This window comes from Eulemur rufifrons, chromosome 16 (genome assembly GCF_041146395.1).
Source record: "Eulemur rufifrons isolate Redbay chromosome 16, OSU_ERuf_1, whole genome shotgun sequence".
Taxonomy (NCBI): Eukaryota; Metazoa; Chordata; class Mammalia; order Primates; family Lemuridae; genus Eulemur; species Eulemur rufifrons.
In genome coordinates this window covers 51,181,583-52,335,015 of record NC_090998.1, presented here as the reverse complement: position 1 = coordinate 52,335,015, position 1,153,433 = coordinate 51,181,583, and the positions used below count along the sequence as shown (strand labels likewise).

The window sequence follows — 1,153,433 nt, the reverse complement described above, 5'->3', positions numbered from 1 at the left end:
TATAGTTTTTAAAAAGACAAAGAATGAATATATATGGTAGATAATCCACTCTGGGAGAAAACATCATTGAATAGATAAGAAGAAAATTTCCCGTTATGAGTATTCTCTCAATAGAAAATCTTAACAGGAATAGAAAAACAATGAAAAAGACAGCCAAAAAAAAAAAAAAAAAAAGATGATAGAACAATACAAGATGAAAATATAGTTGGAGAACTAAATAAGAAAATTAAACTAAAAAAACCCACTATTACAGAAATAATAAATGGACTGAGAATGTAATAGTAGTTATAAAATTGAACACTTATGAAGAGTCTGCTGTGTGCCAGACACTGGAAGTGTTTTACATACACTAACACATGCAATCCTCAAAAGAACAGTGTAAGGTAAGGATGATTGTTTATTCGTTTTAATGATGAGGAATCTGAGGTACAGAATTGTTAGGTAACTTGCCAAAGACTACAGAGCTCTGAAGGGGCAATGCTAGAATCTGAACCTGGCCGATTGACTTCAGAGCCCACGTTCTTAAGCCACTGTCACATACTGTCTCAACAGGACTTGAATGAAGGGCCCAAATCAAGAACCATAGTGTGAGCATAGCCTGTGAATCCCTAGACACTATTTGATCAGCAATTCAAGAGGCCAAGTGAACTTTGCACGTTTGCCTATTATGAAATACAAGCCTTGAAATGATCTCTTACTCAGAGAAGTAGATAATTATGTGAGACAAGAAGACTTAAAAATAGAAACTTCCTCACAGAGAAGCTATATAATTTGCTTCAGGTCACACAGCTAGTAAGTTTTGGAGCCAGGGTTCAAATCTGACTGTCTGGCTCCAATTCTTCTGTGCTTAACACTGCACTAGAAGCATAGGTGCATTGAATATATAGTAATATACGGCCAAAAAATTAGTAATATAGATCAAAAAAATTTAAAATAAGCACAATGAATGTAAAACAAAAGGTAAGGTATAAAGTAAATTTTTAAAAAACCAATAGAATGGAAAGACAATGACATTCCAACATAAGTATAATGGAGGTCTTTGAAGGTTGCAACCCCATTTATGGAACAGAGAAGAAAATAAACCCAAAGATAAAATAGAATAAAAATTTTCTAAAATGAAAGGAAAAATGTTCGAACTAAAAGTACATATAGGTTGGAGGAAGGAAGAATGAAGAGAGGTTGATTAATGGGTACAAATATACAGTTTGACAGAAGAAATAAGATCTAGTGTTTGCTAGATCATTAAGTTGACAATACTTTACAATAACCTATTGTATATTTCAAAATAGCTATAAGAGAATAATTTGAATGTTTCTAACACAAAGAAAAAGTAAATATTTAAGGTGATGGATGACCCAATTATACTCATTTGATTTCTATAAATTATATAAACATATTAAATTATCACATGTACCCCCAAATGTGTACATCTATTATGTATCAGTAAAATTTTTTTTAAAAGTAAATAAATGAAAGTACATATGTTTAAGGAAATGTTGATATGGGATACTGACACATAATACATCCTGGTAAAGTTACTAAATATCAAATATAAATTTAAGAATAAATTTTTCAGAAATTGAGGCAGAAATAGTCGCTGATAAGGTAAGAAAAAAATACTTGAGACTGGCCTCAAATCTTGCCACAGCAACTGTCAATGTCAAAATAATGCAGCCATGTCTGAAAGCTTTGAGGGAAGGTATAACCCAAAATGTTACACTTTTTTTAACTCTTAAGTAATTCATGTACACATTTTTTAAATGCTAAAAATATAAAAGGGCATATACTAAAAAGCAGGATTTTTCTTCCCGTATCTCACTCTTCCTTCAAAGAGGTAAATATTGATTATCAGTAACATCTGGTATTTTCTGGACATATTTTATGCATTTGCAAGCATGTATATTTTCTCAGCTTGGGTTCCCCTGCAATCAGAGCTAAAGCAAAACCTTTTTGTAAGTAGTTTGAATATATGACCCCAGGGAGGAGGCCTGGCAAACAGGGAAATTCAGCGGAGTAGGAGGGAAAGTCAATGCAAAACTGCAGCACTGAATTGGCCACCAAGCAACTGGAGTTGGATCCTGAGGGATCTTCTAAACAGCCTCATAAAAGTGCCTCTGAACTGTCCCCTTGGAGGTGAAATGAGAAGCGTTTATCCTTTGGTTCCTGCCCTCTACTGATCAGGGAGGGAACCTCCCAGTTATTTCCCTTGCACTTCCAAGCTGCACATGCATGAGTGTTGACTGGGTTTCTGTAAGAGTCTTTGCAGCTTCAGAAAAGCCCTGGGGTAGTGTTATGTACTGAACATTGTGTCCCTCCAAAATTCCTATGTTGAGGCCCTCGCCCCACAATGTGATGATATTCGGAGGCGGAGTCCTTAGAGATAAAGTTCTGATGAGGTCATGCGAGTGGGTGCCCCATAATGGGGTTAGTATGCTTATATGAATAGGAAGAGACTGGAGCTCACTGTCTCTCTGCCATGGGAGGACACAGAGAGAAGGAAGTCTTCTGAAAGCCAAGAAGAAAGCTCTTACCAGGAGCGGAATTGACCAGCACCTTGATCTTGGATTTCCAGCCTCCAGAACTGTCAGAAATAAATATCCGTTGAAAAGCCACCCAGTCTGTGGTACTTGTTATAGTAGCCCAAGCGGACTGATACAGGCAGGAAGCAAATGGTGCACAGTGCAGGCCCGAGGAGAGCACTGCCATGCACACTGGTGTGCAGCTTGCGGAAGCCTGCAAGGAGCGACCATCACAGCAGCGGCGCGTGGGGTAGGTGCCGATTGTGTTGAAGCACAGCATAAGAGGTATCCAAGGCATAGTGTTTATAAGTTTACTGTCCCACGTTTCCCCACAAACTGTGGTATCCTCTTTGCAGTGTCCTGTACTCTGCTCTAACTGGTGAGCAATCTATCTTGCAGACTGTGCTGTATCAGCATAAGCCTTATTCATTTTAATGACTACATAGCATTTCATTCCATGAGTGCACCATAATGTATTGAGCCAGAATATTAAAAGTGTTCTCAGGCTACAAATAATTCTTCATGAAAACACACACACACAGACACATGCTCACCATATCTTTGTGCATATGCCTATTTCCTACAAGCTAGATCACTGGGTGTAATGCTATGGGCTTTTAACATTTTGATAAATATCTGATACGCTGCTCTCCAAAGAAGTTTTTTCAATTTGTACCCTGCCTGTGTTCCCACATCTTCAACATCTTCAACATCTTCAACATAGTGTATTTTCACAGTTTTTGATTTTTGCCAATCTAGTAGCTGAAAAAAAAGGTATTGTTTTAATTTGCATTTTTAAATTATGGATGAAGTTGAATATTTTTATTTGCTTAAAATTCTTCCTATTTTTCTGTCAATTACTTGTTCCAATCTGTTTCCCATTTGTTATATTGTATTTTGGGTCTTTTTGTATTAAGGAAATTAACCTTTTGTCACATGTATTACTAAACATTTTCCCCGTGTGTGGGTTGTCTCTTGTGGTATTTTGTTTTCACTTTGATTGGAACTGGAAGGTTCAAATGGTTAAAAGATCTCAAAATACGACAGCACGAGTCTCACACCTGCCAAATTTTTTAAAAAATACAAGGAAATCCGCAGCCCCTAGAGCAGTTAATGTAACAAAACAGTGTTCCCAGAACCAGTCCTTAGTACAACCTGATACAGGCCACTGGGGTCTGCCAGATCCCAGAGACTCAGCAGCTTCTGTCAGCAACACTGGCAGCTACTGCTGTCTCCGCCAGTGGGACTGCATAAGCCCATGACACCGGGCTCCAAGGGGCAGTTTTCTCCTTGTCTTCATAGCAGATTCCCAAGCAGAAGTGCACATGCGGTTTTCTGAAGCCTGTGCTCTGAGGACTTCCATGAGGGCTCGGAACTGCCCTGAGCTCTTCAAGACCCTTTCTTTCCTCTGCTTCTGAATCTTCTGGGCTGACAGTGACGAGCGTTCTGCCACAGCTTTTCCTTCAGGGACAGTGTTCTTCCCCACCGGGGCAACTCTACTCCTTTCAGGAGGGCCCAGCTAAGGTTTTAGCTGCTTAACCTCTCTCTTTAGGGGGTTCTTGTCTTCCTCAACCTCGTATGGGGCTGGCACGCCTGGCTCAGTGTGAGGGCCGTCTTTCCTTTTAGCATGCAAACACTGTTTCTTCTAATTTTTGTCTAGATTTCTCTGCACTCTAGTCACCCCTCTTTATTCAAAGAAATACCAAAATATCTTTCATTTTGTAAGCCTATATTTAAAAGCAGTTGGATACGAGTGTATTTCCTTTCCATATATATAGCTAGTCTATGCTGTAAGATCTCACTCTTTTTTGAAAGGAAAACTCTCTCTTGCTGCAGCTTTATCAGCCTGTCTTCCCTAATTTTTCTTTCATTTGCCCATAATCTCTGTTTTGATGATAGTGGGGAAAAAGCGTATTTTTAAATACCAATCTAGTTCCTCCTTGATTTCCCCAGGAAACGTGATTCTTGAGAGTATTCTAGGCACAGGCCTTCTAAAATAACCTGCTTAGCTTTCAGATTTGAAATAAATTCACTGAGTTGTTTCTCCATCTTAAACCAAGAAGATGATATATTTGCTGTACAATAAAGGCTCGGTTTATTTTTAATTTTGTTGATTACTGAAATCCACCACTTTTGCATAGTAAAGAGATAGCCTGGGTCACTGAAATCTGAACCAGAATAGAATTTATGTAATTGGCACATCCAGAACCAACTTGAGGCCATGTGGTGGAGATGAAGGTGAACTCCAAGCCTGTGGACAAGCTGTATGACGTCAAAATAGTAGCCCCTTTTTGGTTTCCTCTTTTACCCTGGATGCTGTTCATAACAAGACAAGAAATCTCATTGGGGTCTGCTGATCTAATGTCTGCTAACAACGCCTAACACCTCACTAGTGTGCGTCTGTCTCTCAGATGTAGCAGCATCATCTGGACCTTGCAGAATCTTGGGCCCTACCTCAGAATGACAAGATCTGAATCTGCATTTTAACAAGACCCCTGGGAGATTTGTTTGCACGTTGAAGTTTGAGAGCTCTCAGATAACTTAGCTCTCTGCGGTCTCCTTGCTGAGAAAAAAAAATTATAAGGAGAGAAATTTATTGCACCCATAATAACTATGAAATCCATACACTGACACTCAATTTGCTTTAACTGACAATTAAAGATTCTTTGCTGATCAATTAATCCCTGTCCTAGCTGTTCACTTTGGTCAAAGCAAAGGTGCAGTATTTGGTGTTAATGAGCCACAGAGCTGCCCTCCACCTTCTCCCACGCTAGAGCCCATGCAGGTAAAGACCAGGCACAGGACAGCAGCGGTGTAAACCACCTCTCGAATACCTAGGTGTACTGACTCATAACACACAGTCCCAAACTACCCAACTTGGCCTCATGAGAAGTTTCTATTTCTTTGTATTATTTTGTCCCCTAAATTCTGGTCTTTACTTATCTATCAAAGTCGTTGGGTTCAAGTGTTAACGTGGAGGTTTTGAAGGGGCTAACAAACGAAACCACTCTTTTCTCCTCCCAAGGGAAGATCTACTGAGAAGGAAGACAGAGGCATTAGACTAACGGAGATCAAAATCCAGCGTTGGTGGTGTTGCGCTGATTAGAATATGAGGTTCAGACCTGCGACCTCACAGCCTTCTAACACTCTGCCAAACCTGAATGAAAATGTTCCATCCACCATCAGGCCCGGGGGCCAGGCTGGTTACCACAGGGCAAGGGGAGCACGTGCATCCTGAGGAGAGAGAGCCTACTTGAAAAGAGATGACATCGAGCCCCCCATGCCCAGCTGCTGCTCCCAGTTTCACTGGCTTGAGATAAGTCACTTCTCCCTTGGGGTGTGGCAGCGAGGGTGACAGAGCAGTCGGAAATGTCCCACTCATACATTTCATTCCATCAATAGAAACCTGAGAGATGGGTACTAGAAATGCTCCTAACACGTTCTTTGCAACATTTAATGCAAACAAATTTGAAAACAAATAATTTCTTTAAAATAATTACCAAAACTGAACCCTGAAGAGAGAAAAACACAGACTGACAACTGTGGATAATTGAGAAAGTTACCAAAATCCTAATTCCCCTAAAAGTACCATGCTCAGATGTTTCATAAAGAAATCCTTAAAACTTTGAGGAATAAATACTTTCCATACCATTGAACCTTTCTAAGAGCACAGGAGAAAAAAAAAGCTGTGAAAAAAATAGGCTTCTTCAGCAAAGTTTACCATTATACTTATACAAAAACTGACCCAGATAGCACCTAAAAAGAAAAGACCAAACTCACTTATGAATATTGACATTATAATCTTAACTGTAATTTTAGCAAGTATAATTGGATAGTGTATAAGGAGCATTACACCATAACCAAGTGGAGAAGATTCCAGAATGCAAAAATCGTTCAACGTTAAGAAATATGTTTATATCATTTATTATATTTATGAGTCAAATAAAAAATAATAAAAAGTTCAAGGCATTACATGCTGAAAAAGAATTTGACAAGATTCTAAATCTATTCCTGACTCTCTAAGGTACAAAATGTTAGTAAAGTAGACATAGAAACCTTATGCCTAATGGTGAGATAATAGAACTATTCTCATTAACATTGAAAACATGACAAGGATATCCAGTATTGCCACTGGTAGTCAATTTTTCAGAAAATACTATAAATAAATGGAAAAGAAGTATAAAAATTATTTTTCCCAGACCTAGAAAACACAAAAGAATAAGTGAACTCAGTAAGTTTATAAAAAATTTTCTATGTGAAATAGTAACCAGTTATAAAAAATATAGTGGAAGATAATACTTCATTTATAATATCTGAGAAAATGATAAAATATCTGAGAATAAATTTAATGACAGATATATTTTTAAAACTTTAAAATTTGACCTAAAGTACATAAAAGTAGCCAAATAAAAAGAACTAGATATCTTGTTCATAGGCAGAAACATTCAATATTGTAATGATAAACATTTTTTCAATAAACTCAATGTGATAATGATTAAACCACCAAAAGATTTGTTCCAAACTGGAGTTAACATGTAAGAAAAGTCATGAAATTTCTGAAAAAGAGCAAAAGAGATTAACTCTACTAGATATTGAAGGGTATTAATGATGCTCTCAATTATCAACACTGTAATACTGGAAAAGTGGATTATTTAATTAAGGGTACATAGAGAGCTATTTCAAAAAAATCTTATATCAAGATAGATTCTAGACAGATTAAGATTTAAATGTAAAAAATAACCATAACAATTTTAGAAGAAAATAATATATTAACGTACTTGTGATCTTGGAGTTGGGAAAGCCTTTTCAAAAGTGGTATAAAAAAATCTAAAAGCCATAAGACTGATTAATTTGACTGAATACATTTTTAAAATTTTCTGTAGAGCAAAAATACCAAACACATGACCCCTCAACTGAACTAATTTCCCGTTTTTGCCTAGCCTTATAATAATTTCACTTTCAATCTATCATTTAATCACATTAATCATTTTTCCTGAAATCCCAGTAAAGGTTCTGATTCAGAAGTTATTCTTCCAATATTGATCCAGATTCAGGAATCTGATGACAGTCATCTTGAACTAAAACATGTGCATTATTGAAATATGTGTGAAATAACAAAGATAGTATTTTAAAATACAAAGTGTATGTCATGGTAAGTGCTTTACATGTATTGTCTCATTTAATCCCAACACATCTATGCAATAAATATGGTTATGCTCATTTTACAGATGAAGAAACTGAGGATTGGAAACATTAAGTTACAAACATGGTTAAATGGCAGAGTGAAGACTTGAATTCAGGTCTGTTTGTGAATCAAATATGTGTCCTTAATGGCTTCATTGCTCTGCCTTTAATAAAACGGGGCTACAAGGTGTGTTTGGAAGGCTTAAGAAGATAAGACAAGATGCTTCCTATAGTTCCCTCCTTCTAAATGAAAAGCAAGCTTCACTACACACACAAACACATTCATCCATTCAGAAACTTTTACTGAGTGCCTACTATATGCCAGGTATAAGCTCTGGAAGCTAGTAATCCATCAGGGAATAAATCTAGGTGTCCAAGTGTCTGCCCTCAAGGGAAGAAACAGGCAGTGCAAAGCGAATGGATAAATATGTAATGTGCCAGATGGTGATAAACGCTATGAAAATAAAATAGTAGGCATTTAAGGAGGATAGAGCATGACAGAGACAGGACAGGGTGCTCTGTTATAAATTGTGATCCAGGAAGCTTCTCTGTTAATCGGACACACAAGCAGATATCTGAGGCAGGTTAGGGAGCCAAGCCGATATTTGGAAAGAGAGTAGCAAGCATGGGAACTGCAAAGGCAGAGGCAGGCATGAGAACGCTGGTGTGTTTGAGTAACACCATGAAGAACAGTGTGCTTGGGGTGAGCCATGGTCTGAGGGGTGGGAAATGACATCAGAGATCCAGTAGAGCCCAGAACATGTGGGGAAACATCCATCTACCATGTTCGCACGAAATACCCCTCGGTGCCAGTGTCTGCAAGACAGCACGGGGCTGGCCTTCAAGCAGAAAGGCATTTTGTGCTTCTGCATTCTCGAAAGAGACCTGCACAGTAAGACTGCAGGCTGGAATCCCACAGCCCCGCTGTACTCAACCAGAAAGACACACTTGGTCCTTAGAAAACAGGAAGCCAGAAGTTGTTTATGATTAACTTGTACATCTGCTAGATAATTTCTCCCATTATTGTTTTTATCAAGCAGAGAAAAGACTAAACATTTGAAATGACCCATTAGCTTAATTATAACTTGGAGCCATGTTCCCTACCATGAAGTGAATTCTCACTGCCCTGACTTGGTCATGGGTATGAGATTTACATGTGGTGCTGCCACCATGATTTGGGTTTAGAATTGCTCAGATATCCTTCTTTGTGAGTTTCTGTTAAAAACTCAACATGCTTAACTCTCAATAATTTGCACACACTGGGGGAAGGGGCATTGTGGAGTATACAAATACAATTTTATCTCTAATTCTGTTCAGCTGTTGTCAGATGTCCTGTGAAGCTTGGGATTAGAACTCAAGCCTAGTCGACATCAATGTCAAAAGATGCTTTTTGCCAAGAAACAGTGAGGATTAGGAAGGTAACCTTCAAAAGGGAAGATTTGTCTTTAAGTGGAATTGAATTATTGTACTAAGAAATTATATTCCTAAACAGCAAGGGATGGAAAACTTTCTTTTCTGTAAAGGGCCAGATAGTAAATATTTTAAGCTTTATGGGTTATACAGGTCTCTCTCCCAGCTACACAGCTCAGCATGAAAGTAGTTAGAGACGATATGTAAACAAGTAAGCATTGCTTGTTCCAATAGAACTTTATTTAGAAAAACAGGCAGCGAGCCAGATTTGGCCCAAAGGATGTAGCTTGCAGAACCCCTGCTATAGAGTCCCTGCTTGTTCATTTCTACAAGTGCTTAGAAAAACAGGTACGGAGACAGGAAAGTAGCATTGTTTCTTTGTTTTGGCCCTCCTGTTCATGAATATCCAAATTAAATGTAATTGTCAAAACAAACAAATAACAGACTAAAATAAATATCAAACAGAAATAATAGGTGGGGCTTAGGGTACAGATTACCCACCAAGTGAAATATATCGGAGCCTGAACATGGCAGGGACTGGTTTGCTTTTGCAATAGGTCACAGCAGTTGTCTTATTAAGAGGTATTTCTGATCAGTTGTATTCTTCCTTGGTTGTGTGTGCAATCCGATTAACATTTTCAGGGGCTGCTGCGACACTTCTAAATAGCACAGTTTCCTGCCCCGGGCAGAAGAAACTTGCCAGCTCTCACCAGGCTCCAGCTGGCTGCGTCCCCATCCCTGGTGTGCCCACCTCCTTCAGGCATCGCAGAACCTCTCCACACGGCGATCGCAGCAGACACGGTTCTGTGGCTCAGCCCTCATTGCCAGGAGCACGCCCCTCAAGAAAGAGGAAAGAGATGGAGATGGGACTGCTTCATGCATCTGCCCGACTCAATTATAAATCCTTAGAAAGTCAAGATCATATATTTCTTCCTCTACCCTTTATGAGGCTAATGTGAACCTGTAAATCTCAGAATTTTGCTTTTATGGCCACAAGCAGATAAATTTCATGATTCAATTGGCATTAAATCAGGCCCAGTGGGGTCTTATGAACTGTCATCGATGGTAGAAAAGCCAAAAATAGAAATGGGAATAATGTTGTGGTCTGCTGGGGTCTTTAAAAGGCACCTGCTCCCTGTTCTGCTCCACCAAGAGTCCTTTTTTTAAAGATTGCAGTAACAAATTGCTCTCAGAAAAAGACACTGGTTATTCCTGTGTGCTAGATGATCTGCTGTCAACTCGGCATCGCCACCACTCTAAGGCTAGTAACCCGGTTTTTCAAACTTCCTTCCCAACACCGGTCCAGGGCAGAGTTTGCCAGTGAGAGGAGCTCGTGGAGATTTGGAATGCAGAAGTGAACCAGAAGCCATTATTATTTTCCAGAGGTGGCTGCAGGCAGATGTGGAGGCAGAGGGGAGATTCTCAGGGGCTTCTAGAGAACTGTTAGGAACCACCTGCTTGGCCTCAGCAGATCGAGGCAGTCAGTGAAGCTTCTCTAAGATTCTGGAGACTTGCAGCAGCTCCCAGGCAAGCTTTTGAGAGCCTCTTGCTCAGGTGCAGATGGCTGAGAGCACCACTGACAACACCCCTGACCGCTAGCCGCAGCTTCCCTCATTTCTACACCCCTAGCTCTTCCATGAAAACATTAATTCTGTGCTAAACCATGTGTGCCTGGAATACATAAAGTGGCTTCTGTTTTTAGGACTAAGCCCTGTATCACGTGGGTAAAGAAAGATAGGTTAGCACACATTTAACATCACTTCTGCATTTACTCTCCTTTTGGAAATCAGTAGGTGTTAAGGAGACCATCCCCCGAGGGAATCAAGTGCTCTTTTACATTGAACCTGAGATGCTTTTGATTATGAAATATACATGTAACCCTAAGAAAGAAAAAACAGTGTTCCAATGGGTAGTATAATAGGAAACCATACATAAAGCTGGGTCATGAAACAGCCATGCTTCAGGGTACATTTACGTCAGAAATGAGCACACCTTGCAGAAAGGGGCAGCAAGAAAACTTGTGTGCCTGAACCTTGCCGAACCTCCCTGGAGAATTTGAACTACAAGCTGTTCGTGCAGCTTTGTTGTTGGAATTTATATGGCCACTGTAGCCCCAAATCCTTAACCAGAGAATTTAAAGTAGTGTCCTTGATGTCTGGTTGAAGCAAAGACAAGGTGTCTCTGGAAGACTTCGCCTTCAGGACAGGTGGGCAGGGATTGTGCCAACATTAACTGGAAGACTCACCGGGATCTCAGAGACGTAGAACTAGAGGGAAAAACCACCATGTGCCTCGGATGGATGGAATATGTCGGCAAACAACATACCAGGAATGTTCTGGGGGGTTCCCACTAAGAAAGAAGTTGAGGGCAGCCCCTTCAGATTCACAAGACAGAGCCAAGCAGTCGCCACCACGAAGTTCAAACTTTCGCTCACTCTGCGCTGCGCACCCGCCTTCTCCAGACCTACGGCACGGTCGCCTTCACGCGCCGTGTTCAGCCTCTTTCCGCTGCTTCTGGTTCTCAGGACTCACGGAGCCACCCCACATTGCTGCGCGTTCACACTGTCATTCTGTTTGGTCTACCGTCCCTCCTGTCCTAGGCTGGTTGGCTAACTGGCACTTTCCACGCCAGGCAAGCTTTGCCTCCTTGGGACGCTTCCTCCTGCAGTCTGGTCCTTGTGTCCCTTCTGTGTGCTTCCACAGCGCCTCGTGTCCCCAACAGCCAACAAGCTGTGGTGCTTACTGTCCGCCAGGTGCCTGTCTAAGCACTTGACCTGCTTTAACTCAATCCTTACAACAACCCTGTGAAGGTACAGAGGAGAAACTGAGGCCAGAAGGCTGAGCAGCTTGCTCAAGCCAGAGAGCGGCAAGAGGGGGCGGATTCAGGATTCTGGGCAGATTTGCACGAGTCATGTGCCCATCTCTACTTTATTCCGCACGGTTCTATGATAGCTTTCACCAAACTATCAGCTCACCTAAGAAAAATCTATAATGGTAACAGCCGCTAAAATATACTGAGAGCATATTTTGTGTCAGGCATTATTTTATGGTCTTGCATGGACTCATTCAGTCCTCACGAGAATCCTACAAGGTAGAGATTGTCACTGTCCCCGTTTCCTTAATGAGCCTACCAGCCCCTCCCTTCTCTCCGCCCCTCTGGCTCACCTGGCTGCCTCCTGCAGGTCCCCAGAGATGCTCTCCCCCAGCACCAATGTCCGGGGGCATTTCCTGAGCCCCAGAAGCTAAGGTTGGTGGTTTTGCTATTAATTCTTTCACGGTGTCACACATAACATCCTGATTTATTAAAACCATTGGTGATTTTTTTTTTTTCATTTATCTCCCTTCGTAGGCTGAGCAAGCACCGTGTCATTTATTTGTGCATCTCCAGGACTTAGCACATAGTTAACACTCAATACTTATCTGTGTGAACTTAAAAGCACAGGAAGGATCGATGTCTGCCATCTGGACGCTTTATCACAGCCAGCCTCGGAGGCTCTGTCATGCTGTGGAGAGTATGGGCTGTGGAGTCATCGGGTTTGAACTTAACGTTGTCATTTACTGGCTGTGACCTTTAGCACATTCCTCACCCGGTGAGGGAGTCTATCTTCTTCGTCAGTAAAATCATAATCATCTTCCCTTGCAGCTGGCTGGAGCTCTAAGGATTGAGTTTAATAAGATATAAAAGTGCCTACTACAGTGACTGGCACATAGTAGGTGCTCTGGAAATGTAATTTCTCTTCTCCCTTTCTTGAGGGCCTTGAGTATTTGGTTCAATTCAGCCACACGCATTGCCTAGGGTGTGCCGGGCACAGTGTTGAGGCTGCAAGGATGAACGAGACACAGTCCCCGGCCACAGTGTTCAAGCATCTTGGCAGAGCGATCTGCCACACAAAGAGCAAATTGAATTAACTACACAGACTAAAAACTATACGGCCCACCATCAACATCATACATTATAAAAAGGTAGTTTTTTTCCCTTTTGTTTTAGGAAGATGACAATTTAGTCAGAGAGAATCATCAAGTCTTTAATTCACAGCATTATAGGGATGCACGGGATGGCCCGAGTCAAGGTGCTTGCGTGGCTCAGGAAAGGTTCCCAAGGGGAGATACTTGAAGAGCATCTCAGATGCCCAGGTGTCAGCCCAGTAATGGGAAAGGCAGGGGGAAGTGTGTGAGCAAAGACACAGAAGCATGAGAAGAGCTGTAAGGAGTGATGTGATCAGACGCTAAGCTTAGCATCTTTGTATCCCAGAGGCCAGCACAGTGCCTGGCTCATGAGAGGAAGGAAGGAAGCAATGAAGGAGGGAATGGAAGAAGGAAGAAGAGGGGAGAGGGAGAAAGGGAGGAAAGACAGGGAAAGAATGAAGGAGGCAAGGGAGGGAGAAGTCTGTACACCATTTAATGGTCAGTTTGGTGGTTTATGGGCAGAGTAATAAAGCACCTGAGTGAAGAAAAAAAGAAAAGAAAAAAACAAGGAAAAAAGAGAGAAAGGAAATGGGAAAGAGAGAAAGACAGAGGAAGGAAGGGAAGGAGGAAGAAAGAAACTCTTTGGGGAGAATTTTTAAAATTCAATTTTGGTCATTCTTGCCTCCTATTCTTGATCTTTCTCCCATTTTTTATTAACCAAATATACCAATGTGCCCATCAAAAACAGGGAGATAGCTCTCTTTCCCACACCAGAGCAGCAGGGACCAATGTGCAGTTTTTTCTCTCCAGAAGAAAAAAGCAAGCCGTGATTCACAGCACTCACCAATTCCTGTGGTGTAAATACTCTCTCATGGCCAATTGCAAGCTACAAATGTGATATCTCTGGCCATGGAGCTGGGAAGAGATGCGGCAGTCAGCCCCTGAGAGCCGGTACAAACCGGCCCCAGCACACCATTGCCTATGTGGGAGTTTCAGAAATGCAGAAGACTGGCAGAGATAAGGAACCCACAGCGAGAGCAGTACCAAACACCCGGTCATCGAGGCTAAGTCCTGGAGGCGCTGGGAGAGCTTTTTGTAAGAAGCCACCTCTCCAAGCACCCCAAGAAGTTTCTTGGTTCATGACCCCAGCATTGTGGGAGGTGGGTGGACAGAAGCCACTCTGAAGATCTGGATAAGGGCCTGCATATTCAACAGGGCTTAGCTGCACTTTGGGTGAAATCAGAAGTCCGGAGCTGTGACCCTCTCCCAATGGCCTGGCAAGCTGAGAAACAACTGTGTTCTTTTCACTTTGGCATCATAGTTACGCTGGAGCTGCACACACAGGGGACCCCGTACACATGTGCTGAAGGAATTAGGATACTCTGCTGTGATTGGCAGGTGGCCAAGTCTCAAGCAGGGGGAGCAGGAAACAGAGAGGGCTGGTGATCAGTTACAGTTATCTGAAACACTGCAAGCGTCCACATTGGTGTGACATGGAGGGCGTGCATGGGAGTGAGTGGAGGGTTCAGTGGACAGAGGTGGGTTTAGGCTGGATACTAAGGTGGTTAAATTTCATAGGTTCTGGAGTTTTTCTCTGCCCTCTTTCTTTTCTTAGCAGCTAGGACAAAATGGTTGGTGGGCACAGAAGTATTAGGAGTACTATGAAGGAACTCTTTATAGTAAACAAGAGATTGTGCTTCATATGCATAAAACTGAAACCCCTTCCCTTCATTTAACTCCCTTCTGTTTATTCTGCCCTTGATGTGATCAGAGATTCCAGCAGATTATGGAAATACTGAGGGATATGTCCACACAAAAACTTGTACACAAATATTAATAGTAGCATTATTCATAAAGAGCCAAAAGGTAGACAACCCAAATGTCCATCAGGTGATGAGTGGATGTATATCCCGTGCAATGGAATATGCGGCTGTGACAAATGACTGTCACTTGCTGTGATGCAGATGAACCTGACTGAAGGAACTACGCTAATGAAAGAAGCCAGTCACAAAGGACCACATATTGCATGATTCTGTTTATATGAAATGGCCAGAACGGGGAAATCTACAAGACAGAAAGTGGGTTAGTGATTGCGAGGGCTGAGGACAGGCTGGAGGGTAGGGAGCAACAGCTAAAGGATATTGGGCTTCTTTTTGAGATGATGGAAGATTCTAAAATTGACTGTGGTGATGTTTGCACATTCTATGAATATGCTAAAAACCATTAAATTGTACATGTTAGGTGGGTGAATTGTATGGTATGTGAATAATATCTTCATAAAGCTGTTAAGAAAATGCTGAGAGATGCTGATCAGAGCACAACTGACGCTTGCCTCAACCCCTCTTCTGTTACCCCAGCCAAAGAGTGGTCCTGGGAAGTTCAGAGCAATGCTGAACGATGGGTGCAGGGCCACTGGGGTAGGGAAGCAAAACTCTCCAGATGTGAAAAACACCCAGGACAGAACGCACCTGAAATGACAGATTAAAGGAAAAGAGAGATGTGCAGCCACTGTCCCTCCGGTTGTCCAGTAAGACACCCAGGATTTCTTAAAATCAATCAATTTCCCTCTCTCTCTCTCTCTCTCTCTCTCTATATATATATACACACACACACACACATATACACACACATATGTGTGAATGTATTAATGTATACATTTATGTGTATGTCTGCATATGTGTGTATACATAGTGTGTATGTATCAAAGCTGTTTCTTTGTCTCTAACCGTATGAACTGTATATATTGTCACATATGTGAGCACCTTCTCCACACTTTTACTCAGATTTCTATCAAGTAGGCATTTCAAACTCATACTTAACACTTATATAACCAAACCCTTTGCCCCCACTATCCTCCTCCACCTTCCCATCTTAGGAAATGGCAGTCCCATCCTTTTCCTTACTTAGGCCAAAGTTGTTTGATTCATCCCCTGCCCCTTATAGGCAATCCATGAGCCATGAGCAATGCTGCTGGATTTCAGATCTCACCACTGCTCCTCACTCCTCTGCCACCACCCAGGTCTCCTATCTCCCTCCTGGGTTATTGCAATAGCCTCCCAGCTGATCTCCTGTCTCCTGCCCTTCCCCACTTTGGTCTCTTCTTCACCTGGCAGTCAGAGTGACCCTGTCATAAGAAGTCAGCTCATGTCACTCTTCTGCTAAAAGTCCTCCAGTAGCTTCCCATGCTATTAAGAGTAAAGATGTCTTTACGGTAACCCTCGAAGTGTGCACAATCTGTGCGTCTTCCCCCTAACCTCAGCTTCTATCACTCTACCTTCACTCATGCTGGTCCATGAGATTTTTGCACAGTGCAAATGTGCAAAATCAATCCTCTCATTGATCCCCCAATATATCCTGGTTGCCAGAAGGGCCCAACAGAAGACCCTAGAAGACAGTCCTCTGGGAATCAGCAATCACTGGTCCACCCAAGCCATGGCTTGGCTTTAGCTGAGACACTGCTTACCCTCAAGGTGAGAAAACAGCAACAAATTCACTCAGCAATTATTTATTGATCTAGACATTGTACTAAGTGCTAACAGTGATGGGAAACAAAGCCATTCCCATCCTTCGAGATTCGTACAGCTTAGTAGGGGGATACCACCAGGTAGACTGGCTAAAATTCATAAAACAAGAGCATTAATAACACAAAACATGTGTGCAAATATTCAATCAGCAAATTGCAGAGCACAGAAGAGAAATGTATTAGCTGGACATGAATGAGGATGTAGAATCCATGTGGGTTGGGGCAGTCATGGAAAGAAGGATTTAAGAGAAGAAAGGGGGAAATTATGGAGGCCACTACGGAACTTGGAGTACTTATAAGGAATCCAGAAACTTCCCTGAAAAAGGTAGCATCTGGCTGTATTTCTGCCTGGGGCCATTGCCCTCCTTTGAGGCTAACAAGCACTTGCCATCTGGATGATGCTAATGTTAATATGGGAACCATTTCACTTATGACTCTAGTATGCCTGGGAGAGATGGATAGCAAAATCTAATGGCACAAACGATGGAACAAAATATGTTCTTGGGACACTCCCAGGCTGGAATGTGACTGCTTTTAAGAACTTTTCATGAGATAGTGGTCAAGAGTTGCTTAGAGATCATTTATCAATAATTTATGTTTTAGGAAACAAAAGGAGTAAAGTTGGAAATCTGAGAACTCCAGAGCCCTAATCACCCTCCTCTGTCATCCACTGCACTCCCCCATATATGGAAAAGACCAGTGGGTCTTCATGGGTGAAAGAGTCAGTTGGATGGGGAGGAGAGGAAAACAAGGAAGGTTTCTGGGGAAGGTCCCATCCTTCATTTTGAGTTAGAATTGCTCCTCTGTGTCATATTTCAGACGTGGAAACAATGTTTCCAGAAGCTACAGTTACAATATTTTCTGGGAAAGAAGATTAGAAGTTCTAAGAGTTCCTTTTTCCATAGCATTGGCATTAATTATTACTTTTTTGATACTTTGGAAAAACCAATGAGTTTGAGGTGATTGACAAAAGAGGGCAGTTCTAGGTAGGGTAGCTTCATGATACCAGCCATCTAGAGCAAGTAGCTGGAGCACTCTTCTCTTTGTGATCAGTAACAACTCTTCTATCAGTAGTAATATTAACTCTTTGCTATTTAAATTAGAAATACTTCTATCTCTTTTGTTGTTACCTTTTCACTGTGTTTATGATCTTTTTTACATACTTATTTTTCTATAATCACCTCTACTATTCTTGGCCTTTATAGTTTCCACCTTTGGTTTTATACATAAAGAAGCCCTCCACACCCAGTATTGTGAGTTACTGATCTATATATCCTCTAGTTTTTTAGCTCTAATCCATTCTATTTTTGCACATGACATGCAATAACAATCTAATTTTATTTCACTTTTCCAAATAATTAGCCAATTTTCCCAGCATCACTCATTGTTTTATTCATTCTTTTAATAATTTGAAATGTATCTTTATAAGTCACTAAATATTTACATTTGGGTGTGGTAGATTGCATTATCACAATCTTGCCAAATATTCCAGAGGCCCTCTCTGTGGTAGCCCTCCTGCAGGAGGAGGAAACATATCCGTGGAGCGCTAAGTGGCCAAAGAGCTTATGTTGGTCAATGAAATTCAAGCAGGAAGCACCTACATCACCATGACCAGAAGCATTAAGAGCTAGTGAGTGGCTTACCATGTTTCCTTTCCCTCTGTAACAGCAACACCAGTGTTTCCAGACAGGTCCTGGGCCATCAACCTGGGTCCCAGGATACAGGCAATGTGGTGGCAAGTTCAGCTGGCCCATGATGGATATATAGCTTGGACAAAAAGTAGGTTTTTGTTGTAGCAAATTACTGAGATTTGAGGGGTTTTGTTACCACAACACAAGCCAGAATATTCTAAGATACGTCTCTGGCCTCTCTTTTATGCTTGCCTACTCTTGTACTAGAAATGCAGAGCGCATTCTTGATTAGCCAGACCTTAACCACCTTAGGACTAAATAGGTGTAACCCCTGACCTGAATGTCTTGGGAAAACAAATCAAGAAGTAAATACACCCAAATTATTCCCGCAAAGGGTTCTCTAGCTTGCTCTTTTCTTCCCACATTCCACATTCCAGAATGCAGAGTGACAAACTGTGGGCTTCAAAAGGCAGAATAAATACTTGGGGGAAGCCAGAGTCACATTAAAACTGTCTTGGAACCACATGGTTTTAGGATTTTAGTGGTACCTTTCCTCCACTTACGACAAGAACCGTGGCAGCGGAATGGGTTCTCACTGGGCTTCCTACATCACTAGTCCAACTATGACATTCTCTCTCTGTCAATTCCTCAGTTTGGGCCTGACTCAAAGCTCCATGAGAGGTGACAACACTGAGTTGTCAGAGTTGTGTGGGAAAGTGAAAAATGGAATTTACCTAGGGAAAGGCTGAAAGGTGGTAAAGTAGGAAGCCAGTCAAAATGCACCACAATCCCACTTCTTTCAGCCTGCGGATGCTGTTCACGCCTCATGAATGCAAGTGTGTCCGGAGAGCTTGCTGAGCTACAGTCCTTCTGTAAGGCCTAGAAAGTTCTCAAAGGTGGCACTGTGATTTAAATGGTTAAATGCAAAATACTGGAGGGATTTTCAAAAGAACGACCTTTTTTAATACTGTACTTCCATCTGGAAGTGACTTGTCCATCCCCCAAAGGACAGAGTGTATGTAAATCTTTATACCTACAGCTCCAAGAGATGCCACTGAGGCCCTAGAGAATGTTCAGGGTGGCGTCTTCCCAACTTTGAAACCATTTTCACAGCCTTATATTTAGCCAGTAATAAGAATTGGTGGATTCTAGCTAGAATCACATTTGTATATGATAAGACCTAATTCTGCTCCTCTGCCCAAATTTTGACATTGAGCAGCAGCCAACATGTGACTCGCTCTTGAGTGTGAAACCATAGCAAACTGTCCGGTTCCCAACAGCAGTTCCCCTCAAACCCCCTCCATAACTACTTCCACAGCTCAGCAGAGATTCGCAGACATATAAATCAGAGCTGGCTCAGTTTCCAGGAGGATGGAGAACTGGACACCACCCAGAGAAGTTATACCCAGAGCAATTAGTCACCAGCAGCACACGTTCCACACAGCACATCACAGAAGGGAGAATCTCCTAAGCTCAGCACAGTTCAGACCAGAAGCAGCTGGAGAAACAGAAAAAGTTGGTGAAGATTCTACTACAAGGCCACACTTTGAACAGTGAAATGAAGAAATTGAGAATTCTCTGGAGTTGTTATAGGAATCCCTACTATGAAAAAAGTTCATTCAAAAACTTCACTGGGTACACGAAGAAAGCACCAGTGAATTAGATGGATGAACACAGAAAAAGACTCACACTGGACCCAATCAAAGATATTCTCATCACCTTCTTAATGAGAAGTCCAAGGGAGTATTACACATATTGGTGGTTATACGTTATAGTATGCTATTGAGTAAACTTAGTGTGGTTCTCACTCCAAAGCTTAGGTTCAATCATTCTGAATTAATACAAATATTTTCTCTTCATAAACTCCCAAGGTAAAGAATTATTTCAGGCTTTTTCTAGATAGGTATCTGAATTCGGTGGACCACACTGCCAGGTGCAGTCAGGATTCCTGTGCCCAGAATGGACAACCCAGATAACCAGCACTCCTTGCAGAGTGGCACCATAACAAGGCTTAGGCCTGTCTGGGCGTGCCACAAGTTACACTTCACATCTATTATCTCCTTTCATCCTCACAATGCCTTTGTAAGACAACTAGGGTAGATATCTTACAGATAAGGAAACTGAGGCACGGTAAAGCCAGTATCACAAAGTTGACAAATGACAATGTTTTAGCATCGAAACTAATGCTCAGGCCCTTTCCTCCAACTCTGCTGTCCAACTGGCAAACTTCCAGAAAAATGCTGTGAATACTCAATGAATAAGCCAACAAAGAAAGATCTCTTCTTCCTTAGACACTTTTGAGGATAGCTTCACAGATTCTCTGGAATCTACCCTGAGTCCAGAGGTAGCCCTCAGCAGTCATATCTAAACCATGAGGTCTTGCAGCACCCTTGCCATGGCTGATGGATCCAGGGTGGTCCCCTGATCCAATTTAAGCCATTCAAAACATACCACAAACTTACAAAAAAACATACTGCGAATGCAGAGAGAGAGAGAGAGTCATTGGAGCTATCATCTCAAGAATTGCAACTCTCTCAAGCAATTCTTCCTGGATGCTAATGAGATACTTTAGTATCCAATCAATACTTTTTAATTGAATTAAAGTTGTTTTATTTATTGTATTGTATTGCATTTTACTTTATTTTATTTTCTCTTTTGCTTAGCTAACTATTCAGGTTTTGCTATTCGCAACCAAAGAACCATAACTGATACTGCAGAATTTTCCTAGTCAATCCCATTCTGGGTCTTGAACTTGACTTTTCACATAATATTTCTTGTCTTGCCTTTATCCAAATGCAGTTCTTTCTTCATTGATCATTTTTTTCTGCTGCTTTCATTTCTCAACTAACAATGGCAAAGTTGGGGTGCTTTAATTTTGACTACATTTTCCCTGGACTTACCAGCTATTGACCTCATATGCCCATGCAGAAATTAGATGGCTGGAGAGAAAAGCCACACTTAAGTACTTAAACGGAATAAATGGGCTGGCATAAAGCCAATGGGATAAGGAAATTGCTGTTAAATTAATAAACTCCCTCTCAAAGTGCCTCAGTTCCCCTGCACACTAACAAGGTACTAAAAATCTGTCTCAGGTCCACCAGAACCAGGTAATTGACTGACATTGTGGGTTAGGTCAGTTCAGTATCCTTAAATTACCTCCCTTTTGTCTAGAGTTTGCAATTCATATGATACCAGATCAGTAGGCCAGTGGGTAAAATAGCACCCAGAAGAATATCATGAGATCTAATCTTTAAGTAGAGTTATCATATAAAATAAAAATCATCACTGTAAACCTTAATCCTGCCCTTGCTTGAACTAAGAGAGAAAAGGAAGACCTTTTAGCTGTTCTTTCACTTGATAAGGCTGAGTGCCGTGGCTGTAAATTAGAAAACAACAAATAGAGTTGCGAGGCAGCAATTGCAGAGCTCTGGAGCCTCTTGGTAGCTGTATTGACTGCTCAGCACGATTATGGGAGAAGCAGATCTGTCACGGACACCAGTGAAGGCGAATGATTTGCACAAGTGCCTAAAGCACTTCGCTCCGGGCCTTCTCCCCTCTGGGTGGTACCAGGCGTGGGTAACCAAGAGTGGATTTTACAAGTCTCCAGTGTCTACATCAGCTCGACTAAAGGTGCTCTTAATTGGTTTTCTATTCCGATGCATTAAATTAACTTTACCAAAAAAATATTGCTTACTTAGTTCAATGAGAGAAAATTAGATTTAGATTTAGCGTCCAGGTGCAGATGCAAAATAAGCACTAAAACCTTCACATTTATTACCATAGCATGTGGACAAAGCAAAATGCAAATGACTTTGTCATTCCTGATTCGAATAGAAGTACTACTGTGTCTGACGACAACATACTTTTTTACTTTTTCAGTGTGATATTAGGGGGAAAGATGGAAGAGTGGGTGGCATTGAATCAGATTTGGACTCTTAAATCTTTATTTACCTCAGACAGGTAAACCATCTCATTTAGGATGAGCCAATATCAGAGCCAAGAAGATAAGGATATATCTTACCCTTATCCTTATCCTTATATATCCTTAGTAAGATATATTAATATTTAGATGCCAAGAAAGGGCACTGGGCTGGGAGTCCTAAGACTCAGGTCCAAAGCTAGGTAGCCTCCTGATCTAGCACTTTGTCTTGTGTGAGCCTAGAGGATAAAAGATCACAAGACTAGGCAATCTCTAGATTTCCTTTTGAGTTTAAATTATGCTTATGAAAGACTATTTTCTTTATTATTCTTATTATCCTAAAATCTGGAGTAACTTTTATCTCCAAAACTTCTGTGCAAAATCTGAATGTGATAAACTCTAATTTATCTAGAATCTAAACACTCCAAAAGTTCAAATAATCAGACTCGTTCTTGTGAAACCATATAATGTTCATAATAATAGGCACCCTGAGGTGCAATATACTAAATTACCTTCAGAATCATAAAAAAAAGATTTAAAAAATTCCTGCTCAGTTTGATTTTAAAAGCATGTTGAATTCTAATTCTATTCCAGAGAAATCTCAGCAAATGAGAGAGTAGTTCAGAAAAATTAAACATCCTCCAGGAGTCCACTAGATTCTCTAAATCTTAATAGTGAGGCTGCGATTTGCATTGATTTTTTTTTTCTGTTGTAAGTAAACCTCCTTCCATTTGCACTTGCCTCATTTCCATCAGTTATTCTTGGCATCCAGAAAAGATACAATTTTTTTTTTCCTCTAAAATCAGAATCCTGCCAGGCCAACACACATAAAGAAAAGAGTCACAGACAGCTTTTTTTTTTTTTTTAAATCTTGAAAGGACTGACACAACTTGGGTGAAAAGTCCAAAATCATATTAGATGACACATGTTTTGTTTTATAATAGAGAGCTCAGTGCACCCATTTGAGATATGCATCTCTTCCTAGAGAGAACATGTTGTTCAGTAAAGATACTCAGAAGCACGTACTGAAGGGTAGGTAAGAGGCTTCCCGGAGACAGGAGATCTGACAGCCTGGGCGGGCAGGAGGCGGGGACAGGACCCAGAGGAGAAGTCTGAGCACCATTTGCATTAGGGGAAAGTTTCAGGACTTTACATTTTCTTTATGATCTTTTTTGTTTTAAGCATTTTATAATAGTGGTTAAGACCATTAGACTCTAGAGCCAGACAAGCTCAGTTCAAATCCTGGCTTAGCCACTTCCTAGCTGACCTTGGGCAAGTTATTTAACCTCTCTGTGCCTCACCTTCCCCATTGTAAAATGGAGATAATAATAATGCCTGTTTCCCAGCGTTGTTAGAAAAATAAAGCGCTTATAGACCGGTGCCTGGCACATAGTAAGGGCTGTGTGCAGATTTTTATCTTAAACTTTTTAGGTTTTAATGTCTCATCCATTTGAAGGTCAGAGTTTGGCCAACTTCAATGCTTTTGCACATGGCAGAGAATGTGGAAGTGAATGGGAAGGGTCTCTGAGAGGCAGCTTGGTTTCCAGGCAAACTGGCCCCACCTACCTTCCCCATCACTATGCTCCCAGCTCTCCCAAGTGTGCCCTCTCTCTTCCTTTCCTCCCGTCCTTCCACCCACCCCAGCCCCCATTCTTTCCATGCTCTGGCCAACTTCTGCCTCCCGACTCCACACTTCCCTGACTGCTCCAGGCTGTGTTGCCCTCTCTCTGGGTACTCCTGTGGTCACTTTTCCCCTTAGGACACTTTTTGCATGCTACTTACTATTAAAGTCAGGAATTTAGTACTTTTTAAAATCTTCTAGTCTTACTAAATTGTAAATTCCTTGAAGACAAGGCCATGTCTTACTCCATTTGGCAATTCTCACGGTTCTGAGTACAAGACTTTCATGTGGTTGGTCCTGTGTTTGTTTCCTAAATGAATGTATAAATAAAAAACAAACAAAAATCACAAGAAACAGTGAGGTAGAGGGTGGGTTTTGGAGTCAAACAGACTTTAACTCTGGCTCTGTCAAGTTTTGCTGTGGAATCTTGGGCTGTATATTAGTTCCTTGTCTCCTCATCAGCAAAGTGGAGATAACCATGGTACATCCCTTATAGATATTGTAAGATTAAATGAGATAATGTGCATTAAAAAGTCTGGAAGAGCAGCTGGCAGTTCGTAAGATTTCAATAGCTATAACCCATAGTTGATGCTATTGTCTCATGACCTTCCTCATTATTATAACGAGTCTGGGATTATTTTGTTTCTAGGGAAGTTTCCCCTCTATCTGCCAATGACCCCTAAGGAGAAAAATGTATTCTAATGCAGAGCAGACATTAAGGGTAAAAATTATGATCCTGAGTGAATAAAAAATTCTAAATATATGAGGGTTGTCCAAACTATCCAGCCATGTAATATGTTCTTGTTACATTAACAATGGCTGGATACTTTCCGACAGCAGTTGTATTAATACTTAGCATATTCTGCTCAAGAATTCATGGAAGTAAGTTTGGTATTTTAGAAACATGTCCATCAAACAAACAATTAAAAATGTCAGCATTTCAGGAAAGTTCCCATCTATGAGTCACTTTGTCCCTAGCCAGATAATATGACCTATACTTCACTTATCTGAAGGCGTTGTAGAGGTCACCTGGTAACAGGCACTATTTTCCCCCAGTACAGTGAGGAGAAAATGAGGCACGGAAAAGATAATAGAATTAACGGCAAAGCCTATCCAAAAAGATCTACCCATTCTCAAGTTCTCATCCAAATACCAAATGCAGAAGTGAATCTGATTTAGCTGTTTCTTTTAAGTATAACTTTTAGTAAAAGGGTATATCATCCAACTAATTTTTTAAAAATCCAAATCTACAAGCAGTTAAACAGGTGTGATTCAAATACATAGCGTTCTGGTCCTCGTGCTTGTTGAAAGAACTTCAAGTATTGTATCAATCAGGGCTCAGTCTGGAGACAGAAACCACCAGTGATTTTAACAGAGAGAAGATAAAAATTGTTAACTAAGGTATTTAAAAAACTGAAAAGGCAAAAAGAGAAGGTGACATGAAGATAACAGTTGCAGGAAGCAGCCACCCATCTTAGGAGGAACAAAGGGAAGAAGTTAGAATAATTAGAACTCAGCAGTTCTGCCGTGGGGCACCGTGGACCTGACACTCCGACCTCCTTGGAGGGGCAGCTGTTGGGCTGGTGCTGGTTTCTCTGAGCTCGGAGGATGAGTTCCAGAGTCCCAGGGCCCAGGGCCCTGAAGAAAGGGCATCAACTGGCTGCTGCCGACATCTCTAAAGGATGTCGGGAGGCCAATTTCATGAGTGTTGGAAAACTGCAAGCTGGATTCAGCGGCTGCCACTGAATGGAATTGCCGTTACTGTTGGATGAAGAAGCTTTGCTAGGGCCACAACGCAAGAACAGGAACAGAGGGAAAGAAGGAAGACCCCTCTCCCCCTGCCAGCCCTGTAGTCTCCAGCCATGCAACAGGCAGGGGCAGGCTAAGGAAGCAGCCAGCAAAGCAAAAAGTGCTTTGCAGAGTCAAGCCTGTTGACATCACCAAGTAGTGAAGAGAAAGGTGGGTTGAAGGCTAAAAGACAGTGACTTAACTGGCACTAGTGTCTACAGTAGTGGAAATTTAAAGTATTTTGTTTTGCTTTATTGTTATTTATACCCAATCTAGTGATCTGCCTCATACTTGGTTCCTATCTGCGTACTTTCTATCATAATTGAAGTAAGAAAATTGGCTTAGCAATGCAAACGTGTTTTTATTAGACTTTTAGGTTAAAATTATAGGTTTTTCAAAAGTGTAAGATATTTTCACCCTATTCTTTTCCCTAAAAATTTATGATTTATCTACTATACTTATTTTCATAAGTGCTCTTTAAGAATATATATGAATCTGTGATTTTAAAAGATGATTGAGGCCGGGCACGGTGGCTCACGCCTGTAATCCTAGCACTCTGGGAGGCCGAGGTGGGCGGATCGTTTGAGCTCAGGAGTTCGAGACCAGCCTGAGCAAGAGCGAGACCCCATCTCTACTAAAAATAGAAAGAAATTATATGGACAGCTAAAAATATATATAGAAAAAATTAGCCGGGCATGGTGGCACATGCCTGTAGTCCCAGCTACTCGGGAGGCTGAGACAGGAGTATCGCTTGAGCTCAGGAGTTTGAGGTTGCTGTGAGCTAGGCTAACGCCACGGCACTCACTCTAGCCTGGGCAACAGAGTGAGACTCTGTCTCAAAAAAAAAAAAAAAAAAATGATTGAAAGAAGAGAAATTAAGGTACCCTATAATGTATCAGTAAATAATTAAAATGAATAACTTAGTGATGGGAATTGCTAATGGAATCCACATATCACTGTAAAACACTGTGTTTTTCTTGTTATTGTCTCTGAATTGTTACAAAGAATGAACTGTCCAAGACATAAAATCCCTAACTCAACATGTCAGCACTTGACTTCATTGTACTCCAAAGTAATATTCAGATTCAGTGGAGACCAGATCTGAGATATTTGGACAAAGAATAGTCTTATTCATTTAGCTCAATTCCTAAAGCATTCTTAGGATGGATATTGCGTGGTCGTCACGGAACATAATTTTGTAGGTTAAGGTTATGACAAGGTCTCTGTCTGATTCAAGGAGCTGATAGGTTAGTGGAGAGGATGTTCTCAACACAGATGAAAAGGTTTTGAGCCTGAGAAGGCAGCTGACCACCCACATCCCCTCTCCTCTTCCTCACAGTAGGCGGATCTGCAAGCCTGGCTGCACCACATGCTCAGCCTCCCGTGAAGAGGCCCATGGCCCTGCGATGAATTTCTCTCGGTGGACTGTGACAGGGTCAACATGCCCAGGTTGTACCACGTCCCACTGTGCTCCTCTGTGTTTCTCCCCTTCTCTCGGGGTGAAATGGCAGACAATGACTAGAAGGACATGTCCGGGACAGCAGGGCAGGTATCACTCTGAGTTTCTAAATGACTCCACACAGCAAAGACACCCCCCTGCCACCTCCCCCCACCCCCAACCTAGAACTTCCTCTCTGGACTGTAATATGAGAAATAAACTTCTACTACATTTAAGCCAATACGATTTGGGTCTATTTGTTATAAGAGATTTGTTAAAAGCGAAAACTAAGACATTGTATATAGAAGGATACAAAGTCATTAGGTTAGAATTCATAGAAGAGATTAAAACCTAATCTGGGTCTTAATTAATAACAACCACAATTAATTTAGTAGCTTAATGTGCCAGGGACTATGGCAAGAACTGACATGTCTTATCTCATATTGTTGTCACAACAGCTTTTCACATTAAGTGTCATGAAACCCTACTTTGCAGAGGAAGAAATCAAAGTTCAGAGCAGGTGGGTAATTTCCCCTAAGTCATACCACTAATAAATGGTAGGTTCATACTTCCAATGCAGGTATTTCTGCCTCCAAAGCCCATGCAGAGAGAGCAGTGCAGGCTGGTGGGAGCACTGTGTGAGCAAAGGCGTGGGGGTCCTTATTCCCATGGCAGGTGGGGATTAGGAGAGGCGATAGCTGTGGGACCTTTCCAGAAATATTGTTATAGAAAAAGAATCTACTTTGTGTTCCCTCATTCAGACCGGTCTTGACTGCTGAAATCTGAACTGCACCCCTCTTTCTTACAGCCATGCTACAGCAGTGGGAAAGCCCAGAATAATTATTAATATCAAGGTAGTTCAGGATTAAAGGGAAACCAAAAACCCAGGCCTCCCCCACCCCCAAGCAGGAACCCAGCCCATGTGAGAAAGGACTGGACAGAACAGAGACCAAAGGACAATCAGATGGGTGGATCTGCTTATGTATGAGGAGCCTGGAGGGAGTTTGGAAGGGGAAAGGGGAGGGATGTGGCCACAGAATGAGAGAAGAAGCCCAATCAAAGGCAAATACACATTGTGTAAGATCACCAAACATCTGCATAGATAATCAAGAGCTAACTCTAAGTCATTTGTTTTTGTTTGGATGGCCCTAGAAAAATTCAAGGCAAACAAACAAATGCAAGCCTGGGAAAGTCTAAATAAAACCACCTCTAAGAGCAAGCAGGCTTTGGGAAACCACGCAAAGCTTTGAAGAGGAGGTGGACATTGATGGGGGGATGGGGTCTAAACATTATTTCTAATGCTATCTTTCAGCTGACATGTTTAAAATGCTAGAACTAGTCCTTTTTTTTTAATGGAGAACATTTCTAAACCATTTCTATTGCAGAAGGCTCAGTGGCTCTGATTGGCATGCAACAGCTAAATAGAGCCTTCTGCTCAGCCTGCTGTCCTCTGAGACACCCCCGCTCTCCATCCTCCTGAAGCCCTTCCCAGAAAGAAGCTTGCAGCTCTTTATCCCCAGCAGTGACAGCCAGCAACCCAAAAGGTTAAGGCTACTCAAACCACTAACGCCAAATGCTTTTCCTGCAGAAGCAAAACAACAACAGAAACTGCGGGTGTCACAAGTGCTGTTTGCCAAAGATGCTGGCTCTCTGCCTTCCGGCACGTTGTGGATTGCACCTCCTGGCCTCCAGGTGGTCGAGTGCGGCCCAGTGACGAATGCTGGCCAATGAGTTAGAGCAGAGCGGAGTGCCATTCCATTAGTGGAGCAGAGTGACAGTGTCACTTCCAGCCTGGAGCATTTAATTGCTGGAGCAAGGCCCTCCAGAATTATCTTCACTTCTGCCACAGCAACTGGCAGCATTTGATAAAATGGCTACTCCTTGAGGGACATGTCGTTTGAGCAAGAAACAAACCACTGTTATTTCAAGCCACTGGGATTTTGCAGTTATTTGTTACTGTTGCATGACCTTGCCTTTTGTAACTGATAACAAGAATTAACTTTCATTGAGTGCTCTATTCTCTGTACCTTATATATGCTCATTTAATTCTAACAACAACACTTTGAGATACCTACTATTGTAACCTTGCAGTGCAGGTGAAGTTCCTGAGGTACAGAGAAGTTATGTAAATTGCCTATAATGGCAGAGCTAATGCAAAAGATAAAACTAGGTTCAGGTGCAGGAAGTCTGTCTCCAGGGCCTAAGATTTAACACTGATCTGGGCTGCCTCTTGAGCAGTGTTATGCATTATAATATGATCACTCTGACAGGCTTTAATAAAATTGCTCATCATCAGAAACATACACATTGAAAACTGCAGTAAAAACATATCGTCATATCAAAGTCACCATATGCTACCATCAAGTTTAACTCTTGTTTGCAGTTAATTGCAACTATTTTATAAGGAGGAAAAAAATGGCATTTGAAATAATTGCACCCCAGATGTCATTACTTGAGTCTCTAAGTTGCATGACAATTTTTAAAAAGTAATAGCATGTACATGAAATAAATAGTCTATCATGTAGCCTGCATTTTTTGTAAGATCTAAGTCTACACTCTTGAACATGATCTCCCTGATTTAGACTTATACCTTAAAAAAAAAAAAAAAAACAGGAACTGGAAACATTATCTATTTAGCATGTTTCATTTTAGATTAAACAGATTTTACTCCCTCTTCCCTGGTAATTATATATAATTAAAAAGCACAGAGGAATGTGCGTAAAGGCACAATGAAGTAATAATCATGTGAACAGTGTCTTATTTTAACTCACCGCTGAGGGGAAGTTGCTTTTATTCAGATTAATTTGTGAAAGAGCTGATGAGAACATGACAGAGTGAGACAGAAGGGAACATGTTCTTTCAAATTGCTCTGCTCAGAAAACACGATTAATGAAATACATCTAATTGCATAAATGCTTCAGAAGGCATTATTACTGAGTACACTTTAAAGGTTATGCTCTCATGTAACAGCTTCTTCTCTGGGGGAAAACTATTCTATTTTTCAGAACCTTTCCTGGAGTTAAATTGACTCAGATCGCCGTTCTCAAACAAGACCTAGCTGAGTGGTGATAATGGTCCGAGCTGACTTCAGACTCTTCACGTGGGCAGATCTTTGGTATCATGCTGCCTCTCGCTCGTGTGGATTCTCCACAATAAAGACAAGGATGGCGATGCTGATTCTGCCAGTTAGGCCGTTTGTTGTTTAAAAGCACTGGAAGGACATCTTCTGCACGTCGGGCGTTGGGCTAGGTGCTACGGGGCATGAAAGCACAAGCACATCAGCACTTGCTAAATGCTTACTCTGTAACAGGCACAGTGTTAGGCGCTTGTACTAAGTCATGGAGTCCTTACAGCAACTCTGTGAGGTCAACGTCATTATTATCAGCATTTTTAGATCAGGCAGGAAAATAAGGTTTATGCTAACACATATAGAATGTGTATAGTGATTTAAGTGTTCACAAAGAAAATTATGCCTAAGAGGAGGATAGGAAGCATAAAAGGAGGGTCTCATAGTTTTGAATAGGGTAGGAAGGGAAGGCCTCGCTAGAAAGTGACACGTGAATAAAGACCTAAAGGAATTGAGGAAAAAGCCACAGGAATCTCCGGAAGAGGGGCATTCTAGGCAGAGAGAAGAGTACATAAATGCAAAGGCCCTGAGGTAGAAAAAAGTGAAAGGGACAGTGAGGAGGGTGTTAGGCTGGAGCTGGAAGTGTGGGGGACATCATGGTGGGGGGTCCATCAAAGCAGAAGAAGGAGGGCTGTGTAGGTCCCGAGGAACCCTTTTTTCTCTGAGTGGTAGGGGAGGTCCGTGGAGCATTTCCAGTGGAAGACAGCAGAATCACTCTGGCTGCTGTGTTGAGAATACAGTCATCCCTTGGCATCCACAGGGGATTGGTTTCAGGATCCAGCTGGGATACCAATATCTGCAGATGCTCAAGCCCCTGATATGAAATGGCTTAGTAATCACAGATTACCTACGCACATGCTCCTGGATACCTTTACATCATCTCTAGATTACTTATGACACCTAATGCAATGTAAACGCTGGGCAAATAATACTTATACTGTATTTTTTCTGACGAGGGAAAAAAGTCTGTACATGATCAGTACAGACACAACCATTCATTTTTTTCCCCAATATTTGCAATAGGCGATTGGTCGAATCCGCCACTGCAGAGGACGGGCCACCGTAGACGGAAGGGCAGCAATGGAAAGGCAGGAGATTAGTTCAGAGCCCGCTACCATCTACCAGGCAAAAGCGATAGAGGTCTGGCCCAGGTGGCAGCAGTGGCAGTGGAAAGCAAAGGTCAGATCCTGGATGTATTCGATCTTAGACGTAGAAACAACAGGATTTGTGACACAGCGGATGTAGAGTGTCAGAGCAAGACTGGGGTCAGAGGTGGCTCCAGGCCTTTGGCCTGGCAGCTAGAAGCATGGAGTCGTCTTTTACTGATATGAGGAAGACTAAGACGAGCAACTTTGGAAACCCAGTTTGGGGTTATTTAAGTTTGAAATACCCATTAGACGACCAACAGGAAACGTCAAAGAGACTAACAGTCCTGAGATAAAGAGACAGAACAGAGAGGGAAGTATATTTGAATGTCGTTTGCACAGAGATGATGTTTATGTCCAAGAGGATGAATGAGACGTCAGGGAGCCGAGAAGAGAAGGTGCCCAAAGACTGGGTCTTGAGTCACAACAGTGTTTCAGGGTTGGAAGACGAAGAGGAAGCAGCAAAAGGAATGTGAGAGACAGGAAGAGAAGCACAAGAATCCAGATCATTGACTTGGGAGCCAACTCGCCTGGAGAAAATAATATTTATTCCAGCTCTGCCGGCTTCAGTGGTGTTTTGAAATAAAATGAGAGGATAAATGTGAAATGTTTTGAAAGAGTTAAAAAGCTGCCTATTCGCCAAGATTCTTAAGAACTTCCCAAGTGTGTATGCAAACTAAGTATATTGATTTTTTTAAATAAATGTATACACATTTATCATATTGATTTAAAATGTATGAGTTTAAACAAATCAATCAACCAAAATACATGAATTAGAGTTCTGTGAATAACAATACATTTCAAAATACTCAACAGGATATAAAGCCCACCAAGATTCTTAAACACTGTCCAGTTTCCCTGCATCCTCCAGCCATTTGATCAATATTTTAGTGCCTGTGACAGCTTAAAAAGAAAAGTATTTTCTTTTCATGATGATATCATTATCATCTCAGGATTTAACCTCCTGTCTCTCTACCGTCTCTGGATAATTAGGAACCAAGAATGAAACTATGTGCCCATTACCTCTTAAGACAATGACCTCCTAAATCTGGAGACTCTTAACTTTATATGGTATCTTTCATATATTTAAGACTTTTATTTTTAGGGTCATGATATTTGTGTTCATTGGACCTAGAGCTTATAGCGATCGTATGAGTTTTTAGGTTATAGTGATAACAGATGCTCATTTACTCATGCAACAAAAATCCCAGAGAGACAGACAGGGCAGTTGTTTAGAGTGCACAGTCTGGAGTCAGACTGCCCAGGTTCAATGCTAACTGGGCAAGTTACTTACCAGTTTCTCCATCTATGAAATAGAGACAAACATGGGACTACATCCCAGGCTCGTTGTGAGGATTAACTGAGTTAATATTCATAAAGCTCTTAGGGGAGAGTCTGACACATGGTTAGTGCTCATCACATAAGAGGAAATATTTAGTGCCTGCCCATGGTGAGCTCGATACTGTCCTGAGCACCGGAGACACAGTGGAGAACAAGATCTATGCATGGGGTGGGGGGAGGGCAGAAACCATCAAGGAAACAAGTACATGAGACAATTCTAGAGTGTGTTAAGTATTACACAAAGACATGCAACAGAGACTGGGTAGGAGAGGGGGGAGGTGAGGAAAGGGGCAATTTGAACTGGGGCCAGATTACCAAAAGGCACCAGCATGTGACGAGCCAGAGATAGAGGACTCCCAGCAGAGAAAACCACAAAAGCAAAGAGATACAGCCATGAAGCCAAAAGAGCCAACTTGATCTCAGAAAACAAACCATCCAATTTAACGTGGGGAAGGCATATGGGTCAGACATGCGGAGCCAAATTAAGCCATTCAGGAATCAGACAGCGAACATATCCGTGGAGGAAATCTTCACACTTCCCGGGCAAAAAAAGTCTTGCGATGTGTGGATAAAATGCTCATCAGGCTTGATGCTGTGGTGTAAGGATACATTTAAACTCGAATGGCGCTGATCTTCAGATTTTAATGGAGGATTTAAGAGGAGTTCCCCTCCTTTTGCAATATTTAATATGATCTTTTTTACGCATGCTTGGGACCAGGGCAGGACAAGGGACAGGTAAGTTTTTCCCCTATACAAACTGCTCTTCCTACATGGCCTATTTTGCCACCTAAATCTGCTGCTTCAAGTTCTTTCTTCCAAGTGCTAAAGAAATGACAAGAATTTAGAAAAAGGGATTACCTGGTTCAACCTCTTCTGTCCAACAGTGTCCTCCAATGCTAAGTTAACAGCCACCTAAGGATCACACAGCTTGAGAAAGCTTCCTGCCCCCACCTCTCCTGCCTTTCTTGCACGGCCTGACTATGAGCTTGCTCCTTCCTACCATCCTCAGCCCTTTGCTTTGTTTCACTTTTGACAGGTATGGACCTTGCAGAGGAGCCAAACAGGTTTAGAAACCAGTTTGGCCCCAGCAAACCTGCACAGCGGGAACTCACATGTACTCACAGGGATCTGGGGCACTGCCCGCCTGGGCACTAGGAAGTCAGCCCAGGTTCCCAGAGAGCCCTAAGGGCAGCCAGTCTAAACAGATACATCAATCTGCTCACTGAGAGAAGAAAGCTGGCTCCCCTAATATAATTACAACCTGGCTGATTTATTATTCTAAACTTCGGTGGATGGCAGAGTTAGTGTTATTTGTACCAGTTTATGGTATTGGGCCAAAAGATGAAATATCAAGCTAGTGTGATTGGTTCCAATGATTGGTTTGCACAAACAGAGCTCCCGCATATGCCAATGTGTGTGCAGGGATTATGCCACGTGGCAAAGCTCTTTCGGGAAGGAAATTATACTTCTTCTTATATTCAGAACCATTTAATAGCTGGCAAGCTATTGCTAACCACCTGAGCCCCTGCCAAATCTACTGAAATATCTTCAAGTGTCCATTCTTATAAGGTTATTTTCATAAGCAGATTTATATACCATAAGTGACAGATGCTAGATTTTCTCTATAGCAAAAAAACAGTCATTTATCTCTAGCCTTGGTCCCAGTCAGTGTAAACGTGCTAAACCCCAGATGGGAAAAGAACACTGTGAAAAATTGTGGAAGGCCATGGGAGATTGCAGTCCAAGGACATTGGCTTTGGAATGGCTGAGAACAGGATTAGAATTCATCCTCCTCCACCCGACAGCTCCACGTCCTTCAGCAAGTGTCATGTACAAACCTCAGTTATCTCACCGGTGAGGTGGAAATGATGTGTTGTTACAGGTAGTGAGTGGTTCTAGATAAGTTACCTGGCACAAGAGAGGCATTCAATCCACCAATATTTCTCAAAATGGCAGAGGTCTGATGACAAATTCTCTAGATTTAGAAGTTCTCCATGAAACATTTTTACATTTACGTTTACCTTTCAACCATAATTTAAAAATAAATATAGCCATATTCTGGATTAGCAGAAAGATCCATTTGAATTTGACTTGAGGACTCAATTTGTGATCTGTGTGTATGATGACATCGGCACCAGGCGGTACTACTTAAATTGTCATGCGCTGGAGAGAATAGGAGGAAAATAGAGCTGACATAAACGAAGTGTCATATAAAGGTTCTAAGAGTTCAACACAGGAAAAAATTAGGGAAGAACTGAGTCCCACAGCACTGATCCTATTAGCACCAAGAAGGCAACATACCTTGCACCCTAGCAGTGAGCAACAATTAAACTCACAAAACAGGCTTGTCACATTTAATTAATGTCACTATTTTGAATTTTATTGCTTTTGCAATTTTATTTTTAACATGTAAAACTGTTTTGCTTTCATGGTTGTTTGCAAGTAATAAAGAATCTTTTAGGCCTTATAAAAAAGGGGATATATATATATAGAGAGAGATAATATATAAACATATATCTTTATATAATAAAGTACCTGTTTGGGGTCTTACATAGTTAAGTAAAAGTAAAAACAATTCTTATCAACAGATGTTCACGAAAGATTTTTCCTATAGAATGAGTTCATAGGTTATTCAATTTTCAGAAACCCAGCAATAACTGGTCACTATTAGTGTGATTATTATGAAGGAAAGAAAGAAATTGATACAAGGAATAAATGGTCATATTATTTTAAGTGAAAAAGCAGGCTATAATATTTTCACATCCATTATGATTAACATTGTGTCAAAAAAATTACATCCAGGAAAAACGACAACATAAAGGAATATACTAAATAATATTTCAGTGATAAAATTATGAGTAGTTTTTTCTATTTTAAAATATTTTGTCTTTAACAGACATGAATTTTATAATTTTAATGCGTACATGTAAAGTGTGAGCAGGGAGAGAATGTAACTTGTAACTGATATGAGCTGATTCCAGACCAGCAAGTGCAGGGCTGGGAAACGCCCCTTGCCAGCACTCCCCACCCCGCAGCCCCTGGTTTCAGGAGGTTCCTGTGCTGTGCACTGCAGATCCCTAAACATTCCTGGTACCTCCAACAGATGTGATTTATAAGGCAAAGTTCTCTCTTAAAACACCTTTCCGGGAACGCTAATTCTTTTTAGTACTGGGGAGTTCCGGGAACCCTCTGTGCGGCATGAAGGTGGTCGCCCTGCGGTCTTCCCCTTGGCCTATCTCCATGGCCACCCTGGGCAGACAGCGCAGTGGGCCTTTGTTGGTTTTCTCGTCTCTCTAGCACAGCACTTTTTTGGCCGCCTCTGCCTTCTTTCTGGCGTTCTTCCCCAAGCCTTAGTCATGGCACCACGCCCATGCCAGACCTTCCTTGGCTGGGCTTCAGACGTTGTCTGCACCCCCATTGCTTACCTTGGATGACGCGATGGGGAACACGTACCCCTGCCAGCTGCACCCCGTAAGTGACTAAGGCCAATCTGGTTGCAAAAACCATAGTACGCATGCATATATACAATATATCACATATATATATTTTTAGTACCCAGCCTACCCTAAACCACATAATTCACTGTCTTTGGAGGTAAGCCCTGGCACTGGCATTTTTAAAAGCTCCCCAGGTGATTGTAATGTAGAGCCACGGCTGAGAACTGTCAGGTGAATCACAGTACCCTGAAGGCCTGAGAACACACACTCTGAAACCAGCTGCCTGGATTTAAATTCTGGCTCCACCACAAACTGCTAGCTGCGTATCCTTGGGTGATTTCATTTATCCCTTTTCCCTCTGTGTCCTTATTTGTAAGGTGGAGAGGATGCTGTTGATGCTATCCGCCTGCGAGGGCTGATGTGAGCATTAAATAAGACGGTGCCCATGAAGCACTTGCTCCGCAGCCCGGCGTACCGTCAGGGCTCCACACAGGCTGGGTCCTCTCCTTGGCAACTATCATCATTCATCAGCCCGTAGCCACCCGGTTCAAGGGGAACGCCAGGGCGGCAGCTTCAGAAATAAAGGAAAAGAAGAATTTTCTCATAGGGCAGAGCTGGATCTGCTCTGTGGGATGACAGGCCGCAGACAGAGTTTGTAAAAGTCCACCTTTTCCCGCAAACAAGATCTCATGGAAGATCTCCTGTCCTGAACACGACCTTTGCTGCCCTCCAGTCCCCACCAGGGGCTGCAGCTGAGGACACCCGGGGAGTCTGTGTGCCTGGATCTCTTCTAAGAGGCCCCAGGAGCTTTAACACGCGACTCCGACAGAAGCTTTGAACGTACTTCCGAACACCCATTTCTGCAGCCCACTCACAGGTGGAGCTGGCTGTTGAGGGGCCGTGGCAGCCCTCAGAAGCCTTTGGCAACCTTCCCTGTCCCCCAGGCATGTGGGAAGGGCCCAGGGGCTTTGGTCACGTCTGGACGGGCCTCGTTCTGGCTTCCGGTTTACTAACCCTTGCTTTAGAATAAACACCCTCCCGCGCTCAGTGTGCTGCACACCTGTTAGTGTTTGTTTTTCACTGACAGTGTGGATTTAGCATTAGGCCCAGCAGGGGATGTGGTTACAGGGCTATGATAAGGGCTCAGAGCTGCTCTGTGTACAGAGGAAAATGCCAAGTTGGGTAATAAAACCTGAACCACCTCATGCTCTGGTTTAAAAATATCTTTACCAAAACTAGGAAAGCACCACAAAAACAAAACAGAGCATAAACCATCCCTCTCTCCAAGGGAGACTTTTCTTCCCCACCCACAACCACCCCAGAAATCGGTGTGGCATATTGGAGTCTGTACTAAACTCAAGGGCAAGAGTCCTGTGTCCTACTGCTGCTTCCAGCTCTCTCGGTACCTCGGTTTCCTACTGTGCTCTATTACTCCTTCTAGCTCTCTCTGTGCCACGGAGCAAAGGGTATGAATGTGTGATCTCTGTGATCCCTTCAAGGGCCCCCTCACCTTGCCTGCCACATTGGTGAGTACACGGATTCCCTGAGGCACAACACCTTCGATTACTGAGCACAAACTACGCAGCAGGCGCTGTGGGGAACTCCGGGGAGAGAAGGGAGAGCAGAGACGGCCAGGCACTGTCTCCACAGGCAAGTATGTAAACAAATAAGCACAAACAAGGGCTTCATAAACACATGCTCGAAACCATGTATGTTTAGAGGAGATTTTCACAAATCAAGATCAATAGTTTTCCATAAAGAAGATGACTCGTAAGTTGAGTGTCGAGTAATGAATGAATAGGCAATTGCCAAGGTAGGGTGGGGTGGAAAGGACAATGTTATAGGAACGCTTCAATAAAGACTGAGTTGCAACATAGCTTGGTGGGTTGGAGATTGCAAGGACTTTAGGGAGTCAGGAGCCTAGACTGTGAGGCAGGTGCGTGTGTGTGTGTGTGTGTGTGTGTGTGAGAGAGAGAGAGAGAGGGAGAGAGAGAGGGAGGCCAACTGAAAAGAATGCTATTGGACACCAGAAGAAATGAAAAGTGAGTAGGAACCAGATCAAAGATACATAATGACAAGAATTTAGAGTTTAGCCTACAAACACACAAGAACCAATGACAGTTTCAGAACGACACTATCAAATTTAGGGACAATAAAAACCTCATGCAAAATAGTTAGATATGGGATTAATGGGAGATTAGAATAGGTTCTTGTTTCATTTGCCACATTTTTTTACGTTGTTAGAGAACAGATGTTCAAGCAGTGGTTTATTCCTGTTTCCCTGTTTGCTACTTACGTCCCAGTGCTTGAAGCTTCAGGATATACGTTTACAAGTTGTTGGCTTTAATTTGCAGGGTTCTTTTAAATGCCTCTTCGATTTAGATGATACCAGTTAAGAAACTCTCTTTCAAAAAGCTTTCCAAGATTAGTTCCATTGTGTTCTTACACTCCCTTGCCCTTCTTTCCCTAACTATTAGGGACTTTTCTTCTACTTCTTTTTTTTCGCTTTGATTATCATCTGGCAAGCAGAGATTATGTCGTGAATATTTTATAACCTTACAGTTTCAGCATAGAAGAGGTCTTCAGTATCTAAATGACTTAAACTAATATTCCTACACACTCAGCACATGCCTGGCATGGAGCAGCTGCACAATTAGAAGACAGTTTATATATATATAGGCTGTGGAGTTAGAAAGTGCAGGGGCTTAACCCTGGCTAGGTCACTGGATCATTAATGATCCTGAGCAAGTTATTTTACCCTGAGCATTAATGTTTTTAATCCATAAAATGGAGCTAATAATACTGTTAAAGTACGTTTTTAAATGTAAAATCATGACCTTCATATAGATACAAAATGGACATGTGCTAAAAGATTTTAATCAACAGGTAAATGTTAAATTTGGTTCAAAGGAGAAGTAAAACAAATTTTTGTTTAACAGGTAAATGTTAAATTTGGTTCAGAGGAGAAGTAAAAGAAACACAAATTTATATGGAGTCAAGGAATGTTGAAAGTAGTTTACAAATAGAAACCAGCTTTTTCTACGGGGGGATGTGAGGTGGGGTAAATGGGTGGAAACTTAAATTTAATTCCATCCAGAGACTATATATTTACTTACCTATAGACAAGAATCATTTACCTGTAACCTACAGAGTTGCAGAATAGCTCGAAGGCAATGAAAATCATGGAGTCCCCTGTAGAATCAGAATCAGACAGCCTGGAAGAGTATGCACTAAACAATACATGGTTTCTCATGGAAGCACAAGCTTTTGCTATAATGCCTAGCTGACACCCTATGGTTGCTGGGGGCATTAAAGTTCACATATGTGCAGCACCTTGCATAGTCCTTAGACTGTACCTGTTGCCCAACAAGTGATTACTGCTTTTATTACAATTAATATAAGCTATCGATAAAAATTGTTCCTTGGGTAAGCCTTTGCTCAACCGACTGGAATGTGTATTCTTCCCTTGCTATCATCTAACGGCATCCGATAGAGTGCCAGGCACTGCTTGGTACTCAGCAGATTTTTGAATGACAAATTTATATTAAGGAAAATATTCTGATAAAATATGAAATAGATTTTTTTAAAACAGTTGATGATTAACCCTCTGAGTTAGTTAGGAAAGATGGCCAGGGAACCCAAATGACTGCTGCCATCACGCTCTCTTTCAGAAAGTTAATGGACCTTGGGTCCTATGAATGTAAAATGGTAGTGGTTGAACATTACACTGCTATGACCCCTTCCCACTGGAGGCCAATGTGAGTTTTATTTAAAATGAGCATTTGCTTTGCACTGGTTCTAAGTCCTTATTGAAACACAGCTCTCACCAATACCAGTTGGATTTGCTCACTCTGCACACTATGACATCCCAGCAGCATTTTTTTTTTTTAAGGAACCAAGATCAAATTACGATGCCACCCTTGCTATCAGCAGTTCAATTCTTGTGGGAAGCAGACTAAGACAAATAAACTTAGTTCTGTGAACTCACCGCATTTTACGTGATAAAGAAGCAAAGACAGAAGGGGAGCTCAGGAGAGTAAGTGAAGTGTGTGCGCGCGCGCGTGCGTGTGTGTGTGTGTGTGTGTGTTGTGTGCAAGCACACACACATAGTTAAATAGTAATAAGTAAAACAACTGCCCAAAATCTTAAATGATGTTCTTTGCATAAAGCTGAAATAATTTTCTGGTAGGAAAGAGGGACATTGGGATGAGATAGGGACAAAAATTAGGTATATATTGGAACTGTCTCTGGGTTTTAGTGGTTTGGACCTGAAAGTGGTTCCATTTGCTTGTTCCTTCCTTTTTCCTTTTGGAAACCTTTAATTTTAGAATGGTAACACAAAAACATCCAATTTTACTTAACAGCAGACTTGGCTTCTAATAACTTCAAGAGCTAGGGAAAGACAGAAAAAAATGCTTTTGATTTTCTTCAAACTGGACAGATATTTGGGAGCCCCTGCCTTCTTGCACACTTCAGGGCTTGGGACTTGGAGGAAGGCTGGCTTAGAGACATACTTAATTTTTTCTACCCTGACTCCCTTGCTGGCATAACTTTTCTGTGCATTAAGAGAGCTCTTTTGACTGGAAAGAAAATGCTGTGAGGACAGGTGTGGGTTGGGGTGGTGGCAAAGGAGTATCTTTGATCAGAAAGCAAACCTCAACCATGGGTAAAGGCAGGGTTAGCCTTTTGATTTGGGGCTTTCTACAATTATTTCATGGGTTTCTGTGAAAGACCCATTCTGCCAAAACTAACTCCACTTTGCAAGAGGATGCCAGAAATTCCCCAATTTTGTTATAGTTTGGTGACTTAAGCACCTTTTAATTTGCAAGGATGCAAGTAGCCAATCCTTCCTCAAAGGCAGAAATGATCATTGAATCTAGTGATTCTTAGCCTTTTTCAATCATGGATGCTTTTGAGAACTTTAGGAATTCCACACCAAAGAAAAATGCACACATGTACACAGCAAGTTGGACTTTTCTCTCATTGTGAACAACAGAAGCCAAATCTGGCTAATTTAAGACAAAGAGGGCTTTAATGGAAGGAAATGGAGTAGGAGAGAAAATGGAACTGCTTTGGGAATTGGAGAGCAGGAACTAATTCTTAGTGCGCATAATTTCTTTGTGTGCTGCCAGTGAAATGAATCTAACCAAACCACGTTTTCCCCTTGCTGTTAGCCTGTCAAGATTTCCTGAAAGGAACTCTATTTGGCCAGGCTTGGACCCCTGGCCCCTCCTTGGCTAAGGAGGTAAGGCATTGGCTGACATGCCACCAAAATAGAATAAGCTGTGGAGAGGAGCCAGCCTCTAAAGGAAAATCAGGGTCCTGACATTGCCGGGAGAGGGAGAAGTGACGCCATGCAGGCTAGAACAGTAAATGCCCGGTAAACACACAGCTGCACTCAGAAGTCTGCATAGCATGTGAGTGGGAGAATCGTGACCCCAGTTCTAAAAACTGGGGTCTAAAGGCCCCTGATTGGGCTACATCCTATGACAAATATTTAAATGCATTGTACAACATACCCTATTTCTTGAGAGTATGCTTATTGTTACAGAACCTGGAGTTAAGAAAAATTGGGAAACCTGGTAGTAAAAAATGAGGATGAGGGTATCAAAAAGCAACAGGAGACAAATAAAGAAGCTGGAAGCAACAAAACCAAGGTTTTTCTGAGCCTAATCCTACGTTAATTCATCTCTATGTAAAGATGTATCTACTCCTATCCAAGTCAGAGGTGCTCACGCCAAGGATTTGTTCAACATGCATGGGGCCCATTGGCATTCCAGCAATCAAAGTCCCAGGGGGATGATCAGCAGAGACCTATGCATGCAGAATAATGCCCCAGAGTGAGTGACTTTGGTGGCCTTTGCCAAAGAACTTTCTCACCTGATATGGCTGCTGTGAAGATTGAATTCAATAATCCACAAAACAGAACAGTGTCTGACACGTAGACTGCATTCAACAAATGGTAGATATTATTATTCTCAGTGTCATTACAGAGCCTCAGAAAAATCACTTTGAGAAAACCTTTTCCTTTTAAATTGTGAAAAACAAAAATAATGGTACCCATCAACACAACCACTTTCAATCTCATACACTCTAGTTCCACTTGGAGTATGAATCAAATTTTGTATTGTGCTGTTTTAATGATGGCAGTTTCTGTGTTTCAAAACCATTGTTCTTAACAGTTGCATCAAATTCAATTGAATTAATAAACCAAAATTTGGATTTTTTTGGTTTTGTCGTTTGAGGTAGCACTGACTAATATCACTTTTTACAAGCTAGTGAATTTTTTCTCATTAAGACAAATTGACCAGGGCAGTCTCCCTTAAACCTCTGCCTAAGGGTCTTTGCTTAAGTTTAGCCGTCCTCCACTGTTGTTTGAACCTATATTACTTTCTTCATAATCTATCTCCCCACCTCTCTGCTCCCCAAACTCCAGTTACCGTAGCCAAATCCCTGTCACTGTGTCTTATTCTCCCTATGCTGAATCCAGTCTCCCCACACTGTTCCTTATGTATCAGGTCTCCCTGGATCTACTTGCCACCCCTCTCACCATAGAGCTCACAAGTCCCATCCAGGGACATCAAACGGGGACACCACAAAGATAGGGCCATTTGGTGTTCCCTGTGCTTCCCTCCCTAACCTGGACAAGAGTCTAAGAGAGAAACAAAGCATCCTTTCTCCAGTCTTGTTCTGTGCCCGCCGAACTCTTACTCGTCCTTCAATACTCAGCTAAAATGTACCGACCTCTGTGAAACTCTCATTCCCCCAGGCACAGCTCAGTGCTTGACGCTTACTGTTCCCATGGCACTTGCCACGTATTTTTGTGGCGTTCTCAATAACTAACAATAATTATACATTGTAGATGCTCAACAATGTTTTGTGACTAAGCCAGTTATGTAGAGATGAGCGTATGAGAACTTGGAAACTGCTTAAGTGGCCTATTTTGACAGGATTGGGTGGGTTTTGGGATTCCCAAGGGCTTTGGAGGCAGACACTTGGATTTAAATATTAGCTCTACAACATGCTAATTAGGAAACATTAGGAAACGCAAGCCAGCCTCTCTGAATCTCAGCCTTCCTATCTGCAAAACGGGATCATCTCTGTCTTGGACTCTCCCAGAGGGTAGATGTGGACAAACGGGATGGTGGGTTTAAAGCATACAACAAGCACATGGTGTAAGTGGTAACCATTAAGACATTAAAACAAAAAAAGATGCTGAAAAGTCAAATTGGCCAGAAGTATTATCTCCTGTTGGATTTTGTCTACAGAACCCTGGTTCCTACTTCTTAGAATATAAATGGGGGCAGTACCATTAGCTTACCAGGAGCTGGTAACCCATGTTTTCAATGAGTGTCTCGTATTAGCATTCGTAGGTATATTCTGCTCCAGTGTCAAGATGCTCTAAACTGAGGGAAGCCAAAGCCACCAGGGCCCAGTCAAGCACTCCAGCCTCACTGGCCCTGGGACAGGCATGCTTATTAGAGGTTGTCAGACCACCCAAAGGCGAGTGAAAATGTGCTCACTGGCCTCAGGAAGACTCTTTAAAAACTCGAAGCTTTGCATTTGATTAAGGTCTGTAAGATATAAGAAAATATTAAAATGTAAAAGGTTGCTAAGGAATAAAACTAAAGCAATGCAAGAGAACCTGATCTAAATGCAGACAAAAAATAAAATCATAACTCTGTTTGCTTGGCCCAGACGTCTGGAGCATCTTGAAAGAAGGCATATTTGTGCACCTGAATAGTGTAATCTGGGGTTTAGAAAGAGGGAGAATGAATATGGAGAATTTTGAGACTGCTGAAAAATCACTCTTGATTTACAGGCAGATAATATAGTAAATCATTCAAATATCTATTAGAAATTGTCATGTGGGGGACATAGTACTAGAAAACAATGATGATGACAATAACTAACTTTATTATGATACCTTACAGCTGACAGGAATCTTTTCATATGGTGGAGGATACTCTTCGATCTCCAAATAATGTACAAGTGTACGACATTGTATGAGGTGTATTTCCTCCCCAAAGGAGCTCACAACCCAGTGAGAGAAGAAGGGCACACACACAATGTAATACAAGACAAGCTGGATGATGATAAGGGCTATAATAAAGGTAATAAATTCCATTTGTCAAGGAGTAGGTTACATAAGTATAATTTAAAATGGACATTGAACTTTTGATAGGTGGAGGTATCAGACATTTCCAGCAGAGAGAACATTATGTACAAGGGCAGGAAATAGAAAATTGCAGCATGTGTTCAATGAATAAGTAATGCAGGGAGGGTAGGTTGTGGTGGACATCTGTTACTTTTGCCTACTCGATAGTCATTCTCAAGTCTCTTTGTAATAATAACTCTATTCCTTTAGGGAGACCCATCTATTCTTCGTATCTGAAGAGTGGAGTTGACCCTACTCCTGGATTCAGAGAGGGGCCTGTGATCATCGCTTGACCAATCACAACCCTCCACCTCCCTGGAGGTAGTATTAATAATTGGTTTGGACCTGAGCACATGACTCAAGTCATCCAATGTGCCAAGACTAAATCCCAGGAATTTTGTTGGAGTTTTAGGGAAGAGCCATTGTCTTTCTATAAGATTGCCAGCTGTAAGGATAATGTAGGCCTGGAATTCCCAAGGGTCTCTTTGAGGAGAGTGCCTGCCCCAGAGAGAGGCCAACATATTTATACACCTGGATCTTGATGTGATATGGAAGACAACATATTCCCGGTTTGTTGAGCCAGTCTGAATTGCTTTCTGTTGCTTGTAACCAAGAGGATCATTAATGTGTAGCTGAGGCCAGGTAGGAGAGGGTCTTCAGTGACCCATTAAGGGACTTCATTCTCTAGTCAACAACAAGTAGATTCACCAGAGGTTTTAGGAGACTGATGGATTTTGACATTCCATACCAAAAAGAGTTTGAAGGCAGAGTTATAGGAAGAGAAATAAGGTAAGAGATTTTTACAAAGGCAAAGCCAAGCCAATGGTAAGAATTGGTGGCTCTTTGTGAGTTCCATGGACTCGTCACTGTCATCATTTCTGAAGCTCACTGTGTAGCAGGCATCATTTTAAGCACTGCACACCCATTAACTCATCTGCTACCCATGCCAACCCCATGAGAAAACCTTCTGGTTATTCTCAATTAACACTCATACCAACTCACTGAGGAAGGTACAGTTATTATCCCCATTTTGCAGAAAATGAAATTGAGACATGAGCAGGTTGTGGGAAATCCCAAATGTCCTACAACTAATCAAATAGCAGAACCATGATTTCAACCTTAGGAGTCAGGTCTCAGAACTTATCCTCAAAGAAGACAACTGCCAACTCCATGAAGTCTTGCAAACTCCAGATTTTCCTCCCCAGTGGCCCATCTTCTCGTCCCACCAGCCTGGATGTCCATGTGCTGAATCACTTCTCTGACTTAAGGAAGGTAGCTGGGAGTGTTGTTTCTACAATGTCCCTGTTAAATTGTTACTTGAGTAGGAGAATAGGAAACTGGACTTCTCCCAGTGAATCATCAACAGAGCCTTAAAGGGCACAGGTAAGTTTCAAAGAGAAAAATGTGGAGGAATTAGGATATTGAGGCACTACTCAGGGAAATGCCAAATCTTTCCGGTGGTGGCAAAAAGGGCACCTGGTTTGGGGTGGGGAGAAGGAGAGGAGCAGAGAGAGACTTTGCTTCCTAACACAAATCACTTCTCACCTTCAAAATACAGATTTCTGACAAAATTCCCAAAAGCACATTCTTGCAGTGCTCTGCACACTTCCATAAATGGCCCTTGCCTGTGCTGCTTCAGGCAGTCCCTGGATACAGGGAGATGAAGTCAGGCCTCCCTGGTACTGTCACTGTCAAGTTCCTTCTCTCTGCCAGGCCTTCCCACAGCCCCAGATGGTCTAGCTTCTCCTTCCCTGTCATTTCCTGAGGGGGTGGGAGAAAGGAAAGAGTAAGAAAAGAGGCAAGAAGCATAGAATTTGCCAGTACTAGCCCTGGCTCTCACCCACCCACCCAGCAGGGCTGGTGCCTAACAGACCACGCGTTGGTAAGTGGTTGAAGTGGCCCCGTGCCCGCGCCTTCCTGGTGCCCACCTTCCCCTTGCAGGTGCCACCTACTTCCTACCCACCTCAGCTACCAGTTCCCAGAGAGGTTTGCATTGCCTTCTTATCGAATTGATATAAATGATTAATTATACATAGAAGTAGCGCCCCTCTGGGTCACTCAGGTGATCACATTAATGGGGATATTTCATGGGAGAATTTGAAAGAGGAGGTGTCATGCTTCCTGACTCCTTCATTTATTCATTCATTAAACAAATATTTATTGAGAACCTTTAATATACCAGGGGCTATTCTTGGTGGTAGAGATAGAGTGGTCAAATGCTACCTTCATGGAATTTTATTCTAGTGGGGAAGATGAACAATAAACAAAGCAATAAATATACAAGCTAGAGATGGTAAAAAGTGGCAAGAAGTGCTGCAAAGAAAAATAAATCTGGATAAGGGTAGTTAGAGAGTTAGGGGGTGCTGATCTAGGAAGCACTGTCACTGAGGAAGTGGAGACAGCAGTGAGCCTAGTGAAAACAGAAGGAAAGTCGTACCCCGGGGGAAGGAAAAGAAAGGCTGCATTTTTTAGGATGGGAAGGCCTGTGTGGCTGGAACAGAGTGAACAAGCAGAAGAGTCATGAGGAATGAAATTGAAGAAGGAGCCACAGACCAGAGGAGAATTTTGTGTATATTTTTAAGACAATGAGAAGCCACTGCAGGACTTTTGTACAGAAGAGTAATATGAAGTGATTTGTGTTTTAAGAGGTGCTTGAGGCAAGAAAGAATGTAAGAAGGCGGTGAGGACACAGGGAGACCAGTTGGTCCAGGTGAGAGGCACAGGTAGCCAGGACCAGAGTGACAGCAGTGGAGATGGGGAGAAGTGGTCAGGCTCGGGATGTATATGGAAATTAAAGCCTTCAACCTTATTTTGTGACCATGTAGTGGAAACCTCTGGTACAGCGGGGCTTGCCTTTGGCTCACCTCTGATCCCAGCCACACGGCTGCCCCGGGCAGTTCCCAGGAGCTCACCTTGCCCTGTGCTCTCTCTCCAATCCTGAAGTTGCCCTCCTGGAGTGCAGGCACACCCAGGAACGCAGACTGGAGGCATTATTATGCCCGGAGAGACCCTCAACACACAGGGAACTAGAGCTGGGAGGACAAGTGTTCCAGCCTTCTGTATTTCTGATGGAAGATTCTAGAAGCCCTATGCTTCTCAAAGGCCCAGCCAACATCAGTGACCTTGGACACACCCCCTCATGTTGACTTGTCCTCCTTCCCTGTCTCACTCTTCCTGCTCTCTCCCGCTATCCTCAGTCAATTCCTTGCCTCCATTTCAATAAAGGTAGGGAATGTGCCCTACCTATTCCTCACTTGCCACGGTTCTCTCTCCGTGCTCAGGGCTGTTGGGGGAAAGGCCCAGGAGATACAACCCTCATGTACCAGTCTGTCACTGCCTTTCAAGGATCTGTGGCTCTTACAACCACAAACAGACCTTTTCCTCAACTCCTCCAAAATAGCCTTCATCCATCCCCATTTCACAGGTCCACATCTACAGCTCAGCTTATGGAAACTCAACTGAAAAACACTTGCACATTAAAGGGGAAAATAATCAGAGAGCTCTTCCAGGCAAGAGACTACATGATACTGTAAACAAGGTATAGTCTCGAAATACATAGATGGCTTCATAATGGACCTAACGGACACATTGCCAAGTTTATAAATGATAAAAAGACAGGGATATGGCTGAGTGATAATTCGGCTGAGAGGTAATATACTTAAAATGAGACTTGGCAAGAATCACTTGAAGTGCTTTGGCTGGTAGGTTCCGAACGTTCTTTATTAGAAATGACTATAGATTAAAGAGATAGGAGACAAGTGAGTAACACAAAGCAGAAGAAATCCTTAAATCAAAATAGACATTTTAATAACTATGCTTTAAATAAATCCCCCCTTCTGAAGTCTCCTAATGTTTAACAGCCGCAAATAAATATGACAGCAAGAGAAGCTAATCAAAAAGTTTAATAATGCAGGAAACAAAAGAATAAAATGGAAACAGCTCATCTTCAGCCCCTCCAGGACCCCTCGATCTCCTGCCCTGCACGTCTCAGCTCCCCAACACCCGCAGGCTGGGCAGCCTCCCAGCTAAGACCTCGGGAGCTGGCCAGACTGGGTTGGAGTCTCAGCTCTGCCATGTGTCACCTCTGTGTGCCTGGGCGAGTGTCTGAGCCACCCAAGCTTCAGTGTTTGTGGCTATAAAATGGGACTAACCCACCTGATAGGGTTGTTCCAAGAGTTAAAAGGGGTAATACATGTGAAGGCAGAGTAAACACTCAACAAAACGTCAGCGATTGCTATTACTATGGCTACCTTGCTAAAGGAGCAGAGGAGAGGCAGAGGTAAAGAAAGAGAGAAGGCAAGAGATTGACAGAAAACAGAATAGAGGAGAAGGGAGCCCTGGAGGCAGGTGACTCTGCCATCTCGGAAGGGCTACGATATGCAGGGTGTGTGCCCAGACAGGCCGACCAGCTGGCCTCCGCTCAGGCGGGTCAGTGTCATTGTCCCTCCTAGTCAATAAGTTGTGAACACCACCCCTGCCTCGGCTTTTACATTATTCAACCACAGAGAATCCGCAGCACATAAATCTTTACAATCCTTGAAGAAATCAATATGGCAACACATATCAAAGGCCATGAAACTGTAAATACTTTATCCCACTCCTGGGAATGTATTTAAATACAAAAGAAGAATAATCTATAGACACACTGATGCACATGGAGAAGTTATCTATGAAGGCAAAACGCCACAAGCAGTGTAAAAAGTCCAACAGTAGAGAAATAGTTAAAATAGTTGTCATCCATTTCGTCATTGGAAGTTATGTACTATTAAAATTATAATTAGGAAAAACAGAAGTCCCTAGAAATGTGAAGTGTTTGTGGCATAATGTTCAGCAAAAAAGGTAGCATAGAAAATTGTCAGTACATTCTGATAGGATATATAAATTACATACGGATAGAAACAACAGGATAAGCAAGAATAACTGTGGAATTGCTCATTTTTTTCTTTTCTTGAAACATTTAGTATGTTTACTATAATATTTTAACAATTAAAAGGGGCTGGGGATTGGAGAGAGAAGTGTCCTTCTCAGATTCCACTCTCAAAGACAAAGGATAATGTAGAAAAAGCACTTGCCAGAGTTCTCTTTCTCCGAGACACAACATTAGCCCATTGGGGACTTTTTTCAAATGAGGAAAAGTAGCCCCTCTCCAAATATGCCCTTTCCAGAATGCAGACATTTCCTTTGTGTGGACCTCGGTTCAGAGCCTTGACAGCCTCCACTGGAGGCTGGTGAATACAGGATTCTTCAAGGACTACGTTGGCAGGATTGCCAAAGGGGCAGCTACTGTAGAACCAAAGATTAATTATTTTAGGTGGTATGCAGATGACAGTTAGAACAATGGCAGTTGAATAAATAGATAGGAGTGGTATAAAACCTGAACTATACGATACAATGGAATTTAGATCTCTCTCCCCTGACACCAGCAAGTTGTATACTTTCTAAGCATTCCTCTCCTGCCTACTGAAAACTATATTTAGACTAAACCAAGAAAGATATTGCACCCAGAATCCCACAAAAAGCCCGAGATGTGAGTCCCAAATGTAGAAGAAAGTAAATTTGCCAAACTGTGCTGTCTGTTTCTCCACCATTGACAGGAATGTTGAAGCCCTCTGATGAAGATGCAAACACATGTCTCCACGGTGCTGTGCTGGGCACAGGCCCTTGCTAGCTCCCGCTCCTCAACACGCATCCAAGGAACACAGTATGGACCTCAGGCACCTCGCGAGATGGGCTGTGTCTTTCCAAGGAAGCCTGCAAATGTGTGAAGGTGTTCAGGAGCACACAAAACCTTTTCTATAAGAGAGCCTTTATGTTCAGCTCCCTGTGGTCAGAGACAGAGTTTCTGATGCCAAGCTCCAGGAATATTTCAACAGTCAAACCACGCCTGTGTACTGAAGAGAAACGAGCAAAGGTAGTTTCTGCTCTGGGTGAAAAGTAGGTGAGAAAATTCTTCCTTCCTACCTCGGTTCCTATCCATCCTGGTCCCACTAGACTCTGCTGAGATGTCTACCTTGACACACGTGGGAACCACTTTCACTGGAAGTTACATGAAGCCGATTTGGAGCTGAGGCAAATAGTTATGCAGGGTCCTTGCGTTCAGCACAGATTCTCTCATCTCAAATTTGCTCTCCACACGTTTCTGCTGGGGTGGACAGGAGCAATAGCCTCTGCTGAGCCTGAAGGTGTGATTTCTCCCAGGTGACTTAGAGTTCAAAGCCCCGTGAGCCCCAGCACAGGGTGGTGCAGCCCTGGGGAGTGGCTGCCTTCGTTAGTGAGCAGGTTTCTGAAACCAGCAATTCAGGATCCGCCAGGCTTTGGAGGCCTGTGGCCTGCTCACCTACAGCTTCTGTTCCCTGTAGCACAGTATCTACTGACAGGCAGAGGCTCTCTGCCCAGCCAAGCCTGCACAATGCCCCAACCATAGAGCAAGGCGGTGTCGATACCGAGGGCTATATGACAGGCCCCTTGCCAGCAACCATAGGACACGATCCCAAATCTGGTAGGTTCTTTGCCCTTAGCACACATAGCTTTAAATTTTCTGGAGGAATTCCACCTCCGTGTTACAGTTGGTAAACAGAAGGCAGTCATCAGGAAGGCATTAATACAAATGTCACTGTGCACGTCACCCTCCCCCAAACTAACAGCAGCTTGTTCAAATGCCAAAAGATATTGAGAAATTGGTGAGGAGGCGCTGGAGACAACAGCCTAGCTTCTCCTCTCCCTGGTCGTGCTGCAGACAGCTTACTGTCTCGGCAGCTCTCCAACTCTGCTGCCTTCTCCGAAGGCTCTAGGTACCCAGGCTGCAAAGCTGTGCTGCCTGCTCATTCAGAGCTCGTCTGTCTGCACTCCGCTGTGAGGGGCAGTCACAAACACAGCACAGGCGGGGATCCCTGGGCGGGCTTCAGTGCACTCCCCACCCTTCAGAGGGAGCCGGATTCTGAGATGTGCTGTGGCTGGCGGTTTAACTTAAATCTCTCACAGATAACTGGCCAAAAGGTTTTGTTCTTCATAACCCCCAATTTCGGTGGATCTACACAAGCCATTTGCAAAACAGAATGTCTCCCCGATCCACCGATAGGCAGTCTGGAGAAGGTAGTTAAAGCACACTGTGTTTTCTAGTCCACGTGCCTTGGTGCAGGCTATCTCCCCCGCCCAGGAGAACACCCACGCATCCTCATGGCCAAGTCCAACTCTCCCTCTAAGATTCAGATCATATCCCTTCATATGACAAATCCAGATGAAGCACCCCCCTTGGTGAGCCTGAGGGATATGCTCCGTGCCACCATTGAACTGTCAGCCTACCAGGGAAGATGACAATTAAAAGAGTGATATGTGCACAGCCCAGAGATGTATCTACAATGGCAGTAACTCCATCTGCATAAGGTGGGAGGGTCCCAGAGCATGTCCTCTTCCCAAATCTTCCTGGCTTTCCTGGGCACTATTATTGTTTCCTTTTTGTGTTTTCTCGAAGGCACATGTCCCATCAGCTCACTGTATGATATTTCTACGTGAAGCCTGTCTCCCAACCCCACCATCCCTGCCATATCATCAAGAGGTCACAAGGTCATGGATTGTCCTGTTAATCAATTATCTGGTAAATGTTCAATGACTGAAATAAATAAATCTCTGCAAAAGCAATTGTTGTCTAGCTGATACCAAGTGATCAATAAGATTTTCAAAGTGTGTTTGGGCAATCTCAGAAGGGACAGCATATTTGACTATTTGGAACAGAGGCGTGCAGGTGAGTGTTGATGAATGAGACTGAGCAGGTGAGCAAAGCCGCCTTAGGGAGTCAGTACCCAGGTGACTTCATGGAGGTGATGGCATGAGGGAGAGGGTGGGGTGCCTGGCGCAGCCGCTGAATCAGAGGGTAAAACAGCCAGCAGCAAGGGCCAGGGCAGGGGCGAATCTCAGGGCAGAGTTCACCCCAGTATTTTTGAATTATTGGCATCCAAATTACAGAAAATTTGTGGAATTCATTTCAATGCCACAAAGATATTTAAAATTTTATTAACCTCTTTGTACAGAATGCCAAATACTACATCTTGATATTAGCAAACCCAATATAGTCATGACATAATTACTTATAAATACTCTATAACAGTGCTTCTCCAATGTTAATGTGTATATAAATTACCTGGGTATCTTGATCAGATTCTAATCCTGACACAGTAGGGGGATGGGGCTGAGATTCTGATTTCATACAGGTTCCTACATTCTGTTGATCCACAGACCTCACTTTGAGTGGTCAGTACTAAAAGATCAGAACAAGTTGTGATTTCGACAGAAAGCACAATGACTGTTCTTTCTAAATTGCTATTATTTATCAAATATTTTCTAATTGTGAAAGTAATACATGGTCAATGTGGTGAATTTGCAAGCTATAAAACACACCAAGAAAATATTAAATCACCTTTAATCTCATCATCCAGAGATAACCTGCAAAAATATTTTGATGTGTTGTCTTCTAATCCTTTTTTTGTATCATATTCTCCATGACTTTTTTATCTTGATTCTTTTTAAATTGTGGATGTTTTACATGTTGTTATATTATTTGAAAATGTGGTTTGTATCAATAAGTCAATCAACAAATTTTTAGAGAGTACCGTACATCTTCTAGTCACTGAGAATACAGCAGTTAAAGAAAGAGTTCCTGCTCTTGTTTTTCAGTGAAACACTAAATATGCAATCAGATAATAACTAAGATTGAATGGATAGACAGAATTCTCATTTTAAATGACTGCATAATATTCTATTTTACAGCTGATCATAACATAGTTAACTAATCTTTCCTCAGACATTCAGATAATTTCTTCTTCTTTTGCTATTTTTTAATATGCAGACTGTGTGTGGACTATGTGGAAAATTCAATTGCAGTTCAATTTTTGCATGTATTTCTGATGATTTCCTTCAGATGAATTCCTTTAAGTGGAATTTCTGGATCATTGGGTGTGCACAATTTTTTAAGCTTTTAGTATATGTTGCCAGTGGAGGCCCAGAAAGTTTATATTCATTCATACTCTTATCAGAAGTCAAGAGGAGCATGAAGAGCTTCACCACAACTCCATCAGCACTGGTTGTTATTATAATATTTATTTTTATATTTGTCAAATTAGTTTTGTTTACATTCCCTTTCTACATATAAAGTTAAGCATTTTCATATGTGTCTAAGCTCTGATATCTTCCTTTGTGAAGTGTCTATTTCTTTTGCCCGTTCTGTTTTTGGGGTATCTGTCATTTCCCCTTATTAATTTATAACTTCTCTTTATAGATTAAAGATAGTAACAGTTTGTTATTACATTTTTGTAAATATTTTACTAGTTTATTGTTTGTCTTTTCTGTAACCTATAAAGTATGGATTATTTAAGTAGGTTGTAGCTATTGACCTTGTCCATTGTGAATTTGTCTTTGTTTCTATATTAGCAGTAGACTTGCTTAAAACCAGATGAGAAAAATATAGATCTATGTTTCTTTCTAGTTTTGTAAAAACTTCTTACATTTTGAATAGATGGAAATGGTAGAAGGCAGTGTTGTAAGAACATTTTCCTCTTCAATGGTCCAGTTTTCTGGCTTGGGCATCAGGTTTTCCAGGAAGAAACCAGGAACAGTGAATCACTGAAGGTTGTCATCTTTCAGGATAGTAACAGGAGCTTGAGAGACCGGCTTCTTTTTGTTCCATCAGCTGCACACTCCTCCACAGCAAGGATCTAATGGGGTCTTTCACCCACGCTTGACAGGTGTGGCAGGCAGAATAACGAGCCCCCAAAGATGTCCACATGCTAATCCCTGAAACCTGTGAATATGTCACCTTCCCTGGCAAAAGAAACCTTGCAGATGTGATTAATTTAAAGATCTTGAGAAGCAGGATTATCCCAGATTATCCAGGGAGGGTCAGAATCAGAGAGAAGGGATGGACAGTGAAAGCAGAGGTCGGAGAGAGAGGAATTTGGGGGTGCCATGCTGCTAACTCTCAAGGTGGAGAAAGAGCTGTGAAGCAGGGAATGTAGGTGCTTCTAGAAGCCAGAAAACGTGGGGAAACAGATTCTCCCCCAGAGCTTCTGGAAGAATTCCAGCCCTGCTGACACCTTGATTTTAGGATGTCTGATCTCCAGAACTGTAAGATAATAAGCACGTTTTATTTCAAGCCATTAAATTTGTGGTATTGTAATTCGTTACAATAGCAGTAGGAAACTAATACAGGATCATCAAAGAACAAGTCAAATCTCTACAGAAGTTCCTAAATATGATTGCTTCCCAGCCTGTATCCAATTCAATGGGCTACTGCCAGGCTAATGGGATGAATTTCACCATCAGTGAAAAGTCTCAGAGTACGGATATCTTACCCAGAAAGCGACAGTTGGAGTCACTTGCCTAAAAGTAAAATGGTATAGGGCAGGAACTTGAGGGTTTTGTTCTTCTCCTTTCATTAGCCCAGACATTCTTGTGAGTTCTTAAAGTATTTCTCTCTGATACATTTTTCATAGGAACAAAAATAGCACTAAATTTTAGGATTATTATGAGGATTAAATGGGTTAATATATACATGTGTAGCCCTTAAAATATTGCCTGGCACATAGAAAGCATTCGGTAGGTATTAGCTGTTGTTGCTATTTTGTTAGGGTTCTCCAGAGAAACAGAACCAATAGGGTGTACGTGTGTGTGTGCATGTGTATGTGTGTGTGTGTGTGTGTATGTGTATGCGTGTGTACACACAGAGAGATTTATTTTTAAGGTATTGGCTCACATGATTGTGGGGCTGACAAATCCAAAATCGGCAGGGTAGGCCATCAGGCTAGAGACCCAGAGAAGAGTTGACGTTGCAGTCTCGAGTCTAAAGGCAGTCTGGAGGCAGAATCCCTTCTTCCCTGGGGGAACTCGGCCTTTGCTTTTAAGGCCTTCAACTGATTGGATGAGGCTCGCCCACATTATGGGGGATAATCTATTTTACTCAAAGTAGACTGACTTAAATGTTATTCATATCCAAAAAATATTTTCACAGCAACATCTAGACTGGTGTTTGACCAAATGTCTCAGCACCGTAGCCTAAGCAGTTGACATATAAAATTAATTATCACACTGCTCTTTGTTTCCTATCTTATTTAAGTGGTTAAAGCTTCCAGGAAAATGCTAAATAGTGAAGGTAATACTATTAAATAATGATGGTAATATATCCTTATCTTATTTCCAGTTCTAACGGGAATACATCTACTACAGTGTGTCTCCGGTAGATATCTCTCTATAAGTACTGGTCAAGAACTACTATCTATTCCTACTTTATAATATTTTTAATCATAAATGGGTACCATCTGCCAAGCTGATTACATATTTTTTCTTTTGACTTATTGAAATATTTTCTTTATAGATTTCCTATTAATAAACCATTCCTTATATTCCTATAGTAAACCTTAGTCAGATGTAGTCTTCTTTTAAGATCTTAATTTAATTTAAGATTTTAAGAATTTAATTTCTTAGTATTTCAGTTCATTTTAAATTTATGTTCATAAGTCAATGTCAGTTGCATCTGAAGAGTTTTGTTTTTAATTGCTTGGGGGAATCTGTTTTGTGATTTTCGTCAGAATTTAATTATGGTTTTAGTTTTGCTTACATCATCAAGTAAGTTGGTAAGTATACCATCTTTCTCTGTGCCATGTAGCAATTTATTAAGCATAGAACTAAACATGTTCTTCGTGGCAAGATATATAGACTGTCTCATCACAAAAGTAATTTGGTGTCTCCCTCCCTTGCAAATTTCCTTCCATCAATCCCATATTGACATTACATAAGTTCAATATTATGCTAAACATCAATTCAATGTTATGCTAAAAAAATAACCACATTTCCCTTACAAAAACATGACATTTCTTTTTACTCTGTCTTTTGGCTCTCCTACCTATGTTCTCGAACTCTCTATAAACCTTCTCTTAAAAAACAACAACAAAAAAAAACTTTCCCTAGCATGAACAACCTAGCTGTTATTCAAGAAGCGTGGCCATCAGAACCCAGGTCTCTTCTTGCGCCATTCTGCATTAGGAATCAATCCTATAGTCTCTGACAAGTGGTCACTTTCCTCCTCCAAAGCATCACCACGTGGAACTTCTGCACTGAGACCAGCATAGGCCCACTCGGTCTACGTTTTATGTGGTTTTTCCTACAAAACAAACTCAAACAAACAAAAGTAAAAAATATGTGTGGCCACTTCTGGCTGAAGAAAAAGTCAAGTTTTGGCCTGGGTGGTCTTCATGAGGACAGTGCAGAGTTCAGGGCTTTTCTTCAGGGGACTGAGCTGCTGCTTAGAGCCCGGGGTGGCTTCTGTTTCCAAGTGAGGCTGGCAGATGGAACAGTCAACTCGGCTTCAGAATTTAAAAGCCTGCGCTGTGCACAGCATGCTGCCCCTTCACAGCAGATGGCCACGATGACACTCTCCTGTGTTCCCCAGACTGCAGAGAGGCCACGGGCCAACCGCAGCACTGCTCCAGTCCTCGCTGAGGCCAGGCTTCACACTTAAGCTTCTTTATGCTCAACTCTCATTTCGCTTTTTGGTGATGGATTTTTAAATAATCAAACCACTGAAAGTTATTTTCATGAGCCAATATTGCCCAAACAGTGTTCTGGGGGACACTACTGCCCCACAGATGGCAATAGCTGTTCTGGAAAAAAAGAAAAAAAAAAGGTTCTGTTTTCAGAAAAATTTGGGAAAATCTAGGTTAAACAAAATTCAACTGGTTTCTTTACTGCACGACCCCACAGAGTCTAGTATATTGATGTTCTCTGTGACCTCCAAAACTTTTCACAGTATACCTATGAATGTTTCCACATACACTATTGTTGAGTAGAATATATTTTGGGGACGGTTATCTTAGGTAATCATTATCATTATCATCACTTGTACTTAACGAGTGCTTACTAGCTATTGAGTACCGTGTTAGGCATTTTACCTGCCATGTCTCATTTAATTCTTGCAACATCCCTAGGAGGTGAGTGTCATTGTCTTCATTGCACAGTGGCATAGAGAGGTTAAGTAACTGGCTCACAATGACATCACTCGTAAATTGTAAGTCCTAATTTGCATCCAGGTCTGTCTGATTTCAAAGTCTATGTGCTTAAACCAGCAAGCTGCATTTGCTAGAGTGCTACTATACTTTTGAGGTACAGTTGCCTGTCTGTATTCATAGAGGATTGTTTCCAGGACTCTCAAGGATACCAAAATCCACAGTGTTCAAGTCCCTTGCAGTCAGCCTTCTATCCACAGGTTCAATCCATGCAGTGGGAATGTGAGGATACAGACAGCCCACCCTATTTACCTTATGAAACCATACATTGTATCACATTGTCAATGTGCACTTTCGCCACGCTCTGTGAACCATCACATCCTTTCATCCCCAGAGAGCCGGCCCAGCAGATCCTTCAATCAGTGGGCACCGTCACACCATGCAGCAGCCACTAGGGATCAATGAGAACTGAATTGAGCAAACATGGTAATGTGTGTTGCTTTTTCCTTATGGCTTCTCTTTCTGACATTTGTGTGTGTCAAGGGGCGTCTAAGTGATGATGCCAGACCTTCTGCAAAGGAACAACAAAGGACATCAAGCTGGATGTTAAAATGCAAGTTTGATAGCATCCTTCAGGTGGAGGAGACAGAGGGTAAAGATTGGCAGGTAATTAGAGGTCGGTAAAAATCCTTTGGCAAATGAAGGGCATCTCTGTGGCCTGGAAGAAGTGACCAGCCACTGTGTGAAACTCTGGCCAGAGGCTTGCCATGACCTAAGAGGATTTGAAGAGGAGAAAAGAGCCAATGCCAAAGAACTTGCTGGAAATTCGTCTCCATATAGACCATTCCATGTGTGAATGCTCCTGTTTAAGGATCACGTCTCCAGTGCTAATGGGACATCTGTGTGCTACCTCTTTTAATAGCAGCCACAGATCCCTGTCCAGTAATCAGCTTTCTTCCAGCACTGTTCTACTACAACATTCTGTATGTGGAGATGAGACGTTTACCATTATATAATTTTACATATCCAAGAAGGATGGTCTATTAGCAGAACTAATGTAGAGTTACCATCTTACTTAGTTGGCAGCATATTTTTACAGGAAGCGGGCTCAGTTGAGAAATTTTCTACATCAAGAAATCCTGGAATAAAAATTGCCACACCTGGAAGATGTATTTGGGGGAAATCCTACCCCTACAAGCTCTTCTCTTAAGGTGTCCCTGCATCCTCTCCATTCAAAAATGTCAGGTCTTTTCCACATATATGTTAGGTCTAATTATATAGCAAACCACCAATAATATTAATGGCTGAAGATACTACCATTTATTATTTGTGATGAGTCTACAGATTAGCTGGGTAGTTCTGCTGATTTGGACTAGACTTACCTTATCTTAGCTGGGCCTGCTCATGCATCCAGGATTAGCTGGCCAATTGCCCAGGGCTGCGTCAGCTATGATGGCCTCATCTGGGACAGCTCGTCTCTGTCCCATGTGGCACCTCATTCTCTAGTAAGCTGGACTAGGTTTATTCTCATAATAATTTCAGGGGCAAAAGGGAGGAAAGAAAACAAACCTCAATGTACAATCACTTTTAGAGCCTCTCATTGTGGCATATTTGCTAACATTATATTGGTCAAAGCAAGTCTCATGGATGAGCTCAAGGTCAAAGTTGGAGGGAATAACAGAATTACTGGGGAAAAGCAAGGATTCAGGGAGGCCATTAAAAGGGGCTATATATGCCATCAATTGATACACCAGATCTAAAGTGCACCCAATGAATCCACCCGTGATAGGCACTATAACATGTCAAAACATATACTATTATAGGTCATTAAATATGAAATGTCTGATTTCCAATCAAAGGTGTAGTTTATTATATCTCAAACAAGAAGCAGTACAATTAATCAAAGTATGCTACTAAACCAGCAACAAGTTTTGCCATCTTAACAGTAGCTTGTTTATGCCAGCAGCGAAGAAGCCTGGAGAGTGAGAGGCAATGAAATCACAAAAGGCATTTTCCACAGCTTGTTGAGAATTGAATATTATTCCTTGCAAGAAGTGGTCCAAAGCCTGGAAGAAGTGGTAGTCAGTTGGTGCAAGTTCTGGTGAATACAATGGATGACAGAGAGTTTCCAAGTCCAGCTTATGTAGTTTGAACAGCATTGTTTATGCGACATGTGGTCCAGCGTTGTCTTGTAAGAGGATTGGCCTGTCTCTATTGACCAATCTCAGCTGCTCAATCACAAGCATCCTCATCATTTCATTCAACTGGTTGCAGTAGGCATCCGCTGTAATCAATTGACCAGGTTTCATGAAGTTGTACTGGATAATACCAGTGCTGGACCACCAAACAGACACCATTAGCTTTTTTGGATGAATATTTGGTTTTGGACTGTGTTTTAGGCACTTCATCATTGTCCAATCATTGTGCCAAATGCTTGAGATTATCAAAATGAATCCATTTTTCTTCACATGTAACAATACAGTGTAGAAATGGTTCGCCTTTATGTCATGACAGCAAAGAAAGACAAGCTTCAAGAAAATGTCTCTTGGGACACTTGTTTAATTCACGTGGAACCCATCTATCCAGCTTTTTTACCTGCCTGTTTGTTTAAAATGGTCTAATATTGTTGGAATAGTAATGTCAAACCTTGCTGCTAATTCATGTGTAGATTGAGATGGATTCGCTTCCACTACAACTTTCAGCTCACCATTATCCACTTTGGTGTCCAGTCACCCATATGGCTCATTTTCAAGATTAAAATCACCAGAATGGAACTTCTCAAACCATGGATGTACTGTGCATTCATTAGCCACATCCTTTCCAAACACTTCATAGATATTTTGAGCTGTCTGTGCTGCATTGGTTCCATGATGGGACTCATATTCAAAAATAACACCAATTTTTGACTTATTCATGGTTTCACAAAAATTGCTCTAAGAAAACGCTTGAAAGATAATCACAAGCCAAAATGAGCATTTGAAGGACTGAGGATGTACCTTCACAATAAAAATAAAACTATAAGTGTCAAAGTGAAATGTCAGAGATATCAACTGTCAAACTTAGCACTTAAGGAAATCAGACATTTCATACTTAAGAATCTAACATATATACTATAATAGGCATTATAATAGGTCCACAATATCTCTTGAATTCAATTTGAATCCTGTGGTGAATAGAATTAAAAAAGGTGGCTAGGTCAGAGCTAAGACGAATTATAGACCCTCAGTGACTCAGAATCAACCTAAGACCCAGTTCAGAATACTGAAATCCCTTTGTACAAATTTGTTCAACTGAAAGAATTCAGCACTGAAAGGGATCAGGATATGCCACCTCAAAAATATGTGACTTTGGCATAAGGATTATTATAAACCAGAGACATTTGAAATTCAACAGATGCAGAAAGAAGCCTTCTCGGAACTTCCCTTATCTGACTAGAAACAGAAAATTCTGGGAAATGAGGCTGTCATAAATTCCCTCTTTAGGGTGGGTCTGATGCCAGGAGAGAGACCAAGAGTAAACCTACCATAAATCCCCTCAATGAGGGGAGATTTATTGCCCTGAAAGAGATGGAAAAATGGTTCATACCTATATAGACAGACAAACATTAGCACAAACTTTATCTCTCATTTCTTCTCTTAAATACCCATTTGTCTTTCCTAAAAACAAAACAAAACAAACCTTATTTGTTCTTCCCATAGAAGCCTTTTATCCCACCTTCCTTTTGCCTACTAAGTTAGGTTTAGAGGCCCCAAATTCTAACCACCCCTTTGGCTTACTCATCACTGAGCATTCCTGCATGTATGACTGTTAGATGCATAAACTTCTCCTGTTAATCTTCCTTTTGTCAATTGAATTTACACTCCCTAGTAATAAAACTCTTTTTCTTCTCTCCAGTACCAGCCCTATGAACTACCTAGGCAGGAACCACACTGGAAGGACCTGACTATTTAAGCTATTTGAGTTGGGTCTCCTGTTGCTTGCAGCCAATAGCGTTCTAAGTAAGTGAATGTTGTTCTTGAGTTGCCTGTTAGACAGCTCAAGAGAGCAGCCAAGGAAGCAAATAGACATATGAATTGGGATTTGGGGCAAGAGGTGAGGGCAGGGGATAGAGATTTGGAGGTCAATAAGCCTAGGTGCTATTTAAAGCCACATTCCTGGATGAAATCACTTTGTAAACGTAAATAGAAAGTAAATAGAGCAGAGCAGAGTATCCAGGACTGGGCCTTGGGGAACCCTAATGTTTAGAGGTTGAGCAGGGTAAAAGGAGACATTAAAGAAGACTGAGAAGTGACCAATGAAAGGAGGAGGAAAACCAAGGGACTGTGGTGTTACAGAAGCCCAAAAGGGAAAGAAGAAATTTCAAGAGAGAAAAGGAGTTGAATTGTGTTGAATACATCTGAGCAGTCATGCTCTACAGCATTTGTGCACCTACAGAGCTTTCCGTCTTGCCAGACCCAGCACCTTTGCTGTCTAAGCTCCAAGTCATTGAACTTTCTTTTCCTCTCACACCTCCAGGCCACACTGTCCTTTGCCTCTGTGGCATCGCCTATCTCGTAATCTAACACACTCCCTCCTCTGTCTCCTCTCTCCAACTCCGACTGCTCCTCCAGGTCTCAGTGTAGACGCTGCTTCTCCAGATATGATTGAGGGGTTCCTTCCATGTGCTTCCAAAGAATCCTTCTCTTCCCCCATCAAAGCACTTAATTGAATGATGACTTTCTCTATTCCCCATTTGACTGTAAGTTCCACGAGATCAAGTCCAGGAAATGTGTGTATTTTATCTTCTGTTTTCTTTAGCACATAGCACAGTGCACAGAGGAGCAAAAAAAAAAAAAAAAATATTTTTGAACTAAATCAATGAGAACAAGGTTACAGGGTCCTCCTCTGCTATGCTACCTGGTTAATCGACCTAGTTAATCAAGACTGAATCCTCACTGGGAATTCTCCTCCCAGGAGTGCACTATTTTCATGGTCGATAAAATCTCATCCATTTGCAATAAATGGAGGGAAGCCTGGTGTGAATTAGTGAGAAATTGTAGAGTTTCTAAAAAAGTAGTACTTTCAAGTAAGCCCCCAAAAATATCTTTCCTGTCTGAACTATTGCTTTGTAATTTGTTCACTAAGTATTTGCCTTCAAATGATGTTAAAATAGTTTTAAATGTGATCAAAGTCCTTTCTTAAGTAAATGAAGCAACAATCCTGAAAATAAGTTTATACTATTTCTTTGTTTAGTAAATTCTATTTGCTACATAGAGATAGGGCAAAGGTAAGCTTTAATCCAGCCTCCAGAAAAAAAATTACTGAATTGTTTAATTCACTGTTCAGGGTTCTGAAGGTCCTCATACTTTAGGAAAGATAAAAATGGGAAGAAATAAGGGGCAAGAAGGGTCCTAGAATTGCACTATTTTAAAACTCTATGTCTTTTGATGTGTAATACCCAAGTATGATTTATAGATATTAAAATACTATCCCTAGAAATAGGAAGCTAGCAATGGCACATACATTTTTTCCCTTCCTCCCCGAAGATCGCAAACACATATTTTTAAAGATACAAAAATGATTTCAAAATATAGAGAGAAACTAGCTTTTTTTAGGCATTTCATTTCTAGGTTTTCCTAAACTTTAAAATGTGTTGGGGGTGGGGGGTGGAATCTCTTAACAAGTTTCCAACTATTTATTGGTGTTAACCCTTCAAGGCTGGCTTTCTTCTTCTTTTTTAAAAAACGGACTGTACTTAGGTAAAGAATGACTTGAGACATAAGCGCCAAGTGCCAGTTAGAGCCGTGCAATACAGAAGAGGTGCCGACACCCATGGGGTTCCAGCTTTCTCTGTGTAGCTGGATTAGGCGGCTATTATCCCAGTGGGTGCCCGAGCGAGGCTCGGTGACATGTGACAAATAAGCTGATGGCAGCCCTTGCTGACACAGACTGTATGAACAATAACTCTCCAACAGACCCACCCTGGCCTGTTCCTCTTTCCAACTCTAGGCGTGGCAAGTGGAAAAATGATTCTAAGAGGCAGAGCAGACAATACCTCTGGCTTCAAGAATCACTGCTCGGAGCCAACTCCTAAAAACAACTGAGTGGTGTAACAAGGAAGGCACAGATGCTGGGAAAGAAATATCAAGCTTTGATAATTATTTCATTTTGAGCACAGGCCTGAAGCTTTCCTTGGCTCCCTTTTGGTCCTTGACATAAATGCAGATTTGTGGACACTTTCTATTGTATCAGTGAGTTCTTGTGATATGATGTAAAGAAACAAACATGGCCTATTTGTAGAGATTGTTTGCAATCGGTAATTCCCAAAAGGAAAGGGTATGATGGGCACTTGCGTGGGCTCTTTGGGTGTGGCCTCTTCCTTCACATTTGTTGATAATGGTCCCCAGAGAAAAATCCCTGGCAAAAGCCTCCTTATAAGAAATATTTCTCACTTTAGCCACCAAGTAGCTTGCAGGCCCTGCATTATAAAAAGAGGCTCCAATTTTGTGACAATGCAGAGTTGGAAGGTGGGCACGATGCCATGCTTGAGTTGAGAAAGTGTGAAGGCTGTGGGGGCTACAATCTGAAGGGGGTGGTGGGCATGTGGGTAGGTGAAGGCTGTGTTTTAAATGCCTGGCAGTTCTGGGAAAGGTTCAAGCCGGCCCCATAAAAGGCGGATCCCCCTGGGCCTCTCTCCAGCACAGTCTGAGGCAGCCAGACACGCGCTCTGGTCCTGGCTGTAACCCACTGGCAGAACTGCCTTTCCCTGACCCGACGGATCAAGACGACCTCAGCACTCCTCAGGCATCTGCAGGCGGCCAGTGTGGGTGCACGCGTCCCAGCCCTCGCTGTGCACTGCCCCAGGTGGGTGAGAACAGTATTCCTTAGCCTTTTCTGGGCTGGGGCGCTCTCCTTCCTTCTCACTGGGGCCACGGGGTGAGGAGATTATTAAGCTTATTTTGATTTTGTGCATATCTGGTAAATGAGAATTCTCTGGTGTGAAGCCTGCTCAGTTCATTTCCCCTTCAGAAATAGAATATCCATCTTTATTTTATTTATTTATTTATTTATTTGAGATAGAGTCTCACTCTTTTGCCCAGGCTAGAGTGCCGTGGCATCAGCCTAGCTCACAGCAACCTCAAACTCCTGGGCTCAAGCAATCCTCCTGCCTCAGCCTCCCTAGTAGCTGGGACGACAGGCACGCGCCACCATGCCCGGCTAATTTTTCTATATATATTTTTAGCTGTCCATATAATTTCTTTCTATTTTTAGTAGAGACGGGGTCTTGCTTTTACTCAGGCTGGTCTCAAACTCCTGAGCTCAAACGATCTGCCTGCCTCGGCTTCCCAGAGTGCTGGGATTACAGGCGTGAGTCACCACGCCTGGCCAGAATATCCATCTTTAGTCAGGGTGCTTTCAGGAATGTCTCCAACATTGGCTTGCTTCCATATTTTCACTATTTGGGGCCCCAGTTTCTTCATCTGTTAAGTGGGATTACAGTGACCTACTCATAGAATTGTTATGAAGCTTGAATGAGAAAAAACAATGTATGTGACAGTGCTTTGTAAACTGGAATGCACTAGATTAAGTAATAGTCGTTAGTAAGATCTGTTGATCAATGGCCAAATTAACTCACGTAGACAGAAGGGCACTCTGAGCACATGCATTCTTAGCTGTTTTCTAGCTGTGTGAATGTTAGCACACACCTAAACTTTTCTACAGAATTAGGAAAATAATACCAATTCTTACAAGGCTGTTGTAAGAATTTAAAATAAACCATATTACACTTAGCACTGTGCCTAACCCATAATAGATGCTTTTAAAATGGTACTTTTAACTGTTGCGCTAACCCAGAAGACATTTGTACAAATGGGATACCTCTTTCTCCCCTAACTTGCTAAAGTCTTTGTTCTTGCTCAAGAATTGAATGCCTACCTACATTACTATTCAGAGTGTGCAAGGGTGTGGCTAACCAGACTGATGGCCAGGGCAGGAAAGTATTAATAATTAAGTCATGGACTACACTTGGAATGTGTTGCTTGAATTTATATGAGGATTGTTACTTCAATAGCTTAGACTAAAAATGCAAAGGTCTAAAATAAAATTCAAAAACATACTAAGCAAAACAAAACAACTTGCTAGTATGTGGTTTGGTAAATTTTCTATCAGTTTTGTCAAGGATTGGGGGTCTTCATTAACTCATAGGAGAATGGAAAAAATAACATATTTGAGGCCTACCAATTAATAAACTATAACTTTCAAATTTTAATTTAGTAAAAAAAAAAAATAAGCTAGCTTTCAGAGCCACATTCAGGTCTGTTAGAGGGAACAAAAAGAGAGACGTTAGAAAAAGGTGGAAGAGATTAAGGGCAATAGTCTTCCATATGATAAAAAAATCCCCATCATAAGAACCTGTGGAATACAGCCTCGTTGCACATTTTCACGACAAGCTTAAGCAAGTATATCTCCTTTTGGCACACTCTTCACAGCAATGACTTGAGGCAGATACTTCCCAATTATGCAACTACACACACACGTAGATGAAAGGAGTTACGTACATTCCTGCTGTCATTGAGAATCCAAAAGATTGTGGATCTTGGAACCAGAGTCAGTCATATCTGGACTGACACTGGTGTCAATTCTATCCTACAAAGAAAAGGGGGCTAGTTTTGAAATGAAATAGCAGAAGGCAAGGAGAGCAGAAGTTGCAAGGGATTAGAAAAACCTGTGTGTCTCATCATCCCCTATAGTCAGGGTCTCATTCTCTCTCTCTCTCTCTCACACACACACACATACACGTGATATACACTCACTTTGCCAGGATTGTCCTATTTGTGTGCCAGTTTTGTAAGCCCAGGTAACATAGCAACGCAGGGACAGAACTTGCTGGACAGTTGGTCATCAGCTATAATTTTATCAAGAGGTGGGGTGCTGCCAGGCTTTGTCCCAGAACCTAGTTACCCAACGCCTAGTTTGTGTTTCTATTTTAACAACCCTGAATAGAGCTTTTTTATTTGACACTTTGCAAACAAACACATTAAGAAGACAAAAAAACACTGCAGAGACTACAAATAGATCTCATCTCCGATGCCAACTCTGATCACTCTGAATCCTGTGCTGAGAATGGTTCTGAAACCAGGTCCAAGCTTGGAAGTGGTGTGATCTCTGAGGAATGCCCATAGTGGGCTCTGAAAGTGGAAGCAGTGAGACCCAGACAATGTATTTGCCGTCTTAGAGCTACAGTTTTATTAAATAGACATGCACAAAGCAATCACAAATGTGTAACACCAGTGTCACCTAAGAACTGATGTCATCTGTAGCACATTGGTGTTTGAGTATCAGCTACTCCTGGATCACAGACTCACCCTGCGTCCAGGGTGATATTGCCTGTAGGATTTTGTCACACTAACCCCGCATTAGTTTAAGTTTCTGTACTATTTGGTTTGGCTGTGGCTGTGGCTGCTGTAATTTTCCATCTCTCTCCAGGTTTTGGACTTGCGAAATTTTGCCTGAATTACATGGCTTGCTTGGAGAAACATCTCTGCCTGATTAAGAAGGCCAATGCCTTTTTAGAAAAAATCTAACTTACTTTGTGTTTAGAATCTTTCATTTAACTTCTCTTGGATCAGTTTATCCTGTGCAACTCTAACCCACTAAGCTACGCAAACCTGTGCCCCTTACTTTAGTTGTTGACGCATCCATTTCTCAAGGTAGCAATTTCTCTGTGGCACCTGCCCCGTTAAAATAAGTCCAAGGTTTTGGGTCTTTTAAGACCACAAACTTGTGCAGACCACTGCCAAGTCAATGGTCTCGCTGACTCTGGAACGTTGGCCACCTGGCTCTGATGACCACAGCAGCCACACTGGCCATCAGTACCTCTCTGATGTCTCATTTTTCCAGCTCTGCTTCCCAGGAGGGGCTGTCCTCTGATGCGAGGCAGGGAAAGCTAACTTCTAGGCAGATGGCCAAGAGATATCCTTAAGAAACTGACCCATTTCACAAACTTCCCTCTCTTAATTAAAATGACTGCTACTTCTGCATAAAAATCCCCTTTGGGTCTTCAAGTTCTTTTTAGACTCTTGCCTTCCTTTGGGCAGATAGTGGACTGCAGCTTCAACCCTCTCCTAGGGCTCCCACGAGTGCAAGGAGGCAAAAAGGAGACAGAAGAGGGTTTTGACATGTGGTGAAAATGCCTCCCCTAGTGCCAAAATTGTACCTGCGTTTGGTCTCAGGCATCAACCCCACCCTGCCCTGCACAGAGGAGGCCCGGAAGGGCAGACACCTGCTTCACAGCAGGCAGAAAACAGATGGAGTTTGCTAGTTTGAAGAAGTGGCAGAAGTGAAAATAAACCAGCTTTGTGACTTTTACCTGTCCCTTTATATAGGTCTAGTTACTTGGGTAGTCTTCAGCCTCTGTCTGGGTGTTCTATGACAAAAAATGACAGCAAACATCTGACAAGCCATCACCACTACCACAGCAAAAAGACAAAAAATTCAGGGAACTTCATGAACGTAAAATAGATTATAAAATATAAGTTAAGAGTACCACAAACACATCTATAGCCATTCGGCAGGTATCACAGCAGGTAGCTCCTGGCCTGTGGCATAAGACATAGATTGATAAACCACTATCACAGAGCTGAGAGATGAGTGACTGATCCAAGGAGAAAAGGAAGAAAAAAGAAATCGACATTAAGTAGATTTGCCTTCTAGCCTGCCATGTGGGAAAAATAATGTTTTTCTTTTCTTTCATTTTTCGGCCACTTTTGACAAGTACATCGCCTCAAGTCCTTGTGACTGGGTTAAACCACTATAAATAGGTCTCAGAAAATCCACTCTGACTTTTGGACCCTGGCACTTACATTCAGGAATTTCCTTTCTCCTTCTTGGAAAAAAAAAAAAGGGAAATTAAAAAAAGAAAAACTCTACTTTTTTGGTCTCTGAGTTTCTGAGTTACAGTTTGTCTTTTACATAATTTCCAGGCCAAGTGATGGAAAGTCTGCAGGAAAAAGAATGCAGAATTGTTTTTAGTTTGTTAAGCTGACCAGAAGCTCTGGAATAAATACCTACCGATAACCCTAAGAGCTAGTCCATAACCCTGGGCACCAGCGAGCAGCAAACATAAATTTGATAATCTTAGCAAATGCTATTCTAACAAGTGGTCTATTTAAATTCATTTACAGTATACTTAGCTGTGGTGAAATCATACATCTGATTCAAGTCACAAACAAATACATAATGCTCATCAGATCTCCAAAAGATGGGTTTGTGCAGCTCTTGCCCTCGCAGAGGAGGTGGATATGCACTTGTTGGAAGAAAATGTGCCTTAAGTTATGCATATAACTGTTTGGACACATTGTTCCTATGGGAAGGAGTTAAATAAAAATAACAGCTCATTGTAACTTGGTTCTAATGAGCCTCAACCTGACTTTAAAGGAAGAATGCTTTCCATAAAAGATACAGCTATTAAACCAGAATTCATATCCTGAAATTTGGGTTTTAATAACTGGGGAGTATGCCATTTCTCCAAATTGGTAATGAACGTTATTTTTCTTTTTAGGGAGTAAACTTTTACTACTTCCATTTGGTGATCTTCATCCAAGAAACTCTGCAGTTGACATTCACATGTATGGACTTTGTATAGCCGTAGGATTTCATCCCATTATTCCTAAACCTATTAAAGGTGTCAGTGAGAGCATTTAATCCTTCTGTTTGGCATCAGATTATTGGTTTATTTAGCTTAGGCTGTGTTTATGTGTATTAATAGTTAAATATTTGACTGTAAACTCCCTGCAGGCAAAATATAATTCACATTGTACAATCAAGAGTTATTTATTGTTTTTCATGATGATGACTGGGATGTCTTCAAAACCCTACCAGGTTCTCCCATCAAAAGCTTTAAAAGAATTTCCATGGTATGGTATTAAATTTCCAGAAGACTTGGCTTTCTTCAATTAGTAGAAAAATCATCAGGCCATACAATGGAACAAGCCCTAGATTCAGCAGTAAAGAAAAAAAAAATATTTCATAGGGATGACATAAAATGATTTCCATAGGCCCATTATAGTAAAGGCCCTGAGATTGGTATTAAGAAAGCATGAGTAGAGTTTTGCATTGAAGCTAAATTATAGCTAAAAGTCCAGGATGGGATATAAAAATTCTTTTTTTTTTTTTTTGTCTGAAATGCGGGTAAGTCTCGGGTGAGACTGGGCATTGAGTTGCTGTTCTTCTCTAGGGTACCCTAGGACAAGGCAAGAACATTTGTATGCACATGCAGAAGGAAGGAAACTGACTGCAGACTCCCTGGCACCCAAAAGTCTCAGCCATGTTAATGGGAACAATAGGGCCCCATCAATACCACTTGGCCTGGTGCACATAGATGTTAGGTCTACTGAGGTCACAGCTTGTGAGGTGTGTGACTGCACTGTCCCAATACAGGCTGCCCTCTTACTGGTATGTTCAATCAGACCCAGCAAGGCTGGGTAGGACAGCGAACAGTGGAGGCCAATAAACCTCTGCAAAATGAGATCTGCGTTTTTATCTCTTGTCTGTCCTTTGACTCTGAAGGACTCTGTCCTTTGACTTGAAGAAACTTGGGAGTAGATTCTCTTGGCAAGTTTTGTTGAATAGGAAGAAAAAGCCAAGCAAAATAAATAATGACCTCCTTTTCAAGAACTATATATTTTCTTAAGTATTCACTTCAAAGGACAGCAAGTCATCCCTCCCCCACTCGCTCCCATTCCTTCTGCAACCACAGTGACTGCCGGTCTACAGAAATAACCCTTAAGGAGTGGTTGGGAAACGAATGTGATGCCTGCCACCCCGGGCTGGTGCCCACTCACTGCCCACAGCTGGAAAGTCTTGGTCACTCGAAGGTCCTGATAAATCTCATGCATTGTGTTGCTGCCACCAACGTTCTATTTCAAGGCCTACTACTCTGTCCCCAAGTAATGAAGAGTCACTATCCCATGTTCACACCAGTCTTCATTACTGGGATCCAACCTTCAAGTCTCACTTAGTATTTCATCCCAGTAACAGCATTTTAGAGATTAAATGCTCTCAAATTTACCTTCAAATGGCAACATTACCATGCATTCAAAAAGCAATTCAAGTAGCTCTAAACTTTAACACATACACTCAGCATCACCTACAAAACAAACAAGAAATAAATACTCCAACAGCTAGAATTTTGTCAGCTAGAGCTTCCTTTTATAAAATGGAAAAATTTAATCTATTAAAATTTTTTTAATTATTATTATATTTAAAGTTAATAATTTTTATTTCTAAAAATAATAGTCAATGCTAGAAAGGATATAGAAAATTGTACAACCCCTTCATTTCTTAGATGTGAAAACTGAGGCACAAAGAGGTTAAGTGACTTGCTCAGGGAGATTATACTACAAAATTCCTTTTATAGTAGTGCATTCCTTAATAAACACAGAGAACCCAAATCCCTATGTGCTTTGTCAATAAGCCTGTGACTCTTTGGAGTGAATAAGTGAAAACCACGCTGTCATTGGGGTCCTTTTGGCAGAGGATGCTTACTCCTCTGCTTAACGTAGCTCTGACGGTTGAGGGAATGGGCAGAGACTGCCCACATATGGCCACAGGGTGGCTTCCCCTGCTTCATAAAAAGAACTTGTAGACCCAAGAGAAGAATTCCTCCCCTATCAAGCCTTGCTGGAAAATTCCACTTTAATCCATGAATCAGAGAAAAAAAAAAAACTGGAGCCAGGCCCGTTCTTAATGTCTAGCAGTTCTTCACCAGTGCTGAGCTCGTGCATCCCGCGGTCTAGGAGGTGGCGGTGGAGTCAGCTGACAAAGTCAGTCTTGCTTCAAACAGATCCTGTCTCAGCCATGGTGATTTTCCGGTTCTTCCAGGACTTGGGGAGGGCTTCAGGGAAGAGAAAAAGGCAAAACTGCTGAGTGTGAACTTATTCTGGGGACACTGAGCACATGGAGAGAGGAAGAGTGCTATAGCGACCGCTCCCCGTCCACCCTCACCCCTGCTCCCCTCCCAGAGCCTCCTCCCCAGACACTCTTTGGCTTCCTGATTTAATATTCTCCACCCAGAGAAATGCCAAGGAGGCCCCACACTTCCAATTTTCTCTTTTTCTCTGCATCCCCAACAGCTACACAGAAGTCAGAACCCTCGGTTGCAAGGGTGGAAGAGAAGATCTGGAAATACTAATCATTGTGTTTTCTTTCTTTTCAGCACTTCCTGACCTTTGCCCTAGTGGGCAGAAATATCCACTCTGTCTGAAGAAGAATTAGAGTTGTTATGACTGGAAGGCTGAGAGAAAGGAAAGGTTATTTTTCTGAAAGTTTGTTTCCACCCAGGCTCAAAAGGAAAGGCAGATCAGAGGGTTTGTGTCAAAGATGTGTGGGGGCCAGGACAAGGAGGCCAGCTGTAGGCCCGCTGGCTCCTGTCCCTGGCACACAACTCTGCCCCCTCCCTTGTTTTTATCCGTGTGGCTGGGCACGGCCCTCCCATGACACGGTCCCACACATCACCCCAGGTGTTCCTCCTATGACTCAAGGATTTGCTGAACTGCCCTTTGAGGGTGGCCTTTCTGTCCATAGTCCATGACACTTACAAGGCCCACCTTCCAGGCCTGGAAGGACAGGCCCAGTCCTGGACCCAGAGGGTGTTGTTAGCAGAGGGAAAGGCCTCACAGCAGTAGGTAAATGGAGCCGGCGCATTGGGGCTTGGAGAATGGACCTTCTAACCCGGCAAATAGTGGTGCTTCTGAGAAAGACAGTGTATTTTGAAACAACAAAAAACCTGTTCGTGATGCCAGGCTTTCTAAATACCTAAGGATTCTGTGAAGATGCCTGCTACATTGATTGGGGGCCAGGGGTGAGGACAGTGTTTAGTGCTGGCCTCCATTAGTTGGTCTGTGCCAGGCCAGCACTGTGTCCTTCCAAAACATTATTTCATTTAATCTTCCCAACAACCCAAGGCGGTAGGTGTTATTTTATAGATGAGGAAACACTCCAGTGCGTCTGACCTTAACCACGAGGCTACACTGCCTCTCAAGAAGACCGGGTGATAGAGAATAAGGATAATGCATGTCCTATTCTACTTCCTAAAATATGTCTATTTTTAGGGTAGATTCTGTTTTAAATAAATATAGAAAGCTTCATTTTCAATTGGAATTTAAAACTTTGAGAAGCTGAGATCCTTCCCTAAGTAAAATCAAAATCTGCCTAACTAGGTGGTTTAAGACCCAGTTCCTAAGTTGGCCAACATGCTAACTGAATACATATTTGTACAGAGAAGAGTCTCCTTGGTCACTTAAATGAAAGTTTAAGAATCAAACATGACTCCTTAAGGAACTGACCAAAGACGGGCAGCCCGGGGCCTCCACCTCACTGTCAGGGCGTGGAGGTCCTGCCAGCTGGCACCACACAGCAATGGGCCCCTCAGGAACCCCGGGGTGCAGGAAGCTCTTGGAGAGCTTTGCCGGTGGCAAGAGAATGGCAAGGGAGAGAGGTTCCTCATTCGTATCCAAGTTCTCTCCTATGCAGGGGAATTTGCTGGGGAATTCCCTTTACACATCATAAATAAAGAGGGCATTTCTCTGGGTGACCCCTTCCCACTTCACTACAGTGCGTGCAACAGAATGAATGGGCAAAGAAACTGACTTAAGGCTGAGTTTAGGAGGTTCAGGGTATTTTTCAAATTAGGTCCTTAGATTCATTTTTTTTCTGCATATGTAAAGCAACATATTTCTGCATCATGTAAGAGAAAAGAAAATTAGTCAGTGTGAGCTGCCAACAGCTGGCTGTCAACCTTGAGCGCTGGGTGTGCTGGAACTGCTCCAGACTTCGCATAAGGAGTTCATTCGGGGTTAGTCAAAAAAGGGAAGGAGTTGGCCCAGATCCTGCTCCGCAAATTCAGGAACAGGGAGTTGAGACTCCCTTCAGAAACTGCTGGAGGGTGGCTGTGAAGGTCCATTTGCCAAACGCTGCTGGACACGCGCTTGTTTCACGGACTGATACAAGAAGAACCATTAACCGTCCCGGTTTCTCCCCTGATGAGCCAATGATTCAACGCAGCAGTTAAACCATGCGAAGGTTAATTCCCACTTTTCTCTACCACCCTTGTAGAAATATCTATGATTTCTGTAGACTTAAGATTTTTTTAAGCTTCTTTTTCTTCTTCCTCATGAATCCTACTCACCTTCACTTTGAGTTTAGCTTGTGAGGCTGAGGCTAAGTTTACTAGCATAATAAAAAACTTCATCTTTGTTAAAGAATGAAATCCTCTGATTTTTCTAATCTGTGTCTCTGAGTAATAAAAATTTCATGTTTCATAATGGTCATAGCCATTTAGAGTTGCAAAGTAACAAGTAATCAATGTTTGTAAAAATTAGGCAATGCAGAAAGATATAAAGAAAAAAGTAAAAATCAACCCAAATCCTACCACTGGAGAAAAGTAATTGCCATTAACATTTCAGTATATATGCTCTCAGTCTTGTTAATTTAATTTAATTTTATATTTTACAAAAGCAGATAAAAATTATTCAGTAATCTGATTTTTTAAACATACATATTAGATATCTTTCCAATGAGAATACAATGGATCAATATCTTTTTTTTTTTTTTTTTAGACACAGGGTTTTGCCTCTGTCACTCAGGCTGGAGGTGGCAAGATCACATAGCTCACTGCAACCTCAAATTCCTGGGCTCAAGTGATGCTCTTGCTTCAGCCTCCCGTACCTAGGAGCTAGGACTACATATGCCTGCCACCGTGCCCAGCTAATTTTTTAATTTTTTATTTTTCACAGAGACGAGGTCTTGCTTTATTGCCCAGGCCAGTCTTAAACTCCTGACCTCAAGTGATCCTCCTGCCTCAGCCCCCAAAGAGCTGGGATTACAGGCATGAGCCACCACACCCAGACCAATATCACTTTTAAAGAGATGCACAGTACAATGTATAAATGTTCATTGACTTGCTTATATTAATGGATATTTTTACTGATATAATGTTTCAATGAACTCTCTTGTACATACATCTTTGCCCACTGGTCCAGTTATAATAAGTCCTCAATGTTGTGAATAGGTTCTTGGAAATTGCAACTTTAAGTGAAATGGTATATAATGAAACCAATTTTATTACAGGTCAGTTGATATAAACAAGAGTTAAGTTCCAACAGTATATTTACAGTCCCAGAAACATCACCAAACTTCTAAATAAAGACCAAAACTGTTCTACGATTGAACTTTGAAATAAATGTGAGCTATACATACATTTAAGAAAGATTAACAAAAACAAGAGAATTATTTACCCAGTTATTCCAGTTCAGGGTCACAGGTGGCCAGAACCTATCCCGCCAGCTCAGGGCTTAAGGAGGGAACCAGACAGGACGCCGTCCCATCGCGGGGCGCACTCACATACACCCACGTCTGCACCAGCCAGACAGTGTCAGTTGCACAATACTTTGTGGAAGGGCTCTGGATGTTCACGCCAGCCTCTACAAATACGATATTTCTACAGTGGGGGCAGTGGGGCAGAGGGAAGGCTGCATCTCTTGAAAGTGAGACCAGACACATGTCTGTGATAACTAGCCTCATTCCCGGGCTGCCACAGAGCCACTCAAAATGAAATGCAAGTTAAAACCACAGTGAGATACCACAACCACACACACCAGATGGCTACAATGACAATGCAGACAATACCAAGTGTGGACAAGGATGGAGAAGAACTGAAACTCTCATAGACTTTGAAAAACTGGTTGTATCTACCAAAGCTGAGCACGTGCAAACCCTGTGACCCAGCACTTTCACTTCTGTGTACACCCAACAGAAACACCTAGGTCCACCCAAAAGACAGGTGACACGACGGTCACAGCAGCAATGTTCGTAATGGCCAAAATTTGTAGCAAAAAATGGAGCAAAATAGTAAAATGGATAAAATGTGGTGTGTTCACACATACACTACACAGTACATGAAATGTATGCTCTGCAACCCCATGCAATGATACGGATGAATTGCGCAAACATAATGTTGCACAAAACTCAGACACAGAAGAGTGTGAACTACTTGCTTCCATCAATATAAGATCTATAAACAAGTAAAACTAATCCATGCTGCTAGAAATCTAGGGTAACTAGAAAGGCACATTAAAGGAGCTGTGTGATGCTGCTAATATTCTGATTCTTGACCTGGGTGCTGGTTACACAGGAATATTCAGCTTTTGAAAATTCATGTATATATCAACTTTTCTGTATGTAAAATTTTTTTTAAACTAGGTCCATGCATTAGACCCAGCCATTGGAGCTGTAGGCCACTCATTTGCTAAAGTTATTTATTAGCAAGAGCTGAAACTATTCCAGGAAGCACTGCTCCAGCCTTGGTGGTAGAGGTGGGGAGGGGCGGGAGGGCAGCTTCTGATCATGGCTAGAACGCACCTCTGAGATGCTGCCAGAACGAAGATGGCCAGAGGCCAGGTGTGCACGGGGGAAGAAGGCTGGGAGAAAGCCTCGGGCTTTCTGAGGTGTCTGGGGTATTTGATGGCCTCAAGGCAAACACTGCCTCCAGTCAGACGAGAACAGTGCAGACTCCAGCCAGCCTTCCCGAGCGCCAATATCCGCAGCCCGATGCGGTCCAATTTCTCTAAGCGGACGTAGAGAGAGGTACAATGACCTCTGCTTGTAAATTGAGTCTGGAAACTTTGTTGTAGAATGCAGTTAACAAACAAAGACAGTAGAAAGGAAAAAACATATAGAAGGCAGATCTTAAGTAATTTCTGAGGGGGAAGCTGCAGCAGGAACTATGGCTGGAATACCAGGAATGGCCCTCTCACTTCTTTCAATCAATAAAACTAAACAGGAAAAGAAGAAAGGGAAACTCAGGATGCGCAAGGCCCCGCGAGTGTGCTGATGACCAGGGTAGAGGCGGATCCACCCAGCACCATTCATAGGCTCTGGACGCACCCTGCCCACGGTGCCAGTTAAGCCTTAAGGATTGCGCCTGCTGACCTCAGGGAGGCTGGGGGCTCAGGGAGGGGTGATTATAAAGGGAGGGAAAGAAAACCATCCCATAACATTCTACTGCTGTGGAACAGAAAGGAATAGGTACAAATTGGTGGCTGAAAGACAATCCCTCTTTGAGTATTCCTGGGGTAGGAGCCACTTGGAAAAGGTTAGGAAACGGTGAACTGGCCAAGGATTTGCCCTGTCTCTGGCCTTTCAGGAATAGGCTCGTGCTGGAGAAAAACTTCAGCTGTCAACCCCCAGGACCTGGAAAGGCCAAGACAGAAGTGGCCAGGAAAGGAGAAACTCGGAGCTCAGTGGCGCTGGGTAAGGAGTCTTTAATGACATTCCAGAGCCAGCACCTGTGCCCTCATCCCAGCTTCAGATTCTGTAGCCTGAGCCCTGGAGCCTCCCAGTCCCTCCTGCAGGAGAGAGTCAGGGAAAAGCTGCGGGTGGGTGGCAGGAGAGAGAGGAGAATAGAGCACACCAAACCCAGGAGACCTCACCGTCTCCCTGCCCCATCACCTGTGCCTTGTGGAGAGTAAAAATTCAGATAAAATGTAGATTTGGGTGGACAACTGTTTTCTAAATAGATACCAAAGAGACCCAAACCCAAATCCTAGGTTCAGAATGCCCAACACTGGTTACCAGAGACGATGGTTTTCAGTGCTGATTTTTAAGGAGTGGTAAGTATCAGATTCAGATGCAAACAGGGACAAGGAGGAGATGGTTTCACTGCCCACTGGATGCTCTCAGTTTTAGACTACGGCCCCAAGGGAATTGGGGGGCTCCAGATACTATCCAGCAGTTAACGGAAAAGATGATCATCGGTATGAAATACCTAGAGCACTAATTTCCTTGGAGAATCAAGTTGTATTTTACAAGACCTCAGAGGCCTAGGAACTTTGATCCTCAGCAGAGGCTAATTCATTTTCAAATACTGCACAGGTTCTGCTAGATTTATAGCATCGTAATGGGGTAAAGGCAGATCCTGAATAGATCTCTTCCAGTACCCACTAGCTGTTTCCCACAAATCTTAGAGAATCTAGGACCTGTAAGCTTAGTGGACACCAAAGGAGATGTGAGGATAACCACGCCATTAAGGCAAACCCCTGCTCTGACCTGATCCAAGCATATCAGGCCAGAGATGATAAGAAAAGGGGCAGGGAAAGGCATTCCATGGACAGAAGAGAAGCCAAGGCCCTTTTGAAGCCTTTGAGAACTGGAAAGGGAAGGCCTGGGAGCAGGTTCTCAGTGCCCTAGTGACCTCTGTGACTTCTTTCAGGCAGGTTCTTGTACTAGCATCAGTGGCGTATGCCGCAGTCCTTCAGTTTACACACACTGAGTCCTGTACTGAGGGCTCAGAGCTGTGCTATATCAGGAAGATGTCAAGAACCGTGGCTAAATTCTGCTGGCAGAAGCTTGACTTATGTGAGATCCAATATCCTGTTTACAGATTAGTGCTACTGGCTCTAGTGCTACTAGACAGCGAGACACAAATGCTAGGAGGTGTATGAGGTTCAGGGGTGATCAACAAAACCTTCTCCCCCTGGGTCCACCAATGCCAAGCAAGATGTGACGGGAAGGAGCAGGTAGTAGTTTTGGTTATAAGGATGCTGCATCTCTTGAAGGAGTCAGAGTCATGTGTGGCCCCCCAGGGTCCAGAGGAAGATGGTAACCTTCATGGCAAAAAGCTTGGGGCTTTCCAAGACGAAGCCAGTGGTGCTCACTCTCCTGTGGCTCTGGTACATGTAACGTTCCAGCCAGGAGGGACAAAGGGAAGCTCAGAATAGGAGGTGGTCAAGGAAGCAAACCCAGGACCTCTGAGGCTGGACTAGACCAGAATGTTCTCCAAATGAATTTGAATTTTGCATTGAGATTGGGACAAATTAGAACTGCTTAGTAGTGTATTATTAAAATGAGTACTGGAACATTTTCTACAAAGACACTTTTCCCCTAGAGTACCGTGGTATGGTTTTGACAACCTTATAAGGCTTGGAATGGGATGCAAGTATGTGAATGTCAGATTCGCTTTACACCCTCTGGAAATCTGTAACTAGAGGGCAGAACTCATGGAGTGTTCCATGTACAATCCCACCCTAAGTGTTGGTGGTACTTAAAATAATAAATTTAAAAATTATACGCAGTTCTCTACACCGAAGTCTTAAAACATAAGTTACCATCCATAGCTGTGAGCATTGCCCCTGGGCCTCTTCCTTGCCTCTCCTGGGAGTCACCGAACAGCTTCCGCCGTTTCGCAGGTGAACGTTCCAGCAGTGTGTTTCTTGGTATCTATTCCACAGCTCCCCTCCCCTCCTCCAGTGTACTTACCTTCCTCTCCCGTCAAATTTTACTTTGTAGGTCCTTTCACCTGATCAGTGAGTTTCTTGCTAAACATGTCCCAAGAACCCCTGGAAGTTACGAGTAACCCATTGTCCCGTAATTCAAAAAATTTAGCTAACTCTTCAGATCCCATATTTTCCTTTTCATTCCAAGGGTAACATCACCAAACAATGTGCATGTAACTGCATTTCCTAAAGCCTCTGCAGCCTGGGATTCTAAAACCAAACACTTAGTTACTCCTCTTTTCTTGCTCCCCCTTCTCTCTGCCCTTGTCATGGAAGAGAGATCATGGTAGATGACAGCTCGCAATCAAGGTGCCACTCCTTGACTGGCGTGAGACCCTTCTAATCTACTGTGACCAGTTAGTCTCAATCCTGGCTGTCAAATAGATTGACCTGGGAACATCAATGAACTCAGAAACTCTTGGGGTGAAGCCCTAGGGTTTGTATTTTTTTAAACTCTGCAGAGGATTCTAATGTGCACTCACAGTTTTGAAGCACCGTTGTGCGCCATGGTTAGCCACGATCCTTTTTGAGCAGCTCTTTGCAGCCAGGTGTCTGCCCACGCGATTATGGCACAGAGGAGTAGCATAGGGATTCTCCAGCCAAGTCGCTCAAATTCTCCCACTCACTGCTTCTGGCCTGCTCTGCCTCCCTCGCGCTTTGAGGCAGGGCTCCTCTTACTAAAGCAATTCCTGAGAACACAGGGATGCTCTGGACGCCTTTCATGAACTCCTCTGCAAATCTCTGAAGGGTTAGCACTTCAATCACTAGCTTTCATTCAGAAAATGTAAATCACCTTTTTGCTTTGAGTTAATCATTTCCCATTTTCCCAAGGTGACTCAGAAATTCAGAACTCACTGACAAGAACTGGGTAGGCGCGTGGGCCTGTGGACCTGCCTCCCTGTCCCATTAATGGCAGAACACACTTTGAGAGGCAACTGACAATGGCAACAACAACAAAATCGGTATTTGTCCAATCATTTAAAAAAAGAAGCCTATTTCTAAAAACACAGTTCGATTTATTTAGATTTTAAGCAATGTTAAAATGCTCAGCCAATTCTAATCTCGTTTGCATTATTCCTCTTTTCAGAAATTGCACATTTGTTTTCAAAGCATTGGGTTGGAGCATTTTGCTGCTACGTGGAAACCATATCAACAATTGTTCTCAGGACACGCAATGAACCTGCACATAGAGCCCGTGCAATTTTAATGTCTGCTAACCAACTGATAAGCACACGGGAAGGAGTGTACAAGGACTAACAGAGAGCCATTGAGTCAACAAACGTTCACTTCCTACGAATCATCACCTTCTGAGGTTATTAGTTTGTACCCTTGCCAGCCATCGCAGCAAAGCCTGGTTCACTCATTCACTCATCCAAGAAACATTCCCTCAGACATCTACTGTGTGCCAGGTACTATGCTATGAGCTGGGGCTACACTGGTGAATAAAACATAGGCTCAGCCCCCAAAAGTCCTGTCTTAGGACTTTTTACTTTGTATTGCAGTCATTTGTTTGCTTTTCTGTATCTTCTAAGGGATGAGCTCCTTAAAACAAGAGCCACATTGTGTCCATCTTTGTATCCTGAATGACTAGCGCTGTGCCTAGTACATCATAGGAGCTTCATAGATAACTGTTGAACGAACAAACGAATGAGTGATACAGGTATTCACAGGGTACTATGAGAACCCAGAGAAGAGACTTCCTATAAGAGCTAGCTGCTAAGGGAAGTCATAAATGGTAAGTCTAAATTATTCAGGCTCAGGCTGGTTGGACAGTAAAGGGAGACATTCCAAACAGAAGGATAGCATGAAAAAAACACAGAAACCAGAAGAGGCATGCCAGAAAACTCCCAGCAAGATGGTGTTGACAGAGCGCAAAATATGAGATAGGGAAGGGGGTGGAGGAGGGCACGGCTGGGACGGCTGGGACGGCTGGGGCGAGGTCAGGAGGGATGGGAGGGGTGCCAGCCGAACCAGACTCAAACTCCATTCTCCCCCTCTGAATAAAGGAAGTAGACAGAGTGTAGGAGTCCCAGAAGCTGATCTCCTGGGGGTACACATTTATTGCCAACATGTGGGACAGTCCCTAAGTCACAAATCATGCTGAAAACTCTCCCCTGAGGCAAGAACCATTTCTTACCTTGCCCTGTGAGGTTCAGCATAGGGGACCCTCCGGAAGGTGCCAGGTCACCTTATTAATACTCTACTTGCGGGAAGTTTCTGTCTTTTATTAGGAACGATGTGTAAAATGCCTTATTTGCCTTGACAGGCTCACCTTTCCTCTGCTCCACCTCTTCCTAAAACCTGGCTCTTCTTGTTCAGTCTGGGCATCCCTGAGGAGAGCATATTGCCTTATTTCTCCTTACTCCATTGAGTTTTTAAATATTAATTTCAGTGATTTCATCATTTATATTCAATGCAACCAATATCTCATTTAAGGTGACCACAGACCTTCAGAAAAACATCTCCTATTACCCACTTGGTTCTAAGAAGATCAGCTGATAGGCTTCAGTCATTGATGAATTCAGTGTTAACCATTTAACACTGTGTGTGAGGCACTATGCTGGAGTCTGGAAATTGGAAGATGAATGAGACACAGTCTCTACCCATAACTGCTTACAGTCTAGTGGAGGAAGCTCTAGGACATGGAAATGGCTTATGTGGGCCAGTGCTGAGGCCACTGTTGACCTGCCTTAGCCAAGCAGTGCTTCTGGCTTGGGCAGGTCCCTGGACCAGTGGTGGCAGCATCACCCGGGAACTTGTCAGGCTGCACATTCTTGGGCTCTTCTTACAAACCTGCTGAATCAGAACTAACAAGGTGGGGCCCAGCAATCTGGGTTTCAAGAGGCTCTTCAAGGAATGCTGTTGTTTGTTTTGGTTTGAAAATCTCTAAGGTCTACTCTGAATCACACCAGGCCTACATGGAGGGCAGTTAGCCATTCCCAGCCTTCCTCTCTACAACTCCCCTTCCCCTTTTAGGGAACTACTGAGATTAACAAGAAACACCAGTCCAGAGCGACACTCCCCAAAATGAAGCAAAATACCATTTTATCACATAATGGCAACACCAGACACCTCTCCCTAGCGTCACAAAAATGACTTCCTGAAGATCAATGTGGTACAGACTAGACTGGATGGACCATTTCAGCGACAGCACATACGGAATCAGAGAACGTAATAGCATCGTTGGCTCCATTCTGCGCCCTGCCACTTGGGAGGAAAAAAAGAATCATATCAGCTTGGCTGTTCAAAAAAGAAGCAAGAGCTCCAGAGTTATTTTAGTGCATGGGAATGGAAAAGGGATAAACTGAAACAATAAACTTGAACGCTTAGGAAAATAAAGGCAGGAGAGCAAGATCTCAATCTTGGCATGTGAGTTCTGCAAACCCGTGGTTGTTTTAAACAAATTAGAGCAGATTGCTTTCTTTCTGGAGTTCTAGTAAAATGGATCTTGCCACCAGCGGATCATTCAGAGCTCCCGGCCGCGGTGTTTTGGCTTACGGCCACGTGTCATTAGTGACCTATTTTCACTGCAGAGAGATCTGCCATGTCTGAAGGCCCCTGAATCAGCAGTTTCTCCGCCACTCACTGGCTCCAGGCTGGCAAAGCTGACACCAGTGTCACAGAAAATGCCACCCCCTGCACTCTGCCCAAAAGGTGGGGAGAGCACTGCTTTGTTATAAAGATGTCGGCTTTGACCTGGGGCTGACTTGAGAGCCCAGCTGTCATGTCTCCTCCAAATAAGCTGCTGAACTTGGAATTATCTTGGCCGAATAATTAATCAGGACTAAAAATAGCTCCAAACTGCCTGAGCTTTGCTTAAATCCTACCAAGGTGGGAGAGGTAGGGTTTTTTTTAAATCTAATTGCAAAACCATAGTTTGAAAGGCTTTGCACCAAAATATGAAAATAATTACCCAACATGCCAGTTTGGGAGAGACAATTCACAGATAATCTGGTTCTCTTAAAAAAAAAAAAGCAACCTTTTGAATTGCACACTGACTTGAGATTATCAGTTCTTGGTGGATTTTAAAAGCAGTCTGGATTTGTACTCAGAATCTTCTAAGAATACCTTCAGATACAAATCCATGGGGAAAAAAATATATATATATATATCCCCTGGTATAAAGAGCTACAAAAGATAGCCTGTTACCAGGCAGACTAGACAGTGAGCCGAGTCCCACAAGAGGGCGCCCTCCCTACTCTTCCCTCCCAAGGCTGAAGGCTGGGCAGTTCCCCTTCCTTCAGAAGGGTCTTTGCCCTTCTGCAAACAATGCAGGAGCGAATGTTCAGTGTCCTGTAGAATGCTGCTTCTGGGACCACTTTCTGGCTGAGATCTTGAGGCAAATGTTATCTCTGCAACATCAGAGAAGCAACTTCAAAGGAAGGGAAATCAAGCAAAACATTTAAAATGAAGGGGAAAAAAAACAAATACATCGTGTTCGTTTTCTTGCTGCTGTAGGGATGAGAAAATGATGCAATGAAATGAAAGTACGTTCACCACAGCAGTCTGTGTCCCACCCAGAGTCTCAGAAACAGGTGCGGTGCCAACCAGCAGCAAGTGGCAGGACCAGGTGTATTTGGGAGGCCCTTCGCCCTCACTGCCGTTTCTTTCCTCCCTCTGGGCACGACCTCACCTCACACCCAGCCCTGCTGCGCAACCCCACTGGGGCCATTTCTCCCTGCTTTGGATCCTATGGCCTCTGTTCATTTTCCCTCCTCCTCCCAGTTCAAAACTTACCCTCTGATGTCCTCAAAGACATTCAAGAAAGGACTAGCTGGTGAACGAAAGAATAAATTTGTTTTATCTAGACACAAGAGAATTAGAACACGGGAGTGAGAACCGATGCAAGACAAATGGCTTGGACTCAACATAAAACACTGAACCGTCAGCAGAGCACTGAGAAAAAACTTCTACTCCCTCCTGACGCAGACGCATCCAAAGACCACGTCTCCACCAGATAGTAGCAGCATAAAATAGGGGAGTCTCTTCCCCCTCAGAGGCTCAGCCTTCTCATCTGAAAAAAACATGATAATAAAACTATCATTTCTATTCCACAGGTTATTCTGGGGCTAAAATAAAATAGTGTATTATCTTATTCATACATTGATATAATCATGTTCTGTAAACACAATGAGTACCTATTCCTGGAGCTGCACGTGTTAAGAGCATGACACAGGTAGACAAGAGAGGAAGGAAAAGTTAAATTAGGTATTATTATCATTATTACCATTATTATTATCAACTCATATTTTAGCCAATGGAGATCACTAAGTTTCCTCTTAAAGAAAATCTATGATTCTATGAATCTGTCTCTTCTCATAAGTTACCCAAGTTGGCCTTGACCCAGAGGAATGTTCCTGAGGATAAACATTTAGAGACTCCTTATAGAGATATTTACTGTGAGAAATGTTTATTACAGAATTGTGAAAAATTGGAATCTCTGAATATCCCCCATAGAGAAGTATAATTATATAATGGATTATAACACATTCATTAAAATTACATAGAAGAACATGTAATAATGTAAAAAAAGAGTCAATGAAAAGTAATTAACAGAGAAAAAAACAGAGCATCAAACATACAGTAGACCAATGTTAAAACACGCACAAACACACACCCCGAAGGCAGCATGCATACTGAAGAATCCAGAAGAATACATATCAACAAGCATGTTTACAACCTAAGAAAGCTGGAGTTATAGATTAATTTTATACTTTTGGCTTTTATTTATTTTCTACTGTTCTATAAGGAACATGTATTATTTGGGTCATAAGAAAACGATAATAGTTATATATGAAATAAGGAATTCTGTGCTCTAGAGAAGACCTGTGGGAGGATCTTGAGGCCAGAGACTCTCTGAGGACACTCACCACACCCATGGGAGAGGCACCTGGACCCAGAGCTCTGCCCCACCATGGGCCTCCTCCCAGGTGACTGAGGACTTTGGGATTTCTGTTGAGTGAGTTCTATGGTGCTCACTTATCAGTGAGAGGCCCGAGTCACAAGTGGAGAGGGAGTTGGCCTCAAAAGTCATTGTTTGGAAGCAGAAATAACACCCAAAACCCAATGAATTTTCAGTCTCAAGTCAACGAGTGACCAGGGAGTGACCTGGAGTGTAAGGAATCTATAAAAGAGAAGGTCCCCAGAACACAGCAAATGTGTGATCTCATTAGTTCATTTCCTGTGGTATAGGCTGGACAAGAATCACAAAAAATAAGAGAAGAGCTGTGGCAATTGGTACAGAAATAAACACTATTCAGCTTGAAAATCTTACCTCCTCCCTAAAGTACACAATAGAATTTATTAATGCAGTTTTTCTACTTAGTATAGTCAGTCAATGTGTAATAAAAATGCTCAAGGTCACAGCTTAAATTATTAAAATTCTAGCAGGTACACCAGGTCTGGGGCTTGGAAATCCATGCAGATCTCCTTATTTGAATAGTTGGCTTAATAGCATTAGTTCCACCCTCGATGCTCTGGTTAGAGCTCAGGTCTAATGAAGCCTCAGGAGTTGATTTTATTCCCATACAGGCTTGTTAGCTTCAGAGAGAGAATTTTCCCCACAACCACAAAACTCTTCTCCTAAACCCTCAACCTAGATGCATCACACAAGGTGCTTGAGGCATCATAACTCCTGGGAAAAATGACTCTGACTCCTTGTCCCACTGAGACAGTAGCCCTGTGTTCCTGTAAACAGGAAACCCTTGGTCATTTGTTGTGGGCATGGCCAGAGGAGGCCAGGAGGAAAGCTGGGTTTGGCAAACATGATGCAGAGCAGGGACTTGTGGGCTAGGAAGGGCAAAAAGAAGATGACACCTAAGGCTGTGGTTGACAGTCAACTAGACAGGCAGTGACAGTTTATGGCCTTTGCCTCTCCCGAGGCAGGAAAGAGAAGAAAAGGTAATGGAAACATCTAGAAGATGAGACCAGCAGAGGCAGAGAGCTCTTTCTGGACCTCTTCATGAGAGTAGCATCCCTCATTTCTCTCCTCTGTGCTCCCTATAGCTTCTGTTTTACTCTGTCAAAAAACTTGTCACCCCATGTCACTCTTCCCTATTCGTCTATGTCCCTCAGTGACCTTCAAGCTCCACATGGGCCGGAACTATGCTTAGCTTGTCTGTAATGGGGAATAGACTTACATCCCCCAACGTCAGCACAATGCAGGCTCATAGTAGATGCTGAATAAATATGTCTTAAATGAGTAAATGAATGATGCATGTGAAGATTAGCCCTGAAGAAGAAACGAGTAACATGTTCTAATGGAGATGCACATGGTATAGAACTTAGAGATCAAAGTCAGCCCCTTAGATGGACTTCGGGGACAGGGTTTAAACAAAGAGGCAGGGACAACTATGGCATTCCTTATGAGCAGAAGCAGCCTCTGGAGTTGAGTTGTCCCAGAAATCCTAGGAAATAGCAACGCCCACTTTGTTTGATATGAGTTACACAATATTCTCTTCCATTCACAACTTTTAAATTTTTTATGTGATAAAAAGTGATCCCTGTGTATTTCCAATACTTCCAGCAGTGAAGGGCACTTAAAGGGACAGAGAATGGAGAGGGCCATGTCACCAGGCAATTTCCTTCAGGCTCCTGGAAGAACTTGTATAAAACATGCTCAGGGCTGTTACAGCTCTTAACATCAGTGTAGGTGTGAGCAGGCCAGTCTCCTGTTTTTCAGGGACATGCTTAATCCAGGAGAACAAGGAAGCGGACAGACCCCCTTCACAAATCAATGATATAGGAGAAAGAGAAGCAGACTTCAGAGAGGAAAATTATGTGTTCAGTAATGCAAGATAAATAGATTCTGGAGATCTACAGCATAACGCCTATAGCTACAGCTATACTATATTGTATACTTGAAATTTTCTAAGAGAGTAGATCTTATATTAAGTGTTCTTGCTATAACGTAATAATAATAATGAAGGGGATAGGAGGAAACTTTAGGAGATGATGGATATGTCTATAGCCTTGATGGTTTTATGAGTGTACACTTATTCCCAAACTCATTGAGTTGTATACATTAAATATGTACAGCTGTGTACAGGTCAATCATACCACAATGAAATGATAATAGGTAGTAGATATATAGATAAATAAATAAAATAGGGCATACAGCTAACAAAAGTCAGAGAATGGCTTTGTCTTACCATTTGGGTGCTGTGAGAGAATGGATTTAAAGTGACCAAAAATCTCTGGAAATTTGTTCATTTCATTTGAACAATGGCCGTCCATGGGGAAGTGCTAAGGAGGGGACACCAGCAAGCTTAAACAACTCACATTTAGTTGTTTTCCATCTGTCCATACAGCTCTCGCATAGGCCAAAGATGGCCTTCAACATGGCGGCCCCCTCCATCCTCCGCACACACCCTCTGACCTGTTCTCCCAGCAGTGGTGGTAGCCTCTCTGTCCAGAAACATCCATGCCACAGCCTGATTCTCTCTGAGCACCTTTGTCCTGCAGAATGATTAAGGGTGTTCACCATGGCTGTTTAACAGTATGAAGCTAATGCCCTATTTATACACTTAGTTTCATGTACATAGGATGCAATGGTTCTAATGGGGAAAAAGGCATGCTAAGCACAGTAACCCTCCCTTATGTTTGTTTTGTCCTTTATACAGTTGACAAAGCTCTTCTCCATAGATAATCTCACTTTAATTTTAATCCTCATCACTGCACTTCAGGTAAAAAAGAGCAGGTATTTTTCATCTTCATTTTATAGAGAAGGGATCTAAGTTCAAAGAGGTGAATGACTTGTTCCTGGTCACAGAGCTTGGAGTGCCCTGGTCTCCTTATCCCAAATGCAACATTAAAAGGCAGATTTCTAGGGAAAGAACCATGGCTGACACCCTCTTTTGTCACAACTGAATTGTCTATATGCAAAGCTTTCTACAGAGACAGGAAGAACTCATTTTATAATTTCGTTTTGTCGGATCAGGGTCAAAGGCTAGACAGGCTTAGCATCATGCCTGGCATTTGAGGCAATTATTGAATCATGGAAACAAGGAAGAGGGGAAAGAAGAAAATTCTCTGATTTGGGGTAATAAGGCTGGCTACACAGTACATTCCTATCCCTTCATGAGAGTGATAGTATAGTAGAGACCCTGTACCGTTGACTGCCACTCAGTCAGTAAATAAACACAGACTTTTGGGACTGACAGGAGCCTTGGAGATCATAATAAGCTGTGCAGCTTTGTTTGCTAAGTCACTCATGCCCTCTGCCACGTCAGCCGATCTGAACTCACATTCCCGTACACAAACACGAAAACAAAATATCCTCTGAACTAAAAATAAGGTACACACGAAAGTCTGTCTAAGTGAATCATTCTTCCTTGGGAGGCTAAAAAAGGGTGGGAGGGGAGTGGATGACAGGCAGTGGGACTGTTGGCAGTGTGGACAGAGTCTCTCTTTGATCCTCTGAGAATTTCCAAGTCGAAAATGCTGTGGGGAGATGATTCCTTCTCATGGGATACAGACTGCATCTGACCTTCCCCCTTTGGGTGTTAGTTTGAACTCTCTCTCTCTCTCTCTTTCTCTCTCTGCCTGTAAATGACTTATTCAGTAATAAAATTGTGACTGAAGAGATAGAAGAAGCTGGAAAGCATCCCAGCCTGAGGTCATGCAAGGAAATTTATTATTTATAGTAACATTAGGAGTTGGCCGATTGGACTGTGGAAGAGCCTTCTTCCTTTTCCTCTGGCCTTCCATCACATGTTTGTTCATTTATTCCTCCATTAATTTGTTCCTCAAACACTCATTGATTGTTGGGTTCTGTAGGTACACAGGTGAATAAGAAATGGCCCCTACTGTCAGGAAGCTTTACTCAGGTGGGAAGGAGCCACCTCAGGGAGAAGGTTCAGTAAAGGCGGCCTAAAGGTGGTATAGACAAGGCACAAAGGCCTCAGATGCCCCTCTAAGGAGTTTGCACTTGATCCTATAGGTCAAGATTTCCCGCACTTGGGTATGGAAAACTGCACGGATCACTTTTAAAGGAAAGATTTTATTAAATATTCTCAGTATTGACAACTCATTTTTATTATAACATTATTTTAAACATATATAAAATATTATCCAGGTTTAAAAAAAAAAAAAACTTTAGGCAAATTAAATTCAACAGTATTTAATGGAGTAATAAATAAGTCATGAACCAGTCAGCACTCAAAGCCAGAAGTGGTTCAGAGTGCTCTGTTTCTCAACGTTGGACAGTCAGCATTTATGGCCAAAACCCAAAAAGAGCTCAATTGCTTACAATGGTAACAGTGTTTGCCGTATGTGAACGGGGGCTGATCAGTTGCCAGCCTGTGATTGGCTGAAGCTCAGCTGCTGTGATTGGCTGAGACTACTCCTAGTTAGGCTTTCAGTTTGTTTTCATGCTAAGTTAGGTTGCAGTTTCCTACCTAGTAACTCAAGGTAGGAAGGCATCCTCAGGCCAAATTTAGTTTAATAACCAGGGATAACATCCCAATGCATATAACTCTTATATGATTATAAAACCAAAGCAAATTTATAAAGTAAAATCAATAAAATGCAAATGAACAAAATTCATTTAAGGCAATGGATGTTACTATCTAACTAAAACAAAATGGCTAATTCATGTGCTGGCTATGAGCATGTGCAATATTTTCAGTTCAGCTTGCCTGCCTGACCATGTGCTGAGCAATGACTCAATTCTCTCACTCTCTCCCTAGTCAAACCAGCATGGAGCCAACCATCAAAAGAGTGTGGTGATGTCCCGTTGCCAGCACCTCCCTGGTCTATGTGTGAAGTTTGTTTCTGTTCTTTTCTCAATAGTCTGAGACAATAAAAATAGTGCTACTTGGCTCCAGGGTAATTTTAAATGCAGATGCAGATGTAAAGACTGAACTCAGTTGGCATTATTTGGATACACAAATGGTCGTCAAATGATCTAGAAGATGCAGCTATTTAAATCTTAAACTGTCTTAAAATTAAAGTATTTTTTTAATTTATGAGAGACACCATCAATCCCCAAGAGTACATTACTGATGCCCACAGCCTGCAATTTTAGGAAATATTATGTAAGTGCTAGGGGCCTGCAACTGACAGATTTTGGGCAAGGAAGTGACATGATCAGATTTCCATATTAGAGCAATTACATCAAGGGCAGCATGATGGATAGATTAGAGGAGAGAAAAACTAGGGGTGAGGAAGTCACTTGGGAGACAATTCCAATAATTCAGGCAAAGGATGATGGATGATCTAAACAAAGTCAGAGTGAGTGATGAGGCATAAGAGAATAGACCACAGACATTTGAAAAGGCAGAATCTATAGAACTCAGGGACTGATTAAATGTGGCAAGTGAAGGAGAAGGGGTGTTTCTAGCTTAGGTGGCACTGTTAACCCTAAGTGTGAACATAAGGAAGGTGAGTTTAATTTCAGACGTGGTAACTTGGGTGGGCTGTGAAATACCGGGGTGAAGCCAATCAGACACAGTGGGCTAGAACCTAAGAGAAAAAGTTTCTATGTGAAGCTGGTGTGCTAGGATGGCTGAGTAGACACCAGCCTACAAAGTATAATTTCTAGGTCCAAGAGAGTCTCATTGCCTACCCCCCACCCCCAAATAAATTGTTTCTCCTCCCTGCTTGTTACTACTCAAAGGCCTACCCCAAACGATCATAGCTATAATCATCTAACTTAATGCTCTGATATTTTTAAAGTGCAATATCTGAAGGAGTGACTCCCTGGGATTGATCATCTGGATCCGGAATGCTCTGCTGGAAAGAACACGAAATTTGCATTCATTCAGACCATGAAAGCCATGAATGCCTGCCCCCATCCCGCCACCTAGTAGGTATACAGTCTCAGCAAGTCACTTATCCTCTTTGTCTAGATTTTTATAAAATGAGGTTATAAAATCTTACATCGAAAGCTGGTTAGGAATGTTAAATAAAATAATGCATTATGGTACCTAGCATAGTGTCTGCAACATCTTGGCCAATTAATCATATTCATTCTCAAACATAATGGTTAAGTGCATAGAAGAAACCAGACTTCCTGGGTCCAAACCCCATCTCTACCACATTCCACGTGACTTTATGTAAGTAAACTAACCTCTCCGTACCATAAGGAAATGATGACATTCTCTACTGCATAGAGTTATTGGGGTGATTCATGAGTCAATGCACATAAAACTCTTAGAATTACGTGCCTTGCACCTAGTATGTGCTATCTAAGTGTCAGCTGCTATCATCATCATAATTACTCCTTCCTCCCTTCCGATGACAAGGTTTAAGATTCTTTCCTGGTCATCATTTTTATGGAAGGAGAGAAAGAGGAAATGAAGTGCCGGGTACCTAAGCCTCTGGGTGTGAAACCCCAAGGGAGAGGGGGGAAAGGAAGGTTGAGAGCCCTGCAGGCATTCTTTGACTATTTCTCAATTTTGTCTAAGACAAAGCAGGATTTGCAGTGCCTAGGGTGGGAGACAGAGAGAGACTGAAGTCCAAAGCCCTGTGATAAAATTGAAAGACTGTCATCGATTCTGGCTGAGAAAGCAGCTGTGCAGATACAGGGACTGGGAGTTCTTAGGAGCTACAACAACACTCGTTGTTCTCAATGAACTTTGTTTTTCACTTATCAGTGGCTAGATGCCAAAATTATGCTGGATTTTGCCCCAAACTGGGAAAGGAGGGGGAAAGAAACCACATCTCAAGCTGACTTGCCTTTCCCAAGGGCTAAGTCCTGAGAAGTCACAGCTGGAGGAGCCCCTCAGGAGCCAGTGAGCCAACGTAGATTTTTCTGATACATTGAGCATTATCTCCTCGAGTTCTTGACCCTAATCAACCAAGGTCGTGAACAAACTAGTCCTTTTAAAGTTTTTATGAAAGCAACTGCTGTGTGTTCTCTCTGGGCTCTCTCACTTGGAATACAAACGTGGCTGGCTGCTCCAAGTCTTCCCTCCCGGAGCCGCGAAGCTGAAGCATTGAGCTGAATTTTTGGTGGTTTGCTGCCTCCATCAGGATCGGTGAAGAATAATCTTAAAATAAATTTCAATTCATGTAATCCTGAGAGGATGCAATGACTTTTAGCTCAATGTGGGGCAGAGAGGCCTATTAGAGACGGAGACGTTATTTTTTGGGGGGGTACAAATTTTAATTCATTAAACTTTTTCCAAATTAAAAAAACACAGAGGAGTAAAGTAGAAAGAGTTCCATCTTTGTGGTGAGGCAGATTTTAGATACAATCCCAGGTCTGCCACCAGCACGGTGTGACTCAGGGCAAGTCACCTAACCCCCTGAGCTCATTGGCCTTAGCTATAAAATGAATACAGCGCCACCTACTTCACAGGCTGGTGTAAAACCCATCATGATCTGGCCCTGACTTGATTTCTCCAGCCTCAGTTCTGGCCACTTCCTCTATAGTCATATCAGGCCACTCAGTGCTCCCTCTTGCCTCTGTGATCTCTCCCAAATTGGGATGCCTCTGCCTGAAATAATCCTCTTACTCCATCTTCATTTTCCAGGCTTAGGGCGATTCATCCTACAGGCTTCCTTTTAGATACCACTACCTCCAGGAAGTCTTCCTGGACACCACCTCCCCTGGTTAAAATCTAGGTTGTGTGCCTTCCTCTGGGCCTAGAGCACCTGTGCATATCCGTGTGGTGACCTTGAGATCACTCCCCAGACTATGAATTGTTGGAGCAGAGATTATGCCCTTCTAATTGCACGGTGTCTCCAGGGCTTAGTGCAAGGCCAGGCATGCACGAAGCATTCAATATACTCTTGTAAAATGAATGGAGACTGGTCAGTGTTACTGCCCTGTTGCTATTTATATGGTCCTCAGATGAAAATTACTGCTTGAGAAGTCAGATATATTAAAGTGCTCTCTAGTCTGCTTTTCTGGGTTGTTCTGCCTGATTCTTGCGGTTGTCCTCACTCCCAGATTACTCCCTTGATTCCAGATTTCATTTTCCCTTGAAGCTGAGACTGTTGGCACTCCTTGCTGCCTACCTATGACACCCCTGTCAGGGCTCAAACAAAGCTTGATGTCTGACCTTCTCTTGCCCTTGCCGACCCAGCAGGCCTCTCAATCCTGTTTATGCCAAATCCTATTCAACTGGGTACACAAAGTCTATCTGACTTGCTGTCTTGAAACCATGCAAGAAGTAACAGTCTATTTTTATTTTTTTGAGACAGAGTCTCACTCTGTTGCCCGGGCTAGAGTGCCGTGGCATCAGCCTAGCTCACAGCAACCTCAAACTCCTGGGCTCAAGTGATCCTCCTGCCTCAGCCTCCCGAGTAGCTGGGACTACAGGCATGTGCCACCATGCCCGGCTAATTTTTTCTGTATATTTTTAGTTGTCCAGCTAATTTCTTTCTATTTTTAGTAGAGACAGGGTTTCACTCTTACTCAGGCTGGTCTCGAACTCCTGAGCTCAAATGATCCTCCCGCCTCAGCCTTCCAGAGTGCTAGGATTACAGGCATGAGCCACCGTGCCTGGCTGAGGAAGTAACCATCTTATTGATCTTTGGTGAAGAAAGACATAACCCAAGCATTCTCCTTTCCTCCTCCTCCCCAGATATGGGTCAGATTCTTTAAGACTGTATTGGGAAGGGGAAGATCTATTTCTTATCACTTCTCTGAATTGAACTTGCTTCTGAGCACCCCGTTTTCCTTTGTACTCTGCCATTGGCCCCTGCCTGTTGCCCATTGCTCCCCGTCCAGAGCTGCCAGACAATCCCTCAAATGGCTGCTTCTCCCATCTCAGGGGCCCAGCAAGAGTGGATGTGGGGCTGACCACACTTCAATCGAGTGCCCAGGCCCTTCATTCTACAATAGCATCACCACAAAGGAGTAGAGGTGCATTAGTCTTGTCTGAACAACAGGGATAATTCAAGGAACTAACAACACATAATCCCTTCATGAAACTTAAATCTGTGCACATGGCCCGGGGGGAAATATCCAGAAAGGAAGACCTTCCTTGTGGGCATCATGGGCACAAACCTATTCCTAAACAGGCTTATGCTTCTCCAAAACAATGTGTTCTTCCCCCTCTGCAGAACAATGTCAACAGGCTTTGGTCCCCAACCCACTGCCCATGAGACTTGATCTTGACCCAGAAGCCATCCCTCCCCAGGGGTACAATTCCCTGCATCAGAATTATTCAGCTAAGGAAATTCACAGGAGCCTCACCAGGAAGTCAGCAATGGGGGAACACTTTATTCCTCAGTGCAGCCCCGCCCCCACGGTGGAAGAGTGCAGTGGTCAGGAGCAGGGACTCTGAAGCCGGGCTCCTCCAACCTGTGTGACCTGAGTCATGTTTCTCAACCTCCCTGCACTTCAGCCTCCTTATTTGTGATGTATAATAAAACAGTGAAACTGTAAAGAGTTAAAACACGTATAGAACAGAGCCTAGCAAAGAAGTGTTCAATAAATTTTAGCTACAGCTATATATGGTTTCCCACCCATGTAGACATGTCTATTATTTTTCTATTTATCTAGCAAGTAATTGTTGAAGCAGACATATACACATGCACAGATATCTTCTGAGAGCAAAGTCTAATTTCCAGAGATAGTACAATGTGGAAATATTTTTCTACATGACTCATGAGGAAGTCTCAAAGTGGAGTCAGCACAGAAAGTTCACTCCTTATGAACTTCCAACCTACAAATTTCCATTAGCTGCAATAGGACTTTTCCTGCTGTTTCTGAATGTTGGCTGGAGTCCCTAACATGAAAACAGTAAGTAGTGAGCACCTTCCTCCCCAGTCCTACAGAGAACTGCTGGATACCAACCTTACCAAAAGGTGCCCCAACTGGTCTTTCACCTCTGGAGTATATCAAAGACTTGAAAGTCCCTAAAAGAGCTTGTTGAAGGGAATTCCTAAAAACAGAGCTCACTTGGCTATTCTCCTCTCCCCATGGGAGAACCTGACCTGTGTCCTTGAAGACTTGAGGACATAGTTGAGCAGACACCACAGCCTGCCTCATGCTGAGACTATTTCCGAGGGCAGGAGCCTGCATGGAGCTGCCCAAGAGGACAAGTGAGGACAGAGGCAGCAGGTGAAGCAGCCTGCATTTTCTTGGTGTGATGAAGCAGGAATGTAGGAGTTCCCAGGAGCCTGGTGAACACCATGGAATCTATCTTCTATCATCTTGGCAGAATCCCATTGCAGCGGGTGGCCTACCAAAGCAAAGAGCTATCAGCAGTAAGAGGCTGGAGATAAACCACCTGGCCAGGAGCTGGAGTAGATGGAAGAAATTGGATCTCATGGGGTCAGCTGAAGACCCTATACTGATATCAGTAACCAGTACATCAGAAAAGGCCCGATGCACAGTGTGGAAAAGTGTACTGAAGGGCCCAACACCTGGGCAATGCCAGCCAAAGAGAGAGCCACAAAGAGTCCCAGTCACATACAAAGACTGTTTGCCCCTCTTCTGTTTCCCTTCCTCCCCCATTCCCCAACCCTGGAGAAGCCAAAAGCAGCAAGGCAAACTGAGGAGGAGGAGTTGGGAAAAGTGAACAAACAGATCATAAGGCAGACCCTCCTTCCCCATCTTGGGAACCCCAGCAAGGGTCAGTCCTGGGCTGTGGAAATGAGAGAAGATTTGAATTGGATTGGAGAGTGAATCCTTGACTTAGACTCTACTGGGTCTTTTAATCCTCATAGCAGAGTCATAATCCTCAGTATAAGAAAGACTCATTTTTGCTACTTGAACATTATCAGACTACAGAAGCAGACAGGGAGGTGAGGTTGGGCAGAGTACATCTTCAAGCTGGTCGTGGCAGAGAAAATGAATGAGTTTTCTATTTACAGCTATTGATTGTACTCCATATAGTCACAATACATTGGTTTTACAAAAGCATATGCCAAAGCAGAATCTCATTAGCCCTATCCTCTACCAACAGAGAGTTCTGTTTGCATGAGCCTGGCAAAAACTAACCTAATCCTCAGCAGACAGGTCTTTGTCCTTGAGATTGTTCTAAGGAAGTCTGATAATTCCTTTCTTTTACTCCTTTTCCTCCAGCCTGCCAGGCAGAGGAGAAAATGCCCATCCATCAACCCACAGGTTTACAAAGACCTACCCTAAGGATTGAGATCACTGCTCTTAATAGCATCATTAGATTGGGAGCAATGTCCTCTGTCTGCTCCAGTTTCCTTCTAGAGAGAGAGAGAGAGAGAGAGAGGCATTTTAATCCTTCTGGTTACAGAGACATTGGATACTTAATATTGGGTAGAGAAGGAGAGGCCCAATTCACTTGGGAAAGGAAGTAATTTAAGACCTTTCCCTAGAAATACAAAACTGTCTCTGAGAAGCAAATTTAAACATTCGAGGGATCCCAAAGAGGACCCAGAAATGGAAAGGAATGATCTTCCCTTTCAAAAAACAACAAAAATAGTCATTGTCATGGCCATGCCATGCCAGTAAGTTTCAAGAACTCAGCAAGAGGGTTGGGCATGCCCCTCTTCCTCCCTCCTTCCTCTTTTCCAGTCTCTTCTCTTAGTGCTGGGGCAAACTCAAGCCGTTTCTCGTCATTTATTCCACCTTATTATCTGTTCCACCACCCTCTGTAAGCCAGCCCTGGGTCAGCCACGTGTTCTTTCACACAGATTCAGGGAAGCAAATGCAAATTCCACGTGGAAACCACAGGACCAAGTGCAAAGTGCTGGCCATTTTCTTCTCATTTTCCACTCTCCTGAAACCTTATGGTTTGGTAGAAATTCTGAAATCCTCTTGAAGTAACTAGAAAAAAGCACAGCTGGAAGAGCAATATCTAAATAAAAACGCAGCTGACCTGCTAATATTAACTAGCCTAAAAATACCATGGAGCATGTGGTTTTCATTACAGCAACAAAGCCAATACAGTATGACAAGCAGAGCGCCTTCCAAGACTACCCTCATTTACATGATATTATATTACACATGGAGTTGGACTCTTGGGTTCAAAGAAAAACAAGAGCTCCACAGCAAGAGGTGAAATGAAGATTTGGGCTGCCAGCCAACGGTTTGAGACTAGCCAGCAATGATGTCTGCTCACAGCCACGTGACTCCACTGGGCTCAGCACTCCAGCTGCATGTCATTGAGTTCACGCCTTTGGAACTTCGCACACGTGGCTCTTATCACAGGTAATTGTGTAAGAGATCAGGGCATTTCTTAATCAAAGCCACATCTGACACGGCACCTTCCTCAGGGCCTTCAGCATCCATGGGGCTCATGGTCAGCAAGATGGTGTGGCAGGAGTACAGAGACGAGTGGCAAGCCCAGCCTCTGTCTTTATAAAGCTATTTAATCTTGGGCAAATATTTCACTCCTCCAAGCCTTAGTTTGCTAATCTGTAAAAATTATTAGGAGGATTAGTGCTGCTGTCATATTCAGAGCTGATATTTATGGCATGCTTACAGCATGTCAGGAACTCCATTTCATGTTATTGCATGCAGTATTCTATTTAATGCCCAAAACAATCTGATGAAGAAAGTACTAATATTTTTTCCATTTATAGATGAGGATACTGAGGGTCAAAGAAGCTAAGTAACTTGCCAAAGGTACATGATTAAGTGGCTGAGCTTGGATTGGAACCTGTTGTAACTCATGTCGAGGCCTGTGTTCTCACCCTTTAGAGTTTCAAGTCAACACCACAACATGACTATAACATGCAAATAGCAAAATGGCTGAAGGCAAGGACTCTGGTTCTACCACGTCCTCACTGGCTTCTCTCCAGACTTTAGTTTCCTCATCTGTAAAATGGGGATAATAACAGTTCCTACCTTGTCGTATAGCTGTAAGAATTAAATGACTTAATATCTATATGGCCTATAGAATACTCCCAGCACATAATATATTTATTACCAGAAAACAGCTAGCATACATAGACGATGAGAAAAGTCAGAGCTAGAATAAGAGGTAGAAAGAGCACGGCAAACCACAAAATGAGCAACTGTTCTGTGGACACTTATAAAACCCTTGTAGGAAACTTGTAGAGATGACCAGGGACACTTTAGTGGTGCTGAGTTCCTGCTGATACAGACGGAAGGATCTCAGAGACATTAAGATTTTAGTAAATTTACTTGACTCTATTTTATATCCATAGCTGGTAAAATCAGGAAACATCTGGATAAGAATTATAATGCTTAGCAATGGCCCTGCTATTGAGGGCTGAAGATACAGTCCCCCAGGGCTGTCCAGGCCACGCACCCAGGAGGCACCCCTTTTGTCTCATGATGTCACTACATGAAGTCACATGGTGACCTTGAGGTAGACAAGCCAGTCTGTGCATAGGAATGGAGTTAACACGCTTTATTTTTCAATCCCATAAGATCATTTTCAGGTTATACTCATTTTGGAAGTCTAGAAGTGTACCTAGCAGGCTTCCATGATCATCAGCTGTTGTATCAAAACTGACCTGTCTGGGAACTTCTCAGCAAACTTTGAAAAGGACATTCTCTTAGACATAGGATGTGAGGGAGGATTGAATGATCTGATAGAAAATGCAAGCCACTTTCGAATAATTTATGGAATTGCTGTCAACATTAAAACCGCAGGGATTTACCAACTCTCATTTCCTAAGAGTTATAGTTTGTATGTATGTCCCCTCCAAACCTTATGTTGGGATTTGATCCCCAGTGTTGGAGGCGGGACCTGTGGGAGGTACTTAGCTCACTGGGGCAGATCCGTCATGAATGGCTTGTTGCCACGCTCTTGGTGGTGAGCGGGTTCTCCATTAGTTCCCACAAGAGCTCTTTGTTAAAATAAAAAAAAGACTAGCACCCCCACTGTCCCCCAGACACCCCCTACCCTCTCTCACCATGTGATCTCTGCACACGCCAGCTCCCCTTCACCTTCCGCTATGAGTGGAAGCTTCCTGAGGCTCTCATCGGAACCTGAGCCGATGCTGCTGACATGCTTCTTGTACAGCCCACATAAACTTTTTTTCTTTATAAATTACCCAGCTTCAGGCATTCCTTTATAGCAACACAAAAATGAACTCAGACATCGAGTAAGAGCCAGAGGAAGAGCTTGGTAGTCTTGAGATGTGACAAGGGAACCAAAAATGAACATTTATGAAGCAAAGCCAGAAACAACTTTGTCTCAGACAGTGTTCCTGGGTTTTGTGTCCACGTGTGAATTTCTGGCTGCAGCAAAGATGATAAGCTAGTCAGCCGTCACTTCACCTCTTTCCAAATGCCCTACTTGTTTGCACGTGTTACGTGCAACCGCAGGTTTATCTTAATTTTAATATCCATTTCCAGCTAACTTAACATTTCCTGGAAATGAAGACCTCCTCTAAGCACCCCAAAAAAGTTTTAATGAGGAATATGATGAAGCTGCTTGTGGGAAAGGATCTCTTCCTCGGGAGGCAATATGCAGAATTTACCAAAAAAAGATGGAAAGAACGTGAATTTAAAATCTGGCCATGTTGAGTCTTATGTCTCCTTACTCAGTGATTTTCAAAATATAGCCTTATTTTGGCAATACTATAAAAATAATGCTGATTACTTACTAAAATCTGGATATGACATAGACTTTAACGTAGCAAGGAGGTGACAAAATTTTATTTTTAGAGCTGTTGATGAACTTGCTCCTAAGAGGGAAGTGTCTCTTCCTTAGCAAAATGCCTCAAAGAGCCACTTGGTTGTAGAAAAAGTAAAATAAAATAGGTTCTGAGATATTGTTCAGAAGGAAGATCAGTAACACAAGGGGAAAAAAAATAAGTTTCCAAGGGCAGACTGGGAGGGTGGGGACAGGATAAGTTGGTGAAGGAAATAGGAAGGTAAAGAGAGGAGGCAGGAGGCTGGGGACCCAGGAGGTGAGAGCTCATCAGGAATAAGGGGACTTCTCACTAGTGGAAAGGAAGGGGACTCTGCATTTGGAAATTAATAGGGGTTTCCCATATTTAGGTTTAAAGAATTTTCTATGCTCTGCAGCAATGTAATCCCCCTGTTTTCTCAAACCCTTTGTAAAAATTGACTGCACTCAAATGCTTTCTGTAAGTGGTGCTTAGGGAAGATGAAGGAAAAAAAGCAATTGTGTTTGAGTGTCAGAAAAGAAAACCACCTGGGCTAGATAGAAGTGAGATTAAGCATTTACTAAAAGCAGAAAGCTCAGGGAAAAAAATAACATACTTCACCTTACCCCTACCCCTGAGAATTTCCCTAGAAAACAGCAAAGTATTCTGAGTTTCTTTTTACATGTGCAACAGGATCTCATGCCTTTTTGTGGGGCGGGTGGGGGGGGCGGCACGGAGACTGGGTCTTGCTCTGTCACCCTGGCTAGAGTGCAGTGGCATCATCATAGCTCACTGCGGCCTCAAACTCCTGGGCTCAAGCGATCCTCTTGCCTCAGCCTCCTGAGTAGCTGGGACTACAGGCACACGCCACCATGCCTGGCTAACCTTTCTATTTTTTGTAGAGATGGGGGTCTCGCTCTTGGTCAGGCTGGTCTTGAACTCCTGACCTCAAATGATCCTCCAACCTCAGCCTCCCAAAGTGCTGGTTTAAGCACTGGATTATAGGCTTTAAAGTGCTGGATTACAGGCGTGAGCCAGGGCACCTGGCCTCGAGCCATTTTTATTTGAATACTAAGGGTAGGGGTGATCAATAAGGCTGGCAGAATTGGGGAACACCCAGAGAGAAGACATCTGGATTATGTTAAATAAGTGTCATCTCCTCTGTTGCAAAACTCTCCCCTCACTAAAGATTAGGTAGCATCACTACCTTTCCTGAAGCCGTGCCATTATCAACATATTCTAATAATCATTAGGAAAACAGCTGGTGAAAATCAAATATAGCCTTTACAGCTAGAAAATCTAGTTCTATCTCAAAAGTGATTACTCAGGAATGCAGCTGCCAAAGCGTGATTTCCTCTTTTACACACGGAGAAAACTTTCCTATAAGCTTTTGTAGTGGCAATGGAAAGAGGAATGAATCTACAAGTCCTGGAAGTCTCTGTGATTTTGACAATGACATGATTTTAAGGGGACAGCTGAGTTGCTCTTCATATCCACCTTGGTACTCTGGAAGTGATGCCCTTTGACATCAGTGGGTTGTGAAGATTGAGGAAATACTACTCAAGGCACCTGGCTGCAAGGCTGAGATTGCTGAGAACGTTGTTTCCTTAGGATTTCTGCACTTGTGATGGAGGAATTGTTACCCAAAGTTCTGACAATAACTGTGTGTCCAACTGTTCAGCCACAGTCTCTTGTAGGCAGTTGTAAAGAATTGCTTTTCAGAATGCACCTGGGCCAGGTTCTGAGCCAGTCCTCTGGGAAGCCTTCCTTAACCCTCCCCAATAGGACGTAGGGTCCCTCCTGTGCTTAAAATAATCCTGCAGATGACCGGATAAGAGGCTTGGCGAAACAAACCTCTCACACACACATCTCAGAAATTAGGATTGAACATGATAACCACAGGGGGCTGCAGTCTCAGCAGGGCCAATCTGGAAATTGGGAGAGGTTCCATGGGTGTGATTCTTAGGGTCCCCAATATCTCATGAGAGGCCTACTCAGGTTGGTGCTATTGGTGTTTGCCTGTCCAGGATGAGGTCTGTTAAAAGATAAACTTAGGCATATTAAAATTTAAAGAATTTACTTAAGCAGACAGCAATTCCTGAATCAGGCAGCTCCAAACCAGACATGGTTCAGGGCTCACCCAAAGAAGTTTGAGGGAAAAGGTTTTATTGGGTGAATGAAAAAGGGAGGCAAAGAAAATATTTGATTGGTGAAGATCAGATAGTTGCCTTATTTGGACTATCTCAGCAGAAAGCTCCTGTTAGTATAACTAATGCTCAGTTCGCTTGTGATTGGCCAAGCTTAAGTTTCAATTTGTTTACACAGGAACCCAGGGCAATGGTACCATCTCAGCCTGACGGCCTCTCGTTAAGTTGTTTTACTGGTTCTCACAGGTGACGGTGAGATATGGGTGGGGCCTTACCAGCCTCTTCTAACCCCAACCATATCACCCTGAAAATCCAGCATAGTTAATTTATGTTGTTCACAAAACAGCCTCCTGTATGTAACATCCTTGTTCTTGTGGCACGCCAGCGCCATCTTGCTACCTTCCATCATACATGGCCGTGGTGTTGCAGCCGGGTAATGGTGACCACTCTGTGGATGTGCTGGGTCAGCTTTCCCTCCACTGTCATGGGACCAGTGCTGCAGGCTGGCCAGGGGCTGTGGCAGTGTTCCCACGGAATCCTAATTATTCTAAAGTGTGAGATACATACTAATCTATTATAGCATTTAGTCATAATGGCATGAGAGTTGCATTACTTTCATTTCTCGTCTATCAAGCTGTAAATTCCTTGAAAGCAGAAGCCACATTTCAGTCAACTTTGTATCTTAATGAATTTTGCTTGATAAGCAGCCAATAAACTTTCAGCGAAGGCATGAATGAAACTTAAAGGGGATCAGAATATGCCACCCCCAAATATGCCACTTTGGCATAGAGATTACTTTGAGCTGAAGATATTTGAGATTCTACAGATGCAGAAAGAGGCCTTCCCAGAGCTTCCCTTATCTGACTAAAAGCAGGAACTTCTGAGAAATGAAGACTGCTATAAATTCCCTCTCCCAGCCAAGTTTTAAGGCCATGAAGAAGACTGAAAGTCCACACCAAAATCGACCTAAACAAGCAAACCTTGCCAAGACAGCTTTTGTCTCCTACTAGTTTTCCCATTGCTGCCCTTGGAGGCCCAAAACTCTCTTGTCTTGTAATGTCTCCACAATTTATTGTTCTTTGTTACAAATAGTATACAAGCTCTTGGATCTGTCTGCTTCTTTGGGGCTTCACTTCTTTTCTAGGAAAACTCCCAAATCGTGTAAAAATTAAAATTGTATATGCCTTCTCCTATGAATCTGTCTTTTGTCAGTCTAATTTGTAGGGCCCTAGTCAATGAACCTCAAAGGGTAGAGGAAAAAGTGTTTTTTCTTCCTTTACAAACTGAACTATAAATTTCATTAGGATGGGATCCAGGTCTTTGTGTATTCCTAGCACTAGACACAATGCCAAAGTTGAATAGGTCAGATGTGCCCAATTTAGGGTCTCCAAAGGCAGATTCTCCAAAGACAGACAGACAGGCACACACACATTGTTCATGTACAATATTTACAATATATATAATATTGCAAAAATCCTAACAAACTATAACATTACATTTAAGATTATTGCTTATAGCAGACATTATGTCAGTTCTATGTAGAAATGCTGGTTTTAGCAAATGTTAAGCAGTTCTTATCAATTGCTTTATATGTTATTTATTTATCTTCTGTGGCAAAAACAAATCTATGATTATTTAGAAAGTGTGTTTTTTGTAAATAAATATTTCACATAGAAAAGAAATAAAAGGTGTTTTTGGTGATGAATAGTTTGGGAAGTAGTGCAGTGCAACTCAATTTCAAAGAATTAAATATCAATAATGCTTATTTTTATCAAAAGCTGTGGTCACAACAACTGTGTCCTCAGTTATATAGATGTGGCCTACACCAGATGGCTGGAGAAAATTCAGGAGACTGACTAAGCAACTTTCAGTTACTTTGTGTCAACTTCATATAGGCAGAAAAGCAGGAACAAAAAGAAGTACTGATTCATTCATAGTTGATACCAGGACACCATTGACTGGCCCACGTGAGAGCTTCCCTTCCCGGAAGAGGACCTAGATGGAGGGTGAAAGAATCCTATTTCTTCACTTCCTATTTGTTCAACCAAAAATTTCAACCCATGTTGTTGTATCAGTCAAGACACTTTCAGATTCAGATGACAAAAACCCAACTTAAACTAGTTTGAGTCAAACAGGAATTTATTGGTTCTTGTAACTGAAAAGTTAAAAAGTAGGTTTCCAGTTCAGGTATAGCCGGATCCAGGACATCAGATGATTTCATTAAGATGCAATCACTCCACCTTCCTCTTCCTGCTCTGCTTTCCTCCTCCTCAAACAAGTTTCCTCCACTGGGCCCCACAAATTATCTCTGCATCTTCAGATTTAAGTGGTTCTTTGATCTTGCAATCTTCAGAAGGAGGGAGCATGTCACTGCCAGCCCCACATCAATGAAAGGACTCCGAATGTCTCTGCGTGGGTTAGACTCCTACCACAGGACACAACTCTATGCCGGTGTGAGGCAGGCACCAAATCTGCAGGTGACAAGTATAGGCCAGGAGGGTGATTCCCAGGGGCCGAGACGGGGTTGGGGGATGGGGTGGGAAGGGACTGAAGCAAAATGCAGTTAAGGAAAGATCAGGAATATGAGGTTTTGAGGTTTACACACCTGTGGAGCATAGGCGGATGCAATCTTGTTATATAAGAACACCTGTCAATCATCTGGTAATATTCCACGTCTCCCATAATTCCTCCCCTGGACCAGACTAACAAAAGGAAACTACTTGGGAGTCCTCAACGTCTTTCCCCACTCGTGGAGGCTGACCCGTTCCTCTCTCTGTAACGTATTTTCACTTTGTATAGCTATAGCTTCCTTCTTCACTTTCACTTTGTATATAGATCCCTTTGTTTTCTGTAATAAGAACTGTTTGTGTGGAATTGCTTCTTGTCTGTGGTCACTCTGTCATACCAGTTCTGCTTGTGATTCTTCCAAGCAGGGAGCCAAAGAACCAGGACAACAGTCCACCAAAAGGCAGAGGATGGGGTTTGATTGTCCAGTCCGGCTCAAATGTCCAGCCGTCGGGGAGGTGACCACGTGTGTGGCAGCCCCAGACCTGGGAGGGGATTTGCCAGCAGAAGGATCCTAGGCAGACAAAAGAGTTGCTTATGCACTAAGAGCAAGATCTCTGCCACCACCCAGTCCACAAAGTCCCCATACGTGGCCTAATCATATCTTTTTCACTGAAAGGCCCAAAAAATTTCCTCCTGGGTCCAATTCAAAAATGAAACAAAATAAATCCCACTAGACAAAATCATCCTAATGAATAACCACTTAACCTCAATGCCTTTGTTTCAGCAAAAAGCACCAGTCCTTTAAAACATATTTACCTCTTCAGCCGAGGTGGGAATTCTAACACAGTATAATTTAAGAGGAGCAAAGAGCCAAATAACAGTTTTCATCAAGAGAATGAAGTAGCATCAATTCTCTGGGTTGGACACCACCCAAGAAAAGCCATTACCCAGCAGTGACATGTGAAATATCTGCTTTGATTTCATGTGGGAGATTATCTAGCAGTGTTAAGACAAAACATGTCAATTCCCATTGGTTGTCAAAATGTTATTGTAAGTGTAACCCTGACAAAAACAAATCCACTCCCTTGCAAATGTCACCAAGCTCCTGATGGAAAATGGATACATTTGCTAGTTTAGGAGAATAAAGAAAAGGCTGGAAAAAAAGAAAATAAAGGAAAAAAGAGAAGGAAACGGAGAGAGGAGAAGGGAAAATGAGAGGGAAAGAAGGGAGAGTGGCCTTTCAGCATCCCCTGCTTCAGAGTTATGCTGAAAAGTGTACCAGTTGAGAATACAGGCTTTGGGGCCGGGCGCGGTGGCTCACGCCTGTAATCCTAGCACTCTGGGCGGCGGAGGCGGGTGGATCGCTCGAGGTCAGGAGTCCGAGACCAGCCGAGCAAGAGCGAGACCCCCGTCTCTACTAAAAGTAGAAAGAAATTAGCTGGCCAACTAAAAATATATAGAAAAAATTAGCTGGGCATGGTGGCACATGCCTGTAGTCCCAGCTACTCGGGAGGCTGAGGCAGAAGGATCGCTTGAGCCCAGGAGTTTGAGGTTGCTATGAGCTAGGCTGATGCCACGGCACTCTAGCCCGGGCAACAGAGAGGGACTCTGTCTCAAAAAAAAAAAAAGAGAGAGAATACAGGCTTTGGAATCAGGGAGATGTGAGACCAAGTCAGGCCCTGACACTTAACAGTTGCCTACCCTTGGTTACTTAACCTGAGTCTCAGATTCTTCATCTGAAAAACAAGGGAAAATATAATAGCACCATCAATACTGATTAAAAGAAGCAGCACATGTACAGTGCTGAGCCTGGTGCCGGTGTCAGCCAGTAGTAAGTCCCCAGTAAATGAGATCTGGCATCACTATAGGCCTATGGAAACAGTGTACCCTGGTGCTCCTTAAGAAACATTTCCTGCTTTTAAATTCATCAACTTAAATATACCTAGACAGAAATCATAAATAGCCTATGCTTCTTTATTTCACAGATGAGTGGCAAACTTTGACTACAAGTACACTCTTGTTTGACAAATGGAAAATAGGAAAAGGCACCTTAAGAATGTCAGCATTACCGAGTCTGAAATGTTGCGGAACACTAGAGGTCCCTCTTGGCACTGAATCTTCAGCCCTGATTCAGCAGCGCTCAGAGTGACAATTTTCTGCCTCAGCCCCACTAGATGTCTCCTGGATAAAGTTCTGAGATAATCAGCGCCCTGGCATTGATTCAGTGTCTGGGAATCATCACACAGAAAGGACACAGTTTGGAATAACCAAACGATTTTCCTGAGAGTGCATACATTCCAGAAGCACCTTCCCCTGCCACACACGCAATGCTGACAGAAGATGTCTTTTGTTTTACGGAACAAATGCCTGGGAATAAGATGATCTAGGGGGAGGGGGAAAGGTGACAATGAAGGTATTTCAACTCATTATGAACCAGAACTTGGAAGCCATGGGGGTGTCAAAGGAAAAGAAGCCAAACTCTGTAAAATAATTTTAAAGAGATTTATCCTGAGCCAGATTTGAGGACCATGACCTGGAGCTATGCCCAAGAAGCCTTGAGCAAGTGGACTCCCTGTGGTCGGGTTACAGTTTGGTTTTATACATTTCAGGGAGACAGGGGTTACAGGTAAAGTCATAAATCAATACATGGAAGGCATACATTGGTTTGGTCCAAAAATGTGGGCTATCCCGAAGGAGGGAGCAGGGCTTACAGGTTATAGGTGGGTTTAAAGAATCTTTGACATATAATTGGTTAAAGACAGGAAGCTTTGTCTAAAGGCCTGGAATATTTTAAGATAAGGAGCTGTTCATCAGAGACAAGCCACCAGACATATATTTGTTGTGTAAATTGAAGACCTGCAGTTTGTCTTGCATACTTTTAGGACTGTTAATGGGTTACAAACGCCAAGGGGGGGAGGGGCATGATGAGGCATGTCTGACCTCCCTCCTCCTCGTAGCAGGCAATTTAGTTTTAGGATATTCCCTTGGCCAAGAGGGGGTCCATTCAGTCAGCCGGTGGGGGGCTGGGGGCAGGGCTTAAGATTTTATTTCAGTTCACAGGGGAGATGCTCTCTAAGAAATTAAAAATAAGGTTGCTCGCTCAGAGTTAAATCACCAAATCAACCGAGGTGTTAGAGACGTATGGTTATCCTAATGAAATGAAGCAGCTCGCAGGCTGGAGCAAGACTTGGTTCTGTGTTGTTGGGAAGAATTGATCCATCAACAGAAAAACACTGTTGCTGCTGGCAGCTGTCACTAGGGAGAGTGGGAGAAGGCAAAGTGAAAAAGGCACGCATGGGCAGTGCTCAGCCAGCAGAGAAAGGGCTTCCCAGCCCTAGTACTGTGACAGATAGACCTGCAGCCAGGGGATCACACTAAGGGAACCTGAAGTGCCTGAGTGGTCACATCACCAGATTCCACCCTCACCAACAAGGCTTCTGAATGACATTTGAGTTCCTAATGTCCATCTGCCAATAGAGAAGATGCTGCTCCAGGCACATGGGACAGAGTCCCAGGCCCTGTGACAGGTCCATTTCTCATTCTGTACTTTACAGCTCATGTTCTGCCATGTTCTTTAATCTCTTCTGAATTTTGTGGTGTGAGTCTGCCTCCCCCAGACTCATAACTCCAAGGCATTGTCAAGATTGAGGTTCTCACCCTGCAAGGCTGAGAGTCGCGTCCTGGGTTGAAGCGTATTCACCAAAGCAATTCTATCTGCAAGATATTTCTGTAGGCTGTGAGCTAGCCCTTGGGAATCCCTCTGGCAAACGCATGGCTTCCGTATTTTGGTTTCCAATTTACATAGAGTCATGTATCATGTTTTGCTGTTAAAGTGAATAGTTTCTCAGTGTAAGTAAACCTTGTACATTGTTGGGTGCTCGGCACTACCCAGGACAGTGTTGACGGAGGAGATTTCCTAGAAAAAAGGCTAAAGAATTGTATAAGATATGCATCCTTGGGGCCTTTCTTCTTATTGACAGAGGATAATAACTCTAATAAACTCTTCACTAACACTAAGAGTTAAATAACAATGACCGGAAATGTATCCATTCATTCAGCAAACATTGAGCAAGCTTGCTCCCTGACAGATGTTGTTCCTGAGCTAGGCATGCAGTAGTGAATTAGAGAGGCCAAAATGCCTGTCTTCAAAGAGCCCACAGGAAGTAAATAAACACATAACTGAAGTGTAAAACACGTCCCAGGGTGGCAGGTGCAGTGGAGAAAAGCCATGCAAGCAAGGAGCCCCAGAATTGCAGGGAGTTGATGGGAATGACCACTGGGAAGCTGCACTGCGGAGGTGACAGTTGAGTTAGCAGTGGCAGGAGGTGAGGGAGTCAGCCACATGGTTACCTGGGAGAAGACTGTTCCAGGCAGAGGGAACAGCAGTGCCAGAGCCCTGGGGTGAAAGCATGTCTGGAGAGTTGGAAGAATACCAAGGAGTCCAGTGTGGCCATAGTGGAACGAACAAGAGGGAGAAGTTAATGTCACAGACATAAGGTTGGGAATTGATCAAGATGGCATTTTGGTTTTTTTGTTTGTTTGTTTGTTTTTTTAAGATGGCATTTTGGAAATCTAAACTTAATTCTAAATAAAGAAGATACTAATCATTCTTCTTACTTCACAATCAAGCCTAGGTTTGTCACGTGCACACACACACATTGAGCAAGTGTGCGGTTACCATGTTTCAATGGAATAGTCAAGACTGTCATCAGCCCACTGAGCAATGCCAACGTGCACACGTCTGTGGTGACAGTCTCTTCTCTGTGGCTCCTCCCCCCTCAGCCCAGGCTGCTTCGCATCCATGCTGTGGCTCTCTTCACATGGTCATTCAATTACTTGTCTGCTGGTCTGCCTCGCCCTTCACCTGTGAGTGCCTTTAGGGCAAGGACTTCACTCATTTTTGCAACTCCAGCTCAAGCACAGTGTAAGGCACAAAACAGAAACTCAATAAACGTCTTCTCACTTTAAACTGAACTCAGTGGTTTTTTCATATTTGGTCCAACATCTACACACTTCCTTCGGAGCCCTTAGTATACCAAAAATTTCTTTCAGAAATTCTTTTTAATCCGTAAGTACTCCTGGAAACAAAAGTATGAATAACACAATGAATCACTTTAACAAGCTCAAAACATGTTATTTTAAGGTGGTGATAATATGTCACAAGGGGAGCAAATTTTGGATCAATGAACTGACCAAAATGTTGAAAACTGAAGTAGGAACACAGAGATACTATGACTGTATTTTAGGAGAGTCGATTACATTTCAAGACATTAGTTGATTTCCTTAGATTGACTACACGTACGAGCACCATCAACAAAAAGCACTGCCCGCCAACTTTGCATGGACACTGTAGCCTCGTGACTAAGGACTTAAGGCTCACTGGAGTCAGACAGACCTGGGTTCCACTCCCAGCTCTATTATTTATTATCCAGGTGACCCTGGGCAAGTTACTTACCTTCTCTGAGCCTCAGTTTCCTCAACTACAAAAAGGGATAATAACAATACCAGCCTCATAGGCTCCTTGAGTGCGATAAATTACACAATTGATGGAAACCGCCTAGCACGATTCCTCACAAAGCTCAATGCCAAGATGTCTGTTGTAATAGAATAAGTCAGTGCTATGTATTTTATCACACTCTCCTCACTGTGCAACTTTGATACCCAACTTTCCCTTGGCTTTCTCAATTTTCGTAACAGTAACGCTTTTTTGAAAAACTGTGTTACGGAGCACTACAGACTAAAATCCACCATTAAAGATACTTGAGCAGATCCATAATGCTTTCTCTGCAATTCCAAAACTACAGAAGCCTTAAAAATGTCCAAGTTTTTTCACAACTCCTTTGCAAGTAAAACCCGATATGACCTAAATCTTGTGGCTGTCAACCCTAACCAGAACTCATGAGAAAATGTGTTTATTCTTTATTTATCCTATTTGATTATGACTATTCATAGTTTTGCTGCAGAAATATTAATGTATTTGATTATGAGGCACGGCCCCAAACTTTCCTGGGGTGTTGCATAATACACAGTGTATGATCTGTATTGCTTTTCTAAAATCCAGGAACGTGTGAGTCCTGAAACACATCTGGCCACAGACTGTCAGACAAGAACCTGTGAGCCTGCAGTCTAGAAGCCCTGAGACGCAGGTACTGTGCACTGTGTGTGTATTAAGACTGACAAGAGCCTTCATTTATGCTGACAGTGGCTTCGATGGCCCAGATTTCAGTTTAGCAGGAGTCAGACGTCTAACCTCTGAGCAACCAATTTCCTCAAAACACAAGGAGAGAGAATGCCTTTCTGACCCAAGGCAGTTTCTTTCAGTTGCATCAAACCAAAACTGCATTGTGTTGCCACAGGCTGCTGCTTTCCTGGGGCACATTGAGTTCTGGGATGTCACTTGATTCTCACCAGCTATGGGAGCCACCTCCTTTGTTTTCTGGGAGTATTTCTTGACACAAACCAATTCAGCAGCATTGCTGCAGGTAGTTTAAAAGGCGATATTTTGTCCCATGTTTAACAAGCTTAAAAGCTCACAAGCCCACGTGGCATTTCTCAACAGCATTTATCCATTGGCTGAATGGATGATGTACTGCCTCGCGAGCACAAAATAACTAACCGTGGCTGTGTTGCCTGGCATGGCAGAGTATTCTGCTAGGGAAACTAGGGAGCTGTGGACGGGACAATCGCACAGCTTGGGAGGTCTCAACCTGCAAGGACATAGTAGCAGGTATGGGCGGGGCAGAGAGGAGCTGAGGGTGGCCACATGTGTGTGTGACTACAACACAGGCTGGTACTGCGGGTTTATGACATTTCAGTTTAAATGTCTGCAGGCAGGGCCCTCCCCCCAGGTAGCCACAATTCCCACCATAGTCCATTGTTTCCTATTGTCTTAGGCCTGGGCTCATTTGATAAACATCTGGCCCCTTTGGCCTGAGCCAGAACTTTTTTCAGGGGGGACATGCTATAAAGGAAAAGATTGGGACAATTAGAGAGATTTGAACAAGATCTGAAGATCAGATAACATGATCGTAACAAGGTTAATGTACTGACTTTGATAACTGTACTGTGATTAGGTAAAAGGATAGTCTTACTTTTAGGAAACAAACACTGAAGTATGTAGGGGTAAAGGAATAAAGATAAAAATAAATCCAGATGACTATGTCACATTCCAGATCTGCTAAATAAGAATCTCTAGAAGTGAGGCCCAGAAATGTGCATGTACCATGAGCCCCCGGTGATGCCTATGAGCCTGACCCTAACACCTGCTGAGGAATGACACCCAAATCTAAGATAAACTCTTTGCTGCTCTCCGTGGTTGCCCTCAAGGCCAGGAGGAAGGGAGGATGGAGAGGGCAGCCTCGGCAGACACACCATCATTTGTAGCCACCGCTGCTCCCCAGTCCTCTAAAGAGGAAAATTTACTGCTCTTATACTAGTGTCATGCAAGCCCGTCAGGGCAGTACTCCATGTTCTTCTTCCCAATTTATGGTGTGGGTGAAACCTATTGCCCCCAGACGACACACAGGATGCTGCCCCCAGACAGACCCCCAGAGCTGGCGCGACAGTTCCCACCACCGAGCTGGAACTGCACGTTCAGTCAGTACAGATGTGCCGCTGCTGATTCCAAAACCTCACTTGGCCTTTCAGTAAAATCACGTTATGAAACAGAATTAGATTGTCCTATCGCCAAAAAACAAAACAACAAAAACAACAACAACAACAAAACCAAAAATCTATCCCTTCTTGCCTCAAAATATGTAAATAAGACCCTAACTTTCAGTGCTGAGGACCAGGCTGTAGTCACGATGCCGCATCTTTTCCCGAAGAATGTGTCATAGAACACTAGCTTACTGGCAAAAAGGACCCCAGGACTAAATAACTTCAGAAAATGCCATATTTTTAATCTCCCCTCTTAGCAACTGAAGATGCACATTAACATATTAAATGCTCTGAGAAGTTCTGCATTGAAGAAGAAACAAGTCTCACTCTTATCTAGCCCAGTGTTTCCCTAATACATTCTCGGATGAGACTCCTTTCTCATCTAGTATTTATTAATATTTTCTAGAATAATTTTTAAGGAAAAAAACTGAGGAATCACTATAGAGGAGAATTTATACTCAAAGGGAGAACTCATTTAGTTCCATAAATGGAAAGTTAACTGGAGAAAGAATGGCAGGTGTGAAGTGCATCTAAAAATATTGCCTGGCAGAACCTCTGAAGGACTTGGGAAGTGGACTTCCATTCCCTACCAGGAAAATTCCTTAGGAATAAAGATTCTTTCGGTACTAAACAGAAAAGAAGCAATATTCTTTGTCTGCACGAGAATGGAATATTGGGATGATTAACAAGCTACCAGAAGAGTCATCTGTAATCTTTTCCATTTGTTCAATCTCATATGCCTCCACCAGAAACTCCACTCTCTCAATCTCCCCTTCTTACACGTCCACAGCCCTCACTCTGGGCTACTGCAATAGTGTATCAACTGGTTTCTCTACTTTGACTTTCGTTCCCCTACTATGCTCTGAATGTTTGTACCCCCATAAAATTCATATGTTGAAATCCTAACCCCCAAGGTGACAGCATTAGGAGGTGGGGCTTTTGGAGGTGAGTAGATCATGAGGGTGGCACCCTCATGATTGGGATTAGTGCCTTTATAAAAGAGGCCCCAAGGAGATCCCTTGAGGACTCAGCAAGAAGACGGCCATCGTATGAACCATGAAACGGGCTTTCACCAGACATGGAATCTGCCCATACCTTGATCTTGGACTTCATAGTCTCCAGAACTGTGGGAAATATGTTCTTGTTTATAAGCCACCCAGTAGTTTGTCATAGCAGCCCAGACAGACTGAGACACCCCCAATGCATTGTCCACAATGCAGCAAGGTAATCTTAACACCTTGAATCTTATCAAATCACACTGTTCAGAGCATTCCAAAAGCTGTCCCTTGCCATGGAGAAACTATGAAGATAACACAGGCCTGGCACTGCGTTTCCCATCTAACTCATCTTGATTCATCTCCCACTCATTTGCACGCTCCAGCCACACTGGTCTTCTTCTGTATTCATTCATTCCTTCTACCTGGAATTCTCCTTCCCATCTCGATTTTGCCTATTCATCCTTCAGATCACTATGCAAAAATCATTTCCTCCAGGAAGGCTCTCTTGATTTGACAGTCTAGGTCGGAGCTACTCAAAGCGCCATCCGGAGCTCGGTGCCAAGCCACAAATTGCTCTCAATGTGGTGAGTGCTAAGATTGAGAAATAAGCATTTAGAAACATTTACAGTATTTTAATATTACCATGACACCCAAGCACGTGATCAGTAGACTCCTCCCGTTGAACAGGGTAAAGAGCAGCTCAGGTGTTGTCAGACTCACGTGGTTAGTCACAGGTAGCATGATCTGTATGCTAGTCCTGGTCCTCGGCAGGGGGACTGGGGGAGGGAAGTGGTCCTTCCAATTTGAGAAGCACTGGTCTAGGTCACATTGTCACCTTATACACACTCACAGCACCATGTACCTTCTTTTCAAAGCATTTACCACAATTGGTAATTTTATGTATATTTTTGTGATTATTTTTTCTTACTGTCTGTCTCCCACACAAGACTGCTGGCTTCCTGACGGCAGGGCCAGGCTTGTGCTACTCGTTGTCATATCCTCTTACTCCAGCACAGTACATGGGACACAGCTGGTACCCAATAAATGTGTCTAATTAATAAGTGAAAGAGCATATGCAGTGAGCCTTGTGTCAATTTCAACACTGTGTCACCTCAACACCATTCTTAGTACTTAGCCACTCACCTGTGGCTTGTATGTGAGGATGGGGTACACACTGAGAGGGAGATGGGAGAATAACCGTTCTAGTTCATGGACTCAACCAGACCCTTTCAGATCATGTTTCAATGGCATAAAGTGTGTAAAATGAAAAGTGGGCAATGTTGTTTTAAGGGTACAAAGGAACACTGTGTCTTTGGTAACGCCTATCTCTAACCTTCTATTGTCACACATCACTGGTGTTTTGTTTTGCTTGATGTTTATATTTGACTCTAATTAAGCAACATCATAAAACATTATTGCCCTCACAGGCACAGAGCTCAGCACACGCCAGCTTTCCGCGGTGTTGTATTTCCTCACCCAGCTCTACCCTCCAAGCCTTTGTTCCCAGCTGTTTTGCTGATAAAATAGAGAGAAAGAGAGCTGGTATTAAGCTGACAGCTTGCTTCTGGCAGCTGCTGGACCTCAGAGCATAATTTCCTCCCTGGTGGGTTATCGGAATCAAACACCCTCAACTAATCAGAATTTCAAAGGCAGCAGATATCCTGTTTAATTTAAGAGGATTATTCTGAAACAGCTCTGAGTAGGGCATTTGGACTTTGGGTCCCCTAACTGTTGCTCAAGCAGGCATCACAGGCAGCTGGAGTCTTGAATTTTTTCCAGGAAAGAGAAGAAATTTTAATATAGTAAAAAAAGCAAAGGATGGTGTTAGAAAGTCGTAGCCCCCGCTCTGAGAAAGGCACCTAGTCTCCCTGGCTTGATTTTCTCATATGTTGAAAAGGAGGATTTGACCAGATGACCTCTTAGATCTCTTCTAGCTCTGAGATTATGGGACTGAATGATTCACTTTTCTCTAGGCCACAGGCTTCAAGAATACTAAGGAGACTAGTACCTGTTCCCAAGCCTGGATTTACTAGTGAAAGAGGTGGCAAAGGTTATGGTACTTAGATAAAGGACTTTCTATTTGCTACTCATTGAGTTTAATCTTTCCTCTGAAAGAGTCTATAATACAGTGTTCACCTCATACCTACTATTGTGAAAATGAATTTGTTTACAAAATCTCATGACTCAGGGATCTAACTCTAATTCCATAAACATAAGGTGTAAATACTAATATTGTTCCCCAAAACAACACATCTGGGACAAAAAGTTCTAGGATCAAATAAATTTCTGAAATGTCAAATTCAGTATATTGTTATTAATGTTGCACTTTGTAGAAGAGCACATTAAGGCCTAAAAGTCATGCACTAAAGAAAACTTACTTAACTTTTCTTGACCTAGCATTTCTCAACATTTAACCACGAAGTCTTTTTTTTCTCTGCAACATTTATTACCACTCATTGAACTAGGGTTCTACCAAACAAACTTGGACAATGCTCTAAGAGTGATCTGTGTGCCCACCTGCATCATCTACTTGGTAAATGCTGAGAGTTCCTTAAAAAGGGCAAATTTTTAAGCCCCATGCCAGACTTGCTGAGTCAGACTCTTTGGAAATCAAGTCTGGAAATAATAGCTGTTTTAACAAGCCCTCCACAGTGGTTTGCGGGGCCAGTAGGTACCAACTCCTAAGAACAAATTATTAAAATTTGAGGAATTTTAGGAATTTGTGAGCCAGGTGACTTCACATTGGTAGACTAAAATTTGCTGTGATGGCCGTATTTACACCATGAATACTGTCAAATGCTAGAATTCAGGGCTTTTTGTTCTCTCCTAGAGAGTTGGTTATTGGACGCTGCATCCAGGTGAACTTTGTGATGCTCAAGTTTGAAAATTACTGAAAATGCAAGTATGTGATATTCTCAGAAGGTATTATTACATATTATGTATCAAAACTGTGTTAAAATTTTAATTACTAGTTTTACCATGTTTTTTGATATTCTAAGAAAAAGGTATGCAGGAAAAATTGTGCATTTTCTTCTAAAAATTAGGTAGAAATTATCTAGTAACATGATAAATAATCAAGTAAGCAGAATCTCATGAAGAGAAAATTGTTGCCTTGACAGATTTGGGTTGTTTTATTTTGTTTTTTACAATATATTTTTTATTTTAGGTGCCGGCAAAATTAGTTAATATTTTGTTTGGTTTGACAATTAAAACTTGTATATATTTAAGGAATACAACTTGATGATTTGAAATACATATACATTGTAAAATAACCACCACGATCAAGCTAATTAACATATCCATCACCTCACACAGTTACCATCTTTTGTGTGTGTGTGTGTGTGTATGTGTGTGTGTAGTGAGGACATTTAAGACTTACCCTCTTGGCAAATTTCAAGTATACAATTCAGTATCCTTAACTATATTCACAGTGCTATGCATTAGATCTCCAGAAGTTACCTCTTGTATAACTGAAACTTTATACCCCTTGACCAAAATCCCCCCATTTCCACCTCTCCGCAGCCCCTGGGAACCACTATTCTACTCTCTGCTTCTGTGAGTTCGACTATTTTAGATTCTATACGTAGGTGAGATTATACGGCGTTTGTCCTTCTGCATCTGGCTTATTGCACTTAGCATAATGTCCTCCAGGTTCATCCGTGTTGTCTCAAATGACAGAATTTCCTTCTTTTTTAAGGCTAAATACATTATATACATATATAATATGCATAAAATATATAATATACATACATACATTATGTACATATATATTTATTCCATTACTTACATATATATGTACAAAAGAAAATAAAAATCCCTGGGCCACCCCCCCCCCACCTCCTTATGCAAAAAGGAAGGTAGACGCCTCAGGCACCTGTGAAGAGCTGGCCCCCACAGGTCATTCATTGAGGAAATTCCTTGCTGGCCTCCCATAAGCAAGGACATGCAAATTATAACGTTAGGTCTGCAGGGTATCCATAGCTCCTAAAACTACAGTCTGTTCAATTCCACACTAATCATGAATTCCAAGTTTATCTTCAGAGGAGCAGAACAGAGACAAGACAGGACCAGATATTCTTCCATCCACCAAGGGACCTCTGCATAATTGATGCTTCCTTCACTCCCTTTTTCTCTTCTAACACTTGCCTTATCTTTTGTAAAATACAGATTTTCCCGGGTCTCACAAGAATGTAACCGTTTTGTCTCACTTCCCAACCTACTCTTTCCTTTTCTCCTTTCTATATGCCCTGTCCCCCTTTAAAAACTGAAATTCCCAAGTTCCCCTTTGGAAAAACAGCCACAGACCTGTCTGTGGTTTGTGTTTTTCCAGGGTATGTCCCCAACTTTGGCTTAAAAAACCTACATTGATTGAGATTTTTGCCTTAGTCACTTATTTGGGGTTGGCTATATACCGTATTTTCATTATTTACAGACTTAGTAAATTGAGTTACATGTAAAGTCCTTGCTGACAGATAATAGCTTTATTATGGTCTATTCTTTCATAATCTGGAAAAAATCTAAAGGTATACAAATATTCTCAGACTACTGATTGTCACATTTTCATTTTAATTTTGTAAACTCCTCTTCACCACCACATTTCAGACTGAAAAGAAAACATATCCCCTACCTGCTGAGATTTTAGCTGGTCTACTTTGTCCCTGTGCTGCCTTTAGAGGGACTGATATGGTACATTATTTTTTTCTTAATGGGGATGGCTTAGAGAGATCCAATTACAATCTTATTTCATGTTTGATAGCAAACACAGAGCTCAGACACATCATTTTTTCATTTCTCTGGTTCAAGCAAAGTGCAAAATCCAATGACAGACCAGAAAATAGATTGTGAGGCTGAAAAGTTTGAGTTCCACTTAACATTTGTCCTTCTGTTCCCTCTGAAGATGGACAATTTCAAGGTGACTGCTGCACTAAACAAGGTTTTGCTTGACCAATTTATCTGACATAAACATACCACTGAGTGCTGTATCCCAGGTAACTAGAACCCTGATCCACCACCAAGAAGTATTTAATCTTTGTGAATCCCATAGTTAATTCTGACAGCTCAACACTATTGTGTTGCTTATTTCTCCTGCAAAATGCCAGGTGGTATATGCTCACAGGCAAACATCTCTTCTCCCCTATGTGAGCCTAAGTCTTCCTGACAGCCCTGAAATATTTACCTGAGGCCAAACAGTGACTATGAAAGGAGAGAGGAGATCTTCTATTTATTGAACACTTAATACTTGCCAAACTCTGCCCAAGCATTTTGTATATTATGTTAAGCAATCTTTATAGCAATCCTAAGAGATTATTTCCCCTGTCCATTTTTTACTGTTTGTTTCAACTGAGAGAAATTAAATGCCTTTGGCACCAGACAGGTAAAATAAATGAGTGAAGTAAGCAAGCTGAAGCAGGTATGCTATGGTGTCAATGTTTGGTGCCCCCAAAATTCACATGTTGAAACCTAATCCCCAATATGGTGGTATGAAGAGGTAGAACCTTTGGAAAGTGATTAGGTAATGAGGGCTGGACCCTCAAGAATGGGATTACTGCCCTTCAAAAAGAGGCCTGGGGGATCTTGTTCACCCCTCCACCATGTGAGAACACCTTGAGAAGACACCACCTGTGAAGCAGAGAGCCCTCACCAGACACCAGACTTGCTGGTGCCTTGATCTTGGACTTCCCAGCCTCCAGAACTATGAGTAATACATTTCTATTGTTTATAAATTGCCCAGTCTATGGTATTTTTATTATAGCAGTCCTGACGGACTAAGACAAGTAGAAACACAACTAGAACTGGTAACTCCTCAGCAGAAGGGAGACAGAGGGAATGGCAGAGTCGATGACAAAATAAAGCATTTATGACTCATCCAAAGAGGAGCCCAGCCCTTACACTCCTCCTTTTATGTGGACTTAAAGCTCCATTGGTCCATTTCTAAAAGAAGCTGGAAGTCGATTTTCATGATAATACTTTCAATTTTTAAACATAGCCAAGATATTCAGTTAAAAACAAAACTCTTTGGACTTCACAAAACACATAGTTGGTTGGATCTGGCCCATGGGCTACCATTTCGTATCCTCTGCTTCAGACATTGTCCACCCAATTACCCACTGCCTCCCAGAGGCCTAGAGTAACAAGCTGCAGGCAGTGCTCGTCCTAGGCAGCGCCCTCCAACCCCTTCCATTCACACTCCATGCTGTAGGTTTGCATTTTTATTTATTTCTGGTTCTAAGCCTTCAGAGCAGTTCTCCAGCCTCTGGACCCCTCCATTTAGGAGCCCTCTCCTCTTCCCTTCTACCCTCCTGGACTTTGATTTCTCAGTTCTCAGCTCAGTTCACCCTCTGGTACTACAGTAATCCTATAATTAAGTAAAAAACTTTCTAACTCATCCCTAGCCTTACAAACCCTACCCCTTAAACTTGAAACTGGGCTAGCTTGGGGTGGGGATGGGGAGCCTTACCTGGACAAGAATGAGGTGATGCTCATTTACAAATGAGGCATCTGAGGTCTAGTTGGTTCAGGCAATTTGGCTGTTAAGTAAAGTAAATGGAATTTGGACACAGAGTTGTTCTTCCGGCAAAATCTCTTCCTTACAGAGCTCTAAGGTGCTCTGTTTTCCAATAAAGTACTCTGAACTGAGCAGGTACCTCTAGGAGACCTGGGATGTCAACTTTTACCTTGAAATTTCAGAGAAATGTTGTTTTCTATTTCACAAAGTATTTGTATTAATATAGGTTTTTTCCCCCTTTCAGGTAAAAATGGTGTTTCAGTAATGATTGCTATATTGTTTTAAGTCTTATGACTCTCCTGGCTCTGAACCACACCCCTGGGAACTGCACGCCTGTCCAGGAAGCCTGGCCCCACACATCGGTAACATCAGTACTCCCACTACCCACCCCCCTGCTGAGCCTCTCCCCAGCCCACACTACTAAAGAGCACTCCCTTTTCAGAGGGAAAGTCCTCAATCTGAGGCTCGTGAAATTTTTCCAGAGTTCATAGTATTGAAGACAGTAATGGCCTGTATATACATTACAAATTTTTTAAATAAATAAAATAATTCATTTAAATTTTTCACCTTTAGAAAACCAATTGAAAGCCTCCAAATGTGAATTAGATAAGCTTTTGTTTGTTTGTTTTTGATCAGATGAGTGAGATCAAGTCTTAGCCAATAGTGCTTTGTTGTAAAGCGAAAGCCAAACACCCCTAGCTCCTACGGTGGATTTGACCACACACGGTTTACATTGTGCTCACTCTTAGTCACGTATTATTTATCTCATACACATAATAGATCATTGGTTAAAGAGAAGCTATATTAATTCAGCAAATTCATCATAAAATTATTTTCATCATATTTATAGGTTGCATGCTTCTGATCAAAATGTTACATTGCATCAGATACCTCCAGTGTTTTTTTTAAAAAAATCAGTGTTAAAAAATAAAATATAGTGACTATTACACCCAATTTAGCTTTTAATTTAATAGGAATAAGGACATTGCATACCTGATATATGTTATTGGCAGAGACATGCTTATAAATAACATTCTGAGACTTTCTGCCTTATCAGATAATTTAACGGGGGGACAAACTTATTTTAAAATTTACAGTTTAATTTTTATAGCTCAAATTTTAAAAATCTGAACATCAGATTTTTTTAAAATTTGATCTATTTTCATGTCATAAAATTTTAAATTTCAACCTACATTTTAAAAAGTATTTGATCCTTAAAACATGTCACTTTAAATATTAATATAGATCACATTATATTTTTATATATTAATACATTAGAGGAAATTAAACATCCTATGCCACATATTAAACTGGAAAATAAAATGTATCTTTATATAGTTGAACATTATGAGTAATTTAAAATTAACTTCAAAATACATCTAAAATAAAATCTTTATGAAAAGTATTTATCATGTTACACAAAATAATTTCTTTTAATTTTTAAGAAAGTTCTCAAGACTACACATTAATTTGAAAAGTGTTTAGAACTTTTGCTTATTTTTTTTGCTCACATTTTGCTAATGCTGCCTTTTTGTAAATTCATGTGACTTGGAATATATGCTCTTAAAGTCGTGCTACATTGGAATAAGAACTCAAAGAAATCATTCCTAAATGATAGAGTAGCCAACCCATAATAAGGAAATGTTTGAGGACATTCAACCCTTTATCAAATTGTTTTAAACTAACTACATGATTATCTATTGCCCAGCAACATAGATTATTATATCTTATAGGATATTAACATTGAAGATTGAACTGGGGTACCCATATTATAGATATAGGATGCCAAAGTGAATATGACACACTGCACGTGTATAGGATTTACAAAGAAAATACCAAAAACAAGTTTTGGTGGTTAGGTGCCCAGCCAGATTAAGGATATGTAAAGGTGAAGGGCTTATAAAGAAAATGCTTGCGGAGAGCTATTGCCAACCTTACCCTCAGGGCTCCGCTTAGAGCCTGACACAAGTCCGTGGTCAGCTGTACTTCTACAGAGGAGCGAGGGATGCAAAAATGCTTCCCTTGGACAGCAGTGGCCCTGGGAGAAAGCCAGTGGAAGGGCAGCCATAGGACTTCCCTCAGGGCTAGAAGGAACCTAGCGACAAGAAGCTGGAGAGAAAAATTAGATGTCTGCTGGTTCCAGACGGAGTTGAAAATGACCACCCAACCTCTAGAAGAGGGGTCAGCAAATTTTTTCTGGAAAGGGCCAGATAGCAAATATTTTAGGCTTTGAGGGCTATATGGTCTGTGTCACAACTACTCAACTCTTTGCTTATAGCACCAAAGCAGCCATAAACAACCTATAAACAAATGGAATGTGTCTATATTCTGGTAAGACTTTGTTTCTAAAAACAGATGGCAGGCTGGCTGTGGCCTACAGGCCATAATTCCCCAACCCTGCTCGAGATGCACCAGCCTGTGGCCATGGATGAGACGAGCAGAGCAGAGCCCAGCTGTGGAAAAGCCCGTGCAGGTCAAGGCCACTTTACTGTCCTGCCAGGCCTGCAGGCTGCAAAGCCAGCTTGCACTGCCACCAATTCATGGCAGAGCCTTCTTCACTCCTCACTCCTCCTGCCTCCCCGCCACTACCCTGGAGAGGCAAGAAACTGGCCAGCAAGCTGGTGTGGGGCAGGAGGAAAAGCCAGAAAAGGAGAAATAAAGAGACAGCAGCCAATATCCCCCCCATACCCCCCCCAACACACACACTCTTTCTCCCCCAGCAAAATCGCAGCCTGAGGATGACAGCTGGGGGAGGAGCAAATATTTGACATTAAGTCAATTCAGAGATCCTGGACTGAATACGCTTAATTTCTGAATTGAGACTGTATTTCTAACTTAAAATGACCACGGATAGAACTGTTGATTACCCAAGAATCAGTAGAAAAGTCATGGGGCCGAGGAAGAGGAAATGAAGTTATACTTTCATTAAATCACATTTGCCTTTTCAAAACACTGGTTACATACACAATCCCGGAGTCAAGTATTTTCTTATCCGAAGACCCCAGCTGTAATGGGGGAAAAAAATGATGATCTCAACCACTTTTGGCAAATTCTCTACACAAGCAGCTCACCAAGTGTTAACACTCGGCAGTGCTAACAGGACTGACCCCTTAGTCATATCCAGTTTCTCAAACTGTCCGCAACGGGTATTTAATTATAGAGGATGATCGGGGATTCATTTGTCCTTCAGTAAATATCATGACTAATGGATGCTTTGGAGTAATGTGCACACACCCACTCACATGCATTTAATTCTCCAACAGGGAGAGGCACATTTTAAGGGTCCTCCGGCCTTCCCGAGGGTTCTGTCCTAATGCGAGCAAAGCGAGGCAGGACACCCCACTGGAAAGCCTACGCATGGCCTGCACAGGGCAAAGCAATGCCTAATTACAGGAGGCGCTGCTTAATTCATTAGCGGCTCCTGAACTACTGTCTGCTGAAGGTCAATGGAACCAGCAATTTCTCTCACTCTGTGCTAAACAGGGCCTGTGGAGCATTTTTCAGGGATCAGCTGGGAGCACTCGAGTGGAAAACCTTATTCATTCTCAGTTTTAAGACCAGCACAGCAGCAGTATGGGAATCTATCTGGCTATTGTTGAAGATATGGAAGACAGTTTTGTTGGTTTTATTCTCCATTTTCTAAGGTAAAAGGAGTTTGGAGAAGAATATCTGATCCTAGGTATTCAGTGCTGTGAGAGTTACAATGTAAGGTTATCTAACTCACACTTCATGCACACTTTCCAAAACATGTTACTACCCTGACTTCTTTGTCATTTTACGTTGTATTTCTGGCTGCTCTGGGAAGGATGGAATGAAGGGAAAATCCGTACAGAAACTACTACAGTCCTCCAGGAAAGAGAGCGTGGTGTCTTGGATTAGGATAGCAGTGAAATGGAGAAAAGTGGAAGAATTCGGGATAGACTTTGAAGCAGAATCAGTAGGACATGCTGAGCGAAAATGCAGGAATAAGGGAAACAGATGGAACAAGAATAATATCCAGGTTTTCATCTTGAGCAACTGGCTGGTGGTGATGGTGCCACTTGCTGAATGGGATTTACAGAAGGGGAGCAGAGAGTAAAAGTTGTTTTAGTCACATTAGGGCTGAGATGCCACTTAGACACCCAAGTGGAGATGTTAGGTAGGCAGATCTGGGGAAGTCAGTGCTAGAAAAAAGTATTTGGGGGCTATCAATATAGAAATGGTATTTAATGCCATAAGACTAGTTGAAGTCACTAAGGGAGAGAAGAACAGAAAGCAAAGGGGGAAAAAGTTCAAGGTCAAAAGCCCTGGGATATTCTATGGTTCAGAGTAATAAGAAGAAAGAGGATGTGTTAAAGTAGTCTGAAAAGAAGCAGCAGGTGAGGCAGAAGAAAAACCAAACAAGTGTGGTGCCACAAAAGGCAGAATAAGAAAGTGTTCTATGGGGAAAGGAGTAGCCAACTGCATCTAATGCCATAGGGACACCACAGTGGGTAAGGGAAGAGAAGTGTTGTGACTGTGGTCAGCAGGCAGAGGCCATTGGTGAGCAAGTCAATAACAGTCTCAACAGAGAGGTGGCATCAAAAGTTCTATAAAACGGGAATGAAGTCAGTAACTGTAGAAAAATTATTTTAGACATTTCACTGAGACAAGAAACAGAATAATAAGGAAGTAGCTGGAGGGTGATTATTTTTCTCAAAAAACATTTATTGGCCAAGTACTAAATGCAAGGCATTGTGCTAAGTACTGCTGGGAAATAGAAAGATAAATACTATGTATTGCATACTTCTAAAAAGCTCAGAGTTTGGGGAAACTAACCATAGTCACATGTATTTGTTAGCTATTGTTATACCAATGCTACATAACAAGTAGCCCCCAAACTCAAACACAATAAGGATTTATTGTTGCTCATAAGTCGACTGAGAGATTCTGCTGATCAGAATCAGGCTCAGCTAGTCTGAGCTGGGCTTGCTCAGGTGTCTGTGCTCAGGGTCCTTCCCAGTGTCAGGACCTTCATGAGGGGAGGGTTGCATGCCCATGAGGCTGGCACTGTCCCCCAGATTGGAAGAACATCATCTGCCAATGAAGAGAATGAGGCTGGCCTATAAAGAGGGATGAAGATAATTATTAAACAGTCTTAACATCACTGAGCCTGAATCAAGCCTGAAGTCTTGCATTCTGGGCTTCCTAGTAATGTAAACTGAAAACCTCCCATGATGTTAAATATCATCTGAACTGGCCTCTGCCGCTTGCAACCCAGAGGGTTCTGACTAATACTAAGAATTCTGGACCTTTAAAAAAATAACTATGCATTGATGATTTAATCAAAGAGGTTTTTTTTTTTTTTTTTTTTAAAGGAGGAATTTAGGAAGATTGGTTCTCACAAACTGGTTGGGAGAGATAATAACCTGCTGCAATGAAGTCCAGCTGGCAAGAATTTCATAATTTAGTTCCTGGGGACAAAAAGGAGGTGAGTCCCATTTCCCTGCGCTGCAGCTGCCATTCAGCTAGCACACGCCAGTACAGCGGTGCTGGTTGTTCAATGCCAGCAGCCCTTGCGCTAAGTGGTATCCCCAAATTCTGATTGTTAAGTATCTTGATTATCACTCCTGCCCATACCTATGCTGCAATAGACTTTCAATAAAGTGAAATTGTTTAGAAATATTTTAGAATTCTGTTTTCTGTCTGCCTGTGATGTGTGACCTCAATTTCTTTCACCTTGGATAGCAAGATGCAACGGAATGAATTTGCCTGCGGCCTGGATGAACTTGCTCCCCAGGAGAGGGACTGACTTCACTCACTGTTCTCCTTTACCCCAGTCATGCTGGAATAATCAGAGCAGAAGCAGGCAGAATGCAAATGGCAGTAACATCCATCGGGACTGTCGCAGACACTGAGAGGAAGCTGACCTCTGGCCACAGGTGCCAGCAGCAGGCAGGCAGGGAAGGGGCCAGAAGATGCCATAGAGAAAACGGAGACAGAATAAAGTGTAAAAATTATACTAGCAATGCACAATGGACAACTGAGTCAACCTGTATTACCAAGAAAATCCAGGAGGCCGGGGTCTGCAGAACACACAGGCCAAAGTGATGGTGCCCCTCACCCCAAAACACTTCCCCTGCCCCCTGGTCTTTGTTCAAAATCCCACCACACAAATTCACTCTCTGTGTCTAAGGAAAGAAGCAAGCAGATGGACTGTGATAGAAGCTTATTTTATAATGGCAGTAATTCAAGAAAAACCTGCATGTCCAAACTTAGCCAGCTTCCTCTTACCGGCTAAATACGTTATGATGTGCCTGCACAATGGGATACTGTGATTCCACTGAGCCAGGCGCTGTCACATGCCACCCCTACCTACAAGGGAGTCTGGGGATGCTGCTAGGGTTAGTAGAGAATAAGGCCATCTTGAACAAAATCCAAGTGCTCTTCATCAGAAATAAGTAGGAGCAGAAATAAGTAGGACCAACCAACTTCAATATCCTGCAATATGAGAGTGGCTGAGTAATGAATGGTACAACCACATGGTGGAATACTCTGCAGCTGTCTCTTGCTATTAGGAAGAACAAAGTAAGAAACTGTACGGTAAATGTATGGTAGACATTTTAAATGAAAAAAGCAAGTTGAAAAAATGTAAATATGATCGTGTGTGTGTGTGTGTGTGTGTGTGTATCTCCTGGTACATGCATAGGAAATTGTGGAAGAATGTACAAGAAAGCATTATCCATAATTATTTCTGGAGGATGAGACTGAAAAGGAGCATGACATTTACTTTTCACTTAAATCCATAGTATGTCCTTTGTAACTGGAATCAGAGAATTTATTGGTATGAAAATACTCAGTATGAAAATTGTTGATTTGTTTCCAGATGAGTCTAAATATAACAACATTCTGGACAAATCTGTCTCAGTACTGTCCTCTGAGGTCCTCAGTAAGTGTTCTGTTAACCATGACTCTCCTTTAGCAAAGAAGCAGCAGAAAGAAGCGTGCACCCAGCCTGGACTCACCTCAGAGAGAAGCTGCCAACGGTTTTGGAGGATAACTTGCCATTTGTTCTCTGTTACTTTTTTTCCTCTAAGTTAAGAGATAGACTCCTAAATGTTTCTAAACTCATTTTACTAATCTGATTTATTTTTAATAACCTTCAATAAATCTCCTTTTTTGTATTTAAGTTAAAGCTCTCCATGTAGCCTGTAATTCTAGCTCTATCATGCTGGTAGGAAGTTGGTCACCATCCTCCCTATTGTAATTAAAAACTCAAATGCCTCCTGGTGGCTAAAGAAATTAAGCACATATATCTAGGACCCAGAAAGCTGAAACATAGCAGCTCAGACAAAAGCTTGAAATTTCTTTTAATTTTATGTTTTAGATTAACAATTTGTAAGAATTTTGCACTCTACTCCATGATATAGCTATAACTGATTCCCATTTAAAATAATTTCCTCCTCCCTCCACTAATATTTGAATAAATTGATGCTCCGGGAAGATGTGTATTGTTTTCGCAAAGGCCATCCTGGACACCATATTCCCTGGGATCATGCTTCCTTCTGTATGACCTCACCTCTCAGGCTTCTCTAGTTTTAAGTCAAATATTTCCAATTTTCTAAACCCATAGACACAGGTCCCAATTTTTCAATCCTTTAAAGTTCTCCATCTTTTTCCTCCAAAGCCTATTCCAACTTACCATTAACCCTGAAGTCATGTGCTTAAAATTCACTGCAGTACTGCAGTCAGCTGCTGTTGGAAAAGGTCTGTATTTATGGCCCCATGTTCCCTCCCCTCTTACTTGTACGCCCACTACTTATTTGTGCCTCTGTACTTTCTGGAAGAAAGAACACATTTAATAGTCAAGTCAATTAGTATTACTGAGCCTTCCCACTGAAGACTCATATCTCATTGCAAAGCACACAGCAGGATTGATTAATATGCCAGGGTGAAGACACTGACAGAATAAACTAGAAAAATCCAAGGGAAGTTATAATAAAGTGTGTGAGCTGGAGAATAGAAAATGGGCTCAGAAATCGTGAAGAATCATAGGAAATCATACCAGTCCGTGCATGAAGGGAACAACCAAATGGTAAGTTTCACTTCATCTGACACCCAGTGTCTGTCCTGCTTTCAAGCCCTTACCTGCGAGCAGGCCAGCCTGCCCAGCGCTGCACGCAAGCCTCAGCGACAGGGCACAGCAAGCAGTCGGCTTGTTCCCTGCCCAATGCTGGGCCGCCCTGCGGGATGAGCCTCACGTGCATATTTCAGCCTGTTCTAATGACGCCAGCCCTCAACTTCTCTTCCCAGCCCCTGTCTCTGCCTTTGCCCCCCTGTCCAATGCCTGATACTACTGCATCTCTGCTAGCAAATCTTGGTTCCCCGGAATTGCATTCACCCCACAAACTACATTTGCTTTTTGTTGCTCCAGAGAACACCCTGGTATAATCCAGCACATCCTCTGGAAAAACCCAGGTTGGACCTAGGCAGTAAGAGTGCAGTTGCTGGGGGGGTGGGTCTCAGTCCCTGAAGAGGAAAACTACGTATCTATGCATGCTGATATGACTGAAAAAATATTTTCTTTATTAATATGGGGAAAAAATGTCCCAAACACAGTCTGGGACAAATCACTTTGTAAGACTATTTACAACCTTTTTCTGGGAAACAGAAGATTATTTACAGCCTTCCTCTGGGAAAATTTCTATTCAGGCATGATAATACTCCTGAACAGAAATGCTTAAGCAATTTTAATGGTACACTTGAATTAGATTCAGACCTCTTCTGAGAACTTACTTCCTATATCTTCAGCTGCTTGTTTGTCAGGAATCTGATGGTATTTAAGCAGACATAACTTTTTATTACATCTAGTCGAACAAGGATTATCTAACCACAGCTAACCGTTCTCTTTTCCTATAAAATGTCCTTACCAAAACTAAATCTTTGAATGGTCCTGCAAGATCTATTTGCTTGCAGCAAGTGTGAAATAAAATTTTGACACAAGCTCTTAACAAAATTCCCTGAAAATTTTTTTTATTAACTTGTTGAGTCTTTATAAAAACAATTTTGGGGTCACTGAGGAAGATTCCATTAGCCAAATGGCCGTGACTTTGCTTTAGACTGGGTAACACAAATTGTTTGTTGCTTCGTTCAAAAAAACCCAATTCGGTTTGGGGGCTGCGGCCTTGGGCCTTCTGGATCCTTGGGCGCAGCCTTTTGCCTGAATCCAAATTTTACAGAATGAATCAATTTAAAAAAGGGATTTGTTCTGTGAAGTTCTGATTTGGTCGAGGGCCCACCCTCGGGGACCTGGAGGGCCACATGTGGCCTTGAGGCCCTCTGTTGTTTTAGAGCTGTCCAAAATCTTGTTCCTAGATCCTCTGAAATGATTCAGTGTTGTGCTTAAAAATTTTGTTTGCCCACAGTTCTCTGCCTTAACCTACAGTGTGGTTTGGCATCTGATATAACTCACTTGCTTCTTCCAGAAAAATCCTTTCATTTTTTTTTTTTATTTCTGGCATTACTTAGATCCTGATTGCTGGGCATGTTCCAAAACAACATCTTCTTTTGCAGAAAAGAACAACATTTTCTTTTACCAACTAATACGTGTGCATGTTCATTCATTAGTTCAAATCTTTATTACTATCCACTAAGTGCAAAATATTCTTTACATTTCCCATCTTCCAGAAATGCATGTTAGAAATGGAATAGGTAAAAGAAAAACAAGCTTAGTAATGCAACAAATCTAGACCACCTCATGTTTCAGAATTATGGTGCACGTATAACACACACCAGATGACATCAAAGAAAATTTTTAACTATGGAAAAGGAATTTATAGATGTACTGAAATATTTCAAAGAAGCACTTAACAGATCTTGCATTGTATGTTTCAAAGTGGTTGTCCTAGGATCTTTTCTTCAAAGCATCTGCTTCCTGCACATCTCTCTCCTTCCTATCCCAGTGCCAGCAAGGAGTTGATCTTTTCTTTCTCTCTCTCAACCTCTTCCCTTAATCTAACATCCCAAACTAAACCTGATCTTTTAGGAGAGCTCCAGGCCCTTTCCAGCCATTCCAGCCTCTGCAGCTCTGTTACTGTGATCAGCGTGAGCCCAGGCTGGGAAGCTGTTCCCCAACCAAGTGTCCTCTGCTTTGTTAGGGGGCCAAGAGAAGGCAGTAAACTGTTTATACTCATATAATAATAACTCTTTCTCCAGTATAGCTGAAACGTGCTGCAACATGGGATAAGGACCACATAAAGTTTCAAGGTATCAAGGGCATCTGGAAGAGTGACATTAGCCAAGTTTCACGGGCCAATGGGTAGAAATTAACTCAAAACTGATGCCTCAGTCATCTAGAGCACATCAAACCTGACCACCTTCTAGATGTAAGAAGGGGAGATGCCACATCAGGCCTCCCTTCCGGAAACAGTCCAGACAAAGCCATTCTATCTGTACTCTTCGCCTTTCTCATCCTCAAATAATCTAAATTCTTTTCTGCCTCAGGACCTTTTCACATACTACCCACTCTGCCTGGAATGCTCTTCCCTGTCTCTTTTCACGGCTTATCCTTCAGGTCTCAGTTTGTATGCTTCCTTGGCCACCACCAACTGAGTTATTTTCTCTCATATCACGTTTACTTACTCTCTGCCAGTCTTCAACCTATAATTGTCTTGTTTATTCACTTAAATACAATTAGGCTCAGACCTATCTGTCTTCTTCACACTATATCTCTAAAACTCATGACACAAAGAATTCAACCGCTATCTGTTAATAGATTAAATGAATGAATCCCTACATTCAGATTAAAATACCCAAGGGCAGAAGAGGTCATCCTTAGAAATCCATTTCAGCATCTCCCATTCTACTGGAAATCCATTTTACACCCAACAGAATTCCATTACAAAAAAAAGCTCCTGTTCTTTGTGTGTGCATGTGTCCTTTCAGTCCTAATTTTAGCAATTCTCATGAGATACTGCAAACATGTTAATCCCTCAGCAAACAGCTGGATATAATTGACCTGAGCTTATGCTTCATTGTGCAACCCAGGAATCGGTAATGATCTTGCTTGCTTACCAGATCTCAAATTCTGGTGAAGCAATACTCTGTCAACATATCTCAGAAAGCTTACTCCCTAGTGACTTTCTTCTCTTTGCATTTGTTTACAGAAGTTATAAAACAAATGCCTGGTGCTAAGAAATAAAAATGTCCAGTCTAGATTTTGAAAATCAATTGCTTTACAAAAACACAAAATAATGTTGCCAAAATATGAAACAAAAAGAAGTCTGACTAGTCTCCCTAATGACTTCCTTTCTTCCAGTAGCTCTTGGATCATCCAAAGGACATGGACCTACATTCTGAAAACTGTCATTCTTAACTTCTGTCAATGAAAACAGTGAACAAGGTCAAAGACAAGGGCTTCCTCTAGAATGCACTGCCATTTAATAAATCCTTCATGATCAGCGTCCAAAGCAAGAAGACTTCAGTGAAGCACTTCAGCTCATCTGGCTATTTGGGAGAGTGTGCGGATTTGCAAAGACAAAGGTATATCGTAGGGGTAGGAAGAAGCCTGATCTTGCCTTACACTTGGCTGTCAGGGACAGGAAGAAATCTGCTGGAGCAACTGCACTTTGCCTTGGACATGCTTGTCTTTGGCCTTAACCTGAACCACTCTGATCTTTGTCTTCTGCCACTGCCCAGCATATACCTGAAGCTCACACCATATTGAAACCCTCACACTGACCTATCTATGCTGCTCCTGGACATCTCTTTATACACAATCTTTCCTCCGTCTGTAACATACTTCCCTTTCCTTTTATACCTAGAAAAAAACTACTCATTCTCCAAGAATCTGCCCAGATATCACTTCCTTAGTGAAGCCTTTTCATATTGCCTAGGAAATTAGTGGCTCGGTCCCCTGTGTTCTTATTCCCCTTTCAGGAAACGTGGTTAAAGCACTCAGGATTTATATGAGAATTATTTGTAGGTATGTCTCTCTTCCTCCAGGCAGGATGTGAGTTCTTGAGGCAGCCAACTTTATCTTTGTGTCTTTATAGCTTGATAGCTTCATAAATGCTGATCCACTGGCTGGGGAATCAGAATTGAGACTTCAGGTGTTTGACTCCAACTACGAACCTCTGGACTGTTAAGATAAAGAAAATTGAAGGTAATAGATTGTCACATGCTGGATATTTTTCACTTACAGCATTCTAAAAGGTTTGTTACAAAAATTTTGAGGGAATTTTATACACCAAAGGAAGCATCAATGATCTTCCATTACATACAGACAGGCTGTAAATCAAAATTTTCTTCCCTTCAAGGGTATGTGAACTTGTATTATAGAAACGAAATTCAGAACCCCACCCTTACCCCCCTTCCTCCAGCCTCTGTGTTCTGGGAGGTCTCTACGCACCATGGGAAGGTTAATGCCCAAGCCTTAGGGAAGAACAGCTGTGTAAAAATTAACTAAGAAACTCCACAATCCTAGCAATAGAATTATGGTATGTGTGCTACTTATCTCCATGAAGATTTACTATTTAACCCGAAAAGACATGCTGCTGTATGACAGGAATTTATTTACAGTTCAAGCCTGACCTTCTCCCTCCCATGTTGAGAGAGATTGCCTTACCCTGGGTGGCTTGGAGATTTATTGTCTCTGTTTAGCAGCAGTGACATTTCCTGACTATGGGCTACAGAGACCCTTCTAAACTCAAGCATAGAAAATCCTGACCCTGAGGTCCCTCCTCCACCTAGGTGCAGATTTCTTGGGGCAAAGTATTAATAGGTTTAAGGGACAAGGCTTACTGGAAGAGAGTGAGAACACAGGGGACGGCATGATGACAAAAACACACAGGCTGCCTTGTCACCTCCTATAGAAACCAAGACAGATAAATTCAAATACACTTGAGACCCTAGAAACCCTGCAGTGTGAAAAGGCAGGTGGCAGATGCAAGAAGGTGAAACCACAGGGAAATGAAATAGGACACCCCTCTCCTCTGCGCCTTCCTTGTGTGTCCCTCTGGTTTATATCTAGGTCACAGCACCAGTTTTCCAAAGCAGAGAACTGAGTCTCAAACTGGCTTCTGCAAACCATTCCAATCTCAAGTAATCTTTGAGCATACACTGAATAAACCAGCTCTGAATATCCTGGGTATATCTTAATTTTTTTTTTGCTAAATCTTTATTTTTCTTTTTTTCCTTCACCTTCATTATTTCTATAAACTATGTTTTTTTTTTAATATTTTTGTCTACAAATATCTACAAGGAAATTTAAAATTTAGCAAATCAGACTAAGAAGACGTTATGTATTGGTAATTGTGATCACCAAAACCAAATGTTCCCAATTAAATTAGATAGTGAAATCGATTCAAGATAGGGACATTTTAACTGCAAAACCTGTTTATATGCACCAAATTCAATATAAGTCACTTCAAGTGTAGCCTGTTTGGCTTCATTAGATTCACAGAGATATATATCATATATAGCAATTAGCCAAGAGAATGTCGATTTAACAATTAAATTACCTTCCCCCATCTGCTGCGTGCACCATTAATCATGAGCGTATATAAAACTCCAGGACACAAATGGACAAGAATTGCTACATTCTTCTAAAGGCGTTTATTTTTAAAATTACACTCATTTTTAACTGATGTTGCAAATTCTTTCTATGGATTAAAATTATAAAATTAAAAGACTGGAAGGAAACCTAGATATCATCGTGGATAGAGTTTTTCCAATCTTTGTTTTTTTGAAACAGAACCCACCTCCCCCCAAAAAAGAAGCCCAATAAATAAAACAAATAAGAGCAGAGTTTCTCACTCACTGGGAGGTCCCAGAGACCCATTTCTTTGGAGCCTCCTTCCCTTCTTGCTCTTGTCCCGGCCTCCAGCACAGGAGCTCCTGGGGCAGCCAGCGCGATATGGAATTGCTGAATCTACACCTGGGACCGCTTGAAAGCCACGAATCTGGAACGAACCTCTCATTTTATAGTTGAGAAAAACGAATCCAGGAGAGGTTAAATTACTTCCTTAAATTTACACAATTAGCTAGCTGCTAACCTGACACTAGAACGCAAGTGTCTACAACACCAAGCTGCTTCCAATCTATGCCCAGAGCCCTTCCAGAGCAGAATGCTAGAAAGCAAGCCTGGATTAAAGAAAGTCAGCTGCATGCATCTTTTATTGCCCAAGGTAGAAGTCACTTTTTATTACATAATTTGGTATAGCAGTTAATGAACATATGTGTCCTATCAAACACTACAATCATGGGGTTTCTGCTGTTCCAGACAGCACTGTTATTCTACAGAAGCTATAACCAAGTACAACATTTTGGTTGTCAAATTTATAGCATGAACAATAATGATCACAAAGCATCTTAAAAATGTAAGATGCTGCATAATTTTTGAAAAAACAATACAAAATTATTCTCTATAAATAAACTCATGTATCCATGAGTCTTGCTGCCTAAACACCCTACACCTGTTTCTGCAACAGTCTATCTCAGAACATCATTGATACAATGTCACAGGTGAAATAGGGTAGCGATGACACAAAAAAGACAACATGATCCAAAAGTGAAGTGGCCTATTCAGAGGTTCAAGTGCAGCTGCTGGCTGCAGGTGCTCCTTGTTTGTTTTCTACAGGAAGCTTACTTTTCTCATCATTTACATCAACCCTGAATTTAAGTAACTATTTCCTGTTACTGTTAATTTCACTTTGTCCTAAGGAAAAGAGAAAAAAGTTATTTCCAGTATAGTACAAAGTGATCCAGGCTAATGAAATGCAGTAAGAGCTAACTGATGGATTAGCTTTTCATTCCATTAGCCCGCATGCACAAACCCAAGTCATAAACATTTGCTAAGTTCTTTGTCATTTATTTTAATGCTTTTTAAATGTGCTAAGGAGAAAAAATTTATGATGTGTTGCTACAGCATTCTGGTTATGAAGGTTCTATTCATCAATAACTAATTTATTTCTATAATGGAATGCCAGTTTACAAAGAAAGCTTCACATAATAAACATGAAGAATTAACACAGAAGTCTCTAATTATTGAATAATATAGGCAAGATGATAAGTAGTTACTAAAAAAAATGTACTGAATCTGCAAAAAGCAATATAAGGAGAAAAGATGTTTTAGATATTTTGGAGACAAAAAAATAAAAATAATCACACGGATTCAAAATTTACCATAAAGAAAAGAGTTCCAAAGCTCAGTTTACCACCCACTTATTAAAAACCTATATTCCAATCCAAAGAATCTAGCCCCACCCTCACCAAGATTACTGTAGTAGGACTTAAAGGATTGCTAAAATACAGCTATTATGTAAAAATAACTGACATAGTCAGGCCTAATGTCCAATCACAGCCTCCACCACCTCCACGACCCTGGAAGCATCATTTAACCTCTCTAAGCATCAGGTTCCTCATCTATCAGATGAGAATGAAATGAGATAACATATTAAAGGACTTAGCATACCGCCTGGCAAATACTACATGCTCAACAAATTGTCTTGTATAGTTATATCATAGACTTCCTTTTCTGATTTGACCACAAGTTTCTGGTTCAAAAAAATGCCTTGAGTTTGCCACCTACTTGCTATGTTCTCTTTTTTTGTTGTTGTTGTTTTCCCTATGGGCAAACAAAAAGCACATGATTTTGGAAATTAACTAGAGAACAACAGAGTTAAAGCAGAGATGAAGAAGAACAAAGGCTGAAATGCAGGAGGCTTCTCTACCTGTCCCGAACCACAGGAGGCCCTGCAGCTCTCAACCAAAGAGAAGAGCTATAGAGCACCAGTCTCTACAACACCTACTTTCATACACACCTGCACCCACAGTTTTCTCTTGGGGGGTGACTTCAGATCTCAAAAGGGAGCCAGATGTTGCTAGTCTATGATAGACATCCCTTGCCATTAATCATCATTTTTTGGAGGTTTCTTTTTTAAATTCAATTCAAGTCTTGATTATCAACATATTTTCTGTAATGAAAATTAAAATTAAGTATTAATATATCTTTTTGGCATTTTCAAAAGCAATTAAAAAAAACAGTTATAATGCTGTGGATTGAACTACCCAGAGAGACTGTGTGGGAGGCGAGCTGAATAGTTTTGGTGACAGCTTTTGCGTTCTGTCCTTTCTGACCTCTCTCTTTTTGTCATAATTTCTTATGTCAATTGGCAAGCTTTAAAAGGATTTTTTTAAATATCTGTGGTGACAAGCTGCAATATAACCTAAAAATGTCATATTTTTCTTTTCTCTCTAGGTGTTTCTCTCTTACGCCTTTCTGAGAAAATGTCTTGACTGTTTCATCAAATGTGAGAAAAAAAATTCCACAAATATGAGCGTATTTTTATTATAAACATCTTGATATGCAGCTGTTATTGAATCCTTCAAATTGAGCAAGGTCCTCTGTGACTTTGGTTTTCACTATTACTCAAATCCTTTGCGACTTTGGTTTTCACAAGCCCTCTGTCCCCAAATCCCTCCACAGGAGAAAAAACCTTTAGTTTCTCAAAGTCCCAGTGGCTGAATTCAGAAGGTTTGAAGGTATAGAAGTATCTCTCATTTGTCTGCAACTGCTAGTTTCCTAAATAACTCTTTGATGATTACCTGATCCCACTGTCTTATAGTAACATTTCAGGGGTACGTAGTATTTCTCATTCCTGCAACTTACTATGTGCCTTGGGCAAATTACTTAACCTCTCTGAGTCTGTCTGCTCATCTGTCATAGGGAATAATAATATCTACTTTGTGGTCATTGTGGAGATGTATAATGATATATATAAAGTTCTTATCATCCTACCCAGCACAGAGTAAGCCAATATATAATACCTATTATTATAAGTATCTGCTTTAAACTTATCTGGCTACCCTACTTAACTAAAGGAAGGAGGTGCTATTGCAATGAATGGTTAGAGACTGGACTGACCTGCTCCTTGGGCCTCCAGGTGAACTTGTCCTTTAGGCCAGAGTGGTGCAACTGCCTCTGTGGGCAGCGTCTTCTCGGCTTCCTTAGTACTTGCAGGAATGACTCCCAGAGAGTGCTGGTGAGTACAGGCCTCTGTCAGAGGTAGTATATGTTGGTGATCCCGTGATCACTGTATGGATTGAGATTGAGACTTGAATGTCAGCTCTGACACTTATTAGCCATGTGACCGTAACAGTGACAAATCATTCAACCTCAGTTTCCTCATCTGTAAACCGGAGATGGATTGTAACAGTATCTACTCCCTGGGGTTATTAGGAGGATTGACTGTAACAGTGTAGCGAAGCACGTAGCAGAATTCAGTGATTTCCCAATGCGTAACTGGTAAGGCCCAGTCCAGGCGGTGGTCATGTGGATCCGCAGGCGTGGGATCTGCTCTCCTTCCATCCCTGGCAACTGCACCCACCCCTTAGGGGTCAAGACTGCCCCACCATTGCTTTTTCCTGTTTTGAAAAATTAAAATATCTCTATATTGAGTCTACTTAAATTAGAATTCTCCTCTCCTTATTCTAACTGCTGTTTACCCACAAGTCTTTATAATACAAGCATCAAATGGATGGATTTGTATCATACTATTAATAATAATAGTGAAGACTTATCAAGACTACTCTCAATCGCTTGTCTTGCATTATGTCATTCAATATTCACATCAACCTTTTGAAGTACTATTCTCATTTACAGATAAGCAAACTGAAGCTCATACTCAGGTTTACAAAGCGAATAAGTCGTGGAACTTGCATTTGAACCTAGACAGTTTAAAACCAAAACTTGTAGTACAGTATACTTCCTGCAGAACGCTTCATGTTTCAAAGCACATTAAAAACTTTACAGATATAACTTTGACCCATGTGACGAGGCTTTTGGCTGGTGCTGTTGCCAGTTGCCTGCTGGTGCTTTGCGGTCACTGACACAGACCCCTGGGGACACAGCTTGGGCAGGACGAAGCCCTTCACATTGCCATCTGATTGTTCCGAATCTTTGCACTGGGCCAAGTCAATGCTGTTTTTCATGAAAATCTTTCCAGGGGATCCTGCAAAGAAAACAAAGAAGGAATACTAAAAACCCGGTACTAATCTAGAGTTTACATGCTATTTAGGGAATGGGGGCATTTTGTCAATCAAAGATTCTAGTTAAATCAGAGTTGTCTGTGTATGTATGGAACGTTAAACACCAGTTTTCAAAGAATCTGTGTATAATTCCTAACACCAAAACTGTACATATTTATATCTTTCTTTGACAATTCAGAAGTCAAGGGTTGTGTCCTGAGGTCATTATCAGGCATATCAATCACCACATTGTAAACTTCCAGTGAAGCAGAGAAGTGCAATTTAAACAGAACTTACTAGATTACAGAGAGTATATTGCATTTGTCTATGGACTGACTGAAAGAGTGTCCTAGGCTTTTATTTCTATATTTCACGCTACTTAACCCAGAATCCATGAGAGTGCTTACCTAAGTGACAACCATGTAAACATTTATTTATGCAGAATAATTAGGCCAAGTTCATTTGCAAATGTGCTATTTTTTATTATGTTAGCCCTTGCAACCTTCCTGCAGTTTGATATATGTAATAACTGTGGATTTATACTGTAGATTCAAGGGCGAGAGCTGTGAACATAGAGATGGGCAAATGGAAAAGTCGCTGGGATCTGCCCAAAAAAATGGCTCAGGAGTTCAAGGGAACGTCAGAGAAATTTCCTACCTCCCAGGGTCCTCCTTTCCTTTACCCTCTGCTAAGCCCAGAGCTCTCCCACTCCCAGCCCTTGGAGTTTTTCTCCACAATCCTTTTCCTTCACCTTCCTTGAGGTTGAACTTCAACTTGCCAGGAGACCTCAGGTCTGGGCCATCACTTTTTCAATCCCACGGCCCAGCTCGAGGCCCTTGGTAAAGGCTTCTCCAGCTCTGCCTCTATCCCCAGTGGACTGTGCCCAATGAGAAAGTCAGTATTTTGAAAGCTAAGGCAATACCGACCCTCTGGGACCTCGGGGGTACTGGCATGTACGGCAACATTGCAAAACAGAGAAAGATTATCTTTGGGTTCTCCCATAACTCACAAACCTAATGATTATGCAAACAGAAAAGTGATTCTTCATGTCAGTAAATGTGTAAGTTTCCTTTGGTGACAGTATTGTGTCTATGTGCTGGCCATACAGCTTACTGATCATATAGTGGTCTTCGTTTCACAAACTAAAAATATTAGAGGCAGCAGTGATGTGAATTCTGAATCAAACCTTGATGTCTACCCACCTCTAGCCAAAGAGTCCCTCATGGGTGGCCTCTGCCATATTCATTTCCAAGGTAAACAGAATTCTAAAGATGTCCCTCTGAGATTATTCAACCAAATAGGAATCTAGGTACCTCCGTGGAGGAATTTTGCAGATGTAATTAATGTGACAGATCTTAAAATAGGGAGATTATCTTGGATTATCTGGCTGTGCACAATCTAATCATTTGAGCCTTTAAAGTAGAGGTATTTCCCCAGCTGCAGGCAGAGAGAGAAAGGTGAGGCAGGAAGGAAAGGGGGTCAGGGTGGTGTGAGGTGAGCCGAGTACTGGGCCAGCCTTTGCTGGCCGTGAACCTGGACAAAGAAGCCATGAGACGGGATGCGGGTAGCTTCCAGGAGCTGAGAACAGCGTCCTGTGGACAGCCAGCAGGAAAATAAGGACCTCATTCTACAACTAAAAGGCACTAAATTCAGTCAACCTCCTGAATGAGCCCCGGGGTGGGGAGGATTCTCCCCCAGCAACATAACCCCGCCCACGCCTTGATTTCAGCCTCCTGAGACTCTGAGCTGAGCCTGCCAGATTTCCAAACCTACAAAACTGGGAGAAAATAAATGGATATTGTTTTGCACTGCTGTGATAGTAGTAATTTCTCATGGCAGCAATAGAAAAATTAATATAATTTTCCAAATAAAAGTGTACTAATCTCCGACGAGAACTTATTTTTTTCCAAATTCTGTGCCATATTTGGCTTTCTTACCAAAATCATCTTTGATTCAACTTCTCACCTTTTCACTCCCCTTCACTGTGATGCAGAGATGAAACCAAAAAGTCCATATTTGCTCTAAAATAGAAATCAATATTTATTATAGGGTAAGGATCACATTGAGCTTCTAAATGATGTGAAGTCTTTCTGTCATTTGCACACTATTAGGGTACCAGAAAATCATTGTGTAACAGAAATATCTGTTCGTTTAACAAAAAGCCAGTCCGTTTTGTGAGGCAAAAGAAAAGTTTTAAAATCCTATCAAATGCATTTTACTCCCAGATTAGGCCTAGCTTTCCTACCAAAGAAACTCAGCTCTATCCATGACCTTAAGGTACCTCGATGGAATGTTGGAAAGTCTCAAAGACCTAGGAAAAGTCTCAGGAAGGGATGCAATATCATTTTTATAAAACCTTGTAGCAATAACTCAGCAAATTCAGTCAGAAATGCCAACCAACAGCTATAGTAGACCTTTTTCACAGCCATGGGGAACCATTTTTGGCAAGGTTAGTGTCTCTCAACCGTATTTCCTCAGTGCAACCTGAAAGAGCTGACGCGGCAGTAGCCGGTTCAACACGGTTTGGTTTACTGCAACTCGCGCTATCTCGGCTGCCTTTGCGAGCCCAGCAAGCTGCAAGCCTGAACAGCCACGAGTGCGGCCTGACCTCCCTGACGGGGAAGGGTAGGGGGACAGGTGGGTGTGCTGTGGTGGCACTGGACAGGCCTGCGTTCCCGCCGCGATTGCCCTTCATGGTGAAACCAGGGACCTCTCGGGCTCTGGGCCGCCCCCCCACCCCGTGTGCCGACGCGGTGCTGCTGTTGGACGAAGACGAGCCGCAAAGGGGCAGAGCTCTGGGTCTGGGCGTTCTGCACTTCCGTTCACCAGGATGGACTGCAAAGTAACCATGTGCGCAGCTTTCGTGTCCAGTCCTAAAAAATAATTTCTATTGGCATATGTTTGACTTCAAATTCTATTTTCTGAAACAGTGAAAAGAAAAATGATTCCAAAGAAGCAAAATCAGTCAATCAGCTTTCAATGAGCAAAGACTCTAAAATCTGGATCTCATTTCTGGTTCTACCAATGAACTTGGAAGGTGAAAATGAACAGGTTTGGGGGGCCTCAGTTTACGCTATTTTTCTACCATAAGATGGCAGATAGAGAGCGTGGTGCTTGAGGGCACAGACTCCCAAGTCAGACGGACCGGCGTCTTTTGCATTACTCAACCCCTCCAAATTTCAGTTTCTTCACCTTTAAAATGGGTATAACCATAGCTAGCTCATAAAGATAGTGTAATAATTAAATAACATAATAAGTTAGCACAGTGCCTTGTACATAGTGAGCACTCACAAATTTTAACTCATTATTTTTACAACTGTTAAATGGTACTAGCAGGTACCTTTGTGGAACATATGCAACAGAAGTTTCTCAGGCATTTCCAATTTCACATGTGCCTACAGGTTTACATCTTCAGAACCAAACGATTACTAAATACATTACTTTATATAATCTAGTTCCAAAGAAGTAAATCTCATTGGCCACACACATTCTACCTCCACAACTCTGTATTCCTGACATGCCCTCACCTGTAAACCTGTCTCTCACTGCATGAATTCAAATAACACTGCTTTAAGAAGAAAAGAAAAGAGAGAGATGTGACAATGTGAGAAGGAAGCTATTAGTACAGGGCAAAGCCAACACGCAGAGGGCAAACCAACCACATTTGTCTTTGTCATCACCACCTGGCCCCCTTTCCAAAGCTTAAAGACCATTTTGTACATTTAGTTTATTAACTGGGTTTCTGTCACCGACAAAGTCTACCACGGTTAGTCTGGAGCCAGGGTTGAGACCTGTAGTCTCAATGTGTACCCTAGGAGGAAGCTTCCTAAAAATCAAAAGTGGGCACAACTAGGAAGGCTGTACAGTGTCACTGCAAGGTGACAGTCCCTGCCAGTGCCCGGTGAAAGGAGGAATGCCACCTATCCTCAAAGGACCAAGGCATTCTGTTTAACTCAGTCCCTAAGCTTTACTTTTCAACTGAACTCTTCAAACAAATGGAAATATTAAAAAAGTGGGATTATAGGCTGGGCGCAGTGGCTCATATCTCTAATCCCAGCACTTTGGGAGGCCGAGGCGGGAAGATCAGTTGAGGCCAGGAGTTGGAGACCAGCATGGGCAACAGAGCGAAACCGTGTCTCTACAAAAAAATTTAAAAATTAGCATGGCATGGTGGCAGGCACCTGTAATCCCAGCTACTTGGGAGGCTGTGGCATGAGGATTTCCTGAGCCCCAAAGTTTGAGGCTGCAGTGAGCTGAGACTGCACCCCTGCACTCCAGCCTGGGTGACACAGCAAAATCCTGTCTCAAAAACAAAACAAAAACAAACCACAGTGGGGTTACCACATCTGGGTTCATCACTGGTGAGTGTAATCTTACACTTACGTTGGCAAACAGCAATGCACTAAATAAGAAGCAAGATTTGCTTCTTTGTCCCATTCTATGACTGTAAGAAGCTAGACATAAGTATGGTCTATAGTCACATGAACCTTTGACTCTGGCTCCTTGTGACCTTGACCTAGTCAATTAAACTGCCTTGAATTTCAGTTTCCTTATTTCTAAACTAATGATTAAATATATATACGTATGCATATAACTGAACAGTGGTAAAGAATTAGGTGAGCTATCACATGGGAAAGCCCCTAGACTTAGCACGTTCTTAATAAATCTTCATGTCCTGCTGCATGTCCCTCCCTGCCCTCTACCAGCTCTTGATTCTTCTTCAGTTGATTTTATTGTTCAAGATCATTACACAGATCTTTTCTTTTTTCTCTCTCCCTCTTTCTTTTCTGCATTTCCACAGTTGCTAGGCTCTTCATTTAAGGTTACCCCTGACCAAAAGTTGAAACCAAACAGGGGCTTGTCAAGCATTCTTGCAGAATATTATGAAAGACAATTATTGGTACCAAGCTTAAATAAAATTTGTGAATTTCATTGCTCTAGATTTCCTTGAACCCTATTAAAAGCCCACCCAAGTTTGTATTAGCAATATAGATAGAGGGCCAATATTATTCCTCTAAGAAGGAGTCACTTGGCATAAAAAGAGAAGAAAATTGGGATAGCATTTCAGTAGCAGAATCATTTTAAGTAACGCCATTTCAGGATTATCATTTTTAAGAAATATTTTCATGAAATCTGAATTTCTTCTTTAACCTTTTTTAAAACATCATAATAACAAAATTTTCCTTCTACTTCTATGGCCTTGATAGTTACTCAAATAACATTTTAGCTCACAGGAGAGAAGGAATTGGCTTCTTTCCAAGTGAGATATTATTCTAGTTAATTATTAGCATTAAAATTCCAATTTAGTGTTGAGCACACTAATAGACAGATGCTGCCACTGCCATGGGTCAATGCTTTTAAAAAAGACAATCTCATAGTAGTCGGGTATGAAATTACCTTGAAAGGTTGAATAAGCTAACGGCACCATGTGTGCTGTGAGTGCAGGCTGAGAAGTCTTCACACAGAATCAGGCCCACAGAGGCTGCTTGGGGGAAGTCTAGGACCTTAGAAAATGAAGTTCATTTACGTTCTTCAAATTGTTTCTATTGATGGCACTCATTGAACAAAATATAATAAAGGGTACTCTGGGGAATTTAAAAGGAAATAGAAGACCTCTGGGTTCAAGGAGGGCAGTGAGGGCATGGAAATATTAATCAAGTAGAGAACGGATTTACAGAGCAACATACCAACATGCCCAAGTTAAAACAGTTCCTTTGCACGCATCAGAATTTAGAAGGCTCCGGGTAAAAAGAAGGAAACAGAGATCAGAGGACTCAAGCGGGAAAGTCTTTGAGGTTTGGGTAAAAACTGAGAGGGAGCATTTCAGAAGCAGTAGTGGCAATGTTTGAGTCGGGAGCCAGCAACTTGTGAGGAAGAAGTCAACCAACTGACTCGCTGCTGTGGATGGTCCATGTGAGCGTAATAACAAAGGGTGGAAATACCGGAGGACATGTTCTATATCTTAACTGTGAGGATGGTTACCCAGGAATATATATCTGTCAAAAGCTGATTGGAATATAAACATAAAATGGGTGCAATTTTGTAAATGTAAGTTATACCTCAATGGATTGTTAAAAGATGAATAAAATTTTAAAAATTAAAGAAGCTAAATCAACAGGAGATTAATTTCTTCAAGGTTTATCTTCTTCTTTCCTTCTTTTTTTTTTTTCATTGAATTCGAAACTTAGAGAACATGCTTCCCAAACTTATATTTTTGAAATAAAGACACTCATAAGAATTACACTTTTGGAATTGGATACAATTTGACTTAACTGTGTATATACCTTTTTATGACCCCTGGTATACTGAATTTAGAATAGGATAATCTTTATTCTCAGCAACTGATTAAACAAGGATGATGTCTTTATGTACATTCTTCAGTAACATTTAAATCCTAAATCCTCCACTGTAAGTTAATACAAAATTTATAGATTCATAGCAAGTCCATTTCTTTTTCTATTATAAATTGTAGCTCTAGGCCCAAGCATAGCGAAATCAGCAGACCCTTGGTGTTCACACAGATCTGGCAGACTGAAAACTAGAGGAGACCCAAATGCAAGACTGATGTTTACCATTGATAACTTGGCAAGTTCTGGGACAGCTTGGGAGGCTGGGATGCCTGAGGATACTGGACTAGACAAGCCAAGTGAAATCTCCCACAGATTCTTGTTGCCTTAAAGATAAAATCCTACTGGACAGACAAGAACTGCAATAATGCGACTAATCCTTCTCTGAAGGCAGTTCCCAGATTTGAATCTTCATGGGGCAGGAAGTTTCTGAATCAGAACCTGGATGGACCATGGCTGAGGAATTATAAGAAACAGAAGTAGATTGATTTTTTACTAAACCCTGGCTCTGCTCAGTCCCTGGCTCTGTTCAGTCTCTGGGTGCAAGGACAAACCACAAGCCCATGGCAAAGAAGGGCAAAACTTGCTTGGTCTTTACAGATGTCCTAGGAGAAAGATATAATAATATCTCAATTATTATCATACATGTATTTATACGTGATAAGGAAACTGAGGTTGTAAATAAAGAGCCTCTGCATTTGGGGACATGTTTGTTACAGTGGCTAGCATTACCTAACATAGCAACCAAAATTGATATTCTATTGGTGCTACTATGAATATAATACTGTTCAGGCAAGCAGTTGGGATTTTATCCCTCACCATCATCCGTCTTGCTCACAGACCTAAATCCGAAGTTTGTCCTTCACAAAGAAACCAGTGCAATGAAAGATGAAAGCAAATATTAATGAAAGGAATCAAAGAGGTTACATGCACTAAATACCTCAGCTATTCATTCAATAAAGCTAGAACTACCTAAAATATACACAGTTTCAGAAAACAATGAAAATTGAATATGATGAGAATTGATGCTATTCATTTTAGAGATATGCTACTAAAAAACGTCAACATTGAAAGGTGGGACATATAGAAGTGGTTAGAAAACAAGCAATAATACCCTTTATGGCTATTTAATATCTGTTTCCAACTCCCCCCTTCCATTTAAACTTAATCCCCACTTTTACCCCCAGCACATAGCATTGCATCTGGTATATATCCGGTTCTCAAAAGAATATCTTCTGAATAAATAGACTTGCCTAACTTGCAGTGCTGCCTTGGCACTGTCTCACTGCTGTTTCCCTATCTGTGTCGTATCAGTTTCTCTGACGACAACAAGGGCCTTGCCTGGTGCTACCCCTGATTCCCCAACAGCAAGTGTAACACCCACAAGCAAACACTGTAATGATTTGGGAGGCTCAAGAGTTGGGACTTTGCCCTGTTTTCAGCATCTGTTATCATTGGTAATACCAAGGTAAAGCGAAAATCATCTTCAAAGAAAACTTTTCTTTCAAAGAACATATCTAACAACAATGATCACGATGCCCAGCATTCTACTAGGTGCTACACATATGTTATTTCTCATCCTCAAAACATCTTTCCAAAAAGACAAGCCACAGACTGGGAGAAAATATTTGTCACACATATATCTGACAAAAGACTTGTATCTAGAATACATAAAGAACTCTGACACCTCTATAATAAGAAAACAACTCAATTTTTTAAATGGGCAAAAGATTTGAACAGACATCTCACCAAAGAAGATACACAGGTAGTAAATAAACACATGGAAAAATATTCAACACCATTAGTTATTAGGGAAATGCAAATTAAAACCACAACAAAATACCACTACATTCCCACTAAAACGATTAAAATTTAAAGGACTATCAACAAGTGTTGACATGGAAATAGAGAAACTGGAACTCTTACATACTGCCAGTGGGAATATAAAATGGTACAATCACTTTGAAAAACAGTTTAACAATTTTTAAACTAAACAATACCTACCATGACCCAGCCATTCCACTCCTAGAGAGAAATAAAGCATGTGTCCACACAAGGCTTGTACACAAATGTTCGCAGCAGTTTTATTTGTAATAGCTGAAAACTGGAACAAATGTTCATTGGAATAAGAAAAGATAAAACAGATTGCAATATATTTATATAATGGAATATACTTGGCAATAAAAAGTATGAACCATTGATGCACACAACATGGCTAAATCTCAAAATAATGACACTGAGTAAGAGAAGCCAGACAAAAAAAATAGTACATACTGCACGATTCCATTTATATAAAATTTTTGTGGCATTATCGATAGTGACAGAAAGCAGAGCAGTGGTTGCCTGGGGCAGGTATAGGCGAGGAAGCAGGGCTAGGCAGCGAGGAGTGGTAGGAATTACAAAGGGACAACAGAAGACTTTGAGAGAGGTGCTGAAGATGAACTTTTGGTTCTGTATTCTCAAACTCTTCCACAGTACCTGGCACATAGCAGACAATCAATGTTTGTTGAATGAATAAATTAATAAATAATCAAATACAGGCTATTTTTTCCTGGAAGTTGGTTGAGAAGGTAAAGAGTCATAGCATAATAAATAGAAGTAAATATGTGTGTATGTGTGTGTGTGCACATGTCTGTGTGTGTGTTTAAAGATCGTAAATATTTCATAGGTTTCCAAATAATAGAGTAGGCAGAAGTAAAGAAGTTGAAAATAGAGAGAAGGGACAATAAATAGAATAAAACCTTTTTTGAATCCTGATTTGGAGACAGCCACAATAACAGGATTTTTTTAGACAAATGAGGAAATTTGAAGATGAACAAGATATTTGACGATATCAAGCAATCATTATAAATTTTATTAGGTATGATAATGACATTGTGACTAGATAAGCATATGTCCATTTTTTAAAGATATAAAAACAAAAATATGTAAGATGAAAAGACATGAAACCTGAGGTTTACTTATAGATGAGGCCAAATATAGTAATTGCTGAATCTGGATTATAGATACGTAACTTCATTATTCTACTCTCTATATTTTTGTACATGTATGCACAGTTTTATAATAAAGAGTTTTAAAAACACTATTAGTCATTCACATTTCACAATGAATAGATTCCAACAAAGAGATAGTAGAAGAAACAATGGGTGGAAAGTCACAAGAATAGGATTCAAGATCAAAACCTAGCACCTTAAGAAAATGAATCTCAAGAATCTCACTTTCCTCATCTGCAAAGCGGAGATAAATAGTCCCTGACCCATTTTGTCACTAGGCTATTGTCATTTTCATATGAGATAATGTATATAGGGGCATTTTGAAATAAAAGCTTCAAAGGACTATGTCACTGAAATAACGATTGAGGCCGAGCCACTGCCAGCTCCATGCTGTCTGTGCAGAACAAGGAGGGAGACCCCCTCCAGGTGGGTGATGACTAAGGCCCCCTCTGGGCTGACACAGCCCCCACAGTGTGCTGGGTGGGTGCAGTGGGGCCTCTAGGAAAAGAAAAGGGCAGGGCATGGTGGGTGAGACTCAGCTGGGCTTCTGCTCACTCTCCCCAGGCTGGGTGCTTTGGGTCAGTCTACAAACTCCCCAGCCTTCCTCTGTGGCTCTAGATGGAAAACAGTCTTTTCCTCCTCACTAGGAGGAAGCAGCCTGAGTGAGTTTGAGCAAAGTGGAAGAGAGGAGGAGGGAGAGGAGACAGATTTTACAGTAGATTCCTTTCTGCCTGGGGCGCTCCAAAGAGCAGAGATTGGATTCCTTGAGCACCCCCCCCCCCAACTTGCCAAGCAGGTGAGAGGGAGGGAGCACCAGGAGGTGGGAGTGTAGCTCAGAAAGAGAAAAGAGAAGGGCTCAGCCATGTGACCACTACCTCCTACCTTCAGTCTTGCCTTGGGCTGGCTCAAGCTCTTATCCCGTTCCATGCAGAGCTGCCTGATACTTGAAAGGTACATAAGTCATGTGACCTGACAGACCTGAACCGGAAACAAGAGAAACAGTCCTGGGTCAGCTTCTGTTTCCCATTCTAAATTAGCTTGCACCAAATTACTAAACCAAGACCATTATCTCAACATCATAAACCTTATTTCTAATTAAGATGATCTATGCCTCTTTCAGAATTCCACATTCCAATTAGCGAGGAATAAAGTTATTCTTATTGTGTGCTGGCATGCTAAAATTATCACGAAAAAGTAAAAATTACTTCAATTACATGAAAGGTATTAGTCTTCTGTCAGTCTTATTCAGAAATATGGGTTCTTCGTATTTCATTTAATGGAATTACAGCTTCATTAAATATATTTGCTTGGAAAATAACATATTCTTCAATATTTTAACAAAATGCCTCTCAATGTTTTTAAATAGCAGCATGTATGTACATCAGCTGTGAGATCTGCAATCTCTCACATCTCGTGTGCTTGTTATTTGCATCTAAAAAATTCTCCTGACCTTATTACAAAAGATAATTTTACCCAAGAGAGACACATGAGACCCGGCATCAGATTTTTCTTTGATATTTCCCCATCATGTAAATACTCAGTGCTTTTTTCAAAAAGCTGTGCTCTACAGAAAGATGATCCTGTTGGCCACAATATCAGCTCTCTTCTAAACACACAGACCAAATCAAAACTCAGAAACAGGGTACCTAAAGATACAGGGCTTACGGAAGACATGCAGAACTAGAATTGAATCCCAAGTCTGCCAATCCCTACCTAGTGACTTAACTTCCATTGAAAGAAAAACTTTAGGCAAATTATTTGTAACAGGGTTTAAATGAGCAAAGAATGATTCCTGAATCAGGCAGTCCCCCAAACCAAAATAGGTTCAGAGTGGCTGTAGCACCTTCCACTGGCAGGGTCGATTTAGGGACAGGAAAGGGAAAATGACCTACAGAAAACAGGAGTGAGGTACAGAAACAGCCCAATTGGTTACAGCTGGGCAGTTGCCTTATGTGAACACGGTTTAGGCAGTTGGCTGCCTGTGATTGGCTGAAACTGGGCGATTGGTAAAAGAGTAGGTTGCAGGCTGTTTATGCATCCTGTTAGGCTACAGTTCACTGTGTAGGAAGAAACCTTTAGGCTGAACTTAGAATATGTGAGGAGCACCTTTAGGGTAACCTTAATTTACCACTTCTCTGGGCTTAGGTTTTATCACCTGCAAAACGGGTTGATGAGGAGATCAAGTAAAATAATGTATGTAACACTATGTCACATGATAGGTGCTCAGTAAATGCCAACACCAACTTACTTACTATCTGGCCCGTGATAGTGGCTTAATAAATATTCATTCAATTAATTGGAAATGGCCTTCCAAAGCTGTCTTTACTAGTTCTGCAAATGGGGGATAGTCATTCTAGAAATAGTTAAAGCTCAATCAGCAACTAGGTAATTCTGGGCAAAATTTCCAGTAAGCCAGGTTGGCCCTGGTGCCTGCCTTGCTATTGCATGCTGCTTGCATGTGTCTTGGCACAGTCCCCTGCCACTCCATGGAGGCTCCAGATATGCTGCCCTTTGTAGTCACGCATTATAATCACCAAGAAGCCTTAGATTTACCAGAAAGCAATCTGGTTAAATCAATTCTCATTTGGCAATGACTGCCTGACTCACCCAGAGATATATTTGCATTTTAACAGGATGTTAATTCAAAAGAAGAACAAATTAGCAGCATTTCAGGCAGCAAAGCAAATGGAAGACATTCTTTTGTGTGTGAGAGGCATCTAGGGGCAAGGACAGGTTTAGGACCAGGACTCCTTAAATTGTAGCATTTAGGCTGCATGTGGGGCCCTTGTTGGCCCAAGGAGCAAAGTGCTTGCTCCTTAGTGGGCTTCGTCTGTGGGGAGGAAGGTTCCCACACTCGGCTGCCCTTTCCTCTCCAGGCCTTTGACTGTCCTTTTCTCTTCCCCAGCACCATCACTCTGATGCTAAGAAATGTCAGTCAAAACTGCCAAAAGGAAAGTTTCATCTCACAAAAAAATTTAAATAACTTGAATTATTTTTTTGTTCCAAAGTGGGAATTTGTGATAAGAGGACATTTTCCTTCAGATTAAAAAATTTATTGACTGACAGAAGCGATTGAATTTCCAGAACTGGGGATGGTTTGCATGATGACCATAGATGTTTATCCATAGACGCTGGAGAACAGGACAGGTCCAGGGTAATGAAGGCCACAAGTAATCGCTGGATTTTACTTTTTGTCATCTTTTTCAACCTGTCTTACCTCGAGTATTTTATCAAAGATGTTCATTAGCAAGAGAGCCAACCAATTTTATAGATACTATCACATAACACCCCCACCAACTGCATTATTGTAGCACCGACACTGGTGGAGAGGTTAATAAGGAAAGGAAAAGTATAGAGAAAGGGGGATATCAAAAGATCTAGATAATCTGTTAACTGAATGATTTCTGAATAATTAATGGTTTATAATTTTTCCCTAAAATAAAATCCTTGACCTTGGCTCTTACAGTGCAGGAAACAGTATTCACCTCAATGCTGTAGGAGACTCTATAACCATTTATAAAGCTATCACTTCCTTTTTTCTTCTTGTCTCTACTGATTTTTTTCCCTTTATTTCTTATAGCTCAAAGCAGAAAATAAAATAATGGAAAAGTTTCCCCCAAAAAGTACCAGAAGACCTTTGTTCAGACTTGTTGTGCCTTTAGATGAGGTTAGGTGAGGATGTCAGGGGAAACTAGAACCTTTTCTGACTGTACAGCATTTCTTCTTGAACTGTCACTCCCAGAACATAAGCATTAACTCCTCTGAAGCGCAGTGAGAATTTTTCCTCAAAGCCTCTTTGCGCCCTGCCGCAATTACAGCTTCACTGATGCTCTGTGAGAATTGCCAACATTAACAGTGCCACCAGAAGTGCTAGTGCCAGACCCCCCAGGTGGTTTGAATGTCAAGAATGGCCTCCCAGAGAGCTCGTCTCCTGGAAATGTAAATAAACACAGCTGGTTCTCCTTCACACTTGAGATAAGCCAGGAGGGCTGGGTCCAAGTCCTCACCTCCCTGGGGATGAAGACCACCTCAGGTGGCCACGCCCCCTTAGCAGCTGTTCTCAAAGTGTTTTCCCTGTCTGATACCACCCTGACTTAATAATGAGGTCGAACCTCACATTCACTCTCACTTTTTTTATCAAACTTCTTTATTCCCCAGCTACCTCCATTCTCTTTTCCACGCTGCATGCAAATCAGAGCTCTAGAAAAGTGCTGTGTAGTTGGGTTGAAACATGTTGCCTGTGGGGAGTGAGCGAAGCCCTAGGAGTGGTGGTGCCTTCCTCCCTTTATTAATATCGGGGTTGCCTCACCTTTTCCCCTTTTCTCTCTTTCAACACCTAAGTAGTGTCCATAATAAATGTCCTCTACTGCCTGGCATGGTCCTGATTTTTGGACTAGACCATGAGGAGTGCAAATAAGCCCCAGCAATGATTATCTGCATATGCTCCAGACTCTTGCTGATGTTGAAGAACAGAGGTTCAGGACACACCTCCCCAAAATATGGCTGTGGAAGACCAGAATATACAACCCTGAAATGTGCCTCTTTAGCATATTGGTTATTTTGAGGGGGTTATTTTGAGCAACTGCAGACACAGAAGCTCTGCAAAGGTACTCTGACTTCCAGAGAGTGGAGAGGAGAGAGGGGCTGAAAACTGAGTTAATTACCAATGGCCAACGATTTAATCAACTATTGGTGATTATCTGGATCTCTAGCTCCTCTTCTTTCTCAGGAAGTCAGGGGGTGAGGCTGAAAGTTTCAATCTTCTCATTGTCCTTGGTCTTTCTGGTAACCAGCTTCTCCTGAAACTTTCTAGGGGCCCCCAGCCACCAATCATCTCATTAGCATACAGAAGATATTCTTCTCTCTGGAGATTCTAAGGGTCTTAGAAGCTCTTGTGTCAGAGACCTAGGACTAAGAACAAATATTGTAATAAAAGATGTTCCTAGCACCCCTATCGGTAGAGAAATTACAAGGATTTTAGGAGCTCTGTGCCAGAAACTGGGGATGAAGACCAAATATATATTTCTTACTATATCACACTGAGCTGACATCTGCTACTTCAGTCTGGAATCCCCAACCATTTGCCTCCATTTTTGACAGGTCCTCAAATTCTTCACTTATTTCTTCTGATCCCAAGCCCCTGCTGGTACTCTGACCTCTGACAGTCTCCAAATCCTCTCACCGGGACACACAGGGACTCAGTGATCTCCTGCCAGTTGTGGTTGCCCACAACCTCAGGCTCATCACTCTTTCCTTCTGTCTCTGTGTGTGTGTGTGTTTGTGTGTGTCGCTCTCTCCCTGCACCCCACTTTACCCCTTCCACTCCATTGCCCTTTCACCTCTGGGGATATGATGCCAGTTTAAATGCAGAATGTTTAGAAGCTTGCTGCCTTCCCTAGGCTATTGTAGGTGTAGGGATGAAATGAAAGCTTCCCCTTCACCATTGGAAGGTTCACTGAAAAATCAACTCGCAAAAGGCAGATTAATAGGAGAAAAGGCACACAAATTTATTTGATCCTAGTTTTACATTGCACAGGAGCCTTTAGAATGAAGACCCAACCTCCCAATGGGGTACAGAAGCTTATAAACCATTGTAGAAGAAAATAAAAATCTCAAGACACCCCCCCCCACCAACTCCTATTGCAAAAGGGAAGGTCAAGCCTGGAGGCTGAGTCATGCAACACCTGCTGCCAAATGAATAGCTTTTACTAACATGATGCAACCCCCAGTTCCCCACAGAAAGGTAAAAGGCCTCAGGCATCTACAAGAACTGCCCCCACAGATCACCCATAAGGAAATTCCTTGCTAGCCTCCCATAACTGAGGACATGCAAATTGTAACTTTGGGTGTGCAGGCTAAGTCTAGCTCCTAAAACTAAACTCTGTTGGATTCCACATTAATAATGTTGATTAAAAGTTTATCTTCCCAGGTGCAGAACAGAGACAAGATAAGATCATTTTTCCACCTACCCAGGGACATCTACATAATTGATGCTTCCTTCACTCCCTTTTTACTCTTCTAACAGTCACCTTTATTTTATCCAAAATACAGATTTCCTGGGCCTCACAAGAATGTAACCATCTGCCTCACTGCCCACTCCCCTCCTCCTTTTTTCTTTCTATATGCCCCATCCCTTTTAAAAAGTGAGTTCCCAAATCCTGCTTTGGAAAAACAGTCACAGAGGCATCTAGGGCTTATGTTTGTCCAGGGCACATCCTTAGACTTTCGCTTAATAAACCTCCATTGACTGAGATCTTTGCCTCGGTCACTTGGGTTGTCACCATCTTGAGGTTACAGAAAGAATGGGGATATAAGCATGGCCCAAAACAGGTTATAACAGTAAATCAAATTTTAATGGCAAGACAGGTTGTGGGAAAGGGGAGAAGAGGAGGCTGGGCTAACAAAGCTGGTCTTGTTCTGTCGATGAAACCCCACAAGTAGCAGCCCTCAGAGAGAATAGATGATAAACGTCTCTTGCAGATCTTTAAAGGTGCCAGACTCTCAGTTAATCTTTCCTAGATCTGGGATCAGGGAAGGCCCTCAGAGAAAGCTTGGCTGCATCAATGCAGATTTTTTCTGCAGAAACAAATCTCCCCCACAATAGACAGCTTTGCAGGGCCACTTCTGTTTGCTGGCCCTCTGATAGCCATCTCAAAAGATGTCAAAGAAATATATTTGGGGGTAAAATGTTTTGATTTGCTTCGTAGGGAGAAAAAAACCTTTTTTGCCCTATGCATCTTAGATTCTTTGGCTGGGGCCCTGCCCTGTAAATTAGTCTTGCAACAGATTAAGAGAGAAAAACAAACAGAAGTTTATTAACGTGTGCATGGTACATGTACACATGGAATCAGCCAGTGATGAGTAGCCCAAAGGGGTCGTTAGAACTTGTGCTTGTATAACGTCTTAGGCCAAACCAAGGAAAGGGGCTGGTAAGCTTCTGGATGAAGGAGGTAAATTATGGGAAGGTGACCAGAAAAAGTTTGGTAATCAAGGGTTGTTTCGTAAGGTTTGTTATGAAGATTTAAGTCTGTGCTTTCTCCACTGATAAGAGTTGTTAAAAGTCCTCCTCTTCCTGCTATGGGAGAGGGAGATAGGTTTTACAAATGAAAATTTACTTTACAAAAGGAAAACTCATACCTTGTTTTTAAAGTTTTTCCTGCATCTGCTGGCTCTCAATTGCCTTTAGCTCAAAATAATTCATATGCCAAAGGGGCATATTTGGGGGTGGCATATTTTGGTACCTTTTACTATGCTTTGGAAGTGGGCCACTACCACCAGTTTCATTACTTTCCCTAATGGCTCACATCTGTCTCTATACCTCACCTCTCATCTTGGTTCAACCCTAAGAGAGAGGAAAAAGAAAGGACACTGGCATCTCATTCTCCCCCATCCCTACTTCTCTCTCTCCCTCCCACCTGTCTATCCACCTCCTCCTCATATCAGAAGAATTTTCTTTCACTTTTTTACCCTTTTCGGCAGGGACTTGCCTCACATTATTTCCTTTTCTCCAAAGTGTTATCTATACTCAGCACTTTTCTGGGAGTCATACCGACAGAAGGGATGCAGGAAAACATAATTTCAAGTTAGGGTAAAGGGGAATGAAAAATACATGCATTTAACACTTTAGCTTATTCCTCCCATTCTATGATCCCTCTAATACATCTCTGTGTCCCTCAAAGGGCACTTATTCTTATCTAGGTCTCTTCTGTTCCTGAGAAAGTTGTGACTGAACCAAACTGGGGTCTGCTCTCCCGCTGCAGCAAAGCCAGACACTGAAGCTGAGGTTGCAGCTAGAAGAGAAGGCTTTAATGCAGGGCCCCAAGCAAGGAGGACTGGCAGCCTCACACTGAAGACCAGACTCCTCCATGGCTTAGAGGTCAGGGTTTTAAAAGGCAGAGGTGCATTTCAGGAAGGCAAAATTGTAAACCAATACATGGAGGTTATACATTGGCCTGGCCCAAAAAGGCAGGATATCTTGAAGTTGGGGGGTGGGGGGTGAAGGGAGTGGGTAATGGGTCCTAGATGCATAGGTAGATTCAGGGATTCTTGGATTAGTGGAAAGGAATGTTAAGATGGGTCTGATTCCCTCCAGGTCCCACAGGGGAAAATTGGGAACAAAGAACAGCGGTCAGAGTTCAACTCAAGAACATATGTGAAGATGCCATCTTTTAGTCTCCATAGGGAACCTACACACCTTGGGACTCTGGTTCACTTGGAGGGCCATTGTTCTCATCAGGTTGTGCATTCACTGTTCAAGGCTAGCCAGGTGCCTGGGACTTCCCCTGAAGGGATTCAAAACTTTTCTTCATTTCCATGCTTACTTTGGGGGGAGAGGGTTCAGCAGACCCCTAACAAGGATTCCTGCTCCGTCTCATGGTGAGAGCTACATCTCTGTTCTCCATTCATCCTCTAGGGCTCTGCTGTCCAGCGTGGTAGCAGAGTCATGTGTGACTACTGAGTCCTGGAAATGTGGCTTATCTGTTAAGATTCACTGTAAAAGGATTAAAATACATACCAGATTTTGAAGACTTAGTATAAAAATAGAATGTAATATATTGCATTATTAATTTTTATATTAATTTTATGTTGAAGTGATAGATATATTGGGATAAATAAAATATTAAAATTAATTTCACTGGTTTCTTTTTACTTTTTAATGTGGCTATTAAAAAACTTTAAATTACACATGTGTACACATATTTCTATTAGCCAGCTGCCAGCTTTGTTAGACCCAGGACAATTGCTGGCTGTTCAGTATTGTACTCATGGCTGTACCTAGTGCATTTGCACCAAGGTAGCCATAGCAGCTGTTTATGTTGTTGGTATTGGTCAGTGCCCTGCCATCATGAGTAAGTAAATACTTTTCCGATCACCTGATTGTATTGCATTAGCTATGACACTGTCAGCACACAGCACTGGATGGATGGATGGACGGACGGATGGATGGATGCAAACACAGAGGCTACTTCCTCAACATTTAAAATTTCCATGCAATTCTGACATGACAGATGATTGTATAAATCTGTCACACTAACCAGATTTCCACTCCCTGTTCTGTGACCTGGAAGACTAAACTAGAGTGATCATCACATTAATGTCAAAACACAAGAAATAAAAAAGCTTCCTGCCTTATCTCTTTTGTGGGAGACTTAATTTCCACTTTCATATGTGGTATCAGATGAATGACAAGATACACAAGCACAATCCATGTGAGTTTTCCTGTCTCCATTCCCAGCCTAAGCTACAGTGACAGGGTCAACTCCCCACAGGGATGAGCAACAGCTGTTATGATAAGGGAGCCCAAGGAGAAACTTCTGCCCTTAAAATATCTCCCTTTCTTTTCTTCCTTGTAGAGCTCTTCCCTATTAGTTCCCTAGTATGGATTGAATTGTGTCCCTCTAAAATTGGTATGTTGACGTCCTAATCCCCAGTACTTTAGAATGTAAACTTATATGGAAATAGAATTGTTGCAGATATAATTAGATGAGGTCTTGCTGGAGTAGGGTGGGCCTCTATTCCAAAAGGACTGACGATGTCCTTATAAAAAGGGAAAATTTGGAGTCAGACATGCACATAGGAGAATGTCACGTGAAGATGAAGGCAGAGATCAGGGTGATGCAGCAAAAGCCAAGGGACACCAAAGGTTGCCAGCAAACCCCAGAAGCTAGGAGGGAGGCATGGAACAGATTCTTTTTCACAGTCCTCAGGGGAACCCACCCTGCCAACGTCTTTATGTCAGATATCTCGTCTCCAGAACTATGAGACAATAACTTTCTGTTGTTAAAGCCACCCAGCTCGTGGCACTTTGTTAAAGCAGCCCTTGCAAATTAATATAGTCTCACGATCTAAGTTAGATTTCCAGTTCTTCTTTCTCATACCACTTCCTTGTGCTACTTATCAAATCTGTAAATATTTTATCCTGTGTGTCTGCATAATGTCCCTGTCCCCATCTTTCTCCAATCTCAATGAGACATCAGTGTCTGTTTTGTCTACCACTGTCCACCCAACATCTAGAAATGCAGAGTCACTCCATAAGCACTTTTTGATGAATATCTGGGCTGTCCTGCCATTACAACCAAAAATGCACCTGTTACCGGACCACAGGCGTCACTCCTCAGGAAGAAAAGTTGGAATACCTGAGGGCACACACTAACAGGCTGTCTCAGCAGCCCTCCTTAAACAAGGGAAAAGGTGAAGGTGATCCGTGACCTCTTTGGCACAAGCTAATCTATTGGGTTAACTGGCTGGTATCAGGCAGAGCTCAGGAGCCTGAGTTAAGTTCTAGAAATAGAGCCCCACGCCTGTGGAGACAGCAGGCCTAGAGGAGGCATCACAGTGTGCATGCATTGTTGAAGAGTCAGGAGAGGAGGTTCCCTTGGGATCAGAGCAACAAGTAAGCAGAAGGTACCCAGCCCGTGGCAGTGGAGGGAAACCGACTGAAGGGAGACAAGCCAGAATTTAAAACCAGGGATTTGCTGTTCCGATACTTTTCCAGCTTTGCAGTCTTGCATACAGCTGGCCTTGATGACTTTCTTTCATGCTGTCCTTACTAAAAACTGAAAAACCCATGTGTTTTAGAAAGCATTATTTACCAGTGACTGGTTACCTACCTTCACCTTGAGATAGCAGGCCTGCGTCTTCTCAATGCTTGCATACCCCAATTTACTAGGTTTTGAATTCCTACTTCTTAACACAGGACCCAGCAGACAGTAGGAGCTCAAACGTGCTTGTGTTAGGAAGGAATTGAATAAGCACTTGTTGATGTCCTTGAAAAGAAATCAATGTTAAAAACTTCATGTCAGAGAAGGAACACTTAAAAAAGCACTGGCCTAGAACGAAGCATTTCTCCTTTCCACTTTTCGGTTATGAAGTACTACAATATAGTTATATTTTTGGTGAATTAAAAATCATTCAGTGCCACCCTATGGAAAGCTTCATCCTTAGTTGCCAAGCTGCCCTTCTCTATTTATTCATTATTTCTCTTCTAGCTTTTACGCTTAACTCTCCATGGGATTCCCTTTTGCATACCTATTCCAATTTTGCTTCGATGAGGAACTTTTTATTTTAATAAAACACCCAAGCTAACCTAACAACAGATATTTTGAAATTAGATCACCCTGAAAGGTAGCTAATCCTAGCAACTGTCAGTGATAAACTTCAGAAGAACTTCCTCTCCCTGTTAATAAGGAAACCAGAAATCAACTAGTAGGAAGACAAGCAGGATACCAAATTCCCATTCCCCAGCCAAGGGCCTGTGAAATTGTCCCTTAGCAAATGTCCTTTTGTTTCTTTTACTTGACCTCATGCTAAGAGGAGGAAAAACTGCCACATACCAACTTGAAGAACACTATGCTAAATGCTAAACACAGAGTGAGGAATATCAGGGAGTATTTTGAAAATCCATCTCTAATAGAGCCTGCAGAATCTTCAAATTTCCAGAAAACAGCAGAGCTGCCATACTGGTTTACAGCAAAAGCAATAATTCCAGGTTCAAAAGCCCCACCTACAACAGAGCTGGTCAATCCCAGCATCATTCAATTGGAGGCTGACCTGTTTAATGTTTCCTGCACTCAACAGCACAAACTCAGAAAATGAGAAGCTAAGTGGAAAAACAGGTGAGCAGCTGAGCTGCAAGTACTTCTATCCACTGTTCACCTGCGCCGTGTAGGTCAAATATTACAATGATAGAGCTCACCTGTGGCTCAAATCCTGACAAGTAACACACACCGGTCCTGAGCTACGTAATGCGAGGCTTTGAGGAACAAAGCTCTCGCATGCTGTACTTTGATATTTATGATGTTCTATCGCCCCCTCCTGGAAGAAAAACCAAGAACACAAAAAGGGGTGCTAGGATTTTAGGCTTTGAGTAAAGATAAATTTCTCTAATTCTCAAGAAATGTAAAGACATGCCACAGCCACTGACGATACATACTTGCATCCCATTCCAGATGAATTAGCATAATGTTGGGCAAACAGAAAAGCTAAAAGACAAATGTTCAGGACTCTAGCGTCAGTTATTTGAGAGCAGAAGATAACATCAAACCTCTGAGTAATGAGCCTTTAGAGTTGCCAATCCCCAGAGAAGGCCTGAGTTCTCATTAGTAAAGAGATATGAGATCCCATTTTGCAAGAGTCAATAGCTCTGTAGGCGCACAGAGAGATACTGTAAGAATAATTTCCACACTCGGCTTTGAAAATAATCATCCTTATCTTTGCATTTTAAGTCTCAGAATTGGGCAAAAGAGTTCTAAGGATTTTAAAACATTCGTAACAAACTAAGAATTTTCTCAGATTAACTCTTATTTCCCAGGCTAGCTTATTGGAGCTATTTACACATAGGGCACAAACCCAAATGGAATATTTGACCTTCTCTACACAAGATCCCATCAGTCTTTGTTTCTCAAGGTTTGGTTTACATAACAACAAAGAAACAGAATGCAACACTTAAAAAAATATTATTTTAAAACACGCTTTTACTTTGATCATTATATCTTTTCCACCAGTATCTTCATGCAACAAATGAAAAGAAAAATCATAAAACTTTAGAGTGGGAAACATTTCAGTCCAACCACTTCACAGACACAAATCACAAGCTAAGGTCAACTCCCAACAATCATCACCTGGGACAGTCTGAACCATCTGTCTGTCTGAACCTTTTGCCCCCTCCTGACTTTCAAGTTTTACAGCTTATTCAACTCACCAACGTTCTGAAGTGGGCTGGGATTACGGATTTTCTTTCTGAATACCAAGTACTCTTACTCATAAAACACAGAACATGGAACACAGAATTTAGGATTTTAGAGCTGGAAGAGACTCTCCTTTTATAACGAATAAAAGTGATTTGCTGCTGACACCTGATGGAAGGTTTGAACACACACTGAAATATGTCAGGCTTTTTTCTTTTCTATCTCAATTTATTCAGCTTTTCTTGAAGCCCTACCCTGTAAACACACCATGAGGACCCCCTGAGATACAATTCCTATCCCCCAAAAGCCAATTATGTGGACTGAGTTTGGCTTCCCAAGCTAGGCGCAACTGAAAGAAAAGCATGGTGGTCAAGCAATAAAGTTAATGTCTACACAGAAGGCTCCCTCTTCCCGGGCTCTGTTGTGTCTTTACAATGTAGCTCATGTAACTCGATACTTAGTAGAGCTTACTGGGTAAGTCAGTCGCCACATGGGAGCACTTTCCAGAGCTGACAGCCCTGAGGAGAGCTAAGGTTGTTACTGCCAGACCTCTTCTTGAGGCGAGAACTCTGCCCACACAATAGCAAAAACAATATTTCAGTATCCCAACCTCCCCTTGAACCCACATTTGTGGTCAGAAGTTCAGTTTTCATAAACATCCAGAAAATGGAAGTGTTTCACTGGCCCACAACCAAACTCCGGCAATCTTTCAAGTCTACCACCTCTTTTCCTTCATTCTCCTATTCCTGCGCTGTGAAGACTTGCTGGCTTGACACTTTTGCAGTTTCAGACAACTTCCTGTTGATCTTCCAGCCATCTGCCAGCTGCATTGTCAATGTTAAATGATAAATCCACGTGGCTAAGACACCAGACAAAAATAGATGAGGTTTTGATACTATCAATCGAGCAATTGTCTTTAAACCTCCTGCAAGCTCTCATGCAAACAAGATAGCCAGGTTTAACCTGTCAGTAAGACCTTTATATATGGGTAGAAAATCAGTTTTCAGTGAGAGGTCATCTTTTATAAAATTCATTTCAAAAGTTTCAAAAATATATCCAAAATGCCTCTAATCCTTTCCCTGTTATATTCACCAGTCTCCAATGTGTTTATTTTAGGTGAATTTTTATCTCCCCCACTCCCAACACAAACTCAACTTCCAGCACACGGAACTACTTGGAAGTTTCCCTAAAGGTACCAGGCTCCCTCAGTCGCCATGCTTCCCAGATGCTGTCGCTTCTACGTCAAATGCCTGCCCTTTGCCAATCTGGGCAATGCCTACTTGTCCTTAAACTTCAGCTCAGGAGTTGCCTTCTTTAGTCTCTTCCAAGCAAGCACTCTGTAGTCCCTTGCCCGTGTGCTCCTACAAGACCCGGTTTATATCTCCATCCCAATGCTCATCACATGCTAGTAAAACTGTTTGTTTCCCCCTCCCACCAGACATAGGTTCATTCTGAGAGGGGATTAAGAGTTGGAGTCTGGGCTGGGCACGGTGGCTCACTCCTGTAATCCTAGCACTCTGGGAGGCCGAAGCGGGAGAATCGCTTGAGGTCAGGAGTTCGAGACCAGCCTGAGCAAGAGTGAGACCCTTGTCTCTACTAAAAATAGAAAGAAATTATCTGGACAACTAAAAATATATAGAGAAAAAATTAGCCGGGCATGGGTGGCACATGCCTGTAGTCCCAGCTACTCGGGAGGGTGAGGCAGAAGGATCGCTTGAGCCCAGGAGTCTGAGGTTGCTGTGAGCTAGGCTGACGCCACAGCACTCTAGCCTGGGCAACAGAGTGAGACTCCGTCTCAAAAAAAAAAAAAATGAGTTGGAGTCTGTAATCCCGGCTCTCCAGGCTGTGTCTAACACATGGCAAGCACACCACAAATGTTTGCCAGGTGGATAGACATTAAGAAAGGGGCTATTTTCCAGTGGCACACAGCAGCCAGGGCTTCCTCGCCAGTTCAGAAGGGAAGAAACACATGCCCACTTAATTTCCTCCCTCCCTCTGGTAACATCTTTCTGATGTTCTAGACAGCCCTATTTCTCCATCGGCCAAAGTATTGGGCCCATCAAGAATAAACCTTTAATTGAAGCTTTAATTGAAATGTTTGATTCATCAAATAAATTACTTTTCAAGTCAACCTAAGTGGCCTACAATGGTATTAGACTTTTTTGTAAACAAATTTTCTAAATTTTGGTCACAATTTATTAATGAATATTGGCATTTTTAATCAAGGCATTCAACAAATGGAGGACTGAAAAACTTCAGCTTGCAAAGTTTTTTAGAGAATTAAGATTATTGAAAGCACAATTTACAAACAGAGAGGCAATGAAATTTGTCCCTACAAAAGCAAGAAAGTGAACAAATGTAACAATAAAAATTTAAATAGTATACAGGATTTAATTTTGAGATTCTATAATTGCACTTTGGAATATCTCGACTTGAGGAGAGTCTTTTGATGGAGCCCTATTTTTAATTGGATAAACTGGGATTCTGTTCCAGAATAGAATGGAACAGAGTTGAGAAGTCTATATTTTTGCAAAACCTAAATTTGGTGAAATGTTCCAAACAATCATAAATAAAGACAACCTTTTTTGACAAGTTTTGTCTTATAAAAATGCATGCCAAAGAAAGATATTCTGTATTGAAACAAAACTATCTGGGCTAAAATTTTTACCCATTTTAATATATTAAAAAATAGAATTGTGGCCAGGTGCAGAGGCATGCACCTGTAGTCCCAGCTACTTGGAAGCCTGGAAGGCGGAGGCAGGAGGATCACTTGAGCCCAAGGCTGCAGTGAGCTGTGATCCTGCCTGTGAATAGACAGTGCAGTGCACTCTAGCCTGGGCAACATAGAGAGACTTGTCTCTAAAAGAAAATAATAATGATACTAATAGAATTGACAATATTGTCCACTTAGCACAATTTTCTCTGAGCTTACTAATCACCATAGCACTCACAGAGAGAATATATTTTCGTTAAAAAAATTTTCAGAGAAAAATCAAGTAAGTGTGGAAAATTTTTCCAATTTATATATCATAAAATCTAGTTTTGAAGATTCCAGACATTTTTTTAAAATTTTAGAATCATCCTGAAAAAAATGCATTATTTACTCAAAGAAAAAGAAGGAATCAGAAAGAGAATAAAAGGGGGAGGGAGGAGGAAGAGAAACAGTGTTATAGTCTTAGAGACAGATCTAAGAAACTAATCAATATTTAATATTATAATGTGTTTCTATAATTATTATGCCTATTATTTATAAATTATCAATATATCCCATTTAAAATTTTTAGAAAGACTACTTAAAACATAGTTTTTAATGTAACTGTTTTATATGCCCAACAATAATGTAAAACCAGGTTGTTGATCAATAAGTAAATATTTCAAAAATCATATGGTTTTAATTATTTGTAATAACTCTTCTTATTCTCAAAACTGTCCCAGTTAGGTTAATAAATTAGATTCTCATCTAAGCTCAACGTAAGTGCAAATCGTGTGCCAACATACGGGTAGGAAGGCAGTCTTTTAGGCCGTGCCGAGGAGTTCTGACTGTATCCTAGTGGTTTGGAGGATGGGACAAGGTACAAGGGGAGAGGAGTAGGAAAAGCTGGACAGACAGTTGTCAAATCCGCACCCACATTTTACCTAGAGCAGCACAGCTTATACCTGGTTTACATGTCAGTTCTAATTTGAAGAAATGGTTGTATGGTTAACAGTCAGCTTGAAAACACTGCTGTGGACAATGAAGCGTAAGGGAAGAGTTTTAAGCAGGGGAGTAACCTGATCAGGTTTGCATTTTTAAAAATCACTCTGATGACAGGAGGGAAAATGGACACTTATGAAAAATAAACACCTAGAATATGTGGATTTCACACCCGCATATGGGACTTCACTGCACTAAGATTTAATGTCATGCTTCCAAAGCCCCCTTTAAGGCTTTTAAGAAAGTCCAAAAACTGTTCTCAAGGTCCCTTGTACAAGGATCTGCACATTAAATTATGATTAGAATTCCATGGAAAGTTCTGTTTCTTTAGATGACCTAATTTGATTTCAATTATGAATCAACAAGAACTACATTACATAATGGTGTTTCCTTTTTTGACAGAGCTGCCTAGATGCTCAGAATGAAATTCAATGTTTGCCTGTAGCAACTAATTTATTCTAGGTACTCACAATACAAATTTCCCCTCTATTTTGTTTCTTGTTTTGTTTTGCCTTTTTTTAAATTGCCATTTTGAATTTCTTGGAAGTACTGAATCTCAATCACAAATAATAACTGTCATGATTAACATTATGTAGAGCTTACATGTGCCAGACAATGTTCTAAACTCTTTGTATATATGAACTCATTTAATCCTCACCAAACTAAATATGGAACTATCTCTGGCTTTGGGATTAGTGGATTTATTTATAAAACATAGGTGACATCAGAGGACATCTGTTTCCCTTTATCATCAGTATAAACTTACCTAACAATTTCTGTGCATAAAGCCCGTCAAGCATTGAAATGGCCAATGTCAAAAAATAGCTTCGCTCCAACCAATTCAAAGTCAAAGCACTAGAAGATACCTCTCTAATCTTCCACTTCCTGCTATGTAAAATAAGTAAAAATAATAATAATGATACATAACAAGGTTGTAGGGGGTTCTAATGAGAAAGTGAATATATAATAATGTCGCAATTTTAAGGTAGAAAGAAATATGAGTTATTGTTATTCTGAAAAGAGACAATAAGGAGTTCTTGTTACTATCACACCCCTCTCACCCCTCAATCCATGGGCAGGTCAGTCTTCACAATATGCCCAAAATGTGACTATGGCTCAGCGCCTCCACCTCGACTACCCTGGCCCAGGGCACTGTCCTCTTTCACCGGGACCATTGTCCCAGCCTCCTCAAGGGTCTCCTGCTTCAAACTCTTCTCCTCCACACAGCAGGTAGAGTGATTCTTTTAAAATGCAATGCAAGCCCAGCACAGTGGCGCCTGCCTGAAGTCCTAGCTACTTAGGAGGCTGAGGCAGGAGGACTGCTTGAGCCCAGGAGGTCAAGGCTACAGTGAGCTATGATTGCACCATGGCACTCCAGCCTGGGCAACACAGCAAGACCCCATCTCTAAAAAAAAAATATGCAATGCAGATCATATCAGTTGTCTGCTCAAAATCCTCTGAGGTAAGCAAAATAATAACCCTTCAGAGATGTCCTAATCTTCTAACCTCTAATCCCCAGAACCTGTATGTTGCCTCATGTGGTAAAAGAGTCTTTGCAGAAGTGATTAAGTTAATGATCTTGAGGGGGGCAGATTATCTTTGGCCAGGGATGGTAAGGAGGGTCCTTACAGAGGGCGGCAGGAGAGTCAGAGTGGGAAGGAGGTGCGCCAGTGGAAGGAGCGGTCAGGGCAGTGCCACTGCTGGAAGAAACCATGAGCCAAGGACTGTGGATCTTCTAGGAGATGGAAAAGGGAAAAGTCACGGAACAGATTCTCCCCCAGAGACTCCAGAAAGGATGCAGACTTGGTTTCACTTTGATTTTAACCCCATGTGTTCTGGATTGAATTGTGTCTCCCCCCAAAATATGTTGAAATCCTAACGCCAGTACCTCAGAATGTGATCTTATTTGGAGATAGGGTCTTTACAGAGGTAATCAAGTTAAAATGAGGTCATTAGGGTGCACCCTAATCTAATATGACTGCTGTCCTTACAAAAAGGGGAGATTTGGACACAGACATGCACACAGGGAGACCATCACGTGAAGGTGAAGGCAGAGATCAGAGAGATGCTTCTGCAAACCAAGGGATGCCGAAGATCCCCAGCAAACCACCAGAAGCTGGAGGATAAGTACAGAATGGATTATTCCTCACAGCAGCCCTGCTGATGCCCTCATCTCAGACTTTCGCCTCTGGAAACGATTGGGAAACAACAAATTTCTGATGTTTAAGCCCCCCGGTTTGTACTCTGTTAATGGCAACCCCAGCAAACTAACATACCCTGTAAGGCTCATTTTGGATTTCTGACCTCCAGAACTGTAAGATAATTATGTTGTATTTTCCTAAGTCAATAAATTTGAAGTGATTTGTTACTGTAAGAATAGCAAACTGAAGCATTCTCCAAAGGCTCCCCATCTGAAGTCCTCAAATCTGAAGTCCTCACCAGGTCTTCCAACCTGACTTCCTCTCTGACTTAATCTCTCATCCCCTTGCTCTCATTCCCTCTGTTCCGGCCCCACTGGCCTCCTTGCTGTTCCTTAAATACCCTTGCTCATCCTCACCCCAGGGCCTTTGCACTTGCTGCTTCCTCGCACTGAAATGTTCTTCCTCCTCACTTGCTCCCTCACTTCCTTCAAGTCTCTGATCACCTGTCATCTTATCAGAGAGGCTTTCCCTCAATATCCTATATAAAATAGCACTCTCTGTCTCCTCCTTCTGCTTTATTTTCCTTAGCACTTATCATCACTTGACAGGACATACACTTGTTACGTTGCAATCATCATCTCCCCTTGTCCCCATTAGAACATAAGCTGCTAAACAGTAGGTTGTTGTGTGGTCCACTCCTGTGTCCCCACTGCCTGTGACGGTACCAGGCACACTGGAAGGACTCAGTACATCTTTGTTGATTGAATAAATTATTCAAAATTGCTGCTATATTCTGCCTCTAAACCTCTTTCCACTGAAACTAGTTTTTTGTTGTCTTTGAGCATATAAACAGTGAAACCAATAAGCTCTGGGGTCATAAATCCAACAGGATCACTTCATGTGACCCTCAACAAAATAAATCGGAAAGAGGCAAACTCACCAGGGAGGTAGCAGCACAGTTTCCCCCAAATCTTCAAAACCTTTCAAACCAGAGAGTCAAGAACACATGAAGCACAGACCACTCCTGACCAGAGAAACCAGTCAGAATGTAATGACAGCTCTGGAGCTTCAATTAATCTCAAAAGGCTGGCTGGGCAATTATTCCTGAGTTTGGAACTTGGAAGTAATAAAGGGAGGGCAGGCTTTGGCTGTGTATAAGGAATTCAAAATCAATCATAGTTTTCAAAAGCTCCCTCGTTTCTCACTTTAGAATTTAACTAATAGGGTGTGACTGTGGGTGACAGCACAGGCAGCCTCACTAAAGAAATTATAATGCAGACAGACAGACTGAGGAGAGCAGTCTGAATCAAAACTGGCTCTCAAGCCTGTGCTCTTTCATGACTGTTTTTATTCAATTTAGAAGTCAGATCATGCTCCATATCTAAATACTGGTAATGATACAAGGGCTTAGGGTTTTGGTTTTGTTTTAACCAAAAATCATCATCCTTTATGTATATTAGCACACCTACAGGCTTAGAAGTTACAAAGTCAAATATGAGCAAAGGAAAGAATGGATGCGTCCATTCTAAAACAAGCTACTCGTCACTGCTGGACATACATCAGTCTGATACATAATAAGAGTAGATTCACCTTGCATCTTGGAAGATGCTTCCGGACTCCTTAAGTCCCCAAATCTATAATTGCCATTGTAAGAGGAAGAACACTCACGTTCTTCTAGATACCCCGCCAGAGCAGGAAGAGCTAATCTGGTTGGTTAGAATCCAAGGTAATCAATCAGACATGTTTATTAAGATTGTATTATGTAGCCATTTTCTCTGTACAGATCTTTAGCTCCTGCTCCTTCTCTGAATATTCCCTGAGTTGGGGCTGCCTTGGGGGCCCTGCAGTCTCACTCTTTCTGAACACATGCCTGCACCTTGGTCACTGATGAAAGCTCTTCTACCAGGAGGCCAAGTGGAGGTGGTAAAAGATTCCAAGCTTTAGATGTAGGCTTGAGGGACCTAGAAGGTTTGATTTGGGGCTCAAACCTAAGCCAAGAGCCCCTTTCATTTATTCCACTAGGGTACTGGTCTGGTCAATCCAGTGATGACGTGGCCCTGTGTTTCCCATGTGCTTTTGGTCTAGCTCCTTCAGGCTCTCCTGGGTCCCTCTTGCCAAATGCTATTAATATTAAAACTCTTCCCTTTACTTCATGATACCATGTAATTTCTGCCCACAGTGTAAAGAAAAACATGTAAACTCTTAAATCATCCCTACCAAGCACTATTATTATCATTCCCTTTTTAGAGTCCAGGAAACAAAGTCCTAAAGAAATTTCTCAAGGTCACATACATCGTGAATGATGGATCCAGAATTTTATCCCAGGCTGCCTAACTCCTCAGCCTGTGCATTTAACAACAATGGAAAACTGCCTGCCAGAATCTACAAAATGTCAACATTATTGAAAATAAAACAATGGACCCTTAGCTTTCTTGCATTTTATATGTACAGTTTTGACTAACCACAAGCAGCCCTGCAAGCTCATGTGACTTTGCTATAATGTAATTTCCTATCATTCAAACTTGAGAGAGTGGGGTCACCAGTGAGGGATCTCAGCTGACGACCAGGAGGGTCCCAGCCCACTAAGGGAGTGAATGTAGATAAAGAGAAGATATCCAAGTCTTAGTCCAGGGGTACCCCAATGTCAGCAGGCCAAGGAAAAGAGGGGCAACAAGAAAGAAGACCAAGAAGGGTGCTGATAATGTTTATTTTCTTGACCAGGGTGGTAGTTACATAGTTACCCAGGTGTATTCATGTAACCAAGGTCAAGTTCATCCGAAGTGGCCAGAGGACAGCCAATATGTTGACCAATATGTGGAGAGGCAAGGTGTTGGGGCAAGGAAAGCAACCTTTATTCAGAGAGCCTGCAAACTGAGAAGATGGTGGACTAATGTCCCAAAGAACCATCTTAAGTAAGTGTGAACTTTAGGCTCCTTTTTATCTAACAGAAAGAGGAATAAGAGAGGTTTGGGTTGCAAGACATAACCAAGGACCACAGACATCAGTGAGGGTCTGAGGAGGTTGTAAAACTTCTTTGCTCTTGGTCAGCTAACTTTGGAGGAGGAAGGTCAGGACATTCCTATAAATCTTTAACATAGCATTGTTACACATATGTGTGCTTTCCTTATCTCCCTGGAAGCTAGTTTTGGGGAAGGGACAGCTGTCACCTTTCTTCTGTCCTATGTGCAGAACTAAGCAGAAGCTTTTAACCTGAAGAATATTATCACGGGGGGACAGAAGCATAATGGAGCTAGTCATGCTAAGCCTCCCTTCCACTGCTGCATTCACTTTTTGATAATTCATAGAGTCATACACTTATGGCTGTGTTCTTTGCTCTGTATATGCTATTCTTGAATAATTTCTTTTAGCCCCCCCCCCCCCCCCTTCCTAGTCCCTTACTTTCTTGCTATTCCTGCCTGGAATTATAAAGAAATTAACCTCTTCAGCAATTTCTTTGCCTTCCTTTCCTTTTAAAAAATATTTTTTCACCAAAGCTTTTCCACTTCTGTACTCTTCAGCAAATTTTAACAAGGCTGCAGTTTCCTTCTCTTCAATACTGAATCTTTTACCAAACTCATGGCATCTGATCAGGAGTTTCAAGCATTTTGAAATTTGTTTTAAATCAAATTAAGTCTATCTCAGAACCCCATTATTCAAAGTTGCATAAAATTCAATCTTGGTCTTATTAATGAGGGTGGGACAGGCAAGAGTTCTAGGGACCAAGGATTAGGAAAAGGGCTCTCTGTTCTTCACCACTGAGATGCTCATTGCCCAAGCCCATGTGGTCCATCCTCTTGAAGAGTTAAGAGTCTTTTTTCCAAGGTCTGTAAGCCATGGAATCCATAGAGAAGACAGCAATCCCATGGAAAATCCTGGGCACTGTGTAGGAACAGAGATATTTACCCATCAGTTGTGGATGTGTGCCCCAGTTCCATTTTCCCCAGTCACAAAGCATCTCATTCTTCTTTCCCCAATCCCTATCACCTTGGGTTTCCCCCGACATACTCCTATATCCCATCTCTCTTCTCTCTCATTTGCTAACATTCTCCCTCCAAACAGAAACTGAGTGTCATTTGTCTTCAGCGTCCATGGTAGTACCTGCTTTCAGCTATGAAACAAAACTTTATTAATGCTTGAGGTAAGAAAACTCAGATGCAGAACACAGAGACTGGGCTAACTTTGGAGGATGAAGTAGGCAAAAATTCTTAGTAACCATCAACAATGCTATGGAGAAAAGGTGGGGAATAGCAGTATCTGCACCAACATTAACAAAGAGGTGCTTTTAAAAGAAATTTGATACAGGGCGCAGTGGCTCACGCCTGTAATCCCAGGACTGTGGGAAGCTGAGGCAGGAGGATCGCTAGGAGTTTCAGACCAGCCTGGGCAATAGACAGAGACCCTGTCTCAACAAAAAATAGAAAAATTATCTGGGCATGGTGGTGCACACCTGTAGCACCAGCTACTTGGTAGGCTGAGGCAGAAGGATCACTAAAGCCCAGGAGTTAGAGCTTGCAGTGAGCTATGACACCACTGCACTCTAGCCTGGACAACAGTGAGACTGTAAAAAGAAAGGAAGAAAGAAATTTGACTATATTTGTATGCTGGGGAATGGGGCCAGGTTCCAAGCATGGGAGTTGGCCCCTCTTCATCACTTAGCAGCAGAGACTTCCTGGAGATCTTGAAGCAGCCTACAAGATGAAAAGCAGCCAGCTAAGTTAAAAAAGAAAAAAAAGAAAGAAAGAAAGAAGGAAGGAAAGAAAGAAAGGAAGGAAAGAAAGAAAGGAAGGAAGGAAAGAAAGGAAGAAAGAAAGAGAGAGAGAAGGCAAGACATTCTAGACAAAAGGCATAACTTGAACCTGAGCAAAAGTATGAAGGCAAGGAACATGGTGGCTGAGGGAAATATTTTATAGTTGTCAGAAAATGAAGGTCCGTCCTAGGTGTGACAGATTCTGAGGCTGGTGAGGCAGACAGTAATCGTCTGGAGCTTGTCCTTATCCTGTAGGCAAAAGGGAGCCGTTGAAGGATGTAGTGTAAAGGTGTGACATGGTCAGGACCACTGTTTTGACAGCTGCATGGAGGAAGGACTTGGGAATGCATGCCTTCTGGGTATTCAAACACAGTGGGTGTCAAGGTGTGGTCTTGGGAGGCAGTCAGGATCTGGGAACTTACTAGAAATGCAAATTATTGGGTCTTACTACAACTTACTGAACCAGGACCTCTAGAGGTAGGGCCCAGCAATGTTTTAAGAAGGCTTTCAGGTGATTGTGATGCACATTTGTTTGAAAACCACTCTTCTCAGGAACACCTCATTTCTCAAGACATTTCATCTCCTACATGAATTGTTTCTGCCCCACTCATGCAAAATGGACCACACCCTCCACTGTGACCCCACCACTGTCCCCTGTGTATACTTCTCACACAGTAGAATTTTATGGTGCTTCCTTATGTCGGTTTTCTCATGGTAACCAGAAAGCTTTGTATCATATCAGGTACTGTCTCTTAACAGTCTTTGTAGCCCTGGCAGCACCATAAGTGCACAATAAATTAGCTGGCTGAATGAATGAAGAGAAAAATAATAGGGGGCATTTACAGTAGTCCAATCAAATCCAATCATAAGGAGGAAATCAGGTCTTGAACCAGAGTAGTGGGGATGGATGTGAAAGACATTTAGGAAATAAAAAGGGCAGAACACTAACAAGAGCTAACAATTACATTACATTTAGTATGTGCCAGGTACTGCTTTAAGTGCTTTACAAATATTCCTATTTAATCTTCACAATAACCCTATGAGGCTCTACTATTTTTATTCCCATGTAATAGACAAAAGAAACTGTGGTTAAGTAATTTACTCACGTCAAACAGCTAATTGTCACGCAGGATTCATACTCATGTAATGTCTGGCAGGAGAGTTCTTGTTCTTTATCCTATTCTGCCTCCAAACTCACGTGTCTTTCAGATTTCCAGCTTGAGTGGTTGGGTAAATGGGGTGCCATCAGCGAAGAGACAGGAAAAACCCGGGGAAGATGGCGAGTTCAATTTTAGATATGCTATGTTTGAGACACCTTTATGAGGTGTACAGCAGGTGGTTGGTGACAATGGCCTGAAATACAGGGGCATGGACTGGGCTATATGGGTCAACAACATGCATGACCGTAAGAATGGATGAGATGACCCAAAAAGGATTGTATATAATGAGAAGACATGTGGGCTGAAAGACTTGGTGAACAGTATTTAAGGGAAATCGAGGTGTAAGTGGCCTCACAGGTATAAGCAAGCCCCCAGAAGACAGTAGTGTCCTAGAAGCCAAGGTAGCAGGTAGCTTTCAAAGGGAGTGATCAATAGTATTAATACCAAATTTAAGTATGAAAAAGACTGAATCAATTAAGAAAAGGACTAAACGCCATGTTGTGGCATGTAAGACTTCACTGGTTTGACTATAATCACCAATAGAAGGATGAAAGCCAGATTAGAATAGATTGACAAGAGAAAAGGCAAGACATTGGGAAAGCAAATCTAAGTATGTACAGATAGATGGCATCCTGATAAGGAACTATTAAAAATTTTTAGTCTTTTAGATGAGTCTTTCGCACATTTTTGAGAGTCCAGCCCATGGAACCAGTGGAAGTGGTGTTGAAAAGGGCAAGAAGGAAGATCAATTTAACCCAAACCTGGAAGAAGCAGGAGGGAAACGGGTTCTGGGATAGAGGTTGGTCTTGAGCCAGTGGGTGGCAACTCAACCTCTGAGATGAGGACGTAAGGATGAGAATGGACATGAGCAAAGTTTTAGGTGGAAGAAGAGCAGATTAGGCTTTAATTGTATTGATGAAATGGGGTTACCAGTTGTCTGCTGGATATGAAGGCAAGGGTCAAATGAACACTTAAACAAAAGGAAGATGATACCGGGAACAGGAGAGGGAGCATCCCTAAATGCATTAAGTGATTGTATGAACAAACCGTTTATAAAATCAGCCAGGTGGGTAGGAGGGACCAAGAGAAAATGGTGGGAAATACTGACTACAGGACTCTGTGAGGTCAAAGATCAGTCTTAGAATGAAGGAAGATATGATAGAACTTGATGGACAGGTCGGAGTTAGAATAGGATATTGGAATTTAAGTACAAACTATTCTGGATGAAATATCCAAGCCATAGCCTTCAGAGTGGTTGTTTGAAATAGTGGGAATATAGGGTACAAAATTTCAGTTAGGAGGAATACCTACTGCACAGCATGGCGACTAGAGTTAATAATAATGTACATTTCAAAATTGCTGAGAGTAAATTTCAGATGTTCTTGCCATAAAAATATTTGAGGTGATGGATATGTAAATTAGCTTGATTTAATCGTTACACAATGTATACACCTTGGTAGCCCACTAATATATACAATGATAATTTGTCAATTTACAATAAAGACATAAAACCAGAAAAAATTAAGATAAAAACAGTGGAGATGAAAATCGATGAAAGCAAGAATGGGGTTGGAGTATAGAATGAGGACATCTACGTAAGTACATGGCAGAAAACATTGAAATTGTTGGCACTCTTAGAGAGACTATTCTTGTTTGGAAAAACACATGAAGCAGGATAAAGAAAAAGAAGTGCTTGATGCAGATGATCCATTTCCCACAGCCCTAGGTGCCACCGCTTAAAAAGAGGGGAATGAAATTTGATTGTTATTGTGGGGCATGGGTAGTTGTAGGGGATAGGGAAGAAAAGGTAAAGGGGAGGAGAGAAGTCAGAGCTTAAGAGAACTCAGAGAGCAGGGTGGTTGAAAACGTGAGAATTGGAACATGGAATTTTGAATCATTTGTGGTAGAGTATGAAATGTGGCCTAAATCTTCTTCCCTGCTTCTCCCTAAAAAAGGATCACCCCCAGCTCAACTATGGGCTTACTATTCTCACCAATTCAGGAATAAGTGTTCAGCTGCTAGGTATGGCTGTGACTTGATGCCCACCAAAATGTGATCAGAAGTGGTGCCACTTTTTCCCTCCACCGCTCCAAAACTACACTAGTTCGGTTTACCACACTCACCTGTTTTATCCTAATAATGTCCTAACTTGTCAGCCAATGTCTTACCATACTTCCAATTCATTCTCTAAATTGCAGCTAATCTTTCAAAAACACAAATCTGATCACATCACTTCCTGGCTTTTAAGCCTTTCTTTCTATGGCTTGCTATCGTCCTTGTAATCAAACTGTTTACAAGGACCCCTATCACCTGCCCTTCCTAGTCTCTCACTCTCTCCCTCGTACATCCTAAACTACAGCCATACTCAGCTCCAGAACACCACGCACTTTTGCCTCTAAGCGTTTGCCAATTTTGTCCCCACTAAACGGAATACATTTCCTTGTCTTGAACTTGGCCTGATGCCCAGTCCAAGTACCTCTGTGCCATAAATTCACACAAAACCTGGTATTTCCCCAGTTATAATAATATTTAATGGTAATTATATAGTGTCTTCCCCATAGACGCTGTCCCCAATGTCAAGCACATAGTATTAAAGAGGAGTATCAAAGGAAGGAGAGGAAAATAATTACCTTTGCCTTTAATTTGATGATCCATTTACAGGAAAGGAGGCATGGTAATAAATTTTTGGCACAGGTTCTGCTGGATTTTTTATGTAAGTCTTGACATGTAGAACACTAAGGGATATGGCCGTACACAGATCAGCAGGGGGGCGCTGTCCATCTGGGCAGACACATGTGGTCACCTGACCCTGCTGCATTGTATTTTAGAGAAAAATTGATGTTGGGAACAAATTTCTAAATCTTTTAAATGTAGATTTTTAAAGTCTATGAATATAGTTTTCAGCCACAGAGAAAAATCTCTAAATATGTAGTTATGTGTTCAAGGTTTCCAGACTTAAAAACTTGACATTCTGGACTTAAACTCCTTACCAATCAGCCTCGTTAATATTTCAGTAACATTATATAAAAGGTTATTAACATCTTTGCTTATGCCATTTCTCTTAAATGAGACTGCCATGGTTTAATGGTCTTGTTTCAAATTCGCAATTTGTGGTAGTTTTTCTGCCACCATTAAGAGTCTTTAAAATCTCACATGTGGGTATCAAGATTGATACAGAAGCATTTTATTATCTCTAATCCCTAACTAATCCTAAACAAACAGCAAAAATCTGCTATAGTCAGTTTAACAGTTGTTTTCAAATATAAGTTTTAGTTATACAAAATATCACTATTTGGGAAGTTTTTAAATATCACAGCTAAACTAGAATTTACCCATATTGGGAAACAAGTTGTTAGTTCAAGAAAATAAATTAATGGACAAACTGTTCTCATGAAGACAATATGTTAATTTTGAAAATCCATTTACTCAGCCTTCTTTAGTAGAATTCAAGTAAAATACACTAGTTGTTCATGGCTACTGTTCCTAAACTTGTATGTAGTGCATCAAATTTAAATCAAAGTGCCTCATACTGAGTGGCCCCTTTATACTCATATTTCTATTAAGTATGCAAAAATCATTTTACAGTCAGAGAAAAACACGTTAGAGGATTTACTAAAGACCATCCATTTAAATTAGTGGAGGTAATACATAGAGCAGAAACATACTTATACTAAATTGTGATAGTTCTAATAGGAAGATGAAAAACTGACACTTAATGTCTGAAAACCTGTCTATGCAAAGTTCCTGGGAGGAATTTGGTAATGTCAGGAGACAATGTTGGTTGTCACAAACAGGAAGGGGTGGTGACACTACTAGCGTCTAGTAGGTAGAAATCAGATGTTGCTAACACCTTACAATGCATATGTTAGCCCCCCACGACAAAAAATTATCCAGTTCAAAATGTCAATAGTGCCAAGTTCTATCTAAGATCTTAATCCAAAGTGATGAGCATGAATGTTTCTACTAAAGTATAAATTCTGGAGGAAAATATGGATTTTATTTCTGGAATAAGGAATCAGGAGTTTATTTCCAGACCTCTTGGGAAAGCCTAATTAGTTCATGTATGGTAATGATTGCAAGCAAATACACATTTGTGTGTCTTTGGAAAACCACTACACTAGGATTACAGTAAGCTAGCATCACATACATTTAGCTGCCTTTACCTAAGTAAGCAGTTGGGTTTTTATCTAGTTTAAAACGGAAATATCCGTCAAACAAGTAAAATAGCTTTTCAGAGTATTAGGCTTATTACAGACTATTAAAACATGGGGCTATTATGGTATCGTACAAATAATCAGTTTTGAGGTATAACTGTTTAATAGGTTTTTTTTGGAGAACATTCTAGAGTAAAATCACTCAATAGGCATTAACCATTAGTTACTGACAAAGGCTAAATACACTAATTCTAATACTCCCTAATCTGGAAAGACTTTTGTTTCAAATAAGCTCTCTCTTCTAAGATCTCAGCAAAACAAACTTGCCAAAATCATCACCGATATTGAGATCAAAATTAAAAGGTATGAAGAGGCCAGGGAATTAAGACTCCACAAACAGAAATAGGTATTTCTGTCTACTGAAAATCATTCTGAAAGCTAACACACTGGCATTACAGGATCCAACAAAGTAAAACTATGCACTACCCACCTCGGTAGTTTTAATGAAAGTTGGCTTTTTTAACATCCTATGAAAAACAAATCCCATTTTTGATTCAGAGCTAACTTTCTAAGTTACAAAGAACAAAAATATATTGCTGAAAGATTGTGCCCTAAACTACAACACAGGTGTTTACAAAATCTTTTCCAGTATTACTAGGAAAACAAGCAACTTATTATATTGGAAAAGGAAAATATACAATTTCATTTTGCATTTCCATAAGACTTATCTGGTGAGCTTTTGGTAGCTTGTGGCCAAATACTACTGTGTTCCATTTTTGCAACCAAAAGTATCAAAGGAATTTTATTCAACTGGAAAAATCAGTTAAAACCAGATTATCTTTTTCTAAACACTGAATGAACTGTTACTATATTGTCCATTTTCTATTCCATAGAAGATTAAATAAGAGTTCAAAAACAGATGAATCTGGGTGGCAGTGGTTTGAAAATTGGGATTCAATTTAAAATAGAACCAGAATCTAAAATTTACTTACTGAAATTTTTAAGCTGTTTAATTTCAAAACACTTACTAAGCATATTATATCTAGAGATTGACAATTAACTTTAACAATTTAGATTTTTAGCAAAATTTAATGTGGGCAGAAAATGGTCCTTCAGTTACAAAGTATTACTACATACTTTGTCATGTGACTAAATACAGCTTACAAAGCTTATGACAATTGAATTTTTAATGGCTGAGAATTTTGTACACATCCTCATTTTGAAATTCAATCATGAATATATAATCATATTCATGTGTCTGAGACTGAGCTATATAAACAGACACCAAAACATCCCCTAGAACTGGTTAATTAGATATGCCCCTATGTTATTTCTTCACTATTTACCCAAGAAAAGTATAAAGAAAAAAGACTATTTACTTGACTGTGGTCACATAAAAATCATGTAAATACTCACACATTTGATGAAATCATCATACTCCCACCTTTTAAAAATACTAATTCCTAATGGTTAAGCAGCTTTCAGATAACATTAATAAAATACATGACCATCATTTTAAAAAAAATCATCATTCAGTGCTACTGATTTTATAAATAACCTTTTAGGTTAGGCCCCGGCATATCAAATTTCCTTTCTGCCTTAGTTTTTCATAAAATAACCTAATCTCAAAACTTAATCCATATTGAGCTTTCCTTTAAAAGAAATCAGGTAGATCTAATTTAAATGTCCTCATGAAAATCAATAAACAGCTTGTTTTTGTATTATTAACTTTTAGATCTCCTGAGGAACCTACATGTGGAGAATTGCTAAAGAGAACTTAATACTACCAGAAAGCAGCGTGAGTGGTAGGTAGGTCTGGACTTCACACCTTGCCACTTTCATTCCAGTATCTGGAATGTCCAGTATCTGGACATCACCATTAAAAGTATGGAGTTAATCAGTATGACTCAGCATGTAAACTCCAAGCATTCCTCTTTGTTACTAATTTTGTTATGCATGTGTATATATAGGTATATAAACACTAAAACTATAAAAGAACAGTATCTATTTCTTTAGTACTAAAAGAATTTCAACTATGTTTGAAAAATGAGCTGGCTTGCAAGACTTAACAAAACAAAACATGCATCTTGGAAGTTAAAAACAAACTAAAGAAAAATCCAACACAAGTATTTGGATTTAACTTTAGGCAATTAACTAAGAAGCCATTCACACAACATATGCATGTCAGTCTCCTATTCAGTCCTAGAGCCTGCAGTATTGTAATTTATTGTGAAACCATGTAACCAAATACTTAAATATATCCACAACATCTATACCACAGTAATGCATAGTACATAATATACTGACATCTCAAAATAAATTTCTATTACAGTTTTATGCAAATTATGGTATAAGATTATCACCTGCCACATTTCGAAATGGCACCAACTTCATGTAAAGTTCCACGTCAACGTACTAGTCTAAATCCTTATTATTAGCAACGTCTTCTGCATTATCTGAACATTTGAAATCAAGCTGCTAATCTAATAACCACAGTACGTTATCAGTTAAAATCACTGCATATTTGGATGTTAAAGCAGGTTAAGTAATACAGCAGAAGTATTTCTGATTCACAGTTTCAAAAATAAAGGGTGCAGTTTTCAAAGATCTGATTGCTTAAAATTGGTCACTCAATTTAACAACTGCCTCCTTCAGTACATGTAAACTATGTTTGCACAGCATTAGGAGATGTCTTTTATTTCAGAAGTTAGTTCTTACTGTTACAGGAGCACCACAAATTTGAAGGAAGAGGCTACAGTGTGAAATGAGCTCACTGAAGGATATGTTAAATAAAATTTTAAGATACTGCGAAAGCTTTGTTCTCCCAGCACAGATCCCTTAATCAGGAAAAGTAGTTAACACTTACCAAATACAGTGTGTAAATTAGATCTACAAGAGATGGGGGGAAAAATCTAACTCAACTAAAAGAAAATACTATTATTAGCTAACAAACCTGTGATAGCCTGCTTCAGAACTTCCCTAAAGTAAAATTCAAAAGCATTACACAGTTATTTGTATTCTCTGATAAGGAATGCAGACATCCAAAGGGAATGAAAAGAAAAATCTGTCTTTAAGAATTTCTATGTGGAACACACGCACACAAAGGAGTAACTGAGAAAAAATTAAACCAAGTACTTAAATATCCAAATTTTAAATGTGTAAGAAAATTTATAATAGAAAAAAGTGGCAAAATGTTCTTGTGACTTGATTTGCTGAAAACATCTGCAAATTCACACTGGCATTAAGAAAACCAAAGCTTCAAAAATTTACTCCTCTCTCTCTCCAGATGTGTTTTCTGTGCAAAAATAAATATCTGAAAATTGCACTAGTAATACTTATTTTAACTTTTGTATTATGAATAATCTGCACATGCTGCTTTACAGACAATACATATTTGTAAACTTGCTCATGCAAAATTAGTGTGCGAAACAGGGATATTATTAATCCCACATTTAAAAAATGATATCTTATTATCCTTTTATAAACTGCCAAACCTTCTGAAATGTAACAAATCTTATGTGGATATTCTTGTCTGCCAGCTAAAAATCAATTTATGTTATTGAAACAAAAAGTTTTACGAAAAAGAAACATGGTTTTTGTCTTGCAGAATTTTTGATGTTTAAATGAGAAAATTTATAAAAGAAAGAAATTCATGGTCACAAAATTTTAACATTTTAATCCTAAACATTACAGGGTAAATAGATACTGGACCCTATCTCCATACTCCATAAATCCTAACTTTTAGTTTACATTTTAATTGTTGCCCTAACCACTAAAACATTAGTGGTTTTACAACCTCTGGATTATGGAAATACATATTCGGAAATAAATGCTACAAAAACAATGGAAGAAAGCCAAACAAATTGTCTCCATGAAGGAAAAAAAAAGTGGAACATATTGAAGCTTTAGACACTTCTCTTTCCATGTCTTATGATTAACCTGTCAATTCAGTGCATTGTATGGTCATATGTTAACGGTCCCTGTGTTGAACAAACATCTAACTAGTGTCCATTGATTCCAAGTTAGTGGACGATGAATCTTTCTGGATACTTTCAAAGATGGCTGCCAGCTCAGGGTTAGAACTGATCTGTGATTGGAATTCACTCATCAGTGGACTCTTCTCTGCTTCTGGAATGGTTAGCAGTGCTGCTACTGCTCTCATGGCAGATCGCTTTAATTCATCTTGCTTTTCAAATTCTTGCTTTACTGAGTTTGCCTTAACCTGTAACATGAAGTAAATTTAGATTACATGCTATAAAGGCAGCTCCTATATGAACAAAATTTAAACACAAAGCAGTTCCAGGTAAATAAAGAGCAAAGTTTCTCTTGTAGGTTCATAAGGCATATTATATTCTAAGCCCAGCGGTTTTTAAACTTCCTTTTTAAGCAGTAGGCTGTCTCCTTTTAAGGGAATATTTTACACAAAGCCCTGTTGTAGAAACAGAAAATCCAGACCCACATGGTTGAAACCACCAAGAAACTACTCCTCTAGCTATCTTATTCACTATTCTTCAAACACACCACATAATGACATCTTCGTGCCTTTATTCATGTGAAAAGCCTTATTTCACCTTCTTGGTCATTTCAAATGTCATCACCTTTATATGACTCCCTTTCTAATCAGAATTAAACATTTCTTTTGTGGCTTTGATTATATTTTATCCCATACCAGTATTTCAAAATATACAACATATTATTATAGCAATAAACAAAAACTTCTAAGAATAGAACATAGCATGTAACAGTGCTAAATTTTATAAAACACCCATATTCAATAGGTTACCTTTTTAAATCATCTGCTACATATGGTGCTAGGAAAAGTAAATGTGGAAAACTAGAGAAAAGAGTTGACTTAGAATTCTGAAGACATCAAGTCTGACCTAAGTCGATGCCCACCAATTCTTACCTTAGTCGTACATGTGGCACGTAATGGCTCAACAAGTCGGTCCAACCTCTGCAGTACTGCACTTGGACAAAGGGTAGAGAGTCTCACTAACATTAAAAATGTTAGCATCTATTAGGAATAAAAAGACAAAATTTATACATTATTTTCCAAAGATAAAATTCTACATTCTGACACATTTTTTAAAAAGGAAGCTATAAATAAAGCTTCTTTTTAATGTAATCTGCCATTCAGAATCACATAAATTTGTCTCAAACCTTATCTAAGGTAAGTGCTAGAGAGACTTCCTCTATAATGTTGTTCTAGAATGCAGAACTAGAAAAGTGGCTTGCAATCTTGGCTACACATTAGAATCACCTGGGGAGCTTTAGAAACACCCATTCCTCAGCCCCAACCCCAGAGTTTTATTGAACCTATAAAGATAGTGCCATAGATTTATTATTTTTAAAAAAGCCTATGTGCACCAGAATTGAAAATCCCTAAATTCAAAAATTACTGAAATGGAAGATAAGCATTGTAATATGTTAACATATTTTCCTTAAAAAAAAATTTGACCACTAATTCAGATTAATCAATATAAAACCAGATAACCTGTAATTCTTTATCTCTTGGATTATAAACTCATAGAATTAGGCAAGCACATCCTGTTACTTTTGGGGGGGACTCTCTTCATTGAACTGAGAGGATCAGGCCACTACCACCCATGGAAGCATGAGTAGGAGAGTTCTGGTACTATGGCTGCTTGGCCCAAAGGCCCTAAATGGAAGAGTAGATGAAAAAGACACAATGAATTTAATTTTAATTTTTTAAATCGCCCTTTTACTATTCACATTTAATATGGGTATGAACAAACAGGAAAACAAAAAACAGTTATAAGCAAAATTCATGCTCCAAACCTAAGAAGCAGTATGATTTCTCTCTGGTTGCTTCCACACAGATTGCTTTGTGTATATGAAAACATTTCTTCCACGTTGTCATCTAACACAATTCTTGATATTAAACACAATATATTATATTGAAAAACAAAAGTTCCTCATTTAGGTAAATCATATTGTTGTCATTCAGAGTAGCCCTAAAGATAGCCCAAGGGAATTAATCGAGACAATGCCAGGAAACTAAGACGACTCTCCATGGGTAGTAAGTACCTAAACTTCAATGTTAAGAAAGGCCAAAAAGGTCACAGATTTATACTTGAAGCAGCAAAATCTGTAGGGATTCTTCTTTTTTTTCTTTTTGAGACAGAGTCTGGCTTTCTTGCCCAGGCTAAAGCATGATCATAGCTAACTATATCCTTGAACTCCTGGGATGAAACGATCCTCCTGCTTCAACCTCCTGAGTAGCTAGAACTATAGGCCCATACCACCAATTTTTTATATTTTTTTTTTGTAGAGATGAGGTCCTGCTATTGTCCAGACTGGTCTCAAATTCTTGGCCTCAAGCAATCCTCCTACTTCGGCCTCCCAAGGTGCTATGATTACAGGCATGAGCCATCATGCCTGACCTGGGATTCTTCTTCTGAGGGAAAAGATCTAGGGATTACTAAACTAAGCAAGCCGGCACAGAGTATTTCTTACTAATTTTGCATCTAATTTTACTTCCTTCATCAATAAAAACAATTCTAGATCTTTCCTATATGTCAAATGTTATACTGCCTCACCATTACTTTTGCATTTAATAGTTTATAACATATCTATTAAAATCCTGACAGACAACCCAATTTTTTCTGACACATAGATGTGAGTAAATGACAAGGGTAGAAGTCACTATAGCAAAGTTGTCTTCTAAAATGTTGTATAAATAGGCACAAACATCTTACCTTAATATCATAATGGTCCTTCAAACCATCTTCAACATGATTTAGAAATTCAAAGATATCTAGTCTATCAAGACAACTATCTAGAAGTGTGTACATACACTCAAAAGCTGCCTTTCTAATATCCAGACCATCATCGACTGTATGTTTAAATGGACCCATTTCTACCTGTTAAAACAAAAAAGAGTGTGTGGATATATTATACTAAAAAGGCAAAGAAAAACTTAGCTAGTGTACTGTAATTAACTTACCTCTCTTATAAGCTCCTTTCTAACTTTTGTTTCATTGTAAAGATGTGGAAGAACAGTATCCAAAAGATCCCTTATTAATGAAGGCTTATTATGTGCTGCTGAATTGAATGTGACCAAGGCTACTCTTCTTACATTCAAATCTGGATCTTCTAACGTTTTTAGGAAATCACCTGAAAAATTGTAAAAAAAAAAAAAAAAAGGGCAAAACAGTTATGGTAAGCTTAAAATATAATAACATATTTTTTCCTAAATTGATATACTTTAGTATTGTTGGTGTCACTGCTATTTCTTCAATAAAGGTCATGGAAGAACCTGATGAAATACTAAGTGAGCCATAGTTTCTTTTGGCAGCAGGGCGACTGCCATTTCTGAAGGTGAGTAGATTTCCAATTGATAACCTAATTCTCAGCACATATAATGCAGAGGTTATGGCAAAAGAGACCATAAAGTTCCCCAATATTATTTTATAAATACTTTATAAAGAGGTGAGTTTCACAAGGAAGTGACAGAGCCAGCAGTAAAAAAAGACAAATAACCTGTACAATTCTCCTTATAGTTTACTAAAAGCAACAAAAAATTTTTTAAACTAAGTTTAAAACAAGATGAACAAGGTAAGGACAGACCCACTGCTTACTAAAGATGGAATACCGTTAATAGGCATACAAGTCATCAAAAGACAAAGAGGTGTGTGCCTCCAAATGACCTATTTTATTTCTATCTTCAAGAAGCATACTAATTCTTAAGAGTATAAAAGGAGGAAACAAACCTAATACAAACAGATTTTAAGTCTGCTTTGTCTTGCAAATGTGGGGAAGAAATTATAATGTGAAGACCTTTGGAGTCACACAGATGATTCAAACCATTCCAGCTGTCAAATGTATGAGTCTGGGCAAGCAGACAAAAGCCTCAGTTTCTCAGTCAATAAAATGAGGATTAGCAAACTCTTACTGCTATTGAGCAGAATAAACAACATGGATATTGTTGAACACAGTGCCTGGTACACACTAGGTATTCACACGTAGGTATTATTCATCATTATATGATCTCAACTCTATCACTGGCAATCTTTTAAAATACACAGGGAAATAAAGAAGAGGTGACAGAAGCTCTAACATCAATTTGAAAAAACAGCAATCTGAACGTATGGGAGGAAAGGGTGATTTCAGACACTGTAGACTGGTAAACTCAATGTTGACACCAGGAAACTTCCATCACTGATTACCAAAAAAAAGTTTAGGGGATAGAACTGTTTCAAAAACGATATAACTATATCAGACTAATCATCCCCACCTCCTTTTGTTTGTATAGAATTACTGAACTGGTACATTAGAAGAGTAATTTATGTATCTGCTTTAAAAGCATCTTAAATACTGCTATTATGGACAAAATGGTGTCAGGGACTAGGATCAGTGGTCCCCAATTCTTGGTCTAGGAATTTCAAATTTTAAGGTGGTTCTGATGTTCAAATAGTTACAAATACTGAACTAGATCATGATTCAATTAGAATGCTAACCACCTGATTGATACCTATACCAACAATGCATACTGACTGACTGTTGCCCACCTAAGAGGATGTCTCTGGGGATGTGGATCTTCTTCTGTCCTATCCTACGTTAATACCAAAATGTGAATAAATACATAAAAGCAAAAAATGGATAGAGGAATAGAGGCAAGTATTTTCTCAAACAGACTTTCAATAATTTCTAGGTCCTAGCAATAGTGCCCATCTGTGCCTGTGTACCTACTTACTCTGAATTGGCAATCCCTTCTATAGTTGAAATTTTAAATTGTGTTTTTTACCCTTTCTGGCACAAATGCAGAATGGCATGAAGCTACAAAACCTTCAATCTTCCCTGCTGCTACCTCTATTTTTCTGTTCTAAAGAAAGCATCGAATTGAGTTCTAAGTGTTTTTGGCTACTACCAACTCTAGGAAAACCAGGGAAGTTATAAAATCATAAATAATTTCAAAAGCTAATTTTTGTCACCACAGAAATACAGACAGGCCCAGTTTTTCCTGGGTATCTCCTCTTAGTTTTTCTGGGAATTGGCTCTACCCAACTTTAACTTTTGAATTCTAAGGTTGTTTCCATCTTATATATGGAAGTCTCCAGATTCCCTTGGGACTTGGAGGGTTATAAGTAGTAATAAAAAATTGGGGCCCTAAAAGCTCAAGTGAGACTTGTTTATATCTGGGAAGAAACTTTAGACTGGTCGGACAGAGCTAACATTTTGCTTTATCCATTAAAGTTACCTTAGGTCATCCCAAAATTATGATTATCAAAATATGTGTAGCTGACTCTAAAGACATGCTGGTATATTTACTCATTTCAATTATTTGCAAAATCATCTGGTAACAATTTCAAACTAATAGATAACAATACAAGCAAATGTAATTTGCTAAAGTTGTAAGATCATATTGAAATTAAGAGTTTCTTGACAATAATTCTATCTTCCCCCCAAATAGTTAATCAGTATGTTTTATCTTTGTTTCTACTTACCTATGCAATTCTTTAATAGGGGATCGATAGGTTGTGGATGGTCAGAAATAGTAAACTTCACAGCTGTAACCACTGAACTTCGGGCATATGATGAGCCTAATTAAAAATAAATTGCAAGTCTATTGGTACACAGTCCACTGAAATCCATGAACATCATTTTCAAACCACTTCAAATAATACCAATGTCTTCAATTCCTTAAAATTCTCTTTGGCCAAGAAGGATAGTTCTTCCTGCACTGATGATTCTAAAGGAGCAAAGTTTCCTCAACTCATGAAATATAATCCCATTAGATTTCAAAAGAAATAGTTTCTTCTGGGAAGGAGAGGACATGGAGCAGCAGTGAAGGATCTAGCCCCCACAAAAGGGAACTGGTTAAATCCATAAATAGCTTATAAAATCTTCAAGCTTTTTTATTAAGCAATTTCTAAGAATGAATGGCTATTACTACCTTCTACTCGTTCTAATATGGCTGACATGCTAAATCTGAAAACTCTTCTAGGAGCTTTCATTTGAACTAAGTACTTTCACCAATTTTAGTATTATAATTGGTACTAGTAAGCTCTTCAGATTATATTAATTCAAGAGATAGGTCTTTGTTTTAAGACATTTTAAGACATAGTAACATTCAAATGTAACCATCACAAGGAACTAGAATAGATTTATTTAAATCATTATCTAATTATGCTCCATCCTTCTAAACAATTTGTCATTTGAATATAGTTCTATATTATAACAAAAGACAGTACTTTTTCATAATATACTTAGCTTTTACATGGAAGAAAATATAGACACGGTTTAACTTCATTAAGCATCTTTTAAGGCAATCAACTGTCAATAAAATGTTTTTTTAAATAGGAAAATTTAGTTACCCACCTGATATCAAGTACCCCTTAAGCCGTGGAAGGAGAGTTTCTGGATCGATTAGAGTGAGTTTTCCTAGACATTCAGCAACAACATTTCTGGTTCCTTCCTCTGCACATTCACAGTGCTTTAGTAATAAGGCCCAGATGTTTTCAACATATGGTTTAAGGCCCACAACTGATGCAGAACTAATAATTTCCTTCAAGGAATGAAGCAGAAGATACTGCCTTTTGGGTTGACTAGTTATTTCTTGTAAGACAAACGGCAGATATTCAGGAAGGTTGCCCACACTAATGCTGCCTAATGCATAGGATGCAGCTGATTTCACTTCTTCACTAGGAGACGAAAAAGCTTCTAATATTACAGATTTTAGTTCCAACTGCCCACTTAAATCAATATGATGCCCAACTTCTCCAAGAGAAAGTAGAGCTAAGAGACGAATGGAATCTGTAGACCTTGAGTTCTTGACATCTTGAATAAACTGACCTACTACAGCAGGTCCCTCTTTAGGGCATGCCCGAGTAAGGGCAGCTACACATTTGGCAATGGAATAGTAAGACTGCTTATGAGTAAGAGCCGTGTTCTGAGAGTAAACTGGACCAGTCAGCATGCGCAGCAAATCCATGTATCCTAGATTATTTGTTCCAGTGACAACCAGAGCTTGGAAAAAGTCTAGCATGGCACTAAGAGCTCCCCCCTGCAATAAGGGTGATCTCACAAGTCCAATAAGTTCATTGAGAATGGATCCACTTATCTTGGAAAGGGAGGAGGGATACACTTTTGCCAGGGTAGTAAGAAAACTGATAGCCATCTGTGAAACATGCATGTCACTTTCGCTGATAAGAGGTGGGAGCTCATCTAGAACTGCATCAATCATAGCAGCTGTCAAGCTGTCACTATAGTTTTTTATCAGAATATCTAGGGCAGAAAGAGTACCCAGCTTCAAAGCTCTCTGATTTTTCCTAAGAAATGAAGCAAGAATAGGAACCCCTTCTCCCAGGACAGGCCTCAAATCTATCTTCAAAGGTGAGCCAGCAATCAGTGTCAATGCCTTTACTGTAGTCAACCGTGTAATTTCATTCTTTAGTCTCTCCAAGAAAATCTGAAGAGTATTAGGCAAGTCAGAACCCAAATTGTCTCCGAGGTTGCAAATAATCTGTCCCATACAGGAAATAGCCCTTTCCTTGACTTCCTGATCAATGTCAGCTGCTTTTAATCTCTTGATGGTACAGGCAAATAGATCTTTAATGTAAGGAGTTGCATCAAATGAGGAAGGCTGATCTAAAGGACGAATTACTTTGACAAGCTGCTGAGTAACAAGAAGTGCTTCAGATGTAATTTTGTAAAATGGGTCTCCAACGCAAGCCACCACTGGAGGAACCAAAGCCTGAACATGAGGATGGAAGACTTGAGGAGAGTGGTTACAGAGGATTACATATAGACATGACAAAGCATCGATCTTCAAATTTGATGAGCTTGATTTATCATTCAGTGAGAAAATGATTCCTAAAAAGCCAACCAAAAAAAATCCCAATCATTTCTGTGCAGTTTTGAGAAAGAAAAAAATTAAAAATCAATGACTAAAATACTGCTAAAGTTCCCACTTCATTATATTATTTCTAAAGTAGTAGAAATTTCACAATCTATAATGAACATTAAAGCCAAATTTCTAAATTCAGGTGTTCAAGAGGGTTAGATAAAAAAGTTAGTTTTATGTGCAAACTAAGTTGTCAGAAATTTCTCTTTTGAAGGAAACAATTATTTAAGCTTGTAAGTCTTAATAAAAACTCTCTAAGTCCCAAAAGAGATTTACTGTTTCTTTCATACCTGGTACGAGTACAGGAATGTGTTGTGTGAGGGCCCCGGGTAATACATTTACCAGTTCAGTTAACATGTTAAAACAACACTGTCGGGTCTTCACACTTTTTTCTTTCATCTGTTTGTGCAGAGCTTTAACAATGTTGGGAACCTGTAATTATCACACATTCATTAGCTGGTTCAGCTGTTGGCATTTCCTCAGTGCACTTAACATGAATTATGGAGAATGAAGAGAAAGGGAATAATTTATCTTTTTTTGTTAAATTACTAATCCAGCTATCTATTGCTGCATAGAAGCTACTACTGCTATCTACTGCTATTACTAACACTAACAAGACTGTTAGATTCGAGCAGTTTACTATTTGTATTCTGTATGTTCTCTTGTAAATATATTTGCTTGATACTGATACAGAATTAAAGAAAAGCCATCATTTAGCATTCTACAGAGCAGCAAAACAGTCTTCCTTGATTAATTTTAATTATGAAATGCACACAACTAAAATTAATCAAATAATAAAATATTTTCAACCAAAAATTTAGGAGTATAATTTATAAATGGTATTTTGAATAAAAATAGCACAGATGGGCATCAAAGGAAACAAGACACACTATGGAAAAGCAACCACCAAATCAGTCCTTTTTTGCTTTCGGTTTGCTGTTACAAGGAATCAACCTCACTTCAAACGTAGCTACAAGCAGCAAGGGTATGATTCAAAGACATCTGCTCTAAACTTTCTAATGTTTTGCTAGTCACTAAAATTAAACAGGGTCTCTACTGACAAATCCAGGCTATACACAGAGCTTCTAAAATCCCCCAATAGCAAAGCAAGTAAAGATTAAAAACAAATCCCAACAACAAAACTACATGAACACATATAATTGAACACTATCTTAAAACGAGAGATAAAAGAAATTATCTAATTTCCCAAAGCATTATCAGAATTCCTGGTGATTCTACTAAGCAATATCTGACTTCTATGCACTTATTTATTAATTGCTTATATCCTCCGTATATTAATACTTTACCTCATTTCCTTCTACACTTCATCTTCAATGTTTACCTTTATGAATAAATTCACCACAAAATGTATTTATTTGCACTACTTGAAAACAAGATTGATAATGTGTATCCTCTCCCCGGTTTAATTCAACATCTGTTTTGTCATCTATAAAAGTGGACCTAGTATAAAAGTGGACCTAGTATTTATGTACTCCGTGGGGCTGCTGTAGGGATTAATATAAGGTAATAAAATGTCTGGCAGGTACTAAATATTCAATAAACAGGAGCTATATGGCTCTAATATTTAGGATCTTAGAAAAAATATCCTAAAGTGAAAAACATGTATTTTATTAACAATAAGAGCTGACATACATCAAGCACTTACTATGTAGTAGGTACTATACTAAACATTCTACATGGATCATCTCATCTTTCATTACCCTGGATAGATATTTCTAAGTAAATCCTTACTACAAATGAGTCATTTTAATAAAATGACTAAATAACTTGTCCAAGATCACCCAGCTAAATCAGGGGTGAAGGCAGCTATGTGAACTCCAGTAGTCTGACCCCACAGCTCTAAGACTTCTCCATTAATATCAAAGATAAAGATTACTTTACTGAATCTAAAAATTATTTTAATATTTTTTATCAAGTAAAATCAAGAATAATTAGAATGAATGGTTTACAAGTAACATAATATGAACGTGCATTAACTATTATGCAAATATATCCCAGAACTTTCTTCTTCTCTAAAGATATTCTAGAACTCCTATTGTCACATAAAAACAATTTTAAAAACACATTTACTATTATGACTTTCTAAATCTTACTTTTAAACCAACCTGACTCTGAAGCATTGTTAAGGGTGTTTCTCCCTGTTCCATTGCATCAGGGTCACAAAGCCAACTTTGCACAGGACGAGTTTGCTTCAAAAGAGAAAGGTATGCATGAAAAACATCTGCCTTTACATTCTCTTCACGCTCTTTAAATCTGGATATCAATGCGGGAGAGACGGTCTTGTAGAATTCTGGAAGCATTTCATGTCTTGTGCTAACTACAGCATCCAAGCACTTAGCAGCTGCACGTCTCACTTTCCAACTCATGTCATCATCATCACTGTATTCATCATCACTCCCTAAAGGGGAAGTTTTAATGTAAATAGGCTATTAATGATAAGTATATCATTTAATACTGTAAGTGAACTGACATTCTTAACCAAGACAGTTACTCTAATTTTTCACTAATATAGACAGCAATAGGTAGGTTTACAAACAAACGGAACTTAAATAGATGCAGAGCTTATTACTTATATAAATTTGCATATAAATTAACCTTTAAAAAAGTGATCATGATTGTTTTTATTTTGCTAAACATAGTATTATTTTTTGTAGGTAATGAACCTGCTACTTACTTTTAATCCTTTAAAATCATTAACACATTAAACTTCTTTAGAAAATAAATATAAACATTTATAAAGTTATAAATTTCCCAGTCTTTGAAAACAAAATTCAAAGGAAAATCAAGCAAATAATCAGGGAATAATAATAATCCATGAAATGGATTTGTGGCTATAGATTATGTAATAAAAGGAATAGTTACCAATCCTAGAACATGCTGTAGAATTAATTTTCTGGGAAAAGAAAGAATGCTCACATCAGCTTTGTGACCAGGAGGCTTTTCACTAAAGCTGTGTTGATGGGCTATAAGCAACAAATATATATATTCTCCACCTTTCACAATTTTGTCAATGTACCTTAACAAAACCACATTTTATTAATTATAACAAGAAAAAGCTGCCCACTTGACAACAGAGAACCATCTTCTCCAAACTCCTAATGCTAAATCTTGAACATTCCAAGCATAAGCATTAAGAATTATATTTCACTATGCACACTTGACATAAGGGGTGTGTGTGCGTGTGTGTGTGTGTGTGTGTGTGTGTGTGAAATCTCTAAGAATTATTTCCTTCTAACACCATCAGGCTCAATTGGTTAGGTAACATGAAGTCAAGAAGGTGGCAAAAATATTAGCAGTTCTCCCAACAGTCTAAACGTATCTACCAATAATTTTGGTATTCTTAGATAAAACTACAGCCTTGAAATAATCCGAGAGGTGCGGGTGGGTGGGTGGGTAGTTTCTCTTTACTAGCTTATATTCCAGTTAGCTTAATGATAGCTAAAAGTAGCCAGCTAAGCCTTAGAAGATTCTATCATATATAATAAAATAAAAATTTCCAATCTCCAAACACTTTAATTTCATTCACCTTATAGCACATTATAGGAAAATTCAACCAAACCAAACACAAGACATTTGATTCATTTGCTAAAACCTATTTAAATAAAAGTTAAAAGATATTGCAAAAACAGACTATCCATTTAAAAGTAAACAAAGTTTTACCCATGTCTACACACTATGAGATTTGCATTCCAGAAATATAAGCTTTATTGAAAACAAGACTATAAAAAATTAACAAATGGTCCAATCACTGAAATTACATTGATTTTATGAGTCACAGTGACACCATGGTAGAAAAACATTTATTACGCATAATTCAATAACTGTCAAAGCAGCTGAAGTACTTTGTTATTTAGTATACTAAATATCAACATTCAAAACCTGAAATGCATATCACTATTACTTTCTTCAAAGAACATTCACATTATAAGCTAAGGTTTCTCTTCATTAATACAACACATTTATTAAGTGCCTACTGTGTGTCAAAGCATTGTTCTGGGCACAGGAATAAAACAGTCAATCAAGGGATTAAAATGTCTAGCTTTCCTGAAGCTTACATTCTAGTAGGTGGGAGATAATCAATTGTGGCAAGTCAGAAAGTGACTGTGATAAAGAAAATCAAAATGCTGAAATGGAAAATATAATGGGAAATATGGGTATGAAAAGTGAGGGGAAAACTCTGAGGTGAGAGCCTAGATGAAGAGAAAAAGGAATCAGATATGACCAAGGTTTTGGGCCAGAGAAATTAGGAAGAATGGAAGTGCTACTCTGAGATGGAAAAGGCTAAAGAATAGGTTAGGTGGGAGATTGAGGAAAGGGTAGGGAAAAGATATTTTAGTTACCTAAGCAGCGACAGCAATTAAGCAGTTGCATATGAACCTGGGTTCACATAAGATCCGGAATAAAGATAAGATCTGGGTTGTCAGCATATTGATATAAAAGCCAGGAGACTAGATGAGATCAACAAAAAATTAAGAATGTAATCGGTAAGCCCAAGGACTGAACCTGGGGATACGTTTAAGTTCAGTGAGTCAGGGTGATGAAGAACCAGTATGGAAGACTACAATGACAGGACTAAAGCAAAGCAAGTGTGGTACCAGTAATATGACAGGGAGAGTCAAACATTTGCAATCTTGTCCATCTACCAGAGGATGGGTTCAAGAGAGAAGGGAAAGAAAGGAATTCAGTAGCATTCTTTTCAGTAGTTCTGTTGTCGAGCAGAAAAATTGTGCAGTAGCTGCTGGAGGAGTATATGAGGTTGAGAGATTTTATAGTTGTTTTTTAAAGATGGGTGAAATTACAGATTTTATAGGAAAGTCATTACATAAATTCAAAGAATCAAACTAAAAAGTATTATCAAAAATAACAGGAAATCCACCAACCCATATACCTATATTTACCCATTTAAATATCCATATTATGATTCTTCTAATACAAAAAGAAACAACTAAACATGAGCAACCCCTAAGTCCTTGAAGCGCTTGTCCTTTTTAGAGTAAATACCACAAGTCACAGAGCAACGACATCAATCTTCTGAGACTCAGAAATGATTAGGTTATTCATAAAAGTTAAATGGCACCTCAAACAATATTTAGGACTTTTCATTAACACAACTATGAATATGCAAACTAATATTCAAACCAAACTGCCCTGATATCTATAGGTTCAATTTAAAAAAATTTTTTTTTATTTATCTCCTTACAAAAATGCTTTGTAGAAAATCTCAATAGTACTAAAGAACAAAAATCAAATATAATTGCTAGCCACAAGAAAGCAACTAGTAATATTACTACTTGTAAATATACAGAATTTTTCCTGTATATTTAAAAAAATAAAATTGGGACACAGTAAACAATTTTTGTTACCCACTTTTCACTCATCTTATTAATAGCATTAATAAATGTTTCTTAGACATGATTTTGAATGTGTTGCACAACAGTTCAATACATAGAAGCCCCTAATTTAATCAATTTGCTACTGTCAAATATTCAGGTCCTTCTATTTTCACTATTATAAATAAAATGGTATGTATACTTTGCAGTAAGAATCATCTCCATCTGTAACGCTGTGTTTCACAAAAACTTAACAGATTTCTTCTACTTAATTTGAAATACCTTGATCATCATCATCACCACCATCAGCATCCATTGCATTTTCATCTTCATCTTCATCATCATAATTATAATTAGGATCATAGGTAAGATATTTAAGACAAATATTTATAATGGTAGAAACATGAGGATATACTTCCTTAGGACATCTGAAGACAAAAACAAAAGATGCCCTGAATAGCTGTACTTATCTTCTTGATTCATTATCTACCACATTTTGCTTTATTACCAGCAATAACATAGAAAAGTAGTCCCCAGCCTATTTAACACCAAGGACCCTTGATCTTTTTCTCCTATGGACTTCATGTTTTAAAAGATTTACCTTTTGAATTACACTTATTTAATCAACTTTAAGATAAACCCCCCACCCACATTTTAGCTATGTTATGGTTAACATGAGCTAGAATAGAGAGAAATCAGTATGTGCTGCTCTATCTTCTCAACATGTTACTAGAAGATCAAGCCCAGATGAGAGTGTTCTTCAACAACTAAGAATATTTGTGAAAATGCCAGTGCACATTCGTCTAGGCTTAGTCTCCTAGCCATAGGTTGAGAGGACAGAACATGTAAATGCCCACAAGGCCAACAAATAAAGGTGTAATTTGTGTTCTTTAATTAAAGGGACAGAAATGAATCCCATAACTTCCAATTTTAATAATATGTTATCATTATAAAGCCATGAGTGGCAAGGGATAACTGCAGAAAACAACCAATGAGGTCTCAAGATACTGTGCAGCTATACTAGCCAAAGGCAAAAAAAAAATCTGTTACTCACCAGTATTCCTGTTTAGAATATGAATGCACAATTCTTACTAAGTTTTTCAAATATATATTAGAACCAAAGTTTCCAAATTGAGAATCACTATCCTACCAAAATATATGTGACAGACCTAATAAACTGTTAAAAAGATATGAAATTCACCATATATATTTCTGACTAGTTATTTACCCTGCTGCTCTCTCATTATTACACTGGTGTCTCTTCCCTTCCAAAGAGGCTAACGTAAACTCAAAATAATTACAAATACTTTCCCCAAGTTCTTTAAATAAAGTTCTAACAATGGGAAGGAAAAATTTTCAAAATAGATGTGATGACCACATTTTATAATAGTAGGATGACATTAGCTTCAAATATTGTATTGGTTGTTACTGTTTAATGAGAAATGAATTAAAACCCATCTCAAATCTAATAGGCCATTTCTCCTCACAAACCTAATCTACATCTTAATTACTATTCTATTCTTAAGGAAAAACTGTTTTTAAAAAAATAGAGCACTTAAAAACTTACCTTCTTACAAATGATTCAAAGGCTTGAATGCAGTATTCTCTTAATTCATCATCATCTACATTACAAAATTTTACCACCAAAGGAATTATCTTCTCAAGGTATTCACCTAAGAAAAGCATTTTGGTTCTTAAAAACATGCATTACTTTTTTTTAACTTAAGAAAACTTTAAAACACTTTAAAATTTCTTACCTATTCTATGACCAGCTTGCCTACTAATAGCAGCAATACATTGTATGTAGGTTCTTGTTGTTGACATGGAATCATTTTTGGACAGCTCTGACAACAGATGTTCAATAAGATCTACAAAAACTATATTTCCACAGCTCATAACCAGATGGCCAAGAGCAATAATGGTTCTTTTCCTCACTGCAAGTCTAGGACTGGTCAACTGAGGGAGCAGACAGGTCAGAATTGAAGGATGAAAATTAACAAGAAGTCCTCCTTGCCTTAAAACAAAATTAAACAAGAAAGAAAACAAATGAATTCAAAATGTCAGCATTACTAAAATGTCTGGCCTCTGACCTCAATGTAAATATTCAGAGTATAAATTTAGTTAAGACTAACTCAAATTCAGAATGAAAGGAAAACTGAATTCTCACTGTCTCTACCAACGCAACTGAAAACCTGAGCTAAGTGAAGACAGCTTTGAAATTTATATCCCCAAATTCCTGGAATCTAGACCTAAAACCCCAATTATAGGATATCCAACCAAGTTGATTGGGAAAGCACTAATAAATAAAACAAGAAACACAAAATAAAAACCAATTACCTTGTCATCTTTCTCCTTCCTAGATGTCTAAATTATTTTCTCTATTGACTACAACCTTTTGGGGGGGTTTACAACACTCAAAACCTCATCATCTCTCAATTCTTCCCTCTCCCTTACTGTCTTTCCTCTATACATCTAATGCAACTCAAATGCTACTCTTCCCCCCTCCCAAAAAAAAAAAACTTCCTTGGATCCTCCCATTTTAAACGCTAAAACACACTATGCTACTAGTTACTCTTTAGTCCCAGTCTGCCTCATAGCCATTTGTGTTATCTCCTATAGTAAAGTAAAATGAATTTGCCACAAATTACATATACAAATAATGATGATCTATCATGATTATGAGAATCCAGAAAAAAACTGAAATTGACAGGTCCTTGAACGTATTTTCTCCTAAGAGTTGCTTAGGACTGGACATCTTCCAAAGTTTGACTTCCAAACTAAAGTGGAAAGGCAACAAATGCATAAAAGCCAAGTTCCTCAACACTCCCCAACACAGGCAGTATAAACATGAAGATTACTAGCACTTTTTTAAACTGGAAAATTTGTAACTCCCACTGGCACATCTCCTCATCTAAGTAGATCACTGAATGCAAGAATACAAGAGTGAAACAAAACATAAACTGTACTGAAAGATTTAAAATTTAATTTTATTAATTACTTTTCAGAACTAAAAAACATGTTTGCTATGCAATGTTACCTAAGTATAATTAGCTTGTTTCTCCCTTCACCCCCAACCTCACACATTTATAAAACAGCTACCATTTAAACACAAATATTTTTGGACCAAGTTTTATTATATTTACCAGAAAGGATTTTTAATAAATGAATGTAATATCTGTATCACAACTAATGCAAATAAACAGGCATATTTACCTGCTCAACATATCAGCCATAATATCCAAGGCTTCTAGCTGAACAGAGACATCTTCCTGTTTTGCTATTGCACTGGTAAGACGTCCAGTAATCTTTTTACACACATTAGCAGCCAATGCAGAGCCTACAAGAATAAGAAACCAATAATAATCTCAAGGCAAGCTTGCTGAAGTCTACCTTATATTCACAGTAAGTTACCAAATATTCAACAACTCTACACTTGACCATGAGACTCAAGATCTATGCCAGAAAAATATGGCTGCTTTTCAATAAAATAAGCTACTAGACATAAATAAGAATTAGAGATAACTATAGAAGGGGTATAGGACACAGGAGAAAAACCCCACAAGATTCAGCAGATTCAACTGGGTAACTATTTCTACGTATTGGCATGAATGCTGGCTACAGGGCCAGTACTAGCTGTATTGCTTGTACCCCTAGATTGAAATGCAACAAGGAGAGTTTCCTCTACTTGAGTCTTATTTTCTAGTAAGCTAGCCTTTTAAACTTCAGTGAGTTAAAAAGCATATATTCTGAGTTTCAATACTCATTAGTTTCTTTAAAAAAAGAAAAAAAAAAAAAGCTGTAACCTCCAATAAGGTCCTTTCCAACCCAAAGATTCCATAACCTCATTATAAAGCCAAAATGTTGTTCCAGAACTTACAAATCAGGGTTATTACTATTAAAGTAGGTCATGTTGTTACTGACAAATGAGAGGAAAAAAGGAACAAGTAGCTGTGAAAGTAAGAATCTGAATGGTTAAAAGAATTCTTGTGAAAACCAGAAACTGGCTAAATGTAAACATGCTTCAATGAAGAGAAAAAAATAAAAATGTCAATACAGCTAATACAATAACATACTTCAGTCAGTGAAATGATTTATTAAAATAAATACTTAATAATGGTAAAATAACATTGGTATGATACAGTGGGAAAAACATCAGTTTTGGATTAAAAGATTATGGATTTGAATCTTCATTCAACCAGGTACTCAACACTTCGATGTGAATTAACCTCATCTCTCTGAATTTCAGTTCCCCCATCTATAAACTAGAATAGATATCAAGACTTCCTATATGGTTGATGTTTAGTCTAAATGAAATAACATACATGGAGCATTTTGCATAACTAGCATAGTGAATGATTTATTAGGTACATGCGTGAAAACAACATACCCAGACTGCATTATTTCCAATCTAGATCTTCTCATAAAATAGATAATTTCACCCCATTTGCACATGAAACAATAACTTTTAGACTACCAACTTAAGCAAAAGTTTAGTAGTTAAGATCAATTCTAAAACTTACATCACCTAGACATTTTTGTCAGAGGCTAAAAGCTAATCGACAAATTCATTACTCATAGTTTAAAATTTTTAATTACCAAGTAGCTGTAAAAGGCTCAGTTTTAATTAAAGCTACTGTAATAGTAAATGGAACTATTTCTCAGCTATGTCTATAATGTGTTAAATTCTACATAGTAAATTCTGATGCAAAGCAAAATTAATACTGGAAATATAAAACTAACCACCACTCATTATTTTGGTTTATCTTTCCCTCACTGCATATGGTGGCGTAACTCTAGTCTGTAGTCATGGTACATACAACAATGTAAAATCTTGCTCCAACATATAAAATTCTTCAGAACTGATGTGAGATATTAAAATTCAATCAAGATAATATTCATTTAAACTGAATTTATTTTTAACAAAAATAAGGCTTCACACTTTAATTTTTCTTAATTGTTCAAAGGGATGTCTAAAAAGATCTTTAAGGACAGCCACCTCTCTCCCTCCTTGGCCAGGAGGAGAAAAAAAGGTGAAGGAGAAATACCTCCACCTAAAAAGAAAATAGTAAGAAAAAAGTGCTCTTGCTTACCACTGGAAGCTGGAGGAAGTTCTCCAATTACTGTTTTAAGACCAATACTTGAAATATCTCGAAGTTGTTCTTTATCAGAAAGCATGTTAGTGCAGAGGGTATCTACAATTGTCTCTACTTGGTATTCTTTCACTTTACTCACTAATGGGCCAAGACTGTAATACAAAGAAGAAAAAATTTAAAAAAAATCTAGATAAACACAAAAAACAAAAATATATAAGTAGAAACATTACCTTTTCTGCCTAGAACTGTCAACATAAAGTGTACACCATGCCTATATCATAAATAGTATACAAATAAGGATGTAAAAGAAATTCTTCATTGATAAGATCCTTGTAGTTGGTTTCCAACTTTTTCCCATTGATTTCCATCACAGCATCAGGAAACTGAAGGTGCTTTCCATAACCCACCCCTAGCCCTTCAAATACACAGAAAGCTATCTATCTATTTATTTATTTAGAGATGGGGTCTTACTATGTTGCCCAGGCTGGCCTCAAATTCCTGGGCTGAAGCAATCTTCTCCTCTCAGCCTCCCGAATAGCTGGACTACAAGCACACACCACAACATCCAAGAGAAAACTTTTTAAAAATAAAAGGGCTAATCAGGATTCTGCTCCTAACCAGAAGTTTTACCTACAATGGAAGTTCCATCAAATATACAGTTGAATATCCCTAGTAAGAAAATCTGAAACTTTCTGAGCATCAACCTGATGCCCCAAGTGGAAAATTCCACATGTGACCACATGTCATGGGTATAGTCAAGACTTTGTTTTAAGCACAGAATTATTACCATTTTTTCCTTGCCCATCCTTAATGCACAAAACTATTAAGAATATGGCGTAAAATTACCTTCAGGCTATGTGTATAAGGTATACATGAAATATAAAATGAATTTCATGTTTAGACTTTGGTCCCACTCCCAAGATATGTTAATTATGTACATGCAAAAAAATCCAAAAAAAAAAAAAAAAAAATCCAAAATCTGAAACACTTCTGATCCCAAGCATTTCAGATAAGGGACACCCATCCTGTGTCCCCACTCATCACTTCGACCCTTTCTTCCTATCACCAAACTCCACTTCATACACTAAAGAATTTCTAATGTCTTTGAGTCTCCTTAATTTATAACTAAGTACCTTTTATTTCTTGTCTAAATTTTAAAAGTATAAAGTAATTGCTTGTAAGAGCCAAAACAATTGAATTATTACTCTGTGCTCCCAAAGCACCTTGCATATACATTTCTTATTAGTATTGTATACTGTATTATAGGTTTGCATTATGTCCACTGGCTGAACCACTTCTAGAGGCTGGAGAAAAGTCCTTTGTGTCCTTCCCATAGACTTTAGTATACAGTAAGTATGGTACATGAATATTCATTGAGAAGTCACTGTATTCAAGATTATTGAAACAAAGAAGGTATGGACCCTATCTTTCAAAATTTATCATCTGTTTGGTGAGATAAGGAACTCACATGACTATTTATGAAATAAAATTGGCATTCACTAACCTGCATAATTAAAAAAAAAAAAACTTTTAAATTCATGTTAGCATTTACAGGGCCAAGAGATTACCAGAGACTGTACGTTAATAGTCCAATTTTTAGGTATGGGGCTTCGATGAGATGCAATTAGAAAAGAAGAGCAATTCAAGTGGGAAGACAAGCCCTTGTAAAGATCAGAAACTGAAATGAATGGAATGCATATTAAAAGAAAGTAGGAGTAAAAGAATTGCCTAAGAGGCAGATAGAAAATACAATTGGGAAGGTAAGCCCTCAGGTTATTACAGAGAACTTTTAAAGCCAGACCAATGAGTTTAAATGTGATTTACTGTGGTAGAATTAGAAATCAATCCATTTTTTCAAGCATAAGTGATGTGATAAAAATAGTTTAATTTGATAAATGCTCATATCAATGTCTCACATAGATGCTCAATAAATGACTGCTGACTGCTTGCCTAGAGAAGTAGTAAGCAGTACAAACTGGGGAATTAAAAGAAGGGAAGAAAAATAAACTGAAAGGTTTTTTGGAGAAACCCAAGAATAGCCTAATTCAAAATGATGGAAGTGATAATACAAATATGGCAGACACATGGAGAGACCTAACATGAAACAAATTCATTTGTGAAAGAAATGAAAATTGAGAGCTGAGATAAACGGGACTCTAAAAATGAATTTAAAGAGTTCTAGCTTTCAGCAATGACAGAACAGTTTTGTTGAACTAACCCCCTCCTACAGATAACAATTAAAAAATCCCTAAAACTGTCTTTCAGAAAACAACAATTTGAAAGACAGAAAAAAATGGACCAAAAAACAGATGGAGGAAAAAAGTCTATCTAGAATACCATATCCAGTGAATTATTATATTTCAAAAATGAGGATAAATTAAAGACAATTTCAGATAAACAAAAGCTGAGAGAATACATTACTACCAGACCCATACTACAAAAATTGCCAAAGGAAGTGCTTTAGGCAAAAGGAAAATTAAACCAGACGGTAACCTGGATTAACAGGAAGGAATAAAGATCACCAGAAATGCTAAATGTGCACATACATAAAAGGCTATTATTTAAAGAAATATTTTTCTTTAAACTACAAATAATGCTGTATTAAGGAAAAACGCACACATACACATACTTACCAATATATAAAAAACAGCAGTAGCACACAAATGACAGGATGAAAGTAAATGGAACCATGTTATTGCAGGGTTTATATATTATAGTAATTTATACCAAGTGGTACAATATTAACTCCAAATAGATTGTGATAAATTTAAGATGCAATTTATAATCTCTAGCTTACAGTGACAATTAAATAATATGAATAGATACATCTAAGTAAAAAGAGGCATCAAAATGAAATAATATAAAACAGCGATTCTAAACTTTTTGGTCTAGGACTCCTTTATAATGCTTTAAAAATCACTGAAGACCCCAGAGAACTTTTATGTGGGTATGTTTGTCAATGTTTACCATATTAAAAATTAAAAATAATATAAACCCATTACAGGTTAGCATAAGTAACATTTTTAAGAAAAAGAACTATATTCTCAAAAATTAAAGAAAAATAGAATAGCACTGTTTTACATTTCTGCAAATTTTTTTAATGTTTGAGAGTAAAACAATTGGATTTTCATATTTGCTTTTCCATTCAATCTGCTATGATGTATCTATCACATGTCATGTGGCCTCTGGAAAATTACACTGTGTACTTACAAGAAAATAACAGTCAAAAAGGAAAATAATCTTATTATTCGATTAATAGTTTTGATCCTCACAGCCCCCCACCCTTCCCCACTGAACTTTTGAGAACTGCCACTATAAAGTATTCGATTAACTCAAAAAAAGGCAGGGGGAAAAATACCAACAACAAAAAACATATGAACAAATGGAAAACAAGAAGTAAAATGGCACATCTAAATCCAACCATATCAATATTTATAATAAATGTCAAGGAGCTAAAAACTCCTATTAAAGAGCAGAAATTATAAAATGCAAAAGAAAAAAACAAAACCTATCTGCTGTGTATAACAAATATCATTTTAAAATAAAAACAGATAAAATAAGAAGCAATAGAAAAAGATACACCATGTACATACAACTAATCTTAAGAAAGCTGGAGTGGCTGTGTTGCTAACATCAGAGAAAATATATTTCAAGGTAAGGTGTATTACCAGAGATGAAGAGAAACATTTTATACTCATAAACAGTAAATCATCAAGAAGACATAACAGTCATAAATATGTACCTAGTCACTGACAAAGGCTCTCTCCTTGACCAAACTTTAGTCAGGCTCCTTTCAGCCCTCTTCTCAACCAGGTCTTGACCTTGACCCCCATCCTTGTAGGGCCTGCATAGCCCAGTTGTAGCAAAAATCCCTCCACCCTCAATGTCTCTTTGTATGTAACTTTCCATCCCCTGACCCCCTCCTTTCTGCTTGTTGGCTATAAATTTCCACTTGTCCTTGTATCTGGAGTTGACCCCAATCTTTCTTCCCTATCGTGGTAGTCTCTGATACCTATCATGATAGTCCTCATTAAAGTCTTCCTTACTGTTTTTTAAAAAAGAATATTTTTGTTTTTAACATCACACAGCTTTAAAATGCATAAAGGAAAATCTGACATTATACAGGGAAAAGATACATCAACAATCATATTAATAGTTGGAAATTTTAACACTCCTCTCAATAATAGTCAACAGATCAACCAACCAAAAAAATCAGAAAGGATATAAATCTGAATGCTATCAAATACCATATGACCTAACTGATATTTATAAAACACCTTACCCAACAACTACAGAATAGACTTTCTTTTCAAGTGCATATGAAACATTCACTAAGACCTACCATATGGTGGACATAAACCATCTCAATAAATGTTTAAAAAAAAAAGCACCCTGAAATCTTAGAGTATGCTTCTCTGACTACAGTGGAATTAAGTTAGAAACCAGTAAAAATAAACATCTAGATTACCTCCAAATATTTAGAAATTGTTTCCAAATAACTGATAGATCAAAAAAAAAAAACAAATCACAACAAAGACTAAAAATAGTTAAATTTCCCACAACAAAGAATTATCTGGCCCCAAAATTAAGTAGCGCCAAGGTTGAAATACCCCGAGCTACACTAATAGTGTTGTACTGGTATAAAAATAGATAAACCAATGGAACAGAATAGAGTCCAGAAACAGACCCACACTTTTATAGTCAAGTGATTTTTTTGACAAAGATGCCAAGGTAATTCATCAGGGAAAGGAAGGTCTTTTAAATAAATGGTACTAAAACAACTGGATATGCATATAGAAATAAAAAATAAACTCAATTCCTACCTCACATCCTTCACAAAAATTAATTCATGATAGATCACAGATCTAAAAGTGAAAGCTAAAACTTAAGACTTGTTAGGAGAAAATTTTTGCAACCTAGGGTAAACAAAGATTTCTTAGGACACAGAAAACAATAACCATAAAAGAAAATTTAAAATTCATTTATAAATTAAATCAAACTAAACAAAAACAAAAATTAAAAACTTAAGCTCAAATTGGAAGAAGACAACTACAATTTGATAATAAAAAGACAAACTCAATTAAAAAATGCACAAATAGCCAACAAACACACAAAACTGTGCTTGACATCATTAGTTATCAGGGATATGTAAAGTAAAACCACACCTATATACCTACTGGAATGGCTAAAATTATTAAGACTGATATAACCAACTGTTGAGAATGGAACAACTAGTACTTTCATGTAAAATAGTACATATACCTTGGAAAACAATTTGGAATTTTCTTAAAAAACTAAATGGACAATAGCAATTTCACTCTTGGGTATCTATCAGTAAGAAATACAGACACATGTCCTAAAAGGGACTGGGGCACATTCGTTTCACTGTATATTTTATTCACAATAGCAAAACGCTGGAAAGAAACCAAAAATGGTACTATCAAATAGACTACTAATCATTAATAAAAACACATGAACTACTGATATATTCAACATGGATGAATTTCACAGATTTTATGAGAGCAAAAAAAGGCAAACACAAAGGAGTACGTACTGTATATAACAGGCAAACTAATTTTAGGTGAACAAAAAGTGAACAATGGTGACCTTGATTGGGGATGCTGTATAAGATATAATTTTACCTTTTCAAATGGTTATTCACTCTTTTGAAAAAGGTCTATCTTTTCCCCAATGATGTCTTCTTCATAACATACTTTACATTCTATTTTACTTCATTGGTCTATTAATGCCCCACTAACTCACTACTTTGATTATAGAAACATAATTGTGTGTTTTCTTATTTCATAGGGCTAACCAACACACCTCCATCCCAAGCAGTTGTTCTATCTTTTCAGTTTTCTTGGCTATCTTCAGCACACGCTCACTCCCACCCCAATATAGTCAATTTGTCTAGCTTCTGGAAAAAAAGTGATTTTTACAATTAGATTAGCATTAAATTACTTTGAAGGGAATCAACAAATTTATGATAGAGTTATCCTATCCAAGGACATGGGATGTTTTTCAACTTGTTCAAGTACATTTTTGTATTTGAGAATATTTTAAAGTTTTCCTCCCATAAGTTGTAAAAAGAGAAAACTGTAACTTTAGTGTATACCAAACACTCTCATTCAAAGTCACTACTGTAACATTTCTTGTTACATTTACTCCCAGGTATTTTGTCTTTCTGTCGCTATAATAAATGGTATTCACTTTGACATCTTCTAATTCATTATAATTGCCCATATGAAAAGCTGATTTTCATATCAGCAAATAAAAGCTATTTTCATAAATTTTACATTCTACTTTATTGACTTATTACTGTACATTAAATTTTTTTCTTGACTTGACCTGATTTTTTCCACATATACTTTTTCAATTCTTATGCCTCTAATTGTCCCCTACCCCTCGCCTTACAGTGGCTAATACCCTCAAAAGAAACATAGCAGAGATAGACATCTTTGCCTTGTCCCTGACTAGTATGAATGTACCCGGTATTTTATTAGCTTTTGGGGAGAGAGGGAGAGAGAACAGGTCTATCAATTTCTATATTATTCAATGTTTTACCTAGAACAGGTGATGAATTCTGTCAAGTAGGATAAAGCATCCTTGACCTGTTCTTCACTCTAATCATACATCAACTGCGATGCTGATTTTTGAAGTTCTTCACTTCTCCAATTATATTATGTAGTTTAAGTACTTTTTGTTTTTTTTTAATCAAGAGTCAATGCTGAATCTTATCAGTGTCTTGACAACTAAGCAGATAGTTTTTATTTCCTCTGACCTACTAACACGATGAAATAACTAAATTCATAAAGCACATAATACTGAACTATTTTTATATTCTTGGGGTAAATCTTACTTGACCATGATATATTCACTGCTGTATTTTATTTTGAACAACTTAAATGAAGCTGGTTTATAGAGGTGGTTGGGTTTTTTTTTTTTTAGTGTTATCTCTAGTCAGGATTTGTTATAATGTATAAGACTTGAAAGTCTGGAAGGTTTTCCTGCTATGTTCTGGAACAGTAGTAAAACTATCTGTGCTGGAACTATCTGTTCTTTGAGGTTTCAAAGATGTCTGTAAAAGATTTCTGGAACTTTCCTTTGGGCAGCAAGTTCTCTGACAATTTTTCCAATTTCTTGATAAGGCTATTAGTAATTTATCTACCTATAGAAATTTTCCCTCCTCTAAGAATCACCTCTTAGATTATTTATTTACCTCTTATCATGATTTAATTAATCTCCTAATACATTTGTTTAGATCCTAATTCCTTTGTTTTCTTGAATATATATGTTGTTTCTTCCCCAACATCTTTAATTATAAATATAAAAGACCATCAAAAGATCAAGAAATTTCCTAATAAGTTAAGATTCATACACAGTAAATAAGATCTACATACCTCCCAACTCTCAATCTGGGACAAAGACTACTTTTAATTATTGGTTTTAAAGGCCGGGAAACACTCAGCATATATTTTGAACAAAGCTTAATTGTTTATTAGATACATGGCAAAAGATGAAAGAAACTGAAGTAAAATTACTGACACATCTGCATTATTCTACAACTTATTTTTTGAAAGATTCATTTTATTTTAAACTTACAAAGGTCCCAAGTTAAACAAATTTGTATTGCATATCTAGCAATTCTATGCTGACCAATGATTTCTCTCATTTTTGCTTGTTTCTACAGAAGTTATGTAACAGCTTAGTCTAAAACAAATTTAAAACCTTTATAAGAAAATCCAATAAAGGAGTACTAATGGGATAATACCTTATTTAAACTGATACCAAATATGATATACAAAATGACATAATTCCGTAATTTAATTTTTATATCAAACTACAGGCTATAATTACTAATAACTTACTATGTAAATTAAGAGCTTCTAAAATTTGCATTCGTGAATTAAATAGGGACATTAATAGAATTTACTGAGAACTCAAATTCTGTAGCCTACTACGAAACTCAACTGCCAACATTATGCCTAACAAGAAGCTCCCAATGCATTATATACACAATTACAATTTCCACAATTTTTAGGAAAGATTTTTGTAACCATTGTATCATCTGTGTTGTTTTGAATTAACCACGGTTTTAACTGCTACTATTCTTTATTAAGAATTTTATTATTTGTGTTTATTTTCCTTAATTGTGTGGTTGTAAATTTCATCCTGGCTGGAATACAGTGAAAGAGGCAAGCAAGCCTTTTAACCCAGCTAAAAAAAAAAAAAAAATCAGGCTATGGTTAAACAAGTGAGAGAACCATTGTTTCTGTATATACTTTATAAGCATTAAAAGAAATACCATGAAAGGCCACATTTAGTAATTTATATGCCACAAGGAAATATACTGTATGTACCATATACAAACACTACCATTCACTAGTTACCTAAAAATTCTAAAAAATACTCTATAAAGACATAGTATAAGACTAGGATAATTTACCAACTATCATAGAGCTTTTTAAACAGATTTGGGGGGGGAGGAAAAGGATCCAACAAGTAAAAAACAACTTACCATTTGACAGCTAAATTCTGTACCTCTCCATTTTTATCTTCCAGTAACTTCAAAATCATTTTCACTACTTTCCTTTCACTATCATCATCCAACTTGATGGAATCTTTCTGTAGTTCTGTCATCAAATCATTTGTAGCCATAAACCTATCAAAAAATTGAAATTTCAATATAACTGATATTTTAAAACATTAATAAAAAAATGATTTTTCAAATCTGGTGCTATTTCATTCACTCAACAGGAACACAGTATTTATAGAACTCATCCATGTTTTTAAGTGATCATAAATATCCATATAAAGAGATATTTTAAAGTCCTGATATGTTCTTACATCAGGTACCGTTACCCAAAATTATCTTCCCCAGGTCAGTCTTTATTTCAAATTTACTACTAGGACCTACAGTGAGTGCTCTCTCATTCTAATTAATTGCATCACTACTTTTAGGGAAGAAAAGTTCCTCTTTACTTTTTCTTTGCATGGGATTTGAATTTTATCTAGGAAACCCTAAAGCGCAAACATTAAGAACATCTTTCTTGCATAATATGTGTGTTGCTTTGGGGCCCACATATTACAAATTACTGTAAAATTTCCAAAATACAAATTCTTATCCCCCACCCCAACTCCCATCACTAGAATATATATTTTCAAAATGGCAAAGTGGTGATTTTAGAAAAGTTGCTCCACCTGGCATCCATCCTCCTCCCTTTAAGAACCACTACAAAAGGAAGATCTAACACTGAAAAGCCTGACAAAAACCCAGACTGATCAATTGTCTAACACGAGATTTAAATGAAAAAGCTGAATAGAGGACAAAGTAAATAGTCTCTGGTAAAATAAGGTAAATAGAGTCTCAGATTTTCCTCCATATGCCTTACAGAACAATTCAAGGTTTTGAAAGTAATTTCTCAGAATGAGATTATCACATTCAAATAAAGCCCTAAGACCACTTTAAAAGCCAAATGAACTTTCCCATAATTCTTGGCTCCCTTCCACCTATGGAAATAATCCAACTAAAATAACTACTTAACGCCTTTTTCTTTTATTTGAACTAGATCCAGTCTGAGTAAAAATCTTTTATTTTATATAAAAATGTTAAAGTCCATGTTTAAATTAAAAAAACACAACTATTGGAGCTGAACTGATACAACAGCTATGGAGATAGTCCAACAACATGGACAATAAAACTATGTGGTAAAGGTTGACAAAAGCCAACTTACTAATTCAGCAATTTGCTACTTACATGATAACTTTAACCAGTATTGAAACTTTTCATTTAATACTGATTTGACAAAGTTTTAAACTACACGCAACATGTAGTTCAATTCTTACCAAGTTTTATAAAACTGTTTATAAAGAAAAGTTTATATTTACACTGGAGCAATACAATCATGTACTTTTAAAAAAATATAGTTCTCCTCATTTGGAAGCCCCTCCTCATTTTGATACGATGACAAAACAAAATTAAAACCACCTAATTTTCATTAATATTCTGAAAAGTGAAAAACTGCATAGCACATTAATTCAGGCACTTCAAAGCACTGAAAACATCTTAACCATTTTACTTGAATAAAATCCATTAAATAATCATAATAGTTATAACTTCTAAGGACCACTGCAATGCCAGTTATCTGTTTCAAGAGGAAACAGTGACATTAAGTAAAAAGCAGATACTCTCAAGTAAAAAGTTGTTTATGGTTCTGAGTGATTCTACTGGTAAACAGATTCATACCTTTATTCATCATTTATTTACTCATTGCCTATTATATAAGAAAGCCTAGACTAAGAACTAAGGACAGACATAAAGGTGAATAATCCCTGACCCCTTGTCTCAAAGAAGTATTATAATAAAGCCTACTGAGTTTAGTCCCTTTCTCTTAACTTCTTTAATGGGACAAATTTTTAAAAACAATACTCAAGAGCAATTATTACACCAAAGAACTGACTGCTAGGTTGGATCTCAAAAGATGAACAAGGGTTTGCATAGGGAAAGCTGGTTTGGGATTTAAATTATTTTTTTTTCCCCAGTGGTGATGGTGCAGAGGGGCAGAGCATCTCAGAGTGAAGGACTAAGTAACAGTTCAGTATGGCTGGAGCATAGAAACCTGATGGAGAAAGAAAGGGAAGATGATGGAAACATAGGCTAAGGTCAAGATGGGAAGGGCCTTACATATTTACTCACTGTGTAATGAGAACCTACTACCTACCAGGTACTGTACTAACTGTTGTGGATACAAGAGCTAGCCAAAGCAAACAGAATTCTTGCTGTCTTAGAGCTTATATTACAGTCTAGTAAGAGACATATTAATTTTAAAAATTATACGGCCGGGCGCGGTGGCTCACGCCTGTAATCCTAGCACTCTGGGAGGCCGAGGTGGGCGGATCGTTTGAGCTCAGGAGTTCGAGACCAGCCTGAGCAAGAGCGAGACCCCATCTCTACTAAAAATAGAAAGAAATTATATGGACAGCTAAAAATATATATAGAAAAAATTAGCCGGGCATGGTGGCGCATGCCTGTAGTCCCAGCTACTCGGGAGGCTGAGACAGGAGGATCGCTTGAGCTCAGGAGTTTGAGGTTGCTGTGAGCTAGGCTGACGCCACGGCACTCACTCTAGCCTGGGCAACAGAGTGAGACTCTGTCTCAAAAAAAAAAAAAAAAAAAAAAAAAAAAAAATTATATATAAGAGTAAGTACCTCTGTAATTATGAACTGAGATAAACGCAATGAAGGAAAGGAATGTGTCACCAAAACAACACATTAGTATAACAATGTAAACTGACCTAGACTGGATTGGGGGTTGTGCGTCAGGGAAGACGGATCTAAAGAGTGGGCAGAATCATGGGAGCAGGGTAGGAACTGGTGCCAGGTAAGCAAGGGCCAGGAATTAAAAAGATCTGTAGACCACACCTTGATTTTAGTCTTTACGGTTTTTATTCTAAGAGCAATGGGAAGGTCCTGAAAGATATCTGGGGTAAAGATGGGGAGCAAATGGAATGATCAGATTTGCATTTCAGAACCATTACTCCATCTACATATACTGCAGACCACATTTTGGAGAGAACCACTCTTCATTCATTTAGCCAGACTGAATGGGGACCAGTTAGGAGAACTACTGCAGCAGTCTAAATGAGAAATGATGGTAGCTTGAATGGTTATGGCAATCAATGAAGATAAAATAAAACATGGACATACAGTTGATCCTCATTATTCACAGATTCCTCTTTGTGAATTTGCCTACTCATTAAAATTTGTAACCCCAAAATTAATACTGCCCATTTCTTAGTCATTTGCAGACAAGGACAGAAGGGTGAAAAACTTGAGTCATCCACCACATATAATGTCAGCTGTGGTGGAACAAGGCAACACTTTGCCTCCCTGGTTCCACCTCTCATGCTATAAACAAGCATTCTCTTCTCAGCCTATTTAGTAACCTGTTTTTCACATGCTTGTGCTTTTTGTTGATGGTCTTATTGTTATGGCCTCCAAGCATAGTGATGAAGTGCTGTCTAGCATTCCAAAGTGAAAGGAGGCTGTGATGTGCCTTCTGGAAGAAATATATGTGTTAAATAAGCTACTTTCTAGCATGAATTATAGTGCTATTGACTGTGAATTCAATGTTAATGAATCAACAATAAATATATATTAAATAAGGTATCTTTAAACAGAAACACATAAAACCAAGGTTATGAACTAATCAACTGATGAGAATGCTGTAACAAGGGGTTCACAGGAATCTAACACTGAAATTCCCCAAGCAATGGTTCAGTACTTTCTAATTCCGTGTTTTTGATGACTTCATAGCACATAACTACTGCAAATAATGAGAACCGTCTCTATTCGAACTTTACAAGTCAAAATTAATAGTTCTTCAAAATGGATCAGACATAGGGATGGTAAAGGATGAGTTAGTAGGAAACAAGTAGGAGGAAAACCACAAGAACTGGGTGTTAGTTACAGTCAGCTGATATATACTTGTCCAGAGTCTTAATGTCCCTGTACAGCCACTGTCACATCAGATGGTTCAACCACTATCTTATAACAGGAGAAAGAATTAACTCTGGATAAACTATAAACTATATTGAATGGATATTCCTCTGATCTTAATTAACAAAATCTCAGCCATGGTAAAGATATGATCATAAATTAATGTCCTGCAGCCCAAAAGGGGAATGGATAAAGAAAAAACAGTAGCCCCTGCAGTCCAGAAACTATTCTGAGGCTCAATGTTATTACAAACTGATATAATGCTTTCAGCTAAAGCATACTGTTTTCGTGGCCATATACAATCTCAGAACATACACGTCAGACAAGGTCACTGAGCAACACCAAATATAAAATACTAAACATACCCCTCTCCAATTAAATGAGCAACTGCTGCTACTTTACCAATTATAGCTTTACCCCCACTTAGGTCTGCTCTTCTTATAAAACTTATTAAGATGACAAATCATAGAATTGCCCTTACTTTCTACCGCAACTCACTTTCTGGATTGACAACATTCAATCTAAAGCAAAGCTCTGCTTCCTTAGATCCCTTCCTACAATTACCCAAATAAATAGGTTCCTTCTAACACCTCTTACTGAGAGGCTCCAGAGTGTGTGTTCTCCTTCATTCACAGTAATGAATAAACTCAACTTGTGTCAGGGCTGTTTATATAAGAGAATTTCAAGGAAAAAGTTGTAAACAGTGCTTAAATATCAAATAGATGAGCAAAGAAAATATCTACTAAATCAGTTACATTAGGAGATTGTTAGGGATTTTAGGGAGAATGGTTTCAGCGAGTCCAAATGGGCAACAGCTAAAAAGTTTGGAGTTTATCTTGTAGTCAATGGGAATTAGTGAGGGAAGCACTGATCAGCTGTGATATTTAGGAAGAAAATTCTAATGGCTAGAGTGAACAATAGACTGGATTAGGAGGAGGCCTGAGACAGCAGCAAAACTAATTTGAGAAATACTCATCAGGAGACTAAAGGAGAGAAGAAAGATAGGACAAGAGTGACAGCAAGATTTTTCTGCTTGGGACTTTCAGTGGATGCTAATTTAACAGGCCAACCTAAGGATAAAGAAGGCTTAAGGTGGAAAAAGGGGAAAATAAAAGGTTAAGTTTCAGGGTCCTATGGGATTCCCAGGTTGATACAACCTGCAGGCAATGCCATCTCCTTCATTTATTCAACAAGTATTTTGGGGTACCAGCATAAGGAACTATACTCTGCAAACCCAGTGATAAACAAAACATAGTCCAGAACTTACATACCTGGCTTATTCCACTGGACTGATTAAGGGGTGAACTTATTCATCTTTAGTAAATCCAATGTAGAGAAGCAGACATAATGGTAGACATGGATACCTTGCACAGCACAAGAACTCTCACCGCAACTCCTCCCCTCATATATAAACACAATTTTACCCTTGCTTCCAACAGAAATCTAAGTGATATTGCGAACTTCATCACCTAGTTAACGAGTTACCTTTCAAAGATTTTGCATACACACCACTGCTAGCTCACTTTTTCTCCTTTATTACTCAGAGAGCTAAGAATTATTCACTTGGAACAGTCTTATTCACGTAAATAAAACTGATTTTTACTCATCTTCCTTCCCAGTTTCCTCAATGAGGGTCCTTTCCTCTCTTTTTCAGTAATGAGCCCTAATCAATGCTGATAATCAGTTAGTAGTGTATCTCCATCAAGAAAAATCACCTAAGCAAAATCAAGTTACTGTCATCAACCTGCAAAGTATTTTAAAAGTACCCAGAAATCACCTTCTTAATCTCTGCAAATCTACTTCTTCTGATTAAACTTACTTTTCTTCAAGCACAAGTAGTCAAGATAATTTCACTTACTATTTCCTGTTATATTATTGTAAATGCCCACACAGTACTTTCAGCTAGGTGATAAGATCTCTAAAGTCCCTTCTAGCTCTGAAAGCCTATAATTCTTTAACAGGCCTGATATTTTTATCAGCATTTTAAACACGTTCAAAGAGAAAATAACTTCCAATATCCAAAATACCTAAATAAATAAATTTGGTAACATAAACCATTATCAAGCTGGGAACTGCTTGCATTCTACAATGCAGTGAATTATTTTAACAAGATTGTATCAAGTAGTATTTAAATAAATAGATTTTACAAATAAATAGATTTAAATAAATAGAAATACAATAGTATTTAAATAAATAGATTTTTGAAGGTTCCTAAAATCCCAATGTACTTTTTTAACATTGGAACTAAAATCCAATTCTACTAGAACAAGTACCTATTGAGAACCCACATGGCCAAGAACTAGACAGAGTAGAAAATTAATTTCAATAAGACAAGGTCCCTACCCCTGAGGAGTTCTGTGAACAATACCCATCCAGCTACAGTCAAGAATCTACTCCTCTTCCCCAATGAAGTTTTGTACAGTATACTTTTATACTTGTATTTATTTTTTCTACGTAGAACTTCATTTTCAAGACCTAGCTCAGATCTCTCTGTAGGCATGAATCACCTTGCTTTAATCTTCTCTGGCACTTAATGCCTCACAACTACATATTGCCCTGGGTTATTTACCTTTTTCCAGTAGTGTCTTAAGTGTTCAATAAGCATATAGATTTACTGAGGGCAAGCACCAGCTCTTAAATTTTGTAGTCTTTCTCAATTATTAAAAGCATCTTCTAGCATAAAATATTCCATAAACCTAATTTCAGAGGGAACTGAAATTTAAGGGGTGATTCTTAATATCCTCTAGTCAAAACCCTGAAGAGGTGGCATAGCTAGGTAGTTAAGAGTTCATGCTCTGGGGGTAAAGAAGTCCTAGAAATCCCAGACCTACTATCTGACTGACTTTGGACAAGTACTTAATCTCTTCAAATCTCAGTTTCTTCAACTGTAGTAGAGACTATTATTATCCACTTTTACTAGAGTTGTAAGAATAAATAAAATCAAGCTCGCAGTAAGCATTAACTGTTATGAACAGAGAAAAGTGTTATTTTCTTTAGCCCTTGATTCCTTGGAATACTTTAATTCAATTGGTGGTGGAGCATATGAAAGTAAAAGAACTTCATTAGTTACCACTGCCCACTGTACTAGTCAATAGTAATATTCATAAGTGGAGTATTCACATGGTTCATCCATATTAAAGCTTTCACTCTGGTATCTACACAACCATCTACCTCCTGGCTACATCACTTTATTTTTACTCTACTCCTTTATGGAACACACATTCCTAGGCATTTTTGGACTTCAAGTAACTAATATACATTGGAATAAAGGTTTTCTAGAAAAAAGTCTGAGTATACTCAAGGAAGTATTTCTTTTGGGGAAGAAGTGATGAGAAGTGATTGTTCCAAAGAATGATGTTTCTTTATTTTTCTTCTAAAGGTTTGAGATAGCATTCATTATTTTAAAAATAGTTTTTCACTAAACCAAGGCTAACAGTAGATGACAGGTACTATCCTGGACATTAGGATACACAAATGCCTCCTCCCTTTTTCAAAGAGTTCCTAGTCTTGACATTTCTCATCCTAAGGCTTCCTCTTTCTCATATATTTTAATATCCTACTTTCAAATAATGCAGAATACTAAAACACAAAAGGAATATTAAGTAATTTTCTCAATAAATTGAGCCTATGATTTAAGTCCTACAAAAGGATTCTTTAAAAATGATGAAATTTCAAAAATTTGAAGCCTGTATCCATTTCTCTACCTTCTCTGCATTAATGGACTATGTAGATATCCAAAAAGAGACTTACAAGTGACCTTTTCTAATTATCCATGCCCAAGCCTCTCAGAAGTGAAAATGCAATCTCAAATTAAGTAGCTTGCCCAAGATCTCACAGTTCACAAGAAAGAACTGCCCGTCATTAGAACCCAGATGTTGTGACTAGGTCAAATTCCCTTTGGATTCTACCATGAGGAGAACAAAATTTTTTCTTCATTTTGGCTGCATTGTTTTCTTCCCCTCTCCTTAGTACAAGCTAGAGTGTTTTGCATATGTTGGGCATACCATAATATTAACCTTGCACTCAAGATCCTCTGGTATCTCAAGCTCCTGCTATAGTAAGTATTTTAAAATATGTAGCCACAAATCTTGGTATATACACCAAAATAAATACATTTCTAATGAGAACAAAGCATCTTTTTAGAAACAAATAAATCTATTAAAATAAATGTACTGAAAATATGCAGCAAAATCTTCAAAATACTCAACTTCAGATGCTCATTATTTTAATTAATCCTTAAATGTCTGTTTAAACTTAATATAAGGAGTGCTTTAGTTCCAAAGACTTCTGTTAACTAGATGGTTGGAGTGTATTACAAAAAAGTCTTTAAGAGTTAATAAAAACACCTTAACGATGTCAAATTACTAGAAGTCACTTATTGTTCCTAAACATACCTTGTATAACATTAAGCTACTAGAAATATACCAATATTACACTAATCCTCCAGGCAATGTTTGATTCATTCCAACCCAAACTGGTAGATAATCGTTATCAAATTCATCAATGACTATATTTTAGCATCAGAGCGTTACTTCTTTCATATATTTAAAAAAAAAACCTAGGCACGTATATATTATCTTTACAAGAAATTTAAGGAGGCTTCAGTAAATAATCGCATATGGAGTATCATCGCAGGGCATGACTTCTCTAGTCTTTCTAAACATACTATGCACACACAAGTCTGACTAGTTGAACAAAATTGTATTATTACAGGAAAAGTGCTACCTTTAGACTGAAATTGAGTACAATCGGAATGAAATTTGGTACTTTTACAGGATGAGCCATACAGACAAAAGAGGGGAGGGAATCACACCACACACCTTATACAGCAAAAAGTTTATGTAAGTTCCATTCAAATGTTTATTTACATTTCAATGACTTTATTGGGGGCAAGCAATGCTCCAAGGGGAATTGAACAGCATTCTAATCCTTAAAACACCACAAAACTTTTATTTCCCCCAACAATCTTGATTTTGGTCCTAGAACTACACAAATCTAAAATTCCAAAACAAACATATGTCACTTCCAAAAAGTCACAATAGTAAAATCTTTAGCATTAGCAAACTGATTTTTAACTTTCTATACAGCACTTAAAAGCTCCCTAGGTACAAAATTTTTTTTAAATCGTGGTTTTGAAGTCACAAAACTGCATGCTTCACTGACCATTTTAATATGCCAGCATATCAACTTAATTAGGAACAGGAGCATTACTTTTTTCACGGTTATCATTTCACAAATCTGAAAAGTTCTTCCTGGTAGATAGGATCTGGACATAATTTCAGGTGTTAAAACATTGTTGTTCATATAAAACAAGCAAACATAAGCTCTTTAGACAATTTTAATTGGAGATTATTTGTTCTTTCCTTGAAAATGCACACAAATTACAACCACTGAAGCACTGGAGAACAAAACTTAAGTATCAAAGAAATAAAAAGCTTTTTTTAGATCAAGTATTTATATTCATTTGTGAAGGGATGAGAGGCATTAAGGAAGAAATGTAATGATCACTATAGTCTACAAAAAAAAAAAATCTGCGAAAATATAACATCTTCAATATACATAAGAATTTGGAACCGACAGTACAAATCTCTTAGAACAGAACTGCTATAATTAAGCTGCATATTAACCAGCTCCATATTAGAAAACTCCTTCAATGAAGAAGATCCATTTGCTATGTTTAAGGTTCAGCAATTCATCCCTTTGGCAGTGATTTCGCATGTAAGGATATGAGACTGAAACCCGAGCTTCTGGGGGGTTTTACCTGACAAGGGAAATTGACAGAGATGCTGGCGGGAAAACCCTACAAGCGAAGTTTCCTCCATCCTGGCTGGCTCCCCTCCCCCTTCTTCCCACCTTCACGAAGAGAAATAATCCTAAGAGAAAGTATATAACCCAACCAGCAAAGAGCTCAAAAAAAGTTATTCATTAAACCTGAATGCAGGCAGGCCCACTCACACCTGACGGAAAGGAAGCGGCTGCTGGGTCTCCGAGTGGGCAGCAGCTTGGGCCCCAGCTAGCAAGGCGGCCTAGCGCCTCGGGAGGGCCGGCTGGTAGGCCTGGCCGCCCGGTCTCCCGGCCTACAGCAACTCCCTTCCCCACGATGGTGAGTGGTTTCGCCCCTTCGCGCTACCTGAGATGCAAGAACCAGGTCCTAGCGGGGCAGGGAATGCGGTGGGGGCGCTTAGCAGAAGGAAGAGGCCCAGAGACCGTGGCAGGCAACGGCCTAGAGGAAAGAATGGGGGGGAGGGGGTCAGAAGGGGCCTGCCGGGATGAGGGAGCAAGCAGAGTGGTGGGCTGGAGACCTCAGGGAAGCGAGGGAACTGGTTATGGCCGGAGGGGTGGGGCAAGGCCTGCATGAGGGCCAGGGCCGCGGAGAGGGGACCTCGAGGTGGGGTAAGAGTAGGATTTCGGCCTCACCTAAAGTCCTTGTCGCTGGATGTCATTTTTTCCAGCAAATTGGAAATGTGGTACGAGGCGCTCGCCATGTTGACGGCCTCGATCCCGCCCGCTGGCGCTACTGGAGCTGTTGCCCGCTGCTGCCGCAGCTGCCGGAGCTCCTCCTCTCGCTCGCGGCGGCTCCCGCTTCCAGGGTCGCAGCGCGACGCCGACGCTGACTAGGGAGGCGCCTCCACAGGCTGCCTCCTCCCCGGCGAGGCGTGGGCCTGTCCCGGGGGAAGCAGAGGCTACAGGGTCGGCCTAACGACGACGCTACTCGCTGGAGAACGAGCTCATGGGCGGCGGGGCGTACAGCAGGGCTTCTCCGGGGATTCAGACACTTCCACTCAGGGCCGACTCGCTCCCACTCCCTCCGCACTCGCTCCCTAGGGCAAGAGGCCAAAACCCGCCTCCTTCGCTCCGGGGGCTGGGGCGACAGACGCGGGACGCTACGGAAGGCTGAGGTCAGAGTTCACGGAGGCCTCCCCACGCACGCTGCAGCGATGAGAGTTAAAGGGAAATTCTGTTGGCTGAGGCCTGTGTCAGTCTTCACGTGAACCGCCTTTCTGGAAGCATGACAACGCCCAAACGGGGCTGTTCTCGCGATACTTTCCGGCGACGGTTAAAGGAGGTGAGGCGAGCGGGACTGCTGGGCCTTAATCTGAAAGTAACATATTTTTTTCTGTATGGCATTAGAAGAAGTTTACGATTTTTGAGAGGTGTAAGGCCTGGAAGTAATGACATTTAAGGGGTTAGCCTGGAGACCAACATAAAGTTATAAGGGGGGGCTTTCGTTTCGAATCGGACGCGTGGCCTACATTGCCTTAGCCACCATGGTGTGATGTTGCCACGTGAAAACCACAAACCCCAGAATCCAGTCCAGGTGCGGCACTGGGTCAGGATGTGATTGGCTGCAGGAACTTGTAGCTTCCTCATTGGCTCCCATGGAACGAGTGACTGCTGGGATTTGCAGTCTGGCGAGACCATGAACTGAATAAACCCTTAAGATCGCCGCGCACTCGGTTTCTGCCGCGGATTCTCGTTTCCCCCCTGCACACGCTTTTTGTGCTATGCGATATTTGCAGAGCTAGGCTGCTGCAGTTGGCCAGGCGCACTGCGGATCAGTTGGTGTTCTTGGCACAAGCCTGGTGGCGACTTTCTAGCCCTACGACTTACCGCTCTAAAGGCAGCTGAGCCTCCCGACTTCTCTGGCTGTATATACGCCTTCCGTGCATCGTAGTCAGCTCCCTAACGCCAGCAGGACCTTAGTAAGACCAATGGGCATGCGACAGATTGTATACAGGGGCCCACTCGTTTTATTCAAAATAGCTAAAAGCCTTATGCAGTCAGCTTTTGTGGCCTTGATGGTCCTGCGGCTGTGTATGTTATTGTTCCCTCAGACATACACAGCCATGAAGATGAGATATCAAAGCATTTGTTTTACTATCCAAATTTTTTACCTGCTTAATATTTGGGAACTTTTACATAAATTTTGACAGCTAGGGGTTAACACCTAAAAGTTTGTTAGGAATTTGAGGTAGGTGGGATTGGATCTAGCTGACCTTTCTAAATAAAAAGAGAGCCCAGGAAAAAGACAAGGAAAATTCAATCGAATTCTGATATTCCTGTGAAAAACAACAACAAACCTTTAAATAACGCCCTACTTCCAAATACATCAAATCTACCTAATCTTTCTTTACCATTCTTATCTACATCATCAAATATTACTATCTTCTAAGTCAGACAATAGCAGTTAATAAAACAGATGAAAGGTACTTTAGTCTCACAGTATGTGTCTAAGTTTCCCCCATTACTCTTCTCTACCCCATGTATCCTTTTACTTTAATAGATATAATATTTTATGTAATATATACTATATATTTTTCTCCCAGGTAATGCCACATCTTTTCCTTTGTTTTACCCAAGTCTGCCATCGTTAGGGCCTCTTTCATCAGTCTGTACTTGAGCACTTCAGCCACAACCAATTTCCTTTTGCTCTGAACAACCTTTCCACAATATTTAATCACACACACACACACACACACACACAGACACATACACAAACAGGTCACCTTTTTTTATGTGTGGACCTCAAGGCTTGAAACCTCAGTCATTTAGTAATAATCCTTTCTTTTAGCCTGTATCATGATTTGCCTATTTATGTGTGTAAATCCTTTCATTTATCAGCTTCCAACTATCATATCTGGAGTCAGATACCTTAAATATAAATCATATTTAATGCCACTTACTAGCTGTCCTAGGCAATTCACTTTAATCTCTCTCAGCTTCAGTTTCTTCATGGGTAAAATGATGATCATCAGAGTATTACCTCAGGGTTGTTTTAAGAATTAAACAAGATGTCCCATATAAAGTGCTTGGCACATTGCCTAGAGCATAGTAATAATATTTATAACCAGTATTTCTTATACACTTGCAAAGGTACAGAAAAGCATCTAATAAAAGTTAGCTATTATTCTTTCAATCTTTTATTGTCCCTATTCCCAAATCATTCTGCACAGCCAGTTTAGAGTTGTCCAAAACATTGTTTTTATGGTACTACTTACTAATTTAAAACATTCAGTGGCCCACTGTTACAGAATAAAGTCCAAATGTTTTGGCAATCAGTGGCCTCCTTCTGTTGTCCCTTACCTTTTCTTTCTTACCGGTCACTGTTCTAATATAGGAATTGCTCCTACTAAAGTTTTGAGTCCCACAAAGATCCAACTCCAAGTCTTTGTATATAATTATAAGTGCTTATTTATAGCTCAGGCACTGTATTAACTTATTTAATCCTCAGAACAGCCCTGTGAGATTGGTATTGTCCGCATCTTAAGTATGAAGGGCACAAAGGTTAAAGTAACTTGCTAAGGGTCACCCCTACTAGAGACTAGGAATGTAAAATAAAAGTAAATGGAATTAAAACCTTCTAAATTTTCACTAAAACAGTTGTAATATGAAGAAGAAAGTCAAAACTTTTAGGAGAATAAAGACACTCGAGGGCTTTGTATGTGTTTCCATCCTTGTCCCCTTTTATTAGAAGGAGGTTCTACTGTAGCATTTCCCAAACTGTGAACCCTAGAACACTAGTTCCTTAAAATGTTAATAGAAACTCTTGGGTTTGGGGGTATTTGTTGGGGGAGGGGTGCAGGTGGGGAGAGTTGTGTTTAAAAAGAAAGGTTTAGAAAACAGTTTCTTAGCTATAGAATGTCTCAGAACACTTAATATGTTAACATATAAAAGGAATATGTAGTATGCAGCTGGTTGACACATTTGAGCATAGAATTTAAAGTTATACCTATTACCATCACAAGGAATGAGAGTACCATGACCATGACACATAATTTGGAAACCATTGTTCTGTGTTGATTTTTTTTTCTGAACTGAATGTTGAATGGATGATGGGGAGGAGGAGAGTCTTGGTGGAAAACAAGTTTGATATTCATTTTAAAAACAGCCTTTTGCCAAGTAAATGTGGACTGTGCTCAATTCTCCATTTGTTGTAAATTGAGTTAAAGGAAATAAAGAAAATAGAGCTATATTTATGCAACCAGTTGTTAATTTCTGAAATAATATAATTCTTTGTTGAATGTCAAAGCTGATATGTTGATAGGACAGGAAAAGGGCAGTTCTGATTTGTGTTTCAAACAGACACAAAATGTTATAGATTATTTATCAATACTGACTTCAGCTTAAATACGGAAGGAAGTAAATGCTATATAAAACTAATCTCAAGATTTATTTCCACGTGATGGGAAACAACAGCTAAGAGTTTTCCCTTCATCTACTCTTCTAAACAACTGCTAGAAGCTTTTGGTTAATTTTTAGTGGCACTCTAAATCAACCTTAATTATTTTTCTATGAAGGAATTATTCTTTTAGAGTTAGAAATACATTTGCAGCATATTAGAGAAAATGAGAAAGATTATTCATGTCACAGAGGTGCTTCCTTTGGAATATCTACCATTTTATTCTTACCTTTGGCTTTTATTATAGTATTAACCATCATTTGGCATTTAGAGATCATAACATTATCTGATATGAATTAATAAGTGCACTGTCCAGGATTTTCAGACAACTAAAAATATAACTTTATAAATGTAAATCTGGCTATCAGTTTTGAGAAGAATGCAGAAGAAAGTGCTAGAATTCAGCAAATGCTGCAATTTGCTTTAAATAGAGATTTTGTTCTAATGATGCCTTACCTATTGCTTAAAAAGGTATTCTGCTAGTACTACCGGGTGCAAGTGTTGACTTTTGAAAAAAGGTGTTAAAGAGTAATTAAAGAGAAATCATGATCCCACGGAATAAATTATGAAAAAATGAAGCTGAAAAAATAGTAATTTAATGAAAATAAATTTAATTAAATGGTACTGAGATTCTTTCAGCAGTGGATATTTTATGCAATATCAGTCCATCATTACTAATATTTATACGAATAGGTAAAGTGGTAAAAATACTCCATCCTAGACAAAAATTGCTGATTATATAAAATGAGTTTTTGCTGTATTTACATCATTTTTGAAAATATGAACTTTTCTTTATGACCTAAGAAAAGAAATTCAAAGAAACACACTTTGTAGTTCATGAAGAAACCAATAAAAATTTTGCATCAATTCCTAACTAACGTCAGGGCTTTGCTATAACCTATATAGTTATTAACATTTAAGATATGTCACAATCTAGAATTAGTTTAGAAGAAAATGTTTGTTGATTGGGCAAACTTTTAATAGTTCAACCAGGGCTTAAAACAGTAGAAAACATTTGCAAAACATATATTTAACAAAGGACTTGTATTCAGAATATGTAATCAACTCATATAACTCAATAATAAAACAGAAATCCTGATTTTAAAATGTGCAAAAGATTTGACCAGACACGTCACCAAAGAAGCTACAGGATAACAAATAAACACCTGAAAAAGTGCTCACTATCATTAGTATCAGGGAAAGACAAATTAAAGCTGCAATGAGATACCACCACATATTTATTAGAATAGTTCAAATTCTAATCTGATCTAATCTAATCTAGGCCAATCTAGGCTGATCATACTAAGTGTTGGTAAGGATATGGGACAACTGGAACTCTCATACATGGCTGGTGGAAAACAGTTTGGTAGTTTCTTAAAAAGTTAAACAAACATCTAATCTATAACCCTGCCATTCCATGCCTAGGTATTTACCTAAGAGAAATGAAAGCATCTGCCCAAAGACAAAGAACAGGAATATTCATAAGAGATCTATTTCTTTCTAACTCTAGATTTTAGGCACCTCTTCAGCTCTCTACAAAATCTCGAAAATTATTAATAGACACTTAGTAATAGTCAGTGGCTTTTTGATGGATTGAGATGCTGGTATCTTTTTGTAATCTTGAGATATTGTTCATCCAGGCCTTGAGATAGACTAGAACAGATGGATATTTCTTTACTATTTTACTCTTTTGATCATCTCCCATTTCTTCTTACTAGTATTTATTTTCTTTTTTCCAAGTGATGATAAATCTCCACAGAAAACATAGAAACATATTTAAGGTGTTAGTTGAGTTAAAGAGAGTTAAGTAATTCAATTTAATTTCTTCCTTTCCATGGCATTTTGCCATTCACCCCAAGTGGTAGCTTTATATGCCATTCTTGTTTCCTTAACTCACAAGTAAAACTTTTTCTTTCTTTTTTTTTTTTTTTTTTTGAGACAGAGTCTCACTCTGTTGCCCAGGCTAGAGTGAGTGCCATGGCATCAGCCTAGCTCACAGCAACCTCGAACTCCTGAGCTCAAGCGATCCATCTGTCTCAGCCTCCCGAGTAGCTGGGACTACAGGCATGCACCACCATGCCTGGCTAATTTTTTCTATATATATATTTTTAGCTTTCCATATAATTTCTTTCTATTTTTAGTAGAGATGGGGTCTCGCTCTTGCTCAGGCTGGTCTCGAACTCCTGAGCTCAAACGATCCGCCCACCTCGGCCTCCCAGAGTGCTAGGATTACAGGCGTGAGCCACCGCGCCCGGCCAAACTTTTTTTCTTGATATTAATAATTTTCACAAGCCTCAGAATCTTCTAAGCTTTTATCCTCACTGATATCACTTTCACATATTCTTTGCTACTTCTCCAAATGATTTTTCATTAATATTATTATTTATAAGACTTTCCTTCATATTTTCAATTTTTCTCAAGACTCTTTTAAATATCAACTCACTGGAGAATTCTCCATGCATTCATATTCATCACTTTATACATCTCCCCTTGTTTCTCTCATCACTGTAGATCAGAGGTTGGCTAACTTTTTCTGTAAATAGACAGATAGTAAATATTTTAGGCTTTGTGGGCTATACGGTCTCTGTTGTGACTACTCAACACTGCCATTGTAGCACAAAAGCAGCCATGGAAAATACATAAACAAATGAGTGTGGCTGTGTTACAATAAAACTATGCTTATGGACACCTATTTTTTAGTTTCATATACATTTCACATATTATAAAATGTTATTCCTTTCATTTTTAAAAACCATTTAAAATGTAGAACCTATTCTTAGCTGATGGGCCTTATGAAAACAGGTGGCTGGATGGAATTCCCATTGGGGCTACAGTTTGTCAACCCTGTTGAGAGGGGTCAAAATGTACAATACACAGCATAATCAATAAGAAAAAAACGTTTTTCTCTTTCTTAGAAAACCTTGAATTGACTTGAAATAATGGATACAACCATTTTAGGTCGCAAAGAGTAGACTTACTCTTTCACCTTTAGAAGTCTTTCTGCAGAAAATTTAGAACAAGTTATCTATCCAGAGCTACCTTCAAGAGCATTCAGAAACTCCCTCGGGTGCTATTCTCAAACGGAGTGTTTTCTATCCAAGTTGGCCTCCCAAGGCCAGACTCATCTTCCAGGACATGACAATGTGACATGACTTTCTCCCGTCTCACAAGGAACTTCCTGTCTTCCCGGGCATCTGCTGGTATCTTAAAATCCCCTCCACCAGCAGTCCCAAGGATCTAGACAAAGGAATCTTTATTTCTCCTGAGGAGTCTCAGTCAAAGAGGATCCCTGATGGCCTATTCTGACATCCTAGAATTCTTGAGAAGGCTATGCAAATACTGCTATGCAGCAGTGAATGTCTTCTGTAGAATCGTTCTATATTTTTGATCTGCATCATTAGCTATCTACTGTGAATTGGAAAAAGTCAAAGAATACAAAAATTTTAAATACAATATACATTGTAAAATGAGCACATTCTCTCAAGTAATTAATTTTCTTTTCAGTAGAACTTTACCACTTAAATAACACTTAAATAGTGTTATCTTGCTTTCTAGTATTTTACTTTGAAATAGCACATTATTGTAGTTCACTGATATCTTCCCATATTCCTTTCCATATTCTTTTTCTTAAAAAATAACAAAAATACACTGAAAGAACAATATAAATTTTAAAGGCCAATAAAATGTCCTGTTAATTATATATTAATGTGCATAATTTGAATATGTATATTCAAAGTAACTGTTTTGCATTTATCAATTCAAATTAACAAACATTTGTGATCACCCATTTTGCACAAGGTGCTATACTAGATGCTACAATACCATACCAACCCTTTGAGGATTCCAGTCTAGTCATTGTAATTTACAAAATCCAGTATGAAAGAAGGATATGGACTTTGATGTCAGATAGAGTTGAGCTCTTCTTAGAGCTACCAAGATCACAAACTGTGATCTTGGACAAAATAGCTATTATTATAATTCAGGCTGATGGTGAAAAGTGCCACAATGTGCAATATGTAAACTAGAGGGAAGTAACTAGTTCTGACTGTGGTGAGGATGGACTTCAAAATAGTTGATAAAGAAATAGAATTAGAGGCCGGGGCGGTGGCTCACGCCTGTAATCCTAGCACTGCGAGAGGCCAAGGCGGGAAGATAGCTCGAGGTCAGGAGTTCGAGACCAGCCTGAGCAAGAGGGAGACCCCCGTCTCTACTAAAAAATAGAAAGAAATTATCTGGACAACTAAAAATATATAGAAAAAATTAGCCAAGCATGGTGGCGCATGCCTGTAGTCCCAGCAACTCCGGAGGCTGAGGCAGAAGGATTGCTTAAGCCCAGGAGTTTAAGGTTGCTGTGAGCTAGGCTGACGCCACGGCACTCTATCTCCAAAAAAAAGAAATAGAATTAGAGAGGGACTTTTAAAGATGAGTAGGACTTCAGAAAGAGGAGCTTGGGGAGGGCTGGGAGAAAAAGAGTATTCCTTAATTTATAAATAAAACACCCGCAATTTAAAAGTTATCTATGCCTTTTTATTTGACTTTAATTTATTTGACATTTAATTAATACAAATGTTATTTTTATGGCTATTAATACATGTAAATGTCTTTTTGTTGTTCAAATTTTATGAAATACCCAAATGAATATGTTGTGAAAATGTTAACAACCTGATGTAACCCAAAATGTATACACTTTTTAATTCATTTTATGAGTTAACCAAAAGTGACTTTTAAAGTAAATAATCAAAGAATTCTACACATTAGCCTAGCTTTACCCAATGCAAGTTTAAACTTTTCACTAAACTTGTATTAAATTCTTACATATCCCTAAATATATTTTATTGGCTTTTCTTGAACTGGGTTTAATTCTGTTTTGAGCATAATACTTCACAATATGACAAATAGTTTAGATACCATGGAAATTCTTGTTCACCATTGCACACAATCTCTCTAGAAATGTTGTTCCTGAATAAACGTTGTAATTCTTCCAAATGTTCCTTGATCTTGTTTCTAGAAATTAAATATATTAAGATAGTTGCCAATCGGGGGACTTGTTGATTTAAAAGTAAGGCCAGGCCAAACTGTACCTGTCAAGTCTAGATAAGCAACGCGCTGAGTGAGTGTGTGTGTGTGTGTGTGTCTGTAGGAGTGTATGTGTGTGTCTCTGTGTGAGTGTATGTGTGTGGTGGTGGTGGAAGGGGGTGTGGTGGGGTGCAATCCAAGGATTGCTCAAGACTGTCCATTGAAGTTTAGAAAGAAAATATAAAAACTTTTGTTTATATATTTTAAAATTATATTTTGCATGTTTGCACACTTTATTCATATAATAATATATGTATACAATTTGTAAATACAAAATCACCCTGTGTTGGAGAATGTGCTCAATTATTTGGAACTCTCAGGGGTGTGCAAGCAATTAAAAATATTTGAAAACATTAGTCTGGAGTTAAATTTTATCAGTCTTCTCCTTCCCACTTTCCAATATCAGGTCCAAGAGAGCCTGGATTTCCTCATTCTGTAGGCTGTGGGCACCACCTCTAGGACGTGTGTCAGAGGCTGCTGCAGCCCTGCAGTACTGCACAAGGAGAATCAATGCCTTTTGAATCTTACACACTGGGCACTATGCCAGGTGCCTGGGTTGGTTATAAAGCAGGGATAATCCAAACCCACAATGCCAACTAGCATATCTTCTATCAGAGAATAGATGAACTTGTGAGCCAGATTTGGATTTTATACTTGCTTCACCGTTGGAGATGTTAAAAAAAAAAAAAGGAACAAAGGTGTTCCATATCCCTTGACCCTGGTTCTGGTAGGCATCCTTATACTATTTTGATTTATCAGTTTTGAGATTGACAATAGCAAATAATTAATAGGAACTTTATAATGAAGTGAAATATACCACTGTCATAAATAATTTTGGATCTCACAGAAAACATAACGGATAATGGTAACAGTGCTTATTTTGCCTGCTATGGCCCGAGAAGAGAAGGAACTTAATCTCAAATGTAGAAACTATTTCTTAACTTTTCTTATATGAAGCCCCAGAACCCCTGCCCTCTACATAAAAAAAAAAAAATCTCTTAATGACAGATCCTCTCAATTAGAGGAATGAAGGATGCTTTGGTTGATTTTTTTTCTGAGTATATTTTGGTTTAGCTAAAAAAAAAATGCTTTTTATTCAACCCTTACATTAAAAATGACTTTGGATGCTATAGTGCACTTCACTGCAATAAAGATGACTAAATCTCCTTTCTTTTTTCCTGATAGAGGATTTCGTATGGATCCAGGATATCATTCTTCACACCAACTTTCAATCTCTAGAAATGTACAGTAGGAGATTAAACAGTGTGTACTGACCTCAAGAAAACACCTGACATTTAGGGATTATTTTCACAAGATACTTAGTTGATATCAAGTGCTTCCCATCTTCCCCTTTCTTTGAAAACAGGACACTGGCAGACCATTTTGATTAAATCGAGGACTCTGGTCACTTGGGGAGGGGGTATCCATTAATTTTGGTTTTACTTTAAGCACTCCTTTAAGTGACCACTGCCTTAAAAAATAAGTCTCAGGAGATTAAATTATTTAGCCTAATGAAACATTTAATATTCTTTCTGTTCTTGTTCTCTGATTTTTTCTTTGGATATGTAGCACTAAAGACTCCAAGGCTATTTTTCATATTCTTTCCACCAGAAAGGGTAGGAATTCTCTAATACAAAAAATAGAGTACAACCCTACAGCCACAAGTGTTAGGAAATCCTAGGGATAAAGGAAACTAATTTCCTTCTTGGTTTCCAATTTCTACCAACACATGCTGTCAACTTTGTTTTATGTAACGAGCCCACTGCTTGAGTACACATAATCTCAAAGATGAAAATAAGTAAGACACACAGTACCTGTTTATGTTGGTCCTCAGTAGTGCTGGGCCATGACACTTGCTTCCAGTCTTTTTAGAAAGAAGCATTTGTACTTTAAAAGGTAAATTTTAAGGTTGTAATTTCAGTATTGGTTATGGAACTGTTTGAGAGTTGGTTGACAGCAGTCTTTTCTAAAATTATTTCTTAAAGAATAAATCAAACCTGAGCCTGAATAAATCACCTAATAGTATTTTTCTCAAGAGTGGGCACTAGTATGACAATATGAAAAAACTAATATGAGAATATAAGGTGCTTAATAAAGATTTTCAGCAATAATATAAAATATTTCATGTATTTTGGATAGCCTATAAATAATAGCTATGTGCACAAGATGGCTTTCCAATAAAAACGTAATTACATATGGGAATTCATAATTTTTGTATATAAATATCATCTTGCCTTTAAATTACTTGAAATGTCATACTTATTTTTTGGTAGCACAGAGCATCTTATTAGGTAGAAGTAAAATGCTGTCAAACTGCATTATATGAAAATGTTGAGGCTTTGGAGTTGGTTAGAAATCCATGAGTTAGAAAACAGCCTCCAGAGTTTAGCCTTATTTTATTTAAGGATAACAACCTCTGGTTCACAGATTTCTTGTAAAGACAAAACAGAAACATGTATGTACAAGACTGCCCAATTCCAGGCACATCAGTAAGTTCTCTATTGGAGAGAACTTTGGCAGTGAATCTGTGCTAAATTGTCTTAAAACAGGACTGTACATTCTTCCCCAAGAGTAAGAGAAAGAGTATGAGGAATTAGCAATAGTGTATTTTCAAAAAGGTAGTTAATCTCCCCTCCAAATGTTTACTTTCTCCTCAGTAGCAGCACTCAGGTCCACAGTCCAGAAATGGAGCAAACCATTCTCTGAAGTTAAGACGTTTTATTACCATCATCCTCATGGAACCTCTGTGGAAAAAGAAGTCATGCTGACCACGGGTAATTGATTATGTTAGAATCAGTCACAAAATTCAGCTCTCACTGCTTTTCAATCTATGTCTGCCTGTGTCCAGGATTCAACCAGGCCATTACATGCTTTGGCATAATTCATGCTGAAATTACAAAAATACCTATTCTATTTATGTTCACAAGCAGAATGTCTTTCTTCCTGTCTCTACCAAATCATTTCACAAATCTTCATTCATAATGTACGCTTATGCTTTTGTACTTACAGTAAAATAATCAGTTTACCAAAGTTTTATTTACATACAATCTGTCAGAGCAGATTTACCTCTGGATACTCCAGGGTCTGTTTGTTTTAATAATATGAAGGTTTTTTTCATATACCCCAAATAATTCAATATCTGAATAAGGTCATTATGCCAAAATGAGAAATATTCTGAGTTGAGGAAACTTTATAATCTCTTTCATATATGAAATGAGACTAACTCCTGTCCAAATAGAAACAAAGGTAAACAGAAAACACTAAAATAAGAGGGGTTGCAGTGAATAAGGGGAAATATTTAGATGACGTGATGAAATTTCTGCTTTGTCATGTGGCATTTCAGTTGATACTTAGGACTGAAGGTCAGTAACATGAGTGATTCTAAGTCTTTGGTGGTGGTTAGGATAAGTTAGAGGATTAGTCTTCAGTGTGCCTTGGCATAGATCATGGGCTCAGCTGTGCCTTACTTTGTTGCTTTTGGACCAGATTAAAATAACAGTGCAGAATAGTTGATTCTTGCTTTAATGATGTCACAGAATTTGCTAGCGCCTGCTGGTCAGCTAGCTATCTATTAAATATTTGCTTCCAGGCCAGTATCAAGTTACTGTTTCAGAGTAATTAGGTCATGTGCGATGACATACTAGTTACCCCAATTTTTCTCTTTTTTCAATCTAAATTGTTGCAAAAGTGAGCACTTATAACTATAGGCCTTTACCATACATTTTATAGAGTTTGAAAAAAAATAGCATCTAAATCAGGGCTTTTCAGACATATTTTTGCCATGTCCTACATTAAGAAAAACATTTTATAACACAACTCAGTACAGCCCTATAAATGCAAATTTATAGATATATATACACACACATATGCACATATGCACACATAAATATATAATGTGAAACAAAGATTTCATGAAACAGTACTTACCCTTTTCTATGGACAAGGCACTTTAATGTTTTCTAATCTATTTTATTTCATTTTTTTCTAAATTGTTGGGATCCACTACTGAATTGTGGCCTACATTTTGAAAAAAACCCCTTCTCAAGAGAGTCCCTAAAACTTGCTCCTCTTTCGGATAATCTGTTGAGTTTGTCACTGTCAGTGCACAGGGTAAAACCCTTCTGTTCACTAGACTTTTGTATAATTTCCGTATGTCAAAAACCAATAAGAAACAGATTTTTATTACTTCCACAATGGTGAATATTTCCAGAGAACTAGGCCTGAGGACTGTTTAATTGTATTTAAATAATCTTTACACCGGTACTTCTTGACTACATTCTAATGAACTAGTTAAACATACTGTGAGCTATGGAAAAAAGGGAAAATTCGAAGTACTTAAAAATAAAAATTTAATATTCTCTCTGCTGCTTCCAGAATAAAACCTGCAAATGGAGTGCTTAGGGCAAAAGGACAGTGTCTCTTGCCTGGAGGAAGGGATGCTCGTTCCCTGTCTGATGTCAGTTTAACACAGCAGTAAAAGGTGCACAATTCTCATTTTGTCCCACCATGGACAAGCTCCATAGTCAAGGTTTGTTTGTTGTTTAACTTTCTAGTTGCCTTTTAATCTTGCAGTCTATTTGCAGTCCACGGTTGGAAATAGGTTTTATATTTGGCTGTGTGTGCAGTTGGCGATCAGAATCAGTGAGAGCTTCTGTGGGCTACAGCAGGAATGGGAGAGGCAGATGTAGCATGCTTGATGGAGCTTGGACTAAGAAAACCTGGGTTTGCAGGTTTCACTGCTGGTGTAATATGCTGTCTTGGGGGGGAAAGCATTTAATTCTCTGAGCCCCAGTTTAGTATCAGACGTGTATGGTGCCTATTGAATGCCAGGTATGGTGCCAGGTTTTGGAAGATAAAAATGACTACAATATACTTCATACCCTTAAAATGCAGATAATACTGTAAAATATGATTCTCCTAGTGTTATTATCAGGATTAAAAGAAAGAACAAACAGGAAATATCCAACACAATGTTTCAGCCATTTTAGGATTACTTTATCATGTTAGGATTATTTATTTTTTATTTGAAGCTGTTTTGTTATGGAATATAACATACCTTTAGCAAAGTGAAACAACATATATGTTCAGCTAAATGAATTATTAAAAAGCACTCATGTACTTTTCACCCAGATATAGCAAAAGAATATTGCCATCTCCCCAGAAATCCCACTTGCTCCACTGAATAACAACCTCTTTCTTCCTCTAAAGCTGCAGTCCCTAACTCCTGGGCTGCAGACTGATAGCAACTGGGCAGCACAGCAGGAGGTGAGCAGCAGGCAATGAGCGAAGCTTCATCTGTATTTACAGCCACTCCCCATTGCTCACATCACTGCCTGAGCTCCACCTCCTGCCAGATCAGTAGCAGCATCGGATTCTCATTAGAGCACAAACTCTAGGTAAACTGCTCATGCAAGGGATCTAGGTTGCATGCTCCTTATGAGAATCTAATGCCTGATGATCTGAGGTGGTGATGCTAGTGCTGGGAAGCAGCTGAAAATACAGATTATCATCAGCAGAGAGGTTTGACTGCAGAATAAACGTAATGTGCTTGAATCATCCCAAAACCATCGCCCTGCCAACCCCAGTCTGTGGAAAAATTGTCTTCCATGACACTGGTCCCTGGTACCAAAAATGTTGGAGACCACTGCTCTAAACCATTCCCACACTCTTGACTTGTGCAGTTTTCATGTTGTTACTGTTCTTCATACATTTATTTTTACCACATATGTATGCAGCCTAAACATTACAGTTTCATTTAGCCTGGCTTTGAACTTCATATAAATTTGTTCTAGGTGGTTTCTTTTACTTATCACTCTGTTTTTAAAATTACACACATTATAAATAAGAGATGTAGTTAATTCATTTCCATTGCTGTATGATATTTAATTAAATGAATATGACACATCTCCTTTTTCTAATCTACTCTATTGTTGATGGACACTTTCCTATTACACAAAAAGCTGCTATGAAAATTCTTGTCCATGTTTTTTGATACATGCAAGCCTGCATTTATTTCTGTAGAGCAGATACTTAGGAGGAGAATTGCTAGGTCATACAACATATGTATCTTCATTCTTGCTAGATAATGTTTGTTTTCTAAAGTGGTTGTGCCAATTTACACTCTAATCAGCAGTGAATAACAGTTGCTTTTGCACCACTTTCTCACCAACTCTTGTTGTCAGACTTTTAATTTTAGCTATTCAAGTGGGTATTTAGTATCTCAATATAGCTTAAATCATATATCCCTGATTACTAGTCAGATTGAGCGTCTTTATTAGGCATTTACATTTCCTCTTATGTGAAATGCCTGTTTAAGATTTGAGCCCATTTTTTTTATTGAGCTGTCTATCTTTTTTATAATGCTCTGGTTGTAATCTCTTTGTCAGTATATATTAAATGAATGTTATGCAAATGCTTCTCCCACTCTGTACCTTGTCTTTTAATCTTTTGTTAATGTCTTTTGATGAACAGAAGTTCATAATTTTGACATTAGTCCACCATATCATTCATTTTCTTTACAGTAAGTGCTTTTCTTTGTCCCAACATTTACTGAAAAGACCATGATTTCCCTCACTATATTCCAGTGCTACTTCTGTGATAAACCAAGTGTCCATGTGCATGTAGGTCTGTTTGTGGGTTCTCTGTATGGTTCCAGTGTCCTATGTGTCTATCATTGCAACAATCATAAACATCCATATTCTTACTGAGTTTTATCTACTTATTTAATCAATTACTGAGAAATATGTTACAATAGAACCATGAATTTGTCCATTTCACTTTGTAACTCTAACAATTTTTGCTTCATATATTTTGAGGCTAAGTTATTAGATACATACAATTTTAATTTGTTATATATTATTTGTGAATTGAACTTACTATAATGAAACGTCTATTTTTATTTCTAATAATCGTTTTGTCTTAATATCTACTTTGATATTAGTGTGATAAAGTCACTGTTTATTAAATCATTGTTCAGCGTATCATTTACATACTTTTGTTTTCATACCTTCCATGTTTAAATGTGTTTTTGTTTTTGTAAACAGCACCTAGTTGTGATTTCCTGAAAATCTTTTCCTTTTAGTGGGATCAGTTAGTTTGTTTATATTTAATGCAATTACTAATTCATTAGTTTTTACCATGTATCTGTCTATTGCCTCTTATTCCGTTTAATGTTGCTACAAAGGAATGCCTGAGGCTAGGTGGTTTATAAACAAAAGAAGTTTATTTGGCTCATGAAGGGTCAATATTGGGCATCTGATCAGGGCCTCAGGCTGCCTCCACTCCTGGCAGACAGTGAAGGGGAGCCACAGAGAGCACATGGCGAGAGAAAAAGCAAGCGGTAGAGAAGGTGCCAGGCTCTTTTTAACCAGATCCTGCGGGGAAACTATGAGTAAGAACTCATTCACCCTCTAGGGAGGGCATTAATCTATTCGTGAGGGATCCGCCCCCATGACCCAAACACCTCCCAACACTGCTACACTGGGGTTCAAGGAGACAAACATCCAAATCATAGCAGCCTCTCTTTCTCAAATCCACCCTGCATAGCATGCTTGTGATATTGGAACATTTCTACCTTGATGGCTGGCAGGCTGTTAAACTTCATCAGTAGAAGTCACTGGAGAGACAAAGAGGAACTTGCAGAGATCAAAAGCATGTAGCATCTCTCCAGTGAGCAGCTTTTCCTGGGACTTAGAGGGCAGCTTCCCAGTGAGTTCTTTCACTGGGGCACCTCAGCAAACCTCTCTGCCTTCCTGTGAGCCATGACCACAACCACAATGTGGGATCAGCTTAGTCCAGTTTCAGAAATTTGGATAATTTTAACTTGAAACTTAGTCACTGAGAGTATGAGTCTACTTCTAGTCTCCTCCTGTAGAGTAGACCCGTGAGTTTGAAACTGAAGTTTAGACCCAAATATTTGTTGTTCTAATCCCATGATGCTATCAAAATGGTGCTCAGTCTTAGCGCTTCTTCCAGAATTAGCAGAAACTCTTAGAGGGTAAGCAGCACCAAATGTCAGGTTTATCACACTGGGTTTCTGTCTTTTGAATATTAGCCCTATAATTCTTTACTCTCTTGTCGGCTTTCTGGTGCTTTAAAGGAGACAGATTTTAAAATATTTTGTCTGTCATTCCCAAATTTTCTCAAAGTATGATTGAACCGTATTACATTGTTATAATTCTCGTTGTTCTTCATTCCTTTCTACAACCCTGTCTTCCATCTAGGATTAATTTTCTTCTCCTTGGTGATTATTCATTATAATTTCTTTTAATGTAGGCATGTATTTCGTAAACTCTATTAGTATTTTTTCTTTTGAAACTGTCATTAGTTTGCCAGGGAAATCACTGGGGGGAGGCAAGCAAAGTGCTCAGTGTGTAAAGTACAAGGAGGCGCCTACTCTCGGGCTTGTGCCCTTGCAGGACTGGCTCCTTCTTAAATTTTGCACCCTAAGTGTCCTGCTTGCCTCACCCTAGTTCTGGCCAGTATTTTACTTACATTCTTTTTTTTTTTTTTTTAATTTTTCTTTTCCTTTCTTTCTTCCTTTTCTTTCTTTCTTTTTTTTTTTTTTTAATTTTTCTTTTCCTTTCTTTCTTCCTTTTCTTTCTTTCTTTTTTTTGAGACAAAGTGTCACTTTCTTGCCCGGGTTAGAGTGACGTGGCATCAGCCTAGCTCACAGCAACTTCAAACTCCTGGGCTCAAGCAATCCTTCTGCCTCAGCCTCCCGAGTAGCTGGGACTACAGGCATGTGCCACCATGCCTGGCTAATTTTTCTATATATATTTTTAGCTGTCCATATAATTTCTTTCTATTTTTAGTAGAGACGGGGTCTCGCTCTTGCTCAGGCTGGTCTCGAACTCCTGACCCTGAGTGATCCACCTGCCTCGGCCTCCCAGAGTGCTAGGATTACAGGTGTGAGCCCCGCGCCCAGCCTTCTACTTACATTCTTGAAAGTTATTTTCTCTGGGTGCAGATTTCTAGTTTAGAAGTTTTGTTCTTTCAGTTCATTGAAGGAATATGATTTTATTCTCTTGTGTTTTTTTCTTATTGCTGTGAAAAGAACAAGAAACAACCCACATAATTGTTTTCATCTGAAGGCACTCTATCGTCTTTGGATGCTGTAAGATTTTTCTTTGTCTTCGCCTCTATATGCAGCTTCATTGTGATACATCTAGGTGTGGATTTTTAAAAAACTTATTCTACTTGTTATTAGTTGGATTTAGCAAATCTGTAAGTCTTGTTTTTCATCTGTTTTGAAAGCTTTTTGTCATTATCTCCTCAAAAATTCCTTCTATCCAATTATCTTCCTTCTTTTCTTCTGGGAATTTAGTTAAGTACAATTATGCATCACTTAATGATTGGGATATGTTCTGATAAATACATCATTAGGTGATTTCATCATTGTGCAAACATCACAGAGTGTACTTACACAAACCTATGGTATAGCCTACTACACACCTAGTCTATATGGTATAGCCTATTGCTCCTAGGCTACAAACCTGTACAGCATGTTATGGTACTTAATTCTGTAAGTAATTGTAACACAGTGGTAAGTATTTGTGTATCTAAACATAGAAAAGGTACAGTAAAAATACAGTATATAATCTTATGGGACCACCATTGTAGATGGGGTCCATCACTGACCAAAATGTCATTATATGGCACGCATGACTGTATATATTAGGCAATATATATCCTTTATGTGTCTTGTCATTATTTCTTCTATTTTTCATGATTTTGTCTCCCTGTTCTTAATTTTTGGTATTTTTCTGTTCCGTTTTCTAGTTCACTAATTTTATGTTTTGTTGAATCTAAGCTGCTTTCTAATTCTTTCAAGTTCTTAATTTTTATTATTACATGTTTAAATTCTGTAATTTTTATTTAGTTCTTTCCTAAATCTTCAATATCACTTATAGTTCCCAGTTTTCTGCTGAAATTTTCAAACATGGTTTTTATGTCCTTGAGCATGGTAGACATCGTTGTTTTTCAGTCCTTATTTAATAAATAATTCTAGTATCTGGAGTTCCCTTGGCTTCCTTTCTGCGGTCTGTCTCACACTCACTCGCCTCCTTGTATGGCTTATTATTTTTAACCATGTACTAGTCATTCTATTTGGAAATGTGTTTGTAGTAGGATCTTGAAAACTGGGAATTCTGTTTTCCAGCAGAGATGGTTTTTTCTGTTAGGTGTCTGAGGGTACTCCCCATCAGTGATACCTTTGATCTTCTCAAGCCTCAAGAGTTTGGGGGACACCTAGATGACTTAAAACCAGGCTTTATCCCTTGTGAGGGCTGGTTTATTTCCATTTTATTCTTACACAAAGAGGAAGCCTAAAAATAAGGAGGGGGTAGGTAACAGTGTTGCCATCCCTGATGGGCCCTGGACTGTGATTTTTGTTCTCATGGGTTCATAAGGCTGTGAAAAGCACTGTCCAGCTTCTCAGCCACCTCTTTCCCGGTGACAATGCTCCCAGGGCAAAATTGGTATCAGCTTCCAGGGCCATAGTTCTGAATCTCCTTCACTACCGAGATATTCGTCCAGTAGTTAATCACTATTTGATTAAATCTTCAGTATTTATCAGAAGACGCTCTCAAAAATATCCCCTGGCTTATTTTAGCTATGTTCAGTAATTACTTAGTCTGTCATTACCAGAAGTAGGATTGCTCTGGTTGGTTGGGTGATTTACTTATTCATTTTAAAATGACCTAAATAATACTTTGTTTCAGGCACTATTATAAGTGCTTTGCAAATGCTAGCTCACTAAATTGCAATAACAACTCTAAAAGATAAGTATTATTATCATTCAAATTTACAAATGAAGAAACTGAGACTCAGAGAGTTTAAATAATTTTCCCAAGGTCCCACAATGAACAAGTTGCAACACCAGGATTCTAACCGCGGTTGCCTGGTGCCAGAGCCCACGCTCTTAACCACCTCTTAACCACTGTGTTTGGCTTGCCCTCCAGAAACTCAACTGTTTAAGTCTTATTCCCTGAGACCTACCTGAGTCCTCTATGATCAACTTCTCAAGAGGATGTAGGTGCAAAGTATCTTCAAGTGATGGAACTCTTCACTCTTTCTAGGTACAATCTCACGCTTGGAGTATCCCACCCCAGACTCCAATGCTGCTCTGTTTGCCAGTGCAGCAAACAAGTTCTTCAGCAGTAGGAGATTTCAATTACTAGAAAGGAGAGCTGTGCAGACAAACTTTACTTGGTTTGCAATTGTGCTTGGTTGTACCCTATTTTAGGCTTAGAAAGAAAATTGACGAAGACCATGAATGCTTTAGCTGATAAACGCAGGAAGATTCAATGCCATCTCTATTTACTAACAGTACAACTTTGTTTTCTTTAGACTAAATTAGTATCAGAAGGGGACTTTTCGTTTCAATAAAAGGTCATTTGAGTCCAGTGGCATTTTTAAAACTCAAGATACTTTAAAATGTGTATTTTTAGAGAATTATTTGTATGAAACATAGAGGAATTGAAAACAGTGGAAAAATAATTCCTTGGTTTATATTGAGAAGCTAAATATAACCACATAGTTGGCAGGACATGCTTTTTGTGCATTGTTAGTTTCTAGGACCAACTTCAATTTATGACACTCGTAGTATATGTACAGAGTAATAGTTTTCATATCAGAATTTTCCCTTCTGCTTTTTAAATGTTGAAAAATAAATATTAAGCCCTCTGTATGGTATCTTACATTAATTAATATTCTTTCTAATTAAAAACTAATTCTTAAACACATCACAATCATTAATTGCTTTCTATTGTCTCTTTATTTTTTGCAATTAATGTCCATAGACCACTGAATTGAGAGTAGGGGCAACTAACATTTATTATTTAATATAAGTTTGGCACAATACAGGTTTTGGACTCTGTCATATTTCAAACACTCCCTTCTCTATGCTATTATAGTGCTGATTTTTTCACATTGCATTATTATTTAGCTAGGTGTCTCTTACTGTCTCCATTGCTAGGCTAAAGTCCTTAAGAGCAGGGTCTATGTATTTGTTATCCCTTTTCCTCAATGCTTAGTACTAGAAAGTGACATGACCAAAGTTTAAACATAGATATGTCTCTTTCCTCTATTCTATACCCATCAAGATACTCTGTTGAATCTGAGCTCAAAAATGTGAAATAAGGAAAAGTCTTATATAGCATGACTATATACCAAGCACTTTGCATGTATTCACTCAGCTCATCTTCATAAGATGGGTATTATTATCACCATGTTACAGAGAAAGCCACTGAAGCTCAGAGAGGTTAAGTACAATTTCTCAGGTCACACAGCTTCTAAGTGGCAGGGACAGAATTCAAACCTTACTGGTCAGGCTCTTGAGTCTATACTCTTGACAATTAATATACTGACTGTTTAGACACTTTAAAAAGGTAAGAAGAATAATGTAACAAATACCTAAGCACCTGCCACTTAAAATAAGAAGTAAAACATCACATGCTCTTCCCTCCCCTTCCTCTCCCCAGAGGTAACCATCCTCCTGCATTGGTGGTTATCATTCCTGTGCACATTTTAAAGTGTATTTATGAATATATATATAAATATGTTTCTAAATATATATATATATATTCCTGAACAAGACACAGTATATATTCCATGGAGTTCTACTTATATAAATGCCATTCTTCAGCAAATATTTGAGTATCTACTATGTACCAACACTCTTTTAAGTGCAAACAAAACAGCAGCAACAAAACAAAATCCCTGTTCTCATGAAATTTAATTCTTGAGTAGGGAAACAGAAAATAAAGCATAAACAAAGCAATATATAATATATCAGCTGATAATCAGTGAAACAAAGTAATGCATAGTAAAAAATAAAGAGGGATGGGGTATGGAAGAAGATGAAGCCCTCTTTTATCAAGAGATGTTTGGACAAATATCTGAAAGAATGATGACAATGCTTTAAAAAAAAAAAAACACTTTTGCCTTTCTGAAGAAGAGATAGCAATGAGCCAAGAATGGAAACGGGGAGATCTGTTGCAAAAAGTTTAATTGAAAGATATGGTGGCTTAGACTGTTAAGGAGAAGGTGAGAAGTGGTCACATTCTACTTGTACTTTGAACGTAGCATTTATATCTATAAGATAAATAGTCTGTAGTTTTCATTTCTTGTATTGCCCTTATGTTTTTGGAAGCAAGATTTCATTGGCCTCATAAAATGATGTAGGCAGCTTTTGTTCCACCTTTGGGACAACCTATATCACATGGGAACTAGCCCTCCGTGACATGTTGGTAGGACTCACTATATAGAGTCTTTTGGGCCTGGGAGAATTTGGTCAGGGGTGAGGGTGGGGGCGGAATGGGGGTCTTTGACTACCATTTCAATTTCTTTAATTCTTAGTGTTTTCTTCAAATTCTCAATTTTTTATTTTAGCATCTTATTTTTCTTTGAAGTTTTTCATCTCATCTAAGTTTTCAAATTCGTCAGTATATACTTGTTTATAATAGTGTATCTGCAATTTTATCCCTTTTCTCATTCTATATTTTATTTATTTTCATATTCTTTTTCTTTTTACTTATTGGTCTTGCATGACTTTCTTTTCACGACTGTTTTATTAAACTTTTTGAAGAACGAAGTCTGTGGGTTTTTTTTAAATCTTCATTTATTTTTATTATCATTGTCATTTTTGTCTAATTCTCAGTTTTCTGCCTGTGAGAAGATAAGTGGTATTTCCTTCTTGTTTTTCTGGGTATTCTCCAACCCTTCCCCACGCCCCCGTATTTCTGTATTGAATGCTTAGCTAATACATTCACATGGCTCAAAAGCCCAGAAGTATAAAATGTGTTACAGTGGAAATCCTCCTCTCATACTTTTTCCCGTGCTCACTTCCCTACCCTCAGGTGAGTACTGTTTACAGGTTCACATGCATCATTCTGGAGTTTCTCTATGCACGTACTAATAGACATAGGCTCATTCTCCCATTTTTTTGTGAAAGCTTGCGCATTATAAATGTTCATTGTACCTTTCTTTTTCACTTCATACTATATTTTATAGATTTTCCATACCAGAACCTAAAATGCTTTGTAAGTTTTTTTTACAGTTGCATATAATTATTATGTATTTTATTCAGTCATTCTCCTTTTGATAGCTCTTTGGATTTCTGCTCGTCCTTTGTCAACACAAATGATGTTTTTAACAGACATCACTTGGATCTTTCCAGCCTCACCAGGGCCCTTTTTCACTTTTCCCCACTAGCTGCAGCTGTAGTGACCAGCCCAGCACAGGCTAAGGCTCACTTCAAACAGACAGTGCCTTGTCCCTTGCCCAAGACTTGTGACTTTCACCTTCTGCCTTAAGGTGCCTCTGTTGTTATGAGGCATAAGATGCCCTAGGACTTGCTCAACGCCTACCCATTCAAACCATAATTGCAGGAAAGTGACTCTTAGAGAACCACAGAGAGTGAATCTTACGACAAAGGGAGATGGGAGCCAGCAGAAAAACGACCCACACTTCCTTCCTCCCTCCATCCCACAGACTATCCTCAAATGCAGCAGTTCGTAGGCTCTTACGATCCTGCCTAGGCTCTTTGGTCCCAGGTGGTGGCCTGCGCAGTAATATACTTGGCGCTGGCTCTCCCTACCTCCCCACCTCTTTCCCCTTTCCCCGCACTCCCACTCTCCTGGGCTTGCATTCTCCCTAAAGTAGCAACATAAATGTGTTTGCATCAGGCTCCGCGCTCTGGAAAACTCGGGCCGAGACAGCTGGAATCAGGAATAACCCTTGAGAGCAGATGCCTCGGGATAAGATTTTGGAGTTGTGTTTCTCTCCATTCTGATGTCAATAGGGACCCTGTTACTGGTGATAACTGAAGGTGGTGATAACTCCTGCTTGCAGTAGCATCAAAATCACCAAGGCTTTCATCTGGGTTTAATTGGGATGAGGTGCAGAGGGAAACTGAGGCACTGGCCATATGCTGTGGCTACTGGACATCTCATGCCTTAGAGGATATGGGGATACTTATAAGGATTACGGAGGACAGTGGACTCTGTGAATGGCACTGGGAAACTTGAAGAAGATCATGTGGAGCCAACTGCCCTGTGATAGTCCGAGGGGCACCATGCTTGTTTTTCAGCTGTTGTTTCTCCACTCCACTTTTCTATACTTTGTGATACTCTCAAGCCATGTTTCTGTTTTGGCAGCTGGCTCCCTCTTAGGTTTTCCCAGAACAGAACACTAGAGGGAGACTGAAAGCTTGGAGTAGGAGAAACAACCAGCTCCTTCCTGTTTTGTGTTCTGTGCCTGCCAACATTACCCCTTCAGAGATACCAGCTTCCAGTGCCCCTTCTCAGAGGCCTGAGTTCCTGCTACATGGGAGTTCCCCAAGCTTCTAGGTTTTAATACATCCAACCTCTTCCCTTTGTTCCCCAGCCCTTGGAATGGCAGTTTCTGTCTACGCTATTATTTCTGTGTTATCTCAATGTTTTCCTTTTGTCTTTTTTTAGTCTTTTGATATCTCATTCCTTACAATACATTATTTCTGTTATACAACTGGATTGAGTCTAATATAGTAAAAAGGACATTCTTTCCAGACTTTATAGATGTAATCTGTTATCTTGCACATCTGGAAGTGTTTCTAACGGTTTACTTGGTTGGTTGACAGAACTTGTGTTCAGTGGTGGCCCACATTCATTGAGATGAAGATGTAGAACTTTCCCAGCATAGTGCAGAGGAAGGAATTTAAAGGGTTTAGAATGGGGATGTTGGAATGGATTTATCATAAGTGATCTGCACACTAACCCCCCTGACCCACCCTCCTTACATCGTCCTAGATAGCTCAGAGGACACTTCCCTCGCTATAGCATTAAGCAGTACATTAGTGAAGGGGAACTAGTGTCCTAGAAAAGTTCTATGGTTGCTGTCCTTTGTAGGCCAGGCAGGATGGTGTGAGATGCTGCCATTGCAATGGGTCCTCTGATTTCCATGGGAATACTGGGACCCTGGCATAGCAGAGCTAAGTGGCAGCACTTACCTTCCAAAGACAATGAGAACACATTTCCAGTAATGAGTATGAGGGATGAAGAGATAGTCAGAATGCTTGACTACCAGCTACAGAAATAAAATAGATAGACATTATACTAAAATGTTACTTAATCCTATAACAAGATAAAAAAAAAAAATCCAGGCCTTGGAACCAGAAAGCTGACTCAAGTCATCACAGTAAAGAGTCAAAGCCTCTTGTCTAGCTTGCAGACCTAAGCCAGTTCACAAACTCAAATCCTTTTGATGGAAGAGGAGGGTGGGTCCCTCGAGAAAGTACCCTGCAAACTCAGCCACAAAAATATACTGCAAATCTTCTTCCAAACTTTCCTCAAAGAGACCTTGCTGCCATTTACTACCATGACTCTGCTAAATGGAAAGGAAATACTCAGACCTTGGCTGATTCAGCTTTTAAGAAAATTGTCAGCCATATGGTAGACTGTGCTGAAAACCAGGCCCTGGATCTGATTTTAAGGGTGGCATTGATGCAAAGGAGAATGACTGTGCAAATCTGAAAGATTTCCTATGTAAAAGATAGGACCTTGATTTAAAAAAAAAAAAAAGAAGAAGAAGAAGAAGTAGGCCCTGAGATCTGGAACTGGGGCATTTAGATAGGGGAACCTGTGAGTCTGTAATGCCTAAATTCTTCTAAATCCTCCGGCCAGCAAAAGCAGGCCTTTCCACTTGCCAGGGAGAGAGGCCTTGCTGTACTTGGGGACCATGCAATGATCTTGGCTGTAGCAAGTATCTCATAAAATAGTGCCTATTATTAGCACCCTCATCCCACTTCATTACTTCAGGCTGAAAATCGGAGTCATATTTTAGCACAAGTTGAATGAAGAAGTACCCTGCTCAAGGAAGAAAGAGCTTACATATCAAAGGAATTGAATTATGTGGATAATATGCACAAGGCATGAACCAGAGGAACATGCAGGGACCAGATCTGGAGAGCACTGGACTTGGAGGAGTATGAAATATAAGGCTAGGTAGGGGGGGATTTACTGATATAGAGACAGTCATCTATGACTCAGGATTCAATGTTTTGGCAAAAACACCTGGAACCAGTCTTCACAGTCTGATAGGATGGCTCTTTGATATTTGGATAGAGCAATAGCTTATAGTAAATGAAGTAAAGATGCCAGAATTTTTGGCATAAAATTGGGAAAGTGTTCAGAAGGCCCAAGGATAAGTGAAAATTAGAATGGATTTACTGTGTAATACCTGAGGACTCCACCAAACAGGTCCCAAAGGGTATTCCCTTTCTAAAGGCAGCAAAGAATGTACCTATGAAGGTGTCATCAATATCTTTGAAAAGTTTCATGCTTGCTGTCTTGTTTAGGCTGGCGCCGACCGGTATGAGATGCTGCTGCATGGAGTCGTGATCCTCGAAAATCATGAGATTGAGAGGATTAAGAAATGGCAGAAGCCAGGTGGCAGCACTGAATCATCAGAGGCAAGCTGGATCTAAATACCGTCATGAGTAAAGTCAGCATATGTCATAGTTTGCCCGGGACAGTTTTTGCCTATTATCCCAGCATATTATAAATAGTGCCAGCTTTGATTCTCAAAAGTGCCCTGGTTTTGACAATAAATCTTTGGTCATCCTAGTTATGGGCAGAAAGAGTGGAGGGACAATCAAGGTGCCTTTATCCATATGGACCTAGGGTGATGACTATTAGATCATGGTGTTTTGGGGGTCAAAATAGAAGGACAATGGACTAAGGTGTTACCTGATTTGTATAACAATGACAATAACAATAATGTTTCAAAATAAGAGCTGGTGAGTAGTGGGCTGATATCAGCCATTATAATAAAAATAATAGGAAATTCTCATTCACTTTCCAGATCTAAGCCGGTTCACAGACCCAGAGCCAACTGATTGAAGCAGAGGCTGTATACTCTTGAGGAAATACCCTGTAATGTCATCACAAGTGTATATTTCTTCAATTCTTCCCCAAAGGGACCCGTGATTTTTTTTTCTAGGATAATTGTTAACAGGAAAAAGGAAAACATTCAGACTTCTCAAGGGCCACAGACAGTAAAATATATGCAGGCTAGCTAGTTGACAAAATGGAGTCCTGGCCCAAGTCCATCTTACAGTGGACCCAGTGGGTCCACAGATTCATCTTTTGGTTATTTTCTAGGTCCTGAATATGTAATTAAAATAAACATTTTTGGCACAAACAGAACTCTGACATTTGCACATAGACTTGTAAAGTAATGATCAAAATGTTAGGGAGCGCCCATGAAAGTCCCTGAAACTGCCACCCACTCTTGGCCAAGACAGAAAATCAGAAACACTACCATCCAAGAAGAATTATGAAGTTTAGTGCCACTATAAAAGACTTAAAGGATGCAGGGATGGTGGTCCCCATCATACCAAGGTTTAATACTTGCTCCTGCAAAAAGCATATAAATAATGAGGGATAATATTAGAAAACAATAAATATAAACAGATGGTAGCCCAACTGCAGCTGCCATACCAAATATAGTAGCTTTATTGGAGCAGATCAACATAGCCACTAGTATTCCATATTTAACTGTTGATTGGGTAAATGTGTTTTGTTCAATCTCAGTGGAAAGGATCAAAAGCCATTTGATTTTACATAAGGACAAACTTACTATCTTGACCCAAAGCTATGTTGGCTTTCTTGCTCTCTGTCCTAATGTGTCTACATACTATTCGTAATCTTTATAGCTCATGGAACATCACTGGCCCACTAACATCACCCTAATTGGATCTTGTGAACAAGAAGTGGCTAAGTACCCTAGATGATGCCCTAGGTACTGAAAAGTGGGAGGTAATCCTCATGGAAAATCAGGGGCCTGGCACATTGTTTTCTGACCTCAGTGGACTGGGCAATACTGGGATATCCCCCTCTAAGATAGAGAATATATTGTTGCACTTCACACCTCCTGCCACAAGCAAAGAGGATTGCACATGGTAAACTTCTTTGGATTTCAGAGTAAATACGTACCGCAATACAGAATACTGCTTTGACTCATTTATTGGGTGACCCAGAAGGCTTCCATTTCCTAAGAAACCCAGAGCAAGAGAGGGCTCTACAAAAGGTTCAAGCTAATGGGCAAGCTTATTGGCCACTCAAGCCCTATGATCCAGTCATTTACAGTTTTCACTATATAAGCATTTACCCTAAGTATTTAATATTTTTGATGTTATTTTAAATGATGTTTTTATTTCAATTTCTGGTTGTACGCTGCATGTATATAGAAATACAATCTATTTTGGATATTCTACTCTACAACCTTGCTAAACACACTTGTTTAGTTGATTGGATGCCAGATATTGGAACTTTACCTTGTTAAGTGTATATTTTTATATCCCTGTAAATATTCTTGAGATTTGTTCCAGGATCCAATTAATTTACTTGGAAACAATTTGATCCTTTTATGATTTCTTTCACAGATTCAGAGGAGTGCTTAATTGTATTATTCTCAACCGCTGAGGCAAAATCTTCCCGAGGTTATTGCTCATTGCCCTGTGAATTATGGTTTTTTCCAGTCTGCCTGGTGGAAACAGCCACTACTGCCAGCCCTTTCTGAGTGCCAGGCACTGTTCTCCAATGCTTTTATTTGTTTTTTATCCTAATCTTGGTTAATTTTTTCACACTGATATACGGATGAGTACTCTGCTGAATACTTGAAGGGAATCCTACAGGTGTCCTGAGTTCTCTCTTTGTGCAAATTTCTTGTCTCATCTCTGGTCTGCAAAATCTACCGGTCTTGGTCTACTCAGACTCTCAGCTTCATCTCTTCTGCTCAGGGTGTCCACTCGCATTTGCCTTGGTTCCCTTCCTGGTGTTATATGACCTAGAAACTCCTGCAGGGCTGGAAGCTGGGGCAATCCTAGGGCTACCTTATTTGCGTTCTGTCTCGCACAGGTCATGTCCTTCACTGCTTAATGTCTTGGAAAACCACTGTTTCATATATTTTTGTCTGTATTATTTTTCAGTTGTTGTGGGAGGGAGGGTAAATCTGGTCCCTGTTACTCTATGCTGGACAGAAAAAGAAATCTCAGAAATAAATTTTAAGGATATCTTTATTATATTTTATCTAAAATTTAGAGATATTTTGTAGCTTAAGGATTTTTGTGTGCTTTAAAGTAATGGCATCTGCTCGCTGCCTTTCTCAACATCTGAATTCCCCTTCTTTTCAGTAACAGAACACTGATTAAAGACACACGTGGATAGAAGACACAGTTTTCATTCCTCCTTGTGTGCAGGCACGCACACTCACACTTGATTAAGTGTTGCTCAGAAAGTCGTAAACAATAATGTGCTGGACTCTGGGTTCTCCTCAGTTTCTTTCTTTCCTTCATTCTGCTGACTGGCCTGCACATTGAATGATCTTATCTTGTAGCCATTTTAGTCCATAAAGAGAATTTGCATATCTTTGAATGACTGGTTAAAATACTGTAAATGGCCTGGTTTCTGATGATTCTAATGAGCCACCATAGTAGCTTGAGTCTGAAATTTTTTTTGCCTAAAAGGGAGTTTTCTTTCTTTTTTAAGCTGCTGTCACTTAGAAGTTTTCTGTATATACTCTGAATCATTCTATCTCAGATAGCTAGTTTGCCAAATTGCCAGAAACCTGAACCCACACCTAGGGACAAAACTTGTCACAAAGAAAATTTCGAGATGGGGGAGATTTGCTCGTGGTGATTAAGGCCTTGCCATTTGAGGTCTTTCCCTCTTTGCTACCACCTCCCTTGCTCAGTGACTTCACACTCTCCATCTCCCCATTATCAAAAATTGCTTTCAAGAAAGGATTTCAGACTCATTAACTTGGGTTATTTTCGTGTTAACAAGGATCAATGCTTTCATCCAAAGAAATGAAGTTCTAATAGTGGTTTCAGTAATACGGAGACTTTTTTTTATTACTAGGTTTTGGTTTTATTTTTTAGGGCCCTCTTGAAATTCTATTCATATAGGAGCCTGCACTCAAGTGGGGAAGATGGATTCGACTAATTGAGCAGCAGATTTTTAATGTGTGATTTAGGTGGGCAATATGCAGATATACGGCCCATCACCCTGCCTCCATCTTGAATTTGGAACTATGGAGTAACAAATATCTGAGGGAGTTGCCAACACTTACCTCTAATTTTCCTTCAACCTCTTCTCTAAAACTGTACGATCTAATTTTGGCATGTCATGACCATTGAGTTTTTCATTTTTAACTCTTTCTAGTCTGTTCCAGGAAGCTGATACGTTGCAGTGAATAGACTCAGTTGACCAGACCTCCATGTCCAGTTGATCCATTTACATCTAAACAATCACAAGTAGAGACCCAGGTTTTACCTAATGCTGTGGTCCCCAACTTGCGGGCTGCAGACTGGTACCAGTCCGTGGTCTGTGAGGGACTGGGCCACAGAGCTCTGCTGTTTCCCCGACCCCATGCCCTGCCCATCTGTGGAAAAGTTGTGCACAGCAGTAGGTGAGCGATGAGCAAGTGAAGCTTCACCTGTATTTACAGCTGCTCCCCTCGCTGGAATCACTGCCTGAGCTCTGGCCCCACCCCGGCCCCCCTCGTCCATGGAAAAATTGTCTTCCATGAAACGGGTCCCTGGTGCTGAAAAGGTTGAGGACCACTAACCTAATGTGTCTCTCATTTACAAGCCCCTCAATTCTTTTATTTATCCAACTTCTCAATGTCACCTCTACATTTCATTTTGAATACAGTTCTCTGAGCTCCTGAGTTGAGGGTGGGAGGGAAGATCTATGCAGTGTGAATGTTATTTTTATCCATTTTCTTCTTCTCTAGTATTTGCAGCTTGAGCAGTAATTGCTCACTATATGCTAGAGAAAAAGTACAGGGATGATAAAATAATCCCCCCCCCCAAGGGGGGATTCATATAAGACTATAATTTTGTGGAGTTGGCAGAGATTTCGTGAGAATTTCTTAGCCCTGGGGATATGTGTAATTCTTAGACCTAGTAAACAAACTCATTCATAACTCATATGTACACAGTTTAATAGGACTGCCAAGGAGTGCTTGCCTGGTTATGAATTTATGTGTACAAATGACAGATACATAACACAATTTCTTAAAGGAGGAAAATGCACTGAGAATTTTGTGTTCTCGCTCAGTAAGTGGAGAAAAGCTTCTGGAAGGGGAATATCAAAAAAGTTGTACATTGCAAGGTAGTCATTGAAATATTGCTAATCAATGTATATAATTAATTCATCCATCTATAAAATACGGTTGTCAAAATTTTTAAGACCTTTGTACTTATCCTTCTTTCTCCCTAAAATATTCTTCTCCAAGCTCTTCATATGGCTAATTCACTCTCATCTATCAGTAGTCAGCTTGAAGCCCACCTACTTAGAAAGAACTCCTCTGGCCCTACACTCCAAAGCAGCCTCCCCCTAGTTACTCTTTGTCTAATCACCTGCTTTATTTCCACTATAAGAGTCATCACAGTTTGTAAGGTAGTTAATATCCATCTGCCTGGCAACAATTGAGCTTTATGAGGTCAGGGAATTTTTTTTTTTTTAAATCTTGTTCATCTCTGTGATCTAAGCAGCAGTCCCCAACCTTTTTGGCACCAGGGACCATTTTTATGGAAGACAATTTTTCCATGGACTGGGGAGATGGGAGATGGTTTGGGAATGATTCAAGTGTATTACATTTATTATTGTGCACTTTGTTTCTATTACTATTACATTCTAATATATAATGAAATAATTATACAACTCATCATAGGTTGGGGACCCCTGATAGAGCCTAGCAGAGTCCAGTGCCTGGGAGGGTTTCCCTAGAGCGAGGTGGACTAGTCATATGGGTGAAGCATAGAGTGAGCTCCTACTATGTGCTCGATTTTTCCCCTTTCCATTGACGAGATCACATTTTATATACTAACTATTGTGTAATATAATTTCACCCTACCATTATTGTCCAGTAATTTAAAAAAATATTCATGTTAATTATTTTAATTGTGATATTATACAATATTCCATAGGGTGATTATATCATAATTGATATAACTATTCCCTTAATATTAGATGTTTAGGTGTTTTCAATTCTTCATAAAGTTCATACCAACTTACTTTACCACCTGTGGTATATAAAATTGCAGATTTTACTGTAACCTCACTAATAAGATTATTATAATCTTTAAAATGTTTGCTAATTTAATGGGGAAAAAGTGTGTTAATTTCTTTTTGTTTGCATTTTTACTAATGAAATCAAGCCTTTTTAAATACATTTATTTGCTTTGTATTTTAATATCCTTTGTCATTTATTCAAAGGAATCTTTGTGTTTTCTTATCTATTTCTAAAAGTACTTTACATGTGAAATTCTTCATATCTTATATGTAAGTTTATAAAGTCATATATTAGTTTTTTCAAATTTGTCATTTAACATTTAATTTGATTTATCATATTTTTAAAATACATTTTTAATTTTAAAAGACTTAAATGTTTTGATCTTCTTTTTTATGATTTCTTCCAAGGATTTCAAGCTTAAAAAGTCCTCTGCATTCAGAAGATCTAATAAATATTTATTTATATTTTCTCCCATTTGAAAAATTATGTTACAAATACACATTTCACTCTGCTATTGCTGGAATTTATTTTGGTGTGTGGTGGCGTAAGATCAAGTTAAACTTTGATATTCTTCCAAACAGCAGCTAATTGTCCATGATATTGTTGTTGAGTAATCTTTGCCTCCCCTACTAATTTGTGTTGACTGTTTTATGACATGTTTGTACACATATTTGTGACTGCTCTTATAAACCAGTAACGGTACTATGATGAGAGAATTAATGGGGCTTATTTTTTAAATTAACTTTGCTATGCTATAGTTCACATACAATAAAATGCCCCCATTTGAAATGTACAGATAAAAGAATTTTAACAAATGTATATACCCATGTAATCAATACCACAATCAAAATATACAACATTTCTATCATCTTAAAAAATTCTCCTGTGCTCCTTCCCAATCTCCAGCCTGCACTCCTGATCCTAGGCAATTACTGATCTGTTTTCCATAACTATAGACTACATTTACCATTTTTAGAATTTCATGTAAGTGGAAAAATACATTATGTGTACTTTTGTGCTTAGCTTCATCCAAGAGAGTCTTCCATGGTATGATGAATGTCGTGTAATCAATTCCTTTTAATTGTTGAGAAGTATTATATTGTATGAATACATAACACATTGTATGAATACATCGTGAATGTTTACCAATCAATGAATATTTGGGTTTTTTCCAGTATGAAACTATTGAGAACCATTGCTATGAACAATCCTGAACACATTTTGTGTTCATTTTGTTCACATTTACCTTGGGAAAATATCTAAGAGTTGAATTGCTGGGTCACATGGTTAACTATATGTTTAACTTTAAAAGAAACTGCAAAGTATTTTTCCAATGATGCTCTCTCTATTTTCCATTTCTTGCCCACACTTGCCAACACTTTTTTTTTTTTTTTTTTGAGATGGAGTCTTCCTCTCTTGCCTGGGCTAGAGTGCAGTGGAGTCATTATACCTCAAAGCAATCTTAAACTCCTGGCCTCAAGTGATCCTCCTGCCTCAGTCCCCCAATTTGGAGCTCTTTGATGAGTAATGATGTTGAACAACTTTTCATATGTTTAACAGCTATTTGTGTAACTTTGGTGAAGTGTCCAAATTTTTTAACCTTATTTTCACTAGGTTCTTTGTTTTCTCATTATTGTAACGTGGGAGTTTTTTTTTAATATATGTTCTGTATACAAGCCCTTTACCAGATATTAATACATGTATGTGAATATTATCTCTCAGTTTATAGCTTATCTGTTTGTTTTCTTAATGTGTCTTTTGAATACCAGAAGTTTTTAGTTTTGAAATCCCATTTACCAGTTTTTAATCATTATTACTTTTCCTGTCTGGATAATCTTTTTCTGCTCTGATATCACAAAAGTTTTCTCTCATTTTCCTGTATGATTCATTTGGAGTTTACTTTTTATTATGATGTGATGAAGTAAAGACTATCCTTGCTTTATTTTTTTCCATATGGGTATCTAATTATTCTAACACCATTGCTCGGGGGGACAAAATTGCCCTTTTCTCACTGAATTATCTGACATATTAGTTGAAAATCAATCAACCACATATGTGGGCCTATTTCTGGATTCTCAATTCTTTTCCAAAGATCGCTACGTCTATTCTTCTGTCTATACCACACTGTCTGGATTAATACGGCTTTACAATAAGTCTTGAGAACAGGTAATGTAAGCCCTTCTTTATTTTTTTCAAAATTATTTTGGCTCCTCCAAATTCTTTACATTTTCATATAAATTTTAACATCATCTTTTCAACTTTCATGTAAAAGTCTGCTTGGGTTTTGGTTAAGATTGCATCAATCAATTTGGAGAGAACTGACTTCTTAACAATATTGAGTCTTCTGACCCAGCACGTACAGGTTTAGTATCCCTTACCTGAAATTCTTACGACCAGAAATGTTTTGGATTTGGGGACTTTTTTTGGATTTTAGAATATTTACATATATATAATGAGGTATCTTGGGGATGGGACCTACCTCTAAACAAGATATTTGTTTTTATTTCATATATACCTTATACACATAGCCTGAAGGTAATTTTATACACTAGTTTTAATAATTTTGTGCAGGAAACAGAATTTGTGTACATTGAACCATGAGAAAGCAAAGGTGTCACTATCTCAGCCACCCATGTAGATAATCTGTGATTGTTCAGCATCACCATCATTCCTGACTCTGCATTTATATGCTACAGATAAGCAATCATTTTCTTACGCTTATTCACACATAAGTACTTAACAGTAAGAAATATGACATACCATTAATATGGAGAAAAAATAGTGGTTCAGGGTAACTAGGCAACACAGTAGCATCCCCAGAACACCTGCATCAGCTGTTGAACAGCAGCAACAACAAACAACCACAGGCTTTCAGTCTCCACCTACAATGCTGTGTTTTGATTAAAAGGTTACTGTACGCTGCATTTTATTTTATTTTTTTTTTTAGGTGAGAAGAAACATCAGAAACCCTTGAGGAACCAGAAAGTGGGTGCTCTAGGGATGAGGATGCATTCTGCTGGTTGGCTTTTTAAACTGTTTCCTCCAGAGTCACCTGCCTCATTAACAATGGTTTTTGTCTAAGAAGCCTCTCTTTGATTTTATAAACAGACAAGATTTCTTGTTGCTGTGAGTGCATGCTGCTCTAATCCTTCAATAATCCCATCGTACATTTTCACCATGTCTATAGGCTCTTTTCTGCAGTGTTAACGTCATCTTCATTGTCACTATTATCACAATCGCCTCGATTCAGAACCATTTCGGCTATTTCACCATCCGTCAGTGAATGACTAACTGGAGCCTCATTACTGATGTTAAAAATTTCTTTGATATTCGCTTCCTCCAGCTTACTGATAGACTCCTACTGAAGGTATATTTTTTGCATATGTAAGGAGGTCAGACATCATTTTTTTCTCACTTGACATACGGAATCCTTCTAAGTCTCCACCTTACTCATCATCATCACTGAGCATAGTTGCAGGCCAGAGGTTGTGCCAGGCGTGCACAACTGTGTCTTTAGTTGCTAGGTTCCAAGCGTTGGCAGCAGCGTATGCAACATCTTTCATGCTAAACTCCTTTGAAATCCTTCCATACCCACGCTTCCGTTTACTGCTGTTAGCACGTCATGTACGAAAACCGAATAAACTGTGCCGTGTGCCTATGCTTTGCCTGCAACCCATTGCATGAGTTCAGGTGTTGACTTTCCACATGTGGCATCATGTTGGTGCTCCAAAAAGTTTCAAATTTTGTATCAGGTATGCTCACCTGTAGTATCTCTCTCCATTTATTTTGTTCTATTTAATTTTTCCTTGCAGTGTCTTGCAGTTTTTAGTGTATAAGTTTTTCATACATATTGTTACATTTATTCCCAACTATTTCACATTTTTTGAGGATACCATAACTAGTATTTCCTAATTTTAATTTTTGTTGCTAGTGTAAAAATACACTTGATTTTTACATACTGATTTTGAATTTATGGTTACGCTATACTCACTTATTATTTCTATTAATACTAGCTTTTCTGTCAGTGCCATAGGATTTTCAACATTCACAACCATATCACCTGTGAATAAAGATAATTATACTTCTTTCTTTTCAATCTGCAGAATTTGGTTTTCTTTTTTTCTTCTGCTTTGTGGCGTTGGCTAAGACCTCCAGCACGATGTTGAAAAGACGAGGTGAAAGTGGACCTTCCTGCCTTGTTCCTTAGGGTGCTAATGTGGCGAGGGCTCATAATAATGAAAGCAAGAACAATGATTCCATTTTCAAAATTTTATTGAGCCTTTACCGCTGTGCCCAGCAGACATTCTTTTATGCAACTTTTTGTGTATCAGCTCATTAATTCTCACAACTCTTTATGTGTCATTACCATTCCCATTTTACAAATAAAGAAATTAAGCTGCAGAGAGGTTAACTAATCTCCTCAAGGTTACGTAGCCAGTAAGCAGGGGTATCATGATTTGGAAATCAAGGATTCTGAACTGATAGTAGAACTAATGTCTACCCCTACATTTTTTTTTTGCATAAAAGTTACTAATATTTATTTTATTTATAAGAATGATTCATGATTAAGAGCAGATAGGACCACGGACACTCATTTATAACACATCAGCTTTTCCTATGTACTCCTGTCCTACTCCCAGAACTGTTGACTTTGACCTTCCACTTCTAATGTTAAGATTTCCTGCTCTTACTTTTTACCTGACATTAAAGTATCCATTCAAACCGATAAATGCCACAATGTTGCTTGATGTGCTTTAATTTTCACATAATTATTGTAATGATTTTTCCTACTTTTCCAATTTATTGACTCAATCCTTCCAGGGATTCAGAAAAATGTATACATTTCCCAAGAAATGCTGGAAAGCAATTCCTGTACAGAAGCAATACCGTTTAGTGTGTTTTTTGAGTTAAACCCAAAGCCACACGGTAGCAGAGCAGAAGATAGAACAATGGATTTGGCAGAAGAAAACTTGGGTTTGAATTCTGTCTCTATATTGGTTCGCTTCAGGTCCCTCATCTTTAAAAAGGGTAGTAATACTTATCTCACAGGGTTATCAGGAGAATGAAGGGAGTTTTACACGAGAAAATATGGGGCACATCATAGGTGCTGAGGGTTTTCTTTCTTTCTTTCTTTTTTTTTTTTTTTACTTTATTTTGTCTATTTTAAGCTTGAGATTGTTTTTCCCTGGTAAATTAAAAAATGTACAGTGCTTCTGATTCATGTCCTTGCAGTTCTCCCTTACCTCCCCTGCCTTTTTCTGTGTCTTCTACTTTTTGGCATCTTCCCACCCCTAAGTAGTATTACTTAACACCAACCTGAGCAAAAGCTGCACACAGCAGAAAGGAATGCTATGAGAGCAGCACAGCTGTCAGTTTCATTATGTCCATCAGAATTGCAAACAGTGTAAGTGTTTTGTGCAGATTTTGTATAAGACATTTTCAAGGTATTTTTATTATTTTGGTAAAGAATCACCCCAATGCCTTTTAAGAATATTTTTAATAATATTAGATGTAGTGAATGGAAGAGAGGCCAAATGTCAAGTGGTTAAAATGGCAGGCTCTGGAGGCAGAATGTCTGAGTTCAAGTTCTTCCTCTTCTCCACTTGCTAACTATGGAAATTTGGACAAGCCGTTCAATCTTTCTCTAGTTGGGTTTCCTTGTCAATAATTGAAAGCATTACTTGCTCTTAACTCTGGATTTTTATGAGGATTCATTGTAGTATCTAAGAGTTAGCTTTTGCAACTTATGTTCATCTTTCAAAAGTTGTCTTGATACTTGGTAGCACCGTAATATTTCTCACTAGACAAATAATATTATTCTCATTGCTAGTAGAGCATTTCTTTCTTATTTTTTCCTAGCATGCTTCAGTTTTGCTTGAGTTAATCCTATAGTTTTATCCAGGATTTTACAACCTCCAGGCTATGAAGCAGCCAGGAAATTTACCGGTATATTAGAAAATAAATAGATGGCTTGATGCTGTTTACAAATGTCTATACACTGTAAAACAAGGTGACACCATTTGGGTTGACTAAAGATTTAGGTCAGCAATGGAAAGAGAGAATTCTTGTTGCAACTGCGTGTTGACTTCACGCAGTTGCAATTTAAGACATTTTAGTTGACTCATTCTTGCCTTAAAACAAGCCCACTGATTAGTGTAGTAGGGTTGGTACAACACACACTCTACATTCCTAGCCAAAAATTGTTAATATAATCCTAACCTTCCTTTAAAAAATTTTTTTTCTTTCTTCTTGTAACTTTTCCTTCTCCAACGGCCTCTTTACATTTTTCTTTAATAGCTGAACATTTGTTGGTCCAAGTACTACTTAATTTTTCTCAGTGGTTTGACTATGTCACTACAGAATGAAGAAGCAAACATCTTTCAGTTGTCTGATAGCGTGTCAAATTATTTTTAGAAAACAAATTGAAAATTGGCCAAAGAAAAGAAATAGGAGTGACAGCAGTATTTTCAAGGCTCAAAAATTCTAGGTAACAGGAAAGCAGAAAGCTGATTTGACTGTATTAGCACGCACCTGGATGTTCTTGATAAATAATTCACAACTAATTTGCCTGTTTGAAAGATTAAAAATGGATTTGAAGGGCCATTTTCACTCAATCTGCCTGGTGTTGATCTAAGCAGTAAAGACAATAATGAAAAATCTCTCAGGAGATTACACTCCGTAGGAGGAATTTTGGGAGCCGGCATGAGGCCAGTATTTGTCCAGTACTATAAAAGGGTTTCTAAAACTGAGCGATAGAGTGTTGCAACTGTTCCCAATTTCCCTCTTGATGTGTTTGGTATAAAATTGCTCTCTGTACTTTCAGCCAAAAGATGTGTGCATCTGCCTCTCAAAGATTAGACTGTGTCTGTTGACAAGAAATAGGCATTGGGGAAGCATATTGGATGTTAAAAGGCATGTTTTCTTTTCATGAGTTGTTAAGGGAATGACATTAAATTAGCATTCTCCTGCTTTGTGTTAAGCTATAGAGTAAATTTTTGCTCTTCAACATTAATCTCAGGAGACAGGATGTCTTGATTAATAGAGGAGGGTGCAAGATCAAGGAAAAAAAAAACTATTCTCCTGGCTCAGTCCCTAACTAGATCCATAATAGTCATAAAACAATATTTGATCTCAAACTAAATACTGACTCCAAACAATCATTAACTTCCTACTGTAAATATACTCCCCAAGGAAAATTTCAATTTTTCTTGCCATTCCCAACTAGGATTCCTATGTTATCTCAATCAAAGAAGACAAATAATGCAGAAATTAATTAACAAGACATTTCAATCAATACTTCCTCTTATATCAAGTGTGCTTTTAAATTATTCAATGATATAAACACTTTAATTTGCCCTGACTTCTGAGTTTTCTTCTATTTTCTAATTATATGTCATCTTGGGGGTTTTTTTTTGTATTCTAATTATAGGGAAAAACAGAAATACTTGGAAAACTATCATGCATGTTTTGTTTATACTTTTAAACATAAGAATTGAGAAATAATTGTTAATTACATATAAACATTAATAAACAAAACTTAGTATTTCAACAAAATCCTCATTAAGGGTGACGCTAACATCCTCCCCCTGGGGAGAAGGAACAAACAGAATAAATAGCAGGAGATGTCTACATATTAACATAGAGCTACTTTTGGAAAAATCCACTGAAATACTGTTTAAATATCTATACTGCAGAATTATGCAGGTGAGAAGAACATTTATTTTCTCACAATTTATTTATAACATATATAATTAATACCTCTATGGTATAATAGACCATTAAGCATGTATACTCAAGAGAATGTGATCGAAGTTGACAGGTTTCTCAGGTGATATATTTTCTATTTAATTTCATTAAAAAGTATAGGCATTGTGTTATGAAGTGAGTTTATATATTTTAATTATTACTATTAAAATTAAGTATTATCATTCTTAAAATGCTATTTAAAACTTAAATACCAATGATCTAACAAATCAAACAAGTAAATTTGAGATCAGCGTGGATAAGTGGGAGAATAGATTCTGGAACATATTTTTTGTCTTTTTTGTAAATTGTTCCTTTTATTAGTATTAAATATTTTTTCTTTGACCTTTTTAATGTTGTTCACGAAGCTATTCTAATTGAAAATTTTTTCATCAACATAATAGTTGTACATATTTATAGGGTGCATGTGATACTGTGCTACATGCCTAGAATGTTCAGTGATCAAGTCAGGGTATTTGGGGTGTCCATCACCTCAAGTATTTATCATTTCTATGTTTTGGGAACATTTCAAGTCCTCTCTTGTAGCTATTTTGAAATACACTGTACATTGTTGTTAATTATAGTCACCCTACTTTGCTATCAAACATTAGAATTTGTTCCTTATATCTAATTATATGTTTGTACGCACTAAGCAGCCTCCCTTCATCCACACTCACATGTACACACACACATACACACACGCACACACACTTCTCAGCCTCTGGTAACTGTTACTCTACTCTCTACCTCCACGATTTCAACTTTTTTAGCTCTCACATATGATTAAGAACACGTAATATTTGTCTTTCTGTGGCTGGCTTAGTTCACTTAACATAATGATGTCCAGTTCTATCCATGTTGCTGCAAATGACAGGATTTCATTATTTTTTAAGGCCAAAGAGTATTCCATTGTGTATATATACCACATTTTCTTCATCCATTTATGGACATTTAAGTTGGTTCTGTATCTTTGCTATTGTGAATAGTGCTGCAGCAAACATACGGGTACAAGTATCACTTTGATATATTGATTTCCTTTCCTCTGGATAAATGCACAGTAGCGGGATTGCTGGGTTGTATGGTAGTTCTATTTTTAGCTTTTTGAGAAACATCCATACTGTTTTCCATAATGGCTGTACTAATTTACATTCCCACCAATGGTGTATTAGAGTTCCCTTTTCTCCACATCCTCACCAAGATCTGTTATTTTTTGTCTTTTTAATAACAAACTAGTCTATTTTTGTGATTTGAATATTGCTATATCAGGCTCTTTGTGTTGATATTTATCAAAATATATATTCTCTTATCCATTTTATACATTTCTGGGTAATTTTGGGAACAGTACACAGATGGATTTATTTTATCAACTCTGAGTAACTCACTTAAAAATAGCTTGAATGCTTTACATTTTTATGATTACTGACATATTTGTTCTTTGCCATATTTTGTGATTTTAATCTATCATACTTTTTCTTTGCTTATGTTTTCTTGTTTTCTTGTCTTCTCTTCAACTGATTGAGATTTTTGTTCCTCCTTCTTCTTTTGATTCATTCAGTAGAAATTAGGTATTCTATTTCTACTTTTTTACTGTTTACTCTTAAAATTGTAACATTCATACACATACCTTTTCTTAACAAAGTCCTAGGTTAATCAGTATCTCTCTCTCCTTCTGAAGAAGATAATAACCTTAGCACACTTTAATTGTCTTCAAATTTTCCCCAACTCCCATATAATTTTTGCCTAGAATTTTAGACACATGTTACTAAACATAAAAATGTTATTTGGTTTTTGTTTACAAGCAACATTCATTTGCATTTTATGTATGGTTTTCTGATTCTTTGCTCACTTTTGATTCTTGTAGGTCACTATTTCTTTCTAATTTTATCAATTTATTTATTTAGCTGAAAAATAGACTTTCAAAGTTCTTCTAATCATTATCTTTATTTTAGATGTGTATATATGCCTAAAATTATCTTCATAAATTACAGCTTGACTGGCTATAGAATTATAGTACCGTTATTTTTTCTTTAGAAACTTTCAGATATTAGTCTATTTCCTAGGGCATTAATTTTTGATGATAAAGATCTATGATTAATCTGATTTTTGTTTTTGTTTTTGTTTTATAGGATTTTCTCTTTATCTTAATATTCTGCAATTTTACTATAATGTGTCTAGATGTGAATTTTGAAGTCTATTAACCCCATTTGACACATAGTGTAATTTATCAATCTGAGGACTCCTATCATTCTTTGGTAGCGAGGAATGCCAGCCACTACGGCGATACTGCTTTGCACTCATTTTCTCTGTTCCTCATTTTAAAGCTCCTATTAGATTATGCCAGGCCAATGGTTTTAGCTGCTTGCAGGTGTATGTTTTTGTCAGGTTTTACTTGTTTTGCTATTTTTAGGGTAATATCTTAGTTTTTATACCATACATTCCTCTTCTTATTTCTGAATATGGCCATGTGATTTTCGATTTATAAAATATATTTTACCTATAATTTATATGTGTATTTGAGCAGAAGATGAGAGTTCTAATATTAGCTCAATTCATTATCTGGACCTGGAAGTCACTAGAACTTATTAAAAAGAGAAGAGAAAAAGAAACAGCATAAGTCAGTACATGAAAATACGATACACTATATGTAAATGCTTATTGAATCCCACTTCATATTTCTTTCTCTTTTGCCTGAAAATGAGAAGACTAAATTTGAGCTAAATCACTTATTAGTTACCTTTGAGTTACAGGAGGGTAATTCCATAGACTTCCATTACCTACTCCTAATTGAAGAAAAAGAGAACTTCCTTTTAATCCTCCCCAAGGAAAATACTTTCCATGACTCAACCCCCATTTTCCCTGTATTCATATTCCTTCTTGGATCTGCTAAGGAATAAAAAGAGCATTATCCCATACCATTGGCCAATGGAAACATGTGGCTCTGAAGAAGAAATACAGATCAAGAAATGGCCTTTGATGCAGCAAAAGTGGTAAATGGGAGGGATACATGGACCAGGGAAGGAAAATATTTACCATTTCCTAAGCCATGGCCAGGAGAAAGACTTTTGAATTATTTTCTTACTTTTGGATCCTTCCAGGTGGGCTGGTAATAGCAGCAGCTGTTGTCATGACAACCTACAGATGATGTTAGATTCTCCGAATCACAAGGCACTTATATTGTCAATAACAAGGCGTGAAGGAAGTAACTTTTAGTCTTCTACTTACTGTTAAATTTTTAACATTCTTCTGACATTGTCCCATGGACATTGTGCTTCCAAATGATTTTTATTTGTATCTGCCACAGTTTACTGAGACAAGCTTAAGCAATTGATTTCCAAGATAGAAATAAAAATATTCACATAGAAAGAAATTAGATGACTGGCCTGAATCCCAGAAAGGAGACAGTGACAGACCCCAGAATGAGGCTCTGGCACTTAGACCTTCCTCATCCCCAAACCCGAGACAGCAGTGTCATTCTAGGCTAAATGCACTTTTTAAAAATGACCCCTGAATTCAGCAAAATCAAATTCCTAAAATAGAATCTTTTTTTGGCAGGAGAAAAACATATGATTTATTACCTGATCTTTCATTCAGATTATTTAAGCAATAATTGAATTAACTAATGTCCCAGACTGCACTGAGTTAGGTATACATTTAAAATCTCAGTAACATATTTCAGGAAGATAATTCTTGTTAGGATGAGGGAAGTCTTGGAAGGGTCTTATTCTAGTCTGATGTCTACCTAGATGAGAAAGTAAAGATCAGAAATTTTAAATGATTTATTCAAGGTCACACAATTTGTGGGAAGAGCCAAGAACAGAAAATCCGTTCTCTTAACTCCAAAGCGGTGCTCCCTCTATTGTATCACACTGAGTATGATCATTTCCTCCCCAATGCAAGTGCCAGGGCTTGACGGATTATTAGGTAGGTGGGAGTGAGTAATTTGCTGTGGTAGTCATCCTCTCCTTGTTATTGTCATATGTGAACCAGAAAGTCTAACTTTTGTTATGCTAAAAGTAGCATAGTAAAAATGATCTTTTAGTTAACAACATTATATGTGTGCTTGTTTCTTTGTGACAAGCGATTCCACTATCTTAAAATTCAGATTGTTAGGAAAATAAAGAATCAAATACTGGAGTGCATTTGAACACTGCTTCTGATAAGGTGAAGTGAAAATCCATGATCACAGCCAAAATTACTACCTCTATCTGAATAACCTCGAGTAGCTACAGAACAATCAACCCCACTTGGGAACTGCTTGTTTGGCAGCAGCAGCCCAGGCTTGGAGAAGTTCAAGTCCGTGGTCTGACTCAGCTCCTGGTGATCTTTTCTTCTAGCTAATATTTTGTTTCCTAAAGACTATCCACAGGTACAAGACGTACAGTCCACCAAAGCCATTCATCGTGTTAGCTGCAATTGTTTTTCCATTGCTCACTTTCAGTAAACATTTTTAAAGAACAGATTTGGCTTTTGCATTCCACTGTGATCACCTGATGAGTCATGGCACATTGAGAAAGGAAAGATGTCAAGAATGTTTAATCAGCAGTGATTTAAACAAGGGACATATTTGAGAGAATTAACAAAATCAGCATGCTCATTGCTCCGGGGTGATTTTTCTTGCTGGTAGGACTAAATGAAAATCAGAACTCATAGCAGTAGAAGTCTTTCAGGTCCAATTCATGCTGCCAGAGTAAAAGGCTGCCAGGTTGGAAGGCTGAATCACTCTCTATTCCAGTTACAGCTGTGTTTTTCATACGGATAATGAATTTCTTGATTCCAGTGTTTAAAAAATCCACTCATCTTCTGGAGCTTTATCCTTATTTCCTACCCTCCATCTCTTTTCTTTTCTTCTTCTTTTCTTTCCCTACTGCATTCCCAGGAATTGATTGCAAAGCAGTGGAAGCCATTTGGTATCACATCATTTCAGAACGTCCTAATTTAGCCTGCTGTAAACGTCCTGGGAAAATATTCTGAAGGAGGACTGAATCAATGAGTGGTGATTCTTCTTAGTGAAGGCACCAAAGACAAGTGAGCCAGAAAAAGTGCTTAAAACTATTAAGACAAAATGTATTTGGGAAAAACTATAAAGTGTAGGTTTGTAAAAAAAAAAAAAAAAAAAAACAATGGTGAAAGTGCAGGCACAGGAGAACTGATTTAACTACTATTCATGGAAGAAAGGGTGAAGGATTTGATTGACTGAAAGTTTGGTGCAAGCCCAAGGCACAGCATTGCAAACTTGGGCTGCATTATTAGAAGTATGGTGTCTAAAGCTTGGGTGGAAAAGATTTGATTCCTCCTTGCAGTAACTATATGATATCTGGATCATCATGTATCGTTTCGAGAGCCAGATTTTCATGGAATTAATGTTTCTGGCTGGTGTTCTTGGTCACCTCTACACCACATTTAATTTTCATAATGTGCACCCACGTCCTCAACCCATCTCCCACGAACTAATATACTAAATAATCATGGGAAAAATGTCCAATAACATATAGCAAATAATCTAGTGACAGAAGAGTGGGTCTATGGAGACTCAGTCTCAAATTACAGATGGACAATTGCATTGCAATTAAATGCCTTCTTCAAGTGACATTTCTGACAGAAATGAAGTTAATCTTTAGTTCTGCTTAGGCCTTCAGATATGACTTCAGATCTTCTGACACAAAATAAGCAATATTCATTTGCTTATTATGATACAAACCAAATGAGAATATCAAAGAGATATATCACAGGTGCAGAACGTATTGACATTTTTTTCACTACGTGTGGGGAACCCTGACTGTGTATGTATTGTGTTAAATAATTTACGTTCCAACGTTTGTCAAAACCACTATAGTTGTAGTAAAGACATGAAACAAGCTCAATGACTTATTTCTAGACCTGCATGTTTTGGCTTAGGAGAGAAAGGATAAGGTGTCCCCTGGCAGTTGTTGACAGTTCTTTGCTTCATGTGCACCTATTGCTTGCTTCGTATAATCTGGGAAGAAAACTGAGGACAAGTTGAAGTGAGTTGCCAGCATCAGGAAAGTAATTTAGGATTATAGCACTGTCTTTTGAGTAGATTTAGAATGGTGAAAGGCTTGGTCACTACCAGTAGGAGCAAAGAAAATCCCCCAATCCCTGAGTTCAACATGTTGAGGATTTTCTTCCTAAAGCTAAGGCAATTGTGCTAAGACCATTTAGTGTAATGATTAAACAGCTAGACCCTAGCACCTAATTTGCCTGAGTTGAAGCCTGCCTTTGTTACTAATTAACTGTATGGACAAATGACTCTTGATGTCTCAGTTCCCTTGTCTGTAAAATGGTGATGATAATTCTACCTACTTCCTAGGGTTGTTAGGGGAACTAAAGAGTTAATGCAAGCTGGGTGTGGTGACAAGCAACTGTAGTCCCAGGTACTCAGCAAGCTGAGGCAGAAGGATTGCTTGAGCCCAGTTCTAAGCTGCAGTGCACTATCATTGCACCTGTGAATATTCACTGCACTCCAGCCTGGGCAACATAGCAAGAACCAGGCTCTTAATAAAACAAAACAACACAAAACAAAAAAATATGTTTGGCCTGGTGCATAGTAAATCCTACTTAAGTGTTTGTCAAATAAAAATAGACAGTATCTGCATCCAGAAGCAGTGATTTAAATAAATGAACTTCATAGCCTTCTATAGAGTTAAATTCTAGCAGAGTTAACATGGCTAGATCAGAAGGAAACTTAATTTATGGGCCCTTTTCTATTAAAACTGACCTTTTCCAAGGTAAACTGTTGAACTTTGGAAGGGGAGGAGACGTTGCTTGCAACTGCATCATTTTTAAATGATACTCTCTTAGTTAAGGATGGGGAGAGGGAAATTTCTTTAAGCAGAGAGGAAAGGGGGGATTACGGAGGCCAAAGAGGCAAGACAGAATGTGACAGCTGGAGAATGTCAAATGGTTCAGAATGTGAAAGCAAGTGGCAAGCGATGAGGCTGGACAGGAGAAGGGGCAGTCATGAAGCGCCTGTTGGTCTTGCTAAGGAAAATAGGCTTTTATCCTGAGGGTGGGGGAGCCATTTATATGTTTTAGGCAGGTGGGTGACTTAAATCCTATTTGCAATTTAGAAAGACCACTCCCACTACCATCTGGAGAACGGGGGCAGCACTGAGCAATAAGCACCAGGACATTGGAGACCAGGACAATCTAGTGACTCAGCAAAAATTTGATAAATGTTGACCAAATTTGTAGCAGTGGTGACAAAAAGAAGTGGAGACAATCAAGAGATATTTAGGAGGTAGATCTCAAAGGGATTGGAGACTAGCTTGATTATTGGATGAGGGAGAGAGTTAAGGATGACTCCCTGCTGGCTGTCTCGGACAGTGATGTAGATAGAGATGCCTTCAAGCGAGGAGAATACAGGTAGGGAGGGCAGGTTTGAAGAGGGGAGACCCAGATGATGGGTTCAGCCCTGGCTATGCTGATTTGAGGTGCCGGTGGGATATGTAAGTGGAGATGTCTAGTAGGCATTGGGAAATATGCACCTGGAGACCTGCAGAGAGAATGTGCTGGAGCTCTAGATAAGGATATTAGTTGGATATATAGATGTTAGTTGGAGCCCCTGGAGCAGATGAAATTATATAGGGAGCTTACAGAGAAAAAAAGAGAAGAAGGAAGGGGGTAGATCCCTGAGGAACATCAACTTCTAAGACACTGTCAGAAAAAAGTACCCATGAAGGAATTTGAGAAGGTATAGCCTGACACAGGAACCCTGGCTGAGTACAGAATCACAAACCGAGGACAGTATTTCAAGAGAGAAGTGGGAGCCAGTGACAGACACTTCTGGGAGGTCAAGCAAGGTAAGCTACATTGTATTTAGTGACCATTAAAAGACAGCAATGGCCTGGCCCTCAAGTTTCTTACAATTTACATGTTCTCTCCTGGTCTCCTTACTATGGTGCTTACTTGTTCATACTAGGCATAACAAATACATGGAAAGTCTTAATAGAAGCACGTGAACATGTAAATTATGCAGGAAGCATGTATACACATAAGAACTAAAATGATCTGAGTCACAGTTGGTATAATTATTACATTAATAGAAAGGCTTAAAAAGAATTTACACAAGGTTTTATAAGAAGGAAATATTTGGGTTGGTAGAAGATACTCCCAAAGGACAAATGGAAAATCAATTCTGTTTCTATAAAGTTTTGTGGGATTGCTCTGAATTCTCTTCTCGTATTTCATGTATTCAAGGTAAGTTTCAAAACTGTGGCCATTTTGTAGTAGCAATATATCATATTTGTGACATTTTGGATTCATTGACATATAGTATGCAAGAGTTTTCTGCCTATGGTCACTGTCAGTTTCATTTTGTATATTGTATCCAAGCTTAAGGTTTTTGTGTTTTGTTTTGTTCACATGGGAAGAATCGGGAAGTAAGATTTACTGAGATAGGGGTCTTGGCTTACCACACCCTTATAGGGTTGGCTTTATTATTCCCATTTTACAAGTGAAGAAATTGAGCCTTACAGAAGTTAGATAATTTGCATAATGAAGCTTAACTCTTCTAACACAGCTTACTATGTTGCCTCTTTGTCATTCTTCATATTTGGAAAATTGTCACTAAAATACTGGTGAGATTCCCAACATTTCTTCCTAATAGGTTTCTGATAATATTTCATCATTCAAATACTATCTTATCTGCCTAGATTAAAAATCTTTGCATGTACTACAGCTCTGAAAGGAAATGAACTTCAGTGTTCTTTACTGATGACACTAAGCAATTAGTATAATTATCATTGTTACCACCACCATCATCACTATCATACTGGCAAGTTTACTCAGACACTCATAAAGCATGAAAAAAGCTTTTCCTGTGTGGCGTAGAAATAAAAAAGGATGACCACACAAGAAAAAGCAAAGTCTATGTGCTGCAATCTCAGTAGTCCAAAAAAAACATGTTTATTACTCAAATACCACCACCACCCTCATGTGTATTTACTGATGTTTAAAATTGTATTAATAGGGAGCAAATTCTTTCATTACACAAGAGAGATGAGACTTAAAGGACACATACCTTTTGAAAGGGGGAAATTCAAATAAAATGAGCTTGAAGATACAAATTACTGTTCTAATTAGATCCAGATGGTAGAGAACAGGTAGACAACAGAAGTCACTTTATGACTGAAGTGTTGAGAATTAAAGGATGGCACAACAAGGGGGAGAAATGAGAGGATGAGGTGACTGAAATTTGCAGTTTATACCTTTGCTTAAAAGCATCCCTTAGAAGGGCTAATATGCCTATAATTTCTTCTTCCCACACTTTCTAAAAAGTGAAGATAGTGTTTCTCTTTAACGGTGAAGCTATAGACGTTGTTTTCTCTAGAAACCTGCCTCTGGCTTCTACCTCTAGATTTATTATGTAGTTCCTTGCTTGTTGACATGTGCTTCAGTATGCTTATCTTTATTGATGGTTTTAAATTATAAATGCTTTGAGGCCAGGATCTAACTACCTTGCTTACTGTAGCAGAATACTATTGTTACACTTCTGCTAAACAAATAATACATATCACCTGATGTGCTGTGTGAAAATTTGAAATATTTGTCCTTTACCTCTCAAAGATGTTTCAAAGGTTGGGAATATATTGCTAGCAATTTCAGCTTCTTTGGAATAAGGATGCTATCTAAATAAACCTAAGGAAAAAGCAAACAAACAAAAGAGTGAAAAGGCCAAGGAAGAGCCCAGATGGTTGAAACAAGTGTTGTTTTGACCCAAATTCCTTCTAAGTAGGAGACATAGAATTTTTTTTTTTTTAATTTTAATCTCTTGAACTAACAAGCTATGGGCTTTGTCTATGTAAAGATTTTTCTATTTCTGGAATCTTTGATGCTCACACTTTGTGTATTCCTTTCTGAATAGTGAACACTTTTATTTGTCCTTTTGACATTCTCTCTCTAGTGATTAATTCAAAACGTTTCATTTGAAGTGCCCCTGAATGAAAGTTACCTGAATATTGTGAGGCTGCAGTCCCCAGCCCCCAGGCCACAGACTGGTATGGGTCCATGGTTGTCAGGAACTGGGCCTCACAGCAGGAGGTGAGCAGAGCGAAGCTTCATCTGTATTCACAGCCACTCCCCGTGTCTTACATCTCTGCATAAGCTCTGCCTCCTGTCAGATCTGCAGTGGTATTAGATTCTCATTAGAGCACAAACCCTACTGTAAACTGCACATGCGAGGGATCTAGGTTATGCGCTCCTTCTGAGAATCTAATGTCTAATGATCTGAGGTGGAGCTGAGGTGGTGATGCTAGCACTGGGGAGCAGCTGCAAATACAGATTATCATTAGCAAAGAGGGTTTTTGTGTGTGTGGTGGTTTTTTTTTTTTTTTTTTTTTTGAGACAGAATCTTGCTCTGTTGCCCGGGCTAGAGTACCGTGATGTCAGCCTAGCTCACAGCAACCTCAAACTCCTGGGCTCAAGCAATCCTCCTGCCTCAGCCTCCCAAGTAGCTGGGACTACAGGCATGTGCCACCATGCCCGGCTAATTTTTTCTCTATTTATTTTTAGTTGTCCATATAATTTCTTTCTATTTTTTTAGTAGAGACGGGGTCTTGCTTTTGCTCAGGCTGGTCTCAAACTCCGGAGCCCAAACGATCCACCTGCCTTGGCCTCCCAGAGTGCTAGGATTATAGGTGTGAGCCACCGCGCCCAGCCTAGCAGAGAGTTTTGACTGTACGATAAATGTAATGTGCTTGAATCATCCCAAAACCATCCCCCCTGCATCATCTGTGGAAAAATTGTCTTCCATGAAACCAGTTCCTAGTGCCAAAAAGGTTGAGGACAACTGTTGTAAGGGATTATTTTTGATCAGAACGTATCAAAACAGTATTTTTACATTTTTAAATCCTAAAGACACCTTGATAGAATATCCTTAGATTTCTGACAAAGTACTGGCACTATCTCCATTTGTCTTGGTCAGATGAACTCAGCTACCAGGGTTGATCAGCCATAAGAAGGGAGAGATTTATTTAAGGGAGTGATAAAACAAGATGCTATCTTGTTAAGGATTTTTTTGGATGCTATAAATTTGTCCAAGCACATTTTTTGGTAATGATCCCACATAGGGCTGCCAAGAGAAATTCACAGAATATAACAAAGACCACATAGTGTCCCTGTTTCCAAGTATACTGTCAGTCTCCCTCTTCTGTTTACTTTTCCCCTCAACCTTTTTCTCCTCTTCCCATTTTTCCTGGCTCATATCTTCTTTCAAGTTGGTACAGAAGATGGGTATTGAAAGTGGTCAGTAGAATGAGATGAGTGGCCAGTTCAAGGTCATTTAAGAGGGATATGAGAGAAAGTCTTCAACAATTCAAGGATTTCAACTCAATCCAATGTTGTCTGGCACATGCTAGAGGAGTGGGGTCTCTAACAATTTTTAAACAATTTCTTTTTTGTCATTATGGCCTACTTTAAGTTAGTCAGATATTGAATGAGGGTGAAAAAGTTGTCCTTGTGGATTCGAATTAAAAGTAATACTTGATTCTTTCTTCCTCTGTGTTTAGCTATATATTTAAGTCAGAAATCATCTTATTGAATATTTCATAAGCACAAATTATAACTTAACCTGTAAAACATGTATATTAAGAAAATAATCTAATATCACATACTTTAATAAAATCCCAATTAAACTCATCGAATTTAAGGGCTCCTGCAACAGATATAATCTTTGGCACAGAGGTGGTGAGATGAAATGAGATGGTGAATCTTAAACACAGGCATAGAAATAACTGATCTGACATAAGAAGTATAATATGCTAAGGCTAACAAGTATTTTCGATTGAGAATCAGGAAAAAAATAAGAAGTGAGAGAAGATAAAATACAGAAGGTCATTTGGGCCATCTAAAGACTAAAATTCCTTTTGAGGAAAACATTCCAAGACCGTACAAAATAAATTCATGAATTGAACAGCTGTGCTTTATTTCTAAAAGATTCCGTGGAGAATTTATTAGTATGCATCTCATCTAAAAGCCTGGAGTTTAATTACACAAAATTATTAAAAAGAGAAAACTTGTGTTTTTTCTCTTCTTTTTAATGAGAGAGAAAAACAAGTGCTTAACTGGATGCCTTCAGGGTCTTCCATAAACTGAGCTGGGGACATCTTTTCTTTTATAGTATTGGACTGTGCTCAAGCACCAATGTCTACCTTTGAGGAGAGAAAATACATGGTAGAAAAATATAATAAAGGATGAGGTTAGCCTACAGCCCCCACTTCCACTTCACCCCATGGTTAACACAGTATTGCCTCCACGATGCTAAAGCCTCAGTCAAACCAGAATTCATACCACTGACAGTGGATTTAAAAGGAAATGAAATTCATTCTCTATTACCCACCCCCCATAAAGAGCATAAAATATCAAGACTATAACATTGAAACTCTACAGCTTAGTCAGAAGCAAAGCCTATGAATGAGATGATTCATGCTTCCAAAAGCTATCAAGAAGGTAAGTCCAGCAGATCAGGATGGGTAGATCTGTCCAGGGTCCTGATCCCATTCACGCCCTCTCTGCTCCTTCATCTCCTTCTCTGTGTCTCTGTTTTAAACACTAAGCATCTTGACTTTTAACATTCCTTCAGAAATGCAGACAACTCTTACCTACTACTTCAGAATGCTTCAAGACCTTGCTATACGATCTGACCTTAGAAAATCTTTATAAGTGCAGCTTGCTCATTCCCCGAGCCTATGAATATCCGGGATAGGGAGCCTATAATACTGTTTGGTTTAAATGTATGCATAGAGGACCCTGGAGAGATTTAAGATCATTCGCTTTTTCTATGGACAAAGTAATGTACTTACATTTAAAATTTATTTCTCAAACTGGACTTCTTGGTTACAACAATATCCATGATTTGATATCCTGTGCCCCATCGACTACTAGTATATTTAGTTCTTAAAAGATAAGGCATGACAATACACTCATGGAAATAAGATCAATGTAAAAAGACCAATATAGCCATGACTTAGTCAATGTTTATCACATATATGTTTACATTCCAAAGTACATACTGCAAAAAGGTAAAAGTAGTTGCATATAAGCATAACACAGTCTGATTAGCAGGAGGTATGATGACGATGTTTTCTGTTTTAATCAAAGACCTAAAAATATTCCCTACAACTCTTTGTCAGAGTTGTAGGTAGGAATATCTAATTATCTGATGTGATTTACTATCTATCTTTTAAAAATTTACCTATAATTCTTTCTCTTGAAGTAAAAAATGCTCGAAATATCCTCATATTCATGTAATACGATGTTTTATGATTGGACATTATTTTTTTACTCTGGACATTTACATTATTATTGAAAATAATATAAATCCACATGGCTAATTATCCAAAAGCTGTTTTTAAAATCCTGTGAATGTATTCTTAAATAATGCAACTTCTGACCTGCTTAGTATTCAAAACCAAAAACTGAAATTCTGCCACCCTCTTTGCAGTCTATTGATTTGAGAACTACAGCTGCTGAAATTAAACTTTATTGTTAGCATAGAGCTTTCAGCTGAGGAAGCAATTTCAAATTTGTTTCTTTTCTAGCCCAGCTTAATATTAAGTAAATATGTGCCTATAAGTATCTCTAGCAGATTATTACCTAAAGTGGTGCATGCAACTTTGCAGGTGCAGCTCCAAGCAACTAAAATCTACTCTGGCGATGAATCTTCCTACTCAGAGGGTAAACATAAGTTTTGAAATTGAATGCATAGTTATCCCCAGAGCTCCAAGAATGTTTTCAAAGTTAGACCTTTTTTTTTTATTTAACATACTTTTGAATTTAGTGTTCTAAGATATAGGTATGCAGCAATGAAATAGCCACAGTCCCTGTTGTTGAGAAGCACCCTGTTTAGAAGGAGACAGAAACAGACATTAAAATATAACATGAAAATAAATAATAGAGATTTGCACAGTGTATGATAGAAAAGGCTTCTCATTTATACAGGGGGTGATTTTAGGGAATGGGGAAGGAACCCCAGAGGAAATCAAGTACACATTGATGAGACGGATGTCTTTGCTTTATTTTTTTAAATAGCAAGTTCAATTTCCTGGTTCAAGAAATAGCTGCTATTCTCTAAAAATAATAAAATCATGTTCCCCCTGCTGGCATAAACACTAACTGAAGTAGCGGAAATAATAACCCATCATTTTATAGACATTCTGAAAGACAAGGGGGGAAATGATGAATAGAAGAATGCCATGAAGAGCTCTGAATTTTCAATAACAAGATCAGTAAAGATATTACCTATTTTGATTTCAAATCTATAGGCAGTGAAATTTTGGAAGCTAGAGGAAAGAATCACAGTGTCTTTTCATAAATGCCTTATCTTTTACAGATTATTTTGCCTTTCAAAGTTATGCCTTGAAATAGGATGAAGAAAACACAGAGAAATTTGTCTTAGAAATCAATAAGACTTGACTTAGTTTGATATTGTGTCAATTTAAGCTTACACCTGAATTCTACCAGACTTCTCTTCCTGATAAAGAAAGCCATGGCTACTACTCTAAGCAAAGATAAATCTCTACCCCAAAAATTGACCAAAAAAGGTCAATTTACCTGGTCTGATGCATTTTTGTGTCATAAAGAGATGAGGCTGAGAGTTTTGAGTGAAACTATTAGTAAAAACTACTTTTATCAATTGACTATGAAGAACAAGGAAAGCTAGTACAAGCTACACCCTGTATCTGTATAATGCAATTGTAAGTGACAATTTGTCTCTTTATCATGTAATTGAACAAAGGAAAAAGGCTGATCTGGATGTTCAAAGGGACTTGGGGGGCTGTGGTTTAGTTCCAGGGAACCAAATATAACACTCAGGAATGCACAATAAGAAAGAAAACCCACTATGTTACCCACAACCAAAGAGACAAAGAAGTAAATGATAATGAAAGAATCCATGGGCCAAGACTTATATATATTCTTATTTATATACAGTGTAAACATCACCACCCCCCCAAAACAACTAATATTTACTTGACATTAACTATATGCCAGGTATTATTCTAAATGTTATACCTTCATTATTATATCTCTGCAACAATCTCATATGAGAGATATATTTTCATATTTATAGAAGCTAAGACACCACTGATAATGAGATACACCATCATATATTTATATTTATATATTGCTAAGAAATTAAAAACATAAACTATAATTTGCTTCCATTTTAAGCCACATTTAGAATTCAGAGCTAAAATGTGAAAATATGTGCACCTGGGCTTCAGTGAAATTCAGTACTATTGCCCTTATTTTACCAAGAGCCATGCCAAATCTCACAGGATAAAGTTAACTTTCCCAAGGTCACATTCAGGCAAGAAAAGAAAGTGGAGGAGACAGAGTATGAATCCAGGTCCAACAAGCACCCGGAAATCAGGTTCTCTGACAAGTGCCTCTCTGTTTTATGATCTAGACCAACCAATCCTAATCTCCTCATCTTTTGAAGCAGAAATTCTTGTTTTGAACTAGATTGTTCTAAGATTGCTTTCAGCTCCCACATGCTCAGGTTCTTTATCTTCACAAACAAGCAGTGGGTTTGAATTTAATGAGAAAAAGATATGATAATGCACAGCATAGTTTTATGACCACTGAAATGAGAATGGGCCCTGCAAAAGAAATCAGACTTGGGGGCAGCATAGCATAGTGGAAGCAGCAATGCCTCTGAGTCCAAAAGACCTGATACGTAGTAGCAGTACACATTCTCCTTTAGCTATGTGACACTGGGTGAGATGCTTAACCTCTTTGAACTGAAGTTTCTTCATCTAAAAAATAAGGATATGGGCTGGGTGTGGTGGCTCACACCTGTAATCCAAGCACTTTGGGAGTCTGAGGCGGGAGGACTGCTTGAAGCCAGGAGACCAGCCTGAGCAAGAGCGAGACCCCATCTCTACAAAAAATACAAAAGTTAGTCAGGTGTGGTGGCACGTACCTGTAGTTCCAGCTACTTGGGAAGCTGAGGCGGGAGGATCGCCTGAGCCCAGGACTTTGAGGTCACAGTGAGCTGTGATGAGGCCACTGCACTCCAGCCTGGGTAAAAGAGTGAGATTCTGTCTCAAAAAAAGAATATGCCACTTTCCAAGGGTTGTTATGAAGGGAAGCCATTACAATGAAAGTGAATCCCTTGGCATGGAACAGTTGCTCCATAAAGCATAGTTGCCCACATGCCAACAAAATTAGTCTAAATTAGAAGTGTAGTCCATGCTTGGGCACTGGGGCTATCTGTATCCTCTTTGTACAAATGTCATATAAAGTGGTACTGGAAAGTTGAAAAGAAAGGGAGAGATTGTGCGGTGTATTACTAAGAGATGGGTATTCTAGAATGTAACAGTTGTAGATACTTGCTATTCCCCACCCCGGCCAGTATCCACTCCCCCTTTTTCTGATGAAGTGCCATGGGAATCACTCTCTTTTCCATTCTCAGTCCATGTGCTTTGAATTGAGTTGACTGGAGACCTAACTCCATGAAGGATTATGAGACTCAGGCTTGGAAAATCAAATATCCCATCAGATCTGATGAGATTCAATCTGGGAAGTTTTGCTGCAACTGTTGAGAAGCAGCATGAGCTCTTCTCTGCTGCACTTGAACCTTGAAACTTGAAGCTGCTGATAGCCATCTTGCTAGTGTGAGAGTGTATGAGATAACACAACATGGTTGAGAACGAAGTTGAGAGGCAGTGTCCTAATGACATCTTTTAGCTTTGTCTGAAGCAACATGTGACCCCTGTGAGTCAGTAAGGTCCCTTTTTCGTGAACTAATACGTAAATTTCTTTCCTGTTTATGTCTATTTGGGTTAGGATGTCTAGTACTTGCAACCTAAAAATATCCTAAGCAACTCCAAATAAAATAATGTCACTTGCTTGCTTGAAGGGATTTGACTATTGGGAAGATAAACAAACTACTGCTAATTTCCTCACCTAATTCTCTTCCTAAAACTGGACAGAATCAAGACTACCATTGTCACTTTGCAAGCCGCCTCACTGTCAATATTCAATGACAGGACATTGGGCAGAATAGAAGGGGCCACAGCATCTCCCCTAGTCCCCAGTGTGCGGACAACATTTATCTACATTGCCCTTAGGGTCGTCACTTGTCTTCTTAGACACAATCATTTAATAATCAAAGGCCATATTCTAGGGGTTGCTTTTTTTCTCTCTAAATCTTTTAGTAGAACTGGTAGAACCCAATTCATAAAATAGTTTAGTGTCAGTTCCATTTTCTCTCTTTTTTGTAAACGCACTGGTGAAGAGGTCAATGCAAATGAAAAGCAGGCTGCAGGAGAAGTAAGGGAAGCCACGGGGTCCGAGCCAGCTAACTGTAGATCAGAGAAAGAATTCCAGGGTGGGGAAATATGAGTATACAGAACACAGTATGCATAGACTTAGAGTTAGTCCTTTTAAATCAGGACTTTCATTAAGTGCTGTTCTAAATCCTCTATGTGATTTGGATAAAATCCAAATGTATATCCAATCCACATTCCTTAGCCTAGCATTTAAGGCTCTCCATCATCTGAAGCCAAACAAGTTTTCTAGCCTCCCTCCTCCCTCCTTTCCCACACTAACCAACTGTTTTAGCTGGACCCATTCACTCCAATCTCTTGAAGACATCCAGTGGTTTCCCATCATTGTGGGTTTTGCCATTTCCTCTCTTAAAGAAGTCTTTCATCTCCTTTTAAGTTTGCTAAGTCCCACAGGAATCAAATCAATTTCCTCTTGTCTCACGAAGCTTTCCCTAACCTCTTTAGCCAAAAGGAATTTCCCCTACTCTTAACACAGAGCATTTATTGTCTATCCCTCATTTGACCTGTACTTATATACTGCCTTACACTATTAGCTGTCATTTAGTGTGTATGCATTTCATTTCCTCGATTAGATTGTTTACTCCTTGAGTTCAAGCATGATTGTACCTTATGTTTCGTAATAAAACAGTGGTCAGTGATTCATACAAAGTAAGTGTTCAAAAAATAATTTGTACATTGAGGATTGAGTGCAGGTAAAATGCTACCCTTTGCACGTTTTTGCTCATAATTTGTCTTAAGAATGGAGTTAGTAACTGGGTGACAGACCTGAAAGAGGAAAAACTGAATTTTTAGGAAGAAATGACAAATGGATAAATGTTAAACAGGAAGATGTGAAGGAAGAGATCGGGTTAGTAGAGCTGAAATCAAACACAGATATGGGGTTGAGCAGACATGGAGATTGTGTGGAAGCTTCATTCCCAAGACTGCCACAAACTACACCTACATGAGCCTCAACTTCAGCAAGATTGGACCCAAAATATACATATAGAAAGTTGTTGAGTCCAAGTACCCAGTGCTCTTAATTGTACTGAAACATGTCCTTGCAGCTAGGAAGTAACAGTAAAATCCTGAGAGGAGACTAATAGTTCAACATGCACAAGAGAAAGTAGAAGACCAACGCTGGAGAAACAAAGCCTGGAATTTCAGGCACAGGCACTGCACAGAGTAGTGGGAAGAACTGGGCTTAGGGCATAGCTGTGTGACTTGGGGTCATTTGCTTGGCACGTTCAAGGTTCAGCTCCCTTAGCTGTAAAGCGGCAGTAAGAGACTACCAGCAGGCTAGCCAATGTACAGTCTCCCTTCCCCTTTTATCATACCATTCATAAAAGACTTAATTGTGGAATAAATAAATAATGTTTGGAATTTCAATTAATATTAAAACACTGTCATTTTAGCTCATTTTTGCCCACTTGTGAAGTTGACAAATATTTTAAAATATTATTACTCCATATATGTTTTATCATAAATTATTGCAAACTTTCCTCTTGCTCTACTTGTCAGCTACACCTCCCTTCTGATGAGGCTGTGTGTGGACTGACTCTGCACCTTTTAACCTGTTACTTTCCACACACAGAAGAAAGGCTGTTCATTCTTTAAAGTTCGTCTAATTTCCTCAGTCTGTAGTAACCACTTCTCATCAATTCTGCTTACACCGAACTCTTCTATCAATTATCTACACCAAACTATTTGGCACTGAATAATTTCCTTCTTATTGTGCCTCTTAATTATCTGATATGTGTAAGTCTTACTCCTTGGGAGAAGTGGCACATTCTTTAAGGAATGTCCAATGGGATCAATGGACATAAGACAGATAAAGATACCATTTTTGTTGCTTTAGAATCAGAATAACTCAAGGTCCTGTCCCCTAATCTCCGATAGGATCTAGCACAGAACTGGGCATGGAGAAGATGCCTAATCAATACATGCTTCATGGAATTGAAAACTCTTTTGCCTTGTTTAGGTCATGATGCCAGAATGAAAAACTTACAAGTGATATTTAATTGAGAATTTTCATCTGAAAATTCAAAGTGCCTGCCCAATGAACCTGATGTACTGGGACAAACAAGTACAACTGAAAAGAACACACAGCTAGCCAGACACAAAATGGAAAAATACCAGGCTGGTCAAGAATCATGTCCAAGTTCTCTGTTTCCTTCACTGACCAAAGAATTTATTCAACCTAATCACAGACACACTTCAGTTGAATGCCAGTGAGTCTCTTTCTACATGGGGGAGGCAAAGGCTGAGCTTGCCGTCTTAGTAGAAGCCTACTGTGCATATTTTACATTTTCTCTTACAATGTCTGGCACAGAATAATTATCATTTTCACCAATCATCTTGTTTAGAGGGGATATTTTTGTGTTAAGTCAGAGATTAGGTATAACATTTAATTTAATTTTCAGTTTGCCACTTACTTTATAGCCTTGAAACAGAAATTGCTTTTATTAAAGTGTAAGTTGAAAGTCACAACAAAATGGGATGGCAGAGTTTGGAATTTAAGTATGCAAAAAATAAATAAATAAATAAATAAATAAAATAAAAAGAGAGGGTCAAAAGGTAAAGAATTCATTTCCACATCTGAGAGTCAAAACAATTTGCCAGTAAACTAAAATGTAACTTGTAATAATTTGATGAATATTTTAATGAGGTATAGCAATTGCCTGTTAATGAAGGTGAAGCATCCAAAGAATTACCTTTGTATTTTTATTATACAATGGATGCACACTTATTATAGAAAAACTAGGAAATATAGATGATAAAAAAGAAAAAAAGGGAAGAAATATTTTAAAACCATCTAAGAGCCCACTACCCTAGAAGGGAAAAGTAACTATTGACATCTGGGGGTATAACCATTAAGAATATGGATATTATTATGGATAACGAGTTAGATCCTTCCTGTTATTCCACAGTTGAGGCAAAGGCCAGGTGAGGACTAATGGCACTAACTATTTCACACTTTAACCCCCAGTCTCTGGGGCCAGCCTTCATCCTGCAGGCTTGCTGGGAAGTACTAATGCAGTATCAAGCACCGATGCTACTCCCCTTCCACCCACAGTTTACTTAAGATTCAGGGGAAACACAGGAGGATGTTGTCCATTGTCGGGAATACACTGCTTTGGTCCTCCTTCTTCTCCACACAGAGGAAAACAGGAGGTTGCTTTCTCCTCCCTGGAGTCCAATGAGGGGACTTCAAAAAAATCGTCACTAAATATTAAAGGAGCCTGTAAGGCGAAGCACCAGCATCTTATTCTCCAGCTGGATGCGGCTCAGGGCAGAGCCTGGTACACTGATCCAATGTAAGAGCAGAACATGGTGAGAGAGTTCTTGGGGCTCTGAGAATCTAGGAAATGGTAGTGTGATTTTTCAGCACTTGTTTATGTCTATGGGGGAAAGAATGCTCTTTCCATATGTCCCTTAAGGTTTGGGGATGCACTTGGTCTGCAGAGTTCTGAAAAGAGGAGACCCTCTTTGGAAGGCCATGTCAGCAATGCTTGGGTGTAAGGTACTTGGAAAGAAGAGTGGTCCAACTTCTACCTCCATTCCTGTTTTCTAGATGCCTTGTAGGGCACAAAAGACTCTTGTAATTCTCCTGACTCTGCATAAATGAGCATGGGCATTAAAAAACAAGAACCTTGAAACTTCCCAGATGTGTATGTTGAAGATCAAATAATGAGGTATTCAACTTTAAGAAGGCATTGTCAGGTGGAGCCAGTAGGAAACGCTCCTGGAGGCACTTGAACAATGTCGAATGTTCAGCTGAAGGTGAACATTCCCAGGTAAAGTCACACTCAGAGCCTGTGAGGAGATGTCCACATGAGCAGAGGACCCCAATGTCAGATGGAACCAGAGCAAATACAGGGTCTTGTTAATATTTAGGCGAGGAAGCCTCTGGCCACTATTTCCTCTGGATTGCCAACACTGGATGAATTAATGTCTAGGAGAGAAAGAAGAAGGAAGTGTCTTAGAATATGACCATACTACCATACTCTCCACCCTCTGCTCTAAGCAACTAGGGGGAAGGAGAGAGGCCAAGCTTTAAATCAGATATTAAGGACTACATCTGAAATACAAAAATAAAATTTTTCTAGAAACTGAAAATGACTGGAAAGTTATGGAATCTAGCCAGGACTGCACTGAAGGAGCAACCACGTACACATTTATACCCCAATGGGTTGCAAATTCTCAACAAGCCTGAGGTGTGTGTGTGTGTGTGTGTGTGTGTGTGTATGTGTGTGTTCATTCATTCTGATAATATGGAGGACGAGAATATTTATAACAACTCTCTTGTTGAAAAAAAAAACTAGAAATGCTGTATGAAATATTTTTGAAAACCTCAAGAACATGTAAAAGCTGAAAAGATATAGTTACCAGGTTAAAATTAAATACAAGAAGCAACTTTGAGTGGTAAGCCAAGGACAAAATCTCCTTTGGTCTTTAGGACATTTCTTTAAGCAAAAGAAAGTGAGCTGTAGCTTTCACTGCCTGAACAGCACAGGGAAGCAGAGGTGGCACCCAGAACCTATCCATCCTTCTACAAAACTAGAATCCCAAAGTGCTATACAGTTAGTGTAGAGATCAATTAGAAATGATTATCAAGCAACTGTGCCTACTATGTTTAAAGAAATTTAAAAATTTTGTGAAAATATCTGCAAAAAAACAGATAAATAAAGTGAAATAGCAGATTTGAAAAAAATTGGATGTGTTTAACAGGTGATCAGACACAGTTGAGGAGAGAATTATTGAAGTAAAAGATGGGTCAGAAGAAGTTATCCAAAATGCAGAGCAGAGAGAGCAAAAGATAGAAAATGTGGAAGAGAGATAAAGAATCACCGGAAATGAAGAGAGAAGATTCAATGTGTATTGAATTGGAGTTCTGGAGGAACGAGAATGAGATAAAGGCATATTTGGATGGATGACATCTGAAATTTTTCTAGAGATGAAATATACCAATCAATCCATTCTAGAAATCCAGTGTTTCTCAGGTGGGATAAGTAAAAAGAAATTCACATTTAAATGCATCAAAGTAAAACTGCAGAAAACCAAGCCAAGTAAATCTTTCAACAGGAAAATAAAAAATGTGAAAATACCTTCAGATAGCATCAGTTATGCTGACAGACTTCTCAAGAATAAGACTGGAAGCCAGAGACAGGAGAATGATCTACTGAACGTGCTGAAAGAAAGTAACTGTCAACAGATTTTACACACAGCAAAATGGTCTTTCAAGAATAAAGGAAAAATAAAGCCATTTTGAGTCTAACAAAAACTGAGACAGTGTATGGCCAATAGACCTTCTCAAAAGAAAATTCTAAAGTAGTACTTCAGGCAGAAGGAAAATAATTCCAGAGAAAAGGTTTGAGATGCAAGAAGAAATGAAGAGCAAAGAAAGGGTTAAATATGGGTTTAATTTAAATGATCATTGAATGTTATAAACAATAGTGATAATGTTTGGGGTCCGAATAAAATGATAGCATTAAAATACATGAAAACAACAAAATAAAATTATATGGGGGCTAAATGGAGTTAAAGTATTTTCAGATCAATGATAAAAATAAAGGTATTTATTAACTTTATATTTTTATACTTAAAGTACACAAGTTGTAGTAAATCTAGAATGACAGCTAAATAAATAGAAAAAAAAATACTATTGCAAACTTGTAGAAGAAAAAGCAAGTCCATATAAGGCAATACAAAGAGAAAAATAGAATACACAGGACAAATTTTTAAAATAATAAAGTAGGTATAAAAGTAAAGTTATCAGTAAATGCTCTAAAGGCCTAAGGATAAAAATGGCCAAAATTTTTTTCAGTTATATTCTGTTTACTAGTAATGTAGCTGAAACACAAGAATATAGAATGGTTAAAAGCAAAAGGATTGAACAAAAGATATACCATTAAACACTATAATTCCCTCCTCCAAAGCTGTGTAACAAGGCAATATCACACAGAATGGATTCCCAGACCAAAAAATTACTAGCAATTAAGGTAATAATGAACCAGAAAATATAGCTATTTCAAATTTTTATGAAATACATGTTATTGTGTCAAAATTCATGAATCAAAAATTGATATACACATAAAAAATCATGATAATAGTAGGAGCTATTTTTTTAATTCAAAATATTAAGGGGGTACAAATGTTTTTGTTACATAGACACCTTGTATAATGCTTAAGTCGGGGTGTTTAGTACGCCAGTCATGAGAATAGTGTTCCTTATACCTGACACGTAAGTTTTTATTCCTCACTGCCCTCTCACTCTCTCCTCTTCTTGGTTTTCAATGTCCTTTACGTATCTTTGTGCTTGTGTGTGCCCATCATTTAGCTCCCAATTATTAGTGAGTACATGTGGTGTAAGAGCTTTTAAACACTCTTTTTTTTAGTTTTTTACTCAGCAAAGAGGCAAGAGTTCAGCATGGAAATAGAAAGTTTGAACAATACAATTAACACACTTGACCTGGTAGATATATATAGAACATAGCATCAACATCTGCTGGATATATGCTCTTTTTAAGATACAGGAAAGTTTATGAAATTGATTACTGGCCCATCAAATTTTAAAGGATTGAAATCATACAATGTATATTCTACATTGCAAATCAGCTAGAAATGAAAACCAAAAAGATAACTAGAAAATCCCCCTATGTTTGAAAATATTAAAAACATATATCTAAAGCAACTGTATTGGTTAAAGAGGAAGTCATAATAAAAATGAGAAGATTTTCTGAACTAAGTGACAATAAAAATACTATATATCAAAAATTGCGGGATACAGTGAGAGCAGTGTTAAGAAGTAAGTTTATACTCTTATATGCAAATAATAGGAAAAATAGGCTAATTATGAGTTAAACATCCAGCTATATATGTTTTTCTAAAAGGTCAAAATATTGCTGTATTTGCAGCACATACAGCAATAACAAAAATAAATAAATGGGACTTAATTAAATTAGAAAGCTTTTGCACAGCAAAGGAAATAACAGAGTAAATAACCTACAGAATGGGAGAAAATATTCACAAACTATACATCCAATAAACAGCTAATATCCAGAATCTACAAAGAACTCAAACAAATCAGTAAGAATAAAAGGAAACAACACCATTAAAAAGTGACTAAAAGACAGGAACAGAATTTTTTCAAAAGACAAACAAATGATCAAAAAACATGAAAAAGTGCTCAACATCACTAATCGTCAGAGAAATGCAAATTAAAACCACAATGAGATACCACCTTACCCCTGTCAGAATGGCCATTACTAAAAAGTCAAAAAACAATAGATGCTAGCATGGATGCAGAGAGAAAGGACACTTATACACTGTTGGTGGGACTGCTAATTAGTACAACCCCTATGGAAAATAGTATGAAAATTCCTCAAAGAAATAAATATAGACTTACTATTCAATCCAGCAATCCCACTGCTGGGTGGATATCCAAAGGAAAATATGTCATTTTATAAAAATCACCTGCACTCAAATGTTTATTGCAGCACAATTCACAGTTGCAAAAATGTGGAATCAACCCAAGTGCCCATCAACTCATGAGTGGATAGAGAAAATGTGATACACACACACACACACACACACACACACACACATATATCCTCCGTGGAGTACTACTCAGCCACAAAAAGGAACGAAATGTCTTTTGCAGCAACTTGGATGGCACTGGAGACCATTATCCTAAGTGAAGTAACTCAGGAATGGAAAAACAAACACCACATGCACTCACTAATAATTGGGAGCTAAATGATGGGTACACACAGGCACAAAGAGATGTAAAGGACACTGGAAACCAAGAAGGGGTGGTTCAGTGGGGGATGAGGGATAAAAACCTACCTACCGGGCACAATGAATACTGTTCTGGTGAGGAGCACACTAAAAGCCCTGACTTAAGCATTATACAAGATGTCCATGTAACAAAAACATTTGTATCCCTTTTATATTTTGAAATTAAAAAAAAAAGATCTGGCCAGGTGTGGTGGCTCATGTCTGCAATCCTAGCAGTCTGGAAGGCCAAGGCAAGAGGATTGCTTGAGCTGAGGAGTTCGAGAGCAGCCTGAGGAAGAGCAGGTCTCCATCTCTACTAAAAATAGAAAAAATTAACTGGTCATTGTGGCATGCGCCTGTAGTCCCTGCTACTCGGGAGGCTGAGGCAGGAGGATCACTTGAGCCTAGGAGTTTGAGGGTGTTGTGAGCTAGGCTGATGCCACAGCACTCTGACCTGGACAACTCTGTCTCAAAAAACAAAAACCACAAACAAAACAAAACCCAAAGAAAGAGGAAAGCAAAAATACAATAAAGAGCAGAAATTTATGAGATTGTAAATAAACATACAATAGAGAGGGATAACAAAGCCAAAACTGAAAATAGTAGTGAAATTATAAAAACCTGGTGAAAAGGCTGAAGAAATTAACATAGAAAGTGCTATTAATTAATATCAGGAATGAAAGGGTGAATATCACTGCAGATACCTCAGACATCTAAAAGATAATAAATTGAATTTAACAAGCAACTTTATGGCAAAATTAATAAATTTCCAGATAAAAACAGAACTAACAAAAACAGACTCAAGAAGACATACAAATCTTGAGTAGTTCTATCACTATTAAATCAATTGAATCTACAGTCAAAATTTTCCACACACATACACCCAAACCTGTCAGGACCAAATGGCTCTCTTGGTGAATTCTTTCAAATATTCAAGGAACAAATAGTCCAATTTTCTGAAAACTCTAACAGAGGATATAAAAAGAGGGAACACTTCTCAACTCATTTTATAAGGCCAGCAAAACCTTAATATCAGAATCTAAAAGGATGAGAAAAAAATTACAGACCAATTTCACTCATGAACATTATGCAAAATAAATAAACTATAGATATTAGCAAACCAAATCCAGTAATATGTAAAGAGACAATCCATCGTACCATATATCAAGATGCAGAAAAGGCATTTATCATCATTTTATGATAAAAAATATTCTCAGCAATTTAAAAATAAAAGGAGATGTTGTCAATCCACTGAAGGTTATCTACAAAAATGCCTACTGTATACATCATACTTAATAGCAATACATTAAAAGCTTTCCTTTGATATTAGGAATGAGTCAGAGATGCTTGTTATCACTACTTCTATCCCACATTGTTGTAAAGTTCTTAGCTATCACAGTAAAAAAGAAAATTATATAATGGTGAAAACATTAGGAAAGGTAACACAAAACAGTAATTGTTATGGATGATATTTCTGTGTACATAGAAAATATCAAAGAATCTATACACAAATTATCAGGATCATTGATAGAGTTTAACAAGGTTTCTGTATATACAATATGCAAAACTAAATCGTAATAAGCAATAATACTTAAGATTGAGAACATTACAAATGAAATATAAAATTATCAAAATTTCCTAGTACCCAGGAATAAACTCAGCTAAAAGATGTGTAACATCTATAAAGAAAAAATTATAATATTTTAATGAGACCTAAACAAAATAAGTATGCCATGATCATAGATTGAAAGAATGCAGTATTCTTAAGATTTCAATCCTTCCTAAATTTATTTATAGATTCAATGTCATTCTAATAAAAACCCCAACAGGCATCCGCATGTGTGTATATGGGAAAGTTTATAAGCTGGTATCAAATTTTTATGAAAATGCAAGGACCTGAAACTTCATGACCTCTTGAAGAGGAAAAACAATGGAGGAGGGCTTGCTCATCAGATAGCAAAGACTTTATATGAGAAGGGTGGGAAAGATAGGGTCCCAAAACAGCTGCAAATATATACAGATGCTTGATATATGGCAAGTATTAATAGTACTGCAAATCAATGGGAATGGGTGGAATATTCAATAAATGATGCTGGAACAACTGATTATCTGTATAGGCAAAAATTAACCCGCTACTTCACATCATACTAAACACCTATAGTTAAGAAAAAACTACCCAATAATACCTTAAAGAGGTAACAGAGTATTTACATGTCTTTGGAAGAGAGAACTTATTTGATTATATATAACTAGTGATAACCATAAAGGAAAATAATTTAAATGCAAGTATACTAAAAATAAGAACTTCTATTACCAAGACACCATAAAAACAATGACAAGATGAATGCAGGGTAGCAAAACATAATTACAATACATATCACTGACAAAAGTACAGACAAAAGTGTAGTATTCATATAAATGATTCATGCAAAAACTTTCACTGGGCATCTAATATGTGCACTAGACACTAGTGTAGGCAATGGGCAAATATTCCAGTAGGGACAGGGACAATAAGGTAGATAAATGGGAGTAAAATATAGGTAGCATGTTAAAAACTGATCAGTGCCTAGAAGAAAAGCAACAAAGGCACATCCTATTTGTCATCCATGAACACACATGTGCACTGTCAGTCATTCACGGGTGAGTGCTCTGAGTCACTTCTTGGGTCCTGGCAATGTTCTCCATCTTTCTACCTGAAGTCACTCCTTAGGGAAACTAGGCCATCCCTAAGATTTACATCGGCTTGGGGAAGGTATTCCAACTGTACCTCTTTCCCCCTCCTCTCACCCCTCTGTACGTGCACACACATATTTCAACCTCCTGCCTGTAGTTCTATGAAACCTCTTAAAAAGAAACAAAGCTTTTACCTTTAAAATATAAAGACATGTTAGAGAGGTAACACTGTGTTGAATTTACATTTAACTTTAAATTCCTCATTTTAGACTTTCTACCTGAGACTATATGGAGAGAGACAAGTAAGAGCTGATTTCTGCTGACTGCCACCAGCAGTGGAGGGTGACGAATAGGGACTGGAGAAAGCAAATGCTTATGCACTTGTCTTACAGTGCCTAGCTACTCAGCCAATAAATGTTTGTCTCCATGCTGGAAATGTGTGTGTCCACGCTGGGGCTGGGACTGAGTCATCTGCTGAAGCAGAGCATCCAAGTTTGCTCTGAGGTCATCTCAAATTATGGTATGAAAGGGAGCAGTGGAGAAGAAATTGGGAGGAGATGGTAGGATGTCTTAGACTGTTTGGGCTGCTATAATAAAACACCATCAACTGGATGGCTACGAACAACAGAAATTTATTTCTCACAGTTCTGGAGGCTGAAAGTCCAAGATCAAGTTTCCAGAAGATTAGGTGTCTAGTGAGGGCCCTCTTCCTAGACTTCCATCTTTACATTGTGTCCTCATAGGGTGGATCTTTCTGGGGTCTCTTGTATAAGGGCACTGATCTCCCTCATGAGGGGGGCACTCCACCTTCATGACCTAGTAACCTCCCAAAGACCTTACCTTCTAACACCATCACTTTGAGGGTTGGGACTTCAACATATGAATTTTGGGGGGTACCAAAATGCAGAGGGCAATGGTATATCATAACTGGGAGAACTCCAGACTTACCTTCTGCCAGGAGCTCACAGATCCTAGTGTGATGACTTAGGACAAAGTCATAATCTCAATAATGAAGTAGCTATAATACAGACAGATTCAGCTGGGTTTGGGACTGGTGACTCTCTGCATGAGACTATTTTCAATCCTTTTATTTAACATTTTGAATAAAATGTTGCTTTCATAAACAAAACAAATGTTTGTATATGTGGGTCTGTCCAATTTCATAGCAAAGCAGAACATACAGTTTGATAATAAAAGGGAGGGGGGTTCAAAGAATGGGCACAAATACCGATGAAGCCTGAAAGGAGAGACCAGATATTATTGAGGCAAGAAAATATTCAATAGAGAAGTCTGGGGCCTTGACGTTGAACTTTGCTTAGTACTTATTTTTCTTGGGTCCTGGCAATGTTCTCCATCTTTCTAATTGAAGTCACTCCTTCCTCTACACAATATTCTCCAAATAGCTTTAACTCATGACTTCAAAATGAAAGTCAATGTGTGAGGTGGGTAGCATGGAAAACTGGAATAATTGGGAACAACCTGTGTTCCCTCCCATTGCTCTCAAATGCCTACATCATTCTACTTTATTCACAGCCAAGATCAAGATCACTGGAGTAGATTGCTGGCATCATCCAGGCTGAATATCCTGGATTTGAATAATTTCTCATAATAACTCCACTATTTCCCCAAAGCAAGAAAAAGTGAGACATATCAGTCATAATTCTGATTCCTATTTAGTTTTGAAAATCAAAAAGCTTTGAAAACTTGGTACTGTTAATGTAAATACATTCACCAAGGTCATTGAAAGCCTAGCACAGCATGTCCAGATCTATTCCTTGGTACCACTGAGCTGATTTCGGTTTGTTTTCATCTGTCTGCGAGATCATTACTGTCCTGCTGTATAATTAAATAGTTCTATATTAGCATCAGGGCTTCTCAAAATGAATTCACCAACAGGGAGTGGACATTCAGCAATAACAATCACTTGTGTGCATTTCTCCTTAACTTTTCCAATCTAATGGTTTACTGACTTTTGAGACGGTAGTCTCATCATGATAGCTTTTTATTAAATCCTCCTTTTCAATCTCTTCCCATCCCTTCATCGTAGATACCAAAAATAAAAACCCAATTTTTGGAATGGATGAGCTAGCATATGGCAATCTTTCTCTATATGATTGTCCCAAATCTTTGATCTCTGCAGTCATTTCATTTGGGGTTTTTATATAAAACTGTCATTGACCTTGGAAGAACCAGCTGTCCTCTTGAAATATGAGGCTGGTAATGATGAAACACAGCATTGATAATAACAAATGGTAGTTCATATTTCAGCTGAGTTGGGGCTTTATGCTCTGCTATTAAACTCAAAGTATTCAATATGGATGGAAAATATTAAAATGTAATTCAACTGGCAGTGTTTCTTTTCTTTTTTTTTTTTTTTTTTTCTTGCTACCAAGCAGGCTATCTGGAATTAAAACCTACATGGAACCTGCTCATGAATCAGGTCTGTTCTAGTACTGGGGTTAGTCAATGATTTTAAACTGAAGATTTGAAGTTCTTATTTGGGGAGATTAGATTTTTATCTAGGTTGGAGATAATTTTATCATGACTCTCAGTTCTGTCATAGCCTGTAGGGTAAACACAAAAACATGTACTCCTTCATAGTTTAGGCTGAGAAGTAAGCCAAATCAGGGCCTTGGGAATAGCTGTCCAGGTAGTACACAAAATAATAAAAGAAATTTGAACTTAAGTCAAATCATTTTGACTCTAAAAAAGAATGATCCTCCATATAATTTTTGATACAAATACTGATCTTGGTCAATTTTTGCCTTTTTAGACACATCCTTTTTTTAAATTTTTTTTATTTCAGCATACTATGGGGGTACAAGTGTTTAGGTTACATATATTTCCCTTGCCCCAGCTGAGTCAGAGCTTCAAGTGTGTCCCCCAGACAGTCCACAGCACACCCATTAGGTGTATATATACCCCTCCCCACCTCCCACCTCCCATCTGCCTGACACTCAATGAATGTTATTACTATATGTGCACTTAAGTGTTGATCAGTTAATACCAATTTGATGGTGAATACATGTGGTGCTTGTTTTTCCATTCTTGGGATACTTCACTTAGTAGAATGGGTTCCAGCTCTATCCAGGATAATACAATAAGGTGCCATATCACCATTGTTTTTCATGCCTGAGTAAAACTCCACAGTATACATATACCACATTTTATTAATCCATTCATGTATTGATGGGCACTTAGGTTGTTTCCACATCTTTGCAATTGTGAATTGTGCTGATATAAGCATTCTAGTGCAGATGTCTTATTTATAGAATGTCTTTTGTTCTTTTGGGTAGATACCCAGTAATGAGATTGCTGGATCAAATGGTAGTTCTACTTGTAGCTCTTCGAGGTGTCTCCATATTACTTTCCACAGAGGTTGTACTAGTTTAGGCACATCCTTATATAAACTTTCTCCCTGGCCATTAAGAGAAGTTCATATCGCCTTGAAAAGAATTTTTTTATGGCATAAATAAAATGAGAAAGAAATTACAAATGTTTAGTTTTTCTTTTTTAACTTTCAAAAAGAAAATTTTGAGAATCAAAGGAGAAGTTCCTATGGAGAACAGACACGGTGTTTAAACCATAACCATCATGGTGGACGTGGAAGCAGCCCTGTCAACTCTCTCCAAGGATGGACTTGTTGCCCCCACAGATGGGAATGCTGTCTGCAGAGACCCAGCTGTCAGCTCCTTCAGGGACCACCCAGCTGCAGAAAGCTGCCTCACTTAAGGTCACCTCCTTTGCTAGATGACCCATATTCAATAGCTGATAAAGGTGGGAGTATAAAGGCCTGGCCCTGTGGTCCAAAACGGTACTACTATGACTAACCATTTTAGTTCCAAAGCTCCCTCCCTGTGGAGTCAGCCAAGGCTGTGGTCTGGCTGCATCACAGCTAGACTTCTCTTTCTGCCCAAATCCCACTTCTTCCCTCCTTGCCACAAGGATAGATCCCAAGGGGGCACTCCTAATAAACATTCTGCATGCTAACTCCGTTTCAAACCTAACCTGGAGCAATGATAAAATAGAAAGGAGTGGATGAGGCTGGCCCTGGAAATTTCTGATGAGAGTGTCTTGGTGAGGAAAAGAGAGGAAATCATGGTGTGTATGTGTGCATGGGGGGGTGGGGGGTGGGGAGCTGGGGGAATGTGATGGTTAATTTTTTGTCAACTTGGCTGAGCCATGGGATATATTCAGATATTTGCTGCCCTCATCCCATGGCAGAAAGCAGAAGGTAAGAGAGAGTGAGAGACAGAGAGCAGGAGGGGGCCGAACTAGCTTTTATAACAATCTACTTTTGCAATAACTAACCCACTTTCACAATGACATTAATCCATTCAGGAGAGCAGTGTCCTCATGACCTAATCATCTCTTATTAGGCCCCACCTCCCAACAACACAGCATTGGGGATTAAGTTTCCAACACATGAACCTTGGAAGGCACATTTAAACCATAGCACCCCCTCACCACAGGATCCAAGGGATAATGCTAATGTTTTCCCCAGAGACACTCCTATGCAGAGAAAAAAAGCCAAATAGCTTTGGTCTGAAATAGGAAATAAAATTCTTATGCTGGTTTCTGATACCCAGAACAAGGAAACCGTAAAGAAAAATGTGTTTCTCTTCCTCATGTGTTAGTATGCCTAGTGACTTTGAGCCAGAATACCTCAATATTAACAGGATGGCTGTCTCAGAAATGCCTCAAGAAATAGGAACACTTTACAGAGTAACAGGGAAAAGAAAAGGAATGAACTTTTCTATCAGAATGTCTTATCAGGTCCTGGAGTTTGCATTGAAGATGTATTAGGTTACATTACACCCATGTTCCCACAAAAAGAAAATTGCTTCTGAAAGAAAGATGAGGAAGCAAGGGGAAAATTTAGAGGCAAATCCTTTTTATTTCAACAAACAAGTGAAACAGATGGAGAAAGAATGTGTAAAGAGAATTTCTCATTGCAAACATTTTGTTTAGACTTTTTGTTCTTGTTGTGAATCCCACATCCAAGCTGAACAATTCTTGCTGTTGAATGACAACTAATAATCAACTCATGTCTTAATGTTCTCATTATGTTTGTGGTGGTGATGATCATGACAAGAGCAAACTGTTTTATGACAACTAACATTTTTTTATGTGTCAAGCATGATTTTAACTGAATAAGCAAGCACGACATGCCTTCCTTACATTTGTTTATGTAGTAGTAGTATGTAAATTTTTTTCAGAACTTAACCTAGTATGGTAGATAAATCAACCATCTGATTTTATTTTTCAGTAATTCTACCTTAAATTTCACTAGTTCCTCTGAGCCCCTACAGAAGAAATAGTTTATTTAGATGTAACTGGGAGTGAAGAGCTATACCTACTATACCTATACTTTGGAATAAAAATGTAATAATATCTCAGAACAGTCTAGTCAATTTGTTAAATATTCCTACACTTTTCTTCTGGCAGATTGCTGTTTTTTTTCAATTCAACAAGCAATTATTTGTGCCTGTGATATAGAGATACTGTGAACAGAGAAAAGGCATAGTCCAAACGAGATGCAGTCCTTTGTCAAGAGATTTGTAGTCTATTTTAGAGGGTCAAGACATAAACATGATTGGGTATGATCCAAGACAGGGTATCATTAAATGTCACAGTGCCCTAGGAGTTCTGGTAAAAGGCAGAGACCAGCAAGGACTGGAGCCAGGAGGTGAGAATATGGTGATGAGAATGGACAAATGGAAGAAAGGTAGCTAGATATGCCAGTATGAGACACCATTCACAATCAGCCCTCTGTGGTTAGAGCACAAAATTTGCCCTTTCTGTGAGGATAAAAACTTTTTGCTGGTAATTCCAACTTTTCAGAGTTCAGGACATCAGATCATTAAAACAGCAATTAACATATCAACCACTGATCATTCAAAACAACAAGAACACATATAGTATGGTTATCCCCAAACTTAAGGGAAAAATACAAACCTGGGTTAACCTTTTGTGTCAGAATAACCTCCTAATATTTTAATTACTGAAGATGTTAAAGTAAATGTTTTAAACATTATTTTTGGTTTCTGCTATTGTTTAATAAAGGGTTGAAGAGATCTAGAATCATAGGCAGTTAGTTGCTCCCTCCTTTAGGGTCCATAGCATTTTGTACTTAAATTTTTTTTCATGTTCATTACGTTGTAAAGAAGTTTGTTTTTTGCTATTTTTTTAAACTGACATCCATTTAACTATGTTGCCAAAATAGATGATGCTCTTTATTCCTTCTGTAAAACATGCTGACTAATGCTCTTGGCACTGACTGTTGAAGGATTCTACTCTTGAATATGTCTTCACACTACTCATACCGGTTGAGCTGTTTGCTTAGCCAGAGTCAGTTGGGCTGGTTCCCAAACTCTTCTAATCCAACTGTACTTCCTATGGCAATTATGTATTTTAAATATCATAAAAACTAATAAATATAGATGCAAAAGGAGCCATTTCTATGAAACAAATTAAATTATTTAGAAACTACTAATAAATCCATGCCACCAAAAAATCCTATTGTAACAGACATGTGACATGACTGTAAAAAACCGAGCAAAGGAACCAGACAGAATTCTGCACTCAGATTGAAGGCACGTGCCTTAAATTCCTGCTCTGCTTTGAAGAATTCGAAATTGAATGTGATTTGTACTCCAAGTCATGGTGGGTCCATACTTTGGTGACTGCACATCAAAATATCAATGGATAAATATACATTCATTTGTATTAAGTAGGAAAAAATAATTATGGTATGTGTGTATCATATTTGAAGATTCCCTGTTTTAGCCTACTTTGTTTCTATTAACTAATGAATTCCAATTATAAATAAGAAGGAGTCTAGTATTTTGTGATTATTGTTTTACAAGCTCCTGTGTGGCTGAGGCAGCCACCTGAGATGACAAGTTCTGAAACACGTGAGTGGTCCCAGTGCCAGAATACCAGAGACAAAGAACTAGGGATTCCAGTGGGCTGCAGAGGACCAAGACAATTAGGAGCTTATAGCTTTGGAATGTCATGAACTAGAAAAATTTTATAATAAAATTCTCATCGAGTAAAAGTATTAAATAAACCTACCATGCACGTGTTATCACCAACATTTTATAAGGACAATGTTAGTCCTCCAAAATTAATAGACATTCCTTTAAATGTAGTATTATTTAGTTGAAAATTCATTGAAAACTCAATACATTTTCCTGATTTTGCCCAATTTGTCTCAAGTCTCAAGCACATCAAACCTTCATTCACAGTCTATGCTAATTCAAAGACTGGGAGTTCTGAGCTCCTGTGAGTAATGGTTTTTATATGCGGTATTTCTACAACTTGAGTAATATGCATTTTCATTTTAAAGGGAAAGACATTCTCACAGTGATCCCACTCCCCCCATGTTGTCTGACATTATTTTATTACAGTGTAAAATAACTCTGCACATATTTTATTTGAATGTAAAAGAAATATGTGCTCACAGCTTCTATCCAACTAAAAAGCAAAAGCAAATTTATAAATTAAATACTAACAAACTGCAAAACTATTAAAATTCAAATTAACAGCACTAATTTAATGTAATACATGATGTTGTTTACTGGAACAACATTGCAAATGTAGGGTTTAATTTATAAGGATGCAGCCTCAGGTCAGGGCCTATATATAATCAATTTTTATAGTTTGACATTGACTATACTAATATAAGACAAAATGTCTGTTCTAAGTATGATTTTGTTTCCTAGTTTAGGATAAAAAGGCTTCCTGCAGAATCAAAACTCTTATAGTGAATAATGATCCTAGAAAAATATTCATGAAGCATCAACTTTGTAAATTGTTTAGTTTTGTGGTGTTTAAAAAAATCTGTGTAAGGGCATTTAATCCAATTATTAAAATAATGAATACTTCATTGCATACTTATTGTTAATGAATTATTCCCACTTAGTATCTGAACAATATACTTACTTGCAAAGTAAGCACAATACCAGATGCTACGAATAATGCTGCTTCCTTCTTTTTTAATTTTGTGTGTCTGCACTGTCATATTCCATATGATGACCCACTTCTCCCCCCCACTTTTCTCTATTCTTATGACTTTCTGAGGGATCTGTATTGCCAAAGGTAGATTGTATTGTCACTCCCTGTAAAAAGACTACATAACTCTGCCCACTGCCTCAAGATTTGCAATATCCCCTTGAGGAAGGAATATACTTCTCTGTTCCATTGACATCAGACATTGGCCAATGGAATGTGAGAAGTAATGCATGCCATCGTGTCCTGTCATGTGCCTTAGGAGCCATTATAAGGCTCTGCTAACTCTAACATGAGCTGATCTTTCAGGCTGGACCCAAGATTGAAGAAGTCACATAGAAAAAACAAGAAAAAGCACAGCTGGCATTTAATGTGAGCAAGAAATAAACCTTTATTGCTGTAAGCCACTGAGATTTGGGTGTTGTTTATTACCACAGCAAAACTTAGCAATAGCTGACTAATATGTAAAGAGAATGATCCCCTTGGCCCTAAACCTGTGACTATCTGAGCTTTTTTTTTTTTTTTTTTTTTTGAGACAGGGTCTCACTCTGTTGCCTGGGCTAGAGTGAGTGCTGTGGTGTCAGCCTAGCTCACAGCAACCTCAAACTCCTGGGCTTAAGTGATCCTACTGCCTCAGCCTCCCGAGTAGCTGGGACTACAGGCATGCGCCACCATGCCCGGCTAATTTTTTGTATATATATATTTTAGTTGTCCATATAATTTCTTTCTATTTTTAGTAGAGACGGGGTCTCACTCTTGCTCAGGCTGGTCTTGAACTCCTGACCTCGAGCGATCCACCCGCCTCGGCCCCCCAGAGTGCTAGGATTACAGGCGTGAGCCACCGCGCCCGGCCTATCTGAGCTTTTTAAAAAAATGTCAGGGCTCCAAATTGCATGAACAAGAAGAGACCTATGAAAGCTGGACAGCTCCCAGGGATAGCATACTCCCCGACAGTCATTTCAAATGTGGCCATGGAAGGTAACAGAGAAGGAACTCTGGAAGAGAGACGCAAAGCTGAACAAAGGAGTTCCTCCTGGAAAGCAGAACCAGGGTCTGATTAAGGCACTTCCTGCATTCCCAAGGTTTGGGTTCTTGACGATGCCTCCCTAGCAGGATTTCGTGACTGGTCTTGTGACTGCTGTGTGTTTCCCATTCTTTCTTTATCCAAATGAGGTCTCTCTCTGCTCTACCATTCTGTGTTTCCTTTTTCGGTTAATTGGTTGCAGACCAGAAGACCTTTTAGACTGGGTGAAGAGGATGCTGTATCACCAGGAGATCATGAAGTTCGAGCTGGTTAAAGTGGATGGTATTTATGCTTAATTCCTTAGGGAGGAGGAAGTGTGTCCTTTGTGTGCAAAGAAGATGAGCACAGACATTTAGTTCTAGAAGGCAGACTGTGCAGAGAGCTGGCTGAACACAAGAGGCTGTGCTCCCCCTTCCAGAGTACACAGATGTCCCCAGGAAGGCACAACAGTTCCCCACCTCCACCCCGCTTACATCAAGATGTGGCTAAATGACTAGTTCTCACCAAAGGAATGTTTGTGAAGATCACATGTGTCTTTTCTGGGCCAGGGCTTGTAAGGAGCGTATGCACCTTCTTTCCCCTTCTATTGCTAGATACAGAAAATAATTATAAGGACTTAAGAGGGTGATGGGACCAAAGGATAGGAAGAGTTACCTGCTGATCAGGAACCCTGCCTTGTATTTATACGAGTGAGAAGTAAACTTCTATTGTATTTAAGCCAATTTTCATTGTTAAATCTATTTTTACAGCAGCTGGTGTTACCCTAACTAATACAGAGAGTATGGTAGTTCTAAGCTTCTATATTATTGGGAAGATTAAATGAGCTAAAGTATTTAGTATAGTTCAGGCATATATTAATTGTTCAGTAAATGTCCATTCATTTTATTTCTCAGTGCAGTAATTAAATCCTGTTTTATTTTCTGCTGCCTTATTCTGCTTGTTTCTATTCCTAGTATGTGTGTCAGAGAATATTTGCTTTATTCTGGCCTCCTCACTGCCCAAATAAGAATGTTCTAAAAGCATATAAAAGCCAGACTTGGCTATTTGCTTTTGTCTCTGGAATTCATCCAGAATGTATCCGAGTGTATTAATTCCCATGCACAAGTCTTTACTGTCATCTTCCCTCACTTAAAACCTCCACTGGGCACCCTATTCTTCATTATTACTTTGAATCCTGATCTTTTATGCTGGGCGTGCATTACATCTCTCAGACACAAGGATGACATTTGCCCTCTGGCATCATGCACTTCCACTCCAGCTCTGTCCACAGCTCTAGCCTCACTTCCCATATTCATATTGAATCCCTTAGGTAAAGGAGATTTTCGTGTTTCAGTGGATTTAAAACTGGCTCCCTCCTACCTTTAGATAAAGAATGACATACTCAGAGACATTATGTACCTCATGGATCACGCCCTTGTTCAGGGAACTGGGACGCACACTCGAGCCAGTACCACTCCTGCACAAATGAATAACCACCCTCCCTTGAGCTGCATATTGGAAAGCTGGTCAAGAGACTAATGGAGTCTTTTATTCATTCCCTTTATTCATTATCCTCAGCCTTTTCCGCATGAAAATATTAGCCACTCAAGGGCAGAGACTTTGGCTTGTTTGTACTTAGCTTCTAGAAAAGAGCCCGTCACATAAATATTTGTAAAAGTCACTGAAGATCCATGTATCCCATATCCTGCTCTTTACGTGAAATTCTGCCACCAGCACTGCTTAGATCTTCTTTAAGTCTCCACTTCACTCTTCCCCATTCACGAAAAGCTATCTAAATTTGCAACAAAGAGGCAGGGGACCTGCTCCTGTGTAGTGAAATCAAGTGGAGAGCCGAACTCACCTGACTTAGCACCTGGGTTTTAGCAAAACAGATTGACTTATGTTGCTCAAAACCAAGGCCTTCTGCAAGTTCAAAGGTATCGGTTGTGGGGGTGGTTCCTCAGGCCCTCAAACTCCCACATGCAACTGAAGGTTTGATTAGGATTACCATGATCTAACATAATTACCATTAGAGACAACTAAATACTGTTATTAATCCGTACTAGGGACCAGTTCTGTGAAACTTTGGGCTGGATAAAATAAGACTTTCAGAGAATCTATAATTTTGGGCAAAACAAAAAATTACAATGGATTCACAGAAACATCTCAACCAGTTCTGGTATTTAATGATACTTTTCAGTCATCTTCCAATGGATCATAAATGGGATTTCCCGTGGCTTTCTAGATGGGAAAATTTCTTTATGCGTATGACCTCCGGTAAACTCTTGGTTCATGGGCTTCTTATCACAGTGCCACCTCCTGGCCAAATCTCAGAAGTGTGAGATGGTGTATCTGGGTCATCCTGTTTTGTCCGAATGAGACAATCCAATGATGTCAAAGAAAATGACTACAATCTTAACATGGGGGTGCCCTACAAAATCAAGAACCTTGTCCAAGTTATTCCAAAACTGTTCTCATTACAGGTGATGTCTGGGGCTTTCTGGTAATTTATCTCTCATTTCTCTAACCTAATGATTCTCGATGTATGTTTCCCAGACCAGCATCTTTGTCTAGGAACTTATCAGAAAATCATATTCGCGGGCCCCACCTGAGATGTACTGAATCAGAAATCCTGGTGGCAGGGCACAGTAACCTGTGTTTTTAACCCCCTCCAGATGATTCTGATGCATGCTCAACTTTGAGAACCACTGACCTAACCTGAATATTCTCTGAAATCTTTGTGTGAGGAAGAGAGTTTTCTTGGCACCTAAACATGACTGTAGCCTCACAGTCATTGAAAATCTCACTCATCTCAGCTCCAAAGCCTACCTACCCAGACCCAGCATGTTCTTCATTAACCTTGATGACATCTCAAACATCACTGGGGGAAAGCATATTGTTTCAGAAGCAGACTCAAGTTTGGGTGGCCTTTGTTCTTTATGATTTTTCTAGAAGGAAATCCCAGCTAGGCCAATTACTCTATATGGAAAGAAGTGGTATTAGAGATCACAGCCACCTTTGAAACGTATGGGCACCCTTCTAAGCAACGCTGCATGATGCTCCTAGATCACCATAAATAGCAAGGAAACCTGTAGATTCAGTTCTTAACAGTTGCAATGGACCACTTAACATTAATAGTGTATTATGCGCTAGCAAACAGACCTGTGATACCTTACTCTGAAAGCCAGAATTTCAGAGGACAGAAGAAAGACCCGATCCTAGAAAATCCTCTGACGCCAGTCAAGTTAGAGAAGATGGTGTGCCTGGAAGCAGGGCCCAGCAGGAGTCCAGTTCTACCCAGGTGTGATCATCAAGCCAAGGAGGGTTGATAAGCCTCTACATGCAGACCAAATGGGTTTCATGCATAGCAACCATTTGCAATCTATAATGCTGTCCCCTGGGAATTTTGGTGGCCTCTCATTTGATTTGAAACCCTCTGGCACACCCCTCTGCCATATCTGTCATGAGTGAAGGAACCACTGGACTTGCTCACAGACTCAAATGTCTCTGCAACATCATCACCCATCATTTCCAACCTTAGTTTTTTCCCTAGCCACAACTCCATCCCTTAGGTGAGGAACCCTCTTTGCAAAAATAATACATTTCTTTTTATGCATTACCTCCTCCACCCAACACTCCTGGCCCAACAATGCACCAACCATTGCTCTTTTTGTTCATATTCTCTCTATGGCCACAACCACAGCTCTTTGTCTTCTCAGTTCTAATTTATTTTAGAAATATTGATTGAATATCTAGTACATGCCTGGCATTGAGAATACAGCAATAAATGAAGGTAATTATTAGTCCTTCCTATTGCCCCACTCCAGTTTTGAGCCCATTTACTGAGCATTTACTGTTCCAGGAACCAAGCTGATAATTTCTATACATTTATATATAATTTTCTCAGTTAACATCTAACATATGTAAAATTAATATCTATATTTTACAGATAAGGCAATTAAGACTCAGAGAAGTAATTGTTCTAAGGTCACACAGCTAGTGTAACCTTCGACTTGAACTGAGGTCAATGTTCAGAGGTGCCATACAATACTATGTCTGTTCTAAAAAGCCATTCTATTCCTTAGTGATGGGAATTAAGTTCAGCTTCTTTCTCTAGAATAGTGACGTCACCCTATCGTGAGCCTTTTAAACGGACTCAAGTTAGCTGTGCAACCAAGCATTAGATGAAGAAGAGCCCATTGGCTTTTATGGTTGAAATTTTTTAGACTTAGTCTTACGGCATCCATTCTGATCAGCAATTCAATTAATTTTGTTCTCTAGCTTCAGTTTGGTTCTATATCCTCTGACAACCTCTTTGAATAATATAATTTTGCTAGAACAGAATTTTCCCTCAGATCTTGACATTTGTCCTCAGGCACTACACACCTTGATGGTGGCTAAGTCACATTTCCAGACCCTCAGTATTGTGGGAATGACTGGCCTGGCCAACTCTTTGAATAGCCTCCCCACCAGGGAAGGTGCTGATCAGATGAAAAATTTATGTAGTTTACCATTTAACAAAATAGTTATATTGAAAAACTCTGAAGTAGTTCAACTTTGCATGAATATCTTCTATGATGGTCATGTCAAGACAAGCTTCTACATGACCAGCATGGAGACGTCAGTCATTGTATCTTTGGACATCTCTTCCTTACACTGAGTCTACTCACTCTGGTGTGTGTATGTGTGTGTGTGTGTGTGTGTGTGTGTGGTCATATAGAACAAATCTATTCCTTTTCACATATCTCTGTAACTCAAATATTTTTGTCCTCTGCCATGTTCTTTGCTGTGCCAGCTTACCCTTCTTCACCCCCAAATCTTCTCTATCTGGCTAAACCACCCCAGTCTATCCAACTTTTCCTTATTCTAGGGTCTCCAGGCTCATAGTATTTAGGTCATTTCTTCCAAATACTCTCCAAGTTGTCTAAATCTCTCCTTAAGTAAGTATACCATCTAGAATAGCACATAATCTTCTTGGACTTCAAAATGCATCTTTCTTTTAAAAATAATTACAAAATACTCCAGATAAAATGCATGGAGAAAATTATAACAAACACCAACATACCTATCACCAAGTGTAAAAGAATATTATTAAGTAGATGACGTCTTCCATATCTGTGATCCCCAACCCCTGGGCCTCGGACCAGTACTAGTCAGTTGCCTGTTAGTAATGGGGCTGCACAGCAGGAGGTGAGCATCAGGCAAGCGAGCAAAGCTTCATCTCTATTTACAACCATTCCCCATCACTTGCATCACCTCATAAGCTCCACCTCCTGTCAGATCAGCTGCTGCATTAGAGTCTCATAGGAGCAAGAATTCTACTGCAAACTATGCAAGAGAGAAATCTAAGTTGCAGGCTTCTTATGAGAATCTAATGCCTGATGATCTGAGGTGGAGCTGAGGCAGTGATGCTAGCACTGGGAAGCAGCTGCAAACACAGATTACCATTAGCAGAGAGCTTCAACTGCATAATAAATGTAATGCACTTGAATCATCGTGAAACCATTCCCTCCATCACTCTGGTCTGTGGAAAAACTGTCCTCCATGAAACCAGTCCCTGGTGCCAAAAAGGTTGAGGACCAGTGTTTTACATACTCTCCCCTGTAGCCTCTTCTTCCTATCCTCCAGAGTTTATCACTGTTATCATGAACAGAATGATAATCACTGTTTAACATTCTGATATATTGTTTATGCCATGAAAGAGTAGTTAGAATCATCCTTTATGCTGTCATGTCAGCTCAAGCTGACAACTGTCAATCTTACTTTTATAAACCTTCCAGAAGAGAGTTAGTAGTAGCTCTTAATCTTTATTTTCCAGATTTCACCATCATTCATCTAAATTTTTTTTTTCATATTTAACTCAAATTCTAGCTATTATCGATTCATACAATTAAATCTAGAGGTGACAACAGCAGAAATGGAGAATACTTACTCTTCACATCTGATGTAATTCTTTCATATAATTTGAGGACATATTTAAAATCTTCTGTGCAACTATTTCTTCACCAATCTAGGTAGATACTAAATATGTCACTTTATGTTTTCTTTTCAGAAAGTTTGAGGCCATGAGAACTGCAATCACTTCCCAATATCAGAGGTGATATTCGTTTGGTAGTCTGAGCCTCTCTCAGGAAGATTAAATTTTTCCCCATATCTCTGTGGTCCTGGAAGTCTGTTAGGTTAATCTCCAAGCTAGCAGATAACTATGTGAGCTTTCTCTTGAGGTGCCTTAAAATGATTGCATATATAATAATATATTGTCTGTTCCAAAGCTAGCAGGAATCAACTAAATTTTCTCCATATTAGGGACTGTTGATTCTACTGACACCTCAAATTTCTCAAAGCACTTGATCAATAAAATAGAATACCTAGGGAAGTGATAAGCATCTCAAGATCTGTCTTTAATACTGCAGCTTCAAGGATATTCTGAATGTGTATTTTAGAAGCAAGTAGTCTCAATTTTATGCTGTTTAAAATAGGCCCTTCAATCAAATAATATTTGGTTTCCATACTATTGCAACTGAAATAAAACTAATTCTAAAAGTGTTTTTTTCATACATTAAAGAAAAATGGTTTCACTCTCTGTTACCAAGTGGATTCTATCTTCATTAGCCAGAAGACAACAGATAAATCACTTTTGGCAAATTATACAAAGAAAAAGGAGTTAAATATAGATTATGTCTTTGAGAAAGAGTGTATCTGAACCTTTAATATTAAATATCCTGGAAAATGTACAAATCTCTGTAGTCATCAAAATGGAATGCTGATCAAATGAATTAAAGTATCAGACCCCCAAAACTCAATACAGTTGAATAACCATGATTTTTCTCTTTTTAAGAAAATTATTAAAGTGCAGAAAAATAATTAACCAACTTCCATATACTCATCACCAAAAATCAACAAATGTTAATGTTTTAACATGTTTGATTCAGACTTTTAAATTTAATAAAGGAAATAAGAGATTTCAAATGAAGTTAAAATCTCCTTTGTCACCCTCCCCAGTTCCAAAGGCAACTCCTACATCAATGGTCATCAATGTGATGTGTGTCCATGTTTTTATACTCACTACATTTATATGCTCTTTTTGGTTGTTTCTAATTTTCATAAGTGCTCCCATATGGTATCTATCATTCCTGAAACTTTTTTTTTAACCATCATATTAAGGAAGGCAACCATGTTGATTGGTTTAGATCTATGTCATGCACTTTAATTGCTGCAAAGTATTTCATTTCATAACACAATTTGCTTACTCACCAAGGGAAAGTTAGGTCGTTTCTAATAGTATGCTATTTTAAACCCTGCTGCAGTTGGCATCTTTTACATATCTTCTGTGCACATGGGCTGGAGTTTCTCTAGAAATATATACTGTGAGGCTGGTACATTTTGAGTTGTACTAGATACTACCAAAATACTCTCCACATCAGCTGTGCCAATTATAGCTCTGCCACAGAGTTCTTGTTTTTCTGCATCCTGTTCCGCATGTGGTATTGTCAGTGTAGCGAACATTTGTCATTCTTTTTGGCTACCCAGCACTCTGAACATCCTTTCTACATTTGGAGAATTTCCAATTGTGATTCCTCACCTCCCACTATAGACATCAAATACTCTCTCTCCCACCCTCCGTAGGCTTTGCCAGATTCACCCAAACCAGATCATGAATGGAAAACCAACGACTTAGCAGGAAGCAGGTGCTCCTTGGAATCCACTCTTATTGGCAGCAGCTACATCCATTTCTCAGAGGCTCAGAGACAAGAGGTTCCAGAAACAACACTCTGGTATTGGTGCTAGTATTAATGACAAAAGCAGTAGTCAGTATTCAGCATTTCTGATGGTTGTGGAGTTTGAGTGGTGTAGAGCGGTGTGATTTGGGGTGTGGCTCCTGGTTCTCCCATAGACTCTGAGTTTTCTAATAGAGAGCTGTGTGCAGCTCTAAAGACAGTGAACTCTGGAACCGGGCTGCCTATGTGTAAGCCATTGTTTCTTGACAAACTAGCTGTATAACCTTGGGCAAATTAACCTCGGGCAAATTAACCTCTCAGAGCCTCTGCTTCCTCCTGTATTACATATGAGAAATAATTGCAACTATTTCATAGGGTCGTGCAGATTAAATGAGCAAATATATATAAAGCATTTAGGACCATGCTTGGCACATAGTAAGCAATCAGTAAATGTTAGCTATTATAATTTAATACATTCTTTTTCTGTTTAACTGCAGTTGGTTCCTGCAGTCTGCGATGTCTGATCTATTCAAATGGCTTTTTTCCTAATATGATGGGTAAGAAATAGTATCTTATGGATTTGATTACATTTCCCTCAATACTAGTGAATCTAAGAATTTTTTTCATATGCTTATGGATCATCTGAATTTCGTGTTCTATGAATTTCTTGTTAGCAGCCTTTGTACATTTTCTATTGGATTATTTTTCTTTTTCCTATTGAATTGTATGCTGTCTTTATATATTCTGGATACTAACCTTGGTTTGCTTTATGTGTTGCAAATATCTCCTACCATTTTGTCAGTTGCCTTTAACTTTGTTTATGATGTCTTTTATCATACTGAAGTTTTAAATTTTGATGTGATACAATTTATTAGGTTTTTCCTTTAACAGTTGGGCTTTTTTGTGCCTCATTAAAATTCTTTTCTATCTTGAGGTCATAAATATATTATCCTATTTTTTGCCTAAGAGGTTTAAAGTATTCTTTTATACATTTCAGTGTTTATACTATATTGACCATGATTTTAAAAAATAAATTATGAAAAAGCTTATAGCAAGAGTAACTTTCCATAATTTCCCAGCTGCTAGCTTACTAATAATGAGTACAGCAAAGAAATTGCAGAGCCATTTCACTAGGACACAAGAAGCAAAGAGGTGGACTACCAGGAAAGACTGACAATACAGGTTAAATAGTCTAGTTTTTTAGAGTTTGATCAAAGTACTTAGTAGACACATTATCTTGCCTTTCTTAAGGCCTTTCCAATCAAAAACACACCCCACATACATTTTAGACATCTCTATCTAGCTGGAGGTCAGCAATTCAGGAGATAGCACATATGTCATGCTAAGACTAGTTTTAATTTCCCCTAAGGAAATTTTAGGCTGAACGTGTTAAAAACAGAATGAACGAGCAGCATGAAAAAAATCTTCGGAAACTCAAAGCTGCCAACAATCTTGCTCCAGCCCTCCTCATGTTCAATGTGATGATGTTCTCTAGCCACTGCATCAGTGCTCTCTGCTGAGACTTAAAATGGATTGTGTCATTTTAAATTAATCGTTCCCAAACTTCTTTCCATATCTGTTTTGGCCTAGAATAGAAGTCTGGTCTGGCAGATTTTTTCTACTACTCAAATAAAAACGACTATCTTCATTTGACTCTACATCTCTCCCCCAGGAGTCCATATAAAGTTGGATTTTGTGCATATCCTATATAAATATTCATTTACTTAAAACTAGGTTAGTTTTGCTTGAAGTTGAAGTTGATGTGGGTACTATTGGAATGGCATAGCTGAGACACTTGGACACTGTGCCAACCTGCCCTGGGTTTGAAGTCCTACCAATAGGTATTTCAGATTTATACTTATGGGTTAGGGCTTTGGTTTTAAAACTCGGAGGTCCATGAGAAACAACTGGACAGTTTATGAAAGTTCAGATTCTGAGCTTAATTTAAAGAGATTCTGATTCAGTAGGTCCAGAATGACATCCAGGCATGTGCATTTTTACATGCACCTCTTAAGAAAATAGTCCATAAATCTTTCCTTGAGAAAATGTAGGTTATGGTATTTCATCTCTAGGAATCTTCTGTTGCATTCCAAATACCACAGAACAAGGTAACGCATTATACATTAATATGAATCAATTATCAGTTTTGCTATTCATCTAAAATCCTTGGGGGAAAAGGATCTGGAGAAAAGTATCTTTTGTTGATGTGAAAGGCAGAGGTAGGGATAGATTTAGAATGTAAAGCAAGCATTGGCTGGAAAGAAAAGTCTTGTTGGATCATAAAGGTAAAAGTGCCAGGAAACACACAAGAAACACACGGACTCTGCACATAGGAGCCGGGATGGACAGGGCTCACTCACTAATCTGGCCTTTCCAGATATGCCTATGAACAGGGCATGGTCCTGGATCCACTTCTCAAACTACGTCTCTCTCTAACTAATCTCACTTTAAATGGGTGAATTTTATCACATGTGAATTATATCTCAATAAAGCTGTTATGGTTTTTTTTCTTTTAAATATTATAGTGTATACAGCAAAAGACAAAATTAGTGAATACGAAGACAGGTCAATAGAAAACACCCAAAATAAAGCACAAAGAGAATTTTTTTTTTAAAAAAAAGAGTAGAAGAGATGTGTGGGAATAGGCCAAAAGACCTAACGTACATGTAATTGGAGTCGTATAAGGAGGAAAGAGAGGAATTACAGCAGTAGCAATATTTGGAGAAATAACTGTTGTGCAGTGTCCAAAGCTGGTAAAAAGTATTACATAGATTCAAGAATCTCATTGAATCCAAAGCAATAAAAATACAAAGCAAATTACATCCTGGCACATCATAATCAAACTGTTTGCCTGGATTTTGCACATTGGCTTTAGAAGCAATGGAAGGGAGAAGAAAACATGTTGAGAGAGGCTAGACCGAGTGTTGGAATTCTTCCGGGGACTGGTGACAGACCTGGTATCCACCAAGTTTAAATATGGGTTAGAGAGGTTAGATCTGAAGGGCAGAGAACTCACAAAGCCAGGTCGGCTCCTGTCCAGATGTCTACTGGCACAGCCCAGCCTCAAGAACCTTGCAGACATGTGCTCACCCTGAGTACACTTAGTTGGCAATGTTAGAATTTATACTCATTGATTTAAAGCAATCACAGGGGCTTCCAGTAATAGATAGGTCACGGAGGGGGGGTGGGGGTGGGGATTACCTCCCACAGAGATGTTACCTGACACACCAATGAAATGAAGAGTTTCCTTAGCAGGGGAAGGCAATGTGCTTTAGCACCTCTAGCTCTACCTCTGACTGGGCATTGACCCTAGGACCTTCAAGCTTTGGTTTCTTCATCTAGCAAATGGAGATAATATAATAATATTGATTATATTGATAGTAATATCACCCTGAAAAACCCTTAAGAATTTTAGAGAATACACTTATAAAATAGATGAACATATACATAATCCTGGCATACTGGGTGGTTTACAACATTAGTTTGTCTTCCACTAGAAAGTGAGAGGGTTCACATATCCAAGGCCGATTTTCTGCCACAATATCGAGATGCCAGTGCTCTTAGTATACTATGCCAGAGTTACTAAAAATCATCATTATTTTAAAAGAGGGATTTATAGTTGGTTATTTGGTATTCATCTAATTCCCCAGAGATATAACGTTTTTCCAGCTAATTCAAAATTGTTAACTCTATCACTATAGTCTTGCTCAAGAGTGTTATTTCAAAGGAAAATTTTATCTTTGGGCATACCCAACAGAACAGAATAAATGCATCTTAAAAAATTATTTCTAAGGACCTTTTTTCAAGAAGGCAAAAAGAAAGTAAAACGCTAAAAACAGGTAATGTAGAATGGATTGACTCTTTGAGTTTTAACAAATACAATAGAACTTGCCCATCACTCATTACGTCTTCAGTTTGTTGCCTGTGACTTTTTCTTATAAAATCAGATTTAAAGACTAACAATTTTCCATATTCAGCAGAAATACAAATTTACTGCTCATGATAGTTGAACTTTATTCATTACAAATAATTTTCAGGTGTTTCTTTCAGAGTTCTGAATATTTTGGCATACATTTTCCACTTCCTTGCAATGGAATTCAAATCTGAATAAATTTCTCTTTAGTCTTATTATAAAGATGACTCAAAGACAGCTCCAGGTGGAATTATCCTTGTGACATTTTCTGTTGAATGCAATGACTCTCCTATGGATATATTGCTATATTTGGGAATTTATTTCCCACAATGTCAATTTCCTTCTATACATTTCTTTTAATATTGTTATCCAAATATGAAAAGATTGTTAGAGGAAAAAATATATATATATCTAAGAGGAGCTTTTGAGTTTTCTGGATTTAGGAAAATATTGAGTCCTTAAGTTCAAACAATTATTATCTCAAATCTCCTTGGTATAATTTTGTTCAAAAACTTTCACACTGTTGTGTATTATTGTAGTTGGTTGTATTATTTAATTTGTGATAGTGTTCTCTACAGTGTATAAAACATTTTAAAATGCTGTTATTATCTAGTTGGGTGACTTTTTAAATTCTTAATATTGAAGGCATAATGATCACCTTTTTTTCTTTGTAGTCAACTGGAAGACTTCATCATAATAGGTGATTCGGCAAACATACTAACCGTAATGATGCTTAATGGTTAGGCAGTACCTTCCTCCTGGGGAAGGTTCCAACCACTCTATAAAGTTAAGAGAAGTGATAAACAAACCTCAGAGATACAGCATTCATCCCTGAAATTCTTCCACCCCCTAGGGTGAAATTACCACTGCTAAATAGTGCATAGTAATGTTTCATGCGTTTAGAGGAAGTAAGCAAGAAAGAAGAGGCCAACTCACATTTCCAGGCAACTGAATAAGAATTCCTTATCTTTCAGCAGTGCATCCAAAATCTCTGGAAAATGTAATTCACCACATAAATAGAAGCAAAAACAAAAACCATATGATACTCTCATTAGATGCAGAAAAAGCATTTGACAAAATTCAACACCCTTTTATGATAAAAACGCTTAACAAAATAGGCATTGATGGAACCTACCTAAAAATGATACAAGCCATATATGACAAACCCACAGCCAACATCATACTGAATGGGGAAAAACTGAAAGCACTCCCACTTAGAACTGGAACCAGACAGGGCTGCCCATTGTCTCCATTACTTTTCAACATAGTATTGGAAGTCCTTGCGAGAGCTATCAGGCAAGAGAGCAGAATCAAGGGAGTCCAAATAGGGAAGGAAGAGATCAAACTCTCACTTTTTGCTGAGGATATGATGTTATATCTGGAAAACCCCCAGGATTCAACCAAGAGACTCCTGGAATTGATTAACGAATACAGCAAAGTCTCAGGCTACAAAATTAATATACACAAATCAGAGGCATTTATATATGCCAATAACAGTCAATTGGAAAACCAAATTAAAGACTCAATACCCTTCAAAATAGCAACAAAGAAAATAAAATATCTAGGTATATATCTAACTAAAGAGGTAAAGGACCTCTATAAGGAAAACTATGAAACACTGAGAAAAGAAATAGCAGAACTTGCAAATAGATGGAAAAATATACCATGCTCGTGGATCGGAAGAATCAACATTGTTAAAATGTCTATACTACCCAAAGTGATCTACAGATTCAATGCAATCCCTATTAAATTACCAACATCATTCTTTACAGACATAGAGAAAATAATTATACACTTTGTATGGAATCAAAGAAGACCCCGTATAGCAAAAGCAATTTTAAGCAACAAAAACAAAATGGGAGGTATTAATTTGCCAGACCTCAAACTATACTACAAGGCCGTGGTTCTTAAAACAGCCTGGTATTGGCACAAGTGCAGGGACACAGACCAGTGGAACACAACAGAAAATCCAAATATAGAACCATCCTCATATAGTCACCTAATTTTTGACAAAGCGGGAAAGAATATACTCTGGGGACAAGAATCCCTATTCAATAAATGGTACTGGGAGAATTGGTTAGCCACTTGTAGAAGACTGAAACAGGACCCACAGCTTTCACCTCTCACAAAAATCCAACCACGGTGGATAACAGACTTAAACCTTAGGCGTGATATAATCAGAATTCTAGAAGAAAATGTAGGAAAGACTCTTACAGACATTGGCCTAGGCAAAGAATTTATGAAGAAGACCCCCAAGGCAATCACAGCAGCAACAAAAATAAATGAATGGGACATGATTAAATTAAAAAGCTTCTGCACAGCCAAAGAAACAGTCCAGAGAATAAACAGACCACCTACAGAATGGGAAAATATTTTTGCATACTACACATCAGATAAAGGACTGATAACAAGAATCTATTTAGAACTCAGGAAAATCAGCAAGAAAAAAATCAAGCAACCCTATCAAAAAGTGGGCAAAGGACATGAATAGAAATTTTTCAAAAGAAGATATAAAAATGGCTAACAAACATATGAAAAAGTGTTCAACATCTCTAATCATCAGGGAAATGCAAATCAAAACCACAATGAGATATCACTTAACCCCAGTGAGAATGGCCTTTATCAAAAAAACCCAAAACAACACATGTTGGCGTGGGTGTGGAGAGACAGGAACACTAATACACTGCTGGTGGGACTGCAAACTAGTGCAACCCCTGTGGAAAGCGTTATGGAGGTATCTTAAACAGATTCAAGTAGACCTGCCATTTGACCCAGCAATCCCATTACTGGGCATATACCCAAAGGAAAAAAGGTCATTCTTTAACAAAGACCCATGTACCCGAATGTTTATAGCAGCACAATTCACAATAGCAAAGATGTGGAAACAACCCAAATGCCCATCAATACATGATTGGATTAGTAAACTGTGGTATATGTATACCATGGAATATTACTCAGCTATAAGGAATGATGAAGATATGACATCTCTATGGTTCTCCTGGAGAGAGTTGGAACCCATTATATTAAGTGAAGTATCCCAAGAATGGAAAAACAAGCATCACATGTACTCACCAGAAAATTGGTTTCCCTGATCATCACCTAAATACAAATCTGGGAACGACAACAATTGGACATCAGACTGAGGTGGGGGGTGGGGGAGGGGATGGGGGTATGCCTACACAATGAGTGCATTGCGCACCGTTTGGGGAGTGGTAACACTTGAAGGTGCTGACTCGGGAAAGGGGGGGTGGGGAAAAAAATATGAAACTGTTGTTTTTAAAAAAAAAAAAAAAAAAAACAAAATCTCTGGAATATCTCAAACAGTGACTCAGGTCTCTGTCTTTTGTGTCCAATTGAAATGGCATGAATACTTGAGCTGGCAGAACGTCAAAGCTATATATAAGCTAGGCTTTATCTAGGACATGAAAGCTGAAGTCTATACTTTGGGCCCATATCCAGTCTAGCAAAGCAAAATGGAGGGAATTTAATTTACAAGGTAGAGAGAAAAAATTTTTTTAATATTTCAGAACAAATTTCCTAAGTAAACATCATTTTCCTATTAGTTATGAAGAGCAAATAGTCTTCCAATATAAATTCAAATTACAGTACAATTCTACAATATACTAACCATGTCAGAAAGAATCTAAGATGACACCCAGTGATCCCTGCCTCCTGGTGTTTATGCCTTTGTATAAGCTCCTTCCCTTGACTACAGGCAGGACTCATGATGTGCTTCTAACTGACAGTATATGGCAAAGATGATGGGATGTCACTCCTGTTTTACATTATGTTATCTAAGACTTTGTATTAGCACACTAGAGCTAGAGACCCTTTGTGAGCTTGAGGAAGTAAGCAGCCATTTAAAGAAGCCCATATGACAAGGAGTTGAAGTTGGCATCTAAGAGCTATGGGCAGATTCTAGGACATGAATGCAGTCCCCAGAACAGCCAGCAAAAGGCTAGAGCCCTCAGTCATACCGTGGGAAAGAAATGAACTTTGCCAACAACCTGAATGGCCTTGGAAGAAGATTCTGGCCCAGTCAAGCCTCCGGATGAGAACACAGCCCAGCCAACATCTTTATTGCAGCCTTGTAAGACTGAGCAGAGAACTCAGATTGTACTCTTAATGCACAAAAACTTCGACATAATACATTTTTGTTTTAAGCCTCTAAGTTTGTGATAATTTGTTATGTAGCTATAGAAAATAAACACACCCACCCAAATGGTAAAAATACAGCACAGACAATACCAAGTGTTGACAAGGATGTGGGACAATTGGAATTTTCATACAGTGCTAAAGGGCATAGAAATTGGCTCATAAAACTGTTTGGCAGCATATGCTAAAATTTATATACATATACACACAGTAAGTCTTCACTTAGTGTCATTGATAGTTTCTTGGAAACTCCAACTTTAAGTGAAACCACATATAACAAAACCAATTTTACCATAGGCTAACTGATACAGGCAAGAGTCAAGTTCCTATGGCATATTGCTGGTCACAAAAACATCACCAAACTTCTAAGACCCCAAACACTTCTAATATTAAACATTGAAATAAATGTGAGCTCTACGTACATTTAAGAAAGGTTAATAAATACAAGTACCTAATTGTTACCTAACTTACCTAATGTTTGGTGAATCAGTGAGTGGCAGCGGTTGTGGTGGTGGGTTAAATCAAGGAATAAATGTTTGCAAGGTAAAAATTGTAAGGAGTACCTCTTCTTACATTGTTCAAAAACAAACAACAACAAACATGGCAAGGTCACTGAGCACTTTTGTACCTCATCCTTTATTGCCGTGCATTTGTATGATTATTGTATACTTGGTGAATTTTTATTTGACAGAAATTACATTCATTCATTTATTCATTAATTCTCTAACTCACTTATTCCAGTGCAGGGTTGCATGTGGCCAGAGCCTTTTCTAGCAACTCAGGGCACAAAGCAGAAACCAACCCTGGACAGAACACACTCCCATCACAGGGTGCACTCACACACACACCCACACTCACTCAGACTGAGACAATTTAGATACACCAGTTAACCTAATGTGCACACCTTTGGGGTGTGGGAGGAAATTGGAGTAACTGGAAAAAACCCATACAGACACGGGGAGAATGTGTGAACTCCGTGCAGACAGTGGCCCCTCCAGGAATCAATTTATTTTCTCATGAAAGTTATAACAAAACAACGTTGAATGAAACTGTGTTATTCAAGGACCTACTGTGTATATATCTCCTATGAGTCAGCAATTTTATCTTAAGTATATGACCAAAATAAACGTACACCAAAAGGCATGTCCAAGAACATCCTTAGTCACCCTCTTTGTAATCGTCCCAAACTGGAAACAAGCCAAATATTAATCATCAGTAAAATGAAGAATAAATTGTGGTTTATTCCTAAATAGAATGCTATACAGCAATGAAATAAATGAACCACAAGTACACACAATGTGGGACTTACAAACAAAAGGTGGAGAGAAAGAAGTTGGTGGTTTATATAAAGTGCATAAACAGGCAACAATACCCTGGCCTGCCAGAAGTCGGGATGGTGGTTATTCTTGTAGGGTGGTGACTGGGAGGAGTCTTAAGACGGGCTTCTGGGGACCTGGCAATGTCATCCTCTGTTTCTTCAGATGGATGCCACTATACATGGGGTGTTCACTTTCAGGGGTGGGGAACCTGTGGCCTTCTGATTTCAAGATTGTTCTTTTTTAAGCACCAAAGGAAGCTAGAAAATCTTCATCTTTCTTGGCTGCACACCTTTTAATAAAAGGATTTGTTCTGCAAAATTTGGATTCAGTCAAAAGGCCGCACTTAATGAACTAGGAGGCCACAATGTGGCCTTAAGGCCTCAGGTTCCCCACCCCTGCATATGTGTACTTTTATGTACGAGTATTACCCTTTAACTAAAATTTTACCTAAAGATAATTTTTCCTCTTATAGCTTCCCTATACCTCTTATACCTCCATTTTGCCTGTCCCTTTGTACTTTGGTTTCAGAAGAAGAAAGAGGAAGAAAAAAAATTAAAACAGCTAATTAATGGTAAAAACCAGGAAGCCAATCCACATTGCATGCTTTTCTGATAAAAGACTGCAGGCTCTTTATTTATGCATATATTTCTGAACTAATAGGGGGTGGGTTGGATAAAGCATCTCCTTGTATCCCTCCACGGTATAGTGTATTCTTTCTCAGAAAATATATTCTTATATAACCACAATACAGTTAGCAAATTCCAGAAATTTAACATGAATACAATAATATTACGTAATCTGCAATCCATATTCTAATTTTGTCAATTTTCTCAGTAATGGGATTCATAGCATTTTTCTTTTCATATTTCCCATTTATCTATCATCAGTATGAACTCATGGTTTTTCAATGATTGATAGTTTGTTATCATCCTTAATTATTTTGATGTTCAATTTTCCCAGATTTGGCTAGTGGAAGTCCCTTCAACCTGTTTCTGTGTCATTTTCGCAAGAAATGTAATTTTTTCAGCACTTCTTTACCTTCTCATACAAAATGTACCAGGCTCACATTTTATTTTCCCTGCCCTAGTCCTGAAATCAACCATTTCTCTAAAGTACCCTGATTTCTTTTAGTGGAAAATGGTATTAAAAGCCAAATTTGGACCTCAAGTATAGTAATTGTTACTGGCGTCTCTTGCTTCCTGCCTTTTCAAGAAACAGATATACACATATATGTATATGTATATATATATATATATATATATATGTGTAGGGCTTTTAGGAGATGACTAGGCTATGAGGACTCTGCTCTCATGGATGAAATTAGTGACCTTATAAAAAGGCTTGAGCAAGCAAGTTTGTCCCTTTTGCCTTTTCTGCCCTTCCACCATGTGAGGACACAGCAAGAAGGCGCCATCTTGGAAGCAAGAGAGTAAGCCCTCACCAGACACCAAACCTGTTGGCACCTTGATCTTGGATTTCCCAGCCTCCAGAACTATGAGAAATAAACTTCTAGTCATAAATGGCCCAGTCTAAGGATGATATTTCTGTTATAGCAGCCTGAATATACTAATATTATATATATATATGTATACATAAGTATATACATATATACACATTTATGTATATGAAAAACATCTGGTAAGAGAGGAGAGAGGAGAATTAAATAAACAAACAGAGCTTCCTGTCAGTGCTATCAACTCCTTACTTCTCTCAAATTGTCTGAATTTTTAACCTTGACCTTCATACACCCAGCCTGGTCTGTACATTTATATAGTACTTTGTATCCCCTTTGTTACTCATGACAACCCTCTGGTAGAGCCAGGGCATTATCACTATCATCAATTTATAGATGAGGAAACTAAAACTCTAGGAAGTTAAATGACAATTTCAGAGTCTCATTGCTAATAAGGGTCTAAAATTCCAAGTCTAGTGTTGTTTATGTTGCTCTTTACTTTCCACTCAGGAAATGTGTTGTCCTTGAATGTAGCTGGACGCTTCTCTCGGTACAGACAACATAGACGGAAGTCAGGACTTCCCTCCACATCTATGTGACTGTTGAATTCCCAGCTTACCCCACACCTACATGTGTGCTGTGTGAAAGAACTAAGCTGTTTTATTTCTAAGCTATTATTGAATAATATAGATTCTTCTCCTTAATTTCTGTCCAAAATAATGTGGTATATAAGTAACACTTTGGAATCCATTATTTTGAAGACAGTCAAACCACAGTAGAGCTAATGAAAATATGGCATAAATGTAAACACAGTCGGCATCTTTACAAAATCTTATCAAAAATATTCCGTGTTTAATCATTTATGAACTTAAGAAAGCCCTGCCAAAGATGCAAGTTATAAGAATATTATTTCTTGAACATAGTCTGAGATATTTGGAAACAGTAATTTTAGAGCATAGTGCTCTTACAGGAAGTACATATATCTATCTTATCTAATATCATTCTTTCTACACAAGTCATGTTGAATGAATTCAGTCCTATATACATGTTTAGATATAGTTTTATAACCCTGATGTGTATACAAAAGATAGAATTTTATGTGTCAGTTGCGAAAAATCATGCCTTACATTTGCATCACATTTCTCCTAGGAGAGGATCTTCCACGAGCATAGAAAATTGATTTGATTTACCTAAATAATGGAGCAACCACAAAACCCCTCAGAGCATCTTATACAGGGTAAGCTTTGCTACAGGAGATTTGTGCCTCTCCTCCTCTGAGAAAAAAACCCACTGTGTCCTTTATCATTGAAATACCTCTGCTCCATTAGGGTTTCCTGCTTTATGACATTATGGGCTGATGGCTATTCTTCCCCCCTTTGAGACTAGAGGTAGTGTATATCACCACTTCCTGATTCTAGGCAGACATTGCTAATCAATTGTTTTTTCAGACTTTCTCCTACCATCCATTATCCCTTCCATCATTGTTAGTTCATATGTAATCTCTTAGTTTATAGAGGGAGTATAGTTCAGTAGAAAAAAACATGGTATTAGGAGTCTGGAAACCTGGATTATGTCTCAACTTTACTTGAAAATATCTGTGTCACATTGAACTATTCAATTCACTTTTTCATCATGATTCTTAAAGTTCTTCAAGCTCTGAAATTCTGGCATCTATTTCAGGTACAAAGGTATGTACTAGTTACACAGTAACTAGTTTAATAAAAGGAGTCCTTTCACCCTGCCTGGATTCTGATATATACCTGTATGCACATAAATATGGGAACCAAATAAAGCCAAATATTATGATGCTCACTTAAAAAGAAGGACAGGGGTCCAAGAGGGAACTTCATTTATTCATTCATTAAATATTTATTGAGATCTTTCCATGAACCTGCTACTCTTCTAGGCACTGCAGACCCAGCAGCGAACAAGACTGCTTAAGGACCCTTTTCTTCTGAAGCTTCCATTTTAGAATGTGTGGTGGGACAAACAATAAACACACAAAGAAAAGAAAAATACAATCTCAAATGGCAAAAAATGCTATGAAAAAAAATAAAACAGAATAATGGAACAGAGAGTAGCCAGAAAGATGGGCTTTAGGATGGATTATCAAGGAAGACATCTCTGGGCAGGTGATAGCTAAACTGAAACCTCTGGCCAGTCAGGCAAAGATCCGGTGTTAGAGCTTTCAGACAAGGCACAGCTTGTATAAGAGAAGGGTTTCCCAAGACAGCTCTGTTTGCTGGAGGAAGACAACAAATGCCAGTGCCATTACAGCACAGTGAACGACGGCAGACTGGCTGCACACGAGGTGAGAGAGGTGAACTGGGCAGATGAGGAGTCCATCTGGATTGGAGAACACCTTTTCTGCACGGGCAGCCATAGAGCGTGGACGACACAGCTTTTCCTTTTTGGAAAGAGTATAAGGTGGGATCGAGTGACACCAACTGTCAGACTAACTGGGCCTATCATTGATTTAGGTTTCTTTGCCCAGAAATCCTAAACTCAGTTAGAAATCTATATTTCAATTCAAAACATTTTACCATATTTTTCCTCTAAAGCAACCAATTGCATTCAGCAGAGAAAATGTCACCCTTTCCCAGAAGAGTGGATGATGAGACAATAATCGAGAGAGAGAGGGAGAGAGAGAGAGAGAGACAGAACACCAACTTTACAGGTGATGAAGAATTAAATCATGCAGCTAACTTGTTCAGAGTCTGGGAAAGGCACTCTACCTCTCCCGATGTCTGTTTTGACAACTGTAAAATGAAGGCTTAGATAAGTTAATTTTGGTAGTCTTCTGCACACTTTAAAGTGGAATTGTATATTTGTAGCTCTAAAATAGATTTTTAAAATAATTTTTCTTGCTATTTAAACAATATCTGCCATATTAGACTTAACATACATTTTTCTAAACATATTACGATTTACACTTCTATCCTTAATAGTATATATAAACAGTTTATATTGTTTGGATGGTTTATTTCCACTGTTTCCATATGATTTATTTTCATATAAGCACATATGTTCTCATTAAATTTCTTTGTGTTAGCTTGCAGCCCATATTTTGAATAAGATAAATTAAGAACTGAGTGCTGTAGGACTCCACCCTACACCAACATTTGGGGTCACTCATTTAATCAGATGAGAATCCACATATCTCTTTTATCACTGGTATATCATGACTCATGCAAATTCTACTCCTTTTTCATCTTATAAAACTCAAGGCAACATTTACCAGTTTCCAAATATTCAGGAACTCTCATATTCTGTAAGATTCCTTAAAGATCAGCAATCTAATCTATGGTACTAGCATTTTTGACAATTAATTCAATGAGTCCCAGAGGGTTAAACTCACTTGAAAGGAAGCTCTCTCTGGTAACTCTTAATCTAGGTAGGATTTAAATTCTTTCCTATCAGCATCTTATCTACATTTCCAGTCTGGCTATCGATCTTCATCACAGAGAATATAAAGTAAAATCAATATATTTTTATTCTTTTCTTTAAGCTAGATTTAGTGATTTTTTTATAAGTTTCAATTATTTCCAGCCATTTACCTTTCTGATAATGTAATTTGGTCTATGCCATTCTTTAATATGTCTTAAATTATATGTTCTTCCTTTCATATTTTGTTTGTTTGTTTGCATTACAATGTCATTTTATTTAGGAGGCAAAGGATACGGAATGGGCAATTCACGAAAGGAAAAATACAAATGTAGATAAAATATAGGAATACATGGTCGACCTCTCATACAAAATTTAGGCAATGAAAAGACACATTTTGCCTATAAATTGAAGAAATGTAATAGCTAGTATAGATAAGGGTGATATCCTACTCTGGTGGTAGGAAAATAAACTTGTATAACCATGTATACATTGTATACAATAAACATTGTATAACCATAATGTATGGAAACATTTGATCTGCACCTTTGATCTGGATTTTCCCCTTCAAATAATTTATCTTAAGGAAATAATCAGTGATGTGCACAAAGTTATGTCTAAAAAGATATTTATCATGTGACTGTTAATAATTTAGAGACATCTAAATGTCCAACATCAAGCATTACAAATTAGGTTAAATGAATTGTGGTACATCTATTCAATGGAATGCTATAAACCTACTAAATTTAAAATGTTGTAGAAACATTTAGTGATGGAGGAAATGTTCACAACATATTAAAAACACATATGGCAAACCTGTGTCTATACTATGATCCAATTTTCACAAATTTTTTATATGTATAAATAATTTAATTATTTATGCACTCATGACCCTGGTCACTGAATGGCAGCGAAGTCACTGTGGTACTGCACCAGTGGAAGTTATATGAAATTTGCACTCTAGAGTGCTGGGGGAAACTGCTGATTGCTGAAGGCCATTGACTACTGTGCAGTGAGGCAGCCAGACATTAGAGAAACCATGCATGCTGCAGAGAAGGCCAAGCTAGCACAACAGAACCAGGAAAGAAAGCGCCTTCTTCTTGCAATGTCTCCTTATTGCACTCTACGGACAAAGATTCACATCATGCCAGTTGGTAAAGGCACACATTGAAAGAAGCCAGCTCCATTTGCCCAGAGTATTCAGTGAAGGCTGAATTTGGAGCTGAGAGGCAATAAATTGATTACTTGCACAGATGATTTGAATCACTACTCTCTAATATTAAAATATATTCTAAAACTATAATAATGAAACAACATGGGAGTGGCACAATAAAGAAATTGATGAATAGAACAGAATGAGAGTAAAAAGCTCAAACAGATTTTTTTATATATAGAATGTATATGTATCTATGTATATATACTCCCACACATATATATTTAAAGTATAAAAGAAATAGTATTTGAAATCATTGAGGAAATAAATCATTAATTTTTAAGAAAATTGGTGTTTCCATTTCACACCAAAAACCAAAATAGATTTCAGATGTATTAAAAAATTAAATTTCGGAAAGATTGATCTTTCGATTATTATTGCATCAGTTTTCCTGGTCCCACCAGTCCAGCACAGACACCAGGACCACCCTATTTGTTGGCATCCCTGACAACAAGGAGGACTATGGTGGAGAAAATAGTCCTTTTTCAATTCACTGAAAAATTTTAATCTGGAAATCAAGAGCATTGCTGGAAGAGACTTTCAATGAGGCACATCCAGGTTGATGGGGAAACGATAAAGATGCAGTTGGGGATGTAGCAGGATGACAGCAATGCGAGGCTATAGTATCAGCACACCACTGCAGATAAATAGGCACTTTGTGGTTTATACTAATGCTAAATATATCAAATATGAAAATTTAGAATGGTAGCTGAAAGAATGAGAAGATCATGCCAATAGAAACACTGTGCTGCTTGTGAAAAACATCAATTATTTACTTTCTCTCAAGGCAATCCCAATAGATGAAGCAAGAGAATGGTCTGCCACTCACTGAGACATTCATTCTAAACTGCACAAAGTCAGAGCAGGTATACAGGCAATCCTTCCAGGTATATACCACGTTGTTTTTCAGAAGCAAATAAAAGATGTTAAAATGACTATCTCTAAACAACAATGTTACCCTAAATGTTTCACCAAACACTAATAAAAAGTCAAAGATACAATAATGTCAGAACACGCAAGGCAATTCTCATCTCCCCTAGAATGCTGAGAACAGTTTTACTTGCAGGTCATGTACTTAAATGCAGTAGTCTCCAACCTTTTTGGCTCCAGGGATGGTTTTCATGGAAGACAATTTTGCCACCAGGGGTGGGAGGATAGTTTCTGGATGTTTCAAGGGAATTACATTTATTGTGTACTTTATTTCTATTATTACATTGTAATATTTAGTGAAATCATTATACAACTCACCATAGGTTGGGGACCCCTGCTTAGATGTATGTGATATGCACATAGCTTAAAAAAATGAATTCAATTTACTAAAGAAACTCACTAAAAATTGCTCAAAAATAGAGTTAATGTTTGTCTGAACTCAGAGCACAAAGCCTTTATAAATTGAATAGCAAATGAAAACATAATTAAAGAAAAGATGGGTATATTGCCAAAAATTTTAAATCTCATACATGAAAAGATGCAGAATTTATGGCCAAATTTTAGAAGACAAACTTGTAAAATTCATGATAAATTTTGGCTATTAATATATAAAGAATTCTTGTAAATCAATAAGAGAAATAAAAAAATACAATATACTGGGTAAAAAATATATCAGAGGTTTTAAAAATAAATCTAAGTAGGCAATAAATATATCATTCATACAATGATGATTAATTTAACATCAATTAAAAGAAAAAATTTTTTCTGTCAAATTGGCAAACATTTTAACTGTATCAAATGTTTTAGAATTATTTATGCCTTTTCATCCAGCAATCTCACTTCTATAACTTTATCTTAGTCCAGTGAGAATGGATATTCACAAATATGTACGGCCAAAGTTGTTAATGACAGAATTATTTGTAGTAGCCTAAAAATGGAAACATCTTAGATGTCCAAAAATAGGGGATTGGTAAAACAAATTTTGATAAATTTCTACAATAAGAGAAATACTATAATGTAGTAGTTAAGAACACAGACTCTACTTTTAAATTACCTGGATTCAAATCTGAACCTTCTAATTCATCTCTAGAGCCTTGGCTAAGTTTTTTTCCCTAACTATCAGTATAAATGAGGATCCCAATAGAACTTAACATGAAGATTGTCATGAGCATTAAATGAGATAATCCAACATTGCACTCATTATGTTGTGTCTGGCACATAGTGCCAATGAACATTAACCACCACTATTTTCTTTTAATAGAGTATCACGTAAATATTAAAATAATGTCTCAGTAGACCATGTAATAAAATGCAAAAATGTTTATGATGTATTGTGAATGGGAGAAAGCAGAGTATAAAATTTTATGTAAAGTATAATACAAATTGTGTAACAAGAGAAACATAGTACGTGGATTAAAAAGCCAAGATGTACATCAAAATGTTAACAATGTTATCACTAGATTATTATTTTCTCCTTTGTAATTTGTACATGTTCTAAATTTCTCTGCAATGAACACCTATTTTGTAACAAAAATAATCATCATATATAAAAATATGATTATGTCTGACTACATACAGTTTTCCCCTCCTTGACTATAACAAAATATTGTACATCATTTTATTCTTCCACAGTTGTAGAACTTCTACTTTTTCAATGAAATCTTTCTTGTAGGCCATGATTAGATCTAACATAGCATTTTCCCTTCACTGCTTTTCTTGCCTTTTGGCAGATAGAATTATCAGGAGGGTTTGTCAAAAATCTATTTTTCTGGTAATTGCTGATTTAATGCCAGTATCACATTTAAAGTGATATTTTAAGTTTTTTTTTCTCTTAGAGCCTCAATAAAATTAAGGATACAGACATACTCTCTGTTGATATGTCAATGTTCAGAAGAAATTTTTTTCTTTTGTTAGAAATGAAAAGTCAACATAGCATTTATTGGTATGTTTGAGTATTAACTATTCTAAGTTACCTAAGCAACAAATATACAATAATGTTAACAACAATTCATTACAGAGGAGAGTTACAACTAAAAAAAAAAACAAAAGAAAAGAAAACAAAAGTAATAATAATGATAATGATAAAATAGTAATATTTTAAGTGCTGAGCACATAGATGATCAAAAAATATTTGTTTAATAAAACAAAACTGAAAGAATTACCAGGCACTGTGGACAAAATTTTTATACTGAACTTAGGTTGTTCTGAAACTTCAGAGATGATGTGTGTTTCATGATTTTTGAAAGGAAGGCTTCCGTAAAGTTTTAGCCTAGGGGATTTAGGGGCCCATATTTTAACTGTCACTGGGCTGGTATTATTCAGGCATCTTTGACAATTGCGGTTAGTGATGCTTTTTTCTCCTCTTTATAATAAATATCCCTGCATTTGCTATTCAAGAGTCCCAGTCTCCACTGTTCATTCTCTCATAGCCTGATTCACACCCTTTATCACTGGTAGAGTCCCATTTCCTATCACCATCCATCTGTATCGGTCAGGATTAGGTTTGGTTCAATACATATAATAGAAAACATAATATATAACACTGGCCATTTAGGGAAGTTAAAGTTAAGAAGTCTGCAGGTGAGGCAGTCCATGACCAGTAAGGGAGTTCCCCAAGGTCTTCAGGAGCCTAAGTTCCTTGCAACACAACACTCTGCCACCTCTAGAGGCCTTGACTTCATGACCCAAGATGACTGACAGAGCTCCAACCAGCACAGCCATGTTCCACACAGCATGGTGCATGATGGCTACACTGTCTTCTTCCTTAAAAGAGACTTTCTGGAGGTACCTCATGGCACTTCCTTTATATCTGTGTTAATCATCTATTGCTGAGTAACAAATCATGCCAAAACTTAGCAGCTTGAAACAAGTTTCTGTCAGTCAGGAATCCATACAACACTTAGCTGGGTGCTCATGGTTCAGGGTCTCTCACAAGGGTGCAATCAAAGTGTTGGTAGGGTCAACAGTCACCTGAAGGGTCACGTGGGAGGATGTTTCTGTGATCCCTCATGAAGCTGTTGGCAGGCCTCAGGTCCTCACTGGCTGGTGGCCAGAGACATCACTTCCTTGCCATACTGGTTTTTCCACAGAGCAAATCACAACATGGCAGCTGGCTTCCCTCAGAGTCCTTCTGCCAGAGTCTGCATTCTGAACCCTTTGTTCAACAGACCTCTATATTTATCACTGTTATGTAAGAATATTGGATCAAAACCACCATCTTCTTTTCTCACAGTTATCAGATGCTCAGAAATTACGAGTTTTATTCATTTTACTTCCAAAGCCTCTCTTTTAGGTCTAACCTAACGTCAAAACAATAAACTCTTTCTTTCTAAAATCTCTCAGAGCCATCTCTTTCATCTCATTCACACTGTAACTACTTTTACATGAACCCTCAGCATCCTAGCATATCCAGAAATAATGCTCTACTTGCTCATGATATCTGCTCCTTAAATACATCCTAAATAGATAATTCTATAAGATGAATCTACCTAAGAAGTCTCAGAAAGGCATAACAAGAAGAGCTCTTGGATAGGAATTTGGGAACTTGGGATCTAGTCTCAGAATTACTCCTTACAAACTACTGTGGGACCTCAGGAAAACCAGAAACTTCTCCAAGACTTAATTTCCTTACCTGGGATTTTGAGATCAAGTCGTGGTGTGAGCACATTAAAGCTCTTCAGTGGCGGACGGGGTGAAAGGAGCATGCCGGAAGCTTTCTCCTGCTACCTTACATCCCGCACTCTCTTAAGTAACAAGCGCACTTATCAGTGGTTTGAATGCAGGTGAGATAGATACACTCCTATCCTAGCAGCTGATAAAGTTGAGGGGTAGGAGACTTCCCAGTCTTATTGCCCAGCTGTGCTGCATTTCACCGTCACATGACTCTTGTAAATCACGTGCCTCCCCAATTTGGAGGTCATCAATGATTTCCATTGTTCATTCATTCATTCACTTAACAAATATGGATTGAGAACTTACCATGTGCCAGAGTCTTTCTTTGTTGGGTGCTAAGGGAAAAAAAGGTGAACGAGACTGGCATATTTGCTGTCCTCAGAGAATTTCAGTTTAGTGAGGGAGACACACGATTTAACAAGTAGTAACAAAAAATATGATCTGTGTTTGATAAAGGATATAATGCGAGCACTTAATAGGAGTATTTAACTTAGTCTGGGAAGATCAGAGAAAAACTACTCTAAGAAATGAACTCCAAACTTCTTCTTTTCTTCTGAACTTTCCATGTTCTTATCTCATCTACATTTTTTTACTGTACATTTGCTCCATCTCCTTGTATACCTTACTCTCCACCCAAAATGCATCCTGTTCTGTGCTGAATACACTTTGTACTGTTATAAAATCACTATCTTCTTCCAGATTAGAAAGATACATACCCTGGAACCTTTCTCTCCTTCCTATTGCTAAGCCATAAATATATATTTCCAAATAATATTTCAGAAACTGTGAGCTTTTCATTCTGGTCTATCAATAAGGTTTTGGGGCCGTATTTTTCTGGGCTGGTTTTATAACTGGATTGTCTCCTTTAAATCCATTTCAAGCTTGGCTGTTCAACCATCACTGCACAGCAGTTTATAATCTACTAAGTAACTTATCAAAGTTGTTGTTCTAATCATTTGCTCCAAGGAAGTTCATCAATGACCCTCTCATGAATTCTGGAGATGTTTGAAATCCATTGAGATAGAGAGAAGTATGCCGAAGACTTTGAAACATATTCTAATAATAGTATCTAGGTCCCTTGTCTTAATGTCAGGCATGGGTGCCTAAAATAGATTGAATCCAACTGTGCCCATTATGTACTTATGCTACACACCATTAATGACGGGCGAGGACTTGAACCAAGCGTTTCCAGCACTACCTCAACGAGCCACCCCACCAGGAAATCATCTCCTTTAGTCAATCAGGTACTGTGAAGTCATTCCAAGTATTTTCATCACTCCTATTTCAGCCAAATAAATGTTTGATATTCTTCCAACAGTACAATCCTTTCTGAAAAGAGTTTGAGATACAAACTGACATTTGAAGGATTAGATAGCAAACTGGTTGAACCCCGTTCTTAGCTTGGATTCCGCCAGCCATTGGCTGCATGACCGAACACAACACACCTGCCCACCCACACCTGCTTTGCCCATGATGAACTAGAAATTGACAGCTCAAGGGAGGGATGTGCCTAAAAGAGTGTCTGTGAAATCTGTGGAATGCTTTGAAGAGGTTGTTATGTAATTCAAGTTCATTACTCGTGATATTAATCAGACTTTTTCCTGTTACATTATTCATGCCAATTAATTAATATAATTAGTAGTACTCAACAATTTTGTCTTTCACAACTAGCACAGCACCTCTTTTGTCTTTATTCCCTTTTTTTTCTTATTTGCATTTAGCCTTTTAGTTAGCAATAATTAACCATTCATACTTTACTCATGGAAAAAGCAACACATTTATCATCACTGGTGATTAAACAGATTCTTTTATTTTGGGGAAAAAAATAATCCCCCCACAAACAATCCCTACTCTTTGCTATGCTTTAATGCATTGGATGTTGATAATTGTTCTTGCTGTTTCTGCCCATAAAAATCTGAGAGTCTGAAAGTCAACAACATTTGATCATCTTTTTCATGCGTTATGCAACAATTTATTCACCTTGAAAACAGGATTGGCCTCAGTGATGAACTGAAAAATCTCTTCAGTACAAGACTGAGGCACAGACATAGCCTGAGGCAGTTTCAAAATTTGACATGGAATTTACATTAAACTGTGGCACTATCACTTACCTGGGAGTTAGAGAAATATTCAGCCAACCCAAGACAAAAATTATATGGAAGGTAAAACCTACTTTTAATGCCACCCTCCGACCTTCTATTTTTATCATATCCCAGTATTATCATGTTGTCTATAGTTTTCCCAATCTCTCCCCAGCTCTATCCTCCACTTGCCCTTTTCTCTTCCTCTATAAAGGTTGTTTTATTCCACCATTACCTAGAATCCTAGAATCTCAGAGTTGGAAGGGAACACAAGCTCATCTGGTTCAAACTTCTAATTCAGTGCTTCAATTCTGCCTGCAACATTTGTGAGGATCTTTTCCAGCCTCTGCTTAAAATCTTCTAACATGAGAAATTTATGACCTCTGGAAATAGTCCATTTCATTGTAAAAGATCAAATCGATTAAAAGAATTTTTCCCCATTGAATCAATATCTGCTAACTGTTCATTTTCACTTGTGACATTTTATTCATTGCTTTATTTATTGAGTGGGGGACAGCTGGGAAGAATCTTTAAGGGCAACTCTTAGGGATTCTGGAAGAGAAGGTGGGGTGCACGACCCCAGGTGAACAGAGAAAGAATGAATAGTGTGTGAAAAGCCACAGAAAGCCCAGCTGCAAGTAGTTTGATAGAAAGCTTTACCCCTCTGCTATGGTCTGAATGTTTGTGTCCCCCAAAATTCATGTGCTGAAATCTTAACCCCCAGGGTGATAATGCTGGGAGGGGAGGCCTTTGTGAGGGGATTAGGTTCTTAGGGAAGAGCCCTCGTGATAGGATTAGTGCCCTTATAAAAGAGGCCTGAGGGAGCTTGTTTGTCCCTTCCACCTTGTGAGGACACAGCAAGAAGATACCATCTATGAACCAGAAAGTGAGCCCTCAGCAGACACCAAATATGTCAGTGCCTTGACATTGACTTCCCAGCCTCCAGAACTGTGAGAAATGTATTTCTCTTGTTTATAAGCTACTCAGCCTATGGTATTTTGTTACAGCAGCCCAATGAACTGAGACATCCTAATTATCTGTCTCTTTTCTGTCTTAGGGAATCCTTCATCCTTTATTAACCACCCTCTTTTCCAAGGCCTTGTGCTACCAGATAAGAGCCCTTGTCTCATCTGTCTCTCATCCCTCCTGCATCCTTTCAATCATGCTTGTCTTCCCCAACATAAATGCCTTCCATCAACCCTGTCTGGCCACATATTTCCACCCTCCTTCTCCTTCCTTTCATAAATAATTCAGGGAAAGAGGAACCCCACTCCTTAAAGTGTGGTTCATGAACAACTCACGCTACAGTCACCCAAGTCCTTGTTTAAAATGCAGCCTCCTGTGTTCCAACTCCAGAACTAATGAATCAAAATCTGTGTGGCAATTCGCCATTTTTTTTTTCTTTTAAAACAAAGCTGCTCTAAGGTTTGGGAACCACTGAAGCAGCTAATACTCCCAGTCTCCTCAGTCTGCTGTAAACAAGCTCCCACCCCCTCTCTTTACTAAAACTACAGTCTCAAAGGCCATCAGTGAACTCCACACTGACAAATCCTACAGCCTCTTCTCTGCAGCAATTCCCCTTATTAAAAGTCTAACCTCTTGTTTTCTGAAATCACCACCCTTTGGTGATTTCCCTCCTCATTTTTGTCTCCGTCTGACTCCTCATTTTCTCATGCTTCAAATGAGGTTGCTTCCCAGGCAATCATCCATGACCGTTTCCTCAATCTGCATGTGCCCCCTGAGTTCTTCTAAGTCGTGGCTCCAGCTACCATCTGTATATCCATGATTCCTGAATACCTATGTTCTTCTCCACGTCTCTTTCAAGCTTCCTACTAGTCATAACAAATCATCAAAGTCAACATTTTAGAAACAAAATCCTCCCTGTGGTCCCCTACTCAACCTGTTTTTCTCCATTTTGGGGTTAATAACATAGTAAGGATGATTTCACCTCCCACAGAAAACCCAGACTCAGTTGTTTTGAGCAATAAAGAAAATGTATAACATTATGTCAAAAAATGAGCATTCTGGAGACAAGTCAGTACCTTGATTAGTTAATTGAGAGGATAAATGACATCAAGCAAGAACCCACTTCTTTTTCTTTTTACTCCCTGCCATTTTCAAGCCCTTGGCTTGTCCTCAGGTTAGCCCCTCATCTGGTGGCTGCTGCGGTTCCGGCCATCACATCCAGACACGGCAGTGTCCATTGGAAGAAGAGAGGGGCTATTTCTTTTTCTGTCTCTTTATATCATCAAAGAAAACCTTTCCTGGGAGGCCCCTGGAAGACTTCTCCTCTCATCCTCTTGGCCAGAATTGTGTGCCATGCACTTTGCAAAATCTTCTACCATAACATGGAAACAGAGGCTCCACAGCAATATGCCTGCCTGTCTTGCACCACATGGTAACCTTGAGAAAGATGGGTGTCTAAATAGAGTCTGGACTGTGCTAGAAAAGAAAGTAGCTGAATCAGTTATGCTTAGATGTGACTGATATTAACAAAAACCCAACTCAACGGTGGTTTAAATATACAAGGAAATCCAAATGCAGACAGACAATCTGGGATAGTTGTCTCGGCTCCATGAAGTGAAAAGGGATCCACACTTCTTCGCAGTTTTCTTTTCTTCTCAGTGAGGCTCCCATGCCACAGTCCAGCCATTTCATCTGCATTCTAGGCAGAATTAAGGAAATGAGAGAGAAAAATCCAACCTCTCTTAAGGAGACTTCCTGGATATCATATACAAGATTTCTGCTTACATTGCAAAGGAGGCTGGTTAATGTCATTTTCAGCTTGGTACACTGTCCAGAGCTTTGTTACCAAGGAAGAAGGTCTACTGGGAGGTAACTGGCAAATCTTCCATGGGGTGAACAGCGGTACAAGCAGAATAGTGTCTGCTTCTCGCCACTCCCCCAAGCCATCCAAGCTAGAAACCAAACACCTTGAATTGTTTCCTCATGTCATTTGACATATTCTATAAGACACTGAGCTCCAGTGATTTGGTCTGCAACAGATTTAACAAACTTTTTCTTTTATCTCTATTCCCACTGCTCCTGCCTTAGATCAGATCTTATGATATCTAGACTCTTGTCACAACTTCCTACCAGTCCTCTGTCTCCAGGCAGTTTTTATTGCAGTCTACTCCTCACTCTACCTTCAGGTTCTTTCTGAAACGCAGCTCTGATTTACTAAAATAACTACAATAGCACCCTATTGCTTACAGAATAAAGTCAAACTGCTTAGTATGCCAATCAAAACCCTCAGTACTCTGACCTCAACCAACCTCCTACTATTCCCTGCACTTCAGTCACACCAGGCCAAATCCTTTTAGAGCCACCCGTGTAACACTGACTTGTTCAGTACTTTTTGTTTTGATAATATGTTACAGTATGCTGTTGATATATCATTTTCCCTTGCTCCAAAGGCTGCCAGTGCTTTCAGCCAATGAGATTTTAATGTCCTTCCCTAAGTTGTGTCTACTCTGCAATGTGTATGGTTTATTCCACTATGGCCTCTCTGTCATTTATTTTCATGCTGACAAACAGTTTGGACCCATGATGGCTAACTAAAGGTATGCACATTATATTCTTGGACTAATCACAAAGAAACAAAGGGAAAACGAGCACCTGGACCTAAAATGTGAGTTCTAAGAAGGCTCAAGATCACTCAAGGAAGAAAAAGAGGAGGGAAGGAAGGAAGGGAGAAAAGGAAGAAAGGAAGGATGGAAGGAAGAAATTTTATGTTTTTATAAGTAAAGATATTTGTCATAAATTTTGAAAAGTAAGTTTTTTTAACCATAATGTCATTTAAGAACAGTTTCCCCTCTGTCACAAGGCCCCTTGTGTTGAGTGGCATTGCAGTGGCCATAAACGTTTTGCAGATGCAGCTAAAAAATTGAGCTGGAGTTATATTTAGTTTGGATATGGTGGAATGTATTTATGTGGAATATATATTATATATTCTTATTTAATTTAATTTTGCTAAATGAAAAGCATTCGTGTGTGACTTTCTTTAACCAAATGAAACAAATCTATTTGATTGTAACCTGCACAAAGCAACATTTGCAATCAAAGGTTGTGACAATACAGCTGTTAGAAAAGGACAGAGCTGAGGACAAAGATCTGATTATTAAGGTCATTAATACATTTGCAGACTTTGTGCCATGTGCAGCTCATTCCTTAATCTTGGTGGTGAAAACTCTGGCCCCACAGTTCCTGAGGTTGCTTGGTATTTTCTGGTTCGTCTCCTAAGTGGAGTATTTAAATACACATGCTAATTTGAATTTGTTTGTTTGTTTGTTTTTGGTCAAGATGTAATCTCATCTGCCCATATGTAAAGCTATCCAAGATTTGCAACATAGATACAAACAAGATGCAAAAACGTTATTCAAAAACTAATGTGAGCTCAGTGATGCACCCCTGTAGTCCTAGCTACTTGGGAGGCTGAGACAGAAGCTTGCTTGAGACCAAGAGTTTGAGACCAGCCTGGGCAACATAGTCAGACCCTGTCTCCTAAAAATAAATAAATAGAAGTTAATAAAGCTCAAAAATCATATTTAACAATAATTTGGCAGTCATTTATAAATATTCCAATAGAAAAGTGAGAAATTACAGATTCCTGATTGGAATGTATATCAAGGATACCTCCTGCTATCATATTTAAGTCTATTTACTAAAGAAATATAAAAAATTCAGGTAAAATTAATGAAATAGGAAATACAAAGATGAGTGATAAAATCTACAGAAAATTCACTGACATTAAAAAGTAATTCATGCATAAGGAGAGAAATTTTGAATAAATGTAATAAAAAGGCTTGTGGATATTGTTTGATAACCCAATTCGTGAAGAGGAGTGGAGCATGTGAAGATAGGGAAAAAATACTAAATTTCTTGCTGAGTTGACACACAATAACTGACATCAAGGAAGATAAAATAAAACTTGTGATATGCAACTATAATAAAAACGTTAATGACAACAGGCTAATGATGTCATTAATTCCAAGAGAATTGAAATTAATCATTGCACAGACAAATTTGTAATGCCCTGAAATCCTACAGCTCATGTATAAGAGACACTTGATAGATGTTTTCCCAAATTATTAATACTTCTAAAAATTTACATGACACTGCTAACAAAGAGTTGTGAAATTGAAGCATATTTTTCCAAACCAGTAATAATAAAAATCTACTTTCATCAATCATACTAGAAAAATTAATAAATTCTGTTTCTTCTTTTATACATACTATATGGTAAAATCGCTGCCATATGAAGAGGCTATCAAAGAGCAGAAGCCCCTCAAAAATATTGGCAAAAAAGTATTAGAGAGTTTTGTTAGGTAGCTAATTAATTCAATATTATTTTTCTAGATTTTGTGAGGTTTGTGATATTTGTTGGCTTTTACATTTGTAAATTGTTGTGGTCTACTTTCTCATTCTAAATAAATCTCCACTGTAATATTTAATCTTATATTCGTATTTTTTTTATTTTTATTAATGAGGTCCCCCCAAATACTTAATCTCCAGGCCCTACATAGTCTGGATTTGCACTTTACAGTATTTATAGCATTTAAGCAGGCTTCCAAGCCTTCACGCAAGCTGTTCCCTGTGTCTGGACCTGCCACTGCCCCCTTTTGTTACTTACGACTTCAAGGGTAACTCACAGATGGCCTCCTCTGTGAAAACTCTCAGCCTCCATTCCCACCCGTCCCTACACAGTGCTTTCAGAGAGTGTTTATATACCTTATTTATAATAAGATATATAATCATATCCCCCTATCCCCTAGTGGACACAAACACCTTGAAGACAGGACAGGACCACATTGTCCCCACCTCCCAGTCTTATGTCTGTTACTCAGTAAGATTTAGTAAATAATGATGACCAAATGAATCTATGAATGAGTTGCAACGTTACACAATTCAGTGAAATTTTACGGCTCACAGCTGTCAATAACCAGAGATAGCATGGTGCTTTCTTGTTTATCTTGTTACTCAGATTTCTGGGTCTTTTCCTGAGCTCTTTTGTGCCTGTAATCCGACTCCTGTGGCAGGTCTTCTGTTAGTGGAGAAACACTTGTCTTTTCTACAGCTGTTGTTAAGGTATCTTTTACAAAGAAGAAATTTCTAGGGGCGGGGAGGGGAAGGAAGAAAGCAGGTCCACAATGCTCAGAGGGGAGCTTATCATTTCTCTGTATTGTGGGCAGAGGAACAGAAGCCTCTGAAAAGAATTCCTTTTCATTGCCTGATCTGTACAACAATCTAGTAACTTCCTTTTCTGCACACACAATGAGCTTTTCTTCTGCTTACTTTTCCCTTCCTTCACAGTATATTTCATTTCCTCCCTAATATTTAGCACCTTTGCCCTTCCTCTGTCTCAACTCTCGTGCACTGCTCAATATCAACGTGCTTGGAACTGCAGAAGCCACTTGTCAGGCCTGCCTGCTGCTGATATTCCTGTTTGTTCTCATTGGTTCATGTCCAAGCAGACAAGCACAAAGCCATACCTGTCTTTGCTCAGGCCTTTGATGCATATTGTGTCCTAGACTGCATGTGTCATCATGCCCAGGACTCGCTTGTCCATCACCTTCAGCTGTGCCTTGCAAAATTAACTGGAGCCTCCATCATTCATAAACAACCTTCTCCTGCTCTCTGCATTGTATATCTGAACCTTGTTTATTGAAATGGGGGCAGCCCTATTATCACTAAGTAGTTTCATTAATGCCTTGTGCTTGCACTCAATATTCATATGCATTTATTTATTGAACACTTCATTTGTATTAGTGACCATTAAGATATTGGGGGTAGAAAAATTCATAAGACTGGGTCTTTGCCCATCAAGAACTTTGCCTGTAATTATAGAGTTATGGAAAGCAGAGGAGCTTTGAAAACAGAAAGCCTTGGGTTTGTATCCTGACTCTGCCTCTAACTAGCTGTGAAAGAGTTTAACCTGTCCAGTCTCAGGTTTTGTCATACGTAAGATGGGGAAAATAATATGCACATTTCAGTGTTGTTTTTTGCATTAAATGATATAATTTTCAAAGCATTATTATATGGTAGATTAGGGAACAGAGGAGCGTTCTGCAAACATCCCAGGGTGTTCCCGATTTTAATTGGAAACACACCTTTTCCCCTTCAAGGCAATGAAAGTGCTGGGGCTACCAAGAAGCCCCAGAGACAAGAGAAGTGTTCCCAATGCCAGATGCCAGCCCAGCACCAAGAGAGACCGGCCCAACACAGGGTGGAAACACCTCCCTGTTCCTTCCTAACTGTGCCCAACATCAGGGCCCAGACCCAGGGCTGGCAACAGCAGTGGGCAGCACTCGATGGTGACCCTGACTGGGAGAAGCATCAAAGAGGAAAAAGCAGTGATAACAGCCTACAGCCCCAGAGTGGCAGCAATGTTGACAGCACCCTAGAAGACACAGTTCTGAAGGTAGAGCAGTGTTCCTCAGACTCCTGATTTCCAGGCACTTAGTACAGTAAATGTGACCTCGACATCAGCTCTTGACTGCTGCAGGTGGAGCAAATGACCTACCCCTTGATTCAGAAGGAAACAAAAGGGTCCAGGGATGGGGCACAGGAGGGGAGCTAGATTCCAGAGTGATTCTTCTGGGCATAGTTAGGAACTGTGGATTTTACTGAATTCTTCTATTTCCTGTAACCACACAACACAATCTTTCCCCAGTTTTGTGGTTAGGGAGACACCTGTTGCCATCTGCAGAATTGCAAGCCTGATGTATTGAGTGGTTTCCACATGTCAGACACCTTGCTGGACTTATGTATTTATATTCTCCATCTTCACAATTCTTTAAGGTGAGCACCATTATCCCCATTTTACAGATGAGGAACTCAAGTTCGGAGAAAACATAAATACTTTCTCCATGACTACACAAGGGAAAATTGGGACCTCCCCCTGGGCGTCTGAGTCACACGGCCAGGCTGCTTCCAGCTCCCACTTGGTAGGTGCTCAGCGTTTATGGAATGCATGTTGAGTGAATCAGGCCTGCTTCCCTCTTCACAGTGCCCAAGAGACTCAAATATGGGCACTTAAAGTTTTCATGGCTATTACTTACTTTGTCATCTCCTGAGGAGGGCAATGGAGCTGTGGATTGTCCCCTGGGGAACTGTTAGAAGTGCTGCTCAATGACCTTGCCCAATTCGGATAACTCCCTCTTTCATTGCATGTGCGCACGTCTGTGCACACGTGTATATAATACGTATATCTGACCTGCTGCCTAAGCTAACATTGCACAGAGCGGACTGGCATGTCTTCATCACAAGCAGAAACAGAAAAACATTCCTCTCTAATGTTTTTATCGCCTCATTTCTTTTAAAAAGACCTTTCCCGGATGAATCCACTAGGTTGCTCATTGTATGACAATGGTTATATAGAATGCTTTATCTTAATCTCTGCTTCTGGTTTCAATTTGCTTTATTTTTTTCCAAACACGTGCTGTCTCCCTAACTCCCATTTTTCAGTGCTGCTGTATCCATACTGAATCCTGTAGGTGCACGTTAAGTATTATCACTTTTGAAGCACCGCGTTTATTGGGGGTTCGGCAGGGGATAGAGAGGTAGAAGCAATGAGATGAACTGGGCTTTTTGAATAAAAGTCACTTACAAATCTAACCTGTATTTCCCCAGGCCACAGCAGCCTTGGGGCGGCTATGGAGGCAACAGGACCACGAGATTTTTAAGATTTTTAAGAAGAGAGTCTGTCTGATCTGGTTCTGCCAGATGAATCCCGGGATGCCGCAGCCCCCTGCCAGGCCTCTGGGACAAAAGCCTCAGAAGCCTCCCAGATTTAATCCTCCTGGCTGTGGCACTTGGGACTTTACCCTCCCTACCTCCCATGGTACTTGCCCGGTGTCAGGTTGTCGTGGTGATATCCAGCAACCAGGTGGTCACGTCCCTCCTCTGTCACACATACAACACTGGGCAAGGGGATCCCAGGGGGCTGATCTGATGGCATTCCCAGTGTATAGCTGCTGCTCCATGTGCCGCCCATCTTCAGGCTGAACCAAGGAATTCACTGCCTCCATCCCTTGGGTTATATATCCTGTTACAGGCCACAGAGCCACCCTGCCTTCCCTGTGTCCCGTGCTGGTGATCAGCTTCTTATCGGACACTCTTCCTCCCCAGTCTCTGGCACTGGGCTCTGGAGGCAACTACAGCCAGAGGGAAACCTGAGCCGCACAAACCTTGATAACCTCAGAATCGCCCCTCCCCCCGACAATGGCCCATTGTCCTCAGGCCAAGCTTTCCCACCTCAATCTTCTCTGGGTGAATTCCTTTCCATAAAGCTCCATGGTTCCTCTTGCAAATAACTCCCCGGCAGGCAGGAGTGCCCTGGGATCCTCCAGAAATGTTCATGCAGCATCAGGGTTTGCAGGGGCTTCACAGACCATAGGTCTCACACTAGAACCTGCTACACCTTGGCTCCCCCTGGGCATTTTGAACAGTGAATCCGAAGGAATTTCTGTGTCCGTGCTGCTGCTCGCTCAGAGATCACCCCCACTCCCCTTATCCACAGCAGAGTCATAAGTGGGTTTAGAATTTTTTTCAGGTTATATATCATTGGCCTTCTGTTTAGAAAGCTATTTCTTTCCTTAATTTTTATTTTAAAAAGTCATCTTTAAATTACTTATTTAAGTAAAATAAAATTTAAGAAGTAGTCCTGGCCGGGCGTGGTGGCTCACGCCTGTAATCCTAGCACTCTGGGAGGCCGAGGCGGGTGGATTGTTTTGAGCTCAGGAGTTCGAGACCAGCCTGAGCAAGAGCGAGACCCCGTCTCTACTAAAAATAGAAAGAAATTATATAGACATCTAAAAATATATATAGAAAAAATTAGCCGGGCATGGTGGCACATGCCTGTAGTCCCAGCTACTCGGGAGGCTGAGGCAGGAGGATCGCTTGAGCCCAGGAGTTTGAGGTTGCTGTGAGCTAGGCTGACACCACGGCACTCACTCTAGCCTGGGCAACAGAGTGAGACTCTGTCTCAAAAAAAAAAAAAAAAAAAAAAAGTAGTCCTAAGTTAAATTATTTAAGCAAGTAATCCTTGATAGTAGATCCACTGGACTGGCTTAATTATTCTATCCTAAGTACACACAAAGTTAGTTATTAGTAAGGGTTATCCCATTTATGAAAAAACTGCTGAAGAATTGGGAACTTGGCAGTCAGCCAGACAGAGCAGTACACTGTGAGCTTTTGAGTTTTTATTTTTTGGAATAGAGTCCACATCATCCATTTCTCAGGTCTGCAGATTATGCAAAGGTCTACCTAAGGGGTTGGTGGTGTCTCCCTGAGACCAAAGTGAAATTTGGGGAACATAATTATCTTCTTCGAGAATTTTGAAAATTTTCCACATTAGGAACTCTACTGAGAGAAAAGCTAAACTTCAATTGCTTCTCCTGCAACTTTTATATCCCTCCTCACCAAAGAAAGACAAAAACTTATTTAGAATTATGTTTATCGTTCGATTGATTAAAGTTTGTTTGTTTGGTTTTTAGTTTGGAGAATTTTGAGGAGTTTGCTTCAGTTCTTGACATATTTAAATTAGGTAACAGGACTCTTAAATGCATAATCTTAGTTGTTATAACACAGCTAATCTTGGTTAAGCTTGTAATGTATTGCTTAGACAAAGACAATTTAATCTTCTTATTTTTCATTCCCAAGGAGAAGATTATGCATATGTAATCAGAAAAAATCCTGACTAAAAACGAGGAGTCTTCAAGCTCCATGATATCATGAACTTTCCCTAAACTCTTTCCCAGGCTCCAGCAGCTCTCTTAATTTGAATCCTGTCTGTGTGTAGTAAGTGTGTAGAAGTGAATTGCAATAGTTTGCTTACGTTTTTTTCTTTAACTCATTTGACTTATTTTTCTTGAATCAAATGAAACAAACCAAGAGAAAAATATTCATTTGACTGTCCTTCTTTCAATGTCTTAGAAGTGATAATCCTATTAAACAGCAAATAAGGGCAATTGCCACATGGCCCTAAACTTTGGTGACTACGTAAAGCAGTAGAAAACAGGCCACTGAAGGTCAGATGGCCAATCAGAGAGGCAGACAGAGAGCTGGAGGCGCCCTGACAACAGCTAATAAGCCCAAGAATGGAGGCTGTTAGGTAGAAAGTGTCACTGCACTAAATAATTATTTTAAATAATTTATGCAAATTAAACTACACTTGCTTGGGAGAGAAATAGAAAGATGTTAAAATAGGACTTGCCTGCCTCCCCTCAATGATCACCCTTCCCAGAATGAGACAAGAGACAAGAATCTGCCATGACCTAAGTCTGTCTCAGTTCCCTGGTGAGCATCTTGCCATATTTGAACGTTCAATGTGGCCCCTACAATACGAATCAATTATTTTATCGGCTGTTCAGCCAAAGAAACAGAAATCTATTCCGATGCCAAAAGAAACCCTGGCAGTGTTGAGCTTCACAAGAGCTGGTCGGCAAGTCTCCAACAGGTACCTTCCAGGGGAATTTTCAAGGGTAATTTTGAACATCTCCATTTTCTCTTAAGATGATTTTAGGACACCACCCCTGAGTAATTTGCAACCCCAATGCACAATCCTCTCATTACCATTTACCTTTATCACTGTTCCCTTTATCTCTAAGGAAAAAAAAAAAAGCCCTGAGATTTCTCTTCTCTGTTCCATACACACTCGTTTTAAAATATAGGACTAAGTCGGAGGGAGGGAGGGAGAGAGTGGGATGTGGTTTGTCTCCAGAACTCTTCTTAGCTGGGCTTGGGCTCTACAACCCCTTTGGTACCTAGATTCCTGTTTACAACACACTCTGTGGTCCTGCTCAGTTTCATCTAGTTGAAAACCTAATTCCAGCTTCTCTAGTCTGAGGCTCTGTTGTCACCTTCACGGTGAGACCTGCCCTGACCATGCTATTTAAAATGGTACTGTCACCTGTCAGCATTCCCAATGCCTCTTACCTGACTCTGCTTTTTTTTTCCTTTTTCTCCTAGCACTATCACCTTCTTGCTTTTTTGTTGTAACTATTTTATTCTGACACTTCTGACTTTTTGGTTATGTTTATTGTTTGTTGCCTGTCTCCCTCTCCTAGAAGGTAAACTTCACAAGGCAGAAGTCTTTATCGGTCTGCCTGGTGATGCATCTCAATCACCTAGAGCACTGCCTGGCCCCAGTAGGTGTTTAGTACGTATTTGCTAGGAATATGAATATGAGTACACGACGCTTCTGCATCTGAATTCCCTGGGCAGAAATAGTTTAAGGGGTGGTTACTGGCTTAAAGCAGGTCTTACATCTGCCTAAATTCTCTCACTTTATCATCACTAAAAACAGGCCATGCATAATGAGTAATATTTCCAAAAGTTGCTCATCAGTTACTAGACCCACATGAAGAGAAAGGGACAATGTCCAAAACAATCGACCATTTGACAATAGATCAAAACCCATTACTCCAAATAGACTTGGAACAGAAATTTGTATGACAGGAATTTCTAAATCTAGCCAGTGGCCCATTTATTCTAAATTAGGTTCTTATCCACAAAATCCTATTACAGCAAAGTGATTTAAGGAGATTCTTCGTTTTCTCTTTAATGTGACTTAACCTAGGTATTAAGAGGATTTCAATTAAATAGTTTGACGAGGAGTCTACATTTTCTAGACCACAAGAGTCATTTAAAACAAATGACAATTTTTTAAACCTCTGCTATTATCAAACTCTCAGTAATGTCTGTCTTTTCCTGAAGTGTTTTTAGTAGTGATGTAGACAGAGTTTGGATTTTTTGCTTCTTTAATTTTTACCTACAGGTGCCCCCGAAGGGCAAATATGTACCTTTTAAAAGGCTTAAAGAGTTATTTAAAATACCAACCCACATTTTTATTAACATTTGAAACTTACCACTGCCTGCTCACTTCAGGTGTAACCATGATGTACCTGATGGAACTGAACATTAGTAAATCAATGAAGTGCCATTTCAGCACTATGGGTCACATTTTTCTCTTTTTATTAAAATTCTAGTTTGTCCAGAGTCTCATTTTTTCACGTTCAGTCATTGTAATTTGTACAACCGATTTGAGCCACAAAGGTATGGAGATGATACTTTGAGAAAAAAATAGGCAGCATGCTGTAACGGTTTTCAGAATCAGATATACATTAATTAGAATCCTGGATCCACCCCTTCCCAGCCGAGCTTGACTTTAGGTACGGTCTCTAACCATCCTGAGACTCAGTCTCTTCACCCATGAAATGAACCTACATTGCAATATCACTGTGGGTAAACTTCCAACACAATATCTGGCATGTAGAGGCAATAAATCCTATTTGTTATAATAAATACATAATATTAAATGTCTGATTGTGAATCAGAAGTGTAGTTTATTATATCTCAAACAAGAAGCAGTATAACTAATCAAAGTATGTGCCTAAACTATGTCGACACAGTTTTGCCATCTTCACAGTAGCTTGTTTATGCCAGCAGCGAAGAAGCCTGGAGAGTGAGTGGTGATGAAATCACAAAAGGCATTTTCCACAGCTTGTCGAGAATTGAATATTTTTCCTTAAAAGAAGTGGTCCAAAGCCTGGAAGTCAGTTGGTGCAAGGTCTGATGAATACAGTGGATGACAGAGAGTTTCCAAATCCAGCCACTGTAGTTTGAGCAGCGCTGTTTGTGTGACATGTGGTCAAGCATTGTCTTGCAAGAGGATTGGTCTGTCTCCATTGACCAATCTCAGCTACTTAATCACAAGCATCCTCATCATTTTGTCCAGTTGGTTGCAAGAGACATCTGCTTTAATCCATTGACCAGGTTTCATGAAGCTATAGTGAATAATACCAGCACTGGATCACCAAACAGACACCATTAGCTTTTTTGGATGAATATTTGGTTTTGGACTATGTTTGGGCACTTCATCTTTATCCAACCATTGTGCCAATGCTTGCGATTGCCCAAAAGAATCCACTTTTCATCACAATATATATTTCAATTGACAATTTAAACATACCTTGTTGCCTGGCCTCAGGGTGGAGAGAGGAAGAAACAGAGAGAAGCAGAGAGAGGGAGAGGGGAGAAGAAAGAAAGGGCTGAGGAGGAGGAAGAGGGAAGGTGGAGGGAGAGAAAAGTAAGTTGAAGACCAGAAACCTCATCAAAATGTTGCCAAGGAGAGGATGGTGGCACAGAGGTTTTAAAGTTCTTTCCTCCTCCTAGAAAAGCCAGCCCCTCCTGGCCCACCTTAACTTGCAAATCACCAGTGGGGAAAAAGGGCGATTCATCACTTCCCACCTCCCTTTTCCCTGATAAAATACCCACTCCACCTTTCTTCTCCAATTTAGATTGTGCATGATCTCACTCTCCCAGTTTCCCTTGCGGCTTGGAATTATAAGCAACACATTTATGGCCACGGATATATGAATACTTTCTTACTAAAATTAGACAGATATGGTTATCTTAATCCCTTTCTCTCTCTTCCAGCTTGATTTAGATGTGATGGCTGCAGCTGCAATAGCCACCTTGAATCCAGAAACTGAAGACCAAATGAATCAAAAAGACAGCCTGATAGTGGTTGAGCTTCTGAGACATTACCAGCAACCGCTATCTCTGAACTTCTTGTTTAGATGAAGAAAATGGATCTCTATTTGTTTAAGCCACTGTTTGTTAGGTTTTCTGTTACTGGTAGCTGAGTGCACTCCAAAACTGATACAACTGCCTTGATAAAGTTTATATATATTAATATCTGGGGAGACAAAGGTGACAATTTATCACAATAATTATTTAATTGGAATTGCGACAAGTGCTATGAAGCACAGGGCACTAGGAGCATGTGTAACTTGTATGTCCAATTCAAAAATCCATGCTGTCTAGAAAGAGACTTTGTATAATCCAGACCATGCCACTTATTAGTTGTTTTATAACTTTGGGCAAATTACTTAACCTTACCAAGCCTCAGTTACCTCTGTAACCTGTGAAATAGGAACTATAATATTATCTCTCATAGGTTTGTCATGAGAATTGAATGGTAAAATTGCACTTTTATGTGCAATGGTTTATAATAAGTTATTACTATTGCGTTGTTATATAATATATGATATATGTTAATATCACATATGTATATTAATATAAGGTTGTGGTAGCAGAATTCTAAAATGATCCCCAAGATTCCCACTCCCTCATCTACAACCTTTGTATAATCCTGTACCCTGAGTGTCCATAGAACTTGTAATATGACAATATATCTCCCCTGTGATGACGTTACCTAGTATGGCAATGAGGAGATTATTTATGGTGGTCCTGACCTAATCAGGTGGGTCCAGTAAAAGCAGATCATTTTTTCCAGATAGTTACAGAGAAAAAAGCCAGAGATGTCCTCATGCTGGCTTGAAAGAAGATGTAACAACTATCTATAAACTTCCTATGGGGGCCTCTTGGCAAGGAACCGAACACAGCCATCAGGAATTGAGTGCTCACTGGCCTAGAGCTAGCAAGAAAACAGGGACCTCACCTCAGTCTCCAGCAGCAAAGAAATCTTTGTGCCAACAATATGTATGCTTGGAAGAGAACCCTGAACCTTAAATGAGATAGCAGTTCCAGGCAACACCTTGGTTTCAGCCTGCAGAGACCCTGAGCAGAGAGAGAATCCACCTGAGCTTGACCTGCGGACCTGTGAGGTAATAAATTTGTCTTGCTTTATGGCACTATGTGTGATAATTTGTTATAGAGCTATATAAAATGAATATAATTATATATAGTATTATATTACATTGTGCAGACAGATTTGTATGTCACCTAAAAATGGGGATATGTTCTGAGAAATGCGTCATTAGGCCATTTCATTGTTGTGCAAACATCACAGAGTATTACATACACAAACCTAGATGGTACAGCCTGCTGCACTCCCAGGCCATGTGGTACAGCTTATTGCTCTAGGCTACAAACCTGTGCAGCGCGTTACTGCACTAAATACTGTAGGCAATTGTAACACAATGGTAAGTATTTGTATATCTAAACATATCTAAACATAGAAAATATAGTATAAAAATACAGTACAAAAGATAAAAAATAGTACTATAGGTGTAAAGGGAAAGCTTCCCCTCCGCCCTTTGAAGGTTCACCAAAAATCAACTGACAAAAGGCAGATTAATAGGAGAAAAAGACATACAAATTTGTTTTAATGTGCACAGCACCAGGGAATTGCATGAGAATGATTACCGCATAACCCAATGGTACACAGATGTTTATATACCCTTCTTCACAGGGGAAGAGAAGATGAGAGAAATGTGGCAATTTGAGGAGTATTAGGTAATATTTACAGGGACATGAATAGATGGAGGACATGCAATGGCCTGGGACAACATCTACTGGGCCCACAGAGCAGACAATGGTTTGTGACAAAAGTCTGTCCAGATGTGTTGGCAAACTTTAGTCTTTCTTCCTCCACTATGAGTTAAGTTAATGAAAACTCAGGAAAGGGATCAGAGATAATTGTTTTCTTTTGTGGATCTGGACATTAGGCAAATAAGGGAATCTCAGAGTAAAGCTTTTTCCAGCATCTGCCTGTCTCCAGGGACCTTTAATTTAAAATAATCAGCATACCAGGTGCCATATTTTGGGATGAAATTCCTTGATCCCCTTCAGTACCCCTGTTCACTTGCCATAGATAGAGCTTGCAGGACTGGAAGTTGTTCTGGGAGAGTCAGTGAGCGAGTGGTGAGTAAGTGTGAAGACCTAGGACATTACTGTACACTGCTGTTGACTTTGTCAACACTGTATGCTAACATTACACTAAATTGGTAACAAAATTTTCTTTCTTTAATAATAAATTAACCTTAGCTTACTGTAACATTTTTATTTTATAAACTTTAACTTTTTAACTTACTTTTCTGTAATAGCAAATTAAAACATAAACACGTTGTACAGCTATCCAAAAATATTTTCATTCTTTATATTCTATAAGCTTTTTTCTACTTAAAATTTTATTTTATTTTTTTACTTATTACACTTTTTTTGTTAAAAGCTAGGATATAAACACACATTAGCCTAAGCCTACACAGGGTCAAGGTTGTAAATATCACTGTCTTCCTCCACATCTTGTCCCACTGGAAGCTCTTCAGGGGCAATAACATGAATGGAGCTGTCATCTCCTATGATAACAATCTTCTTCTGGAATACCTCCTGAAGGACCTGCCTGAGCTTGTTTTACATTTAAATTTTTTTATATGTAGAAGGAATATGTTCTAATATGGTAAAAAGTATAGTATAGTAAATTCATAAACCAACAACATAGTCGTTTATTATGTACCATACATAATTGCATGTGCTATACTGTTGTTCACCTGGCGGCACAGTAGGTTTGTTTACACCAGCATCACCACACACACATGAGTAATGCCTTGCCCTGCAACACTGTGATGGCTACAATGTCACTAGGTGATAGGAATTTTTCAGCTCCATCATAATCTGATGTGACTTCCATCATTTGTGTGGTCTACCATCAACCAAAACATCGTTATGGAACACATGACTACATTACATAATAATATATTGCATCAGGATAAAGTCTAAGATGCTTTCTCAAAGAGATCCAAAATTGCAGAGAATTAGACAATAATCTAATGCGTGAAGACTTTATTTCCCTCCCACGTTATAGTCCTGAAGTGAGCAGTGCAGGGTCGGGGTGGCTCCAATTTACGTGATCATTCAGATTTCATGTTTCCCCCATTTTGTTACCCTGGCAACCCCCAGAAGGGGCTTTGTCCTCCTTTGCGTAGTCAAAGATAGATCCCACACATACAGGACAGTGTAAGAGAGACCAGATCCAGAGCATCGATTTCATTTTAAGCAGATGATTCAGGAGTTGTACTACTCCCTTGCATTCACATTGTGTTTTTGAGAATAGAGTCCCATGACCATATCTAGCCTCAAAGAAGTTAGGGAAATGCAGTCTTAGAGTGGGATACAGCATATGCCCGGAAGAAGAGGAGAGTAGATTTTGGTCAGCAATTGGTAATTTCCACCACATAGGTTATGAAATTGTTGTAATCACTGTGATATACTGCCAAATTACTCTCCAACCTTGCTTTCCTGCTGAGCACTTTGTTTTGATGACTTCAGAGAGGGCCAAATTTAATTGCAGAGGAGACACTTCACTATTCTGTAATGCTGAGTCACTCATTCATGAGGCAATGTTGACCTCTGCCTGGAATAGAGGTAACACTAACAACAATTGTAATGCTCGCTGCTAATTACTGCAATTCATAATCAAATGTACTTTCCTTAGTGCTTTGCAAACAGATACAAATATGTTCCAATCAATAGGTTTTATCCACCTACTCATCTTCACCTGTGACATGGCATGGGGGTAGGGAGTGAGGAATAATTAAAAAAAAAAAAAAGAATACAGAACTCCCCCTACACACAGCCCGGCATTTCCCTATCTTTTCCCCTTTAGAGGATTGTAGGAGACGTTATACAGTCAACAGACCAAGAGGGATGTGTGCTGCTGGCCAGTGCCCTTATTGTGGCAAGAAACGCCAGGAGGGCAGCTTCAGATTTTCTTTGAGGATTTGGCTGAGCAAAATGTCACTTTGCTGAGACTCCCCCAAAGACTGCAAGAGGATGGGTGTTCTGCAGGGACATGGATAGGAGAGCAAATTTATTTTGTTGACTGAGCAGTCATTCAATAAATGTTTAATGATGTCAATGATAGTAAACACATGCAAGATTCTCCCATAGAATCTTCTGAAGCTGAAACTCAGTTTCAGGAGTGTTTTTCAAAATATCATGTATTTTTCTAACTGTATGTCCCTCCATATGTCATTTCATTCAAAAAACTTGTTTCTAGTGCTTTTTTTCTCTAGACTCTAAGCTGGTGGTACCACCAGGCCGTGGGGAAAAGTCGACCTTCCAATAGGATTGTTGTCGAGTAGCAAAAGTTCTTAGATTCTGATAACATCTTTTATGAAGGAACTCAAAACATCTCCCAAATTATAGGCTCCTTCTCTTGTTCTACAGTCCCACAGCAAGTAGCAATGTTTGGTTATTATTTTTTTCTTCCAGGAATATTTCTAAATTAGCAGAATCCATTTCATTCAAGTTGACCCATCCAAATTAACAGTCCAATTCTCCATATGTTAGGTTCAATCTCTGTAGAGGCAGAAAGTTGGCCTTTATAATTCCTATCTAGGGCAGTATTATAAAAGAATGGGTGTCATGAACCTATGGCATGAAAGTATGGCTAATCTACTGCCCAGGGAACCTAAGAGGGGTGGAATCTAAGGCAGGATAAGGAAGAAGGAAGGAGTATGCCTCTCTTATTCCCGTCTCCCTCCCATCATTTCTCAGTTCCAAGGACGGGGGATGGATCTATGTTTTATTAAAATGATAAGCATTGAAGTTAGGCGCATGGCTGCCAGCAAAGTTAGAAGAAATAACTTTTGAGAACACAAATTGCAGATATCTACCAGGACTTAAGAGTCCTCTTTCCCAATACAGTTTGAGATTTGATCCAAAGCTTGCTGAGGTAGGTCTACTTGAGAACTAAACAAACTAGCTTTACCTTGAATTGGTGTGGCCAATTATGGTCTTTACAGCATGTTTGCATCTTTTATCAGCTGTTCTTATAGCAGCTCTGACAGTAATAATAGGAGCTCTATTACTGAGCCTTTGCTGTGTGCCAAGTGTATATGTGTTCACTCAGTGACTCTTCACAACAATCCTGAGAGTAAGGTTCTATTACTAAGCCCATTTTACAAATTAGGCTTAGAGATGTTGAGATTCCTGAGTTTACACAGTGGTAAGTGATAGAACCAGTGCTATGATCCTAGACTGTCTGGCTCCAGAGCCCAAATGCTAAATCATTATATTATATTGGCTGGATGTTTTTTAGAGGATTTAAGTGACCAGGAACCAGCAACACTGGAATCAAGACCTATGTGCCCTGCTTTATTATCTCAGCTGTTTCAGGGAGCTCTTCGGCTCTGTGTTCCACATGCCCTTCTCTGGCTGAGTCCACTGTGGATGTGGTTTCTCCCACTGTAGTTACTCAGGAATCAACCTTTTTCTAAGGTCAAGCTCAGGATTTGAAACGTTAATTTTCTGCAAGTTGACATTTTACCATTTCATAGTCCCCAAGCCTCCTGCTACTTTTAAAAGAGTAATTTCAGATACCCACTCCTACAGCTGTAAGGACAACTCATTTCAATCCTGGGACAGTGCCCAGAATTTAGGAAAACTAGCATGATCCTTCCAGCCTGGGTTTTTATCACATCTATTGCCTAAAGCTCTGTCTATGGGGATCATCAACTGGGGAAGAGGTGGGGAAAACTTTAGTGTTCAACATGAAACTCCTTACCTGGTATTTAGTGTTGGGAAGACAAAAGGCCCAGATAACTGATGTATCTTTTTATTCTTCTGGATATTTTGAGGTATGCAAACAATTGAAAAATATGTTCCGTAAGGTTTTATTTGTCACCATTTAAAGAAAACTGGTACAAACCTACCCAATCTAATCATAATAAAAATTATTCAGTAGATCTAAAATAAGTCCCATGAACCCAGAAAAATGAGAAGTTTTAATTATTTGTACCAGAGAATGGCTTTAGAAGATTAATGCTAGGGAAGGGCCTATAATGGTCTTTTGGTTATCCAAAATATTTGTAAAGCGGAGCAAACAAATACAGGAGAAATATTTTCAGCAACTTAATTTGAAATGAACAAAATTACAGCCTTCTCTTGGAGACTCGTTCTTGATAGGATGACTATTGATTAAAGACCGTCTTGAGAAAATGTTAAAGAGGCTACTAAGCTGAACATTTATTTTCCCTAGTTCCTTAAATTCTGTATCTTTACTATAGGTGATTTTTTAAAAAAAGGAGACAAAATTTAAAGTTGTCAACAGCTAACCAAGTACAGGTAAGATGTTTAAAATTAAATGTGATAATGGTGATCTATTCTATTAATGATTAGTGAGGTGATCCTTAAAAAAAAATTAAGCATAAAAGCCCACGATTCAAGTCTAGAGACTATTCTAGTGAAAAGCAAGGCTATTTGTCTTTTACAGTTGCAAAGTGAAACACATTATTTGCAAATTTAATTTCCCTGAGCTATATCATAAAATTATTAGCAAAGCATAATAATTGGCCATCTCCAACGTACTTGATATGCAATGCAATGGAAAGAAGAAAGGAACTAACATTTAGTGAGTAATGTCTGTGCACTGAGGAATAATATTAAAAAGCATAAAGACCTTTATGATAGATAAGCAAAAAATTTTACAATCTGATGCCTTCTCCCATTATCTGCTATAATACTATCTCCACATACTATGGGCCACTTAGAGTAGAGCCATCCTTCCACTTGGACCGCTCACTCTGCACTGTGATGTGTGAGAGAAGTAAACTCCTTGCACATTACACTATTCTCTAATCCTCTGTGTTTTCTGAAGTCTTTGAAAAAGTATCTTGGACTTTACCTGACGCTAATAAATTTAGAGTGACTTTCTTGCCCTAGCCCAAAGGAATCAACTTTTTGGATGTGTGTTATTTAGGCAGCTTGCTTCTTGAAAGTCTGATGTCCAATCTCTTGGTAGCGTTGAAAATCATGGAATAGAAAAATAAAGTAAGGCCGGGCGCGGTGGCTCACGCCTGTAATCCTAGCACTCTGCGGGCTGATTGTTTGAGCTCAGGAGTTCGAGACCAGGCTGAGCAAGAGCGAGACCCCGTCTCTACTAAAAATAGAAAGAAATTATATGGACAGCTAAAAATATATAGAGAAAAATTAGCTAGGCATGGTGGTGCATGCCTGTAGTCCCAGCTACTCAGGAGGCTGAGGCAGGAGGATCGCTTGAGCCCAGGAGTTTGAAGTTGCTGTGAGCTAGGCTGATGCCACGGCACTCTACCCTGGGCAACAGAGTGAGACTCTGTCTCAAAAACAAAGAAAAACAAAGTAAGTACTTTGGACAAGAAGGCATCATCAGGAAACTCCCCTCTAGTTCTCTTACTTCTGTGATGATGGGGTGAGGCCACTGCTGTGAAGAAACTGGGCAATGTATTATATATTTTGACTCATAAGACTTTCATGAAAACAACTCTTTCCTACTCAAGTTTGGACAGGCTCAGGACCTGACCTTCTTGGTGTGGGGATGCCACATGCTATCAAAACCTCCTAAGATCCTGCTATCCCCCAGTCCCTTGTTTCCATTTATCCTAGGACCCCAAGTATCCAAAACTAGATTGAAGGGTGGGGGGATGTTCCCGGTTACTGTAATATTATGTTTCATGGTCCCTTTTAAATTTATTTTCACAACAATACTTCAAAGTAGGTAATTCTCTGCTCATTTTACAGACAAAAAACAAGCACTGCAAAAGAACAGGAAATTTGCCAGAACCCAGTGAGCTGGGAAGAAATAAAACCGGGACTTAACCCAGGTGAATTTGCCCCAGGAGTCTAAGGCTTTCTCACTGACTCTTCCCTCTCTCTCCTTTTGTGTCATGTTGGCTCTTCTCTACTGCTGCCTAAGCAAGGGATTAGTATTTTAACGAGGGGTTGGGAGGGATGCCAGCATGAGAAAATCACCAATGGATAAAATAGAGCTGCTTGTTCAAGGACTCTCCCATATGCACAGTCAGTTCAATGAGTTGGGAGGCACGGTGTGCAATGGAAAAACAGCAGGTCTTGAACACAGAACAGCGTTCAAACTCCATCTCAACCATTATTGAATGGTGTCCACTGCCAGGACCAGGTTAAATGTGATGGTAGACTCGTAGGAGACCGTGTAGTCTGTGGACCACAGCCTTTCTGCTAAATCAACTGCATCACCACCTTTCTCCAAAGTGTGTGTTCCTAAATCCTGGTCTGCATTGCCATTCTTAGGGCTTAGCCCTCTTCTGTATCCTGGGTTGGTTATCAGAGGGCCCTTGACCCCTTTCTCCTAGTCCTGCCAGGCCTAAGGAGTCTTCATGGTAGCATTCTACTGCCAACCAACTTAATCTTCCTCTTTTAATTTTTGATCAGGATTAGAATTGTACTTGCCATGTCTTGCACTTCCTGATTTGGACTGAAGATTCCTCCCCAGGAATCTGTCAGCCCTGTTATTCTCAGTTTCCTCTAACCTTTCTCCTAGAGCAGCAGCTTACTCCCTTCTCCCAGTCCAGAAAAGTATTAGCAGCATGTGACATGGCTGTGGGAGCCCTGGGGCACTTGCTGGACTGCACTGGGCATTGAAAGGAACTTGAACTCACCTGAGATTTGCACAAATCACCTCCAGCCTGGATCATCACTTTCCTCCCAGAGTGGGGAGGACAAAGAGGGGATTCTCCAAAACACATAGATAAACCTGTCACTCTCTGATTGCTTTCCTGTGATATTCTCTGTCTCCTGTATTTCCCATAAAATTGGTAGTTAGATTTAGAGGGCTTGATAAGAATTCCACTCAATTTTTTTTTTTTTTTTTTTTTTTTAAGAGATGGGGTCTCTCTATCCTGCCCAGGCTGGTGTGCAGTGGCTATTTGCAGGTATGATCATAGCACAGTGCAGCCTTGAACTCCTCCTGGCCTCAAGGGATCCTCCTGCCTCAGCCTCCCAAGTAGTGAATTTTTTATAGGAATATTTCATAGTTTGTATTGTATATTTCCTTTTGCATTTTATGAAAAGGCATAGAGTGTATGAATGTTTCCTTTCTTGTAATGTTACATTTGATCACTGTGTTCTGTCAACTTGATCCATTCTTTATAAAATTCCCCATTAAGTTTTTCATCTAATGGTTTAGAAGCCATGGATAGTCATTGCCCAGATTCTTTATTTCATTAGGGTTGCAAAATGGTGATATTTAAATTCTATTATCCCTTCTGCATTTATTAACTGCCATTCATTAAGGAAAAAAAACAAAAACAAACAAAAAAATTTGCCCTTTGTTACTCTGAGATATAGTTCTTATGGGAAAAGCATGATAAATATTTGACTCTGCCTCCTCTCACCCCTTTTTGTTACCTTTGTTATCAGTTTCCAAAGATGACTAATGAATATTTGTAAGTAACATTATAAACACATGTATTTTAAAACATATTTAATACATTTCATTGTGCTGAATGTTAATCTTTCTGTACAGATAACACTCTATAGACTGTAGGTATGGATATGCAAATAGGAAAGGCAAGGGCTATATGCTAATCTAAACTGGGAAATTCTTAAAGTATAAAAAGAACAGTTCACAGAAATTTGGTCAAGCTACAAAAAATGGTCAAGAACAACAACAAAAATACCCTAAAACAATTGCAGCAGAGCAGAAAGGATTTTCTAGAGCTGTCCAGGAAGAAAGGAGACCCATTCAGAAAGCAGTGAAAATCTGATAAGTAATGGGCAGGCCAAGGAGAATGCAGAACTGCTGAGTCAGCATTGGGCGACTGCAGTAAGAGCACTTTTAATGTAGCGCTAAAGAGGTAGAGTTGGGAGCCAAGGAGGAAGGAATGAGTGAACCTAGGATCAAAGGGAGAAATAAAAACCAGCAAGCCCAGCAGGGAACCTTGAGGGACAGCTTATGAATCAGAGTAAAGAATTAAAACTATAACCTAATTTGAGTAAAAACAACTTATGCAACTATACATTGACAAACTTAGTATGTGTGCAAAGATGTTCCCACCTCTGTTGCTATGTGGTCCTGCAGGGCATGTATTATATCTTAGAGATATTAACAGAAGGGGGGGGCAACACAAGAGGAAAAAGAAGGAGAGGGAAACGCCTTGGGTTCAAGGCTATAATCTTTGGAGAAATCTTTCAATGCTTCTTTTTTTCTCAGGCAGCAACTCAAAAAGACACTAGGAAATTTCTTTGGCGATTGTCTAGGGTCTGTACTATCCCTACAGAAGAAAATAGTTGGTGCAGATATTTTCATATTCTGTCTTAGGCTAATAAAACAATGCATATTACTTAAAAATGCATATTACTTAACAATGATTGTAAAGATTTTTACCATTAATTTTAAGGGAAGGTATAATAAAGTCATCAGAGATTATTATAGAGTAGGAAATGATCTTAAAGGTCATATAGTTGTAGTCCTAAATGAAAATGTTTGGACAAAATTCTCATTCCTTTAAAAAAAAAAAGCTGACATTTAGATGAACAGATTTCAACAGAGTGCCAAGCTCTTTTGCCCCCTGGGCACAGAAGAAATAATAGCTTTGTGAAAGAGTTTTAGTAATAAAAAGTAACAAGAAAAATAAACATAACCCACAACCATTATAAATTTTCCTTACAAGGGGCATTCTCATATTTTATGACATTGGAGATTGCCTACTCTATTTCCTTTTTTAGAATTGGTAGGTTCAAGCCAATCTACAAAAGATTAACACTGAGACCAGGATTTAGCATAAATATGGAAGTATTATTTTAAACTGAGATAGAAACTCACACATGTGGATTTGGATAAGATTACATTTCCTTGGTATTTTTCTTCTTATTAAGCATAGCTTCATTTGTCTATCCTTAAGTAGAAGAGAGAAATCTTATTTTAAAAACTGCTAGTTTTTGGTCTTCTATTATCCTTCCTTTTATTGGAAATACAATATTAAGACCTCTGAAAAATAGGAAGATTATCAGACATAGTTTACTCCTACCTTAAATGCTGTGGCCATGTGTGACATGTGTTATGACAGAATGGTCATAGCCTTAATTTAAGCCTGTCTTTTCTACTATTCAGCTGCTAAAGAAAGCACCTTCTCCAAAATTGCCTCCAAAAAGTCACATTTAATGGTTAAAAACATAATTTTACTTTTGAAAGTACTTTCTTTTCCTTAACAAGGTAAATCCTCATCAGGAATACTGAGTATTTTAGGGCAAGTTCGCACATGACATTAGAGCTCTGTCTTCACCAACAGTCCCTAGATTTGTAATCTATTGTTCTTTAAAGAAAGGCTAGATAAACATCAATAACTACATACACAAATCAGAAAAGAAATGTTTAAAAAGAAATATTTAAACTTCATTGAACAGAATGTATGTGGGACAACTATTTTAAGGAATATCTCCTAGGGGAATATCACCTCCTTAAATTGTGTGTGTGTGTGTTCATCCCTAGATGATACCACAGTAACCATTAAAGTATCATCTATTAAGGTATTATTTTGAGAACATAAATGACGAATTCCATAATGAGTCTCTTTACAAAATTTGGATTTAAGACCCTCTTGTCTCCTATAATAATTTTAAAATAGAATTATAATATTCTGTGCAGATACTTTTGGGCTTAAATGGACCAGATACTATGTCTTTGCATTGCATGTCAGAAGACTAAGCCACAAATATAAAATGTTTATTCAAACAGCAGTAAGATATGAATTCTGAATGCATCATTGTTCTAGTTTTAACAGAAAATATATTTTATTTCATAGGAACGGTGCACATCAATAACCAATAATTTTGAAGTCATATCACATCTAATTAATACATGACATTCATATTTGAAATTTCTTAAATAAGATATGACATATCTTTGGAAGGTATGACATCAGAAATAGTTACATAAATTTCACCAGCCAGGCTTGAAAGCATGTCTTATTGTGGTAGTCACACTTCTGAAGATCTGAGTTACACTGTAACCACCACACACCACCCTATATTGTCCTAACCAAAGGTGCTAGCATTCATCAGAAATTGTTTACTTTTGGGAAAGATTGTTAACATTCTTTGTCAAAGTAAAAAGGATGTGGAAAAATTGACTGATCTGATTTAGATAAGAATTATTGATTGTTTCAAATTGTCCTCCCCTCTTTATTTTTATGGAGTGAAGTAAAATATGTACACAAAGATAGAGTAGGGTGTGTGTGTATGTACATTCCTGAAAGGTTACTTTAAACTGGGGATGAGGTTAACCATTCTGAAGACAGTAGCTCCACACTTCTCCGTGGATCAATGATATGGTCATTTTTGACCTCTTACAGCATAGCTCCAATAATAAAAAATTCAAATTAGACTTGCCATTCATTCCAAAGCAAAACCGACTTTCAGATCATTATCAGAACAAAAGCCCAGTAAACAAACTTTTGGACCATGAAGCAAATAACTCCAAGGCGGCCAGGCAATTCTAGCATTCATTTTGGAAAAAGAAAAATGTTCCCATAGAAGTCAGCCTGTGTCAGCATCTTAGTTCTGTTATCTCCTTTGCCTCCTCACCTTAGAAGTAGTAGTGTGATATACAAGGCGGTTCCTAGATGGCAGTAAAGACTAGAAGACCCCTTTCTCGACAATTGTTTTTAATGTAGTCATAGTCTATTCTGAATAGATGCATTGAGTATCACCATGTGATGATACACAGTTTGAGAGATGTGTAAGGAAGAGGGGCAGAGGAAATGTGTTTCTGTTGTCTACCTTACAGGATTGGAACATGAGAATTGGTCCAGTTGCACATTTGAACCCCAATCACCTGGCAGAATCACATTCTCCCAACCTGGTCATGCTTATGGATTTCTGTCCAACAAGGAGGATTTAGCTGATACACAAAGCATGGACATGAACACCTCCCTTTCAGCCTAGATTCACTGCACCATAGGGACAGCTCTTCAGATGACCTGCTAAGAGGTTAGAATGGTACGCTATCAGCTACTGCAATGAAGAAAGTGAAAACAGGAAATGGAAATTGAATGGGCTGCTGCTTTACTGCAATTTCTGACATTATTCCATAGGTTATTATAGTTTGTCACTATATATACTTGTTCTGAGGCATTAGAAGACTAAAGATTGTATTGCATGACCGTTTTGTATGCCATTTCACAATAACCTGTATCAAGAGGGAGCTTTTAAATAAATACTACTTACTGTGTTTTCTTTCTAATACTTTGTTTACTAATGATTCATAACTCCCTAACTATGGGATATATTACTTAAGGGAAAAGACTAGTATTTATAATTTTTTTGTATTCATAAGGTACCTATCCCAGCACTGGATACCTTGTAGACCTGTGGTTTCTTGATTACAATTTATTTGTTTAAAAATTTGAATAGTAGCTATCTCTATAATTATAATGTTATAAAACCTTTATATCACAGAAGTTCTAATAGAATGATATTTAATTGTAAAAAACTAACAACTAATTTATAGAGTACTTATTTTCCACAAAGTAAGTACCATTATTTTCTGCATTTTACAGACAAGAAAACTGAGGCTCAACAAGGTTGATTGAGTTTGCGCAGATAGTAAGTGATGAAAGTAGGGCTCCAATACAGTTCTGTCTGATTCTATGCTGTTAACCAGTACACCACGCTTTCTCCTATATTTACACATTTAATGTGAACCGTCTATACTTACACTTCTATTCTCTAACTTTAAGCTTTTCCAATTTTTAAAAAAAGGGGTGATGTGGGAACAGGAAAGGAGTGAGGTGGCTATCAGTTGGCCTTGATCTCTTACATTTATCTGCTCCCCATTGAAAGTTGGAATGTTTCGTATCTTTGTTATTGTCTGCACCTTCAAGGAAAATAGTCTGCTCAGTGATGTCAGAGTGCACCAAGAAAGATCGGGTTGTTGATTTTCAGAAAGATCCAGGTCCCAGGAAATACCAATGATTTTCATCAGATTAAGGAGTCAGGCAGTCTACTGATATCCTTGTCAGAATCAAATGCAATTCCAAAGTTGCAAATAGAGCTGCAAGAAAATTTTAAAAACGAATGTAACATTGTGGCCGACAATATTTTGTCCTTTTCATTGCAGACTTGGATATTTTATTGAAAGATCTGGTTGGGCAACAGTAGCCTCAGAAGAATTGTGAGAGACGGGGTTAGTCTGTGGAGGATGCCTTCAGAATTACCTGGCTCCCCACTTGCTGGTTGGGCAGTGTCTTCCTGCTGCCTGTCCAGGGACCCTCCCATCCCTTCATTGTAAGTCCATCTTCTGAACAACGCTGTGTCTGGTTTCCGCTGTCTCCCTAGTCTCCTGGCAATTTTTACCTGCTGAGCTGGTTATTTGTTGGTTAAAATGCAAAAAATCAATCTCTGATTATGTCATGACTAATACTAATAAGTTAATGTGTGAAATACCCCAGTATGTTTTCATGTGGATTTTGTGGACACCATTAACCCAAAGATTCTCTTTCTAGGAGGGAGAAATGTAATCTCTGTAATAGAACAAACACCACCACCACCACAGTGGTCTAACTAACAGTCTGGAGGATTAAATTCAGAGTCAGGAAAAAAATTATTGCTCCAAGAAGAGCACTGTTTGATGCTTATGTCAAATGACTGGGATCATTAAACGGATCAGGTGGAAAACCATAATAACACTTAAATCTCCTGGCCCCAATTTGTAGTTTAGTTAACAGTTTTACCACTTTAAAGACTATATGCTATAGTGACTCTTCTGAAAAGATTCTTTCTTTCCCCTTTTTTGTCTCAATAAATCTAGAGCTATAGTATAATCATGAGCAAGAAATTCTTATTCTTGGTTTAGTAGATAAAGCTTAATAAATTATATTTTTATGAGCAACCACTGGAGCAGTAAAAATTGCTAGTCTTCCATTTCAACTGAAAGCCTTTCTTTGAACAAGTTGTTAGAACATGTTCAGAGATGCCTGTCATGAGAACATATAATAGGATAAATTGACTGTGGGAGAAGGAGGCAGGGATTAGTCACTACAAATTGGCAGCGTACAGACAAGGTAAATGGCTGCACCCCAGGCTGACGGCCATAAGATGAACCAGCATGCTGCCTTGGTTTAGGTGTGCACTTATTTCTTATTGAATTCATGAACTTTCCACAAACTTCGATAACAAAGCTGCAAAAGCAAAGAAAGAAGTTTCGTATACGAGTTAAAAAGGAGATTTGAACGGTTTCTCTCTTTGTGCTAGATTCTTTTAGTATTATTAGTTTCCCAATGGAGAAAACAATGGTTAACTTAATTGGATGAAATATCAAACTATAGACAAGTGAACACTGAACACATAGAGCATCAAATGCTAATTTAATGAGCACACTCTTGTTATACAACTGCTTGATTATCTCAAAAATACCTGGCCTAGGGTCAGTTCTTACTAGACAACCATCCTGATTTTCAAGTATCCAATGACAATCAAGATAACCAATCTGCTACCTATAATGCTACATGATTTACTTAGTGCTTGAGATAAGAATTATACTAACAAATGTATTCTTTCTATTCTGAAGATAGCAATAGAGGCCCTGAGGCAAGAAAGTCACACATCTTAGAAGAGAAAAGGCAAGAAAAGCACACTACAAAGGATCAGAAGAATTTTGGTAAAATAAGAAGAATTCAGACAAGTTACTGGCTTAATATGTCTCCCAGCATATCCCATGCCTCCCAGGGCTACTATGGATATGACTGTGTAGTAGGATACTGAATTGGAAGTGACATTAGCTACCTAAGGAAAGAGTCAGTCTGAGGCTGCAGGAGTTTGGAAGCAGCAATGAATATTCAGTAGTGGCAGTAGAAGTAGATAAATACAGAAGTGGCAATTCTCAAAATCCCAATCCATTCAGTGTTTGCAAAAACTGAATAAGGTCAAATCCCCCCAGGGATTATTGATACGTATAGTCAGAAGAGGACATGGTCAGAGAGGACATAGAAGATTAAATAAAGACAAAATGCATGATGATCTTTTCTGTTACGGTCCTTCTGTTTTTTCTGCTCTTAGCCTTGCTTAATCTAACAGAATGGGCTCCTAAGTCTTGCTGGTGGCGTCAGCGAGTACCCAATTCACTGCCCATTATTTGCAGAAAGCATGATGATTTTCTCCATAATGCACGGAAGCCCAATATAGAACACTTGAAGTATTTTCCATTGCCCCTAACATGTTAGTGAAATTATAACTTTCTTGTTAAAAGTTTGTTTCAAACTACACAGATCTATCTTGATATTTCTGGTATTTTCTATTATGTCCTTAATATTTTTCCAAAATTACCAGGAAAGAACAGATTCTAAAATCCTGTGGTTTATCTCTCAGACCTTATTATTCTGTCCTCACAATGTGCATCACAATGAAAATGACTGACTAAGGACTTTGAAACAAGCAAATATAGCAGCTCTATGTAAATACGCCTGTGGAATCAGGAGAAAGAAAGAAAAGGCTCTGAGGAATTGTTTATGCTTTCTTTCATCTGAAGTGCCATTTTCTCTGTACGTCAGATAACATATTGATTTTAGTGTACTTCAATTCTCAATTTTCCATAAGCCATAAAATCTTTAATGACTTCTCCAAAGCTCAAGTGAGAAACAATCAATTAATTTTCCCAGTAGTTCAACTCTGTCAAAATTAAAGTGATATTTTAATGAATTTTTCAGACATTCAGGCTCTATACAGCAGCGGTTTAATGCCAAAAACTCTTTCTTTGACCATTGCAAGAAAAGTTTAAATATATACCAATTAAACAGAAAGTTCAAATGTTTTAACCTCTATAATAGACATGAAAATGCAAGTCACTTTACATGGCATTTTTCTAGAGTTTAACCTAATGCTGAGTCCACAGCAGCTCTGAACAGAACTGTTGCAGCATCATTCACAATATAACAGTCCAATGCATCAGCTACTGCCCATGTGACACCATTCCTCTGTGTTGTGATTTGAGGAATAACAATGACAACAACAGAATAGCTGTCTTATTTCCTCCCACAGATCTGATATCTTAAAATTCCCACTGCTAAAATCACCTCTTTGAAATAAGGCATGTTTTAAAACATCATACTAAAAATTCTCAGAAGGGACAAGGGGAGAGGAAACTAACATGCTTTCATCTGCGTAATAGTGACCAATAGTACATTAACATGCGTTAATTTATCAGATTAGTTAACTATCACTTAGAAAGCAGAGATTACAGTTGGGACAGATGCAGTTTGGGGATTGTGGAGAGGAGGTGGGAAGGTCTGTATCTTGAAGTGACAATGTGGGAGGCCCCAGGGAGAAAGAGAAGAACTAGCAGTGATGGAAGAGAGGTGCTGAGAAGGGTCAGAATTTGAAAAGGCTAGGGGCAGAGTCAAAGTAAAGTTTATTTCAAGCTGTTTCATATATGCCTAAGAAGAATAAAACATCAGAATATTAACTGGGATTGTGAAATGAGTCAAAAATAGGACTAAATTAGCCAGGCATGGTGGCTCATGCTTGTATTCCCAGCACTTTGGGAGGCCAAGGTGGGAGTATCGCTTGAGGCCAGGCGTTAGAGACCAACCTGAGCAAGAGTGAGACACCGTCTCTACAAAAAATAGAAAAAAAAAAAATTAGTCAAGCGTTGTGGCCCATGTGTGTAGTCCCAGCTACTTGGAAGGCAGAAGCAGCTACTTGAGCCCAGGACTTTGAGGTTGCAGTGAGCTTTGAGGCACCACTGTACTCTAGCCTGGGTGACAGAGCAAGACCCCGTTCTCAAAACAACAACAACAACAACAACAACATCAACAACAAAATAAAACTGAACTAAATTACAGGCAGACAGGATAGCCTAAGTTACATCAGTAGAATATGGACTGCACTTGGCTGAAGTAGTTCAGTGACGTGTGCTCGATAAAATTCACTTTGGGGCCGGGCGAGGTGGCTCACGCCTGTAATCCTAGCACTCTGGGAGGCCGAAGTGGGCGGATCGTTTGAGCTCAGGAGTTCGAGACCAGCCTGAGCAAGAGCGAGACCCCATCTCTACTAAAAATAGAAAGAAATTATATGGACAGCTAAAATTATATATAGAAAAAATTAGCCGGGCATGGTGGTGCATGCCTGTAGTCCCAGCTACTCGGGAGGCTGAGGCAGAAGGATTGCTTGAGCTCAGGAGTTTGAGGTTGCTGTGAGCTAGGCTGACGCCACGGCACTCACTCTAGCCTGGGCAACAGAGTGAGACTCTGTCTCAAAAAAAAAAAAAAAAAAAATTCACTTTGGGACATAAAAGAATCCACTGTGACTTTGACAAAATACCTTCATGGCATTTCATTTGGGGCCTGTTTAGGCATTTTTGTTCTGTTTTTATTTTGTCTTGTTGATTTTCTCCTTTGTTTTTTCACTTGGATTATAGCACAAAATTTACTTAATGACATAGTGAATTTAGGGGAGTTGTATTAAGATTTCTTTAACTCGCTTATAATTTTCCATTCTTACAAGACTGGATTCATTACAGTTCCTTCATGAGGAGGAGGTACTTTCTCTCACAATCATTAGACTAATTTGCAATTTGGCCTGTTTCTTGTTAGATTTCAAGGTGGCTGTAGACAGTCACATTTCTTGGTGCTCATCTAGTCTACAGTTCCTTATCATTTTGAATAAATTCCTTTGTCTACCTGTTAATCATTTATAGGCATTTCCAAAGCATAAGTCTTTTCTACTCTCCCATAGGGTTGACTGCAAAGGGGACCTTCTGAGTCAAGCTCTGGGACTTCTTCACTTCCGGAAAGGAAAGCGGTTAGTATTCCTGCTGGGAAGCTGACCTGCCTCCTGGTGGAGGAGGAGCTGGCTATTAACATTCTGAGCTGAGTGCAGTTATTTCTTCCCCTGCCTTCACTCCCAGCCACACCTAAAGCTCAGGCAACCGTGTGAGTGGGCAAATGGAGGGGCTGATTATCATTCAGGACGTAAATAAAAATCAGGAGGCAACCCAGTCACCAAGCGCAAGGAAGAAAATCATATCATAAATCTCCTAAGTTATTTTCCATTTACATCACCAGTAGCAAATATCACTTGTAGTGCTTAAATAATGTAAATATAAACGAGGAGTGACTCTATTCATGGATCTTAATGAAACATCGTATATAAGAAGTATGGAATAAAAAGGCTCATTGAACAGATTTTTAAAAGTCAAAGATAATATAAACAAATGCTTCTACATGCATAATACATATGTGTCAGGCACTTTGTGTTCATTGCTGAGACTGAAGTTTGCAGGTTGTAAAAATAAATAAGCTTACAAATCCCTAAAGGGCATTTAAAAAAAAAAAATCTTTTGGTACATGAGACAAACTGATCTGAGGTTGGTGTTCCTGTGGACTTCAATGGATTGGCTGGTCTGGGCCCCACAGCTAGTATGGAGATGAATGGTGCTTAGTGATAAGTTACAGGGGAAATAGATATGTCTTTACAAAATGCTTTGTTCATACTCTTTGCTGAGACTCCCTGCAATTATAATGTAATCTGTTTGTTTTATTCCAGATGCTCACTCACTGTTACTTTAAAGTAGGTAAGTGAACATTATTGTGTAGTTCTTACACATGGGGATAGGAAAATTCTAGAAAACCACATCATTTGTAAACGGCTATGTTGGCAGAAGCAAGAATGAAACTCAAATTTCTCTACTTCAATTTCTTAGCCTACTTACTGCAGAATTGCTGACAGATATACCAATTCTAGAGTAGTCTGAAAAAATTTCATCTTCATTTGTTTTCGCTTGTTTTTTAAAAATAGTATTTACTAAAACTTTCCATTAAAATGTACTACTGCTTTTTTTAGAAAAATTGAAAAATATAAAAATGTATACAAAGACAGTAAAACTCACAGATAATGTTAATAGTGAGAGAGTACGTATTTTGATTGTCTCTGCCCCTCTAAAAAAGTTTGATTCATACTATACATGCATATTGCTTTTCATTAATCTTGGAGGTCATCTATATTAACACCCACCATTATTTTATGGACTATTAAGAAAGAAAGGAAGAAAAAAAATTCTGCCAATACTGTGACACAATGCTTAACCACTAAGAATTACTATTTTATATTTGTTGAAAGAAATCCTTTAGACACAGGTTTTATCAAATATCTTGACTTACGTAATAAAAAAGAATTGAAATTAACTGGTTAGGTATTACTAAACTTTTTCACATTCAAACTTCAACTCTTATGATTCACTCTATGATTGAGACTTTTCAATATTTGTAGTTTTCCACACAATACCTTCTGCCTCACCTAGGGTTTTGGTAATATAGCATTTCTTGAAAGACTGTTCTGCTATTTTCTCTAGAACGTGCCTTCAAGCTGATGTTCCTCCATCTACAAGTCTTAATACACATGCATATCCAGTAAAACTACAAGAACCTTTCTGTTTAGATATGTAAAAATATTAAAAACTATACATCTTAGAATCTATGAAATATGGTATATGTAACCCTTCTTTTTGCTGAATTTTATACTGTAAGAATTTACTGTCTTTTAAATTCATGATATTTAGGGGCCTTACAAAAGTCAATATAATTTATGTAAGCAATCCTCCATTATTGGACATTTACAACCTTTCCAATTTTTTTTTTTTTTTTTTTTGCCATCATAAATAAAGATGTGACAAAGATCTTTGAGCACAAACTTTTGGTCACATCTTTGATTGTTTCCTTAGGAGAGAGTTCCAAAATAGCATAATTAGGTAAAATGGCATGTAGTTTGCAATTCCTATATATTGCCAGATTGCTTCCCAAAATAATTGTATCAATCTGTACACTAACCAGGAGAGTATGTGTGCACACAGATTTTCTTTCTTTTGTTTTTGAGACAGAGTCTCACTGTCTCACTCTGTTACCCAGACTAGAGTGCCATGGTGTCAGCCTAGCTCACAGCAACCTCAAATTCCTGAGCTCAAGTGATCCTTCTGCCTCAGCCTCTCGAGTAGCTGGGACTACAGGCATGCGCCACCATGCCCAGCTAATTTTTTCTACATATATTTTTAGTTGTCAGGCTAATTTCATTCTATTTTTAGGCGGGATCTTGCTCTTGCTCAGGCTGGTCTTGGACTCCTGACCTCAAGCGATCCTCCCGCCTCGACCTCCCAGAGTACTAGGATTACAGGCTTGAGCCACCGTGCCTGGCTCCACACAGGTTTTCTAACTAGTAGTTTTCACTATTCATCAACAGTATATACAAATTAAATCTTACCTCTTGATCAACCTACACTTTCCTTTCATTTTTTCCTTTATTTTTATTTATCACCTTGCCAACATGATAAATATTCCTTTCCTTGTTTGGTATTTACTCCTTTACTGATCCTATGAATTTCCACCAAGAAAGCTGTTAGTCATTGCTTAGCCAATCTATACTAGATGTAGCCAGCTACCTTAATTTTTCTCTAAAGTCAGTTTCCTTAATCACTTCATTGCTCTAATTTTTTAGATACTCAAGGGACTGAACCTGAATTCATTATTAGTAGCTTTTTGTCATGAAGGTAGGAACCATCTATTTAATTTTCCTGATGAAATGCTTATTTATGTCTAGTCCTCTATTCAATTAGTCATTTTTGCTCTTGTTCTTAATAATAAAGTCATTGCTCTCCATTCTGACCTGAAAGGTTTCTTTTAGAAATATCATCAGGCCTTATTGAAATAAGTGAAATTTCCATCAGTAGTACATTTACAGGCCAAGTCTTTCTGATTATTGGAGATTTATGTAGGGAAGGAAAACTATCTTTTAATATTCTTCCTTTTAACAAACATCCATTGGGCATACAGTACTTTTAAAGTGCAATGCTCGATGCCTGTGATAATACCAAGGAACACAAAGTACATTACTGGGGCTGTGATAATAATTATATGTAAAATTTATTGATTCTCCCTATGTGTCAGGCTCCGGTCTAAATGCTTGCATGCACTAACTCATTTAATCCATCCAACAATGATACGAGATTGGTCCTGTTATTACCTCCATATCACTGATAAGGAAACAGAGGCAGGGAGAAGCCCAGGATCACACAGAGATTCTGGGATTTGAACACAATATGGCTTCAGAATTGGGTTGCTTAACACATACTCCCCTATAGAGTTTACAGGACAGTAGGCTAGATCAAATTTACACATAAGCTACAATAAAATACTACAAACCAAGAGATATGGTAGTGCAGGGACATGAATGGGAGAAATCAAGATGCAAAGAAGGGGTAGAATAAGTTGTTGTGCAGAAATAGAAGTGGGTAGAATTTAAAGTTTGTTGGGTAGAAATGGAAATGGGTAGGGTGGAAAGATAACAAACTTTAGAGCCCAGCACCCTTGGATTCAAATTCTGGCTCCAGCACATGTTAGTTGTAAGGCAACTTCTCTTAGCCTCAGGCACTCAAATCTATTTTAGTTTTAATGAGCAAAGATATAAAGGATGGAAGCACATGATACGTTTAGGGAATGGAAGTAATACAGGGTAGTGTGGGTTTAAGGGGATAGTGAGGGCAGTTCAAGGAAGGAAAGGAGAGAGGAGATGTGTGGTGGTGGTGTGTGTGTGTGTGTGCGTGTGTGTGTTTAGCGACTATGGCAGAAGACAGAATAGATAAGAGGAATTTTTGGAAGACTTAAAGACAGCAAAAAGGTAGCTTGGCATTTTACTTAAAGGGAAACAACAACAAGGTTGACACTGTGCAATCTGGAGAAAGGAGAGAATGAAGTGAACCTGGAGGAGGACCTTGGGATTGTCCAGGTGAAAGATCAGGACAATGTCACGGAAAAGATGGAGAGAGATTCCAGAATTATTTCAAAGGTCGATTTGAAAGAATTTGCTAACCATTTGGGGATTTGGGACTGAGTCAACATGTTCCCCAGGGGCCTGAAATGATGATAATTCCTTTGCTGAAAGAAGTTGCATTTAGTTAGGTGTGAATCAGAGTTGAAAACTTGGATGTCAGCAGTATAAATAACTTTGTGAAAAGTTTGAATACAAAGGGAGAAAGTAGAGAGTTTCAGTGTCAGTAATCCTAAAGCTCAATTATGAAGATAAATCTCTTTTGGATTAACCCTTTCCTTTTTTGGCAAGATTAAAAGTTAATTATGTATTATGGAGTCTTCTTCTCATGCTTATTGGGGACCTTTATTCTCTTTTCAAATTAGGTATTCCTTTGAGAACTGATGTATGCTATCTATGGACTTTCTTTTATCCCCAAGTGTGTATGCATGGGGTGGGGTGGGGTATCATAAACAAAAAAAAAGTTAGCATACGATTTTAGGGAATTCTTGTATTTTTAGAAGCCCATAAATCCCAGGAGTCTACTCTGCATAACTTTTTCAAACCAATTAATTTTTTCCAGCCATAATTAGCTACATGTCAGGTATTGTGCTAAGTGCCTTGCCTAAATTAGCTCATTTAATCCTCACCACAACATTGCCATATAGGTGTTACATTTCAAACATGGGGGAACACAGACTCAGACTTGCCAGGGTCACAGAGCTAGTGTGTTGTAGAACCAGGATTTGAACTTAGGGCTCTGTATTAGGGTTCTCCAGAGAAACAGAACTCGTAGGATATGTTTATATGTAGAAAGAGATTTATTATAAGAAATCGGATCTTGTGACTAGGGAGGCTGACAAGTCACAAGCTCTGCAGAGTGAGTGGGCAAGCTAGAGACCCAGGAGAGCTGATAGTGCATTTCCAGTGTGAGTCCAAAGGCCTGAGAACCGGGAGAGCCAATGGTGTAGTTTCAGTCCAAAGGCAACAGGCTTGACATCCAGGAAGAGCTGATGTTTCAGTTCATGTTCGAATGCAGAAAAAATCATATGGCCCTGTTTGAAGGTGGTCAGGCAGGAGGAATTCTCTTATACTTGGAGGAGGGTCAACCTTTTTGCTCTGCTTGGGCCTTCAACTGATTGGACATGGCCCACCCACATTGGAGAGGGCAATCTCCTTTTCATTCTACTGATTTAAATGTCATTTTCACCAAAAAGTACCCTTACAGACACACCCAAAATAATGTGACCAAATATCTAGGTGCCTGTTGGCTAAGTGAAGTTGACACATAAGATTAACCATCACAGTCTCTCAGACTCCAACTACTGTGTCCTACGCTGTCATTTTAGAACACTCTAATATTTTGCTTAGGCGAACTTTCTTTTTGCTTTCACATGCACCTTTAAATTATTCATGTTAGAGCTGCTTCTTTTCCTATGGTTCCCTTTTCCCAGTTCTCCTAACTGAATATTTTAAACTAAAAACAACTTGGATTCATTCTGTTTGTCTTCTGCTCTCTTCCTCCTTCTTCACCCCCCCTCCCCACAAGAAGATAAACTATCCAACGAAGGTCCTTTTATTTTAAATGTTCAAAAAGGATTGTTCAGGTAAAAGTGAGTTAACAACATCTAAAAGAATCCATGGGAACCCACTAGGAGTGCATGTCAGGTGTTAAAAGAGTTTTCAAATTCACTGCATGCAATAGAAAAGAAGTGCTGGTGTTTGGATGCACTATTGAAACTTTCAGGTGTCTGTTTAGTATGCAGTGTGTGTGTTCAGAAAAAGTCAATGCACAATTAAAAAATTCTATTGTGAATGTTTTTAGGCCCTGGAGCAAATCCAAAATAACAGCTGGGATTTTACATCTCCTAGGGGACTCCTCAAACTCATGAAATTCAGTCCCAAGAAGTCATAACACTTTGTTAGAGTGAAGGCCCTGTGAACGGGAGATTGGAAGCTCAGTTGTCAGAGTACAAAGGAAATGAAAGAGAAGTTGTTCTTTCTCTCTATCACAGATTTTTCAGTTCTTTAACTAACTGAGTGTATCCATGTACCTTGAAAAAGATGGTCAAACAATAAAATTAAAGCTTTTAGTTTACAGGTTTTTTTTTTTTTTTTTTTTCTTTCTTACCAGGTGAGGGAGGCACTGGCAGTAAGAGAACATGTCTTCTTTCCCCTTTATTTTGAAAAATGCACGTAGAAAAGGAGATCAAGTGAGGCCACATTTGGGAATATGTCTCATGGCTTGTGCAATCAACTGTGCATACTGGTTAAAGTAAAACAAGTTAAATTAAATTTTGAATTCTGTAAGCCCAGGCTGTAAAGCCATTCAAACTACACAGATAACTTGGAACAATTTATGTTCAAGTAAGGACCACAAATTCTTAATATAAGTGAGATGATGTCTATAAAGAGTGGTTGCAATTATAGTTACAGTCTTTAAAGGACATTGATTTTCAAATTTAGCAAAGGGGAAAGAGAATATATCTTATATCCTACTGGCTGGTAGATACCTTCCTCATACATAAAGGTCCTGATAGTAGTACAATCTTCTTGGAATAGATTTTTCCACATAATGCTTTGAATATGAGATGACTTTAGACAATGAAACCAAATATATCAGACTAAGTTTTATAGTAATTTAGTTCTCTTTTTCTGATTTGATATTATCAAGTGATCTCAACAGTATCATGAAAAGGATTCATTATTTTCCTGCAGTGATGTGCTATGGGGAGGCCAAGTGAGGTTAAATACCATAACCATTAGCCATCATTGACTGAGTGCTTACTGTCCCTGGCTCTGGGGATGCACAGAGGTAAGCCATAATTCCCCCTGACAGAGCTTAGGGTCTAGTTGATGACTTAGGTGTACGTACAAAGATGACACAAGGCATTAGATATTGATGAACAAGTGTTTAGACAATAAGTATTTTGAGGTGGGGAAGATATGAATCTATCCCTAAGAGTTTCTTTAACCAGTCTCCCTGTATAATCTGTAAAATAATATCTGATTCTAACACACAGGAGAATATATTAATTTTATCTTCCACTATAAAACTGTAATTTTCTTCTTGTATCCCTAGCTTTTAGCCCAGAATCTAACACATAGTAGGAATTTTGTCTACCTGAGTTAAAATACTATTAACAGGTACAAGCTGGAACTGCCTATCAACTATAACCCATCACTCATCTTGGCAGGACAAGTGCACCACTGATTGCGGTATAACTGCATGAGTATGATTCAATCCATACCAGGCATTTATTGTGTAGGTCTTCCAGAATTATGCTTGTTAGAACTACAACAGACATATAAAACGTTATATAAGATGCTATAAAAATGTTGTGGTCATTTCTAAGTTGTCAAAACCTAGGTCTTTGCCTGTAACATACACCGGCTGTCCTAGTTATGGCAGGATTGGCCTTGTCCCTTTGGGGAATCAATGGCAAATGCCTTTCTCTATATAAAGTTGGTAGGACTAGACCTTGGAACAAGGTTAAGACAAGACTGAAGTACCCAAGGAGTCTTGTTTATATTAGAATGGAGGGTGGGCCATTTAAGGGCGACAGGTGCAATGTTCATATTGATTTTCTGGATTTGACTTCTCAGAGAGTCGGGAAAGAAGATTTGAGCAGCTCAGACGGGATTTCTACTGATAACCCCGTGGGATGGTTTGACTCTGTCCTTCATAGCCCTTCAGTTCCTCTAGCCTTAGCTCCTCTTTTGCATAGGAGAAATAGCCACTTGTTTTCTGCAGCTGTGCAGTGCTATAATGACAGCCAGCCACCCAGACAAGGGACAGCAGCAGGAGCAAACACTGTTGCCTGATACGACTGCTTATGCAGTGGTAGGGGAAAAAAAGATTCTATCTTTTAGTCTTTTATAGTTAATTCATTTCTCCGGCAGTGCTATTACGTTTCCAAGAGAAGAGAGAGAGAAGGCTGGGGTGAGCCAATGTCCTCTATTTGGGAAAGCAAACTGCAGTTCCTCCAGAGGCCAAATAAACTGCAGGACACAGAGTCGTAACAGCGCAGTGGTTGGGCCCCAACAACAACAAACCAGTAGTTACAGTCTCAGGGACCCAAAATTCTTGGGTCCACATCAGATACTCTGGAGGAAGGAGACACTGAGGCAGATGGATGTCATACCCCTACCCCGACAGGACAAACAGTTGCCAAGTCATCTGGAAGACTGTCTGGGCAATTCCTAGCATTACCATTTTGAAACCGCAGGCAAGAGACCCCTTCCCTGGGCAGAATCTTCCAGGCTCTATCATGCGTGGAGTTAGCTACGCTCCCAGCAAAGAGGTTTTTTTCTCTTCTTCCGATCAGATCTCTCAGGCAGGGGTCATCGCAAAGGATGAAAAATAGTAGGAAACAGAAATAAAAAAATAAAATAATGGCAATAATAATACACAGAGCCAAAGATATAGTTTATAAAGTAAAGGTTTATGAAAATAGATAAAAGGAGGGTATCCGGATGGATATATTTCTACCCGCATAAAATATATCCAAGACTGAAACTCGGCACAGGTATTTTATAGGGTAGATACAGGCTCTCGTTGCCCATTTACATACTAACAGGCAGTTTGCTTTAGGGTCAAAGTCTTCTAAAAGGCTACTACAGATTCTTTAACTAACTCTAACTAGGGGAACAATGAGTTATAAAATCGTCTTGGGGCAAACTTCTAAGTCTTACGATAAGGCTATTACTTTAGCAAAAAACAGAGACACCTTGGCTCCAGTGATTGTGTTCTTGGAGATAGAGATCATCTCAGAAGTCAACATGAGCTGTGCTTTGTGTTAATTACTTTAACCGCATGGTTCCCTTTGGGCCCGGCTTGGCATTAGCATATCTATCTGATTAGCTCTCACCTGGGGGGTGGGGGGGTGCGGTCTACGCCTGTCAACCTTTTGGTTCTAAGGGAGGCCTGCCTTGTCTTTCAAAACAGGTGAGAACCATAGGCCCAGTTTACAGCTGTCTCTTTGAACTGCAGCTATTACTGACCAACGAGGCCCTCCTGAGACGAGGCAGCTTTTGAACTAACACACTTATTTTTCCTTTAAGGCAAAGCCTTATTTGACTTCTGAAATCAAATCTTGTCTCCAGAAATACAGGGGGCATTTCTATAACTCAGTATTCTTAGGCTCAACACTATCACAAAGCTGCCTCCCTCCTCCCTTATTCATTTTCCACCGATTTTCTATGAGCCTATGACAAAGGGAAGAAACTACTCATAAAACCCGATCATAAAACCCATCTATACTTGAAGACAGCGATTAAATATTCACTCAGCCAAGGTCTCCTTGCATCCTTTAGAACAAAAGAGATTCTCCACTCACGCCCTCCCCACCCCTCCAGAAACGTATTCCTGGGACCAGCGCTGACCATCCCGAAAGTTGCTATTTCCCTCCGTTGAGGGCGAAGTTAGCAAATCCGTAGCTGCAAGTCTCAACCTGGGGGAGGGGGCGACTGCCAGAGCCGGGGGAGAGCGGCGAGGAGGAGGGACTACAGGGAAGGACACTGCCCCCTACTTCGTCGAGGTCGTCGACCAAGCCGGTGGAGTCGCCAGTTTGGGTTTGGGGAGGGAGGCAGGGAGGGAGCGGTGGCCGCGGAGGGGCGGCGTGGGCTCCGCACCCGCGGCTCGGCGCCAGGCTCGGTACCTGGCGGGCCGGGCGCGCCTCGCAGGCCGGCCGCCCGGGGCGCGGAGGGTGCGATCGCGCGCGCCCCCTGCGTGCCCGCTCAGCCTCGCGCGCGTCTCGGGGGAGGCTCCGCTGAGAGGCGCCCGGGGAGCCCGCAGCCTCAGTCCTGCCGCCGGCGGAGCTTTGTGCGGCGGCGGCAGCGGCGGCTCCGAGTCCCACCTGCTGGCGGCGGCGAGACAAGGAAGGGGAAGAAGAAGCAGGAGGAGGAGGGGAAAGAGGCGGCGGCGCCAGCCCACTCCTCCCGCCGGCGCCCAGCTCCCGGGGGCTCCGCAGTCCCCCGATCTCGGCCTGCGCGGGCCCCCGCCCCCGGCCCCGGCCCGGCCTCAGGGCCATACCGCCGCAGTCGCCGCTGCAGCCCCCAACCCTGCCCGGCGGGGCCCGGTCCGGCCCGGCCGCCGCCACCGCCGCCACTCGGAGCCGCCGGCGAGTTTGAGGCGAGCGCAGGGCGCGCGGCGCCGCCTCGATGTGCCCGGGAGCCGCCTCGGCACCCCAACCCCGCTGAACAGCCCCGGCGCTGCGGCCGGCCCGAGAGGGCGAGCGAGGAGGGCGGCGATCGCCGGAGAAAGGGAGCGAGAAGGAGCCAGCCCGAGAGCGAGCAAGGGAGCAGACACCATGCCCGGCTGGAAGAAGAATATCCCCATCTGCTTGCAGGCGGAAGAGCAGGAGAGAGGTGAGCCATGCGACGGGGCGGGGGCCGGCAGGGCAGGGGGTCCGGGCCGGGGGCCGCCCGGGTGCCTCCCTGTCCCCAGCTCCCTCGCGACCCGTCCACCGGCCGGCGGGGGAGGGGCGCCGCCCTCTGGGCCCGCGGGCCGATCTAGGTGGCGTGTCGCGAACTCGGAGAGGTTCATTGCGGGGGGAGGGGGCAGGGGCAGAGGCGCGGTGCTGCGGCGGGGAACTTTTCGCTTGGGGAAAGATTTTCTGGCGAGGGCACAGGGGGACCTCCGGCTTCTGCAAGGCCGGCTGGCACGTGAAGCCCGGAGCGGCAGTCTGTGGGGTGGGTGCTGGGCCGATGGTGGTGGGGGGATCCTGCAGTGCTTTAAGTGACTTTTCAAACTTTCCTCCTCCTCCCGCGGCAGCCTTTGCGCTGTCCCCGCCTCTGGCTGGGCTGCGACGGTGCTGCCAAACCCAAAGTTGCTGGAGATTCATAAAGGAGGAGGAGAGGGAAGAGGAAGAGCATGGGGGCGGGAAGGGGGCGCTGCCGCGGGTCTCTGGAGGGCGAGGGGTACCAGGGGGAAGACTGTCCCCGCGCTGAGGGTCTGGGGCTGGGAGTGACTGCTTCGGAGATGAGTTATGCCCCAGCGCAGTCCCCGCTGTCAGTTTCATACCGCAGGACTGCGGGCTTTTCATAATTACTGTCTATTTTCTTTGTAAAAGGCGGCTATCCGTGCCAAGTGGCTTGCAGACCTTTTGTGCTTCGGCCTGACAAGTGTGCTGGCGTGTAGCTTTTAAGTGACTCGCTGAGAGGAAAGTTGAAGGCCTTTTGCACCTTAAAGCCTTGGTTCTGTTGAGGTCGTTTCGTGGTGTTTGGATTGAGCAGAGGTTGGCCAGGGAGTTCAGCTTGGTAACCTGGATATGATGTACCGAGTGCACCAGAATTTCCTATACAGGCCCCATGGGGCTAGAGGGTTGTGCACAGCGGCTCTGCTAGCATCCAGAGGGACCCTGGGTGGCAAGGTCCACCAGGGTTTATTCCCCTGCTCCTTCTACTCCTGCTTGCCCTGGCTTCGAGGAAAATGCTTTAGAACTGCCTGGGTTTCAGGATGCCGGGTCTGCATGGGCTGTGGCCAACAGTCAGTGCCGAGGTTAAGTGGTACTGCATGAGTGGGTGGGTGAGGAAAGCAGGAGGCGGCCAGTCTGCTGTGTGGACAAGCAAATCCAGCAGCTTGATGAGCTGGTGTGGACTGTGGCTTGGTTATTGGCATGCCAAAAGTTTCAGGCTTTTGAATAATGCTTACTACTGACAAACCAGTGTACAATATCCAGTTTTTCTCTAGGTGGCACAACCTGTCTTTGGTTTATATCTTGTTTAATGACTCAGGGAATTCATCCCTTTTTAACCACTTCCTTATTAGATATGTGCATTCATTTTTCCAAGACACTTTCTGGCAGGTGACCTTACATTTACCCACTCAAAAGGCATCCCTACTTTGGAAATGCTTCTGCTTCTCCCTTTAGTAAATTATATCTTAAAAGTTGCAAATAGCCGTACCAATAATTTATAACCAGGTAAAAGCACTACATGAAAGCATTCTGTCAAGCATGGAGTGTTTGTCCTATCAACTAAATGTCACAATGCACTTGCTGTTAAAGGTGTCAGTTTGCTTAAAAAAAAAATCACCGTGCTGCCAACAAGTTTTATCAGAATGCTGAAGTGAGTAGATTTTTGGATTGTGACAAAATGTACTCATATGTCTTTTAGAAATATATAGTAACATTGAAAGATGATCTCCTAATCTGCTTGGTGGAGATAAGACTGAAATTCCTCCAGAACATAAAAACCTGAGTAAGAAATTGAGTATTCTGCGTTATCTCCTCCATGGAGAATATAGGGAATGTTTGTTACTAGGTGTCTTTTTTTCACTTTAAAGGTTTGTTATTTTCTTTGTTTAATTATGAAATGCTTTCCAAAACAATTAGCATTTATTTTTGTTTGGCTGTGCCATTTCTCCTTGAAGTCCTGCTTCATTGGGAATGCACAAATATGTGTTTCTTTTAAAATCTGTCCACATGGTGTCTTGTGTTTCAACTGTGTATGTGTATGTATATATATATACATATATATATACATACACATATATGTATATTTAAATGAACTAAGCTGCCTGTATGACTTTTCATGTATATGTCAGAGGACACTACTTGAACTTGGCTTATTCTTTTGGAAGAATTTTGTTGTCAAGAGATGAGAAATGTTTTCTGTTTGCAGATTATGTTTAGCTTGTTTCCTTCACACTTAAAATTTTAGGTGATTCAAATAATGTTGAACTAGGTAGGTTCTTTTAAATATAAACAGAAAGATTAAACTGTCGGGTTGGTCAGGAAAGTAATGAACTTGAAACAAATACATTTTTAATTTTGTCTTGGGATAACATTGAGCAAAAGGTCAATTTCTAATATCTTAGTATTAAATTCTAGGGTTGGTTGTGCACATATCATCTTTGCTCTTTCCACATTCTCCCCACGCCCAATCTACATTTAAACATTCTGAAACCCATTATGGAGACTATTCTAGCATAACATTTTTTCATATAGATTTTATTTAGTTAAATCTCTTTATAAAATGTATCCCAAATTAGTACAAGATGCTAGCTTCTTTAAGGACCACTTATTTGAACAAGTATGTATCTTAGTATTATTATTTTTTAAAAAAATACTAAACTCAAAGATTGAGGGAACATACTTTTTTGGTATTTTCACATACAAAAAGAGATTTGGCTAATCTGTATAATTTCATGCCATCTGTACACACCATTCATAACTTGGGTTTATCTTGAAGGCCTTTGTCAAGATGGTATTGAGTGAGCTACCGCTATTGCATGCCATGTTGAGCAGAGAAACTGTAACGTAGGGGTTGTTGCAGTAAATGCAATGGCTTTCAAAATGACATGTTAAGACGCAACCATGTGCCATGACATACTATTAATATTCAGGACACATTTCTCTGTCCTCCTCCCCGTTTTCTGCCTGATTTGCTAAACCCAATCCATTTAGAAGCCATCTAATACACTTTTGGTTAAACATATCAGGAGAAATGATTCTGAAAACTGTTCTATTTAATATCTCTTCCAATCAAATTAAATAAAATAATTTATTCATTGTTTTACATCTGCTTGTTAGCTGATTGTGTATAACAGGAATGGAGTTGTTGGGAGAGGAAATTCTTGGTATGAAGAGATAGATGCCTCTGTAATTAATGATGCTTTTCTTTTGCCTAGTACCATATCTTTTGATTTGTGTGGTTTTGGTTAGTAAATGTTTATTGTGGTTAATAATGTGTAGTTAGGATACAAAATTAAGCATACTGCTTAGAAAGATTATATCTGTTTTTGCAAACATACTTCTTGATATTTTTATTATTGGGGGAAACAGAAAAATGTTAATTGGCATTTTCTCTTATTTCCTTTAATTTTATATTTAGGCTTGATATTAATATAAATATATGAATATCATCTAATTATATAGATGTGATAACTGCATTTCACATTAGCATATATATTCACCAGGGGAAAAGTATGTATTTTTTTAATAGCTTTGTACTCCTTTTTGTTCTTCTCATAAGTTTTGGAGATCTGCAAGTGAACTTGAGAACTTCCCTTTGGACTTCAGTTTTCGAAATTATTGTGTCTGGGTTATTTCTTACATTTTGGCAAATGAGAGTATTTGAATCTCTTTAGATATAAAGAATTAGCTTTTATGAAATATCTATGAGAAAGCATAGGGAGCTTAACACATTGCCACTCTGGAAAAAAAATTTTTTTCCTTGGGGCCGTGGTGTTTCATTATGAAAATAGAATAAAAACTTTGAAAACAAAATGATCCTTTCTAATTTAATGAAAAATTTGTGATTTTGTATTGTTTTCTATGCGTGAGTTATATTCAACTTGAAAAATAGTTCATCTGTTTCCCAAGGTGAAGAGACATGTGAGGCCCTGGGCTCAAAACTAGCGTGAGTTAAATTCAACTCACACGGCAGTTAAAGTGTTAAGGAGTGTGCCTTTACTACACCCTTGGTCTGTTTCATTTTTCACACCACAAGGAATTCTGGTGATCCTACCCCACAACCTGCTTAACAAAAAGTCCGATTTGAAATTTGAGTTTTGTCCAAGGAATGCTGTGGGGAAAGAAGAAGAAATCAAACAAATGTAGGGTCTGCTATGTTTCAGGCACTGTGTTAAACATATCACATGCATTATTTGGTACAAGTCTTCTAACATGACTATAAGGTATCATTATTAGTTAGTTTCCTGTCAGATGGAGAAATTGATGATCAGAGAACTGATAAATTTCCCCAAAGTTACAAAGCCAAGACTTAGAGCACCAATTTCTAAAGAGATAATTCAAAAAGGAAGTTAACATTTCTTGAGATGAAGTATGTAGCATTTTATTAACATTATAATATCTTTTGGGGGGCAAAGGAACAGAATTCTAATAAACTGCCACCACATCTTTCATTACAAATTCATCAGAGAATTTTTTTAGTTACATATATTGGGAAAACACTTCTAAAGTGTATTTTGGGCTTTTGACAGGCTGACTTTGCGAAATAGGTGTATTAACTCTAACAATAAGGATCGAAACCTCAACATATTTTTAAGTAGAATTATTTGACTAAACGTAAAGTAACTCACTCGAGTGGCTTTTTCCACCAAAGACTTGCCATTATTACATAGTTTTCTTTCTTTTCAAAGAGTATTCGCCATGAAAGTAAGAATTAACGAGAATTGGGTGTTCTTTCTTACTGTGATGAGCTGGGAAACTACTGTATTGTTAATAGCCATTGTGCATTTGCTCTTTTGCCGACATATTATTTAATTAAAGCCATATATCTGAACTCTCAGCCTGGGTATCTAACAGACATCCCAGTGGCCAAAGAAAGGGACCTCAGATAATGCTTTCTTCTTCAGGAAACTTACTGTTTTTTTCCATGAAGAAAAGGAAATCTCAGCTTCTATTAGCAAAGCAAATTGAGAATTGAATATTATGGGTTTTAAAACTGTTATATTAAATGCTGCTTGACGGCAGATTATTTAAGGCATTTGGGATTTGATTCATTTATTTTCAGTTAAATTACAATAGTACTAACTACAATAATAGTTAGTAATACAAAATACAAAAGAAATAGTAATACAAAGTAACATGTCTAACAGCACAATTCAAATGCAAAGCCAAAACCTACGTTTGAATCTCTTGTTTTATTTATTTTTATTTTTTTCTTATTTTATTTTTTATTAAAGTTTATTTCTTAAATTCAAAAGTTTCTTGAATATAAATATAAAAAAATCTATCTATACAATTCAAGAAGCGTACTTGTTTAGGCATGTCAGTGGCCAAAGGGTGCTATCAGTTTTATGGGAAAGTTAGTGTTCTTTAAATATATCTGTGGATTAATATGCACCTGATCTGATTTCTTGCTTTCATTTCAACAGTGATTAAACTTTAAGCACCAATCAGGTGATGAACAGAATGTGTAGAAGATATGGCTGTATCTGGATAGATTCCTTAGCCCCAGCACAGTGGTTGATAACAAGATGTTTGAAGTCAAATAGCACTGGGTTTAAATCCACTCCAGCACTTATTAGCTCTGTAGCTTTTTAGCTTCTCAAAGCCCTTTTGTTCTTTTCTTTAAGATGAGGACAAGTAACATCTATCTCATGTGAAGATTAAATGAAATGAACAAATGTAGAGGAATTGATGATAGTACCTTGCGTATAGTTCATGGCTCAGTAATGGCAACTGTCATGTTAATGATATCTTGATATAGATCTGTAAGCTTAACACCTTAGGGTATCCTGATGATGAAATGATAAGTTTTTATTCTTTAAAAACCTCATAAACTATTAAAAAAATAGATTCAGTGTTTTGTGAAAAGCTACCCCGAAACATAGAACTTTATGCAGCCAAGATCTTTGATATATTGCAGTCTGACCATCATGAAAATGAAGAAACTCCACATGTAGAGGGAAATGTGCCCAAGGCTACATTGCATACACTTAGCAAAGGTTTATTGATTATCAACTGCCATGATAGACACTAGGGATGAGAAAATAATGGTTCGCATTTTCAAGGAGGTTATTAAGTATAGTTGTAGAGTCATGGGATCTGACAGATACCTCCAGTACAGCCTCTCTGCTTCTGTACAGATTAGTGCTAAGAGAGCAGAGAAGAGTTGTTGATTGTGCTGAGGTCAGATGAGAAGAAAGAAGCTTGTAAGGACAGTTGTCTTAGGAGGTGGGCACAGAGGAAGTGTTGAAAGACTTGAAGGAAGGGGAGGAGATTGAAATGTTGGGAGGGGACAGGTGGAAAGACACTATAGAGGCAAAGGGCATGGTGTGTTCCAAAGCATTGTGAAGTGACACATTCCAGGAACCACTACTGATTTCTTAAGGGGCTGAAGAGTGAAATATGAACATGGTGTATGGAGTATAGAATATGAATATTCATTTCCCCCTAGGGGTGGGGAAACTGGGTGGGAAAACATGAAACTAGAGAGGGCCAGCTTGGAAGGACTTTATGTGTCAGACTAAAGAGTTCAAATCATATCCAGCAGACAATAAGGAATTAGTTGAAGGGCTTCCAACAGAGGAGTGACAACATCAAAATTTTTTCTTAGATCATTTTGGTAGCATGGAGAAAAGACTTAGAAGGGAAGGATTTGGAGGGGAGGGGATCAGATAGGAGGCTCTGCCCTGCTTCAGGCCATGTAGTGGTGCTCCGGAGGACTTGCTGACCAGGTAAATGTAGGAAATGTGGAGGGTGTAGGTCTCTGGGTTCAGGTACTGATTGGAGTTGTATCTTGAGACCTAGTATCTTGATACAGAGCCTGGCATTCTTTCTATCACGTATTGCTTTTCTTTACTGTCTCTTCTTCCCAGTCTATGTAGGGGAAAAAGTAAACATAATCTGTTAGTGTAATGTAAAAATAAAGAACCACCAAAAAGTGATGGGTTACCAGACTGGGTTATAATGATAGCTTATTGCCTTTTTCTTTGAATTATATAAAATTCATATACTAACCAATTCTAAAGGAAAAATAATTATCATCCTGTACATTTATCTCCTAAAACTATTTTGGAATTTTTATTTTTTTTTTTTTATTTTTTTTTTTGAGAGAGAGTCTCACTTTCTTGCCCAGGCTAGAGTGAGTGCCGTGGCGTCTTCCTAGCTCACAGCAACCTCAAACTCCTGAGCTCAAGGGATCCTCTTGTCTCAGCCTCTCGAGTAGTTGGGACTACAGGCATGCACCACCATGTCCGGCTAATTTTTTCTATATATATATTTTTAGCTGTCCATATAATTTCTTTCTATTTTTAGTAGAGATGGGGTCTCGCTCTTGCTCAGGCTGGTCTCGAACTCCTGAGCTCAAACGATCCGCCCACTTCGGCCTCCCAGAGTGCTAGGATTACAGGCGTGAGCCACCACGCCCGGCCTATTTTGGAATTTTAAGTGATTTTCATTTAAGCTAAAAGAGAGAAAAATGATAGTATTGCAGTTATTTTGTAGAAATGTCTTCTCTAGTAATGGAATTGGGTGGGTTTTTAAAATTATTATTATTTTCTGTAAACAATGAAATGCTCTGTGAATAAAGCTTTAATATACTTCTTACGCTGGACTCAAAATCAGAAAGCCAGGGTTCAAGTCTTCTCTCAGTCATTTTCCTGGCTGTGTGGCCTAGACACAGACTGCCCCTCTTGGTTTTCTCATTCATAAAGTAAGGGTGATTCTTGGCATACTGACCTTCTGGGGTTATGTTAAGAGGTGAAAGCTGTTAATGTTATGTTGTTATATTACAAAGGCCAGAAGCTGGTGAAATACTGAGGGTCTTCAAGTATGTTTATCTATTAGCAGCCCATCTCTGGAGGGAGGCATTATTTAGATAATTTATTTTATAAATTGGGAATTTTTATTAAAAGATCCTATTCGTAGTCTTCCAAAATGAAGTTCAAATATATTATGATGTTCTTCCTTTGGACTCTTCTTTAGAATAAAATAACTCAAATGATACAACTAAGTTACAATGCATACAATGTTGCACAGTTGCCCAGGGCAGCCTCATTCCTGGCTGCAGGTGGAAAAGTCCAACTCCAATGCAGAGTGGACATGGCCATTCCCTGGTGTTAGTTTTCTGCTTCTGTCTGATCCAGGCTTCTGACCTCAACCCAGTATCCGAAAGACCATCATTCTCAATTGAAATTATGTTGGGAGTATTTTGAAAGGAGAAAAAGTTCTCACAGACCTCCACTGCCAACTTCATTTATTTTTATTATGCTACTTAAATATGTAATAACATAAAACTAGGTGTAAACTCCTGATGCTTACAGTTTTTATGCAACCACAAAACCAAAACAGATTTTACAAATGAAAAACAAACAAAACTACCCCCAAAATCAATAAGAAACAATAACATGCAAATTAACAACATTGATTTCATATGACTTGATATTTGCCTGAAACTAAATTTCCTCTTGCAGTGTGAATGTGGTAGTCACTGCTGTGGAAAGTAATAATGCCACATTTTTTCTAGTTGAACTTTTATGAAATCTTGGTTTTAGCAGCCTGATGTCACTTGGTCTTTCCTGGCCATGAATACATCATTTCCATGTGAAATCCTCTCTTTTCATTGGTCTGTTTTGCACCATTGTGATCCTAAATACAAAATTCATCATTAGCTCTGAAATTGGTGGCAATATTAGACTGCATGTTGATCTATAATACATTTGCACTCCTTACACTATTTGTGGTGAAGGGCTGTTTTTTCCCAGTCTGTCCCAGGTGATACGTGGTCCCATAGCACAGTGTACCGTGTGCCACTTACTGCCTGAGTTTGACCGCACTTGCTCTTGTCTATACTATGTTCAGTGAGATGAGCCCACTAATCACAGACTTGGATGTGGGCATGTGAAATTGCTATAGGAATTTCTAAACACATACTCTCATTTTCAGTACTTACCTAACCACGGGCAGGTAATAAACCATTTCCTCACTTTGAATAGTACACAGACCACACTTTGAATAGTACTGGTTTAGAATATACTTACATAGCTGGGGTTGGATGGGGAAGGATGAAAATGTGTTTGTAAAAATTTACACACTACTTTTAGGATATAGAAATGAAACATTATTTTCTGTAGCTTCTTTTACCTTGTTTTCAAGTTCCCATTCCCATTGAAAATGGAAAGCATTTGATATTGTCAGGTAAGAGCACATAAGTCTCTAGTTTAAAAACTTTTTGGGTTCTCTAATTTCTCCAGGGTTTTTCCTTCTGTTGTTCCCAAGGTGGCATTTCAGTGAAGGGGAAAGCTTAGTATCCTCATGGCATTGGGTGAAGGGCATTTTATCCATTGTGTGACCCTCACTGTGTCTACTGCTCTGGACTTGGCACACTTCATGTGGGATTCATGCCCTAGTATCCACTGAAAGACGTCTCTTTCCATTTGGTCTTTTGAATGTCATCTTGGCAGCTGATTTGAACTTCCTAGACCTTGTGCTAGTGTGTGGTTATGAGATCCTTATAGTCCGTGACCTTCTACCCAGGCCTTTTCTAGGTAAAAGTGCTATCAGCATTTCTGTATCTCCTTTGGTAACCAGGTAGTGCTTAACTGTTTTCCTTGAATCAGGATGAAGTTTGTGGGATCTTGGGAGGTGTCCTCAGCTCCACCCATCTCAGGCACCTTCTGCAGATATCACCACTCTATTGGCCCAATGCCATGTTGAATATGGCATGTGCCATACTAGGTGATGAGAGTCATTGGCCACAATGTTCTATACGTCCCTCAGGGCCACACAGGTGTTAGTTTTGCTCTCCTTTTGTACTCATCAAGGAGTTTTTGTTGTTGTTGTTGTTGTTTTGCAAAGTATCAGACACTTACATCTGATCTTTTGCCCTTCCTCCTCCTTTTTTTTTTTTTAATATATTTTTATTTCAGCATATTGTAGGGGTACAAATGTTTAGGTTACATATATTGCCCTTGTACACCCCCCCCCGCTTTTTTTTTCTTTTCTGCTGCCCTGTATCTCAAGTGGCTTAAGTGACTAGAAAACTTAAAACTGGAAGGGATAGGGACTAGAAGGGTGAATGAATGATAAGGGGGAAGGAAGACTCCTATTCTTATGTTAGTGGACACTTGTCCCTAAGATCTGAACACCAAGGAAGGAAGAAATGGAGAAGAATGATCGAAGAGCCCAGAGATGGCATACCTTGAAGCTGGCAAGTAATTTTGACCACTACCTTCTACTGGTCTACCTTGCACACAAACGTTTCTCATTTCATAGTTTTACTAGAAATCTGCCCTTTGTATTTCATAAGCACATGTGTGAACATAAGAACTGACATATTTCTTCTGGTAGTGTAATTGTGATGTGCATTTTCTAATAGATATTGATATATTTTAAAGGTTTTTCTTTGTATTTTTAATAAAAACGTTTAGAATAGCTTACCAGATATACTCAAGACTTTTATGAATTGATGTTAGAATTAATAAATCTTTTCTTTTTACTGTTGAAGTGTTAATTTCTTTTATTTTCACTTTCTTTTATAATTTGAATATAGATGATATGAAATCTGATACACAGTTTGACAGCATAAATTACTAGAATTTATGTCTTTTTAAAGTATGATTCATCATTTAAGAAGAGGTAATGAATGTAGTTTTCACCAGTTGGTACATTTAAAAAACAACAAGAACAAAACAGTAGAAAATAACAGAGGAATGTGGTAGGAATTTATTTGTTAGTTTATTCTGGTATATAATCTGTGAATAGTCTTCTTCCTTCATCTCTTATGTCTAGTATATATATCTCCTATAACTGATATTCAAAAATTTCATTGCAAAAGATGGAGAGAAATGCATTAATATCCTCATGAAATCAAACTTAGTCATAAGGATTTCTGCATTGCCCTCCTGAGAAGTGTCAGGATTATTGACTAAAAGAAAGTGGCATTTAGAATTAGATTTTCAGATGCATTCAAGTGTTTCTTTTTACATGTATAATTTCCTAATGTGTGCAGAGCACACTTTTATTAAATGAAAACTTTGAACAAGGCAATATGAATTTAGTATCTTTGTTACTATTTTACTCCTCTACCCTATAATTTTTGTTATGATCCTGAAAGTTTGCCAGACTAGAATCAAGCGCCTGTAGTGTTGCATCTGCTGAGAAACCACCTCATCTGCCTTTGTTAGTGAGCTTGAATGATGATATGGGAGCCCTACCACCAAAGGTCAGTCCTGTTTTGTTGTTACTGTTGTTGTTTTCCAACAATCATATACAATGATTGAGTGTAACCTTGGCTCTGCATTCAATGACCACATTTACTCAATCCCCTACCCTCCCTGGCCCTAATGCTCATACTGAAGAAAGGAGAAAGGGTAGTGTATTAGTCTGCTCAGGCTGCCGTAACAAAATATCATAGATGGGGTGGCTTAAACAGTAGAAATTTATTTTATTTTAATTTTACAGTTCTAGAGGCTGGAAGTTCATCATCAAGGTGACAGAATTGTTGGTTTCTGGTGGGGTCTCTACCCTTGGGTTGCAAGTGGCCACCTTCTTCCTGTGTGCTGTATGGCCTTTCTGTGGTATGTGTGCAGAGAGAGAAAGAGAGAGAGAAGTGAGGGGTGCATAAGTTCCCTGGTGTCTCTTCTTATGAGGACACTAATCCTACTGCATCAGGGCCTCACCCTTGTGACTTCATTAATTTTAATTGCTTCCTTAGAGAACTCCATCTCCAAATGCAGCCACACTGGTGGTTAGGGCTTCAACGTATGAGTTTGCTGGCGGGTGGGTGGGGGGCGGGGGGGATGAGGGTGATGGGGGGTGGGAACACAAACATTCTGTCCATAACAGATAGGAAGAGAAGGTTATTCAGTGGCTTATATAAAGTTTCTATAGATTTAATCTTTCAGTGTCTGGAAATTACTCCTATTGAACAGATGATAATGTGCTGGCTTTAAAATATGGCCTCCAAATTTTTTTGGAGAGTTTCCCCATTGAGTATCTATGCCTCCTCCATTTGAACTGGGCAGACTTTTGGCTGCTTTAACCAATAGAGTATGCTAGAAGTGACACTATATGACTTTTTTTTTTTTTTTTTAGACATGGTCTTGCTCCATCACCCTGGGTAGAGTGCAGTAGCATCATCATAGCTCTCTGCAACCTCAAACTCCTAGCGATCTTCCTGCCTCAGACTCCTCAAACTCCTAGCAATCCTCCTGCCTCAGCCTCCGGAGTAGCTGGGACCACAGGCCTGCACCACTGTGCCCAGCTAATTTTTTCTATTCTTGGTAGAGATGAGTTCTTGCTCTTGCTTAGGCTGGTCTTGAACTCCTGAGCTCAAGCAAGCCTCCTGCTTTGGCCTCCCAGAGTGCTAGGATTATAGGCAAGAGCCACTGCGCCCGGCCAACTTCTGAGGCTGGTATACAAAAGTCAATGCAGCTTCCCCCTTGTAGCTGGAATGCTTGTCCCTGGAATCCTGAGCCACCATGAGGCTCTGCTACTTCCACCTACCCTGAGGCTGCCATGCTGTGAGGAAGCCAATTCCTTCCTGTAGGAGGCCATGTGCAGCTGCCCTGGTTGGCAGTCCTGGTCTTCCAGTCTTCCCAGCCCAGGCACCAAACATGTGAATAAATGAGCCTTCAGATAATTTCAAGCCCCATGTTGTTGAGTGACCCCAGGCTTTGGGTCATCATAGCTGTGGCCCCAGACATCACAGAGTAGATACAAGACATTTTCACTGTGCGCTATCTGAATTCATGACGTACAGAATCTGTATGCATAATTAAATGGTTCTCAAAAGGAAGCTATGTTTTGGGGTAATTTGTTACACAGCAAGAGTAACTGTATGCCTCCTTTTTGGATCCTTTATCTCCCCTTCCACTGCACTGTCTGGAACTCTTGTCTGTTATCAGCAAAATCCTTTATATCTCCAGCCTCTTCCATTAACTTCCCCTTCGCCTTCTTGCTCTAACTGAAACTTGGCTGTTCCATAGAGAGAGAATTCTTTTTTTTTTTTTTTTTTTTTTTTGAGACAGAGTCTCACTCTGTTGCCCAGGCTAGAGTGAGTGCCGTGGCGTCAGCCTAGCTCACAGCAACCTCAAACTCCTGAGCTCAAGCGATCCTCCTGTCTCAGCCTCCCGAGTAGCTGGGACTACAGGCATGTGCCACCATGCCCGGCTAATTTTTTCTATATATATTTTTAGCTGTCCATATAATTTCTTTCTATTTTTAGTAGAGATGGGGTCTCGCTCTTGCTCAGGCTGGTCTCGAACTCCTGAGCTCAAACGATCCGCCCACCTCGGCCTCCCAGAGAGCTAGGATTACAGGCGTGAGCCACCGCGCCCGGCCCGAGAGAGAATTCTTAATGACTTCAAAATTCACATAATTGTCCTTCCAGTTTCCTGATTTCTCAGTTCTGTGTCCTCCTGTCTTTCCATTGTTGTATCTGCCACTGTACCTAGGCTACTCACACTCCAGACTAGCTGTTCTCAAAGTGTGGTCCAGTGGCTTCTGTGGTCCCTGAGATGCTTTCAGAAGGTCTGTGAGGTCAAAACTGTCTACATAATAATGTCAAGACATTATTTACCTTTTGGACTTTCATTCTGTCCTGAGTGCACACTGTAGTTTTCCAGAGGCTACATGGCATGTGATGACATCTTCATTCTGGCCACTGAAGGAATGTGTACACGTATATTCTTGTATTTTAAATTTTTCTGCTTTAACTTCTAATATGATAAATATTGATAGACATAATCCACGTAACCAAAATTTTGGGGGTCCTCAATACATTTTAAGAATGTAAAGCAGTCCTGAGGCCAAAATGTTGGAGAGCTGCTGCCCTAGACCTTGACATTGCTGGTAAGTGCAGCCCTCCTTCCTCTCATTTTCAAGCACCCTGCTCCCCAGTCAACACCTGTCTTTCTAACTCAGTCCCTGTTACCCTGCCTCCAATACTGCTTCAGTCCCACTGGGACCTGAAATCCATTGACCCTACCCCCTTTATCCTATCCTACACCTCTCTCATGTCCCCCTTTCCCTCCTTCTCAACTTAAATTCCTTCATATATCATGTAATCAGCCTCTTAGTTATACCCTTCATTTCCTCATCCCTCTCTCATTTGTAGGACTCAACTGGGAAACCTGGTTAAACCCAACTCTCTACCACTCTATCTAGCTTATGCCTTTGCAGTTTAATGCAGTTGGAGAAAAGCACTCAGCCAAGCTGACTGGTTTCACTTTAATTTCATGATCACTAATCCCAGATGGGCCTTTAGTGCTGCCAGGTGATCAAGCTACATTACCTTGGTCAATTCATTCATGCCTCTGCTGTCCCAGATGACTGACGCCTCCTCCTCTCTCCTCCTTCCTGGAATTTCCAATGCCGCCTACTTCCATTCTCACCCTCAGTTGAAGACTTTGCTACTTATTTCACTTAGAAAGTAGAAACAATTAGAAGAGAAATTCTGCCTGCATCTGTGCCCATCTACTCTGCCTTCACTCTTGTTACTAGGGCTGAACTGAATGCACTTCTCTGGTCAACCCTCTACTAGTGCACCACATCTCATTCCCTCTCACCCCCCACCCCCCAGCAGGGGCTCCGGCACATTCTCCCTTCTCTCCAGCATCATCAGTTTCTCCTTCCCTGCTGGATTATTCCCATCAGCACACAAACATGTTATTTCACTTACTTTACAAAACAGCCCTCTCTGATCTACACTCCTTCCAGTTACCACTCCTCTTTTCTGCTTCCCTTAATGGCAAAATTCAGCCGGGTACGATGGCTCACGCCTGTAATCCTAGCATTCTGGGAGGCTGATGCAGGAGGATCGCTTGAGCTCAGGAGTTTGAGACCAGCTTGAGCAAGAACGAGACCTCATCTCTACAAAAAAATAGAAAAATTAGCCAGGCATGGTGGCGCATACTTCTAGTCCCAGCTACTCAGGAGGCTGAGGCAGGAGGATCACTTGAACCCAGGAGTTTGAGGTTGCTGTGAGCTATGATGACGCCACTGCACTCTAGCCCGGGTGACAAAGCAAGACTGTGTCTCCGAAAAAACAAACAAACAAACAAACAAACAAAAACCAAAAGAAGAACCCAGCAAAATTCCATGAGAGATTTGTTTATATTAACTCTATAATAGGTTGTATTCTGTCTAGAACCTAGGCCAATCAGGTTTTTGTGCCCCATTCTATCTTCTACCAAGAAAACCAAGCACCTCTACATTGGTAAAGCTAGTAGCCAAATCTCAGTCACATATTACTTGACTAGTACATGGCATTGAGATGATTTTTCTCCTCCTGGAAATATTTTATGCAGTTGGCCTCTAGGCTATTACGTTGGTCTCCTTTGCTGGCCACTCTTCCTTAGTCTCTTTTGGTGTTTTTTCCTCATGTCTTTGATGTCCAAATATTGGAGTACTCCAGGGTTTGGTCCTTATACCTCTTCTTCTTTATGCTCATCCAGTCTCATCAAAATGCTAATGTCTCCCAAATTTATGTCTCCAGCCTTGTTTTTCCCCTGAACTTTAGGCTTCCCTATTCAGCATCTCCGTTAGTGTCTAAGAGGCAGCCAAGCACCTCATACCTAACACGTCCAAAGTCAAGCTCTTGATTTTCTCCTTCAAACTCACTCCTCTCTAGTGTTTCCTGCCTTTGTAAATGGCAAATCCATCTTTCCAGGTTTGATGCCAAAGCCCTTGGTATCTTCCTTGATTTCTCCATTTCTTTTGCATTCCACGTTGTTAGCAAATCCTGTTGACTCTGCCTAGAGTCAATACATCTAGAGTCTAGTCATTGTCACCCACCTCCACACTTCCAACTCAGTTCAAGCCACCATTATCTACATTTACCTGGATCATTGCATTTTCTTCCTAACTGATTTTTCTGTTTGTCCCCTTGTCCTCTGTTCCTACACTATTTCTGCAAAACGGCTACAGTGGTCCTTTTAAAATATGTCAGATCTGCTCAAAACACTTTAGTGGTTTCCTGTCTCACCCAGAGTAAAAGCCAAAGTATAAGCAGGCTCCCTGGTAACCCTCTTGTCCTTATCTTTGCATATTTGGACCTCCGCCTTCCTCTCCTCCCGTCCTAGTGGCCTTAGAAACACCCAACTTGCTCCTGCCTCCTTTGCATGTGCTCTTCCCTTTGCCTGTATGACTTGTGCTCTCACCTGCTTTAAGTCTCTGCATAAATGTCACTTTTTTAGTGAGGGTTTCCATTACCACCTTATTTGAAATTGCAGACACCTCACATTCCTTCTTTCCTTCCCTGCTTTTTTATAGCACCACATGACATACTGTTTATTTTACTCATTAATTTGTATATTGTGTATGCCTACTGTTTATTGTTAATGGAAGCTCCATGAGGGTAGGGATTTATATCTGTTTTGTTACTGCTATGTCCTCAGCACACAAAAGAGCACTTGGCTCATAGTAGGTGCTCAGTAAATATCTGGTGAATAAATTAAGGATCTCAGGTTGTGTTACTAAGAGAGCAAGAGAAATGATTTGCAGATGATGGAGGAGTTATGTTCACATTTAGGCTTTCCATTGCTTTCAGGATTTATGTTTGAACTTTAAGCATCTTATTCCAGGGCAAGAAGAACCAGGAGCAATTTTGGTTCTATATCATACCCAGTCTTTCCTCTGGGGATGAAGAAGGATTGGGGACCTAAATAAACCCCGTTCCTCCCCATAAGTAGAGGGGCAGGTGAGCAGGGAGTTTCTCTGTCACCACCGGTAGTCTATAGACTTAGCTCTTGAAAACTGCTTTTCTAATGTCTAAAGCTACAAATACTTTCTACTAAAATATACATCTATTTCTGATATATTTGATGCTTTAAAACAGAAAAACAATAAAGGAATGTTTTATAGTGAAAATATTTTTCTTGATTTTTATTCTGAAATATTGTTGTGTTAGCAACTGTGTCGTATCTTCTTAATTGTGCTCACATTGCCTACCATGGTGCAAGACATGGCGTCGACGTTTAATAACTGTAAATTGAATGAATAAATGACTTTATGTCATTTGAGTTGATGTTATGAAAAATCATGGCAGGAAAGAAATAGGTCTATCTTCTTCCCTAGAAGAAGGGAAAAGCTATATAAAAGTCAAGGATAGAGTATATTACCCTCTGGAACCAGGATATACCACTGAATTATACTAATATTATGCAATTGGTTTAGGTAAAAAAAAAATTGTCTTTATTATGGTGTTTGAAAAAATTGTGCCAAAGACAAGGTGGTTTTTTTAAACAAATCTGAATAGTTTACATATTTTCTTATCTTTACAATTTTTTTTTTCATTCTTGATTCTTAGAAAAGAACCAAAGGGCGTATCTTTCTAATAGCCTCCTTTTGGCTCTAGATATGTCCAGTTGGTCTTACCAGTGCATAATAACATGCCGATGTAATGAAAATTAGTATATTTTGCCCCTTTTTCCCCTTAATTTCACTATAATGGAGTGAAATAAAAAACAACATTTAATTGAATAATTTATTGTGCCCTTTTTTAAAATATCAAAGTACTTAATTAATTTTTTTTGCTTGTTACTGAAATCAAAGGATAGCATAGTTATATGACCAACCTATCAGGAAATTTTTCTTTTAGGAAAACATTTATAATGTTATCATATAACATCGTCACTTTGTTTGAAGGCCATATTTCATATGTACATGCACTGTTAGCTACATCATTTTTTCTTGTAGGTACAGTTGATTGCCTGGTGGATAATCTCAAATTTCAGCATAATGATGAATCATACTTAGATTAAGGCAATTGGTTTGATGCAACAGTTTTTTTCCCCTCGAAGCACATCTTTAACAACTAATATCCCAGGCTCCTTGTACATGTAAACTGTCACTTGCTTGTGTGCCAGTGGTTCTTTACCCTCACAAGATCCCTACCCTATTTCTTCTCAATTCCCAACCTTACTTCCTTCTAAATTTTCAAGGTATCTGTTTATCTGTTTGCTTTCCTTCCTCATCCCCCAACATTGGACTATCAGAACAACAATTCTATGACTCCACTGCATTTTTTTGTAAGGCTTCACACAGCCATTCTCAGGCATTTAGTAAACGCTTGTTGATTGATTGCTCAGAGACCATACTCCCCTTGCAGACTGTTTAACTTAAGGAAGACTCCAGAATGAATTCAAGGCCCCTCGTGGATTCCTTATCATGCAGCTAGTCAATTAGATTTGGAATGTAGGCAGTGGATGAGGAATGAATATTCACGGATCAAAATTTTCTTTTCTATTATGGAGAAACAATCTAGGAAACTTGATTTTAGGATAATTAGAGATTTGGGCTTTTAGAATCTGAATTGGATTTGAATGCTAATTCCTATACTAACTGGCTCTGTAGAAGTGGACTATTTGACCTCTCAATTTCTTCTTTTATGAAAGAACCATAATAATAGCTGCTCTTCGGGGTTGTAGTAAAGATTTTAGGAGTATCTGCAAAAGTAACCTGCCAATGGTGGGCCCTCAGAAATGGTAGGTAAATATAGAATAGTGAAATTTAGATAAGAATTTAGACAAGATTATATACAAGATGAGGTCCAGGTTTTCATGTTATTGTGGGTGATGTAATTACTTGAGGATTGTTTTAGAAGGTATGTTCCAGGGTGCTTGAAGATCCTTGTATCTGGTGAAGATTAAGGGGGGATGTTTGCAAATTTCTCCTGCTAGAATAAATAATTGGTCACATAATAGTTATTTGTTAGCAATATTTGAAAAAATGATTATGAACATAACCCAGAAACTTATCTAGGTTAATTTGTGTCAGACTTAAGGCCCCCAGACTTGTTATCGAATTATACATACCTGTATAAAAGGATTGATTGTAAAGCTGCTTGCCTCCATTTGCTTCAGACTGACATAAGCTCTTGAATCACCATTTTCCAGTTCTCTTCCTGTCTGTGACTTCATTTGAAGAATAGCTTTGTGCAATGTAAAGCTTTCAATATATGTTAAACCAAGACAATAAAGATGCTAACAAAACTATTATCTTTCAGTGTAGAGAACCTACAAAAATGTGATGATTTGGATTTTGTTTCAACGATTCAATTAGTGGCTTACGAATAAAAACAAAACAGAAAAACAGCAAAGCTGCTCTCTGATATGAGGTTCTGGCAATGCTAACCTCCGATCAGAGGGGATTCTTTTTGCAGTTTAGATATCATCTGTCACTGGAACCTTGCATTATTCACAGCCATTAGGGCTTCCTGGCTTTTCACTCCACTGACCACTAGGTCCACCCTTTGGCCTCACAGTGTTATTGTCTAGCCCAGTTCAGCCCAGTCTCTCAGCACAAAGCATATAGGGAACCCCTGCCTGAGAGAACTTGATTTGTTAGTAAAGTCAGTGCTGATGGCTCCTTCCACCTGCTACTCAGTCCTAATCCCAGTAGGATTAAGGAATCTGCTGCCAGGGTACCAGTCTATATAAACATCACTGAAATAAATCAGGAATGTGGTGCTAGTTAATTAAAGTCTTCACATATAGCACTAGTGGACACCACAGTGGACGGATCTTCAAATGGAAATTGTTAAAAATCCCTCTGCAGAGTGCATTGGCTCTGCCCCTAGTAAACAAATGTTGAGTAAGTAGCCTATCTAGGAAGCAAGTGGTTAGTATCCATGGGGATGACACATGCTGCGGCCCAGCTCAGCTCTTAGTGATTGGGATTGAGGTTGCTGCCAAGTCCCTCTGTTCCGTCTTCAGGCTCTGCCTGTGTCCCTGCTTCCTGTTTCTGGTTCTTGGTGCCTGGTGCATGATTTTCCAGGAGGCTGACATTTACCTCTTGTCCATACCACCATATAGCCTAAGTCCTGCCAATGGCCTTGAATGTCCCTTACTGGTCTGTGTCTCCTCCAGTCACTGGTCTTTTCCTATGTGCCAAGTGCATGCTTTGTCCAGTATATGCCTGGATTCCAGAATGCTAATCTTTGCTTTTTACTAGGACCCAACATTCCCCTAGTTCCCACTTATCTGTCTAGGCACCCAGAAAAACACTGACCTTAGCTCCTGTGAAAACTGGTACCTGCAGAATTTTTCAGAGTATTTATTCATGTGAAAGTTCATTGTGCCTCTGGTGTGTGGGAGAGCTGGGGAGATGGGGTAAAGCAGTGGGCAGTGGGTGCCCAATTTATTTGCATAGGACTCCTTTGCCATTGGAGCATCTTGTCGGGGAATATAGTTCAGAACACACTTGGAGAAATGCTGCCAACTGTAGTAATAACAATATTTGGGGCTTGAAAAACATCTTAAGAGCAGGTGTTATTCCCTCAACAACAGAAGAACATCAGTGCTTTAGAATGTTTGATTTTGAACTTTCTGGATGTTTTCTCTGTGATTTCGTAGTGTGACACTAATTAAAATCTTTCCTCCTAACTCTGATGTGTGGAGATTGAATTTGCTCTTCCTGATAGCTCTTTTCTCTCCAACTGAGCAAACTAAGCATTTATTGAGGACCTACTACATATCATGTGCTGTTCTAGTTGCTGGGAACACAAATATGAGTACGCTAGGCCTGCTCTTACAAAACAAATTGTAGTATAAAATGAACATTTTATAAAGCTTGTTCTATCTCAAGCCAATTGTTTTGTTTTTCTTCATTTCAGGCCTAAAACTTCTTTAACAAGGCTTTGTTCTCTTTCTGCTCCAGATAATAAAGGATCCCCTCCGGGTAGAAAAGGAATTTCTGAGCATAAAAATTATAAAAAATAGAAAATAGACTAATTTGCATGAAAATTTAATATTTCTATAATCAAAACGTAGCATAAAAGGCAAATAGTAAACTAGGAAGAACATTTGCAACATAAAAGACAAAAGTTTAATATCCTTAATAAAATAAGCACATAGTAGCTTTTAATAAACCTTTGTTGAATGAATGAATGAATACATGAATACATGAATTCAAAGCAATAAGAAAAAAAAATCACCCCTGTAGAAAAAAATAAAAATAATGTGGATATTAGGCATAGGTCAAGTCACCAAAAACAAACAAACAAACAAACAAAATACCAAAAAAACCTCAAAAAACAAAATAGAAAGAAATACAAATGGACAAAAAAGCAAAGCCAATTAAAAACCCTTTCCACCTATTATTTATTAATTTGATAAATACTTATGGAGCACTTACTGTCACCATACTGTTAATTGCTTTATAAGCTATGTTATTTCACTTAATCTAAACAACTATCCATCTGAGATAGGTCTTGTTATCTTCACTTTACCAAAGGGCTTAAAGACGCTAGGTCTTTAGTTAAGATGCTGGAGGCAGGATTTGAACTTATACCTGTCTCCAAAGCCTCTGCTCTTACCTACTGTGGTATTTTTGTTAGCGTTAAAAATGTCATGAAGGATATTTAATGACATAGCAAACTGTTTATGAAATGGAATTAAGTAAAAAAATTTCAAAATAGTATGTACATAAGATCTCACATATATTCTACATATGTTCTTTTAAAAATGGTATATGCATAGAGCAAAATTTGGAAAAATATGCACTAAAGTGTGAATGGTGCTTATCTGTGACGAGAGTTTGGCTGACTTTTCTTTTTATCTGTACTTTCTGATTTTTCTAAAATATATATATTGTGTTATAAGCAACAATATTTAAAAAATCTTGTCATGTTTGTGCATGTGAATATGACAAAGTATTTTGAAATTTATATGAAAGAAGTTAACAGGAATAACTTTTTTCGCAATAGAAGACTAAAGAGGAAGCTCATCCAGGGAATAGAATAGTATGTGCTATGGGTGCAGTGAATATAGAATGATTGAATAAATTGATAAATCATATGACCAGACATCACAAAGAACTGGAAATACAAATGTCTAACACATATTTGGAGGAATCATCAATATTAGCAATTGAAGACTTACAAATAAAACCTTCATGAGATAATTATTTTTAACCTATGTGATTAGGAATGCTTTTTAAAAAAGAGACTTTCAAAAGGTGTACTGAAACACATTCTGCAAAGCTACTGGTTTGATGATAAGTATTAGAAGTCTTAAAATTGTTTATGCAAATCATGACCCAGTCAGTATTCAACTTCTGAAACTTGATCCCAAGTAAATAATCCTAAATACTGAAAAAGCTTTTTCCACAAAGATACAATGTAGCATTGCCCATAATTGTGAAAAATTGAAAGCAACCTAAATGTTCAGTGCTATGGTTGTGGGGTAATGAAAGATTGGATAAATCACTTATTGATTAATTATTCAGCTAGTATTTATTGAGTTATTGAGGGTATACCGTGCAGGCATTGCTTTGGGTGCTGGGGAGTTAGCAGTGAATAAAATAGACAAGATCTCTTCCCCAAACGATTTTTTTAAAAAAGGATTTGCATATCATGGGAAATGCTGACTTTTTAAATATTGGGTATAAAAAGTAGAATATTCAATTAAAATAAACAGAAAAAAGCCTGAAAGGAAGTACATGAAAATATTAAGTTATCCTGTAATTGGATCATGGATGAATTTTTAAAAATATTTTTTGTCATGTCCCAAATTTTCTATAATAAAAATGTGTTGCTTTTTTAAGATAGAAAAATAAACATGACTTAATTATCATTATTTGTTATATGTTTGTAACATTCTCTTTAAACAGGAAAATAGGAACTTATGTCCAAGCAATGATGAGAATTTAATAGATCTAATTAAAACTACCAGAATTTGTGATTTTATTGAGCTCCTAAAACATCTTTGGTTTTACTGATGTTTAAAGCCTTTAAGATGCTGCTTTCATTAAAACACTTCTGTAGTGAATGGTAATTGTGTATTGAACAGATAAAAACTTACATTCAACAGATCAAAAAGTCCAACACAATGTCAGTTTGATTAGGTAAATGCAAATTTAACAGCCTAGTAATTCTTTAGACTTCTTATTTTACATGCCATAAAGAGTACAATAATATAATTAAAATTCTGAGAATGGCTATTTAGGATAATGGTGTTTTTTTTTTTCCCTTTTCCTCTTTTAAAGTAAGATGAGGGAATTTACATTTCCACTCAAGCACTATTTCCTGGAGTGAAAGATCCCAGTACTGTGATTCTGAGTAAACTTTAATTATGTTCCATACTTATGTGTAAATTTATTTTGTGTAATTGGGTTGTGTTTTGAAATGTTTTAGATAGATTCCCTTAAGTTTAGGAATTGTTTTTATACTTTGTGTTTGAAAATTGGTTGGAATTAAAAATAAAGACATTTTAAATTTAACCTAAAATTATGAAAGATTCAATGATAGCTTAAAATATTGAACATAGGTCAGAAAATTCTGTGTTTTGATTTTATCAGAGTTTATTATGTCCTATGTAAATGTAACTATAAGATTTAAAATCCACGGCTCAAAATGATAAAAATTAGCATGAAATTCAGTCATGTCAGAGTTACTAGTGGAGCAAAAAGCCCAGTTAGTAAACTGAAGCAATATCAAGAATCTTGTATAGATCAGAATCCCCATGAATTAGGTACTGTCAGAATCACTTTTTCACATGAAGTTGGATTATGGAGACACTTGGATTTTCCTAAATCACATGGCAGGCAGAGGGGAGAGAGTGGAACCGCCTGCCTCCACAGCTGCTTCCTTTTGCGCCAGACCACACAGGTTTCTGCCCCTTTCAGTGGTGCAGGAGGTGGAGCGTTATTGCCTTTGACTTTGAGGCTGACCTTAGCTGAGAAGGGGAGGTCAACTGAAGAGGGCTCAGGTTGTTTTCTTTCCAGTTTTATCAGAAAATAAAATGGCAACTGTATTCTCTGTGGGATGCTCTTCTCTTTGAAGTGCTTAGTAAAGACTGTCTCATCACAGGGGTGTGCTTCCGACATCCAAATTTGTATTCTAGAATTGAGAAGTTTTGTTTGTGTGTGCTTCTGGTTAGTTTTCCCCTTCTAAGGAATCCACCTGTTGAGGCCCAGCCAGTGCAATGCAGTCACTCTGTCTAATTGTTGTGGGTCTGATCATTGTCATGGGCTGTAGTCGAAGTGCTGACAACCCTGGCCTGTCACCAGACTTGACTGGTGTTGGTGATCATGGCCCAAGCACTCAGTCCAGAGTGGTCGGGACTGTCTCACTGCCCCTGTGAGCATGGTTTTGTTCAGTCTTCTTCCTAATGTAGTTGCAACTGCAAGTTGAAACTGGAGACTAATTCCTGAGAGTGCTCAGAACTCTGCTAGGTCTCACAGTGTCTAGCTCAGATTTTTATTCCCAGTGTGTCGTTTGCCTTCCCCAGACTCTAGACAAAGTATGCAGGTGACTCTCTTTCCCCTAAGAGAACTAAAATAAAAGGGCATGTCCTTCATTATGGCCCTTACAGGAAAGCTGCATCCTGTAAGAGACAAGTGTTTGGGTTGGAAGAGCAACATTAGCAGAAAGAAAATTTTCTCAAGTAATGCAACATTTCCTGTTAACTTATTTGAGCTCTTTGGGTGATCACAATTTTCCTGCTTCCTTAAAACTCAGCAAAAGTTGATGTAGACTCTCTCTCTCCCCCACCCCATCTCTACCTCTATCCCTACCCCTATCTCCCCGACACAGAATCGATAGTATTTTACTTGCTAATTAATTTGAAAGAAAAAAGGATCAGAGAATAAAATCACCCACTCTTCCCACTGTGAACACATCTTGATTATTTTCGCTAAGCGACATGATTTTAAGTCCCATCTCCACTATGCTGTTTCATTTTTTCTCCAGCAGAACTAAGGTAGGGTTGAGAGCACAGACTGCAGACAGCCTGCTTCCATTCAAATCCTGGCTCTGACATGTATGAGCTGTGTGACTTTAGGCAAGGCTTTTATTGCCTCTGTGCCTCAGTCTGCTAATGTTTAAAATGGAGATAATTATCATACCTTCCTCATTGAGTTATTGTGAGGATTAAATGGACTAACTTCCATAAAACTATTCATGCATAGTTAAGTGCTCAATAAGAATTATTATGGTGTTGACCAATTCAGTCTGTCCTTCTGGTTAGTACGTTGCAAAAAGCCTTGAAAAATATGTACCCAGAGCATGGATTTTGTTGTATAATTCTTTGAGGTTTTTTCCTTAATGTAGAATGGTATATTACATGACTCTGGATTAGAATCTGTTTAAATTCTAAAACAGAAACATTATGACAGTCACTAGAGGAGAATTAGAAGTAGCTGGTGTCAGCTTGAGCACAGCAGAATGAGATAAAAAGCAATTGTGATACATAATACACCCTGGGAATCAATAGGAATTTTGTGGTAATTATGACAACAGTTTTACTAGATTTTCACAGTAGCTTTTTATTTCAAAGATTTTTAAGGGAAATGTACAGCCACTTAGAAAAATCTGTAAGAAAAGTTTTTTTTTAGCACTTTTATTTTCTATAGAAGGTGAGAGGGAGCAAGAAGATGGTTGAGTAGTTTCCCTGGGGAATAACAGCAGATCAATAAGTGGTAAATCCAAGCAGCTTAATTTCTGATTTACTTCTTTAGTATCTACAAATCCTAATTCTTTCAAGATGGGAGGAATTTGCATGTGAAATTTAGGGGAAAAGTTATTTGGACTAAATCCCTTAGGTGAATGTAACATGGTTTCCTTCTGCAAAAGATACTTAACTGTGGAGAAAATTCCCCTAACACCCCTCCCACCCCCACACATCCCCCCAGGAATGGACTGATGGACATAGCTCTTGGGAGAAATTGGAAGCATTATTAGCTTTTCTCTAGCATTAGTGTGTTTTTCTAGTTCTTTTAGAGTTGAATATTCAGAATTAATAGGAAAATATCTTAAAACTCATGTCCCTATTATAAAAGGTTCTCTCAGGGTCAGCCTAACCCGTGGGTGGAGTGGGCCCTAAATAAGTTATTGCAATTCAGCGGCTGAGAAATGCCTTTGGATTTCCTCCAAATAGCTTCTTTATCTATTCACTGTTTGAAATTCCACATTGGAGATTCTCTCTTTTTTTAAACGTTAGATTTTGAATATTTTGTACAAATGCAAATATCCCAGGCATAACTAAATAATAACATATTCACTAACATGTTAGCATTGTGCAGAAACTTACAGTAATGTGTTAGAGAGTTTATATACTTTTTAGTGGATTATGGAATTTTTATTTGGCCTTAAACAGTACTGATAAGGGAGAGAGCACCATGCTTCTTGGTGGTCGGGAAAAGGGGTGGGAGAGTAAAATGATGCCCCAACTGTGAGAATGGGAGAGTATAAAAGAAAATCTAGGTGACCAGAAGCTAAATGTCACTTAATTCTCTCTTCTGCTTTGGGCTAAGCCTTCTTTCTTGATCTTTGAGTAAATGAGGGGAAAAAAACCTTTCACTTGATGCCTCAAGACTTACAGTTGTATCTTTATGAGGGGCTGATATTAATATATTTTGCCTTTGATGAAGAGCTTGTCTGAGAAGAAAGGAGATATTTGGGGACTGGACAATTATATTAATAGTTTTAGGGAAACTGTGAAGATTTTCAGATTATCCCTGAGTCCTGATAACAGACTTTATTTTCCAGAGTTTAGTCATTCCTCCTATCAGCAGGCTCCAGAAGACAATTCTATGTTATAAAGATGAATACTTAATTCCTGGCTTTTAAGAGGATGAAAACCAGAGGAAGAGCATGTGCTGTATCAATTTCAACAGTGGCAATAGAACTGCAGGGGCTCCCCAGAGGACCTCACTCTCGACTGTAGTCACTTGCACCTGCAGAGCCAGCCTTGGCCTCTGTCAGTGAGCAGCATACACCTGCCAGCCCTCATCTACCCACCCTAGCCAGGATGTTTAAAGCCAGGACAGCAGGCAGATGGCGCTACCCTGGGATCCTTTGTCATTCCAAATTGTGCTGTCATGTGGACAAGTCCATTTGTCCCATGTGAAGCTCTTTTCTGCCTGCTTCCTTGCAACTTGCATGAAAGATGTGCTCTGTTCCTGTTAACATTGTTTCTCTGAACACTGACACTTTCCTTCGCACTCATACTTACAGTCTCCAACCCTTGTGTTTAACTCTGTCCCAGCTCCCACTGCTCTGGCTTCACTCTTGCTCTGACCACTCACCGTCATCGTACATCCATCCCTGCCCATCAGAGCCGTCCCTTCAGTATTTGCTGTCCTTTTTTGCTGGTGCTGTCTTAATTGTTCTCACCACTAAATTGTCCTCAATCCTGGCCACTTGCAACCTGGTCCTCTCACAGAGTTGTGTTTCTGAAGATGAAAAACGTTAAAAATATTTCAATTTACATACCAGGTGAGAGAATGGAAACTTAGGACATATAAGCTATAAGACATGAACAAGTAAAAAAAAAATGCTTGACAGAGAAATAGAGATATTTATATCTTGTGAGTTGAAACAGAATGAAATTACAGGGTTTTGGGATATCCTTTGACCTTCTGCTAAAGAAAAATATGAAAAGAAATTGTGGAAATTTTTGTACTTCAAAGACATGAAAGTTCTTTATTTTATTTCCTTATATGGAAAGGGGGTTTCATTTTATGATGGTTGCATGAGTAAAACCCAGTCTTAGAAGCATATGGCTACAAAATCAGCAGGCAATTGTTTTAGTCTGTTTTCTGCTGCTGTAACAGAATGTCACAGACTGAATAATTTATAAAGAAAAAAGATTTAGTTGGCTCACAGTTCTGGAGACTGGGAAGTCCAAGACTGAGGGGTTGCATCCAGGGAGGGTCATCCTATGGGGGAAGGCATCACATGGCGAGAGTGCAGGAGACAGAGAGAAGTAAGGGGGCCAGACTCACCCTTTGTATCAAGAATCCACTCTTAGGATAACTAACCCACTCCTATTATAGCATTAATCCATTCACGAGGGTGGAGTCCTCAAGGCCTAATACCTCACAGAGGCTCTGCCTCTTAATACTTACAGTGGGAATTCAGTTTCCAACACATGAAATTTGGGGGACCCATTCAAACCATAGCAGCAATAAATGAATAATCATGTGTTTAACAATACCATAGGTTTTGCTGGAAAGTTGAAGCCATTGTATATGCCCTCAAGGAACTTAAAACCTAACATAAGTACAGTATCAAAACACATACAACAATTAATTTACTAATTGTAGGCCTTCTTTTGCTATGGCCTTTCCTCCTTAAATTTTTATATAAAAAAGAGACCATAAAATTAAAGTTGTTAAATTTATTTGCAAAACCTAGGAATGGGTTTAGGGCGGTATTTTGATACCAGGACATACTTGTGTGCTACATGAACTACTTTGGGGCATTTACTTAGATGTCTGGTTTTGCCGAGGATTATCCACTCCTTTTTTGATTGAAGAAGTTTAAAGAAATTATGCTTTTCTTTCTATCTCTTTTGTAGTTGAAATTAGAGGAAGACCAGTACTTTGGATTTAATAGTGTGATGATGATAATTATAAATAATACAAGTAACTATTAGAGTTTTCCAGAGAAACAGAACCAACAAGATATATGTGTGTGTGTGTATATATATGTATATGTGTGTGCGAGTGTATATATGTATACACACAGAGAAAAAGAGAGAGAGGGGGAGAGACTGATTTTAAGGCATTTGCTTACAGCATGGATTGTGGAGGCTTGGTGGCTTGGTAAGTCCAAAATCTGATAGGGTAGTGTGGCAGGATGGACACTCAGGGGAGAGCTGCACTTTGAGTCCAAAGGCAATCTGGGGACAGAATTTTCTCTTGCTTGGGGGAGATCAGTCTGTTCTATGAAGGCCTTCAACTGATTGAATGAGGCCAACCTACATTATGGAACATAACCTGCTATTTAAAATTTCAAAATATTACAGGGGTACAAATGTTTTCAGTTACATGTATAGATTTTGTTTTGCTTGAGTCAGGGTTATAAGTGTGCCCATCATCCAGATAGTGTTCATTGTATCCATTAGGTAGGTTTTCACCCATCTCCTCCTCCCCACTCCTCCTTGCTTGATTTCCATTGGGTTTTACTTCCCTCTAATAATTAACATTATTTTGTTAACGTTATAGGTTGTCTATTTGCTTTGTTCATCATTTCCTTAGTTGTGCAGAAGCTTTTTAATGTAATCAAGTCCCATTTATTTATTTCTGTTTTTGCTGTGATTGCCATTGGGATGTTCTTTATAAATTTTTTGCCTAGGCCAATATCTAGAAGAGTTTTTCCAGCATTTTCTTCTAGAATTTTTATGATTTCATGCCTTACGTTTAAGTCTTTTATCCATCTTGAATTAATTTTTGTGAGTGGTGAGAGATAAGGATCCTGTTTCATTCTTCTGCATGTGACTATTCAATTTTCCTAGTACCATTTATTGAATAGGGCTTTTTTTCCCCAGTGTATATTTTTGTCTGCTTTGTCAAAGTTCAGTTGACTGTACATAGATGGTTTTATATCTGATTTCTTTCTTCAGTGTTTCATAGTTCTCTTTGTAGAAATCTTTCACCTCCTTGGTTAAGTATGTTCCTAGGTATTTTATTTTCTTTGTCTCTATTGTGAAGGATATTGAGTCTTTGATTTGACTCTCAGCTTGACTGTCATTGGTATATAGGAATGCTACTGATTTGTGTACATTGATTTTGTAACCTGAGACTTTACTGAATTTATTTATTAATTCCAGGAGTCTCTTGGTGGAGTCTTTGGGGTTTTCTAGATGTAAGATCATATTGTCAGCAAAAGGTGATAGTTTGGCCTCCTCTTTCCAAACTTGGATACTCTTTCTTTCTTTCTCTTGCCTGAGTGCTCTGGCTAGGACTTCCAGCACTACATTAAAGAGAAATGGTGACAGTGGGCACCCTTGTCTTGTTCCAGTTCTTAGTGTGAATGCTTTTAACTTTTTCCAATTCAGTATGATGTTGTCTCTGAGTTTGTCATATATGGCTTTTATAATCTTGAGATATGTTCCTTCTATGACTAGTTTCTTGAGGCTTTTTATCATGAAAGGGTGCTGAATTTTGTCAAATGCTTTTTCTGCATCTATTGAGATGATCATGTAGTCTTTGTTTTTGCTTCTGTTTATGTGATGAATCACATTTGTTGATTTTTGTATGTTGAACCATCCCTGTATCCCTGGGATGAAGCCCACTTGGTTGTGGTGGATTGTTTTTTTGATGTCCTGTTAAATTCAGTTTGCTAATATTTTATTGAGGATTTTTGCATCTATATTCATAAGGGATATTGGTCTGTAGTTTTCTTGTTGTGTCCTTTCCTGGCTTTGGTCTAAAGGTGATACTGGCTTCGTAGAATGAGTTGAGGAAGATTCCCTCCTTCTCCATGTCATGGAATAATTTCTGCAGTATGGGTACGAGCTTTCCTTTGTAGGTCTGGTAACATTTGCCTGTGAATCTTTCTGGTCAGGGGCATTTTTTGTTGGAAGATTTTTTTATTACTGCTTCAATCCCGTTGTTCATTATTGGTCTGTTCAGGAGTTCTGTTTCTTCTTGATTGAGTCTTGGGAGGTTGTGTTTCCAGGAATTTGTTCATTTCCTCTACTTTTTCAAGTTTCTTTGCATAGAGATTTTCATAGTAGTCACAGATGATATTCTGTATTTCTGTTGTATCAGTTGTAGTATCTCCTTTTTCATTTCTGATTGAGCTTATATGGGTCCCTTTTTTTCTACTCATTAATCTAGCAAGAAGTCTATCAATTTTGTTTATTTTTTCAAAGAACCAACTTTTTGTTTCATTGATCCTTTGTATTGTTTCTTTGTTTTCCATTTTGTTTAGTTATGCTCTGAACTTAGTTATTTCTTTTTGTCTGCTGGCTTTGGATTTGGTTTGCTCTTCTTTTTCTAGTTCTTTAGGATGTGTCATTAGATTGTCAATTTGTGATCTTTCTATCTTTTTATGTAGGTATTCAAGGCTATGAATTTTCCCCTTAGGACAATTTTTGCTTGCTGAATCCCATAGATTTTGGTAGCTTGTGTTGTCAGCAGCTATATTATTGTTAATATATTAGAGACAGAAATGATTTCAGGAGTTTTGCAAGGCTTTGCCCTGAAGGAATATGTGAATGTGTTAGTTCATATATCCAAAGCTGCCTCACCTCAGGAGGGCATCTCAGTGGTCAGTAGCAGCTGCTTTCCAAGGTGACACTGCAGTCTCAAGCCAGTTTTGAATGACAAGGCAGGTTTGGATGGAGCCACAGGAAGGGGAGCTGATCAAAGATGTGTTGCTCGAGAGACAGACACCTGTGACTAAGAGCAAGTAGCCTAAGGGACAGCTCTTGCTTGACTTCTGAAGAATCTGTCTCAATATACAATAACTAGATAAAATATGGAGCCACTATGTCTCTGTTTCACTTTTCTGCTAAAGTGATAGTTTTATCTTAAAACTTAGAAGTTTGTCCTAGAAAGATTTTGTAACCATTTGTTCACATAGATAGAATTAATTAAGGGATCTATAGAAGCCTTTTGGGAGACTTTGAACCTAAAACGAACTACCTGTTATTATGTAAATCTGTTACCTCTGGCAACGATCACTGTACCTATAAATACTGATGTGAAACTTCAGTCTTGGCTCCAAAATTCACAGGAATATTTTGGGGTCCCCCGAGCATGCTCACTTTTTCTACATTCATAAATCTATTCTTTATAAACTATATTTTTGCCTCTGTGTATTGTTTTATTTCTATATTCTATTATTTTTTTCATCCTTTGCGACGACCCCTGCCTGAGGGACCCAATTCTTTGCTGGGAGTGTAGCTAACCTCCCACATTGTGTCCCCTTTGTTGTTCCGTTCAAGGAATCTATTGATTTCCATATTAATTTCATTATTGATCCAGTAATCCTTCAGCAGCAGGTTGTTTAATTTCCATGACTTTGTGTGGAATTGAGTGTTTCCCTTGGAGTTGATTTCTAGTTTTATTCCACTGTGGTCTGAGAAGATACATGGTGTGATTTCTATTTTTTTGAATTTGTTGACACATGTTTTATGGCCTAAGATATGACCAATCTGGAGAATGTTCCTTGTGCTGATGAAAAGAATGTATATTCAGTAGCTTTTGGGTAAAATGTTCTGTAAATGTCTGTTAGGCCCATTTATTCTAGAGTCCTGTTTAAGTTCACTGTTTTTTTCTTTATTTTTTTTGCTTGGATAATCTGTCTAGTTCTGTCAGTGGGGCATTGAAGTCCGCAGCAATTACAATGCTGTTGTTTATCTCTTTGGTTAGATCTAATAGTGCTTGCTTTATGAGTCTGGCTGCTCCTGTGTTAGGTGCATAAATGTTTAGGATTGTTATGTCTTCTTGTTAAATTGCTCCCTTTACCATTATATAATGACCGTCTTTGCCTTTCTTTACTATTGTTGATTTAAAGTCAATTTTATCTAATGTGAGAATGGCTACACCTGCTTTTTTTTTGGTTTCTGATTGGATGGAATATTTTTTCCATTCCTTCACCTTGAGTCTGAATGAATGCTTGTGGGTAGATGTGTTTCCTGGAGACAGCAGATATTTGGGTTTTATTCTTTCATCCATACAGCCAGCCTATGTCTCTTGAGTGGGCATTCAGACCATTCGTGTTTATTTATAGAATTGATATGTGGGATGCTGTTCTTTTCATCCTGTTGGGTAGTGCCTTATTGCTTTGTTTTGCCTCTTGTGCTATTGTTTTATTTGAGCTCTGACCTTTAGCTTTGGGGTGATTTTATTCTGGTGGGTGTCTATTGTGCTGATCCATGTATAATGTGGTTCTGAGTATTTTCTGCAGGGTTGGTCTGGTCTTGACAAATTCCTTTAGAGTTTACTTGTCTGGAAAAGTCTTTATTTCTCCTTCATATATGAAACTCAGTTTTGCAGGATACAAAATTTTAGGCTGACAGTTGTTCCATTTAGGAAGACTGAAGGAGGGTTCCCAATGCCTCTGACTTATAAGGTCTCAGTTGAGAAGTCTGCGTTTAGCCTGATTGGTTTTCCTTTGTAAGTTACTTGATGTTATCTCCTCATGGCTTGAAGGAATTTCTCCTTCATGTTGACCTTGGCCAATCTGATGACTATGTGTCTTGGTGATTGCCTCTTTGCAATGAATGTCCCAGGTGTTTGTTGAGCTTCTTGTGCTTGGATGTCTAAATCTCTAGAAAGACCAGGGAAATTTTCCTCAATTATTCCCTCAAATAAGTTTTCCAGTCTATGTGCATTTTCTTCTTCACCTCAGGGATGCCTATGATTCTCATATTTAGCCATTTTACATAATTCCATATATCTTGTAGGCTTTGCTCATCCTTCTTAATTCTCTGTTCTTTATTTTTGACTGACTGAGTTAATCCGAAAGAGTTGTCTTCAGGCTCTGAGATTCTTTCTTCTGCCTGGTCTAGTCTATTCTTAAAACTTTTCACTGTTTTTTGCATTTCCTTAAATGAATTTTCATTTCCAAAAGTTCTGGTTTTTTTTTTTTTTTAATATGTTAGTCTCCCTAGTGTATTTTTCATTCATTTCCTGCAATTTTTTGTGGTTTCTTTGAGTTGGTTTTCCATTTTCCCTTGGATTTTGTTAAACTTCCTTATGATCCATATTTGGAATTCTTTATCTGTCATTTCAATATTTTCATTTCTCTCCATTACTAGATAGCTGGTGTTCCCTTTTGCTGGTGTCCTTTCACTCTGATTTTTCATACTTTTGGAGTTCTTTTGCTGATTCCTTCTCATCTGGGAGAGCTGTCAGTTCTTATTTTTAGATTTTCTTTTGTTTAGATGAGGTTTTTTTTGTTTTTTTTCCTTCTCCCCTCGTAAGGGAATGTCTGTAGCATATGTTGGGTAAGAACCTTTGGCTTTGCTTGTGGTTGCTTTAATGGGGGTCTAGGTTCTGGATGGATGCCTTGGTTATGGATATCCTTAGTATGGTGGTTTTCTAAGTTGGTAGTTGTTTTTAGGCTGTAGCAGTGGTGAGCTATGTGTGTGGGTAGAGTCCCTTTCTCTATTTGATGAGAGAGGATGGAGGTCTTTGAGATCCTTTCTCTTTCCCCAGCCCTGTGTGTGAATTGTATTGGCATGCCCAGTTTAATCTCTGAGACAGTAGGTGGTTCTTGTGGGTAAGAATCAACCACACTCTATATGACTGAGTCAGTAAATGCTGAATGGGCTGTGCAAATTGATCTCCCTGTCAGTTGGTAGTGTTTGCCAGAAGGGACAAGCAGCAGTGTTGTTTTTGGGACCTGTGACTGGCTCTAGCCCCTCAGGAGAAGCATTTAAATACCCCAGGTGGTGAGTGGGGCCCTGGAACTTCCAGGTGAGTCCTTATTCTCCACCACAACAGAGGTGGATGGGGGAGTGAGGCTGGGCAGGGCTGGTTCAGGTGAACCTGCCCTCAGGCTCCACAAAAGCTGGTAAGGTAGCTGTTTCGGCAGGAGTCAAAGGTCCCCTCCCAGTCTTCTGGGTAAAGCTTCCAGGGAGGGGCTGAGGTGGCCCCACCCAGCCAGAAAGTCTGTTTGTGGAGGTGGGCCTGTCTGAGATTCACAATCTGGCTGTTAGTAGTTGGTTTCGCTCCTCTACCCCCACCCCTGCTCCGTGGTCTCCCTCCAGAAAATGTCAGCAGGCAGGAGCTCAAACTAGCTGAGCTCCCCAGCAGTGGTGCTGCTGGCTAGGAGCTGCTCTGTCCAGGATCCTGCCCTGGGTCGAGAGTGTGGCTTTCCTGTGGGGAGAGGGGTGCTCCCTGAGTGCGCTGCGGCTGGGACCCACACTGCATTCCCTTTTCAGTTCTGCCCTCCCCTCCTGAGATTAGTTCGCAGATCTCCCCTCTGTGTCTCCGAGCAACACGATCGAGTCCTGGGGGTACAGGATCTGGCCTGCAGGCCTGTCCCCTGGTCCCCAACGATTACTCCCTGACTGTGCCAGGGAGAAGCATGCTGGTCCTGAGTTGCCTGTTGAGTGCTCAAGCAGGTCCGATGTCCCTCTGCTTTGGGGTGTGGCCTGCTCTGATGGAGCAGCCAGGTAAGTAGCATCAGGGAGGGCAGTGAGCAGGGAGCTAATAGTTCAAGCATCCTTTAGTCTGCTGCAGGTCTTTAAGAGGCAAGGTTTGAGCCTCACTTCTGTGGAAGCCTCAACACAGCCTCAGCAGCAGCTCCTGAGGGTCCCCGCTCAAGCGTGAATCAGGGCCCCCCCCCCACCGCCAGCCAAGGATGGGAGAGGGGAAGGAGAGGAAAAGCATCTGAATGGAGGAAAGCTAGCACTCCGGTTGTGTCTGTACCTCTGTCTAGAAGGCAGAATATCCTGCCTGGGGGTGGGGGGGGGGGCGGTCACTCAGATCCCTTGGGACCCAGTGGCTCCCTGTGGCTCCTACAGTCTGGGCAGGAGTTGGAAATGAGCAAGGCGAAACTGAGGGGCTGAAGCCCCATGGGAGGTCAAAGGTGCACAGTGGGTAGAAAAGCAATATGGCACCTGCTGTCTCTGCTGGAGTCTGTGGTGATGGGAAGTGACCCCAGGGGTGCTGGCAGCCTGGTGCTTTGTCCTCAAGAAGCTTCAAGTTCACTGGCGGCAGCAGCTTTGGGGCTGGTGAGGGTAGAAAGGCTCTCCAGCAGCTTGGGAGCCTGCTGACTGCCAGAGATGTGATGGAGGGAGAAACAAAACCCCCGCCTACCCTTTTTGCTGGACTCCAGGCCACTTGGGGGTTGACCTCTGCCCGTATCTTGCTCATTCTTATTCTGTGGAATCTCTGTAGGTTCTGGCACTTTTTCCATTATGGAGCATAACCTGCTTTACTCAAAGTCCACCAATTTAAATGCTAATTTCAGCTAAAACAAACAAACAAACAAAAACCAAAAAACAAAAACCTTCATAGAAACATCCAGAAAACTATCCAAATCTCAGCACTGTGGTGCAGCCAAGTTGACACAAAACTAATCATCACAGTAACCAACATTTACTGAGCATATTCTGAGTGCCAGGCCCTATGCTACATTCTTTCTGAACATTATTTCATTCAATTTTCTCATTATCTCTGGCAATTGGGTGTCTCCACTCCACACCTGTGGAAACCTGAGGGATGAAGTGGATCAGTTACCTGCTCAAGGTCACACAGGTAGCAGGTGGTGGAGCTGGCACTGGTGTTTCTTACCTCTCTCTTTAAACATGAAAGTGACAGATTGCTGAGCACTGTTGGGGGTCCCACGAAGGGACATCTAACTTGAGATCCAGAGAACTCTCTGTGAGTGCAAGTTGTTGATTTACTGAAATTGTGGTTTATTTCTACCATAGGGATTTTAATATGGATTTATGTGTTCATGGGAAGAATTCTAGGACAAGGCTCAGAAAGAGTACTTAAAAATGTTATTGCTAGACTAAGAAGTATAAGTTGAAATGGATATACTTTGTGTCTGAGGTTGGGACAAATGCTTTCTCTAGTTATGCTGAGTCCAGGATTATTTTGACATGCTGGAGTAGGGACTGGCCACATGCTCTTGGAACTTACTCATTATTTATACTTTTGCTGGAGGGCCAGCATGAGAGGTAGGATCTACATGCACTGTAATTATCTCTCAGCTATCTGGAATTCAGCTAATAACCAGAGAGTATGTGAAAAAGGCATAGATGCCTATGTGCTTTTACCTGAAACACTGGTTTCTAAGATTAGAGCAGTGCGAGAGGCTGTCACTTAGAAAGGGAGGAGGGAGGAGAGGTTTTGCAATGGGCAGACAGCTTGATAGTAGTTGGAAATAATAGCTCGTTGACTAAACTGGGTGAAGAAAAGCTTAATATAAACTAACACAAACCTAAAATATCCCCCAGCTGAAGTCCATTGAGCATGAATTAAAACATCCTTTCACGTCAAAGACCATCTGACACAATATAGTGATTGCCATTCATAATGAGTCACCTGGAGTTCAAATCAGGTTTTGAGCACTCTAGTTAGGAAGGCTGAAAACTGTGCAATATATTCTAGATGGATCCCTTGGAAAATCAGTAAGACATTTTAGTACTTAAAGGTTAAGCTTTCACTTACCTAGAAAGAAGTTTCTCCATTATGTTTCTGGATTGGTGTCTTTATGAAACAATAATCATCGTTATGAGATCCTTTTGAATTCTTCCTGTTGGTGGAGAACCAGTGTTGCAGTTCTCTTTCTGGAAATGGAGCTTTTGGCCTTAATTGACTTTTGATTAGCACCCACATTGGCTGAGTTAGAGAGCCCAGCTGTGCAGAATTCATTTCCAGTGTTAGAACTGATATTCCTACTCACTGTGTAGCTGACTGCCTTTTATCCTGTCTGAAACAAATTTATGTTCATTTTATATACTTTTAATGGAAGAGTCACTATTTAGAATTTATTTTTTGTGCCCATTTCTGATAGTAGTGGCATGTAAAAAAGACCCAGGGTCTGTTTTCTTTTATGTAAACATGTTTTTCAGCTGTCTGAGAATAAGCATGGTGTTTAAGCAGTAACTGAATTCAAATGGTGTATTTTCCAGTTGTGCTTTGGGGAACTTCCCAAACAGTCAAAATACAGTATTCCATCTGACCCCATCTGTAAATCTTGTCTAACTCCTGATTTTCAGTAAAGTCATTTGTAACTGTAGGTTTTCAGGATCTCTGTTTTTTCATTTTAAAATTGTTTTGGGAATAAGTACTAAGTGTGTATTTATGTGTGTGTATGTATAGTTTGTGGCTGCTTCTTGTTACATATTTATAGGGATTTTGGGATGAGTTTGATCATATTGCTGTGGTACATATTAAGACCTTGCCTAGTACTTCATGGTATGTGTGTACTATTGATCCCCAGTGAGTATGGAGTCATGCTACACTGAAGCATCAGTTAATTATATTTTTAAAAGTCAATTCTGGATCATCTAAGATAAAATGTATATTTGTGGCAATTGAACTGATTCCAAGGGAGGAAATGCCCTTTTCATTTGTACAAAATCTGCCTTTGCTAAGATGCGATGGGAAGATGCCTGAGTGATAAAATTTCTGGGATTTCCTCCGCAAACTTTTCTTTTCACAAGCACGTTTTGAGGTTAAAGTTGAAATGCTTTGGTTGAGAAAACACATTGTATACGATTATAAAAATGTATATACATCATTATTTTTCAAAATGTGCTCTGGAGCACTAACTCAAAGCTATTAGTAGACATTATGCAAAAAAAAAATTCCCCTGGTGTGTTAAGTTTCAAAACTACTGTGGAGTTCTTAGATGATTTTGTATTAGTGTACATTCTGAAACTCTAGGGAGAGGGTATGCTCTTGGAATAGTCAAAGACCTTTATTCTAAGCCACAGACACCAACTGGAATTAAATTTAAAAGGGAGCATTTATGATAAGGATTCAGAGACACCCCACGGAGTGTGAAGGCAGGATGAAGCTCGCTCACAAAAACGGTCTGGAAAACTGTCAGCATCCTGCTCTGTATCCTTATTGCTACATCTCTCAGTGTCTCTGCTCAGTTTTTTCCCTATCTCCATTGCCAGCCTTCTGTAGTGACTCTCCTTGGAAGTCCTTCTGTTTTGAATAACAAGACAGGTAGCTTTAAACGTCATTGGTTAGTCCTTCCCAGGCTAGTTTGGTACTGGGGAGTCAGACAACAGTTGCAGATATGAGAACACCAGTGGGGATCATGCTGATGAATTTATGTGTGTCATCAGCTTAAACATTTAAAGTTGATAAGTAGCTTTTACGAATTTCAGTATATTTAGGATAGTGCATAGTTTAAAGTAGTTTTAGTCCTACTAAATCTCCCTCCGTTAAAAGGTTTTTTAAAGATAAGCCTACGTTAAGTTTAAGATGACCTAATATTTAGCAATCTAGATTAAACACGCTGCAGTCTAGGTTAATGTCCCACTGACAGACTGAAATATAATACAAAATAAAGTTCATAAACTTAACATTTTGCTTGAGAACAAATGGTTGAATAAACATTTCTAGTTATAACCTATGACAAATGCAATTATACTTTTAATGATGTAGGACCTACATTTAATCTTTTACATAAATCTTTTATGTAAAGAAATGATAAATATCTAATTTAACTGTTCTTGCTTGAAATATAGCTAATTTTCTTTATGTCTGCTTTTGCTTTACTATCATGACCATCATAACTCCTTTTTGTCAAAATTTTGTTTAAAATTCAAGAATGAGTTTAAATAATCATATTTTCTTTCTACAGCAATGTATATAGAGAATCCATGTTCAAAATAATGCCCTCCAGGCACTGTAAGAATTGGCTTCTGAATCTCTAAGGGAAGATTCCATTATGTTAGTATGGCATCAGCATTTGAGTATTTTATTTTTGTTCATAGAACATTGGTACAGTATTTAGGTATGCGTTTACTTTCCCCAAACCATACAGGCTTATATAATTGTCACGCTTGTGAGAATTTTTCATGCTTCCAGAAATAGAGTTAATATTTTTTATTGTGTTTATGTCTTTGGATTCATATTTTTGTGATTTGGAAGAAGTATAGGGACAGGTGGTGGTGAGGAGGCAACATGGAAACCTGTGGAGAAGTGAAGTCTTCAGTACTTCATGTAGTCAGTAGAAAGGGTCCTAGAATCCCTGGATGGGCAGGTTTTAGTCATTTGGAGCTGCAGGAGGAGTGGAGGATTTTAGGGGCCAGCAGAGGTTTAGTTATGATGCCATACCCAGGAGGGCTGGGAAGGTACCAAAGTGTTGACATCTCTATTCTCTATTATTATGATTATAATCATTTAGAAGACTATAAGGTAAATAGGAAAGAACAGGATGGTTACTCTCATAGAAGTAAAAAGTATAATGAAATACAAAGTTAGTTACTAAGTTTTTTGTCTGAGTGCAGGCTAATTAATTATAATCCTTTGGACAAGTCACTTAGCCAACCCAAGCCTCCGGTTCCAATGGCGAAATGATGTTGTTGAGCCTGATGTCATCTAGTTGTAAATAGTGAGTGATGTTCATGGACCTTTTAGATGAAGAGAAGTTGTATTTACATCAGCCCTCTCTTCAGAGTATACTGTAATTCATTTATTTTTATCCATTTATTTATTGAGCAGGTACTTTTCAAGAACCTATTCTACAGGGGAACTGTTCTAGTGCGGAGGATACAGCATTGTCTCTGCTTTCTTAGAGTTTATTCTTTTGGGAAGGAGGTACAACACACACAATTTAAAAATGTGTATGTGTAGATAATTTGTCAGGATAAGTGCTATGTGGAAAACAAAGACTAGGCTAGGGAATAATAATGGAGGAGGAGCTATTTTAGATGGAGTGGTTAGTCAAGTTAGTGTCCAATTTCCAAGTGGAATACAATTTATTCACTCTTTCTTTTGTTTTTATGTATTTTTGACGTCCCCTTGGCAGCCTCATGTCATTGCTAACCTCTCCACTCCATGGGATTGCATATTCTAGCAAAAACACCACAAGCGCTTATTTAAATGCCTAATCATTGGCAGAAATGCAGCTGTGTTCATCATTGTCAATTCTGATTTGTATGATGTTCCCGTCCAAACATACCTCAGGGTACATTTGCACATCTAATTACAACATTAAAACTAATAATAGCCCGATAAAGTACTACTCAGACAAATGTCTAAGCAAACAGCTGGCTGTTTCTTTGTGTCCTGAAGGACAGGCAGATTCAGACTTTGTTCCCTAACTCCAGGGCCTGAATTCAAAACTGCAAGCCCTCCTCCATGAACACCCTGCTGAGGGGAGGCTTAGGCAGGAAGCGTTTTTAATTCAAGGAGATGTCCTCAGATAAAGAGCCCCCATGAAACCTGAGCTTTATGGAACTGCATGGAGGAAAAAAGTATTTTTGTCCCCATTTTACCCAGAAGTATACTGCAACTAAATTCAAATTGGATCAAAATAACAATAGACTATTGGTACAAGATGTTATTGAAATGTGAACATTTCTGCAGCACCCAGGAACTTAATATCCAAAATTTCCAAGGAAACAAGGTTGAGGAATAATTTAATAACACTTTTCAGATATTTGAAGGGGTTATGTTATCATCACATGGAAAACAGTGGCAAGCTCTCTTTGCTGGAGTGATTGAGTTTGTGCTTTAATAGAAAGGGAGGAAATTTGGTAGAGTTGTTTTTATCTTACTAGCATAAGCCTATTATCCAAAACAGTAAACATGGAATACAGTCATGTGCTGCATAATGATATTCTGGTCAATAATGGATGGAGTATATGATGGTGGTCCCATAAGGTTATAATGGAGCTGAAAAATTCGTATCACCCAGTGACGTTGTAGCCAGTGGAACATCATAGCACAGTGCATTACTCTTGTGTTTGTGATGATGCCAGTGGAAGCAAACCTACTGTGCTGCCTGCCAGTCACGTAAAATGACTGTAATGTCCCAGGCCTTCACGTTCACTCACCACTCACTCACCGACTCACTCAGAGCAACTTCCAGTCCTGAAAGCTCCATTCATGGTTAAGTGCCTTACACAGGCATGCTGTTTTGTATATTTTATACCATATTGTTATTGTACGTTTTCTATGTTAAGATGTTTAGATACACAAATACCATTGTGTTACAGTTGCCTACAGTAGTCAGTACAGTAACATACTGTACAGGTTTGTAACCTAGGAGCAATAGGCCATACCACATAGCCTAAGTGTGTATGTGGTAGGCACTGCTATACCATCTACGTTTGTGTAGGTACACTCCATAATGTTTGTATAATTACATGTTTCTCGGAACATATCCCTGTTAAGCAGTGCAGACTGTATTTAGGAAATAGAAATCAATGCTTCTTCCCTTGGTAAATTTCAGTGCAGGAAGCAGGCTGTGGCACTCTAACCCAGTTAGGTAGTAGGGAATTCTTCCTTCAGGATTGATGTGCATCCTCCAACGGGCTGCTTTTGCCCAAGTGGAATGATGCTGATAATTAAGCTTTTTGTTTGTTCTTGAAACTTTGACTTAAAAATGTAGACCGACAGGGAAATTTTGAATTGAAAGACTTGTCCCTTATTGGAATGTGTTATTGAGAGAGGTCTTACAATCTTTTCTGTACAACCTTTAAATAATAATTTAAATTGTCATCAGCCTTGATAGATTAGGCATAGTACTCCTGAGAGGTAAGAATAGATTAAAATAATTCTCCAAGTTGCCTCTTACCTTCTGCTATTATGTGCTACCCACTTCAGATTCAGCAAACACTTAGGATCACAAGAACATTGTGCCTGATATTTTCACATATATTAATATTAATTCATTTAAAATAGTTTTCACAATAGGCAAAGTAGATATCGTTTCTGTTTTTTTCTATTATCTACTTTTCTATCTCCTATCATCTATCTCCTTTGAAATGTTCTGAGTTTATATCTGAACCTGAATCTTGCTATATTTGATTATAGCTATGAATACTGAGGAGGCAAGAAAGAGTAGGTTTCTTTATTCTTCTTGATAAATGAATTCTCAGCCTAGAGAAAACTGTCTGGATTTGAGCTGTCCACCACAGTAACCACTAGCCACATGGTTATTAAGAAATTGAATGTGACTATTACGAAATTGAAATGTAACTAGTTTGAATTGACATATGCTGTACATATCAGATACACCCTGGATTTCAAAGACTAGTAAGAAAAAAAGAATATAAATTATCTAATCATTTTTTATATTGATTACATGTTGAAATGATAATATTTTGTATATATTGGGTTAAATAAAACATATTATTAAAACTAATCTGTTTCCTTTTATCTTCTAAATGTAGTTTCTGGAATATTTAAAATTACATATGTTGCTTGCATTTAACTTTCATTATATTTCTATATGACTGTTCTGGTTGAGATCGGTGCTGAGGATATGACTCTTTGGGTGATCAAAGGATGAAGAAAAGTCTGTGAAGAAACTAAAAGATGAGGCAGAAGATGACACAGGAGCAGGACTTTGTGTATTAATAATTCAGCATCACAGAAATTAAAAGAAGTTTCCTTTGGGAATGCTTCCAGTGTTAAACAGTACAGAGTGTGGACGATGAATATGAAAAAACGTTTAGTCCTCGGATTTCACCATTGGAAGCTGTCACATGGTAAGGACTGAGGAAGTGGAAAAGCTGCTTTCTGTGGACTCAGACTGTCCCAGCAGCCTCTGCTGGCAGATCGGACCTGGATTTTGTGGTGTTCTTTCTCTTGAGTCATTCATTCCTTCAACAGATACTCATTGAGCATGTATCTACTATTTTATCTACCATGAGGTGGGTGGTTAGGTGCATACAGAGAAGACTAAGATGATTATTTATATCATCTCCACATCTGGGCTCTAGAAAACAGAGCTAATAAAGCCATTGCTTAAAAAAATGACAGGAGGAAATTTTTATTGTAGTAATTAGGTTCCTAACCTAGAACTTCGTTGCTGTCCATATTCCTTCTTCAAACTCTGACAGTCTGAGGATTGACATCCTAAATGAGGGATCATGTCTAACTCTGCTAGCCCTTGTGCAGCTAAGGAGAATGTTTTTGGTAAAACAAACAAAATAGAAATGATGGGGGGTTAAAACTAAATAAACTCACCCCAGCGTCTATCACTTTTTCATAGTTAGAAGCAAAGTAATTTATAGTTTTTATTTTATCTGCTGCTTTTAGAAGGCTTGGTGAAACCTGCAGCTTAACTACCTCGTTTTAAAATTTATTACTGATGGAATATTGGAAATAGTTGAACAGATTTCTATGAATCAGAGAAAATGATATTTTTAAAGTACAAGTTCCAAATTGGAAACTTTTTTTCTGTCTGCATATAAAAAGCCATGTTAAATGGTTATTTTTGGTCTGTTATTACACATACCTCATTGCTTGAGTTATGGAACCACAAAGAGACCATTGAGATTGCTTCTCAATCTGGGCTGGATGGGGACATATTTACGTTTTACCTTAAAATTTCTCTCCCTATGCATGTTGTTGTTGATGGCAACTTTTATTTCCATATAACGCAGTAATCTGGGATATATTAGGGAATGTTTATGGTGAGATTCTAGGGAAGATTTTTATATTTTCTATATTATTTTATTGGAAATAAGTAGATAAAAATCTAAGCAATTGATATTTGAAGAACTTGAATATTTTAATATGCAAAAGTACAAAGAAATATAAAAATAGAAATACCATGCTAGATATTGCCAGCAGTATAAATAGTTAAGGTTTCAGTCGGCATTACTGGCGCATGTCAGTTACTGCTTTTGAGGAACTTCTGTTCTAAAAATAGTTGGAAAAGTCAAAGCATTGTCATGTGGTTGCCAGAATTTTCATTTGATAATCAAAGTGTATCACCTTTACTTCTGGATTTGCCATAGGTTCATTATTTGGCCTTGATTAAATTTTATGTAAACCTATTAAATATTTAAGCCCAAGATCCGTGTTTCTACAGTGAGAATACCAATGAATCTCATTGTCAACTTCACGGTGATTAAGTCTCCAGTGCTATCTTAGGTCACAATAAATAACAATTATAAAAATTTGAGAAATTCTATAACCAATGTTGTCCACAAATGCTGTTGACTAATTAATTTAAAAATGGATTTGTAAAGCACTGGTGTGGTCAGATGTAAAAAGTACACTTACTAGGACTGGAGTAAACAGTTACTGCAGGGGTTCCTCTGAGTGTTCCTTGCTGTTTGATTTTGAGATATATTATTTCCTAAATTATTGACTTTAAAAACGTGGTATGGAGAAAAACTGGGAAGGAATCACAGCATCTAATCTCATTAGTAAAAGATATTGAAGAGGTAGAAACTCTTGAATAAAAAGGGTTCTTAGAAATTATTCATAAATATTTATCAGCCATGCTAGCTGTGTTCTGCATTGTAGCAGATAATAGGGAGATGGATGTGTTTCCTGTCCCAGCAATCTTCCGCAATTTCTACTTACATGAATGTGGAAAATTGCTGATATAATTACAAGTATCTATTCAATCTGAAATATGCTCATGAAGAGACTACTAAAAATATTTTCTATTTCAAAGTGGTTCGGTTCACATCCAGTTCTTTAATTTTAATATTCAGTTTTAAAAAGGCAATATTTGAAACCTCTGGGTTTGGTGGTTGGTGTGGGCACCGAGCCTGGTTCTCCCCAAATTCCTAGCGGAATGGCTGAAAGAATAAAGTAGGAGAAATCAGCAGTAAGAAGAGAAGCCAGTGATGGAGACAGTCCCTGTGGCGGAGAGTGAGGGGAATTTTTGTTGGGGGTTCCTCAGTGGGTCCAGATTGAAGGACATCCCAGATTGCCTCCCCCTCAGAGATTTTGGTGGGTCCAGAAAATATCTAGGTGACCTGAGAGATGCAGAGTTTGGAGGTGAGTCTGCGACCAATGCATCTTGAGATTGGGTCGCCTCCCTGTGTGTCTCCCACATTCGTCTTGCCCTCTTCCAGTTCCTTCTCCTCACTGTACTTAAGTGAGTTTTTCGAGAGACAGATCTGGTCATGTGACCCCTTTGCCTGAATTCTTCCAGAGGTTTCAGCTGTTTTAGGATCAAGGCAGACATCCAAGGGACCCCTCGTGTCTCCCCAGACTCCTGTCATGCCATACCCTCTGTGCTGCTGCCACGGTGGCTTCATCTGCACCACTGGCCCTGGGGCTTTGCCCTGGCCATGAACTAGCTCCACTGTCTCAGCATTCTTCTTGCCCCTCTTTCCTAGTTAATTCCTAATTGTTCCTCAGACCTTTGCTCCTTCCTTATTTCCCTAGGGATCATCAGAGATCTGTGCTCTCATGGCACTCTGTGCTTCTAATTCTACAGTAATTTTCATGATTATTTGCTTAGTATTTGTCTCTCCTGTTAGACTGTAAGCTCCACAAGGGCAGGAATGGTATATGATTTTGCACATCATTGTAGTGTTTAGCACAGCATTTGGCACATATTAGACACTCAGTAGATATTTATGGAATGCATGAATGGATGGATTGGTAGATGACAGCAGTTGGATTTCAACAGCTACATGGGGTGCCCCTGACATTTGCTTCCTGCACAGACAACTGTCATAAGCAAAGGACCAGGTATGGTGGTAGGAAAGCTCTACAGATGGCACTTGGTGTGGCTGCTACACGAGGCAGAGATTTAGGAAAATGGAGCATTTCCCATGGAATAGCATCCACATTGGAGGTCCAGAGATGCTCATTCTGGTTCCTTTACTGTCCCCACAGGCTGCTGGATATCCTTACTGATAAAACGTTTCACCCTCCCCATTCCTTCCTCTTCAATCCAGACAAGAATGTCTAAAAAAGATTTGAATGGGAATGTACAACAAAGTCTTCTCAACTCCATTAGGAAATTATTTTGCCATAAAATAAGGCTCTCTCCTAGGTTCTATTAAGAGATTCTGTTATTCAAAAGAAAGGAATTACCATTTTTCTAAGGCTTCAGAGTTGTTTCCTCTGTAATAGATTGACCATGAGATATGAGGTGATCTTAGAAAATATGTTTTTCTGCTTTCAATGACACTGAAGGGCACATTGTATGTGTGCAACTACAGACAGCTACACCGGCCATCGGGAGCAGGAAGGAGAGGAGGATTACACAGAGCTGAACAACTGGAAAGCCAGCTTCAATAGACATGATGAAAAGAGCCAGCACTTATTGATTACCTACCAGGTGCCAGGCATCGTTCTAAGGGCCTACATGCTTTAACTCATTTAATCCTTGTGACATCCCTATGAGGGAGGAGATACTGTTATTAACCTCATTTAGAAAACCTTTGTTAGAGGAGTGACTAGAAAGTGGGACACTACAGAATGTCAAAAATAGTGAAGTAGAAAACAAGCTTGAGAACAAAATTTCCAAACAAAAGAAAAGGGCTGATAATATAGAACATGAGAACTATGGGAAAAATTATAGCAGCTTTTAATGGTGTTATTTTTCAGTGGTGAGATTAGGCATGGTTTTTATTTTCTTCTTTATACTTTTCAATATTTTAAAACAGATGCTTAAAAAAACACTGTTCCTTTAGCACAGAGCATAGTTGACAGAGAGCACCTAAGGTTTTCAATAAATAATCTCAAGTAATTCAATGAAGATGAAATTGCTTTACAGGTGGAGTTCAGGGAGTTTGGCAAGAGTGAAGCAGTGCAAGTAGGAAGTAAACCTCCTAATTGGGAAGATAGAGCAGAGAGCTTCATGCTGCTGAAGAAGCGCTGTGACTATGCACTTCCAACTAAAAAAAAAAAAAAAAAGCCCAAGGAATGAATAGCGCTGGCTAGTTACAAGTATTTTGAGAATTCAGACTAAAGTGCTGAGAAAGCACTGTTATACATGATAATTAGCAGTTAGTTAATAATGTATGCTTGTAATTTCAATAAATTATTTATTTATTTTTAATATAATATGCCTAATTGTCTGGATCATCATGTATTCTTTCATTTATCCACATCTGGGGTAAACCTAGCTGACCACCCTTGCCATCGTAACCCAAGATACCACCTGGTGGCAGGTATAGAAATTGCAAGGTAAACCCTGGGGAGAAATAAACCTGTGAATGGTCCAGCCTTAGAAATTCAACTCCATGAGGGGACACTAAAGGTAACCACAATTTGAAAGGACTGACTTTGTAATACATATTTATTTATTCTATCTCATATTTCTATGGCAATAGAAGGCCAAAGTGTAAGCTGGCCTAGAAGACATGCTAATTATAAATTCAAATGGATATGGAATTTTAAATTTCTTGTTCATTTAGTGTTTAAATAGCAGCCCCCTGTTGCCTGGGTTGCACAGTTTTTCCTGTGCTGTTTGATTGTCTCTTTGCTTATTCTCGTAGTTGGGATTATGTACTGTCTAACAGCCGAGGAGAGATTGGCTCTCTCAGAAATTGGCATAGGCTCTCAACCACATCTTTTGAAGGGATCCCTTGTCTTTGTTTAATTAAAGAAAAACAAATGGCAGTGAAAAAATGCCATGATTTATGGCATACATAAATGCATGTGTATCAATCATTTTCTGTCTTTGTACCAGGAATTAATTAAAATTAAATATGAAAGAGTAGCCATTTGTATTTCTGATCTTTTCAAACAGATTTTAGAATCCCATCTGTGAAATGATCAGTGCCACAATAGTTTTCCTCTTTATAATGCCAACTGTAGGCTTAGAACACAAATTAAATAACATGATAAAAAATTTTTAGTGGCTATTTTATTACTGAGGCAGACCTTGACTTACAAATAGGTCCCGTGAATGGCCAAAGGGCCTTTAGGAACCAGGGACCAGCAAATTTTATATCAGACATGCTCCTCCGCGAGGATTTCCTTCCCTTCTTCATTTCCTTCCATTGCTCCAGTTTAAAACACTCTCCTCCTTCTTCCCCAGTCGTTTTTGTTGTTTTTCTCCTCAGTTTCTATGACTGCAGGTCTGTCCTTCTTCCTCGTACTCTTTCTCATGCTCTTCCCTGCACAGACCCAGCCAGAACTCCTCAGGAGCAATCTCTTCCTCAGTAATGCCTGTGATTCTTCAGGACTTTGGGCCATCCTGGTTATATTCCTTTCTGTTTCATCTTTCTCAAGAGTCGTAGAAAGTGATGAAAAGTAGGGTGATGAGTGATGGGGGGTGGGAAACACTGCTATTTTTGATAACTTATAACTATTTGTTTTAAAAGGACTCAAAGATCCCCAAATTAGACAAACTTAAAAGGGCTTTTTGCTTGCTTCAGAGACCTTTGGGAGCTGTGAAACTTTGAACCCTGGCTGGAAGGTGCTGGTATTGACAGTGGAACGGGAAGCAGGGGAGCTTAACCTATAACACCCTCAGATGGAGGAAGGAAGGAAAGAAGGAGAAAAGAGGGAAAAAAATGAAATAAAAGCAAAGGAAAAGAAAAAGTGAAAGGGGCAACTAGCCTTGGATCCCCATGGAGACAGACTGGCAGGAGACACCCTGCCCCTGGTTTGATCTTACCCTCCAGCCCTGGTCTGCCAGAGCCTGGGGCATTGGAATGGGCGGTGTGAGGCTGGCAGGCAGAGACGGAGGAAGGGATGAGAGTGGAATTTCTGGATTCCACTGCTTGATCTGTAGATTCAGTGTAATCCCAATCAACATCCCAGCAGACATGTTTTAGCAGAAATTGACAAACTGTGTATAAAAATCCTGTGGAAATACAAAGGACTTAGAATAGCCAAAACAACTGGAAAAAATAAAAAGGAACAGAGTTAGGTGACTAACATTGATTTAACATATATTATCAATATAAAGCTACAGTTATCAAGGCGGTGTGGATTGGTATCAAGATAGATGAATAAATCAATGGAGAATCCAGAAATAGAGCCACACATTTATGGATAAGTTCTCTTCTCTTTCTGGGTTTTTTTTTTTTTGGGGACAGGGTCTTGCTTTGTCACCCTGGGCTAGAGTGCAGTGGAGTCATCATAGCTCACTGCAACCTCAAACTCCTGGGCTCAAGTGATCCTCCTGCTTCAGCCTCCTGAGTAGCTGGGACTATAGGTGTGCGCCACCATGCCCGGCTAATTTTTCTATTTTTTTGTGGAGACAGGATCTTGCTTTTGCTCAGGCTGGTCTCCAACTCCTGACCTCAAGTGATCCTCCTGTCTGGGCATCCAAAAGTGCTAGGATTACAGGTGAGCCGCTGTGCCCAGCTGATAACTTCTTTTTGATAAAGGTGCAAAGGCAATTCAGTGGAGAAAGGATAGTCTTTTTAACAAATGGTGCTGAAAATATTGGATATGTAAAATATGTGCTTCCATCTACACTTTATATCATATTAAAAAATTAATTCAAAATGTGTCATAGGCCTAAATGTTAAACCTAAAACTATAATACTTCTGTAAGAAAACAAGAGAAATTCTTTGTGACTTTGGGCTAGGTAAAAATTTCTTAGATAAGTCACCCAAAGCGCAATCTAAAAGCACATATTGATAGACTTCCTCATCATTAAAAATGTCTGTGTTTTGAAAGACATTGTTATTAAATGAAAAGATATGCCACATACTAGAAGGAAATAATTGTGAAACATGTATCTGATCTTGTATCTGGAATTTATAAAGAATGTTCAAAACTCAATAACAAAAGAAAAAACCCAATTTTTAAAAATGGACAAAAGATCTGGACACTTAAGCAAAGAAGAATATATCTTCTATACCATTTTTGGATAGCAACTAAACACATAGAAATGTGTTTAACATCGGTAGTCATTAGGGAAATGCAAATTAAACTCACAGTGAGATGTGTATACACCTATTAGAATTGTTAAAGTTAAAAATATTGCCCTTAGTAAGTGTTGGCAAGGACATAGCGGAACTGGAACTCTTCGTACACTGTTGATGGTAATATAAAATGGTACAGTCACTGTGAAAAACAATTTGGCAGTTTCTTAAAAAGTTAAAATTTCACCTACCCAAATCATTAAGCCATTTCACTCCTAGGTATTTATGCAAGGGAAATAAAAGCATGTGTATATACAAAGATTTGTACATGAATGTTAATATCAGCTTTATTTGTAAGAGTCAAAACAGCAAACAACCCAACTGTCTATCAATAGGTGAATGGATAAATAAACTGTGATGTAACAGTTGGTGGGAATGTAAACTTATACAGCCATTATGGAGAACAGTATGGAGGTTTCTCAGGAAACTACAAATAGAACTACCATATGATCCAGCATTCCCACTGCTAGGTATATATCCAAAGAAAGGAAATCAGTATATGGAAGAGATCTCTGCATCCCTATGTTTTTTGCATCATTATTCACAAGAGCCAAGATACAGAATCAACCTAGGTGTTCATCACAGATGAATGGATAAAGAAAATGTGGTATATATATATATACAATGAAATACTATTGAGCCATAATAAAGAATGAAATTCGGTCATTCATGGCTACATGGATGAGCCTGGAGGACATCATGTTGAGTGAAATAAGCCAGGACTGGAAAGATAAATACCCTATGTTCTCACTCATGTGCAAAAGCTAAAAAAGTTGATCCCATGGAAGTAGAAAGTAGAATAGTGGTTAATAGAAGGTGGGAAGGGTACTGGGGAGAGGGTACAAGGAGAGACTGGGTAAAGGATACAAAATTACAGCTAGATAGGAGGAATATAGTCATCTACAGCATTGCGGTATAATTGTTGTTAGCAATAACTTATTATATGTTTTTGGATAGCTAGAAGAAGGGAATTTTGAATGTTCCCAACACAAATGATAAATGTTTGAGATGATTTATATGCGAATTACCCTGATCTGATCATTATACATTGTATGTATCAAAACATGACTATGTACCCCATAAATATGTGCAATTATTATGTATCAATTAAAAAATAAATAAACTGTTGTGCATTCATACAACAAACACTACTGAGCAATAAAAAGGAATGGACTATGATAATTGCTCCAATATGGGTGAATCTCAAAATAATTATGTTGAATAAAACAATGTAGATTCCTCCAAAAAGAATATATCGCATTTGTTTAAAATTCAGAGGAATGCAAGCAGATTTTTGTTTGCCTGGGGGACAGGAAGAAGGCTAGATAGCATATGGGATGTGGCAGGAGAAAGAGACTAATAAAGTTTCATGAGGAAACTTCTGTGGGGATGAAGCACATATTTTACATATGAATATCTAATTTAATTTTGACTGTGGTGATGTTTTCTTGGGTGTGTATATAAGCCAAAGCTTATCAAATTGCACATTTTAAATATGTGCAGTTTATCATATGTAAATAATATTTTATCAAGTTGAGAGAAGAAAAGAAAAAAACCATATAAAAAGTTTAACCCACTAATAATGTGGGTTTACTCTCGCTGGTTTAAAATGTGCTTTTCTTAAGGGTCTGCTCTTCAGTTAACACTTTCTGACTTTTAAGTTGGCAGTTTCTTTAGTGTTAGTGATATTTAAATGTTTTTAGACATTAAATGCTATGTACAGGCTTAAAATGACACAAACATCAAAGGACCAAAATTTCATGAAAGATTCTGTGAATAAAGTGAGATCAATTACTCATTAAATCAAAACTTTCTCTGCACAACATTATAGAAAGTACACTGGAATGCTCTGCTTTGCAGTAGTGTCACAAACTCTGTTTTCCATATATATTTACTTGTTTCTCAAGTGTGCATTAAGTACCTATTTTTCACTTAACATAAAATGCAAAACAAGAAATGAAAAAACACCCAGACTTCTAGAGGAGTTCATATTTTGGTTGCAAAGAGATTTATATACATAATCAAGTAACAACTAAAGGAAACCTGAGGAAACTGTGGTGGAGTATGGTAGTTGACGTTTGTTTCCTACAATACCTATCTTTTCAGGTATTGATTGAGAGCTCTAAATTTCTTCTGCAGAAAATAATGACATTTTCTCATGTTTCAGGTTTTTACATTAATCTTTCATGTATACATATTTTATCATGAACCCCCTATCTTTATTTTAGTAATTACTTGTAGGGATTATAGGAGAATTTAATTCTACTTTTATTCTCTTTTTAAAGACATTTGCCTAAGACTTGATTTGAAAATTGCTAATGCTGTTTCTGGCCTAGTTACTCTCACGTGAAATTATAGCAGTAACGTTCAGTAATATTAGCATTTTTTCCTAGATGTTACCTCTCTGGCTGTGAAGATTTCCCTTAGATGATTCATGTGAAGCTTTGAAACTGAAGATACTTTCTGGAGAAGCACTTACCTTTTCTGCTGCTTTTATTTTGAGCAGCTTTACAGTGACCATTTTTCATGATGTACATCTTTAACATATTCCCCTTCCTTCCTTCATATTTCATCCTTTAGTGTTATAGCCCTGTGCAATCCGGGCCGGAGGTGGTGCGGAGCCTCTGTGTGTCTGCAGGTCCCAGGCGAGTGGGCTGAAAAGGAAGCATCTGTATCCGAGGTCCTAACTGTGGTTGCTTGTGTTGTGCACCTGCTAGGCAGACTCTTGGACTCTGCTTCTGCTGCAGACACATATATGTGCATGTGTGTGTGCCAGGTGTGGGCAGAACTGTGAAGCAGGAAGTTTGCCTTTTGTCCCTGAACCATCATTTTTGAAATCATTTCTCTGTCTCCCCAACTCAGGGTTTCTTTTTATTCCTTTTCCAGTTCACAGTTTTTGTGCTCTGTTTTCCTTATTAAAACCTGCTTTGAGAAAAAACTTGTTATCAGCCTCACTTAATGTGAATTTAAGTCAACTTCCCCTTGAAGCTTTTGCATTTTCAATTTTACCTCCAAGTATGGTAAAAACTTTTCTCTCCTTGGTTGGATTTTAGGCCATGGGAAACAAATAGGGAGGAAGAGGTTTTGGGGAAGGGGGTGCTTACTTGGTGCATCTGAAATCTTGCTATGGGTCAGTAGCTTTCCAAGTGTTTTAGTCCCATGTCCCTTTCTACTGAAGCTCAGCATGTAAAACTGGTTTTAAGAAATGGAGCCGACTGGCTGAGGTGGAAATGGAGTGTCCAGTGGCCCTTTACTCACCTCCCCTTCTCCTGGGGGCTGCTGCCCTGATGGCCCTCTGTGGAACACCTGGAGTTCCCTGGACCACAGTTTAAAAACCGACTATGGACTTTTGGCTTCTGCCTGATCTGTGGAAACCTGACACAAGAAGCAATATCCAAAAATCATAATAACTTTTCCTGACCCCATCAGAGAGCTGAGGTTGCAGGGAACAAACTGGCCTAAAATCCAAGGCAAACCAGGCACCTCCAAAGAGAGATTAAATGCAGGCCTTGGCTTATCTGTTGCAGAACTCAAGAGGAAGGCAAAGCTGCCACAGAAGCAGGTAAATGGAATTCGGCTTGAATTGTTAAGGGATTGCTAACGGCCGGATGTGGGACAGTGTGAGGGTACAGAACCTGTGGGAGCCGCGGGTCCGAGGGAAGCTGGTACTCACTTGAAGGCTCTCCTCCATAGGCTCCCCTGGGTGGTCCTAAGAAAGACTGAGGACAGGCAAGGAGTCCAAGAGACTCTCTTGATGGTGTAGGCCTGGAGGAGGGGAGGAAGCTGTCTTGGGCTCAGACTTTTGGGAGTCTTCTACATTCTGGACAAGGGACAGAACCACTGAGAAAGCCAACCCTGAGATGCAGGGACCCAGGGCTTTCCTAAGACTGAGGTGGGTCCAGGACAACAGAGAACACCCACCTCACCCACCACACCTCAGCCAAGCTTTTCCTCATGTTCTACTCACTCAGTGTCGCAGGTGTCTATTGCAGTATAACAGACCATCTCAGAGTTCTGCAACCTGGGCAGTCTGGGCAGTTCTTCTGCTCTGTATAGTGTCTCCTGCTGCTGAAATAGCCCTGAGGCTCCTCCGTGCCTGTAACAGGCACCTGAATGGGGTTGCCTGGGACAGCTGCAGGCTGGTTTGGGGATGCTTTTCTTCCCTGCCTCTGTCTTTGGCTTTCTTGGTGGCTCTTTCCAAGATCAAAAGCAGAAGCTTTCTAGCCTCTTAAAGGCTACACCTGAAGCTGGCCACCACCACGTTACATCCAGCACATTCTGTTGGTCAAGGCAGATTACAGAGCCAGCCCCTAGTCAAGGGAAAGAGAGTCCATCTCTTGATGGGTGGAACAGCATGCGCATATAGGGAAGGGAAGAGTCAGTGGCAGCCAACTCTGTAGATTATCTACCATATTTAATTTGCCATGCTTCTTTTTCTTTCTGCTCCATCTTTGTCTTTCTTGTTCCCCTCTATCTATTAATAGTTTCTTCCTAAATCTCCACTCATTAGAATATACTCCATTCTTCAAGGCACAACCTAATGACACCACCTTCATGAAAAGGCTAATCGTATAATCTGTCATACAAATTGGGACACTTTGAGAGTGAAATGGCCACTGAAAGGACCATAGGCACAAACTGGGATTGTCCCTGGCAAACAGGAATGGAATATATAATAACTATTCATGAGCCTGTCCCTGATTTTTCCATTCAGGAGTGATGTTTTCCTTCTGCTGAATTTGTTCGTATCTTTGATGGGACACATGTTATTCTTCCTGGTATTTTGAGTGCAAATAACTGTCAAAGCTCTCTTAGACTGTAAATTCCTAGAGAGCAAATTCTCTGTCTTTCCCAGAGCATTCGGCATAGTGCTGCGCATGTAGTAAGTAAGCACTCAATTGTGAACTGAGGAAGAGAATGGAAGACAGAAATATACCAACACTGATATTCTGAGGTCATTAAAAATATCCAGAAGAAGTGAATAGCTTCAGTAGATTTAAGTTCTAGTAATTCTACCTCCTTTACTAACCTTTCACATGACCTTGGGAAGGTGATTTAATATCTTTCTAGGCATTTCAGTGACTTCATCTCAAACATGAGGGGAATTATACCTGTGCTACGTATTTTATAAGGATACTGTAAAGGCCAAAGGAAATTGATGTATGCACAAGCACTTTGAAATATTATATGTGAAAGTGCCTCAACAGGTACAAGATGATATTGTTTCAGTTTGTTTATTTGGTTCTAAAAAGGGTACCAACTGAGTGGTCCTGATCGCTTCTTCATCCATTACTAAGTTGTTCTTTTCAGTGGAAGTTTAGACTTTAATTCCTTTTCTTCCAAAATCCTTAACTCTGGTTACGATAAGGTAGAAGGGACAGTAGGTGAGGAGTAACCAGGTGCAAGTCCCAGACAGCCACTTCCATCTGTTGCTGAGCATATGAGGAAGTTGCTTTGCTGCTTTGAGTCTGTGTGCATATCTTTAAAATGATATAATATTTACACTGTCCCAGGGGATAGTGTGAGGCTCAAATTAAGTGCATGTGGGAAATTCTTATAAAATAAGTATATAGGGTCATGATATTAGTGATTATTTCAGAATACTCCTTTGTTCTATGGCTTCCTGCCTGATGTTTGATTATATCATCTATTGTTTGTGTATATGTGCATATGCGAATTTGGAGTTGTCGGATGGACTTTTTGAGTGCCTCAGTGCTTTAATTTCTCAAGTGTTTGGAGTTTCTCCTGTCTTTTTTAGAGAATAGAACCATTTTAACGGAATTTCTTACATTTACACAAGTGCAAGCTGTGAAGCAAAGTGTTTCCCCTTCTCTCTCAAAGGACAGTATCGTGTGCATCTTAAGCAAATATATAGACAACGAAAACTACTGCAGTACAAATGGCATGAAGGACCTTAGACCTTTCCGTAACCCAGAGTTACATGGTTTTCAATTTCAGTAAAATGCCATCGTGTCCTTAAATCTTTGCTGCAGCCACCTGAGAGGTCCACAGAAGCAGATGACAGGAGTCGTGGTGTGGGTGGTGGGGCCAACAGTAAACCACAGCTGGGACTCCCAGTAGCCAGGGCTCATTGTGATTAACCAGCGGGGCCATTTCTACTTCACACTCGATTATAATGCAACTTTGTTGTTGCCTCTCATGTGGGGATAATATTTCCGAGGCCCAGCAGCATTTTCTGATTTTGTGCCAACTGTTCTGTTGTCAGCTGCTGCGAATCCTCCTGAATGATGTATCATGTATCCCCGCTCCTGTAGAAATTCAAGGGAAATTGCTCCCTCACTGCTACAACATGGTTGAAGCCCTTAAGCCGGATTGTTTACACGCAGCATCCATCCCAGGATTATTTGTTTCCTTCCTTGTGTGGCTTTGTGTGCGCTAGTCAAATCATTCATTTTCCCTTCCTCCTTGATCTCTCCCGCTTCGGATGCCCAACGTGGAATTCCTGTCAGAAGTCTTTTTAGACTGCTTCTCCAAAGCTCTGAGGACGCCCTGAATTATAAGAATTCACCAGGCCCAAGTTGTGGTGAAGATGCCAGTCTGTCTGCTGTAGCAGGATTTATTTTAAGGCATCTCCGAAGCTTTTTGTTTTATTCTACTTAGAGTCAAAAGAACCCTTCTTGGGGACAGTGAAATATACCCTGACACATTTCTCCTGAGTGCATGTTTATATTTTAGCATGAAAGAGCCCCCTAAGCTTGCTAAAAATTTATATAGCAAAGATTGCAGTTTCTCAAGTCCCTTGTAAAATCATTATGGTGGATATGACCTCTGGGATAATGCACATCTTAAAGTGGTGCAGGGTATCAGTTTGATCAGAGTAGGACGCTACTTAGAGTTACTGATGTGTGTGTGTGTTCATGTGATCCTAGCCTTTTTCCTCTCCTGGGTAATAGAAGCGATATCCTTCAAAAAGTCATAGTGCCTTACAAGGTGCTATTTTAGTTACATAGTAGAGATTCTTTCTGCTGTTCACCACTGTTATTTAACGAGTCACTAGGAGAAGTGAGTTTTTGTTTTTCCATTTATTTATTTATTTAATTTTTTTCACACTTAAAAAATTTAACCATTCTGGAAGGAAATCTTTCTAGAATATATTAAGTACTTTTCAACTTTTTAAACTGAAGACACTAAAAGTAATTTGATTTTTTTTTATGACTCAGTCATTAATTACTGACTGCAGCTTTTCCCAAATTGATGTCAGCAGAATAGTTATCTACTGCATATTAATAGGTATCTTTTAGAAAAACAATTCTCTGTGATCAAGAAAATTGGATAAATACTGGGTAAACAAAATTATGCAGCTTCCTTTTTTTCAAGATTACACTGAGACGTTACCGTGTTAATGTGTATTTTAAGTCTCCGAGGGGGTTATAGAATGGAAATTTTCTTGGATATAATGGGCCAGAGAAACCCCTCCGTGTTACATTTGTTATAGTTCCTGAAGAAACTCTTTAGAACTTTTTGGGAAAATACTGCTTTAGCGTGATAGCTTCTAGGGTTACCAATATGTATGGGATTATTTGCCTCTACATTGAATTACCCCAGACTTCTGATGAATTTTTGTCTTCTTTTTAGAAACATTTTCTGTATATGCTTGTTCTTTTTTAGTTGTCACTGTGTTTTGGTCGCTCCTAACTGCCTGTGATACCCTCCTCTTAGCCCACATCAGTTATGATATGGGTGCTCATGTGACTTATCATTAAAACCAGAATACTTTCGGAAGTGTAAGGGAACTTTGTTCAGAGTTGTGCTGCATAGTAGCTGTCAACTGCGATTCTCCAGGGCAAACCAAAATTGTCACAACTAACCTCAAATCTAATTAATACAAACTGACACAAATAGCAGAAGCATTCTTTTGGCCGATGTAAGTGAAATGCTCAGAAGCCGATTGGGTTCTGGTGTGGCTTCCTCAGGGCTCTGGTTTCATTTACCTGGCTCCATGCATAAGGTTTATCTTTGGGCTGGTCTGCATCATGGTGCAAAATATTAACAATTGCAGTATTTTCGAGATTTACATCTTGCCAGCCAGATTGCATAATTTGTCATCAAAGAAGAGGGCATCTTTGTCCCAGAGTTTGTAGAAATCTTGAGCTTTGTGCTGATTGGACAAACTCCTGAACCAATCCCCAAGACCTGAAGAATTCCAAGTGCTTATTGGTTTGGGTATATCGCTGCAATTAGTGTGGAAGATGATGGGATTATTCTGATACTACCATGGTTGTTAGAGAATATTCCTGGAGGTGGGACTCAATCCTACCCAGGTAAAATGGCTGTGACATGTTGGAGGCTGGGTAGAAAGGATGTTGGGGAGATAACCACATTGTCTAATATACATCCCTTCTTACCCGTAGGAGACTTGGCAGCCAGCTATCTAAGTTAATTAGAATTCCCTGTAAAATAACAAGTGTTCAAAAGGCCCTCCTGTAATGAATGTGCTTGAAGTCTGGATTTGTCACATCTTTTTAGGCTGTTCAGAGGTTTTTTTTGCTTTCTTCCTAAGTCTCAGTTGTGTTCTAGGTAGATGAGGCCAAATAAATGAACAGCAGATAGATGGAGTAATTAAGAAGGATTTGGCCAATAAATTGCTGAGAAAATATTAAGAAATACATCCACTAATCAGATTGTTTTAACCATTTTATTACACAAATAATATATGTTCATCATTAAAAAAATAGAAAAGATAGATAAGCAATTTGAAGATAATAAAGAGCATTCATAATCTCATAGCTCTGATTTAAAACCCAGATTAATTTTTGACCTGCTTCTGATATAAAAAATTGCCTATTCTTGTTTAAGTATTTGTGTATGGAAATGGAAAGTCTATTCTGTCTTTGAAAATTAGGAACCGCAATATTTATTCTGTGTTGCACCTGGTATTTTCTTTTCCTGAAAAATGTTACCCAAATGATGTGATTTAGTAATTTATAATATTGCCTGACTAATACTTCAGCTACCTGTTTTCCCTTCTGCGAAATGCAGATTGAAAAATAGTAGGTTTTCTCACAAAGGTGAAAATGTTTCTCTTAGACATAAATTATTTTCCATTTACAAAGCTGTTCTATTTGTTCAGCATATCTCAAAGGAAAATTGTTTTCAAAAATGACTGTTTTGAGACACACGTTTCCTTATCGTTCTATCAGAGACCTATAATGAATTTGATGCAGCTTTCTTTTTGAAAGCTTTATTTCTCAGTCTTAAATGTACAGGGACATGTCCAGGAATTGAGTGTCTGCAAATCTGGGGTTCTAGGGGTGCTGCTTGAAAAGGGACAGGCGTGGCTGAGCGCGGCTGGGGGATACCGGGTACGAGCACAGTTCTCAGCCCTCTCTGGATTCCAGTCCTGGTTCTACCCCTTTCCCTTAACATTTCTGAGTCTCAGCAAAATGAGGATAACTGAGATTTTAGATGAGATAATTAAAAAAATGAGGATAATGCTATTTAAACTTCAGGGGATTGTTTTAAGAATTAAATAAACTGGCTGGGCACCATGGCTCACACCTGTAATCCTAGCACTTTGGGAGGCCGAGGCAGGAGGATCGCTTGAACCTAGGACTTGGACCAGCCTGAATGAGAGCGACACACCGTCTCTACAAAAAATAGAAAAAATTAGCCGGGTGTGGTGGCACTTGCCTGAAGTCCCAATTACTCGAGAGGCTGAGACAGGATGATCACTTGAGCACAGGAGTTTGAGGTTGCAGTGAGCTATGATGACACCACTGCACTTTAGCCCAGGGAACAGAGTGAGACCCTGTCTCTACAGAAAAAAAAAAAATTAAATAAATCATGGCATATGAAGATCTTGTCTCAGGGTAGGGACTTAGTAAATATGCTATTGCCCTTAATGGGCAGGTCCTGAGTGATGGCTTAGAAACCCTAGGTTGGAAGGAAGGTCTTCTGGTCCAGCTCCTATCAATGTAAAAATCTGCTCTGGAGTACTCCTCATAGATGGGTATCCAGGGTCTCATTAAATAATCCAGGGCTCCCACTGCCTTAGAAGGCAGTCGGTGCCTATTTTTGGTCACTTCTAATTCTTAATGATAAGAACACACATTTTGTTTGTAGTTTACAAAATGCTTTTACATTCATTATTTTTGCTGATCTGTATTTTAATTCGGAATGGTTAGTGGAACTTTTAGGAAGCTTTTCTTACATTGAACCCAAATCTGCTCTACTATAGCTTATACTTATTGATCCGTAGAGCTACATGGAACAAATTTTATTGTGGCAGTCTGTCAGATTGTATCCATTCAACAGCTAATTATCGTGCAAGACTATGTCCCAGGCCCTTGTGTAGGCAACAAAGATACAATGGTGAGAGTAAGACAGTTTTCTCCCTCCCTCCCTGGAACTTGTAGTTCTTACGAGGTCTGCAAACTACAGCTTTCAGTTCAAACCAGTTTATTAACTGCTTTTGTAAATAAAGTTTTGTTGCAACACAGCCACACCCATCCGTTTGCTTTTATACTACAACAGTAGAGTTCGGCAGTTGCTACGAAGGCAGCATGGCCTGAAAAGCCTAAAATATTTACTCTCTGGCCCTTTCCAGCAAAATTTTGCTAACCCCTTACGTGGTAGATAAGGTAGACGTTAAATTTTTGAATATATCAATAAATAGGTCATTTCAAATTTTAGTAGTGCAAGGTGCTATAAAAGAGAATAACAGGGAGAAACCAATTTAGATCAGGCAGTACTCTCCTTTAGAAAGTAATGTTTAAGCTGGTCCCTGAAGGACAAATAAAAGCTAGAAGATTGGAAGGATGAGGGGGTCAAATATGCAGAGGGTCAACTTGCATGAAGTCCTGCAGAAGGAAAAGAACTTGGCATATTTGAAGAACTGAAGGAAGGGCAGTGTAGCTGGAGCCAGGCAGGGGGTGAAGGTGGGTTATTTGAGGTTCAGCAAGAGAGCTAGGCAGAGGCTGGGTTAGGCAGGGCCTTTTAAAATTATTGTTCTTTTCCTAGGGACACTGGGACATTACCGAAAGGTTTGGAGTAGATTCACATTTTAAAGCAATTATGTGGAGATGGAGACAAATGGTTGCATTAGCTGTTGGGTGAACCAGTTGCTTCCACATGTGAGTAAAGAGGGCAAGGAATTTAGGATGATACCCAAGCATCTAGTTTAAGCAGCTGGATGAATGGAGTTGGCATTTATGACATGAGGGGAACTCTGGAGAAGAAGCAGGTTTAGTAGGTGATGATGATGATTTGAGTTTTGGAGATGTTGAGTTTGAGATGCCAGTGAGATAGCTCAGTAGAAATGTTAAGAAGACAGTCGGATGTGCAAACTTGGAGCTTGGAGGAAAGATAGGGGCGGTAGGTATGGTTTAAAAGTCATCGATACTTGCAGTTTCTTTGAAGCCATGTTGACGAGTGAGATTGCCTAGGGCACAAAGAGGAGGGTACCAGGCTCAAGTCTGAGTACTCAAGCATTTATAGTTTGGGTGGAGGAGGAGGGGGAGCCTTCAAAGGAGCAGCCGGAGGAGTAGGAAGAAACCTAGGAGAATTGGTATCCCTGTGCTAAGGGGAGAGAGTGTTTCAAGAAGGAGGGGCTGGTGTTATATGCCCCACGTTGCTGCTCAGGAGTTGTGGTGTGGGGTCCTGTGTCCCCCCATTTCTGCACTCAGCTCTTGTTGACAACTCATGGGTTGGCCACGATGAGGAGGTGAACACAACACCACTGGCCTGCTCTTTCCAAGTTTGTTCTTCTGACTAATCATCTTGAGTTCTTTTAGTCCTTTCTCATATCTGGTTTTAACTCCTTAACATTCTTGTCACCTTTTCCAGGTATATTCCAGCTTGTCATTGGCCTTCTTACACGTGGCACCAAGAATTGAACTCATTAATTTCTGGTATGGTTGTAGCTGTACATAACTGAAAAGGACTATTTTATTTTTTTGCTTTAGGCACTATTCTTTCTTAATGTGATTTCAGATTGCTTTAGCTTTTTGGGGAAACCATAATACTATTGACTCATATTTAGCTTAAAGTCAACAAAAACATCTTTGTCTTTTTTTCTTTTTTTTTTACACACAAATTGCTGTTAGGTCAAATCTTATATTTGTGTAGTCAATTGTTGGAACTTAGAAGTGGAGAAGTAAATTTAATCTGCTATGTTTTGGTGTATTCATTTGAATTGTTTTTTTTTTTTTAATTTTATATTACCTGTCCTCTTAGCTTTGTATTACTCACAAGTTTGATAAGTGTATGTTCTTTTATCTTCATCTGATCACTGATAAAAACTGTAGAAAAGGAAGATTTGGAGACAATCCTATGGCATACCCATGGAAACTCAGTCTAGGTTGACACCAAATCATTAACCTTAATCTAATTATGAGGAAGAGATCAGAAAAGCCACACAACTGACCAGTTGTCATTAAAACTGTCAAGGTTATCAAAAACAAGAAAAAGTCTGAGAAACTAACAGTCTATAGCAGCCTAAAAAGACACGGCAACAATATGTAGTGTGGTATTCTGGGTGAAATATTGTAACAGATAAATGGCATTACAATGGAATCTAAATAATGTACTTGGGGTAATTAATAATAATGTATCATTATTGGTTGATTAATTGTGGCAAATATACCATACCAATGTAAGATGCTAATAATTGTCACCACTGACTTGGGGGTGTAAGGGAACTGCCTGTACTATTTTCCCGGCTTTTCTTGTAAATCTACAACTATTCCAAAATTAAAACTTTATTGCTATTAAAAAAAAAATACCCTGGTGGTTCAGCTGCCTAGAAGTAACGTCCTTAGTTTCATCACCTCTCTCTTTAGAAAAAGCCTAATGTGGAGATGTTATTTGAAAGTCAAAAGAGAAGTAACCTGGGCATTATGAGATCTATTGAAATGATATTCCATATGACTGACCCTGATATTTGTTCCTTAGCTAGAAGTTTTTCAGTGTGGACTCAAAGTGTAGCCTAAACTGTTTTCAAAGTGGGTAGCATTCAGTTTCCCCCATCACATATCTGTCCTTTAACTAGGTACTGTTTCACAATGCACAGCCTTCATTGGGTGGACTTCACTGAGTCCTGTGATCTCTCTTGGATGAGGATCAACAGGTTGTAGTCTCTTTCAAAGAGATGTTCAAGAGGAATGAAAGACTTTCACAACATTGATCAGTCTATGTATGGTCAGTCTTAGAATGCACAAACAGGAACCATTTTGGGGCCAACTATAATTCAGCATGGACCACAGATGTTAATATTTCTTTAACATCTGTATCATATAAAATCACTCTGAGAATGATGGTGAGTAAGAATGTGTTCTTTGTAGATAAAATTCCATTCCTACATAATATAAGACAGTACTGTCTTCTAGCTGTTTTGCCTTTTAACAGCACCAAATAACTCAATACAGCTTCTAAATGAGCTGCGTGCATGCCCTCCTGTCAAAGTTAATTGAAAGATAAGTATCTTCCTCCATGTTGTTAGCAAAGCAGGTGAAACCAGTCGCTAATTACTCTCAAAAAGAAAGCGAAATAATCCCCTGTTAAAATCTTCAGCAATTAGATATACAATATCAAATAAATTACTTTTTTTGCTTGATTCCCAAGGGAAACAATTTGTAGCTAATTCAGTCTAGGGACATAAGAGGATGCAGTTTTTTAAAAATAATAATCGTGATTAAAGTACCCAGCTGGTCTTGTTCCTGCTATTAAAATATTTCAGACCTAAGTCATTGCCATTCTGTTATATGGTATAAAACTCTAGTGTTTCAATTGCTTAGGCCCTTGAAACAAATACAGGATTAATTCTTGAAGCACATTTTACCTCACATTTGCAGCTTTTCTTATAGCCTACCTTTGTGTCAAGGTGAAATGACTTTTTGCTGGAGAAGGGAAGGGGTCAGGTTCTTTAATTTTTATAACTATATGACATGGATATATTTGTTAGTGAAAGCATAGGGATTTTTGAAAAATTGTTACTAAGGACAATCTGCAATTTGTAGAGTCCTCTTCTAGAATCTTTTACTGTTGTTGGTTACAAAGTTAATAGCATCTATAGTTTCTTGAGCACTTAATATTTGAACACTAGCATTGTGCTAGTACTTTCTGTGTATCACGCAGTCCCCCAAGAGGTGGGTAGGTAATATCATCTCAGTGTTCCAGGTGAGAAATCTGAGGGTTAGGGATGCTAGGTAACTTGCTCAAGGTCACACAGCCAGTAGTGATGGAATTCAGATCCCATCCTCTCTACCACCAGAGTCTGGGCTCACAGCTACTGTGCTCAACTGCTATTTTATCAGCTCTAGGTTGATGTGTCTTTTGTTGTATATTATATCAAATTCTTTTTTGAGATTAAGCAGAATGTAAATAGTGGTGTATTGAGTGCCCTCTGTTAAAATGATTTCATAGGCTTATTGTTGGAAGTCTTTAAGATAAATCTTTATACGAAGTATGGTGAATGCACTTGAGACTTGCTTATCCAAACTTCAAACTCTTTATTTTTTTCCCAAAGAGTTGGCTATTTCTGTAGATTTTCTTTCATTTTTCTGTCTGTAAATCTGTATCTTGAGCAAGAATGAGGCAGTACCTCTTACCCTTCCATTCCCTACCACACTTATAAAGAGTCAGTGAAAGTTGTCAGCATTTAGACTGGTAGTAACTTTTGAACGAATATGGAGGGATTTGATGCTATTCTGTCATTTGTCAAAAAAAAGTTTAAATACATGTATATTATCCTATGTCATAGAAGCCTTTATTGTGATTGATTCCTTCTGAAGCAGTATACTCTGCAGATGTTTTATTCATGAGTTGTTATTTCTGCAGAAACTCTATGGGTTCCTATTTCATTTTCCTCAGCTGAATATGCCATGATTTTGTTTTTGTTAAATTTATCCTTATATAGGCAATATTATTTCTGGGATGTTCATGCACATCATAGGCCTAGAACACAGCTGTTTGCAAAATTTAATGATTGTTGACTGCAGTTAAATTCCCATGAGTTGATAGTATAGATATTGAAGGCATTGATTATACAAGAAAATTCTATCTTTGATTTACATGGCATGAATGCTGTCACACCACGAGCCCAGTCTTCCTGTGGTGGCAGAGATATTGAGGAGGATGACATTGGAAATAAATGACATAGGACTGGTAATAGTAGCAAGACAAATGAGATGTGGAGTGAGCTCATCTGTCTATTAAACTTTTAGATATTGTACTTATTAAATTATTAAAACAATTACATGTGAAAGTCTGGATGCCAACATCATGCTCATCTGTCATTCTTTTCTCCTCCTTTTTCTCTTCTTTACCTCTTTCATCTTTCTTTGGGGGTGGGGTGGTACTTCTTTGCATTATTTTCTGACCATATAAGAAATACAATGGGTTATTAAAAATTATGGAAGATAGGTTGTATCTACTCATCACATGTATTTTGGATATTACTTTTCTGAATAAATGCTGAGTAGATTCTTTTCCATCCCCATACGAATCTTGTTGCCCTGAAGTTTGGGGAATATAGTATTAAACACTGATACAGAGTGTCCTTTTGTATTTCTTGTATATTTGTATGTGTGTGACAACAGAAAGACAATCATACTGATATGGTTAGTAAGTCAAGATGTTTCCCCCCACCCCCACCTGTCACCACTGTGCTCTCCCTACAAGGGTTTTACTTCCCACTCTAGACATTCGAGGGAATCTGAAGGTGAGCAGTGATTGGCCTAACTCTATGGCAGTTCTGAATTCACAAGAAGTAGCGGAAGCATTGCCCGTGTATGTACATGCTCTACCAACCAAGGCAACGGTTGTCATATGAAGTTTCACATGGTAAATGGAAAAGCAACACACACACACACACACACACACACACACACACACATACAAGCTTATCTCTGCCTTGAGCCAAAGTATTTCCTCCATTCCTCCTTTTGGAGCCTACTCCCTTCCGTCTTTAGGTTCGTGCCAGCCAGCAGCGTTATAGATGGCCCAGGAAGTCCCCTTGGGTGAAGGCTGCCAGTGTGGCTTTTTAAAAATGTTGGTGCCTAGGTGACTATCTGACTGGACACAGGCAGCTGTGGGAAAGTGATTTTTGACTTGCCTTTGGTACTTGTATTTTGTCTGACTTGTTCTAGTCCTTTCCCCATATCTATTTACTCTCAGTGTGTCAGGTCATTAGAAAAATTGACACTGTTTTTCCCATTGAAATATATTAAAAGGGATATGGTGCTACCTACATCACTAGTCTTTATTGCTGGTGTACTTGTTAAGTATGCTTTGAGTCTTCTTTGCTGTTTTTAATGCTTACCTACCACTTACCAACTGTGTGACCAGGGGCAAGTCGGACGATCTTTTTTGTGTGGCAGTTTTCTTAGCTGGGTTTAGTGATAGTACCCACCTCCCAGGAAGGTCGTGTGAAATGCCTGCGCAATGCTGGGCACACGGTGAGCACTCGATGAATGATAAGTGATGTCACACAGCAGCGGCAATGGGTGGAGTTCCACAGACTGACTGTGTTTGAATCCTGGCTCTGTTACTTCTAGTCCTGAAATCTTGACTTCATTTTCTCTTACCGTAAAATTTCCATGCAAATAGTACCTTCCTCATAAGATCGTTGTGAAGATTTAAAGAAATCATCCAAAGTAAGTGCCTAGCACAGTGCCTGGCCGAGCATAAGCACTCAAGGAATGTCAGGTAACATTATCATCATGAATTTCTGGTAATTTCCTTACTGTCTTTATATTTCGGAACTTTTGTAGTTGCACATTTTTTGAATTGTCAACATCATGTCTATGATTGCTGGCAGATGTTATAACTATACTATTCCCTTTCTAAGCTACAAATTTGGATTAAATATGGAAGGGATGGAAAATTAGTTTCTGAAATATTTGAGTTTGTTTCTTGAGGTATTTGAATTTTATGAAGGGGAGAGAGCAAGAAATTATTGTAATTTTTCTGTGTGGTCTGAAGAATACTTCCCATCTCCTACTTTTAGGACTGCTTTGGTCAGATCTTTATAAAAAAGTAAAATTCTTACTTTCATATTTCCTGCCCGCAGTGATGAAAGTAAGTTGGTATTTTGTCTTCTTTTAAAGTTAATGCAACAAGGCCGGCTTCTGACTTTGAAAAAAATGCTATCATGGTTTAACTTGATAATATATATTTCTTTGATAATATATTAAGTTCCTTTCTCTTACTGGTATGCACACATTTGTCCGTGATTGTGCCCTATCTTGGATAAAGCTGGACCAAATTAGTCATATATTCTGTATTCACTCAATTTACTCAAAAATGAATTCCGTTCCCAACTCTATAATACTTTTATTCTTTCCTGTTAAGCTGAAAAAGTTATTTTTAGTAGGTTTTGTTGTCACATGCCACTCAACATTTAACTCATGGTATTTTATGTGGTGTCCCAAGAAGGATATTTTGTTGCCCTGCTTTTTCTTTCATTCGCATCTAACCAGAGTGTCATAGGTGGATTATATTTCAGCATGGCTTGTTATTGATTTTGTAACATAGAACTTTATCTTCTTCATGGAGTCCTCATCACACGGGGCCTCCTCACATGGCTTGTTACTGATTTTGCAACATAGAACTTTATCTTCTTCATCACACTGGGTCCTCCTCAAGTTCTGAGAGACATGATTTTACCCATCGAACAATTTCTGAATTTAATCCAACTCACTTTGCCATCCAGCTGATTTTCCAGATTAAAAATCTTGAATCCTTCAGTTACTAAGTGCTAAGAGTGACTGTTAGAGCTGGGGCCTGTTCAGTAAGAATGTAGTATCTGCAACATGCTATGTAATTGAAAGATAGCAAGTAGCTGGCTGGTGCGTTTCAGCCAATTAAGACATTGTACCTGCAGTACTGTACTCATCTTGCGGTAGGTTGAATAATGGCACCCAAAGAGATCAAGTCCAAATTCTTGTAATTTGTAAATGTTACCCTATTTGGATAAAGCGTCTTTGTAAATTAATTACATTAAGGATCGTGCGATGAGATTACCCTGGGTTATCTAGAGGAGCCTTAAATGTCATCACAAATGTCTTATAAGAGAGTCAGGTGGAGATTACACCCAGAGGAGAAGGTAATGTGAAGATGGAGGTGTAGATCAGGACGATGCAGCCAAAAGCCCAGGAATGCCAGGGCAGCTCCTGGAAGCTAGAAGAGGTAAGATTCTCACCCAGAACTCCTGGAGGGATTGTGGTCTTGCTTGATTTTCGACTCCTAGCCCTCAAAACTGTGAGAGAATAAATTTCTGTTGTTTTAAGCCACCGCATTTGTGGTAATTTGTTATAGCAGCTTTAGGAAACTAATGCGTATTTCTTCTTCTCTCTCTCTTGATATTTTCACTTAAAAATAAATGTTGAAAGAGGAAAACGTGGTAGAAATGATCACTTTTGAGATATCAATATTACAGAATTAACAGTGTAGAATTACATATTCAGGAATTTAATTAGAACAGTATTAATACTTTAAATACAAAATATAATAATCTAAATGCCACATATTTATCCCTCTCTTTAGCAGCAGTTTTGCCAAAACCGTTCAAACAAACTGGTATGTCGGGGTTGAGGCAGAAAGTAGAGGGTTGGAAGAGGAGGAAAAGAGGGTGAGATGTTATATAAATTACTGAAGGGTGGTCTTTACATTTGGAATCTTACTTTTCTTTAAGTTGCATGTTTAGAATTTTAGTGCTTAGGGGGAAAGAAGGTAGGTGCTGCCCTTCCAGACCATTGCTGCCATTTCCTCGCAGTGCGTGGTATGCAGAGGGAGCTGACACCTGCCGTTACCCTGCCAAGGAGAGCAGAAAGCAGTGTGGAAAAACCAAGGTGCCGGTGGGCAGGGGAGAGGCATGAGTGATGGTTGACTCTCCTCCCCAAATATCTGTCCATTATGGCAAAAAGCCAACTGTTTCTCTGATTTATCCCTGATAGGAACAAGGGACTTTTTGCTTAGAGAAGTCTCTGAAGTTAAATATTAAAAGAAAAGGAAAGGAAAGAAAAGGAAAGGAAAAAGAAACAAAAGAAAGGGAAGAAGAAAACCATTATTCTGGTGTAGTTCTACAGGATATGTCTGGGTTCCCTTAAAAATGATTGCATGACTGTCTAAAAATGAGAAATGAAAATAGATACACATACTGTGTCTTGAATCGTGAACCCAACTAATCATATGTGGCTATTATAATAAAAGAAGATAATTGTTTATGTTTGTTTAAATGGATTAGTGAATTTTTTTGGATTAGAGAATTTTAATTTACTTTGTCGTGTGAATTGCCTTGTGGAAAAGGCCAGTATCATCTCCTATTTAGCATAACAAAACCTTTGTGAGAAGTCGAGGAAGTTTGCTGAAAAAATGTGAGATCATGTACTCTACCAGCATCTAGTGTTCCAGTCTGTTCTATTACTGATGTGCAGTGTTTACCACTTATTCTGTTGGTATAATTTGTGGCAGTGTCTCATTTACATCCTTTAATATTTAGGTCAGTGAATTTCAACATGAAGATTTGCCGATTTAAATGCATTGCTTCAGGTCATCTTCCATTTTTGACAGATTGTACAATTCACAAACACTGTGTTTTGAGTAGGAGAAAATAGTTGTGCTACAATTCTTTTGAATAAGGAAAATTGGTTGCATCTATCATTGCTCTAATAATAGTGAGAGTATTACATTTGTTCCAACTGAGTTTGAATCTGATAGTATTCATTTAATATGCAGCACTTCCAAGATTCTAAACCTCACATTTTTCTCTTGATTTATAACTTGGTACATAATTTTCTTCAGGATATTTTTTTCCCTTATCTCATGTGCAAAACTCTACATGTTTTGTTGTATTCAACTTTATTTTACATCTGAGTGAACATACTCTTCTGCCTAGGCGGGACAATGTACAAATGACTAGTAGGGATAATGGAAGGTTGGAACCCATCAGATGTGACATGCCACATTCGGTCATGAAACTTCTGCAGACGGAAAGAAAGAACCAGGCTGGCTGGTTGTGTGGATTTGTGAAAAGTACAGGGTTTGTATGAGAGGGTCATGAACTCCAAGGCTGCTATATGTGCAGTGGATGCAGGTGAGACACGAGGGAGGGGTGCAGTCTTTGGGGGTCTTGAGAGAACACATGCAGGCTCCACCTTGGTGGCAGCTGCTGTTGGGCCCCAGTCTCTAGTTACCATATAGGGATGCAGGCACAGAGCTGTTAGGTCTTCATTTTCAAGAGAAAAAAGTGAGAACGTTTTTAGGCAATATCCTGATCATTAAGTTGGGGTAATTAATTGAAAATTTTTAAAAAGACCACAGAAGATCACACTGTGTGAGCCAAATAATGCATGCCTAGGTCTATCAGCTTGTGACCTCTGATCTACTCTGATTGAATTTACTGATCAATGTTCTGCAACCCCCGGTCTCACAGAAAGTATTTATTGCCTTATATCCATTGCCTTCCTCTTCTCAGTGTATCTTGGTGCTTTCATCCTGGAGCCTAGAAGGGAATTCAGATAGCTCACAAGCTCTCCGTATAATTTATGTGGGAAACACTGGTGGAGCCTTGGCTCTTTTAAGGCAAAGAGCTGAGCTAGAGCAAAATCAGGAAAGACAATCGGAACTCATTTCGGCAATCTCCGGTAGGAACAGAGCTGGGGTAAACAAGTGCAGAAAGAGCGAGGCAGGCTGGATTAGCCAGGAAGCATTTTACAAAATCACAGGTTCAGGCAGTCTGACATCATCGCTAAGTGAAGATGGTCCCAGAAATATGGAAAGTCTGATTTCCATCCCCTAGGGTAAAGTTGCCAGATAAAATACAGGTCACCCACTGAAATTTGAATTTCAGATAAATAACAAATAGTGTTTTAGTATAAGGATGTCTTATGTAATATTGCATGGGGCATCTTTATACTTAAACATTATTCATTGTTTTTCTAAAATTCAAATTGAACCTGGCATCTTATGTTTGTATTTGCTGAATCTGTCAACCTTATACCATGAGCCTGGACAGAATTCAGAGTCTAAGCCAGAATAGAGAAGAATTATAACAAATTCTTTCAACAGCGTTTGGACTGGTTGATGTTGAAGTGTCCTTATGGACTTGCTGATATTGAAGTATCCTCATGAACTTGTTGAATTTTAAAATGCTCTTTGCGGCCGGGCGCGGTGGCTCACGCCTATAATCCTAGCTCTCTGGGAGGCCGAGGTGGGCGGATCGTTTGAGCTCAGGAGTTCGAGACCAGCCTGAGCAAGAGCGAGACCCCATCTCTACTAAAAAATAGAAAGAAATTATATGGACAGCTAAAAATATATGTAGAAAAAATTAGCCGGGCATGGTGGTGCATGCCTGTAGTCCCAGCTACTCGGGAGGCTGAGACAGGAGGATCCCTTGAGCCCAGGAGTTTGAGGTTGCTGTGAGCTAGGCTGATGCCACGGCACTCACTCTAGCCTGGGCAACAGAGTGAGACTCTGTCTCAAAAAAAAAAAAAAAAAAAAAAATGCTCTTTGCTAGAACTGCTGCCGGTGAAGAGGCAGACCAATGTAAATGTGTACAAAGCTCATGTAGAAGTTTATAGGAGAATACAGTTCAGATGTTTCCATAATTAATTGAAAGCACTCTAAAGGGATGATTAATTTTTAAAAATGTATTTATTTTTAGAGACAGGGTCTCACTCTGTTGCCCAGAATGGAGTGTAGTGTTGCACTCACAGTTCACTGTAGCCTTGAACTCCCGGGCTCAAGGATCCTCCTGCCTCAGTCTCCCAAGTAGCTGGGATTACAGGTGTGTGCCACCATGCCCAGCTACATTTTTTTTTTTTTTTGTAGAGACAGGGTCTTGCTATGTTGCCCAGGCTTGTCTCAATCTCCTGGCTCAAGCAATTCTCTACTCTTGGCCTCCCAAAGTGCTAGCATTACAGGTCCATGCCCAGCCAGGATGGTATTTTTAAAGATGCTTTGGAGGCAAATAGAAATTTTTGGTTAGATACATTAGCAGACACACAATAATAGAAAGTGATTAGAAATAGTAGTAGCTAATAGTATTCCCATTATGTGGCTAGAAAATAAATGAGGATTTGGAGAAATAAAGCTAATTCCAATATATTATATGTTTCATAGAAACATGGTATTCTTTTATTTTTACGTGACACTGTCCTAGATATCAGACAATTGAACGAATAGGACATTCTTCTTGCCCTATGTATTTACCTAATTTGTTTAGGTAAATACTGTGCTAGGCTCTTAGGAGAAAAAGAGATGTGCAATGTAGAGTTGCCTTTCCCAAGAAGTGCCAGCCTCGTTCAAGGTAATAATAAACGTGGAGAAAGATAAAGAGTGATACATGGTATAAATGTGTGCTGTCACACGGCTTTTACACTGTGAGCTGTAGCAAAGGTTTTGAAATCAAGAAAGAGGTATATCTTAATTCCCTCTCTGTTTTTCTTTTTGGTTATTTTTACTATGAATCCTCCTTTGCATTTTTTTCTTTTGGCCTTCTCTTTTTGTTCCCACACGTGCGTTAATTATTTAGATAGTTCTTTACTATACTTTTCCTTATTGGTGGTTCATGCCTTTTGACATTATCATTATGACTTTTTGTTGGTTTTAATATTCACTTCCTTAATCTTCTCATTCTGGAGTTACAGTTTTGATTAGTATCTTGATAACTTGGTCAAAATTTTCATTCAATAAACAAACAAAAACTATATTTGAATACCGATTTAATAGAGAGGCAGCAAAATATAGTGCTTGAGAGCTTTGGGAATAGCCTGCTTGGGTTTCCACTTGGTTCTACCGCTGACTAGCTGTGTGGCCTTGGGCAAGTTACATAACTTCTCTGGGCCTTAGTTTTTTGGTTCGTAAAACAAAATACTAATAGTGTGTTCCTCAAAACTGTGAAAATTGAATAAGATAACCTATACTGGGGCCATGGCACATTATTGCTATTTTTTATTGTTACTATTTGCTCCATTTGAGATGTGGGGATTTGAATAAGACAGACCAGGTCTCTGCAGTCTTGGAACTATTTTTCTTGCTGTTACAAGTGTCATGAGAAAAACATCCTAATGTGATAGAGACACATTAGGATGTGTGGGGAGAGAAGGGGTGGGCAGCTTTGGATAGGGTGGTCAGAAAAAGGGAACTTTGAAAAGGGGGTCATTTGAGCTGAGACCCAAATGAGGGGAGAAGAGAAATTGGATTAGAACTTGAGGGCACTTAGGGCCCAGAAACCCCTTTTTAAAGAAGGCAGTGGAGTGTGTTTTAATGCTTGTGGGCATCACGCAGTAAGTAGAGAGGGAGATGTTAATGCTGCTAGGGAGGGAAAGAATAATGTGGTTTCTGAAACAGACAGAGGGCCAGGGCACAGCGGAAGGAGTTGGTCTTTACAGAAACTGGGGCTCTGCATTTGTAAAGAGAGAAGACAGAACATAGGCCTGATGCAGATGGGTTCCCATCTTGTTTTATTTTCTTTTTGAAGAATGAGGTGAGGTCTTTGGTTTAAGAGGGACCTTGGTAATTGATTGGAAGGGAAGCAATGGGAAAGTTGGGGGAGGGATGCTAGTTTGAAAGTTTGAAGAGAGAAAAGAATGTGTGAAGTGGACTTACCAGGGATTGGTATAGTGGGATTCCAGAATTCTTGGTGCCCCTTTGGGATTTGTGTCATGAATTTTAAATGAGATTAGTCAGCCCGGTTGCATGCAAAAACAAGCACTTTTCTTAGCAAGGTACATGGGTAGGATATTTTCTGAGATTTGTACATAACTAAAAGATACTTTTTCTAACCTTCAAACAGAAATTCCAACTTCCCTATGCAGTTATTTGGTCAAGAAATTTTATTCAATACTCCATGGCCCAGCCTATCTGATAGAGCTTTCTGCAGTGATACAAGTGTTCTGCATCTGTCTGTCCAGTACAGTAGCCAGTAGCCTCATGTGGCTTTTGAGCACTTGAAACATGGATAGTGCTGCTGAGGAACTAAAATTTTAATTTTATTTGCATTTCATTATTTAAGTAGCCACATATGGCTAGCGGCTACTGTTTTGGACACCACAGTTATAGACATTAAACTGCCTTCTGGCATTTATAATTACAGAGGAGAATCCAAATTCAGTTTGTCTTGCTTTTAGAAATTTGAAATTTTATAAATGATGGATATAGCCTTTCGATTTCTGTTTTAAATGAAACTTGGTGAGCACATGGCAATGCTGTGTGATGTGGTTGACAAAAACATACATTTAGAGGCCATCCAGACCTAGGTTTTTATCTCAGCTCTGCAAATTGTAAGTTGTGTGACTTTGGATAATGCCTTAACTTTTCTCAGAATAATTTTCCTCCAGGAATTGCCACAAGGTCAAAATAGAGGATGCATTCCTTTTCCCTGTGCTGCTCAATTCATTTGCATTGGTTTCTCCTTCAAGTACACCTGTTATTCTTAGGCAGGACTTCTGCTCACACCTTCAAAATAACTATCTTCAGACTTAATCCTTTTCCTCTCTTTATTTGTTTTTTGGGTGCTTTCTTAAGTTTGTTCTGTTATCCTTATTCCATTTTCTGTTGTGCAAAGTCTGTTTTATATTGCCTCTGGTGAGAATTTAATTTCTGCTGCTGCACTTTTTATTTTACTACCCACTTTTCTTATTCTCCCTGTTCTTATTTAATAGAGACAATATGTTCTTGAACCTTGATGGGAGCAGCAAGCATGTATGTTCTGTGTATTATATGCCCTGTTGTAAACATACTCAAGGAGAAGATTTTGTGTTAAATTCTTAGGAAAATGTCACTCTTCTGCTGCAGGTTTTTTCAGAGGTTCCATTTTTAAAAATTGTTGAGTAAAAGCAGCACTTACAAGGTCCATCGTTGGAGAATAGTCAAGATTTAAGGATTACCCTTTTCTTTGTCAGTCTCTCCATCTGATGATTGCCAAATGCATCTTCTTAAGTCTTCAGCTGGAAGCTGTGTGGTGAACTAGTGCCACAATTCCCAGGACATGACAAGTCAGTGCTGGGTTTTCCTTCTTCCTTTTAAGTGAGCAGCTTCTAGCAGATCCATATGGAAGTGTAGAAGGTTTTTCTCAGGTTTGGAGTGAGGTGTGGGGGGGATGAGAACTTCTTTCAGTAGGTAGATTTTTATTCAAAGGAGTAGCATGGCAAGAGAAATCGCATAGTTCTCAAATACTCACAGGAAAATAGACACAGTGGGAATACGGTTTTTGGTGAAGCCCCAATCTCACTTTTCTGTATCTTCCAGAATGGGTCAATCTCTCTTGGGTACAAGTTCCTCTATTTTCTCTGCATGCTGTTTTCCTCCCTGTGGTCTGGGAGAAGGCAATCAATGAATTTGGCCTGGACTTCTCTGTTCATTCATGTATCAAAGGAGCTATTGGTGATGTGGAGGTATTAATGGTAGTATAGACGGGGTGATTCAGCTTGGCCACTCTTGGGACTCCAACACCATTAGGTAACATAGAGGCCGTCGGAGGGTCTCACTGCTGCGTTGGCTCAGGTGGCAGCTGCCTCTAGCACCTCTTTATGCAGCCACATGCCTTGTCTTATTTTTTTTAATAGTGAAAGAGTTTCACATTATTAATTCACATTTTAACAGCTTTATTGATGTGTGCTTCGCATGCCACACAATTCACTCATTTAAAGTGTACAATCCAATGACTTTTAGTATGTTCACAGAAGAGTGCAACTGTTACCACAGTTAATTTTAGAACATTTTCCTCATTCTAAAAAGAAAAACTTTGTACCTATTAAGTAGTCACTCCTCATTCTCCCTTCCCTACTCCCTAAATATGTTCCTAACCCTAGGCAACCACTAATCTACTTTCTCTCTCTATAGATTTGTCTATTCTGGACATGCTGTATAAATGGAATTATAAAATATGTGGTCCTTTGTGACTGGCTTCTTTCATTTGGTATGATGTTTTCAAGTTCATCCATGTTGTAGCATGTACGAATATTTCATTTTTATTGCCAAAGAATATTCCATTGTATGCGTATACTACGTTTTATTTATCCATTTATTAGCTGATGGATATTTGAGTTGATTCTACATTTTTGCTTTTATGAATAATGCTAGTATAGATATTCATGTACAAGTTTTTGTGTGGACATATGTTTTCATTTCTCTTGGGTATATTTCTAGGGGTGAAATTGCTGGTGAATATGGTAGTTCTATGTTTAACCTCACGAAGAACTGCCAAACTGTTTCCCAAAGCAGCTGCACCACTTTACATTCTCATCAGCAATGTATAAGTTTCTCCATGTCCAACACTTTATAATTACGTCTTTATCATCTATCATCCCAGTTTAGTAAATGTGAAGTAGTACCTTGTTGTGATTTTGATTTGTATTTTCTTAACAGCTAATGATGTGGAGCATCTTTTTATGCTCTTTTTGACCATTTGTGAATTTTCTTTGGAGAAATATCTATTCAGATTATTTACCCATTTTTATTTTGGTTATTTGTCTTCTTCAGTTATAATAGTTCTTTATATATTCTAGATACAAGTCCCTTATCAGATATATGATTTGCAAAATTTTTCTACTATTCTGTAGGTGTTATTTTCACTTTATTGATGGTTTTCTTTGAAGAACAAAGGTTTTTAATTTTGATGAAGTTCTTTTTATATATTTTTTGTCATTTGTACTTTTGGTGTCGTATCTAGGAAGGTTTTGCCTAACTCAACATAACAATGATTTATTGCTGTAATTTATTCTATGAGTTTTTTGGTTTTAGCTCTTGCATGTGGGTATGACCATTTTGAGTTAATTTTCTTGTGGATGGCATGAGGAAGGGGTAGGTCAAAGTTCATTCCTTCATGTGGATATCGAGTTGTACCAGAAATGTTTATTCAAATGACTGTTTTTTTCCCATTGAATTTCTTGGCATCTGTGTTGAAAATTAATTAACCATAAATGTAAGAGTTTATTTCTGGACTTTTAATTATACTCCATTAATCTATATGTCTATCTTTATGTCAGTACTACATTGTCTTGATTACTGTAGATTTGAATTAAGTTTTGAAATCAGGAAGTCTGAGTCTTCTGCTTTGTACTTTGTTTTCAAGATTATTTTGGCGTTTGGGTCTCTTGAATTTCCATATAAGTTTGAGGATCGGCTTGTCATTTTCTGCAAAACACAGAGCTGGGATTAAATCTGTAGAGATTGTGTGAAATCTGTAGATCAGTTTTGGTAGTACTACCATCATAACAATTATTAAGTCTTCTGATTCATGAACGTGAATGTATTTCCATTTTTTTAGGCCTTTTCTCATTTCTTTCAACAATGTTTTGTAGTTTTCAGAGTATAAGTTTTGCACATCTTTTGTTAAATTTATTCCTAAGTAATTTATTGTTTTAGAGGCTATGGTAAATGGAATTGTTTCTTTAATTTCATTTTTAGATTGTTTTTTGACAGTATATAGTCTTATATCATTGTGTATGATATTAGCTATGGGTTTTTCATAGATGTGCTTTATTAGGTTGAGAGATTTTCCTCTGTTTCTAGTTTATTGAGTGTTTTCATCATGAAGGGTGTTTTATTTTGTCAAATACTTTTTCTGCCTCTATTGAGATTATCTTGTAGTTTTTGTCCTTTATTTTATTGATATGGTGTATTACATTAATTGATTTTCAGGTATTGAATCAACTTTGCATTCGTGGGATAAATCCCACTTGGTCATGGTATATAATCCTTTTACGTATTCCTATAGTCTGTTCGCTAGTGTTTTGTTGAGGAGTTTTGCATCTATATTCGTAAGGGATATTAGTCTGTAGCTTTGCTTTGCTTCTTTTCTTTTCTCTCTCCCTCTGTCTCTCTTTTTATTTGTCTATTTTTGGTATTAGGGCAATACTAGCCTCACAGAATGTGTTCTGAAATGTTCCCGCCTTTGCTCTTTTTAGTAAAAGTGAAGAATTGGTATTAACTCTTCTTTAAATGTTTGGTAAAATTCACCAATGAGGCCATTTGGGCCTGGGCTTTTCTTTGTAGGAGGTTTAAAATTACTAATTTAATTGCTTTAGTTGTTATAGATCTATTTAGAGTTTCTATATCTTCTTGAATCAGTTTTGGTAGTTTGTATCTTTCAAAGAATTTTTCCATTTCATCTAAATTATCTAATTTGTTGGCATACAGTTTTTAGAGTATTCCTTTTAATCTTTTTTATTTCTGTGAGGTTTGTAGTAATGTCTTCTTATTCAGTCCAGATTTTAGTAATTTGAATCTTTGCTTTTTTTTTTCTTGGTCAATGTAGTCAAAACTTTGTAAAATTTCTTTTCAAAGCTTAAAATGTTAGTTTTTTTATTTTTCTCCATTTTTTTAATTTTAATATCTATTATAATTTTTATTATTCCTTCCTTCTGCTTGCTGTAGGTTTAGTTTCCTTTTCTTTGTCCAGTCTATTAAAATGGAAGGTTAGGTTATTAATTTGAAATGGTTCTTCTTTCTGATATAGATGTTTTTAGCTGTAAGTTTCTCTCTAAACACTGCTTTTGCTATGTCTCATAAATTTTAGTATGTTGTATTTTTCATTTTCATTTATTTCATTGATGTATTTTCTAATTTCCCTTGTGATTTCTTCTTTGATCCATTGGTTGTTTGGAATTGTGTTTCTAAAATTTCCGCATATTTGTGAATTTCCCAAATTTCATGTTATTGATTTCTACTTTCATTCCACTGTGGTCAGAAAACATACTTTGTGTAATTTCCATCCTTTAAAATATATTTTTACACTTGTTTTATAGCCTACCATATGGTCTAGCCTAGAGAATATTCCATGTGCGTTTGAGAGACATGTATATACTACTGTTGCTGGGTGGAGTGTTCTGTGGAATCTGCTAGGTCTAGTTAGTGTATGGCCCAGGTCTTAAGCATTTGTTGAATAGATTTACCAAGATATTTAATCAGGACTTGTTGATATTTAAATATTTCTGAAAGATATTTAACTTTGGACTGCCTATTTAGTTATACTTTGTCCTAAATTGACATGTCTCAAAACGCACTGACGTTGATATATTGAAAAGCAAAATTAAAGATTTTTAAAAAACCTTAAAATTGTTGCAGAATGCAGGTATTTAGCTTCTAGTGGGAATGTGATTGCCAAATGCAGCCTGCCTATTTATTTTGAGTTAGGGAATTGTCTTAAAATCAATAGAATTACTGCTTCTCTAAGAATTGTGCAGCACCCTGAGAATAAATTCACAGTTTTAGAAGAGATTCACAGATTTTGATGAACGTGAATCATGCTTTAAGTTTCTACAATTGTCCTAGATATCTACATTTAGAGACTACAGCCCGTCCTGTGGATGGAATTCAAGATTCAACTGAGTATAATCTATGCCTATTTAGAAAACATACCCACAATATTCTTGGAAATTTGAAGACTGTAAAAGTATCTCAGCACTGCCATGAAATTTCTATTTAAGTCATATTTTGAGTGGTGTTTGAATGTGTCCTGTTCTGTGAAAGCACTTTCTCTTTCATGAAACTTCCGAAATTGAGGCCAAGAACTCCTATTAGTGTTGTTAATCTGGAATCCAAATTGAGTTGGGCTCTGGCTGAATGCAACCTAAAGAATTTAAGAATTGCTCAGTTTGACAAATATCACGGTTCTCACTGATATAGTTACTGTCAATTAAGATATGCTTGTTATTACTAAGTATATTTTTGGGTGGATTAAAGTATTTTTGCACTCTGTGTCAACATTATTATTAATAAACCATTTGGCTTTCACAATATAAATTTGTGCATATGTTGCCTATTATTGAAAAATCGGCGTGCTCAAGATGTCTTCATGTTTTCCTATATTCTTTCACTCAGAAATAATGATTATTTGGAGAAATGAATAAAGTATTTTGATTAATAATTCCATATTTTACTTTGACCCTTGACATTATTATGTATAACCATTTGATTTTTCCTCACTCAGCTATATGGAAAAGTTATTTCTTTCCTCCCCTGCCTGCTGTGACAATGTCTTATTTTCCCTAATTTGCAAATGAAGTCATATCTCTAATCATTACTAATTGATGCTTTTCTATTGTAGATTTTGTTGTAGAATCCAAATAAGTTAAAAGCCGATTATTCATTAAATAGTTTTTCTTTTAAGCAACCCTGCCTCCTAGACTGTGGTATGCTATGTTTAGCTACATTTGTTTGTGTAGTGGGAAGAACAGGTATAATAATTTTAAATCCCAGTTTAACCACATTACTCTGTGACCTTGGGCAAGCTATACAATTTTTCTGAGCTTCAGCGAGTTCTGTGTAAAATGGGAGTAACGCTGCCTTCTCCAGGTTGTTATGAGTGTTAAATGAGTCTCCTGGCTATAAAGCAGCTAGTAAGTACAGTGCTTGGCACAGAGAATACTCAACACTTGTTCACTTACTTTTTCCTTCCTTTTTCTTCTTTCTAGTGGCAGCTGAGCTCCTTGATTATTAGTAGCTTTGTATTAATTACCTCTGTATTTTTTAAACCTGGCCCAGAGCTGATACCTAGTCAATGTTAAATACATTATTTTTACAACTTTTACAGCCTTTCCCCAGATAGTCAAAACAAATACCACCTCCCTAGGTTTTTAACTTTTCAGAATTTGAGGGAGTATTTCCTTCATCCTTGTTATGAACCATGCCTTTTAATGAATTATATTTAATATGTTGCTAGTTGGGAGTAGACATAGTATAGGACTCTCAGAACCAGCATTAATAGTTTCATTTATTTTAATTTTGTGAAATATTAACAAGCAACAGCTAAGTGTGTATTTGAAGGTTTATCATGTTCCCTTTGAATTTAAATCATTTACACTTTTCTTTCCTGCCTCCCACATTGCAGCAATCAATAGAGCTGATTGCATTTATTTCTCCAGTTGTAACTCAAATTCCATTAAAGGGTTTGGTGCTGTCAGCCAGATCATGTTGGAGCCAGGATTCCATTTCCCACTAACAGACTAGTATCTTCCATTATTTTTCTTCCTTGTGTAGTGACAGTGTTTATTGTTGTTCCAAAGCCAATTTGAAGTTTAATTTTAGAAACATTATATTTTAATCTGACCATATTGGCTTTTAAAAACAGGTCTCTAAGAGTAGGATAAAGGTTTTCTGTTTAATGATGATTAATAACCTATTTGGATGTATTCATCTGAGGAACTGAAGATAATTTTGCCATCAGGCCACTTGCAGAAGGGCACAAACAGATGGGTCTTACTCCAAACCCTTAAGGCATAGACCAGACGCCCCTTTAATTGCTTGGGGAAGAAGGTTTCTACCGCCATGGCTCCCTCCCAAGGACACACTGATCTTCACCGTGATGACTCCCAAATTTGATACTTTTCAACGAGGGGGAAAACCTCGCTGTATTCATTCAGTAAAAACTTCCTATGCTGTGCTGCAACTGGCTATCCAGAGTCACAACAAAGAAGAGAGTCTGAAGTGATTAAGTTTGCATTTTAATTGTGAAGCTGTAGCAAGCTTATCCGCAGGAATATCAGATTAACACAGAAATTTGGAAATATTAGAACTTTGGTTAGAAATTGCCTACAGCCCTTGGGAATGACAGCTTTAGAGCCAGGATTTTGTGATTCACAGTATAGTTTTCCACAACCTCCTGTCTCTTTTGTAATCTGTTCTGTGGGACTAATGATACCTTTCTTAGGAGACTGTTGAGAAGAGGGAATTTTGCACTGGTCCGGAGTAAGCACTCAGCAGGTGGTAGTTAAGATGACATTTAGTTTCTGGAAATGTTTGTGGATGGCATGTTATGATCACTACTTACCTTGCTATCCATTGTTTTAATTCGTAGAGTTAAGCATGTTAGCAAATCTCAAAAACTAAACATCTTCCATTATAAAGCAGTCAAATCCATCCTTCTTTTTTGAGCGTTAATCAATAAGCACTTAGCTTCTTAAATAACTGTTTCTTGAATAACTAGATAAATGAACAAACCATACAATCTATCAGAATTTAAAACAGGAACCTCAAATTTCCAAAACATGTATTAAAACTCAAGTAGATATCACTTAAAAATACAAGTTCTGGAACATCAGAGAAGTTGCACAGTGTTATGCAGATAGTAAGTGCCAAGAAAATATTTGCTTATTTATTGATCAAGGAAATAAGTGGCACCATTAGATTAAAATAAAGAATTAACTAGCAGCATTCTTTTACACCATCAAGAAAGATTATTGAAAAAAAAAAAACAAGCAAGATTATTATTAGGAGTCCTTTCTTAATTACTTATTGATTCGAAGAATTTGTGAGTAGAAGTCACTGTTAAGTTTATCAATTCCTGACCTCTGGTCTTATAAATGAGGAAACAGAGGCCCCGGGGGTTAAATGACTTGACCTTAGGTAGTCACTTAGTGACTGAGGCGGACCTGGAGATAACACTAGATTTACAGAGGGCGTAAAGGAAGGGGAAGAGTTCATCCCCTGGCCTCCCCCCGGCTTGTGTACGGCTTGTGTACGTGGAGTGCTACTGACCGGGCATTCCTGAAAGCAATGTTGGTGGGAGAGACTGGCAGAGAAAAGGGGGGCTGAAAAGGAATGTTTTCTTTAAAAAAAAAAAAAAAAAACTTTCAGTGAAGGAAAAACCTCCTCCTTGCCAATTTTCACTGGACCCAGTGAAAATGGGAGCTGAGTGAGTATTGCTCTTTGGTGACCACTCTGTAGCTTTATGACCCTGTTAATGAAAGTTCAGCTTACAAGTTATTTAAAAAACCAGGTTCCATGTAATGATCCTTTCGAGAAGGGAGAGGGGTACTTAGAGGGTGACTGCAAAGATGACCTGTTGTGTTGACATAGGCAGACGTATCTGTGATTCTTTACATTTGTGATGGGGAGACACGGCTCTGCACTCCAGCTCTCCAGACAGGGGGAAAAGGTTGGCATCCTACTGTGGCTGAGGCTTGTGTGGAAGGAGAGAAACTGTGTGAGTTGATAAGAAGGCAGAGGTCTAAAGGATGGTGTCTGCTATCAGAAGAGCAAAAGCCTAGATCCCCATCTCTCATTGCATTTTATCTCAGGAATTATTACCATCTGTCAGTATCATTCATTCACTTGACAAGCACTGGCTGAGTATCCACTACCAGTCAGGCACTGGTCTAGGTGTTGGGGTGTCACACTGAACATAACCCTTGTCTTAATGGAACTTGCATTCTGGTAGGTGGAGACAATACATCATATTTCTCCCTCCCCACCTGCTCCTTTCATATCTTGCTCTATAGGTTCTTATTCCTCACTTTTTCCTAGAAACTTCCAGGAGTTCAGCTCTATTCCAATTTATTTTACCTTCTTCTGACCCTGTTAGAAGAAGCTAGAAGGCCCATATACTCTTGCTGAACCCTTAATTTGCCCAGTAAATCCTAAATAAATGAAGTTCTTGTATACTGCCTCTTTGGATTTCCATGAAGTCTCTTATGGAAATTCTGAGAAGCTCAGAGACTTCATGGAAATTCAAATGTCTCCAAATCATTTTCAGATAAGATTTTTGCCAATACAAGTGTATCATGTGCTTGGATGACGGTATGTATTCAAAGAGAGTACAGAAATCAAGATTTGACATTGTGTGAATTAGTAATAATATATAATACTAATCTTATTAATAATAAGATTTAGCTCACTTAGGAGAAGGGCCTCTCAGGCTGGAGAGCAGTATATCTCAGAAGTGAAAATGATGATGAAGAGAAAAGGTAAGCAGCACATTTAAAAAGATGACCCTGAATCTAAACACAAAAAATACCGAGCACTTGCAATCAGAATGAAATCAGTAACTGTTGCTGACCATTGACCAGAGGCACATGAATTACAGTGATGGAGCTGTTTTCCAGTGTCCTCGGTGAAGGATCTACAAATGACTTACCGGCTTGGTAAAACAAACCAAGATTTCCATTTACAGTGCTCTTTTTTTAGGGCAGGATGCAATGTCTCTGAGATAGTAGGTGTTACTGAAAATGTCATTTTATCTTTGAAAGCCTGAGTGGCAGTGTTCATTTTCCCACTTTAACGTGATGATAGAAACATCTAATCTTTAATGATATCTGTCCTTATTTCTCTAACTATTCCCGTTAGACAGGTGATTTAGCCTCAAATTTGGTCCCTAGGATGTTGAAATTGGATCAGACACAATTAAGTTGTAAATCAAAATGTCTTAGAGCTCTATGATAGAAGGAAATTTATACAGTGAAAATTTTATGTTAAAAATAACTCAGGAGGTATTTAATTATAGTAGGACATTGTTGACATCACTTATTTAATTTCTGTATTTATTGTGTAGGTTCATTGTATTTAGATTTTGAAAAGCTCTAATTGCCTTCTTGTGTCATATTTTGCAAAGCTGGCTACCACAATATATCTCATACCACAATCTGTTCTTTCAGTATGACATTGATAACATGGTAGGGTCTTTGTCTCCTCTCCATCAATTGATGGGGTCTCTGGTAGGGTCTATGTCTCCTCTCTTTGAACTTAGGCTGCCTTTGTGACTGCCTTGACCAATAGTTGGAAGTGTTACTGTGTAACTTCTGAAGCTCAGTCATAAAAATGGCATGTATTACTTCCAGCTTATTCTTTTAGGATGCTTGCTCTTGGAATCATCCAGCCAGCATGCTATGAGGAGACGCATAAGAAAACTGGCCGATGTTCCAAACTGAGGTCCTGTCTGACAGCAAGCATCAGCTCAGTGAGAGAGTGAGCTTTCAGATGGTTCTAGACCTCAGACATAAACCATCCTCCTCCCCACTGCCTTTCAGCCACCCTAGACTGACAATGTGTGAATTAGAGAGGAGCTCTATCTACATTGCAGATTCATAAGCAAAATAAAATGATTGTTATAGTTTGAAACTATTAAGTTTGGGATAGTTTATTTCTCAGCAGTAGATAACCAGAATACATGTCTAACATACCCAGACATAAATAAGCCTTATTAATCAAATATCTACAAGAGGGGCTTGTTTACTTAGTTTGACCACACTAGGGAGCAGTATCTTGATGCTAGTAGTCGGTCTGTGGGATCTAGTCAATGGATAACAGCATCTGGGTAGGTTTTTAGTGTAGTAGCTGAGAGTGAGACTATCTGTATACATTTATCACCTCCTAATTTATGGGCAAGTTACCTAGTATCTTCATCTATAAAATGAGGCTAACACTAATACAATTAACTATTGAGGAGTTGTGAGAATTAAATGAGTTAGCACATGTAAAGCTCTTAGGACGATACCTGGCACACAATAAGCACTCAGTAAATGTTAGATATCGTCGCATCGTTATACCTCTTATGTTTTATGAAGACAATCCAAGGATTGGTTGAGAGCAATCAAACCCACAATTGATTATGATTACCTCATAGTTTTCTACATCTTCTTACATATGATGAATTGTACAGGCCGTACAGAGTCCTTTGAAATGAGTCCTGGGTTTCTCCTCAGTAAGATGACAGTCTTTAACCAGTGGGGAAATAATTCTGGTCCACACTAGATTTTTCCCTGTGCTTTTGCAGCTGCTGAGCTATCTGGGTTTTGCTGTAGGCTCATTATAACTATGTCTTCCTCTTTGCTTCCGCTTTTGAAATTCAGTATTTAAGTATAGACTAGAGGCTTAATTTAACCGTAGATTTCAAAGTGCGGCTTTGCTTCTCTTGAGTTTATTCTGCAAATTGCAGGCTGTGGTCATGTAATGTTGTATCTGTAACCTGAACGTCCCCATCGTTGTTTTCTTTGCTATAATCAACGTCTTCTGTGTGCTGCAAAGGCAGGAGGCGAGTTTTAAATCTGCCTTGGTGGAAAGAGGTGCATCCTGTCTGGAGTCTGATTGAAAATAGATATGCCATCGTGCAAAAACAGACACTGTGATGCTTCCTGAGCAACATCATTAATATACCCTCAATAGCAGGAGCCAAGGGCAGTACTGTTTAATCACTTCATGCACAATACCCTGTAGGTTATGTAGATGATACTGGCTGATGAAGTGTATGCATTGAATTTAATTTACTACTTATTGGGTTGATATTTCAGAGTTTTTATTAATTAGTTTGAAAACATAGACACAACTCTATCAAATTCGTATAAGACACAGGGAAAAGATTTAAAACTTTCTATTGGTTTTATTATTGAGTTACAGTAAATAATAAAGCTTTATTATGATGCACTTATTAAAATAATTACCTAAAATACTTTATTGTAGTTTTAAAAACTTATTAGTAAATTGTTTTTTAAAATATTGTTAAGATCTTTAATATGAGTTATATACCTGTTATAGGCTGAATTGCATCCTGAAAATTCATATGTGGAAGTCCTAACCCCAGTACCTCAGCCTGTGACAATATCTGGAGATGGGGTATTTAGAGGGGTAATTAAATTATAATGAGGTCATTGGGATATGTCCTGATCCAATATGACAGGTGTCCTTAAAAGAAGAGATTTGGACACAGAAGTGTACAGGGGAAGACCCTGTGAAGACACAGGGAGACAACAGCCATCGACTAGCCAAGGAGAGGGGACTGGAACACACCCTTCCCTCATGCCCCTCAGAAGAAACGAGCCATGCCAACGTCTTGGTGTCTAACCTCTAGGCTCCAGAACCATGGGGGAAAAAATTTCAGTTGTTTAAAAAAAAAAAAAAATATATATATATATATATATATATTGCTTATTGCTTAGAGTTAAAATTATTTAAACATGTCTATTCATTGTTAGTAGTATTACACTTGGTCCTGTCATTAAATGTTAATATTTTTAGTTGTTAATATAATAATAAGAATGATACCTTATATTGATACAGCATTTTATAAGAACAAAAGTTTTCAACACACCTATCTGGGTACAAAGAAAAGATGTTATTAATCTCTTATTTTATAGAGAAAACTTAAGCTCTAGCCAAAGCTGGAGAAGGAGTAGGTTAATTACTATTGCATTTGGCTGTGAATTACGGGAATCCAGGAAGGCATATATGTATTTCTTGTAACAAAATATCAAGAGGAAGGCAGTCCGGTATTGGTATGGCAGCTCTGTGATGCCCTAAGGGGCCCAGCTTCATGCATGTTTTGTGCTCATGATTGATTGATTACAAGATGATGGTTCTAATGTCAGGCATGACATCCACATTCCAGGAAGGAAGAAGGAGAAGGAAAAAATGACAAAAGCTCATGAAAGCTGATTTTTGTCAAGAAACCAGGAGCTTTTCCAATAGCTTTATTCATTGGACTTATGCTTATATCTCATAAGTCACATGGCCCCTACTAACTTCAAAGGAATTGTGTTAGTGATCTATTGTGGCATAGCAAATTATCCTACCTTAGCAGCTTAAAACCACAAACAGTTATTATCTCAAAGTTCCTGTGGTTCTGGAATCCAGTAACAGCTTAGGTGGGTGCCTCTGTCTTAAGGTCTCTCACAAGGATACCATCAAGGTGTCAGTTGGGGCTGCAGTTTCATTTGAAGACTTGACTGGGACAAATGCAATTCTAAACTCATTCACGTGGTTGTTGGCAGGATTCAATTCCTAAAGGGCTGTTGGACCGATGACCTTAGTTCCTCGCTGGCCATTGGCCAAACTTCCTCTGTTTCTTGCCATGAGGGCTGAGAGAGGGCAGAACAAATTGGAACCCACAGGCTTCTTTCACCGTAATTTTGGAAGTGACATCAGAACACTTCTGTCCTATTCTGTTTGCTACATTATGTCACCAGATCCAGCCAACACTCAACAGGAGGGAGTTGAACAAGAGCATGAATACCAGGGGGTGGGAATCATTGAGAGCCTAGAGATTGCCTACTGCAGGAGTCTAGAAAGGCAAATAATTTTAATTGGTATGTTACCATCACACACAGAATCAGGAAAAAGAGAAGATTGGATATTGGATATGCCATTAGCCATTGCCATTACAGAGAGTGAATAAAGAGGACGGAGTTTGGAGATAGAAGGAACTGGATTTGCCTCTTAGATCTGCCACCATTTAAATGAGTTAATTAACGTCTTTAACCTTCTGTTTTCTCAACAAAGTCTCAGGGTTATTGTCCAAATGAACTAAGATAATATAGCATAAAAGTGTGCTTTTTAAGTTCTCAATGAGTGGTAGCTCTCCTATTACTATGTAGTGGAGTTGGATCTAGAATCTGGTTTTCCCAAAGGTGTAACAGCAGTGATTTTCCTCAGTATAACACAATGCAGCCCAGGTACACGGATTCTAACATTGAGAGTGTGAAAGCCTGACATCTATGCATTTTGTAATACTTTCTTACTTAGAAATTACCTTCATTTTGAGTAGGCTGTCTCACCATCTAGGCAAATGCAGAGGACTCATTTACAGCAGAGCTAGTCTTTCTGCAACTGTGCTGTTAGAATACCTATACCAATCAAACATTGTGTGCTTCCTTTATTTTGAAAACCTGTAGTTTTTGTTTATCCTTTTAAGTAGAGGCTTTATCCTCTTGACGTGCCTTTGGGTTAAACAAAGGTATGTCAGGACCTTGCTGCAAAGCTTAAATTTTTTCTTTTCTGCTTTTCAACCTGAAGACTAAGTTACAGTTTTTGTAATAGATAGGAACTGATTCTTTTTTGGTGAAATTCCTTTATTTCACTTTGAGTACACTGAATAATCTATCTCTAGAATTTAGCATATTACAGTAGAATCACTGCTTAATATTATAGTCATTACATATTTATCCAGCTATTCATTCAGCGAATATATTTTGAGCACCTGCTTTATGCAAGGCACCGAGAAGGTTGCTATGGGGAGACAGACATAAAATGTAGTTTTGACACCAAGGAATTTATAATGCAAAAAGAGAAGGAACACATGAACACCAATAATTATAATAGAAGATAGTTTCTGAAAAACGTCATAAGAAGCACTAAATATGAATGGGAATTAGAGAGAGGAAGGGACCACTTCCACCCTGTGGATCATAGGCAAAATTGCTCTAGTGCACGGCCAACTCCTGATTAGAGATTATGTACATTAAGCATTTGAAAGGAAGATTTGCTGACAGTGTCACCTTCTTTGCTTAAGTGCCTGGTTGACATAAGTAGGAGCTTTGATTACTATAATTCAATTGGAATAGAAGGCCTTTTAAATCAAAATACTTAACCTCTCTACCCTAGGAAAAGTAGGAAACAGCACATTTGCAGAAGGGACTCAGCTATGCTATGCAGAAGGGTCACTTATGTTGTCTAGTGGTAATTTGGCCAGTGCCCAAACTGAGGAAATAGAGAACAAGTCACAAGAACAGAGGAAGAAGAAAGACACTGCTTAGAAACAGTAACATGAATAAACTGAAGAGTCAAAACTATCCGGCGTGCGTTTGTAATAGAGACACTGTTGTGTGCTAGTGAAGAAACTGCCCCTGGCGTCAGCCTGCCTGGGGTTGCCAAACTGTGGTTCTGGGACATTCTAATTATATGACCTTAGGCAAGTTATTAAATAGTTTCTTCTTGTCCCAGTTTTCTCATTTATATAAAAAGGATAATAATATTGTTATTTCATAGAGTTGTTATAAGAATTAAATGAGGTAGTACATATGAATTGTTAAGAGTGTCTGGTGTGCGGTAAGCACTCAGTATACATTAGCTATTATTCTTGTTTCACATGTGGTAAATTTCCAGAATGTCAATCACTCACATTTAAACAGAAGTATAAAATACATTTTCAAAGGCAGATCGATTAACTGTTTCTAGCATTTCATCTCCTCATAGATAGCTGAGAAGTGAACAAATTTAGGCAACGGTATCAGCTTGTGACTAGTCTCCTTTGGCAGTCTGGAATCTTATAAAAGAAGCAGCACTATAGAAGTCTTGCCGGCACTCTCCTTAATACATCTTCATGGTGTGTGTTTCCTAGGGCCTCCAAACAAAGTACTACAAACTGGGTGGCTTCAAACAGCAGAAATTTATTCTCTTTTAGTTCTGGAGGCTAGAAGTCCCCAGTCAAGGTGACAGCAGGGCCATGTTCCCTCTGAGACACTGGGTAGAATCCTTCCTTACCTCTTCCCGGCTTCTGATGTTGGGCATCCACACCCGGTGTTCCTTGGCTTGCAGCTGCGTCACTCCAGCTTCTACCTCTGCTGTCACGTGACATTCTCCTTGTGTGTCTCTGTTTTCATCTGGCATTTTCCTCTTATAAGGACACCAGTCATATTGAATTAGGGCTCATCCTACTGACTTCATCTTAACTTGATTAGCTCTGCAAAGCTCCTATTTCCAAATAAGGTCACATTCACATCATTAATATAGGGATATATCTTTCTGGGGATTACACTTTAACCCATAAAACAGTGTCTCTCAGAAATGAGGTTTGGAGCCCAAGGAGAGGGGTTTGGAGATGTTTCGTTGAGTCCATGAAGAACAGAAGCTGTGAGCTCTAAATTTTTAGTGGTGGCTGGGTTGGGCTATTGCCATATAAACTAGGTTAGCCAAGTTACTTTCACTTCTGGGTCTATACATTGAGTTTTTTTTCCACTTTCCCAAAGTATATGAATTCATATAAGAGCAAAAGTAATTCCAGAATTATCTAGGGGTAACAATAATTTTTTTTTAATGGAAATAGAAGTTTTGTGGCTCAGAGATGTTATATGAACCCTCAAGTGGGGTCGTAGGGATCAACATGTTTGGAATTTATTGCTGTCCGGGAAGAGCAGTGTATTTTCTATTTAATTCCTTGGGAACAGTCACACATGGGATCTCGGCGGGTTAGTAAATCATATATCCTGGGGGAGGAACCCAGATGGTGTAAAGCTACTGACCCAGCACAGAGAGTTGAGGCACACCGCTGAAGGCATAAAGCTTGGCCGGCTTCTGTGGGTTCGGGCTATGGCTGTGTCACGGTCTACCACTTTGCCATTTATCCCTGTGGATCCTGAAAGCTGCAGATAAAATTTTCAAAGGCTTAGCTGCCTATAATTTAAGAATGAACTTGGTTAGAAGTCAGATCAAGTGGAAGAAAATGAAAATGTCATTGCACAAGAGGAAAATGAACAGTCTGGTGGAAATGCAATCTTTTAAAAATAGAGGTTTTTGTTTTTCTTTATTTTTGTTTACATTTTGTCTTAGCTTTTGAAGACAGTTTGCTTCTCTTTTTGGTTCTAATCTAGTAACATTTAATGTTTGGGGAAAAAATAGAAAACAGCTAGTCTGAGACCAGGGAAAGAAAGGAATGCTGAAACGTGATGCATGGGCCATAACAGCTATGCAGTAGCGTTTCCTTCTTGGGAAAAATGCGGGCGGTTCAAGGAAGCTGTTAATATAATTACTTAAGCTAGAGGCTGAACAGGGACAGAGAGTGGTCATTTAAAATCACATGGTCAAAAATAGGTAAATCAAACTATGTGCTCTTAATTTGATATACATGCTTTTGATTTTGATCTACAACTTAAACCACTTACAGTTTATTTCTTTAAATTTCTTTTAAATCAAACTTTCAAAAATTTAGGGAATTGTGCTTTTTAATTTCTTTTTTGTATAGTAAAAAGTAGTTCCTTGCTAGCATGTGTGAATGTACACTTCACAATCAAAAATTCATCCTAAAGATCCCCAAGGTTGAATCCGTTTATTAACTTATGTTGAGATAGTTTCTTGGATTTTGGATTTAAAGATTTTAATGTAAAACTTTATGAAAAGAAGAGCCCAACTCTAGAACTAACTGTAGTGACTGAAGATGGAGATTCTTTAGTGATAGAAAACACGGGTGTCTGGGCTCTTACTGTGATATGCAGCAACATAATTACGAGAAAAAGAAGCCAGATACAGAAAACTATGTATTATATGATTCCCATTTATGCAAGTTCAAAAATGGGTGAAACTAATGTATGGTGTTAAAAGTCAGAATAGTGGTATACTTTGGGGAGAGGTAAAGACTCAGAGGGGCATGATGGGGTCTTCCCAGCTTCTGGTAGCGCACTGGTTCATAATCTGGGGGCTGACCACTTGAGCATGTTCATTTTGTGTGATTTTTAATGTGTGTGAAAATTAATTTGTGTGTGAAAATTAATCCAGCTATACACTTTTGTTACCTTTATGTTACATTTAAGAAAGTTTGATAGATATGTTATAAAACTTAATGTGCATTTAGAACTTTTTTAAAGATAATTTTATCCTAAGGAAATTTAAATTTAGTAGGCTTACTGATGTATCTTTGTGAAAGTTTGACCCAATCTTAATTATGGCAGATTTGGGAATGCTAATGCATGTATACATTTTTTCCATAATTGCTCCAAAATTGATGAATCTTTCTTTGGGAACTGTCCATTGATGTTTCCTGTAATTAGCAACCTGCTTCTGTTTCTGAAATTGTATTTTCAATCATATAAGTGGTTCAAAGGCCTCATGGGGGCCAGAATTAGCTATAATTTATATTCAGTTTAGAACATAGAATTTGTTCCTCAAATTTCTCATTAGCTTCACAGTTCATAAACTTGAATGTACATATGTGTATGTTTTAGGTCTCTGAGGATCAGACAAAAGAGAGAGATTAGGAAGACACAGAGGCAGTGTAGAAGAGTTCTAGGAGAGTAGGGTAAGTGGAAAATAATGATATTAGAAGACACAAGTCTTCAGACGGTCATTTGAAAGCAAAATGATTGAATATTCTTTTGGCCAGATGTGTCACACTTATAATTAGTCATTTGTATTTTTGTTGACTGAATGAACTAAGCTGCTCAAACTGTAGACGTGGTGTGGCAGTGGTGGCAGTATAAGGAGTGTACATTTTCCTTTAAATACCACTTTTTAAAAATACTGTGCTACGTGAGGGATATAAAGTCTATGATATAATATGTCATATTTCCTGTCCAGCAAGAAGCTATTCTCTGGTTGGAGAAACAAGGCATTTAGAGGTAAGATTAATATTAAATGAAAATCTATGTGCAAGATAAATGGTATAAATGCACCATAACAGCAACAATACTTGACACTTATGCATTTATTTGTGTGCCAGCCAGATGATAAAAAACAACTTTCTAATAAAAAAAGGACAAAGGACTGGATTGGGCAGTCTACAGGCAAAGATACAGAAGTGGCCAGTGCCTATAAGAAAATACGTTTGGCATCAGTAGTAATCAAAGAATCACCAATTAAAATTTCATCCGTCTGATTGGCTAGCTTGAGAAAAATTGATAATAGCTAATGCTGGTGAAGTTTTAAGGAAACTGGGAGTGCCAACTGGTATAATCTTTCCAATGGGAAATGAAGCAATAAATGTCAGCATTTAAAATGTACATACTCTGTGACCAGAGGCAGATACAGCGTTTATGGAGCCTAAGCCTTATGCAGTTGGGAGAGGGAGGGAGTTCTTTTCAAAAAGGATTCCAAAGTTACAGATACAAAAGTATATATGAAATTAAATATTTAGCTCAAATGAGAAAAAAATCACAGCACATTTTGATGAAATTGGTAAATACCACAAACATCACAAAATCCATCTCTCACTGGCAAACCCAAGTCAGTCTGGATCAAGGGCCTGGCTCTTAACAGCTGTGTTCTGACGGCCTCAGAATGCATCATTCAGATGTGTCTGTCGACTACTAAAGACCAAAACGTATTTACAACTTCTTCCCACTTCTGCTAGTGCCCTGGCCCAAACCTCCATCATGTCTCTCTTTGATCACTAGAATAGCCTTCTAACTGGTCCCTGTTTTGCCTATGAACAGAATGTGTATATTATATTTATTAACATTTTTACTAATTAATTTCCTGACATTCCTTTTTAATATTTTATTTCTTATATTATTTCAGTTATTTTTTGATTGACTCTTCGTATGGTGAAGATGCTGGATTATGTTCTACAAAGAAATAGGAAAGATAATTAAATCATCTAGTGTGGTCTATGGAAATCTGTGTTTATTGTTAATAGTTAAAATGTGTAAAACTTGAAAATTCACATGCATACCTTTTTGTATAGTGCCGCTACTACAAGTTTGTTGCCTTTGTGATTGCCTATACTATGTTATTAAATATGCTCCTGACAGGAGAGAACTTCCATTTAGCCTAGGCACTGATGAGAACTGAACCCTTTGTCTACAATTTAAGTTACCTGATGATTGGAAGAATTGTCCGCAGACTAGCTCCTGGCTCTATGCATTTCAAATCTGTGTCTCCTCTAGTGCTCACATAATTCTGGTGCCAGGCTTGGCAGGAGGTGTTCTCATTGTGATGTGACCTCTAGCCCTGCAGGCTGAGTTGGAATGAGGGGCAGTAGGAATAATCTTGGACATTTCTAGTCTGGAGCAGCTATCAATAACTATCCCTGGAAATGACTTCAAATCTACATATGAAAGCCATTAAACCAAAGTGAAATATAATTCCCAACTTAATTTGCCCTATGAGCTTCCAAAAATGCCCTGGCTACTCCAGTACCACTCCACATGAGGGGAAGCTTGATGGAAGGAAAACTGTAGTGCAAGGCAATAGCAGTTATAACAGAGACAGTTTAAAATATCTTATTTTTACAAATTTTGCAAAAATATAGCCATTGAATACATTTTGAAGACCCCCCTTATGTCTTGGAAGAGGCACTAGCAAATGCGGAGGCCTGAAGATTAAGCTTGATTATGTACTCTGTATATGTGCCTCTGTCTATGACCAGGGTACTTCTAAGAATTTATCCTAAGGAAAATGTACAGTAAAAAATCAATAATTGCAAACATTTGTTGAATGCCTGTTGTGTGCCAGACACCCTGGTAGGACTTTGGATTTTTTTTATAATGAGCATTTTGGTTACTTGTATAATATCATATTTCTATTTTTAAAAAAATTCCAAAGAATAATACCAATATTTAAATGAGACTTCTAATTTAGAGAATGTCGAAATTATGATCATTTTTACTTTACCTTTTCATTTCAACTTTTATATGGACCTGTGTTCATTAAATTTATGCACCAACTACATATTGAATGCTAGGCAGTGTTCTAGATGTTCGGATCCCTGCCTTCATGAAGCTTACATTCTAGCTGAAGGAGATACTAAATAAATGAGTTTACAAATAAATAAGTAAAGTCTATAATATGTTAGATAGTTTTAAGTACGAAGGAGGAACAGTACAGCAAGCGAGGAGGTAAGGAATGTGTGTGTGTTGGGTGTAGGTGTTGAGATTTTAGATGGATCACTTCTCAGAGAAGGTGACTTTTAAGTAAAGACCTGAAGGAATTAGGCAGCTTTTTGGGCCATAGTAGAGATTTTGTCTTGTCCTTTGAGTGAGATAGGAAGCATTTAGGCTTTGTTAATTAGTTACATGATATGTTTTTAAAGTGTCCCTCTGGCTGCTGGGTTGAGAATAGAACCCAAGATGAAACAGGAAGATGAGTTAAGCAGGTATTCTTGTGATCTACTGGGGATGATTGACATGTGGACCAGAGAGACAGTGTTGTAGGTGGTGAGAAGGGACCAGATTCTTTGTCTGGTCTTTAAAACTTACATAGACATCTGTGTGGGGGACCCCAAGGCAGTCACAATGTAGTTCTGGTCAGACTGACTCCAGGTTATGCCACTCCTGATGGGGAAGATGTCTCAGAGGGACTTTTGATCCTGTCTCATGGTGATTTCTTTCTTTAGAACTGGTAAGGCAACAATAAGTGTTCTAAAGTTTACACAGAAAGACCTGATTGTAAGGAGATAGATTCACATATTTCATGGTCTGTCTTGTAGTCAATTGTTATTAAAAGGTAACTTTACAAATTTGGGGTAACTGATGTCAAGATGTGGTCTTCTTGTTTATTTGTTTAGAATTTTTACATTGTAGCCATTGCAATTGCTTGATTAATATTGAAAAGAGAGACAAAGAAATGAACAGAAAAGGAAAAAGAAAGAATGCCTTCAAACCCTGGAATTTAGGAACACTCTAGAATTGAATACTCAATATGCCAGAGTCGTTTTATAATTTTAATGCCTGGATTATATTAGAATGATAGTAAGAAGAAGCCATAACTATCAACTAGTTGATGTACTTTTACTTGATTTATGCTCTTGGAAAGGCAATATGGTACCCACAAAAATTATTTTAGTGTTATGTTATACTTGGTCTTTTACTGGATGGCATTGGGATGAATTGCCATTCAAGGTAACAGAATTATCTTTCCTGGAGTTCTTTAAAAATAGCATAAACACTGGCAGAGCTGTGATGTTTTGATTTAGGCCAACAGAGGTCAGATTACTTGACAGACCATAGGTCCTTTGATTTAGTAAGATGAATGTATTCAGAATTCAAAAATCTTTTCAAAATTCTCCCTTCTGTATGGAGGCAGGAGGATCTGAACCAAGGGAATTACAAATGGCTTTAACAGACTGAAAGAAAGGTTTTGAAGTGCATTCCCCGTCCCCCCCTTTTTTAAGTTGTCATGTCAAAGGAGGAAAGAAAAAAGAAAAAAACAACTACCCTAAGTCCCTGAATAACCTACATACTGTATTTTTTGGTGTTAATGAATGCTTTTTTTTTTTTTTTTAATACTTTTCAACCATGGTTCTAAGGAAAAGAACCTAGTTTTACATGACACATACAGATTTATGAAAATTACATGTTACCATGTTTATAGAAAAAGATGGTGGATGTGTTTTAGAAAGAAATTGAAGCAATTTTGTGTGAAAATACATAGGTGGTATTGAAATAGGAATAAGCCTGGGCGTTAGGGGTCCTAAGGTCTGCTTTCATCTTAGCCTCCCATTTGTTCCATTACATTTCAGAGCTAGCATTAACACTGCCCTTGTGTCCTATTTTCTTTTATCTTCCCCTCTCGCCCTAACCCCCATTTGGGGGTCAGGAATTCCTTTGAGAATCTGAAGGCAGCCATGAAAGCTCTTCCCTCACAAATGTGCATATATACGCAACAGATTGGCATGGAAGTTTAGGGGTTTCATGGTCTCTGGTAACCATCTGTGGACCTCATCTGAGTGTGAGTGAACTAGAATGTATCAATAAGAACATGAGGCTGCAAAATTTGCAATGTGAACAATGGTTAGAGCATCTTAATGTGATTAGGTAGAGAAAGAAAAGCTTGGGACAGGCCAGTAATGAACTGTCACACATATTTGAGGAGCTGTTATAAGGAAGGAAGCAGTTTATTTTGGCTTGTTTTATAGCTAAGCATCCCAATACTGTAAGTACTGGTCACATGTGACCATTTAAATTAAAATAATAACATTAAAAATTCAGCTGTCCGTTCAAAATAGTAGCCACATTTCAAGTGCTCAATGGCCACATATAGCTAATAACTACTGAATTAGACTATTTTACCTTTGTAGAAAGTTCTGCTGGACCGAGCTCCTCTAAAGTTTTAAACTTTAACAGAGTGAATTGTGGTAAGGCAGATTTGAGCTCATTATGAACAAAAGCGCTCTATCAATTTTAGCAGTCTGGTGCCTGTTATGTTGAACAGGCTGCCTTAAAGAATAGTGAGGTTTCTGTCATGTGAAGGACTCAGGTAGAGCCTGGATTCCTACCTATTTGGAATGATGTAAAGGAGTTTCCTACAGTACAGAGCCTTAGGTGTTTGAGTGGGAAGAGGACTCAGCTCCTCACATTTCTTTTACTGAATGAAGGTGAAGACACAGACTCAGAGCCAAGGGACTTTGCCCAAGGACCCACAGCGGGTTAGTGGCAAAGGCTAGATGTCCTCATGAATCCTAGTTCAGTACTTTTCCCATTCTATCCACTGACTAATGTTTTAACAGTAAAGTCTTCATGGTTCTTGTTGAACAAGACATTTCTGGTTCTGCCATCAGCCAACTTTTCCTCTATGCTTTCCCACTACTGTGCAGTGAACACTGCACCGTGGCCGAGGTGAACTGGCTGTCTGGGGACATATTATTCTCATTCCTGCCTCCAAGTCTTTGCCATTGCTGTGCTCCTTATCAAAGTGGTGTTTCTGCACAACCTTAATTTGGCTTATTTTCTACCTTCTGCTCAAGTCCCAGAATATTCAACCCCCTACCATTCCTTCTCCTTGATGAACTACCTTCTTCTTATACAATGTACTCAAACATATATACTATGTATGATTATTACATTTTGTTTTATCACTCTGATGAACTTCTTAAAGACTGAGATTACTATTTTCATTTGTATATCCATTTTCTGTCCTCCTTATTAGAATATAAGTTCTACGAGGGCAGGGACCATCGCTGTCTTATCGCTGTATCTTTACTATCTAGCACGTGTCCTAGCACCGTAATAGGTGCTTGGTAAATATTTGTTGAATGAATGAATGAATGAATGAATTTTTATCTTCCAAAGTGCCTCATGACTAAGGTTGTCATGAGTTCTCAGTAAATACTTTTCTAAGCAAACATTTCTGTTTCTATAAAAATAAATATTAAAAATGTGAGTATGAAAAAACAAAGTAAGGAGCTCCAACATATAAAGAGTTTGGAAGTCATCACTCCCATCCTTATAATAAGAAAAAGTTTATGATTCAAAAGACATGAATTTTTAAAAAAATGATAAAGCTGAACAAGCTAAAATTTTGCTGATGACTTTTTGTGGTCCCATAAAGCAATCCCAGGGCAAACCACCACGCCGAAATCTAGAGAAACAGGTAAATTCAGTCACAGCTAAGATTTGCTTCCCTGTAGCAGAAGCAACTGGAACCTTATGCTTGGAGGGACCACTTAAATAGTAATTTTGATGAATTTCTGGAAGCTAAGTGTTGACTAGCTTGAGAGTGAATCTCTTGGGCACAGGAGTCTTAGAGGAGGTCTCACATTTACATGGAACTTTCTTCTAGGAACCCCATCAGGTTTTCATAGCAGACTCAAGAAAGATCCTCTCCTGGTTCTGGCAAGGGGAGGGAAAAAGTGACAATTGGGAATTATTCCCAGAGTGTTCTCTATAATAAAGGCCTACTCTCCAAGGGAAAAGGATGTAGCCCACCCAGGGAAAAGACATTGCTCTGACTCAAGTGCTCTTTAGATTTCTGTATCAACTAAGGGAGGAGGAAAAAGGCTAAGAAACACTTGTAAAGGTCACAGTACACCAACATAAGGCAGCCAGAAGACTGAGAGTTAATCATGAGATTATAGACTGCTTCCCCTTCCCCCTTCCTTCCTACCACAACAGCAGAGCTCCTGTATAATAGCAGTGGAATACAGCTGGCACAGCTGCAAGATGCAGACACTGTCCAAGAAGGGGATCTTGGGAAAGCCCAAAGACAAAACAACAAACACTAGAGGAATTGGAAGCCTCTGACACCACATGTACAGCAAACATTAAATGCAGCCCAACTCCTGGCCAGAATGACATAAAATCTGATAATTTTGGAATTATCAGATACGGAGCTGAGGGTGTATGTGGGTGGATCACCTAACCTATAGAGAAACAGTAATAAGAATAACAGGGAACTTCTCAGCATAAACCATGCAAGTAGAGTGAAATATTTAAAGATTTGAAGGAAAAATCTTCACCAACCCTGAATTTTATATTCACAAAAATTATCCTTCAAAAGTGAAAGAGAAACAGACTTTCTCAGATAAGCAAAACCAAGGAAATTCATTACCAAAATACTTGCCCTTTATAGAATGTTAAAAGAAATTCTTCAGAGAAAAGGAAAATGGTATAGTTAATAAATTTGGACCTACGTGAAGAAAGGAAGAGCATCAGGGAAGGAATAAATGCAAATAAAGTAAAATCTTTTGCTTTTCTCATTAATTTTTAAATCTTTTTTATTTTTAATTATTATGGGTACATAATAGTTACATATATTTATAGGGTACATGTGATGTTTTGGTACAGGCATATAATAGGTAATAATCAAATAAGGGTAACTGGGGTGTCCATCACCTCAAGCATTTATCATGTCTTTGTGTTAGGAACATTCTGACTCCACTCATTTAGTTATTTTCAAGTATACCCTAACCTATTGTTGATTATAGTCACTTTGTTGTGCTGTCAAACAGTGTTCATTCTATCTAACTATCTAACTATATTTTTGTAGCCATTAACCATACCCACTTTATTCCCCACTCCCTGCTTCCTTCCCAGCCTCTGGTAACCATTGTTCTATTCATTGTCTTCATGAGATCAATTATTTCAATATTTAGCTCCTACATATGAGTGAGAACATGAGAGATTTGTCTCTCTGTGCTTGGCTTATTTCACTTAACCTAATGTTCTCCAGCTCCATCTATGTTGTTGCAAATGGCTATATAATATTATATATAGCCATAATAATATATACTATTATTTCAATGCCTGTATAATATTCCATTATGTATATGTACAACAATTTCTTTACCCAATTATCTGTTGGTGGACATTTAGGTTGATTCCAAATCTTGGCTATTGTGACCAGTGCTGAAATAAACATGGGAGTGCAAATATCTTTTTGATACACTAATTTACTTTCTTTTGGATAGGAATCCAAAAGAAAGGAAGTGGGATTGCTGGGTCACATGGTAGGTCAATTTTTAGTCTTTTGAGTAATCTCCATACTGTTCTCCATAGTGGTTGCACTAATTTACGTTCCCACCAACAGTGTACGAGAATTCCCCTTTCTCCATATCCTCACCAACATTTGTTGTTGCCTGTCTTTTTGATAAAAGCCATTTTAACTGGCATGAGATGATATTGTAGTTTTGATTTGCATTTCACTGATGATTAGAGACATTGAGCATTTTTTCATGTGTTTTTTGGCCATTATTTTGTCTTCTTTTGTAAAGTTTCTGTTCATGTCCATGTTCTTTATTTCTTTCCCTTGTCTGATTGCTCTAGCTAGAAGTTCAAGTACTATGTTGAATAACAGTGGTGGAAGTGGCATCCTTGTCTTGTTCTAGATCTTAGCGGACAGGCTTTCGGTTTTTCCCCATTGTTGCTAGCTGTGGGTCTGTCACATATGGCTTTTATCATGTGGAGGTATGTTCCTTCTATAGCCAGCTTTTTGAGAGTTTTTATCATGAAGGGATGTTGAATTTAGTCAAATGCTTTTTCAGCATGAATTGAAATGATCATATGTTTTTTGTTCTTCGTTCTGTTGATGTGATGTATCACATTGATTGATTGTGTATGTTGAACCATCCTTGCATACCTGGGATGAATCCCACTTGATCATGATGAATAATCTTTTTAGTGTATTGTTGAGTTCAGTTTGCTAGTATTTTTTTGAGGATTTTTGCATCTATGTTCATCAGAGATGTTGGCCTACAGTTTTTTTTTTGTTGTTGTGTCCTCATCTTGTTTTGGCATCAGGGTGATATAGGCCTTATAGAATGAGTTTGGGAGTATTCCTTCCTCGATTTTTTGGAATAGTTTAAGTACGTTTGGTATTAGTTCTTTTTCGAATTCTTGGTAGTATTCAGCAATGAAGCCGTCAGGTCCTGGACTTTTCTTTGCTGGGAGACTTTTTATTACTGCTTTTGTCTCTTTGTTATTGGTTTATTCAGGTTTTGGATTTCTTCCTGGTTCAATCTTGGTAGGTTGTCATTATTAATTAATCTAAAAGAACTAGTTTGTTTAAACTAATAATCATAACAGTATGTTAGATAATTACAGCATATGAGTAAGTTGAATGAATGACAACAATGTCATAAGAGGTGAGAGGGAGGGATTGGCAATATTGTGTTATAAGGTACCTGCACTACACATGAAATTGGACTTCGGTTAATTAAAATGCATATTGCAAACTCTATTACAACCACTAAAAAATTAAAAGAAGTATAATTGATATGTGCATAGAAGAGATAAAATGGAATCATAGAAATTGTTCACTCAAAGCAAAAGAAGGAAGAAAAGAGGAGAAAATTAAAGCAAGAGAAAGCAGAGTAAGAAAAATATATAATATGTAGGAAACAGTTACAAACATGGCAGATATTAGTCCAACTATATAAACAATTAAATGTGAATGGTTTAAATATGCTAATTAACCCTCAAAAGATAGAGATTAATAGAATATATTAAAAAAGGACCCAGAGTTGTAGGCAACTCTGAACTCTCTACAAAAAATGTGCTTTAAATGTAAAGCCTCAGGTTAAAAGTAAAGGGATGGAGAAAAACTATTTAATACTTATCAAAAGAAAGCTGGAGTCGCTATCTTAATTTATACAAAGCAGACTTCAGTACAAGGAAAATTATCTGGGATAAATAAAGACATTCAAAAATGGTAAAGGGATCAATTCTCCAAGAAGACATAATAATCCTAAACGTGTATGCACCTAACAATAGAGAATCAGAATACATGAGATAAAAACTGATGGAACTGCAGAGAGAAATAGACAAATCCACCATTATAGCTACAGACTTTAACACCCCTCTTTCCTCAATTGATAGACCAATCGACAGACCTAGCAGAAAACCAGTAAGTTGAATAGGACTATCAATCTACTTGATCTAATTGATATTTATATTAATAGAATACTTCACCCAACAACAGCAGAATCCACATTCTCAAGTTTGCATGAAAATTTGCCAGGCTAGATTACATTCTGGACCATAAAACACCTTGACAAATTTAAAAGAGTAAAAATCATACACAGTATGTAATCAGACTATAATGAAATTAATCTATAAATCAACAGCATAAAGATATTTGAAAATTCCCAAAATAATTTGGTCTTCCTCCCTAAAAGATATGACCCCAGTCTAATGATGAGAAAAATATCACATAAATCTTACTTGAGGGACATACTACAAAAATGAGTGCTCATCAAAGATGTCAAGGTCATCAAAAACAAGGGAAGTCTAAGAAATTGTTAGAGCCACGAGGAGCCTAAAAGCCATGACAACTAATGAAATGTGTCATCTTGGATGGAGTCCTGGCACGAAAAAGAATATTATGTAAAAATGAAGAAAATACGAATAAAGTATGGACTGACTTAGTAATAATGTATCAATATTGTTCCATTAATTGTAATGTACATTTAGAATGTTAATAATATGGGAAACCTTCTGGAGTTATAGGAACTCCCTGCATTATCTTTGCAATTTTTCTATAAATCAAACTGTCCTAGAATACATTTTCTTTTAGAAAATTAATATACCTTCATGTGTTCATTTGTTGAACCCTTACCCAAGACCATTCGTTCCAGTTTTAAGAATTTCTACTGAATAAAACTTTTGGTATTTATACTATTCAGTTTATTTCTGGAATATTGCAATTCTTTTATTTTCCTTATAAACATATGCAAGGATAAAAATGTCATTTAGTCATTAAAATCCTATGTCTTCCATAATATTTTTCAGTGCCCATGTTGTTCATTATCATTTTTAAACTTGCTATTTAAGAACAAAATACGTAGAGTCACAAGTGAAAAGTAAAGAAGGACCATCTCTTTTATCTGCTCATGTTTTATCATCACAGTTTGAAGTGCCAGTACAGAAAAGGCATCACTTTGAGGGCAGACTGTCTGGCAGAGACTGCAAAACTGCATTTTGCAATGGTGTCATCCAAACTCTAGGGAATTCTGTTATTCAGAAGTCTCCCTGGTTCATTCATGCTTTAAGAGGATGAGCCTTGCTGCTTTCTCATCCTGATAGAGGAGAATGTTGCCATGACAGCTGTTAGGAGATGTGGAGATGTGTAAAGGGCATCCGTAATGAGAAGAGAAAATAGCCTATCTTCTTGGGCCTCACTGATGATGCATGGACTCGCATGCGTGGAGTCTCAAAATGAACCTTGAAAATCTGTTAGCTTCATTTTGGACATAATACTTCACACATACACACACACAAACACACACAGAGTTCATTTTTCAGCAGCCTAAGCAGCATGTAGAAAAATTAAACCTCAACTAAAACTATGCATAGATACCTACTTTTCTATCTTTGGAGCATAGACTGAAGATCTACCATATTGAATATTTAAAAAGTTATTTTCTAAGCGATTATTATAAAGAGAAATATTTTCCAAAAAGAATCTTTCATGAAAAGGTCCTCAAAGCCAGAAAAGATGATAGGGAATAATCACAGAACTCAGTAGGTCTCATCTCTTTTGTTGCAGAAAGAAAAATATATTTTCTTTAACTAAATATGTTGAAAGAATATTTACTGATTAAAGGATATGATACCTTCTGATAGATATTATTTTCTTTAAAATAATATGGGCATGGGGAAGTGGTTACAGCCATAGACAAAACAAAATTGGCTATAAGTCAATTGTAGAATATTGTTATGGATGGAATTGTGCCTCCCCAATCATAATTGTGATCCCTCCATTAAAGCCGTAACCTCCAGTACCTTAGAATGTGACTATATTTGGTGATTAAGTTAAACTGAGGGCTTCAGGGTGGTCCCTAATCCAATCTGACTGGTGTCCTTATAAGAGAAGGAAATTTGGAGACACAAAGAGACACCAGGGATGAAATTTGGACACACAGAGAGATACCATAGACATGAAAGTACAGAGGAAAGGCCACATGAGGACACAGTGAGAAGGTGGCCATGTACAAGCCAAGGAGAGAGGCTTCAGAAGAAACCAGGCCTGCCAACACCTTGATCTTAGGCTTCTAGCCTCCAGATCTATGAGAAAACACGTTTCTGTTGTTTCAGCCACCCAGTCTGTGGTATTTTGTTATGGCAGCCCTAGCAAACGAATACCAATACCTGTCACATAATCAGAGCACGTGTTTTATGCTCTTTGGGGAAGGTTAAGTTGCTTTGGAGCCCAATGATGGATAATAAGACCAGACAGTGGGGATCAAGGAAGGCTTGCTGAAGGTGGATAGGAGTTAGCCTGGTGAAGAGGCAGTGGGAAGAGAATTTTAATAGAAGGAACAGCGTGTACAGAGGCCTGGATATGAGAGCATGGCATATTTGGGAAACTAGTAGTAGGTCAATAGGGATGCAGTCTAGGGTGGGAGTGAATAAGCAGTGAGAATCCAGCATTAGGGTAGTTAAGTTTACATACATCATGTACACACACATATGTGTATACTCATTTTGTTTAATGTTAGTCTCTCCCCACTGGAATGTAAGCTCTTTGATGTCTTTTTGTCTCTTTTGTTTACTGTTATATTTTTCACTCTCTAGAATAGTGCCTGACACACAAAAGGCACTCAACAAAAAAATTACTGAATAAATGAATGAATCAATTACATGATTTGTTCTTTAGAAAAATCACCCTCAAACAATGGAGAATCAGGCAGCACCATGGAAGATGTTTGGAATGTGGCCCAAGCAGGGATAACAGTTAGGAAGCTGTTGCAATAGTCCTGTTAAAGTTGATGGTGGAGGTGTGAAGGAAATTACTAGACTGACAGGAGAGTTTCTCAGGAGATAGAATTAAGAGAACTTGTAATGTGATTGGATATAGAATTTGAAGGAGAAAGATCATTTCCAAGTTCATGGTGTAGGAAATGAAAGAAAGATAGGGTCATTTCCTGAGGTAAGAAACACAAAGAAAAGTAAACTTTGGGTGTGGATTGGAGGTACTGAGTTCAGTTTTGGTCATGTTTACCTTTAGGTAGCAGAATGACATCCAAGTCAAGATATCTGCTTGATAGTGACACTAAAGCCATGGAAATGGATGTGGTTGTTCAAGAAGAATGTGTAGACAACAGAAGATAGAAACAAGGAGTATTGAGAGTGAAATAGAGACAGAAAATAAGAAAAAAACCAGGAAATCAAAAAAAGCAGTATAAGCAGTGAGAAGTTGAGTGCCCTTCCAAAAAGTTCTGTGAATTCTTTATTGTTAGTTTGTCATTACTTTATGAACCTTTAAGAAGAATGTGTAGTTCAAGTTCTAGCTCTGAAGCTATAGTCTTGGTAAGTGACTTAACTTCTTTCTGTCTTATTTTTCTTCATTTGTAAAATGGATCCAATTATAACACCTATCTCTATTATAGGTTTGTGGTGAAGGCTTGATTAAACATATATAAAGCCTTTAGTACACAATGTGCATTCAATAATTGTTAGCACTTATTACGATTTCTAATCATTGAGTTTAAACTTAAATTTTTAGGTTTAACTGTAGACTTTACTTAGTTTCCAGTTAGGAACACTAGTGTTTATGGCTTTCCAGATCAACCGCAGATCTCTAGGTGTAGATGGGTGCGTGTGATGGAGCACTTTTTTAGGCTATGTTTGTGAATATGTATGTATGTACAAGGGCTGTCTGGAAAGTATCCAAGCATATAATATGAAAAATTATGAAAATAATGGCTGGCTACTTTCTGGACAGCCCTCAGATACAATTATTAAGATAAACATTAAAACTTAATATTAAATTATTAATATACCTACTAATTGCTAATTACAAATTGTAAGCCAAATGATTTAAAATGTAAGGCAACATTGAACAAAATACAAACTCCAGAGTAAAATTAAAATGTGCTATTGAGTAAATTTTATCTGTTATTGTATAATCAGGATCTTACTGTTTTTTCCTTTTTGTTTTCAGATGCATCTGTACATGAGTACCTTGAATATCTAAAAGTCCTGGATCCCTACACATTTCCTAGCTCATTAAAGTGTGTGTTTGCAGTTCTTTTTTTTTTTTTTTTTTTTTTTTTTTACCCGTGGTCTTCTTTATTTGACATCTTGATGGCATGGCTTTGCAGGGGTGCCCAGTTCTTACTGCTTCCTGCCTGTTTGCTGCAGAAACTGCTTTCACTCTTTAATATCGTTCTCTGGTCTAAACGGTGCTGTTTAGCTATAAGACAGGCACGTTAGGACAGCCTCATGCTTGAGTTCCCTGTCAAATGCTCCCCACTGATCATCTTTTCCTAATCAGAAAAGTCCCCTCCATTTGACCCACTTTTCTGTCTCAGTTTCATTCCCCTTTGAAGTCCAATGTGGAAGTTTCTTTGCTTAAAATTGTTTACGGTAATATATTAATCCTGTTAGTAGGTTTCCACACATTTCAAAAACTTGCCTCTCCTTGAAGATTTTCTCTTATTATTAAAGGAAATAAACTGTTTTCTTTCTAAATTTTAAAACTGTTAGCTTGGGCTATGCTGGCATCACCACTACCACCACAATGGCAAAAATAGAGATGTTTTAGCATCCCAAAGGGAGAAAGAAACATAGAGCAATAAATATATATACTGCTTGAGTGAGGCTGACCCCAGAGGTAGGCCCTCAGGCAGGACTGGCCTACTTATGGGTGACCTTTCCGACTCAAAATATCATTCTTCACACACTAGGCTATTTTCTAAAAAGTTGATATGGCAATTCTGCATAGAAATCCACCCTTTTGAAATACATTAGGGTAAACAAACATAATTTTTAAGAACTGTATTCATTCATTTGTTCAATGTTCAGCCATTAATCAGTTGTTATTTTCTGGATGCCAGGCAGGGATGGTGGCAATGGTAGCATTCAGTAGTGAACAAAGTGGACGTGGTGTGTGCTCTCAGGGAGCTTAGTGTTTACTGGGGGGCATCGACACTAAACAAATACCTACATGAGTATTCAGTAAATCTTTGATGAACAAATGAGCTTTGAAAACATTGAGGTCAAGGGTGTTCCCAAGAAAGAGGAAAACAGCTGATTTTTTTTTTTTTTTTTTTTTATAAAGACCAATGAACATCCCAAACTCATGGTCTTCTATAACTTGGGCTGTCATTAGTATCAAAAGATGTTACAAGTTAAAGAGGCTCTTGTAGTTTTCCCTTAAACTTAACTGCTTCTCATAACATTGTTTCTTCAGAAAGATGCATATAGAATTCCAAATAACAAACTCTAAAAGTGATCATCTGGAATCCTTCCTATCTGTAAGCGGGGCTTGCTTTTGTCCATGCAAAGTCATTCATCCTTTTTCCTACCTAAATTCCCTGCCTCCTGCTTCCCTCCCTACTCTGACTTCCTCTCAATCAGTAGTCAGCCCCCTCCCCTGTGAGGTAAGGGTCTGAGAAATAGAAAACTTTAGGACAGTGACCAAGGTTGAGGATTAGTGAGAAGTGATGCAAAACTCCATCTCTGTTTCCACAAAATATCCCTATTCTATTGCCTGTTGAAAAATAATATAGTTTTCAAATATTTTTAGGGGAAGTTAATAAAAATATTTTCTGTATGAGCCAGACTCTGAATCGGTATATATAATACTTCCTTGTGCAATAGCGGCATTTGGCACTGTTTCTTACTCCTGTTTTCTTTGAAAAACTCTGTTCCCTTGGTGCTACTGATACCGGCCTCCCCTGGTGTTCCTCCTGGTTCCATGTTTGCTCTTTCTCAGTTTCTGCTCCTGACCTATCGTGATCTTCAGCTGAAGTCTTAAAAGCCCTCATTTCATCACACTCTGTGTGTTTCACATCCTTGGCACTATGGACATTTCTGTCTCGGTAGTCTTTGTTGTGGGGGCCAGTCCTATGCATTGCAGGATGTTTAGCAGCATCCCTGTCCATTCTTCACTAGTTGGCCCCAGTTGTGATGACCAAAACTGTCTGAATACATTGCCAAATATCTTCTAGGGGCAAAACAGCCACTGAACTTCCACTTGAGGACCACTGCTTTACACTCTTTGCCTAGGCAAGCCCATCCATGCTCTTGGATTCAATTATGAACTACATGTTAATCACGCTCATTATATGATCTCAGTTCAGACCTTGTTTCTGAGCTCCAGTGATATGTCTTCTTGGATATTTCAAGGAGATTGCAAAGCCAAAAAAAGTCTTTGATTATCTTACCACACTGCTACTCTCAGTGTTTTCTCTCTCATGATAAGGCACCGCCATCCGCCCACCTCCCTCACTCCCTGTCTCTAGTCAGTAGCTAAGTGTTGTTGATTCTGCATTCCCATATGACCCCAGACCCACTCCCTCCTCTCCATGTTTACAACCCCCAGCACTGCAGGTTGAGCTGCCATCATCTACTGCCTGGACCCCCGATGAGCCACACCCTAGACTTCAGGAACTTTTGCTTCCCTTCAGTTCATTTTCCACATCATTCCAAGGTCTTGTGAAACAGTAAATTTGAATAGGTCGCTTGCATGTGCTTCCATCTGCTTTCAAGTTAAGGACCCAAATCCTTAACAAGACTAGATAACCTATATGATCTGGCCCTTGCCTACCTTCCCTCTGCTTCCTGGACATACCATATATCTTCCCATCCACCTGATTCTGCACATGACTAGAATATTACCAGTCATCTCCCTCTTAACCCCACCATCCTAGCTGTTTCCTACTATTATATTAGGGATATCTAATTTTTTCTCTCCCCATTTGAAATTTCAGTAATGCTTCTATAATGAAGATGGTAACATGGTGTCATTAGTTTCATATTTTTGTATGTGTATGTTTCTTATATTCAGCAAATTAAACAAGACAACATGAATATCTATGTACATCCTTTTCTAAAAAAGGATAATGTATTTATGAAAATATTAAACTAGCGCAAGAAATAAGAAAGTGGAGATTGAATTATATACATACACATGTGTACATATATATTTAAAATTGATTTTTAAAATGATATTGCCTATTTATCAATTTTTGGTATGTGATTTCTGGTTTTTTGTTTTGTTTTGTTTTTCTTTACAGTGTATCAAGATGTTTGAAAAGATGCTCTGGCAAGAAAATGTACTGTACCATAAAGATTCAAAAGGAGATAATTTGTGGCTACTGAGCCAGAAATATGGCCGAGTCATAAATTAAACCTGACACACCTGTCATAAAATATAAGTTTTAATAGAAGCATAATCTATGCTTTCATGACTGTGTCAGAATCAATAATACATCATCAGCTCTTTTTTAGATTGGTTCCCATAATGCAAAAATATGAAAGTAAACACAACATTTTTTAGCCTATGAGCAAAATTGTAAAATGTAAATGTGGCTTAAGCAAAAGAAAAAAAAAAAACCCTGAACTATGAATTAGTTTAAATTATAGAATATGGAATATGGAAAGTTATTGTTTAAAAAGAAATAGGCCATAAACCAAATTAGAAGATAAATGACAAACTGGAAGAAGACAGTTAAATGTATAATAGGCAGAGAGTTAATTTCTTTAATATACAAGCATTCTAACATATCAATTTATTTAAAAGTACACCGATAAAAAAGTGGGCCCACAAAAATTTTTTTAAAAGGGATTTAAATGGAAAAGGAATATTTGATACATTGTTCACCTAGCTAGAAATCAATTACAACTACAAAGAAAGTTTTATCCATTATGGGAAATTATTTTTTAAAAGTCACCATAACCATATAGATACCTGATATTGGAGGGTACACAGGGCAGTGGACACTCATTCTCTGCAGGTTTGACTCTGGAAGCCCTTTGTGTAAAATGCAAAAAAAGCCATGAACTCCCAGTGTCCCATTCTAGGAATTTATCCTAAGGAAATAATTAGTTATGAGTACAATGATTTTGGTACAAGAATGTTTATCCAAGCATTGTTTATTATACCAAAACGTGTAAAAACAATATAAATATTCATCAATAGATGACATTAGTTTATCCATATAGTGGAATATTATGTAGTCCTAGAAATAGGACTTAAAATGTTTATTCACATAAGGAGAATATTTATGGTGAATTGTCAGGTCAAACGTGTAGAATATACCTAGGACCCAGGTCTTGGTTCCTAATACCATTCTCCAATGAAAGAAACCAAGGCTCTTTGGAGAGAACTGATTCTAGTGCTGGTGTAGGACATGTACAAGGTGAGGAAAACCCTGTAGTTCCACAAAGTAAGGAAGTGTTCAAAAATGTAAAAACAAAACCCACATAATGGGGTATTTCATTCCAAGGGACACAGGAACCAACTGAAGAGCTTCCAATGGCCAAAGCTGGGATGATTTCAGCAACAATATAAAGTAATATGGGGTCATAATCATAATCCAAAATATAAGATAAATATTCATGAATGTATGCAATGTAAATCATTGAATAAATGAATACATGAGGGACAAGAGATCAATCTCCCATGCCAAAAAATTTCAAATAATTTATGTAGATACTCTACCCCCAAGGAGGTAGAGTGTAATTCTCCACTCCTTAAGTGTGGTCTACATATAGTGACCTCCTTCCAAACAGCTCAGTATAGAAAGAGGGGAAAAATAACTTTACAGTGGAGAAATCTGACAAACACTACCTCAGCCATGTGGTTAAGGTCACCGTCAACAGTGATCAGTCATGCTGATAGCATGTGATGAAAATGGCACTACCTCCGTAGGCTTATTCTTCAAAACCTGTAACCCCAGCCTAATCATGAGAGAAACATCAGGCAAATTCCAATTGAGGGACATTTGCAAAATACCTGACCAGTAATCCTCAAAACTGTCAAGTCATCAAAAAGAAGGGAGGTCTAAGAAACTGCCACAGCCCAGAGCAGCTTTAGGGGACATGGAGACTAATGCAATGTGGAAGGCTGGATGGGACACTGGAACAGAAAAAGGATACTGAGTTAAAACTAAGGAAATCTGAATAAAGTATGGACTTTAGTTATTAATAATGTACAATATTGATTATTTAATTGTAATTGCTACAAGTTGGAGATCAAGGTGTAGGAATAGTTGGTCCCTTCTGAGGGCCAGGAAGGAAGGATCTGTCCAGGTCTCTGTCCTTGGCTTGCAGATGGCAGATGGCAGTCTTCCCCTGTGGCTCCACATCCTCCTCCCTCTGTACCTAACTGTGTCCAAATTTCTTCTTCTTAGGACACCAGTCATACTGGATTAGGGATCACCCTAATGAACTCATTTGAATTTAAATACCTCTTTAAAGCCCCTTTGTCAAATGTGGTTACAGTCTGAGGTACTGGGGTTAGGACTTCAACATACAGATTTTGGGGACATGTAGTTCAGCCTACAATACCAGGTTAACAATTTCTCATTGTTAGAGAATGAAGTTACAAATAAGTAACAGAGGAAGGCGGGAATGAACCCTGTGGTGATAGATTAGAGTCAGAGATATGAGGACTCATATTTATTTTAATATATATAAAGATAGATACAGAAATAAACATAGATATGTATGTAGATATTGGTTGGTTAGTATATATGCACAGATTGCATAGCTCTGTATGCTGAGAGGGCCTAGATGCAGTGACATCCCAGTGGTAGTGACAAGCATGCCTAGTGCCTGGATAGTTTCTAAATGTCATTCTTGTCTGGGTGCGGTGGTTCACTCCTGTAATTACAGCACTTTGGGAGGCCGAGGCAGGAGGATTGCTTGAGGCCAGAAGTTTAAGATCAGCCTGAGCAATATGTCAAGACCCCTGTCTCTACAAAAAAATAAGAAAAATTAGTCAGAGTTGGTGGTGCCTGCCTGTAGTCCCAGCTACTCAGGAGACTAAGGCAGGAGGATTGCTACAGCCCAGGAGTTTGACTGCAGTGAGCTATGATCATGCCATTGTACTCTAGCCTGAGCAATAGAGGGAGACCCCATCTCTAAAAAAATTTATAAATAAATAAATATCATCCTCTAGTAAAAGAAGAAATGACTGATTCTAGGACTGGGACAGGGAAAATACATTAGCCTATGAGAAAATCTAAGAAGAAATGGGATATTTACATAGTTTCAAAGTATTTTCCTCTCTAAATATTTACTAATTGCTGTGGTGGTTTTAATACATATCTACAAACTCTTGTATATGCCTCCCTCCAATAGGTGGAGCTCAGTTCTCTCTCCCTTGTGTGTACTTTGTGATTCACTGTTACAGAAAGAGAAAAATAGGACCGTTACAGTGGGAAAACCTGACAGACACCACCTTAACCAATTCATCAAGTTTAACATCACCAGTGATAAGTCAGATTGGTATTATGCACCCCTGATACAACGAAGTGAGAAGGGCACTCTACCTCATCACATTCCAAAATCCATAGCCACGGTCTATTAATGAAAAACAACAGCAACAGCAAAAGAATTGAGTGACATTCTACAGAATATCTGACCAATTTGCTTCAAAAGTGTCAAGGTCATGAAAAACAAAGGCAGACTGAGAAACTGTTGCAGACCTGAAGAGATTAAACAGGCATGATCAGGTATGCAGCGGTCTATCCTGGACTGGAAAAGGACATTAGTGGAAAAAGTGGTTTAGTTCCCCAAAAAAGTCTATAGTTTAGTTAATAGTATTATACCAATGTTAATTTCTTAGTTTTGTTCATTGTTATTTAAGATGTTAACATTAGGGAAAGCTGCTTGAAGCATATATGGGAACTCTTTAAACTGTCTTCAGAACTCTTTTGTAAAATTATTATAAAAAGTTTTAAAAATATGGGATACATAATAGCATTGATTCACTCAAAAACTATTGAGTACTTAATAGGCACAATTCCATGTGCTAAGAATACTGCAGTGAATAAAACAGATAATATTCTTGCCTTGTAGAGCTTTCATTTTATTACCAATTGTTCCTTTTTTGTTAAAAAATGCATATTTATTTATAAATGTATAATCTATTCTATAATATACATGTTATTTATAAGGTTTAATTGGATGATAAATGGAAACATTTGGATGAAGGTGCTTTTATTTGAAAGAGGAAATATATAATTTAGACCAGAATATGGAATCCTGGAGACAGAAAGGTCTTGCAGGGATTACCTCAGTCTTTTAAATCAGTGGTTCTCAAAGCGTGCTGCAGGGGCGAGGAGCGGCAGCATGGCCTCAGAACTCATCAGAGATGCAAATTCTCAGGCCTAACTTGAGTTTTAGCAAATTATAAACCTTGGTGATCAGGCTCAGCAATCTGTATTTTGTTAACAACAAGCTTTCTAGATGATTCCACTGCAGCAATTGCAGTGTCTTTATCTGTGAAATGCAAATATTAATATTAATAATACCAGCCGCTGATGGTTTATGTCTAATGTGTGTAATGGAAACCAATTTGGCAATTTACCTGACACATTGTAAGTGGTTCATTAAAAGATATCAATTAAGACCAGATATCACCTCTCCCCACCAAAATATCTTCATGGCCAACCCCCTTACCTTCTTCAGGGCTTTGCCTGAATGTCACTTTGTCACTGAAGCCTTCTTGGACTACCCTCTTTACAATTGCAGTGTGCCTCTCCCTCTTGCCCTACTACCTGCAACTCCCAATCTCCTTTTCTCCTGCCCCATACTCCACCCCCTCATAGTACTTATCTCCCTCTAATAAAGTATATAATTAATATATTCATTACGTGTATTTTAAAATGTCTGTCTCCCACTGCTAGATGGTAACTTCTCAGGGGCAGGGAATCTTTGTATTCATTGATGGAGTCCAACTGCTAAAATCAGTGCCTGTCACATGGTTGGCATTAACAAATACGTTTCCACAATGAATAATTGATATTATTGCTGATGAAAGTGGGTTGAAACCTGTTCTCCAAGCACTTTAGAGGTTTGGCATGTTTAATTTCACTTAGGAGAGAGTTCTGTAATTAGGCTGTGTTTTTGGTACTGACTGATGGTCCATCCCCAAAGCTACTCCAGTAGTCCCAGAAAGCTACTCCAGTTGAGGCAGGAATAGGGCCCCAGTCCACTTGGCCACCGTAGACATTCACCTTTCTCCTAGGTGAATTCTGCCAGATTCTGGGAGAAATTTCACTCACATAAAGGGCTGTGTAACTAAAAGAATTTGAAACTCATTTCTCTATACCATTAAGTTAGAATAAGTTTGTTTCCCCAAATAGTGCCAGAACTCTGTAGCAATTTTTTATTGGTGAGAATGGCAGATAAGAGCTACAAAGTTGTTCTTGTCAGAATGAACCCAGTAGAGATGTCATGAAGTGAAGAGATGAGACAGAGGGGATTTAGATGGACCAGGCAGATGCACAGATAGTGGGAAATAAAGTAGGAGAGGTGATAAAGGCAAAATCCACATGAGGACAAGGCCCTGAAACCTGGTAAGAGAAATGTGAACTTTGTGCAGGGCAATCAGTGGAAAATTCTAAGAGAAGTGTCATGACAGCTGCAAACAAGATGGGTTTTGGCAATATTTTTTAACAGTTTTGGGGGTTGGGAAGAACTGTTGTAATCTGCTGAGCAAGAAACTAGATATTGGTGTGAAGCTTTATTATAGGAGTAGAGAAAAGCCAGATCCTCGTTATCTAGATTGTAGATGGTGTGTGCATGTGTGTGTGTTTGTACGATACTCTTTCTTTGGTCTGTCATTTACTGGCTGATATAGAGTTACTCGGTGTTATTCAGTTTTGTCTACTTTTTTTCTTGCCTATTTTCATTTTTTTACATTTTCCCTAATCTTTCATAGCACTGCCTCCTTAATCTGTCATCCTTGGCGAGAACAGGAGTTTTCACAAGAAACCACTAATACCCGTGAGCATCAGAGCAGTAACAAAATCATATCCATACTTTGGTGATAGCATTTCTAAAAGCCTGCCTTCTCTATTATTTTGCTTCTCCATTATTTGAGCAGAATTTAAATTTTCTGGATGTCTCAGGATAACCATTTTGAGCATTGTGATTTATGCTAAAAATAAGCAAAAACAAAAACAAAACACCTCTTAGCTTTAGTTTCCTTGACTTAACGTAGGGATAATGACATCACCACCTAATTCAGAGGCTGCTGCAAGGATCAAAGGAGATAATGCTTATGGGTGCTTCCTCTGGGCTGGGCAAAGTAAGCACTGAATGAATGATGACTGCTAGCGTCACCAGTCACCATTGCCCTGGTCATCCTCTGGCCTCCCTGACCGTTAGATAACTCCACCTACCTTGTAGACTTTCCTTATTAGCCTTTGCATGATCATGGTTTTCCTCTCACATGGGTTGTCTGTCCTGTTCACACCTGTGGCTTCATACCCAATAAATGGTAGACATTCAGTAAATATTGACAAATGCATCATTGAATACATGATTATTTTAGATTTTTTTTAAAGGAAAAGGCATCCTCCATTTGTTGCTGGCTGAGTGGTTTCTTTGGAGATGTGTACAATTTCTATCCCTCAAAAATGTATTCTGTTATAACACTTCCCTTTCTGATTTGGATTGCAGCTATGCCCAACCAGCTTTGGAATTTAAATTTCTATGTGTGGCATAGTCAAGCTATATAGAATACTTATAAAAGTCCTCATGTAAGTCTAATCATAAACTTGAATAATTTTGCAAGTGTGCACAATAAAAATGGACTAAAAATGGCACAGTTTACTCAACAGAATCATGTTCTTTTCAGTGTTCTGGGGCTTGGATCATGTATGCAATTTATGAAATCATTCACCCAGCAGCAAACAGAGAATGTTTTTAATGAGATGTCAAATCAGATTGAATTGTGGTCATGAAAGATGTTGAATATATTGAGTCATAGAAATTTGAGCTGAAACATGTTTTGTATTAAAAAGAAAAAGTAAATGCTTATCTGCTATTTATATTTTGTTTTTAAGTCCTGTTTTACCATAGCTAAGGACAAGATGATATGATCAACCATGGGGAAAAAAATGAATAAATTGTGGTGGTGTTTTTTTATGCTTTTGTTATTAAAGGAGATTGTTGCTTACCCTCTTACTGGGTCTCAATGATAGGTCATTTGTAAATAATACGACATGTGATTTTCATTCATAATCTTGAGATTTGAAACTCTAAACATTTATACCAGACAAACTTAGTGCTTTAATAATAGAATCCATTTATATATCACTAGGGTCTCTGGTAACCTCAATATTTGAGGTCTAATGAATACTTTTCAGTCCTCATCCGTTTAATCCCTCAATGCTTTCCATCTGAGGGCTACTCCCTTCTTGGAACTGTCTCTTCCCTTGGCTTTGGCACATGGTTTTCCTTCAAGCTTTCTGGCTGCTCCTTCTCTCTGCTCCACTCTGCTCAGCCATTCATCCTGCAGTTCCTCAAGGCTCAGCCCAGTGCTGCTTCCTCCTAACAAACCAAGCATCTGAGAAGGTGACTAACAAATACTGAAGCATGGACTCTGAAAGTCTGTGCTCCCCCAGAAGGATAGATAATGGCAATTTAAAGTATTAAAATATTTCTAACACATACGAAACATTAATTTTCTGAATCATTTAAATGTAAACCTGATTTATACCATGGCCTTGGGAATAAACACATCATCTGATTTTTAGTTTTCAGCTTTTTTTGCTACAGTGGGAGCAGCTTGTATATCTCGATGTGATCTGACATGCTGAGCAGACGAACCCACTATATAAAGGAGTCTTATAATCAGCGAGGCCCTGCATCCTCGGAGATGGCCCTGAGAATAACTAAATATGTGGCAGAGGAGACAGAAAAGAGACAGTGCAGGAGGAACTCTTGTTTCTACACTAAAACATGAAGATGGTTCTTTCATTTCAGGTGCAAATGTTGTTTATGAAACCTGTCACGTGTCTGTGGCTTTGTGTCTTATACTTGGTTGTTTGTCAGCTTGGTAAATTTAAGGAATCCTGCAGAAATAGCCTGTCTCAGGAGAAGTCTCAATGGTGAGAAGATGCTGAACATTGGCTAAAATTTTGGTTAGAATTCTTGTTCACAATGCCTTGCTGATGGTATTGTGGAAGCAGCTATAAAATCAGAGCATCAGTCTTTTCTGTGCCAGAAGTCAACCATCTGTCACCTGCTCAGAAGAGTACGGAAATTATTGTCACGTCTACAAGCTAAACACATGAAGCAGCGTGTGTACCATACCAACTGTCTTCATCGCCTTCAAACTTCTCACTCTGCACAGATTCTCTCCTGCCAGCTTTCAGGAGTAATCAGCAACAATCACAGTGATTAGGGAGATACCAAGGAGCTAGAAAATGAGCATCATCTTCTAAATAGTTCCACATTTATAACGTAAGGCCTGAGCATGGCCTTACGGCTACTATTACGGCAGGGGTCTAGTAGGGATGATTAATATGCAGACCACACCAGGCCTTGCTTACTCGATCTTACAGGAAATAGAAGTAGAATCTGTAGGAACAGGATGATTCATCACCGTATGTGGGCTAAAAGAGGACAGGTGAAAGTATTAGTTACCTACACCTTCAGCAGAAAGCTGTAATCATTATGTTAGGAATAGAACTGGAGATGCCCTTCTCAGACAGTGGGGATGGAGAACTTACGTTAAGCCTTGGTTCTTAAAGGGACAGAGTATTGGCAACACCTGGAATGTGTTTGAAATGCAACTTTCCAAACCCACTGACACAGAAGCCCTGGAGATCCAGCCCTGCAATCTGTGTTTTACCCAGCCTTCCAGCTGATTCTGATGCTAGCTAAAATTTGAGAATCACTGTATTAAAGTACATAAAGAATAATGCACTCCTGGTGCCACTTTTTGAAAGTTAGTACATGTAGGCTAACTCTTGTTTGAAATTGATGTTCATAATTTAGGGACTATATTTGAATATATTTGTGATGGAAAAATGTCATTGTTTAGAACCACTCTACCACCTAAGAATTATTGATTGTTTTCTAGGAAAGTCTATAATCTCAGGCTCTCTGCTGGGCCTGGGGTTGATTCAGAGAAAACTGAATTTCTCTAAATAATAGAGTTAGGATTATTTAGAATTTTCTTGGACATTGTGGGAAGCGGAGGGGGAGAAAGGGGCAGGAAAATAGTGAGAGACCCAGGTGGAGTGGCCCTGTAAGAATCCTTGGAAAGGTCTTTCAGGAAAACTTTAAGCTGTTAACTGGGCAGTGCTGGGCAGCAACCCCTCCTGCAACGCCCAGTCTTCTCCGAACACCCTGCTAAGGGGAAGAGCTGTAGATAAGTGTGTGGCAGGAGGAAGGGTGGTAGTGAGTCCAGGGGCGTTCCACATTTGGGTCTGTGCTGAGGACGCGGAACAGAAGAGCTGGCAGGATCCAGCAATGCATGAGAATTCTGCAGAAGCAGATACTAGAGCCCGGGGCACAGAAAACTCACTAAACTGTTGAGGAGCACATTGGATTTTTTCATAGGCTGCAGAATGGAGGCTTGAGCCAAACTTTTCTGGATTTTAAGAGTGTGGTGGTCAAAGCTGACATTTGGGTTCCATGTTTATTATAACAGTTGAATGTTTTTTTGTAGTGAAACTTGTTATCCTGTGAAAGAGAATGGTATGAAAAACCTGCATAATTTGATCTAAAACTTTGAATGAAGAGGAAAGGGCCCGAAATGGCTCAGTAGCGGCCCTCTGGGTGACTGACACCAGGCCACGGTTTCCCTTTCCGACCTTTGGTCGTTCCCTCCTGTTATCCCCGCTTCCCATGAGCTCATCCCTGCAGGACCCTCTCACACGTCATGGGGTCCTCTTAGAACTGTGCCCTTCCCTTTGCCTCCTTGTTCCCGGAGAATATACTCTGCTCAGCAAAGTGCCCCATCAAAAATGTAAAGTGCTCTGACTAAAATGGATCTGCACTCCACTTCATCAACTTGAATTTCAAGCGCTACGTCACATTTACCTGAAAGGACATGAACTTTTACCCCCAAAAGATAGACTTTTTATAGTAGCCTCAGGGTCAGGCTATCAGTCGTGCTCTAACTCTGTAAAGGAAGAAACCAAGTCATCCACAACCCACAGAATCATAGCATATGGGAGAGCCTGTGAGGTTACAGAGTCCCTTTATCTAACAGATCAAAAGGCCGAAGGATAAATGAGATGCCCCCGCTAAACAGAGTGCTGTATCACAACACCACAGCCTCTCAAGGTCCCTTCTGTCAACAAAGTAGAGAAAAGCATCAGATCCTGTTCCCTCTGAAGTGTTACTTGGAAGAATCCATGGTAATGTAATCTATTATAATAACCTCTGCAAAGCCTGGAACTTGTAGTTATTTGTTATCTCACAGTATCAGAGAAAGATTGGAGATAATACATTTAAAAATATTATTTTTTTCTTACCTAGGTCAAAGTGAACCTTTTGAAAATATTAATAGTTAACTTATGAGTGTATTAGATGGGATGCTTTTGCCTGCTTCGAACTTATACAAAGGGAACTTAAAAACTGAGAGTATAGTGAATCAAATAGTCCCATTGTTTTAGTATATTTTTAGTTACATTGCATTTTTAGGGACCACTGCAGATCCTTTTTAATTTAAAAAAAATAAGATAAACCTAAAAAATTTCCAAATGTTCTATGGTCCAAAGGTTAAAAAGAAAATTATTGTGCCTATCAAATGAAATTTCACAAGCAGGATGATCTGTAAATATATTTACTGCAATGCTGTTTCCCTTTTTAAAATTTAATCAGAGGCATGCTTACTGCCTCTCTTTCCTTTTGCATTTGTAATGAACTAAAGCAATTGCACAGAAAAGAGTAACATTAATGTTTGTAATGCTATCTTTTAAAATAAAGATGCCTTTAATACCTATGTACATTTAAATAAAATAAATCAATTTATGAATATAAGTTATGTTGTTAATATATCGTGATTCCTCATGTCACTCAAATATCCTCTCAACAAAATGTTCTTTCCTGACAATGCTCTCTCTCTTCCTCCCCCACCTGGCATTTCTTCTTAGAATCCTCCAAGACTCACATCTCTGGCCCTTTATATGTGCTGAGCCGTCTGCTGTGAAGGTCCTTAGTACGTGTAATCTGCCCCATTCTCTGTCTGGGCTAACTCCTAATTGTCCTTCAACTGAGGCATTAACCAGAGAAATCAAGGATTAGTTCACTTTAGATGTGCTGACAAAGAAGAGGATTCTGCATAAGGTTAGAAGACATTGCCAACAAAGGAATCTCTCAAATTTTTACATTTGTGCCTGTCTTAGTCTGTTTAGGCTGGTATAGAAGAATACTGTAGACTTGGTGGCTTAGACAACTAACATTTATTTCTCAACAATTCTGGAGGCTGGAAAGTCCAAGATCAAGGCAGATCCCATGTCTGGTGAGGGCTCACTTCCTGGTTTGCAGACAGCCGGCTTCTTGTATCCTCACATGGTAGAGAGCGGAAAGAGAAGCAAGCTCTCTCACGTTTCTCTTTGTAAGCGCACAATCCTATTCATGAGGGCTCTACCCTCTTGACTTAATCACCCTCCCTAGGCCCCACCTCCTAATACCATCCCATTAGGGATTAGGATTTCAACATATGAATTTGAAGGGGACACAAGCTTGCAGTCCATTATACTTGCCACTCTTTACCAATTGACATGCTCACAAAGCACCGTCTACAAATGAAGTCTTCGGTGACACACTGCTTATTCTAATCTGTCCTTGTCAACTACAGGTACTGCATGAAATAAAGGATGTCAGGCTCAATTAGTAATAGATACTCTGAGGTATTATAACCTCCCCACCCTAGTCTATCTAAATATACCTCATTGTTCAGTTAAACTGTCAAGTCAATGTTGGGGTGCCCATCACGGACCTTGGTCATTTGTATATGTGGGAGAGGAATTGGGTCAAAGAAAGTGGAGAGAGCATAAGTAGCAATGTTGTGCCATCTATGTACTACTGTGAATTTGTGAATGAAGAAAATCTCACATTACTTAGAATTGGTAAAGGCATTGGGCAGCTGGAAGAAACAGAAAAATTGAAAAAGGCTGGGAAAAGAAAGAAAAACTACTTAGTTTGGAATTCATCCCTGATGCCTTGGTGGTAGCCATGACTAGCTTGGAGACCTTACATAAATTCCTTAACCTTTCTGGAATGCAATTTCCTTATCAGAAAATAATGATCACAATAGTGCCTCCCTATAGTTGTTGTGAGGATTAAATGAATTGATGCATGTAAAGCACCTAGAACTGTCCCTGTATGTGCTCGATTGAGCACATACAGGGACAGTTCTAGTAATAATATTATTATAGCCACTAGGTGGCAAGGGCAATATACGTAACCTAAACTTTTGTACCCCCATAATATGCTGAAATTAAAATAAAATGAAATAATATTATGACTAGTTTTCAGAGTAGAAACTCTTGTCCTCTTCTGAATAGTGCTAGATATTTCAAAGCAATGAATAATTCAGGAAAATCATGGTTATGTTACTGCTGCTGTTTAATTGTGCATCCTTTTAATTCTCAGTATATTTATGATTCTGTTTTGGATTTCTCAGGGAAATAGGAAATGAAAATCAACAGGTGGGAAGATGTAATGGGAAGGAAGAAATGAGCAAGGATTTTCAGGCATGGTACTTTGATGACACCCAGAGCAGTGCCTCATGGTAAAACCACATGGGTTAAAGGAATGTTTAGGTTTGAAGGAGAGAAAGCTTTGGTGGAAGGGGATTGGATTTCCACTCTGTAGTTCAGGACGGAAGGATACCATTAACTGGAGACAAGATTTAGATTCATTGTAAAGAAGACATTTCAGCAATGGCAACAGTGACCTTATAAAAGGGTGAGTCATTGGAACTGTTAAACAGAGACTAAATAACCACATGTCATGAATGTTATTTACAGCATTCCAGTGTGGCCTAGGAGACTTGTAACTGAGTAACCTCCAGGGGCTGGGGGTGGAGGCCGTTTTAATACTGAGATTTTAAATGTGGGGAAATGAATCAGTTGATTAGGGTTCAAGTCTAGGGTCTACCACTGAGGGTGTATGACCCTGGGCTAGTCACTCCCTCTCAGGGCCTCCTAACCCCCCTGCCCTGAATGAATGTTTAAAAATCACATGAGTTAATGTATGCTCTCATTGCAACATGTTGTTAAGGCTTGCTTGCTTTCCCTGCTTACTTGTCATTTCCTGCACATTCATTAAGTGCTCTAGTCACTGGAGACTGTGCTTGGCATTGTAATTTATTTTAATAAAATGTATATTGGTTTCCTTAGGAACTTTTTTATGGGAAGTCTACTTATTCAAGTAAAAAAAATGGATATCAAAATGGAAAATTTTACTAAATAAAATATATTCAATTCATATCTCACTTTTTTCCACAGAGGATTTGAAGCAGGTTATTCTTTTGATAAAAACACACCCTGTTGGGTTATTATAAGACATTCTTCTATTGAATTTTAGATTGTTGGAACTTAGGGGGTGAAGTTTATGAGCCTTTACTGATGGTGTTAAAGGACAAGATTCTCACCTAAATTTTCTATACTTTGCTTTTTAGCTTTGTTGAAACTGAACCAATAGTCTGTGATGACCCTGATGATTTTCCTGCTTTTCAAGGACTGTTCAAGTAGCTTGGTTTAATTTTGCTTGAAAATCCTCAAGCAGTTAATTTTTAATAGAAATTAATGAGAATTTTATCTTGAAAACCATGTTCTTCCATTTTAATGCATAGTACATGGTTGGCTACCTTTACTGATGCACTGGCACCTTGAGGATAATAGTATCAAGTAGCAGTCTACTAGATGCTGATTGATGTAATTTTGTCACCCTTTTGTGGGTAGGTGGCCATGACCGGCTTGGGAGGGGCTGTGGGGTTTGGAGGAACGAAAAGGGATCGATAGTAACACTGAGCACATCTTCTATGTGCCAGAATTCTCATTTAATTTTACAGTGCATATTATCCCCATTATCTTGGTGATTACATTGAAGTTCTAAGAAGTTGATTAACATTCCCAAGATCCCAAATTTAATAAGCAACAGAGGTGAGATTTGGATCTAGATTTCTCTGATTCTAACGCCCAGTGCCTTTCTCTGACATGGGCCTACTCTAACCAGGATGAGCCCCAGAGATTATCAGTCCTTGCCCAAACACACACAAACACAGGTTGTTGTCCTTGTTATCTTCACCTTTGTTGTGGTACCTTTGGAGAAAAGATGAGAACCCAAAGGGTATACATAGTGATATTTTCCACTAATGAGATTTTATTATTTCACATTATAACTTTTAGAAACTAACTGTGCCAAACAAACTGTATTGTATTTTTTGAAGGAAATCAGAAAAAGGAAAGAAATATTAGTCTCTTTTGTAACCATGCGGCATCTTAAGATAGTAAAAGCAGATAGCTTTATGTGCACATTTGTTTAATGTAGAGGAATCTAAAAATAATATTGCAGAATATATGCTGGTATTTTTAAAGTTTTTGAATGAATAGTTTAAGTGAGAGATAGTGGAATACATTTGTAAACTCTAAGTTATTTCCCTTGCTACCTACAAAACTTCATGGTTTCATGGGAAATACATTTTTTTCCAGACAAAAGCTTTGGTGCTTTTAACTAAAAGAAGGCATGACCTTTTTTGTAGCTAGAATTAAAATTGTGCTGAATAGACTATTTTTACACCCATGCCCCAGGTGGAGTGATAGCATACAGGATGTAAATTGTGTGTGTCTCACTCTTAGCTCTGACCTCAGGACCTAACTTATACTCAATTGCTGTATTTACTGGGATATGTGTTGGAATTTATCTATTTTTATATACTTCTCTCTCCTACTCTTTTGAGAACAATTTGAAGGCAGGGACTTATTCACTTTTAGATCCCTAGAGCCTAGGATGTATGAAGTCTCTAATAAATGTGTGTTGATTGACTGTTATTATAATTGGATGACTTATTCATCCATTCAATTCATCCAGTGAAATTGGTCTTAACTAAGGGAACTGCTCTCAGCTTTGGAACCAGCAATGGAGTAGGTGAACTTCAAAGTCTCTCCCTCTCCTGTAATTTGATCTACCAACCTGCCTTTGACACCGCACCTATACCTTTTTTTCCTACAACCATTTTACCTCCTTCCTGATGTTGAAACTGCTTTCTCTTAAAGATACTACTTTTTTGGCAGACTTTAATGGAGGCTTTGCCTTCTTTCATTTCCCCACACTCATGGGGGCTGATAGCTAATCTGCAGAATTCTTTATATATACCCCTTGGATACTTCTAGATCAGTGCTGCCAACAGAAATATAATACTAGTTTCCATAAGTCATTTTAAATTTCCTGTTTGGCCACATTACACAGTAAAAAAGAAAAAAAAACAGATGAAATTAATTTTAATTATGTTTATTCAGCCTAACAAATCTCAAAATTATCATTTTAACATGTAACTTAATAAAAATTATTAATAAGATGTGTTACATTCTTTTTTTATTTTCTTTTCTAGAGACAGGGTCTCGCTCTGTTGCCCAGGCTGGAGTGCAGAGGCAGGATCATAATTCACTATAACCTCAAACACCTCGGCTCAAGAGATCTTCTCACCTCAGCCTCCTGAGTAGCTGAGACTACAGGCAAAAGCCAGCACACCTGGCTAATTTATATTCTTTTATTTATACTAATTCTTTGAAATCTGGTATGCATTTTACAACATATCTCAAACTAGACATATTTCAAGTGCTCAGTTGCCTCTTATGTCTAATGAGTACCGTTATTGGACAGCTGGTTTATATCGTTGTTCTTCTGGAATTTCTTAATCTTTAAGAGCCTTTCTCTTATACTACCTGTTTCTTGTTATCTTGCTGGGACCAATAAGACAATGTTTCACTTTTCTGAAGTATTGTAGCATTAACTGCTATAAAGCCTTTCCCCTACCCTTTTGCTGCTATCACCTTTGGAAATTCTACTATTTCTCAACATCTTATCACATCATCTCCACTTTACCCATCACCGTCACCTCCATTCTTTGATCCTTATTATCACTCCAAAGTCTCATAAGCTCAATAATTCCTTTCTCTGACTACAATTCCTAGCATTCTGTTATTATCTGATCTTATACTCTTTCTCCTACGTTTTATTTTTAATTTTTGGGGAATCATTTTTAAAATAATTTCAGGTATAGCATGTGGATTACTTAACTATGCTGCCGTGCCTACCAGATCTCAGAAAAGCTATTATAGATCCATGTGTCAAAGATTCATTAAGCACCTGCTATTTATTTGATATGTACTTTTCTAGGTGCTGAGGATAAGGCAGTGAACACACAGCATGTACCCCTGCCCTCAAGGAGCTTACATTCTACTGGGGAAACAGATGGGAAAAAAACCATTGTCATATGTCATATGCCAGTTAATGATAATTGTCATGGATAAAATAAAGCAGAGAAAGGGGTGACCATGTGTCAGGGATGGGAGTCGAAATTAGATAACATGGCCAATGAGGATCAACAAAGCAATAACCTTTATGCACAACCTTGGAGGCAGTGAGCCACACAGATGTCTTGGGAGGAGTGTTCCAGAGAGAGGGAATGGCAAGTGCAAAGGCCTCAAATATATCTTTAAGCTTTTACTTATTTGAGAAGCTTATAGAGGAAAATTATCCAGTGGCAAAAGAGATCATTGGTTTCTCCTCCAAATTCAGGACTAATGGGAGTAGTATAAAGATGAGAAATGGCAGAAGTCACTGAGCCCAGCTGCCCTTACTTACTGATGAAAAAATTGACACTAAGAATAGTTATGTGGCTTGTTCACGTTCTGAGCTATAGAATGACAGATTTGACCCTGGACCCAGGGCTCCTGCCTCCAGGATAAATAATACATGGAAATTGTGTGGTTACCATGGTGGAACAGTGTGATACTGTAATACAATTCTGATGCTATCCTCCCTGCAGAGTTAGACAGATTCTACAGGTTAAGCGAAGCGCACCCTCACTGCAGATGCCAACCTCAAGTTTGGGGGGGTCCCAGGCCACTTGCATTTCTTACCAAGTGACTATAAATTCAAGAGTTTCCACAACCCCTTCACCTTTGATCATTCACTAGAATCACCCATAGAACTCAGGAAAACACTATGCTTTTGGTTACATTTTTATTATAAAGAACACAAATCAGAACCAACAAAGTGAGAAGATATATAGGGCCAATCTGGAAGGGTCTTACACACAGAACTGCCACATGTCCTCCCTTTGGAATCAGTACATGTTGCCCCCAGGCACATCAATGTGTTCACCTACCCACCAGGGGGCTCACTGGGGCCTTGGTGTCCAACATTTTTGTTTGTTTGTTTTATTACATTGGCACAGTTGATTAAATCATTGGCTACATGATTAGATTCACCCTTTAGTCCTCTTCCCCTTCCCAGAAGTAGAGCTGATGTCACCTGGCTCAAAGCCCCACCCCTCTGATCCTGTGGTTGGTCTTTGTAGCTAGGATCTCACCCTATCCTCCCCAAACCGCTCCCGCACCCAACTGTCTAGGAGCCCACTGTGAGTCACTTCATTCACATAAACTCAGGTGTGACCTGAGGACCTACATGAATAACAGAGATGTTTCTATCGCTTGGGAAATTCTAAGGGTTTAGAAGCTTCCATCCCAGGAACCTGGGGCAAGGACCGGACACATTCTTTATTTGTACAATAGACAGAAATTAAAAAACTGTTAGCCTTATGAATTTTATTATAAGATAGCTGGCCCAGAGATAGGAAAGTAGCAACTAATTGAGGTGAAAACATCCTGAATGTGAAGAAAATCTCCACAGTCAAACCTCAAGTTCATCTCTTCATTAGGCACCTAAAAGGATATAAAAGAACAATAAATGAAAACGTGTTTAACTGATCTTTTTCATCCAGGCCTCTTCTGGAGGACATGGCATTGCAGACAGATTTAAATTGCTCAGAATAAAGTTGATGTCACCCACTCCTTGGCTTGAGGGCTTTGGCAATTCCCCTTTCATTACCTCATTGATGAAAGAAGGTCTTTGCTAATGAAGTTCTATTTAGTGTCTCTTGGGCAGAGGGTAAATCTCAGAACAGATATTTGTTCAGTTGCTTACTGAGTTTCCTCCATCATCTTCCATGAACTCTGTAGGGTTTTTCAAGTTTAAACAAGCACTTACTTGCGTTTGATATCTAGTTAAAACAAAGAGCTTATGTTGAAAAAAGAAGAAAAATATTGAATGGAGTTAAATATTCCTTGGTTTAGAGAACTTGATAATTTCACAAGTTTTTGTCACCTACTATTTTTACTATTAAAAATTTATTCAAGTATTTTTCAAAAATTCATTTAAGTGTTTATTCAGCAAACATGTTTTTGGCTATTTACCATATGGAGGGCACTATATGAGACCCTGGTGATGTACATGACCAGGACTTCATTTTCCCTTTCAGATCTGTTACTAGATGATTACAATACAATGTAGTAAGTTTAATTGATAATGTTATTTCCTATGTATTGCGGAAGCACAGAGGAGAACTTAAACTACCCCCAGGGCTTAGAGATAGAGGGTCAGGGCAAGTTTCTTGAAGGAAATAATGTCCGAACTAAGTATCAAAGGATGAATAGATGTTTGCCTGGGTAAGAGCATGACCAAAGATTATTCCAGGCGGTGTGCAAGACATGAGCATAGGCCTGGCGGTGAGATATAGTACACTGTGTTTGAGAAACAAAAGCAGTTCTGTGGAATATAAAGTGAGTTGTAAGAAATGACCTGAAAAAATTAGAAGTGATCACATCGTATGCCATGTTAGTAGACCTGAGAGGTCTTTTACAAAAGGACATTAAGGACAAGAAGAAACTACCATTCAAAGCAAGGTGCTCTCATATGAGAACATGAATTGTGAGAGAACATTTTTCGTGCATTTTAGGAGAATGACTAATGCTGGTGGGGGAGGATGGTGGAGTTAGGAATTAAAAAAAAAACTGTTAAAGATAACAAGGTAAAGGTTATGCAAAGGAGAACAACTTACTCTAGGAAGAAAAGGCTAACAGAATATTATGTAAATCTAAGACTTAGATCTGGGTTATGGTTTAATATCATGCAGAATAGAAATTGCTTAGTAATATGTTTAGATCCCTGACACCATTCACATATTTCCAGGTTTAGAAGGGAAACAGTTTCCAGCTTGAGTTGAATAAACAATATTGTACTATATATGTAGGTGGTTTATTTATGGATATGAATGTACATTTATATAACCATCCACAAAAATATAAGCTCCTTGTGGGCAGAGATATCACTTTCTTCATTTTATTTCATTATTGTGACCTCAGAGCCTAGAACAATGACTGGCTTATAGTAGCCCCTCAATTTTTGTTGGACGAACTGAATATGACTAAGACATATATCCTGGTTAAGCTGTTATAGAGGAAGAAGCGCAATAATAGATATTATGCATTTAGTATGATAAATGAATTTCAAAGCCAACAAAATGCATAAACTGATTTTACCTTAGGACTAGAGTTATGTTTGGAGAGAATGTCAGCAATGGTTTCCATATCAGACAGAATTTATTTTTAGTTTAATTGTGCAGAAGTGATCTCATCTTTTATTGTAGATTTCTCTGGAGAATTAATGTGTTGATGATCCTGAACCCTTGTGCAGCTCCTCTGGGAAGAGGTACATACTTAGTCGTGCCTTTATATTGGTGTAAGGCTTGGAAAAGTGGTGCCAGCCTCAGTGTGTGTTGACTATATTCAAGAAAGATATTAGTTCATCTCATCAAACGTTAGTTTGCTTTGGAAAGTTATGCTCAGCCAGTAAGTCCAGTATCCAGAAGAAAAATTGGACTAAGGGCTAAGAGATGTCATATATAGGATAAATTGTTGATAAAATGGAAGCCATCACCTATAGGAATCATATCCCTTGCTAGGTTCACTGCCATTAAACCACACTGATAATTTGTGAGTCTTTGCCTTTGATTTTAACTCCTTGAGCCAAATGCCTTGGATATTGTTTCTTTATGATATATAATCCTTATTCTTCTGCTCACTTGCCGAGCAGTGAGGGGTTGATGTCCAACTCCGTGACCTATTTGCTTAATTCTCAGAGCCTGGCACATAGGAGTCCTCAATAAATGCTTGTTTGAGTGAATCCTTTTTTGAAAGTTAAAATATTGAAGCAGTTGGTAGGTGATCCTGGTGATTCCTTTCCAGGGCAGGAATTCATTCTTAGAGTAGTAGAGTTTATAATTTGTTACCTTTCCCAAATGATTGAGGTAAAAGCAGGAATGGGGTGAACGTCTGCAGGTTTGTACTTTTGTTGCTTCTGGAAGGATGAAATCCTCATGACGCTTTCTTTGGGGTTATGGCTCATAACTGAGATATATGATACACTTAATTCTTGGGTCCTACCACCTTTTTCAATTTGCTTTATGTTATCATTTAGTTTTGCTGGGTTGTGGTTGGGAAGATCTTTGATGTTCTCAATAGGTAAGATACGAAAGGAAATATTTAATGACTTTTCCTTATCTATAAAATAATATATATATTTTTAACACTATTCAAAAGAATTTCACTTTTCTTCTACTATAATCCTCATTTTCAATGCGTGTGATAATGTTTAGCTGCTAATCCATACAAATTCACTGTTTTATTTAGTTATAAGTAAACTTCAGACTTTGACATGCAACCTATAGTTGATATTGGGGTCCTATAACAATTTAACAAAATATTAAAAAGAGAGGTCCAAAAATTCCAGGGTGATTTAGCAGAGTTAAGTAAAAGAAAATTGGGATGCAGTGTTAAAAAAAAAATCATAAAGCCTTGAGGTAGAATATTTCTTCTTTGGTATTTTATCTAATACCCCCCAATTTCTAATTTCTGGGGTTGAATTTATCTCCCCTTATCCCTCTTGTGCCCCTGTATTTAAAAGAGGGTTTACATAATGGTTACTCTCACTATTTTCTAAACCTGAGATAGTCTTTCCAAACTCAAAAAGAACAATTATGCCTATTATTTTTGCTTAGAGATTTAAATAGTGCTTGTAGATTTTAGCATTGCTCATATTTAATAGATGACTACTATCTATTTCTCCCCTGTATTTCACTGTCAGTCTTCCTCAACAAGCATGCCCTAGTTTCCCTTTCTTCATTAATTCTACTCATTGCTTAATCACCTGCCAGAGTGATATTCTTTGTTATCCTTCCTCTGACAATTCCAAGGACCTCAGGGGCCTCCTATTCATACAGCGTTCACTGTTTTTCCTTGATGATATTGTTGACATTGATGGTCACCCCTCTGCAGTATGCCAACCCTCCCTGGGCCACAGATCATCCTTGTGATATGGCATGGTCTTCATTGAGCTTTTGGACTGCTGCTTCTGTCTTTCTCTTCCTCCAGTCCTTAAAGTTAACAATTTTTAAGGTTCAATTCTTGGCCCCTTGCTGTTTCCTTTTGTTCCGTTTCCTATGAAGAGGCTTTAATTCTGTCCCCTTGGCTTTCAATGTCCAGTTGAAGGCAATACATTTGGAAAACAACAGGGCAGAAAAAGTGTAGAAGGAGTTGGGGGCAGAGTGCCTTCCATCTTAGGAAATATTTCACTTAGTGCACACTAGAGGTCTAAGTCCATTGCATCTTAGGAAATATTTTTCCCTGTGTTAAGTTGGGTGATGATCTCACCTAACTCCACCTAAATGGCTCTAAATTAGGTTAGAGCCTTGCAACCAGGATAGATCTTGCCTTTGCTTTAAGTCTGGGATTCAGTCTGCTCCCTGGTAAACAATGAGTGATCTAAGAGCTCTCTAGATCTCCTGTTTGGGCGATACATGAGTCTGGATAGAACTCTCCTCCCTCTACGATGAAAACAGAGGAAACATTAAATTTGGGGCCCATAAAAAACATTGCAGATTAAGAGAAAGAACCATTAAGTTAAGTATCAGGGAAAGAGAGTAGTTCTGAATATAATTTTTTTGCAAGAAACAGCATGCTATTTTAAATAACTTTCAGGCATCCTAAATTGACTATAAAGAGGTAGAGTCTCAGTGGAAGAGTATAAAGGTCAAAAGAAAGAATGAATTGAGGTAAAAGAGAGAACCTGGATAACACAAGCAAAAGATGGCAAGGGGGAAAATGGGTGAAATGACAGAATTAAAATTGACCTTGGAGTGTTTAAGGAACAGAATTGACATAGTGGAAAATACAGTCAATCAGGAGTCGTATAATCATAAAAAATGTCTTCTAGAACAGAGAGAAAAAGGGCACCAAGAAAGGCACAGATGAGCAGGTGACAGAAGTAAAGGACTGGGGTCAAAGGTCCACCTCTCTCAGGATGTGGAAATACAACTGTGCATAAGGCAGGTTTCCTGGTGTCCACATCCTCACAAGGTAGTCAGGTACGTAGATCTGGGGAGGGAGGCTTCCTGGTGGACCTGATTTGAGTTGTCCTTAGAATGAGTAATACTTGAGCAAGCAAGTATGAAGGAGGAAAGGCATTCCAGGAGAGTGGTGGCTTGGGTAAAGACAGAGATAAGAGAATGCAGAGTATTCATTTATTATTCAAAAAATATTTTTCAAGCATCTTCTATGTGTGAACCTACAATTTTGGTGTGAGCAATGAGCAAGACAGGAAAGGTCTGTTCCTTCATGGACTTAAATTTAAGAAAGAGGAAGCAAGAAAATGTACAAAGGAATGAATACATAAATAAGGTGATTTTACATTGTGATATGTCTTATGAAGGTACCAAATCCAGATCAAATATGGTAGAGGGAAACCGGGGTTGAGGAGAACCCCCAATTAGATAGGGTGGTCAGGGGACACTTCTTTTCTGAAATGGTGGAGTTTGAGCTGAGACATGAATGGATGAAGTCAGCCCTGCAGAGTCAGAAGAACCCTTTAGAGAGAAGGAATAGCGAGTACAAAGGCATTGAGGCTGGGCACGTTCAGGAAATGATCTGTAGCCTCATGTTTTTGGTTAGAGTTGTTGCTGACCTTCTAATTTAGGGTGTTCTTATTTTCATACAAAGATTGAAAGAAGCATTTGGCAAGGGTACTACTCTTGGGAGTTAGAATGAGTTTGGTTCTGTTCTCAGCTCTGCCAATAACTGTCTTCAGAACTCTGGGCAAGTTATTTAACCTCCCTTGGCCTCATTTCTCTGATCTGTGACATGAGGGGAATGTTCTAGAGCTGTACGCTTGCACTTGGGTAAACATATCATCTGTCCCTGGGGATACACAGTGGTATGCCGGTACAGATCAACCCAGAGCCACAGTGTAGAGAGACACTGCAGTGTCCTGGGCTATTAATTTCACTAGGGGGTTGGGAAAAATTATATGTACATAATATTCTGCACTAGAATGCAAAATTCCCTTGCATTTTTTAAGATTAAAAAGTCAAATGCCAAGATATTTCATGCTTTTGACAAGCTACTTCAGGCACTATTTCCACACTCATAAAAACGCTTCCCACATGAATTTCAGTGGAAAAGTTTCAAAAGCATTAATCTAGACAATCTCTAAGGTTTTTCCAGCCACGAATCTGTGATCTGTGATTCTTCTAAAGGCTCTTCATTCTTGAATTATTTATTGTTAACCTTTTTTTTCCCTCTATGAATGAATGAATTAATTATCCAATGTAGATTGTTTTATGTTGCTTTTCAATTCAAGGGAACTGCTTGTCAATTCGAAGAAAGGCTTTGAAGCCAAAGTACTTCTAAGTGTTCTAGAGGGCATTAAACACCAAGTTTAGAGAGAGGAAAAGGAATCTTATAAATTGTTTGTGGCAGTTTTGTTTTCCCTTCACAACAATAATCACAGATGCTTCACTCTCCAGGTGGGTCTTAGAGGAGATAGGCTGTCCTTGTGATCAGAACTTACACTTAAAAACAAACGTATTCTAAAGCACATTTTCTTTTCTCTCAATTTGAAGTTCAAGCAGTATGTTCCAGATACTCATATCAGGATGCTGTTAGCTATAGGTAACAGAAACCCCCACCTGAACTGGCATAAACGATAAACACATCTGTGATCGAGTAGAGCTGGAGTCCAGAGCTCAGGCAGCGCCCTGCTCCATTTCCCGGGGACCGCCACTCTGCTCTCTTCGGTGTGTGTCACCATTCTTGTCGAGTCGGCTTCCACCCTGGTCACAAGATGGTGTTGCCATGGCCAGGCAGCGTCTGTCCCTAATTTTAATGTGCGAAAGGGCTTGTTCTCCAATCATAGACTAAAAATCCTTTCCTCCAGTCTGAGTAACTCAGGTCATGTACTCACTCCTGGACCATTAACACCAAGGCTAAGGAGATGATCATGATCAGAACAGGCTGTCTGTACTCAGCCTTGGATTTGGGGATAGGTTCATTCGCCCGAGAATGATGGGCTGCATTGGAGAGGGGAAACCTGAAATAAATCATGTCTCCTTTAGGAGAGAGGAACAGGGAGGTTGGACACGAGGTGGGCAATCACTCCTACAAGGTACAAGTCTATAGAAATAACGGAGGTGTTTTAATAATGCATTCTAATTTGTTCTTTACTGGCTGCACCCAAGTTCTGTGGAGTGGCAGTTTCCTTCTTGTGAATAGAAACAGAGGGACTGAAATTTGTCATTTAGAAAATGTTTATTGGGTTCCTGCTGTGTTTCAAGAACTGAAACCCACAGTCTTGTAACATAAACAAATAATAATATGACAGTCACATAAACAAATAATAATAATAGCGATGGGAATGACCAAGAGTGTAGGGACATGTCTTACTGATTTTACACATTGTTAATCGGTCTCTGCTTTGTTATAAACTCTATGGGAGTGGGGACTTTTTCACCGTTTGTTTGCCGTGTATCTCTAACACCTAACACATTTCCTGACGCACACTGAGTGTGCCACACATATTTATTGAAATAATGTTTCTTGAAGCCAAAATCATTAAGGATTTTTGAGAGGATAATAGAATAATAGAGGCACGTACAACAGAAGCTCAGTGACAGGCTTGCATACTTGGATGGTTCTGTAAAGTAAGGAGTCTGAGGAGGTAAATTAATTCTTTCTCACTTGGAAGGTTTGAGCAAGTTATAAAGGACTTTTGATGTCAGAAAAGCTGTGAAACATTGACGTAATGTAACACACTGGAGTGTTGTCTATGCCCTGGAAGGCATTTTACTCTGTAAGAATGTTCAGCACAGCCCCTAACGCGTAGTAAACATTCGGTAAATAATTGATGAATGAATGGATGAATGAATGGTGAGCTTCCTAATTAGTTTTGGGAGGATATTACGATTAGATTAAGTAGTTTATGTCCCACTGTGCCTGAACGCATTTATTTTTTTCTTTGCTTTTAGTGGTGTGATTTGTGTTAATATTAGTGCTTTGTTATTTTAATGGGGAGCTATGTTTCTAGCGGAAAAATGTAATCTCATGAAGTGTGTTTTGCCTAAGTATTCCATGCCCAACGAGTCAGCTCATTTGGAGCACACAGGCATAGACTCTGCTCCTAACAAATTTGCCTTCTTAGTGTTTGGAAGGAAATAACTTCAAGGCCTACTAACCAAGTATGCAAATCGATGACTAAAATTATATAGAATAACTTGAGGGCATATTTGGAAAGGACTTGAAGGGCCATTTAACCCCAACCCCTCTGTCCTTCTGGGGCTGGGAAGACATGGTGCCGGACAAGCAGGACAGGGGCTGCCATTGCAGTGCTGGTCCGTGGTAGAGGCAGAACTCGAACTCAGGTTTCTCACAGTACCTCCACCGTGTGTGGAAATAAAGGAGAACTGAAAGCAGCAGGCTTCTCTTAAAAGTTTGATTTTAGGCAATAGCTAGCTTCCAGCTATGGGGGTCTTGCAAGTCCTAAATAGACCTTTGTTTCGCTAATGGGCCATTTGGAATAAGAAAAAAAAAGTAAAGTAACAATCTCCTTAGGTGGTGGAGAACATTATTACATGTGAAAAACTGAAGTTAATGTAAGAGGAACTGGTAACTGACTGTAGAACACTGAGAATTTTAAACAAAAACCCCTTGGTGACTCCTGAAGTACATTATGGGGTAATGATTTTGCTGACATTGAGAGGAAAAAAAAACACTGAGAGAATGTTGCTTTAGTTGAGAGAAAAACAAAACACTGAGAGAATGTTGCTTTAGTTGCCTACGTTGATGAAAATCTATCCATTCACCTCTCAGAATATCTCATCATTATTCCAGTATTAAAATGTCTAATCAACTTAGTGTGTTCATTAATTTATCATAATTCATACTTCCATGTTGTTTTTATTGCTGAGAAATTTTCTTAAGCAGGTATTATGATATATATGGTTTTTAAGAATCTCCAGTTTATAAATCCTTGACATTCTATCATATGACTTCAGACAAATGAAAACTGAATGTATGTTCATTCGCTATTCTATAAATGTAAGAGGGATGTTGTATTATACTTCTGATAGGCCATACATACTTGAGCATGTGTTTTTATTTCCTTTTGTCTTTTTCAATATACTTATTATTTTCTTGACCTAACTCATGAAAGGTTTGGGTAGCTTGCTGCTTGGCAATCTACTCAAACCCTGTTTCATTGGTTCTTCCACATTCTGTTTTGTTTGTGGGCGTGAGTGTGTATGTATAGATCTTTATTTAGCTTTTGTTTTTTTTTAAAACCTCTGACTTTGTATATGAGATGGCAATTGAACAATTCTTTTGGCATTGTTTTTTGAACTCATCTATAGAAATCCTATGGAGTTATCTGCTTATACCTTCTTCCTGTGCCCCAAATCTGTTAGGAATACCAGAGTCTCATAATTTCTTTGAAAATGATATATCACTAAAATAATTTATTTATATTTTGGATAAGGAAATTGTTATCTTGCTCTATTAATTTTTATCTGGCTTTTCTTGTGAGCTCGCAGCATTTGTTTAGTGATACTGCTCAATATTCTCTCAATTAGCCAGTTAATACAAGATAACTGTTAAAATCAACCACATGCATTTCCATACAAAGTTTTCAGGAATTATACTACTATCTGGTGATATGCTTAAAGGAGACAAAAGGAATTTGGGGAATGTGATTGTCTCTCTCAGCTGATGGTGTGACTCTAGGGAGGTTACACAGACACATCTGTATCTCTCTACCTGCAGCTTGGGCTTAATCATACATAGCAATATTTTGTTCCCAGGGATTTTCCATAGATTTTAAATAGAATTTGTTCAATGTATAGTTCATTCAGCAAATATTTACTATGTGCCCACTGTGTGCCAGGCTCTTTGCATTGTAGCAACTGTGACAGATATGATGTAGACTTACTTACAATATAAACTAACACTGTTTCAATGCTTCCTATGTTCCAGACATTGCGCTAAAATATGCTGAAAAATTATCACATTTAATCCTTGCAAAAGCTCAGGATGTGCAGATACAACAATTATTTCCATTTTATTGATGAGGAATTATAACTTAGGGCAAGGGACCTTCCCAAGGTTTCTCAGCAAGTGGATAGCAGCGCTGGGATTCCAACCAGGTGTTTCTGAATCTAGAGTCAGGGCTCTTTATCTATACTGACTCCTAAGTACAAGTTGGTTTGTCGATTTGGTAGAGGGAGCTGTGGTGGCCTTAATCTGATGATTTCTACCTTTTTTCTGAAGTGGAAGATGAGATCTTCTGCTTAGAGTCGAGAGGGGCTATATAGGGGATAGAAGTTATAGAGAGTTGAGAAGATTTGGAAGAACTCTGGTTGAGTAGCAGTGTGAGGTGATGGTGGGTACTAAGTTGGAGTGTCGGCTGTTTCCAAGGAATTAGTTAATGCTGTGGACCAGGACTTAGTGACATACCACACTGCCAAATAATATACAATGTTGCAAGACAGGTTTTAAAAAAGGAAGTCAACCTAATAACTGTATCAATTGAGATTAGATGCAGCTGTATGTAATAGAGACCCAATATGTTAGTCATTTAAGACAGAGGTTAATTTTTCTCTCATGCAAAAGAAATCTTGAAATAGGTAGTCAGGGGCTTGTGTGATATCTCTACAGTCATCAGTGGCCCAGCTTTGCTGTCTTTTTGAGCTACTCTCCTTAGGCCTCGCTTTCCATCCTCAAGGCTACCTCAGATTCGCAAGATAACTGCTGGAGTTCTGGCCATCAGGCCCACATTCCAGATAGCCAAAGGGAGAAAAGAAAGAAGGGTAAAGGCTGTCGCTGAGTCAGCTCCCTCTGAAGCATTTTCCCAGAAGCCTGTCAATGACTTCTGCTGAAATATTTTTGGATACTCTTAAATACAAGGGAGTTTGGAAATGACCTTTGTGTGTGTGTGTGTGTGTGTGTGTGTGTGTGTGTTTAACTCAGGTACATTGCTGCCTATAATAACTTAGGAGCTTGCAATCTCTGCAACACTCCTTTACTCATAAATCTTCTGTTGTACACCCAACATTTGGAAACCTTAGATTAAAATTAGACAATGAAATTTTCTCACAAGCTTAGAATGTAAATAGCTGCCACTGTTTCTTACTTTAAGATGACAACATGGAGTACTGTTATGGGTGGGGGAAGACAATGACACTTTCCCCCATCCCCCAGGGTAATCCTGCACCATGCAAATTGCTTTGGGGTTACTGATGTGTTCTAGAGGAAGGGAAACTGGATATATTAAAAAAGTGCTTACTACTGATTGTTTTGTGTATTTATTAATTGGTTTTCCTTATTCCTTCCCAAAGAGAATTTCACAGTTGTTGGTTCTTCTTATAAACAGTTTGTTTCTAAATGAAATATAAACCAGCTTACATCCTTTATAAAAAGATAAGGTAAAGTAAATGGTTTTGAAACAAGCATGTTATGTTTCATATTAATAACTTTCCGTATCTCTGTTTATGGAAGCAGTGGTCCCCTTTTTCTAATCCTCTTTCCTTGTACATGACAGGCAAGTGAGGAAATTAGCAGGTGCCTCCATAGCTACTTTGCAGTGACAATGGGGTGAAGTTAAAGAGGCCTGAATTCATAAGGTCATATAAAAGAGGAACATTCAGAGTAGAGGAAAAAAGAATACTATATCTAGATCTTTAGAACTGATTCTTCATCCCCTCCTAATGCAGATTTCTGTTTCTCTGGATGGTTTGGGCAGATTCAGATGAAACTATTCTTCCTGAGTTGTGTGTTCAGTCCCGGTTCTTTGCTTATTGATGTTTGACTTAGTATTATGTTTTGCTCCCAGAACACAAATGAGTGACTTGGTGCAATCAATGGTGTGAGACCACCTGTGGCTCCCCTGCCCCCACCGTGCTCTGGGTTCCAAAGCAGGAGTCTGCAGCACTAGGAGAAATGCCAGACTGGGGTGGAAAGGAGGGTTCACCTGGCAATGGAAGAACAAGGCCAAGGAATTGCCCAGGAGCCTGGCTGGAAGGCAGTCCATATACTTTCCAGTGATCCAGATAAGGTTTTTGTTCTTATGTACTGATCTTGTATGTTGGTATGTCAATACACAAGCCAGGAATCAGGAGCTAGGAGCAATCACCTTCCTAGGTATTTTGTGTGGAATCTTGCTTGAGGCTTTAGGCAGTTGACATATGTTGCATTTATGGAAAATAGTTTTCTCAGCTATTTTATCTGTCTCCAAGGATGACATATCAGGTCAGGGGCTATCATAACATTTTCTTTGCTGTTATAAACAGTTGTCTGAGCTGAAGGGCTCTGGAGTCATCTATTATTTCCCTCTGGGTGGGAAGTGATGTCTTATGACTGATAACAGAGATAACAAAGGCTCACATATCACCTGCCTTTAATGGTAACATTGGGACATCTCATTTCCCAGGAGTGAGACTTTAATTTCCTGTCATCTGGATGGCTGTGTTCAGAGGCTGGATTGTGCCATCTCAAATGAAAGGGAAGGGCAGGACACGTCTCTGCCTCATGGTAAGATTTTGCCAGAAGGTCCTCGCAGGAGTCTTTTTATGCCTTACTGCAAATGAGTGGATCACACTATTGCATTCCTATTACTGGTGGTGGGACAGAGGTATTGGGGAGGTAGAGTATTATATTCAAAGTAAGTGGGAGTCTTAGCTGGGCAGCTGTGGCCCTCATGGACACCGGTAAGGTGTGAAAGCAGATGATAGTATCAGAATGCCCACAAGTTAATGGAAAGAATCAGAATCAGAATCAGTATCAGAAAGCCTGCAAGTTAATGCAATGAATCAGAATTAGTATCAGTATCAGAAGGCCCACAAGTTAATGCAATGAATCAGAATCAGAATCAGTATCAGAAGGCCCTCAAGTTAACGTAAAGAAAAGATGCAGAAGAGGTTGAACAGAGATCCCCCCAGATTATAAAATTTTAAGGAAATCCTTTCAGGGTAGGGGCTGGAATAAGGTTATTTGTGTCTACTGGTAACTAAAATATGTGTGAATTATGTAACTTTTTTCCTAGAATCATGAAAATATCGACTAAGAGTAATCAGGGATTGGGAAGTGACTTTTTAGGCAGACATCAAAAGATCTTAGTCCTTGGGTTTCTTCCATAACTTGCTTGATGGTACTTTTCAGTTCAGATCACTTCTCTTAGAAACTCTGAGAATCACTGGAGAGTGCTGAGTGCTCTTTTGAGTTTTTGGGACATAAGTGTGACATGTGCCTTGTCATTGTGATTGTGGTTTTTTCACTAACAACATTCAGCTGCTTGAAGGAGACACGAGAAGGTGCGTGTGTGGGTATAATCAGGTGACTGTTTTTTGATCAGGTTGATGAGGAGGACCAGGGATGAGTGCGGAGGAGCGACTGTGACGGTGGGCCGAGAGACAGCCAGTTGGGGAAGCAGGAGAGTGAAGACGTGAGGCAGGTGCAGAGCAAGGCATTGACACACTCTGTTAATTTAGGGGGAGAGAATATCGCTCGAAAATGCTGGACAGCTAAGGTTTTGATATTGAATAGAGGTTCATCAAAGTCTGGCATTTTGGAGTAGTTTAATTTTTTTTCTTGCCTCATCCTAATTCTTGATAATCTTTGTGTTTTTATGATTCAAATTGACTTAAAATTGTCATAAAGTAATGCATTAACATTTATTACATACATTTTCTTAACATACCTGTAAAAATCATCTCCATTGGATATTTATCATTGATAATTAATTGCTTTTCTAGTGTTTCTAGTTAATCTGCATTTCTTATATGAATTTGTTATGATATTCCATGTACAAATAAGCATTCCCACTTAGAAATACTTTATGTCAGGGTAAAAATTTACTTCAGGTGTTTTGTTATGTAAGACATTTAACAAAAACATCTGTAATATTGCCTTAACATATTTACAGTTCTTTCATTTATTCGAATGTCTACTCTGTCCTACTTTAGTGAAGAGGTAGAGGAACATTATATATTGTGACACATGTTTCTGGCTTACCTCACTTCCTGATCCCTCTCACTGGAATGGATAATTGAGGTAATTATCTGGGGGTGGGGAATCAAGCCCCAAGTGAAACTCTTGCCTCGTTTCACTGGTGTCATTGAAGTGCCTCCTTTTAGATCATTAGGAAGCAGACAACAGTCTAATATGTAAGCTAAGAAAAAAATGGTGGTGGGGGACAATGATGGAATGATAAGTGCAAACAAGTCCCTGTGTAGTCTAGAAAATAAAATGGAGTTGCAGAGAAAGAATTTGCAGTTTTTCTCCAGCACTGCCCAGAGGGCAGGTATGCTGATTATTTTGCTCTTTACACAAAAATTTCCCCAAAGTGGAGAAGGGCAGTTCCTCTAGGCTAGCCCATTCAGATTTCCTGAGGAGTATAATAATCTTATCTCTGTTCTGTTCTCACCAAGCCAGCTGCCAATTGCTGACTTTGCTTCCAGGTGAACACCCTCTCCCTCCCCCAACCTCCAGGAAGGACAGGTCCCACGTAGATGCGTAGATGCGTCTCTAGTTTAGGGGTGGGGAACCTGAGGCCGTGAGGCCACACGTGGCCTTCTAGGTCTTTAAATGTGGCCTTTTGACTGACTCCAAATTTTACAGAACAAATCCTTTTATTAAAAAGGGTACAGCAGTGAAGGATGAAGTGTTTCTTGCCTCCTTTGGTACTTTAAAAAGAACAATCTTGAAATCAGAGGGCAGCAGGTTCTTGGGTCAAACCAAATCTTCCACTTAAACAATTGATAATTTGGGATTTAAATTGTTTTACTTTTCATTAGATTATAGTGAATCAAATCTATCATACCTGTTATAGCCTGGGGGAACCTAACAAAACTGCTTTTCTGAAACTGCACAAAGTCATGGTGATCACAAATTAACAGCCTCCTGTGAGACCAAAGCTCAAATGACCATCTGGCTTCATCCATTTCTAAATCACTCATCATGAATGTTCAATACTTGTGGATTATTTTTTCCTATCCATTTTAAGCTTATGCCAAGGCATTAATGAAAACTTAAATGAAGAGATAATTTATTCATGTATTCTCAGTTTTCATTTTATATTTTTATAAAATGTCTTTATCTTGTAGAATTAATGATATTCTGGGAGTTTAGGGGAACTTGCCAAATGAAGATTGGTATTTGAATTTAGGCTTAACATTTTGTTTTAGTTTATCTTGATGATACTGCTCTTTGATTGGGAGAGCTAGCATACATAATATGGAACCCTTGTAAATATGAGAAAGAGGGATCATTTTTCTTCTCGAGAAGAAAACTTCTTCCTGCTAATGAGGTATTTCTGAATAATTTTTGTTTGGAAACATATTAATGCTCTAAAACTTGAAATTTTGGAGAATTAGGGAAAAATACAGAATGAAAGAAAGTACATTTGGGAATATCATTGGTTGGTGGGATGGTTAATTTTATGCATCAACTGCACTGGGCCACAGGGTGCCCAGATATTTGGTCAAACATTATTCTGGGTGTCCCTGGGAGGGTGTTTTTGGATGAGATTGACATTGAAATTGGTAGACTAAGTAAAGCAGATTGCTCTCCCTAATGTAGGTAGGCCTCATTCAATATATTGAAGGCCTGCATAGAACAAAAGCACTGATTCTCTCCCAAGAAAAAGAGAATTCCTCTTGCCAACTACCTTCAAAGTGGAACATTCGCTTTTTCCTGCCTTTGGACTCAAACTGAAATATTGCCTCTTCCTGGGTCTCAAGTCTGCCAGCCTTTAGAACTGAACCATTGGCTCTCCTAGGTCTCCAGCTTGCCTACTCACCTTGCAGATTTTGGGACTTGTCAGCTTCCATACTCGTGTGAGCCGATTTCTTATAATCTCTCTCTCTCTCTCTCTCTCTCTCACACACACACACACATCCTATTGGTTCTATTTCTCTGGAGAACCCTGACTGATATGGTTAAATGACGTGGTTTTGGTTTGGAGCTATAAAGAGAGAGATGATGAGATGTCATTATTTTGAAAATTATAAACACTACAGGGAATATTATATAAAATGATTTAATTTGTCCAGTTTAATGTTTTCTAGAATATCTGATTTAAAGAGAACGATGCTGAGAAAACAGAGTAAATTCAAATAATATTTTAAAAGTGTTTCAGAACATTCTTTAAATGTTTAGTGATTGAAATTAATGCAGGAAATTTCCCCTCTGGCATATTTTAGGTGTTGGATAAATAATGATTCAAATGAAGCAGTACACTTGGCATGTGATAAAACGAAATCATTTCTTTACCTTCTCTTTATCAGTTAATGTCATACTTTAGTTATAACATCATGCAAATGTACAGTTGTAAACCCTAATTTATTCTTGATGTGCATTGAGGCATAGCTTTCCCATAAACAATTAAGCATAGATCCTACTTTGTAAGACTGTTGCTCCCTGGTTCTGCTAATCAGCAATTTATTCCTAGATTAAGGAAAGCACCCTCAGTATGTGTGGAAAACAACCCTTTCCATTGCTATGCAGGATGGTCTATATTTGAAATAAATGTATTAGGAAAGTGTAGAGATTATTGGTTACTGAGTTTTGTCATTTTTGTTATTGATTAGAGTGGCAACATGTGAATGTGTCCTAAATTAGGGCTATACTGATTAAAGTATAGAAAAGGTTAAAAAGGAGCATAGATATGACATGCAATGAAGAACTTTAAAATATTATTTAAATATATGAAATGCAATTTTAAGATTATGGTAGACTCTGAGAAAGCCCTCTCCACGTTCAGTTTAGTAAATCCTCTAAATTTGTTACAGGTCACCAGAAAATACATCATAAAATTTGTGACATTTGTAAGGAAAAAGTATTTTCTAGCTTAACCAAATAAACAGAATGATCTATCCAGATTTATTTTATAAAGATATATTTGTAGTGCTATGTGATGTTTATCTTGTAATGAACCAAGTTAATTTTTAAAAAGTAATTGAAATATAAGCTATCTCCTTAGACTATCAGGCCTCCATGTAGGGTAAATGCCTTTTGATCCTAGGGAAAGAGCATAGTACAAGAAACTTGTTTTATATTAAGCCTTATTTTTTTCCTACTACAGGCTTCAGTTGCTCGATTTTCTTGACTGTTTTTCCTGACTGTGGCTCCCTTAACATTGTTACAAAAAGAAAGGAAATAAAAGATTGAAGTACTTTTTTTAATACTCTAAGAAACCTGTTGAAATGTGAGATTTTGAAATAATGGTATATGCATTTTGCTTTTTAAAAAAACATAATGCTGCTAATACTTTTTATTTGAAGGTTTTTTTCTTTTTTGTTTGTTTCTTTTTTAAAAAAATGAAAGGCACTTTACAGCTCTCTGGCAGCTTCTGAAGGGGGTTGCTGGAAGGCGAAGTGCTGAGGCTGTTGTCGGTGCAAAGTCAGGACTTCCCAGGGGAGTTGATCTGTACATGCCTAAACCTGATTAGGTATAAACTGTGTGTGGGTGGAGGGAGCATGAACACAAGGTTCTCTCTCTCACATTCCCCAGACGGGAACATCTCAGCCCCTTAGGGCCCCCTGCTGTACTCCAGCCTGAGAGGGTTCATGTTCAGATACCTCCTTGTTATATGTAGAGGCCACTATCTAAAATATCATGGGGACTCTTTGTCCTTTAATTTTGAATTTTAAAGAATCATTTGAACTCTTTCTTTTTATTAGGATTTCTGGTAAAATCATTTAGGGCAGAGGTGGGCATACATAGGACCCACCAGCTCCACAATATGCACTGTTGTGTCTGTGCACACTCACACGTGTATGCACACACCGGGTGCCACAGGGCTCAGCCACAGCTTCAGAGGTGCATAACCCACCTGCCGTCTGTCCTTGCCGCCAACAAAAGCTTGCCCCAGCGCTTCTCAGGGCCTTGCCAGGTGCCTTCTGGCATGATCGGTCGGTTTCCCATTCATCTTGATCCAGGGGCTTCCTCCTGCAGGAACATCCTTCTGGAAGCTTTGCTTTCCCTCCTGTGGGCCAGCAGAGGACAGTGGAAGAGCCAACACACAAGACTACTGTTTGTGCACGGCCAAAGAGCCTGGTGCCTTATAGCACCTAGGGCATTTCACATCCCTGAAATAGGAGTTGGGGCTCTACACGAGACGCTGCTGTCTGTGTTTCCTCTTCTCTTCTGGAGAGGGAAGAAGGTAGATACTTTGCGAGAGGAACGTTCTTGTGGGGAGGTTGTCACTGATGGAACAGAGAAGAGTGCTCTGAACCTTTCCTCTCACTTTGCTTCCAGTTTTGATTGACTGTTCATAGGTGCTCAGCACCCTGGGGGTGGCACTGTGTTTTATTGTCAGTCTCATCCCCAATACCTAACCCCTTATCTGGCCGACACTCCTAGCTCATGAGATTTGTTCAACGAGCATCAGGAAATAATCCTGAAAAGTCAGGTCTGAGGCCTCGCGAGTGCACTACTCAGCGTAGAAGACGTAGGCCCCATTCTAATTCACTCCATTTAATATCTTTCTCCTCATCTGAAACCACATTCACAGTCGGGAGATCTGTGCCGTCTCTGGAGCCTGCCTGGTTGAAGCCTGCAGGATGACGGACGACAGTATCCCTTCTGTCACGCTGCTGCTTCCCACCCACGTCTAATGCCTGCTGAGAACACAGACTCTGTGTGTGATGCTACCCTCTTTCTGTTTCACTCTCTTTTGTCATGATACGCTCTTCTCTTTGCTAACGCTAGCTGGCTCCTTGTCTAGACAACCCCCTCTTCCATCTCCAGATGGCTTTGTTTGGAAATCCCAGAGACCTTCTCACTACCACCCCAAGGTGCGTAGGCAACTGAGCTAGTCTAACTTCCATGGTGTTACTCCAGTTAATAGGCATTTGCCAGAAAGAAAATGACAACATTTTCCTCACTTAGTGAATTCTCTGGGATGTTCATTCCTTTCAATGGTTAAAACCTTTCACTTGGAACATGTCAGGATGGGCATCTCAAAAGCAAGATTCTGCTCTGCTAAGGTTGCTGTTGAACTTTATGTCCAATGTGGACTTTATTTGCCTGCAGGAGACCCAGATTTTAGGAAATGAATTTGCTCAAAATCAGATAAATTGGGAGACATAAAAATGGTACATCCAGAGGCATGATTTATGTCTCGCAAAATAGGAAAGGTTGTTTCTTTCTGGGATTTAGTCTGATTTTTTTTTTTTTTAAGAGACAAGGGTTTCGCTATGTTGCCCAGACTGGACTTGAACTACTGGACTCAAGTAAGCCTCCTGCCTCAGGCTCCCTACAGGTGTGTGACACTGTACCTGGCTTAGCCTGATTTTAATTCAGCTTTCAGATTAGACCTGTCTTTAGGGTCTTCATATTTGTTTTTCTCCTCCCAAGGTGCATGCAGTTTCTTTGGTTTTCAGGTCACGGATTCATGATCTTTAAAACTTGGATTCCATTAACTGCCAGACCTCTCATCAGAGAAAAGTTGGATTGGGAAGACCTGTCCCAAGGGCCAGTTTTTAATCTGGCAGTTTTTATACACACTATGACATGGTATACCAATTAGTCAGTTCTGTAGTACATTGGATGTACTAACAAATCCCAAGATTTTCTAGTGATTTTCTTTTTTATGTAGCTTAAAGTAGATTCAAATTTATCCCTATAACAATGCTCATTTCTTTGTGATATGCTTTCTTAGGTGGAAGAGAGGGAAGTAGAATTGAAATTAACGCACCGGGAATGGCCAGTCTACTGTAGTTATTACTGATGTGCTAGTAAAAGTTTTGGCAATTGTCAATTATATTACTACCTACATCACATTTATGACTGGAAAAATGAGGCAGAAAAGATGATGATGCAAGTAAAATTTGCAATAACATGATTCATATTCATTATAATTTAAAAAGCTATAAATTCTGTGTAATATAATTTTTAACAATAAAGTAATATATTCTTCTGCTTGTTCTTCAATAATGTATATCTTTTTCTTAATTAATTTTACCTATAAGTAGCATTTGGGAGAAGAGAGTCACGTTTTTAAAAAGTTCTTTCAATAATAGTAACTATATATTCATTTTTTCTACATAAAATGACAAAATTATAAGGTCTTTATAATTTGTAACTTCCTGACCCATATGCTTATGAAATACTTTTATAAATACTGTAGCAAAAATTCTGTGGCATTCTTTATTTCATCACAATTTGCTTTTATGAAAAACATCTTAGATTTTAAGAAATATGTGTGAATATCTTCTGTCAAATATGTTGTAGAGGAAATGAAAGTCAAAAAGCACAGTTTTTGTCTAGAGACAACCTGAGTGAATTAAAGAGGTAAATACCTCATGAAGAGTACTTATAACTTTACCTGTATTGTTAACAACAACAGTAAAAATGGGAGGCAAACCTGGAAGAATTTCTCTTATTACTGGGGCTGGCATTATTGATTATTTGCCACCACAGTATTTTGAGATAGGTATCTTAGATCAAATTAAAAGCAATTACTTTCGCAGAATTTACTATTTGCACAGTGAGAAAAATGGTCAAAATTTAGAGATAAAGAAAAGATCTCATTTCTCATAGTATTCTCCCATAGCCTATGGAGCATTTTTCATTGGTTAAACAGGGATGGCAATAATACTGATTTCACAGGATTGTTATAAGAATTTAATGACTTAACATGATTGTACTATGACATATAGTGCAATAATTATTGGCTATTATCATTATCGAGCCCAGGCTGGTGATGATTTTTCAAAACCATTATTTAAATACTTCTTTGACGACAGGAATGGAAAGGAATTATCTACTAACAGACTAGCTTTCAATTTCAAATGGCCTAAACATTAAAATATTTAAATGTCTTTTCATTTTAATTTATCTTATTATTACAACTTTCAGATTTATTACTTGATTGACCCCTGGATATAATTGAGTAGAAAAACATTCCTCTTTAGGCTGAAGACAGTGGATTTGCATCCCCAGCTCCAGAAAGCAGCTGATCTTGCTGTCACATTATTGTTTTAAGGAGCAGCTTAATATAAACTATAGCCAAAGCTATTGTTATTTTGTTAATAATTCTCCAATACTGATAAGCAGTGCCATCCTGAAGCCTGATTCATTCAGCTGTCTGGGAGCATGTTTTAAGGTTAATTTCACGTGGAAGGTCTTTGAGGAGTCAGTGCTGCTGAAAACCAGATGTTTTACTGAGACATCGCTGAGGTCTTCTTTGTGTGTGTGTGTGTGTGTGTGTGGCTGAGGTGGTGATACCTGTTCCTAAAATATTCAGGCTTATATAATTTCTGGTGGTGTTTTCCAAACTATGTTCCATGGGACATTAGTTTTGCAAGATGCTTCAAGAAATGGGGACACTGTGGTTAGATAAGTTTACTGCACATTCTGTACCCACATTGCATGTTAGCTAATTAGAAACTCTGAGAAGTTTTGTAATAGAGGAATACATGGAGAAACAATATTCATTGGTATGGTATTTTTGTGGTTTTGAACAATCACTTGTTTCAGGTACCAGAGCAGAGCCAAAGCTGCTTCTTGAGGCCAGTTTTGGTCCTAGATGCAGCTGTGCCTGACTTGTGTGGTGACATCATATCCCGGCGAGGATTGTAGACAGTTTTTTGGCTTTTATAATGGAGTGTTAATTTTGCATTTTTTGTGTTTAATTCTCGAAGTTCTTCCTTCAGGCATGAACACAAGTTACCTGCATTATAAGCTTTTTTGTTAGACTTTAAACTTCTATCTATATCCATAACAGCCACAACTGAGGAGAGAAATAAAATAGTAGTCATATCTTCTCTATTAATTTAAATTCTACTTATAAATTAATGATTATGGTTCATGAGAGAGCTATATCCTTGGTTTCATCAGAATAGTCCTCCATAAAAATACCCTCACTAAATGGCATTAATGCTATTCCCTCAAATTTTATTGAAGACCTAAATAATGTATAACATTGTTAGGAATGTTTTTCAGTCTTCTATTGCATATTTTTGTTGAAATGTTGCTAAATGTCTCTTGTTTAAATTTCCTGATTAATACTTCATGATAAAGTATGAGATTTAGAGGTAAAAGTATTTGTTTTTCCTAAAAATTGAATATTTCATCTTATCAGATATGAATCAAGTATAATTAAGTATTCTTTTATGGTTTCCTTTTTGCCTAGGCTGCCAGAAGATCAAAGTCAAATTTAATACACATCATAGTAGTATCTATACTTTTTTAAATAAAAAACTGGCTTATATATTTCTTCAGTTCGTTTGGTACTTAAATTGTATATTAAGAGTGAAACACACACTTCTTATGCAAAGCCTGTATTCAGAAAATTTATCTTCAAATCACTTTAACTGATAAATTTTTTTCATAGAAATAAAGTTATATGTGTGTTAGGTCTTCCTTCATTACTTCTTCTAGAGTACACTAAAGATGCAGGTTTATTCAGTGAACACCAGAGATGTAGTTTTCTTAGGCAACGGACCCCCGATGCTTGAGCCAGGAATTGAAGGAAGCTGGTAGCACACTCTTCACTCCAGGGTTGCTCAGTGCATTGAACTGTGCGTGGGAAATGAGGGACAACACATTGAACATGTCACGTATTGTAATGTAACATCAATAACCATTTTAATGTTTGTTTGTGTATGTTTTTGGCCACCCTCTAGATTTTCATTAATTTTGACTGTTAATAATGAAGAAAAATGAGCTTTAATGGTCTGTGGTCACATTTTATTATCTATGTCTCATTTCATTTATGTATTTTTTTCTTGATTCCAGGAGAGCACCAGGACTGTTCTTACAATTATCCCAAATAAACAAAGTTCTCACATAGAAAGAGCCATTTCTTTAAGCCTCCTTTCTCCCAAAATTCTCTCCCTTTTTGTCTTGGTTACATGAAACCATGAGTATAAACAAAGCCTGTATGCCTAGAGAATACAATGCCAAGGGAAGGAAATGATGATAAAACTCAACTTTCAAAAGGCAATCTTGTGGATAGGTTAATGCACTTACTCTTGGTATATTTAGCAAAAGAACTAGAGCCAATAGGTTGAAGCCTTGAGAACATAGATTTTATTCCTAAAAAGAAAAATTTCTAATAATTAGAAGTGTTAAAAGTAGAATCAACCCCCTGGTAGGAGTTCCCGCCTCTAGATGTATTTAAGTAGAGTGTCAAAGCTAATTTCCAAGATGTTAAAGCATCTGTTTTATGGGATCTCAAAGCTCCCTGGTCTTCCTCCTATCTTAGCACCTGATACAATCACTGTGCTTCAAGTTTTGCCTCATTTGTTTATCTTCTCCTCTCCATCGAGAAGCCCTTGAAGGTAGCAATCACTTATTACTTATTTGTGTATCTCCATCCCTTAGCACAATGCTTTGGCACATAGTATATGCTCAACAAATGTTTGTTGAATGGATGAGTGCATGAATGGCTACAGTTGAAGTAACGGTTTTTAAACTTTAGTTTTTCATGCTGTAGAACCTGTCCTTCACCTGGAAGTCTGACATGGAGGTCCAGCATGTAAAGGAGATAAAATTGGAGCTGCTCTGGTTAAGTGGTGTTCTAGGGCCTGAAGATCTACCCTCTTTGTTCCTTGAAGCACCTCTGAAGAACCTCTAGGGACACGGTTTCAGAATCATTGGTCTACAAAGTTGAGCTTAGAAGATGTCTTTGATTTACTTTTTGATTCTAATTTTTTTTATCAATCTCTTTATTTCAAGTTTTCTGTGTTTCATTATCAAATACTCTATCTTATCCTCAAAAAGTTTTCTGAGACTAAGAGCCAGATACTAAATAGGAGGGGCCTGTACTTATATTCACCTCCAGACACAATTTCATAGATTGTTAAGTTAGAAAGGTTGTATGACTAACACATTGCTCAGTTTTTGCTTAAACATTTTTGCTATAGGCTGTTTGTTTCAGTATATTTGGAGGGGTAATATCACGGCCTCCATGTTCTGGCTCCTGGCCCTGACTGTGGATCAGCTGGGAGCTTTGCAAGCTCATGGTCACTACCTGAACGTGAAATTGCATCTTATAGAATGCAGAAGAAAGCAAAGGGGAGGCCCAACTGCAAAGATGCAATAGGTGTTTAAAAGGCCCTCAGCCCTGCTTTATCTTCCGTACTTAGGCAAAGAGAGAACAAGCACTGCAGACAAATGCTGGTTAGTGATGAAGCAAACTAGCCAGAAAGAAGAATAATGAATGTCAGGAAGAGAGGGAAGAGATGAGTCCCTGGCCTAAGTGTTGCTTCCATACAAGGAATATTCATAATTCCAGTGCTTCTATGTCTGGAATTGCATGTACTACCTGTGTAGTCATCCCAGTAATAGTGCTCTTCAACCTTGAAAGTCCATTAAAAGAAGACTTTGATTAAATGCACTGACCAGAGATAGGAAAATACTGTGATCGATTATGATTTGCTTAGATAAGATGAAAAATTGAAGTTGTCAGGATGACATATTTTGGATGTTATCCAAAATAGCATGGAATGACTGGGTGCAGTGGCTCATGCCTGTAATTCTAGCACGTTTGGAGGCCAAAGTGGGAGGATTGTTTGAGGTCAGGAGTTTGAGACCAGTCTGGCCAATGTAGTGAGACCCCGTCTCTACAAAAAATAAAAAAATTAGCTGGGCATGGTGGCACATGCCTGTAGTCCAAGCTACTTGGAAGGCTGAGGTCGGGGGATCTATAGAGCCCAGGAGTTTGAGGTTATAGTGAGCTATGATGATGCTACCACATTCCAGCCTGGGTGACAGAACGAGACCCTGTCTCAAACAAAAACAAAAACAAAAACCCAAAACCAAACAAAATAACATGGAAGATATTTGATTCCATTTTCAGTAGATTTGACATTCTGGCAATAACTTCGAACCATGGTATTATGTTCAGTCAGTTAACTAGAGATGGTATTTTAGATATATTCGAAGAGAAATAGTCTAGGGTAAAGACAGGGTAGAGGAGGGGCTAACGAGAAAGCAAAGGATCCACAAGATGTTTTGGAAGAAGATCATCATAAACCTCATTCCCACAAGTCCTGCGTCCACCTCTATTATTGCAGCTTTCATATAATAATTACTTAGATGATTGATGCGTGCATTCTGTAGGTACTCAGTAAGCCCTAATCAGGTATAAGTAGAAAAGAAGTGAAAGCAGAGTGTGGGGGCATAACTGTGACTACTGGCAGTGAGGTTAGGGAAGACAGGAAGCCTTAAATTGACCACGTGAGCTGATAATGAAAACATCTTTGTTGAAATGTCCTATAAACAGTTTTAGGTTGAGACTAGTTTTGCATATGGAATAATTTTCAAAATTCTTATCAGTCTTGAACAGGTGAATAACCTATTTGTCTGAACCACCCTGAATTTAGCTCACTCCAAGATGTCTGCCCCACCTCCAGCGCCCTGTCGTTCAGCATGAGACCTTCTCTCATCCTTCACAGGGAGCACTGGAAGGGCGTGATGACTAGTATTAAAGATTCCATTTGATGGGGGTGAGGGAAGTACTAGGAGCTAATGCATCGTAAGTTACTAACAGGGCAAAATAGTAAAACAAAGAAAGCAAATTATAATGACAGAGAAAAAGAATGAGATTTAAAAAAGATTCAAAACATAAAGTAAATTAGCAAGAAAGAAATTTTAAGTAAGTCAGTAAACAGTACTAGCAAAAAAAATAAAGAGACAAAAATAGAAAAAATAGTGAGGAATGTGCTACAAAGGAAGAAAGAGGTTTTTAGTGCTAGGCAGAAGTGCTGAGAAGTCTTATGAACTTTTATGAAGTCTAAGTTAGCACTTCCATTGAGGGGCAGAGTTTCTGTGTCTGAGGCAGCCTTGGCGTACTCCCTTGGGTCCTCGTAAATCCAAGGATTGTTTTCAGGGTGGAAGTTCACGGTGGTCATTCTCCAGGCAGCATCTTGCATCTAGTACTCTTAGACCTGCAAGGAAGACGTTTTCATGGCTAAAAATGACCACAGCTGCCATTATCACTAGAGGATCCCTGCAGATGTGCAAAAGGCTTCATATCACTTCTTCCCCCAACCTAGGAATATAACGTCCTCTATAAAAGTGTTTCCTGCACCCTGCATACCGTACACTCTGATCTCACTCTTTTATCTCCTAGACAAGCTTTCTGGAAGAGGGTTTTCAATACGTAACACTGTTTCTTCAGCTCACATTTGTTCCTCAACTTATTTTAATACAGCCTACCGCATTAATGTTCTGACACCGTTCTAACAAAGGTTACCCATGATGCTAACCTGCTAAGGACCAGATTACATGAATTATTTATTTTCAGTATTCATCCTGTTTCACCTCTCTGAGGGAAGCGGTGCCTCCTTCTAGAAATTCTCTCCTTCCTTGATTTCTGTGACCGAGTTTTTCTGAGACCTCTCCCTATTCTCTGGCGAGGCCTGAGTCAGATCTTCGTTGGCTTCTAGCCTGCCGCCCACACCCTCCGTGTTGGTCTCCTGCCCCCCTGCCAAGCTGTGTTCTGCACTCCCCTATCCAGCACACGTTCTGGTTGGTTTTGAGACCTAATGTCATGGGCATCGGTATTTTCAGCCAAGCCGAGGACATTTAGAAGCTGTAAATGCTGAAACTATATCTTCCATTTGATGTAATTCAAAATAAAAACAATACTGGAGCATTAAAATAAGTTTAAGGAAGTTTAACAAAGTTCTTAAAATTTCTGTGATGCTGATGCTTTTTGGGGAAAATAACAAATCTCTTTATTTTTCAAAATATTTTTTTCTTACCTGGGGTACCCCAATTTTGCTAAGGCTCCAATCTTTGTCATCTGGAAGGGTAATACAACAGGGTTCCTGTCACTGTGTGTCTCTGATCTTTTGTATGTCTTCTTCTTAGGTTGGCATGACCCCTTTTCCTTGCTCCAGCCACCCTCCCCCAAAGATCCCAGAAAATGAATGAAACTTGTTGTTATACCATTGATGGAGGAATCTCCTCCTATTTTACTCTTCTACCTATGTTTTCTCTTCTTTCTTTGTTTTTATTTGAGGTTTCTCATTTTGTATGCAACTGCAGTTCCTCTCTTTCCCATCTCATCTAGTCTTTCTTCACACTCCTCCTTTTTACCGTATGCGTCAGTGATACAGCAGTTGAAATTATTGGAATACGACAAGTGCTGCTGACTCCATGCTTTCGCAGATGCTGTTCCCCCTTCCTGGAACACTTCTGCGTCTCCCTGCACCTGACTAAGCCCGGGTCATCACACAGATCTCAGCTTATCTCCACTTCCTCCAGGGACGCTCCCCTGGCCCTTTAGATAGGTGAGATTCATTTGCTGACTGTTACCCAGTCTTAATTCCTCTTTGTAATGCTAAATGCACCTGTCATGGCTTTTTTTTTTTTTTTTTTTTGAGACAGAGTCTAGCTTTGCTGCCCGGGCTAGAGTGAGTGCCATGGCATCAGCCTAGCTCACAGCAACCTCAAACTCCTGGGCTTAAGCGATCCTACTGCCTCAGCCTCCCGAGTAGCTGGGACTACAGGCATGTGCCACCATGCCCGGCTAATTTTTTCTATGTATATTTTTAGTTGGCCAGATCATTTCTTTTTATTTTTAGTAGAGATGGGGTCTCGCTCTTGCTCAGGCTGGTCTCAAACTCCTGACCTCGAGCGATCCACCCGCCTCGGTCTCCCAGAATGCTAGGATTATAGGCATGAGCCACCGCGCCCAGCCATGGCTTGTTTAAAAGTCATAAAATGCACAAGAACAGAGGTCATATCTGTCTTGTTCAAGGTTATATTTTCAATGCCTAACATTCTTTCCATTACTATAAATAATGTTGAATTAAACAGGTGAGATATAACTAATAAATTGGCAAAATTCTACTTTATTTTTGCTGACCCAGTTCAAATGTCATCTTCCTATAAAATCCCCTTTCCCTCCTGGCAAAAATATAATTCCCTCCTAGAATCTACACTTCCCATTATGATCGTTTAAAAGTTAACTAGCAAAAATGACAAGGTCCTGAAAGAAGGAAAGACTGAGGAACTGGCACAGAAGGGAGGAGATTGAAGAGACATGATAACTAGATGTCATGTGGGATCCTGGAGTGAATCCTGGAACACAAGAAAGACGTTGGTGGAAAAACTGGAGAAACGAAGTATTTAGTTTAGTTAATAGTATTGTACCAGGGTCAATTCCTTGGTTTTGATAGCTGGCATGAAAGTTATGTGAGATAGTAACATTAAGGCATGGTTGGGGAAAGCTATATGGGAACTTTTTGTACACTTCTGAAAGTTTTCTCAGAGTCTAAAATTATTTAAAAATAAACAGTTAAAAAGCAAAGTCATTTAGGAGCTTTCTGTAGACAGAGAGTCTGTCTTAAAATTTAGATTCTCAGCCCCGAACAGTGTCCAGCCTACTAAGTGCTCAATAAACACCAAATTAATTCACCTTGCTTGCTCCCAGTTTGGTTATTTGCAGGCTGTGTTTTCTCCTTTCCGTTCCTGCCTTACCTAGCAACTGCTCAGATCCTTTGGGGAAGACCTAGTCCCAGCGTGCGTGAGCTTGAGAGGCCAGTTTCCTGCCTTTGGGTGGCAATGATCCTGTACTACATACATCCTGTGTATTGGTATTTTCCTTTCATCAGGACTGAGGGTAATAAAGAAGAGATAAACTAGAGAAAAATGGAGTAAAAATGTGAAATCTGGTCTCTTTCTACCTTGATTTTAAATGGTATGAATTTCATCTTTGAAACTAAAATTTTTATGAATACTTGCATGCCAAGATTTGCTAGTCAGAGTCCCAATTGAGCATCTTTTCCTTTATTTCTTTTTTCTTTTTTTATAGTTTAATCCCTCCTTTTTTTGTTTTACACATTGAGAGTTAACTACCTTTTCACTAATAGTATCTCTTCTTAAATTTTGTGCAGAAAATGTCCCTCTAAAATGTTTTAAATATATAAAAGGATATCTTTATCCTAACATATTGTGATAGAAATCTAGAACACTATGGCTTTTATTAAGATAACCTGTAGAAGTTGAAAAAATAAGTTTAAAACCCCAAAAATCCTTGTAAAAACCACCCTGAGCATTTCTAAAAGCATTCTAAACTTAGTCCATCACTTTAAAATGACTGTATGATAACACATGTAATTAATAAGAGCTATAATAAGACCTTCTAATCAGCTGAAAACTTGAGAAGAGCTTTCTAAAGGTTGAATGCTTTGTAGAAATGTAGGGTCAGTATGAAGTTATTTTCCTCTTGCTCATAAAACCTTTGATTTGCAATTATTTCCTATTGAAAACACATAGTATTCTATTTCAGTCATAACTGAACCGTCCTTTGCTCTCATAAACCATGTACTACTAACAACAGAGTTAAGGTTGTCTTAGCAAAGAAAAGTCCCTCTTGTCTGTTTCTTGGTATCCTCCCTTAGGGATTTCTGCTTTGCACAACTACCAACCTATGTAATTCTGTGGCATCTATCATCTCTGTATCTAGGCACTCACACCTCACAAACACAAACATCCACATATAGAAAGTTTGGAGCTTGGAGCAGAGGTTCCCTACAGGGGACATTTTACAATCTAGGACAAGGCAACTTGCCACATTCTTGTTCCTTCAGCATACAATATTGGTAACTGGATGGGGCAATTTGAACTAGAATTTACAGAAAAAAGGAAACAGCTTTAGTTTTTGTATAAGTTGCAATATTGAAAATGTTTACTGAGTAACTGGATGCTACCTATTTTATGAGGTATCACAAATGCTTTTGCAGGGTCAATACATGTAGAGACTCAGCAATATTTGCTGTAACTATGGGCTTGGGATGGTGAAATCTCTATTCTTAAGGACATTGCAGAAGTACCCAATCTTCCAAACTCTCTTTTGCTTTACCATTAAAAAGACGAACGAAAACCAATCTTACATTTTAACAAGCTTTCCATATTTAACAAGCTTTCTATATTAGGGAAGGTGGCACTTCTATAAGCAAAGAACTAAATATATGATGAAATCCTTAATTAGATACATCTTCTAGGCACACTCTTAGGATATAAATTCCCAGAGTTTCATACAAATTCCTTTCTTTTATTGTTTTAATTTACAATTGAACATGCCATCAACCAGCTCTCAGATCAACTCATTTTCCATCTGTGATCCTTGAGACTAACACCTTCAAGACTTCCATTTTCCCATGCAATTGTTAGCCAGTGAGTAGGACAGCACCACCATGCAGTGGTTTGAAATATTTGTTCAATAACTAATGTGCTGAAGTCTGGGTTATATAAAGGTTGAAGACATCTCTACTAAGATTATACTACAGTGCCCTCTAGCCCATATAGCAGGAAGAAAAATGTTTCCCCTCCCTGCTGTTCATTTCTGGTGGTACATCACAGTATTTGTTATATAAAGGTTACTAACCTTCTATTAAGTACTGTACCCCCCAAAATGCTTTTTCTTATAGCAGACATAATTACTTTCTTGACGAGTCCGTGCCTTCTTGCAGAAGAAATAGCCAGTATCCTACAGTGTCAACAGGTGCAGAAACACTGCACTGCTGTGTCTAGGGACTGCATTGTTGAAGACCTTTGTTTGAGTAAAAGTATAGAAGAGCGCAACTTCCCCCCTCTCTTCCCCATCCCCCATCAGAAAGCAGCAATCCATAAACCCTATTCTTGAGTGTGGCAAAGGCAGGCATCTTTGGTGTTAATCTAATTATCATTGATCTCTAACTCTTTATTGTCCATTACCCACATTTTCTCACTCCATATCATTTTGGGAAAGAAAAAGATCTATAGATTTAAGCCTTCCTGTCTATCTTGATTTAAGTTTAGTACATAGACTTTAAAGAGAAAATTTAGTAATACCTAGAATCTTTCTTTGATTACTTGATACCTGTGATTTTCCTCCCCATCTCCCTTTCAAAAAGAAACCTTGAAGAACTAAACAGTAATTTCATTAAGCAAGGCCCACAATGTATTTTTCCAGAGATTTTTTTTTAAATAAAGGGTCTTTATCTTTCTTTAAAATCGCCAAATTATAGAAGCAGGTGAACAGTAGAACATAATTTATCTGCTGTTGCTAAATAACCTTAAAAGGTAGCCTCTTTTCTGATTATACAAAACATTTAATGGGGAAAAGCACTCCTGAAGTATTGCAGTACACAGACTCTTTAACTTAAAAAAATATACTGCAGAACATTTACACTGCGCCATAAAGTGCTATGATGAATAATTAAAACAGAACTGGAATTGTCAAAATAAATAACTATGGAGTTGTGGGGCAGCACTTTGAATTTTTTTCAGGCTTTTTTTGCATGTTGATTTGCATAGCATAGTAATAGGCAAAGGATTTCCCAGTCATTAATGTGAATTAACAAGAAAGTATTTTTAATGGATGTTTTGGTCTTATTTTAGAATTTGGCCAGTTATTTAATTCTATACCCTTCTCTTGCATTTATACTAAAGAAAAGCCCTTAAATATTTGTATAAATTATAAGTGTTTAAAGGTAAACAGATCAGAACTCCATGGTCTGAAAAATAAAATTTAGCAATTAATTTTTCACATAGACATGAAGCTTTCCCTGGTGCTCAATTCTGAGCATTGAAGAAATAAGCATTTCAGACAGAACATGTATCTTTACTATTAAATAATTCAAAAGCAGTAACAACAATATACACTTAAGGGTCTTTATATTTCATCTTGAAATATAAGCCCCTAAAATAATAACAACATCAGTATTTCTATGTCTATATCCAAATATATTAAATGATTTCTAAATGAATTTTCCCAGAAGACTGCCACCATTTCCTGTATTAAGTCATTGATATGGAAAATTCCAGTTCACTTTCAGTGAACTGTATCTATTTTACAGCATTTCCAAATGGCCTTCTGTTGTGACTTCAACTTTGAGCTGGTGAATGGAACTGGCAATTTTCACAAATTGTCTCCTAGTCCTGGAGCAAAGCACTGGGCATAGGAGGGAGACTGCTGCATGGGAGACTGCTCAGGTGCTGTGAGCTTGGAAGCTGGTGTTATTCATACACCCCTGAGTCATCCCTGAGTCTTCGCCTGAAATCAGCCCTCAGTCCAGCTGTTCCTTGGAGGTCTGTGACTAATGTCACATTGTGAAGGAGCAAACGTTTTTATCCATGTCTGTGCTGTTGCTGACATTCTCATTTAACCTCACGATGTATTAATATGATCAAATTATGCTGAATATGTGAATCTACATCCAAAACAATGAATTGTTGAGAGTGGAAAAGAGGGATGGGGTAGGGAAGTGGGAAAGAGGGAGAGATTCTAACATTTGTTGAATACCTACTAATGCCAGGTGCTTGATGTATATTATCTCACTGAATCGCTGCAACATCATTATAAGGAACCAGTTTCCCAGTTTTGCATGTGAAAAATGTGAATTGCTTTCCCAGTGTTACCTTCCCGAGCAAGTCATAGGTCCTGATTCCCAACCAGGTATTTCTGCCTCCAAAGGTCATGCTTTCTGCCCACATGCACATGCTCAGGAGGACTACCTCAGCAAGAAATATTATTTTTATTGTCATTGAATGTATTATAGCTTTGAGAAGGCTTTATGTAGGGCGGTGCTCCCCAGACATTACAGTACAATTGTAGAATATTAAATGGACCGTTAGTTCATTATTGTAGTGATAAGGTAGCAAGGAAATAAGAGCAGGTCTTTGCCCTTCTGTTGCTCCCTGTCTCTTGTCTGACGCCAGGTTTTTCTCAGACCAGCAATAAGACTTGGACTCGTGACTTAGGTGTCATCGTAGGGCACTAATTCCCAGGTAAAAGAGTCTCAGTTCCTGATTGTAATGGTCAATGCGGGCTTATTAAGGCTAATGTACATCCTTGCTTTTCCTGAGATAGCCTTGTGTCCAAGTGCTCTTATTCTTCACCATGAAAATAGTCTCTTAAATGTATGCCATTTTCATTTGTAAGACTACTGTGTACCTTTGGAAAAAAGAAAATTCCTTGTCAAACCGTATAACCTGATTTTTCCATTCAGAAGGTCTTAGGAAGCATAAACACGACTGAGTGAAACACTGAGGGCCTCCATTTCTACCAGAGGTATTCACACATGGTAGCTGAATGAAGCCATCTCCGGTGGCAGCAAGAGTGACAAGTCTTAGGCTCAATTATGCTTTCACTTTTTCTTTTGTCTGTTGCTTAAAATAACTGAGCTTTACATTTTCTTTTTCCTCATCATGTGAAATTGCTGATGTTTACTGGTTTCATTCTTTCTTTTGTTCAACTAACTCCCCCTCTAATGGATGGTTTTTGTTTTCAAAACAAAGCTCTACATTTCAGTTTAAATAGCTCCCTCTGATATAAGACAGCTGATATTTTACTCATGTAATCAAGATTTCTTTTCATTTTAAGCTTAAAAATAATTCAGAAGATGTGAGTGATAAATTTCCATGTAACTGGTTTAAGTATCCTGATCCATTTTTATCCATGTCTCTCCACTCCCCTGGGAGAAGTGTTGAATTAGGGAAATAGCGGAGCCTTCCCTACCTCCTTTAGGAAAACATGCAGGATTTAAGAGCCAAGACCAAAAGTATTTTATCTTAGCTTTTAGCACAGAAACTACCGGTTACTTACCCCAATATCCATTCTCCACGTACTCACAGTAACCTGATTTTTCCCAACTGGCAATGTGCCCAGATAAACACTTATTTCCTGGCTTCCCATGGGTGGTCAATGAGATTAGGCTGAAGTCCTTGAGTGCTTTCAGGAAGGTTGTGTGAAGCAGGTGACTCAGCATATAGCCTTCCCTTCTCCTTCCTCTTTTTGCTTGAAATGTAATATCTGGACCTCCATAGCTACCTTAGTCCTTGTAGATGGAAATGATGTAGAAAGATAGGATTTGGAGTTCCTGATGACTTTGGACCTGCTATAGCAGCATATAAATCTGTTTTAGTCAGTTCAGACTAAGACTGGGTGGTTTAGACAACAGAAATATACTTTTCACAGTTCTAGAGTCTGGAAGTCCAAGATCAAGGTGCTGGCAGATTTGGTGTCTGGTAAAGGCCTGTTCCCTGGTTCATAGATGGCATGGCAGCGTTCTCTCTGTGTTCTCCCATAGCAGAAGGAACAAATATGCTCTCTGGAGTCTCTTTTACAAGGGCACTAATCCCATTCATTAGGGCTGCATCCTCATGACCTAATTACCTCCCCAAGGCCCCACATCATAATACCATCACATTGAGGTTTAGGATTTCAACATTTGAATTTGGTGGGGAGTTGGGGGAAGGAGAGGGGACACGAACATTCAGTCCATAACAAATACTTAGACCTACGCTACTTTACCTGAGGAAGAAATAAACTTCTGTCTTGTTTAAGCCACATGTTTGGGGGTTTTGTTATGTGCAGACAAACCTAATCATACCCGATACAATTTTCTTTAGCTTTCCCAGGGCTATAAGACAAAAATATCTATTCCTGCTTCACTAGGAATACTTTTTTTTTTTTTACTCCTTTTTTTTCCTCCTCCCAACTCTAATTTTCTCCTTTTCTACTTATTACTAGCATTCAGGAGAGCATTTTCAGGTGGAAAGTGCCCGCCAGAACATCACATATACAGACCCGTTCTGCCCAAGGATGGGGAATGTTTTCACAGCTATTTCTGCTGTTCCTTTCTTTGTTTCCTTTGAACACAGAGATTTTCAAAGAGGCCCAGAGTCATTTACAGCAGCAGTCATTGCAGTAGTTGTAGGGTGGGGGAGTTTAGTAGGACAGGGTAGTTGTTTTGTGTATTTGAGAAATTGAAGTCTAGAATCTACCCTGTAGCAACAGAGTTGGACTGAGTAAGCATTTCGCATGGGACAGGAACATAGTTTCTTTCCAATGATGCCTACAGGAAGTAGGCTCTGTCCTGCCCGCAGAGTTTCACTGGGTGAGTGTTTCATGAGCTAGTGAATGAGAGAGCTCCCTGTAAGCCTTTATTAGATCTGGAGACTCTCACCTGCCTTCCTGCAACTTGCTATGGGATTGCTAATGTCAAAGGAGACAGAGGTCAAGTTCAGCCTGGGATAAATTAAAAGAGTGATTCAATGCAGGGGTGAGGGGTGTGGGGAAGCCCCAAAGAAGCAATTGGACATAAATCAAGAAGGCAGAGCGAGTTACTGGGGCACAAACCCAAAGAGAGGTGCAGAAATACAACATATTAGAGAAGTAAGACAACCTAATACCTTTCTGTGCCACATGCCCCTGTTGCAAGGAGAAGAAACTGATGCTGTCACGTGCATGCTATGTCATTTGCTCTGTGTCCCCCAGCTGCTGTGAGGGTCCTTCATGTTGAGGCCTTACATAAACTTTCCTGCTCAGCAACCCGATCTCTACCAGCATGGTCCGTTATCCCTTCAGGCATCAAAGCATTTGGCATGCTTTTAGAGAGTAATTTCAAGGTAGTTATAATTGTTGCTAATAAACACACTACATTGAGCACAAGCTGGACTAGGAAAAAGTGTTATAAAAGGAAATCTGTAATTATAAAGGATTGTAAATTGATAATGAATATCCTAACAAGATAAAGCTTTTATTAAAATTAAGAATCTTTCTCTCTCATATAAAAGAACTGAGAAGGGTTATTTCAGTTTTATTTGGCATAGGCTATTCATGATAAGAGGAGTGTATGTATGTCATATATGTGCATTTTTGAGGGCAACATCAAGAGCTTGGAAAAGGTCCAGAGAAGAGCAAATGCAATTATCAATAGGTTGGAAAATCAGGCTTTTCACAAAAGGTTAAAGGAGTCGGATGTGTTTAGCCTGGAGTAGAAGCGATTTAATAACTGTTAAAGAGCTGTTATTAAGGAGGATACTGACCAATGTTCTCTCTCTCCATAGAGGACATAAATAAAAGGAATTGTTTAAACTAGAAGAGAAGAGGGAGATTTAGATTAAATATTAGGAAGCATTTCTTGAGAATGAGCATCATTAATGAAAAAAAGTGCCACAAGCTATAACCAGTTGCTGAGGAAGGCTAGGTAGGGTCTGCGTGTCTCCAAACGTTAGTGTAGGGGCATAACATGGGCTCTGAACTCAGAACTGCTTTTGAATCTCCGTTCTTGCCTTAGCTAACATGAATAAAGTGATCTTTAAAATTCATCCACTGTGTAGTGTTTTTGGAGGATGTGGAACATAGTATTTTGCCAAGCATTTAGGTGAAAGATAATATTTTTTTTTCCTTAACTACTGAGTTATCGTTTGTTTGATATTTTACAGCACATGGGTTAGGCAATGTATTCTAGTTGGTATTGATTATTTTTCTTGGTTTTGCAAGGATTTGGCTTTTATGGAAAATACAGATCTTAGCATTTTGTGACAGATGATTATTACTTGCTTTTACAAAGCCGTAACTGACGTGTACGTGTGTGTGTTTAGATTCGCACATTAACATTAGAAAGGTATTTTAAAATAAAAGTGAAGAAAAATTAGGTATTATAACTCCCAAAAAGAAATCAGTGGTCTAAACAACATATGCCTGAGGCACAGTGTTAATTTCTCCTGTTTTGTCATAACTGGATCTGTTCACACTGCCAACTTTATTGTCGTTTCATCAACTGTTTGTGAAAATCTCTGTGTAGAGAACAGCCCGCCCTGTCTGATCTCCTGGGCTACCCGCCACTGGCCGCCTCCTGTGCGTTCGGGTTTGGTCTTTGAAGCACAGGTTCTGGAGCGGCTGCTCACCTGCCTTGGTAATGTCTGGGTCTTAATGGGTGGAACGGAGTGTGTTTTTGTTACCTGAGTGGTATATATGCATGTCCGTGTTGAGTTAGTGTCAGCATTCTGGGTTGCCAGAGGCAAATAAGGAAGAGGTGGAAGCTCTCAGAGCTACCCTGCCTTGAGTCGCACCTCCATGGAGGACTCCAGGGGTCTTCGAATGACCCCAAGCTTTCTCACTAAGTAGGGGAATGTGATTCATAGCTCTCCAGGCAGGGCTTTAGAGCCCTTTCAGTGAGCTGTTATAGCTCTTTCCCAAAAAGACAGCTAACACATATTGAGTGCCTTCTGGCTGCTAGGTGCCAATCTCGTGCTTCAGATGCATTAATTCCTGTCATCGTCCCAACAGTGCTGTGAATTTATTACTATTTATTGTTGTTCACATTTTATAGATAAGGAAATGGAATCACAGCAAATATATGTAACATGGCCGGGAGCACACGGCTGGCAATTGGCTGACCTAGCAGTTCCAAAGCCTGCACGTTTAACCACTGTGCAACACTGCCTCTCAGGTTGAGCAGTTTCCTGTTGCCATTACAGCAGGACTCAGGAAGGGTACCTGGAAAATGCTGTCACACGTCAATAAAGTTGTTTCTTCTCTCGCCATGTGACACACCTGCTTCCCTGTCCCCTTCTCCCCGACTGGAAGCTCCCTGAAGCCCTCACCAGAAGCAGATGCTGGCACCATGCTTCTTACACAGTCTGCAGAACTGTGAGCCAAATAAACCTCTTTCTAAAAAAATAAATTACCCAAACTCAGATATTTCCTTTATAGCAGTGCAAAACAGATGAATACACACATTCTAATTATTTGTTCCTTTATTGTGGGAATATTTTTGAAATTCTGGAACCAGAAAACTATCAAGCTATGTTCTTAATTCTTGTTTCGTGACACTTAACTTGGGTTATGGAATTTATTGTGGCAAGACACTTAGAACTGTCTTGATTCTAAAAACAGCTTCCCGACGTATTCTACAGTCTGCCTGAGCTGTGCTTTGCAGCAGTCTTTTAACCCCTTCACAGCCTTCTTCATGTCACCACATTGACTTATGCCACAAATCGCCCCTTTGAGAAGAGCGTCCATTCACACGCAAAAGCATGTCACAGATGACAGCTAGGAGCCCTTCTTTGTTTGGATTCACAAAACAACAACCTGAACCCTCTATTCTACATCCAGTGGGGAATCTAGGCCCAGTGAAGGTTTGGTTTTTTTGTTTTTTTTTTGCAAATTCCTCAGTGGTAATACTCTCACAACCAACTCTGGCTTTGAGGGTTGGTTCCCACAGAGGTGTTGCTCTTCCTGGCCATTTGCTTCCCTCTGCTCCGCATCGCCCCATACCTGGCCTCCCCGCACCCCCAGACTTCCCCACAGGTTACTCAAACAAGGCATTTCTAGGTATAACAGACTTCATTGAATGTTTGGGGCAACAGGGGACAGTTCACAGTGACATCACCACAGCACAACCTCAAAGTGAATTCAGGCATTTCTCTTCCTAAATGTCCTCCAGCCATTCCATCACAGAGAACTTACTCACACCCCCAGTAAGCTCCAGTCTCTAACAGCCACGCCCTACTCCAGTCCCAGCTACACTTTAAATCCAGTTTTTCTTACGTTTTATGTAGGGTTGTCCAGCTGGCAACTTCCCATTTGGCTTCCTGCCTGCCTTTGTCTAAGGATGTGTTAATATCTTGCTAAACCAAATGCCTGTTGATTCTTTATTAGTACGGCAGAAGTGGCAGTGACTTTGGCGTTTCAGCCTTCTCCCTCCCGTCTCTGTCTCATCTCTCTACCTCCCTTCAGGTTCTGAAAGTAGAGAAGATCAGAGAGGAAAACAAATTTTTTCCCTAGGGTAGGAACTTTGGCTTTCCCCTCAGATGGCAGAAGTGGCCACAGTCAGTTTGAGCTTTAAATACATTTATTGTTTAGGCTAAACTAGTACAAAGTTGTATTAATGTTATAATTAAAACACATCAAAGGAAACACAAGGTACTGTGAAATGTGTATAACTTCCCTTCCTTCTGGGAAATGAATGTTAATGTGGAAATAAACCAGTAGCACACTTAACATTAACTGCAGGAGGCAGTAGCATGTCTGGGCTATTTTTACTTTTGGGGAGAAATCCTTGAATACGTCAATGATCGCTAATTAAATCTCGTTTTTGCTTATTAATGGTGCTCAGTAGAGCATCGTATCACAGTGAGCTTGGGACGTACAGGGTACAGGCAGAAACAAGGAGAGAGAATGGGTCCAGATCAAGGGAGGCTGTGATAATTGACTGCTGTATGGGCATCTGAGCAATCCAAAGACATGTCCAAAGAATGGGTAGGTTAAGACAGTTCATGATACAAGAGGGTGACAGTCTGGCAGGTGAAGTACATTGAGGATTCCAGGTAGAGCACAGAGAGCAAAGTGAGGCACAGCTGAGCCACATCAAGAGATCCTATTCCCTCACAGCAGAAAGGCAACCACTGAGTGGAGCGCGGCAGTACCTGAGAGAGGGGGTTAGGCAGGTTACGAGACCTAAACCCTGTGGCTAGGGTTCCATTCTTAGAGGGAGCCAAGGTTATTGGTCAATATATCCAGTAAGATTATGGATAAAATACAGGAACTAGAAAAAATGCCATTTGTAGAAGGCCTAAGGGATGCCTATTGCTTGTCCCTTGCAGAGTCTGGCTGACAGCACAATTTAATTCCCAGATCTGTGAATGGGAGGCAGTCTGTGCCTTCTGATCTAATTCTTGCCATTTTCATGATTAGCTCAGGAGCCATGGCAGGCCTGGGCCTGTGAGGACCTGGGAAGGCAACGGCAGGGGAATGTGACAGGGCCAGTGATCATAGAACACCATTCAGCACACACTGTGGGATGGCAGAAGAACCTGGCTTTCCTCCTGGGTGTAGGCACATAAAAAGAGCATCATTTCTATCCTTACAGTACAAAAATAAAAAGTGGGTCACCTGCAAATTCATAAATTTTCTTGAATTCATGGGAAAACTTGGTTTCAGGATAACCAACTGACCCAAAATCTAAAGAGAAAATCATGCCCACAGAAAGAGACCAGACATGAACACTGGCTTATGGGGGGTAGATGCAACGGGACACCGGTTGGTAAAGTGATGGCGGCAGAATGTGAACAGATAAGAGAGTGTGAAGGTTTTGAGGGAAGACAGATTAGAGGAGTACATACACTCTTTAGGGTTTTTCTCCCTGAACCCCAATGGGCCCTCTTAGAAGAGATTGTAGAAAGATTTTAAAAGTGTCCTTTCTGGATGAAATAAAGTAGAAAAGGAAGGTACTAGAATTTAAAGGCTGGGGCTTATAACAAGGAAGCAAGGCCTGTGGACTTGTGGGGGGTGAGCAGTCCGGGCAGAAGGAGCACAAGCACAGAGGCTGCGTTGGGAGTGGCCCAGCTGGTGAGAGGGGTGGGAAGCAGACCAGTGTGGTCAGAGCAGCATAAGCAGGAAACAGAGGAGCAGAGAGGAAGGCAGAGAGGGAATGGGGCCAGGTTATTTAGGGTTATTTGGACGATTGAACGATGGCCTTTGGGTTTTGACTTGAATAAGACTGTGAAGCCATTGGAGGGTTTTGAGTAAGAAGTGATATAACATGACCTTTGATTTAACATGATCCTGAAAAGAGTTTGGCAGTTTTCAATAAAGTTCAACATACACTTACCATTTGACCCTGCAATCACATGCCTGGGTATTTACTCTAGAGAAATGGAAACATATATTGCAGAAAACCCTAAGCATTAGTGTTCACAGCAGCTTTATTTGCAGTAGCTAAAAATCGGAAATAACCCATGAACCTCAATGAATAAATGGAAAAACAAACTTTGTTATATCAATACAGTGGAATACTATTCAAGAATAAAAAGAAAGAACTATCAAATACATATAACAACTTGGATGGATATCAAGGACATTATGCTAACTGAAAAAAAAGACAATTCCAAAAGGTTTTATACTGCATGATTCCACTTACGTAACACATTCAAAATGGCAAAATCGTAGTGATGGAGAACAGATCAGTGGTTGTCAAGGGTTAGGGTTGGGGAGGGCGTGACTCTAAAAGAGTAGCAGAGGGAGTTTCTCTGTAGGGACGGAACAGTTCTGTATCTGTGATTACTGCACAAATCTAAACGTGATAACATTTCACAGAACTCTACAGTTAAAAACATTTTTTTTTTTAAATGAGTACCTGAAAAAAGTGGTGGAATTCTAATAAGGCTTATAGTTTAGGTAATAGTATTGTGCCAACGGCAGTTTCCTTGTTTGATGATGTACTATGATTATGTGACATGATCTCGGTAGTGGGAGCTGGAAGAAGGATACACAGAATTCCTCCGTATTCTTTTTTTTCCCTCCGTATTCTTTTTGCAATTTTCTTGTGCTTCTAAAATTATTCCTAAATAAAAAGTCTTTTAGAAAAGGATCTCTTTGACAGTTGTTAACACTGAAGGGGGAAAAATGGAATTAGGGACCAAGTAGGAGCCTACTGTAGTCGTCCAGGTAAGAGCAGGTGGTAGCTGGACCAGGGTGGGGATGGTGGCCAAGCTGCTACCTGTCCCTTCTGGGCTGTGCAGTGGAGCCACCTTCAGAAGAGCCAGACTCCTGGGCTTTCACTGCCCTGTCACCATCTCTACTGTCATCTCTGAATCCATCCAGCCGTTCACGTGGTGCTGGCCCAGATACCACTTTCTGCCACCATGATTGCCTCGCAGGGAGTGTGGGTGCTACTTCCCCTGAGGGTGCCACACATTTTTTTTTTCTTCCTTGCCAAGATTGCCCAAGCCATCACACATCCTTGGTTTTTACTGACTGAGCTGTATTTCCTCTGCCCATCCGTTAGGCTGCAGACTGCCATCAACCCCATGTGGTCTGAGCTGGAATGTCTCACTGTTTCCCACTGGAGGTATATCATACCCCTTTCTCACTCTTGGTTTCTCAGGAAACATCGTTTAATCCTCTCAGGAAGCTTCTAATCCCTTTTCCACATTCATAGGGGAAGAATTCACCTCGGGCATATTTTCCAGTGGCATCTCCTCATTGCTCAGCTCTTCCTCAAGGCACATTCCCTTTTGAGAAAAGGAAAGAAAATCTCAGTGTCAAAGCGTTTTTCTTCCTACTGATCCGGTTTTATGGTACTTGCTCCCATCCTCACTCAGGAGTGTTGCCAGCTTAGTGCTCTGTGGTAGAAGCACCAAACGGAGGCTCCGTGCTCCCGACCTCCATGCTCTGTGATGTAGGGGCTGCAGCTCCTCCACTTTTATTCTTGGCAGACCCCCTGCAGTCGCCATCCTAATGTCAGCACACCAGCCCATACCCTTCCAGTGCATTCTTCTGTCGGGGAGAAGTCCCTCCCTGTTGATTCCTGACTGCAGCCCAGCCTTCTGCTCTCCCATCCTCCCATAAGTGCATGCTGATGGCTTTGTGGCCGCTTAGATATGAACACTTTTCCAGGGCTGGCAGCTCTGCTAGGTTCTTGATACACAAAATTTATATTAAGCCCTTGAGCGGTTCTGGACCATTGAGTCCCAACTGCAACCTATTTCTTAGTAAGGATATGTGAAGCCTTGTATGAATTTTGAATCATCATTGGCTTTATCTCAGAAAAATGACTGGGACTTTTGCTAGTTGCTTTCCAAATATAGACTAAATCTTTATGGAGAAATACAAAGGCTTTAGCTTGCTTTGAGATCCTTTCACTTTTATTTCATCAAAACAAATTCTTTCTGAAAGTACACATGACATCTAGGCATTTTATAACAATTATAAAATTGCCATTACAGAATAAACTATATCATTTTGAGAGAAACATTAAAATATAGTAATATTTTGTTTCCGCATCCCCCCTGCCCCCCCAAATCTATATGTTCTCTGTGTTGTTCTTTAAGTCGCTGAGAAACACATCAGAAAGTCATTGAGCATCCACTGGCCATCCCGCAGGATGAAAGATCCACAGCGTTTGTTTCAATTCCGGCACTGATGGAGTTCTTCCTAGACACAGCACACCTGTCACCCTGTCACATTCTCTGCCCTCCTGCTAAAATTTATCTTTAGTCAGATCATTTATTTTTCAGATCTAAAGATGGTTGACCCATCAACATGTTTAATAAACTCATTTGTATTCCAATTACAATCATCTGAATTATTTGCATTTATTAAGATTTCCTCCATGCCTGTTTTTGCTAATTTTATATTCCCAGTGCTCACTCTCAGATACAGGGCATAGTATTTAGTTACAGCGGCTTTTCTTCTGAATGCTGCGTCATCTGCCTCTGTCACCCAGACTAACAAGGGGATCTTCAGCAGCATTGCATTCAGTTTTTACTTGTGTTAGTCTTTATTCATATTAACAGTTAAAGTTTTCACAGATAACTTTTTAAAATCTAAATTATAGTTAAATTCAGTTTTGCCTAAAAGTTCTAGCTTGAGTTAGTTTTATATTCAATAAAATTGAACTTAGGTCTCAAATTGATTGTCATAAAGTAGAATGTGTTTGTGGACAAGCATTGCCCTTGGAACAAAACCGATCAGGCTATGTTCATGAGCATTTTAAGTTCTCTGAGTCTCAGTTTACCTATCTATGAAATTTATGTTATAAACTTAAAGGCCATATATGTAAAATGGTACAATGGCATATAATAGGCACTCTATGAGTAGCAGTTATTATTAGTGTTAGAAATTCATCCCAAATTCAAATGACGTGAAATATAACAGGTTAGCACAGTATCATACATGAGTTGTGTTACACATTTTAGCCTTAAAAATTATACGAATAGAATAAGTTCTAACTTTAAGATTAGTATTACCTTTTATCAAAATTTGAAAGTCATCTAACTGAATTTATTCTGTTCTGAAGCAAAGAATACATTTTAGCTTACATCACTGATTATTCAGCAGTTATTTCTACTTTTATAGACATGTTTGCAAGTATTCAACATATATAATATATAATAATGTGCAGTGTTAGATCTCAGTTCTCCAAAGTCTGTGAAACTATTGAAAAAAAGAAAAAGAATGCTTAGGTGGACCGTATCCACACATAGAAAAGCAACTAGACTTGCAATAGAGGAAGTGTGGTGGGAAAGACAGGTTTGAGGTTCGACTCTGCCCACTAGCTGTATTTCCCATGACAAATCACACAAGTTTTTAGAGCTTCAGGTTTTCTTCGATCAAGTGTGTTTTCTAGCCGTACTTCTTCATTAATGCCCCATTGTGATTATAGAAGACCAGATTGTTTATTCACATGTAGTCTTTGAAAATTTGAAGGCACTGTTCCTCAGATCAAAATTTATTTATTTTGATTTATTTGTTCAATAATATTTGATTTATTTAAATGTCGCTTTTGAAATTTGATGATAGCAAGTGTGTTGTTCGGCAGAGAAACGTATCATAGACTCACAAAATTGTAGCTGCTGTTAGCAAAATAGGAACTTGGAAGTCTTTAGGTCTGTTGTTCTTAACCCTGACTACACATTCCTATAACCTCAACAGACTTTGAAACTGTGAGTTCTTGGGCCCCTACTCCTGACCAGTTGCATCAGAATCACCTGGAGTAGAACTTGATCTCTGTGTTGGTTAAAAGCTTTTCAAACCCTAGGTGATTCTGATGCACACCAAGGACAGACAGCTGCTGATTTGGGCCTATCCTTATCTAAATTAAATTTACTTTTAAGGATAGTAGCAATTTTTCTCCTCTGGTGGAGGTGGCATCTGGGAATAGATATCTTCTTTGGTTTAGGAAAAGCACTTTAACATGGGGGCCATCTTTCTGTTTCTTTTAGTAAAGTGAACCTTAAAGTTTATAAGGAAAAGCATAACTTGTAACCATTTCTTTGTGGTTAGTTTCTTAAGAGATTTTTGTATGGGAATACATAAAACATAATCCAAACAGAATGTCAAAACATATATAGAATTTTCAGATTACTTAAAAGACAAATAAATATCTGATGTAAATGGGGGGGAAGAAAAACAGCAAAAGACCAAGATGAAGATAATCTGTAGTTTATTATTTTATCATTAGAATTGATAATGCTCTAACTAAAATTAATGAGCTCCTGGTATGCCAGGCAGTATGTTAAGTGTGTTAGGGCAGAATCTCATTCAATCCTCACAACAGTCTATAAAGTGGGTACCATATTACTTCATTTTACCCATGAGGACATTGAAACACAGTGAGAAATTTTACATTTGTAAATATTTTGTAAATAATATAATTAGTCATTATGATTTGAATTTTAAACCTTCTTTTTCAAAAGTTTCTGTGCTTCAGCAATCTTTATTATTTCCAAATCCTGCTATAATTTGAAATGCTAACTTTTATTAACATATGTTTTACTCCTAAGGCAAAGCCAGAAGACAAAGTCTTCAAACAACTTGAATCTCTTGTGCTGACATAGTTAACAAAGCCAGAAAAATAAAGCATAAGATCAAGTGGTTCATGCACCACAATTTTAATTGCTTTGCTTTCTCAATTCCCCAACTTTCAAGATTTGAAATTCATTTATTATCTAAAGCGTGATACTGGCAGATAGTGAGGTACATTGGAGAGGGCACAGGGAGATGTAGACTTCTGGTTTAGCTTTCACTTAGGTGTGTGATCTTGCAAAAATCTTCTAACCTGTTGAGACTTCATTTAAAATAAGATAGGTGTATGAGTGGTGATAACAACAGTAATTAACAACAGCAACAACATTTGCCATGATTTCTTCACAGTATTGTTGTCGTGATCAAATCACATATTTGTCAGCGAGTGCTTTTTGCTGTATGATGATATATAGGTATTAGTTTTTGTTATTACTGTTACCTTGCTATCTTTGTTACTGTTACCTTATTTTTGCTTACGATTGCTGAAAGTGGTTGCACATGTGCAGGGTAGTAGCAGCTGGATGAATGAGTGCTGGAGACAGGAACCAAGCTCAGGAGTCTATCTTTGTGCATCATCACGAGATTTTAAATTTGGCAACAAGTAAGTATTTTCAGCAGGGAAACTTCTCAATTAAACTTGCTTTCAAAAAATAAAATTTTGACAGCAGAGGAAGAAGAGATGTGGGGAGATTATAATTGGGGCTGGGGATTAAGCAGAAATTGACAACTAGAAACTTTACACATTGATAATTTATCGATTCAATTGCACAGTTTTTCACTTTTAAAACTAGTCATTTTATTCTATTTGTTATGAGCATTTTTACCTAAAAAATCCTCTACTATATAAGATTTGAGGAGAATCTTTTCTTTCTAAAGTTATTCTACATCAAAGTCCCTACCGAGTTGTAAAATTAACGCTCAGTTTATTAATTTCCTTTTGAGTATTTTCAGTTGGGTTTGAAAAAATCTGTGCTACAATATTAATAATACATTATCTTGCACTTATGCAAGTTAAATATTTGCATAGAGGAGGTGGCAAACTGACATACAAATAAAATAATTTTATTTCCAATATATGCTTCATTACATCTCAGAAACCTTAGTTTTCAGATATTATGAGATCTAAATTAGTGCTAGGCATGTTGATAATTCAGCAAAGCATGTACCTGATTTCTATTCTTAAGTTTTTACCCTTCTAATTTTGAGGTGTTGACATCATTAAGTTTGATTCTGCTTTCAATAGAAAGAGCCTGGGGCCAGGTGTGTTGGCTTATGCCTGTAATCCCAGCACTCTGGGAGGCCGAGGCAAGGGGAAAAGGATCGCTTGAGCCCAGGAGTTTGAGGTTGCAGTGAGCTGTGATGGTGCCACCGCACCCAACCTGGGCAGCAGAGTAAGCCTCTGTCTCAAACAAAACAAAACAAAACAAAACAAAAAAACCAAAAGAGCCTAGGATTTGTGGAATCATGTAGAGCTTGGGTTTGAATCCCAGTTTTGCCACTTATGACCTGTATGACCTTGTACAAGTTGACTCACCTCTATGAACGTTGGATTCCTTCATAAACTGGGCATACAGTGCTGTGTTATGTCATGAGGTGGTCGTGAGGATTAAATAAAGAGTGTATTATAGTACCGGGGGTGTAGAAAATCCTCAGTACATTTTAGCTCCACCTCCCATACCCCAGGGTTCTGTCTACAGTTTTTCCTATAATTGCTTATAGGGAATTACAGAGTTTTCCTAGGGAGGTAAAAAGAACTGAATTTTGCTCTGTGTTGAACCTCAAATCATCTTTCTAGTATTAACTTTGATAACAAAGATGCTATCAGTTTAATTTGCCATAGATTGGTATAATGTATTGGAGGATTTTTTGGAGTCAAATACAGTAACTTTATTTTTTGGTAACTAAATTCTGTGTAGCCCTTGAATCTCCATTTCCCCATTTTCTTGTAAATTTGCTTATTCAAGGGAACAAGGTCAGTTCCGGGCTGACTCACTCTTCTTTCACATGAAGACGCCTTTCAGAGTTCTTCCTCCATTCTGTCGAGTGGCAGAGTGGGGTGGGTACTGTGCCACTTCAAGGCCTTGGGAGAGAGACATCGGCAGGCTCACCAGCTGTCCTTTGGTTCTTCCCGCCTTCTCTGAGATGTCTAATCCTCCCCTCCCCTCACTGCATCTGCTACTTAAGTGTTGGTGATCTGGCCTTAGCACAGGTCTGTCTCTGCCGGCTTTGCCATCACTTTGGCTTTTTCCTGGTGCTGTTTTCTCTCTAGATTGAGGGACATCCTCCATCTCCTTCTAGCTTTGTTCTACTCACAGCCTTTGCTGCATGTTCTTTGTCTCAGACCACCCTGAGAGGAGAGCTCATTGCCCAGCAACTCACTCCTTTCTGAGTCACTGTCAAGGGCTCCCCTCTGTGCTCGGCTGGTGCCTGGGGGAACTGGTGTAGGGGAAGTTGAAGCAGCTTGTGCTCTCCGTGGAGATCTGCCCACGGCATTTCTGTTCCGTGGCAGCCTTCCTGAGTTGGTCTGAGGCACCATGAGAGTGTCAGTTGAAAAGGGACCATGAGTCTGAGCTTTTGGATGTGAGTCTCTCTGAAGAGTTCCTGTATCCCCTCCCTGGGCTTTGATCTCAGTGGGCAAGATCCACCAGGCACATCCGAGAAAGTGATAGTTCTTCAGGATTGTTTTGATATTTAAAGCATATCTTTGGAGTTCGGGGGGAAAACCCCTTCCTAAGAACCCAGCTCTTACAAGGGAAAATCAAAGCTTTCATGACCCTTTGAAAAACAGATCTGCTTTAAAGTCCAAGCTGGGCAATGGCTTCTTTTTTCTTGCCTGGCCCTGCCCTCTCCTTTAAGCAATGGATGCCTCACCTTGGAAGAGTGGCAAACTTTGTGACAATAAGAATTGCCAGAAATGATGCATATTTTAGATGATATTCAAAATATTTTTCTACCACCTGTGAGAGTAATATTTTACTTTTTGTTCTTTGATTTTCTGTTTTGCATTTTACTTATTTCTGCTTTGCCTTCCTGTCCAAGAAATTATGCATGGGATAATCATTGAGCAGGTCAAGACTAAGCTTTACCTATGTGAAACTTGCAGCTTCCTCTTTTTATAATCCTTTTACATTTTTTTCTCTTAAAGCTTTTGTTTCTTATCTCCTCTGCGTTTTGTGATCATTCATTTCCAATTGGTGTCAGTTCTTCTGAATAGTAATGTTTTAAACTGCATTACTGGTTCAAGGAAATCTCTTTCCTTTACTTTCTATTCCTGTGTATTTTGATTCTTATTCCTCTAAAAGAAATGCATCATTTATCCCAAGAAGATTCTAGAGTGTGGTAGTCTCATTTTCTAGTCTCAGCTTTCTGTACCAATTACAGGTTCTCAATGATATGCTTTATATAATTATTAGAGGCTGAAGGGAGGCAATTTTTCAAATAGCTCTCTATTCCCTTGTGGCTGACAAGAGTTCTAATACAGCAGCGGGAGGTGTGGATCTCAGCTCCCTGTTGTTAGCAAAAGCACTAAGTGGTCTCACTTAAATTATTAACAAAATACACAGGTTAAGCATGCAGTCTTCTGCCCTATTTTTCCCCATTTCTCTGCTCTTAAAAAATGCTATTATAGTGTGACATAATAGGCACTCACATATGGTTTGAGTAAAAACCTGATCAATTTGTGGCCAGAATGTTAGAGAGCTAATACTTAGTAATTATACTTTTTCTGTTCAAACATGCATGTGCATTGGAGTGATCAGCTTCTTCAACTCAGTGATATGAAATGTCTGATTTAGAATCAAAAGGGTAGTTTATTATATCTCAAGAAGCAGTACAATTAATCAAAGTATGCGCCTAAACTATCAGCACAGTTTTGCCATCTTAACGGTAGCTTGTTTATGCCAGCAGCGAAGAAGCCTGGAGAGCCAAGTGGCTATGAAATCATGAAAGGCATTTCCACAGCTTGTTGAAAATTGAATATTTTTCCTTGGAAGAAGTGGTCCAAAGCCTGGAAGAAGTGGTAGTCAGTTGGTACAAGGTCTGGTGAATACGGTGGAAGACAGAGTTTCCAAGTCCAGCTTCTGTAGTTTGAGCAGCATTTGTGCGACATGTGGTCAAGTGTTGTCTTGCAAGAGGATTGGCCTGTCTCTATTGACCAGTCTTGGCTGCTTAATCACAAGCATCCTCATCATTTCATCCAATTGGTTGCAGTAGAAATCCGCTGTAATCGATTGACCAGGTTTCATGAAGCTGTAGTGGATAATATCAGTGCTGGACCACCAAACAGACACCATTAGCCTTTTTAGATTTTGACTGTGTTTTGGCATTTCATCTTTATCCAACCATTGTGGGAACACCTGCAGTTGTCGAAAAAATCATTTTTTCATCACATGTAACAATACAGTGTAGAAATAATTCACCTTTATGTCGTGACAGCAAAGAAAGGCAAGCTTCGAGATGATGTCTCTTGGGATGCTCTTTTAATTCATGCAGAACCCATCTCTCCAGCTTCTTTACCTTGCCCATTTGTTTCAAATGGTCCAATATAGTTGGAATATTGGAACATTTGGAATATTGGACCAATATAGTTGGAATAGTCAAACCTTGCTGCTAATTCACACTTAGGTTGAGATGGATTCACTTCAGCTACAGCTTTTAGCTCATCATTATCCACCTTGGTCTCAAGTTGCCCGCATGGCTCATTTTCAAGATTAAAATGACCAGAGTAGAACTTCTCAAACCATCGCCATACCATGCATTCATAAGCCACATCCTTCCCAAACACTTCGTTGATATTTTGAGCTGTCTGTGTTGCATTGGTTCCATGATGGAACCTATATTCAAAAACACAAATTTTTGACTTATCCATTGTTTCACAAAAATTGCTCTTAAAAAAAATTTGAAATATAATCACAAGCCAAAACATGCATTTGAAAGACGGAGGATGTACCTTCACAATAAAAATAAGACAAGAAATGACAAAGTGAAATATCAGAGATATCAACTGTCAAACTTAGTACTTAAGAAAATCAGATATTTCATACTTAATAACCTAATATTTTAATAGTAGCTAACATTTTTGAACAATGTGCCAGGTATTATGCTAACAACTTTCCATGCACTCTCTCATTTAATCTTCACAATCTCACGAAGAAGATACCCATTTTTGCAGATAGGAAAGCAGAAATTTACAGAAATTGAACAACTTAACCAAGATCACACAGCTGGAAAGCAACAGAGATCAAACCCAGTTTACTCTCTTCCCTACCATGTAATACAGTGTCTAAACTGGGATGCCTTTGAGAGTGGAATGGGACACTGTTGTTATTTACACTGGAGTGAAAGTCATAAACCAGGGCTTTTCTGTGCAAACCAGGACATATGTTCACCTTAACTATAAGCCTCCTCCATGGGGAGCTTCCAGTCATTGAGACACCAAAGGAAGACCCTGGAGTCCTTTTCAAGACCCTTTGCCCAGGGTTGGAAAGTACCGAGTCTCTAATCAGATTCAGTTTTTACGCAAAGGGGATGATTGCCATGAATGTGTCTACTGATGCAATAGAATGTAAACATGGTCAGGGCTATACCCCAGTCCCTCTCTTTATATCATGAAGTTTCAGTTTGTATAATATATATTTATTCAGTTCTTATGATACATTGGGTATTTTGGTGGGTACTGGAAAAATGAAGATAAAAAGACATGGTCCATGCTCTCAAATGATTTATAATCTAGTGTGAGGACTAAAGCCAACAATTATAGTATGGAGAGTGCTATAAGGGAAGGAGGTACACAGATGCAATGGGATCACAACTGGAGGAGTCTCTCAGGGACAGATAAGGGGAGCCCCCAGAGGAGCATGACATGATGGGTTTTTAAGTAGAGAATGGCCGTGAAGGGCAGAGGCCAGAGAGATAGGAGGGACATTAACTTATAGTCACAGTTGTTCAATGGTAAAGGCTGTGGCAGTGAGGATGGAGTGGAGAGAACAGAAATGAACAGAACAGAGGGGTGGAGTACGTCTAACTTGGTGATGGGTGGAATGTGAGGAGCGAGAGGCAAAGACCCTTTCTCCCAGTTTATGTTTCTTCTGTGTTTTTCTGGAGCTAGAATCTAGTAAAGGTGTCTCTTTAGTTATGAACCTTGCAGAGAATGGCAGAGTGGAGCAAGTATTTAAAGCAGCCTTAGGTGCCTTGTCTGTGAAGTAGAGATGATAACTCTACTGGCCCACAGAGCTGCAGTGAAGCCAAAAGGAGAACATGAGGAAGGTGCTTTTGGAACTGAAGAGAAAAATATGAAATAAGCATAATGCTATTATTATGTTTAATAATGATGATAGTATTGAATAGGGACTTATGAAATAAAATGGTAATGATGGTGATGGTCATAGTAATGTAGATAATACTTTATTTGTATTACTGTATATTATTTAATATGTTCCTGACATTGTTCTCCATGCTTCAGATGTATTGACTAATTTAATTCTCACAAGAGACTCATTTTACAGATGAGGGAACTGAGGCACAGAGAAATTAGGCAGTTATCCAAGATCACAGCTATTTAATTGGCTAAAATGGGCTTTGGCTCAGGTCTGCTGGCTCCTCTTCCCTCTTCTTTCTCCTGTGCCACACTTGTCAGATCTCAAGTACAAAATAGACATTAGTTTGCATCCGGTTTTTCTCTGGTGATCGTGCAGGCTTCCTGTCTGTGTACGCTGTCCTGTCTACCAGCTTTTCAGGCAAAGTCCCCCTTTAAAATTACTATTAGCATTGCAGTGGCCCAGATGCTGTAACACCTGGGTTGACGGAAGAGTGGTCTTTGAAATGACAGCACACGATGTTTATACAGAGGGCGTGGGCAACAGGGCCCAAGCGTTCAGGTCTCTGATGAATGTCGAATGACAAAGTTCCATACCTGTTCTTTCTGGACACCCCCAGCGGAACTACGTGATGGCCTGTTCATGTGACAGACGGCATAAGAAAAGGAAGAAGGGAGTGGGAGGGAAGAAAAAGGAGCAAGTAGATAGTAAAGAGAAAAATAAAAAGAAGAGGACAGGAAAACCTGAAACAATAGGGACTAGAAATGGGAGTTAGATGCCACCTGTCTGACAGATTGAATGGGTGAATGAAAGAAAAGAGAATTTTAAGTATTTGCTGTGTACCAAGCATTCTATTAGCCCTTTTAATACCAATTATCTCAGTTAATCCTGACAACTGCTCCACTCTTGTTGAAGTAAATGCAGTCTGATCATTTTGTTATAGCTGTGTTCTTATGTGCCTTTTATTTCTGACAGCCCATGGCCACACATTGTGATTTCAAGTTTTTGTACTTGCTGGGTCCAAGGGTTGTTGAGTAGATCACTTTGCTGGGAATTTTCAAGCTGCTCGGCCTTCCACAGCCTTGCGCCTGACCGCTTCCCCCTCCTTTGTAATAGTGTCTGTGGGTTTCAGTTCTGCAATCCTTGGATTGTTTTAATAAGACCTTCAAAGGCAGTAAAGCTCAATGGTGTATGTGATGGATAAAGCAGGAAAGGTAGTAAAAAATAAAAGTTCTCCATCCCTACCAGGTCTCAGGAAGGAAAGACGTGAATAATGGGTTAAATAGAGCTCTTAAGTTATGAAAGTCACAATTACATATGCATGTAATTTTTAGCACAGAGATTTATTAATTTGCATTCAGATCATTAGAGCCAATTAGCAGCTTCAGCTTCTCCAGCTATGCCTTCAGCATTTTACCCTTTACTTCCCTTGTGAACTGCAGATCACATCTTTACAGACTAAGGCTTGACATTGACCTCTGGTATAAGTGTCCAGAGGAAAAGAAGGAAGCTCTACACTGCCACCCCCCCCCCCCCCACCATACATACAACCACCTTCTCCTTTTTCTCTCTTTTTCTGTAGTGCTTCTATCCACTGGGGCCTTTTTCTTTAAAGGAACTCTGTCTACCATTTATCAGATAGTCCATTTGGAGCAGTATCTGCAGGGATTAATAAATGAAAGGACAAAAAAAGTGAAAGTTCACTTTCGTCTTCCTTTTCCTACTTAACTGAGACACCTGTTATTTGCAGGAAAAGAAAAGAACAGAAACATGATAGAAATTCTGCTCGAAAACCTGACTTCTTAGTGTCAGGCCACTGGTAAGAACTAGAGATGTTTTGCTCATTCACCTCCCCACTCACTCGGACATGGTGTTTGTAGAGAATGCACATTAAATGAACCTCAGGAAACATTAACAAAAATCTGCTTGACTTTTAAGGGTTTGCCTATGTAAATAAATGTACAGGTCAGTTAATCAGTTCAACACTCTTTTGGGATTTATTTGGCTAATATTAACTGGTAATATATATTCTGTCATGTTCCCACTATTTTCCATGGCTGGTGTTTTCTTCCTGTGCTTTTGTTCTATTCCAATTACATTATAAACTCTTTGAGTTGGAAACAATGTAGTCTATGTTCTTTAGCGGTAGCCACTGAATCCTTATAAGTCACTTAAAAATTAATCGGAAGAGCCCATCGTGCCCAGCCCGATTGTCTTCATTGCCTGGTAACTCCTGCCATCTCTCTGCTCCCACACCCTGGTGTTGAGACTGGGTGGGGGTCTCCTGACTGTGATGTTGACCGGTGTGAGCACTGACTGATGAACTCAAGGTCAAGACGCTTAGGCTCCAGGACATCCTCAGTTTGGCACCGTGTTTTTCTTCTGAATCCCTGTTAATTTCCTGTCATTTTAATTAACATGGCTCTTTCTGACTTTCTCTGTCCTAAACTTTTCATTCACCTCCCTTCCTCTTAGCAGATGATCTTGGCACCCACAGATCTAGAAAATGGGAGGTTCTCAGGCTCCCTCTGCTCCCTCCCTTGCACACTACATTCTCTCTTGGTTGCATCCGTCCTTAGCGTCTGCCTTCCTTTGCATGGCTGGCCATTCTGCATCTGGCCTTCATGAAGTGACCTCTGCTTAACCTCAGGCTGCACGGCCTTGTCCAAATTACCTAGTCTGTGTACCTTGTCTTCCAGCTGCAGTATACTCATTCCCTTCTCTTTCCTCCACCATGTTAATCACTTGCATTTCTTCAGGTAGGCTGTGGATACTTCCTGCTGTGCTGACACCTCACCCTCTGCTTAATTGGTGTCACTCTTCCTCACCCTGAAGTTGGCTCTGATGTCTGGGTCTTAGACATGCCCATGTCTCCCACAGGCTCCCGTGTCCCCCACGCATACCTTTATTATAGCACTAATTACACAGTATCCATCTGCTCTTATATTACTATCCTTAAAGTAGTGCCTGGCACATAATCTTTCAAGAAATATGCACTGAGAGTTGAACCATGAAAAAAATGGATGAATTAGTGAATCTTATAACTGGTTGCCATTCAGTCCATTCTGCCTTGACAATCCTCTTAACTCTGTCACAATCTTTTGTCCATCCTTCCTGGCTGTTCAGTTCCCTCCAGCTCAAGTTTTTGGTTCTGTGAGAAATGCCGAGGGAGGAACACTTGAGGCCAGGATAGGAGAAAAGAAGTTTATTTTAACATCTGCATACAGACGGGCTGAGGCCAAGATGGCATCAGCCCCCAAATGGGGGGCATCTAGGGCTTTTATAGTTGGGTTTGGGTGGGCCCTCAAAGGAATGGGGCCAGTTTAAAGGGAACATTCCCATGGAACCTCCCACTTACTTTGGAAGAGGCAGTTTTGAGTACAGTTTGGAGAGTGGCTTCACATGCAGTCTTTGCAGTTTTGCTGCCTTGATTTGGAGCCTGTGTTGCTTGGTTTGCTAGCTCTGTGACCTGGTCCAAATTACCTAGTTTCTGTGCCTCCCTTATTTATTTTTTACCTGTAAATGAAAGGTTGCAATGAAACCCCCTTCCTTGTAGTATGGATTAATTGAAGTAGTCCATGTGTAGTGCTAAGCACATGGTACATAGTAAATGGTAATTACATATAAACTACTTTAATTACTCTTAGCTTCCACTTTTGCAATTTTATTTTTTCTTTTTGTGAACTATTTCAGACATGCAAATTAAAATAGAGATTAATATAGCAAACGCCTATGTGCCCGCCCCCAGTTTAAGAAAGAAAATAGCAAAGATAGTAAAAGCCACCTGAGGACACTTTCCTATATCACTTTTTCTGCCTTCTTTGCCCCTCCCCAACCCCTTCCTCCCTCTCAAAGATAACCACAGACCTAAATTTGGTGTTCTTTTCCTTCAAGCTGTTCTTATCCTTCAAGCTCAGCTCAAATCCTCCGTCCTCCAAGAAGGCTTCTCAGATTCCCCCAGTTGAAATGAATCTCTCTTTTTCTCCCAGGTTCCTTTAGCAGCTCTCTTATAACTTGTTTCATAGTCTTACTTATTTCAGATTTATTTATATATGTGTATCCTTTAGGAACATGAGGTGTAGGAGTCTCCTCATTTCCACCCCACTGTCTAGCACCCAGCTCCGTCCTCGGCCCATCTATCCAGTGGGCGCTCAGTCTGTCTGTTTAATCACTTGAGTCTGAATGTGAGAGGGGACATCAGAGAGGTCATCCATATCCCTTGTAAAGAGCTTTGAACTCTTGCTTAATAATTGTTGACTAAATGACTCCTCTAGATGGGGAAACACTGAGAAAATTTTGTCCTTCTTTAGTTAAAATGACAATTCTTTGTTGTAATTTTATGAATATTTCTATACTGTTGGCCCATGATACAGAGTAATCAAATTATTTTAATTCTATATCATTTCCCTCATTTTCCATTCATTGTTTCTTTTGTGACTCCTTTCACTCAATTTTTTGTATTTCTTTTTTGAATTTAAAATGAATTTATAAGCACAATTTCACTCCATTTTCGAATCTGACTTTCTGCCAGGTATGTTTTATGTGTGGGTTAAGAGGAAAGAATGAATATGTGGGGTGAATGTGGAATGCTATTTTCTGCCTCACAGACTTAGAAAGACATTTTCCATTATAAAAAATGTGCAAATTAGGGAATTTCCAGAAATATAAGTGTGTATTCTGCGAGCAGTAATGCTAAGTAAGAGGTAGTGTGTAATTTACATTCAATTTTTGGCTGCAGTCACTTTTGTAGAAAAAAATCACTGATTATGGCTTTATTTAATAGGGTGAAATAGAATCTTTAAATTGTATGAGACCTTAGATATCACTTAGTCCAGAATTTCTTTATCGTATGAGAACTATTGTATCCTTTTTTGACAAAGATTTAATAATACTGCCTTTAGTGGCTTAAAAATTAATTTTACCAATAATATGATCAACATACATGGATTTCTAAAAATCAATATAACACCCTGATAGAAATTCAAAGGAAATATATAAATAAAATAATTGATAAGAACACTATTAATATATGTATGTATAACTATATATTTATGTATGAATATATAATGTTTATATAACATAAAAATTATATTCACATATACACTTTTATATAAATACAGTATGTATAAAAATTATACCTTCACATAACATATATCACTATCCTTATATAAATGCTTAAGTATGATGCCTCTGGAAGACATAATGCAGTGGTCAGATGTTTGTGCACGTATGTAGAATCACCATGAATGGAACAGCCACAAATGCTGTCAGTTACAGGTGTGTTGTCTTGGCAACTCAAATACCATAATTGACCTTATATCAATGGTATGATTTTCCAAGATGGTGAACCATTGTTGATAAAGTTCCAAATGAAGCAAGTTCACTCATACACACAGAGTCACACACACATACACATACATTGAAGCTACATTCCTGGAAAAATCAATATATATTAAAATAGCATGAAACAAAAAAAATACTTTGCGTTTACATGTAAAAAAGCAGTTAATATGTAGGCTCAGATAGTTATAAAAAGGATAGTTATAAAAAGATAGATAAAAAGATAGTTATCTAATACCTGAATGAATGGTGGAACATTTGGGAAATTTTGCAGAACATGGAACAGTTTTTCCTTTCATGGAATTGTTCCACTCATTTCCGGTCTGTGACTGAACTTTGCCCAACAAATGCCCGCAAGAGTGATCCACAGTCATTGTGATCCCACCTCCCCACGAGTGTCCAGATTGCTCTCTAGTGGTTGGTACCCCAGTTGCAAATCTTGTCCTAGTCCTACCACCTCCTTAAGGAATTTGAGAAGCAGAAATGTTTTAGTTACCTGAAAGTAGTGACATAACTAGTTAAGGTTCATGCAGCTCATGAGCCGCTTGACAGCTTTGCTATGTCTGTAGCTACTGTGTGCATCAGACCTGTTGTCAGAAATATATAGACGGATGATAATTATAAGGAAATGTGGAATTGGACTGCCTAGGGCTTGAATTTATCACTTACTAGGGCTAGACAAGTAATTTGTGCTAGTTAACCTTTCTTAGCATTAGCTTCTTTACTAGTAAGCCACAGGCAATAATAGAACCTAACTTATTGAGTTATTTCAAGGATTAAATTAGAAAATGTGTGTGAAGTGCTTGTAATGGAGTTAAACGGTAGCTATGATGATGATTTTAACAATAATCATGACAACCGTGACAATGATAAAGAGTTATACCTGAGATAAAATTCAAGTTCTTTAATCTTATTTCTAATTTAACTAGAAATTTTTTTCTTTAAGCCGTCAGATCTTCTAGTTCTTGTTCTGGTATGATTCTTATTACCACTTTTGCAGATTGTGTTGTTGTTGTTCTAAGTGCACATACTTTTCCTGTTAGCTAATACTATAATTTAAATTGCCTAACAGTTGAAAATTTTTTTCACTGATATACTGGAGATTTGCATATGTGACTTTAAATGAAGTTATACTAAAAACCTTTTTTATGTTGGTAGAGAATAAGTATCTAAATTTTATTGCACCACTATTTTTGAATAAGATAGTTCCCTTCACATTTGCAGAAGCTGTATTCTCAGAACTTAGCTGCTGTAATGATTTCTGTAGTAGCACACAAATTCTATATTAATCTCTCAGCAGTTTTCTGAGTTAAGTGCATTTTTATGCTTGGCTGGATTAGGGTAGTCTAGGAAATTAGTTTTCTTATTTCTTTTCCTGTTTAATTTGTAACCAGTTAAAGCACCACAATATGTTGGATGATTGATCCTAGTAAAACTGCAAAGCTAGGGATAATTGGCAGACTTTGGTTAAGCAATGAAGTCTTCTACTACCTTTCAACAGCCTTTAAGACAACCTCATTATTAAAATGTACATACAAGCAAAATTCTGGATGTGCATGGAATTTAATTACTAAATAAGTAGCAACGATGCCAGAGTTTTATTTTTGTGGTTGATGTGTAATGTTTATGAAGCAGCCTGGGGAATGGGTGAGCCCTAGCAAACAGAGAGAAACTTGCATGAAGATGGAATTTTGTAGTTATATAACTATATCCAGGTCACTATATATACTATATCCAGGTCACTTTCTGTTCACTGAACAGAGAACTTCTAAATGCAGAACATCCACTTGTTCAATGCAATGAAGAATCATTCCTGGAAGCCTAGCTCAAATTTACACACTTTATGGTGGAAATTAAATCCTTTCTGATGATGGCGGTGTAGACATGAACCTATTATTTCTCAAAGAACCTGAGGTCCCATTTTGTAACAATATGGATATTACCAATCTTGTTTTGGGGATAAGACTAGTAAAGTTCATGTGATAATGAATGAATGAGACAAGATGGCCTAAGAATGATATCTTACTATTCTTTCATTTTTTCAATCATTACGTTATTTTGCAAATGTTTATTGAATGCCTACTCTGTATGAGGCCCTGTTCTAGGTGCAGGAAATATAAAAGATAGACATGGTTCCTACTTTCATGCATCTTATTATTAATTCTGATGGGTTTGACTTTTATAGCACAAAGACAAGGTATGTGTACATGAAATGCAATATATCTTAGAATGTGAATATAATGACCATCTCATGGAACATAAGCCACCAGAAGTTTAAAAATCTAAAATCCTAGCCAAATATAAAAAGTCAGCATAATGGTACATGAACTATATATTCATGGAAGCCACGTGTAATCATATGATTCTTGTAAACAGGCATTTGTTGAACAATCACTATGTAAATGTACTGGGTCTGAGATCAATGACCCAAGCCCTAGACATGAGGATAAATGGACATTCCATTAAAAAAGATGCAGGATATATTTTCTTCTGGAAAGGATTGATACTGTAAGAGTAATAGCTCTCAGATGATAGCTTTGCAGTCAGTCAGTCAAAGCTTTTAAATTTACCAAAGGACTAACTGATGAGTCTGTATCTCGAAACAGCATGTGTCTTCCTCAGATCACATACCGATGAGGAGAAATGTCCTTCAAGAATCATAAGAGACTCTTTGTAACAGAACTTGTTTTTGCCTAGAAAAGAGTCAGGAAAGATTTTAGTACACCTTTTGGCAGAGATGTTAAAATGTAGAGAAATGTAATTGAATTTTTCAATGGAAAACTCAGCTGCAATGATCTGCTCAGTGATTAAGATATAAATTATCATGTCATTATCAACACCATCTTCCATTTACAAATCTATGGGAAATATATGAGCATCATAAAAATCCTTTTATGAAAAAGATTGTGTATTTATGACAGTGCTCTGAAAGCAAACACAAGATTTTTCAAGAGATCTTTATTTTATAGAGGAATCACAGTACCAGGGAATTATGATAAGCTGGAAGAAAATACAAAATATATATTAATTTGGACTATAACTGAGAGATTTTAATATTCAGAATATACGTAGTCACCAGATTCTTTTAGATGGGTATTCCATAGTCAAATTTTACACCGGTGGATAAAAAATAGAAAACAAAATTGAGAATGTCTGCATATCTCTTATTTGTACCAGATGTAAAGTATTATGATAGTATAAAGCCATAAAGTACTCTAGTAGTCTAAACTTCTGACTGTGACTCCTAAACATCTTTGGGATTAACATTTGAATTCCAAATCATACAAGCATCACTGTGGTGCATTTTATTTTCCAAAGATGGATGTTATAGTAGATAGATTTAATAGTATCTCTTGTTCCCAAGTGAATGCTTGGAATATATAGCTCTTATATATTAACTACAAGACAAGTAGAAAGCATTCTAAAGCAATTACTACAGCTTTTCATAAGGTGCTCCTGTTTGTAAAAGGAGAAACAGGTAAGAAAACTGTAACATTGCCTAATCCTTCAACACTACATACTCCAGGCCCAAATGCCTAAGCAAAGGCTCAGAAGACCTCCCTTTCCAACGTATAACAATTCCAGTAGGAGCTTTTCAACCTTGTTTACGCCTCACGTCAGTGCTGAGAGATTGGTTATTAATACCTCTATTTTACACATGAAAAAATGAGGCTCAGAAGGGTTATGCCTTATGATCAAGGTTACACAGAGTATAAATGGTAAAAATTAGGCTTTGATTGCAAATCTCACATTGTTGACTACTGTGCAAGCTGTAATGCAAACTGTGATGTTAAGGTTCCCAGTGAAATGCATGTGAGAAAAGGCCACAGAGCAACAGTGCCAGGGAGACCAAATTGGTACGTAGCCTTTGGAGATGCAGTGGTTCGCTATGAAGTGGTAACATACAAAGGCCATGACTGTACATCCTAGCACTGACGAACAGTTTACATCCTACTGGTCATGCACCAGTCCTTCCAGTCTGATAGCACCTATTGCCAGTAATCCTATCAGAAGCATGAACCCAATCTCTATCCCTTTTCCATCTCCATGTCCATGCCCAAATTTGACTAACCTCTAACAAGAAATAATTTCTGCAGTTAAACTAGGTGCATTTGGTGAAACTCAGAAAGAATAGAAATAACGTTTTAAAATTAGAACTAGAGAATACAACTAATTTTAGCTTAACATTTTAAACTTTTACACTACATGAGACTACACTGATATTCCTTGTCTTTGTACCAAGAGATGTTCTGTGGAGGAACAGCATTGCCTTCTAGGAGATTAACATAAAAAAATTGGGGGTCTGTACACATGTGACTTTACTAAACATTTCTTCAATCTATGTTTTCCAGCCCTGATCCTCTTCTGAAGATGAAATTAAATTCACAAATTTGCATCCTCATTAGTAATACCCCTATGATGTTTCCCTTAAAAGTGCTTCCCTTCAGCTACGCTGGAGCTGGAATTTAGACAATATATGCATATTTGCACCAACTCTCTCACGGAATGTTTATTTCTGTCATATGCTTATCAGATTCCATCTCCAGCTGCAGAGTCTCTTGATCATTTTAAAGCAGTCGTTCTGAAGCCAGATGATTTTGCCCCCCAGAGGACATTTGGCAATTTGGTTGTCACAACTGGGAGGGTACTACTGGCATTTAGTGGGTAGAGGTCAGGATGATGCCAAATGTCCTACAATGCACCAGTCAGCCCCCAACAACAAATTATCTGGCCCATAATGTCAACAGTATAGAGGATGAGAACCCTGCTTTATACATGTCTCTCTGGATCCTTTCTCACTCTGCGTGGCTGTCAATTAGACACAGTTACAGAATTTGGATTTGATGCAAACGGTACACTTTGTTTTTCTAAACCTGCCTGATGATACTTGTAAGTTTTTGACCTGTGTGTTTAGAAGATGCCTGAGCTTAAGTGCCTTCATGACTTCCCTAAATTGTTACAAATGGCTCAGAATCCATCATGCTATATGGTGCTTTTGTATTTTAATCATTAGTTTGTACTCGTCTTTAGTGACACACATCTGTCACTTTTAATTTCCCCCAACTCTGCCATTTTTTTTTTTTTTTTTAGCTATTTAGCCTTGTTTTCTTTGCTATTTCTATGCTCATTAGCTTGGCACTTTCTTCTATACAATCTAGAATATGGCTTCATCAGCCATATGATTTATATATTGTTTAAAAATTTAATTAAGGTTAGCTGCATCAGAGACCTTGTCAACTCTTTTCCATTTAGAGAAATTATACATTTACCTTTCCTTCTTGCTTATAGCTTTGAACCAGTTTTCCCAATCATGATGCAATTCACTTAGAAAGTTATGTTCCAGAGTTTCTCTTGGTCACAAAGTGATTTCAACCTCCTAAAGAATTCAACTAGATCAGTGAAATGGTATTTCCCCCAACAGAAACCACAGTTGCTTTTCTGCCTGGGAGTGGTGCTCATTTATGTGGTCAGGGGTTGATTCAATTCAAGAAATACTGAGTATCTATGAAGTACAGGTCAGTATGCCAGGATGTCAGGGAATACAGGACAAATAAGAAATAGCCCTTGCTAAACAGCTTAAAATCTAGTTAGGGGCGGTAAGACATGTACATAAATAACTGTGATACACTGTAGAAAGAGATGTATGAGTGATGCAGAGTTTTGAGGGTGTATCTACAGCATTGTGCTTCTAGAGCTTGCCTGCCAGCCATGCATGAAAGTTCAAGTTACTGATCTAGACCTCTGCAGCCCATATTCTGTAGTAGAATCATCCTGACAAGCTTCTAGACTCCTTGCATAAGGATAACTTTGTAAATGACTAGTTGTACATTTTGGCCTTATGTTTTACTGTGTCGTCCTGCAGTTCCTTGAGATGCTAAAGTGTATTCCGTATACTCCTGGTGATTTATTTATGTCCAGTGTGTGAATCAGACCGAGAATATCATGTATTTTTTTTTAAATTTTAGAATATTATGGGGGTATAGACATTGATTACATGAATTGCTCTTGTACAGTTTGAGTCACAGTTACCAGATAGGGTGCATTGTACCTCTTAAATGTGAATTTATCCATCCCCTGGTCCCCCCTCCCACCTGCTTGATTTCCATTGAATTTTACTACCGTATGTGCACACGAGTGTTGATCAATTAGTTCCAATTTAATAGTGAGTACATGTGGTGTTTGTTTTTCCATTCTCGTGATACTTTACTTAGAAGGATGGCCTTCAGTTTCAATGAGGTTGTTATGAAAGGTATCAGTTTACCATTTTTTATGGCTGAGTAGTACTCCACAGTATACATATACTACATTTTATTAATCCATTCATGTATTGATGGGCACTTGGGTTGTTTCCACATCTTTGCAATTGTCACTTGTGCTGCTATGAACATTCCAGTGCAAATGTCTTTTTTATAAAATGTCTTTTTTTCCTTTGGGTAAATACACAGTAGTGGGATTGCTGGATCAAATGGTAGTTCTACTTTTAGTTCCTTGAGATATCTTCCTACTACTTTCCATAGAGGTTGTACTAGTTTGTAGTGCCACCAACAGTGTATAAGTGTCCTTTTCCGCATCCACGCCAGCATGTGTTGTGTTGGGACTTTTTGATAAAAGCTGTTCTCGCTGGGGTTAGGTGATATCTCATTGTGGTTTTGATTTGCATTTCCCTGATGATTAGAGACATTGAGCATTTTTTCATATGTTTATTGGCCATTAGTCTATCTTCTTTTGAAAAGCTGCTGTTAGGTGTTTTGCCCACTTTTTAATGGGGTTGTTTGATGTTTTCTTGCTGATTTGCCTGAGTTCCTTGTAGATTCTGGTGATTAGCCCTTATCGGAAATATAGCAAGCAAATATTTTCTCCCATTCTGTAGGTTTTCTATTCGCTCTAATGATTGTTTCCTTTGCTGTGCAGAAGCTTTCTAATTTAATCAGGTCTCATTTATTTATTTTTGTTGTTGCTGTGATTGCCTTTGGGTGTCTTTTCATAAATTATTTGCCTAGGCCAGTATCTATAAGATTTTTTCCAACCTCTTCTTCTAGAATTCTTTATAGTTTCATGTCTTGGGTTTAAGTCTGTTATCCATTGTGAATTAATTTTTGTGAGAGGTGAGAGGTGTGGATCCTGTTTCAGTCTTCTCCATGTGGCTATCCAATTTTCCCAGCACCATTTATTAAATAGGGATTCTTTTCCACAGTGTATGTTTTTGTCTGCTTTGTCAAAGAGCAGATGGCACTATGAGGATGGTTTTATATCTGGGTTCTCTGTTCTGATCTCAGTGCCCTGGCTCTCGAACCCCTCAATTGTGTGTTTGACTCACTAGCGTGCATCTCTGAGGGATGCTGGTGGGTGGAGGGATCCCTAGTTGTGATGCCTATTTCCCCACAAGACCCCAAGGGGAGAGAGGTAGGCCTCTCTGTCCACAGGTGCGTCTGCCGGGGGCATGCTTCCACCTGAGAGAAGCGGGCACTCAGAGTTTCTTGGCTCAGGCTGCACTCCCTATGGTAAGAGTCGGGGGGGAGAGGCTGCTGCTCCTGTTCAGCTGGCATGTCCCAGGCATTCGGTTGTCATGGGAACCAGGGGCTAGGCACATTGACTGTGAGTGCAGCATCCCCATCTTACATTGTGGTTCTCCAGTGGGGTTGGGGGATGGCCATGCTCACAGATCCCCTTTCCTCAGCGCCTGTCCACATTCTCCCGTTGGATATGTCCGCGAGGGCTTCCTCGCCACCGGAGTCCAGGTCCCGGACCTCTCGCCTGCATCTCCCTGCACCACTCTCATGTCCGGGGGCACCGGGTCTGGCCGCCTGTCTAAGCCTCCAGCGTGCAATCCAGCGAAATGCCTGCGGACAGGAAGTTCGCAAATTCCCGCAGCCCTGCTCTCGGTGGCGGGTTCAGCCGGGAACGCGCACCCACCGTGGAGAAGCAGCCACTGGAGGGCTTCTAGGTTCGGAGTATTCTCACGGTTGCGATGGGGGGAGGGGGCCACGGCTACTAGCTGGCCCAAGAGCTAAAATTACTCTCTCTGATGCTGTGATTGGAGGAGGCGCAGAGGAGGAAGTGTCTAGGTGTAAGAAAGCCGCAGTCCGGTGTCTCGTGGCACTCTCCCGTGGAGCGTCCCTTTTGAACGCTTGAACTGTGCGTCGCTGGTTCAGCCTCCTATTCCTGCTGGGCTTCTGTGCCTGGGCTCGTGGAGGGTGGGTGCGCCTCCAGGGAGCTTTGCATCCGGATGTTCACGGAAGGTACCTTTGTGCGGGAGAGGAAGCCCCCTTACTCTTTCACTGGGCTCCCAGTCTCTCTGTGTTTGGACCTTGCCGGTGTCTTCTCTCCATCTTCTTCTTTCTCAGCCTCACAGTTTTTCTCACTTGGGTCCCCAGATGTCTCTGTTGTCCCCCTGTGACCCACACCTGAGCTGCACCTGCTCTCTGCTCTCCTCAGCCCAGTATTCTACCTTCTGGCCAGACAGTGGTGTCTCCATTTGGCCATCTTGGCTATTCTTGTACTCCTAACACAAATTTGACCTCTCTGCTTCAAAAGATGAGTTAGCTTTCAGATTTCCCTAAATGCTGCAGTGAGGATTCAAATTAAAATTTTGTTTAATTTTTGTTTTCTTTACTTTCACCAATTTTGGGGGCAGGTGGCTGCTCTCACTTCCCTCCACCTCAACTATATTTTCTAGGCTTTTCTATTCTTGGAGAGTGGCATGGTAGAAAAATTACAGGCTTTGAAGTCAAACGTATCTGGGTTTGAATTCCTGCTGTAACTTTGTGTCTGTCTGGGTTAATTTGCTAACTTCATGGGACTACGATTCCCTTGTCTGTACAGACAGTATAATAGCATCTACATTTCATACTTTTGAGAGATTTAGTTGAGACGACATGTAAAATGCTTGCCAAAAGATACCTCAGTGAGTCTTCTCCCCACCATTTTGTTTTCCTTAAGTAACATTTTTAAAGAGGATTCTCTCCCTTCTCCTCCATTTCAGTTGTGGCTTCTATTGCTTCTCTGGTCGCCAGTATAAATTTTTCCCTGTCACTGCCTGGTCTATCCGGGCAACAGCATACATTTTCCTCCTGGTCTCTGATAAGGTATATTTAATGTAAAATTCTAGCTAGTAATTCCATGTTTTACCGTAGTTTCATTTCCTTAAATTAATTGAACCACATGTTGGATTTTTTAAACAGCTTTCCTTCTGTAGCCCATATGTTGACATTAATTATGTAATAACAGGTTATTACCCCATCTTGTACCAATGATTACTTCCCCAATACCCCTTCCTATATTTACATTAGAATAAAGAATCATATTTTTCCTTTCACATGGAATTGAAAATTTAGTGTTGTTTGATACCAAACTCTTTTCAGCATGTCTTCCTATAGAAGATTTTTGTTTTCTGTTCAACAATCTGTATTTGACTTCAAGGACATTCACTGAGTACCTGTTGTGTATGAAGCAGTGTACTAAGTGTTTTTATAGTCACTGTCTCACAGCCCTCCAAAAAGTTGTAAAGTATCTTTCTCATGAATAAAGTTCTTAGAAACCATATGTGGTTTTCTGGTGCATTTATTTTTAATTAAAAGTGCCCATAGAAAACGGGTGTTTTTTCCCTGCCCTTTTCTAAACAGATAACATTATCAATAACAATTCTTTTCAAAAGATGGCCTTTAATAATTTTGTTTTTTATTATATATTGGATGTGGACAAGATAATTATAATACATAAGGTACAAAGAATAAAATAACTTTGTGGATCCACCCACCTGTTCAAGAAACAAATATAGCAAGTGCATTTGGAAGCTCACATGTGCCTCTCATCTACCCTTTGCTGCTGCCCTAACTTTGCCCAGTGAGAACCCCTAGATGCTTACATTCTATGTGTTTTAATTTAAAGTGAAAACAATGATACTAATTCTAAGTTTCAAGCTTTTTTGGTATTAAATCATATCAGTCAAAGGTCACCAGTTTCTGTCTAGGAAGGTCAAATTTTGGTCACGGGTTTTTTTAAATACACAATATGAAAAAATTGCCTTTTTCATAAATTGATAGATAAAATTGTATGTATTTACCATGTACAACATGATGTTTTGAAATACATATAAATTATAGAATGACTAAATCTAGCTAATCAGCACATGCATTACCTCATATTGTTATCATTTTTGTGGTAAGAACACTTTACATTCACTCTCTTAGCATTTTCAAGACCACACTATATTATTAATTATTGCCACCATGTTGTACAATAGATCTATTGATCTTTCACCCTTTCTTTTAAAAGTCATTTAGGAGTAGGTTTTTCTCCTATTTCTTTTTTTTTTTTTTTTGAGATAGAGTCTCACTCTGCTGCCTGGGGTAGAGTGCCGTGGCATCAGCCTAGCTCACAGCAACCTCAAACTCCTGGGCTCAAGGGATCCTCCTGTCTCAGCCTCCCGAGTAGCTGGGACTACAGGCATGCGCCACCATGCCCGGCTAATTTTTCTATATACATATTTTTTAGCTGTCCATATAATTTCTTTCTATTTTTAGTAGAGACGGGGTCTCGCTCTTGCTCAGGCTGGTCTCGAACTCCTGAGCTCAAACGATCCGCCCGCCTCGGCCTCCCAGAGTGCTAGGATTACAGGAGTGAGCCACCGTGCCCAGCCTCTCTTATTTCTTATAGGTTTTTTCATGTGGTGATGGGTTATTTTATCTGTTTTTTTTTTGTTTGTTTGTTTTTGTTTTTTTGTTTTTCCTGGTCAAAGTGCTAGCACAAAAGCCACCAAGCTGGGGACATCAATAAAAGTCACAGCCTCAGAAGTGGGGGAGGTGTCCAGAAAGAAGACCAGGCAAAGGAAGGCTTTGGTTCCTGTTCTATTCTTGCTTTACACAGATCCCTGGGCAAAAGTTAGGAGATTAATTTAAATTTTCTTCTGTGGTTTGACAGGAATGGATAATTACATAAAGAAAGAAAAGATTAAATTTAAGGAAAGGAGAAAAGTAGGTTTGGAAAATAGGCAGAAATAAGAAAATTGATGAAGAAAAATGATCATCCAGGAATATAGGAAGATAGGCAAAAAGATATGTGTCGTGTTTTGCTTTCAAACTTGTGATCTTATTTCACTTTGAAGTTTGCAAGAGGATATAGAGATAGAGTTAGAGAGAGAGAGAGAGAGGGAGAGGGAGAGAGAGAGAGGAGCATATATGGGTGGGTGGATGGATGGATGGAATGGATGAATGGATGGGTAGATAGATGGATGGACAGATAGGTGCAGCAGTGAATACAATGTGTTGCTGATCTTTTAAAACTGTATGTATCAAAATTAAGGAGGTCTTTTTGCAGCTAGAAATTGAACAATTTCTATCCATGCAAAACAGGAAAGATCTGCTCTATCTAGATAGTCCATCTTATTGTCTTTCTGCTCTTAGGATATTTTCCTCTTTCTGTGAAGAAGAAAGCTGTAATTTTGAGAGAAAAAATAACATTCTGTGATTAGGAATTGTTCTTTTTTAAATCAGGAGTTTCCCTACAATAAATCTTGATTCAGTACAAAGGCACAAACAAGAATGTATAGCCAACTCTGTTTCTGCTAGTAAAAGAAAGTTAGAATTAATGTGAACTTTTTCATATCGGATTTTAGGGCAATAATCTTCTTGCCATGCTTCTTTGAGCTAAAATATTGAAAGCCAAATTTTCAACTTGCTACTGGGTTTTTATCTTATGGTTCCCTAATCCAGATGTTTAATTATTCTCTTTCTCATTTAACATAGCAGATCATTACTTTTAATTTGAAAATTAACTATAGGTCTGGGACATATACAAACAATGGTATTTCTTGGTCATTGACTTTTTAAGGGAACATTTAAATTCTTCAGCTCTATAGGTCAAATTGCATTACCACACATTTCATTAAAAAAGAGATCTATATAGCACTAAGGTGGTTAACAGTTCCAGCCACTGGACCATGTATTTCGAGGAATATGCTATAGATAAGAGATAAGAACTACAAAAGTTTTTGAAGCAGCAATCATTTTGTGGATTTGATCTGTAGAATAACAGGGAGCTTAATAAAGGTCAGCACTTTTCAAGATGCTGTAAACAGGCTTTTTAAAAATTATTTTATATCATCAGATCGTATTATTGATGACTGATCTTTGTAGGTCTAGTTTACAGCTCAATTCAAAAACATTGAGTGTCAAGTTAACATAATAACGATGTATAAAACAGTCTCTCATATCTAGGAGTTTATAGACAGTTTGGAGAGATGGGGCATGCACTCAAAATCACAATATAGTGTAGATAAAGGCCATGAAGAGTATACCAAAAAAAAAAAAAAAAAGAAGAAAGGAAAAAAATTATTAAAAATGATTACTTTTGGCAGGGGTGGAAGAGAAGCCGTGGGATCAGGTGGATATCCATGGATGTGAAGTGCTTAGAGGGCTCCTGGCTGAGGATCTTCTCTGTCAATAGTGGATATGGGTCATGTAGTTGAGCAAGATCTTGCCAAGTGTTGGAGAGGGAAGAGCATTCCAGTTCAAAGGAACAGCGGTCTCTCTGCTTAAAACCTTCTAGTGGTGGTTCAGCTCCCTCCGAATAAAATTCAAAGCACTAATTCTGGCTTGCTGGACCCCTCCTAAGTGCAATTCAGTGTGGTCCCCAGATCCCTGCTGACGTGAGAATTGTTATGAGTTTGTGAGGAGACAGATTCAGAAGCTCTTACAGCAGTAGGGATGGCCTTGACATTTTAATTACATTTTATAAAATTACCAATATGCAATGGATCAGAAAAAGACAGCTGGTTTTTTACCACAGAGCATTGAAGAACACTGCCCTGTATGATATTCCCACTGGAGCACCACATGGCCTCTTAGCTGTTCCTTGAACTTGCCAAGCATATGCTTCTCACAGCATTTGCACCAGCTTTTCCTTCTGCTGCTCTGCTCGGAATGCACTTCCTCTGTGCAGCTATACCTTTCTCCCCCTCGCATCCTCCAGATCCTATTCAGATTTCATTTTATCAGAAATGCTTTCTCTGATGACTTAGACACACCTGCCTTGTCACTCTGCCTCCTTACCTTCATCTTGCTTCTTATAAGTTATTAATTCTCGATGAATATTTATTGGTTTATTAATTTATTGTTTGTCTCACCCTACTAGAAATCGACTCCGCAAGAACAGGGACTTGTTTATCTTCTATGCTGCTATATTCTTAGCACCTAGAACAGCGTGTGGTACATAGTTGGCCTTAATAAATATTTATGCAATGCTTGCGAGCATGACTGGCTGAATAAATGGGAGGAACAGTCGCAGCGGGACTCAGAAACGCAGCTATACTTTAGGGAGTTGTAAGTAATTTAATTCGGCTAGAAAAGGGGATAAGAGAAGTGAAATTTCAGTCCGCTGTAGTTTTAGTTAGTTCAAAGGGTAAAGTCATATTTTGGTTTTAGACTTCAGCACATATAATAAAAAAAATTGTCCCTTTTTTTGAACCTAACCAGATGCTGTGTTACCATCAGGAATTCTTTTCTTCACCAACTTTAGATGTGTTTGTTTTGGTATTTCCATCGGAGTACCGTATTTCATATTTTAATTTTCTTCGTCATACCATTTAAGAGTTTGCTCATGAAACTCTGGTTCAGCTCCCGTAAAACTGCGGCACGTTGGAAATTATTATGGATATGGGAAGAGAAGAGTAATGTTGCCTTAACCGTTGGTAGAGATGGAATCTGGGGTGCAGTCTCTTTTCCGGTATAGGCACAAAACTTTATAGATGGAAATCATCCCTCGCCTGGGGGCAGGCCCTTGACAACTGGAAAGACAGGTCAGTTTCCTAGGCTGCCCAGGAGTGCTGCACTGAGAGACAGGACAGCCAGACGAGAAACCTGCCCTCCCCCCTCCCACCATCCACACGTGCTCCCAGCCCTGTTGGTGCTGCTGCTGTTCCTTTCTAGGGGCTTGCAGAGCACCTGGTGTCACTAAGAGGAAAACAGCAGCCCCATTCATAAGTCACAAAGAAGCCGTATTCTCCTTTTGGAGTGGCCTGGTGTACAGATAGCTTACATAATTTATGTACCTCAGAAAGCTGCTTAAATTAATTATGAAATTGGCCCCCAAGATGTATTCCCTGGGAGGAAGTGTTTTAGGTGTTTTAACCTAGTGTCTGGGAGTCCCAGCTTCTTTTTTTCCTCACCATTAGGACTTTGTGACCTAAGGCAATTCAGTTAATGTTCCTCTAAAGTACCTGTAAGATATTTTATTGATCCATCTTTTATTCATACTTTCCACTTCTGAATCTTAGGAAAACCTCCATAGAGCCACTCTGAGGGTCATTGAGTGAAAGCTTTGAGATCTGCCATAGAAAATTACTTAAAAGGACCTGGTTACATATGTTTTTCCTAACATCCCAAAGTAGATATTTCATAGCACTAATCATTAGTCTTTAATGTGTCCAGTTAAATCTACACAGCTGCTTAATTTTTTTAAAATTGAAGAGTGCCTGAGACCTGAATGATTAACTCTTGCAACTAGACTTGAATGCTAATTCAGGTAGGAAATTGTTAAATCATTTCAAAATTATACCATTACTGTGATAGAACAAGTTGTGTTTTCCTTGAAAGATGTCATTAAGAAGAACTTATATAAGCCTTATGTCTTTTCCACTTATTATTATTATTATTTACCATTTATGCTGAAGAATTTTGGCCAATTTTAGGGTTCAAGAGTACCTTGTGTTCAAAAGTCAACTAGATTAGGAATTTATAGTTTCTACTTGGTGATATCAATTTCTTGTTTGTGAGGGGTGCTGTAAGACAGAGTGCACTAATATTTTGTTGATGAAGATTCATGTATCTCCAGTGGTCCCAGAAAACCAGGTTTTTCTTTGGGAGAAAGAAACAGTTCTTTGTTCTCCATGGCCAAGGGGGATTTCTGTGTTCAGCCTTTAGCCCCACACCAATATGCATATCTCTATAAAACGTTCTCCTTTTCTAAGCAAACAAGCCTAGAGGCTATAAAATCTTCTCCTTTCTAAACAAGCCAGTGTAGAACTGTAGTAAGTTGCCTATGTTTGTGTAAATCTCATTGAAAAGCTACAGAAGATTTCATATTATTATTCCCGGAGGGCATCTTGCCATTTTTTTCCCCCACTGCACATCAGCAACTGTCCAGCAGATGGCACTGTGGGGTAACTAGATGACAGTTTTCCTTTTGCAAATGTGGCTGTGTGCCTTTCTGGCATGCATATTTATAAATACTCATTCTGTTAACATTACAGTGAAGGGTATGATACTTTTTTTGAAATACAAGGTATTAACTGTTAATGATTTATAAATTTGTATCTTAGGCTGGAATATTATTATGTCTCATTACCTTCTATTAATAGAAGAATAGTGAAACTTCGGTTAATGGTTCCTTAAGGGGCTTTTTATGTTCTGACTATTAATATTGGAGTTCACTTAATAGCTTGTCCTAATAAAGTGGAGATATATCAGTAAATAATCCCCACGCTGACATTATCCTAGGTACTCCTGCCCTTTGTGTTTGTGTCAAGGAAGGGACGTTGTTGGGCATAGTGCAGTAGCCTTCAAAGAACTGCTCACAAACAGCTTGCTGTTGCCACATCATGGCATATTGTGGAGGTCAAAAAGTAAGGAAAGGAAATTAGCACCCAGTTACTGAAAGTGCTGTCCTAGAAGCATGGGTCTACCTTGTTCTTGTCAGAAATGCAATGTCTTGGGGCCCACCCCAGATTTTATGTACCACAGTATGCAGTTTAATAAGATTCTCAGGTGATTCATATATACCTTAAAGTTTGAGAAGCACTGAATATCGAGTGTCTCCTCTTTAATGTAAAGGAGGTGTTGAGAGGCTACTTTGTGTCAAGCAGTGTACTCAGGCTTGGGTTGCAGAGATGGCCAAAGCAGGGAACAAGCCACCAGGGAATGGGCACCATGTCACAAAAAATACAGTTTAACAGTATAGGCACTAAGAAACATAGGCACTAAGTGTATTTCTGTGTTTGGTAGGCATTGTGCTGAGGTTCACATTTAATCTTTATAACAACTCTAAGAGATAGATATTACTGTCCCAGAAGGAAGCTGGGCAAAGCCATTCACACAGCCAGTAAATGACGATGTGAAGCTCAAACCCAGCTGTCAGGCTCTAAAGCCCAAGCTTTTTCAATAAGCTACTGCCTAGAAGCCCAGGTGTTTTCAATAAGTTATCTATCCTTATAAACCCTGTTTAGATAACAAAGCAAAGGGTTGATTTCCAGACTAAGGATCTGAAGGCTTTATACTAAGATTTAAATTTTGGAAAGTTTGTTATTTTAAGCACTGAAGGATGACCTCCCTAATGAGAGTAATGATCACTTATATCTTGTGTATAAGTCATCTGAGTTGCTACATCAGGATGCCTGGAAATCTAAATGAAACCTGTCATCTTGAGGAAGTAGAAACTTACTGCAGATAGGGGACCTTTAGATGAAGAATTTGTAATAGAATGGGATTGTGTTAATGCTGAGCTCAGGAGAACTAAGAATCCAAGTACTTTCTCCCAAATTCAACTAGGTGTTGCCTGCAAGTCAGCATTCATCAGGACGTTGATTAACACTGAGCCTTGTGTTGCCCACAGAGAGCTATTTTTAGGAATTGCCCAGATTGTCAGTGATCTCTTCAAAACCATTGTCAGGGGTTAATATAGTTGTAATTACCTACACGTATATGATCCTAGTTGTTTTATCTAAGTTCATTTGGTAAGTCTCCCACAGAGAACGGAATTAGACATCTCAGTAAGATAAGGAAGATTGCATCTGCTTTTTTGTTCCTGTTTGTAGGAGGATTGTTGCTCGTTCTGAGAAAATTATTTCATTCAGAGCCTTTTTTTCTATTGCATTTCCATTTATCAATTCATGTATTATACATATCTGAAAACACAGCTTAATATTATAGTTTGAATAATGATTTAAAAGCAAAATCATACATAGTTGGCAAAAATAAAACTTCTTGTGAGGAACCTATGGATCCTATACCAATGCTAAAGGAAATAAATGGCTTATATTTCTGTGATGGCTAATACTGGTATTTTTCAGAAAATGCAGGGAGTATTTATCCTAGTCTTTTAAGCCTCATCTTGGTATTTCCAGGTAATTTCTTATATTTAATATTCTAGAGTAAAAAATGGTTTTGCTTCCAGCTTGTTTGGCCAGTAATGGTGAATTCACATTCCAGTAAGGCTCATACTCCCAAATGTGCAAAGTGTATAGGGTATGGTAGAAATTGTTAGGAAAAAAAATATCTGTACAAATACACAGGGATTAGATAATGGATAGGAAAACTAGGTCAAAATGGTGAGTCATGATGGGTATAGTGATAATTTGTCGATGGGCACAGTTATCTCATTCTTTAAAGGAATAGTTCTGATCCATCCAAATTTTCCCACAGCTAACAACAGCAAAGCCACCAAATTATGCTAAAAATAGTAGATCTTTTTTCCAAGGATGAACTTTTCCTCCAATTTAATCAGTATTTGCTTCATACCACCCCCATACCACTTACTCATCTTTTATTCTTAATTTTTGCTTCACCTCCGTGTCTCCTTGGAGTAGAGGATTTCATTTGAAGTGTAAAGAGGGTAGGAGCGTGGTGATAGTACCTGGGAAAGAAGCCTGCTGTGAATTGTGTCTGGTTACTCAACACACTTTCAAAAGTGGCCCCTTGACCACTTGATTGTATCCTACCTTTTTCCCTTAGGGTAACAGTGGAGATACTGTCACCTAGTTTTCCACCCAGGGGAAAGCTTTAGTAGTTACAATATGCAAAAAAGAGACAAAAATGCCAAGAAAAACAAGTCCATTTGAGTGACTTCTATTTTTAAGAGTAGTTCTAAGATATGAACACCCATTCCCTTACTATGCTGAATAACTGCATAGAACTGAAAGTGAAAAAATATGTTAACACCCTCCCCCAGCAACAACAGCGTGAAGATTGTGGAAGAGTTGCCCCGGAAAACATGATCAAAGGAAAGGTGGAAAGTGTTTCCTTCATAAACCCCCCATGCTCCAGCGAAGCTCAGGGACCAAGAGCCCCGGGAATGTGCTGCGCTGGTTCATACTTCTGTGCTCCATGTTAATATTGCTTCTACCCACAGTGTCAACTTCCATACTCCATCCTCTCTGCACACTTGATCAGCTCGCACTCACCCTTCAAGACTCAGCTCAAGTATCCTCTAATCTTTGAAGCTAGCTGACCACTCCAGCTCTTTCTGTGATAGCCTCCAGTTCTTATTCTTGTCTCCCTGTGTTGAATTTATATGATGATATGCCTCACTTTCCCCCAGCCACAAATGAGCTACTTGAAGTCAGGAACCACATTTGATTCATTTATATATCCTCAGTGCCTAGTTCATGAATGGGAAATACATGACACATATGCGTCCACTCTTCAATTCTGCGTCTGGGGCAGATATTGCAAATTAATCATGGCATTTTGTTTCTTCTGAAACTAGCCAGATCCCCATAGTATTTCTGTACACCACACTTCAGGCAGCTACTTACTACAGATTCAGATTGACACACTAGTTTCACCTTCCTTGCTACCACCAGCCTAGCAACACACCTGGCTCACAGTAGACAATCATCGTTGTGAAAAACGATATTAAATGAAAATCGCATAAAATCCATGCTTTGGATTCACTTATGATTTAAGTATTCTGTTGGAGTTGAATCTAGAAAAATTATAAAATTTGGATAGGCACAGTGGTTCATGCCTATAATCCCAGCAGTTTGCAAGACCGAGGGGGGATGATTGCTTGAGGCCAGGAGTTTGAGACCAGCCTGGGCAACATAGTGAGATCTCGTCTCTACAAAAAATTTTTTAAAAATTATCTGAGTGTGGTGGCATATGCCTGTCATCCTAGTTACTCAGGAGGCTGAGGCGGGAAGATTCCTTGAGCCCAGGAGTTCAAGGCTGCAGTGAACTATGATTGTGCTATTGCACTTCATCCTGGGTGACAGAGTGAGACCATCTCTAAAAAAAAAAAAAAAAAAAAAAAAAAAAAGAAAAAATGTTATAAAATAGTCTGAGATTTCAATCACTGAGATTCAACTATCTCTGTTTTTTTACTTTTATTATTTTGCAAAACTCTAAATTAAATAAGGTTAAATGGGTTCTTTTACGTTATATCAAATCCTTTATATGCCAGAGAATGTAAGGAGTCCACACGAAGAGAATAAAGTATGTAGTATTTCGCAAACTTGTTGGAACAATAAAAGAGTATCTTATGGGACCAGTGTTTCCTGGAACGCACTTTGGAGAACAATGTTGTAGCAGATTCTAGGTAGTTCTGTTCACGTCTCCAGCACATTGTGTTATTAATATATTTGTATTTAGTTATTAGCGTTGGGGATAAGGAGAACCACAGGCTTTTCTCTTTGCTATCTTAGAATGATATGTTATAATCTGTAATATCTTTGTAGAACTATGGAAGTGATGGCTTCCTTTGATTCCTTATTGATTTATAAATGCTTTAATCTCTGAAAATACACTATTAATTATTTTTATCTTTCTAAAGCATAAAGATAAAGCATTAAGTGATTTATGAATTCGGTTATACTTGTGATTTCTCTTCATGACTCTTAGTTTTCTCACCTGTGCTGGGAATATTGAATCCCTGAAGTGCGGTTACAGACACAGAACAAACAATGCAAAGATGTATTCTTGGTCTGCTAGGTTCCAGATGTAACACTCTTACGGCTAATTTTTTTTAGCCAACTTACTTAGAGAGTAGTTTTGTTTTCAGAAGATAATGTCCTTCAAAGTAACTAACAACCTCTGATCAGTTATGGAAGGTGCCTTGTGTGTACAATAGCAGCTGGGAAAGCCTGATGTTCCAACTCAGCCTTAGTGACTTAGTAACATAGTTTGAGACATTTGATTATCAATGTGTTTTCTCCCCAAGACAGCTCTTCTCTCTCACACACACCCCAAAAAAATAAAAAAATAAAAAAAGCAGATGGATGCCTACACAATGAGTGCATTGCGCACCGTTTGGGGAGTGGTAACACTTGAAGGTGCTGACTCGGGAAAGGGGGGATGGGGAAAAAAAAATGAAACTGTTGTTTTTAACTTGCATTGTTCACTTAATATTTTATCATGAACATTTCCCATATTATTTCATATCATTGTACAAGAAATAATGTATACATTATGAGGACATACTGTATCTAACAAGATATACTGTTAGACTCTTTGATTCTGTAAAATTAAATTGTTATTAATGAAAAAAAAAAAAGATTATGTGCAGTCTTGGCCATTAACATCCTGAGATTCAATGTCAGTGGTTTTCAATTATGCCCTGTTATAGGGTTTTATCAGGAATAGTAACAACATCTAAAAAATAAAGAACTAAAGAAATAATTAAACATACACACAAAAAAGAGAGAGAAATGTGTACCACTAATCACCTGTATTAGAAAAGAAACTCAATTCAGTGACCTCAGCTTCTATAGTAACCTTAAGAAACTAAGCAGAGTAAATAAAATCTAGAGTAAGGAGAAGAAAGGGATTAATAAAGATGAGAACAGAAATCAATAAAATAGCAATCATAAAGACATATACATGTAAGTAAATAAAAAAAAAATGAAGAAACACTTGGTTCCGTTAAAAAAAAAAAAAAGACATGCATAGGAAAATGTCTGGAAGAAAATAAACCAAACCAGCACCAGTGCTTTAAAAAAAAAAATAAATAAATAATAATAATAATAATAAAAAAAAAAAGCAGATGGAAAAGGAAGAATAGCCTGAAAACATCACTTCAAATAGTGATGATGCTGACAAAAACTGATACTGTAATTTTAGAGTGAACAATTTCTTTTAGCAAAGAGCCATGGCATATGAAGTCAATAGTGAAGGTATTCGGGTGTTTCTCTGTGTTATTTGCCTTATTGGGTAGTGTGGACAGTCATGTTCCTATCCTTGGCCCATTTCACATATTCCCCTCTTCAATTAACACTATGACTTGTTTGAATTCATGACAGCGTCCATATGATTAGTGATGAAACATGGGTTGCATATATCCCAGTTCATGTTTCACTTTGCATTTTGGGCAGCATGTAGACACAGTTGGAAAAATTGGGAATTGCATACCAGGTAGCATTTTTAATTCCTTTCTTACTGCTTACCAACTGTGTAATCTTGCTAAATCATTTAATTTCTCTTAGTCTGTATTCCTCAACTAGGAAATGGAGATAATGCTATCTAGGATTATTGTGAGGGTTCAATGAGATAATAAAAGAACGTGGCATATAATAAATTCTGCTGCTTAATAAATTCTAGCTCCTGCAAAGCCCCCTTCATAGAACACTGTGTAATTAATATAAAATATTGATCTAAATTCCGCTGAAAATCCTTCAGTGGCTCTCAGTGCTCCTAGGACCAATCCAAAACTCCTTACTGAGTCCTACAAGGTCCTCTGTGACCCACTCCTCATCATTCTCATCTTCACACTTTCTAGGGAGTCACCCTAAATTTCTGTCTCAGCTCTCCTCTCTTCTCTGCCTTGCTTGTTCTGCCCAGCAGTTCCTTTCCTCCCATGGACTTTCCCTGCCTGCTAGCCCTTGTCCCACCTCTGTCCAGCACGAGCCTCTCTCCTGTACACCCTCTAGCTTGTTGCACTTTTTCATTTTAGTATAATCTGTTTATCTGCCTGTCCCTCACAAGATTGCAAATTAAGGGTGCAAACTGTACCTTATTTATATTTATCTTCCCAGTGTCCAATATCTGGCATATAGCAAGTGCTCAATAAATCTCTACTTCATGAATTCTCCCTCGCCTTACTTTTTTCCCTTATGCTTGTCAACCCAAAGTGAGTAAAAATATTGATCATTATTTATTAATCCTAATAGAGCCAGAAATTTTAGTGATTTTGTGAATTGGAAAAATAGCCTATTTTTCTTGTCTGTTTTTTTAAAAAAAAGGTAATTGTGTATGTGTTTAAAAAATTCAATGACAGAAATCAATCATATTCATGAATTCTCAAATTATATCTTCTTAGAATTAAGTGTAATCACACTTCAGATATTTAACTTTTTTTGCAGCCTCAACATAGTGTTTACTTTTATTAATTTGGAGCAAGTTCTGTTATTAGAATGCATGCCAGTAATTGTTGGCACAAGCATTAATGAAAGGTACACATTTGATCTGGGATTTAGCTCTGGCTCCTGATTTATGAATGTATAAGTGAGAAAAAGACATTTCAAAATGTTATATCTTCATAAATGTGGTGTGAGAGCTGCTGAGGAGAAGCTCAGATTCTTTAGAATTGAGTTGACATTTACAGAGACGTAAAACTCCTGTGTAGCAGCGGCTTTAATTATTACTTAAGAGCAGAGTTGTTAAAATGGCTCCCTCAGATACTTGAGCTTCTGATTATGTAAGGGGGGAAAAAAGATAAATTTCAAAAACGAAGTTCAGTCAAACAGTTTGTACTGCAAGTTACTCTGTAATTCATTTTGGGTATGACTTTTACATTTGTTCTAGGAATGAAGCCAAATATCAGATGCATCACTGGCTGCTGACAGGTAATGATGAAGACTTAAAGAAAAAAGAAAACTTGCTCCACATGAGAAAGATTTAGGGATATTTACAGAACTCTTTGAGTATCTTCAAAGCCCAATGAGCTCCAAAACAACTGAGAGATGTAAAAATCTCCTTTTCTTGTTATTCATGTAAAGAACCTACCCGTGCTTAGTTGGGAATTCTCATAGAAGAAAAAGGCCCTTATGTTTAGTTCATGAGACATGAACTCCAAGCTCATAACATCTTGGCTGTCTGTTACTTTTCATGTTTATTAAGGGGAACTTTTTAACAAGGCGAGTAATTGCCTGAGAGGGTTAAGATGTGTTCTGCTAGCTTGGCATGTTTTACTTACTCTTATGCTTGCAATAAATGGAAGTTGGTCTGTGTTAGGATGTGAGTCTATTCTCCAAAGGCATATATGCTGATAGCACTAATGATTTGCAATATTTAACAGTAAAACTGTTTTACTTGCAGTGACTCCAGGCTTTGAATTATAAATGGAATCATTTTATATCTTTTGGCATTAGGAGACATGCATGGGAATTGGCCAGATTTTCCATTAATAATGTAACAAGTAAATGTTTCAAAATCATTATGGTTGACATCTCTATTTAATTGGTATTTTGAAAATACATTTTATTTATCAAAATATATATTTATAAAATTTATGTAAATTTATACTGATTTGAAAAAATCCAGATTTATTTTAATGGATACAATATTATTATGTATATACTCTATTATGTTTACGTGTATAATCATTTTTTGTTTGTTGTTTGGGGTGATTAAAATCCTTCCTAAACTCAGGTGATACTAAGAGATTGTTCTGTATTGTGGGCTCATTCTAAATGACATTTTTTTTATTTGACTTCAAATTTAACTTCTTGGGAGGGCTGCTGAGAGCACCACATAAATCTTGGCCTCTTTCCTGATTTAAGGCAAATCATATGCAATTTTGGAAAGATATCAAATTTATCTTTGAAAAAAATTTTCCTGGTGTAGTTAATGTGAGATATAATTTTCATGACTAAAATAGTAGAAAAGGTGTCTAAAAATGAAAGAATGAATTCATATTTCTACAGACAATTTTTTCTACAGTTTTGATCCAGTCTTCTTCAATAGCTATGTTTATGGAAGACTTTTAAATACCCCTAAAATGCAATCAGATCTTTTATTTGAAATTTTATCCCATCTATTTATAGATTATGACCATAATGCATGATGATGTGATTAGGAAAAGGAATGTTAATTGTGTCAAAGTCTGAATTGTAAATAGAATGAACTTTCATGACAGGTTGGCTTTTGATCATGTTTTATGATCTGTAAAGACAGAGCCAACCTAAAAATTGCAAATGACTAAAGAAATAATGTTCAGTCTTTTTAACAACTTTGCTTGTTTACTATAAATGAGAAAAATCTTAAAAATAGATTCAGATTCAGAGAATGAAGAAATGAGAATCCAAGATCCTACTTAGCCAAGTACTAGTAATATTAGAAGCTTGGTTAAGTTACCCAGTTTTCATGGCTAGGAAGATGCAATTGTGGGATTTTAGAGCTGAGAGGGAACTTAAATTAGCCCGTTTTACATGTGGAGAAACTGAGTCCAGAGAGGTGAAGTTGGCATGCCCATGTCACTGAGCTGATTAGTGACTGTGCCCACACTTAGGCCTCACCTTCTGTTCTGTGGCATCATACTCACTTCTAGAAAGGCCCAGCTGGTAAAATCTTACAAATCAGCAGTGAAGCCTACATGATGAAGATTTGGTTAGCTGTTTGCAGTATAAAAACGCTGTATAAATTTCAAATGTAATTATAATAAAACTCCATATTTTGGCTTTGGGCTGCTGAGCTCTTGGATAGACAGCTGCTCCAGCATGAAAACATTCTCCTGCCTATAACTTCCTCTTTTATAGCAGATCAAGGCACTTGCCAAACAGTATTCTTACTTTTAATGTGTGGTCTCCTGTTTCCACTTCCAGATGTCCCGTGTAGGAGGTGATGGTCTTGTGAAGCAGTGTCATCATTCAGATGGTGAAGCTTTTTTAAAGGAACAGCTATTGCTTACTAATATCTTACCTCCATGGCCTCTATTCCCAAATTCTCCTTGCTTTTCAGCTTGCCTTTCTTGTTCAAGAAAATTAGGGATAATTTAGGTAGAGGAAGAAGGGGGAAAAAAACTAATATTTATTCAGCACCTACTATTTGCAAGCATTCACCTCAAATCGCTTTTGGAATGAGGTCAGTATGAACAAACAAATCAGTAAGGATTCCGGGTATCATACTAGATATCTTACCTACATTATTAATTGCTAAGTGAGTCAAGGCTCAGAGATGTTAAATAAATTGGACAGAGGAATTAAAAAGCCAAAAAGTCCAAAAGGGAAGACATCACCAGGAAGGAAACCACATTCTGTTTCTTATTAATAAAAAGAGAACTAATATATATAGGCCATATATTTGTATATGTATGTATATGGTTACATGCTGGCTGATACCTATCTGAAAATAGTGAATAAATATATTTACCATTTTTTTTTTTACATCAGAAAGATGTACTTTTAAGAAAATGTGCTTTGAATTTGTCTGCTAACTCTGTTTAGTGGCTTTTGCAGGAGTGTTTCTGCTGTCCTAGGCATCTAAGAGGCACTTCTAGGTGTTCCTAAGAATACTATGGTTTCACTTAAAATGTTTTATTTGTTTCCATTACATGACTTTCCCATTTCAGGCCAGTATTGCATCAGGATCTGTGATTTTAAGAAGGAAATTTGAAATTCATTCTTGTGAAGTGTTAAAACAAACAAAAAACAAAAACAACATAAAAACTTTGCAACCTGCAAATATAGTAAGTTGGTGGTTTACTAAGTCTTATAATGCAGTTTCATCATTCAACAGAGGGCTGTTCTAACTGCAAATCCAGAAGTATTCCAAGATCTTGAAAATTGTACACCCACCTTAAGAACAGAGATCTGGACTCATAAGAAGTGCTCTATGAAAGAACTAAAGTTTAAACTGCTTGATGATTGGCCAGCGTTCTTAGCTAACATCCTAGAGGGATGAAGTATTCAAAGGATGAGTTGTTACCTCACCCTTACAAAAGTCTTCCAAATTCTTTTTTTTTTTGAGACAAGAGTCTCACTCTGTCACCCTGGGTAGAGTGCAGTGGTGTCATCATAGCTCACAGCAACCTCAAAATCCTGAGCTCAAGAGATCTTCTTGCTTCAGCCTCCTGAGTAGCTGAGACTACAGGCGAGTGCCACCATGCCCGGCTAATTTTTTATATAGATATTTTTAGTTGTCCAGCTAATTTCTTTCTATTTTTTTTAGTAGAGACGGGGTCTCGCTCTTGCTCAGGCTGGTCTCGAACTCCTGAGCTCAAGCCTCCTAGAATGCTAAAATTACAAGCATGAGCCACCGCACCCAGCCTCCAAATTCTTTTTTGACTATTGGATTTGTAATATAATTCATCTCCCCTTTTGTCTCCTACTGATTTGCAACGAGTAGTGCCTTTCTCTTTAACCAGTTACTCTTCTGTTTAGCTATATGTGTCCTGGGTTACTAAGTATCTCCATAAGACTGAGACTGAGAAGGGACTTAGAAAGTATTTTCTGGACCAATCTCCTTCATTTCGTAAATGAAGAAATTGTGGCACAAAAAGCCTGAGAAACTAGGTCAGAGTGATCCAGCTGGAGACTGACAGCCAGAGACTGAACTGGGAATGCTGGGCTCCCCATCACGTACTTTCTCTGCTAGACTATGTCTACCCGCCGCAAGGGACCCGGTCCTTGAAAATAAAGAAGAGAGATAGATTGAAGATGCAGGGATTATTTTGTTTCTTGCAGGTCTGTTTATCCTAGGCTAGCCCACATGCCTTTTAGGAACTAGGTAAAAATTTATGTCTTTATTTTCATTTGATTCAGCGAGCAGTATGGGCTTCACATTGCTACAGATGAAGGGTTGAGAAGGGGAGGTATATAAAAGGATTTTTAAGATCTAACAGAATTTGTAATACCATTAGGGAAATAGAAAATAACACAGATTGCAGTAGAAAGGAGGTTTCAAAATAAGCGGCACAGTAGATGTTTAGAGAGCAAGGAATTGATGCATGTTGGAGAGACCTACAAAGCTTCACGGAGAAGGTTAGGATGTGAGCTGGGCTGCCTAGGACATGTAAGAAATGGCCAGATGGGAGAAGAGGCCAAGGGCCCCTGAGCAGGAAGGAGCAGGTGTGAGTGAGCCCAACACTGAGGTGTGCTTTGCAGCCTGTCCAAGGTAGAAGGCTCCTCCTGCAGAGATGAGGAGGACTGGTGACACAGGATGAGAGGAGATGTTATCTCCAGGGTTGTTAAACATGGAGAAGTGATGTACAAGAGTGCTTTAGGAAGATGGATCTGGCAATGGCGTGCAGGATGGATTGGAGTTAGGAGAAACTCGGTGGGCAAAAGGCAGGAGATTGTGAAGACTGGGACTAGGAAGATTCAGAGACTTCAAATGGGAATCCCATCCTGGAAAGCAGTTCATCAACTGCATCCCTAATATATAGATTTGGTGGTGGGATGTGACTTCCTCAGTATGACACAGAGGTTCGTGAAGGAACTGGGTGGCCCCAGAATACCCATAATTTGACTCTTACTCAGTGTTCTTTATTCTTCCATTTAAAGAAATTCAAAATTTTGAACCTAGGGAGCAAAGTGCCATTGGAATGAGTTTTAAAAGTTGGGTAGGGAGTTGTTAATAGAAAAAGGGTAATGAATTAGATTTCATTGTTTATTTAAAGGTTTGGCTAATGAAATTGAAATGTCCAATCTAGCTAATTCTTTTATGCCATAGTTTAGATGTCATTTCTTCTAGAAAGGCTTCTGTGAGCCCTGGGCTTGTTTATTTTTCCCTCTTCTGTGCCTTCACAGCACCCTACTCTTTCCCTACTGCGGCATTTCCCATGCTGGGTTACGATGGCTTGGTGCTTGGTCATGCCTTTGGGCTGAGAGCTCCCCACAGATAGGACTACTTTCTGTCTTGTTTACTGTCTCGTTCCTAGTGTCCATCACAGAGAAAATGTTCAGTAAATTCTTGTTGAATTACTGAATGACTGACTTGGTGAAAGAATTATTAGAAGAAAGAGAAGAGAGAAGTGAGACAGAGTGAGTGGGAAGGGAGAGGGAGAGGGAGAAAGAAAGAGCCAGAGGGAGAAAAAGAAGAGAGAGAGATAGGAAGGAAGGGAGGGAGGGAGGGTGGGGAAAAGAAAGAGCAGAAATAATTTGATTAAAGTTTAGAAATAAAAGAACTAAGTTAGGGTTATTACAAATAACTTTGTTTTCAATTTAGCTTCGTGTGTTGTTCCACAAAGCCCATTAATATTGGTTTAATATGATGGCATCATGGCCTTTGAAAGTCAACAATGGTGTGAATCATACTGCTTATGACTGGTCCTATCCCCTGGTAAAATAAATCAAAATTTCAAATTAATGAGAGAAATTATGACATATCCAAGGATCAAACAAACTCAACTTGCTACCTCTTAAATAAATGTTTCATCTAAAAGAATCATATTGCGTCAACAAAAAAGAAATTAAAACACACACTGATAGCTTCTGCAATTTAAATTCTGTGGGAGAAATTTCATCTTGAAATGAGTTTTTAACATGCTACCCTTGGGTCTTGGGGTGTTTATGAGTCCGATGGGTGTATCAGGCACTTTCTAAAGCAGAATTTGTGGCTATCATAGTTCCTAAAGTTCCTAGGAACAAGGTTTTTGTGAACAGAAAGTTTTTACTGCACAATTCAGTAATCAAATTTAAAATGTCTACCTGAAACCTACTCTTTATAGGGATATATACAAATTCAGCTGTTTTACCTTCAGAGTTCACATTAATGATGCATGTAGTATTATACGTATAATGGATAGCAACATCTGATTAATTAAAGTTTAGTGACATTATTTAATTTGCAAAATAAAATTCAATCATGTAACTGGAATTGATTTCAGATGTTTACCAAGGCCCTTACAGCTGAAATCTTCACAGCAGGAAGTACCTTTTTGTGAAGCAAATAACAAGTTATAAATACATGCAGATAAGACCTAAGGTGTGTGGTTGAAGGAAGCAAGTGCAGTTGTGTCTAGGGAAGCAGGAAGGGACCAGATTATCCAGGGGCTAATAGACCATGTTAGAGAATTCTGTATAGCTTCCATGGGATTTTAGGCGAGGGTGGAGGAGTTAGAAGTGGAGGAGAGTGACAACTGGGAGACCTTTAGGAAGTCTATCAAAGTCAACAGTTCAGTTTGAGATGCTTGTGATAAAGTTTGCAAAATGCTGTATTGACCCAGTTTTGAGGCCCTGGCTAGAGACCAGTCAGTTCTTCTGAAGCAGCTGATCAAGTTCACACCCCCACCCATCTCCCTTGTTTGTGCTCTCATGTTCTGGGCCACTATGCACCTGCCCTATTCATGCCAGAGTCAGATACCAGACAACCAGGGGCATCCTGCTGGAATTATTCAAACTAGCCCATCCTCAGCTCCTTACCCTGCCGCCCTCACTCCTTCCATGGAAACCACTCTAAAGGCTCTTGCCTACAGTTCCTCCCTCTCCCTCTGCCTTGTCACTGAGCCTGGTGATTCTCCATGTGGCCCCCTGCCATGTGACATGGATTGCTTCTCTGGGGATTCTGAGCAGAATAAATCTTTTTATTTTTATTTTTTTTTAAAAACAAACAGCTTTACTGAGGTAGAATTGACATGCAATACATGCCTGCATATGTTTAATATATGCAATTTGATGAGTTTGGACATACGCATACACCTGTGACTCCATCACGGACTTAAGTTAATAAACATATCCATCACCTCCATAGTAACCTTATCTTTTCAATGTCGTCATCTCCTGATCTGTTGGCCTTACTTCACCTAAGTAATAATAAAACATATTACAGCAATGCTGGACTGGGTTGGTGACAGAGACAGCAAGAAGTTGATGGATGCAGAGATATTTAGGAGGTAAAATCAGTAGAATTCCTCAATAAACTGTTATTAGGGATGAGAGAAAAGCAGATGATGAAGATGCCTCCTTCATTTCTGCCTTGTGTAATGTGTGATTGGGGCCATTCACTATGACTGAAAACTGGAAGAGGACCTGGTTTGTGGGAAATATCTTGAGTTCAGTTTGGGGCATGTTAGTATTGGGGTGACTTTGAGATATTCAAGTGGAAATGTCAAGGAGACAGTTTAATATACCATTTAAAACTGGTGGCCAGATCTCATTGAGAGAGGAGGACATATGAATAGTAGACTTGTAAAAAATGCTAGCAAGTGAGAAGTATAGATGTTAGTGACCACCAAAGACAGCAATCTCCAAAACCTATTCATGAGGAACACTTTTTGGAGACTTGAGCATTGTTGGCTTGAGGCAAGAGAACAGTAGATAAGAGAAATAGTGTGAACAAAGCAAAATGTGTGTTGCAAATTTGGATGACAATGAATAGCCCCACTTAATGAAAGCAGATAGTTTGTACGGGGAGAGGAGTAGGATAAGAGTGAAGTACCTCCATACAAAATTATTCCACCCTTGAAGGCCTGGTAGGTAAGGAGTTTATTAAAGTGTCAGTGTCCTTTGGGCACTTCATTAAGAGAATTAAATAGAGTCCTCTCATCCAGGCTTTTCTGCCTTTTAGAATAGATGTTCCTGTAGGACAGAAATTCTCCTTTGCTTGCCGATTTTGCTCAGCTAGTAGAGAGAGTATTAATGTTTGAGGCTCAAAAGAAGATTAACCAAACATTATTATGTTAATTTTATTTCAGTCAACAATCAAAGATTTATTATAAGTCTACTGTGTACCCAGATCCTAGTACCCAGTTCCCGATCCTATGGAAACTGTAGTTTTGTTAGGAAGACAGAACTTATACAACGATTTAAAAAGAGAGAAGTGAAATGCAAAAATTAATGCCAGACAGCATGTATTATGAAATATTTATGTATTTACCTTTAAACATTTTCATTGTATATTTCTTTCTTAATTTTTAATTGTGTAAAATATACATATCATAAAATTTGCCATGTTAACGATTTTTAAGTGTACAGTTGAGTAGTGTTAAGAATATTCACATCGTTGTGCAACCAATCTCCAGAACTTTTATCTTGCAAAACTGAAACTTCATATCCATTAAACACTAACTCACCATTCCCCACTCCCTTCCCAGTCCCTGGCAACCACCATTCTGTTTTTTGTCTCTACGAATTTGACGACTCTATGTATCTTATATAAGTGAAATCATATGGTATTTCTTTTTTGTGACTGGTTATTTTACTTAGCATAATATCATTAGGGTTCATTCATGGTGTAGCATCTGTCAGAATTTTTTTCCTTTTTAAGGCTGAATAATATTTCATTGTACCTACATACCACATTGTGTTTATCCGTTCATCCATTGATAAACACTTGGATTGCTTCCATCTTTTGGCAGTTGTGAATAATCCGCTATGAACATGGGTATAGCAAATATCCCTTCAAAACCCTGCTTTCAGTTCTTTTGGGCATTTTCCCAGAAGTGGAATTTCCGGATCATATGGTAATTTTAATTTAAATGTTTTCAGGAAGTATATATTGTTTCCCATAGTGTATCATTTTACATGCCCACAACAATGCATAAGGTTTTTAATTTCTCTGCATCCTCAACAACATTTCTTGGGTTTTTGTTTCTTTCATGTTGTTGTTGTTGATGGTGGTCATCATGGTATCTCAGAGTTTTGATTTGCATATTCCTAATGATTAGTGATGTTGAACATACTCTCTTGTTCTAACTGGTCATTGGTATGTCTTTGGAGAAAGGTCTATTCAAGTCGTTTGCCCATTTTAAATCACATTGTTTGATTTTGTTGTTGTTGAGTTATAGGATTCTTTATATATTTTGGATATTAATCACTTATCAGATACATGATTTGCAAATGTTTTCCCCTATTCCATATGCTGACTTTTCATTCTGTTGATTGTGTCCTTCCATGCACAGAAGTTTTAAATTTCGATGTAGTCCAATTTATTTCTGAACGTTTGTTGCTTGTGCTTTTGGTGGCATGTCCAAGAAATCATTGCCAAATCCAATGTCAGGAAACTTTTCTCCTAAGTTTTCTTGTAAAAGTTCTATAGCTTTAGCTGTTATATTTAAATGTTTGATCCATTTTGAGTTAATGTTTATATATGGTGTAAGGTAAGGATCTAACTTCATTCTTTTCACGTGGATATCCAGTTTTCCCAACATTATTTATAGAAAAGACTCCTTTCCCCATGGAATGGTCTTGGCATCCTTGTTGAAAATCATTTGGCCATATACATGGAGACTTAGTTTGGAGCTAGCTGTTCTATTCTATTGGTCTCTATGTCTTTTTGCCAGTACTACACTGTTTTGATTACTGTAGCTTTGTAATAAGTTTTGAAACTAGAAAGTGTGAGATCTCCAAATCTTTTTCAAGATTGTTTCAACTGTTTGGAGTTCCTTGAGATTCTGTATGAATTTTAGGATGGATTTTTAAAATTTCTGCAAAAAATACCATTGAGATTTTGATAGGGATTGCATTCAATAGATAGATCACCTTGAGTAATATTAACATTTTAAGAATAGATTCTAATAATCCATGAATATGGGATATCTTTCCATTTATTTGTGTCTTCTTTGATTTCTTTTAGCAATATTTTATAGCTTTTAGCATACAAGTCTTTTGCCTTTGTGATTAAGTTTATTCCTAAGCATTTTTTTGGATGTTGTTATAAATAGAATTGTCTTCTTTATCCTTTAGCATTTTGTCATTCATTCAGGAATAGTAGTACACATTTCAGCAATTGGCTTTGGAGGTTTGGTCCCCAGTCTCCTTTGCTGTTGTTTTCTCTCCACAATTACTAGGTATTTTCTCAGATTCTTTTAGGGTGTTTTATTGACAATTTTAGGTTAAAGCTCTTTGAAACAGATAAATTAATCTCTTCTCAAATACACATTTATGTGATATTTTGACAACTTTAACAACTTTCATTTTATTATAGCAATTGGTCCTATGGACTGTATCTTTTCTTTGATTTCAAAGACATAAGAAGCTAATGACTTTTCATTTCTTCTTTTTTTTTTTTTTTTTTTTTTTTGGTTTCCAGAGTCACATCTTACACATGGAAATAAATGAAAATGTAACCTATGACTCTCACTTAAAAACCATTGGTTTATTGATTCATAGATTAATTCATCCAGCAGCATCAATGGAGTATCCATTATGTGCCAAACACTAGAAATCTATGCAAAATTTTGCTCCTGACAATATCAGAGAAATTCCTCTCAGTCCCATTGAGACATTTTTGTTTTATCTACACTCTTGTTCTGGCTTTTCTAGCTTCAAAAATGTGCAAAATAATTGTTCATAGTAGTAAAAATACTAATAGTGGACACTATTGAGCATGCCTAATGTATTAGCCACCCACCAAATGCCAGTCACTCAGATCTTCAGTTTTAATTCCTTTTTGCCTCTCACCTCCACCCCGAGAATTTTTCTTACATCCTTGAGAGCTCAGCTATACCAGGTTTTGCAAATAAAAATATAGGATGCTCAGTTAAATTTGAATTTCAGAAAAAAAAAAACAACAAATAGCATTTTAAATGGAAGTATGCCCTATGTAGTGTTTGGGATAACCTTATATAATACTAAAAAATTAGTCCTCGTTACCTGAAATTCAGATTTAAATGGATGTCCTGTATTTTACTTAGCAACTCTTTTAAATTTTAAAAGGAAGATTTTTTTATATTTTAACCAGTTAGAAAAAGGTAGCTGAATGATGGGCCAGTTAAAAAATAAAAAGGCTCCTTGGGCTTGTCTTGCATGTTTGACAGTAGCCTTGTCAGACAGACACCGGAGGACCAGAGGCTGGCAGAACTCCCACCCTTTCCTGCCGCTCAGGCAGCCCAAATGGTCAGCTAGAAGGTCGGGGCTCCTGTTCTGTCAGGTCTGGCACATAGTAGGAGTTCAGTAGGTTTCAATCCAAACAAATTGCTCCGTAGTGTGAAAAATCTTAGGTATTTCGGCATTAATACTGCACCCTGATGTAAAATGAATTCACTTTACAAGGTGAATAATAACATCACTGGCAAGAAAAATGTCAACCAATCAGCTAGGAAAAATTTTGCATATGCCTCATTAACAGTGCAGCCCTTACTGTCATTGTCTAATGTTCCTGCTCCTTCCCTGCTCTTGTCTAGGGCAAATATTCCTTCTTTCAAGCTGCCTCTTACATTGTTTTGTTGTCATTCCCTAGCAGATTAACATTAGAAGAATGTTGAATTTTCACAATTTCATTAGCGATTAGAAGCCACCACCCTAAACGTGTAGCTCTTTATTATTCCTTAATAAGAATAACCCTCCACTGCTTTATACTTGAAATAATAGCTTTGGAGATTGAAAGCCCTTCAAATTTGCTTTAGTTGGCAATCAATACCAGGAGCCTATTATCCCTATTATTATTATGATTGCTTTAAATTCCCAAGTAGTAGAGATTTTTCTTTAATTATATATTGAGGAGCCATTTTTTCCCCTCTGTACTTGGGATAGCTGCAGCTTGCAGTATTTATGGGCTTGAATAGGGGAGAATTTGTAAGCCTAAACTATGAAACAGCAGTGCAGGACCAAAGCCTACAAATACAAATATCCAAATTAAAATGATTTCCCATTTTGGTCATGGATTAAATTATATTGAATTTGTATCTTTATGAATTATATTTGCTTCCTAACACACTTGTCAAAGTTAAATGGTGATAATAAGGAGAAAAGAGAGGAGATTGGAAGAGGGGTCCAGATGAACATAGGAATTCATCTGGCCCTATGCTAAACTGAGGCACTTGGCAGAGGCCTTGTTCAAAGTAAGTGCAATTAATACTGGATGAGCTGAACTCTGTGTCCCCCTTCCCAAACTGACCAGGTGGGATACCTACTCTCCTAGGTGAGCATACCACTACCTATACTGTTGCAGGGATCCACTGTGCTATGAATTCCTACTTTCTTTCTTGGCCTTTGAAGCCCAAGCTTATCCCTTTGGGATATCTCTTCATTGTTTCTCATGCAACACAGCTGCCGAAACTCAAGACTTGACTGAGTTGAATTTTTCAAGTGGTTTTTATATGACTGTGAATCTTCATATCAAACATATATGCATGCATAGTCTGAGGCGTTCCTGTGTGTATGCAAATATTTATTTAAACTCACCGATGAATATTATATGCAATTAACTTGCAGAATTAAATCCTTTGGAAAATTCTCATCCCTTAGAATTATGTCTATTACAGTTTGACCTCATAAGCAGGTAACATAGGAGTTGTTTAGGCCTTTATATACTCGTATTACTTTCTCTCAGTGGTCCCTAATAGGTTCATTAGGGACTCTAGAATCACTGATTTGGCAATTTTGCCAGCTAAATTATTCCAAATGTCCATTTTTTACTGGCACTGAAGGGGAAGATTTTTTCTGTCCAGTAAATGTAAGTTTTTTCCTTTTGTATTTTTTCCTCAAATATGAATCTATTGGGAATTAAATCCAAATTAGTCTAATTTTCTTTCATAGCAATAGTCATATTACAATAATGCTCAGTACTGCAGCGACAAGCACTTAATGTCTTGATTTCATTGCTGTTTGTGATAAAATCTTCAAGACTGTGGTAGAGTTCTTGGTGTATAATAGCATTTGTGACTGAGGCAGCTCATTGTTTCTGCCTCCACTCTGACTTGCCCTTTAAAATGTCTTAGTCAGTGCTAAGTTTAAAATTGGCCTTTATACCTAAGAGGCTGCTCTTATCGACGACCCCAATATTTTACTCTGACAATTCTGTGATCCTTAGACCTCTTTTGTCATCCTTTCTTACTCACTGGGCTTCTTTTTTTAACCTCTTCCATTTTCTCACTTGCCCAATCACTGCTATTACCAAACCAGAGAAAAATACCTGACTTGCTCGCCTATTCTTCTCAATCCAAATCAAAGTACGTCCTGCCCCCTTATAAGGTGAGGCTCTGTCCTTGCGCGTTCCTCTCTTGTTATTCTAACCCAGTCACTGATCCCAAACATTCCTAATCAAGATTCCTTGGCTTTATTATGTCTAAGTTGATTTGTCCCCGCGCATGAGTAAGTGTGTTGCGCCTCTGCTCCTGGCAAGATTCTTGTCTGATCGGAGGTTTGCATCTCCCGTGTTCACTCCAGGCAAGCAAAGTCCTGTCTTATTAGTGTAACTTGATGTTCCAATCTCATCTCTCTCTTTGTTAACTATTTTACCCTGTACCCCTGAGCTTTTTCACTTTGAAATACTTCAAGTATTTTTTAAATTTTTTAGAATTTGTGCTCTAAAAAGCATAGAAACATAAATGGTACCCGGCGACAGATTAATAAATGAAGAAGAATATTTTATATCTCACCTATTGCCACTCTGGAAAAGATGAACTCATTGCCTTTCTTCCCACATTGGTTCTCCGGCTGGATTCCTTAATTCCCATTCTGAAAGAGCCCAAGCCTAAAACCAGAGCCTGGTTCCCGATGCCTTCCTCTTTATTCTGTGACTAAGTCTGACACGTTTGACCTTTCTTCTGCCCCCCACTACTGCGTTTGTTCACACCCTCACCCCCTGTGCCTTGACTATTGCAATAGGCTTCTGTCTCCCTACAACCCTTCTTTAGCCCATTCTCTATACCACCACAGGAGTGATTTTCTAAAGCTCATGTAAATTTGTGTTATTTTCCTGTTAGAAACTTTCCGATGGCCTTTCATTGCTTACAAGGCAAAACAGAAATGCATAAATGTGGCCTTTCATTACCGTGTCCTTGCCAACTTCTCCAGCCTCATTTCATTTTTTCTGCACACATACCACACTGAGCTAATTACAGCAGGCCTCTGGGCATTGGCGCGTGTGGCTACCTCTGGAGGAGTGCCCTTCTTTTCTGAAAGTATACCAAATGCACATCAGTGATTGGCTGAGACACCAGTCCCCTCTTAAGTCTTCCTTGACCCACTCAGGTGGGGTCACTCACTTGCTTCTTTGCTCTTTCTCTGTATGTTTTAGCTATTTTTGTTAATGCAGCTCCTCCCTAGATCTGTCTCTTTCCCTCTACTGTGAGGGTTTTGAAGATCAGAACAGTGGCTTATTTACATTTGCATCCTGCAGGCCTGTGCTAGCTCATAGTAGGTGCTCAGTGAATGTGGGTTAAATTAATTTGAATTTTCTAACTTTTTCTTAGAAAGAGAAAAGCCATGAGGGGGAAAAAATGGAAATGACAGATTCTGATGATTCAGTGCACAATGGAAATGATTTCAGACTGGGTTGTTTGACAGCAATTATTATTTGGATTAAAAGCATGCATTTCCTCCCCTCCAGCCTCCTTTTGAAAGAAGAGCTTTGAAGAGAAAATAAACAACCTGAAGGTACCCTTTCTTTCTTTGAAAAAGGGGTGTGCTTCTTTGATGGTGGAGGCTTCCAACTGTGAGCACTAAACATCCTCCTCTTCAAATGAAATAATCATCACTCACACTTTTGGTGGGGCCTCCTGCTGCCAGCCTGCAAATGAGGCCTATTAATGGTATTACTCATTTCAAGTCTGTAAATGTGAACACAAGGGAAGGAGGACCCCACGCACTGCTGCTGGCCATAAATCCATGTTATTAATGGAGGCGTTTTTATCAATGCCAGTCTCTCATCCTTCCAGGCAAGGGGTTCTCATTACTTCATTGTTTACAAATTAAAATTATGTGTGTTTAAAAGTAGAGGTTCGTGAGCGGGAATAAAATATTACGCTTGTGTATTGTCTCCAAATTTAGTGAAATCAGTATAAGGGAGGGTGGTTGGTGGGGGGCGGGGGATCCTTTTAATGACCTTTCTACTCCAAGAGCTATGGCCTGTTTTAAAAGATGTATAGAAGAGCATGCTAATGTAATTGCCCCTATGTCACGGCTTGAAAGCTCCATGAATCAGTACTCAGCTTATATAAAAGGGCCTAGAAAGTGTAGGAGCCAGAGAAGGCCAGAGGAAGATGAGATTGTGAGATTCCTGGACCTGTGCTCTTCTCGAAGCATTTAGAAATGTTGAGTTCTGTGTGACGTTATCCGTAAGGGAGGCTTACTTATGATATCTTAGAGGGGTACCTGGATCCTGAAACACACCAGGACAAACAATCATGTCATATTTGATATTTTATTAAAACCTTAACTTCTTCCCAACAGTAGTAGTAGGCTTGCATAAAAGGAATATTATTTTTTAAAATAGGCTTTATGTTTAAGATGAGTTTTAGGTTCATAGCAAAATTGAGTGTAGGGTACAGAGAGTTCTCATATGCTTCCTGCCCCCACACATGCATAGCCTCCTCCATGGTCAACAGCCTGCACCAGAGTGGCAATTTGTTACAATTGAGAACCTACATTGACACATTATAATCACCCAAAGTCCGTAGTTTACATTAGGGTTCTCTCTTGGTGTTGTGCATTCTGTGGGTTTTGACAAATGTATAATGACGTGCATCTATACTGTAGTATTATACAGAATAGTGTCACTGCCCTAAACATCCCCTGAGCTCCACCTGCTCATTCCCTAACCCTGATAATCACTGATCTCTTTACGGACTCTAGTTTTGCCTTTTCCCAAATGTCACAGAGTTGGAATCATACAGTATGCAGCCTTTTCAGATTGGCTTCTTGCACTTAGTAATGTGCATTTAAGTTTCCCTCATGCTTTTTCATGGCTTAAGAATTCATTTCTTTTGGGTGCTGAATAATATTCCAATGTCTGGATGTATCACAGTTTATTTATCCATTCACCTAGTGAATGCTATTTTAATTGTTTCCAAGTTTTGGCAATTGTGAATAAAGCTGATATAAACATCCATGTGCAGGTTTCTGTGTGGACATACATTTTCAGCTTTTTTGAGTAATAGCAAGAAGTGAGATTGATGATCAAATGGTAAGAGTATGTTTAGTTTTGTAAGAAATGGCCAAACTGTCTTCCAAAGTTTGGGGCAGTACTATATTGCATTCCCACCAACAAATTCCTCCACATTCTTGCCAGCATTTGATGTAGTCAGTGCTCTGGACTCTGGCCATGCCAACAGGTGTGTAGTGGTATCTTATTGTCGTCTTAATTTGCATTTCTCTGATGGCATATGATGTGGAGCATCTTTTTGTACGCTTATTTGCCGTCTGTGTATCTTCTTTGGTAAAATATCTGTTCAGGTCTTTGGCCCATTTTTAAATTGGGTTGTTTTCTTATTGTTGAGTTTTAAGAGTTATTACATACTTTGGATAACAGTTCTTTTATCAGATATGTGTTTTGCAAATATTTTCTCCCAGGCTGTGGCTTGTCTTTTCATTCTCTTATCAGTCTTTAACAGAGCAGAAATGTTTAATTTTAATGAAGTCTGGCTTATCAATTGTTTCCTTTAGGGATCATGCCTTTGGTGTTATATCTAAAAAGTCATCGCCACAGGGCTTTATTTACCTATACGTACAGTCCAGCCAATTGCATACTTCTACTAAAATGATATGTAAGTCATCAACAAACCTCAAATACTTTAAAGTACATTTGAGGCAAATACAGTGGAGAACAAGACGTAAAGAATTCCTAACATGTTGGCTATTAATTTGACTATCATTAATCACTGTTGAAACCTTGGTTTTTCTTTGATGCTAAAGATCTTTAATTTCATTTTCCCCTTGGGATTATAAGCCTCTATGGTGCTTTATCTTGCATCTGTGTTTATTTTGAGTCACTGTTTTCTCATGCATACGTGGAGCTGTCAGTGAGGGGTGGAAGGCCATTGCTTGGTTATTTCATACAGGCTGTGCAGTATAAGGGTTTGAGTCCTGTTTTTTACCACTTATTAACTGTGTGCAGCATGTGGTGATATAATGTCTCAAAGCCTCAGCGTAATCATTTGTTATATAGTAATACCTACCTTATTGGTCTGTATGGAGGATTAAATTCTTTTAAATTTTTTTTTTTTTTTTTTTTTTTTTTTTAGTAACTGTAGCATAGTAAGCCCTTGATACATTTTGTCTCATCTCTTAAGGCTTTTCTCTCTACTCCCAATTCTTGAGCTTGCTGCTGCTGCTGCTGCTTTTTTTTTTTTTTTGATGTAGAAGATTTGGAAAAAAAGGTTGTGACTTGTTTTATTTGGCTACACACAGAATCCAACTTCACGATGATTTTTAAATTCCAATAATAATGATGACAAGAATCAGAATAATTCAGTTTAAAGTTGGTGGTAAAGTAAAGTTGGGGTGGAGAAGGGGTACAAGTCTGTAGGTTATGAGTGAACTAGGGAAGAAGGGCAAACCCTTCAGGGCAGTGAGGGGAGAAGGAGAGGAAAGGAAACGGGAGACACTTGGTTCCTGTAGCACACGAGAGACGCATGTTTGCCCTGGAGTGAGGGAGTCCACGTGGGTACACTTTGGTTTCCTCAGCCCAGGGTTAAAAGAAGAAAAAAGAAGCAGAGTGTCTGAGTGATGTGAGGATACCTGGGTCCGTATGCTGGGGGATGAGGGGGACTTTGTGGGTGCCACCTGGGGTTTAGGGAAGAGTGGCTGAAAATATGGGGATGCTTCAGAAGAAAAGGAAAATCAACCCCACCCTTGTGCCAGGACGAAGAGAGTGACCGGAACTGGACCGCTGCAGAGTTCACACCCTGCTTCAGAACCATGGCCAGGGGCCCCTGTGAACTACACAGCTTTGCACCCCTCCAGGTTGAATCAAACACCTTCCTGAACACCAGGGCTTGCGGCAGCAGCCAGGGAAGTTGCCTGCGTCATGCAGAGATGGACCTCAGGTTTAAAGAGGAACTTGGCTTCATGAAATTGGGAATTCCACGGTCAGATTCTGCCCTAACTTGGTAGGTTCCATCTCTGTCTCTGGAAGCCAGGCACTCACCCAGAAAGCCACCAGGAGGAACACATCTCAAAGAAAACTCCATTCTGCAGGAGGTGGAAAGAACTCAGAAAGCTGTGGTGGCCATGGTCATGTTGTTAGGAACAGGGATCAGGGACTTTAACTTTGGTGGCATCAAAGATCTTCCCCTGGGGAGCCACCTGTTACACGGTATTTCACCGTCACTGGTGCACTTTACTTACTCTGATCTCACTTGATGGTCATAACATGCCTGTCAAACAGGCTAGTTGTCAGCTTTCCTTTATATGGGTTTGCCTAAAGCAAGATAAACAGTACATGAAGAAGCGTGACGTGGAATCTGTTTCTCATTTGCAGTGTAGAGATTTTCTTGGACACCTTGCTATAACCAGTTGAGTACCCTTCCTCCCAACTTGCTCAATTAACAGGGATCAGTTTGTGGTAATCAATCACTTCCTTACCAAGTTGTGCAGTTCTAAAAGGAAAGTAACTTTTTTCCTCACAGATGGTCTGGTTTTTATTAATAAATTGAGATATTCATTGGTTCCAAAGGGAGGGTGGGAGGAAGAAAAGATTAAGCATTGATTTAGAAGGAAGAATACCAGCCAATGTTTAAGAAGCCCCTTTGTAAAATAGCCTAGGTCCCTACAGGAAAATCCTAGATTGCGTTTTATGTCTTCCTGACCTCGAGCCCAAGTGAAACAGGAGGCACTGTGCTCATGACTTTTGATCTATCCAAGTCTGACACCGGAATCAATTACCACAGAAAGCTACAAAATCTCTTTCTCTAGAGGTATTTCAAACTGAGGTAGATAATTTCAGAAGGGACCAGGCCACAGCTTGAAGATGAACTGAATGACCTCTTGATATTTTCTAAGCAAGGAACTAATTCAGTTGGAATGTACAGGTCTTAAGTGTTCCCAGAGCAAGTCTCAGAAGTAACTTGTCTCAATTCACAACTTGTCTTGCTCTTTTGCGAGTCTAAAATTTCTCCAAATGTGAGTTTGGATAGAAAAAGGGTAGCACAGAATGAGGAAAGTCTAACTTATAACTCAAATCTATAATAATAACAGTTAAAAACATGTATTGAATACCTTACTTTATTCCAAGAACACTGCTAATCATTTTACATGGTAACTCATTTAGCTTTTGCTGTGACCTCTGTGGACACTTGCCTCCTTGGTGGGAAATCTAGAAAGAGCATACATCTCAGAGGTATATATAACTCCAGCGTTGCCATTTTCCAGCTGTGTGACTACAGAAAAGTTATTTAACCTCTCTGAGTGTCAGTTTTGAAAACTGTAAGTGGAAGATGAAATACCCTGCTTCGAGGTGTTGTTTGTGAGAACACACATAAAGCATATAAATGCACTAGCTATTATAATTTTGAAATATGTCCAGGGAACTTGATTGGGGCAACATATGACATTTTGAGAGGAGCTTGATTACTCTTACCTTTCAACTTGGGGCGACAGAGTCAACTCATTCTTTCTCTTGTCATTCTTGAGAGAAATTGCTAATGTAAGATATCTCAAAGTCCTTGAAAATATCAATAACATTAACATAATGCTAATGTGAATAAATCAGCATCAACTAATCAGCATTTCTGGAAAAACAGAGCCAAGTGTCACCTTGTAGAGGTAAAATAGCAGCTTACTGTGCATGTCTGAACCTGTCTAGGAGGCTACCCCCAAGTAGTCGATGGAAATGAAATTCAGATGTTGCTTCCTTGGAGTGATAGTTTCAGATGATTTCTGGGCCTTGGCAGAGGATGCTGGGATCGGGGGTGGAGGGCAGGAGGGAGGGCAGTCTAGATCTGATTCCTACCCCCACCACCATCATTTTCCATCAGGGCGAAACAGCTTTGGTGTCTTTTGTATGTTGAGGGGTTTGTGTATGAGTTTGAAAAAATAATTCTATTGTTTTTCAAAAATGTTTAGAAAATCACATTTATGAAAATATGTCCAGTTAATTCATTTAGGACACGAATAAAGTACTTTCAAATAGTTTTGTAAAATGAGTACTAGTAACTAGTGTTTTTCTAAAAAAGTGGAAAGAAATTCAGATGGAGTTGGTGGAGGAAAGGCTAACGCTGGGTTTGAATCGTGGAGCTGCCAGCTATGGATGACCTTGGGGCAAGGAGTTTAACTTCTCTGTGCTTCCATACCCTCATCTGTACAACGAGGATGATAATTATATTAGTTTCCTATTACTGCTATAACAAATTGCCACAAACTTAGTGGCTATAAGACAACACAAATTTATTATCTTACAGTTCTAGAGGTCACAAGTCTGAAATGAGTTTCATCGTGCCAAAATCAAGGTATCAGCTCCCCCTGGAGGCTCCACAAGAGACTTTGCCTTTTTCAATTCCTTCAGGCTGCGTGCAGGCCTTTTCTCCTGCCCCTCCTCCCCGTCCCCCATCCCTAGCCAGCTCCCTCTGGCTCTGACCCTCTGCGTACCTGGTCACATCTCCTTCTGATGTTGACCTCCCGCCGTCCTGTAAACTTTTGTGATTCCATTTGGCCCATCTGGATAATCCATAATACTCTCCCCATCTCAAGATCCTTCACCACATCTGCAAGTCCCTTTTACTATGTAAGGTGACATAGTCACAGGCTCTGGGGATTGGGACATGGGCATTTTTGTGGTGGGGGGACATTATTCAGCCTACTACGATGACCGACAGCACCTGACTCATAGATTGTTGCAGGAACTAAAATGTTAATGTGTACAATATGCTTAAAATGGTATCTGACACATAAAAAGGGCCCAACACATAGTAGCTATGATTATTATTCTGGTACATTTTGATTATGGCAATGACACAGCCCGGTCCCCGCCTGCAGCACAGTATGTGCAAAGCTCCTGGGCTTGGGAAATGGACCCAGGTACTCCTTGACTGACTTCCTGCTTGACTTGGGACAAGCCCAGTTTGTACATCTGTAGGATGATAAAGTCTGCCTCACAACGTCTCGAGGAACATGTGGGGATGCAGCACGTGGCTGCCTTAGGAAGTCTTAGTTTCCTTTCCCAGCAAGCTCTGTGAACTAAGGGGGTGACTTACTCTCTCCACAGGCTTTCCTAGCCTGCAAATTAGAGGTAACAGTACATACCCTGTTCACCTCACGCTATGGTTGAAGGACCACCTGATTTGGGGAAGTGCTTGAACTATAAAATGCCACACACGTGGCAATGCTACGACAAAGATATTCGTTTTCTCATTGGACAACAATAATCATCATGGAGACAGAATTTAACTAGATTTGGGGGAGAGGAGGGGACGGAGAGACACAGTGTCTTTTTCTGTTATGATTGGAGAAAGGATCAGGGTTGGGGGCTTGTATTGGTGTCCCGTGGCTGTTGTAACAAATTACCACAAACTAGGTGGCTTAAAACAATATAAATTTTTTTCTCTTAGAGTTCTAGAGGCCAGAAATCCAAAATCAGTTTTATAAAGCTAAAATCGAAGTGTCAGCAGGGCCATGTTCCCTCTGGGGGCTCTAGGGGAGAATCTGTCCCTTGTTCCCCCTCCCCAGCTTTTGGTGGCTGCTGGCATCCCCTGACTTGTATCACATCACTCCCATCCCTACCCTCGTGCACATCGTTTCTCCTCTGTGTGTCTGTGCTTCAGAGCTCCCTCTGCCACCTTTCATAGTAATACATGTGATTGCATTTAGGGTCCACCTGGATAATTCAGGGTGAGCTCCTCCTCTCGAGATCACACCCTTAGTTATATAAGGTAATGTTTACAGGTGCTGGGGATTGGGAAGTGAATGTGTCTGGGGGGAGGGGGCATTTTTTCAGCCAGCCTCAGGGGTATAAAGGAGGAGAGGACTCTCTGAAATGATGAAGATCCCACCATCAGTGGCTAAATGTCAGATTGTGGGTTGCCTCTGTCAAACGCTTCTATGAAGAAGAGCATTTATGAGGCATTTTAGAAGCAACCTCAAACAAAAACATGTGAAATTCCTTTCCTTGATGAGGCCCCCATCTAGCGAATGGAATATAAAACACGCTTGAAGACAACTGAAATTGGAGAGGAAGAGACAAAGCAACACAAATGTCTCCGGTGGAGAAGGCAGAGGCCGAGGGATTTGGTCCCCGAGTGCAGTGTGACACTCAGAAGGCCACCGCACCTGAGCAAACAGTTGGAGCTGAGTTTTGAAGAGAAGGTATTCATGTGATTTCTGTTGCAAAAGAGATAAAACTCACTACAAATAATAAAAGTCAGACTGAAAAATGGCAGCGGTAAGTCGTACTTGATTCTATTTTTACTTATCGAAACTGAGATAACAGTTATGAATGTGTTTTGAAAATGTAAAAGCAATGGAGATGTGAGGTGTTGGTTATTAATAATGCCAGTAAATCTCCAAATCATATTATTTAAGTACTATATGTCAGTAGGTTAGAAAATGAATAGATGGTGTGGCCTTACATTTTGAAGGTTGAACTCAATGTCAAGAATTCCAAGTATCATGCCTACCTATTAGGTTTTGTTTGTTTGTTTTAGTGTAGCCTTTGGTGGTCTTTTTAATCTTATACTGTCACATATGGCATTATGCGTAATTGTGACCCTATCATCTACAATTCACAAGGACTACAATCCTACAACTTACTAAAGCCCACAGAAAAAGTGCTGTTGTATGAATGTTAAACTAAGGTGAAATAATTGCCTCACCACAAAGCTAGTGTATGCCATTTAAGTGGAACACATATTAGCTCCAAAATGATAATATTTGGTCCAATTTGGACCCTGAGGCCTAGGAGTCCCAGACTTAGGGCAAGTCCAGGGTTTGACAGTGATGTCTCTGCTTCCTGGTCGGAGCTGAAGTGTCTCCCAGTGAAAGACCCATGGTAAGACAGTGCCATGTTTTCTCCCCAGCAGCCTCCAACCACTAACCAAACACTCAGAAAACTGGAACTCGACGCACTTATTCTGTACCAGCCAAATAAGCAAGACATGCTTTTATGAAGGGAGATTTATTTTTAAGTTTGGAAGACAGGCAGATGTGTGTCTAATTTTCACAATAATTTCAAAATTACACATCAAAAGAGGGGAAAAGGAAAAATGTGGAAGGCAGAATTTTTTCAGGCTTTTCTAATCAATTTGGTCCTTCTCCTCCTCCACTAAAGATGAATCTCTTAAGTGTTAAGATAGATGAGTGTTGCCGACAGACTTAAGGTGGCCTGCGTGACTCCTGCCTCCTGGAATTCATGCCTTTGCATGAGCCCCTTCCCTTGAGTGTGGACAGGACCCGTGACCCGCTTCCAACCAACAGAACAGGGCAAAGGCGACAGGATGTGTGTGATTATTTATACCTCATTATGTGATTGTTGCATAAGTTGGTAGTCTCTCTCTCGCTGGGATCTCTCTTCTCTGTCTCTCTCTGTGTCTGTCTCTCTCTGGCTCTCTCTCTAATTAGCTTCTTTTGGGAGGCAGGCAGCCTCTACAAACCTAGGGCAGCCTCCAGCTCATATCTAACAAGAAACTGAACCTCTCAGTCCTACAACTGCAATTAAATTCTGCCGACAACCTGAGTGAGCGTAGAAGTAGACCCTTCGCCAGTTAAGTTTCCTGTGAGAACTCGGCTCAGGTGACACGGTGATTGCAGCCTTGTAAGATCCTAAGCAGAAGACTGAGCTAGCCTTGTCAAGACTCCTGACCCACAGAAACGGGGAGATAATAAATGTGTGCTTTTAAGCCACTTAAGTTGGGGTAATATTGTTATGTAATTACAGAGGCTAATATAATGAATTCAGATTTTTCTCTCTACATCAGAAAGTTTACCTTGAGGAGGAGAGAGAGAGAAATCCAGGCCATGGGCATTAAATAAGTTGCTAATCACTTTGGAAAATTTTAAATATACTTGTATTTAGGATGTATATTATTTATATATTGATTTCCCTTTACCCATACTCTCTTTGATGCATTTTCAAAAAACAAACACAGAATATACCTAGTGAATATTTAGAAAAGAGGAGCTGAGCTTGTAATATATTTAGGACATGAGCATTCCTCCTTAACTCCAATTTTAATTCAGTTTAATGACATTTAAAATTTTGAGCTTTGGGGGGAAATTACTCCTTTCTCACTTTTAAGTTATTTTTTCATTGGCTAGAATTTAATACCTTGTGGTTTTTGCTTTTTCATGACTTTATTTTCGTCTAATATATATAGGGTAGAGATTTCTCTAGATGATGTTTTAAATCTCTAATTCCACTAGCATTTGAAGTAGTAACAGAAGTGAGGACTTAGATTCAATTGCCATAAAATAACATTTTGCTAACTTTTCAGTTCAATCTGCCTAATTCTTTACAAGTACGTTAGGATCATAAAAACTCTGTATATTAATTGAAGGTTTAGTTTCTTAATTCTTAATCAAAATTTTTATTCCACTGATAAAGGATGCTTTTTTAACATTTTTAAATATAGTTTTATTCCTTGAAAAAGAGAAAAAGAGATGTGCAATTAGTCATTCAAATGGCACTCCCATCATTATATTACAAAAAGAGCAGCTGCAAAGTAACAGCTGACATTTATTAGATGCAGATTACTTGCCAGGCATGGTATAGTCATTTAATCCTCACAAGCAGCTGGTGATGTAGATGCTGTTACTATGTCCATTTTACAGATGAGGTAACTGAGGGATAGTGGTTAAGTGCCTTGCCTGTAGAATGGCAACCAACAGAAGCTAAGATCGTATTTACTAATTCCTAAAAATAAAGATGGAGGCATATCTACATCAAACTATCTTCCCCAGGAGAGAAGGCAGCTCTTTGTACTAAATAATATGATCATGCATATTATAAGCAGACTCGGTATTTAACCTCTCTTGTCTTATGTATAAAGTCACACAGAGAAAGGTAATAATGATGCTGTAAGAATCCTTTTTACAATGAATTGCAAAGCAAAAATCGCTATGATATGAAATAAGGAAAAACTTGTTTTGCTTATAAACTGACCACTTTAAAGTGTGCCCCTATAAAAATATCTGTTCTGTATATACTTTCTACCTTTATCTTGTCAGTCTTTTCCCATCAGTCTCTCTTCCTTGTTAGAAGATGCCATAAATATATGCTGCTACTGAATACTCTTCTTGGCAATGAAGAATAGTGTAAATTGAAAATCTTGCAAAAGATTCAGTTTCATGAGTTTGGGATAAAGAGATGTGGACAAATTGTTCAAATCTAAAGATAGAATTGGACTAGTTAAAAATTGAAGATACGAAGTAGACAATAGTGGTAATATAGGCACATCAAAAAGAGAAGGATTTGGGTATCAAGGGACTAAGAGAGGCCTTTGGGAAAAATTAACAAAGCTCTTGAAAACTTTTACAAAAATAACCTCTTTTAGACTGGGCTATGAAAGTCCAATATGGAGTGAATTATGTTAAATTTTGCTATCATGTAATTTTGTGCTATCCTATATACTTCTAGTAATTTTTAAAAATTATGGCCCCTCTTTAAAAGAGATATAAATCAATACTTTATTCATTTTCTGTTCATTTTTCTAGCCTTCTTATTTCTACTCTGAACTATGAATTTAGCTTCTAAGTGGATTTATGTTGAGTGGCCTTTTCTTGGTATAATTATCCTTGAGAAATGAGTCTCCCTATGCTTCCTCTAGACAGAGCACAGTTATTTAACACTAAATGCGTGAGCCTCTCATCATCGGACATATTGAAGGACAAAGTGGACCACCGTTTGTCCAGATTATGCAGAGGGCATTCAGCTTGGTGGGGAGGGATCTGGTGTTTGGACTTCATGACCTGTAGGTCCTCTTGCAACGCCAAACCCCTATCAAATCCTCTGAGCTATGTCAAATCAAAAAGACTGAGTAAAAGCCGGGAGGCATGCAGTAACTGTCTGGTGCCATTTAAGGACTGACCAATCATATGAGGCAGTCCTAGTGTAGAGGCTATACCTGGGCCTGGAGCTTCAACAGCACCTGCTATGTCTTCATTCACATTTCTTTTCTCTATCTAGCATTACCTTTTAGCTACCCTAAAACAGTCTCTGAGGCTGCCTTTCAACCAGCAACTCTTGCTTCTTTACTCCCCATTTTGCAGGGCGGGGAGGGGGTGTTAGTATGTCTGGTTTTCTGGTTAATGATTACAATGCCTTATCCTGAACCTTTTAGTGATTGTATCTCACCCACCTTTTTCGAAATCCTGGCTGACTCAGGGCACCTCTGCCATGGTTACGTTCTATCATTGCTAATGCTATTAACATTTGAAACATGTCAGGCTTGTACAAAGAATGAAACATTAGGTTCATGTGACAGCTGGAGCCTGACTCTGTGTACTCTTCTGGAAAGGACAGAGCTATTAGCAGAATTAGAACTGGTTACACTTGGGAATCATCAGACTCCCTGTTTCAGAGTTTGAGGTTGGCGTTGGATTTTCTGTTTTATGTATTGTCCAATTGATAAGAATTTTAGTCCACACTTGGCAGTAAAAAGCATGCAGCTATCTGTTGGTGTTTAGGAGGAGGAAGGGTGGGAGGGTTATGCTCTCTCTCTGAAATCCTTTCAGAATCCTCTTTTTCAGGAGCATTACACCCCATGAGTATTGTAAGTGCTAGGATTCTCAGGTTTAGGAAAGCATTTGTACTGAGAAATTATTTCCTGGCATTACAGGTGCTGTTTACTAAGTAAATACTTGATTTCCAATATTGCTTCTATTAAATATGTCTAATTTTGGGGGGAGGGAAATATAAAATCTTAATTTTTCTGCTGTAGAGAGAGATAAGTGGTGTGTTAGGTGCTGGAGTATTTACTAAATACTGATGAAGGAGAAAGATGAATCTTAGGAGGTTTAATTTTTTTATAAACCAAGAGAAACTTTAAATGATCATTGATCATTTTTATCATGAAAGTGTTAATGTGCAAAGCACTTTACTAGACATTATTGAGTAATTAACCAAATAGAAATCTAGAGATCTCTATCCTCAAGGAATTTTAATCTCCCAAAACAAATACAAAGGCAGCAACTTGAGAACCATTACCAACATGTACCAAATAACACATAATTGTAAGAAACAATTCTTTATAGAACTCTCTTAATGTCCTAGGACATTTTGATATTTAAGATGTTTACATGTCTGAGGATATATAAGCAGAGTATTGTAGAATTTTAGAGCTTCAAAATATGTAAGCTATCATATTGTTCAATCCCCTCATTTTACAGATGAAAAAACAAGTCTAGAGAGGTTAAGTTGCCCAAGATCATGCAGTGGGGTTTGTGGGAACTAATTACCAGGTCTATTTTTGATAAGACACCTATTTCTACATCACTGGCTTTGGCTTTATAAAAGAAATAGAATGCTGACCTTTGGAATCTTTCACAGGTATGGTGAGTAAGCGTGTGGTTCTATTAGTCGTAAAACTTTACAGGTGAAAATAAGAAAACAAAGGATGAAGCCACCTCCTACCAGGTATTCTGCTTCTATGTGTATTGCAATATGGTTTCTGAGCTTTTGTAAGTCACCAACAAATAGTCAGCTATTTCATGTTTTCATAGCTCACCTACGTGTTTCAACTGCATGATGTTTTTTGAATACCAGATAATTGAAAAGAAAAGGAGGCATATTTATTGGGATGCTATGCGCGCGCGCACACACACACACACACACACACACACACAAAGATAGATGTGGCTCCATCACGTAGCCCTTATTCTTCTATCTCTGATCCAAGGTAAGAAATGCTCATCATCCAGATGCTCTTCTTGGGATGAATGTGGTTGTCCAAGGATGTGACACTTACAACTCTTCTTTAGTAATATCCTAATTACAGCAGAGCCTCTCCTTTTTGTTGCTTCATGAGATGTACACAGAACCCCCCAATTCTGATGGGGGTCCAAATCTCATATTCATTCCCATTCTTTTTCATCACAAGCCACCTCCTTCCAGAAGATTACTTAAGAGGAGGGGAATTGCTGATGATCTCAATGGTTTATTTGTTTGTAAAACTCAGAAGAGTGAGTATATGTAAGAGAGATTTCTAATTACTATATGTTCAATTTCTCTAGGGATACTAGTAAGCACCACTAAAAATTAAAACATAACTGGCTAAATTGCATTGACAAGGATAATATTTTTTATCTTTGAAGATTGGCATTTGTTTAATATTTTCTCAACCTAAGCTAGAAAATTGCAAACAAAATCTAAAGAAATATTCTTTACTTCTTGTGTCAGAAAGCAGTAAGTCAGGAGGCAACCACAATTATGCATCTCATGGTGTTTCTGAACTGAGTACTTATGGTATCTGTAAAGATATAACAATTATCAAGACCTTTAATCATCTATATCTTTCTATATTCTTGCAGCGATGCAAAATCTTTAGCCCCATTTTCATAGTACTCATTATCTTAATGTTAAATTTAAAAAACCATGTCAGCCAGTCACAGTGGCTCACTCCTGTAATCCCAGCATTTGGGGAGGCTGAGGTGGGAGGATCACTTGACGCCAGGAGTTTGAGACCATCCTGGGAAACATAGAGAGACCCTGTACCTAGAAATAATAATAATAAAAAAATCAAATACATGTTTTTGCTAAATTTTACTTGTCTCTACCAAGTTTATAATTTTACTGTAAGTGCTAGAAAAGGATTAGGTTGTATTGATTTTCTTCAAATAAAATTTATGTTTTAGACATCTTTGGTTCATAGCAAAATTGATCAGAAAGTATAGATTCCCATGTACCTCCCACCCGTGCACACATACAGCCTCCCCCACTGTCAACATCCCTCCCAAGAGTGGCACATATGTTACAATTGAGGAACTTACATTGACACATCATTATCACCCAAAGTCCGTAGTTTACATTAGGTTCACTCTTGGTGTGAACCTCCCATCTTGGCCTCCCAGAGTGCTAGGATTACAGATGTGAGCCACCACACCAGACCGTGTTGTTCATTCACTTATTGTTGAATTTTAACAGTTCCTTATATATTTTGGATAACAGTGTACACACTGTATGGGTTTTGACAAATGTATGATGACATGTATCCATCACTATACTATCATACAAAATAATTTCGCTGCCCTAAAAATCTTCTGTGCTTTGCCTACTTATTCCTCCCCCCCCCACCCCCCAGTTCCTGGCAATCACTGATTCTTTTACTGTCTCCCTAGTTTTCTTTTTCTCAAATGTCATACAGTTGGAATCATACTGTGTAGTCTTTTCAGATTGGCTTCTTCCACTTGGCAATAGGATTTAAAGTTTCCCTCATGTCCTTTCATGGCTTGATAGCTCATTTCTTTTTAGGACTGAATGATACTACAGTGTCTGGATGTACCATAGTTTATCCAGTCACCTACTAAAGGACAACTTGGTTGCTTCCAAGTTTTGGCAACTATGGATAAATATAATATAAATATCCATGTGCAAATTTTTGTATGGACATAGCTTTCAGTGCCTCTGAGAAAATACCAAGGAGCATGATTGCTGGACTGAATGCTAAGAAAATGTTTAGTTTTATGAGAAACTGCCAAATTATCTTTCAAAGTAGCTGTACCATTTTGCATTCCCAGCAGCAAAGCATAAGAGTTCCTATTGCTCTGAATCCTCACCAACATTTTGTATTGTCAGTGTTCTGTACTTTGGCCATTTTAATAAGTGTGTAGTGGTATCTCATTGCTGTTTTAGTTTGCATTTCTCTAATCACATATGATTTGGGAGCATCTTTTCATATGTTTATTTGCCAGCTGTGTATCTTCTTTGGTGAGGCATCTGTTTAGATCTTTTGCCCATTTTTTAACTGGGTTGTTCATTTCTTTTCTTTTTCCTTTCCCTTTTCCCTTTTCCTTTCCTTTCCTTTCATTTCCTTTCCTTCTTAAGGTCTCTCTCTGTCACCCTGGGTAGAATGCAGTGGCATCATCTTAGCTCACAGCAACCTCAAACTCCTGGGCTCAAGTGATCCTCCTGCCTCAGCCTCCCACTAGCTGGGACTACAGGCATACACCACCATGCCTGGCTAATTTTTCTTTTTTCTTTCTTTCTTTCTTTCTTTTTTTTTAAAGATGGGGTCTCGCTCTTGCTGAGGCTGGCCTCGAACTGTTGAGCTCAAGCAGTCCTCCCATCTTGGCCTCCCAGAGTGCTAGGATTACAGATGTGAGCCACCACACCAGACCGTGTTGTTCATTCACTTATTGTTGAATTTTAACAGTTCCTTATATATTTTGGATAACAGTCCTTTATCAGAAATGTCCTTTCAAATGTATTATCCCAGTCTGTGGCTTATCTTTTCATTCTCTTGACATTGTTTGCAGAACAAGTTTTTAATTATAATAAAGTCCAGCTTATCATTTATTTCTTTCATGGATCAAGCCTTTGGAATTGTACCTAAAAAGTCATCGTCATGTCCAAGGTCATCTAGATTTTCTCCTAGGTTATCTTATAGATGGTTTAGTTTTACATCCTATATTTAGAAATATGATCTATTTTTAATTAATTTTTGTGACAAGTATAAGGTCTGTGCCTAGATTCATTTTTTTGCATGTGGTTGTGTAGTTGCTCTAGTATTTGTTGAAAAGACTATTTTTGCTCTATTGTATTGCCTTTACTGCTTTCTTAAAGATCAGTTGATCATATTTATTTGGATCTATTTCTGTGCTCTCTATTTTGTTCCATCCATCTATTTGTTCTTTCATCAATAACATACTCTCTTGATTGCTGTGGCTGTGTAGTAAGTCTTGAAGTTGAGTAGTGTCTGTCCTCCAACTTTGTTCTCTTTTAATATTGTGTTGGCTATTCTGGGTCTTTTGCCTCTCCGATATATACTTTAGAATCAGTTTGTTGATGTTCACAAAATACCTCACTGGAATTGGGTTAGTATTGCATTGAATCCATAGAGCAAGTTGGGAAGAACTGACATTTTGACAATATTGAGATTTTCTATTTATGACCGTAGAATCTCTTTCTATTTATTTAGTTATTTTTAAATTTCTTTTATCAGAGTTTTGTAGTATTCTTCATATAGATCTTGTACCCATTATATTAGATTTATACCTAAGTATTTCATTTTTTGGGTGCTCATGAAAGGATATGTTTTTAATTTCAAATTCTATTTATTTGTTGCTGGTATATAAGAAAGCAATTGACTTTTATATATTAACGTTGTATCCCTGCAACCTTGTTATAATCACTTATTAGTTACAAGTATATATATATTTTTTTTTTGGTTGATTCTTTTGGACTTTCTACATAGATTACCATGCATCTGCAAATAAAGACAGTTTTATTTCTTCCTTCCAAATATGTGTGCCTTTGATTTGTTTTTCTTGTCTTATTGCATTAACTAGGACTTCCAATACAATGTTGAAAAAGAGTAGTGAGAGGGAACACATATCTTGTTTTTTATTTTACCAGGCAAACCTTTAATTTTTCATCTTAGGTATGATGTTAGCTATAGGTTTTTTTATAGATATTCTTTATCAAATTGAGGAGGTTCCTGTCTATTCCTAAGTTGCTTATTTGTCACGAGAGGATGTTAGATTTTGTCAAATGTTTTTTCTTCATATGTTGATATGATCATGTGATTTCCCTTGTTTAGTTTCTTGATATGATGGATTACATTAACTGTTTTTTGAATGTTGAACCAGTCTTGCATACCTGGGATAAATTCCATTTGGTCATGGTGTATAATTCTTTTTACATATTGTTGGATTCAATTTGCTAAGAATTTGTGGAGGAATTTTGTGTCTATATCCATGAGAGATATTGATCTATAGTTTTTTTTTTCTGGGAATGTCTTAGTCTGATTTTGGTATTAGAGTAATGCTGGCCTCATAGAATGAGTTAAGAAACATTCCTTCTGCTATCTTCTGAAAGCGATTGTAGAGAATTGGTATAATTTCTTCCTTAAGTGTTTGGTAGAGTTCATTAGTGAACCTATCTGTGCCTGGCACTTTCTGTTTGGAAGGTTATTATTAATTTAAATTCTGTAATAGATATAGGCATATTCATATTGCCTATTTCTTCCTGTGTGAGTTTTGGCAGATTGTGTCTTTCAAGGAATCGGTCCTTTTCACCTAGGTTATTAAATTTGTAAGGATAGAGTTGTTTATAGTACTCCTGTATCATCCTTTTAATGACCATACAACCTGTAGTGATGTCTCCTCTTTCATTTCTGGTGTTAGTAATTTGTATCATCTCTCCTTTTTTTTTCTTAGCTTGGCTCAAGAGCTTATCAATTGTACTGATTCTTTCAGTGGACCAGCTTTTGATTTGTTAATTTTATCTATTGATTTCCTGTTTTCAATTTCATTGATCTATGCTCTAATTTTTATTATTTTTCTCTTCTTTCTTTCTTTCTTTCTTTCTTTTTTCTTTTCTTTTCTTTTTTTCTTTTCTTTTTTTTTTTTTTGAGATAGTTGTTGCCCAGACTGGAGTGCAGTGGCATCAAACTCCTGGTCTCTAGCAATCCTCCCACCTAGGCCTCCCAAAGTACTGGGATTACAGGTGTGAACCACCATGCCCAGCCAAATTTTTATTATTTCTTTTCTTTTGCTTACTTTGGTGTTAATTTGCTCTTTTTTTTCTAGTTTCTTAGGATGGAAGATTAGATTATTGATTTTAGGTCTTACCTCTATTTTAATATATATTCAATAAGTTTCCCTCTGAGATTTCATTCTCCACATTCCACAAATTTTGGTTTTATGTTTATTTTCATTTAGCTCAAAATATTTTTCTAAATTTCTCTTTGAGATTTCTTCCTTGAAACAGGTGGTATTTAGAAGTGTATTGTTTAATCTCCAATATTTTGGGACTTTCTAGCTATTGTTATTGATTTTTTTTTCCTTTTCTTTTGAGACAAGATCTCACTTTGTTGCCTGGGCTAGAGTGCAGTGGTGTAATCATAGCACACTGCAACCTTGAAGCCAACTCCTGGCTTCAGGCAGTCCTCCCACCTCAACCTCCTAATGTGCTAGGATTACAGGCATGAGCCACCACACCTGGTCATGTTATTGATTTCTAGTTTAATTCCATTGTGGTCTAAAAGCATATATTGTATTATCTATATTCCTTTACATTTGTTAAGGTGTCCTTTGTGTCTTAGAATGTGATCTATCTTGGTGTATGTTCCATGTGAGCTTGAGAAGAATGTGTATTCTGCTGTTGTTGGATGAAGCTGTGTATAGATATCAATTATATCCAGTGATTGATGGCACTGTTGCATTCAGCTATATCCCTACTGATTTGTTACCTGTTGGATTTGTATATTTTTGATAGAGGAATGTTGAAGTCTCCTACTATAATAGTGGGTTCACCCCTTTCTCCTCACAATTTCATCATCATCATTTTTTGCATCAGGCATTTTAACACTTTCTTGTTAGGCACATACAAGTTAATGATGTTGATGTGTCTTCTTGGAGATTGACTCTTTATCATTATATGATGCCCCATCTTTATCCCTGATAATTTTTCTTGTTTTGACATCTGCTGCCTGAAATTTATAGCTAATCTACCTTTATTTTATTTGCATAAGCCTGGTATATCTTTCTCCATCTCTTTACTTTTAATCTGTACGTGCCTTTAGGTTTAAAGTGGGTTTCTTATAGACAACATTTGATTGGGGATTGTTTTTTGATCCACTCTGACATTCTCTGTCTTCTAGTTGTATTTAGACCATTGATGTTTAAAGTGATTAGTGATCGAGTTGGATTAAGAGGTACCACATTTTTACTGTTTTCTATTCGTTACCCTGTTCTTTGTTCATGTTTTTTATCTTCCATTCTTTTTCTGCCATTTGTGATTATACTTGAGCATTTTATATGATTCCATTTTTTCTCCTCTCAGCATATCAATTATACTTCTTCATCAGTAATACAAGTACATTTTAATAATAAAATTTACTAATTCCTCCTTCTCATCCCATATAGCATTGCTATCATTCATTCTATTTATACATAAGCATACATACCCATATATACACACACACACATAGCAGACATAACCATATATATACACATACACACACACAGAGCATACATAACCATATATATGTGCACACACAGAACATACGTAACCATATATACATATACACATTCACAGAGCATACGTAATCATATATATATTAATATATATACACACATACATAAGAATATGTAGTTGAGTAAATTATTGCTATTATTATTTGGAACAAACTGTAATGTTAAATCATTTAAGAATTAGAAAAACAAAAGTTTTTATTTACCTTCACTTATTCCTTCTCTAATGTTCTTTCTTTCATTATGTTGATCTGAGTTTCTGACTTTTATCAATTTCCTTATTTCTGAAGAACTTTTAACAATTCATGCAAGGCAGGTCTAGTGGCAACAAATTTTCTCAGTGTTTGCTGAGAAAGTGTTACTCTTTCACTTTTGACGAATAATTTCACAGGATACAGAATCCTAGGTTGCTGGGCTTTTTTCTCTCAACACTTTAAATATTTCAGTGTGCTCTCTTCTTGCTTGCAAGGTTTCTGAGGAGAAGCCAGATGTAATTCTTATTTTTGCTTCTTTATGGGTAGGGTGATTTTTGCCTCTGGCTACTTTTAATATTTTTTTTTTCTTTACCTTGGATTTTCTGAGGTTTGAACATAATACACCTTGATGTAGTTTACTTGGCATTTATCCTGCTTGGTGTTCTCTGAGCTTTCTAAATCTGTGTTTTGGTGCCTGACATTTATTTGGAGGAAATTCTGTCATTATTTCTTCTGTTCCTTTCTCTCTTTGCTTTTCCTGTGGTATTCCCACTATATATATTTTACAGCTTCTGTAGTTTCCAGCAGTTCTTCCATATTCTCTTCTCTTTTCTCTCTTTGCTTTTCTGTGTTTTTTATTGACATATCCTCAAGCTCAGAGATTCTTTCCCCAGCTGCGCTCAGTCTACTAATGAGCCCACGAAAGGCACTCTTCATTTCTGTTCAGGTTTTTTTATCTCTAGTATTTCTTTTTGATTCTTTCTCAGAATTACCATCTCTCTGCTTATATTATCCATCTTTTCTTGCATGTTATCTACTTTTTCCATTAGAGCTTTTAGCATATTAATAATAGTTAATTTGAATTCATAATCTGATCATTCCACATTCTTGTCATATCTGAGTCTGGTTCCGATGATTGCTATGTCTCAAACTGTTTTTTTGCTTTTTCTTACATCTTGTAATTTTTTGTTGAAAGCTTGACATGATGTACTGGGCAAAAGGAACTCTAGTAAATAAGCCTTTAGTGATTGGTGGGGTAGGGGAAGCATTCTGTACTCCTATGATTAGATCTCAGTCTGTTAGTGAGCCCGTACTTCTGGATCGTGACCTTTACAAGTGCTTCTCAGTCATTCACCTTCCCTACCACCTTGGGCAGGACAGGGTATTTATAGAGGGCTGGAGTTGGATATTTCCCTACCCTAGGTCAGTTAGGCTCTGATAAAACCCCAACAGGTTAGGCTCTGCTAAAATAGTTTCTCCTGAGGGAAGGCCTTATTAAGAAGAACAAAATGCTTTGGCACATTTCAAAATGGTTATTTTTCTCCTCTTTCTGCCAGAAGCAGGAGGAGATATTTCTCTGATAGTCACTGTGAGAACTCTACCAAGTCTCAGGAGATAACAGTCACTAATGTGAGGGGCCTCCAGATGAGTGGGTCTCCCTAGAGTTTGTAATCTCTGAGGTTTGTCCACACTGAGCCTACAGCAATTCATCAATTTCAGTTCAGGCTTTCCTACCTCTGCATTAGTTTTCATGGAAGTTTCTGCTCTGGAAAGTTGTGATTCTCTGATCTGCCTGTCTGTCTCCCCAGTTCTGGGAGCAGCAGTTTGCCCTGTGACCTCTCTTCTCTGAGAGATTCAAGAAGAATTGTTGATTTTTCAGTTTGTTTAGCTTTTTACTTGTTATTAGGGTGGAGTGATGACTTCCATGCTTCTTATGGGTGAAACAGGAAACTGGAAGTTTTAGGTTGAATTTTATAGTGAATATTAAAAATTATCAGTTTAGTTTGACCTCCTGGCATATAAATCTCTGAAACTACCTTGTATTGGCATTATAAAAATAGTTTCAATATAGCAATGTATTATATGTTATTTAAAAACTTCCTTTACTATATACTTTGTGGTACCCAGCTTAATTCCTGGTATGTAATAATTATTCAATAAATATCAACTTTGAGTAAATCGTTTAATTCATGTATTTTTACCATGATTGCTCTGTGAAACAAGTAACCTAAGAATAACATAGTGTAATTACCTACAGAAAACAACATTTGAAAGGCTGATTACTTAGCATTTTAAAATATTGATGTTTCTTATTGCAGTTTAACATAACTATCATGTATACTATATATATTGCTCTAGTTGATTTTCAAACCTTAAAAAAATTTTTTAACTGAAAAGATTGCATTTATAATCCCAGCTTTAAAATCAACAAATGAAAAAGGTTTTGATATAAACACTTCGGTTTGGATATCACCTACCAAAAAGTATAATAGAGGCAGGTCAGGTGACTGAGGTAGCCAAGCAAAGGGCTTCTTTGCCAGGCCATCTGGAAATTGTTGCAGACAAAAATTTCAAATTAAAATTTTATCCTTCCAAATGCACTAAATTAAATACATGTAAAAGATATTTAACTAAGTTATTAGTATTTGTATTTCTGAAATTATTAAAGCTTTAATTTGCACTAAGATTTTTTGGGATACCCTTTATTAGAATTTCAAGAAAATAACAGTAAATTAAGGCTCTTCTCTGTTTTTGTTCATGAGTAGTTCCATACAGCAGTGGTTCTCAAAGTGTAGTCTACGGACCCCTGGGGGTGCATAATATTTGCATCACCCAATAGTGGGTAATACCTCTGGAGCGTTAGTACCAAAACAGTGGCACCAATGTGTGCTAGTAGTCTGTATATTCTTCACCACCACCCATGTGCAAAAAAACAGAAAGCAGGTTTCATTTAAGAATGTCTTTGAAGAAATAATAAACATATTTTAAATATTCTGTGTTAACAAAATGGGAAGTAGTCTTAAAAACACTCTGTTGCATACCAAAGAACTATGGCTGCCTCAAAAAAAGCACTTGGTGGAATGTTTGAGTTATGAACTGAATTAGATACTTTTTCAATGGAATAACATTTTTTTTTTAAAGAAGGGACAGGCAAACGGCAATTATTCAGACTTGGATATTGGATAGACATTTTGTCAAAACTGAACAAGATGAATTTGTTACGTCAAGGATAGCAATAGATAACATTTGTTGTGAATGATGAAATTCAAGCTTTCAAGTGAAAAATGGAACTTTGAAAACTTGTATTCACCATAATGCACCTGACAGCTTCACAAGATACTTAATGACTTATCTGATGACATCAGTGGTGATAATTTGTATTATATAGTGAAATATGAAATGTATTAACATTGGGAAGACCTGCATAACTCAGTGAACCAATGTTTTCCAAACAACCAATGCAAGATGCACAAAACTATGTGTAAAGATATATTCAAAGTATAAGATAGACCAATGGATTTTAATGTAACAGAGTACAAAAAGTTCATTGACAAAGTTTCAGACTCCACATTATAACTAATCTTTATGAAACTACCTCTTGTTGAATTCTGCTATAGTATCAAAGAAGAATGTATACAATTATCTGATAAGGCTACTAAAATACTTTTTACTTTTCCAACTACATTTGTATGTGAGGTTGATCTGTACACTCTGATCAAACAACATATTGCAACACATTGAATGCAGAATCTGACATGAAAATGTAGCTTTTTCCTATTAAGCTACGCATTGAACAAATTTATACAACTATAAAACAATGCCAATCTTCTCACTATATTTTTTGATTTGAGGAATATAGTTATTTTTCATAAAATATATTATTTATGTTAACATATGATAGGTTTAGTTTTAAATAAATTAGTAATAAATATATCTTAAAATTCTGCTTTAATTTTTAATATGGCAAATATCAATAGATATAACTCATATAAACAGAAGCTCTTTGATGTCCTCAGTAATTTTTAAAAGGATAAAGCGGTCTTGAGACCAAATAATTTAAGAACTACTGCTTTAAAGTAAAACAATCCATGGAAAAAAACATATTCATACTGTGGTAAAATAAGTTTGCTACCTGTCAGAATCACAGTGCACACTGACATAGAAGTGGCAGGAGAAGCAATTAAAAGTCTTACAGTTGAAAAACAGGCTTAATTTTGTTTAACTTGGTGTTTCTTAAACTCTTGGACAAAATCCTATTTGTTTTCCCAGGGAGGAATATATTTATGAAGAACAGTCTTTTGCAAATATTGCTGTAATTACATCTTATTTCAAAGATCCTGTGCCTTGCATAGGCTAAATATTATAAACCCCACAGTACTGTTGTGTAAAATATAAAGAGTGGTGACCTTCATCATGAAGCAAATGATATGACAACATTTAAGGGGCATTAGTGGCTGAGGATCTAGTTTTTGTTTTATCCAAAATGCTTTTAAGATTCTGTAAGAAGTCCAGTCTTTTTAAAAGTAATAACCTTCTTTAATTAAAAAAAAGTTTAAAGCCTAATACTTTCTGAATACAAAGCAAAGTCACATTCTTTACTAAGTGGTCAAAAAAGAAAAAGCTCATAGTTTTCTTATTCATTGTTTCCATTGCAATTAAAACATGTAAAAGCTGTTTTAATTTTTAGTTTTTTTTAAAAAAATGAATATATCAAAGATTTTATTTAAATCATTAATTAATGAGGAAACCAGTAGTATGCTACAACTGGTTTCAAATGGGAAATTTAAAGGACTACACATTATATAGACAATAAGGAATGCCGAAATGATCTTACAACTATAGTAAATGCAAATCTGGACTACCCAGAGGGCAATGATCAATTGCACTCCACTGAATACAATTCATTTGCATTTCTTTTTTAAAATTATTTCAATAGATTCAGGGAGTATAATTCTTTTTGTTATATGGATGAATTGTATAATGCTGAAGTCAGGGCACTTAGTGTACTTGTCACCAGAATAATTTACATTGTACCCGATAGGCAATTGTTTATCCCTCACAGCCCTCCCTTCTCCCCCCGCCACCCCGCCTTAGTTTCCAATGTCCATGACACCACTTTATGACCATATATACTCATCATTTAGCTTCCACTGAAAAGTGAGAACATGTGGTTTTGTTTTTCCATTACTGAGTTACTTCACTTAGGATAATGGCCTCCAGTTCCACCCAAGTTGCTGCAAAAGACATTATTTCATTCCTTTTTATGGCTGAGTAGTACTCCATGGGGTGTGTGTGTGTGTGTGTGTGTGTGTGTATCACATATATATTTTCTTTATCCACTCATCAGTTGATGGGCACTTAGGTTGATTCCATATCTTTGCAATTGTGAATTGTGCTGGGATAAACATTCAGGTGCAGCTGTCTTTTTGATATAATGACTTCTTTTTCTTTGGGTAGATACCCTGTAGTGAGACTACTCAGTTGAATGGTAGGACTACTTTTAGTTCATTGAGGAATCTCCATACTGTTTTCCGTAGAGGCTATACTAGTTTACATTCCCACCAACAGTGTATAAGCATTCCCTTTTCACTGCATCCATACCAACATCTATTATTTTTTAACTTATTAATAATGGCCATCTGACAGGTGTTAGGTGGTATCTCATTGTGGTTTTAATTTGCATTTCCCTGGTGATTAGTGATGTGTAGCACTTTTTCATATGTTTCTTAGTCATTTATGTATCTTCTTTTGAAAAAATTCTGTTCATGTCTTGTACCTACTTTTTGATAGGGCTATTTGTTTTTTCTTGCTTGAGTTCTTTATAGATTCTGATATTAGTCCTTTGTTGGATGTATAGTTTGTGAATATTTTCTCCCATTTTATAGGTTGTCTATTTATGCCTTTGATTATTTCCTTTGCTTTGCAGAAACTTTTCAGTTTAATTAAGTCCTGTTCATCTATTTTTGTTGTTGCTGTATTTGCTTTTGGGGTCTTAGTTATAAATTCTTTGCTCAGGCCAATATCCAGAAGAATTTTTCCTATATTTTCTTCTAGAATTTTTATGATTTCAGGTCTTATATTTGTAAATCTTTAATCCATCTTGGGTTAATTTTTTATATGGTGAGAGATAGGAATAGTGTTTCATTCTTCTACATGTGGCTATCGAATTTTCCCAGCACCGTTTATTGAATAGGGCACCCCTTCCACAATTTATGTTTTTGTTTGCTTTGTTAAAAATAGTTTGTAGCAATATGGTTTTATTTCTGACTTCTCTACTCTGTTCCATTGATATTGTCTACCTTTATACCAGTACCATGCTGTTTTGGTTACTGTAGCCTTGCAGTATAATTTGAAGTTCTGTAATGTGATACCTCTAGATTGGTTCTTTTTGCCTAGAAATTCAAAATCTTTACCATCAGAATTCATGTTTTTCATCATTCAGAAATATTCATTGGTATAGGATAAAATTAAGGCTCCTAGTCATCTGAAAATTCTAACACATCTCTAATCTAAGATTTTGAGGCTACATTTTTAAAAGGTAATCTCAAGTTTTGATGTTTACTCAAAATGTGCCAGTATGGTTTAGTGTAAAAGCAAGGGATTTGAGGGGTCATACATATTTGGTTTCAAATACTGAATCCATAATTTATTGAATCTTTAATGGGTGGGTTTATAAATATCAGCACCTGTAAAATGGAATTATTATAATTACCTCACTAGGTGGCTGTAAGAAGAAAATAATTTTTATAGAGCCCATAGTACAATCCACACACAGGAACTGAGTGCTTTTCAGAGCCCAAGCTCTATGCTACTACCAGGGAAACAAAGATGAATAAAATACTGGTTCTTTGCTGAACAATCTTTGAGATCAGTTCCAGGGAAGGCTAAGAAGGTCTTGATAACAATGGAAAGATTGGTATTAAGTAGTGTTACAATAAAGTAAGTGAGACATTGGCTTGCCCTCCACTACCTATTCACCCATTCTTTGCTAATTGGAACTCCCAAATTTAGAGACACCACATTTCCCTTCCTCAATGGCAGTAAGATGTGGTTGTAAGACAATGGCATCTCCACAGAAGTGGCAGGTGGAACTTACTGGTCCTGTTCTTAAATGAAAACTTTGCTCTTTTCCAGCAAAGGACAGAAGGAACCCAGATCCTTGGATGACCTCATATAGCAGCACCACCTCCTTCCTCCCACCACCTGGCCACCATCCACCAACTCAGACCCTCATATGAGAAAGAAATAAATCTCCTGTCTTGTTTAAACCACTTTTACTAATTTGTTAAAACACCCAAACCAGTTTTCTAACTAGTAGAGTAACCCCAGGATGCTGTAACTCTCAGGCCTAGACCCCTTGGAAGAGATGGGGAAGGGAAGAAGCAGGCAGTGCTTTCTGGGAGTCCCTGGGCTGGGTTTTGGAGGATCATTGTGATTTGAAAAAAACTACTCCCCATGTGATTCTGACACTTCCCTCTAATGATACCCCTGAGTCATGAGAATGAGATTTGACTTGTCCTTTGTTAGTAATATTCCAGTAGAAGATCTATTTAGTAATTGCTTCATTCTTCAAATAAATTATATGGAACACTTTCTGTATACCCATAAATAGAGGATAGAAATATTCAATTGTAGATTCCCCCTTACTGATTTTTGTTGTTGTTGTTTATTTACTTTTTTTATAAACTGTCATTCTCCTTCCAGAATCTAAGCTTTGTTAAGACATGGTCACTGTCTGCTTTTTGTTTTTTTATGGTATCAGTAGTACTCAGTGCAGTTGGACAGATAGTAAGTATTCAGTACATTCTTTGTTGAATAAATAAAGGGAAAAACATATGTTAGACAATCAGCATGTAACAATGAAAAGGACAGTTTTGCCTTAAATTCACAGTTAAGTAAGCAGATGATTGCAAGGTTGTGTAAAGAGCACCTATAATAGGATTAATAAAAATGACAAGGCTGTTCTCAGTAAATTAACCCTCAATAACAACAACAACAGCATATTTAACTATTTCTTGCTACGTGGCAATCTCCAAGAGCTTCATGGACTGGTTTAATTCCTCACCACAGTCGCGTGAACCCAGCACGATTGCCCACCCTCATTTGTAGATCAGGAAATGAGGCCCAAGAGAGCTTGAGTAACCTGCTCTCGGTTGCACAGCTGAGGGTGGCAACTTTGCTATTCTGAAATGGAATTCATAGATTTATGACTATATATAAAATAAGTACATAAATAATAATATATAACATATTTCAAGGCACAGCCCTCAAACCTGTATCTCCTCCGTTATTCCCATCATAGTAATCTGTATTATCCTTCCAGTTATTCAGACCAAAAACCAAAGCATCATTCTTGATTCCTTTCTAAGAACCCAATTTTCTCTCTTGCCCATTTCCCATAAACATCCAGAATGATCACATTAAACATAAATCAGAGCATGTCACTTCCTTACTAAACACTCTGCAGTGAATTCTTTGTGCTCCCGATGCACGTAGAACAAAACCCCACGATTCTTATCCAGGCCCGGGAAGCCCAGGCAGAGCTGGTCCCTGCCTACTTCTCTAGCTTCCTCTCATATTACTCTCCACCGTGGTCTCCGTCCTGTCCCTGGCACAATGCCAAGCTCCGTGTCTTTGCCCTTCCTATTCGTGCTGCATCAAAGGTATTGCCCCCACCCCACCACCCATCCAGATTTTTGCACGGACGGATCTCTCTCTGTTATTTAGGTGTCTGCTCAAATTGCATCTCCTCCTGGTGAGGCCTTCGCAAATGCCCCATTCTAATACAGCCCTCAGATTCACTTTCCATCATGCCACCCTGTCACTGCTCACTATCGGAAATTACTTGGTTTGAGGATGTGCTTACTTGTACATTATCTGTTATCATCTCACCTATAATATGACCTCCATGAGCGTGGGGAGCGCTGCCCTCAAGTACATTGCTCTGTCTTTAGAGTGTGAACTGTGCCAGGCACTAGAGACACACAGGAAGAATTTGTCAAATGAAAGAATCAGATTTAGTGTGAGATGAGCGCATATTATTTATGGTTCATGGAAACATACTATTTAAATTATTCAAGGACATTTACAGTTTTCTTCCTAGAAAGTGTGTCAAACACCAAAATCAGCCTGCAAAGACATGAAATAGGACCAGTTCTAAAAGTTGATCAAAGCTGGCGTGGATTAAACATCTAGCATGTGACAGGCACTATACATTTTATAGAGTGAATAAATGAATCCTTAAACCGTAGACATTCCAAAAGCCATGTTTAAGCTAATGATTTTAGACTCTTGACTAAACTTGCAACTAAAGCTACTATCGAGGAGAATGATGGCTTAGAATTCTTTCTCCATATTCTGTTGCACATCCACTGCATAATAAATATTGAGTATGTAATATGTATGTGAGACAATTGAGTGAATAAATGAACACACGAGTGAACCAGCTAAAAGTTCAGTAATAAAAGAGGAAAGGCAAGAACACTGGTTAGTCCAAACTGGATAAACAGCTCCTAAAAAGTCGAAAATGCACAAGTACTTTAAAATATTTGATACCAAACCAGACAAGTTTGCTTATAAATGGTAGCTCAAATGGGGGGAGGAGTCTAAGAAATGGCTTTAAGAGAAGAAGGCCAAGAAGGTAGGAAAGATGAATCATATGGTAATACACTTAGAAGAAGAAGAAAAAAGAGAAATTTAAATTAGATTATTCATGACAACTTAGAAGTGAGACCATAGGTAAATATTTTAAATACCAAGAAAATGTTCCTACAGCCAAATGAATCAACAAAAATCCTGACATTTTTGAAATTAAGTGCTTTGGTAAAATCAACCAACCAAGAAACAATCACAAATAGATAAATAAATGTGTGCCATTTAAAAATAGATTTTTCTTGCTCTCTAAGTAGCTTTAAAGGGCAAGTCTGGGAGGAGGAAGAAGGGAAGAAGGGAGGGAAAAAGGAAGGGAGAAGGTGGAGAGAGAATGAATGAAATGAATTCCCAGGAAACAGAAGCCATTAGGTAATACATTCTTCAGAACCATCAATGTGGAGCTTATATAATAGATCCCATGAAGTCTCACAGTTACCTTACTTCATAATCAGCACTATATTTTTCATCACTTCAAAGCATCTAGCTGCACAAAAATAATAACATCTTGTAGCTAGAAGAGACTTTCTAGTCCAAGTCTTTTCTCTTAAGACACATTGCATACACCTTCAGGGAAAAAATGAATTCTGATACAATGAGCATGTGTGAAACGCTTATAACATTCAGGCAACACACTTAGCATTGCAAATTCAGGAATTATTTTTATGCTATTGTTTTTACTTCTCTATACTCATTCCATAGTTACTGCATGAAAATATTAATTAATTCTACATGGTAGGGAAAAATAGAAAAACAGTTTTTGAATGCATACCTCAGTTACCTGAACCCTTTGAAGCCTAATATATTTGGAATCTCAGAATGACTGCCTGACATTTCATTTTGCAAGAAGTCTAAACAACCAAAATAAATTTACAAATGCAGACATGCCGCAGTTAAATTTCATTTCACGCTCAGTAAGCAAACATTACCAAAATATAAGCACTGTCCTCCACAGTCTTTTTAACTCAAAATCTTGTAGCCAAAGGAGGGTCGACCTTGAAGTATTTCACAGATGGATGAATTGGCTTAGTTTATTCATCAATTTGCAGACCAATAAACTTAGGCTCTATGTATTACTGTTTAGGCAGGTGGCTCTATTCTTTATTTAATAAACAACACAAATAATTAGTGATTGGACAGAATCAAATTAGAGACTCAATTAGGAATTATTCAGGGAAAAAATCTTCTAAACGAGTGTTTTTTCCTGTATTTTGGGTTGTCACAATGCCCGGGCATGGGTGGTACCAGCATTTTGGAGATGGGGTGCTAGAAATACTGAAATGAAGGAGAAATGCTTACAAACTGAAAATATATCCTGCATTCTTTACAAGTCTTACATATGCATATGAATAAAAATTCTTGGAAGTGAAAACTTATTTACAATTATTTGAGCCCAGAAGCTAATCCTGTTATGTAGGCATAAGGTATTTTTCACAGTTTTACTGTGAACATACTAGTTCCCACTCTGGTGCCCGCCCACCTGTCGACCTTTTTCTTTTTTGTACCTTGTATGGAATGTCTTCTCATTACCTCTTAAATTCTGTTATTCAGGCCGGGTGCGGTGGCTCACGCCTGTAATCCTAGCACTCTGGGAGGCCGAGGTGGGTGGATTGCTCGAGGTCAGGAGTTTGAGACCAGCCTGAGCAAGAGCGAGACCCCGTCTCTACTAAAAATAGAAAGAAATTATCTGGCCAACTAAAAATATATACAGAAAAAAAAAAATTAGCCAGGCATGGTGGCGCATGCCTGTAGTCCCAGCTACTCGGGAGGCTGAGGCAGGAGGATTGCTTGAGCCCAGGAGTTTGAGGTTGCTGTGAGCTAGGCTGATGCCATGGCACTCACTCTAGCCTGGGCAACAGAGCGAGACTCTGTCTCAAAAAAAAAAAAAAAAAAAATTCTGTTATTCATTCATTAGAAGTGGTTGCAAGCATCTAACTACATATTTTGTTATAGTCATGCCCTTAAAGCCACTTATTTAAATACATATTATTAAACATATTTAAATATATATTGTTATTAAGACATTTTGTTTAAGTTATATGTTCATAAGTCACATGATCTATGAATTTCATTTAGTTAAGAGGGGTATTAAAAATCATTTGCTACAATAAAGCAGTATTGGGTCTGAAAGGGTTAAGAATCCATACTGTTACTCAGAAAACACTGTAACCATTACTCAATCTAAATATGCACAGAAGGATACTTCTTAATCAGTGATCTAGGGAAGGCTGTAAATTGAATCCCAATAGTTGGTTTATTCCTCTTTTCCTAAAAGGGATGGAGAATCTAATTCAGAAGAGTGTAGAAACCGTGTAAATACTCTATAGGCAATTGCCTGCTTCCCAGAAAGAAAATAATTATTGCTTTGAAAAAACTTTGTTTACATATATTTGCTGTTCTTGGTGGAAATACATTTTGTTGAATAATTCAACCTGATTTTATTTTCTCATGTTAACAAATTTTTCTAAGAAATTTAATATTACAGTCTAGTGAACTTTTCACTCAACTAAGATCCAATTTGTTATAATAACCTGCTTTCTTTATGTGAAAATATAGGGGTGTTGCAATTTCTTTTAAGTTAATTATTGTTTTGGGGCTGGCTAGTCAGGATAGTACCTCAACCTCAGTTCACAAGTATAAATGCCTGCAGGGGCCAGGTGGTAAGTGAATGAGAGAATTGGGCCCAGGGGAGGGGACTGTAGCTAAGTGGAAAGCAAAGCACATGTTTATTTATGGGTGGCAGCCACTACTCAGCTCTAATCAATAGTTGCCATATTGGAATGGGGCCTAGTGTTGCCAATCTTTTGATATTTCCAGGAAAAAATCAAATGTTTATTTGTGAAATTTCCTGACTTTTAGATGCTGGCCGAGTTTTAAAAAACAAAGAAACAACAACAAAACCCCCAAACACTTGTGTGAGCCAAACAAAACATGTTTGTGGGAAATAGTTGTTCTATTAACCTCTAAACTATTCCATCTGTTTAGACTGCAGAATGCAATAACTGGTAAACAGCACGACTTAACTGGTGTCTGTGCTGTGGGGTGAAAGGACGATTCTCTGTACAGAAGGAGTCGTAGGCCTGATGGAAGGGACTTGAACTACACTCTGCTACTTTGTCAGCTGTTGAGGGTATTAGCTAACTGTCGGATAGCAGCAAGGCCTTAAAGATTTTAGGCTGGTCTTTCATTGCTAAACGTGGGGCATTTAGTTTAGACGATGGGAAAATTCAGAAGTATGGACCCAGGAAGATTGAGGAAAAGGGTCCCATCCACCTCTACCGCCCGGCAGGCAGAGCACCAGGTATGCTGCCTTCTGTCTTTAGGACTGTGACACACACACCTGCTTCCCCTCCCTCGTGTTGTCTACTGCTACCTTTCATTCTTCGTGACCCAATTAGACCTCCCCTAAATAACAGCTTCCCTATTCCTGTTTCCCAAGCATATCTGATTGTTTTAATAGAGGTTGTCACACCCTCCATCATACCCCTTCAAATATATGACTACACTCTGAACTCCTCCCCAGCACCACCAAACTACCCCTTACATAAAAATTGTATTATTACAATCACATATTGAAATGTTAACCTCCCAAATAAAATTCTTCAGAAATGAGCAAATAATAGCATGGTGCTTAAGCACAATTTCTTTCTATTAATATTTATTTCTGAAGACAAACAGTTCAGTATATAGAAATTTTACTTTGCATGGGTTCTTGTGCAAAAATGGTTGCTTACCAGTGCTTGAGAAAATCAATCTCTTTAAATTGAAAATCAGTGAACTCTAGTGGAATGTTTTAAGTTGTTCTATACAAATGGGATCTTCTTTTATTAAAGAGTAAAGTATCTTCTTTTCTGTAAGTTAGTCCTTTCAGATTGAACTGGGAGCTTATTACTACAAAACTTGAATAATGTAGACTCCACTAACTTAGGAGTTATAATAATTCAGATGTAGTTGGGTAAAATTGTTGCCTGAATTATCTCTGGAGGACAAGTGAACTTGTTGAATTAATCACATAAACCTAGGATATATGTTTGGTCCATTAAAAATGAAAGTCAATAACTTTTTAAACTCCATTTCAAGAGCAAACTTACATAGAAAAGAATGAACTTGAATGCACATAATTCATAGACAAGATAATCTCTGAATTTTTATGAAAAAAGACCTGATATTACCTGCCTTGCCAGTGTTAGCTTTATGATCTTGGATAAGCCACTAAAACATCTTTAAACCTTCTTTCCTCATCTATAGAGGTATAATGATACTTCCCTCATTGTAAGGGCTGCTAGATTAAATTAAAGAGTAATGTATTATTGTTATCATTTGTTTAGTGATCTATTCAAGGTCTAAAATCCAGAACTTCAAATTTCTAGTTCATTATTTTTTAATTGTTCTAGTTTGGTTAGGTTGAGGAAGTCAGAATAATAAAGAAAGGATTTGGACCCTAAGGACAAGTAATTTTTTTGTTTAAAGATACTCATAAAACAGTTTATAGCATCTTTTTGTGAGCATCATTAAGTTGGTACATTAAAAAATGGGAAATCTCTAAGAATAAGGGAAATTCATGGAAACATTAAACGTAACTTTACATATTTCAGAGCTGAAATGTTCTTGGCTGATGAATATTTTCCTCTCTAAGTAAATGTCTCCCTACTCCATCATTAGCAATTAATACCTACAAATACAGAACTGTCTAAACCTAGAAGAGAGACAAATTGCTTGTGAATCTAATAACAGATAGTGCAAAGTGCAATCCATTCCCTCTGGGATGGTCCTACAAGCTTGATATTACATGGATATTGAACAACCTGTATGCAGTAAGAAGCCATTTTTTAAATTATATTTCTGGGAACATAGAGCTGGAGAACATCATTAGTTTAGTAGGTAATATGCTGACATGCTTGATTAATTATATTGTAAACAAATCAAAATTTTCCTGGTGTTAAAAATTCCCACTCACTTAAAGACCTGAAGAAGAACTAAATCAGACAGAAAAAGATTATCCATGATTAATGCTGACCTGTCTGGACTTTAGAGTACCTCTTTTGTCTAGTCTGAAGTGTTTCTGATTGTCATACTTTAAAAAAAAAATTTTTAAAGCTTGAGATTTCTAGAGATAAGGATGAATAGGGTGTAAGCATATTTTGAAACTTCTCTCTTTCCACTGTCTTCACCAAGAAGAATTAAATTCTATTTGCTGTTTAGCCCATTTGTTTTCATATTTAAAAACGTAACAACTCAGCTAGATTTATATTTGAGTTCAGTGTAAGTGGAGTTGGATTATTTGTATTTCTTTTCCCTAGAACCATGTAGTTTCCTTATTTGCTGATTATGGTATGTGGTTACTAAGCCTATGAGAAGCTTCTCTGTGAAGTGCATTTTAATATTTAGATCAAACAACGATTGGAATACATGAATGCCCAGTGGGTTGAACGTGTCATTTGAAAGCAGCTGCAGAGCCTTCTCCCTGCTGCTCCAATTAACACATACAGCACACTCTTGTCAGCAAGGGGGCTGTGCGTATGGATGAAACCACTTTACTGCTCCTTGATACGATATGCAAGAAAGCACAAAGGGTTAATCAATCTGCCCATTGCAAAACAACAGCTTTTTAAGAAGTTTCCCAAGCACGTGCTTGGAGATTAGGGGTGCTAGGATTAGGGGGTGGGATTAGCAGATAGGAAAAAGTCTATAGTTTTGGTTCAGTCCATTGATAGCGTGTTTCCCCGCCCCGCCCTGCTCCGGCACCCCCCCACCCCTGACGATGGGGACGTTGGATAGTGAAATTCTAGTGCTGGGACTCCTTTTGCCTCAGCTGAATCTCTTGAACTTTGTTTCTGTTGTGTTTTAAGCTATTTCAAGTCCAAAGCTTTGCTGTTTATTTCTTCTTTTAGTCTTTCATTATCATTTCACTTTCTTTTTCCTCTTTTTTTTTTTTTAATTGCAAATTTGACAGTTTATTGAACTAAATGAGAAATCTTGTCCAGGTAAACCCGTCCCGCTGTTATTTTTTCCCCCTTGCCATGGCGAAAGTCGCCGCGTCGACGGTAGCACGGAGGCAGATAGAAGGGTAGCGGTCCTGGTCCCAGGTCGGCGTTGGTCGTTCATGCCCCGCCAGCTCCCGGAGCAGCTGGGCTGTGGCTGAGCTCCGGTGCTGGCGGCGCCCCGCGCCGTGCACCGCGCGGTGAGAGAGAGATGGACCGCTTCCTCGGTTTTGTCAAGCAGATAAGAAGATCTAGGAGAAGAAAGGGGAAAAAGTACCGACCAGAAGAGGATTACCACGAGGGCTATGAGGATGTCTATTATTATGCTTCAGAGCATTTTCGAAGTAAGCACTTCCCTCCACCCTCCGGTTCCTTCTTTCTTGCTGGGGATAACAATAAACCTTGTGCGGAGCTTCAATCTTAAATGCAAAAGGTTTCCCAGATGGTGTTCTCTGTGAGCAGTAAGTACTGAAGTCCTGTGTTTTGCTTAATTTGGTACAAGAATAGCCGTCAGATAGGATCTAGAAGACAGTGTCACCAGCCAAGGTCTGTATACATGGTTGATATTTTAGGTGCAATTAATTGATTATGTTATCATTTTAATGAGCCATTCAATAAATATCTTGCAAGTGAATGTTGTAGGTGGCAAGAATATGTTCTGTTGTAGTTGTTTTTCAATAACTAGTTTTCTTTTTCTTTTAGAATAGGGAAGCCTAGCTCATTTGGAAGAAATAATTGTTCATGTTCAAGTTGATGCTGATGTTTAATGCTCCTGATACAGACTTCTAGACAGTTATCTGTGATTAATCTGAAGTGTTGTTTGTACAAGGAACCTCAAATGCTTTTCTCTGATGCATGTTTATCATTTTGTTATTAAATTAAGGGAATTTTTATGTGCTGTCAGCTAGAAGCAGTGATACCTGTCGTAGCAGTGATACCTGTAGTATCCATAATATATCCATATTGTAAATTAGCTTATAAATAGCAGAGAACTAGAATTTTTCCTGTACCTGTCAGTGCTTTAAGTTTCTGATGAGGTTTAAACTTGTCCCAGTAGATTAAAAATGCCCAGAAGTGCCTCAGGGTACACAGAGGAAGCAGCTACATGTAGAGATCACTGAGTTTATGATGTGTCCTAAATGGAGGGAGATGACATTTATGTGTGAGCTACATTCTTTAATTAAATTTTTTTTATCTTCTTGAATAAGGATCTTTATAAACTTGTATTTTTGATCCTAATTTCTCCTGGCCTTTTGATGTCTAACCATGAATTCATCCCACTTAGAACCTCTGAGTATTAACTAATAAATAATTTAGATTCCAATGTCTTTGGTATTGAAAGCCATGAGAATTAGTTCTAAATGGCAGAGATTCTGTTATGAATAATGAAAGTTAAGGGTTGAAAATTCATGTGGTGGCAGTAACACAATAATGCACAATCGTAGTGCTTTGGTATTTCCTTGAATAATGTGGCTATGTTGCCTTTACAGAGTAATTTCTGAGTTTTAGAGATGTTTCATTTTTATAATGCTTTTACATGAATAATCTCTTCTAATGTGACAGTCTATGTGTCCTAAATTTAGTTTCCATAATATATTCTAGAATTTAACTATTAATAAAATTTGTGTCACATCAAAAAATACTGTCAGCGTGCATGTGTAATTCTTAAAACTTAGAAATTGGGAAAAAAAGAAGTTTAGGAATTTTAATTAGATTGGTATTTGTTGTGCACATTTTTGCAATCAATATATACTAAGTCAAATTCACACTTTCTCTGGTTTGTTTTGGGATGCATGTTTGCACAAATAGAATTGAACAATATCTCTGAAATGTCTACATCCTACTACTTTTGGTAAGAATTTTAAAACAAGAGAAATACTCTGTAAGTTTATGAAAGGTGCCTACGAGAAGAAGTATTTATAGAGTTATGTAAGAAATATCCCCAAACTAGAGTTAGGAGAATGATATAACTAAAGTAGTAGTCTTTGTACATCAAGTGCAATAATTCAAAGAGAATCATGTCTTATCTTATTTGTCAAGGTTGTGCTAAGGATAAGATGTTAAATATCAAAAGTTATTTGCTTTAGATGTGAAATTGACATGTTTTCTCTGTGATTACCAGAAGGCACCCATTATGTAATATATAACTTGTGGAGTTAGTGGCAAATGAGTCCAACTTCGAACTGCTACATAATAAATGGAATGTGTCACAATGGGCTAAGGCACTTGGGATTTGGCATTTCATCAAATGTCAGATAGCCAGGGCTTTTAAAGAAGACAAGTCATTTAATATAATGACCTCTCAGTGCATCTTTTGGCTTTAGTTTCAGGACCTCTCTGAATTGGGTAGGGGAGACATCCACTTACATTTTACAACTGTAGGAAAGCATTAAAGAGTGAGACCGATCCTTGAAACCAATCCTCTCAAATGGGTAATTTGGTTGAATTCAATTACATCTACAGCATATCTATCTTAATTAGTTTTTGGCATAATTTGAAAGTTTATGCTCTGTGTGTTTCCCTAGATAACTTAGAAAAACTATGTACATTAAGGCTCAAAACTTGGTGGAATTTACTGATGACATTCACATCTTAGTTAATGGTGCTATTGATAAACCAGAAGTGCCATTCTTATTTTTCTCCTTATAGTGTTTGTTGTGTTTCTTGAAAGAAACTTAATTCCTTTTTTTTTAGAGTCAGGTCTCCCTCTCTCACTCAGGCTAGAGTGCCGTGGCGTCAGTCTAGCTCACAGCAACCTCAAACTCCTGGGCTCAAGCGATCCTCCTGCCTCAGCCTCCAGCTGGGACTACAGGTGCATGCCACCACACCCAGCTAATTTTTCTATTTTTAGTAGAGACCAGGTCTCACTCTTGCTCAGGCTGGTTTCAAACTCCTGACCTCAGGCAATCCTTCCGTCTCTGCCTCCCAGAGTGCTAGGATTACAGGCGTGAGTCACTGCACCCGGCCAAGAAACTTAATTCTGTCTTGTCAGTTTTTCTATTAGTTCAGATTACCACAAGGACTTTATACATATAATAATGAAAGATTGATTTAGAAAGAACCCCTCCAGAAAATTCTCCAATAAGTTTGCCCTCTGTTTAGTACATTTTCAAATGCCTACTGAAATTTAACTTTATCCTAAATAATGTCTCTTCTATTGTGGGTTCTGATTTAGAATTTCACTGTCCTTTTCTTCAACATCACTTAAGATCTCATTAAATACCAAAGCCTGAAATAAAATGTCAATAGGGTCAGATGCTATGAAAGAGAAGTTATTCAAAAAATGGATGATTTTACTGAAACTGAGTTTTAGCAATGATGATGATAGACTGATTTTAAATCTCTGACTTTACATTGACTTGATGTATGTTAATATTTGGTTTTTTTAAGACTGCTTTCATCACTCTATCTTTTCATAATTCTAGAGTTAGAGTTTGAATAAACTAGATAGATGCTTTGGGCAAATCACCAAATATTTCAGAGTTTTCATTTTCTAAAATGTGATACAAGGTGGCCTTATTTCTAAAGGTTTTTCCAGTTATAGAACTATTAAACATATCATTCTAAACTTTACTTAATTGCTAAAACATTTCAGGTAAATGTATTGACTGGAGGATTTTAACTGAGATTTAAACCAAAAAATTCACTTGAACGTTGAGGGAATTGTTTTTCTAGCAGGAATTATCAGTAGAGGGATTCCTGTTACTCTAAGATCATAATCTATCATTGAATATTAAGGAGTCCTAGAGAATTTTGATAAAGCTTTGAAATTCTGAATAGGTTGGTAAATCCTACACCACATCTTTTATTTAATATCCATCAAGAAGTTCCATTTATTCTTTGAAATTCTCACATAGATGATTGATTCGGTATTCTTCCTTAAGAAAAACTTGCTTTGATTACAAAACTGTCATGAACTTGAATGTAGCCAAAAACTAGAAAAGGACCCTAAAATTCAGTTTCATTATGTTTAGGGCTTTTATTTATTTTTCACCCAATACTCTGTTATAGCAATGTCTTTTTAAAAGCTCTGGCAGGTAATATTTTAACTAATCTGTCATACAAAGATAAAACTTCTGACCCTATTGTTATGTATATTTTTATTTGACCACACTGGATAATGTGCAAGCTATGAAACAGACAATGTATATTTTATAAGCATTCTCTTAGCACTATTCTTATCCATGATAAAAATCCTGACCTCCTGCTGTCTATGCGGTTGAATTATTTGAGAAGGAGGAATTTGTTTATCTCTTATGAATAGAGGTTTGTGAGCTTCTTGCATGTATGGCCCTGGCATCTTTTGCACACATACAATGGTGTCGAATTAGGCATGGTGTTCCTCCATGGTAACTGCTCTCCTGGGTTTGCATCCTGAGTCACCTAGGCAGAAGAAAAGCTGTGCAGGAAAGCTGCCGGGCAGTCATTAGTGACCCATTAACTTTTCTTACTCAAGTCATTTCAGGGAAATGGGAAAAGAGGAGGAACATGAATATGGTGTAGACCTTTTGAAATAAAGGTCATTTGTATTTACAAATTATTTCATTTGTTGTTTTGTTGTTGATGTTGTTTGCCTTTCTAATAGATATTGAGCATTAATTGTTGTAATATGTGTGTATAAAATCACACACTTATAAAATAAGTGGTTTACTTAAGCAGTAGATGAATTTAAAATTCCTACTTAGGCAGTTCAGGCTTTAAAGTGCCTTAGATATTCAAACTGCATTTTAAAAGGGGTGCTTCACTTTCTTTTGTTTCATTAAAAAAACATTATGCATTGTTCTCAGAGGAAAAAACAATATTGGTGGTGGGTGTTTGTAGAATGAGAATTTTTAGGCATTGGTGTGGGTGATTAGACAAGTAATTTCTTCTCACTAGTTCCTTTAACTAGATTTTTTTTTTTTTTTTATTTTGGGCAAATTCATGTAGCCATACCCTTTCTGCTTCAGGGAACTGACATCTATTAGGTCTCTCCTTCTCCCTCCCTCTCTCTCTCTCTCTCTCTCTCTCTCTCTCTCTCTCTCTCGGTAAGTGTGCCAAAAGGCTAAAGTGAGGATTTTGACATAAACTTTGGAAAGATGGCTGATCCCTGCTGTAGTGTGTGCAAGAGCTGAACACATAATCAAAGGGGCTGCTGCTTTCCTCAGCATATGGGGAATGAGGAGGAGCGGGGAGGAGCAGGGGAAGGGTATGGAAGGAGAGAGGGCGGCACCTTTCCTAGGCTGTCTGTCCTTCTCTGGTGCTTACAAGTGTAGAAGCCATTTATTTCTTTGTTAAAAATAGTGATCATCAAACTGACAGGTCTTGGATGTGAGATCCTGGATGATTCAAGCTTTAGTTGTATTTAGTTTGACTCAAGAAATCCCAGATGAATTAGAAGAAACATCGATTTTAAAGAAATAGGGCAAATTTGCTTGTTTTATGACTGGACTGCTTATATTTCTGTCCTAAGAGTTGCTTTTCATCTATAGTATTATTTGTTTTGTTGAAAATGGATTGGCTAGCATGTTCCATTTGTTTGTTATTTTGTGTCACCAACTTTATTACCTCAAGCTATATATTTTTCCACATGGAATAATTTAGAGGGATATTAAAGGTGAAAGGGACCTTAGAATTTATTTTGTTCAACCTATTTTTTAGATTAAAAAACTAAGATACAAACAAGTTAAGTGACTTCTGCAGAGCCCACTGATCATTGCAGAGCTAGGGTGTCCCCAAAGTCACCACACAAATTTCCCCTGTGTATTATCCCACACTCCTGTTTTGGCTCTCTGATGACCCTGCCGGTAACACTTCTGATCCAGGATCCATCTGCGTATGAATTAGAACTATTAATTTCCCTGGTAGGTTGCTTTATTCTTTTGAAAGTGAGTCATCTTAAATTAAACTCTTGAACAAAAACTAACTCCTAATTTAATATTGCAAGTCAAAGTAACATGGTATCATATCTATAGATGATGTTAATGACACTGATTGTCAATGACTCAAAAAACCAGCTAACAGCATTTTTTGTAGTACCTCTCATTGGCTCTGTGGTTTGCAAAGACAGCTACTTTTGTCAATGAATATCCCTTTAGGGGACTTAAAATAGAATAATCGTATCACAGAATATTAGGAGGGACTTTGCAGTTTAGAGAGTGAGGCCTGCCATTGGATATGGGAAGTCCTACCTCAGTATCCCAGCTTTTGTTGAAATCCTCCCAGTGTGAACACATGTACTTCCAGACAAGGCAAGTCACTGAATAAACCTATGCCTCTTTTAAATAAGTTCTAAATTGTATGTTAAGTTGCTGGTATATTCCAACAAATACAATATGTGTTCAAAAATCTGTATCTTGACCCAGATAAATATAGACTTTGTTGAATTTAATGTGCAGTGAGATTTCATGCCGCCTCTCTGTTCACATTACTCTTTCACGGATGTAACATATGGCATGTGGAGGTGAGTAATTCCTTCAGTGCTATTTTTGTTTTAACTATACAAACCCAGAAGAGCTCTGTATTGGGCCCACATCCATGTGGTAACTTTTTTTCTTTTTTCCTTCCTCTTCTTTTTTTTTTTGTTTTATTTCTAAAAGGTTACCAACCTTCCATTTAATGAAAAACACATTCCAGTACTTTCTGTTTGCATGATGTAGTGGTCATTCATTTGTCTGCCTTGAAACTCTCCCCATCCCACCACTCTGGGAAAAGCAATGTTCATATTTAAAATACCCTTGTTTCTACTTCAATTCTGTCATTACTGATTGATTAAAACTGTCATAATTATAGTGCAATTATAGAAAATTACCATTTTCTAGTTTTTGGTGATTTGTCTGGTAATGGACACATAAACCAAGCTGGGTCAATTGGAGTGCTCCTCTGGAAGTTTGCAGATTGAGCCCAATGTCCTGTGCCACGTGGAGAAACCATTCTGGAATGGGAGAGAATCAAGCCAAGGTGCAAAAGAGATGGAGATGAAAGATCAAGACACTCCTCCCAGCTATAGTCACTAGTTCCAGTCCTTGAGGTCTCTGGGGCTGCCAAAATTAAAGTTAAGATACTTAGAAAGAACCAGGATTGAAACTCAGATCAACTAGTTTCTAGTTTGGTAGCGTTGGTAATGTCTTAATTTGGAAAATTCTTTCATTATTTTCATTTGATAGAAACAAGTGCCAGAGATGGAAATTAGATTGTTTCCATCAGTTTCTGTCCTCCAAAAATATAATTCTCCTAATGAGACTAAGGAACTATGTGACTCTGGATGAATCACTTGGGTCACTATGCTTCTTCAGCTTCTTACTTGTAAAATGAGAATACTACGCCCCATTGCAGAGGGCTACAGACTCAGCAGAGATGACTCACTGACCGGTCTAGTCAGCGGAGCTGCATCTCCCAGGGCATCACACAGCCCAAACACCTGGAGGAAGGGGATAGCTAAGGGGCAGATTTAGGCAGAAGATGTTTTACTTAGCAGCCTAACCTCTGTGCTTTTGTCACTCTTTGCCCCCACTTTCTGTGTAGAGAGTTAAATCTTGTTTTAGAGGAGAACACACAACTTCTCCCTGTACCTCTCACCAGGTGATTCACTTCTCACCAGATGATGCCAGAGGGACACACTCCTAGTGGTTTTTTAGAATATATAATAGAATCGATTATCTGACTTCTTTGTTTGAGGTGTTAAATTCTACCCCAGTGTCCCATTGATTATTACATAATCTTAGAGCCAAAAAGCTTTTCTGAAACATTCAACCATAAAACTGACTTATTTGGATCTGCAGATTTAAACTAAATATCAGCAATTAAGTCTATAGATGTGTAGAAATTGAGTTAAATTTCAGTTGATAAAACAAACCTTTGAAGATCTCTGTTCTAGAAATTGCTTCAACTGACTCCAAAATATTATGAGATTATGGCCAAGTAAATTATTTATAATTAATAGTATCTTAAATAATAAAATATAGTAAAATGCTTGAGTTTTCTTCTTTACTTCTTTCCCTTGCAAGAATAGGATGATTAAATTTACAGTGAGCATTCCACCATTTTTCTTGATTCAGCAAATACTTGATGATGGACGACATGTCAGGCATCCTCCTAGATGCTGGAGATATAGATGACAGAGAAGGCCCTTGCCCTAGGGGAACCAGCAAGCTAACAAGGAAACAGAAAATGAAAACGAGTGGCAAGTGCAATGAAGAAAATCAGATCAAAGTTTTGGGATTGAGTGTTGGAGGTATTGAGAAGGGTGAGCGTTTTAACCTAGGTGATCCTTCTTTGAAAACAATATGTTGAGCTGACCCTGGTTGGAGACAGGGTAATCTGGATAGGAAGCTGGGACATAAAGCCCTCTAGAATTAGAATTTTATTTATTCATTCTAATATGGTATTTCCTTTGACATCTTCCAAATGGGTTGCTTTCTTTACATTCACTCATAAAATCAGTTGTTTGGAGTTCAGAATGCATTTCTTCCTAGGAATAATGTACTTAAAATAGAAAAAATATAGATTTAGAGCCAGGATTAATCATAAAGTCTTTTGTAATATTTCACTAACAGGTAGACTATGGCTGTGGCCAAAGGAGGCGTAGTTACTGGAGAAAGTCTATATTTTGTTGAAAAAAAAAAAAAAAGGGCCCCGTTGTTGCTCTTCATATATAGGGGTCTTCTGTTAGTCTAATATTGCCAAGGTAGGGGTTGCCTAAAGTGGGGATGGTATTTTGGGGGTACAAGAAAATGATTTGCTCTGCCTTTAGAATAGTGTCAGTAAATGTATCATAATCCTCTTTGTATTTGGAGTCTAAACGTCCACTGAGCACAGTTCTTAGACTAAAAGTGCACTTGCCATGTAATTGGAGGATACGGAAATGTATGATTGTTTTCTAGTTTGTTTGTTTTCTGTAGGACAAAAATATTTCATGCTTCTTCCTAGTCTTTGAAATTCACCCCATTATAAAGATTCTTAATGGCTTTGTATGTTATAGAAAAGATTATCTGTCAAAGAAATTATTTCCAGAGAGCAAGCAAAGTTGTGCAGGGCCTTTCTGGCTACAGCCCACAGCGTCACCATCCTCTGTGCTTTGTGGAGAACTGGGTGCTTTACATTACTGGTGTTGACTGTGTTACTAGCAATAGATAACCAAGGAATTTTATGTTGCTTATTGGAATATTAAGTTATTTTCTGTATCAGTTATTGTTTGTTAAATATGATTCAGAGGATTAATCTTTTATATGTAAAAATAAATTTGATGTAAGATAAAAAATCTTTCTGTTTTCTGATGATCACCTGAACTGCTTTTCAGGAGAGAAGTCTAACCAACAAACCTTTAAAATTTATGCCTAATTTCAGAACAGTAGCAAATATTTTGTGAAAACAGGTGCTTTTGATTATCGCTGAGCTGGTCTTACGTTCTCGCATTGTGCTTCCGCTGGCAGTGGTATGTGGTTCATGAATTTTCAGGTGCAGAAAATAACATTTGATTTGTGAAGCCCCATTTTTGAGATAAAACTAGGCACATGTCAAATGTAACCAATATAGAATTCGAAGCCAATAGTGGCATCCTTGCTGATTCTAAAAAATTGGATGTAGGTTAACAAATAGCTGTAGTGGAGAGTTTTACAAATGATTACAGCTCTGGTTAACACTTGTTTTTGTAAACTGCGGTCTGCATGTGAAAAAATGAACTTCTGCAAGTATTTCTGAAGACATGAATGAATATGAACTTGTACCTTGGAAACACTTTGCTCAGTACATTTCACCCTCCTATAATCATGATCACTTTTAAGAGAACAGCTGTTAAAATTTAGGGTGCGATGTACAGATTCACCAGTTGGTTATAAATTTCTCCTTTATGGATTTACAGTAGCCTTTCATTGTGGCAGTAGAATTGGGGAATTCCCAGCACCTGAGAACTGGTATTTATGGCTGGTTTTATCTACCAATACCAAGTTTTCATCATTTACAGGAACAAACACCACTTTCATTCTTAAAAATCTCAAAGCTTTGATGTAACGGTGGTTTTATGACCATTTGGAAGATGATCAGGCATAAAAAGACTCTTAAAGCTAAGAAGAACTGTTGGAACCTTCCATTCCAGCCCTCTGATTTTACATATGATTATTATCTACAACAACATGGTCTTTGCTCAGTAGTTTTTTTTTTTTTTTTTAAGAATTAGAAGAGAAAATATCTAAGTCAGGATTACATAGTCGGCTAAGAACAGAACTGACATAAGTAGTTAAGTCTCTGAACTTGGTGTATTTTTAATCTTACGCTCTGCCAAACCCTTCTCATTGCTTCAAATGCTGCCACCATGAGAAGTTCCTCCCACCCTACTCGCTTTCCCAAAAGTTAGATCTAGGGCTGCATGTATATGAATGGCACCCACCCCTAACTCCATAGTTCTGTGATTACCTGTATATGTGCCCTTCTGTGAGTTCTACTTTATCACCTTTATATTCCAGCACCTAGGACAGTGCCTGGGCCATCAATAGGTGTTTCTTGCTTAAAAGTTGTGAAGAAGACTGATTTGCATAAGCCACCCACAGAAACCTATCTTATTACTTTATAGTCACTATTCCCATATTCAAATGATTGGGAAGTTTAGAAAACAATACTCTTTGGCTGTAAGAATTGTTTAGTTTGCCATATCCATAATTCTGACACTATCCTTCTCCATCCACTCTATGTAGCACAGGAAAACACATCTCTTAAGAACAGATTTGTAGAGAATTTAAATGCAAAGAAAATAGAAGGGGGAAGAAACATTTATATTTCAGAATATTTTACAGACCTACCTTTTTTTTTTCCTCAACACATACTTGCTTCCTGATGCTTGGTCTACTGAGATTAGCACATCCTGTGCCCTATACTGAGCATTATCTAATTTATATATGCACATATAATATCTATATATGTGCATTGTCTACTTTAATCTGCACATCTCTGTGAGATACATAGTATTATTCTTATTTTCTAGATAAAACTCAGACCAAAAGAGCTTAATTAATTTTCCCAATGTGACACAATTATCTATGTTAGATATCATTAGCAAATATTCATTAAGCACTTTATGCTGAGAGCCATGGCAAAAGCATCACAGCTCCCAGCTGCAGCACTGTGTGCCTTCCTCCCCCATGTTGCCGGTCAAGGGCAACTTCATGATAGCAACCTCAACCCTCTTGACAGGTTGATAAACTCCTGAGTGAGCTCGGATATCATTCCATGTCTCTGAAAGCAGAAAAGAGGCAAACGCAACATGCTGTTATGACTAACTCTTTTTGTAATGAGATAAATTTTCTTCTCAGCCCTGTTCATTCAATTGTTTTGAACTCAGTTGTGCTTTGAACAGAACAATTTGCCTTATATTCTAGTGTGACTTTGTTGTTGTTATTTTCTTTCCCCGCTAAATCTGAATTAGGAACTGATGGTGTATAATTCACAGCACATTTGGACTGGAAGAAAACTTATTATCACCAAGGTGATCAAACAGACCCAGTCTAGAGTGGGGACCTTGCCTAAGCCTTGTGTATAATCCCTCAGCAACTTAGAACAAGAACAGGAGGGCCGTGACACTGTCCTGTGTCACATCTGGCCATCTGAATATCTGAATATGAATGCATTTTATTTATGTCATACCTAGAACTCAAATTATTAAAAGTTAAATAGCACAAAACCAATGCATCTGTATGAATGAAAATGTGAATGTGGGTATGAATCTGTCATAAAAGCAGAGAGTTCTCTTAGGGGTTCCAAATAAATCTTAGAATTCATGAGAATTGGAAAGCAATATAGGAACTAGTTTTATTTATTTATAGTTTCTATTACTAAGTTACACATGAATCATAGTCTCTCCTCCCCCAAATAGAATAAATACCCACATATCAAATTTACTGATGAGAAATATTTCTCAAATAGAGTGAAATTATTTTCTATAAAGTATAAGCATTTTGAGTGACTATTACTCTGATTCTTGACAACAGTGGTCAAGGAACTCTTAGTGTCAGGCTATGTCATTTACATTTTCCAGGTTGAGCTTGGCTTTGTCAAAATGTCTTAGTTGGAGTGTTGTAATTTTCTCAATTACCTTTGTCTTTTTTTCATTTGGAAGATTTTCAGTTTTTGCTTTTTAATTTTTCTTCTTAAAGTTGATGTTTCTCAATCAGAAATTGCAATACTTTATTTAAACATGATAGGGATCGCTTATTAATAGTTTGAGATGTAAGAGCAAGACTCAGAAATGACTTCATATGACTCGGAATTGTTTAATTGTTTCTATTAGCAAAGTACAAATTTTAAGCTCTGTAGAGAAAAGTCATAATGAAGTTTATCCTTTCTAGAAGTTCAGAATCAATTCTTTTGCATTGTTAAGGCATTTGGCAGCTCTTAATTTTATCAGGTTTTTTATTGTAATATCTTTATTTTCCTTAAAAAGTCCATAGAATCCCATTTTTCCATCTCTTCCTCACCATTAAAGCTACCTGTCCTCTCTACCTGTCAGAATGTTGTTGACTGCTCATTCTTTGATTAGGCATCTGGTTCCCTAGTAAGTCAGCAGGCCCCTCAAGTATTTGTCTCCCCTCAATGCTTCAGCCACATGTGCATGCCGGTGCTCGACCCTGGCTTCATCAAACCATCATGTCTTCACTCCTGCTTTCAGGCTACTGACATTACTGGAAGAAAACACTAACTGTAGTGGCTGGCTACATGACGAATTTATGAGTTCCAGCCCCCGCTGGGCTCTCAACACTGGTCATCAATCTTTTGCCTTGAACTTCAGTCATTCCTTTCCCTCTCCCTGAGCAATTATTCCCAAATTGCACCTCTCTTCTGAAATCCCAACTTGTTCCTCTCATCCCTGAATGCACTCTCAACTGAAGAGGTGGGCTAAGTTCTCTTGACTCTGCTTCCCCACCTCCTCCCACCTTCCAAATATCTTTCACAAAACATTCCATATGTACGCTTGTTCTTTCCCATCTGCAGAGCACAAAGAAGGTGCTTAGTTAATGTTGGAATGAGGAGTGAGGCCCTGTGGCCGTCTGGATTCCATACCCGCCATTCCACTGAAAGTGATCCAGCAGTGATCGCCAGTGGTCTCCTGATTCTAAAATTGTGGCCTTTAAGACGTTCTTAACTTCGTTGCTCTTTCTGTAGCAATTTTAATTGGTCATTATCCTGGCCCTTGAGTCTCTCCTGTCTTGGTTTCTGCGATCCATCTTCTTCCTGGTTCTCCTCCCCTTCTCATACCTTCTCCTTCTACCCCTCCTTACCCTGTTACTCTGGAGTTACCTGGAGTTCCTACTGGCTCTTTTGCCTTCTCGCTCTGTAAACTCTTCCTGGGTAATCTCTGTCACCCACTTCTTTGAAGTTTAGATGTCACAAACGAGCTCTAGATCTCCAACTGTTATCTGGGTGCTCTATGACCTCCGATTTCTACTTTTCCTAACTGAACGCAATACTTCATCTCCTATGCCCAACGTGTTCGCTCTATCTTCGGACCTCTCTCTTTTAGCTAAAGGCATTGTCCTCTAAAAATGTATCCAAACTAGGAACCTCAAATTTATTTCTCATTCCCTACATCCTCTAAGTTTTTCAATTATATTTTATCTACTTCATCTACTTTCTATTTCATCTTTGTATTCCCTCTGCACCTGGGCTAGCCCATAGTTAGAGCTTAATAAATGTTTAATTTTATTTTATTTCACACCAAACTGTAGACAACTAGAATAGTGGATTCCAAGGGACATATCTATCTTCAACTTTGAAGTATGTATTAATATTTAGGCTCACTGGAAAGATACTTGGCAGTTTATGATGCCTCAAGGCTAAAATTTTTTGAGGTAAAATATTCTGTTAGTGTCATAGTATTTCAATTCATGATTTTGACCTTGTTCATTAAAAGCAAAGTGGGCTACTTGAGTCTCAAGGACCTGTGTAGCTGGAAATATTAGCCTGGAGTCCAGAATTCAATAACCATTGATTTCTCAGTCCAAAGCAGTTTATTGTTGATATCTTTTCCCTAAAATGAAATCAATTATTCTTGCCTGTGCATTTTTATTAAGGGATCTGCTGTTTGCACTAGAATGATGAATTTAAGTACAGTGGCATATTGAAAATAAAGTGTTTTTCAGTGACCTCAAAATGTTGATCTAATGAATCATAGATTATATCAGAGGAAGCTTAGTGGAGAAGGCCATAGAACTAAGTAATGAGAACATTTAATGGATTCTAAATGGTGGCTCTAAACACTGTTTAACATCAAAGAAAATTTTGTCTTTTTTATAGGACAGAAACTTTTTGCTTACAAAAGTTATTAATGGACCAAAATGATTAGCATTTATAAGTAATTTTCACTCAGTTTTTCTGTAAACAATTACTGTAACTATCTTTTCACAGACCATAAATTAAGATGAAAGTATGAGAGGTTTAAATTCAAGGGAGAAGTAAATCAGATTGTGTGGATTTGAAAGGAATAATCAAAACAGCTACCCTTAGAGTGTAAATTTCAAATTTAAAGATGTGTTTAAATAGTTAAAGGAAAAAAATTTTATATGCCAGTAAACAGCAAATTAATTATGAACCATTCTTAAGTATTGCTGTAGTAAAACCTGTGCATTATAGTTTTGGTAATGAGCATTGTAATAGTTATTGTTTTATTTTATTTTAGATATTTACAATGCTTTAATTTTCCTTTGTGGTCCTTCCAGCAGTCTTGTAAGTTGGTAAGTCAGTGTTATTATTGTTATTCTCATTTTATAGATGAGAAAACAAAAGCCCTGAAAAATTAAATGGCTTATCCAGTGTCACACAAGTGACTCGTGAGTAGTGGCACTACTCTTGATTCATTTATTTCCAAATCTTATGGGTTTTTCTCGTCTCTTGAATGAACTTTGAACTCTTTAAAACAAGCTACCCATCCTATTTATTCTCCTGCGCCTGAAATATAGCAGGTGCTCAATGTGTATTTATAAAATAGATTAGTCTAAACTAGAGTGGAATTTCAACTGTTGGCCTTTCTCATAAAGAATTTTACTACTCAAATAGTGTATTTTGTCACCCTAATAGAATTATGCTGTGAAGTTGAATATATTGAAATTGCATTTTTAAACTCTATTTATTTATTACTGTTACTTTATTTGTAATAAAGTGAGAGTAGCTTTGGGAAACATGACAAAGGGGCAAAGGATGAGTATTTTATTGTTAATCTACTTAAGGTTAATTCCGTTCTATTAGTTATCAATTGCATGACAATTTATCCCCAAATTTAGCAGCTTAAAATAACAGACATTTCTCGGTACAGCTTAGCTGAGTCCTCAGGCGCACAGTCTCTCAGAAGGCTGTGACCAGGGTATAGGCTGGGGCTGCAGTTGTCTCCAGGCTGCAGGCAGGTGGCGTCCCCTTCCTAGCTCACTATGTGGCTGCAGGCAGGCCTCAGTCCCTTGATGGATATTGAGTAGAGACGTCAGTTTTTTGGATTTTTTTCCCATGTGGCCCTTTCCACTGGGCAGCTTCAACAAGGCAGCTGGCCTCTCTCAGAGCAGATGAGCCAATAGAGAGAAAGAAAGGGCATGCAAGATGAAAGCCACGGACTGTTTGTAACTTAATCTTGGAAGTGACAACCCATCACTCTTGCCTTCTGTTCATTAGAGGGCAGTCACTAAGTCTGGCCCATATTCAAGAGGAAGGGGTTATACCAGATTGTGAATAATAGTAGGCCATAAACATTGGAGTCATCTTAAGGCTGCCCACCGCTTCATAGTAAGTGTTATTGTTCAACTACAGTACAGCAAAAGGAATAAAATTCCAACAGACTGACCTTTACCTTGTCCAGATTTTTTAAAGAAAAAGTTACAGCAGCTCAACTCAAATTGGCTTTAGCCAAAAAACAAAAAACAAAAAAAAGTAATTTATTTATTTAACAAAAAAGTCTTGGGGTTGTCTTGATGTTAGGTCCAGCAGAATTCTGCCCTGTTCTCCCTGACATTCCACTTTGCTTTCTAAATAGTTTTGAGTGGATTCTGTGGATCTGTCTGTGCCTGTGACCATCCCAAATGGCCAGAGGGAATAGATGCCCCAGTTGACCGGTGCTGGGTCACCTGCCCACCCCTGAAACCTAGGGAAAGTAACAGGAGCAGAAAAGTAAATCATATGAGGAAAAAAACCTGAGGTGCTGTTACGTCACTAAGGCACATTGGCTGACGGGTGGGCAAGCCACCAAGGCTCACTGCACCTGTCTGCCCCTTTAGCTCCCACCTGTTCTAATCCACTTGGTTTACTTTGTCTGTGGCTACCTTAGTCCGTGCAGGCTCCTATAACAAAATACCACAGACTGGGCACCTTATAAACAATAGAAATTTGTTTCTCACAGTTCTGGAGGCTGAGAAGTCCAAGATCAAGGCATCAGCAGTTTCAGTATCTGGGAAGGGCCTGTTGCTCACAGATGCCACCTTCATTCTGCGTCCTCACATGGCGAAGGGGCAAGGCAGCCTTCTGGGGCCTCTTTTATGAAGGCATTAATCCCATCCACGAGGGCTCTGCTGGCATGATTTAATCACCTCCCAAAGGCCTCACTTCTTCAATACCATCACCTTGGGGGCCAGGAGTCCACCAGATGAATTTTGCGGAACACAAACATTCACACTGTAGCAGTGGGGAACTTAAAGATGTACAGGACGACATATCTTGTTTTGGTGGCAGGAATGGGAAGAGAATGACCCTCCTCAACAGAAGAATTCATGCTAAATAATTGTTTGAAATCAATAACAAAAGGTAAGCCACAGTTCCACAATACAAATGTGTCTCACAGAAGCAAAATGTTTCCTGAACCTTTCTGTGTAACCTTTAATTGCTTGTAAAGCACATCCTAAGGACTGAATCCAGCTCATGTATCTGGAGTTTTCACATGGAAACAAAGCCTTATTAATGTGTTGACTTAGAGAAAACACAGGTGTGTGTGTGCACAGATAGTAATTGGGCTCAGCTGGGGCCGTTTAGGGGTCAAATACTAGGAATCCAAGGCTACTCATGCGTAAAATTAGACCTAATAAGCTGTAGTCACAGCTTTATAGCAGCCGTTTTGTTGTTGTTTTGTTTTAGATTTCTTCCTCTCCCTCCCCAACCCCCCCCCCACCACTTTCTGGTATCTACAAGATTAGACCTGAGGGTCAGCTGTGGCTCTTTTTTCAGAGAGAAAATAGAATCCTTTAACTGCCATTGTGATTAAATTAAATCGTATGAGGTCGATAGCAAAGCCAAAGATCATTTGTCAGTCCTTGGTACAATTTTCCACCCTGGCATCCCCTATAACTTGTTCCTGCTCAGAGACTCATTCTCTATGTGGCAACTATCAGCTTCTCCTCTTCCCGTCCTGTTAGGGCCCCTGGAGTCAGTATGTCCTGGAAAGCCAACAAACCAAGGCTGTCCCTCTTCCTCCAGCTGTAACACCTGCCAGGTAGGATATTTGGTGGGAGACTGTTGCAGCAATATTCATCCTTGAGTGCTCACCACTGGCCATTGTGTGAAGTGCTGGGATGCTGAGAAAAGCAGAACACAGTCACTGTCTGAGGATGTCATGAGAGACACGTGGCATCTGCACTTTTCAGGGAGAAGAAGGAAGCAGCAGCTTAACTGGTCTTAGGTGGACGGGCTGCGAAGGTGAACTAACCTGCTGAGATGCCCACAGCCTTCCTGCTCGCTGCCGGTTGCCACGTGGCTCACACGGTGCTCTGCCCTCCAGCTCTGCTCACCGAAAAAGTTCTTATGGCCTGCGTGTGTCTCAGGTGTTTGGCCACTGTGCTGGTTCAAATTCCTCTTTCCTCTGTCTATCCATGAGCACTGATTTTTGTTTTGCAAAACGTGGTCTTCATATCCATCCACTGGAATGGATTTTGGCTCTCCACCCCCCTCACCCCCAAATTCCCAGTCTTCTTCACCTTCTCCCCAACCCTTTATCCCAGTGAAAAAACTATAATTTCAATACCAAAACTCAGTGTCATTCACTAAACTAAATTGCTTTCTTTTTAAAAGTCACTTAAACCAGGTATGTGATTGTCTGAAAATCCACATTATTATAGATGAATTGTTTTGTTTTGTTTCGCTTTTCTTTTTGTTCATTTTGCTTATTAATGAATCTCTAAATGATGGAATTTCAGGCAGACTAAGAGAATTTGGGACTGGGTCACTTTAACTAAATTTTGCTAAACGTATCCCATTTAGATATGGGATATCTGCTCGACCTTGATATGGGGGAACTTGCAGCCTGTCCTGCCAGAAGTATTTCTGTCTCTTCAGCCTTCTTTCTTCAGCCAGTTCTTGACTTTCTTCTACTTTACGTTTTTTATATCCAGCTTTCTATTTGGAGTTCGAGGTCTATGCTGACTTAGTAGAGTATTAAGTAGTCAGTATAGGTCAATAGAGTTAGGAAACTGGTTTAAAAATCCATCTTCAGATGTGATAAGAAAGAGAGCCAGACATGGAAGGTCTGACAGTCCTGCTAGACTCTGGGCTGGTCAGACCGCATGGGCAACATTCTGTTTGCTTCGGGGAGATGTGGGCAAACCGTAGCACTGCCAGAGAAGAAAGACTAGGCACTGAAAGGCATATACAGCCTGGCTGAAAAAACAGAAGGTGCTCACCGTAGTCTAAAGGAGACATCACAGAAAAATATCGGAGAGGAGATTGAAGGTACAATAGTGCCAACATGTGCAAACCCCAACGTTTGCCTTGTGTGGCTTTTGGAAACAAGGCTAAGACCAGTGAGTAGTTTTGAGGAAAAATCTTTGTTTCTGAAAGCAATAACATCTTTTCTGTGACCACTATTAGCAATGCTATAGAAGGAACATATGCATAGGGAACTAGGATGGCAAATATATGATATGCTAAGTCCAGTCAACTGGTGGGAGCTAGCTGTATAGTGTAGTCCTGAGTGTGGACACTGGAATAAAATGAACTTGGCTTTGAATGTCAGCTCAGGCCCTTCTAACTCTATAACTTCACCTTTGATCCTCAGTGTCTACATCTCTACAAAGGAATAATAATAGTACCTAAAGCATTAGGGTATTGTAAGGCTGTAAAATGAAATGATGCATGTAAAGTGGTTAGTATAGTGGCTTGCACGTAACAGATAATCAATGTTACTATTGGGAAAGATTGTGAGGTCAGAAGAATCTGTGTTTGGTGGGAAAGCGGGCCCTATCAATTAGTGATATCTGCCGTGGCAGTGAAAGTAGGCCATGTATTTATCATCTTTGGGGTATAATTGGATTAAATAATCGTTTATGCTCAATCCTCCCATTTTATTTTCCGTGTAACCTAGTTATCTACTTACAACTTAAAAATAAATTAGAGGAAATATTGGCTTTAATTAGGGGCCTAGTCCCTCCATTTTCCTTTCTGTCCCTCTCTTCCTGCTTATACATCATAAGCTTAAAATTATGACAACAGTATGGAAGGTAAATACAATTTTTGTTCTACTGTTCTGTTAACTTGATAGTCTTGCAACATGAATGAATAGAAAGGAAATGTACTTTGCAATGCATAATGAATGAGCCTGCTCTTCTTAAATGTCTCAGTTCTACTACAGATTAGATATTTAGAGAGAATGTGAGGAAAAGCAAATCCTAATGCAAGCTATCTTTTGCCAAATCAAATGTCTTATCTAAATATATTTTTCTTATATTTGTATTGAATTCCAAGTAATGTTTTTCGGCTTTTTCTTATATTTGTATTGAACTCCAAGTAGTGTTTTTCGGCACTTTAGGGTATAAATGTTTACTTAGACTCTACTTGGAGGATCTTATCTTAAATATCCATGGATACTTAAGAAGGAAACTGTAAAATTGATGTGGTTGGCTGTGAATCTTTAACCCTGCTTATTGTATGTTGTCAAGAACATTGCCAAGGAAGTAAAGGTGTATCATTAAAACATATGTTTGCAAGGTCATCTCTGTGGGTGTTGAGTAACTCCTAGACCTCTAAGCATAGCCACTTCACTTGGAGGTTGCTGCCAAGAGGAAAATGCTGCTGCCTACTGAAGATAGCCTTGGTCAAATGGATGTATTTTTCTCAGATATGAATAAGTGAGAACAATGCAATTGTAACACAGAAATAAATTACTCACTTGTTTTTTTCCATAACATTATAATGATCAAGAAACAATGTATCTTTACTCATTTACCTGTCAGCTTAGAAACATGGCAATGCACTATAATTAATTCAAAGAAGCAGTGTTACCCCTGAGTTAAAATCTTAGACTCTCTAGTGACAACAAACTAGAATCCTGGCACCTCTACGATTTTTAACCTTGTCAAAGAATATTAACTCTTCTAAGCGTCTCCAATTTCCCCCTCTGTAAAATGGGGGTAACTGTTACACCAGTTGTCTCTTGTGGAGTTTAGATTAGATCAATAGAAACATCCTTATCACAGAGATTGCTACATGGTAAGCAATAGGAGTAACTATCATTATTAATAGGAAAAATGCTTTATGAGTCAAGGGCCCTGGGTTCTGATCCCAGATTTATACTAACTAGCTATATAATTTTGGGTTAATCATACCAGTTCTCTGAACCTTAGCTTCTTTCACTGTAAAGTGGAAGAAATTGATGGAATAGTCTTGAATATTATTTCCAACTCTAAAATGCTATTCTGTTTAGCAGAAGCATTTAAGAACTCAAACTAAAACAAGTCCCCACCATTCTCAACTGGTAATTATTTCAGTCTTTACTTAAACATTCGTTTATGTGAGGAAAGACCTTTTTCTTTTCCCCACCTTTATTTCCCTAGGAATTTCATTGCCTCCAGTTCTAGGGGAAGGTGTTAAGGAGAAGATTAACACCTACTTACTACTGTGGGAAAATTAACTGCTCTTAATTGCTCTCTGTAAGAAAGCTCTCTGTTAATGGGCTTAGGAAATCCCCTCTCAATCCAGATGTTTAATATCTCTCTATCAAACACAAACCTATCCATTTCTAAGTAGGATTTTTATTGAAGTCTAACATTCATATAAAAGAGTACACAAATTCTAAATGTACAGCTTGATGAATCTTTAAGAAGTTAACACACCCAGGTAACCAGCATCCAGATCAAGAAATAGAACATTAACCAGCACCTCAAAATTCCCCTAATGCCCCCGTCTGGTCACTAACTTCTATCTGACATTAACCGCTACCCTGATCTGGAATGTAATGTCATACATTATTTTTGCGTGTTTTTGAAGTTTGTATAAATGAAGTCATATAGTAAGTAGTCATTTCCATTGGACGTAGACCTGGCAGTGGGATTGCTGGGTCATAGTGTATGCATATGTTCAGCTTTCACAGATACTGCGAACAGTTATCAAAAATGGCTGTACCAATTTAGGCACCCTTCCCCTACCCCCAGAAAGGAATGAGAATTTCATTTCTGATTCTGTATTTTAAACCCAGCCTTCTTCAAGTAGGCTCCTATTTTGAATTAGGTTATACGGATTTCTCCCTAACACCCATATACTCTACCTCAGTGATGATTCACTTTGGTTTACCCTGGACAGACCCTGGATACACCAAATTTACACCTGTTGTTCTTGTGTAATTATTATTAGGGCTCCTTTCTCTTTCAGTTTGTCCTAGGTTAGAGGGGGATGAAAATGTTCTGAAATTAGATTGTAGGGATGTTTATAGACCCCTATGAGTACAGTAAGAAAACATTGAATTGTATACTTTACTTGGGTGATATTTTTGGTGTGTGAACTTTATCTCAATAAAGCAGTTTTGAAAAATTTTTCTAGTTTGGATGATAAATTATATAGTCATCCTACTTAATACAATTTTACCATTTGAAAATAAGTTTAAAAAAAAAAGAACAGAAACTAAATGAGTCTGACTGTTTCCTTTGGGAAAAAAACAAAAAATAAAAAAACAACTTCCCCTGGCATAGTTTTTGAAGCATTTGCTGGCAAGAGATGCCATGTAAAGCAAAGGAAAATTGATTATGCTACACCAATCAATTAAGCTACTCTTTTGAAAGGGAAACTCTTTCACTGGCATTGAGTTTGTTTTATAATTTACCAAAGATAAAGATGACTTTTAAAGTAAACATACCTTATAACTTTTGCCATGAGATTGAATATTTTAATTAAATCTATGGTATCTCTGTTACTGTTGCTAGGTAACAACCACCCTAGAATACAGTGGTGAACAATAACCATTTTATTATGCTCTTGGATTCTGTGGGTCAAGGATTCAGATGGAGTTCAGCGGAGGCAGCTTGCCTGCCCTGCACTGTCTGGGGCCTCAGCTTGTTGTTGGCTGGGACCTCAGCTCAGCTGTCGACTAGAATACCTACACGTGGCTTCTTACCCTGGGCTAATTTGGGCTTCCTCACAATATGGCAGCTGGGTTCCAAGAGGGAGCATTCCAAGAGGTCACAGTGGAAGTGTATGGCATTTTTAGGATCTGGCCTTGAAAGTCACACAGACTCACTTTTGTCATACTCTGTTGATCAAGTCTCAGAATTCTGCCCAGATTCAAAGGAAGAGGACATAAACCTTATCACTCACTGGGAAAGGTATCAAGTTGACATTTTAAAAAGGACATATAGAATGGGAGATATTTGGGATACAGCTTTGGAAAATATGCCTCCGCTTTCATCTGGATCTTCTCCTTCTTCCATCACTGTTGTTCTAGGCCTGCTTAATTTTGATTCTACTCCCAGTAGTTTCTCCTCAGTGTGGGGTCCTGTGCTGGAAGGGAGCCCCAGCTGTTCAGATTCGAGAGTTCACAGGGCAAGACTACTCCAGACCGTCTGGGCCTTGCTGTGAGCCTCTAGCTCTCACTGGCTTTGGCTTGGGCGGTCTCAGCTGCTGTTTATCAGATGGCTGTGACACTCTCTAGTGAATACCTGTTGATTATTTGGGGGTTCTCCTGTTCTCAGGTCCTTCAGACGCCTCTGTGCTTCTCTCTGCTTTCTCTTGCACATTGATATTGTTCTTCTTGGTGGCTTGTCCTCACCTGCTTGTAACCTGGAGTTTGTGAGATATATTGTGGAATTTGGTATAAATGTTGTCCATAGTGTCTTGGCCAACCAGTTGCTCTGTTTTTACATGGGGAGTTGGGAAGATACAAAGTTGTGCTGCCTCTACCACCACAACCATCTTACCTGAATTCATCCAGTCTGATCTTTTAAACTTGTGAATCAGACCATGCCCCTGCTGCTTAAAACCCCCTGATGGCATCCCATGGCAACCACAGTAAAATCTAAACACCTTACCTTGAGCACCCAGCACATCAAGATTGCATGCCTTCCTCTCTGCCTTCATTTCCTTCTCCTTCTTGACTCCCCTTACTCTTGCCACATTAATCTTTCTGTTCCTTGACTAGTTTAACTTTGTTTTAAGCCCTTCATATGGGCCTGGAATGTATTTCCTGAATATAGTCATTTGGTGGACTGCTTTTTGTTATGTAGATATTGTTTTAAATGTTGCGTTCTCCAATAGACTTGACCTTCTTGTCTACAGTGGCTTTCCAGCCATTCTCTACCACATTGTTCCCTTTTATTTTCACCACTGCACTTACCATTACATGATAGTATTTATTTGTTTGTTTATTGGGTCCCCCATGACAAACAACATGGTGTAAAGAATTTTGTCTGTCTTCCCACTGTATTCCCAGTGCCTGGCACGTAGTAGATGTCCAGTAAACGTTAGCAGGCTGAATGCATGAATGAATGAAAAGTGAATGACTAACCCAGGTTCCCTGATTGTATGATAACTAGCATTATGATCTCTAAGCTGCTTTGTTTTGTGGACCTCAGCTTACTAAAAAAGCCTTTCCATCTCTAACATTTTTTGATATCGTAGATGTGGGACATTCATGAGGAACATGCCCAGGGGGCCTTCTTGTATTCACAAATATTATAACATAAAATTTCCTCCATAAAATGCAGTAAAGTGTAACTGAAAAATTTAAGTGACCTCTTAGTGTTTCTTTGAATACAGAACCAAAATCATTTCTAAAGCCATTAAAATAAATTCAGCCACTAAAATAAATGTTACACTACATTACACAAGATTTTTATTTTCAAGGGGTTTTATTATTCCCTTTGATGCCCTATGGTTTGGCAGATAGTAGAGTCCAGCCTAATTTGAAAACCTGCCATATTGACCTGGAATAGGAAAGACAACTGTCCTTGGGTAACTTCAATCTGATTTCACTTTTTCTTCTTGAAATTGTGTGTTAAGAAAGGCATTTTCTTGAAGTATAGCACTTTATGTTTATTGAGCAGGTTTTCTGATTTCTCTCTCTTCTCTTCTGCGAGTTCCTCTGTTGTGAGAGGCATGCTTCCAAAGCTCTGTGGTCAGCTGATATGTCCTCTTAATTTCACATTAGTGAAATTCACATTCTCAAACCAACTTTGGCCGGGGGTGAGGCCAGTTCAGACTCATGTCTTGATCACCTGTCACATCTGGACAGTGCTGGTACAAGCTCCACAGTTTTCCAGGGATTTTCACTTCCCTTTCCTATCTCTGCTAAAGTTTTCAGTGCTGAGCAATTCTGCACCTACTGGATAGGTGTCATAGATTAAAGTGCCTCCTGCACTGTGCTGAAAATTCAACCCTTCGTTCCTTCATTTATCTCCAGCTTATGTTTCTCTGTGCAAGATTTGTATCTTTATTGGGTGTCTTTACTTTCTTTGCTTTCCTATAGGTAATATACTATGCACAAGCATGCAGAAAAATGATACTGCCTTACTGCTTGGTAGTAGTAGGGCACGTGGTTTCATACCAGCTTTATGAACTATTTCCTCTGGAAAAAATTCCAGCACTGTAAATTTTATGGTATACCTTTGTGTACCAAGCACCTTATCTATATTTATCTCCTTTAATTTCCACTATAATCCTGCAGTATAGAGGGTTATATCCCCATTTTGCTGGCAAAGGTGAGATTTTCTCAATGCCTTGAGGAGGTGAGGGTGTTATCCATGGGTAAACCTTGGGGAAAGGGTGTTCCAAGAAGGAGGAGGATGGTGCAGAAGCCCAAGGTGGGAGGGTGCCTGACACCTTTGAGGAACAAAACAGAAGGCCAGTGTGGCTGGAGTGAAGCCAGAGAGGGAAGCCCAGAGTGAGTGAGGTCAGAGAGGGGAGGGTGGTAGATCCCCTGGGGCTTTGCAGCTTTGTGGGCTTTGTAGGCTCCTGTAACCACTGGGACTTTTACTCTGAGTGTAAGGAGGTCTGCCATGTTCCCATCAGAAGTCACAAAGTATTCTGTTGTGCGGACATATCATAATTTATTTACCAGCCTCCTATTGAGAGATACTTAGGTTATTTCTGACCTGTTATAATTGTGAACAATAAGACTATATATATATATATCTCTTGGAAGCTACGTATCTTTGCACATATGTGTGAACTTACATATAGAATAAATTCCTAGTAATAAAATAACCAGATGAAGGGATATTTATTGTTAATTTTCCTAGGTCATTCCAAATAGCCTCTAACGAGGTGGTACAAGTTTACACTCCAATTCACAACGTTTGAGAGTGATTGTTTTCCTGTTACCACTACAGCACTTCATCAACAATTTTATTTTTGCCAATCTGATAAGTAAAAGTGTTCTCTTACTGGCATCACTTTTGAGCGATCCTCTCGATTCTAAATCATAAAATAATGTGGATTCTATCCCACCTTCCTCTTTTTAGGGCTCCCAAATGGCTTTACACTTCACATCTGTTGTAGTGTGTATTGCTTTTAATTTAATTGTTCATGTCCTTGTGTTTCATTCTTTAGTATAAGCTTCTCAGGAGCAGGCTAACCTCTTATTTTTTACACCCTCCCCCGGTGACTAGAACTTGGCTTAATTCCGTTTGAATTATGCTATATAGTCTTATACTTGTGTTATGAATTTAATAATTAAAATGATGATTATTCAATGATTATTCAACTGTCAGTGAAACTCTTTGATTTATTGGATTACATTATTCCTAACTGCTAGCTGACAACAATTATATATTCTATATTATCTGTAGTGTTCAGGATGGAAATAGTTTATCTTATTTCTAATCCCTAAAGTAAGCATTTTTTTTAAATATGCAAAAACCTGAGTAGGACTGAATTGGATACCTATGTAGGTGACAGTAAATACAGTTACACCAGCTTCCTGTAGCTTTTGCTGCTTCTATCTGTTTTATCATCTTGAAACCGAGCAGCCATTTCTCATCGGTAGCCTCGGGCATCTGGCTGCAGAGGTCGTTAGGTCAACGGCTGTACCATCACTTAGTTTTGAGAATCTTCGAAATGTGATTTGAAAATGGATTTGGACAGAGGAGTGTGTGCTGGGTCAGGAGGATGAGCAGCCTTTCCTGGGTTGTGTTTCGTGGTTCACTTGGGTCCCTGGAGATAATAACAAATGTTCCATTTTGGAAATGTTATACTGTATCTCCCTCGTCCATGCACATAAGCATGTGAAGAGTTTTGAGAAGCCCTGCAGTAAAAAAAACTCTTTATCCCAGTGTTTCTCAAATTGATTTGACCACAGAAAACCATTTTTTCCCTAGTAATATCTATCAGTATATAACAGAATGCCAGTTTTCCATTGAATAGAGTTGGAGAAAAATAAGAACTGTTTTTCTCTGATTTTCATTTTGTACCCATAGAGGTAAATTCTATAACTTTATAAATAACTATCATTAAATAAGAATATTTAAAATTTTTATCTTGTATTCATCAAATGAAGGGTCACTAACCAGTTATGGGTATGTTTTTAGCCAAATGATCACAAAATATGCCACAGATGAATTGAACATTTTTATTTAGTGATCTGATTTTTAAGAGATCACATCCTAGGACCAATTAGAAAGATTAAAGCTAAACTGAGAGTTTAGAAATAGGTAGAAATAGGTTTAAGCCTGAAATTTGATAAATGAAGAAAGTGATGATATAAAAAAATAAACCCAGCTATTAATTTCCTCTAACTATATAGCATTTTCAGATACCTGAAATGTTGCCAGAGGAATGCTTCTAAAACTTCTATCTCTGTTGTCAAAGATGCCAACCAACGACTGCTCTTGCTCATATTTTAAATTATAGAAATTTATTTAAAAGAGAATGTGAAATTTAATCTGGGCATAAAAATTCTTAAGTGCCCCAACCCCCTTTGTTACAGCTTGTGTTTCTTCAGGCTCTCTAGTGCACTCACCTTGCTTCTTCCTCTTTTCATTTCTTTCTCTTCCCTCTCTGTGCTCCTTAAAAACATCCACTAGGCTGGCAATTAGGGAGTGAGCACAGATGCATCCTTTAATTTAATTTCACATTCCATCATCTGAAACATGACCGAGTGTGTGCTGCTTATGGCCTTCAGAGTGCTGGGAAATCAATATGTTAATTTACCTCCATCTTTTCAAATCGTCTTGGAGAGAGAGCAAGCACCTGTGAAATGCGGCTCACACTGGGGAGGAGGTGTCTGTGTAAGTGACACAGCCCCAAGTATCTGTACTCTCACACCCTACCGTTTGTCAATGAGTTGAATTCTAAAGTATATTAGTAAATTGACTGTAAGTTTGAAACTTTTCTTTTCTCCTGCTGAAAACTGTTGTTCATGACCATTATGATTCCAGGTGAGCCCTTAAAACCCTTGAACCCCTAGTGTACCTAAAGCATGCTCTAAACAGTTAGCACATTGAGGCTGCAATGGTACAAGTGTATTTCCAGTCCCGCTCTATTGTCCTGGAGTGGTATTTCCATTAGTGCAGCCTATGGCTGCATTTCTTTTTAGCATCCAGATCATACTGTTGACTTATATTCAGCTTGTGGTAAATGAAGACTCGAAAGTTTTTGTAATACTACATCGAATGCTCCAAGCTTAGTGCTACACTTCCCACTTTCTTATACCTGTGCAGTGAAAATGTTTTACGTTAATGCAAGTATTATAATGCATCCCTGTTACAGTCCATCCTTTTTGGTTTTACCTCATTGTTCATGTAAGTTGAGTCCTTTGTTAATCTTCACTTAGTTGCTTTTCAACACATTAGCTTTAACTGGGTTGTATCACTTTGATATTGAGTTAGTTTTATTTCTGTGTCTTTATATAAACTGTACATAGAAAAATGGGGCATGGCAGCTTTAAGAGCTTCAGTTTTCAGAGCATTTTCATAAGAAAACATTGTCTCAGTTGAGCCTCCCTCAAACCTTGGGAAGTGGACTGAACCAGTTCATGATCTTAACGATTTCCATTTCTGTGGATGGCAAAGTAGAGGCAGTGAAGTTGTTCCCTACCTATACTGAGCATTTGGTGGCTCTGAACGCCACTCTTCAAGCATTTGGTTTTTGTCTTTTTCCACCACCTAACAATGTCTCACTGAATTTATTCTGAAATATATTGTTCTATATTTTTTGAATTTTGAGAAATATTTTTTGTTCCCGTCTTCTAGCACCATTTAAGTTTACCATGATTGTGCAGAGATTCACCACAATAGTTCTTAGATCACATCTTCATCTTCTGTATCTTCTGATGTAAGCTATTGGGGTGTGAAGTTTTGAGTCCATTTAAACTAAAGCACTAAGAGCTGCCCCATAAGTATCTTACATATTATTTTTCCTGATAGAAAAAATGAATGCAAAAAGAAAAAGAAAAAAAGGAATGAATGAAGAAAGGAAGGAAGAAAGGAGAGAAAAGCTCAGTACTTCTGTTTGCTTTTGATATTTTCCTAACATTACTGCAATTAACCCCTTGTCCCCTCTGAAACAAGAATGAAAGCAGTGACTTAGTGACTTGGTCCTTTTCTTTGTTCTTGTGAAGGCCAGATCTAACATAACTAACCTTCACTTCCCAAGGGCCTGCTGACCTGGGGTTAAATGGGGACCTCAGTGACTAACAAAATGTCACTTTTTGGCTCTGCCTCCCATCACCTGTTCCATTGTGTGTCCCCACCACTAACAGAATTGCAGATTTCTTCTCCTCTTAAATCTTCTTAACAGACCTGCACTCTAACTCGTTTTGTCCACTTGGTGCAGGAAGTTCCATTTTCCCAGCTGCCATGTTTGGGGCATGGGTTCCTCCCATGTCTTTATGGGTCTCTTCCCACTCCTAATGCTCTGAGGCATGACTACCAACTACCAGCTTGTGCCTAATTCGGGTTTCCAGTGGGTTTCAAGAATCAACCTAATTCTTTCCCTGCATTTGTGCTATACTTTGTCACATGGGCCTTAGAGCTGGGCTTCTCTGTGCTCTCCAAAGCCTGAGGGGCTTTAAAGGTGCAGTGCTTCTGCATCTCTAGAACCCACAGCTCTGCCCAAGAAAAGCTGGGGAACATATTAGTGATCAAAACCAGGCCCCCCTCTTACCTGCCTTCATCCTTTTAGACCAAGCCTTCATGGATAGCAGGTTGTGCCCTTCGCATGTGCTATTCCATTGCTGGTTTCTCACCCTTCTGTTAAAGACATACCCCATTGGCCCTTCAGACTGCCCCCCTGTGGCTGAAGCTTGTGCCAACAGGATCGATGCTCTCAGTCTTGGACCCCATCAATGAAACCTTCTTTGTTTTGCTTTTAGCAATTTTCCAAAGGGTCCAACTTATTCAGGGTTTTAGCTCCCTCCACTGTCCTTTGGGGCCACATTTTGGTATTCTTTCTTATGTGCCAATTCTTCAGTGTTTTATAATTTCTCATTTAAAATCTAAATCCGCCATGTGTGGTAGCTCATGCTTATAATCCTAGCACTCTGGGAGGTTGAGGAGGGAGGGTCACTTGAGGCCAGGAGTTCGAAACCAGCCTGAGCAAGAGCGAGATCCTTTCTCTACCAAAAAAAAAAAAAAAAGAAAGAAAGAAAAATTAGCTGAGTGTAGTGATGTGTGCCTATAGTCCTAGCTACTGAGGAGGCTGAGGGAGGAGGAACACCTGAGCCCAGGAGTTTGAGGTTGCAGTGAACTGTGATCATACCACTGCACTCTAGCCAGAGCTACAGAGTGAAGCCCTGTCTCAAAAAAAAAAAAAAAAAAAAAAATCTAAATCCACTGAGGAGTTCCCTGCTTTAATTGCTCTCTATTTGGAGTTACATGGGGTGGGATGGAGGGCTCAAGCTCTGAATGTCATAGGACTGGGTTTACATTCCACCTCTGCCATCTGTGAGCATGTGACCTCGCATAACTCAAGCAATCTCACTAAGCCTCAGTTTCCTGAACTATAAACTGGGGATGGTATCTTACCTATCTCCTGGAGCTGTCAGAGCATCCGGTGAGATAGCCATGTAAAGTATCTGTATAGTATCCAGAATACAGGTTCTCAATAAGTCTTGGTTATTTGGTTGTCACCATTATTATTACTGTGTTTATTATAATTTCCCCCTTGCCATATAATTCTTTTTATGAACGGTTCTATGTGCAGGTCCTGTTTTAATAAGGTGAAGACTCTTGTATAAACTGTGGCACTTGCAGTGAGCCTCCACAGATTGAGTCTCCATATTAGATTTGAGACTTTCAGCTGTATGTGGCCCAAACCCTAAGGACTTAGGCTCCTTTCAGAGTTAGTGAGATAATTTTCTTGTTTACGGCAGGCTTAAGGAACTTACTTTTTTTCTATACCAACAGCACGAGACTCTCTAGCCTTAAGGTGGTCTTTGTTAATCAAAAGTTCCTTAAAAAGTCAAGTCAGTTGTGTAACTAAGCAAATTTGAGTGAGCTTAAGAAGTGACTGATTCTTGGAGACCCCTCTGCACTGGCATTGATCAAAAGCAAATTGTCTCCAAATCTCTTTGGACCAAATTGAACCCCAAATTTAATTCAGCCTTAACATATACACCCTGAATCTAGAACAAAAGAGAATGCATGGGTCTTACTTTATGATGTACTCAATGGTTTGATTTTAGCTTCATTATTTGCTTGTATAGGAGTTCCTACATCTCTGTGTGTTATGGGTGTGTGCAAGATCTTGTATGCTTATGGCCCAAGATATACATCTCAATAATTGAGACTTAATGGTGCATTGTATTACTATACTACATTTGAGTATCAGGTTGGAAAAATGTAATAATGAGAGTAAGAGTATAATCATTAAAAATGAATTTCCTTTAAATAAGCATTTTCTGAATTTAAGTGGGAGATTAGGATCCCACCGGATGAAATGGGCTGTGTTGTGGTGTTGAGTGTTAGGCCTATGTCTTAAATAATAAAACTACAATGCTCATAGGCCAAATGCTGAGGTTTACTTTGGATTTGACTAATAAAGTCAGTGTGGGTTGCTGGTGCCATGAGATGGGGAGTGTGTCTTGTTTAATTTGTAGACAGAAAGGGAAGACAATCCGTAAAACATAGTGAAATTAAGCAGATCCCTAATCCACCGGCTTACCCTTTTGAGCTTCATTGCTTGAACGTTCCTCAGTCCCCTGCTTCTCTGTGGCCATTTGAGGGATCTCTTCCTTTCCCCTGCCTCAACTTCCCCAGCTACTGACCCCAGTGGGTCAGCCTCAGGACTTTACCTCCAGCCTGCTATTGGCCATAATCTTTAAAAACAAGCAAACAAACAAAAAGATAAAAAAAAAAAAAATCTGCCCCATCATGTGCAAGACCCAAGTCCCTCTTCTTTTCTTTTTCTTGGCAAAAGTAACAGTCTCAGATTAATCGTGGGCCTGACCAAGCTACACAAAATAAATTTGGTTGCACTTTTGTTGAGGAACTTCATACTGAATCATACTCTCCATACATGCACTCTTAAATTTTAGATGCCCTGAACAATAACTTAGTCTGATTTTGAAGTTTGGTAGAACTAAAGAACTGTCTTGCCTATTGTTCATTTGGCCAGTTGTTAACTTATTCATTTATTTCATTCTCTATTCAGCATTTGCCGTGTCCACTATGTAGTAATACAAACAGAAGCTCACATTTATCAAATGTTTGCTATGTGCTAGGTACTGTGCTAAGTGCCTTGTATGCTTTAGCTCATCTCAGGAATTCATGAGTTAGGCATTATTATCACTCCCATTTTACAGGTAAGGAAATGGAGGCACAGGTGGTTAAACAATTTCCCTCAAGGCCACCAGGTGGTGAGTGGCAGATTTGGGATATAATCCCATATTTGAATAGCTCCAACACTCAAACAAGTTATAAAGTAATTTTTAAATTATAAACACTTAAAATAGTCTATCATTTAGTTCCCTATTATCTAGTTCTCATTTATTAAACTGAGAGTGTCAGCAAAGTGAGATGGGATAGGAAACATCCTCATTTCCTAATACACTGTCATTTTTTTTTTGTTATTTTTCAAGGGGTGGACATGGAGATAGGAGGGTACAGTCAGGAAGACATAAAAATATATTGCAAGAAAATCACTGGTTGTTATAGTAAACTTGCTGGAAAGGGAGATTTTTTTTTTTTTCTCCTACACTGAAAGGGTATGTAGCAATAAGAAAGATAATGAAGGTGTGTGCTCAGTAGACTGGAGACTTCTCTCTGTGACTGAGTTAATTTCTGTGACCTTGCCCCCTGGCCCACAGGATAATTCAGTGACGATGCTTCACCGCAGGGAATTCACTCTTTCCTACTTGTCAGGTTGGGGCCCGGTGGCCTTTTCATGCTCAAGTCACTTTGGTTTCAGGGGGACTGTTTCACAGGCATACAGGAAGAGGAGGTAGAAGTGTGGTTCTCAAACTTCAGGGCACATAGTGACAGGGTGGATGGCATCAACACGAAGTTTAAGGGGCCTCATCTGCAGCGATTCTGAGCTAGAACCTCTGGAGTGGGGCCTTGGAACCTGCATTTTCAATAAGGGATTCTGACAGCAGTGGGCTGAAGAACACACCTTTAGAAGGCTACAGTAAAAGGACATTTCCAGTTGGAGAATTACTCATACCGCTTCATACATTTGAAGGAGGCAGTGATCCTCAAAGTGTGGTCCTTTGACAGCGTCAGTGTCACCTGGGCACGTGTTAGAAATGTGGATCCAAACTTGCTGAGTCAGAAACTCTGGGAGTGGTGCCCAACCAGCTGCCCGTACACAAGGGCTCCAGGTGACTCTCACGCACTGTTGTACAATCCCACACCACTGGTTCCCAAAGGGGACTGCCTATTGGAATTACCTGGGGAGGTTTAAAAACTAGATCACATACCCAGAGATTCCGACCATGTTGATCTGGGGTGTGGGCTTGAGTACAGGCATTTTTTTAAAAAGGTCTCCCACCTACTTTAGTGTGTAGCAGTTTGAGAACCACTTTTCTATGTATCAGGTTACCTGAATTTTTTTCTCATTCTGTTATGAAAAAACTCCTTAATGTAAGCATCGCCTTTGTCCCCAGTGACCACGAATGAAATGCCACTGTGCCAAGAAAAGGATAATGCTACTATGTTACTATGTGTAAACAGTGTATAGCCCACATGCTTATTTTCCATAACATGCTTATTTTCTTTACCCTATAACCTCCCCATGGAAATGGTAAATAAACTCCTCCAAGCCATTGGGAAAATCAGAGACAGGTTGAAATGAGAACACACTATTCCTGTCTTCACTCCCTCCGCCTGCTAGTCAGTCCACTGGATCACACAAATTCTCACATCATTAATTTCCTCAATTCCCTCTGGTGCATCATCCCCTGTGTTGGCAATTCTAGGCTTTATTGCCATGGAAGCAACTGGCAAGGTTGCAAGTCCCAGCCAACAAGATCTGTAGCATCTCCAGCTGCATGCGGCTGTATGTGAGCATGCATTTGTAGGCAAATACTTCAGTGATTGGCAATAATAAAAAGTGTGACTTGGGGAAGTGGGTGCCTGCTAAACCGAGGTTATATAAAGTGTTAATTTCGGTGAAGTTCATCAGATAGTGCCAATAATTTGCAAATGGCATTTACTGATGGAAGACATCCTTACCCAGTTTCTCAATACTACTACTCTAAGCACGAGCAAGCAATATTAATCTGCTGCCCCACCTCCACCCTCAATAAAATATAGACCAAATAGAGCATTTAATCAGTGTCACTGGATGTATAGTTCTGTGACTCTAGCATTTCTCAAAGTGCTTCTTCAAGGACATAGAAGTTATTACTCATTGCTGAAGCAAATTGATTCTACCTTTTATAAGCCTGCAGGATACACACGTTTGATGGCAATTGTGTTGATCCTTCACCCTCCCTTCTTCCTGTTACGAGGGCTGTGGTTGTTTTAAGAAGGCACATCACAAATGAGTCGTCATACCTCAACATTGTCCAAAAGGGGAAAAACTCAAGGCTATTACCTTGTTATAAGACATTACCTCCCTATGGCACCAAAACATGTGTGTTATGTCTTTGGTGGACAAAGCCCGAGAGAAGCAAGCAGGCATCTTGGCAGGGGTGCTCCATCTCAATTGACTCATGTATAAATTATTTGCTTGTCTTCTGCTTCAGTGATTATGTAATTTTCCTCTCATGTTCGTTGCAATTTTTCAGCCTACTGTGAGAAATCATGCCTAGTAGCCTATTAATCCCGTCAAAGGTCAATTCCACTGATTAAAGCTATTTTTTAGCATGGAGACGGCCACTTGCTGGGAAGGCAAAAATGATGATGTATAGCGTTCTTCTTCAGCTTTTACTGTTTAATTAGATGTCTCAGAAAATTCTAGTGCCTTTAATCCTATCCTGGACCTTTCAGTTGAAATAACACTTGAAACATCTCAGCCTAGAAGTATAAATAATGAAAGCATTTCTTTTTGTTTCATTGCTTTTTTCCTGAGTCCCTTATCCTTAGATACATCTTCTGAGAACTCCCTTCCTCCTCCTCTCCTTTCCCCTCTTCACTCATCTCTGGGAAGTGATTGGTCTCTTCTGATTTGGAGTGTTTCTGGAGATAACTGGTCAATATGAAGTACTTTTGTTGAAAAACAACCTGGAATTTAAAGACACTTCTTTGTGGCAAAAAAGTAGTTTAAATGGAATTTTCAAAGTATATCAAATTAAAGCATTTATGTTCAAAACTATGCAATGGCTTTCTGAGACTTAAAGCTGATTAGATTGGTAGCAGGATTAAAGAAGTTAATCCAGAAAATTATAGATCGTTCTTTAAACCTCTGCTTTGTTTAATGAATGTTACCTGGAAATATAAGAAAGTTTTAGTGAAGGGTGTATGCAAGCAGTTGCTTGCTAAAGTCTACATTACTTAATAATTTATTGTCAAGTATTCCCTAGTTCATGGATGAAGACACTGAGGCAAATGTGCATTGGGCTCATGCTTCCTAAAGTATGATTTTTTTAGGGTTGCTTTACTTCTTGAGGAATAAAGAGTTTTAAGATTCACTTTTTAGCTTTGATTTTATACATGCACTTTTCATAATGTCTTTTGATGTAAAATCAGCATTCCTTTTGATATAAGTGTACTTCCTGTAATTAGTATATTGTACTTCTGACTAATTATAAAAACATTTTTGAGTTTCTATTTATTATTAGATAAATTTCAATGGATTTTAAGCACTATTTGCATTAAAATTACAACCAGTTTTGTTAAATTGGAGGCCAGTATTAAAAAGATCCTATTGCATTTCTACACTGTGCTGTTACTGCACCTCCCCAACTGTGAGACTGCCCATGTAAAGCTATCCCAGTGTGTGTGGTTCCTCACAGGGCAGCCATGTGCAGGGAGTTTTGGGCCCTGCAGGCCTGATACAAAGTGCTGAGAACATGAAGATGACCAAGACCAATGCCAGCCCCCCAGGAGCTCACAGTCTGGTGGGGGACACAGTCATGCGAACTTAAAGTGTGATACAGTAAATGCTTTAATGAAGGGGTGTGTGGCATGTGCTAGCAGGGAGCAAGAAGGGACTTATGGCTCTGCCTGGAATGCCAGACACGTTCTCAGAAGAAACGCCATGTGCAGAGATCTGAAAGATCTTGATGTGCTTTTATAGCAAGTCCCAGGAATGGATGCTGGTCCTGGAAAGGACCTTTGACTCCCCAAATATTTCTGCCACTTTCTGGTTGATATATGAAATTCAAGACCTGGAACTTCAGGCTTTCTAATGTTTTAATTCCTGTTAAAGATATACTTTTGATAGTGCTAATATTTCAAGTTGCCAACAGCCATTCACATCTCAGTATGAGCTTCAGGTGTTTTCTCTGAGCACGTTTTCATAGTGTAAGGAAAAAAAACCCCAAGAGTCACAGTGCAGTGAGTCCTGGTGAAGACTGGATAAAGAGCATAGAAGGTGGACGGTGGCACCAGAAGAACCGTCCTGAGTGGTCTGAAAGTTCTGAAGGTCGGCTTTGCCCACACAATATTCAACTAAGGACATCTGTCTCTGCAGTCATTTCCTCCTCCTTGTTCATCCTTCTCCCCACTTCCTCCGTCTCCCGTACCCTTTCTCCTCCCTCCCCTTCCTCCAAATCCAGGGCAAACTTCTTTCACTGAAATAGACTAGGGGCAGTAAATTTTCACGCCATTTATAAAAGAAAAAAGAAATGCCTTCAGCTTCACTTATCAAGGGCTCCCCACTCAACATCAATTTTATATATGATTTGTTTCCAGTGTATTTTCACAAAGGCAATGTAAAGGGTCAGCAGGTTCAACCATGGAGAAGCCAAAGGAAGCCACTGTGGAGTTTGCAGCAGGAAGACAGTGACCACCAGGAAGGATGATTAGATATCCCAGCCCACGGATGAGGACCAGCCTCCTTCATTCCCTTATTTGGAAGTCTGTTATATCACAGTCTTGATTTTAGCTAAGATCTGTTAAAAAAAAAAAAAAAAAAAAGAAAGAAAGAAAGAAAACAAATGACGTTGCCCTTGACTATTTCACTTGCACAGTAACTCTATAAAGGAAGAAATTCTTGGCTGACTAAGGAAGAGTCATTTCAAAGGTTGTCATGAGTATGAATAAACATGAGAACTTAGACACCTGGAGCGCTCCATCCACAAGATAGGCTGGCGGTGTTCAGATGAAGGCCAGGAACCCATTCGAAAAGGATGCTTTGTGTGGTGGGTAGAACAGTGCTCTAAATAACTCTGAGGTATTTTTCAATTTAAGAGTGTTGGAGTCTAGGAAATATCATCACCAGATAGGTGAACAGGCTGTGAAGGGCCTGTCCCTCATCGAGGATGACCAAATGTGCTTTCAATAAAGAGTACATATTTAGTGAGATAAGAAACACCATCTTCTTTTTATTTCTATACTCTATTGAAATTGTAAGAAAGTAACCTTCTTTATGAAAAAAGTATAAATATATGAGGGCTGTCCAGAAAGTTTCCAGCCATTGTTAATATATTTTTCATATTATATGACTGGAGACTTTCCAGACCACCCCATAGATATTTCAGTTTCCTCCTCTAGCAAATAAGAATAGTAATGATGCCTACTTCGTAAGGTTTTGTAAGGAAGAGGTGTGTTCATTCACATAAAGCACTTAGAACAGTGTCTGGAACGTAGGAAGCACAAAATACGTTATTAGTTGTTAATAATATTGTTGTTATTGTTACCTTTTAAGACTGCTTAAGCTGCCCTCCTTTTCATATGTAGGAGAACCCAGCAGTGGCTTTACAAACCAGGAAAGCTTTGCTCAAATTCAAGAGACATTCTTTGTGCCCCGTTACACTTTATCTCAACCGTAAATAATATAAGAAAAAAAGAAAGAAAACACAGACTCATTTTCCACCCCTCATCATTTCAAATAACTGTGAATTTTAGGTTTTAATAAATATAAAGGCTTCAAAAATGTATCCATGGTCAGAAAATCATAAATGGTGTTTTAGTAATTGTGATCCATTCATTTGCTCTTAACTATAGGTGTGAACACCCCTAAAAAGTTGAGCTTAAATTAAATTTTGGTCAAAGATCTTAGTATAAATAGGGTAATAACTATTAGAAAATCTTTTATCATTTTTTATGCTTTCCTTGAGTTACCTTGAGGTTACAATTGGCTGATATGAATAATGAAGATGCGGTAGCCAAACCACATTGAAGTTACTAATTAATAATGAGATGGCTATAGCCTAGAACCAAGATTAAGGAATTCTAGCTCCTTCTATCTTTAGTATTCAAAGTAGAGTTGACATTCCTTATATTGGTCAGCTAATGGCCTCTGATTCTTTCTCACTCATTTTTCTCTCCCCAGCCAGTTTTTCTGTAGCCAGAAACACAAATGGAACCCATTTTTCCAAATGGTTGTTTATATATCCAGTTTTGATTTGGACAGCCGAATGGCCTCTCCACACAGTCCACATCACTCTTGCCTTTTTTGTTCACAGCTGCACAGCTTTCTTGTTCACAGCTTGCTTTTGGCACATTGAGGAGTACTGGGGAGGCATGATATCCCAGAGCTGTCCATGGCAGGTTGCATTTGCCTTGTTAGGCAATGTAAGTGCTTGCTGCACCACTTTGTAATTTGTGTCACTTGAATACAAGTGGGAAGACTTTAGGAGAATTTTCAGAGAAAAATATAAAACAAACTCTTTGAAAATGTGTGAACATAATACATGCTTAGCAGATAGCATTGTCATTGGTGATTTGTATATAATTATTATTCGGCTTTAGGTGGTACTTAAGTTCTTTGTCCAGGATGAGAAGATTCATTTGTATACATCATCATTATCCCTCCTGACATGTGCTTTGGTGACATTAATCTGTGTTTTATTTCCTGCTGCAGTAATGATGGGGTTGTCTTCTGTGGCTTTATTATGTTGTCATGAGTTTTCAGTGATCGTCCTCACAGTACAAAAGAAATATCTCATGTGGGGATAAACTCCAAAATAGCTGACATTTAACAGTCATGCTGGCAAGCATCTAGTTTTCATCCCCTTCATTCTTTTCCTTATCAAGCTGCATCCTGGGGAATTATCTTTGACTGTGGTCAACCCCATAGTTCATAATTTTATACAGAAAACACGTCTGAGATGGAGCTTGTTTCTAAGGACCGGATAACTTAAACGGGGGTAGGCTAGATGGAACATTAGTTCAATCCTGAAAATGACTAGCTGATTTGAGGGAAGCTTGGAAAAGAGTAGGTCACCAGGGTGGCTGATTTGGAGGACCACCAGTAGTTGCAGCTACAGTCAGTGGCCTTTGTAGTTAGAGGGTTAAATTCTCAATCTGATAGTAGAAGCACAGAGGGAAACAAATGCATCAGGTCCTTGCTTTGATGACAGCAAGGATTAGCTTAGCAGTAGAGATCTAAAGATTTCATTTTGAAGCTACAATTTTTAGAAAAAGTATCTCGTATCATTTTTATTTGCATTTTACAGTAATAGAACAAACTATGTGGGCATGGCTTCTGCAAACAGAATGCCAGGAATATGATGATCAGTGATTATTCTCTGTACGTCAGCTCGACAACCCTGGTAACAGCCTCCTATACAAATCACATTAAACACAGAGAATGATGGAATGAAATCGACCGGTATTGTTTATTAATTTGTTAGAACATAGAGAATGATGAAATGAAAATCAACCAGTATGGCTTATTAATTTGTTAGATGTTTTAATAAAGCCCATCTCCAGGGCAGAATCAATCTATGTAACCACTGAGCATTGTATATGCACCTACTAAGGCATTTAATACATTACCTTGCAGTTGTGAGTTTTCATATCTGTCTCCTTTAAATAAATGTGAGTTCCTGGAGGGCAGGAACCTTGCCTCATTTCTCTTGGATGTCCTAGCGTAAGCACAGTGCCTAGCACAGAATGGTGCCAGTGGTGTTTGGAGAATTGAGTTGAACCAAACATCGCATCTATTTACTCAAGAATTTAAGCGGATGTTTAGCCACAAATTTTAAGTTGTACAGCACATACGCTGAAATTAAAAGTAAGGTGAAAATAGGAAGGGAATTAACAGTAAGTAGCAGGAAAGTGAGACAGGGAAGGAAAGACTGAGACATTCTTCCAACTCCATCCCCTCGTCCTTGGCTATCAGCATCTCTGAGCCGAGACTGGGGCTCCTGCCCTCACGGCCTTCTCTGACCGGGGGAAATGAAACCCTTGACACAGCTGTGGGTCAGGAAGCTTCTTCCAGGCCAGGCAAATTGCCTGCAGTCTAGAATCTCCTCGTTGAATATTATGCCTTAACGTTTAATACTAAGTAAATCTCATACTGAGCAAGTATAACTCACCAACAAGTTTCTCCGAGTTCAAACAAGCCTATATCAAAAAATACAGTGTGATTATCATGAGCAAAAACATGGAGTCCCAGTTTTAATATTATTTTAGTTTATTACATGCCAGATGCTGAGCTAAGTGCTATACAAATATTAGCTCATTGATTTTTCCTAACAACTCGTGGGGTATGTAATATAATTATCCTCATCTTATAGGTCAGGAAACTGGGGCAGAGAGAAAGTAACCTGCCCGGGGTCACCTCATAGCTAGTATGTGGCAGTGTGGCTACAGAATCCATGCTCCTCCTCGTTGCCCCACGTTTGGGCCTCCCTCTTCTTTAGTTGTTTCATGAAATACAGACTTGAAGAATCTGGGGTTTAGAGCATCTAGCTCAAGAATTCCTTAAAAACTCAGCTTATTAACACCAAAAGTCTTTGTGATTGCTGTCTTTTGAAGTTTCTGTTTCCATTAAAAACATATTTAAATGAGCCCTGCTGGGGGCTAGACTCCAAAGGAAGAGCAGAGACATACCTGTCCTTGAGAAGCTTTCAACAGGAGAGAGTGTGTCGGAGTTAATTGGGCATCATAGGAGAGCCCCCATCCCAGTGTGGGGGGATCAAAGGTGATCTCCGAAAAGAGATCACCTTTAACGGAGGAGGGAGGTAAGACTGTGTGGAGTCTGGACCACTGGAGAAGGGCTCTGAAGGGTTGGTAAGGCTTGGAGGTGAGGCAGTGGGGGCTTCATTTTAGGTCCAAGAAAAAGATAAACAGAGATGCAGAAATAGGGTAGAGCAAAAGGCCCCATGGAAGGCCTGCACCCAGCTCTGGCTGGAGCATGTGGCGGGCATGGGCTTGCATGACAGATGAAGGTGTGTGTGCTTCATTTGGAAGACAGAAGGGAGAACCCATGGAAATTTTAGAGTGGGTAAATGACTTGCGCTTAAGAAATATTTGTTTATAGTGATGTTTAAGACAGAGGAAAGGCAAAGTGTAGGTAAGGATCTATCACAGTGGTGTCAAGCAACAAGGGATAAAGTGGGGAGCTCAAACGGAAAGAATGAGATAAAAGTGAATGCATCATGGCATTCATGCAGGACAAAGGCAAGAAGGCATAGACCATTTTGCCGAGTCAGTTGAGGGGCATGGACTAAAAAATCTGAAGACATTGGAGTGGTGTACCATGCTCTCTTACCCTGGGTGGTAATTTGGGGGTTGTGTAGCACTCAAAGCTTTCACTGAATTATGCTACCTCTCTGACATTCTGGGTCACAGAAACAGACAAAGGTGCCCCAGGCTACTTTTGGGGAGCAAAAAAAGATGTTTGCTAACAGAATATAGCAGTAACATTGAAACAACCTCCAGTTCCAACTGAGATGTACAGAATGTTCATAGTGTGTAAGCTTCATTGTGCATGCCTTCTTATCCTCCATTAATCTCACAATACTCTTCTGCTTTCAGAAGTGTTTCTTGTTTTTTATATTTCTAAACTAACTGCATTTTGCAAATATGTATTATGCATTATTTTTCACAGATTTCATAAATTTTCTGTTTTATTCCTATAATAAAATATATGGGAAAGTTTTATTATCATCTGAGATTTGTTTGAGGAAAATATAATAGAGAATTTTTTATACATCAGTGCGGTTTTTTTCATCTCATAGAATTGTGTTAGGGATTTAACAACAACCAAAAGGTGCATGTAAACAATTAGAAAAATTCCTGGCACAGAGGAGGATTCAGATTGCTTTGCCTGTTTGAGATAGAGGCAATTATCTATAGCACACGTGGTTAACAGGAAGGCTCTGGGGGCAAAAAGGCTTAGGTTCAAATCTCAGTTCTGCCACTTATTGACTCTGTGGCTTCAAACAAGTCATTGTGAACCTTGATAACTCAGTTATCGTTTGGCGACAATGAGGCTTATCTCATCGCAGGCAGGGTTAAATGAGATGATGCACAGTGCCTGGCTCAAATCGCTCAATCAAGATTAAGTCCCTCCACGGCCACCACACTGCCGTCACCACTGAACTATCACCCCTCACCCCCACCACTGTTGAGGCTGTTGTTGCTGTTTTAATAACTACAATAAAAAAATTACAAGGTGAAAACCAGGTGTTTATCAGGGAAAGGGTTCTTATGAAATGAAACATTATTATATGATCCAAATTTCTAGACTAGTTCTAGTATCCAAGTCAAAGATCTATTTTCATGAGACAAGCTTACTGCTCCAATGAGTTAACTCAGTTATGCAGAACTCTGTGTCCCAGCCACAGGTTTCTAGAGACTAGCCTGAGGCAAAGACTGAAGTACCAATACTTTATTTAGCATATACAAGTACAGGTCAAAGAGGTGAGGAAAAAGGGAAGGGACTCACAAAGAGACAAACACTATATGATTCCACTCCTGTGAGGTATCAGAAGTAGTCAAACTCATAGAAACAGAAAGCAGACAGGTGGTTGTTGGGGGCTGGGGTAGGGGAAATAGGGATCAATGTTCAATGATCATAAAGTTTCAGTTTTGCCAAGGTGACAGAGTGCTAGAGATCTGTTGCACAACAATGTAAATATACTTAACGCTACTAGACTGTACACTTATATATGGTTAAGATGGCAAATTTTATCGTGTGTCTTTTACTACCATTTTTAAAAAGGTTGGGGAGGGAGACAGAGGAGGAAGTAAAGTAATGGGACGCTGTAGTTCTAAGGCTGGGTACCACTTCACAAGACCACCAAGGGACATGGCCAGTTGCTTGGCAGCTGTATTCACTTGACCTGTGGAACTTTTCTGGACAGGCTAGAAGAAAGAATCATGCTTCAGAACAGTGAATAAGAGGGAGACGGGGCATTTATCTGCTCTGCTCCTCCCACCCCCTCATAGGTAATGGTGCACCCCTTGGGTAATGAGTTAATTCTGCATTTCCCGGTTGCCTTGGGCCTCTCCAGCAGTTGTGTGAGATGACAGCTCCCAGATGTATGAATGGCAGAGAAGCCAGAAACTGCAGGTGGGGAACTGATACATTTAGCTGCCCGGCAGCCACAGGAGAACACTCAGCATTCTCAGAGCAAGTGATACTAGTGGGAGGAACTCAGCTCCCCAGGTGTGAGGCAGCATGGCCAAGGGACTAGGAAGATGGCCCTGGTTGTGCTAACGACATCGTTGCTGCCATATTCTACCTTTCTTTCTTAACAACATGAGGGCCTAGCTGTAAGTCAGAGTGCCTCATACTAGAAAATACTGTATGGTTATGGCCTGGCTGGATATAGAGTGTGATTTTAAGATTGTTCACCTCATTCTTTGTCCTCTTTGTCTTTAGACAGGCAAAAAGTGAGTCCTAGTTACTTATTTATCACATAACTGCCACGAGAGCAGTTGTAAGGGATTTCAAATTTCTGAATAATGTGAAAGACTTGGTTTTTCATAGGCTTTTTAATGTTTTAAATATTAGCAAGCATCACTGTAACAATGTGTTCTCAATGCCTATTCTGAGCTTCTTTTTTTAATAGGAAAACTTAACTGAGAAAGATCACAGGTTCCCTTATGTTTTCTTTTGGCCCACTTTCTTTTGTTTTACTAGAATCATCACTCTCTTTGGGAAGTCAAATGAAAAAAAAATTAAACGCAATGGCATTTTAGAAAATGTGAAAATTATGCTTGCCTGCCACCTCATATATGGTGGCATAGGTTTTTGTGTAGGGAAATGAATTTTTGATCATAGCTCTCAAATTCATATGACAGCTGTCATATGAGAGGGTGTCAGAACAAGGCAGGCAGACTCAAGGAAATGGGGTTCCCAGAATGCTGGAAAGCAGAGTTATTTGTAGGGGCATCTGGGCTTTCTACCCTCCATGACTTCTATCCTCCAGTTTTCATTTCCCCTACGTGAAGATGGGGCCTTCCTCAGGCTGATGTTGGTTTGAGAATCAAGAAATTCCATGTTAGCCTTTCTTCTACTGGAATATATAAGTCCTGAGGATTAAAGGGCAGTGGTTTAGAAATAATTGTGCTATCAGATTCTGGTGAAACCGTACCTCGAGTAGACAGTGTAGTGACAGCTCTCTGCCCTTGCCAGGAGTCAGGATGGCCTGTAGAAGCTGCACAAGATAGAATATTTTGTCTCTCTTGCTGTTTAAACCAGAGACTTAATCCAGTTTTATTCTGTGTGTACATGTGAGGTTGCTCCATTGCCTCTGTCATCCCTCGGAAACCCTGCAGAGTGGTAATGCTGCCTGGGGAGAGAAGTGGGCACATAATACTCATGACCTCCTTGGGAATGTATGAGCTTTGCTTCAATTTTTGACATTACAGACTGTAAATTGGACCTTCGCATAGTTTCAGTTTTATGTGAACATTTTTTTTGCAGACCTTTTTTTAATTCTTTGTGGCTAGATTATTATTGAATGCCAAATGTATGCATCCATCAGTCTGTTTTCTTTTGTCAAAAGGAAAATAAAACTTCTGAAAAATCACAACAGATCATAATTATTTACCAGCAGGTTGTCACTTAAGCCCTAAGGGGCTATGAAGAGTCAGAGTCAGAGGAGTTGCACTTACGGTGGCTGGATTTGATGATTCACATTACTAAGCATCAGAAAGGAGAAGAAAAAATGAACTGTGTTTATCCGAGGGCTTACTGTTTACTCATGGCATTCAACTACAAGTTGAACACATTGCTGGATCCAGCAGCAGTATGTTCTTACCAACCATAAAAAAGAAAAGAAAAGAAAAATGTTTTCTCTTGTGTTCTAAATCAAACTCATATGTAAGCATTCTATTAAATTAATATGGCTTTCTCAGATATCATCAATCACTCAACATTTTTCAGCAAACATTCATTGGGTATCACTATGGGCTGGGGGTTCAGGATTCACAGATGAATAAAATAGTATCTACCTTTAGGGATCTCACAAGCTGATTCAGACAGCAATAAATAATAAATATACATAATAAATGCACTGGGAACACAATGAAAAGGGTGATTAATTCTGCCTGAGGAGGTGGAAAGACTTTGCAAAGAAGGAAACTTTGATCTATGACTGAAAGCTAAGAGGCCCTATTGGTTAAGGTAAGTAATGCCAGCTGCTATAACAGATAAATTTCCCAAACCTCTTTGGTATAACACAGTAGGTGATTTATTTCTCACTCATGTCACAGGTCAATAGCCCAAAACAGGTCATCAGTGGTGGAAGGTGACTCTATGCCACTGGGTGATTTGGGGACCATCCCTCTGTTGCTTTGCCATCTTCCAGATCTTGGAATAAGACATCTACAAATGGAAATCAAGAAGCGGCCCCATTACTTCCATTCACATTCCATTTTCAGGGATTCATACACAGAGCCACATCTAAATCTAAGAGATATTGGAAAATGTATTTTAGCCATATGCCCAAATAGAAGAGAACACAGATATTAGTAAATTCCAGTAATCTTGCTATATGAGATTATTTTACATTGAGAAGTAGGGTTGGATAGCAATATAAGTAGAAGATTAGAGCATGGAAGAGTTTGGGAAGGGAGGAATATTCTATTTTGTCTAGAGCTCACAGCATGGTGGGCAGGGGGCGTCAAAGAGAAATAAGACTAGGAAGGTAGTTCAGGGCTAGATTATAAAAGATCTTAAAAAGCTCACTGAGAAGTTTCCACTGGTGTTAGAGCTATAGTTCTCCATTATTGTTTTAACATTATCAATAACTATCAATTGACTGATTGGCTTAACTGAAATTTATTTTTGAAATACATGTTAAATTTATTACTTTAAATCTGTGGCATTATATTTCGATGATGTAACTTAAAAAATTTGAGCTTTATTTTTTCAGTAAGATTATACTCTCCTTGAAGGTAAGGGTTGCATTTACACTTTATTTATTTCCCTATGGTTTCTGTAGACACTAAGGCATAAAGGTACTCAGTCAGTGTTTAATTAATTAGCTGATAGTTTAATAATAACTTCACAGAAATGGCTTTTATTTAAATAGGTATAAGAAGGCAATGCCACTAGCCCGTGGTACTGTATCTAAATAATTCAGTTTGTACTGACCAACAACTAAGGGACATCTATATGATGTCATCAGATCACGTATGTTAATTTCCTATATGTACAAGGTTTTGAATTGGACATAATAGTGTTCCTTTTTCTCTAGGTATTTAAGGTCTGAATTAAACAGTACATATGACTGTCCTTGGAAAATACAATATTTCTGGGGAACATTCATTCCTGTATCAGAATATGTTTGGTTTAATTTACTATAAAACAAAATGTCATTTTCTGCTTCAAACTGGAAAACATTTAAAATATACATGTGAATTTAGTCTCCCAGAAAACAGTAGATTAATGGAACTCTCAGTTGGAGGTCTATGCAGGTGTTTGATAAAAATGCTTGACACCTCAATTAGTTCACTTCATTCATTCCGTGCTATGGTCTTTATAACCATAGTGTCTGTTGTGTCTTAAATGGAAGCTTATAACTGTAATAAATTGTTACGCCAGGATTTGTTATGGTTTATAATATGGACAAATATTTCTTCTCTACAAGAAGCATTTTCATTAGCGATTCGTTGGAAATATTGAGGGCCTGCCAGTAAGAATGACAATCTAGTGTTCTCTCTCTCCGTGCTTATCTTGCTGTTCTCTTGGATTTGTGACATGCCCACCTTGTTGATAGTTACTCATTACGGCTCTGTGCTTTGCTTTTATTTGAAATTGCAGCAGGGTTATATAAGTCACTTTAGATTTCACTTCTCACCCATTGAATCATAATGTAGACATTAAGTTTGTGACACATGTTGTCAGCACTTTCAGATTATATGTGAAACTTAAAAGCAAATTTGCCAGGTTTACCAGTGAGATAAATTTGGTATAAAATCTAAATCTATTTATTTTAACTAAACAAACTGTGAAATGTTGCTCATTGGGGTTAATGAAAGCACCACCCTAAATCTATATTCCTATTTAATTCAATACTCATTCGTAGAGATCTGCCTGAGAGCCAGTCATGAATACCAAGGAGCAGACCTAACTCTTGGCCTTCAGGTGTTTGCACCAATGGAGAGAGAAGGCTTCATGGAGGAGGTGACTTTGGGGCCAGGTTAGAAACACTAAGCAAAGCATTCAGTCATTGCACCCTGGGCTCTACTCTGCCTTTCTGGAAGAAACAATCCTTAACATTTTTTACCCTTAATTTCTAAAGTGTGTGCACTAGATTGGGGGTTGGGGTGAGTACAGAATGCAGAACATAGGGAGAGATAACAGCTTCCCAATTATGCTGGTTACTTCTGCCCATACTTTGAACATCCTCTTAGCTTCCCTACTCCCCACACTCCTCATTGTGCCTTAGTTTTCTTAATCTTTTATTCTTCTGTTCTCCTTTTCCTCTCTGTTACATTCAGTGCTGATGGAGATAAAATTGTTCAATGATGGAATGTAAAATACTGTTGGGGGCAGCCATTCCAATGTTCCTATGTTAAGGTCTAATAATAAGAACTCTGGAGAGTTCCACAAGCTACATCTATAATTCCTTCTCAATTTCTCACTTGGACAGTAATTTTATTTTAACTTAAAACATTTTTTTTTAAAAAAATCGATGCTATCCTCCCAAAAGTAGACTGCTATAATAAATATATGAAGATGAAAGAGAATAAAGTTATAGCAACCTTAGAATATTTTAGTCTTTATTGGTTTAAATCAATCTTCCTATTACTTTAGGAGATGAATTGCTGTTCATTGCCTATGCTGTTTTAATGATCACATGTAAAGAATTTATTTTAAATTCTCTTTGATATCTGTAGTTTGGTGACTTAACCCCTATTTGACAAGTCTTTTGCTTATTCTATGAAACTCTAGAATGCTGTTAGAATGTATCATTTAAGGCTGGTTTTAGGGTTGTATTCTCTTTGTGATCTGTAGATATTGTGGCACTCTGTTCTGATTTCACAGACTTATTTTAAGTTGTTATGCAAAAGCAGCTAAATGTCCTTAGAATGGTGCAGAGTGGCAAACCTGGATTGACCCTGTTGCCTCTGGGTTGACTGGACTAAGCCAGCTGGGACAAGACAGAGGAGGATGGATGGCCTCCTTCTCCCAGTGTCTGAGGTTATGCCTAAGCTTGGTTTCCTACAGGACCTGTGACTTCCTCCCCTTGACAGCTCGACTGAAGCATCCAGGTGCTTGGCTTTCTCTGACAGTTCATATAAACAGCTCGTACCCTACATTGAGGCTGCCTGGTACTAAGCACTGCCAAAGCTGCTTTCAGGCTTAACCTATAAAATGGGGGCACACGGAAGACTGGGATTTCTCCACTGGAACTGAGACTCAAACTGCAGCAACAGCAGCACCCTGCCCCAGCACACGTCTCTGTGGGATGGTAAAACGATCAAGGGGACCGTTGGCTCATATAAATTTTCTTAATAGTGCCTATTCCTTAACTCATACCATGGATGTTGTAAAAGTCTCCCAAAACCCAAGTGCTTGGCAGGTGGGATTCACCTCGTATGACAGTACTGGGCAAAGGGAAGTAAGCTAATATAATCTCTACCCGTAGGGGAGAAGAAAAAGGCACGAACGTAACCTATGGTATACACTCTAGACGTACGTAAACTGGAATGCATTGTCTCCAGTTTGTTGGGGCTGACTTGGTAGAGGTAGTGGAATCAGTATAGGATACCTCTACTGGTACTTGGTTTTTAGCCTGAGAAATGAGACCAGTCTGAGATGAAATAATCTGCTCTTATACTAGTTAAGACATTAATTAAGATAGAAATTTATTTCTAGCCATGTGGACACAAGCAGCCCACAGTGACAGAGACCCAGGCTCCTCTGTCCTGCTGCTCTGTCATCCCCAGGGCACTTTCTTTATCTCAGATATCTCGCCATCATCATACCTGCATTCCAGTCAACATGAACGGTGAAAGAGGGGAGGAGGGACATCCAGAGGATGCACACATCAATTCTGCTCAGATCCGGTTGCTTCAGCGGAGGCTGGGAAGTGAAGTCATCCTCACTCCCAGGTGGCAAAACTGCCACATTACCTCCATAGGAAGTCTAACTATGTGCTATACCAGTTAGTAAAATGGATTACAGTTTTACAAAATCAGCATTTAAGAAGAATCCGTAAAACACAACAAAAAATATACCAATTATTTATACAAAACTCATTTAGAGATCAGAAATAGCCTCATTAGTTTGCTCAAAGATGAGCCAGCCTAATACACAACTAAGAAAAGGCAAGTTATCTGGGGTGAATGATAAGGTAAGAGCTGTTGAGAACGGACCTGGTTTTTTAAATAAATTATACTGAGTAAACAATACGGGAAAACGGGTAGATCAATAAATGGTGTCATCAATTCAACATTTATTCTATGCCTAATAGATGCCAGATACTGTGTTAGGAATAATGAAAATGAAATTGAATAAGACATAGGTTTTGTTCCTGAGTAGCTCAGATTCTAATGAGGGAGACAATGTACTAATTAAAAGATTATAATGAATATACTCAACTAAAATCAGGGGTTCTACAAAAGAGGAGTAGATGAGAGGAGTGAATACTGGTGGGCAATCAGAGCAGCCTCTGATGCAGTTGGCATATTAATTCATTTACTCAACAAATGCTTATTAGATGTCTGCTAAGTGTTATCCCTGCTTAGGGTTACAGTAATGATCTATCTATCTATCTATCTATCATGTGTTTACAGTGAAAAGTCCGAGGCTTATAAAATCTGTAGAATGGTTACCTCTTGGGATGGACATACTTAAGTATAATACAAATATTTTTATAGAATGCATGGTTTATCCTTGTTATTTAAAAATTACTTTAAAAATGATAGTAGCAAACAAATTAGAACATAGAGGTTAAAAAGATCGAGGAACATCTGGATAAGAAAAAAAAACATGGAAAATCCACACGGCCAAGAATTAGTTAGACCATTTGTAGTTTCAGGGCTGGACGCTCATCATTGTGAAGTGTCTAGCAGCTTTAATTTTCTGCACAGCAGAAATAGAATTGGCCCTTAAGTCTCTCTAGATCAGTAAACCACATTCTAAGGCTGCTGGATGCATACAGTGTTCTCAGTACAGCTTGGGGTTGGTCACTAATGGAACCTAGGACACTTGCCTTTGACACTGGGTGATGAAGGAATGTGCTGCTGCCGGTTAGTGAAAGTTAAAAGGCAGCGCAGCAAGAATAAACACCATGGGGAACGGGAGATGTAGGGATTACTCTTAGTCTTATTTTACAGATGAGCCACCGTGAGTTAAATATGACTTCTGAGATTGTCCAGTTATATATGGTGATGATGATGCCGGGACTTGCAGTCAGGCTCTAGAGTCCTCGTGCAAGTAATGGATATTGATGGCTTAGACCTGTACAGAAGTTATAGAATAAGGATGCATGATGGAAAAAAAAAAAAAAAAAAGAAAGAAATACCTATGCATGTATGTACCACCAATAAGTGAATATATATTTATGCAGATATTTATAATTTTATTTTCACATATGTAGACTTATACATAAATGTTTTATCCCTTCACTCTCTCTTTTATTACTTTTGGGCTATTAAGTGTGAATTGTAGCTTATTTTATTCAAAGCATTATTCTAACATATCTTTTTTTTCTCTTTGGAGTTAAACAAAAGATCAAATATTTATTGAGTGTTACTGAGCCAGAAACTCTGCATTTTTCATGGAGTCCTCAAAACAATCCTGAAAAAAAAAAAAGTAGGTATTGCTAAACCCATTTTTCAGATTAAGAGACCGAGTCTCAAAAAGGTTAATACTTTAGCTCTTGCTGTATGTAAGCTTCTGCTCAAATCTGCATGCAGACTTATCCCTGTATAGCTCTTATTTTGTGTGCTCTCCTGCCCAATTTTCCATTCTCTGTTAACCTGAAATAAAATTCCTTTTGAAACTATTTCATTTTTATCTTAAGCTTGACTTATCTATTAGTCACCCAGTGAGAAAGCAGAAAAAAATGCTTCTTTTACCTCACGTTTATCAAAGGTAATTTAAATTTTGGATCTCTGTTAATGTGTGCTTGCTTGATTTTAGAAGCTTCTACTGAAAGACATTCTTTTCATGTACAGAATTGCCTCTTAGATTGTGTGGGCAGTAATGCTATGGTTCTTATTCAAGTTAGAAATACCTTCGTTTGATATCTTTTTTTTTAACCTAGTTTCCAGTTTTTAAGTAGTATATACAGCCAAGTAATCTGGATATAACTTTTATTTACTCACTTTTTAAAATCCCTTATTGTTTCTAGAGATCATCTTATAGTTCATTTTTTAGTATAGACTATATAATATGTTCATTTCCTTCTCAGTTCACTTCTTTTGTACATCCAACTAAATAGACTCTTTCAGTTTTTCTAATCCTTAATCCAACACGGTTCTATTTATGCTTTTTTTAATCATAATATGTAATTTAATCTTAGCTAGTTGGCTTAACCTGTCATCACCATTATTGCCATAACTCAGATGAATATGGTTTAATTTATTATAACACCATTTGGCTCACAAGTGGATTCTAATAATTTATTGTTCTGCTAACAGTAGTCTGTAGTGGGCGGGGACAATAGATACCTGGAAGCCTTCCCAGCTGAAAGTAACTCTTTCCTGTAAACCGTCAATTAGAAATCCATTTCGATTAACAAATTCCTTTAAAATGTCAGTGCTTGCTGGGAATGTTAATCCAATCAGCCTTTCACACCTTAATGCAGAAGATATTTTTTAAATGAGATAACCATATTCTTTTCTTCTTAGTGCCTCATTAAGCTCAGTCACAGTGATGTAGGCGTGTAGGTAATGTAGGTATTCTGAGGCATTCAGGGAAGCATCTGGCAGCAGCAGGATTTCAAGTGAGAGAGCAACAAGAGGGTACCAAAGGTGGAGAAGGGCATGTCGCTACACAGTGCCTTAGCAACAGCTTCCTTGCTCATTTTTGTAGCACGAACATTTTCCTCAGTTCTGTAAAACAGCGATTCTCAAACGTCAGTGTGCTTGTGATTCATATTGCGATGTTAATGAACTGCAGATCCTGACTCAATAGGTCTGAAGTGTAGCCTAGGACTCTACATTTCTAACAAGCATCCAGGGGACGTCAATGCTGCTGGTCTGAGAACCTCATTTTCAGTAGCAAAGGCCATAAAATACCCAGTGTGTCCATGAAGAAGTAATGGAAGTAAGGACTCTTCGGATGCTCTTCCCTTTCTACATTTTTTTTTATCTCTTATTACAGTGATTGTCTCTTCTGACTTCTTTTCTCAGTAAGTTCAGCAGCTTAATTTTATTTTTCAAGCAACAAAACTTCTGATCTAGTTCCTTCCCTCTTCTTTTTTTTCGTATTTAATAGATGTGACAGGCAGCAAATCTTGCCAGTGCAGAATTTGCCTTTTGTTATGGCTGGACTGGTCCTTGAAATGATGTTTATTTGTGAAATATCCTAAGCTCATATCTTTGAGAACTAACTTCAAGCCAATAAACTTACCCCTTTTCAATTTTAAGCTTTTGGTATACTGCATAGCAGCCAAAGTACCACCCAGTTCTGACTGGGTGTTGTTGGATGATGGGGCCTTGCACTTCACTGACCAAGCTCTGCCTCTTACTACCCTGTGGACTACACTCTGATCACTGAATGTCTCTCCTCTAGTGGCTTCTGGGACGCCTCTGTGTCCTGCTTTTAAAAGGTCTTTTTTCAGTGTACTTTTTATCTATACCTCTTTCCTTTGGTCTTTCCAACCTTCTCTTACACTTTGAAATGTCCCTGTCCCTCTCTCTCTGCATGTCAAGTCTTACTTCTTTTTACGCTGTTACTCAAAAGGTACTTCCCCTTGCTCCATGAAGTTGGTCATTTCTCTCTGCCCTGCAAAGTGCTCTGCATAATTCTACTACAGCACTTACCATCTATTGCAATCTTTTATTTATGCATTTGTTTTATCCACTGGGATGTGAACTGCTCAAGAAGAAAAACATTATCTTTTTTATTTTTAGAACTCCTAGTGCAATATCTGGGACCTACCAGGCATAGAGTAAATGTTGAATGAATGACTATGTGTATCGATCAGGCTTTCTTCTGTATTATTTACTCTGTATGATTCCTAATTTACTGTGTAACTTGTCTCTCTTTGCTTTGATCCATCTACAGTCTTGGCCAAAGCAATGAGGTCTTTCTGTTCTCTGTATGAATTATCTAAAAGTCATTTGTATGTTTTCTGCAGGGTTTTACTGACCACTCCTGAATACCGATTCTGTAAAGCTGAAATCCTTTTTACTGAGTAGTTTATATTTGTTGTAGTCTGACTTCCTATAGAGGTAATTTGGCACTTTTGCCACCAAGGAGCAATAGAAGTTTTGATGTGGGTTGCTATCTATGGACCTCATGTGGTGGAGAGAGCCTTTCAGTTATAGCTGTCAGTTGATGCATAAAATGTTTTGTCCCTGACGTTAAAGTGGGCCCTGCAATGCAATGCCTCCCACTTTTGCCTTTTATAGGACCAGAATGACTGTTAAAACCAGAAGCCCAATTCATTAATTTCCTGATGGTGAAAGATAACATAGCCATGCAATGCCATGCATTTAGTAAATGTCAGCAGTATTAATAGAACTGTCTATAATATAATCGGGTACAATTTCTGTGTATAAAACTAAATTATGATAGATGAGTTACTCAAGGGATGAAGAAAAATAACCTTTAGATAGTATCAGAGGCTGGATGGTGCTGGACTGCATACACAGAATGAGGTGCGGAGGCTGAAACACCGGTGGCTGGGCTAACATGCAGAGACAGGAGATGCACAGCGTGATGGGCCAGGCCTCTGGGGGATCTGGCAATGAAGGATTAACATGGAGCTGGAGGTCTGCAATGCGTTGAACAGTCCAGGGAAGACTGCTTCACAATCAGGGACTCTCATTCAGACAAATCTTAGAGGTCAGAATGCACAGTAGGACCCAAATGCAGGAAGACAGACCAGACAGCTGGAATACAGCTGAGGAGTCCTGGAGCAAGAGGAACCAGAAACTCAGCAACGTATCTGTGTGGGAGGAACAGGGCACCGCGCTTTTTATGATTTCTCAAGTATCAGTACCCAGCAAGGGGTAGGCTAAGGATTGCAGAAAGAATTTAATGAGTAGAGAAGGTATGAAGGAGAAGGGAGAGGCTATTCTTACAGGAATGGACCTGTTCTTTTAGGAAGAGAGGACTCTTGAGAAATGTACTGTTGAGGAAATGAAGGGGAAAGGGGATTATAAATGAGATTAGTTTTAGGCAGTTTAATATCTTTGATATTTAATATATTTATGTATATATTCATTTGTTTATTAATTTATTATGCTACTTGCCTTGGTAACTTTCCACTGCCACCCCCTGGAGGAATGAGAGCTATGTGGCTCTCTAGAGAGCATGCTCATGGGATGAAAATAATATTTTATTTCTGACATAGGAAGCAATGGAAAAGGACAGAAGGAACCTGAAAAAGATAATCACTATTACCATAGGTAAGGACAAAGAATTCTATACAGCTATAGGGTCTGTAGTTTTGAGTGGAAGGTGGAGAAACTACTGTCAATGAGAATTTGCCTCCTTCCTCTTAAACATGTCATGGAGGAAAGGTCCTCTACAAAGATTTTAGTCTTTCCGTAGCTGTGACCCTTGTGGTAATCCATTGGAAACTGATGATTCTTAATAGAAGATTAATTTGTTGGCATACTAATTTTACCACCAATAGCTATGTCTGTTTTTATTATATAATGTTAACTTTCTTTCTCCTCCTTGTTATCCCATACTTTGGGGGGTTTGTACAACATCCTAGACACTGCAGAACAGGATCCTTGTAAAGGTCAAGTGTACAGCCCCCCAGAAAGCTCATTTACATTATGGAAATCATTTATTCAATTTGCCCCATGGAAAGTATGGCCACTATTCTACACTGGCTGCCATGTTGACTTCTTCCAGGGCCCTGGCCCCTGATCTATGGGTCCAATTGAATCAGGCGTACGTTGGCTTCTGACAGGGTTCCTCCTCATCATTCCTACTCTGTGTGAGATTCATAATAAAGTGCCCTTGGTCACTCTACCAGCTCAGATAATAGCAAGACTCCCTCTTGCTGCCACCCAGACTTACCCCTTCCACTTTTGGGGAAGTTACCACTAGCCCAGTGGTTCTCAACAGTTTTTCTACCCCAACATATTTGGAGATGGACATATGCCTACTAGTAACCTGCAGCTGGAGCTATTCCCCCCCTAAAAGCTATTTCTTTTCAACAAATATTTAATGAGTACCTGCTACATGCCAGGTATTATACTAAGCCCTGGGGTGGATATTAGTTGAATAGATGCAGTCCTTGCATTCTAGCTTCAGAGTGGTTCTCTTATTCATTTCTCTTTTGTGTCTATTGTCATTGTTACAATGAGGCTTTGAGGGCTACTTGTTTGCCTTGAGAAGTAGACATCTCTTATTAGCCTATTTATTTGCAAAGTCCAATCAGAAAAGGCTGCTGGTAATGTGGCACATTGAAAAGTTTCTTTATCATCTATATGTTAACTAGTCTGATGACAGAGAAATATATACTGTTCTTTCTTCAATATGAATTTAAGCCTTACATTGACTATTTTACCTCCTACTTTTGCTACTCATTAACTGCCTTTAATTAACTTTTATTATTTTATTTTTATTTTTTTTTTTTTTTTTGAGACAAGGTTTTGCTCTCTCACCCAGGCTAGAGTGCAGTGGCGTCATCATAGCTCACTGCAACCTCAAACTCCTGAGCTTAAGCCATCCTCCTGCCTCAGCCTCCCCAGTAGCTGGGACTATAGGTGTGCACCACCATGCCTGGCTACGTTTTCTATTTTTGATAGAGATGGAATCTCATTCTTGCTCAGGCTGCTCTCGAACTCCTGGCCTCAAGTGATCTTCCCACCTCTGCCTTCCAAAGTACTAGGATTACAGGTGTGTGCCACTGCTCCTGGACTGTTATTTTTAATTGTCAAAATATAGATAATAAATTTGGCTGACATTCTCTCTTTATTTTTTATTGCCTCATCATGTTTCCTTTGCCCTTTCTTCTCTCAGCTTGCAATTTCATATTATCATCTGGGGAAATAGCAGCCATTTCCTCAAATGTTACTGTTTTCTGTTTCCCCTTCTATCTCTCACTTGAAGCAACTTTACAATGCAATCTTTTTTACATTTTTCTGAGTAAATGTGTACAGTGTGATACACCAGACATAGCCACAGATCCTTGTCATCCAAATAGTGTAAATCTGTTGATTACTTCCTTTCCAATTAACTTTTCTGCAGGACGATCCTGAAAATGCTGTGGTTGTTTTTACTTGACTTTCTGATCACCTTCCTGTAATAATACATTCTACTTCCAGAGGGCTGGTTGTCTTGTCTGGATGCCCTTCTGGGCAGCATAGCTCCTTTTGGCAACTTACACTGGTTCCTTCACGATTACAAGCAAACGTTTCTGTCTGGTATCAGTTTCTCTCTCTCTCTCTCTCTCTCTCTCTCTCTGTTTTTCCTAACGAAACTGTTTTACTAGTAATACATTTATAACAAATATCCCAATTTCTTTGAAAGAAAAGATGAGTTGAGGCTTCCAGTAAACATGCAAATAGAACAGAACAGTTAATGTCAGAAAGACAGACCAGACCTCACCGGAGGAACTCTTTATGGAGTTTCAGCAGTAAACCTTTGAAAATTTGGCAGCCCTTATAAATCAAAGGCAAGAGGTATGAAAATGAAATAAAACAAGGCAAGGATATAACCTAGATACCATATAAAGCAGAGAAGAAAGGGTATAATGGTGTATCATTCTACATTTCAGTATTATGATCTGTTGACAGAACATTCTTCTCTCTAGTGTGAATTCAGTGAAGAATTGGTAGAGAGGATGGGAAACCCTGAAAAGTGTCAGGCAAAGAGAAGGACGAGGAAAGAGCTAGCTATGTTTTGAAGCTGGGAAGCCATGGTGTTCTAGAAGCTTGAAGAATATTCACAGATCTGTGATGGTCTAGTGCTGTGCTAACACCGTAGCCACCGGCTTTGTGTAGCTGTAGAGCACTGAAAACGTGGCTATCCAAATTAAGATGTGCTGTAAGTGCAAAATCCATGCCAGATTCCAAGACTTCGCACTCCCCAAGTAGAAGATATCTTATTATTAAATAACTTTTAGATTGATTACATGTAGAAATGGGAATTTTTAATATAGTGGGTTAAATAAAATGTTAGTAAAATTAATTTCACTTTGTTTTCTTATATTTTTTAAAATGTGACTACAGAACATTTAAAATCACTTAGGTGGCGCACATCGTATTTCCGCTGGACGGTGCTGGTCTAGCCCTGCACCCTGTGGGTGTGACTGTCGTCCGTCTCCCTAACAAGTTAACTTTCTGTGCGCCCATTTTACTTTCTCCTCACGGTTTGCCTGTGAGTCGGTTCATTTTTTTTATAGGTAGTTGTTTTATCTATTTTGGAAATTTTATTTTTAAAATAGGAGGTAGATATGAGTAAAGAGCATAACTGGAGAGTTATTTTTATGGACGGGCCCTGGAGACAATCCTCTGGAATAAAGAGTCTTTAAGTACTCTTAAGAACTCCTAGCCAATTTTCATGATTGATAGATACACTACACAAAAAGCACCTGAGAGAATAAATTGATTCAGAATAATTCTCTTTTATTCTTATTAGTAGGGGTAGATGTTGCGTCTTCTTTGAGAAAAGAGAACTGGGAACACTTGTGAAAGAGAAGGGAGATTTTTTCTGAGTGCTGTTCTTCACAACCAACTCCTTTTCTCATAGATCTGAGAAGGCTTGGACAAATTGGACTCTTTTTCTTTAACTGCATATCTAAGTTTGAAAATTATATTTGCATACATTTAAAACATATGTGTGCATACCACGTATGCATCTGGCTGTGCTGAGAGAAAATGTGGATTTTTCCAGCAAAGGTTGAGAAGGAGGCCTTTGGTTGTCTCCTGGCTCCATCACATCCTAGCTCTGTGATCTGACTTACTCCCTCTCTCTAAGCCTAATTTTTCTCAAATATAACATTTAGATAATCATAATAACTACTCAAGGATTGTTGGAAGGATTAAATGAGATGATTATCCAAGGCATTTAGCATGGTGTCTGGCACAATAAATATCATAAATAATAAATATGAACTTAACAGATATAACTTCAATTCTGAAAACAGTCTTCATTTACCTCCCTATGGTTGGGCCCTATAGTCTTCTAATAGGATAAATCAACAGAAGGCTAAGTGTTTTTTCCAACATCTTTAATGAGTTAAAAGCACTCTTGGCATTAGAACTCAAGTTTCAACCCTTCTGTGGCTTGGGCTAGGAGCCAGAAACTACTGCTGGCCACAGTTCAGATCCTGGGAGAGAAACCGGAGTGACTGCATTCCTAACATCCCTTTGTTGAAGTCAAGACCCTTACTTGAGGCTGACGCTGACATTTGTATCACTTAGGCCTCGTGGGCACTGACAGGGCTGAGCCCGACCCAGTGAAATCCAGAGGGCTACAACCAGCTGAGGGAGGCTTGACCTGGGATTAGGTCTTTTCCATTATAGGGTGCAGGTGGGAATAGGAAGGCCAGACAGAACACAAAATCAGTTATTTTGGCAACAAACAAATGTCTACTCAACATTAGTATCTATCAGACGTGGCATAGCAACAAGGACCTCCGACTGCCTGACCACGCCTCCCCGCCACTTCTTGGTGTGGCAGTTTCTGAGGCTCTACTCAGTTCCCATCAGGGGCATCTGTCAGAAGAGCCTAGGTGAAAACGGCAAGACTCCAGTCTGCAAGGGAGAGCTGACAAAGGGAAGACACGGTCCTAGGAATACTGGGCTGGATAGTGGGGGAGAGATTCGGCTTCCTACTCCATTGCCTAGAATTCACATGTGAGCAAGATGGGGAGGACGGAGCCTCAGCAGACTCGTAGAAAGATTAGCTTGACGCTGACTTTTCCTTAAGGAACAATACTCACCCAATATTGTTCCTTAAATCTCTCTTGCCTGAGTCCTAGAACCTGAAAGGAGGCTAGGTTTGTGGCTGGACAGAGTGCATCGAGTGGAGGATTATTAATGTCCCTCCTCCCTAGGGGAAGAGAACAAAGATAGGGATGTAGTCAAGTTATGATAATCTCAATAGTCAGTTTGACAAATACAGCTATCAATGAGACTGTGGAAAGTCTCAGTAATGCCTTTGACTGGTGCATGGGGTTGGGGACAAAGATTCCTTCACAGAAGAACAGCTGCTTCTTGTGAGATGTGTATTACCTTAGCAAATAAGTCAGTCAGTTGCAGAATCAGACTGCTGACTCCACCACACACTTGTTGTGCCTTTGTGCAAATTACTTTGCTTTTCTAAGCCTCGTCTCCTCATCTGTAAAATGGAGATAAATTATAGGATCCACCTCATAGGAACTCTGTGATGTTTAAATTAGATCATCAAACTACTAGTAGAATACCTGCCATATTTATGCGTACTCAGTAGATGTTAATAATGATAAATATCTACTCTCTCAGTTCTGTTGGCAGGACTTACAGTAGATAAGGTACTTCTTTGATGACTTCAGTAATGTAATCCTTTCAGTGCAGAATGTTATCGTGACCAAAGCAAATTTTAGACCCAGTGTTTACAGTCACTGGAAAACCCACTGACTTACTAATCACGTCAAATATCTAAGGTTCTCCTGGTCCAGGATCAAAGAAGGACACTGAATGTGTAGAAGAAGAATTGGGGGGAGGGTTTCTAGCACACGTGGAGAGGCGACTTGGGAAGGTGAGCTTCATCCAGGCACAGATGTACACCTTCATGTCACCGTGCTAGGAGAACATCAAGGGCACAGTTAGCCACCTTCGTTCTCTGGTTCCCACCCACTTCAGCTCCTCCTCACTGCCAGCAGGCTACATGAGCTCCCACTCTCTCTCCCGTGGACTGTCACTGGGGCCTGCTGTCTCCCTGTGTCCCCGTGTCCCCCCCTGCTCCTTCGGATCCATCTGCCTCATGTCACGGGAGTGCTCTGTCTCAAAACATAGAGTGGACCTTCCCTCTTTTTTCTGCTTAAAATCCTCCACTGGTTTCACATCAGTCTTGGAATGAGAGAGGAAACCTTTACAAAACTTACCAGGCTCTCCCATTCCAACCCTTCTCCACTTCTTCCCAGTCCTCAAACACCTGTGCTTCTCTGCCTTGAGGCCTTTCCTCCAGCTGCTGGGTGGGGCTGGACAGCAGAAATGAATTCCTCCACTTCCCTTGCCTTCTCCTGCTTTTCTTCCTGCGGGAAGCCTCCCTGATGCCTTTAGTCTGGCAAGCTCCTGTTGGTAGATGCTCTCTTTGCACCCCGCCCTGCCCTTGTTAGCACATTATACAGCTGCCTTAGCTAATCGCCTGTTTAATACTGCCTTCTCAATTAGAATCTAACCTTCATCAGTCTGCCATCTTCCTGTGCTATCCTGAATGCTTAACATGGCACCTGGCACATACCTGGGAGTCAATTATTAAATATTTGTGGAAGAAATGGACAAAAGAAAAGGGTCAAGAAATAGGTCCAAGACAGAGGAAAGAGATGTGGCAATCTTGTTAACTTTTAAAAATAATCTCAAAGGGATAACAAGTTGAAGGGAGAGGAAAAGGAACAGAAGTTGTGCTGGAAACACTAGAGAGATGAGGGTGATGAGGTGAATTTTTGGAGGTGAGTGTGTGAAAGAGACTGAGAGTACCCTGGGAATCACTAGAGATGAAATAGAGGACAATTTGTAGAACCTAGAAAGAAAAAAGACAGTCGGTCACAGGGAACTGCAACCTAAGCAAACAAGCCTCTTACGCAGCCAAGGGTGATGACATAGTAACCTCCTTGTATCAAGGGAAGGACGCTGACCCATGTTTAGCCCCGTGCTTTATTTAACCCACCCAGATACATACATGGTCATGGCCAACTCCTTGCACATTGGTCCTCTTTGCCACTTTGCAGCTGTATTTAAAAATCCCAGATGAATAGTTGTCAGTCAGCATAGCCCAGTGAGCGTTAGGATATGTTTTAACACAATTGAAAAAAAAAAAAAAAAAAAGCTTGCAAAGCAAGCATGGATGTATATTCAGTTAGAGGATTTCTTTTCCAGAAAATGCCATAATGAATCTTGTCTAGTTCCAATGTATCTTTATGATACCAATTTACCTAGCAAAATTCTTTCCCAGCATCTCTTTAAGATTTTGATAGAACTTTTTTCCCAAGAGCTTTTAGCAGCAGATAACCATCAATTCAGATATTTAAAATACAGCTGACCCTTGAACAACATGGGTTTGAAGTGTGTGGGTCCACTTAGACACAGTTTCCTCGGCCTCGGCCACCCCCCGGGACAGCAAGGCCAACTCCTCCTCTTCCTCCTCCTCAGCCTGCTCAACGTGATGATAACGAGGATGAAGACCTTTATGATGATCCACTTCCACTTAATGCATAGTAAATATATTTTCTTTTCCTTGTGATTTTTTAAATAACATTTTCTTTTCTCTAGCTCTGCAGTCCCCAAGCCCCGAGCCACCGCCCGGTACTGGTCTGTGGCCTGTTAGGAAACATGTTTGCATCACTGAGCTCCGCACCACCCTCCCCTCACCCACAACACCCTGCCTCACCCCACCCCCGTCCGTGGAAAAGTTTTCTTCCATAAAACCGGACCCTGGTGCCAAAAAGGTTGGGACTGTTGCTAGCTCACTTTATTGTTAGATATACATATAATATACAAAATATGTGTTATCAACTATTTATATTGTCAGTAAGGCTTCCAGTCCACAGTAGACTATGAGTAGTTAAGTTTTGGGGGAGTCAGAGGTTGTGTATGGATTTTTGACTGTGAGGGGGTTCCATTCCCCTAACCCCTGCATTCAAGGGTCAATTGTATGTGTCACCCTCCCTCTTCTTCTCCCGGATGCTGCGTCCCATCTGTGTCTCAAGATTCCTCCTCTTATCCGACCGTGTGACATCCTAGGACCATCCCTGCCTCCTAGTCAGGGGACAGTGGAGGGGAGAGCCCGCAGGGACAGTTTAATGTTGAAGCATATTCCTTGGGGGCCGGATTCATGCCGAAAATGATAAGAAACAGGATCATGAAAAGATTTGTCTTAGTAATGGCAGCTTTTGTATTTGGAAATTTCGCTGCTTGTGATCGATCGCCCTCCTTGTTTGGCCTATTTTCTGAGACAACTTCTCAGGTCTTTCCCCTGACACCTTACTCTCGCCTTCCTGCCACTTTTGTTCCCAGGTTTTCTCCTCTCTTGTCACCTCTATTCTTCTTCTTCTTTTTTTTTTTTTCCCCTCCTGCCATTTAAATTTTTTTTTTATCTTCCTACCAAGTTTGATCAAATTTTCCCTTTTGTCATAAAGGAGTCTTAGAATGACTCCAGGCAATATGGAGCAAGTCAGAAATTTATGTCCAGACTGTGAGCTTGTTATCCTGCCGGGCTCCCCTGCCACCCCCGTCACCGGGCTGCTGAGCGTGTTTATTATTGACTTCACAGTCTCTTTTAGTGACTTTGTCCCTGTAACTTTTCTTTACTCCAGAATTCTTCATTCTCCTTTGCAATGTTTTTTTCTATGCCTCAGAAAATTCTTATTATCATTTACTTCAACATTGCAAATATCATTTTTATTTTCTGTATGAATATCTTACAACCTATTTATCCTTCTTTCACAAGACCACAGAAGTCTGTTGTGATAAAGCTTACTGTTCAATAGATCTGCACACGACCCAGGGCTATCGTGCTCCTTTAAATAGTTTTGACAACAACAAAGGGGGCTCGACTTCTTACTGCCCCTCACTGCTCTGAGGACAAAGTTTCCACATCTGTGAAATGGGAATAATAAACGTACCTTCCTAACAGGATTGTCATTGGCGTTGAATGAGTTCATATATGTAAAAATATTATCAAAAGACCCATTCACAGTTAATGCTCAATAAATTTTAGTTATTATATTAATTGTACTTCTTATTATTATTGAGGCTTGACATAATATGCAGCCTTTAATATAAAATCATTCTTGTAAAGAGATTTTACTCTTCTTTAAGCCTCAGTTCTTCTAGTGATATTTCTTCCTTACAAGGAATTTCTTTAATGTTGCCTTTTTGCTGTGTGTTTATAATACTCTTTCTACCACTCATAAAACTTAAGATGTTTATTTCCACTCCTCTATGGGGAGTTCTATTTCTGACGTTATCTTCTCACACTGATCTAAGTCTATCCTTTCTTTAAATCTCTTGCTCATTTTGTTCCTCACAAATCATTCCATAATAGATCTGTGTACCAAGAAAATAAATACGTCTACATCCTGACTCTCATTTCCTTCTTTAAAGTACAGTTCAGGGAGGTGATTTTAATTTTTAAGCACTAATCATTCCGAGCTGTTGTTGCCCTAGAAACCACGTTTCTCATCCTGAAACATGACAGCGGTGATCGCCCCTGACAGTTCACAGACCTGAATTTCAGACAATCAAAGGCAAAGCAATTTGGAGGTCTGTTCATTTAGAATTTTTTCTTTCACAATTTCAAGGAAGCACAGTGTCGGTTCTCTTCCAATTTGTCAGAAGCAAGGAAAAAGCATGTCGATGGAGAGCTGAATGCCAACTTTCAGCCCAAGGTATCAGTGCCAAACACACTTTTATTATTCTCTTGGAAATAAGGTTGTAAAAAAAGTAATTGCTGACACAACCTTAATGATAGCACTTTAAGTATGCTGCTGTAATTAAAATAGGAATTTTATTGTACTAGACCTCTGAGAGCCTCGCATATATACCATTCAGATCTCAGGATTTACAAAGCAAGCAACTTTGATTCCTGCTGCTTTTGCTGTTGTGGGCCACACTTGTCCTTTGTGCCTCTCCTAGTTGCAGCTCATGTAGAAAACCACCTCTCTCCTGGCAAAAAGCAATAAGCATCCGTGTTTAGAATGATGCCCTGCAGTGATGGTGTCCTGGCCTTCAGCACACTTACCTCTGAAATGTCACTGAAGGAGCTACTCTCTCCTTTGATTTCCCTTGGAATAAAACTTTCATGTATTATGCAATGAGGTTAAAATACTACAAGACATTTTGGTTAAAATTTGAAGAGGGCTCTCTTATTTCCGTGGAATGTCATATCCATTTTATTCCTGTTTTACCTGATAGATGGGTTAGAAATTGTATACAGCTGCTAGTTATAATTACCTAGAAATAATCACTTTAAAAACTTAGTTGATTATTTTCTCCTGTGATGAGAATTTTAGAGCTTGTTGGTCCACATACAGTGATGCCACAGTCTCAGGTGGGACCCTTGAGCCTTCCATTTCTCCTGCTTGGACATCCCTAACATGTTGTTGTTGCCTGGGGCCCCAAGACAGCTGCCTGAGCTGCAGCCATCTCATCCAAGTCCCGGGGAGGAAGCAAGGCAAGGGAAAGAGCTGCTCCCAGCTAAGTCAGCCCTCTGCTTTAAGAAGGTTTCCGCAGAAGTCTCATCCAAAAAACATCCACTCACACCTTATTAGCCAGAACTTAGTCATTTGGAAAATATATAGTTTATCAACTAAATATATCTCTCTGAAAAATCAGTGTTGTGTATTAAGGAAGAAGGGACAAAGGGATATTGGCTCACCAAGTAACAGTCTTTACCATAATTGATAATGTATAGAAACCAGTATAAGCAGCAGACCGCCCCCCCCCACACACACATAGACATTGTGTTGCTTTTCCACAGTAAATACTTACTTATTCAGTATATAGATAATCAGATCCAGGTACAGTGGTGCAAATGCCTGTAATCTCGCACACTCGGAGGCTGAATCAGGAGTATTGTTTGAGCCCAAGAGTTCAAGTCCAGCCTAGGAAACAAAGAGAGATCCCGTCCCTAAAAAAAAAAAAAAAAAAAAGTGAAAAAAAATCAGAAAGCTGCAATTTTTTCCTATTGGTAACAAAATTACTCTTCATCATGATAAAATTTAGGCCTAGCTCAATCTTTAATGACTTTTCTGAAACATCAAATCTTCTATTTTTTAAGTCTCATTTTCATGTTACCTTAGTGTTTTAAATTATGGTTGACCTTGGAACAATGTATGGGTTAGGGGTGCCAACCCCTGCACTGTCAAAAATCTGCATATAACTTTTGACTGCACAAAAACTTAACTACTAACAGCCTACTGTTGACTGGAAGCCTTACTGATAACATTAACAGTTGATTAACACATATTTGGTATATGTATTTCTATACTGTATTCTTACAATAAAGTAAGCTAGAGAAAAGGAAGTGTTATTAAGAAAATCATAAAGAAGAGAAAATATATTTATTATTCATTAAGTAGAAGTGGATCATCATAAAGATCTTCATCCTCATCATCTTCGTGTTGAGTAGACTGTGGAGAAGGAGGAAGAGGAGGGGTAGGTCTTGCTGTGTCAGGGGTGGCAGAGGCTGAAGAGGTGGAAGGGGAAGCAGTAGAGGCAGGTGTGATTTTTATTGGAAAAAATCTGCATCTAAGTTGAACCACATAGTTCAAACCCATGTTGTTCAAACATCAACTGTATTTGATATAAGGCCATTTGGATATAATGCTTTGGGTACCAGTTTAAAAGAATGTTTGATTGTTGTCAACATTACATTTCTCAATTTTTTAAATTAAAGCTGTTTTCTTATAAACCTACAATCTGGTGTAAATATATTTGAAACCTTAGAAGTTATGTCCGCCACACATTTCATGCACTAATCCAAATAGACCTTGCCTCTGTTATTAGCCCGTAATAGTCCATCTGATCCACTCTGCCATGAAGAATTCTCTCAAGATTTCTTTAATTGTGATAAAATATACATAACATAAAATTTACCATTTTAATAACCATTTTCAGTGTACAGTTTAGTGACATTAAATACCACGTTGCACATTGTTGTGCAACCCCATGCTTTTTTGTTTGCTTCTTTATTATGACCTAATCTCTTTTTGTCTACCACAGTATTTGACACTATGTAGTTCTCTATCAATGTTTGTTCATTCAGATGGATTTTCAGGTAATAAGTAGTCATTTTCCCACCATATTTGTCTGTAATTCCAATGATTCAATAGCAGATATTTTATAAATGGTCATAAACAGGTCTAATTGGATAACTAGACAACAATTTACTTACCAGTAAATTCTTCAGTCCAGAACAGTACACAGGAGCTTACGCAGTTACGGCACCTGCATCCCACAGTCCCTAAAACTTAATTTAAGACGTGGAAATGCCAAATGGCAAAGATCGTTTTTATGACACGAATAATTTAATATTTCTTCTCAGTCTCCTGTTTTATAATACTAGCTTAACATTAGTCTGAAAGTGATTCTCATTTTTAATCTTTTTAAATGCCAATGATAACGATGACCTCTTTTTAAAGTTTATTTCATTTTGTTTTGTTTTAATCCATGAAACTATTTTTTTCTTTCTTTGCCAATCCAGTGGTTCTCCTTAAAATAATGAAATCCACCAGCAGAGAAAATATCTAATGAGATCTCCCTAAGAATAAATATGTGTGTCTAGAAGACCTCACGGGCTCTTCATGACTCCAAAGTCAGAAGAGTAGGCTTACAGTCTCCCTTTGTTATTTAACCAACAAGGGCATAAATGACTTTAATGTTAACAGTCATGCTTTCCACACTTGCTTAGTGTCTTTTCTTCCCAAGAGTATAGAATATTCTATTTTGATGTAATGCCATTAAATTTTCAGTGACACGTAGGGCAGCTGAAGGCACATAGAAAGAGAAGGGTAGAGGGAATTACATACAATATAATTTTTTTTTTCAAATTTGAAATAAGTGGTCCTTTTCCCTGCATGCCATCTCAGTGATGTACTCTGGGAACTTCCCTCCTGCATACAATGGGTACAAGAAATACCACATAGGAGATAAATTCTTCCCTGTAGATGACTCACCCAGCATCTTAGTTTTGGATGAGGATCCAGTTGGCTCTGGGCTTGTGGTTAAGAACGAGCATATTTTAAATTAACAATTTGTGTCTTTGGGCAACACACTTTTAAGAAAAAGATGTGTTTTTCACCTGTGTATTTGAAATTTGAGCTTTTTTTGGACAGATAATTATAACTCTTGTAAACTTGGGAGATTGCTATTGATCTTTAAGTTAGAAACAGAAATTGTAAATATGATCTTAAGCAATAAATAATGCATTTTCCAATCATTTCTCCTGCCCCTAGAATGTTTCAGTAAGCTACATATACATAATTCAAATATTAATCTATTTGCAATTATGCTATTTATGAAACAATTTGCAGTATTCTAAAGCCACTACTGGCCATTAATGATAGATAATATTTTATAATAGACACTCAGAATGGTGAAATTATGTATGATGCTGGGAAATGTTTGTACTTTTTAAGTGTTATAAAATAAAAACTATTAGTATGGTACAAATGTATTAGAAAGTAGATTACAAATAGAACCACTAATGAGTAAAACAATTTCATAGTTCAAGTAGGCAAAAGATATGATCAGAAACTTTTCAAAAGAAAATAGACTAATGGCTAAGAAATGCATGAAAAAATGTTCAACGTCTCTAACCCAAGGAAATGCAAATCAAAACCACAATGAGATATCACCTAACTCCTGTGAGAATGGCTTTTATCAAAAAGTCCCAGAACAGGAGATTCTGGCGAGGATGCAGAGAGAAAGGAACACTTATACACTGTTGGTGGGACTGCAAACTAGTGTAATCTCTATGGAAAACAGTATGGAGATTCCTCAAAGAAATAAATGTTGACTTACCATTCAACGCAGCAATCACACTACTGGGTATCTACCTAAAGGAAAAGAAGTCATTTTATCAAAAAGACACCTGCGCTCAAATATTTATCACAGCACAATTTACATTGTGAAATCAACCTAAGTGCCCATCAAAACATTAGTGGATTAAGAAAATGTGGGGGGTGGGGTGAGATCAGTCTACTGTACACTGGTTTTGTGATGAATTACAGGCACAATTTTCTGACTGTTCCTTTAACTAGAAGATGATGATAAGAAAAAGAGGAGGTATAAAAATAAGGGCAAATGCAAAAGTATCTAGTTATCTCCCAAATGCATACAATTTTCCTTAAGATATTGATCTATGCTGCAATAAAGTAGTGGTTAAGCTTGAGAATGCAGTCAGAGATACTTAAATTTGTATCCTGGTTTTACCTTCTATCATTCAATAGCATGTGACCCTGAGCAAATTACTTACTCATTTCAAGTTTCTGTTCTATAAATTGGAAGATATAATAGTCCCTTCTTCTAGGTTTATTTTGGAAAAAGGAGTTAAGTGAAATAAGAAATGTTAGATGCCTAGCATGATGCCTGGTGCCAGGCATGTAGCAAGTATTCACTATATGCTCACTATTTATCTTTGTATTTTCATTACAGATATGCCATATATTTTTATTGGAAAAAGCTGCTTATAATCTATGCAAATACTAATGTACGTTCAAAATAAACATTATATATGTAGGAAAAAGATTAATTCAATATGAGTTTTCTTACTCTTAACCAAAAACCTAAAGTTAAATATCAGAAAGCAAAAGATAATTATGTGCCTCTTTACATCACCTTTAGACCATTCATGCTAGCTAGCAATCAAGATCAACATGTTTCATCTGAAGAAAGCGCCCTTAACCCAGTTAACCCACAGTCCCTTTTTGATTTGACTGGTAAGATGTTTGGATGTTAGTGATTATTGGACTTTTAATCAGTGCCAATAAAGGAAGGAAGGAAGGGATGTATAGATGTCACCTTAGTCTTATGTATGCTGGGATTCTATGGGCTAATTCTGTTAGTGTTTTATGTAGGTCTCAAAACAAATTACCGTTCTTTTATTTCTGTAAAGTTCTTGTCTTGGCTTACCATAGCGATTTAGGCAGGGTGTTGAGATTTTAACATGTGGGCTTTTTGTTTGTTTATATGTTACACTCTATATAATAAGTTGTGGCAGAGGCTGCTGGTCTCCTATAGCCATTCTTCTTTAGTAAGAACCCCCAGTTTTTCACCTGGGTATATACTTTTAAAGGTACCTGCGAATCTAAGTTCTGACTAATAAGGCATAAACTAAAATACCACATTGAATGTCTAGGAAGTTCCTTTTCAGAGAAAGGCACGATCTTCATATTCTTCTCAATTTTGCTTCCTGAGTAAGGGTGCGATGGCTGGATATCAGGAAGCCGTCTTGGAGCTTACAGGGGACGGGCAGGGGACTGTGCTAAGAACTATGGAGCAACAAGACCCTGGGCCTGTGGCATTGTGATGGGCCATTCCAGCCCTGCATTTATTGCCTCTAAATTTTGAGACTCTAGACTCTTTCATAAGTGAGAAGAAATCCTACTGTGTTTAAGCCACTATTAATTTGGATTATCTGTCACTCATAACTGAACCTAATCCTAAAAATTAAAAAGTAACATAAGGTCATTTTTGAAGATTATAGACTACGAACTACATTACGATCTAAATTATCTTTCTCCATTTCATTTTTGGAACACATCAGCCCTCAAGGTGGATCTTTTGTCTTTGGCAGTGTGTCTATTGTGGGGTTTTTCTCTTTCTGGTGTCTGTTCTTTTCTATGAAATATTATCAATATCTGTAAGTCCTAGTCAACCTTTCTAAATTCAGGGATTTAACTTAGGTCAAGATTTAGCATCATTAAGGACAGCACTGTAAAAATATATTTATTTTTATTTCAGCATATTATGGGGTTGCAAATGTTTAGGTTACATACATTGCCTTTGCCCCACTCGACTCAGAGTTTCAGGCATGTCCATCCTGCAGCCAATGTGCACCACACCCATTAGGTGTGAATATACCCATCCCCTCCTCCCCCCTCCCACCTGCCCGACACCCAATGAATGTTACTACTACGTGTGCATATAAGTGATCAGTTAATACCAATTTGATGGTGAGTACATGTGGTGCTTGTTTTTTCATTCTTGTGATACTGCACATAGTAGACTAGGCTCCAGCTCTATCCAGGATAGTACAAGAGGTGCTAGATCACCATTGTTTTTTATGGCTGAATAGAACTCCATGGTGTACCTATACCACATTTTATTAATCCACTCATGTATTGATGGGCACTTGGGTTGTTTCCACATCTTTGCAATTGTGAATTGTGCTGCTATAAACATTCTAGTGCAGATGTCTTTTTTATAGAATGTCTTTTTTTCCTTTGGGTAGATGCCCAGTAATGGGATTGCTGGATCAAATGATATTTCTATCATTGTAGCTCTTTGAGGTATCTCCATATTATTTTCCACAGAGGTTGTACTAGTTTGCAGTCCCACCAGCAATGTGTGAGTGTTCCTGTCTCTCTGCATCCATGCCAACATTTATTGTTTTGGGACTTTTTGATAAAAGCCATTCTCACTGGAGTTAAGTGATTATCTCATTGTGGTTTTGATTTGTGTTTCCCTGATGATTACAGATGTTGAACATTTTTTCATTTGTTTGTTTGGCCATTAGTAGTTCTTTTTTGCCCATGTTCTTGGGCAAACTGAAACCTTTCTCTTTACATAGAATTTTCCTAGCCTTCTCTGAGAATATCAACAGGTCCTCAGAATTTATATGCATGTTTCTATACCCATTTCATCTGTCTCAGCTTCTACATTTTATCTCACAGGTCCTCATATCTACTATCCCTTTTTTTTTTTTTTTTGTGACAGTCTTGCTCTTACTCTGTCACCCTGGATTGAGTGCAGTGGCACCATCATAGCTCACTGCAACCTCAAACTCCTGGGCTCTCAAGCAATTCTCTTCCCTCAGCTTCCCAAGTAGCTGACACTACAGGCACACACCACCAAACTTGGCTAATTTTTTCTATTTTTAGTAGATACAGGATCTTGCTCTTGCTCAGGCTGGTCCTGAACTCCTGACCTCGAAGGATCCTCCTATCTCAGCCTCCCAGAGTGCTAGGATTACAGGTGTGAGCCACTGCACCTGGCCTACCATCCTTAATTTCCATGGTATTTCTACTCTTTTTCTACCTTCTTTTTAAGAGGCTTTGTGTTTGAAGAATGGAGAATTTGTAGGGGCTTTGGAAATTAAAAAAAAAAGAATTTCTGTGTTTTTTCCCTTTTATATCAGTTAGGTTTGCACCATTAACACAGCATACTGGACAACCCCCAAATCTCAGTACTTGCAGCAACTTCTGTTCGTGTTTCTCACTCCTGAGTCTGTGGGGGATGGCTGGGACAGCTTCACCTCAGAGGCAGGTTGGGTTCAGCTCTGCTCCATGGGCCTCTCAGTCTGCAACTGGCAGCTACCCAGTTCATATTGTGGTAGATGGCAGAAGAGCAAGAGGACTGAGAGAAAACACATGATGTCTCTCAAGGCCTCACCTCAGAACTGTCTTTCTGTCACTTATGCCAGAGTCCATTGGCCAAAGTCAATGAGGCAGGGCTGTCTACACCCACCTGTTCCGAGGAGAGGCATGGAGGCATTGCAGATTACATGGCAAAGTGTGCAAATCTATAACCCTATTACAGGAAACTGAAAGTTTTGAAGCAGTACTTCATTCTGCCATACCATTGAGAATGAATATATGCTTTCTCTCAATACCCACCATACACACGTGCACAGAATCATCTAATCTTGACTTTAAAATCCAAATGAAATATAGGAACTTTGAGAGGTTTGAGCTGTACCTTAGAGAAATCTTTATCTTTATAGTCTTTAGAAAGAGAGATTTTATACTTTGTACTATTATGGTACAAATGGTTTGGACAGTTAACCGAACTACATGCTGTATGTGTTTAACTAATTCTCAATGCCAAGACTCCCAGCCAATCTCCTGAAGGGCACACCGGGTCTCCTGAGGAGGTTTGCTTGTGCTTCTGATAACTGGTGTCACTTCATTTTAGGATCCAGCTGATCTTATTTAATGGACAAAATGAAGATAGTGACTAACTTTACTGCTTCCAATTCTTCCAGCTCAGTGATGCTTTGAGAACTGTGCTAAAAATACCCTGCTCAACAGAGTGTAATTTGTATATATGATTGCAATATACTTTGGGGCCTCTGTGGACATAAAATATTACAGCTCCATGACAGGCTGCTTCATTAGTTGACGGAGGTCAGATCAATTATAAATAGGTGCTTACGCTTTTAAAAATTTATTGTTCATGCCCCCAGATCACAGTTTGAAAAACAGGAACACAAATCATGCTGATGTGTTGGACACTACAGTTTTAGAGTAGTGAAGCTGAGGAATTTGCCCTAATATAGTTCATGATATTATACTTAGTTGGTTTCTAACAATTTTGGCACCATTCCCTGTGGGAGAGACAGTTACTGCTCGTGGCATTTCCTAAGGCTCCCCCATATTTTCTGGTTCTCTTGCAGTTGGGTAGGACCAGTTACTGGATCTAGACAATGATCTCTGAGTAAGTATTGTGGTGATGCTGCTTGGCCAGGCATTTAAGTGCCAGCATGCCACCTTCTAGCTCTCTTTTTTTCTCCCTCTGCGTTGACCTGGAAGCCACATGTGGAGGTGGTCGTACCACAAGATTGACGCAGCTTGGGTCACAGGGTTACCACATGGAGTGCAGCCACCTTGGATTCTCAGGCAGCCTGCACTAGAGTTGGCAAAACAAGAAATAAAGGGGCTTTGGGGGGGAGTTATTCCCTGCATTCTTTCAAGGGTATAGGGCAGGTGCTTCTATTTTATAGATAAAGAAAGTAATTGAAGTCATAAAGTCAAGATACTTAGCCAACCTACAGAGTGATAATTTCACATATTCCACAGTGTTGTGGCTTAAGGTTATTCAGATTACTGACTTGCGTATATAGTAGTTTGATCTTTATTCACTTGAAGAAATTGCTGGACCTGCTACCTTAGAAAATTGTAAAACAGTGTGAGAAAATTAACTCATGGATCATAAACTAGCTATTATATTAATTTATTGTTCTCTTGGAAAATGTTGAGCATCTTCCTATATATTTGGGGGTGCTATATATTTTGAGATTCCATCAGCACTGCTCCCAACACTCTCTCTCTCTCTCTCTCTCTCTCTCTCTCTCTCGCACACACATCTCTACCCATAATTAGCATGGCTAGGAGGTGAACAGATAGTGTGGGCTGGGAACAAGAAGTTCTGGTCCTAGTTTTAACAATGTCACTTATTCACTGTATGATCTTGGGAAATCACTTAACTTCTTTCAGTCTATTTTTTTCTTTTTAAAAGAAGGGCTTCATTAGATGAGTTTTTTTCCAAACTGTAGATCACAACCCAGTAATGAGTTATGAATCTACAAAAGATCTCTACCAGCATTTCTTAAAAATATAATAACAGTAAAATAGAAGTTATCAGAGTGTTTCCTGTATAGTAGGGGTAAATGTTGGCATATGAAATGTGTATGTGTATAATAAATATGAACGTGTGTAATGGAGTGCAATGTAAAATGTGTTTTTAGTGTAGTGAAAAGTTTGAGAAATACTGGAATAGATGGTCTCTTACATCTTTTCCAGCTCTAATATTGTTTGAATCTATAAGTTTTCATACACACACATAATTTAATGACTTAAAAAGATATTCATACTATACCAAGTGAAAAAAATCTCATTTTTATAAAAGTAATATATATATATTTATTTGTGTATGTGTTGTACATATGGTCAAAATATGCTTATTTATATATAAAATAAAAAACTGTAAAGTTAATACCAAGATTAGCTCTGGATGATTTAAAAAATATCATTAGTGTTTGCCTTTACATTAGGTAATGTTCATGTATTATTTTTATTTTTTTTAATGTATTTTTAAAGATTTTCTTGTTTTAAAAGGAATCCCCAGTTAGTGAGCTTTTCATTTGGGTATCCAAGTGGAGGGAAGTGACGTGGGTGGTCTGAGGAGGAAGCCCTTGTAGGCCAGGGGTAGACAGACCTGCTCTTCATGCCAGCACGTCTGACACGGGGTCAGCCCTCAGGCAGATTCTGCTTTCACCAGCGTCCCTCCCACTCCTACAGGCAAAGGTTCTCTGAACTCCCCCGGGTTTTTCTTGGAGCAGCAAGTGGTGATGTGGTAAACTGAGGTGGCAGTTGGCTTTATTTATCTGCCACTACAAATGGATGTAGAAACTCAGAGTAACTTCTAAAGGAAGGGTTCTATAGTACAGAACAGCACGTGGTTATCAGACAAATCCCTGAGATAACCTGTTGTCAGCATTATCTCTGGAGTCCATTTTGACATCAGATGGGTAGAGTTCCCTGACTCTGAAGCAAAAGGAGGTCTGTCTCAAGGTACACAGAGCTGAAGCTGGCTAACTTTTCACTGAAATAGTCTGTGCTTCTAGGATATATTTGATGCCGGGCAAGAAAGAAATAAAGATCTGTAATACAAAGAAATTTCCAGTTCCTCAGTTACCTAAAGCACGCAGCATAATGCTCAGTGCAGCTCAGTGCTTCTGAGCCCTCTACCCTGGCTCTGGCCAGGAAGAGGCCACCTTAGTAGTCTGTTCCCATCAGTGTCAATGGCATCTCATCTGCTTCTCTTTCATGAAAGTGTCTTAGCCGTGGTTTGCCAAAATGCATCCTGATAAGTGTAAAGAAATGACTGCCAGCCCTGTTTGAATGTGTCAGAAACTTCTCAGTGTGGGAGACCAGAACAAATTTTCCAAAAAGCTATTTCCAACTTACCAGACCTACATACAAACCATCTTCTCTCACTACTCAAGTGTGAATTCCCAGAGTCTCCTAAGTGTAATTCGGTACTAATCCAACTTCCAAACTATTATTTGGGACTAGAGAAATGTCAAGGTGTTAGAGCACAAGGGCATGATGCTTTCCTAGCCTGTCATTTCTACAAAGCACTTTTTCTGTTTTATTTTGTTTTTATTTCTTAACCCATCTTTCCCCCTACTGCTTTGCTACTTAATTTATAATGCATTGATCTAATGAAAGAAATGCCCATTTCATTGAACTATTAGGCTTTATTCATCAGGCGTGTGTTTGCAAAATGACCCTCCAAATTGGTAGCTGTGCTTGAATTCTTTGCATTGAAACTATCTCAGACAATTTCTAGTTCTGTATTTCTCCCACTTCTTGATATGAAGCATTTCAGATTGTTTTGCACATAGAGAACTTGCCATTGTATTGCTTTATAATGTCACAGAAAACTCCATGGCGAAGCCATGTGTGGGTGCAGAACTCCTTGTTTGAATTCTCAAGCCAAAAAGAAAATGAGAAACTGTTATTTGATGGAGGATTCCTGTGTGTAGAAATTTAACTGATTATGTTCTTTCATTTGTTCTTATTTTTTTCCCTAAAAGATATTTGATGAATGATGCCCAAGGACTGGACCCTGAGCCTATTGCTTTGGTAGGTTAGAAAGAGCAAGTAAAGGTCTGAGGACAAATGGACTCAGTGCTGTAGAATTTTCTGTTATTCTTTATTAATTTAAGTAAAGGGCTTCCATATCATGAAATATCAAAAATAACTTTGGCAAAACAAAAATTATTATGAAAGACAGGCAAGCATAACAGAAATACTACTGTACTTGTTTTTAAACCATGTGACTGGACTTAGAATTCCAGTTCTACCATTTTATCTGTTTGATCTTGTTCATATCGATTACCTTCTCATCTGCAAAATGGGGAATTCATTAGTAAGAACATTAAAGCTGAAAAGATTAATTATTTCTGTATTATCTTTATTTTGAATTTTCTTTATCAGGAATTGGAAGGATTAGAGACTACAGGAACTACATACAGACATGCCGCAATTTATTGCACTTTGTTTTACTGAACCTCACAGATACTGTGTTTTTCACAAATTGAAGATTTGTGGTAACCCTGTGTTGAGTAGGTCTATCGGCGCCATTTTTCCAACAGCGTGTGCTCACTTCGTGTCTCTAAGTCACATTTTGGTAATTGTTGCAATATTTCAAACTTTCTTATTATTAGTATATCTGCTATGGTGATCTGTGATCAGTGATCTTTGATGTTACTATTGTAATGGTTTTGGAGTGCCATGAACCATGCCCATAGAAGATGGCAAACTTAATTGGTAAATGTTGTGTGTGTTCTGACTGCTCTGCAGACTGTTCTCCCATCTCTCTCCCTTTCCTCAGGCCTCCCTATTCCCTAAGATCCAATGATTTTGAAATTAGACCAATTAATAATCCTACAATGGCTTCTAAGTGTTCAAGTGAAAGAAGGAGTCACATATCTCTCACTTTAAATAAAAAACTAGAAGTGATTAAGCTTAGTGAGGAAGGTATGTTGAAAGCCAAGATGGGCCAAAAGCTAGGCCTATTGTACCTAATAATTAGCCAAGCTGTGAATGCAAAGGAAAAGTTCTTGAAGGAAATTAAAAGTGCTACTCCAGTGAACACACAAATGACAGGGAAGTAAAACAGCCTTATTGCTGATATGAAGAAAGTTTTAGTGTTCTGAACAGAAGATCAAGCCAAGCACAGCATTTCCTTAATCAATCCAAAGCCTAATCCAGAACAAGGCCCTAACTCTCTTCAATTCCTTGAAAGCTAAGAGAGGTGAGGAAGCTGCAGAAGAAAAGTTTGAAGCTAGCAGAGGTTGATTCATGAGGTTTAAGGAACTGTCTCCATAACATACAAGTGCAAGGTGAAACAGCAAGTACTAATATATAAGCTTCAGCAAGTTATCCAGAAGATTTAGCTGAGATAATTGTGAAGGTGACTACGTTAAACAACAGATTTTCAATATAGGTAAAGTAGCCTTATATTGGAAGGCAATGCCATCTAGGACTTCTATAGCTAGAAAAGAGAAGTCAATGCCTGGCTTCAAAGCTTCAAAGAAGAGACTGACTCTCTTGTTAGGGACTAAAAAAGTTGGTGACTTTAAGTTGAAGCCAGTGCTGATTTACCATTCTGAAAATCATAGGGCCCTTAAGAATTATGCTAAATCTGAGAGTTCATCTTGGAATTGAAATCTAGTTTTATTCCACTGTGGTCTGAGAAGATACATGGTATGATTTTCATGTTTTAAAATTTGCTGAGGCTTATTTTGTGACCTAAGATATGGTCTGTCCTAGAAAATGTTCCATGTGCTGTTGAGAAGAATGAATATTCTGCAGTTTTGGGGTAGAATGTTCTATAAATGTCTCCTAGAAATGTCTTTTTCCTGGAGTCCCATTTAAGCCCAGTTTTTCTTTGTTGATTTTTCTGCCTCAATGATCTGTCTAGTTCTGTCAGTGGAGTGTTGAAGTCCTCCACTATTATTATGCTGCTGTTTATTTCTTTTCTTAGGTCTACTAGTATTTGTTTTATGAATGTGGAACTTCAGAGACGAAGAAGGGTTGGGGAGGGAGGGGGGGTGAGGGATCAAAAATTACCTGTTCAGTACAATGTACACTATTCGGTGATGGGTACACTAAAAGCCCCAGTGTAACCACTGTACAATTCATCCATATAACAAAAAACCACTTGTACTCCCTAAATCTATTTAAATAAATAAGAATTATGCTAAATCTACTGTGCCTGTCCTCTAGAAATGGAACAGCAAAGCCTGGATGACATTACATCTGTTTGTAGCATGGTTTACTGACTATTTTAAGATTGCTGAGAACTAGTGCTCAGAAAAAAATATTCCTTTCAAAATATTACTGCTCATTGACAATGCACCTGGTCACCAAGAGCTCTGATGGAGATGTACAAGAAGATTAATGTTTTCATACCTGCTAACACAACATCCATTTTTCAGCCCAAGAAGTAATTTTGACTTTCAAGTCTTATTATTCAAGAAATACATTTTGTAAAGTTATAGCTGCCATAGATAGTTATTCCTCTGATGGGTCTGGACAAAGTAAGTTGAAAACTTCTGGAAAAGATTCAACATTCTAGATGCCATTCAGAACATTCGTGATTCAGGAGATCAAAATACCAATATTAACAGAAGCTTGATATTCCAAACTTCTAACTTATTAGTTGATTCCAACCATCATGGTTGACTTTGAGGGGTTCAAGTCTTCAGTAGGTGAAGTAACTGCAGATGTGGTGGAAACAGCAAGAGAACTAGAATTAGAAGTAGGCCTGAAGATGTGACTGAATTGCTGTAATTCATGATGATACTTTAACAAACGAGGAGTTGCTTCTCATGAATGAGCAAAGAAAGTGGTTTTTTGAGGTGGAATCTACTCCTGGTGAAGATGCTGTGAAGTATTGAAATGCCAACAAAGGATTTAGAATATTACATAAACTGAGGTTACAAAGCAACAGCAGGGTTTGATAGGATTGACTCCAATTTTGAACGTTCTACTGTAGGTAAAATGCTATCAAACACCATCGCATACTTCAGAGAACTCTTTTGTGATAGGAAGAGTCAATTAATTCAGTAAACTTCATTGGTTTCTTATATGAAGAAATTGCCACAGCCACCCCAACCTTCAGCAACCACCACCCTGATCAGTCAGCAGCCATCAACATCAAGGTAAGACCAGGAAAAGATCACAACTTGCTGAAGGCTTAGGTGATGGTTAGCATTTTTTAGCAATGATGTATTTTTAAAGTGAGGCATGTACATTGTTTTTTAGACATGATGCTATTATGTCTTAATAGACTTTAGACTTAATAGACTTCATAGACCACAGTATAATATAAACATAACTTTATATGTACTAGGAAACTAAAATGGTCTTGTGACTTGCTTTGTTGCGGTGTTTGTTTTATTGCAGTAGTCTGGAACCAAATCCACAATATCGCCAAGGTATACCTATATATAACTATCTACTTTGATAAGAGTAGATAACTCAGCACTGACAATGCCTGGAAATTAATCTTAACTTGTTTATGTGTGCTATTTTCCTATGTGAGACTAGCTAAAATAATTTTAACTTTCTGTACATGTTCATACCTCAGCTATGATTTCAGCTCTGCTCCAAACTTGTGTGATATTTGGCAAGATACTTTATATCCCTAGGCCTGTGTCCTATAAGGAAATGAATAAACTGTGTTAGAATGACCTCTAAGATTTCTTCCACTCTTTACCCTACTGTTCATCTATAATTGTACCTAAGCCTGAACCTTCCAATTCTTTAATTCTCACCTCACTGCCCCTGTGCATTTTCAGAGCATCTATTTTTACATAAATGCAATGGCCTCTTTAGATACCAGGGACTCATGGCAAAGTGTTCAGTGTAGTTTACTTGCGTGAAACTCAGTTACTCAAATTTGATGATGTTTCATTTATTCAGTAGTGGATTCTTCATATGCCTTTTGGTCAAATGGTGAATTGGAAAAAATTGGGTTATAAGACATTTTTAGTCCTCCCTTTGAACAATCACATTTGTATATGGTAATGTCTCAGGGATGTGCAATAAGTTCCTATTAATTGAATCACAGGATCATAAAAATATTAGTTGGTTCTTAGAAGTCATTTACTCCTAGTTCATTCAGCATCTCTCACTGGCTAACATCTCTCTGGGGAGGGAAGGAAAAATTCACATCTTCCAAACAGAATCTATTCCCTTATTAGATGAATATAATTGCTAGAAAGTTCTTTTTTACATTGTGCAAAATACTTCCTCCATGTAATTTCCTCCTATTATTATTATTACCTTATAGAGCAACACAGAATAACACCCATCCTTCTTATATATTGTAGCCTTCAAGCTGGGGATCAGTATTATGATTATCTTCTGTTATCTTTGGCTCTCAAATGTTTTATTTTGTTTTGTTTTGTGGCTTAATGTGGTAACCACACATCCCATCCAGGAAAGTCCCAGTTTATGCCTGTTTCCCAGTAATAGGCATTAGTGGCACCTCCTTTCATTCTCAAAAATTTCCTAATTGGGCAATAAGTGATATCATCAATTTTTGTTCTGCAGACGTCTAGATTTCAAAGGTACTCTATACAAATGTAGAAAACATTTGTGTGCACCGTAACTTTTCCTATATAGTCACAAAGCACATTAGAGAGAATTTTTGCAAGGAGGAAATCTGCTTTACTTTGGTGATCCTACTGTTTCCCAAACTTATTTAATCATGGAAATACCAGTTGTTCTAAGAACAACAGCTTGGAATTCTCTCTTTTAGAAAAAATAGCTCAGGAGAATTTTAATTTTGGTTCCAATCATTATTATTTTTTAAATTGTTAGACACATTACCTTGAATATTAACCACATTGACTCTCTCTTTTTCTATCTGTAAAGTGGGTGAGTTAAAGTGGGTTTTGGGGCTCAACAAGCAGAACAAACCTTGGCAATCATCTTAGAAGAAGTTCCCTCATCTTATTTCTCCAGTGTTGGTAACTCATGGTGACTCAGAGGCAGCAGAACATTACTGAATGACATCACTGCAGTCTGGGTGGACTGACCAGCAATTGTGTGGATGGCAGTGGGAAGAGTCTATAGCTGGAAACTAGGTAGGGGATTTGATGAAAATTGAAGGGCAATCACCAGAGTGTAATGCCAGAGACAGATCTCCATGGAAACTGCGTTGTGATGACTCCACATAGCACCGATTTGATCAGTCCTCCTACTTACAGCAACACATCTTCCCAGGAAACAAGGTGTGCCATCTACCAGTTGTCTCCTACACAGGAGAACTTATTATCTTGTACTCCAAGAATAGCTGCATTAACCAGAACGCAAAAATGGGGGACTTCCTCTAGAATACCAGATAAGATTTAAAATCAATTTCTTTTAAACTCCACTAATTTAATTTTGTTTGTCAATTGGGTACATTTGGTTTAAATGCAGTATCATTTATATTTAAAGAAAAGACCAATGCAATTACTGTTCAATGTGCATCACCATTTTAAGACATAGGCAGCCATAGAGAGAGAGTCAATTTTAAAATGATCTGCTGAAGATTACATTTTTAATTCTCTCTCAACTGCACTACTATAAATCACTTTGGCAATATATTTCTTGGATTTGCATAATGACAGGGCATGACAAGATCAGTTATCATTTTTAACTACTGAGTTTTCTGGCAGGATGCTTGTCATCACATCTGTGTGTATACCCTTTCCAAAGCCATGGTGACATCAGATGCATTCATTTTCAAAACCAAAGAAAGAAACACCTTCCTGGGCCATGTAGTAATTTTTTTTTACAGTGAGCAAAAATTCTGGCCCACTATAAATAACTAAACAATATTTTGAGGGTTAAAAAGACCGTTATATAAAGATGTTTTAAAGAGAGTATTTTCTGTAAAATTGGCACATAAGCTTTTGCTTGTACAGTTGGCTTGTACATACTGCCCTCTGTCTACAAAATTCAAGAAAAATAATTTTCTGCCATAAGTTGTCTAGTAATAAAAAAAGGCTGTTATAAATATGTATGTTCTGTCACTTATTGGACTTTTCTTTCTAGGGTAACAGAGACAGTTTTTAATCTAAGAATAAGTTGTGTTTCTAAAGATCACTCATGACTAGGGTTTTTTAGCACTTGGAATGTATTCTGTTATAAAAGCAGAGTTATATAAATAGTAATCAGGTTTTCAGCAATTTTATCACTTTCCTGGGCTGTGTGTTTGGTCGTGAGAAGGGTAAGGAGGGGAGACCATTAAAATAGTGGAATTAGAAGAATCAGGATAAGCCTCAGTTTCCTGTCCTGAGAGTTGGGGACCATGGAGTTTATAAGGGTATCAAAAAATTAAAATGTTTCAAAAGGTTAAATTTGAACCTCCCACTTGCCACCTCCTTTTCCTTCCCTTTTCTCCCACTCCTAAGTGCCCCCCACCTGTGGTCTTTCCTGGTCGCACCCATCACTACGTGGTCATGAAGAGTGAGGGAGGCATGTTGAGCAACTAGATTTTAATTCAGTCTGTCTGGGGCCCAAATGTCTGTGTCCTTAACCTGTGTCTCCCCTTTGAGGAATATCTTATTAAAGGATATTAAACCTAAAACAGTTTTCAACCTTGCTGATTATCAGAACCCCTCAAAGAACATTTCAGGCAGATTCCCAGGGCTTCCCTCCTGGAGGTTTTGACTTCCCAGGTCTGTGGTGGGCCTGGGCATTTGTCTGTCTCCGGAGCCTCCAAAAAATGGTCAGGACGCCAAGAACCAAAATGGCTGCATCTCTTGCCTCCTAATTAACAATCCTATTTCCTCAAATCAGTTAAACTTGACTAAGGAAAAATGCAAATTAAATGTATTCACATAAGCTGGGAGTAAAAATAACAAATGTGTTTCATTTCTTTTTTTTTATGCTTCTCAAAGTAGTTTCATTTTATCACTTTAGACCTTCCTCACAAAGGAAAGGGGGGAGGTATTGTAATCTTTTGGATAAGAAAATGACCTCAAAAAATGAAGGATACTTCATTTCTCATAAGAGAATATCTGTTAACCTAAATATCTCAGCAACAGCAAATCCTCCGTAGCAGAAATGGGTAAAAATAAATCTCCAAAGCATCATCAATGAGAGGAATTATAGAGAGGCGAGTGAAATATCCGTGCTGGGTGAGCAATGCTTCTTTTGGCCAAAGCGGTGTCTAGAGACCGGCTGGCCTGACTGAATGTCCCTCCGAGGGAAAACCGTCTTAAATTATTCCAAATAATCACAGTTTCTTCCCTTCTTAAACTTCTAGATCCAAAGTGTCTTTGTCAAAGCTCCCACTGCTGAATCAGTGAGCACAGGAGAAAGGGAGGAGGAAGGGGATGAGGGAGGCAGCAGCAAATCCCGTATGTGAATTAAGGTGTTTATAACTCTGCCTATGTTCCCGCTTAGTCACGTTTTCATTGTTTCTGGCACAGGACCAGTTTCAGGCATAGCGACATGGACAGCCACTTACGTATTCAATCCATATTGCTGGCTGTCTTCCTCATGCCAGATACTCCTTTTGCCACGGGAGCAACGAAAAAGAAAAGAAGTATTCCTGCCCGCAAGGTGTTTAATCTAGAAGAGAGACAGACAGACAAACACATAAACACACACAAATCAAGCTACAATTAGAAAGTTACTGTGGTGGAATTATACTTACACTCAGATCTGATCGGTAAAATAGGGGTTTGTCAGTCCAATAAGTGAGGAGACTTTCTTATCCTCACAATGTTCTAGGGACGGGGCAGCATGCTCACTGTCTAAGGAGCAAGGCTATGTGACAAGTTCCAGAAAGTACCAGTGGTGTAGCACGCACTTTCTGAGGAGCGAGGGCCAAATATGGAGTTAACCTTTCAGATCACGAAAGGCCCTGTGTACCTTATTTAGATTTTTATGGCCTTGGCCATAGAAAACAGATGAAGACTTTTCAGCTGGAAAGTTAGAAGGATCACCAGCTGTGGCTGAGGAGGGAAGAGAAAAGGCAGACTTCAAAGCCTGCACTAGAACAGTGGAAATGGGCATAGGAAGGAGAAGGGAGTTATAAGAGACAATTATGGTGTGCAATTTATATGACCTTGATGTGATTCATATATGGATGGATTGGATGGATGGATGGATGGATGGATGAATGAGATTGGATGGATGGATGGATGGATGAGATAGATGAGATGGATTGGATGGATGGATGGATAGATTGGATTGGGTGGATGGTGAGGGTTGAATCAAAGCTCTCTCCCCATTTTCTGGCTTGACCGCTTGGAAGATTGGAACACTATTCATCAAGTATACAGAAAGGGTAACACTTTTGAAGAAGTCATCATAATAAATGCTCATCAAGTAAGACAATAACTTGCAATTTTCTTGTAGTATACTGAAGTAGGTAATGTTCTTTGTAAACTATGCAGGAAAAAATGCAGTGATTATTTAATAATTATCTTTTGATAGCTCAAAAACTATAAAAAAGTAATATTTTATGCTGATCTTCTTTGAAGAGACTAGTATAATTACAGAAAAATTGAGATTTTGTGATGTATTTATTTTAGATAGATTATGACACAAACTTTTATAGTGAAAGATTTAGAGGACACTTCTGGCAATCAAATTAACAATTAAGCCATTTCATATTTGTCACTGATCTTTTGTGTATTTCCATGAATTCTTATAGTCCCTTCTATTTCAAAATGTTAAATTATCATTTTCAATGAAATATAGTGTGAATTGAAAAATGTACTTCAAATATTTTACATCCTGAATACAACAAATTCTTAAGTTATGAATTGGATTCTAATTTTATTTTCTTAAAACATTCTCATTATTAGCCATTTTTATATCTTCTTTTGAGAAATTTCTATTCATGTCCTTTGCCCACTTTTTGATAGGGTTGTTCGATTTTTTCTTACTGATTTTCCTGGGTTCTAAATAGATTCTTGTTATCAGTCCTTTATCTGATGTGTAGTATGCAAAAATTTTTTCCCATTCTGTAGGTTGTCTGGTTTACTCTCATGACTGTTTCTTTGGCTGTGCGGAAGCTTTTTAATTTGATCAGGTCCCATTTATTTATTTTTGTTGTTGCTGTGATTGCCTTAGGGGTCTTATTCATAAATTCTTTGCCTAGGCCAATATGAAAAAATGTTCAACATCTCTAATCATCAGGGAAATGCAAATCAAAACCACAATGAGATATCACTTAACTCCAGTGAGAATGGCCTTCACCAAAAAGTCCCAAAACAATACATGTTGGCGTGGATGCGGAGAGACAGGAACACTCATACACTGCTGGTGAGACTGTAAACTAGTGCAACCCCTGTGGAAAGCAATGTGGAGATACCTTAAACAGATTCAAGTAGACCTACCATTTGATCCAGCAATCCCATTATTGGGCATCTACCCAGAAGAACAAAAGTCATTCTATAAAAAAGACACCTGCACCCGAATGTTTATAGCAGCACAATTCACAATTGCAAAGATGTGGAAACAACCCAAATGCCCATCAATTCATGAATGGATTAGCAAAATGTGGTATATGTATACCATGGAATATTACTCAGCTATTAGAAATAATGGTGATATGGCATCTCTTTGATTCTCCTGGAGAGAGTTGGAACCCATTCTATTAAGTGAAGTATCCCAAGAATGGAAAAATAAGCACCACATGTACTCACCAGCAAACTGGTTTCCTTGGGTGCACTTTTGGGAATAACACCAATTGGGTATCAGACAGAGGTGGGGTCTAGGGGGAAGGGATGGGTGTATACCTACTTGATGAGTGCGATGCGCACTGCCTGGGGAATGGACACGCTTGAAGTTCTGACTGGGGGGGATGGGGGTGGGGGGAGGGGATGAGTGCATACCTACATGATGAGTGCAATGTGCACTGTCTAGGGAATGGACACACCTGAAGCTCAGACTCAGGGTGATAGGGAGGCATGGGCAATATATATAACCTGAACGTTTGTACCCCCATAATGAGCTGAAAAAAAAAATTCTCATTAGGTTTAAATCATACCAAAGTGAACTGATGGGGGCATTTAGAAAGTGAAACAAAGATAATTTTTCACATTGGTTTAGCATACCAAGTCGTGGACTTAAAAATTACAACCAAAGACAGCTGGTGGGAAATTTTGAAACAGTAAGTGAATTGTACATCTTGTCAAAACATAGTCCTGCAATGTGAGAAATTTGACTGTGTTGGGTCACTGAATGAGCAACAGGGTGAATTTAAATGAGTTTTTTTTTTTACCCTTGCCTTTGTTAACTAAGGAAATTCCCAACCTTTTCAATTAGGGATCTTTTAAAATAATTTCCTGTTTACAATTTTGTAAATGTTTCCTGACCATCCACTGCTGCTGGCTGTGTGCTAGGGACCAGAATGCCAAGGTGACACAGGACCACGTTTCTGTGGACAGAGCCCCTAGAGCAGTAAGGGAAGCAGATGTGTAGGCCAATAAATTACACAACAGCATGGTAAGTTCGTCATCGAAACAGGTACAAGGTAAACAGAGTAAGAGAAAGAAGGAATTAACTGTAGAGAGAGGGGGAATGGTCAGTAAAGGTTCTTAGCAGAGGTAGCATTGGAGTTGAATTGTGAAGAGTGGGTTGGTCGGGAGGTGACGGCCAGCAGAGGGTGTTTCAGACAAGCAGCACAGCTTGGGCAGTGGCAGTGAGAGGTTAGGGAGACAAACCTGTTGACTTCTGGTCCCTACTGCTGCAAATTCTGGTCCTACTGTTCTGAGGGGAACCCGGGAATCTATGTTTTTTGACAAGCAGCCCAGGCGACTCTTAGAGCTTAGTCTAGCTTAGTGCAGGTATTCTTCAGTTTTAAAGTCCTTAAGTAGAGATTGTTTTACTTATCACTATACTACTCCCAATACCTTGCAAACTACCTGGTACGTGGTAGATGATCAATGGAGAATGAGGAATGAGATTCCTGGCTAGGAATTTGAATCCTACGAGATAATTCCTGTTCTATTTCTTAGGTACCTTCTGCTTTGGCTATGAGTAGATGAACTGACTGTCACCCCATCCTACTCTGAGAAAGCCGAAGGATTGACTGTCACAAAGACAAAAATTAAGAAAGGAAATTTTTGGTGGCAGGATACTAGGTTATTTAAGCAGAAGAAAAGTAGGCTGCTGGTCTATTTTCTATCTTTTCTAGCTCAAAAGCTTATAATCAAGATAAGAGAAGTGGTCTATGAAAGTAATTTGAATTTTTTCAAAATGCAATGTTCATTCATCATGCTTTAGACACCATTTGTTCTGGACTTAATAACCTGCTGATGTAGTCCTAGGAATGTAGAGATGACAAAGACATAGCCTTTGCCCTCAGTGAGACACCACCTAGAGGTGAAGACAAACAAAACTCATACTCTACATGGTGGTAAGTGCTAGGACTTTAGAATAAGTGCTGGGCTCTGGGCCAACCACCTTCCATGTAACTGTCTCATTTAACCCTAACAGTTTTTATAAATTTTACAGATGATGAAACTGTGGTTTAGGAAGAAAACAATTCACCTGAGGTCATGTAGTAGCAAGGGATAAATCTGTAATTTGACCTCAAGTCTGTAAAATTCCAGTGGAAAACACAAATAATGTCTCAGACACAAATAATTACTGCATTTCTTCAGTTCTCTCTCCTTTTGTTTATGTTTGGCTTCATTTGTTCATGCCCAAGTAATTATGAAACATAAATGAGTTATATGTATATAAGATGCACTAACATCTTAAATTCTCTTAAAATTGAGCTTAAAATTGAAAGCTATCTCCAAGAAAGCAGAATACATGTGTCACGTCAACATGCTATCTGGGCCGGGCACGGTGGCTCACGCCTGTAATCCTAGCACTCTGGGAGGCCGAGGGGGGCGGATCGTTTGAGCTCAGGAGTTCGAAACCAGCCTGAACAAGAGCTAGACCCTGTCTCTACTAAAAACATAGAAAGATATTAGCTGGACAACTAAAAATATATAGAAAAAATTAGCCAGGCATGGTGGCATATGACTGTAGTCCCAGCTACTCAGAAGGCTGAGGCAGAAAGATTGCTTGAGCCCAGGAGTTTGAGGTTGCTGTGAGCTAGGCTGATGCCACGGCACTCTAGCCAGGGTGACAGAGTGGGACTCTATCTCAAAAAGTAAAAATAAAAACATGCTATCTGACTACACAAGTCATTTAACATCTCTATGTACAGTGTCCTAACTTGTTTCATGCTGAAAATCAAGATTTGGCCATTTTTCCAATTCCTATGAGATTGTAAGAATATTACTAAGTTTCATCCATAAGTTATATCCTTTTCTTTTGGCCAAAAGTATCATACTTGCATAATGATTTTATTAATATAAAATATTTTCAGTGGTAAACACCAAGCCTAACTTAAAATATGAAAGTATAAATTGTGAGAAATCAAACTGCTTGGAAACAGCACATTTTATTGCATGGTAAGCAAGAGATGTATAGGATTGTGTTAAATTTCAAGGTTTGAAAGCACCTGTATTTAAAAAAAAACTTTTCATTTTCTTAAAAACTTGTTACTAATATAAAAAGTGAACTATAATTCTTAGATAGCTAAATTCAGTTGATTTTCCACTGATGTGGTAATTTTGTATGAATATTTATTTTTAAAAAGTGGTATGAGTCCTAAACCATTTGAGATTGTTTCTGTGCATACTAACTAAATGATCCATATTTGATTTACCCATTTAGGGTCCATGACTCAGAGTGTTCATACAGCTTGGCAAATAACTGTGTGGGTGAGCTCAAACTCAGTCTAGTACAGTTTTATGAGTCATTCTTTCTCATGTATAACTCATGTGGCAGACCCAAACAGGCCAATTCTGAGTTCCAAAAGAATATTATAGGTAATTGGACTTTTAGTTTATTCATTACTTGTGCACTCATGCCCTTGGGTTTACAGCTTTTAGTTTACAAGACATATAAATTTACCAAGGTTTGTATTTCTGTGCACTCAATTATTCAACTAAGAAAAATCTCAAAGTTGAATATAAATATGTATTACACTATCATATTTTAGGCTTTTTAGTATTTTAAGAGCACAGTGAATTTTGTTTTAATGATAAATGTCAAGGCCTGGGCAAAATTTAATTTTCTTAATGTCAAAACCTTTTGTTGATCTATAGTGAGATAAAATTTACCATGCCCAGAAAACTTTCTTGATGATTTAATTATGCACATAAATTTTTAGAAATCTCTAAATTTTTTATATAAACATTTACAAAATTATATTTCTCAGACATGTATTTACTAATGAACAGCTGAGATGCATCAATTTTGAATTCATTTTTAGGAAGTTTGTTTTTCCTTTTTAAATGAATGCTTTTAGGAATACCCTTTATTAAAAATCCTGCAGTCTCTTTTGCCATTAAATATATTTTTAACCAAACATTTTGAAAAGACTTTTTTCTAAAAGCAGGAATCTAAGCAAGCAAGCTCTAAACCAGGTTATCCATCTGAGCTCTAAAGCAATACCAAGAGCTGTTCTATATTGCTCTAGTAAATTATATCATCATATCTGAAGAATGAAGGAAACTATATACTCCAGGAAGTCACAGCAGATTGCTCGAAGACAAATCTACCATATCTGAGCCAAACACACCATATTATCTAGTATTTTTAGAAAATGCTGTGGTTTGTCTACTATCATATACTATACAAAGTGATCCAGAAAGGCAGAAACCTGTGGAAGATTCTGCTATAAATGCACTTTAGAGATGTTCAGACTCATTCATATGTCGTATCCCTTCCCCTTCAGGAGGCCTTAGTCTGAATTGCAATTTGCGGTTTTATTTTTTTAAAGAATTGCATGAATATTTTAAATGCAATTTGGTATACTACGTTATTGATCTTGCATTATTTATGTTAAGATTCTCTTAAATCATAAAGGCCTTGCAAAGTGCTTAATGGGGGGAGTTGAATTTCTTCTTTGCATTTAGGATCATTAACTCAAGGGTTATAGCGACAGTAAATTCTCGAGGAAAGTGCATCGGTTTCCCTGCATTCTGTTTATAGATGTGAGAAAGTTAACATAAAGGCTTGAAACAAAGCAATCATGTTTGGAAATATCACATTCAAATATTTTAATGAATAAATATTAACTTACCTCAAGAATAAGACTTATTTGCAGGAAATGGAAGATGCATGAGTGACCTGCTTGTTTCCAATGAGAAGGAAAACTATAGGGTACTTCTCAGTTGAAAATGTCTTAAATAATGAAGCTTCACTTACTTTTTAAAGAGACTATTTATTATTGTAAGAGTTTCCACAGCTAGTTAGTTTATAATCTCCCAAAGGGCTGGGTGCATCTTGTTTATTTTATTGAACTATTTCTCTTCTCTCTTAAGACATAATTCTACCCTCTTCTACTTTTAAAAACACTCTAGAGAGATGGAACATAAATCCTCACTCCTTAAGTGTCGGCTACACGTAGGGACTTCTTCCAAAGAGTGCAGTATAAAAAGGGAAAGAAAGAGTAATTTTACAGCAGAGGAACCTGACAATTACTACCCAGCAGGTTATCACCTGCGGTGAGAAGTCAGCTCTACAGCAGGCATCCCTGATAGGACGTGATGAGAATGGCACTTTACCTCTTTGGTCTCCTTCCCAGTAACATGTAATCCCAGTCTAATCATGAGAAAAACATGAGACAAATCCCAATTGAGGGACATTCTATAAAATACCTAACCAGTACGTCTCATAACTGTCAGGTTCATCAAAACCAAGGAAAGTCTGAGAAACTGTCACAGTCAAGAGGAGCTTAAGGAGACCTGACAACTGTATGCAGTGTGCTACCCTGGGTAGGATCCTGGGGCAGAAAAAGGATGCCAGCATAAACTAAGGAAATGTGAATAAAATATGGACTTCAGTTAACAATCAGGTGTCAATACTCATTCATTAATTGTGGCAAATGTACCATACAAATGTAAGATATTAATAAAAGGGAAAACTGGGTGTAGAGTATATCAGAACTCTCTGTACTCTCTTTATTATTTTTTAAGAAACCTAAAACTACCCTAAAAATAAAAATTTTACACAAAAATGCTCTAAAAAGTTGTACACATGAAATATCTGCATTGTAACCATTACAAACCCAGAGAAATGATCTTTGTATGGGATCTATTTGATTTTCTCTCTAAAAAGAGAGACATGACAAGTTCTAGCTGTTTAGGATTAATATTCTGTGACACGACTAGCATCATCTTTAGAGTGTGATGTTGTTGTTTCTGAGCCTGGATTATCTAAACTTATATTTCTAGACGAAGAAGTAAAATCTTAGGGATCAACTCTACCTGTAATGTGATCTCAGGTATTAGCACTTCTGTTGTACATAATGAAATGGGGTTATGTGCACATCACACGGTGGGATATTTTTACTGAAATGCAATGTGTAATACAGCATGTCTGGGTAGCCATTAGTTGTCATTCACTTCCATATTCATTCAGCTGGCATTTGTTAAGCATCTGTTCCATGCTACACATTGGCCCAGATGCTGAGGATAAAAGGATGACATGAATGCCTGGCTTAAAGGGCTCACCTAGTGGTTGGGGACAAAATAAACAGTTAAACAAAGCTGTCTGGAAGATAAGCTATGAGGAGCTGTAAACTACAGACTCACTGCTTCTCATTTCTTGTCAGCTCATTTATTGATTCAACAAATATTTATTGAATAACTTACTATATAACTTGGTATTTATCAATGAACAACACAGACCAATACAGTCTCTGAAAATTACAAAATGCCTCCTTATCTCGAGTTGAAATATGAATCCCTATAGCTCCCATTAGAAAAAAAACAGTTTTTTTTTTAAGTTAAAAGTTTTTCTCATATTTGAGGATAGCTGTTGTGCCTCTAAATCCTGTCCCTACTCTAATCCCAGCAAATACTGTTTCCTGGCAACACCTTCCCAGTTCCTCCCAATATTCTCAGCATCATTCAGATTCAAGTCCCTCCCGTCCCCTGTTTTGGGTGGCAGTGTAGTCAGAAAGGTTCTACCCTCATAGTCAGGAAGAACAGGGCTCAAATCCTGGTTCTGCCACACAGTAGCTATGATCTTTGCGTACGTCATTTGACCACACTGAGCTTTCTTCCTCTATAAAATGAGAGTGATATTTTTCTTTACACAATTATTGTAAAGATTAGGGATAATTACTATAAAATGACTAGTAAAGGGCTAGGTAAATAGTAGATGTTCAGAAAATAGCAGCTTACTATAAACTAACCGATCCCCTTTTATTAAATGTTCTATTAAGCTAAGTCTCTCTCCTCCTGCACTTGTGCTGGTGAACTTTTGGACCTTGGTGAGTATTCTCAAGTACTCCTTTTAGTTTCATTTTTTTTTATTATGTTTACAATCCCTTATCAGAAATCCTTAAGGCACAGCTACTCGGGAGGCTGAGGCAGTAGAATCGCTTGAGCCCAGGAGTTTGAGGTTGCTGTGAGCTAGGCTGACGCCGCAGCACTCTAGCTGGGGCAACAAAGTGAGAATCTGTCTCAATTAAAAATAAATAAATAAAAAGAAATCCTTAAGGCAGATGTGTTGTCTTGCACCGTCAGCCTTTACAAGGTAACACAGCGCACCCCTCACACACCTGTATTATCTGTGTGTTACATAACACACTCCCCCCGCAAAAGATCCAAGAACAGCTCCCTGTAATCAAACAATTAATATTAATTCGGTGAAGCATACAGATATTCACACTAAGTAGGAAAAATAAAGACTTACACAACCTCTTGTCAGTTCAGGTCAGGCTTTGCCCCCAGAAGGGTTAAAAATAGCTGCAGTTTTCAGTGCTTTTGATATGGGAGCTATGGATAAAGGATTATCTTTAGTCAATCCATTGTGCCACCCTGTTAAGATCGTTTTGAATCTGTTAACCAATAGTAAATGAGTGTTCTCTTCTTATAAATATACTTTTAAAGTCTTCTTTCAAGTCACTGAAGAAAAGCACAGTGAGCAGAAATGTTTTTCTTCTTGTAGGTCTCTGACCAGATCCTGAGATGTTCTGTTTTTCATTCATTTTAGAAAGTTATTTGTCCTTGAATATGATTACCAACCACTTGGACAAGTACTAAAATATGTCTCAAAATACTCTGAGTTGTTCCTTTTCTATGCTGTATAGTAAATGCCCTGGGACCTTTTTTCTTATTTTTCATTCTGTTCTAATTAATGATGGTATACTATCTTTTCTTTCTTGTTAATTTTCCTCTGATTATGAAAATCATGTCATATGGTAACATTTATCATAGATAATTTATCAGATATTTTACAAATTATGCTTCTTTCATGTGTCAAATCTTGGCAAAAATGAATGACTTCACAAAAAAATATTATTTTTAGCCAGTAGAGGGAGTCAACCACAACTAAATGTAGTTCAGGACATGCAAAGAAAAAGAGTAAATATAAACTTAAATTTGTGGATTTTAAAATGTATGAGCACGTGATTTTTAAGTATAAACACATAATCTAAACACAAATATAACCTAGCTTCATGTAGGACAGACCACAGATTTATTTGTCCTTTTGTTCGCATAAACATAGTCATCTATATTCTTCTGTTCTTCTGCCTGACACGCTATTTTCATTTTCTACCCAGGCCTGAACTAAGAAAATAAGCATTGCAAATAAAATTTCCTAATAGAACTCAAAAGTAAACTCACAAAACATAACTCTAATATTTTAAACGTTTAGTATCACCTTGAATTAACAACATTAAAAAACATTACTTTCATCAGATATCTAAAATTTAAACAAAATTTTAAGGGTCAGATTTTCCTTTCTTGTTTTTTTTAATTTTTATTACGTCTAATTTGCTACATCTGATTCTTTGGGGAGCTGTGTCTACTTCTGTTTATCAATTATGGATATGAAAGAGCATTATGAATGACCTAGGACATTCTCCCCACTGCGTACATATGCTGTGCCTGCCATGTGTCCCAAGAGGCGTGCCAGCTACATTGGGGGCCGTGGAGATTTTATGACCCAGTTCACTTTAAATATTCAAAAGATAGTATCAGGAGATTCTGAAAAGATTCCCTTTTAGACTATTAACAGCATCATTAGAATAGGAACTATTATGCAAATACTCCTTTCTTCTGTTTCTTTTTAAAATTGTTAATAACCTCTCCCAGACAAGGTAGACCCTCGGTTAACATTCAGTACTACACATTATTAGAATAGTCCTTCCTGTCTTATATTTTAAAAGATCCTGCATCATATACTATTTCAAATGTACTTTTAATGACACCAGTAATTTCTTTTTTATTCTGTAGTATTATAATGATAATATGTAACGTTAAAAGTGATAAAGGCTTGTTGTCAGTACATAGCATTATGGGGCACTGAAAGGAATTTTAGGAATGGTTGAATCATGGGGACTTTCAGCAGGTTCCAACTTTGTAAAGGAGGAATAAGGAGGAAGGAGGTGGAGGGAAGAGGTTGCCACAATCTTTTCCCCCACTTGCACAAAAAACCTATCTCTTTTTAAGAGAAGTATTACTTGAAGTGCTAGGAGAGAATAAGGACGTTACTGGTCTCTAAATAGGCCAGCACAAGTTTCCACATTTTTTTTTTTCCAATCAGTAATTGGCTCAGGCAGTAAAATCTCAAGGTCTATCACTGCTACTCAGAGAAGAAAGATTGTGTTTACAATTTTTAATCAAACCGTAGAGACCAAATGTAAGCAAGATTTTATTCACATTGCTTATTTATATGGTATGTTTTAATATAACCTATCAAAAAAGCGTGTAAATCAGCAATAATAATAAATAATTCTTTAGATCTCACAATCTAAGGTCCAATTCCGCAAAGTTCTCAAAGAAGCAGCTACAGTTTAGAAACTATGGCCTACAGGCCCTAAGATTGGAAGTCACCGAGAACACGTGGACTCTGGAGACACAGAGGAAGGTTGCAGAGCAAACATAACTTGGACAGCTTTATCCATGGGGAACCAGCTTGCAGGTTGAGAAGTGGTTACCTTTGTTTATATTTTTCCCCTACTAAAAAATTTCAAAAAAAAATTTTAAGCAGATGTTCTTATTATAAGTTTTAAATCCTACATAGTAACTATTTCAAGTTTAGAGTATTGACTTTTCAGTGTCAATATTCGATAGGTAAACTATATGAAAAGATGCTTTTTAAAAAGTTTCTATTGCTGTTCTTCTGAATAGAAAAATCATATAAGATCACAGAATCTTAGGGAAAAAAGAAAAGTAAAAATGGTTGCAGTCATTCTCCCCAGCAATCATTCGTTCATTCATGCATTCATTCAGCAAGTGCTTTGTATTAAGGGCTCTATTAGGGGATGAGCATGTAATGAAGAGCTTCATGGAGCTTTCTGTCTGTAAGACATTGAGATGAGACGAAGACAAACAGTACTAGCAGAATAAGCAGAATGAGCTACACGAAGAGGACTGCAGGATGCTACGGGCCTGTATACCAGGGATAAGAATGTTAAGGTTCAGGAATAGGCTGAGACCTAAATGAAATGGAGGAATTATCTAGAGGAATAATGGGAGAAAGAGATCAACAAATCCTTTTAAGTCAGGGGAAAAAGACACTAATGATATGCAAAATTCTTGGCTGTATTTCTGAATATTTCTTTAGGAATGCAATTACTGGGTTGAGGAACAGAAACATTTTTAAGGTTCTTGATATCCATCATCAGGGAGCTGTCTGGAAAAATGGTACTCAGTTGACCTCCTACCTGTAGTATACAGGCGTGCATATTCTGCCCAGTGCTAGGGAACATTGAAGAATTCTAATTTAATAGATGAAAATCATAGCTCATTGTTCTGTTTTGAAATTCTGTTAATACATGTGCCGCTGAAGAATTTTTCATATATTTATCAGCTATTTATATTGGTTCTTTACTGCACTGTTTTCCTCACATCTTTTGTCCATTTTTCTGTTTGCATCTCGGTGATCTTTTTATCGATCCTCATGTGTTCTTTATAGAATATTAGCCTTTTTCATATTTGTGCTAAATTCTTTACAGTGCTGATTACTTTTCAATTTTTTAACATTGGAATTTTTTGAATATCAAAATCTGCTGATTTTTTTCTCTGTAATTTCCTTCCTTCCTTTTATACGTTGAAAATTCTTCCCCATCCAAAGATTATATATTTACCTAAATGTTTTTCTAGATATTTTATGTACTGTTTCCCACGTTATGCTTATTGAACTGGAGTTTGTTTTGATGTTTGTGCGATGTATCCAAATTGACTTTTTTGGAAGAGCTAACCAATTATACTCTCTTTGATGTCAATATATCCTCCTTTCGTCACCTACTGTATTCTTCTGTATCCTGGAATCTGCTTTAGGCCTATCTGTTCCTTTCATTGACACATGTGTACCTTCTCCTACCTTGGTCACTTGTTTTTCTTTTCTTTTTTAACCTTTTTTTTTTTTTTTTTTTTTTTTTTTGAGACCAGGCTAGAGTGCAGTGACACAATCATAGCTCAGGCAGCCTCTAACTCCTGGGCTCAAGCGATCCTCCTGCTTCAGGCTCCCAAGTAGCTGGGACTATAGGTGTGCATCACCATGTTTAGCTAATTTTTAAATTTTGTTGTAGAGATGGGGTCTTGCTATGTTGCTCAAGCTGGTCTCAAAATCCGGTCCTCGAGCGATCCTCCCAGCTTGGCCTCCCAAAGTGCTAGGCATTTTAACCATTTTTAAGTGTACAATTTAGTGGCATTTAATACATTCACAGTGTTATGCAACCATCGCCCCTATCCATTTCCAGAACTTTTTCATCATCCCAAATAGAAACTCTGTACATGTTAGACAATAATTCCCCATTCTCCTTCCCCTCCCCCCACACACATGGTTTTGGTTTTTGTTTTTTCTTTTTTTCTTTTGGAGGCTCTGCATGTGAGAGCACATGGTTTTACTTACTATAGATTTATAATATATTTTAATGTCTAATAGGCATAATATCACCTAACCCATGGCTCTTCTTTAAATTTGATAACTCTTAATTTTACATGTACGGGGTGTTGTTTTAAATGCCTCTCCTGGTTCATCCCTTGTCCTGTGCCTAAGTGGCTCCACCCTTCACCAGTCACCACAGCATGAAATTGGCATCATCCTAGTCTCTTCTTTCTTCCTCTCTCCTCACATCCGTCAATCACTTGTCCTGTTGATCCTCTGTCATTCATATTCCTGGGATCTCCGCTTTGGTTCTACTGGCCCTGTGCTTTTTTAGGTCCTTGTCACCTACCATTGGGATTATTGCCCCAGCCTCCTACCAGGTCTTCCTTCCTCTCCTTTGCCTTCTCCCATCCGTCCTCTACACTGGTGCCACCTGAGGGTTTCTTTAATGCAAATATTGTCATGCCACTTCTTTGGCTTAAAATCTTCCAGAAGTTTATGACTTTCAGAATAAGTTCAGATTCTTTGGCAAAGTCTTAGAAATCCACTACTCTTCTTCCACCTCAATTCCACTCTCGCTCCTGCATGCGCACGCGCACACACACACACACACACACACACACGCACACTGCTAGACTGCTATGAAGCTTAAGCCTCATTGGATTGCATTCACACGGTAGAAGGGCCAGTCCCTGTCAAGGTGCCATATCTTTGCTCATGCCTGGAAACCTCCCCTGTTCCACTCTTTCTCTCCTCTTCCTCCCTCTTCATTCCCACTGCTACCCCAGGCTGTTAGATCTCCTGCCCTGTACTTCCAGCACTGTTGCCAGCTCTATCCTGAGAGTCACAGCACTGCAATGTAATGCAGTATATACTTTCCAAAGGTTCCGTGAAGGCAGGACCTTGGTCTATCAGCAGCAGCACAGTATGTGGCACAATAAAGATGCTGGCTTGCACTTCGTTTGTCTCATGGTGTTTCTTTAAAACTGATTGACGTTAACAAGAATTGTCCGAAATAATTTGTCACCAGGTTACTATATTGTTTTCTTGAATTCTAGCTACTGCTTTCTATTGATCGCAGAAAAGACCCTTACCCTTTCCTGGTCCTCCTCTTGTTAAATACTAGATAGAATTCATTAACTTGTACAGGAAAGACATTTCCTTTTTCTACCACCCACTCTGTATTTAGCTTCTGAATAAGCTATTAATGTGCATTGTATTGTGTCTCTTTTTTACTTTGTTATGGTGACTTTTAATTGAGGTTGTCTTTATTACGCTGCTTCTATGGCCACTTTGTTGTAACTCATTTCCTAGTAACTGGATATGTAACTTCTCTGAAATGTAATTTTCTCTTGGCTTGTAAAATGCACAGAGCAAGCCATATACATGAACTCTTTCATAGAACTTTGCTGTCATTAAAAATAAAGATCAAAAATTACCACCCTAAAAGAGAACTCTAGGTATTTAAACTGTGACTGGAAATTGTCAAGAGAACAAAAGAAATGAATTTAGCATAATAGATCCCAAATTAGGGGAAGAAAATGTAATTCTAGAGCATTGTTACATGAAAACATCATTGCATCATGGCGAAAAGAAGCATTTGGCCTTTCTCTGACAGATTATCTGAGATTCAATCCTCTGAAAAGTAAATTAAATACATTTGGTGATTTTAACAGAATATCATGATATAATAAAGCCAATATTTAAAATTTAGTCCAACTGAGTATATAGCCTAGTGTAAATAAATAGCAATGGTAGAAATAATTTCTTGTTGGGGTAATGCGGGAGGAATCCACACTCCTTTTTCTCCATCATTTATGATCAGACTTCTCAAAGAGGAGATGGAATTTGTGTTGCATGACCAGTTCTGTGATAGTTGAATGTCTTAAAGTTAGATTCGGAAATGAATGCATTCACTGTAACATCAGCATCCATAAAAATAACTTTTTCAACTGCTTGTACAGTTGGAGTTCTCAAAAGAGATTGATGACCAATTAAGTAGGCAGCTATTGCAAAAGTAACCACGTAAAAGCTATGTGAATGGGTTCTGCTAAAGGTTTGCTTGAAATATGCCACTTATGCTAGTGTGAAGTTAACTCAAGGAGGTTTAGTTAATCAGCAGGTATTTATTGAACACTTACTGTGTGTCCAACACTCCAATGAGTACGTAGGAGCCATTGCTCTCAAGGAGATGAAGCCGATATTTATGAAGCAACTTGGGGTTAATGATGTGCTGCTTTCTGGGGCACTGCACTGTGAATAAGAGGAGGAATTCAGAGGAGGAAGAAGGCAGTGACGGTAGGAGCTGGAGAAGCCTTTTCTATGGGCAGCCTAAAGAGCAGTTAGTTAGTTATTCTCATATATGTCTTGTATATCCTTCCAGAAGTATTTCAGAAACTGGTAACAGTAATTGCTTCTGGAGAAAGGCTCGGGAAAGGACTTACTTTTTATTGTATTTCCAATTAGACTGTTTGGATTTCTTACCTTGTGTGTATGTTTCCTATTGACAAAATAAAATGTGTCGCATCATTAAGGAGCCATACTACAGTAGCTACGCTAAAGTGGTCGTGTACCTCAAGGAGCTACTCAAAGGAAAGTCAGAATGGCTTGGAAAGAGGATAGCTTGGAGGCAGGAAGCCTCAGACACCAGTAACGCATTTCCTAAGTTCTGCCAGTCATACCTTCAGAATATTTCTCAAATCCATCCTCTCCTGTTGGTCCCTGAGACCAGCCAGGATCCTGGTTCAGGACCCTGTTATCTCTTGCTAGTACCAGCATATCCTCCTAACTAGATATTCCTGCCCTCCTCCCCAGTCTGTCCTCAACAGCCACCAGGGCAATTTGTCTTAAACATGAATCCCTAGTTAAAAGCTGTCATGAGCTGAGTGCACACCTGTAGACCCAGCTACTCAGGAGGCTGGGGCAGGAGGATCGCTTGAGCCCAAGAGTTCAAGACCAGCCTGGGCAACACATTAAGACCCATCTCTTGAAAAAAAAAAAAAAAAAAAAAACGCACCACTGATACCCATCACCTATGATAAGCCCACACTCTTTAACATGCCATACACACCTTCTACAGCCTGTCCCATTCCTGCTTCCTTCCCAGCCTCATGCCTTGCCATTCTCAGACTGAACTTAAAACTTCAGCACCATCAAAGTGCCTGTTGTCCCCATGCACACCATGCCATTCTTCAGATCCATTTTTTGGCTGATGCTCTTCCCTCTGCCTGGAATATCTTTCCCCTTCTCTCTTCCTTCCTTTTCCTAACTCCTACTTATCCTTTAACTCCTGCAGGAATTCTTTCTCTGATTTCCCCAGCCCCCACCACAGCCTGCGTTATGGACTCACCTTCATGCTACTACAATACTCTGTCCTTTGGCAGAAGGAGGGCTGCTCTCCCCTGCTCGCACCCTCCCAGGAGGTGGACAGGTGCATCTGGTTGCATAGTTGGCTGTGTTCAGCTCCTCCCTCCTCACTTGGGCAGCCGGTGCTCCCTGACTCCTTCCTGCCCTACGTCCTACAGGGCACCTCCCGCAGGGGGGTTGCTCAGCACTGCCAGTGGCATTGACTCAGGAGGTGCTCTCACACTAAGTCCCTTTGGACTCTCACACTAAGCTGATTCTTCAGCGTCAGCTTTTTCAGTTACAAAGGAGATATTTTGCTTTCCATCTGTGTTATTCCATTATACATCTCTCCATTGTTTCCGACCTTTGATGAGGAAAGAGAAAGCCCACCAGTACTAACTTACTGCATATTTACCTCTAATCACCTGTGTGTGTCTGTCTTGGACACTAGACTTATCTCCTTAAGAGTGAAGATTGTTTCTTATCTTTGTGTATCCGCTCCTAATACTCCCAGGGAAAGACAGTGCTTAGGCACGAGTGTGTGCTTGTGCACGGCATGTGGTAATCTGTGTAAAGTGGGCCTGGACTACAGCTACGGTGAGAACAGAGAGGACAGAGTGGAAGATGATAATGAGCAGTAGCTGGCATTTACTGAGCCTGCCACAGGACTAAGAACTTCACTTATGCCTTCACAACCTTACAAAGTAGGCACCACCAACTTCCCCACTTATGAAAATCTGCATTTGCCTGAGGTCACACGGTAGGAATAGTTAGTTGTTCTGCGGCTTCAATGCAGGCAGTTTTACTCCAGAAACTGTGCTAACCAAAGTCAAAGAAAGAAATAACCAGGTTTATTATGGTAACATTAGAGGATTTGTGTCCTGCTTCTATCTACGCGACTTCCTGAGCAATCAGCTAAGTTAGATAGAATCATACTAAACCTCTGGAGGGGATAGGGTGGGAGGACCACCCTAGAGCCAACAATGGCAAGGGAGCAAAGCTTTTTTTTTTTTTTTTTGAGACAGTCTTGCTCTGTTGCCCACACTAGAGTGTAGTGGCATTGTCATAGCTCACCACAACCTCAAACTCCTGGGCTCAAGCAATCCTGCTGCCTCAGCCTCCCAAGTAGCTGGGACTACAAGTACATGCCACCATGCCTGGCTAATTTTTCTATTTTTAGTAGAGACAGTGTCTTGCTCTTGCTCAGGATGGTCTCAAAGTCCTGACCTCAAGTGATCCTCCCACCTCGGCCTCCCAGAGTGCTAGGATTACAGGCGTGAGCCACCATGCCCAGCTAAGACTAATATTATCTTCACTAAACAAATGAGGAAACAAAGACCCAAAAGTTAAAAGAGTTCACCCCAATACAAATCTGGGTATTTTCATTTTTCTTTTTTTGGAGACAGGATCTCACTCTGTTGCACAAGCTACAGTGCAATGGCATCATAATAGCTCACTGCATCCTCCAATTCTTGGGCTCAAGTGATCCTCCTGCCTCAGCCTCCCACTAGCTGGGACTACAGGCACACGACACCACACCTGGTTAGGTTTTGGGGTTTTGTTTTTTTTTTTTTTTTTCCGGTTTTTGTAGAGATGGAGTTTTGCTGTGTTGCTGAGGCTGGTCTCGAACTCCTGGCCTCAAGCGATCCTCCCACCTCAGCCTCCCAAAGTGGTGGGGCTACAGGCATGAGTCACCATGCCCAGCCTGGGCATTTTCTTTCTACAAGTCTTGTGATAACATGGTTCTAGAGTATGAAAGCAGGAGAAGAGAAAATAACTCTGCCTAGATTTCTAGCCCAGGAGACCAGTGGCTTGGTGACCAAAGGTAAATAAAGGAGAAATAGTTGAAAAAAAAATATTCTGGGAAGCATTTATTAAGTTCTGCTTTGCATATGTGGAATTTGGAATAATAGTGGAAGGAAGTTTCGAGTGTTTCTGTCCTGTGTGCAAATGAAAATATGGCACAGGCTGAGTACAAGTTTTACTGTTCAATTAATATTTTTTAAAAACAGTAAGCATCCTCATTTTAAAATGATGTTTTTCTTTTGAAAAGCTTCTGTTCATATCTTTTGCCCACTTTTTAATGGAGTTGTTTGATGTTTTCTTGCTAATTTGCTTGAGTTCTTTGTAGATTCTGGTCATTAGTCCTTTATCAGATATATAGCATGCAAATATTGTCTCCCATTCTGTAGGTTGTCTATTTGCTGTATTGATGGTTGCCTTGGCTGTACAGAAGCTTTTAAATTAATCGGGTCCTATTTATTTATTTTTGTTGTTGCTGTGATTGCCTTTGGGGTCTTCTTCATAAATGCTTTGCCTAAGCCTATATCTGTAAGAGTTTTTGCAACCTCTAATAGCCAATAAATTTATGAAAAAATGCTCAACTTCTCTAATCATTAGGGAAATGCAAATCAAAACCACAATGAGATATCAACTAACTCCAGTGAGAATGGCTTTTATCAAAAAGTTCCCAAACAGCAGATGTTGGCGTGGATGTGGAGAGATAGGAACACTCATACACTGCTGGTGGAACTACAAACTAGTTCAACCTTTATGGAAAGCAGTATGGAGATATCTCAAAGAACTAAAAGTAGAAGTACCACTTGATCCAGCAATCCCACTACTGGGTATTTACCCAAAGGAAAAAAAGACATTTTATAATAAAGACACTTGCACTCGAATGTTTATAGCAGCACAAGTGACAATCATAAAGATGTGGAAACAACCCAAGTGCCCATCAATACATGAATGGATTAATAACATGTGGTATATGTATACCATGGAATATTACTCAGCCATAAAAAATGGTGAACTAATACCACTTGTAACAACCTGGATGGAACTGGAGAGACCATACTCCTAAATGAAGTATCACAAGAATGGAAAAACAAACATCACATATACTCACTATCAAATTGGAACTAAATGATCAACACTCATGTGTACTTATGGTAATAAAGTTCAATGGAAATCAAGCAGGTGGGGGGAGGAGGGGATGGGTAAATTGACACCTAATGGGTTCAATGCACACTGGGTGATGGACACATTTATAACTTTGACTCAAACTGTGCAAAAGTAATTCATGTAACCAAAACATTTGTACCCCCATAATATGCTGAAATAAAAAATAAAATAATATAAAATAAATTAACCATTAAAAAATTAAGAAAAATAAACATGATGTTTTTCTATGGTGGCAGCTTTCTTTCTAAATCAGGTGCAATTAATTATGATTTTAATTACCTTTTCTCACTCCTGGTGATATTTTTTATTCTTTCCAGTGCATATTTAAGTCCAGATATGTATTGATAGCACAGTGATTAAAAGGAAGAATTTGGAGATAATCTCATGAATCTACGTATCTGGTGGCACAAGTCCATTTAGTGATGTGTTCCATTCCTTTTCAAGCTCCCAATCTCTGATTATTTTAAATATTATAGAAAACATTGCTTTTGATGTTCTTTTCTGTATTTAATTCTGTGCATTGAAGGTTTTTTCCTAGTTCTGTAGTCCAGATGAATCTAGATGTATGGTCCAGATCAATAAGAAGTGGATCAATAAGCTTTTATTCCTATTCCACTTCCCTTTATTGAGGGGGTCTTGGTTTGCACTTTCTGATTAGAGCAATTTGTTGAATATATTGACTTGAGAAATGTAGTTTGAATAGAGTCACAACTTCCTACAAAGGGAATAACCCACGTAAAGTACCTTCAAATCTCCCTATACCTTCTCTCCTTGGAATTTAGCTCAGAATGAGGGCTCTCAGTGGACAAAGAGCCATGAGTTTCAGCGCTGCCCTTGACCAGCTCCGTGCAGACAGCACACCTCCCACCCCGTCACCACACAGCCTAGAGCAAGGTCTCACATTTGTGGTTGCTCAGGTCGGTTTGTTTGCCAGCAGTTCTCTGTGGCCATCCAGCCCATCCCTCTTCCATTTGAAGATCCCTGTGATACCATCAAAAATGGTTTGTTTAAAGGTACAACAGCTGTGTTTTCACAAGAAGCTTATAATAATGAAATTAATGCCTGTAATGGCCCTCTCCAAGGAACTCCAGAAGCTTTGCACCATTCATGTATTTATCCTTCCCACATCCCTCGGAAGTGAGGGAAAGGTCATTGTCATTTTTATGTTTCTCTTGATGCCAAGAAAAATGTGGCAACGGTGATGTTTGAGATAGGTCAGGAGAGAAGGAAAATTGGTCTTTATCTTTTACCCTTTAGATGTTATTAGGCCTTATGTTTATGATTGCTGAAGTTCAAACTATTCCAGTCCTCTATCCTTTAACATATTTGCTTGTTCCTTCAGTCATTCACAACCAAATGTCTATAAAACACCTGCTGTATGTCAAGCACTAGGCTCACACTTGTCCTCATAGCAGTTTGAAACTTCATTGTTGTACAGAAATTACTTCATTCTTCACAGAACCCAGAACCACCTCCAGGAAGCAGTTTATAAACCACTGAAGTAGAACATTCATTCAATCATTCATTCAAACAGCATTTTTTTTAGCTTCTGCCAGATTCTATCAGTTGCAGGCTGCCTAACATGCCTCTTGGATCTAAAATTCTATAACTATAATTATTTCTTTTTCATGTTAAGTATATTCCACCTTTTTCTAACTAATGCTCTTTATGGCCTCTGACCTTTAGGACTATCAGGAATAGAAAAGTTATAGAATTTCTTCTTTGTTATTTTGTCCTTAATGATGTTTAGATTAGTGTTTTACTTTAGGCTAGCAACTTACTCATCAGAAAACAAATTTTAACAATAATAAGGTGCATGCTGGATTAGAGTTTTTTGTATATTTAGAGAGCTGAATGGGTTGACTTGTATCATATTTCTGTATGTCCGCTGGATCGAGGGACCATTATGGAGACGTGGAAGTACCCTAAAGAGCTCCTTGGGTGGGAAGTGTTGTGATGAGTTGTCCTCATAAAAAATGGGGTTTTGAGTTAATAGTAACACTGCTTATTGTTAGCTTCTCACAAATTTACAGCTATGTTGTAATTTGATTCTTCCTTCCCCTCTTCATTTAGTCCTTTCATTTTCCTTCAAGCTTTGTTTCCATTTGCCCCATGCTGCCTGCTGTTCCTTCTGCTTGGAATATTTGCCCGCTCCTCCATGGACAGACTCACTATTGATCAAGGTCAAGATCGCATATCGATCAAGATCCAACTCCAGCACCAGCTCCTCTGTGAAACCTTCCACAGTTTCCTCACTGCCTCCCCTATCCATTCACCCCACTAGTTTTCTCCTTTTTGTTTTCTCCTTTTTGTTTCCACACATTCTGTTGATAGTGTCAATACAGCCTATATCCCACTGAATTATTGTCACCTGTTTAAAGTGGTCCGGCACATGTAAATTCCATTGCAACAAGTGCATTCACGGAATATTTCCATTCCTTTCTATCATTTTCAGTAACCCCTTCCTAAAGAAGCTCCTTACAAATGAAGATCATCAAACTCATTTTTGTACCTTCAGTACCCTACCCAGCTCAAAACATTTGCTTTAGGCAAGCAGCAGCACACACGAGCAGCGGTTTCAGATAAGATAACCTCCCACATGGCTATCCGCAAGGTCTTTCAGATTTATGCCCGTGAATCGATCCCGTTAGCGGTGGACATGGACTAGAGCCAAGGGGAGGAGTAGCGCCAGCTGCTGACAAGGCCTGTGCTGGGTATGAATACCTCGGGCTAATCAGTCCATTTCCAGAGCAGGTGTTGTCTGTCCTGCAGACTGCTGCTGAGAGCAGAGAGGAAGAGTCTGCCACCTGGTCAGAATTTGTATTAGCAGATGCCATAAAGAGAAAGCTCAGATTGCAGGCTGTGTCAGCAGGCGAGGCGTGCGTTGGGCACAGTGTCTCCCCCCACCAGCAAGGCTCCTCTTCACATGTGCCCTGCCCCACTTCTCCCCCAAGCAGAGACAGAGCCTATTCCAGGGACCAAAGTCCTTTAGAATGCTCATTTTTCCTGTTGAAAATCTAACACATCTCACTGCACTGGCAGCCTGATGGTCTTTATGACTTGGATAGGGACAGATCATTTGGAAGTGGGAATAAAATGTTTTTCTTCCTTATTTTGAAAAGATTTGCCTTTCTTTTATGAAATTAAAACAACCACCATGGGTAAGACTTCAGTGTTCTGGAAAGGTGTCAGCTCTCAGATGAGATACAAAAGTAGGTCTCTGTTTCATACCCTTGGCCAGGAGCTGGTTCTGCCTGTAGGCACTGGGTATTTCCTGGCCATTGGGATGGCCGCTGTGGTCCTCCAGGAACTGGCTACCATCATCCAGCCCATGGGCTATGGAAGCATCTCAGTCGTAGTGATTGCTTATGATTTTATACCTAGAAAACCAGGATGACAGCGTACTCAGCCACTGCAGGTTGGGGGAGAACACTGGACCTCAGAAATAATAACAGTTACTATCACCACCAATATCAAGAATAAGTAATATAACTGTTTACCAAGCACTATACATATACTTTAATATAATCCTCACACTAGCTATTTTTTAATATCTTCATTTACAGTTAAGGAACCTGATGCTACCAGGTAATAACAACAACATATAATACATAGTGAGCACTTACTATGAGCTGCCGCTGTGGTCATCTGCCAAGATCTTGTTAGAATCGTGATTCAAACCCATGACTATAGAATGAAAGTTCCTTGGGGGAGAGGTAAAGGATATGTGGAAACTCTCTGTTCTATTATTGCAGCTTAGTAATTCTAAAAGTAGTTCAAAATAAAAAGGTTTTCAAAAAACTCAAAACAACAAAGCTCATAATGACTGCTCTCTGCTGCCTCGGAATAACAGCCTCATGTAGTAAGTTTAGTCCATGTCAGGGATGCTTACAACTCAAATCATGCTGGAAACTTCTGCAGCTGCACTACTCAAGGATACAATGTCTAGGGGTGACATTTTCATCTTAAACGTGGTGAATCTATATAGTTGATATGACACTTTTCCCCCAGCAGATGGCAGTAAAGTGTCTTGAGGAAGAGCTGCTTTTTTCCCCAATGCTCACAATGGTGCTATCTGGGCTAGCAGTTGCCCTGGCAGTCTTTGGAGATCTGGAGAAGAGGTAGCAGAGTTCAGAAGTGTTTAGGAGGTGAAATTAGATAGCAAGCCCATATTATGTTTTTATTTTAAGGATGTCAAATTTGACTGCAACCACTAAATTTATCATCAGTTCAAAGCATTTACTCTTTCCAAAAACAGTCCTTCATTTTATGCATCTGTGTAACTCACGTTTTGTAAATCATGGGGTCCCCCTTGCAACAATGTGAGCTACAGTAGTGATCTAAGGAAGAGTGAGGATTAATGGAATTTTCTTGTCCATGAATAAACCCCTAAAGTTGGAAGTTTTTCCATGAGTGGGCTTTGGGGCGGGGTCTGTGGCACCCCGAGAATTGCCACGTATTGTGAGCATATGAATACAAGTGTGTTTTACTGGGGAGAGCTCCCCTAATATTCATCAGATTCTCAGATGGGTTCAGGGCCTTAAAAAACACATTCTTTCTGAGGGTATATCACTCAAGAAGGCCTAGAATAGATTCAGGGGAGGGGGACAGCAAACTCAGGTGCCTACAAGGACCAGGCAGATGACACGGGGACTGGGGGAGCTGGAGAACGTATTGCCCAACTATCTCAAGAGGCAACCGGTGCCCGGCTCGGGCTAAGAGTTGCCATGCAGGAGTGCAGGCCCGGTGTGGGAGGACCCCTGGTTTTTAAAGAGAAGCTACAAATCCATAATTTTAAATGAACTGTAGACATTTCTGAAGTGTACAACTAATTTAAAACATTTCTAAACATAACTCAGGTAAAACAAGCATACTTACAGGTCGTGTGTGGCCCCAGCGCTGCCAGTTTGATAACTTGGATTCAAATCATCAGCCTGTGATTGATAAGCTAGTGACCTGGCTGTCTTGGGATAGGGAGACGTGCCATGCTAAGGAACTCTGGGACTGCTGCTCCTCTTAAGCATTGTTATTACTACGGCAACCTCACTAATAATGGCGAACACTCTGGCACCCCTGTGTACCAAGCACTATGCTAAACACTTTATCCATCGTAACTCCTTTAACCTTCTTAACAACCCTGGGAGGTTAGGTTACTAATGGTTTAGAGCATTTACTATTACATGTTAGGTGCTGTTCTAGGTACAAGTCTTGACTCATATAATCCTGTAACAATGGTACGAGTAGCTGGGGAAACTGAGCTGTGGGGATATTTAGTAACTTGTCCTCGCTCATATTCTAGATTCCAACCCAGGCAGTCTGATGCTGTACTGACTACCTCTGGGGCGCTCTGGGTACTGGCCACTCTTCAGATAACTCTCAGTTGTGGTGCTTAGTGGTCTCAGACAAACCCCCTTCACAGTGGCCTGACAATGTGGCATTTTGACCAAATGCAGTCAGCCCTCTGGCCTTCTGTGAAATCCGTCTCATTTTCATGCACCACCAGACATGCTTGATTCAATCTTTGTGTGTTTTTTTTAATCTCCTCTGAAATGAACAGATCATAAATCCTCTGCTAGATGAGATTTCCTGATAATGGTGATAGATGGCCTTGTCTTTTGTCTCCTGACAAGTTTGTCCCTGACTGTCACCACAGCAGTCAGAATGGTTATATTATGCTAAGACGGCATCTAGATGCAGTGCTGAAAAAGAGGGCGACAGCTTAATGCTCCACACAAATTTCTGTTTCATTTGAACTTTCTCAAATGAATGAGGCTTCCTAAAGGTTTGCACAAAAGAAACTCCTGAAACAAGTGAGAAATTGCCGTTGTAATGATAGAGAATTGACTTTAATCTGCAGCTGCAACACAGAATCTGTGTCTGATGGAAGAGGGTGGGACCGTGACAGAGGAGCATGCAGTGATTTGCAGAAGGCACTTGTTCCCGATTCTGTCTATTGGTGCCAATGCTGAAGTCCACCCCCTGCCGAGAGATTGATAATGGAAAACAGAGGGAGGGAGGGAGTAAAAGGCCAGGGTGTAAATTTATTCCAAAACTGTCCTAAGCCATGAATTATATCAAATCAATCTCTAATTTTCTACTTAGAAGATACTTTTATCGTTTAAAAAAAGGTGAATTTGGCTGTTACTTTACAGCTTTGCACTTCCAGCAGCTCACCAGTGTTGTGGTGCTTCCTAGAAGCAGTGGGTCTTCGTGGCTGATGCATTCCCATTGGCATATGCGTCTGCAAAATATTTCATCCTTCTGTGACTCCCTTTTGATCAATTAAGCTCCTGTATTTCCCTCCCCAAACAAGATCAGAGAGAGGATCTGTGGAAGGCCCCTCTTCCTGGGGACTATTTTTAATGTCATTCCTGAAAATAAAGCATTAGACACGAAACTAACAAAAGGTAACTTTAGAATAAACAATATTTGTAAGGCAGACTCTTTTGGTCACCCCTGGGACTCAAAACCAAAATTGTGGAAGAAGGAGTGGGCAGGGGCATGCTGGGAGCATTGCAGAGTTCCAGGCGACTATATAGCAAAGTATTAAAAACCAGTCAGAGATCTATACAACAGGAAGGGTAGAATGGACCTAACTACCTTTGGAAAAATATATATATGTATATTTAATACCCTGTAAAAACTTGAAAGTAAAAATTTCCTTATTTTATTTTTAATTAAATGTTTTGACTTTTTTCCTTGTTTTATGGAAGAAAAATCTGGTGTATGTTTGATACTTTTCCTTATTGAGCCTAAGCATAAATCACAGGACTTGCACGAATCTAATGTTTCTAATAGTCTGTGCTGTTGTCCTCAGACAGATATAAATGACTGAAGGAAGGGATGTTGCTTAAAGAAAACTATTACTGTGAGAAATGACAAATCAGATTTGGTTTAGAAGGTCTGTGAATTCAGTAGCAGTTGCACTGAAGTTGAGTATGCGGAGATTGGTTTTAAAGTTGGAAGATGAGGCAAAAATCTTATAAAGTGAAAAGTACCCCTGACCAATCCTTGTATTTCTTGGCTTGAGCATACAGCATAGCCAGTCAATGTGGAGAAAAGGGAACCTTTGTACGCAGTGGGTGGGAATATAAATTGGTACAACCATTATGGAAAACAGTAGGGAGGCTCCTCAAAAAATTAAATATGGAACTATACAATCCAGTAATCCCACTTCTGGATATGTATCCAAAGGAAATGAAATCAGTATCTTGAAAAGATATCTGCGGCCCGGCGCGGTGGCTCACGCCTGTAATCCTAGCACTCTGGGAGGCCGAGGCGGGTGGATCGCTCAAGGTCAGGAGTTCGAGACCAGCCTGAGCAAGAGTGAGACCCTGTCTCTACTAAAAATAGAAAGAAATTATATGGACAACTAAAAATATATATAGAAAAAATTAACCGGGCATGATGGCGCATGCCTGTAGTCCCAGCTACTCGGAAGGCTGAGGCAGGAGGATCGCTTGAGCCCAGGAGTTTGAGGTTGCTGTGAGCGAGGCTGACATCATGGCACTCTAGCCCAGGCAACAAAGTGAGACTCTGTCTCAAAAAAAAAAACGAAAAGAAAAGAAAAAAAAGATATCTGCACCCCCATGTTTATTGCACAATAGCCAAGAAACGGAAACAACCTAAGTGTCCATCGACAGATCAATTGATAAATAAAATATAGTGTGTGTGTGTGTGTGTGTGTGTGTATGCACACATTTACATACAATGGAATATTATTCAGCCACGAAAATAAGGAAATCCTGCCATTTGCTACAACACAGATGAACCTGGAGGATATTATACTAAGTGAAATAAGCCAGACACAGAAAGTCAAATACTTTATTATCTCACTTATACGTGGAATCTAAAAAAGTCAAATTCATAAAAGCAGAGAGTGGAATGGTGGTTGCCAGGGGTCAGGGAACAGGAGACACGGAGAGATGTTGGTCAAAGGGTACAAACTTTTAGTTACATGAAGACTAAGTTCTGGGGAATCTAATGAACAGCATGGTGACTATGGTTAATAATATTGTATTGTTTACTTGAAATTTGCTAAGAGAATAGATCGATCTTAAGTGTCCTCACCAAGCCCCCCCGCCACACACACACAAATGGTTAGTAAGAGTGGTGATGGATATGTTAATTAATTTGACCGTGGTAATCATTTCACAATGAATATATGTATATCAAACCATCATGTTGTATACCTTGAAGGTATACAATTTTTATTTGTCAATTATGCCTCAATAAAGCTGGGGGAAAAAAGTTTCTCCTGCACAAGACTTTGTGAGAATTAACTGAGGAAATGTATGTGTAGGTTTAGAGCATGCCCAGCACACAGGGAGCTCCATGTAAGTGCCAGCCCTGTCCATGATGATGACAATGATGATAATTACAGAAAAGATGACAACAGTCATCATGACCAATCGATCTAATAGGCTCCCAGAATTCCGGCCAGAACCCAGGTTCCCCTAACCTCCCCCATCTTTCCCTGGCTTTGGCTCTTGGCCTTTCCCTACGCCCCAGGCCTCTTGGCGACTCTCTAATGCTGCCGCCGCTGCTGTCACTGGATACTCTGCCAGTGCTTGGGTTACTGCCCATATAAGCTTTGCTGTCCTCATATAAGAGCTCGAGGGGCCTCCTGCAAGTTGTCTTGTGTTGGGAAGCTGAACCAGGGTCTTCTCCAGGCCTCTGGCCTCAGTTTGGTCGCAGGGTCAGTTTCTAGCCAGCCCGCCTGCCCCCTGCACTCCCATTTCTGACCCTTGGCTGCCCTCTAGTGTTAACAGCTGCTCACCCCACTGCGCAGCCGGAACACAGAAGGGACAGCGCTTGCAGGTCACAGGGGGTCGCACAACTGGATGTTAAGAAGATGCCTGAGGAGGGGAAGAGACCCAGTTAAGAATGTTCCCTCCACACTGACTTTTTTTCCTTTTTTCCATACTCCTTCCATTTTTTTTAGAGTTTTAAACCTTTAGGCATTATTGGAGAGTTGTTTCCTTCTCTGAACGAAAATCAAAACATCATGACTTTTTTTTCTCAGATTCAGTGATCTGTGATTGAAAGTGTTTGCAAAACATCGCCAAGGAGCCCTTTAAATGTTATTTGTATGGAAATAAAAGTGAAAAGTAATGGGCAAGTTTTTTTTTTTTGTTTGTTTGTTTGTTAAAGAGAAGGGCCCTTCTGGGTTGTGATAATGAATTTAGGAAGACAAGCTACAGCTGTAGAAACCTTTGAGCTTTGGCAAAATGTGGATTTCCTACGAGAGAAGCACAGGAGTGTGAAGCCTTTCCCTTCCTGTGTTGCAAATCTGTGCTTCTCACATTGATACAACTATATTAGCAATGGTGTGAACTCTGGAGCCTCCTAACTTTTATACACACGCGGAGAAACACACATTTGAATATTATTTTCATAAATCTTTGGACTCTTTGTAGAGTGCTTTAACATTGAAAAAGTGCTTTCCTATTCATTACCTCATTTGATCATCGCAGCAGCCCGGTAAAACAGGTGAGTTCAGAATCATAATGGAATGGCAGAACTGTAAGGCATTTTAGAGACACAACTTCCTTCTTTTGTATATCAAGAATCTGAAGCTTAGAAAAAGTACTAACCAAGACTCTTTTGAACCCAACTGAAGAAACCCAGCTCAAACTAATTTATTAAATGGGAGACCGTATTGACTCATCTAACCAAAAAAGTCCAGGGTGTTACGGCTTCAGGTATGGATGGATCCAGATGTTTCAACACAGCTGCGGGAATCTGTTACTCTCCATTCCTTAACTCTATTTGCTTAATCCTAAATCATGTTATTTAATTTTTTTTAGATTTTTATGTATCTATAGGAGGCCTTAAAATATTGTAAGTAAAATTTTATTTGAATGAGTAAAGTGTCTTAGAATTGAGGAGGCTTTGTTGTAGTCCATTTCTAATGCATAAATTCTTGCTGGCAAAAGCTTAACTCCTATCCCACAAAATGAAAGTCATCAAAATAGCAGCTAACACAGTAAGAAGGTCAGTTTGTAGGTTGTCATAGTACAAAGCCATGATGATAGAATTACAAAGTTCTGTAGACATGTGTTACTAGAACTTTCAAAAATAGACACATCTGTTACTTTAGAGACACATTATATCCTTGACAGGCTATAATTATGCATGTTAGGCCAGAATCTACTACGGGGATGAGTGTGTGTTTGCTACTTTCTTCATTCACAGAGACAAGCCAAGTTTTTAATTTTAGCATCTTCTTCTTTGCCTTTTTCTTTGTTGTTCTTGCTGCCTCCGACTTCAGTGAAAACCTAACTGGGCTGTGTGTGCCTTCGTATTTGGAGAACAACAGGGTCCCTATGAATCATCTTGTCAGAAGCCCCAGGAATAAATCTGAGGTGTGCTCTGGAAAGGAGGGCGCAGCACACGGCCCCTCCTTTTTTTCCCTCCACAAACAGGCAACACTCAAGAAACATGCAGTTATTTAGGAGAATTTTCTCTTATAGTGGCATAGCTTTGCTCTTGTTGTTTTTAAAAAGTAATTTAACTTCATCTTCTGCAGAAGAGCTTTAGAAATAGTATTGCATATAAAGGAAGTCCACTAGAAGAGAAACCCTCACATATTTATTTATTCAACAAAAATGCATTGAACATTTGCTATGTGCTCGGTGCTGTTCTAGACAATGAACAAAACAGACCAAAAAAAAAAAAAAAAAAATCTTGCCTTCATTTAAAAAAAGAAAAAAAAAAAGCCGAGGGTGGGCCAGCAGACAAAAAACAAATAAATAATTAAAATAGGTAGTGTGTTAGATGGTGTATAGTGATATGGAAAAAATATAAAGCAAGACAGGGTGATAGGATGCGTTTGGAGGGAGTGCTGCAAACCCACTTCATCCAACCCTCTTTCAGAAATCTCATTTCTTCCTTTGATCTAACCTGGCTTCTGTGCACACACCACCACTCCTTATGGTTGGTCTTTTGTACTAGTTGTGTTTCTTGCCTTCCTAGTAACACATAAGCCCACCACCACATACTGGGAATGTGGAAAATGAATGTTATTAAAAGCCAGCCTTGGCCGGGCGCGGTGGCTCACGCCTGTAATCCCAGCACTCTGGGAGGCCGAGGCGGGTGGATCGTTTGAGCTCAGGAGTTCGAGACCAGCCTGAGCAAGAGCGAGACCCTGTCTCTACTAAAAATAGAAAGAAATTATATGGACAGCTAAAAATATATATAGAAAAAATTAGCCGGGCATAGTGGCACATGCCTGTAGTCCCAGCTACTCGGGAGGCTGAGGCAGAAGGATCGCTTGAGCCCAGGCGTTTGAGGTTGCTGTGAGCTAGGCTGACGCCACGGCACTCTAGCCCGGGCAACAGAGTGAGACTCTGTCTCAAAAAAAAAAAAAAAAAAAAAAAGCCAGCCTTAGTGTATATTTAAGCTGGCCTTAGTCTCTGCTCTGACAATTCATCTTTTTAATTTTCATAACTATAGACCCTCTCCCTATTGAATTTCCCACTTTTCTTTATTCTTCAAATAATGTACTTATCTTCCCAACTGCCAATTGTTGGTTACAGGTATCTGACATAACTTGGGCTGTATGATATCCTAAATCCATGGATTATTTATATGAAAGTATCCTTTAATTTAGCCCTAAAAAAAAAAAAGAAGAAAATTTGGCTACCACTACAAAATTGGAAGAGTAATGCTCCTCCCAAAGGACTGCCCAGATGTTCCTAAAAATGAAAACAAATGCTGGCCACTGATTCCAGGACGAGTCAGGGAGGCAGCACCCTCCCTCATGTGTGGCCTAGTATCCCAGTGCCTAAAACACAGCAATCAGTAAATGCTTGTAGGAGAAAACTCCTGTGTGCAACAACCGTGTGATTCTGGCTGTAGAATGCTGGCAGTCAGGTGGGAATATATTGAGAGGGGTTTTAAAGGTAGACTTGAAAGGGATGGACTGTTGAGAAAGAGGGTGACGATGTCAGGGAGTGCCTGGAGGAGGAACATGCACCTTGTCGGGGAGAAAATAAGGAGCCCAATTTGAGTCAAGTCTAGTTTGAGATGGTTGTGAAGGCCACCCACAGATCTTGGAATCAAGGATGGGGGAAGGTAGTTTTGGAATGACAGAGCAAATCTGGGCTACAATTGAGATTTGGGAGTCAAAGCAGAGAGGTCATTGTTGGGGCCCTGGGAGAAAACAAAATGCTGAAGAAGGAGACCAACATGCTGTGACAGCACTTGGGGGTGGTCCATCATTTGGGGGCTGGAGACAGAAGAGGCATGAGAGCAGGAAAAGGTTGTGAGACTCGGTGGGGAGAGATCACGCTGTGCCATTGCAATCCTGGAAAAGGGACCATTTTAGTTGTTAATCCCAACCCCCACCTCCTTGTGATTTCTGTGTCCAAACCAATTCATGCTAATCACATGCAGCCAATGTAAGGAAGAGTCTGGGCTCTGTAACCAAATGCCAAATTGTACGTTTGTATTCCTACCAAATACATAGTGAGTAATAAAACCTTTGACTATTCTCTGTACTTTATACAAATTAACTCAGCTAATCATTAAAGCAAACTTAGAAATGATTTTTACCATTTAGCCAGTGAAGAACAGAGAGGTTGAGAAACTTGCCCAAGGTCACACAGCCATTTAATGGTAAAACCAGGATTCACAGTCAGGTGGTTTGATTCTAAAGCCTGTGCTTTTGGCCATTACACCGTCCTCTTTTTACATAATGCTTCCATAAATAGCTGGACTTAACCTGGGCTTTTAGGAAGACGATTTCTGGTAAGTTTCCTCTTGTACTGCATTTCTACATATTCTGTTCTTTAACATTTCCCACCAGATGCGTTTAGCTGATGAATTTCTAAGCTGCTTACCTTCACTGGAGCTTTCCGGGCCTTCTCATGTTAAGTGGAGGCAACCTTCTTCTCTTGAGACCAGGACGGGCATCAGAGCCCTGGCTAGATAAGCAAATAACACGTGGAGTGTGCATTATACCCGCCCTTTTATATCACAACACACCAGAGGCTCAGAGCCACTAAGTGCTTTTTAATCACCCCAGATTTGCAAGAGTATGTCCTAATGACACTTCCTAAAGGGCATCATTACTTCTACAAAAATATTTTCTCATAAAATATTTGCTTTAAAAAGAGCCTAATAAATTCTATCTTGGGCAATTACGCTACATCTCTACACCCTTAGAACCTCTGTCAGCAAATTGGGTCTTGCTTTTTGTAACAGCCCTCCACTGTAGGGTATCAGCGCTGTTCCATGCACATCTCCCCTGCCTGACCCTAATGTTTGGTCTCACACTGACACGCTCCATGAATTAAGTAGCAGACAGTGGTCACAGGAATTATAACATGTTTGAGGCTCATAGTTGCTTTCAGCATCTTTGAAAAAGAAAATAAAAACAGCTGATTATAATAAGCTAAGGATGTGTCAGTGAGGTTGTCCGTAAGGAGCTGAAAAGAGGGCAGGGGTTACAGGTTAAGACTTCCAAGAACATTGTGTTCTAAAATACCCTGAAGATTTGGAAAATGCCCAACACTTATTAACTGCGGGGGGGAAAAATTATACTTTTGTATATTCAATACAAGCCAAGTCGGGTTGCCTTATGGTGTCTAAAATGATGACCTAAGTATGTTAAGTATTTTTAAGCAAAAGAAAATGAAAGGTAATAGTTAAATAAATAAGCAAACAAATGGGATCTATCAAGTGTATTTTGTAACAGAAAGATTTATGAAATAAGTTGAAATAAGGAAGAAGGTACAAATTATTTTAGTACTTTAATCAAATTGATTCTAATGACATAAAATAGGGGGATATTTATTTGTGCAATTACCCTCATATTGTTTTGTTTTGTTCTCTATTTTTGAAATGAATTCCCAGGTGTAGGTATATGGCAGGAAACTTAGTTTATGATGATTCTATCTTGTTAAGACTCAGAAGAATCACAACAGCAGTGTTTGTTTTGGGGGTGGAGATGCTATTTATATAGCTGATGGTTCTGTGGAATGATTTCATTTTGAGACTATATTGGAATCTTTGAGCCAATCATAAGGTTTGGGGGTTTTGTTTGTTTGGTTTTGGGTTTTCTTGTTGTTGTTTTTGGTTTTTGTCCATACACCCCAACTCATACCGTTCTTATGATGAAATTAGTACCATACTGTAATGGAAGTGATATTCAAAATATTTTAAAACAGCCATGATAAAGACACAAACCAATCAGACTGAAAAACTGTCCAATCAGAAGGGACTCCTAGTAAACCCTTGGTACCTCATGGTCTGGTACCAGAAGGTGCCTCTCTTAACTGCTGCCTATTTCTGGTTCCTTCTGGGCAGGGTGGTTCTAGACCCATTAGCTGTGCTTCTGAGGTAGACGGGCATAGGCAGGGAAGAAGATGATCGATACTAGATTTGCCTCCTGTCATAAAATATAACTGCACTTAAAGGTGCTTTGTTAAATGAATCTGTCCCCCTGTAAACTAGATCACATTTTCTGTGAGTAGCAAGGGAAGGCAGAGAGTAGAAAGAATATTTAGCCAGGGGTGAGAAGCTATGGTTCGTTCCTGTTCTTTACCACTTACTAGCAGAGTGACCTTGGTGATAAGCACCCTCTCTGAGAACCAGTTTTCTTATTTGAAACAAAAACCCATAACAGTGTTGCTCTAATGATACGTTACATGTGAAAGTGCTTTGTGATCCATTGAATTCTATATAAACGCAGTACACTTGTTTTATACCTTAGGAAAACTAATATTTTAAAGGAACCCTGAAATAAAAATTATTTTCTTAAGAGATTAATCTGCCTTGAATCCAGCAAGCCCATGTTTTCATATATTGAGGTGTTTTTGTTTTTGTTTCAGCTTATTATGGGGGTACAAAAGTTCAGATTACATACGTTGCCCATGTACCACCTATCCCCCGAGTCAGAGCTCCAAGCATGCCCATTCCCCAGACAGTGCGCAACGCACTCATCATGTAGGCATACACCCATCCCCCCCCCAGTCAGCACCTTCAAGCGTGACCATTCCCCGGACGGTGCGCAACACACTCATCATGTAGGCATACACCCATCCCCCCCCACCCCCCACCTCAGTCTGGTATCCAATTGGTATCATTCCCAAATGTGCATTTAGGTGATGATCAGGAAACCAATTTTCTGGTGAGTACATGTGATGCTTGTTGTTTTTCTTTTTTAAAGAAGGACAAACCTCTTGAACTAACTCCCTCACTCTTCCCCAGATCATGTTGGAGTTTAATCAGATGTATATTTTGTACCATTTTACCTGCTTTATATTTCCATAGCCTCCACTTGGTGACCCTCAAGGAGCATGTTGTAAAGTTTCAGCTATCTAGACAGCTGAGCCACCATAAATAACATGTTGATTATAGGGTCCAAAGACACATGCTTAAATTAATGTTGGGACCAAGATATGTAGGTCACTTTTCCTAGTGGTAGCTCTTGTTAGGAAAATGTGGTCTAGTTCCACCAGTTACTTTGGCCACTTGGGACCTTTGTCCTAAATGTCCGTAAGTTTTGAGATAGAAAACTTGTACTGCTAAAAGGCTTTTTGTCAGTGCTGGAGTTAAGGATCTGAGGCTAAGCTTGCATTAAGCAAAGGGAGGATAAAAGGCTTAGGGCAAGAAGGCTGAACTTAGAATGGCTTCCAGGGAAATCTCTGAGAACTAGAGAGGCCCCGAATGGAAGAAGGTGGGGATACCTGGCAGATTCTTTCATTTTCTGGAAAAGAGTTACTCCAGGAGGCTCCATTTCCGTAAGATTCCTGGAGCTGAACCTGAGCCAGCTAATAGGGTAGATACAGGTTGGCAGCCACGATATCCAAAGAGGAAAAAAAAAAATCCATCTGGGGCTTTCAGAAACCTTTTAGAGAGCTCCAGGATGGGCTATTTCCCATGCCGGAAAAAACAAGACACTTAGTAGTTTTGAAGATTTTTCTTGGTGTCAAAGAACAGAGCTTTGACAAACAAACAAACAAAAAAAATTGGGTGTGTTAGTAAAAGGGGGAAATATTTGCTCATTTTAGCCTTAAGGAAAAAGCAGATTAGATCTGAGTCTACATAATATCAGAGGGGCAAGAGATGTCTATAGGATTTTGAGTTTTATTTGAATAGACATTAATAAAATGGTCTGGAGTGGTGATGTTCCACAGGCAAGATTGTACTAACACTATTTGACAGCTGCATATTCTGAGTGCTTGAATTTTAGGAAAGATGTTAGATTTTCAAGAAGGATCTTAAAAAGAGCTAACCATAAATATTTATCTCACTTTAGCTAATAACTTCAATTCCGTAGCACTAAGGTATATTTGTATTTAGAGCCAAAAATGTCAAGGAAGCTAAGATACTTCTAGGGATAGCCTAATACAGATGGAAATGAAATGGGTTGAAATTCAAAAAAAGATTTATGCTAATGGGAACAATTATAAAAATTTGATTCTGCACTACAGTCCATTTAATATAGTCCTTCCTATTGATTAGTGGTGGCCTGATCACTTTAGCTAGACCATCCTTGGTAAAGGAATTCTTTTAAAAAAATCTTTAAAGTAGATACTTATGATATGCAGCTATCTTTTGCACACAAATTATTTTTCTGTTGGACCCAAAATAGAAGGCCTATGCATTTCAATAGCATTGCATTGAAATTGTTTGAGTTAATATGGAATTTATGAATGAAGAGGAGAAAGCTCTATCACTAAATATGGAATATTGGAAGTCATTTTAGAAACCAGCTTGAAAGGTTTTTTTTTTTTTTTTTTTTTTTGCAGCCTGGAGTAGAGAATACATCTGTATGAATAATTCATAAAGTCCTAGAAATATTAATCAAATAGTTTAGACAGTGATATATCTTTTCATTTTGACTAATTGATTTTTTTTTTCAATTTAAAGTTCCTGGCCAACCGTCTGATTTTTTTTTTTTTTTTTTCTTTCCTGAATGTTTGTGTTAACTCCTGTGGCAGGTTTCTGGGTTTTGATTAAAATTCCATACCAAATGTTCATTTGTATTGACTGTAGAGTGAGTAGGCTGGTGCTGGCAGTTGAAGAAATGCGCTCCGCCTTCTTGTCACTTTGTGAATGGATTGTGAAGGGTTTGTTAATTTGCTCTTCACTCCACTGGAGCAGATACTCACAAATATCTGCTGGGTCGCAAGCCTGTTTTATTTGCATAATGAGAAGAATGGTTTGGGGGAGGGTTCTTTGGGAAATAGGGTAATAAGGTTCATTAAAAATAGAAATACTTAGCCTTGTTTGCTTTTATTTCTGGTATCTTTAGAAACAGTCTTGACTGTGTTGCTTTCCAGCCAAGTCCGTTTTTGGAAAGGGTGATTAAGGGGGCTGGGACTCCATCTGCCCTGCCAGACTCTTTCCCTTAGCCCTTCTTGCATTCCATCTAGAAACCTACACCGCCCCGACCCATAGATTTGTAAAGTGCCATCTAGTTTTTCTGACTCTAGCATAGGGCTGCCTCTTTCCTATAGGCAAAAATATGCATCTCTCTGAATCCCAAAGAAAAATTGCCCTCTCTCCTTTACCTTCTTTTTTTGTTGCTGTTAAGAGAACCTAGTCTAAGATACATACATTTCTTCCTAAAGTAAGAGCGCCGGCCTTTCACTTGCATTTCCCATTAAATGAGACATCTAAAGCACACTGACTTGATCCTGAGAAGGAAAGGGTAAACCGACCGGAACACACAGCCCTTTGCCTAAAACAGAATGCATTGCTCAGTGCTTAGCGTTAGATTTATGGAATGGCTCCTCTCCCAGCGTTGTCCCTGCTTTATACAATTTGGTGCTTTGTTGCTATCGAAACGGCATCACTTTCTAAGCCATTGTGATTGTGAAGGGGGAGGAGGCTGTGGCAGGCAGGGTGGCAGTAGTAGTGAATGACACAGCTTTGCCAGATGACATGTAGCGGACCTCTGCATCAGCCAAGAGGAATTAAGCTTTGTCACTCCCCACTGGGGCTACCTTTCTCCTGGTATGTGCGCAAGGAATTCATGTGCTGCTGCTGCTGCAGCCACCAGAGCAGAGCCCTGAGTACACTTGGCCACAGAAAGCAGTGAGCAAGAATGATAGCTGTCTCTTTTAAATGCCGTTGTCAAATTCTGAGGCGACTCACTAAAGGTATCGTGCTTTCCTTGTTATTCACTCAGCGAGTCTGTTGCAGTATCCTATAAACACAGTTTAATGGGTTTTACTTTCAAATATGACTGCTTTTATAATTTATTGTCAGGCAACAAAGAACTCAGTGAAATATGTATAGATCTATATGTACAGGTAGACTCGGTTTGCTTTCTCTCCTTACACCCTGGCTATGTTCATGCTGAAATCGTGAAACTGGCTTGTGTGATTTTTTTTTTTTTTTTTTTTTTTTAGCGACTTCATTCTTTGCTAAAAAGAGAATGTGTTTGGGTCCGGTGCTGAAGTTATTATGGGAAACCGTCATTTTGCATGCTGATTAACTGGTCAAGAGAAGTCAAGTGTGTGTTACTGTCCCTTCTATGATACTTGTACTAAATGCAGCCGGCAGTTTCAAGACTCACACAGCTGGTGAATCCACAGAATAATTGTTTATTAATTTCCAACATCTCAAGAGCTTTTGCCCAGGACAGCTTTCATTTTTTTACCTGTTAGAATTGCATGTTCAGGAAAGTAGGTAATTCGAAATGCTGTGGTCCTGTATGATATTTGAAGTTTATTTGAAAGTAAAAATCAGTGCTCTGTATCTTACCGTCAAGAATCGTTGGCGTGAGATTGTCTCTCTTAGAACTCTAAAATATTAATTAAATCTCTCTGTAATATTTAAATTAAGCTTTTCTTTGAAATCACTCTAGCTGTGCTATCTCATTTACTGTGTGTGCATTCTATTGCAAAGTTAGGGAATGGCTGCTTTAAAAATCCTGCCTTATGTCCATCCAGATACGTGAGCCCTCTTGCCTTATTTCCTTTAGATAGAATCTTTCCAGGAAATTTATTATTACAAAAAAAAAAAAAAAAAAACTTCACTCAGAGTAAAACTATTGTAGCTGCAAATGCCTTTTTCAGCCTGTAATATAGAATACTGTCAAGTAATTAATGGGTGTAATTATGTTCTAGAAGCTCTGAACCTATAAATATGTTAATGGATGCTATTTCTATCATTTTAGCTTGACATATCAGAGTTCTTTGATCACCAGCAGTGCAGCTAAAAATGCAATTAATATTTTATTTGGCAGAAGAATGAGCACGGAGCAAATAGTGAGAAATAGATCTTGAGTCAATAACAGGAAAAGGAATAAATACTGTAGACCAACTTACTGAATGCATTTGCAAGTTGTTTGGATAGCAGAGTGAGTCCTTTAAAAGGTACTTTGGGGGAAATATAGGAAAGATTATCCATTTTAAATTAGGCTGTTAATATGGGGCTATAAATTCTCTTTTGACTGTATCCTGTACAATTGGTACAAATGTACAATTTCTGTTTATAAATCACTATTAAGGGTCTATCCCTTATGTTATGGCTTTGGCTAAGTCTTTTAAAGACAGGTCCTTTATTCTAAAAACTTCTTAGCTGATTTTAGCGTTTGCTTATCTTAGTGTTGAGAAGTTGATGCTCTTCTTACATTAGAATCTTTAAACAATCACTATTTTCTATTCATATGTATCAGAAATTCTTTTGTAAGTGCTAGATACTGGGAATAGAGTGAACCCAAGTCATTTTTAGGTCTTATAAATATGCTTAACTTTTTTCAGTTTTCTGAGTCTTATGGAAGTATTAATCTCCTGCTGTTAAAAAGGAGATTTAAATATTTACTAAGATACTTGCTAAAAATCTAGATAATTGAGGAAAACATTGATACTTTCTTTGCAGTTGCTAAATCACATTTTTCCCCCCAAATCTTTATATCTGCTCTTTCTATTTGGTATTTAGCTTAAGACTGCCAATTGATGGTTAAAATAAAATCTCAAATAAAATCAATTTGCCATAATTGGGCTCCGTTTTGTATGTTCACTGGACATTCAGACATTTGTCAGAGTGTGCCTTAGTTCAGATGTTTGCAAGAATGTGCCCTGGTAACGCCGTGCCTTGCCTTGCCGTCCACTTCAGTGCTGTCAAACGCAGTGCCAGTTGCAGCAGCGCTACCTGTTGTTCCAGAGTGGATTCAGTGAGGTCCAGCACTCCACCCTACCTGCGGTGTTATTTAAACATAAGTCATTCCATCAAATGCCCTTTACTGGTATTTGGGGGTGTGGTGGATATGCACTTGCATGAAGTTTCTTTTCTTCTGTCCCATTCTCTGTACCCATACAACTCCCACGTCCTCACCCCCACCCCCAGAACACACATTTCTTTATACTCATCGAGGGCTGCACTTGATACTCTTGCAGCACAGTGCCCTGCACTTAGAAACTGTATAGTAGGCTCTTAGAAGCTGTCTGTCAAAATGATTGGATTTGTCTAGTTGGAAGTAGTAGGACATTTGGTTTTTCTGTGAACTCTTAGGAAATGCTTCAAGAGCTTTATTAGACCCCTTGCGGCTAAAACCTTACACAGATCTTTGGTGGGGGGGAACAGTTTGCTTCATGTCTCTGAAACTACCTTGCTATTTGCGGTTGATGTCACCCACAAAAAAAGCAGTATGGTAGTTACAATATCTTTTTAATTCTCCTAAGAAGGAAAGAATGCAATGAAAGGGAAACTATTTTCTACCTACACCCGCATTCTTGGTATTTTACTTTTTCTTTTTTTTTTTACATTCCTAATATATCTATCTAATGTACATTTAACAAATATTAATTACCTACTATATGCCAGGCACTGACATTTTTACACTAGAACTCTGGGCTGGGACAATTTATAGGTGTATGAAACATTTTTAATCAATATATTGTTGAACAATAAATATTATTTTCTTTATTTGAGATAAAATTTTTAAAAATCTGTAAAATATGTATTTTCTAGACAAGTCCGTAGATTGCCCCATGTAGACATTTGACCCACCGTGTTATGGCAGAAGATACTGCAGGTGAACTTAGCACTTCTCCGGCTTGGAAATTGAGTCCTTTTCTTATGAAGGCTCCAAGCAACTGTTTCAATCGTTTTGCTTTATCAGGTGCCTGCCAATGAAGAACAAGAACAAGAAAATAACGAAAAGGCCTATCCTTGCCATTATGAGAGGAGCTCTGGTTCGCTCAAAGACCAAGCCCTGTCAGAGGTGTCCCTTTACATGTAATATTGAAATCTAGGGGAGAGATGCTGTTCTGCAGTGCTCTTCCTCCCTTCTCCAGAACGAGACTGTCTACTGATTACCTGGCCTTGGAGCCAGATCCAAAAATAACTCTTCTCAGCTTTCCAGCCACATCTAACAAAAGGATGTTTGTGAGCGAGTAAAGCTAGGCCTCTTGGCACCTACCTTCACAGCTGTGTACCTAGGAGAGAGAGCTCTGCGTTCTCAGCTAGGGGCTACGGTACCCCAGGAGAAGGGAATATGTTCTCAGAGAAGGGAATATATTTTCATGGCTCCTACAGGCTTTGTTCTTTCTCTCTTGTCATGACTGTCCCATTACTTTTCCTTGAGACAGGTTGGCCTCATAGACAAAGAATCATTTTCTGTTGCAACGACTGGTGTGACTCTGCTTCTTTCGCAGGTGCTACTGTTTCTAGTCCAGAGATCTGAACTTTCATGCTCCACTGGCAATGGCATTTTCCTTGCCCAAGCTTTACTCTGCCTACCAAAGTCAACATCAGCCCATTAATATTTATTGAAATTCCGCAGGGAGCGTGGTTCTGGTCACCTTTTATTTGTTGTCACCATTCGCCCTATCTCCCTGTCTTCTCCTTTTGGGCTCAGAACTCATGTCCAAAATCTCTGCCTTCACTTGAGTATAGATTTCAAAATTTTTCATTATAGCTGGCCTAAGTGTCATTTTATTTTCTACTTGCCTTCACTTCCTCTCTCTTCCCAAACACATAGATGGCCTGGCATAGGATTAACTATCCCTGCACCTTTCCCGTTAACTTACCACCTGCAGCCCTGTTGACCTTCATCCCAGTGGGGTGTCTGACTGAGACATTCCTGGCTGGCATCCAGCGGATCCCTGCTGTGCAATCTATTTCTTTCTCCCTCCCTCTCTTTCTCCTTCCTGTCTTCTCCTCCCAACCTCAATATCCTTTCTTCTTTTCTGCTGCCTGGGCATGTGTGGGTTTTGCTTTATCCACTGGCAGTGAGCACGATTAAAAGGCTGACCTGTGATCACGCTCACACTTTCTTCCTTTCAGCCTTTGCTCCTTACACCTTGCCCAGTCATGAAGTCAGTGTGCTTGAAAGGGAAGGTCAGACAGGAATCTGGGACTTGTCTCTGGAGAGAACTGAAACTCCATCATCTTAGACAGCCAGCAATCTTATTCTAATTCAGTCCAACTAGAGCAGTCTCACAGTTTATCTGATAAACTTTCAAAGGATTATTCAAGTGACCTCTGAGTCTCTTTACAACGCTGAGATCCTTTGACATTCATCCAATGTTTAAAAATTCTTCTCTTCAGAAACTCATTTTCTGTGTGTAATCTCCATCAAAGGTCAGGATGCAGTTAAATTTTTTGTCTTACAGGAGAGGAAAATATTTCTTGTATCTTCTCATCTGCGAAATCTTTTAATCTGAGGAATTCTGTATCCATCATTGAGTTCAGTGTCATTGTTCTGAACGTGATTGTGCCTTTTCTGAGAGCTGCAAATTTCCTGTGTAGGTCTCTCTGCACTTTCCCGTCCGCCTGTGTCCAGTCCCATGGCTCCTGCAGCGTTCTCCTCTAAAGGCTCCTGATCCCCTCCGTGATGTGCCTCGGAATTGATTGTCGTCGGGGTTGAGGATGCTGTCTCTGCTGCATCGCACTCCTCCCACCCCCCATCCTCACCCCTTCGCTAACCCTCTCTGGCCTCCCCTGTCAGATCCTGCCATCTGGAACAGCTTGACTGCATCTCCCCACCTCATTAACTTTCCATCCCTTTTCAAATCTCACCTGAAAACACATTCTTTCTCCTTTGCCTCTGCCCCTTATTTTCATACCATCAAACCTAGTTTAACTTACTTAATATTCCAGTCTATAAGCTTTTTAAAATAACAAGCACTTAATACATCTTTCCTAACATAAAAATGTCTTATTTTGCTGGAGTGTCACCTATTACTGGGGCACGGGGCATAGTTCTCTCACAAATAGCGACCCCACTTCAAAAGGCAAATTCTACAACTGGATCCCGGGTGGGTCTGGCTGTTCTCACACGGGTGTTGCTGCTGGTGTGAGTTGGGATGAATTTCCTGCTGTGCTCCTAGTCCAGTACTCTGAAGGGGTTTGCACTCAACAGCGGCTTGGATCTCTTTACTCCCTACTGGTCTGAAGCTTGTCTTTTATAAAACTGGTTAGACTTACTATAGTGGCATGTTTATTTTTCCCACATATTCTGAATGGGAATTGGGTGCTAGAAATCCTTTACCTCCTTCCAGGAAGGAGTACCCATCCTTCAGATGGAATAGTTGGCTTATACTTCATATAACTTCATAGTGATACAAAGAAGTCTGTATCCTTCCAATATGATTGTGGCTGATTAGGAATAAAAAGCTGTTCATTACGAGGGGAAGGAAAGAAATTTATGATAAGCATTCTAATTTCTTAACTTGTGCACTTTGGGGAGATGTTTAGGAAGAGAAATAAAAATCATGATAGCTAACATTTACTGAGCACTTACTATGTGCCAGGCACTATTCTAAACACTTTGTATGTACTAACTCATTTGATTCTCACGACAATACTGTTGTTATTATCCCCATGATACAAATGTAAAAGCAGAAGTCAAGAGAAGTCAAAGTCATTTCTAAGATCACAAAGTCTAAATTTTACACTGCTTTTTCTATATGAGGGGAAGGAATCAGGAAACATAGACCTGCCCATCTAGAATTGTAAGGAGAACTCAACCAAGGCAATGCTTCCCTAATCCCTCAGCCCCCCATATGGTGTAGGGGAAAAAGAATAGACTTGGGAAAGGAGAAGATGTGTCATCCTGTCCCAGCTGTCCTGTTTTTACCTGTGTGGCCAAAAAAGAAAGAAAGAAAGAAAACACGAAAAACAGAATGTCCTCACTGAATCTCAGTTTTTTCATTTGTAAATTAAACCATATGAAAACTATTTTATATGGTTTTATGCTCATGTTAGCTATAAGAAAATGATTTAATTTTCTACTTAAGTTGGTTTATTTGAAATTTTTGTCTTAGTAAATTTACTTTATTCTGGCAGAACATATATAATTTGATAATTTCCCACTATTTGAGAGAAGGCAAAATATATATTTTCTAGGAATAGAAGGAGAGCAATGTTTGGATCCCATCTTTTTTTTTCCAGAATATTACAGGGGTACAAACACTTTGGTTACATAAATTGCCTTTGCACTGCCCAAGTCAGAGCTACAAGCATGTCCATCCCCTAGTCAGTGCACTGCGCCCATTAGGTGTGGATTTACTCATCCCCTCCTACCTCCTCCCACCTGCCCAACACCTGATGAATGTGACTTCCATATGTACGCATAAGTGTTGATTGATTAGTACCAGTGTAATGGTGAGCACATGTGGTGCTTGTTTTTCCATTCTTATGATACTTCACTTTGAAGAATGGGCTCCAGCTCCATCCAGGGTAGTACAAGAGGTAGTTCACTATTTTTTCATGGCTGAGTAGGACTCCATGGTATACATATACCACATTTTATTAATCCACTCATGGAGTGATGGACACTTGGATTGTTTCCACATCTTTGCAATTGTATTGTGCTGCTCTAAACATTCAAGTGCAGATCCCATCTTTTTCTCTTTTAATCTCTTAGCATTATTTTTTCCATATACATGAGAATTATATGATAAACTTGAAATTAATAATTGATGCTTCATTAAATCTACAGAAGAAAATATTGTTTGCAAAAGTTTCTTTTGTAATTACTTTATTAAAGTTTCAACACCACATATATCCAAAAGAAAAACCATGCACCCAGATGTTTATTACATGTAGCTTCTTGAAGGATGTTACTTCACGTTTTAAATGCAAAGAGAAACTTGACCTCACCATTAAAAAAAGTAGTAAAAACAAAATGGTCTCATTTTTGATGACTACCTAAATTCAGACAAAGGTACTGGGGCTATTAGAAAATGGGGGAAAGTTTCTTATTAATAATTCAAGGTAGATTATTAAATAGTTGAATATATGAAGAATACAATAAGTAAAATTCATACTAAGGAAATTTCTACCCATTTTCAAAACAAAGATGAATTAGGAGAAAAGATAAAACCTAATGTCACTAAAGATATATTGCCAATGTTATAATGGAAACCAATGGAGGCAAACAAGTTGATTTACAATTTATTCTATGTACCTTTTAATAAGAGTTGAAGTTATACTATGGGTAATACATATTTTGCCCTACATTTTATTCTTAATATTCTGCCCATTTATGCATGCTATAATAGCACACACTTGTCATAGGAAAATATTACTGTCTCTATAGTATTCCATTATGTGGATTATGTCTCTCTAGTTTGTTTCTGAATTTTACTCTAATGAATGATACTGTATTGAGTGTCTCTAAAGAATTTCTTTTGTGCATTAAATCATTGCCTTCACATATCTTCACATTCAAGTCTCCTGATACATATTTTCTGAGAAATGTGTTTAGGATACACATCCCACACATTTCTCCAAGGCTTTCTTAAGCTACCAAAAGTGACAGAAAGAAAAACAGTGAAAGATACAGTGTTTGCATGCCATCATATCCAAAAACCAAAGTAAGGATGAGAGAAAGAGAGGTGAGAAGCAGCCACTGGGTTTTGTAAGTGGGTCATTGCTGACCTTTGAGAGGACAGTGTTAGAAGAGTAGTGATGTCCAGAATCAGATAATAAGGGTGTCAGGCATCGCTAAAGGTGGTCAGAGCATTCTTCTAAGGACTTTGGCAGTGAAGGCTAGCCTATCGACGGACAGCAGCCTGTGGGGCTGGAAGGTGGGGCCACAGGGAATTGGGAACCCTATGTAATGGGATGGCAGAGATCAGAGTGTTTTTTAAAAGGATAGAGCTATCAGAGAGGCAGACTAGAGGAGGGATGAGTCCTAGAGCAAGGCAAGGCAGGGTGAGTGAGTGTGAGACCAGGATGTTGATGGAAGCCAGCTAGGCAAGCAAGAGGAACACTCCTGTCACAGACACAGGAAAGCATAGGAAGAAAGATTTTGGGGTACACATTAAGGAAATTAACTGAAGTTGACTTTTCTAGGAAGCTAGGAGGAGACTCTAAAAACTCCTATTTTTATGAGCTCCTAATCCGGGGATTACTAAATTTTTCTCTGCATTGGAATCACCTGGGGAGCTTTAAAAAATAATGTTACCTGGGTTTGGCCCCAGACACTGAGATGTATTTGGCTGGAGGTATCGCCTATGATTTGGAATTTTAACTGATTCCCCCAGGTGATTCTACTATGTCGACATGTTTGGGAGCCACGGACCTGACCATTTATGCAGCTTCATTAGAGATGCCACATTGAGCCTTTGGAATGAGACATGTTTCAACCACAGGCAAGCCCAGGGATTTTACTCAGCTGCTGGGAAGGAGAAGCGGAATGGACATAAGGGCTGTAACTGCTGTAGCCTTCCTGTGACTTTGTGGGAAGAGCTTGTCTGAAAATGGAAATAGAGCCAAATTATAAAGAGACAGTGTATCTGAGTGTCATCACTTGAGCCTCTGATGAAAAACTACCTTATGTGAGCTCTGAGCTGCCCCCTAGACTTCTTCAATTATGTTATCCAATAAATGCCTTTAATACCTAAGCTCATGAGAGCCAGGGTTTTCTGTCATTGCAATCAAGAGGCCTCAGATGGGTTACAATACATCTATGTGTACACATTTTGATAAAGAGTTTTTAAGGTATAGTTTTAGGATGACAGTTGCCTCAACCATTTGTTGATTCCACTTCCTGGAACACAGTTTGAACACCAACACGGCCACAAAAAACCATGGTCCCCCAGTTCTGTGTTATGAGTGCCACAGCTAATTTAGAGATTTCCAGCGGATCATTTTGTTTTGCGTACCACTGATCAAGCCCTTAACTCTGCCCCTCTTGGCAGTTTACATCAGCATAAACTAGAAGGAATGTCTAGATAGGAACGGAAAGGAATATTTCACTTTAGTGTGATTTTTCTGTCCTTACTGTTTAAAGAGCTTAGGGCTAACTGATTCCTTCCCCGCCCCCCTTTTGCAGAAAGTTATCATATAAAGAGAGAATAGTTAAAAAGCGGGGTTAGTTATAGATTTGTTCTGCTTTGGCTGTGTGGCGTGCGCTGCTTCTCTGAACATCATCAGCTCTTCTCATCACCTCCTCTTCCCTTCTGTTTCCTTTCTTCTTCCAATTCTAATAGACATAGACCTGCATGTGGCAAAGGATTCCACCCATCTGTATCCTGCAGGGAATCTGTTGTCCTCGCCCCCAGTTAGGAGCAGATACACGCTGGAGTCACCTTGTATGGAGCCAATGATTAAATTCTTAAGGATTCTGTGAGCCACAACTATTATTTAAAATTATGTAAATTTACGACTAAATTATATTAAAAACAAAGGTAGTAAATACTCAAAATTCATCACTTTCTAATTATGACTTAACTACATTTTAGATTCTATACTCTTAAAGTCTACCATATTCATGTGGTGGAAATACCATACCATGCTATATAGCTACTGCACTTCTCTTACCAACTCCACGTGCAGTGACATCAGGTTGGTACCTTGGAATTGGCTGTGGCATTTACACCAGGGAAACTGGCAAATGCTATAAATCAGGGCATCCCCTTACCACCCCGCCTGCCCCAAGTCACTTGTTGACCATTAAACAGCACACCACTGAACAGAAATTTAATGGTAATTATGTGTTTATCTGCGTACAACCATCAAACTATGAATTCCTTGAGGTTAGTATCCATGTTTTGCTTATCATTGTGTCACCAGCAAGTACCAAGTATTTGGTGAAAAGAAAATGCCCAGGAAATGCCTGTTGAATGAATAGTGTTAATTTTTAAAGATCTCCTGGCTTACCCAATCTCACATATTTGTTTTGGACTTGGAATGTTTCAGATAAATGCCTTCTTTTTCATCAGAATTCTTGATTTTCGAAAGCTATTCTTTCAGGTTTTCATATCACATGAGGAAGTGAGCTCCAGGAATACTCTGAGGCTCTTTAGCATCCTCTAACATCTGCTAATTTCCCAATTTCTTTCTTAACTAAAGGGGTGTTCCGTGCCTTCCTCCTTTCCCTCCTCCTCTCAAAGCTGGCTCAGGGCTGTCTGCAGGAAGATCTTGGCAGGAGGCCAGGAGCAGCACCAGGGATCTGGAGGCTGAAGGACAGAAACTCTTGTTAAATTCTGCGTGGCAAAATTCCCAATTGAATTCAATCTGGGGACTATCTGGGACCCTACAGAGTTTCTGATTGAATTAAGCCTTTCTATTCTATAAAGCTAGGTGACCTCACACAGCTCAAAAATGAATTTCATTTATTGCCTTTGTTTTCTAAATGGTTTGTTGATAAATTTGGTTCATAAGCTGTGAAGATTCAGTGAAAAAGTCTCAGAATCAACACAGTTGCCAAGAGTAATTTATAGCTAATGATATTATTATATAGGTGCTATTTATTTGTTTGTTTTAAATGTATGCCTCCCAAATGTGAAAATACGTATAATGATTACTGACCGCAAACTTTTGCCTTAGCTACATCCCAAATACCAACATGAAAGTAAAAAATTCCAAAAATAGGAGAAAAGGTATCAAGAGACCATAGATTTTCAGAAATTTCTAGACTATGGAAAGTGGATAAACCAAAACAGACATTACAGTCCAGAACAAGTATAAGTGGCGGGAGGAGTCACACTTCCTGGTAATGGCGCCACAGACAGGCTCCAAACATGTGTTGTTTCTTGGGAAATCAGGCAGAGGAAGAAGGCAGAGAACAGGTGATTTTTTTGAAGGATGGAGCAGGTGAGAAAGTTAAACAGCTCCCCCACCCGCCTCACCCTCCATTATAGTATTGTTCCCTAATCTAAAATTAGAAAGCCAGTCTTTTAAGAAATTCATGGATCTGCAGTGATGGGGACCCCCTGAATAAAGCCATCCCCATTTTGGCATGGAGTTGATAAGAATAAGCAAGTGTGCCACCTGCTCACCTTGCTGCCTGTCCCCAGCTGAGGCCTGAGGGTGCAGCCTGCCAGTTAGCACACCCTGCCATCTGAGGAAAGGTTGGCTGAGAACATGAAGTGATATAGCCCACACTAGCTACTTGTATTAGGCAATCTAGTTCTTTGTTAATAAATGTAAACTGATAACCAGGGATCACTGATGTTTGAGGACCAACAACTGACCTAAAGAAAGCAAAGGCAATTTGGGAACAAAATATATGTTTTTCAAAATTCTAATTGGTAGCCTCAGAAACATTTAAGAAAGTATTGTTTTCCAGAAGTTAATAGATCCACAAACAAGCCCTGCTATAATGATAAGGGAGCAAAAAGGAAATATACAAAATTCATGGAATATAAAAATAAGATTACTATAGTTAATGTGCCTTAAGGAAAAAGTTGACCAAGTAAAGGCAGATATTTGAAACACATAGGTACACAGAAGATGAATTGGATAGACACATTAACCTGAAAGGCATTAAGAGAAGAGGGGAAAAGGGGAAAGAAATTATAATGGAAATAATTGCTATAAATTTCCAAAATTCAAGCATGTTTTCAGATTGAAAAGGTACTTTGAGCCCTCTTGCAATTTCAGGACATCATGAAAAGAGAGAAGATCCTAAGGTTTCCTACAAAGGAATTAGAATCAACTTGGAATCAGACTTTATCAACACTAAAGCCTAGCAAAAATATTTTGATGCTTTCAAAATTCTAAGAGGAAATGCTTCTAAACCTAAAACTGTCAATCAAGCGTGAGCATAAAATAAAGACATTTTTAGGCATTCAATGATTCAGAAAATTTGTATTCAACATGTACTTTCAGAAAAAACTACTTAGAGACTATACTTAAGCAATATATATATATATTATTATTTATTTGATTATACATATATATATATATATGGAATCCAGGAAGGAAGAAAGTATGAAAGTTGAGAAGCAGGGGATCTAATTTAAGAGTGCATTGGAATGATATCCCAGAATGATAATTATGTAGTAGAGAGCAGTCAGTCCAAATTAGAACATGTCATCCGACTCAGAGGGCCTGACAACATGTGTTTCTTATAACAATTAATGAACAAATAATTAATATATATATGTTCTTAGTATATAACATCATATTATAATTAATGGATAAAATTAATGATAGAAATGTAATTATTCTTTTATCGACAAGAAAAAGAAAGGCAGTTAGAAACTTTAAGGAGTACAAAAGCTGGACAGAAAAGTAAAAATTCAAATATGAAGCAATGTAAAATGTGCCATGCTTTTGAATAATCGTTGGCAAACGAGCTTGACCTTTATACTTGGAAAGTTCTCCATTGAGTAAATCGGGATTTATAACATAGGATCACATCTCCTGCATCACATTATTTGATTTTTTAATGACCAATATTTATATAATCATAATCTTACAATTGTTAATCATTGGTTTTTTTATTCTTCTAGGCTGTCTATACACAGAAATCACAAAACTTCATTTTAATTAGGGAGAGAATGTAAATGTTATAAATTTTTATGATATAAGAAAATTACATACCTGATGAGCGTTTAGGTTTGTGGAGGAAAGACAAATGGAGGGAAGGGTAGGGCTGGTAATTTCCTTAACTTATGTAGAATATTTTGTGAAGTACTATGCAAAGTTGACATAGTAACAAAAAAGACTACAGTTAAAGACTGCCAGTATGAAAAGTTGCCTAAATATGAGGCGATGGAAACTTTCATATACTGTTCTTGGGAGTATAACTTGGTACTACCACTTTTGGAAAACTGTTTGATAGTATCTACTGAAACAGAACAAATACAAAATCATAGGACCCGGCAGTTCCACTCCTAGTTTTATGTCCAACAAAAATGCATAATACATGACTCCAAAGCTTGTACAAGAATGGTCCTAGCAGCACTATTCATACTAGCACGGAACTGGAAACAATCCAAATATCCCTTAACAGTCGAATGGATATATACATTATAGATTTGATGGCATACTGTATGGAATTAAAAGAATCACTGCTGCTACATGCTTTATTGCATGTGGATTGCAAAATAGATGACTCTCACAAGCGTAATATTAAGTCAAAGAAGCTAAACACAAAAAATGTATATATGATTTCACTTATTTAAAATTCCAAAAACATTTAAAACCAATCTATGAGGATAGATGTCAGGATAGTGGTTAACTTCAGGGAGGAGACAGGAAGGAGCCTTATGGGATGCTGGTACTGATCTGTTTCTTAATTTGAGTTGTGATTGCATGGGTATGTTCACTTTGTGAAAAACTCATCTTGGTCATTTTTTATTTGGGCACTTTTGTATATTTGAATAAAAAGCTTATTTTAAAAACTTAAAACTTAAATAATATTTAAAAGGTTAGTATTTAAATTTTACTAACATAACTAGTAGAAGAACTGATGATAAATACCACAACAGAGAAATGAGGAAAGGAGGGCTATGCAAGTGAAACAAGTCTCTCTTCCGTAGACTCATTGACAATTGCTGTTTAAAATTGATAAGTGAAGAAACGGTAACATTTATTTTAGTATTTTCAGAAGTTTGAAAACTGAAACAGTAAAAAAAAAAAAATGTTTTCTACTGAGGAATGGGGAAGTAAAACTTTTACTTTTTATCTCTTAGTCTTCTGTAACAAGAGTAGCATCAAAAAGAGAAAAAAAGCAATTAAAAGTAATGTTAATATTACTATTAATAATACCTACCATTATCAAGATACTGAATTAAATATACTATATAACGTATCTCAATTAAATCTTCACACCTTATATTCTTCACCACATTTATTAAAGTGAAATTTATTAACCTAGTTTTAATGATAAGGAAGCTAAACATCAAGATACCCAATTATAATACAAAAGACATAAAATATTATGTAGGAAAAAAATTTTCAGCAACACAGAATATGTTTCCCATTATATTAAAGCATATTTGAGTTCCCTAGCATTCGGGTTGCAGGGGTGGGGGGAGAACAGGGGGCTCTTACTGTGCTTGTAAATCTCACTGCCCATTAAAAACCTGGAGAGATAATCAGTACCGGGCAATAAATTCTAGAAAGAATATACACTATGAATGTGTTACCGAAGGTATGTTAGATACTATAATTATGGTATGGCAAAAAGACAGTACATTTATTTTAAAAACTTTTTCTCTTGTTGACTCACTCTAAAAGCCAAGGGCACAATATTGTAATCATAATGCAGGAAAGTAATTTCTTCAGGAAATGCAGATAGTAGAATAGAGTCTGGGCATATTGATTTCTGCATCTGTAGCTCAGCATTTCCCAACTTGTGTTCTTCAGAAAACTAATTCTGCTAGATGTTAATAGTTGCTCCATTAAAATGGGTTCAAGTTAAATTATCATGGAAAATGCAACAATTTGTAATCTGTCTTTTGTAGATTAGCAATTATATTAGCATATTAAAGACCCTTAAAAGTCCAATAGGAAGTAAAGCTAATAAATTTTCTTGGACCCAGTATTTTCCTAATTTATTTGGTGATAGGATCTTTTTTCAAGTAACACTAACACTGCAGAAACCAGATTTTGGGACATATCAGCTTACGTCAATACAGGTTGGAACATAGATACACCAGTCATTAGTAGATACTCAGACAGTGGTTTTCAAATACGTGTAGTTGAAATGCACTCTTGGCAAGTGCTGAAAGGTGAAAAATTCACAGTTGAATTTTGAGAATTGCCTCCAGTGCCAGTATTCTCTGGTATTAGTTTATAAAATTAGACCCATATTCGTTAGAATCTAGACGTGTAGAAGGCAAAATTTACACCCTGTTACAAAAATTTAGGAGCCTGATGAATTCTTTTCTAGACGATAGTCTTCCCACTCACTTCCACACCGAAATAAACTGCAGAGATGTCTATAGTCAGATCAGACTCCTTCCCCACCCCACACACACCTCCAAAGTGCAAAGCTGTCTGAAATCTACCAAAGCATTTTAAGTCAATTCTACCAAACCAGTAGGTTCTGTGACATGAAGCATGAAAGAGATTATTTGAATTCATAACATTCAAAAGGATGCTATTATGATTTGGCCACCCAGACAATGAAAGAGACAGATGACCCTCATACACTGTCTAGTTTTGAATACAACTCCTTCCTGAGAAGCCTGCAAATTAAGTTATCCACAAAGGGTACCCTCCCCCCGTGTAGCTGAATGAGTAAACTTTGGGGGGGGATTCAGTTTTTCATTTTATACTGAGAATGTTTGCCAAATATAAACATTTTATCATTAGTATATCTCTGCTAAGCTCTTTATCACATAGCCATAATTAATACAACCTGATAATAAAATAATGTCTTAGAGGATGATAGTCATCTTTCAATTCAGTAGTGCCTGTGGGCATAATTCCAGTTGATCTCAAAACATTATCAAGTTGCCTTGATAAAGGTTAACAAGAAGGAGGATGCTATACCATTTAGAATTAGAATTTGATCTGTCAAACAAGCATTCTTATCCAAACTGATTCTGACAGTAGTATTAAGGCACACCCTTTGAAAAAGCATTAATAGCCTAGGCTTTAATCCAAGATTGTACAGCTTGACTCATAGATAGTTCCTGTTTACAGAATTAAAGGCAAAAAAGATCAATGAACATGACAAAAGGTCTAGCCTCCTCTCAGTGAGATAAGGAAGGGTAGAGCAGTAATCAACAGTGGAAAACTGGCTCCTTAATGCAAGAGATTAGATTGAGTGATTCAGGCTTACTTGTTTCATTTTTATGAAGAAAAACAGGATAGAGTCTCAATTATTCTCGTAGGAAGAGGTATTTTCATGAGATCTCTTTAAACATTTAGGTAAGTGATAGAAATTTTTTAAAGTGGTGGTCTTCCCAAATCCTAGACAAGGACAGGCTTGTAAACCACAAAATATGGAAAAAGCATCATGAAATAACTCACCCAATCATCTAAAGAAATGTGTGTTTCTGTGCTTTTCTTTGGAGAAGATATAACAGTACACAAGAATCTTGACTCCTCAGCTGCAAATTGTGGGCAGAAATTTATGAGAATCCCTTTTCCTCCCTAAAGGAATATGATACTCTGAAAAGATTTGAGGTTAGACAGTTTATGCACGATTTCCTTCATACTTTGTTTAACTTGTATAGACTTTTGTGGGCCAGGGTTGTGGTATGGGTAAGTGGGGAGGGGACCTCGAGGGGAAGAGGGATGGGAAGGAAGCAGGACTACAGCAGACAGTGAACTGAAAAGTAACAGGGGGGCAATCAAGATTAGTAGGTCTTAGCCATTGTTAGAGTGAAATCCTCTCTAGCAGACATTTTGAATGGAGTAAATCTCTGTCTCTCAGCCTGGGTTCCTTATCTGAACCACAGAACACTGAAAATGTTTTGAGTGACTATTTTCTTGCTTTCTTTTCTAAAAAAACTTTATATCTATCTGTATTTTTGTTTGTTTGTTTTTTTGTTTTGGTTTGGTTGTTAGACAGGGTCTCACTCTGTTGCCCAGGTTAGAGTGCAGTGGTGCAATTATAGCTCACAGCAACCTCTAACTCCTGGGCTCAAGCAATCTTCCTGCCTCAGCCTCCCAAGTAGCTGGGACTACAGGTACATGCCATGATGCCTGGCTAATTTTTTTCTTTTTCTTTTTGTAGAGATGGGGGTCTCACTATGTTGCCCAGGCCAATCTCGAACTCCTGGCCTAAAGCAATCCTCCTGCCTCTGCCTCCCAAAGTGCTAGGATTACAGGCACATGCCACTGCACCTGGCCTTGAGTGACTGTTTTCTTAGGTCTTTCAGAGTTGATATACAATTAACATGATTCTGCATATATAGGAATATAGATGCTTCAGAATATTAGGGCTTCATTCTCTCACTGATCCCAGGGTAAGAATGGCTGCAATGTTACATATGAGAAGGAAAAGACCTTTGTTGCATATAAATCTTATCTGGCTGAAATTTTACTCTTCCAAATGGTACATGGTGAAATCTTGGAATGATTATATTAAATGCCAAAGATTGTTTTCAGGGTGAATTGATCATTTTATTTAAAATATTTTAAGTACAGAGAAAGAAAAGTGGGTTGATAATTATATAAATAGAATGCTGGCCATTGTAAGGGCTTGATAACACTGCAGTTTCGCTTAAAGCGAAACTAGATGAAAACACAGAAAAATGTTAGTTTGCGAAAAAGAAAATACATAAATATCTGATCTTTCCCATCACTTCAGTGCAATTTTAGACAATAATGAGTGTAAAATATATGTGTCTGGTATTCAAATGAAGGCCCTCTGAGGTTTGGAAAAATATGTGTTGAATTTTCTAGACAGAGCTTTACCCAAGTTAAATTGAAAATAGTAGTGGGTTTATTTTGGTTTCTTGCCCACCTCCTCTGTTTTGGCAGAATTTAACCAAGTTTTCATTTTCACAGGACCTTGCTCTCAGAGCCAGCTTTTTTGGGGGGGTTGGGGGGATGGAAATAGTCCCTTTTTATGAGAAATTAACTCCTAGAGACTTTGGTGGTTTCACCCTTCCAAAGACTTGGCCTTTTTCCCTGGGAATCTAGGTAACCAAAGGCTCCTCAAGACTCAGATCTCCAGAGGCAGAACTTTAAACTCTTTGGCCAGCTGATGTTCAGCATAGGAAGTTCTTCCTGGAATTGCTCAAACTGGCTGTACAGATGGCTTCCTAATCTTAAGGACAATTTCACTTTTAGATTTCTGTATAGAAGCCATTTTTTCAACAATTACTCATTTTCTAGGTGCACCATAGCTGGAAACCTGAGCATATTTCTGATGTTTCTAGGAAAGCCACTATTTATATATTAATCGTTTATTTTCCTAAAAATTATGATAGTCATTCCAACTTCAGTATTTATGTGTTCAGAGTATATTATAACCAGTGACATTCTAGAGAGAGCAGATGATATATATGTATAATATATAATATAATTTGTATATATGTAATACATATGTCTCTAATTTGTGTGTGGATATATGAATACGTATACACACGTACACAAATATGCACGCACAAATTTATTGGGTGCTCTTCAAGAATAGCCACTACTCGAATGGGCATGGCCCATATCTTACTCCTTTCAGTATCGCCAGCACCTGGCACATAGCAAGCAATGAATAAATATAAATATCTAAATAAAATTAAATTGGTAATCACATTAATAACATAGTCTTCTGTTCACACATTTCATAAACCAGAAATGTGTTAGCATATGTTGCCGTAGGAAAAACAGTGGGCTGCAAGTGTCTTATGAGAAATGTTTATGTGAGATTGCTTTGTAAAATTGTATACAAATATAAGGTAGTGTTATGGTTCCATGAAATACAAATATTTGAAATGTTATAATTATGCAAGTATTGTTTTAGTAATAGACCCTGTATTAATAATAACCAATTGATGCCAGGTCATCAGATGAGAGAGAAGTTCTTGATTTAAATATCCATTAGAGGACAACTCATGGATTTAATCATTTTTCGTCATTGCCTCAAACAGCATTGAATGTTTGTGACAATTTAGCAAATATTCTAATACTAGGATGTAGTCACTCACTTGAATATGTAGGCACATCATTATAATAGGAGGTACGCTATAATATTGAATTCAATATTTATTATTTAGCTATGCTTTTAGGGTATAAATGTTAGAGATAATTTTCGTAGCTGAATTAAGGTTTGAAGATAGATGAAGAATATTTTAATGAGGATGCAGTATTGATTGCTTAGCTTCAAAGATGGCCAACAGTTCACCAGAGAATAGCTGGGCTGTGGCTGTTGCATCTTATGCAGTTTAAGCCCCAACATGAGAATCATAGAAAACAAAAGATAGTTTAGTTTTCCCTCTAGAGAAGTGTAAACATTGATTTATTTTGATGGCTACCTTGGTACAGCAAACAGAATCATTTTAATGGAAAAATAATCCTTTGTTTATTTTGTGTGTAGAACCTGAGTGTTAACTTGAGATACATTTTGTGAGTTTATACTATATAAGACCATTTTTCTGGTATTAAAGCAAGGAAGAACTTTTTCTTTTCCACTGGAGAGAGTTTACAGGAGAATTGCACAGCTACAATTCACTAAGAGTTAAAAGTTATTGTGGCTCTAGTGGGTATATGTACAAAACTGGGTTCTTCAAGAAATATATTTTTTAAATGTCCATGTTTAGAGAACACGCTTGATACACTGTCAGAATGAACAACCATTTTAAAGGAAAAAGAATTGTTCTATTAGATTGAGTTCAGTGTACATATAGAGCTTATGTTAAATCCAAATCTATACAGACTGGTGTATATGTTCTTTTTTGGTAGAAAAATAGTAAATTAACATTCACATTCTCAAGGATTATGTGACAACTGTATTACATGCATGTGGAAATATAGCTTTTAAATATTCTGTTTTGAAGAAAATAGAGAAAAATTGTTTTCAAAAAAGAATACACAATGACAGCTTCATCTATTCAGTCACAAATATTTATTGAGCACCTACTATGTGTGAGATAAAGCTGTGGGTGGTGAGGGTTTACACAGCAGCAAACAAAACAGGCATTGCTCCTGCAGCCATGGAGCTTCGCTTCTAATGATAGAGTAAGAAAGTAAACAAATATTCAAATAAATGTACTCTCAGTGTTATATAGAAAGTTAAAAGAGGATATGGGGTTACAGAGTAAGGGAAAATGCACAGTTTTCTATGAAATAGTCAGGAACAGTCTCTGATCAGATTTGAACCAAGACATGAAAGACATGTGACTGTCTGGGGGGAAAATATTCTACACAGAGAGAACAGCAAGTGCAAAGGCCATGAGGCAGGAATGAGCTTGGCATGTATGATCATCAAGGGAGATGGTATTTCTAGAGCAGGGTAGGCAAGGCACGAAGTTCAGGAGCTGCTTTTTAAATGAGGGATTTTAAGTGACTTTATATCATATCCATACCCAGTCACACCCCTGAGATGCTTCCCAAAGGTATGGCTTACAAGAATATGAGACTATGATTTTATTCACTACTGTAGTTTACCTACCAAGCATTTGCAAGGATCTTGACTAACTGCAAAGAGAGCACTCATCCCAGACTTATAGTTAGCATTGGTTGCATTAAGTTCTCAAAGTAATTTACTAATTAAATGTAGCAAATAGTAGCAATAATCTTGTGCATCATTTACATTGTAAGTGAGAGAGGAGGGATGGTGTAGTTTTTAGAAACTGCTTCTCCAACAAGGATCAGATGTCCCCTGCTTTAAAGCCTAATAAACATTACTTTTTAATCGAAGACCATTTTTTTAAATAAAAATAATCTTGTATTCATGTAAAGTACCTGAATGACCTATTATTTCATTTAAGCAGAAGATTGGAGTAAAGCTTGAATAGAGGCTCATTTTCAGACACTAGAACATTCTGCTTGGGGCATAAAGCCAGCCAGTCCTCACCACCTCTTCTGACACTCCTTTCTGTCCAGTTACGAGGACTGGGCACAAAGCTACTGCCTTCCCTCCCAAAGATGGAAGTGGTTCGACTTCACGTGGGGGTTCCCCTGAAGTCTGGGTAGTGACTTCAGTGACTCCTAGGGATCACAGCATAAGCTGTCAGCTACTTCTCATCTTCCTCCTTCCAGGACCCTTGCTGTGGTGAATCCTTGATTGAGAAGCTGCCATTTAGGGAGCTGTCTTACATCATGTAAAGGTGATAATTTGGGAGGCAAATCTAGCCTTTTGATGAATTCCCTACAGCTAGCAATTTGCCAGCGTTAGAGTTAAAATAAATTGCTCCCATTTTTTCCTATTTAAATTAAAATTACACTAATTTCAATTTTTACAAGTATTATATTTGCTAATAATAAATTCTGCTAGAGTCGTGGCTAGTCCTCCTGGGTCAATCTAATGGAGAAAATGGAGATTAGGATGGTTTCCAGGTTATTAGAGAAGATTTTCTATTGAGATGAAAACCATGTGAGATTAAATACTAAAAAGCTAAAGAGGAAGTTCCTTTTCTTTAAAGTTCATGTAAATAGCACATTCCTAAAAGAGAATCTGAGACAAGGGGATTGGGTTGCAAACTGAAATGCCTACAGGAGCCAGGCATTTACTATGTATTTAATAAATAAATAAATTTCATCCCCCATGACCTAGACTGCCTGAGCCAGACACACTGTTTGCATATGAAACACCTAAGGATACACTTTTCACTTTTGCAAAGAAATATATTCTCTCCAGTTTTGCGTGAAACACCAGGCCATTTCAGTCCATCTTTTTTTTTCCTCTTTCCTAAAAGCTAGGATACAATGAAATATGTCCTACCATAAGAAAAACAACAGTGCACGCAATAATCTGTGGAAACACACAATTGGTCTTGGTGTCAGAGCGGTGCTGCAAAGTGGTAGTGTCATGATGAAAATAGGTGGCTTGTTTAAAGGTGCCTGGACCAATCACCTTGATTGTTGCCCAGATGAAATACAAAGCCAGGTATTGTCAGATATTTAGATTTTGCAATAAAGCCCAGGAATCTATTTTATTGTTGTTGTTGTTTATAGCTCACTGCAGCTTTGAGCTCGTGGGCTCTAGTCATCCTCCCACATGAACCTTCCTAGTAGCTGCAACTATAGTCATGTGCCACCACTCCTGGCTAATTTTTCTTATTATTTTGTAGAGATAGGCTCTCATTATGTTGCCGAGGCTGGTCTTGAACTCCTGCCCTCAAGCAATCTTTCCACCTCAGCATCCCAAAATACTGGGTTGCAGGTGTGAACCACCATGCCCAGCCTGAAATCTGTTTTTTAAATGAGAAATCCCCCAATTTTAAAATGTTGGTTCTATTTAAAAAATGCTCTGTTGGTTAACAAAATTCACTTATAGTTCAAATTTTGCCTGTGGCTGCCAGTTTCCAAGCCGTGTTGTATATTCTATGGAAGGAAAAGGTTGTTCATTCATTTATTTAACAAACATTCATTGAGGATCACACCATGATTGGTACAATGGGATTTTCAAAGCTAAATAAATATAGGATTATTGCTCTCAAAAAACTCAGAGTCTAGTGGAAGCCTCATCCTGGCCTGTAAAACAAATTTGTACTCATAGTTCAACTATTTCCTGTATGTTTATAGGCCTCAAATCAATACTTACAGTTCCAGTCCCTCACTTGACCTTCCGTATATCTAATTTCCTTCAAATGTAATATATCGATAAACTAACTCTTTATATTAACATGAATACATGTTCAAAGCATAATAGTGAGAAAAAAAGAAAAATGTTGCAAAAGATATATATGCATGGTGGATATATGTCATTATACATTGGTCTAAACCCATAGAATATACAACAAGAGTAAGTTCTAATGTAAACTGTGGACTTTGGGTGATAATGGTAGTCAGGAGGTATGGGGGAAGTCTCTGTACTTTCCTCTCAGTTTTGCTGTGAACCCCAAACTGCTTCTAAAAGAGTCTTTAAAACAAACAAAAAACAGATATGCAAGGCCGAGGGGGGAGGATCACTTGAGGTCAGGAGTTCAAGACCAGCCTGAGGAAAAGCGAGACCCTGTCTCTACAAAAAATCAAAAAAGATAAAGCTGCCCAGCTAGCAGCACCAGGAAGGGCCAGCAAACAGGGAGCTCACAGACCAAACACCCCTCAGTGCACTGTAGGACCCCAAGAGGAAAGGCCTGAGCCCCACTCTCTGTGGAAGCCTCAGGGTGGTGGCTCAATTGTCTGTCTGAGCAGCCATGGGCGGGGAAAGGGAAGGGAAGGAAAAGAGTCTGGATGGAAGGAAGTCCACACTCTGGTCATCTCCAACCCTCTCTCCGTTAGGCAGTCCTCCCAGAATGTCCAGGCTCTGGAGTCATGCAGATCACCCGGGACACATTGGACCCCTGTGGCTCCTGTAGTCTGGACCAGGCAGGACAAAACCTGAGGAGTTGAACCTCAGTGGGGAGGAGAAAGGCACATGGTGGGTGGAGCAGCAATATGGCGCCTGCTGTCTGGCTTGGGTCTGTGGAGGCAGGAAGAGCCCTGGGGGGCTGGGAGCCCTGAGGCGGAGAGACATCTATCCTGCTCAGTACCCCGTGGGCAACTCGGGACCAGTGTGTTTCTCCCTGGCATGGTCAGAAATTGATCTTCTTGGTCTCAGGAGGTGAGGGAGCCCACGTGGGAAAATCTAGGGGTAGAGTGCACTGTGGGTCCTAGCTGTGGTGGGTGCAGGGAGTGGGCACCCATTCATATCAGCCTAGGCAAAGAATTTATGAAGAAAACCCCAAAGGCAATCACAGCAACAACAAAAATATATATATATGGAACCTGTAAATTAAAAAGCTTCTGCACAGCCAAGTAAACAATCAATACAACAAACAGACAACCTACAGAATGGGAGAAAATATTTGCAAGCTCTACATCCAATAAAGGGCTAATAACCAGAATCTACAAAGAACTCAGCAAATCAGCAAGAAAACATCAAACAACTCCATTAAAAAGTGGGCAAAAGACATGAACAGAAGTTTTCAAAAGAAGATAGACTAATGGCCAACAAACATATGAAAAATGCTCAATGTCTCGAATCATCAGGGAAATGCAAATCAAAACCACAATGAGATATCAACTAACTTCAGTCAAAATGGCTTTTATCAAAAGTTCAAAAACAATGGATACTGGCGTGGATGTGGAGAGAAAGGAATGCTTATACACTGTTGGTGGGACTGCAAACTAATGCAACCTCTATGGAAAGTAGTATGGAGATACCTCAAAGATCTAAAAGTAGAACTACCATTTTATCCAGCAATCCCACTACTGGATATTTACCCAAAGAAAAAAAGACATTTTATAAAAAAGACACCTGTGCTCGAATGTTTATAACAGCACAATTCGCAATCACAAAGATGTGAAAACAACCCCCATAATATTCTGAACTTTTAAAAAATTGAAAAATTTAGCCAGGTGTGGTGGTACATGCCTGTAGTCCAGCTACTTGGGAAGCTGAGGCAGGAGGATGACTTGAGCCCAGGAGTCTGAGGTTGCAGTGAGCTATGATGATGCTACTGCACTCTAGCCAGAGAGACAAAGCGAGACTCTGTCTCAAAAAAAAAAAAGAATATATGTAGAATGACTTTATATGAATTGTTAAAGCACAACAAAACAATACTGTATATCACAGGAACATCAAATCAAACTATGGGAAGAATGTGGAAACCTGCAGAGCTGAAAGATAACAATACCCACTTGAGGACAGTGGTTGCCGCTGGGGAGACGAGGGAGAGAGATGAGATGAAGAAGTTGGTCCAGGGTAGTATTTGCACCATTTTATTTCTTTAAAAATATCTGACGCAATTTTAACAAAGTGTAAATATTTGTGAAATTTTGTTGGTGGATACTTAGGCATCTTGTGTTTTCTCCATGTTTCTACTTATAATTTTTAAAATAGGTAATAAAAATAAAATAAGAATGTAAAAAAAAAACAACGTGACTAAATTAGATTTTTTTTTCTTTATTCCTAGGGGAATGCTTTTTCTAATTTTCACCATTGCTTTAGCAGCACTAGCCTTGCAGACTTAAAAATATGTAAATTTTCTCTTGTGTTTATCCCCAGTGGCTAACTCAATCTGTTCTTTTACGAATTCTGCCTTCAAAACATCTCTTTCCATCTTTATTGTATCATAATGGTGCAGACATTGTCATGTCACATCATAACCACTCTTATCACCTCCCCAAGTGTCTGAGGACCTCCACATTTCTCCTCTGCTCTATCTTGTGCAATATTGTCACCTCATTCATCACATCTTTGTCATGCCCCCATTGTTCACAAATCAAATTCAGCCCCTCTTCCTGGCATTTAAACATCACCATAGTTTGGCCCTATCTCAATTTATGTAGCCTGTTTCTCTCTCCCACTATTCCCTAACTCCTCTTTTCTCCTCAATCCTCTGATGCCTCCCAGAAACCAAGCACCATTCCACATTCAACTTCCATGATTTTGCATATGAAGTTTCTCCTTTACCAAATGCTTCTTCTATTTTTATCTTTCCAAAGATCTTTTCTACAAGCCTCGTTCATGTTCTACTTCTTCTGTAGGTTTTGACCTGTATTTGTTTTCCTGATCATATTTTTGGCACTGATTATATTCACTTCGGTACTTTATTATGCCTTTTGTTCCAAGTTCATCTTGAGTAGTTTTCTTTGGATTTCATTTGGGTTTTTGGTTGTTTTGATTTTTGATTTTGCTTTCCTCTTAAGATCACTTCTCCTTGTCCAAATTTTTTGTAGTTGTCTCTTTCTGGCCCCTGGGGGTCAACCGTTGAGAAACCAGTCTTCTTATAACTGGTAGGGGTGCTCTTCCTGCATCTGAGGGAGTTTCAATCTAGCACCTGGATTTGGTGCCTGGTAGCTCTGCGCCTTTCCTCTACCCTAGTCAATTAGTGATCACAGTGCTAAACCATGACCACAGATTTCCAACCTCTGTTCCGTGGCAAAGGTGCCCTGCCCCAGCTGCCAGCTCTTGCACTGATCCTAAGTCCATTGACTTCTGCATGTGAAGGGCTTTTAGGCACTCTCTCTGAGGCTGTGAACATCAATTCACACTGTAGCCTCCATCTGGTTCTGAGCCCAGAAGGACTGGACCCCTCCAATCTCTACCCAGTGGTATGCATTTCAGTTCAAAGTCTGGTCCACAGAGGTGTTTATCTTGTTTTTAAATGTGGCTATGCCCCCTTTACTTTGTTTTAAATTTTCATTGCTATATGTTTAGCATGAACAGCAGGAGTTCCGTGTATACTCAGGCCACAGTCTTTATTGGAGGTAATCCATGGAATTGTGCTGATATTTCAGGCAGACGATTCTCTTGGATGGGGTTTACAGTAGATCTGCCAAATTCTTACAACAAATAGTTGCTTCCTAGCCTAGTGTGCATCAATAATTTCTTGTGTTCAGTATCCTCTCACAGTGACATAAATGTTAACTTGCTAAATGTAGCCATGTAAGAAACTGAAGAAAATGCAATACTGGGATAGAGTCTCCATTGTACTACATCCAATTAATAAGTAAAAGAATTGCTAATCCAGAGCTGTTAGATTGTTCAGTGATTGTATTTCCCAAATTAGTTCTCACCCTAGGTGATACCTTCAGGGGATAAGTTGGCCAGTATTAAATTGCTAAGTATTCTGTGAAAATGTGAGCTGTTCAGTTTACAGGGGCACCTAAAGTTTGCAAAGTGCCTAGTTTTAGCTATTTGGTGTTTTGCCCAAAAACAAATGTTTAGAAAGTTATAATGGGGTAGTAATTAGGCTAATCATATATTAATACTTGTGAAGAAGAGATTTGTTTTTTAATTACCTTTTAAATTTAGGAACTCAATGAAAACTATGTGTGAAAATTGAGATCCTGAGATCTGGAAATCAGTATCAAGGAATGCAGGGCTTCAGTATTGCCAGGAGCAGCAAAGCCATCGTACACTGAACAGCCATGGCTTTTCTGGCACGATGTAGTTGTAAGCACAGAACAACTCATTCAAAGGTCTTTACTGTTAGTCTTTTTAAAGATAGCCTTGACTACTTCTGGAATCTTTCAAGTAGAGCAACTGGCATTCCTACTTTACACATCAAACAAGCGGGAGATGAAAAGCTGTAGTCTGTTTCATAATCCTCATCTGGCGGCCTCCTCCATGTGCAAGGCATACATAGGCCCTAATGGAAGCCCCGAATAAGAGTCGCTTTCATCAGATTCTCAGAGGAAAAGCCAGTCTTCTTATTATTGAAATCAGCTTTGGTCACAGAGGGGGAAAGCACAGGGAGTGATGGGGACATGGCACCTCAGCTCAGCAGGGAGATGCTTTCCAGCACCCGCTGTGCAAAGCCTCCTCTCACAGACAACCACTTACTGATCTATTGTTGGCTCTGCTCACCAGCAGCCTCACACGACCTGCCCAATGCCAACTGCTAACTTTCCAACACATTGTTCCTCTCTCCCATTGTATTACAGTCTCCATGAAGCCAAAGCACTATCTCCTGTATTTCCTTGTTTTTTCCCATAGCTCCCACTATAGCACTTTGCATAGCGGAGTAATGAGACCAGAATTTGTTTCATGTCATTTGATTTTGTGTTGAGAAGAATCACCTTTCCCAAAAGATAGAATCCTTTTCTTCCATTAAATTTAAACATACTCCCCAGAACCCCCTTTGCCTCCTAGTATTTAAATTGTTCTCACAACAATTTCCAGATGCCACAACCTCTGCTGAGAAAACTTAAAATATGGTGTGCATTATAGTGGGAAATGGGTCTGGCCAGCCCTTGTGTTCCCTTCCTGATTCTAATACTTTTTCCTTAGTAAAAAGAAATGTATTCAGAACTGATGGATGATTTTATTTAATTTAGAAAGAATGAACAAAAGCTCCCCTCCTCTCCTCCTTAAAATTATGTCCATAGAGGTTTCCACCAAGCAAAGGAATTTTTTTTTTTTTCCCTCATTACCCAATATTGTAAAATTCTATTTAAGGTGTCGCCAGTGTGCCGGTGAATGGTTATAGGCCTACAGACATAATCCTAATGTGCTTGTTTGCTCTTTTCCCCAATTAGTCATGGTGTATTAAAGTGAATAAAATCTGTTAAAGTCTTCCAGCAGCTACTTTTGCCGAAGCACTCATATCCACTCACATCCATGGTAAAAGAACAATTGTGAGTATTCTGATTTGGAAATAAAGATGAATTGAGAATGTTGGGAAAAAAGCTAAATGACATAGGAAGAAAAGCAGTCCCTAGAGCAGAACACAATTGCTCTCAAAGCTTAAGATTTAGGAAATAATTTAAATTTTGCTGATGCCTCTCCTTCAGCCTCAGGCTTTCCTGGGCCCCATAGAAGATTCTAAAGTGTAAAGTAAATCAAGTATCGATCCTGCTTTAGGGTAATCCTTTCAACTATGGAATGTGAATTTAAGGAGATAAATGGTTACAGTCAAGGAAATTCTTGGTTTCTTTTATCAGTGCTTAATATTCTAGGATTGTTTTACCACCTCTTGACTAGGCACTGGCAGAACCCCCTAAAACCAGAAAGTGTATGCATCCTGATGGGAAGTGAATGTACTGGCAAGAGAGACGAGCACATAATCTGGAGAATAGTAGGCAAGAATAACAGCTACTAACTATGCTTATTGAGCACTTTCTATGTGTATTACGCATTGTTTTAAATGTTTTAGAGATGAGGCAATTTAGGGACAGAGAAGTTAAGTAGTTTGCCCAAGGTCATGCTGCTAGACTTGAACTTGGTCAGTGTGGTATCACCAGACTCCTGTGTATTCCCTTTCTACATTGACGATAGAGATTTGTTGAATAAATGAGGGATAATAGTTTGAGGGAAGAGTTTAATATTCAGGTGCATATGGTTTACTGTTTGGGTTTATAAAAGAATGATATACAATATTGCAATAATGTGTTCATCTAAAATATTACATACTCTAAACTACAAAACACAAGGATGACACCAGTATCTGTTTGTGATCATTGAATACCATGTACCAAATTACTAGCAGAAAAATCTCAAGAGAATATCTTTGATCTATAATGTCCTGTGTATTTGGAACACTGGTTTTTTTCTATTCTTCATTCTTGACAACTAAGATCAGTTTGTGGTCTAAACTCTGGTAGTTAATAATAGTGACCAGCATGTGTAAGCTATCTTTCAAAGACGGTGGGACTTGTCACAGTGTCTGAGGACTGAGATAATGGGTGAAGTATTTCCTTCAGGTCCTTTCTATGGAGAAAACTTAAGTTGTGTCTCATTGAATGTATTCTAATAAAATTCAAATTCCATAACATCGCATGGTCATAGCTTGATTTTTGAGGGCTCATAATTTTCTGAGTCAGATTGAGAACAATTAAGATCACATTTGTCGAGGAAAACATGCTTTATCTGATTAGTAAGTTCCTTGGATGACACCTACAAGATTAAGAAAGAAATTGGTCCTGGTGTCTCGTGTCCCTCAAGCAGCCTGAGAGAGAGCCTAGGTGGACTTTGGCCAGGAAGATCCCACCGGCCAGATGACCCAAGGAGACTTTTAAAAGTATGAGTCTATCAAGGGCCTCAACCGGGGGACAGATTTCTGAGAGCTACACAGGTAGGGGGGTAGGATGCCCTCCCTTGGATTTGGAGCTACCCACCATGGTGTTCATGGAAGGAAGTGGCCAGTAGAGACAGCGATGGCTTCATTCAGCTGTCGTGGGGGGAAGATGGGCAGAGAGTGTATACTGTGGCATGGTGGAAAGAATGTGAGCTCTGTCATTTGCTAGATGTGTTCTCCTAGAGCACTTTAAAGGCTTTCTGTGGCTCAGTTTCCCTTTTCTGTAAAATAGATAGAATACCTAGCCCTAAAACTCACTGCTTTGGTCCACAACACAGTATTTCCAGCCTCTTCTCTCACAACCCGAGGAAATCCAATATATTCCTAAATGCATATGTGTACATGGCGTTTCTATGTAATGCCTTCGATTATGTTGTTCCTTCTTCCTGACATGTCTATTTTCCTCATTTCTCTGTGTCTGGAACCTACCTCTTTTTCAAGGCCTAGTTTAACTACCCTTCCATCCTCCAGTTCCACCAAATAGAAGTAATTTCTCTCTTCTCTGTGTTCCAGTCCCTCCTGGGGGCTCTCGATGGCATTTAGCAAGCCTTTCCTTGGGTTATCCTCATTTATATGCTGTTTTTATCTTTCCTACTGGGCTACAAGATCCTTGTAAGGGAAATAATGCCTGGCCCATCACTGTATCCCTGTACGGTACTTAGCACGGTTCCCTGCACATTGGCAGTCAATAATTGTGTGTTTAATTGAATTGAATGAGGGAGGGAAACTGAACTTAGTGCAAATCTCTAGACCTTTCTCTCTGCCCAGGCTTGAGGGCCTCAGCTTATCTGACCGAGTCTGATTTGGCCTAAGGTGCTAAGGGATATGGAGGTGTCGGCTTTCTCTGGTACTCCTACTTGAAATATCGTATATTCTTCAGTAATCAGGCTGCCTCCTGGTAGATGGATGCACTCTGAGGATTTTATAGGTTGAATTCATTTTTTAAAATACTACCAAAAAAGAATCGAGCCAGACCAACTTCAAACATGAAATTGCTAAGGGAAATACCCAAACAATCTGCATTTTATTTGATTTACAGGTAGGAAATGTATAGATTCTTTTTACTTTTCTTATTAGTGCATATGGTCTTCTTGCTTTTTAAACTATAAGAATGTTCATTTTCTTCTTTGCTTAGCTCCTTGTGATCCCATATAACAAAAAAAAAAAAGAGAGAGAATGAATTTGCACTTTGCCACACATAATGATAAAGTGAAAGTCACAAAATAAACATAAGTTTATAAATAGTGTTCAATTATCAGGATCTCTGACATATCTTACACGTTGATTTTCTAGATTGTTTTAGAAATGTTTAATTATCAACTTTCCTTTACAGTATTACTCATGCAACTGTGTGGATACAGAAAATATCTTTAAATCTCCAGTTAAAAATGAACTTTTGAGCTGTGGGTACACATTGGATAGTCTGGTGCTAAAGATTTGCCATAAGTGACCCTCAAAAATATTATCAGTATGGGAGGTAATCTCACTGACTCTCATCAACCTCTTGCTCTCTGTGCATTCAGCCATTCTCTGATTAAATCCTGGACTCGAATACATTACTCTATTCACCTGTTTTGTTGCTTCTCAGCAGCTACTCATAAACACAAAGGACTCCGTCTTTCAGAACATTTTCCCAACTGCAGTAATCACACCAGGATGCTTTCTAGTGAAAGGAACATTTTGGCTGAAATTCAATTCAACCAACATTTATCGAGCAGCTGCGGTAGGCTGAAAACTAAGGATACCCATCCACTCCTTATTTTGGTTGAGCTTAGAGACAAAAGAAGACACCATCTAGGTTAAGTCATGATAAATATTCAGAATAGGGAGAGTCAAAGCACTAAAGGATGAGAAGGGGGAAAACACCAACACTTAGCACATCCCATGGCCCCTCAGGGGGATGTTCAAAGCATTTAACAATCTGTGTGACCAGACACCAGCCGGACAGAATGGGCATGAGCCTAAGCCTGGAGCAGGATCCCGTAGAGCCAGATAGGACCCTTAAGCTGCTGGGTCACGGGGTCACTTCCAGGTGCTAAGTCACCTGGGTCACTTCCAGGTGAAGTGAGCTGGGGCCTGGGTAGCGAAAAGGCACTGGTGGGGGGAGGAGGGGAAGAGTTGGTGAAGAGCAGCAGCTTTTACCAGCTGTTTTCAAAGTATTTCAATGTCTTATCCCTAATATTTATTTCATCTTACCCCTAATATGACTGTCCTGATGCAAAGCAGCAGGAGAGCAAACACAGCCACCCTGTGAGCTAAGTATCATTAAGTAGAATGAAAAATAAAGAAATCATGTATTAGGAAGGGTATTGAGGCACACAGCTAGTAACAAGAGAACTGAATTTAACCCAGGTTTCCCCAGTTCCAAAGCTGATTGTCTTTCATCTGAATTAGTAACTAACTCATACTGAAAAATCCGGAGGAGGAGGAGGAGGAGGAGGAGGAGCAGGAGGAGGAAGATGATCGTGATTTACAAAGAACTTCATACCTTTTGAGCTGGGCCTTTATAAGTCGAAAGGTATTTTATCATCATATCTCTAAGAACATGTGATGTCCTATTGGTTTATTCCATCCACCATAAGGCTTTTCTTATTGTTATTTTCCTGATTAGCCTTCTTTTCCTTCCTTCCTTTTCACATCTGTCACTTTCTTTAGACAAAAGTTCTTAATCGAGGGTTCAGATGCAGGCGGACCATGAACGAGCTTCAGGAATCCTGGAGCCCCTTGCCTCTGTGCCTGCCAAGATGCATTTTTGTAGGAAGGTGATTCATGGTTTTCTTCTGATTCTCAAAGGCCTCAGTGTAACTCTATTGCATTAGAGGAAACTAAAAAATATTTCATATGTGCAAAATTTAGGTATTATGATGTCATATAATGTAACATTCTAAAAACACAACATATCCACTTGAATTTGAAAGGACTGAAAAAGTGAGTATTTACTCTGTGGTATTTATGTATGTATTATTAACAAATGAATAGCATGTTCCCCTATACATACCAATGAGTACTCTAAGCAAATTAGAGAAGTTAGATGCCACAGAACCTAGGTACCCAAGTTTGGCAGACATTGCCAGCATGTTAGTTGTGGCGAACATTTATAGATCGATCACAGGTCATGTGGGCAGTTCCCGAACTTGGGAGGTGGTGGTCTGCGCAGTGGTTAAGTTCAAGCTCAGGATCCACTGCTGGAGGGCAGCCTTGGCTGTTGCTTACCTGCTCTGTAGCTTTGGCCAAGTTGCTTAATCTCCATGTACCACCATTTTCTCATCTGGAAAATGAGTATACTAATAGGACCAACCTTTTATAGTTTTTGTGAAGAATAAGTGAGTGATGTAAGGTGGGAATAAAGAGGTCTATGGCTGCTGAACTCTTGCACCAATGCCATAATGGCAGAAGATCAGAGGACCCATCACCCTCCACTAAATTCTACTCCTTTCGGCATTCACTTCTTCTTGCTCCCTGGTCTCTATTTGCCGTGACTATTGTGCCAGGGCCCCCTGTTGCTTTTTTCTTGTCATTATATATGGCTTTCCCTGTCCCATCCATGGGGTGGGCAGGTGTAGGAATGAAAATGAGAACATGATTCGGAAAGCTTGCCCTGTTTTAATGTAGCAAATAAAAATATCTCAAGATTCCAGAGCTACTTAATCAAGTAAAATTGAAAACAAAAGAGGGCAACACCTCTGTTCTAGGCTTTACCTAGAAAGGTTCATGTTCTGAGTTCCATAATATATTTCTAAAGTACAGTTTACACTTGTAACCATGCCAATTAAACTAACCATCTGTCAATCAACAAACAGACAAAGCCAAGTATACGTAAAGCATAAAAGGGTATAAAGAGTAATTTCATTGGTAAAAAGGAATTACACATAATGAAAGATTAGCAAGGATTCCATGAATATTATCATCCATTCCCATTTAACTGAAATCTTATATACCTTTTTTTTGTGTTTAGAGTTTCTTGAAAGATGAATGGACATTGAGGCCCATTTTGAGAAAGCCATGGCAAAGTCACTTAAGAAACATCAGTTTAGCACTTCTGCACCTTATCTTCCAGCAACTTTAATCCTGAACAGCATCTCCTTTAATACTGATGGTTCCATCCAGTATAAAGAAAAGCCATATTTCTCTGCCTCCGAAGCCCTAGATGCTTACATTAATGATTTTCACTTAAGCTGTGAGCTTCCTGATAGTAATGATACAAAAGTTAACCTGGATCAGAGTCCTCTTGAATTACTTGCTAAGCCCAACAGTGGTAAGCGTTCTTATTCTCTGAGTTCAATTTTTAGTTATCTGTAGAAAGCTGATGCTTTGAGAGGATACATACTCTAAAAGATTTTTTTTTTTTTTTTCGGAAAATAATTGCCTTGCAGTTCAAGAATCTGTTAATAAGATTGTTATATAATTTTATAGCTCTAAAACTTTTTCAGCAATGGATTTGAATTGGTAGTTAATTACAGAAAACACATCCCAGCATTGATTTCAAAGTAGTAAAGCTCTGTCTTTGGAGACTAAAGCCTTGGGCTTTGTGACTAAAAGTGTTATAAAGTCATTTAAATTCTCCAAGCCAAAGTTACCGCTTTGGTGAGAATATGAACAGAAGATGGGTGTGAAAAGAAATGCAGAAAAGGGTAGTACACTAGTGCCTGCTTTCATCCTAAACCTTGATTGTTTGAACAATTGTTATTCAGAATGGAATTCCTTTAGAATGTGATACTAAGGTGCCTTCCTAATGTGAACATATATTTTCTTTTACTTTCTGTTCAGGATTGCAATAAATTCTTCCAGGTGAAAAAAAGTTACCCCTTTGTAAAATGACAATAATAATAATATTAAGAATACTCATTTCACATGGTTAATTATGAGAACAAAATGAGAAAACACTGTGTAAATTGTTGCAGATACAGGGTCCTCAGGTTCTTTCTGTAGCACAAAAAAAGAACAGTGCAATAGGGGTCAGGCAGTTTAAGGTCAGCTCTGGTTTCCACCCTGCTAATGAGAGTTGAGATGTAAGAGTGTTGCTTACTCTCCCTGGGCTTTAGTTCCCTTGTCAATAAGATGGGGAGATTGAACAGGATGAGCTCCAGAATTTTAGAATTCTATATTATGTAGATGGAAGAAAAATAAAATTGGTCCAATGTAGTATTTCAGTATTTCTTCTTAAAACAGTATTACCTATAGAAGTTGAAAAAATACCATCATGAAACCAAAGCTAGGTGTGAATCTGAATTTGTGGTTGATTGACCATGAAGCCGTTGGGGAAATAAATTGCTCTGACAGTAACTCATCTCTAGCAGTAGAATACTACTAATAAGAATAAAAAAATACTGCTCTTCCACTAAATATGGCCTTTTAAGACTATATGTTAGTATAAATAAAATATTTTTTTGAAAACTATACATTATAAAAGTAAGGTGGCACTTACTGCTATTGATTTTAGACTACCATGAAAACATTTGCCGTATTACTGTATTCTACACTTGCTATGCAAAGTTAGAGTAGATGAAACAGCTTCTTACTGTTTCATAAGTGAAAAAAAACATAGAATTAAATGAAGATTCATGCAAGTAAGCCATGGTCCTACACAAGAGAAAACCATGTTTCTTCATGCTAACTTGTCTGGTAAGGATATTTGACACAGCGGGATAAATGCCCAGGTGTGACATGGGGACTGAGTGTGAAAGTGGGGTTGAAGTGTCTATATTATCTATGCACTCAAAGTGCAAAATATGTTGTAATTTATCCAGTAATACTGCTGGTTTTCCTGACAAGGATTTTCATTCTTCTTCTGAGGTTTGGTGGTAGAAAGAGTTTTTCTGTGTCAGTTTTTGTCCTTGAATCCACAGAGAAGAGGCTGTGTAGCAGGCATGTGTTAATGACCTGGAATGTGATACAGGCAGTTGCTCTTTCCCCGGGTCCTCGAGTTCTTAACTACACCATCAGTGTTATTCTTGGCGCTTCTTTATAAAGGAAAATAGAGTTTCTACTTTTTTTCTGATTATAAAAGCAATATGTACTCATGGCAAGAAAATTTCAAAAAATGGATAAGAGTAAAACAGAAACCAATTATGGTCTCAACAACAGAGAAAACTACTGTTAATAGTTCTATATAAATTTTCCTCTTTTCTATGCAAATGTATATAATGGAATTTTACCATCTCTACTCTTCTATAACCTTGTTTATTTATATACCAATATTTTGTGAATATCCTTTCATGCCATTAAAACAGTTCTGTATCTTTACATTGAATGTCTATAGTATTTCATTGTCTCTATAAGGACATTTTGGTTGTCACTAACATATTTATTATTCAAAATATTGCTATTACCATTATCATACATACATGTTTGGGTAGCTGTGCAGTTATTTCCTTAGGATAAATTCCTAGGAATGCAGTTTCTGGGTCAAACAGAGTCTACATCTTAAAGGTTTTGATCCATATTGTTGAACTGTCTTCCAGAAAGGACAGGTCTATTTAAACATTCCTAACAATGGAGTAGAAGGGTCCTTATTCTCCCATAATATCACTGCCTGTGGGTACTATTATATGAAGCTTTTTAATGCTTGCCAATCTGCTGGGTAAAAATTTATATCTATATTTATTTAGCATCTGCTTTTCTTCTTTTATGAATTTCCTAGTAATAGGCTTTACTAGATTTATTTATTTATTTATTTATTTTAGAGACAGGATCTTGCTTTGTTGCCCGGGCATGAGTGCAGTGGTATGATCATAGCTCATAGCAACCTCAAACTCCTGGGCTCAAGAGATCCTCCTGCCTCTGCCTCCTGAGTAGTGGGACTACAGGTGCCTGCTACCACACCCGGCTAATTTTTGTATTTTCTGTAGAGTTGAGGTCTTGCTATGTTGTTCAGGCTGATCTCGAACTTTTGGCCTCAAGTAATCCTCCCACCTCAGCCTCCCAGAGTACTAGGATTATGGGCATGAGCCACCGTGCCTGGCCACTTGTTTTTATTTTGTACATTTAAATCTTTATTTCATCTAGAATTATTTTGCTGTTAGTTATGGTAAAAGCCTAGTTTAAAAAAATTCCAACTTCCCTCTTTTATAATAACCTGAATTCCCATATACACTTAAGCTTATTTCTTGACTTTTTGTTCCACTGATTCATCTGCACCATTTCTTTACTATTATCACTGTGTTTTGATTACAGTAGTGTTAAAATAAATTTAATATTTTAGTTGGGACAGGGGAGTGGAGGATTTGGAAGGAGTCACGTCTATTCCCATTCATTTATTCTTCCAAATGGCATTTAGAATCACTCTTCAGTTTCTAGATGTTGTTTTTTGGATTACCTAGATTAGATTCCTAACTGCCCTCTTGGGCCCTGCCTGGTGCCTTCCAACCTGTTCTCCATTCTGCAGCCAGAAGGATCTTCCTAAAGCGTGGATCTGCTTCTGTCATTTGTGCGCTGACGGTCCTGTAATGGCTCCCTGTTACCCCGCAGATAAGGCTCAGACTCCTTAATATGATCTCAAGGTCATTGGTGATCTGGTTCTTACTTAGCAGTCTAGCTTCAGTTTCTCATCTCTGCTGTCACCAACGACAGACAGACAGACACACACACACACACACACAAATAGACACACCCTTGCCCTCCCCACTGCACTCTTTGCTCCAGCAGTCCTGAACCGCTGCTAGCCCATGGCATGCACCGTGCACATGGCGCCCCTCTGGCTTTCACGTGCTATTCCCACTAACTGGAGTTCTCTCTTCCCTGTCCTCCCTTTCTTCTGGTAAACTCATCTTTCTGGCCTCAATTTAGATGTCACTTTCCTGACACCACCCTCCTCCCTGCAAGTTGTTCCTATTGTGTCTTCCCTTAGCATCTGTAACGTTCCCTAGGATGGCATTTACCACTGTATTGTAAGAACCTGTTCACGAGCTTGTCTCCCCCACTAGATTAAGGTCATCCAGGCTCTGTGTCTTGTTTAGCATTGTAATTCACCTTGTAACTCGGCACCGAGGGCACACAGTCAATTCTCTTGAAGAATCGAAGCAGTCTACAACACCATGATCTCTCTCTTTTTTTTTTCCATTCAGGATTACCCTTTCTATTGACAGTATGGCTGTTACAGAAACTATTGCTCTCTCCTGCATTTTTTAAGTTGTTAATCTAATTTATGACTTACCCAAAATAAAGAGTGGTAATAATTGTTTCTGCTTCTCTTCTGATCAATATGAACACGATCCACGCAGTGCTAGGTGTTGATGCCACTGTGAGCCTTATCAGGCATGTCCAAAGTGAAGGAGGGAAGTGACCCACAATATTAGCACAATAGTAGGGTGTCTCTTCAGTTCTTTACAAAATTCTCATCTGAGGATTCTTTTGGGGAATTAGTGTTTCAGAGATCCATGCCCACCACTTCCTCACTCAATCTGACTTATTTAGGCTCCTCCCTTAAAACTCACCGCAGATGATGGTCCACACAGTTTTCTCAAAGCCCCCACTGGCTGGCTTAGCTGTCGTTGCTCCTGACTGGCGGTAGCACCTGTACAGATCTTTGAGTTCACCACATGTGCCTGTTGGACTGCATGTGTCTGTTTCTGTGAGTTCTGTGAGGCATCAACAGTGTCTCAGTTATTGCTATTTCCACAGAGCCTGGCATTGGGAAGTGAATGGAACTAAACCGACAAATTACTCTGAAGGATTACTACTTTGATGTGTCAGATAAAGCTGTATTTGTCTAAAATGAGGGAAAATGTGACTGTATCTACTATGTGTACCTAATACTCAGCCTATCCTAGTATTGAAATATGCACAGAAATTTGGGGGATCCTCTGGGGGAAAAAGTTATTGACGCTCTTGCATTGGATTTTTTCATTGTCCAATTCATTGCAATGTCCTTCTGTTCTTGTTGTATAAGGAATTCCCCCCCCCCCCCAGTGGGTTTTATGAACTACTTTCAGGCAATATTTTTTCTGTTTTTGCCTTAAAAGTCAAGTGATTTTCCTTTGCATAGGAAATGTGCTTTGGGAGAACCAGAGAGAAGATTCTCTTGAAAGATTACAGCAAAACCCAGAATGGTTTTTGCTTGAAACATTAATCCCTTCAATATTTCCTGTTTTAGTTTTTATGCTCATGTGTGGAGAAAATGATCCAGCGCTACTGTAACAGCCTATTTTTTGGATGAGAGAGTTGTTCCTCTTTCACGATAGTGAAAAATCATAACTATCGATTTGAAGGTGGGCTGATCTGGAAACCAAAGTAGTTTCAATGGACATAAGAAAAAAAAAAAATTCTTACTGCTCACAACTTTGAGAAGTATTGTTTGAGGTTTTTCTCCTGCCTTGAGTATCTCTGCAACATTTTACCATGTAATCTATTTGTAGTTTTGAGATGGAGAGATAAAGTAACATCCTTGTTACTCTAAGGATGACCAATTTATTTTTCAATCTACACTTGTTTGATGTTGAGTCAACAAACTACATGTATTTATTTAGTGCCTGATATGCACTAAGTAATGTGGTTGGAATTAGGAGTAAAAAGGCAAGCATGGTCTTTATTCTGAATAACTATGATCCCTGCCTTCAAGGGCCTCATAGTTTATTGGATAATTAAAATAACTGTAACACAATTATACTACAGGGTGGCAAATCCTAAGATGGAAGCACATATGAGGTGTTCTGGGAACAAGAGAACAAGCACCTGAAGCAGTTTGGAAGGTTGGAGGAGGCTCTTAAGGAAAGTGACTCCTCAAATGAATTTCAAAGGCCAAAAAGACAGGGGTGGAGAACATTCTAGAGAGAGGGTATGTAGAAAGGCACAGCATATATTCAAGGGAGTGCTGATAGTACAGAGTGGATAGAGAGAGAAATGATGCTGTTTAATTCCATTTCCTTAGAGTTGTCTCAGCTTCAGTTTTAATGCCACTGGTAAAACTCTGCTTGTGCTAAATTCATCCGGTTGCTCGTGTATCCCGAGAAAATAGTTCTTGCTCATTTTCATGTGTAGTGATTTTTAATAGAAAAATGGCAGTGAGTATATTTGATGCAGATGTTTTCTACAACTTTCCTTTCTGGAATTTTACACTTTCATACTAGAAAATACAAAAATTAAAAAACTAAATAAGGATTCAATGACAGCTAGATTATTTGTTAGCCTTTTCTGTGGTTCTTTCTAACTCCTGGAATAATTACTTAATCTCTTCACAACCTACCTACCTGAAAGAATCCTTTTCCCCTTGCTATCCAGTCCCTCATGGAGCCACCTCAACTCGGTCTCTACTCCTCCTCCTGCACCGTCATTGGTCCCTTGACACCGAGGTCCCGCCCCTCGGATTCACCCTATACCGTGTCAGGCCTTGTGCTTTCACAGATGCCATTCCCTCTTGCCTGGAACACCCTCCACACAACACACACATCTTCCTTGTGTAGCTGACTCCTGCTCACCCTTTGAACACACTCAAGCTCGGCATCTTCCAGAAGGTATTGCTCATCCTTTTCTGCCTCTGTGCTCACCCCTCCTCACCCCATGTGGCACCTGAGTACACTCATAGTAGCATACTCTACTAATAGTAATACTCTTAGTACTCTACTGCCAGTAGTGTACTAATGACAGTAATACTCAACATGTATTAAGTATACATTATAAAACATATATACACATATGTGTGTGTGTGTGTGTGTGTATCTGCTAATAGTAATGCCTAACATTTATTAGCCTCCTATATGTGCCAGGAACTACTGTGTGCTTTATTTACATTATATTGCTTAATCCTCACAACCCAACTATGAGGTATTATCCCCATTCTAAAGAGAAACTAAAACACCGAGAGGTTGTGTAAAGTACCCACAGGCACTGAGCCATAAGTATTGCCCCTGGGTTTTGGGTTTGTAGCCAGGTACTGTCACGCCATAGCTCTGGTTTGGGGCCAGCACCATGTCACACGTGCTCTGTGTGTGTTATAGATAAAGCTATAGGATGTAAAGCTGAGACCAAGAAAAAAGAAAGGAAAAAAGAGATCCCAAGACTGACCTTAGACATGATGATCTGACTTTTAAAGAAGGACCTAAATTGACAGACTTGATTTCATATTTTATTCTTTGATTTATCTAAGAACTAATTAATGAGCAGGTATATAGTCAAAAAGGTACGAAAAGTCCTTAAATTGGGGGAGAGAGGAGGAGCCTGGTTGATTAGCTCTTTACTTGTTAATTATTTTGGCTATCATTATAAAAACTATTTTTAAGGCAGTAAGAAAGAAACAATATAGTGGCCAAAGTACTAGACTTTGATTAAGGGAGAACTAGGTTTGAATTCCAGCACTCTTGCTCACTCACTTTGTAACCCTGGGCAGGTTACTTAACCTCTTTCTCTGTCTCTTTTATTTAATATGTGAAATGGGAAAAATAATACCTACAAGGATGACGTATTGAAGATTAAATAAAATGATAAATGTGAATATACCTCAAACGGCTATGTATTACATCATCAGTACACTCAAAATAATTTGGTAGAATAAAATGTAAAATAGGGCATTTCTTAGTGGTTTCAACATTCTTTTTTTTTAACCTTTTACTCACACTCTTTCTAAGAACTCACCATCACTCTCACCCCCAGCATAATAAAAATAACTCCACGTTTTCATAAGAACAACTATATTCTCACCCTGAGGGAGAAAGTTGCCCTCGGTGATTTGTGTGTGTAAGTCTGCGGCATGTATCTAAGTGGCCCTCAGACTATACATACACGATGCAGAATCTTGGTTGACGGCATACAAAAAAGTTTTCCATGTTCACCGTGCGTTTGGTAGCCAGCATGGATTTTGTAGCACTTCTGGTAAAATTGTGATTTATGTAGCCAACTCTTTCAGGCAGTTCAAGTGATTTATTATTTCAGAATTTTGCTTGCTTAGTTATCTGTCCCACTTATGCCCTGAAACTTGAAGTTTTATACTCCATTTATTTATGACCTTCTGTTTCTTTCTGTCCTGCATTATCACATGATAGACACTTATGCTGGGAAATTGTCTAACAGAGCTGAGCAAGAGCTGGGAGGAATTGTGAGATTAGTAGAGGATTCCACAGTCTTTATGGAAAATCAGTTTCTAGGGGGGGTCTAGGCAGAGATCTTTAAACTGAGTACAACTACTTTCTTTAACTGTTTATCACCTTTTGTAAATTAAAAAATAAAAAGCATATGAACATAGTAAGCTACATGCTTTGGGTATTGCATATTGTCAGTTTATTTAATTGTTAACATTAATAAATATTCTATATGTGCAAAATAAGAGTATGCAGATGCATATGTATGTTTTAAAAAATAATAAGTAATATTGGCATGACCACCACTTAGCTGAAAACAGAACATTGATGACCATGTGAAGCCCCTCTTTACGCATTAAGGATTCCATTACCCTTAAACTTCCCAAATGTAACATCATCCTGTGTTGTTAAATCTATTATTTATTCATTTTTCTTCATAGATTTTATTCTCCTGTCAATGCACATTTTGGTTGTTTCCAGATTTTGCCAATACAGATGATGTCCCAGTTAAATTCTTTGTGCTTGTCTGTGTCACACACATGCTAGAGTGTCCCTAGTGTGCACACCATTTGGTGGACTTGCAGGGTTATGGGTGTCACCTCTGCAGCTGTGCTAGATCAGGCCAGTCTGTGTACACCCCCATCAGCAGCACGTGACTCCCATTGCTCCATGATCATTATCTTAGTCTGCTTAGGCTTCCATGACAAAAGACCATATACTGGGTGACTTAAACAACAGAAATTGATTTTCTAGCAATTCTAGAGGGTGGAAAGTCCAAGATCAAGATTCATTTTTCTGGTGAGGGCTCTTTTTACCCGCTTACAGATACCTGGTCTTCTCTCTGAGTCCTCACACTGCAGAGAGAGAGAGAGATCTCTGGTATCTCTTCCTGTTTCATAAGGACACCAGTGTTATTGGATCAGGGCTCCACCCTTATGACATCATTTAACCTTAATCGGCTCCGTAAAGGCCCTATCTCCAATAGTCATAGGGCTGTGGGTGGGAGGGGGGTTGTTTAAGGCTTCACCATATGAATTTGGGGTGGTTGGGGGTACACAGTTTGGCTCATGGCAATTACAAATATTAATACTTGCTGTTTGTCAGATGTTTGATTTTTTTTTGTTTTCAATTGAGTGAATATAAAATGATATCTCATTGTGGGTTGTTTTTATTATAGGAAAACATTTACAACAAAATTTATTATTTTAACCATTTCAAAGTGTACAATTCAGAGGCATTAAGTACATTCACATTGTTATACAACCGTTACCACAATCCATTTCCAGGCCTTTTTTCATCATCTCAAACTGAAACTTTGTACCCATAAACAATAACTCCCCATTCCCTTCCTGTCAGCACCTGGTGACGACCATTCTCTTTCTATCTCTGCAAATTTGGCTACTCCAGGTGCCTCACAGAAGTGGGGTCATACAGCATTGTCCTTTCGTTCCTGGCTTATTCCACTTAGCGTAATGTCTTCATGGTTTATCCATGTTATAGCATGTGATAGGATGTCCTTCCCCTTTGAGGCTAATATTTCATTGTAAGTATTCTATTTGTAAACAACACATTTTATTTATCCATTCATCCATCTCTGGACATTAGGGTTGTTTCCACCTTCTGGATATTGTGACTAATGCTCCTATGAACGTGGGTGTACAAAAATCTGTTTAAGTTCCTGCTTTATTTTGGGCATATATCATTGTGGCATTTAGTTTGCATTTCCCTGATCACTAAAGAGGATGAACAGCTTATCTTACTTTTATTAGTTATTGTTGGCCATTAGCCATTTGTGTTTTCTGTAAAATATATGTTCATGTATTTTACCATTTTTTTTCCTAATGGGTAACTTGTATTTATTTTCTTTATTGATTATTAGGAGTTATTTATGTAATCTTGATACTAATCCATTTGTTTCTCATACACATTGCAATTTTCTTCTCTTGATATGTGGCTTGTGTTTACAGTCTCTTTATGGTGGCTTTTTGTTGAGTAGAAGCTCTTAATTTTAATGTAATAGAATTTTTTTTTTTATGATTTCTTATCTTGTTTAAGAATTCTTCTTCCTTGAAGACATTAAGATATTTAATTATTTAAAATCACAGTTAAAGCAAACATGGATATTTTAGGAAGTAGAATGTAAACTACGTAAGAATGTTTAAGATTAAATTTGAAACTTTGCTCAACAAGTATTTATTGAGTCCCACTATGTGCCAGACACTATTAGAGGCCACCAATTCTTTGTCCTTATGGAGTTTACATTCTTTGGAGGAGGAAGACAATAACCAAATGAATAAATAATATGATGCCAGGTTATCTAAATGCTATGAAAAAAGGCTAAAAGAAATTCCTGTCATTGGAGTCAGAGAACTCTGTCACCCACATGGGTTATATGAAAAGCACAAGAAGAAGGGTCCAACATTGGAAGCACAGTGTAGCTAAAAGATTGCATATGGTGGCCCATAGACAGGAGTTCTAGTCCTGGCTCTATCACCTGTTCTGTAAATTGGATGAAACTCATCTTATATTCAATGAAATGTGCAAATTGAATTAGATAACCTGTATGGCTGCTTTCACCCTGAAAAATTTTTTTAGGATTCTGAGAATCTAAAAAGTTTTGCTATGTTAAACCTCTTTGTGATAAACTGTTTAGAAGGAAAGAATATGATAAGTTTAAATTTTCCTAAAGCTAAAAGAACACAGTTCACTTCCAATCCTGATTCCTAACTCTGTGTCTAGGAAGAGTAATTTTTCATCATTTCCAATAAAACCCACTTTAGATTCCAGCTGAAACACTGTAAATGGAAAGCCATTTGCAAAGGAATTTCCCTATAATTAAGATGACTCTGCAGAGAAAGCTATAAAAGCAAGTCTTCCATGATTGGCTACAAAAAGTAAAGCACTAAAATTTCTAAGTAATACTATAGATTTCAAAATTTATATGTATCTTTAGAGCTAGCCTCATAAAAGGAATGATTATTTAACAGTCTAAATTCCTGAAAATGGTTTTCATAGTGAGGAAAAAAAAGTAACACATACTGCTATACTTGTTTATCTGTGGACATTGAAATGTAAATTTTGCATTGGAGCGCGTGGAAAATCTTTTCATAGAATGAATATGAATTTAGTGTGACAGGTAGTTGTGATTAATCACTACTTATTACCAGGAGAGGAAGAAAAGAAGCCTTTGTTGCCTAATGAAATATAACACAACACAAAAGGAAAATGCAAAGATGGAGCATTTTTGAAGTCAAACCATAAACCATTTCATATCTCCTTGAAAAACTGAACGAAAACATATGAGCATATGAATCATGTACCTCTCGTCCAACTGAGGGTTTTCCTGGACTGTGACTCTTTTAAACTTGAAGTTTCAGTGTGCTTTCAAGATAATCTTCTCAGGTGTGCTTAAAGTATGTTATCTGACTACCTTTGGCAACTTCAGCTTAAGACCTTGCCACTAGAGATGGGAGAAGCCAGAGATGGCTTTGGCCAGAGGTCACATGTCAGGGGAGGTAAGAATATGGCCTGTGAGACACAACTTCTTAGTTTCTTAGTTCAAATTCTAGTCTGTCACTTACAGCTAAGGAACTTGGGCAAGTTATTTAACCTCAGGAAATGTCTACTCTTCTGTAATATGTGGACAGTGGCAACTTAATCTACATCTTTACTGACTAAAAGAAAGGAACGTGGCCATCTTCAGGTATTCAAAAGTTACAAACATCCATTTTTCCTCTTCTCTACTCCTTCCTAGCTTTTTTGAATTTGTGATGAAATTTTCATTTTTAAAGAGTGATCGTAAAAATGACAGACATTCTTGTATCCATTAAGGAGACTGACAGATTCTGTATTCTGCCCTTTACTAGCCCTTAAGCAAGTCACTTACATTCCCTGAACTTCAGTTTTCTTATTTATAAAATGGAATTGATCTTAGTTCCTAAGGATTATAGGTCCCTTATGGACTCTAAGTGTTATATTTTATCAATACATTAATGGATCAGAGCAGGAATATGCAGTTACCTTAAGCAAAGGTTTTAAACCTTTGAATTAAGTATGTGTTTCTAAGAATCTTGAAATCCCTCAAAATCATATGTATTTGTGTTTATGTGTGTGTCTTTTTCTGGAAAGTTCTTACCTTTCAAGACATTGTTAAAGGAGATTATGACCGCCCCCCAAAAAAAATTAAGCACCACCTCCTCAACATGAAATCAAATAACTTCTTGAAAAGCAAGACCTGACTATAACCTGACCAAATGTATTAATATAAATTGATAAGGAAAGTATTCATCGGAATGAGGTTTGGTTCTCAGCAGAAGCATAGGAAAGAGGAGGGTCACAGAAGCATATATTGGCACCACCCAGGGAGGAGAGGAAATCTTAGCTAATCATCTTCGCACGTTCCGAGCCCAATAGCTAGATCATCCCTGATGTAAGGGCAGAGAGGAAGTGGTGTTGAGGGCTCCACGTGCCCTGATTGCAGTGGCATTGCCACTCCTTTAGATATAGCTCCTTTTGTTTTCATTCCCTACTCACCCAACAACCGTCGGTTTATATTTTGTCTCTCATGCAGTTCTGCTTACAGCGTGTGTTCTTGTACCTGTGACAATTGTCTCATCATACAGCACTCTCATTATACTCATTTCCTGTGCTCGGTGATACATTTCTCACCTCTGAGAAATGGGGCCACTCTTGGTGTGCTGATGATGCAAGTTTCCACACCAGCATCAGGCAGAGGCCCAGAAAGAGCCATGGTGCAACTGCCAAGGAGTTGAACACCACTTTGGAGGACCTGGTGGGAGGCAGGCTCCGGGGATATGCTCCGTTTTCCCCCTCCCCCTGGCAGCACTATGTGAATCATTTCCATTTTGAACTTCTGTAGGAAAGAATACCTGCCTCATAAGGTTGTATAAGAATGAAATAAAAGAATACACATAAAATACTTAACCAGCCCTTGGCACATATTCAGTGTTAATACATGTTCTGCTCTAGTTCTGTCACTTTAGAACACTCACCTTGTGATGATCCTCTGCGTGGGTAGAAATTTCTCTATCAACTGGCTCACATGGTAGAACTGCCATGCCATAATTTGTCATCAGTCTCCCATAATAATAAAAATAGTATCATTTGTCCTTTTCCCTTTGTTACATAGAAATTCAGATGACTCCAGTGGATGGACGTTGTATTTAAAAAGAAAGAGAGGCTGGGCACGGTGGCTCATGCCTATAATCCTAGCGCTTTGGGAGGCTGAGGCAAGAGGATCACTTGAATCCAGGAGTTTGAGACCATCCTGGGCAACAAAGCGAGACCCCATCTCTATGAAAAATTAGCTGGGCATGGTGGCGTGTGCCTGTAGTCCTAGCTACTCAGAAGGCTGAGACAGGAGGATTGCTTGAGCTCAGGAGTTCAAGGTTGCAGGGAGCTATGATCACGCTGCTGTATTTCAGCCAGGGCAACAGAGTGAGACCTGTCTCTTAAAAAAACAGGAAAACAACAACAAAAACAACAACAAAACGAGCAAAAAAGAAATCTTGCCTCTTCCTAATGCTTCCTTAATGTGCAGGAAAGCAGCAGCAACAGCAAAAACCATGGTACACTATATATGTGTTTAGTAGTGCTGTTGTAGTCATTGAAAAGGTTGGGTATAGGTGGTTTTGTTCTTGTTGTTAATAAGTTTTCACGTTCTATTTGAATACCACCTTTAATATCTCTTTTACAAGGGCAGTAAGCAGAGCCAATGAACAAATACTTAGCACCTATAATATATAATAGATGATGCTGTGAGGGGAACAGAAATGAATGAGAAATAGCCCCAACTCCAGTGATTTTGCAGTCAGGTCCACACCTGAGGACTGGCTTTCCTGATTATCTCCCTATCATCATAGCATTAGGAAGTTTTACTTTTCTCAGGTATTATTCCCAAAGTTATCCCAGTACATACATCCAGCAGACATGGAAATTTAGTTTTACAGGAATGCTTTTTGGCTTTTTCTTCTCAGTAAAATTCTAAGAATAGACAGTTCTTCAATAGCAGTTTTCACCTATTCAAAACTGCACTGAAAGTGCAGTGCGATGCAGAAGCAGACTATTGCTCTGTGATTCACAAAAGAGTACCTGAATCATTGAAGTGTCTGCTCCCTGCCCTCATGGGCTTTGCAATCTCATAACGGTAGAACAACTAAATTTTAAATGTATGGCCTTAAGAGACCAGGGCAGGTAGCCTCCATTGTATATTGCGTTCAAGTAACCTCTCTAAGCCATGCGCCTTTCACCTGTCAAATGAGATTCATTCTTTTACTCTAAAATATATTTTTTCACAAGTTTAGCTCTAAACTTGCTGTTTTTCTGCCCCATACGAGTTTAAGTTTAAGGTTTTTGAGGGAAGAGACCAGAGAAGCTTGGAATTGGATTTGAGAACAAGGATTCTGACTTTTTATGTCCTCTTGAATACCTAGCAAAAAGGGCCTTAGATATTGTAGTTGCCAAATTTGCCCACTAGATGAATGGGTGGTTAGCATATTTTCAAATGAAGACTCTGTGTATGTTTAAAGAACTCACTGCCTGGTGGAGAAGGCAAACATCTCTGGATGAAAATAGTGCCAGTGTGGGTTTGTAACATGCTTTTCAGGATATGCTCTCAGTCTAGAAGCTAGTTACATTTTATTTTTACAAAGTAGCATATTTTAGTGCATTGTACCAGATTTGGTTTAATAATTAACCATGTCCTTTTCCCAGTGTTTTTATATTATAGCTCCTCTAGAAATTGACTTCTAAGTAAAAATCCCATTTGAATGTTCACTTGAGTTAAAGCTTTAAAGCAAATATTATGACTCAGGATTATAATTAGAGGCTTTAGAACCACCAGTCATTGCAGACACAGCTGAGTGGAATCCAAGCTTATTGTTATTAGGGAGCTGACATGAAGTATAGGAGCCTGTGTCATCTTTCGCTTCAGAGACATTTTGATGGTGCCATTCTGATAACTCTGTGAAATGCTGGTCATCACATATGTTGGGCTTCATGCCATTTGTGTCGTTAAGGCTTGTCAGCACTACATGCTGCAAAATACGAGGGACTACTGCAGCCAGCGCCATACATTTTAATATGTCTTGTCAACTTCCCAAGAATATCCTAATATGCTAAGCAAATATTTCCACATGGAATGGAGCCTCCTCAGTTAAACCAAAATACAGCCATGCAACTCAGAACTTTTGTTTCTAGAATATGATAAATGAATAGAGAGAATTAAAGTTTGCATTTGCTAATATGCATACCTGCAGTAAAAAAGGAAAAATTACCTGAATAGTGCATTCTGTCACAGAGAATAGATGTGACATTCCTTTAATGATGGCATTTAAAAAATCATTGTGGAGCACCTACTACTTGTGAGTGTTTGGGAATATAATGGTGGAAAACAGACTCAGTTCCTGCCCTTTTGGAATTTACAGTTTAGTGGGGTAAAATACGTTAATCAAATAATGATAAAAATTGATGAATAACTCTAAATTGTGATGATTTACATGAGAATTTCTCAACTTAAGCACTATTGACATTTTGGTTCACATCATTCTTTGCTGTGGGAAGCTGTCCTATGCTTTGTAGGTTGTCCAACAGCATCCCTTGCCTCTACTCACTAGATGCCAACGGCAACCTCTTCTCCAGTTATGACAATCAAAAATGTCTCCCGATGTTGTCAAATAATCCCAGGAAAGAGAAGCGAATTCACCCCTGGTAGAGGGGTGCACTGATTTAAGTGAAGGAGAAATACAAGGCAATTTGAGACTAAGCAACAGGGAAACTGGACCTAAGTTGGCAAGGCTTTCTGCTGACATTTGTATTAAGCTCTGATGGGGTGGGGGTTAACTAGACTGAGAGGGCTGAGGAAGGGGGAGAGGAGGAGCGGAAAATGAGAAAAGGAGCAAGTTATTTTAGGTTTCCTTCTGAAGGCCAGGTCTCTGCACATGTTAGTTACGGAGACTGCTTCAAGGGCAGGGCAGCATTCGGATCCTGGCATCTCCCCTGCGTTCACTGCAGGGCTGAGTACACAGAGGCACTCAAGGAACTTTTGTCAAAGCCATAATATAGATCCAATCTAACAGGCACAGTGCTGAGCACCCGGAGGTATGGTATGACCAAGCCATGATCTCTGGTATCTGTGGGCTCACAATCTATTTAGAACAGAATAAGGGAGGTGAGTGATCCTTCTAGGGGGAAAGGACAGACAGCCCACTCTGAAGAGGTGACACTGAAGACTAGTGAAGAGTGGGCAGGCACCAGGTGGATGCAGGTCCCCCGCCGCCCCAGCCGAGAGTTGGGTGCTTCCTCCTCCACACTTACTGGGTTGGTCAGTGCTTTGATCGCCACCCTTTCAGCTCTGGGCACAACTAGATCTAAATGCTCAAATGTTGGGATTAACACACATCTCTCTCTCCCTCTCTCTCTCCTCCTCTCTCTCCCCCTCCCACCGAGCCTCCTCCCTGTACTCCTGCTCTCCAGCCCCCTCACAGGCTCCCCTGCCTCCCTCCCATCCTCGTTCCCAGGCAGGCAGGCTTCTCCCCATAAAGTCCTTACACCCGCTTAGCTCCAAGACTAGCAGAAGGAGATTTTCTTCCTTTGTAACATTTCTAACAAAAAGGCCCCAATTTGAATCATGCTGTGTCTGCTCACTCCCCATTCCTGAACCAGTCACTGTGCCCAGGGGGCTACAGTGCTCTGATTGGCCAGGACTCGTCTCAGAGACACCCTCCCCAAACCTGCAGGTAGAATTAGCTCCACTCAAATGGCATGGGGTCAGAATGGGGAAAAGATGTTTCCCCAGGTAAGTCTGGATACTGTCAGGAGAAAAGGGGGAAGTGGCTGCTAATTAGACAAGAGCATCACTCGCCCAGCACAGTAACCTACCTTATTCGCCTCTCCCCAGCTACCCACCCTGTGAGCCCTGTGATGCTTGTCAGCTGTGATGCTTGTCAGCCATGTGCTTGACGCATGGAAGATATTCAGTAAATATTGCAGATGTTTGTTGAATTCATGAATGAACGAGTACGGGAAATCATATTTTCATTTTCTGTTACACATAGAGTTCTGATGAAATGAGGAAGAGTCAGGGAAACCAGTTAGGAGTCTGTTTGGTAGTCCAGGCTAGAGATTTGGTAGACTCGGTTGCTGTGTGAATTTCAGGATTGCAATCTCCTTCCTGGTAAAAAAAACATAACATCATAAAGATAGACACCAACATCTGCCACAACGAAATCATCTGATGAAGAGCCAATAGTAACACAGTCTTCGTAAGGTGAGAGTGAGCTATCTTGAGTGATGAGGAGGAGCACCTAAGCATTCATCAAAGGAGAGAATACGGCTGTCCTGATGCTCTGTAGGACAGATAATGTCCCAGCAGCCAGTGGCAAGTTAAGCAAGAGCCTAATCTGTAAGCACCTGTGGTTAGAAAATGGGAAGGCACAGTGTGCAGTGACATTTGGAGCTTAATGTCCATGCAAATGAATTACTTGGAACAGGCAGGGATGGTCAGAGAGCACAAGAGCATGAATCCTGGCAATATAGCATCAGTGCCAGGTGTCCCAGCTCGGTGCCCTTTCTTCCTGACACCTGCAGCGTCACTGCCATAGAAGGGCCTCTTGCTCATCAGGATGCTATGCTCCTAGCCAGAACTGTGAGACGTGGGGTTGTGACGCTGACTCTACCTGTTTTAACTGAGACAGGAAGGCCTTCTCACCTTCCCCAGCTCACGGAGGTGGAGGGGCAGACTATGAGACACCGGCAGAAAGAGAGGCCAAGAGAAAATAAGGACAAAGCAGATTTATTAGGACAAACTGTAAGCAAATGTTTTCAGGATATAGGTTATCCAGATACTCCCAGCTACTGCTGGTTTATATTCAAAACATTTGAGAAATTGCTCCTCAGTGTTCTCTAGAGAAATGCTGTATATACCCTTGTAGATACATTAATTTGTAATTGAACTTTTGACTCTTTTAGCATATGGTTGTAAAAGTAAGTATACCTTTAACATAGTTTGAGAGTATATTCTCACTCTTCCCTCTGCTGTACCGCCCCTCCCAGGGCTGGGCTGGCTTCCTTTCATCTGGGCCTCAGCCTGTGCCACCTTCACAGAGAAACAGTCCCTGTTTGATGGCATGTCCTCCTTCCTGCTCAGGAACTGTCAGTACCTGAAATTCTTAGTAGGCATGAAAGACATATTTTATTGAAGCCTACATGGAAGATACTTGTCACTATATATACTCCTTATGCTGTTTATATTTTGGGCAAACTTCTTATCTAAATAATCCCGATACCTCAAATTTGCTAGATAATCTTAAAATTCTTCCTTTTTGGAAACTCCATTTAAAATTTATGCTTGCAAAATTTTTCCACCTCAGTGACATTTTCCTATTAAACTCTGATACTTAAAGAACTGCTTATGTTGGCTCAAATTTTAAGGTTAATTCCATCATTTTAAATTTCTTCATTTTATGCATATTATCAGAAGGTAATTTTAATAAAAAATATTAATACCAGGTATGATTTTCCATATAATAGTATAAATGACTGTATGTCAGTCTAAATTTGTAAATATTTTGTTACTTCATTGAGACCCTTCAAAAATTGATGCAGTAATTTGTAGGACTATAAATAATCAGAAAGAAAGTGATAGAACCTATTGGTCATAATTCATATGGGGAAGTACATATGTGAAAGTCTGTCTATATGTGAGTAGGATGCATAACCCAGGTCAGGGAGTCAGTTCAGTTTGGGGAAAACATAATATAAGCCATCCATGGTGAAGGCTGATAGAGTGTAAATGACAAGGTTTCATCTGTATTGGTTGACTGAAAAATGAAGCTATTATAATACATGTGACTTAAAGAACATGGCAGCCCATCTGGTCATTTGAAGACCTATCTTCATATGTATCTCCAGATTTATAAATATGGGGTCATGACAGATATTATCATGACAGATAATGTCCCTTCCTCCTTGAGACCTTTCTGCCTTGTGTTTAAACAAAGAATGACGTTACAAGCTTACCACCTAAACTAAACCTATTTTTCTGGAAAAGGAACTGAAATACATGCTCTAAAAGTAAAATATAGTCTTGCTTTGGTTTTCATTTGCATTTGGCTTTTAAACATGGCGAAAACCAATAATGAGTTTTTACTTTGAGCTATTTCTAAATGTTTTGTTGGAAATTAGCTGCAAATGTTACATTCTCTGGAACAAGTTAAATTGGAAATGTTGTTCATTCTAAATGAAATATACCCACAAGCATGCTTAACTATGAATGAGAATCCTGAAAAAAATTACTTTTCACATATCTTTTAAAGATTTGCTACATTGTATGAGAAATTTCACATAGAGAAAACCAAATAAGCACTGTCTTTCCTTAGGGATATATTAAAAAGGGCAAGAGGTATGAAAATGAATGTGTATGCTACTAACCATCAGCCTACTACTTGCTGCAGAGGGTAATTTTGATTCTTTGCTGTATGTTCTTAGCATAAATGATTATTTTACATGCTTTATTTCTCTGATACATTCAAAGAGAATCAATAAATTATATTTATTATTCAGAGGCAAGAGACATTTTGCCATCTATCCAGTGGTGAATTTCTAATACATCAATTTTGCTTTAAACTATTGCTTTACTTCTAATTTTTTCTCTCTTTGGGGAATAACTCACAACTATAGCAACTTATTACATATTTTGTCTTGAAATTGTAAATCATCTTGTTACATATTTTCATACTTTCTGAAATGAGACATTTTGTTTAATTATTCAAACCAAAGTAATGATACTAATTTCTATGCAACATAATCTAGTTTTTTGAGAGGGCAAATATGAATATGGAAGAAGAGGAACCAATTGAACAGATTTGTTTTCTTACAAATTTTAGAAAAATATTCAAAATCAGAGAAATATTTAAATTCCATGATATTGAAAAAACATTTTTAGATGAGAAAGACACTGAATTCTAGAAGGTGAAATTGTATTTCCATCATCTAGCACAGTGCTTTGCACCTTAAGATTACTGAATAAATATGTGAATGAAAGAATGACTGAATCAAAGGAAGAAAGGAGCTATGTGTAAAGAACTACTTAGCTGCTCAATAATAATAATAATGTAGCTGAAGATTAGTTTTACTGAAAGTAACCAAAAGATAATAGATTTAAAGGGAAAAATTCAAATATTCCTATAAAATGATAAGCTGGGTTACTACCAGCTAAGATTGAGAAAAGAACCTAGGGGTCATTTTAATACATTGATCAAATTGAAACCAAAGAGGCATTAGAAACCAAGTTGAAAATTTTGTTTTTAATTCTGAAATTAAACATGGTCCACTTGTACTTGAAATGTGCAATGCTTCCAACAGCATAGCCTACAAAAGGAATGAGGGAGTGGGCTCAGGTTCTAAGAGAGGAAGCTAAAAGAGTGAGGGGATGAAAGGTATTCAAGCCCCAGTTAGAAAACTTGGGGCTCCCAGGAGGAAAATCAGACATAAATCTGAAGACAATGTGAGGCAAGTTTAGAAAAATCATAACTTCATGAACTTGACCATCTTTGAAAGACAGAAATGTTCAAATCTGCATTGTTTCACATTTAGTTGGAACTCATCACAACCAAGAGATGGCATAGGCTAACCGACTTTAAATAAGCTCAAGCCCAGTTAGTAGCTGTGTGCTTATGCGCAAGTTACTTAACATCTCTGTGCTTCTGTTATAGTCTCAGAATACTGCAGATAATAATCAAGCTGTTGTGAAGATTAAGTGAACTAATATTTATAACATGCTTAGGACACTACGTTGATGAAAGATTCATTAAATAAACTTCATAGAAGAGAAGTTGTTGAGAACAGCAGAGAAATTTAGGCTGTATCTCTAAATTGTATGCCTCCCCACGAAAACATTTCTCATAACTATTACTAGAAACAGACCACTGTGTTGGATAGGCTATTAGTCTAGTTCATTCATTCAGCAGTTGAGCATCTACTATTTGTCAGGATATATTCTAGATACTGAGAATGCAGTGATAAAAATAAATTATAGACATGGTCACTATCCTTATGGAATTTATAATCTAGAAGGGATATGGCTAATGAAACAGTAATTTCATATAGTAAGTCTTGTGGTAAACAACATACAGGGTGCCATGGGTGCCCACAGCCAGCACGTCACCCCCTTCAGTGCATGGATGTTGGGTGGAGATGGAGGCAGATGGTGGGAGACATCCTAGAAGAAGTGATGACTGAGTTGAGACTTGAAGGATGAGTATGTGAGTAAAGAGTATATGTGGAGTATTTCAGAGCACAGGAAATTCAAGATTACTGGAGTTATGTAGCAAGAGAGAAATGAGGCTAAAAAAAAAAAAAAAAAAAACAGGCTAGGACCAGGTCACAAAGGAAAACTTGTGCCATAAAGTTTAGACCTTAACTTCAGAACAATTGGATGCCAATGTTAAGTCACCCCTGCATGTTTGCTCTTTAGCCTATCACATTGTATTTTCTGGAATTTGTTTAGGGCCAAAGGGCCTTGTAGAATAACTTGAGAATGCTGCTTAGAAATAGTATTAGGGACTATTCAAAATGGGATCTTGGATATGACAACAAAAGCACAGGCACCAAAAGAAAAACAATTGGATAGGTTAGACTTCATCAAAATTTTAAAAATTTTGTGCATCAAAGGACATTATTGACAGAGTGAAAAGCAGCCTATGGAATGGGAGGAAATAGTTGCAAATCATTTATCTGACAAAGAATTAATATCCAAAATATATAAAGAAATTTTATAACTCAACAACAAAAAAGCAAACAACCCAATTCAAAGATGGGCAAAGGACCTCGATAGACATTTTACAAAAGAAGATACACAAATGGGTCACAAGCACAAGAAAAGATACTCAACAATACTAGTCATTAGGGAAATGCAAATTAAAACCATAATAAGACAGCACTTCACATCCATTATGGTGGCTAATTTTTAAAAAATGAAAAATAACAAGTATTAGCAAGGAGGTGGATGAATTAGAACCCTTGTGCACTACTGGTGGTAATATAAATGGTGGTAGCTGCCATGGAAAACCGTTTGAGGGTTCCTCAAAAAGTTAAACATAGAATTACCATATGATCCAGCAATTCCATGCCTGGGTATATGCCCAAAAGAATTGAAAGCAGGGACTCAAACAGATACTTGTACATTGATGTTCATAGCAGCATTATTCATCATAGCCAAAAGGTGGACATAGCGTTTTGGCTATTGTTGTTGGACACAAATATCCATCAACAGATTGAATGCATTTTTTAAAAATGTGGTATATACGTACAATAATGAAATATTATTCAGTGATAAAAGAGAATGAAATTCTGATTCATGCTATAATACAGATAAACTTTGAAGACATTATGCTAAGTAAAATAAGCCAGACAGAAAAGGACACATATTATGTGTAAGGCAGATAGAATAGGCAAATAGAGATAGAAAATAGAACAGAAGTTACAAGAGGCTGGGGGAAGGGGAGAGTGGGGAGTTACTGTTTAATTGGTACCGAGTTTCAGTTTGGAATGATAAAAGTTCTGAAGATAGTAGTGGTGATAGTTGCATGACATTGTGAATGTACTTAATGCCAGTGAATTGTACACTTACAAATGGCTAACATGATCAGTTTTATGTATATTTTACCACAATATAAAAAATTTTAAATAAAATCACTATACTTTGCAATTTATAAAAAGTTTTTCCAAAGATAAGCTAGAATAAATGCAATGATCTCTAAAAATTTAATTTATCCATTATCCTCTGCCTTTGGGACTTGGGAGAGTCTAAGTCTGAGCAAATTAGAGAGAAAGAGAGACTACTCTCATGCTCCAGCTTCCACATGTCAAAAGAACATCTCCAGTCCAACCCTTAATTTGTGATGAGGAAGAAGCCCTTACAACCACTCTCGACACCTCAACGTTAAGAGGCTTTGGGAGACGTGAGAAGAGTATCATGGGAAAACCAAAAAATAAAACAAAGGAAAAAGCACTGGTCTGCAGCTTTGTGAAGGAGGCACGACATCCTCAGAGAGCTATTACCTGGAGGATAAAATCAATCCTTTTGGCTCCTTGCTTGTGTTTATTTTTCTTTGAACATCTCTTATTGGTAACAGCTGCCTGATAATGAAGTGAAATGTCCAGAAGGTGAAAGTGAAGCTTTCCCAGGTTTCCAAAGCAGCCTTCTCAGGAATTTGAATCAAAGAAAAATCAATTCATTGCTCAACTCATGGTTCAAAATTATATTGTCCTTTTGGGTGCAGGGAATCAAAGGTCCTGGATGGCAGCAATGCATCAGTGTGTCTTTCTAAGTAATATTGAACCTAATTTTGAGAGCTCCCTCAGCAGACCATTGGCAGAAATCATCAAAATACCTTTAGTCCCTGGCCAGTCACTCTAGAGAGGAATTAAATGCCTCATTTTTATCTAAGACCACTAGGGCACCATTACTTGCACATATTCACATTCTTAGGGATCTGTGGAGCACCATGCACAGAATGTGTGGAGTCACAAACTGGGTTTGAGTCTCTGCTCCACTACTTTCTACCTGTGCAAACTTGAGCAGGTAGCTTAATGCTCTGAGCTTTAGTGCCTATGTTATCTGTATTATATGGGATGATATCAGCTCATTAAATGAAATAATGGATGTAAAGTTTCACTGAAACTGTAAAATCTTTCCTAATAAGAGTTGTTCTTATTAGAGGTTGATATAAGAGGCAGTAAGTTCAACCCCAAATGATCAATAACTTCTGCTCCTTCAAAAATGAAAACCATATAATAGTACACCAATACTTTTTAATCTCATTCTTTTTTATCCTCTTTACATACAGAATTTTCTTTGCTGTTTCACAGGAGAATAAAATTAGATGGACAGTATCTAGTCACTGGCTTTTTTTGTAACCATTTTTAGAAGGTCTTTGCTTCATAATTGCCCTCAAATTCTTTTCTTTCCTCTTTTTGGTTTCTTGCACAAGGCAGATAAAAATGAAGTTTAATAAATTGGCCATTTTATAGCCTTCATTGATTTTAGCTTTAGTGTTCATTTATTGCTCTTCTTTCTTTCACTTCTGGTACGTGGCAAATGCTGTAAGCTTACTGCTCTGTTGTTTTTGAAGTGGGCCTTGAGTACCAATTTTGTGGGCCACTATTTTTGTCAAAGATGTCACCAGAAAGAAAGCAAAAATTCCGTAAGATGTGTCGTTGATTTGGAGAAACCGTGGAAAACCACTCATAATGGTTCTTCCTACTTATGTCCATTTTTTGTACTCTATAATGGCCCATTAGGCCCTATGATCTACCTAGTTCTCATGTGCCATTTTAAAATTGTGAACTGTGAACTTTATGTGGCCATTTGAAAGTACCTTATGTGGGATTCTGGCTCCCCTTTTTGAAAGAGAAATATAACTTTTATATTGTAGTGCTGCTTTCCCTATGGCTGCTGACCTGCATCTCTATTCACAGTGTTTCATTTGAATTTAACTTTAATTCCTTGGGTGCTTTTTTTCATTTTTAATTGCCCAAGCAAGACCTCAAACAACCACAGCAACAAGAACTTTAAGGAAATGTCATTTACATTTTTATGTGAGTATTATAAATACCCTTGATTTATATCTGCCTGAACATTATTTTTAACAGAAACAGAGTAATAAGAGTTTGAATTTCCCAGTATTAGAAACCTGTAAAAAAATAAAATAAAATAAACATATACTTTATTTATCTTACCAGATGATATGCAATAGCTACTAAAGATCTCATTTTCATGTCTTTTACTATAGATGATAGTGGTGCTTGTCTTTTTCATCAGTCTTTATCCAATAAGCTTTAATGCCTAATTATTTTACAAGTATGACATTTAATCAATGTTAAATCTCAGGAAACTTAATTCATTACATGCATTAGTGGATCTTTATCAATGTTTCATTATGTACATGTATTTATGAAATGTCTTTCAATGTTTCTCTTTTGATATTTACTAGACTTTCTCGCAAAGAAAGTTGCTAAAGAAATTTTCAAGTGTATTCAGTAATATATAGGCAATATGTTTTTGGAAAATCCAGAAATTGTGACATCATAATCAATCATGCATCATTTTTACTTTATTTTTTTTTTTTTGAATAGGTAGATTCTGGTACAGCCATGATTTAAAACTCAAAACATATGAAAAAGTATATAGTAAAAAGATAACTATCTTCCATATCCCCAGCCAGCCAGTTTCTGCTACATGCACGAAATGAAAAACATTTTTATTAATCTCATAGAATTCTTCCAGATGTTCTTTATGCAAATAGAAGCAAATATAAATTTATATTCATAATTTTCCTTTTCTGAAACAAAATATAGCATTATATGCACACTGTTCTGCACTTTACTGTTTTCACTGAAAATATATCTTGGAAAGCTTTCCATATTGGCACAAGTGCCAATTATTATTTATACCTGCATGATATTTTTTTGTATTATGACACTCCAATTTATTTAACCAGCCTTTTATTTATAAACATTTGAGCTGTTTCCAATATTGTGCTATCATGAAATTGCTACAGTGCATATTCTTTTATATATATTAGTATATATGTGGTAAGCATATCTGTAAGATAAAACATAATAGTGGAATTCTGGATCAAATGGTGTATGCATTTATAATGTTGATAAATGTTGCCAAATCGCCCTGTTTAAAGGTTATACCAGCTCATATTCCCATCCACTATGTATGACAGTAAGTTTCCCCACAGCCTCAAAAACATATATGTTAACCAACTTGCTGGTTTTTGTTAATCTAGATCTGAAAAAATGGTATTTCATGTGGTATTAATTGCATTTCTTATAAGTGAGGCTGAACATCTTTTCTTATAAGAGCCATTCATATTTCCTTTTCTGTGAATTTCTGTTAATATCACAAGCCCATTTTCTAATGAGTTTTTGCTTATGGTTTGTTGAAATCAAGAATATGTAAATATCTCAGATTTGGACAAACCTTAGAAAGTCAACTCCAACCAAAACCAATCTTTCTGTGGCTTGTCAGATTCTTGGAATATGTCCACTATGAGTTTAAAAGTAGAATATTCAGATCATCCCTGCGACTTCCAATTTCTTTGGGAAATGATCCTAATTAATATTGAGAGAAATAAAGAGAGAATGTGACAAAGCATTCATATTGCTAAATTAATTCATGTGGTGATTCAAGTTCCCTGATATCATTAGCTTCGATTAAACATCATTCTTGTAAAAACAATTAAGAGCTAAAGCTTATTAGGTGGATAATGTCACTAGAAAAGATGAATAGGGAGGGCCACCATTGCAGTAATTTACAAGCATCTTTTTTTCTCTTTGGCTGTGTGGAGGAAACAACCAGACCTGAGATAGAATCTCTTTGGATAATTAAAGAAGAGTTATATTTCAGCCCCAGTATGGAAGTTATTTTCTGAAATTGAAAGGGACCTATGGCTATATATCTCTTCACCTGCCCCAGACACACATGCAGACAGACAGACAGACAGACAGACACACACACACACACACACACACACAAAATGCCTTCCCACCTGTTGCTTGTCAAGTTGCTCCCTAACTCTTGAGCAAATGAGTTTGGTTTCCTTTGTCCTATCACTTCCCTCGCTGGATTAGATGGGCCTTTCAAAACACACATCTGCAACTCCAGTGAGCCCTTGTGATTTAGTCTAGTGGATAAGTGTTCTGATTTTCATTCATGTCAGGAATGTGCATGTCACGATATCGCCGCAGTCAGAGCAGATTTAAGCGAAGAAATAAATAGTAGCATCATAATCGCCAGGGACTTCGTCACCCGGACAGATCATTGAAACAGAAAATCAACAAAGAAACCCTGGACTTAAAAGGGACTCTGGAACAAACGGACCTAACAGACACTTACAGAACATTCTACCCCCAAACTACAGAATATACAGCCTTCTCAACAGCACATGATACATTTTCTAAGACTGATCTTATGTTAGGTCACAAAACAAGTCTCAGTAATTTCAGGAAAATCAAAATCGTAACTTCTCAGACCACAGTGGAATAAAACTTGAAATCTATTGTAAGAGAAACTCTCGTATCTACACATAGTCATGGAAACTAAACAACCTGCTGCTGAATGATCCTTGGGTCAATGATGAAATTAAGATGGAAATCAAAAGATTCTTTGAACTGAATGGCAAAGGGGACACAAGCTTCCAAAATCTATGGAATACAGAAAAAGCAGTGCTAAGGGGGAAGTTCATAGCCTTAAATGCTTACATCAAAAAGATAGAAAGATCACAAATTAACAACTTACTGTCATATCTCAAGGACCTAGAAAAAGAAGAGCAAACTAAACCCAAAGCCAGCAGAAGAAAAGCAATAACAAAGCTCAGAGCAAAACTAAACAAAATGGAAACCACAAAACAATACAAAGGATCAACAAAACAAAAAGTTTGTTTTTTGAAAAAATAAACAAAATCAATAGACCACTAGTCAAATTAACCAGAAATAGAAGAGAAAGGACTCAAGCTCAATCAGAAATGAAAAAGGAGACATCACAACTAATACCACAGAAATACAAAATATCATCCATGAATGCTATGAAAACCTCTACACACACAAACTGGAAAACCTAGAGGAAATGGATAAATTCCTGGAAACACACAGCCTCACATGCCTGAATCAAGAAGAAATAGAAACCCTGAACAAACCCAATAATGAGTGGTGAGATTGAAGCAATAATAATAATAAAAAAAAAATCCCCCATTAAAAAAGAAGAAAAAAGCCCTGGACCAGACGAATTCACAGCCAGAGTCTACCAGACCTACAAAGAAGAACTAGAACCTATAATTTTTATTTTTATTTTTTGTTTTAAGAGACAGGGTCTCACTCTGTCTCCCAGGCTGAAGTGCAGTACAGTGGTGTGATTATAGCTTACTGTAACCTCGAACTCCTGGGCTTAAGTGATCCTTCCACGTTAGCCTCCTGAGTAGCTGGAACTACAGGTGTGCACTACCATGCCCAGCCAACTTTTTTTTATTTTTTGTAGAGACTGAGTCTTGTTATGTTGCCCAGGCTGGTATCGAACTCCTCCCACCTCGGCCTTCCACAATGCTGGGATTACAGGCGTGCATCACCGCACCCAGCCTATCTGGTTCATTTTAAAGTTCTGAGACTGAAGAGGTCTATCCCTCCCTCACCTTTTGTATATTTGGTTTTAGCTGACTTCTAGTGGCTAAGATCTCCCCCACCCCCACCATCCTTTCCCCACACTGCTTTCTTACAATTAGAATGATGGTAAAAAGCAAAAAATCAGATACACAAAGCCTGTCATGACGTCTAGGCCAGGTCTCACCACTTGGTGAGGTGAGACCACTTGGCCAGGTCACCTTCATAAACAGCCTCAAACTTAGACCTTTATCGTTATTTGCATACACATGTCACAGAGATTCACAGGCAGAGTTGCAAGGAGTAGGTGTTCCTCTTACAGTTTTACAATGCATGTCCCTACAGTACATCACAGAGCCTCTAGTGCACTAAGAAAAAATGTTTTACAGAATCTATAATCATAAAGCACTCTTGGGGTTAATATGTTAATTTGTTCAATGTAAATATTTTAAACATTTCATAATTTTGGTAATACAATTTCAACATTTATTAAAAAAAAAATAAAGAATATCAGGAGTCCCCAAAACATACGGTGACCCTGGCCTCTCCCAATTTCCAGGAAAGCCCTGGGGACTCGAGAGGGCTCCATTGTATACATCATTACGTCCCTTTACATAAGGCCTCCCACGTAATGAGAAGCAGCTATGCAGATGTTTGGGAATGATGTTTAGGAATATTTATGAAGAGAAAGTGTAAACATCAGTTAAAACTTTCTTGGTTATGTTTTTAAGAGACATGTGTCAACCAAGTGTCCCTAAAAAGGCCTTCTAAATTCCGATGCAGGCATACTTTTAATTAAAAGGTTGCTGTTTATTAGGAACACTAGTGTATTCATTTAAGATAAATCAAATTTATAATTCAAAGTCATATTTTTATTTGCTGTGCAGAGTGGGTGTGCACTTTGGTGCTGAATTTGAGTTTCTTTGTGCTATTTAGTCCATGAGTTTTCTACACAGTCACCCATGTGTGATGTACAATAAGGAGCAGACAGCTGTATTTCATGCTGCAGTGGGACCTGGCCAGGCCTGGCTCTGCCTCTCTCTCACTCTGTGAACTGCTGGTGGCTCCCTTTCTCCAAGCCTAAGGACCTTGTGAAATATGGAGCTGAAACTATAACTTCTAAGCCCTTCCCAGTCCTTGATCTCTATGGCCAAGAGCATGATTTCATTATTTTAAATTATTATAAATGATTTTTCTTGTCACGTTTGACTTTATTATATAGGATGTCTATACATCATTACATGTTTATGATGGTCAGAAATGTGTTCTAATCAACAAATACCTACTGAGGACATACTATGTGCCAAGACATGTAAACAATATACGCAAGGCTCCTGCTCTTGTGGAGTTTGTGTTCTAGTGGGTGAGACAGACACTCGACAAGTAAATAGACATTTCAGATAGTTCTAGATGTTGGAAGGGAAATAAGAAGAAGTTAATGGATAGACAGTGACTTGGGGAGAGGGAAGCAGTTTGGGAAAGGATGCTCAAGGGTGACAAGATGACATTTTAGCAAGATTACAATAAAGAGAAGAGCCTGGTCGTGCAAAGATAAGGGTAATATGCAGCAGAACTTGCTTTTGGATTCAGGGCAGAATGTAGGGGCAAGAGAGGGCCCAAGATAACTCAGAGGTTCTGAGTATCTGTTGGAAGGGGATGCCATGTCTGTTTTAGACGTGTTAAGATTGAAATGCCTTCTAGGTGTTCAAGCAGAATTGCCAGACAGACAGCTGCACATCCTGAGTACGGAGTTCAGAGGGGAGGTCATGGCTGCAGATATAAATACGGGCATCTTCAGCATTTAAAGGCATGGAAATGGATGAGATACTAAGGAGAGAAGGGACATAGATAAGAGAGGAGGGCTGAATCCTGGGGCATATCCCTATGGACTGGTCTGAAAAAGGGAGGGGTGGGAGGGAGGTGGCACCCAGGGAGGCTGAGAGGCTGTGGTCAGTGAGGTAGGTGGGAAGCCAGGGCCATTCAGTGTATCCAAAGCCAAGTAGAAGATAGACTGACTCCTGTAATGCTGCTGAAATGTCAAGAATGAGGGGATGAGGGAATGCTTTAAAATAACGTTAATGGTGATGTGTCTTCAGACATGATTTCTAAGAGGACCTTCTGACCAGAAGTGGGTACTACCTATACTGGGTTTTAAATGTGCCCTATATCTATAGTTTTAAAATTCAAGTTGCAAGAGCATTTTGTTTCATGCTTGCACAGAATAAACCTAAATCCAATGAAAAGTGATTGCACCCTAGTAGTGATTCAGGAGAAGAAAACAAATCGGTGTGCCCTGGGCAGCTTTTCAAGATCTCTCTTCCTAGCTGGCAGATGATTTATAATACCCACAAGAACTCCCCTTTTGCCATATTTCATTTTTTTAAAATAAAATTTTATAGAAAGAAATTGGGAAGTTCTTTCTTTTCCGTAGTTGTTGCCAAACTGGATAATGATACCACCCTGTCCTTTGTCGTCGTTTGTCATGTAAAGCAAGGAGACTAGGGCACACTCATTATGTAAAGGTTGTGGAGGCCTTATTATTCAATTGTTTCTCATTTTATTTAAAAACATTCTGAGCTGAATTGTAACATGTAGGAAACTTTCTCTGCATAGACAGTTCATCTCAGAGTTGAACTGTGTATAAAATGACATCACTGGAGGTACTTAATAGAACAAATACAAGCCAGATTTGCGCAATTAGTGGTAATTATCCATAAAGGATCAGGTGAGCAACTCCTCTCCCTCATTCTAACTTAAACCCTTAGAAGGAGCATTAATTCTGGGGTCACCAGGGCCCTATTAAAGTGGTAATTTAATAAATGATATTCTCGTACCATGAAAGAATTGGCATTTGCCCACCTGATGTGTCTAGTTTAAGGGACTAAGTTATGCCGATGGGAGGATTTATCATATTATATTTTAAAGATATGTTTCATACTTAATAGTTTCCTTGTATATTTGGGGAATCATTTAACTACACTATTAAGGAACCATGTTTAGCCCTCTTAGAACTCATCTCTAATTAATTCATATTATTATGTGTGAACAGCAGTGTTTTTGTTCTCTGTTGTTTTGGGTTCCGTCTTTCCCCCATAATAAAATAAAAAACATATGAAAAAGAAAATTCTAGACTATTAAAAACCTCCATTTCTATGATTTTTACCTCCACCAAATATGATCAATGAACATTTTTCAAATGCCCAAGGGGTCCATGAAATCATACCAGCCCAAGATGGCATGGAGAAGCCAGTACAGTCATTCACTGAATAACGACATTTTAGTCACAAGAGACCACACAATGGTCCATAAGATTATAATATCTTATTTTTACTGTACCTTTCCTATATTTAGGTATGTTTAGATACAAAAATACCATTGTTATAGTTGCCTACAATATTCAGTACAGTGGCATGCTATAAAGGTAGCCTAAGAGCAATAGGTTATACCATGTAGCCTAGACATGTAGTAGGCTCTACCATTTAGGTTTGTGTAACTATGCTCTATGATATTCCAAAAATGATGAAATCGTTCAGAATTTCTCAGTATGTTATCTCTATTGCTGAGCAACATATAGCTATATTTATTCATCCTATGCTATATACCAAGGTCTTTACGTGCATCATAATTCCCACAAGTTTGAAAAATAGAATTATTATTCCCACTTGAGAGATGAGAGAATTGAGGCTTAGAGGATTTATTTAACTTGCCCAAAGTAAATGTAGAAACCAAGTTTCAAATATTTTATGAGCACAAAGCCTGTGTACTTTCCACATTACCAAGTTAACCGCCTACAAAAGAACCCCTATTCTTATGGTCAATTTATTTGCAGTCAAGCTAGCTTGAGATAAGTACAGAAACACTAGGCATTGCATGAATATGATATAATGCATACATGCACTCTATTGGTATAAACCTTAAGAACAGTAGTTCTAGAAGAAAAATAAAGTATTGCCTTCTCTCACATATTTCCAATTGGCTTATCTTTGCTGATGGCACAAAAATAAATGTGGTAAATGTATGCCTTTTTTACATGTATAAAATTTGTAATAGGTCTACACAATTCACAATCTAGTGAGAAAAGATCATTTAGCGATTGTAGATCCAATCTTTAAGTTTGATAGACTTTATTCACAGAACAGCTAGCCCTCAAATGATTCTGAGTCCTCTTAGAATGAGAGTGCAGCCTTTGCATTATAATTCATCTCAATTACGCACAAATATGAAATGCAAGAAGGAAGTTCTAGGGTCAAAAGAAAAAAAGATAAAGGAAATAGAAAAAGGTGATCTAATTATGCAAGTTGCTTAAGGCTTTCTGGTACTTCTTCACCACACTTAACATCTTTTTTCCAATTAAGTTTGTAGATATTTAACAAAGGTGGCAAAGCTTTCTACTTAGTTGAACAAAGAATACTTTGACCTAATAGATTTTTTCAGCTAAAATCTCTTATAATTAGGATGAAAAAAATATGCTTTGAAATCGCATCAGTGGTGCTTACATATTTCAGTTTTATGGTATCTGTCCACATAAATTTGACAATTTTCAGATAATGCACAAATGCTTTTACTTATTTCAAGCGATACGTTCCTAATTGTCAAAGAAGTAAGTATCTGAGCTTTACTGTACCCAGAATAGCCATTATGTATTGTTTACTCTTTCTATTACAATAAATATTGATGTTTTGTTTGGTTTGTCTTAAGCAGAAGAGAAATCAGTAAAGGCTGTAGTTGAACATTGCAGAAATGTGAAGGCAAGCTACACTTAAAATCAGTACCCAAATTGTTCAGTAGGTCTACATATGAACGTATAACCTTTCTCTTTTTTTATTTCAAAATATTAAGGGGGTACAAATGTTTTTGGTTACATGTATCAATTTTATTATGCTTGAGTCAGGGTTACAAGTGCATAACCTTTCTAAGCTACTTATTTATGCAGTGGATATGTGGGTAGTACACTGGTATCCATGCCTACCTCTACAATGTCTGCTGGGCTGAACTTGAGTTGTTCACCTTAGACCACTGATATAAAGTAATTTCTCACATAGCTGTTCTTATGTTTTTCTACTAGCTGTGGAACAGCACTGAATATGTTTTATATTTGTAGGCTGTCTCTAAGCTAAATTATAATATCTCTGAAAGCATCTCTTGATATCATATGGAAATCCTAAATGTAGAATTCCAAAGTCTATGAATTTTATAAAGGATAAATTTGACATACATTTTCTGAAATTTTGAAGCCCCTAGAATATTGCAGAATCTCTGTACCATCTTGGTTTTTGTCATTAGCTATGGTCATTCTACCACATGGCTCCATGAGAAGTTACTGAGAATGAAGATGGTGGTCTCCACCTTCTGCCCACTGTATTTTGCCCTGCAGGATAGGAGAGGAGGGATGTCTTGGGATTGAGGAGTCCTTTTGGATCTCCTGTTCATATGTGCACTTTTTCTTAGCAGTGCTTATAAATGGTTACATATGTAGGTGACTATATCTATTAAATATATATGTACGTATGTGTATGTATGTGTGTGTGTGTTCCTTCCTGATTTTCTCATAAAGCATTAATATACAACCAATCTAAAAAATTTTAAAAATGTTTATATTGCGAGTACTGATTTGCCTATCAATATTGTATTTCATAAAAACTCTGTTTCAAAATATACTGTGGTTCAGAGTTAAGTTTTTAGGAGTACCCTTCTAAAGCTTTGACTTTGTGATTTTAAAATACCTTGCGGCAAAATACATGCCAGATGAGACTGAGTGAGAAAATTTTAGTTATCATAAATGAACCTCCTCTAAGGTATTATTGCTAATAGAATTCAATATAGTTTTACATGATTACTTTCATGATTCAAGTGTCCCAAAGCAGACTCAAGATTCAGTAACGAAATTGACAAACAGTGATGGAAGGAAAGGTTTCTTGTATTATAGATGTTTGTAAATGTCAGTAAGTCATTAACTGGAAAATTGGAAGAGTCCTACTGAGTATAATGCTACAAAATCAGTTCAAAATTAAGCATTCACATTCTGTGGAGTTGAATTGCATTTTTCTTGTTTATCCTAATTAACTATAAAAGCTAAATCTTTGTTCAGGCAGATTTATGGAAAAAAGTAGTGAAGTTGGTGAGGAAGACATAACCCAAGGAGAGTTAGACAAGCAAGTAATTTGTGAGGAAATTGTATGTCTGAATAATTTGTCTTAGAAGCAAATGAAGATAATTTGATAATCTTTGGACTATTAAATCTAGGTTATCTGGGTTTTAATTTTTCTTTTGCCACTGACAAATTAAGTCATAATAGACCATTTAATATCAATGAATTTCTCCAACTAAAAACTCAGCTGTGGTAACCCATTGCTTAAAAAACAAAGTGTCAAGTGTCTGCATTTTTTTAATGATAGAAAGTGGAGGTACAGAAGTGGACAGCATGAAGATTAGTTTTAATGGTCAGATATGAGTTTCCTCTCTTCTCCACAAAAGGTTGTTGATTGTGCAAACCTTCTTTTTTTTTTTTTTTTTTTTTTTTTTTTGAGACAGAGTCTCACTCTGTTGCCCAGGCTAGAGTGAGTGCCGTGGCATCAGCCTAGCTCACAGCAACCTCAAACTCCTGAGCTCAAGCGATCCTCCTGTCTCAGCCTCCCGAGTAGCTGGGACTACAGGCATGCACCACCATGCCCGGCTAATTTTTTCTGTATATATTTTTTAGCTGTCCATATAATTTCTTTCTATTTTTAGTAGAGATGGGGTCTCGCTCTTGCTCAGGCTGGTCTCGAACTCCTGAGCTCAAACGATCCGCCCACCTCGGCCTCCCAGAGTGCTAGGATTACAGGCGTGAGCCACCGCGCCCGGCCGAAACCTTCTTTATTGAGGCAACACTGGGAAAAGAATTTTCTTTGGTGTCAGGCAGACCTGAGTTAGAATCCTGTCTCTGATTCTCATTAGCTGGTTAGCCTTAGACAGATTTCTAACTTCCCTGAGATTCAGTTTTCCCATTTGTAAAGATTGAGACAATAATATCCATGACTATAAAAGTAAATCCCCCACCCAAAGAAGTTCACAGTGTAGGTGACTGATTGCAAGGTAGTATGGTAAGTGCGAGCGAAGAAACACGTATTTGTTGCTGTGGGATCCCAACTGGCTCTTGTCTGTTACTCACTGTCCTCATATGCCAGATAAGGGAATGGAACCACCACCGCTTGCACTCAGACCAGTACAGGTGCTTTATTTATGCTATTTCATTCAATCCTCACAGCAATCCTATGAGGTCATTACCATTTCCATTTTATGGGTAAGGAAACTGAAGCTCAAGGAGAATAAGTAACTTGTCCACTTAGCATAAGGTCACTCAGCTAGTAAGTGGTAGGGCAGTATGAACTATGAAAACTGCAATACAGTGAAATCCTGATGAATTCAGAATAGTTTTGGTGTTGTCCATACAGAAATTATCTCTGATCTAACACCCTTGTGAGGTTTTGTCTGTATAATCACTGCCTCATTGTAAAACCAGACAGTATCCAAAGTACGGACGGCTTTAAATAACAAAAATCACAGACTCCCAAGATTCTGACAGCCATGATAAATCCTGCTTTAATCATGCATTAAAAACACATGTCATCTATTTGATAAGCAGTCATCTGCTATTGCTTGACCTAGCAATGAATTAATAAGGCAAAATATGTGACAACTCGAGGCATGTGTATGAAATACGTTATTTGCAAGGCATCCAAATGGGATTTCCACCCCCTGCCTCACTCCCTCCTCCCACCTCCACTGGACAAGAAAGTGCCGGTTCTGAAATGGTGTGTAGCAACACTGGCCCACACTTAGAAATTGGGCTTAAATCTGGGAATTTTTAAAACTGAAAACTGTAAAAAAGTAAGTTTAGAGATAGATCCTAAAATAATCCAAGGCCCAGAGAGATGACATTCTTGGAAAGAATGGGTAGAATGTGCGTTAATCACCTTGGTTTCAGAACCTCCCTATGAAATTCTTATATCTAGCGAAGAATCCATGCCTGTCTGCCCAGTGACTCTGCCCACTCCTGAATCTGAGAACTGATGGGGCAGCACCCCTGCTCTGGAGGAGCCTGGCCATTTGCAGAGAGGCGCTTGGAGAGCCAAAGGGAAAGGAAAGACAGACTCGATGATGATCTCCTTGCCAGCTGCACAAGTCACACCGCCATTTTCTTCACTGCAGTGCTAGATGTGGCCTGGTCCAAGATTTATTCCCCCCCTGGCTACAGGAATGCTAATGAAAGGTTTGAAATATTGTAAGCAGCAGGCTATGAACATGTTGTCTAGAATACTAAAGGAGAAAAGGAAGTGTCCTAGTATTTATTCGTTTGAAAATGATAAACCACTTATAGGAGCCAGTTCATAAATGCTCTATCCGTACAGAATGGTTGGCACAAAGTAGGAGTTAGAGAAATAAATTCAGCCAGATTTCATCTCCTGAAATGCTTGGAGCTTCTTGGCTAAAATGCCTTCTTTCAAGTGATTTGTTTATGTGCCGGAAAGAACCTTGAAACTCATATCATAAATTAAACCATGAATTCATGACAAAGAGGTAAGATCTAAAAATTGAGATGATATTTTCTTTTCTACACTGAAGTTTCACGAGATCTTTGCTGCAGCCCCAAGTGCCTACGTCAGTAACATTTAGCCACACAGAATATACTCAGCAGTAACTGCTGTGTGAATGTGTGCCTCTCTTGACACACACACACACACTCCAAATAAGTATGTAGATCAAATTTTGGTTAATAGTATGTCATGGTGGTTATGAGCAGACTCTATAAAGATATATGTGTTAAAGTTTCATTTTTACACTTGCTTCCAAGGTAAATTTAGGCAAATTACTTCATCTGTCTAAGCCTCTGATCCTCATATTTCAAGTAGTGTAATTGTATCTGCACAATTACATTGTTGTGAGTATCAAAACTATACCTGAGGTAGCAAGCAGAGTGCTGGGCATGTAACATGCCTACACTGCTCTAGGCTTTAATGGCAGTTCCATTTCAAATTTGCCACACAATCTACTATTTAAGATGAATGATGGCAAATTCTTCCTTAGAACCAGTCCTCGTTTTGTAAAATGACAGTATCTGGTTTGTGATTTTAAGTTTTACTGAGTTATTATGAGAAGAAATGAGATTATACATATAAAAGACAGAATCGCATTGACATATAGTGAATGCTCAGTATTAGGTGTAGTTATCAATAATGTTATTAGTATCATTGACATTAAAAAGTGTTCTGGTTGACAGAAAAGTATGTGCAAACGAAACTCAGAAGTAAAGAATAGGTCTCTGAGAAATTATTTAGATTGCTTATAGAGGAAATCAGCGGCATTGATGTAATGAAAGAAGCATCGAAAAATATATGATTATAATTAAGCCTTCATTTTTCTTCATGTAACTTATGTCCCTTACATACAACCAGGGGGCTTTGACCTGAGGTTTACTTTTCCTTCCATTTACTTTGCACTCTGATAACTTCTAACTTAATCCATTTTCTCCATTACCACAAAGTCCCATCTCTTGTTTCACTGCTTTGAAAATTCATATAAACAGAGACCTGGAAAAATCTTTGGTTCGCTTGGCATATTGGAAATATACTTTGGAGCGTTGTTTCTAAGGCCATTACTCACTTAAGATATGAGAAGCCAGTTGGGAGTCACACAGTGGATTCTGGCACATGTGGGCAGTCACATGTAACCCTTGTTCCTCCGTCAGATCAATGACCCTGGTAAGAATTATCTATGCTCCTAGCTCCAAAATGTTACACAAGGTTGTAAATATATCCTATACCTTTTCCCCATTTTATAATTCCAGGATGCTAGACATACAGGCAATTTTCAGCTTGTATATTAGAAACTGAGTCTAAACAATGGTGATGATACTTTTTTTTTTCAGTTTTATTTAGAAATTTGTCAGCAGTGGTGGCTATCTGATCATTTATTTACATAATTTGGCTGCAGTTGGTATTTGTTTCAGTTTACACTACACTTGATTAACCAGAAAAGGAGAAGAAATAAAAATCACGCTGAGCAACTGCACCAGGTCTTAAAGTTACCTAAGTTATAACATTTTATCGTGTCACTGATTGTCAGAGCAACAGATGTTAAAGGCTATTTTTTGATAATCAGACCTAGATGGGAATGCTCCACCCCACAGACCTATGTGAATCATTTTTCTAGTGACATCAGTGTCCATGCACACGCTGGCACAAGATTCAGATCTGCTAAAATGAAGTCATGCTGATTGCATGTTGCTTCCTCTTGTTTTTCCATCAATCTTGACTTTAGTCTGGCAGCTATCACACTGAAAATTTCTAAATATAGAAAAACCTTTGCAGTAATATTGTATAAAAGAAGGATTCTTGGAGAGCCCTGATGTGACCAAAAAACACTATCTTTTTCTCTACAATTTACATTATACCTGGAAGAAAGGTCTCAGACAAGGGACAAATACAACGTGATTTAGGTAGTCAAGACATACAATCATTTAAATGATTCCATTTTGAAGTTGGGATCATTGTTATGGGGGTATTTAAAAAACACTCTCAATCTTTTCCATGAAGACATTTCTATCATTTTGTTTCTTGAGCTATCTTAAAAAAAACTATGTCCTAGGCCGGGCGCGGTGGCTCACGCCTGTAATCCTAGCACTCTGGGAGGCCGAGGTGGGCGGATCGTTTGAGCTCAGGAGTTCGAGATCAGCCTGAGCAAGAGCGAGACCCCATCTCTACTAAAAATAGAAAGAAATTATATGGACAGCTAAAAATATATATAGAAAAAAATCAGCCGGGCATGGTGGTGCATGCCTGTAGTCCCAGCTACTCGGGAGGCTGAGACAGGAGGATCCCTTGAGCTCAGGAGTTTGAGGTTGCTGTGAGCTAGGCTGACGCCACGGCACTCACTCTAGCCTGGGCAACAGAGTGAGACTCTGTCTCAAAAAAAAAAAAAAAAAAAAAAAAAAAAAACTATGTCCTATTTTAAATTTCCCCCCCAAATTTACTCCAGTTCAATCTCTATGGTTCTCCTGGAGAGAGTTGGAACCCATTATATTAAGTGAAGTATCCCAAGAATGGAAAAACAAGCATCACATGTACTCACCAGAAAATTGGTTTCCCTGATCATCACCTAAATACAAATCTGGGAACGACACCAATCGGATATCAGACTGAGGTGGGGGGTGGGGGAGGGGATGGGGGTATGCCTACACAATGAGTGCATTGCGCACCGTTTGGGGAGTGGTAACACTTGAAGGTGCTGACTCGGGAAGGGGGGGTGGGGGAGGGAGGGATATATACCTACATGATGGGTGCAATGTGCACGACCTGGGGAACAGACACGCCTGGAGCTCTGACTTGGGGGGAAAGGCGGTACAGGAGCAACGTATGTAACCTGCAATTCTGTATCCCCCATAACAAGATGAAATAAAAAAAAAAAAAAATTTACTCCAGTTCAAATTGTGATCAATATGTATCAAAATGACTTCTTAATTTCATATACATTGGTTAAAAAAACTGAGAGAACCTTAATTTCTCCAAATGCCTTACTTATTTCTATTAATCCTACTACTAAGCTCTAATTGCTATTACATAAAATCAAACACTGATGCTATGACCCTCTAGAGATACCCAGGTATGGTCTAGCCTCTTTATGCCCATTAATGCACACTTTTCCCCTGAAGAATGGTGTACTTTTAAAAATGATAATTCAAAATGTGGTTTTAAATAGCCAATACTCACTACCCTGAGGTAATTCTTCACCAGATTATCATTCTAATGCTAAGAACTTATTGAATCTATGAGTATTTCGGTGTGAGAGACTGAAAATGCCAGCTGGCATAATCTAATGGTTAAACCAAAGCATATGGCCCTCCGCATAGATGGAAAATACGAACATTATACCTAATTTAAAATTTTAACATTCTGAATTGGGATCTGCTATGGTAATGAAAATGAACTTTATGGAAATGTGCAGCCCTCCAGAAATTTTGATTCTTTGGTGATGAGGCAGGTCTGTGACTACTGTGAACAGACTGGTTCATCTGTCCTTGCTGGAAACCATATTAGGAAGAAACATAGGCGTTATCATTTGTGATTCAGACACATTAGCAATAGGAATGCCAGAGGCAGAAAATGTGCAGTTTCATGCTCATTAATTTCAGAGAGGATTTACAAATTAACCTGGCTACAGATATTACTTTTCCAAAAGGCCTGTGGGCATCACCAAGCAGCCCGGTTACCACAGGCCACTTCCACAAGGTTGACCAGATGCTCCGGGGCCACTGCAGTTCTGTTTGTCCCTGTGTGCTGATCAGAGGTCAGGTTCCATCCTGGAAACGTTGATTCCAAGAGAACTGTGCAAATGCAAGGAAGAAACTTTGTATCTAAAGGGAAAGAGTTTAAGGAGATAGTGCCATGGAAGATTCTTCCCCCATGTCCCTGCTATGAGGCAGAATATAAGTTTTTATTTTCATTCATTCTTTACTAGCTAGGGGTTAATAACTCAATACAATTTCCTCTCTCCACTCTGAAGTGTAAATTGAGCAATAGATTATTATTACAACCAATTGCTCCAGGTAGTCTGACCTTAGGTATGTCTAGTTAGTCCCGTAATTCAGCCATTTTAGGACTGCTGGAAGGTTTTGAGTGGATAAAGAGAAAACGGAATTCACTCAAAACTATAACATTGTAACTGTTTTATTTCCATTTGAGGAAATCATTCCAGGAGCAATTTAATAATTGTAGATCATGGGGTACTACTGGAGCTTACTGGTACCACTGGCACTCTGCTAGCTTCTTTGTAGGCTGCCATTGACACAACCACGTGAGACAGCAGGACAGGTGTATCCTCACTACCTGTGCAGTTGCTTTTGGTCATATCGGTTGGAGCAGTCCTTTCCCAACATTGATGTTCATATACATCGCCTGGAGAGTTTGTTAAATGCAGACTCTGAATCTAGAGGTTGGGGTGGGGCCTGCGATTCTGCCTTTCTGACAAGTTCCTGGGTGATGCTTATGCTGTTCATCCATGGGCCACATTTGGGGAAGCAAGGAGTTAGATAACGGCACAGTAAGGGAGAAAAGTGGTCCTCCAAGACAGGCCTCCAACAGCATGAGTGGTGTGGTTGATATTCTTTTTAGCTGATATATTGAATCCCTGAAATGGTTCTGTGATTATAATTAGCATAATCTTAGATGACATTCTAGGATTGTGAAGAAACCACTGTATATTTATTTTTAAAATGAAGTTGTACTCTGTTTGGATGATTTTTTTTGTTAACATTCAAAAGTGAAAGAACTGGTCCCTTTAAGAATATAAAACACGTCTGTGTCTGAATTATGAAACTATGAGGAAACCTGCAGAGTCAAGGATAGACATTAATGCCATGCAGATGTGAAACAAATAGCAAAAGAGAGGAGGGAAAGTAGATATATGGAGGGGAAAAACCATTTCTTAATAGGAAATAGACTCTCACGGAGCATCAAGCTGCCTGTGCCTCCTGCTGTCAAGCTCGGATCATTCCCCCTCCCTTCTGGTTTAAACCTAGCTGTGTGGGCCACTTTATCAGGTTAGGGAAGGAGATGGAATTAATTCATTCTCAGTAATAAGTTGTAAGCAGCTATTCGTGTTATAGCATCCATGTTATAGCCTCTATTCTAAAGCAATAGAGCTGAAGCCTGTGTAGTTCCCAGGAGCCTCTGACTCTAGGAGAGATTGCAAGTTCAATTTTTGCTTGGCCCTAGAAGAACAGGGTTATTTTAATCAAGAATTAGGAAGGATTTAATTTCTTTAAATTATGTACATTTCTTTATGTGGGGTACTGTGATTGTAGTTATATATCATTTTAATAAGAAAAGAAAGACATAATTAAGTTCTGTTGTCAAAAGCCTTTAACAGCTATCCTGCAGGAAATCTTGCTTAAATTTTAGAGTGTGCCATCCGACCACCAAGGCAGCAAACTGACCTGGAGGCTAGCGTCTAAGAAAGAGAAACAGCCACAACGTGTTCACGCTGGACTGGGATAAGATGTTCGCAGTATCCAAGTACTGAAAAGATTATGGTTTCCTCTCACACAGAACTTCCATGTTCGCCGAAAGCCTAAAATGGCTTATTTCTTGATTTTTCCAGTTGCAAAATTCTGGGTAAATTCATTGTGGTGGATCTCCTTTCTCTTACTGTGCCCGAACTCCACCAGCTCCCTAAGCCCACGCTCCTTCTCCCCCTCGCGTGATCAAGCACCATGTTCTAGTCTCAAACCCATGGAGTAATAAGGACTCTGTAATCCCCATTCCACTTAAAGGTTCATTATCTTTCATCCACTTTGAGTCTTAGTTTGCACATAGTAGGCACTAAAATTGTGGAATTTAATTGAATTCAAAGGACAGACTATTTGTTTCACGATGGATTTTATTTTGTTCATTCATGGAAAACAGTTTTTCTCTGAGTTCATGATGATGTGCTTGAGCACTGTGGCATGAGCTGCCTGTCTCCCCACTGCTAGGAAATGATTATAATGTTTAACTGCACAAAGTGTCTTTTTTTTTTTTTTTTTTCTAATCAAGAAGTTAAGGGATCTGCTGGCTTAGCAGGTGCCTCAATTGTGCATAATTAGTTGGTGGGAATTGTTTAGCATAGGCTGATTAGTTTCAGCCAAAGGAAATTAAAATTTTTTTTTTCTGCAACAAAGCTTTGAACACAGCTAGAGATTCCTGAAACCATAGTCATATCTGGTTCCACTGGGAAGCTCAGACCCTGGGAATGGGAGAGGCAGGAGATGGAGAGACAAGAACTAGCCTGATGACACATGGTTGCTGTTTGATGCCAGGCAAGCACTGGAGGATGTGGGAACATGAGAGGACCTGAGTCCCTTCCTCAAGATATGACTCTCCCAGCTCCGTCACAGACTTTGTTGTGATGCAGAGTGAAGTATTGCTCCTTAGGAGCCTGCTGTTTGCTTTCCAAGTTTATAAACACCAGCTTCCCTTGGAATATGTAATCAAAACAAATGACCTGTGTTTGCCTCTCCTGTCATTTGGCACATGACGAGACTGGCCAAACTGGGGGTGAATGAGAGGGACAGATGGTTCCCCCGTCGTTCTTCTTCTGTTTTAAGTGTGTGCTTGACTGAGCCCTTTCTGTGCCTTGTCACCATGTCAATTCTCCCTGTTAATGGAGGGCATTTTCCCTAGCCCCATGGGATGTCCCCATAAAGGGACCCATGTCTTCCTCATTATGACCCACATACAAGCCCCTATGACAGTGGAGGCCACCGTGTGTGACGGTGATTATCTAGCTGCTAAGATGTCATTAGAAAAGGCTGGCGGTTCTGATGCCTGCAATGCCCTTAGTGATTAGCTGAAGCATTCATTTCATGGAGCAGTAGCTCACTAGCTGAATGTCTGCTTTGCCACTATGGTGACTTTCAATAGGATCCCTTGTTAGTATGATCTACCATCAAAGTCTAGGCTGAGAGTCTGGTACAACAAAATCAGAAGTCCTTTGTTTAAAGGCATTGTTTTAAAGATTGGTTGATAAATCCTTCTATAGTCTGAATGAAAATGAAAGGAAATACATTTTAGTATCCATTTTATAAAGAGTCACAGATTTTTAACATACTGAAAGTCAATACTTAATGGCTATTGGGCGATGATGAGACTTTAAAAGGAATAGGCTACAAACCTAAAAAAAGAAATTCAGGGGTAGGGGGAAGTATAGCTCATAACGAATGTTTGCATTTCTTCAGGTTGTGTACAATAAATGCTCTAGTTTGAAAAATTGAATATAATTTATGCATCCATCAGCAAATATTTAGGGAATGCCTACCATGTGCCAGGTACTGTTCTAATATATTAGTTAGTGATCATTTTTTTCCTTGTTATTTGACCTATTTTTTATTCATTCATATATCTGGATGGAACTTGAAAGTCTGGTTAGTATCTCTCCCATGAAACAAAGGAAAGTGTTATCATAGATCTTACAATTCAGGGACTCTTTTGAGGCTTATACTGGGGAACAATGAGCTGTATTGGCATTTTTTTTTTACATTTTATTTTCAAAAAAGTGAACTGAAGTTTATAGTTTGATTCTGTAGTACCATCTTTAAGTGTTCTTCACTTTAAAGCCAACAAATCATGGAGGGGGCAGGGGGATGAGATTTACACACACACACAAAGAATTGGCTGTGGTGGCTCATTTCTTGGGCTTCTCCATAGGACCTGACTCACACCACACAAGGTCTCTGCTGGGATATTGTGCCCCGTCATTTGCTTGTGTGATTCAGCAACATGTGGACCCAGGGACCAGGAAACCTTATTTATCCAAGAGGAAATAAGATAAAGAGGAAAGAGCATGGGAATAAGAATATAAGAAGTTCAGTCTAGATTCACCTGAGATGTGTGTCCGTCTATATTTTGCCTTTCTGGGCTTCAGTCCCAATTACAATGAAAAAGTGATCCAGATCGTCCCTTATAAGCATGAACTTCTAGGCATATATGACAAATCTGCATTAAGGGACACACGAGAAGACCACGATAGAAGCCTCCATAGCTCTCCACAACTTTATGCTCAACAATTAAAAGTGGATATTTTTGTCCTGTAGTATACGTTATAGAGCCATCAGCCACTGATTCATTCAGTGTCTTCTCTCCATTTCTATTTGCAAACAAAGTTTGAATGAAGCGTTGACTTTTAGTAAATCACATCAAAAGAGCTGATGCCCATGGTGCCTCTAAGATGTTTAAAACAGAGAGACACATTATTAGGGAAAGTTTCCTGAAAACCAAGTGTTACATTGTGCCCGGCTGCTCTGTTGCTGTGCTCCCCTCAGTTCTCATGATCAGTGTTGCCAGGCTCTGCCTCACTTCCATTAGGAATATTGCTTTCACCCTGATTGACTTGCACAAGCTGTTCTTAGGTAACATCAAACTTACTTCTGTCGGGTCCTTTGACCAATAAATACAACACTTGGCTTCTAGGTAATTAAATACTCTCGCCGTTGCTCGGTAAGGACACTCTTGCTACAGGGAGTGAGCGTGGGGGCTGCAGGGTGGTGCTGTAGAGGCCGGCCAGGTGGCCATCTATAATTCAGTTTCAACCTTTTAAGGATGTGGACAACTAGACTGTCTCTGCTCTAAATGAAGGAAATTGTTTTCAAATATAAATGAGAAAACCATTTTACCAGAACTGACTACTTCTGTAATACAAACTGGGTAAATTTCTAAAGAAACAGCCCCTTAAAATAGAACACTAAGTGCAGATAACCCCAGAGTCTCCTGGGCAAATCTCATATTGTCCTTTAAGAAAATCCAACACTGGATTCAATCCAAGACTTTAATTGACTGGAATCTTGACAAATTGACAACTGAGGAGAGCCTTTAAGCTTCTAAGATGCTGTCCCTAAACCTGGTTGTTGTGATTATCTTCTGGCTCAGTGCTCCGTGCTCCTAAATATAGTTTCAAAGTTTTAGATAATGAAAGGAAATATATTTTTAAAGCAATCTTTCAAAGAATCTCAGGTTTTAACACATAGTAAGATTGTTTTAATAGGTATAGTATAAAGCATATTGCCTGGTTATTAAATTAACACAATGAGAAAAGCAAATATGTAGGCTGGAATGGCGGGGCAAATGGAGACTTTTGAGTGTAATGTGTACATTTTGATTTGTGGTTCTTGATTATACTCAAAATTGTATTTGCAAAGAGAAGAGTCAAAGACCTAAGATACTGATGCAAAAGCCAAAATGATGATGTTAATTGTATTGGTATCTGAAAGTTGGTGGTTTATCTTTATGGTTGGAAGACTATAAAGAATTGTGTGGCAAATTAACTATAAATATAAACAGCATGTCTTCCATTTTTTAAGTTAATTGCAGTTTACAGCAGTGTTAATCTTTCCTTTTTGTCATTGCTTATAACGATCTTGTTAGCTTTATGGAGAAATCATGAATCATTTCAACCAGAAGTACATCCTAGAGAGGAAATGAGTTCCTCAATTTTGAAACACAAACCACTTAGTTGAGAAAATTAATGTTCTCAGATCATAAAGCCTTGTTACTGAATTAAATCCTTGTTATATTTAATCGCTTGTCATGCACAATATGGTTCTTTTTAATTCTTTAATGATTCCCTGTTCAAAGGACAACAGAAATAATAATAAACAAAACTTATGGTGTGACCAGAAGTGACATTTGGGTCATCTAGCTTGACTAAATATGCTAGATAATTATTTTACATTATATTTACTCAAGCTGTATAGGTCCTATTGTTGAAATTTGTCAAGTTTTACTCTGACATCTCTGTTACTTTGTATAAATGCCCCCATCCAAATTAGGAAGAATTGTTCCTTTCTATTTTAACCCTAATATTTGCCATCCTAGTCACTACTCCTATATTCCAGACCAGATTAAATCTTTTTTTAGGTTTAAAAAAAAAAAATTACCTTACTTAGAATTTGATGGACCTATCAACTCTGTGATCTTGTCACCCACTGTTTTAATCATTCTGCTTCTTGCCTGACTCTCACAGATGTATTGAGCTTTAGATCTTCTGTCTTCTCAGTTGCTCTTTTAATGATTCTGCAGGTTATTGTCACCTCTTTCTAAAAGAGGGCGAATCAGCTCATTGCAATATATGTCTTCTGTTGCCAAACCAACCCTCCTTCCCCATTCTCAACCTGCCTTCTCTGGTCTTACCCCTGAGCGTCACTGTCCCTCTGCTTCGCACCAGACATCGATCCACACTCCCCGAAGGAACCTACTAACTCTGTGTGTCTTTATTCCCCTGTGATACTAATGCTCTGTCATCTGCTTATCTGAAATACTGCATTTCTTTTCATTTCCTTTATTCTTCTGCCTTATTATTCTTAGTGCCCACTGCACCATTTTATTTCTTCTTTGTCTTTCTGGTACACATATTCACTGATACTTTTTAATCAATGAATGTGGGTGACGGGCAAATAATCCATATACTATATTTGCATACATCTTACCATTTTAGAAATGTCTTCACATGCACTATAGCTTTTGAGCCTCACAACTCTAAGAGGTAGATGAGAATTTTATCCCTCTTTTGTAGGGGAGGAAGCTGATGTCCACAACATTTTCAAAGATTTGTCCCACAGCTAACCCAAGTTTAGGACCCAGGTCTACCAACTCTTCCTACTATACCGTATCACCTCTCTCTGGCAGAAGGATTGCAATCCATTAAAAATCTTCACTGCATTAGAAACTGGATGGAAATTAACCAAACCCTTCATTGTACCTTTGCAGATGAGAGTCCCTACACTAAATCCGCCAGCCAGACAAAGCCGCCTGATGGAGCGTTGGCTGTGAGGAGACAGAGCATCCCAGGTTAGACCAGACTGTTGGATTTTTCAGCTATTTTATTTTTGAATCCTATTGTTTGGTGATCCTAAATAATTCCAACTTGGTAACAAAAATCATGTTATTTCATAGTGCATAGGCTGCATTCCACACAACTTGTTCAAACAGTATTCATAAAAGCCAGGCTTTGGGAAACTTTGCCAACTTGTGAGAATTCATCTTGTGATCCATCATTGTAAAATCCTTTGCAAAATGACTTCAATTTGTATCAACGATCACTCATTTACTGACTCTCACCTCTGTTTTCAGAGGATCTTTCACAAGCAGCATCCATTTCTTTACTGAGACATAGCTGGCAGAACTAAGGGGTTCAAAATTGTGGCAGCAGATCATGTAGGCGGAATAAAAAATTACTCCTTTCTTCTTATCTCTTTGAATGTGAATTTGCTTGCGTTGGACAGCTCTTGTAAAATTCTGGGATTCTGAGATCTCCTTGGAAGGTGTGATTCCGATTCTTGTAATACAATGGGCAGTATCTGTGTTTTTCCAACAAAACATTTTGAAGAAATATCTTAAAATGTTTCTACCCTGAAACTTCACTGTTTTGAAGCTTTGATTTTGAGAATGACACAAAAGCATGTAAGTTCTCAAATTAAAAGGGAAAGGAAATTCAACATATTATTCATACTTTATGTAAACCAGATAATTCATGGAAAATAAAACCCTTATGAAAACAACTGTGCTTAAGAGAAGGTTTAGAAAGCAATAATATATTTAAACATTTTTCTAAAATAATGTGTTTCTATATTTCATGCAGGTAAATTGAGTACAGCTAAACCTTGGCTACAGGATTTTAGAGTATAGTAGTTTTAGCAATTCAGGAGAAACAAAGCAGTGTTTCCTACATTAAATTAAATGGTTTGGCAAATCTGTTGGTGAAAGGGGGAATTATCCACTTGAATAAAGAGCAAGATGAGTTCAGTTTCTGAGCCACCCTGTTCACGATTATTATTTGTTTTTATAAGAATTCCATGTGGTTATTTTTACTCTTATTCTGAAGTCTTAGATTCATTTTGAAAATACATGGCTTACAAAGAGACATATTATGGATATGTTATACATCCTTATTTTGGTTCTTGAAGATGCTAAAGTAATTTGAATTATGAGATGGAATTAGATGGCATCACCAAGTGCTGAGATTTCTTCTATTCCATCCTGTGAAACATCATTCTTAGCACTAGTCACATTTAGAAAAACTATTGCAGTCAGCTATGGATCGTGTGCTTTGCTTTCTCCTTGTCAGCAATAAGGAAGTATCCAAAGTTTGAAGTTCAAGAATATCAGTTATCCATCAATTCCTTCTTGGTTTCTCTACATTAGCTGGTATTCAGTATTCCTCTGCTGGGAAGAGGCAGGAGACCTCCTTACCACTTTAAGTGACACTAAACAAATACACTGAATATTATCAATGTTTTATTTTAGTGCCACATAGTAAATTATAACACATATTTGAAGGCCAGACTTCTCTTAAAGTCATTAAGTAATTTTTTAAGTTAGAGACACAGAATTGGTTAATCATAATTCTTAATTCATGACACACAAATGATTCTTTATGATGAGTTTTTCCTTCTGTTTCTCCTTATGTCAGATTTAAAAGTCACTGGACTCATGAACTGTTTTGTAGGCTTCCTGGGATGTTTACCTGAAATTTGACCATGGACAAGCCCATTTTTGTTCATCTCTCATGATGTAGGGGCCAGAGGCATTAGGAGTGTGGAAAATGTTCTTGGTTATTTAGAATAGTCTAAGAAAAAAAAGATGGTACCACCCAGAGGGCTAAGAAACTATCGTGGTTAATAGCTGATTATTACTTACTATTATCTTAAGGAGAAAATTAATGAACTTCTTGGAAACTGCTTCCTGACTGACTAATGACTCATGGTGTTCTGATTCTTTATGTCGTTACTTTAAAATACCTACGAACTCTTGTTCTGGCAAAAAGAAGGGAGTATCCTCAGATCGTTGGCCAAGAAGTCACTTAAAGAGAGATCAAACCCAGCATCCAGAAGTCTTGACCAATCACTTACCGTGTCCACCCTTGCCCCTATTAAGTCCATAAGGGAGCAAGAGAAAGAGAGAGAGAGAGATGCACAGAGGAAAGGCTAGATAAATGCATGTTCTCTATTTACTGAAGCTTCAGCTGGAAAATCCTGAAGTGGTCTCCTAATGGACTCCATTGGCCCACAGGGGGCTATAAGAGCTAGACACAAGTTTACAGCCTTTGTCTCCTCCGGTGCTTGCCTCCCAATTTTACTTTCCTCAAGGTGTTATTACCACCCTGGCAGCAAAGAAAGATGCATCTAGAGGAAAGTGCACCTATGGAAAGAAGGCCTAGAGAGGGGAGCTGGGCTCATCTACCAGCCCCTGAGCTTCTCAGTGCAGAGGCCCCTCCCAAGGCAGATGCAGCCCAGGGCAGTTGAACTGCACCTACCACTGGGAACACTCAAATACAAGGAGGCTGAAGCCTTAACGGAGCTGCAGCTTTTGCCCACATCTCCCCAAAGCTTCAGTCCCAATAGCCCAATGGTGGGGTTTGGATTGGACCATTCCAGTGAGCACTGGAATGGATGGGTGTGGGGCGAGTGGAGGAATGTGAGGTGGCAGAAGGCACCGTAAGCTTCTCCATCCAAGGTTTGTGACAGTTTAAGCTGTTCTTTGAAACGTATTCTACAAATGTAGATCTTGTGCTTCCTGGAGTAAATATGTATATACATATGCATAAATGAGGTTTCTTAACATGGGCTCTGCTATTTTCCATGACATAATGAGTAACTTTTAACAATTCCGTCCCAAAGAAGTAAACTTGAATGTTAACAGAAATATAATTTGCTTTTCATTCATATTAAAATCCACTACTCCTGTCTAAACTTAAAATAACTACAGCAATTATTTTATAATCACAAGCCAAATATGTGTCTTTCATTAAATGCCAGTTCTAACCGTAAATCCTTTCATCCCCCGCCTTTTCTCTTCCCCAAAAAGGGAATGGATTAAACATCTCTGAGGAGCAAAATGCATTTGCTTTGGATAAAAGGGAAATGCATTATTCATGTTATTTGGGAACTTGTCATTTTAATCATGTCTCTTATGGCATAAAATGTAAAAATAAAAAGATTTTTTAGTCTTTTATAAGGTTTTGTAAATTTTTTAATAATGATACTAAAAAATGACATGAGTGTCCCCATGACAGTGAAATTTAATTTTAGATTAGAGACTTAACATTCTGTTAAAAATGTTAAGGAAGCATGTTTTCAATTGTATTTCTGCCCATTTTTTTTCAAAGATAAGACAAATTCTGAGGACAAAGGTACTTGGAACTAACAGATTCTGCCACCTATCTGTGTCTATTAAAAAGAATCTGTTGATCTGATTCTCCTTTATTTGACAGATTACTGATGAACTACAGTTTGACCACTTGGAAGCTTTGTCCAAATTATTAGAGAAATTCTGTACAGACTCTGAGTTTGACAGATTTTGCAATAATTTGTGGCTTTGCCGACTTAGAGATGAGGCATTTAGTCATGTCTGTCTAATATTTGTTAAGGAAATAGACAGGATACTACACTAGACCTCAAAGCCTAAAGTTAGTGTATCATTTATTTGACTTGCTTCCTCTTTCTACATAGCATATCTTTCTTTGCTTATATTCGTCCTGACTAATTGCCCAAAGAATTCTTGGCAATGGACAAACTCAGACAGATGTCAAATATTCACATCTATTGCATTTCCAAACTTTGGTACACCCAGGAAAATTATCTGAAGTCTGTATCCAGAATGAGGCCGTAAAAGTTTGTGTGATATTTTTTCCCCTCTTAGAATGTAAGAGAAGACACTTCTCAGTTCGGTTGTAATGGAAGGAAGATGGTGGTATCAGCCTTTCTTACTTCTCACGTTGGATGGTGGGGTAAAATCTGGAGCTAAGAACCTGAAAGGTCCAGGATCCCAGGATGTATTCAGCCAAGCTGCTTAGAATACATCAAAGAAGGGTCAACATCTATTGAACATTCAAAATTATAGCAGATATATAGCGTGACTTTTACACTAGGCTTTTATAGCTATACCACTGTTTGGGTGTATAAAGGGCAATTACTCTGATTTAGGGGCCTGGTTCTGCTTCCTCTGTTTAGTTCCACCATTGGGCCCCTCCAAAAGGTGCGTGAATCTCAGGGATGGGAAACCAAAGTCAGTTCAATCAAGCAAGTATGAAATGCTGTGCAAAGAATACGGTTGTTGCCTAAAGACACTAACTCAGAATCTGCTATTAGTGAGGATGTGACTCACTAAGGGAAGGGAAGGGAAGATACCAGGGGACCAGCATCTTTGCTACTAGCAGGCTAGGGTGAACCCTAGCACGGCCCCTCACTGTTACCATTAAGAAAGAACCTCAAACAATGATGTTTACAAGCGTTAAAATTACTGCATATTTAAGAAATTAGCCAAATTGCGTCACTTCTTTAGAGGTAAGTTTCTAAGATCATGAAGTCAAGACTATTAGTAGCACTCCAAATATGTCTGAGATTCTGCCCCTTGCCATTTTTTGTTTTTTCTATATTAGTTATCACTATCTGAAATTAACCGATAACTATGTTTCTTTCTTAGTCCCTAGCTAAAATGTAAGCTACACAAGGAAAAGTTCTGTATATGCCTTGTTCACTACTGTATCTCCAGTGCACAGATCAGTGTTAAGCAGATATTAGGTATTCGATCAGTACTTGCGGAATGAATGAATAAGCAAAGGCCAGCAGGTAGGTTTTCACTGTGAGGAGTCTATGACCTTATGACGAGTACACTTTCCTACAAAAAAGTGCATCATGTCTCCGTTGACCACATGTTTTGTCTCATTGTCTGCTGCAGCATTGGCCTTGAGGCTGCACCAGACATGACATTTCTACAGAAAATGTCTGCTGCCTAAGACTAATGAATGAAATGTAGGTCAGTCAGAACCTAGAGACTTTTAAAGGCTAGAGGTCTCTCCCCAGACCCATTTGTCTCTGTTTGAGCAGACAATGTCTGTTCAGTCTTACAACATCCGATGAAAAAGTTTGAGCACAACTTAACAATCAAATTGACAAGATGAGAGTGATTCATTCTGGTGTTCTGCTTACAGAAAAGGGCTGAAACCTGTGGAAAAAAAAAAAAAACACAGGGTCTATAAATAGAGCAATGCAAAGCAGAACTGATTACTTATTATGTCAGGTACACATTAAGGATTTCCCCAGAGACCTGATCTAGTTTGTGGCTGGGGGTATGTACTGAGTTCTCCTCAAATAGCACCAGGCAAAACCAGCAGATTGCTTTGTGTGTTCAGTGCTATAGTTTTCATTAGCAATTCAGAGAAATGACAATCTGTTATGTTTGAACTTCTCTCACGCCTTAGTAAACATGACTGAAATACAATAAAGTGGTACCTGTGCAGCAAGTGATTTTTAAACAATAATTCTTCCAGCATGCAATTTAGGGAAAACCTTTTTGTGGTGCATCAGTACTATGCTTTGATATTTCCCGAGCCCCCCTTGTTATAAGAGTGGGAGCACTTGGTCAATGCCATGTTCCAGGTACACACATTAGTCAGACAGAGTGACTCTCCCAGTGTCTGAGAAAACTTTTACAAAAAGACCCAGGGATATGTGCACAAGAACTACAAGAAAACAGTCTTTTCCTTCTATTGCTTTTGCACTGAAGAAAAATGAATTCTCCTACTCTCTAGGTCTGGTAGACCTTCAAAGTAGGGTTTTAAAATTAAGTGACTTTAGAGAATTAGACTAGGTGAAAGTTGTATTGCTTGATTGGCACTGGGAAAAGTGAAGAAGCATCTTACATAGTTTAATGTAGAATAGAGGAGCTGAGCCTATTAATACTCTTATCCTTAAGTGACTTAGCTTCCCAAATATCAGTCACTCACTTGTCATCTTCATAATTTTTATTATACATGTGCTCACCTGGACTATAATTAAGATGATTTTAAGTAAATTTTAATGGATTCACTTTTTACTTAGCTTTATCTTAAGCTTTAATATCTGAGATTTGACATGCTAATTATATTTTTCTAATATAAATTTTAAATTTTTCTAACCGAAAATTAAAAACTAATGTTTATGTGTCCCCTCAAATCATCTTGCATCCCTCAGTGTTTGTACACACCATTCTTTGAGAAACACAGACTTGGAATGAGATTCTTCTCGGAAGAAATAATTTTGACAACCCCCAAACTGCACTTTGTCCATACATGGATAAGTGGGTGTTGATTTATAGTGTGGAAACAGGTCATTTGAAAGGGAGTGAAAGGCATCTGGGTCTTCCGCCGACAAATGAACAGAAACACTAAAGGAGAATGAAGAGGTTGAATGATATTAAGCCAAAGCTTAGAGAATAAAAAGAATGGAAGAATCGTATGAGTAACCTCATCCAGAGAGAGAAAGAGGGAGAGAGAGAGGTGGGGAGAGGAGAGAGCTATGGATAATTATAAGAGTACTGGCTGCCATTCATTGCATATTGGGTTCCAAGTATTTATTAGACTAGCCATTTTTATAAAAATCATTTTATTTCTTCCTTATAACAGCATCAGGAAATAAGTTTTGAGAGTTCCCCTCTTACAGATGAGCAAACTGAAGTTCTGAGAGCTACAATCACTTGTCTAAGGTCACAGGGCTGGCGGAGCTTTCATAAACCCTAGATAAATATGAATTTTGACCAGAATCCTGAGGATGAGTGAAGGGAGAAGGTGGTAGAGAGAATCCTTCCTGAGAATGAGATGCAAAGACTTGTAGTGGCCAATCGAGCCTCTGCTCAGAAGTATCCAGAAAGTGTGAGGTGAGCAGGAGCCTCTGGGTGTGGATGGTCTCCATCCATCCACACTGCAGAACTATCTCAGTCCTCACTGGCGGGTACCCGTGATTAGAGGTGGGGTCGTGGGACTCATACCATTACCTCGCTAAGTAACCGAGGGCTAGGAGGTTCCTAACTGTGCTTCAGGCTGTGCTGTTATTTATTCTGCACGGTTATGATTTTCAGAGACTTCAATTCAAGGAAAAAAAATCTGAAGCAGAACTAGAACTCCAGTGCCAGAGGGCCCCAGCCAGCATTATCCCACTGGCTGAGGGAGCCCACAGATGCATTTTGTTTGGCCAGTGAGCACTGTGAGGCGACACCTGTGGGCCTTCACCTGACTCATGTCCACACCCTGCACGTGTGTGTCCCTCACGGCCTGCTCCATTCAGTTAATCTGATCAGCACCTGCATTTGGATGTTTAGCTCGAGCTATTGGGGTAAGTTATAGGAAATCAGATTTGGAAGCAACTGAAGTAGAACTTTCTAAGAAGTCCAGAAAGGCAGCATACCGGACTCTTTAGGAAGACAGGCGCTGCGGCGAGCCTGCTTTATTTGAATGCCAGCCTCACCTCCTACCACCGTGTGGAGTTAATCTGCTGTTAATCATGCTTCAGGTTTCCCATCCTGTGAACTGAGAGTGTAATGAGGATTATATGAGTCAATACACATAAAGCATCTATATTAGTATCTATTGCTGTGTAACAATAGTGCCATAAATTTAGCAGCTTAAACAATACACACTCGTCCCGTCACAGTTTCTGTGGGGCAGGATTCTAGCCACAGCTTATCTGGTCATCTTCATGGTCTCACAAAGTTACAATCCAGCGCCAGATAGGGCTACAGTGTCAGCTGAGGCTTGACTGGGGAAGGATCTGCGTCCAAGCTCACTCAGGTTGTGGGCGGAATTCAGTTCAGGGCGTCAGTTTCCTGCTGGCTGTCAGCCAGGGGCTTCCTTCTGCCCGACACGGCTGCCTGCGTCCTCAAAGCCCGAGAGGGAGGGAAGTCTCCAGCGCGGTGGGCCTACAGTCTCATATGTGTCACATACACGTGACAACATATATTGGGAACCTTTGCCACATTCCTCAGGTTAGATACAAGTCACAGGTCCTGCCCACACTCAAGAGGAGGGACATCACAAGGGCGTTGAGCGTCAGACTTAGAGAGCGTGAGGACGGCGGTGGAGCCTGTGCCCCTGGCGCACGAGGTCAGGCCTAGTACCTGTGAAGTGCTTAGTGAGCATCGGTTATTAGCCATTGACGCTGCCTGGAGGCAGGCAGGGGCGGCTTTCTGCGAGGACGACTTTCTCACGCTGGGGGTATTCAGACAGGTACTGCATGGTGGCTGTTAGCACAGAGCAAAGAAGACCAAAGGGATGTAGGTCTTGAGCCAGACGTCCCTGAAGGTCACCTACGATTCAGTCACCGGGCAAGGGGAACCATTTGCCTCCTCCTCCTCCTTCAGTCTCCGCCAGCATCTTCCTGGGTTCATCGCTGCTTTCTTTTGGCTTGCTGTCTTTTTTTCATTTTCACCTGATTTCACCTGTGTAAAAATGGGAGCTAGAGCATCCTATATAGGATGATTTTCTCTGAGAGCTCTAAGAGTTCCCTGGTCCCTCATAGAACACCCATTCTTGGGGTTGGGGTGGAAGGAAGGAAAGAAATACATTTTACCTCTACCACAACTTGCAGTCTTATCTCCTCCTAAGGAAAGGGGGCCCAAGCTCTGTTTATTGTTTCTTTGTCTTTCAAAACCCTAACCAGGTTTGTGTTCCCAGACTGCACTCCATATAGGCCCTCCAGCATCTCCCAGAAAAGGGAGAAATGATGAACTGGCCTCTAGCCCTGGCTAGACCTTGCTGCTGACATACGAGGGTTTTTCCCTGTGTGATTCACTCCTCAGTTCATTCCTGTGCCTCCGCTGTTTGTACAGAGGCCCAGTAAATAGAAACTTCCTGCTGAGTAGCCCAGCCCTGGAGGAGAACTGATAAGGCAGTTTTATGGATAGCAGCACAGACTCCAGAAATGTGTTTTTTATGCCTGAGAAATTATTGACTTAAAACATACGTAGCCTTGCATATTGATTTCATAAGTGCGCGTGCCAGCTGTATTTCTGCATTCAGCCTCTGAAAAATGTGACCAAAGATCCATATGTGCCTCACCCAAATATACCCTGTGTCATGCCCATGCCTAGCTCCTGGCCCTGTTGTGCTGGGGAGAATAAATGGGAATGACAGAGGAATTCAAACTCTACACCCATGCTGGTAACTAAATATTAGAAATACAATAACCATGAAGCATCCCTGTTATTTCTTCAATTTTAGCAATTTCCCCATGGATTATTAAGGTGTTAATTGCCTCTGCACTTCTTTAGTTGACAGATATGTCCTTTTTCACCTAGGAAAGAGAAGCAATTATTGTAATGCTCTCATGGGCTTGCTGAGATATTCTTTAATGACTTTTAAAGGCATCTATAGGGCATTGTGCTTTTAAAGGGAAACCGTCCTCTGTTCTGTTTATGCTTGATAACAACAGTGGATATTGCGTTCAGACCACATGAAGAATCTATGAAAGGAAAATATGTAATGGAAAAAATAAAGACAATAGTAATATATTTGCAGGAAATATGTATCCAGATTTCAGATATGAGAAAAATATGTTCCTATGTGTGCATATATCATGGAGTTTAACAAAGATTAAGCAAACAAAACAAAACAAAAAGAGAATGAGCCTTTTTCTTTAGATACTCAGCGAGGATTATTTCTCTGGAATTTCAACGCAAAGTTGTTATTCTCTAGAACTTGTGTGGCCTTACAAGTAAGGGTTTGGCAGGTCACTTACTCAATACAAATCAGAAAATATTCTTTCCCCCATTGTGTGAAAGTGACTTTCACAGTCAACTTGAACTATAATTTGTTTTAACATTTCATATTTGCATTCAAAAAGTAAAAGAAAAATAGTCTTAGAACTTTTAATTAGAAGTCAGATCTCTTTTTTGATAAGAGTCACTTTGGCAATGTGGTCAAGCCAAGACTCGTGGTCCATGTTAACCAAAGTAATATTGTGGAAAAGAGATAGACTTTAGGGTTAGAACACATGGTTTAAGTTCTAGCAAAATTATTTGCCTGATATGTGTCCTTAGGCAAATTATCTAACCTCAAAAATCTTTAGATTTTTTTCATCTTTAGGATTCTGGTTTTCTGTGAAAATCAAGTGTATGTGACTCTACTAGCCAACTTAAATGTTATATGGATATAAAATTATATTATCAGAGGAAGATCTAGGTATTCAGGTTTCTAAAACATTACTACAATTTGAGATGAGGGAGCTCTTTAAAAAAAAAGAATAGAAAGATCGTTCTTAAATTTAACAAAACCATATGATGGTGTGAATACATTGCTAGGCCCCCTCTCAAGACTCTGGAAGAAGTCGTGCCAGCACCAGTCCCAGGAATTTAAGACAGTAGCTTACCCTGTGCATTAGTGTTATCGACTTATGGAAATGGCTATACCTGCTGCCTGGCAGGGCTTCATGCTTGTTTTTAGCAGTAGAAACTTCCTTTCAAAATCTCACAGGGAGGAAAAAGAGTGAAAACTGACAAGAGTAGCTGAAGGTGGGACCCAGGGCCTAGGGCTATGCCTGTTTGGCTCCATCTTCCTTTAGTACCTTAAGAACCTCGGTTGAGAGTGGAATTTGGAAGAACATACTGTATTCATTTATCCTATGATCCACTTGCCCCTGTCACATACACACGTACACACAGTTTAACAACTGTGAAACTGGAATGCATCTTACAGTTGTTCTTAGACCTGCAGAAGTTGTGATGCCATTATTATTGCCTGTGCATGCTCTTACTTGGTTGCAATTCCTGGTGATATGATTGGATAAATGTAACTCCTTGAAGTTTCAGGAAATAAACCATTAAGGACCATTTGAGGAAGGAATATGCATTGTTATCTAAAATGTTCTATTGATACTTTCCCATAGGATCAAAAAAGCAGAAGTATCAAAACTTGCCAAGTGAGGATCTCACGGAAGTGGGAAAAGGGTGATACTAAGGAGAAATCCCCAGCTCCCTGCCTTGGAAGGAGGAGCATGGGTGCCTTGGTGAATGATTTTCTTGCTGGCCACCTGTGGAGTGAATAGACCCTGAGGGTCTGGGAGGAGGGCCAGCTCCTACCCCTGAGTCCCTGGGGCCCTGCTGCCTGCCTGGGGCCAGACTGTGGGTTTAAATGTCATGCTCTCCCTGCCCCCTTCCCAATGCCTTCTGGGAGCTTGAATTCAGGGTTTCTTCCCAGCATCCAAGACTTTGATAAGAAACTTGTAGAGGCTGATGCTTACCTACAAATCTTAATAGTTAAAGTTAAACAAGTTAAATAGTTAAAGTTAACAGTTAAAGCTTTTTGATGACAAGCTTCAAAACTGCAAAGATGATGAACAGAGAAAGAAAATTGATACTCTCGAGGCAACAAATAGCATGGTAGACTCAATGAAACACTGCATTGTGTGCTGCAGATTGCTGAAGACCAGAGTAATGCTGAGAAGTACACAGATGGAATTATAAGTACTATTAATCTTGTAGATGCAATATGTCAACACAGTCCCTTGGAACCTGTGGTCAGCACAATGCCTTCGCAGGCTGTCTGTCTTACCTCCAGAACCTGCTCGGTTGTGTAATTCAGAGCAGCATCCATCTTCCCTACCAGTTGGACCTGTGTTTGCCACCTTGGGACATTATCAGACTCTAATACCAAATAGTACAGACAGTGAGCATTTACTACCTAGTAGCAACCCAACTTCTCCAAACTGTGCCAACATGTCTCCAAATACAGTCCCAGAGTTCTCTCTATTCTAGCAGTGAAGATGAATTCTGTGTCACTGATGAATTTCCTCAAAGTGGCTCATTCCCAAAGTGCTTAATAGATTGTTCTGGATCCACCTCAGTCTTGACAACAGCAGCTCAGAACATAGTCTAACATGCCCAGATACCACAGAATCACTTAATTATTTTGTGCCCAATGGAACAAGTGATGCTGACCTTTTGGATTCACATGGCCACAGAGATGATGAGGGGAGGCAGGATTCGTGGAGGGGCACACGAATGTTGTCGTGCATCTCTTGTCACAGGTTAGGCTTGCAATGGATCTTACTAAGGTAGTTCTTCTGAGGTTTATTCTTGAAAGAAGACCTCTTCTAGAAATGTCTGCAGACTTTTTGTACATCTGGACCTGTTTGTGAGCACTGGTGACCAGCAGGATCTGGGGGGACTGAATGGGTCAGGTTGTGAAATGGTAGCTCTCAGCCTTTCATGTGGGAATGAAACAATCAGTTGCCAAACAGTCATACAACTACATTTTGGGTGAGATTTTGCAGTGTCACTGAACATTACCAAATGATACTGAAAAGAACACAGCTATTAATAGTTTCAGAAGGACCAGTTCCCTCGATTTCCAAAAACAGTGTAACATTTGTGGCTGAGCAAGCCACCCATTTCAGCCATTTGTGCTGAGCATTTTGTCGAGAAGATACAATTCAATGCTCATATCATATCTGGGCCAAATCAAAATTCCTTAGGATGTCAATTGAGGTTCACAACACCACATAGTCTCATGTCTAGATTATGACAAATATTACATTTTCATATTTCCCAATGGTTATGGAAGGTCTACCCTCACAATGCCCTGGGTGGAATTAGGAGGAGAATTGCAATATTAATTTTTCCAGAACTGGCTATAGTGCAAATATCATCTTTTGCACTAAACCTGTTTATGGGGACAAGAAGCACAGATTTACCACTGAGATTTTTTTTCTCCAAATGACAAGAAGTCTTTTTGCTCAATTGAAAGGAAATGGAATGCTGTAATGTATGCAAAATATGCGACAGTCTTCGTAGGTACCAAGAAGTTGCCTATAATCAAGAAGAAAGTGAGGAAGCTGAAAGATCAGAAAGAGTATGAATCCCACTGCCTTTGGAAAGATGTTACTTTCAACTTAAAAATCAGAGACACTGATACAGCAACTGGAGAAAAGCACAGACTTGAAGAAAGATAAAGAGCAGAAGTCCAAGAAAGAAAGAAGGAAATTCAGTGGGAGACAAGGTTATTTCATGAGTGGAGTATGGTTTATGATGAACCCTTACTGAAATGTCTTGGGGCTACCGAGTATTAGGTTGGGAAATGCAAAGTTTACACCCTATGACCAGGGCAGTAGGTGTAATTCAGCAACAAACAATCTCCCTTTGGGAAACTCTTTTCACTCCCTTCTTATTGCAATGGTTCCTATCTCAGGGATACTGAACTTTCTGATGTAGATAAACAAAGTGGGAAAAGCTTCCTTTTTTTCCTCTGTGGCAGTAATGATTTTGACTTCAATCCTGAGAAAAACTACAGGTTTTGAAAATAAGATATCTGCTCCTTTTCCAAACCCCATACGTTGAAAAGCATTTATTAATATAAATCCAAGTCTCAAACACTGCACTCTAGTACTCCTGTTAAGATATACCACCTCTGTTTTCTAGTTCATATAATGTTGGAGTGTGTGTGTGTGTGTGTGTGTGTGTGTGTATAAAACATCTGGCCCTTTGAACTGAGAGGGTCCACGAATACATACAGGGATTTTTTTCTGCCTCTGCCACCCCTCAGACAGTGAAACCACCCTCCACCCTCCTCCTCAGCCTACTCAACGTGAACATGAGGATGAAAACCTTTATGATGATCCACTTCCACTTAACAAATAGTAAACATATTTTCTCTTCTTTATAATTTCCTTAGTAACATTTTCTTTCCTTTATTGTAAGAATATAGTATATAATACATATAATATACAGAATGTGTTAATTGGCTGTTTATGTTGTCTATAAGGCTCTGGTCAACAGTAGGCTATTAATAGTTACATTTTGGGGGAGTCAAATGTTACATGCAAATTTTCAACTGTGCAGGAGTTTAGTGCCCCTAACCTCTGTGTTGTTCAAGGGTACACATACATATGTACACACACACCCCAAATATACCTGATGTCAGATTTTTCATAAATACTCCATCTATTATAAAGATGGGCTCCTCAGAGTTGTTTTAGAAAATTAGCACAATATATAATATTAAGTGCTAGGAAATGTTATGGTCTCACAACAACTTTTATTTTGGAATTGAATTATTATTAAATTGTGTCTAATCCTGGTTTACAGTTTAATTATACTCAGTGCTTCTTAAGGCTTCATAAAGTAATTTTTCACACAAAAAAATAACTCACCAAGTAAGTCTCAAGCAGCTTGGAAGAAAATCCGGGAGACAATAACAGAGCACTCTCTAAGACATGCTGTGTCATCAGTGTTCTTTATGACCCAGAGAACAATATCACATAGAAAATATGGACACCAGTGACTCTGGTTCAGAAGGTGAATGTGGAGAAGTTGTAGGAATACCTTAAGCAATTTATTTCACTTCCATTTTCCTTTTCATGTATTCACTTTGAGTTTGTTAATAAGTATAAAATTTAAAAATCTTAATGATAAGAAAGCATTATGCTGTAATTTAATTGGCAGCGTATTCTTTTTTAGTGGTAAATAAAGTAACAATGTGCCTTACAACTGATGGCATCTTGAAGTCAATGAAATACGGTAATTTTTAAAACCATATAGTGCAGTTCTCTCATTTTACAGTTCAGAGATTAAGGCACAGCAAGGGTTTAGTGACTTACCTAAGGCAATATGGCTGGTTTTTCCAGGGCATAATGAACCATTTGCAAATATTTTTCAAGTGGCTGTCCCAAGTTAGCCCCAGACTAACACTTTGTTTTGCTAATCATCACTAATCATATTGTTATGACTTTTAATTCCTTAAGGTCTGTATTTCTTACTAGAATATAAATTCCTTAAGGGCGGGGACTAATTCTATATCATTATTGGTAGATAGCAAGGTGACTAGCATTTACCAAGTGATCAATAGATATTCAGGGGAAATATGGATGGACAGGTGGATGGACGGGTGAATAGAAAGGACTGAAACATTCCAAACTCAGAGTAAGGCTGGAAGACAGTTATATTTGGGTAAGGTGGTGTTATATGTGATGATTAAAGTACCAATACAAAGGACAGAGCCAAAGAGAAAATAGTGGTGACAATATCTGCTCATTCTCTTACTGCTCACCCTAATGCGGAAACTTTCCTTGGTACAAGAGTATAATTGTTTCTCAGGTGGAGCAGAAGAAAAGACCAGGAGAGAATGCTACCTCCTTGTTAGGGCAGAGGAAGCCTAAAGTAGGATGTGAGCACCGTCCTTGACGTAGGCAGCACAGCCTCCCCTAGTTCTGAGCTCCAGCTGGTCTCAGTAGGGCTCTAATCAAACTCAGACTCACTGCAGCAGGTGCCTGGCTTCCCCACAGAGCATCCACAGGGCTCCCCGGATGCCTTGCCTCTCGGTTATCAGCAGTGATTACTCTATTAGTTTTCCATCTGTTCCTTTATTTGAAATGGATCAAGTCTCATAAAACAAGGGAAAGTCAAATAAATACCGTGACACACAGGCGTCTGTAACAAAATGAGGTAGACTGATTTACTGTTGTCCTAGTAGCTTGGAATCTGCCTAAGGCCAGCCTTATTTTTCAGCCCTGTTCTCAATAGGTATTTCATGTATACATTCTTGTGTTCCGGTGTTTAGCAGTTACTTTATGATGAGTCTGAAAATCGATAGCATTCAGTTACATGAGGTGGCAATTTCATGTACTAAGGACCCTAATTTGCAAGTCTCAGTTTCCGTAATCTGTAAAATGGTAGTGTTATCTTCTTCACAGAGTTGTTCTGAAAGATAAGTTAGTTCATCAACGTGAGAACATTTTGAAAAGTATAAAGCTTTAAAATGATGGATAATCTTAAAAAGTATCAGGGATTTCTTCATTTTAATTTCTCTATTCAATCAGGTTGTCTCGCTCATGCTAGATTCATGGGTACTTAGGTATTCATAGAAGAAGGGGGCCAACTGAATGTAGCTCTAAGTCCCACTTTCCCTAATTGTTTAAGAAGTCTGATTTCTTGTTGAAGCTTATCCTCCTTCCATTTTCCTTTCAGGCATAATGGGACCCCAAGCATTGTCCTCTCAGTTGTGTTTGAAGAAGCAACAGCCCCTAAGTGTTTTGCCCCCTCTCTTGAATACTAGCTAACCTACCTAACTCGCTGATGACTAGCTCTCACTAGCTGTAGTGCAGCCTCACCTGACATCTGTGTGTTTCAGCATCTTTCTTCACTTCCAGAGTGTTCTTTCCTTCTCATCCACCCAGCTGCACAAGACACATCTCCCTTGTTGTTCATCTGGACTCCCAGACCAAAAGTTCTGATCATTCTAATCCTGGCATAATCGGTATAGTTTTTTAAAATCTAAACAGTTATTCAACATAAGATACTGACCAAAAGGATACCCAAAAAGACATGCAAGAAGGAAAGATTTCCTCCCAAAATATCTCACTGATTTGCTAAGCAATCTTTGGTACCTCTATTTCTCCAACTGTTAAGTGGAAATGATAGTAATATTGCAAGTAAATATCCTACTTTCATCTAAAGAAGAACTTCAATTTCTAAATACACGTCTATAGCCTACAGGAGACTTTCCTGGTACTCCAGGTTGAGCAGTTATTCTCATTCAGGCTCCCAGGCCATACTGTGGACTAACCATGCTTTGTTGAAATTATTAGTATAGGTGTTTGTCTCTTAAACATGTAGAATGTGAACTGCAGAAAGGTAGAGGCAGTGATTGTTGGTCTCTGAAATATTAACCCCTAGCACAATCTTAGATGTTCAAAAATATTTTTGGATCAAAACAGTCCATAAGTAGCTATAAGAATGTAGTTAACGTCTCTAAGGGAACATTGAAGATCAGGGTAATTTCAAAGTTGGCTGTGCCAATTACTTAAGTTTAACTTGGAAAATCCAGTTTTCAATCACGTCAATAATTTTGAAAATGTGGTTACAACCAATTACAAGTGAAAATTACAGATGGAGAATTTTCCTAAAGGAAAATGATGTGGGGCTCTTGAAGTCAGTGTTATCACTAGGTCTTCTGCCCAGTGCCATTTTCTGGTCCCTGTGGATTCTTACATCTGAAAATCCACCACTCCGGCCAATGTGTGCAGGAAGAGGGGAGGTTTCACTGAGGTGAGCCACTTCCTGTTTCTGATATCTTACATCATGATTTTATTTAAAATATAATGTTAAATGACTACATAGGAATACCTGACTGATAGATTGAGGCACTAATCACTATTCCACAATCCCTACCTGATGTGCACACAAATTACAGTCATCCTAGCATAGGATGTTCTTTGATTGTTACATTGTTCAAATCTGATCCTCTAGGTCAGGGTTTCTTAAGTAAGGTACATGGATAGATCCTGGGGTGGGGGGTTTCCCCATGAATTCCCCTGAAATTATATACTAAATTTTTCTGGGATGAGGGTTTACCACTTTCATTAGATTCTCAAAGTAGTCTTTGACTCCACCAACAGTTAAATATCACTGCTAATTGTTTTGTCTTATAACAATCAAAATACAGAAGAAGATTGGCAATCTACATACCTGGAATTTTCCAACATCCAAATAATAACAGTAAAGATAACAATAACACCATGGCTAACATATATCGAACACTTACTATGTGGCAGGTACTATTATAAGTTCCTTAAAAGAATTTTGTCACTTAACCTTCACCACACCCCATAGGGTAGATACTGTTATCCCAATTTTAAAGGTAAGGAAACTAAGATCCAGAAAAACTAAGTAACTTGTTAATAAGTTGTGACATTGGAAAGCTTGATAGAAAAATTTGACAATTAAATAACTGATTTTGGAGAAGTGGAAGCTGAAAGAATTCTAGTATAGCCATATTTTATAAGCAGTGATTTTTTTTTTAACTTAATGCTTTAGGAGACACATGATATCTGAATCAGTTATACCAAAAAGACAGTCAGTATCTCTGTGCTATCTATTTTTTTTAAAAAATCTTGATGTATATCACGTATTTTCAGAGGTCACAGATTTTTATATTTGTTATTGTATATTGTATATCCCCTTTCTTTTGAAGTGCTCCAAGCAACATACAGATATGAATCCGTTCCTCCGCATCACTGCATAAGATAAATACCTATCATAATTTTGTTTCACATGAATATTTGTGCCAGGTAATATTTATGAGGTGTACATCCCTGGCGCCCATCTAATTTATGCTCAGACTCCTAGGGGATGAGAAAAATTCTAGTACATCCCTCATGTCACTACACAGAGGTGGAAAGTGCCCAAAGACCTCTCTGCTAGTGTGGGTGGCAAGCGGGGAGAGTGAAAAATGCTGCAGTTCATCACAGAAACCCGGCTTTGATCCCCACAGCTTTGCTGAACCAGGGGATGTTAGGAGGAGTTTGAAATGAGTATTGGAAAAAGCATCTGTTTATTTCCTGAGGGGGATGAACTTCCCGGTGGCACCACTAAAAGTAATCTATGGATAAAACCGTAGTGTGAGCAATGATATCTTTCTGCAATAGTACACAGATGTAACTAAAGTATTCTGGTATGGGCCCCGGTCCCCTGGCTAAGGCATGGGTAAAAATAATCAACCAAGTAAGCTCAGGGAAATAACTGTCAGGTCCTGTGCGAGTTCTGCTCCTTTACCATGTTGCTTCTGTGCCATCCTGCAATAATTCTGTTGGCCACGAGCCAGTGCTCACCGCCCCGTCGTAATCCCCTGGGTTGGGACCTGCTAATGATCCAGGCACCATCCTAGACACTGATGATACAGCAGGGAACAAAACTCTATCTCTGACAACAGCATTTCAAAATCTGTGGCTTATAGTATGGAGTTTTCATCAATAGTGTATTTCTTCCTTCCTTCCTTCCTTTCCTTTTTTTTGACAGTCTTGCTCTGTCACCCAGTCTATAGGGCAGTGGTAGCATCATAGCTCACTGCAACCTCTGTCTCAAAAAAATAACCAAAAAAAATGCAAAAATCTTTGACAAACTTCAAACCCATTTATGACAAAAAACTCATAAAAATAGGAATGGGGGAAACTTCCTCAACTTTATAAAGAATATCTACAAAAAACATACAGCTAACATAATACTTAATGATGAAACACTGAACGCTTTCTCCATAAGATACGAATAAGGTAAGGATGTTCACTCTTACCACTCCTTTTTTTTTTTTTTAATATTTTGGGGTTTTTTTATTTCTCTTTTTTCTTTTTCTTTTTCTTTTTGGTAGAGATAGGGTCTCACTCTTGCTCAGACTGGTGTCCAACTCCTGAGCTCAAGTAGTCCTCCCAACTCGGCCTCCCAGAGTGCTAGGATTACAGGCATGAGCCACTGTGCCTGGCCTCACCACTCTTATTCATCATAGCACTGGAATTTCAGCCAGAAACGTATATAGATTAAAAATAAAGACATAAAACCGTCCCTATTTGCAGATGACATGATTGTCTATATAGAAAACCTAAAGAATTCACAAAGAAGAAAACATTCCCAGAACTAGTAAGTGAGTTCATCAAGAGCACAGAATACAAGGTAAATACACAAAAATCAATTGGATATCTATATACTAGCAATGAATATATGTACATTAAAATTAATAATAAATACCATTTACAATTGTTCAAAAAAATGAAATACTTAGATGTAAAACTAACAAAATATATACAGAACTTACATACTGAAAACTATAAAAGCTGATTAAAAAAATTATAGACGTTCTAAATAATTGGAGAGATAAAACCATGGTTATGGACTGAAAGGTTCATCACAGTAAAGATATTAATTCTTTCTAAACTGATAGACAGGTTTAACACAAATCCTACCAAAATTCCAGCAAAATATTTTGTAACTATAGACAAGATTATTCTAAAATTTATATAGAAAGACAAAGGAATAATTTTTCAAAAGAAAAATAAAGTCAGTCTGCCCAATTTCAAAATGTATTATATAGTTTCTTCAGTAATGAAGACTGTGTGGCATTGATGGAGGAGTGGAACAAAACAGAGGACCCAGAAAATATGCCACACAGTCTTTATTACTTTACTACTTTATTACAGACTCACACAACTATGCTAAACTGGTTTTTGACAAGATGCAAAAGCAATTTAATAGAGGGAAAGTAGCCTACTCAACAAATGGTGCTGGAGTAATTGGATATCTGTAGGCCAAAAAAAAGTGGGGGAAGAAAGGAAAAAAAAGAACTTTAACTAAATTCTCAAACCCTATATAAAAAGTTACTCAAAAATTGGATCACAGTCTTAAATATAAACCATAATATTATGAAAACTGTAGGAATTATTTATAAACTGTAGGAAAAACATAATAGAAAATTTTCAGGATCTAAAGTTTAGCCAAAAGTTCCTAGACTTGACAAAACCATGATCCAATAAAGGAAAAATTTGTCAATTTGACTTCATCAAAATTAAAAATGTTTGCTCTATGTTAAGACCTCGTTAAGATGAATAGAAAATCTACAGATGGCGAGAAAATATCGGCAAACCTTGTATTCAGCAAACAACTAGGGTACAAGGAATCTCTATGTTCTTTTCTTTCAACTGTATGTGAATCTATAATTATCTCAAAATTAAAAGTTTAATTGTTTTACCAATGTCCCATTAGTGCCTATCTTATTCAATTGGTCTGGGGTGGCCCAGGCATCAGTATTTTAAAAGCTCCTCAGGTAATTCTAACTTGCAGCTAGCGTAGAGAAAACTGTAAATTGAACTATAGGACTTGCTTTCCCCAGAACCCATGTAATCTCCCACCATTTGTTATTCCTTTGCCTTTAACACCTCTCCTTTCTCCAGGTGCCTTACCAAGGCTATCTTTAAGACAGCTCGGGAATAACTTCTGGAAGGAGCTATCCAGAGCACTGCCTGCGCACACTGATTAGGGACCCTCCCAGCTGCACCACTAGCACCCTTTACTCTTGTCAGAACCCTTATCACTGGCTGTTACAATTATCACTCGAGTCTGCCTTCCCTCTTTCAGAAACTTTTATTACAATTGTCTGCGTTGTCATTTCCTGTTCATTTAGCTCTTGGGTTTTAGGGACGTGGCAAAGATTAGGGGTAAATGCTCCTTTTCTGTCTAAGCCTAACTACACTTTCTAAATAAGCAATGAGACAAGAATTTCCAGACATGAGGGATGTACAGCCCAGACCAAGGTCATTATGCTGGACCTTTATCCTATGCAAAAAAACAGCTTTAGAAAACAATGAGATAGTCTGATATGGGTTCTGAATGCCCTGTGCCTATGATACTTCTTTTCTTTTTTTGTTTTTTTATTTGTTTGGGTTTTTTTTTTTTGTTGTTTTGGTGTTTTATATGTCCAAGCAGGTCCAGACTCTGACCAATTTTGGGAGGCAAACACTGGGGACTTTGCCAGCCTCCCCACCCCAGGTCCCTGCTTCCAGAGGGCTAGTTCATTTTATAGTCTCTTGCATGGGAGGTGTGATTGGTGGTGTGATGTCCAGTCATAATTCCATCACCACCTCCAGGGAGGCTTCCTAGGCAGGTTCTCTATTTTGTTTCATAGCAATGTCAAACATCAAGCTCACATACTTTGGGAACACAGTTTTTTACAGAATCTTTGCAAGGATACATGTTCCATTTTTGCAATAATATAAAATATATCTTGTGCCAAAAAAAAATTCTATTGGCACTTTTATTAATACTGTTAACTTTATAGATTAATCTGGGGAGAATTGACACACTTTTGATGTTAAATTATGCTACCCACTGGAATATTAGTTTCTAGATGGCAGGGGTTTTATCCATTTGTTCAGTGATGTATCACCAATGCCTAGAACATTGCTTTGCACATAATAAGTGCTCGATTTTTATTGAATGAATGAATGGGATGCCTTTCCATTTATTCTGATCTTATCTCCTTCAGAAGTACTTTAAAGTTTTTTCATATAGATCTTGCACATTTTGGGGGTTTTTTCCCCAAAGAATTTTACCTTTCGGTTATTGTAAATGGGGTTTTCCATGATAACCTCTAACTGGCTATGTTTTGTCTATATAAAGGAAAAGGTTTTCTGCATAGTAATTTTGCAACCTTCTATGTTTTTAAATTTCCTTATTTGTTTGTAAGAACTTTTTCATAATTTGTTTTCACTAAGCATCACTATTACTTTCTTAAAACTTTTTGGAGTTCAGTAATTAAAAAGATTGAATTACAAACCCAAAGAAAAACAGCAAACAACTAAATTCCATTCTATCAGTGGGATTCTTGCTGGTTATGTTGAATAAGTAATGGTGTAGATGTAAACCTGCAATTTATTTTCTAACATAATTAAATATGGTGATTAAGGAAAACATCCAAACCAGAACCATCTCTTTCCTCGATACTTGGACATCATCTGTTCCCTGTGCTGCTTGCTAATTTGAAGACTACAATGCTTGCTACAAGGTCCTCTTAATTTGGGGAGGGATATTTGCAATTCAAATCACAAAAGAAAGAAATTGTCAGTATGTATTGACTTGCCCAAGTACTGCTGTTTTACTGCAGTGTTTGTTCAGTAAGCCTTGATATATAAGTGAACTCATGCAAATGAATGCATCTGTCTTCATTTCTCTTTGCCATTAGGTCATTATGCAGACATTAAACACCAAAAAAGACACAAAATGATTGATTAGTCAAGTGGAGATTGCAAGTTAGCAGAAAGCAAACTCCAGAAGGTTCCTCCCTCTCCAGACTGCTTCTTCTCTCCCACCCCCCTTCAGAAATACCCATTAAAGATTTAGTCAATCCTTCAGAGACCAGAGATACTTATTGGTAGTTAACATTCTTGTGATTCAGCAAATTTTCTTGCAGCAATGTTCTATCTTTACTCCTGAGTTTTGCCTAATTTATATTCCGTCTTTGGTCTGCTCTGCTCAGCTAATCCTGGTGGGTAAGTACAGCAGATAGGACAGAAGACAAACTGTGAAATAGATGTTGCATTTGGAACCTCAAGCCTTTGTTTCACACTGTTGCCAGGACTGGCTCCTCTGTGGCTGCCTTCCTCCGGACTCACACTGGCAGTTTGTGACTTTGCCTTTGTGACTAGGCTATGAGCAAGCATCTTGAGGATAATGGCCTTAACTTTTTCCATCTTAAGAGTTTTATTGTTTGGCTCATAGTAGGCATTCAATAAATGCTTGAATCAATGAATGCACAAATTACTCAATTAACTGATGCATGAATATTTTCTTTCTTTTACATTGTTAAAAATAGCTCTTAGGAAAATATTTGAGATATTTTTAAATGAGAGAGTAATTGACTATTAATGGTTTAAAAAGTAGCCAGATAATAGATTTATATTTTAACAAAGATCAAATGAAACTAAAGGAATTGAGCTTTTCTAGATTTTCAAGATTCAGCCAGAAGTCTGGAAGGACCTGGGTTTCTTCTGGAAAAAACGACGTTGTCCACCTCCCACAAGGCTGTACCTGCGTACTGGTATCCCATTTTATGCAGGAAGCATGTCCTCAAAAACCTGAGTAGGAGTAAAGTTTTTATGAATTGAAACTTACCTCTCACATGCCTGGTATTATTATTTCAAGTTGCTTCTTTGTGAATTTCTGATTGACCTTTAAGACAGGCACTTAAAAAACTATGCTTCCAACTCTAGAAATAAAGATCTATGATCAAATGATTAAATATACAGGATTACTCTGCATATTTAAAAAAGATACAAAGAATCCTTTTTTGGGCAAAATTTGGGGGCACATTACATCTCTGTAATATGAATGGTCACCATCATCTATTGTCATTTGAGTTACTTAATTAACTTTATTTTAAATACTTTATACCTAGCCTTCTGCCAACAAGGATTTATAGGAGTTGTTTAGTGAGTTGATGTCTTCAAATATCAGTTGGGCCTATGTATGTTTTCGTGGGATTTCTGGGGGTTGTTTTTTTTTGTTTGTTTTAAGGGGCACAGGTGAAATGTTCACAGTGATAGGCTTTTGTTGCCAATGCTTCTGGTAAGTGATGTAAAAGGTCCTGTACTTTTATGAACTTTAAGAATATTTATATTTTTGTTTGTTTGTTTATTGAGACAGGGTCTTGCTCTGTTGCCCAAGTGAAAGTACAGTGGTGCCATCATAGTTCACTGTAACCTCAAACTCCTGGGCTCAAACCATCTTCCTGCCTCAGCCTCCCAAGTACCTGGAACTACAAGTGCACACCATCATGCCTGGCTAATTAAAAAAAATTTTTTTGTAGAGATGGGTTCCTCCTATGTTACCTATGCTGGTCTCAAACTCCTGGCGTCAAGCGATCCTCCACCATTGGCCTCCCAAAGTACTGGGATGACAGGCATGAGCCACTGAGCATGGCCGGCTTTTGATTCTTGAATTTTAATTTTTGTTTGGTCTTGCATACAAAATGTAGTAAATGAAGCTGATATCATACACACTCAAAGACCCTTCCTTGGCTTCTACTTTAAAAGGCAGTAACAAATCATATATATAGTGTCAGAGACTGCCATGAAAAAGTAGGCTTCCAAGCCAGAAGCAGTGGCCTGCGCCTATGGTCCCAGCTACTCAGGAGGCTGAGGTGGGAGGATCACTTGAGCCCAGGAGTTTGAGGTTGCTGTGAGCTGTGTTGGTGCCACCACACTCCAACCTCCACCCTGGATGACACAGCAAGATCCTGTCTCTAAAAATGAAAAAAAAATTGAAAAGGCAGGCTTCCAGTGATGGTATGTGCTAGGGTACTAAAGTCACAGGAACCGGCAATCTTGAAACCACTGTCTTGAGTGACATTCTCTACATCGCTGAGGAAATGAGTGGTCTGCCGCGCCTTGCCTCCTTTCCCCAAGTCCTCAGATGAGAGATTATTTCCTTACCTAACATGACTTGATTTTTTCACCGGCCAGTGGAATAATATACTAGCAGCAACAATTTAAAACCCTTTATGATAAGCATTCATAGAGATATTTGAAATTATAATTAACTGTATATGTAATTAAGGAAAGGGCCAAGGTATGCAAATAATCTTTTTTTATTTGACTTTGAAAAAGCAAGTTAGTTTGTTCATATGAATGTGAGTCTTTGATGTTCTAGAAGTTCATCACCTCTGAAATTCATAACCTGGTTCAGGAGGAGTTGGAAAATTGGACAATTTTCCCCCATTCCTACTCAGAAAGTGTGTATGCAGAGTGGGGAATAACATCACAGAGAATTTTGTAATAAAACAGTATTTATCATGATTAGCCTCTGGATAGGTAAATATTGACTCTACTCATTTTTATTTCTGAAAGGAAGGATATTCTTTTAGTCTTTGTGCCTTCTGTTTTGCCTAAAATCAAAATATTTGTGTTCCCTCTTGGTGTATAGATATTATCCCCACAAGATCCATGAGAGTTTTAAATTTTATAAGTAGAGAATGAGAGATTTGTGGCAGTTACCCAGAAATATTAAGGACCAACCCTGCCTTGCCATACTGTAACATACACTGCAAGAATGACATGAGCCATTGTACTTTTTTTTAATTGTAATAGATTTAGGGGGTACAAGTTGAATTCTGTTACATGTATATACTGTATAGTGGTGTGGAGTCTGGGCTTTTGATGTACCCATCACCTGAGTAGTGTACACTGTGTCCCATAGGTAATTTTTTTATCCCTCATCCCCTCCTAACTTCCCCTCTTTTGAGTTTCCAATGTCGATTATACCACTCTATGTGCCTTATATAGCCATACTTAGCTCCCACTTAAGTGAGAACATACAGCATTTATTTTTGTATTCCTCAGTTACTTCACTTAGGATAATGGCCTCCAGGTCCATCTAAGTTGCTGCAAAAGACATAATTTCATTCTTTCTTATTGCTGAGTTGTACTCCATGGTATAAGTATACCACATTTTCTTAGTCCACTAATCAGTTCCTGGGCACTTAGGTTGATTTCAGAGCTTTGCAATTGTGAATTGTGCTGCAATAAAATATAAGTACAAGTGTCTTTTTGATACAATGATTTCTTTTCTTCTGGGTAGATACCCAGTAGTGGGATTGCAGAATCGAATGGTAGATCTACTTTTAGTTCTTTGAGAAATTTCCACACTGATCTCTATAAAGGTTGAACTAACTTATATGCCCACCAACAGTGTAAAAACGTTCACTTTTCACTCATCCTCACCAACATCTATTTTTTGACTTATTAATAATGGCCATTCTAATTGGAATAGGATATCTCATTATGGTTTTAATTTGCATTTCCCTGATGATTAGTGACGTTGAGCATTTTTTATATGTTTCGTGGCCATTTATATATCTTCTTCCGAAAAATGCCTGTTCATATCATTTGCCCACTTTTTAAAATTTTTTTTTTTATTTCTTGAAATTATGGGGGTACAAACATTTTGGTTACATGTTAAGACTTTGCCACATCCCAACCATGATTTGAGACGTGCCCTTCCCCCCCTACAACATTCATCACATTCATTAGTTGTGAGTTTACCCACCCCCAACCCCCTGCCCCCAAAGAATACTACTACTATGTAAGCACCTTAGTGTTGATCAGTCAGTGCCAGTTTGATGGCGCGTATATGTGTTGCCTATTCTTCCATTCTTGTGATACCTCACTTTGGAGGATGGCATTTGCCCACTTTTTAAGGAAGTTGTTTGGTTATTTTTTTCTTGCTGAGTTGTTTGAGTTCCTTGTAGATTCTGGATATTAGTGCTTTGTTGGGCACATAGTTTATGAATATTTTCTCCCATTCTATAGGTTGTTCATTAACTCTTTTGATTTATTTCTTTTTCTGTGCAGAAACTTTTTAGTTTAATTAGGTCTCATTTGTCTATTTTTTTATTCTATTGCATTTGCTTTTGGGGTCTTAATCATAAATTATTTACCTAGGCTAATTTCTAGAGGGTTTTTCCTAGGCTTTCTCTTAGGATTTGTATTGTTTCAGGTCTTTACGTTTAAGTTTTAAACCATCTTGAGTTAATTTTTGTATATGGTGAGAGATAGGGATCCAGTTTCATTCTCCTTCATATGGCTAACCAATTTTCCCGCCACCATTTATTGAATGGTATGTCCTTTCTCTAGTGCATGTTCTGGTCTGCTTTGTTGAGGATCATTTGGTTGTAGGCATATGGTTTTATTTCTGAGTTCTCTATTCTGTTCCATTGATCTATGTGTCTGTTTTTATGTCAGTACCAGGCTGTTTTGGTTACTATAGCCTAGTAGTATAACTTGAAGCCAGGTAAATGATGCCTTCAGTTTTGTTCTTTTTGCTTAGGATTGCTCTGGCTATTCTGTACTTCCTTTTTTTTTTTTTTAGACAGAGTCTCGCTTTGTTGCCCAGGCTAGAAGAGTACCATGGTGTCAGCCTAGCTCACAGCAAACTCAAACTCCTGGGCTTAAGCGATCCTACTGCCTCAGCCTCCTGAGTAGCTGGGACTACAGACATGTGCCACCATGCCTGCCTAATTTTTTCTATATATATTTTTAGTTGGCCAGATAATTTCTTTCTATTTTTAGTAGAGAAGGGGTCTCACTCTTGCTCAGGCTGGTCTTGAACTCCTGACCTTGAGCAATCCACCTGCCTCGGCCTCCCAGAGTGCTAGGATTACAAGCATGAGCCACCACGCCCGGCCTGTACTTCCTTTTTGAAAGACAAAAAAGTGGAGAGTCAATGGTATTTTTCTTGAACCTGTAGAAAGCATTCTTCTCCTGTCATTGGCTTCCTATGCTGACATGTACCATAAGCATGGAGTCTGCTGCCGAACTATACACGTTTGTATTACTATTTAAAATTCTGTTCTAACTCCTTACCTTACTATTTTGAACTGTTTTGTTTAGAGTTACAAGGAGAGAAACCTAGAAAGTCACTTGAAAATGGCAGAAAACAAAGGGCGATATTATCATTTGTACATGAGACAATTGAGACTATTTATTGTCAACCTGGAACGAACTGCCCCACTGGTACCCATTTTAATAACTTCTAATGGAATATCTGCCTCAGCTTTATCTGCATACACATCTTTATGAAATATTCTGTAAGTTACAATGGAAAGAGGCCATAGATATCTGTTCTCATAAAAGAAAAAGTAGAAAGAGTTTCTGGGGAGGAGTCACTTAACCACACACAAAATGACATTTGTGATTTTACTCTCATTTAATAAGGCAAATGCTTTTCTTTTAACAGAGGAATTCAAGGGCTCCACGGTCGTTGAACTGATGAAGAAGGAAGGCACTACCCTCGGTCTGACAGTATCAGGAGGAATTGATAAGGATGGCAAGCCAAGGGTATCTAATCTGCGGCAAGGAGGAATTGCTGCTCGGTAACTACCTCTCAGGGAAATCTGGGGAAAAAAAAGACTGGGTGTAATTAATTCAAAAATTAAATCTACATCAGAAAAGGTCACCAATAAATAAATGACAGCTGCCATCTGCTGGGCAGCACATCCCAGCAGCAGCACAGTGGGGCATGTCTCAGAAGCTACTTCCCAGGACTGCCTGCGTGGCTGTCCTGGCCTATGCTGAAGTCACTGGGGAGATTCCTGTGTCATCTCAAGAGCTGCCAGGCCCTCATAAGGTTTTTAATTTTTAAAAGCCTAGATGGATCTAGTCCCCAAATGTGCCACTAAACAGCAGATAAGCTGCAGTGGGGATGAGAAACTCTGATTATCTACATGTGGAACAGAGGACCTAGCCTATAACGTATATGGGGGAACAGCCCCAGAGGGACAAGGCTAGCCTAGGAAGAGTGGGGGACCCAGCCTCCAGTTTCTAAGTAAAAGTTTTCTTTGTCCCACATCTTCTCTAGTTTCCTACTTGTGAGATTTTCCTTTTCACCAAGACAAAGAGATGGTTTCTGAAAGGACAGAAGGCTTAGAGGAGGAGGCCTCACCTGCCCTTCTTTCCAAGAATTGCAAATTGCACTAGTCATTGCCAAAGGCAAAATGTCCTGGATACAGGTCAGGGGTGAGCTTGCTGTGCAGATACATTCGAAATTTACCTAAGAAAGAAGGGTTGGAATGATCAGGTTTCATTAAAAGTGAGGATAATGTACCTTAAATCCTGGACACCAGTATTCTTACCCACATAATTCCAAGTTAAATTTTAGAGTTTTTGCTTTATAGAGTGTCATCCGAAATGGTGATTACTTTTAACGATCAGCCTATTTTTACAGTTTATAAGCTTAATCCAATCATTTGCTCCATGATCGGAAGATGTTGTTTGTAAGAGAGGTTGATGTGAACACAAGCACTGCAGTCTGCTTTCTTTAGGCTTTTAAGACTTTTTTTCCACACCCACAGCCTTTCTTTTATATGAGTCATGGCCAGTCCACGATGCTAGGGCATCCTGTCTCCAGGCTTCTTTGTGTCTAGCCTTGAAGCAAGTGTGAATGGAAGGAGCTGAGGACTGGCATTGTCAGTTGTATTAATGCTGTAATTAAAAGTAGTGCTATGTCAGTTATATTGAGTACTAAAAATGACCAAATATTCATTAAGGCACTACCATCTTACAGGGAATAAATCAAAATAATTAAAAATAAAGTCCTTGCCCTTCAGGGGTTATAATCTATTGGGGGAGATAAGATATAAAAAACATGAAAGGTTTGAGAGGAGTAATGGCCTTGCATGACAGTAAACAGCAACAACACAGGAGTCATCGCAGAGCACTAGGCAGTGAAGTTGCTGTGAGTGTCAGCAGACCTGAGGTACGAGCCACTGCACGTGCTGTGGGCTGCAGTCGACTAGGACGCTTTCTGAAGGAAGAATGATTGGAACTGGATTATATAAAATAAATGCATTAGCTATATCTATTTGGGGAGAAAATATGATCGAAGGTCCTTATCACTGGCAGGAGTTCTAACTCCCATTATTGGTCTTGCTACTGGCTCTTGGTTTAGAAGTAGAGTCTGACCAACAGCCCAGGAGCAGCGGAAGTTCTATGGTGGTAAAGACAGGTGAGAATGTTACTGAAACCCAATACTTGCTTTGTAATTTCTTCTTCACCAATACTCTTTTTATCCGTCCTGCTGTAAGCAATAAACAGCAAAATAAGCTGACCCTTTCCTTAGTCCTGGACAAACTCCCAGTGAAGATATTAAAGGCTGTGAAATGTGCAAAAGGCAAGCAGCAAAAATGAGAAGGAATGAGGAAAAAAGACCTAGCATGTCTAGGATATGGATCCAATGCCAACTTTTTAGGGCAAAGCAACTAAAAAAAAACGTTTCTCTTAATTTTATTTACAGTGCATTTAAAATTAAAGAGGCAAAAGGTTAGGAAAAAATCAGAGACAGCAACAGACCCAGAGCAAGGTTTACAAGGTATCACAGACAGCAGGAGTGAAAGGGATCTTTTGACTCATCTGCCCATGGCTGGCTCCTACCTTCAGGGCCAGCCATCTCCTGGGAGGCGGGGATGTCTGCCACGTGGGCCCAGTGGGACTGCATGCTTATTCATGAAGGGGAAATGGAAAAGGGCATCAGACTGGCCTGTGGAGAGGATGGGTCCACTGAAGCGACGTTGTCTGTTTTGCAGAAGTGACCAGCTGGATGTAGGGGACTACATCAAAGCCGTGAACGGGATCAACCTCGCCAAATTCCGCCACGATGAGATCATCAGCTTGCTGAAGAATGTCGGGGAAAGAGTGGTTCTTGAAGTGGAGTACGAGCTTCCGCCAGTTTGTAAGTATAGTAGCCCCCTTTATCTGCAGGGGATACAGTCTAAGACCCCCAGCGGATGCCTGAAACCAAGGATAGTACCAAGCCCTATAGATACTATGTTTTTTTTTCTATGCCTCAACCCTATGATAAAGTTTACTCTATAAATTAGGCATGGTAAGAGCTTAACAACGATACTACTAATAAAGTAGAGCAATTATAACAATATACTGCCATCATTACTGTTGTGCTTTGGGGCCATTATTAAGTAAAATAAGGGTTTCTTGAACACCGGCACTGAAAAACCGAGCAAGTCAATCTGAGAACAGGACAGCCACTAAGTGACTAACAGGCAGGTGATGTAGACAGTGTGGGTGCACTGGATGAAGGAGTGGTTCCTTGACCACAGCGGGATGGAGTAGATTATGTGAGATTTCATCCTGCTGCTCATAACAGCATGCAATTTAAAACTTATGAATAGTTTATTTCTGAAATTTGCCATTTAATATTTTCAGACCGTGGATAACTGAAACCATGGAAAGTAAAACCTCACGTAAGGGGTGACTACTGAAATCACAACCCATGGGTGGAACAGCAGCACCACATTTTTTCCTAAAGCAATAAGCTTCTTAATTTTTTCCCTTTGCCATCAGTATCTCATTACAGGAATGTCAGAGTTTCTTGATATTCAAAAATTAATTAAATTGAAAAACTTGTAGCCCACTCAGGAAGAATTAAAAAGAGCATAGGTGTCAGTGAAATTATATAGGACCTGTGTTCCATTAGGATGATCTGTGAACATTGTGTTTACCACTTAAGATATTTTAATAAACAGTCAACATATTTGTAAGATCTATGCACTAAGAACCATGCAGGCTTTGTAAATTAGTGACTAGGTTTAGCAAAATCATGTCTCGCATGTTTTATATTGACTCTTGTATAGAAAAGTTCATTTCTGAAGCATGAAAGTAGCTTTAGAACACATTCTTGTCAAGGAATAATAGTAATAATAACAAGAGTAGCCAACATATTTTGATTGCTTACAAAATGCCTGGCATCATAAAGAACTTGGCTTACTTTGATTTATTTAATCCTCAACACAAGGAGGGTCAGCAGAGCAGAGACAAACTTGAGTGTCAAACAGCCAGGTTCAAATCCCAGCTTCACCTTACACTAGCTACATGCCTTTGGGAACGTTACTTAAGCCTTCTATGACTCAGCTTCCACATCTGTGAAATGGAAATGACGTTAGTTCGTACTCATAGATTTGTCATGAGAACTGAATTAATATTTGTGTACCACTTAGAGCAGTGCCTGGCACTATAGAAGTTTTTGATATATAATAAATCAATCAACACTAAAAGATCAGCATTATTACCATTATTTTTTCGCATTTTACAGAGGCTTAATTAAGTTGATTATCTTTCCCAAATTAGTAGGCTGCAAAGTCAGTGTCTGAACCATGCTTTGTGATTCCAAAGTTCATGTGCTTATTTATTGTAACATCTACCTCTGATTGCTGCCCTGCATTAAAGCTATGCTATTCTGGCACCACCTTTTCAATTATTAGCTTTTAATATAGATACTACTCTGGGAAAGCTCTTTGTTCTTCATACTGCTGAGAACTCAGATTGATTATGAGGAGTTGGTAATCATTCATCCATTCATTCATTCACTCAGCAATGACTTATTAAGCATTTACTATGTTCCAGCTACCACTATGTACTAGAAGCTTGGGGTATATCAGTGGTGTTTACATTCTAATAGGGGAAGACAGATGATAAAATAAAATCCTAAAAACTAGGCATATTATATAGCATGGCTCATAAATACTAAAGGGAAAAGAAAGCAGAGCAAGGAGAGGGACTGGGAATGCTGGGTTCAGGATGGGACTGCAATTTTAAACAAGGTGGATAGGAACAGCTTCATTGAGAAGGTGATACTACTCAATGGCTTGCAGGAGATGAGAGAGTTGGATGTATGGATTTCTGGGGGAAGAAAGTTCCAGGAAGAAGGAACAGCGAGTTCTAAGACCAAAAGGCAGGAATATACCTGGGGCTGTTTTGGAAACATCAAGAAGGCCAGTGTGGCTGGAGTAGAATGAACAGGAAGAGAATTAGGAAATGAGATTAGAACAGAAAGGTGGTGGGGTTATTCTTGCAGGCCATTGGGAAGATGTGAAGTTTTGCTCTGAAAATGATACAGGAAGCCACTGTGTGGTTTGGGACAAAGGAGTAACATGATCTGATTTACGTTTTCAAAGCCTCTGTCTGACTGGAAGGGGCCAGGGTAGAAGCTAGGAGATGAGTTGGGAGCTACTGCAGTGGTCCGTGTGAGAAGTGGTGGTGGAGATGGTGAAAAGCAGTCAGATTCTGGGTATATTTTGAAGGTAGAGCCAACAGGATTTCCTAATGGATTTGATATGGGTTGTGCAGAAATTGAGGAGCCAAGGATAACCCCAAGGCTTTGAGCCTAAGCAACTGGAAGGATAGAGTAGCCATTAACGGGGCTAGGTAAGAATGTGAGGAGAGCTGATTTGTGGGGAGGGGGAGATCAGAAGGTGCCTATTTGACATACAAGAGGAAATGTCAAGAGCTAGAGGTATGGTTTAGAGTTTGGGAGAAAGATCTGGACTGAGAATGTACAATTGAGAGTAATGAAAATATAGATGGTATTTGAAGTGTGGTCACCAGATTAGAGCACTGTACATAACCAATCACAAGTTCTTATTAGGAACATAAAATCTAACACTGAAAATCTAGTAGTCATTTTGCAACAAAATCAATTTAAGACTTCAAAAACTTTGCTACAGTGTTTTTCATTTTCAGCAAGTGTAGGCAGTAAAATAGAGTGTTGAGAGCTTGGACTGTGTCACTAGTTAAATGGCAGCTTTGCCCATTTCTAGCTCTCCAACCTTGAGCACGTTATTTAACTTCGCTGAGCCTTAGGTTTCTTCATCTGCAACATGGCAATAGTAGTTACAGGATTTTTGTAATGATTCCATGCTATAATCATGAAATCATTATTTAGACCATTATCATGTATTTGGTAAGCAACTGATAATGTTAGCCATTATTACATTATTACACAGAAAGTACTGTGTCTTCTTGAACTTTAAAAGAGTCAGTTTGCTTTGAAATCACTAGCTCAAACTATTGCCAAAAAGGCAAGAGGAACTAGATATCTAGAGCTAATGCTCCTTGATTATGCATTTTTATTCTACTGGGAATATGAATATCAATAAAACACAACTTCTTCCTAAAAGGAATTCTTAGTATGGTTTTCAAGGGAAGGCCAGTAGTGAAGATGTGCCCAGTGTTACCGGTGATTCAGAGCTGGGGGTTTCTGGGAAGACTTGGAGGAGGCAGTGCCGGTCAAGGAGGAAGAGGCACAGTCCAGGCAAAGGGTACAGCAAGGAGGTGAGATGACAGCCCAGTGCACGGGTTAAACTGCAACAGATTGCAGCTGCTGGAGCACGAAGGGGAAGTCAGAGAGGGCTTGAAGAGGGATGAGGCCAGTGAGGTAAATAGGAACCAAACGGGGCCTTTTAAGCCATGTTGATGGAGCTTGGCATCAAGTGGGTAGTAAGGACCCCTTAAATCCTTTTAAACTGGGGAACAGCATCATCAGTTCTGAGTTCTTAGATTTATCATTTTAGGAGGCCAAATAGCAAATAGACCAGTGGTTATAAACGAAAAGGCTATTGCAATTTTCTAAAAGAAAAGTGATATCCTGATTAAATATAGCATTAGTAAAGTTAAAGAGAAGATTGGTATCAGAAATGCTTAGGAGTTAAAACCTATCATGACTGGGTGATTAAAGAGCACCAGCTTTTTCTTCTTCACATAATAAAGCTGATGGAAAAGGAGAAAGAATATTTGTAAATGCAAAAATGTCAATTTTTATCATGGAATTCAGAAAGATAAGGTCTCTTCTCCAAGGATGATCTCTGTCTCTTTCTGTTATGTTTGGAGAAATTAATAAGATCTTGGAATTCAGGGAAATTGAGGGATTAATAAGCTTCCCCTTCACTTAGCTCAGACAGCTAGAGCAGAAACAGGCTACCCACAGCTGCGACCCTGTGAGGAGAACCGGCTGCTAACAGATAAACCGTCCAAGGCCAAGGCTGGTAGCTCTCTCAAGATCACAGCCATTTGAGGCTCAGCCAACTCAAGTGCAGAAAGAACTGGAGGAAGGAGTGTGTGTATGTGTGTGTGTGTGTGTGTGTGTGTGTAAGAAAGAGAGAGAGAGACAGAGAGGGAGGGAGGGAGAGAGATCTGATAGAGGAAAAATTGAAATCTGACCTTGGGCAAGACACTTTTCTGGGATTCAGTTTCTTTATGAAAATGAAATGATTGGTCTGCATAAGCCCTAAAGTTCTTTTTGACTTTAAAATTATATAATGCTTTAAGACTGCATTTAGGGAGAATACTACCAATCTTTATCTTAGATATTTATATATTAAAAGTTGGTCTAGAGGCCGGACGCGGTGGCTCACACCTGTAATCCTAGCACTTTGGGAGGCCGAGGCAGGTGGATCGTTTGAGCTCAGGAGTTCGAGACCAGCCTGAGCAAGAGCAAGACCCTGTCTCTACTAAAAATAGAAAGAAATTATATGGACAACTAAAAATACATATAGAAAAAATTAGCCAGGCATGGTGGTGCATGCCTGTAATCCCAGCTACTCAGGAGGCTGAGGCAGTAGGATTGCTTGAGCCCAGCAGTTTGAGGTTGCTGTGAGCTAGGCCAATGCCACAGCACTCTAGCCTAGGGAACAGAGTGAGATTCTGTCTTAAAAAAAAAAAAAAAAAAAAAGGTTGGTCTAGAGCAGTGCCTTCAAATTTTTTGTCACATAACCTGTAAAGAATTTTGAAATGTTAAATAATGCTCATCCATTTTTTTAGTTAACACTTAAAATTATCATAAGTGTAAATAGTTGGAAAGGATGCAATTTCTGGTATGTTGTTTACTCTATATGTTTTTAAATCTGTTTCCATTCAAACCTTGAACTGCAGATTTAGCTCATTGAATAAAAAGTGTTGCCATTGTCTTTTCTTTTGGGCTTTCTGCCCACTTTAGTTTTAGTCAAAAATGAAGCGCTAATCCCATTGGGCGGACATCTTGCCTGCTCCTCCTAAAACCCTCAACCACCAGTCAGTATTCTTCAGAGAGCTTTACACTGTCTCTTCAGGCTCAGGTGACAGAGTGGGAAATGGACTGTGAGAAACCCAGGAATATCAAGCCCTCCTTCCTCTCCATGGTGGAAAGCGTTTGTCCTCTGAGCACAGAAGAGGAAGGGCCATTTTCCTGGGTCCCAACAGCACGATGCCACATTCTGCTTTAATCTTGGTGAACATTTGTCTGCCACTGCCTGAAAGTGGCTTATTGAAAAAGCCTCAGTGAGTGTGCTTCCAGGAAAACATAGCTGCTCTACCCCATATCGCCTTGATCGAGTGCACCCTCCGTGCACCACTCTCTCTCCCCTCTGCTCACATATGGAGCTCACATATTTGGGTTTTCAAATTTAAGGGAGAATTTTCACACAATTGCAAGTGAAGGTCTAGTCCTGTTGAAATAGGGCCACCCACATGGTAGCAAACAGAGGCTATTTATTCAGAGCATGCTACAGCATGTAGTCAGCTGCCAACCCTTGTGTTTGACAAACACTGAAAGGCAAGCAGGGGAGGGGGAAAGCTTTATGGTAAAGAAAGGAGAAGGCTCCAGGTGTGCTTTGATGGGAGGCTGTTGGCATATGAAGCTGGAGGCGGCTGACTAGAAAGAGAGCATCTCATGTACTTGGAGAGCGTATTGGACTTTCTCGGGTTGGTCCTGAGTTGGAAGGACGGGGTGGGGAGGGATAGAGATACTGGTGGTTATTGACCAAGTCCTAACCATTCTGGACCAATTGCTGCAGAAGTCGTGGGTTAGCTTGCGAGGCTTCTTATGTGGATCAGAGTTTATTATCCTGCATGTCCTGGCCATTATCCATCTGTGTATTCAGTCTCTCAGTCAACACAAGGGAAAGACTGGCACGTCAGTAAAAATGTAGAGCTGTGCTGCCCAGTACAGTAGCCACTGGCCTTATGTGGCTACTGAGCAATTGCAATATAGCTAATTGGAAATGAGATGTGCTGTAAGTGTAAATATGCACCTAATTTCAAATTTCTTTGTATAAAAAAAGAAAAAAGATGTTATTAACAGTGTTGTTAATATTGAGTACACATTAAAATGATAATATTTGGGATATATTAGATTAGATTAAATAGAATAAATTATTAAAATTCAAAAAAGTCTACCATGTAATCTGATTGCCAAAAGCAGTCTTCACTGTTAAACTATCAGCTACATCAGACCAGCTTTCTATGAAAAGGAGTCATTTTTTAACTCACGTAAATGTGTTAAAGCATGTCGCTGTGACAGTCTTTCTTCCCAATTCTAAAATAGGTAGACAGATGATAGGTGGTGGTGGTGATGGTGATGATGATGATGATGGAGAGAGAGAGGCCGTCTCAGGTCTCCTCCACCGGAGTCACTTTGGGATTCAGTCTGAAGGAGCAGCAGCCACCCAGGGGAAGCTTTCTGGCAATGGTAGAGGGAAAAGAGGAAAAGCGCAGGCACATGAGTGCATTTCCAGCCTCTGCCTGCATCTCTTAACATCCCAGTGGCAAAAGCAAATCACATGGGCAACAGCAGCATGAGATGGGAAAGTCCACAACTTCTACCGAGGTAGGAGGTAGGGAGGCAGCGAAGGAGTATGTAATTTTAAAAAATATGATCACCAGAGGAAAATTGCTAGATAAAAGTACATGGAGATTTACATATAGAAACAAGGGACAACAGTACAACTAAAATACAGAGAAGGAGTATTTTTGAATTGTGAAATTGATTTCTACCTAGCCCTTTAATTCTTTGGGTAAGCCCCTTAATTGGATCTTTGTATGCACATACACATGTATGAAGTAATGAGTAAAATTTACATGGCAATACAGGATGTCTGGTACTCAGTGTGAAAACCCAGTCGCCCAGAGCCAATCATGCAAATAAAAACTATAAAGACCAAATCAATTTCATTAATTATATTAAAAGGCAGCCAGCATTCACATTTATCTTTGTAAATGATAGAGAGCAATAGTGTAGATAATCTAAAGCTGTAGAGAATCCAAGGTCTTTATATTGACTTTAGATTTGATTATAAGATTCTGTAGTCAGCAAGATTTAGCTAAAGCAAAATTAAAATTGCAGTACTTTGCATTCCCATAGCAGACACCCAGCCAACAAGGACAGGTGGCCCAGAATTAGAATTCAGTTGTATATAATTGAAAGTTGATTTAATGATAAAATGAAATAATATTTGTAAACCACTTTGCAGAATTCTGGGCACACAGTAGATGCTCATTAATTATTTCTCTCCATAGTCTTTCCTTTCCTCTCTTACCAATAGAACAAAAAGATCATTTTCTTAACCAATTTCTTCAAGTGGCTTGTTGGGTTATGGAAATAAGAAACGTTTGGTATGAGCTCAATTTTTTTCATTTAATTAAAACTGTACCTCAACATTTTCTGCTGTTTGTATGTACTGGTCCTAGTTGATGAGAATAAGCTGAAATTCCCCTGATAGCAAGAATATGACATTTAATTAAATCAGCAGTATACCAAAACATTTGTTCAGCTGTAGGTTTATGTTGTTTTTCAGCAGATCCAAATTCTTATTGTACTTCATGTCCCAGCCAGATAGTGTGCAGTTTTATGAATTTAAATGTGTCCTTTTCATAATCATGTCTATTCCTTTGAGGCTTCTGAATTTTTGATAATTAAAAAAAATTGTAATTAAAGCCTAATTTAAACTACTTGCTGTTTCTGTAAATGGCAAGAAAAGTTTTTTAAAAGCTTCCTTTGAATTCTGCCTATATGTGTCTTGTTGTTAGTTTTATTTAATAAACACTTCAGGATCTAGTAACAATGTAAAACATCTATGATTGATAATGAACATGGCATTAGATCATTAGATATCACTGTACAAATTCAAAATAAGGGTCTGAAACTGTCTACTTCTATACCTTACAGAGTTTTTCTGTCTCCATGATTAAAAACATCCCTGGATTCACAATTATAAAATACCAATTTGTAGAAACTTTGTGTTTAATGTAGAAATAGTACAGAAATAGACAATCACATTACTCACCAGGTTCTCAAAAGCAGTCTTATAGAATATTTTAGTGACCATAACTTCATACACCATATGCCCTCATACAGGTATGTAATGTAATTAGAGATTGCATAATGGCCGTGCAATTTCATTTTGTGAAATGAGAGCAATAATTGGGCAAACACAACATGAGGATGATGTATCAAGTAAGCATAAGTCAATCTTTATTTTCTCAGTAATAATATTTTGAATGTACTTAGAATTTATTTTACGCAAGTATCATTTGAGTTACTGATGTCTTTGTTTGATAGCTATTTATATATCAGAATATCTATTAGCGTCAGCCTAATTATTGATTGTAATCTGAGAACAATACTTTTTCCTCCTATACCAGCTGCAAAAGTAAAAATAAATACAGAAATTATTTTATAAGTTTTACAAAAACCATAGTTTTTGCATTTTTACAAAGGGAAAGCAATTGTATTTATCATATAAATATTGTCTCTCTCATTATGTAGAGTTTAAGTAATATAAATATCGCCCTCTATCTTGAAACTGGGTACAAAGAAAAGAAACTGGCTATGATTTTGTTTCCACTTGGACCTATATGAGTCATTTATGCAGATGACTATTTTATGGTATCTGCATGCTATTACAATTATTTTTTCTAGTATTTTCTTTGAAAGGAAATTATTGCTTTTTTATTACACAAAACAAAAATTATTTGCAACAGGGATCTGTAGTATTTTATGCCACATTGGAAAATTTAGAAATGTTATTATTAATTAAAACTTATATTTCTCTCTTTCTTTCCTCTATTCAGCTGTACAAGGATCAAGTGTTATTTTCCGAACAGTGGAAGTCACATTACATAAAGAAGGCAATACCTTTGGTTTTGTAATACGAGGTAGGTGGTGGTTAGAAAATAGGAACCATCACATACTCCTGGAAAATTTGCCATTGTAATATTGGGAGTAAACTAGAAAGTCATCCACAAAAAACTGATGTTTCCATTGTGTAAAGTCACCTTTTAATATCTGCACCTGTTCTTTAAGTAAATACAACAATGAGTAAGAATCAAAGTGGAATCCAAATGATGTAGCTTTCTTTTGGGGTTCATTAATACATAGTAAGAAACTACTGTTTATAAACCTTGTCAATTCAGTCATCCTACTGCTTTGTCACTTTTCAACGTGTCCTGTGCCTTTCCTTTTATACTTTATCACTGAATCAAAAATGTTGACGAGTACAGCTTGATTTGATTTAATACGCTAGGATGAAGCAACTTTGTTTAAATTAATTTCTCCTAAAATACATTTTGTTATTGTAGCTTTCTAAAAATGGATTGAAGGTAATCTAATCTCTTAGGTACCTATGTTCATAAACTCAATTCGTCATATTACAAGATGGCACTGATAATAAAGATTTCAGATGACTCCAACTTGTCTATAAAACCATTGATTCTAAGGTGTAATTCTAGCTTTTATTATTTTGTTTTTCTTATAAACAATTTCATGCCTTAAAGACTAAGCCTGCATTAACAACTCTCAAATTCCTAGTATGACAATGAGGTTCCATGGGAAGCTATTCAAGCATCAGGAATTTTTTAACATTTCACATTTCTTGATTTTTTTTTTTTTTTACCTATAACATTTTGTACTTCACCAGAGTCAAAATTCTACAAATTTTTTAAGCATTAGTTAGAATTAAGCATCTTAATAAATATACGTGCATCAAAGAATAAAAGAGGTATGTTCACTTGTACAGACTTCTGGACCACATTTTTGTAGGCTTTAAATAACTTCCTTAATATATTTGTTGAACATAAAGTTTATGAAATTTTGTATAATTTCTCAATGAGAATCAAGTAAAGGATTTAAATTTTTAGATCAGTTGGAGGCTCAACTGGAGGTTTTTCTTCTCAAAAGGTGGTCACTACCCATCCCTTAGGAATCATTGGTTAATCAGAATGAGAAAGTACTGTGGGTAAAAATCAGCATGGCAGAAAAGACATTTTGGTGTAGATGGGACTTGAGCTAAACTTAGAACAATGGAGAATAGCAGGACCATCAGGAGAAAGGAGGGCGTTATTGCAGATGGATCATATTAATTTCGTATTGGAGAATTTCTTCTTAACATGTTAGAATGGAACTTTGAACATTATAATTAGCTTTTAGCTAATGAATAGGATTATATTTCTAATGTTATTAAGTCACAGATTCTAAAACCTTGACTTTCCAAAAATGGAACTTTGCACTAAATGAAAAATGACATTCTGGCCTAAGCCTTGGAGAACTAAATTTCAGTTAATTCCTCACCACTGAGCCAAAGGAGGTGGGTTTGGCTAATAGGAAAAGCTCTCTGCCACTAAGTTGCTTTTCACTTTGGACAAGGAAACGTTCTCTATCTGGTCATTCTCAACTCTAAAATTGTAGGTAGGTTTGCTCATTTAATATATGCTGCCTGATACTCAGATTTGGTCTGCACTGTGGCCCTGGCATTGATATTTTCAAAAATCATCCCAGTTAATATTAATATGCAGCCAAGAATATCACTGGTCTCTGAGTGATCTCTGTTTTGTCTTGTTACTCTCAATTTCTAGAACCTAACTGAATCACACACAAACTTGTTTCATTAGAAATAATGATAAAATGCCACATATCAAGAAATTTAGGCCGGGCGCGGTGGCTCACGCCTGTAATCCTAGCACTCTGGGAGGCCGAGGCGGGTGGATTGCTCAAGGTCAGGAGTTCGAGACCAGCCTGAGCGAGACCCCGTCTCTACTAAAAATAGAAAGACATTATATGGACAACTAAAAATCTACATAGAAAAAATTAGCCGGGCATAGTGGTGCATGCCTGTAGTCCCTGCTACTTGGGAGGCTGAGGCAGTAGGATCGCTTAAGCCCAGGAGTCTGAGGTTGCTGTGAGCTAAGCTGACGCCACGGCACTCACTCTAGCCTGGGCAACAAAGTGAGACTCTGTCTCAACAAAAAAAAAAAAAAAAAAAAAAAAGAAATTTAGAATTATCTCACACTTTAACATGCATTCACTGTTATGTATTTAAGTTTGGACCTGTAAATCAAAATTATGGAAAGGTTTCTTTTTTTTTTTTTTTTTTTTTAAGACAGAGTCTCACTCTGTTGCCTGGGCTAGAGTGAGTGCCGTGGCGTCAGTCTAGCTCACAGCAACCTCAAACTCCTGGGCTTAAGCGATCCTACTGCCTCAGCCTCCCGAGTAGCTGGGACTACAGGCATGCGCCACCATGCCTGGCTAATTTTTTGTATATATATATTTTAGTTGTCCATATAATTTCTTTCTATTTTTAGTAGAGACGGGGTCTCACTCTTGCTCAGGCTGGTCTTGAACTCCTGACCTTGAGCGATCCACCCGCCTCGGCCTCCCAGAGTGCTAGGATTACAGGCGTGAGCCACTGCAACCGGCCGGAAAGGTTTCTTGCTGTCTTCAGCCCCCATTTTTTTCTAAATCAATGCCCCCTTTTAGGGAAAAGCAAATCTATCCTTTTATGAACATCTTGCAAAAGAGAAGTTACTTAATAATAGTTATATAAATATAAGTCAGCATTTGATATAACTTAGTGTCATGATTTTCATTTTAAAATTTTTTTCTGAGAGAGCAGTGGATTTCCAATTTTAAGTAAAGAGGAATTTTTAAAGAAGCCGTCGAACTGAATCAAAGAATAAAATACTGAAATGGAGCTTTTACCCATCACCTAGACTGAATGAATCACTTGTAACAGAAGTGAGCACAAAGGAAGCATTTACCTTCATCAGAAATGGTGAATGCCTTTTAATATTTCTCTGAGGCTAGATTCCTTAAGTTGACCTCCCTACCTGTGCCAAGTTTGGGAAGTATCAGTCTGTTCTACCAGGCAAGCACTAAGGAAGTAATAGTTGACAATAGCATTCATATCTATCAGATACTGGCAAACTAGAAACCACCCAGATGGGCAGCCAGGAGGAGGGTGATGTACAAGGAAATCGGGTCACGTGAAGAATAGTTAAGGAACCTGGGAATGTTCAGCCTTAAGAAGATGAGACTTAGCAGGTGTATACTCTCTGTTTTCAACTTTCAGAAAAACTTTTTTGTAGAAGAGAGCATAGATTTTTGTTTTACTGCTCTAGACGGTAGAGCAAAGACCAGTGGATGAAAGTTGAAGGAAGGCAGATATCAGTTAAACACTAGGAAGAACTTTCTAAGACCCCTAGGTGTCCAAATGTGGCATGTTCAGCCTCAAATCTAATAAGTAGGCCAGCACTGGTGGATTTCAAGTAGGAGCTGAGGGAGCACAGATTAAGGAAATCATACAAAAGAGTTGTGGATTAAAAAGAGATTTACAATAAATTACCTTTCATCTTGAAGGGTCTGTTTCTAAGAATTCCTGGGGAGAATTTTTTTTTTTTACAGAAAAGTAATATCCCCATTTAAGCATTGCAACTGGCTTGACACGGTTTTCCAAATTCACCCCAATCATTTGAACATCCTACTTATAATGGGGACCACTTTGTTCACTTGAATTTTTTCTTGCTTTCTTTTTTTAATACTTAGTTTTTGTTTGTTTGTTTTTTTACTTTAGGTTTTGCTTTCTTTAGGTCAGGTAGACCTACTCACCTGCATTTTAGCTCAGGTTGATTGGCACTAGGCGTACACATCTGCACTTTGTTTAATTGGCAGCTCTTCTAATTGGGCCAGTACTTGTTGTGATCAGTTGATCCTCTTGCCCTACCAGTTGTTGACTATTTTATGTATTCCCTTGTTGCAGCCATATATTTACTGAAAGGTAGAGAAATGGTGACTTCAAATATGTATCCTATAAATTAATAGAATGAGTAAGACCTTTAAGGCTATTATATGCCTCAAGGAAAATTTTACATGTTTCCCTCCATACATCAAGTGTGGCATTTCTTAGCTGGCATTTTGTAAGTGAAATTTTTTAATGGCAACAATGAAAGCATTTTTAAGCTGTATCCCTTTTCTTTGCTAGGGGGAGCACATGATGACAGAAATAAATCTCGTCCAGTTGTGATAACGTGTGTTCGTCCTGGAGGGCCTGCTGACAGGTAAAACTTTATCTTTCTGTGTCACTATCCAAGATAGAATAAATAAAGTGGGGGGCTTTGGCATAGAAGTTGATGAATTAGAAATTTCATGGTAAAAGATAGGCATGAAGTATATATGTTAGAATGTGAAAACTGAACAAGTTTGGGCTGTGGAATCAGAAAAAAATAAGGTTTGCCTCCAGATTCCATACTTTCTAACTCTATCTTTGTCAAATGACTTAGTTCTGAGCTCTGTTTCCTCCACTGGAAATGGAGATGATAATACCTACCTCTGAGGGTTGTTCAGTTTTATTAAAGATTGGAGATAGATGATGTCTTGCAGGGGCTTTCATAGGGTTGGCACTTAGAGAAGGCAGCTGGCTCTTTTAAGGCAGACACTTGAAACGCATCCTCTCCACTCTCTAATCTGCCAACCTGGCAAGATAGGTGGGGTGATACTTTTACCATCAACATCATCCTTATCATTATTAGTGTTACCTTTGGATGGTGACTATGTAGGCCAGAATGGGAGTGACTTTTAATAAAATGGAAGGAATCTTATCAGCCTCTAGAGTCTTCTCTTTCCTACATTTCTTTTTCTTGCTAATACGAATATGTGAAAGATAAGAGCCTTCAGCTTTCCTATCATAAACCTTGTACCGTCCCAAGTAAACTCACAATTTAGGTGTTTCTGGAGATATTTATCTCTGAATTAGTTTCCCACAGCAAAAGTCGACTCCATAATGATGAGGGAACACAACTGCTGCTGTTAGATACTGCTGAGGGTAGAGGGCAAATGGACTGACTACTGTCTCTCTCTGTTCAGACCGGGGTAAACATTAAATTCTTTGTTGAGAGGTAGAAAGAACAATAATATCCACTATTGATTAAGCACTTATTATGTGCCCAAAACTGTGCTAAGTGCTTGGCAGACATCATCCTTACAAGCACCCTCTCAAAAGTATTTTTAGCCACAGTTATAGATGGAAAAACAAGCCCTGTGTGGTTAAATGACTTGCCAGCAAGTAAATGCAAGAACTGGGAGAGGAACTCACGTTTATTTTCCTTGAAAGCTCACACCATTAGCTCACTTTTAAGAAAGAGGATAGCTCACATAAAATAAGCAAATAGGAAAACATGGGTTTCTCACCTGTGCTAAAGTATATGTTGTACCTTTGCAGAGGATAATACAGTCAGAAATTCCGCCTTTTTCCCCTCTCGTGCTTCTCAAGTGAATTATTCTTCCTGCAGCAAATTAGAATATTTCCATTTCTTATTAACATATAGAGTTGGAGTTGACAGAAATGTCAAAAATAGGCTACAAGTTTGTGACTGACATACCTGTATTACCAAATCAATTTAGGACTCCAGGAAATCTGAGAATTTAAGATCAAAATTTACAGTCAAAATACTTAGAGAGTTATCTAGGCAAAAGACATTTATGTAAGAGGTCATTTTTATTCTTTCCAAATCCTAAACTTACATCCCATCATTTGGTTTTCTCATCTTCATGCCTCTCCCTGAGGCAGGGAGGATGTAGTCTGGGGACCTCCCTGGCTCTGTCTTTGTGGTGTCACTAATGTCCTGAGTCATCTTCTCCCAGTGCCTTGAGTGTCTGCTCACAGCAGGGAGAATACTATTTGCCTGCCTCTTCCGGGGAATGTGAAACTGAATCAATTTAATGATTTCCAAATGGCCCTATAAATCAGTAGGGAAATTTACAGACCAGGGAAATTTCCCACCAGCAGTCCCTATCCTGCTTGGGTTCACCGGTAATAAATTGAATGAAATTAGCAGGCTTTTCTGCTCACCTGACTTTGCGAAAATAAGTGAATGCTATTTTCTCAGCTCCAGCAAATCAATTTTAGACATTCAGGCAAAATCCTAGGAAAGTAAAAATGTGCCTTTCTTACTTTGGTACTCCAAGAGTTACCTGTGGGTAACTAGATTATTTGCTAATATGTAGTTATTTTCTCAATACTGATTGTCATGTTATAGCAATTTTCTGTTCAGGGTCACCTCTTTACACTCTCACGGTCACACTTGCTGCCTAAAAAGAATGCAAATGGGGTGGATGACAGAATGTGTGTGCAAGAATGACTTTGGCAAAGTGACTATTCATGCTAAGCCCCGCGATGCTAAATTAGTAAAGACTGTTTCTCTATTCTCCCTTCAGAGAGGGCACCATCAAACCTGGCGATAGGTTGCTCAGTGTGGATGGAATTCGGCTTCTTGGAACCACGCATGCTGAAGCCATGAGTATTCTTAAACAATGTGGACAAGAAGCCACGCTGCTGATAGAATATGACGTCTCAGTAATGGGTATGTCGGAATCCTAAGGGTGTAATCTCTAAACTCCAGAACATGTCACTGACTGTCCCTGATAAACCACTTTGGATTAAGTATGTATTATTATGCTCTCCTGTAGCAGACAGAATCTCATCAGGACTATAGCTTTTCACTCTGAGTTCAGGAAGAGGTTAGAGTTCTCACGTCAATAGGTTCCATGATGAAGTCTCATTCCATCGGAGTGTTTCACCTCGCAATCAGCTCTTCCGTATGGATTGCCTTTGGCAGCAGAGTATTTTTCCCTTCCAAATTACAAAAATAGTATTATTAACTTAAAGATGGGTACTTTTTCTTTTACTACCTGGAGACTGGCAGCAGCAGGAGATTCCTTTCCTTCTTATAACTTCACAGTATGAAGCCAGCTAATCAGAATTCATAGAAATGACCACTTATTTCATCATCAGATTTAGGCACAAGGAAAAGAAAGGGGCATGTAGTATAATTGATTAAAATAAAAGGTTGAGTGCAGTATTCTTTCTTTCTTTAAATAATGATTCTAATGAAAAGAAGCTATTTCTACATTCATACCTATAGTAAAACTGGCAAGATAGTCCCATGTGCCTTTTAAATGTTGAGAGCCAAAATTTTGTGTAATGTTAACTAAGGCAGAAAAATTATGAGAGAATGCATTGGAACTTGAAATTGAAACCTAAGTCATGTTGTGAGCACTCCTTAGAGTTAGCAGACTTGATTTGGTGACCTGGCTTCTCCAGCAAGTTTTATGCTAGCAGAGAAAAACTCCTTTATTTCCCACTCTGTATGATTCATACATAACAATACTGCCTTGATCTGTTTGCTGGCTAGAAGTGTCTTCGAGAGATATGAGGTTTCCTAACAGGCTTAAAGTGTGAGATCTAAGGAGTTCTTAGCAGGATAAATGATGTGATCTGCCCTTGACATGTAGAGTTCACAGATGAATATTCCCTCCCTTACTTTCCTCCCTTCTTTCTTTCTGTCCCCTTTCTTCTCTCCCTCCTTCTCTTCCTCTTTTCTTTCCCTGTTTCTTTTATTATATGGTTTTTGAGTTAGATGGTTTGAATTGTTTGCAACTAAACTGATTTCTAGCTATTTATTTGGACCCTGTGACTTGATTTCCCTGTGCCTTATTTGTCAAATGGGGACTAGCAATCTCTGTTTTAAAAGGCAATTATGAGGCTAAAATAAGATTATGTAAGTAAAATATATTTTAAATGATCGGACAAATGGATTATTAACATTAAGAATTAAAACAGATGTTTGACATTTAATTCATTCATTCAGTCTACAAACCTGTATTGAACTAAATGGCAGGTACCAGGAATACAGAGGTAAACAAAACAGACCTGGTCCCTGCCCTTATAAAGCTTGCAGTGGATGGAAAGGATAGACAGTAAACAAGAACGTTACCAAACAAATTCATAAATTGTGGTCATTGTCATAAAGGGCATGAACAGGATTCTGTAATAGGGAATAAGGGAGCGTGGGTGGTGAGGGTTGGCAGGTGCTTTAAACAGGGTAGTCAGTGAAGTAGTAAAAGCTTGGTTAAAACCAAAGGCTTAGAAGGAGCCCGCTCCCAGATGGAAGACAACAATATTCTGTAAGGCCTGAGCATTCCACCTCACAGAGACAAGGGCTTCCCTATTGGGGTGGATACCGTTTTAGGGAAGAGCCCTCCACTTTTCACTATTGCCAGGGTCAGCAGAGGATGGGGTGACCTGCCTGTTTGCTTCTTCCTGACTCACACTCACATTATCAATGACACCGGACAGTTTTCCCACCCTAGAGTCCCCTGTCAGCTCTCTAATGCGGGGAGAAGTGGGCCCTCGGGAAGGAAACTCATTAAGAGTTCCTCAAGGTTGCTGGACATAAGATCTGTATACCAGCCAAAAACAGAAAGTTAAAGTTTTAAGATGCCATTTATAAGAGCAATAATATCATAAGGTTCCTATAAGGAATAAACCTAACAAAAGGTACATGAACTCATTACAGATTTAAAATATAGATATGTATATACAATACATAAAAGGACACTTAGACGAAGCACTATATCATGTGCTTGAAGGGCAAGTTTTAATAGCTAAAAGATGTCATTTATCTCAAATGTATTCATAAATTTAATTCTATTCAAAATCGCAAAAAAGGATATTTGAGGTTACTTGAATAAGCTGTTTCTAAAATGTATATGGAGTTAGAAAATGTAGAAGGGAAAAACAGCCAAAACGTTTTTAAAATAGTATGAAGACAGAGAAGCTTGTTCTACCCAATATTAAGACCCATTCTAAAGTTGTGCCTTTAAGTCTATGTAATATTAACATGGGGCAATAAAGAGAACAATAGGAGAAGATAGAATGCCTAGAAATAGGCCACTGCAGATATGGAATCAAAGGTTAGTCATGCATCAGACATCAGTGAAGAAACATTGAACTCGTCAGTAAATGATGCTGGGATAATCAATTAGCCACATGGGAAAAAATAAAAATGAAATTCCTACTTCATATCATACCCCAAAATAAATTCTGTATTTATTTAACCATTTCCCAATAGACTCTTGTTATAAACAACTAGAATAAGTATTCTTTCATCCACATCTTTGTATTTCTGATTTCATTAAGACTACCTGTGTATTTGTTTTTAACATGTTTAATACATAATTCTAAATTGTCCTTCAGAAAAGTTATTCTATTTTATATTATTACCAGCAATGTTTTCAGTGTCCCTATCTAGCTAGAGCTTGTCAACATTGAATGTTATCATTTGTAATATATCTGATTTATTAAGTAAAAATTGCATTATATTTTAATTAACCTTTTAAAAAATTTCTAGTGCAAGTGAATATTTTTTAGATGAACACTAGCCATTTTCATTTTCTATTGTCTATTTATGTCCTTTAATCTTTGTTATATTGGAGGTGCTCTTAAGTATTTTGTTTATTGGCTTATATTAACTACTTATATATTGAGGTCATTAGTCACCAGTTTTTTCTAAAATCTTTTCTCAGTAGTTTATTTCCCCTCAAAGTTATTTATGGCCTTCCATTAAGATACCCTCTTAGATAAAGGTAAATAGATACAAAAAATTGTAATAAAAAACTTAAGATCTTACATGAGAAAGATGAGGAAAAATAGTTCAGTAGTATATGAGGACACCATCAAATAAATACAAAAGGCAGAAACTCAATTTAGACTAGCTTAAGGAAGGAATTTATTAGCATACAAAAGTAGAGAGTCCACGGTGTCTCCTAGCTTCAGACACAAGTTCGATAATGTCATAGGGGTTCTGTCTCTCAGATCTCCTTGCCTGAGAAAGACTTTTCTTATGTCATGGCGAGGTGGCCACAAGTCTACATTATTCTGAGAGTTTATGATACCAGGGAAAGAAGCAAGACTGGATATTCCCTAAAAGATTCTTAATGACGTAGCTTGGGGCAAATGCTGACCACTACACTACTATGTCTAGGGATATAGTGCACTCTCTGCACCTGTGCTAGGGGAGGCAAGAATGTATGGTCAACAGCCCCAACAGTATGAGACAGACAAATGGCACTTCCCCAAAGCAGATGATGTTGGGTTGACAAAAAAAAAAAAAATAGCAGATGCCTATCTTAAGACATAATTAGATGTGAAATATTACATTCTCACTAATAGTATATGAGAGTTTCCTTTGCTTCACAGCCTCACTAGGGCTTATTATTTATTCTCCATCTGTCTCATTCTAACCATTCTGACGGCTTTGTAGTGTTATCTCATTGTAAGTTTGATGTGTATTTCCTGGATGAATGTAACAATGTGGAGCACCTTTTCATTTGCCAATGGGACAATATTTTCATTTATTTACATACTATTACAAGTACACAAATTATTGCTAAGAAAGTGTTTGTGTGCACATGTGTATGTACAACATAGATATCAATATCTCAATGCTGCAATCAGATATATTTTTCAGTAAAACTCAGATCATAAATTTTAGCAAATTCAGTGATCTGTTTAGGAAAGTTATTGACACGATCAATTTTGTTAACTAAAATTGCATTTCATCTGTGTTAACATTTTAAGGAAAAGTTATTGAAATAAGGAAGACTGTGGAAGAATAGGTTTGAGAAAAAAATGAGTTCAGTTTTACCTGTGTTAAATTTATCTGTCCACCATCCAGGGGAGGTGAGTCGATAGTTGAATATTTTAGCCTGGAGTTCAGTACAGAGGTCAGGGCAAGTGACATAAATTTTTGAGTCATCATCACTGAGATAGACCTTCAACCATGAAGCTAGATGAGACACCTAAGGGACAGAGAAGAGAGAGACCCAAGGACTGAGCTCTGGGACCATCCAATAGTTATATCAGGAAGGTGAAGAGGAGCCTGTAAAATAAATTGGGAAAGACCATCCAGTGATGGAGACAGTGAACTGAGGCAGAGTGTGGAGTCATGGAGGCCAGATTTCTCCTGTGTAAAATAATGATATAATTACACTACCACACTCACAAGTTGCTATCAGGAGCAAAAAGCTTAATGCATATGTGATGCTTGACACATCATATGTGCTCAATAAATTGTGAACAAATTAAACATTTACAGGGAAAAAACTTCCACTCCAATATTGTTGAAATGTTATTACCAAATGATTGGGTCTGAGAGTCCTCTGGTTGGAAAGTAACAAAATATAAAAAAAGCATGAACATCTAAGGAGCAAAAGTTCTAAAAACAATGACTGCAGTAAAATATAGTGCCTAAGAAGTCAGACAAACTTGGTTTGAATCTTGGCTCTCTGTTGACTTGCAAGAAATTCTTTAGCCTCTCCAAGCTTCAACTTTCCCATCTTTAAAACAGGGATGATAATAGTACTTCTGCACTGTATCGATGAAAGGAATTGAGTGAGTGACTCTATGTAAAGTATTTATGTTAACTAAACTGTTATTGAATACCAGGACATTAAAGTTGACTATTTCCATGCTCCATGTTTCTAAAATGAACCTTAGGTCTCCCATTACCCTGGATCAAGGTACAGTTGATGCTGTATTCCATGACAACATTGAATCCTTGCTAGAAAGAATATTTGGGAAATGATGTGTTCTAGATCACTTTATTTTCTAAAAGTTCATCAGAATGCTTATTTTGCTTTGACCTTAGCTGAAAATATTTCCAAAATATGTTCCTGAGGATATATATTAAATTAGATACATGAGTTTTTGGTGGAGAAGCACACAGTTATCCCAAGAGCATTGTTCTGAACATCAATCCTTAGGCCAGTATTATAAAGTCAAGAGGTGTAGAAGATTGTACCAAATCTGTACTGACATGTAACTTGCTCTGGACTTTTAAAATTACATGATTCTCTAACAATTATTTATTTTATAACTTTCTTTCCTCGGAAGAACCACAGAAGGCAGTCAGTAAACATAGAATTCTTATTGGCTGGATTAAACAAGGCTCACCATAGTGTAATGTAAATGAGCTTTCTTACTAAGAAAAATATTAATAGTTAATGTTTATAGTCATCTTAGTAAATTTCAAATGTAACCAACAAATTATAATAAAAATAGAATTTCTCCCAAATGTCCTAAGCTTTCCCACTACTGTACCCACTATCTAGTATTTCTATGCACAAACTTTTCAAAAATATACTGAATATGTACAGAGCCAGGTCACCTCTCTTATTGATCGTACTCTTATTTGAATTACTCAAGCTCTCTCATTTTTCTCTCCCTTTTGAAAGAGGAAGGAGCACTTTCTTGGCAACTCTTGAGAGTATTTATGTCTTGCTTTGTCTTAGCTATTTTAATATCTATATATTTTTCTGTTGTGCCACTAGATTCTACAGATTCTGTGGGGACACTAACTAATCATCTTTATTTGCTTATTTCCATAACACCTCACAGGGAGCCTTCACACATGCATAGAAGGCACTTAATGATAATTGTGAATTGAACAATGTGTTTATTCCTAGATTTGCTGTTTGTGTCACCGATTATTATTAAGTGCAGTGTGTAGAATGTAGCAAAACATCAATGTTTATGCTATAGGTTTAAAATGAAGTTACTTCATGATTTATCTTGCATCGCACAAGGACATCACAAATCTTTCAATCACAACAGCTCTTAATTTTCTTATGGTGTTTTTTTTTTTTTTTTTTTTTTGGAATTCCTGTAAGTCTCTGACTCTCCCATTGGCTACTACTTTCTCTGCTCTGCTCAAACCTTTCCTTTTGTTTAACTCGACTGTGCCAGCATGCAAAACCAAGGATATTGAGAAATGAGAAATTTTCTTTAGAAATGCCCTACAGTTTTACATCTTTGTCCAGCTCTATGAATAGTCCTTATTTATATGCATCTATTCCTAAGTGAACATAAAATAGTAATTTTCAAGTAATTGTTTTATCAGGGATAGATTTGAATGTTACAAGTCTTCAGAAGAGATGACTAACTCCTTTGCTATCAAAAACTATAGGTTTATTGACACTGTCACAACTGGGTCTTGGCTATACTTTGCATTTTATGTTTTGGGAATATCAAGATCAAGATATAAAACTTGTACCAGTGACTTCTCGGTCACTAGTCTCAAGAGTAAATTGGCCACTATTCATATTTTCTTAATCTATTTCTTACAGATGATCTCACTGAACTGGAAGCTGAGTTTTTTAAGGGCTGCTAGGATATTTATAACATGACACACATGCTTCCTTTTGGGTTACCAGCCTAACCTCCTCTGTATAGAAAATATCATAAATGGAAGCCCAGAGAGTTTCCTACATAAAAGAAGCCCATAATTTTTAAATGGTAATAGCCTTTTATTTAGAATATATTTTTCTAAGATAAAAGTTGGATTTTCTTATACTTTCTCTGCTCGTTAGCTTAAAAAATGAACTTTTGCAGAATATTCTTATTGCTATCATCCTCATTCCCTTTTACATATTCAAACTCAGAGCCACTTGTCATATGTTTCTGAAGATAAACCTAGTGGATGAGGAAAGAATTATCCTTAATTAGAAAAGGGTATGCTTTTTAAGTTACTTTTGTATTACAGTACAACACACAAATTGGAACATGCTGAAATCTTATTTGTACAATTTGTTAAATTTTCATTTACGTGGTCTCCCTCCAGGTTAAGAAAGAGAACATAACTCTCTTCACCAAAAGCCCCCTTGTGCCTCGTCTCATCCCTTCCCCACGTTACCCCTATCTTGTCTTCTTAAACCAGAGATTCGTTTTGCTGGACTTTGAACTTTATAGAAATGAAATCATAGAGTATATTTCTTTGGTACTTGGCATATTTTGCCCAACATTGTGTTTGTGAGATTGCGTTCATATTGTGGCCTCTAGCCCTCCCTCCTTCATTATTTTTCATTCTTGTATAGCATTTCCATGGCATGACTAGATCACAATTTGGATACTTCCTTGTTGAAGATCATTTGGGTATTTGCCAATTTGAAACTTCTATAAATAATGCTATTGTGAACATCCTAATATTTGTCTTTTTGTGAACCTGTGTATGTGTTTCTATCAAATTATACATAGGAGTGGAACTGCTAGACCTTAAATTATGTGTAAATTACATGCTTTAGTAGATACTGCCAGAGTTCTTTTCAAAGTGGTTGTACCAGTTTGCACTGCCAAGAGCAGTTTCACTTTCTTCACATCTTAGAGATCAGTGGAGATTCCAGCCTCTAGACCAAAGAATTAGTTCACAGGTAATAGGTAGTTTTAGAGGCTTTCTATCTGATAAATCTGAATCATAAGACACTGTGTTATCATCCTTTCACTGTAACTGGAAGTTTATCTCTTTCTTTCTACAACCACACACTAATCCACATTTTCTACACCCTCTAGAACAGGCAGCAAACTGGAGGGCATGGCCATGGAACTTGTATTCTTTGTTCTTCATAGTGTTTTTGAGAAGTTGGGATTAGCTTTCAGGACTTTTCATATGGAATAAATCTAAATATCACATTACTCTTAATAATTTGATATCACTGGGCCAACGTTCTTGCAGGTAACAGTTGGCCTGAGTTTAATCTCCGGCTGCCTCTTTGGAGGAAGAATGTTCTCTCCAGTTTGTCCAAATCATTTCCCTGAGACCAAAGCCTCAAAACAAGTCCACATCATGCCTGTCCCCTCAGGCATTTGGGTTTGTGGTCCCTGCTCTACACAATGACCTTGTCATTTTAGCCAGCCTTGCCTCAAGACAGTCCAACTTGTGTAGATTCTCAGGAAGAAGGTCCCTACCAGAAGTTCCTGTTCTAAATAGTCAGCATTCTTCTCTGTCTAACCTCACCTTTCCCAGAACAGGTATTTGAGGGCTCCTGGGAGAAATATGAAGATTTCTGGCAGAGTTAAGAGTTGAGGTGCTCGGATTAACTCATCAGCACTAGCACAGCCCACTCACAGTCCCTCCCTTCCGAGCTCCCTTTGGCTCCCCACTCTTTTCCCTGCTGGGCCTGCTGCCTGGTGTTTCTCATACCCTCATTGTTCCCTTGGGCGTGGGGGCAGATACATATCATGGAAACTCATTCCTAGTAAGTTAATTGTTCATTTCTGGGTCTTTGAGGTAACTTGGATAGTCTGATTTTATTGTAAAAGGTATTCATAAACATTTTAAAATTCCCGAGTAACACTAATTTAAGAATATAAAATATTGTACAATATCATTCAGGAGCTCCTTCTAGAACGTTAGTATTATATTAGGTGCCAAGGTGATAAGGAGTGGTATCAGAGTAGGAGTAACATGGCTAAATAATTTAATATCTAAATTTTCCTAAAGGCCCAGTTGATTATATTTTAGGTAATATCCATTGTCATAGGATCAGAAGGGTCTTTTTAAAACCTTTTGGATCACAATTCCTCGCTTGTACCATGAAGAAACCAGACTACATCATCTCAGAGCTCCTTCCAGCTCTACTAGTCTATCTCTTTGAACTTAGTAAATTCTCTTAAAAGATTTGAGCCATTTTTCTCATCTGTGTAAGCATAAATCCAAAATAAGAATGCATTAAATAAGCATCGTTTAAAGTAACATTTAATTATACTTCAATTTAAAGTAATTATAGCTAACACTACTATCTAAAAAGGAAAGTTGATCATTTTCCTTATTAATCACGTGAAACCCAAAAATTCCAATGATAGTTACACATTTTCCAAAGATTATTTCCCAGCAATCTTATATAGTATGCATAGGGCCAATATGCTGCTGTGAAGCCTTTATCTGCAAAAATTTTGATGTTGGCATTCTGAGACATTTATTAAATTGATGGAAGGTTGGTTAAAATTCCCTCTTTTCCAGATTGTACATGATGCTTCTAAAATGAAGCATGTCCATCCTTTAAGGGGAAAGAAAAGCAGCCGTTTAATTTTAGCATGTTTTAAATATATGAAAAACTCACTGAACTCTGTCAGGAAAGGCAGTCTCTGTGTGGTCTCTCTGAGGTCAAGTACACATATTAGACTGGAATGGCTTTTCCTTTTGAGAAGAGCAGCAGATAGATAAGCCCTTTTAATTGATCATAAGGTCTGTGTGGGGCCATCTTTTGTAGAATGCTACCGAAAGTAGTCAAGATTACTTTTCTCTGTGGTTGTATACTAATTTTATATTCCTCATTACAAAATGAGTTCCAAACAGTCTTTCACTGGGGAAAAATTGCTTTTTATACCTTCTCTTAGCCATTATAGTATAGAGCTATAGGATATAACTTCCAAAGAAACAGAAAACTACAAGATTCTCTGTCGCGTATGAAATACTTCTCTCTTTTCTCCATATTTTAGCTCTCTTTGTCCAACAACATTTACTTCAGTGCCCAGTATATAGTAAAATTATTATATATTAGGATTATTTCTGGCATAGCAGTGGGTATTAAAATATCAGGTTAACTCCAACATTCATGCTACCAAGGGAATAAACTATATCATTACTTGTCTCTGTGGCTTTGATGCTGAAAATGGCTACTAGATGCCCCTATCAAATCACTGAGGAGGGAGCAGTGGCTCAATACAATGATACCCACCATAGTCCCCCTGCCTCCTGGCTCTAATATAGGACACATGCTTCGTAACCACAATTGCAATGATAGAAACTTCCCTGAATCTGTCTTGAGATCAAGAGGTCAGAGCACTTTGATAAAGACCCTCTTGTTTACTTTTAAGATGAACTAAGAATTTCCCTACTGTGAAGTCTCACAAACAGGTTGAGACCATACTTTTAGTATAAATTTCCTTGAGAATACACCAATACCCGGTGTCTTGTTTCTTTAACACCTAGTTCTTATCACCTGAAGATGTTATGTTGGTAGCAGTAAAGTAGGAAATGGAAAAGCCAGCAAGCTTTCACCTGATCTCTGTGGGGTCACCACGGCTCGCAGTTAATCTGACTCAAAATCATCGTAGCATCTAATGGAGTCATTCACAAGGAACATTGAATGATTGACTATTACACAGACCACCTCTCCTACAGAATCATTTTATTTTAAAGCAAGTGAAATGCAAGAGGACCACTCCAGAATTTCTCCCTCGACCTCTTTATCTTTCCTGTCTCTGAAAACACTCTCTGACATTGACATCTGTTCCCACAATTTCCACCATCATCTCTATTTAGGTATCTCCCTGTGAGCTATAAATTAAAGACCACAACTTTTAGTCTAACGCTAAGACTCTCCCCAAGCTTTCCCCGTCCTACCGCTCTAGATTTATTTTTTGCTGTGCTTCAGCCTCACTGGACGTTTAATGATTTGTGAACAAGGTTTTACCAGGTTTGTGTGTTTCCTCATGACTTTCATTTCATCTGGAGAAAATACAGTGTAGTGATTAAAAGTACCCAAGTTTCATTCCTGGCTCTGCAACTTGCTAAATGTGTGACCTTTCTAAGTCTCAATTTTCCCATCTGTATAATGGGGATTAGTCATAGTAGCTCCTTCTTGTGGTTACTGGTATAATTGAAGTTAAAGCACTTGGTACATTCCTGGCATGCAAAGAAAATTTTAAAATCTGCTTCTTACTGTTGTTTTGTTATTATTATTGTTGTTACTATATGAACTTTCTCCTTCTGCTATTATAATCTTTCAAAATTATTACTGTTTCTTAAAGTTAGACCTGGTAAACCCAACTGGAAGTAAATCTCTCTATTCTATTAACTCCCATAATATCTTTTTAATATACCTCTCATAGTCTGTTCCCCATTCCATGTGGTAGTGTAGTTATTTGTGTATGTGACTATCTCTCCTTTATGAAATTATAAGCTCCTTGAGGACAGGTACTCTTTCATGTCCATATTGTATCCTCTGTAGTGCCCTAAACACGAAAGATATTATTTATTTCTTGGTTGGTTGAATAAATGAATGAACAAATAAGTAAAGAGCATTTGATTTTGAGCATATCTTTCCCCCACATTTAATAATATTCAAAATAAATTCTGACATATTTAGAGCACTTTTTAGTTTAACATGCACTTTTACAATCTCTATCCTCTTTTATCCTCAGAATAACCCGGAAGGAAACTAGGCTACATTTTGCTTTGTGAGAAAGGCTGAAAGGGCTGTGTTGATGAAGGAGCCTGGCACTTTTTGATTAATGGAAGAATCCACAGGACTTCCCCAGTGCTAGGTCAGCTCACACAAGGCTCATGGATTCACTTACTATTGAAGTGAACAAATCCCATTTCCTAAACAAAATATACAGGGCTTTATAGACTTCATGGTCGCCATACATTTAATGTTGAAGGCCACATTGCTGGAATAGCACATGAGAACTTTGTAGTTAATATTTGGATATCTCAGGGAACTTTCTGTTCCTTCTCAGTGAACATCCAAGAGACTGAACTTAAATAATGTCTTTCCCCTAATGCACTGTTCTCTTTACCACACTGTTTTTCACAGAGCTCCCGTGGTCACAGACTATAAATATTTCTAATCTTTTGAACTTGTGGTACAAATAATTTTTCATTCAAGGCTTCTCTTCACTTATCAGTGGGACCCATGAGTTTAAGACTAAATCAAAGATATTAGCGTTGTAATTATTGTTTTCATATACCTTGTGGTGTAGGAAAGGAGGGTATTAAGCTGGTTTGAAAAATAAAAAAATCTAAGGTATATTTATAAATACAGTTTATAAATGTCAAAGTCAAAACTCATTGTTTTCTCTAACATAATATTAATACATCACCATTAACAGATTTCAGTAATAATAATTTTCATTTACTAAGTACCTATAGTGCTCAAGGCATTTTATAAACATTAGCTCATTGTATTTTTACCTTAAGAGATAGGCCTAAGTATTTCTGTTTTGAGGAATCAGAGGAAATAAAATAACTTGCCTAGCTAAAAAAAGAAAAGAGCCAGAATTCAAACTGTTATGCCTGATTCCAGAACCTTTGCTTACAATTTAAACAATCAGAGCTGTTTTAACAGAACATTTATATGATAATTCTGAAAGCTAAATGTTTAGAACTGAACCCTTGACTCCCCGCTCTTAGCCTGTTCCTCTCCCATCTTCCCCGTCTCAGGCACTAGTGCCTGCATCCGAGCTGCTCTCAGAGCAAAGCCTGGGCCATCCCTCATGCCCGCCATGCACACTTACACCGGCCCTTACACAGGCCTGACTCTCCTGTCCGCAGTCAGCCTGCTTCTCTGCATCTTTGCTGTGCACACACTTGTCCATGCCTCTCACTCACAGATGCTGTCATCTCTCTTCCAAAGAACTTCAGTCACCTCCCAGCTTGTGTCTGCCTCTACTCTTTGTGCTGCCTCCATTCAAATCCATGCTCATACAGGTCTACCATGAATTGAATGCTGTCTCTCTCATTTGATGTCGTCCCACCAATTCCGTGCCATGCCTCTGAATCCTCACATGCCCTGTCCCCAGAACTGCCTGCTCTATCTCAGCATTCCAGCTTCCCAGTTGCTCTGTCCCTTTTGGTTCCCACAGCTCCTATTTATTTATTTATTTATTTAGGCTTCTCCCCCATACCAGGTTCTTGCCTTCAGGGACTTTGCAAGTTCTGTTCCCCCTGCCAAAGTGATTCTCCAGCCCATACAGGTACACAGACACACATTCTTCACCCAGCTGTTTTGTACAGATTCTTTAAAGTCTCTGCCTCAATGTTCACTTCCTCAGAGAAAACTAACTTCCCTGATACCCTATCTAAATCAGGTCTCCCTGCTTTACTCCCCTAAAGAAGCCTTAATTTTCCTTTGCAGTAGTTGTCACAATTATAATGCTACTTTGTTGGTGAGCTAATCTGCTGGTCTCGTTCACTAAACTGTAAGCACCAGAAGGGCAGGGACTGGGACATTATGTTAAATATATTGTTCTTACCATTGTAAGCACAGGGTGTGCCTGGCATGCAAAAAAAGGTACACATTAAATATTTGTTAAATAAATGTAGTGCAGACAGCTTAAAAGCAGTGTGTCCCCTGTATTCTGTGGCTCATCTAAATCCAGAGTAAATATTTACTCTTTCCTGAAGAACTCCAAAGGTAGTAGCAAAGACTTAAGTAAGCAATCTGTATTCGTATTTTGATATTCTTATTCATTCTCCTCTTCACGTCCTTTCCCTTCTCCTTTGCTTCCTTTAAAAAGGAATTTCCTCCAGTTGCAGACGGAAGCATTAGGGTGCTTGAATCACAGAGTACTACATGGAAGGGTTTTAGGCTGTTCATTGGCCCACACCAACAGTTGATTTCTTGCCCAGATTTCCATTGGCAATTTTCAGTTTTCAGGAATACCATAGCTTCAGAACTTGATGGTAAATATTATACTGGAGATTCAGACTTTAAAGGACTACAGGAGATGCCCCCAAAGAACGTATATTAGTACACAAGCAACAAGTTGATTCTCTCCTGTCCTTTGAAGATTGGGAAGTACTGGGATCAGATGACAAAGTGGCCTGTGTCATCCTGTGTCCAGTCCTCCTATTTAGATGACCCTTGTTTCAGCAAAGTAGCAAACAGGAGTCTTCATGGTAGAAGTCCCTAAGTATGTGGCCTTTGCAAAGTGTCCTGCTGTGGTAACTTAGCTGGTTGAAAACTTGGTGTTCTATAGGTCATTTGAGGATCCCCAGCCTCTCTTTAATTACAGCTCTTGCTGCTAATTGGGAATATAGATCTTTCTATCATCCACACTTATTGCCCAAGCCCTGCCATATTCCATATCGTCCACAGAGCCTGAACCTTGGAAGGACTGGTAAAAGGGAGATTCTTTTAGACACTCTTAGGCGTGGCTTCAGATGAGCATCGTATCTTTGAACAAGCTGAATATTGACACTGTACATGTCCAGCTCACTGGAGACTTTTTCATTCTGGCATGTTTAAGTTTATGGCTCTCAATAGGTTAAAAAAAACACTGCTAAGCCACACATGCTCTTTCAGAGAGAGGAAGGAGTGGTTATCGTTAATTCACAAGAATTGGTTCAAGTGCTAAAGTAGTATTTTAACTGCATTTGTATAAAATCCCATTGACTTTTGCCTTGTACACTGTGGTTCATCATTATTAGTTGCCTTTGGCTCCTTTGGAGTTTTGCTACAGACTATATCTGAGATGTCTCACACAGTGGAGAACTGCTTTGGGTAACTTTTGGACCCTTTATTTCTCAGAGGTGATTATCTTAACTATAATGCATTTATTGAGTTCCTTAAAAGACAGCTTTGTGCTGAGTGGTCCATTCACCTTGTGGAATCTGCTTCCCTTACATCTACTATCCAAACAAAATTAGATTGGAAGCTTGGCAGCCTTTCCAGCAGAATTCTCACCCTTGGGAGGGCACATGGGAGGCCTATAATAGCTTTTAGTTTGGACAGTCAAGCTGAAGATATTATTTGGCAGGAATATGAAATATGCCACCTGTGAAAAACTATAAAAATTAATCTAATTTTTATAATTTGTATAGTTCACATGCTCTACATGTAGATGCTTTTTTAATGTGTTGCTCAAGATATGAATTCATTAGTTATAGATTATAAAACTCAATGCATAACAGCATAGATAATCTAAAATTGCAGATAGGGTAATATTGAAATCATTCACAACACTTAAAGCTAAGTAAGTGGAACGACACATGAAAATCTAACTGCTGACGCCCTAGCAGGCTGCCTGGCTCCCTGCCCCTGTCCTCCCTTCTCCTTCTCTCTCTTGTAACTAACTGACCTTTGGGGGTGTCCTCACTGCATCACACATAGAAGCAACACTGGCCTAAAGTTCTAGGGGGCATATAAATAAGTAATTTAATTTTTTGGCTTAAGAGCCTTTTCTCTAGCTTCCTCTGGGCAAGTAAAGAAAGTAATTTTTCACATCAGCTGGGAAACTAATTAAGCATCGTAGATGGCATCAGCATGCCCTGGGATTAACCCAAGAAGAAGTAGAGAAGAGAACTAACATTAATTTGTGCAGTTAATATCTGCCAAGCATTGTGCAAGGCATTTTACATTTTATTAACTCTAATTGTCATAGCAACTCTGTGGCACATCCATTATTCTCTTATTTTTTACACAGATGAAGTAATCGTGTCTTGAAGAGGTTAAGGTAATTATCCAAAGTCACACAAATTGTGTAGTTTAAACCTAGGATTAAACCCAGATGGATTTGAATATCACAAATTTGATATTATACCCACAGAAGATTGGGAGAAATTATAGCAAATATATGAAACAATAAATGTTTTAAGTGTAAGTAAAAGTTTTGAAGGCAGCAGAACAAGTAATAGAATATGTCTTTACATATTCTAGAGTCTGAATTTGAAGTGTAACGCTCAGTTAATATTCTTTCCAAAAATGAAAATCTTTCAGGGAATATTTAAAAGTAAAAGTAAAATCTTATTTAAAATATAACTGTTTTAGGCCTGAGTGCATTATTGAGACCCACCTCCTACAAAATCCCAGAACATCAAATATTTAACATGAAGCACCTAAAAGAGTTCTGAGTAAGAGGGAAGAAAGTGAGACAATGAATTAATTATCCACTGTTGCTTAATCACTCAGGCATTTTTATTGATTCAAAGTATAGTAAAGCTGCTCAAACTAAGGGAGGGAGGCATACTTTTCCTGGAATCCTCCTGTCTCTTTTTTCAAACATACCCAGAGACATCTACATGGATTCCCGGACTCTACAACTGTAGCTCAGATTTCCATAATGCACCAGAAGTATTAGAACCTAGCTTGTCTCAGAAAAGAGAAGAGAAATAAATGACCCAGGAAAAGGAGCACAGGTGTACTCCCCAAGTAGGGCTTATGTTCGCTTCTTAACTTAATAAAGCTGTCATGAGTGATCCTATAGTGCAATAATTAAAACCAGGGCTCCACAATGAAAGTTTTCAAATGAAGCAGTCTGTTAGCTCTTGCCCTTCAGCAAAGGCTCTCGCGCTCCTTCATTCTACGGACACAGGCAAAATATGCATTTCATGACCCTCAAGTTCCCCACAGAACCGGTTGGCTCTTTTTCCTGAGATGTGTATTGGTTTAGGAAAGTTTTCTACTTTGATCTTTTGAAGTATTTCAGGAGTTGCCTCAATGTCTCTTTGTGGTAGTGAATCTTAGAATGGCATATTTCTTAACAGTGGCACAAATGGCTATTTATCACTTTCAAATACCCTCTTTATCTAAAATCTGGTCAAGAAACACATGCCTAAGAAGACTTACCTCACTGAACAAGTTAAAATACGATGTTCAAAACATGCTTCTGAAGGCCTATAGGCTCCGTGGAGATGGTGGTCTGCAAAGTTGTTAACACACTGCAGTAATTGAGTATCAGCATCATTTACTTAGACCACTCTACAAGGCTGGGAAGCCTTCAGGATCTTGCTTACGAACCACTATTTCAACATCTCTAATAACAGACAACTTACTGCCAACCGAGCCTACAGCCTAAAGCAGCAGTTCCCAACTCTTACTGAACATTACAATCACCTACAGAGCATTTAAAACGCCCAGACCTATCCCAGAGGGGATTTGTGAGCAAGAGGATGAGATGATATATGTGAAAGCACTTTGTAAACTTACTATAAAAATGTAAAGCATATTAAATAGTAATAGTTAAATATTAGCCCATCTAAACTTTTTTTATTCCGACATCCAACTTATTTGCTATCTCTTCCAGCTATGCATCAAACTTTTCTAATTGGAAATCTCATTTATGATTAATAATTGAATATTTATTAAGGACTCCTTGGATTCAAGGTATTAGAATGTGTGCTTATTAGTCCTATCCAGTAACCACATTGGTCCAAGCTGAGGGGGCCCTTTTAGTGCCTGTTGATGCCCTGGTCAGGCTTCCTTTGCTTCCTTGTTTACAAGGCATCAGTTGCTTTAACATACAATGATCAAGTTATTGCTTCTTTTTTTAATCTATCCCTGCCTTTAGACCTGTGCATTTGCCTGGTGTTTGTTTTTTAATATTACGTTTACCTCCTGTAAAAACACAAGAAGCGGTAGGGCATGGTGGCTCCCACCTACAATCCTAGCACTCTGGGAGGCCAAGGTGAGAGGATGACCTGAGATCAGGAGTTTGAGACCAGCCTGAGCAAGAGTGAGACCCTGTCTCTACTAAACATAGAAAAATTTAGCTGGGTGTGGTGGCATGCACCTGTAATCCCAGCTACCCAGGAGGCTAAGGCAGGAGGATCACTGGAGCCCAGGAGTTTGAGGTTGCAGTGAGCTATGATGACACTACTACACTCTAGCCTTGGCAACAGAGCTAGACTCAGTCTCAAAAAAAAAAAAAAAGAAAAAGAAAAACACTACAGAGGTCAGTCAGCAATGTAAATGCATTAAATACTTCAAAATATATTTTTAGCAACTTCCAAGTAAATTGGCTTTTAAGATGTCTGAGTAGTTGATATTCACTTGTCTCATTTCAGATCTGATTCCTAGAGAACTAGGGTACTTTTTTAAAACTGTAAACATAAATCCAAGTCTAGCACAGGTTGCCAAAGAGAGTTTGTATCTTGCTTTTGAGCCATTAACTATTCCTGACTGACTGTTCCTTCCCAGTCTTGGGAGGTTAAGAATCCTGAGCAGTAAGATTTCTTTTCCAGGCTGGCAGGTACTTCCTCCTACTTACACAGTTTCTCTGCCTCAGCAGACCCTCATGGAGATTCATTCCGTTTTCTGTGTGAGTCGCTTATCCAGCCCAGAAAAACCTGACAGTGACTATTTTTAGACTGAGGAGGAATCTATCTTTCTGGAAAATGATGATACAGAATATGATGATTGTGCAGTAGCCATGTGTAATATGCTAAATCTTTTTAACAGGTAGGGCAAAAGGTTTTTCACTTTTGGTGACAAATATTTCCGCTTTCCCATTGGTATTAATCACTTTAAATGCTGGATTGGTTGGACTATTTATACTTTTTAAAGCAAATGAGGACATAAACTTTGAGTTTCCTGAAAGATTGCTCCTAAGAGACAGAATTACGGCCCCTTTTTTAAAAATCTTCCCATGAGTACTAACAACGGAGATGGAGGCTTCTGGAGCTTGTGCAGTAAGGGATGTGACGGTGTCTACAAAGTGTGCCCATCACTGTGCCTGAGCTCAGAAAGACCTTTAAGAAGTTTTTTGTGACCTGCCTTTTCTTATCATCTGCTTTGAAAGCTTAAAAACTGTTTTATCATTTAGCTACAAGGAACAGCACTAAGGCCCTAGAAATTTAAGTTGGAAAACTTGTATTAGTCTTTTATAAAGCATGTTTAAATATCTATAAAAAGCATGTCAATCTATCAAATTTAATGCTGAAACATGTCATATAAATCCTAACATGATTATTCCATTCATATATATATATATATTTTTTTAATGTACAGCAAGGGATGCATCATTTATATATTATTATTCCCCTGGCAAGGGACTAATCTCTCTCACTTACTTAGTTACTAAGCTCTAAGTTTCCCCTAAACTAAATACATGGTAAAACATCACTCTACAAAAGGTCAAAGAAGTCAAGGCAGTCTTGAAGAACAACAAGAAAACCAGAGAACTCATATTACTAGACATCAAGCTCTATTAAGAAGCTAAAGTAACCAAGACATTGTGGTGTTGGCACAAGGGGGACAGACAATCAGAACAGAGGGTCTAGAAAACATATATATATATATATGTGTGTGTGTGTGTGTGTGTGTGTGTGTATAGAGAGAGAGAGAGAGAGTCATCTGATTTATGACACAGGTGACATTGCAATGCAGTGAGGAAATATGGTCTTTTCAAAAAATGATGATGGATAAGTTATATCCATGTGGAGAAAACATATCTCAACCCTACCCCACACAGTACATTTCTGTGTATTCAATTCAATTTCACACAGCACAATTCGCAATCACAAAAATATGGAATCAACCTAAGTGCCCATCAACTGATGAGTGGATAAAGAAAATATGGTGTATATATATATATATATATATACCATGAAGTACTACTCAGCGATAAGAAAGAATGAAATAATGTCTTTTGCAGGAACTTGGATGGAACTAGAGGCCATTATCCTACATGAATTAACTCAGGAACAGAAAAATAAATACCACATATTCTCACTTGTAAATGGGAGCTAAGCTATGTCTATGCCAGGGCACACAGACTGGTATAATAGATACTGGATACTTAAAAGGGGGGAAGGGGAGAGGGTGAAGAATGAAAAATTACCTATTGAGTACAATGTACATTACTCAGGTCATGGGTATGCCAAAAGCCCAGATTTCACTGCTATGCAAAATATATATATATATATGTGTGTGTGTGTGTGTGTGTGTGTGTGTAACAGAACTCAACTTGTACTCAATAAATCTATTGAAATAAAAAAACATTGCATTCAAACTTATAAGAAACTTTCAAATTTTCTATATACACTTTGGCTCAGCAAACCCATTTCTAGAAGTTTGTCTTCAGAAAATAATTATGAGGTCAGGGGTTCGAGACCAGCCTGAGCAAGAGTGAGACCTCGTCTAAAAACAGAAAAAAAAAATTAGCCAGATGCAGTGGTGCATCTTGTAGTCCCAGCTACTTGGGAGGCTGAGACAGGGGAATTGCTTGAGCCTAGGAGTTTGAGGTTGCAGTGAGCTACCATGATGCCACTGCTCTCTAACCAGGGTGACAGAGCAAGACTCTACCTCAAAAAAGAAAAAAAATAACTACGAAAGAATACAAAGATGCATGGAGAAGGACACTCATTACAATGTTGTTTAAAATACTAAAAATAGTGTAACCTAAGTGCTCAACAATAAAATATTGATTAAAAATGGTGTGACATATCCATATGATGGACTAACATGTAACCATAAAACTAGTATCGTTGAGGAATATTTAATGACATCCAGAGAATCCCACAGTATATTATGAAGTGGGGGGAACACACGTCATGAAACAGAACATATATTATGAGCTTCATTTTATTAATTTAAAAAGTTTATACACAGAACAAAGTTTGGCCCAATATACACCAAAATGTTAATAGCAATTATTACTGGGTTGTGAGATTTTGGGTGGTTTTTTTCCTAAAATATCTATAATGAACATACATTACTTTTGTAATAATAAAAACCAATAAACAAGAACTCTTAAAATCTCCTTAAAAATCCATCAATTTCAGATGGATTACCAATCTAAATGTAAAATTAAATAATAAAGCCTATAGAAAAAGCATAAGAAATCATCATGACTTTACAGTAAGCAAAGATTCCTTAAACAGAACACATAAAGTATAACCATAAAAAATGAATAATTAAGAACTTCTTTTTACCAAAAGACACTATTAAAGATCTGAAATGTCAAGCCACGATAGAGGGGGAAAATATATTTGCAAACCATATATCCAACAAAGACTCATACCACAATATGTTTTTTTTTTTTTTACATTTTTCATAGAGGAATAAACCAGACAACCTGATAGAAAATCAGGAAAAGGACTTGAATAGTTTACAAAAGAGAATATTCTAATGGCCAATCAGTGTATGAAAAATTACTCAACTACCTTAGCCATCAGGGAAATGCAAATTGAAAGCGCATTGTGATACCACTACACACTCAACTGAATGGCTATAATGGAAAAGAAGGCCCACAGCAAGAGGTGGCAAACCTGTGGGACAACTGAAACTCTCATTCCCTGCTGGTGGGATAGTAACTTTGTACGACTCTTTTGGAAAGTAACTCTGACAGTATCTACTGAAATTGAACATATTCGCCTCCCATGACCCAGCAATTCCACTCCTAGTTTATGACGCCCACAGAAATGCATTCCTATGTTCACCAAAAGACATACTAGAATATTCACAGCAGCAATATTTGTAACAACCCCAAACTGGAAAATACCTAAATAGTAGAATGGTTAAATTGTAGCATGGGTGGCCCCATGAAGTACTATACAGCAGTGAGAATGAATGATCTAAAACTACCTCCAACAATATGCACGAATCTAACAAACATAATATGGAGCAAAAGCCACCAAAGAAGCGTACAACTGAGTCTTTTTAAAAAGTACGAGAGTAGGCAAAGCTAACCTATCCTGTTAGAAGCCAGGATAAGGGTTACCCTTGGGATGGGGGAGTACAGAGTGGGTGGATTCTTTCATCCTGGTAATGTTCTATTTCTGGGGCTGGGTGTGGTTACACAGATGTGTTTCGTTTATGAAATCTATCAAGCTGTAAACTTATGATTTTTGCATTCTCTGTACATTGTTAAACTTCAATAAAAAGTTTTTAAAATACTCTAACCTAATAAGCAGGGTATAAAAAAATGAGTCATGTAAAAAGGAGGGTCAGGTTGTTCCAAAGTTAATAAAATCACCAGGATAAGCCAGCTGCGGAGACTGGGAGTCACTCATCAATCATGCTTTATCCAAACTCAAGTTAGCATGCAGCATGTTATTGAATTTCACTTGCTTCGGACTCTTCTTGCAATGCAATAAATATTCATGCTGTGTCTCCTTTAACTCCCCAGGAAAAAGTTAGGATTTAGGATGACGCTCATTTGAGCACAAAAGATGCACTTTTATGTCAGTATTTTCCAAGTACTATATTTCAATAGACAAAAACAAAAGAAAGCCATTTTTAAAAACTTTTAAAAAATTATTGGAGTTTTTAGCTTATCTGAAATCATTGGGTTGAAATTATTGGTAGCATTATTTGGATAGAATATGATTAATAAAAATACTTTTAAATGATGGGTTAGTAGAAAGGCACCCAAAGGTACTTTTTATCTGAAGGAATGTGAGCTGATACTAACCATGCACAGCCTCTCTGCTTACCCCCCCAGGAGGTTCTAATCAAGCCTTGCCTCTGATTGAAATGCAGGCCTCAGAAGTGGGAAAACTGATTAACAAAATAAAAAATCCTGAGTGTTTCCCATGCAAACAGTCATCAGCAGCGTATCTTATGTAATTATGTAGCCCATAAATCAACACAGCATGCATGGGCTTCACTCTTGGTGTAAATATCTTAATGACTGAGATGTCTTTAACCATGAATAATTTATATCTGCATCATCCATTTTTCTCAACCATGCTTCATTTCAGCAGGATAAACTAATCTGTCTAGGGATGGGCTCTTGATTATTTCTTCCTGATTTTTCTTCTGTTTATTTTTCTCATTTTGACACACTCCAATTTTTCTCTTGCACTTTCTTAAATAAGAGCGCCCCATTCATCCACCCTGCCTGCTTGCGCTTACTCTTGCTATGCATCTTGTTAGACATCCTGGAATAAAGCCAGGGCTTTTGGAATCCTACTTTTCATAGAGCCCTCTGCGAATGGAATCGGGTGGCAGCTAGGGAAATAGGCGTAATACCACAAGGCAGTATGAGCTTCGTGATGTTGTTGTGGGGAAACATTTATTATGGAAAGCAATTGCCAGAAAAGGCTAATGATCAATTAAACGTTAACATTTGTAGATCCCCTTCTGTGATGCAGAAAGTAACTGCCACCTGGGTAATGCTGGGACACAGTACTTGCTAAAATAGTTGTGTTGTTCTCCTAGAGCCCATTAAAATAAAGTCAGCTGAGAAACATTCAGATCAAATTCTCTCCCATCTAATAAGCTCACCACAACCATGCCAGCTACTCACGCTCAGCTCCTCAGCGGGGCTCACGGACGCTGCCATTTCCTTGACACTTACCACAGTTATTTGGTAACAATAATCGCCCTTCTATATATAGCCCCTCTGGACAGGGAGCTTCAGTCACCTTCTATAGATCTTTTAAAACTTTTGACATACTTCAGTAATTTTCCTAGAAACCTAGAAATCATATCCTACTAGAAGATAACCCAGTATTTTTTATAAGCACTCTGACCGTATTATATGAAAGACTTCATTGGGCTGGGGGAAGAGGTTGGAAACAGTGGGTTAAAAAGAAACAAAAAGTAACTAGAAACTTCATGTGATTCAACTGAATATATTTCCATAGTGGAATCCAGGCGTTCTACCCACCTCCCCCACCTTCTTGGCACAGCATCCCAAGGGATTACTAGAAGGAAGGGATCATAAATTCTCATCTTTGTGTCCCTGGTACTTTTTGATGTGCCTGGCACATAGTTGGCATTCAGCAAATGTATTTTTAAAATTCATGTTGTTGGATGAATGATGACTTGGCCTGTGGTCTTAGAGGGACTTAGAGGTCCATCTGAGGGACCGTGAGGTGGGTGGCAAGAACCTGGTTAGGCTCCTCCAGCCACCTGATAGCACGTGAATGCTCCACTGATTCATCTGATGTCCAAAGCCTAAGAATCCAGTCCTAGTCACTCATGTAAAATGCCAGCATACAAGGGTCTCATTACAGGGGACCTTCTTCAAATGTGTAATATCCAGCTTCTGTTAAAAACCTAAGTGAGAGAAAAGATTGATATCTAGGAAAGATCCCCAGAAAGACATTCCGTCTGTTTACCCTAGGATCTGTCTTTAGATCAAGTTGACCAACACATCAGCTTGTCCCGTCCTAGAGACACAGTCATTGATTTGCTTTTTCATCTTCTGCTCTTTACCTTGATCAAGGAACAGCCATTGGAAACCATCTGTGCATCCTGTTATAAAAATGTGCTGAGGGCGTTACCCATTATATCATTTAGCACCACCCCACAGGAGAGATAACTTTTAGAGCTCCCTGCTAGAGTAATCTTTATGTCCACCATAGGGACTAGTAGACTTCCTCCTTTCCAGTTGTGAGAACTACATAATTGATTATGTTTTCTTTATGGTTCTAGTTGTCAGGAAGTGCAGAGTCTTTTTTTATTGAATCAAAATTCACATAACGTACAATTCGCCATTTTAAAGTGTACAATTCAGTGGCACTTAGTATATTACAATGCTGTGCAAACATCACCTCTAATCCCAAAACATTTTTAGCATCCCAGAAGGAAACGCTGTGTCCACTAAGCAGTTATCTTCTTCTCCCCCAAACCCCGGCAACCACTAATCCACTTTCTGTACCTCTGGATTTACTTACGTTTCAGAGTCACGTTTGCAGGGCAGTCAGACCGCACCTTGATTAACTGTGGGCATGGCATTTGTAAACTCTTTTCCTTCCTCCTGATTGTTTCCTCATATCACAGATTTTGTTTAGAGCAGCCTCAGGACTTTTGTGGGAAGAAACTGAGTGGAGATATACACAAATAAGGGACTCCTCCTCTTTACCCCTGGAGCCACTCACCACCCTTCTCGCTGCGCTGCACCATGCCCATGTGGCCTGCGCTATGGGCTCTCGTGCCCTCTGGCTTCCAGTTGGATTTGGCTGAGAGAGTCATGGCAGGAGATCAGAAGGCGGGAGGACAGTGACACAGAGTGTTACTCCCCTGGCTTCCTCCCTGTGGAGTCACTGTCCCAGCTAACGTCAGGTTGTCCCCAACCACTTGTCCCTTTCTGAATCCCGGTTCCACTAGCAGTTCTATCTATTTTTTGCCTTTTGGGGGCTTGGTAGGGAATGGTGCCCTATTGCTTCTGGCCCCGGACTACTGTATTATCCCTTGTGGTTTCCTTGTAACTTTTCACAGCTTTCTAGTTGCTTTGTCAAACTCTTCTCAAATTATCCTAATCTGAGTGTATCATGTGCTTCTTGCTGGGACCCAGACTTAAACAGCATACTCTACCCCATGGTTCTGTTCAGCTGTCAGTCAACATAATTTGCTCAGAGTCCTCTGCAGACAATCTAGTGTGGTAGCTTCTCCTAGAGCCAGGCCGTATCCTGTCCCTGGTGTCCACTGCATTTACATCTCTTAATGATTTTAAGGCACAGGACCTTTGTGTTAATGCCTGAGTGACACTGTTCTCTTTTAAGAGCTCATACTCCTGGAGGTGGCTTATTTACTTAATCATTTCCAGGTGCTGTGATATCCATTTCTAGAAGGGAAATGACCAATGAGTTCAAGTTCCGCCTGGAAGAAGATGGGCTACCTTTCCCCCAGAGGACTGTGTCCTAATTCTTCAGCTATTGGATAAACTCGAGTAGTTCACAGTCTGATATTATGAGGCATTGGATGCAGTTCATTGAGCAGGGTTAGGATTTATACAAAAGGGAAAATATCCCGCATATCATCAACATCATCTATGTATGCATATGCACCTTGATACAACAAAAGAGCCATCAAAAGTTTTTAAGCATGGGGTCAACGTGATCCCCAATACACTGGGAACTATTTCAAGCCAAAGAACATGACTTAAGTTTCTGTATCATCAGTATTGTTAACATGGTGCTTTGAATAACATAATTGGTGTTCATTCTTTAACTCATTCCATCAACAAATGTCACTGAGCACCTACTACGTATATAGCTGCTTTCTGGGCACTATGGAGAGTGACGGTCATAGCAGAATATACATAATCCCTGCTGCATGGAGCTTACGTTTTCAATCAGGGAGCAAAAAATTAACAGCTAAACAGTTGTTGAATTGCATTTATTATAAACACTGTGAAGGAAAAGCACGGGGTTCTATGAAAGTGTATAACAGGCAGGTTGACAAAGTTTGCGGGCAAGGGAGGAAACTCTGAGGATGTGGCATTTGAGCAGAGCAGTGGTAACGAAAGCAGGTGAAGGAGCGGGCAGAGAGAGCCAGAGCGTTCCAGGTAGAGAGAACAGTGTGAACGCGGGAACTGCAGCAGGAAGGCTCACAGCACTTTAGAACCAAGAGAGGAGTAAAGGCTGGAGCAGAGAGAACCAGGGCGGGATGGTAGAAAATAAAACTGGTGCGGTAGCAGGAAGCAAACCGTGCAGGACCTTGTAGACCATGTGCAGAACTTTTACCCTGTCACTAGAACAGCTATAGAAAGGTTTTAAGCATGGGGTTAACATGACGAGATATTCACTTTTGAAAGATTACGCTGGAGTAGGGAAAGTGGAAGGTATGAGAGGATGCAGGAATATCAGATGGTGGTAACTTGGACTAGAATGGTGATCGTGGAGTTGGAAAGAAAGGATGAAATTGAGAGCTATTCAGAGAGTAGAATCAGAAGGAATTTGTGAGGATAAAGGAAAAGAAGGAGTCAGGGATGACCCCTGGGTTTCCGGTGTGTGTGGTGGAGTATAACGGGAGCCATTCACTGGGAGAAGGAAACCTGCAACAGAAGCAAAGGGCTACAGTGGCCTCACACTTCAGTTCTGCGCATGTGTCTGGTGTAGCTATGAGACATCCAAGAATGTTCCATTAGCAATGGGAGCTCCGGGGAATGACGTGTGCTGGGCACAAAAATTTAAGAGTGAGCATAGTAAGTGAAACCATGAGCTACTAAAGAGAGAGAGTACAAGACTGAGTTCATGTTCAGTAAACTGTTGTTAATATCCCTGATCATCTTTATATGAGATAAGCACCCTCTTTCCCTCACCACGTTTTTCTATGTAAGTTAGAACCTCATTGATAAAATATTGATAGAAGTTGAGGTTGTGCCCTGGAAACTCTTTAATGTAAAAGCTTCATATTATGGGATGTATATATGAAAGTGGGGAACCAATCCTCAAAACCAGTCTTGAAAGGATGTTATTACTGTCATCAAAATATTTAAAAGTCTGAGTATTTTCAGCCAGCCTTCATAAATGTCAGTTATCTCGAATCACTTTTATATCTAGCAGTTCACCTTGTCTGTTTATTAGTAGGATATTGGAATTTAGATTCCCCTGCTATTGTGTATTTTATAAAGCTTGTTAACCTTCCCTAGTTTCTCTGGCCAGCCACTAGCCTCATATTTACCTGGCATCACTATTTCTCTATAGATTCACAGATTGTCAGGACTAGAAAACTTTTATTGAAATCTCCTCATTTTATAAATGAAGAAAATGAGGTCTATGAGAGATAATGTCTTGGGCCACATGGTGAGTTACAGGTGTCACAAGGTCCACCCTCCCGGCCTCCAGTCCTGAGCCCAGCTTAACAACACACTGCCTCTCCCCTTAACCATGACTTTAAATTTCTCTTGTGTCAGAATTTTGAAGCTTCCCACTTTAAATTTTTAAAGAGACTCATTAATTTGCACATTTGACTCCCCCAAATGGAAATATTGCACATTTTCCTTCAAGGCCTTAATGGGCAGAGTTCTACTTGAAGAGATACTGACATTCTAGTTTCCAGTCACAGAGGTGTACCAGAGCAGCTGTGGGTGTTCTCTCTCTCTCTCCCTCTCCCCCACAAATTAATGATGGCAGAGGATCTGGCACCCTTTTCCTAAGTGTCTTGATATCCCTATTCTTATCATTTCTTTCTATAAGAAAATATCTGATATTAGTTCTTCACTACCAATGGAACATTAGAACCATACAATACTTTGACAAATATATAGGCCAGGAAAAACTAACTTAAGAGTTTATAGTTAACAACTTTTGAATATCCTGATAATCTCTTTAAAGCTGTTCATGTTTAATCGTGGTTTAATACTTTTAAGAAAAATGAATACCTAGTGTGCGTATTGGGTAATGGTTGATTGTAATTTTACAAAATTTACATCTGCAAATACAGATGTTATAAATACAGTAGTTATAAATAGCTACTACTTAGAATAGCGGTTCAAGAAAGATACATTGGAGAGATTGACTGAAGTGAAAGGATCTATCGATACAGATTTGGCTGTGGTAACAAAGACCCAAACTCAAAATACTAGCTTAAATATACTAGAAGATTTTTCTTGAGAGATTAAGCAATTCCTGAGGATATGGTTTCAGGAGCCTAGGTGTCATCTGTCTCGGGGCTCCATGCCATTGTGTGCATGGCTGAAGATAGCGTGCCAGTTCTGGGTCCACATTCCAGCAAGAAGAAGAGGGAAACGAGGGTGAGGCGAGCACAGCCATTCTTTTTAAGAGCACATCTGCAACACATCACATCTCACTTCCCATTGGCAGGAAATTAGTCATGTGGCTACACCTTGTTGCAAGGGATGCTGGGAAATGTGGTCCTTAATTAGGCAGCCATTTGCTCAGAACCCTATTACTGAAAAAAGAAAGGAAGATGGGATACCAGGGAACAACTAGTAGTTTCTGTCATCTGTAAGAGATTAAGTAATAAGTAACATAGAAACCGTATTATTTTCATCTGTTAAACCAAAACAAATTTATCTTTATACATGACAAAACCATGAGGAAGAGCATAAGTGATTGTCATCCCACACATATACCTATTAAAATCCAACAAGACTATGGAAAATGGTTTGAGAAATCAAAAATTAGTCATTCTAAAGTTCTAGAAAGATAATGTGAGAAAAGGCCCTGCTAGGCCAGAGCTCATGTGGCATTTGACCTGAGCAGAAAAAGAAGTTGCCAGAGAGTGGCAGAGAAGGATGACAGCGACTGCTGGTGGTGGAGCTGGGGCCATCAGATATGCGCACTTGGCTCAGTAGCAGACCTTCAATTATTAGAATTGAGAGATGGGCAGAGCTGATCACCCTACTGAGACAAGGACAACTACAGCACAGGCTGCCGAAACTGACCAGAATCCTTTACCAGAGGCTCCCATGGAGGCAGAGAGGTGCAAACCACTGTTGCATGTAGCCACAGGGGCGACTCACTGTCAACTCCACCATGAGAGTGAGGCAGGACCCTGGGCTGCACCATGACCAAGTAAAGTGCTAGAGAGAAACAAAGCAGGAAATGGGGGAGAAGGAGAGAGAGAAGCCAGGAAGGACATTGTCAATGACCCTCATTTGATGTCAGGAGATCAGGGAAATTAATACAGTAAGGTGAGCAAGACCAGACAGTGGCAGCCACCATAGTTAGGCTCATGGGCAAAGTAACCACTCTGGGTTAAGTAACCATAACATCCCAGAACCAAAAAGTCCTCTTAGTAGACTAAGACTTCTGACTCCTTCCAGATATTGAAACTATGCTCTAGAATTGGTAGGAAGAGATACAGACCCTAATGGTCTCTTAACCTTTTTTAGGACTAAACTAATTTCAATATTACCAATCAGTTAAGAAAGAAACATAATACATATAAGAATCTTTGGCACTGGAATATATATGTTGTTGACATAGATGTTCTTCTCTTCACCTTATTTAAGAAATACCTTCTTTTATCTCAAACTGAAGATGGCTTTCTCCCATGGACCTTTCAGCTTCATGAGTCATTGCACAGTGCCTGAACTTCTGCAAGAGAAACACAGATTCCCTAGTTCACTATATCAGAGTGGTGCCTTGATGATACAGATGTACGCATGGAAAGACAAAATTGTGTTAATGAAGTGTCAAATACCAGAGCAGAAGAAAAATCAGAAAAATATTACAGATCAATATTCAGTCTTGAAAAATGAGATGACTCAAAGTTTTGAGGTCATAAAATATCAATAATGACAATATTCTGTATGCGTAGCGAAGTGCTCTTACACATTGATGTGATTGTAACAAACACTGTGGAAAAGGTACCATTTCATAGGTAAGCAAGCAGGCTTAGAAAGTTTTAGTAACTTATCTAAGGTACCATGACCCAAATATTGTAAAAATAAGAATTAAATGCAGATGTTTTAACTCCATGTCCAGGGATCTTTCCCGTATGACACCTGGCTCTTCTGAGCTTTAAGCAACGTCATGAGTTTCCTTATTTGTTCATACGTGCATTCAACAAATATTAGTTGCATACCTCCTGTGTGCCAGCCACTGAGAATACTGTGACTGACAAGACATGGTCTCTGCCTTCACAGTAAGCTCACAGTCTGGCAAAGGACAGAGGCATGTAATCAAAACAGGCCATTATGAAACAGTGAGATGTACACTGCAATAGCAGGAATAGAGCAGGCTGAGGGAGCACCTGTGAAAGGCATCTCGCCAAGTGAGTTGGAGAGGCTTCCCAGAAGAATTGATGTTTACAGTGAGTGGGGTGAGTAGGAGTTGAAGGGCTGAAGAATGTTCCAAGCTAAAGATAAAGCATATGTAAAGTCACTCCTGAGAGGGAGGTGACCCTAAGTCAGGTCCAGAATAGAGAAAGACCCAAAGGGTCTACACATTTAACTTAGTGTTGCCATTCCTGCTATTTGGGTAATTAGAGACATCATCCATACATCCATCTATTCATCCATCCATCCATTTGTCCTTCCATCCATTCTTCCATCTATCCATTCTTCTACTCATTCATGCTCTTTCCCTTCCTTTGTTCTTTCCTTGCTTCCTTCCTTCTATCCATCTACTCACCCATCCATCTATCCATTTGTTCCTAGTAGGTGCTAAGATACTTATTGAATTAATTAATTAATTTTAAAAACCTTTATTGAAAGACCTAGTATGTGTCAGGCACTGTGTCAAACAGTGTGGAGGGCATGAAGATACATAAGACATTATCCCACCGGATGTGAAGCTTAAAATCTAATTGAAGAGATTAACACGTGCACACATTATTACAGTGTAAGCTGGATGGAACATGTGTGTTAAAAGGGGCCCTAAGAATTTATCACCGGCTGTGAGGATATCATATGGAAGGGACATCTAAGTATCAGTGATAAAATAATAGGCCAACTCAGACTGAACATTCAGTTCTCTATCTTTTTCTTTTGTCTGTTTGCTTATTTTATTTTGTTTTGTTTTCTGAAATTTGTTTCTCAACAGATTCTGTGGCAACAGCATCCGGGCCACTACTAGTTGAAGTTGCCAAAACTCCTGGTGCCAGCCTTGGGGTTGCCCTAACTACCTCGATGTGCTGTAACAAACAGGTCATTGTCATAGACAAAATCAAATCTGCAAGTATTGCAGACAGGTGAGTATTGGGAAAGTGCCTACTTTTCAAAACTGCAATGTGTTTAAAAATACGCACACACATACACACACACATATGTAATACATATGCATATACATGCATAGACACACACAATAAAAAACCAGCTCTCTTGCCAGTTTATACAAGTTTCACGTAGGGAAGCAAGTTACTTCCTTGTGGGGCTTAAAAATTCTCCTGTATCGGCCTCCCTGTGATGTAATTTCACCTCATCCAGATGCTTGGTGTGGCCTTTAGGCAGCAGAAAAAAAAAAACCAAGCAACCAAGCAAGTTTTCTTACTGCGTCCTAGGGTAATAGGACACAGTTCTTGACGTAGGGTAGCTGAGCAGATCTTTATTAAGCCACACGCGGAGAAGTCATGGGTTTTCCTGAATTGTTAACAATTAAATCCTGCTACCATAAAACCTTATTCCTTTTTTCTCAAATAAATAAAACAATATTTTTAAAAATAATGCAACCTTTAAAGGAAGGTCTTATTCTGTTAATCTTAGGATTTCACAACCTTCAAGGCCTACGTCTCTTAAAATATCATTCATTCCAATGCCACAATAAAAATGAAATTTCTTGTAAGGTAAAAGGAGAGAAAAACAAAAAAGACTGCCTTCCCACCTAATAAGGTATTTTACAGCTCCTGGTAAGAAAACTCTCTTCTTCCATAGCTGCAGCTCTCCAAGTGCATCAACATGAGATAATATTTTTAGATGGAAGCGATGACTTGAAATGCTTTTGTCTTGAGAAGTAGACTATTCGCACTGGAAATTTGTAGATACACTGTGCCCGAATGCCAGTCTCCCCCGTATGTTTCCAGCCTCTTCCCCCCGTGCCCTCGCCCTGCCTAGAAAAGCTCCAGCTGTAGGGCAGTGACCTGCAGCAACCCCCGTCGTGGTCAGTCTACGGCTCCAGGCTCCACTGTGGTCTTACCCTACGTTCGGTCCTTCCCAGTGACAGCCCTTGATCTAGGGGTGTTCTCCAGTTCAGTGGTGCAGGATGCTTTAATTTCCCCCCTCTGTTTTTTCCCATTCCACTGGGGGTAGCCAGCTGTCCACTTGACTGGTGCGTCGGGGTGCTGACTGCTGTGCCTGCTTTTCTCAGCTCACCCAGTAGCCAGTCTCTTGAGTTCAGCAAGACGTAGCAGCTAGCGCCCCCACCCCCAGCTTTCCCCTTGACTCATCATGCAGGCCCGATTGTATTACTCATTGGACTCCTGCATAATTTCCATCGTCATGGAGAGCTTTTGTACTCATAAATGTTTCACTCCAGAATAACAAAATACAGCACAGTAGTAAAGGACTGGTGATCCGGGAGCTTGTGTGAGAGGATTCTGAGGAAGTTTTCGCTGAATCTCCGCAAGTTATTCTCATTCCCACATAAAATAGAACCTAATCCAATTCTGTGAGTCACCAGTCTTGAGATTCAGAATATTTACCAACTCCTATTTATAGATAGAAAAGCCTAGAAGGAGAAAAACACACACAAAAAAAGTCAAGGAGAAAAATTTTCCTGCTCTTCACTCCACTTTTGCTCACTTCCCCTCAACTTTCAGCACCAACACACCCAAAGAAGTTTTTTTAAGAAGCACAAAGAGAAAAACATTTCCTTGAAATTTTCTGCATTTTCTCCAAGGTTTTACATTCCTATTCCTACCCAAGGTACTTAAAATGTGACAGATGGGGTTTCCTATAACACTCAAACTTTCCTCTTTTTTTAAAAAAAAGTAAATGAAACTGTGTGAAATTTTAACGATGAAGGACATGAAAGTCAGATCCCAAAGAGGAAGGCACTTCATCGTACTGAGTATTTCTCCTTTCCGTAGATGTGGCGCACTGCACGTGGGAGATCACATCCTGTCCATCGACGGAACCAGCATGGAGTACTGTACCTTAGCCGAAGCCACCCAGTTCCTGGCAAACACCACTGACCAGGTCAAGCTTGAGATTCTCCCCCATCATCAGACCCGCCTGGCCCTGAAGGGACCTGACCATGGTGAGATGATCCATCCGGAGAAATCTCTTTATCTTGCCCTTGCAGTCGTTGCCTCCCCCAGAAGAGTCAGAAGGCAGAAGGACATTAAGCTTAATTCTGCCTTTATTATTTCTGTTCAAAACAAGGCTACCTTTAACGCTAATTCATCTTCCAAATCCTTTTTTCCAAGCCACTCATGATTTACTTGGAGCTCCAAAATTGAGGAAAGAAACATTGTTTGAAATAGAATTTTCAGGCTAGTACTATTTGATTTTTTTTTTTTTTTTAAGTCTTTGGTGCAGATTGAATGTGGAGAGAAGGGAAATCATTTGACTTCCTGGTATTCATATTGAATTTCCAGGAAGTCAGGAAGGCTAAGGAAGGCAAGTAGTAAAACTCTCACTTTTTTAAAACAAAGTGGATATTAATAACAGAAGCTTCAAATATTTGGCAGGGGTTGGGGAACCAGTTGTATGAAGGGTTGATTTTCTATATATTGTATCTGTTTGCCAGAGTAGTTTTTTACCTAGGATAGAGAAAAACCTTTCTGACCAAACATCTTGCCTGGGACCATCACAATATTTGACTCCATTTATTCAATAAAAAGTATCAGCTGAGGGAATCGGCATTTTCATTGCCTTGAAGTTCACAGATCCATTTGCTGAGTATTTATAGACCATCCACCTCGGCATCTGTAAACAAAACCTGCTACAAGAAAGAGGACTTTGAGCCCCAAATCGAATGAAGTCAGGCTTTCCCAGTGGGGTCTTTGTTCTAACTCCTTCTCTCACCTGTTTCTTAAATCAAATATCTTTTTTTTTTTAATTCCTTAAATTAGAGGCCTCACTAGTGTTGTCAGGGTGGCCTGAAGGCCTGAATACATTTCTGTGTGTTTAGAGACAGTGCAATTTTCTCAGGAATTGAATTTTTTGTTTGTGAGAAGGTCATTTATATTTTCCACCTTCTAAAACACTCTGCACTTCTCCACAATCTGGAGGAAAAAAAAAAGGAACTAGATAATTTTCATACTGAATGAATGAGTCAGCTGGATGCAACCTTTTTAATTAAATGGAGCTTAGACAGCTCTGAAGCTAATGAAAATCTCTAGTACAACATCACCCTTATCAGATTTTAATTTTGCACATTGGAGTAGAGAAATAATGTGGCACAGGCAGGTTACTGAAAGAAAATTAGCATTACAGTATTGGAATGGAAACGCTAAGGAGCTCTAGGAAGGTTCAGTTCGTGGGAACGTACACGGTTCCTCTCAGGTGGCCCATGGGCCTTTCCTGCACCCAGGCTGACAGGAGAGATTTCTGAAATGGTTTCAGTTTCTTTAAATTAACCAGAAGTCGTCACTGGATTTGAAGCTCAGTAGGTATAAGAACGCACACTGCGGAGTGCTCTTTCAACGTGGGGTTTTGCTTGCTAAATTCTGGTATCAGCGAAATGGAAATGTGTAACAGACCCTTTTAAAATGTTATTGTCTTTAGCAACCTCATTTATTTTGCTTTAATTTGCCTTGTACACAAATCATAAATAATTCAAGTAGTTTCCAAGTCATGAAATAGTAAATGTTTTTACCTGCCAAGACAATTTGAAAAGATTAATTTATGTGCTAAAATATGGACCAAGAACACATTTTTGTCTTTACTGTGGTAACCTGATGTCATTTGTATGGGGAGTAGGAAGCTGATAGTTTAAGTAATTCTAGCGTCCACTGCTGACCCAGCATCTACTTTTGCTGCAAGTTGTTCACGATCTTCCCTGTCTGGCATACGGGCACTTCCCCTACATTTCACATTAAAACCAGACTTGCATTTTCAAGAGGAAATAAATATTGGCCTATACACATAATTAAATCATAGTAAAGAAGGAAAAAAATACAAAAAAAAAAATGTTTATCATGTTTACAATTCTCAACCTTCTGTTTTTGTATTAATGGAGTTTCACACAGTTTTACCCTTTATCCACAGGAAAGTTCAGGTTATTTTTTCAAGATCTCTGATGCCTGAACAGTGTGTCTCTCATGCCTTGGGTGAAAGAGACAGAATTTCCCAAATTTTGTTGGCAGCAAAGAATTCACCACAGTGTTTTCAGGGCAATGTAGAAATGAATCTATCAACTCTGAGTAAGAGATTAGCTGTGCTTTTCACTGGTAAATAGCAGCATTAAAGAAGCTGACAAAAATGAGTTTTCGATGAGGTTGGAAATTGTTCCCACTCAGGGCCTTTAGGGGACATAATCATGACTGAAGTAAACTGGGATTTTGGAAAAGAAAATGTGACTGGAGTCACCAGGTTCGATACATTCAGAACCAGGAGGACCTTCCATTTTGGGGAGCTCCAGGGGCAGCCGCTGGAAGCTGTTGCCTGCTCTCTGGAACATCCCAGGCAGGGCAAGAGGATATGATTAGAGCAGAGAACAAAGAAAAGTAACTTCTGTGCCGTATACCTCTTAAGACTGCAGCAGTGATGTCGCCGTGGAATGATATGAAAAGCATTCTATTTTACATTTCCTGTTCACTTATCCACAATGAGAGACTTAGGGGTACCCATAGGAAGAGGAAGTGGAGTTTGGTGGCTGAAGCAGGGATTCTGGAATCACACTTCTGGGCTTCAACTCTGGCTCTACCACTTGGGACTATAAGCAAGTTACTCAACTTTTCTATACCTCAGTTTCTTCATCTGTAAAATAAAATGGGGTTTATAATAATACCTACCTCATTGGAATATTGCAAGCATTATCTGAGATAATTCCATGAAAAAGCACCTAGCACAGTGCCTGGTATATAAGCACCTAGTGAAAATAGGCTGCCATTATTGGCACTATTAAATGAGAGAATGTCTATGAATGCTTTTTGCAAAATGAAAGAGCATGCCAAAAATGTAACATCTTACCATTAAACTCACAAAATACTTGCCTAATATATGGGTAGCAAGTACACTTCTATAAACCATCATATTCCAATAGCTGTGGAATATACATTCAAAATAGGTAGTAGCTCTCTTCTCTGACCTACATTATTTGTTGAACACCTTTTACATTCATTGTCCATTGCATACAATTTTGTGCATTATCTTATATAATTTTTGTCTCTTAATTATTTTGTATGGATGAAGATTTAGTCCCCAGTAATAGCTCAAATTCAAGGTAAAGGCTATGACCTACACTGAACCTGCCTACAACAATTGGCCCAGTGCTGAGCAAATAATAAATGCTAAATAATACCTTCCTTATTGAACCATTAATTGGACTTGACAGTCCTAACAAATAACCAGTAATGTTCAAAGCACTTAATAAAGAAGTGGGTCAAAAGGTGAGTGTAGAATCCTGAAGTCCATTACCTGTACCCTGGCTTAATGGAACACAGACAATACTTTGTAAAAAGTATAAGAGAGTGGCTATGGTTGTAGATTAGCCAGACCCAGCAATAACTGCATCTTGCTAAAATGTCTTCTTGTATACCCCAAAGTAGAATAAGGATGGTGAAAGAAAATCCATTAGGGGCATCCCCTGCAACACTCTTCCATTGCAAGGGAAGTGCTGCTGCAGTGTAGACATGGGCACTCTGGCTGATACTCCTATTCATTCATTGCCTCTGTTCATTTGTTTATTTATTCACTCATTCCTTAGTATATGCTAGGCACTGTTTTAGTTGCTAGGATATATCTAGTGAGCAAGACTTGTAGAATTTACATTCTAGTATAGAAAGATAAATAAAAATATACTAACTAAGTAAAGCCATTTCAGACAATCATAAGCACCATGAGTAAACTATAACACAGTAGTGGGATAGCACCAGTGAGGGCGGCTACCTCAGCCAGGGAAATCAGCAACGACGTCTCTAAGGAGGTGGCACCTGAGCTGAGACCTGAATGGTGAGAAGGAGCCCACTGTACAACAACTGGGGAGAGAACAGCAAGTGCAAAGAGCCTACGTGAGGCAGGACAGAGCCTAGCTTGTTCTAAGAACAGACATAAGATCAGTGTGGCTAAAACACATGAACGATGGGGAGAGTGGTAGGGATGACACTAGGGACATAAGTAGGGGCTGCGTTTGACTCTCTTTGTAATGGTGAGCTATTCAGGCAGGAGCGACTTGACCTAACCTATGTATGCAAAAGATCTCCCTGGCCGTGTTGTGCCAGATGAATGCAGGAGATGAATCAGGGAGCCACGTCTGAAGCTGTGGCAGGGGTCTAGATGAAGGAGACAGTGGCTTGAACAAGGATAGCAGAGAAGGAGAGGGAACCCACACCAGACATGGCAGTGGGATGGAAGGAGCAGGCCAGATGGTTTAGGGCTACAGAATTGTGGTGGCTACAAGAGTATTGTTCTGCACATTGCTGAGAAAGTCCCTAAAATTTAACTGTCCAATGAGTGAAATTTGTTGAGTGAGAGATACATTTATTTCTTTTACAAGGTACTTTATTGTTGGCAAGTAGGTAGAAAAGTAGGCACAGTCAATATTATTACTCATCGCTCATTTGTTTTTATTCTGTATACCAGCCCCATGCTAAGGATCTTATGTGCGTAATTCTCACAGTAGTGCTATGGGGTAGATGCTTTCATGATCTCCATTTGACATAGGAGAGAACTGAGATTCGGAGAGGCTGAGTGGCTGGCCAAGGAAGGGCTATAGGCAGAACTGAAACGAGGTCTGCCTCACCCTGGAGTGATCTGTCCGTGCTAGTGCTTTTGTTTCGTGTATTGTCTCATTCCAGAAAGAATGTGGAGTGACCAATGAAGCTGATACCACAGATGATACAACTTAAGCTCTAAATGACCCTCCTTTAAATGCATACAGAGTATTCAACCTCTCTACATGAATAATTACTGCTACATAATTCACCTGTAAGATACCTAACACCAGAATCACAGAAGTAGGAGATACAAGTTCATATGTTATTTTGAGCTCTCTAAAGTTATTGAATAGAAAAATTCATATCAGGCATAGTAACAAACACTATATTGCTCATATTTCAGAACACTGGGTAGAAAATCAAATCTTAACACTGAAATCAGAAGGGAAACATGATAAACATTTTCTAAAAAAATAGAAGAGACACCAAGACTTTGAAATAAACTTTATTAAAATTTTATGGCATCTTAAGGAAAAATAAGAACATGTGAAATATTTTAAGAATTAAATATTTTAATGTAAACATACTTTTCAAAAATAATCATAAAATATAGAGACTTTTATCTTCTTATTAGTCAGGATACAGATAAGATTCCGATGCTGATGGATGATTAGAGTGGTTTATTGTTGAGGAAAATCAAGTCCAAGTGATGGATCGGAGTGTAATTAAAATGTCAGAGCAATAAATTGTGATATGTGACTAGTAAACCACTCGAATCATGAACCAATGTGATTTATTGCTCCTTTTTTTCTTTTTCTCAAAACAAATGCTACTAACTGGCCAAGATTTGCAAATCTTTAATTACTAATTGTGTGCATAGATCTTTATGGGACTGACTTTTAAGTTAAAAAAAATGTTTTTAATCTCTGCTGTGAAGCACAGGGGGAGATTAGAAATTGATTCAATAGTCATCTTAAAAGGAGGAAAAATGAGCTGGGGAAAGACATGCATTATTCTTGGGAAGATGAAAAGTTTCCATCCTTGATGTTAATCATCTATATTGCTGACCACTGAGAAATGGCAAAGCCAAGTAGATTTTCTTTTTTCTTTGCGAACAGCTTTTGTTTTTTGTTATACTTTTTATTTGTGCAATTCAGTTACTTTCTCCTCTTTTTTTTTTTTTTGGTTCTTTGTTTGTTTGTTTGTTTTTCTTATTTCTCATCATCACTTCATATGGGCAGTGAAAATTCAGAGGAGCGACAGGCAACTTACCTGGGATTCCTGGGCCAGCAGCCACTGCAACCATCACCCCAACCATCACTATAACACGTACCACCCTGACCACTGCAGAGTGCCGGCCCTGACATTCCCGAAAGCGCCTCCTCCAAACAGCCCTCGTAATGTTCCAGGCTTTCTCCTCCTGGTCTTTTATTTAAAATATATTCTTCTCACTCCTTCCTCCTCTAATTCATTCCATCTTTGGCATCATGGGTATTGTATGCTTTTTTTTTTCTTTTTGTAGTAACAACTTATCATTTCTGACATCTCCTAAGTCTTTTTCTTTTTCACCAGAAAGCGTTTGTTGTTAGGAAAGGCGTAAATGTTCAGAATGCTTTATATGTGGCTCAGGAAATAACAGTTGAGAATATTATAGTGAGTACAACGTTCTGAGATCTTCTTTGTGTTTGTGGAATGACTTATGAAATTCATGTCAGAAAATATCTATGAAAATGAGATTATGTATGACGCATTGAGTTGTTCATGGAAAAACTTATTTTAATGTTTTTTATTTTTGGTTTTTTTTTTTTTTTTTGTCTAAAGCAAAACTCATAGAGTCTCTTTGTTTTCCTATGTGCTTACGAGGACCTTGCAGTTCCTCGGCATTTACAGGCCGTTGTAACTCTGGGATGCTAACGTGCTGTCTCGTGCTCCTGGGGCCTGGTGTCTGTCTGGGTGGGGTACTTACTAGCCATAGCTGTTCATCTGTGTGTTTGTCTGGATTGCTGCTGGCTGGCACATGTGGCAAGCTCACCCCCCACCTGAGAATGCTCTGTGCCACGTCTTCACTCTCTTACAGCAGCTCTGGTGTCTTCGTCCTTCTCTCCTACCTCCATGAGTGCGTACAGCCTGAGTTCCCTGAACATGGGGACTTTACCTCGAAGCCTCTACTCCACGAGCCCACGTGGAACCATGATGAGGAGGAGACTGAAAAAGAAAGACTTCAAGAGCTCACGTAAGTAAAATATCAGCCAATGGCATTTGGCCCAGAGAGAACGTCTTGGAAATACCGAAACCTAAGGGAAGAGTGTTTCATGGGGCCTGCTTCATCAGGTAGATCTGATCTATTAACGTGATACCCATTATCTATATGATAATGGTTGCACTTGAATATAACTTCAGACTGAATTAGTTCACACTACCTTTGCCTACAACTTTTTATTTTTGAGATTTTTTTTTCTTGCTCTTTTGATGTTATAACATAACCAAAGATGTGATTTTTCCTCTAAGACTCCTTTTTTATATTCTGGGTGGCTTTGGACATGAAACCTTCGTTCTTAGTTTCTTATTCACTTTAAAACAATTTTGTGAAAACATGCCACCTCCTTTTGATAATTATAAGAATCCCAGGTATTCATTTAATGCTATTATAAATTTCATACTAACTTATATTTCGTAACCCTCCTCCAAAAAAGCAATGATAAATTCAAACATTCCTTTTCAAACTATACCTCATTTCCCAAGATTCCAATACTTTTCCAAGGAAGATATCCTGCTGGTAATCACTGATCTAGTGTTTATTTCTTCTTATCCCCTCCAGCCTTAAGAAGGTTGGAAGGATGCTTAGCTTTACAGCAAGCTTCCTAAAGTCTAGGAATTTCAATGATGATTCTTGTAAATATGATCTGGACAACCAAATACTATACAAACTAAGCAAGACTAGGAAAGTGTAGTTGGCTACTTGTTTTGGGATAGCTGGTTGTTTATATAAAGAGAAAAAGTATTATTGAATACGTCAAAAAGAAAGAAATGCAAATCTCTCCTAAATTTGTCTTTCCTGTCTGGGAAGATCATAATCTCTCATCATAATCACATAACTTTTGGAGGAAGAGAACACCTATCTTTCCAGCCAGATCCAGTCATAGTCTAGAGAGGTGTGAGTATTTCTTGTCCTGTATCCCTTTTGTGGCCGTGATTTTAATTCATGTAAATAAACTTAAAGAACATGAGATTTATTCCTGTGCTTACCATGGGAATAAAAATAGGAAATATCCTTAAGTTACCTATACTTCACGGCTGGTGTGGCCCTATTGGCTCTTCGGCTTGTTTGCCAGAGATTCATCTCCCCAAGAGGATCTGTCTCCCGCCTCCCCAGTGCCACCATCAGTGCAGGACACCAGCCATCACCTATGCTGGGAAGTAGTGTCTTCAGGATACAGAAACCTGAAGGAGATACAAAGAAATCCCATTGCAAAAGACAGAGTCACCATTGTTATATGTGTACATGGTTTTTGACTTGCATATACCTTCAAATAGAAAGAGATTTGTCATCTTTTGTATATGAAAATGATGGTAAATTTGGAATTAGGCAAGTGCAGGAAGTTTGAGTTTAGTCAAAATGAGAACAAAGAGATTCTAGAGTCCCATATTGTTTTTGCTGACACTAGAGTGAATTATTTACTCTTGGAAGAAATCAGTTGAAGGCAACATAGTGAACTGGTTAGGAGCCTAAACTTTGGATCCAGGCTCCCTGGGTTTTCATCCCAACATCATCACTTTCTTCCTGTAGGACCTTGAGTAAGCTTCCTAAGCTCTCTATGCCTTGCCTGAAAATAGGGATAATTATAGTCCTTACTTTATTGTGCAATTGTGAAGATCATATGAGATTATGTGTGTGTGCACCTATGTGTGTTAGAACAACACCTGGTAAATAGTAAGCTCTATCTAATTCTTAGCTATTTTGAATAGTTTGTATTACCTATTACATGCCTGAATCTGAATTATCATGTGTGAAAATCTCTTGACATTGCTCTCAAAGTTAGGCCTTTTTCCCAATGGTTACACTTTGACACAAATGGGTAGGTCTCGAGTCTTCCATACAATACCTTCAGGGTTGGTAGATATTTACAAATGAAATTTTTTATGTATAATGGCTTTGTGTACAGTGCTCATTGCTGACAGCACCACTGCCCACTGTACTCCAGCCTGGATGACAGAGCAACACCCTGTCTCAAAAAAATAAAAATAAAAAAACCTCAGAAACAGGATAACAGCCTTCAGCAGGAAAGAGCAATTAAAATGAACTTGTGAATGTTTGTAATTCTGCTTCAAAGGCTAACCATTTGTTTGTATTAGGTAAGACTTGCTATGTTGATTAAGGCCATTAGTGAATACAAATGAATGATAATATGTTTGGCTATCTCAGGTTGATATTTACACATCTTAAATTTTGTAGCAGGAAACAAAGCTGAGGCCCCACTGTCACTGATATGCATAAGCAACTCAAATTCTCTCTTGAATCAGCGTATTACTCTCCAACTTGGTAGAAATATAAATAGAAACCTGGTTCAAGAAGTTTCCAGTTGTTTGTGTTTGCTGTAGACATTAGCCACTATAGCACCACTGATAATATATGTAACCAGAATGTTTACAAGTGTGTCTCAGAAGGTCATACATTTTATATTTTAATTAAACAAAGTCCAAAATGGCAGGAACATTTATTCCCACTTCAAAAAGACCGGGAAAAAAAATTATAGAATTCTAAATTTTAAAAAAAAATTGAGAATTTCTTTTCTTTTCTTTTATTTATTGCTTAAACTTGGTATGGCCACATTAGATGTAAAGGTCTTCCCAAATAACTGATAATAAAAGTTTTATTGCCACTTTCTCTATACCGTGGTTTATTTCCACCACTTTATTTATGTCTTTATTCTGTGCCACCATTTGCTGCCCGCTTTCTAATGCATGTGTTTCTATAGCAACCGGGCCATTTGTATGGATGGTGAATCATGGCAAAAGTCACAAATATAATAAAAAAGTCTCTTTGCTGTATTGGTGATAAGTTGAGACCAGAGCTTGCAAAACAGAAAATTCTCACGTTTCCATTACAAAGGAAGGACATGCCCAGGAAAGAATGAAATCTTCTCAGATAAATATTAAAACATTCCGTGTCACTGACCAAAGGGGAAAATACAGGAAGTCTGAAACAACATGTTACATGTACTAAAACAGAAGGGTGCCGTGTTGTTTCATAGGAGAATGATGAGTACACCAAGCGCTAGGTTTTGAGGAGCGTCACAAAGCCCTGGGAGGGTTGCAGAGCCATGTCATAGAGGGAGCCCTCTCATCTCCTCTCCGGAATCTTGCTGGCTATTTCTCCACTTCCCGGGCTGCCCCTTTTCCTGCTGCAGAGGCCAAGGCTCGGCTCGTTCCAGAGCCCCGTCACACCCCAGTCATGGCAGCATGCCTGAGCAATGGATCCAGCTAGTTTCTCCAGCTTTCTGCTTCCTGCTCATGTTCCCAGGGCTGGTGTAGAGACTGTCTGTTCTCAGTCTGCCTGAACTGCAGCAAAGAATAGAAGCTAGAACACATTTCCAGAAGGATCTTTGCTTCTTTTGTCATCATCACTTACTACTAGGGAGGGTGACACTGAAAAGAGCTGAAAGGAAGAAAATGAAAAATCATAACAACTTTTCTGGTTTCTTCTACCAACGTAGAAGAAAAGAATGGAAGATAAGGGCAGCTAATGGTAAGCTTGTATAAGTAGTCATGCCGTGAGCCCTGGAAGGGAACAACTTTAGAGCTGCCCACCGCCCCCCATCTGCAGAAGGGAGCCGTTGGCCACCTCTGCTGCACTTCTGAGCTGGATCACGTGATACATCATGTGTTGGGTCCCCAGCAGGTAGACGCTAGTGTGGACCACTTTAGCGAGACAGAAGTTTCAAATTATGGGATCAAGTAATATTTTTTAAATGCTTCTCATATCTGATAGGAAATCTCACAGCCTTCTAAATTAAATAAACATTTAACAGATTTTTAAACTTTTGGAACCAAAGAGCTGTCTTTGGCTCTCCCTGCCCTTCCTTACACTAGGAAAGACGAGAATTGACAAACACACAGTCATTCCCTGCAAACCTGAAGAACTGTGCATGGAACCCGCCATGTGTGGATTGGAAATAGGGCAGAGCAGACGCGAATCCTGAACGCAACATTGGCACACACCAGTCAGCAGGAGTCAAATGTGGAGTGTCAGCAATTGAGTCATTTCCATCTTCACCTTGAGTAGACATGAGCAGGCCTCAAGCCAGAGCCGGTAGCTTGCAGCCTGGTGCCGACTGGATACTTTGCAGGGGTATCTGCTACTGGAGGGAGAATTCATCATACAGATTTTTAAGTGACAGGGTTATAATTCATTAGTCACCTTCATTTTCTTTTGCTGATTGATCACATTAATGAAGCACGATAATCAAGCTCATCTCCTCTTCCAAGTAATACTGGTGGCTTTTTCTTTTGACTCGTCTTTAAATCCGCAATTTATCTGGCCCTAATTTTCAAGACTTTTATATATGTGACTAATCAATACATACAATTTCAAATGAAATTTTATTGTTTCCAAGGAACGATTCCAATATGTCAGAGGACTTTCAGAGTTCATTGTAAAATCTGAAATTATTTGATATAATCCTATATTTAGAATATACCTTATAACTTTATATAATTTTAAAACCAATCTATAACACATAAATTTGTTTTAAATATTAAATTAAGTCTCCTAATAATTTCTATCCCCTCAACTTGCCTCCAGATAGAGCTTATAAATGTAATGATACATTGAATTAGTAGTTATTTCTATTTTCAAAACCTTCTAGACAATGAAATTCCTCAACTGTCTTTTTTATCCAAAAAAATATAGCAAGTCTCTCCTTTGAGAAGGTTTTCACTATATCTAATCTAATCCCACCTATTACTATTGAATTGACCTGTTTTTTCTTGGTTCTTTCTCAGTAGAGATGGCAAACAGCTGACAGAAGGTTCAAAAACAGTTTTTAACTCTAAGTTGTCTAAAAATATTTATCAAATTGCGATCTCAAATGGAAAAAATAAGAATGTGAAAGTACAGAGTCACAGAAAGTAGAGTGTCCCTGCCGAAGTCCAAAAAGCTTCACCCAGAAGATAAGTGGATGTAACCCGGCAAATAGGTGATGCTGTGAGATTATACTCCTGTCTGCTGTGAGTAACAAATGGAAAGAAACACACTCTGAAGGTCCTTACTGATGGATGGGAAATGGTGTCTTCTACTGGTTTTATGCCCCTGGTAGCAAAACTATGATCTGGAGAGCAATCAAAGTACATTCAACATCAGCAAAGCACTTTGAATCTGAATTAAATGCAATCTGAATTAAAATGATAATCCATATGTCAGACCTTGGCATTGTAGGCCACCACCTGTAAAAGGGGTGGAGGCTACCTTTACCCCGACACTGGCTACGTTAACCTTAATGCAGCTGAGACAGAATGGTCATGGTGCTTCTTAAGGAAAAGGAGATTTTTTTTCCCCCACTCATCCTGGGTAAATGATTCATCTCACCCTCCCCTGTCCTATCAGCTATAAGTATCCATCATGGCAGAAGAGTCCAAAGGTCCTGAAGAACAGCTGGCATGTGCGAATTGGAACAGGACAGAGCAGACGTGAATCCTGAACACGATGTCAGCACACACCGGTTACAGGGATTCAAACACGAGGTGTCTGCAGTTCCTTATGGTCATTTTGCAGCATCTACATGCAGTGTTGATTCCAAAAAGGAAAATGTAGATGACATCACAAAACTTGATTCATTCCCCACTTATTCAGCATTTTTATTGAATGGTCCAGGCACCAGGATTTCAGAGATTAAAAGATCCAGTCCCAACCTTTCAAGAAGTCAGGGTCAAGTGGAGAGACAGGCAGGCAAATAAAAGCCTGATAAACACTGAGATAGGACCATGTGTTAGAAATGTGGAAATTAAGAAAAGTAAGTACCTGGTTCTGCCTGGATAAAGCAGAGAAAGGGACATTGAAAACTCTGGGCAAGGGCTGAAGAGACAGAGGGCATAGTGTATACAAAGACACAGAAATGTGCAAGACTAGCAGGACTGGGTGCAGCACATGGAGGGAGCACAGAGGAAGAGAGGATGCACGGGCAGGAGAAAATGAACTCGTGAAGCGTCCTGTGTGCTCTGCTAGAATTGGAAAGTTTATTCTATAAGAACTCGGGAACCACTGGAAGATTCTGAACTGGGGATGACCTTTGCATATTAGAAAGGCTACTCTGGCAGCAATTGGAGGCTGTTACCATAAGACAAGATGAAAGTCCTTAGTAATCAATCAAGTATGAGACAAGGGAAGTTGCGAGTCAAAGGCTACTTTGAGATTTCAAGCCTGGAGGACTATAAACGCACTGGTCCTGTTCACAGAGATAGTAGTGGCAATGACAAGGGAAGATGATTAACTCAGTTTTGAAAATGTTGAGTTTGAGGAGTCAAAGAGACATTTTATGGTTAGGATGTCCATCAAGTAGGGAAATTCATCGCTGGAGCTTAGCAGAAACTATAGAGAAATATTTGAGAAGAAGCATACATAGGTTATAGTGCAGATGTGTCAGAAATGAATGAGGGCAAGAATGAAAGTAGAACAGACTTAGGACAGAACTATGGGCTGGATACAGAGAGAACTGGCAGGTGCTGAAGAAGTAAAAAACTAAGAACAAAGCTTCATCAATACCGAGAAGACAATTTTAAAAAGAAAGGGATGGTCCCAGAGCCAGTCAGAGTAGTTGGAGCAAGTGAGGCCATTGATTTGGGCAGTCAGGAAGTATCAATGAGGGCAGTTTCAGTAAAGGATGGAGGCAGAAGCCAAATTTTAAGCAGTTTCTGAATGAGAACAAATCTACAGAGGGCAGAAAGCTAGGCGAGTGAGTAGGGGAGTTTGGAAAAGCCGCCCGAGAGACTCGTTTTATGGCACAAAATCACAGAGAGGGTGGGACGGGATAGAAATACAAACACTGAAAGGAAAAGGGAACCTTGAAATGGAAGGAAGGCCACATCCTCCTGAAGAGGAAGATAAAAGAGAGAACAGAGAAATGACATTAAGGTGGAGGAGAATGTTGTGTAAGGAAATCTTATCAAATGGTCAGATCTTTTCAGTTTTGCAGGAAATGAGGTGAAAAGTGAAGCTTAAGCCTTATTAGGATAGAAACAATTGAGCAGATCCTTTGAGGGATCAAATAAGGTGCCAAAATATTATACAACAAAGGATTCCAGGACCCAACAGAGAGTAGTGTGAGTTGGTAGTGACTTTTTCTAGCCCATTCGGCAACTTAGTGATGGCAGTGGACCCGACTGGGCATTACCAAAGGGTATAGAGTATTAGAGGATAGAAAATCCCATGAGGTATAAGAATATTTGATTCTAGCTGATACATCATTGAGACGGTCACCAGGGGTGCAGGTGGCATGTGGAGGGGGGTGACACCAGCATAGGCTGTGGGTGAAGACGATGGCAGCTTTCCAACTCCATTCCCCAGATTCCCACCTGAGGCCGGCGGGGAGGCCCCTGGGGTCTCCCATTTCTACCTCAACTATAGTAGCTCTGTTTTTATCTGGAATACAAAAGCAACCCCTACAGGCTTTCATTTGAAGAGGGGAAAATCTGTCGCCAATAATATTGTTTGAAAACCAGTAGACTAGAAGACACATGAGAGGGAACGGGACTCGAAGTCATAAGGAGGGGAAAGTTAGGTTGTAGGGACCAGGAAGGGTAGCTAATGAGGGGCATGTGATCAGCGAGGGGATTCCGATGTTGGATCTTGGAGATCCATCCATTTGGAAGGAAGATGGGGTCCAGCACAGGGCTCTACAGGCAGAGAGTGGAAGTGGGGCGGATTGCTAGGACCTGGCATTGAGACAGCTGAAGAACCCTAAAGCCATCCTGTTAGAAGGTTATCACCATGATGTCAAAGACGCGGAGGACCAGGGAAAGCTACAGGAGAAAGGACGTAGAGTAAGAGGCAAGTCCTATAATCAGTGAAAAAAGGCGGGGAGTTTTGAAAAAGTAGACTATGCATTTGAAGATGAGACAAAGCAGAAATAAGTACAGAGCATGGGATTCTAAAGAGGAGCAATCTGAGTTCAAGCGCTGCATGTGGGGAGCAAGGAGCGTTGTACACCTCTCTTGCCCGCTGTAGGGGAGTGCAAGAGAATGGCTTCTGGTTGGAGAAGGTTTTGCAGTATATGATGTCTTCAGGTTTCAATTAACATAAGGGGGGCAGAAGACCAGTTTTGGAGGAAATGACAGTTCAGCACAGGACCCTGCAGGCAGAGACCCTGCTCACAGAAAGCACAGGTGGCCCGGCTCCCGTGGGAAGGGCAGAGAGAGGGGACTCCAGGAGCAGAGCAGCCCTTTCATGACCTGAGTTGGGTATGGAAATAAGACAAAGATGTCTGCCTGGAAGATTCAATGAATATCAGAGAAATGAATGAAACAGGAGGTGGTGGGATAGGCTGGAGACCCAGTTGGAAAGAACAAGAGCTGAAGAGACCAAATTTGGGGGTAGGAGGAATGTACAGAGTTTAAATGACTCCATCATGCCAACCCAATGCTAGATTAAGGGTGATGAGCACCACAGCCTCAGCACTCCAGAGGCCAGACTTAGATTAATTGTTTCTTTGAAGCTGAAGATCAGATTGTTTAAGTCACCAAAGCCCAGATGCAGATGGCTAAAGTGGAAAAAAAAACATTAGACCAGCTAGCCCAGCTCCCTTTTTCTTAGATAGGATACAAACACACACGGAGATGAAATAGCCCACCTGAGGGTCCTCCGGCCGGTGCTCAAAGGTGGAGCTGAGACTAGAACCCACGTACCCTGACCCCAAAGCCGTCCTCTTCCTACAATGGTCCCTGGTTTGAGGAGTGGGGACAAGGAGGGGTATACACTGGTGTTATGATTGAAATGTGACAAATATTGGGCGATTTGTTTATCTTGTTCAACTCTGGCTAAACCTTTTTCTAGAAGATCAGAATCTAACCTCCCACCATTATCAATGTGCTTTTGTTCAGAGACACAACCTATTTTGGAAATGTTGGTATTCCTGGTGTTTGCTCCAACCTAAAGTCCTTCTTTTTCTTGTTTCTTCCTTTAGTGTCTTTAGCCTCTAGCACAGTGGGATTGGCTGGGCAGGTTGTTCACACGGAAACCACAGAGGTGGTGCTGACAGCAGACCCTGTCACAGGATTTGGCATTCAGCTGCAGGGCAGTGTGTTTGCCACCGAAACGCTCTCCTCTCCACCTCTGATTTCCTACATTGAAGCTGACAGCCCAGCAGAGAGGTGAGTCGCTTTCTTTCACAGTATCGTTGTGTCCTCTGAATTTCTGGTGCCTGCTGTCTTTGAATGGCTAATAAATTATGGAACATTGCTCAATGCAGGAAATGCAAGAGGTAATGAACTCTCTTCTGACAATAAAATGTTATGTTCTTGATCAGGTCTGAGAAGAATAGCAAGCATGGATGCCTTTATCTAGCAGATTTAGTCCGTCAGGGGACTAGAGGCTGTATTAACCAAAAAGGAGAAAATTCATAGAAAACATATCTGAAGTTCAAACTTTAATAATTTCTCTGCCATTGGGGAATGTACATTCATCATTACTATACATTGGCTCAGATCAGGTTCTAACAATAACATGGTTATGAATTATTAATTACTTCTCTGGGATACTTCATGATTCCCTTGCTCACAATTGTAACTGTGAAATGCAATAGTATATATATATAAGACATTGAAGTTTACCTAATAATGATGCCCACAGCATTGAATACATAAGACCAAATTGTTATGCTATTTTGCAAGGATGAAACAAGGTAGATTTGGCAAGCTCAACTTGATAATTATTAACTCTGTCCACAACTGCTAACATGTGGTTCTAAATTAGATGTGGGGTGCTACAGATTGGAGACAGAGTGATGGCCATCAATGGAATTCCAACTGAGGACAGCACCTTCGAGGAAGCCAATCAGCTCCTCCGAGACTCTTCAATCACGAGCAAGGTCACGCTGGAAATTGAGTTTGACGTTGCAGGTATAATCATATAATCTCAAGTCAGCAGCAGAGTCAGGAATGGGCTGCATGTGAACTATGTTGGTTATGTGATAGAGGGGGGAACTATTTTTTAATATACTGAACATGCTTTTGTTTAGGAGGTTTGGGGTGTCATTTTGAATTGATCATTGTTTTTGTATTATTCATTAAAATGTCACCACAAGAACAACTGAAAATAAACGTGACAAATTGAATAAGTGATAGTCACTATAGCGGTGATAAAAAGAAATCATATGGCCTTTATTCTTTCTGACTTTCTTCTATATGCTCGAGAAACCATATTCTCCAGCCACAGAGACAAGGAAAGAAAGGCTCTTTGACCCTTCCCATGGCAAAGGACACATGAAAGCTCTTTAGAGAGCAATGAAAATTTATTAGGTGTATTTAAACAAGCCCAGTAGACAAATATTTGGTTTTTAATGTTAAAGAGAAATCGCACCAGATACTTGTTAAAAATGACAGGGAAGACTTTATTTGAGACTATTACAGGAGAGAGAAATTGAACTCAACTCCAACTATAGCCAGGGTGGCGGGGAATTTGGGCAAGGTGAGGATGAGGGAGTCACTGGGTGGAAAATAACTAAAAGAAACGTTTTAGATATCGAGGGTGGGAGATGGCAGTGAGGAACTTGATTAGATATCAAAGGTTGGGGGGATTCCCGCTAAACTGATTCAGCAAGATTCTTGCTAAACCTGGACTCCCAAGCTAAGCATCAGGACTAGTCAAGAAGAGGCCCCAGAGGACCCTGGCTGGACTTTGGTCATGGAGGGAGTCCCCATCAGTAGCCAAGAGGTGGGTGGACTTTAGAGGCGGGGGCTGGTTTCCATCTAAGAACATTGTCTTCACAAGGTGAAATACTACCCCATAGACCCAAGAACCTTTTCCAGTCAGTGGAGATACGCTTGTGGACACAGGGATCGCATGATTTCAGGGAATATTTGCTGAGTATTTACTGTGGGCCAGTTGCTTCCTTACACAATGAAGATGTAACAATAGACAGGAAAGAAAAAACAGCTTACATTATATGAAGCTTATATTATAGCAGCACAAAAAGTTAATTTAAAAATTAGCAAATGTAAATTTAGATAATAATAAGTGCCCTGAGGAAAATGAAGCAGGATAGAAGGTTGGATATGGCTGTGGGGAGCTATTTTTGTACAATGAAGCTGTAAAGAGGCGACATTTGAGCAGAGATATAAGGCTTGGGGGGCCTGCTATGCAGGGCTCCAGGAGGAAGGCGTCCAGGGTAGAGGGCGCAGGCAGGGTAAGGAGCAATCAGTCTGGTGGAGAGACAGCAACAAGGGCTGTTGCTGGAGCATCCGAGGGCATTGGGGGTGGGGATGGGGCTGGGAGGTGGGTCTGGACTTGGGGAAGGAGCAGGAGAGGTTGGAAGAGGCCAGGTAATACAGTGCCCTGGTGAGGAATTTAGATTATCTATAATGAAACCTGGAGCATTTTATGGAGAGAGATAATCTGATGAATGTTTTAGAAAGATCCTTCTGGAATGTAAGGGGAAAAATAACATAAGCGGAAAAACCAGTTAGGAGATGGTAGTGGTTGGACAGGTAAGGGATGGCAGTAGCTGGACAAGATGGTAGCGCTAGAGGTGGGGGCAGACGGTGGAACTCAGGACGCGGTTTGAGTGGACTCGCAGCACCTGCTTAGGGATTGCATATGGAAGATGAGGGAGAGGGATGACCTTGGGCGGCTCCTGAGGTGTGAGGGGAAGCAACTCTGTAGACAGCATCAAGAAGAGGACAGAAAAAGTAGAAATTTGGGGATAGCAAAAAGAATTCTATTTTCAAGATGAGTTAGGAAATCCACTGCCAATACTAGAGAAAAAAAACAAGCACGTCCCTTCCTTAATTCAAAAGGCAGTTAAGAGCACCAGTTATGTTCAGATCATTGAGAGAGAAAATAGAAAGGATCGATATCCTCAAGGAGCTCGTAGCCAAATAGGCAAGAGAGAGGTAAGAACAGACTTGCTGAATGTGTGTTGCCACTGGAATGCAGAAGGAAGTGCCCATGAGAGCACAGGCAGTACCTCCTGGAGCCCAGGATCGGGGGTCTGGGCCAGAGAGCAGGACCGAGGAGTGACCCACATGTCAGTGATTGTTGGAGTCATTAGAAAAAGGGAGACCACTAGGGAAAGGGGACTGAGGAGGGGACTCTGCCTGGGGAATACCAAGATTTAAAGGGGAGAGATGTTGGCACAGGAGATAAAGAAGATGCAGTATGAGAAGTGGAGGAGAACCAAAGGGGGGAGTTTTGGAAGCCAAAGAAAGAGTTTCAAGGCAGAAGTCATGATCAATAGCTTAAAAGTGCTATGGAGAATCCAAGTAACAGAAGGCAGGAAAAGTCCTTTGGAAGAAAGACATTGCCAGAGTAGATCCAGGGGAGCAGGGGCAGAGATTGGGTTGCAGTGAGCCGAGCGTGAGTGGAACGTGAGAAGCACAGAGGAGCTCTGCTTGTTGGCTGTGTAGGAATTGGGTTTTGGAAGAGGGTTTGGCAGGAAAAATGCGATGAATGGATGAAAGAGACCGAAGGTTGCTGTGGGCTCCTCTTTGTGAAGAGAAGTATGTTTTAGTTTGCATTTAGCTGTATATTTGTTGCTCTAATTTTATATTGTCTTATGTGCTCTCCTCAGTAGTTCTTAACCAGGGTCAATTTGCCCCCAAAGACATTTGCAAGGCCAAGAGATTGAACTGCTGAGAAAGGAGAGGGGATAACAGATAGAGGGGGACTCAGAGTTCAGAGGGCTGTTGTTTTGTTTTGGTGTTTTGTTTTATTAAGCTTGGAGAGATGCGAGCATGCTTGGAGACAGAAATGAATGAGGGAGAGAAGAGATAATAGGTGGAATCAGGTCCCCAAAGGAATGAGCAGGGGACGTTATCTACAACACCAGTATATAACTAGTCCAGGACAGAAGGTAGCAGAGCTCTTCCTATGAGTTTGAAAACAAGCGAGAATGTAAGTACATTTTCAGCTGTGTCAACTTAGTTCACTTAAGAACTGTCAAGCAGGGGTGAAAGGGTAAGCAGCTCGGGGGGCTGCAAAGAATGATGGTTTAGGGGAGCAAATGGGGAGGGAGGATGAGTGAGAAAACCAAGCAGAAGCACATAAGAGGACGTTCGGGCGAGGTGGTGGACCACGCCACGTGTGGAAGCTTGAAGTTGATAGCACCGTCGATCTGCGTGGTAAAGTAGTTTGGTTCGTCTTTTCAGGAGACTTCAGCTGCCGAGGAATAAGAGCAGAGAAAATAGATGATTAGATTGAGCCAGAGACTGAGATTTCCAGAGAAGCCTCAACGGAAGAAAAACTTGAGTCAAGGATATTCACAGGATTGCTGGAAGAGCATAATAATTATGATGATAATACTTATCAAATGTTTACTCTGAGGCCTGTCACCTTCCTAAGCAGTGTGTGTGCATTGGATCATTTAATCCTTATGACAGCAATGGCAGAGGTTACCGGGCTTAAGTCCTCAGGAACCTGGGGCACACAGAGTTAACGGCTGGCTGGGATTTGAACCCGGGCAGTCTGGCTCCAGAGGCCACACTCGCAGCATGGCACTGCGCTGCCTGTGTTTGAAAGAATCTAAGTGGGAGAGAGGTGGGGATGGACAATGGATCAGGCTGATAGACTGAGGAAAGGAGGACTTCAGGAACTAGGGGGTCTTCAGGAAGAAAAATGGGTACAGTGGGAGAAAGGAGATGAGCAAGCTAAGGGCCAGATTGAGGCCAAGGTGACATATTAGAGTTTAGAACTTCAGAGAAGGTCAGGCAAGGCTCAGAGTCATGAGCTGCCGAAGGGGAGGAGTGCGGAGGTGAGAATCATCAACCAGGGGAGGACCGGGATAAGGAGGGGGGTGAGAATGGGCTGTGCTGGACCCACCCAGCACAATCCCATCAAAGAATCTTTGCAGCAGCTGCTCCCTCTGCCTGGACAGCTCTTCCCTGACACGTTCGGGTGGTTTCCTCACTTCGTTCAGGTCTTTGCTCAAATGTCACTCGCTCAGAGAAAGCTTCCTTGACCATCTGTCACTGTCTGTCCTCTTGCCCAGATTTATGATTCTTCTTAGCTCTCCTCATGCTCTGATGTTATGTCATATAGTTATTTGTTTATTGTCTCTCTTGTCCAGTAGAAAAATGTATGATGTCAGGGACCTTGTGCCTGTTGTTCAAAAATGTGCCCCTAGCACCCAAAATAGTGCTTGGAATGCAGGGGGCTCTCCTTCAGTCAGTGCTTGATGAGTGAATGAATGAGTGAATGAATGGAGCAGTTGGCCCTTCTGCGGGACAGGAATCAGGAACTTCAGTTCCATCAGGAACTGAGATCGTCTCCACTGCTCCTCTGGGGCTCCTGATCGCTCAGCACTGCTTGTTTCTGCACGTCTGCTCCATATGTCCCTGCAGACAAGCGTTCTCTGACTTTTTATTGTATGTGAGTGTCCCATCTTTGCTGAAGTGCCCAGCCAGGAGAAAGATTCTAACTGGCCCAGATTAGATTTGGTATTCTCTTCTTCCAGTCAGTTATGACCGAACATGAATCAGGTAGAAGGAGCCTGTAAGGACCAGTCAGATGGTGGTGAAGTTAATGGTTTTTGAAGAAGAAACCCAGAGACCCTAGAATGCACTTACTGCAATGATGGAACATTAATGGGGAAAGAACTCTTTTCTGTATTTATTATAAATGGGGAGACTGAGGCTCAGGTGGGGAAGCTCAAGGTTATTCAGCAAGTATGGCAGATCCTAGGTCTGTTGACCTGGAGTCTGTCTTCTGCATATCACATTGCACTGCCTCTCTAAGAGATGTCACCAGCATGAAACACGGAGAGCAGGATTTCTGAGCTCTGCCCCACTGACATTCTTTGTTGCAGGGAGGTGGTTTGTTGAACGTCCTGTGCGCTGCAGGACTTTGAGCAGCATCTGCTCACTACATTTCCGTTGTGGAATGACCAGCACAATTTGACCTTCTCCATAAGCAGTATCTAAGTATTTACTTGTGCTAGAAATGCATTTTTATTTTATGTGTATCCTTAAAATTTGTTCATTGTTTAATGCATCCTTAAGGTATATGTGTATTTTTTAATATTTGTTGATTGAATGCCTTAATATCTTAGATTTAAGCTCCTGAAAAATAAGGACTATATATCTGTTAATATTAAACTCACTTTGTTCACTATCTAGCTTACTTGATAAGGAACAGGAAAAAGGAGCATAATGTTATCTCCCTCTGCCCTGGATTGTTCCAGGAAGCAACCCACTTCAAATAGATAGAAATGATCTAGAATAGGGCAAGAAAAAGGATGTTCTCATCTTGTTATACCCTCCTCCCTCGCTTGTGGCAGACATCACTAATTGATACCAGTATTCTCCTGCCAAGCCCAGATACATTATCAGAGTCCTCAATAAAACACTCTAGGTAGTCCTTACCAATCTATTGGAATCTATTATAAATGATTGGAATTAGAAAAATCCTTTTTAGCCAAGCAAGAACTTGGGACATTGGTAGGGAATCTCTGGATGTGAGCTCTTTCAAGATTGCCATTAGTGGGGCATGGGGGTGCACACCTGTAGTCCCAGTTCCTTGGGAGGCTGAGCCAGGAGGATTGCTTGAGCCTAGGAGTTTGAGGTCACAATGAGCTATGATCAGGCCACTGCACTCCAGCCTGGGCAAGAGAGTGAGACCCTGTCTCAAAAATAGAAACAAAAAAACAAACAACAAAAAAAGACTGCCCCGTCCTTCTGGACTCATTCCTAATTGTCTGGACTGGATGTGAGACATCATTTCTAAAATTCTTCCATAGAAGTATTTTATACCCAGATTTATTCCCAAACACTTGGGTTTCAGAGATAAATTGTCTCTATTTTATAAATATTTTAAGTGACACAGAGTGGTTAAAAAGCTTGACTATAAGTACATTGTTGCCTAAATCTATCTCTTTAAATAGGTACTACTACTATACAAACAACATTGTGGTAACTTCAATGGAAACTTTTTTAAGCTGAAGGCAAAATCTTTTACCATACACATAATTTTATAAAGCTATAATCATAACATATACAATTTACATTTTGCCTTGTTCAATACTGTCTTGTACAATCTACAATTAATCTACATTTAATCTACAATTAATATCTACCAATCTACAGTTAGTATCATGAATAATTGAAGTTTCCATTTTAACTCTGCAGTTATTTTGTTGGAAAAAGCATAGCTCTGTTCTGGAAAGAAGTCTCAGTGAAGATCCTATCAAACGATGTTTGCTATCATTCTAGAGCTCCCCAGTTCCTGTCTCTGAGTGGGTGGGAGTTAAACATTTATATTCCTCACAAGGGTGTCCACACTGATGAATTACAATGTGGTGGTTGTCTTACTGTGTGCACAATGAATGCCTCAGGCAGAAAAGCAGACTAGTTGGAAAAAAGGAAACCTTGTTTACCCAAATGTGTTTTTAATTATAGTATTAACAAAGATAGAGCAAAGTCAGGGAAGTGCAAAATAATCACATGGGAGTCTAACAAAATAAACATCATTTGTTCTCAGATTCTATTTACCCCCTCAAAACCTGTTGTTCTTCCAAATGGATCTTTTTCCTCTTTACTAGTATTTCATTAAAAACCCCAAATTAAATGTGCCTTTGCTTTAACAGCCAAATAATTATATAGGGGGAAAAATAACAAATATAAAATAAATCATGTTGGCATTTAAAGATTAAAATGAAGCCAGAGCTTGATCAAAGAGATTTATTAGTTGATATTTGCTCGTCATTATGAATATTTCAAGTCTTATGTAGTCAAAAGTGATCCATTACTGTTTTCCAGGAAGTGATAATATCTCCCCCAGTGTCATTAACAATGTTAATCTTGGTCAAGATTCCCTGCATTAAAAATTTATAAAAACAAAATGTTGCTATAGTAACTATTCTAGATGAATGTGTTCTGGCCCTTGTGAGACCAGAAGACCTCACTTGTATAATAAGCATGGCATCATAGGCAAGGTGTTATTTACATATATACGTCTGTATTTATACAAACATACATTGTGCTCCCCTCCCCTTTCACAGAGAACTTTTTCTTAAAATAGAAAACATTACATAGTTACCCATTCATGAAATGAGTTCCACAAAGAGCAAAGCTTCATGTGCATTTACTTACAGACCACCTGTGAGCTTTATCTAAGTAATCAAACCGTTTATTCCTGCTACACCCATGAACACTAGCATGGAGGCTTTCTGCTGCTTCCATCCCATTTCCGCCACTGAGTCAATGTGTTCATTAGAAATCTTTCAGTTGCAAGCAACAGAAATGCATTCCAACTAGTTTAGCCAGAGCAAAGGCATTCACTGGAAGTACAGCCTGTGTTTCACAGCCCGGAGGGGATAGAGCCAGTGTCAGGGGCTGTTAAGGCCGAGCACAGGCTCCCTCAAGACCTCATGCTCTCTCATGAGCCTCAACAGGCACACTTGTTTCTTTCTTCCTTCTCTCTGCAGATGGGCTACTGCTGCATATGCGCAAAACCTGGCCACTTCCAAAGGCCCTCTGTGTCCCCAGTCTGCACGCTAATTCCAAATTCTTAAATGGTCATTTGGAGAGTGGAAAGAAGGGGGCAATTATCCTTCTGTTGTTGGAGAGGAGAGTGGGGAGGACTCAGGAGAGAGATGGAGGGAAGACATGGATTGGAAAAATATCTCAGAAGTAAATATTTATGACACTTGCAGCACCTGAAGTCAGGAAGTAAAAGCACACCTAATTGTTTGTTACCGACTTCATTTCTCGTTTACTGCCCCAATATATCAAAATTAGCTGGTCTTTTTGAAATCTATGGAGGGAAATAAATAATTTTATTTATCTCCAGTCCCATTGGGAAATGAGAAGGGTACAAATTCTTCATGAATAAATAAACAAATAAGGATATGTGGATTCACGTCCTGGCACAGCAGAGTGTTAGTTGAGGACAACAGTGAAGCCAAAGGTATTGACTCAGTCTGTGACACTCTCCCGGTCACAGGGACAGTTAAGAAGAGTAGGAGGAAGTGAGAAAGGCACTCTTGCTCACTCCTCTCTGATGTGCGTAAAAAAGAAGGCGGAAGGAGGAGGCCAGGGAGGGAAGACCCAGCAGCACCGCGAGACAAGAGGGCCAGTTTGGGATCCTTTTGGACAGGTGGCTTCTTAGAAGCCTGGAGGGCCCAGGGAAATCAAATTCTTATTATGTTCTTCAGTTTAACACTCTGTGATGAACCTTCTGAGGTGGAAGATCAGATTCTGGTCCTGTTTTACTGCCTGTATTTCTCATGGGAAAGAACAAGAGGCCAAGAAGAGTGATTTTAGGCAGAACAAGGAAGGGGGGACTCTCTGTTTCCTTGAGTCCAGTGCTAACTTCCAACCTCCACTTTGCAGAGACTCTAAATGTGTTAAGTATGTGATCAGCACATTGGACCAGGGGTCTGAGAGTCTCATCGCACAGCTGCTGTAGTTCCTTCTTTACGTGCTGGAGGGGGGCCTGCCTGGATCAAGCTAATCAAGCAGGACAGGTGGTTCGGCTCACCCATCCTGCAGTCCCCCCCTTAAACTATGGTCCCTTTGCTGATGACACCTCTTCCCACTTCTTTCTAAAACCTTCAAGAAAGGATTATAGTCATTAGCAATTTAGTGTGAATAGATGGTATCTCTTCAGTGCGTATTTGCATTTTAACTTTATTGCTAATTGAAGGTTTCCAGACTGTTAAAGGAATTTTAAGAGCAGTACAGTTAAGAATATATAGCAATTCTTTCCTTTCTTGAATATTAGTCAGGTCCTGGTGAAATCAACTGTGTTCTCTCTAGGGTTGAGATTCAGCGGTGCACACTGGTTCTCTCTCTGTTGCCACCATGTTATCTTACTTCTGTATTGGCTGGCCAATATCTGAGCCACCTGCTCCCTGTTCCAGTGTCCCCTCATCCTCTCTGGGACCTCTTGGAGCTCCCCATGATCCAGAAGCTAAAGGGTCATCCTTGGTACAGCTGGGGCCTCCTGGGTCCCTGTGTTCCAACTCTGTGGTCAGCACCCCGTCTGATTGGCTGTGAAATATTTGGAACATCACCCCTGGTTCTGCCTCTTTCATTGTACTTTTCACTGTGTACATTTCAAATTAAGGCACCTCTCCACCGACACTCTTCCCCCCAATCAACAACCGTTACACCAAACTGACATCTCTCCTGAAATCTATTTTCCCAGCTACCTTCAAACAACAAATGGGAAAAAAAAAATTTGAAAAAAAAGAATTGCTGAGTAGTAAACTCTGGAAAAATATCGTTGGGAGTTGGGGGGAGAATCTAACCTGATAACCAGACCTAAGGTTCTTAAACTTTAGTGTGCCCAAGAATCTCCTGAAAAACATGATTAAAGTACAGATTTCTAGGCTCTACAGATTCTGATTTCTTAGATCTGGAATGATTTAGGAATCTGCATTACAGATAAATTTGATGTAGAGGATGCCTGGGTCATGCTTGAGAAATACTGAACTCAACTGTTGCTGTGAATTACGCACAGTTGTCTATGGGTAGGACGCACATTCATCACCTGGAGCTTAGTCTACCAGGATTTCACAAGCACTTGCCTTACTTCAGTGCCCACGGCTTTGACCGCAGATGATTACGATGCAAGTATTCCTGATGTACTTGTACTGATGGCCGCTCTGGTCCTTGGTGTTCTGTTAACACGTTCTTTTTTGTTTTGAAATTACAGAGTCTGTCATCCCAAGCAGTGGAACATTTCACGTAAAGCTCCCTAAGAAGCACAATGTGGAGCTTGGAATAACCATAAGTTGTAAGTAGAAGTTATTTCTTGTAAAATATAGAATTTGAAAAAGACATTAGAAAATTGTGTTGGCAAATGGCATGCAGGTGTGGCAAATGTTGGAAGCGTATTTGCCACGTTTCTATGTTGTGTTACAAAAATGTGGAGCCAGTCAGACCTCTAGCACTTACTAGCCCTGTGAAAGGGGCAAGTTACCTGTACTCTCTTTGATCTTATTTCTTCATCTGTAAAATGGAAATGACATTTACAAAATACAAGGTTGTTTTAAGTACTAGATAAAATAGCATGTATATACTTAGTATAGTACCTGGCAAGTAATAAGTTAAGTACTCAATAAATATGTATCTTACACCCCCCATGAATAATTAGATGAGTAGATAAATGCATATAGGTTCTCTACATTTTAGTATATTATAGATTAGTATAATGTGGATTCAAAATAATCTATTTAACTAACAAAAATCACATTTATTTACTTTTAAGACCCTCTTCCCATCTGCCTGTTATGCACCTATAATCTTTTTCACAAGAATAAAACAGTGTCTCTTACTTTAGTAAATTCCTGAATTCCTCCATGGTACAGGGTGTCTGGGTAACCAAGCCAAGAGGAAAAGCGGAGCATATAAATGTGTTTAATTTTCTCCTTTCCTTAGGCTCTAGTATTGTAACTGCTTTAGTAAAACAACTTTGAAAATTTTAGTCCCAGTGGACTTTTATAGAATGGAAATTGAGGGGGGTTTTTTGTGCTTCTAATATCCATAGACTACATTCATCTATAAATGTCCCAAGAAAATGAAGCAAATGACAAATGCTTAAAGTCCGAAGGAGACATAGAGGCAATGATTGTGACCAAGAGGAGGTTCCTTCAAAAAAGAGTGATGAGGCTACATTAAAGTGCCTCACTGCACTCTGTTGGATAGCATTCCTGCCAGTGGTTAAGGCAAAAATACATAAAGACTTCTCAATTGGGTAATATGAAATGGAGCTGTCCAATTCAACTTGGACGATATAAATTTAATACTGAAAAATGAAGTTTTATTTATAACCAATAAACCACACATATCTACTGCAACACTAAAAAGAGTGATACTACAATTCCGAACACGTGTTAAGAACAAGAAGTCATATGGATGGGAGAGAGCCTACATTCCCCCAACCCCAATGTGGCCTACTGGCAGAGAAGTAAAACAATGGAATGGGATTTTGGAGACTCTAGTCCTATGCTAGATGCTACTAAAGTCATTTATGCCTTTCATTGGATCATGTAGCCTCTCAGATTGTTCACTGTGAAGCAAAGATGGTAAGTCATTATTCTGTCAACAGCTGTGGCTGCTGAGATTATGGGAGAGCAAATTAGAACTTACTATTCCAAAAAAAGTGGGGCTCAAGGTAGCTTTTGCAACCTCCATGTAACTGTAAGGCTGTGCTCATTTATTCTGTTTATTCCAATCCGTTCATTTATTCCATCAGAACTGGCTGTGAAAGTGGTACCTCTTGGAGTTGTGCAGTACGCAACCCGCCTGCTGTACACAGAGACCTTGCCTTCCCTTCCGTCCCTTCATTCTTTTGCCTGAGCTCAATAAATACATTCTGAGCATCCACTGTGCCCTAAGTCTATGCTAAGTTTTGAGATACACACCCTGTCCTTAGAGACACTTCCTGCTAGTGGGCATTCTGAAGACACCTATTCCATAGAAGCTTCTATCACCACTGCCACACAGTTATTTTACTCTCAAATTTCAATTAGGAGGCTGGATGCGGTGGCTCACACCTGTAATGTTAGCACTCTGAGAGGCCAAGGCAGGGGGATCACTTGAGGTCAGGGGTTTAAGACCAGCCTGAGCAAGAGCGAGACTCTGTCTCTACTAAAAATAGAAAAAAGCTGGACAACTACAACTATATAGAAAAAATTAGCCAGGCATGGTGGTGCATACCTGTAGTCCCAGCTACTCGGGAGGCTGAGGCCGGAGGATTGCTTGAACCCAGGAGTCTGAGGTTGCTGTGAGCTAGGCTGACGCCACGGCACTCTAGCCCAGGCAACAGAGCGAGACTCTGTCTCAAAAAAAAAAAAAAAAAAAAAATTTCAATTAGAGCAATTTTCTTTTTTTGGTTGTTTTATACAACAGATTTATTCTTAAAATTGATACAAATAAAAGTACAATTTATTCTGGAGGGCATCCATTTAAAAAATAATCCTGTGATGTATTTCTTTTTAGAAAGTACATATTTATATGCTAATTTGTTTGAGATATAGTCATGTACCCACAACTACGAAATATTTGTTTTATTCACACGAAGACTCATTTAAAATTTTGCTTTATGAGAGTGTTTTATATGTGCTAAGCATTATTTCTAAAACTAATTTTAATAGCAGTAATGACAACAACCTAAAACCCCCCACAAGTTTGGCTTGAATCTCAGCCAGCCACGAGCAAACACTGTTCACAGAAGCTGTGTGTGTTACTGTGCCTGGGTGGAGAAATGATCCCTAAGTTGTCAAACATGCTTCTCAGCCCTTCCAGAGCTACAGCTCCATTTACACAATTAATCATCACAGTGCCAAGTCTGTGTCTTCTTGTAGAAAATAGTCATATTTTGCCAGTTGAAAAAGCAGAATTTGTTTTTTAAAATAAAGGCTGGAATCCATTTTCACTGTTATGGGATAGTAACCTTGTGAGGCCTAGCACAGTTCCTGGCGCATACAGGGTTCTCGTTTAATACCTGTATTTGTGGAGTGAATGAACAAGTCTTTATCTGCAAACAGTTTCTACTAAGCACTGTGCACTCCAGGAAATGAGCCTTGAAGGGAGATAGTGAATATAGATGTTCGTGCAAAGGCCATTGCACGGACTGAACAGGCACTGACTTGCAAAATGACTAAAAGTGAGGACTCAGAGCCCAGACTGCCCCACGCATTGAGTCCCTAGACCTCTCTGTTTCCAGTTTCCTCATCTATAAAAGAGTGTACCTGTTACCTCTTTCATGGCATTGTCGATAAGATTAAACGAATTAGTATATGCAAAGTGCCTAGAACACATGGTGAACACTAACAAATGTTAGTGATTACCATGATGATCATTATTTACTTTACACATAGAGCCTTGTGAAGTATTTTAAGCATAGCTCTAGCCCACAAAATCTAGTGCCAACTGCAATTATGTCACTGAAGTGAGAAATCCAGAGCTCTTCTGGAACATAGGTACTGCTAGTGACACTGAGGCATTGCCAGGGTTTATTGACTTTTCTCATTATCTTTCTACGAAGTCCCCTTTCTGTCTTCCCTACCTTGTGAAAATCTGAGTATTAAGAAACAGCCCTCTGTCTCTTGACGTATACCAGCAGAGCCTTTCCGGCTCACTCTTCCTGCCTAATTGACTGAGAAATGAGTCTCTCTGATTTTGGACGTGGTGAGCAGTTTCAGGCTAATTTTCTTAAGTTCCCGATGAAACGTTCACAGCACATTAGCATCAGGCATTACTTTTATTGATGTTATTGCTGTAATATGGAGTGATTTATTAAAGCAGATAAAGTGGAACAACCTAGCAGAAGAATGCAGTTGGGGACTGAAGCCGCATGCCGATGCCTCCACACCTCAGCCAATCAGAAGCCAAGGCTCGTACCTTCCTGCACAGCCCACCTGCCTTTCAAGTCAGACAACCCTGCTTGTCTCTGTCATGAGCAGTTATCAGTAAAGTCCTTTGACTCTAGGGGTTTTCTCTTGAGGTTTTTATTACAGGGGTTTGCATCTACCTTGTACCAGGCATGGCACTATGCAATTTTATGTGCTTTCTCATTTAATTCTTGAAGTCACCCTGTGACATCTATCCCCATTCTACAGAAAGGAAAGTAGAGCTCAGCTGGGTAACCTACTCCAGATACAGAACTAATAAAACCTACTTAAAGATCCAGAACTAATAAAAGGCAAACGTGGGATCCAAACCCATTCTCTCTGACACTGGCTTTGCTGTCACTACACCACTCATCCCTGTCGCCATCTGATTGATGAACCTCCCCAGATCTTATATCAGAAAAGCAAAAGGCAGCATTTTGTGAGTGCAGTTAATCTGTTGGCTTGCCTTTTTAGTTGTGACTGAATTGTCTGCAGGAGCAAAGGCTTGCCTGGTTTTTTTTTTTAATAAAATCATAAAGCAGCCTTTATGACAAGCACAACAAATTTGTCATTTTACCCCTAAGTCTTAAGCGTATTTAGAAGAGAATGGTTCATATTTTTTGCCAACTTTGCAATAAAAACTCTACTCACTGCTCCATTTAAAATCAAATAACTTGTTTTACTTGCCACATACTGTGTATTATACATGGTTGCAATTAAAATAAAACTGAATGAGAGAGAGAGGGTGTGTGTGTGTTTCTCCAGTGTAGTTTGGATACTTCATCAGACACTCTTGAAGCAGAGTGTCTTGACTTAGGAGAGTAAGTTCCACGAATGGCTGGATGTTACAAAATGTTCTTGGAATACTTTGTTGATTCCCATTTAATTAACCTCAAAACTCAGAATAGTTCACTTCTCTTCAAATACAAAGTTATGTAAACAAAGGACAGAAGCTGTCATTTTATGCCTCCTTGGACAACTATTTGTTCTTGATAAGAACAAATTTCTTTCTTTCTTTCTTCCTTTTTTTGAGACAGAGTCTTTCTCTGTTGCCCAGGCTAGAGTGCCGTGGCATCAGCCTAGCTCACAGCAACCTCAAACTCCTGGGCTTAAGCGATCCTCCTGCCTCAGCCTCCCAAGTAGCTGGGCCTACAGGCATGCACCACCGTGCCTGGTTAATTTTTTCTATAAATGTTTTTAGTTGTCCAGCTAATTTCTTTCTGTTTTTTAGTAGAGACGGGGGTCTTGCTCTTGCTCAGGCTGGTCTCAAACTCCTGACCTGGAGAGATCCTCCCGCGTTGGCCTCCCAGAGTGCTAGGATTACAGGTGTGAACCACCGCGTGTGGCCTAAGAACCAATTTCTGATAGGGACGACCAGTGGTTTGAAAACTTCTGGGGTCAAAAAATGGTAGCTTGAACACATGCTGTTACCTCTTCTCCCACCCTATACCCCACTTTAAATGGCAGTATAAGATTTTTCAAAGGGCAAAAGCCCATAAGGGAAAAAAAGAAAGGAAAATAGACAACAACAATCAGATTTGGCAAAGAAGATGAAGAAAGACAAATTTAACTGAAGAATCAGAGGAGAAGCTGACAATCTGATTTACACCCTGTACTCCCAGGAGGCTCAGGAATGGGTGGAACCAGGAACTGCTGGAAGTAAGAGTGATGGAAAAGCTAAGACAGAAGGATTGGTTGAAAGCCCGTTGAGAATGAATTCGTCCTTAGGCGCCTTCCCCAACTCACACAGCCAAGTACCCTCCCCTGCCCCAGCGGAAGGCTGGAATTATATTCTCTGGAAAGCAGGCAATGGAGATTTTCCTGGACTGGAAGAACACAGCTGAATGCAGCAGGACTGCTCCAAAAACAGAGATTAGGTGAAAGTTTACACACTGAGTATTGAGACCAGCCTTCTTCCCCCAATAAGCTCCAGCAAGGTAGCCACGCTGAATCGCCTCCAAGTGGGAGAAATAAACAATTTAGCTGGGCCTGGGAGTAGTGGTGTGTCTGTAGTCCCACATTGAACATGCATGGTAGTGACAGACAGGAGCTCATACAGATTTGTATGCACTTCTGAGTTCAACTTTGTCACCCCAAAGAGCATCCACCCTGATGAAGGTCTCAAGTCTCAGATAGGGACTCAGTTAAAGGAGAAAGAGAAGAATCTAGAAAACATGAAAATGGCCACCATACGTGTCTATAGACCATAAGCAGTTTCAAGCTTCTCTGCAGGCTGTGGGGGTTAGTCCAAGAGGTCCAAGCGCTGTTTTCCTCTGTTGCAGAGATGACAGCGATGGTTTTGATGTATTTTGTTGCCTCTATTTATTGTTTGGTTTCACAGACCATTTCAGTGGGACATGGATGTTTTAAAAAGCCAAAGGAAACATTGAGTGCTATGTTATGGTTACTCCAGCTTGGCAAAATATTGTGTAAATTCATTGGCAGATGCTAGGGAAGCTATACTTGCTGATCATAACAAAGTTTTTATTTTTGTGCCCTATGCCCAGAACAATTTGCCGTTTTGAAATATGACATGACGAAAAATGCTAGATGTTCATATGTCTCTAGAGGAATTATATCAAATCATTGAATGAAGGTTTAAATTATGAATTAATTGGAGTGAATAGAATGTTTTGCATTCTTTGCTAGAAGCTAAGAATAATGATTGAATGAGGTCCCATTAACATTTACTACAGGCTAATTTAGTGAGTAAGGTATTGGTGTACATATTTGCTTTTTCTTTAAATGTTGTGTTAAGATATTAAGCCATCTGTTCATGTGTATAAACATTTTCCTGGGATTCAGATGGGATTATGGGATATGATATGGCTCTATGATTATTATGGGGTGATCAGACTGTTTATAGTAAAATCTTACATTAGGGGCTTTTTAATGATCTCTAAAAGGAAATCACTCCAGGCTTCAGGTTGGCAAAACATCTCTCCTCAGAGATAAATTGGTTTTCACAAATGTTGGTAGGGTTAATTTTAAGAGGCAAACTCCTAAATGAAAAGTAAACTTTCTAAGTCAAGATTATTTTTGTATTAATATGGACTATAATTCATTTCCAGGGTTAATATGTAGGCTCATTTTTAATTGGGTTTCATTCTCATCAAATAGAAATATTCCTAAGAAAATTTATTAAGCCCAAACTGACCACTGTGCAGAATAATAGTTTGATCTGTAAACTCACTAAAAATTACATGTACATGTTTAGAATATCAGTATATATGAAAACTTACTTAAGTAGCAACAAAATATTTACTGCAATCAATAGAAGAGTCACATTCCCACACATGTCAAAGCTTTCTAAGTATGAATTTATGAGCAGAATTTACAGATTTATAGTCTATCTAGCAAAAGATTTCCTTCTGGGGGTGAGGGGAGAACTTTAAATCAGTGGTTCTCATCCACTTTCCCACCCAGTACACTTGAGTAATATGGTACATTTCCGTCTCCTCACTGGAAAGCAGTGAAGGAAGGGATGGGAAAAAGGACCACACATCAGGACCACTAGGGGGAGTCACCAATTGGTTTTAATATTCTCCTGCTGGGGCACTCAACTTTCAGGCCCCCTCTTGAGAACCACTGATTAAAATAGATTTAAAGGTTGCACTAGTTTGGAGCTTTTAAATCTATTTTAATCAGCATTTGTACCCCCATAATATTTTGAAATAAAAAAATAAAGATATAAATCTTTGTATTTGCTTTTAATAAAAGTAATTATAAATGCACTAAAAAAACAAATAAAATAAAAGAGATTTAAACCTGATGGGCGGTTCTCCAGTTGCTCTCTAGTTGCAAATTTAAAATGACTTTCCTTTAGTTTTTTGTTTGTTTGTTTGCTTGTTTGTTTTGTTTTGTTTGAGGCAGGATCTCGCTCTGTCTCTCAGGCTGGAGTGCAATGGCATTATCATAGCTCACTACAGGCTCTAGCTCCTGGGCTCAAATGATCCTCCTGCCTCAGCCTCCCAAGTAGCTGGGACTACAGACACACCAGTACTCCCAGGCCCAGCTTATTTATTTATTTTTTGTAAAGGTAGACTCTCACTGTTGCCCAGGCTGGTTTTAAACTCCTGGCCTCAAGGGATCCTCCCACCTCAGCCTTCCAAAGTGCAAGGATTACAGGAGTGAGCCACCATGCCCAGCCTAGTTTTTAAGTTTATAAATATTATAACACAAACATATTTTTGTAGATATAATGTACATATTTTCTAATTCATTTACTAATCATCTTTGCTTTGCATACAAACTCTGCTTGCATTAACAGCTATTATAAAACAGGGGAAACATAGTACTGGGTAAATCATAAATATAAAGATGTGGTTATTCTATCTTCATTGTTACAGCACCATCCAGTAGAAAACCAGGGGACCCCCTTGTCATTTCAGACATCAAGAAAGGGAGCGTGGCACACAGGTAAGGAAAATGGGCTTTCTCATTCATTCCAAGGTATCTCTTAATTGAAGCAATTGACCCCTTCCATACCCAAGGAAGACCTTGCTGATGGATCACTGTATTCTCAATATTTTCCAGGTAGCCGCTATTAACTGATCATATTTGACATCCCTAGTGCCCATGGCTATATAGATCACTCCCCTCATATCAATTTATTTCTGTACCCAGTGCAGACAACAATCAGCCGAAAACATTTTTTAGAGTCTTTCAGGAGTCCAGCATAGGCCCTCCTTTACTGATCATCTTCCATCCTTCACTTTCCAGCTAAAAAACTGAAAGTAGCCCAAATTATGGGAGATACTCCACTTGGAGATAAAAGCTTGTGGAAGAGATTTGCTAGGTGCCAGAATGTCCTCTCTGGGGAAGCAAGATCCTTGAGCCTTAAGCAATGTTCATGTCACCCATTTGGCCCATATACTATCAAAATTGGGGAGTCTCGAACTTTTTATTTCATAGGTAAAAATCTTTTTAAATGATCGAGGGTACTGATATAAGAGTGTTAACTTTCTTTTTATATTCCAATTAAGTACTTTAAAAAAATTTCATCTATTATCACAATCATTTTATTAAAGACATATTTTAATACTCAGAAAGTAGGAAGGGCATTGTATGATTTTAGGTATGTAGGTATGGGCTCAGCTGCTGTGACAAAGAGATATCTAAATACAGCGGGTCAAACAAGACAGAAGTTTCCCTTTCGTATAACAGTTGGGAGGTAGACGGGCAAGCCTGGGCTGGAGGGGGGCCATCCCAGAAGCTTTCTAGTCATTATCATTTTCTAGCCATAGGCAGGGGGTAGGGAGCGGGTGCCAGGAGAGTCTGGGTCATACATTTTTAGGGGGTGACTCAAAAGAAGGAAAGAGAGAATAGATGCTGGAAAACAGCCCTCTGTCACAGAACTAATGAGTAAAGGACGGTTCTTACAAATATGTGTGTATTTATATATATGCACATACAAATGCATATACATACTACATTCTCATTTTCTTTAAATTTCATTATGGACCTTAAAAAATTTCAACAGACCTGCACTGGTCCACAGCCAGTATGAGATTCGCAATGGCCACTTTCCAAATAAGTAGCAGGGGATTCGTCTATACCTTTTCTCCCTACTCCAGCCATAGTGAATTTCCAAGTGCAGGTGGTAACGGCAGAGACTCCAAGTCTCAGGCCTCCACTAACTCCATCCCACCTTGCTTTCCCTCACTCCTCAGCCCTCTTCTAGTCTCTGGACCGCCAAGGATCAAAAGCGGTGCAACAATATGAGGAAGCATCAGGACAGCCGGGTCTCTGCAGACCCTAGCCCAGTGCCTCCCTTCCTAGGATGCTTAGGTTCCCTGAGTGAAGCTTATATGCATATCCTGGTTTAATTGAAAGAAGCAGAAGGAAAAATGTGTCCAATACTCTGCAATTTAGTGTCACAGCAGCCATCCCAAATAAGACTGGAAAAGCGGGGGGAGGGTTGTTAATAAAGTACAATTTAAAAACAGTTGTAGAATCTCTTTTCCTCTGAAGACTACCATAATGCTACATTATGCTCAATGCCTCTTTAAATGGCATAGTTAAGTGCTCCTCATTGGTCTTGTGTTGTTATACGTTTACTAACAGAACTGGAACCCTGGAACTTGGGGATAAACTACTTGCAATAGATAACATCCGTCTGGACAACTGTTCCATGGAGGATGCAGTTCAGATCCTGCAGCAATGTGAAGACCTGGTGAAGCTCAAAATTCGCAAAGATGAAGATAATTCAGGTATTGATAGCATCTTTAATTAAGACTGATTTTTCTAACTGCCCATCTGTCACCAAAGATATTAGATCTTGATGTTTTACATGCAACAGCTGGCTAGTGACATTGCAGCAGTGTGTTAGGTAGTTAAAGGGTCTTTAAATTGTGCATTGAGAGTGTAGTATGAATTTTAAATAATAGTGCTTTTAAATGATGTGATTAAGATATTTTCATTATAGAAACATGCTTATAATTACATTAAAATAATTTTTAAAAATGAAAACTAAATCATCACCCAATACCACCCTAATGTGATGGAATGAGTCATTTTGTAGTCCTTGCTGATATTTATATTACATAATTATAACCATAGCAAATGTTGCATTTTTATTTAACTTAATATATAAACATTTTATCATTTTACAAACCCTTAATGTCTATCATTTTTATTTACTGACTAATTTTTTTATCATGCTTCTCTGCTTAGATTGCTTCCAATGGTTTTATTATTGTAAATAGTTAACTATCACAGATATCTTTATGCATAGATATATCTATTCAACTTTTTTTCTCTTTTGAGTTATTTCCTTAGAAAATATTCTTGAAAGTGGGATGGCTGAGTCAGAATAAAAAGGAAATTTTTATGATTCTTGTTGAGTCTTGCATTAAGATGACTGTTGCTTTCTAAAAGGGTTGTTGTATCGATTTTGAAGGCATCCAGGCGTGTGTGAATACAGTGAAACGGTGCTTCTCAAACTTTGGTAGGCCACAGGATCACCTGAGAAGCTTGTTAGAACACAGATCCTGGCGCTACCCCAGGTAGGGCTGAGACTGCGTGTCTAACAAGCTTGCAGATGCTGCTGCTGCAGTCCAAGGAGCACACTCTGAGTAGCCCTGCAGGAGGCGCTCTTTTATCTGATTATCATTAGAACCTAGAGCTAATTTTTAAAAGCCCATCACTTGAAAGAGTCAGCTAGTGTGGGGAATTGTAGAAAGTGATATATACCCATATCATAAACATTTAATTTAAAATTTTGCCAATCTTGTGGGCAAAATCAAGGCCTTTCCTATGAATACAGTTAGGATCCTTGTAAGTCTACTTGCTTGTTTGCCTAAACCATACCCATAATATACAGTTTGTGATTTCCAGTTTTGTTTTGGTTTTGCTTTGTTCTAAATGCGTGAGAATTTAAAGAATTTAAAGCAATTTGAATGCTTATTCCACCTAGATTTTTATTTTCTCCAATGTTTTAGAGTTTTTCCTTTATGTGATTAACAGTAGATTTTCACCAATGACCCCTTATTGAATCTTTCCAAAGCATTTGATTTTGTTTTCATAGAACATCTATACTCATACTTCCTCAGTTATGTAAGATTAATTAAATTACATAGTTACAGTAACAAGTACAACTGGCATGAACAGGTTTGGGAATAAATATAATTGACTGTAAATTTTTAAGTTTACAACTCAAGCAGTAGCAGGAGCAGAAGTGCACAGAGGGACTAGAGAAAGAAACCTATGACTCTGGAACATTCCAGTGCACTGGTCTATATATTTTATGATAGAGCATGGAGAGCCACAATTAATCCAATAAATTGGTTAAGTGGAGATTGGTTAAGAGAGCTTCTACTATGTGTAATTTTATCCCAACCAATAATGAATTATTGTCAATGTTCTGGAATCTCCCTTAATCAAATCCTCTAGATCTAGAGTTCATGGTCATGTCAGGCCATGAACTCATGATTCCTATTCAATATTAAGGAAAAAAATCAATAGTTACATTGATCAGTGAAATTGGTAATGATGATTATACCCAAATATATTTTATAACCAATGTTTAAAAATACGCATAAGTTTGTTGATTTCTTAAGCAACTGATTTTCTATGCCAACATTTGCATTTCTCTCCTTGCAACCCTGCTTCAATTGCACTTTCTTTTTGGGATTTGTTTCAAAAGAGAGATAAAGCCTCCAGCATCAGCCCTGGCTCTGTCCTAGTGAAGAGGCAAAGCCCTCTGGAGAAACCTGTTTTGCATGATTTGCCCAGTGCCCAGCTCAGCAGATCTCAGCTACCTTCCTTGCAAAGTGAAAAAGCCAAGCCAGAGATGAATATGTATGGTGTGCATGGTTGGCAATGTGTCCAATTTCAAAGCCAGGCTATGCAGACACATTGGCAGGAGTTTCAGAAACAACTGTGCACTTGGAGAGCTAGATCTTATTTTCAGTTGCTGATTTCCTTGGCTCATTTTTCCCCTATAATCCCTACGTATAATATTATGGTAATTGTCATGTTTATTCAATATTTTTTAACTTTTAAGAGGTTCAATTTTTAAAATCCTAAATCATTCCATTGAAAAACACACATATACCCAAAATAAAATTATAAATATTGGTGTGAGAGACAAATTTACCCAAACCGGATTTTCTCAAATTGGTATACCAAAATATATACTCATTCAGATATGTTTTTATAAAAGATCACTATTTCAAAGTTATCATCTGATCACTGATTTGGAAGAATCTTTGTGATCCTAGTATCCTCTTCCCTCATGATATTGTAAATATAATTTGAGTAATTGAATTTTTTCCTAATTCAGAGCAAAACAAGGGAGAGAAAACCCTATTATTAGAAATGCGTGTTTGTTTGAGACAAAGTCTCACTCTGTCTCCCTGGCTAGAGGCTAGAGTGCAGTGGCATCATCATAGCTCACAGCAACCTCAAATTCCTGGACTCAAGCAATCCTCCTGCCTCAGCCTCCCAAGTAGCTGGGACTACAGGTGCACACTACCATGCCCAGCTACTTTTTCTATTTTTTGTAGAGATGGGGTCTTGCCCTCATTCAGGCTGGTCTTGAACTCCTGAGCTCAAGCGATCGTCCTAGCCTCCCAGAGTGCTAGGATTACAGGCGTGAGCCACCATACCTGGCTTGTATTACCACCTTTGTGTCAATCAAATACAGAGCTGTTGATGATTTCTCTCTTGATTTAGAACATCTCACTCTAATACATAGGATGTTTTTAGAAACCATAAATTCAGTACTTTACCTTCACAGGCTCTAATCTGTGTAGAAAAACATTTCCAGGCTGCAGCTTGTCCCATCAGAAGCAAATTACCTTTATATAGCTTATTACCTATTAAATCTGTCCTTCAAAGATTTGGGCTTTCATATTTTTTTCCCCCCAGTTCACCAGTGTTAAGCCAAGCTAAGTAATTTGTAGTAGCTTTTTCCCCTAAATCCTAGATTGGAGTAGCAGAGATGCCCCATTATAAGCACCCAAGAATGACCCTGGTTATGCTAGAAGAAGTAGAAGAGGGTATGTTGGCAAGAGGCTGGCTGCAAGAAGGACCTATGATAGGAAAAAGAGTCTTCTTCCCTTTTCTCATGCTTGATCTCTCAGGGTGATGGTTCTCAAACTTGAACATGCATCGGAATCACCCAGAGGGCTTCCTAAAGCACAGATGACTGGGCCCCTCCCCCAGAGTTGGGTCTGGGGGGAATTCTTGCAAAATTGAGAATTTGCATTTCTAGCAAGTTCCCAGACGATGCCAAAACTGCTGGTCCTAGAACTATATACTTTGAGAAACACTGTCACCTAAAAAAGGAACTAGTTTTGAGACTTATAAATTATCACTTACATAGAGAAATTTGAATTCTACCCTTAAACACTCCACACCTACTTAGAACTCTCTGAGTATATAATTTTGACATGACTACAGGTAAAATGACCACACCAACAATAAGGAAGCTGTAGAGTGTTGTTCTAAATGGTTTATTTTGCCAGGCCTGTCCAAGAAATTTAGCCATACTCCAAAATTAATTCCATCACTTTTAGTTGAGGTGAACTTTGATTGACCTGCACATGTATGCCTTCCAAAGGCTCTCTCCCAAAACCTAGCCTCCTGTTTGGCCGCAGAAGCAGCTGCCATTATGGATTCCAGCCAGACAGCGTTCATTTTGTTAAACAGGCAGTACTCAAGAAGCCTGAAAATAACATTGCAGATAAGTAATGCAGCAATTTTGCATCTGTTCCATCGTCCCATTAATTTTCTTAACTAGAGCTGAGCAGAACAAACAAGTAGGCTGGCCCTCTTTCCTGTCTTTCACTAATAGTTGTAAACCTTCTGCTGTGATATAAAAGCTGCTTATAATATCATTAACATCTGTTTGGGCTTACTTTGAAACTTACTGGTGATTCTGCATTTTTCCTTCTTAGAAAGTTTCCCTTCTCGTTAAAAACTCTGGTTGCTCCTTTCCAAGCCTTGCCTCAAGCAAAGCGTATCCTGGTGAGCTCCCACCTCCAAAATGGTCTGAGCATCCCCTTCTAAATGGCCATTATTACCCTCCTCCTAAGCTGCAGGGCCTGGTGGGTGCCAGCTGGGTTAAAGCCTGAGAAGGCAGATGGAATTGGAAGTTCAGCCTGAAGCTGACTCAACATTCTTGGAACGGTGGGTGGGGAAAGATCTAGGTTTGCCGTTCCCGTCAGTGGCAGCCCAGGTCAAATTCTCCCACTTTGAATGAGCCAGGTTGGGTTTGCAGCACCCGTCTTGGAGAAGGAAACTAGACCTTGGCATAGCAGGCAGGGTGACCCACAAAGCTCTCTTGGAGATCTCTTCTTGAGAGCCAAGAACTACATGCTAACATTCATTCATCCTTTAGGGCATTTGTTGAAGCATTTACTGAGTTCTGCCTGGTGCCCGACATAGTTCTAGGCTATGGGGATATGAAGATAAAAATCTCTGTTTTCAAGGTGATCCCATTCTAATGCAGGAGATAAGAAAAGAAATCCTGGCCAGGCATGGTGGCTCACGCCTGTAATCCTAGCACTCTGGGAGGCCGAGACGGGTCTATCATTTGAGCTCAGGAGTTCAAGATCAGCCTGAGCAAGAGTGAGACCCCATCTCTACTAAAAATAGAAAGAAATTACCTGGACAACTAAAAATATATATAGAAAAAATTAGCTGGGCATGGCTGTAGTCCCAGCTACTTGGCAGGCTGAGGCAGAAGGATTGCTTAAGCCCGGGAGTTTGAGGTTGCTGTGAGCTAGGCTGATGCCATGGCACTCTGGCCCAGGCAACAGGATGACACTCTGTCTCAAAAAAAAAAAAAAAGAAAGAAAGAAAGAAAGAAAGAAAGAAAGAAAGAAAGAAAGAAATCCTTAACGCATTGACAGCCACACACAAAAAACAGAAACTTTTCCTTGGGGCCACAATGTTTTATTATAAAAATAGAATAAAAACTTTGACTGTAATTTAAAGGTAAACATAAATAGAAAAACAAAATTTATTGACTTCTATTCATTTAATCCACGTTTTTAGAATTAAATTATCAATTTTAACAATAAGAACATCAACAAGTAAGATTTTATATATGCTTCACGCAGCCCCAGGGGCAAAACTAGAGTGAGTTAAATACAACTCTCATGGCAGTTAATGTGTTAAAATACAGAGTGAAGAGTATATGCTAGAACACGCGTTCTCAAGGGGGGCAAGAATTGCTTCTTGGGGAGCAAATAGATATTACATCACAACAGGTTTTGGCCCTCCAAATCTCAACCCTTCCTGATTGGATCTTATTCCTTACTATTTAATTTCTCTCATTAGGGAGAATTTTAAGTTAACTTGCCTTTTCTCCTTGGCAGGTAGCAAAAATGAAAATAGAAGGTTTAGAAACACTAGAAGAATACCCAGGAGCTGTGGGTCTCATGGGAAAGGCCTCTAGCCTGAGCCAAGACAACTGAGTCAAGCTCTGAAGTAAAAGTAGAAATTCTCTAGGGGAACAAATGGAAGAAAGTTGTTTGTGAACAGGGAGTAACAGATGCAAGGGTTAAAGATGCTAGAAAAGTGCTTTTTAAGGACCTGCAATGGTTCCATGAAAAGAGAATTTAGGAGATTGGGTTGGGATGGGGAGGAGGGTGTGACCCTCTGGAGAGACAGAGGCTCCAGCTCACGTCTTGCAAGAGGGTTCTATTTGATTCTTAAGGAATTGGGGAACTGATGAAAAGCATCAAGTAAGGGAGTGACATATTCAGAATTGTGTTTTTAAAGTATTCTGGGAAGAAAAAAGAAGGAATTATGTGTTGGCAGCACTGGTGGAAGTAGATGTGGGGAGGACGGGCAAGGCTGGGTTCCCAGCAGGAAGACCATTTAGGAGGAAGCCGTTGCCCTGAAGATCTGGGCAGAGCCCAGATGGGGGCATCCTGGAGAGCAGCGGACGTGGGAGTCTCCGGGCACCTTGCCGTGTGGGCAGACGGGCCATATGGTCTGGATGAGACCACATGCAGGCAGCCACCGCCACCATCGTCTAGGAAAGGAAGGAAGCCAGGCTAATTAAATATCTGTTTCCTCAAGGCAGCCACATAGGGTTTTCTAGGAGAATATTATTTTCTTTTTTAAAAACTTATTATGAAATTTCAAATGTATACAAAAGTAGAGAAAAATAGCATAATGAATCATCGTGCATCAGCCAGAGTCAACAGTCACTGACTTACGATCTATCTTGCTTCATCTATACTGCCAGCCTAGTTTCTCCACCTCAGTCAACACCGGATGGTTTTGAAGAAATTCCAGGCATCATATCATTTCATCTTGTAAATATTTAATATTACTAATGTATCTAAAAGTTACTCTTTTAAAAACATATAACTAAATAACATCATCACCTTAAAATACTAGCAATAATTCTTAATATCATTAAATAGTCACTCAAGGTTCACATTTCCCTGATTTTTATATGTATGTACAGATAGATGGATAGCATTTTTTTTTTTTTTTTTTTTTTTTTTTTTGAGACAGGCTTTCACTCTGTTGTCCAGGCTGGAGTGCAGTGGCATGATCATTGCTCACTGCAGCCTCTAACTCCAGGGCTAAAAGGATCCTCTTGCCTCAGCCTCCCAAGTAGCTGGGTCTACAGGCGCACACCACCATACCTGGCTAATTTTTGTTTGGTTGGTTTTTATAGAGACAGGGTCTCACTATGTTGTCCAGGTTGGTCTCGAACTGAGCTCAAGCAATCCTCCTGCCTCAGCCTCCCAGAGTGCTAGGATTACAGGCATGAGCCACTGCGCCCGGTCTCTTTTTTTTATTTCTAGCAATTTGTTTGTTGAAGAAATCAGAAATAAGCATTCATTTTTGTCGTAATCCAAATACAGCATCACCCTGTTCTGTTTCTACCCCAGTGTGGTCATGGGAATGTGTCCTTCCTAGTTAAGATGCTGTCATTTTCTTTATTTGCATCTTCGTTACTATCTAAACTCATCAAGTCCCTAACAATTGCCTAGCAGTTATAGTGAGGCCTCACATGCCAAATAAAAAATGTCCCCAAGTAAGGTGACCAGAAACTGACTATCCTAAACCTACTTACTTCCTCTCTGGCTGTTTTGTCACCTTTGTGACGCAAGGATGAATCATCTAAAAATAACACAGAGTGCTCACTCTGGGTTGCCTAAGGAATGAGCTAACTAGAACCAGGTCAGCCCGTTTGCCCAGCAAGTGGGGCTGCACCCAAACTCACCTTCCCGCAGACCAATGTTTGTTTTCATCTGGAATAAAGTTTCAACTGAAACTTCCCACGGTTCCTGGGTCTCCAGGTGCTGGAAAACTGTCATTTCCTTCAAATCCCATAAAGAGCTGATGCCCAAATCCAAAATCCTTGGTGCCCATTGACAAGCTTGTGCTCAGCCTGCCCCGTATGGAGAACATGCAAGGTCAAGGTCTTTCCTGTGGCACACACACCCCACTGAATGGCCAGGAGAGCGCCCAGGAGTAACTAATTGAATGACTTATCCAGATTTTTATCCAGAATATAGTTGGTGGCACAGGCTGCGAAGTTCATATAATATATCCAATAACACCCTATTCATTTAGGTTAAAGCCAACTCTGAAGGGTGGCAAAATAGCATACTATAGGAAAATTTAGACTTTTTATTATTCAGTTACCCTTGATGCTGAGGCTTCTCCCAGGAGCCCTTAGCAGATCATCACCAGCCCAGTGGCTACAACTTAAGCAGCAGCCTGGAAGAAGTTTGTGAACCATCAAACAGAGCTATTTTGGGCTTGATGGGGAAGATTCTCAGCTTCCAATATAAATTTGAGTCTAATATTGAAGTTTTTGTACACTAAAATGTTGATTCAAGCATTGCAGTGTGTGGTGGATGGTCGTTAATTCTCAGCGGATGGAGCTTATTAGAAGTAGAGCACTCAGGGAGTGGAGGTGATGGCTACTTTCCAAAACTCCCAATCTACGGCCAGAAGTGACGCAAACGCAGGCAAGAGAGGACACGTTGTTTCCCACATTACTCTATAGACCTTTCATTTTATGTTCACCCTAATCCTTCACTGCACACACAGATAATTGAATTGTGAACTCAAGCTTTTCTTTTCCTCCTTATTTTAGGGTTTCATATCGTAAATGAACAGCTGTTCATTGCAAAAACGTGGCCATGTTAATGCTTCGCTATGATACAGTCTAACTGTAAAAGCTGACTATTTTGTTAAAGTAGCTACTGGACCATTTCATTGTATCCTTAGGTACAGAAATGAAACAGCTCCTTAACCATTCACAGCTCCCAGGCCCAAGGTATAAAATAAGAAATGCCCAAGAACTTTAAGCATGTCAGAAGCAAATATAACCCTTTGAATTCTGAGACTTCCTATTTGTAACCCAGACCCAGTCACAGCACCTGCCATGTTGAAGATGGCCCGTGCCATCTTTTTGGCCAATGCTTTAGGCAGACCACATTCACACATGTCTTTATGCTGATGTTAAATAGGCCAAATGAGTTCATGACAGTGTGGTAGCCTGGTATCACTATTGAAACACAGCTTACAGTGACTTTTACTCTATTAAAAGAGAACAGAGAATCATTCAAAACTCCCTTTTAATATCCGTGAATTCATCAATAGGAATCAAATTTTAAGACAGTCAGTAGAATGAAATGTAAGGGATTCTAGATTTCCCACTGTTGCTGCAAGCTAAGTCCCACTTAACCATGTGTATGTCATCATTTGCTCCAACCATTAGCAAAATCAACCTTTCTATGTTGCAAATTAGCTTGTGAGTAAAGCCTGAAAACAGAAATAGCATCTTTGCTACTGTGTGACTCTCTCCTCCCATATTACCTCCTCAGCCATATGTTTATTCCGCAGGTATTTATCACAGACTCACAAAATGCTAGGCAAGCACTATGCTAGGCGTGGACACAGTTGGGTGGATCAGTCACAGATTTCAAACATAGGTCATTACGCAGTGTTCCCCTTTCCTGGCACTGACGATGACTCATCCCTGAATCAGAATATAAGCTCCTATTAAGGAAATGCTACTTCCCCAAATAATGATTTTCTCAGACATGATGCATTTGATGATGATGTTTTGAAGTTTCTACTTTACATATGAATATATGTGTCTTATTATTTTGCTTTTTCCGAAGAAACCAATTATGACTCCTTGGCATTTGTTGCAGATGAGCAAGAAAGTTCCGGAGCAATTATTTACACCGTGGAGCTTAAGCGCTACGGGGGGCCCCTTGGCATCACAATTTCAGGAACTGAAGAGCCGTTTGATCCTATAATCATTTCAAGCCTCACTAAAGGGGGATTAGCTGAAAGGTAAAATTTGAAGGAACTGCTATAATTACCTGTGTCTGAGTTGGGCTTCCTTCCTCCCAGCTGCATAAAAACATGCTCCCCTCACCTGGTTGGTTTCAAATCCACACAAAGGATTGATTTTAGAGCTTGAGAACTCTCAGGCAGAGCCTGGACTTGACTTTGAGGGGCATCTTACAGACAGTAAAAGATGTCGTGGGCTGAGCATGGATATTACTCTGTGAGATGTATAAACTGACCACAATTGACTGGAGGTGGATTTATATTGTGTCCATTTTGGGAGGAGGAAACTAAAGTTCAGGGAGGTTAAAAGGCTTGTCTGGTTCAATTCAGCAAACATTTACTGAGCCTCTGCTACCAGATAGGTGCCGTGCTTAGCTGCTGTGTTTTCCAAAGAGGATGACACAGGCAGCTTCATCTTCTAATATTAAGGGAAGCAAAGTGTAGTGACCCTTCCTAGTAATATCCTGTGACTTGGAATGTCCATTTGTTCCTTTGGCAATGATGCACACTCCCCTGCCCCTGCGTTCCCCACCTGCTGCTAAACTGCATTTCTGTCTGAGACACGTCGTCAAGCATATAACAAACCCTGTAACAAAATCTGTCCTCCAGTAACCCAGCTCAAGGATACACAAAGACATCATTCCCGCTGACACTTGAAGATAGTGGTTTGCAAAATAGAGACATAGCATTGCGGAGTTTTGGAGCTGCAATGTACCCGAGAAATTAGCTCATACAACATCTTCATCCGTCCCGAGAAATTAGCTCATACAACATCTTCATCCGTCAGATGAGGGGACAGAGGCAGCTCAGAAAAGGTGACCCTGCTGGAATTTAATATTCTGATATTAGCAGAGACACCTGTGATATGGTATTCTTCAGACATCCTCTTGTCCTAGATTTCTCTGTTACAGAGACAGTCTTATGTATCTCTGGTGGAGAGACAACCAAGAAAAGATTCATATTGGTCTAATTCAGGAACCTACTGGTAAAGTGTCTATGGTACACAACATGGAGCTTTCACAGCCTAGAGGCTTTTTCTGAGAGAATGAAGAGATCTTTTTTTTTATTTCAAGGGAAAATATTCCTTGAGAGTAGATGCAGTAGTAGACTTGTTAAGTGGCCTCTCATAACCCATATGACCCTGTGTCACTTCTGTTGCCCCCGTTGCTGCTGCCCAGCATGGCCGCCACACCATGGAAGGAAGTGGTGTCAGAGCAGAGTCCCAAGCTGCCCTGTAAGCTGGGTCGCTGCCTCGCTCCTTGGATTCGAAGTGAGCATGTCCAACAGGAGATGAGCACATGGGATTCTGGCTCTACAGCCTTCAACCCAGCATAGAGATCTGAGTGTTACCAACCCTGGGCTTCCCAGCTATGCGTCTAGTCCTTCCCCACCAGTGCCTCCAAACGAGGACAGGTGTGCTGAGCACCAGGCTTGTAAATTCCAGTCTGCTAGTTCAGAATTGGGTGAGGATGGGAAGAGAAGAGAAAAGAGCAAAGGTTTATTAGTTCATTAATCAATAAATTATTTTCTTTTTCTACATTTCAAGCAGTGTGCAAGGCCCTTTACCTATGCTTTCCTATTGAATCCTCAGGGCTTCCCAAAGATACGATTATCCCCCATCATAGTGTTGAGGAAACTGACACCCAGAGAGGTTAAAGTAAGGTACCCAGGTCACACAGCGGGGAGGTGGCAGAGTTAGGTTCAAACACGCACTAATGGATTCCTGCATTCAGCCTTTTTCAATCTTTGGAGTCATCAGTTAGGGAGGCCCTGCCACACCAGGGTCTGGTGTATGTCCCCATCTCTCTGAACCTCACTTGTGGTGAGCCAGGTGCTGATGGGGTTAAACATTTTAAATCTGTAGAAAGAAAGAATGCTCTATGCTACACATCGCCACATCTGTTGTTCAACATTGTTCACTTTCTTGGGATTTTCAAGGGGGTTACCAAATGACTCAGCTTTCTTGGAATTTAAAAGGCACACCACTTTAAAAACGAATTAAAACAATTTTTCCAATTTTATTGGAAACTTAAAATTAATTCACAACAGATGCAGTTATCTTATAACATTGCCCAGGAGAAAGCTAGAAGAAGGGACTTCTAGAGACCCTTGCCAAGTCTTTATTATTATGAATGTAGAAAGCATGTCAGGGAAGTTGTAATCAGTAGCACGCAGGGATTATCTACCTTTCCATTACTATCTGGTGTTTCAGGACCGGTGCGATCCACATAGGAGACCGAATCCTTGCCATCAACAGCAGCAGCTTGAAAGGGAAGCCTCTGAGCGAAGCCATCCATTTGTTACAGATGGCAGGAGAGACTGTCACCTTGAAAATTAAGAAACAGACAGATGGTGAGTGGGTTGAGAGCCACAATTAAGGATTTCCAGTGCATTTCCTTCTGTGAAAGAATGTGCTAGTGTCTGTGTGTGTATTTCTAGGGAAATGAATCTGCAGCCAGAGTATTTGAGTATCTTTTAATTTACATTTACTCTGATACTTAAACTCTTCTCCTGTCTATAAAGCCCAGTCGGCATCAAGCCCCAAGAAGTTCCCCATTCCCAGCCACATGAGTGACCTGGGAGACGTGGAGGAGGACTCTTCTCCGGTGCAGAAGCCAGGCAAGCTCTCCGACATGTACCCCTCCACGGTGCCCAGCGTGGACAGTGCTGTGGACTCATGGGATGGGTCTGGAATAGACACCAGCTATGGGAATCAAGGTATGTCCTTGCCTTGGGGACAGAGGATTTGTCATTTTTGAAGCCCGTGCTTCTCAGAGATTCATCCTCTGCTCCATGAGGAGAATATCTGTATTTAACTTATGTCTGCTTTAGTGCAACCAGAGTGAACACACTGAGTCCTTTCACTCAGCTGGCTTTGCATTTCCTCCCAGTGCTGATAAGTCCTGAACATTCATCGAGCACCAACAGGCCCCCTCAGATCTACTGATGATGGCCAAGTCTTCAATCCAGAGCTTGTCCTTCAAGTTTAGATTAATATGAGGCCAGCCATACAATAAAGTGGCTCCCTGAAGACATGCCCTATTATCTTATTTTTTTAGCAAGCTTTCCACAAAGATGGATTGGGAGTTCTGAAGAGGTGCATGAGAGATTAGTCAATGATTTGTGACCCCATTTATTCCTGCCCACTCGTAACTTTAAGCAGAAATTTGCTGGGGTTTCCCTGAATACTCATTATTAGAGAGTTGTAATCACAATATAGGAAAGTATATAGTAGATTTTTCTTCATAGATGTCATCTTCGTGTGAAGAAATATTATCTATACTAAAAGTTAAACCTTCTTCCCAGAACATAAATACCTAAAAATGTGTCAGACTGAATACAGAACATAAACTAATAGCTCGTTTAAAAAATGTTTCATTCCCAGTGATCTGTAGAATCAGAAGAGAAGTGTGTCAAAATTTTGTGGTATTTCTCCTTATCTGAGCCTTCCTTTCTCTAATGCCCTGTATAAATTCTAGCCTCTGAAAGAATCCTTTGTCTGCGCTAGGTTCAAGCCAGTCAAAGAATAAAATACCTAAACAATGTGGAGAACACATTGCTTTGTAACTCAGTGAACTGTACTTTGAAGAGAGTCTTGCTCTCTTCTGGTTTTCCTAGTTTTCCTAGTTTTCCTCTCTCAGCCTGCCTTTGCTGTCACTCTCTGTTTAGTCCTCTGGAAAAAAAAAAGTGGAAAAAAAAAATGAAAGGAAATATTTCAAAGTTATCAAGTTGTTACTTTATTAGAGAAGATATTGGAGTTTGGTGGAGAAAATATTTTGTACACCTAAAATAGAATTAGGGCTTTCATTTGTCTAGCAATTAATGTCTCTAAATCATAATGCCTTGTGACAAGTTAGCTATGCCACTGAATAACAGACATTCTCCTTGCCTGAGAATGAATGGGCCACCAAAGGACACCAGGTAAAGGACCCAAGTCACATTCTATCAGAGTAGACTCTGAGGTTGATTTATTAATGTGTGCGTTTGTTTATCATTGATGTATTACTGTGGAGACATTTTTGTTACACAGAGACGTCTGTGAGGCTGCTGCTGATGTTAATGAGTTCTGCCCTATAAGCTGACACGTTGGGACTCGGCTGCTCCATCCCTTTAACCATAGGAACAGGGCCATACTTAGCATGACCTGTTCCGCATTAGTAGGAGACAGGGAACCAGTTATTATTTAAGAAACATCTTGAAAATTTGAATAGTAGTCCTAATAATATTAAATTTGGCATTTGCAGTTTAGAAATCTCTATGAGTTGAAGGGAGCTAAAGCATGAGTAGAGATATCGGCAATCAGGACAGAATCGAAGTCCTCCAATATAATGAAAAAATAGTAATAAGCCCTAATATTTGTAGGACACTTCAGCGTTTATGAAGCACTTTCACATCCCTAACCCCCAGTGATTCTCATAACGAATGTGGAAGTTGAAGGCCAGTGTCGATGACAGGATTTCCGTGTTTGGAGAGGGTCTAGAAGTCAGCTAGCCTGAAGTCCCGTGCAGCCCTCGGTGCTGGGTCCTGCCTCACTGCACTCCGACATGCTCATGCACCCGAGTGCCCGCGGTGACAGGCCTCTCTCTGTGCTGAGGCAGCCCTCCCGTCTCCACGAGGCTCTGACAACTGCAGAGTTCTCACTTGTATTGAGCTGAAATCTGTCTATTAGTCCTAGTTCCACCCTCAAGGTCATTCTGAGCTACACCAAAGCCTCTTCCACTGACAGCCATTCACGCACTCAGAGACAGCGATCATGTCTCTTTTGAAGCGTTCCTTCTCCAAGCAAAATAGCCCCAGTTCCTTTAACTGTTTCTTACATAACTTACTTTTGAGTATCTTTATTGTCCTAAGGCCTCTCTTCTGAATGTGTTCAAGTTAACTCTATACCTATTAAAGTGTAGCATTCAGAAAGGAAAGTCATACGACAATCTGACAGCCCAGAGCAAAGCAAGCCTGTCACCTTCGTCGCTGAAGACAGTAGAACCAATAATCAATGCAGCCTGCCTTGACCTAAGAATTTTAGTGGTCATATCGTATCTGTCACTCATTTTGAGCTTAGATCTCAAAGTCAGGCTTGCTTTCTTCTTCTTCTTTACTTGTGATATAAACCAGAGCTCTCCAGATGGAGCTTGTGAGGTTGACTTTTTCAAAGCAAGGCATAGCTATATCAAACTTTTATTTTTTTTATTAAATATCATATTACAAGATATAGTTTCTCTCTCCAGCCTGTCCCTCCAGCCTCTCAGCTGGCTGTCTGTCTTATCCTAGGAAGACCTTGCACATCCTTACTGTTCCCTTTAGGTCTATAATAGCTGCCCCGTTCCCAGTAGAGCATTGTACCGCCATGATGTATGTCTTCCTCCTTGGGCCAGAAATCAATGTCTTTGCAGCCACATTTTATTATTCTCTGCTTCTTCTCCAAAATGCCAAACATGCCCTACTCATTCGTTTAACAAATATGTACTGACTGGCATAATAGAAGGCCAATATACATTGTGTATATACTGTTGGACAAAAGAGACACGGTGTCTGTGCTCATGGAAGAGGTCACTCAGCTGAAGGGCCAGTTAAGAAGTAAACAAACATAACAGAGCTAAGTGTTATTAATTAGTTAATGAGAAAGGAAATAGGATGGAATGATCAAAGCTAGTGGAAAAAGAAGGTATGTGGTTAAAGAAGTCCCACAGTGGGATGCCACTCCACCCTGTTGTGTGGCTCTAGCATGCAGACTTCTTCCAGTCTGCCTTGGGGTCAGTGTCTTCCACCCCCACCCCTTCTCTTGCCCCTTATGTGCTCATGCCCTCCTGCCTTATCAAAAATCTGCTTTGGGCCCCCTGTGTCATATTTTTTCCTCCTAACCCAGAAAACCCTATGATTGCTTTACTTGGATTTAGCAAAAGTTAGTACAGGAGGAAACTAACAAATTGGCCTGGACTCTGCCGTTCTCATGGACTGAGTAGCTCTGTGGTCTCTGTAATTCTTGACTCTCAACTCAGGTACTTACATTTCTGTCTTATTTTTCTCTCTTTTGAGGTCATTTTAATCATTTCTATTCTCTCATAAAAAAAAAAAATCTCTTTCATCCAGGTTTCAAATGTATTTGCATAGAATTAAGTAATCTCTTATTTAGTTCTTTTTATTTTCTTAGTTTTTCTGATTATATCCCCAATATCATTTCTTAATTGGTGTATTTGTGTTTTTATTCTTCCCATGATTAGATTAGCAACAGTTTGTTTTAGTTTTTCTTCCCAGAGAACTGACTTGCATTTATTAGTTCTACTCTGAGTTTTTTCTTTTACATAAACTTTTGTTTTTAATTTGATTAACTCTTCCATTCAGTTCCTTTTAGATTTTGTTTCTTTTTTTTATTTGAATTGGGATGCACAATTTATTGATTTTCATCGTTTTCATAAGGATGTGTTCCTTCCTTGTGTTTTCATAAGGATCATGATAGCCGATAAGGAACCCCAACATGTACAAAGTCCAACTTTCTTTCAATGTAGTTAAAGAATATAACAGACTTCATACAGAGCAAGTGACTCAACCATATCCTCCCCATGTCTGGGGTTTTGTTTTTCTCTTACATTTCTTTTCTGATCTCTACAAGCTCATGTCTCATCTCCTCCTATTATCTTGCCTTGCCCAATTTCCCCTGGGGTTCTTATATTTCTGCTTTGATCTCTTGTTTTACAAAGATGATGGCTTTGTTGTGCTTTGTATTTTAAAAATTTGGTGGTGATCTATTTGGTCATGTTTATCATTTGCTCCATGGCAGACTGTTTCTCATGAGGATTCTTCATCTGCTGTTGCTTTGTTTTCTGTTCCTTTGCTCCTGTTTTGTTTTGTTTTGTTTTGTTTTTGATATTAACTTGGTATACGTCTTATGCCAGTTCCTTTTAAATTCCTGCTTGTCAATGAACGAGATGATGAACTGGAGATTTGCTAGAGGCTCTGAGAAAGAAGAGCCCAGGTGTGTTCCAGGCTACCCAGCTGCGCCAGTTCACAGTGTTACACGCGTGAGGATGTTCTTCCTCAGAGAACAGACAGCAGCAACCGCAGGCTGCTCACAAGGCAGCGTTCTTCTCTGCTACCCTGACCCACTGAGAGATTGTTGTGGCACATCTGTGTGTGTTTTCTTTCCCGGACTTTACCCTGGTGCCAAATGGGGTCACGGGCACTTCCTACCACCAGCCCATGCGATGCAGTCTAGGATTCCAAACAAAGCATTGCTGTGTTGCCTCATGTCATGGTCCCTGCTTTGGTGGACTGGGCTGTCTGTGAACTCTCTGACCATAAGTGTCTTCTCACCACCACGACCACCTTTCTCCCCACTTGACTTTCACTGAATTTAGCAGCTTTTCTTATGTAGTATTGTCTGAGAATACACAAACATTCTGGTTGTGTTTAAGATGGAGTTTGCATTCTGTCATTTGTCATCACTTTTTGTTTTGAAAGAAGGCAGAACTATCTCTCCATTGCCCTTTTAAAACCACAGCCTCATTTAAACGCTTTGTATATTTCTTGGCAAGAACAATTACAAATAGTCACACAAACGTACGAATGATTTTCTCATTCTTAACAAAATTAGGGCTTTAGGAAACAGATTTGGCAAGGGCTCATCTGGTTCACTTCCCTATACTAAATTGGCTTCTAAAAATGAAAGTGACAGTGAGAGTTACAGTCCCAAAGTTGTGAAGATTGGATTCCAAACTTCATGAATATGAGCCAACATTGTTTAGTTTGTTTTACTAAGTTAATACTGAGTGTGAATTAAGAGTTACTAATCTGCATTAGTACAGAAAACCAAATATTACAATGTTGGAGCATCAGAGTTTTGCAAGTATCTAAGGTATAGTTACCGTAAAAGTAAAAATCATCAGATCAGGATTCCATTCACTTTCAGAAGTATCTACATTTGTGAAGACCTATTTTCCACTCTGCAAATAAATAAAACTACACATTCCTCTCAGTGAAAGGAATCTGGACTGAATTTTTTGCCTTACATTATGCTACAAAGTGTAAACCCAGATGCATGAGAAATAAAGAAAGAAGAAAATATAGAGAGAAGTTTCCAGTTCTAAATCAAAGGAGTAATTACTTAGGGCTATACAATTTTAAAAATTATTTCTTTTTCCAATGTGTTTCTTTTATCAATTTTTAATTTAAAATGTAGTTTTCAATATCATACATGTACTTTCATTTTGTGTGCTCATGCCGTCATTCAATAAAACCAGAGTTTAATTATATTCCTGGCAGTTGATTTTTCTTACACCTGGGCTGCCTCATTTATTCCATTCCTTCCCTGGCTTTTAAGTTTGACTCCTGGTGTAAAGGAATATTCCCCAGGGCTTGTTAACTTCTCAGCTGTGACAGCCAGCGTGCCTTTTACCTAAACCTAATTTTCCTGAGAGAGGCCCTATTCTAAATCATGTTATCATCATCCACCTGCATCAGTTGGGGATTGAGTTTAGCTGCATAGAAAATCCAAATGACGGCATTTAGACAACAGGGATTTATTTTTCTCTCACTATAGTACAGGTCCTGGAGGAGACAGGTAGCCTCATGGTGTCATCAGGACCCAGGTATATTTTTACTTCTACTGGCTTAGCATCTCTGATACCCCTCCATTGCCACTGTCTGTTAAGAAACCTCCATCAGGCCTGAAATATTGCAGCTGCTTCCTCATTTATCTTCTTTCTTTGGGCTTCTTATCCCACATTTCTCTCAACGATCTTTAGAAGAACCAAATCTAGTCATGCCACTTCCTTAAAACAAACAGAAAAACCCTCTCTTGATGGTTCTCTGTTGTTATAGGATAAAGTCAAAGGTCCTTAGTTTAAAACACAGAGTTCTTTGTAATCTAGTCGCCACCTACTCTGTCAGTCTCATCTTCTGACACTTCCGTGCCGTGCCCTTTCCTACACACACCCTGGACTTCTCACTGTCCGCTAAGCGAGGTTTGGTCCTTGCTATGTTGCTAGCAGTAGGTGTTTTGGTATGGCAATCCACCTGTGCCTTTATCAATTCTAAATCCACTGAGAAATAGAAATTGGAGTCAGCTATGAATGAAAATATCAGCATTTTATTTTATTTTATTTTAAAATTTTATTTTATTTTATTTTATTTATTTGCTAGAAAAGCTGTATTGTTCCTGTGGCCAGAATCAGGATTATTATTTCCCTACCCCCAACCCAGCTCCCAACATTGGGACTTAAATTTGGTTCAACTGAATAGAACTGAAAACTCCAACAATATAGTGACCTAAATTATAAAAAAGTAGGCACTTCAGAGCTGGTATATAACTACAGTGTCATCAGGGATCCATACTCCTAAATGTTTCTGCTCTATTATGCTTAGCATTTGGCTTCCATCCTTGGAGTCACCTCATGGTCCAAGATAGTTCCTGGAGTGCCAGCTATTTCATTTGCATTCCAGGCAGCAGGAACAAGGGTTGTAAGGAATCTCCTCAAAAGTCCCATTAGCCATATCATTGACCAGAATGTCTTACAGAGTTACATCTAGTTCTGAGGGAGGCTAAGAAAAATAGTTTTAGTCTGAGCAATAATTTGCCCACTCCAAAACTGATATTCTGGCACTAAGGATGAAGGGAAGAATGAACGAAGTCTGCCGTGGTTACCCAACTGCCCAGTCAAACCCTTCCTGCCTCCACCAAGCTCAGAGGGGCTCAAGAATGGGACCCAGGTTTGCTTACTGCACAGCACAGCAACAGTGTGAGAGAATGAGTCTGGAGGAAGGCAGGAAGGGGCTCAGTGGCATGTCCAGTGTTCTTTTCCAAAACTTGAGGATTAGGTAAATCGCATGACCCCTATGGGGAGGAATAAGTACAGGTGGTAAGAGGGACTACAATACTCCTGGAATGCTTTTCCCTCCTCAGGAGTAGAGCAGAAGCCCGCAGATGGAATTGAGGACAGGAAGCAGTGTTTACCATGACTACACATTTACCAGGCTCTCTTCTGCTTGGCCAACACTGTCTCACCCAACACCTGTACCTAGTAAATGCCAGCTCCTTCTCTAATTCCAACCTTGTATGTCATTTTTCCTTTGGCACCTTTCATGTTCCACATTGCAACGCCCAGACAGGTCTCTGTTCTTCCACATCAGTGTATTCAGACTACAAGGATAGCACATTCATGTGCTATTAGATTTCATGCGTTCTATGCCTATTTCTTCTCCTCCCATCCATGTATGAAACCGTGCAGTTTTTGAGAACAGGAACCTAGTTTTATTCATCTTTGCACTTTAGTTCGTTGTATAATATCTGACACTTAAGAGACACTCAGACACTTACTGCATTGATAGTGCTGGGGCTTACCTCCCCTCCTAGTTGCCCCACTTTTTTATAAATAAGGAAATTGAGATCTTAAGGAGTTGAGTGGTTTAGTATATACTCACAGTGGATATCTATGTTAATTAAAACCTCCTTGTGTTCTAGGCATTTTCCTAAGTGTTTAGGTATATTCATACTCCTTAATTCTCTTATCAACCTGCTAACCCACCTATCATTATCCCCATTTTACACTGAGGTTCCTTGGCCAAACTTACCAAGCAAGGAAGTGACTGAGCTGGGATATGAATTTTAGTCTTTTCTTAACTTTAAAAAAAAATCTTATTTATTTTTGAAATGGGGTTTTGCTATGTTGTCTATGCTGGTCTTGAACCCCTGGGCTCAAGGGATCCTCTGGCCTCAGCCTGCCCACACCACCACCCCCAGCTACTTTTCTTTCTTTAATCTCTGGGTCAACATAGCGTGGATTAGGCAAGAGCTGGGATCAGACCCAGGTCTTCTGACTTTGTGCCTCACCCAAAGAGATTTGACTCTTATCCCGTTTTCATTCTCTGCTTTGTTGTAATGCAATGATCATCGATAGTGCTTGCTAAGGCAGGGCGTCCTTACTCGAGATGCACATGCCTTTCAAGGCTGGCATGTTCCTACTGACAGTGCTGCACATCTGCTCAAGCCCAACCTTGAGCTCTGCCCAAGCCCATCTACTTACCAACAACAGTTGGAAAGACAGTCAGGAAGCCTAGACCATATTGGGATTTCCCCAGGGAACTTAATGCTCATAAGGGTTAGTGCTTATCAGAACAGGATACTCCAGGAGGATACAGCAATTAGCATTCGGCTCATAGAAAGTTTGAAGCCATAGAAAGAAAGTGAGGTACAGGCTTTTCCTAACTCTTTTTGTATCACAAGAAGTGAGATGTCATGTATTTGGGGTTGATTTGTTTGGTTCTGATGGAGAAAATGGATAGTCCATCAGAGGAGCCAGGCTGCAATGCAGTGTTCCTCAGTCCCTTCCTTTCAAGAGAAGACTCATGGGCTTCTTTAATTCAACACTTTTGACAGCAGATGGCACATTCATCACCCAAGACTTCCTCCCAAGTGGCTAGCCACACGTCTGCAGTTCTCTGAGAAAGAGAGAGAGAGAGAGAGAGAGATTGATTGAACTGTAAATATTTCCTCTGCTTGAGAACTTCTAATCCTTGGTGTCCCAAAATAGAAGGTTCTTAGAGTATTTCCATCATGTGGTGGGAGGCATTGCCCTGGGTTCTTGAGATGAAATCCTTTTCATCAGAGAGCATTATCCTCTGGACATCCTGCCTTGCCTGGGCTCTAACTAGTAGCAAGGTTAGCATTATAGGATCCAACTACAGTGGAGAGAAAATGAGCAGGGGAGAGGAAGTAGGGATGTCATGGAGACAGAATCATCTTATGTGATCAGGGCACGTAATTGTACTTGAAAATGGGGGCCAGGGAATTTCCCTAGGGAGCTTAAGGGTCGTAACAGTTAATGCTTATGCTGTATTAAGTGCTTTAAACACAGTAAGAACCACATGTCCTGTTGCAATCCAGTGCACACGTGTAAACACGTACACACACACACAGAGGTCACAGTCTGCAGTGGTGGGTGAGGCAGTGTGTGATGATTACAGCACAAGCTGTGGAGTCACCTACAATCATGGCTCTGCCTTCCCACTTGACCCCCCAAAAGGATTTTGAAAAACTGTATACCCCACCACACGCTAAAAGTCGTCATCTGAATGTTTGTCTCCCAAAATTTAAATGCTTGCAAAGTCTATAATTTCCAATTTGTTGCAAATAAGCTTTAAATGTATTTCTGTCAAAATCTAGGAGCCACAGATTCGCTCAAATTCGTGGAAAATGTCCGTTATATAATCTAATTGCCAAAGCCATTCCTCACTGTCTCACGCATCAAGCTAATCAGATGTAACTCCCCGGCAGAAAAAAAAGTCAGGCTTCATTTTGCAATTCAAATAAACATAATAATAATGTTCCAGCTTCCTAGCCCTTACATCCATCATGCTTCTGAATTCTGGTTCTGAGACAGAGTGACGGATGAGTAAGAGAGAGGGGTGAAAGCCTCGCTGTGAATTTGAGCCTGGCTGAAATAAGGCCCTGCTCCCAAGAGACCTCATCATAGGAGCAAGGCGTTTCCAAATTATTCCTTGATTTGCCAGCTGGGAGTTTATGCCCCAGGGCCCACACACCTTCAGAGGTTTGAGAAGGATGAGAAATAAGCCTTTCATTTGTAGAGTGGCAGAAGAATAATTGTGAAAGAGGAGGGGAGCTTGGAGAACAGGCACATCTCAGACCCCGGGCAGTTTGGGAAGTACTACATAGGGAACTGGAGGATCTGAAAACTCACTCTCCTAAAATTATGGCGTGAACTCCCAGGACAGTTTGCAAATAGCCCTAGGTATTAATACTTGAAACCACTGTTTTAAGCCTTTAGTATCTTCATCTGTAAATTGCAAATAATAATGATACCTACCTTCAAAGATGGTTGTGAAAAATAAGGTGATACAAATAAAGTACTTAGTGAAGTCCTGGGTGCATAATGAGCACATACTGTTATTATTGTTATCATAATTTTATTATTATTAAGCAACTATTATTGTTGTTGCTGTTGTTGTTCAGCCCCTCTGCTGGTTAACAATGTCATTTCTCAATGGATTCGGTAATCCCCAGGCCCAATGCTAACACCTCGTTGATGTTTTAGGCGCTGGTTTTCAGGCCCCAGGATACAATTTCAACACCTATGACTGGAGGAGTCCGAAACAGAGAGGCAGTTTGTCCCCAGTCTCTAAGCCTCGGAGCCAGACTTACCCAGATGTGGGGCTGAGTAATGAAGACTGGGACCGGTCCACAGCCAGTGGGTAAGGTTGCATCCGGCGCTGCCCCATCTTGCCCAGCACTGGGGCAAGATTTGAACTTCGCTACTTCCAGTGGCACGTATCGTTAGCATGGACCTCGTAAAGCCACCGTAATTGCCCGTACGGCCACATGGCAGGATTCTAAAATTTATGCCTGACCAGCAGCAACCTGGGCACCACCACACAACAGAGCAAGAACAAGGTTTCTCCTAATGAAAACAATAGTAGTACCTGGGAAAAATCTACTTCTATAAACTGTGTCTTCACTCTGTGACAACTAGCTCTCTCTCCTTTCTTTTAAAAGTTTCACATTAAGTTACATTTAAAAAAAGAAAGATATATCAAGAGTCCCATAAATTCCCATGTTCCATTCCATTCCAATAGGGCCATGTCGACGCAGTTCCTTCCTTCAGCAGTTGCCAGGAATAATCTGGAATTCAATTAGTAAGACCATGGACCATCCTTGCATTCTTCTTGACCCTTTGCATTTCCCGTTGAAGCTGACTGTACCTGGCCATATTTGGAAGAAAGCCAGATCCCAAATGAATCTCTTTCTATTTTTTTTGTGTGTGAGATGGAGGAGAGAGAATCTGGATACAGAAAAAAAGCAGACTATGTCTGGCAAGTTCCTAACCCAGCCTGTGTTTCTAACCCAGTTTTGCAGGGGCTTCCGACAGTGCAGAGGCCGAACAAGAGGAGAACTTCTGGTCTCAAGCGCTGGAGGATTTGGAAACCTGTGGACAATCAGGAATTCTGAGAGAACTGGAGGTAGCCTCGGTCCTGCTACTTACCTTTATCATTTCTACATTCATTTTTTTTTTTTTTCGGTCCTTTTAAGTTCGCATTTATCACACCAGTTCATTTAAAAGCTTTAACCCCTTTCCACAGGAGAAAGCTGACAGGCGTGTGTCTTTGAGAAACATGACTCTCTTGGTAGCTACCCTTTATGTTTATATTTTTGCTTGTGAAGCTGCCTTCCCTGCCCCCCTGCCTTCTGGACAGCAATTTGATTTTAGACAATGCCGTTGAAAGTATTTATTTCCCCATTTCCACCCCCCCCCCAAGCTTACTGACTTGTGGCTTCTGCCATCGCTCCCTGCTAACCCTGACTGTACCTGTCTCCCACCAAATCGCTAAGAAGCGAGCTAAGGCTCCAGCAGCGGCGCATCCCATTCCCTTACTTGCTTTAGAAAGGTTTCTTTGGCATGTTTTCATTTGTACCTGGTATAGAGATTGGATCATTAAGAGGAACATAAGAGGAAATTTTTACTTTATTTTGCTCTGCCCTTAAAATAGATGACAAAGCAGTTGGTGAAAAAGGCCAGTCTCTTTGATACACGGCCAAAATATTACATAGTACTTTGCTGTTAACTGCAAATCCTGATTCCATATTAACTTAGTGTGAATTCAAGGAAGAACGAGATGGAGTGTAATAGTCAAACTCCTGGTGAGTTCTTTAATCAAAGCCATGAATTTGCTGACGGTATTCACACGTTAGTCTGGGAAGTCCTGGACTGTTTCCTTTTATGTTCTTTTAAATTTTCTGAGCTGTAAAAAATAAAGTGGCAAAAGTCGCATTTTTGTTTTGATGTCATACGAGGTCCCCAAGTCACCATAAGGAATGTGAATGGCAATAATGGGGTGAAACTCTTGCGATTCTAAAATGATTACTCATGTTTATATTATTTTGCTTCCCAATTGCATGTGTGGATTTTTTTATGTGATTCTAATGTTTGTGAATCTGCAAAGAGAATTATAAAGAAAAACATTAGTCTGAATTTGTAAACATCATAGTATTACGTGGCATGAATTGCAGCTTCAGAGCACAGTTAAAGGATCTGGACATGGATAATCCTATAAAATTTAAATTAATTAAGATGTTAGCAATGGATTCCTTTTTAGACAACTTTCAAAAAGAGCAAAATGTTTAAGTATCACCTGGCTTATTTAAACTCTTACCACCTCCTGTATGTAGAATGACAAGTAGAAGTGGCCTAAACGGAGTAATAATGGCCCTATTCACAATTACTGAACATACCCTTGCTTTTGAAAGCCTGTTTTGGCTCGTATGCCTTTTTTATTTTGCATTTTAATACTTCTCTTTTGAAGAAAATGCTATCTTCTAATAGCTTCTTTTACATTAGGTAAAAAGAAAATGACGTGAGAAGTAATACAATGAGGTTGTATTTTCACCTAGAAATTTAGTTATCTCGTGAAAATAACATGCATCAGCACAGAAGTTATGTTACCACAGCCTATAAATTTGCTCTAACATAGCTCCAGGCAGGCAGGCGTGGCCCTTGAAATCCAGCGAGGAAATGGGTTGAATTTATAAGCCAAAGAGAAATTAAAATCCTCAACTAGGAAGAATGCTTGGCAAATTCATAAATTAGAGTCATATTTACACTTTTACCACAAGGAATATTCACTTATTAGTTTAAATGAACTCCATGCCCTTGATTGGAAATGCCATTATGCAAAAAAATATTGTTGGAGCTAGATTCCTGCATATGAAATTTATATCCGGTATTAAAAGTTAAAGCACACTATAACACTAATAAAGGTAGGTTAGCGAAGATGAAAAATTATTACAGTTGAAATAAAAATGAAAATTAATTAATTTACTAATCATTTTCCCTATTGCTAGCAATAATTTAGGTTCAGCTTTAGCAATGAAAAATGTTAACTTTAACAAAAGAGAAAAATTGGAACAAGTTTTTGGATAAGTTTTTAACCTCTCTTACTAGACATTTCCATAAAATATGGGAATTATGATGATCTAATGCTTATGTGGCACTTAACAAATGTTCAATAAAGTAATAAAAGATTCAGTAAAAATTAACTATTATTATTTTTGCCAATTTCTTGAAATCAGTGCTTTAACTGTTTTTTTGTTTAATGTGATACAGGAAGATTTGAATGTCACATAGAGAACTCCAAGTTGCCTTAGGAAGAACTTATAATTATGAACTGTAGCAAATGGAAACAGGCAATGCATACTCTTGAAGCCAAACCAAATCCTGAGTAATTTAAAATAATCATTTTTAAGTTTTTTATTTTAGTTTTTATTATTTGTGTTTTAGTTTTTATATTCCTTCTTAGATGCTACTTGAAGTTCATTTTAAACAAAGCAATCAAGCCATGTTTTGAAAACTTGAACTAAAGAACTATTGATAATGTCTCATTTCTTCCATGAGAACCGTTTGTAAATCAATTTGTAATTTCTTCTACAACAGCTAAGACTCATCTTAGCAAAACTGTTGTCTCCTAGATGTAGTGAGTGTTTTACTTCCACCATGTTTCCTGCTGTTCCCATGAAAAATGAATATTAAAAAATAAAAATATTTTATAAAATATAAAATACATATAAAAAAACAAAGCAATAACTAGTCTAAGTAGGTAAAAGTAATGGCTGGTCACCACAGCAAGAAAACAGTCATTGGGCTCTATCAGTTACAGTAAATTAAACATAGAAGTGATACGTATGAGTAGGTGCCAGAAAATAAACGATATCCCGTGACACCCATGAAGCTAGTAATGGAAAGGTTTCAATAAACTTAAAAAGCGTAATTATCTGAAATAAACCATAATATGGATAACCCATCCTTGTTTAAATATTAGGTATTTTTTCTTACCTAATAAAAGGAAGTTTTATAAGGATCAGCCTAATACTTGACCCCTTTTCTTAACTGAAATGAGAGGCTTAAGAATTTTAATATCTACCTAATATCTGTAGGGTTACTTAAGTATTGAATGATATTCTATAAACAGTATATAGGGGATTTAGCATGTGTTAATGTCTAATGATCAGCAACTTTTTTTTACAGTTATGATTTTCTTTTTCAAAATTATCAATGAGGTAACTGATCTAGTTAGGATATTGATGAGTTTACTTGTTTTGTGTCTTTTTCAACAGGGTCATTAGATATATGTATATGTGTGCCAATGTTTGGCTGTTACGCAAAGATCTTGTTAATAGTGTGTATATAGCTGAACGGTAGGTAAATTTTAGAATTCTGAAATCTTAGAGAGATGACAAATGAAAACTCTACTCACTTTGCAGTGTTCCCTCCTGATCAATAGTTTGGTAAAGTGCCCTTGGCCTTTACCACCTACTCACTTACCACCTACAGATCCTGGGTAAGTCAGCCTCTTTGTGTCTTGGTCTCCTCACCTGTAAATTAAGAGGAGTAACAGTGCCTACCTCATAGAGTTGCTGTGAGGCTTAAACGAGTGAATACATTCAGAGCACTCAACAAATTAAGAATTTGTTTAACAGAATTAAATTAATTCTGTTGTTTTAGCATTGGTATTAATACAAGCAACTAAATCTTATTGCAGCCAGTCACGTGGCATGGGGGACTTATTTTCTCTTCCGCTGTTTTCAGGCAGATTTACCAATGCTAGTTTACCTTTATATACCATCACATCTAGGAGTACAGAGCTGGTTACGGGCATATTTTCAGAACTGCAGCACCTTCTAATCATGAGAAATGAACACCCCCGATGTGATCATTGGTTTCAAATCCTTTTTCGTTTCAGTTCTGAGAGTCATCTTTGGGATCGAATCTTGCCATTGCTTGCGAATTAGGCAGGGAACATGTTTGAAGCTGAACAGACTTCCCAATTCACTGATGAAATCCCACCCAAGTCTCATAGCTTTTGAGCAAGGGGTTGAATACAAGAACATAATAAATTATTATTTTTTCATGTCTTTGAGGATCAAAGACCATTTCTAAGAAATATTGATCTATACTAAATGATGTGGAGGCCTAGCTGGTCTACAAGCTTTGGGGACGGGCCACTTGGCCAAAGGAAAGACAGTGCACAGTGCTAGACAGGAATTTTGGGGAGAATCCCGTGCCTTTGTGTCAGCAATCCCATTCCAGCCAAGTGTTAGCTCCACTTGCAGCTAGAGGCAGTGTTGCAAATAGAGGCAGCCTGGGCCAGGCTGAGAAGTTCTTAGTTCATTTCTGGAAGATAAATTGAAGGTGGCCTCATGAATCCCATCTGTTAGAGTCACTCAGTGGAAAGTCAATGCTTAAAATGTAGTTTGCAGTAAGCAAATGTTAGAGCTTTTCAATTTGCCTCAAAACTGCCAGGGGTGGTATTTGATTAAATAAACTCAATGGCTTAAGTACTTAAATTGGATTTGAGATGTGCATTATAAATGTCACTTGCAAAGCATTTTCCAGACTTTCATAGTTCAATTAGTATGTCCATTCTCCAGCCTTTGGTTATGCCCTGAAGAGACTGTATTTTGACTGGGCAGAAGGAGAAATGTGCTTAATGTTGAGCAACTAAACCCTTTTCTTAGTCCATGGCTTAATTGTTTCTGAAAATTGTCAATGCCGCAGGCAACAATCATGTCAGGGAGCACGATGAGTTTGAATCACGAGGCTCCGACACCTCGCAGCCAGCTGGGGCGACAGGCCAGCTTCCAGGAACGGAGCAGCCCGCGGCCACACTATAGCCAAACAACGCGGAGCAACACCCTGCCCTCAGATGTGGGCAGGAAGTCTGTGACCCTGAGAAAAATGAAACAAGAAATAAAGGAGATCATGTCCCCAACTCCCGTGGAGCTGCACAAGGTAAGTAAGCTTTCTTGTCTTTCCTTACTGTCAAATTTAGTGGCCATTCTGCCTCCTGTGCATGCCCCGGTGTAAGTATGGCGGTGACAGTCTCCTGCAGGCTCCGCCACGCAAAGAAACTTAAAGGCAGATCTTCAGACTTTGTTCTCAAAACATCATTCCTGGGAGGTTATCCTAGAAAGCAGAGAAAAATGGCTTTCAAGCAATATACTTATCAAAAATATATTTATGGCCAAAATCTTCTAACAAAAATGTGTGGCTCCAATGTCACATGGAGTTTTGATGAATTAGTCTATTATTTTAATCTCATTGGAAGGACAGAAGGATTTTCTAAACATCATACACTTGCTCCGAGCTTTGCTGAAAAGGGGGTTCTGGTTCAATGTGGGAAGTCTTGATCCTCAATTACAGACTTATAGGAGACGGTTATGTTATTCAGGAGACATGAAGTTCTCTTCAAGATGTAAGTTATATGTCTTTGGCCAGGACAGGGTAAGACCTGGTTTTGTTCCATCCTTGACTGTGATAGTTGCCTCACTTTACTTCATGGAAGAAAACCCGCTATTGTACACAGAGCTGAATTCCAGAGTTGCTAACAGACTTTAAACAAGGCATATGTAAGTGACAGTGTCGTGGAACCCTGGGCCAAGGAGAGCAGTGGTAAGGGAGTGTTTCTTGTTCTCTTTTCTAGAGCCAGTGCTTTATTTTTTGCCAATATATAAGGGTGTATGAAATAGTAACAATCTCATCCCACTTCTCTTGAGAACAAAGACCTCCTCTATAGTTAATAATCTATTGACTAGAGATTAGTTATTTGTCTTATCCGGACGAGCAAATAAATGTCAGATTCAGGGGAGGTAATAGGCCAGCTACTCTCTTTTTCCTCTAAAGACCTCAATTTGCCTAACTACCTTATAAAATCTAGCTATTTATTTTGCAGCTGACAAAGGATATGGTGAAAGAAAGGACAGTATGGGAAGTTGGGTTCTGAACTTTGTGTTCTTATCCTGGGTTCATTCTATCACCACTCATTCATCCATTCACCTAATATATATATTGTGCATTCATCCACTCAAGGAATGTATTGCAAATCCTCAGGGAGCGCATAGTCTAGTGAAGAGACAGTCTGGGAACTAGTAGGAAGATATGGGGTAAGTACAACAATAGAGGCAAGTCTGCGCAGACTTGGTGTAAAGAGGGTAGACCCTCCAGGGTATTACAATAGGTAGTTCACCATTGTTTTTATGGCTGAGTTGTACTCCTTAGTATACATATACCACATTTTATTAATCCATTCATGTATTGACGAGCACTTGGGTTGTTTCCACATCTTTGCAATTGTGAATTGTGCTGCTATAAACATTCGAGTGCAGAATTTTTTTTTTTTTTTATAGAATGTCTTTTTTTCCTTTCAGTAGATACTCAGTAGTGGGATTCCTGGATCAAATGGTAGTTCTACTTTTAGTTCCTTGAGGTATCACCATACTACTTTGAATAGAGGTTGTACTAGTTGGCAGTCTCACCAGCAGTGTATGAGTGTTCCCATCTCTCTGCATCCACGCCAACATTTGTTGTTTTGGGACTTTTTGACAAAAGCCATACTCACTGGAGTTAAGTGATATCTCATTGTGGTTGTGATTTTCATTTCCCTGATGATTAGAGATGTTGAGCATTTTTTCATATGTTTGTTGACCATTAGTCTAACTTCACAAGAATGGAAAAACAAACACCACATGTACTCACCATTAAATTGGCACTAACCGATCAACACTAACGAGCACATATGGGAAGTAACATTCATACGGTGTTGGGGAGGTGGGAAGGGGGAGGAAGGGATGGGTAAATTTACACCTAACAGGTGCAGTGCATGCTGTCTGGGGGATGGGCATGCTTGTAGCTCTTGCTTGAGCAGAGCAAAGGCAATTTAGGTAACCAAAGCATTGTACTCCCGTAATACTCAGAAATTTAAAAAAATTAAAAATAAATACAAAAGAAATATCAAATTTAGATGAAACTAAAAAAAAAAAAAAAAAAAAAAAAGAGGGTAGACCCTAAGCCACTATAGAGGGGACAAAAAAGACTTCCTGGAAGCAGGTGTTGCCTATGCAGAGGAAGGTGGTAGATGGGTGGGCGTTCCAAGCACAGAAAGAAGCATGTGCAAAGGGGTGTCAAAGATTTGCACTGAGGGAATGCAAATATCCCAACATGACCAGAGCCTACAATTGGAGCTCCGTGTTCTAGGAGGAATTATAGACTTACATTAAAGCAAAGACATTCTGACATTTTAGGATGAGGACTAAGGTTTAGCCCCATGCCACAAGTTATTAATACCTTGTTTATTTAGTTACCTTTAATTGATGTGTCTGCTTGATAAGTCACATGTCCTAATATACTAATTGACACACAGCATTAGTCCATAAGAACTGCTGTGTTGATTAGATTGCAGAAGGTGCATATTCAATGCCCAGTCTGCTGTATCAAGGCGAGGGCTGGCTCCTGCAGATTCCCTCAAGGGTCTGGAACATGCTCAATAACCCGCCTCCTTTCACCCCCAAAGAGAATGCATACCATCCTGTATTGACTGCCTACTAAGTGCTATATGCTTAATGTTTTTAGCCTTCACACAGCATAGAGAAAGTACAAGTATAAAATAGACTCATTCCTCTGGCATGAAGCAGTCTCCTTAAAGGAAGATGATTGATAGCCCCAGAATACAAAAGACTGTCTCCTTCATCTCTCCCACACTGAAAGCATTTAGCAAAGATAATGACAATGAATTGAATGTGCAAGTTGTTATAGCTGAGGTTTAACGCAAGTGGCTGTGCTAAAAAAATGGATCTTTAAAAAGAAAAAAAGGATCTTCCACTAACTGGCATAATGTGTGGCAGTGGATGGACTGGTTGGAACATTTGTGTGACAATGGGTGAACTGGGAGACCGTAAGGTCACAGACCCAGATGGGCAACCTTGACCTAACAAATAGGATGCTTCTTTTTTCCTTCACTTCAGTCATGTTTCCTAAATGGACAATAAGTACATTTCCCATGTAGCTTCACTTTTTTTCTAAAGTAATCCCCAACAAAATAAGACTCTCAAAAATAAGTGATGTCCTGGGCATTTTAAGACCCCTGAAATGGTTCAGTGAAGATGTAGCAGAGGAGCTTGTGGCCCGATGCTATGCAATTCTTGGAGTGGCTTACGCTCATATCTAGGGTATGTGTTCTTTTTTAAGGAATTCAGTTACTGTGATAGGCCACCCAAAATGTTTCTTGCTTAACTCACCCTCCAATTTTGAAGTACTGGAGAGGAGAAATGGTCCTTAGAAAAGCTACTTATCTCAGAGAAAAGACTGGTCATTATGCTTGTGTCTTGCATGTGGGTGTCATCATGAAAAGGCACAGTGATTTGTTGATGGAGTTGAGTTATCTTCCCACTGGGGCACTACTAGCCTGTACTAAATAAATGTTTGTGAAAATTAGGAGAAGGCATTCTTTTGGGGAAAGGGAAATAGAAAAACACTCCTTCCTCAAGTTGAAAGTAACTGAAGCCAATGTGCACAGCTTAGCAATCAGAATGAGGCATGATTTTCAGTCCCCTGAGCCCCCTTGGTGGCCTTCCCCAGGTGGACCTAGTGGAAAAATTCCCAAAGGGCTCCCAGCATGGAGAGGCTGGATGAAATAAACAGCACAGCGTCCTAAACATGCTTGGTGTTATTTCCCTGCTGCCATCTTTCTCATGACTGTTTGTCACATGGTTGAGGCTATATCCATGAAAACAAGGTGTGAACCTATTCATGTCCGGGCCAGCACCTGAAAAATCTTGTTATTTTCACTAGAAGTTGGAACAAGATGGCATGCATGAATGGGCAAGGAAACACCCCATTGCTGGGGGTTGAGGGAAAGCTAAAACCACGCCATCTCCTGAGCGTGGGTTACTAACATTATCTTCAGAAGGAGCAAAGTATTGGCTTATCTTCCAGTTTCTGGGGGTCTCAACCTACCCTCCACTGTTTGCCCTCTTTGCCTACCCTTTCTTCCTGATGTTCTTTCTCTTTCTTCAGACCTTTGGAAGGTCCCAACTGCAGGTCACATCTAAATGGTTTTCTGTCATTTCCCATCATGTACTGTGTCTGACACTCCACCGCCGTCTTGGCAGGCCTTCCCTGAAGTCGTCCACATTCATTCCTGAAGCCAAAATGTTGTCATCCTGACACCTGAGAACAAAGGCAGCCTCACTTCTTTTTTTGGCTGTGTAGACATGGGAGGAAGTTGGAGCTGGAGTGATTTGGGGTGAGGATAGGGGAACACTGAGTGGGTCACAGGGAAGTGATGCTCATGTCCCCTTAGGCCACTGCTTCTCCAACTTTCTCAGCAGGGACGCATGATCCGAACTATATCATGCCCCACAGTTCAGCACACACATACACCCAGGCTCATATATATGGATGAATCCAAACATTTACTGCACAGGATACACTGACATTTTTTCTGGGTTTTTTTTTTTTCTGTTTCTTTTCAAATGCTAATCACATTAAGCTGATTTTAAGACTTACTAATAGGTCTCAATCAATAATTTGAGGATGACAGCCTTAGACGATAATTAGGGATGGGGATCCGAATAACCTTTACTTGTTAAAATGCAGGTTCTTAAGCCTCACCCAGACATACCTGGGCAGCATTTTTGGGGAGTGCAGGCCAAGAAGCTACATTTTAGCAACCTTTTCAGTGGATTCTTTGCCGACTAAAGATTAAGCATCACTCCCTCAGGTCTTGCTACCTGGAGGTGATTACTCCGTTCTAGTGAAGTCATAGGTGACAGCTGGGTGGCAGGGCACACAGGAAATGAGGCTGCACCGTAGGACCGGAGCTGCTGCATTTTATCTTTCAAATGAATTCTGGTTTGGAGCACTGCTTATCACAGATTCTCTCTTTTTGCAGATAAGGAGCCTGTGATCTTAGCTACAGTTCATTGATAACCCTCCTTTTCCCTCCGAAGCTTAAATATCCTTTGGAGTCTACTTAATCTGTTTCTGAGATGAATTCTAGCTTCACTTCTTTGCATGCCTTAAGGCAAAAAAAAAATTTTTTTGTAGAGTGGAAAGTTCTGCACATCCAGAGCATTTGGACTTTTTAAAAATTCATACTGACATTTCCTTTTGCCCTGTCCTTCGTGTTTCTCAATAAAATTATACCTCTTAATTATATGCAGCTATTTTTATCTATCTTTTTACAGAAAGGTTTTAAAACTAATTTTCCATCATCTACTTTTATTTATGGCCGCTGGTGGCACAATGATTGAATGTTGGAGTCACCCACAAGTAATCTCTTTATTTCTCACAGCTGCTTTTGCTACCCTCAGCTTTTCCCCCAGCCAAGTTCACTTTGCATTTTCAATATATTTGAGTTTTCTGAGAGGGTTGCTTTGCTCTTCTTGAAACGATAAAGTTGTTTTACTCCTTGAAAGTAGTGTCATTTCCAGGGTTTAATGCCAGCTTCTTTTGCAATATTCTCCCATGTCAGGAGCGGTCTCGGCCCTAGGGGGGACTACGAAATGGAAATACATATCTCATTCTTGCACATGGCTCTTACTTCACCAAATATTTGGAGTCGGCACTCAAGATCGAATGAGTCCTTGTGCCAGGCCTAAACTTTCTCCAAATAGCTAGTGTAGAATTGTCTGGTGTGGAAATCACTAAAAGCCAAAAGCAACACACTGAGTATGTGAACACTTTGCTTTTGTTTATCGCGTTTTGCTAGATCAAGGTTCTCGTTCTTTAGGTGAGGAATGATGAACTAGAGAGAACGCGGGCTTCCGTCAGGCAGACTAGTCCGCCACTCCTTGGCCACGTCACTTTGACGAACCTCAGTTGTCTCACTTCCCAAAGAAGGGGCAGGGTCACCTGTTACCAGAAGAGGGAGCATTACAAAATAGCATTTTTCCTGGTGAAGACACCATCATTCAGTCTTGCCATACAGTGTCAGAAACTCAGAAAGTGAGACCACCTCAGCATCCCAGACGTGAGCAAGACCCAGACAGCAGCCTTAAAGCCACCAGAGACGGAGCTGTAAACCAGAATGAGGATCCATTTACAAAAAGAAATGGACGTGTGTCTAGCGACTTGTCACTGCACCAGTCTGACAAGCATTTTCTCTCCATGTAGAACCAGGGACAGCTAACAGTCAGAACATTTGTTGGAGGAACATGGAATTGTGGAACAAATGTCCACTGATGGAAATGTGGGTTATATGTTTTAAATAAACAATGGCATCCAGCCCTGGCAATCTGCAAAATGTATCATTTCCATCAGCTTCCCTTGTCTATGATTCTACTAAAACATACATTTTAAGATATAAATAACATAATTTCTTTTTATTTTTAATTGGCACATAATTATATGCATTTATAGAGTACAAAATATTTTGATACATGTATAGGTTGTGGAATGTATACATGAGTAATTAGTATATTCATCACCTCAAATATCCTTTCTTTGATGAGAACATTTAAAATCCCCTCTTTTAGCTATTTTGAAATATACAATACATTATTATTAACTGTAGTCACCTTGCTGTGCAATAGAACACCAGCACTTCCTCCTGTCCAACTGTAACTTTGTACCCATGACCAACCTCCCCGCTTTCCCCATCGACCCCCTACCCTCAACCTCTGGTAACAACCATTCTCTGTTCAACTTTTTTAGATTCCACATATGAAATCATACGGTATCTATCTCTCTGTACCCAGTTTACTTCATTTAACATAATGTCCTCTAGGTTCATTCATGTTGTCACAAATGACAGAATTTTCTGGAAAAACACAATTCTTATGCAAAAGATTGGCTCATGTCAAAACATATTTGTTTAACTCATTAACAAAGAATGACAGCAGGATGGCAAAACTTGCTTAAAGGGGGAAAAAGGAACTATATACTAATGTGTATGTGTGTGTATCTCAGTCAGTGGGGAAGAAAAGAATGTTGAGATGAGACTTCTAAGTTAGAATCAAAGCTGCTCGATGATGTAAAGGGAAATACGAGCAAAGTATTTGCAGTTTATCTTCAAAGGGGCAGAAATCATTTGCATCTCCACCAGACAGAACTCAATTTTTGTCTTATCGCTCACCTGCAAGCTGCCGTCCACCTCTGCAGAGTCTGAGCTCTGGGCTGCCGTCCCCTAGACTGGAGTGACCCTTAGGCAGGCTGGTTAGACCGTGTCCTAGTTGCCTTATCCCTCCGTTTCTGATCATTCGACTCACCGCTTCTGTCGTGGCTCCGCCCTCCCACCTCTCTTCAGAAATGTTAACAGCTGCCCTGAAGTCTGACTCTGGCCTGGGGACTACTCCTCTCTCCCACATGTCCTTGTGCATCTCTGTGTTGATCAAACATGTTTATTTATAGGTTGTAAAGTCTTATATTATCTATAGGATGTTCACTTCTAAATGGGGTAGCTCTCTGTTGGTCACTCTGCTTCCCTAATGTCCAGGTTCTTGGAGGACAGCCCTCTTCCTCCTTGTCCTGCCATGTTCCTTGTCTGGCAGGGCTGTGGCAAGCATTAAATTGATAACAGTCTAGCCAGGGCTTGTCTCTTTCTTTCCCTAAGACGGGGTATAGAGTTCTGTCCTTGCCCAAGGCCCTTTATAACGTCTGCCATCAGCAATCCCTGCAATGAGGAAATCAAACCAAGACTTTTAGCGCTCCTTGAAGTGGGGGTTTGATCAGTTGTAGCTGGTCATCCTTCCTGAATGACAGTCAGCCTAGCCCTAAGCCCCACAGGCCCAGAGTGGGGTGACAGGTGTGCTGCCCACCCAGAACTGCAGGTGGCTCCTGAATCCAGGAGGCCCACATGCACCAGAGGGGAATGGAGGTCAGTAAGTTGCAGAGGGAATCAGGAAGGGCTAAGAGTGAGAGAAGGGCCAGGCCAGAGCGACCTGAGAGGTAGAAAGCAGAGGCCAGGTGGAGAGGAGCAGGCAGCAGTCAGGCCTGAGCAAAGATGCCCATGGCGGGGGCTCTGCCACAGCAGGCCAACTTGGTGGTAGCTGGGGTGAGTGGAGAGAGCCTGTGACGGAGCAGACAATAACTAGGGGACTGTCGGCAGCTCATGGCTTGATCTCCTGGAGAATCTGGAGGATCATCCAGCTCTTTCCTCTTTGTTATTATGCGACCTGATAGCTGTGCGAAGGTGGCTGGGCTGGGTCAGGAAGGCAGCACACACACCGCCACGGTGGTGCTCCCCTGGTTGGAACTCAGCTCTCTCCAAGGGCCAGGTCAGCCCCTGACTTGCTCACACTCAGAGCCAAGATCCAGCTCAGATTCCCTTGTGGAGCCCTCGTTTTCCCGGCACCGAGGGCGGGAGGCAGCACGTGCACCAGCTGTCCGTGTCTCTCCTCTGCCAACGAGACTCCCCAGACCGGAGGGTAGCAGCTGCCTTTCTGGCCCGATTTGTCTCAAAACCCTTGAGTTTCTGGTGGCATAAACTGAGATTGCTTCCACTTGGGCTGGAAGATTACAATTGAGAAGACTATATTTTATTTTTTTCTTCCAGCCCTACAGGTAGTATAGGATTGTCCTCAAAACTGACATTACTTGAATTGCCAGGTTTAAAGGGACAGGGCTACCCCAGTGGGGTCTGCCAAGAGTAAACCCAAGTGCCTGGTGATTTGTGGGAAAACCAGCACCATCTCTGAGAAACAGGTGTCGATCTGGTCCTGAAGGCCATTGGGACAAGGGAATGAGCCAGAGAGAGGCTGTCAGAGCTTTACAACGGCTTCCAGGATGGCTGTCACTCTCCACGACTTGCTCAAGCTAGTAGATGCAATTGTCCTTAAAATCCAAGTGGGGAGAGTTGGCTCTGTGGCTAAAGCTTTTCACATGTGTCAACGCTGAAAACATAAGCATCGGGTTTCTGATCTCTGCCTTGAGGACACTGTTCAGACATGTCGGTAGACTTGCTTAGAAATATAAAACAAGGCTGAACTTGAATCATGGCGAGCCCACCCTGCCTCCTGTTAAAGCTTCTGTTCTGGGGAGGGCCAGAAGCAATTGCAGCACATGCTGACAAATGGCTAAAATTGAACTGCGCTTTGTAGCACTGTATCCTCGCCCGGGGTGTTATGTTCCAAGAGTTGGCTCTTTTAGAACAGAAAAAATCTTGCAATTGTGTTCATGGTCCAGGTTCCCTGGAGGCATACTTTAGTCAGCACAAAATAGAGGCTCCACAAGAAAAAGCTTGCTTCACAGGAGCTAGGGTAGACTGCGAAGCCAACTGACAGGATGGGGACCTGCAGGCGCAGGGAGCAGAAGTCTATGCAGATGTTCGTGGAAAGCCACGAAAGGGTTCTGATGAGAAGGAACACAGCAGACATGATAAATTATTCATCTTTAGTTTGTTGGGCAGTTGGAAATGGATGAAAGCTGCCTGACTAGCTAGGAGATTATATGTCCGGGAAAAAATATGATTTGGTGGAAAGAACACAGCAAATGAGGTCAGATATTCTCATGTTGACTCTGGAGCGTCTGCATTCACTGGGCAAGTCAGCCCGTCCCTGTCATCAAGGCTCAGTGTCCTCATTAGTGAAAGGGAATGATTTGCCTGCACAGAGCTGGTGGGACTTCAAAAGCAATCGTATGTATGCAAAGACCTGGATAAGGGATTCGTTTGTGGGGGGAAAAGTGTGACTTAAACCTCAGATTCCTTAGAATTATTTTTGGACAAGAAATAAAGGTTCCCATCCCTGGGCTAACAGGGCCACATGACACAATTTATTGTTGCTGCTTTGAGGGCAGCAAGCTGTGCGCCCCATGTTTGTGAGTTATTGATTTCTGGAATCTTCTCTCGTATGTGGTTTTAAAATAATTTCATTTTTGTTAATTTGCTATTACCAAGCTATTTCCAGGAGAACCACAGAGCTGACTATTAAAATTCAGTATCCTCTGACCTTAGGAAATACTTCCAGAGAAACAGGTTACTTTTACATTTAAACTATTTGCTAGCCTGTCATCCTGAAGAGTTTGCCACAGAGATACATCAAGTCTGAGGCTCAGAAAAACTAAGGCTCTTGGCCAGCAACTGTGACTTTAAAGTTAAGGAGCTCCTCTGCTCATTAGAAATATAATGGCACCATCTCTAATGTTTTGGTCAGTGTATTACCATTGATCGATGTTGGCAGTTTTAGGTGCCATTCATCCTTTTGCCCCCTCCTGGGTTCTCGCCTGGGCAGCAAACACCCAAGACTCACAGGCCAACTGAGCAATGAAGAACTTCACTAGTATTCGAGGCCCACATCAAATGTCTCCTCAATTGCAAGGATTGTTGTTTACTGTGTCAGAAAACATGCCTCAGATCTAAGACCAAAGTGGGCTTCCATCCATAGCGAGCTTAGGCTTTGGGACCCTCACATTTGGGTGCCCCTCAAGAATGTGGCTAGGCCTGCTGAGCAGAAGCCAGTCCACTTACCCAGAGGACTGCACCCCTGTACCTAGTTGCAAGTGGAACAGAGATGGCAAGGAAGATGCACCACTCTCTAGGAACGGTGGTGGTGGTCCCTGCCCTGGGTGTACTGCTTGTCCCACAGAAAGAACATGGCTAAGAACAAAGAAGGGTCCAAAGAGATCCCACAGATAAAGCCAGAGTGACACATGAGTGGGAATCTCAGGCAGAGACATTTCATCCACTAGTATACACGGTCTCAAGAATGTCAGCCTATCACCAATCCTATCAGCCACTAGCCTCCACCGCCGCCTCCGCCTCCTCCTCTTCCTCCTCCTCCTCCTCCTTACTTTTCCCTTCTTCCTCTACTCCCTTCCCTCTTTTGAGAAAGCAGCATGGAGACAGAAGGAAATAGGCTGTGATATAAACCAGCAGGGTTTCCTCCAGTCACAGCTATTTGGAGGAATAGCTGCGTCCAGATCAGGACCGGGATATATTTGTGGTTAGTCTGTGATATCTTGTGCCAGAAAATATTCGGTGACTCTGTGCTATCTTGTGCCGGAAAGCAAAGAAGCTATCAGAATGAATGGATCCTATCAAAAGGACACAGAAGTCAACATGAAAGACTGCCTATGGCCCAAGATGAGAACATTTGAGCAGCCAAAAGAATAATGATGCAATTAATGGAAATGCATTGAATACATAAAGACCCATAGCTTCATTTTGATACTTTACTTAAGAAAAGCACCCCCACGCCCCACGCCCGCGCCCACGCCCGCGCGCACACACACACACACACACACACACATTCTTATTGAAATACTATTGGAAATATTTGGCACACTAATTCCTTGTTCTGAAATTGGAAGGAAAGAATTAGCATTCATTCTGCCCATTTTATAAAAACTGCATTTCACAGTAAGCAAACAGCACTAACTGAAGGAAGGAGAATTCTCCTTTACAAAATCATTTTAGCTAATAAATAGAGGAAATGTTAATGGTATTAGAAAAAGATTATCACTTTGTAAACCCCTAGTGAAATTCCAACAATGACCATCAGTGGATGAAACCATTAGATTAAAGGTTGAGGAGGAACCTTACAGTCGAAGAATTGGGCTGTCATCACCTGAAGCCACCCAAAGTGGGACAACTAGACATTGAGTGATGTGATCTCATAGGAAGCGTTCGTAATCTGTCTCTACTAAGTTTGTGGAGCAGCTTTTGTTTTGGTTTGAACCGGTTCTCTGTTGCTTGCTATCTGTTTCGCCTCAGGCAAGTTTCTGTCCCTCTTTGAGCTTTCACTTCCTTGTCTATATGATCTGCTCTGCAAACTTAGTAGAGACAGAAATATGTTTGTTTTTTAAACTACCCGGTCAAGTCCCACAGGCCTTATTAGCGAGAAGCCTGGCATCCCCCACTGGAGGACCCTCCGCCCTGCTTCCCTCACTGCCCAAGACTCTGGCTTTCCTCAGCCCCCAGGTGGGGCAGGCCTGGCTCCAGGCCAGAGGGGCCCTCACTTCTCAGGGACACACAGCGTCAACTTTGGGAGCTTCATCCTGCCTGGCCACCCTGTCCCTGGACAGCCTAGCTAATTCCCAGCATGGCCTTGGGTGAGGGGTGAGGGGCCCTGGCCTGAACCCCAGAATTAAATCCTTCTTGGTTCACACACACATTTTCTGCAGTGGCTCATAAAAGCACCACACGTCATGGCTGGTTCTCAGCCACATGCTGTGCCAAGATGAGCACTTTCTATTTGCCAAAATACTAGCCCTACTATGTGGCAGGCACTGTTTTAGGCGCTTAGGATATACCACTGAACAAAAAAATACCGCTACCCTCCTCAAGGAGCATGGGGGGCATCTACCACATCCCTGAGCCCAGGTGGCCAACAAAGACTCCTTTCCCCGGCCCGCCCCCAATGAGTTTTGCCTGGGGGGCCCTCTCAGTCCCACAGTTTGACCCCAGCCTGCTTCTCCTCGTGCGTCATCAGTGTGCATGTCAGGTGGAGGGCCGGAGCTTACTATGCTCCACACGTGTGCACGTCTACAGACACGCACGCACACACACACCCCTTATTTAGTAAAGTGGGGCTTACTAATCTATACTTGTGTGACTGAGTGAAACACAAGTGATCCTTCACAGAAATCGGGTGATTTCTTCAGACTGGAAAAACTTTATATATGTCACTTCACGTCAAATTAAAGCTCTTAACCATCTTGCAGAATTGTTATGAGGATTAAATCAGGTTTCTTTACTGGACTGTACTCACAAAGGCTGTATTTTGCTCATTGCTATGTCTATTTTTTTTTTTTTTTTTTCAGAACATCCTTCTATATTAGTCCCTAAAACAGCACCTGGCACATACGCAGGTCTAGTGCATGCGAGTGCACACACACACACACACACACACACACAAACACTCACATACACACAGTGATGAAATGCGTCTGCCAACAGCGTCATCTCAATAACCGTTAGATCTGCAGATTCTCGTCAGTCAGTCTGGGCTGGGGCCTGAGACTCTGCATTTTAACAGGCTCCTGAGAGTTGCTCCTGTCTGGGAGGACACCCTTCAGTGGCCAGGCACAAAAGCACATTTTTTTTCCCTTAAAGCAAAGTTGCAACAAAGGTCTGCCCCTTACCTTGTGACGTACTTGTGGGGAAGATGCAGGTAGAGTTGGAATATTGATATACCATATTTCATGGGATCGAAGATGCCGTCGATTATAAAATACAGTCTGACTTCAGAGATTTTTAAATGTGGAAAACAAACATATCTTAGAATCAAAGAAGTAAGGCATGTTGAAAGGCAATAGAGTATACATGGTGATGTCTGGAGTCTGACAGACACGACCCCACCATTCGTCACCTTTGTGGCCTGGGGCGGGTTACTTAACCCTAGAAAATTGAATTTACTCACCTCTAACATGGCAATAACCACTAGGGCTGCCTGGTGATTAGTATTGACCCAGTCAGCTTGATATTTCAGCTCTCTGTCCAGTACAATGAAAATCCACACACTGATCACTTTTGTATTTCCTTGGCTATTCCATACCTCTCTGAAGTAAAGTGACTGGATAAAAAATTAACCTGCAATAAAAGTTTTTATCTTCACTTTGCCCTGTAGAGCTCTGAATTTTTTTTTACTGTTTTACAAGACTGTATTCATGTATTGGTTGTGTAAAAATTAAATGTGTGTGTGTGTGTGTGTGTATATATAAAGGACTGTCCAGAAAGTATCCGGCCATGTAACTGTATAATTACAGCAAAAAAAAAGTAAGCCCAAATAAGTGCACTTCATTTCTTGTGAAGGGCATCCAGCAAATCTTGGTAGAAACAGCGGCCACCTCGAAGTGCTAAATGCGTGTAAAGCACCGAGTGTCCAGCACAGCGAGTGCTCGGGGACGGCTGCGTATCCTTGTGTTTGCCGCTCGAAGGCAGGCTCTTCTTTCTCTCGTTCTGCTACTGGTGCTGCACCCTAACTGTGCTTAGAATATGGTAGGGACTCAGTAAACATTTGATGAATGCACAAATGATTTGATCTTTTCACCTCAGACTAGCCCTTGCAGGTGGGCAGGGGAGGAAAGAGGCCTGGGGCAAGCTCTAGCTGGCAGCAGCTGGCCTTGGTGCAGGAAGACAGCAGCAGAGGCCTGTGGCACACGGGGGTGGGTGCCTTGAGCTGCTAAGCCAAACCCTAGGCAAGTGCCGAGGGAGCCAGTCGAGCCAAGTCCCAGGGCCAGGTGTTTGTTATGGGAACACTTTCAGGTCCTTTAGGTAGTGTTCTGTGATGGTACCAACTGGGGAGCCAGAGCACATAAAATGATGCCCTGTGTGGTACTTGCGCAAGGGGAGAGGGTACACTGAGCACCGTGCTTAGCACAGCGCCAGGTGGGAGTGGGGCGGGCAGTTGGCTTTTTCAGCAACATCTCAGCAGTTGCAAAGGGCTGCCTCGTACCAGGCGGTTGTCCAGGAAAATGGTAGAAGTCAACCTGCCCTGGGAAGATTCTCTCCAACAAGGAAGTAGGGAAGCAAGGAGGGAGGGAGGGAGAAAGGACAGAAGGATGGATGAGAACTCTCCAGTTTTCCGTCTCCTTTTTGAGTTCTGGAGGGGACTTTATAAATTCCAAGGATAAGGATATCCTTGGAATGGGGAAAAAAAGCTGCAGGGTTGGGGAGGGGAGCTACCAAATGCTTATATTATAAATCCATTACGTTTACTGAAATTAGTTTGAAAAGAGTGCTCATCAAGAAGTTTCAGAAGCAAAAGTCTCCAGCCCAGCTAAATGTCTCCTTCACATTTTCTCACTTTTCAGGTGACCTTGTATAAGGACTCTGACATGGAGGACTTTGGGTTCAGTGTAGCAGATGGCTTGCTGGAGAAAGGGGTGTATGTTAAAAATATTCGCCCGGCTGGCCCAGGAGATCTTGGTGGCTTAAAGCCCTATGACAGGCTCTTACAGGTAAGGCTTCAGGTGGAATTTTAATTCCTTGCAACTAGCTTATAACCGGGAACTTCCTCCAAATCTTCATGCACGTTTGGAGCTGTTTGCTCTTCTTCCCTTCAAACCTTGTCATTAAGATTATGGAATCAGTAGGAGTGAACAGCTGAATAAAGAATTTTCAGCCCTAGTAAATTGCATCCCAGCCCCAAACGTTCTCTGATTTCTTATCAGGTATTTTCGGCAGTGAGCTCAAAGCTATCTTTCCCAATCTAATGCTTATTCTTCAGACCCCACCCAACCACGGCCGTCTCCCACGGTAATATAGTAATAACATAAACATTATAATAGCATAACATAAGCATTATAATACGTAGTTACCTGACTCCACGCCCCACCAGTCTGCTTCTCCCCACTCCTCAGCGTGACCTACAAGGCCCTTGGGACTTCGCCTCTCTTTCCTTTGCCAGTGTCCTGTCTTGCGTTTCTCTCCATTTACTCTCTGGTTACAGATGGACTTGTTTCGGGAATGGCCACCCCTGGCCGCCTGTCTAACACGCACCTTATTTGCCACCCACGCCCTCTTATTCTTGACACAAAAAAAGCATTTGCACTCAGGCACTTTGCACCTGCTGTTCCCTGAGCTTGTGCTGCTCCTCTGCCAAACATGCACATGCTCCCTGCCGTACTTCAGGTCCCTGCTCGCAGGCATGTTAAACTGCTCTGTCGAAAAGTGCCTCCCTCCCTCTCCATTCCCTCCCCCTGCTTTCCTTGTTTGCAGTGCAGCCAGACTAGTCATCAGTTTCCTCTGTGTTGCCTATCAGAACGTAACTCCATGAGGGCAGGGATTTTATTTGCTGCTCTATTCCCACTTCTAAAAACAATGCCTATCACATAAAAAGTGGTCAGTATTGTATAGAAGAATAAAAGCATTTTGGTTCTGAACCTTGCAGTGTATTATTCCCTTTCCCCTGAAACACTCTTCCATGCCCCATTCCTTACTGGCCTAACTCCTACTTAACTTTTCACTCTCATGTAGATCAGTGATTCTCAACCTTGACCAAAAAATGGAATCACCTGATTTGCCCAGACCAAATCCAAGACCCATTAAATGAGCGTCTCTAGGAGTGAGAATTGGCATCACTGTGCTGTTAAAGCTCCCCAGGTGATGACAATGAACAGCCAAATTGAAAACTACTGGCTTAGAGGACTTTGGTCTCACTTGACCAATGCCCACCCAGCCTCCTTTGCCCCAAGACTGGATTAGGGGCCCCTCCTATATAGGATAGACGCCTTTTCCTTTGGTAGAATTTGTTATTAAAACTTCCTGTTTCCCTGTATGTATCCCCAGCAGACTGTAAACTTCTGCAGAGCAGGGCTAGTACCTTATTCTCTCATTTCCCATTATACGGCGCTCAGTATCTCACACAATATCTGAAACCAAAAAGCCGAACCTGCCTTACTTAATGTAGTACTATTGTGGTCAGGTGCAGTTTCATTTAGCAAAGCAGATTTCTGATCTTATGTACAGGTTTTAGGAAGAGTGTTTTGCAGGAAAGGGAGTGGGTTGACATCAATCTTAGAAACGTACTCACCTGGAATGAGTCTGTCACCAAACACCTGACTGGCTTTCAAAAGAGATGTGTTCACTGAAGCAAGTTGGCATTGATCAATTAAGTGGTTTTTAAAACCAATTCTGGTAGTTATTTTTAACATGGCAGTAGAGCAATCAGTCTTATCCTAGGAGAATGGGGACAATTTATTTCCCATAGATGCTCTAATATTTGCTGAATGAACAACTATGGACAAATTACTTAACCTCTATGAGTGTCTTCCTAGTCTATAAATTGGAGCTATACCTACTGTCATGGAAGTTGAGGCTATAAAAGTAGACTACATTCACAGTATGATAAAGCTCTTGGGCTTGCTGCTGGAGGCATATTAATTTCTTCAGCAGAATGATGACACAATTTGTAATTTAGGCAATATGATATTATTGTGGGTTGCTGGAGGTACGACAGGGAATAGGAAGATCACAGACAAGAAGACCGGGTAGGTGTGGGTAAGATGCCTGTCTCAGACCTAATGAGACTTCAGTATCTTCAGCACTTCCTAATAGAGCAGTGTGGAAGGCAGTTGGCAGTTTGGATCTGTTGGGCAGGAAAGATGTTAGCGATGGAGCTAAAGATTTAGGATACTGAAGGCATGGGTTTGGATCATGTTGCTTTTGGTGGGCTTATAACAAGGAAGAGAAGAGAACCAAAGATAGAATTCTAACCATAACACAATTTAAAGGACAGGAAGAAATAAAAGCAGGAAAAGACTGAAAGTGAGCAGTTAAAATTGATAAAAGAATCAAAACAAAGTGGTGTCCTAGGAACCCAGGAGGGAGAGTGTCGAGACCTGCAAATGCTAAAGGCCCAGGAGGAGGAGCTCCAGAGCATTCCTGGGTGTGACAGGTGGGGTCACTGCCAGCAGTGCAGTGTCAGGGCCCACCCCTGATAAGACTGAGGAGCCACGGGGAAGTCAAGGAGTAGAAGCAGCATGTAGATGATTTTTAAAACTTTTGTTTGTGAAGGAGAAGTGGAAGAAGATGAGCACATGTTTAAGCTGAAGAGGGGATGAGCTCACTTAGAAGAGAGTAGTTCAGTATCACAGTTAAGAGCATGGCCTTTGGAATCAGACTGCCTGGGATTATATCCTAGCTTGAACCTTACCAACTGCTGATCTGAGACCAAGCTCTTAACCTCTCCAGGCTTCACTTTTCTCATCTGTAAATTGGGGATAATATTCAGCACTTAGAGAACCCCCCCCCACACACACACACACACAGGTGAAGCACCCTGCTTGGCATGAGGATGGTAGGGTGTGTACTTCTTCCCTGCCTTACAATCTAGTAGCAGAGAATAAGTGAGCCGATAGCCACCTTATATGTAGCGTAGTCAGCAGGGATTGACCTCTCTGTACGTGGCACTCTCTTAAACACTTTCAAGACTGTAAATAACTTGTTGCACCTGAAGTATTCCTCTGGGCTTTGGGAATTACAGTTACAACAATAATTGAAAATGGCTCTTCTTGACTTTTCAGGTTAATCACGTCCGAACAAGAGACTTTGATTGCTGCCTAGTTGTACCCCTCATAGCAGAATCTGGTAACAAGCTGGACCTGGTTATTAGCAGAAACCCACTGGCTTCACAGAAGTCCATAGAACAACAGACTCTACCAGGAGACTGGAGTGAACAGAATAGTGCTTTTTTCCAACAGCCTAGCCACGGTGGTAATTTGGAGACACGAGAACCCACTAATACATTATAGCAAAGCTTTTTATAAAGCAGGACAAAAGACTATCTACATGGTGCTAAAAATCCCTTTAAGATTTCTGTGACGTTTAAAGCACAGATAATCACGTGGCATTAACTGCAAGCACAGGGGTCTTTTAAATCTCTCTCATGGCTCATGTTCACTTCCCTTTTCAAGTTGAAGAGGTTTCTTTTTTGGGGACCACTATGGTACATGGCAGGCAATTCCCTGCCTGGCCCAGTGGTAGAAAAGAATAGGTAGGTCGCCCCTCCCCACAATTAACATCAGAGGAAATTTTTTACAAGTTCATCTCACTATCACTTTTAAAAAAAAAAAGAAATGCCTGTTTGAAAATATTCTCTATGATAATTTCCTTGATTCTCTTTGAAATCAGTTTCTTACTATGAAGTCATTAATGTAAGAATTTGACCAACAAAGCTTTTCATAAGCTGGCTCTACTAGGGGAATTAGTGTTTGGTAAACTGCTGGGACTGCAAGGACGGGAGGGGCACAGGTATAAAATTAAGTTATCTTAAACTGTTTCCGCAATGATGCACGTAGGAGACCATAATAGGTGGTGGTAAATGTTTTGCCCAAGTATAGGAATGATTTTTAAAACTAAGATGTATGCTATTCCCTATGCAACAAATTATCAAACAGGATATGTCTTGCGACCTGTTTTGTTTTTTTTTAAGGACACATTTTTAATAGCTGAAAATCTCTGATAATGAATTAGAGTGTGTAGTCACACTGAGAATTAGTTATATTATTTTTAAAATTCAAGACTAAGAACTTAAGAGAGAATGAAGAGTCTATTACAATGAGGTTCATCTTAATGATAGGCAAATCAAACTCATACTGCTTGACATGTTTTGAAAACTGGTAATATTGAGGGGTGTACAGCACATGTACTTAAAAATGACACTGGACTATCTTTTGTTCTGAGCCATGCCACTTACTGAAGTTGTAAATACATTTTTCACAAAATGCATTGCCAATTATCACCATCCCTCAAAGCAATAAATCGTGACAGTTGCTTTTACTGTTTGTCAGCAACTGTTTTCATTTGTTCAGATATTTTGAATAGCTACACTAATAACTGTTATTTGGTGAATAAAAAAAAATAGATCTGTATGTTGATGGTAGAAGCTCCATATCAAAATGATTATTTTCCCAACATTTTCATTTTGGTCAATAATTCAAACTACCACTTAGGCAAAGCATTTGAACACTGTGTCCTTTGTTTAAGGAAAAAGTTCACCTTTCTTTTTGTGCAAAGAAATATATTACTTCAATCACATTTCAGAACCGCCAGGGCAAGAAAGTATAAAGCAGAATCATGTTAAGAAAAAAAGAAAAAAGATCATGAGTCACTTAAATATGTATTTTTATTTGTAACAAACAAGTATTAAACTGTAAAGTATTTTTGTACAAATTTAATACTTTAATAGCATGATATTTATCGTCTATGTATGGTTTTGGGGAATTCAAAATTGTTGCAAATATTTGTATGGAAAAAAAAAAAACCCTCTACCAAATGGAATAAACAGTGATTTTAAAAAGCCAAAAAAAAAAAAAAAATGACATGCATTTTTGGTGCTTTATTTCAGTGTTTTAGCTGAGTCCTACACAATGTTTATTTTTACATAATTTTCTAAAGGGAAAAGGTTTTTACCATAAACTTGAAAAGCACCATGGAAGAGTGGGAAGAGCATGGGTTTTAAAATTGGATCCAGGTTTGAATTCCAGCTCTGGTACTCGTGAGGTATGAAATCTACTTACCATGAGTCAGCTTTGCCACCTGATACCGAAGGGCTCATCTCTACCACAGGACTGTTCTGAGGACTTAGGCGTGAAATACATAAGAAAGGGCTAAAAACACCCACACACATACAGGAACACCTCCACAACCAATGGTGCATTCACTCTAGGTGACAAATATAGGACCAAGGATCACATCTGTCCTCAGAGAACAGTACATGTATTCTACAAGATACATTTACATAAACTGTGAAAACATGCACACTTTAATTATGCTACCTTTAAAAAAAGACTATACCTGTAGTCCCAACATTTTCATTCTTGTAGACTGCCTTGCAGGCCTTGTAAATTCACATTCATTTCTATACACTTGCATTCAGTGTTCCCAGGGTTACATTCTGAGAGGGTATTTTCTAGCACACAGGAGCCACATGACCCCAGCTAAAGCTCTATTATCTCAAAATCCAAGCAATTGTTCAAATTTTTATTGCACTGTATAGTTAGTTATATAGTGTGGCCCAACTTTTGCATAGAGTACAACTGAAGCCAATGAAGTGAGTGTGTTTAAAACTGAGTGAATAAAGGCAAATGAGAAGCTGTATCTCATGTAAAAGACGCAGAGTGTCAGTTGTAATCAAAACTAAAACGAATCAACAAAATTAGAAAATGGCTGTAAAAACAACACAAAAAAGCCCTCATGATTGCAGGTAGCACTTTTCAAATATAGTGGCCAGGCCAAAGGAAGAGTTCCTCCATGCTACGGTCAGCCAACAAGTTTTGAGCATCCCATTCCTCTAAGAAGGGCGATGGCAAACTCTGACCTGAAAGGGTCTGGTGTTATGCCACCAGAAGACTGGCAGAAGGGACTGGGGATAAGCAGCCAGGCGGGGCAGAGAGACAGGTCTGTTTGTATCACTGGGCCAGAATTAGGACTTATGGACAGAGGTTCCAGTGAGGCAGACTTCAGCATAATATAAGGAAGAGATTTCTAATACTAGTGTTGTGCAATGGTTCTCACTATCCAATCAAGACCATCAGCATCAGAAGTGTGTGTTCCACTGGTGACTGATGGGCATCTAGCAAACAGTGAGCTGGGGTAGATGGCCTTGCAATTTTAACATGCTGTGATTAAACAATATTTGCTTTAAGTCCAAATCATGGGATCCTAGAAGTATCCTCTTTTCATAAAATCTTACAGAATTTTGAATTAAGTTATTTGTATTTTGGCCAACAGTACATTCATAAGAGTTAGTGCTTTGGAATATTCAGTTACATAGTATTATTATAGTTGCATTGTGTTTTAATGGGGAAAAAAAAGGCTATATTCATGTTCTTTTTGACGACGTTAAACTTTACCAGAGTCCTATGCTCTGGAATACAGCCAGAGTTAAAGAAATTATATTTCTATAAGTGTGGCAGTAACTGCTCTGCCAGCATTTGTGATCCAAGAAATGACTCAGTACAAAAGAACCACGCTTCCCCACATGATTTAGGTAAGATTCAAAGATGTCCCTCTTTTGTTCACCTATAACAAAATCAGATACAGAACCCCCTGGCAAATTCCCATTCTTTGCTTCAAAAATAATTAGCTGAACTGTTTGTATCCACTGACCAATCTAGACAAAATATTACACTTCCTTCCCACAGGCCCCTGAACTCTGACCAACCCTCAGCCTGAAGCAGCATACAGCCCCTCCTTAGCCCCTCCTAAGAGTAACAAAGATAAAAGTTAAAATTAATGAAATAGAGAATAGAAAAAAAATAGAGAAAAATCACTGAAACCAAGTTAGTCCTTTAAAAAGATCAGCAAAATTCATAAACTTTTAGCTAGACTAAGAAAAAAGAGAAGGCTTAAATTACTAAAATGAGGGATGAAGGAGGGGCTTTAATACCAACCTTACAGAAATAAAAAGAACTATAAAGGGACACTAGGATCAACTGTATGCCAACAAATTAAATAACATGGATGAAATGAACAAATTCCTAGAGAGACACAAAAACTATCAAAACTGACTCAAGAAGAAATAGAAAATCTAAATAGATCTATACCAAGTAAAGAGATTTAATTAGTAATTTAAACACTTCCCGCAAAGAAAAGCCCAAGCCCAGATGGCTTCACTAGTGAGTTCTACCAAACATTTAAAGAAGAATTGGTACCAATTCTTCACAAACTCTTCCAAAATCGAGGAAGAGGGAACACTTTTCAACTTGTTCTATGTGATTACTATTTCCCTGATACCAAAAACAGACAAAGATATCACAAGAAACTACAGACTGATATGTCTTATGAATATATATACAAAAATCCCCAACAAAAAACTAGCAAACTGAATCCAGCAGCACATAAAAAGGATTATGCACTATGACCAAGTGGGATGTTCCTGAGATACAAAGTTGGTTTAACATCCCAAAATTAGTGTAACACACCATATCAATACAATAAAGGACAAAACTACATGATCATCTCAATAGATCAAACGAGATTGGGCACATTCAGTGTAGTACCGCCATAGATGATCATCTCAATAGATGGGCAAAGCATTTGACACAATTCAGTGTCTCTTTATAATAAAAACACAGAAGAAACTAGGAACAAAAGGGAACTTCCTCATATGGATAAAGGGCTTCAAAGAAAAACCCACAATTAACATCATAGTTAATGGTGAAAGTTTTGCTTTTTTTTTTATTTTAGAGACAGAGTCTCGCTCTGTCACCCAGGTTGGAGTACAGTGTCATGATCATAGCTCACTGAAGCCTTGAAGTAGTGGGCTCAAGCAATCCTCCTGCCTCAGCCTCCTGAGTAGTTAGGATTTACACCATGCCTGAGTAAGTTTTTTTTAATTTTTGTAGAGACAGGGTCTTGCTGTGTTGCCTAGGCTGGTCTCAAATTCCTGGATTTATGTGATTCTCCTGCCTCAGCCTCCCAAAGTGCCTAGCCAGCATGCTCAGCAATGGTGAAAGATTTAATGCTTTCTCCCTAATACCAGGAACAAGATAAGGATATTCACTGTTTCCACTTAGAAGTTTTAGCCAGGGCATTAAGGCAAGAAAATGAAATAAAAGGCATCTAGATTTAAAAGGAAGAACTAAAAGCATCTCTATTTGCAGATGATATAATCTCTTATACCAAAAATCCTAAGGAATCACTAAACACCTGTTGGAACTAATCAACAAGTTCAACAAGGTTAGAAGATAAATAAGATCAATCCATAGAAGTCAATGTATTTCTGTATAGTAGCAGTGAAAAAAACAAAAATAAATTAAGAAAACAATTCCGTCTATAATAGGATCAAAAAAATAAAATATGTTGGAATAAATTTAATAAAAAAGCATTATAAATTTATTGAAAGAAATATAAAACTTACACTCTGAAAACTACAAAGAAATTAAAGAAGACCCAAATGATTGGCAAGACATCCCATGTTCATGAATCATAATACTTAATATTGTTAAAATGGCATTACTCCCCAGATCTATAGATTTAACACAATCCTCATGAAAATCCCATCTGGCTTCTTTGCAAAAACTGACAAGTGGATCCTAAAATGCATATAAAATGGAAGGAACCCAGAATAGCCAAAACAATCTTGAAAAAAGAACAATGTTGGAGAACTCACACTTCTTGATTTCAAAACTTACTACAAAACTACAGTAATGGCATAAGAACAGATGTATAGATCAATGAAATAGAATTGAGGATCCTTAAATAAAAAAAACTTCACATTTAAAGTCAACCAATTTTTAACAAGAGAATTCAATGGGGAAAAAATAACCTTTTCAAGAAATGGAGCTGGAACAACTGAATATCCATATGCAAAAGAATGGAGTGGAACCCCTACCTCACACCAAATACAAAAATTAACCCAAACTCAATCAAAGATCTAAAGATAACAGCTAAACCTATTGAACTCTTAGAAGAAAAAAATAATAGTAAATCTCCATGACTTTGAATAGGCAATGTTTTCTTGGCTATAACACCAAAAGCACAAGCAACAACAAAAACAGATACACTGGACATCATCAGAATTAAAAACCTGTGCTTCAAAGGACACTGTCAAGAAAGTAAAAATAAAATCCACAAAATGGAAGAAAAATTTTGCAAATAATGTTTCTGATAATGGACTTATTCACTGAATATATAAAGAAAGAACTCTTATATTTCAATAATAAAAAGAAAAATTACTTAAAAGTGGACAAAAGATCTTAATAGACATTTCTCCAAAGAGGACAAATGGAAAATGTTCAACATCATTAGCCTTAAGAAAAATACTGCAAATCAAAAACACAAAGCAATATCATTTCACACCTTAATCAAGAAGTCAGATGGTAACAAATGCTGGCAACAATAGGAAGAAACTGGAATCCTCATACACTGCCAGTGAGAATATAAATTGACACAGCTGATTTGGAAAACCGCCTGGCAGCTCCTCAAAAGGTTAAAGGTAGAGTTATCATCTGACCCAGCAAGTCTACTCCTACTTATATACCCAAAGGAAATGAAAGCTTATGCCCATACAAAACCTTATACCACAGATGTTCATAGCAGCATTAGTCATAATTGCCAAAAAGTGGAAACAACTCAAATGTCCATCAACTGATGAATGGACAAATTCAATGTGCTATATCCATACGATGGGATATTATTTGGCAATAAAAGGAGATGAAGCACTGATACACTACTGATATAACATGGATGAAGTCTGAAAACGTTATCTGGTCAAAGAAGTAAGGAACAAAGCACCACATGTCCAGAATAGGTAACTCCCATTACTAAGTAGTAAGGCTAAGTAGCTTAGTGAGCCTAAGGAGATTAGTGGTTACCTAGGGCTGGGGGAGGTCAGGAGATTATGGCTAAGGGGTGTGGGGTTTCTTTGGGGGGTTTGAAAATGTTCTAAAATAGATTATGATAATGGTTGCGTACCTCTGAAAATATAATAAAAGCCACTGAATTGTATATTTTAAATGGGTGAACTGTATGTGAATTATATCTCAATAAAGATATTTAAAAAACACTGGGATAACAAACACAGTTTTCCTCTTAACTTTTTCTTTTACCATTTAACAACAAATAAAAATTTAAAAATCAAATTACTCTAAGAGAAAAAAATATTTCCGAAGTGGAATATATTCAAAACAATGTGCTCTCAACCCAGAAGGCATTTCCAGGAGAAAGCCCCATAGGTACCGGACCCAGACAGCAGTGATGGAGTGAGAAGCAGCTTTGTAAAAGGACCACGTCCTGGAATGTGTATCAGTACCATCAACAGATGTGATTACAATTTATCTTTGCCCCTGCTTCAACACATTGGCAAAGACGACCCACAATGATCATGAAAGTTACTAAGGCATTAATTTGTCCTAGGAACAAATTAAAACAATTTTTAAAGTACATAATTTTATAAAAATATATATATAAAGAAAACATCTTTTCCCTTCATTCATGTCCAGAGCTACCAGTTCTCATGATGACAGATGTTGAAATTGTTAAGGTCTTCTTTGATCAAATGGATTTAAAACATCTGCTAACGTAAACACCTTAAAATAAAACTCCAGTTACAGGCGTCATCTTTTCTCTTGATATTTTGAAGCTACAATGTTCATTTTGTCTTGAATGGAAAAAACAGATGATTATTTTGAGCAATCTGAAATAAGATTAAGTTTCCTCATTATTTGTGGGTTTGAAAAGTTGCCTGGGGGCTAAATTATTGAGTCTCAAATTCTGAAGTATGGATGACACTTGTGGAGATTCTCTCACCTGTTAGAACAATAAAAATACAGTTAATTTTGTAAAAATGTAGTCTACCCTTATATACTTCTATTCCCTCTGCTTCTGAAAAAGAAATAATGCATTTTCCCCAACCTTTGAAAGACTTGAGAAACCAGAGCAGTTGGCTATCAGCTCCTTGTAGGATCAGATCTGCTTTTACTCACTGTGGTCTCTCCAGCACCCAGCTCTGGGTCTGGCATGTAGAAGTGACTATTTACTGAATGAGTGCATGTGTCTAACTTCTAAAGCCATGGATAGGGCCCACCACGGAATTTGGCAGCCCATTAAAAAATTAAAATGCTAGCCCCTTGTTAAAAAATTAAGACCTTCAAGATGGCAACTGCAGAATATAAGAAAGTGTGGGGCCCTTCTAAGCACAGGGTCCAGGATGACTGCCCAGGTTGCGTGCCCACGAAGCCAGTTCCGAATGTGGTAAGATGAAACACCGCAATGCCTCCATCACATTCTTCATACTATCAGTGATTCCCAAGCACAGTGAGCCAGGATGATCGTGATAAAGTTAGTATCTGCAGAATTGGATGCTGATTGGGCTCCTGCGCAGCTGTGTGAATGTGAAGGGCAGGTATGTGGGCAGTACTTGTTGCTGAATGCCACCGTTGAGAAATAACAAGTCTCAGTGCACCCAAAAGTCTAGAATTAGGGAAACACATAAGTCCCTCATTTACCAATCCTGAAGCTGTGAACTCTTAGTTTCCTGATTTCTAGGAATTCTTGTGGATGTCACATACTTTTGGCAAACCTTGTGAGAAAACTTGTCCTCTTCAGTTAGAGAACTTTGTGCAGCTGCCGTTGGGCAGTGACATCAGCCCCACTGTCACTCTATGCTCACAGAACTGCAGTACTGGCCTTGGCCAGAGTGTAAAAGCTTTGGCAGACTCAGAACCGAGGACAGAGAAAGCTGCCATTTTCTTTGTGACATCGCATAACCTATCATCCCCTATCTCATGTTGGCGCTAAAGAACGTAATGCAAGAAACTTAGAAAAAGCCTCTTTCTTTGGAATTCCCTCTCGTTTCTGCTTGGGTTAAAAGCCTTATTCCAGGGCCTCTGCAAGAGAAGACAAGTTTACTTTCAGAAAAAGATGTTTTACTGATATGGAAACTCCATATCAAAGAGTTGATCTGGGATACAGAATAAAGCTTAGAATCAGCAGTGACTACTACTGCGGGGGTGAGGGGGAAGAAAACCTTTTTTTCCCACTATGTTCACTTTAATCACTTTTCTCACAAAACTTGTGCCTCGGCCTCTTTTCCCAATCCTGGATGATGATACTTGGATCTCCTGTATGCCCAAGTCGGAAGCCGAGGAGTCATCCTCAGGCCCCACCCTACCCACACATAACCAAGCACTAAGTCCCATCCACTCTGCCCCTCAAGCACCTCTTCTCCAACCCTGTCGCCACTACCCAACGTTAGAGCATAAGCATGTTGAAGTGCATATTGAAATAAGGCTATTGAAATAATCTTTTTGCTGGGAACTCACCCGCTAATCTCTCTGAATTTCTCATTCTCCACTGGACTATTCCAGCAACACACTAAGATGCCTTAATGCACCCATCCCAAGTAAATAGCTTTCCCTGACCACAAGTCCTCCATCCAGATACAACTCGATCTCTCTGCTGCTTTCCATAGCAACTCTCTTCCAAAACCCCCACTGCTTCCTCCACCTGTTTCCCTCTCATTCTCTCACCAGCCCACCCTGAGCAGGCTTTCGTCCTCCCCACGTAACACTGGTTTTCCCTCTATCTTACTCACACTCCTCTGTAGTCTCCTTTGCTCACTCCTCCTCCTCTGCCGGATCCCTAAAAGCTGGGAGCACCCTAGAATCCTCCCTCCACTGTCTGTGGTCTCTCCTAGTCCTTTCAGTATCACCACGTGCAAAAGACTCCCAAGTGGGCCTTTCCTACCCCCTCCCCTGAGGCTCTAAACCCCTCTACCAATTGCTGACTTACTCAACAAGTCCACGCACATTTCTACTAATAATTGGCACCTTAAGCACAGCGCATCACAAGAGAGCGCTTCATTTCCTCAAGCGAGTTCTCACGTCTTTCCCATCTCAGGAAATGGCAATGCTATTCCCCAAATTGCTTCAGCCAGAAATCCAGGAATCATCCTCCATTACTTTTTCTTTTACCCCGTCACATCTAATCAGCAAGTTGTGCAGACTCCATCTTCAAAATGCATCGGGAATCCGATGTTCACTAGATTCTCCCTAGGACAACACCCTGACTGGTCTTGCTGCCACTCCACTTTGCCCTCCACAGGCGCCAGAGGGATCCTGTTTAAGCAGATGTTAGATGGCATCACACCCCTGCTTCAAGCCTGCAGGGATTCCCACTGCAAGGAGAGTAAAATCCCAAGCCCTCCCGTGGTCCTGCCCATCTCCAGCCACATGGTCGTCCTCACTCACTAGCCACACTGGCCTCCTTCTCCTTCCAGTAAGACCACTCCTTCTCACGTGCTGCGTTGTCTACATCCTCAGCCTGGATGCTGTTCCTTGGAGCCCCACATGCCGTTTCCTTTGTGCCCTTTGGTGCCCAGCTCACACGTCACCTCCGTGGCGAGGCCTGACCTGGCTGCCCCTCCCCTGCTGTTCCCTATCTCATTGACCCATTTCATTTTCCTCACAGCCTCTAGATCTAAAATTTTAATTTTCTCTCTTATTTATTGCCTAGGGCCCATCTGTGGAATGTAATGTCCACGAAGCCAAGGACTTGTCTACTTTCCTCCAACATTTAGATCAGGGACTTGCAGATTTTTTTTCAAATTTTTACTAAAATTTTATTCCAAATGTTGAATGAGGGGAGGCAGCGAGAGAAAGGGATTCAAGCTGAGTCACACAGTAAGAGCCAAAAGGAAGAGACGGGAAAAAGTCTGATTCATTTTAGTGAGTGAAGACATTAGCTTGACTAAAGCACAAAAAGAATAGTGGGAAATGAAATGACATTGGGAATGCTGGCATCAAACTGACAGAGGTCTCAAATGCCAACCTAAATAGTCTCCAATTTATACGGTAGGCACTAGGGAACCACTGAAGACTTCTGAACAAAGGAGTGAGCTGAGTGAGCACTGAAGGTGGGGTGTAATCTGGTGACGATGTGTGGCCTATATAACAGTGCCCCCCTTATCTGCTTATCCATCTTGGTAGATGCCTGAAACCCTGGGTAGCACCACACCCAAATATACTGGTTTCTTTCTATACATACATGCTATGATAAAGTGTAATTTGTAAATTAGAAATAGTAAGAAATTAGCAATAGCGAGTAATAAAAAGGAAAGACTGAATACAAGCACTGCGACACTGCACCAGTCAATCTGATGGTGTCTAACGGGCAGGGGGCTTCTGCAGCGTGCACTCACTGGGGATGAAGACCTAAAATAGGGCAGACGAGATGGACTGGAAGAAATCCCTCAGAGAGACACTGTGCAGTAAAGTTAGCCACTCCCTGGAGGTAGAGGGTGAAAGCAAGGTGAGTCTAAGGTGATTCCAGGACTTTAAGCTGTGGAACTAGGAGAACGGTGATTGAAATGGGCAAATCGGAAGAGAGAGTAAGATGTTGGACCGTGGTTCCAGACAGTCCATCTCTGGGAGCAAAGACACAGATTAGGCAGTTGGTTCGTTAACGCCTCTCCAGTGTTAGAGCACTCCGCAAGCCACCAAGTTGTTTACATCATCCTCTGTTTCCACCACCGCAACCAGTGCAAGAGTGAGAACAGTGGCTCACTTATCTTTGAATTCCCAGGGCCTGGAACGTCACTACAGTTGAAATGTCGTTGAACGAATCCCGGTGGTGCACAGGGAACTGGGAGGATGGGATCAGTTCTCAAAGGAAACATGAACTGGGCCTTGGGGAGGCGACTCCAGTCAGAGAATAGGAAGGAAAAAAGGAGTGAGGAAATAAAGGGGAGATGACCCAGCTAGGCAGGGGAAGTGCTGGACAAGCGAGGACACACCGAAACAGGGGCCACAGTTAAAACTATTAAGTGTCAAGAAAAAAGTCAAGGAGAACAAGGCCTATGAAAAAGTCCCTGAAGTTGACATGAAAGTAACTGGGAAAAGCTGTTTCAATGGAGTTGTGGGGACGAAAGTGAGATCATGGCTTGCAAAGTGGAGTGGGGGAGGGGAGTGCTGCCGAGGAAGATATCTGGAAAGAAGGGGTAAGACGACAAAGAGGTTTCTGCTGGTCCATTATCTCCCATCAGTCTGTCGAGGCTGCCTGGAGTGACAGCCTCAAGCAGAGTGAGGAAGAGTGACAGGATCGATTGGGGAGAGAGGAGGGGAAATGTGACAGACAAGAAAACAGCTATTTTTACGTCCTACAGCACAACGTGCCACTGATGGAGATACACAGTCATATATAAGCACACTGAAGTTAGCAATATCTAAGTAAAAGTTGAGTACATGCAAACATCACTCCTACCGCAAGTATTTTGCTTGGACTTTCATCATCATTCACATCACTGGTTCTTTTGGACCCTCGTGATTTTAATAAATCCTCATCCATATCCACCTCATCAGATGCCACTGATTGCCATCTTCCAGCAAAGGCATGTGTCTTGTCATCAGCCGAAGAGGCCTTGCCCCTGGTGACGTCGTTTGTTGCCATTTTGGCCATAACTCCAGGGAATGGTGATGCTGACAGTGTGCTGGGTCCTCCACTGATGCCATCTGTCACCATTTCAGCCAAGACTGCAGAGAGTGGTGATGCCAATGGTGTGCTGGGTCCTCCACTGTCTCCAGCACTCTTGGATGGGGACGGAAAATCTGCTGGAGGTGCACAGCTAAGGGAGAGACTGTTTTGCAAGAAATGTTTCAAACGAGTTTTTCTGGGAAAATTGCTTTTCCTGATGGCATTCCGGAGCTGAGACTCTTCTGCAATCACATACACTCGGCAGCGGCCCCTGGTCACCGCGGTGTAGACGTGCTGCCAGTGCTGGCGGCCCGCCTTCCCCACCACATAGACGACTGACTGCTCCTCGGACCCCTGGGAGGCAATAACACAGTGTGAGGATTTAATGCCATGGAATGGCCTCAGACAGTTTACAAAGGAGGAAAAGAGACAAGTCCTCAAAGTGCTCTCAAGCACCTCCTACCTGGCCAGAGTATTCTTCTAAGTCCATCTTATGGGTTCCATATTATTCACTACCCAAGAACTCATGTTTGTTAAATATGCTGCTAGGTTCAGTTCTCACAGGTTCACAACCGACTTGTAGAAACCCAGCAACACACTTTAAAGCCTGCACGCAGTGCTAAATCTTCCCTAATAAGAAACTTTGAAACAACTGCATGGGCTTTATGTGTAAATGCGCTATCCCACTGTTACTTATAATGGCAAAACATGGATGCCTTACATAGCCAATAACAGAATAGAAAAATAAACACACACACACACACACACTTGATATATTAATACTATTTTGCAAACATCAAAAATGCTTTAAAATGTAACAAAATTTTAAAAACTGGATACATAAAGAATGGTCACAATTGTACAACAAAATAAAATTACTCTGATCCAACAAAGCATGTCAAAAAGAACATAACTATGTAACACAAAACAAAACAAATCACAAGAAAAGGAAGAAAATGCTATCAAAATTTTAATGAATCTGTCTCCAAATGGAGAGTCTTTCAAATCCCGTATTTCATATACCCAGCACAGCTCAATTTGGATGCTAAATTTTCATCAGAAATACTTAACCTATATTTAGAGTTCATCAAATTTATAGTTGAAAAAGGAGAGTCACATATCCAAGTTGTTCCAAACATACTTAAGATGTTTTCCAATGACTGAATCTTAGTATCAGTTTTTTAAATTAAAATTCTATTCCTCATTCACTCTAGCCACATTTCCAGTGCTCAATAGCCACGTGTGGCTAGTGGCTACCATATTGGATTGTGCAGGCTTTCAAAGGCCCTAGGAGGTGATCTGGGCCCCCATCCTCCTGCCCTCTTACCCTATAGTACTTCTCCTACCTCATCCCCTGCCACCCTCCCACAGTGGACTCCTTTCTATACTTGCTATACTTCAAATATGTCAGACAGACTCCCATCTTAGAACCTTGGCCTTCACAATTCCTTCTCCCTAGAATGCTCCTCTCCCAGACATCCATACAGTTAAACTTCTTTACCTCCTTTGAAGGGGTCTTTGGTCAAATGCCATGTTCTCAATGAGGCTTACACTGACATTCTACTTAAAATCACAATTGCACCCACCCTCACCTCTTTTCCATAGCATTTACCATCTTCTAACATCATAGTTTTTTTTTATGATTGTGTCTGTCTCTATTGCCTTCCCCACCAAATGTAATGTCCTTTTCATGGACTGACCTATACCAAGCACCAAGAAAATAGTTTGACTCAATAGATATTTGTTGAACTGAATTGAACTTGGAAGAAACAAAATGTGCTGATATAAGATAACAATCACAAATGTCCTCAGAGCTAAGAGATGCTATTTCAACCATGAAATAAGAACTAGATTCAATGAAAGATAGCTATCCCAATCTCAACCTAGTAATAATAAAGACTCTTTCACATTTCATTTGTTCATACAGAAAAACTAGATTATAAATTTGAGCAAATCTCTTAGAAAATGGAGCAAAATGATAATAAGATAAAAATTAGGACAGTTTGATAAGAAATTTAGGTAACCAGTTCTAGAGGTCTAATATCCACATATAGTAGAAATTCTAGAAAGACAGAACAGAGAAAACTGAGAAGAAATCTTAAAGAAATTATTCAAGAAAATTTACCAAAATTAAAGGACATGAGTTTCCAGAATTAGAGACGCCCATCATAAAGATCCCCAGGAGAAATCTATCCAGGATTTCACAGCCAGTAATATTTCACTTCTAACAGCTGGTTTGTTTTATCCAATAGACACAGTCAACTGACTGCTTCTGTTTACTCTGGGAACTCTGATTTCAAGGGAACTAAAAGCCAAATCTGAGTCTACCTTATCAAGCAAACAGGAAAGCACGCACATGCACATTCCAATCACCCCTGGCATGAACTGTTTTACCATCTTTACCTTTATTTTCCCCTTGACATCATTTCTTTATTTTTTTTAAAAATCATACTGAATGGTGGGCACTTTTTATAAGCCATTTCAAATTCTTTTTAAAAGTGACATGAGGTAAGTTAATAAATAAAACCCCATCCACTTAAAAAAACAAAACAAAACTCTATTCTAATTAATATTTGCTTACTAGTGAAGATACAGGCTGACTTAAATTTTCCTACATAAAAATGAGAGTTGATACAGCCTCCCTGTTAAGGCAACACAATAGCAGCAGAGAGGGAAGCTCAAAACAGTAGACAACAGATCTTCCAATAACTTATGAGAATTCAAGGGTATGAAAATAAAGCTTAAAAGCAAGTTGCACTAAATGCAATATGCTATCCTGGAACAGAAAAAGGACATTAGTGGAAAAACTGGTGAAATTAAAATATGGTGTGTAGTTTAGTTGGCAGTATTATAGCAATAGTAATTTCTTAGTTTTGACAAACATATCACAGTTATACAAAATGCTAACTTTAAGGAAAGCTGAGTGAGCGGTATATGGGAACTCTCTGTACTAGCCTTCCAACTCTTCTGTAAATCTAACACTACTCCCAAATAAGTGTAAAATTAAAAGAAGAAAGTGGCTGTCTCAAAAAGGTGGAGGGAGAGATTACATTTGTCAAAACTCATCCAACTTTATAATTAAACTGTGTATGCAAATTATACCCCAATAAAGCTGATTAGACCAAAAAGAAAAGCAAGTTACAGACGTATAGAAACATGATGATACCATATGTAAACCTGGGTAACATAGAAAACAATTACCTATCTTGTTTCTGCATGAATCGGAAACACCAAATTCGGGGCAGAGTCACTTGGGAGGAAGGGGAGAGGCAGGCTCAGGAGTAGGGTAAGGCAAGTGAGGCACTCGCCTCGGGCACAAAATTTAAGGGGATGCCAAGAAACTCAGCAATCCAGATGAATAATATTTTAACGTAATATCTTTGAAAATCAAAATTAAGGCACAAAAAGATACAGGATAAACAAAATATCAAAACTTTAAATAAAGACAAGATTAGTACAGTGTCATGCCAAGCCATACCGGAGACTGAGACATGTAGGGGAAGATGGAAAGGATGAGACTTTAACCGTATCTTAGCTCCTGAAGCAAAACAGAGCAAAAGGCTAGTGTCTGTATAACATTTTCTATACTTTTGTGCATTTTGTTTCTTAACTAACAAAATAAAAGCAACAAAAATTACAAAGAAAACAATGCAGGGTACTCTGTGACTTGGTAAGCTATTCAGATAGCTTTATAAAAGTCCACTCTTACCTGAAAGGTGTGAATAGTTCTTGCCCATGCATGTTTTATGTGACAACATTTCATTAATTTCTTAAAATCCACAGTTACTTCCAAACCGGCCATATTACTAATGGTCAAAAATCTTTTCTTTACAAAAGTTACATCGGTTACATCCTGTCACCAAAATAAAGAATTATTTTGTATGTCTTCAAATATGCACACAGTAAAGACATTCTATCTTTGGGTTGAACATAAAATATAAGCATCTTTTAAGTAAAATAGCATGTATATTCATTACAATTAAGAATTTCAAAAGGCTTAAAATCTAAACTTGAGTACAAACAATATATCCATATCCAGATATTTGAATAAACACAAATAGAAGTTTTCGGTCCTTGAAACTTAACTTCAGTTCTTAACTTCAGTTTGACACTGTGAAGAACAGTCTATGTTCTTTCTTATTTTGAAAGAAATAACTTTCATTTCTTTTATTGATTACATAACTCTGTAAAGACTCCGAAAAGTTTGCTTTTCTTCACAGCTTTCAAAGAATACTGTAAGTTTAGGAGGGTGTCTACACAATGAGAACAAATAACAAGGCAACCACTTCTACAGTTTCTATATTTAAGCAGCAACCAAGGAAATGATGCTGATGCTTTTTAAAATATGGGTCTCACTTGTGCCTTGCTTTTTGTTACTCAAATATTTCAACTTTCTTAAAAATATGCTTCTTCACAAAGTCTTCCAGAAAATAAAAAGAAGGGGCACTTCCCAACTCATTTTATGAGGTCGGCATTATTCTGATACCAAAAACCAAACAAGATATCACTAGGAAACTATAAAGGAATATCCTTCATAAACATGGATGCAAAAATCCTTAACAAAAAATTATAGAACAAGAATGTCAACTCTCATATAATTAGATTCTTAATTAATTGTAGTACAATTAAAAACCCCAAATATATATCTCTAATAGGTAAAAAGGTATTATTTTCTGTTTTCACTTACATTTGTAATAAAAAATATTTCTCCATTGCACAGTCGAATATTACTTTCAAAGTCATGCTTATTTTTAGAAAAATCATGAGGAGTGGGACCGTCATCTAGGTCACTGTCTTGCTGACTTCCAGAGGTGTTTTCAGGCAGTAACTCTGAGAGGTACGCATTTTTGGTACAACAAATTTTATCACCGATTCCAAATACAAGTCTGTTCTGATGGTCTCTGGGTTAGAAAAAATACATAATCAAAGTTTGGAAAGTTTCAATTTCATTTGTTTAAACATTAACTCCCACTCAGACGTGATCCAATTATCAATATGATTTCCACACTCTCTGTACATCACTTTCATTCTCCAATGGTCAGCAAGAAATCAGGCTTCCATAGCTGTCGTCTGACTATTTACACACATTCTATGCGTCTCCTCAAATTCAATGACACTTCCCAGCCAAACACTTTCAAGTTAGATATTTTGGCATAAATGCTAATGTCTCTCTTTACCTCTACATTCTAAGTTACCAAAAATCTCACTGATTCTTCCTTTAAAATTCATCCTTCCTCTCCAATCTCTGCTATTACTACTCTATTTCAGGTCCTACAACATATTTCTGTTGTAATGATTATGACACTATATCAGAGTAACAGCAGCAAATTGGATAAAGAGTGTTGATACGCCAGTTACTGTGATAAGGGCTTTATTATTTCATTTCATTCTTACTACAACTCTGTAAGGGAAATTCTGTATAAGTATCCTCTTTCACATACATGGGAAGGGGAAGTTAACTGGGGAAGCTACCAGTCACCACTGGGATGCTGAGCACATGGCCTCAGGCCCACGCTTCCTAGCTCTTTGTCAAGCTCCCTCCAGATTTTTGGGTACCTTCCCTCAGCAGACAGGAGCTCCTCCTGTACCTTGTACATCTCTAGGATCTCACCACTTGGCAAACAATAGGTACAGTTAAATTCAAGAGAAATGAATTAATTTCTCCTATGTATGAACAGAGTGGCTTTTCTACACTCACAAGTCTCTGATGTACACTCACTAAGGTGCTTTCTGCAGGCATCCCATTGCTAAGGTTCTTAGAAGCTCTACACACACATTAACATTTTAAAATTCTCCTGAACTCCCCACACTCATCTTGGAGAAGCTGCAGGTTGCCAACCTGGAAATCATAAGGAAAATTTCATTCCTTATTTTTCTTCTTAATACACTCACTACCCAAAAGTCAACTCCTAAGGATATACATTATATTTAATTGAAGAGATGACTATATTTCACAAATGAGGGGAAAATGTTTTTAAATATGTGGCTATGATAAATGTCAAAGCAAACAAAAGAACAGCGAATCAAGAAGGGACTGTCCTCGAAAGTTTCAGTTCTTGAAGACACTCACTTGATGAGGTGGCCTGTGTAGTGCCTGCAACAGCAGTCGTTGATGAGGTCACAGTCTTGCCTGAAACACATGAGAGTGCAAGGGTCACCTTCATGGTGTCTGTTATGTGCTTATCTATCTCACCAACAATTATGATATACCGGAGTCTCTAAACAGTTTCCAGAACTTTCTCCAGGAAAAAGTATTTTTGTAATTTTTATCTTAACATAAACTTTTGTTCTATTCAGATTTCCTACGAGTTTTCTAAAGATAATATTTGGTAGAAAAAGCCCTATTTAGAAAGTACCTTCTGCCATGTCTAACAAAAAACACCCCAAAATAAGAAAGAGAATTAATAGTGATGAAATAGGAGAGTCCCCCATCCAAACATTAGTAAATTTTGAGAGTAAAAGCTAGATTAAAAACATTAAAATATCATAACTGCTTTACCTTCTAAATGCAATAAATTGTGATGTTTTTGCATCTTGTAAGTCATTTTCTTGCAGTAAAGTTTTAACTGCAGAATATAAATCTGGTAATTCAAGAGAAACAAGTTAACACAGAATATCATTAAATTATAACACTTTCTATGGAGAAATTATTAATAATTCAGAATTTCTGCTAAGGGGCCAAAGAAAACAAATGGAATGCAAGTTCACCATGGAAATGTCAATGTCATCCCTACATCAGCCAGAGCAGTAGGAAAGGGAATGGAAAGTAGAGTTCCAGACATCCCACTTTCAGCAGAGGACAACCCTGGCCAGGAGGGATCCTAATTTGCAATATACTCACACTGTGTTCACTGATGGTTTGTTTCTGAATGCTGAATTTAAGCAATGAGCAAGAGTATAAAATGGGTAACAGAACTGCTAATGTAAAACTTCCTGTTTCAAGGCCCTGTGGTAGTAGCAGTAATGAGTTAGAATTTGAGAATCTATATGCTTTATGTTATTTCACTTAATATTCACAATACCCTTTTGAGGAAGGTATTATCATATCCAGAGCTGATACTTAGCTGGTATGTACCAATATAAAATACTGCTGTATTAGCTGGAAAATAGCCACTCCCCTAACACCACAATGCCCCACCCACTTCCCCAACCACCTCTTTCTATCTCTCCAGACCTCCCCACAATTCAGCAACTAAAAGGTGGACCCTGGCACAGCGGGAGACATCCATTCCAATGGTGCCCATGCCCCCCCAGCTGTCAAGTAGTGTGACCTCTAATGACATCTATATTATGAATGTGAAAACTTAGGCTCATGGAAGTACAAGTCATTCCCAAATGGGGCAGGGTAGCCTTCCTCCCTTTTTTAGAGCCCAGCTGATTGGCAATGGTGACATCTACTTATAACTTGTCCCTTCACACTGGAATGCTGAGAAGCAGGCTTCCTCTAGTCTCTCTTGGTAATAGTATAAAAGGGCAAACATTTCTCAGGAGAGAGAGAAGATATAAAAATCAGGGCAAGAACATTCTAGGATTTTGTGTGCTTCCCTCATAGCAGATGAATCATGGAGGAATGAAAAGGCCCAGGCTTTGTGATGCCCTGCTCTGGGAAGACTACATTATCTGTTTGCCGAGCCCTTCATTTTTCAGATGAAGCGGATTTGTCACTAGAAAATGGTCAACCCCTGATCTGCCAGAGCAGGGATTTCCAAAGTTCTCCCCGCACGTTGTTTCCTTTTACAGGTACAGGATCTTACTATTCTATACCTTGCTTTTTTCACCCTCTCTACATCTTACAGATCAATATATATACTGCATTTTATTGATTCTAAGATATACATATTTCTCACATTGTAGCATCTCTGAAATTCTAGTGCAGATATGAATACTGTCAAGGTATAGTAAAATACTTTGCGATAATGGGTATAATTTACTCAACAATTTTTTTTTTTTTTTTATGTGAGACAGAGTCTCCCTAGGTTGCCCCAGCTAGAGTGCAGTGGCATGATCATAGCTCACTGCAACCTCAGACTCCTGGCTCAAGTGATCCTCCTGCCTCAGCCTCCAAGTAGCTGGGACTACAGATGTGCACCATTATGCCCAGATAATTTTTCTATTTTTAGTGGAGACGGGGTCTCACTCTTGCTCAGGCTGGTCTCAAACTCCTGAACTCAAACAATCCTCCCACCTAGGCCTCCCACAGTGCTAGGATTACAGATGTGAGCCACTGCATGACCAACAACTTAAATTATTGATGAAAAAGTACTATATGTTTCACTACGGAATATTTACTCAGTTTTCTTAAAGAAGAGAATAATTTTCTAGCAGATTTTAATTAAGATAGAAAAACAACATCAAGTAAGCTCTGCTACCACTCTGAAATGGACAACATATTTTTTTTTAAGTACATTCCCATTAATGTAAAGAATGGGTACCAGAAATAAAACTAACAATATTTTAGGTAGATCTAAATGGAGTAGCAAAGAAAGATAGCTACTTAACCATCTAAGTGTCATTTTCCTCATCTGTTGTCAGACCTACTATTAACTAAGCTGTTGTGAGAATAAACATCGCCTATTAAGTATTTACAACATATTTCCAAATCATGAAACAATATGCTGCTTATAATCTAATTTATGTAAAACTAAACTAGATGATACATGTTTGTATATGGATATAAGGTTTAACCGGATAAGCACTATGCTACGGATGTGACCTTTATGGGGTTGTCTTGGGGGAAAAGGAGAAAGGAAGATTCCAAGGAACATACATTTTTACTTCAAATACTTCTGTATGATTTGACTTTTTTGAAGGAATATAAATTATTTCTACAATCAAAAACCACAAAAAGCCATGTTATAGAACACTATGTATATATCAACCCACTTATTTAAAAAAAAAAAAAAAAAAGAATATTGTAACTTGTAACACTAACCCAGAGCAAGTGAGACTGGTGACACACACAAAGGAGAACAGGTGTACAGATAAAGTTGTATGTCACTTAATTTCACATACACAGTGAAACTAGGTAAGTAGAAAGCATACGTAAAGATATATACTGTATTGTATACTCTTGGCAACTACAATAAATCCTCAGTAATAATCATTTAAATCTTACTAAATCAATTTTGAGTAAATCATTACATTATTTTTTTAAAAGTTTGCAAAGTCAGTATAACGCAAGTGAAGATCAAAAGAGGTTCCATCTATTTAAATAAATTAATTTGCAATAGCTAATTTAATAATAGCTATTAGTCACAAAAAACTAACATTTCTATAGTGCCTCATAATTGATGGATGTCTTTGAGCCTCACCACAGCTTCACAGGCAGTGGTGCTATTAGATATGATTCCCATTTTACAGATGGTTCAGTGGACGTGACACAGGTCATATACACAAGGGAGAAGACTTCCTGTCTCATGTTCTTTCTCAACCCTGTCACACTGTCATCCTAACACCCATAATTAGAAGTGATGTTTGTTCATTTCACAAAACAGAACTATTAGGAATTCAACTTGACAACAGTTTGACAGCTATAACTATTGTTTCACAGCAAAATAAAACTATTTGCTTTTATTAGTATGAAGTATTTGTACTTAAAATAAAAGTATTTGCTTTTCAATTTGCTCTAAAAGAAAAACTTCATTAATTAAGACTTGTTTTCTCCTGAATGAACTTGGATTACTAGAGCTTTGCTTTATTTTAAATGAAATCATCTACGTCTATTTATTCACTCAACAAATATTTACTGAGCACTTACTATGTATCAAAAGCTTACTTCTTAAAATTCTAGCATATTCTGCTTTTGATGATTAATAAGTTAGTTTATTGATTTTCAGTGCCTCATTTTTTACTAGTGATATCTTTACCATCAAAGTATAGCTAGTCATTTAGTAACTGTATTAAAAACTGAAATATTTATATTTAATCCTCATATCCGAGAATTTTATACTTACAAGAGCGATGATTACTTTTAGATGACTGAGAACTGGCATCTTCTTCTGGGAGTCTGACAAAAATAAATGTCTTATCTTGAATTGAGATGGGGAGTGTTGGATTATCAGAGATATTTAGTTCTGCATCAAATTTTGGAAACAGGCGTCTTGAGATGCTTAAATAAAGATAAAATACATAAAAAGCATTATCATCCAAAAATGTGTTCATATATGATCAGAGCTTATGTCCTTATAATACTTAATATCTGTTAATAGATAATAATAAATAGGGAGAAAATGCCACCTAGATATACATTTTAAATAGTAAATGAGTTTTATAATAGAAGACTATGTAGTTACTGTACTACATTTTAGCAATTGGTCTTCAACCCCTAGCAAACTAAAAGCATCAGAAAAAATTATCAGAGGACGTAACTAAGCACCATTCTGAGAACTTGGCTTACTCATCTCCAGACCACAAAAGAACCATACAGGGAAGGTATCACCCCCATTTCTCAGGTGAGCAGCATGAAGCTTAGTCGGGCACAGTGGGTTGCCCAAGGCCACAGAGACAGATGCAGGAGAACTGGAAAGCAAATCCAGGCCCATTTGGCTCCATATCCCTTTCTACTTGAATTAATTTGGACTCCCTGGGGCCTTTTCCATCCATTTACACCACACTCTTCTCCTTTCTTCTGTGTATATTGCACATATTCCCAACTGAACCATTTTCCCATTTTCCCAACTGAACCAAGGGTCCACTCCTATTTGTCTCTATTCCCTCCTCATCTTTTCTTCATTCTTGTATTTTCCAAGACCAAATCTCATCAGAAAACAAAGTAAGGTACAGGTGCCTTGTCATAACAGAGCCTCTCCTTGGTTATTTGGAAGAAGAGAAGACTGACTCCCCAAGCAGACCTAACAGCAGGCGGGTGATCAGAGGTGGGGAAACCCTACTGTGCCATCAACTTTTCTCAAACAAGACTTGAAAGGGAGGAAAGAAGAAGGAAAAGGCTGTCCTTAGTGTAAATAACGCAGATTTAATTGGAGTCTTAAGAGTCATCATATATTTTTCTGTTTTGCTTTGGAGCCAGGACATACAGCATCCTTCTATCTCTAGGAGCTTTTCCCTGGTATATCACAGGAATCCTTCACAGTCAATAAATATTCTGGGAAGATGATTAAGAAGAAATGATGAAAGGAGCACAGCTCAAACCAAATGATATTGAAAGAGTTACTTTAAAAAAATTCCTGAGTTTCAGGTAAAATTGAGTTCTAAGAAATCTAATGTACTTTAGATTCTTCCAAGTTTTCTTGGCCTTAAGAATGAGGTGGCCTTCTAGAAAAAGCAGAAGGATTTCAGGAAAAGAATATTACACATCCAACTCCATTATTTTTCTTAATGTATTAATATAAACTCACATTGTCTACCCTATTCCTGTTCATGTCTCTTCTACTCCCACTATCCTGTCCAGGGTAGACAAGGGCAAAGAGAAAGTAGGTTCTGAATGTTCTATTAATAGTTTCTGCTGACGCCCAGCCAAGGAGATATTCAAGCAACAAAAACAACACTTAGTAATAAAGAGTAAAAAACAAAGATAAATTTTGCTTATCTTTGTTTATCATTGATTAAAACACCCTCTTAGTAGTCCAAGGTCCCATCACATCTATAGACTTTAATATAATCACAACACTTGATGCTAATGACAGGGATATGTTCTGAGAATGCCTCGTTAGGATATTTCATTGTTCTGTGAACATCACAGAGCATACTTACACAAACGTACACAGTATAGCCTACTACACACCTCGACTATATGGTGTATAGCCTATTGCTCTTGGCTAGAAACCTGCACAGCATGCTACTATACTGAATGCTGTAGGCAACTGTAACACAATGTAAGTATTTGTGCATGTAAACATACCTAAACATACAAAAGGTACAGTAAAATTATGGTATTGTAATTTTATGGGCCCACCACCATAGACACCATCTGTTGTTGACCAAAATGTCATCATGTGGCACATGACTATATTAAAATAAATGTCATGAAATAGTAATAATTGTGATTTTCTGATATATGGATTATGGAGAAACCAAATGCCTAAGCCCACAGAGGATCACTCCAAAGCCTTATGCAAAGATAAAGGAAAGAGAAGGATTCTTTTTCATTTAAAGTGTAAGTAATGTGCCACGGGTGCCTGCAGGATTCATCTAGTAGTGAAAAACCACATTAAATATTTTTGCTCTGGGCTTTCCCCCACAAAAATTAGGGGAAATTTCTTCCCCAATTCTCCTTTTAACTCAAATGAGCTCATTTCCAAGACTCTCTTCCCTCTGGGTTTATTTCAGTCTCTAAGCTTAATGCAACTTTAATTCGTATACACATTTTTAAAATAAGGAAAACACATCCATTCTTAAATTTCAATAATAAGCTTATGTTGGACCAGTAATAAAAAACATTAACTTTGTTTTTCTAACTATGGGGCAAATGGTATATAGTTAAAGGATAGAAGAAGCTTGCTAAAAGTTATAGTATTAATAAATGTATCGCACTAAATCATTCTAATTCAGAAGTCAATGTTTTAACCTTTTATTCTTAATACAAAAGAAAAGAAATGCAAAATGTTAGTTATATTATACCTTGTAGCATTGTCCACAATTAGCTGAGATTCTGCTCTATGGTTTGTCTTTAGCTCAATAGCACAATTTCTTGACTTAAGAGTCTCAAAAAGATCTTTCAGCAAGTTACCGGGCTCAATACTGGGTAACTGTCTAATATCACCTAAAAGGAAAAAAAAGAATAGATACAGTAGGTTTCAGGTAACCAGGATTTTAAAATTTAGAAAGCATTTTTATTTTTCCCCACTGATACAATTATACGATTATATGATTACTAATATGATTATAAAGACTTATTCTGAGGGAAAAAAATCAAAAACCATTGTTTAAAATTATTTAAGAATGTCTCTAAAAATATTTAACAAAAAACATTAAAAGTAACAGCATAAGATATAAAAAATAGTAATAACACAATAAAGTAACAAAATCTAAGTTGAACTTCTTTCATACCTATAACCACAGGAAAACTGTGCAGGGGCAACATGCAAAAAAATAAACAAACAGGCCTTAGATATCTAGTATTTAGTCACCTTTTCAATTCCACTCAAAGTCTTACGAAACATGGGAGAATCTACGGTCTCAAATACATAAAATAAATGTATAAAATATAAAATAAACTAAATGCATCCGATAACAAATAAGTTTCGGTAATCTAATGATAATGTTCTGCTCTATTAAAAATCTTTTTTTTGGCTTGAAACAAACAAACAAACCTAGAGATAAGAAAAATATGTACTGGGTGGAAATAAGGAGAATGCTTAATCCATTAATAGAACTAACTGCATACAATATATCCTAAAATATCTAAAAAACTGTATTTATATACAACTTGATTCTCAAATTGCAATTTTTTTTTCCCATTAAATCATACAGTCTACAGATCACTATTACCCAACAGAACCTAACTGAACCTCCTCAGAATTTAAAGCACTTCAGAGGCTGGTGAGGTCTAATTTGAGTTATATTACTAGCTTAGCATTATAAAATAACTTTTAAGTGGTTTATAATTCAGACTTTTTACTATTTTCTTGATTTACTCTGAGTCTGTGACATTTTTGCTATTTTAATAGCCATCATTTAGGAGATTAGCAGTAACCCTTCACATCCTGGCCTGCTAATATCCTGGCCAAAACAAAGAACCACCCAAGCTGATTAGGAGAATGGTCAGTTTTAACTCAGTGTAGCTTTGGTAGGCATTCCGAGAAATGGTTTTCCATCTTTAGGAAATGATACAGTAAAATGATACCAACTAACCACAATATTTTGAACAAAACTTCAGAATTCCAACAATATTTTAACTTACCAAGGATAATAAGCTTTTTAAGTTTGGAGTGCTCACATAATAAATTTAAAACAGATTTGAAGATGCCTACAGATACCAAACTCCCTTCATCCACAACCAGAACTCTAACCGAAGCAAATTTCCATGGCCTGTCCTGGGTCGTCTTATTTTTCCATACATAGAAGCTATAATTGACCTACAAGCAAAGCATGGCATTTCTAAAGTCAGGTTATAACATTCATAAAAATAAATTAACAGCAAGTTATTTTAAAACAAAACTCTTAATTTGCAGGAGGGAGGGTAGAGAAGCATAAGGAAAAGGCTAAAGAAACAGAACATAAAAATTATAGGGATGAATATTCAGAAAAAGACTCATTAAACAAATCTAAAAACAAAAAATGATCAAATAGTTTCTAAAATTTGCCTCCTAATGAGTAGTGTGTTTAATTTAATAAGTTTCATACACAGCACTATGCCACTGCAAAAATCTCAACACTTCTCTCATCACTCGGGACCAGAGAAAGCTCCCTACTCTTTTCCATTCCCAAATAAACATTCTGTTGGCCTTCTGAGATACCCAACTTAAGCCCTCTTCTTCTCCTAACTATATTACTCCATTCTGGAAATAAAGTGTTGCTTTCTCAACATAAATATAAAAATACTACTTTTTCTTTCAAGTATTCTAAGCTTCCTCATCTCTTCAACATTTTGAAACCTCACTACCTCCTCAACAACTAAACAGCAAAACTACTTGTTACAAAGGTAATACTATTATTTTTAAAATACAGCTAAGAAAAAAAATTAGTTACAAAATTGCAACCAGAAGATATTCTACATTTTAGTGTATATCATTTGAAAAATGGTTCTCTGTTATAAATGTGGATATGTATAGGTTTGAGTATTCCTAATCTGAAAATTTGAAATCTGGAATGCTCCAAAATCCTTAACCTTTTTTGAGTGCCAAGACAAAGCTCAAAGGAAAAGCTCATTGGATCATTTCAGATTTTGGATTTTCCACCTGTATATATATACAGATTTTTAAAATGGTATCATATCATTATTTAATTTTTCTACCAAAACTAGATTCAACATGTCTATTAAGTAAAGCCTTCATATATCCCACCCAAAAGTATCAATTCCTTTCAACAAAACCCTCATTCTCTCAGGGGCCATGTCTCCTAATAGTACATTTGGAATTACCTCTGATTGTTGCCTTTCTCTCATTTAATACATTCAATAGTTATCTTAGAAATGCCTGACTGACACTTTCCACTGTATTTCCAGTGCTACCAACTCAATACAGGCCCTATCTATGAGCACCTTGAGGACTCCAATAGTTTTGTAGCCAGGTTCCCGTGTACACTAGCCCAAGATGGGACTGCCAAATAAAATATGGGACACCCAGTAAAATTTAAATTTCAAACACACAATAAAAGGCTTTTTAGTATAAGCATGTCCATGAAATATTTGGTATTAATACATACTTATACTAAAAAATTACTTGTATTTTTATCTGCTATATCTGGCAACCCTAGTCCAAGGATGATAAATAAGTGGTATAAATGCTACTCCAATGCTCTTTCTGTGCTCTTGAACTCTCTCTTGAGCCCTTGAACTCTCTCTTGAGCCCAAATGTGGCTTCAGAAATGTTCTCTTAGCATCCAAGTAGATATTAAGGCATTAGCAATTAATCAGGGTATACACATAAGATGAAACTTAATAATGATCCCTCTGTGGTCTTTCCCCTTCTAATTCAATCCTTCAGACTAATCAGACATGAAGGCATAGTACAAAAAAGCATAAACGGGTCAGAAGGCTCTTCCACCAAGAAGCTACGCTGAACTTCTCCAGGTCTCCATTCATTCATGTAATAAATAAAGGTAATGGGCAAAATAAATTTTGAGATGCCTCATGGCTCTGTGATTCTATATGGTCTTCCTTAAAGCTGTTTTCTTTATTTCACTCTCTTGCTTAGGAACCTAAATGGCTCTCTAGTAACTAAAGTTCAAGTTTTGTTGTTAGGTGTGCAAAATCTATAACAAATGAGGAAATTAGGGCACCATGGAAAGAGCAATGAACTGGGAAATTGCAATTCAAGTCCTAGTTCTGCACCTAACTGACATCTTGGGCAAGTTGTTTAACATCCCCAAACTTCAGCTGGCTTTTCTATAAAAGTGGAGATAATATCGCTTTATCAAGGATTTCATGAGGTAAGTCAAAATACTTTAATAACTTTAAAGCTTGAATTCACTGTGTAAGCCAAGCTTAATTTCCATTATTCCGCCACAGACTTTATCCCAATCACCTTAAAACCCTCCACGCATGCACACTATGATCATATTCCTCAATGCCTTTCTCCTAAATAAAATACCCTTCTCCCCACCTGAGCCTCCATGTCCTTCAGGGTCCAATTCAACTACTTTCTTCAAAAATCCTCCAACTACCAAGTTCCTTTACCTATAAAATGGCAGGTCAGGGCTAGAGGAACCTCCCCCAACTCTTTACAAGCTTAAACTCCACAACTCTTAATTACAGCTCATACTATTTTCTTCAAGAATATGAATTCATTTGAAATTTTTATTATGTGACTATTATTTGCCAGGCACTATTCTAGGTGAAGGAAATTGAGAAATATACCAAATGATTAAAATCTTCACTTTCAGTCTACAAAGTATAAATCATTTCTTTCCATTTCTGATGCTACTCAAAATATAGTCTGTGGACATGTTTGCAACAAGTCCCCATGAGAAATAGACAATTGTGCCAGGATCTAAATTAACTACATCATTAAGCATACACTTTGACTCAACTGATGTTTTTTTCATTAAGACTTTCTTTTTTTAAGACAGAGTCTCACTCTGTCACCCCAACTAGAGGGTAGTGGCATCATCATAGCTCACTGCAATCTCAAACTCCTTGGATCAAACAATCCTCCTGCCTCAGTCCCCACCCCTACTCCCCAGTAGCTGGGACTACAGGTGTGTGCCACCATGTCTTGCTAACTTTTTCTACTTTTAGGTCTTGCTCTTGCTCAGGCTAGTCTCAAACTCCTGACCTTAAGCAATCCTCTCACCTCGGCCTCCCAGAGTGCTAGGATTACAGCCACCGTGCCCAGCCAAGACTTTCTCAGTGAAGGAAGTAGTGCACTGATTTACTTTCTGGCACTAGCTTCTTTCTCACTACAAACCAGTAACAGTTTACAGACTGGCTGTTTTAAAAATAGTACTGATCTAAATGATTAGATATTGTAAGACAGGGATCTAGGAGATATTCAATAAATAACCACTGATTGTTGTAAGAAATAAGTTCGTCTTTAAGGCAAATGTTTTATCTACTGATGAAATGTCAAAGGTTTTACCTGACATAGGGTATACGCATGGAAACCAGTTTTCTGTCTCAGTAAGCCAGTTGCTTTCCCGGTAGGTGCCGTGAGCAAAACTTCTATAGCCTGGACAGAGTCTGGCTGGCTTTGCTCAGTGAAGGTAATCCATTCTTCTGGGACATCCTGGTCTTGCTCAAAATCTTCACAAGCTTTTTTTACTTCTCTTTCTTCCAGCTGCTCTATATGCTTAAAAAGATGGCTAACAATTGTGGTCTTCCCACAACCACCTTTCCCACTTATGACTGTCACAGCATTAGAGCAAATCATTTCCAAAGCAGCTACCTGATCCTGATCCAGCTGGACGTCACTTATTTCTGCATTAATTTCATTGTCACCATTAGTCCAGATATGGTCACCACTGTCCTGTGAGTCTACGATATCCACAGGATTTTCTAATCTTGTCTCATCGGGTTTGCTTTCACTCAACGCATCATCACTTCTTGAGTTCTCAGGTTTTGTGGTGTGAATAGATGCAAGCACCTTTTTGACATCAACATGTAAGTGCCACGGAGGACTCTTCATCAGGTCACATATTGAAAAGGCAATGCTTCTTTCAGCCTGGTAAAGGTCATAGGGGAAGACACAGGCCTTCTCACATGCTACCACACCAATATTCTTCAAAAACTTCAGCGACTCCCAAGCGTCGTGAAATGGCATATGCTCCGACAATATCGAAGTTAAGTCAGCTTCTTCAACATATGTGTGCCCATGCTCTCTACACATCTGCTTCAGTTTAGAATACATTATTAAGGCATTTTTCTCCAAATCAGTCATCAACTGGAGAAGAGACGTGCACTGACAAAATGCCATCCAGCTTGCCTCACATCGCAGAAGTTTCAATTCTCGGTAGGTTATCTTTAAGAAATAAAGTTCAAGTTGCTTTATAAAAATTATAAATGTTGATGAATATTATTAGAATTACAGTAAAAACTATGTTATTTGTTAATAATCTTAGTAAGTCCCAGAACATTTGACTTTTAACTAAATTTGGAGGAAAAAACTATAGAACTAACATCACTAACTTTTTTAACACATTGACTGCCACACTAGAAAACAAATTTTTTTTCCCTGGGGTTTTATTATAAAACGAAAACAAAAAAAGTTTTTCCCACAGTGTTGTATTATGAAAATAGAATAAAAACTTTGAAAACAAAACGATCCTTCCTAATTTAATGAAAAATTTGTTATTTTTTTTTATTGTTTTCTGTGCATGAGTTCTACGCGACTCATATGGCACTAGAATCAATTTTTACACCTCACGCCAATTGAGTTGTATGTGACTTACAACATACTGAATTTGTTTCGGAGAATTGAGGCTTCATATGTTTCACAAGGCCCTGGGCTCAAAACTAGCATAAGTTAAACACAACTCACATGGCAGTTAATGTGTCAAATTGTACTGTAATTAGAGATCTACATTAATTTTTAAATCAAAATTATATTTTATCAAAGTAATACACATACAGTTTTAAAAGTCAAATAATACATAAGGCTTACCACAAAAAATAGGAATCTCCGCCTTACACTTTCCCATGCCTTCTAGGCAAAATCTCCAACACTTTTTAGTTATTTCTTCCAGCACTTACCTCCACATTTGTCAGTACTATTTATATTATTCCTTGATTTTCAAAAGAATTTTAGATATTTATTAACTCCCTACTATGCCAAGTCTTCCCCTGTGGAACATCACTCTATCTTACCCATCACCTCCACAGGTGCTGCATCTCCTCCCCCCATCCTTGAAAACAATTGTACTATACATTTTGTTGATCAATTTTGGCCAAGCAGGGTACCTATGATGCTTATGTAAATAGGAGTCACAGCAGAGTGACATGATGTACTACAATCATATTAATTTTTGTGCTGAAATCAGTGTGTATCATGAAGTTAACATCTGCTTCATTCTCTTGGCTCACTTAGTTTTCTATGTGTCTCACAACAATTCTGCCCAAACTCTACATAAGAGGTATAGAACTCCCTTCACCACAATCCACTGAGCAGGTCATTTCCCAGCTCCACTTTTTTCGTATCACTCCTGAACCCTCCATACATTTTATGGACTGAAATGTGTCTCCCCCAAATGCATATGTTGAAGCCCTAACCCCCAGAACCTCAGAATGTGACTATATTTAAAGGTAGGGCCTTTAAGGAGGTATTAATAAAGGGTAAATGAGATCATTGACCTCATTAATGAGGTCCTAAGGGTGGGCCCTAATACAATATGACTGGTGTCCTTTTAAGAAGAGATACACAGATTGGCACAGAAGGAAGACCATGTGAAGACAGAGAAGATGACCATCTACGAGCCAAGGAGAGAAGCCTCAGAAAAAATCAAAATCACGCCGACACTTTGATCTCAGACTTGTAGCCTCTACAACTGTGAGACAATAAATGTCTGTTGTTTAAGCCATCTAGTTAGTGGTGTTTGTTATGGCAGCCCCAGCAAACTCACACAATACTTGGATGGTGGTTTACATGCTAAATGGTGGGACCTCAAGCCTCCTTTTCCCATTTGAGTCCTAGAATGCTGCAACCAGGCTTAAATTCCCCAAGTATGATCCTTCTCTGAGAAGAGTGACTGGACAGAAGAAAAGACTTCCAGATACGGACATGGGGGGAAGGGAAAGGGCTGTTCCCTAATGAAAAACCTGAGTCACCGTCAGATAATCCCTGCCTTATCCTCATCTGGTGTCCCCAAGTTTGGAATCTCTCAATTGAGTATCTTCAACGTGAACCTCTCTTCCTCTATTCTCTTGCTAGGGTGGGAAGTGGTAATCAGTTAATGTCTATGCTGGGAAGAGAATCTAGGGCTCTCTAACAGTTTTGTTGGTTTTTTTTTTTTTTTTTTGAGAGAGGGTCTCACTCTGTCACCCAGGATGGAGGGATGGAGTACAGTGGCCTCATCATAGCTCACTGCAACCCTGAACTCCTGGGCTCAAGCAATCCTCCTGCCCCAGCCTCCTGAGTAGCTGGGACTACAACTAAATGCCACAAAACCTGGTTAATTTTTCCATGTTTTCTGGAGACAACGTCCCACTATGTTGTCTCTAATACTAAGAACAGTAAGTGGATTCATTTGTAAATGATGTTATTGTGCCTAATAAAAATCAAATGATATCATGATATACCATTATGAATAATGAAAGTTTTCAATAGCCCAAATTGGGAAGTGGGAAATTGAGTTGCACAGCAGAATGGACTCGCCAAACTCATAAAAACTTTTGTCTTCAATGAGATCTATATTTAAGTTGCAAATGACAATTTAGTTACACGAAAACATTTGTTATGTTAAATTAAATTATACATTTAAACTAATACTGATAACTTGAATGTCATCAATTTTGTTATTTTGTTTTTCATTTGTAAATGTATTGACTTAACAGTTGAATAAGAGCTATAGGCATAAGAAGTTTGTGTTTAGCTATAACATTCGAAGAAAAATAAGGCAATCTTGGGGTCCACATAAATTTTTTTCCACTGAAAGAGATGCAAAAATTGTCAAACTTGAGAAATCCCACCTTAACAAGGTTACTAAATGCTGAGCAAATGTCTTACTTACTTTACTAAATCCAAGTTTCCATGGATGCGTACCTAAAATTTCTTCTATCTTTGCCAACACCTCTTCAGAACCTGAGTTGATGAGCCATTTAAAGTGTCGAGGCAGCAGAATCAGAAGGAATTCCATTATTTTCGGAAACTTTAAAGCTGTCATTACATTTCTAAATGGAGCTACAGGATACCAGAAGAGAACAAAAAGAACAAAGTAAAACATACAAATGAGCCCAAAGAATGACTGATTTGTAGGACTTTCTCATTTAGCACAACCAGTTCAAGAAATCCAAGTCAAAAAGAAATCAATAAATTTGTTTTAACCAGTAAGAAAATTGATCACATTACGACAACTGCTTTGTACTGAGATGGTTTTCATTATGTATACCACCAAAATTTATGTTCTTTAAATGCTTAGATAACAACTACTTAGCCTTTTGTTTCCTGTTGCTTATAATAGAATCAGAATAAAAATTTTGACTCAATTATATAAAGATAAATTTAAAGCTAAGGATAAAAAATAAATCATTTACATATAGACCTTTATTTTCATTTTTCCCAACTGTAATCATGATTCTTTTGTCATTGAAGTCATTAACTGATGTACCACCAAACTTATTTGATACATCTAAGAAATGAAATATTACATATATATATATGGATGTTCAGATAATAAGCCGTATTAAAAAATTATTTGAAACCATTTTTTTTTTTTTTTTTTGAGACAGAGTTTTGCTCTGTTGCCCAGGTTAGAGTGAGTGCCGTGGCGTCAGCCTAGCTCACAGCAACCTCAAATTCCTGGGCTCAAGCGATCCTCCTGCCTCAGCCTCCTGAGTAGCTGGGACTACAGGCATGCGCCACTATGCCCGGCTAATTTTTCTATATATATATTTTTAGTTGTCCATATAATTTCTTTCTATTTTTAGTAGAGACGGGGTCTCACTCTTGCTCAGGCTGGTCTCGAACTCCTGACCTTGAGCGATCCACCCGCCTCGGCCTCCCAGAGTGCTAGGATTACAGGCGTGAGCCACCGCGCCTGGCCTTGAAACCATTTTGGACAGAAATCTTTCCAAAATGGATTACTCGTATCCTTGTCTTTCTCCTCTGCCTTCTTAAACAAATAATTAACAACTGAATTTTTTATTAATGACTCAAAATAATCCCTATGAACACAAAAGTTAAAGAGAGAAAGAGTCACAATTTTAGAGCTGGAAAGGAAATGGCAGGATCTTAAAGGTCATCTCATACAATCCTCTCATGTTACAGATAAGAAACCTGAAATGTCAAGGGCAAATTCCAAAAGCAACATAAACACAGCTTTCAACAAACTAAGTTTAAAAAGGAATACTATGCCAAAATATGACAGTGGTAATATTTTAAACACTCTAGTCATTAAATATCTCAATCATACTAAAACTCTATGACAAACATCACACTTACTTGTGTTTTCCATAGGAAGACGCATCTCACAATCTGGTAGCAACTCTTCCTGTTCTTTCTGTGCAGATTGTTTTTGATCTTTCCTTCTCTTTTCCTTATAAAAAATTCTGAATGTTTCCCTAAGATTTTCAAAGTTTAGGTCATTATAGCTTGACACCTCATTTACCCATGCTAAAAATTTCATGCGATCATCATCGTTGACCTGACACTCTTTAAGAAAGGTGGAACAGATTTGTTTTTGATTTGGTGGTGACATATCAGACTGTAAAAAATAAGATGGAAATCCTTGAAGTTGATAGGCCCTCGATCCCACAGGCTTTACTTGTACCTTCACTCGCCACCAAGGACCCGTTATTGGAAAACGTCCAAACACAGTACATTGTTCTTGAGTGTTTTCATCAGGAATTAAAACTAAAAAAAAAAAAAAAAGTTAACTTAGATTTAAAAACCTCTTCCCTAATGTTTCATCAAACTTACCACTGTCTTTAATTCTCTCTATAGTACCCTACACGGACATTTATTAGGGTGCCCATAATAACTTTATCCTGCCTGTTTTTCTGTCTCCCTCTACTACACTGTAAGCTCTCTACAGCAGGACAGTGTTTTATTTATCTTTGTATTTCAAAAGGCAAGCACAGTACATGTTAAATGTCTGTTGTTCCTCTTCTAAAACTAGTCTCCTCTCTGCTATTCTGACCTCAGAATAGCCTTCATGGAGTTTCTGCAAACTGGGCTTCATGCAGTTTCTAAAAAAGAAAAGCCATGGTCCTTTGCCCAAGTTGTTCCACTTCCCTAAAATGTTCTCTTCCTTACTATTTACAACATTTTCTACAGACCTCTGCTTGATTTTCACTTCCTCAAGAAAGTCTTCCTTGAATCTCATGAATATCACATCTCAACACACTATTTACTATTCTTTCTAAGCACTAAGTAATATTATAGTTACTTCTGTGAAGTATTTAAAGAATATCTGTTGGCCGGGCGCGGTGGCTCACGCCTGTAATCCTAGCACTCTGGGAGGCCGAGGCGGGTGGATCGCTCAAGGTCAGGAGTTCGAGACCAGCCTGAGCGAGACCCCGTCTCTACTAAAAATAGAAAGACATTATATGGACACCTAAAAATCTATATAGAAAAAATTAGCCGGGCATAGTGGCGCATGCCTGTAGTCCCAGCTACTCGGGAGGCTGAGGCAGTAGGATCGCTTGAGCCCAGGAGTTTGAGGTTGCTGTGAGCTAAGCTGACGCCACGGCACTCACTCTAGCCTGGGCAACAAAGTAAGACTCTGTCTCAACAAAAAAAAAAAAAAAAAAGAATATCTGTTTAACTCACTAGAGGGTAAGCTCCATTAAGACAGCAAACCTTGTCATTTTACCTCTCTGGGTTATCCCAGTGCCAAACACCTTGCTTGAAACGTTCCAGCCAGTTGATAGTACTGCAGAATGAGTGACTAAACCCTTCACAAATACTTGAAAATTTTCTGTCTAAACCTACACTGTCCACCTGTTTGGGACAGAAAAACAAATGAGAGGTAATGGAAATCAGAAAAACAGAAAGGAGAAAGCAGTTATAGAAAAGCAATAAGGAGGAAATGGTTGCAGAAAAATATAAAGAGGGAATGGTTATTTCAGTCTTAAAGAATGAGGTAATTAGGCCACAGAACATGGACCACCAATCAGACAACAGCTATGGAATTTTCCCCATCATATATATAATAGAAAAAATGATTGGAACATAATCTTTAAGTCATGTCCATACCTGGAAAGAATTCAGTCCCCAAAACAGTGACGGATAGTTATGAATAATTATAACTAACCTTTACCTACTAGCATCTGAAAGGAAAAACATAGAAGTAGACAGTGTCTTCTCCACTTGTGGAGACAGATCTATTTCCCCTTACTTTCCTTTCCCTTTGCATCCTTAAACTTTCCTTACAATAAATTCTTTACGCATATTTGCTGAGTGTCTGTCATCTCTCTCCGTGGAATGTGGAATGGGCCAAGGCTTGTGATTCTTCCAAGCCCAGAGCCCAAGAACTGGGGCAACACTTCACAGTCCAGCTGTGGACTGAACAGGACTGTGACACACTTATATGTGGCTATTTAAATTAAATTTAAATAAAACTTAAAATTCGGCTCTTCAGTTACACTGGCTGCATTTCAAGTTCTCAATAGCCACATGTGGCTAGCGGCTATTGTATTGGACACTGCTGATATAAAACACTGCCATCATTCCAGAAAGTCCTACTGAACAGCACTGGTCTGCACATTACAACATTCTTAGTTATCAGTCACAAAGTCCACATAACAGGTGCAATTTACAGCATAGGAAACTACACAAGGTTAACATCAACCACAAGGTTATTAACACAGGTTCATGAATCAACAATGCATCGAGGTGTTCCTTGTGGGTTTTTTCCCCCATAAGAAGCTGAAGAACAATCATGTATTTTACTCCAGGCAGTATAGGGTCATAGTTAAAAGTCCTGATTCTGGGTAGGAATACAGGCTCGACGTCCACTGTTCCCTCAGCTGTAAAACTATCTCAAAGAACTGTGAACATGAAGACGAGATGATACAGGTAAAGGGCAAGCCTAACAAGTCGCTGCTATTGTTACTATTGTATCCTAAGTAGGATGAAGCTGCTAGGCCATCTCGAAGGATGCCTGCCTCCGGACAAAGCCAGAATGGGAAACACTTGGTTCAGTCCCCTAATCCCCCCGTGGGGCAGGTGGCTTCCTCACCGCGGAGGCTCCCCGGGAGGCTGCCGGCCTTCACGCCCCCACTGCAGAGCTCCTCGGCGTCCACAAACACCGTGTCCTCGTCCTCCTCCACATCCTCCCTTAGGTAGTCATCGTCCTCCTCCACCAGGTCCTTGGGTGGGAGCAGAGGTCCCCGCAGTGTGACCAGGTGCTGACTCGACTTAGCCATACTTCTCCGGAACTCAGCACAAACAACTCCGAAAAACCCGCGCTGACCGCCTTGCCATGATAGGGCAATCAGCGCCGCCGGGACACGTCAGCTTCCGGGAACGCGCGGGCGCCAGTCAGCGTGCGTGACTCCGCCCGGGCTGCGGGGCGAGCGGGGCGGGGGCGGCGAGGAGTCGTGGGGGGCGGGGCGAGGATGGAGGGGGCGGGGCGAGGATGGAGGGGGCGGGGCGAGGATGGAGTGCGGCGGAGCGAGGGGCGGGCTCCTCGTTGAGCCTTGCACGGGGCGGTGAGGATTCGTGAGGCGCCAGCACCACCCGGGCTGGGGAGCGACAGGTGTGGCTCCTGCAGAATCGCGAGTCCACCGCATCTCCTGCGGAGAGAGGAACGCGGAGAAAAGCTACGTTTGCGGAGCCTAGAGAACTCAGAAAAGCAAGCCCTCCCCAACCTCCCCAGAACGAAATTATATTAATAGTGGATACCCTTCAGGACCGTCTGTCCACACCCCAAACACAGAATTAGGAATCTCCCATCAGAAGACTCAGGTGGTGACTGCTTTGGGCCTCTGTTTCCTTAACTATAAAAGAGCTGCAGAGAAATTGGGTTTATATCATCTAAAGACACCTACTCAAGGCGCAGATTTCTAGGCCCCAATTCAGACCCACTGAATTGGGATCTAGGGCTGGGACCCAGGATTCTGTTTTTTTTAATGTACTTCCCAGGTTGTCAATTTTGATGTTCAGCTTGGTTTGGAAACCGCTGGATTAGATGACAAAGTCCTTTTCATCGTTTCCTCGGTGAGTGCAGGCTGCTCTCCCAAACTTCTTTAAGCTGGGCTGGTACCTACTGACAGTGGGGCAAAAAGTATCTCTTTGCATCGCACAGTATAGCCGGGGTGGGGGAAGGGAAGTAGCAGAGACAGGAAAGTGGTTTAAAGAGAGTAGAGTCACAGTTATCAGAGTCTGGAAAGGTAGCGGGCATGGGGGAATAAAGTGAGGATGGTTAATGGGCGCAAAAATATAGTTAGATAGTTAGGGAGAATGAACAATATTTGATAGCACAACCAAGTGACTATAATCAACAATAAGTTAGGGTATCATTTAAAATAACTAAAAGAGTGGAATTGGAATGTTCTTAACACAAAGCAATGATAAATGCCTGAGGTGATAGATACTCTAATTACCCACATTTGATTTGATTAATTCACCTTTTATGCCTGTATTAAAACATCACATGTCCCCCATAAAGATATACAACTATATCCCGGCCACGCAGACTGAGGCGGCGCCGGGTTGCGGGTTGCGGAGGTGAGTCCCGCCGCTGGTGGGCAGCCTGGGAGCCCCGGTGGACATGCATGAGCCCGGGCTCCCGGCCGAATGCAGGGGTGGCCGGGCCCTCGGAGCCCGGGTCATGCCGCTGTTGTCTCCAGGGCTTTGGAGGCTATGGCTGGGCTCGGATGCTGCTTCGGGGAGGGGGCCCAGATGAAGGCTGGAAGTCGGCAGGGACTGGGGTCATGCGGGGCACTGGAGGCCGGCCCTGGAGTGCTGTGGACACAGGAGACGGCCTCAGCCCCTGCCTGCCCTAGAGTGCCCTTATCTTCCGAGCCAAGCGTCTGGTCCCCATGGCAGCCACTTGGAGTGGAGCAGCCGGAGTCGCCTATGCACCATCCCGCGTTTGCTCTTCCGTGTTCCTCTCGGGTCTGACGCTAGCACCAACTGATGAAGTTACAGAGTGGCTCCTGACAACCCGGCTCTTCCTGCTGGCTGCAAAAGGGGCCTTCTGATCCTGACCAGTGAACCCTTGTGTGGTCAGATGGCCCTGGCTGGGCTAGCTCTCGGGGTCCCCTTAGTGCCCTAGAATTTGTTATCAAACTGCAGGTAACAGGACCGGAAAGCCTAGAACCTGTGAGGCAGGCCTGCGTGCTTGGGGTCCTGCAACCCAAAGGCCAGTGGAGAAAACTGGGACTCAGCTGGGTGCTGAGTCGGGTGCGTGCTTCTCCTTTGGGGACCCCTGAGCTCCCTCTGCCCAGGGCAGAGGACTGCAGAAGTGTGAGTCACAACTGGGTGTGGAGAATGCCCCATAATTGCCTCCTTGCTCTCAGAGTCTAGGACTGGGGGAGGAGGTGAGGGTAATTCTGCCCTTCCAGTTCTGAGTGACTTTCTCAAATGCGCAGAAGGGTAAGAGAGAGAGTGTTTCCCTGGCCCCAGATAGACATGGGGAGCTCCTGCTCTGTGGCCTGGCTGGGGAGGCAGGTCTCACGGGAAGCCAGCTCAGCCTGGCTTTGGGGTTGAGCATATCTTATCGCCTCTGAGGTCCTTCTGCTTCTGGGAGGAGCACCCCTCTCTTTTCCCCTTCCATCTCTGCATCTGAGACTCTGGAGCTGCTTGACTGGCAGACAGGCCACTGACCTCGAGTCCTCAAGGGAGCCAGGTTCAAACCCTGCTGGGCCCGGGCTCGGTGAATTCACAGGGACTTACTGTCTAGGCTTCCTCAGACCCTGTTCTTTGAGAGCAGGAAGTGGCTGGCCCCTCTAATCCTGCATCAGTTTTACAGATGAGAAAAATGAGGCTGAGGGACAGCAGTTGCTGGCAGGGGAGGGGCCAAGGGAGGCTGGGCATCCAGGTCTCTGACTCATGAAGCCAACTTTCCACCTCCTCATTCTACAACCTCATACATAAATCCTTGAAAACTGTAGATGTTGTTTGGGGGCCTGAGCATGTTGGTGAAGACCCTGAAGGAGGGCATCTGTCCACATGGCTGTTCCAAGCAGAGCAGCCCCTGGTCCAGCCCTCTGGCCCTTGGCGTGACACCTCTGCTCACTGCACCAGGCATGGACACATGCTGAGAAGGCAAATGATATAATTAAATGGAAACAAGTTGGGTTCTTTGTTTTTTTTTTTTTGTTTTTTTTTTTTGTTTTTTTTTTTTTTTGAGACAGAGTCTCACTCTGTTGCCCAGGCTAGAGTGAGTGCCGTGGCATCAGCCTAGCTCACAGCAACCTCAAACTCCTGAGCTTAAGGGATCCTCCTGTCTCAGCCTCCCGAGTAGCTGGGACTACAGGCATGCACCACCATGCCCAGCTAATTTTTTCTATATATATTTTTAGCTGTCCATATAATTTCTTTCTATTTTTGGTAGAGATGGGGTCTCGCTCTTGCTCAGGCTGGTCTCAAACTCCTGAGCTCAAACGATCCGCCCACCTCGGCCTCCCAGAGTGCTAGGATTACAGGCGTGAGCCACCGCGCCCGGCCCCAAGTTGGGTTCTTTGAAAACACAGCTACAAAAACCCAGGAAGGCTGGTGACTTGTCACTTCCACATCAGTCCAGGGCTGCCACTCTGCCCTAGACTGTGAGGCTGAAAAGACGTGAGACATGGAGTATGGGTACATCGGTTTCTTCAACAGACATTGAGAGTCTGAGCCCAGGCCTAGAGGAAGGATACTCCCTGCCCTGGGGCATGCACAGGGGCCCTCTGCTCCCTTGTTCTCCTGCTTGGACTGCCGTCCTCCTCACTGCTCTGTCCCTCTGGTCCTGCCCTGTACCCTGCTATCCAGCACCTGGCACAGCTGGAGCATCCAAAACACAGTATGATTGTGTTGCTCTTCCACATCTCTCCTGACCCCTCAGCGAGGACACAGGCTTCCCTGACATCCGGCTGTCCCCTCTTGGTGCAGTGAGCAGAGCCACTTGATCCACATACCCTGCTCTGCTGACAATGCCCAGAAAGTCTGCCCTGCTCTGACGTTTCCTCTCCAGCCCATCCATCCCTGGCTCCCTTCCAGAACGTCTGCCTGCAGTACTCGCACTGGGCGCTGCGAGGGCAAGGGCTGCTTCTGTTTCTCGGCAGGCCAAGCACTGTCCCGCCCCACGCTGAGCAGTTGGGCAGGAGCATCCACAGACAGCTGCTGGACGCAGGCAGCTCTGGCTCACTGGAATTCTGAAGTCTGAGGGGAACGGGAGTGCCACAGTGTCTTTGGGAACGAGGGTGGCCACACCTGACCTCAGCTTGTTTATGAGTCTGAGAGAGGAATGGACTTGCTGACTTGTGACCCTCACATGAGCATCTCACTGCTCAGCCACACCCTGTCACTCTGGGTCTCACACAGTTGAATGGAGACCCTGTGATGAGTAGCCCACGGAGGTGTCTGGAGTGTCTGTGCGTGGGCTCTGTGGACGGCTGTGTTGGTGCCATTATGACTGGGCCTGCAGGGAACAGGGCTGCAGGAGGGCAGAGGGGCCTTCTAGCTCAGTGCAGACTCCAGGAGAGACAGTGTGGGGCCCCCCATACTAGCCAAGGCCCTGGGTGTCAGGCTATTCCTTTGCTCCTTTGCATGCTCTCCAAGTGGCCTGCACAAGTTGCTGCACAGGAAGAAAGCAGTGTGGCCGTCCCTCCCACAAGGACTCATCTAGGGCACCAGGGCAGACTCACTTGTATCCTGTGGAGTGACGTGCATCGACCTCACCCCTCCTGTCCTGAGTAACACCCTCATGGCTTTGCAGTCCCACACCCGATTTCTCAGCTTCCCTCGAGGGTCCCTGCCTCCCTGGTAGCCAGGCTGGAGGAGGTGCCTGGACAGGGCTTCAGGACTTCAGGAAGAAGACAAGTCGATAGCTGCTGTTTGAAAATGTCACAGCAGCTGTGCCCAGTTTCAGACAGTCCTTACAGCTTCCTACTCCTCCTCGGTGGAAGAAACTTTGCAGCAGAGGGAATTCCTCCCCGCAACCTCCCCCCTCTGCTTTTCCTGAAAAAGTCACCCTTTGGATTAAAGTCACTGGGCAGGTTAAACTTCTTACACCTTCCCCCCCTTGTCTCATCCCCCACCTTCCACACCCTTCAATGGGAAACACAGTGAATTCTGGAACTTTCTGGAGCCCCTGCCCTTCCTGAAAAGGTGGCTACAGAGAGGCCAGACTCACGGGAGGAGGAAGTGCCCAGAGGCCTCCTCTGGGTCCAGGGCCACACAACGCCCTATCTGCCTCTCTTCAGGCCAGCAGGAGACGTGAGTGCCCCACCCCATGACCCCTGCTTTGCCACCGCCAAGGCCACCAGGCTGCCCAGGCCAGGGCTACATCTACTGCCACTTGACAGACAGAAATATAGACGTGCCAAAAAAAAAAAAAGACATACAACTATTGTGTACTCATAATATTTTTTAATTAAGAAAAAAATCAATAAATAATTATTTCTTACTTGATGGGGATAATATTTAAAAGTCATGGTGCTCTTTAAGGAACAAGATAAAATATATTACTACATTACTATATTGGTACTGTTTATTATGTAATTACTTTATAAGTAATAAACTGGCGGGCGTGGTGGTGCATGCCTGTAGTTCCGGCTTCTCCTGAGGTTGGGGAAGGAGGGTTCCTTGAGCCCAGAAGTTCAAGGGTGTAGTAAGCTATGATCTTACCACTGCACTGCAGCCTGGGCAACAGAGTCTCTAATAGTAATAATGATAATAAACCTAAAATAACTAAACATACACGATTTACTAAATCCAAAAGCATCTTATGGTAGATTCCAATATAGATGAACAACAGCCAGCACCAAATATTTAAGAAAAATTTATGGGAGAAAATACTAAAATTGATTTTTTTTTCCTTAGGATACATATAGACAAATGTCCACCTTTGTTGCTTTTAAAAGAAAAACTTTGTTGCAGCTGAAAAAACACCAGTGTTTCCAAGGATTGTCTACAGAAGGTTGAATTCCTTCCTTAACATTCACGAGGCTGCTGTTTCTATCACAACATTGAATCTGCTCTGACAAATGTCACACTTAACTGTTCTCTTTGTTGCTAAAACCAGTGGATACTTTTTATCCTTTGTTTTACCTGGCCTCTCAGCTGTATTTGATACTGATAATCATTTTCTTCTTGGAACATTTTGCTCTCTGGGCTTGTGTGACTTCTCTTCTCAGGTTTTTCTTCTTTCTCTCTGGCCATTTATAGTTTCCTTGGGCTCCTCTGCTGGCCCCTTAAGTACTGGTAATCCCCAGGGTTCTGGCCTTAGCAGCTTCTCACTCTGTAATCTTTCCCTCGATCGTCTGTCACCTAGTCTGTCACCTGCATGCTAATGACTCCTAATCTGATCTCTAGATCACAGAAACACCTGCCCATTAGATGTCACTACTGGATGTCCCTTGGCTACTTCAGACACAGTATGTCCAAATTGATACTTATCCACTGCCCAAATCTAGGTTACTTATGTATATATACATAGGATAGTCTTATCACCAATATGATGACTTGGGTACACGACTCCAGATGTTAAGCTTCTACTCATATAACTCAATCATATTGTATTGAGTAGTGTAATTGGAGATTTAGGATGGTAAGAACCTTGCTTTCTTTGCCTCTTGTTTATTCATTTTAAAAAAATTAGCAGTTCTGGATTCCTGGATACATTTTTACCACACACAATAAGCAACAGTACTCAAATCTAGCTGTGCATCAAAATCACTTGGGATAGTTCTAGAAATGAGATTCCTGGATCTACCCTGAAGCTACGCTTTCACAAACACAAAATATCATAGACATAAGGTTATTTGCTGTGTGATTTTTGTAATAGCAAATGATTGGAAATAGCAGAAATGCTCATCAGTAAGAGATCAATGGAATACATTGTGTTACATTTATACTATAGAGTATTCTTCAACTATTTAAAAAAGAAAGAATGAGAAAGGTCTCTACAAACTGATAGAGAGTGGCTTCCAAGATACTATGTTAAGTAAGAAAAAAGCAAGACATAAAATAATGTATGTAGTTTTATTTATATGTGTATATATTCATGTGTGTGTGTGCTTTAAAAAAAGAAGCACAGGAAAGATAAATAAAAAATTAATGAAAATAGTTACCTACAAAGGAGGTGGAAATAGTATAGAGATGACAGAAATAGGGATAAGATCTTTGAGTTTAACTTATTATATAGTTTGACTGCTGAACCATGTAAATGTTTTACACATTCAAAAATAAAAAAAAGCAAAACCTAAAATTGAACACAAACAGAAACAATTGAATCTGTCTATCAAATGAATAGCTAACCTCTAGGGGAAAATAATTATTTAAAGTTACTTTTGAATAACTTTGAATAAATACTTTAAGTTATTCTGACTATACACCCTTAATAGGTTACACTCTATAGACAAAAGATCTACAAAGTCATCTTAAACTTCACTCACTATGGTTAATGTTAGTTGTAATATTGTTATTGTAATCTTGAAATTATGTATGTGTTGTAGGACTGTAGTCCCCACCCCCGGGACATGGACAGGTACTGATCCATGGCCTGTTAGGAACTGGGCCCGCACAGCAGGAGGTGAGCAGCCAGTGAATGAGCAAAGTTTCATCTCTATTTACAGCTGCTCCCCATCACTCTTGCTCTCACCTCCACACCCCCTGCCAGTCTGTGGAAAAATTGTCTTCTGTGAAACCGGTCCCTGGTGCCAAAAAAGTTGAGGACTGCTGTTGTAGGATAAAGAAAATATGTAAATATATTTATGTTTTATCAAACAGAGGTTTTCAGTGTACATGAAAAGAAATACAAATATAAAATAAAAGAAGTTAAGAAAAACTCCTAGAATGTTAAACTTGAGTTGGAAATATTAATGTGATTTCTTAAAACAAATTTTCCAACTCTCTCTACTGAAAGGATCTGAAAACAATGTAACCCTAGTAATTCTGATCACACCTACCACCCTAATCTTGGTTTTTGAATACCATTTCTTATTAAAAGAAATGGAGGCTTTTTAAGAAATGGCTGATTTCACCTCTGGGATAGAGAAAGAACAAGGTGAACCTGGCCCTTCTTATTCCAGAAAGTAAGGAAGTACTTCAAAACTAATGGAGTTATGATAAAAAGATTCAGGAGCCAGCTTGAAGGGCCTTCCACTAACCAAATTTAGGACCATTTGAATATCAAAAAGAATAATGACTGCACTTGATTATAATATACTGAGTAAATAAAAATGTATGTGTTCATTGTAATACTCACTTTAAAGAAAAGGAAAAGAAGAAAAGAATGCCAGTTAAGAAAAAAATTAAGAAGAAATTCTAAAATTAGAAAACACCATTTTGTAGACCCTAGAGTAATAGCAAGGATCACCAAAAGACTACTAACACCGTAAATGGAAAGTCACTGGGGAACTGATAGTCTTATGGCAGTAATGGATTACAAATTGCAAAGGGAAAATTGTACCTATACAGTGGAGATACTTGTCAGTCACCCCTTAATCAAGTTATCCAATTTAGTGTCATTACTCATGGGACACAGCTGATGTTATGTGTCTCATGCTGTGTGTGATATTATGTACATAAGATTAGCTATGAAGTATTCTTGCCAAAAATATTTAACCTGATTTTAATTAAGGTTCTAGACCACTATTGTCCAGTAGAAATATAATGTGAACCACACATATAATTTAAAAGTTTCTAGTGGCCACATTAAAAAGAAGCAGGTGAAAATTTAATACATTTTATTTAGTATTATTTAGACACATTTTATTTAATCCAACATATCCAAAATATTATTTCAACATAGTAATCAACATAAAAATTTATTAATGAAATATTTTATACTCTTTTTTTATCCTAAGTCTTTGAAGTCTGGTGTGTATTTTACCTTACGCACACCTCAACTTGAACTAGTCACATTTTCAGTACTCAACAGCCATATGTGGTTAGTGACTACCATATTGGACAGCACAGTTGTGGACCTAATTTCCAATTTGCCCACAATCCAAGGAACAAAGGAAGCAACTAAATGATACCATGAAGAAACAGAAAGATCTAGAACAGAGGTCAGAAAACTTTTTTTGCAAAGTGGCAAATTAGGCTTTACAGGCTCCATATGGTTTCTATCACATAATTCTCCTCCTCCTCCACCACCTCCTCCTCCCGTCTTCTTCTGCCTCTTCTTCTTTTTTATGACCCTCTGAGAATGTAAAGACTATTCTTAGCTCTAGGGCTATGCAAAAACAGGCCTTACTTTGCCCACACCTGATGTAGAATATGGGACATTCTATAAGACGACTGACCTGGATTTTCCAAAAAGTCAATGTCATGGAGAAAAAAGCAAGAAAGAGCAAGAGGCATTCGAGGATTGCCAGTGGCCAGTTACTGAAGTAGAAAGTATATGGAATGGGTATGAGATGAGGCCAGAGAGAAGTGGGCTGGAGCCAGAACTTGCAGTGTTTCAGGAGGCCACAGCAAAGTCAGTGAGAAGCCACAGGAGCTTAAACAGAAACTTAGCCATTTTCTTTTGGAAACACGACTATTCATCTCACATAAACCAAGCTCTCATTGCAATGCCCCTTTGAAATATCCTAGGAACTGTTTGTTAAATAAATCAATGAATCTGAATAATGAAGCTGTATTGCTCAGTTATCTCGTACATAATACTTCTCACTTGGGAGATTTGTTTTCCTATATTACATTATGTGTTTCCTGGTTATGTCTGAAATACACTTGTTTTAGTGTGCCTGGAAGGTATCAAGGCAGGTAAAACACTGTGAAGTTGTCATTTGTAAAATGTAACATTATACTAGGGGAATGGGGAGGGAATAAAGTTTAGTGACCTGTTTAATTAATGTGATGAGGTAAAGGATGAAATTAAGGCGTAACCATGATAATGATGGTTTCATAGTTATGTTGAAAGCACTTCAAATTAATTTATCCTGATGGATGTTTAAACTAGTATTTTATCTGTCTTCTTTGTTAAAGTAGGGTCCAAAGGGCAATGATAGAGTTAAGACAAGAAATGAAACAATTGTAGCATTACCATAGAGACTGGCAACTATATATAGAACAAAAATTATAATAAAGATGTGTTAGATTTCATTTAGTCAGTAGATATGCACATGCATGACATGTAGTACTATTGGTCACTGATACCTGCATCTCCTCTCCAGGCACACAGTAGGGCTGTACTTCCCCAACTATTTGAAATTCATCATGACCATCTGACTTGCTTTGGCCAATGATGTGAGAGCAAAAGGTCACTTCAGGGTAGAAGCATTTAATTGTGGGTGATCAACTGTCCCCACATGACTTATTCCTCGACTTGTGATTGTGAAATCATGAGGTGCAACAGTGAGCCATCGTGTAAAGGGCAACTGCCCTGGCTATGTGGACCTACAGTAGATTCTGAATAAATGAGAATAAATCTTTGTTATATTAATGCACTAAGGATGGGGAGTTGTTTCTTATTTCATCAGAAGCTATCCTTCCTGACACAATGCTGATTATGGACTAGATGGTCATATTTGGTGGGTACAGGGAGAGACATTAGAAAATAGTAATGACCCTTGCCAAAAAGTTTCTGTAGTTTAAGAAAGTATGTCTATTGGGAGTTAATGCAACAAAGGACTGGAAAACTGCATTGGGGGCTGATTCAGAGGAGCTTTGGATGCTAAAACACTGTGATAGCATTGTACAGTACCAAAATGGATATAAAGAGGCATAAAGTCTTACCCACAAAGAACTGACGTCTACCGTCATGTATCACTTAACTATGAGGATACCTTCTAAGAAATGTGTTGTTGGGCAATTTCATCATAGAGTGCACTTACACAAAACCTCAATGGTGCAGCCTGCTACATACCTCAGCTATATGGCACAGCCATTGCTCCTGGGCTACAATCCTGTACAGCATGTTACTGTACTGAGTACTGTAGGCAACTGTAACACAATGGTAAGTATTTGTGTATCTAAACATAGAAAAGTTACACTAAAAATACAGTGTTATAATCTTACAGAACTAGTATCATATATGCAGTCCACAATTGACCAAAATGTTGTTACGTGGCGCATGACTATAGTTCCATAATTCTCTAACTGGAATACAGACTTTTAGTAGGTAAGTGATCATATACCAGAGGAACAAAAAGACTCAAGGTAAAAGGCTTTGTGGTGCCCAGTTGACTATTATTATATTATCTGACACATTGTTTTTATATTAAAACAAATACAGGTTTATTATATAGAATTAAAAATTGATGTGAATATTTAAGATAAAAGATAAAACTTGAAAGTGATTCCACCTTTGAGTGGACAGATGGGGCAATGCCTCAAGATTCCATGGGGCATTCAGGCCTTCTTGGCTACATGAGTATGTCAGTGGAAATGTTGATCTAATTAATTGATTCCAATGTAAAGCCTTTGTCTCTAAATATTACAAGCAAAGTAAGAGTCCCAATCACCTCAGTTACAATTTAACTTAGTTTGCATTATTACATAAGTTTTTACCCGGGCTAAAATATTTGTAGGGCTAAATTCACATCCTTATATTTCTGTTTCAGCATATGAGTGTAAGTTGTAGAAGAGTATGTTGATTAAAAATTACTGCCTCCTCATTTTAAAGAAGCTCCTTTCCTAACAAACATGTCACGATGGAGGTAAGCACTAAAGCAAAACCACGTCAATTCTGCTAGCACAGAGAGATGGTGCTAGGAATGGATCCTTAGTTGGCTATGTTGGTCTTTATTTGTTAGGCATTTTATGAAAATTATTTATTTCATCCTTACATGATAAATTTAAAAAGCAGCAAAAGTTTGGAGAATATTACTAAGAAGAAATAAATAATTATAATACATTTATGAAGTCAATAAATATTTCAGGATAGTCACTGGAGACAAATAATAAAACAAAACAGACCAAGTCCCTGTACATCCTAGGAGGAGGAGATAGGCAAAGAACAAGTAAATACAATGTCAAGATATAATGAGTACTAAAATCGAAAATAAAAGAGATTAAGGATTAGTTGTGGCCGGACGCAGTGGCTCACGCCTGTAATCCTAGCACTCTGGGAGGCCAAGGCAGGTGGATAGCTCGAGGTCAGGAGTTCGAGACCAGCCTGAGCAAGAGTGAGACCCCCATCTCTACTAAAAATAGAAAGAAATTATCTGGCCAAGTAAAATATATATAGAGAAAAAATTAGCCGGGCATGGTGGCGCATGCCTGTAGTCCCAGCTACCCGGGAGCCTGAGGCAGTAGGATCGCTTAAGTCCAGGAGTTTGAGGTTGCTGTGAGCTAGGCTGACGCCACGACACTCACTCTAGCCCGGGCAACAGAGCGAGACTTTGTCTTAAAAAAAAAAAAAAAAAAAAAGGATTAGTTGTGGTGGTGTGTACCTGTAGTCCCAGCTACTCAGGAAGCTGAGGTAGGATGATCACTTAAGTGCAAGAGTTCGTAGGCGAGAGAGAGAGAGAGAGAGAGAGAGAGAGAGAGAGAATTATGGTTTGAATGTTTGTCCCCTCCAAAATTCATGCTGAAACTTAATCTTCAATGTGACAGTATTGAGAAGTGAGGCCTTTAAGAGGTGACTGGGTCATGAGGGCTCTACCCTTACAAATGGGTTGATCCACTCATGGATTCATTAATCCATGGTTTAACATGGATTAATAGAGATTAATGGGTTAATGGATTAAAGAGTTATCACGAGAGTGAGACTAGTGGTTTTATAAGGAGAGGAGGACAGATCTGAGCTAGCGGTCAGCCCCCTTGCCAATGTGATGCCATTAGCAAGAAGGCCCTCACCAGATGCAGCCCCTCAACCTTAGACTTCTCAGCCTCCGTAACTGTAAAAATAAGTTCCTTTTCTTTATAAATTACCCAGTTTCGATCATCACCTAAGAGCACATTTAGGAATAACATTGATCGGGTGTTAGGCAGATGTGGGGGGGAGGGGATGGGTGTATACATACATAATGAGTATGATGTGCACTGTCTAGGGGATGGACACGTTTGAAGCTTTGCCTGGGGGGCGGTGCATGGGCAATATACGTAACCTAAACTTTTGTACCCCCACAATATGCTGAAATAAGAATTTTTAAAAAAATTAAAAATATATATATATAAATAAATAAATTACCCAGTTTCAAGTATTTTGTTATAAGCTGCAGAAAATAGACTAAGAGAGTAACTGGACTGGAGGTTTACTATTTCAGATATAGTGATTGCTGGAAACTGAGGCAGAGAAATTAAAAACTGACATTGCTGAGATATTGTGCTACATTGGCTATGGAACGAAGTGTTGAATAGAAAGAATGCAGATCAGGGAACATGTGAAAAGTGCTATGCTTATGCAATCCATCAGCAGCAATAGACGAAGAAGACCTACTTTGTGGAATTTGCGTGTTCCACAGAGTCAGTCTTTTTGCAGATGACAACCAGCACTCAGATTAGCAGGTGTGTTTTCCTGGGTTTATTTTAAATGACTGGAAATTCCCTCCATTTATGCGAAGATTCCATACATACATCTACTTCTGGCCAAAAGGGGGAAAAAAATAAATCACCCAGCTCTTAGAGCATTGGAGAAAGGTGTGATATGAAGAACTAGGTTGGGATGACAATGAGCAAAAAGGGAAGGAATGACCAAAAGAGGGACAAGAAAGAGAATGTGGAAAGAGACTACAATGAGGACCTAGGAAACAGATGCAGGCAGCTTCAAAAAAGAAGAATGTGTAGGCCAATTTCAAAAGAATTCGAAAATTCTCCTTAAAACCAAAAACAACAAAAAACAAACAGCAAAGCCATAATGTGGCAATAACTTCATTTTACCCAATAGCAGATTTCATTAAGGAATACAAATCTCTGAAATTCCATATTTGATGGGAGAAAACACAGAATTTGGAGAGTGCCATCAAAGTGTTTTCACAGTCAGAGGATAGAACATTTGCATATTTTTATCTTCTTCCTTTAATTATAAACAATAATTCTAATGGCTAATATTGAGTGTTTATGATGTGCCAACAGTAAAGTACTTTTCATGAATTAACTCATTTACTCTTTGCAAGAGCTTTATGAAGTAGGTCCCATTAAAATGCCCATTTTTCTTAAGAGGCAATTGCTACTGAGAGGTTAAATAACTTGCTTGAAGATCGAAGTGGCTCAACCAGGATTTGAACTTATGAAGTCTGGCTCCAGTGACTATGCTCTTTGCTACTGCATGTTCAAGCACAGCTCTGTGTTCTAAGTACCTCTGCATGCACCCAGGACACATTTGGGGTTGCAAGGAGGCTTATATTGCAGCACAATATAAATTTACATTGATTTGCTGCCTCTGCGAGATTTTTAAAACAAATACATACTTCTCCAGGACCTTAGTGTAGATTTAAAACAATTATAAAGATACCACAACTTCATGTCATCAATAAGTGATAAATAAATTGCAAGGTTACTTATTTTTCATATAGTTGCTGGATCAATCTATAAGACTTTATACGCAGGGGTCTAGGATTAATAGTACGTACAGGAGACATGAATCCTCTATACATTGTTCCTGGCTGGTTCTGGTTTGGAGACATTATTGTTGGCTGACACATTGCCCATTATATTTGACCATGACTTCATATTTTGAGAAAAACTACTTTTGTCCAGCTCCCACACTGCTCTTCAAAAAGCTCCACCTATTATCTCTTTGCTAAATGCTATCATTGCCAAGGTACAGAGGTAAGCACAGGGTTTGGAGCAATTCTGCAGCAGGGGAATTCACTTAAAAAGATGACACTCAGATAATAGAACATCCAACTAATCCCTAAGTTGTGTCTGTTATTCCTCTTCCTCTGAAATATCTCTTTGAATTGCCCCTTCATTACTATGGCACACTCAGGGTATGTGAGGCCCCACGCAAATATTTTTCACAGGGCCCCTGTCATGCAAACAATTTAAGCCACTCCAAATCAGCATGTAAGTACCATTCCAGTAATCCAATCTCACATGAGCCTTTAAAAAAATAAAATAAAATACTGCATTGCCCAGTGGGAGTGACTGGCTTGCCAGGTCACCCTCCTAGAACCTGGCCCTGGCCACAAAGCACCAGGATGACTGCATGGGCTTATGTCATGGAACTCCTCGGGGCATGTGGTTGACCCCACCCATGGACCAGAGGGTCAGAGAGCCTCACAATAACTGGGGCTGTCACCCCACCCAGAGGGCATTGCCAATCTCAACTGGTCCCGAGTATCAGAGACGGTTTTAGAAGATCTGAGGAAGGCACATCAAAGAGTGGGGGAGTCCCCTGAGGCCTGGGGCCTCGGTTAGGAGCTCTGCTTGCCCCAGTGTAAGAGTCACACCAACACCCTACTCTAGACCCTGTTCACCTAACGTATCATGACTTCCTCCTGGTTGACCTCACAACTCCACATTCTCTCTTTTTGTGTCCATCAACCTCACAGTGCAAACATATTATTAGTATTATTAATATTTTACTGTCTTGCTTTGTACCATGTTCCTTCTTATTGATTTTATCGAATATAAACTCCTTTGTTGTAGTTCTCATTTAGATGTGGTCTAGACCCAATCCCCTCTGATCTACTCAGTGACATCACTTCGGCAACCCTCCCTTCTTTCCTGTATCCTTCCTTTTTCTCTCTTCTGAGTGATCTCCATCCACACTGTTGCTCCTGCCTTCTCAAAAAACCTTTCTTTGTCCACACCTCCCCCACCATCGCCCTTCCCATTTCCTTGCTCCTCTGCAGCAAAACCACCTGAAAGGGTTGTCTATGCTTGTCATCTCCTGTTCCTCTTGTCCAGGGTGAGCTTAGGCTTTGGTTCCCATTGTACTCTGCACAGAGGCATCTGGTACAGGGGGCACAGGTAGAGGCTGAAATCTAGTGCATTCTCTGCTTGCCTGGCAGAACGCTTGGCACAGGACTTTGTCATCCTTGAGGAAGAAACTGCAGTTTTAAATTAGTTTATCCAGAGGCACCGCCATTTCTAATTGGTCAGCCTGAAGCAGTCGCCTCTTTCCTAGTTCCAGAAAAAGTCCTACATGTGTTTAGGATAGACTAATTCTCCTGGGTTTTGTTAATCTACTTCATTCCGGCTTCCAATCCCAGCATGTCCCTAAAATTCCCCTGGTCCAAGGTCACCACGACCTCCATCTGGCTAAAACTGATGGTTAGTCTGTTAGTTTCCTATTGCTGCTGTGACAAACTACCACAAACCTAGTGGCTTTAAACAACACAAATTTATTATCACACGGTTCTGGAGGTCAGGAGCTCCAAACGGGCCAGCGGGGCTGCTCTCCTTCTGGAGGCTCTAGGGGACAGTTGTTCTTGCCACTTCACTCTGACCTCTGCTTCCACAGTCGTGTCTCTCTCTCTAACTCTGACTCTGACACTGACTCGCGTGCATCCCTCTTTAAGGACACCTGCGGTTACATGAGGCCCACCTGGACAATCCCATCGTCTCAAGATTCTTGCCATAATCACGTCTCCAAAGTCCCTTTTGCTGTGTAAGGTAAAATAGTCATAGGTCCTGGGGATTAGATGTGGACATCTTGGGGTGGGGCGCATTATTTAGCCTACCACAGTCAGTTCTTGGCTGTCCTCTTACTTGACCTGTCAGCAGTGTTTGATGCACTGCATGTCTCTTCTGCCTTGACACATGTTTCATCTCTTGGTTTACGGACACTGCAGTCTCTTGGCTGTCTCCTGTCCTCAGGGCTGCTCCGTCTGAGAAGTCTCCCCGGCCTCCCTTACTTTGCATGACCACTTGGTCCTCGGTCTTCTCTTCTCCATTCTTATGTCTTTAGTTATATCGCCTATATGCTGTGGTTCTTAAATTTCTGTCACTGTCTGTACATCTCTTTTGAACTACAAACTTGTATTTCCAACTGGCTACTCAACATCTCTAGCTAGATCTCTAATATTTAAAATCGAACATGGCCAAATATGAATTTCTGACCCTTCTCCCTCCCCACTTCTGCTCCACCTGCAGTCGTCCCATCTCAGTTAATGGCAACTTCATCCTTCCGGCGGTTCTAGGCAAACTCTTTGGAGTCAATTCTGACTCCTCTCTGCTTCCTATATTCCATATCCAATCTATCACCAAATCCCATTGGCTCTACCTTCAAAATATACCCAGAAATCCACCACTTCTCACCACCTCCCCTGTTCCCACCCCAGCCTCAGCTGCCTTCCTCTCTGTGCTGGATTATTGCAACAGCCTCATAACTGGTCTCCTGCTTCCAGTTTTGCTCCCTACAGCATTTTCTTCAATGCAGCTGCCATAGTGATTCTTTTAAAACAAGTCAGATTATGTTAATCCTTTGCTCAAAACCCAGCAACAGCTCCATGTCACCTTCATGGTGAAAGCAAAAGCCTGGAAGATCTGATGTGCTCTGCGCTTCCATTAATCTCTCTGACCTCCTCTTTTCCTACTCTCTCTTTGCTCATTCTGCTTCAGCTACACTGGCCCTGCCCTTCCTTGAACATGTCAGACATGCTTCTGCCACAGGGCCCTTGCACTGTCTGCTCCCTATGTCTGGAATAGTCTTTCCCAGTGATCTGCATGGCTAACTCCTTCACCATCTTTGAGTCTTTGCTTAAATATCACCTTCTCAATGATACTTACCCTGTCCACTCTGCCAAAGGCCCTTGGTGAGAATGTGAATTGCTAGAAACTTTTAAAAGTAATTGCATGATGTCTCATTTATTTATTTTTGTTGTTGCTGTATTTGCCTTTGAGATCTTAGTCATAAATTCTTTGCTTAGGCCAATGTCTAGAAAAGTATTTCCTACATTTTCTTCTAGCATTTTTATGGTTTCATGCCTTACATTTGAGTCTTTTTTCCATCTTGAATTAATTTTGGTATATGGCAAGAGATAGGGTTCCCATTTCATTCTTTTGCACGTGACTATCCAGTTTTCCCAGCACCATTTATTGAATAGGGCTTCCTTTCCCCAGTGTATGTCATTGTCTGCTTTGTTGAAGATCAGTTAGTCGTAGGTAGGTAGATGGTTTTATATCTGGGTTCTCTATTCTGTTCCATTGGTCTATGTCTCCACTTTTATACCAGTACCATGCTGTTTTGGTTATTATAGCCTTATAGTAGAATTGAAGTCTGGTAATATGATGCCTTCAGATTTGTTCCTTTTGCTCAAGATTGTTTTGCCTATTCAGGCTCTTTTTTGGTTCCAAATGAAGCATGGAATAATTTTCTCTAGATCTGTGAAATATGACGTAGGTATTTTGGTGGGGATTGCATTGAACCTGTAAATCACTTTAAGAAGTATGGACATAATGTATTTTAAAATGTATCAATACAGCCTTTAATATAGCAATTGCATTTGGGGGAATCTCTTTTATAGAAATAAGAGTACCACTCTGTAATGATAAATATATAAGAACATTTATTGCACCATTTTTTATAGGCCAAAAAGCAACTGGAAACAATCTGATTGTTCATCAGTAGAAAAGTGGTTGAATTTATTATGGTAAATCACATTAAAGAACATTAGGCAGCTATTAAAAAGAATAAATTTAGAAGCTTAAGGATATCAGTGATGTATAAGTAAGTGAATGTGGCACATTGCAGAGTAGTGTGTAAAGTATTATTACGTTTTTGAAAAACAAAACCAAAACAAACATCTGCATAACTGTTTTAAGACCATGGGGAAAGTGTAGCTGGACATACACTAAGCTTTCAAAATCAGACACCAAAATGGTATGAGAATAGAGTAGGAAAATAATTGACTTTTTGTTGAAATACTTTTGTATTATTTCATTTAGGTAAAATGTGCATGTGATTATAATTGATTTTTAGTTTAAACTACAAACAACACAATAATTATTTTCAATATATTTTAATAATGTAGAGAACCATATTTTTGTCTTCTCAGCAATGGTGGCTTGAAACCAAAGAATGCTACTTGATAAATGGATATCAGGTTACCATTCTAGTACATTTTTCTTTATTATATGCTACACTCTAGTTGTGTCCTCCAATCTTTGTACATTGGTGTTCACTTACTATAGGAATCAGCTCCCTTAGAAATTCAAGAAAACATTCCTTGTCAGGTTATATTGAAGACAATCATCTAATCTTCTTCCATTACCCCAGCCAGCTCCATCCTTCACCCTTCACCCCTGTTCCTAGCTCTAGTCATAACAGTTTCTGTGCAATAATACTATTTTATAGGCTGTACATACTCAGTGTGCAAAAATACGATTTTATTTCTCCAAAGTTGAACTTGATTTTTATCTCAAGCTCCTATTCCTCCTGATTAAAAGAAATTTAATCTAGTCAATTCAAGTCGCTCAGTAAGGTTAAGTTTTTTTTTTTATGTCAGGTTTAATATCTGTTGGAATTTTCTTACTCCTGCTGGGCATGGTGGCTCACGTCTGTAATCCTAGCATATTGGGAGGCTGAAGCAGGAGGATTGCTTGAGGCCAGGAGTTTGAGACCAGCTTGGGCAATAGTGACACTTCACCTCTACAAAAAGTAATAATAATAATTTTTAAAAGCCAGGCATGGTGGCATGCACCTGTAGTCCCAGGTAGTCCAGAGGCTGAGGTAGGAGGATGGCTTGAACCCAGGAGTTTGAAGTTACAGTGAGCTATGATGACGCCACTGCACTCTAGCCTGGGCAACAGAGTGAGACTCTGTCTAAAAAAAGAAAAAGAAAAGAATTTTATTACTCCAGTTTATTTGTTCTAGGGTAGCATCTAAGTTCTAGGGATTCGGGGTCCTGGAGGAGATATCCTATCTGCAACTACAACAGCGTTTGCTGAACCATACAAGTCTCACTTGACCCTGGGCATGGCACCTCTTGTGCCCACTGAAGCCTCCACAGCCCTGTGTTGTTGAGGCTCCAGGGTCCATGCCATTTTTCACTGTGGTGCTTCCGTGTCACAACTGAATGCTAACTTCAGGGCCCAGATCCTTGTGTCAAATAGACATTGGGTCTTTTCTTGGGGACCCAGGGAAATTTGGTTATTCTCAAGGCTGCGGGAAATGTGGTGGGGCCACCTGAAGGTACGGCACCACTGGCGCCCCATCCAGCCCGAGTTCTCTTGCACCGTAGTGCCACAGGGCACTCTCCCAAGGCTGCTCCCTTCCAGGACCCTGGGCAGAAAGCAGGACACAAGATGTCTCTTCTCAAATCCCCAGACTTTTCTGAAAGCCACCCTCTCACCACCGCCTTGGAGCTGAGACCACGAAGGAGAGCCCTGGCTCCCTTCTCATAAGTCCTACCAATGCCTGAGTCACTCACTTCCCCTCCCTCCCTGCTCCCACCCTCTCTCCCCACCTCAACGGACTATTTTCTAGTCTTGGAACATTGTGTTGGGGGCTGCATAGTGGTGGGGGAGCAGAGGACTCAGTCAGCAGGGCTTTCTCTTATCTTTCTGCACCTTGTTTTTTTAAACAAAAGCTAAGAATTTGACATCACTTGCCTGGTGTGTGGAAGGGGAGCAGTTCTCAGTGTACTGAATGAGTGAAGAAAGTCAATGGATTATAAATCTCGGAAAACTCATTGTTTAAAACTTCCTGTATCATCCTGCCCTGTGCCATACTCAGTTCGTGCTTCTGACCTCCATGTCTAGCTTGCTTCCTGGGACCTCAGCAGTCGGTTTTCATTCATTCGAGTATCTGCTGGTCACCTACGGGGTGTCAGGCACTAAGCTAGATGCAGAGCTACAGGCGGACAAGGCATGGTCCTTGCCCTCGCGGAGAGGCTTGTGGTTTAATGGGGGAGCAGCCTTGTGAACGGTGGGTACGATGAAGTGTTAGAGACACCAGGTTAGGTCAGGGAAAGGCAATGCTTTCCATGAGCTGAGTCTATAGAAACTGAGCCATCTGACAAGGTAGAGGAAAGAGCCTTCCAAACAGAGGGAATAGCACATGCAGAGGGGAAAGAAAAAGACAGCATGATTTCAGCAGCTGTAAGTAGTTGGAGAGATGAAGTTGGAGAGGCTGGAAGCACCTGGGTTATAGAGGCTCTCAAATGCCACACTAAAGAGTGTTAACTTTATACCATAGACCAATGGATTTTAAACTTAGGATCGAGACCTTTGAGACCATGGAAGAGCTTCATATGGGTCAAGGATTGCCCAGCCACTGCATATAAAATTGATGCAAATAATGAGGTATGGATTTTTCCAAGGTCTGCAGTATTTATCAGAGGATCAAGGCTCTACAAAAGATTGAAAATCACTGGATTAGAAAATGGGAGGCCATAAGAAAGGAGCATGGTAGAAAACAGTCACTAAGATCATAGACTCTGGGGTTGGACTATCAGAGAGACTTAACCTAGTTTCCTCATCTGCCAAATGGTGACAATGGTAGTACCTCATGGGGATATTTGAAGGATTAAATGAGCTAAATATGTCAAGGTAACTGACACACAGTAAGTGCTCAAAACCGTAATTATAGTGATCAACATCAGCACATCATTGCACCTGTGGATGATCACTCTGGCAATGGAGTGGAGTGAGGGAAGCTACTTAGGAAACATCTGCAGTCGTCTAGGCAGGAGAATGTGAGAGCCTGCATAGGAAGTGCAAACTAATAGCCTAAGGGCAGAAACCAGCCTACACGATTGTGTGCATGTGTGTGTGTGTGTGTGTGTGTGTGTGTGTGTTGTGTCCAAGCTCATGGAGAACAGAGTGTAAATGTAGTATTCTCTTAAATTTAGACTATCTGGCAATTCTGGGCCTGTATTCTCTAATGGCAAGAGTCTGTTTAAGCCAAGCACTTTGTGCCCCCTTTAAATGGAGATTGTGGTCTCTGGTTGGTCACAGTCCTCACTGTCCTCTGTCAATGACACTTGCCCTAGCTCACTTGTTTACCTCTTGTAAGCACTTGAATCTGTGACTCCTGGCCTAAGCTAAGGCAGGGGTTGTGGGGGTGGAGACGAGGTGATGGGTTCAAGGAATGTTAAGGGGGCAGAGTTGAGAGAACATGGTGAGCAATTAGATGATGGGGGTAGAGATAAGGTGATTTGGGTGGATAATGATGTCACTATCTAAATCATGGAATACAGAAAGAGAAACTGGTTTGGGGGAAAGATGGGAAAGATAATGGCTCAGTTTTGGATGGTTTGAGGTGCCTATAGAACATCTGGAAAGAGATATCTACATAACATATGAATGTATGGACCCTAGGGAAATGGTCAGAACTAAAGATAAAGATTTGGGAGTCAAGGAGGCAGTTTCTATGGTAACTAAAACAAGGATAGTCGATGAGATTGTGCAGGGAGAGTGAGAAAGAGCATGAACTCTGAGAGACATTCCTTTTTAAGGATAGAATTAAGGAGGAGCTAGCAAAGGAGCAAAGAAGGAACATTCAGGGGAGGGGAGGCAGGCAGCCCAGAGAGGAAATGATCATAGAAGTCAAGGACCTAAAGAGTTTCCCAGGAGAAAATGGTCATTAGCCAAACATCACAGAGGATGATATCTAGCCCTTCGCAACTTAATCTTCAACATATATGAAAGTCCTGGGTTTATATCCCAGCCCACCCACAAGCTTAGTGTGGGATCTTTTGCAAGTCTTTAAATTCTAGGCCACGGGTACCACGTCCATAAATGAGGAGGCTGGACCAGGTGATTGATTTCCTAAGGTCTCTGAAGTGCTAACATCTTAGGATTCTTAGAAGCCTGCCTTCCTCCGGCCAGTTATCACCACCAGTACTTCCTGCAGCCGTGCAGCTGCGAGTGTCTCTGTGTGTGTTTCTATAGCTTCTACATTCAGAACGATGACTAAGGCTGGGCTTGGCCAGGTCCTCCTGTGTCTAAAGCGGAAGGAAGCAACTGTGCTCTGAGAACTTTTCCAATTTCATAGACCCACTATAACATACGCATGACTTTTCTCACTCAGAGGTGACTTCCAAAGGAATTCATAGGACTAGAAGAACCATGATTTACAAAGGGCCCAGTTGTGCTCCAGCAACCCAAATCAATGTTCTTCTGAGAAGGAGGATCTCCCCTCTGGGTTCTAATGTTTTATTAACTAAATTATGAGTTTCCTAACGGTAAAGCCTTTCTTCTACACAGTAGGTACTTAGTAAATGCGCATTGAAACGAATGTATGTCTCAAATTATTCAATGTTCATGTTTTTCAATTGGATTAAGTATGGACATCTCCATTTAATTAGAGAAAGGTACATTTAAGGAGTGGAATTACAGGAGGTCTCTAAATAGAAAATGAGTCTTAGGGAAGAGGAAATATTGTAGAAAATTAATATGTGGAAAATGCTAGGTTCTGGAATGAGGAAATTGGATTGTTATGTGAGTTGAAAGACCCCCAGATGAAGGAAGGAGGGTTGATAGAAGTTCTAACTGTCAGGGTGTGGAGTTAATGTGTGATTACATATCAAGAACTTGCACAGCCTCTTTCAACAGCTACTTGCATGGAGGATCACACCTCACAGGAAGTAAGAGAGGAAGACTATGTCACCCTGCTTATTCCAGGTTTCATTGCAGAGTCTTCCTGCACGGCAGCCTTTGATATTGGCTGACCTTGAGTTAGCCAATCCCCTGTGTAATGAGCACTCATGTTCGTTTTTTGGAAGCTCAACATGAACCTTCCCCCACCAAATTCCTTCCCTTATGTTCCTCATAAGGACCCATGCTACTTCTTGAGCTTCAGGTTCACGTGCAACGGCACTTGTTAGGGTTGCAGGTAAAATACAGGACATCCAGATGACTTGAATTTCAGATAACAATAAACAATTTTTAATATAAGTATGTCCTATAGAATCTCATATTTTTATTTGCTAAATCTGACAACCCCACACTTTGTATTACATGATGTTTGTTTTTGACGTTTCTGGCTTTGACTTGATTCGGAAACATCAACTAGCCTCTCCAGGGCCAGCGCTCTTGCACCTCTGCTGCCCTCTATTGGCCATGGTTGGTCACTAGCGCCAGAGGGAGAAGACTGACAGCTTGGGCCTAGAAGAACTATGAAGGAATGCGGATGAAACACGCCCGTTCTGCACACATTCTTGGAGCATCATATTTCTATGTTCTAGCACTGTGATGAGCTAACTAACAATCCCATGTCCTCAAGGAGCTCCCAGGCTAGAAGACAAGAGAGACTTGTACAGAATCTATACTAGATTGGAAGTCAGAAGTTTCAGGAAAAAAAATGTTCTGGTCTAAAATTTATCACTGATAAACTACACAACTTTGAAGTCACTTAAGTTTTGGGGCTTTCTCTCACTAAAATAGAGAATTTTTAATAGTGAGTGCATGTGGTGTAAAAAAATAAAAACATAAAAAAATAATAACAGCAGGGAAAAAGTACTATTTGAAAAGTACAGCAGAGTTTATCTCGGAGAGCAAACAACTTTTGGAAACCTCTTGGTTACACAAAGGCAAGATCTAGAGCCTAGAAAGGATGAGAAAAATTGAATATAATTAAATAAAACTGGGGTTTATCTTTCTTTCTTTTTTTTTTTTTTTGACACAGAGTCTCTCTCTGTGGCCCGGGCTAGGATGCAGTGGCATCATCATAGCTCACTGTAACCTTAAACTCCTGGGCTTAACTGATCCTCCTTCCTCAGCTTCCTGAGTAGTTGGGACTATAGGCTTGCACCACAATGCCTGGCTAATTTTTCTGTTTTTTGTAGAGACAGGGTCTTGCTGTTGTTCAAGCTGGTCTTGAACTCCTGGCCTCAAGCAGTCCTCCTGCCTCAGCCTCCCAGAGTGCTAGGATTACAGGCTTGAGCCACCACGCCCAGCCAATGAAATGGTTTTGATTAAAATGGACAAGGGCATTGTCCTGAGAGGACTTCTTTGGATGATAACTGATTCAGGGAAGGGGCTGGGGACAGAGGATTGGGGTCTCAAAAAACAGGGAAGGGAGGAGCCAGGTGAAGAGATTTATTGTAAATGAGAGCACTTCTGGCAACACGGCAGTGGCCAAACAAGGAGGCTGAACAGTATGGCCAGTGGGAATAAAGTGGGAATCTAACACCTGATTTTAAATTTCTTACTTTTTGTAGTAATTACACTTTATTTCCTTTCAGCCTTTCATAAGGCAAGTTGCAGACGACAGTGCTGGACTCCTAGGGTCTTAGAAGTGGCAGGTCAGGACTGTGTGGCCAAATTATAGGGAAGTGGTCCAGAGAGAGCTGGAGAAGCAGAGAGAGGCAAGGAGGGGACAGACAGAGGGTTCCAAAGACAAGAGCCCTGGTGGTTACAGGGGACACCAGGCTGTGGACACATGGAGGACAGCATGAATCAATGGTGCAGTGCACTGTGTTGGAGGGACAGGTGTCACGCGTAGGTCATGAAGTCGCTCCATGACCCCCCAGCTGACAGGGATCACCCCTCCTCAGAACACCCAAAATAGCTGAGACATGACTGTCTTTCCTGCAATACACCATGTGGACCCGAGTGAAATACTTTGTTTAAGGAAACCACAGAAGGCTGAAGAATTTTTTTCCTCTCAAAGCTCACATGAGATGAAATTGTTGCTAATCTCTGAGATCCCATACAGCTCCAACAGTCTGTGGTCCTAATGTGTGTTCTATGTTCTAACAGAAAGAGAGGTGACATTCTGAATGAGCCCAGAGAAAGGGGTGATCCGTGTCAGCTGTTGTGAAAGGAAAGCTACATAGTAGGAAGATGTTTACCTCACATAAAACCAAAATAGGCCTTATAATCAGAATATACAAAGCACTTCTACAACTGAATATTCACATGCAAAACAATAAAGTTGGGCCCACCTCAAAACATACATAAATTAATTCAAAACGGATCATAGACCTAAAAGTAAGAGCTAAAAAAATATATTAGCAGAAAAAATAGGAGTCACTCTTCATGACCTTGGATTAGGTATTGCATTGGTTTCTTAAGTATGATATCAAAACTATAAGTAGCAAAAGAAAAAATAGAGAAATTGGACGGACTGTGTCAAAATTAAAAACTTTTGTTCATCAATGGACACACCAAGAAAATGAAAAGACAAAGGCCAGGTGTGGTGCCTCATGCCTGTAATCCCAGCACGCTGGGAGGCTGAGGTGGGAGGATCACCTGAGCCCAGGAGTTCAAGACCAGCCTGGGCAACACAACAAGACCCTGTCTCTACAAAAAAAGTTAAAGAATTAGCAGGGCATGGTGTCATGCACCCATAGTCCCGGCTACTAGGGAGGCTGAGGTGGGAGAATAGCTTGAGATCAGGAATTTGAGGCTTCAGTGAACTGTAATTGCACCACTACACTCCAGCCTGGACAAAAGAGTCAGAACCCATCTCTTAAAAAAAAAAAAATAGCCTTCACAATATATAAAGAACTACTACAACTCAACAATAAAAAGACAAATAACTCAATTTTATTCTTTTTTTTTTTTTGAGACAGATCTCACCCTGTTGCCTGGGCTGGAGTGCCGTGGCATCAGCCTAGCTCACAGCAACCTCAAACTCCTGGGCTCAAGCGATCCTTCTGCCTCAGCCTTCCAAGTAGCTGGAACTACAGGCATGTGCCACCACGCCTGGCTAATTTTTATATATATATATATTTTTAGCTGTCTATGTAATTTCTTTCTATTTTTCATAGAGACAGGGTCTCGCTCTTGCTCAGGCTGGTCCCGAACTCCTGAGCTCAAACAGTCCACCCGCCTCAGCCTCCAAGAGTGCTAGGATTACAGGCGTGAGCCACCACGACCGGCCTCAATTTTAAAACGACAAAGGATTTGAATAGACATTTTTCCAAAGAAGACATACAAACATCCAGTAAGCACATAAAAAGATGCTCAATGTCATTAGTCAGGGAAACGTAAGTCAAAACCATAAATGAGCCAGCATTTCACAACCACTAAATTGACCATTAAAAATAAAACAAAAAACCAGAAAATAACGTTAAAGTTTTGGCAAGGATGTGGAGAAATTGGAACCCTCATAAATTGTTGGTGGGCTTGCAAAAGGGTGCAACCACTTTGGAAACAGTCCACATGATCTAAATACAAAAAGTGATCTGAGAAAATGCCCATGTGGCACAAAGGGGAGGTTCAGTAGCATACAGAACTGCTAGAAAAATCAGTGAATGTTGAGGCTTTTCCCAAGTGGTGAGAACATCTCTAATACCAAAATCTCTATGCAATCTTCTCACACATACACTCCGAGTTGACCTAATGTAGGAACAGTTTCCCTGACACACTATGGAGAATTGACCCACATCCACATACAGTCATCAGAGGAGCAGGCTTCTGTTACGGGCTGGAGACTCTCCATGGGCTTCCCCAAAGCTTACAGGAACTATTCCTTGTGACCCATTCTATCAAGAAACTGCCCTTTAAGTAATTCCTCCCTTGTGCTCCCACAGCACTTACTGCATGTCCTGTCAATGCACTTACTTTGTGGTATTTAATCATTTGTTGACATCTCTGTTTGTCTTAAAGGTTAACAGTGAGTATTGCTCTGTGTTCAACCATTCAGTTCTCTGTGCCATTATGTGTTCAATGTTGCTAAGAACAATAGTCTTCCTTAAAAACAGAATCTTAATACTTTGGCTGCTTTGGAGGCCAGTCAAGAATTTTGTGTTTGAGGAAGTTACCAAAATAGTAAAGCACTATGTCTGTGCTAAGTATATTTGTACTGCATTTAAGTGGCTATTAATTGATAGTAAAATCAGCTTTTCATTCTTCAGATCCCTTTATTAAAATCTCTGTGATCTTAGGCAGATCAAGATGGTCAGTAGGAATACACCATTACATTTGCAACAGAAATTAGACGAAAATAAATATGAAAAAGAAAGAAACGTTTAGAAGAACAGGTCTTTGGGATAATCTAGAAACATATTTGAAATGAACTAATTAAATATTAACCTTATCTAAAGATATTAATCTAAAACTAGGAAAGGACCTTTCATATAAAGTGACCTGAATTATTAATATGCAAAATTAAATGCCATGTTCAATTTCATTTTTTACACAACAGGAATATTGACATTATTCATAAAACCAGAAAGAGCTGGCAATCAAATGGTGCTTTGAGGCTTGTACGACATGGCAGAATTTCAGTTTCCATTAAATAAACAACAAATGATTTTAAAAATTAAACACAAAGCTGAATTTTTCATAGAGTTGATTTCCTAAATGCCAGCACTATTTCTTCCTAAAATGTAGAGAAAGTGACCTCTAGTGGAATTCTGATGAAGCATTTCTACAGTGTTTTTCATTTATTCAGGCGATCAAGAGATACCTACTGGCTACTGTGTGCCAGGTACTGTGTTGGGCTTTGGAGACAAAGACATGATTGATATTGAAGTTTGGGGTGGTTGAGAAGCAAGCATTCATAGCCAAGATTGGTCAGAGATACAAGAGAGAGAGTGGAAGTAGCTAATTTGGCAACGGGCTAAGGGAGAGGTGGTCTGGATGGCTGGACAGAGGAGGGTAGAAATGAGAAAGGCCATTTGCATAGACAGGCTTGAGTAGCATGGTGTCTTCTGGAAATGGTTTTATCTAGCGAGGCATGAGCACTTACAGGAGAGTGGATGAGGTTAGAAAAACAGGCAAGGATGAGGCCGTGACATGCTACAGGGTTTGGCCTTTATCCTATTGGATAATGTTCCCTGAACTATGTTCCCTGGATATTGGGCTTCCCTACCCATTTTCAGACCTCAGAAAGAACATGTGAGACAGACTAGAAGATTTTTCAAGTCAGAGAGCAAAGATGGAACTAGGAAATGGGTTATAGATGAGAGGAACTAGAGCGGTGATCCCCAACATTTTTGGCACCAGGAACGTGAAAGACAATTTTTCCATGGACCAGGGGGCAGGGGGGATGGTTTGGGGTGATTCAAGCGCATTACATTTACTGTGCAAACCTCTCTGCTAATGATAATCTGTATTTGCAGCCACTCCCACCTCAGCTCCACCTCAGATCATCAGGCATTAGATTCCCATAAGGAGCACAACCTAGATCCCTCGCATGTGCTGTTTACAGTAGGGTTCCCACTCCTGTGAGAATCTAATGTCACCACTGATCTGACAGGAGGCGGCGCTCAGGCGGTGATGCGAGCGATGGGAGCAGCTGTAAATACAGATGAAGTTTCACGTGCTCGCCCGCTGCTCACCTTCTGCTGTGCAGCCCGGTTCCTAACAAGGCACGGAGCGGTATCCGTCTGCAGCCCGGGGATTGGGGACCACAGAACTAGAGAACAAAAAACAGTTCAAAAGGTTGTGATTATAGACAGAAAGAGATGCCAGCAGGCCCAAACATTTCTATAGTTAATACTACCAGCTGATGGGATGCAGCATGCGTGGTCAAGATCTTACAAACGCCCAGCAGGGCTGGAGCAGTGGTCACCTTTCGACAGCATCTCCATTTGCTGCAGCGGCAGGAGCAGCACTGCCATTTATTGAGTCATCTCTACGTGCCAGGAGCTGTGCTTTCTCTGTATTGTTTTCATCTTCACCCTAAGCCCATCAGGTGTATGTTATGGGTCCCATTGTACAGGTGAGGAAACTGAGACTTATGGAGGTGAACTGAGCTTCCCAAGTTCACTCAGCTGAATTCGCCATGCGACTCCAGTTCGGTGGGCCAGGAGGCCAGCACTTTGGGAATCATCAGAAAGCAGAGAGTTATTCAAGTCACAAGAGTGAATGACTTCATCAAGGGAGGCCATGGGAGTGAGAAGGGGGGCAGAGGTAGGAGCCCAGAGAGTGTCAACCTCTGAGGGAACAGCAGAGGAGGAAGAGATGCAGAAGGCAGAGGCGGAAGGGTCAAAGTGGTAAAAATATAACCAAAGGAGAGCGTATCCTGGCAGGGAAATGAGAGAGACAGAAAGAGACCAGGAGATGGTGGGGGTGGGGAGAGGGGGGAAGGGAGGGAGCGGCGGGGGGGGGGGGGAGGGGGGAGAAAGACTTTCCAAAAGGGTCTCAGAGAGAGGAACTGCAGGGGGAGAGGGCAAACTCTTTACTAAAGGAGCCCAGGAAAAAACAGGAAGCAAGAGGAGGAGCAGGCTTGTGCCATCTGCTTTGTCAAAGAGCCTGGCTGAGAAGAAAAGGAAGTTAGCTGAAAATATGTGATTCAAGGGGGGTTTTCCTCCTGAAGATTGAAAAAGACATATGTTTAGGTTTATATGTTGAGGAGAAGCAGACGTGGAAAATAAGAGTGTGGAGGAAAAGTGGAAAGGATAATTAATTGAGTAAAGGAGAGAAAAGGGAGCCAGAGCTTAGGAGAAAAAGTTTGGATTGGCCATGAAGACGGACGGAGGGAAGGAGGGAGGGAGGAGGAGAGGCACGATCTATGAATCTGTCCATGAGCAAGGAGACAGTGAAGAGTCAAGCCCGATGCCTGCTCTTCTCTGGAGTCGACAGCAGGGACAGTGTCTGAGAGCCAGAGGGACAGAAAAGGCAAGGAGGCTTGAAGAGAAGCCTTTTAGCAACCGCTGTGGCAGAAGGGGCTACAAATGACCTGAGACAAGCAAAAAGACGGCTAAGCAGCAGGGAGGGGCCAGCCCACGTGGAGATCATAAGTGTTTAGTGGTGTGAGGCTGCTTAGTGCTGCGGTGACTTCAACAGTGCTCAGGACAGGGACAGGGCAAGCAGATCACAGGGCTGGCATTTCGCAGGTCGGATAAGGTAGAAAAGAAACTGAGGATATTGCCAAGATTTAAAAAAAAATAAAAGTAAAAAAGGAAGTAAAGCCTAGGGGCGGAGGTGGAAGGGTGCCATGATAAGCTGACAGGAAAGGGAGACGTGGAGGGTCCAGAGGTCTCGGTGTTGGAGGCCAGTTCTGATGGGAGACGGGGAGGAAGATCCGGAGAGACAGGACATCACGGTTCAAGGGGAAAACACTAGCCATTTAGCGAGAATGTCTATGTGCCAGGCACCGTGCTAAGACCATCACCTATATTATTTTATTTAATCCCTACAGCAAACCTATAAAGTTACTATTATTCTTCTTACTTCACAAATGAAGACATGGAGGCTCAAATACAGCAGCTAACTTGTCCAGCTTTGGTTTGCTCAAATCCTGTGCATTCAATTGCATTGCTAAGGTTGAATTCCTGCTGATATACGCTAGTTCTTCTGTGGTCTCAGTTCCAATCAATGAGACATTTAGGGAGGATGGACTATGAAGAGGTATATTCTGTAGCTTTAGCATACTTCCTGGTCTCCCACACTGGAAACAAAATCGTAGTTATTATCACATAACTGTAGCACTCTAACAAATTAAACTTAGTCCCTTGAATATTTGCTTGGGGCTTGTTACCCTCAATATCTTATAATCATCTTTCCCAGAGAACAACAAAAAAGCCTTGTCTGCATTTATATTGATAGATACAGGTGATTAATATGTCTAAAGACCTACCGCAGTGGAATATCACTACAGGAAATTAATAGCGTGAAGTAGAGATAAAAGCAGCTTTCTTACATAGAAAGCTACATAGTGAAAATACTGATATATCTTTGCATATGGTTTTTATTTTCCATTCAAATCTCATCAAATAAGATTATAAAAAATAATTTTTATTTTAGTAATAGCAATCGTTTAAAAAATTAAAGTAATATATATATGTTCATTGTAGAAAATTTAGAAAATACAGGTTGAACATCCCTAATCCAAAAATGTAAAATCCAAAATGCTCCAAAATCCAAAACTTTTTCAGCACTGATATGAGACTCAAAGAAAATGCACCTTGGAGCATTTCAGGTTTCAAATTTTTAGATAAGGGATACTCGACCTATATAGATAAGCAAAACAGACATTACTATAATCCTAACACCCACTTTCTTTTAGATATTTTTGTTTATTTTCTTCTAGTCTTTTTTCTATGATTATCTATCCATACACTTTCTTTTTGCAAAAAGGAGTATCCAATTTTACATAGTGTTTAGTAATCTGCCTTTTAACCACTTAACATTGTAGGATGAACAATCTTGTATATATTGTGTTAATGACTACCTTTAGTTATAATTTATGTAATAAATTTCCTGTTGTTGGATATTTAGGTTTTCCCAGCTATTTATGATCGTAAACAATGCAGCAATGAACCTCCTTCCAGCTATAAATTTTTACACCTCTATGATTATTTACATAGGATAGATTTATAGAAGTGTCAATGTGTCAAAGTTTATGCACATTTTTAAGCCTTTTGAAAAAAATACTTTTAAATAGGTAGAAAAGGCTAAGAACTTGTCTCTTGAATAATTATTAGGCATTTCCATGTAGGAAAGTATGATGGAAATAAGACCAGGGTTGAATTCCTGCCTTTTCCACTGACAAGTTGATTAGTCACTCAACCCCTTCAGGTCTTGTCATTAAACATAGTTGACAAGGAGTTGGAAATACAGTTATCCTTGGAGTTAAATTAGTTAAATTCACACTCAATAAATGTGACTAAGAGCAAATAGGAGAGCATCCCTGAATATATGAAGGGGAAAAATTGGAGCTTAAATATAAATATAACTTAGTCACTTCACATTTGGTGACATTTCTTTGGATCCTGTTTGGGCAGAGAGATGTTGGCTTGGGGATTGACCACAACTGTACAGGAAATAGGGTGTTGGTGACCAAATTGAAGGTGATTCTTTAGGACCTGTCCAGGGAGTGGAAGTCTTGGCTAAGTAACCCAAAACATCATGGTTTCCTGGGAGAGGTTATTTCTCTAGTGTGTGAGACAGTCTCAAGCTCCCTTCATTGAGAAATACTTAAGATCAACTAATTCTCCTGTCCCTTATCATGTCATTTTATATGTAGCTTGCCTACAGGGAGACAATGCACTAATAGAGTGCCTGGAGAATTTCAGTTCTCTGGACAGTGGTATTCTTCATTAGAAAGTAAATATCTTATCTATTTGTGCTGCTATAACAAAATACTACAGACTGGGTAATTTATAAACAATAAAAATTTATTTCTCACATTTCTGGGATCTGGAAAGCCCAAGATCAAGGCACCAGTAGATCCAATGTCTGGTGAGAGCTGCTCTCTGCTTCCAAGATGGTACCCTGTCTCTGTGTCCTCACGTGGTGGTAGGTTGAAGGGCAAAAAGGCTACCTAGTTCCCAGGGGTTCTTTTTAAGGGCACCTAATCCCATTCACGAGGGTGGAGCCATCATGACTTAATTACCTCCTAAAGGTCCCACCTCTTAATACTATTGTATTAGGATTTCAACATGAATTTTGGAGGAGACACAAGCATTCAAACCATAGTAGCAGAAAATCAGTATGCTGATTTTTATCAATCTACATGAACTTGGTCAATGCAAGTCTCCATTGAAAGGTAAGCCCCGGCCGGGCGCGGTGGCTCACGCCTGTAATCCTAGCACTCTGGGAGGCCGAGGTGGGCGGATCCTTTGAGCTCAGGAGTTCGAGACCAGCCTGAGCAAGAGCGAGACCCCATCTCTACTAAAAATAGAAAGAAATTATATGGACAGCTAAAAATATATATAGAAAAAATTAGCCGGGCATGGTGGCACATGCCTGTAGTCCCAGCTACTCGGGAGGCTGAGACAGGAGGATCGCTTGAGCTCAGGAGTTTGAGGTTGCTGTGAGCTAGGCTGACGCCACGGCACTCACTCTAGCCTGGGCAACAGAGTGAGACTCTGTCTCAAAAAAAAAAAAAAAAAAAAAAGAAAGGTAAGCCCCTTCCAACGAGAGTGAGAAACTCTGGGTTCTGAGATACCAAGGGTAAGATGGACTCAACAAAAGTCATCATACCTGGTTGACCCTGCCGGTAACGAAATAAAAGAACACAAATAAACAAATAGAAAACAAAAAAAAAAAAAAAAGAAAAAACAAAAGTCATCAAGGTCAATACCACCTTGATAGAGGCCAGTCTGGAATGTCAGCCAGTCCCGTTGGGTGTGACCTGCTTTCTTTAAACTCCAACAAACAACAAACAAAATATGTCATTGTTTTTTCATTATTCAATAGATATTAATGGGTATATAGTGCCATACCCTGGAGAAGGTCACAGTCTTAACACTGGCAAGTGACCCATAAATAATATGGCAATTATTAAAAAACAATAGGCAAGATGCTAAAGTGGAGAAACATCTAAATTACTGAGAGAGAGCAGAAGAGAAGTGTGGAAAGGATTCACGGAGGAAGTGATATTTATGCTGGATCATGAATGGATCCACCTGGCTGGTGGTGGGAAGGGGGAGAAGGCACTCTAAGTAACTGGAACAGTGTGTGCTAAGGCATGGAGATGAGAAAGCACATGGCATGCTTGAAGAATCACAACAAATTTAGTGAGACTAGAACAAAGGGCACAAAGTCTCTGGGAAGGAAGCAGGAAGGAGGTAGTGATGGGATATAAATGATGGAGAGATAGTTTGGGGCCAGTTTCTGAAAGTTCTTTATGTTATTTAAAGGATTTTGGACCATATTCTGTATTTAAGATAGAGAAATATATGTTGGAAAATGAATTGGTAGAATTTATTTCTAAAGATTTTTTAATTATTGAAAAGATATAAACCTGAAAGAGGGTACTTGGTGGAGGACCACATGGTTCTGAAATTGGCTCCATCCTGTAGAGCACATTTTATAAAGAATTTTGTATGTGGAGAAAGCAGCTTTATCAAATTGGCCCATGATACAAATCTAGAAAGAAGAACTACAAGGTTAGATGATCAAATTAAAATTTTAAAACACTAGTTAATTTGTATATTCAAAAATGTTTATTGAGCATCTACTATGGTTCAGGAATTTTTCTGAATGCTGGGGAAGTCGTGATGAACAAGTCAAAGTCCTTGTCTTCGTGGATTATATAGTCTTAGGAGAAGAATGATGAAAAAAAGCAAATAAATATGTAATATAATGTCATGTAGTGGCAAAAGAAGTGAATGAAACTGATATAGTATAAAAGGTGATAGTGGATAACAGAGGGAGACATTTTGAAGGAAGAGAGGTCCAGGCAGGGGAACAGCAAGTGCAAATGTCCTGAGGTGGGAGCAAGCTTGGCAAGTAAGACAGCCAGTGTGGATGGAGCTGGCTGACCAAGGGGAAATGGTAAGAAATGGAGAACTATTCAGAGGCCACCTCAAAAGTTGGATCCATGAGGCAAAACAAACAAAATGTCATTAAACCAGGATATATATAAAGTCATTTAAAAATAGTTGGGTAGTGTTATAACAATAAAAATATAATAGAGTGTTTTATTTCATAAAAATCAATTTCACAAGGGAAGGTTGAAGGAGATATATCTTATAAGCAGTTTATGTGAAAAAGACCTCAAGGCCTTGGTAGATCCACAAGCTCAGTTTGAACTTGTATGAAATGATGATCGCAACACACATACATATGTGTATGTGTGTGTGTGTGTGCCCATACCCACGTGTACCACAAACTTAAACTAAATTAACAGAAACATACCCAAATTAAATAACATAATAAGCTAGTATTCTTTGTATCAACCATGTTTAAAGCATTACATTGGCTGCAGGATAAAAAATGTTAAGAAAGTTATTGGTGAATTATAATTTTTCTCATTATTCAATGACCAGGATGCTGAGAAAGATAGAAATAACCTTGAAAAATCATTGTGGGAATATACACAGGTGGAAAATTAGGCTTATTCTTTATGCCTCCGTGACCTGAATGCCTCCGGGTGGAAGCAGATTCAGTTCAGTCTGAGAGAACTTTCAGCCAGGTACAGTAGCAGTAAATGCAGCGGTAGCAGTAAATGCAGAGGGCTGCCTGGGGAAGGCAATCCACTTCTCACCCGCTTGCCTGGACTCCACAGCAAGTGAGAAAGAGACACAGGAAGCAGGAGAGAAGTCTACCATGCTGCTGATAAAGGTGAATCAACACCCTCCGCCTGGACCCATAGCTAAATGGGCGCCTCCAGTGTCCTCTCCTGTCCCCTCCGGTCCAGCCCTGTGCTTTCCACACAGGCTAGGAGGCAGCAGGAAGTTGGGGCAGGTAAGAGCCAGGTCTCAGAGCCTGGCCCATGCCTCCTCCGTCATCCTGACACTAGCCCAGCCCCAACACGGCAGGCCCTCGCCATCTCTCCAGAGTGACACACCATCCCTGTTTGCCAAAGGAGCAAGTGGAAGAAACTGCAGGAAAGTGGGAGAATGATTTCTAATTCTCTTCTCAAAATAAGGCTCTCCCTGCCCTGGGATATTTTCCAGCACACGCTGGATGAGAATTTATCAAATGTTCTTATAGGGAGGATTACCGCTTTCATCGAAAGGTGTACAAGGTTACTTTAATGTGCCTATAAATTCCTAATAGTTTATTTAATTGCTTAAAATGCTTAAAGCCTTCCTTTCGGATAAAATTCACATTGTTCAGCCTGTTATTCAAAAGGCTCTGCAAAGTACCATACCTTACTTCTGGCTCCAAATTATTCTCTGCTACTTTCTAACCACTCTACATGGCTCCAGGCTCAGGCACGTGCCTTGCCAAGTCCTCCTTGGTTCCTGCACTGTTCTGCCCTGCCAGGGCCTACTTGGAAGTTCCCTTCCCTCCATCATTTATGACAGCAGTGTCGCACTTATTGAATGGTTGGTGTTCATGGAATCCTCCCAAGTGCAGAAGGAAATACAAAGGCATGGAAGAAAATACTTTGCAAAATAACTCATGATCCAGTGCCAGAACAAGTGAGTCTTGCGGAGGTGGTACAGGGTGGCCGTGGCAACAAGGCTAACAGTCACGTGTGGGCTTCTTCACATCAAAGCTGACATGGTCACCGCTATGGCCGAGTGCCTGAACTGCCAACAGCAGAAGTCGATGCTGAACTTATGACCTGGCACCATCCCGCGGGGGAACCAGCCATCTAACTAGTTGGTGACAGGTTGACTGCATTGGACTCTTCTTTCTGGCCTGGAGGAAACAGTGATTTGTCCTCATCAGACTCGATTCTCACTCTGGGTATGGATTTGCCTTTCCTGGACACCATGCCTCTGTTAGGACCTTGGTTGGTGGATTTACAGTACCTTATAAAGCAGCTCTGGTGGAAAAAACTCATCTTATAATAAAATAAGCTGGCTCGCACCTGCAGAATTCCACTGGTCTTACTGTGTACTTCATCACCTGAAGCAGTTGGCTTTATACAACTGTGAAGTGGCCTACTGAGAGCTTACTCACGCTGTCAGCTGGGAGACAACACCCTGGGAGGCTGGATGAAATACAGGCTTTAAACCAAAAACTGATGCACAGGGCTGTTTCTGCCACAGCCGGAACACAGAGGCCTGGCAACTAGAGGGGGAAGTAGGAACAGCTCCTCTCGAGTTTACATCGAGGTAGCCACTCTTTTTTTTTTTTTTTTTTTTTGGCTTTTGGCTTTTGGCTTCCCATTTCTTCAGCTCTGCATTCTGCTAATTTAAAGGTCTTGGACCTCAAGTGAGAAATGATTCCATGTGGACACAACAATGGTTTCATGGACCAGGAAGTTAGAGACTGTCATTGTGGGATCTTTATGCCATGAACTAAGGAGAAAGAAGGAGGTGACTCTATGGCTCTGGGTATTGATTACAATCACCGAGAGGAGATCAGACTTATGAGCACAATGAATGAAGGCAGGGAGGTTTAAGTTTGCAATCTAAGGAATTCTGGGTACTAACAATTCCGCATCCAGTAGTGAACGTTAATGTAACATCACAGCACCCCAATAAAGGCAGGATCACTGAGGACTTAGACCCTTCGGAAATGAAGGTCTGGTGCCCATCATCAGGAAAGGAAGCCTAAACATGACAGTTAATTTTATATGTCAACTTGACTGGGGTATTTGGTAAACCATCATTTCTGGGTGTGTCTGTGAGGGTGTTTCTCGAAGAAACAGCATCTGAGTTGGTGCACTGATCGCCCTTACCAATGTAGCTGGGCACCTTCCAATCTGTTGAGGGCCTGGATAGAACAAAAAGGCAGCGGAAGAGAGAATTCACCTTCTGCCCCTTGAGCTGGGACATCTATCCTCCCCTGGTCTCAGACATCAGAGCTCCTGATTCTCAGGCCTTCAGGCTTCAAGACCAGTGTCTTGTCCCCCATTCTCAGGCCTTCAGACTAAGACTGAATTACCCCACCTCTGTAATTCAGGGAAAATTATATTTCCTAGATGTCCTTGCCATCCAACTTTTCATTATGGAACATGGAAGGATGGAGCAACTTTTTCCTTCTCTGCTTTTTAAGGGCCCCTGGCAGTGACAGCAGCAGCAGCAGCACAGGTCGCAGGTGGGTCCCTGCTTTCCTCCTTGGCAGTGACGTTCCAGCAGCATTGGCAGCAAGTGCTTGGCAGCCTGAGCAGCACAATGGTCATGGGTTCTTAGGTAACATTTTCCCTTCTTTTCTCCTTCATCCATAAGCATAAGAATGGCTTGCTGTAGTTATTAATCTCGGGATAACTTCATATTTTCCCTTTTTTGTCCTCTAGACTTTTTAACACTTTGATAACCAATTCCCAATATTAAATTCCCTCTGTTTGAGATACTTAGTAGGGGTTCTATTTCCCCATAAGTACAATCACTGACCCAGACAAACCCATGAGCCAGCCTAGGCAAAGAAAAACATGGAATAGATGGAGGAGGAAGAGGATAGTGGTTGATAGGCTAGGAAAGAATGGACAGATCAGATAATAGGATACCTTGATGAGGTCAAAGATGACACTGTGATTTCTGATGTGTAGCAGTTGTAGGTAGTGATAGGGTCTAGAGTGTGGCCTTGGAAATAGTGGCCAAAGTGAAATGGAAAGTAGTTTCACTGTAATTGATGAGACCTTTTAACCAGGAGGCAGTGATGCTACTTGTTCATTCAAATGCCATTGAAATCAGTAATGATAATGCCAGGATACGAGACAGGGAGGAAGATGGATACATGTCAAAATATGTCTTGTAAAATACAGTGACAACTTTTTTTATTAGGGAAACCCATTTTAATGGCCAAGATAGGCTATTAGTAATCACTTGAATTATTTCCCTTTCTTTGCACTGCTAGACAAATGCATAATGAAAATGTCAGAGACTGCTCTGCCTCTTGTCTCAAGCAAAAGCCTTAGAGCTGCTGGCAGTGAGTTCATACAAATGTGCATATTTGGCTTTGTAAGCATGCTAGATGCTTAAAATTTCCTCCAGAGTATACAAAATAAAAACAATAAAAGGTCATAGATTAATATTTACCCTTGGCTGAAGTCATTGCAGCTGTTTTTAAAAAATTCTGTTATAATCATAAAAGAAAAAGAAATATCACAAGAGCCAATGTTTAATGGTCCAGCAATTGTGTTATAATTAGCCTATACAGATTGCAAATGACATGAGATTAGCATTAGTGAATAAAAGGATTAAGAACATTAAGAAAACCACCAGAGTAACCTCATTCCAATGTGCTGTTTAGAAATGACTCCAGTTTACATGTATTTATGTATTTAATTCCCTGACTTCTCTTTTGCTGAAATATTTGCAGTGACGAGAGTTGGTACCACCTGGCATTTCCCTTTCAGGAAACACAAAATAGCACCAAAACATTAATCTGGTATCAAAAGAACAAAATTTGTGTCTGTTTCATGCTCTTAAAAACCCAGTACTCATTTATCTTTCAGCTGGACTTGCCTAGGAAGTATTTTTTTTTTTTATCATATTTACACACTCTGTAACTTAGTTATGCCCACAAAACAGTCCCTCTAGCTAGAACTCATTAGAATTGATGTTTTACCCTGGAGTACACTTTGCTACTTCCCTTTATAATTAATGCATTATTGTGAAGTTCATTAGCATTGTTACCTAGGCTCCATACAGAAAAGCACTGCATTCAGTGTGTACAGTTACAATTCCTCTGCACTGTTGCAAATTTTATTTCCAACTGATAACTACAGCCCAGAGTCTATTAAATTCGGCAAGTTAAAAATTTTATGTAGGCTAGAAAGGGATGGGGGGACACAAGTCTGCGGACTGGATACATTATGGCAGGAAAGTCATCTCTCCGGTGATCTTTCCATTTAACTGTGGGCAACTTCCTGAAGCAGGGATTTGTAAGTATAAATCTTAAGGGTAATTTTTTTAAAAGATTTTAGCAAAATCAACTAATATTTGACTACAAAATACTCTGGTTTTTGCCTCTTGGATTGTGTTTTCACATGTCCTCTCAGAACTTGTTACTCAGGGGATATCAGACAAATCCATTTGGTAGCTTCAGTCACTAAGGTAGGAAGATAAAAATATGAATAATAAAAGGCAATGGAATGGAAGCACTATTACTGGTTGCTGGTTGCTACCAACGGCACAACTAAGCACGCAGCCAGGTAAATGTAGAAATGTAGAGAATGACTTTTTTTTTTCAAAGTGAAAATAGCTTTATTCTTTTCTAATAATAAAAATGACATATGTTCGTTGTAAAATTTTCAAATACATAAAAGTCTATAGAAATTAAAGATCACCCAAATACCATGGCCCAGAAAAAAACCATCATTAACATTTGGCAAAGCTCTCTCTACAAAACATATATTATTTTAAAACATTCAATGTTATAAATGGTCTCATATTAAACATGCTATCCTGTAGTCTCAAAACTGTAGAAATTCAATACTAATTTCAGGGACAAATTTCCATAGCAATAAACGTAGACCTAAATAGTTTTTAATGACAATTACATATAATTTATTTGACCCATCTTCTACTGAAGGATATTTAGGTTGTTTCCAATGTTTTACTATCATAAACATTATGAAATACATCTTTGGGCTCATGTTTACACACTTGTGCAATTTTTGTTCAGGATAAATTCCTAAACAAACTTCTGGGTAAAGGTGTATCATTTAGATTTTCGATCCATATTGCCAAATTGCCTTCTAGAAAGGTTGTGCCAATTTTCACTCCTGCCAACAGTGAACAAGAATGCCACTCTTGTCAATTGCTTTAATTGCTGCCAATCTGGGAGGATAAAATTAATAATAATAAAATAAACACACACACATATTAGCTGTTTTCATTTTCAAGTAGGGAATACTTTCAATTTTTAAGTTACCCTTTTTCAGAGCAGATATTTCTTGGACCTGAATAAAGTTTTTAGTTTGCATTCCCGTCGCATCAGCAGTGTGACTCAGGGCAGGAGTCAACTTCTTCGAGCCCCGTCTTCCTTGATCTCACAGTAATAGAACCCTGCCCGACAGGTTGTTTAAAGCTTAAATGACGTGTGAATGCACCTAGCATGCTACTAGACACAACAATGTTAACTGAGTCTGCATCTCCCATAAGTAAGCTCGTTTCAGTTAATGTTGGTCTATGAGAATATTTTAAATTAAGGTGCCAATGAAAAACTCTGTAAATATTCTCTTGCTATTTATGACCACAAAAGTTTGCAATGAGGCAGAAGACACCTATATAAGAAGGCTCCTGGCCGGGCGCGGTGGCTCACGCCTGTAATCCTAGCACTCTGGGAGGCCGAGGTGGGCGGATCCTTTGAGCTCAGGAGTTCGAGACCAGCCTGAGCAAGAGCGAGACCCCACCTCTACTAAAAATAGAAAGAAATTATATGGACAGCTAAAAATATATATAGAAAAAATTAGCCGGGCATGGTGGTGCATGCCTGTAGTCCCAGCTACTCGGGAGGCTGAGACAGGGGATCGCTTGAGCTCAGGAGTTTGAGGTTGCTGTGAGCTAGGCTGACGCCACGGCACTCACTCTAGCCTGGGCAACAGAGTGAGACTCTGTCTCAAAAAAAAAAAAAAAAAAGAAGGCTCCTAAGTGAAGGTTTGGTAGGCAATATAGATTTTTGGAATACAAATGCCTTCCAGGAAAATAAATGCAAGTCAAGTCCAAGGACCATCATATACACACACATATATATATATATATAAAATTTGGAACAGGTAGACAGGAACAAAACATGACAAACATCAGTTTGTTGCCTGAATATTGGTTTATCATTGCTTAGACATGGTTTGGGAATATTTTCCACCATAGAGCAAATTTATAAGCAACATATACAATGTCAAATTCCTCTTTCAAAGATATCTCAGACATTAACATTTGAAATTAATAACTTTTATTGAAGAATGGTGAAATGAAACCATTTAGGCAAATGATTGGTGATATTCTGGATACTAGAAAGACAAACTTGGGATGCAGTCTAGACAATCTTGATTCTGACACTGTTTCGAAGGACTATTTGATTCATTCATTTTATGAATATTTATTGCACCATGTTATATGCTAGGTACTGTGCTAGCCATTAGGGAGGCAAAAATGAGCAGGACTTAGCCCCTGCTCTAAGGGAACTTGCGGTTTTGTGGAGGAGGAAAGAGAATTCAACAGGCAATTCCAGTATTGTGTGATAGTGAGGTGAGGTTTGTGTAGGTGCTTCAGCCCCTTTGGAAGATGCCTGCTGAAGATGCCATCAGTAGCCAAATAAATCACTGGAGAAACCGTAAGTCAATAGAATAGGGTCTGTCATGATTGCCACAAAGCACGCCACAGACTGCTTAGTGTCCATTAATACCATAGCAATGAGCCACCATGGGGTTATCAGTTACACAACAGGACAAGGAAGAAACCTCTCTGAACCTGTTCGGAAGAGCTGCCTGGCAGAGAAGCTGGGAGCTATGATTGGAAAATACTCTGAGATTTATTCACTCAAACATAAGCTCCATGAAGATCTTTGTTGGTTTTGATCTTCACTGTATCCCCAGCTCTTGGGACAGAGCCTGACACAAAGGAGGCCATTGATACATATTTATTCAATGCATGACGGATGGATAGATGAATTCATTTAACTCACATCAAATGACTACCGAGGTAGGTGCCTATAGGAGAGGAATGGCATAGTGAAAAAGCCAGAAGACATGGCAACCCTTGCATGCCTACTAAAAATTTGTGGAATTGGTTGGGCGTGGTGGCTCATGCCTGTAATCTCAGCACTTTGGGAGGCTGATTCAGGAGGATTGCTTGAGGTCAGGAGTTCAGGACCAGCCTGAGCAAGAGTGAGACGACATTTCTACAAAAAAAATAGATAAATTAGCTGGGTGTGGTGATGCACTTGTAGTCCCAGCTACTGGGGAGGCTGAGGCAAGAGGATGGCTTGAGCCCAGAAGTGTGAGGTTGCAGTGAGCTAGGCTGACGCTATGGCACTCTAGCCCCAGCAACAGAATGAGACTCTGTCTTAAAAAAAAAAAAAAAAAAAAAAAAAAAACCAAACCAAACGTACAATCAACATACAACTTTTCACATCCATCCCTTCTTTTCGGATCTTTTTTTTTTTTTTAATTTTTTTATTTTCTTTACAGAGGGTTGGTTGTAGGCTGTTTGTTTTTTTTATTTTATTTTTTATTTTATTTTATTTATTTATTTATTTTTTTTGAGACAGAGTCTCACTTTGTTGCCCAGGCTAGAGTGAGTGCCGTGGCGTCAGCCTAGCTCACAGCAACCTCAAACTCCTGGGCTCAAGCAATCCTCCTGCCTCAGCCTCCCGAGTAGCTGGGACTACACGCATGCGCCACTATGCCCGGCTAATTTTTCTATATATATTTTTAGTTGTCCATATAGTTTCTTTCTATTTTTAGTAGAGACGGGGTCTCGCTCTTGCTCAGGCTGGTCTCGAACTCCTGACCTTGAGCGATCCACCCGCCTCAGCCTCCCAGAGTGCTAGGATTACAGGCGTGAGCCACCACGCCCGGCCCCTTTTCATAGGATCTTGACTCTCCAGTGACTCCTTTGTGCAGTGTGGACCACAAGAGCAAGCATGGGCTTTGAGGTCAGACAGATATGGGTTCAAATCCTGGCTCCTCCAAATCTGGGAGGACTTTTAGCAAGTGACTTAATTTCCCTGAGTCACCATCCTCACCTATAAGACAGGATTCACACCTTTAGCCACAAACAACCATGCAAACCTCCTGACCCAACTTACTTCACCCTCACCCCATCCTTCCAGCCCCAGAGGCGGGGCTGTGAGGAGCTCTGCTGGAGCTGTGGGCTCCCAATTCCTTGGATAACCATCCTGGAGAGCTCCTTTGGTGCTCTTTTCTGTTTCTTTTAATCCTTTTTTTCTTTCTAGGAAGTGCCTCCAAAAAGCCTAGTGCATAGTAATCTATTCCTCCTCCTCACCCTTTCAGCATTTACTTTCAGTTCTGTTGGTGTGCGGTTCAAATAACAGATGTCACTGAACTGTTAACTTGGGTAGACGCCCTTTCTTCCTGTTTGCTCCTTACTTGGTACCCTGGTAGCTAGCACAGTGCCTTGATCCCAGCAGATAATAAATGCTACCCATGATAAACCTCACCTCCTATACTCATCAGACCTCAGGTTGTAGAAGTTGTCCTACACAGGCTGATCTACCGCTCCATAAAACCACACTACTATGCAGTGAGTCACAGATCATTACAACTTTCAAGAACTCAATAAAATTGATTATGTCAGAAATCCCACACCTATTTTCAAAAACAACAAAATATTTTCTCCATGTTTTAGGGCATTGTAAAATGGGACAAAAGCCTTAGGAAACATAATTAATAGGCTCTGCTTGGAGGATTGCCCATGATGTGTTGCAAGGACAAAGATAAGTGAAATTCTTTATTAATTCATGTTTGCTGATCAGAGGGAACATTTGGAGGCTCATTCTTGGTTTCTTCATGTATCTTACTCTCTACATCATGAAACCATGAAGGTATCCTCTTTCTACCCATAATAGAATGCACAATTTAATTCCTATCAATTGACATTTATGAATACACCCACTAGAAGGCAGATCTAGTCAACAGAACAGGATCAGTCAATAGAAGATTTTGGTACTTTCCAGCCATAGTGACATCTGCTTACCGCAGATGTGACTGCTTACCGCATGATTAGTCAGGTCACTGCCAACCAATCTGATGTGGTCTTTAAGATGTCCAAAATGTCACACCCTAGAAAGATGATCTAGTCACTAAGATCACTGGTCAACAATATTTCTAGAGCTCCTACTCTATGCTAACCAATATCCTTGGTAATAGGGTAAATATAAAACAATCAAATTATTCTTTTCTCAAAAAACATACAACCTAGGTGGAAAGGTAGGATCTGCCAATTAATAATAACTTAAGAACACTCTAAAGCAGGGGTTCTCAAGGAGTGGGCTTCGCAGCACCATCCCCTGGGAACTTGATAGAAAGACACATTTCTAACCCCAGACCTACTGCATCAGAAGCCGGGTGGCGCCCAGCAATCTGTTCTTAACAAGCCTTCCAAGTCACTCTGATGCACACTACAGTTTGAGAAAACCTGCTCTGAGACAACTAAGCACGTTCAAATCAACATAATACCAACAGATGATATGTGTGCAGGGTAATTGCGTGGGCCTGGTGTTAATCAGAGCTTCCTTAATGACCCTTCATTGAAGAGCCCTATTCAAAGTGAAAAACAGTTTAACACAGAGTCAATCCTTGATTATCTCTTTTGTGAATTATTAGCAGCAACTTTTTAAGATTCCAGGCTAATTTTCCCAATTCAGCCAATACACTTTCAAACTATATCTCTAAGATAAGCTAAACCAGCCTCAGAATGGTTTGGGCTAAATGCTAAAGACTTTTGCTGCTTCCTTTCATTAATATGTATAATCAAGAATAGCCAAACTAGGACAGGTCACAAGAACAGAAGTTATATGACATCTAGGCCAACTCTTTCCCCCTACCAGTCTTAACACACAGTGTGGGAGCCTTGTGAACACATACCTGAGCACATCCGTGACAGTCAGTTGGAGAAGACAGCTCTGGGCAGCTGGTACCCTGCAGAGCAGTCCTGGAGCCTGGGCTCTCCCAGCTGCTTCCTTGGGGCCTGTATTAGGCCTGTCAATCAGATTAAGGCATACTGTGTTTTTAATCTCATTTCATGCCTTTTTTGGAGAATTTTAACTCCATGTTCCTGACCCTGGTCTTTTAACCTGACCCTGATTCCTGATGACTTCCTTCTTGGATTAGTTGTTCTTGAACCTAGACTTGAATCTGCCTGTGATTAACCCAACCATACTGACTCACCGCCCCCCTCCCCCACAAAGACATACACAGATGCACAGAAAGCTAGAGGTCTACCCTTTTATTCCAAGCTTCCTGGAGATCTTCTGGAAATGATTTTCATCTGTGTTTCTATCCATCATCATAAACAGAGTCATTATCCTTCCTTTGTTAATTTACTCAGCAATGTTTATTATAGCTCAATTTTTGATTATGTGGGTTCACAGAGACAATTTAATTCAACTTAATTTACAAGGAAACACTTGCTCTGTGTAGGATAACATACTAGGCCCTGAAGAGATGGCCCCTTCACACTCAGGGAGTGTGACAGAGTAATGGTCCATGTCCTAAACCCAGAAACCTGTGAATATGTCACTTTACATAGAAACGGGACTTTTCAGGTGTGATTAAATTAAGGATCTTAAGGCACAGAGATTTTCCTGATTATCTGAGTGGGCCCAATACAATGACAAGGGTCTTTATAAGAGAGAGGCAGGAGGGCAGAGGAAGAGGTAACGAGAGAGAGAGAGAGAGAGAGAGGGAAATTTTAATGTGCTACATTGCTGGCTTTGAAGATGGAGGAAGAGGCCACAAGCCAAGGAATGCAGGTGGCCTCTAGAAGCTAGAAAAGGCAATGAATTTTCCCCTGGAGCCTCCAGAAGGAATGCTAAGGACTTTTGACTTCCACAACTGTAAAATAATGAATTTGTTACTTTAAGCTACTAAATTTGTGATAATTTGTTACAGCAATAGAAAACTAATATAGGGAGTTTATAATCTACCTAATAGAGATATGATGACACAAGCAGCTTTGATATAATTCAGAGAGTGACAAGTATAAAATATAAATACAAAGAAAGTGCTATGGAAATGCTTGATAAAGTGAGTACTTCTGGCTAGAAAGATCAGAGAAGCTTCCTGGTAGACAGCAGTTTTGCAGAGCCCTGACAACTGGCTAGGATTTCAAAAGGGGCAGATCCAGGAAAGAGCAAGCAAGAGTAAAGGCACAGAGTTGGAAGATACAGAAGCAAACAAAAGTTGACCTAGACCCTTGTGAACAGCTGTTTTCTCAGGAACAAAAATTACTTGATTAAAATTTCATATGCTCTACTCAGGATATAATAGGTCTTTAAGTTTGTCAAAAAAAAAAAAACCAAACTGTAATGACAGTCAACAATTACATTGTATATAATATATGTGATAAATTATCCTGGGAGTTTTAATATCGAAATACAGATGCTGGGAAGAAATGCCCCCTCTGCACAGAGCATGCTGTAGCCGAGGGTGAACCTGGCTCATTTTCAGACAGGCAGGCTTGACAGGGATGAACAGAAAAACAGAAAAATACAAAGGGCCAGTCAAAAACGCGATTCTTTAAAAAGGTACCTATTAACATTTACAAATTAGACATGTCTTACAAAACCTCAAAAACAAGCTAAACCAAACGATGGACTCCAGTGGAATGTTCTCAGCAGATAGAGGCCCTGAGGACTCACACTGATGATGGCGGAGAAGACATTAGAATCCAGGCCCAGTGTGGCAGGTTTTGATTGTTTTGTTTGGCTAAAGTCAGAACCCATGATCTTGAGTCATTCTGAATGGCTCTAATTTAGCCTGGGTTTGACCATGAGGCAATTATTCCAATAATACATATATATTTTTTGAGACAAAGTCTCCCTCTGTTGCCCAGGTAGGGTGCAGTGGCATCGTCACAGCTCACTGCAGCCTCAAACTCCTGGGCTCAGGCGATCCTCCTGCCTCAGCCTCCAGAGTAGCTGGGACTACAGGCATGCGCCACCATGCCTGGTTAATTTTTGGTAGAGACAGGGTCTCGCTCTTGCTCAGGCTGGTCTTGAACTCCTGACCTCATACGATGCTCTTGCAGCCTCCCAGAGTGCTAGGATGATAGGCGTGAGCCACTGTACCCGGCCCCGATAAAATAATTTTCTTCATTCTGTTTTGGGGCTGGGAAGAAAGGAATAGAATTGTCCAGATTGTTTATGTGCATTCCCCAAATTCACCACCGAGCATTCTCTTGGCACTGCTTATGGAGACAGTGTCTTCCCAAGGTGATCCCTACACTCAGGGGCCTCGGCAACACCTGCTTTTGTTCTTTATCTTCTGGTGACCTTTATTCCTTTGTGTACTGTTCATATTCATTCCAAGAAAATTCGGAGGAACAGGTAGTCTCCACCGGCCTGCTCCTGTCAGAATGGCTGGGAGCTTCTGAAGAAGGGTCCATATGCACCTTATGGGGCCGTAAGTCCTCTGATGGAACCACATGCTTTGGGAACCAACTTTCTTCACGAGAAGCACTGGGCATGCTGGCAGCTTCCTCCTTTCTCTTGCTCCCTGTCTTTCTGTCCAAGCCCAGAAATGTAACCTCAGACTGGCTGCATTCAAATGGAGTTTTTTGAGTCATTCTATCTTTCCTCAAAACTGTATCAGATGGTAGTGAATCATTATTCTGGTTTTCATCGTCTTCCACTGGGATACTTGGTACATTATCCAGAAATAAAGGAGAAGGACACCTGAAGGACTTCAGTGATGTGGGAGGATCTTCAGCAAAATATAAGCTGGCTTGAGTACTTTCAAGAGTATTTAGGACCTAATTAACAAAGAAGCGAACAGACATGGAGTTAAGCTTGAATAACCTCTCCTTTCGCCTTTTCTTCTCTCTATTAAAGAATATTCTTTCACTTTCACGAAATAAGTTCAACTACAGAATTTTGAATTAGAAGAGCTCTTAAAGGTTAACTAAATCCCTTTATTTTGAGGGGTAAATTAAGTGAATTGAAGCAACGTATTAAAGAAAACTGGACTGAGTTACATATCCAGAGACCAGACTTTAGCCTTAGATTTGCCACCATCTAGCTTTGTGACCTCGGGCAAGTATCTTGACATTTTTTACTTCAGCCAAGCTATGTGGAAGATTGGAAGGGGTTGGGGAATGGTGGGCCTGATCTGTAGTTCTTAAGTGTCAGCATTACCTACGGGAGCTTTCTTAAAGTACAAATCCCTTGGCTCCAACCTAGAGATTATCATTCAAAAAATAAGGAGACCAGAGTCCAGGAATCTATATTTTAGAGGCTTCCCGGGGATAGGGATGTGCAACCAAGTTTGAGAAACCCTTGACCTAATATAACATACAATACATTCCTTCACACATACACATCCATAATTTTTAAAAATATGTATAGACAGCTTTATAATTTACAAAGTACTTTCATGTATAGTATCTCATTAAACCTGCACAAACAACGTTATTATTCTCATTTTATAGATAATAAAGCTGAGGCTCAAAAAAAGGAGTCAATATCACTGGGCAGAGACCTGTTGTTTGACATCAGATCTCGTGGCTCCCAACTCCCTGTCCCTCCATGATACAGCTTATAGCTCCTTCCTGGGCCCAGGGCTCCACACAGCTCTTACGGGTGGTGTCAGGCCTGGAAAACAGCTCTCCTGACTCTCAGGCCACTGCTCTCTCCATTCTGATTATGTCCGCTCCTTGTTTAGAACCCTTCCTTGGCTCTACGATAGGCTCAGGATAAAATCCAAACTCCTAGAATGGATTCATGTCCCTCTGGAATTCATGTCCAATCTGGAAGTTTTATTATTATTATTTTTTAAGTTCTTTTTGTAGAGAGACAGGGTCTTGCTATGTTGCCCAGGCTGGTCTCGAACTCCTGGCCTCAAGCCATCCTCCCACCTCCCTCTCAAAGTGCTGGGATTATAGGCATGAGCCACTGTGCTCAGCTGAGCTTTTATTATTTTAAGTGCTCCAGTCTTTCCCTCACCCCCCGCACCACTTCCATGATGCTGAACTACCTGCATCCTCAGTGCTGTGGACTTCATCACCTCTGAGCCTTTGCAGGTATGGATTCTCTCTGCCTAGCATGTCCTTCCATTCTTACTGCTGCCTGGATCCAACCTGTTCTTCAGATTATAGCTAAGATGTCACCTCTATCAAGAAGCTTCCTTGACTTCCACAGGCTGGCTGGGTTTCTGACTCTATGCTCTCATGTAGACCCAGGCTTCTAGCTATCATTATGCATCTCTTGCTGGGCCACAAGTCCATGTTACTGATATGATGACTCCTTTGAACTGTGAGCCTGAGGGTATCCACTGTATCTGGATCACTGTTGTATCCACAGCACCTAATACAAAGTCTGGCACATACAAAGTCAGCATTAAATAAGTATTTGTTCCCTTATACAAATAAACAAATAAATGAATGGATGATTAAATCTATGGATAGATGAATAAATTTAAAAATGAGCAAGGGAAATATATGCTGCATTTTTAATGGGCCAGATCTTTTAATGAAGATTGACTAAAATAGTCCCTCTAAACTACTCACTTACGTCTTTTCATCAGATTTTTTGTGGAGGCTTGGTTCCACCCAATGACCTCTACCAGAGTAGCAAATGGTGTGACTTTTTGACCTGTAAAAGCTATCTACTAGATTGACATTCTCTGATGGAGGCTGGATTTGTCTTATCAATAAAAAACTTCATATAGATACACAACTTATCCCATGGAGATTTTCCCTGGTTCTGTGGGCTCAGTTTTGAATAAAGCCATGTATATACGCACTTCATCCATCGATGGTCTTAACTTTGCCTGCCTTGCAGCACATTGGACTGCCAAACAGAATAGCTTGGCAGAGAAATTCCGAGGACAGGGAGGCACTTTCTTATCTAAAAATGAGAGACATGAATCGAGGCCTCTCTTCTCCATCAATTCCGTGAGGAGATCTCGCTAGGAAGAGAAGGAGACAACCTTGTCATATAGAACTCAATCAGGAAAATGCCCAAGAGAACAGTGCTCAGGTGAGGACAATTCTTACCAGCTGGACATGTTTCGGATCATCTAACACCACTCTGCACCCTGTTAGAACTTCCATTATTACCTACAAGAATACATAGAAAGTCAGCTATGCATGTTAAATATATACACATGATTTGCTTCAACTATTAACCATGACTAGGAATATAGTTTAATCTAATTAATGACTTTGCAGCTTATCACTTGCTTGATTGTACAAAATTAATATATAAAACAGGTAACAGAAAATCAATAAGTCTAAAAATTAAAGCTCTTTCAAACATCATTTTTAGAATTTAAAACATTTTTGGCAATAAACTCTCCTCCTTTGCTAACTGGTAGTTGGTACTCACAATTCCAAAGCTGTAGACATCTGTTTTAATGGAAAGTTTCCCTTGTCTGATATACTCTTCTGGCATGTACCACAGGCGTTTACTGCTGTTGCTGGTCATGTTTATGGTAGAACTCTGATGTTCTAGGTGGGGTCGGAAGTGTGCCATGGCAAAATCAGTTAGTTTGGGTTGAAACTGATCATCCAAAAGTATGTTTGTGCTAAAATTGTGATCAAATACAAAAAAGACAAAATATTATAAAGGCATTTCAATGTAAAACAACATGGCACGCTCACCTTCGTCACAGCTGGTTAATTCAACACGTTAGACAAAATAAAGCCAAACATAAATTTCCATGAATTAGAGAACATTTAAAAAATTCTTCTTAACGTATAAATCCAAGTGATGTATAAAACCTAGAACAAAAACCCAACCTAGAAATGGTGGGCATTTCAAATTTAAAGGTGACTATATGGAGTTGCTGGAAAAAGCTGACACTTTGTCAATAGGTGAAGCTAAAGTTAACCAAAGCAGCTTTCCTTGTATTTTTCTTACACTTAATGAGAACATGAACTGAGTCTTAATCAGCTAACTCTTAAGTGTCTGTGATGCGCACAGAGCTGTGCTAGGGAATGCTTGGCTTACGAGCACAGACCCACGAACTTGGAATGGCTTGAGGAATCTTTGGTAGCCCCTGCCTTAATGATCTTTCTGCCCCATTGTTCCATCCCTATGGCTATTTTTTGAGGGCATCTTTTTAAAAATATAAACATCTGCAGAGGCAAAGACAAAGTACCTATAATCAATTTAAGCTGTTGTCACATACAAACTTTCAGAATCGTTTGACAGAGGGAGGTGAATTTCCCCTGGTGCACACCTGGGGGTGAGTCGGCCCTGCCTTTCCCTGGCTCTGCGACCACCGGCAGGTTACTTTACCCCGTAAGCCTCCACGCCCTTTTCTCACATATGAAATGAGAAGGGTAGAACTTACGGCTCTGACGTGGGGCATACAAAGTGCACCGCCTACTGCCTGGCATGTGGTAATGCTCAATACCTGGTAGCTAAGATACAGATTAGTAATCGATCATAGACAGCAGATGGACATTGACAGGAAAGGCGGGTCAGCCAAGAGAAAATCACCTCATTCTCAGTTTTGCTTAGGGCTAGCACAGCTTGCTTTTTGTCCCCTGAAACCAAAGCATCTAATATTAGGCCTGCTCAGCAAATGCCAAGTGGTGTATTTGTAGTACTACACACTATTATTAACGGTGGTATGGTGAGTAACAGCTACTGGATAACAAGAAATTCTTAATCCTGAACAAATACTGGATCTTAAAAAGGTTTCAGAAGTCCTGCTGTCCCTGTACGAGTAAGTCAACAGGCAGGCCCTAGTTCCACAGGTCTGGATTGCAGGAGTTACTACTACTCGGAGGACCAGAGTCCTACTTCTATTTAGAGGATACAGAGGATACTTGGAGCAGGGGAGCAGTCCAGTGTTTGAAGCTATGGCCTCAAGAATTCTAGTCCAGACCTCATCTATGACTGACAACAGACAAGATAAGGGGTTCCTCAGGGTCTTTTAAGGATGGAGAAAGACACACTGTGAACTCCTCCCTCTACTAATTGCAAAATCCAGAGAGCCCACCTTATGGATAAGCTCTAGGCTCCCTTATCTGTCATGTGATCTTTGCATTTATGGAGAGAAGGTCAGAGCAGCCTGGTTCCCAAGACTCACATCCGTGAGCACAATCCTCCTTTTTCTCCTTGCCTTGTCTTTTCTCTAGAGAACCAGGCAGCTGTTAGAGCCAGCCTGGGCCTCACACAGCCCGGTGTCTGTCACTCCTCACCATTCCGTCACTTTCTCATTTGGAGAACAGCGGTGACTATCCTGACAGACCTCAGGAGATGAGGAACATTCTGGAGTCAGATCTGACTTTTTCTCCAGCACTAGATAACGAGGTAAGAGCAGACATTTAGTGTATAATTACTTCCACCATGGGTGTACACTTCCTTTGATCAAGTAAGTCTGAGGCTCCCGGACACACCCTGACTGTTTCACGGCGCCGGGGGTATTTCAATGCAAGAGTTTTCCAGGTGAGGCAAGAGGTGGGGCGGGCAGACAGGTTCACCAGCTCCCATCGCCAGGACCCAAGCTTCAGCCCCGCAGCTTCTGAGAGCCCAGTCTTCGTGCTCCCACTTCATTCCAGCACAGGGAGAGGAAAGAAAAGCTCCAAACGCCAGATTTTTAATGTCAAACACCCAACCCCCTTCTTCCTCCACCCGAGCTCTATAGAAGGTGTAAAATCATAATTTAAAACGCCAGAACCATGAGAACACAAAAGCTGAATTTGTGAAGCACTTAAGAATCCCGGAATCTTTTCTAAGTACAAAAGGAAAAAAAAAAAAGCCACAACAACAACAACAAAACTCATCTAATCCATTATTTGAACTTCAGCGAAACTGGTGGGAACCTTTCCGCAACTAGTGAGTCACCTTCTGTGAAAGTCGGGTGGGTGACGACGAGCAATGGTTACACAACGAAGCCCGCAGAGGACTTCGGGTCAGAGAGAGGCCACGAAGACGATGTGAAATTATTCTAGGGCGCTGCAGTTACACTTTGAATGATGATATCTGGTGAAAAGACAGGTTCTTTTCCGGCAGACTTTAGCGTATAACATAAATTTTGAGTCCAGTGATTTATTCTGTTCTAAATAAAGGTTAACAGTAGTAGCTGAGGAAGAAGGATGTTCTGTTTTAGGAAAGTGGAAATTGCAAAAGGCCGTTCGGCAATCAATTTCTACCCTAATTCTTTCCCCTGCTTTAACTTTAAATAGAATGTTCCAACATAAAGTGCCTTCTGCCGCCATGCAGGTCAACTAAGTTTCTCCTGTGGAGTGAAAATAGACTAACAAAATAAAGACAACCTAAAATAACTAAAATCATAGCAATATAATGCAAAAGGGCAGCTTGCTAGCTATGGTGGCCACCAAAGTGACAGACAAAAAACATCTTTGGTCCACACTAAAGGTCCGCATCCTCAGTTTAGTGTTTCTACAACCTATTTGTTTCTACTTTTTACCACAAGGCTCTTTACCGTAAAAGAGGGCCCGTCACCTCTCCAGATAATTCTTTCTGCAGAAAGACCATTGGTTGTACACTGAGGAAGTGAGGTAAGTCCTACACGGGCAGTGAGTTTGTATCCTGACTCGGAGACATTGCTTAATCTCTCTGTAGTAGGGGTCTATAGGACAATTATTTTTAGGAATCTAAATCCCCCAAACACTTGCTACTTAGTAGTCAGAATTGTTTTCTTTGCTCACCAATTTGTGTCCTAATTTAGTTGAATGAATCCCTTGGGCCTTCAACATAAAGCAAGATGATTCACCTAGATTATAATGCAGGATTTGAATTTAAGTGCAAATACTATGTTTCACATTTAAGCACATGATTGGTTTTTAAATATATATATATTTTAAATTTTTAATTATCATGGGTACCTAATAGTTCTATATATTTATAGGGTACATGTGATGTTTTGATACAGGCATACAATGTGAATTAATCAAATCAGGGTAACTGGAGTATCCATCTCTTCAGGGATTTATCATTTCTTTGTGTTAGGAACATTCCAATTCCACTCTTTTAGTTATTTTAAAGTATATCCTAACTTATTGTTGATTATGGTCACTTTATGATGCTATCAACTATTGTTCATTCTATCTATCTAACTATATTTTTGCACCCATTAACCATTGCCACTTTACCCTCCTCCCTGATACCCTTCCCAGCCTCATACTACTCTCTGTGTCCATAAGATCAATTGTCTTTAATATTTAGCTCCTACATATGAGTGAGGACATGTGAGATTTGTTAAAGATGTATATTTTTAGAAGGGGTTATTGGTGCCCAGGAGTCCAGCCCCTGAGTGCCTGGAAATGCTCAGGAAAAGCCAGGACTCCACCCAAAGAAAGACGAGGGAAGAGGGGGTGGGGAGCCACGTATTGGCCCCAGAGATAAAGAGGACTCAACAGCCTCTCTGTGACAACTGAGGCGACAGGACACATGTGCGGTGTGTCTCGGCTATTGCAACATGGAGACACCGTCACCAGATGTCCTGCCTCCCCTCACCAGATGGGGCAAGACCCGGTGTCCCTGAGAGCCTACCAGTTACTGGAAAGGTTGTGCACACACGCCCTCGCCTGCTTGAGCAAGCCTTGTGTCCTACACGAAGCTGAAACCCTTTATCCCCCGTTGGATTATGGAGCTTTCTCTTACTTCCCCACTGAATGTAGGCAGGTCTTAGAAACAGTATTAAAGCTTGGTTTTGCTTATTGGTGCCTTGTGAGTCTAGGTTCTCTGTGCAAAGGCCCAGTCAATAAGAGATGTTCCTCCTTTAAATGTGAAACTTTGACTCTAACCAAAGTAGCACAACCTCCCTAAGCGTGTTTCCTTGTAGGTAAAAAGATCTGATAAAGCTTACCTCGAGTTCTTACAAGGATTAAATGAGAAAACACAAATAGAGTTCCTGACACTCAGAGAGGGCCTCGAAATCTGCTGTAAAAGACGTAGGCTGGCCATCGTCCACCCCACACCCATGGCCTTACCTTAAAATTCAAGAGGTTTGGCTGGGTATCTCTAGAAGAAGTTCAAAGACACCAATTTAACGTTGTAGGATGACCCTGGAGATCTGAGGACCCTTGGGCTAATTAGTTTAAAGAAATCAGTTGAGTTTCAAAATAATTACCGAGAAGTTCTGGACAAACCTAATTAAAGTAATATTTCTAGATATTTTAAGACAATGGAGAGGGAAAAAAACTGTTTGGCATGTATTGTGCATGCACATATATATCTATATGTATAAACAAATGAATGTTGGGGTTTGGATACAGTGGTGACAAATAGAATTAATAGGGGAAATTTTAATTGATGTCATATTTCATTGTTTGGGCATCCCTCGGAAAAAAATGAACATATTTGGATGTTTTAGAAGAGGGGAGGTACCGGGGGAAATAGGAATAAGAATTGTTTATATCTAAAATGTTCCTGAAGGATAAAAATAGGTTTTTATGGAGTGGAGAGGGAAAGGGAGGAGACTGATTAATTAATCATTCAAACAAAGAAACAGACTTTGCGTTTCCTGCAGGCATTGACATCCTTATTCAACACTGAGCTGGAGCCCAACCTTACCAGTCACATCAGCCTCAGGAACAGAGACATCAGGTCTGGGGGCAGAGGCAGGAGGAGCCTGGGTCCTCAGGCAAGGTGACATGGCTGCTGGAAGGGGCCAGTCTGTGCTCCCCACCCTCTCTTTCCAACCATGCAGTTTTTCTAGTCGCTCGCAAAGGAAATTCTCCATGCACTTGCTCATTCTGACCTTCCATCTCTGATCAATTTTCATTTAAAAAAATACAGTTTGAAGCAAATGGCTTCTTCCTTCCTTTCTTTCCTAGACCACCTCCCTTGTATGAAAGACCATTTCACTTGGCAGGAGACAAATGGCAGTACCCATTAAAGAAAATGATTTTATAGGAAACATTAGAAACGCTCACCAAGATTATCTCCTTGCTTTGGAAACATTAGCTGGAATGAACGTCTGGGATGGAAAATGCTAAGGATGAAATGCATTTCAATTTTAAATCATTTGTAAATGTGAAAACAATTAAGCTCACTAAGGGAGAGGATGGAAACAACTAAGAGGTTTACTGCTTTCAGATGCTTCTAAGTGTTCCTGTAATTCAAAAACGTCTTCGTTTCCCAAATAAAAATGTGAGGGTCTTTAGCCAAGAACACAGACTGCAACTTTTCAAGATTCTTTCCTTTAAATCCTTTCCTCCTCAAATTCCACCATCTGGAAGTGAATTTTGTTTTTATAACATTCTCACTGAACAGTTCAAATTACCAAGACATTTTTTGGGCTAAATAAACCAGCAGACTGGTTGAAAATACCTTTGCAATACGGGCATTGCTTCATCCTGTGGGTATTCCTCAGCCGTGTCCTTGACAGTTTCTTCCTTAGAAAGCCATTTACTCTCTGAACGTGGACAAGCAAAGACTGCACAAACGCTGATCTCCAGCACAGATCTCACCTTCAAAGCCTGCTGCCTACTGTCATTGTCACTGGAGTCCAACGTCAACACTTCCAAATTTCCACACGCTAATTACGCTCTCCTCCCAATTTCCCTGTCTCTGCTGATGAAACCAATATGCTCCCAGTAATCCTAGACCTTTAATTCTATAATAAGAGCATGATTGTTGGACTCACACGAACATGGAAAGGAACCTCCCCTCTCCCATCTACGGCCATGTGACAGAGGCAAATTACTAACCTCTGTAAGCCTCGGCTTTTTCCTCTGTCAAACTGAGATAATAACAACAATACCTAAACTCAGGGTTGTTGGGAGGATTACTAACAAGTTACTCAGTGGGCGTTTATGTCAGGTCTAAAGTCCTTTGGTTGTCATTGAACTTCCTAATCCATCTGCAGCTTATCAACTACCCTCAATCTATTTGCACTTACCAATGCAATCAGGATAAACTGTGTTTATTGCCGTCTCAGGGTTTTCTTTATTCTGTTCTCCTCATCTTGAAAATACTCTCCCCTCCCTTATTTTTATCTAAATCCTCTCTTCAGCCATAAGACTCACTTCCTCCATGAAGTTTTCACTCAACTACTCTGAATTCCAGTGTTCCTCCTTTCTCCAAGTTCCTACTGTACAGTACAGCCTGAGCTACGTCACTTGGCCATCATAGAGACCGCCTAATGTTGTCTGCTTAAACATAAGGTTGAGTCTACAGATGATATTAATACTAAGTAAATATTTGTTGATATAATCAATTTGTTAAAAGGATTTGAAACCATAAGTAGCCTTAGACTGCACAGCATAGGAATGGCAAATATGTGGGCCAAATGTTGGCAAAACACTTATCCTCCCAAAACAGCCTCCCATAGTCTTGGCAGACATCACAAATTGAGTTCTGAAAGCAGCTACCCTAGGTTCCCTTTCAACACTGCCTGGGGGAAATTATTGTCAATCAATCAAAGATGGAATGTGAGACAAAATTGATTTGTCATAGCTGCTAGAGTATAATGGCTCCTTTTTCAGATGAGGCAAATGAGGCCCACATGGTTGACATGACTTGTTCCAACCAAAATAGTTTAATGGCAGAGCCAGGACTAAAACCTAGCCCTTCTATGTCCCTGTTCGGAGCTCTTTCGATTTACTACAGTTACCTGAAGAAAATATCATTTTATTCAGCTACTCATGAAAGATGAAGAAACTGTTGATTATAAAGAGAAATGAAATGAATTTTTAGTTCCTTTTTTTCTTTAGCTGTGTATAGATAATTCCAGTGACAAAATGAACTAATGGGTGAGTCACAGGATCTTAGTTGAATACAAAAGAAGTTCTAATAGTTAGAGCTGCATCCAAATGCAGCAGGCCCCCCACAGCTGGGCCCTCCGTGATGGCGAGAGGACAAGGACAGGTTGGATGAAGCACGGAGGAGGGGGCAGAGGTGGAAGAGACTCACATTAGGTGGGAATAATCACCGCTTAGGGCCAGCCCCTGGCTGTGCTTTGCGTATAATGTCTCACTCCATCCTGGCACCCTGGGAGAAGGTGCAGCACTACCACACCCACTTCCAGAGCAAGTAGGAGACTAAGGCTCAGGGAATTAGGTGGCTCTCCCAAGAAAGTAGAGGAGCAGGCAGTGATAAGAGACAGGGACAACAATGAGATCACTGGGGTAGTTGTTGAAAAAGGGGAAGAAAAGAGAAAAGCCTGGGGAAAGAGCATTTCAGGAAAACTTTGCCTGCTCCCGGGTGGGCAGGTCGCTGGAAGTGCCTCCTATAAATATCAGAATTCATCCCAATTCAGAAGCTGATCAGGGTAAAGCTTGGCCAGGATTTAAGAGAATACAGGGTCACATCATTCTCTTGTCACAATCCCTATGTTAGGTAGATAGCAAGGGATTCGGGGTCTCCTAGGGACAAAAGTGAGTGCTGTTGCCTTGGTGCAATTGCCCCACCTGGGAAGAAAGACAATGGTTGACCCCAAGCCCCCATCTTCGTCCTGCCCTACCCTAATCCTCTCCCAAGCGAGTGCCCTACCTGGGGGAGGAGGGACTACTCTATGAATCTGCCAATCATAACTCAGCATGCCAACTGCAAAAGAATGCAGAGGACTCTCTAGCCCACGGGCCAGGCCACATAGGTACCATAGAGTCCAGAAATTGGCCTAGAACAACCCGCATGCATAGTAATGCAACTCCCAACTGTCCAATCAAAGTGGTTCCACGGTGATGTCTGAGCCACTAGAGAGGTCCCAATCCGGCACTATAAAGCAAGTTGCAAACCATAACCAAACTCTCTTTTCCTGCTGTGACAAGAGGGCTGGTGGTCATCTGTGGAGTATGTATCTTGCTCTGTAAGCCTATATCTTGTCCTTGCTCTATAATCCTATCTTGCTCCTCATCAATAAATTTCACCTCATGCTGGCCTTACTTTGGTGCGTCTGGTCATTCTTCGACCATGGGCGAGCCAAGAACTGACATTTTCACACTGAAACCTGACACCTAGATTTGTGAGTACAGAGCACAGTACAAAAACAGGCAGGTGTAATGTCAAAGAGTTTGAAAGCAAGAAGAGGTCAACTAGAGATCATTTCCGTTGGTTCTGAATGTACAACTTTGGCCACCCTCTGGCTGGAGAGTGACCTGGGCCTGAACCCAGATTTGTGTGCTCTTCCCACATCATCATCATCCTTCTCCCACTGAGGAAGGAGGAAGTGAACACCATTTCATTTTGCTAAGACAAAAGATGTTGTTCATTGTTCACACTTTGGGCACTAGGCTGCTGAATAATGACCCTCCAATCTTCGTTTTAAAAACTATTTTAAAACCGTAAAAATGTAAGATTATCTACCAGGCATGGTGGCTCACACTCATAATCCTAGCACTCTGGGAGGCCGAGGTGGGAGGATCACTTGGGATCAGGAATTCAAGATCATCCAGGGCAACATAGTGAGACCCCATCTCCACAAAAAATTTAAAAAGTTAGCTGGGCATGGTGGTGCATGCCTGTAGTCCCGGCTACTCAGGAGGCTGAGGCAGGAGGATCACTTAAGTCCAGAGTTCAAGGCTGCAGTGAGCAATGATCATGCCACTGCATTCCAGCCTAGGTGACAGAATGAGGCCCTGTCTCAAAACAATAAATAAATAAATAAATAAGTAAAACATACAAAAATATCAACAAGGTTTTATTTGGATGGAGAGATTTATGGCTTTTTTTTTTATAAAATGACTTATTTTTTACTTCTACTTTATGTTTTTTAAAATTTTATTTAAAGGAGTATGTTCTATTCTAATAACAATAAAAATAAAGTCTATTAGAAAAAAAAAAAAAGAAAACTTGGCATCAGACCTTTGTATCTCAAACCTATCTCAAACCAAATAATTAGAAGTTCCAAAAGAGAGTCTCCCAATGTGCTGGGATTACAGGTGTGAGCCACCTCCACCCCACCCGGCCTCAAATGATTTAGAATAAAGTCTGTGACTCATCAGTCTGAAGCCCAAATAAAGAAAAGAAAAGAAAAGTAACAACATCTTCCATTTTTCACTCCTCCAACAAAAACAGAGCCCTGACTTACTGATGGGAAAGGTCACGGTTCAATACAGATTTTGAGATGTCCTTTTCTTGAGCCAGTTATCAGGATTTACAATAAAATTGCATCCTCCTAGAAGCTGTCTTTCCTCACGTAGATTTAGAGAATTAATATGACAAAGGCAGAAGAGGCAGGGATTTCAGATCTTCCTAAAAGCACTGAGCTGTACACGGGGACCAAGCACCCAGGAGGCCCAGGTTCACAGCAAAGTGGACGATTCATTTAAAAGAGATTCGGGAGGGTAATCTAGGTCAGCCAATCCACGTCGGGCTCAGACTTGCTGGGGACTGACTGTCATTACCACCTGACAGATGTTCAGTGGCCTGAATGAACTGAGTTGGTCCTCTTTCAGTTTCTAGAGAACAGGTGTGCAATCACTAAACAAGACGGGGAAAATCTCCTGTCACAGTTGACACTAACTAACATCTTTGCAGGCAGGTGCAGCAGAAAGGCCAAGAGTTCAGTGGCTATGGGAAGGGGCGGACTGGCTATGGAACAGGCAGGGACACGCTGAGGAGCTCTTGTGATACCAGAGTTCTCAAGCAAACACTCAGAGCCTCGGAAGCCCACACCCTGACACGTGCCTGGGTGGCCGTAGTCTACGGATGAGTTACATTCGATTCCTCAAACTATTTGGAAAACTCAGAAAGGCAACAGTTGTCAGCAGCCCCTCCACCAACTAAAAAATGAAATACATTGCTGGCTGCATTTCTAGTTCAAATCCTGCTCCTTCCATAACATTCTCTTTGTCTCTGACCAGATCTCTTTTGGTACGCTGTATCTTTAGTACTCATTGGGCACTAGGTCTGTCAGTGTTACTTACATGATTTTATAGTTCTGCGTATCCAAACAAGTACCTGGGATACTGGCCTGGAACAACTGGCCTCCTTTTAAGTTGTGAGACCCCTGAGAGACTCCAGAACCTTTCTACAAACGGAAGCCTTCTCAGACCAACCACACGCTGGGCACACTCACTGTTGCACTGTGTATTTTGTGTTCGCTCTCTGACCACCAGGTTGATCCTTTAAGGACAAGACTATTACCATTAATGTCACCTCCACCATGGTCTAACACAATGCTCTGCACTCAACAGATACTCCATACTAAATGGAACATTTGTGAACTAAAATGAATGTGATTCTCCACATATTCAATAAACACATATTAACACAGAAGTGATTGTTATCTTAAAACGGAGCTTAGTTTGTGGGTCCACTTTTCAAACACAATAAATTGACAATGGAGGTAAGTAAAAGAGCAGCCACTACACCACTTAGCCTCTGCCCTTGCCTCTCCCACCACTTCCTGAACAGTCAGGGTAGGAGTCACCCCTGGAAAAGTGTGTGCTCTTTGCTAAACACCATACACACCATATATCATTTAACCCTAAGGGACAGAAGCTACTAAATCTATTGCTAGCATTGTGCAGAAAGACTGAGGCTTAGAAAAGTGGAGCAATTTGCTCAGAACCACATTTTAACTGGAAGGTCTGCTTCTTAAATCTGGTCTCTGATTTCAACATTAGGGGCTACTGAGCTAAGAGGACAGGATGGGAGGAGAGAAGGGGAAAGTATGTGAAAAAGAAAAATCCTCTTTTCAGGCCCTGTCAAGTCTTCCTCCATAACTGTGGTGGTTGCCATAATCACCCCAAAACCCCCCACCCGCTCAGCTCCCTCCTTAGGCCCCAGGAAGACTCTTGCTCCCCAGCCAGAAGGGTTGGCTGCTGATGGCTCACAGCTGAGTTCCAGCCCCACTCCAGGGCTGGTCAGATGCAGGAGTACAAAGACCCGAGTGCCCTGCCTGCCTTTGGGATACCTTTAAGGGCCTTCCCACCTTAGTGCTTCCCCATGGTGTGGGCTGAGACCTCTATTACAGCGGTATCCCACCAGCTCAACCTCTCCAACTGCCCAATTCTGACTTTTTCCTTCCCTCCCTTAAGAATCTTGTGCAGGCAAACCTCCGTCTCTGAGCCTATTCCCTGGGAACCTGCCTGGAGACACTAACCAACAGTGAGAAAGTGGACATATGGGCCCACGGCCTCTGCTCATCTCATACCGGGAGAGGCATGCAGGACAGGTGCATCTGAACCACCTTGCCCAGTGTCAGCTGTGAAAAGTATTGGGAAGAAGGCAGAGCCTGCCTCTATTTCCCTTCCTGCCCTGACATCCTCGTTGCTCTAGTTGGTGGCCTGCTCTGTCTTCCCCTTCCATCAAGAACTATTAGGTTATTAAGGTGAAATGTCCAATTTCCTGAAGTACCAAGTTTGACAGTTGATATCTCTGACATTTCACTTAGACACTTCTTGCTTTATTTTTACTGTGAAGGTAAATCTTCAGTCTTTCAAATGCATGGTCTGGCTTGTGATTATCTTTCAAATTTTTTTTAGAGCAATTTTTGTGGAACCATGGATAAGTAAAAAATTTGTGTTATTTTCCAATATGAGTTCCTTTGTGGAACTGATGCAGCACAGATAGATCAAAATATCAACGAGGTGTTTGGGAGGGATGTAGCTAATGAATGCACAGTACGTCGATGGTTTGCGAAGTTCTGTTCTGGTGATTTTAATTTTGAAAATGAGCCACATGGGTGACCTGAGACGAAGGTGGGTAATGATGAGCTGAAAGCTGTAGTGGAAGTGAATCCATCCCCACCTGTGCCTGAATTAGCAGCAAGGTTTGACATCACTATTCCAACAATCCTCTTATAAGACAACACTTGACCACATGTCACACAAACAACGCTGCTCAAACTTGGAAACTCTCTGTCATCCACCGTATTCACCAGACCTTGCACCAACTGATTACCACTTCTTCCAGGCTTTGGACCACTTCTTGCAAAGAAAAATATTCAATTCTCAACAAGCTGTGGAAAATGCCTTTTCACAATTTCATCACCACTCGCTCTCCAGGCTTCTTCGCTGCTGGCATAAACAAGCTGCCATTAAGATGGCAAAACTGTGACGATACTTTAGGTGCATACTTTAATTGCACTGCTTCTTGTTTGAGATATAATAAACTACATTTTTGATTCAAAATCGCACATTTTCATATTTAATGACCTAACAGAACCCTGACATCCTCTCCCTTGCCCCCTCTCTCTCCTTCAAACTCTGGGTTTCAGAAAAGGGTTTAATGAAGTCAGCCACACAAAAGGAAACTTCATAAAATTAATGTATTATTGCTTGGGATTTAAAATAAGGCAATGCTTACTTTAAGTTTAGACCAAAGCAAGGATATATACAGCCAAATTCCAGGTATTTATTTACTCAGTAAAACATCTATTTGAGCACTTACTGTGTTCAGTGTTGGTTGCAAGCTGGGTGGAAGAGAGATTGTCTTAGGTTGGGGGTGGCCACCTCAGTGGTTCCACTGCATGACTCCACCGACCCCTGGGACCTTCACTGTCCTCTAGTTTTAGGACCCATGAGGGCGCATCATCTTTATGCTGATTCTATGGCACCACTAGCAGGTGATGGAGCAGATGTCTATGGGCAGTTCCCCCCACTCCGCCAAGACCAAGTAAAATCTAGTCTTTTTATATGGAGTTCACTCCTCAGAAAAACAAACAAGCAAGCAGTCCCTCCTCTGCTTACGTCAAAAGTACACTAAGAGCTTTTTTCAAGAAATTTGGAAATGGTTCAAAAAGGCAACAGCCTTTTAAATTCGGTCTTCCCTGATATTCAGCAAAGGTACATTTATGTACTTTTGGACAGGTTCAAGATAAAGGGCAAGCAGAAAAAAATTCACCAGGGGGTGTTTGCTATGGTATATCTACCCTGTCTGAATGATTCTCTATGTCTACTGAAAAACAAGGACTATGGAAGAAGTTGCTTCTAATTTTCTCATTTCTCAAAAATGAATACTAGGGCTGCTACTTGGCTTGTCACTGGTTAATGTACAAAGTTATGAGACAGTAGGCTCAGAAGAATGAGCAAGACACTGGACTTTCAAGGACAAAGAATCTTAATTGCTATGTACTACTGCTGTCTTGAAGGAATCCCCATATAAATCACTTAACCTTTCCTTGAACTTCAGTTAAAAAAAAAAAGTGAGATAAATAGAGGTTCATTTCACAGTGTGCTATCAGGTATAATTAATAAAATACAGATGTTCCTTGACTTATGATGAGGTTACATCCTGATAAACCCATCATAAGTTGAAAATATTAAGTTGAAAATGCATTTAATACACCTAACCTACCAAACATCATAGCTTAGCCTAGCCAACTTTAAACATTCTCAGAACACTTACATTAGCCTACAGTTGGGCAAAATCATCTAACACAAAGCCTATTTTATAGTAAAGTGTTGAATATCTCATGTAATTTATTGAATTCTCTACTGAAAGTGAAAAACAGATTGGTTGTATGGGTACTGGAAGGATGATTTCTACTGAATGCATATCACTTTTGTGCCATCGTAAAGTCAAAAAATCGTCAAGTCAATTCATTGTAAATTGGGACTATCTATACACAGAATTGTCTATCATACATCGCTCATTAATAATTCCCAAAGATATTGTAAACTCTCCCCCTGGCAACAGAAATATGGCTTTTTAAATCCGGTAGGCACATTTTCATTAATAAAAATCTAAGATTTTGAAAACTAACACACATACATACTTACCAGGAGAACTACAGCAGAAAATAGTGTGAAGTATGGACTCACCTGTGATGATGGAAGGGGCTTTTGGGTATAATCTAAAGCTCTGGGATCATTTACCTTGATATACTGCCACAGATGATCGAGCACGGTTGAGTGTTGTGCAAGTAATGAATGGCTTTGGATATTCCTATTAATATACTGATTCGAAGGTGCCAAGAGAGTGGGGCTGTGTTACCCTAAAAAGACAACAGCAGTTGGTTTGGCTGCATATTCTTAGTAAAAACTATCTATATATTTATTATGTGGAAGTATGCCAGAATAGAACAAATGGCAAGGTGAGTGAATCAACAGTTTGTTATGCCACCACCTATTTTTAATTCCAGATGGGTTTCTCTCTGCTACTGATGACAATTCTAGGCCTCTTTTTTTTTTTTTTTCCTTTTCTTTCTTTATTTTGTTTGGTTAGGCCTCTATATAGACAATGAAAACACTCAATAATTTTTAATATTAACTTAAAGCACAGCTAGTAAGGTGACACTTTAAAAGCTCATTAACTAAGATTTTAAAATTATTTGTGGCACAATCATATGGATAATTAAAAATAATCTGCTTTTATTCTTACTCTAACTGAAATTCAGCCTATTTGGAATTAATTTTTAAACTTACCTTTCAAAAACATCTCACGAGTCTTATAAGAAATCATGGCATTTATTCAGCTTCCTTCTCCTTAAGGAGGCTGTATCACTTTTGCATCTACCCTTTGTATTGAAGGATACTTTGCATAAAGTTATACAAATTAAAATTATCTGAGGAATAAGGTAGTTGGTATAAACTCCCTGGAGGTATAGAATCAATGAGGATTAAGAACCCAGCAAATGTTTTTGCAAACATGTTGCACAAAACATGGTAACGCAGGTATTTATATGGATTTCTAAGAGCGAGAAATTAATTCTAGGAGAGGTATTCTACTTCCTTGAGAAACCCATCCTTGGCTATCCCCTCAGGCAAAACACCTTGTCCCTCAGCTCTCTCAGAAAGTTTCAGCAGCTCTCCCAGGGGCTCAAGGAGTCAGTGGATCAAGTAGAATAATAGATAGGACTTACTACACACTGTAATCTGTCAAAAAGCGTTCCATTTCTCATATATGGATACACCAGACAGAACTTCTCAGTCTCTGTAAAATACGCAGCCAACTCTAGTATGTTTGGATGACGAAACCTTGAAACAAAGATTTTTAAAGTCATCAAACTTTTTATTCAACTAGGAAATGAACAACACCCTGGTTTGGGGGAGTAAGGTGGGATGGGGAATCGGTTTAAAGCAGAATATAAATTCAGCTGAGGAAAAAGTAATTTCACTGGACACATGACACAAATTTGCTTTCCAAATTGCTCTAAAGAGTTCTAACAAATACTAGTTACTGGTTTTGATAGTGATAACATAAATATAAATAAAAATCAGCTACCTTTCTACACTGAACTGTCCAAAAAAGAAATTAAGGAAATGATCCTATTTATATTAGTGTAAAAAAAAAAAAACCTCCAAATTCTTAGGAATAAATTTAACGAAGCAGGTGAAAGATCTGTAAACTGACAGCCGTAGGACATTGAGGAAAGGAATTGAAAAAGACACAAATAAATGGAAATATATCTCATGGACTGGAGAATTAATATTGTTAAAATGTCCATATTACCCTAAGTTATCTCCAGACTTAATATAATCTGCTATCAAAATTCCAATCCATTTTTAATAGAAATAGAAAAAATAATCCTAAAATTCATATGGAACCATGATAGACCCGAAATAGTCAAAGCAAATTTGAGAAAGAAGAACAAGCTAGAGGCATGCACTTCCTGATTTCAAACTATATTACAATACTATTAATAATCAAAACAGTATGGAACTGGCATAAAAACAGATACACAGACCAATGGAATAGAATAGAAAACTCAGAAATAAACCTACATATATATGGTCAATTACTCTTTGAAAAGGGCACCAAAAACACACAACAAGGAAAGAAAAGTCTCTTCAACAAATGGTGTTGGGAAAATTGGATATCCAAATGCAAAAGAATGAAATTGTCTTATACCATACATAAAAATTAACTCAAAATGGATTAAAGACTTAATGTAAGATTTAAGATTTGAAACCATAAAAAAATCTTACAAGAAAACATAGAAGAAAATCTCATTGACATTGCTGTTGGCAATGATTTTTTGGATATGACACCAAAAGTAGAGGTAACAAAAGCAAAAATAAATAAGTGGGATCAGATTAAACTAAAAAGCTTCTGCACAGCAGTCAACAAAATGAAAACACAATATACGAAATGGGAAAATATATTTTCAAACCATATATCTGATAATGGGTTAATATAGAAAATATATGAGGAACTCAAACAACTTAATAGCAAAAAAGCAAATAATCTGATTGAAAAATGGGCAAAAGGAACCTGAGTAGACGTTTTTCCAAAGAAGACATACAAATGGCAAACAGGTATATGAAAATGCATTCAACATCACTAATTACCAGAGAAATGCAAATCAAAGCCACAATGAGATATCACCTCTCACCGCCAGAATGGCTATTATCAAAAAAACAAGCAATAACAAGAATTGGCAAGAGTATGGAGAAAATGGAATGCTTCCACACTATTGGTAGGAATGTAAATTTGCATAGCCATTATGGAGGTTCCTTTAAAAACTAAAAATAGAACTACCATATGATTAGCAATCCCACTTCTGGGTATATATTCAAAAGAAATGAAATTAGTATCTCAAAGAGGCATCTGTACCCCCATGTTCACTGTAGCATTATTCACAATAGCCAAGATATGGAGATATGGAATCAACCTAAATGTCCATTGATAGATAAATGAATAAAGAAAATTATACACACACACATATACACTTACACAGGGTGGAATATTATTCACCCATAAAAAAGAAAATCCTACCATTTGCGACAACATGGATGAACCTGGAGGACATTATGCTAAGTGAAATAAGCCAGACACAGAAAAACAAATACTGCACAATCTCACTAATATGTGGAATCTAAAAAAGTCAAATTCACAGAAGCAGAGAGTGGAACAATTGTTATCAGGGGCTAGGGGTGGGGGAAATGGAGAGATGTTAGTCAAAAGGCACAAACTTTCAGTTATAAGAAGAACAAGTTCTGGGGATCAGGTGATAGATATATTAATTAATTTGATTGTGGTACTCGCTAGACAGTCTGTATGTACTATATCAAATCATCACATTGTACCCTTGAATACATACAATTTTTATGTGTAAATTAAGTATTTTTATGGCAAAAATTAAAAGGTTAGAATAAACACTAGGTTGGCAAGAATGGGAAACCAGGTACTCTCCTAAGTGACTGCTGTTAAGTGTGAACTGGTACAACTTCTATTATAGGACAATTTGGTACTATATGATACACATAACCATGATTCTATAATTTTACTTATAGGAATTTATCTTACAGAAACACTGAAGCATTATTTTTGAATAATAAAGTAGAAAAATATAAAACTGATCAATAAGAGAATGGTTAAGTAAACTACAGTACAGTGTATAACAGAATATGAAAAGAAGCAAAGTGAACAATGTGTTTACACTACCTTTTGTGAAAAAGGAGGAAAGTAAAAAAAAAAATATCTATTTGTCTACACATAAAATATCTTTGGAAATATATATGTAAGAAACTGATAACACTGTTGCCTTGGAAAAATCATCTGGATGTCTGGATAATAGTGGGAGAAAAATCTCTTGTTCTACCCTTTTGCACTTTTGGAATTTTGAAATGTCTGAATCTTGCTTTCTTTTTTTTGTTTGTTTTATTTTGTTTACTGAGACAGGGTCTCCCTCTGTTGCCTGGGCTACAGTACAATGGCATCACCATAGCTCACTGCAACCTCCAATGCCTGAGCTTAAGCGATCCTCCTGTCTCAGCCTCTTGAGTAGCTGGGACTACAGGTGCAAACCACCACACCCAGCTAAATTTTTAAAATTATATTTGGTAGAGATGGGATCTCACCATATTGCTCAGGCTGGTCTCAAACTCCTGGCTTCAAGCAATCCTCCAGCTTTGGTTTTCTAAAATGGAAGGATTACAGGGGTGAGCCACCACACCTAGCCTGAATCTTATTTTCATAAGCAAATAAACAAAACTTAAATGTAAAAACTTTTTACCCTAACAATTTTGAGTATGGTTTTTTTATTGACTAAATGATATAGACTAAGTTTTTATTATTGGCCTCTAATATTTTGCTTTCTGGCCCTGGCTATGAAAGGAAAGTGATTCAGTATAATGCCTTCTCTCCCCACCTTCCTCCCTGCCTCTCTACTTCACATATTGGTTGAGAGAACATTTTCTATTTGTAAAGGGTAATAAGTGAACTGTATAGCGTTGGGGGCTTCAATAAGAAAGTCTGCACACTGCAGATATTAATATATATGAAAATGAAGTCATGTTAATTTGTCTCCAAGGACTCTTAGACTCATGAATGAATTCCCCAAAAATAATATGCACATCAAAAGCACCTGATTTCTTTGTCTAAAACTCTCCTCCTGAAGAGAGTTATACTAATGAAACAGTTTCTAGACTGGAATGTCTCTAAAGAACAGGGGAAATGGTAAAATATACACAATTCTAATGTTCTAAGAATTATTACTCAGCCATGTTAGTCACACATGATTTAACCCACTTCCTTGTGACAGTTTCTTGTTAAAATGTGTTCAAGTACGTTACGTAAATGATCTATTTTAAAAGGTACTTTAAGGAAAATAGTGAAGCAGATGTCAAAAATTTACCCAATGTTCTAACATCCAACCCACATTTGTTAAATGTCATGCCAAGCACAGTACTGTAAAATCAAAGATGAACAGAAATGAAACCCAAGCACCTTTAAAGAGGGGAAAATTCTAGACAAGATATACTCACAGTAGTAAAACTTCAAGTTCAGATAAAAACCTCTTCCAATGTTTTTGGCATTGCATTTTTTTCTCCTAAATATCATACGGAAAGACAAGAAAAAAAATTAAGAAAATGACCTCTGTTTATGGGATTCTTAACCTAGGGTCTATAGTCTCCCTAAATTAGATAAACTTTGTGATGTTTATGACACTTTTCTGGGGAGAGAATCCTTAGCTTTCATCAGATTTTTGAAAATCTGTTAGCCCCCAAACAGATTTAGAACCACTGTTCTTGAATTAAAAGTTTATCATGCAATATGTCATGTTGCCAAATTTTCTATTTCAACTCTTTTACCATATTTTGCATACAGGTACATAAATTCAAAAGTATTCTATGTATTCAAAGAAAATCCCATGACATTTAGAACTGCCCCACTTGATTTCCCAAAGAATCCAATTTGTGTTACTTATATTCTGCTGCAAAATTTCACTAATTTGGCATTTATGATCTGGGCCATTTGGATATGTCAGTTTAAGTTTACCTTTGCATTAATTTTGAAAAGATGAGCTAAGCAAATGATAATATAATTCCTTACCTCAGAGAAGCTTTTGAAGCTAGCCCAGTGCCTGACACATGAATATTGAATAAATTAAGTAATTCAATAATATTGTACTGAGCACCTACTCTACACCTGGCACAGTTCTTGAGGCCTTTACGCATCTTATATTATTGCATGTATCTGCACCTCAGGTTCCTAACTTCAGCCACAGAAGAGTTATTAATAAATTAAGTATACTCCCAGATCCCATCATCTGTAGGGATCTGTCATTTGCAAATTGTTAGAGAAGGCAGAGTTCTGGAGCTCTGTCCTTAGGAATAAAGTGAGAAAAACTCAACAGGAATTCTGGAAGCTATTTTCCAAGTTAAGCCAGGAAGTCAGAAATAATACATCAGGCTAAAAAATAATTTTCAAGGGCCATTTTATCAGAATTTGCTTTTTACAAGACCACTGTCTTGGAAGCCAGGAGGACTGAGTTCAGGCCAATCTCTAACACTTGCTATTTGTGACTTTTTGTCAGTCACTTACCCTCCCTAAGGTCACAGTTTTCTTCATCTGAAAAATGAAGGAGTTGGTTTTTGTGTTCATGCTAACCTAGCACTCTAACGCCTGTTGCTTAAAGTGTGATCTATGTGCAAAAACTTCAGCTTCACTGGGAGCTGCTGAGAAATGCTACATCTTGGGTTTCTGCCCCATTATTGTGAATCAGAATCTGCACTGTAAGATAATGCCCAGGTGATTAGTACATATAAAGTTCGAAAAGCACAGATCTAACACATCTAGTACACATTTGAACCACCTAAGGATCTTTTAAAAAATACTGATGCCTGCCACCACTGCCACTGTTCTGACTTAACCAGTTGCTATAGGGCTCATTTTTCAAAAAGCTCCATAGGTGATTCTAAATGCAGTTGGGATTGAGAACACTGGTTGATGCCTTGCCCATTTCTTGGTTTACACATCTGAAATATCCATCTACCAGGTCTTTCTGCTTTTGGTCTAATTCTTGCCATCTTTCCCCCAGTTCCCCTGCCAACTTCCAATCCATTGTCCAACCTGTAATCTAAGTTATATTTTAAAAATACAAATCTAAGCCTTTCATTCTCCTACTTAAAAACCACCCAAGGTTTTAGACCTACCCAATCTTTCCAGCAACACCTATTGTCACTACCTTCCGCCCGCCCACCTCCCCACTCCACTCTACTGGATGAACGGTTATTCCTGAGAAAGATCTATGCCTTCACACACACACCCAGGTATGTGCACCTAAGTCTTCCACCCAGACTGTACCTCCCCACCTTCACTGCCTCCCAAAATCCTACTCATCTTTCAAAATCCAGCTGAAAGGTCACTTCCTTTCTTCCACTTTTCCATTTGTTTTTGAAACTGTTTATGGAGTGGTAACTGTGCCAGATACTCTTCTGGGTGCCAGACACACCCCTCCTCCAGGTGGAGAGAGTTGCTATTTTTTATGTGCCTCTGTGACCTTTCATACAAATTCCAGCTAAAGTACTTCTCATGTAGCCTTCGTTTAATCTTCTCTTCACCTAGCTGTTTCCCCCATAGGACTGCGAGCTCCTGGAGAACAGAACTATGCCTTATTCATCTCTACATGTTCAGTACCCAGCCCACACAAGGAGTTTAGTAAAGGTTTATTGATTGTTGACCAACAATGAAGAAAATGGAGAGCAGCTCTGCCATGTGTGTGTGTTCGTACCCATCTCCCACTGACTCCTGAGTTTGATCCCCTTTCTGCCTCACTGGCTGCAGTCACCCAATTGTCTTCTACCCTTCTGCTCTGGTCATTGGCCTCTTCCCACCTGAAGCCTCCTCTTTCCCATTCTCCTGAACTTTGATAGAAGATAATTGATAAAGTAGTACCAAATGCCAAACTGTGACTTAGCCTGAGAAGGTGTCTGGAGAGGACGCTGCTCATCCTTAAAAGCCAGGAAAACTGGAGCAGACTGGCACAACCTGACCCTCTTAAGCAAAGTCCCAGAGGTCCTACATGGCTTTTCACAAAAGTCTTTCTCATGCAATAAATCAGAGAATGGGAAGGATTTAACTTCTACATTTCTGCAAGACAGGCATTCATTTCTCCAAGACAGGCATTCATTTCTCCAGTCATCTGAGGTCATGTATTTTATTTCTACTTATGAATTTTTTTTTTTTTTTTTAGAGACTAGGTCTCGCTCTGTTACTCAGACTGGAGTGTGGTGGCATGATCATAGCTCACTGCAGCCTCCAACTCCTGGACTCAAGCAATCCTCCTGCCTCAGCCTCCTAAGTAGCTGGGACCACAGGTGGCAACACCATATCTGGCTTAATTTAAAAAAAATTTTCTTTTTTTTTTTTTTTTTTTGTAGAGATGAGGTCTTGCTATGTTGCCCAGGTTGGTCTTGAACTCCTGGGCTCAAGCAATCCTCCCTCCTTGGCCTTCCCAAGTGCTGGGATTATAGGTGTGAGCCACAATGCCCGACCATTTATGAAATTTTTATACTCAAATAAACCTTTCAGTGTTGATGAAATGACAAATTTTAATATGAGGTATGAGCAAATAAATGGAACTGATATCCTGTGATAGTAATTTTTTCCATACCTGTTTAAATAATTTGATGGCATATGTTTGGTTTTGAATCTCCACTCTGTATACAGCAAAAATCTCCCCTTCTCCAATTAGGAAGTCTTTGTGGAAATTTCTGGTTCCTTCTATGATGTTTTGAAAACTGATGGAAGATTTAAGCAATATTCCTTAGGAAGGAAAGCAGGGAGAAGATGAGTTACCTTTTCTCTTTTTGAGAATCCATGTCACCATTATAACCAAAACTTTCATATCAGAAACAAACCAGAGACCTGCAGAAGGTCAGGAGAGAAAGGCCCAAGAACCAAAACTGAAGCCCACTGTGTGCTCTCTGCATGTCTATTTGGGTATCATCCATACCATTCCACAGAGCAAATGGTTTTTGAGAATAGTAGCATTGTGATTTTATCAACTCTCCAAAGAGATCAGCCAAAGAGCTTAGCTGAGGAAACTTTGCCAAGATTTAGTTTCCTTGTCATTAGCTCAATGCGTTGCTGCTGACCCATTATGAATCAAAAACCATTAAAAAATAATGAAAGTGGAAGTCTTACTATGTCTAAACAATATTCCCCAACCATGACTGATAGAAACACTTCTCATGAGCCAAATCCTCTAAATGTCTAACTTATTTCCTCTGAGTAAATTAGAAAGAAGCTTCAGCTTTTTGAAAAATCATCCAAAGCAGAAATTGGGAGAAAACATGTAAAGGTAATCAAATTCAAAAGGCAAAGCTTGGCTAAATCCTTCAGAGCCCAGTTTTGGCTGTATTTCCATAGCTAATACAAGTCCTTTCTAAAGATATTAATGTTTGATTCAGACCTTATTGTTGAAGAACTAAAATCTTATCTAACTTTGCTAATTCTCTTCTCAACCAACAAAGCTTCAGATCTAGTGGCAAAGATTAGGCAAGTGAGCCTTAAATACTCTTTAAAATTTATCAGAATTATTCCCAGGTGGGACTAAATTATTCTCCCTACTGACAAAGTAGGGAAGTTGATATGGAAAATAACTAGATTTTCATATGGACCTCCAGCATTGCTCTACAATTATCTTGAAAGGTTTCCACAATTACACCAAATCTTAGAAATGAAAATTTCTAAAACTATATAAAACCCAACATAATTTTTTAAATGTTTTCCTATGACACATAAAAATGGCAAATTTTACTAACAAAATCCTAAAACATCCCCCTATGTGAAGAGAGCACAATTATGTTCTTCATTATTTGGATTCTTAACATAACAGTTATATGCCATCAATTAGAACTGTAAGTGTCAAAACAAAATAGAAATTATTGCAATACCTGAAGCATTTTATACTGAATCTGAATATAAATGGATAATGTATTCATTGGATATTTCTCCCTCTAGTTTCACTTAAATGAAAGGATGATTTAAAGAAAAGTTGTTGTTTTTTTTTTTTTACCTTTTTCATTATGTTCAGGAATAAGAACATTATCCACTATGACATTGGCTGTTTCCTAAGAGAAGAAATACATACTAAAGTAATTCCATTTCATGAGCCTAGAAAGAATAGAACCTCAACAGAAATCCAAAGCTCCCCCTGGACTATACTGTGCAACAAAGTGGAATCTAATTTAGAAGAAAGCTAGTAGAAAGCAAAGTTATTTCACTTACTTTCTTCAATAGCATTCATTGCCATATATATATTTAAGGCTTCATACTAACCGTAAAAACTCAAGCGTCAATGCCATAGTCAGTTATAGCCCATTTTAAATGACTTCTAATGCTATAAAAATGATCGCTGCTAATTTGCTCTAATAAAATCTGAGAGCAACACACAAAACATCAACTAGGAAGGGGAAATTAAAAGCTGAGTTAAGACTAATGCATAAGTCACACCATCTGTAGTATTTCTACGTCTCATCTCTGACAGATCACTGAGAGGAGAAAGCTCTAAATTCTTCAAATACTTATGAATTTTTCTAATTTCCTGAATCCTTATGTAAGTAACGAATAATGAGAGAACTAAGGCATATCTAGTTTTTAAAAAGTGCCTGAAAATCGAGCATTTTTCTGCCCGATAATTTCATAATTATGCTCAATTTTATATGCAACAAAGTTCAATGGTCATTTCCTACACACATACACTCTACCTTGGATGACACGTTTGGAAATCCATCCTCCTGATGACTTTGCCTTGAAGGATTCAAGGTTGCTCCTGAAAGAGAAATTAGGGGAGCTAGATACAAGAATTTTATGTCCCTAACAAAGATGTTTTCTTTTCTTTCTGAATCTGGAAAAATAATTGCTTTGCTAGTAATGTTCATTTCTGAAGTTCGGTTTCAAGCCTATGGAATGGTTACATATTTACATATGTGAAATAATTTTCTAATGATCAAATATCATACAAATATACTTTTGTTCACTTAAAACATGAATAACTTTCTTAAATTATTGTTAGACATAACTGAAAATATTAAAGTACAAAGTAAAAAACTGAAAGAAAAAAACATTATCAGCTTTTTGTACTTATATTTAAAATTTTTATACTTATGAGATTATATCTCCCTGGGTTAAATTTTTATACCATCTGTACCATAAGGTATTAGAAGTGGTTATGTATGAGAATGTGTGTGTATGTGTGTGTGTCTGCTATCAACCACAAATACATACCACCCCTTCCCAAATATAGAATATAACTTCTATCTGTTATGGTTCTGTCTGAACTGAGGTAGTCTATGTAGCTTCCTACAAAAGACTAAAACCCTGACTTATTTTGCTGTCATTTCTAACATTTTGATTCAGACTTAAAATTTTTATTTCATCTTCCAGTTTTTCTTAGATTAGGTTCTAGGGTTTCTTAAATTATTTTGCTTAGAAGATTAGCAGCAAAACATAATTAAAACAAACATCCTTGAACAACACTATAAACCAACTAGACTTAACAGACATCTGTAGAACACTCCATCCAAAAACAGAATACACATGTATTTCTCAAGTGCACATTGAACATTTTCTAGAACAGACCATATGTTCGGCAATTAAACAAGCTTCAATACATTTATAAAGATTGAAATCCTACAAAGTATTGATATATTTTCTGACCGCAATGGAATTACAGTAGAAATCAGCAATACAAGGAAATCTGGGAATTCATAAGTATGTGGAAATTAAACAACAAATTCACAATCAATTAACCAAAGAAGAAATCACAAGAGAAATTAGAATATACTTTGAGATGAATTAAAACGAAAACACACAACATACCAAAATTTGTGGGATACAGCAAAAGCAGTGCTTAAAGGGAAACATATAGCCATAAATGCCTACCTTAAAAAAGAAGAAGATATTAAATCAATAATCTAACCTTTCACCTGAAGGAACTAGAAAAGGAAGAGCAAACTACACTGATGCAAGTATATGGAAGGGAATAATCAAGGCCAGAATAGAAGTAAATGAAATAGAGAATCTTTAAGAAAGAGAAAATCAGTGAAACCAAATTTGGTTCTTTGAAAAGATCAACAAAGTTGACAATCTTTTAGCTACACTTGCCAAGAAAGAAAAAGAGGAGACTCAAATTACTAAAATCTAGAACAAAAAAAGAGACGTAAGTAGAAACCTTACAGAAATAAAAAAGAATTATAAGGGAATACTATGAACAGCTGTATGCCAAAAAATTAGACAACTTAGATGACATGGACAGATTCCTAGAAAGACACAAACTACTGAAATTAACTCAAAAAGAAATAAACAATCTGAATAGACCTACTGCAAGTAAAGGGATTGAATTAGTATTTTAAAACTTCCCATAAAGAAAAGTCCAGGCTCAGAAGGCTTCACAGGTGAATTCTACCAAATGTGTCAAGAAAATTAACACCAGTCCCTCACAAATTCTTTCAAAGTAGAGGAGGACCAAACAACTTCCCGATCATTCAATAAGGCCAGTGTTATTCTGCTACCAATGCCAGATAAAGACATCACAAGAAAACTACAGACAACATTCCTTATAAATATAGATACAAAAATCTTCAACAAAATATTAGCAAGCCAAATCCAGAAACATGTAAGAAGAATTAGATATAATGACCAAATGGGATTTATCCCAGGACTATAAGATTTATCTAATATCTGAAAGTCAGTCAATGTAATGCACCACACTAATAGAAGGAAGGATAAAAACCACGTGTTTGTTTCAACAGATGGCAAAAAGGCCTTTGACGAAATCCAATACCAAAAGGGAATATTCTCAATTTAATAAAGGATATCTATGAGAAACCCACATTTAACATCATTAATAGTGAAAGACTAAATGTTTTCCCCTTAAGATCAGAAACAAGAAGATAAGGATGTCTGGTCTTGCTAGTTCAATTCAACATTACACTAAATGTTCTAGCCAGAAAAAAAAAAAAAAATAACAAACATCTTGAATTAGGGATTGTTGTATAGATGTGGAATTAGGGATTGTTGTATAGATGTGAAATTTGGGGACTATAAGGGCACTAAACATTGTTGCCCTTTTGTTGTTTGTGAAAAGATAGATAATTTCTTTATTGTCATATAAAATGGAAATTCAAAATGGGTGAAAAGCCAGTAGAAAGCTGCGGATTTCATATCAAAACTGGAAAACAACTGCTGATCATCGAACTATAAATGCAAAATGTGATAAGAACATGCACGCCAGCAACACAGTGACAATAAGTAAAGATTCTAGTGTCTTGAATAATTTGGTTATATCCTGAGATATGAGGGAATGCTTTATGGATGTGAAGAAATCACCTAATGGCAGCAATCTGAATTGCAGGAATAGTGCCTGGGAGGAAATAAAAGGCCCTTCTCAATAAGACTTGTAAGAAAATCCAAATCTACAAAGTGATGCCTGGAGGTTGGAATATTAAAAGTCAAAAATTCCTCTAAAATGAAAACCTTCCCACCAAACAGAACAAAATTTTAAGGAAATGTAGGCAAAACTGATTATTTGGATAGATCTGTCCATGTTAGCAGCAAACAAAGACTAAATCTTTTTATGCATTTTCAGTTAGGAGCTCTAACTCCTATTTCAATAAGTGGCTAACACAGGGCATGCCTGTTTAGCAGGCTATACTTATGTTTCCAAAAAATCATCACAGCACACTTTTAACAACCTATGCAACTAACTTTTTCAAAATTATAATTCAAAACATCAACTCAATAAATTACAATTAAATAATGCTATATTCTTTAGTTAGTACCGGAATAAGGCACTATCCTCCTCTTTATCTCAGATTTATTAATACCTATCTCTTTGTACTACATCAATAAGTAAATGTCTTTCTACCAATCAGCTAAGCTCACATCAAAAAAATGAGATCAACTTTGCATGTGCAACAGACTAGGAATCAACCAAGAATGTAGAATTTTTGTCTATGTACAGTCCAAACTATCCTCTGCTGCATAAACAACATAGAGAGTGAAAATATACCCTAAAATCTATTCCAGAACATTGAAGTATAAAACATACCTGCGTGTCCTATTAAATTGGTGTGAGTTCATATTGTGAACAGCAAGCCATGTGAGTGGTTTCATTGGCAGGAAAAGGCTCAGATAATGAAAAGGCAATGGCTTTACAGTTCCCAGGGACTCACTGAATTTCGCTTGTTCAGTCAGCTTCAGAATAAAGCATTCTGCTGTACTAAACTAAGTGAAGAAACAGTGTGCAAAAGACAAAAGGGGTTAGCCAAGTTATATAGATAATATCATGGTGGAAATGTATTGGGAATGAATATCCCATTAATATGAAAAATCTATAAAATAAAAGTCCATCTGAAGCTACAGTTTTCTGGTACAAATCTCTCAGGATTTCCTTGTGTGTGCAAGGGCTCGTGTGCCCTAAATATATTACCAAAGAACATGTGCGCAAATAAATGGAACAAAAAAGATGCCTACATGAAAAAAGCCAAAAGAATAAAGATATTGATTCAAAAGAGGTTCCAACCTAAGAGCTCTGAGTCTATAACATATGGCCCCAAGATGACTCAAGATAATTATTGCTGAAGTGAATAAATCTAAATGGAATAGACAGAACAGGTGATGTTAGATTATTTTTACTGACAAAGAATAAATGGAGAAAACTTCATGAACTTTAAATGCAAGGCATGGCACAGCATCAGAAACAGACAAGACAAAGGGAAGAATTAGGCCACTGTGGAATGGATTGTAAATAAGGCAGAGTTAAAGGCTGTGGTGTAAAAACAGCAGCAAAAAGAAAAATCTCAAAATTATTCTGGAGGTATCATAAGGGGCAAATCCAATTATATTTTTAATTTCTAATCATATGATAAAACAAACAATAGCATTATCTGTATTTTTCTTTCTCTCTCTCTTTTTTGGAAACAGGGTCTTACTCTGTTGCCTGGGCTAGAGTACAATGGTGTCATCATAGCTCACTGCAACCTCAAACTCCTGGGCTCAAGCAATCCTCTTTCCCTCAGCCTCCTGAGTAGCTGGAACTACAGGCACACACCATCATACCCAGCTAATTTTTCTATTTTTTGTAGAGATGGACTCTCCCTGTGTTGCTCAGGCTGGTTTTGAATTCCTGGCCTCAAGTGATCCTCCTGCTTTAGCCTCCCAAAGTGCTAGGATTATAGGCATGAGCCACCACACCCAGTCTATATTTTTCTTAAAGATTGTGGTTCTAATTCTGTTTATGACTCAAAGAGTTTCAGAGTTTTAAAAACAGAACTGATTCTATTAGCTGCTAAAAACGAAACATTTTAAAAAGTGTAGTTTGCAAGTAAAACTGAAAAAAAAAAAAACCCAAAAGAAAACAAAACTATGAAGTAGTAGAAAGGAATGTGTTGTGTAAGTTAGGCAATAAGGGCAAAAAGTGTCACAAGAAAATGTGAAGCTACAAGGACCCTTCTGGATGAAAGCCGCAGGAAAGGAATCACTGACATATAGTATGACGAGTCAATGGCTTGGATAAAATGCAATATTTACATATACAAATCATAATTCCTATAAGATGGATTGAGAGCCACATTATATGAATAAGTGCTTACCATGGTTTGTAATTAAATAGATAGCTCGATGATGCCCCATCTCCTGCAGGATCTGTAGAAGGTCACCGACGGTCTTGTTTTTCTGTGCCCAGGACCAAAGTAATTCTCTCGTTCCACTTTTACCTTGATCTACATATTTTTCAATGTGACGAACATCCAGCCAGCTGCTTGAAAGTCGCTCCGCTGTGGAAATTGCAATACAGAAACAAAGAATAGTTAAATGTACTTTCATTGGAATACTTGTTTGTATGTAAACTGTATGCCTTATTTCACTTTGTAACTTTTTATTTTGAACTTATTTAGCATATACTCTTCACCCACCTTCTGCTAATGTTAACATCTTATTATGACACGATTATCAGGATCAGTGATAACTAAACTGCAGACCTTATTCTAATTTCACTGGTTTTTCTACTTATGTCCCTTTTCTTTTCTAAGGTCCCATCTAGTTTCCAACATAGCAATTAAATTGTTCTTTCTCCTTAATCTCCTCCAATCTGTGATGGTTCCTCAGTCTTTCCTTGTCTTTCGGAAGAATGGAATGATACTGTGTCCTCAGTATGTAACATCAAGAGGTTTATGATATCCATGTCTTATCACTACTAATGTTTATCTTGATTGCTTGGTAAAGGTGGTGTCTGCAAGGTTTTTCCACTATAAAATTGTCTTTAAAATTTCCCTTTATAATTAACAAGTATGTTGGGGAGATACCTTGAGATTATGCAAATACCCTGCTTCTCCTTGCATTTGGCCACCAATTCTGGCATGCAGCAGCAGACCGTATGTATCACAGTCACTGTGGTGTTTGCTTAACAGTGATTTTCTATTTCTTCCTTTTCCTTCTATGGTCATTAATTGTAGCTCTTCTGTAAGAGCTGTCCCTTCTCCCCCATTTATTTATTTATTCAATTTTTTATTTCTATCAGTATGGGCTCATGGATATTTATTTTATTCTATAGGTTAAAATCCAATACTATCATTATTTATTTTGTTGCTAAAACTGTTCTAGCTTTGTCCACTTAGGTTGGCTCTTGTGTTCTTTTGACAAGCCCTATCTTTTTTTGAGCACTTCTTTATTTTTGGGCTCATTTTGTATTATATTTCCCCTTCCCCAGCACTGGAATAAATTACTTGTCCAAGGATTCCTGGTTTATTTATCGGACAAAGGTGTTTCTTAGTGTCTAAGCTAAGATGCCGGTGCTAGATGTACTCATCATGGCCAGGGTTCTATCACTTCTAGGCCCTCCAAGCACACAGAGCGAGGAGATATATGAATGTGCACTAATCCATGGACCTTTATTTCTCTATCTACATGTATACATATGAAAAACCAAGAGTTCGTTCTGGTACCTCTGATTCCAATCCAACATCACAGGGTACATTTCAGTCTTTCTGCATTTGTAACTTCATTCTTGAACAGTAAGAAACGCTGCTCTTGTTATTGACAATATATTTACTTATTTGTTTAATTCTACTATACAAATAAAACACTTCAGAATTGCTAAGCCATACCCCTGTGAGAAACATATTAACTAACTAAATTAGAGCATAATAATTCTTTTTGTCCTTAGCCTAAAAGTATCCAGTGACGATGTTGTTTTCCAAAGTTACTTAGGTTAATTCTTTTCTTCCTCAACCCCTTCAGTGTGGTTATTATTCATTTGTAATACAGTTAGATTCAGTTGTTGAAGTTTTTATGGAATGGCATTTTAAGTTTTTGTCTTAAATGTCTCATTGAGCATTTTTGAGCAATTAAAAAGTACTATCTGGGTAAGATCAGGGAAATGTTTTTCTAGGATACTAGGCTTTTAATTGCTCAGTTAGGATCTGGTATAAATATACGAACACTGTACTGAAAGTATATGAGTTTTTATGGTGCCCTGAGTTAACAGGATTCTTCAACTGAAAATTTATACTGCCATACTGCACAACTTCCGAATTTTAAAGTGTACTTTAAGGCAAAGGAGGGAGAAAGAAAGCAAACGACAGAAAGGTTGGTCTTGTTTTTATAATATTCCCAGATTAACTTGGTCATCTTGAGCAGCAAAATTAGCAATGTGGCTTTGGGCCATTGCTGGTGACAGCAGCATCCCCTCATACCTTTACCTTCTAGAGAGACTAAAACATTTAGGATCCCAGAAACAGGTCTGTGGATAAAATCCAGCAGTGACCTGACAGTGGTCTTGAGAGCCCCCAACACACCACCATAACTGCTTATAGGAACTCAGCAGTCTTTCCTTCTGCCACTCACAATGTGGAAGCTGCCCTCTAGCAGTAACCAAGGTCCTTCATCAAAGGACTCCCCTGTCCACCAACTATATTCTTTACAGGCTGCTGTCTTTTTAAAACGCCAACCGTTGCTCAGGTTTGGGAAGAGCAATAGGTTTATGAAACTCTCTTCTGTTAAAATTCTGTTTCAGAGTCCAAAGATTTTTAATTTCTCAGGGAGTTGCTATACCAGTTATAGTATCTAAAATCAAGACATCAGAAAGGCAATGTCTTTTGCCTTAATATGGCATTCCCTTTCCCCACATTTTCAGTTCTATAAGCCTTTGCTGGAATATTCAATTTACCTCAACTTTATGCCCCTGCTGAGACTGTAAGTAAACCCTGAAAGCTGAAAGAGATCACAATATGAAACCATTACTTCACCCCTTTCTGTGAACCAAAAATAGACTTGGCAGACATTACCAATGCCAACAATATTTCCAATTCTCTACCCCATCAAAGAGGATTACATGTCCCTGCACTGTAAAGTTAGCCATGCCTATGTGTCTTTTCCAGAAACATTGAAGAGCCAGGGCACAATTCTCCACATGTTGACAGGCGAGCGCCTTGAGATCAAAGCAGTCTGGAATGCTGAGCCACCACATGGGGGACAGCTGTGCTGGACTCTCAGTGCTCTTCTCGTGAGCAAAAAGTAAATTTCTGCTATGTTAAACCACTGAGATCTTGGTGGTGCTTGTTACTGCAGCATAACTTAGTCTATCCTGACTAATACACACAAAGTTGTATCTTGAATTTTCTATTACTCAGTCACATCTTGTACCAGAATAGAGTTAAAGGGAGGGGAAACTTTTGTGATTGTATATCAAACAAGGGAAGATAAAGTTGAGGCATTCTATCTGAATGCATGTTTAGGCTGTAAGGAAAGAAAAATAGCTACAATAAAATGTCTGACATCATTGAGTGGGAAGGTCTTTGCCCTTCCTCCATATTTTAAGTTTTTTTGGTAAGAATATATTCGTTACTCATCTCTTTGAGGAGATGACGTGTCACAAAGAGGCAAGGACTGTCCAAATGCCAATATATGCTTTAGATGGCACATTGCTTAAAAAAAAAAAAGAAAGAAAGAAAGAAAAGAAGGCCTTTAAAGCAAAAATATTGGCAAGATGTGGTAATGTTATTTTATTAATAATATACTTCTTTCTGATGAGAGGTAATCTACCTATTTGGTTAAGGCACATTTTTCACAAACACTTTATTTAGCTATTTCTAGAAGTTCTTGAGAAAAATACTGCAAATCAGTGTCATTCAAACATTTGTTAAGTATCTTCTATGTACGGTAATTGCATGCACCAAGTGTGCATGGAGCATGAAGACAGGTCCCTAACAAAAGATGGGAATACCAGGGAAGGTTTCCTGGAGGGGTGGTTTCTGGAGCCTCACCCAAGTTTAAAACTATGAGTATTTCTAAAGAAAGGCCAATTCTTAAAGAAGTATTAGATAGGGTATGCTACCCTGGGAAGAAAATGACTCTGGGTCCCATAGACTATCCTTTTTCTTTTCTTTTTTTCTTTTTTCTTTTTTGAGACAGGGTCTGGCTTTGTTGCCCAGACTGGAGTGCAGTGGTGCCATCATAGCTCAGTGTAACCCCAACTTCTGGGCTCAAGGGATCCTCCCACCTCAGCCTCCCAAAGTGCTGGATTACAGGCATGAGCCACCCCACCTGGCTGTCCTGTCTTCTAAGGAGAAAAGTCTTCAGTCAAAATAGAGCTTCCCTGTGGGCCTCTGGGTCACTGTAGGAACACGTGTGTTCAGTGGTGGCTCTGCCATCGGCTTATGACACAACTCCAGGCAAGACATAGTCTCACTGAACAACCTCAAACTTCTCATTAGTAAGTGTTCTTTGAAGTAGTCCCATCTAAAACATATACTAAATTCGGTTGCTCTTCTTTGACCTGCTAATTATATGTGCAATGACTTTAAAATACGTCTAGTCTTTAAACACTTCTCAGTCTCAAAATTAGCATTCCAAACAAAAGAACTCTATCAAATTTCAGCAAAGGGAAAGTTTAGGTTTCTTCTTTTCCTATTAGAAAATTAATTGGCTAATATTTACAGAGTATTAGGCATAATGTACCATATAAATGAATAATAATGAATATTTACATAACATACAACAGGCTTCTTCCCTTTTAAAAAAAAATAGTTGAATCTTTGGAATAAGAAATACGCACATAATTTCACAGGGGTGAAGAGAAAAGACGCTCCTGTGGGCTACCACAATCAGGGCAGGAACAGAAAGGTGACAAAACCTCAGCTAACTTTGCAGCAGAGGATGATTGAGGCAAGGTTTAACTAGGCTGAGGGAAAAGGGAGGGTCTGTCAGATGGAAAATTGTTCCAGAAACGGTGAAGAGGGCACAAGGAGGCAAAGAGGAGACTAGCATGCTTAAAGCAGAAGATTCAGGATAAAGAAAAAGTGAACAAATTCCATGAAGTCTCTACGTGACCTTGTATCTCCAGGAACGTGCTTGGCACATAGTAGATGTTCAATACATATTAGCTGAATGGCCCTGAGTGTTCGCGTAAGGACTTAAAATTTCATTCTGAAAGCAGTGAGACCTGTCTGAAATTTCTGAAAAGGTGATGCAAAGATGACAGGTTTGCTTTTTAGAAGATCCATCTGGTGGTAATAGTAGCAGGAGTCTCAGATAAAATATTTACACATAAAAAGGTATAAACATTTTATAGCTCACAACAATTCTCATAGTAGGAAAGGAACAGTTTATAACTATTAAGGAAATAGAGAGTTAATTTCCACAATTCCATTTCCAGTTTTGTTCTGTTTTTAATTTCCAAATTTCCCTTTTAAAAGTGCAGCAGGCCATGATTCTGTTCTCTTCCATCCTGTGACTTGGCTGAGAAACTGCTATCTAAGATGCTGTCCCTTAAGCACATTACTGAGATTCAGCTGGAACATGAATGAACAGATGCCAAATGAGCTGGGGTTTTTAGTTCCCTAATACTGACCAGGGGCAAAAGGTTCTGAGTTTGTACTAAATCTAAGGAAAGCTAAATTAGGCAAAGGCATTTTTCTAATTATAGTTCATGGTGAGAAACTGACCCCGCTCAGTTAAAATGGATACTGCCTGTATGCATGGATTGCTTCCAGAGACAGAAATGAAATATGTTTTCTCTTTCTCTGGTGATTCACAGTGCAACCTTAATAGCTTTTCTCTAATGATGATGCATTCTGAACAGAAACACCACTAAAGAGTATTATTAGCATCCATAAAATGTATAATTCATTTAGATCAAATTCTATAAAATAATAGCTCCAATTTGATGCAACAGGAATGCAAAATCTTGACATGTTAATTACAGTCTTGAATATTCATAGTTTTCTCCAATCTTTCCTTACTCGGTCCCTTTATTCACAGTACAAATCAAATAAAAATAAAGAGGGAAGTTCTCAATGACTAATTGTGTTCTTAAAGTTAAGAGCATTCTAAGCTGAAAAGGTAATTTAAGAAAAATATGCTGTAGTTAAGCAATGTTTAAAACCATTTTTTTTGAAAGGTAAATCTTTTTTTGAAAGTCATCTTGGCACAATATAAAGCAAAAAGTCAACCTAAGAAGTTCAGAGATCAGTTTATCTGGAGATATGGATTGCTTAATCACTCAATGCAAAAAAGTCCTTGAAGGCTGTTTTAAGAGTGCAGGACTATCTATGCAGTGCTAACCACTGGGGAATTCAGTTGCAGAAACCATGTCTCCATATGCAAATATGTCTCTGAAGGGGTTTTTCCCAAAACGCAACACACCCCTATTTGGAATCTTTGTATTTGCATATAACCACATGCCAAAACCCCTAGGAAGTTAAGAGTGCTTTCTTAACAAAGCTCATTTTTAGACAACATAATGGGTTATGCTCTTCTTCTACAAAACACATAAAGGAATTAGGCAATTTCTAAAAAGAACCTTTAAAATTAAAGATATTTTTAATTCCAAAAAAGTCTAAACAAAACTCAAAGTGTTAAGTTAGCTGTATGCTTCATACGAGACTGTAAACATTAACACTCACTAGTTAACAAATTTTACAAGAAATAGTTCTTATCCATACTTAAAGCACATGTGTACCTTTGACCCCATACTTGAGTAGGATTCATATTCCATGACTGAGGAGGGCTGTACATAATTTCTCAGGTTCCCCTCTGTCCTGCTCTCTTAATCCTAGATACAGGTAAGGACCTAACATTACTTCTGGAAGAGAATTTAAGCACAGTTCACCCTCCACACCAGTGTTACAGTCTGCAACATAGAAGCTGTGTAATTCCATATCCAGGTGACAGTCAGTACTATTTCCCCACACATTCTTCCCTTGTTAAACTTCTTTACAGCATCTGTATAGGTCTGTCGCCCACATTAAGTTGGAAAATCCTTACAAGCAGGGACCGTGATGTATTTAGTATAGTGTTTTGTCTAAGATTCTGCCCAATGAGGTTTTGGATGTTTAATAGGTGTCTGTTCATTCATTGATTCATTCAAAACACAGATAACTACTGAATGCCTGCTCTGTGACAGGTACAATTTTAGACACTAAGAAAGTGTAAACTAAAAATAAAATCCTAAGCCCCTTACCAACAGAATGTACCCACTCTTGGCCACAGGGACCCTAGAAAAACCCTAAAACTGAGTTCCTGGCCATGATGGAAAGGGAGGTCAGCCATGCCTGGTTATACCCCCTTCCTTTTGGAGTTTAGATGCAACAACTGATGAACATTAATGTTAAAATAGAGATCATAAGACTGACAAAACAGATGCTTAGTGACAGTAAGATATTAAATTATTAATATAGTGCATGCCTGTAGTCCCAGCTACTCTGGGGCTGAGACAGAAGGATCATTTGAGCCCCAGAATTTGAGGTTGCTATGAGCTAGGCTGATGTCATGGCACTCTGGCCCAGGTGACAGAACGAGACACTGTTTCAATAAATAAATAAATAAAACAAGGTCTAAGGCCATGCAGGGCAAAGGTTAAGCCACACCTATAGGTCATCAATTTGCTTAACAGATCACTTTGAATCCTATATTGTGGCTTGCTCTACAATTAGCAGACTTTCTTATCTTAAAATTTTTCTTTCTACTGACTCCAAGCCTTTAGATAAAGCTTTATTCCTTTAACCAATTACAAATCAAAGAATCTCTGAATCCACCTATAATCTGTACCCCTCCGTACACACAAGGTGTCCTGCCTTTTGGGCCAAACCAATGTACACCTTCCATGTACTGATTTATGATTTTACCTGCAATTCCTGTGTTCCCTAAAATGCATAAAACCAAACTGCCTTGTGCTCACTTTCTCAGGACTTCCTGAGATTTTTTTCCCTGGGCCACAGTCACTCATTGGCTCAGAATAAGCCTCCTTAAATTATTTTACAGAGTTTTGTTTTTATCCATTAACAGAGTCAGCAGGAAACAAGACAAGTAAAAGTCTTTGCCCTCTTGAAGCTTACTTCTATATGGACAATAAACAAACAAACATATATACATTTACATATGTATATATGTTTACATTATACATGCACATATGAAGTATGTGAGAGGTGATATATGACACAGAGAAAAATAAAGCAGGAAAGGGACAGAAGGGACTGGGGTGTCAATTGTAAAAGAGCCATCAGGGTAGGTAACAGTTAAGCAAAAACATGAAGGAAGAGAAGAAGCAAGCCTCAAGGTTATTGGCAGGAAAAACATTCCTAGCATGTTCAAGGAACAAGGAGGCTAATGTGGTTGGAGTTGAGCAAACAAGGAGAAGGAAGTGAGAAGCGCTCTGTAGGACTTCAGTGTTTATTCTGAATAAGATAGGAAGCTACTAAGAGAGTTCCGAACAGGGTAAGGACAGGATGTACTATACACGTTTAACAGGCTCACTGACTGCTGTGTTGAAGAGACTTGATGAGGACAAGGTCAGTGGCGGAGAGTCCAGTCAGCAGACTGCTAAAATAATCTGGGATGGGGGGGGTCTGTCTGTGGTTTGGGCCAGGATGGCTACAGTGGCAGTTGTCAGAAGCAGATCCTGAAGGCAGAGTCAAGGGCATCATTTGCCGACAGACAGGATGTGGTTTGTGAGAGAAAGTGACAAGTCACAAAAGACTAATATTTTCAGCCTGAATAAGCCAGGGGTGGGTTTGCCATTAACTGAGATGGGAAAACCTTGGGAGGGGTAGAGGGAGCATTTCTGGACTGTTAAGTTGAAGATGTTTGTCACGTAGACAAATATGGATGAACCTAACATTCTCCCTTAGCATATAGACGGAATTTAGAAGGTAGCGAATATAGCACATAAACAGGAGAGAAGAGGTCCATGGACTAAGCTCAGGGATACTTTTAAATATAAAGAGCATTCTGTAAGGAGAGAGGAAAGTAAGCAGAGTGCAATGTTCTAGAAGAAGAAAAAGTGCTTCAAGGAGGAAGGAGCGATCAATTGTGTCAAATAAAATGGGAACTTTGACCACTGGATTTAACTATGGTGACCTTAGACAAAAGCAATTTCAATGGAGGCGTGGGAAGTAAAAGCCTGACTGGGGAGGGTTCAAGGAAGAATGGAGAAACTGGAGTATAAACAGCCTTTTTAAGGAATTTTACCATGAAGAGGAACAGAGAAATGGAGTGGTAGCTTAGAGTAGAAGTGAGATCTAGAGAGAACATTGTAAGATGGAGAAATAACACAGTGGTTACAAAACAGGCTCCACTACACTTCAGGGAGAGGAGGCATATCTCTCCACTCCTTAAGTGGGGACTGCACATAGTGACTTCCTTCCAAAGAGTACAGTATGAAAAGGGGGATCGAGTAATTTTACAGTGTAGATATCTGACAAACACTATCTTAGGCATGGTTAACATCAACCGTGACAACTCATGTAAATACTATGTACCCTTGATATGATGTGATGAAAATGGCACTTCACCTCTATGGTCTTCCTCCCCAAAATACATAACCTCAGTCTGATCATGAGAAAAACGTTAGACAAACACCAGCTGAGGAACATTCTACAAAATAATAGACAAGTACTAACCAGTATTCCTCAAAACTTCAGGGACATTAAAAACAAGAAAAGTCTGAGAAACTATTGAAACCACACTTTATAAAGTAATAAAGAGGTGCAAGGTGAGAACTGTGATAGGGGACTGAACTCTGCAAAGGCACAGGCGTAGTTAATAATAATAATAACCAGCCATTGTCTTCTAGTTTGCTGTGCTATAATTGCTACTCAGGAGTCACACAGCTGATGGTCATAAAGATTCTTAACTTTCTTAATCATTCCCATAGATAACATCACTCTTGTGAAACCTAAAGCTAGTGTTTGAGATGTCTTCCAAGCCCTGCATTCCAGTGGATTGGCTGACCCACCCAGACCAGTGGCCCCTACCAACAAACTGACTCCACTCGTCTTGCGACCCCCACCCAGGAACTGACTCATCACACGATGACAATTTCTATACCCCTATGGTTCCAGCCTGAACCCAGCCAATCAGCAGACCCAATTCCCTAGCTCTCTGCCTGCAAACTGTCTTTAAAAACCCTCTCTCCCAAATTTTCGGGAGAAATGGATTTGAGAAATTCCTTCCATTTCCTTGCTTGGCACTCTGTGATATTAAACTGTTTCTCCACTGCAACTTCAGCTGTCTCAGTGTATTGGCTCTTTTCTGAGAAGTGGACAACACAACCCTGTTGGGCTGTAACACTATCACAGCCAAGAAGAGCAGAAGGAGGCATGGCAACTAAATGTAATGGGGTATCCTGGAAAGAATTCTGGAACAGAGAAAGGACATTAGGTAAAAACAAAGGAAGTCTAAATAAAGTGTGGGCTTTAGTTAATATTAATAATAATATATCAAATTATAACAAATACACCATACTAATGTAAGATGTTAATAACAGAGGAAACTGGGTGCAGGGTATATGCAAAGGATGCAGAATATATGGGAACTCTTCATACTATCTTCTAAATTTTTCTGTGAAGTTAAAACTGTTCTAAAAAAATAAAGTCTACTTAAAAATAAAGAAAAAAAAGAACATAGGCTCTGGAGTCTTACCATCTGGGGGGAAGCCTTGTCTGCCATTAAACAGACTGTGACTCCAGGCAAATTACTTAGACTCTGAGAATCAGTTTCCCTATCTAAAAAATGGAAATAGGAAGAATATCTACCTCATGAATTTTTATTGTAAGTAAATGAGATAATCCAGGTAAAATATTTAGCACAGTGTATGGCCAATAGTAAACACCCAATAGGTGGCAGCTTTATTATTGTTACTACTACTACTATTATATTAAATCTTTATTGAATATTCAAATGCACATTTAATATGATTTTTCATTTAACTTGTTTTACAGTAATTAATAATAATTTATATGATAATTTCCTTTCCTTTTTTAAGGGGAAGAAAATTGAAGCCTATTCTACAGTATCTGTAAAAAGGATTTCTCTCTGAGTGTATTATAAGTGTTGAGAGGTTTTACTGTGTCAGCTGCTCTAAGCAATTTAATTTAAATGCCAATCTATGGTAATGTAATGAAATGAGTTGTCACCAAAGGTTCTGTATATACGTTATCATGTCTGTGAGGTCAATAACATTTTCCAACTTGGGCTCCTTGGGCTTCACTATCAAGCCATATAAAGTCATCAATGTTAACCAGAGAATACATTTTCTTGTCACTATACTATTTTTAATAACAATGCTTGGCAAAAGTGATTTGAAGAGTAATATGTAGAATATGTTTAAAGATAAAAAGAATTAAGTACTGATAGGATGTAGCAAAATAACTGTTATATTAAGAAGCTATAAAGAAGAGAATTCGACCTAAGTGGTGGCTTCCAAATCAAGCTGTGCATCAGTTATTCACGAGCTTGACAAAAAAAGAAAGATTAGAAAAAAATCAAATCTAATCTACTAAATCAGCAGCTTTAGAGTGGTGCCTGGGCATCTGTATATTTAAAATACTGCATAAGTGACTTCAGTTTGTGAAGAACTGACTTACATTATCCTGTACACACTGACCATGTCATATAGGCTGCTTATATGATCTGCCTTTGTCTGAGCTGCCACTTCCAGTTGTGTAAACTTTGGCAAGTTACTTGACCAATTTGTACCACAATTTGCCCACCTGTTAAAACACTGGTGATGATAACAGCACCCGACTCGTAGCATGATTACAGGAGTTATATGAGACAACTCACCTAAAGCATGACTACCTGGATTTCAATTGTTTTGAGAGAGAGACAGAGAGAGAATATCCAGCAACATTGGGCTGGACTTCCTGAACAGTAGCACTGACCAGGGACTGAATGCTGACTGTCCTTTTAGATAGGACATATGTGCTTCCATTTTCATAGTCTCTAACCCGCTTCATTCATTTATGACATCAACCTGGCCTCATTCACTACCTGTGGATTGGAATAAAAACATTTTTCTTTCACAAATTCAGTAACTGTAGGAAATCTATGGGTGTAAATACTGCCCATGCCATGATCAATCTCAAAAATATCTGGTGCGCAAGAGATCTTATCCCTCAAATGCATACTGCAAATCTCTATGTTTTCTAGAAAGTAGGGTCAAATGCCCTTTTCAGAGATTTTTACTTAAGAGCCATAATTTAAAATTACAGTTTAAAAAGATATAAACAATTTTTACACAATTAGAGGCCCAATGCCACAATTCGAAAAAGTGTGACCATATTGTTCATTAACACAAAGAAAATTTTCTCCTCCTAGGTCCTCTGCTATTCTTGGTAAGAAAAATCATTATTTCAGGTCATTAAAGCTAAGTTGTTTTGATATGTTATTTTCAATGAAAATTAAATATGACATCATGGAGTATCAAATCTAAATAAAAACTCTAGTACTTAACAAAACAAAGATTTTTGTCTGAATTATTTCCGATGACACTTCCAACAGGCAGTTGCTCAACTTTCTTTTTTTTTTTTTTTTTTTTGAGACAGAGTCTCACTCTGTTGCCCGGGGCTAGAGTGAGTGCCGTGGCGTCAGCCTAGCTCACAGCAACCTCAAACTCCTGAGCTCAAGCGATCCTTCTGTCTCAGCCTCCCGCGAAGCTGGGACTACAGGCATGCGCCACCATGCCCGGCTAATTTTTTTGATATATATTTTTAGCTGTCCATATCATTTCTTTCTATTTTTAGTAGAGACGGGGTCTCGCTTTTGCTCAGGCTGGTCTCGAACTCCTGAGCTCAAACGATCCGCCCGCCTCGGCCTCCCAGAGTGCTAGGATTACAGGCGTGAGCCACCGCGCCCGGCCTCAACTTTCTAATGTCTGCATAAAATGAAATTTGGAAGCTAATTTTCTAGATTAAAATAAAAAGCCATTCTCGGCTGGGCGCAGTGGCTCACGCCTGTAATCCTAGCACTCTGGGAGGGCGAGGCGGGAGAATCGTTGGAGCTCAGGCGTTGGAGACCAGCCTGAGCAAGAATGAGATCCCGTCTCTACTAAAAAATAGAAAGAAATTAGTTGGACAATATATAGTCCAACAAAATATATAGAAAAAATTAGCCGGGCATGGTGGCGCATGCCTGTAGTCCCAGCTATTCCGGAGGCTGAGGCAGAAGGATTGCTTGAGCCCGGGAATTTGAGGTTGCTGTGAGCTAGGCTGACGCCACAGCACTCTAGCCCGGGCAACAAAGTGAGAGCCTGTCTCAAAATAAATAAATAAGTAAAATAATAAAAAGTCATTCTTTAGCATAAATCTTTATTCCACTAATTTGAGTAAATAAACAAGATATGTATAATTAACAAAACTAGGAGCCACATTAATCAAAAGTAGTATCTTACTGTAGCAATTCACTTGAAATTAAGTTGAGGATACATTGTAAACACCAAAGGATCAATATCTTGAAGTTCCAAACATGTTTTAATATGAAAATTGTATTCTGGCGTGATTTTGCAATGGCAAGACGTCATATATGGCGAACCGAGTAAGGCTAGAACCGTTTACAAACACAAGATGCTTTCACGCGGTTTGTCTTTCCCAAGCCTCCGCTCACTTCATGTAGCGATCGACCCAAAGTTTCTTTGAAAAAAAGGGGATCTAGTGTCTGGGTCTCAGGGAGTCTTTGTGTCCTTCCCGGGGAGAGGAAGGGGCGGATTCCCCCGTCGGAACCTCGCGGGAGCCGCGCCAGCCCCAGCTGCCCAGGGCGGCGCCAAGCGCGCCCGAGCGCGGGGAGCCCCCCGCCGCCCCAGCCGGCCCGCCCCACGCGTCCCCGGCGGGCCGCACTCACCCAGGCCGCGCCAGCCCAGCGCGCCGTCGCAGCTGTCCAGGACCGCGCACAGCTCGCCCAGCAGCGTGGGCGGCAGGTCGAACAGGAGCGTGTGCTCCGAGAGCGCGCCGTGGGCCCCGCCGCTCCCCGCCATGGCGCGGCAGCCGGAGCGCGGGGACAGGGCCGAGGGGGGATGCGCAGCCCAGGCCTCGGCGCCCGCGAGGGGCCGTTACACAACCGCGGAAATCCTGCCGCCCCGACGGCTGCCAAGACCTCGGAACACGCCTGTGCTCTGGCCCTGCAAGGGCGGCGCCCACATGACGCAGAGCCGCTCTCCAGAGAGGCCCCCGCGGACTCCCGGGGTCTCCCCGCCGCGGGCTCCCCCTGGTTCGCGGGCTTTCTGCCCTCAACAGTCCTCTCAGTCCTCTGGGTTGGGGACGTGGCTGAAGAGACCAAGCAAAGAGTGAGCGCCGACACACAGATCTATCATAATCTACTTCAAAAGTTTAGTTCGCTTTATCCTATCAGAAGGGAGATACAAGGTTCATTGAGGAACGCTTGGAAAACGCAGAAAAACGGAAAGAAGAACATTAATCATTCATAACCCCGTTCGGTCAACGACAACCACTCTAAACGTTTTGGCACATTTTCCTCCCAAGTTTACCTGAATTGAAACGGATGAAAATGTGCATATATGGGGTGATTATTGGAAAAGATAAATATAGATATCAACAACAGGAAAGCAAAAGAGAGACCAAATCAGAGTAAAATTATGTTCATCGTCTTCACGAGGCAGCCCCTCCTCCATGCCGTTGTTTGGTTTTATGACATTCTCCTGTCCATGGGCTTTTCTGATGAAACATTGTTGAACCAATTCTTCCTTCCTCAAAACGGTTCACAGAATCTACCTTTTGCTTTCAACACTGAGTTTAAGTAAAATTGTTTTGAAGTCTTCTACGGTTTATACGTTAATATCCCACGGTAGGCGTGATACAAATGCCACTGTCAGAAGAGGAGATGCTTTGAAAGTGGTGAGAAAAATCTCAACCTTAATGGCTGGAAGAATGGACAGTGGCCCTCAACTGGAAAATGCCAGCACCTATTTGAAACCTCGCAGGTTGTAGTCTTTGAGAACAGCGCCCCCTAGAGACCACCAGTGATGACACACTGTCACTTAGAACCCCTACCTGAATTTCCGCGTCATTCTCAGTACTCCATAAAAACATACCTGAAAATCGGTAAAGCAAATACTGTTTGGGTACGAGTTTCAATATCCCTTTGTTGAAGTGACTAAGGTTTTATTGTCAGTCTGTACAAGCGTACAAAGCTTTGTATCTCTTAACGGGACTGCCTGAATATGCTGAGCAACAGAGGCAAGATGCCATCGAGTATTTGCTAGTTCTTGAATTACTGCAGCAGGGGAGGAAACGCGCAGAGGAACCAGGAAAATCACTGTGGCTGAGGAAAGCAGTCAAAAAGGCCTACTTTGCTAGATCTTTTAATTTACCATGAAGCAAGGATCTTTTGTGAAAGCTAGATTATGTGAAATATGTGTTTTCAGTGTTGGCAGTTATTATCAGACCGTTCCTAAAACTGCCTTTGAGTTTTGGATCATCAGGTTACTCACTACTCTTCACTGTTGCTCTCATCATCCACTGTTCTCCCCCACCCCCATTCCTCCTACTCATTTTTAGGCTCTCTAGCTCCTGGCTCACTGTTACTCTCTGCAATACTCATCCTGTCTTAGTTCTTGGTGATTTAAATATATGTAGAATAAATGATGTACTTTCCAATACCCTAGCCTCTCAGTTCCTTGACTCCTCTCGTCCAGTGACCTTGTGCTTCACTCTACACTCTGTTTCAGCCACTCACTCCCACCATCATCCCCTAAAACTTGTCATTATCAATAACTGAATCCTATCCATAATTTCTATTTCATGAATCCACTGTCTGACCAAACCTTCTGTCTTTCTAGCACGTTCCCTGTAGTACTCTGCCCCCAACAGTCCTTCCCCCTCACCAGGATATCTAATCCAAGATATTGCTGCCTTTTCTCTGGCTTCATCCTCTTGATGTCCTGACTTTTCTCCTTATCTGTAAAGTCCACAGTCAATTATTATACTCACTCCCTTGCATGTGCTCTCTATTCCCTTGCTTCTCTCTCACTTTGTTGAACTCTCTTGGCAAATCTTCATCCTGATTAAATCCAGTTTTCCAATTTTGGGATCTGCACCCATGCACCTGAGTGTAGTTGGGGGTGGAAAAACCCAAATCCTGTTAATTGGACTCAATTTAACATCAAGGCCATGACTTTCAGGTGGGTCCTTTATGCTGCCAAGTGAGCATACTAAACACCTTTAGTCCATTTATTCTTCTGGTCTCCTTGAAAACTGTGTTATGCTTTCTCTTTTCTTCTCAACTCCCATCACCTTATCGCCCATCCTCATGCTTTAGCCGATGACCTTGAGAATATTTATTGAGAATACTGATGCATCAGGAAAAACTTCAACAGAATCTTACTACCACATTGCCTATCTACTAGTATCTGTACCAAAATATGCTCTTTTCCCCTTTTCCGTAGATGAATTGTCTAGCCGCCTCTCTAAGTCTGATCCCTTCACTTGTGTACTGGGTCCTGTCTCCTGCAGCTATTCAAAGGCATCAGGAGCACCTGTTTTCCCTCCTCTCTGTTACATTATCAATTTTCCACTCTTTACTGGCTCAGTTCCATTAGTGTACAAATATGATGTTATTACTTCCATCTTAAAACTCTCTTATAGCATATTCTGATTGCCAGAAGTTCCTAATTTTAATATAGTTTAGTTTGTCAATCTTTTCCTTTGAGGTTAAGTGCTATTTTGTATCTGGTTTCAGAAATCTTTGTCTCCTTCCAAATAATAAAGATATTCTTCTATATCATTTTCTTTAAGTTTTATTGTTTTGCCTTTCATGTTTAGATCCACAATCTATCTGGAATTTATTTTTGTAACTGGTAAGAGATAGGGGATCAAACTTTGCTAAGGTTCTTTTTAGTCAATAAAAGGTGAGTTCCCAGTCCAATTCCAGTTTGTCTTCTATAATAAATCCTATTATTATGGCTTTCTATTAAGATGAGTAATATGTTTATAAAATGTTTGTAAAATTGTAAAAGGTAAGTTTTTTTGTTCTTGTCATTTGGGAAGTGAGGTTAGTTCTTTTGACAAAAGCTTCCTATAACATCAAGGATTCAATTTCAGTATAGACTGTTCTGAGTTCCACTTGCCGAGACTCTTGGGTGTTACAGTTCAAGTGAGGACTGGGCAATGTGTGTGCATCAAAGTACTCTCATCAAAAAATTCCAAAGGACCCTGGGATGATACTACTCTGGTTGTCTACACCTCATCTTTGTATTGGAATGATAACAATATCATAAATATTCACTGTGATCCATTGTATTTGCCACCATCGTCATCTCTCTCTTAGATTAACCCTTTTCCCCTGTCTTTGGTCATGACCCTCTCCAGTGCTTTCTACATTTGGCATATGGCGATCGGGTCTTTGCTTATCTACCTGGCTTCATTCTTTGCCACCTGTTCCCTACACCAGCTGAGCTTTACCCTCCTCCTCTGTGCAGATGTTGGTCCCTTGGAACCTACCTGCACTACTCTTTGGCTAGCTTCTGCTTGCCTTTCAGGAGTAAGTATTATCTCACTCAGAAAGCCTGGTTTATAGAAAGTGCTCAATAAATGTAGCGATTATTATTATTAAAAATAATATAAGTAAAAGTGCATCCCCGGTATGATTATTGAAGGAGTGGATAAATGAGATGGGTATTTGTGGAATGGATGGGTGAATGGGACATCGCTTCTTTCACCTGTAGCCAACTCTCCAGGTGAGAGGATTTTAAAACCTCGTTGTGGAAAATCTGAGAAAAATTTCATTTCAGATGACGCTGGAAATACCTGTTTTCTTTCCCATCCTAAGCTGAAGCAATCTCCACTTCCTCTGCCTAACTGGAAAATTTTTAAGGAGGCGGAGTGGGAAGGTAAGTCTTGCTTCGTTGCCCAGGCTGGACTGGAACTCCTGGGCTCAAGCGATCCCCCCGCATAGCTGGGACCACAGGCGCGCGCTATGGCGTCCAGCACAACCAGCATTTTGGAGGCGACATAATCGATTAGCTCGAGGTTCGGCCCGCGGAGGCAGCTCGGCTAGTTCGGGCTGGAATGCTTCATCGCGGAAGTGAGTTGAAGGCCGTTGTGCCGGGTGTCCTCTCACCGGCTCGCCGGGAGCGGTAGGGGTCCTGCTGCCAACATGGCCGACCCTGACCCCCGATACCCCCGCTCCTCGATCGAGGATGACTTCAACTATGGCAGCTGCGTGGCCTCAGCCAGTGTGCACATCCGAATGGGTACGTCGCCCCTCCCCGCCCCTCTGCGGCCCTGGTCGCACTGCTGCGCGGTCGGCCTTTGGAGGCGCATTTCCGGCTTCAGAGGGAGAGCGCCCATCTCGCAGGTTTCGGAGGGAAAGTTTTCCCCTAAGCACGCCTACTCTTCCTGCCCTCCCTCTCCCCAGGGACCCGAGGAAAGTCGCCCTCCCCTCGCCAGGGCTCTGGGGCAGATCGCGGCTCCGGAGAGGCCTGCTGCGCCCTCAGCTGTGAGCTCCGGAGCCGGAGCTGGCGCTCGCGCTGTACAAAGGCACAAATGAGCACCTCAGCAGCCTTTATTTTTCCATCTTTAAAAGGAACGAAGGATTGGCGGGGCGCGGTGGCTCACGCCTGTAATCCTAGCAGTCTGGGAGGCCCAGGCGGAAGGATCGCTTGAGCCCAGGAGTTCGAGACCAGCCTGAGCAAGAGCAAGATCCCGTTTCTACTAAAAATAGAAAAAGTTAGCCGGGAGTTTTGTCGCGCCTGTGGTCCCAGCTACTGAGGCAGGAGGATAGCTTGAGCTCAGAAGTTTGAGGTTGCTGTGAGCTATCATGACGCCATTGCACTCTAGCTGGGGCGACAGAAACTCTGTCTCAGAAAAAAGAAACAAAGGGTTACTTTTTGGTGAAAACAAGTTTATCGTGTGATCCCTGCGACGTCCAGTAGAATGCTGTTTCGTGCTTGATCTGTTTGCTTTATGGGGTTACAAGTTTTCCTTTGCTGTTTGTCTCCATTGCTGGACTGTAAGCTCCGTGGGGGCAGAGATCCTATCTCTCTCTTCACTGTTTTTTCTGTGCAGGGCCTAGAACTCAACGTATTGGTGAAGAAGCTGCTGGAAACGGAAGCTTCCTAAGTAGATCAAAAGATGTCAGTTTTAAGTTATTATATAATATGCAATAGACTAAAATTATTTCGAATTTAAAATGCTCAGTTGTGGAATTCATTGTCTGCTCTAGTTCAGCTATTTCATCGTAGAAGCTGCCTCAGATTTTCAAGTTCTTGAATTACGAAGATGCACTGAGAATCTTGGTGTCTAGCATCTATATTTCTGGTGGTATGATAACAGCTCATTGCAACCTCAAACTCCTGGACTCAAGTGATTCTCCTCAGCCTCCTGAGTAGTTGGCACTACAGGTGCTATTTCTTTTCTTTTTTTTTCCTAGTGATGAGGCTTGCTATATTGCCCAGGCTGGACTCAAACTCCTGGCCTCAAGCAATCCTCCTGCCTCGGCCTCCCGAGTTGCTGGGATTACAAGCGAGAGCCCCCCATCCTGGTGCAAGCTCAGCTTTTTTAAAACGACCCTTAATTGTGGTAAAATACACATAACATAAAATTTACTATCATAATCATTTTGAAATGTAGAGTTCAATAGTGTTAAGTATATGGACATTGCTGTGCATCCAATTTTTTTTTCCTTGGGGCCACGGTGTTTTATTATAAAAATAGAATAAAAGCTTCAAAAACAATGTTCCTTTCTAATTTAATGAAAAATTTCTTATTTTTTTATTGTTTTCTCTACGTGAGTTATATGGAATTAAATTTGTCAGTATTAATTGTAACAGTAAGAACATCAACAAGTAAGATTTTCAGGAACCAACTGCAGGGTTTTGCCCAGGGGGCCACCCATCATGTAACATGTATGCTACAGTGTGAGTTGCCAGCGCACCACACAGCTCGCAAGGTAAAGAGACATGTGAGTTACACATTTACTAGGTCCGGGGATCAAAACTAATGTGAGTTAAATACAACTCACATGGCAGTTAATGTGTTAATCACTAGGCCTCAGAGGTAATTTATAGATGTTCATAAAGTATTATGAAAGTAAGAATTTCCTATTGTATAGAAACTAGAGGCAGAGGTACTAGATGAGAAATAGAAATAGATGAGTGAAAGTAAGTTTATATATTATTTGCCTTTAAGGATAAGTTTCATTTTGGGGAAACATTTTTACTGCAGTGGAAATTAAGACTTAAAAAAATTTATATGCTTTTTATTTCTGCTTTTTAGATTCAAGGATATAATTATACTTTAAAGATGTTCTGCTTTTAATCTTTTGCTTTGTTGTATGCTGTTGTGTACAAATAGGCATTTAATACTTTTCTTTTTATTTTGATGAAAACATTTATATTCTGGGCCATTAACTTAATTTTTTTTAAGTTCATGCTTTTTGGAGAATTAGCCATCCCTTACAATTTTTGAATTATTTTGGAAGCTTTTTCTTTTTGTCTAGTTTTAGTTACAGATTACATCATTTAGATTAAGATTTAAGAAAGAATGCATGTAAAACTCCTAATTTTTCTAAGAAGAAATTTGGTTCTACTCTTCTATGATACATGCTTAAGAAAATAGTCATGTGTAATTTTTCTCTCTTTTAGCCTTTCTAAGAAAAGTCTACAGCATCCTTTCTCTGCAAGTTCTCTTAACTACAGTGACTTCTACAGCTTTTTTATACTTTGAGTCTGTACGGACATTTGTACATGAAAGGTAAGGTAATGAAATGATTCTGAATTATTTTCAGACATTGCATATGATAAAAAGGGCGTATTATAAGCAAAGTTCATTTTCTTTTCTATTAACTTTTGAGGTTAAAATGTAAAAAAGTTTCATTAACTCTCCTAAGTCAGCTTAGTTTTGTTTTTGATGAAGAAAAATGTTCCACAACATGGTATTTACCTCTAAACTTTTTAGCTTACAGTTTCTTAGGGTTAAACCCTCATCTCCTGGAATAATATTAAGAATTTTTACTGCCTGCAGTTTTTTTAAGTCATAATTTTTTTGATTTTATTAGACTGTATGCCCTATCCCTCAAGCCTAAGACAATGCTTGAAAAACAAGGTTACTTACTAAATGTATGTTCATTTTATTTTGGGCTCATAACTAGGATAATCTCACTGAAAAGTTTTCAAAAGAGTTCCATTCAATTCATCCCTAATTAAAGATCTGACTACCAGCATAATTATTTCTGTGTCTAAAAATAATAGTTTCTTTATATTAAAGGAAAGGAAAAATAAAAAATGAATATTTTCTTAGGAGTAGAGAATTTTTATCCTCCCTCCCCCTATCAAAATGGAGTCTTGAACTATTAGTTTGCTATTTGGGGTTAAATTCTTTAATTTAAATTACAGCCATATGGTAAATACCCTGAAAAAGTAGTTAGGTATAAATTTTATTATTTGATAATCTTTTCTCAATTGTATTTCATTACAAAAAATAGTATGCTAATTGCAAACATTATTCCAATATGATAAAAGTTCATACAGTAAAAAGGAAAGTCTTGCCCCTTTCATTGTGGGCTCTTTTCTTTGTCCTCTTTTCCAGATGTAAAATAATTTCTTGAGGTGAATAGTTTGAGGTTGATAGTTTGAGGTGGATCATTTTAGATTTTTCCCCCTGTACTTTCATAAACACATAAAATAGATAAATTTTCTTAAATTTTCTTAAATTAAATTATTAAATTTTCTTTTTTTTTTAACTTGAAACTCTTCTAATATTATTTCTTTCAGTCCTGCATTAATTCTGGTGTTTGCCCTCGGATCTTTGGGTTTGCTTTTTGCATTGACTTTAAAGAGACATAAGTATCCCCTTAACCTGTACCTGCTTTTTGGATTTGTGAGTACTTTGACAATGTCTATTCCTTTAACATATATTCCTGAGTTTTCAATATATTTGTTTAATCGAATACATATACATATATACAATGGCAGAACAAAATTAATGTGTGTTTTTTTTAGTTAATTTTAGGAAATTACTTATAACTTAGTAGTCTTTTAGAATTTTTAACAGTTTTTCAGTTTCAAAGATTTTTCTATTAATATTAGCATATAGTGGAAAAAATGCTGAATTGAAATAAAAATTTGTACACCTCTCTACTCACATTAAATTGGTTGGAATATAGTTACATGGCCAGGACTCACTGCAAGGGAAACTGAAAAATGTAATGTTTAATCTGAACAGTAATGTGTCCAGGTAAAAACTTTGTTACTAGGGAAGAAGGAGAGATGAATATTGGGAGATGGTTTCAAGACTCTGTCACACCAAAGTACTGCCTAAATATTTTGTTCCTATGTTTGTGGGAGATATTAAGGTTTTTTATAAATGTGCATGTGATTTGCAATTTTATTTTTATTTATATTGCAGAGTGAGAAAAATAGAATTTTCTATAATATTTCAGTAATTTTTCCGTTACAGATATGAAAAATCAGATTAGAGCTTAAAGAATGATAGAATCACAATAAGAATTTAAATATTCTCATTCATTATATTGAGGTCTCATTTTCATTATGGTGGGCTTAATAACTGCCCCATATACTTCATAGGGCTGATCTCAAACTAAAATGAGATCATTCGTATGGGAACACATTGAACTGCTAGAAATTAGAACATGACATGAGATGATATAAATTCTACGTGCATTATTAATTTCAGGTTTTTTTTCTTTTATTAGACACTGTTGGAAGCTCTGACTGTGGCCGTTGTTGGTAAGCCATAATTGCACTTCTGTATGTTACAGTAACTTTTTAATGTGGATACTCTTTCCAGTACAAAGGTGTTTGTGGCTAAAGTTTAATATGGAATGCCATGTTTCAAAACTATGGCATAGGATGAAGAATTCCTAAAATAGAAACAAAAGTCAGATATTTATACTTTACATATTTCAGCTGAGCTTGGAGGAAGTGGAAAAGTTTAAGAAAAACAAAAGAAATAGAGAACAATATTTCATTTGTGTTTACTTATTACAAAAATTAAGACAACAATAGTTAATCTTTTCCCTAATTTAAAGGCATCTTAGAGTAACCAAGAATATGTGTTTTAAACCATGTACTTAAATCACATGAGTTCAGCTCCTCTAAGTTACCTGCCTTGAACTCTACTCTAAATGTTCCATTCTCATATTTGACCAAATGGCACTAAAAGAAATAGTGTTAATTTCTATTCTGTACTTCATATTAAATATATATTTGAAGGCCAATTGTCTGTTATAATTGCTTGATGTACCATATGTAATGCCTTAAGTAAAAAATTTCAATAAATTAACAAAAAAAATTCTGATTGTCCCCAAATAGTTAACCTTGAATACCAAAAAGGTCAGAGTTAATCATTACTCTCAATAATTCAAATTGTTAATCCTTATGGTTAATATATTTATTTCTTCCTATTTTGTCATTACTGTTTTTAATTTTTCTTTTCTTTTTCTTTTTTTTTGGCTCTATTGCTGGGGCTAGAGTGCTGTGGTATCAGCCTAGCTCACAGCAACCTCAAACTCCTGGGCTCAAGCAATCCTCTTGCCTCAGCCTCTCGAGTAGCTGGGACTATAGGTGTGCACCACCACATTGGACTAGTTTTTTCTATTTTTAGTAGAGATGGGTGTCTTGTTCTTGCTGAGGCTGGTCTCAAACTCCTGACCTCAAGCGATCCTCCTGCCTCGGCCTCCCAGAGGGCTAGGATTACAGGCATGAGCCACTGTGCCCTATCACTGTTTTTAATTTTTCTATGCCAGTTTTGTTGGATATATTTTTTGGTAATCTACCTCTTTTTTTTAAAAGAATCAGAATATATAAAAATAGTAATAAATACTGAAATAGGATTGAAGCAAGCTTCTCAACATATTACTTAATTTTAATGTTATCAAGTCCATCTGTTCCCTCTCCAGCCCCCACCATAGGAATATAAAGAATGTAGTAGAGACATTTATTGTAGGATTATTGGATTTGGGGGTAGAAAGACGTAGATGGGGTAATCTGAGAACATTATTTTCCTCCTTAATTGTAATATCTTTTCCACCTAATATACTGAAATTACTTTCAAGAAGCAAAATTGACTTCATGTTTTATCTTTTCCATATTCACCTTACTAATCCTGTAATGGTATGAATAGACAAATTCCAATAATGTAGCATTTAGGAATAGAAACAACATGGATAATTAATCTCTGAAAAATTAAAAATTACTTAAGTGGCTTTGGGTTCAAAGCACTTAACCTCCTTAAAGAGGTTATAATTTAACATTCTTTTAAATTGTTAAGCAGTTGTATTATAATAGCCATAGTCAACTGGATGGACATTTTAAGAGTCTCATGCTCTACCAACTGAGCTAGCTGGGTGACCTGAATGGTCATTTTAAAATTACAGAAGGGAATTTGGTATATATTTAGTAAACCCCACAATCGTATACTCAAAGATAATGCAGATTTGGATGTAAAGCAATTAGTGGTTGGTTTCTGTCCTCTGCAGGGTAGGTAGAATGGAAAGCTGGGCATGGTGGCTTGCACTTGTAATCCTAGCACTTTGGGAGGCCGAGGTGAGAGGACTGCTTGAAGCCAGGAATTTGAGACCAGCCTGAGCAACATAGCGAGACCCTGTCTCTACAAAAAATAAGAAAAACTAGCCAGGCATGGTGGCATGTGCCTGTAGTCCCAGCCATTCAGAAGGCTGAGGCAGGGGGATTGCTTGAGCCCGTGAGTTTGAATGGCAGCCCACCCCAAATAGCTCCAGTATTTTTCTTGCCCGATTGCCTTGAATTGGGCTGATGAACTTGGTGTAACTAACTAGGTGATTGCTGGAATTGCCGCTACTGTTCAGGAATTCCTAGCCCACCAGAAGACCCAGAAACATCCCTATTGATGTTTAAGTCATAATAAACAATCACCACAGATGGTGATAAACTGCAGCTGGGATAGAGATGAGTGAGAATCACTCCGCTATATTCCTAAAACTCCTAAACAGCCACCTCTGTTGTATCTCTTTAGTCATTCCATTAACTTCATAATAATGCGACCCCCTTATTTTGTATGAGTGAATTTTTTGGAGATGCTTTATTGCATTATGGTTGTGGTTTTACTGTACTAATATATTCAAGGCTATATAAGACATCTTTTCATAATTGTTTTTATTGGCAAGTAGCACAGGAGAAAATAAAGCATTTCTGTTAAATACCAGGAAAAGCTATTTTATATTGAATATGTTTACATGCATTTTAATCAATGTTTTAATTTTACAGTTACTTTCTATGATGTCTATATTGTTCTGCAAGCTTTTATACTGACTACTGCAGTATTTCTTGGTTTGACTGCATATACTCTACAATCTAAGAGAGATTTCAGCAAATTTGGAGCAGGGTAAGTTATATATTCTTGGATATAATAGACAGATGTCTTTAATATTTTAGGTGGTTTTGAGAGACGTGTTGGCTTTGGGTACCGCCTTTTAAAATGTAAGGTAATAAGAGATCATCTCTTTGAGTACTAGGGCCAGGCCCTACTCTCCCAGAACATACAAGGAGATGGAAAGTGGCTTTGAGTCATTTCCTTCCCCTGTATAGTGAAATGGAAGTAAATGCCAAAAACAAAAAAAATCAGCTTTCCAGTTAGACTAAGTTTGTATGCTTCATGAACAGTGTGGAATTTACTGGAATTATTTCTGTCTTTGTCTTAGCATAAATGTTGCCAAAACCATGCACATCTTTGTGGAAAAAACAATGTAATTAGCTCAGATGTTGAAATTATCTGCATGAACTTTAAAACTTTTTTGATCCACCTGGATTAACCTGTATGCTTCTTCAAACATGGAATGATCTTTTTTATATTAGGCTAATGGTACTATGTTGCCCTCACCTGGTAAGAATGTGTAGACTCTGTTCTAAGCTCACAATGGCTTCCTGTTGGCACACAGTCACCCATCCATTTTCTGTTCTTTTTCCTGTTACAACATTGAATATTTACAAAAGTCTACTCTTGCAAAACTTTGTTTCCACCCTCTCCCTCCTTTTCTTCTGGTAATCCAGATTACCAGAAATTTCTAGTGGGATAAAATATAGTTGGTCAGCCAATGTTGACAATTGTGCAGGTTGCTTAAATAGTTTTGTTAGAACAGAGTTTGATTTAGGGAAAGGCAACATTTTCTTTTTTCTTTTCCTTTTCTGGGGAGATGTTTCATACATATTTGTGTGGTGTATGTGATTAAAGGTTTGCTCTGCATCCTCTTCCCATCCTAGTCTCTATTCCCCTGCCTCCCATCCATTCCAGCATTGTTTCTCGAGCTCTTGTTTGGGTAAACAACCTTCCTTATATTTCAGCCTCTATGTAATAAATTTACATTTATTGATACAACTGATATTATAATTATCATATATTGATCTGAAATCAAATGTTTCTGAAGTCTTTGTACATCTGTGTCTGCTATTTCTGATAATTCTTGTGATATTTTATTTCCTTGTGTGTTTGGTTATTTTTGATGATATTTCATATATTGTGATTTTCAGTTATAGAATTTCAGTTCAATTGGCATCTTTTAAGTGTGTTTGTGTACGCATATGTGTGTGTGCGTGTGTGTGTGTGTGTGTGTATGGTATCTTTCTCACCTCATGATTGTTTTGTCATCTATGTCCTTGAATATTGGGGGAGTGTATTTTTTAATGTCATGGTCTGTGAGTTCTATCATTGTGTCATTTCTGGATTTGTTTCTATCAATTGGTTTTTCTCCTTGTTATGAGTCATATCTCCTTCATTTTTTATATGCTTTTATGTTTTTGATTGGATCCTGGTCATTATAAATTTTATATTATTGGGTGCTGAATTTTTTGCCTTAACTTTAAATGTTTTGGGCATTGTTCTTCTAGGATGCAGTTAAGTTCATTGGAAACTGAACCTTTTGAGGCTCTGTTCAGCAGGTCCAGAACAGTTTTCAGTTTAGGGTTCATGTAACTCTAATTGTTACCCTTCTGAGTACTACTCAGTGCATGTCTTAGGAGGTCTTTCTACTCCGGCTGGTGTGAATGCAAACTGTTTCCAGCCCCGTGTGAGCTCTGAGGATTATTTTGCCTGCTCTTCTGTGGCAATTCTTTCTCCAGCTTTGGTCACTTCCTCAACATGTATGTGTTGAGCAGAACTCAGCTAAAGACTCTAGGGGAATGCTGTGCATATTACCAGAATGTGCGTGTGCATGCTCTGTCTCTCTGTATAGCTCTCCGCTCCCTGGTACTCTGCCCTGCAAATTCTAGCCATGTTGGCCTCCCTGAGCTCTGAATTCTTGTCTCCACTCAAGACCACAAGGCTCTGTATGGGTTCGTGTCCCGACTCCATGGCCTGGAAACTCTGTAGCTGGGGCAATTATAGAGCTCACCTTCTTTGTTTCCCTTATCTCAGGAATCACTCTCCTGTGCTGCTTGTACAGTGTCTGAAAGCCATTGTTTCATATATTTTGTCTGGTTTTATTTAAGGAGGAAGGATAAATTTGGCCTCTGTAATTCCTTGTGGCCTGAAGCAGCAGATATGTCCCATATTTGATAATGAAACACTGACTTCTTAGATGGTCTTTGTCATATAACTATACTTTTTATACCTATAACAATTGAATTGGAAATCATAAAATTATAGCAGTGTCAAATTTGCGTCCATAAATTAAGTTTTATGATAAATAAGAATAACATAGAAAGTACATTGTGAACTTTAATATGCATGTTTGCAGAATAACTTGCTTTTATTATTTGGTTTAAACATGCAATCATGTTTCATTTGTTCATGTATATATTTTCTTTTTTTTTTTTTTTTTTTCTTTTTTTTTTTTTTTTGAGACAGAGTGTCGCTTTGTTGCTCAGGCTAGAGTGAGTGCCATGGCGTCAGCCTAGCTCACAGCAACCTCAAACGCCTGGGCTTAAGCAATCCTACTGCCTCAGCCTCCCGAGTAGCTAGGACTACAGGCATGCGCCACCATGCCCGGCTAATTTTTTTTTTCTATATTTATTTTAGTTGGCCAGATAATTTCTTTCTATTTTTAGTAGAGACGAGGTCTCGCTCATTGCTCAGGCTGGTCTTGAACTCCTGACCTTGAGCGATCCACCCGCCTCGGCCTCCCAGAGTGCTAGGATTACAGGCGTGAGCCACCGCGCCCGGCCCATGTATATATTTTCAAGAAGTTTTTGTAGACCTCTGAATTAAAATCTAATGATATTTATGTTTATGTCAATATTTTCTTTGTGTTCCAATTGAAAACTTTAAAAATGATACTCTTAACTAGGTTTGTAACTGTAAAAACAAATGTTGAATAGATAGCTATCTTTCAATTTCTTTAAAAAAATTCAAAATGGGTATTGTATTCATTGTATATTTATGAGTTCTTACATTTTAATTATTTTTCAGCAAAAATCTGGATGGATTTGTTTCTTCAGAAAATGTTGAATGGGTTTACAAAGTCTTTTCATAAGGAACAATATTCTAAATTATTAAAATTTTGTTTTTATAGGCTGTTTACTGGTTTGTGGATTTTGTGCTTGTCAGGGTTCTTGAAGGTGAGTTGTATTATAATGTTTAAATTGAAATAAAATTCTGGCTATGTCCATATAAATAAACTTAAGAAACTATAAGAGATACACTTAGGATAGGACACTTAGTTATAACTATCTAGAACATTTATATATAGAATGATTATAGAAAAATCTCTTTAAAAAATCAAGGTCTTATGTTGATCATTATTATTAATTGAAAGAAAGATGAACAAATGAATTAAATTACATAGAAAGAGGCCTTCACTTTTAACTGCCAACCTGCAATGGCACATTTAATTCTGAAAAAAGAGATAGATATTAAAATATTTAATATTTGGAATGCTACTGTTCAGAGTCAAGTGGGCAATTTAACTGAAAGGAAGATATCCACGCATTCATCCATTCATGCTTCCATCCAACAGAAGAAAGCCTGGACTTGCCTTGGTTTTTCCTGCTTTTAACGGGTATCCAAAGTTTTATACCATTATTGAATACGTGTATTGTGGAGGGTCATTAGAGGAAGTAACTTAAGTATTCTTAACACTGTTCTTAAATATCAACAAATTTTTATTTCTTGCCTACAGTTTTATTTTTATAATGAGACAATGGAGTTGGTCTTGGCTGCTGTAGGAGCACTTCTTTTCTGCGGATTCATCATCCATGACACACACTCACTGATGCATAAACTGTCACCTGAAGAGTATGTATTAGCTGCCATCAGCCTCTACTTGGATATCATCAATCTATTCCTGCACCTGTTAAGGTTTCTGGAAGCAGTTAATAAAAAGTAATTGGAAGCAGTATGTATAAACTGTTTCATTAAATAATAAAGTTTGAAATATAATTAAATATTGAATACTTTTATGATCATTATTTGTGTCCTTTGTATGTCTGAGCTTTAAAATCTTACTATTTTTTATGATATCTCATCTCTAAATCCTTGATTTAGGATCTCAGGTAAGAGATATCAAAATTCCATTTAAAAATTTTTTTCAATCCTAAATTAGCCATACAGGAATTCAAAAATAATTTTATGAGTAGGTTAGATTAAGAATATCAATTTACCTTTGTCTAGTGATTTTATCTAAATTGTCTCTGAATTATTAAATAACAGATTTTGTTTTGATTCTAAAGTAGTAGTGTCTTTACTATTATAAAGTGTAAATGTCCTTTTGGTAGATTTTAATCTCATTTAGAAAGGAAAAAAATATAAAAGATAAATTCCACCAAGAAATCTTTAGTATTAAAATGTTAATATTTCATTATAAAATGATGTATTAAAATTAAAGGTCTGCTTGAAAGTCAGATATTGCCAGGTGTGGTAGCTTACGCCTGTAATCCTAGCATTCTGGGAGGTCAAGGCAGAGGATCGATTGAGGTCAGGAGTTCTAGACCAGCTTGAGCAACAATGAGACCCCATCTCTACTAAAAATAGAAAAAATTAGTTGGGCATGGTGGTTCATGCGTGTAGTACCAGCTACTGGGTACTGGTTGAGGCAGGAGGATTCCTGGAGCCCAGGAGTTCTAGGTCGCAGTGAGCTATATGATAATGCCCATGCACTGTAGCTAGGGCAACAGAGCAAGACTCTTTCAAAACAGAAGAAAATAAATCAGATAAGTGACATAAAATCTGATGTTAATTATTTATATGTTAAAGTATAGGTTTCATTTTAAAATTATAGCATGCTAATGTGGTTAGAAGACCCCAAATATACTAAGTCATCTGCCATTAAGTATATACATCTTAAGATAAAAATATTTGGAAAATTATGTCTTGTAGTTTCATTTATGTTGGTCCATACAGCATGTTAGGTCAGTGTATCAGTAACCAATGAAACTTTGTCAAACTCCCTCACTGTATTAGTTTGCTAGAGCTGCTGTAACAAAGTACCACAGACTAGGTGGCTTAAACAACAGAAATTTATTTTCACAGTTCTGGAGGCTAAAGGTCCGAGATGAAGGTGTTGGCAGGGTTGGTTTCTTCTGAGGCTTCTCCGGTTTATAGATGGTTGTCTTCTCCCCATGCCTTCACATGGTCTCCCCTCTGTACTTGTCTGTGTCCAAATTTCCTCTTTTAAGGACACCAGTCATACTGGATTAAGGCCCATCCTAATGACCTCATTTTCTCTTAAGTACCTCTTTAAAGACCTGTCTCCAAATACAGTCACATTCTGATGTTCCGGGGGTTAGGATTTCATCATATAAAACTTGGGGGATACAACTTAGCCTATAACACTCACTATGCATTACTTCCCAGTTATTATGTTGAAATAAGTTAGTATTGATTTAACCTCAAGTGGTTTTTAGATATAAATTTGACTGCATCATCATCAATTTATTGTTGGATACCTAAGTACATGATGCAGTGCGATCAAGTTTTAACATAGCATATTAAAGTGAGTAAGAGCATCTAGATTAGATTCCTTGCTATGCAACCAACTATTTATGTGACATTTGACAAGTTACTTATCCTTTCTTACTTAGGTCTTTTGCCTCATCTTTATGGTGGGAGTAATAATAATGCCTACCTTATTGGGCTATTACAAGGATTAAATGAGATACACCAAATAAACTAAATCCTTAATTAATGTCGGCTCCTTGTATTAATAGTATTATTTTCTTTCTTTCTTTCTTTTTTTTTTTTTTTTGAGACAATCTCACTCTGTTGCCCGGACAAGTGCTGTGGCATCAGCCTAGCTCACAGCAACCTCAAACTCCTGAGCTCAAGCATCCTCCTGCCTCAGCCTCCCGAGTAGCTGGGACTACAGGCATGCACCACCATGCCCAGCTTATTTTTTCTATTTTTAGCAGAGACAGGGTCTTGTTCTTGCTCAGGCTGGTCTCGAACTCCTGAACTCAAAGTATCCTCCTGCCTTGGCCTCCCAGAGTGCTAGGATTATAGGCATGAGCCACCGCACCTGGCCAATAGTTGTATTTTCAATCCAAAGGACAGAATGGACTGAAGACACTAAGCAAAAGCAGATTTGACATTTAGAAAATGTACAATGATGCCTTTTTTTCACTAAATATTTTGGGGGTTTAAGAAATACAGTTACTTTCCATAAAAATTTTTAACATGCAATGAATTTATCCTTTGTACATGACTTAAATAAATTTTCTAAAAAATTATTTTAATTTCTGATATGATAATTAAGAGTATAAAGGGATCCCAAGACTAAGAAGTTTTAAAACCTTAGGTATAGAATATTGTATTGTATAAATGGATCATAGTTATTAATACATTCTTTTGTCAATGAATTTTATATGGTTCTTCCTTTTTTATGATCATGATCAGTGCTGCTATGTAAGTCCTTATATGTGTCCCACTGTGCACAGGCATAAGTTCACCTAGGTAGGGAATATACCTAGAACATTTTAAAGCATTGCTAGATAATATAACTTCAATTTTTTTACATCAAGTAAAGGTGAAAATATTGACTCCAGAAATATTAAGTGGAATTAGCAGGACTTGGACGCAACAGGCAACTCCGTGTGCAAGGGACAAAGGAAGGAGGAAAACAAGGAAACAAGTAAAGAGCAGTATCTGAGAACTTCTGTATTTACTGAATGTAATTTTGGAAAAGAGGTGCAGCGGGCCCTGTGTACCTGCCTTCATTTTTTCTCTGCAGGCCTCAGACCTGGCTTCAATCCTCTTAATGCAGTTCTTGCGATTAGTGGTATCAACAGCCAGCTGCAGACTTTTTGTGGAACAGCTGGGAACTTTTTGCTTTGTCCTTTCATTCTTTATAGAGCTTTGTCTTGAAGTCCTCAACATCTAGGGAATGGGCCCATGGGGTCACTATCTGAATCCCAGAAGTTTTCCTGTTTCTTACTAAATGATTATGCAGATCAGGAATTCCATGGGAAAGGCTTGACTGCAGGGGCCCCACTGACTGGTGTCCGTAGTGAGGCACTGTGGTCCTCAACCCCCGGCCTATGGACTGGTACCAGTACATGACCTGTTAGGACCTGGGCCACACAGCAGGAGGTAAGCGGCCAGCAAGCGAAGCTTCATCTGTATTTACAGCTGCTCCCTATCACTTGCCATACCCCCCAACCCAGTCCATGGAAAAATTGTCATCCATGAAACCAGTTCCTGGTACCAAAAAGGTTGGGGACTGCTGTTAACATCTTTTGGATGAGGAATCAGTCTGCTTCCTGTCAGGTACTCAGTGCTACCCATTGTGCCTCTAGTTCCATTGCCTTCCAGCTCTGTGAGGGGCCACAGCAATGTTTCTCCATCAGGGGTTAAAGTTTCCTGAACACAGTACTTTGGTTTCCCTTGTAGATTGATCATAGTGCCTATAATAGAGTGCATACTCAAATGTATGAATGAGGGAATGAACAAGGATTTTTAAATATACCAAGGCCATTTATTCTGTTATAACTGCTTTTATACAAAGTGAGGAAAAAAGGTTTTTTCAATAATATAGTCCATGATTCAGCTTTTTATTATTATCATTATTATTTTAACTACCATTTTATTTCCATCCAGGTTAAGGGACAATTTAGAAAAGGTTCTATTCTAAGTACATAGCCAAGGAAGTGTGGAGGGGCCGTTGATGCTCTTGTTTTGAAGTTAGGCTGTCAGTCATTATAACTGAAACAACCCCAATGGTTTCCAAAAGTGTAATAAAATGCTTCGCAAAAGGTTGCAGAATTATAAGATGTAATGAACTCTGCTTAGCTTCATTTCCAATGCTGCAGAGTCCTAGAAAATGAAGCTCATTTCCTTATACCTTGGGATTTGTTCGAGTTACTTTCATGCCTGTGTCACTGAAAGTAGACCCGCAGAGCTGCAGCTTCTGCCGCCATTTCCTCCTCTGATCTCCAAGAGGCCTGAGAATCCTCTTTGTCATGTTTCTGGAGCTCATCATAGATGCTGTCATTCCTGTGAAAGTCTCCAGCCTTCCTGGGAAGAACATGGACATGAACGTGCTTCACAGTCTGTCCAGCTTCGGGGCCATCCTGCATGGAAAAGGTGAGAGACGTCCCCTGGAAATGTTTCTCCACCACTGTCCCAACTCTCTGGGTTGCCAGAAACAAATCAGCTACTTCATCAGGACGCAGGTCACAGAAGCGCTCCACTGACCGCAGTGGGCACACAAGGACATGTCCTGGAACCACAGGTTTCCTATTCACAAGAGCAAAGGACAGTTCTGTTTTAAGAAATACCACAGAGGGCTTGATGAGATGTTGGCCAAATCTGAAAGACATTTCCTCACAGTTGAAGTAGTTCTGGAGGCTGAAAGTCCGCGATGATGGTGTCAGCAGATTTGGTTTCTCCTGAGGCCTCTCTCCTTGGCTTGTGTTTGGCTTCCTTCCCGCTTGCTGTGTCTTCACAAGGCCTTTTCTCTGTGTGCTTCTGATTCAGCTTTTTAAAGCATTTGCAATGCTGGATTGTGGCATGTATTTTAACACCATGTCATTTTCATAATAGGTAAGTTATTTTCTCTTTTCTAGTGCCAAGTGTCTATTCAAAAGTCTTGGCCTGGTATGTTAAACAAGATGCAGTAAATTTATACTATCTGAATTTGAGTTCTCTCCAATCTAAAATGCAATGTGCACATATATTTTTGGGAAAGGTAGCTAAATTCTAACATGAAAGGCTAAGTATAATATACGGTTAACTTGCAAAATAGAAATTCATTTGATCTATAAGAACTTAATTTTCCATTTAAAGAAATCAGGTTTCCCAGGCATGCTTCCTTTTTCCATACCACGTTATAAGTTGTTTTCAGCCTCTGTTAAAAAAAAACAAAAACAAAAAAAACCCCTTGTTATAATCTGAATTTAGTAATTTCCATACTATGCATGGTTTCTTAAAGGATACAAATTTAAAGAAAAAAGGTACCCACAAATTGTCTCAGAAAGAACTCTCCTTTACTAACAACCAGCAGGAATTTACCAGGCTATCTATCATTAAAGACAATTCCTTTCCTGTTTTTTAGCATATGGTGTAGATCTGTAGAAAACACTGCTTACAAATATAGTATTGTGTAGCTGTATGTTTGAAAGCATAATGTAAAAAAAGGGCTACCATTTGTTGAGCTTTTAACACCTGCATAGGATCAGTTAGGTTGTATTACCTTCACTTTAGGGACAAGGACATCCAGACTCCGAGACATTAATTACTCACCTATATCATTCACAAGTGTTGGAACCAAGAATGCAACACAGACTTCTCTGGTTCCAAAGCCTATGCTATCAGAGGCATATGTAAAATAAGTGTTGTTTGAGACCTAAGACAATCATCCCAGGCTCAGCATTGTCTGGTATGTAAGTGATCAGACTAGAAATGAAATAGTGTGATCATTTTATCCTTTGAATTTTTTATGGTGGGAAAGGCTTGTTTTCTGTTTTTGGTAACAACCTTGAGATATGATTGACATGCAATAAGTGTACAATTTGATAAGCTTTGACGTATGTGTACCTCCGTAAGACCATCGGCCGGAAAATTTACAAGCTGCAAAGATGACCTCAATACGGCCTCTGGAAGAACACGTGATCTAGGATGATTCGACCTAAGGAAATCCAAGAGTCTGAAGTGAATGGGGAGGCCAGATCTAAAGGTCAGCTCCGAGCTCCCTACCTAACAGGTAGGGTCCTCCGGCCGGGTCACTCCCTGTGTTAGAGTCTCGGGACTACCCGCCCTATGTCCAGGAAGCGGGCCTACCTGGAGCCAACTCTCTTCTGCATTCTTCAATCCGACTTCTATAACTGACTGGGACGGGCCAAGCTTAGAGGTCCGCGCTCACACGAAATGAGGGAGGCAGTAACCGCAGGGTTACCAAAGACCCCGCCTCTCGAGGCTTTCCGGGACGTGTTGGCTCCCGGCGTGCAGTGCGCCCGCCCTGGGCCCGCCCTGCACGGAAGGCGGAAGTGTGGAAACTTCCGGTCGGCGGGATCCTGCGGCGTGTGCGCTTCTGAGCTTCTTAGGTGAGTAAGTGCGTGCCTCCTGGGTCCAGTGAGTCGTATGACTTGCCGCCCCTAAAGAATTTGGTCTCAAGTCTTGACGCTCGCTGGCCCAAGCTTGAGCTCCGGTGCGGCGGTGCAGGCCTCAGTCGAGGGCAAGGGTCCCCGGTGGTCTTGGTGGCGGAACTCTGGTGCACTGTGTAAAATGGAGCCGTCCGCTGTGGTCCGTCCCGCTAAGCTTTAGGCTCTCAAGGTTGTTTACCTCAACCCTTCTGGCCCTTCACAAGGATTGGGTTATGTTGAAAAAGGAGCAGAGTGAGTTTGTGATTGTTAGCGTTCAAGAAGTGTTACTCAGCTAGTCATCCATTAAACAAGTGTTTATATAACTTCCTATATGTAAAGCTGTGTGCACTGGGGGAGTCCGTTGACAAACAAGACCTCCTTAGCCTCTGCCTTCTTGGAGTCTGTAGTCCACGGGAGAAGGGGTGTGTGACAGAAAACAAACAAAATAGTTTCAGGTTTTAACACGTAGTAAGTAGGGACCTTACGGATGTCAGAGAAGTGCTTTCTGAGGTACTGAATGAAGGAGCAACACTTGGGAAGAGCAGTTCAGGGGCATAGGAACAGCAAATGTGAAGGTACTGGATTGGACATAGTTTGGACTTTTTTCACATATGGGTGGAGCTTGCGGTGGTGTGTAATGGAGAATAAGATGAGATACAGTTAAAGGCGGCAGGGGGCAGAACACAAATGACCTTGTAGGTCTTGAATATACGAGGGGTAAGTCATTAAAGAATTCTAAGAAAGGCGTTGGTGTGCTCTAAGTTTTTTAAAAAAGTTAACACACTCACCACCTTGTGGAGAATTTAGGCCTGGGACTGAGGAGTGGGAAGAAAACAAGAGTGGAAATAAGGAAATTTAAAGTAGTTAGGTTGGCTTGAGAGGGTGGATAATGAAGGTTGGGGGTGGGGTACAATCATTTACAGTTTGTATGCTGTTGCATAAATGTAAGGTGATGATGCATTTCTAGGGAAATTAAGTTTCTGCATGTTGTAAGGAAACTCATGGAGCTTTCAGAATTGGCTTAATTTATAGTTGGCCCTTGACCAAGTTTGATGTCGGGTTCTTGTTATTTAATGGCTGTATGTGCCATGTTGATCCTCACATAAGTTACACGTGAAGCTATCATAAATGTGAACAGATTGAAGCATTTTCCCTTCCATTGCTTCTGTTTTGTAGAGATACCCGTTGGCCTGGTTTTCTAAGGATTTGCTTTATTTTATTTATATGTATACACACATACATACATATACACACACACACATACATACACTAAATATTTACTTTTGAATGTGTATTTTTGTTAACGTCCAGGTAAAACATGGCTAAAAGCTTACGGAGTAAGTGGAAAAGGAAGATGCGTGCTGAAAAGAGGAAAAAGAATGCTCCAAAGGAGCTCAGCAGACTTAAAAGTATTCTCAACGTAGACAGTGATGTTTTAATGAAAGATGTTCAAGAGATAGCAACTGTGGTGGTACCCAAACATTGTCAAGAGAAAATGCAGTGTGTGGTGAATGATGAGAAAGGTGAGTCCATGTGCTTCGTTTAAAAAAAAAAAAATTCTATCAGTTTCCTTTTGTGATTCTTTTTACTTTTTTGACTCTCCTTTACTACCCACACCTGCTCCCTACAAACCTGCCATCTCTTGCTTGTTCCATAATAGTAGCCTTTTTACTTCTCTCTTCTTCAGCTCTTACTCCCTTCCTAGTTCCATATCTCAACCTGTATGATCTTTTTAGAATACACATCAGATTATATCACTTCTGTGCTTCAAACCTCATTGTCTTCCCATGAGCCTACCAGAGCCTACTAAGTCTGTCTGTTTCTAGTACCTCCCTAAAAAAACCGCTTACCACCACAGGCTGAAATTTTCTTTCTTTTTCTTTAAAAAAAAGATAGGGTTTTGCTTTGTTGCTCAGGCTAGAGTATAGTGACTATTCACGGGTACAATCATGGTGCACTACAGCCTCGAACTCCTAGCCTCCATCAATCCTCTCATCTCAGCCTCCTGAGTAGCTGGGATTACGAGCGTGCGAGTTTCCTTTTGTTTGTTTGCTTTGTTATTTTCCCCTCAACAGGATATTGTAAACTCGTCTATGGCCTTACCACCCTGAACATGTCCAGTTTTGCCTGATCTCGGAAGCTAAGCAGAGTCAGGCATGGTTGGTACTTGGATGGGTGAACATTGTAAACTCCATGAGGGGAAAGAGCTGCTTTGTACCATTGTATCCCCAGAACCTAGAACAGCACCTATAATAATCATTCAACAACTAGTTATTAAGAGGCTGTTATATACCAGGCAGTATTCTAGGTACTGTGGAAACAATGATGAATGTCTAATATAATGTCAGGTACTAGATAATAGACCTTGTATACCACAGTAAGGTCTCAGGGAGGGACGTCCCTCACAACAGATATTAAGGTTGGTGATGGATATACCACGGCATGGTTGTGCTGAGCTTCCTGCCAAGTTTCCTGTGAATAGATCTGGATCTCTGGATGTTATCTGGATAGAAAAAGTATGGCAGCCCCAGGATGTGTCCATGTCTTTCTTCCTCCATCAAGTTCCATTCTCAGTTCATTAGAATTTAGCTCAAGTTCATTAGAAATGGCCAATCATTCCTAATCAGTTCATTAGAAGTATGAGTGCATTTATTGGCTCAACTATTATATTTTCTTTAACTCAGGTATCACTTAATATGAGAAATATTCTTATAACTCACAGAACCTTATATCTACTAATGTACTAACTCAAAGTTGTACATCCTAAATGTTTCCTATTTAATTTTACTATTCCAAAGAAGGACAATCATGACAGCATTCTTTAGAAAGTTTCTCAGTGTCCTTAGTTACTCACAAACACTTCTTAGGTCTTCTGTGGTTCTAGGTCTTATGTGGCAGCATGTGTCTGATTCCATCACATTTGCTGTAAGGAGTCCTGAGAGGATTAGTCAAAGAGCATTCCACAAATGTAGGGATTTTTTTCTTCTGTGGTTTCAGACTACCTTCAGTTCTGATGTTTTCAATACATTAATAGCCTTTCACAGGATTGTTTTTCCATACATGAGTGTTAATAGTTTTTCCATCTTTTTATTCAGATGACATGAAAATGGAGACTGATATTAAAAGAAACAAAAAGAGTCTTCTAGACCAGCATGGACAGTACCCAGTATGGATGAACCAGAGGCAAAGAAAAAGGCTGAAGGCAAAGAGAGAGAAAAGAAAGGGGAAAAGCAAAGCAAAGGCAGCGAAAGCAGCGAAGGGTTTGGCCTGGTAGACTCTTAAAAACTTGGAAAGTGTGACATGGGACAGATGTTTGATGAGAATGTATACATTGATTTCAGCTCCTACTAAGAAAAACTTGGCCTGTTTTCTTCAGTTTAAACCCAACATAACTCTTGAAGTTTATTTTGGGAACTTTGAATAAAATATTTTCTTTGGATGAAAGCTATACTCATATTTTAGTTGAATGCTGCTCGGTGTCCAGGTGTTATCAGACATCCAAATTCTGCCAAGTATTAATGTGGTTGTGATTGTTCTTACAGCTTGTTAATTACAGTAAAGATAAAACAAATGATATTATACTGACAAATAAAGAATGAACACAGATTTAAAGAAAGCTATTATGTAATCGTATCACCTAAAAACTTAACAGTAGGTCTTATAAACAGTTACTTGTTTGGAGTTTTGATTTTGTATGATTCAAAGTAAAATATATTTTGTGTGTAGATTTTGAAGTTTAATCTTTTATTTCATATATCCTTAAGATTTTCTAGTGCTAAAAAGACCACATTGTTCAATTTTTTTAAAGTCATAATTTTAGGTAGAATATTACCTTGTACAAATCAGTGTGCTTTTTAGGAAATGAGGACAGCTCAGATTTTTCACGGAAACTAATGTTCTTCAGTGTTAATATTGTGTATCCTAATATATAATGCAGCATTTCTTAGGATGTGTTCTTCGCAATCAATTTATCCAGACACTTGGTTAAAAAAAAATTGTGATCACGTCAGTTTGGGAGATGCCACATATTTGAAAATTCACAAAAGGTATTAGCTTAGGATTAGTACAGTTTTATGGAAATCTAGAGGTAAAGACACCCGTTTAACGTTAATTCTTTGAAACTAATTTTTTGAGAAATAGAATATACTATTGGAAATGCTGGTGTAAGGACTTTTAGTCAAATCTGTCTTGCTACAGTTTGCTAATTTCACTCTTATTTAAATTTAGTTAAACAATCTAAACTTAGCATTCCCTCTGGAATTTCACTGTAATCACGTTAACCATTTTATATGTTAACCAGAACAATTCAATATTTATTGAGCGCCTATGTGCCAGGGACTTTTCCAGGTGCTAGGGACACAGGGAACAAGATGGTATCTGCTGTCATAAGGCCAAGAGCTGTGCATTTGCTCAGAAGAGGATGTTAACTTTACAGGAAAACCAAGTGAAAGGTGAAATACACTAGAATAAGGTCACTTGGTCATGAGGGTCACAAACTTTGTGCCAGGCACTCTGCTAGGCTGAAAAAGGGGACATGACACAAATCTTGTAGGAAATCTTAATCGGTGAAATTTAATGCCAGTAAACTCTTGACATTATTTTAATAGGCTTCTCTCAGTTTACTCAATAGCGCATTGAAAAGTTAGGAGATAACTTTAAATATTTATAATAAATTTTATTAAAAGCTAAAAAAGAAGATGTAAGTTGAGTAATGGATGTCACTCGTGGCCTATGTCAGCTTTTGGTATAGTTATGAATAACAATAGCATTTGTTAGGGAAAAGTGGATACATAAGATGTTTATTCATAAAATTAAAAATTATATACATTTTTCCATTAAGCCACTGACTGTCAGCCTAAATATACTAGCTGGATTATTTACCTTTTTTTTTTTTTATCATAGGAATTGTCTACATTAGTGATGTTATATACTTGGCACTTATTTAAATTTTGGCAGCATTGTCAGGTATTTTCTAACTGGATTTTCTTTTAAGTGGAAGTGAGAGACCAAGGCCAGGGATATGTTCGCTTTTTCTGTGCCTGATGACTGCCACGGTAGTGGCTGAGCTTTCATCCTGGGCCTCTCCATGTTAGTTAGGATGTCCACTTAAGTTTGTCCAGTCAGGATTTAGTTTAAAAGTTAACAAAATCAAAAAGCAAAACACTACTACCATAAAATTTATTTGGGAAATCATGTTCTTGAGTTTCATACAGCCTTTGGGAAGGTATCTACTAAAAAGAAATGGCCTTACACGGTGTTGTGAGTAGCCTCTAAGGCACTGAGTTCCTGAACTGCACTGTCAGTAAGATTTTTCTCCCCACCTCCACATTTTGGCAAGAAATTTAAACTGGCATTTTATAATTAATGCTGGAGTATGGTCACTTCTTCATCACTTTACTCTTAAAGATTATAAATTGAGAAGTATAGAGTAGTCCTTTAATCTTTTAAGTAGTTAGCTTATCTTTTTGAAATTTGTCATCTTTTTATTTGACAGATGTTTTCCAGAGAATTGCTGTTGTAAAACCACCAGATGGAGCTCAAGCTAAATACCAAATCATTTTTGGTATTAGATTGAGCTAAGTCACATTAGGAATGGAATGTAACATTTTATTTTTGTTTTTAAATAAATCAAAGTTAAAATATCATTTTAAGGATAATCAAAATTTCTTAAGTTGTTAACTCATTTAATTCATCCAGCAATCCCATGAGTTTGGGTACCAATATTATGTCTGTTTATACATAGGGAAACTGAGGCATGCAGGCCATATAATTAAATTCAAATTCAGGCAGTCTGGCTCCAGAGTCTATACTGTGACAATGCCATTCTGCTTCTCAAGGATGTGCAAACTTGCTAAGAGAGAAAGGTAATTTTAGGGTAGAATACCTATTCTTTGGTTCAACCCATGATGGATTAGGCTGACGCAAGCTCAGGATTACGTAAAGAGCAGGTTTTAGTATAGAAGTGATTTACAGAACCCTCCTCAAGTCTCTAGGCCTGAGGCAGAATTGAGGTAACAGTTCGCTAGGAATGTGCTGTCCAATCGGAAAGGGGAAGGTGTAGGCCGTGACCAGTAGTGCCCGAGCTACTAATCAGTGAAGAAACGAGAACTGCAATTGAATCTCAGGTAAAATGAAGTAGTGATTTTGACCACATCTTTTGTCTACTGTCACATTAATATAGGTACATTATTTCTTTTCTCACTATATAGTTCACATGCTGTATAAAACAAATACGCAGCAATATCTATTTGCTTATCAGGAAATTTGGATGTTTCCAAAATTTGGATCTACATATCTGGGATATGGTTTATAGGAGTTGGAGAAGAAAAAATGGCCATAAATGACTTGATACAAGTATCTGAAATGGACTGGTGGCAATGGTGAGGGGTGGCAGTGTGTAGTTTAGACTAGTGAAGTGTTAGCCGCAAGATAAAATTAGGGGGAATCTAACGAGATCTCAAGGAATTGCCAAATTTATAAATAAATTGAGATGCAGATGTTGAGCTGTTGACTGATCTTGCTAGCTAAGTGACTAACTTCTGATGCCATCTGGCAGAGTGATTCAAGTTTATGCTAGGCACAAAATATATTTCTTTTTCCCTATATTTGCCAGCATATAAAAACACCATTGCAGCAGACACATACCAATTTTACAAGGAAACATTTGAGGGTGAGGTGGGACTGTGAAGTACTTACACCAGGTTAAAGGCCACTCTGCTGTCCCCAGGGGCCTATCAGGTGGCCAGGAGGGCCAGGCCAGGTTTGGGCCTGCTTACAAAAAGAACTCTAACTCACCAGCAGACTGGTTTCCCTGAGTGCACATTTGGGAATAACACCAATTGGGTATCGGACAGAGGTGGGGGCTGGGGGGAAGGGATGGGTGTATACCTACTTTGCGCATTGCCTGGGGAATGGACACGCTTGAAGTTCTGACTAGGGGGATGGGGTGGGGGGAGAGGATGGGTGCACACCTACATGATGAGTGCGATGTGCACTGTCTAGGGAATGGATACACCTGAAGCTCAGACTCGGGGGGATGGGGAGGCATGGGCAATATATATAACCTGAATGTTTGTACCCCCATAATGAGCTGAAATTAAAAAAAAAAAGTCACCTAAAAAAAAAGAAAGATAAAATATGATATACCTGTATATGGCACTTAACATGAATGGAGTTTGTAGGACTGGACGTTGCCCTGGGTGAGTCAGTGAGCGAGTGGTGAGTGAATGTGAAGGCCCTAGGACATCACTGTACACTACTGTAGACTTTATAAACACTGCACACTTAGGCTACACTAAATGTAGAATATTTTTTCTTTCTTCAATAATAAACTTGGCTTACTGTAACCTTTTTTACTTTACAAACTTTTAAATTTTTTTAAAAAACTTTTTGGCCCTTTTGTAGCAACATTTAGCTTAAAACACATTGTACATCTGTACAAAACTATTTTCCTTATATCCTTATTCTATAAGATTTTCTATTGTAGAATTTTTTACTTTTTAAAATTTCTGTTAAAAACTAAGACACAAACACACACATTATCCTAGGACTACACAGGGTAAGGATCATTAGTAGTATTGTCTTCCACCTCCACATCTTATTCCACTGGAAGGTCTTTGGGGCAAAAATATACTTCGAGCTGTCATCTCCTATGATATCAATGCCTTTTGGAATATCTTCTGAAGGAACTGCCTGAGGTTGTTTTACAGTTAACCTTTTTTTTTTTAATAAGTAGAAGGAGTACACTCTAACAATAAAAAAGTATATAGTATAGTAAATATATAAACCAGTAACATAGTCATTTTCATCAAGTATTATGTATTGTGTATAATTGTATGTGCTATACTTTTATATGACTGGCAGTGGAGTAGGTTTGCTTACATGAGCATCACCACAAACACGTGAGTAATGCATTGCGCTTTGATGTTACGATGGCCAGGATATCACTAGACGATAGGAATTTTTCAGCTCATTAGACTCTTATGGGACCCACCAGCTATATGTGGTTCATCATGGACTGAAATGCTGTTATGCAGTGCATGACTGTACTTTAAATCATCTCTAGTTTACTTAAAATACTTAATACAATGTAAATGCTATATAAATAGTTGTAATACTGCATTATTTAGGGAATAATGACAAGAAAGAAGTCTGTACATGTTCAGTACGTATGCAACCATCCATTTTTCTTTTGAAAATTTTTGATCCCTGGTTGGTTGAATCCAAGGATGCAGAACCCACAAATATGGAAGGTTGACTGTACTTGAAATTTGGATTGAAAGCTGTTAAAGTCCTTTCCAGCCAAGAAATGTCTTGTAGGAAGTCATTGTATTTGAGATGTATTGTGCTTATTTTGCTGTACATAGTTTCTTGGCACTACATGATTGTAGACATAAGTACTTTTTTGGTGGAAATAACAAAATATGAAATCTTCTTAATTTTGTTAATGTTGAGTCTGGTATTCATTCTGCTAAGTCCCACTTTAAAGTATGGGAAAACGTTACAAACATCTGCTTTAAACAATGAATGGGATAAAGTCCTTCAAATTTTAATTTAAAGAATGGCATAGTTTTATAATACATTAAGTTTTTAATATGCACAATGTATTTAATTTCCTAAAGCAATGAATTGTCTTGGCATTATGCTATCTTATGAAACACTTTCTTACTCTCACATTGTGTCTTTATAGTTTTCAATATCAGCAAAACTCTTAAATAGTCTTAGTTGGGTGTTGTGTATCATTGTACAGTAACTGCTAGTACATATGGTATTTCTGATCCGTGTAATAAAGTACATTTGTCATGTATCTTGTGATCTGCATACCTTTCAGCTGTTACTTCATAAATCTGTTCCATCAGAGAACTGCTTTGTACAGCAACGGTTGAAGCTGCTTTTAATAAACTAATATTTTGTGTCTTTTATATGTAATCAACAGGGAGTATTATAGACTTGTGCCTCTGTGGAGAAACATTCCACTAAACTAGTTTTCTCTTGACAATAATGGGAAAAAATAGCTTGGGAAAAGCACAGATGTTCAAGAACATATGTTGTTTGCTCCTAAAAGTCAGCCGAAGATCTTTTGTATTACTCCGGATATATTTTTTTTAATGCTTTAGAGAAGAAACAGTTTGAGATATGTGTTGGGGAGAAAATAGTTACAAATTTCACTGAGAGACCAACATTGGGTGCTGTTTGTTCAAATTCTAAAATGCCTCACCTTGCTCACACAGAGGTGATGTTCTTGAGCAAAGCTGTAGGCAGTTGTCCAAAGATGGGTCGTCCCCACGTGCTTCTCTACTCAGACATAAGAAGTCTGCTCTAGTTTTATGTCCCAAACTTCAAATTGGCAGTGTCTTCACAAAAGCAGGTATTTAGTAATTCAAGCAAAAAGTGACAGCCTATATGCCCCTTTGCTCCTTGAGTTATCAAAGCTGTTGTTTTTCTTGAGCTGTAGAAATTTGCTCAATGAGTTAGATCTTCACAGACTCAGCAATTGGTTATTGGTAAATGCATAGGAAAATGCTTAAGAAAAAGGAGTTACATGCCTCAGGTGAGGTTGGTATGGACATCCTTTATAAGCCCATGAATCTTTAAGAAGAGTTGCCGTAAAGAGAATGGGAACCAGCTGTTCCAAATCTCCACTGAGGAAACGGGTTTTAACTGTAGCAGAAAGGATTTAGGCTAAATGTAAAGAAGAACTTCCTGAATGTGAGTGTTATTTAAAGCCAGGTATGGATTAAAAAGAAGCTGTTGAGTTGTCTCTGGAGGAGAGATGGAGTGGGAGAGAAAGAAATGGAAGGGGTCAGGGAGAGAGATTAATCCCCATTTAATTGAGATGGCTTAAAAGTAATACTGCCCAATGGTTCTGAGTCCTTTATTCTCCTTTCTCACACCCGCACCTTTAGGTTATGAGGTTCAAAAGGTCAGAACTGAAGAGTATACTTTAGTCATTAGAACCAAAGTACTAGAGAACCCCTAGGTCCTTTCCATATAAATTTTAATTGAAAGGAAATGCTAAAGTGTGACCAATGAATGAGGAAACTGATCCATGGTTAATTTTCCACCCTCTCAGGGTACACACTGAACTCATAGCGCCAGGGAGGGATTTGACATTGAGCCATTTCTGGAAAGGCAAGTGGGTGGTAGGCTGAGACCACTTGGCTTGGGGTGCTGGAGGGCTGGAGAGTGGGGGTGGCTGCCAAGTCATTCCTGGGCATGTGTCAGCTGACCATTTTGACAAGAAAATCTCCAGCAAGGCCAGAGGCTTGCAGATCAAACTTGGTACTTGGAATTCCAGGAAGCAGAGACTGGGAGGACAAGAAAAGCGGACCCTTTTCTTTTTCATCCCTCCTGTCTATCACTGTACCTGCCCCTGTCTCCATTTGGTACTCTCCTCTCATCTCCCTTTTCTTTGCATCCTGTCACTTTTTGTATTTCTCTTTCAGTTTGTTTTTCTTACATGTTGCTTTTTTATTGTTTTTTTAAATAAGGATTTAAAGCTGTGTAAGTCAAATATTTGTTAAAAATCCCACCAAATTTAGTTATAAATGGTTTTTGTCTGTAAATGACCCCTAGCGTTTTTCTTTGTGGCTGAGTGATGGTAATAGAAATCGGTTTCCTGCTTCTGTGCTGTTTCTCTTCTTCACTTTGTCTTTCTCTCTTCCTCTGCACTTCCCTTTTTTCCCCTTTCTGCCCTGACCTCTTCTGTGTAGGTCCTACTTTAACTTTCTCTGCTGGCTCAGATCACTGCCCTTCTTGCATTCTCGCTCTACCTCCCACTGCAGTCTTTCTAATTGTTATGCTTTTCTTATGCTTCTTTTTCACCCTCATCTTCTAACATTAACTGGATGCAATATGAATAGGAAAAATGCTTTGCAGCAGGGCTAGGTGCTAGGGCTTGAGTGTGTCCCCCAGAATTCGTGTTTTGGAAATTTGGTCCCTGGTGTGGCCTTGTTGGAAGGTAAGTAGGTCATTAAGAGGGATTACAACCACTCTCAAGGGACTGGGTTAATTATCATGGGAGGGAGTGAGTTCTTGCTCTTGTAGGACTGGATTAGTTACTGCGAGAGCGGGTTGTTACAAAGCCAGGCTCCCCCTCATGTTTTGCTCCCTTCACACGTGCTTGCTCGCCCTTCCTCCTTTCTGTCACACTATGAAGCAGCACAAGGCCCTCACCAGATGTGGCAGCCTAATCTTGGACTTCCCAGCCTCTAGAACTATAAGCTAAATAATCCTCTTTCCTTTATAAATGACCCAGTCTCAGGTTATAGCAATGGAAAATGGACTAAGATAGTAGGCAAATGGGCTGGCCATTTTTTTGGTAAATAAAATTTTATTGGCACAAAATTATGCCCACTTGCTTATGTATTGTCAATTGCTAATTTGTGCTACAAAAGCAGAATTGAATAGTCATGACAGAGATTCTCCTGTGGTCTGCAAAGCCTGAATTATGATCTGGACTTCTAAGAAAAAGTTTGCTGACTCCTGCTTTAAAATACTTTCTATTCATTAAATGAAGACTTTTGTTCTTTATTTGGAAATTCATGTGAGTTGGATCTGTTTTATGTCTCCATCCTCTTGCATTTTATATTTGAAAATTCCCCCCCCCCCAAATTTTTTACTTAAAGGCAGTTGTATCCAAAAGAAAAATGGCAATTAAGCTTATTCTCATTGTGTATCAAAGCAAGGGCGGGTGGAACCACAAAGTTGCCGTGTGTGATGTGTTTGTGTGTTTAACTGTGTTTCCAGTGTGCCACCTCCAACTGGGCTCCTTTTAGTCTTTGGATTTAAAAAAAAAAAAAAAGATGGTTTCATTGTAAAGCTTTTCACAAATCTCATAGCTAACTTTTCCTTTAAGTCTACAAACCATTTTTGAAAATGTCAAATGCTGGAGAAAGAACTGTGTTTTAATTTAATATGGCACCTAGAATACTGGCACATGTAAAGGCATTCCAATTTATTTTGATTTGGTGGGTGGTCTAGCTGAAAATGTTTTACACAAATACACTTACAAGTTGGTTTCACGAACATGAAATTAATATGAACTAAAATAGTCATAGCATTTAAGGCTGGAAAATATTTTAGAGATCACCTATTTTAGTCCTGTGCTTCTTAATAAATGAGGAAACTGAGGCTGATTTTAGTAGTTTGTGGCACAGTCCAGGAGCCCAGGTCTTTGTATTGAAGGACCAACCTTTTTGAAATCATGAATCAGCAACAACTAGCCACACAAACGGTAACATTCAGACTAAGGTCAAAATTAATTGTATTCTTTTCTATAGAAAGAGGGGCTGCTAAATAGAACTGTTGTGTGTGACTGGTGACCTTTTCTGCAGGTCTATGTCTGCTATAGTTATCATAATAACCAACTCTTTCCCTTTGGTAGTGGTGCCTCTTTGTTTCACAGGTAGTATAACATCTCTTAACTAAAACAAAACAAAACAAAACAAATCAAAACAAAATAACAGTAATGAACCTCCCTCCTTCCCCTATGCCCCCCATAAAAGTCCAGAGTGGTTTTTCTTTTGTCTTTACCCTTTTCTTCTAATTCATCCTGTGTGGTTGTCAACTTCTTTTTCTTTTTATAGCTTTTATTATTTTTTTTCTTATAAAAGTAGCATATGTATGTTGTAGAAAATTTAAAAACCCAGGAAAGCATGAATGAAATAAAAATCATTCATAATCCAACCACCCAGAGAATGTGTAGCTGTGTGTATATTTTCATAATTATCTTAACACTGTATAATTTTATATCCTGCTTTCTTAACTTTATATTATGAGAATTTTTTTCCCATGCCACTGGAAATTCTTTAAATGTGTTGTTTGAAAAGTTCTCTCATATTCTGTCTTGTGCTAAACTATACATTTTCTTATTTGTCTACTTTTGAACATTGATATTTTTTCCAAAATATATACTTTTTTACTATTAAAATACTTCTTTGTAATATTAATGGCCTCAGGTGTAAATCTAATCCTTATCTGATTCTATGCTTATGGAAGGGTTCTAGAAGAATATGAACATTTCTTAAAAAGACTCCTTATCCATGTTGCCAAGACTGCTCTCCTGAAAGGCTGAAACAATTAATTATCTTTCCAGGAGTGTGTGAGTGCTTGTCTGGGGCACCCTTGGAGGGCTGTAAAATTTAAGCCTTTTAAAACATTCCTTTTAATAGGTCACCCTCTTGCTAGGAAACTTCCCAGGGCTGCAAGATCACATCTAAGCTTCTTAGGTGTACTCCTTCCATTTCCTCACTTCCTACTGATTCTCCAACCACTTCAATCTGGCATCTGCCCCCAGCTGTCTGCCTGGAGGCATCAAGGAAACAGCCCTGGACTGGACTAAGTGCCAGGAAACTAGAGTTCAAATCCCAGCCCTGCCACTTATTCGTATGTGACCTTGGGCAAGTAACTTAATTTCTTCGAGCCTGCATCATTGGCTTTAAAATGGAAATCATAAAACAGACCTTGATTTGTGAGGCTCCTGTGAGATAATAATATGTAAGAAATGTTTTTAATCTGTGAGGCACTAGGTAGACGTTAGGGCGTGTATTGTTATTAAGACTACTCTTCGGGGCAGTGTGGTAATTATTAGTGTCGTTCAACACATATTTCTGATTCCTTTTAGGCACATGGTGGAATTTCACTTCCCCACCCCTTCATTTTGATGTGGCCACGTGACTGACTTTGGCCAACGTGCTATGCGTGGCAATGGCTCCTGCACTTAAGCGTTGGAATTTTTGAGACCTGGGCCTTTCTCAGCCACTCTCCTGACCTCTCTCCCATGGGGAAGAAAAGTGCTGCAGATGCTCATTGCTCCACGAGCCTGCGTCCTGGAGAAAGAGCATCACTGTGCAGAGGCACCCCCAATCCACCAGGGACGGAAATGTATCTTGAGCAAGCGTCAGACCTTATTTTTTTTTAAAGCCAGAGATTTCACATGAGGTTGTTTGTATTTGGACTCTAACCTAGTAATAAAAGCCTCTCCTCAGTCCTTTTTTCTCCATAGCATTTGATGTTATACAGATTCTTGAAGCCCTCTTTTCCTTTGACGTCGTGTCATTAACCCTCTTGGTGTCCTCCTTCTTCTCTGAGGACCCCTGAGTGCCCACTGCGCTGTCTTCCTTCATTTTCCGCTTCAACACGGATGTGGGAGAAACTTCTGACGTCATCATCTCCTTTTGGCGTATGCTTACTTCTGCCAACGTCGTTTACTCTCACAGCCTTAACTATCACGTCTCATTAACCCTGTGGGTTTGAAAAAGGTGTCCAGATTGAGGATCACTGATCTACCCCTTTTTCATGTCTCGAGGGCAGGGACTCTAGACTGGAACAGATACCTGGCTGGCTCCTCCCTTGCTTCTCTGCGAGAGACTCCCTCTCTGCCTCTGTTTCTGCATCTAGAACATGGAGATCACTGTAGTCCCTGACCTCACAGGTGGTTGTGAGGAATAAATAAGAAAATACACATAAAACATATTGGAGGCCTTGCACACAGTGATCTTACTACAAATGGTGGTGGGGGTTGTGTTGTTATGTGTCTTCTTATCTCCTTCCCTCCCTCCCCATGTTCTACCTTCATCTTCTGGTAAGATATGCTTAGAAATAGAAACCCCATAAGAAATATTTGTTGTGGGTCTAACATTGTATTAACGTCTAATATCAGGAGTGAAAAATTGGTACCCTTGCCCCAAAGAGACTTTGTCTGTACAGTGTTTGCTTTGTTTTTGGTTGAATTATTGCCTGTAGGTGGGCCAGGCACTCCTAAATTCTCACGGTTATCCTCACTCCCTTTTGTTTGAAACACACTTACCTGCCTGGTCGTGGGAGGAAAGCTGCCTTAGGTAAATCTGCTCTACTCACGCTCAGCAATCTCTTGTCCCTGCACCCTCCAGAGTTACCTCAGCTTCCACTGCTTTTCCCCCAAGACAATTTTTTTTTATTGTGGTAAAAGAGACCTAACATAAAAATGTATCATTTTAATCACTTTTAAGTGTACGATTCAGTGGCATTAAGGACATGCACAATGTTGTGGAACCATCGCCACTGTTTCCAGAACTTTTTCATCATCTCGAACAGAAACTGTATCCGTTAAACAATAATTCTCCATTCCCCACTCCCCCAGTGGCTAACCCCCTAGTATCCATCATTCTACTTGCTGTCTCTGAATTTGACTACATTCAGTGCCTCATATAAATCATATAAAATTTTCCCTTCTGTGTCTGGTTTCTTTTACTCAGCATGATGTTTTCAAGGTTTGTCCATGTTGTAGCATGTACCAGTATTTCATTCCTTTTTAAGGCCAAGGAATATCCCACTGTGTGTATAGACCACATTTTGTGTATCCATTCAATGTACACTTGGGTTGTTCCACCAAGAACATCTTGAGGTCCACAGTTCTGGTTCATCCAATTTTTCCATTCTGAGACAACTTTTCCTTCTCAAAACTCCTTTTTTCTGGTCTACTTCTTATCTGCCTCAAAGTCTTATATCAAGTGACAAAAATATTGGGGATGGTGGGCAGCAAGGAGCAAAGGGAGAGTTCAGAGACCATAGAGGAGCGATAGTGATACAGTTTTCTTTTTGTAAAAAAAAAAAAAAAAAAAAAAAAGAATGATTTAAAAAGATATTTTTGGTAAATAATTATAATCATGACCTAGGCTTCACATTTCTTAGTAGCTGATTTCACATGTTTTCAATACTTTTCAACTGTTACAAATAGCTTTTTTCGTTTGGAAAGTTGGTGGTGGGATATGTGCAGAGACCCTCAATGCTTTACTTATGCTGACATGGGACATCTATTATTTTGTTTGGTGATTTAACTTCTGAATTTTGGGGGGTTGTATCTTTTACATTTTTGACACTATATTTTAAGTTTCTCTAGGGAGGAGACCATTCTATGGTTTAGTATATCCAACATTAAGAGCAGATAAAGAACATACATTTTTTAGAGGACTCGATGCATATTTGGCCTCCTTAAAATGTTTCCTTTTCCTTTTTGTTTTTTCCAGCATCATCCAACAAAATATGCAGATAGTAGTCATGCTGTAGTTTACTACTTAACAAATTGGATAGTTCCTTGATTCCAGCTTTACAAAGTGCCTGCTATTTTTTTTAATATTTGACAGTAGAATATTTGAAATATCCTTCTTCCCTTATAACTATTGACATTCTAATGATATATTCACCACTGATCTTGAGCTAGCACACAAAGTTATCAATTTATAACAACCCTGCTAACAGAGAAAAATATTTCAGAGGCAGAGGATGAAGTTTTTTCTTACCAAATTTTTATCTTTCTTTGTGGGCCTGTACTAGTTTGCATCACTGGTTTTACATAGTAGAATATTTTAGCATGTGCTTATTATAGCATCTTAACTCCCTGAGATTTACCAAGGACAAATGTGATCTTAATATCATATTGTATTTCGCTTCTCAGGTTTGTTTAATAACCTCAGTAGTTATTTCTAGTTGTGATTCTGTTTCCTTTCTAAATGTGTTAATAAAATGCTTGCATTAAGATTGGCTCGACTCCAGAATCCGATATGGTCATGCTTCAAGTAAGTGATAAAACTTGTGACAATATAGCACTTGGAGATGTTTGGATGCATCCTAACTATACAAGTGGGGAAACTCTTAGTTCCTTATAGAGTTAAATTAAGGTCAGACCTGGTTTCCGACACAAAGTTCAGATGTATTGGCAGATCCCCATGCTTGCATTTATTATACTGTAATTTGGGGCTTAAAGAG

The 1,153,433-nt window shown here is 39.1% G+C and overlaps 7 protein-coding genes and 1 pseudogene across 21 annotated transcripts; 4 read left to right on the top strand and 4 right to left on the bottom strand.

Annotated features, from left to right (window-relative positions):
• Positions 1-178,248: 178,248 nt before the first annotated feature.
• CAND1 (cullin associated and neddylation dissociated 1) lies at positions 178,249-217,184 on the bottom strand. 2 transcript variants are annotated; one of them, XM_069490059.1, is made up of 15 exons: positions 215,856-217,184; positions 205,459-205,602; positions 196,938-197,092; positions 195,061-195,184; positions 193,605-193,861; positions 193,415-193,520; positions 192,130-192,275; positions 188,611-188,915; positions 186,787-186,928; positions 184,972-186,465; positions 184,098-184,193; positions 181,598-181,767; positions 181,350-181,514; positions 179,537-179,644; positions 178,249-178,852 (listed from the first exon to the last, which is right to left on the bottom strand). In XM_069490059.1, exons 1-15 carry the CDS (start codon positions 215,921-215,923, stop codon positions 178,628-178,630), a joined length of 3,705 nt encoding a protein of 1,234 aa, XP_069346160.1. In that variant the 5' UTR covers positions 215,924-217,184; the 3' UTR covers positions 178,249-178,627. The 2 variants fall into 2 exon arrangements, with proteins under 2 accessions (XP_069346160.1, XP_069346161.1); XM_069490060.1 differs by having other exon boundaries at positions 188,623-188,915.
• A 148,316-nt stretch (positions 217,185-365,500) lies between these two features.
• GRIP1 (glutamate receptor interacting protein 1) lies at positions 365,501-985,758 on the top strand. Of its 11 annotated transcripts, none has more exons than XM_069491621.1 (25): positions 621,122-621,346; positions 822,148-822,228; positions 850,231-850,366; positions 852,575-852,720; positions 861,666-861,749; positions 865,847-865,922; positions 868,078-868,223; positions 899,169-899,316; positions 901,150-901,319; positions 907,125-907,280; positions 907,961-908,116; positions 917,058-917,244; positions 917,846-917,991; positions 927,743-927,823; positions 935,774-935,843; positions 937,491-937,636; positions 947,072-947,216; positions 949,429-949,568; positions 949,740-949,934; positions 960,260-960,416; positions 961,070-961,181; positions 961,302-961,346; positions 965,771-966,004; positions 980,741-980,887; positions 983,954-985,758. In XM_069491621.1, the coding sequence occupies exons 1-25, from the start codon at positions 621,214-621,216 to the stop codon at positions 984,179-984,181; spliced, it is 3,465 nt and encodes a 1,154-aa protein (XP_069347722.1). In that variant the 5' UTR covers positions 621,122-621,213; the 3' UTR covers positions 984,182-985,758. The 11 variants fall into 11 exon arrangements, with proteins under 11 accessions (XP_069347730.1, XP_069347733.1, XP_069347722.1 ...); XM_069491623.1 differs by lacking the exon at positions 621,122-621,346 and adding an exon at positions 741,300-741,524; XM_069491629.1 differs by lacking the exons at positions 621,122-621,346; positions 907,125-907,280 and adding an exon at positions 365,501-365,790.
• LOC138396916 (oxysterol-binding protein-related protein 9 pseudogene) lies at positions 833,367-835,253 on the top strand (annotated as a pseudogene).
• A 5,822-nt stretch (positions 985,759-991,580) lies between the features above and the next one.
• On the bottom strand, positions 991,581-1,021,479 carry HELB (DNA helicase B). Its single transcript, XM_069491115.1, has 13 exons — positions 1,021,293-1,021,479; positions 1,018,553-1,018,963; positions 1,017,123-1,017,292; positions 1,013,540-1,014,418; positions 1,010,203-1,010,377; positions 1,008,921-1,009,062; positions 1,006,298-1,006,452; positions 1,002,844-1,002,925; positions 1,002,415-1,002,474; positions 1,001,032-1,001,245; positions 1,000,054-1,000,197; positions 996,135-996,698; positions 991,581-991,682 (listed from the first exon to the last, which is right to left on the bottom strand). The coding sequence occupies exons 1-13, from the start codon at positions 1,021,477-1,021,479 to the stop codon at positions 991,581-991,583; spliced, it is 3,285 nt and encodes a 1,094-aa protein (XP_069347216.1).
• Positions 1,021,480-1,069,194: 47,715 nt separating this feature from the next.
• On the bottom strand, positions 1,069,195-1,115,204 carry IRAK3 (interleukin 1 receptor associated kinase 3). 2 transcript variants are annotated; one of them, XM_069490908.1, is made up of 12 exons: positions 1,115,072-1,115,204; positions 1,101,553-1,101,735; positions 1,096,666-1,096,730; positions 1,095,975-1,096,029; positions 1,094,568-1,094,719; positions 1,091,437-1,091,501; positions 1,087,590-1,087,704; positions 1,086,604-1,086,722; positions 1,072,244-1,072,442; positions 1,071,913-1,071,975; positions 1,071,660-1,071,824; positions 1,069,195-1,069,671 (listed from the first exon to the last, which is right to left on the bottom strand). In XM_069490908.1, exons 1-12 carry the CDS (start codon positions 1,115,202-1,115,204, stop codon positions 1,069,195-1,069,197), a joined length of 1,791 nt encoding a protein of 596 aa, XP_069347009.1. The 2 variants fall into 2 exon arrangements, with proteins under 2 accessions (XP_069347009.1, XP_069347010.1); XM_069490909.1 differs by lacking the exon at positions 1,101,553-1,101,735.
• A 4,064-nt stretch (positions 1,115,205-1,119,268) lies between these two features.
• TMBIM4 (transmembrane BAX inhibitor motif containing 4) lies at positions 1,119,269-1,130,504 on the top strand. 3 transcript variants are annotated; one of them, XM_069490339.1, is made up of 7 exons: positions 1,119,269-1,119,437; positions 1,121,829-1,121,937; positions 1,122,957-1,123,062; positions 1,123,898-1,123,931; positions 1,126,449-1,126,566; positions 1,129,688-1,129,733; positions 1,130,294-1,130,504. In XM_069490339.1, exons 1-7 carry the CDS (start codon positions 1,119,341-1,119,343, stop codon positions 1,130,498-1,130,500), a joined length of 717 nt encoding a protein of 238 aa, XP_069346440.1. In that variant the 5' UTR covers positions 1,119,269-1,119,340; the 3' UTR covers positions 1,130,501-1,130,504. The 3 variants fall into 3 exon arrangements, with proteins under 3 accessions (XP_069346440.1, XP_069346441.1, XP_069346442.1); XM_069490340.1 differs by having other exon boundaries at positions 1,119,269-1,119,441; positions 1,121,868-1,121,937; XM_069490341.1 differs by lacking the exon at positions 1,129,688-1,129,733 and having other exon boundaries at positions 1,126,449-1,126,569; positions 1,130,334-1,130,451.
• Positions 1,130,505-1,134,182: 3,678 nt separating this feature from the next.
• LOC138396801 (bis(5'-adenosyl)-triphosphatase) lies at positions 1,134,183-1,136,490 on the bottom strand. The gene is made up of 2 exons (XM_069490468.1): positions 1,136,386-1,136,490; positions 1,134,183-1,135,453 (listed from the first exon to the last, which is right to left on the bottom strand). Exon 2 carries the CDS (start codon positions 1,134,924-1,134,926, stop codon positions 1,134,483-1,134,485), a length of 444 nt encoding a protein of 147 aa, XP_069346569.1. The 5' UTR covers positions 1,134,927-1,135,453; positions 1,136,386-1,136,490; the 3' UTR covers positions 1,134,183-1,134,482.
• A 112-nt stretch (positions 1,136,491-1,136,602) lies between these two features.
• On the top strand, positions 1,136,603-1,140,312 carry LLPH (LLP homolog, long-term synaptic facilitation factor). The gene is made up of 3 exons (XM_069490803.1): positions 1,136,603-1,136,648; positions 1,137,999-1,138,210; positions 1,139,783-1,140,312. The coding sequence occupies exons 2-3, from the start codon at positions 1,138,006-1,138,008 to the stop codon at positions 1,139,959-1,139,961; spliced, it is 384 nt and encodes a 127-aa protein (XP_069346904.1). The 5' UTR covers positions 1,136,603-1,136,648; positions 1,137,999-1,138,005; the 3' UTR covers positions 1,139,962-1,140,312.
• The last annotated feature ends 13,121 nt before the right edge of the window (positions 1,140,313-1,153,433 follow it).

Bases quoted from the DNA above. Each gene is read 5' to 3' on its own strand.
- CAND1 (XM_069490059.1), bottom strand. From the start codon at position 215,923: ATGGCGAGCGCCTCGTACCACATTTCCAATTTGCTGGAAAAAATGACA. The intron at 186,466-186,786 runs GTATGAAAGAAA...TTGGCTTTTTAG, and splicing joins CATTCCTGTACTCGTACCAG to GAATCATTTTCTCACTGAAT. The intron at 181,515-181,597 runs GTAAGTTAATTA...TTGTTTTAACAG, and splicing joins GAAAGGAGCTTATAAGAGAG to GTAGAAATGGGTCCATTTAA.
- GRIP1 (XM_069491621.1), top strand. From the start codon at position 621,214: ATGGACCGCTTCCTCGGTTTTGTCAAGCAGATAAGAAGATCTAGGAGA. The intron at 917,992-927,742 runs GTATAATCATAT...TTGAAATTACAG, and splicing joins AATTGAGTTTGACGTTGCAG to AGTCTGTCATCCCAAGCAGT. The intron at 927,824-935,773 runs GTAAGTAGAAGT...TCATTGTTACAG, and splicing joins GCTTGGAATAACCATAAGTT to CACCATCCAGTAGAAAACCA.
- HELB (XM_069491115.1), bottom strand. From the start codon at position 1,021,479: ATGGCTAAGTCGAGTCAGCACCTGGTCACACTGCGGGGACCTCTGCTC. The intron at 1,010,378-1,013,539 runs GTAAAACCTTTG...CTTTGCTTGTAG, and splicing joins ATGCGTATACCCTATGTCAG to GTCAATTATAGCTTCTATGT. The intron at 1,009,063-1,010,202 runs GTAAGTTAAAAT...TTTTCCTTTTAG, and splicing joins TAAAAAGCTTATTATCCTTG to GTGATATTAGACAGTTACCC.
- IRAK3 (XM_069490908.1), bottom strand. From the start codon at position 1,115,204: ATGGCGGGGAGCGGCGGGGCCCACGGCGCGCTCTCGGAGCACACGCTC. The intron at 1,091,502-1,094,567 runs GTATGGAAAAAA...TATGATATTTAG, and splicing joins CCATCAAATTATTTAAACAG to GAGAAAAAAATGCAATGCCA. The intron at 1,071,976-1,072,243 runs GTGAGTACCAAC...GTATTCTTGTAG, and splicing joins ATGTCTACAGCTTTGGAATT to GTAATAATGGAAGTTCTAAC.
- TMBIM4 (XM_069490339.1), top strand. From the start codon at position 1,119,341: ATGGCCGACCCTGACCCCCGATACCCCCGCTCCTCGATCGAGGATGAC. The intron at 1,123,063-1,123,897 runs GTGAGTACTTTG...TTCTTTTATTAG, and splicing joins TGTACCTGCTTTTTGGATTT to ACACTGTTGGAAGCTCTGAC. The intron at 1,123,932-1,126,448 runs GTAAGCCATAAT...TTAATTTTACAG, and splicing joins TCTGACTGTGGCCGTTGTTG to TTACTTTCTATGATGTCTAT.
- LOC138396801 (XM_069490468.1), bottom strand. From the start codon at position 1,134,926: ATGTCTTTCAGATTTGGCCAACATCTCATCAAGCCCTCTGTGGTATTT.
- LLPH (XM_069490803.1), top strand. From the start codon at position 1,138,006: ATGGCTAAAAGCTTACGGAGTAAGTGGAAAAGGAAGATGCGTGCTGAA. The intron at 1,138,211-1,139,782 runs GTGAGTCCATGT...CTTTTTATTCAG, and splicing joins TGTGGTGAATGATGAGAAAG to ATGACATGAAAATGGAGACT.